Source organism: Cnephaeus nilssonii (assembly GCF_951640355.1).
Source record: "Cnephaeus nilssonii genome assembly, chromosome: 5".
Classification (NCBI taxonomy): Eukaryota; Metazoa; Chordata; class Mammalia; order Chiroptera; family Vespertilionidae; genus Cnephaeus; species Cnephaeus nilssonii.
The window spans coordinates 46,518,201-47,671,633 of record NC_137076.1 but is presented as its reverse complement, the minus strand read 5'-3'; the positions used below and the strand labels follow the sequence as shown (position 1 = coordinate 47,671,633).

Here is a 1,153,433-nt window from a genome sequence, read left to right as displayed (position 1 = left end):
ACTTTCAAACCACTTTCAACATGTTTCCATTTCCATAAAAAATCAGCTGTTTAAGCATTTAGTTAGTAAAAATGAGACAAAAGATTTTTGACAGGAAATATTGTGACTCATTGGACAGTCAGAGAAAATGAGTAAGACAGCCAGTTCATCACAGTGTCGTTTTAGATAATGTGAGGAGTTGTGCATTTTAAACAATGGTGACAATGCTGTCAGATCCTAAATTAAAAGTCTGTAAACTTAATAAATAAAATAACAGATGACGTTTATATGATATATATAGCTAGCTTTCAAAAGTAGTGTTAGAGGATGTTGTATTGTCTAGTCATACTACAGATGCATGAAAATTTGTCACTAAATCTACTGAATATATTTTTAAGTTGCCTCCAGTTTTATTTGTTTTCTGATGAGGCTATCACATTGTATCAAGGGATAGCCTATATAATAAGAGAGGAATATGCTAATTATCCGTTACACCATGAGGTGTAACAACCTACCGCATAACAACCAGATCACGCGTCTGCAGGCGGGTGGGGCAGTGAACTACAAGTGGGCGGCGGAGAGCTATAGGAGGGGACAGGGCAGCAAGCTATGAGGGGGGGGCAGGGCAGCGGGCAGAGAGCTACAGGAGGGCAGCAGCAACCTATTGGCACATGGATTCATGCACAGGGCTACTAGACAATAAAAAGTCATAGTGTCAAACTGTATTAACTAATTCTGTAAACAAATCTTTATTATTTATTAGGTCTCTGGCACTGTGCCATCTTGTAGAACTATAACTAACAATGTATAAGGCAGACATGGAGCCTAACCTCAAGTTGCTTTTGGGCACTACAGTACTGGATATATACAATTCTGTGGAAGAAGAACTGAGCGCTATCTAACACATTTCCTTGAGTAATTGGCATTTGTGGGAAGAGCTAAAGGATAAGTTGGAGTGACCAAGTAAAGAGGAGAGTGGTGGCTATACCTATGCTTTCCTCAGCATTATGGCTATGTGCTCTGAATAAACTTCCTTTTGCAAACTAACTGGACTCTGTATAACTTTTGTATCAGAGATTAGAGAAATGGAGGAACTAGTAACTATAAAGACAATTAAATTGGGTGGTTATTACTCTGCTCAATTGATGCTCTTATATCAAAGTAAATAAAAATAGTGAATGAGTTCTGGCTGATTTGGCTCAGTGGATAGAGCATTGGCCTGGGGACTGGGGGGTCCCAGGTTCGATTTTGGCTGGGAGCCGCTGCCTGGGTTGTGGGCTAGGTTTCCCCCCCCTCCCCCAATTGGGGGTGTGCAGGAGACAGCCAATCAATGATTCTCTCTCATCACTGATGTTTCTATCTCTCTATCTCTCTATCTCTTTCCCTTCCTATCTGAAATCAATAAAAAAATAGTGAATGATTGTCAATTGTAAGCTAACTGTAAAAGTTAAAGGCCTCCTTAGTATATAAAGGGGCACTCCTTTCCTGCATCAAACGAGTACAGAAAGCTCCAAAGAAGGTTTAACTCTCAATCAAGGTAGATCTTCCATGTGAAGGTCAGGGCCCTGTTTATGAAAGACTGAGGTGCTGATACATGTGTTGATGAGTCAAAATTCTTGAACCTGTAGTTTTTTTTTCTGAACTCTGTGAGCCTACAGAAATGGCTCACTTCTCTGCACTAAGGGCTGGAGCTCTGCCATTGCTTGAAGATGATGTAGGTGCCTCCCACTTGTAAGATAACATGCACTTTGGCAAAATGTGCCACCCATGGTCAATAGTTGGGTTAAGTCACAGTGTAACCTGGCTGGGATGTGCTAGATCTGCTGAAGGAAGAAAGGGACTATAGCCCTTAGAAACTGCAGAATGTAGGCAGCATGTACTAGCAGGAGCTGTATAAATAAGATATTTAGTTAATTTTTGGTAAAAGGTAGCTTATTGATGTGAAGACCCATTTGGATGTAGGATTTAATACCCCAGTAAGAGCTATGAAAAACTGCAAACATACGGCTAGGACATCCCACTAGAAGTACAGGGAAATCAAGATAAAAGTAGCAGATTTGGTGTGACAGACTAGAGAAGAAAGGAGGTGTACATAGGCCTGTATGTATTAGGAGTGCATATAATATGGAAAGTTGGAAAATCCCAAAAGACTATGTTTCACTCTGAATCATTTTCCAAAGCAATGATGAGTTAGTGCTGAGGACACCAGCATCACTAAGTTCAGTAGTGGCTCTGCTTTCTAGGGCAGGGCTGACAATAGAAGCAATTGAAAGCCTAGACGTAACAAGTAGGAGGTGGTTAGATACGCCCTAAACAGAGGCTGGTAACAGCATTTAACTGTGGAGGAAATCATTGCAATACATGACAAGGTCAAAGTGGCAGCCAAGGATGTTTGACCTACAAAGAATTATGGAGATATAGGGAGATGGTTAATAGTGCATGGCATCCCTCAAGCAACTAACAAGCATATTGCTTAATCTGTACAATCAAAATTAAGAAAGGATCATCAAGTTGTTGAGGACAGCCTCTCTAATTAAAACCAAAAGTCACAGTTCCTTTGCCCTGTTTATGAACCTGAGCCTGCCTGCCTTCCTTCCACTTCCTTCCAACTTTATTTATTACTGTGTTTTTGTTTGTTTGTTTGTCTTTTTACTTAGAATCCATCAATTGAAGTAGAGGCTGGTTCTCCAAGATGGCTGCTTTTAGATGTTTTCTGGTTAGCATAGTGATAGAGGGTTTAATATTTGAATATTCTTTCTTTATGCAAATACCAATATTTCCATTTTAATACCCTATTCCACATTTATCCTCTTCACTTCTGATGGCTGTAAGTTCTGAGAATCGGTATTACTCTTTCTTAGATTCTCTATCCCTAGACATACTCTTTCTTGCCTGTGGGATGGGGGAGGGGTGAGGGTGGAGAGGGGATGAGATTGGGCACCTGTCAACTGAGTAGAACAAAAGGCCAACTAATTCACTATGGACCTTCAGCCTCCACTTCCTTCCATTTTTCATACTGTCACTAACCGTTCTCTACATAGTGGCAGTCTCCACATCCTAAATCTCTGGTGTTCTTCAGAGCAAGTCATCTTTCTTCTACCTGTACACATAGGTTCCAACGGTCTGTGTCTCTAAAAGAATGATTTTCCTCTAATCTCCTCTACTACTATTGAGGAGATATATTAAACACAGGTCCAGAAAGATTTTCTTACCCTCTGGCCTTGTCCCACCAACTTTACGAAGATAAATAGATTTGGAGAGTAAGACCCTTTCTTAAATGTTTTTTTTAAGTTTATGCAAAATTCTCAGCAACTTTACACCAGGATATCTGGTTGACATTGGTACTTCCATCTGCCTTGCACCGTCTTAACTACAAGGTGTTCCAAAAAATGTATACACGCTTAAACAGCTGATAGTTCAATTTTGGAAATGAAATGTATTTTAATAAACACAGCCTTTATAGTTATTTCAAGTATGTGTATATATTTTTTGGGCCACTCTATATATTAGCCCTTATTGCTGAAGCAAGGACATAAAAAAGAGCTAATGATCCCTTCTAGAAGAGAACACGGTGAATGTCTTCCCTAAGCTGGGTAGTAAATAAGAGGCTGAGAGAATTATTTGAGGCAGAAACCTTGTGTTCTCAGACCTTAGGCTGTGTGACAAACCTGACTTCATACAGGCAAGCCCCCTTCCTCAGGTTTCAATGTTAGACACTTAAGCCCTAGGTGATATTCTGGAATTAGGACATGGAAATTTTTATGGATACAGTGTATTACTGAGGATGGAGGTAAATTTTGGATAATAAAATAAAGGAACAAGTATCAGTTCCAAACTGAGGCCACCAGGAGACCAATCCAATATCTCATTGATCTGTAATGAGCAGATATACCCTGTAAAGACAATCTAGATGCATCAGGGGTCATCTCCAGAGCCTCTCTAATATTTAAAGAGATTATTTAAGGAAATCAATGCATTTTGTAATCATCCAAAGGGTTGGTCCACTTGGGGAAAGTTATATTAGGGTGGGATTTTATTTTCCCTCTTTCTTTTCCAGGAGCTGGGAAATGATTTACTGATCCTATCTAATAAAGAGGGAATATGCTAATTGACCCTCACGCCGTTGCAAAGATGGTGATGCCCACAGCCAATAAGGAGGGAATATGCTAATTGACTGCCCTGCCCTCAAAGATGGTGGTGCCCAGTCCCCTCAGCCCCGTTGGGGTGGCAGGCGTGCAGCAAGGCTAGACCTGCCCTGAGGTGGGCCCGGCCTTGCCGTGCACCTGCCTCCAGAGTCCCCCAGTCCTCTCAGCCCCCCAATTGCCCAGGGCTGGCCCGAGGCGCAGGCAAGCCTCGGATGGCAGCTGCCCAGCCACCCAGGGCTGGCACGAAGTGCAGTCAAGCCTCAGATGGAGGCTGCCCAGCCACCCAAGGCTGCCCAAAGCTCAGTTAACCAGGGCCGGCTGAGGCTTGTGCTGCCAGGGGGTGTCGCCTTCCCCTGATTGCCGGGTTGCCTCCCGCCCCTGAGGGCTCCTGGATTTGAGAGGGGGCAGGCCAGGCTGAGGGACCTGCCCTCCAGTGCATGAATTTTCATGTACCGGGCCTCTAGTGCTGTAATAAAATGGTCATTGCTTGATAGACTGATAGAAAGAGTTTTGTTATAAGGCAAACAATGTTAGTAAGAAATTTATCTTTGTCTTTTAAATGTATTTCATTTAAATGGGAAAGCCACTTACCCAGAATTTAATTTGAGGTTTCAGTGTTTGACAGTTAATCACTAGGAGATATTCTGGAATTAAAACACGGAAAATGATATAAAGTATATTACTGAGCATGGTGGATGTCTTTCCTAAGCTGGATGAGGCAGGCTGTTTTCCTCATGTACTATCTATGTACAGGGCCTGGAAAGACCTGTCTTCACAATAATCTTCATCCAAAAAAAAAAAAAAAAATCTGCTGCAATCTTTGAGTTGAATCCCTAACCTGTGGCTGAAAGCAAGACAACAAAAGAGTCTTTGGGTTGTAGAACAATGGGGCATAAAATCCAGGGAAACAGTATGGGGAGAGATGGAGGAGAAAAAGACCGTGCCAGAAAAGGGCCTCCCTAACACCATTGAAGAGAGATATGTAAGTGTCAAAGGGCAATAAACAAGAAACAATTTTGAATTATTTTCTCTAGGGTTTAAATATACTTAATCATATAATTAAGAAGATTTTATTTCTGGTAATGGATAGTCTCTATTTTACTTTAAACAATAAAAGACATTACTAAAAGGATATAAATATAATTTAGTTTAGTAATGTTAGGGCATTATATAATAGGACTCTCTGAAAGCATCTAAGCACTCTTGGCTAGAACAGCAGGTGATGTTTGGTCTGATTTGGATTTTCTTCATTAGAAATACTGGTTTAGCTCCTATATGAGTGGCATACATATTGCAACATTGTCTGAGTTACATATTTATTGCAGATGGTTAGAGTAACACTTTAATCTTTTATAATTACTCCAAGTGTATCTCAATAACAATAGAATTTAAATTCTTCATGCATTTTATTATTCTGGTGATTTTTGTCCCTACTGTCTAACATACTGTAAAAATTCATTCATATGATAGAAAGGAAATAGTTATAATAATTTTCTAATATGAATGTTCTGACATGCTGTATGCTAAATGCTTGTGCCTATGTAAATACTTTCCAATTTATCCCCTGAGGCTTTGATAATATAGCTTTAAAATCTGTGTTCCCCTAAAAGCAGAGCCTGAGACAAAAGTTTATATGAGAAGGGATTAAAGGGAGCAGAAATGAGGGAGGGGAGAGTGAAGGGAAAAATAGGAAGGCCATTAAGAACATACATGATTGATTTTGACATCACTATTGGCAAGTGAAGTTCAAATCAAGTGTAAGCCAGCATAATTGTTTTCAGTCTCCATCTAACTTCCCACTTCTCATTCTTTACACGTGTTGTTTCCTCTGTCTGCAGTGCTTTCTCCCCTCCTATCCCCTGGTTGACTAACTCCTGTGCCTCTTCACAGTCTCAATTTATTAGTTTGAATGCCATTTACCATGGAGAAGTTCTTGAACTTCTTGTAGCTCTTTCTATCCTCTCTTGACACCTTCATAGCAACTATTCTTCTATTCTTTTCCTTTGTAGCACTTGTCACACTTATAATTGCTTGGTAATTATTGGTTTTACTTTTACCTCTCAAACTTGGTATTTAGTTATCAAAGGTAGGCACCCTGCTTGTTTTATGTGCTGCATTAGCACATTTCTTGTTACATATCAGTATTCGGTATAGTTTTCTTCTTTTTGACTGATAGAATGAACAAATAAGAGAAAGTAGTATTTTGTATCAACTGTTTTTGAGTTAGGCCAACATACCTAAGTACAAACAAATGTGATTATTAAAAAACTAGAGGCCCAGTGTATGAATTCGTGCACGGGTGGGGTCCAGCCAGCCCACCCCAGTCGGGGCTGATTGGGCCGGGTTGGCCAGGGGGAGGGGACCCTGGAGGTTGGCTGACTGGCCCCACCCCTGATTGGGGTGGGAGGGGCTGATTGGGGTTGAGGCCAGCCAGGGGGAGGGGCTGTGGGTGGTTGGCTGGCCGACCCCACCCCCTGGTCAAACTCCTGGTTGAGGAGACAATTTGCATATTAGCCGTTTATTATATAGGATGGGCCTGATGAATGTAGTTTTTGATAAGATGTGGTCTTATGACCTTATAGCCATATGAGGTTTACATCTGTATAAGTAGCATTTATAATGAGATAGCTTTATATCTTTCATCAGATTTCACATACATTTTCCATTGTCTACTTTATTTCTTACAGTATGTCTATCCACAAACGTTCATTTAATAAATTACAAAAATTGTTTCTATTATGCCAGTTTCATTAAACATACAATATTCTGTTAACTAGTTTTAGTGATGTCTGCTTCCATGGCCTGTCACATTTTTATTTTTAAGTTCCAATTTCTATGAATATATGTTCCTGCAAAAAATCAGATAAACTCCTCCCCCCTCCCCCCATGTATGTAAGAGCTAAAGGCTAGATACGGGCAAATAATGGGAAGATACCAAAGGCCTGCCAGTATATCTATTAGGTGTGATCTATGTGTACACCATTGAAAGTATGTATAGTATTAGTTAAAAATGGCATCCCCCTAATTCTGCCTGCCTATCAGTAAATTTTGATGTGTTTAAAATTAATAAAAACGAGTGCATTTCAAGGTCTCTTATATTTAGTATGGTGGCAAACTTTGAAAGTCTTTTCCTGCCAGTAGTTTTTAGTGAACAACAATGAATTGGTAAATGTATATTTCTTATCACTGAAATATTAAACATGAATTGAGTTAAACAACCTAATAAAATTCCTCTGAAGTGTATTAGCCTAGTTACAGAGTGCCTTCCAGTTCTGCTGATCATTAGTCATCTACGAGGGTTTCTTATACATTTTTCTGGCCTAGTGCTAGAGTTCTGATCCTGTATGAATAGAAGAGATCCTGAGGTTCTGCATTTTAAAACATTTTGAAAGTGATTCTGATTGTCAACCAGAGTTGTGTTACTTACACATACAATTTGACCATATAATATATTTATGCTAGTGACATTTTCCTAAGAATACAAAGAAAAAATATAGAAATGCTAAAATGGTTACGTTGAATAATCATCACATGTCCTCCAGTTATCTTAGTGAATGAGCTAATATTCTCCAGACCTACTTATTTCTGTGGAAAAGTATTAAAATTGGTTTCTAGTTAGATAATATTAGCTTTTTCTATATTTACATAATAATTACTTTTCTGATGCTTTCACTTCTAGTTGAGCAACAGTGAAAGATTATATAAGCTTCAAGTGTCAAAATTTTAAATATAGCTTACATACTTTATATACTCTTAAATTATTTTAATACTATTTTTCTTAAAAAATCCCCAATACTGATATATTTTAAAATATGCTCATTTGATAAGTACATATTTTATTTTAGAAATATGTATTGTGACATTTTTAGAAAATAAATGTGGTAGTAATGATATGGGTAATACAACAGCTGTGTGTTCTTTTTGGAACTTTTTATTTTCAGAACAATCTTGCATTCTATATCAAGTGCAGATAAATGAGAAAATTTTTTTTGAGAAAGTGGGAGAACAAACCAGGAGGGGATTACTGCCATTGAGTACTAAAATAATGACTTTCAATCTATAAATGCCTTTCATAATTCATGACTGTATCCAGTTATTCTCCAGTTAAAGCTAGTACACATTAATATTGTAGGAAAATTTTATTCCAGGACACATAGAGAAACCCTGGTGCTTGTCTGTTCTGTGGGTGATTGTCAATATAAGCAAGGGATGTGAAGAAGACTTACTGAATTTCCTAATATGAACACAGAAACACATACCCATACAAAGCTGGGGTAGCATTAGAAGTAGACAATACAATGCTTAAATGATATGATTTCTGGAGAAGCAAGAAAAAAATATTTTTTCTTCTTCTTGCCTTTCCAAAGTCAGTATATTGTAGTTATTGAGTAAACAGATGCTGAAGAAAATGGGTTAGAATTCTGGATCAGCCATTAGCTAGCTCTGGAAAGAATCTTCAGCCAATTACTTAACCTTGCTCTGCCTTTGTTTTTAAATATGTTAATCATATCTTCTTGAAAATGTGAATTCCAATAGTACCTACCCCACAAGAGTGTTGTGAGGATGACAGGAGTTAACACAGTAACATGGGAAGTATTTAGAATTGTACAAGTCCTATGAAGATCTCAGCAAGTCATAACAATTACTTCTCCAATAAACCTTTACTATGGGTTGACTAATCTTTGGTTTCAATTTCCAATTAATTGAAATGCAAATGCACCAAAGTAAGGCTTGGCATCTAAAACTTGTCAGTCATTTTACACTTTTATGCATATACTAATTTAAATGTTTCCTGCCAGCAATTTTTTTAAATTTAATAAATCTTTATTGTTCAGATTATTACAATTGTTCCTCTTTTTTCCCCTATAGCTCCCCTCCACCCAGTTCCCACCCCACCCTCTGCCCTTACCCCCCCCACTGTCCTCATCCATAGGTGTACGACTTTTGTCCAGTCTCTTCCCGCACCCCCCACACCCTTTTCCCCCCGAGAATTGTCAGTCCACTCCCTTTCTATGCCCCTGATTCTATTATATTCACCAGTTTATTCTGTTCATCAGATTTTTTATTCACTTGATTTTTAGATTCACTTATTGATAGATATGTATGCCAGTAATTTTTGAGGAGGGATAGGAATGGAGAATCCAATTACTGGGCAGCCATTTGAGAGATCAGTTCATGGATGTTGCAAAGAACAAGAAACACTGAGGTCACAGATGTAAAGGAAACATAAAGCCCATATAACATGTTTGCAGAAGGCCAGAGGCTACACTTTATTATAAGAAGTTATCATATAGCCCCATGGCCAGTTTGCCTGTATGCCAATGGCAAGGAGAGTGGTGCTGGCTTCTCTAATCTCCTGAGCACTGGATAGTTTTTTCCAAGATGTCAGGGTCTAGGCCTGGTTCTACTTTTCCATGTGCTGAGAAAACTTACTTATGGCTGCATTGAAAGGAGAGACTTACATACCAACTCTTACTTTCTGTCTTAATGAGCCAGTGGCTTAGAAGCAAAAATACTTGGTTTTAGGCACCTCAGATTTTCCCACTGACTCTCACTGAAAAAATTTGGTCTCTGAGTAAAAGGAAATTAGTAGATAATCATAAGATTTAACCAATAGCATTTTTTAAAAACAGAATTTGCCCTACCACAACTGTTTTTATTTTAAAATCCATAACACTTACCAGTAACTTGAAAATCAAACTTACACATTGCTTTCATCTGATTTGAACAGTAATATTATTTTACTTTCTCTAATTTTTGATACAATTGAGAAATAAACATAGGTATCATAGATGTTAAATATTAACATTGTAAGTAAAAAAGAACAAAAAACTGGTCTGCAGAACATGGCTTAATTTTTTAAATTGAAGTCAGATGAGCTTTTCTTCCAAAATAAATTGTGTTGGGAGGCAGTTCTGTGGCTTTGCCTTATGTCTTCACATTTTTTGACCCATATGTGTTTATTTTTAGGTCCTTGATTTTAGAAAGTAAAGCTATAAAGAATATCACTTGTACAATTAGAAGAATTTTAACTTGGACTGTGTGTTAGGTATTTGGTTATTCTTAGGAGATGCATGGTGAAATATTTAGTGGTGAAGTATCATGAGGGCTGCCGGTAAGAACATTCAAAATAGAGTGATACTCATTTATTTTTTGACTCTGAAGCAATAAGAACCATGAAGTAGAGGGAAAAAAAGCTCACAAACACAATAACACTTACTTAGATTCAAATTTTGCATCTAGCACTTTGGGCTCTGAAAGGTGTCACGAACTTGCTGAAATGATGTTGTTTTAATTAGGAAGTGAGAAGAATAACATCTACATCTCAATTTGTAAGGTTAAGGGGGCACATACGTGAAATTACTTTGTAAAAGGCAAAGTGTTGTGTGTGGTTCATCATCCTCCCTTTCTCCCTTTGAGTTCTTATCGTCGTCATCATCACCATCACTCACAGTTTTCTCTCATAAAGCTTAGTTAGGACAAGGTCAGTCAAAGATCTAGGGTAGAAGAAATAATGTAAGTAAATATGAGAACTGTTTGTGTGTCCTTCTGACTGGGTTAGACTGCATAATATTTAAATTAGTCACACTATTACATTATACCAGTCACTTGGTCCAGTCACTGGACCCCAAGGTCCAGTATTAATAAATGAATGACTCTATACGTGTATAGTGAATGATAATTAAGACCATATCTAGAGCATGATGATTGTTCCTGAAATTTAATGGAATTAGGAAACACTGGCAATTGTTTCCAACTACAAAACATTATTTTATGATAAATGAAACAATCTGTACTTTACACATAAAAGGCAAAATAATAAAAAGCAATACCTTTCCAAGATCACTTCCAAAATCTTTTTTCAAAAGTTTGTAAAAGGTCAACATACTCTTTAAGAAAAAACAAGCACTGGCTACATGAATTAAGAGTGTCATCTGATGAAGATCGACATGACATTTTCAAAGGAAACCAGAGGATTGCAGTTTGTTGTTGGCTAGGATGGCAGAATGACTGCAGACAAAGCAATGGTAATTTCACTTTACAATGTCAACTGCGAGTTAAGTATGGCTCTATCATATCTTTCCTAGATGAGTCATTGTTGTAACTTTCACAAGTGATCTGATTGACAAAGTGGGGAGTACTTTAGTCAAGCTCTTAGAGAATGAAAACCTGTGAGAGATTATGCATTCCAGAGAGAAAATTAATAAAATTATCTGTGAAGAAGGTGGAAGGCGAGGGAGCAAGGCCCTCTGCTTAGTGGTTTCCTCTCCCTTCCCTGAAGCCTTGTGGGGGTGGAAGGAGCCAGGGACACTCATGCAGAAGCACATCCTATAAGAGAGCTAGTATAGCACTCTCCCTCTCGCTCAGTAATTTAAGAAGGATGGTGTCCTATCCACCATTAATGAACTAAATATGTCTTTTTGACACTCTTCATTTTAGTTCAGCAACATTTATGTCAGACAATAAACAGGACAGTACAAATGGAATAAAAAACACAATTACTGTTCAATTAGGGTAAGAAAGACAAATATGTCACAAATAAATGCAAACAAAACACACATACAATATGGTTATGGAAAACAAGGGTTGGAAATTAACTATTTTATCAAGTAGAGCCAGAAGTAAGGGAAGGAATGATGGATTAGGCAGTATTTGAGTATTTTTAGAAGAATAAAATAAGTTTATCCAGCCGATTTGATGAACGTGATGGTACCTTCTAGGCAAAGAAACTACATGCACACAAATGGAGAGTTGCTTATGTTGTGTCCAGATGAAGAAGGGTGGCTCCGATTACTGAATTTATGGGAAAGAGGAAAACATGAGGCTGCAGAGGAATTCTGCGGCAGAATGCAGGAATTAACTCACCAGACAGGAAAGAAACATAATTAATGTACACATAAATAACATTCAATATTAAAAACTAAATCCATACAAAATTGTGAAAGTTGATTATTGTCTTATATAGTTATTTGAGATTCTCTCAACATCAGACAATCAAGGCTTTCCTAAGTTTTTTATTTTTTATTTATTTATTTTTTTTATAGACTAATGCGCGCTCTCTCTTTTTTGGGCACCTGTTTATCTGTCTATAGTATATTTGGTCCTTCCATTACTTCCAATAATCTCCAAAATATTTACTGCATTATGAATACTCCAGAAACAAAAGGGAGGAGAGAGTCTATAAATAATTTAAGGAGGATGGTTACCTATCCACCAATTGATGGTTTCCTATCCACCAAATTCCTATCAATTTGATATATTTGGCCAAATGAGAAATGAAGTGCTGAATTTATCAAATACTGATATTTATCGAACAGCTTTATAATCTCTTAAAGGCCATTTAGAAGTCTGTGTAATTAATGTAGTTTTCTGAAGAAACCATTTTTTATGTTCATGCAGTGGCAAATTCTAACTTAATAAGGACTCAGAGTAATTATGTGTATTTTTTTTCTTTCTAGAACTAGACTGATTCTGTAGGGAACTGGAAGTTATTTTCTGGGAGAAGTCATAGCATAGAATTAATGAGTCTGCTATCTTCCTCTCATTAAAAAAAAAAAGAGATTGCAAATTTCATAAGCTGCACTAGTCAAATGCTTGACAATAGCCCAAGATATATTTTCTTACGCAAAGAATTTTGATACTGAAACATTGTCAAGAAATACTTATTTCACAAATATGAGAATTCCTGTGAAGTTGCTCTTATAAAATTCCTATGCATGGCCTGATAAGAGCTCAGTGCATGCAAAGAAAAGTGATCATGAAGAATATGTTCTCAATGCAGATTTTTTTCAAGTGGCAATAGATGAAAGCTTCATACATTTGGGATATATTAACATATTTAAAAATATTTTTATTGATTTCAGAGAGGAAGGGAAAGGGAAAGTTAGAAACATCAATGATGAGAAAGTCATTGATCGGCTGCCTCCTGCACGCCCCCTACTGAGTATTGAGCTCACAACCTGAGCATGTGCCCTGACTCGGAATTGAACCTGTGACCTCTTGGTGCATTGCCCATTCACTGAGCCACACAAGCCAGGCTATCCATACCATTTGATACTTAGTTTCTCTTTTTAATTTAGTGGAACATGACTGCTTCTGACAAGAAATGCTTAGGTATTCATTCCTGTCTGTCTTGAAAATCTAGGTCTGTCAGGTTTTGAGAGTACTTTCTACCTGGGGTAACTGAATTCTCTATATGTCTCTGTCTCTTCATATTGCCTTCTTATAAAAACACCAGTCATCGGAGTTAGGGCCCACCTTAATCCACTATGATTTTATCTTAACTATTACAACACAAACACCCAATTTTTAAACAAGGCCACATTCTGAGGTTCTGAGTGGACATGAATTTTTGGAGGACACTATTTAACCTAGTAGGAGCCTCAGTGTGATTTTTGTCAGCTGTACTTAATTCCTGAAATCCGATTGCAGTACCCAGCCCTGGTGCAGGAGGCCCATCTTGCAGCCCTCAGCCACAGGCTGCTTTTCCTTGGAGAAGTAACCACTTCTGACATACTCCTCTGAGAGATTTCAGCTCTTTGCATCCCTCTTCATTAGAAATGCAGGATATTCTGCCTATTTCTTTTTTTAAAAAGTATATTTCTTTTATTGATTTCAGAGAGGAAGGAAGAAGGAGAGAGAGATAGAAACATCAACGATGAGAGAGAATCATTGATTGGTTGCCTCCTGCACATCCCCCACTGGGGATGGAACCTGCAACCCAGGCATGTGCTCTTGGGCAGAATCGAACCTGGGGCCCTTCAGTCCCCAGGCTAATTCTCTATACACTGAGCCAAGCCGGCTAGGGCTCTGCCTATTTCTTAAATGCTATGCATAATAAAATGCTGTGAGAGTAGGGACCATACTTTGAGATCCACTGTTCTAGGCTTAACTAGCATAATTTGCCATCTGGCACCTGGGTAAGAGAAGAAGATCAGCGCATACATCTGGGCACATTTCCCCACACTCCTTCTCAGCTGGAAGGTGAGAGTTTCAGGTTTTCTGCTTTCTCTCTGCAAATCCCTTCCCTCTTAGCATAATGAGTTTCACAGGCTAACAGTCATCAGAGGAAGTGATATCCTAACCATTCCATGGGAGAAACGCCATGGACTAGTGGCCTACACTAGCTGCCAATATGTAAAATGGAAGGTAAAGAAATTTAAAAACTTACTCTTCTAGAGAAATACTGGCATTTATTTCATTTATTGTTTATTATTATTTTTAGTTTAGAAACTGAATTTTAAGTTTCTTTTTATTTCCAGTTTATCTTAAAAACTGAATTCATATACTGTTAAAAGATAAACTGGAGTACATTGAAATTTTGAATAAACATTGATTTAAACTGAGCAGCACCAAACCAAAAATGGTTAGGAATTCTCTGTCAGGAAGAGATAAATAAAAGGCGTTTGTAGGGCAGACAGAAGCATAGCAAGGAAATTAGTTGATTAGCTAACAACTTAAGCAGTTACCATATTTGAGAAGCCTAGTTTGTGATTGGTTGTTCTTAAGTTTTAATTTTTTAATGTTGAGGAATTTATGGAAATAAACTCTGGCTTAAATTTCAGTGTGCATCCACAGTCTGGTAAAGCATTAGAGCCACCTCAGTCTAATGGTCTCCTGTTTAATTAATTTAAGAGCACCTACCCACAACCCTGGGCCAAGTGGATACCAGAGATTTAACAGTTCATGCACATGAAAATGCAGGGAAAAGCACATTAATAAAAACAAAATACTGTTCCTATTACAAATATTCATACTTTTGATCTTTTAACAAATGTTTTCCAATTGCCAACAGCACTCTTGCCAGTATCTGCACAGTATTAAACATATATTGCTTATTTTAATAACTTACATCCTACCATTCTATTGCTTACTGTTTTTCAGAACTCCCTACTTGTCATAGCATTTTTTCTTGCATTTTCTCATCTTGTAATTCAACATTTCAAGACTTATAATACTTATTTTTAGATGCAAGTATTGAGGCTCAGAGAGGCATGAGGTCATTAAACTATTATAAGGAAAAATCTGAAGAAATTTCAGCTTTTATAAACCCTGATTTAGCTCTCTTTACATATATTTCTAGATAAAGATTATGTAATTCTACCTTTAAAAATGGTATCGTCTTAGGCATCTCATAGAAATTTTAAGCCTGAGGTTTATCCCAAATAAAACTAAGGGTAGAAGTTTATCTTTCTGCTCCACAATGTTGTTAAAAATTAAGTAACAATTAGTCAAAAGATTTTATCAAAATTAAAATGAAATAAAATTATTTTGTGTTATGTTTACAGGTGCATAGCAGGGTGTTTTTTGCAGGGACTGGTAACTGACTACTCCAATATTAATTTCTCCCTTTTTTGTTAATAATAAAATCTTATTTTTTAGCTGCTTAGAGAAAATACTACACTTCTCAGGTGTAATTGCAACTGGAAGTAGCTGTGTGACTAACATCTGACCACATGTTTAAAATAAAACTATGAAATTGAAAAAATCCATCTGGTTGTGTGGGAAGGGAAAAAACCCTTCTCCTACCAATTTTGCACTGATAAAAGAGAGCTGCCATAGCTAGAGGAGGAAAAAATTATGAGACACACCAAAACACATGAAAAAATTACCCATTGTCAAGAGAAAAAGCAATCAACAGAATTAGGCTCAGATTTGACCCAGAGATGGTACTATCAGAGATTTTAACATAACTATGATTAATATATTATGGTTTAATTTTATAGAAAGGAATTATTTCAAGTGCCTTTAAGACACAGCAGTTATTCAATATAAACATTAGAATATATCTTAATGTTAAAAATGCATATGTACATTGAGCTGTTTTCAATATTAGTAGTAATATTTTCAAATTTTACATATTTATATACAAAACTATATATAAAAATGTAGTTTTTTTTGCAAAGTTCTTTCTCTCGTTCTTTTTTTTTCTCAACCCCTCTATTACCACCCCTGCCCATCCTCCCTAAAAATGTAGTTTTTAAGAATAAGATGATATAATGTAAAATGCATGTGGATAAATCTAGTGAGTATTTATATTAAAGTTATTGGGACCAGAAATGTAGGGTCAAGAGGAACAAAATCAAATAACTTAGTAAAAGCACTACAATCTCTCTCTCTTTTTTTTAGTCCTCTCTAGAGGATATGTTTTTCATTATTTTCTTTAAGAGAGAGAAAAACATCAATGGGAGGGAGTAACATTGATTGGTTGCCTCCCATACATGCCCCTGCCAGGGATGGAACCCCACAACCTGGCTATATGCTCTGGTCAGGAATCGAACCCACCACCTTTGCATGCCTGGGACAGTGCTCCAACCAACTGAGCCACACTGGCCAGAACAAAGCACTGCAATCTTAAAATTGAATTGACATTACTAATAACCTCACATGTATCTTTTTCTAAATAGGCCTAGAAAAAGTGACCAATAATAATGAGCAACCCTAAGTGCTTAGATTATGTACTGTAAATGCTATTTTCCACTAAAGGGAGGCAGACAGCAGAAATATATAATGTTAGATCTGGGATAGGAAGTATGCAAGATGGGCTTGGAATATTTTATGAATATAAAGGCAAAAATCAAAGACTACGGGATTATATTAAAAGTACACATGAGCCATATTGAAAGGGCTCCCACTACTAAAATATAGGCTAATGTAAACATTAAAAAGGATAAAGACTATAATAGAATCAAAGGTAGAAAATATCTTTAAAAAATCTATGGATTCTTAATAGTCCTAATATATAAAAAGCTAGGGGCTGTCATGACTGAAACAACTGGACAGACAACCCAGGCTGCATGGGGCGACAAGGCCAGCAGGGGGGTTAGTGAAGGATAACCAAACAACTGAACAGCAGGCTGCGTGGGGCAACCAGGCTGGCAGGGGGGGCAATTGGGGGTGACCAGGCTGGTGGGGGGGAAGTTGGGGGCGACCAGGCTGGCAGGGGGGCAGTTGGGGGCAACCAGGCTGACAGAGGGGGGAAGTTGGGGGAGACCAGGCTGGCGGGGTGGGGGGGCAGTTGGGGGTGACTAGGCCAGCAGGGTGGATAGTTAGTGGCGATCAGCTGTCAAGCAGAGGCGGTTAGGGGTGATCAGACTGGTGGGGGGGGGTCAGTTAGGGGCAATCAGGCAGGCAGGCAAACGAGGTTAGGGGGTGAGGAGTTGGCAAGAGGGGCAATTAGGGGAGATCAGGAAGGCAGGCAGATGAGCAATTAGGATCCAGCGGTCCCGGATTGTGAGAGGGATGTCCAACTGCCGGTTTAGGACCGATCCCCGCCTAAACTGGCAGTGGGACATCCCCCGAGGGGTCCTGGATTGGAGAGGGTGCAGGCTGGGCTGAGGGGACCACCCCCCATGCATGAATTTCATGCACCAGGCCTCTAGTAGTAAATAAAATAATCATAATAAAATTCTATACATATTTGGGTTTGCTGCAAACCAATTAATTATTCTGAAAACTGCTAAACAAAGGGAAAGCATCAATCATTTAGAAATGAGTATCATTTCTCATTGACTATCATAATAACCTAATAGTCAATGAGAAATGATACTCTTTAGAGAAAAATGTTTGGGCATATAAAGAATATTTTCTGTATATAATTTGGGTTTTTTTGTTACATAAGCATGTTATCTGCCAATAATGAATATAGTTTTTTCCTTTCAAATACTTATTCTTTTTTTTTAAAGTATGTTTTTATTGATTTCAGAGAGGGGAATGGAGAGGGAGAAAGAGATAGAGAAACATCAGTGAGAGAGAAATATCAATTGGCTGCCTCCTACACACCCCCTACTATTTATTTGTCTTTGCTATAGGCATAGTGATAAATTTCCAGATCAATATTGTCTGGAAACAGTGATAATAAGTATGCTCACCTAGGTCCTGGTTTTAAAGGGACCACTTATGATGATCCTTATTAAGGTTAATGCATGCTGTAGGTTTTTGGCATATTCACTTTATCAAATTAAAGAAATGTCCTTCTATTCCCAATTTGCCAAGAAATTGTAATCATCTACTGAGATACTTATATTTTTATGCTGTTTATATCCATTGCATCATTGTTTTCCATTCCCATAATTGATGTTTTTGTATTTAGCCTCATTATTTCCACACTACTTGAGTTTATTTCTCTACTATGTAAGTAAGCTATCAAATTCCCTAAATGTAATAATAGTCCACATAATTTACATTAATAGTTTCCTTTTAACTTAGTTATAAATACTCAACTCATGAGTTATTTTTAAAATAGGATTTAAAAATTTTAAACAGATACACTTTCAGCTTTTTTCTCTTTTTTTGAGTTTTAATTTTCATTAAGGAATGTTTCAAATATATAGTAAGGAAAGAAATAGTGAATACCTATGTACCCATTAGTAAATTTAACCAATTAATAATTCATGCCCAATAATACAGGGTGGGACAAAAGTAGGTATACAGTTGTTTGTATGGAAAATAAGGCAAGAATTAATAAATAATACAAGAATAAACTCTGTGTTTTGTGTACCTACAACTATAAACTTACTTTTGCCCCACCCTATATTTTATTCTTTATATGCCCAAACATTTCCTTCTCATAACGTGATGTATTTAGGTTATTTTAAAGCAAAAGCTATGCATCATACCTTCTAATATATGAATGCTTTAGTACATATTTCTAAAAGATAAGGATTTTGTTCTTTAACAATAAAAATAACACATTACAACTATAAAAGTTATCAATAAGCACCTAACATTACCAAATGTTCAATCACTGTTCAAATTTCCCAGATTGTATTATATTTTTAGAGTATATTTATTCCATTCAAGATAAAAACAAGGTCTACATTTGCCATGTGGTTAATATGCTTATTATATCTATTTAATCTGTAGGTATACTTTCTCTGAAAACAAAAAACACTATTAAAAAAACAACTGTTTATTGAAAAAACTGGGTATTTTGTTTTGTAAAATTTCCTGTATTACAGATTTTACCAATTGCTTTTTTTAAGTACATATTTTCTATATCCTATATTTATTATACACTTTTAAATAGGTCAAATTCAGGTTCATTTCTTTAAAGGATACTACATATTTATATGTGGAACCATGTATTTGTTAGAGTATCCTATGGTATGTGATTCTTCGTATCTCAGTACTGTTTAGATTCATCAGTGATCTGGATGTTGTCAGTCTTTTTCTTACAATATAAATTTTCCCAGCAGTCATAAAGGTATTGGCAGCCATTGAAGATCATTACCTCTCTATACTATGTCATTAGGGGTTACAAATTAATTATATTCTAAGGTTATTAGTTTTTATGCATTTATTTTCTGAAATGAAATTCTTCTCAGTGACTATTTGTCCCCAAATGTACATTGGTTCACTTTGTGTAGAGTACTCCATTCATTCTCATTATGAACTTGCTGTCCCAATTAAAAAGAAAAATACATATTAATTCATTTGAATTAACATATGTCAGTGCTGCTTCTAGGGAAAATATATGGCAGTCCTGTTACAACAATCACAACATGATTCAAAGTCCCCTTTCTTATTAGCAAAGGTACCTTTAAATTAGGTGGTTTGAAGGTACATTTGTTTACCTTTTAGAATAAGAGGGGATGATTTATTATAATACTGGAGTATATGTAATACCTTACTGCCTGATATTTCACTTTTTATCTCACATTCCAATTTTACATGCACAGGAGACAATTTAATTTCTGGAATAAGTATGTGAGAGGAGAGAATGACTGCAACATACTCAGCTTCATGTAATACCTATTAGGTGTTTGTCATGAGAATGAAATAACAAAATAAGCAGCCAAATAAAGGCTAATTGCATTGGTCTAATTGACAATTGCAGACAGCCAACTCCTGGCTTCCAAATACATTTGTTTCAAGAGAAACCATGTGAAACTCTGCAGTTAGATCTATCAAACCGCTTGCTACAAGTAAAATCAAACAAACAGACAAAACCACAACCTACTATTGGTATCTTAATGTTCACTATTTATGGACCCAGAATGTTATTTGTTTGTGGAAAAAGGAGATGAATTGATAGGAAAAGCAACTGATATGAGGAATACTATTGTGTTCAAGACCAAAAAACCGTGTCAGAGTAACACCTGGATACTGTGTTCCAATGAAGAAAAAAAATGTGATGGAGAAATCGCAAAAACAATGAGAAGTAATGACAGTATACTTGATAAGATGATAGATGTCAAATAGAGAGTGGTTAAGACAAAATGTGCTCATTTATTTTAAAAGAAGATAAAGCACAATCCATAATTGATGTATTTTCTTCAAAGAATGAATACTTATTCTGACTTCAAAGGAAGAAATTCAGAAAGTCTCTGGATATATCATTTGAAGCTATTTTAGTGAAATCAATATAAATTACTAAATTAATTTTGACACCTCAGGCTTTTTAATTTGGTTAGATGACAAATATTATATTTGAGAATTAATTTATTCTGCTGTTAATATGATAGGCAATAATAATCCTTCTAAAACGCAACTATTTTGTTTCTATCCTCTAAATACAAGAGAATTTGCCTTTGATCCTGGAAATATAGTAAAAAGAATTCAAAGAGAGAACTGCTCTCTGAAAGGTGAAGAGTCATTTGGAAAGACCCCAATTTCTTTTAAAAATTAATTCACCTTCTAGGCTTGTTCAATTTATATTCATGATATTAGAATAATTTATAGATATTACCCATTAATGTTGAATATCCTTGAGAAATGAAAAGGAAAAGAGCTTCAAATACATGGAGCATTCATTTACCTTGATTTTTAAATAGTAAAATAGGTTGTATTTCTGAAAGCATAGTAGTTGTACACTTACTAAAGTGTGTGAGCATTTAAATAGCTCTTATCCTTGCCAATACTTCCATATATTCCATAGACAAATGAACCTGATGTAAACTCTTTCCTTTTTTTTTAATTGTAAGATTTTTCTAGTTTGGATTATGCAGCATTTCAGGTTTATGTATTCTCTTCAGAATATTTTTCCTTCATTCCAGGCATAGCACAATATTTTTATTTCTTTTATGTATATATTGATTTCAGAGAAGAAGGGAGAGGGAAAGATAGAAACATCAATGATGACAGAGACTCATTGATCAAGTGCCTTCTGCACCCACCACACTAGAGGTTGAGCTTGCAACCCAGACATATGCCCAATTGGGAATTGAACCTTGACCTCCTGGTTCATAGGTCGACACTCAACCACTGAGCCACACTGGCCGGGCTATTTTTATTTCTTAAAATCAAATGTATATTCATTTACATTTCCATGCTTTTTTATAACATATTTATGAAGGAATAACTTGCATAAAAATATACAAATAAACTGTATAGCTTGATCTATTTTTAAAGCTCTCCTTAGTCATGTAAACATGAACAGTAAACAATGTTCTCATCTCCTTGGAAGCACCTATGGCCAATTTCTTTTCTCTTTAAAGCGTCAGCACTGTGACAACTTATGAAACCAAAGAGTAGTTTCAGCTATTCTTGAATTTTATATAAATGCAATATGGTCTCTTTTGTGCCTGGCACTTATTATTCAGCATTTAAGTTATGAGGTTCATCCATATTGATGTAGGAAATTGTAGTTTTAAATTTTTTCTTGCCATATCACATTCCAATTTTGAATATATCACCATTTACATATTATTTGGCTGTTGGACATTTGGGAAGTTTAAAATTTGGCACTATTCTGTGTAGTTCTGCTATAAAAATTCTAATCTAGCACTGTGTATCTACTGAGTGTGTAGGCATTTCAGTTGACCATACACCTAGAAATAGAATTACTGCTGGGTAATAAGTATCCATTTTAAACTTTATTAGATATTGCCAAACAATATTCCATGATATTTTTTAAAACTTTAAGCATTGGTTGAGGGAGTGGGTTATATAGTGGCATTTCATTGGGGTTTTATGTTTTATTTCTCTGAATTGTAATAAAAGTGAGCAAATTTTGTTTATTGTCCATTTGAACATACATTATTATAGAGATCTTTTTCAAATCTATTGTTCATTTTCCTAATAGACTTTTTGGCTTTTTCCCATTGGTTCAGATGAGTTCTTTACATATTTTGAATTGAATCCACTAAATTTGGGAACAGTTATTCATAATATTAAGCCTAACAATTCAAGTGCATGATATAATCCCTCCACTTATTTAGATTATTTAAATTTTTTCAACAATGCTTTGCTGTTTTCAATGTAGAAGCCTTGATATTATCTTTATTCCTATGTATTTGATGTTTTTAATGCTACTGAAACGATAGTTTTATGAATTTCCTGTTGTATTTGTTTGTTGCTGAAATATAGAAATTCTTTTGTTTTTATATATTTACTTTGATATGATAACCTTATATCCAGAGATTTTCCTTAATTGAGTAATCCTAATAGTTTTCCCACAGATTCCTTTGGATTTTCTAAAGATACAATGATATCATATGCAAACTGTGACAATTTTATTACTTCTTTACCAATCTGTTGGCTGTTTATTTCCATTTCTGACCTCATTGAATATATTACAAACTCAAATATGTAAGGAGATATCTTTATATCATTTCCAAAATCAAGATGAGATTTTGTATTGCCTAATTAAGTGTGATGTTTACTGTAGGATTTTTATAGTTAATATTTCCGTTTTTAATTTGATGAGTTTTTTTTCTAATAAATGGTGGTTGAATTTTATCAAAGCTTTTTCTATATGAGCATTTGATATTTCTTCTTTTATTCCTATTAATGTGGTAGATTAGAATGATTGATGTACATTGAAATATATTTCACTACAAGTGCACAATTAATTGGTTTTCAGTATATTCAGAGAGTTGTAGAGTCATGAGCAAAATAAATTTTGCAACAATTCTATCACCCCCAAAAGAAATCCTCAACCTTTTAGCCATTGCTCTCCTTTCCCTGTCCCCCACAACCCTCCAAGTCTTAGGCAACCATTAAAATAACTTTTTTCTTCACAATTTTCCTATTGGATCTTTTGTATAAATGGAAATATACAGTATGTGTCCTTTATGACTAGCTTATTCTCCTGAACACAATGTTTTTAATGCTGATCCATGTTGTAGCATGCATCGATACTTCATTTTTAATGCCATTATGTGGATATATCACACTTTGTGTTTCCATCAGCTGGTGGGTATTTGGCTTGTTTCCACTTTTGGCTATTTTGAAATGCTGTTGGGAATATTTGTGTGCAATTGTGTACAAGTCTGTGTAGATGTGTGCTTTCAATTCTTTTGGGTATGTATCTATAGGTTGCTTGGTCTTACAGTAACTGTATGTTTGTTTGGGGAACTGCCAAAGTGTTATTCAGGGTGACTGTATCATTTTAAATTCCTATGGCAGATGGATAAGGGTTCTAAAGTCTCCATATCCTTGTCAACATTTGATACTATCTGTCATTTCTTTTCAGTGAGAAGTGGTATCTTGTCATTTGGATTTGTATTTTCCTAATGATTAATGACGCTGGGCTTCTTTTCTTTTTCTTTTTTTCTGAGATGCCTGATAAGAACACATATATTCTCAATTGTAGTTTATTTTTTGTTGTTGCTGTTGATTATCACTTTTATTTTTTAAAAAAAAGATGCTAGGCTTCTTTTCATGTGCTTATTGTGACTTTTATATCTTCTTTGAATTAGTGTCAATTGGTCACTTATCCAATTTCAAGTTTAGTTGTGTTCTTGTTATCGAGTTGTCAGGGTCCTTTATATACTCTAGATACAATCCTTTATCAGATATGTGATTTAAGAGTATTTTCAGCCATTCTATGGATTGTATTTTCACATTCATGACATTGTCCTTTAATGTACTGAGTTCTTCATTTTGCTTGACCAATTTGTCTTTTTTTCCCTTTGGTTTCTGTTTTTATGTTTGTATTGTGTAGAATTAAGGAAATCACAGTGTGAGGGAAAATTTTATAGGAATGAACTCTCCTGAAACTTGAGGACATTTGAAGTATATGTGCTTGGTTTAAAAAAATGTTTTATGAGGCTTCTGTGGCTTTCAAAGGATTAACAATTTCATTTTACTAATTTTACAATTGCATGAAAGATAAAGGCCATCTACTTGAAGTCATAGAAACTGTTCAAACCAATTGTTCAATTAACTGTAGTGAATAAAATAATACTAGTATCATAAGTTTCCTCATCTCAAGGAGTTTTAAAAATTGTAACACATGCTTTGTGTGTTTTCCAGGATACCAAACTGAAACCAACTCAAAGACCTATGCTTATTGCCATCTAATCACCAGCTCATCCTATCTAATAAAAGAGTAATATGTAAATTGACCGTCACTCCAACACACAAGATGGCTGCCCCCATGTGGTCAAAATGGCTGCCCCATGTGGACACAAGCTGGGGACGATCAAGCCTGCAGGGGAGGGCATTTAGGGGTGCCCAGGTGGGCAGAGGAGGGAAGTTGGGGGTGACCAGGCCTGCAGGGAAGGGCAGTTGGGGGGGACCTAGGCCTGCAGGGGAGAGCAGTTGGGGGGGACCAGGCCTGCAGGAGAGGGAAGTTGGGGGTGACCAGGCCTGCAGGGAAGGGCAGTTGGGGGGAACCCAGGCCTGCAGGGGAGAGTTGGGAGGGACCAGGCCTGCTAAGGGAGGGCAGTTGGGGGGGACCAGGCCGGCAGGGGAGGGCAGTTAGGGGTGACCAGGCTGGAAGGGAGGGCAGTTAGGGGTGACCAGGCCAGCAGGCGAGGGCAGTGAGGGGCAAACAGGCTAGCAGGAGAGCAGTTAGGCATCAATCAGGCTAGCAGGGGAGTGGTTAGGGGGTGATCACGCTGGCAGGCAGAAGCAGTTAGGGGCAATCAGAAAGGCAGGCAGGCGAGCAGTTGGGAGCCAGCAGTCCTGGATTGTGAGAGGGATGTCCGATAGGATCGGGCCTAAATGGGCAGTCAGACATCCCTCGAGGGTTCCCAGATTGTAGAGGGTGCAGGCTGGGCTGAGGGACACACACCCCCGTGCACAAATTTTGTGCACCAGGCCTCTAGTTAAATTATAAAATAGGAAAGTAAAACAAACTAACACCTATACTACCTAAATGGCATGTCAGATTTAAAAAGAGCCTTTTACACTTTATTTTCAAAATATATAAAATTTTTGCAATCTGTTTATTTTGTGATTTTAATGAAATTCTAAGCATCTTTTTGCAAGATCTATATGGTATTCATAAACTTATTTTTTCAAACTCTTGAGAAGTCCTGCAAATGACATTAAAAGTAAATAGATTGCCATTTAAAAATTAGTGAATTGAGAAAGCATAACAATTGTCCAAATTGATTGTTTTAAGTAAATCATTTGTTTGTCAATTTTTATATTTAAATTATTTGATATTTTATAGATAGAAATTACAGGTTTCTTCCCCCACTCCATGCTCAAATAAGCAAGTAGTCTCAATCTTTTTTGTTAAATTGGCCAAGTTCATTAAGTGTGTTAGTTTTCAGAGATTGCCATGTATAGGTGTGTTAAGACTAGATGCAATTTCAAACTTGTGCATGGTTTTTCGAAAGTTTATCTCTGCCTGCTACATGCAGCCACATGATTTATAGCCTACATTTATTTACCTCTTATCATGAGCACTAGGAATCAGACACTGGGCCCTGTGCTTCAGCTTCCATAGTGGAAAATGTGTCTATTTCCATACTTTTCGCCTGAAATGGAAATCTCCACTTCCAAGGCTTTAGTCTCTTATTCCCAAATCTCATGTGGGTATGGGTGTGTCTTCTAGTTAAAATTATGTAAACATATCAAACCATATATTTAGAGCATTTGAATATGTAGTATTTGGTTCTTCAGACTTTTAGGATGCAGTAAAGATCATCATGGGGATTGAAATGGCATTAAGTGGCTTGATTTTTAATATATGCCAAAAACCCCAAAGCAGTAAAGTAATAGTACACAAAATATTATTAATACTGTGTCTACTGACAGCATAATTTATAATGTAAATTGTGGGGGCAGAGGAAGGCTGAGAAATTCAAATGACAAGAAGAATATCTTGTTTTAGGTTGAAATTAGAAGAGGGAGAGAATAAAGAACTAGTTAATTTATCTAATTAGTACAAATTACCCACTGCTAAATAAAGCAAAAATCATTGACTTTGCTTTCATTTATTCTTCCCCTCCCCTCCCCTCCTCTCCCCTCGTCCTCCCCTCTCCTTTCCTTTTCTTTCTCTCTCCTGCCATCTGTCTCACTTTCTCTCCATCTCCCTCTTCAACTCTCTCAGTTTTCTTTCTTCATTTTGGAGAAATTCGTCTAAAAATTATAAAGGAGAAAGTTTTTCTAAAACACACCTGAGAAAGTCACTCAATTGCTTAAGCTCTTCAGTTAAGGAAATCATCATAATCTTTAGTAAGTACTCTCTGATGCTAAGTCAGTGTGGCTCATTCTGAACAATCAAATATATGTCAAGCATTTCTTAGCTCCTGGAACACTTTAAAAAATTAAACTTGATGAAATGAAGACTAATTACATACTTTAATTTTAATAAGCTTTCTTAAGGACACTGCCTAGAATTCATTACTTACTTTAATTTAAAACATATTTTTGATCCTTTGTCCTAAAGGTGTTGTTGTCTTCTTAGGCAAATGTCTTAGAGACATGTCACTTGGAAAATATAAAGTTAGTGCTAAATTTTTATTTTATTTTATGAATTTATTTTCCTTTCAAAATTTTTTCTTTTTGTTTCCTGACACAAAAGACTGAGCAATGACATTAAATAATATATTACTCCCTGAAGAATTACTTTTATCTGTTAGACATTCATCAAATGCTATTAAGCATTTCAAAATGCAAAAAGCATAGCTCGTGTGACAAAAGCCTTCATATAATTAGCAGAATGAATATAATGACTTGATAAACCTTGTTTTCACAGAAAGAAAGAGGAAAGTCTTTGGGAAAATATAAAAGACTGAAAGAAATATAACTACCTCATTTATTTTCCCAGTCACCCTGTTTTAAACAGAGTATTGGTTAAGAAAATTCCAATTGGATTGTGCTGGAATAGTGATAAATTAAAAGGGCATCTTCTAGACACTGATGATCCTACCAGTACAGAAAACCTGTGCTGGGAAAATATTGGTATTTGAAGTGAATATTTTTTTATCTACAACCTTAAATTATAATAAGAATAATACCATTAACTTTATATTCTAGACCATAATAAGAAAATAGGCAATAAAAGTAACATTGATAGAGAAATAAATAAATGGGAAAAAGACTGTTATTTTGAAGATGTTCTTTAAAAATGGGACTTTCTTTTCTTTTTTCTTTTTTTCTTTTCAGGGTAGTCTTTGAGATACCTCATACTTCTATTGGCATTGTGACCTTCCACAACACTGTGCATTGATTAGGCTTATTAATGGATATATTTTCCTTCAGGTGCTCAAAATTGCATGGAGATATTCTATTTTCTTTTGATTTCCTACTTATTAACAAATATTCCCAATAAAATAAACAGAGATTCTTCTTAAGCTTACAAGGGATAGTCACCAAGATAGACCATATTCTGGACCATAAAATGCTCACTAATAAGTTTAAAGTAATATAAATCACTAAAGTATGTTCTTGGAACACAACAGAATAAATTAGAGATCAATAAAATATAGAAGCAAGATCTCCAAATATTTGGAAATTTCTAAATAGTCTTCATAAATTAATGAAGTCTCAAAGATTTTTAAATTATTTTCAAAATTTGGATAAATATAACTTATTCAAATTTGTGGAATGCAGTGACAGCAGTGCTTTGAGAGACATTGTAGCAGCAAATTTATATATTAAATGCCTGGTTGGTGTGGCTCAGTGGTTGAGCATCATCCCTTGCACTAAGAGGTCGCTAGTTTGATTCCTGGTCAAGGCACATGCCCACGTTGCAGGCTCAATCCCCAGTATGGGGAGTGCTGGAGATAGTAAATCCTTATTGATGTTTCCCTCTCATCGATGTTTCTCTCTCTCTCTCTCCCTCTCCCTTTCTCTCTCTAAAATCAATAAAAACATTATAAATGAAACAAATTCATATATTAAAAACATATGTTAAATAAATAACCTAAGTTTTCACCTTAAACTAGAGAAAGGTCAAATTAATCAGAAAGCAAGCACAATAAAGAAATAATAATTAGAACAGAAATTTGTAAACTGAAAAAAGGAAAACAGCAGAGAAAATCAATGAAACCAAAAGCTGGTTCTTTGATCAGGTCAATAAAATCCTAGCCAGTCTAACAAAGAAAAAAAAGAGAGGAAAGAATTATGAATTATCAACATCATAAGTACCAGGAGTCATCATTATTGATTTAGTGGACATTAAAATGATAATAAAGGAATGTTATAAATATTTCCATGCTCATAACCTCAATAACTTAGATGAGATGGAACAATTCTTTAGAAGACACAAAGTACTGAATTCACATAAGGAGTAATAGATAACCTGAGTAGCCTAATATTCAATTAAAGAATTTGAATAAATAATTAATAAACTTTCAAAAAAGAAATCCTAAGGACAGAGGGTTTTAATGGTGAATTCTGTCAAACTTTTAAGGAAGAAATAATACCAAACCTCCAAAATCCGTTTCAGAAAATAGAAGCAGAGTGAGTACTTCCTAACTTATTCCATGAGACCAGCATTAACATAATACCAAAATTGGGATAATCTACCCAATAAAAGAGTAACATGCTAATTGACCATACCTTTGTGACACCCACCAGCCAATCAGGAGTGAGTATGCAAATTAACCCAACAAAGATGGCGGGTTAATTTGCATACGCAGGCGTCGAGTGGCCAGAGCGAAGGCGGTGCCGGCAGCCAGGGAAAGGAAGGCCCATTCTGGCATGAATCTTCTTGCAAAGGGCTTCTAGTATGTTATAAGAAAGGAAGAGTAGTGATCAGTCTCTCTTATGAACATATATGCAAATATCCTTAACCAAAATTAGCAAGTCAAATATACAAGTTATACAGCTCAACCACATAGGAATTAGTACAGATATTCAAGGCTGGTTAAACATTAAAAAATCAATTAAGGTAACCCTCATATAAAAAGTTTAAAGAAGAATAGCATATTACTTAAAACAGTCAAAATATTTAAGCATATCAGTTAAGACAGATAAAACACATCTCTTGGCCATCTGTATGACCTTCTTTGGAAAAGTGTCTATTTAGGTCCTTTGCCCATTTTTAAATTGGATTCTTTGTCTTCCTTTTGTTAAGATGGATGAGTTCTCTATATATTTTGGAAATTAACCCCTTATCAGATGTATCATTGGCAAGTATGTCTCTCATGTAGTAGGCTCCCTTTTCATTTTGTTGATGGTTTATTTTGTTGTGCAGAAGCTTTTTTTTTTTTTTTCAAAAAATAGTTTTTATTGATTTCAGAGAGGAAGGAAGAAGGAGAGAGAGATACAAACATCAGTTATGAGAGAGAATCATTGATAGGCTGCCTCCTGTGCCCTGATCTGGAATCGAACCGTGACCTCCTGGTTCGTAGGTCACCGCTCAACCACTGAGCCACACTGGCCGGAATATGCAGAAGCTCTTTATTTTGATTTCCCAAAGAGGACATATAGATGGCCTAGAGACATATAAAAAATGTTCAAAGTCATAAATCATCAGAGAGATGCAAATTAAAAAATGAGTTATCACCTCATACCTGTCAGAATAGCTACCATTAACAAATCAACAAATGACAAGTGCTGGCAAGGATGTGGAGTAAAGGGAACCCTAGTGTACTGCTGTTGGGAATGCAGACTGGTGCAGCCATTATGGAAAACAGTATGGAGTTTCCTCACAAAATTAAAAATGGAACTGCCATTTGACCCAGTGATCCCACTTCCAGGAATATATCCTAAGAATCCCCAAATACCAATCAGGAAAAATATATGCACCCCTATGTTCACAGCAGCACTATTTACAATAGTTAATATCTGGAAACAGCCCAAATGCACACCAATAGATGAGTGGATAAAAAGATGTGGTACATTTATACCATGCATTACTATGCAGCAGTAAAAAAAAAAGGAAGGATCTCTTATCCTTTGAGAGAGCATGGAGGGACCTGGAGAGTATTATGCCAAGTGAAATAAGCCAGTCAGAGAAAAACAAGTATTACATGATCTCACGCATATGTGGAATCTAATGAATACAATAAACTGGTGAACAAAATAGATCCATAGAAGCATGGAACAGACTGACGGATATTAGAGGGAAGTTGCGGGGTGTGGGTGGGAAGAGATTAACCATAGAATTTATGTGCATGTATGTATAGCCCATGGACATAGAGGATAGTGCAGTGAAGGCCTGGGGTGGGGCAGGTGAGAGGTGGAAGCGGTTAGTGTGGGAAAAAAGGGGACATTTGTAATACTTTCAACAATACAGATTAAAAAACAACAGATAAAATATTTGACATAATTGAATATTCATCCTATCTAATAAAAGAGTAACATGCAAATTAACCCAACACTCCACTACATCCACAAGCCACGCCCACCAGCCAATCAGAAGCGAGTATGCAAATTAACCCCAACCAAGATGGCTGTGGCCATGGAGAGAGAAGGAGGGAGGCTTGGGTTTCCCTGGCAATAGAGGAAGCCAAGCTTTCCACACACCCTGGCTGGCCCAGGCCTCCGCTTAAGGCTACAAAGTTTCAATTACAGAAGATAAATAAACCTCAACAGAAATGGTGGCAGCCATGGAGCTGGAGAGAGCAGGAGGCTAGGGTTGCCCCGGCGATGGAGGAAGCCAAGCTTTCCACACACCCTGGCCTGGCTTGGCCTCCGCTTAAGGCTACAAAGTTTCAATTATAGAAGATAAATAAATTCCAACAGAAATGGCTGCCATCACAGAGCGAGCAGAAGGCTTGGCTCTGCTCCAGGCTACAAAGTTTCAATTGTAGAAGATAAATTAAACCCAGATACCAGGGCCTCTGCTTGGGTCACCGGGGGGCATGCCAGCCTGCAAACCACCACAGGCCCCTGCCGAGGCCGCCCATGCCCCAAGGGAACCCCCATCCTGATTCGAGACACCCTTCAGGGTAAACCATCTGGCCCCCACCCAGGCACCAGGCCTCTATCCTATCTAATAAAAGAGTAATATGCAGATTGACCATCACTCCAACACACAAAATGTCTGTCCCCATGTGGTCAAAGATCCTGCCCCCAGGTGGACACAAGATAGTCACCACAAGATGGTCAGCAGGGGAGGACAGTTGGGAGGGACCAGGCCTGCAAGGGAGGGCAGTTGTGGGTGATCAGGCCAGCAGGGGAGGGCAGTTGGGGGCAATTAAGCCTGCAGGGGAGGGCAGTTAGGGGTGACCGGGCCGGCAGAGGAGGGAAGTTGGGGGCAAACAGGCTGGCAGGGGAGCAGTTAGGCATCAATCAGGCTGGCAGGGGAGTGGTTAGGGGGTGATCATGCTGGCAAGCAGAAGCCGTTAGGGGCGATCAGGAAGGCAGGCAGTCAAGCAGTTGGGAGCCAGCAGTCCTGGATTGTGAGAGGGATGTCCGACTGCCCGTTTAGGCCCGATTCTAGGGATCAGGCCTAAACGGGCAGTCGGACATCCCTCGAGGGGTTCTAGATTGGAGAGGGTGCAGGCTGGACTGAGGGACACCCCCTTCCCGTGCACGAATTTCATGCACTGGGCCTCTAGTTTACTTATAGAAGCTCTCAATAAAGTAAGAATAGAGTTATTTTCTCAGTTTGATAAAGAGTATGTGCAAATGCCTTCAGCTAACATCATATTTAATGTTGAGAAGCTGGATGCTTTTCCCCTTGGACTGGGAATGAGATAGGAGTTTGACAAAATTTTCCCAAACTTTTTCTGTAAAGGGCTTGATAGTAAACATTTTAGGCTTTGTGGGCCATATGGTTTCTGTCACAGCTACCAACTCTGCCATTGTATCTCAAAATTAGCTAATTCAATACTTAAATGAGTATGGCTGTGTTCCAGTAGAACTTTAGTTATTGAAACAGGCAGCGATCCATGAGTTTTAGTGTACACACACCTGTTTCAAATGCTTACTCTTTTTTTTTTTTGTACTTATTTCATTGTGGATTAGGACCTGTTTGCAAACGGTGATCTCACATAGAAGGATGCTGATCCAGTAGAACCTCAGGAGTACAGTTACCAAATAGGAAGATTTTTAAAAAATGTATTTTTTATTGATTTTTTACAGAGAGGGAGAGGGTTAGAGAGTTAGAAACATTGATGAGAGAGAAACATTGATTAGCAGCCTCCTGCACGACCCCTACTGGGGATCGAGCCTGCAATCGAACCCAGGACCTTTCAGTCCACTGCCCCATGCTCTATCCACTGAGCCAAACAAGTCAGGGAAATAGGAAGATTTTTGATGTCTCAAAGTGAAGTCCACAGGTTTCCAGTATTTCCCGATAACTGACCAAATAACCATGGTGCTGTCCTAAATTGTAGGAAGTTTTATAAATGGAACATGCCTGGATCTTCTGTAGTGAAATAGGCCTCTTCATATTTATTTTGTATTGAAGATCTGTTCCAGCAAAGCCCTGGCCAACTTCCTACTTTCCTCTCTTTCTGTCTCCCAAGTAGAAAGAAAGCATAAACAATATATAATGTCCAGTTATTGACAAAGTTTTCAATTATTTCAAATTTAACAATTATACTCTAGTAATAGTTAAAAATAATAGAACTGATCAGTCAGTTGCATTGTAATGATGGATAATTATTTCTGTATCTATGTGGTGAATTAATCACTAGCACAATATTCTTGAACATCAACAATGTGCCAATAACGACAGATCTTGGAGACACTTTTATCCAATTTACAATATAACTTGGATATTATCTGAAGTATTTTAAAGGTATGTGAAAAGAAAGAACAATGAACTTGTAGATAACTTTAAGAATACCCTATGAACCAATACTCTAAATTTTGAGACCCAAGATGTTCTAATATGGATTTTTCTTTCTTACCTCTAAGAAGAAATTCTAAAATAAGATCAGCAGGCTGCCAGTGAATCAAACTCTCCATTCATCATCTCATATTGTCTTTGGGCATGCAGGCATTTAAGAAAATAGATGTAAATATGTGACTACATCTGGTCTATACAAGTAAATATATAGTTATTTGGAGGCAGTACATTCTTAATTCAGTAAGCTGTGTAAATTGTAAACTTTCTTTTCAATATTGAAATTTTCTTTAGGTAACCCTAATCCAGCCTTTGGATAAACATAGCTTATGTTCTCCAATGGGGAAGAAAACATGGGGAAAGGGAATATTATAGGTAGAAGTCTAATAGATGCCTAAAATATAAGCTTTCATTTGGGGTCTCCGTATGAGAAGAATGCCTGGTGAAGAGATGAAAACAGATTACTGTCTCATTCCTGCAAAAGCAGTATTAGTGACTATTCAGAGTGTCCGGGTGTGAAAGAAAAATGAATGTGAGGGCTAGAATGAAAGTGTGTGACACGGAATTTAATTAATGTAAGAAAGTGCTATGAAAAACATATCAGTGTTTTACTTGTTAGTGATTAGGAAAATTAATTGTGATTTCTACTTTACTTTTATTACATAATTTCATGTTTCAGTTTGTTGAGAGTTTTTGTAAAATACTGCCTTTACCAGATACTCACACATATATACACATTCATACTCTCCAGCAAAAACTTCTGCATCCTGGTGTATGATAGATACGCTCCAGAAACACGACATTTTTAATAAATAAGCTTAAAACCTGTTTGATAACTACAAACTATTTCTTACAGAACTCTCATAATAGTACAGGGGAGAGTAGTCTCATTTTTAAGGAATATCTGTCAGGAGACAGAATCAAGCTTCTTCATCCTTAGAGCTTATTCCATTTTTCACTCCTGGAGAATTATAGAAAGTAAACCTCAAATGATGTAGAAAATAGTTTGCTGAGATTTGCTGCTAATACTGCTTTTAAAAGATTTCATTGAATAAATGCAGCTTACTGTTGCATTCTTTATTGAATAAATGCACCAGCAGCGCTATTATATAGATAACAACTGATGCCCTATAGATTTCACAGACAGAAGATAAAAGCATACAAATTGTATTAACAGGTATATTGTGCATACACATAGAAGAAACTCAGTGAATAATAATTCAAAGGGATGGTTAAAATTTGGTCTCTTTATGTCTAAAAGGAGAGGAAGGAAGGGGGGAAATGGGGCACTTATAGAAAAGCAAATGACTTTTTGGAAAGAAATTGTCCTTTAGAAGAGTAAATGGGGATATGATACTTTGTGACAATGCCTCTTTGGATGTGATGCTGATTTCTCTCTGAGAGAAGAAGATTAGAATTGCTTTAGGAAAGAGATTTATGAAAATTGAAGTTTTATGGGAGGCTCTGCTTCTAGGCAGATAGGAATTTCAGGACCTCAAATGCTTTCAACTTTAAGTAATTCTTATACCAAAGTATATTTGGTATATTTTTGTCTGGCATATCCTGATCCCTTTCAATATGCTATTATTTTTTTTACGGTAAATATCCAATAATAACTTTAAAAGTATTGAAATAATAACAGATTCCAGAAAGGTAGTAGAGTTAAATTTTATATGTAAAATTACTCGCCTCTATATTAACAATGAAACAAATAGCTCCATTGTAATCTGACCAAACAGACCCTATTTACATTAGTAATATAAAGTATAAAGTAAGCAAAATATGTGCAATAAAAATTGAAATTCTAACAGGTATTTAAAAATGACTTAAAGAACTGCAAAAATATATCAGGTTCCTGGATAGGAGAAACCAACATTATTAATAATTTGTTAGTCTTCCCATTTGTGATCTATACATTTAATATTTTTGCCAATTGTGGTTATATTTTCATTCTTGCTGTGTAAAATTTATTCGCCAAACAATAATTAAATGATTTTTTAAAAGACATATAACATCACTATGCTTTTAAAAAATAGTTCAAAGACTTTCTAGATTCTTTATTTCCAAAATTCTGATCACCATCAGCAATCACTAGATGATTTAGCCCATTTGCTCCCTGTGATACATCACTCCACCGAGACTTCCCATCTACAGATTCTACATTTGCACCTACTATCCTAGGTTTCCTCTGTCACACTTGCTGAGACTTCATTTTCTTCACGATACTGTCACTACTTAATTTTATCTTGTTTACATGTAGTCACTTGTTTATTTTTTGTCTAAGATAAAAATGTAAGATCCTAAAGATCAGGGACATAGTGCTATATACTTTTTTAAAAATTTGGAACTATTCTTAGGACCTAGTAGTGTTACTAGTGGAAATGGGTCCTTTCACAGAGTTTTGAGGAAAGCATTTGTTCCTCACATGGGAGGTTGAAGTGTTGTTAAGGTTTACTGAAGCAGGATCAAACACAAAGGACTGTCCGAGATTCAGCTCCATTCTGCTGTGGGGAAAGTCTTCAACAAAGCCAGAAGAAAGGCCAGGGTTAAAAAATTCTGTGCCATTTGGTTAGTCTCTGTCCCCATCTGGGCTAGCTTAGCTTTTGTCCCTGGCTGTGCTGTCACTATGTTACTGCACCTATGCTTGTGCTTGGAGCCTGAGCTTGGAGTCCACATGGCCACCACGCTGCAGGTGGCTGCTAGGGCCACCTGGCTGTAATGGAGAGAGAAGCACGAATAAGCCAGGCAAGGGCATGAAACCAAGCTAGTAAGGGAGGGGGGGTGGGATAAACCTTTGTTAAGCTTGAATTATATATTATCTCAGGCTTGGGAAGGACAAGGCAGTCTTCCAAAATAACCAGTCAGTTTTCCAATCCTTTGCAGGCTTCTGTTGGGTCTTTTCCCTAAACAATTCATTTCCTAGATCTTCCCAGTTTTGTGCCCCTTATCCAATCTGACTCTTTACCAGGCTAGTCTCCTCCTCTTTATGGTAGCCTCTTGGCTCCTGTGCATGCCTCACAGTAGAAGCACCTCCCCCCTGTGCCATCTTGGCTTCTACAGGGCATGTGCCCAGCAGAGGAATTTTCCTTTCTGGTAACAGTCCTTCCTGCCCACGTCAGGGACTGGGTCCTGAGGGTGGGGGATACAGCAGTCCCCAGGGGAGTGTGTGGAGCTGTTGCTTACTAATGAAGCAGGCTTATTGTCCTATTCAGCTCCCTCAAACTACAGCCAGCGGGCCACATGTGGGTGTTTTTGCCGTTTTGTTTTTTTACTTCAAAATAAGATATGTGCAGTGTGCATAGGAATTTGTTCATAGTTTTTTTTAAACTATAGTCCAGCCCTCCAACGGTCTGAGGGACAGTGAACTGGCCCCCTGTTTAAAAAGTTTGAGGACCCCTGCTAGACTATTATGCTTAATAGTGTCTGATTCCCATTGGTCCCTTTCTTTATTAGTATCTACCTACCTCTGCTAACGGTAGGAACTTAATAATACCTGAATAGATAAATACATTTTAGTTTAATAATACATAGAAAAAATGTTAAGCAAATTTTTAAGAGATCATGGTTTATAATTTTGAATTTAATGGAACTAGATATGCCAAAAATGAGTTAAAAGCTTCGCAAGACACTTTAGTATATTCTGAAAATCTTTACAGAAGCAGAGAGATGCATTATTAATAAATGTGGTTTTTATTAAGCATGCTTATTATAAATGCAAATGTAAAACCACTCATGTCATTAGTAAGCAGAGCAAACAAAATAATGATGTTATTGAAAGGTATCGAGCCATTATTTTGAGATTTACCTTTAGTTATTTATAGCTATAGTAATAATCAGGATAATCAGTTTCTACAAAGATGCTCTTCATTTGGTTTTAGAAAATGTAGCCTCAACATCTTCTATAAATTACTTAAAATTAATCAACTCCCATTATTTTAAAAACTACATACACACATAATCAGAAATGATCAGTGATTGATTAACTTATTTGATTATATATACATCCCTTTATTCTTCATTAGTGTTTTTACTATTGGAAGACAATTTAATTGCTTGGTGTATGTACTTTCATATTTTCTGTGCAAATGCAAATGCATATATTTTTACATTTTTCCTATTGCTATAAACTTTTTAACATATGTATCAGATTATATTTTCCATAATGTGTTGTAGCTTGTTTTATAAATCTAGTATGTTGTGGGAATTTTCTGTGTCAGTACATAGATTTTCTTCATTCTTTGTATACTGTTTATGGACTAGTTTCGCCTAAATTGAGATCTTAGTTAAAAGGGCAAGTTTGATGTGTTCTAAATTTATAGGCAGATTGAGGCAGAATAGAGCATTTCAAAATTACATAGTAACACATAGGCAAGAGGGTATAGGAAAGGGACACAGAAGTGGATGAGAAGAATAAGAAGAGGAAGCATACTTGTGAGAAATGATGAAGGCAGAATAAAACCCAGAATTTGTAGGTGGATGAGAGAGTACAAAAGTGAAATAATTGAAATGACATTAATTGGAGTTTTTAAGTGATCATAAGTGTCTAATATAGTTACAGAAACACGTTGAAACAAGAATATAAGAAAAATATGTGGGCTTTAAATATTTGTAGAGGTTATAAATGAACTATATTTGGAAAGCAGAAGAATATTAGGGAAAACAAATTCTGAGAGGTTCATAAGTTTATGTATTTTTTTAGTTTAATTCCGAGAGGTTCATAAGTTTATGTATTTATTTTACTTTAATAAAGATAAAATGAAACTTTATGGTTGATATTTTAAAATATGAAATTATATATTACTCAGGAAGAATATTGGTCAGGAAACATAATGTACCATTTGAATTAACTTATTATTACCATTTTATTTTATCCATTTTCAACATCATTATCTTATCAGTGTAATCAGTATCTTTTCTGTCTTTCTCGCAGCTCAAATAGGGACAAAGAAATCTTTTAGGATCTTTTCTTTTAGGGCTGCTCAAAAAGGATTTGTTTCATATAAAATAATCTTCTCCATATGATAGAGCAAAAATATTATTTTTCTTCTCCTTCCTATCTTTTGAACATAAGTTTATTTTAGGATATAGTCCTGTGAGCAAAAGAGTGTGAGTTACTATTATTCTTCCTGTAGAGACATGAAGACAAAGGCATGGGACATTAATAGTGAGTGATGTAGCTTTATTAAATAAAATAATTATTTGCCTGGGATATAGAGTAATAAAACCTAATTCAGGGAAGGTTGGTGTTGGCCCTGACAGCTGCAAAATCACCTGTGGATTAAGATTGTTTCTGAGGTTGTTATAAGTGACACAACTTCTGAGTCCCCATCTATTATGGGTGGAAGTGGAGTTCTTCCATGTTGCAAAGAAAGGAATTTCCTGAGACTTGCACGGGAGGATGAGTGATCTTTATTTTTGTGAAATTAAAACTCTGGGTTTCCAATGTTGCATTTCCCTCCATCTCGCCATGGAAAAAGCCCAATCTTATCTTCAGCAGGGCAAGAATTAAGGCCACTGCCTAGAGCCTCTGCTCTGTATTAAAGCACAGTCCAGCCCAGCATCCTGTATGTGGAGTCTGCATGGTCCATCTTCTAGGGCCCTATAGCTATGGAAAGAAAACAGGTGAGCATGTGGGTCACAGAGAAAGAGAGTAAGAGCAGAACAAGAGAGAGAGAGAACTCTTTGGGGATTACATATTTCCAAATTTTCATGGGCTTGTATTGGGGTCCACCCAATGATTTATTTCCCAGGTTAGACTGATAGGCAAGCATTTTCCCTGACTTCACTGTGCATGCATCCATCTCCCCCTTTAACCCCCAGGTCTGCAAGGAATGAACTGGTGTTCCCTGGGGAGTGTGAAGTTGTAGTTTCCAGATGACCATGCTGATAATATTTGGCTTGCCCTTTGCTCTATTTCTATTTTAAAATTAGCTAGCTAATTAGGATGATAGCAGGGTCCCAGTCGGTTTCGCTGATATTCAGAAAAAAACAAACACCACAAACGGTTGAGGTTAGGAAAGATTTGTTCTTTGTTGTTAGTATATTGAATTGAGTTTTTAAATATTCTATATTTTATGATTCTTTGACTTCTCGGGGCCCTGTTGGCCAGCCTGGGTGAGCCTGGCCAGCCCCTCCCAGTGTTAGCTAATTCCTAGAGATAGTAAACAACCTGTCTGCTAGCATTCTTTCATATCTAAACCAAGCAATTCAAAGCTATGCACCCAACATCTTCTTTACCTACTCTCACATATCAAAGCAATATTTCCTCTAACCTAAATTATGCCAGGGCTAGATACTTGATAACTAGAGACCACCCCAATAGCCCAGAGTATATCAAAAGTTTTAAGCTATTCAACTTTAAATTTGCTCAAACTTGCCTACTCTGCCTTGCAGTGTTCTTTGTGCAGAAAGCACAATAAATGCTCTGGGCTATGCTTTTCCCTGCATTCCTTCTGCCAACTCTAAAATTCTGGTAGCCATGCATTGTGTGGCATGCCCCTTTCTCTTGGGAATTTTAAGTAATACACTATTCTTGCAAAGGTAATTGTCTCCATATCGGTCGCTTTACCACACATGATTAAATCAAATCCTGAGTATATTTTAATATATGTATCAATTCATTGTTTTCCAGAAATGGCATCTGTTTTATACGTATAAGAAGAACAGAATGAGAGTTGCCATTTGAACTCTTTTGACTGCTACCCTTGACAATTGCCCTGGGACTAGACTGCCTTGGCTATATATTTACAATGAAAATAGAAGCAATTAATTAAAAAATGAGAGCTTCTTTAACTCTAGCATTGGAAATATGTCTTGAAAAATGCTGCATATGGTATTATAAGTTCCCCACATTTTGGGGTGAAACACCTCATATTACTTTCGATAGTTCAAATTTAAAGAAATATCTGGCACACATTAAAGCAATAAATTTCAGGGCTATTTGTTTTTGCCAAGAATATAGATTCTTTCAGTTAGAGGCTCTACTATTATTAAAATTTAACAAGTACAATTGATTGCTTGGAAATAATTTGGGCAAATTTATATAACATCCTTGAGATTTGCCTTTTTATATTTTTCCAATCTATAATGAATCAATAAAAGTTGATTTTACCAAGCAATAACATTTTAGAAGTTAAAATCATATAAATTGCATTTATTAATGAAAAAACCCCACTAATTTGCAGGGCTAGATACTGTATGATTCCAACTATATGACATTTTGAGAGAGCTAAAACTATGGAGTCAGTAAAAAGATCAGTGGTTTTCAGGAGTGGTGGGAGGGAAGGCTGAATGAAATATAGAGGAGTTTTAGAGAAGTTAAAATATTCTGTGTGGTACTATAATGGTGGACTCATCTCTATACTAATAAAAGAGTAAGATGCAAATTGTCCATACTTTTGCAATGCCCACCAGCCAATCAGGAGTGAGTATGCAAATCAACCCAACAAAGATGGTGGGTTAATTTGCATACACAGGCGCCGAGCAGCAGGGGCAGAGCGGGACACTTGCATCGTCGCCATGGGCCTCTGGGCAGCATGGGAAGGTGAAAAGGTGGCTCCGGGCCAGAGCAAAAAGGTGGCTCCAGCTGAAGTGAAGGCAGTGCTGGAGCCAGGGGAAGGAAGGCCCATTCTTGCACGAATCTTCGTGCATCGGGCCTCTTGTTATTATGTATTTGTCCAAACCCATGGGATGTACAGTAGCACCATGACTGAACCCTAATGTAATGTGTGGACTTTGGGTGATAATGATGTGTCAATGTAGGTTCACCAATTGTAGCAAATGTTCCACTATGGTGGGAGATGTTGATAATAGGTGCGCTGTGTTGGGAGAACAGGGAGTAGTATGTTGGAAATCTCTGTACCTTCCTCTCAATTTTGATGTGAACCTAAAGCTGACTTTTATAAAAAAAAAGTCTTTGAAAGATCATACAGATAATCTTCTATAACTATTTGGCTTAAGACGGAGTATTTTATTCAACAAAGAAAAAAAATGGATAATCCAAGTTCTGGCTAGGTAGCAAACCAGACTACTCTCAAGACCTCACCAATAGTTTTATGGACATCACTTCTAGATACCTGCTGCTTCATTGTGGTCTGAGGACTAGCAGCAGCCATAACACTTGAGAGCTAGGTAGAAATGCAGAATCTCTGGACAAACTGCATCTGAATCTGTATTTTAACAAGATCTTTTGGTGATCTGTATGCACATTAAAATTTGAGCTAAGATGGTGTGGCTCAGTGGTTGAGCATTGATCTATGCACTAGGAGGTCACGGTTCTATTCCTGATCATGATACATGCCTAGGTTGCAGGCTTGAACCCCTCTGTGGGGTGTGCAGGAGGCAGCCAATTGATGATTCTCTATCATCATGGATGTTTCCATCTCTTTTTCCCCTCTGCCTTCCTCTCTGAAATCAATAAAAATATATTCTTAAAAAAAATTGAGAAGTGTTTCCCTAAATAATAGCCTTTAACAGGATTCAGTTAACACATTTTTTAGATTCTGCTTTTTAGTTGAACTCCCTGGAGAATAAGTATAACACACCCAACCTGAGTTCTCTGTCCTCCCCTGATTTTTACTCCCCCACAAGACACATACTTAAATTTTCTTTAGAGAATGAGAAATATATGAAATGTCTAGAATAATTTTTTAGGCCTATTCCTGGCAAAATAGCAATTTATATCCACCAAAGATATTTGGATTAATAGTTCATTATATAATTTTTAAAAATGGTTTGCTTTTGCTTATAACTCTTTTGTTGATGTACAGACACAACTGGAATTGGGACTGGCTGGAGTCTTGAGGGAAGAGTTAGAAACAAAAGTTAATTTATTGCAATTTAGAGTATACATATTGCTATGCATAGTCTTGCCTATGTCTTAATGGTTTTTGGACAATCATATTAATTAATTAAATATAAACTATTTTTAATTAAGTTTTAAATACAACTATATTTTGATATTCAGTTGTGCTTTTGGCACTCAGCATTGTAGATATGAATGTGTTTTCAGGCTCAGACTATTTTGAAATCATTGTGAGTGAAGCTTAGGTTCTTAAAAATGAAAGAATATTATTTGGCAGTAGGTAGGGTAGAGGGACAGGATGAGGATTTGAATTATATTTCTTCAGAAGATTCAGAAGAATGTTGGACCATCACCAAACGAGAGGTTCAGAGCAGTGAAGAATTTCCTTAACTTCTGTAGTGGATAAAAATATATTAAATGCTGGAGAACATGTAGCATTTGTATACCCTGAGGTGTTTAGATTCCAGGGATGGCACTCTATACCATCTCATCTACCCTCTCTAATTGTAGGTGGTTTGCTGGAGAGGGGATCCTGAGAAACTTCGAGAAATAGTTATACTTTCTTGACTGTTTTAAGACAAGTAGTTTCCCATTTTCAAGAAATATATTTGCTAGGTATTATCCAAAAAGCTATAAGCCATAGTGTTAGATAGGACAAGTGTCTCAATGTCTGGGCCATTCTTAGCAAATGTTATTCTTGCTAAATATTAAAATGTAGCACAGTATTTTACAGACTACATTTAAATAGGATAAGCTTGACAGGAAGTCAACCTGATAAGTTTGGCCAACTGCAAAAGAAGAAATCAACATCTAATTGAGCAAACTGTGTGTACAAGCAATGGCTAAGCCTTCCTTCAGAGACAGAGCTTTTGATATGAATCCTTTACTTGATTCAAGTAAATAAAACTACATTGTGACAACCTCATCTTGTTTTTGAAAAGAGAACTCCAAATGGCAAAGCCCTTAAGTTTGGTAACCATTGTGATATTATTTTATAGAAATAATATAAATGAGTAACTTTTTCATTCTTTTTGTAGATTGTATCTTCATCTGATATCTTTTTTCTTCTGCACAAAATATTTTTCTTGAAATTTCTTGTGTGGGTCTGCTGTGGATGTATTCTTTCAGCTTTTGCATGTCTGAAAAAGTGTTTCACCTTCGTTTATGAAAAAATTTATTCTGGTAATGAATTCTAAGTTGGCAGTTTCATTTTTTCTTTTAGTACTTTAAAAATATTGCTCCACTGGATTTGCTCTCATCACTAGCTTTTTTTCCTTTTCATTTTATGTGTATTTATTTAATATATTCATTTTATCACTGTGTTAAGCAATTTGTTTAAATTGTACCTTTGTGTAACTTTCTTCCAATTTCTTGTGCTTGGGAGAGTTGAATATCTTGGTTATACGGGTTTCTATTTTTCAGAAATTTTGGCCATTATTTATTCAAATAGTTTCCCTTTGCTTGCCTCCCTTTGTGTTTCAAATTACCATATATTGGGCAACTTAAATTTGTCTCAGCAATCAAAGCCTCCGCTTGTGTATTTTTTCTCTGTTTCAGTTTGGATAGTGTTAATTGCTGTCTTGGAGCTTACTAACATTTTCTGGTGCAGGATCTACTCATTATTTCATGCCGTGTATTCTAATCTCAGACATTGTTATTTTTCATATCCTAAATATTTATTTAGACCTTTTAGTATCTTCCATGTCTATCTTTAATATGTCAGATCTAGCTTCTTGAAAATATAACAACTTTTAATCTTTTGATTACTAATTTTATCATTTATGTAATTTCTGGGTAAACCTTTGGTTGACTAATTTCTCTCATTCTGGGTAGTAATTTCCTGCTTCTTTACATACTTAGTTACTTTTTTTTGAGACTTTTAATTGTTTTTATTACTAAAAATAAGCATCATTTTTAAAATTTATTTAGCTTTCTGACTCTGTGCTTGTGCCTTCAACACTTTCACAATGATTTTCTGCTCCTCAATAAGGAAAGCACGCTTGATCCTGTCACAGACACATTTAGCACACAGGGATCCACCAGAGGCCCTGCTGACGTGTTTTTTCGTTTTAGACAACCTCATTAGAACTTAAGGTCTCACAGTATGAACTCTGCAAAGTTGGCCTGGGCACACACCACATGCAGATTTTGGTGTTTTCCCAACCTTCTTGGTATAAAGGTAAACAATTCTATTACCAGGGGTTTGGGAAGCCTAGTTTTGTTAGAGGCTGTATTGTAGGACAGCCTCCGATGGTTTGTCAAACACTGGACCATGGTGCATACCTGAAGTCACCATCCCCGGAAGAGCCATACTTAGTTAGTTACTTTTGATTGGATGCCTGACATTGTGCATTTGCCTTGTTGGGTGCTGAATATTTTTATAATTTTAACATTTTTGGACTTTGTTGCAGGAGATGGTTAAGTTACTTCAAAACAGTTGGATCCTTTTGTGTCTCATCTTTACTATCTGTTAAGTAGGACCTGAGCAGCAGTTAGTCTAAGATTAATCTTACGTACCAGTGAGGTAATGCCCTTTTAGTAGTCTAACTGATGCCTCTCAATCATGTGGTTTTCCAACCTGGCCTATGTGAACTTTGGCCACTATTTAATTCTGTGATGGGTTCTTTCCCGGGCTTTGGGTAGTTTTTTCACACATATGCTAATAAGTTCTCAACTAGATACTTCAGGGAGACCTTCCCTATATGCAGCAATCTCTTCTCCAGTGGAGTGCCCTGAAAACTCTAGCCTACTTACCTTCCCTGGACCTCCAGATCAATCTCTTTAACACGGGAAGAGCGTTTGGCTCTTTTTCTTATACTGCAGACTCGAAACTTTATCCAGGCAGAAGGCTGTGATCATCATAGGGATTACCTTGTTTGTTTCCCAATTCTCAGAGATTGCTGCCTTCTGTTGTTGTCTGACACCTAATATCTTGAGAGCTGTTATTTTATATATTTTGTCTGTTTGTTTCAGCTAGGAGGGTAAATCTGATCCTGTTAATGTATTTTGGACCAAAGAAGAAATTCTTGGGCTATTTTAAACCAGTATTCTTTTATCTTTGTCACTGCTACACAAGCAGAAACCCTGCATTTTATATTCCTGGTTCTGAGAAACCACTGACTTGATATTTCATTAAAGGGCTGTTTCTATTAAAGGTAAATAGCATCTTGGATATCCATAGACCCTTGGACAGATCATAGATTTTTTTTCACCATTTTCCTCGACCCCAAGTATATTAATACTTCTCCCCTTATATCCTTTAATCCTGAACAATGTTAAGATACTTTCTAAGAGATAACACATCTTTTTCATTGAAACTCTTTCTCTGTCATTCTCTAGTTGTCTTATGTATATATATATCTACTTCTAACGTGCCTTAAAGAGACTCCAGTATCCTAATTCACAATGAGAAAAATGATAAGGCAAGGGATTACATTAGAGCTAACCATTACTAATTTTCCTTCTTTTGAAAAATACCTTCTAATACCAAATAAAAACACAAATAAATAAGTAAGTAAATATCTAGCTAATTAGGTAGTAGATATAGCTCAGTCATTGTAGTTTTCCAGCATATTCAACACAAAGTTAAACTATAAAACCAAATGTGTCATGCAATTTGACATTTTCATACCTTTTCTTTCAGTTTTTATTTAAACCTTTGGTCACAGCCTACTGCATATTCATATTCTTTCTCTCTGGTATCAAAGCCACCTTTTAGGATATTAATTACTGATGTTGTTTTTGGGCAGAGTTTTACATACTTTATCAAACCCATTTACTTTAAACCCAAATTGCCAAAGTAACCATAAGTTAATGATTATGAAAGCTGTATTGGTAAACTTAATTATAAAAAAAAAGTGCCCTACAGGCCCTTTTGGAAAAAGAAAAAGATTAATATAAAATAAACAACACTGATGAAAGTTGTTCAACTGTCCCAGAGTATGGCCATCGGAGTTCAAACAGTCCTAAGGTTAAAGTCAAAGGGCTCAGTAGGTACTCTTATTTTATTAAACTGAAAAAATTAAGCAACTGGATTCTTATCTATTTTTTTTTTTCTAAGTACCTTCTTCCCAAATTACAGTTAAGATGCCTCAACCCTTTCTAACAATGAGAAATAGCCAGACATAGGATATTCCTCAAAACAACTTTCAGGGAAATATCCTATATAATAAAAGGCTAATATGCAAATTGCCTCCTTGGGAGTTTGACAAGGAGACCAGGAGTTCAATTGCTCGCTATGACTTGCACTGACCACCAGGGGTTGGCGCAGAACATGGCGGGTGATCAGTGTTGGTGGAGGAGGAGGCGGGGAGGTTGGGAGGCGGGGAACCTGATCGACCCTGATCACCGGCCAAGCCTAGGGACCCTACCCGTGCAATAATTTTGTGCACCAGGCCTCTAGTGTAATATAAAATTAAAATACCAATGTTGTGCATATTTTGTTAAACTTATTTCAACTGTTTAGAGAGATAACTTTAGAAAACATTTTTTCCTTTTTTTCTAGATAGAAGCAATGAAAGATATATGATATTTAGTCAGATAAGTATATTATATTGTGGCTAATAATACTACCTAAGGTATGCTTTTTTAAGTGATATTTTTATATGTATGCACTGTTAAAGAACTACTAAATATTTTTTATAAAATAAAGAATTTAGGTCATGGAACTATTTAGAATATGTAACAATATAAATGATTTTTAAAATATTGTTATTGAATATACTCTAGAAAACACAAATTCATTAGATAGATTTTATTCAGATAATTTTAAAACATTTTTATTGGTTTCCTAGGTTATGTAACCATACCTCAGAAGTGTATGGACTACTAGATAAGACATTGACAATCTTAAAGTTAAAATGCAAATACATTCCTTTTCCAAATTATATCTTTTCTGAAAATTGAACCTGTTTTGATAGCCAACTTACTCTCATTGAACACATTAAATTATTTATTAAATAAAAATAATTTAGAACTGTTCAAATATCAGGCAGTCTCAAGGGTAAAATGTGTGCATGCATGCATACACACACAAATGAATGAATATTGGAGAGCACAGCTGTGGACAAAATTGTACCAGGTTGTTAGATACTATATCAGTCCAAACGAATGTGCCAAGTTGTAAAGATTATACTTGTTTATTAATATAGTGAAAGACCTCACATGAAGCCTATAGGAAAATTTACTTTAAAATGATCACTTGGAAAAGAGTTATATTTTCTAGAGACTTCTTAATATTAACTTAAATTTCTGGCAAATAACAAGCGGGATGCATTTTGTAATCACATCTTCTGTTTTCCATTTGATTGCATACAAAACCCCATTTGATTATGCACCTGGACATGGTTACCATTGCATTTCCTGCCTCTCAATATACTTCCTACTCTGATGCAGCCATAGAGTGCCTTTACAAGCACTTTTGTAAAAGTGCCTCCGTGCCTTTACAAGCTCAGTTCCCTTTGCCTCCGTGCCTTTACAAGCCCAGTTCCCTCAACTTGGAGCACTCTTCCCCCAAATATTCAAATAACTGCTTCCTTTGGCTTTATTTGGCTCTCTGCTCAAATCTATGCCTTCTCTGACTACCCTATTTCATTAGTACCTTTCACCACTCCTAGTTATTCTTGAGCCCTAACTTTATTTTGTCTTCATAGCATTTGCCATATAAATGCTATGTTCATTTGTTTATTATTGCCTCTCACTGGAATGCGAACTTCAGTAGATCAGGGATTTGTTCTATTCACTGCCGAAACCTCAACTTCTAGTATAGTTCCTGGCTTCTTATAAGACAAGTATTCCATTTGTAAAATGCATACATGCATGCATGCATACACAGATGAATGAATAAATGACAAAACAAATAACTGCTACCCATAGGATCTTGTATATAAGTTCATAGGATATTCCCTTTGCCAAGATCTGAACTTTCATAATGACACAAATCAGTATGTGGGCAGTCTTATCCATTGTGTTGGGTAAGTAACAGGACATTTCAATCTGGAAACTCATAGCTTGGAGTCTTGGAATATTTACTTTTAATTATGTCATTGATGATTTTGCCAACTCTATTTTAATTTTCTTTTCTTTCTAGAGCTTAGTTTTTTAAGGTTGGATCTCTAGTAGGTACTCTGCATTTTTTTTCACTTGTCTCCTAATTTTAAGAACTGTATTACTACTCTGCTTTGTGGGAGCTACTTTATCTCCCAATTTTTTCTATTTATTTATTTTTATTAAATGTATTGGGGTGACATTGGTCAATAAAGTCGCATAGGTTTCAAGTGTACATTTACATGACACATGATCTGTATATTGCGCTGCAATTTTTAAAATTGATTTATTATATCAATTTCTGTTTACAGTTTTTATTAACTTTCAGGAGCTTTTTTGGTTCTTTGATTTTTTAAAAATATTTGTTTGATTTTTTTTCTTGAACAAAAGTATCTTTTCTTACTGCCTAAAGGATATTAATATTAACAATAAGGTTTTATTTTTTCCTGGAAAAAAAAAATCTGTTTTCTTCAAATTACATTTGACAGATTTTTGTTTGTCTTGGTTTCTATAGTCCATGCTATAGACTTTCCATCTATGCTTGGTTTTCCTTGATTGACTGCTCAAGTAGTAAATAAAATGCTGAATGGAAGCTCTTTTCATTTGGTGGGTGGGAGAGTTGCTGCTTTGAAGTGTATTGTAGGCTTTAAAATTCACTGGGATGTCAGTATTTTCTTTAGTTATTTTTTTCTTTGAGTTGCCCCCTACCCCCCCACCCAACCTCTGCCTAGAGAGTAAATGTTGATCTGCTAGTGTTCCTACAGTCTAGTTTCAGAAGGAACCCGGAGTCTTAGCAATTTACTATGCACATATACATATACTTTATAAAAGAGTTTAAAAGTTCTAGTGCGTTAACTAGAAATATTAGAGGGTACCTTGAAAAGAGATTGTTGGGAGAGGTGAGGGGTAAGGGATTGCATTAGAGAAAAAGTTAACATCTATAGAACTTGGCAGTCTATGGATACATTGCTGTCCTTACCCTGTCTTGGAGGAAGAAGAGTACCTATTTCTTCAATGATTATAAACAGATAAAGTTATTTAATTTTCCTTACAATAAACCTCAATAAGTCTGTTCAGTCTATATATATAAAAGGCTAATATGGAAATTGTCCCTGCGGGAGTTCAACCGGGAGACCGGAAGTTCAGTCACTCGCTATGACATGTGCTGACCTCCAGAGGGTGGCGCAGAACAAAGGAAGGCCCCAGCCGGCAGCCGGGGAAGGCAGGCCCTGGCCAGCAGCTGGAAGGCCCTGATTGGCCCTGATAGCTGGCCAGGCCTAGGGACCCTACCCGTGCATGCATTTCATGCACCAGGTCTCTAGTTAATGTATAAAGAAATACAACTCAACTCCTTTAAAGATATATTTATCATTATGGATAGATGTCCAGGAACATTTAAATGGTGTTTAAATATTTCACCATTATCATCAAATTGGTTCTATCTGTACTCATATCTTTTGCAGTTGATCTTGAGGGTGGACCTAGAAAGAATTATTTTATGCTTGAACTGTATTTCAAATCATAATAATCATACCCCATGAATTGTGCTACATGACTTAATCAATTATTTCATTTAAAACTCGTAATAACTACTTAATTTCAGTACTATAAAAAAAACCCATTTTAAAGCTTTAGGAGGTTAAATAACTTATTCAAGACCACACACCTAGTAAATGACAGAGCTGGAATTTGAATCTAGGCAATCTGTTCTTCCCTTAACACATATAGGCCACTGATGTGAAACTTGATTTTAAATTTGTTTCTTATGCTAAAACCAAAGAAGGAGATAAATGGATTATTGAACTTCAATCTCTGTGTTGGGAGAAAATCAATTTGGAGTCAGTTGTCTTGATCTCTAATAGTTATTGAGTAGATAGCAAACACTATTGGTCCAGCATGTAGGCTCCTCAATTAGACTACTTTGTTACTTAATAGATGTATGATGTTGGATTACTTTTTTCAACGTTTCTTGTGAGGATTACATTGTTTAATACATGTAAAGCACTTAGAGCAGTACTTGGTGAATAATAAATGGTGATGTGTCAGTTGTTATTTCTGCATATTGCTTAGAATATTAATTTTAAGAATGTGAGAATAGGCACATGACTTTATACCTCACAAGCAAAAACATACACTAGACTTTATAGTTCAAAGAGATTCTTTCTCTAAGGTTGTGAAAGTCTAACATTTTTCTCCTTTTATCATTATTATTTTTAAATCTTTATTGTGGAAAGTGTTATAGATGCCCCCGCTATACCCATACCCTCCCATACCCTCCACCACACAAGACTAATATTTCTCATTTAAGGTTGACACAATGTGAAATTTATGAAAATGAAATTCTTAAAAATGCAGCTCCTTTATGAGAAAGGAAGGAAAGGCACTGGCATTCTATTGTACATGCAATTGGAAGTATTCCAGGTGGTAAAACAGTGTCATCTAGTGAGAGCTTTAGGTGAGAAAATTCCCTAAGCTGAATTAACATATCTAAACAATTCTACTTATTGGATTCAAATTCCTAGAATTAAAGAAAGCAATTATCGCTTAAGTGATACGTGAGAGTTCCAGTGATGGCGAACCTATGACACGCGTGTCAGCACTGACACGCGTAGCCATTTCTGATGACACGCGGCCGCATGCCGAGGATGAAATATTTGCTGCTCCTGAGGATGAAACATTTGCAAAATAATGTTTTTTTCCTCAAAGTGACACACTACCCGAGTTACGCTCAGTTTTTTGGCGAAGTTTGACACACCAAGCTCAAAAGGTTGCCCCTGTTTAGACACATTCATCATAATGAAATAGACACAAAGGGTCAGAAAGTTGAGACCTTACTTGGTATTATATTAGTAAGTGGCATATTAGGTTGTTCTCATCACAATTTTGAAATTCTATATTTAAAGGTTTATTCCCTTGCATTTTGGAAGTTTGGAGGTGGTAGGTGTTTTTTTTGTTTTTGTTTTTTGTTTTTTTTTGGGGGGGGTGTATTTAGAAATCCACTGAACTAGTAATTACTGAGCAAGCAATGGGCTCATAGCTGGGGATGTGAAGACACAAGTAGCTTCTTCTCTTTGTTACAATGGCATTTCTACCATATGCTAAGAATTAGATGCCATTCCTTTCATGTTAATTCCAGAGAGATTGCCAAAGGGAACACATTCTTTGAGACATTAACATTTTTCACTGTTACTGCTAAGCCGTCTTTTGTATGAGATGATTCAGTTCACATTATGAGCCCTCTTTTTGGGATTATTGTAACTGGATAAAATAAGCCCATACATTTAAAAATCTTTTAAAATATGTTTTTAATTGATATTTGAGAAAGAGAGAGAGGAAGGGAGAGGGAGAGAGAGAGATAGAAACATTGATAAGAGAGAAACATCCATCAGCTGCCTCCTGCATGCCCCATTATGGGGGATCGAGCCTGTAATCTGAGTATGTGTCCTGACCAGGAATGGAACTGGTCTTGGTGCATGGGACAATACTCAATCAACTGAGCTACACTTGCTGGGCCATTTAAAAATCTTTGATTCTAAAAAGAAATAAAAATTATCACCAAAGCTTAAAATATATCAGTTAATAATTCAATTGAGCCTATTAATGAAGTCACTTAATAGCAGGATTACTTAGATTTAACATAATCAGGTTCTAAATGAGTTTAAGGCTTGCATATTAAAGTTTTATTAAGGTTATTGCTCTAATCTGAATCTTCGATAAATTGAATGTAGTAAATTTCAATTCTTAGTTGGAAACCTTTAGGTGGTTGCCACTTTTCAGTCGTAATTCATTAATAAATTAATTAGTGATTCACGAGCATGTGAATATAATTTGTAATATCAATGCAATTAAATTCTCTCCCAACACTGACATATTTTCTTATTCTCCATAATAACAATTTAATTTTTATGTGATTACAGCATCAATTTGAAAAATAAACCCCACAGGGGACCATTAACACCATCATTTGCTTAGGCGATTCCCACTATGCCTTTTACCCCATTGTATCAAGTCAGCACAATAAGCTCAAGACTCTCAGGCCTCATTTCATTGAACACTGATCACTTTGCAGTTCTGTGTATCCCCCAACCGAACACCATTTTGTACCTCTCACTAATGCTTTTACTGTACACTCTGAATCAAGCCCTTCCTCAGCACACTTCCTTCATCGCTCATATCTCCCCGGAAAGCTCTGCTCACTTTCTCCTTAGAACTGGTTCACTCACTCACATAGCTCTGCCCACTCACACATCCTTAGACCCCGAAGTGTGGTAGGTCTCCTCTGACTTCATTTTCATAACTCCAGGCTGTTTTCAATTCTCCTCTGGGAAGCATCCCAGGCTTTGAAGTTTGGGCCTCAGATCTTAGCTGTCATTATTATTGAGGATTTTAATATCCACAAAATGATCTAATATATTGGTTGTTCAGTCCTTCTCCTTAAATGGCATCCTTCCACTACCTTAGCCATGATCATACTAAATATTATTAAAACTAAATAACTGCATCTACCAATAGCCTCCTATTTTTCTAAATCATAACTTCTATTAACCAAACTCCAATAATTATTAACTCAACTAGAAGCTCTAATTGATTGATCCTACAACTGTTCTACGGTATCTCCACTTCCTCATGTCCTCAATTTCCCTCATTTTTGAGATCAGGTTCTGTTGGCTATATATATTATGAACCCATAGTACTGCTGGCTTTTTCTCTCTGTGTCATATTAACCTGGCAGGATCCCAGCCGTGTTTCCATCCAGATCTACCCAGGCCAGGCCTGCCACACAATCTTACCATGTTTTGTAATCATAATGTTCTCATATGTGACTGTTATGATCCTTCTCTTTTTCTCAGGCATTCAGTATTTGATTCCGATTCAAATGTTGATCTTGCTGCCTGTTTCACTCATACAATAAAATAAATCAAATCAAACTAAAATAACCTATAGAAACAGAGAACAGATTGGTGGTTGCCAGAAGTAAGGAGTGGGGAGTAGGGAAATTGGATGAAGGTGGTCAAAAAATACAAACTTTCAGTTATAAGGTAAGTGCTGAGGATGTAATGTACAACATGATGACGATAGTTAACAGTGTTGTATTGTGTATTGGGAAGTCCATAAGAGTAAATCTTAAAAGCTCTCATCGCAGGGAAAAATTGTAATTATGTGAGGTGATGAATGTTAACCAAACTTATTGTGGTAATTATGTTGCAATATATACATATATCAAATCATTATGCTATACATCTTAAACTAATAAAATGTTATATGTATGTCAATTATGTTTCAAGAAAACTGGAAAAAAATTTGTCAGTAGAGGAAATCCACAGGCTCTTAGCACCATATCTGAGCACGTATTTATTTCCTTCCTTTTAAATAAGCCAGACTTCTTGATATTCTAATGAAGTCCTACTGCTTCTACTATCCAAGCTTATCACTCCAACAATTTTCTATTAAATCATCAGCATGAAATTATGTAATAGGTCTCAAAAAAAGAAAAACTTCCTTTCTGTTCAGCTACCGTTTCATTGTTTCGTCTTTCAGAAAACTTAACAAAGACGTCTGTACTCTTAAATTTTCTAACTTCAGTCTATTTAGGTTTTTACTCCATTCACTTTGCTTAAATAGCTCTGGTCTAATTAATGTTTGCATCATTCTGGACTGATTAGCACAATTGGATACAGTGGATCACTCCCTTCATTTTCTTCACTTACTTTCAGGATCCAACACTGTTTTTCTCCTGCTTACAGGGATTACTTTTCTCTACAACAGTGATTACTTTTCATATTCCTCACCTTTGAACTATCCAGTGCCCAGTCCATGGTTCATTCTGTTACTTTTATTCACTCAGTAGATAATCTAATTCATTCTTAGAGTCTTTAGGTACTGGTGATCTCCAGTATATATCTTGATTACAGCCTTCTTTCCTGAATCCATCTACCAGTGCAACTTTTCCATTTCAATGTCTAATAGGAACTTCAACTTTAAAGTGACTAAATGCCATTTCCTCGTTCCTAGTCTTTCTTTCCAGATCAATTATATATCAGAAAACAGTACTTTTATATTTTTAGTGGCTTGGGTCCTAAACTTTAGAGTTGTCTTTGACTCTCATAATTCATAGGAATCAATCAACAAATGCTGGATTCTCATTCAAGTTTTATGATTAATTCACCCAACTCTTAAACCACTGCTGAATTCCTAACCCAGCCTCCCACTTTGAATTAGTTTCCTATTGTGCTCTGCAAATACCATAAATCTTTCAGCTTGAAACAGTAATCATTTACCATCTTACAGTTCCAAAGACCTAAAATCACAGTGCCAGGAGAGCTGCATCATTATAGACACTCTTAGGGAGAATCCCCCTCCTTGCCCTTTCCAGTTTCTAGGCTACTGTACTCTTTGGCTTATGGGTCCTTCTTCCATCTTCAAAGTCAGCATCTTATCATTTGCAAGTCTCTTTCTCTCTGACCTCTGCTTTGATTGACACATCTCCTCTCACCCTGATACTCTTGCCTTCCTCTTATAAAGACACTTCTAATTACATTGAGCCCACTTGGATAATCCAGTAGAATATACCCATGTCAAAATACTTAACCTCTTTTGCTAAGTCCTTTAGCCTTGTAAGGTAAAATATACATAGGTTTTAGGGATTAGGGCATTGATATCTTGGGGGAAGGGAATTATTCTATCACCACACACTTTGATCTGTAATCCTTCAAGTGTTCCAAGCTGGTCCCCCCCTGACTCCATCCTTTTCTCTATTCTCCACAGCAGAAGCCAGATTAATTTTTAAAAAACCTGTCAGAACTTCAATTTTTATGGTTAGCAAGACAATATGAAAATATAGGAGCTATCTTTAAATTAGTACATAGACTCACTGTAATTTCATTTAAATCCCACAGTTTTATTTCCATAAAATTTATATAGCTGATTATGCAATTAATATAGAAATATAAGGATTGATAAATAGATAATGTACTTTTATGAAAAAAGAGCAAGAGTGAGTAACACTACCTTAATGGACTTCTAGTTGCATTATAAAAACAGTAATTAAGATATTAACCTACTTATCTACCCCATAGACTGGAGAAGATAAGTAGATTAATTGAGCACATAGAAATTTTATAAAGAGACCCATACATATATAGAAATTTGATGTGGTATTGTAGATCAGAGGAAAAATGGTGTTTCGTGGATATTAATTATGTATCATAAATGAATTCCTTTAAGCCATATACAAAAAACTCATCAATTTAGAAGGAAATATAAAAGTAATGTCTAATGAACTTGAATAGAGAAATATTCTTAAACATGGCAAACACACACAAATCCGAAAACCATAATGTGAAAGATTGATAAATTAATCCACATTAAAATTAAATAATTGTTTTTATTAGAGGACTCCATAAAGAATGGAAACTTAAGACACATGGAGACAAAATTTGTAACAGGTTTAATCTATAAGAAAGTAGCATCTTGAATATATAATTTATGCATTAATAAGAAAAAGACAAATACTGCTGCATAAAAGTAGTCAAATGACATGAATATTCTTTCTCTAGGAGAGGGATTATAAATAGCAAATCAACCTATGAAAATATGCCTAATCAAATAAATAATCATAAACACACAAATAAAATCACAATGTATACCAATTAAAAACCACTTGATTTTAAAAATTGAATTTTATTAAACTATTAAATTATTTATTAGAAAATAAATTTACTGGTGACAGTGTAAAACAATGTGGTCTCTCTTATACTGCCATTGAGGGTATACATTGATGAAATAATTTGGAAAAGAGGTTTTCCTTAAGCAGTAAAGTGAAGGTGTGTGTGTGTGTGTGTGTGTGTGTGTGTGTGTGTGTGTGTATATATATATATATATATATATATATATATATATATATATATATATATATTCTGAATGAACAATTTCAACCCACCTCTTTAAAATGCCCCTCTCTGATGGCCCATAGCTCCCCTTTCCCATGACACACATTTTCTTATATATTTCCTTTCCCATTCATTTCTCTGCATACAACATTATGATCTTGAACTTCTCTTGATGATCTCAAAATTTCCTTTTAAATTCTTCCTTCAGCAGCCAACTAAATGTGACTACCAGTATTTCTGCTCCTGTCCTCTGTTTTTGTTTAGGTCTATGGAGGATAGCTTGGGTACACCTGGCAGATCATGTGTCCCTAAATCTTCTGGGATTAAGATTCCTCTGCATATTTTAATATTTATTCCAGTCACCAATGACTTTCTTCAAAAAATCAACCTGAGAGTTTCTTTTCTTCTGCAGAACAAGGAGAGAAAGGGATAGAGAAGGCAACTAACCATGAGTTTTCTCTGATAAAAGCAGGGAGAGACTGGAAGATTTCCATTTTCATCACAGTATGCCTTAGAGTCATTGCCTTCAACTGGCTCATTTTATGATATAGCTGTTTAGAGTTTCAGTTTTTTCTCTCTCTTATTTAGATGGAAATTTTGAATTTTTAGGTTCCATTTTTCAAAGTTACTCTGCCTAATTTTGCAGGTCAATAATTCATCCCTCTTTTGTGTTTATTCTAGAACTCAGCCCATCTGTTGAGTTTTTATTTCAACTGTTGCTCTTCATTAATAATACCATGTGCTTGTTTTTTTCTTTTTTTTATGAATTCATGTGTCTTCTTCCTGCTCCAATATCTTTCCTTATCTCTCTGTAGATAATGAATATGCTTATTTTAAATTATTTTTTATTGTTTATGTTAATTCAGCCTCATCTGCTCTAGCTTCTGTTTTTCTTTATCATCAGCACACCAAATACAGGGTGTCCCCCCAAAATGTATACACACTTTAACAGCTGATAGCCCAATTTTTAAAATGAAATATATTTTAATAAACACAGTCTTTATAATTATCAAAGTGTGTTGTGTACATTTTGGGGGACACCCTATATTTATTTTATTTTCCTATGAGTTTTTATTCTTTTGGAGCTATATTCATAGCAATTGATTGTGTGCAGCATGGAGGAGCATCTAAAGCCAGATGCTTGCTGTGCCTTGTGTGATGATTTTGAGGTAGGGATAACCCCCTAAACTAGATGACAGCCCATGGGATTTCATTCTCTACCTTTGTTATTATTCTTAATTAAAATCACTTAGTTACAGGATACAAATGGGGGAGGACAATAATCTGAGAGGTTGGGAGATTTATGTAGATTAGTTTGGACACTGCCTCTATACTAATCTGGGGGTCCTGGCTGGGTTGGCCACTACTTTTCTGTATTGTTGTGTTTATTGGGTTTCCAGGGCAATGTGAAGGCGAGATAATGACATATTTTAAAAAATACTCTTGTTTTCATGCCCAGACTATTTAATTTAGGAAACTATTTCCCTTTCCATCTGTTACCCAAAAATTGTCTTACAGAGTTTTCTCGTAGCTTTTATGTTAATGTGATAGATCCTTCAACTTATTTTTGGTCTGCAATACCTCTAAGGCTGAGTTGAGAAGAGGTATCCAGCACCCCAAGCCAGTTGTCATCATTAGAGGAGCATGAGGTACTCCAGAAGAGTAATCTCACACAGGTAACTATGAAGAAAAATGCTAGTTCTTAATGAATATCTTTTTGTAGCTCTCTTATTTTCTGTTTGGCAAATCTAACAGGCTATATTCTGTAAGTTTTAATTTCATCTTATATATAAGACCACATTTTTTTCATTCTTACTTCCTTTCTTCTGTTTGTATTTTTTAGAATATTTTTGGTTAGGGCTTCTGATGGTTAATTTTATGTAAAACTTAGCTAAGCTATGGTACCCATTTATTTATTCAAACTATGGTCTACATGTTGCACTGAATGTGTTTGGTGGATGTGACTGACATCTATAATTGTTGACTTTAAATAAAGGAGTTATTCTTGAGAGTATGGATGGACCTCATCCAATCAATTGAAGGCCTTAAGAGCCAAAACTGAGGTTCCCAGGCGAAGGAACTCTGCCTCAACACTGAGTCATTGAAGTCCTGCCATGATTTTAATTAAGACTTCCAGCCTTCACTATAGGTTTAGAATTTGCCAGCTCCCATATGTGTGAGCCAGTTCCTTAAAATAAATCTCTATACACACAAACATATCCATTATATACAATATATAGTTGATTTTGTTTCTCTGGGAAAACCCTGACTAATAGAGGGATCTATACTTTGGATAAAGGATTGGATTGTTTGATATGAATTAAAACTATAGTAATAAAATCTCTCCTTTTAATTTCTTAGTTTCCCATTCAATATTTATTGTGACCTCCTGAGAACAGAGAGCTACAGAAATAAGTATGAGACTCATTAGAGGACCACAGAATTTTTTTCTTTTAGTTATTTCCAGAACAGAAAACGAAATATTAGACTATTAGTTTATTTTACATAGGAATAGACTTAATTGGGAAGAGTAGGTAAAGATCAACTTTGAGATAATAGGTTAAATATTTGTTCAGACTCCCTACAATTTGACTTTCTTATTTACCCTTTTACAAAAAATTCTTTTTTTTCTTTCTAAATAGGATGAGACTGTTTTGTTCATCTTCAAGCCTTCTTTTCTACATTTCTCAATGCCCACAAGGCTTTATTGTCTGTCCACCCTCCCTGCCCCCACACTTTTTACCTCTTATCAATCAACACAGGGTTATCATTTTATTCTCTTGCAGCTAATACCTCATTTCAGGTTCCCTCTTTCTATTTCTCTTTTCCCACTTATGGATCCTTGGCCTTTTATCTTACTAACTCTTTCTTTCAGAGATTTAATGTTTCTAAGAATTCAAATAAATTTTCTGTTGTGTTTTCAGAATCATCTCTTTTTAGTTCTAGAAATATAAATAGCAACTGTATTTTATGAGAGGGAATATATTGGTACACTTTTTAAAAAGCAACAATGAGAGCACTGAAAAGGAAGGGGGCTAGCAGTTTGAACAAAAGGAAAGTTTACTGGGACACTCAAGGTAGGTCTACCACAAAATGGGATAACAGCAGAATTACAAATTTAAAGAAAAGTGGGAATTTTCACAAAAGACTATTCATTACTTGTACAAATGATAATAAAACACCATGCCTCTCTACCTAGAAAGGGAGGGCAATTGGTATTAAAAAAAAAAACAACAACATATGAAAGTATTGCATATGTTTTTTAATGTCAACACTACTGTAGATGTTTCCAATTTTCCTCTCTTCCCCCCCTCCACCTCTAGCCTTTACCATAGTTGTCTGTGTCCATTGGCTGTGCATATATGTTCTTTGGCTAATCTCTTCATATTCTTTTATCCAATCTTTCCCACCTCCATCCCCTCTGACATCTGTCAGTCTGTTCCATGTATCCATGGTTCTATTTTGTTCAACAGTTTATTTTACTTATTAGATTCCACATATAAGTGAGATCCTATGGTATTTGTCTTCTGCTGATTGGCTTATTTCATTTAGCATAATAATCTCCAGGTCCCTCCATGCTGTCACAAAGGGTAAGAGTTCCTTCTATTTTATAGCTGCATAGTATTCCACTGTGGAAATGTATCATTGGCAAATATAAAACTGCCTTTAGGGAATGAGAAATAATTCACATATTTATTCCTTATCTCTTGTTATGACTTTCACTTTGAGGTCTAATTTGTCAGATATAAGTATTACTACCCCAGCTTTTTTTTAAATTTCCATTCCCCTGAAAAACCTTTTTACCATCCCTTCACTGTCAGTCTGTGTCCTTTGTTCTGAGGTGGGTCTCCTGTAGACAGCATATATATGGGTCATGTTTTCTTACCCACTCAGCTACCCTATGTCTTTTGCTTGAGGCATTTAACCCATTTACATTTAAAGTGATTATTGATAGGTACTTGTTTGTCACCATTTTTATTCTTTATGCCTGTGTTCCTTCTTCGCTTCCTATTTCTTTTTTTTTTTTTTTATAGCAGACCCTTTAGCATTTCTTGCATTGCTGGTTTGGTGGTAATAAACTCCCTTAGTACTTTTTTGTCTGTAAAGCTCCTGATTTCACCCTCAACTTTGATTGATAGCCTTGGTGGGTACAGTTTTCTTGGATTCAGACCCTTGCTTTGCATGACTTTGTATATTTCATTCCATTCCCTTCTGGCCTGATGTGTTTCTGTTGAGAAATCAGTCGCTAGTCTGATGGGGGATCCTTTGTAGGTAACTTTCTGTCTCTCTCTGGCAGCCTTGAAGATTCTTATTTGTCATTGATGTTTGCCAATTTAATTATAATGTGTCTTGGTGTCAGTCTTTTTGGGTTCATCTTGTTTGGGACTCTGTGAGCTTCTTGAACTTGTGTGAGTTTTTTCTTCTTCCCAATATCAGGGAAGTTTTCTGTCATTATTTCTTCAAACAGGTTTTCTATTCCTTGCTCAGTTTCCTCTCCATCTGGCACCCCTATTATGTGGATTTTGTTTCATTTTGTGTTGTCCCAAAGTTCCCATAAGCTCTCCTCCTCTTTTTTAAGGTGTTTTTTTCCAGTTGCTGCTCTGCTTGGATATTTTTTTCTACCTTGTCTTCTAGCCCACTGATGTGGTCCTCTGCTTCTTCTAGTCTACTGTTGATGCTTTCTAATGTGTTCTTTATTGCAGTGATGTCATTTTTCATTTCTTCTTGGTTCTTCTTCATTTCCTCTTGGTTCTTACACATATTGTTGAATTTGTCTTCTGACCTTTTCAGCACCCTTATGACCTTTGCTCTGAATTCTTTCTCTGACATATTGCTTGCCTCCATTTCGTTTACTTCCTTTTCTGGTGATTCCTCCTTTTCTTTCATATCGGGGCTGTTTCTTTGACTTCCTATGTTCTCTCCTCTAAGGGTGTCTGGTTATGTAGCTCTGTCTCTCTGCATTGACTTAAAGGCACAAAATAAACATGACAAGACACAACGAACAGGGCACCAAACACAAATGTACTCACGATACCAATAACCCCAAACCAAGGTGACCACCAGAGAAAAGAGAATTAGGGGAGAGAAAGGAGTGCAAAAATCATATTGAGAAAAGGAAAAAATGTGAGAGAGAAAATAAAGAAAAGAAAAAAGAAGGGGAAAAATATATGTATATGGGGAGAAAACTCCAAAAAACCAACAACTAATCCAAAAAATGCAAATACACACCCAAACAACAAATACCCAACTGAATCTGAGGAGGCAGACCTCTCTCTAGGCCAGGCGTCCTCAAACTACGGCCTGCGGGCCACATGCGGGTGTTTTTGCCGTTTTGTTTTTTTACTTCAAAATAAGATATGTGCAGTGTGCATAGGAATTTGTTCATAGTTTTTTTAAAACTATAGTCCGGCCCTCCAATGGTCTGAGGGACAGTGAACTGGCCCCCTGTTTAAAAAGTTTGAGGGCCCCTGCTCTAGGCAATCTCTTGACTTTTCTGTCCATGATTGCTTTACCAGATGTGTTTAATTCGCCAGTTCGGGGTGGATGTTATTCGATTCAGCTGTTCCTTCTATCTGCTCTGTGAGAAGGCGCAGGTCCTGTCCATGTATTCAGTCACCATTTTGTCTCCCTCTGGACAAACATTTTAGGTGCCTGCGGCTGGGGAAGCTGGACTCTTGGTGTTCGTGGGTTTGTAGCTGAGGTAGCTGGTCCCTGGATGTTGTGGTTGTAGGGTCCCAGGAGGTATCTGAGGTCTCCTGAGTTTAAGGTGAGGCTGGGCTTCTGATCACAGCCGCTCTCCCCTTCAAGATGGCATGTTCTCTCGCACATATTTCTAAAATACAAATTTTAATATATTTCTCACATAGCATACTTTTATTTTAAAATGTGTATTATATTTAAAGCTCATAGGATGTGCAAAAATAAGTCCTATGAATCTTTTAACAAGTAGAAACTATTTATATGTTATTAGATTGAGCTAATAAATTATAATGATACTAGAGGCCCGATGCAAAAAATTCGTGTATTGGGGGAGGGGGGTCCCTCAGCCCAGCCTGCACCTCTCGCAATCCAGGACCCCTCACTCCTAACCACCTGCCTGCTTGCTCCTTACCACCTACCTGCTCACTCCTAACCACCTACCAGCTTGCTCCTTACCGCCCGCCTGTTCGCTCCTTACTGGTTGGCTCGCTGCTACTTAGCACTGCCACGGAGGCAGGAGTGGCTCCTGCCACCACCACTGCACTTGCTAGCCATGAGCCTGGCTTCTGGTTGAGCGGTGCTCCCACTGTGGGAGTTCACTGACCACTGCAGGGGCAGCTCCTGCATTGTCCGCTGGTGGTTAGTGTGCATCATAGCGACTGTCATTCATTCTGGTTGTTCTGCCATAAAGGTCACTGGGCTTTTACATATATAGATTAAGCAAAGAATGTATACAGAAAAGCAGGTGAGATTCAATCTAAAATAGTTTCAAGGAATCTAGGGATATTTATGATAAAATATATGATGATTTAAATATGGATTCAGATGAATTTGGAAAAAGGGGTGTCAGACCAAGTTGAAGTATGTATGTGTTCATGTGGGATGTGTGAGTGTGTGTTAATGATTTTTGAAAAGATTGCAGATTGTATTTGAATAATTTACATTTCATTATATATTTCTTTCTGGTAGTACTTCATGCACACCCAAATCAGCATATTATCCCTGGATTCTCTTCAGTACAAAATGTACCATTTTAATAACATGATACAATAAAATAGCTATTTAATTTCAGGGACTTATGCATCTGATTTGATAGTACATTCTAAATTAAATAGAGCAAGATTTTTCTTCCATGCTTCCAATATAAACAGAGGCCAAAACATTTGCATATGAAATATATTAACTGTCATGAAATGCTTATCTTCACAGCCAGTTTGAGCAGACAATATTTATTCAATCTTGCAGTCGGCATTCAAAAGGAAATTTAGTGACAATTTTATTTAAGGACATTGTTATCTTGGTTCTGGAAAAAAGTAATTTGGACACTATTTCTGTCAAGGAGATTTAGGAAGTTCAAATCTGCCAGTTATGCAAATTCACTCCAAACAACAGCTTGGACATCATTCAAGGACACTATGTTCGTAATAGTTTTCCTCTACCCTGACCATCTTTGTAATTGTGCAGTTAAAAAGAAAAGTTACATTTTTCATTCATTTAACATCAGGAAGAAAATAATGAAGCTCAGGGGTGATTGTTTTGATGACAACATGGAAATTGTTACAGATGTTGATGGAGAAATACCATTTTCCCTATGATGACTTTGTTTTATTTCTCTTTCAATTGTCTTGCTTAGCAGTAATGACATGTAGTATTGGTAATGGATTATTATTGTATGGGAAGCGATAGTATTACAGATTTTGGGGCTTGTAAACATCCATTAAAGGAAGTGTATTTCTTTTCTCCATATTAATTCACAACCATATGAGAGCTGTTCAGAATTTAGATTAAGATCCAAACTTTACCTTTATTGTTCATCAAGGGAAGGGCAAGATTTTATATATGTGTGAAGATAACTTACTACTACTTGTCTTTGGTTTCAGCTTAACCAACCTACTTAATGGGACAGTGGTCACATGCATCTTGTGGTCAGGCAGCTCCCAGAGAACAAATGATTGAGGAATGCCTTCTCACTAAGATCTCTTAAACTTGGTATTAGATTTGTAATGCTGCATAAAAATCACCACAGATCTAGCAGTTTGAAGCAATACTCATGCTTCACATGTAGGTCAGAAGTCTGGGAATGGCTAATATAGGTCCTGTGCTCAAGAGTTTCACATCTAAAATGCAGATGTAGGCTAGGTCCTTTATAGACTCATTTGACTGTCAGCAGAGTTCATTTTCTTGCAGCTGTGGAACACACAGCAGCTTGCATATTCAAGACCAGATGGATAACCTCTCTGTTATCAACAAAAGCCTAAACAGTCTTTTAAGAACTCTCCTGAAAAGGTCAGGCCCACCCACGATAATCTTCCCTTTGATTAACTCACAGTCAAAATGGGACTTTACATCTGCAAAATGCTTTCACCTTTGCTGTAAAAAGTAATGTCATCATGAATATTAATGCCATCATATTCATGGCTTCTTCCTGCAAACAAGAACAGGAGATTACAAAGTGTGTTAACACCAGGAGGTTGAAATTTTCGTGGCCATTATAGAATTCTTCCTATCACACTTAGCAAATATAAAATTCACTTAAAAACAAACAAACCATCAGTTAATATGGAATGAAGAGAGAGGTCAAAGGTTCACCCTAATTTATTTTTTTCATTACAAAACAAACAGGAGGCTTAGGATCTTTGTTATATTTTATTTAAATGATGTATTGAAATAAATTGTTTAGTAAAAACATATTACAATAGTATTCAATATATATTCAAAATTTATTCAATTAACACTTGAATTCAAGAAGGATACAACTCATTATATTTGAAAACTATCATGCAACTATATTGAAGCTTCAATATGGCTTGAGTTAATGATAAATAACTTTGGAAAAAACTATTCTAGGGCATGGTGCTTCATTTCTAGTTTTACAGATTTCAGTTCTTTGGTTTATTTTATTCTCTATCTCTTCATCTGTTTTTTCTTTTTTTCCCATTTCTCCCTCTATTTCATGAAAAATATTACTAGGTGTACCGGTTAATAATGGCAGATTTTGTAATCAAAGAAAACATGATAATTTCAAGAGAAACATCAAAAGTGCTTTATTCAAAGTAATGTCCATCGCTAGCTACACATTTCCCCCATCTTTCAGGTAATTTGTGGATATCGTCCTAATAGAACTTTTCTTGTTTTGAGGCAAACCATTAAGAGAACCAATTTTCCACTTCTTCATACGTTTTGAAGTGCTGCTCAGAAAGTGCATGCGCCATCTATCAGAACAAGGGATCATCTGCAGGAGCAAAGTCTGTTGAATACGGTGGGTGGGTTAATACTTCCCAGGCAAGATTTTTTAATATGTCTTTAACTGGTTTTGAAGTGTGTGATGGAGCGTTACCATGAAGCAAAATTATTTTGCCATGTTTTCTGGTACATTCTGGTTGTTTCACGATCAAAGCGTGGTTCAAATTGATTATTTGTTGTCAGTAGCGATCAGTATTATTGGTTTCACCTGGTTTTAGAAGCTCATAATACACCACACGTTCCTGATCCCACCAAACGCAGAGCATTGTCTTCTTTCCGAAGCAATTTAGCCTTCAGTCGATGTTGATGGTGGACCTGAATCAACCCATGATTTTGTGCATTTGGAATTCTCAAAATAAATCCACTTTTCATTGCCAGTCACAATTCGATGCAAAAACAACAACTTTCTTTCGTGCCGTTGAAGCAACATTTTACTGATGACTTTTCAGTTTTCCATTTGTCTTTCGTTCAGTTGATGTGGCACCCATTTTCCTTTCTTTAAAATCTTTCCCATTGCTTGTAAACAATCGGAAATTCTTTGCTGAGCAACATTTAAGCTTTCTGCAAGTTGTTTTTGAGTTTGACACACATCTTCATCCAATAATGCTTGTAATTGTTGGTCTTCAAACTTTTGCGGTTGACCTGGACATTCTTTGTCTTTTACATTGAAATCACCACTTTTAAAGCTATTAAACCAGCGTTCACAAGTATCTTGAGATGGAGCACGTTCACCATAAGCTTCCTGAAGTATACGATAACTTTTTCTTCAAAATAATGAATTAAAACTTCCCACAAATGCTCTTTTTTTTGGCACAAAATTCGGCATTTTAAGCGTAAAAATATCTATGATGTTAACACCTTCAGCAAATTTGACATACGAAGTTTTGAGGCTTGCTGTCAATACAACAAAATAGCATACATATCAAATCATATATATATCAACATATGTGTAATTCAATCTATTAAAAAAAAATTCACATTAACTGGTACACCTAGTAAACATTGCCCTGGCTGTTTTTGCTCAGTGGTAAGAAGGGATGCAGGTTTTATTCCTAGTCAAGGGCACATACCTTGGTTACAGGTTTAATCCCTGGACCTGGTCAGAGTGGGAGGCAACCAATCGATGTGTCTCTCTCACAGATGATTTTTTCTCCTTCTGTCTCTGTCTGTCTCTTTGTCTCTGTCGGTCAGTCTCTCCCTTCCTACCTCCTTCCCTCCCTCCCTTCTTCCTTCCCTCCCTCCCTGAAAAGCAATGGAAAAAAATCCTCATGTGATGCTTAACAAGAACAAAAATAAACATAAATATTGTAAAATTTTTGTTTGCTATTTCCAGTATTTAGATTACCTAAGAATTTGCTCCAATTGTCTATCTTTTCTCTTGTATATTGATCATTTGGTCCTATTTTTTTTGTTTTGTTTTGTTTTGCAAGCCTAGTAATTTTATTGAATATCAGATATTGTTTGTAAAGTAGAGGTTTCAGATTGTGTTCTTTTCCATCCAAGAGGCTTTACTTCTTCCTTGGTTAGAAAGACAGAACAGGTGATTGATGAACTTAATCTAATCATGAACTTGGAGTTTGGAATGGGCTAGAGTTGCAGTAATAATGTGTGTAGATCTGGTTTACAACCACTTCTCAGCATGTCCCTCCAGTGATTCCAACTGAGAGCCATAAATGTTCATTGAGGTTGGTTCCCCAGAGGGTCCTGGACATTATAATCATCCTCTACTAGTATTCAGCACAGTGAGATTACAGAAAACTCTGTTCTACTTTTTAGAAAGCTTTGTCTCACCTTCACCTCTTATCTACATAAATTATAATATTGAAAATATCTGGAGAGAGAAAAAAAATCTGCATTTATGGCTTGGTTCTGAGACCCTTACTTTTATCAGAACCTTGATCACCCCATCTCCAAATTTCATGTCTTTGGTCATGCAGTGCTTGAATATATGCTGATTTCTCTAACTCTCAACTGCAGTCCTCTTCTCAGGCCCTTTTACAATCTCAGCCTCTTTTTATACACTTAAATACAGAAATATCCCCAAAGAAAAAGTGGCTGCAGAATATCTACTAAGCTCTCAGCCATCTTCTCTATGGAATGTAGGTCTTTCATTGTAACCTCAGCAGCATTATGCTGCCTTTATATTAAAACAAAACAAGACATAAACTAATTAGTAAACAAATACATTTGAATTTTTTTGAGCTCTTCTAGTTTATTTCCATGGCAGAATTGTTTGGCCACACACAAACTACTCTGTCTTAGCCAGAAGCAGTTTCCTGCTCACCTGGTTTTACAAGGGTCTGAATCCTTACGTTTATAGCAAGATCACAAGAATACTGAGTTGAATGGTAGAAGTTTAACTTGAGAAGTAAAATAAAGCAAATGAAGTGGATAAACTTATTGCCATTGCCTGGATGTCTTTCTTGCCTTCTGTCACCAAAGTCAAAGATTAAGTAATAGATCATTTGTACAACCTACATCTCTCAGTCCTGTTTTGAAAATCACATCTAGTCTGATAGGCATGCTGCCAAGAAATTCTTGAGAAACATTCTTCAGTGGTAGGTGAAGAATTTAGGATTTAAAAAGCTGTGCAAATTTGTTGGATTATTTCCAGGGTAATTAAGCATTATTTCTATAGTTATAAAAGCATTTTTTACTAGTTGTACATTCTACAGTATAAGGAGAAATTACAACTAACAACAGCAGTTGTTTTTATGTTATCTGAGCATCATAAGCATAATTTAAATATGAATTTTGGGGAGAGCTCAACTATGAAGCTTTATTTTATATAAAAATAACACACGGAGAAAGTTTTATTTAGAAGTTCTTTCAGAGGCCATCAGGAATTCTATGCAATCGCTTTTGTTAGAAGGATAATTAGCATCTATCCAATTTAATGGTAAAATTGAGCTCTTTCTGGCCCTATAATTTTATGTTTGACTAGAGGCTCGGTGCACGAAATTCGTGCATGGGGGGGGGGCGCTGTCCCTCAGCCCAGCCTGCACCCTCTCCAATCTGGGACTGCTGGCTCCCAACTGCTCACCTGCCTGCCTTCCTGATTGCCCCCTAAGCACTCCCCTGCCAGCCTGATTGATGCCTAACTGCTCCCCTGCCAGCCTCTTTGACCCTAACTCCCTAACTGCCCTCCCCTGCAGGCCTGGTCCCCCCCAAATGTCCTCCCCTGAAGGCCTGGTCACCCCTAACTGCCCTCCCCTGCAGGCCTGGTCCTCCCCAACTGCTCTCCCATCCAGGCGTGGGTCCCCCCCCAACTGCCCTTCCCTGCAGGCTTGATCGCCCCCAACTTCCCTCCTCTGCTGGCCTGGTCACCCGTAACTGCCCTCCCCTGGAGGATTGATCACCCCCAACTGCCCTTCCTTGCAGGCCAGGTCCCTCCCAACTGCCCTCCCCTGCTGGCCATCTTGTGGCAGCCATCTTGTGTACACATGGGGCAGCCATCTTTGACCACATGGAGGCAGCCATCTTGTGTGTTGGAGTGATGGTCAATTTGCATATTATTCTTTTATTAGGATAAAAGTGACCACATTTTAAACAGAATGTCTATTGGTATACCTAGATAGAATTATTCCTTAGTGCATTATAAGTTGGTAAACATTACATCTCATTTTGCCATACCACATAAAATTTTATATGTATGAATTTGCTTTACTCTACATATATTACTTTTTTTATATGCCAACATTGTGATTTGATTTTCTTGAGGCGTACAATATTAGGTTTATGCCTGGAGATAAAAAGTATTTTAATGCCACTTTAGGATTAACCTTTTGCACTCGGATGTCGAGTGTGACTCGACACAGTTAGCATTAGAATAAAGGAATCGAGAAAAAAGAAAGCGAGTGCAAAGGGTTAAGGTACTGTAATAGCTCTTATCTTTCAATGATTATTCTTAAACAAGTATATTTTAATAACTAAATGATAATGATGCTAATTTCAGTTTCTTCAAGGAAAAAACAAAAAACAATGAGAAATTTTATCATGAATAATTTTAGGTCATGATTGCTAGTTCCCAGATAAATTAATTTGCAGAGATTATGGAAAAAAGAGAGTAAAAAAATTAAGTACGATGTGTAAAGCTTCTGTCAGCTGGGCTTTGTTCTGTCTTCCATACTACAGCCTTTATTAAGTCTGTTTGGGGATCATACATTTTAGAATGTTATTCATTTTAAAAATTGAGTACATATAAAGGTTCTGGAATATGGTATTGACATTTCTTTTGCTGATATGCAATTAATATAGTGATCATCCTAAATGAATATATTATTTTTAAAGTTTCCCATTTTTGACCAGTGCTTATTAAATATTGAATCTAATTTATATAACATAATCAGTTTATGCTCATCTTATATGTTTCATCAAATTACAAATGTGGTTAGCAAATTTTTCAGAGAGTGATGATTATGGAAAATATATTTGCTATTCATGATTGCACCATTTATTTCTTAGTGAGTTTCTGATAATACAGAAGATTAATGAATAATAGCTCATGGACCATTATTACTACATGGAGAAGCACCAATTCCACATGCTGTTGTGTGCATGTTTGTATATTTTATGATCTATGAAAAAGTTAGCCACTTAAAAATTTTTTACATTTCTTGTCTCTCTAACATGCCTTGTGTGCTCAGAAATGTACTTCCCATTATCAAGAAGTTGGTGATACCTTGTCACATCTTTTTAATGATATTGACCATGAGATTGTTCTTAAAAATGTACTAATATAGATTATAATAGAAAACATGGAATGAAATTTAAATGTATCACCATGAGAAATTATGTAAAGCTTAACTTCAAGCAGAGGGATTTGTATTATGCATTTAGGAAAAAAAAAAAGGTTTGGGAATAAAACACACCCTCTTAAAGGCAGAGGGTTTGATCTAATACATGGCACACTACATACTGGATTTAACACATATGAAGATAAAATATTTTGCTCTAAGAAGCCACAGTCTTAGGTTTGGATGGGCAATTTGTGGAAAACTGGACAGAAGGCTTCTACATTGTATGAAAACCAGCATCAGTGCAAAATGGAAAGTTGCCACTGGTTATGAGAGTATGTGTGTATAGAATGAAGCATATTTCTACTGTGCTAAAGAATGTTCTTAGGGAAGACTTTTCAGTACACCTAGTATTTTATGAAGGCCTGGAATAATGGGTAAGCTTTCATCTGGTAGGAAAGTAAGGGTACTTCAAACATAGAAAATGGACCAATGGAAGCAGAGATGTGAGAGTGAATCTTAAGTGCATGATAGAAAATATCTACACTAATAAAAGAGAAACAGGCAAATTAACCATCACTCTGCTATCCCCACCAGCCAATCAGGAGATAATATGTAAATTAGAAGGACAAAGATGGCGGCCGCCCAGCTGCTCCAGGTGCAGAGTGGCTGGGTGGGGCAGGACGCCTTCTATGAGGGGGGGGGGGAGGGCAGCAGAGGGATCTACAGGAGCGGCACTCCTGGGCAGCGAAGACGAAGACTGCAGACTCCAGTCGGGGTCTGCAGCGAAGACGAAGAAGACAGACTCCGGCCAGAGTGAAGGCGTGGGTCCTGGGTGCCGGAGGAAAACCGGTGCTGGAAGCCAAGGAAAGGAAGGCCTATTGCATGAATCTCTTCGTGCAACAGGCCTCTAGTCTGTAAATAAAGCTGGAGCAATGAGTTGTGGCCAATTTATGAAGGACCTTAACCTTTTGCACTCAGATGTCGAGTGTGACTCGACACAGCATTAGAATAAAGGAATCGAGAAAAAAGAAAGTGAGTGCAAAGGGTTAAATACTGACAAAAGGTTTTAACATCCTGTTAGCCAAGAGGAATCAATGAAAGTACATTATTTGGATTTATTAAGTTTCAAGAAAAAAATATTTCTTAATAGCGGTCATTGGACTTCAGTTATAGATGGGAAAAACATAATATTGGGGGACCATTGTGAACATTGGAATTTGAAGGTTTTTGTAAATGTCCAGGCCGAAAGAATGACTGTTGAGGACATTCGTAAAAAATGTTATAGAAAAAGTTTGAAGGGAGCTAGAACTATAAATACTGCCTAGTAGATCTATCCCTGGCCTTGGGAGAATGATTTACCATCTCTGATTCTTGGTTTCCTCATTTGCAAATTGTGTCTGATTAAATGAAGCATTTTCCAAGATTATCAACATAGTTTATGTAAACTGTTACATAGTAGATCCTTAGTATTTTTTTTCTTTTTTAGCATGAATAAATTTTTACGAATGTCCTCAACAGTTACCGTATTTTCTGGCGTATAAGACAACTTTTTAACCCAGGAAAATCTCAAAAGTCGGGGGTCTTATACACTGGAAAATACGGTATTTGGGTTTTAAGCAATCTGATATACATTGTCAGAGATTTTTCTAACCTACCATATTTTCCGGCGTATAAGACCCCCAACTTTTGAGAAGATTTTCCTGTGTTAAAAAGTCGTTTTATACGCCGGAAAGTACTGTACTTATATATTTTCCTTAAAGACACTAATGATAAAAAAAAAAAGTTAAAAATCTGATCTTAAAAGCTAGTAGCTTTTTTTTTTCACCATCTATTTAGCAACTATACTGGTAAGTTCAGTGCCCATTGCTAACTGGTAGCACTTCTCAGGGAGGTATGGCTGGGAATGTCATGACATCTAGTATAACACTTCTGAAATAATAACACCCTGATTCTAAATATTAAAAATGGGTAATTAAAAATGGGCAACTTTCCAATTCAAGGAATGAAATACAAACAATTCTTCATAGCATGATAGTTTCAGTAATACCATTTCTATAATTTTAAGGGGAATTGCTAAGATGGTCTGTCTCAGTAATATATAAAATATATATTTGTATTGCTGGAAAAAGGGTAACTAGACTTTTTAAATAGACAGGCACATGGTACTAGTACCTCAATGATTGAGAGATTGAATACCTAACACTTTATAGTTTTATTCAGTTGGAAAAAGAAGTCAGAAGTCATACCGGTCTTACTTAAAAATTGCATTGAAAATATAAATAAATAAAGTCAAAGGGTAGATTCAAAATTGCGAATTTTAGCTCTGAACTGATGGGTTTATGTACAGTAATGATATTTTATAAATTAGTCTATCATTTTTTGCATATCTGTATATGATTTATTCCTACACATTTTTGTCAGATGTGAATGTTATTCTTTATATATCACATATATATTAATAGTTATTACTGAAATAGATGGACTCAATAAATTTGTAACTGTATCAATGATATAATTGTTGATTTTTAGTGTATATAGTGTAATTTTACATTGTAGAGAAATATACTTTCTGAATGTTATAAAGGGCTGATAAAGTGTCCATGTAATGATATATCCTGTAACTCTTAGTCTATCATTTTTTTCTTATGGAACTTTCTATCTTTGTGATTTTTTTTATTATGTCATAGAAGAACTACATATGACTGTTTCTATAAAAACAAGCACACATGCATCCTGTACACAGTAATTACCAAGTAAAGCTATACGAATCATGGGACAAGAGCGATGGGAATTAATAATTTTGAGTCATTGTTTTCTATTTCACTTATCTCAATAAACCTATTATCTGCATATTTTAAAACAACCTTTGATCTCAGGGATTGCTTTATGAGACAAACATCTCAATTTTATAGACAAACCAGGGAACAGCTGTCACATAATCTTACTCTAGGATTTTCAGTACAGCCTAGCAGTTATAAACCAGGACAGTCTGTCTAATGTGGCCAACATGTAATCAACTTTCACTGTTGCTTCAGCCAAAATAATGTGCATTAAATTTAAAAAACAAACAAACCCAGATTCATTGATCAGGCAATTAATTCTAAATGGCTTTGCATTAGGTGAAACAATATTCTTTTATAATTATAACTAGTGGCCCAGTACATGAAATTTGTGCATGGGGGCATGGGTTGTCCCTCAGCCTGGCCTTCAACCTCTCCAATCTGGGACCCCTCAGGGGATATCTGACTGCTGGTTTAGGCCTAAAACAGCAGTCGGACATTCCTCTCACAATCCGGGACTGCTGGTTCTTAACCGCTCACCTGCCTGCCTGCCTGATTGCCCCTAACCACTCTGCTTGCTGGCCTGCTCGCCCCCAACTGCCACCCCTGCCATCCTTCTTGCCCCCAACTGCCTCCCCTGCTGTCCTGCTTGCCCCCAACTGCGCCCCCTGCCGGCCTGCTCGCCCTCAAATGCCCCCCCCTGCCAGCATGCTCACCCCCAACTGCTCCCCCCTGCTGGCCTGATCACCCCCAACTGCCCTCCCCTCCTGGCCTGATCACCCCTAACCGCCTCTGCCTTCGCCCTGCCACCATGGCTTTGTCCGGAAGGACATCAGGAAGGTCTCCTGGTCTAATTAGCATATTACCCTTTTATTAGTATAGGTTGTATTTTTGAAAGGATACTACAAATAATTTTCCTTGATAAAAAAATATCACAAATATTTCAGAAGTCAATATAAGGCAAAGGTCTCTATTTACAAAAAATAATATTATATTTTCAAAAATTTCAACTTCTAAAAAATTATTAGAATCCATTAATAGGACATCAAACACATCAAATGAAGATCTGTATAAAATCTGAAAAGCTACAGTATAAAGATCAGTGAATTGTCATTTCTTTAATGTATGTGTTTAACATCTATTAAAATAATGGCCTAATTGCTAGTGGAATCAGCCATTTGTTGCTATAAATGTAATGATTAGGCAGCTAATCAGGTTGGAAGTAGACTATATGGGTCATTATTAGCACTGTTCATATTGTGATTGAAATAAATTAGAAAATGTAGAACCCTGAAGATTGCTTTCACTTGTCTCCCTTAAGCCTAGAATAGATTCCTAAGCCTTTAATTCATGTTTCTTAGTACCATTCTCCACCATCATGTCTCTCTGTCCAGAATAAAAAGTACAGATTGACAATGTTTGACAATCTTAAGCAGATAGATAAGACAGAGAAATAGTCAGTCTTGTTGTTTGTCCAAAGTAGCAAATTAGAAGGTATAACAGGTTCAAATATGAAAGAAAAAATACACACACACATAAACACACACATGTGTATGTGCACACACACCAAACAGAAGAAACATTGTAAGCAGAGCAAAAACAATCACAATCACATAAATAATCACCAAATGCAGTCCAGTTACTAAAACAATCCCTCCAAAATCATTTGTTCTTTTTTTTTTTAAATATTTTTATTGATTTTAGAGAGGAAGCGAGGGAGAGATAGAAACATCAATGATGAGAGAGAATTATTGATTAGTTGCCTCCTGCACTCTCCCCCTGCCCCCCACTGGGGATCGAGCCCACAACCCGGGCATGTGCCCTTGACTGGAATCGAACCCAGGACCCTTCAATCCTCAGGCTGATGCTCTATCAACTGAGTCTAACCAGCTAGGGCAAAATCATTTGTTCTTTTATGAGAATTCTATGTAAATAGACATTTATGTCTTTGATTCAATATTTTATTTGTTACAATTATTTAAGAAGTTTATCCTGCTAACTAGAATTTTCCATTAATAATATTCATTGAAGTATTAGGTCCATGCCTACAGGAGCCAGGCCAAGAGACATTGTGAGAGTTTAAGAAATTTTATAACATTCTCCCACAGTGGGCTGAAACCAGTATATTGGTGTCAGCAAGCAAGTAGGGAAAGCAGGATATTTATATGTCTCTTGTGAAGGTCGGATGTAGGTGCAGGACACTGCTTTTCTCGGCCACTTAACTTTCTCTTGTGACACCTGAAATGAGAATAACAGGAAAACCACAGAGAGGGCAGGAGCCCCAAGTGGGACACAATGGAATAGTACTGAGCGCAGGGGAAAGGTTCAGAATATGCCTAACGTAAAGGAATGCTGGTTCTTGATTATAAAAGAAATATTTTTACTGTTTCTCCATTAGTAATGATAGTAACTAATTATAGTTTCTACTGATAAGTTTACAATGAAGACAGTGAACAGATCATTAGATTTATGTGATCCAGTACTGTCATAAGTAAGCATACTATTGCACAGTTTCTACATTCTTCCTGATATTCAAATTATTCTACAATAGCAGATAGAATTCCCCCCAGTTTTCTGAGAGATCCAGGTGCAACAGTTGATAGATTAATTAACTGCTTTGCAACTGAATATGCTGAGAAGTTACTGTCTCATCTTGGTCTTTGAACAGCAATCTCACTGCTGTTTCCCCATCTTAGTGTGGGCAAATATTTCACATTTCTCAGAGGTCTATAGCTTTCCCCCACTCCTGTGACCCATTTTGGAATCAATTGGTATTCTTTGATTGAAAGTTAAATATATCAACTTTGCCCAAACTGAGAAAAAATTTTTTAAGAAGAATCTAAGTATTTCATAAGCCAAATATAGAAACTAAACCAATAGCTCATAAAAAATATAGGACTATGAGTTCAGGAGTCTAAAAATTTATTTTTTTTAGAGTAAGGAAGTAAATACTTTAGGTTTGTGGGCCAATGATATCTGTTGCAGTTCCTCACTTCTGCCAAATAGTATAAAATCAGTCACCACACAATCCTATCTAATAAAAGAGTAATATGCAAATTGACTGTCACTCCAAGACACAAGATGGCCACCACCATGTGGTCAAAGATGGCTGCGCCCATGTGGACACAAAATGGCCGCCACAAGATGGCCTGCAGGATAGGGCAGTTGTGGGCAGTTAGGGGGGACCAGGCCAGCAGAGGAGGACAGTTGGGGGTGACCAGGCTGGAAGAGGAGGGCAGTTGGGTGAGACCAGGCCAGCAAGGGAGGGCAGTTGGGGGTGACCTAGGCCTTCAGGGGAAGGCATTTGGGGGGACGAGGTCAGTAGGGTAGGGCAGTTGGGGGGGCCAGGCCTTCAGGGGAGGGCAGTTGTGGGCAATCAGGCCAGCAGGGAGGGCAGTTAGGGGTGACTGGGCCAGCAGAGGAGGGCAGTTGGGGGAGACCAGGCCAGCAGGGGAGGGCAGTTGAAGGGGACCAGGTCTGCAGGGGAGGGAAGTTGGGGGGAGTCCAGGCTTGCAGTGGAGGACAGTTGGGGGGGACCCAGGCCTGCAGGGGAGGGCAGTTGGGGGGGATCAGGCCTGCAGGGGAGGACAGTTGGGGGGGGGACCCAGGCTTTCAGGGGAGGGCAGTTTGGGGGGAACCAGGCCTGCAGGGGAGGGCAGTTAGGGGCAAATCTCGGGCCGGCCTGGGAGCAGTTAGACGTTGATCAGGCTGGCAGGGGAGTGGTTAGGGGGTGATCAGGATGGCAGGCAGAAGCCATTAGGGGCAATCAGGCAGAGGCAGGCGAGCGGTTGGGAGCCAGCAGTCCTGGATTGTGAGAGGGATGTCCAACTCACTGGGATCAGGCCTAAACGGGTGGTCAGATATCGCTCAAGGGGTCCCAAATTTGAGAGGGTGCAGGCTGGGCTGAGGGACACCCTCCCTCCCATGCACGAATTTCATGCATCGGGCCTCTAGTATCTAAATAAATTAGCAAGGTTATGTTCCAATAAAACTATTTATAAAAAGGAGACTGATCCTATGTCTTAGTTTGCTGACATCAGATCCACACAGTAGCAAGTAGTAAATGAACTGTTTTCATTTTCTTTGTGCCATCTGTACAAGATTCTCAAGTATAGGACAGACTCATTGTACTTACAGGTAATCATGATACTGATGTCTGTCTGAGTTTTTTTTTTTTTTTAAGCTACTTTAATTGACTGTCTTATCAGCAGTGCATAAATTGGAGAAGGGGTAGTAGGAAGATTGAAATGACACTTCCAGTAGAAGAGGGAAGGGATACTGAGCATATTATATTTTATTAATATATTTTTATTATAGAGAATGCATATTGTTTGCAATTCTTAATGTTTTATATAATGTTAAACCTGAACACTATGTTGGTAGACATTAAAAATTTAGATTTTTAACCATTCATGACTGAATCTAAAGATCTGTGCTATGTTGTCACTTATTATGTTTTTGGGAATGAAATGGGCAAGATCCTGGATTTATTTAGATAATGAAGAAATCTTACCAATGGCCCAACATCTAAATCTCAATGAAATTTTATCATTTTCTATCCATAATCAACACAGCAGTTTTATGATCAGTCTAAAAACAGTTCACTTAAATATTTTAGCTATACTTAATTTCACTTCAAATAGGAAATTTCGTGTGCCAAAGATACTTATTCATTCACCAGAGATTTTTAAGTTTTATAAATCTGCTATGCTAGTGGATATGTATAAAATACCTTGCATTGCTTTTAGGCAAGCAAGGATAAAAGCTTTCAAAATGTAAAGCCATTTTTCAGACAAAGGTTCTGTGATATCACATCTCTCATTTAAAACCAATCAGGGTTTTATATTATCCAGAAAAGCTGTATCCTATTTAAAGAGTTTTTAATTACAACATTTGAACTAGATTGAAAATAGATGCTTGGAACATTAAGAGACATAATTATCTATAGCTGACAATTGGTCCAGATGTCAGATGCAACACACCAATTGTTTTATATACAAAACTGTTTTTAGTTTAAGAGATTGATTTAACTATTTCAAGCAACTGAAGCACAAAGAGTATTTTCATATGGCATATAGATGGGTACTGTCAAATTTCTTGAATTTTGAAGAATTTGAAATGCGTGTTTGTAGTGAAACAAGTGTTATGCTAGGTTTCTCTACATTAATTATCACTGGTAAAAAAATGAATACATAGATATTTTACTCTTCGTGCTTGAAGTCTATATGTAGAAATGAATCTGGAGTTCTCATTTTATGGATTAAAATAGTAAAAAGAAGTAATGTTATTTAACTTTAAGAATCTTACAAATATGAATTACTTACAATATTATTTTATTGTGATTTGCCATTCATTAAGACCAAAATTTTAAAAAGTTGAACTAGAAATGCCTTTATTCTTATATATCTTGATTAGTGTCTTTAATATCTTATTAATTTTGTGTTCCTGTGTATGTACCAGTATGTGTTTGAGGTGGGAGGAGGAGCAGTTAGCAGTTCCTATAATTACTTTCTGACTTTGAGGGTTTGAAGTACCCAATATTAATTCTAGTCATTCTAGAGGAAATGCCATTATATCATTCAATCATGGTTCCAATAACTAATTAATTAATTTATAACACTGAGAACCTATACCAAAGTTTAAATAATGATTTCAACTCTCAAGGAACTTTTAGTCTTATAGGAGACCAAAATTGAAGTCTTTCTTTCTTATAGCTTTAAGTCCTTAAAAATTACATCTTTAAAAAAATAATTTATTTTTTAATTACAGTTGACATACAATATTATATTAGTTTCAAATAGACAATACAGTGATTAGATATTTATGTAACTTATGAAGTGATTGCTCCAGTAAGTCTAGAAGCTGTCTGACACTGTGCATAGTTACTAGAATATTATTGACTACTAGAGGCCTAGTGCATGAATTCATGCACAGGTGGGTCCCTCAGCCTGGCCAGTAATCAGGGCCACGGGAGGTTGGTTGGGGGGAAGGCCAAGAGAGGTTGGCTGGCCGGGGGGAGGGGCTGAGGGAGGTTGAATGTGGGAGCATACTGACCATCGGGGGACAGCTCCTGTATTGAGCGTCTGTCCCCTGGTGGTCAATGCATGTCATAGGGACTGGCCGACCGGCCATTCGGTCATCCGGTCGCTTAGGCTTTTATATGTATATAGATGTTCCCTATGCTGTGCATTACATTACATCCTTGATTCTGTTTATAACTGGCATTTGCACATCTTGATTCCTTTCCCATTTTCACCCGTTTCTTTAATACCCCTCCCATTGGGCAATGGTTAGTTAGTTTATTTTTTTTTAGATATCACTTATAAGTGAAATCATATGGTATTTGTTTTTCTCTATCTGACTTATTTCAGTTATCATAATACCCTCTAGGTTCATCCATATTGTTTCCCTCTTTTTATGACTGAGTAGAATTCCATTATATACTGTATGTACTACCTCTTTTTTATCTAATCATCTATTGATGGACACTTCTGTATCTTGGCTATTGTAAATAATGCTACAATGAACATAGGGATGTATATGGCTTTTTGAATTAGTATTTTTGGTTGTTTTTTTAAATAAATACCCAGAAATCGAATGGCTGGTTTGTTCTTTATATCTTGTTATCGACTTTGTTTTAAAGTCTATTTTGTCTGATACAAGTATTGCTACCCTAGCTTTTTTGTTTACTTTCATTTGCATGAAACAGCTACTTTCCCTATCCCTTACTTTCAGTCGTGTATCTTTTGATCTGAAATAGATCTCTTGTAGGCAGCATACATATGGGTTTTATTTTCTTATCCATTCAACTACCCTATGTCTTTTAATTGGAGCGCTTAAGCCATTTACATTTAAAGTGATTATTGAAAGGTAAATATTTATTGCCATTTTATTCTTTATAACCACATTCCTCTGTTTTTGTTTTTTTCTTCTTCTTAAAGAAGAGTCTTCAACATTTCTTGTAATGATGGTTTGGTGGTGACAAACTCCTTTACCAATAGCTTTTTATTTTTGTTTTTTTTTTGGTCTGGGAAGCTCTTTATTTCTCTTATTATTCTAAATGGTAGCTTGATAGGTAGAGTAATCTTGGTTTTAATCCCTTTGACTCTTTTATGCCAGTCCCTTCTGAGATGCAAAGTTTCTGTTGAGAAACAAGCTGATAGTCCTATGGGAGCACCCTTGTGAGTAACAGTCTTTCTCTTGCTGCTTTAAGATCCTCTCTTTGTCTTTAACTGTTGGCATTTTAATTATGATGTGTCTTGGTGTGTGCCTCTTTTAGTTCATCTTGTTTGGGACTCTCTGCACTTTCTAAACTTGTGTTTCTATTTCCTTCACCAGGTTAGGAAAGTTTTTTTGTCAATATTTTTTTCAAATAGGTTTTCAATTCCTTTTCTTCCTTTTCTCCTTCTAGTACTCCTATGATATGAATGCTGGAACACTTGATTGTTGTCCCAAAACCCCATTAAAATGTACTCACTTTTGTGAATTATTTTTTCTGGTTTGCTGTTCTGCTACCTTGTCTTCCAAATCACTGATTTCATCCTCTGCTTAATCTAATCTCTTGTTGATTCCATCTAATGTATTATTCATTTCAGTTATTGTATTCTTCATTTCTGACTGTGGTTCTTTTTTATGTTTTCTTTATCCATTTTTATGTTTTTTATATTTTTCTTAAATTTCTCACTGAGGTAATCTACTCTTTCTGTAAGTTTATTGAGTAACCAGTGTTCAGAACTTTGCATTTGGTAGATTTCTGGTCTCTATTTTGTTCTTTTGCTTGAGTTTTGTTCTTTTTTTTTTTTTTTTCAGTTGGGACATATTTTTGGTCTTCCCATTTTAGCTGCCTCCCTGTGTTTGTTCCTGTGTATCAGGTAAGTCTGCTACTTCTCCCAGCCTTCCTAGTGTTCTTATGTAGTAGGTGTCCTGTGGAGCTCAGTGGCATAATCTCCATCGTCACTTGAGTCAGGTGCTCCAGGTATGTGCCTTGTGTGTGTTGTGTGTGCCCTCTGTTGTAGTTGAGCCTTTATTGCTGTTGGTACATCAGTCAGAAGGACTTACTCTCAGCCTGATTGATTGGCTATAAGGAATTGTTGTGACTGCAGCAGAGGAACTGTTGTTGTGCAGGGGCTGACCCCACAGAGCAGAATTCATTTTAGGGGCATCTGCTGCCTGCTGAAGTGAGTTGCTGTCTTTGTCCAGCCCAGTGTCACCTGGTGTGAGTGACAGAGTGATGTGCAGATGGTTGCCAATTATTTTGGGTTTGGAGGTACTTGATAGAGGCTAATTACCCCAAAGGTGAACCAAGGCTGGATATAACTAGTTCTGGGCTTGGGGCCACTTAGCAAGGGTTAGGGGTAAAGCTGAGGCCAGATGCTGCTTGTTTGGGGTTTGTAAACCTTTGAGATATTTTAGGCAAGTCTGCAGCTTGAGCCAAGACAGGGCACAGAGTCTCAGGGAATCACCAGGTTGGGGCAAAAGGTGTTAGCCAGGTTGATGGAGTCTCTGACTGGGTGCCTGCCTGTGCTTGCAGGCTGCATAGGGGGAGGGCTCAACAAAGTAACAATAGCATTTCTGTCTGGGAGAAAGCTTCCCCTCTAGTTCTTACTCTGAAGCCACACAATTCAGTTCCTCCCTATATTCTTGGTGGCTTTTTTAGTTGATGCCCCAGAGCTGGAGCTCAGAGCAAGTGAGTTCATCAGTTCATCAGCAAGTAATTCTGAGTTCAGGGCTCTTAAGATGAATGCCAGGGGAGTGGCATCAGAGGAATGGCAATGTGAGAGAGTCTCTTGGTCTTTACCTTTGAAGTTTCAAGAATCTGAACAGCCATATCTCAACAAAAGATTCCCTGCTCAACACACACATAGCCTGAGAGACCTGTGCATCTAAAGGTGGGCAAGACCTGTGAAACATCTAAAGGTGGGCAAGAGAAGCAAGAGGGGAAAGTAAAAAGGGAGTGGGGCTGCCATGAGCCAGGAACACCACTCAGCATCCAAGAACTCAACTCTGGAACTCAGTCTGAAGAATGGAGGAACCTGGTTATCACTGATACCCCCTGAGGCTTGGGAAACAAGGAGACTTGATGCAGGAGAGAGTAGTACTGACGTGGTGCAGGAGAAAGGAGAGAAAAGACATACAAAGGTCCATCAGATATATGAAAAGATGTTCAACTTCACTAGTTATTAGGGAAATGCAAATCAAAACTACAATGAGGTACCACCTGACACCTGCTAGAATGGCTATTATTAATAAGACAGGTAATCACAAGTGTTGGACAGACTGTAGAGGAAAAGGAACCCTCATTAACTTCTAGTGGGAGTGTAAATTGGTACAACAACTATGGAAAACAATATGGCAGTTTTCTCAAAAAAAAACCACAAAAACACACACACACACAAAAACTAGAGTTACCATATGACCCAGCAATCCCTTTTCTGGGTATGTACCTGAAAAACTCAAAAATGTTTATTCACAGAGATATAAGCACCCCTATGTTCATTGCAGCATGGTGGCCATGACATGGAGACAACTGAAGTGTCCTTCAGTAGATGATGGGATAAAGAAGATGTGGTATATACATACAATGGAATATTACTCAGCCATAAGAACAGATGAAATATGGCCACTTGCAACAATATGGTTAGACCTTGAGAATATTATGCTAAGTGAAACAAGTCAGTCAGAAAGATCTATGAACCATGTATTTCATTTATATGTGGGATCTAAAACTGAAACTCAGGGACACAGACAGACAACAGAATGGTGGTTATCAGAGGGAAGGTCGGGGGAAGCTAAAGGGTAAAGGGGGCCAAATATATGGTGGCAGAAGATGATTTTACTATGGATGGTGGGTACACAATGCGATATACAGATCATGTATCATAGAAATACACCTGTAACCTATATGACTATTAGCCAATGTTATCTCAATATATTTAATTAATAAAAAAGAGAAAACTGCCTGGGACTCTAACAGCTCTCTGTCCCACTCAGCCACAATCCCCACTGGTTTTCACAGCCAGAGTTGTAGTGACTTCTATTCCCAGCACTGGAACCCTGAGCTGGGAGGCCTGGAGTGGGGCTGGGACTTCTTGGTCCTCAGGGAGAAACTCACTAGCTGAGATATCCCTCCCATTTCTTAACTGCCCCATCATGGGTGTGGGACCTGACTTTTCTGCATCTCTGCCCTGCCTTATCTAGTCTTGATGTGGCTCCTTTTGTGTATGTATTCTTAGTTATAGCACTTTTGTTCAGGAAGTCTTCAGGCAGTTCTCAACTATGGTTATTCTGTAGTTTAGTTGTAATTTTGATGTGATTGTGGGAGGGGGCAAGCATGAAGTTTATCTACTCTGCCATCTTGAAAAGAGCTCTTTTTAAAAATATATATATTTTATTGATTATTTTACAGAGAGGAAGGGAGAGAGATAGAGAGTTAGAAACATCGATGAGAGAGAAACATCAATCAACTGCCTTCTGCACACCTCCCACTGGGGATGTGCCCGCAAACAAGGTACATGTCCTTGACTGGAATAGAACCTGGGACCCTTCAGTCTGCAGGATGACGCTCTATCCACTGAATTAAACAGGTTAGGGTGACAAGAGGTCTTTTTGTTGTTTTGTAATGAACCAGATTCTTCTCTGGGTCTTTGATGTCCATCATCTTTTCTTGACTGGGAGGGCCCACTGCCTGTCACTGTTCCCATGCCCAGCTGCATAACCCAGACACAGTAAGGCCAGGGACTAAAACAAATCATCTTTTAATTATGTATTATTTCTAATTGTTCATCTTTAAAATAATTGACTATGTGGTTGATCCAATGCTAGTTGATATCAATATTGCTATTAATTGCATATATTTCATCTGCTCTTGATAATTCTTAGTGTTCTGTTTATTTATTGCTGTGTAGAAATTACATTGTATGGGATTTGACTTCATTGCTTTTCTGTTCCTCATTTATATGTAAAGTTCCCTGAATATTTAGACAAGGAGATGTAAGATTTTTTTTTCTAATGTTATAACTCTAGAGTTTCCTCTTCTGTAAAGTTTTTAATATATGTGGCTTAGTTTTGAGACTTCCTGCCTCTCTTCCCTCACCCATTTTATCTGGCTCTTCTTTTTCCTTTGTCTTCTTTGTCCCTCTTTGTGTTACATTTTGGATCTGTTTTTAACAATTTTTTCTTCAAGTAGATCTTTGTCCTGAAAGTGAGCTGTGGTTAGTTAGTTTTGAGGATCTCTGAGGCACAAACTACTTTTTCTCCTTCAAACCTCACCGTAACCATATTCACTCATCTGCTATTGGAGTTTGTTAACCCCTTACAGTTTTGAAACCAGCTTGCCGATTTTGACTGAATGATTAGTGGTTGTCTTGAAGATTTTAGTCTGTCAGATATTCCATTTCTTCATGCACAAACACTGATTCCATGTAGGTTTTATAGTTGGTGGTAGTCTATCTCCTTCCACTCATAATTTGTGTTATATCACAATATTTTTCTAGTATTATTATATGCACTTTCCATGAGGTTTTTTTTTTTTTTTTTTTTTTTGTCCTGTCAGATTTCATTGAAGTATCTAGACAATTCCAGCACTGGTATTCTTACCAGAATCTTATTGTCAATAACTTTTTATTAAAAGTACCCCATCTTTGTCACTCCATCTTCCCATAATCCAAGTTAGCACTTGCATCAAGGAAATTCTTTTATCTTTTTCTTGTTTATACATTATTTAGTAATAACCCAAGTACTTTTCTAAGAACTAATGGAATAAACAAATAAGTTATGACAAATACCCTTGTTCTCACATTGAGGTTGTGTGGGATAGGTGCTTTAAGAAATATTTTTAATATAATATGATAAATGCACATAGGATCTTTCACTTTGCCTACCCAGTAACGACTTTTCTTTCTTCAAGGCTTATTTCACAAACTTCCTCTTCTCTGAAAACCCCCTTGTAACTCCTTCTTTCCACAGCTCAGTACCCGCCTCCCAAAAGGCACAGTATACAATTGGGCCTGTGTGTGTGTGTGTGTGTGTGTGTGTGTGTGTGTGTGTGTGTGTTTTGAGAGAGAGAGAGTGAGAAAATGACTTGGAGATATTATATATCGTTTTCCTTAGAATTTGGATTTCTTTTTTTAAAATATATTTTTATTGATTTCAGAGAGGAAGGGAAAGGAAGAGAGAGACAGAAACATCAATGATGAGAGAGAATCACCGATCAGCTGCCTCCTGCACGCCCCTCCCACCCCCCCCCCACCCCCCGCCACTGGGGATTGAGCCCATAACCCAGGCATTTGCCCTTGACTAGAATTGAACCCGTGACCCATCAGTCCGCAAACTGACGCTCTATCCACTGAGCCAAACCATCTTGGTCAGAATTTGGGTTTCTTAAAGGCAATTTTTTTCCTTTATATCCAACACAATAAAATGTGTACTACATAGCTGTGGCTAAATATCTACTGAATGACTTTAATAGATAAAATTGTGTTAAAAAATCAGAAGTATAAGTAATTCCATTCTGAAAATACTAAAAATTTCATAGAGAAAGTGCTTTGGGTCTGAGTCTTAAAATATTAAGTAATCAATAGGAATCTTCTGTGTTGACTAGCTCCCCATTAAATTAAATAAATATCCTAAAGTCATTTCTCTTACATAATGTACCCATGCTATTTTTAAAGTTCAAAATTCAGTGAAACTATGAGTATAGAATTAACATAAATTGTTTCTTGTTAGGAACCATTATGGGAATCTACAGTTGATTCAGTTACCGCAGTGGTCGGCAAACTCATTAGTCAACAGAGCCAAATATCAACAGTACGATTGAAATTTCTTTTGAGAGCCAAATTTTTTAAACTTAAACTTCTTCTAATGCCACTTCTTCAAAATAGACTCACCCAGGCCGTGGTATTTTGTGGAAGAGCCACACTCAAGGGGCCAAAGAGCCACATGTGGCTCGCGAGCCGCAGTTTGCCGACCACAGAGTTATCAGAATAATGTCACTGTGAACAACTATAGTCATTTCAAAAAAAAAATTACTTTTTAAGCTCTCAATTTCCTGAATCCTTTTTTTTTGTATTCAAAAGCTAAGTTAATTTTTCCCCCCCAAATGACTCAAAGGTATTATATTTTCCCTTCATTGTTCTTTAAATTGCTGTTCTTCCTTTTAGACTTTTCTCTCTATTGACCAGTGCCTCCTTATTCCTTTTTTCCAAATTAAACATGAAAAATTATTTTAAAATCTTTTGCTTTTATACTTTCATACATTGAATCATTTTCTGGCTATGATTGCCCTATATGGATCATATTTTTACTCAAACAGTTGCCTAAATAGCTCTTTTTCCTTATAAACTGTTAGTTACAGACTCAATGTAAATCTAATTATATTTTACAGAAACACAAGTCATAACTTTTTAAGAATTAAGAAGCTTATGATGATTAATTTAGAATGGATTTATAAACTTATGGCTTCATAATTCTATAACCTTTACATATACTTGGACAGCTTATCAGAATCAAATATGAAGTTTAAGTATCCTCACATCATGACCACTTAGTCCCCCTCTCCTAACCTGCACATATATTGACTCAAATATACATTCTTCTTTACACGATCAAAGACCAGAAATATTGGTGAGAATTTGTATACCTATTCTTTATGAAACTTGGGCATAAACACACTGAGAACCATGGTGTACGGTGGTTTACACTCTGATTTATTCACAATCATTGAAACTACATAAGCAGTGTGTATGTATGTGGGTATATGTATTTTCTGCACTTGCATACCAATCACTGAATTTCCCTTGTCCCCTGAGAGTTAAATTTACCACAAAGAATAAAAAGAAAGAAAAACCCATATTATTCCAGAAATACATTTTATATGTTTACTATATATGTTTAAATATTATTAATCTAAATAGTCATGAACATAAAAGATAATGGTTATGATCATTTTTTAATTTATAAGTTATCAGAAATTATTCTTACTCAATGCATTCTTAAAAGTTATATAAACTATATCAGGTAGATAGTATTATATTATTATTTTTATATTATTACTAGAGGCCCGATGCATGAAGATTCATGCAAGAATGGGCCTTCCTTCCCCTGGCTGCCAGCATCACCTTCGCTCTGGCCCGGAGCTGCTTTTCCACCTTCCCATGCTGCCCAGAGGCCCAGAGCGGCTGGGGCGGTGCAGAATGCCTGCGTCCAGCCCCGCCCCTGGCCTCTCAGTGCCTGTGTATGCAAATTAACCCACCATCTTTGTTGGGTTAATTTGCATACTCACTCCTGATCAACTGGTGGGTGTCGCGAAGGTACGGTCAGTTTTCATCTTTCTTTTTTATTAGTGTAGATTTGACTTATATTTAACCTATCAGATAAATAAAAATCATAAGGTTTAAGTAAATAGCTTAAGTAGTATACCTAGTGAAAGATGGTAAAATATTTCAACTCATGTCTAGTTTCTTACACAGCTCTCTTTCCGTGATACCGTGCTATTTGTTTGGGTAGTATTCTATACAATTCAGTCAGGGAAGACCTCCAAGCCCATAGATCTATGCCCCAAATTCCTAAAATGATGTAAGACTTGCTTCATTTGGATGAAACATTCAAAATTAGTCACATGAAATTCTGTGTAAAACTAAGGTTTATGTTATAGAAATATTTTATAGTCTGTCACCCAGCATTTCCCAAAGTGATGTGATCACAAAGCATTTATGTGGGAATGTGTAAAACATGCTAGTATCTCAATTGCTAGGGATCCTTGAAAAATATTGTGTGAGATAAAGTCATCTATCTCCTCCACTGAATTACTCTCATCGTGAGTTTCTGTCAATTGCTTTTATAATGTTCACTGACACATTCCTTAATTAGGAGCTATAGATGAAAATAACATTTCAACTATTTCCTTGAAAACTTGATATATTTTAAATTATATATTTTGCTCTCAAAAATATCTATACTTTTAGGTCCTCAAATACACAAGCCCTTAATATTATTTTGCCACTTAATATTTTTTAAACATTAGAACTTCTTTATAAATCAATTAAGTCACATTGTTACATTACTTTGAATTGCTAGTTGGTAGAGAGAGAAACCAATACTACTTGGAGAGATACAATGAAATGTTCCAGGAGGGCATTTAAAGATGAAAATTCTTTCCAAAAATAAAAGTAGAGATCACTTTTAAGCTACTTTTGACAGGAAAGTGAAATTTGAAATAGCTTCAGAAAGTGGAATAGATTGCCTAAAGAAAGTAAACACAGAACTTCAGAATTAATAAGAAAACGTCAGTGTATATTTTCATCCTAATGTTGCAGCAGAGTGCTTTTAAAAGCATGCACACTAGCTGTTTGTGAGGCGCTGTGCTATTTTCATTAGAATAAGAGACTTTCCAGGATTAATAAGGCAATTACTTGTTATGCTGCTTTCTTTGAATTCGCCAAATCATTTACATTATGAACATGGAACATTATAATGTCTTTGGGGAATTATCTGGCTCCCTAGAGGTTAAACTGAGCATCAGCCTGAGACAATATGAATTCCTCTGCAACACATATTCATTAAGCATTTAATATATGCAACACCTGCATCAAATCTCATGGTTGAAGATAAAAGGCATGCTAACTACTAAGGCGGCTGAAGTAGAATCTGGAATTAAAGATGCTTCTTTCAGAACCACAAAACCTACCAAGCCACTTACCAACCAGAACACAAAAGCATTTTATGGGTTACATAAAATAAGATTTAAAACAGAGCACTGATAATTTATTCCTTTAACCTTAATATTTATAGAACAATTTCTGTAAGAATCCAAATCAAAGGATCTGTGCATGGTTTATGTGGAACCTTTAATTTCAGGTGACTTATTTTCTTCACCATATTCCCAAGCTTGTGCCTACATGTCATCTAGTTTGAAAACCAACAATATGAAGTGATTAAAGTAGCCACTTCCACATATGGGCAACTCTAACTGCCTGAAAGTTCCTTCTCTTTCTTTCGTTCATAGAGCTTTCCAAAATTATATACATGGTTGGGCAAAAGTGGGTTTACTGTGCCATTGGACATTCTGAGTTAAAAAGCTATTGTAATAATCATAACCTGCATGTCTTTTTCCATATGAACAACTGTCAATCTACTTTTGAGCACCCCTATATTTACTTATTTTTTTTATTGTTTAAAGTATTACATATAGTAGTACATATATCTCCTTTTTTTCCCCATTGACCTTCCCCCAGCCTCCCCTAACCCCTGTCGCATGCCCTCATCCTACCCCCCCCAGTGTCTTGTGTCCATTGGTTGTGCTTATATGCATGCATACAAGTCCTTTGATTGATCTCTTTCCCCCCCTCCCCAACACTCCCCAGCCTTCTCACTGTAATTTGACAGTCTGTTCAGTGCTTTACTTCCTCTGTATCTATGTTTTTCTTCATCAGGTTATAATGTTCTTTATTTTCCATAAATGAATGAGATCATGTAGTATTTTTCTTTCATTGCCTGGCTTATTTCACTTAACATAATGCTCTCCAGGTCCATCCATGCTACTGCAAATGGTAAGAGTTCCTTCTTTTTTATAGCAGCGTAGTATTCCATTGTGTAGATGTACCATAGTTTTCTAATCCACTGATCTGCTGATGGGCATTTAGGCTGTTTCCAAATCTTAGCTATGGTGAATTGTGCTGCCATGAACATAGAGGTGCATATATCCTTTCTGATGGGTGTTTCTAGTTTCTTGGGATATATTCCTAGAAGTGGTATTACTGGGTCAAATGGGAGTTCCATTTTTAGTTTTTTGAGGAAACTCCATACTGTTCTCCATATTGGCTGCACCAGTCTGCATTCCCACCAGCAGTGCACGAGGGTTCCTTTTTTTCCGCATCCTCACCAGCACTTGTCCTTTGTTCATTTTTGATGATAGCCATTCTGACAGTTGTGAGATGATACCACATTGTCGTTTTGATTTGCATCTCTCGGATAATTTGTGAGCATGTTTTCATATGTCTCTTGGCCTTCCTTCTGTCTTCTTTTGAAATGATTCTATTTAGGTCCATTGCCCATTTTTTTATTGGATCATTTATCTTCCTTTTATTAAGTTGTATAGATGTTGGAGATTAAACCTATATCAGTGATAACATTTACAAATATGTTTTCCCATACAGTGGGCTTTCTTGTTTTGTTGATGATTTCTTTTGCTGTGCAAAAGCTTTTTATTTTGATGTAGTCCCATTTGTTTATTTTCTCTTTAGCTTCCATTGCCCTATGAGCGGTATCGGTGAAGAAATTGCTTAGGCATATGTCTGAGATTTCGCTGCCTGTGGATTTCTCTAGTATTTTTATGGTTTCTTGTCTTATTTTTAAATCCTTTATCAGTTTATTTTTGTGTATGGTGTAAGTTGGTGGTCTAGTTTCATTTTTTTGCATGTATCTGTCCAATTTTCCCAATACAATTTATTGAAGAGACTATCTTGACTCCATTGTATGTTCATGCCTCCTTTGTCAAATATTAATTGAGCATAGTGGTTTGGGTCGATATCTGGGTTCTCTATTCTATTCCATTAGTCTATATGTCTGTTCTTGTGCCAGTACCAGGCTGTTATGAGAACAGTGGTTTTGTAATACAGCTTGAAATCTGGTATTGAGATCCCAACTACTTTGTGCTTCTTTCTCAGGATTGCTGTGGCTATTCGGGGTCTTTTTTTATTCCAGATGAATTTTTGGAGAGTTATTTCTAAGTCTGTGAAATATGCCGTTGGTATTTTAATGGGGAGTGCATTGACTCTATAGATTGCTTTGGGTAGTATGGACATTTTAATGATGTTGATTCTACAAATTCATGAACATGGTATGTTCTTCCATCTGTTTACGTCTTCCTCTATCTCTTTTTTCAGTGTCCTGTAGTTTTCCGAGTATAGGTCTTTTACCTCCTCAATTAAGTTTATTCCTAGGTATCTTAATTTTTTTGGTGCAATGGTAAATGGGATTGCTTTTTTAGTCTCTCTTTCTGTAAGTTCACTATTGGTGTATAGAAATGCCATAGATTTCTTGGCATTAATTTTGTATCCTGCTACATTACTGAATTCATTTATTAAGTCTAATAGTTTTTTGATGGAGTCTTTCGGGTTTTTTATGTAAATATCATGTCATGTGCAAATAAGGACAGCTTTACTTCTTTTCCAATTTGGATGCCTTTTATTTCTTCTTCTTGTCTAATTGCAATGGCTAATACTTTCAGTACTATGTCAAACAGGAGTGGTGAGAGTGGGCATCCCTGTCTTGTTCCTGTTCTTAGGGGAAATGGTTTTAGTTTTTGCCCATTGAGTATGATGTTGGCTGTGGGTTTATCATATATGGCTTTTATGATGTTGAGGTATGATCCTTCTATTCCCACCTTGCTGAGAGTTTTTATCAAGAAAGGATGTTGGATTTTGTCAAATGCTTTTTCTGCATCAATTGATATGACTATGTGATTTTTATCTCTCAACTTTTTTATGTGATGTATCACGTTTATTGATTAGCGGATATTGTACCATCCTTACATCCCTGGGATAAATCCTACTTGGTCATGGTGGATAATCTTTCTGATATACTGCTGTATTCGATTTGCTAGAATATTGTTGAGGATTTTGGCATTTATGTTCATGAGGGATATTGGCCTGTAATTCTCTTTCATTATGTTGTCTTTATCTGGTTTTGGTATTAGGGTGATGCTGGCTTCATAGAATGAGCTTGGAAGCATTCCTTCCTCTTGAATTTTTTGGAATAGTCTGAGGAGGATAGGTTTTAATTCTTCTTTGAATGTTTGGTAAAACTCCCCTGTGAAGTCATCTGGCCCCAGGCTTTTGTTTGCTGGAAGCTTTTTGATGACTGCTTCAATTTCTTCCATAGTTATTGGCCCGTTGAGATGTTTAGATTCTTCCTGATTGAATTTTGGAAGGTTGTATTTTTCTAGGAATATGTCCATTTCCTCCAGTTTGTTGGAATAGAGTTGTTCATAGTATTTTTTAACAACCTTTGTATTTCAGTAGGGTCTGTTTTTATTTTTCCTCTTTCATTTCTGATTTTGTTTATTTGGGTCCTCTCTCATTGCTCTTGGTGAGCCTGGCTAGAGGTTGATCAATCTTGTTTATCCTTTCAAAGAACCAGCTTTTGGTTTTGTTCATCTTTTTTATTGTTGTTTTTGGTCTTTATGTCGTTTATCTCCACTCTGATCTTTATTATTTCCTTCCTTCTGCTTACACTGGGCTTTTCTTGTTCCTCTCTTTCTAACTCTTTGAGTTGTAGGGTTAGGTAATTTATTACCATTCTTTCTTGTTTTTTTTGTAGTAGGCTTGTAGAGCTATGAACTTCCCTCTCAAGACTGCTTTCGCTGTGTCCCATAGATTTTGGATTGTTGCGTTTTCATTGTCATTTGTTGCCATGATGCTTTTTATTTCTTCTTTGATCTCTCTGGTAACCCAGTCATTGTTTAATAGCATGCTATTTAGTCTCCATGTGTTTGATTTTTTTGGATTGTTTTTATTGTAGTTGATTTCCAGTTTTATGCGACTGTGATCTGAGAAGTTGCTTGATATGATTTCTATCTTCTTGAATTTGAAGAGATTTTGCCTGTGACCCAATATATGGTCTGTCTTTGAAAATGACCCATGTGCACTTGAGAAGAATGTATATTCTGTGGCTTTGGGGTGAAATGTTCTGAAGATGTCAATTAATTCCATCTGGTCTAGTGAGTCATTTAGGATTGATGTTTCTTTGCTGAATATTTGTTTAGAGAATTTGTCCAATGGTGAGAGCGGGGTATTAAAGTTTCCTACTATGATTGTATTGCTGTCAATCTCTCCCTTGATATCTTCCAGGAGTTTTTTTCTGTATTTGGGTGCTCCTGTATGGAGTGCATATATGTTTATCAGAGTTATTTCTTCTTGTTTGATTACTCCCTTTAGTATTATGATGTGGCCTTCCTTATCTCTTTTTATGTCCTTCACTTTGAGATCTAATTTGTCAGATATAAGTATTGCTACCCCTGCTTTTTTTAAATTTTCATTTGTCTGAAAAACCTTTTTCTATCCCTTCACCCTTAGTCTATGTGCATCTTTTTTTCTGAGGTGGGTTTCTTGTAGACAGCAGATATATAGGTCGTGTTTTCTTATCCAATCCGTTACCCTATGTCTTTTGATTGGGGCATTTAATCCATTTACATTTAAAGTTATTATTGATAGGTACTTGTTTGTCACCATTTTTATTCTTTACCCCTGTGTTCCTTCTTCGCTTCCTATTTTTTTTTTAATAGCAGAACGTTAGCATTTCTTGCATTGCTGGTTTGGTGGTAATAAACTCCCTTAGTCCTATTTTTGTTTGTGAAGCTCCTGATTTCACCCTCAATTTTGATTGATAGCCTTGCTGGGTACAGTATTCTTGGATTCAGACCCTTCCTTGCATGACTTTGTATATTTCTTTCTATTCCCTTCTGGCCTGATGTGTTTCTGTTGAGAAATCAGTCACTAGTCTGATGGGGGATCCTTTGTAGGTAACTTTCTGTCTCTCTCTGGCTGCTTTTAAGATTCTTACTTTGTCGTTGGTATTTGCCAATTTAATTATAATGTACCTTGGTGTCATTCTTTTGGGGTTCATTTTGCTTGGGACTCTGTAAGCTTCTTGGATTTGTGTGGGATTTTTCTTCCATATATTAGGGAAGTTTTCTGACATTATTTCTTCAAACAGGTTTTCTATTCCTTGCTCAGTTTCCTCTTCTTCTGGCACCCCTATTATGCGGATGTTGTTTTGTTTCACGTTGTCCCAAAGTTCCCTTAGGCTCTCCTCCTGTTTTTTAATTATTTTTTCTAGAAGTTGCTATACTTGGGTATTTTTTCCTACCTTGTCTTCTAGCTCACTGATTCGATCCTCTGCTTCTTCTAGTCTACTCTTGATGCTTTCTATTGTGTTCTTTACAGGAGCGATGTCATTTTTCATTTCTTCTTGATTCTTAATTTCCTCTTGGTTCTTACACATATTGTTGAATTTGTCTTCCATTCTTTTCATCCACCTTATGACCATTTCTCTGAATTCTTTCTCTGACAGGTTACTTGCCTCCATTTCATTTACTTCCTTTTCTGGTGATGCCTGCTTTTCTTTCATATGTGGGTTGTCTTTGTCTCCCCATGTTCTCTCTTCTCCACTTGTCTGGTTATATAGTTCTTTCTCTCCTGCATTGATGTAAAGGCACAAAATACAACACAACAAGGCATAATGCACAATGCACTGAACACAAATGTATCCATGATATTAATAACCCCAAATAAAGGTTTCCACCAGAGAAAGGTGAATTAGAGGATAAGAAAGAAAGAAGAGAAAAAAAAAGGAGTGCAAAAATGAAATTTAGAAAAGGAAAAAAAAAAAAGAGAGAAAATAGAGAGAATAAGAAAGAAGAGGGGAAAAGCCTATCTATATGGGGAGAAAACTCCAATAGAACAGCCACTAATCCCAACAAATGCCAGCAACAAGTACCTGGAGATGAATGCAAACTACAAACAACAACTAATATCAAGTGAGGCGAGGGAAAACAGAAGCGAAAAACAAACAAAAATAAAACAAAGAAACAAAAAGAAAAAATGAATCAATCTCATAAACAAGCATAAAAATCGATATAATCAACAATCAAGCAAACAACAACAAAAGGACAGAGAGAAAATAAATTTTGGATAGTGAAGAAAGAGAAGAGAGAGGTGTGTATGGACTTGGATCAGGGGATTGGAAATTAGATATATAAGTAGGGTGAAATTTTAACAGGGGGTAAAAAGAAGGAATAGGGAAAATCTAAAGCAGAAATAGGGTAAGAGAAACAGAACAACAAAAGGGGAAAAGTGAGGAAGAGAGTGATGGCATAAAGGTAAAGTTGAGATAGAGTAAAATAATGCTAAAGGAAAGATGAAAATAGAATATAGAACACTAATCCCAAAGTAAAATAAAGAGAAAATAAATTACTTTTTTAAAAAAATAGGTAAAATAGTAGTAGTAATAATACTGATTGAAAATGAATATGTAATAATTACAAAGGTAAAATCATGTGAGGAAAAAAGAAAAAAAATAGTTTCTTAAGTAAAAGATGAAAAAAAATAAAAATATACAGTAGTGAAGGTCATTCACTTCCTCTACTGTTCTGTTTAGCATGCCTGTTTCCTAGTCAGGACAGTATTGAAGTTTCCTGCGTTCCTCTGCTCCTCAGTGTTGTAAGCCAGTCTTGATTTTTAAGCAGGCAGTTTATTTGTGTTTACACAAGAGTCAGTTTGTGATTCAACCCCTGGGTGGCAGTATTTATGGATTGACCTCCGGGTCTATAGGTCCTCTCTAGCTAATATTTAGATATTGTTTTCCCTGTGGCACTTAATACCAGTTTGGGGGAGTGGGTTGCCCAAGAGCTGGTTCTCTGATGGTTATTCCCCGCTCTGATCCCCAGGTTCCAGGAAAACAACTTTCCCTTGCAGTCTCTTAGAGTGTCCCCAATTTGGTGATCCTATGTATTGGGCTTAGTAATCAGAAGCAAGGATTTAAAGAGGGAAAAAAAAAAAAAGCCAGAGTTAAGTGTTCAAACTCCGGGTCTGCATGCAAGTCTGTGCAGTCTTTTTTCCCCTTGGGTCTAAGCTGCCGGCACACTTTTAAAACTTTTAGGCTGTTCTTTTGTGCCCAGATCAAAATGGGTTGCTTTTTAGAGTTCCCTTCTGTTAGCAGCTCTGCGGACCCCCTTCCACATTCGCGGATCACACCAGCCCAATGGCCGCAGATTTTTCTAGGGGCAGACTTCACCAGGTTCTCCAGCTCCTGCGTGTGCATTTCTCTCTCCTGCTGGGACCACAGACCTCACCTTCTCCCAGGCGAAATCTGACCTTTCCGTGGTGGAGTGTAGAGCTCCTCTGAATCTGCATGCTCGCGCCACTTGGGAACTGGTGTTCTCAGGTTTGCAGCTGTTTGCTGTGTGCTGTAGTTGTAGATTCCCTGGGCTTTTCAGGCTCCTGATAACATCCACTTTTCCTTCAAATGGCGCAGTCTCTGTTTCTGAGCCCATCGCTCCGGGAGGGAACCCAGCAGCAGTGGGGGCTGCCCGGTCAGGGGAGCCCTGTCCCACAGTCCCCCACAGTCTCCTGGAGTATAACTGTCCCTCAACTCACCAACAAACACTCCCCATGCGACCACACACTCTCCCTTTGTTTTCTCACTCACACACTATCTTGCAGTCTACCTTCCCGTCGGCAGCCATCTTCCTTCTCTCCTATATTTACTTATTTTTGATAATACCACATGATCTCACTTACATATGGGATCTAATAAACTGATGAACAAAATAAAATCAGAGACATAGAACCATGAAACAGACTGATGATAATTTCAGCTTGAAGGTGGGGTGGGTGTGGCTGGGGTGGGGGAGTGGGGGAGAGATTAACCAGGAGATTTATATGTGGACATGCATATAGCTCATGCACACAGAAGATAGTGTGGTGAAGGCTTGGGAGGGGTAGGCATAGGGTGGAGGGGGTCAATGGTGAAAAAAACAAAGGGGACATCTGTAATATTTTCAACAATAAAGATCCTATATAATAAACAGGTAATATGCAAATTGACCATCACTCCACCACACAAGATGGCTGCCCCCATGTGGACATAAGATGGCTCACAGGGGAGGGAAGTTGTGGGTGATCAGGCCAGCAGGGGAAGGCAGTTGGGAGGGACCAGGCCTGCAAAGGAGGGCAGTTAGGGGTGACTGGGCCGGCAGGGGAGCACAATTGGGGTGGGCCAGGCCTGCAGAGGAGGGCAGTTGAGCGGGACCAGCCCTGCAGGGGAGGGCAGTTAGGGGTGACCAGGCTGGCAGGGGAGGGCAGTTAGGGGCAATCGGGCCAGCTGGAGAAGGCAGTTAGGGGCAACCAGGCTGGCAAGGGAGGGCAGTTAGGGGTGACTGGGCCAGCAGGGGAGGGTAGTTGGGGGTGATCAGGCTTGCAGGGGAGGGCAGTTAGGGGTAATTGGGCTGGCATGGGAGCAGTTAGGTTTCGATCAGACTTGGAGGGGAGTGGTTAGGAGGTGATCAGGCTGGCAGGCATAAGTGGTTAGGGGCAATCAGGCAGGCAGGCAGGCGAGCGGTTGGGAGCCAGCAGTCCTGGATTGTGAGAGAGATGTCTGACTGCCCATTTAGGCCCGATCCCGGTGGGCCTAAATGGGCAGTGGGACATCCCTCAAGGGGTCCCAGATTGGAGAGGGTGCAGGCTGGGCTAAGGAACACAAACCCCCTCCGTGCACGAATTTTGCGCACCGGGCCTCTAATAAATTAATAAAAACAAACAGTTACCTTATTAAAATTTACTCTTAATCAAACAAATCATTTTAGGAAGACACAGCCATTTTAGTTTAGCTTACACTGTATTCTTGATGCCTTAGCACAATATCTGACACATAGTTGAAATTCAGGAAGTAATCTATGAAATAATATCTGATTACTTATAAATTCACCAGTTTAGTTGTAATTTGATTCTTGTAGACTTTTAAAACAAGTCTATCCTAGTAACAATTTGATAGAAGTTATTATAAAAAAGACAGATGGTTTTTCTCTGTGTTATTTTAGGATTAGGTTTTTCTTTGACAGAAAACTTAAAATAACAGTACCATATGAGAGACAGAAGTGAATTTCTCATGAAGAAATCTAGACAAAGACAGCCATGTCAGATGATCTCACTACATCCCATATCCTTACCCTGTTATTCGGAATTATGGCTGTTTCAGATCAAACTTTTCTTTATGGCTTGTCATATTTCTGCATGAAAACTATACACTATTCAAATTTCCCCAAATATATCTCCTACCTTCTCTGTTTTGATCTCTCAACACAAACTCCATTTTAATTGCACTTTTCACAGTCCACTCATTTATTGTCCTGTCATCTCTTGCTCCCATTAAGGCTGAGGGTAAATGGTACGTGTTTCATGAAGATGTATCTATTCTGATATTTTCAGCAAGAACTGATCATCCCATTCCATAAACTTATAAGGCAATATATCTACCTATATTTATCTGATTTTACTTGTCAACATAGATGGACGTGTGTGTGTGTGTGTGTGTGTGTGTGTGTGTGTGTGTGTGTGTATGTGTTTAAGTTTTAGAATTATTCTGCACAATTCTAACAGAGTGCCTTACACAGAGTATATACAACTCAAATATTCAAATATTTTTGGACAAAATAAATATACTTAATCTTACATCACTCTGACTAGTAAGCTATTATGTGGTGCATTCCCTTCAAACTTATGGATTAATTGTGCACTCTATTGGTATGTTTAGTTATTGTTTAGCCTGGTAACTGATTTCAAGCTATGTCACTGTTTTTAGGTAAGCAAAGACTGTGCCTTTCCCTATGACCTCAGAGGGGTATTTGTAGAAAGTGTATATGTGGGCAGAACAAATATTATGCTTTTATGATGGTATTATTGTACTAGAAACACCAATCACAGTACTGCTTTACCCACAGATCTCCTAAGGGAAACTTCCTTGAGCTTGATGAAAAGTCCAGGTGAAGTAACAAATTGCTATTGTTGTTGTTTACCACAAAAAAAACCTTTTCAAATTTGTACACAAATGTATGTATTTGGGTTTATTATCCCTTAAGCATATCTTTCTAATTTTCTTTCTTACCCAAGTTCATCTTTTTGATATTTATTGAGCCAGATACCAGTGATTTAAGTGTGAGCCACTGTAATTGTGATGCTTGGCCTTATGGTGTTTGTTGTCTTTGTGGGTAAAACAAGTTTACTAAGTAAGCCATTACAATATTATAGGTGCTTAGCTGAGGAAGTCTTAAGTGTTGGTTCTGTGAGAGCATTTAGGGAAGGTATGCAATTCAATGATTAAGGTCAAGAAAGACATCCTGGGGAAGCTGTTTAGAATAAGATCCCAGAACATTCCCATATGGTGATGAAAGTGAGAATGATTTATTGCAGGGACAGAAAGAAGTTCAGTGCAAATAGAACATAATTTGTAATGAAGGTGATGGAAATGAATGTAGTGGAAAAGCAATCAGGGGTCAGTGAACAGGTTCAGGAAGATTAAACCTAAGTTCAAGAGGTTAATAAATTATTGTGTATTTTTGTTGTTTGTTTTTACAGAAGCAATATATTTGTAAATATATAAAATTTTGCTTAGATATATTGTTTTCATAAATGTTTTACTAAACACTAGAGAGGATAATGTTTTGCTATTTTGAAAAATTTAAAAGACTTCAAGAGAGTAATAATTATCCCAGTGTAATAACTACTTATACCATCTCTACTTTAATAAATATACTAGTAGATTGAGTCATAATAATAAAAATAATTTTTAACAACCCATAAACCATCTATAATAATAATTGATTCATGATCATTTGCTTAGTGATTCCCAGAACCCATTTTTTAATTTAATTATGTGTTTAGGGTCCCCATGTGCTCTAAACTCCTCAAAAGGCAGCTGTCAGCACGGAGAATGCTTGAATTCTTGAGTCAGAGAATATAAGAATTTTAATCTATTAGTAATACAAATAACCCAGTGACTTCCTTATCCCATTCTCCTCATGGCTTTAATCTGTGTATGTGAATTTGCCTTCCTCCTATCTTTTAAACATATCATTCTTGCTTTTAAACTTTCTCTTCATTTTAATCACTCTTAGTAATTTTGCTAGTTAAACTAGTATGCTATTACATACTAGGCAATGATCTTTGGGCAATAACTATATTTCAGACAATTTAATACATTATTTTATATAACTATTGCAATATTTTTATGAATGGCATGACTAGGATTTAGTGGAGGAAGAAAACCATTTCAGGGAAGTTAAATGGTTTGCTTAAAATCATGATAAGAATGTACTATTGTATGCGGGCTGTACATTAAAAAGAATAAACAAACGAATAATAAATAAATAAATAAATATTCTGTCAACATTTATTTGTTCTTCGGCCCAGCCCATGCCCCCGCCCCGGAATTAGAAGTCACATTCATATTTTCATTATTCAAAAATGTCTTTTCTTCATCCTTTGATACTCAGATCCCTAAAACACTTTAAGGTCAATATCAACTATTAATCTGATATCCTAGCTATCAAGGAAAAATAAAACCTCAGACAAGCTAGGATGAAATGCTCAGATAGATTGCCAAAACTTATTCAGAGCAGAATCATTAAACTTTCTTCCCTTTCCCCTGCTCCCAAACACATACCATTCCAGTGAAAGGCATTGTCAGATATTAGGCAACACAGCAAGAGATGTGACATTTGAGATGAAACCCTGAAATATAGACAGGGAGTTATCTAATAGCAGAGGCTGTTGACAAGATATCGTTCTGAAAATAGGTTGATATAAATTTAGAAAAGAACTAAATTTCATATTCTTTTTATTAAAGCCTAAAAGTCTATTTACTTAAGTAGGCTTCAGCACCTCTTATAGGACTGTACTTTGAAATTGAGTTTTTCATTAAACTGAGCTGAAATGCCAAGACTTAAAAAAGAGAATGGTTGAAGGTGACATTTAAATGGGAGGGAACTGTCTAAAACAGAAATATTTTCATTAGAAATCAGCTAGCATCCTGGCTGTTAGGGCTGAAGAAGTGGCTTTATCTCAGAAGTGCAACATATTTAGAGTAGGCTGATATTAAATTGTAAAACTTAGCTCAACAGCATTGCTTTATAAGATTTTCATTATAATCAATGCTTAATTTGAAGGAAATCTTCCCAGTTGGAACTCTTATTTCTTTGCCTTTATGAGTCATAGAAGTGTCTAGGTTGTATTGCATCTTAGTGAGGTATCCTCAATAAGTTTGCTTCTCTTTGGATTAATGATCAAGACACTGCCATTACTGCTGCCCTTGCTCTGAAAGACACTGGTATACTGGACCTAGCTCTTCCTCCTACTTTCTCATTCATGCCGCATATTTGGGCTGAGTCCTTGATCCTGGCATGTGTGTATACCTAGTGACTAAAGAAGGAACAATTAACACATTTAATATTTATGTATTTGAATTTTTGATATGATGTTGAGTTTCACTCCCAGCGACTCTAAGCAAAAGTCAGAAAAACATACTTTTTCTCAAAACATATGGAACATTAAAATATATGTTCATTTAATCTGCCCTAAATGAAGCATTTTTTCCCAAAGAGGCAATAATAAAAACTGAACCATTTTTATTATATTCAGTTCAACAACTATTTCTTTAATGTCTGCTCTGTGCCACACAATGTCCTAAACCCCTGGATTGAGCAGTGTATAAAAGAGACAGAAATACTTGCCCTTCAGAGTTCATCTTCCAACAGTGTCATTTTCATTTAAGAAGGCAATGACATGAGGCTTTTAGGATGGTATAGTGAAAAACAGCTTCCAAAAGTGACTCAGGGTATTTGCTTTATAAAAATTTTTAAAGTAGATTTTTTTCCAGTTCTTTAATCTGACAATACGATCCAATCAGCTCTCATAGCAAAGATATTGTACCAGGTCAATCTGACCATGTGCTTGAAATAGATGTAGCAGGTACAATAATATCTGACAGCAATAGCTTAGAAAATCACTAATAGAAGATAGCAGCAGTCATTAGCAAGTGTTAAAAAGTTCCCAACTTGGTGAATAAAATGTATTAAATATCTGACATAAAGCCTTCACACTGTGTTTTGTGGGAGTGAGGACTAGCCATAATCATCTCAAGTTGTGAAGTATGTATTATGTTAAAGTTGTGAAGTATATTTTATAAATAAATTCTTAGGGCAGAGGATCAATTAGAAGGTAGAACTTTGTGAGATTTTTTTTTTAGATTTGTATAGGCCAGGATTTGTGTTTAAATTCTTGTAACAGAGAACTCAAATAATAGTCGTTTAATCAGGTGAGGGACTGTTATTCTCACATAACAAGGGTGTCTGGAAAAAAGGAAGTCTGCCCCCAATGTCCTCATTGATTTAAGTCCAATCTTTCTGATCAACCATTCTTAGCCAATGGTTTTGCCCTCCCACTTATCACCTTATGGCTTTAAGTTGGTTGTTCCACTCCCAGCCTTAAAGAGTTATTCCAGGCAAGATGAAGTGAAAAATGGATCTTCCCCTGTCTTAAAGAGGTCTCATGAGAGTTCCATCTGTCTGTTATATGCCTTGATCACATGAGCATCCCCATCCCCAAGGGTAGCTGGCAATGATTTCTTCACAGGCTGTTTGACTCAGTGGCTTGGAAATATCTACAGTGATATTCTCCTGTTAAGGGGGATGATTTATATTTTTATAACCCTATGAAATATCTTTAGATGGCCTCAATTCTTACAGATTAATAAATAAAACATACATAACTGTCATAGAGAAAATGAAAATGGGGTGGGGGAAAGACGGAGAAGAGGAGATTTGAGAAATAAAGTTGAAATTTTCAATAGTGTAGTTAGGGAAGCCTCATTAAAAAGTGATGTTTGTGTAAAGGACTGAAGTACACTTGAGGAAGGGAATTATGGGTAGAGGGATAGCAAGTGCTATGGTGGGAGCATGCATGAGAGGTTTAGAGGACCAAGGGAAACATAAAATTAATTAAATTAAATATTTTCACTAAAACAGAACATAGTTTTGTTCTACTATAATAGAACAAAATTTAATAGTTTTGTTTATTAAAAAATCATCTGTTAGTATATATTATAATTACATGCATTATAACATACATGCTATAAAATACATTTTTCAATGGGTAAAGAGGAATAATGGACAAAATTATAAATGTGTAATATTTTATTTCACTTGATAATAATTTTAGTAATAAATTTGTGGCATAAACATTTTTCAGAGTACAATTGGGTTACAAAATCCTCCTAAGACCTATAATAGGTACAAAATAAAATAATCAGCATTTTCTTAGTGAAAAACTTTTTTGTCTTCTGATTTAAATGAAAAATGCTATTTATGTGGTCATTTGAGAGAAATTTTAATTTAAATAAATGTGCTCAAATTAATCTGACCAATCTGGCAGTCTGAAGACTATGGTAAAGTCAAATTTTGTGGTAATGGTGAGAACCCTGTTGACTTGAAGATCAAGCCCAGTGACCTGGGATAAGGTAATTGTGTTTAGTAAGCAGGTGATAGAAGAGAAGAAACGTTCTGGGTTATCCTAGAGCTGATAGTGAATATGAGTCAGAATTCACTATTGAGGGAAAGAAAAGCTCTTGGGTTAGGAAGATATACATACATGCACAGTTCACAAAGTTAAAAAATATTCGATAACAGAGATGCTAGCCAAGATAAGTTTACAATTTGATCTTTCAAAGGGCAGAAACTGGAAGGCTAGAATTAAAGAAAAAAGCAACTGGATGTTAGTCAGGAAACAGCCATCACAGGCAAAGAGAGATCAATTTTGGAGGCATCCTATCTAATAAAGAGGGAATATGCTAATTGACCCTCACACCATCACAAAGAGGGCAGTGCCCACAGCCAATAAGGAGGGAATATACTAATTGACTGCCCTGCCCTCAAAGATGGCAGCACCCACAGCCAATAAGGAGGGAATATGCTAATTGACTGCCCCGCCCTCAAAGATGATGGTACCCACAGCCAATAAGGAGGGAATATGCTAATTGACTGACACACCCTCAAAGATGGTGGCACCCACAGCCATAAGATGGAGGCGCCCAGTCCCCTCAGCCCCGCTGGGGAGGCAGGTGTGTGGCATAGCCGGGCCCGCCCCCAGGTGGGCCCGGCCACCCTGTGCACCTGCCTCCAGAGTCCCTCAGCCCCCCAGCTGCTCAGGGCCGGCCCGAGGTGCAGGCAAGCCTTGGATGGCGGCTGCCCAGCCACCCAGGGCTGGCATGAGGTGCAGGCAAGCCTTGGATGGCGGCTGCCCAGGGCCGCCCGAGGCTCAGGTAACCAGGGCTGGCCAAGGCTTGCACTTCCATCAGTGGCAGCAGCAGAGGTGTGATGGAGGCATTGTCTTCCTCTGATCGCTGGGTTGCCTTCTGACCCTGAGGGCTCCTGGACTGTGAGAGGGGGCAGGCCGGGCTGAGGAACGCCCCCCTCCAGTGCATGAATTTTTATGCACCGGGCCTCTAGTATTTATGTCAAGTATATTTAAAAGCAAGTCAGCCTTTCCCACCCATTAGTTGTAGCAGCAGCAGCAGTACCTGACACATGCTTATTGCAGGCTTGGAGCTGCCTAGTCTAGAATTACTGCCTATTTGTAGAAGCAGACAGGCCAAGGGTGGACCCACAGTCTGTTGCAGGAGCATGAAGAGCTGCTATTTGTTGGGCTAATTGACTACAACCTTGGTAGAGGCTTCTGGAAGAGGGACTAAATATGGAACAACCCCCCAACCATACTGGGCGTGTAAGCATGCTACAAATTAAGAAACAAGTTTGCCTTTGCTAACAAGAAAATTCATACTAGGGAAGACTTATGGAGGTGTTGCTGTGGTTTATCAAGAGATCCACACTCACTGAAGAAACCTCATTAAAGGGAGTACATTTCTGTGATGTCAGTGGATCCTGACACTTTATGGATAGTACTTCCTTCCTCTTACCCAGAGACAAAGGAGATTTAGTTAGGACTTCAGTGCAGGCATTTGGAGGTAGAATGCAAAAACAAACAAACAAACATTTCAGATAACTTGGATCAAGGAGCCGATCAAGTATAAAAGTTATTGACCCAATTAAAACTGACCCAAAGACAGAAGAATTCTGAGTTCTTAGGATCTACAAGATCTTTCCTTTTGGCACTGCCTATGGTTTATGCCTTTTCCAATTCTCTGTGGTATGAGGGTAGCCATCCTGCTGAGTATACCAGAGAGATATATGGGGAAAGGTTCTTGAGTGCCTTCCAGTATCAACCAGCTACTCATTAAACACTCCACAGGTCTGAAACCAGGTGATTTTGTGCATACCTTGGTATCCGAAGCATAACCAACTACTGAAATTTCAGCTTTAGTGGGAGAAATAAACCTTTTTCCAGTTTTAAAAATCCTTCAAAAAGTTGAGAGAATTGGAAGATAGCCAAGCTGACAATTTAGAGAATAAGGGCTACAATTTTAGCTGTCCATTAAGGAAATTATTATAGAAAGTTGATTTAAAGGAATTTTGTCTCAAATAAGTCATTTGTAGTTATGAGTAGTACTGGTACCAAGGTTAAAAAAATTATATCAAAAAGGAAAAAGTACGCTGGCCTAACCCATTTCCTCTTACAATTATTCATCCTTAGGGAATAGGTTTCATTCAGGGATTTACAACAGATGCATAGCAAATTACACTAATTATCTGGCAATTAAAAGCCTTGAAATGACTAACACACTCATTGATGTACAAAAAATGCTAAAATTATGAATACGGAAAGAGAAACACAGTTTATATAATTTTATAAAAAATGTATGCATATATTTCAAGCCTGTCTCTTTATAAAGCAAGTCCATGAATTCTAATAATAATGTACACCACTTTCCCACACTTGAGCAGAGGTGAGTAATAGCATTAGTCTCTAGATACATATATATATATATATATATATATATATATATATATACACATACATATACATATAAAAGTGTGGTCAGGGACAATTAGAGATGATCTGTGCATTTTATACTGCTACTAGAGTCCTGGTGCATGAAATTCGTGCACAGGGGGTGTCCCTCAACCCAGCCTGCACCCTCTCCAATCTGGGACCCCTCAAGGGATGTCCCACTGCCCATTTAGGCCCGATCCCACAGTCGGACATCCCTCTCACAATCCAGGACTGCTGGCTCCCAACCGCTCACCGGCCTGCCTGACTGATTGCCCCTAACTGCTTCTGCCTGCCAGCCTAATCACCCCTAACCACTCCCCTGCCAGCCTGATCGACGCCTAACTGCTCCCCTGCTGGCCCGATTGCCCCTAACTGCCCTCCCCTGCTGGCCTGGTTGCCCCCAACTGCCCTCCCCTGCAGGCCTGGTCCCCCCCAGTTGCCCTCCCTGCAGGCCTGATTGCCCCCAACTGTCCTCCCTTGCAGGCCTGGTCCCTCTCAGCTGCCCTCCCCTGATGGCCTGATTGCCCACAACTGCCCTCCCCTGCTTGCCATCTTGTGGTGGCCATCTTTTGTCCACATGGGGTGGCCATCTTGTGTGTTGGAGTGATGATAAATTTGCATATTGCCTCTTTATTATATGGGATAAATCTAATAAAGCTATATACTGTATTACAAATAAACACCAGCAGTAATTAGAGTATACATGCTACTTATCGACAATAAATTACTTTTCCAACATTATAGGATTATGAAAGTAATAAAAGTGAATGTATTTATTTTTTTATTCTTGTCCAAGAGCAATATCTGTGGAACTTGCACCAGTCTTCAGTTCAAAGATCTGAAGGCTTTCGTATGTGGTCTTTTCCATGCATTCTACATGGCCTCTGGGCCTCACATGAAGGGAGTGGTGGTATGCCTTCTCCTTACAGAGATGCCTGTCCTCCAAAATGATCAATGAGCAGCTATTGCTGTCAGTTCTGTTCACCACAGGGAAAGCTTCTGCCCTTTCCTCTCCAGTATGTCCCTGCTGAGATCTATAATGAAAACCCAGTTCTTCATCGACCTTGTCAACCATGCGTCACATAGAAATTCTAGCTTTTATTTCATTTTTGTTTTGTCTTGAATGGTATTTTTTCTCAGTAGGATTTCAGCACCTTCATGAAGTGAAAAAATTTTGAAGTTTATTTGAGTTTTTCTCAATAGTCCTCAATATTCCCACTTCCATTCTATATACCCTTACCTGGTAATATCTCTTTCTTCACACATCTGGGTACCCTGTCCTTTTCTTTAGGGTACGCATTTGTCTCATTCTCTGAGGAGATTAAAAAGTTCCCCTTTTGTCAAGAGGTACAAACTTCCATTTATAAGATAAGTCCTGGTGATGTAATGTGTAACATCTATAAAATGACTATAGGTAACATTGATTATAGTATATTTTAAAGTTACTAAGTTGCTAAGTTCTCATCACAAAGAAAAAAATTAAATATTTTTTTTCTTTTTTATATCTATGCGAGATGATGGATGGTAGCTAATAATTATCCAATATATGTAAATCAAGTTATTATACTGTACCTAAAACTAGTACAGTGCTCAATGTCAATTAAATCTCAGTAAAACTGAAAAAAAAAGCCCTCTCCTCAATCTTTGTCCCAACAGCTTAAGGGTTTATGAATCCCCAGCTGCCTAAAATGAGTCTGTTTTGCAAATTGTAATGACCAAAAGGATCCAAGTGAGGGCCGCTGAAATTCAGTTTTGGCCCCACTAGCCCTGCTCTGGGCCTGCATCTACTTTTAGAGGACACCTTTTTACTGTCTCTATATTTAACCAATCAGATGCTCTTAATTTTAGAGCAGATGGTAAAGGTTTGGAAAAATTAAGGTGTGATGGCCACCTAAACTGAAAGTTAACCTTTTTTATTTTGCTTCTTTTACTGTTCAGTTTGAATCTTGGGCAAGTGTTATTCACCTAGATTATATATGCTTGAGCTGAAGACCAACTGAGTAGCAGTTGGATCATCATCATCGAATGGCCTGTTTCTTGGAATAATGTGAATATCTAAGGGAAAACTCTATCGATGCTTGCACTTACAATAGCCTAACTGAAAAACACAACAAAAAAACATGTATTATGTATGTAGTACATGGCGAGATAACTACCAGAAATGTGATAGCACTGACAAAAATAGAAGGCTTATAATGATACCTCTTGTACAAATTTGAAAAATGTCTCAAATTTTGGATGCTTGATTTTCAGAAAATTGTAGGACTTTTGCATTTGAATAGATAATAGATGTACCACTAAAATACTTAGGTTCTAAGAATTTGTATTTGACCCAAAGGAATACATAGTATAAATAAGTTAGATTTTAAAAAATGAAATTAAACATGTGACAGACTTAACACAATTATAGAATAGGATGAATGATCTTTCTTTGGTGGTAAAGCACAACTCGGTTTTTATGGAAAATAGGTGTTCTATGAATTCTCTTGAGAGTGCTTTTGAAAATGTATAGTCATATAAAAATTCAGAGAATGAGAATACATTTAGATCTCACTGTAACATAAAATGTATGTAAGTCACATATCATCTAAAACAATAAAGATTATTCTACAAGCTCATAATTGCCTAATGTACCTTTGAACATAGTGCTTGATAGTAGCATAAACCAAGTTTTGTGAAATATGCATTTTTAAGTTTTCTGATATTTTATTTATAGAATATTGCTGTATAGTTTAAATCACACAACTTAAAAGAGATCAGTGTTTTTGATAGCTGCTTCCAAATCACTGTAAATAATGGGGTTGATTAAAGTAAGTGAAGTGAATTTCATTGAAATGAAGTGAAATGAATCAACTTTGCTCAAATAGGCTAGTTGTTCTATGCCAGTGATGGCGAACCTATGACACGTGTGTCAGCACTGACACGCATAGCCATTTTTGATGACACGCGGCCGCTGAGGCGGCCGCATGCCGAGGATGAAACATTTGCTGCTCCTGAGGATGAAACATTTGCGAAATAATGTTTTTTCCTCAAAGTGACACACTCCCCGAGTTATGCTCAGTTTTTTGGCGAAGTTTGACACACCAAGCTCAAAAGGTTGCCCATCACTGTTCTATGCAAAGCCATTTTTACTAAGCTCTGAAAGTAGTTGATTGACAATGCTGTTTAGGTTTGTTTCTATAATGGAACTTTTGGCCAATGAGTGTGAAATAAGAAAGAAGACATTTCAGAATTTGTTTTTACTTGGCCCTTGATTAGTCACCTATTTTAGGCCTGAGAAATTCTGAAGAACTTAATTGGATCTGGCAGAAGACAGTTTATCCATTTCTGCATTCATTTAACCAGCACTCATGCTATTCATTGGAAAGTTCTAGTGTCATATTTTTCATACACACTTTTTAAACTATTCTTAGATTATGATTTAAAATGTTATTAATTTTCATATAGAATAAAATAAAACATTACATCAAATATTAGTTCACAAGATGCATTCATCCATTTTAGTGTCATAACTATCAAGAGAAATTTAAGAATGGCTTTTTGCCACTTCCCTCTTCCAGTAAACTTAATGCTTATATAATACTAGAGGCCCAGTGCATGATTGAATCATGCACGTGTAGGGTCCCCTACATGCTTTCGCTTTCGGTCACGGGGGAGCTGGGTGCCTGTCCGCTGGTGCACCAGGCCTTTCAGAAGCCTCCGACCCGCCGGAGGCTTCTGAAAGGCCTGGTGCCTGAGTGGACAGGCACCTAGCTACCCTGCTTTTGATGGTCTGCGGTGGGACGTGAGCTCGCTGCCCCAGAGGCCCCTTCTGTGCCGCAGTACAGCCATGGCGCAGACGCTGAGCTCGAGCTGCCACTGGCGACGCGAGCTCAGCGTCCCGCCGGCCCAATTGGCCACCCCGGCCACCCCGAGTCCCGCCCCCCCGTGCCTCTTGGCCAATCGTAGGCATAGCGAAGGTATGGTCAATTTGCATAGTTGTCTATTATTAGGTAGGATACAAAGACATAATAGTAATAGACTCATCAATGATAGGATAGGGTCACCAGTTGTGGTTAGAGTTTAAACAAGATTAAAATTAAGTGTGCTTTAAAAAAATTCTCTCTCCTCTTTGATTGTGCTCTTTCTATTTTACTAATGTGATGAGATTCAGCCTAAGAATATGCCCTCTCTTTGAAAGGACACATAGGAACAAGAAACGAGATCAGATGTAAGAAAACTTGTACTTCTTGCTCATGTCAGACTGGACTAAAAATTTTAGAGTCAAATGAGCTTATGCATGAGTCCAGCTCAATAGGGTGAGAGAACCTATATAAATTTGAAGCCAAAGTATATAATAGATGCACAGATATATATGTATTTGTGAAAATGTATTTTTTTAATAAATGCATAGCTCCATAGTATATTTCTTAATAGACATAGGGAATTGGTCAACAGTGTCAGTGGTAACTAGCTATTTAGGTTATTTAAAATTCTTATCTCACTACTGTTGTAAATTTGAACACTGTTGTTATTTTTATTTTATTTTTTTTAAAGGAGATGTACCTTTTATTCTCTTTATTTTTTTAATCCTCACACAAGGATATTTTTCCATTGATTTTTAGAGAGAGTGGAAGGGAAGTAGAGAGACAGAGAGAGAGAAACATTGATGTGAGAGAGATACATCGATTGGTTGTCTCCTGCATGCTTCCCAACCAGGGCCAAGGATTGAACCTGCAACCAAGATGTATGCCTTTGACCGGAATGGAATCTGGAACCCTTCAGTCTGCAGGCTGATGCTCTATCCAGTGGGCCAAAATGGATAGGGCTGTTATTATTTTTAATATACTAATACTAAAGTATGTTTTATCATACAGGCATAGCATTGTTGCATACATTCTAGTGACTAGAAACACAATAGAAATTTTTTTATTGTTACCTAAGGGTTATCATGAATAAATACACGTGAAAGTAAATAAATCATTGCCAATGTTGAGCACAAAACTAAAATGTGTTATATTACAATTTGAGAAAAGACTTTCTATTACTTTATAAAACACTAGAGGCCTGGTGCATGGATTTGTGCACCAGTGGGGTCCCTGGGCCTGGCCTGTGCCCTCTCGCAATCTGGGACCCCTTGGGGGATGTTAGACTGCGGATTTTGGGCTGATCCCTGCAGGCCAGGCCGAGGGACCCCACTAGTGCACTAATCCACACACAGGGACTCTAATATGCATATAAGATCTTTGGTTAATGTCTTCCCACTCTCCACCCTCCTCCCTTCCCTCTGAGATTCACCAGTCTATCTCATGTTTCCTTGCCTGTGCGTTGAGCGTCTGCCCCCTGGAGGTCAGTGTGTGTCATAGCTACCAGTTGAATGGTCGCTTAGGCTTTTATATATATACTAGAGGCCTGTTGCACAAAGATTCATGCAATTGGCCTTCCTTCCCCTGGCTACTGGAACTGGTTTTCCTCTGGCACCCGGGACCAAGGCCTTCGCTCTGGCTGCCGCCTTCTGCCTTCGCTCCAGCCAGAGTCCGCCTTTGCTGCAGACTCCGGCCGGAGTCTGCCATCTTCATCTTTGCTACTAACTCCAGCTGGATTCTGCCATCTTCGTCATTGCTGTGGCCAGAGTGCCGCTCCTATAGATCCCTTCAGCCCCCACCCTCCCCCTCATAGCAGGTGTCCTGCCCTTCCTGGCTGCTCCGTGCCTGGAGTGGCTGGGTGGCCGCCATCTTTGTCCTTCTAATTTGCATATTCCCTCCTGTTTGGCTGGTGGGTGTCACAGAGGTACGGTCAATTTGCATCTTTCTCTTTTATTAGTGTGGATAGACTAGTGGCCCGGTGCACAAAATCATGAAATTCGTGTGTGGGTTGGGTGTCCCTCAGCCCAGCTTGCACCCTGTCCAATCTGGGACCCCTCGGGGGATGTCTGACTGCCGGTTTAGGGATCGGGCCTAAACCGCAGTCGGACCTCCCTCTCACAATCTGGGACTGCTGGCTCCTAACTGCTCACATGCCTGCCTGCTTGATCGCCCCTAACCACTCTGCCTGCTGGCCTGCTCGCCCCCAACTGCCACCCCCCAATGCTGGCCTGATCACCCCCAACTTCCCCCCACTGCCGGCCTGCTTGCCCCCAACTGGCCCCCCTGCTGGCCTTCTCACCCCCAACTGCCCGCCCACTGGCCTGATCAACCCAAACTGCCCTCCTCCGCTGGCCTGATCGCCCCTAACTGCCTCTGCCTTGGCCCGCCACCATGGCTTTGTCCAGGAGGACATATGGAAGGTCTCCTGGAAGGTCTCCCGGTCTAATTAGCATATTACCCTTTTATTAGTATAGAGAGAGGCCTGGTGCACAGATGGGGGATGGTTGGTCTGCCCTGAAGGGGGTCCCAGATCAAGGTGGGGGTCCCCACTGGGGCCGGTGCCTGCCTGGGTGAGGGGCTGGGGTGGTTTGCAGGCCAGCCACACCCCCATTGGGGTGAGGGGTCCCTGCTGGGGGGGCATGGCCGGCATGGGCGAGGGGCTGCGGGCCGTTTGGGGGCAGTTTGCAGGCTGGCCAAGCCTCCAGCTTTGTCCATAAGGACATCCGGGAGTTCTCCAGCAGGTCTCCCGGTCTAATCAGCATATTACTCTTTTATTAGTATAGATTTCTTTAAATTAGATTTATGTAGATATTGATTAATCTATTTCCTTTCTAAAGTCAATTTTGGTTTTTCTTTTTCAGAATCTTTAAATTGAGGCTGTCAGGAAATGTTGTCATACTTACCTGCATCATATTAGCATGAAATAAAATAATTTTTTTGAAATTTTTCTTTCCTATGCCATTATCACTGCATTATATACAAGGCAATTATATCCTTGGGGTTAATATGCATTTTACTACATATATAACTCACAGAGCTCCTAGAACTGTGCTCTCCCACTTGGAATGCTCTGTTCATGTCATCCCTGTGTGGTTACAGGGTAGAAAAAGATGCTACAGAAATCCAGAGGATGATTTGAATTCGGGCCTTTTCTTACAAGACAGGTAATGCACAGCTCATTTTCACTTTTCTGTTGTCTTTAACTACTTTTGTTCTGCTTATTATTTTCTGTTATTCTATTCCTAGTAAGTAAAGACAGACATCCCAGGCCATTAAATGTAAAAGCTTTCTGATCAATCCAAAGAATTTTATTCCTGGAGCTATTTCTAAGTCTTTCTTCAGTGTCCTGCTAAGTTTCAACCTCAAGGACAGCTAATCCTATCTAATAAAAGAGTAATATGCAAATTTACTGTCACTCCAACACACAAGATGGCTGCCCCCATGTGGTCAAAGATGGCTGCCCTAATGTGGACACAAGATGGCCACCACAAGATGGCCAGCAGGGGAGGGCAGTTGTGAGGGACCAGGCCTGCAAGGGAGGGCAGTTGGGGGGGACCCAGGCCTGCAGGGGAGAGCAGTTGGGGGGAACCAGGCCTGCAGGGGAGGGCAGTTAGAGGTGACCAGGCCTGCAGGGGAGGGCAGTTAGGGGCAAACAGGCTGGCAGGGGAGCAGTTAGGCATCAATCAGGCTGGCAGGGGCATGGTTAGAGGGTGATCAGGCTGGCAGGCAGAAGCCGTTAGGGGCAATCAGGAAGGCAGGCAGGCGAGCAGTTGGGAGCCAGCAGTCCTGGATTGTGAGAGGGATGTCCCAGATTGGAGAGGGTGCAGGCTGGGCTGAGGGACCACCCCCCCCCCCCCCATGCACCAGGCCTCTACTATCTATAATAAGAATTTCGTGCACCGGGCCTCTAGTATCTATAATAAGATTCCTTCACTGGATATGGCTATTCCATGGGTAAAAGTCACAGATAAAGATAATGACTAATAGATTCTGTTTTGATAAACTTCAGTATACATTCTTATTATTTGTGCATTTTGAATACTTCAACTTTCTCAGGAATCACTGAATTTGCACACTTTATTAAATTTCTCCATATTTTAATATGGAAAATTGTAATACACTGAACTTTATACAAACTAAAACTATGATATTTACTATAAGAGGTAAATATTAAAAAACTTGTATGTCTTCTCTTTTGCAAACTCACTTAAAAAATATATATATATATATCTATTGCTTTGAGAGAGAGAGAGAGAGAGATTTATTGTTCCACTTATTTATTCATTCATTGGTTGATTCTTGTGTGTGCCCTGACCTGGGATTGAAACTTCAGCCTTAGCATACCAAGATGATGGTCTAACCAACTGAACTACCCAGCCAGGGCTGCAAACTTACTTTTGAGCTCACTTTTTCTGTCTTGTCCTAACCAGATGGAATGCTTCTCAAAGGCTGGAACTACTAGTTCTGGCTTATTTTCTCTTATTCATAGCACAGTGAAGTGCTGCCCCTTACCATCAGAATAGTCTTCAGGGACAATTCTAATGAAATGTCAACCAGTAGAGTGTGCCCTGTGTTCTACCCACGTTCTCCTTCACAAAGCAATAATGTGGCTTAATAATATTGTTCATACATTTTTGTGGCATCAATATTTGTGGAGAATTGGAGGATCTCATCCAACCCCAGGATTAACACAATGATACCACGATGATCATTTGCATGGCAGTTTACAAAGGATTCTCAGATATATTAACACATTTTACCACATTCATAGTATACACTGTATTTTACCCTGAATTTCATATAGAGCAAGTATCTTAATTATCTCCATTTTACAGATATGGGAAACAAAGAATTAGACACAGAAAGTGATTTATCTGAGAATATACAGTTGATAAGTATCTGACCCCAAGATGATTAGTGATAAAGCCCAAGCTTTTTCTGTTATACATTATGGTTTCTCCTCTTTAATCTCTACACCCAAGTCTAGAAAAGTGAATACTTTTGAGTAGAATCCAAACTAGAACACAATGAGAAAAGTCAGGTCTGTGTTTTTTCCCCCTGACTATTATTTTAGCTTTTTCCCATTTTAAAAACATTATACTTTTTTATCATTTCTTTTTCTTGGTGAATGTTAAGACACAAAATGTACATTCATTCTAGTTTTCTAATTTTGTATGCTGTTTTATGTCAGTGTCTATAATTGAACTTAATTTGATGCATCTTTTCTTTATTTTAGAAAAAAATGATATTTTGTTTAAAATGTGTTTTCTTTTGGGCAAATATTTTGCAGAATTCAACTAATATTAAAAAAAAAAAAAAAAGCTAGATTGCCCCAGAGCAGTAGATGTTCAGACGTCTGACAGGCAATTTCCTGGAATAGTCCAGCTTTGAGAGGGTGAGCACATATGATACGCCAGATAAAAACAACTGAATGGTGGCAGAGAACAACTAAACATAACATTAGCGTAAGTGGCTGCATTAGTTATAGTCAACAGAAATTTCCAGAAAATAGATCTAGGCTTTTAGTGAGTGTCTGTGATCTAATTCTACTCAACAAAAATAATTCGTTTTCCAGAAACGAATTTGAAGTTTCTGTACCCCAAACTTACCAACAGAGATAGTTACTCTAAGCATTTGGGTGACTTTTGAAATCACTCTAACAATGATCTGAAATGCCTAATATAGCCTTATACTTAAAGTGCATATTTTCAGAGTGTGAATTATGCTAAAATACACCTTTACAAAATACATATGAGAAATATATAACAGAATTACACTTTTATTAATATTAATATTATTACCTCAGTTGCTTCATGATGCACATGTATTTTATAAGATTTTTCACTTAATGATGTATCAAACCCAAACTGAGACTCATATATGCTTTAATCAACAATGTGGAATAATCATATAGGGTGTCTCAAAAAATGTATACACACTTTGAATAATTATTAATTCCAATGGGTTAAATCTGAAAAGAAAGAAACATCAATTGAGCTACCAGCTGTTAAAATGTGTATACATTTTTGGGACACCCTATATTTCCCCATTTCCTCACTAAAGTGGGACATTATGACACTTTAAATTTTTTGAAATGTGGGACATGATCTTTACTATTTAATTTGCGTTTCTGAACTCCAAATTATTAAGTTGCACCAAAATCCTCTTACTTTTAAAAGTAAAACTCCAGAAGACATTCTTGATTCCCTTCTTTTCCTGACAACTCATATGCAGTATCTAATTCAACAACAAAATAATCTATAATTATTACATATTATATAATAATATACTATATGTGTTAGAAAATTGCTATTTCTCATCATATTCTCTTCTACATTCTTTGCTCATGCACACATTGCTACTTTACCTGTATTCTGCATAACTCTGTTAACTGATCTTACTGCATCCCCTCTGCAGCTCATTCCATATTCCACATAGTGGCAAGGTTGATTTATTTTTTTAAGGCCCAAGTCAATTTTTGTTTCTCCTGCTTAAAGTTCTCCAATGTCCCTATGTCACCCTTATACAATCAAAACTTTTTAGGTATCTTTTAAAACACTGTATGCATAGTCTCTGCAAACCATTCTCATTTCAGCTCCCTGCACACTAACTTTGCAATTGCTGCCATTTCTGTTTAGACCACTCTTCTCACAGACCTTCACTTGACCACAGGTTTTTTCATGATCCATGTTTCAACTCAAATGATAGCTTCTTAGACAGACCTTTCCAGCGACCTGTCCTACTTCTAATTCTTTAACATATTATCCAGTTTTATCTTCCTTAGAGTAGCTGTTATTTGTGTACTAGAAATAAACATTTCAGAGTCTTTTTTTATTGTTCTCTTACTATTTTTTAAAATTCTTTATTGATTTAAGTATTACATATGTCTCCTTTTTTCCCCATTGACCTCTCCCCGGCCACTCCCACCCCCCAGCACATGCCCTCACCCCCCTCTAGTGTCTGTATCCATTGGTTATGCTTATATGCATGCATACAAGTCCTTTGGTTGATCTCTTACCACCACCACTGTCCCCTCCTCCCCTGCCTTCCCTTTGAGGTTTGACTGTCTGTTCGATGCTTCTCTGTCTCTGGATCTATTTTTGTTTATCAGTTTATGTTGTTCATTATATTACACAAATGAGTGAGATCATTTGAAATTTATCTTTCCATTTCAGAGTCTTTTTAGAGAATTGCAGTCATGGGTTTAGGAACTCAATACTAAAGGAAGGGTATACAGAGGATTAAAAAGAAATCTTTGCCTTGAGTCATGAATAAAGTCAACATATATACATAAAACTTAGCTATGAAGTAGAAAGTTGAGTTAAAATATATAGTAGAAAAAATCAGAAGACTGTGGGACATGGAAAAAATTAAAGAACTTGAGTGTAGTTATATTGTTGAATGCCTCTGAGTAATCAAATAAGTGTAATAATTTAAAATGTCAATTTGATTTGAAGACATGCAAACCTTTTTTAAACTTACCAAGAAGTGTTTTAATGGAGTTATATTGATGATAATTGGGTTGGAATGTATTGAACTGAGAGCAAGAAGCAGGGAAAGTCAACAGTATATATGGAAAATGCTTTTGAGGAATTTGTATATCAAGGGGAAGGGCACTGGACTGAGAGCTGGGAAGACTATGGTACAGGAAGTGAAGGTTTTAAAAAATTAGAACAGGGATTTTTGCAAGAAGGTGGAGAAATACTAGTCTTGAAGTGAAAAGGATTGTATTTATAAACTTCCAATGTTTCTGGTGAGAGCGAAGAAACAACAACTGAGATGACCAAGTCTGGCTTAAAGTAAGGGGGAGGGATCTTTCAGAGAAGATGAAGATATAAGAGGTTTGCTGATTATAAAGATATAGTTCTAAAGAACCAAGAGAAGAGGAGATGAAGAGGGATGCAAATAGACTCAAGAAAATTCATGTTACTGGAATGAAGATTTGATAGAGTATCAGCAGGGAGGCTAGCTTATGGGAGAAGAGACCTATATTATATTGGAATTCTCTTTAAGAAATGTGGGCAATTGCCTGATTTCCAAAGAAAAATTTGGCTGAAGGGGTGGATGACTCAGAAGCTTCACAATTTACAGCCTACAGGAGCCTCCTACTCTGTCCATGTAGAAATATCAAGATCTATAATCTTGTACTATTTTTAGCTACACCAGTTTGAAAGTAAAATTAAGTAAACAATGTAAAGATCACATTTAATTTGGTACTATTATATACTTTAAAAATATGTATTTTAAGTAAAATAATATGTAAACATAATTCTCAAAATAATTTTATAGTAGTGGTTTTATCCATGATAGTTGGTTACTTGTTCCAATGCAATTACTTTTTAATGAAGTCATGTGATTTGAGGGTAAGAGAGGGAAAATAAGAGACTGATTCTCAGTTAACACACACACACACACACACACACACACACACACACACACCACAGAGTTCTTTGAAATCTGACAGATATACTAAATTATATATGAAATGAGCAAGTGAGCCAGTTATTATGATTTCTATTACATAGTTGAAGAAAGTGAGGCTTACAACAGTAGAGGATGAATCAAACACATAATTACTAAGTGATGGAGACTAATTTTGAGCTGTTTTTTTCATGAGTCTTTGCCCGGTATACTTTTCTTCTATCGTACACTGCTTCTTCATTGAGGCTTGTATTATGAACCTGATTATAACCTTTGCTGAGGACAAAATTACAGCCATCTGAACATCTGGAGCTTCTTTCAGTCACACTAAGATCTCTTTAAAGAGATTGTAGCTGGAATACTAATATCAACTCTGACTATAATTAACCATCAGCAGAGATTTTCATAGTGACATTATATAAGAAGTTACTACAGAACTAGAGATTTTTTAAAAATTTAATTTTTATCAAAGCAGCCATTTCACTGTGATTTTTTAAAAAAATAATTTTTGTTAGGGATAAGAATGTTATTTTAAATTTATATATATTTTGTACATACCTATACTAAAATCACATTGACATGTATTTGATTTTTTTGAGGTACTTTATATCAGGACAAGAAAAAGGTTATATATTGCATATCTCTTATAGAAATATTAAGTAATGAATAAATGTAAAAGAAAACATTCTTGAAAAAAAATTACCTATCATGCTCTATCTGGCTTTGGCTCAGTGGATAGAGCATCGTACTGCAGACTGAAGGGTCCCGGGTTTGATTTCTGGTCAGGGCGCATGCCTGGGTTGTGGGCTCAGCCCCCAGTGTGGGGCGTGCAGGAGGCAGCCAATCAGTGATTCTCATCATTGATGTTTCTATCTCTATCTCTCCCTCTCTGAATCAATAAAAGTATATTTTTTAAAAATCACCTATCACCTATAATTATACTACCCAAACTCAACTATAGTATGCATGGCATTTTAGGCTATTTCCTTGAGTCTTAATGTATTAATCTTTACATGCAAACATTATTTCCACAAACAGTATTGGGCATCTGCTTTGTGCCAGACATTGATAATGACCTAGGCACTGAGCCTACAGAATGCACAAGATACACAAGGCTCCTATTCTTTATTAACCTCTCCCTTTTTCTTCAGTACAAAAAGACATGAATGTAAACATAGTAACATATAGTAGAGTATCTTTGTTTTTCATATGACATTAGTTGTTTTTTAAATAAAAAAGGATATTCAGTAGAAAGTCCTCGATTCCTATCTTTCTGGTACCCAAAGGTTCCTTGGTGCAGAGGCAACCAATATACTCTATGTGATATTTAATCAACTTTTTATGATAAACTCTAAAACATTACTATATTACTAGATGTCAAATATGTAATCTGTTATCTTTTTAATTTATTGGGGTGACATTGGTTAATAGGATCATGAGGTTTCAAGTATATATTTCTATGATACATGATGTGTATATTGCATTGTGTTCCCACCAACCAAAGCTAATCATCTTCCATCACCATATATTTGGTCCCTTTTACCATTTACCAACCTCCTCCCCACACACACCACTTTCCCTCTGGTAATCACTATACTATTTTCCATATCTCTTTATTTCTTAGAATTATATTTTTCTATCTTTTAATAATTCTTATGATCTGTTATTGTCCATGGAATGTTCAAACCATAATGGACTATTCTTCTATCTTTAGAGATCCAGATTCCAATTTGTAGTATTTTTACCAATGTAATGACTAAAATGTTTATATCTTTTATTAATCACATTTCTGATCATTAAAATATGCTCATTTTAGAAAATCTGAAAAAATGATTAAATAAAACAAAATGGTAAGTCATCCTATCATCAACAAATAATAATTGTTCATAACTTGATGAGATTCCAGCCTCAGTTGTAAGCAAACTTGCCATAATGCCATTTACTATGTTTCCATCCTATAACTTTAATTAGAATTGTATCTAACACATGATATTTACTTATCCATTGAAATGTAAAAAAGAAAGCCAGTAGTTTTAAATGCCCATTTTAATAGCTCCTAAACTTGTTAGTTAAATTTTGCTATTGATTCTTTTTTTTTTTTACATTTTATTTATTTGCAGTTTGGTTGCTGTGGACACTTAGGGAGCACTGGGAAGTCTCCCTATTTGGCCAAGAGGACATAGAGGGGGAGGTTCCTCCACTGAGCGCACCAAAGACTAGAAAGATGAATAAGCAGGAGCCCATCATGCCAAAAGCTAGTAAGATAATTGGATAGAAAAAAAAATCCCTTCTCTCCCTATCTGTATAAGAACTTTGGCTTGAGCTGGAAGAGGGAATGGTCTTTGAGATAGGAATCCACCATTCTCCCAATTTGCAGCACCTGAATAGTCCTCTTTCATTTTGCATTAGCACCTGTCTCACAGTTTTTGTTTGTTTTGTTTTGTGACAGGCAGCTGAACCTGCATTTTCAATTACTTATTAGCCAAAGCCAGTTCCTTCTTCCTACATTGTCAACATAAAGTATAATTTAGATTTTCCTTTAGATATTTTGGATATATGAGATAACAATTTTGTGTACAAAATCATTTTAATTTGTTTAATTTATTTACATAGACCATAAACAACACCTACCTATTATCTGCATCTCTACCTATATGCTCTGCCCTCCCTGCTATTAAAGGAATTTGTGCTCCTCTTGTTGCCAGTCACCTATAATCATGCAATTGATCCAATTACTTCTCAGTTTTGCAGAGATGTTTCTTCATAAATACTCCTTATCTCCTTCATCACCAAATCACTAGATTATTTCTATCAATGTACAAAAGCTAAAATATAATCCTTCCTTTGAAATAATCCATATACCCCATGTGTCTCTATTTCCCTTTATAGCAAAACTTCCTGAGACTTGTTAATGCTAATTATATTAACTTCATATCCTTTTATATTTTCCTTGGGCCTTTTTCAAACAGGAAGTTATTTTTTCTTATTGCTTCAGTAAAATAGCTTTTTAAAAAAGGCCACTGATGACATCCATGTTGAAATTTAGTGATCATTTCTTAGAAACGAAATGATTTGAGTTATCTACTGCGCTAGATGTAGTTGGTCAACACTTTTTATTGAAACACTGCTTTCACTTATTTTTAAAGATTCTACCATCTTTTGGTTCTGTATTTACATATTTGGTAATTTATTCTCAGCCTCCCTGCTGATTTCTTCTAATCTTCCAAACCTTTAAATTTTTATATGTTCCAGGCCTCAGTCCATGGACATATTCTTTTTATAGCTATGTTTATTATCTAAGTTATTTTTATTCATTTCATATTCTAAGAATATATATGTGATAATTAACACTGAGTGTATGGCCCCAAACCAGATTTCTTCCAAGAACTTGAGATTTGTGTGTTCAACTGTCTATTGATATCTCCACTTGGATGAATAACTGGTTTCTCAGGATTGGGATTCCAAAAGCAAATTCCTTGAACCTACTGTTTGGGTTCATTTTCCCATTATGATCACCACCAAGCTCATTTACCCAGGCCAAAAGCTTTGGTTCCTCTTTCTCTTAGAATAACCATTCCATTGTTAAACCATGTAATCTCTATCTTCAACATATATACAGAGAACTAATAAGAAAGTATACCAAGGTTATGATATAAGATTAACATACAAAAGTTAATTACTTTCCTATTACTTTCCAGTAATAATTGAAATCTGAAATAAAAATATATAATTAAGAATAGCACAAAATATGAAATACTTAGTCATATACCTAACAAAATACATATAGAATCTGTCAGTGGAAAATATAATAAAATAAAGATCTAGGTAAGTAGAGAAATATTCCAGGGTCAAAAATGGGAAGATTCAATCTTGTTAGGATGACAGTTTGTTTGTAGCAATTGATCTATAGATTAAACACAATCCAAATCAAAATCCAAGAACCCTTTTTTTTTGTAGATATTGACACACTCTTTCTAAAGTTTACATAGAAAGATCAAAGACTTAGAATAACCAACACAATTGTGAAGAAGAACAAAGTTGGCAGATTTATGACACCAATATCAAGACTTACTATAGAGCAACCAGTAATCAAAACAAATCAGAATAGACAGATCAGTGGAGCATAATAGATAGATCATATGAAGAGACCCACACACTTATAGTCAAATGATCTTTGATGAAGGAGTGAATAAGCTACTTAGAGAAAGACAAATACGATATGATTTCACTCAGATGTGGAATCTAATGAACAAAATGAATTAACAAGCAAAATAGAAACAGACTCATAGATAGCAGGCTGACAGCTGTCAGGGGGTGCGGGTTGGGAGTCTGAGTGGGGGAGGTGGGAGGGTTGAGAAAAAAACAGAAAAAACTCATGGACATGGATAGCAGCGTGGTGATTTTTAGGAGGGTTGGTAAGAGGAAGGGGGTTGGAGGAAGGTATGGAGGGATAAATAGTAATGGGAGGAGACTTGACTTGGGGTGGTAAATATATAGTACAGTGTACAAATGATGTGTTGTGGAATTGTGTACCTGAAACTTGTATAATTTTGTTAACCAGTGACGCCCAAATAAATTCTATGAAAAGGAGAAAAAAAAAGAAATAGATAGGTTCAACAGCATTTGTTATCAGGGAGTTGAAAATTAAAACAGCAATGAGATACCACTAACATACCTATTAGAATGGCTAAAACCAAAAAGCTAACAATACCCTAATTTTTTAAAAAAGCTAACATTACCAAATGCTGGCAAAAATTCAGAATTCCAGAAACTGTCATTAATTGCTGTTTAGAATACAGAGTCAAACAGCCGCTGTGGAAACAATTTTTGGCGATTTTTATAATGCGAATGATAGCCTTCCCTTATAATGCAGCAATCATACTCCTATGTATTTAACCAACTGCTTTGAAAACTAATGTCCCCCAAATTGCACATGGCTGTATATAGCAGCTTTGCTCTTAATCATCAAACTAGATGTGACCAAGATGGTTTATTAGATTTATGTACTATGTGAAATTTAAATTCGTAGAGGACTTATGCCTGAAGGGTTAAGCTTACTAAGGATCTTTTAAAAATATATATATTTTTTATTGATTTCAGAGAGAAAGGAAGAGGGAGGAAGAGATAGGAACATTGATGCTGAGAGAGAATCATTGATTGGCTGCCTCCTGCATGCCCCACACTGGGGATCTAGCCTGCAACCCAGGCATATGCCCTGACCTGGAATCAAACCCTTCCTGGTTCATAGTTTGACACTCAACCAATGAGCCACGCCAGTAGGATAAGCTGAGTAAGGATCTTAACTTACAAGTCAGGGTTTTGTTTGGCACTTGCTGGTTTAGCATTGTCCTTTTGGAATTTTGTCTCTGACCTTTTATTCCTGTAGCTGAGACATCAATTCATAGCCATGCACTGCCCAAGTGCTGGGCTATTTGTTAGCTTCCTGTTTAGACTTCTGAATATTATATTACTTAACCTCCTACACCAACTGCTTTAGCCTTTGTTTGGATTCTACATTATCTGCCTGATGTCAGTATGTCTATTTACATTTAATCACAATATGCTTCTGGAAATGTTTATGATACTGCTCAAAAGCTTCAGTTTTCTCAGCAATGGCATATCAAAAAATCTTTATTGTTGAAAGTATTACATGTGTCCCCTTATTTTCTCCATTGACCCATTCTAGCCCACCCCTGATCCTCACCCATGCCTTCACCACACTGTGATTTGTGTCCATGGGTTATGCATATAAGTTCTTGGTTAATTTCTCCCAGTTATAGAAATGTGCAATATAAACTTTTCTTTGTTAGTTTAATATTAAATTCAGGAAGGTTCATGAGCTAGCCAGTGTAATTGATGAATACTTATGGTATTTGGTATTGTTCTGCTGAAAAAATATTCTAATATTCCAGCAATTGATATGCAGACACTTTTTGTAAAATAATAGCTATATAATTTGGAAAGTGCCTATAGTCCTCCATTCAATAATTGCATAAAAAAAGTTTCTTCTGGGCTATGTTCATAGGAGATTACATAATTACTAGAGGACCGGTTCCCGAGATTCATGCATTCGGGTGCAGCGGGGGGGAGGGGGGGGGCTCAGCCCAGTCTGCATCCTCTCGCAGTCCAGAACCCTCGGGGGATGTCGCACTGATGACTTAGGCCTGCTCCCCATGGACATCCTTAGGCTCCTGCCACCACCACTGCGCTCGCCATGGCTTCTGGCTGAGCGGCGCTCCCCCTGTGGGAGCGCACTGACCACCAGGGGGCAGCTCCGGTGTTGAGCGTCTGCCCCCTGGTGGTCAGTGCGCATCATGGCGACCAGTCGTTCCATCATTTGGTCAATTTGCATATTAGTCTTTTATTATATAGGAGGATTTCCAATATTTTATGTCTAATCATTATGATACCTTATTTTTATGAAATTTAATCTTCTAATTTTGGACATGTATTATTATATATAATGTATTTGTGCATTCCTCAAATGAAAAGCATAGTTTAATAACTTGCAATGCAGTTCTTATTTCTTTAGGAAGTAATTAAATCATTTATAAAATCTGATAAATTAGTGATTAATATTATTTTACAATTTAACAGAATTTTTGTGATTTAAACTATATGCATATTGGTAGAAGTGTCAGGAATGGCTCTTAAAGCAATGTGTGTTTTTTTTCCATTAAACAAATGAAGAGTACATCAAAACATAAAATCATATCCTTCCAAACATTTGTTGAGAAGCACAAAGTGGGGGGGAAATGTAACCAAATATTTTTTCCATTAATTTTTAATATTTGTCCCAATTCTTGGCCCCAAATAAATGTTTTATGAGTTAATGAGTAAATTAATAAATTTGGATAAGGCCCTAACTTTTCCTTTAATGGCTGTTGCATTAAATTGAAACTGGTGACTTTATTATCAATCATCATCATCACCTTCATCTTTATCTTAATATCCCTAACCCTCCTGAAACACTAGGTCTTAGACACTCACATTTTATAGTTGATTTTGCAAGTAAATCACAGAGTTTCTAAAGCACAACCATGTCAGTGTAGGTCACTGCATCAAAGTACGTTGTGAAGAACAGGAGTGCTGTGAAAGTGGTCTTGGAAATTCAATGAAAGCACTTTGGTGAGTGAATCAGCCCAATGAAAAATTCCCGGAGATTTCCACTGACTCAGTCCTTGCTAATTCTCTGTCCAATGGTACAGTGTGTACAAGTAAATTCTATGGTATGAGACTCAGAATGCAGCCTGATGTGTCTCTATGAGTCTGTCATAAAAGTTAAATGTAAGAATTTTAAATAGTATTTTTTCATAACATGTTGAAATTAGTTTTAAAATTTTAGTATTCAAAAATAGAAAACTTCCCATAATCTAGAAAATAATTTGGTGTTGGTTTAATTATCAGGACACTTCAAATTATATGCTATTGATCTTGCCTAATTACTTTATGTCTCTGAGCCTGAAATAGTTCATAATAAAGCTTTAGAATGTTAATTCCTTTAAGACTTTTTCAGATTTTGAAATAGTTTGGAAACACAGTGCAATGTTAGTTCTCATTTTCCCTTCTATTTTGTTTTCTTTTATATACTTTAAATGTTATCTTATACATTGCAGGAATCCAAATTTTATTGTGCCTTAACTTTTAAGAATGCATTGCAATAAAAATCAAGTAACTGATTGCACTCATTGCAGTATTAATTAGTTAATAATTCTCAATTCCTAAGAATATGTAGTATTTGTAATGATTGAATTTTAAGTGATTTTTGAAAATAAAAGAAATGTTACCTTTGGAAATATCTGAGGCAGCTTGGCTCTCTATATGGAGCAATTTGGAATCTTTAAACAAACATGTTTTGATAACAATTAAACAATTTCTGGCATTTGTTTATGACTATCCTACACCAGATCTTGGAAATTATGACCAACATTTATAACATATACGCCTAGAAGCGCAGGAAAATTTTCTACTCATTTCTTCTGTACAGTGCTGAATTTCAAACATGGCAAAATGACCAGCATGTATACTACATATTTTCAGACATATTAGATATTTTCAACCATAACAAAGCTGATCAGCATGTATACTAGAAAATATCTAATTAATTGGCACTCAACATTAATTTATAGCCCAGCTTAATTGGTGAGTCTGAAAATCAAGGATTGGGACTAGAAATGTCTTTTCTCTATATAACCTTTGATGATCCACACACTACTGCGGTCATTGCTGGTTTAGAGGTTTTGATTCCAAAGGAAAAATATATATATACAAGGGTATCCAACAGTGGTGTCTGAGAAATAGGCATTGAGACTGTTGCCAACAGGCAAAGAAGGGATTACATTATTGGCTATGATAACTGAGCCTGATTAGCAGGAGAAATCAGTACTTCGTTACACAGTAAACAAAGTATGTGTGAAGCCCAGGGGATCAGCTGGATTGCCTCCTAGTTCTTTTGTGTTAGTGGTCAAATTTAGTGGAAAATTACGATCTACAGGCAAGGATACTAATACCTTCAAAATGGAAAGTTTGGGTCATGCCTAAGTTAAAGAATCTCAGCAGGGGAGAATCTGGCTGAGGAACAAATAATGAGTTATGGAGAAGAAAGTTATAACTTCTCACTAGGGCTTCATTAGCATTGCATATATACATACTGTATATGTATATTAACTGTTGTGCTTTACTTTTCCTCTATCTTTTAAAAGTTATTTTTCATATTATTTTTATAAGATGTGTTGCTGGTAGATGTCAAGAAGGTTTTCACACGGAATAGATGATAATGGCTAATGGATTTGGCTTTCAAGGTTTTAGGAAGAAAGTGAAAACATAGTTGCATTATATGAGGTGAGAGCAGTTTTTTCTTGCTAATGTTTAAAATGAGAGAATCATAGATTGCAGTAGTTAGTAGAAAGTATGTAAGATTATTGAGAAGCCAGAAGGGAATAGTTGATGCTTGCAATTACAATGGCATCAATTTCTACTGTGTTGTTCAATTGTTTCTGTGTTTCATTGACCTCTTTTTGTAAGGACTTGGGTTGCTAAAATTACATATCCATGCCTCCCTTGCTCCCTTGCTCTTGTGTTCTGGGTGATTTTACTATGGAAATAAATGAAGGCCAACCAAATGGGAAAAATCAATCTGTTTATTCTGAACTTGCTTCAGCAAGGAAGTCAGTCACTGTCACCTGCTTCTCAAGTGTTTCAGGAGCATTTAGGGATATTAAGATAAAGAATAAGGTGATGATGATGATTGATAACATTAGTATCAACATCAAGCGGAGAAGTTGGAATGCTATATAGTGAAGCAAAGGGAAGACTTCAGGTTTGCTCTACTAGGAGGCTGTTGGCACAGGGAGGCAGAGTTGCGGTAACCAGAAGCAGGGCATCTTATGTGACTGGTTAGAGGTGCATACTTGGCTTTCTCTTGTTAGTTTTAAATTGGGAAAGGGGACAAAAATTAGGGGAGCTGTCAGTTATTAATCAAGTCATAGCCATATGAGCAGATTTTTATAGAAGTTATTGTTTAGTTTCCTTGATTGTTCTAAAGATACCAGTTTTACTTCCTACAAATCTGACTTGTAGCAGGCTGACTCTGGGATGTTTTTATAGACTAGAGGCCCAGTGCATGAAAATTCATGCATTGGAGGGGGGTTCCCTCAGCCCAGCCTGCCCCCTCTCACAGTCCGTGAGCCCTCAGGGGCAGGAGGCGACCGAGCAATCAGGGGAAGGCGATGCCCCCATCACACCTCTGCTGCTGCCACTGCCAGCAGCGCAACCCTCGGCCGGCCCTGGTTACCTGAGCCTCGGGCGGCCCTGGGCAGCTGGGCAACTGTCATCTGAGGCTTGTCTGCACCTTGGACCGGCCCTGGGGGGCTGAGGGGACTGGGAGACTCCAGAGGCAGGTGCGGAGCGGCTGGACCCACCTGGGGGCAGGCCTGGCCGTGCCATGTGCCTGCCACCCTGGTGGGGCTGACAGGACTGTGTGCCGCCATCTTGTGGCTGTGGGCACTGCCATCTTTAAGGATGTGGCAGTCAATTAGCATATTCCCTATGGCATGATGGTCAATTAGCATATTCCCCTCTTTATTAGATAGGATAAAGGGTTGGATTCCAGACAGGTTGCTGCAGGTTGTGGATTATAGTTCTGCTATTTATGGTCTGGATTTTGTTTGTATATTTTATTAATATGGTCTGGATTTTGTTTTTATATTTAGTTTCTCACTACAAATTAAGTATATTTGTACAAGTTTTTAAAGACAGAAAGTAGAGGCCATTTTTCCCAGTGGCTGAAGAGTGGACTTTCTCAGATATAAATTTTTGCCATGGTCAGGTACTCGCTCTACTGTGCTATCATCAGCTTCATGGTGTACGGCAGCTGTGATGTAAGCAGCTGGCAGGGGCCACACACTTGCGATCGTTTTATGACAGCCACAGATTCTGGCATTTAGATAAAAAAATTGAGCATGCACCATATGGGAAAAAATAAAATGTATTTTAAAAGTAATAACTGAAGGCAGTACAATAGGAAGAGAAAATTTATAATATATATAAAGATATACCTATATCTAGAGAGGCTCTTTATGTCCATTACTACAATAATAATAAGAGGGAAATAAACTTATATGTAGAGAAAAGTTGTAAATGATGGGATGGATGGCTAAAAATGTGGAATTGCTTTTAAAGTACAAATCTAAATGTATGGCTAAGGTGAGGTATAGTTAACATAGTAACTACTGAGGACTACATTATTGAACCATTACATGGCTACACTGTTGAACCATTAGAATAAAAAACAAGAAATTTGAATTGAAATGCAGTTAATGTTTTGAAAAACCCATAGACTATGAATCAGTTTTATACTCTGTGACTGTTCTGTAATTGTGTACTTGTTCTGTCACAGTTTTTAGAAGTTTCTGTTTTTTTCCTTTGTAGAGCAGTGGCTCTGTGCAGGTGCTCTTATCCTTTGCTGCCACCATGTGGTTATAGAAAGAAATAGTCTAAAGAGTTTCACTTACCTTATATTTTAGGTTAATCAAGAGGAATTTAGAAAAATTAAATATTAGGCCAAAATCCTACAAAATAACTTTTTGTAAAATAATGACTCATGGATAAATTTTCTTGTATTAAAATACACACATACACACAAGTATATATTATATAGTGTACATATATACAAATAATATAGCTCTCTATGTAATGTATTATATAAAACATATTACTTATATCAATATCTATATATCTATTACATGTAATATACATATGTAGGTTTTTATATATGTATGGTATACATCAATACCATATATACAGAGAAAGCTATGCTATTGTTATTCATCATTTGTCAACAGTTTCACTTTCTTTTGGTTTATGAGAAAACATTGAGGGCAGGAACATGACGAGATCTGAATGCTCTTTACAGTGGAATCATTTGTACTCCTTTTCTCATCCACCTCAGTGAGCCATGGCTCTAACCAAGGAGGTGTCCTTCTCTACCTCACCTCTGTCCCCTCCTTTCCAGTTGTCTCTCCTGCATATCTGATTCATTAAGAGAACAGATGTGTTATTTCCTGTATAAAGAACATCATATCTATGAGCTACCAATATTAGTATCAGTCATAAAAAACATAAATCATTTATTTTCAAGAGTATCTCAGATTTAGCATCCTTCTAATGAGAGTGACTATGGAATTCAGAATCTCAGTGATTCAATTTTAAGAGTGAAAGTTGTATTACAAATAATCATACTAAGACAAACTGCTTATGACATTCTGCACAGGCAATCAACAGCATCCCAATACGCTCCCTAGCAATGTGTTAACATGCTGTTACATGCAAGGTGCACTTCTCGGCTGTGTAACCTGTGCGGTCTCACAGGTCACCACTCTCAGAGGAGGATTCTTTAATTCTCTGCTCTTGCTGTCATGACATTCTTAATCATTTTTGGACATGGGAACCCCCATTTTTGTTTTGTACTGGATCTTGACCATTCTGTAGACAATCCTAGATAGAGGATTTTAAAATTATATTATTATTGTGTATTTCATAAGGAAACTCAGCTATCCACTTCCCATTTTCTCTATCAGCAAACAAGTTGCACCCTTCCAAAGCAAAACATTCATAGGCATTGTGTGTTATCCATGTAGTCATCACAAAAATAAGTTGTGGTTTTCTAAACAAGTACATTAGTTACATGGAATATTCCTTTTTGCTTCTATGTACTAGTCACTTATTTTCTTATTATCCTATTATTCACTAATTTATTTTTTTATTACTCAGAAATTATTTTAGAAATATATTTTTAAATCATATACTAGCAATCCTCACATCACACCTTTCCAATATGCAAAAAATTTAGATACCATAGTTTACTTAAATAATACCAGTTCCCCAACAATCCTGTTCAAATTTTAGTTATCATGATCTGTTCACTGTGAAAAGCTGAATAATGCACAAGCCTCACAGTTAGCATTTCAGTCCACAAATCCCTACAAAAATAGCTGACACATTAATTGCATTACTCCTTTGAAAGTCTGTCAGTGATTGGTTGCTGCACATCTGTTATTCAGTTCACACACAGACCAAAGCATGTAGTTGTGTTGCCTCCTTGTCTCACAGTATGAAACCCATGCAATATTTTACTAAAATGGATAATTGAAAGATAGACTTGGCTGACAATGATAAAAGTGCAGCCAAAAAAACCAGAAAAGCGACTAATGAAGAGTAATTCAAAGGAACATGATAGAGTTATACAAGAAGTAGCTGGCTTTGGGAATGTTAGGATTGCCAACATTGGAGAAATTTTAGATACGCAGCCCAAGAAACTTAGTGGAGATGAACTTATTGACCTAAGTTTTCCCACTGATTATTAAGATCTCCTTGAATGGTTTTAACTTCCATTATTTTTATGGTTCTTGACTACCTGAAAGGAGCACATATCATTCAGGGATTTAAGTTGTAACTTTCATCAAGAATGGGACATTGTCGCCGAAACCGGTTTGGCTCAGTGGATAGAGCGTCGGCCTGCGGACTCAAGGGTCCCAGGTTCGATTCCGGTCAAGGGCATGTACCTTGGTTGCGTGCACATCCCCAGTGGGGGGTGTGCAGGAGGCAGCTGATCGATGTTTCTCTCTCATCGATGTTTCTAACTCTCTATCCCGCTCTCTTCCTCTCTGTAAAAAATCAATAAAATATATTTAAAAAAAAAAAAAAGAAAAAAAAAAAAGAATGGGACATTGTCAAATTTATTAACATAGCTTGTGGTCCTTAGAACAGTGCCTGGAAAATTATGGTCACTAAATAAAATTTGCTTAATGAATAAATGAAGACAGTAGAGTAGGAAACTAAATTACATGTTTTATCAGAGATATTTAAATAACCCAAAAAGATCACAAAAGGAGCAGTTGAAGAACAAGGAAGAAATTGTGACAATTTTTAAAAACCAAAGATGCTCAGAACATCAATAGAAAGGATGGCAGTAAAAAACATGGCAGGAAATCTATAAAACACTAAAAACAAACAAACAAAAAACATATACTAAAATGGAAGATTAACCTGGAAAGTTTAATGATTTCCTACTTAAAATCCCCAAAAATAGCAATAGAGGAAATGGACTGGGAAAAAATAATCAAAGAAACAATTGCATAAAATTTCTCAGAGCTAAGGAAAAATATACATTGTCATTTAAGGGCTCAACCAGTGATAAAGTAGATTAGCAGTCTCCTCTTCCCAATAAATCAATTGCAGCTACACATATGCTCGTGAGGTTTTGAGTCACCAATATAAGCCTCGAAAGCTTCTATAGGGGAAAGGAAAAACAAACATGCTAACCGAAGAATGCAACTGTCACTGAAGAGTTATCAGTTTCATCACCAGCATGATATGGCGGGTGGTAATAAATCTGTTTTCATACTTCTAAGGAAGTTGTTTTAAATAGAATTCTTTATCTAGTTCATTTGTCAATCGGTTGAAGTAACAAAATATTGTTCTTTTTTGCTCAGAAAAGAAAAACAGTCAGAAAAATTGATTTGTGTATCTTTTGAATAAGATATACGGAGAGGAGAATATAGATTTTTTAAAAACATCAGAAGTTACTCAAGAGTACAAAGAAAAATCAGTAAGTATAGTAACTACACTGTGGATCAGAGAACATAGTGAGGATGGAAGCTGAAAATAGAGTGCATGGGAGGGATACAAAGTTAAAAAGGTGATTTATGCAATAAAGAATAAGGTTAAATGTGTGTTTGCGCAGTAAAATATAGTGTACTGACAAGGAGAAACGGAAGACATTTTAAACTTTAAAATTGTAATGAGGTTTCCCTCTAATTATGTTAAACACTGGTTGATATTTATGGGTAGTTTTATTAATGAAGACTTGTAGATTTCAGTTGAATTTAACTGTTAGCATGTTTTAAAATAATTTAACTGTAATATAACTTTTAACTTTTTAAACTTTTGGTGTAAGCTATCGACATTCAATAGATTTCATCTCTTTTCTGTATGCTCTCATGTTGGTGGAGCACATACTCCAATTTATTCTGAGAAGGACATTGATGTAATCTTTTTGAGATACAACATGTCTGAGCATGTTTTAAATGATATTTGCATTTGACTGTAATGTGATAAAATTTTAGTTTAGAAATAATTTTTTTTCTCACATTTTAGAACGCTCCATTTTCCGCTAGATTCTAGTGTGACTTTTAAGAAATTAAGTTCAATTTTGATTGGGTAATTGTTAATATGAGGTCTTTCCCTCCTCTTTCCCAATGATCTTGTTGTCTCTTATTTTCTCAAAATTCACGAATACAATACCTTAAAATCTTTTTTCATATCGTTGTATCTTTATTGTTTTTAAGCATCATGCAAGTGTACTCATGCTTTTATGTACTGAACTTGCTGTTTTCACTCCATTGTGCTTATGAATGTAGCTCAAAGAATTCCATTAATTTAATATGCTCAATATTCTCAATCCATTCTCCTATAGAAATATATTTAGGTTGAAATATATTTATCTTTTTTTTTCAGAATGTTTCTTTATCTTTTATGCATTTGCAATTCTTAACCTTTTTTGATTAACCAACTTTATTGCATCTATTTCATAATAAAAATGGTTTCTAATATAACTTATTTTATATTAACTTAAACATCTTTAATTTATATTAATAAATTTTATCTGTTCCTCTTTGTGCTAGTTATCAATTTATTGTCTCTGAGCTCCAAATTGTCCCTGTATTATTTGCTCTGTGATAATGGACTTGACTAAGCATTTCCTCTCTCCAGTGAGCCCCTTATACTTTGACAGTAGAGGGCACTGATGGGACATTGCTCGTGAAACAGGGCTTTTGGTTCAATTCCTCTTTGGTTTCTCTTGCTCCTACTACATCAGTTCATGTGTGGGACATCAGGTAGCGTTCTGTGAACAGTCTCTAGTTACAATGGCCATCTTGCCAATTACACTGCCACTTATAATTACTTGCCAATTTTAATGTCCACTTTCAACACAGACATCTTGCACTCCAGGCTTCTTACCACAGTGCTCTTATACTCTCTGTGTGCCTGCCAAACTGTCTTGACTCACCCACAGTCCAGAAGGTTGTTTTCTTTTAGTTTGGTGACTGGGCCAGCTTTGACCTCAGAAACCCAGGAAACTTATCAGCCATCTCGTGGGCTGTAGCTCTCAGCCTGGTGCAGATCTACTGTCGCACTATGCTCTTTCTTGGGTGCTCTGCTTCAGCTCTGGGCCCTTAATAGGTATCTGCCTATCTTTATACCGACTCTCCTACTCTACAAATGAATTATTACTTATATTAAATTTTCCATGTTTAAATTATTGTGTGGCTCTCTATCCTAATTCTACAATTATAAAATAGTCAAACAAATTGGATGTTAACCCACTCAGCTGGTTGATGATAATTTTATTACAAGAAAACCAATCAGTAACAGCTTTTTACTTTGGAAAGCCAAACAATTAGAAATGGACTCACTCTCATAAGTACACCTCTAATGCCAACCAGTTGACAACAATTTTATCAGAGTAACCATATTTTGACAGCTAATGTTAGTTTACTTAAGCCTTTTGATATTCTACCAATCGCTGACCTCCGTGCTTCTAAAAAATGCCCACATAAATTTAGCATCTTGCTCTTAGAGAGACTGCCTGACCAGGTGGTTTTATCATCAGTTGTTGACAATATAATTTCCCCCCTGGCAGAATGTGCATTTATATACCTTATTAGGGGATTCTTTTTCTTTTGTTAATCCTCATTTGAGGATATTTTTACATTGATTTTTAGGGAGAGTGGAAGAGAGAGGGAAAGAGAGAGAGAAACATCGATGTGAGAGTAACACATCGATTGGTTGCCTCCTGCACAAGCCCCTACCAGGGCCCTGGCCGGGATGAAGCCTGCAACCAAGGTACATGCCCTTGACCAGAATCAAACCTGGGGCCCTTTGGTCTGCAAACCAACACTGTATCCACTGAACCAAACTGGCTAGGGCAGGAGATTCTTTTTCAATGTTAGAGCAATCTTCCCCTTAAACCAAAATGTTTTTTTAAAATCCCAATCCAAAATTAGGTGGAAATCAAACTCAGGAACATTTTAGTAGAATTTATTTTGCTGTTGTTTGTTCCCTAAATTTATCATTGTTGCTTGGATACAATTAAGATATTTTATTCCTCTGAAAATATCATTTAACAGCTTTTCATAAAACTACCTAGCTCAGGGCTCTTTTTTCACTCAGAAAAAGTATTTGGAGATGAGAATTAAAGAGTGACTTGACAGTGACCATTGTTTTTCTTCTCAACATGTCTTGGAACTTGGATTTTCTTATTTTTTTAAAACTTAAAAAGCAAATTATTATTTTTCTTTTTTTTCTTCATCTGTATATCAATATATTGTCTGTATAATGTGCAAAAAGGACAACATGCTCATGGAAAAAACAGCCTTCAGGGAAAATGGGCAAGGTCTTGTTTTTCAAGAAATAGTTGAACATTGAAAATGTTCTCCTGTGGTCAAAATTTTTTTTCAATTAAAATGAAAACAAACTTCAATGTCAGTGATGAGTTTATTGTAGAATAGAGACACATCGCTAGTTCAGATTATGTGTGGTCCTGCTCTCACAGCGCCAGCTTTTAGAGGGTGCATTTTAAAGTTTGTGACCATTTTCTGCTTATAAATGAGAATGTATACTTGTAAAACACAGCATGTAGGATATCAGGAATACATCTATTAAAGTCTGTCCAGTGTTGAAAAATAATAGATTTCTTACTGAGGAAAATTGCCTTTAGGTTTGACTGTGTTCAGCTCTGGGATAAAAATGCGATGCTTTAAATTTAACAAAAGAATAATATGGTTACTTTTAAAACTGTTAAAATTAGATTAAAGTCCATGTTTATCAAACAGTATATGCAACCTCATAGCGTTGTCTTTTATTAAGTTTGTGGCTATGTATTAAAAGACTTGGGTTTTAAAAACATTACTATATAAGCATACTCAGATTCATTTAGTATTTACCCCTGGGTGTGTGTGTGTGTGTGTGTGTGTGTGTGTGTGTGTGTGTATTCAGAATTTAAGTTTTTTATAAGAGAGACCTGTAATTCAATCTAGAGATTCAGAGAAGGGTTTTCCTGTTAAAGTGGGCAACTTCTGCATTTTTAAAGCCATTTCAGTGGTAGGGAAAAGAGAAATGCTGTCAGATATAGCAAACACCAATCAATGCAGGATGCTCAGTTAAATTTGAATTTCAGACAAGTATATTTTAGAATATATTCAAAATGTTGCATGAGACATCCTTATACTAAAATATATTTATTTGTTTAAAATTAAAATTTAACTGAGTGTCCTGTACTTTCTGGAAACTTTAGAAAAGAGGAAATTAGGACAAGGTGCTTCAGACAGATGAAGGCCTGAAGATAAGAGCAATAGGGGCACATTTGGGGAACAAAAAGTAATTTACTGGTTCTCAAACATAGAGTGCATGGACGGGGATGGGAAGTGGGAGTAGAGGTACAGGATACGTGCATTCCTTGCTAATATAAGCAAGGTACAGATGCCTCAGGCCCTCAGTCTTGTTTAAGAGTATACGCACTTATTGTGTGCGTGCAGTTCCAGGATTACACCAGTGGTAAATATTGACTTTTAATTTAGGATAATTAAATTCTGAACATTGGCTATATATCTTCCTCAATGTATTTCTAATATTAATTTAATATTTATTGTTTTTAATATACACATTTTAATAATATGTATTTTTTCTTTTTTAAAATTTATCTTTACTATTGAAGGTATTATATATGTCTCTCCTTTTTTTCCCCATTGACCTCCTGTATCCTCCCAGGCTTCCACCACATTATTGTCTGTGTCCATGGGTTATGCATATATGCATATAGGTTCTTTGGTTAATTTTAATAATATGTATTTTAATGCATACATATAACCTATATTTAATAATAGTTTCATGGATTAAAAAGGAAATTAAGAGAAATTCAGGGGGAAATGCTGTTTTTTAAATTTCCCCAAACTCCTCATTAAAGCTGACAGAGTTACTAGAGCAATGAAACTAAAACTCCATGGACATCTAAAATACATATAAGTAATGAGGTTTTTCCAGAACCCCCCAAAGTGAAGACAAATGATTGAGAGCTACAAGATCAGTATAATATGAGAATCCATTTGGAAGAAAGCTGAGGTAGGAAACAGGGAATCTAAAAATAATAAAACTAGCCCTGGTTGGGTGCTCAGTTGGTTGGAGCATCGTCTCTTACACCAAAAGCTTGTGGGTTCAATCCCTGGTCAGGGCGCATATGGAAGACAACAAATCAACATTTCTCTCTCACATAGATGTTTCTCTCTGCCTCTGTTTCTCTTTCTCTCTCTCTAAAAATAAATTTTAAAAAAACCTCAGGTGAGGATTAAAAAATAAATTAATTTAAAAATAGCAGCTGAAACTGGGATGTTTTCAAATAAAATCACAGAAAAGTATGATATTCTGATTATGTTCTGAAAAATCTTGAGAAGACTGTCATATGGCCTCACAACAAACCAGCACTCTCTTCTTGGATAGAGCTGCTGAGTGGAGAATTCACGTTAAGCAGAACAAGGAAAATAGGATTTCAGAGGAGAAATATTCATGCAGAAGTTGTGGGCTGCGAGACAGAGCCTGGAGATTGCAGACAACAGTGGCCATATTTCTAACAATTCATTACAAATAACTAAAGAGGAATCTATATAGCTATAAAGCTCAAAAACGTATTCCAGCAAGCCAACCTTTTAAAATAAGATAAACTTATTTCATGTAAAAGTATGTAATAAAAAGAATTGCTCCTGAATCCTAAACAAAGTTATAAGAAAAAAACTGACAGAGGAGAAAAATCATCCCCCAAAGGAATTAGTGCCCCAGACAGATAGCCTAGAATCTCATACTTTTAAATGAATTAAATGAAATTAATGAAATATTCAAAGACATGAGAATAATGTAAATTAGAACCCTATATAATAAAGAGGTAATATGCAAATTAACCCTCACACCCTCACAAGATGGCTGCCTATGACCAGGCCAGTAGGGGGGTTAGTGAGGGATGACCAAATTACTGAACAGCAGGCTGCGTGGGGCAACCAAGCTGGCAGAGGGTTAGTGAGGGACGACCAAATGACTGAACAGCAGGCTATGTGGGGTGATCAGTCCAGCGGGGGAGCCGTGAGGGGCGACCAGGCTGGCGGCCGGGGGGGGGGGGGCAGTTAGGAGTGACCAGGCCTGCAGGGGGAGCAGTTAGGGGCGATCAGACCAGCATGCATAGGCAGTGAGGGGCAATCAGGCCAGCAGGGGGGTGGGACAGTTAGGGGTGACCAAGGAGGCAGGCCGGTGAGCAATTAGGAGCCAGTGGTCCAGGATTGTGAGAGGGATGTTCGGCTGCCTGTTTAGGCCCGATCCCTGGGATCGGGCCTAAACAGGCAGCCGGACATCCCCCAAGGGGTCTCGGATTGGAGAGGGTGCTGGTTGGGCTGAGGGCCCGCCCCAGTGCACAAATTTTGTGCACCTGGCCTCTAGTTACTATATAACAAGTAAAAGTAAAGCTGACAGAACTTAGAAATTAGAAAAGAAACAGTCATCTCAAAATGAAGAGCAAACTAGAGTGAATAAACACAACTGAAAATGGCTGTAGTATTTGCCCCAGGCATCTCACCCAGCTCCGCTTAGCTGCTGGTAGATCTACCCATTGTCAGGAGCTCAGCTGAGCTGGAAAGAGAGCTGACCTGTCAAATGTCCAAATGGCCAATGAAGCCAACAAATCAAGATGGAAATAACCTGGGGCATTACTTACTGAGATGGTATCAGCCAGAATCCAAACCGGAGAAAGTGTCAATTCTCATTCTATTTTGCCCCATGGAACTGCACCCAGACTAAGGGCCAGCAGATATGCAGCTCTCATCTCACCTTTGAGGGAGTGCAGAATAAAAGATTCCTGCATTTTTATGGACCCTGGGGCTGGGGGGAGTGTGAGAGGGAAAATCTAGGAGTGGAATGTATTCATTCTGATTAAAATTTTTTGTTTCTTAAACTTCTCATTAACACATTTACAAGAATTCTTTGGGAACTTACCAAAATAGCTAATTTTGTCTACCATGTGTTGCTTATTTGTTTCTTTTTCAAGGGTTACCTTCATTTCCAAAATTTGTAGACACATTGGTTAATGCTGAGAAATCTGAATAGCAACATCAGTAATGCCACAATTAAACATAGACAGAAAAGATACATGTGAAGAATATGACTATTATTTACTGACTAGAGGCCTGGTGCATGAATTTGTGCACCAGTGGAGTCCCTCAGCCTGGCCTGCTGGATAGGGCCGAAACTGGCTCTTCGACATTCCCCTAGGGGTCCCGGATTGCTAGAAGGTGCAGGCCAGCTGAGGGACCCAACTGGTGCACGATTGGGGTTGGGGAGGGATGCAGGGGGTTGATTATCCGGGGAGGTATTGTGGGAGGGCTCCAGGGTATGTCTGGCCCATCTGCTCAGTCCCGATCTGCTGGACCCCAGCATCAAGCTAACTTACCGGTTGGAGCATCTGCCCCCTGGTGGTCAGTGAATGTCATAGTGAGCGGTTGAATTTCCTTAGCATATCATTAGCATATTACACCTTGATTGGTTGAACAGACAACTGGACACTTAGCATTTCAGGCTTTTATTATATAGGATTAATATTGTTATGAAGTCTTGTCATTAATCATACCTTAAAAGTATGCTCAAATATGTCCATTAATTTAATCTGTAGAGCTCTCTAAAAACCTGTCATTCAAATTCTACCATTGTGAACTGACATACTAGGAGGAATTCACTAGGCTTATGGTTTGTGATAATATTGAAGCTTTCAATTTTTTAAATCCTTTTTTTTTTGTAGACTTGACAAGATATTACAAAGAGTGAGGGATTTGCAATTTACTAGGAAAGATCTTAACCAAGTGATACAAGGCAAAATATTTTCTTGTGATTAGAAGAAACAAAGCATATTTTATTCACCAGTCCCTTTTCCCTCTGTATTGACATTATAGCATTTTATAGTTTAACTTAAAGTGATAGTATTGTATTCTGATAAGTCCTTTCTCTTCAGTTTACTGCTTGAGAAAGAATATATTTTTAGCCATGTTTTCCAAGCATCTTCTTTAAATTACAAGGCAAATATGTCTGATTTCAAAATTCATTCTAAGTAAAATATTATCAGTAATTGTCCTGCCAAATATGTTGCTAGAACTCTCATTGCTAAAATTTGTGCTTTAATGGGGATTAGAAGAAATTAGCCTATTTAGTATTATATTATTTATCCTATTATTATTCTTCAAGACTTGCTTTATTGTAGCATTTATTTTCCTTTCCAGTTCTTAACCAGCTCTTTAATGATCTCAGTTTCTCATTTTTGCTAACGAAGGACAAAAGGCAAGGAAAATAAATTCCCCCATAATCCTTCACTTTGGCCTCTGGCGAATTGACTTTCCCTATACTCATTGAAATGTGCTATCTCATTTATCTAGAAATGTCAATGACTTGTAGAAAGGACTGCATCTGAATGTGGTTTGGATAAACATGTGCTAGTAACTCAAAGTAAATGTCTTTCCCCTTGCCCTATGGATATAACTTATTAAGTGACCTTTTATGTTTTGAGAACATTAAAGTGGAGGAAAACAGACAGATGCTGCATGGAGCATTTGAAAGAAACAATAAAGTAAATGTAATGACAGCAGTGACATTATTTTGTTTTCCAAAGTAAAGTCAGAGATGAGAAACAGAGTGAGAGAGAGAGAGAGGAGAGAATTTATATAACTAATATTCTCTGTGAAGGTGCTACGTGTTAGGCACTATTCCTGTATAGAATGTACTTATATTTTATCACGTAACCCTCACAACCACCCTTTTAGGGAGCGTGGTTATAAGAAGCAGATCCTTAAAGAAAATGTAGACTTGGTTGTGATGGAAGAGTGTGCAGGATAGGAAACAGTAGGAAACAGTTATTTCCTTGTAGGTATGAAGTACCTAAAGCCTTCTCTGTTGTCTTCCAGAACCCAGAACAGATTAACATAGAGGAGGAGAGGGTGCTTTGTAGAAACTTGATGACAACTGAATGTCCTTGACATAATACAACAGAAAGCAGAAAAATTCTGGTTCCAGGCCATTCAGCTCAATACTACTAGGAAAAGTCATGCAGTTTTGTATCTCTGAGGCTAGAATTGTGTTTTTGCATTTAGTCTTGGTTGCTGTATGCCTGATAAATAATTTATGCAATTTGGCAGAAATGAAGAGACGGTTCTCTATTGTCAGTTTTCTCACTAGATACTGTCCTCAAATGGAATTCAACTTGCACATCGTCAAATGCCAGTGGTAGCTATAGGTTAGAGTAAAATTCAGGCATAAACAAAGAAAGTTTATTTGAAGACTGTAGAAGGAAATCAGCATAATTAGAATGCCCAATAAAGATATTAGCAACATCTAATAGGGAGTTTATGTGTGGGTGAAAATGTGAAAGTAAAGAAATATATTGTCCAGTCATAAGGTCTAGCCATAAACATCTAGTATTGCCTACATGCAGGCTATATACAAATCACCTCACTGGATAAAGTATACCTTAACATTCTTGGAGTTGTACAAGGAAAAATATGAGTATTGGCATACAATGCATTTAGCACTAACAATCCTATATAATAAAGAGGTAATATGCAAATTGACCCTCATGCCCTTGCACAACATGGCCACTCTCATGTGGTCAAAGATGGCCACCACAAGATGGCTGACAGGGGAGGGTATTAGTGGGCAATCAGGCCAGCAGGGGAGGGCAGTTAGGGGCGACCGGGCCAGCAGGGGAGGGCAGTTGGGGGTGACTGGGCCGGCAGGGGAGGGCAGTTGGGGGTGACCGGGCCTGCAGGTGAGGGCAGTTGGGGGCAATTGGGCCAGTAGGGGAGCGGTTAGGCATTGATCAGGTTGGCAGGGGAGTGGTTAGGGGGTGATCAGGCAGGCAGGCAGGCAGGCAAGCGGTTGGGAGCCAGCAGTCCCAGATTGTGAGAGGGATGTCCCACATGGATCAGGCCTAAACTGGCAGTTGGACATCCCCTGAGGGGTTCCAGATTGGAGAGGATGCAGGCTGGGCTGAGGGATACCTCCCCCGCAATGTACGAATTTCGTGCACTGGGCCTCTAGTTATCTATATAACATCCACACATAATGTAGACTGATAGACCTCGGTTGAAGAATATCCTCAAAAATATAAGAAGTTAGAAATTGATTTCCCTTAGGCTATTACATTAGGGAGATCATCCCAGATATGATGATCACAGTGTCTCAGCAGTGTGGTTCTACCTTAGGTTTTATAGGGAGGAGTGCAGAAGACAGAGGTAGTGTGGTTTAGAACTCAAGTTGCTTTGCCCTCAGATGAAGTCTCAGTTAGCTGTACAGGGAATGTCTATCTCTGTGTCCAGTTAGTTTCATTAGACAAACAATTCTAATCTCAGTTAATTATTCATCAACCAGAGAATCAGAGTCTGGCAATTTGTGTCTGACCTTGTCAGTGTATCCAGGCAGAAGGGAAAATGTCTGTGGTTGGCTTTGTCACAGGCAAAGGAGTCATTATGGATCTTATGGGAGTTATGAGTCTTATCTAAGTCATATGGTGAAAGAAGACTGGTTCTTTGCAGTGAGCCATTTCCATGAACACAAAATGGTAGTAGAGGGGGTTGGAAAACAAAAGTTTGGGTACATTTTTTTAACTAGCACTGTTTTGGGAGTACAGAGATCTGATAAACTTGAATAGTAAATATTCCTAAACTTAAGACTATGAAATAGGGGCAAGAGCCATTTACCCAGTTGAACATGAGAGAGTGTTTGTATAACTGTATAACTGGGGAATCTATAGCCCTGGATCTTCTAAAACATGTTTATACTAGATCTTTCTCCCCATTTTCTCAATGTGAAGATTCTTTCACTTTGAGGATGGAGTTTATGGAAGAAAGTCATTCTTCTGTGCTTCTACTGAGTATCATGATTCATCTGTTCTGAGATCAAGGACATTCCCAGGAGAAAAATGAGGGTGAACTACAGTAATACAGAGGTGTTCATTAGGGAGAATGTCAGACATTGGTTTTGGGAGCAACCTGTTTGCAAATGACTTATGACAAAAAGAGTCCCCTTACTAAATCGACAAGCAGTCCACTAAGGTGCTGTGTTGTCAGAAATCCCAAAGTGAAAATAAAATATTGAAACTAATTTAACTAACAAGGTTTGAAGGCTAATCTTCAGGTACGGGTCAGATGTGGGTTGTTGTAATGATTCTGTACTGAAGCACACCCCCTTGGGGGAATCCTCCCTCATTACCTTTTTGAGGGTGAACATTTACTCACACATGACAAGTGAAGTTCTTGCAGCATGAAGCAATACCAGACCAAAATTCAAACTCAGGGAGGGCAGATGTTGCTTATTTTGTTCACTGTGAAATAATGCCTGGAACAGTGTCTAGAATATGGAAAGTGCTAAACACATAATTATTGAATAATTGAATGAAAAATTAAAGAACAAGTGAGTACCAAGAAGTCCGTTCATCTTGAAAAATCTCAGTCAATAATCTGATTCTCAATGATATTATTCTTCAGTCCTTTCACTCACCTAACAAATTTCTATACAATAGAATTTATAAAGTTAGGTAGAATATATATACATACAGTTAGGGAACATTTTTCTTTCATTTCCACTTTCTAAATGTGAGCATTTTGTTGTTGTACTCTTATACCTCCATCTCATAGAACTGTTTGTACTTTCTTTTGCTCACATTTTATGATCAAAGAAAGTCTGCCATAATCTCATGTATTAATATAGCCTCAAAGACTATCTTAATTCAATTTTTCTAATTTAGTCTATTTCTCTAGAATATCAATTTTCATTTTCTGGAGGAATGTATTCAATTCAGTAGGGTCACCATGGACTAAGCAAGTATTGGTATATGTGCTCAGAATACTAATGTATTCACTGTGTAGATATTAGTTTCTGGCACAGTGTCTAACCTATTAGTAATTAATACAAATGAAATTATAGTGTGTGTTCATAATCAACAGAAATTTCTACTATTACTCTATTTTAAATACACATTAGATAACAGAACACAATAGAATGAACAATTAGAATAAACTGAGAGACTAGATGTAAAGGTATATAAAGGTGAATTTAGGCCACTAAATAAGATGATTGATGCAATCTCTGGAAATAATTACTATTATTTTCTCTTTAAATAAATTTGTACTCATTTGTATAATTTGTAGTAAAATGTATATTATAGCAAATAATCTTCACATCTCATTTTGGCATAAGAAATTTTATAAAACCATTATGATATAAAAATTATTATATTTTTGTCATTTGACTCCAGATGAGTACAAAATAAACCCTTGTTAAAATATTTTCTTCATGGTTTTAAACACAAATATGTAAGGTCTGTATAATTGCAAGAAAATATTTGCTAACAGCCCAAATTAATTATAAACAGGAGAATGGAATGTCCTTAATGGATAATTTCCTATATTATATGACACTTATTAAAGAGCCATCAAAGAAAACTGCTCATTAATTGTGCATTAAGAAATTATCCCTAAATCTTTGCTAATTTCTTTTTGACAGATTCATCCATGACTCCCATAAGATAGCAGAAAGTGTAACTCCAAAAGGAAATAATGCCAATTGGGTTCTCATAAATTTCTTCCCAATAAACACTTTCTTACATACTTCACTAGCTCTGTCTCATCTTTAGCATTAAAGAGGAGCAGTAGGAAAACAAATGTGCAGTGTTGCACTCCATGCTTGGCTTATAAAAATAAATTATCACTTAAGAGAGAGCTTTATTCTGTCAGCTACACAGAAGGGGGGTAAGTGATCAAATTATTGAACAGGAAATACATGGATAAAAAGTACTAATGAAAACCAGGTGTTTTATGAGATTCATTTAAAAAAATTATGCATGTCAATATACCGCCTATAAAAATGCTTTAGTAACGAAACTATTGTACACAGCAAGGAAATAATACACTAACCAATTATCTATAATGGCTAGCCCATTGGGACACAAAGATTTATAAGTAGGAGAAGCCAGACTAACAAAAGAAGAAATTTGATCTGCCTGAGTTGGACTTAGTACTGCTTTTATTTATTTTTAATTTTTAAAATCTTCATTGTTGAAAGTATTACATATACTCCCCCACCATTCCCCCATTGACTTCTTCTAGCCTGCCATATCAGTGGAATCTATTCCACATTTGATATTTGTCTTTCTCTGACTGACTTGTTACACTTAGCATAATACTCTCCAGGCTCCTCCATGCTGTCACAAAGGGTAAGAGATCCCTTTTACTGCTGCGTAGTATTCCATCATGTAAATGCACCACAGCTTTTTTATCCACTCATCTACTGATGGGCACTTGGGCTGTTTCTAGATCTTAGAAACAGCAGTTACACTGCTATGAACATAAGGTGCATACATTCTTTCTGACTGGTGTTTCTGGTTCCTTAGGATAAATTTCTGGACGTGGGATCACTGGGACAACAAAGGAAACTAAGGAGAAAAGTACCGCTTTTAGAGTTTTTATTCTAATCTTGCAAATGGGCTGTCTATCTATCTGCCTGTCTGCCTGTCTATGTATCTATCATTTTTCTGTTGTGCAATTATGTCTTGCTTTGTTCTTTCTGAGATACTCATTGTCCTCATTATTTAACACTTAGCAACTACTTGAAATGTGATAAGCAATATATAAAATTAAAGAAATAGAGGAGGTAAACATGAGGAAAAAAACCAACAATTAACAGTTGTTGTTTATACTAGGGAATATAAAATTTTGGTGTCACCAGAGTAGTTCTAACAGAAAAGAGTTTCCCATGAAATGTAGAGTGAGAATTGTAACTTCCTCCTATTACTTTTGGTTACTTAAGGAAGTTGAGGCAAGGAATATAATGGGGATCCATGAGATGATTTCCATTTCATCAACTTCAGAAAGTTTTGTGGAAGTGATGTCTAATATTGTTCCAGGTATTAGTGTCAACTTTACATATGTATCGTTAAGGATTCTCTATTAGCAACTTGCAAGTACCGCAGACCATAAATTATATGTTTAATTATTTTCAATTGAAAGAAGTCCATTCATTAACAGTTGTTTTAAATAATGCAATTTGGATAATAAAGAATCTCTTCATTACTCATAGCATTGCCAACTTATCAAACTTTTTAGTATTTCAGGGAAAAATGCAGTGCACTTTACACTAAAATGATGTTGAAAGTAAATTTGCTTTTGTTAGTGATTTAGAAAGTTGTCATAAAATTAAATAAAAATTAAATACTTTAACTAAGGAGACTGAATTTAAAATCGAAATTGTAAAGCAAAAAAAGAGACTTGAAAACCTCTTACATTATAATAATATACACATGGGTGGGAAATAGTAGGTCTACAGTTGTGAATACGTGAAACACAGTTAATAAAGCTACTGTAATAATCATAACTTGAATCTTTTCATAAGAACAGCAGTAAATCTACTTTTGCCCACATTATATTTTCCTTGGGATAAGTTATCTAGCTAGCTAATATGAGCAACAAAATATTTTGCTGATATTAAACTGTTAATGCAAGTGTTTGGAATATATTTGTGTATATTCCAAATACAGCTTACTCCCCCCAAAAAAATATTACTAAGAAAGCATGGATGTTAACTCACCAATAGATGGCACTAGGAGTTTATATTTTAAATTACTGGAAGGAATTTGGCCATCTATTCCAATACTGCAATACTCCACTGAAATCAATGCTGATTAGAAATTGTTATATTGAACTTCAACCAATACTATTCATCAAGGTTTAATATATATATATATATATATATATATATATATATATATATATATATATATATATATTTGTGTGTATGTATTATATACATGGACACACACATATATATATAACAATATCTCTACCTATCTATTTATATATTGTATTAGGTATCTGTTACTGTATAACAAATTACCTCAAAATTTAGTTTCTGAGGGTCAGGAATCCAGCCATGACTCAGCTGGGTGGTTCTGCCTCAGTGTCTCCTGTGTGACACTTAAGTGGTCAGCCAGCGAGACAGTCACTGAAGGGCCTGGGCAGTCTAGTCCAAACTCTTCCTGACAGCTGGCTAATTGCAAGAGTTTTCAGTTCCCTTGCTATGTGGGCTCCTCGATAGGATTGCTCATATGGCATGGATGCTGGCCTTCCCAGACTAGGTGAAGAAAGAAAGAGGGAAAACGAGAGCACAAGCAAGCAAGCAAGTCCAAAAGAAAACTCCCTCCAGCCTTTATAACCCGACCTCAGGAGTGGCATACTGCCACTTCTGTTCTATTGGTCAGTAGACCTATACCGCTATAGTTTGGAAGATGATTATGCCAGGGTAGCATAAATGCCATGTGGGAATGGAGAGATCCGGTGGTTGGTTATATACTTATATTATAGCCTCTTCATACTTAATTTTGTTATTCTTATGTCGTTTAATATTCCTATTTTCTAATCATAAATACTTTTCCTTTTTCTCTACTTGATATATTTTCATTAACTTCCTTCCTTATTTGCATCCATCAATATCTGTAATGAACAAAAAGAGTGAAGTGCATAGCTATGTTTTAAAAATCTGACTTCTTGATTGGGATCGTATTAAAACTTTGGAAATAGACTGTCAGAGAAAACAGTGTTTATTATTCACTGATACAATAGTATCTTCCACCACAGAGGACAATATCTAGAATAAAAACCCTCCTAGATTTCTAATTTTTCTTAGTCTATCCATGAAGACTTTCATTTACTAGGGAATGTGTGCCAATGTCTCTTTAGAGTTAAATTAACAGTTTATTAAAAACAGTAGTTATTAGCCGAAACCGGTTTGGCTCAGTGGATAGAGCGTCGGCCTGCGGACTGAAAGGTCCCAGGTTCGATTCCGGTCAAGGGCACATACCTTGGTTGTGGGCACATCCCCAGTAGGGGGTGTGCAAGAGGCAGCTGATCGATGTTTCTCTCTTATAGATATTTCTAGCTCTCTATCCCTCTCCTTTCCTCTCTGTAAAAGATCAATAAAATATATTTAAAAACAAAAAACCAAAAACAGTAGTTATTACAGATAAAGTGAAAGCATTAGGATTAGGAGGGTAGGAGCAGAGGTATAAAACTTTTAAAGTATCAGTTCAATATAATACAGCTGAAAATGTTTTTTAACAAAACTGTGATGTTAATGGGATAGTGTTGAGAAAATGATAATAAACAAAATAAAGTGTAGAAAGGAGAGGAAGAAAGTCCTTAATTGTCAAGAAAAAAAAAATTGAATTTGAAAGTGTTTTCTGGTTAATAGGTTATCTCCATCAGGGTTCAGTGGAGGAAACCAACCAATTTGGTGCTTACAAATTCATTGTAATTGGTCAGGGAGAGTTCTGGTCTTGGTTGTTCTGGAAAGATTCCCAGAACCCTTTAAAATGACCAACAGAGAAGCTTCGAAGTGGGACACAATATAAGAGGTATGAGAAAGCTGCAAAAACAAACACCACTTCTGAGATTAAAAATTTACCACTGAATTTGTGATTTATCAATATGAAAGATGGAATACAATTGTTTCTAAATACCTATGAAGCTACAGATTGGACACTTCAGTGATAGTATGAATATCTCCACATCTGCACAATCTTGCAAAAAGAAAATATAAAAAAAAAGAATGCCAAAAAACTTCTGTTTTATTTTCACATTTTACATCTCCTGTGAATGCATACAAATGCCAGTTCTTGATATACATAAAAAATCCTACCTATAACAGCACCTGAGAAATATCGTGTTCATTTTCCAGATCCTGTAGACATTAGGAGGTGTCAAGCATGGATGCTAAATTGCAGTCGACCATATGTGGCATACAAAGTATTTCTGTTTTGAGTATGAAGTAATGTTTTCCCTATCTACAGACTCTATTTTTCTCTTTGGCAATTTCCCTTCCCTGCATTGCTCTAGAATTAGGTGAAATATACTCCATGTTTTTGTTACAACCAGATTGTAGTAGCACACTCAATAAAAATAGATTTTAATATCCTCTGTTTGAACAAATAACACTCTTCCTCCTTGAAGAATAATCAGCCTGCTAAGAGGGATACATGTTGAAAAATCAAATGAATCCTTGATGCCCAGGGCAAAGCTGGGCTTTCTAGAAAATATTTTCTCTTTAACAATATCTATACCTGAAAATATATGAGAAAAAATTAACATATGCAGATTCCTGAGCATTTATTATGAAATTCTGGTCACTAGTTATTATAATAACATGATATAATTAATATTGTTATTACCATTATGCAAATTAGACACAGAAGCTTACAAACTGTAAACAACTTCCCTAAGAATATACAGTAACCAAACTAAGGATCCATTATAACAATCCAGGTTTCATTCTATTCTATAATGGTTACCAGTATAGGTTCTTTCTAAAGACTTTTTGTCATATTGAAAATTTTAAAATATTTAATATGTATTAAATATAGTTTGTATTCCTTATGGGATCTCAAACTTTTTCTAAGTGGAAACTACCTCTTGTGATTAAACTTTCCTATACTACTAGGGGTGAGAAATGAAAAGAGGAGTAGGAAATGCAGGGGTGAAAAACACATATGTAAATTTTTAATCTAAACAGTTTGCTATTTACATAATACTATTTTAATAGATTTTTCTCCCACACTATGCAGAGAATAGTAAGTCAGGTAGTCACTGCTTTTGGCTGCATGCAACTGATATGAACAACTTAATATAATTAATACACGGTTTATTTTCCTTGTGTAACAGTAAGAACAAGGAAAACTGGTTCAGGGCTGGTGTGTTCATCCCTTTCTGCCATTTTTAGCATATGATTGCTTCCCCTCACAGTTGTAATTTGGCTGCTCCCCTTCTGGCCATCCCATCTGTCCCCCAGGCAGGCAGCCAGGAAAAGGGCAAATGATGAAGAGCAGAGTGTAGGAGGTAAAGAGAGAAGTCAGCTGAACCTGTTCTCTTTTTAATAGCCTGTCCAACAGTCCTATCCAGCAACATTTGCTCATATTTTATTCATCAGGACTACATGTCATGGCTACATGTCACATGTGAAAAATATGATCAGTGAGACTCATAAATGAGAGTTTAGTTTGGAATAGAAGGAGATTTTTTAGTAAATAAGTAACAAATGAGTATTATCCTAAAATGTTAAATAGCTAGCTAGCTTTCTAAGACCTTGAAAAACCAAATATTTTAATTGGGAGTGTTTCTGTTCTGTAAATATCAAAATTCTTATAATAAAGGAAAGGGAGAATGGATTTTTGAAAGGCCAATAGCACTGACTGTAAAACTTGGGTAGTGCTATGATGAGCCTAAAACATAGAATCTAGGATTATCCTATATAATAAAGAGCTAATATGCAAATGGTCATCACACTCTCATGCCGTTACACCTTAACGGCTCAGACACTCAACACTGGTGAGAGAGGAATGGGGACCAGCCAGGCACAAATGAGCTCGTGAGAGAGGAATGGGGACCAGCCAGGCTGCGGCCCGGGAGAGGGACAAGCTGCCTGCCCCGCGGTCCCGGGCGCCTGCGGCTGTGGCCTGGGCAAAGCTGCCTGCCCACGGTCCCCTGCAGCTGCAGCTGGCTCAGGCGAAGCCAGCCCAGGTCCTGGGTGCCTGCCACTGGCCAAAGGGAGGGAAGCCTGGGTCCCGGATGCTGCAACTGGCTGGAGGAGGGAATCCTGAGTCCTGGGTGCGGGGCAAGGCAGAGGCGGTTAGGGACGATCAGGCCAGCAGGGGAACAGTTAGGGGCAATCAGGCCAGTAGGGGAGCAGTTAGGGATGATAAGGCAGGCAGGCAGAGGGGTTAGGAGCCAGTGGTCCCGGATTGCGAGAGGCAGTTGGACATTTTTTGAGGGGTCCAGGATTGGAGAGGGTGCAGGCTGGGCTGAGGGAACCCCCCCCTCCATGTATGAATTTTGTGCACCAGGTCTCTAGTGGATTAATAGTCCAGTTATTATAGCCTAAAATAACCACTATTTAAAATTCTCATCCTGATGTGTTTTTTTTAAGTGTATAGTCCATATCCTACTATGCTAAATTTTTTTCTATACTTTTTCTTTTCCTTTTAAGAGGGAGATATTTTAAAATAAAGGAAATATCTATATCCAAAGAAAAAGAATGCCATCTTAGAACAAGTTTGGGGATCCATCTCAGTACAAGTTTCTGTATTTACTGTCACTGGAGAAAGGGACCGCATTGATGAGAGTAGTGGCTATTAAAACTTTTATCCAGAAGTGAGATCTTTCGCTGCTAAACACATCTTATTGTCCAAAGTAAGTCACATAGTCATGTTAAACAAGGAGGATACAAAAGTAGATGTGGAACCATCATAATAACTAGCATATTTTGCCTGCCTTTTTAAAGCCACTATGCTAGAAACTCCATGAGAATGAATAAACTACCTTTATTACAAAGTTGGAAAGTGAAGTGTGCTATGAAAGGGCACAGAAGAGAGGCTCATTGAACAGTTGGCAACTGCTTCATAAATCAGGTAATAAAATGATGTATAAAATAATCTTTGTGAATTTAGCAATATAGTCTAAGTAACCTGGTACAAATAGAAGTAAAGTTCTTAGTACAGGATGGAATAAGAAGCCCCATGAAAAATACTTTCTTTATTAGTTTACCAACATTATTGAAAACATTTTTTTTTAAAGAATTGTGTATTTGGCATTGGATTGTCATTGGGTTGATAGGCAAACATGGAGAGAAGCAAGCCCCCTGGATTCATGGAAATTGTTGTCAAGTGGGGGTAGAGTGCGGTAGTATAATGCCATAGGAGATGAAAAAAAGATCAACCAGAATTTTACAGTGAAAACAAAAGAAAAATCTTGACCAGATCTGAATAGGGAGAAGAATCTGAAAGTTTATATCATGACTTTCTATGTGTCATTTAGATGTAGTACATGTATACTAAGATGTGTACTATTATCTATATAGTTTTCATTTCTTCAGGCTTCAAAAAAGTCACAATTTGTTTTTTTTTCTATAAAATTTAGAATTAAAGGACCCTGATGGGTGTTTGTATAAAGTCCTAGTACAGTCAAACCTTGGTTCTCAAATCTTTCCCATCTTGAACAATTTGGTTCTGGACCAAGTTGTTTACAGGAGTCGGGGTGGAGGGAAAATGGGATGTCTCAGTTGTTGAACAAAACATTGGTTCTTGACCTGACAATCCTTTCATGCTGATATCTGTATGCTTAATCACACATCTGTCAGGTAACAAATAAAGGAGATAATGTGTGAGTACTGAGTCAGTTTACTGTTAAACCTTGTGTTGTTAACATCTCTGGAAATAGTGCTGTGAATAGTTTCATGCATTTTTTGCTTATGTTGCTGCTTATTATTATTATTAAATATATACAGTTAAGTCACCATTTTTTTTACCATGCATTTCATTTCCTTTTTGTTAAATTTTCATTTACATGTTATGTCTTTTTTGTTTTTAAAGAGTTAATTTATAGAGTAAACATTACTATAGATTAGACATGTACTACATATAAGAAAGGTTAAAAAAAGGAATCATTTGGGGGCCTAGAATGGATTCATTCAAGTTACATGATTTATTTTTATTTTTTATTTTATTTTACCATCACTATTTATCCCCTCTCTGCCCTCTTCGACTCCACCCACCTCCTCCCCACCCCACAATCACCACACTATTGTTCATGTCCATGAGTTCTCTCTCTCTCTCTCTTTTTTTTCTGTTTTATTCAATCCTTCCACCTCCCCACCAACATTCCCCCAATACAACAGAACTGGGGAAAAATGATTTGGATTTCTAACAAATCAATTCTCAAACAGCCTTTTGGAACAAATTAAATTCAAGAACTAAAGTTCCTCTGTAGATTATTTATGGTTATTATAACCAAAGTAGGCAAAATTATGGAAGAGAAAATTCACTAAATACTGATTTAAAAATTTTATATATGTAAATGTGTTACATATTACATGTACAGACATCCACATGATTGTAAGGAAATTAGAGCTAGTAAGGAAACATTTAAACAGTTCATAAAGGGATTTTAATTATTTTAAAAATGTTGATTTTTGAATTAGTAGCAGAAATGAATAATCTTAAAGTTTTAAGCAACTACCTTTCATATTTAAGAAAGCAGAATGAAATGGCCTTACCATGCAACAATAGAGATTTAAGTATATCCTAAGAAAGAAGTACTGACAGAGCCTGGCTAAAGCATGGAATATGTAGCACTGAAGAGCTCATTGCTTTTAGCAATGATATGGCTATGTAAATAAACATATCTAATGAACAGCTATTGATATTTTATATGTCCAGAGTATATATACATACATGAAAATAATAAACTTACCCCCCCAAAACAACAACAACAACAACAAGTAGTGGGAAATAACGTTTTTAAAATTAAAGACAATGTTTTCAAATTCCCTACAGTTCTTTCAAAAAATACATCCTAAGTCTGCTAATTTCTTCTCTATTGTTTTTGCCTGGTCCACATACTAATCTTTCACTTAATAATTGCACTTGACATAATCCAATCATCTTCTGTACTTGAGCCAGAATCAATGATTCTATACTATAGTCAAAATTATGTCACTACCTTGATTAAAAATTGTCAGTAGCTTCTCCTAGTGTTTGGTATACAAGCATATTTCTACAAGGGATGTGTCCCTGCCTAACTCCAGCCATTTCTCTTTTGCTCACTATAGGCAAGTCACACTGGCCTGCTTTCAGTTTCCTGTGTGAAATAAGCTCTTTTCAGGTGCATATGTCCTCTCTTCTACCTTTGAAAAACACACTCTATCCCTTATTATCTGACAAGTCTTTATCCTACAAATGTCCCAAATAGGTACTTTATGAAATCTAATATAAATTATTTGCTTCGTGTATTTTCTCTCATAAATCTGTCCTTTTTGGAAACATATTATGCTTATATATTATTATTTTTAATAATATATAAACATAATAGCATAAGGACTTTGGTAGTAAATGCCAGCAAGGTACGTCTATTCAAGAAAAATTTCAAATTATGACAAGAGTTTGGCTCTGGTGAGCAGAATAGTTTTTATAGATATAAATACTTTTAAACTATGGACACAATTTTTAAAAGAACTATGTGAAGACACTGGAAGGTGGAGAAAAGCCTTGAGAAACTGGAGTGGATTTATCCTCTAACAAAAGTTTCCCTATGCTATACACAAATAGCTCTCCAATATTTCCATATCCCAATTTAGCCATTCTTTCTTTTAATATAACTATCTTCTAATTTAGAGCAATATCACCATCTTCTCCCTTTGATTTGAATGTAAATGGCATAAAGGTGTGACAATAAATACATTATGGATCAGTAATTCAGTGATTCTCACTCATGCTATGTTCTGGATCACTGAACTAAGCATCCATTTCACAATGAACTGCCTTCTGTTCGCTGCTGCATTTTTCACTCTTCAGGTCCCACCTAATATACAGAGATAATGGAAATTAAATCTCTTCCAGCCTGGCACATACATGGACTACACATAGTACATACAGTATTTCATTTTCATAGTGAAACTCTGTAGAGTTAAAATTCTCCAGTTTAAAAAGCAGAGGGAAAAAAGTACACAATTCTCTCCTCACCAAAGCAGCACAGCATTGTTGTTCAGATCCAAGCAAAGAATCTTCAAAATAAACCATGTACTGTTGATTTACATATTTTGATTTGATCGAGGGTCTTTAAAGCTTGTCTTTTATAAACAGAAATACTGAATTTTATGTCTAAAGAGAAATTCAAGAAGTATGTCACATAATGGAATTTATCTTTTTAATAGAACCTTTGTGTTTCATATCGAATATCTAATCTATATGTAGACTATCCTATCTAATAAAAGAGTAATATGCAAATTGACAGTCACCCCAACACACAATATGGCCGCCCCCAGGTTGTCAAAGATGGCTGCCCCCATGTGGACACAAGATGGCCACCACAAGATGGCCGGCAGGGGAGGGCAGTTGGGAGGACCAGGCCTGCAGGGGAGGGGAGTTTGAAGCGGGGGGGGGGGGGGGAATCAGGCCTACAGGAGAGGGCAGTTGGGGGTGACTGGCTGGCAGGGGAGGGCAGTTAGGGGTGACTAAGCCAGCAGAGGAGGGCAGTTGGGGGGAACCAGGCCTGCAGGAGAGGGCAGTTGGGGGGACCAGGCCTACAGGTTAGGGCAGTTGGTGGGGACCAGGCCTACAGGGGAGGGCAGTTAGGGGTGACCAGACCAGCAGGGGAAGGCAGTTAGGGGCAATTGGGCTGGCATGGGAGCAGTTAGGTGTCAATCAGGCTGGCAGGGGAGTTGTTAGGGGTTGATCAGGCTGGCAGGCAGAAGCGGTTAGGGGCAATCAGGCAGGCAGGCAGACGAGTGGTTGGGAGCCAGCAGTCCTGGATTGTGAGAGGGATGTCTGACTGCCTGTTTAGGCTGGATCCCACCAGGGTTGGGCCAAAACTGGCAGTCGGACATCCCTCGAGGGGTCCCAGATTGGAGAGGGTGCAGGCTGGGCTGAAGGACACATCCCCCCTCCGTGCACAAATTTCATGCACTGGGCCTCTAGTGTTTTGATAACTTTCATTTTAATACAGAAAGGTATAAAGACTAACAAATTGTTTCATCATCTTGTCTATGTCTCACAAATGAAATAACATTCTAGTACTTTTGGTAAAAAGTACATTGACGTGCATATATTTATAAATCTTTTATTTTGACACAAATTGGAAGATAAAACTCCAGTGTAAGCATGAATGATTTTAATTTCTTAACACCTCCCCTAGAATCAAAATGCATTTGGAAGTCTTGGGTTTCAAAATTTTTGTCTTCTTAGTTTTACAGAATAAAGAACTTTATAGATTAAAGATGATTTATGCCAAAGCCTTAATTTTATGAGAAGGTGAAACCTGTATCCCAGAGTAATGAAGTAAACTGCCAGCTCACAGCATGTCAAACAGAGTAAAATAGAACTCAAATAGCACTTTCCAGTAACATACATCTTAGACTCTGTACATTTAAGCAATTTCTTGTGTAATTCTCTATGCTTCAGGTTTAGCCTTTCATATGATATGCTCTGAGCAAATCCAAGCCTTAGCATAAATCTAGAACTAATTCACTTATGTGCATTCACATTCTGACCTGGAACACAGCTCAGATGAAAGAGGGGGATGATTGGATATGGTTTATGCTGCATGAAATTTAAATAGAGATGCATCAATAAATATTTCCTTAGAGTTGGTGAAGCTATTATTACATTATCTGCTCAAAGATTATTTTCTAATAAGAAAACCTTTTTATTTCAATCTCTATCTGTAGACTTAATTCTTGCCAGCAACACAGAACTTACAAATTATAGGCTTTAGTATTTTTAGATATATTTAACATGGTCTTAGTAAAATGTTATTCGAATCACCTTCACCTCAATCCCATAATACTATTCTCTGAATTTTTATTTTTTATTGTGGTCAGATACTTCTCCTATATAAAGAATATGTTTAGATAACATAACATACATATATAAAATGAATTTGTATTTGAAGCAAAATTTAACTCATCTTTTTTAGTATCTTTACTGAAGTGCAGATGTTGGGGACAATATTTCTCTATTCCTTTTAAGATTTACATTTCTTAAGACACTCTGCATATATTTATCTTTTAAGAGTTAAATATCAAGTCTTAGTCTATAAGCCAGTGGGTCTTAATAATTCAGTAATAATTATTGGTGTTTTCTCTCCCTAGGCTTTCTAACATGACAAGTATTTCTTGCCATTAGATATGACACTATTTTAGGCAATGGTCTTCAACTGGAGACTGAATTTACTGTGTATTCTATGTTTTTCAACTATTGTATTATTGGATATTCTCTATTGTTATTTTTTTTTGTGAGACTGTGTCCTATATGATACATCATTTGTTCTTTTTCTGCTGTATTTAGATGTTTGTTTTATTGTGTGTGGTATTTTTTTAAAATTTCTACATTTTCTTACCTTTGCTAAAATGAACCTCATTATTCCAAAATAAAGGAAATCTCTCTTCAAGTACAAGGAAGAAGGAGTTAAACAATGAGATATTCTTTCAGAGAAAATATAAGAAAAGGAATTGAAAACTGTGTGGCTTTTTTTTAATGTGAAGATTTTTTGAATTAAAAATGTACTATTTTTTTCTCCATATAGTTCTCTAAGATGGTAGGTTATACAGAAATCGAGCTATTGCTACATAGATATTTTATTCATATATGTGACTTTTATTTTAAAAAAACTTGTGGTAGTAGCCATGAACTCTTGAAAGAAGCATGATGGTTAATTTTATGTATCAACTTGTCTAGGCAATGGTGCCTAGATAGTAGGCCAAATGTTATTCTGTTTGTTGAAAGCTGGGGAGTGTTGGGGAGGGAGGGAAATAGATCAACCAAAGGACTTGTATGCATGCATATAAGCACACCAATGGACACAAGACACTGGGGGTGGGGGGTGGGATGAGGGCATGTGACAGCGGGTAGGGGAGGCGGGGGGACGGTCAATGGGGAAAAATAGGAGATATATGTACTAATATATGTAATACTTTAAACAATAAAAAATATTTAAAAAATAAAAAAATAAAATAAAAAGATGCAAAAAAAGATTTTTAAAATGAAATTAACATTTTAATTGATGACTTAGAGTCAAACAGCCCTCCATATGTGGAGGTTCTCATCCTACCAATGTGAAAGCCTTAACAGGACAAAGACTGACCTTTCCAGAGTAAGAAGGTATTCTGCCAGCAGACTGTTTGGACTCTGCAACTCTTCCCTAGGTTTCTAGCTTGCTGGCCTACCCTGCCGATCTTGGATTTATAAAGCCTCCATAATCATACAACCCAATTTCTTTCCTTTTTAAAAATATATTGTTATTGATTTCAGAGAGGAAGGGAGAGGGAGAAAGAGTTAGAAATGTCAATGATGAGAGAGAATCACTGGCAGCCCCACACTGGGGATCAAGCTAGCAACCTGGGCATATGCCCTGACTGGGAATCAAACTGTGACCTCCTGGTTCATAGGTCGATGCTCAACCTCTGAGCCACACCAGCTGGGCAGACCCAATTTCTTAAACTCTCTCTCTCTTTACACACACACACACACACACACACACACACACACACACAATCTTTGAATAATAATGTTGAATAAGACCTTATGGAGATTTGGGAATTAGTAACAAGAAAAATTTTTAAAAAACCATTAAAACATGATAAAATTTTAAAAATAGTGTTATATACTATATATATATATATATATATATATATATATATATATATATATCACTAAATATATATGCCAGATATATTATATATAATGTATATACAAAATCTGTTAGGTCTGTTTTACTGGATAACTAATGCAGAAAATATTGTCAAATTCAGTCATTAAAAATTTTATTAATACTTTCCTTGAAACCAACTTTTCAATCTTCATATTTTTAATGAGATGGGTAATATTTCACACACAAATAGGCATGAAATTATTTTTATTTAAGTTGTAAATGTGATCTGAAACTTTATTTAAACTAAAAGTTTACATTTTAAACTGAAAATTGAGTTGTTTTTGTAGAATCTTCCTTTTTCTTAAATGACCTTGCTCCCTTCTTTTGATTCATTTTTCTCAACCTCTGATGATAAAGGAGCTTTGCATCTCACCTAGGGACTCAAGAGAAAGTGTTATTAGCAGGAGTTTTCTATGAGAAAATTGCATTGAGCCATATGGGCTTTCCAGATTTCACTGGATTACAAATGGGAATTTCATAAGGGTCAAGGGAAATAAACCACTCACACCCACAGTGGAGAATATTTGAGGCATCAGAGGAGGAGGATCAAGACAATATTAATGTCAGTGTTTTCTCTTTCAAAGATGTCTTTAGATTTTGCTCTGAAGATATGTGAGGAAATGTATAAATTGTAACTTTTTATTGTGTTTTGAAGAAACCTTATAATGAATAAAATTGTTGAAGGATTTAATGTAGCAGTAGAATAAAAAATAACCCAATTTTGATAAGAGAAAAAATGTAATATCTACTACAATTAACAGTTTTAAGTGGGCCATGTATAGAGTTAAAAGCTTATTTAGCCTCTGGCATTTGCACAAGTAATTGCTTGCTTTGCCCATGCCATCATGCCCTGCATTGCCATTAGAATCATTAATTGCCTATTTGCCTGTTTCAATTTGTACAGATGTCATAGCAGTAATTAGATATCCTGCCCATTTCCCTCCATAATTGTCTAATTTTATTTCATTCATTCTAAGAATTTAAGACTATTCAATTTTCTCCAAGTCATATTCCTCTGTTTAGCTAATATTGATCACATAAGCATAGATTGATTTTATCATATTTCTTGTGATTAATCCTCACATATCCAAAAAGTCCAATTCAACATTATCATTCAAAGACTATTTCTCATTTTGAATTCATAGAGTGAACATACAGAATCAACTAATTCCGTATTAGAAGCGTCTTCAAGTGTCTACTATTCATTTGACTGGTCTGATACTCAGCACTGGCGACATAATATGTAAAGTTCAGCAGTAAATGAAAATGTGGGGCCTCTTATTCAAGAAATTAAGAATTTCAAGACAGTGACGCCAGAGTATTAAGCTAATTATAGCACCCTCTGAAACTGGCCAGTTCCCACTGGAGGCTTTCTTGAATTCCTCCCTGTCATCCTTACCAAGGGGTTTTTGGGCCTCTGTTTGCACATCTTCAGAGACAGAAACTTTACTAATTCTCAAAGCCATCCAGTTTCTTAATTCACCAGTTATGTCTATTAGAGAGTGCTTTCTTATTTTTTCAAAATAAGGGCAAGTGATGATAGCACATGACTAATTGCTGATGCTTATTATTATTACTTATTACTTGTTTTCTCACATTTTACTTGTACTAGTGTTTTTAAGGCAAACATAGTAGAAGAGCTGAAATGATTTGACAATCTGTCCCACTTGGTTACCTTTACTCTTTTCATCTTCTTTACCAAGTTAGTTCTCTTCTTTCCTAAAATTGAGAATAAACATCAATAACAATACCTCCAAAATTGGTTTTTAAAGGAAATGAACATACTAAGAGATAAGGGATAAAATGTTATGTCATCCAACCTAATTATTTCTGGCCATAAATAGTGTCTGAAATACAGGCATTGAAAGAAATTCCAAATGTCAGGACTTCTTGGCAAAAATAAACCTGTAAAAATGGACTTCTCATTCACTGTGGTACCAGCAACACAAGACTCGGAAGGTCTTTTTGATGTACCCTTGATTAAATAACTAAATGAGTTATTTTTATGTATTCAGTCTTATGCATATTTTCACATTGATTTCTTAGGCCACTATATAGATGAGATGTATTATTTTAGGCACGTAAAATGGCATTTTTATTCAATATTTTTGTTAATCTTCTTATGTACACTTAGCATGATCCTTTTCTCCTTGTCTAGTATAACAAATCTTGTTCATCGCATCGGACTATCCTTCTTATCTAATTCTGAATCTCTTCTCTTCTCTCCAATTAGATATAATCTCTTATTGGAATTCTTATTAAAATTTGGATTGATTTTTCCTCATTGCATTTCATATCATATCCACCTTCCATATTAAGACCAACTTGAATGTCACCTGTATAATATGTAACATAACCTTTAACAAATAATCTATTTCATTTATTGATCAAATATGATTAACCATAATTTTGCTTATTGATTTTGAATGATACTTACTGAATTTGGTTAAAATACATGCAAAAAAGAATTTTTAAAAAGCACCACACACCCAAAATCATAAAGAAAACATTGCTGCTAATTTTTTTTTAATTGGAGAAAATAAACATCAGGGACATTCAATACTGAAATATTAAAGATATAAGATATCATTGAGGAGCACAGTGTTTCAAAAAGACAGTTGTTCCAAGATTCTCTAAAACCTTAAATAGAAAATAATTATTTTAAGCATGGTAGCTTACCAAGAAAAAAATAAATAAATGTGGATGGAGTCAAGGACCAGATCTAAGATACTGTCTAATCACTCTAATGGGTTATAAATGATTAAACGTCTTAATATAATTTATTCTATGGAATGCAGAGAATGGTGTTTTATTTTTTTAAAGTATGTACCATGAGATCTTTATCTCCTGTTCAAGAGGGGAGGAGAAAAGAAATTTCTGACCCTTCTGAGGCAAGAGAGGCAGGTTCAAAGCAACCCATCCCAAGTTAGAGCTCTGGAGGTAATTGCTCATTAAAAGGCACTGGTGTTGCCCTAGCTGGCTTGGCTCAGTGGATAGGGCATCGGCCTGCAGACTGAAGAGTCAAAGGTTCAATTCTGGTCAAGGGCACATGCCTGGGTTGCGGGTTCGATCCCAGTAGGGGTCATCCCAGTAGGGGCCATGCAGGAGTCAGCCGATCAATGATTCTCATCATTGATGTTTCTATCTCTCTCTCCCTCTCCCTTTCTCTTTGAACTCAATTAAAAAAAAAGACACTGGTATTTGATCTACATCACTCGTAAACATTAGATAGCTGTCTCGGCTCCCTTATGAGTCAAGTGGGCTTTATTTTATTTTATTTATTTAAATTTAAATTCTTTATTGTTTAAAGTATTACATTAGTCTCCTTTTCCCCCCAGTTGACCTCTCCCTGGCCGCCCCACCTCCCAGCACATGCTCTCATCCCCCCATCTGTGTCCATTGGTTATACAAGTCCTTTGGTTGGTCTCTTACCCCCTCACCCCCTGCCTTCCCTCATAGGTTGGAAAGTCTGCTTCAGTTACTCTGGTTCTATTTTTGCTCATCAGTTTATGTTGTTCATTATATTCCACAAATAAGTGAGATTGTGTGATATTTATCTTTCTCTGACTGGCTTATTTCGCTTAGCATAATGCTCTCCAGCTCCATCCATGCTATTGTAAATGGTAAGAATTCCTTCTTTTTTACAGCAGCATAGTATTCCATTGTGTAGATATACCACAGTTTTCTAATCCACTCATCTGCTGATGGGCACTTAGGCTGTTTCCAAATCTTAGCTATTGTAAATTGTGCTGCTATGAACGGGGTGCATATATCCTTTCTGATTGGTGATCCTGTTTTCTTGGGATACATTCCTAGAAGTGGTATCACTGGGCCAAATGGAAGTCTAATTTTTTGAGGAAAATCCATACTGTTTCCCACAGTGGCTGCACCAGTCTGCATTCCCACTAGCAGTGCAAGTGGGTTTCTTTTTATCTGCATCCTCTCCAGCCTTGTCGTTTGTCGATTTGTTGATGATAGCCATTCTGACAGGTGTGAGATGTTGTTTTGATTTGCATCTCTCAGATGATTAGTGACTTTGACCATGCTTTAATATGTCTCTTTTCCTTCTGTATGTCCTCTTTCAAAAAGTGTTATTTAGGTCCTTTGCCCATTTTTTGATTGGATTGTTTATCTTCCTTTTGTTAAGTTGTATGCGTTCCCTATAAATTTTGGAGATTAAACCCTTATGGGAGATAACATTGGCAAATATGTTCTTCCATGCAGTGGGCTTTCTTGTTGTTTTGTTGATGGTTTCTTTTGCTGTGCAGAAACTTTTTATTTTGATGTAGTCCCATTTGTTTATTTTCTCCATAGTTTCCATTGCTCTAAGAGCTGTATCGGTAAAGATATTGCTACGACAAATGTCTGCTATTTTGCTGCCTATGGCTTCTTCTAGGATTTTTGTGGTTTCCCATCTTATGTTTAAGTCCTTTATCCATTTTGAGTTTATTTTTGTGTATGGTGTAAGTTGGTGGTCTAGTTTCATTTTTTTTTTTTTTGCATGTATCTGTCCAATTTTCCCAGCACCATTTATTGAAGAGACTGTCTTGACTCCATTGTATGCTCTTGCATCCTTTGTCAAATATTAATTGAGCATAATGGCTTGGGTCCATCTCTGGGTTCTCTGTTCTGTTCCACTGGTCTACATGTCTGTTCTTGTGCCAGTACCAGGCAATTTTGCGAACAGTGGCTTTGTGGTATAGCTTGATATCTGGTATTGTGATCCCTCCAATGTTTTTCTTCTTTCTCAGATGCTAGTATTATTCATTCAGTTTTCTATATATAATTATTGTGACTTTAAATTCAAATAAGTATTTATCTTTGGCATGAAGTAACTCATAAATCACATCAGAATATTTTCAGAAGGTTAATATTAGTTTATTTTAAATAAAATAATCAACATCCTTATTATTTTTTAATACCTGTGTAAAAATTGCTTTGACAAGGTGATTCTGACACCTGCATGACTTCATGATCACAAGTACCATAAATTAAGCAACTATTGATGCAAGCATATAACAGAGTCTGGTGAAAATTCTTTCATATTTTCATTTTGGCAAAACCCATGACTTAAAAATGATATATATTTTTATTATTAAATGATAATTTAAGCACATGTTTTAAAGGAACTTATGACTTATAGAGGCTCCCATAAAATTTCAAAAAATGTTCATAAATAGTAAGATTGGGATTTTTTTACCAAACCCTTTATCAAGACACAAGATAATCATCAAACACATGAAATCAAATACTTTTATATATTTTCACTTTGACATATTTTCATGCTAAGTGTTGCTATAACTTTAGTTTTAAACTTGATCTACAAAAATAGATGTATATTTTAATTTATAATATTATATTATTAATTGAAATAATACCTCAATGTCATGATTTTATAGAATTTCAACTTATTAATTAAGTTAATAAGTTGAAATTCTATAAGTACAATCCATAGATACAGACAACAGTGTGGTGATAGCCAGAAGGAAGAAGGCTGAGGGCTGGGTGGAGGTGGCAAAGGAGGGGAGGGGAAGGGAGCAGCATCTGTAATAGTGTCAACAATAAAAATTAAGTAAAAAAATGGAAATAGTTATGGAGTGCCTACTGTAATGCAGGGACTCATGAGGTAACGTATTGCAAGAGGGGCTAGACAGGGGTTCTCAAACTTTTTAAACAGGGGCCCAGTTCACTGTCCCTCAGACCATTGGAGGGCCGGACTATAGTTTTAAAAAAACTATGAACAAATTCCTATGCACACTACACATATCTTATTTTGAAGTAAAAGAAAAACAAAACGGCAAAAACACCCGCATGTGGCCCGCGGGCCGTAGTTTGAGGACACCTGGGCTAGAATGTGCTAAAAATTGAAACTGGCAGGAGCCATGAAGTTTGGGGTTGGGTCTCAAAGGTGTTGGTAAATGAGCAACTAGGTTGAGAACAGATTGTGCCAAGGTATAGAAATTGGATTTCATATTATATACAGGAAAATTCTTCAGCAGCTGAGTGACCTGAACCAGTTTACTTTTAGAAAGATAACTTTGACAGCGATATGGAAAATGAGCTAGAGTGAGGGAGAAATGGGTTGTCAGGTAAGAGAGTTATGAGGTCCTTATTATAGTTGTCTAAGGGAGAAATAGTGATGACCCAGACCTAAGGAGTGACAGGTGAATGGAGAGGATAGGCTGAATTTGAGAGACATGTTTGGGGGAGAATTGACAGTGTTTGGTGACAGAGTATTTTACTGTCAATCATAGTAAAAGTTATTTGTTAAAAGAATACATATTATAAAAACATGTGCACTATATATACTGTTATTCTTGATTTAATAATTTGGATTAGTTTTATCACTTTTATATATCTCAAGATTAAAGAGAATGTGGATTGACATTGTTGGTAATGGGAATAGAAAGCTTTAATTTTGTGCAAAACATAAGAATTTCAGAATCTATGCTGGAGTCAATTCTTTTATTTTAGGAGGAGACTGAAGTCCAGACACAAAATACAACTAATGGCAGAACCCATTAACTGACTCGCTTGATTTGAGGCCTTGAAATTGGCTTAATGGTATGTTCATATGTGTTTGGAATAATATTTATTACTAATTTGTTAATACCTAGAATCCACCAGATTTTTAAACTTTATTTTTATTATTGAGACTATTACAGATGTCCTCCCTTTTCCCCCTTTTGACTTCCTCCACCCGGCCCCCAGCCCTCTTCCCTCTGGCCATCATCACACTGTTGTCTGTGGGACTGTAGAAATGTGATCAGCACCTACCTTAGTTCATCATAAAATAAATAGAATTATGTCATTCTTAGAGTTTTTGAACAAAAATAATTTTAAAATGAAATGTATATATAATGGAATATTACCCATAAAAAGAATAAAATCTTGCCCTTTGAGATAGCATGGATGGACCTAGAGAACATTATACTAAGTGAAATAAGTCAGAGAGAGAGAAGACAGATACCATATGATTTCACTTATATGTGGAATCTTAAAAAAAATATAACAAAATAAATGAACAAACAAAACAGAAACAAACTCATAGATACAGAGAACAAATTGATGTTTTCCAAAGAGTAGAAGGTTGGGAGGGTGGGTGAAAAAGGTGAAAAGGATTAAGAAGTACAAATTATCAGTTAAAAAATAGTCACAAGGATGTAAAGTACAGCATAAGGAATAAAGTCAGTAATATTGTAATGACTATGTCAATGGCATCAGATGGGTACTAGACTTATTAGGGTAACCACTTCATAAGATATATAAATAGCTAATGTTGTAAACTGTTAACTAATACAATAATGAATGTCAACTAAAAGTTAAAATAATTTAAAAGTGACAACTGTACTTCTTTATTTCCAATTCAGATGGATTTTATTTCTTTTTCTTTCCTGATTGCTCTTCCTAGGATTTCCAATATTACGTTAAACTAGAGGCCCGGTGCACAAAATTCGTGCACTGGGGGGGGGGGGGAGGAGGTGTGTCCCTCTGCCCAACCTGCACCTTCTCCAATATGGGACCCCTCCGAGATGTCCGACTGCCTGTTTAGGCCCGATCCCTCGGGCCTAAATAGGCAGTAGGACATCCCTTTCATAATTCAGGACTGCTGGCTCCCAACTGCTTGCCTGACTGCCTGATTGCCCCTAACCACTCCCCTGCCAGCCTGATTGACACCTAACTGTTCCCCTGCCGGCCCGATCATCCCCAACTGCCCTCCTCTGACAGCCCGGTCACCCCCAAATGCCCTCTCCTGCATATTCCCTCTTTATTAGATAGGGTTTTTTCTTTAACATATTGGACAGTGTACCTGCTGTGGTCTTGACAAACCAGTAAAAATGTAAACCCAAACTAAAGGTGTCATAAAATAAACTTCTTAAACAGGAATTTCATGAGACCTTAGAAAGGTGATATCATGTGGTTGTTGGGTTTATATTTGAATAAGTAGAAGGTTTATAGGTGATTTCACACTTTTTCATATTTTCTAAAAGTTTCCTTTTCTTTTATAAACAATAGACATGTAATCAACTGTCCATCTTTCCCTCCAAAAATTATTTTGAAAGGGCAAAGTCAATTGGAGCCAAGTCAGTTAAGTAATGTAGGTGTAAAGATGGAAGGCTTTTTCACATAGAGGTCTACTAACACTGTACTTATCCATTTACCCGCAAACTTTTGGCCCATTTTTGCCCTTCTGCTAGAAATGCTCCTTCCAAGATGCCTTTCTCTTAATAATCTCAATCCTCTCTACCTATGAAAGTTCTACTGGGCCCTTTGAGGGTTGGCCAAGTCTCTGTGGCCCTCTCCCCATCCTTGCAGCCAGATCTGCTTGCTCCTTCCTCAGTGTTCCCACAGTGCCATGGACAGCTCCAGCACAGTCCACACATGCAACCTGTTGTCACTGTTTCCTGGGAACGTCTTGTCCTATTCTCTTCCCTTTATAGGGGAATCAAGCTGGAGTTTTGCAGGTTGTGAAGAAGCTGGCGGCAGCTGAAAGCGGAATGTGCCTAGAGGGGCACAGACTCCTCCCAGCCTACGGCCCGGGTCATGGCTGGGAGTGGATCACACGGGAGAGGTGCGCCCACAGCCCTGGCCATAGCTGGAAGCAGAACACGCTGAGAGGGGCGCAGGCATCTCCCAGCCAACAGGCCTACGGCCAGGGCCACAGCTGGGAGAGGATCGAGTGAGTGGATCGTGTGGAGAGGGGCGCAGGCGCCTCCCAGCCAACAGGTCTAAGGCCCGAGCCACGGCTGGGAGCAGATCGCACCGGAGAGGCGCTGCTGCCTCTCAGGCCCACAGCCCTGGACTTGGCTGGAAGCAAAATGTGCTGAGAGGGGTGCAGGCGCCTCCCAGCGGACAGGCCAACGACCTGGGTCACTGCTGGGAGCGGATAGCGCTGGAGGGTGTGGTCCACGGCCCGGCCAGGGCTGGAAGCGGATCACGGGAGGGGAGTTGGGGGTCACCGCAGCCTCCCAGGTGGATGGCCAGGGCTGCAGCTGGGAGCAGATCACGCCAGGAATGCACAGGCTGAGGCTAGTAGCAGATTGTGCGGTGGGGCGTGGCCATCTCCCAGGCCTACATCCTGGGCCACGCTGCTGGCTCTCATCGGCAGCCCTCCCTGGTACTGGGGGTCTCCAGCAGGCCTGAGAGGACTGGGTGCCGCCATCTTGTGTCTATGGGCGCCGCCATTTGTCGCGGAGTGATGGTTAATTTGCATATTACTCTATTATTAGATAGGATAGAGTGGTTAGAGAGGGCGTCCCTGTCTTCTTCCTGATCTTAGAGGAAAAGTTTTCAGTTGTTCACCACTGAGTATGGTATTAGATGAGAGTTTGTTATATATGACCTTTATTATGTTAAGGTACTTTCCTTCTATACCTATTTTATTGAGTGTTTTAATTATATATGGATGTTGTATCTTTTGCTTTTTTTGCATCGATTGATATCATCATATGATTTTTATTATTTATTTTGTTGATGTGGTATATTACATAGGTTGACTTGCATATGTTGAGCCATCTTTGTGCCTCTGGAACAAACCTCCCAGGATTGTGATGTATTTATTTTTTTAGTATATTGTTGTATTTGATATGCTAGTATTTAGGATTTTTGCATCTACATTCACCAGAGATATTTATCTGTCATGTTTTTTGTATGTACTATCCTTGCCAGGTTTTGATATCAGGTTTATGTTGGCTTCATAAAAGGTGTTTAGAAGTATTACATCTTCTTCAAATTTTTGAAGAGTTTGAGAAGGATAGGCATTAAATTTTCTTTGAATTTAAATAATTCACCAATGAAGCCATCTGAAACCATTTGGTCCTGGACTTTTACTTTTTGGGAGATTTTTTTTTTAAATCCTCACCTGAGTACATTTTCATTTATTTTTTTGAATGGTAGGGGATATATATATATATATATCAACCATTAATGTGAGAGAGAAACTTTAATCAGTTGCACCTCTCACATGGCCCAGCTGGGACCAGGGATCATATCTGCAACCTAGTCCAACCTAGGCATGTGCCCTGACTGGAAATGGAACCTAAGACCTTTCGGCATATGGGACCCTCCTAATTGAGTCACACTGGCCAGGGCAGGAGGCATTTTGTAAAATAAATTTTTATTTTTTCAATTGTAGTTTAAGTTCAATATTAGGTTGTATTAGTTTTAGGTGTATAGTATAGTGGTTAGATAATCATCCTATCTAATAATAGACAAATATGCAAATTGACCATACCTCCGACACATCTACAAACCACGCCCACAAGCCACGCCCACCATCCAATCAGAGCGAGCATGCAAATTAACCCAAACCAAGATGGCTACAGCCACAGAGAGCAAGGTTTCCTAGGTAACAGAGGAAGCCAAGCTTTCTGCCAGCCGTTGCAGGCCTAAGCCTCCACTCAAGCTACAAAGTTTCAATTATAGAAGGTAAACAAATTCAAACAAATGGCGGCAGAATGCAGCTTGAGAGAGCAGGACAGGGTTGCCGCCGGCAACAGGGGAAGCAAAGCTTTCAGCACACCCTGGCCGGGCCCACCCGCTTAAGGCAACAAAGTTTCAATTATAACCCCAACAGAAATGGCTGCCGGCCTCGGAGGGAGCCCCAGGCTTGGCTCTGCTCCAGGCTACAAAGTTTCAATTGTAGAAGGAAAATAAATTCCAGATACCAGGGCCTCCACTTGCGTTGCCAGGGGGCGTGGCCCGCCTGCAAACCACCACAGGCCCCTCGCTCAGGCCGCCCCACGCCCCAAGGGAACCCCACCCTGATCAGGGACACCCTTCAGGGCAAACCAGCTGGCCCCCACCCCTGTACCAGGCCTCTATCCTATCTAATAAAAGAGTACTATGCAGATTGATCATCACTGCAACACACAATGTAGCTGCCCCCATGTGGTCAAAGATCCTGCCCCCATGTGGACACAAGATGGCCACTACAAGATGGCCAGCAGGAGAGGGCAGTTGGGAGGCACCCAGCCTGCAAGGGAGGGCAGTTGGAGGTGATCAACCCTGCAGGAGAGGGCAGTTAAGGGTGACCAGGCCGGCAGAGGAGGGAAGTTGGGGGCAAACAGGCTGGCAGCAGAGTGGTTAGGGGGTGATCAGGCTGGCAGGCAGAAGCGGTTAGGGGCAATCAGGAAGGCAGGCAGGCAAGCAGTTGGGAGCCAGCAGTCCTGGATTGTAAGAGGGATGTCCGACTGCCTGTTTAGGCCCGATCCCAGGGATCGGGCCTAAACGGGCAGTCAGACATCCCTTGAGGGGTCCCAGATTGGAGAGGGTACAGGCTGGGCTGAGGGACAACCCCCCTCTGTGCACGAATTTTGTGCACCGGGCCTCTAGTATACTTTATAAAATGCTCCTCCTGATATTTCCAGTACCCAAATAGCACCATACATAGTTATTGCAATACTAGAGGCCCAGTGCACGATTTTGTGCATTGGGGGTGTGTGTGTCCCTCAGTCTGACCTGCACCCTCTCCAATCTGGGACCCCAATCCAGGACTGCTGGCTCCCAACTGCTTGCCTTCCTGCCTGATTGCCCCCTAACCACTCCCCTGCCAGCCTGATCGATGCCTAACTGCTCCCCTGCAGGCCAGGTCCACCCCCCCCAACTGCCCTCCCCTGCTGGCCTGGTTGCCCCCAACTGCCCTCCCCTGCAGCCACGGTTGCCCTTAACTGCCCTCCCCTGCAGCCTTGGTTCCCCCCAACTGCCCTCCCCTGCCGGCCTGGTCACCCACAACTATCCTCCCCTGCTGGCCATCTTGTGGTGGCCATCTTTGACCACATGGGGCGCCCATCTTGTGCAAGGGTGTGAGGGTCAATTTGCATATTACCTCTTTATTATATAGGATTATTGACTGTATTTCCTATACTATATTTGATGGTTGTGCCAATTTTCTCACTGTTGATTGGTCTAATTAGATTTTTCGGGTCTTAGTGATTTAGTTTAGGAAGGTTACATATTTCTAGGAACTTAATCCATTTCTTCAAGGTTATTGAATTTGGAGGTATATAGTCTTTCATAATATTCTTGTATGATTCTTTGTATTTCTTTGGTGTCTTCAGAAACTTCTCTTTCATTTCTGACTTTGATTATTTGAGTCTTTTCTATTTTTCCTTAGTGAGTCTGGCCATAGGCTTTTAAACTTTATTAAATAAACAAACAAGAAAAATAAACATAAACTCATAGACACAGACAATAGAGGGAAGGGAGATGAGGGTACTAAAATGTAAAGTGAGTCAAATATATGGTGAGGGAAGAAGATTTGACTTTTGGGCACACAATGCAATGTGTGTACATAGAATTGTACATTTAAATTGTACATTTAAATGTACATAGAATTGTACATTTAAAACCTATAAACTTTTATTAACCAATTTCACTCCAATAAGTTTAATGAAAAATAAATTTAAAAAAAACTAGAAGACAATGTGACAAATTAAGTCAGCATCTATACTAATAAAAGGAGACCTATGGACATCCTTCCGGACAAAGCCATGGTGGCGGGGCCGAAGCAGATGTGGTTAGGGGCGATCAGGCCAGGAGGGGAGGGCAGTTGGGGGCAAGCAGGCCAGCAAGGGGAGGAGGGCAGTTGGGGGCAAAGAGGCCAGCAGGCAGAGTGGTTAGGGGTGATCAGGCAGGCAGGCAGGTGAGCAGTTAGGAGCCAGCGGTCCCAAATTGTGAGAGGGATCCCATATTGCAGAGTGTGCAGGCTGGGCTGAGGGATACCCCCTTCCCTGTGCACAAATTTCATGCACTAGGCCACTACTTTAATATAAAAGTGTGTAGTAAACAAAAGAGATTTTGAAATTTTTCTTGAAGAAAAGAAGAGTAATAAAACATGTAGAACATATTCACATACACAAAATATATAAAAATAGTTTGATGTTTGCAATGGCACTTACTGGACTAGGATTTGAATATATACAACCCAATTTTGTTTTTAGCCCTTTAAAATAAACTAAAAATGATTGCAATTCCATAAAGATCACTAGTTTTGATTTTAAAAGGAGGATGAAGAAAATATTAAGAAATAGATGAATTTAAGTAATGGAACACTTTAAATTGAGATAACTTCTAATGAAGAAAATAATTTTTCTAGTTTCCAGATAAACATTTTCAGATTTTTTTTAGTTTATCTTCGTTGTTGTTGTTGTTGTTTTTTTCTTTATTGATTAAGGTATTACATATGTGTCCTTATCCCCCCATTGTCCTTCCCCCTCCCCCCCACTCATGCCCTCACCCTCCTGGTGTCTGTGTTTGACATAGGAAAAACAGAATGAAATACATAGGAAAGTGGAGGAAAATACAATCAAACCATGTATCAACACTAACTAAAGGAGAAGCATAAAAATTCTGTGCTAGCTACAATGTATGCCACACTGCAGTCAATGTGAGTTCATTGCGAAGCAGACCTCTCTGGCTCAGGGCACGCCAGTGGATAATGCAGGTCTGGTCTGCACTGCTTTGTGTTCAGGACAGAATGAGGACTGATGCAGCGTGACCAGACTTCAGAGATGGCCCTCCCACAGTCGTGAAGTTTCAGGACATAGATATTTGTGCTCAGTGGCTGGGATGCTTTGATAACAATTAATTTGGCCTCTAGAAAAGGTATGTTCTCTCTGGAAAAGTATTCACAGAAGTGTTTGTCCCTCTAGTCCTTCATTTATCAACAAAATACCAATAGAGAGGGAAAATAGAAGTCATGAGATTACTAATAATTTCCAGAGTGAGGTATTTGAGACACTTGGGAGATTCTTAAAATTTTGTTTTACTTAATGGCATTCACGGAAGGACTCTGTGCATTAACAAAGAATTATAAAATTATCCCAGATTTGGAATTTTTTTTAATAATAGGAGAGCAAGTATAATTAAGAGGGACAAGATAAAGTCATGTTTGTTTAATGTGTATTTTAAGTTTCTAATCTGTTATTTTGTTTAATTTTTGAAAGTGCAGTTATATTTATTTATTTGAGTACTCTGCATTTACAAAAGAAGAAAAATAATTGTAAATGCGTGTCCCTGGGAGGAAATAAAAGCTCTAATGTTGCAGATTATATTTTCATTATACAAATTCATGGAAGATGTAGAGAGAATTTTATAAAGTTAAATAATATACAGTGTATGTGTTAAAAAACAAAGTTCACTCAAGGAAAGTGAGTCATGTATGACTTCCCATTCTGTGCTCATTTATCTCCTTGGTCATACAGACAGACTCTGGAAATCTACTTTTGACAACATAGTTGGTGGCAGTTTTAAGCTTTATAGACTTTTGACAGATGGAATCATGAAATTATTGATTCAGTATTCTCAAACCTAAAATACTCCAGATGCAGATGTAATATAAGGGTTTATGGCATAGTTAGGATTAGTTATGATATATTTGAGTATTTTAATCCTTAGTGCATTTTGGATCTCGAAATATTGTCATGGTCTATAATAAAAGGATCTAAATTAATTTGATGAAAGCATCATTTGCCTATATGCAAATATGGGGAGGGTGTTTCTAATTGACATGCCAGATTCCACATAGTGTAACTAAATTGTCACAGGAGACTTAATGCAATTATCTGGGCAATCTGGTTAGAACAAACTTATAATCAACAGATATTTATGGAGTGTCCACTGAGTGCCTAGCTTTATATTAGTTGCTGCATATCTGTTTAACTCTCTGGAAGTAGATCTGATGATGAGAATGGAGATGGGAGAAAGGTGCAGAGGGCAAAATTGCCATCAAAAAAGAAGTGAGTTTCTAAATCTACAAAAACTAATGAACTAGGAATTTAAAATATATATATATTTATTTTATCTAATGATAATTCTAAAATAAAGCATTTGCTTAAATTAGATGTTTAATAAAGTCAGTTAACAAGATATCTATAATAATAAAAGTGTAATATGCTAATTAGACCAGACGTCCTTCCCGATGACCTTCTGGATGAAGCCAGGGCTGCAAGGGAAGCCCGTGTCCTGGGTGCCAGAGGGAAGCCGGTGCCAGCAGCTGGGGGAAGGAAGGCCTACTCTTGCACAAATTTCGTTTATTGGGCCTCTAGTTTAAAAATAGTTATTTAAGGAAGATTACAGCATTATATAGGCTCTTTAGTCATATTTAGAATTAACATCAATTTTGGCATGAGATACTCTAAAGAAATAAAAGAAAAATTAAAAAAATGAAATGATATATTTCCTGATTTAGAAGGCCTAATGTTATTTTCATTTTTAATGGGGGTGGGGGAGGGGACGAAGAAAACCTCTGACAGTAAAAATTATTTGCGTTGTATACAAAGATTTTTTTAAAAATCAAATCTTATATTTTCACTGTTTTTTTTCTTTGTAAACTTTTTAAATGTATAGTAAGAAATACATTTTATATCATGACTCATTTATTGCAGTGGGTCTTGAGTTGAAGTTCTTGCTAAGGAATCACATCATGTGTTGTGATTATTTCTGTACCATTTCATCTTATTTATTTTTATTTATTTCATTTAAAAATATTATAACTTACCACATTTATTTTACTATATATCAATCACCAATGGGTAGTGACATATAGTTTGTAAAATTCTTTTTCCTAGAATTTTCTAAAAACAATCACAAAGGATTAAAAAAATCAGACAATAGAAAATAAACAGTAAATATATAGATCTCCATTGTTAGATACACAGTAGCTATTTTGTTCTTTTACTTTTAGGTATTGAATTTAATTCCAGATTTTTTAATGGTCTTGATGCTATCTAACCAGTTGTCACACTTACTTTAATATAACTGATTTGTGAGTAAGCACAGCATCTTCATTGTGTTAACCTGCTCCTTTAAGTATCTCCCTGAAACTAGATAGCTGAGGCTAACAAGTTGGTAGGGTAACATGCTTTTTTATATGTTAATTAGAGGCCTGGTGCACGAAAATTTGTGCACTCGGGCGGGGGGGGGGGTCTCTCAGCCAGGCCTGCGCCCTCTCGCAGTCCGGGAGTCCTCGGGGGATGTCCACCTGCCAGCTTAGGCCCACTCCCTGGGGGAACGGGCCTAAGCTCTCAGTCAGATATCTCTCTGGCAGCCTGGGAGCCCTTGGGGGATGTTGGACATCCTTAGCGCTACTGAGGAGGTGGGAGAGGCTCCCACCACCCACTGCTGCTGCACTCGCGCTGTCAGTCCAGCTTGTGGTTGAGCGGCGCTCCCCCTGTGGGAGTGCACTGACCACCAGGGGGCAGACACTCATCACAGGAGCTGCCCTTGGTGGTCAGTGCGCATCATAGGGACTGGTCATTCCACCTTTAGGGTCAATTTGCATATTACCCTTTTATTATATAGGATATTGTCTATCTATTCTATATGCTTCTACATTTGTTAATATTGGCCATACTGTGCAAGAGAGTCTGAATGTGAACTCATCACATTGTTCAGCAAAAGAACAGCAAATAGTGTTTTCAGCTTTGTGGATCAGGTTGAGGGGTCTTTAGTATCCATTGTTTAATGGCAGCTCAATCATAGTTCATAAAGATAGATAAAATTATATTATTGAAATATTGCCAATAAAAACATTTGGATGTATTCAGTACTACCAAATCCATATTTTTTCTTTTCTTTTATCATATACTAGAGGCCAGGTGAATGAAATTCATGCACTGGGGGGGGGGGGGTCCCTCAGCCCGGTGTGGACCCTCTTGTAGTCCGGGAGCCCTCACTCTTTACTGCCCACCTGCTTGCTGCTCCTTACTGCTTGGCTCACTGCTCCTTAGCACTGCCGCAGAGGCAGGAGAGGCTCCCGCCACCACCGCTGCACTCGCCAGCTGTGAGCCCGGCTTCCAGAGTCCCCCAGTCCCCTCAGCCCCCCAGCCGCCCAGGGCCAGCCCAAGGTGCAGGCAAGCCTTGGATGGCAGCTGCCCAGCCACCCAGGGCTGCCCAAAGCTCAGGTAACCAGGGCCAGTTGAGGCTTGCGCTGCCAGTAGTGGCAGCAGCAGAGGTGTGATGGGGGCGTCGCCTTCCCCTGATTGCCGGGTTGCCTCCAGCCCCTGAGGGCTCCTGGATTTGAGAGGGGACAGGCCGGGCTGAGGGACCCGCCCTCCAGTGCATGAATTTTCATACACCGGGCCTCTAGTGCTGTAATAAAATGGTCATTGCTTATAGACTGATAGAGTTTTGTTATAAGGCAAACAATGTTAGTAAGAAATTTATCTTTGTCTTTTAAATGTCTTTCATTCAAATGGGAGAGCCACTTACCCAGAATTTAATTTGAGGTTTCAGTGTTTGACAGTTAATCACTAGGAGATATTCTGGAATTAAAACACGGAAAATGATATAAAGTATATTACTGAGCATGGTGGATGTCTTTCCTAAGCTGGATGAGGCAGGCTGTTTTCCTCATGTACTATCTATGTACAGGGCCTGGAAAGACCTGTCTTCACAACAACAATCTTCATCCAAAAAAAAAAAAAATCTGCTGCAATCTTTGAGTTGAAACCCTAACCAGTGGCTGAAAGCAAGACAACAAAAGAGTCTTTGGGTTGTAGAGCAATGGGGCATAAAATCCAGGGAAACAGTATGGGGAGAGATGGAGGAGAAAAAGACCGTGCCAGAAAAGGGCCTCCCTAACACAATTGAAGAGAGATATGTAAGTGTCAAAGGGCAATGAACAAGAAACAATTTTGCATTATTTTCTCTAGGGTTTAAATATACTTAATCATATAATTAAGAAGATTTTATTTCTGGTAATGGATGGTCTCTATTTTACTTTAAACAATAAAAGACATTACTAAAAGGATATAAATATAATTTAGTTTAGTAATGTTAGGGCATTTTATAATAGGACTCTCTGAAAGCATCTAAGCACTGTTGGCTAGAACAGCAGGTGATTTCTGCCGTTGGTCTGATTTGGATTTTCTTCATTCAAAATACTGGTTTAGCTCCTATATGAGTGGCATACATATTGCAACATTGTCTGAGTTACATATTTATTGCAGATGGTCGCCTTCCCCTGATCGCTGGGTTGCCTCCCACCCCTGAGGGCTACCAGACTGTGAGAGGGGGCAGGCCAGGTTGAGGGTCCCCCCGCTCCAGTGCATGAGTTTTCAGGCACTGGGCCTCTAGTCCTATATAATAGAAGCCTAATATGCTAAGTGTTCAGTCATCCAGTCGGTCGTTCAACCAATCAAAGTGTAATATGCTAATGATATGCTAAGGCTGCTCAACCACTCGCTGTGACGTGCACTGACCACAAGGGGGCAGACTGTCGACCATCTCTATGACATGTACTGACCACCAGGGGGCAAATGCTCAGACTGGTAGGTTAGCTTGCTGCTGGAGTCTGGCCCATCAGGACTGAGCGAGACTGGCTGGACACGCTCTGGCCAACCTCCCAAGTCCCTCCCCGGCCCCGATAGTGTACCGGTGGGGTCCCTTGGTCTGGTCTGCACCCTCTCACAATCCAGGACCCCTCAGGGGATGTCAGAGAGCTGGTTTCATCCTGATCCCGCAGGCCAGGCCAAGGGACCCCACTGGGCCTCTAGAATAGAATAAAAACAAATGAACTACTACTTAATCTAAGAGCATAGTGGAATCTCTCAAAAATACTATGGAATGAAATAGGTCAATTATAAAGGGATCCGTATTAGACAATTCCTTTTTTAATTTTTAAAATAGGCAAAATAGTGATCTTTGGTTTTAGAAGTTAAGATAATGTCACCTGGCCTTGGAGGATCCAGAGCATAGTAAAGTTGAAGAGACCGGATGCTGCTGATGTTGATAACATTTTATTGGCTAGTGGTTAAAATAATGGGTTAATTTTGTGACAATCAATTGTTATCTCCATTTAGGATCTGTAAACCTTTATGTGTGTTCGGCATCAGTATAAATAGTTCTTTTAAAAAAGAAAAAAGTAAGTATTGAAAAGAATGTGTACACTGGGGACACCTGTTCAATGATGCTGGGAAAGAGCCTTGTGAGCTGCCCGTCAGAGCTGCTCTGCTCCAGCACACCTTCCCAACCCCAGGTTCTTGCTCATGCAGAGCCTCGCTTTTCTTCAGACTTTAAAAGATTTGAAACTCAGAAAAGTGTTTTGAGCAGGTTTTTGATATTTGAATTTCTTTCCTTCCTGGAGATATGACTGGATGTTTTGTATATGAATACTTCTTAGAGGATGACATAGGTTGCATAGATTATTCACAGGAAAGGTTCTTTTGAGTTTTTAAATCTTTGCTGTTTTCTATCTCTTTTTTATGGTTCTTTTGAAAAACTCATGTTTATTTCACACTGTGTTAACTTTTCTCTCTCTATGCATAAAATGTTCTCACTTGCAAACTTATTTCTCTCTATGCCTCTCATTTTCCCCTCCTTCAGGACTATCTTTCTTTGAAAGTATTATACTATTCTTTTTCTCTTTCATAAACAAAGATCCCAGTCTTCCTGAATCTATTATTATTATTTTAGTATGGACATTAACATTTCTAATTTAGTTCCTCTAGGTCTCTAACCCTCCTTTTTCATTCTCAAAATTCACTTTCTCTTTACTGGGTCCTGATTTATCTGCTAATTAATCTTCCATTATGCATAATTTTATTTCTAACAGCTTTCACTTCCTTATGGAGGGGAAGGTCTGGATATGTAGGAAAGAAGCTATTTTCCTAGGTCTTCCAATTATGCATGAAAATCTCCTGTCACACACACACTTGTGGCAAGCTGTGCTGGTAATATGGCCATTTTCACTTCATTTCTAGAAATTATCCCAATATTTCATTTTGAATAAGTAAAATCTACAAGCTTACCAGTTATTTTATTTATACTGAGTTCTAAATTAAATTTTTTCACTCTAAAATATTATATCATCCTAGTCACCTTAAGTTATTTTTTATAGGTTTAATAATATGTAAATTTGCTTTTTGATATACTTGTTACTGATATACTTCTTTTTTAATTTTTTTAAAAAATTAATATACTTTTTATTGTTGATAGTATTATAGATATCTTCCTTCCCCCCATTTTCTTGATTAAGTTTACACCGTTTCATGCCTTAACAGAAATTCTTCATTATTTACTCAGTATCTCACACACACACACACACACACACACACACACACACACACAGAAAACAATAGGATTTGTATTCTTGCTTGTTTTAATATTGCCTACCATGTTCAGCTGTTTGTATTTTTATACACACAGCTTAGTCAGTATTTTTGTGCTATAAACTATCATCTATGTTTTTGAATTTCTATGATTATTCAGGTAATAATTCACCTCTGACATATTTGCTATATGGGCCACTCAATTCTGATTTTGACTTTGATATACTTTATTGTTCTCTGTAGGTTTATGACTTTTAATAAAGGCATCTCCAGTTACTATCTTTTTCATTTCTGTCTGATGTATTTTCATGTCTCATTTTGCATCCTTACCCCCTGGAAGTCTCACTGTTGCATTCCTTCTCTTTACTACCACTTTCTTCTTTGTGGAATTATAGAACAGAACTAAAACAGCTTCCAGACAATATCCTGCCTCTCTTTGCTTTTAAAATCTCAGTAGTTCCAGCAGTCAACTTGTTGTTTTTATTCTTTGTTATTTTCTTCATCCCTCTGATTTCCCTTCTGTTGAATAGGCTTCATTTATCTTTTATACACAATTATTCTGAAATATGTTCTTCTTCACACATCTTCCTTAATATGTTATTTGCATATTTTCAATGTTATTAAATATATATCTGCATTGTTATTTTGTAGCCCATGAGAGCAGGATTGGAATCCTGCTTCTACAAATTAAAATTACTCAGTTTTTTTAAATTTAATTTACTGGAGTCATATTGTTTAATAAAATTATACAGATTTCAGGTGTACAGCTCAATAATACATCATCTGTATGTAGTATTTTGAGTTCAGCACCCCAAGTCAAGTTATGCTAAGTGAAATAAGCCAGTAAAAGAAAGACAAATACGATATGATTTCACTCATGTGTAGAATAGAATAAACAAAGTAAACTAACAACAAAGAGACAGATTCATAAATACTCAGTCTTTAATAAGTAAATTATTTGCCTTCTTAATTATGCTGTCTTCAAAAGTGAGATAATAATGAGGAGACAGAATAAAGACAGGTAGATAGGGGTGGGACCACCACGGGAAGGAAAGTAAAACCCATGAACCCAACTAGGTAAAGTTAGTAAGACACCCCAACGGGATGGGGAAGGAAGGATGAGTGCAAGAGGCATGAACTTTAAAATGTATGGATATAGCTAAGACCGGCAACTTGCAGATAACCAATCACGAGTTAGCAGGGCAAGAGCTCCCGTTTTGCCCTCTCTCTCGCCAACACAGTGCACAATGGATTTCTGCCATTCCTGTTGCAGGGGAGACAAGAACTGGGACTCAAAACACCCACATTTTTTGGTTTTAATAACACCACTTTCATAAGTTGATGACAGTATATGATAATTAAATATTTTAACATGTATGAGTACATAGCACAGTGTCTAGCATTAATTAGAACTTTAACAAGGTGAGTTCTCTTTCATTGGTAATACTTTAACTCACTCATTTTATCTATATATTAGAGGCCTGGTGCATGAAATTTGTGCACAGGTGGGGTCCCTAGGCCTGGCTGTTCAGGGCCAGGGCCGATCAGGTTCCCCACCTCTTTACCTCCCCACCTCCTCCTTCCCTCGTCGCCCATGTCCACCGCCACCCACCTCTGGTTCCCCACTTCAGCCCAGGTCCCAGCCCCGATTGGGCAGTCAGGACCTGCCGTTCCATCGTAACAGTCACTTAGGCTTTTATATATCTGATATAATAAAAGTCTAATATGCAAATAGACCAAATGGCGGAACGACCAGCAAACAACCGGTCGCTATGATGTACATTGACTACCAGGGGGAAGACGCTTAACCCTACTAGACCGCTGTACCAATTTTTCGGTAATTTCTGAATCTGCTGTTATACCGCTGTACCTAATTTTTGGTACTTTGCCTAGACCTATTTTCTACAATGTCTCCAAGTTCCTTGTTTGTATGTAACTAACATTTTTATATATCATGTTGATTTTTTCTCTTTAATGCTCAGGTATAGGGGACAGTAAGGATCAGGGACTCAGGTCTGGTAGGTTTAATGCAGGAGCTGCCTCCAGCCCACAGGCCCCAGACCAAGGCAGGTGCTGGCAGTAGCCACCCCCCCCCCCAATCGCCCCGCATGTCACCCCACAGAGGGATGCGATCAGTGGCAGCAGCAGGAGGGGGGACCAGCAAGTGGGTGGCACAGGGGCCCCCCAATTACCCTGCCGGTTGCCCCAGAGGTCGGCCCTGATCACCAGCCAGGCCTAGGGACCCTACCTGTTCACGAATTTCATGCACCGGGCCTCTAGTATAGGTATAAAAGCCTAAGATACCATTACGACTGAACAACCGGAATGACTGGAATGGTTGACCAGTCACTATGATGTTCACTGACCACCAGGGGGCAAACGCTCAATGTAGGAGCTGCTCCCTGGTGGTCAGTGCACTCCCACAGGGGGAGTGCCAATCAGCCAGCAACTGGGCTCATGGCTGACCAGCACAGCTGTGGCAGCAGGAGCCTCTCCCGACTCCATGGCAGTGCTATCAAGCGTCAGCGTTAGGTGCAGTGGGCGGAATGAATGTGAGCAGCCTGGCCCCGTCTCGGGCTCATCTCTGGCCACCGGCCACTTGGCACACTGCGGGGATTGGGCCTAAACTGGCTGTCGGACATCCCCTGAGGGGTCCCGGATTGCGAGAGGGTGCAGGCCAAGCTGAGGGACACCCTGCCTTCCCCCTCCGTGCATGAATTTGTGCACCAGGCCTCTAGTGTTTAAATAAAAATTTACCCATAAGATATTAAGGAAGTTAACATTCTTGAAAGGCAGAATGGGTATAAAATTATCCACATACTTTTACTTTGAAAATACTTTTATAATTATTTAATAATTATTGAATAATACAAACATGTAATACTTAAAAATTCAAATGTTTAAAAGAGAGGCTGTTAAAATTTAAAGTAAGCCTGTATTTCTATCCCAGTTCCCTTAATGAGAGCAATAACCCTTAGCAGTTTCTTTTGTATCACATCAGAGATAGTTTATGTGTACACACATATTTATATTCACTTCTATTTCTTACAAAACTATGTGTGTATGTATGTAATATACACTGAGTGGACAGACTATTATGATCTCTGAATGCATAATAATCTGGCCACTCAGTGTATATCTTATATAATAAAAGGCTAATATGCAAATTGTCCCCTTGACCAGGAGTTTGATGAGCAGGCAGGCCGGACAACCGCCCATATCCCCTCATATATGTGTGTGTGTGTGTGTGTATATATATATATATATATATATATATATACACACACACACACACACACACACACACACACTGAGTGGCCAGATTATTATGCGTTCATGCGTTCAGAGATCATAATAATCTGGCCACTCAGTATATGTATGAATGTATGTTATGTATGTCATGTGTGGTATATATTTTAATACTTAATAGCACGTATGCTATGTATGTTAATGTATTTGCAAGCTCTGCTTCTTTAAATGTACGAACAAATATTTCCAAACATTCTTATAGACATACCTTGCTAACCTAATATCAGAAAGTGGCTTAGAGGTCAGAATTTAGGCTTAAGTTCTATTAAAATGTTCATATGCATGTTTCAAAGATGATTTTAATAAGAAGTTTAATTTTAACCAGTATTAATAAACGTAAAACCAACATAATCAGACAAAGTACCCATTATTTACACAGAATATCCTAGAAAAGTGTAATAAACTAATATACAAAGCACACTAATAAACACCATATAAAAAACTTAAATCTCAGAAAATAGCATTGTTCAATCCTTCTTTCCCCAGTTCTTATAAATATACAAGCACACTGCTCATAACATAATTTTTTTGTAAGTAGTAAATCTGGTAATCATTTAAATTTTCAGAAACAGGAAAGTACATAAATAAAGCATAAAGTATTTGTATTACAGGTACCATAAAACCATTATAAGAATGAAATAGATCTTACATAATGAAAAAGAAAAGGATACTGGGGAAAGCAGATACAACTATTGTAAAAGAAAATAAATTAGATAGACATGTAGATGGAAAGAAAAGCAATATATATATACAGATCTCAATTAATTTATTAAAAAATATCCCAAAGACTGTACCTTCCAACTGCTAATGTTTTCCATCTGGATACAGTGGGAAATCATCTGAATTCAATGGGAATTGGGCTTGGGGATGTGGAATATCATCAATTTTAATTTATGTACTACTTATGATCGTTATGACTATTATAACATCTATAAGAACCACTATATTTTGAGCTTTTTCTCATACCCTTTCATACCTTTTTCTCATGCTATTGGCTATCATTTTTTAAAAAATGATGCATCATTAAGTTCACACGTCTTTTCTGTACAATATTTCACTTTTTCCTCACTCTGCAATGATCCTTCATCCCTTATCATGATCAAGTACACAATTGGAACTGATAATTACCTAATATTTCACTGTGAAAATAGAAACTGTCAGACAGAAACATTTCAATCTTCTCAGGACTGAGTCTATGAAAATACCAACGTCTGCTTCTGATTTTTTCCTTTCTTTTTTACCATTTCGGTGCAAGAAGCAGCTCTTATCTTTTCTTTTTTTTTTTTTTTTTTAAATATATTCCATTGATTTTTTACAGAGAGGAAGAGAGAGGGATGGAGAGTCAGAAACATCGATGAGAGAGAAACATCGATCAGCTGCCTCTTGCACACCCCCCACTGGGGACGTGCCCGCAACCAAGGTACATGCCCCCGACCGGAATCGAACCTGGGACCCTTGAGTCCGCAGGCCGATGCTCTATCCACTGAGCCAAACCGGTTTCGGCAGCTCTTATCTTTTCAATGATCAGTCCCTTCCTCCGTGTGTGAACTGAATTCTCTCTCACCCTATCAAGAATTTTCACCTCTATTATCTTTTCTTGATCCTTTATCAAACATCTCATCCTCTTAAAGACTTTCCCAGAAAAATACTGAACTCTTTCAAGATGACATGAATTTTCTTCATGGGAAAATTTTAGCTACCTCCAAAACATAGCTGGGAAAGAATGTAGCTATCTCTCTGGCTTTCTCATTCTCTCTCACCCCAGCACTTTCCTTTGGCACTCTCTCAGTGTCTTCTTATGTCATGCCAATTCTTGTTGCTACACGTATCTCACAGAATTGAATTTTTCTAAAACAGCCATTCATAAGAGTTTCCTGTTGAGATGATAGGGTTGGGCCAGATAAGCCTTCATGCCAATCTGTCTTTCCCAAGTCAATGGCTGTCCCTTCTGTTGTCACACTGTTGTCCCATTGGTTATTTGGCATATCTGAGAGGACACACATCTCATGCTTCTCAGAATTTGTCAGGTTTAGACGTGGTATATTGCCAGCTATGACCTGCTTCAGTTCCCTCAAAAGTATTGTCCCCAAGTGGCAAATCCTGTGACTTTCAAAGTGATAAAATTTATTTAAGATGGTATATTTCTTTACTGGTGATTTTTCTATTCTTGTTGGAGCTTCCCTACGCATTTTTGTACTTGCTCTCTTCAGATTCCATAGTTTTAAAGCACTATTTAATCTTAGCAATTCCATTCAGAGTGATTTCTTCTTATAGAAAACTGTTTCAAAGATCTGGCATCAATAGAACCCTCTGTATCGGTCATGCTTCTTTGCTATATTATTGTAACTTCTAGTGGGACTTGCTGAATTTCTTCATATATATATATATATATATATATATATATATATATATATATATATATATATATATATATATATATATAATTTGAGCCCTGGCTGGTGTGGCTTACTTGGTTGGGTGTCATCCTGTGTTCCTGAAAGACTGCCCGGTTCAAATCCTGGTCAGAGCATATGACTGGGTTTCCAGCTTCATCCTCAGTAGAGGGTGTACAGGAGGCAGCTGATCACGTGGATGTTTCTCTCTCTCCTTCTGCCTTCCGCTCTTGGTAAAAATCAATTAAAAATCTTTAGAAAAAAAACACCTGCCTTTTAAAAAAAGAAAGAAATTGAACTTGAGGTTTCTTCAAACTCCTATTTTTTCTAAAAGTTAATATATATTTGCTTTTTTATACTGGATTGTTTCCAGGAACAAAAAGGTGATTCAGAACTAATTGGTCACTATCTTTCCACTACTAGCAATGCATTAGCATAAATTTAAACAATTCTGAGGACATACTAGGTTATATAAATCTTTGGAAAAACCGTTTATTCACATAGAGATTAAGCCAAAACTAACAATTTTCTATGTGAGTTTTTTATTTTTAAAGAAATAAATTATTTCCATTCTTTACTTACATTCAGTGTGCTAGTTTTGCAGAAATTTTAGTTCCAACCACTTTCTTTCAATATAGTAAGGTAATGGGCCCTATCTGTACCGTTTGTTAAAATCAAAATTGAATGGATGTCTGGATATAAAGTCTAGCCTCTAGATTTTCACAGTAGGAAATCACTCTGGGTTTCAATTTTGCTTCAATTTTTTACTTCTAATGGTGCCTCTACTTTTCTGCACATTTGAATATTCATTTTTAAAATGTTAATTGTTGGAGCTTTTCTAAGCATTTGTAGCCATAAGTGTTTTAATATGTAATTCTCTAAATAACTCAAATTAAAGTCCCCATAACCTTTCTATCCTATTTTAATCTAGATTCAACCTCAACCACTAGAAAAGTGAAAATCCTATAAAATAAAGAGGTAATATGCAAATTGACCACCACACCCTCACAAGATGGCTGCCTATGACCAGGCTGGCGGTGGGGGGGGGGGGGTTAGTGAAGGATGACCAAACGATTGAACAAGCAGGCTGTGTGGGGTGACCAGGCTGGCAGGAGGGTTAGTGAGGGACGACCCAACGACTGAACAAGCAGGCTGTGTGGGGCGACCTGGCTGGCAGCAGGGGGCAGTTAGGGGTGACCAGGCCAGCAAGGAGGGCAGTTAGGGGTGATTAGGCTGGCACACAGAGACAGCGAGGAGTGATCAGGCTGGCCTAAACCGGCAGTCAGACATTCCCCGAGGGGTCCCTGGTTGGAGAGGGTGCAGGCAGGGCTGAGGGGGAATTTCATGCACTGTGTATGAATTTCGTGCACTGGACCTCTAGTGTACTTTATAAAAAAACTAGAGGCCCGGTGCACAAAATTCTTGCACGGAGGGGGGTTGTCCCTCAGCCCAGCCTGTACCCTCTCCAATATGGGACATCCCTCTCACAATCCAGGACTGCTGGCTCCCAACTGCTTGCCTGCCTGCCTTCCTGATTGCCCCTAACCGCTTCTGCCTGCCAGCCTGATCACCCCCTAACCACTCTGCTGCCAGCCTGTTTGCCCCCAACTTCCCTCCTCTGCCGGCCTGGTCACCCTTAACTGCCCTCTCCTGCAGGGTTGATCACCTCCAACTGCCCTCCCTTGCAGGCTGGGTGCCTCCCAACTGCCCTCTCCTGCTGGCCATCTTGTGGTGGCCATCTTGTGTCCACATGGGGGCAGGATCTTTGACCACATGGGGGCAGCTACATTGTGTGTTGCAGTGATGATCAATCTGCATATTACTCTTTTATTAGATAGGATAGAGGCCTGGTACAGGGGTGGGGGCCAGCTGGTTTGCCCTGAAGGGTGTCCCGGATCAGGTGGGGGTTCCCTTGGGGTGTGGGGCGGCCTGAGCGAGGGTCCTGTGGTGGATTGCAGGCTGGCCACGCCCCCTGGCAACCCAAGTGGAGGCCCTGGTATCTGGAATTTATTTTCCTTCTACAATTGAAACTTTGTAGCCTGGAGCGGAGCCAAGCCTGGGGCTCCCTCCGAGGCCGGCAGCCATTTCTGTTGGGGTTATAATTGAAACTTTGTTGCCTTAAGTGGGTGGGCCCGGCCAGGGTGTGTGGAAATCTTTGCTTCCCCTGTTGCCGGTGGCAACCCTGGCCTGCTCTCTCAAGCTCCATTCTGCCGCCATTTGTTTGAATTTGTTTACCTTCTATAATTGAAACTTTGTAGCTTGAGTGGAGGCTTAGGCCTGGCAAGGGCAGGCGGAAAGCTTGGCTTCCTCTGTTACTTAGGAAACCTTGCTCTCTGTGGCTGTAGCCATCTTGGTTTGGGTTAATTTGCATGCTCGCTCTGATTGGATGGTGGGCGTGACTTGTGGGCATGACTTGTGGGTGTGTCGGAGGTATGATCAATTTGCATATTTGTCTATTATTAGGTAGGATGTATCTTTATTATTGAAAGTATTAGAGATGTCCCCTTTATTCCTCTATTGACCCCTTCCACTCTACTTCTGCCCCCTCCTTAGGCCTTCACTGTATTACTGTCTGTGTGCATGGGTTATGCACATATGCATATCATTAATGACCATCTTTTTGTCAAAACATGTATTTGAACTTAAAAATCTCTCTCATCTTCTTAAAGGTAAATCCCCTTTATTATGAATTTTGTTGGAAAACAACCACCAAAAAACCAATCAAACAAAAAACACTCATGACTTACCTAATATTCCTGATAGTCAAATCTCAATTTCATTTAGAAAAATATTTTATATAGAATTATTTTTATTTTATTTTTTAATATTCATCTGGGAAACTGTTTTTATATTTGTTTGTTTGTTTTTGAATATATATATATATATATATATATATATATATATATATATAGAGAGAGAGAGAGAGAGAGAGAGAGAGAGAGAGAAAGTAACGTCAATGTGAGAGAGAAATATCCAACAGTTTCCTTCCATACTCACCCAACCGGGAATCAAACCTGTAACTGTTTCTGGTGCACAGGACAACGCTCCAACCACTGAGCCTCTGGGCCAGAACTATCTAGAATGTTTAGGCCTAAGATATTTTCTTTCCCTGTATTGTGTCTGGAGGTAACTGCTCCATTCTCTTGGACTGAAATAAATATAAATACAAATTTAATATATTTGCTATTTTTTCAGAACTTTCTAGAAATAATATATACATGTATACTCAGCAAATGACATTTTAATAGAATTTGTATTTATTAAACACCATTTTTATATTCTAAATGTACCTTTGTGTCTTTAGCATGAAAACAACAGATAAGTAATCCAATATGGCAGTCTACTAACCTTAGGTTTCAGAAAATGTATGACCAATTCTATTGCCTCAGTGTTTTTTTCTGTTCAACTTGGCTCTCTAATATAAGTGTCTATTCTTCTCCCTTTAGTCATTCTGTGTTTCATTTATGCATAAGAGTAAACTTCTTCCTTTCTAACATAAACTTAGAGACTTTTAAAATAGGAAAGGGAACTTTTAACAAAATTGGTAAAAACAATACTACCTAAAGTCTATGTCCATGCTGTACTACTTATTAAATATCTCAAAATATCTGAGATATAAATATATTTGAATATGTGGAAATATAAATATATTTAAAATATAAGTTACATTTATGAAGATAACATTGTTTTGTAAATTGTTTAAGGGTATTGAGTGGCTACGAAAAAATAAAACTGAATAATTTACTTAAGTATAGGGGGATTGTTGTTAATATAATACACTTAGCTTTGTTAGCTTTGCTAAGTTCTATAAGATATCTCTCTGACATGTCTCAAAATTCAGCAATCATGTAAATATTTAAATAGAAGGAACTCAAAAGTGTCATATTTTCAAGCTTGAGAATTTACCCATACACTACATCATTGCCAGGGCCCATGATACCAGTTTATCATATGAGAAAAAAAAAAACACACACGCATAAAAGAACTTTCAGGGGTTACCTAAACAAGCTCCAAAAAATTTAGAAATGAGTTGTAAAAGAATACATTTCTTTCAGTAACAACAAAAGCCCAGAAGACCATCAGAATTAGACTAATTCCTACAATAACATTCTGCTGTCTTCTTTTGCCCTTTCTGCATCTATCATGCTGTTCTATTATATTCAGGCAGATGTGATTGCACATGAATCACAGTCTGCAAACTTAGGTAGACAAGATATATACCATTATTGTTTTATAACTCAACTTGATTGCTGACTATGAGTCTACATTCTTCATGGCTGAAGAGAAGAATTAAAAGTCAACTTTTACTAGATTTAAACTTGCTTGCTCCTGGATTTTGCTGTAATTATGTTATCTTTTGCAATATCAACTATTTTTTTCTTCATTTTTTAAAATTGAATTTAGAGAGGAAGGGAGAGAGAGAGAGAGAGAGAGAGAGAGAGAGAGAGAGAGAGAGAGAGAGAGAGAGAGAAACACCAATTATAAGAGAGAATCATTGATCAACTGCCTCCTGCACACCCGACACTGGGGATCAAGCCCATAATCCGGACATGTGCCCTAACCAGGAATTGAACCATGACCTCCTGGTTCATAAGTCGATGCTCAACCACTGAACAACACCAACCGGACTGCAATTTCAACTCTTGAGCAGTAGTGATGGTAATAGGGTTGCTGACTTTCATTTTTATTTGTATGCCTTTTTTTTTTCCTGGTCTGATTGTTTTCTAATACTTCTGTCCCATAATTTAAGCACAGAATCTTCACCTTTATAATTTTGCATATGGTCCTATATGAGTGGGTACAACCCAGTTATCTGTCACTCTCAAAAGTGGTACTGTGAAGAAAACAGTGGTTGCTTATCTGCGGACCAGTACCTTGTTTTCATATTTTCCATCCACCCACAGTTCTCTTTCTCTCACCCAGAGAGAAACTATTCATAGTTTGGAGAAGCTGCTTTTTCAAAAACTACTATACTCATTCCTATGTATGCCCAATCTGCTATGGGATCCAAAACCAGAAAAGATATGTGCACCTCTCCTGTTCCTTCTATCCAGTGAGTCACAAATTTGCCAGAAGCTAACATACAGTCATCATTTCTCTGTCTTACTGCATAGTGATTTGAAAAAAAATAACAACAGAAAAAGAAAATAATAACAATGTCTAGCCACACATATCTCACAATGATTAAATGCTTGAAAATATTTAGCTTAAATGCTTGAAAATATTTAGAAACAAGTGGATACAAAAATGAAATCTCTGGCCTATTTTGCGAACTGCACAGCATTTTTTTCTGGACAAGCTTATTCAGTTTCATTTTTTAACCAAATGGACTCTAATCAGTGCTTTCTACAATTTTCTTTACTTTCACATACCAAACTGTTATTTTAAATATTTCAAACAAAAGTATGCATGCATATATTTTAAAAGTCACAAAAAGTACAAATGCTGGGTATATAGTGAAAAGCAACAGAATCCCCTTTTAACCCCAATTCCTACTTTCCTGTTGCACTCTTTCTTAAACTCCTTGTGTATTCTGATATCTCTAACATATTTATGTGGCTGTTTTCTGGATTTACTAGTAGCACTTCATACTACCCTTTGTATCCTCTTCTCTCTTTCTCTCAAATAATTATATCATTTTTAATAATTACCTCAATGGATACAGCTTGTGCTCTTGGGTGAGAGTCTGTCTGCCACATGTTCTATTCAGGAGGAATAGGACAGAGACCTGGAGGTGTCAAATGACACCTCAATAAAGTAACCTAATTCCTGTTCCATTTTGCATTTCTTTATTCCAGTTCCTTCAACATTGAAGTGCTGAGCTTCTCTATGGCTCACTAGAGATTAGTTCCCTTCTCACACGTGGCCTTTTCCACAGATGCTGTAGGCTATCACTTCCTCTTACCTGCTCCATCCAGTTTACATTTCTAGTCTTTCCCAACACATATACCTCCTTATCTTCTTTTTCTAGAAATCGTTATTTTCCAGATATATTCTTTCTGTTTTTAAGCAGTGAGTTTTTACATCCAGATTTATGAGTTCTCTTAGAAAATAAGGAGTACTGAAACTCCTGGACCTGCTTTTCCCTTTCAATATTAATTGTGCAGTGGTGGTAGCAGGAGCCTTTCTGGCCTCCATGGCAGTGCTAAGGACCCCTTGAGGGATGTCTGACTGTTGGCTTAGCAGTCGGACATCTCCCCAAGGAGTCCCGAACTGTGAGAGGGCACAGGCTAGGCTAGGGAAACCCCTCCCCAGGGCATGAATGTTATGCACTGGGCCTCTAGTCTATATTATAAGAGGCCAGTGACCGTAACGCCTTAACAACCAAATGACCGGTCACCAGGAGTTGCATGGAGCACCGCTTGGGCCCTCCTCCCATTTCCCCACCCCCAGGGCGCTGGCAGTGTCAGCGACGTGTCACGGGTTTCCAGCAGCATCTGTGGAGGGTGCGAGGCATCGCGGGGAGGCGGACATGGCCCTGATGGGAGGCTAGGCCTATGGGACCCTACACGCACACGATTTAATTGTGCACTGGGCCTCTAGTCCTATTGAATAAAGAGAGAATATGGTAATTGATCCTCATGCTGTTGCAAATATGGCGGCGCCCACAGCCAATAAGGAGGGAATATGCTAATTGACTGTACCACCCTCAAAGATGGCGGCACCCAGAGCCACAAGATGGTGGCGCCCAGTCCCCTCAGCCCTGCAGGGGCAGCAGGCATGCGGCAAGGCCGAGCCCATTCCCAGGCAGGCCTGGACACTCTGCGCACCTGCCTTAGGAGTCCCCCAGTCCCCTCAGCCCCCCAGCCGCCCAGGGCTGGCCCGAGGCTCAGGTAACCAGGGCCGGCCGAGGCTAGCGCTGCCAGTAGTGGCAGCAGCAGAGGTATGATGGGGGCGTCAACTTCCCCTGATTGCTGGGTCGTCTCCCACCCCTGAGGGCACCCGGACTGTGAGAGAGGTAAGGCTGGGCTGAGGGACCCCCCTTCCAGTGCATGAATTTTCATGCACCGGGCCTCTAGTTGTTATATAATACTAGAGGCCCAGTGCACAAAATTCGTGCACGGGGGGTGTGTCCCTCAGCCCAGCCTGCACCCTCTCCAATCTAGGACCCCTCGAGGGATGTCCGACTGCCTGTTTAGGCCCGATCCCAGTAGGATCGGGCCTAAACGGGCAGTCGGACATCCCTTTCACAATCCAGGACTGCTGGCTCCCAACTGCTCGCCTGCCTGCCTTTCTGATTGCCCCTAACTGCTTCTGCCTGCCAGCCTGATCACCCCCTAACCATTCCCCTGCCAGCCTGATTGCCCCTAACTGCCCTTTCCTGCAGGCCTGGTCACCCCTAACTGCCCTCCCCTGCAGGCCTTGTTACCCCTAACTGCCATCCCCTGCAGGCCTGGTCCCCCCCAACTGACCTCCCCTGCAGGCTTAATCACCCCCAACTGCCCTCCCCTGATGGGCTGATTGCCCACAACTGCCCTCTTTTGAAGGCCTGGTCCCTTCCAACTGCCCTCCCCTGCTGGCCATCTTGTGGTGGCCATCTTGTGTGCACATGGGGGCAGCCATCTTTGAACACTGGGGTCAGCCATCTTGTGTGTTGGTGTGATGGTCAATTTGCATTTACTCTTTTATTAGATAGGATAGAGGCCTGGTGCACGGGTGGGGGCCGGCTGGTTTGCCCTGAAGGGTGTCCCGGATCAGGGTGGGGGTTCACTTGGGGCATGGGGCATCCTGGGCAAGGGGTCTGTGATGGTTTGCATGCAGGCCATGCCCCCTGGCGACCCAAGCGGAGGCCCTGGTATCTGAGATTTATTTATCTTCTATAATTGAAACTTTGTAGCCTTGAGCGGAGGCCAGGGCTGGCCAGGAAGCTTGGCTTCCTCCATTGCCAGGGGAAACCCAAGCATCCTGTTTTCTTAATTCATGGTTGCCGCCATTTTTGTTGTGATTTATTTATCTTCTATAATTGAAACTTTGTAGCCTTGAGTGGAGGCCAGGGCTGGCCAGGAAGCTTGGCTTCCTCCATCACCAGGGAATCCCAAACCTCCTGCTCGTTCCGTGGCAGCAGCCATCTTGGTTGGGTTAATTTGCATACTCGCTCCTGATTGGCTTGTGGGTATGGCTTGTGGTCGTAGGGGAGGTACGGTCAATTTGCATGTTTCTCTTTTATTAGTGTAGATTCTCTCTTAAGAATCTACCATAAGTTAAATGCACATTTTATTCATATAAATTAAGGTGTTCACCATTGTAGCTATTATGGATAATGTGAAAATATTTCTAAGACAATACTTTTGAGAAGAATATTGCACATTTGTTTTAGGTATTTTTTTAGGGCATGTATATATTTAACTTATTTTTCCCCCCTCAGTGACTTTAACATTTTCCTGACCACCATCCATGTAAGAGAGGAGATAAAGGTATAAGGCATTTTTATTCATATAATAGAAAACTCAAAACTAATTTAGATTAGTGCTCCTAAAATTGTTTTATAGATTTAATGTAATCCTAGTTAAAATTTCTGCATGCTTTTGTTTCAGTAGAATTTGAAAAGCTGAATCTAAAATTTAGGCGGGGAGAGGGGGCTGAACGGCTCAGTGGATGAGCATTGACTTATGGACTAGGGGTTCAATGTTCAACTCCTGGTAAGGGCACATGTTCAAGTTGTGGGCTCGACCCCCAGTTGGGGGGTTCAGTGATTCTCTCCCATCATTGATGTTTCTGTCTCGTTCTCCCTCTCCCTTCCTCTCTTAACCTTTTGCACTTGGATATTGAGTGTGACTCGACACGGTTAGCATTAGAATAAAGGAATCGAGAAAAAAGCAAGCGAGTGCAAAGGGTTAAATCAATGAAAACATATTTAAAATTCATGCAGTATAAAATATTTTTTGAAATAACCTTGAAATCCTATATAATAAAAGGGTAATATGCAAGTTGACCCTAATGGTAGAATGACCAGTCGCTGTGATGCTTACTGACCAACAGGAGGCAGATGCTCAATGTAGGAGCTTCCCCCTGGTGGGCTGATGGCTGCTAGTGCAGCGGAGGGCTCCTGGGCTGCCAGAGTGAGGTCTGACTGCTATCTTAGGCCTAATCCCCCAGGGAGCAGGCCTAACCCAGCAGGTGGACATCCCCCGAGGGGTCCTGGACTGTGAGAGGGCACAGGCCAGGTTAAGGGACCCCCCCCACTCCGAGTGCACGGATTTTTGTGCACTGGGCCTCTAGTAGTAAAATAAAGTTCCAAAATATTCATTATTATATTTCAAGAATTATTATAAAGTTATAGTAATCAAGATATGGTTATATTGGCCTGTGGTTAAAATTATTTTTATTTCACCAGAATGAAACAGTGTTCAGAAAGAGACCCACATATATAAGTTTAATTTATTTCAATTAATTACCAATATAATCAAATTTAAACAATAGAGACCTTTTCAACATATGGCTTACAACAACGATATTCTTATAGGAGGAAAAATAAAACTCAATCCCTACTTCAAACCAAGAATATAAATAAAATATAAAAGAATATTAATATGGAATGGATCATACATCTAAATGTAAAAGTAAAAACTTTAAAAGTTTTAGAAGAAAGCATAAGCACAGAATATCACCTACAGTAACTTGGGTTAGGTAAAATTTATTAGATCACATAGATCAAAATATAAAAAATATTAAATTACACTTAAAAATGATCCTGAATTTCTAATAATATTTAAAGAAAAGTAAGGCACACACTGGGAAAAATATTTGCAAAATTCCTTTGGATAAAATACACATTTAAAATGTATAAAAACTCTTTAAACTCAATAGTAAAAAGAAAACTCAAATTCTAAAGTATCAAAAGATTTCAACAGCCATATTATCAAAGGTGAAATGTAATATTACTATATACACACAATGGTGGCTAAAATTTAAAATAAAAAATATCAAGTATTGCCAAGAACATGGAGCAGTTGGAACTATTATATAATGTTCATGAGAATGTGAAATGGGAAAACTACTTTGGAAAACATTTTAGCATGCTTTTTGTTTTAAAGTTAAAAATAGCCTATCATTTGATCTGGCAGTAGAATAAGAAATGAAAGCATATGACCCTTAGGGAAACTTTCATCAGAATGGATGCAGAAGTCTTAAATCCTCAAGTGAATAAATAACCATAATGTAGTATAGTCATACATGTATGTACTACCCCAAATAGATATTATGTTGAGCAAAAAATTCAAATACAAAATAGTACATGTGGTATGATTCTATTTATATAAATTCTAGAACAGGAAAAATCATTGACCTGTCTTGTTGAAAATTGATTTATTTTATTGTATGTAAATGATTCATCAACTAACATAAAAAGAAGTGTTTCTATCTCTTCCTCTCCCTTCCTCTCTGAAATAAATAAAAATATTTTTAAAAAGATGGGATGATGTAGCTCAAACTATGGTTTTGTATTTAGGAATATATTTTAGAGATCAAAATTACTGGATATGGGATAGTTTAGGAACTCAAAAATGATACAGTGGCCTAAATAGAAATATACTGAAAATGTTAGTTTTTTAGTTTGGCAAATATATTACAATTTATGTTTTTAAAATTTATTATCCCCATCCTGTCCCAAGCCTATTATTTATTTTTTACACTGGACAATTGTGACTTACAGACATTTTTGTAAAATATAATTATTGGAAGTTAATTGTGTGTGGTGATCCTCTTCTAACTGGAAGGGATGATGGAAGAAGGGATGTCAAGACAAAAGTGATTACTGTACTTCCTTATATGTCAGATGTTATTCATGTACAAATAAATATGTAGAGGTCCTTAGAATATTTTCAGTATCTCTGAAGTTTCAGATTGATAGCCCTTTCCAAGTTCCTTTGAGGTCATAATTGTCTTTATGCCAAAAATACTGTCAACTACTTAAATGATTTTCTAACCTCTAAAGAATATTGCTTTAAGTTGCATTTGGTGGTTACTGTTAGGTACTATTTTTTTTTTTTACTTCTATCATCTTTATATCTTATCCTATCTCCTATCCTTTTCTCTACCACTGATTTTTAAAATGCCTGTCTTAAATACACAGTTAATGTGTTTTAGAATGTCTTATTTCACATGGATAGTATGTGTTTAGGAGAAGGACACATTTATTTTTAAAGTATTGTAATGTTCAATCAAGGTGAGATGCTCAGCTGGCATGGCTCAGTGGTTGAGCATAGACCTATGAACCAGGAGGTTACAGTTCAGTTCCTGGTCAGGGCACATGCTCAGGTTGCGGGCTAGATCCTCAGCAGGGGGTGCGCAGGAGACAGCCAGTTAATGATTGTTTCTCATCATTGATGGTTTTTATCTCTCTTTCCCTCTCTCTTCCTCTCTGAAACAAATAAAAATATATTTTTTTAAAAAGATGGGATGATGTAGCTCAAATATATTTTAGGAATATATTTCAGAGATCAAAATTACTGGATATGCGATAGTTCGGGATCGCAAAAAATATTTTGGGTTTCTAGAATGCAGAACTGAACAGATAGTTGCTATAATAAAAAAAAGAGTGAGTTTTGTGAGATGAGAACTTTTGTAGAAGGTCAAGGTTTTTTGTGTGTTTTTTTTAAATATATATTTTATTGATTTTTTTTTACAGAGCGGAAAGGAGAGGGATAGAGAGTTAGAATCATCGATGAGAGAGAAACATCAATCAGCTGCCTCTTGCACACTCCTTACTGGGGATGTGCCTGCAACCAAGGTACATGCCCTTGACCGGAATCGAACCTGGGACCCTTCAGTCCACAGGCTAATGCTCTATCCACTGAGCCAAACCAGTTAGGACAAGGGTTTTGTTTTGAACATACTGAAAGTGAAATCAATATAATGATGGTAGTAATTTGATATTGAATGTGATGCTATCAAGTAAAGGACTAGAGAGATTAGAAGTCATCTATAAGAAAAATGAGGTAACTTGAGGAGAGTGTATACAATGAAAATGGAAGAGGTCCCCATGTAAAAATAAGGGTAAAGGAGGATGCCACGACATGAGATTGAGGCAAGTCAGAGGAGATAAAAAGGCTATAAAGAGAGTTTAATGTAATGTAGCAAAGAGGAAAATGTTTAAAGAACAGATTTGCAAGAAATTCCAAAAGATAGCCTTTAACTTGGATAGTGTGAAAAATCACTAGTGAATGTATCAAGAACGGTTCTCATAGAATCTTAGGGACTCTCCAAACTCAGATCTCAGTTGAATTCAAGAAAAGTTATGATTTGGTAGATTGTTCAATTTTTCTTATTTCTGAGGTAAATTGAAGCTTTTTAAAACATCTTTCTACATCATAAGCAGAAGCCAAAAGGCCATTAATATGTATTTTATTTGCAGGAGTGACTCACTGTTAGCAGTAGATGCTGCCATAAACATACTTATAAAGGCAGAAGCTACAAACTAGTCTGAATGATTTGACCATAGATTTAATAATTCCTCTACATACTTTTATGTTCCTAGAAAAGGTAAAGTTTGACCCCATGTATCACTGTGTCCTATTTTTGCTTTTGACTTTACATCAGTAAATATTTTCAAAGATAAATGTCTAGGTTGACCATTAAGTTTTAATTCTTTCAATGGAATTATAATGCATTTCCCCATTTTTTCCTAATTTATTGACTGAGGAATTTGGTTAAATATTGAATTTATGATAAATTCCAGGAAAAAATCTTGCATGAAAACACTAATCAAGTATAGTTTATGGAAGAATAAATCACTGGGGATCAATTAAATAATTGAGAAGCTAAATTATTGGGTGTATCAACCAAAGGGATATTGAAGTCACTCAAGAAGATAGGGTAAGGTAGAAGGTTGACTGAGGCTTATACAAAGGTTCAGTGAATAAATTAATGACTGCAACATCTGTGGCTGAAAGCAAAAAGCAAAGACAGTATAATGTATCTAAGCTTTATTAGCCTCAATAGTTAGACTTTATTTTATTTTATTCATGAATAATAACAAGGATGAGGTAGCAATGGTCTGGAATAATGGTATCATTCTACATTGTGTGAATGCTAATATTGTGTTTTAGGAACTGTGCTAAGAACTATATATAGATTATTTCACTTAGGTTCCCAAGGTGAATCAATTATTAAGTGTAAGTATTTGGATTTAAATCCCAGTAGACAGACTAACCTATGTGTGAAGTCACCATATCACATTCCTTGAATAAGCATTAGAGGGAAAGCCTGAAATATATTTTAGAAGCCTTGAAAAAAGGATTTTTAGAATAGAGCCAGTCTTAAGTTAATGACTGGAAATAGAGGGAAATTTCCTTACATAATGGAGTTCCCAAATGATGGATATAGCTTTGAAAAGTGGAGTTGGAGGAAATGAAAGGGTAATAGACTAGGCTCAAGAACATGCAAAGCCACTTGAGACCCACAGAATGGAATACAAGAGGGTCTAAATTTTGAGTGTTGACTACTGAAAACAAGGATCAATGCTATATTGGGTTTGATATGAGCAGTTTCTTAAGGAGAATGGGCATTGGATTTAATGGCTAGAGGACGTGTTTTACCCAGGTTAACTCATGATAAAGTACAAATCAAAAGTTGAATTCCTTGTTTGCTTTGCCTGTAATGGGGGTAATCCCAGTGTCTCTAGGCTCAGTACCCTGGCAGCCCAGGCTGGTAGATGTGTCTATTTATGAGAAGTACTGGAAATAATATTTCATTCATTTCTTAGACTATAATAACAATTGAGTAATAATATAAAGACCATTTTATCTGAATATAAGCCATGTTACTTAAATATAAGAGAACATTTTTTCTGACAATAAACCCAATCAATTTGATATGTTATAATACTTTCTTTAAAGGTTTCTATCATTTGTAAAATAAATACCTATTGAATGCCTATGATGTGTCCAGTATTATGATCCAAAGGTGTATCAGTAGATAAATGCTGAACAAAAATATTCACAGATCTTAAGATCAAAGGGGCTTCAAATTTACTATTGGGACAGGAGACAGACATTAATCAAATAATCATACAAATGAATGTATAATTACAAACAGATACATACACACCCAGGGGAGAGGAATATGAATTTGTTAAGAACCTGTATGGTAACAACAGCAACAAGAAGAAAAGGATTTGCCTTTTAATAATAAAAAACATCCTAGAGAAAATTGTTTTTAGTGAGATCTGAAAAATCAAGAATTGTTAATTATGTGTAAGTGTCTGGGGAGACATCATGGAACAGTGTGCTAGGCAAAGAGCAGAAAATATGCAGACTCTGAAATGGGAGGGAACATGACATTCTAGGCATTTGAAGAAGAGATTCTAGCTAGGTCATGGAGAAGGTAAGGTATGTTTGAGATAAGAATGGGGAGATAGAAAAAGGAAGGCTGCAGAGACTGATACAGGATGCTGAGAGTTTTGGTCTCTGTACCCAAAACCAATTGGAAATGGTACAGGATTTTAGAAAGATATGACTTGATTCCATCCTCATTTTGAAAAGATAACTCTGATTGCAGTATAGTTTGAAGGAAGGCAGAGCTGGACGCCAGGAAGACTAATTAGAGGGCTGCTAGCCCAGGCCAAAGATAGTAACTTGGACCTCTGAGTTGGCAGAAGTGATGGAGATAATTGGACAATCTGAGACATGTTAACAAGGACTGGTATTCTGAATTCCATTAAAACTCTTCAAATAGTTTTTTTTTTCAAATAGTTCTAACACATTGTTATTTTAAAATATTAATAATTTGAACTTTTCATTTAAGTACATTTTTTCTTCCTTATTTAGGTAGCACCTACCAATCACATTACTAAGATTTAATTGTAGTTGTCTTTTCATTGAATCAAATTAAAACTTTATTTTACTTATGATAATATCAATTATATTTGTTTCACAAATATTCCTTGATCATTAACTTCTCTTGTCCTAACTTAATATTCATTCAAATTTTCCCACTATTCATCCATATGACCCCCTCTGGAGTATGATTGACACAATAGCTGCCTCATATTAGAAACTAAATATTTCATTTAAATGAAATTTATTCAGCTTAGTTGATGAAATATTTCTATAACTCTAAAACTATTCTTCTGAAAATAACTAATGGGTTGCTAAAAATTCTGTCACCCCTTTTCTTGTCATCACTTTCTTTTTCATTTTACTGCAACATTTACCACTTCATAACCCATGCAATTTTGCTCTTCTGTGATGTAGATAGAGTGTGCATTGCTCTGTTTGCATCCGGATGGCTACTGCCCCATTTAGCTAGCTGCAGACATTGCCTCATTTAGAAAACATTTCACCACCCAGGCAGAAATGGGTAACAAAGGAACTAAAGGGCCTTTGGAGATATTTCTTTTTAAACTCCTCAGACATTTCTAGGAAATCTTGAAAAATTAGATCCAGATCATTTTATTACAATAAAAAGGGGTTATTAATAAAATAATTGTGTGCATGTTAGACAACCTGGTATTCATAAAAGAGCAAAGGATGTATAGTCATAGTGCTGTGTTCAATTCCTGGCTCAATCACTTTCTAGTATGTTAAGTTCAAAAAATTACTTAGCAGTATTTTGCCTCTATTTATTTGTCCATAGATGAATATAAGACCATGCTCCTTCCTCACAGGGTTGTGGAGAAGGATAAAGGAAATCATAGACTTGCAAAATAGCCCTTAGAAATGGGATGTCTCACTTAATATGCATTTGGAAGTTTCAAGTTGTTCATACTAGTTTATGCAAAATTGTCAGTTTTGTGCCTTTTCCTATACAGAGGATTCTTTAAATTTTCAAATTAATCCCTGGCCACCTGCTCCTGCCCCCAACAAATATTAACTATTAGAGGTAGTGCTAGATGTTATCTTTATTCATCATTACTTTCACCACTGAGAGGACTGTTTCAGCAAAAGGCACACAAGCTTTGGAGCTCTATACACCTGGAGATGAACCTGGGCAGGTCAGATGTACTCAACAGAAATGGTTTAGCCACTCTGAGGTCCTGCTTCTTCATTCTTAGAATGAAATGTTTAGATAAACATGAGGATTTATAGGATAGAACTCAATTATTAGAGTTACTTTCTTCCCTCATATTTATTTATTCAGATAAGCATATGAGTGGTTTGTAACATTGACACTTTAGAACTGAAATTTTTCTATATTAGGTGTTTTTCTTAAGGGCATTGTGTAACTTCGCAATTAACAAAAGAACTTTAAATTATGGGTTTTTTAACTATTAGTAGATTTCAAAATCTATCCCTTAAGTTGGCATAAGTTTACTAAATGACACTGATGGCAAAACTGATTAATGATTTAAGATTCTCAAATGAAAAGAAAAACACCTTTTTAATTTTCTTATATTTATAATGATATAAAGAAAAGTAAAAATAATTTCTTATTTGGAGTAATGGTTCAAATTATTAAAGTTTTCAAATAGTTTTTTATTAATTTTAAGGATTAGCTCAATAAAGGTTATGTAGCCATCTTTCGTGGATTTTTTTTTCTATCTTTTAAAAAAAATTTTTTTTTTATTTTTTATTTTTTTATTTTTATTTTTTCAATTTTTTTTTATTAAGGTATTATATGTGTACATATCTTACCATTGCCCCCCCAATCCCATATATGCCCTCACCCCCCCAGAGTTTTGCGTCCATTGGTTATGCTTATATGCATGCATACAAGTCCTTTGGTTGATCTCTTATCTTTCCCACCTCTCCCTAACCTTCCTGCTGTAATTTGACAGACTGTTTGATGCTTTACTGTCTCTGTATCTATCTTTTTGCTCATAAGTTTATAATGTTCTTTATTATCCATAAATGAGTGAGATCATGTGGTATTTTTCTTTCATTAACTGGCTTATTTAACTCAGCATAATGTTCTCCAATTCCATCCAGGTTGCTGCAAATGGTAAGAATTCCTTCTTTTTTATGGCAGCATAGTATTCCATTGTGTAGATGTACCATAGTTTTCTGATCCAGTCATCTGCTGATGGGCACCTAGGCTGTTTCCAGATCTTAGCTATTGTAAATTGTGCTGCTATGAACATAGGGGTGCATATATCCTTTCTTATTGGTGTTCCCAGTTTCTTAGGATATATTCCTAGAAGTGGGATTACTGGGTCAAATGGGAGTTCCATTTTCAGTTTTTTGAGGAAACTCCATACTGTTCTCCACAGTGGCTGCACCAGTCTGCATTCCCACCAGCAGTGCACAAGGGTTCCTTTTTCTCCGCATCCTCACCAACACTTGTCGTTTGTTGATTTGTTGATGATAGCCATTCTGACAGGTGTGAGATGGTACCGCATTGTCATTTTGATTTGCATCTCTTGGATAATTAGTGACGTTGAGCATGTTTTCATGTGTCCCTTGGCCTTCCTTCTGTCTTCTTTTGAAAATATTCTATTTAGGTCCGTTGCCCATTTTTTTATTGGATCATTTATCTTCCTTTTATTAAGTTGTATAAGCTGCCTGTAGATATTGGAGATTAAACCTTTATCAGTGATACCATTTGCAAATATGTTCTCCCATACAGTGGGCTTTCTTGTCATTTTGTTGATAGTTTCTTTTGCTGTAAAAAAGCTTTTTATTTTGATGTAGTCCCATTTGTTTATTTTCTCTTTAGCTTTCATTGCCCTAGGGACAGTATCGGTGAAGAAGTTCTTTTGGCATATGTCTGAGATTTTGCTGCCTGTGGATTCCTCTAGTATTTTTATGGTTTCCCGTCTTATGTTTAAGTCCTGTATCTATTTTGAGTTTATTTTTGTGTATGGTGTAAGTTGGTGGTCTAGTTTCATTTTTTTGCATATATCTGTCCAATTTTCCCAACACCATTTATTGAAGAGACTGTCTTGATTCCATTGTATGTTTATGCCTCCTTTGTCAAATATTAATTGAGCATAGTGGTTTGGGTCAGTATCTGGATTCTCTATTCTATTCCATTGATCTATATGTCTGTTCTTGTGCCAGTACCAGGCTGTTTTGAGAATAGTGGCTTTGTAATACAGCTTGAAATCTGGTATTGAGATCCCTCCTACTTTATTCTTCTTTCTCAGGATTGCTGTGGCTATATGGGGTCTTTTTTTATTCCAGATGAATTTTTGGAGAGTTCTTTTAAGGTCTGTGAAATATGCCGTTGGTATTTTAATGGGGAGTGCATTGAATCTATAGATTGCTTTGGGTAATATGGACATTTTAATGATGTTGATTCTACCAATCCATGAACATGGTATATTCTTCCATCTGTTTATGTCTTCCTCTATCTCTTTTTTTAGTGTCCTGTAGTTTTCCGCGTATAGGTCTTTTACCTCCTTAGTTAAGTTTATTCCTAGGTATCTTAATTTTTTTGGTGTGATGGTAAATGGGATTGCCTTTTTAGTCTCTCTTTCTGTAGGTTCACTATTGGTGTATAGAAAGGCCATAGATTTCTTGGCGTTAATTTTGTATCCTGCTACATTGCCGAATTGATTTATTAAGTCTATTAGTTTTTTGACGGAGTCTTTCGGATTTTTTATGTACAATATCATGTCATCTGCAAATAAAGACAGCTTTACTTGTTCTTTTCCAATTTGGATGCCTTTTATTTCTTCTTGTTGTTTAATTGCAGTGGCTAATACTTCCAGTACTACGTCATACAGGAGTGGTGAGAGTGGGCATCCCTGTCTTGTTCCTGTTCTTAGGGGAAATGTTTTTAGTTTTTGTCCATTGAGTATGATGTTTGCTGTGGGTTTATCATATATCACTTTTATTATGTTGAGGTATGACCCTTCTATTCCCACCTTGTTGAGAGTTTTTATTAAAAAAGGGTGTTGGATTTTGTCAAATGCTTTGTCTGCATCAATTGATATGACTATGTGATTTTTATCTCTCAATTTGTTTATGTGATGTATCACATTTATTGATTTGTGAATATTGTACCATCCTTGCATTACTGGGATAAATCCTACTTGGTCATGGTGTATGATCTTTCTGATGTACTGCTCTTCTTGTCCTTCTGGCAGCCCTATTATATGCATGTTACTTCATTTCATGTTGTCCCGAAGCTCCCTTAGGCTTTTCTCCTGCTTCTTAATTTTTTTTCTTCAATTGCTGTTCAGATTGAGCTTGTTTCTGTACCTGATCTTCTAACTCACTAATTCGGTCCTCTGCTTCTTCTAGTCTACTGTTGAAACTTTCCATGGTGTTTTTGATTGTAGCTATATCACTTTTCATTTCTTCCTGATTCTTGCATAAGTTGTTGATTTTCTCATCCATCCGATGTATAAATTCCACGACCATTACTCTGAACTCTTTTTCGGTCATGTTGCAAGCTTCAGTTTCACTAATTTCCTTTTTTGGCGACTCCTCATTTTCTTTCCTCTGTGAATTATTTCGTCTCCCCATTCTGACTATCACCAGAAAGCTCAAGCTTCAGTTTGCGTGGACCTGGGCCGTGTGCTGTGGGGACTTCGCTCCACCCGAGTTTCACTGAAGTGCTCTGACACTAGGACGTGTGGCAGCCGTTGGTTGGTGGGAACCAGGCTTGCCCAAGGTCAGTGTCCCCAGTGTGGTCTTGTGTGCATACTTAGAATCAGGTCCCCTGTCTGCACCACACTGTTGGTATGTGCCGAAAATGAGATCCTTAGCATGTGCCAGGAGTCAGAGTTTCCCTGTGTCTGCACCAAGAATTGAGTGTCAGAGTCTCTGTTGCCTCGTGCGGTTTCTCGTTGAGAATCAGGGTCCGGAAATCTGCTGCCAGAAAGTCTGGATTCTTGTTGTCTGTTGGTCTGAAGCTGTGATAGCAGTTCTCTGTGCCCAGTGGCTGCAGGGTCCTGGTTTGTGTCTGAAGCCAGGATCCTAGTCTCAGGCAGCTCTGTTTCTCAAGATGGCGTGGTCTCCGCGTCCGCACCAGCCGCCAAGAAGTGTCCGCTTGTGCGCAGGGCTCCGCCATCTAGGATTGCACAGTTAGGCAGCCCTTTGGAAGACCTGCAGAATCTAACTGACCCTAGCTCATACACACACACACACCACACACGTCTACACTCTCCTCTATGAGTTCCTCACTCACACTCTCTCTCTCCCTACCTTCCTGCCGGTCACCATCTTTTCTTCAAAAGTGACCTTTTTTCCTATCTTTTGAGAACTGTCTTTAAACTGATTATTTATTGTAAAATACTAATAAATCCTGCCTTGTCACCGTGGCTCAGTGGTTGAACATTGACCTATGAACCAGGAGGTCACAGTTCAATTCCTGGTCAGGGCATATGCCCAGGTTGCTGGCTAGGTCCCCAGTGGGGGGGTGCAGGACGCAGTTAATCAATGATTCTTTCTTATCATTAATGTTTCTATCTCTGTCTCCCTCTCCTTTTGTCTCTGAAATCATAAAATATATTAAAAAATAAAAATAGAACAGGATTTATTTTTTAAATATTTTTATTGATTTCAGAGAGAAAGGCCATATTCATACACAGAATCCTTCTCTAGAATGAAAGCTCTTTTGTATTTTTCTTTTTGTGAATTTATTGTAATTAATTTATAAATTCATCATTTTGACCCTTTTACTGCCATGTTATCAGTACTAGTAAATAATTTTTATCTTAAGTAATCAAAGAACACCTTTTAAAAAAAAAACTTGATAGTGACCATAACAATATACTGGCCTAATGGGATTTCATGTCTAGGAGGAGGCTGACATGAAATTTTAGCAGAAATGTTTATGTATCTCGTACTAGTTCACATTAGTAGAACCACACTTAAAACCTGTGCTCCAGCTTTTCTGTGTATGGAGGATAACAATGGATGCATTGCTAAGAACTAAATTAAAGCTCTCAGGAGTCTGAGATTATCTATCACATGGCTAGCATTTATGTATTGCTTAGTATATGCTAGGCCCATCATTTTAACTTATTTAATTTTTGCCACTACACTGTTAGATAGTTTTATCCCCATTTTATAGTTAAAAAACAACAACACTGGTTTCTAAAAGCTTGTTAAGGGACATGGTATAAAATCACAAAACTGCTAAGGGTGAAATCTGAATTCAAAGCTAGGTCTTTTCATATTAAACTTCCTATATGATAAAAGCATAATACTAGTATGCAAATTTTCCCCTTGACCGAAGTTCTTCTGGGAGTTCGACCAGGGGCTGGGGTGGCCAGGGAAACGGGGAGGCCCTGGCCAGCAGCGGTGGCAGACAACTAGGGGAAGGGAGGGAGGCCCCGGCCAGCAGCTGGCAGCCGGCAGCTGGCAGCCGCTAGGGACCCAACCAGTGCATGAATTTTGTTCCTTGGGTCTGTAGTGTATATTAAGTACTGTGCAGTATACTAAAACTGTGGTTATCTTATCTCTGTCCACTTCAATTTCTATCTATTGGGTTTGTATTATAAACCAAATACATTTAGTTACATATTTCCTTCTACTTTTGGTGCATGGAAAATAGGCCTCAAGCCTACTTATAGTAAAAAGTGACTTATGACACCAGCCATGCCTAATTGAAGGGCTTTGTAGAGTGTTTCATTTTGTTAAGCCCTGGTATTCAAAAATATGTGGCCAAGGTAATGGCTAATTTCCTTTCAAATAGATCAAAGAGCCAAAGAGGAACTAGCTTGAGATCAATAGTGTTTATACGTATCACTTTTAAAACCTAATATGCAAAATCTTTCCTTTATTCACAAGAGTTCTCTCACATGAATATAAAAATTTCATTTTCATGTTTTGGTTGAACATTTAACAATCTGTTTAGCTTTGTTCAAATCCTGCTGGATTTGCTTTTATTAATTGATCTTTTTATGCTTTATTTTTTTCAGCATCAAATGAGTTTCTGTCATTCATATATTTAAATTTAACCCCTCAAAATATTTACTTTTATATAATAAACTAGAGGCCCAGGGCACGAAATTCGTGCATGGGGGGGGGGGGGAGTGGCATGTGGTGTGTGTCCCTCAGCCCAGCCTGCACCCTCTCCAATCTGGGACATCCCTCTCACCATCCAGGACTGCTGGCTGCCAACCTCTCACCTGCCTGCCTGCCTGATTGCCCCTAACCGCTTCTGCCGCCAGCCTGATCACCCCTAACCACTCCTTGCCAGCCTGATCGATGCCTAACTGCTCCACTGCTGGCCCGATTGCCTCTAACTGCCCTCCCCTGCCGACCTAGTCACCCCTAACTGCCCTTCCTTGCTGGCCTCGTCACCCCTAACTGCTCTCCCCTGCTGGCCTGGTTGCCCCTAACTGCCCTCCCCTGCCGACCTTGTCACCCCTAACTGCTCTCCCATGCTGTACTGGTTGCCCCCAACTGCCCTCCCCTGCAGGCCTGGTCCCCCCCAACTGCCCTCCCCTGCCGGCCTGTTCCCCCCAAACTTCCCTCCCCTATAGGCCTGGGTCTCCCCCCATCTGTCCTCCCTGTAGGCCTGGTCTCTCCCAACTTCCCTCCTCTGCCAGCCTGATCGCCCCCAACTGCCCTCCCTTGCAGGCCTGGTCCCTCCCAACTGCCCTCCCCTGCTGGCCTGATCATCCACTACTGCCCTCCTCTGTCGGCCATCTTGTGGCAGCCATCTTTGACCACATGGGGGCGACCATCTTGTGTGTTGGAGTGATGGTCAATTTGCATGTTAATCTTTTATTAGATATGATTGAATTATGACATTTATTTATATTGATTAACACTTTTGTAAAGGAAGTCATCTTTACATTCTAGCATTTAACCTGAATAACTGCATATTCCTTAAATTAAAAGCTTACTAATGAATAAATCCAACCAGCTCCAAGGCAAGTGCATTTCCTTTCCTTGCTCTCTACAAAACAGTTCCTCTTCTTTCTTTCTCTCCATACATCCTCCCTTTTCTATTGTGTCAATGTACAAACACATTGTTGTGTCAGCACTTAAACAATGATTTCTATTGGCGCCAAATCTACCATTTATTTTTTAATACAAAAATCCACATATATAATTATCAGTACTTGCTATTTCCGACTCTCCTCATAATTCTCTCTTGCAACCTTTCTCAACCAGGTTTCTGCCACTACCTCCACACTGAAACACCTCTTAATCAAGGCCCAATGACCACTACTTGGCTATATCCATATATCCATTGAGCAAGTTCCAATACTCATCCTTGTTGACCCATCAGTGATTTTGAAATGGACGATCTCTTTCTTGATACTTTTTTTTTTTTTTGCCATGGCATTTAAATTCTGACCCTTTTCATTTCTCTCCTGCCTGTTGCTTTTTCTCTTTTTGAGTTGAACATCTGGGAGAGTTGCAGCACTCTTTTTTATTTTTTATAGTCATATGCCTGGTTATATTTAGACTACAGATCATGTATCATTCACATGTCTATGTCTTTAAACTCTCTGACTGCTTATCGGTGTGAACCATAACTGTTGTCTCTAGATGCCCATTTAATATCTCCATTGAGATGTCTAGTAGTCATCACAAACTTAACATATCCCAAAGTGAATTTGATCTTTTAGTTGTTCTGGCCACATTGGAAGTTATCTTTGATTATTCTTTTTCTCTTATATTACACATCTAAATCTAACAGAAAATTCTGTTTATTCTATCATCAAAATACATAATGGAACATTTTCTTTATAGCTCTCTTATTCAAACTATCTTTATCTTTCACCTGGATTACTTACATAGTTTCTTATTTAACATCCTTGCCTTATATTATTTTCAAGCCATCTGTAAAAGTGATTCTTTTAAGCATAAATCAGATTATGTTGCTTCTCTGTTCAAAGCCTTTCAAATGTTCCTCCTCTTATGCCAAAAAAAAAAAAAAAAAAAAAAAGCTCCTTTAAAATGGCTTAGAAGGCACTGTGGATTCTGGCTGTCTTACCTCTTTGGCATTGTTTCCTGCTAGTCTCTCCCTTACACAATCTCCTCCCAACCATCCTGTGACCTTGCTGATACTTGAACATGTTCAGCAAGCTCCCATTATAGTGTTTTTGTACCTGATGTCCTTTCTACCTTGAGTGCTTTCTTCAGATTTTTGTTCAAATATCTTTTTCTTTATAAGGCCATACTCAATCATCCCATGAAAAATATGACAAGACACACATCCCAACAGGCACTTCTTATGTCCCTGGCTTATTTTTTCCTTCATTTCCTCTTGAACGTATGTGCCAAAGGCAGGGAATTTGTTTTTTTCTTGGTACTATCACTAGAGACTGGTATATAGTGGGACTCAAAAAATACTTGCTGCAAAAATTAATGAAAAAAGAAGCCATTTGCTCCCATGTGTAAGGCTCTTCTGACCTGTTATGTCAAACAGTGGGTCCTCAGGGAAGTTTTGAATAATCTTAGATTTAGAACTTCTGGCTTTCCCCCATATTGTTCCCTATTAAATTGATTATGATGTAATATATCATAATTGGTCGCATCTCTTAACAGTGATCCTGTTTGCACTTCTGGACTCATTTTTTTGAAATTTTTTTGTCCTCAGACTTTATACTACTCCACAAATACACCCAACTACAGGAGTAGGTCTGAATTGATCTAAAATAAGCATGATACATTTATTTACACTTTCACAATGATTGCTCTAGTTAATGCAGGGCTAAGTTAATCAGCCCATGGCATTTACTTGGCAACTATAATTATTTTTGAATGAAGTTCAGAATACAGGCTGGAAATTCTGGCATACAGACAATCTCCTTCTGGGTAATGGGTTGGTGTTTATGAAGTCTGATAGTCCTGCTGCCTTTTAGTACAAGCCCAGGAATTACAACCAAATGATGTAATTAGCAAATGGGGAAAAAACAGAGAAATGAGCCATATCCTGATTAAACTGAACTTGAACTTTTAGTTCCTTGAGGAAATGAGTTTCCTTGAATGCATAAGCTGATATCAGATTGTTGTTGTTTTTATGTTATTTGCTACCAAAAAGTCCTACTAAATATATATTGTCCTGTTTTGCCCTGTTTCAAAGCCAACACCTAAGTATCATCTACATCTACCTTTACAAAAAGTTGGGTTTTTTTAAAAATAAGAAAAATTGGCAATTTAATTCTCAAAATATTTGGTTTGTTTTTCTAACAATACTCAGGCATTTTTTAGTAACATTCATACTTAATTATTTTACTTCTCTGAAAAAAATGTTTAAAATGTTTAGTAGATGGAGATGTTGAGAAATAGATAACTTAGATTCATTTGGAGCTCAGGCAGTCTCTCTTTAGTTAGAGTCATACAGTATAGTACTATGTGAGTGAGGCCAGGCTATTGTATACTTCTGAGTTGAAGTATCTAAACTCATTCTCTTTTTTGTTTGTTCTTGATTGTGGTAAAACATCAATAACATAAAATTCACTGTCCTAATCATTTTTAGGTATACAGTGCAGTGGCATCAAGCACATTCACATTGTTGTGCAGCTATTACCAGCCTCCATCTGCAGAACTCTTTTCATCTTGCAAAGCTGAGACTGTATCCATTGAATAGTAACTCTGCATTCCCCCTTCCTCCCAGTCCCTAGCTAGAGAGAAAAATTAATATCCTATATAATAAAAGGCTTATATGCAAATCGACCAAAGGGCGAATGATTGGACTCTATGATGTGCACTGACCACCAGGGGGCAGACGCTCAATGCAGGAGCTGCCCCTAGTGGTCAGTGTGCTCCCATAGGGGGGGAGCGCCACTCAGCCAGAAGCCCTGAGCCAGGCTCAAGGCTGGGGAGCAGGCCTAAGCCATCAGTCGGACATCCCCTGAGGGCTCCCAGACTGTGAGAGGGTGCAGTCTGGTCTGAGGGACTCCCCTGCAGTGCACGAATGTCATGCACTAGGCCTCTAGTAGATATATGTTTGCCAATATTTAAATAAATAAGATGTATATTTATAAGTAAATATGATCAATTCATTTGATAAACATTATTTGAAAATATTACTTTATGCTTTTTATGTAAATATATAAACAAAGATGTATAGACAGATAGGGAGAAAGAGAAGGAGAGGACAGAAGGACTATAATGTGTTTATTGAAATGGTAACATTGATTGGGAAGTGGGTTTAAGGTAATTTTTACTTTTTTTGTAATCTCTACCGAAATTCCCCCCCCCCCCCAAAAAAAAAAATAAAGCATGATTTTAAAAGCTGGAATAAACTTATTTCTAAATGAAAAATAATTTTGTTGTGCATTCTCCATTGTATTATATATTGGGAGAATATAAAAGAAAAGTATTTGAAATAGCAACCTGTTTTCCACACAATGGGGAGCTAAATATTGTTGGAGAGTGAAAGCTACATCCAGATAAAATAGAAAATGAATGTGTGCTCAGTGTATGATGAATTGTTAAAAGTTTAATTGGAGTTTAGATAAGAGAAAAATCAGTGTGGATCAGAGTGTCATAACAAAGTTTCATGCAGAAAGCTGAGTTTTATCTTGTGACCCTTGATCGTATCACCCAATGTGAACAAATACAAGTTAAAAGGCCAAGAATTTGAGTGATCTCAGAGGGAGTAAGATTTGCCAAGACATAATTTTGGTTCATAAATAATACATTTCAGTTGATATAATGAATGAAAGTATTTTTGAATCTATAAGTTCTACAGGTGAATATGTAGACAAAAACTTGAATAATTGTATGTCTGAAAAGGTTATCAAAATGAGTAAGTATCATTTCATTCCTGTGCTTGTCACATGTTGCTGTTTGGAAAAAATGCCAGACATTTGATTATTGTCATCTTATTTAATTAAACACTACTTATTTTTACAGATGTCAATCCTGCAACATGTATATTATCTCAATATTGAAGTATTATGTTTTCTTGAGACACCCAACATTTGTTTGCTCTCTGGGCTATTTGTTTGTCTTCTTGTCTTCTCTGTATTGCAAAGGAGATAAAGGCAAAAAGATTTATGTCTGACTAAATTTTAGCATCTACTCTATCCTCCCATTATGTTGCTGCTCTAAATGTAGTGCTGTTGCTGAAAAATTGCCCTTGTCAGCCAGAAAAATTGCTTAGCAATATGATCTAATATATTTCTCTTGTTCTTAAGGCAGAGATCTTTCTAGTAACCATATTACATGGATGTGTTTCTTGTAATTTAATGAACATCTTATGAAACTACCACTAATTAGCAGAATATTTAATTTGGGCCCCATAATAGAAAACCTGTTTTTCTTTCCTACTGGTTCTAAGGAATATTATCTCTTAGGTCACATCTAACTGACAATAAATGAGTGCTCAGAAAGGAAAGTTTGCATTAAACTCTGCAGTGTTATTAGTGTCTTAACTGGCAAAAACAGGTCCTAATGCAACATTTTCTGCACCTCAACCTTTACAAACACACTACAAACAAAGTAAGAGTCACCATTTTTTTTCCTTTGAGCAGAAGCAGTGAGTTTATTAAGAAGACCTAAAGGTCTTGGGTGTGGATGGAAAAGGAGCATGATAATGTTTTCTTCTTTGATGGCAAAACTACATCATTAAATCATTGAAAGGTAGGCACCTATATAAAATGTGGAGTTTACATAGCCCTGAGGGCTGTCACAATGTTCCACCAGAGAGCCAGCGTAGCTGTGGGATTGAAGTCCATTGTCTTTCTGAGTGTGGGCATTGCCTTTCTTACGTGGTGTGCACAGGTACCATAGTGTCATTCTGCAGTAAAGAGGTGGGCAAACACTTATTTTTTCCTTCCTAGGTAAGTGAAGTCTATCTAAGACAACACAATATGCGGCCAGAGTAGAATCTCAAGCACATGATATGTTATCTATCATTTGAACCCAAAATGTTGTTTTTCCCTTTGTTTCAAGTATAAAATAATGATGTTCATCCACGGGCCATTGTATTAAAAACACATAGAACAGTTTTGGTAAATTGCACATATCTGGAGTGAGTGAGGGTAGAAAGAATTAGAATCTGTGAAATCAGTTGTTTAAAATATTAAAATTTACTAATTTTTTTAAAAAAATTAAATTTATTGGGGTGATATTGGTTAATAAAATTATACAGGTTTCAAGTGTACAACTCTGCAATACATTATCTGCATATTGCATCGTATGTTTACTTCCCAAAGTCATCTCCTTCTGTCATCATTTATACCCTTTTACCCTTTTCTACCTCCCCCACTCCCTTTCCTTTCTGACACCCACCCATTGCTCATGCTGTCTCCCAGGTGAGAATGCTGATGTGAACTGGCTAACTTAGAACAAAATTATATCTCTAGGGATAGCTTAGAATTATAAAACAAACCACTAACAACAACTTTCCTGTTGACTGATGTTGGCGCACCTTATTGTCACTTAAAGCACCGGATTTATTATAGCACCTAAAACCTGATTTTAGATTTTTGGTTATAAATATGTCTCTGAGACTAGAGTGCCATTGTCCAGCCCACGTACAAAAAGTAGAATGCATTAATAAATGAAAAAGTCTAGATAAAAAACATTTTATGAATTTATTTGTTTAAAAGCATTAACTCCTGATGGGTGAAAAGTTGACAGACATGGTTTACAGCCTAATGTGAGAATGTTTACCACTTATGAGTTAAGAGGTGAGGAGGAAAGTTTATACGTAAGAAGAAAATACAATTTATTAGTGCATTTACCATTCTAGATATGCTTTCAGTTATAGTAAATGGTTTTAAAATTTAGTTTTAACAAAAAGTTATTTTGAGGAGCATGAATCTTTTATTTTTTTCAACTTAATTGAGGTATGACTGACAAAAATATTTATGTATTTAGGATGTACAATGTGATTCATAAAGTATATACAATGTGATGGTTAAATATATATATATGTGTATATATATATATATACACACACATACATGTATATATATACACACACACACATTGTGAAATAATTTCTATAATCATAGTAATTCACATATTCATCACCTCAAATAGTTACCTTTCCCGTATGTATGTGTGGGCACGCATGTGAATGTGTGCTCCTGTGCTTGTGTGGGTGGTAAAAACACTTGAGATTCTACTTCATAAAAAAATTTTAAGAGTACAGTATAGTATTATCTATCTATCTATCTATCTATCTATCTATCTATCTATGAAGAGGTAATATGCAAATTAGCCAGGACACCATAACAGTCATGACCGCTCAGGAGGAGGCTGCGCTCGCAGGTGGGCAGGAGAGGACTGCTGCACAGTGAGGCAAGCCACGGATGGTGCAGGCCCACAGAGAGCAGGGTGGAGCAGGACATGCAGAGAGCAGGGCGGAGCAGGCCCACAGGGAGCAGGGCCTGCCTGATGGCTGTGGCGGCGGCGAGCAGGCAGGCCCGCAGAGAGCAGAGAGCAGGGCCTGCCCGTAGAGTACAGGGCCTGCCAGCTGGGGTGCGCCAGCAGTCCTGCCTCTGCACATGAGCTGCAGAGTAAAAACCTTTTCTGACCAGTCATTGGCTAAGTTCACGGTACACCACTCACAGTGTTCTTGGTAACTTGCGTAATAAGAATCCAAGAAGGTAATCTATGATTTTTCCACCTCACACTAGAGGAAAAAATGAAGGTCCACTGCTGGAGGGGCTAAGGAATGTCATATCCTGCCCTAGCCAGTTTGGCTCAGTAGATAGAGCCTCGGCCTGCTGACCACAGTGTCCAGGTTTGATTCTAGTCAAGGGCATGTACCTAGGTTGCAGGCTTCTCCCTGGCCGGGTCCCAGGTCAGGGCTCATGCAGGAGGCAACTAATTGAAGTATGCCTCTCACATTGATGTTTCTCTCTATATTTCCCTCTCCCACGCTCTCTAAAAATCAATGGAAAAATATCCTCAGGTGAGGATGAAAGAAAGTAAGAAATAAATGTCATATCCTATGGAAGAGACATCATGAAAATGCCTAAAGAAAGTTGTCATTTTTTCGTGGTGAAGGGACTGAAGTCCATGTTGATGAAAACACCTTGGCGGATGCAGCAGCCGGCAGTGGCAGCAGCAGCAGGGTGGTGGGAGCAGCGCCTTCCCCTGATCAGCCTGGTTGCCTCCTGCTGAGCAAGGCCAGACTGTGGCTTAGGCTGTGGCTAAGCCATCAGTAGGACATCCCCTGAGGGCTCCCGGATTGGAGAGGGTGCAGGTTGGACTGAAGGAATTCCCCCCTCCCCCAGTGCACGAATTTCGTGCACCAGGCCTCTAGTTAACTATAATCACCAGGTTGTACATTAGATCCTCAGAACTTATATATAATCTAACTAAATGGCTGTGCTTTGACCAACCTATTCCCATTTCTCCCAAACTTCGCCACGGGCAACTACCATTCCATTTTCTGGTTCCATGAGTTCAACATTTTAGATTCAACATGTAAGTGAGATTATACAGTATTTATAAAACATTATTTTTGTACATTAATCAAGATGCTATATAAAATTTTATGTGCTAATATTTGATAATAGCTGAGTTTTAACTTCCCATATCTTTTTAAGTCAAGTCACATAGTGTACACATAGACTTGACTTTAAAATGCTTGCTCCCCTCTAAATGTTGGAATAGTTATATCAATGTAAGTGTTTACAATCAAAAATGTCTCACAGAGACATGGTCAATTATTTTTTTCAACCTCACCATAATCAAACTAGACATGAACTTAGGCAAATGACTACTGCAAAGGACTCAATGAAACAACTTATATTTTAGTCCAATGCTTACCCAGGACATTGAGGAAAATTGTTGTTTCATCTATTATTACTTTGTTTGGGGCAAAAGTAAGAATATTTAAGAGAAACAAAGTTGTTCACATTATTGAAATAAAATAGTTTTATGACATGCAGTTTTTAAGTTTGTCTTTATTGTTGAAAGTATTACAAATCTTTTTTTTTTTTTTTCTCCATTGACTCCCTCCACCTTGTACACACTCCCCTACTCAGGCCTTCACCACACTATTGACATACATTTATTAAATTTATTGATATAAAACTGAAATCTACCAAATCATAATCTAGACTGAGTTAACTTATAATGGTGCTCATTGCATTAGATTTTATTTGAGAAGAAAAATTGAATATAAGGAATTTGATAGAAAAATTAAATTTGCAGATTAAATGATATTGTATATATGTATATATGTAGCTTATAAATTATATATTATGTATCACATAATATATAAATATGTCACAATCTATTTGTTATTTTCACATACATAGAATTATAAGGTTACCATATTCTTAACAGTTATTTTCCTTATCATAAAAAATAGTCTTTAACATTTCAAAACTCACAAAATCATTTTATGAAGAACTCAGGGCTACCATATAGAACAGTTAATTAAATACCAGTATTTTATAGACACTGAAAGTGTGCAGTGATATTTAAAAAGTTGGCCAAATGAGCAAATGAACTATAATTCAGAACAGCATGTAATATAAGTTGGACCATATAAAAAATCAGGGAAGGAATTGTTATGATTATTAAAAATATATCTGTTTTCTCTGTCCATTAATTTTTCATTTTTGTTTGTAATAATAGATAGTATACTATATGTTTGTTACCGGCTTTACCTCCTCCCAGGCTTTCCTGTGCCTGTGTAATCATGTTTTCCTTTCTCTCACTTGTCCTTGAATACACAAGGATAACCTTTGCAGGAAGTGGCTGTGACCTTAGATTTGAATGACTTCAGGTTGAGGAAAACACATTCCAGTCCACTTCTCCGAGATACCAGGTCTCATTGTCCCTCAGGATATTTGCTGCTGATTCTGTGGCACCTGTCAGTCATCACCCTGCACCTACTGTCAGTGATTCTTCCAGTAATTGGTATATTTCACATGTAATGGATGTGTTTCCATCAGTATCTGTTTAGAAACTAAAAATAAGTAAACATTTTGGAATGAGGGAGGATTAGTTATGAATTGTGAACACATCTGTTTGTATGATATGCAATATTTGGCAAATGGTAATTTTTTCTGATCAACAATTGTGTGTGGGTTTTTTTTGTTTTTTGTTTTTTTGTTTTTTTTTTACCTACAAAATATGGGGTTGAGTATTTGTCAGGTAGTATCTTTGGAAAGAATAGAGAAAATGACTAGCATCCCGTAAGGATTCAATAAGTAACAGACTTCTATGTCTAACCCCTTTTCTTCCTCCTTCATCTACCTCTTCTTCTTCTCTTCTATCTTATGCTTTTGGAGTGCAGGGAATTGTGTACTAATTAGCAATAGAATATCATAGAAAAGCAGTATGGAAGGTAGCTTGATGGTGATAGCAAATGAATGCAGTGGCATTTATTGATTACATTACAGATGTGATACAATAAAGGCCTGGCTAAAGTAAGGCCAATGGAAATTGAAAGGAAACTGTGAGACAATATGCAGAGATAGCAATAACAACACGTGCAAGAATTGAAATTTTAAAATGAGACAGATTTTATTATGTTAGATTATAGTTTAAATTGTTGATAATATAAAATAGAGAAATTAGACAGAAAGTAAGATTTGATGTAGCTACCTTTTCTTTGAACAAATAATTTTGGAGCAGGTAACTACAATGCCTCTGTTCAGTGTACTGTTATTCTCTGTTGATTATACTTAAGGGACAATCATGAATAGTGCAGGGAAATCATTATGCACTTATAGTCTACATCAGGGGTTACTAAACATATTTGGAAAAGACCAGACAGCAAATATTTAGACTTTCCTGGACATGAGGTGTCTTTATAGTGCTAAATAAGTCAAAGGCAATATTTAAACACATCACCATGTATAATCTATATATATAAAAGGCTAATATGCTAAGTGTCCGACCATCCGACTGGTCGCTATGACGTACACTGACCACCAGGGGGAAGACGCTCAATGCAGGAGCTGCCATGACACATACTGGCCACTTAAAAACAAATGATACTGAGGACCTGGTGCCCACAAAGCAACACTTGGCTTCTCCCAAGTGGGACACAGGCCCTGCCACCACCCCGGAGTGATAGCTCACCAAATCCCAGCTGATGTAAAATGTGGCCCACAGCCCAGCCCAGCCTGGAAACAGTGGCTGTGGGCACCGGGTAATGACATCACATACCAACATCTGGCTTCTTCTCCCTAGCTACTAGCTTCCTTGCATTTTCTTCACTCCAGAAACACGACTTGCTTTATAGCCAGGTGCAAACTTTTATACTTTTAACCAAATGTCCATGAAGTGTTTTCCTGTGCCTCATCTCATTTGATCCTCACAGAAGTCCTGGAATAGGTAGATAGGAGACTCAGTGGATCCTATTTTCTTTTCATTAGCCACTAAACAGAGATTTAGAAAGCTCAGAAGCTTGACCCAACTAAGAAGAAGTAAGAAATGGTGGACCTTGAAAATGACTTCAGGTTTTCTCAACTGCACAGAATATAGTCAAACACTGCTGCAGTTAAATATTTTACCCTTTATTCTCCCTGCGTGATCTACAATAATAATTTGCTTCGTGTTGATATTTACTGCTATGTTGCTGACAATTACCTGAAAGAGAAGTTGGGGTGTTTCACTGGGCTTGAAAAAGTTTAGCTAAATCAGAAAGCAGGTCTAATTAAGCAAGTTTATTCTATATCTATAAAAGGCTACATTGACTTGCCTGTCCGTGATACATATATAGCTCTCTCTGATGCCAATCACATGCGTGTGTTTCGATCTGTCATTGTTGATCATGAATTTGGTTGACACTTCTATTATAGAGAAAGGGCGAATAGTGATATTAAAATATTTCTTCTAATTAATTTCCTTTCAATGTGCATGAATTCATGCACTGGGCCTCAGTATCTAATATGGTTGCTATTTACAGACCCTAACATTTGGATTTTATATAATTTTCTTGAAAGTGCCATGAAATATTCTTCTTCTTTACTTTTTTCCTCAACCATTTAAATATGAAAAGGAACATGTTTAGCTCACAGGCCATGCAAAATAGGCAGTAAATGGATTAGGTGGTCAGCCCTAGTTAGCAAACCAGCTCTTATATTCCATAGGATGAGTCCAATATAGCTGGTGGTGGGTTAGAGTGATTTGGAACATCCTTGTGCAGACATCTCAAAAATATTTGGAAGAGTAGAAGATGAAAAGTGCAGGGTCAGGGTCTGGTGCCAAACGTAGAGTTAGAAGTCAAGCAGAGAAGGATTCAAACTGAGGAGGAGGAGATAAGTGAATTTGCATTAGAACTTTGGAAACTAACTGATTTGCATTCAAATTAAGTTCAAAATAGATTCCAGGAAAGGGGAAAATCAGGCTAATGTTTCACACACAAAAGTATTTTTGAAAATAAGACATGTAATTTGATATAAAGCAGTTCACTCAGAGATCAATAATGTTTAAAATAATTTTAGATTCATATTGTTCGTTGCCTTCACTGTCTTAGAGTACCACATGAAAAGACGTCAAAAAAATCAAGAGAGGAAAAAATAGTATCAGCATGGGCTGCTAAACCCTGATCTATATTTTAGATAGAATAGAATTGAGAAAATCTAGCATATTATAAAATATTCTTGAAAAAGGATCGGTTAACTCTTTACTATATTTTTGAGAGTGCACTTATATCTTAACCTTTCTAATCATTTTATCATAAATTCCTGAATTATTTTTAATAATTCTGTTGCTTACTGCAAAAAGTTTCATATTTTTCATCCTTATGTAATTACTAGAGGCCCAATGCAAGAAATTCTTGCAAGGGGCTTGACCCTCGCAGCCGCAACGGCTTGCCTTGTCCCTCCCAGCCCTGGCTTCATAGGGAAGGTCGTCTCCCTGTCCAGTCTAATTAGCATATTATGCTTTTATTATTATAGATTTTAATTCATTTTCCCTCAAAGTAATATTATCCTTTCATTATATTTATCCAGTTTTGTAATGGTTGTAGATACTTCCTTCTCCCTCTTTCTCCAGATACAAATGGTTTACAGATCTATAAAATCTATTGACTAATAACCATTTAACACATGTAGAGGTCATAACTTTTGTTATGTATTAAGTACACTGACCCCTTTTGGATTATCGATGGCCTCAGTCATGGTGAGTTTCATTGAAGGCCAAAAATAAAAGTGATACAATAATCTTCCTTTCTACCAATCTTTTCTTGTTTGAGAGCTATCCATTTCAGAGGTAAAAGCAAAATATTGTATTTTCATCACATCATTTCTTTAAAAACTATTTTTATTAGTTCAGAAATCAAGGGAATGGAGAGGGAGAGAGAGATAGAAACATCAATGATGAGAGAGAGTGACTGATAGGCTGTCTCCTGCACACCCCACACTGGGGATTGAGCCCGAAAAGCCCTGATTGGGAATTGAACTGTGACCTTCTGTTTCACAGGTAAACACTCAAACCCTGAGCCAGGCTGCCTGGGCTCATCATTTCTAATTGCAGTTGCCCCATCTGAAGTGGTTTGGGGAAATAAGGGGGAGAAAGACTAGATAGGGGAATATAATAGAAATTTACATAAAACCAATGTAAATAATTAAACCCAAAAGAATTTCTGTAGATCTCATTAGTAACTAAAAACTACTTTTTAAGACTTAGATGAAAAAAGCAGAAAAGCATCTCCCATTTAAAAAGTTAGACACTAAGTTTTAAAATTCTACATTTTATTTAACTTCCTATAACAGACTCTGTAGTCATCATGATAATGAAAGCCATGAGTGTGACTCGAGCCTTAAAAACTTTGGGCCTATCCTGGATGCGCCTTCCTGTAAAGGGCACCCTGTCTGTAAAAACCTTTCTGCCATATTTCTAATCTTCCTGGACTCTCGCACTATTAGGACATTATATGTTCTGGAAAATTTAGTAGTTCTCTTGACGACCTCAACATAAATCTACACTGACACCAACATCTTTGGCAAAGACTCAGGACCAAGTAATGATTTTAGGTTTGCAGTTTGTGGAGTTGAGCCAATGGAGTCTGATTTATGTCTAATTAGACAAAGGTTCTTACTTCAGTTGCCAAAGAAAGCACAAATAAAAATGAATATATATATGAACACTACTTGGGGAAAATAAAATTCCAAAAATATATTTTTAAAAATTATTTAGTGGACAAATAAATCCTCTATGATTCAGTGCATGTTTCCTTCTATAAGTATAAATCAATATTTATGTTTCACCTCACTTTTTAAATAAGTCTTTAGATTACTGAATAAAGTGTCTTTTGTTTTGAGACATAATATAAATGGAGACTTAGGTAATACTATTAGATTTACCATGGTGAAGCCATTTTTAATAAATTTTGATTAATTAATTGGTAATATGGATAAAGGATTTATTTGTGAAATAAAATACCTATGTTTGCTTACAAAGGAATAATCTATAGATATTTACTAAAAATGATTTTTTATATTTCCTTATGAAGATAACTAATCTTTGTAACTGAAATTTGTCTTTCTATTGTAATTTAAATTCCCTGCGAAATTAGAAACAGCAATATAAAGCTTCATTATGATTATGAGTGCACATCATCAGTTGCTAAAATGTTGAAGCAAAAAATGTTGAAACAAAAGTACAGGACGATTTCATTTTGTCTATTAAAGTACTAATTTTTTGGGAAGCAGACAGAATTATAGTAGAACGTCCACACTAAAACTTTGCTTTTGTATCCAGGCCAGAACATTTTATACTAGCAATTTTTCAATGTTAAATTTAAGCCTATGTAATCTGTTAGGTCTAAAAAAATCCCAAAAATATTATAACTTTTTGGAAAGGGTGATGAACCTTTTTTAAGCTTAAATTGCTTGTTATAATGTGCCACATGTATTTTAGTTTGTATATTAGGCATGCAAACAGGAAATTTGAGTGATGGGAATTTTAGAAGAAATAACAACATACCTTCTGTGATGGTTAATTTTATGTACCAATTTGATTTGACCTTTATAGACACAGAAGGAAGGAAGGAAGGAAGGAAGGAAGGAAGGAAGGAAGGAAGGAAGGAAGGAAGGAAGGAAGGAAGGAAGGAAGGAAGGAAGGAAGGAAGGAAGGAAGGAAAGGAAGGAAGGAAGGAAGGAAGGAAGGAAGGAAACATTTAAAACTCAGGAGATTTCAAAACATTAGGACTTCTAGACTTTTCTTAATGAATCAAAATACTTGACAATTAGTGCATGGACACATTCTTCTACAGATAACAGATGGATGTTAATTTTGAGCAAGCATGTCAAACTCTTGGCCCACAGGCCGTATGCCTTGTTTCTTTGGCCTGTGTTAGCCTTTGAGTTTGACATGCTTGATTTAGAGGGAGTAAATAAATTAAAACAAAGGGAACCAGAATGGACATGAGATAATATGGTTCATGTAGTTCAATCAAATATGTGAGGGTCAGTGGACAAAGAGATGAAGGAAATGACACTGGAGATACGAGCACATTGACAAGGTTATGATTAGCCATATAATTGATACTCAGGAAGTTCAATTTCAATTTTATTCTTCAGAAAATGAGGATTCAATAACATAATTTTAAATGGTTATTTCTAATACTAGAGGCCTGGTGCACAAAATTCATTCACAGGTAGGGTCCCTAGGCCTGGCTGGCAATCAGGGCCTATCAGAGCCTTCCGGCTACTGGCTGAGGCCTTCCTTCATTCCGCACCATCCCCTGGTGGTCACCACCCATCATAGCGAGCAGTAGAACTCCCGGTCAGTGGAACTCCCAAGGGGACAATTTGCATATTAGCCTTTTATTTATCAGTCTATGACAAATAAACTAAGGTAACTGTGGCTGTTCTTCAAAATAAATGAAAATAAGTGAGAATCAATTAAAATTATTTACTTAAGCTTATTTAATATAAAAAATGTTTATTTTTGACACTTCTATGATGGGAAAAACTAGTTAAATTTAAGATTCAAATTTATTAGCTTTAAAAATATATCCTATAGTGTACTTAACATAAAAGTGTTTCTGTTATCATTATTAAATTTGAGTAATTTAAAACAGACTTGTAAGTTTTAAAAATCTCATTGAAGATACCTTTTGTATATTATTTTCTTACTTAGGAGCACATAGGAAAGGTAAACATATCCCTGTACAACAATAAGACAGTTATCCTCCATCAAGGATCACTTCTATTCCATGGTCTTTTGGCCAATCTCTAAATTATGTACTTACTGTTTTTTTATCATATAGAAATACTAAAAATATTTGAGATGCCCTCTCTAGAGAGTACTATATTCCTTATTAAATAATGATGGATCTTCAAGAAAATAAAAAGTATATATAAAGAGTTTTATTATAAAGAATTGGCTCACATGGTTATGGAGGCTGAAAAGCCTTAAGGTCTGCAGTTGACAAGGTAGACACCCAGGAGAGCCAATGGTATAGTTTCAATCTGAATCTGAAAGCCTGAGAACCAGAATAGCTGATGTATAATTTCAGACACAATTCAGGGTGTAAAGGCAGGAGAAACTCAATATTCCAGCATGAAAACAATTAGAGAAAGTGAACGTTTCCCTACTCTGCTTTTCCTCTACTCAGACCTTCAATGAATTGGATGAGGTCCATCCCCGTTGGGGAGTACAATCTTCTAAGTCTATGAAATCAAACATTAATCTCATAAAAAATATTTTCAAAACTATAGTAACCTTTTACTTTGTACTGTAGCTTTGGATAATGAACTTTACAAAAGCACCATGTTTGCCCAATGTTAGTTAAGTCAAGCAATATATAACAAATTATATTTTATATCATAATTTTCCCTCCCCACTGAATAACTTACAGTTTTATATAGATCCTATTTCAGCAAAATATTAGGACATGTGCAAATGACATACAACACTTGAAATTAACCATCATAGAAGGTATGTTATTATTTTCTCTAAAATTCCTGTCACTGAACTTTTTTTGCATACATAATATGCAACCTAAAATATACTATAAAATTTAATAGTACTGCTTTTATATTTAATAAAATTAAAAGTTATATACTTTAAAATAATAAAATATATGTGGCACATTGTAGAAGCAAGTTAAGCTAAACAAAGGTCAGTACCTTATTTAGATGTATTAAAAGGAGTTAAAAATGCATGTGCAACTGATACCACATACAACTTTATTTATAAGCTAATCAGAGGATTGCATACTTCTTAGAGTAGAAAAGCATTTGGTAATGGATATAATATATAAGTTTGGCATGTGAGCTTTGAAAGCAAAGCTAACCAATGTTTTAAAGTTATGGAATTTCTGTTATTACATCTGTCACCAGGGCTCAGTGGATTCAAACAGTATTGGAGGCAAGAATCGCTAGTTCTGAATCTTAGGCAAATTCTCTGGTCAATATGCAACCTAAGCTAACAGAGAAAGTAATTTCATACTGCGTGTTTACATTGATCTGAAGTTCAAAACCATAAACAAACAATCTACGATGACAGAAGTCAAGATAATGGTTTCCTTTGTGGGATATTGACTTGGAAGGGTATAAAGCATCTTCTGCAGTGCTGATAATACTAATTTTTTTGTCCTGTGTGCTGGTTATTTGGTCTTATAAATTTTGTGAGAAGTCATTGAACTATGCATTTAGGCTTTGTATAGTTGTCTTTATGTATACTATACATCAATAAAAGTGGAAGAAAATTACTTTGATAACCATAAACATATCATGGCTGGCTGCCTTTAGGGATTCACTCAAAATTATTCTTATTATAACATACTTGTTTTTTGTTATGTAAATAATTTAGAATAGAAAAATCAATTTTCAATATCAAAATGATAAATCAATAGTAGCAATAATTACTGTAACAAATACTGTGTTCTTTTTTAGAGTATCTGTAATATTTAAGTTAATTTACTTAAAAATAGATTGATTGACTTTCTAATTTAAAATGCTTAGTTGAGAAATTGATTTAGAATGTAATTTTAAATATTAATCTTAAAAATTATGTAAGCTGAGCCTGGCCAGGGTGGCTCAGTGGTTGAGCATCAACCTATGAACTAGGAAGTCATGGTTCGATTCCTGGTTAAGGCACATGCCCCAGTTGTGGGCTTGATCCCAGTATGGGGTGTGCAGGAGGCAGCCGATCAATGATTCTCACTCATCATTGATGTTTCTCTCTCTCATTCCCTCTCCTTTTCTCTTTGAAATCAATAAAAAATATTAAAAAGAAGATCTGCTATATGCCAGTGCTAGAGATTTGAATGGGTAAACTCCATTGTAAAAATAAGGTGGGCTGTTTCCAATAAGTTGGAATTTTAATCAAACTAGTCCCTTCAAAGGTGGTGCCCTTTTCTGTATTGAAAGCTTCCCTACTTGGAATACAAGTAACAGTTTCTATTTTTTTGAGTTAATTTGACTGAGGCACCTTCTTTTGTTACTTCCTTGATGGAGTTTTCCTTTTGATTCTCTCCATCTATAATTTCTAGAACTTCTGCAATTTCATTAATAGAATTCTTACATTCATGTGTTTTAAAAAATATTTTATTGATTTTTAGAGAGAGAAGAAGGAAAAGGGGGAGAGAGGGAGAAACATGGAAGTGAGATGGAAGCATAGATTGGCTGCCTCTTGCATGACCCCGACTCAATATTGAGACCACAACCTGGGCAATCGAACTAGCAACCTTTTGGTGTACAGGACAATGCCCAACCAACTGAGCCACACCAGCCAGGGACATGCTACTTGCTTTTATTTAATTTTCTATATTATTTTTTATATTTCCATCATTTGGCTGTACACTTAGGAAGACTTCTTAATAGTGATGTTTTATCATTTTAGTGCTCTGCTTTATTTTACCCATCACATTTTCACTTCCCGTAGTTACCACCTGATGTCAGATTGGTCTCCATCGCTTCCTACTCTTTTATAAGTGCCAGATCGTTTACAAAAAACTTAATCATTTCAATTTTTTTTTCTGTATAATCTTTTGTTTCCTGCATTGTGTCATTTTATATTTACATATTTTAAAAATATATACATAGTATGAAAGGCATTCCACAAATGTTTTGTGAGCCTTAGATTCCCATTTAAGAATATAAAAGTTCAGTGGATGCTATGTTGCTAGGCTGGCGAATTGATAGATTTTGACAAAAGCTGCTTATTTATAGAGTTACTAGAGGCCCGGTGCATGAAATTCATGCATGGAGGGGTGGTTCCTCAGCCCAGCCTGCACCCTCTCAAATCTGGGACACCTTGGGGGATGTCCGACTGCTGGCAGTCGGACATCCCTCTTGCTATCCAGGACGACTGGCTCCTAACCACTTGCTTGCCTGCCTGATCGCCCCTAACCCCTCTGCCTGCAGCCTGATCGCCCCTTCCTTGCCCCCCTGCTGGCCTGATCGCCCCTACCTTGCCCACCTGCCTGCCTGATCACCCCTAACTACCTTCCCATGCCGGCCTGATCTTGCCCCCAACTGCCCTCCCCTGCAGGCCTGATCTTGCCCCCAACTGCCTTCCCCTGCCAGCTTGGTTGCCCCCAACTGCCCTCTCCTGCTGGCCTGATTGCCCCTAACTGCCTCGGCCTCGGCCCCTACCGCCATGGATTTGTCCAGAAGGAAGTCCGACCTCTGTAAGATGGCTGGTCAACCCGGTCTAATTAGCATATTACCCTGTTATTAGTACAGATAGACTATATAGGTTAGGAATGCTTAAATTGGGCGGGGGGAGGGGAGCTTTTTCAGCAGGAGGAGATGCTTTTGGCAGACAAAAACACATAATCCCTATATCTGGACTGATAGCCAGCCATATGCACTATACTGCCAAACCAGTCATTAAAAAATTAAATCACTTTCTTACACTTTACACCAAACAGCTATTGCCCTTAAAACCCCTCCTCAGCCCCCACCTTAGGTTCTGCCTTCACAGTTCACCCAGATTTGGTTCTGATTGGTCAGTTTCTATGCCAGTCAGCATCTCTGGGCCTATCTCCGGGCCTTATCATAGAGGTGGGGCTGATCAGTAGCCACCCAAGGCTGCTGGTGAGCGGGCTGAACTTTTGACCTCTAGGAGAGAGAGAGAGGCTTGGCTGCTGGCAAGGCCCGGAGAGAGAAGCAGGGTGATCAGACCACTGCTGATCAGGCCCACCTCTCTCTCTCTTTGAGAGGTCAGCAGTTCAGCTCGCTCACCTGTTGCTGTGCACACAGCCTGGCATTAGGTTGAGCCTTCGGTCGTTTTGGATGTTACAACCCTGGCTCTTTATATGTATAGATATTTTACAGGATCCTTAATTGCCTATATCTAGAAAACTTTTTGGGGTTATTTCAGTTTTGCTGGAGAATAACTTTCTATTCTCCCTTAGGTGTTGGTGCCTGTCTAGAAACATCCTGAGTATTGGAAGGGAAAAGCCTGTTTTGTTTTTTTGTTAAGTGTGTAAAACTTTATTAATCTCCTGTTTTCAATTCCATAATAACTCATTCCTTCCATCTGCCTTATCTGATATGGCTGAAAGAAAAAACATAGATTGTTCAATTTCTGTAGATAATAAACTACTAGTCTTATGCCTGTGGGTGGGGCAGTTCAGCCCAAACTCCCAAATGCCTGGTATTTGCAATTCATGAATCTTATTGAGTATTTAAAAAAAAACACAAAAACTATAGTTTATCTCCCTTATGCTCTGCCTATTGTTTAACCACCCTCTGTCTCTTTCTATCTTCCATAAATGTAGTTATCATCAGCTGTCCAAAGAAGTCACCTATCCCCTTTTATTTATAATAAACTTGTAGTTTTATATCTTTTAAATTATTTAGTGTTGTTTCAGGAACATCTTGGGAGAGAAAAGATAAATATACATGGTTAATCTTTCATGTTTAGTTGGAATCCCAGGGCCCACTATTTATTCACTATGATGCACTGCTTTTCCAGGTTACTTATTCTGGGGAGCAGTGAGGGAGGATTAGGTCAAAGACTGAATAGAACAGAGGTTAAACTTAACAAGTATATTCCTCCTCCCCTTTTCCATTTCAGACTAACTTAGTGTAAATGCCCAGTCTTACAGAATTACTCTTTTTATTTTTATTCCATATGATAACTGGATTTAAGGCAGCTGGGGGACAGGCTTATGTGATTAGAGTCTATTCTGTTGTGCTATATTCTCTGGGCCTAGTTAACTGGACAGTGCTATCCCTTGTTCCCATTGGACATCCAAATGCTGCTGAGGTCAGAGCAGGTAAAATCACACCTATTCTCTGTTCCCCTTCTGCCTCAGCACCACCAGGACCAGCACCACTTAACGCATCACCCTGCCATGTCTAGTTGGCTGCTGATACCCATGTTGGGATGTATGGATCTTGAGCAGCAGTTTTCTATATAGATTCACATATAGGGAGTTTTCAGCTTTCCCGATGCCTATTAGGATATGGAACCTGCCTGTGGAATCTACATCTCACCGCCTTAAAATACTGTTCTTCAATATGTTCATTAATAGTGGAGAATATTGCCCCAGCCCATTTATTTCAATGGTTAGAGTGTCAGCCCACAGGCTGAAGGGTTGTGGGTTCAATTCTGGTCAAGGGCATGTACCTAGATTACCTAGATTCTATCCCCACATCGATCTTTCTCTCTCTGTGTCTCTTCCTCTTCCTTCCACTCTCTCTAAAAATCAATGGAAAAAATACCCTCGGGTGAGGATTAGCAACAACAACAATAACAACAACAAATAGTGAAGAATATTTTCTTCTGCTTTCTTTTTTTTTTTTTTTTTTTTTGAATAGGCTTATATCTTATATTTTATATAACTGTGGTGGACAATAATGCTCTTTCTTCTGAGCTGCCCAAGACTGGATTGAATATGTAAGAGACACTGATAAATGTGAAAGAATTCAATAAAAAAATATAAAATAACAATATAATTTACTCTGTACCCTTCTCCTCCTGGTATCAGATGTTCTCTTGCATGCTCCTGAGTCCCACATGAGAGTCACGGCAGTCTGTGAGCATGTAAAACCTCCTCTAACAATCCAGTAATACATGGGTACTTGCTTCCAGAATTATCTTCATATTAGAATGTTCCATCAGGTCTTCCAGCTGATGAAAATGTGACAGTGTTTGCTTGTTTGCTGTTGTTCTGATAGAAGGGAGAGTTAGAGATTTGGGAAGATTTAACAAAATTATTCTGCAGTTTGCATTACATTTTAATTATATGTAAAATGTTGTTTTATATTTTGTAACTTAGGAGGCATTTATTTACTATTAGAGTTGTGTTATTAATTTTGACAAGTCCCAGTAGAATACACCTCTAATAATCTCAACAGAAGAGACTTGAGGGAGAAGAGCAGAATTTATCAGGATTCTCAAATCATTGCTCTAGCACATGTCTACTAACTTTATATAATTTATAATGTAGAATTACTCCATTAAATTCTACTTTATTGTATTTAATTTTGAAACCCATTTTTATTCCATGTTTCTAATGTGCTACAGCTGAGTCATATGGGAAGTCAATATAAAGTGGTCAGACATTATTGTACCTTAACTTCTTCAGTTTTATTGATGTAAAGAAATAAATGAAAATAGTTTCCCAGCTTGAAAATTCTTTATAAGCCAGTGTATTATGCATCCAAAATATAAAAGAATATACAATGGTTTCAGTGTATGATTTTGTGCTATTCAATTTTAAAAGTACAAATACCATGACACATTTTAATTTTTTGTCATCTTCTACCTCTGTGCAATTTTGATCAAATGAGTTACATTTCTTTTTGTATTTTCTCTTGACTTTTTAGTGGGCAGAATGCCAATGTTATAATTTACATAAATTTTAAAAAAAACTTACCTCAAAGTGGGAAAATCCGAAATACATGCTGTGTCTGGTAGCAGAAGTAGAGTCTTTTTAGTGTAGAAATTGAATTGCTTCTTTTCTAATTACAGTATTAAAGTGTGTGCCATTATTAAATCACAATTGAATAGGTATGAATATTTTACATACATCAAACACTGCCTGCAGTTTGCTTGAATAGTTATTCCTGAAATTTTATGCAAAAAAGGACCTAAATTATTTATTGAACTTTTGAAGTGTTTAGTGTCTTTGACTATTACAAGGTACTATCATTTATTCACAGCTGTCAACTTTGGATTATTTCAAGGGTTAATTATCCATTTTATGATTTGTCCATATCATCCCTCCTTCTCCCTCTTTCTGGCAGCCTGTTGGCCATCTTCCTATTTGATGGCACCTGGGCCATGTCACAAAAAAGGCACTAGTGTTAATGAAGTGCAACATGCCTCCATTAAATGCCTCCATGAAAAGGTTGAATAAGTACTATAATTATTTTTTAACTTGGCTCTGAATTAGCCTGTAATCATTTGTTCTATATAATATCCAAGTATATATCAGTAAAAAATGTTCCATGAGAAGAGTTTTCATCCTAAAAGGGATAATGAATAAATTGAGTTTGTTTTTAAGAAGAGAAATGCATCCCGGCTAGTGTGGCTCAATGACTGAGGGTCCACCCAGTATCCAAGAGGTCACTGGTTCAGTTCCCTGTCAGGGCACATGCCAATTGATAACTTCCTCTCTCATCGATGTTTCTTTTTTTTCTTTTTCTTTTTTTTTTGGGGGGGGGAGGGGGGGTTAATCCTCACCAGAAGATATTTTTCCATTGCTTTTTAGAGAATGGAAAGGAAGGGTAGAGACAGAGAGATAGAGAAACATTGATGTGAGAGAGACACATCAATTGGTTGCCTCTCACATGCAACTGAAGTAAATGCTCTTGACCGGAATCGAACCGGGCCTCTGGACAGCGTGGGAAGGCAGAAAGGTGGCTCCAGGCTGGGGCGAAGGCGGTGCCGGCAGCCAGGGGAAGGAAGGCCCATTCTTGCACGAATCTTCACGCATCGGGCCTCTAGTTTAGTTATAGTTGTCCAATATAAACTGATTAAAGAAAAAACGGTAGAAGTATTAGGAAGTTCAATATTATTTAAAATGATCAACATAATTTGATGAACAAGAATAGATCCAGAGACAAATGGCAGGGGAGGGGGGCAGTTATAGAGCAACCAAAGGACTTGTATTCATGCTCATTAGCATAACCAATGGACACAGACACTGGGGCGGTGGGGGCTTGCCCAGGGTGGGAATGGCTGGGGAGTGTGGTGTCAATTGGGGAAAAAGGAGACATATGTAAAACTTTAGACAATAAAAAAAATGCAGGACACAGGGCATTGGTAGTGGTTTGTCATTCTTCGGGTGGCATAGCTTCTAACCCTCTGACATTTTGAGTATTGTCCACTATGTGAGTTGTGCTGGAATGCAGAGTATGCCAGCTACTAGAGAATGTAAATGATACAAAATCACCTTCCCGTTATCCTTTGTAGCAAAGACAGCACATGGCTCAAACTGTGCCAATGGGATGCATTCATCCGGAATAAAATGGGAATCTAGTGTACAAGTATGTGTGACCTAGGAACTCTCTCCAGGAAGTGGTGTCCTAGGTATCAGTGGCAGCACCAGTGTCCAGAAATGTAGAATTGGCCATGCCAGTGACAGCATTTAGCATCTTATCAGTTGTGGCAACTATAACCACAGTGCAAATTTGGTGTATTTTCCTGTCTGTCTATTTTTAAACTTAATTTTTTAGTTACCCTGGGAGTTATGTGAACTAACCAAATCCATTCCTAGAAACATTTATTTTATAATCATAGAGATATGGTTTTATGTAGCTTGTAATTCAGGTTCTTAACTGATTCAAAATAGAGTTAATAGTTGTATGGTACTATTAACCACATTAAAATCCATTTAACAAAAATACAAAACATTGTCATTTTAATATTCAGAATGAAGAAAGATAAGCAAGTTATATTAATAAAACATCAGGAAATAAGTTGGATTATCTTAGTTTTTAATTAAAAAGCTATATTCAAATGAAAAAATATTTTGGCATATTATAGTGAAAAATATTTTACTTTTATAGTGTGAAGAAAAGAAGAACCTCAAAGACTGTCAAATGAATTGATATCTAGTTTTCTGTTTTCCACCATGTGGCTTTGGGTAAGTCATTTAAACTCTTTGATTATTGATTTCTTTCCTCATATGGAGAGGAGAAAGATACTATTGACATGATTGTCAGACTAGAGACAGTATATTTCAAATGCTTATCACAGTGTCTGTAGCATGAAAGGTGTTCACAAAATTATGTGCTATATTACTGGATATTAATGGGTTATTTCCTCAAATTCTTCTGTCTTGATGTGGGTTTTAGCTCAGTGTGGTTCTTAAACTGTAAGGTGGAACCTGAGCCAGTCTGCCATGTGTGGCACCTCACATAGTTTCAGCTGATGTCCTTGCTGATGGTTTGGTGTTTCTACTATATTAATTATTATATATATTTTATATCATTCTTGGTCATAAGAGAAAAGGGGAATATTGCTTAGAAATCTTTTAGGCTGTTTAAATTGCATTATAAAGTAAGAAAAATTCTTTTGTACAGTGTGACTCTTCATTCGTGTTTGTATTTTGTATCTTTTCTAACCAACTGTGACAGGCACTATAGGCTGGCTACCCTACCTTAATTTTATGTTACTTGATTGCTTAAGCTCAACCTGAAGATCTGTGAAATAAGACATGTTATCTATTCCTAAACCTTCAACAGTGCCTCGTCACATTGATTTTGTATACCTTTTGATACAACACTAATCTTTGATAATTTCCTTGATATCTGGTCTGACAGGATTTTCTAGACCTATCTTGTGTGGTGTGTTGTTTTTTTTTGGTCCCAGATACATCTCTGTCTCTTTATTCACACTGAAATTTGCAGCTTCCAAAGACAGAAAGGATAACAGAATTAGAATTTCACATAATTAGTCACTATTCTTATTTAATAATACCAATACTACTACAATTATGATTCAAAAAAGAAATTGCACATTTGTTCATATGCATGCTTTATTTCACCCTACTTTTTAATAGTCATATATCTATATTATCAGATCATATAGACTGTACATAATAGTTTCTCTGTCTTAAAACCCTCATTTAGTTTTGGTACTAATGCACTTAAAAAATATTTTTATTGATTTCAGAGAGGAAGGAAAATGGAGAGATAGAAATATCATTGATGAGAGAGAATCATTGATTGGCTGCCTCCTGCACACCCCACACTGGGGATCGAGCCCACAATCCAGGCATGTGCTCTTGACTGGAATCGAACCTGGGACTCTTCAGTCCGCAGGCCAATGCTCTGTCCACTGAGCCAAACGAGCTAGGGCACTGATGCACATTTTTATTTACTGCTCACAGTGAGGCTTTATGTCAATGTCTGCCTAGTCATTTTGTTTCTCTGAAATCTGAGCTGTGCTAGGTTCCTCTTCCAAATGGTCTGTAGGTTATATACTTGAAAACCAGTTTAGCTTAATAAAATCCGTGGTTTACATTTTCATTTTTTGTAACCCTAAAGCATTACTATTGAAAACTTGGACAACAATTTCAATGTGATGTTTGCAGTTATTTTATTTTTCATCTCTAAAGAGTGATTTGATCTTTTTCCTTGGATATTTAAAAGATATCCCTTTTTTTCTCCCTCTGCCTCTCTCATTCTTCCCTGCTTCCTTTTCTCCCTTTCCCACTCCTGTCCTATTCTTCCTCCTACTGACTTCCTTCTCAAGGTTTGTGTGAGTTGTGGAAGTTGGCATGGGAAGGAGTTGCCATTTTGAAAATCATTTTGTTTGATGACTTCGGTGTACCTGTGGGCCACTTATACAACAATCCTCTGAGGCCAGCAGTGATGACAACAGTTGCTGCTCTAGAAGAGGCCTGATAGTGTCAGTGGGGAGGATACTGTTCAGGGAGAGTGGAGAATAAGTGTTGTCACTGAACCCTCAGAAGCAAGATGGGTTTACTAATTTGCAGGGATCTGAGATGATAGTTTATAAGCCACGGTGTTCCTAGGACATTACAAATTAGCCATTCATGGCAATATTACTTAATTTATAAACCAAAAAATTCAAGAATCAGTGAGAAAAAGACCATTACCAACTGCTGTGACAGAAACACAAGCTGTTTCCAGGTCTAACTGGTTCTCAGACCTAGAACTCCTTGGTTGAAAGGGAGACCAGGTTCCCCTGGGGAAGAGCCCTTCAGTGCCATCACAAGTGTTTCAAACAAATATCAGCCAACTTTACCCCAAAAGGACCTAAATTTTTTATCAAAGTTGTTACATTAGAGGAGAAAGGAAACCAAGCTCTTTTGCAACCTGCTGGGTTCAGCTTACACAGAACACCATCCTGGCTGCTCTCCATTTAGTTTAGAGATGTAAAAAGGCCAGATGATAAATGGCATGCTGTGACGATTCCATCTCCTAGATGTCTTATGGTTCTGCAGACCAAATTGCAGTTATTTCTCCAGTTCACAGATATACAATTGGTGTGCATGTAATTAGTAGCTGGCAGAACTCTCACAACGGTTTTCTGGTCCAGGAAATGAGAGTGATTATGGTAAGAAAAGCCAGATGGAAGTTTCTGAAACATCCCCCTCTACCTACAGAAGACAGTAAATCAGAATCAGTGCCATCTCCCATGTGGAATGTTAGAGATTAGTTCCTTAAAGGATGCAGTGTTACTAGTTCCTCATCACATTTTATTTAATTCACGAAAAACAAAACAGAACACTGAAATAAACAAACGGATATTGGCAGAAGACGGTGGAGTGCCTAAACATAATGAAGTTATAGTTTCAAAGGTGGTGGGTATGATATCTTTATTAGGAAATATTTAATCAGCTCTGGAAATTGGTATATAGATAAAGATCTGGAGGTGTGCTATTTTCTATCAGCAAAGAAGATCTGAACCAGTGCACGTTTAGTGTCTTGCCCCAGAGCTATGATAACTTCCCTTCACATTTACAAATAGATCTAAAGGAAATTTGGCCCCCTTGTTAGTCCTTAGATCAGATTAGTTAACTGTATTAATGAATCACATTAAGGGGACCTGACAAATCTGTATTAGAAAGTACTTTCACTTCCCTGGTAAGATTCATGTGCACCAAAGAGTAGAAAATAAATCTTGGGATGATTTAGAGACCTGTCACGCCCTTGAATCTTTAAGGGCTGGAGACTCCAGGATATTCCTTCAATGGAAGGACAAATTATTACATTTTATGTCTTCTATCGCGAATAAAAAGAACAGCAGTCTGTAGGTGTTTTTGGATTTTTCAGAGAATATTAATCTTTTTGGGATATGACTTCCACCTATTTGTTAGATAATTCAAGGTTACAAATTTTCAGTGGACCCAGAGTGCTCTGCAGCAGGTCCAGACTCTGTGGTAGCAGTTCTTTAGCTCAGTCATTTTATGTGATAGACTCCAAAGTGCTGGAGGCAGATTAGGATGTTGTATTGAGTTTCTGGAAACAATAATAGGGGAACAGCAGTGAGGAGTCCTACATTTCTGGAGAGAGGTTGTGATTTCAGTAACAGAAAACCAGCAGATTTTGACATGCTCCTAAGTTCCAGGTGAGACTGAGCACCTGACCATAGGACAGTGACTGACTGTGGGATCAGAGCTGACCTGCCTGGATTTGCTGTGTCAGACGTGACAAATTGTAAGTTTGGGCAATGCAATAGCATCTGTTGTCATGGAAATGGTACCTTTGTGATGGTCTAACCAAATGTAGAGTGTTCAAGTAAGTTACTATATAAATGATTTTGTGTGTGTGTCATCTCACTCTTTTTGAATAAATAAGTTGGTTGCTAAGGGTCACCTTGGGATGGCAGATATTCATAATCTCCCCTCCACACTCCATTCTAGCTCTGAAAGCAAGTCTGAGGAATTCCTTCCCTTCTATTCTTCCACACCTTGAAGGTAGGTTTCTGGAGTACCTTTCCATGGGACCTGAAACAGGACTCATGTAGGCAGGGTTTGGGAGGGTATGAGGCTGGAATAACAATGTTAAAACTGGGATATAAAGAAATAGAATGGAGTATAAGGAGTAACCATTGTGGTGGTCCATGGAGTTCATGAAGGAAAGTAATATGGTGATCTTTCTTACAGGTTTTTTTTTTCTCCTTTACCTTGGCACTATTCTATTACTACCAGTTAGTTGTTGCTCCTCTCAGGCATTGTGAATATTGGATAGAAGTGTTGTTTTGCACTGAGGGCTTTTTAATAGCACTGATTATGTGGAAGCATGCATTTCTACACTCAAATAGAGTAAATTGAATAAACAAGAATGCTAGGTACACAACTCATTTTCAACTTGCAGACTTCATGTATTACAGGCAAGTTCTTTGACAATATTTTTTTCAGTATTGTGTCTCAAAAAGCACCCGTGTTTTATGAAAAGACAAAGAAAATATATTCCCATTGAAGGAGAAGATATTTTCATAAAACAGTGCTTCATATACATTATAGATGACTATTAAATTTACTTCAGATAAATTATTCATTATTTTTCTTGGGAAATGCTAAGATTTTTAAGTAATGGGTAAATTTTTGTTTCATCTCCATAATGTAACTGTTAAAATATTTGATGTTATATACCTTTTTAAAATTTATTTCAACATTTATACGTCAGCAATAACAGCAACTCAGGAAATTATTAAACTACTCAAATATATTTTGTTTAATAAACCATCCGTTCTTTGTAATTACAAGTTTACTATCTAGTAGCAAAAATGTAATTTAAAAAGTGTTACCTACACATAATCTGAATTTCCCCAGATTTTAAGTGTCTGTGGATTACATGAGTAATATTAATATGAAACCCCTGGATTTCCTATTACCTACACCTTAACATGGAGGTCCTTTGTATGTTTTATATTTCCTTCCAAATGTTTCTTTATTCTTCTTGCTCAAGGTTGTTTTGGAGGCCCAAGCAGGTGTGCATTTGTCTTTTAAATGCAGATTTATTCTGCTAGGTGCTATTCTTCCAACTCCATACCAGTTCCACCATTTTTAGCAGGCAGGGCAGTGTTCTACCTGGCAGAAATGGCACTATTCTGAGTATTTTTGTCCCTACCAATTCCTCCACTCAGACACTATTCCTGGTATATTAGGTAGGTCAGCTTTGAACATCTGCTGCCACTGCCTTGAGTACTGCTGCTTCTGTAGCCCATGCACCCCTTGTACATCCCAGAAATGCATCGAGGTAGTGGTGGTTCCAAAGCTGTTTCACTCTAGCCCTGGCGTAGTGCAAAATTGTTCTCTCTTTCTGATGATAGAGTCTCTTAAACTTAGAGACTTTCACAAGAAATACTTCCTGTACCTTGCCTTAGGTAGTTTTAGGCAGATAATCTTTCCTGTATTTATCTTATTTTATATGACTATATAAGCTACCTATTTTCTATAGTTCTCAAGCATGAATCCATTAGGAATTAGGCTATGATACAAATGTCAGCTTTTCTGACAAGTAATGCTTCCTCTGATCATGCTCTTAAAGCAAAAAGCTTTTGGTATAAGCATATCATAGCGTGTCTTCAAATTCTACTTGAATCATTCAGTACATACTCAAAACCCGCACCACGATTGTAATCAATTTGCAGAAAGAATAACATTTAGAAAGTTCTCTTATTTCCAAGTTTTTTAAAAAATAACAGTATTGGATTGAAATGCCCTGTTCCATAAAAGACAATATTGGTTAAGAAAAAAGAGGGCACAAGGTAATACACTATGGAACACAAAAATAAATCAAAAGCTATGTATCTTATAATGCAATTTATTTCACATAAACAGATCTTGAAAATCAAATGAAGACTGCTTTGTCACTTGTCCTTTAGCACAATTGAAAACCTTGATTGAAAAGAGAAAATAGCAACTTATATAAATTGTGAAATATAATGATTGTTACTATTCATTTATTGATTGTTATACTCACAATGAGCATTTTAAAAGTACATAAATTCCCTTAAGACAGGAAATAAAAAGTACCATGCTATACTGCAAAATAAACAAAAAATATTAATTACTAAGAATTTTTCTTGACCTACAGATGGGAATATGTAATAATCTAACCTCAGGATTTATCTTAATAGCATTGACAAAAACAGCATCAACCAAAGCTCAATGACTTAGGTCACTACCTAGAGTTAGGTCACATTCTTTCACAAGACTTGCCTCAATTCGGACATCAGATGAAAGTTTGGGGATTCCTAAGTACCCACACTTCTGACCAGCTGGCCATACATTTGAGAGTGTCTGTTACACCCTCATGTTCAATAAATTGCTAGAATGACTCAAGTAATTTGTTGAAAGCACTATACTTATAAATGCAGTTTATTAGAGCAAAAAGGACAGAAATCAGAATCAGAGATACATGGAGCAAGGGTCCCAAACATGAATCATTCATGTCCTCAGGAATGTGGCATCCTTTTCCCATTTGTATAGCAATATGGACAGAGTATATTGTTCACCAGTGAAGCTCATCTGAACTTAGGTGCCTAGATATTTTAATTATGTATATATGATTGATTAAAACATTGGCATATAATTAAACACAATCCATATCCCCTTTACTCCCTTGAAGTGGGGCCCATACCAAGTGGCTCAAAGCCCCATCCTTCTAATCCATCACATTATTGATCTCTGTGGCAGGGCCAGCCCACATCTTGAGTCATCTCATTATCATAATCTATTAAGGGTCTACCATGAATCACCTTAATTACATAAATAATTAGAGGACACCATGAATAACAAAGACACTTCTAACATTCAGGAAATCTCAAAGATTTAGAGGCCCCCTACCCTGAACCAGAAACAAAGGCCATGACAATTATTTCTTTTGTTTAGCCTTTCTTTTTAAAATTTCTTTATGCCTGCAATTTTGAATTGCTTCTTGCTCTATAGTAAATTATTTTATTCATGTTAAATTTATTACATTTTTATATTAAACTGCCTCAAACATCTTTTTTGATTTCTACATTATCATTTTTTATTATCTTATTTCTCTCAAGCCAATTGTGCTATCATGTTATAAATTGTTAGTTTCCTAGCAGATAACATCTTTACCATTTATACAACAAACAAAATAAAACCAAAGAAAACCACATTATAACACCTCATAATTACACTATTGCAAATTAATACCAAAAGGGTAATAGATTGATCAGGGTGATCATCCTATATAATAAAGAGGTAATATGCAAATTGACCATCACTCCAGCACACAAGATGGCCGCCCCCATGTGGACACAAGATGGCCGCCACAAGATGGCCAGCAGGGGAGGGCAGTTGGGAGAGACCAGGACTGCAAGGGAGGGCAGTTGCAGGGAACCAGGCCTGCAGGGGAGGGCAGTTGGGGGGGACCAGGCTGGCAGGGGAGGGAAGTTAGAGGTGTCTGGGCCAGCAGGGGAGGGCAGATGGGGGTGACCAGGCATGCAGGGGAGGACAATTGGGGGTGACCAGGCTGGCAGGGGAGAGCAGTTAGGGGCAATTGGGCCAGCAGGGGAGCAGTTAGGCATCGATCAGGCTGGTAGGGGAGTGGTTAGGGGGTGATCAGGCTGGCAGGCAGAAGCAGTTAGGGGCAATCAGGCAGGCAGACAGGCAAGCTGTTGGGAGCCAGCAGTCCTGGATTGTGAGAGGGATGTCCGACTGCTGGTTTATTCCTTATGACTGTGTTATGCTATGCCTTGTCTATTGCTATAACACTGAGGCACAATAGTGAAGATGTTCTGCTGACCATACCAACTGAAAGGAAATTGTTTCTGATGGTGTTTATTCACAAGTATAGAGGGAAAAATGTTTTTGAGTTCTGGAGCTGCATACATATTCAAGCAGTGAAACTACATCTGGATTAGCAACTATACTAGAAATCATTGCCTGTTTAAGTTTATAATAATTAGTTACCATTATCCAAAATTCATCTCTCTCCTGCATGATTCAAATAGGCATATTAAATGTGAAGGGGATAGGAATTACTACCCCCTGCCTCTTTCAAGACTGACTGAGAGACAAACCTCAGACAAAACTTAGATTGATCATCTGAAGGTCATCTGCCCCAACTCTGACTAGCAGACCACAGTGATGTTTTGGTGTCCAAAAATCTGTGTAAGTTAGAGACAGTGTATAGCAATCCCCCAAATACCTAATTATTTCCCATTACTCAGTACCCAATGCAATGGCCTAAACTGTGACCCTCCCATATTCATACGTTGAAACCCTAACCCCAGTGTGAAGGTATTCTGAGAAAGGGACTTTGGGCTATAACTTGATTTATATAGGATTACGAGGGTGGGGCCCTCATGCTGGAGTTAGTGCCATAATAACGAGAGACACCAGAGGTCTTGTGTGTTCTCTCTGCCATGAGAGGACAAAACAGAAGGTAGCCATCTATAACAGAGAGAGAGAGAGCTCTCACTAGAAATAGACCATGCTAGTACCTTGATCATAAACTTCCAGTCTTCAGAATTATGGGAAAATAAATTTCTGTTGTTTAGCCACCCACTCTATAGTATTTTTATGGCAGCTCAAGCTAAGACAGATTTTGGTACTAAGAGTGGGGTGCTCTTGTAACAAATACCTAAAAATGTAAAAGCAGCTTTAAACTGGGTATGGGTAGAGACTGGAAAAAAAATTAGGTGCATGCTAGAAATATGTCTATTAAGGGGAATTTTAGTGAGGTCTAAAACAGAAATGATATTGGATACTGAAAGAAATGTGATATTTATATAAAGTGGCAAATAACTTGTCTGAACTGTGTTCTTTTTATTTATTTTTTATTTTTTGGCCAAAGCAAACATTCCCATTTATTGATAGGATTGGGATCATAAGCATCTATTTTGCAATATCAACAGAAAATTTGAATATAAAATAAGTCCTAAGCAGAATAATAAGTATGAGAGATAATTTTTAAAAAGCTGTTGGTATACTATTCTATAGAGTTGCATATTAAGTAAGATATGCTCATTATTATTTTTATTTTCTGTATTGATTAAGGTATTACATATGTGTCCTTATCCCCCTATTACCCCCCACCCCTTGTCATGCGCTTACCCCCCTGGTGTCTGTGTTCATTGGTTATGTTTATATGCATGCATACAACTCCTTTGGTTGATCTCTAAAACCCCCACCCTCCCCTACCTTCCCTTTGAAGTTTGATGGTCTGACCGAGGGATCTGTTTTTGTTCACCAGTTTATATTATTCATTATATTCAATAAGTGAGTGAGATCATGTGATATTTATCTTTCTCTGACTGGCTTATTTCACTTAGCATAATGCTCTCCAGTTCCATCCATGCTGTTGCAAATGGTAAGAGTTCTTTCTTTTTTACAGCAGCGTAGTATTCCATTGTGTAAATGAACCACAGTTTTTTAATCTACTCATCTGCTGATGGGCACTTAGGCTGTTTCCAAATCTTAGCTATTGTAAATTATGCTGCTATGAACATAGGGGTGCACATATCCTTTCTGATTGGTATTTCTAGTTTCTTGGGATATATTCCTAGAAGTGGGATCACTGGGTCAAATGGGAGTTCCATTTTTTGAGGAAACTCCATACTGTTTCCCACAGTGGCTGCACCAGTCTGCATTCCCACCAGCAGTGCCCGAGGGTTCCTTTTTCTCTATACACCCTTTCCAGCACTTGTAGTTTGTTGATTTGTTGATGATAATCATTCTGTCAGGTGTGAAATGGTATCTAATTGTCGTTTTGATTTGCATCTCTCAGATGATTAGTGGCTTTGAGTATGCTTTCATATGTCTCTTGGCCTTACATATGTCCTCTGAACTGTGTTCTAATATTTTCTAGAAGGTGGGACTTTTGAGTAATAAAAAGTGGGTTTTTGATATCTAAACCCAGCCTAGCACCAGGAATGCTCAGGGCCTACTCAAGAAGGCAAATAACCCTTTCCACTAATATTTACAGGGTAAAATAAGATTGTTGTTAGAGTATTAAATTTGTCAGTAAAATAGTAGTCAAGTTTTCAGACTAATTTAAATTGGCTAATTGAAATAAGCGAATATTCTAGAAAAAGTAATTGTACTGGACAAATAGCTGAGGAGATTTCTAAGAAAGATGTTGAAGTTCCTTTGTTCCTCCTGACTGCTTATAGTGAAATGCTCTAAAGAAGAAATTGTTAAATAAAAAGAAACCAGAATTGTCTGGCTGGCATGGCTCAGTGGTTGAACGTCGACCTGTGAAGCAGGAGGTCACAGTTCAATTCCCGGTGAGGGCACATGGCTAGGTTGTACGCTTGATCCCTAGTGCAGGGTGTGCAGGAGGCAGCTGATTCATGATTCTCTCTCATCATTGATGCTTCTATCTCTCTCTCCCTCTCTCTTCTGCTCTGAAATCAATAAAAATATTTAAAACAAAAGGAACCAGAACTAAAAAGATTGAGAATAATTTTAGTCTGATTGCAAAAAAATGAGAAAGCTTATTCTGAAAAGAACACCAAGGGTGTGGCTGCACTGTCTTACAATAACAAGTTTATGGGACTATAAAAGCAGAAACACTGCCAGTTTGAAATAAAGGGAATTAAGATGGGAAACGATGAAGCGTAATTGTTGAAATTTTTGGATTTGACAGGATATAATAGTAGAGCTCTTCAACAGTGAACATGTGCTGTTCCTCAACAGGAGGGAAGAATTACCCCAAAGGAGATTTAAAAGTCATCAATAGAAATAAAAACAATGATTGCTGTTAGCAGATTATTGACTAGAACGAGACACCTCACAACTACTTCTGAATCTATAGTTCAGAGTGAGATTAATGGAATTACTCCACATATAGAAGAAAAATGCTTGGGGAATTTCTTATTCTTATATAAAAAAGATACAGAATTGGATCATTTCTTCACCCGTACAATAAAATCTATTTCAGGTATATTCAACACTTAGGTATAAAACACTTAGAGACAAAACAAAATTTTACACTTTAGAATAAAAGCAAGAAGCCGATCTCTACCCTATCCCCTGTTAAGTGGATAAACCAGTAAGAAATACCGTAAAGAATCTGACTAGATTAAAAGGAAGAACTTCTGTGCAAGGTAATGCATTATCCCCAAGGAAAAGCTATAACCACGGACTCTGGAAATATACTTCTAACATATAATAACTAACAATGGATGAATGTGCACAATGTGTTTTTAAAAAATCAAACAAATAAAAAATAACAATTAAATAGAAAATGGATAAAGGTTGTTAAAAATCAACTCACAAAGTGACTAAATAACATAAGATGTTCAGCCTATGAATAATCACTAAAATTAATATTAAACAAGAGTAAGATATAATTTATCATATAACAGATTGGAGAATATGTAAAATATGCCAATATCAAGTGTTGGTGAGGAAGTTACTAAAGAAATATTAACTCTTGGTGGCAAAAGAAATTGGTGCAACTACCTTTGAGAGTATTTTAAAATATGTAGTACAAATAAAATAGGAATATGTTTGACTACACTTACACAACAAGCATACATTTACTTAGAAGATACTTCTAATGTTTACTGCAGATTTGTTTGTAACTGAAATTTGGAAGCAACTACAATATGAGAATAAGTATATCTAGGCATATGTATTTACATGATGAAATATATAGAAAAGTAGAAAAGAATGAACTTGTGCTACCTACATCCACCAAATGGATAAATCTGAAAGAATGCTTTTTTTAAAAAAGAGAAAATTGCAGCATAGTATCACAGATATGATATATGTAAACTTTAACCCTTTGCACTCGCTTGCTTTTTTCTCGATTCCTTTATTCTACTCGGGATTTAATTTTTTAAATACCCCATATTTTACAAAGCGTGGCAGTAGAATAAAAAACTGGAGTTTCTTTTCATACAAACTTATTTATTTGGATTTTTTTATATTTCAAATTATTGATACATTCAATAACCGTCACACTCGACATCCGAGTGCAAAAGGTTAAAAACATCTATTAACAAAGATATATGCATCACTATATTCATTGCAGCATTTTTCACCATGGCCAAGACATGGAAGCAACCAGAGTCCTTCAATGGAGGATTGAATAAAGAAGATGGGTACATATATATAACTAGAAGCCCGATGCACAAAGATTTGTGCTAGAATGGGCTTTCCTTTCCCTGGCTGCCGGCACCACCTTTCCACTCCGGCCCAGCCCCTTTCCGCTCAGGCCCCAGAGCCGCCTCTTTCTGCTCCGGGAGCCGCCTCTTTCCACTCCAGCCCCGTCTTCCCATGCTACCCAGAGAGACTGGGGGTGGGGCAGAACACCTGCCCTGTCACTCGGCGCCTGTGTATGCAAATTAACCTCCATCTTTGTTGGGTTAATTTGCATATCACTCCTGATTGGCTGGTGGCATAGCAGAGGTACGGTCAATTTACATGATTGTCTATTATTAGGCAAGATTATTAGGTAAGATGGAATACTACTCAACTATAAGAAAAGATGAAACACTGCCATTTGTGATAACATGAATGGATTTTGAGAATATTATACTAAGTGAAATAATTCAGTCAGAAAAAGCTAAGAACCATATAATCTCACTTATATGTGGGATATAAACCTGAAACTCATAGACACAGATAACAGCATGGTGGTTACCAGAGAGACGGGTTTAGGGGGTATTAAAGGGCATAGGGGGACCAATATATGGTGATGGAAGATGATTTGACTCTTGGTGGTTACACAATGCAGTATACAGATCATGTATCATGGAAATGTACAGTTGAAACTGTTATGATCTTAATAATCAATGTCACCCCAATAACTTGGTTAAAATAAAATAAAATAAACTCTACAATGGGCACATTCTGTTGGTGAACTCATGCATATATAATATAATTCTAAAATACATGGATATGGAAAAACACAACATCTTTGGTTAGAGTGTGTTATTGCATGTAGTCTGGTGAGAATAAATGCATTGTGGAGCATCACATAGAACTTCAACTGTGCTATAATGTTTTTGTTTTCAAAAAGCAATTTGATCAAATATGACAAATGTTAACATTCAGTTAACCTGAATGTAGGTACATGGGCTTTGTTTAACTAACTTCTACATATAGATCAAATATTTAAAATATATATATATATATATGATACAAACTAGAACAAAACCAAATAAAAAATGGTTCAACCCAATAAGCACCCAGTGACATTTTAATTCTCAATTTTGAATCACAAATAGTAAGAAATTCAAGAATCAAATACGTACTCAGACGAGGGAGGCCATAACATGGCATAGAAAAACAGGTGTGACAAAGAATAAAGAATATGCAGTCAATGTACATGGGCTCACACACATTCTTGGATAGTTAATTTCAGAGGCTGGGTCAAAAGGAAACCGTGAAATAGATAAGGCTTTTTTTAATTGTCAGAAAAATATTTTGGTTCTTTAAATTTACCACCCAAGATTTTAGGAAATTAAGGTGCTGTAAATTTTAGAATAAAGGTTTTAAAGCCATTGCAAAAACTTTTATAGATTTATATAATAAAACTTTTCCTAAATAATATCACATCATACCTCATTAGGTTCTTGAACTTAACTTTGTGCTTTAGATTAACTGCCTCCTTTACTTTTGACATTTTAAATGAATGGAAGTTAATAAAACAGTAGCCAATTGACACATACAATATTTCTTTTCTGTTCCATACAAATGTGGTTTAATATGACTTTCAATATAAAAGTCAAATGGCATTACACTAAGTTTAAATCATATGCTCTTCATTTGAAGATAAGACTTTCAATCTATTTAAATAAAAGGCTAAAAATGTCAATAATTTCAAAAGTAAGACTGATAGATTAAATGATAGTGATGCAAAAAGTCTAGCAGACCTCAAGTAAGAAAAGATAGTTAGATACCATTATTCTTAGCAATTTCACTTTTCATAGCACCATGAAATGAACAAAATAGTGGTTCCATTTTTAACATTATAGGTGGAAAAGGATATACATTAATGAAAAACTACGTAATCAGTATTCACAATTGTGGTATTACTTCATAGAAGAAATTTTTCTCATGGAAATTTTAATGTTCTACAATACTTTTATTTTATAATGAGTATAAAATAATTAACCACAAAAGTAGATAATTTAATACTTTATTGTTTCTCACAAATTTAATGTGTTCCCTATGAAAGAAAAAATTATAAAGAGGGCCATGTTAAACATCTATTCCGGCTCCATCATCTCTTTTTGAGCAGCTTCAGTGTAATTTTTGGAATCTGGAATCTCCTGAGAAGAATGTAGTGAGATGAAAAAGCCTGGGGAATCACACATACAAGGTCTGATTCCAGTTGCTGCTCTGACACTTTTTTAGCCATATAATTTTGCATATTGTTCATCTCCTCTACACTTACTTAATCGATAAATGCAGTAAAATATTTTTGTCTTACCTCATGTTTTTCCCCCTGATGATTTTTATTAGGATTCAATGAATATTTATATGAAAATGGCAGCATATTGTGAAAACTATACAGTGTTTTGTACAAGTAGAAATTAATATTATAATTTCAATCATATGCATTTCTGTTGATATGATGAATGCACAAAGGTAAATTATATGCTCAGGAATAAAGTTGTGGGGGTTAGTGGGTTAATTTTGCAAAATAAATAGATAAGGGAGAAATTTGTTTTAAATCATGTCCAGGAGATTTTATTAAGGGGCAGATGCACCACTAGAGTGACACCTATATTGCTATCAGGATGCTGATGATCAGAGAAACAAGAATGTTTTAGGATGATATTCTTTTGCATATATACTTGAATGCTGGCAGATTTGGTTTGGTAGATTCTAATAAATAGAGCAAGAAACAAATTTGTTTTCAAATTTTTACTCAGCCATTCATTGTAAGTATGACTTTGAGGAAAACTACTCTGTTCCTGAGTTCAGTTTTTAAAATATCTAAAATAGAGATGGTAACAAGAATAACATCTCACACCTGTCAGAATGATTATCATCAACAAACGACAAGTGCTGGAGAGGATGTGGAGAAAAAGGAACCCTTTTGCACTGCTGGTGGCAATGCACACTAGTGCAGCCACTGGGGGAAACAGTATGGAGTTTCCTCAAAAAATTAAAAATCGAACTTCCATTTGATCCAGTAATCCCACTTCTAGGAATATATCCCAAGAAAACAGAAACACCAATCAGAAAGATATATGCACCCTGCGTTCATAGCAGTGCAATTTACAATAGTTAAGATTTGCAAACAGCCTGAGTGCCCATCAGCAGATGAGTGGATTAGAAAACTGTGGTTACATCTACACGATGGAATACTATGCTACAAAAAAAGAAGGAATTCTTACCATTTGCAACAGCATGGATGGAACTGGAGAGCATTATGCTAAGTGAAATAAGCCAGTCAGAGAAAGATAAATATCACATGATCTCACTCATTTGTGGAATATAATGAACAATATAAACTGATGAACAACAATAGAACCAGAGTTATAGAAACATCGAACAGACTGTCCAACCTATGAGGGAGGGTGGGGGCTGAGGGGGTAAGGGGGTAAGTGATCAACCAAATATGCATATGAGCATAACCAATGGACACAGACGAGGGTGGTGGTGGTGGGCGTGTGCTGGGGGTGGGGGCATCTGGGGAGAGGTCAATGGGGGGGGGGGGGAAGGAGACTTATGTAATACTTTAAACAATAAAAATTTAAATAAAAAATAATAATAATACATGTAGTGTGAGAAGCTAATTGTGATGCTAATTACAGCAGGCACTGTATTCAGGGCTTTTTGTAGGGATTACTCCTGTACAGGGCTGTTGTGCAGAATGAAGAATATTTTATATATGAAACATTTACTATACTCTGATATTTGTATGAGCTAAATAAAAGACAGTCACATTATTTTTATCAATTTGAGAAAAGAGAAGTACAATAGAAGCTATGTTATTTAGCTTTGGAGTAAATTGATAGGATTTGAATCCTACTCTGAAATACACTAGGTTTTTAAACTAACCTCTGTAAGCCTTATTTTTCCTACTTCCAAAAGATGAGTAATAGTGCTAATGTTGCATAATCTTTATAAAATTGCTCTTTTATAATATTGTCAGAAGGATTCAAAATAAATATTTGTTTTATGTAAATAAGTTATTTTTTCCAGGTTCTAGATTTTGAAACACTGGGAAAGTCAAAGATTGATCAGTGTTGTACTGATTTTTGAGTATGTATCTTGTCTTATTTTTAAATGTTCTAAAATGTAATTTTTTCATGTGATAAATTGCTTAAGAAGGGCAGTTTTATTTGAAATCAATAGTACTTTGTTTTCAATTCATTTCTGCACATTTGACAATAAAATAGATTTTTTTATTTGTTAATTTATTCTTTAGTGATTTATCAAATTCATGTAAACAGCCATTTAAAACATTTTTATGAATGATCAGGGGAAAATGGAGGTAGAAATTAAAATACTTTTGAGGTTAATATTGATTCTATTTTATTTCAACTAAGGTGTTACTTTCAACAAATTTTATGACTTTCTTAAAACCAGAGCACATGATATGTACATCAAGGTATGCACGTGCAATACTCAGTCATTTGAGAATGTTGGCAGCCCAGAATGAATGTAATCAAGAGATGAGCTTGACCAGACTTCTGGTTGCAGGTTGCACAAATGGAAAGCCATCTGGGGGGCTCTGAGTATTGAACAATGACTGCCAGTCCCTGTACTTAGGTGCACAGCACAGAGAGAGGCAGATTGACTCACTTGGCTAATGAGGAAAAATCTAGGGAGAAGTGAAATCATGTTTATTTCATTTTCTAAATTAAAAAAAATGCTTTAAATCATTTGAATGTATACAATGTGCAGAATACTCTTCTACATGCTATAGAAAAAGAAGTAGGTTTTGAGAGGTAAATCAAATATAGACCTGGTGTTTACCCTTGAGAATTTTCCTTCAGATTAGATAACATTTGTGCAGATACCAAAAATAAAATATTTAAAAGATGAGGACATGTAGGCAGTCAGGCAATCCTGGAAACAATTTCAAAGATGTTTCCTCTGGCCCAAAATATGTAGCAGAGTTTAGTGATATGTCACTATTGATGCAGGAGGCTATTAGTCAAAGTGAATTGACTGAAGCAGGGATCAACAGAAAGACCATTTCTAGGGTGGAAATGCACATCCAAGCATTATCCTTTTTTTCTTTGTTTTTTTCTTTAGTGTTGGGTAGTTACAAAATGTTTTCCAAAGCCTCATTTCTATGTCTCTCTCTATGTATCCTGAAATTTATTTCCTATTTTATATGCTGATTGACTGCCTAGATTTATGAGGTCAGGGATTTCCTGCCAATGTGCCATTCATTCATAGACAAGCATTTGTTACTTCTTCCTATTTGTGAGATTCTGAGCCAGAATTTTACTTAAATAAAATACAGCTTTTGTCCTATCACACTCAAGAGATGTATTATTTTTTCCAAAGAGCAAAGAGGAGAGGCAGTAGAATTGCAAACAAGAGAGTTAGAGAAGTCTTTACAGAGAAGACTTCTTTTTGTTCTGCTTGTTAATTAATTAGGACTCCTTGTTTGTGTTAACCAATGTCACCCCAGTAAGTTCAATAAATAAGAATTTTACATAAAAAAAGAGAATTCTAAAGAAAAAAAAATGTTTAATTTTCCAAGCTTAAAATTCATTATCTATGAGGTATCTGTGATACTGCAAGTAAATTAATATAATTGGCTCACAAAATTTTTGAGGAGAGGCAGGAAATAAAGGCTGAAATGAGTTCAGATCATATATTAGTGTGTTACGGCAGCTGTAAAATATCAGAAATTTAACGAAACAACACAGAATTATCTTAGAATTCTGTAGTTAGGAAGTCTGACAGTGAGGCTAACTTCAAGGTTTTAGCAAGACTGCTTTCTTTTGTGGAGGCTCTGGGCTTGAATCCATTCCCTTATTCATTTCAGTTGTAGTCAGGAATCGGTTACTTTCCCTTTAGGACTGTGGGACCCTGTTTCCTGGATGGCTGTCAGATCTAGAGGCTGCCCACACTCCTTGACTCAGACTTCCTTTCTCCAGCTCAAAGCCAGCAATGATGGGCTGAGACCCTGCCATGCTTAGACTCTCTCTGTCTTTTCTTCCATTGCCACATGCCTCTCATTGACTCATCTGCCTCCTCTTCCACTTTTACAACCCATTAAATTCCATTGGTTTCATGTGCCACATATTCACAGGTTCTAGTGATTAGGGTTTACACATCTTTAGGGTGGCTCTTATTCTGTCTGCCATGAATGTGTCACATGTGTCAAATGTGTTTGAAAAAATAAAGAGGGTTATCTTTTACTTCCTTTCAGATTCTTTAGTGTATATATGTCTATTCAAGTTTCTTAATTCATACCCAATTCTAGCATATTCTTTAATTATTAATTAAACCTCTCTTGTGTTAGTTCATGTTTAACACTTTTATTCATATGTTTTCACTTTCTTTCTCCTTGACCAAACATCGCTAGAAGTTTGCACTGCTCATGCATCTTTTCTAAAAATTTGCTGTTGGTTCTGTAAGCCTTATTTATATATTATTTTTTCCTATATTACTAATTTTATGCTTATTTTTACTATTGTATTTCTTATTTTCAGTTTTCTCAATTTTTATTTTTCCCAACTTCTTGAAATGGATAGTAGCTCCTTAGTTTTATTTTTCTAATTTATTTGCTCACAAATGTGTCTAAACTACAAATTCTCCCTATGTAGCTTTTCTGTATCGCACAAATTTTGGCATCTAATGTTCTTATTGGCATTCAGTTCTGAGTGTTTTTAATTTTCCTTATTTTTTCCTCTTTTGATCAAAGAGTTAGTAAGTTGTGTTTTATTTATAATGCAAACATTTAGTAATTTTTGCCATATTTAAACAAAAAAATTTAATTTCTATTTTATTGCATTATTAGTGGAGAACACATTTTATTTGGTCTTGATTCTTTGGGAAAAATAATATTCTTTTCTGTACATTATTTCATGGTAAATATTTACATTTTTTAATTGGTGATTAATATAAACATGCATTTTTTTGTTTAGATGTTAGTAGTACTCTATAAGGCTATTAATTAAAGTTTAAAATTAGATTATTCAAGTTTTATGTACTTGGGTTTATTTATTATCTTCTTTCTATAGCAACTAGAGTCCTGGTGCACAAAATTCGTGCACGGTGTGTGTCCCTCAGCCCAGCCTGCACCCTCTCCAATCTGGGACCCCTCGAGGGATGTTTGACTGCCCATTTAGGCCCGATCCCGGTAGGATCGGGCCTAAATGGGCAGTCGGACATCCCTCTCACAATCCAGAACTGCTGGCTCCCAACTGCTCGCCTGCTTGCCTTCCTGATTACCCCTAATCGCTTCTGCCAGCCAGCTTGATCACCCCCTAACCTCTCCCCTGCCAGCCTGATTAATGCCTAACTGCTCCCCTGCCAGCCTGATTGCCCCTAACTGCCCTCCCCTGCAGGCCTGGTCACCCCTAACTGCCCTCCCCAGCAGGTCTGGTCCCCACCAATTTCCCTCCCCTGCAAGCCTGAGTCCCCCCCACAACTGCCCTTCCCTGCAGGCCCGGTCACCCCCAACTTCCCTACTCTGCCAGCCTGGTTACCCATAACTGCCCTGCAAGCTTGATCGCCCCGAACTGCCCTCTCTTGCAGGCCTGGTCCCTCCCAACTGCCCTCCCCTGCTGGCCTGATCACCCACAACTGCCCTCCCTTGCAGGCCTGTCCCTCCCAACTGCCCTCCCCTGCTGGCCATCTCATGTGGCCATCTTGTGTCCACATGGGGGCAGCCATCTTGTGTGTTGGAGTGATGGTCAATTTGCATATTACTCTTTTATTAGATAGGATAGAGGCTTGGTGCATGGGTGGGGGTCTGCTGGTTTGCTCTGAAGGTTGTCCTGGATCAGGGTGGGGGTTCCCTTGGGACTTGGGGTGGCCTGGGCGAGGGGCCTGTGGTGGTTTTCAGGCCAGCCATGCTCCCCGGTGACCCAAGCAGAGGCTCTGGTATCTGGAATTCATTTATCTTCTATAATTGAGATTTGTGGCCTTGAGCAGAGGCCAGGGCCAGCCAGGGCGGGCAGGAAGCTTGGATTCCTCCATTGCCAGGAAAACCCAAGCCTTCTGTCTCTCCAGCTCTGTGGCTGCCGCCATTTTGTTGGGATTTATTTATCTTCTATAATTGAAACTTTGTGGCCTTGAGTGGAGGCCAACACCGGCCAGGGTGGGCAGGAAACTTGGCTTCCTCCATTTCCAGGGGCAATACAAGCCTCCGGCTGGCTTGAGCTCTGCAGCCACCACCATTTATTTTGGAATTTATTTATCTTCTATAATTGAAAGTTTGTAGCCTTGAGTGGAGGCCAGGGCCGGCTAGGGTGGGCGGGAAGCTTGGCTTCCTCCAATCGCTGGGGGAAACGCAAGCCTCCTGCATGCTCCATATCCGAGGCCGCTGCCATATTTGTTGGGTTAATTTGCATACTCGCTCCTGATTGGCTGGTGGGTGTGACTTGTGGGTGTAGCGGAGGTACGGTTAATTTGCATTTTTCTCTTTTATTAGATAGGATTTTTAAGATAGATAACAAGCATAATAATATATTATTACTTTAATATTTGTAGTCTATATGATTTATTATTCATGATATTATAGTTGAAATCTATCAAATTTGTAATAAACAAATAACCATTATGTTCTAAAAGGAATTTAACCCTCTCTAATAAAAGAATAATATGCAAATTAACCATCACCCTGCTACATAAGCCACACCCACCAGCCAAGCCATGCCCACCAGCCAATCAGGGCAAGTATGCAAATTAACCCCAACCAAGATGGCTGAGGCCACAGAGAGCAGGAGGGAGGCTTGGCTTTCCCTGGCAACAGAGGAAGCCAAGCTTTCCACACACTCTGGCGGGCCCAGTCCTCCACTCAAGGATACAAAGTTTCAATTATAGAAGGTAAACAAATCCAAACAGAAATGGCGGCAGCCACAGATCTAGCAGGAGGCTTGGCTTTACTCCAGGCTACAAAGTTTCAATTGTAGAAGATAAACAAATTCCAGATACCAGGGCCTCTGCTTGGGTCGCCAGGGGCGTGGCTGGCCTGCAAACCACCACAGGCCCCTCACCCAGGCCTCTCCACGCCCCAAGGGAACCCTACCCTGATCCAGGACACCCTACAGGGCAAACCAGCTGGTCCCCACCCGTGCACCAGGCCTCTATCCTATCTAATAAAGAGTAATATGCAGATTGACCATCACTCCAACACACAAGATCAAGATAGCTGCCCCTATGTGGTCAAAGATCCTGCCTCCATGTGGACACAAGATGCCACCACAAGATGGACAACAGGGAACGGCAGTTGGGAGGGACCAGGCCTGCAAGGGAAGGCAGTTGAGAGGGACCAGGCCTGCAAGGGAGGGCAGTTGGAGGCAAACAGGCTGGCAGGGGAGCACTTAGATATCAATCAGGCTGGCATGGGAGTGGTTAGGGGGTGATCAGGCTGGCAGGCAGAAGCGGTTAGGGGAAATCAGGAAAGCAGGCAGGCGAGCAGTTGGGAGCCAGCAGTCCTGGATTGTCAGAGGGATGTCTGGTGGTATCAGGCCTAAACGGGCAGTCAGACATCCCTCGAGAGATCCCAGATTAGAGAGGGTGTAAGCTGGGCTGAGGGACACCCCCCGCCCCTGTGCACAAATTTCGTGCACCAGGCCTCTAGTTATAGGAATAAATACACTGATTTTATAAACGAATTAAGTATGCTAAGAGAAAAACAACCATTTAATTTATGAATATTAGAAATATATGGTATCTAATTTTGTAAAAATTTATCACTGACAGAAACAGCAAATATACTTAATAGAGAGATTGTTGGCACATTTCTATTAAGATATTTAGTACATTGCCATTGACACTATCTCTTATAATCCTATCTAATAAAGAGGTAATATGCAAATTGACTGTCACTCTGCCACAACGATGGAGGTGCCCATAGCCACAAGATGGCAGCACCCAGTCCTCTCAGTCCTGCCGGAGTCTCCCAGTTCCAGGGGGGCGGCCGCTGAGAGCGGGCAGCCTGGCGGAATGCTTGCTTCGTCACTGCGGCAACAAGGCAAGTGTTCCATCCTGGCCACAAAGGGCCTCTGGCCAGGCCGGGCATGGAATGCTTGCATCGTTGCAGGCCAGGCTGAGGGAGCCCCTGTCCCCATGCACAATTTTCATGCACCGGGCCTCTAGTATTTAATATTACTGGAAAGTCAAGCTATAAGAAATATATAAGAAGCATGAAGATTAATGTGATATGATCATCTAAACAGAAAACTCAAAAGAATCAGCAGATTAAAAAGTTTATTAAGGTAGCTGGATTAAGAACCAGCTAGCTAGTGGACATCAATAGCACTTCTCTATAGCAGCAGCAATCAACTAATAAACATTATAATAATAAATAGTGCTCTTAATAACAATCAAAATATAAAATACCTAAGAACCAAAATAAAGTGCTAACATTTTTATAGTTTAAATTACAGCTCTAATAAAACAGTAAAGTGAAAAATTAAGTAATAAAAGTAGATTTAATAAACAGAAAAGTGTATATACAAGGATAAATAGCGACATGTATACATCTACACTGAGTGGCCAGATATACTTAGTTGGGCCACCTTTTGCCTTCAATACTGCGGTGATTCTTCTTGGCATTGACTCCACGAGATGTTGAAAGGTGATGCGAGGAATCTGACACCATGCCTGATGAATAGCACTGTCCAGTTCTGTGAGATTTGATGGTTGTGGAACCAGCTGCTTGATGGCTCTTTTAACTTCGTCCCACAAATGCTCAATTGGATTGAGATCTGGCGATTGTGGGGGCCACCTAAGCAAGGTAAAGTCTCCCTCATGTTCTTGAAACCACTCCTGCACAATACGAGCACTGTGGCATGGCTCATTGTTTTGTTGGAAGAAGCCATCTCCATTGGGATATGCTATCAACATGATAGGATGAACTTGATCAGTAACGATACTTAGGTATGTTGTGCTATTCAGACGTTGTTCCACATGAATTAAAGGGCCCAAATCATGCCAGGAAAACATGCCCCAAACAATAACATTGCCCCCACCAGCTTGAAGGGTTGTACTCATGCATGTGGGGTGCATGCTTTAATGCTGTTTCCACCAAATTCTCACTCGGCCATCTGCATGATGTAACTGGAAACATGATTCATTGGACCACATGACTTTTATCCAATGCTCCACTGTCCAATCCTTGTGTTCCTGTGCAAATTGGAGACGTTTTATCTGGTAACTGCAGACAGCAAAGGTGTTCAAACAGGCCTTTGGCTTCCATATCCCATACGATGCAGTGTACGGCTAATTGGCCTACAAACGTCAGGTGGTCATAATAATCTGGTCACTCAGTGTAATATGTCAATTTCCTCTGAATTAAGACATATTATCACTATAATCAAAGCAATATTTCTATCTGTACACTCTGAAATAATTGATCATCTTTTTCTAAAGTGGACATGAATGCATTCAGTTGCAGAAATGGCTAAGTCAACTTTGATAAAGAAGATAAGTGTATTCTCATTGACAAATATTGATATGTTCTAATAAACTGTAGTTCTAAACTACAAGAACAAGGAATTTGACTAAGAGAACAAAAAAGAACCCCTAAATATACAGGGGTTGGAAAAGTATGTTTACAGTTGTATGTGAAAAACAATTTATTCTTATTTATTTACTGTATAAGTATATATTTCTATGTGCATTTATATGAAAAGAAAAAAATGATTTATTACAAATAGGGAAAGAATGGTTTATTTTAGTAGGTAGTGTTGAGAAAACTAATGGCACAATCTATGGAAAAGAACATAGCTATATGACTACTTTACTCCAAACAGCATTACACTGAAAATGTATTAATGTCCTAAATATACAAATAAATAAAAAAGTATAAAGATAATACTTTCTCCAGGGAGTGGGGAAAACATCTTAAATGAGATATAAAATGCATGAATAAGATAATGAAAAGGCAGATTTGAAAACACAAAAATAATTAAAGAATTATCTTTACTAACAATTTCGATAATAACAGCTAGATAGCCAGTGAAAAAAATTCTAAATATCTTTTTACTCTATAAAAGTTTAAAAAATAGATTAATAATATAAATGAGAAAGAGCTCTAAATATAGGAGAGTAAAAAGGTAAATATTTCAGTAATAAAACTGACAAATAAATGAATAGGAAGTTGTAGCCCGTGACTGAGCAAACTTCTTTAGCAATCAGGATAAAATGCAAATTAAAACATCAGAGTGAAAAAGTTTAGAAATGTGGATGCAATCTACTGATAACCATATTGTGAAGAAAAGGAATGCTTGACAGTATTTAGGGAAACTCAGTATGTGTATACTTATGACTCAGTGATTCTACTCCTGAGTAATATGTTCCCATAGGAAAAAAAAATATTCTTAAAGGACCTGAGAAGACATGATGTAACAAGGTATATATTAAACTTTGTTTGTCATGGCAGGTATATAGATAAGGAACATGGAAATACTAACGAAAGCTAGAAGGAGTAAGAGGGAAGGGACTAAAATACCTACAGTGCCATGGATAATTCTTAAAAATATGAAGATGAATGAGAAAACTAATAAATAGGTCTTACAGCTTAGTACCATTTGTGTAAATTAAAATGACATATTCAAGAAACAACAGTACATATTTTATAATATCATTTGCATATTAAGGACAGATATTGAACATACTCGATTGATACCTATGGAAGACAGGGATAGAAATGTGTATTAAGCCCTGGCCAGTGTGGCTCATTTGGTTGGACATCATCCCATGCATCGAAATATTGAAGGTTCAATTACTGGTCAAGGCACTTGTCCTGGGTTGTGGATCAATGTTTGGCTCTCTCCCTCTCTCTAAAAAATAATCAGTAAAAAATATTTTTTAAAGTAATAGGTATTAAAAAGAAAGGAGAAAATAAGACAAGGAATGTTTATATTAGAAATCTCTATGATAGTAAATTCATTATTTTAATGTAAAGTGAGTATAGAATTAGGTAGAGGTGAGTTAGTGTAGCAGCTCATATATTAGCAATCTAGCAAATCCTTTCTACTTGGAGCATGTAACTGTTCATTATGGCTGCAATATGTCTGTTTCACCCCTGGGTTTGGTACTTGCATTCCAATTGGGAAGAAGTGTAAGACCTGGAGACCAAACACAAGAAAGAGATGCCAGTTGAGTCTGTCTTTTTAAAACTTTTCCATGAAGACCCGCTCAAACACTTTCGATTATATATTATCTGCCAAAATTAAGTCATATGGGTACCTTTAGCTGTGAGGACACCTGGAACATCAAATATTTGAAGTTGTGACCCTATACAATAGAGGAAAATGATAGGGAATGTCATTGTAAATGTGTGTCCAATAAAGAGCTTATTTATGCATGCTATTTGGATCTAATGGGCTGAGCATTTCTAATAGGGACTAAAAAGAAATAGATTTTAGTGCCTGAGACACACAATAGCAAGTAGATTTGTTGATATAATAATAAAATATTTTATTATAAAAGGTAATAGGATTCACTGGTGATTTCTGAAAATAAGTAATGAAATTATGAAAGTGCTATATTTGAAAGCTCTCTACAATTATGAGTTGTGGGATATGTTGTAAAAGAGAGAAACTAAAAACAGAAAAATTTAGTAGGGAAGTGTTTGATTTCTGGCCCCACTAACTAGTTTCATGAACTTGATGCACATTAAGTCTGAGTCTCATTTTTTTCATCTGAAATTAGGGATAATGATACTAATTGCTGCAACAAGTAAGTGAAATAATGTTTGTAAAATTATGTAGCAGTGCAGCACTTTTAGTTTAGAAAGAAAAATTCTCACCTTGGCAAACAATATCTACCAGATACCTTTCAGAAATATCACACTTAGTGGTAAAATACTGGAATTTTTCTCATTAAAGATAAAAATAATATAATTATGTCCTCTGTACAGCATAGTTCAGTAGTTCACATATCAAAATGTTGGTTTTAGCCAATTAAATAGGCAAAGTAGAAAATAACAAGTAATTAGATTGTGATTCTAATTTTTTATAACAAAGACCTGATAAAAAGCTAGTCTTCTCACAAGCCCCAGTGGGATTTTATAGAAGATTGATGGAATTTTAGCCTAGTTACAATTCACAGCGAGCCCAGTTTGTCCTTAAACCCATCTCCAATTATTTCCCCACTTGCTGAATAAGGCAGTGTATGTCTCAAGAACACTCTGTCACCCTACATGCATTTATTCCATATAATCCCTACAACACTGCCTACAATGATCATTTCTTAAAAGTTAGACATTACAGAATACCAACACTTCTGAAATTGCCTCCAAGTCTTGCAAAGAGTTAATTTTGTTGGGCCTGCTAGACTATTACAAGGTTAGTGATTGGAAAGATAAGAAAATCCTTGAGATTATCTACTAACTATAGTGTATTATTTATCAACTAGTAGCCCATTTGCAGGAAGAATCCTGCAAGCGGCCACTGCGGCCGCGTGCGCTGCCGCTGCCGCCGCCGTTGTGGCCAATGCACCTGCACCCGCGCGCCATTGCCGCCCGCCCCGCTCCGCCCCGCCTGGGCTTTCCCTCTGGCAGCCACCTTGCTTTCCACTTTTTTTTTTTTTATATATATATTTTATTGAGTTTTTACAGAGAGGAAGAGAGAGGGATAGAGAGCTAGAAACATCGATGAGAGAGCAACATCGATCAGCTGCCTCCTGCACACCCCCCACCGGGGATGTGCCTGCAACCAAGGCACATGCCCTTGACCGGAATCAAACCTGGGACCCCTGAGTCTGCAGGCCGACGCTCTATCCACTGAGCCAAACCGGTCCCGGCCTTGCTTTCCACTTTTCCTCCCTCTTCCTTCTAAGTTGTCTTCACTCTTCACTCCTCCCTCCCTCAGCATATGCAAATTAACTGCCATCTTTGTTGGGTAATTTGCATACTTGCCCTGATTGGCTGGTGGGCGTGGCTTTGACTGGTGGGCATGGCTTGGGCATAGCGAAGGTGTGGTCAATTTGCATATTACTATTTTATTAGGTAGGATATTACTGGTGAGCATGAATTCTTTCCCTCCCCCATTTTCCCTCTTACTGAAACTACACTTTCACCTCTCTATCCATAAAAACAACTTAGCCAAGAAATATCTGTAAGACAAGTATCACTTTTGTATATATGTAATGAGTGTGATCAGAGATCTACAAAATAATAGAGATTTCAGTGAAGAGTATATTCAGAGGATGAAGGTAGGACTTTATGAAATCATTCTCAGTCACATACGGATAGTTTGGTAATTGTGGTACAATCTTCAGGGTCATGAAATGTGTACTAAGTCTATTATGTAGTTTTCCTTATTTTGATTCATTTGCTCAATCAGACCAAACTTTGCCATTTTACAAAGTTTGAGTAGTAAATAACAAAACTCTACTGATTACTATAAAATTATGATGTATTTAAATTTTAACAAAGCCTCAATGACTTTAATTATTTAGAACAATTCAGTGTGTTTTTTAAACTAAGCATGCTCATAAACATTAAACGGACTTTAAATGTTAACTTTTGTAGCAAATCTTTTAATGAAAGGATGTCAGTAGATTATACCTGTATCAGGATCCTTAGGTAACATGCTGATATATTACTAAGTTTTTAAAAGAGACTGTGATTTCTTTTTTATATGTCCCATTCTACAAAATGTTAAAGAAAAACCAAACCAATTTCTAATGATTGTTGACCTTTGTCTGAAGTTGTTAGTATACATGATCTCATTTAATCCTCATAACCACCCCTTGAGGTAAGAGTTATTACTTTTCTTACTTTAAGAAGAGGAGATCAAAACTGAGAGGAACAGTCACTGGCCTGAACTAGTGAAGCTAGTCAGTAGTGAGGACAGATGGGCATCAGGAATTCTATCTGTAATGCTTGCTCACTTAACAACTGTGCCCTACTGACTTCGCCCCGATATTTCCTCATGCTTCCTTTAAATTGAGGTTATGCCTTGGCCAAATACAGCACTCGAATATGAGGCTACTGGTATTCCTGTCAGTGACTGAAAACTGTGTATGGTTTGTAGCTTATTGCATATCATGAGGGTAAAAGTAGAGTTATGTGAAAGAAAGAAAACAATTGTTCACTTAGAGCACAAATACATTGCCTTCCTTCTGGGCCTTATGTAAACCTATGAAAGAATTTTCCTCCATACATTTAAAAGTATCTGGCCCTGGCCTCTTACATGTGATTTATGAAAACAGGCTGAATGAATTCTGAAAAACAAGTGATTTGAAAGCTTTTTATTTGCTTCTATGGGAGCATAACAGAGAAGCCAGAAACAAGCAAAGTAAGTTTATCCTGTTGCTTATGTGTCACATATGCCCCTGAGGTGCCTTATAATAATATACTATGAATAATTCTGTCTTAACAACCAAAGCTTAATAAGAACAAATAATTCTCTTTTTCACATTGAGAATTCAAAGAATGTTCTTTGGTATAAAATTCTAAAAATTGTTTTCAATATTGAACAAGAGTGAATGATGTTAAAGCTTAGTAATAAATGAATGTATTTCTTTTTCTATGTTGGATCACCTCTTTAAAAAAAGAATTGTTCTCTGCTGATCTTTTAAACCTACAGTATTTTAATCAGGTAAAATTATGCCTTTATAAACTCTCATTACTGGCCTTATTTATTTTATACTTGTACTTTACACTGTAAGTAACATTGAATATTAAAAAATAGTTGAGATCTAAATGATATTCAATATGATTCTGTGTTCCTTTAATAATGTACATAAAGGCAACAATTTTAAATGGCATTCTAAAGAAAATTGCTAAAATTGAATATAATTTAATCTTTTCAGTAAATAACCAAGATTAAAATATTCACCAGAATAATTTAAAACTTTATAAAGTCAAATCTTCATTATCCATGTTGTACTGCGTCTAATCTACTTTTTAGTATCAACTCAATATAAATATTAAACATATTTAGTATTATTTTTATCTATACTCTTTGAAGATGAGATGGCCACATCAATATATTCAGGAAAATCCCCAGTAGGGGTGGAACTTAGTGTCCAAAATGATTTAGGTGCTCAGCTTTCTAAACAAGGTAGGCCATGGAATGTATCTGAATTCCCTGCAATAATTTGTCTTCACCATTGCCTTTCAAGCCACACTGAGCAGGGCTAAGATGCTCCAGAAATTCTTTCTGGTTGTGGCCACTTGTAACTATCATTTTACTCATCCTCGGTCAGCAGATCATAAGCATCTCCTTAATAAGACCCTAGAAGTGAAATGAGCGAAGTATAGTGGTGAAGTAGGAAGAGGCACATTGGGAATGTGTTCCTTTAGGGCCTATGTGAAGATAGTCCTTATCTCTACTACTTCTATCTTATGATCAAGTATATTACTGTGTATCTGCATTTATGTTTTGGTACTTACTCTACATAGTGAAATGCTGTGAAATCTCGTGGATTGATGAGAATAAGTATCTACTTAGATTAAATTATGGTACACATATAGAGAATTGATATATCCCTGAGACAGGATAGAGAATGTGCATCACTATTTTTCTTAGGAGAAAGCAAAATATTTCTTTTGTTTGTTGCTTAGTTATTTTTTATAGATAGTGTTATTTCAGGTGTTAATGTATATGCTCTCTGCTCTAATAAAGAGACAATATCTGAAAAAAATTACAATTCTAAAGCCACCTTATTAAGTTTATAACAATCCACTATTAATTTTAAGATTCATCCATATTTTTCAGAGTAGAAATAGGTAGGTTAAATGGTGATATGATAGGCATAACCACCTCTGAAATTTTTAAATCTTTGATGTGGTTCTAACACTATGCTTCTCCAGAATATGCAGCTGCTTTTTCTTACTCTTTTGATATGGAAGATAATTTCTGGGTACATCATCTTGGCTCTTTAAATAATAAAAAAAGTCTTTATGCCAATGACCATGGAAACAATGAGTGGATTCTACACTTTCCCCAAATATCTATTCCAACTACATTCTCAGAGATAGAAGGTTAGCCATTCTATGGGTTTGGGGTCCTGCGGTACCGATAAAGAGGCAGACTCAGACCTAAAATTCATTTATTAACATAGCATGATATAAACTTGATAGAGGGTCCTTTCTCAAGAGTATGCACACTCCATTTCCTTCACAGCTCACACTGTGGTTTTAGTTTACATTTGGACAAAGGGTAGGGTTCTAACTATTTATTAATAGTGGCTTTCATTGGCCATGTAACCCCAACTTAGAGTTTTCTCAGTTTATGAATCTAGCAGAAACTATCCTAAGGATGCCATTGACTTTCTCTTAAAATGTGTCCTGTGATTACCTTTTTATTGCTATTTTTCTTTTCTTAATTGCCTCTGGTAAATAACTGCCTTAGGCACCAGGAAACCTTATTTTCATTGAAATCAGGAAGCCCTGTTCAGTGGCATAATTTCCCACTTACATCTTCAGACTACACATAACAACTACTAAAGGCATGTCTTCTCATATTGCCACTCACCTATACCAATTTTTCAAAAAAGGTATCTAAGATTACTCTCAGGGAACATTGGAGACTATGATTGAATAGGATTCCCATGATAATTTCCTGTAAAATTTCTAGCTCATTTGATCATTTCCATTACATAATATAGATTAAATTTTAGCATCCAAATTCAATGTTACCATAAGTCAACATGAAGTCCAAGTTCTACTCAACTGAAAAAAAAGACTACCAGACCATACAAGAATTCAAGGTTTCTTTTATTGGCCACTCTATCCACAAATATGGTCTAATATAATAATCTTAGAAAAGGCCCCCAATATATTCCTCAGATATATTAGAAAATACTTGTGATTCTTCTGCTGGACATTTTGAGAGGTGCCAAATAAATGAACTCTTGGTTTCTGTCATTAGTCAAACATCCAACCATTTAGGAGCCTTGCTTTGAGAAGCAAATGAGCTCACATGTACTACCACTCAAGAAAGGAAATTTATGAGAAACTGATCAGAACATGCAGTATTTATGGTTTCCTAATTTACTAATCAGGAAATGTACTCCATTGCCCCTGGGACAGAGTTTTTAAATTCACCAAACTTGTAGGACTGCACTATTTGAAATTTGGCTACTTCAGCTATATTGGCTTAGCTTGTTCAGGATACTATAACAAAATACTATAGACTGGGTGGATTAATTAACAAACATTTATTTTTCACAGTTCTGGAGGTTAAGAGGTCCATAGCCAAGGGGCTAGCCTGTTTGGTGTCTGGTTAGGTATAGTTTTAGTGGAAGAAATGGTCCTGGGTTTGCCTTCCTGCTGATTAAAACCTTTCTCTGTTGATTAGAGCAAGAAGCTCAAGCTGAAAGTATTACTCAGCTCTCCATGTTTCCAATCAACCACTCAAGCCTTCACCATCCACACTATTTTATAGAAATTTGATTTTTTTCTTTATGATAGGGGAATGTGGTCATTTTTCCAATATTGTAGAACCCAATTTTACACTAAGTTTACACAGGCTGCACTAGTGCTAACTGCCTCATTAACCAGAATATGCTTCATTCAGATATGATGGTGCCCTTAGTGCTGATCTAACAGTTTCATAACTATCTGGTATATAATTCCTGTATCATTTTCCTCTGGCATGTAAGTCCCTGGAATATCTGCTGGAGAAGCCTACAATAAACTGTTGATTGTAGCAGCAACAACAAGCATTTGCTTTGAGCCAGTAAACTAGATGGTGATATTTAACTTTTGCTATGGTAAGTGCATTATTGACTGCCTATTATTTCATCATAATGTGGAAAACGAAGATATCAATGCTACCATCAAGACGAAGACTATTATCCAGGTTTGAATTGTTTTCTCACTGCTGTCAAAGCTGGCATTAATGACAAGTCTCCAACTGTGGTTCTTTTTTTTTTTTTTCTTTTTATATATTTTTATTGATTGCAGAGAGGAAGGGAGAGAGAGAGAGAAACATCAATGATGAGAGACAATCATTGACAGACAGGCTGTCTCCTGCATGGCCCCCATTGGGGATCAAGCCTACAACCTGGGCATGTGCCTTGACTGGGAATCGCACCATGACCTTCTGGTTCATAGGTCAATGCTCAAAGTTGAGCCATGCCTGCCAGGCTCCATCTGTCGTTCTTAGTGGAGAACTGGTCACATAACGGTACACTGTGTGCATGCTGAGCAGCATGAAGATTATAGTTGTGCCTGATGTTGCCAGCAGCAGGCAGTTGGCCTGAGTGCCAAGCCTACCTGTACTTTCTGGTATACAGAAATGGGAGAGTTTTCAAGGGCACATCAGGATATCTTTGTTCTGAATAAGGATTATAAGAAAATTGGATGAGCTATTGCTGAGGGAAAGAATCAAAGGAAAGAATATTATTACTTGGTGTACTGCAACATTTACACTTTATTGTCATACCATATTTCTGTTCCATGGAATCTTACATTGTGGCCCTTAATTTTCAATAAATATAATTCCATTTTAGATGTTAAATGTAATAAAAATTCTAGACCTGATTCCAGAGATTTTGATTAAGAAAAAGTTTGCCGTGGTGGGTGTGGCTTAGTTGGGGCATCTTCCTGTGCACTGAGAGATCACTGGTTGGATTCCTGGTCAGGGCATATGCCCAGGTTCTCAGCTTAATCCCCAGTAGGGGGTGATCCGGAGCTGATGGATGTTTCTCTCTCTCTTCCTCTTCCTTTCTCTCTTTCTAAAACCAATAAAACATATTTTTTAAAAAGAAAAAGGTAGATGCCATGAATGTGCAGCTCAGCACTTCAGATTTTGATGTCTTTTCTACACAGATTTCATATTGAGAAAAGTAGCATTAAACATTTTGCTTATTAATTAGTGAATGTACACTAAATTTTTTGGACAAAATATAGGTGCAGTCCACTTATCTGAGGGCTCCCTTATTAAAATATCTTATTGAAATCAGAGCTTTTTGAAAGGAAAATAGAATGAATAAAAATGGCAAACTCTACATAATACACTTATATTGTTCTAGTGGTGAAAAATTTTTACAAAAATATACCATTGTTTAAACTTTATTTTATGATTTCTATTTCTATTGCTATAACTAGATATCTCAAGCCACCCTTCAGCTGAGGACAAAAAAAAAATCTACTTAAGTATTTTTAAATCTGCTACTTATGTTATGGAATTTAATAGCTATCTAGAAAATAATGGAAAAAAACACATCATGTTACAGCTTGTAGAAAAAATGTGCCTATGAAAAATGTTGCAATACAAATATCTCTATATATATAAGCCTAAGGGACCATTCAACCATTTGACTGTTCGACTGGTAGCTATGATATGCACTGACTACCAGAGGGCAGACACTCAACACATTGGCATGGAAACATAGACCAGACTGATGAATCTCAGAGGGAAGGGGATGGCGGGAAGAGATTAATCAAAGATCTTATATGCATACTAGAGGCCCGGTGCACGGATTCATGCACTGGTGGGGGTCCCTCGGCCTGGCTCATGGGTACCGGGCTGAAATCAGCACTCTGACATACCCCCAGAGGTCCCAGATTGGGAGAGGGTGCAGGACAAGGGATCTATGCACCAGGCCTCTAGATATCCTATATACTAAAAGGGTAATATGCAAATAACCGAACAACCAATCAAAGTGTAATATGCTAATGATATGCTAAGGCTGCTCAACCACTTGCTATAACATGTACTGACCACCAGGGGTCAGACAGTCAACTGGTCGACCAGTTGCTATGATGTGCACAGACCACCAGGGGGCAGATGCTCCGACTGGTAGGTTAGCTTGCTGCTGGGGTCCAGCTGATTGAGACTGAGCAAGATGGGCTGGACATGCCTTGGAGCCCTCCCGCGGTCCCTCCCTGGCCCAATCATGCATCAGGGAGGTCCCTCAGCCTGGCCTGCGCGCTCTCGTAATCCGAGACCCCTCAGGGAATGTCAAAGAGCTGGTTTCAGCCCTATCCCACAGGCCACTCCCCTTGGGAGGGTCCCAGATGCAGGCCTCATGGCTAGTTAGTGCTGCTATGGCAGCGTGAGCCTCTCCCGATCAGAACTGATTGGGCACAAGCCTGCGGCAGGCACAGTAGGGCCAGATGAGTGGGAGTGGCAGGTAGGAGCTGCAGGGGGCTTTGGACTGTGGGTTTTGATCCGATCCCTGCAGGCCACCCAGAGGGACCCCACCCATGCATGAATTCATGCACTGGGCCTCTAGTTATTATATAAGAAAGTGAAAATAAAGTAAATGAATATTAAACTAAGTAGTTAGAAAATATAAGGAAAAAACAAAATAAATAGAAAATGAGGCCTACAAAACCAAATACATCTACACATTTTCCAAAATCATATAGATAAATAAAGGGGAAGAGAATTTAAAACAATAGTTTATGTCTGAAAGATGACCAGGACATAAAGAATGATACAAATGTGAACTTAATGTAAGCAGGGAAATATACCTTCAAATAATCTGAACTTGTCTGCAGTTCACACTCATGTGGAGAGTCAGGCAATGACTATTAAAGAATCAAGGGATCAGTGACCTAGCAGGGACAGAGGAAAAGTAATTCGCCAGGTCCCCTGTGAGTAGGGTAAAACTCAAAAAGAAATGAGAAAAGGCAGATCAGCAGGCTGGCTTCTGGGTTCTACAGTGAAGCAGGTCTGAAATTGCCCGTGACCAGAGGTAACAATCTCAGAAAGGCATTACTTCAGGAAAGCATTTGGCTTGGGAGAAAGTAAGCAGAGGAAATTATAGGTCCTGCAGAGATGAAAAAAAATTACAGAATCAGAAATCACTCTTGTTTTCTAAAAATAAAAAATACAAAAGACACCTCTTAATAAGCCACTTTTCACTTTACCTACAAAAGAGTCATCTTACAAGAAGAATCCCAGAAAGCCACATAGTCAGACACTTCAAGCCTCCTCCAGTGAAGACATATCTGTTATTGTCAGTTCAGAAAATTTAAAAACATCATCAAATGAACAGATATAGTATATGAGTAAAAAGCTTACAATAATAAATCAAGCTTGAAGTAGGGAAAAAGTGTAACTTAGTATACTAAATATGAATTAAATAACATTGAACTTCATTTATCATTTATAGAAATAAAAGAACTTAAGTCAAAAGGTTAGCATAAAAATGGACAGAAAATGAAAATATTAAAATATAAACTTAGTAAAGAATGAGGAGGAAAAGACAATATTATCTTATGAGTAGTCATTAAATTATGATGCACAATGGAGAGTAAAATTTACTGAATGTATCATGAGACATTGAGAAATTAAAACATCCAAAAAAACACACAAACAAACCAAAAATTAAAATAAAAGAAGTATAAGGTTCAGAAGATACAGATATCGAAGATAGGAAAATTCTGATATATATAATTGGAACCTCAAAAAAAGAAAAAAAACAAGACATTAAAGAGAATTAATATTTTAAACTATGATCCAAGAAAATCCTGAAAATTCCTGAAACTACTAGTTGAACTTAATATATACCTGAAGAAATTGATATAGAATAATCAACTCTGCAAGATATTCTAATATATTGTTAGACTTTAAAGAAATGAAGAATAGCCCTAACCGGTTTGGCTCAGTGGATAGAGTGTTGGCCTGCAGACTGAAGGGTCCCAGGTTTGATTCTGGTCAAGGGCATGTACCTTGGTTGCGAGCACATCCCCAGTAGGGGGCATGCTGGAGGCAGCTGATCGATGTTTCTCTCTCCCTCTCCCTTCCTCTCTGTAAAAAAATAAATCAAATATATTTTAAAAATTAAAATAAAATAAATTTAAAAATGTCAAATTTCTAATTGTTTGATGCTAGTATAACAATTGATTTAAAAAAAAAAAGAAATGAAGATAATATCTAGGAAACCTCCATTAAAAAACACATCAAAAACAAATTACGTATTGAGGAAAAATAGAACACTTGAAATCAGGTATCTACAAAGCAATGGAAAAATTAAGTCAGCAGTGAAATATTGTTTATGTAACTCAAGGAAAGGAAATGCGAATAGATAATTTTATAGTCAGCCTATAAATGCTATAGAAAATGGTTTATATCTGCAAAAACTCCTGCAATATTGTAAGCCTGAAACTTCCTTGAGCGATATACTAAGGGATGGATTTCATCTAACCAAGAGGTGATGAAGTAAACATTAGCAAAAGGACTGTCAGCAAGAAGTGAACATATCCTATATAATAAAAGCCTAATATGCTAAGTGGCTGGTCAACCAGTCGGGTGTTCAACCAACCAGAGCATAAATGCTAATGATATGCTAAGGCCACTCAACCACTCGCTATGATGTGCACTGACCACCAGGGGGCAGACAGTTGACCAGTCCACCATTCGCTATGATGTGCACTGACCACCAGGAGGCAGTCGACCAGTCAGCCAGTAGCTATGACATGCACTGACCACTAGGGGGCAGATGCTCCAACCAATAGCTTAGCTTGCTGTTGAGGTTTGGCCAATTGGGACTGAGCAAGATGGGCCGGACATGCCCTGGATCCCTCCCGCAGTTCCTCCCCTACTGGCCAACCTCCTGTGTCCCTCCCCACCCCCAATCCTGCCCTGGTGGGGTCCCTCGGCTTGGCCTGTGCCCTTTCACAACCTGGGACCCCTCAGAGGATGTCGGAGAGCCAGTTTCGGCCAGATCCCGCAGGCCAGGCCGAGGGACCCCACTGGTGCCTGAATTCTTGCACTGAGCCTCTTGCTTAATTATAATCTAGAATAAAAACAAGGTTGTGACAAAACCTAACTGCCATATATTATGCCAAAAAGTGGGAATGGAAAAAAATGAGAAACTAGGAAAGTAGAAAACCATATTGGTTGTTGAATAGATGAAAGTCAAGTCAACTGACAGGAGCTTATCTAAGGAGAACACAGAGTTAACCTTTTGCACTGAGATGTCGAGTGTGACTCAACTCGGTTAGCATTAGAATAAAGGAATTGAGAAAAAAGCAAGCAAGTGCAAAGGGATAATACATGAGAGTTACATAATTTATTTTAAAGCCTAAAGCAACTAGTAGAAACTTTACCAAAAGGGAAAAAAAGGAGAATTAAGGACATTTTAAAATGTATGAAAATAAAATAACTGATAAAAATAATAAGACTTCATTAGTTGGAACATAAATACCCAAAAATAATAATACAAAAGTGATATATCACCTAGAAGAAAATGTCCCTCTCTCTCCCTCCATTTCTCTCTCTCTCTCTCTCTCTCTCTCTCTCTCTCTCTCTCTCTTTCTCTCTCTCTCTCTCTCTCTCTCTCTCTCACACACACACACACACACACAAACACACACACATGCTCAGACACACATACCTCACACATATCTCTCTTTCACACACATATTACATATAAAATGATAGACATTGTAAGTGTAAACTTAAAAAAAAATATGACAGTGTTGAATGTTAGACATATCGGTAAGTACAAATGAATTTGAGAGAATAGTAAAAGGAAAGCTAACAAAAGATTAGTAAAATATTTGCTTCCAGAGTAAAATATGAGAAACACCTATTTTAAAAATGTGATTCAGAAATGTCATAGAGGGAGAGTGGGTGGAAGGGGAGGAGAGAGAGGAAGAAGGGTGGGGGAGCAGAGATATAAGGCAAATGAAAATACTAAGCAAGAAGAATTGCATTCTTATATCAGACATGGTAATATTCAGGCCTGAATACATTAAATTAGACAAAGAAACTTCTTTATGATGCAGAATGATTCTATTGACAGTAAGTATTTCACAGGTATAAATATCTATGTACTAAGTAGCACAGTAACTTTTTATTGTTAAATTAAAGTTTATGCAAGGGGAAATAGAAGAAAAACACTAGGAAGTTTAATACTTCTTTCAAGTTTGTGTTAATATAGCTTAAGCCCAGCCAGTGTGGCTTAGTTGGTTTATCATTGTCCCATGCACCAAAAGGTTGCCAGTTTAATTCCCAGTCAAGGCATATGCCCAGCTTGCCAAACCAGGTGGCACCTTAATACCCTGCCTAGAAATCTCCTAAGCTAGCTAACTTAGTTCGATAAGTATGTTTCTAGTTTTCATATTACTGTGGATGCTATTTTTGCTAATTGTTCTGTTACTGCAAAGCAAAGATCCTCCTTCCTTCCATTCCCAGTAAGATTTTTTATGTTTTCCTATAAACCCTCAATTGCAGCTTTCTCAAAGTTTATAAAATTTTACAATTTTTTAGGCTCTTGATGCTTTCAAAAACATTTGCCTCACATATCTTTACGCTTCTAAATCCACCACAACAACTTAAGTTTTTGGTATGCTGCCATAATTTCCAATCCCAGCATCAAAACAGGTATTAGTTATCTGTAACTGTGAAAACAATTGCTTCAAAATATAGCAACTTAAAACAGAAAATACTAATTATCTAAGATTTCTGTAGGTCAGAAATTCAGGAAAAAAACTTAACTGGTGATTTTGACTCAAGGTCTCACATGTGGTGGCAGATAGGGTGAGTTGACCAGGGCTGTAGTCATTTGAAGGATTGACTGGGACTGAGGGATTCTTTTCCAAGCTCACTCACGTGGCACCTGGCAGGAAGCATCAGTTCTTTGCTAGCCATCTCTAACCAAATGTCTTGGTAGAGCTGATTGGTTGACCTCATGACATGATAGTTGGCTTTCCAAAAAGTGAGTGATCTGAGAGAGAGAAAGGATATTGCTATATTGCTTTTCATGACTTAATCTCCAGTGACACACAATTACTAACACCATATTTTATTCATTCGAAGCCAATCATTGAATCAGTGTCCACAAAGGGAGGATAATTCAGTACCACCTATTGATGGGAAGATTCAAATAATTTGTGGACATATTTTAAAACCACAAGGCAAAAGGTAAACTTTTTTTATATATTCTCGACAAATTGAGTGCTGTGGCAGAAATGTCAGGGCTACCTCTTGATATAGCAATATGACCATACAGACAAGAGTTTACTTAGGTTGGGAGGTGCCATGTTATTATATGAAAACTTCCAAACTAGGTAGGAGAGTTTTGTGGTAGACAATAAACTGGGCATTGAAAAATAAACATTATTTTAGTTCAAGTTCTTAAAATATATTGCAAGTCCCTGAAATTATTTCAACTTGCCTGTTTTAGGAAATGTGCAGCTCATGCTGGAGAAAAACATAAGTTTTCTCTTTTTCATCTTAAATTTCTCGTATGTTAAAATACATCCTATATAATAAAACCCTAATATGCAAATCGACTGAACGGTGGAACGATGGGTCGCTATGATGCGCACTGACCATCAGGGGGCAGATGCTCAACACAGGAACTGCTCCTGGGTAGGTCAATGCGCTCCCACAGGGGGAGTGCCACTCAGCCAGAAGCCAGGCTCAGAGCTAGTGAGCACAGTGGTGGTGGCGGGAGCCTCTCCTGTTTTGAGGCAGCACTAAGGACCCCTTGGTGGATGTCTGACTGCTAGCTTAGGCCCGCTTCCCAGCAGTCGGACATCCTCCCAGGGGTCATGGACTGTAAGAGGATGCAGGCCAGTCTGAGGGATCCCCCCCTCCAGTGTACAAATGTTGTGCACCAGGCCTCTAGTCATTAAATAAAAGATAACACACAGAAAAAAGAATATAAGTAAAACATACAGAAAATTATATTAAGACACAAAATCTGTTGGGATAAATACTGTGCATTTTGTAAAGACTATCTTACATGATTCACTTTTCCAAAAGTTTCATATGAACAGTGAAAGAGCCAACATTTTTATGGTTTGAGTAAAAATAGTATTATCCACATGATTATTATCCATATGATTACCCATACAGAGATAACTTAATATGTTGAGATGAATACTTATGTGCCAGGTACACTGATAAGCAATTTATATGCACTACTTGATTTAATTATCCCTAAATCATGCAATTGATGCAACAAGGAAGCAATTATTATCCTTAGGAGAATTACATTCTGGGCTAAGTTGATACACATTGATATGAATCCAACTCCCTTGAAGTTTGTGTGAGCACTGGGTTTTCTGACTTATTTTCTATTTCTCTATTCATGCTTTAATTGATTTTAGGTCTGGTGATTATTAAGAATTACCTAGCTTTTACATTTACCAATTATACTTTAAGAAAATGAATTTCCATAATTTTAGGCAGTTAAAAATAAAACAATTATGCAAAGTGTTTATACAAAAAGAGGAGGAATTTTACTTTTCTAGTGTTTAAACTGCATACAAATAAACTATCTTTCTTAATTCACATCTAGTTTTCCCTATAAAGGTTACATTTATTTTTTTTACTATTTTCAGTTTATTAACTAAAGCTTAGCTGATTTAATTTAAGCAGTGCTTTTCAACATTTTTCATCTCATGGCACACATAAACTAATTACTAAAATTCTAATTACCAAAATATGTATTTTTGCCTGTCTGACAAAAAATGGGTGTAATTTTGATTCATTCATACTGGACAGCTATTGTTGTGTTGGCTGTTGTCATTTTTTATTTGCCAATCTAAGGGAAAAGAGGTCAGTGCCCATGACTAAATAGTCAGGTATTACATGTTTTAAAATTCCTGTGGCACACCAGTTGAAATTCACTGACCTGAAGCAATGAGAGTGCCATTTGTTATAAGACTAATATTTCTTCAATTCTATAATATATGGGACATATAAAAACCTTTATAATATTATTAAAATGTAAAGCACTGTTAATGTGTTAGTGTAGCTCTGCTGTGACACAACTGAGGAAATATTTTTTCAATATTTTTCTTATAAATGGTAAATGTATGCTAACTATGGACATCAGAAAACATAAAAAGGGACTCCACAACAACAAAAAAATAGAAGTTACCAAGGTTAACAAATCTTCTGTATGTTTCTGGCTATATCCCAAACTATGTCAAATATATATAGATACATTCTATATAATAAAAGCCTAACATGCTAAGTGTCCGACTGTACGTGCACTGACCACCGGGGGCAAATGTTCTGACCAATAGGTTAGCTTGCTGCTGGGGTCCGGCAGATTGGGACTGGGTGAGACGGAATGGACAAGCCCTGGAATCCTCCCGCAGTCCCTCCTTGGCTCCGATTGATCGTGCATCAGTGGAGTCCCTTTGCCTGGCCTGTGCCCTCTCACAATCTGGCAATCCGGAACCCCTTGGGGGTTGTTGGAGAGCCAGTTTCAGCCTGATCCCCACAGACTAGACCAAGGGACTCCACTGGTGCCTGAATCTGTGCACTGGGCCTCTAGCAGATATATAAATATAGATATATTTTTTGAGAAATAAAATATTTTGTAACATTATTTCATTTAAGGTTTTTATAAAAAACTGGAGTCTCGGTGCATGAAATTCGTGCACAGGGGTGTGTGTCCCTCAGCCCAGCCTGCACCCTCTCCAATCTGGGACCCCTCGAGGGATGTCCGACTGCCCGTTTAGGCCCGATCCTAGCACATCCCTCTCACAATCCAGGACTGCTGGCTCCCAACTGCTTGCCTGCCTGCCTGCCTGATTGCCCCAAACCGCTTCTGCCTGCCAGCCTTATCACCCCATAACCACTCCCCTGCCAGCCTGATTGATGCCTAATTGCTCCCTTGCCAGCCCGATTGCCCTTAACTGCCCTCCCCTGCCGGCCTGGTCACCCCTAACTGCCCTCCACTGCAGGCCTGGTCCCTCCCAACTGCTCTCTCCTGCAGGCCTGGGTCCCCCACAACTGCCCTTCCCTGCAGGCCCTGTTGCCCCCAACTTCCCACCTCTGCCGTCCTGGTCACCCCTAACTGCCCTCCTCTGCAGACTTGATTGCCCCCAACTGCCCTCCCTTGCAGGCCTGGTCCCTCCCAACTGCACTCCCCTGCTGGCCATCTTGTGTTGACCATCTTGTGTTCACATGTGGGCAGCCATCTTTGACCACATGGGGGCAGCCATCTTGTGTGTTGGAGTGATGGTCAATTTGCCTATTACTCTTTTATTAGATAGGATAGAGGCCTGGTGCACGGGTGGGGGCCAGCTGGTTTTCCCTGAAGGGTGTCCCAGATCAGGGTGGGGGTTCCCTTGGGGCTTGGGATGGCCTGGGCGAGGGGCCTGTGGTGGTTTGCAGGCCAGCCATGCCCCCCGGCAACCCAAGCGGAGGCCCTGGTATCTGGGATTTATTTATCTTCTTTAATTGAAACTTTGTAGCCTTGAGCGGAGCCAAGCCTCCTGCTTGCTCCATGGCCACAGCCATTTTTGTTGGGATTTATTTATCTTCTATAATTGATACTTTATAGGCTTGAGTGGAGGCCTGGGCCAGCCAGGATGTGCGGAAAGCTTGGCTTCCTCCATTGTTGGGGAAACCCAAGCCTCCTGCTCACTCCATGGCTGTAGCCATCTTGGTTGGGGTTAATTTGCATACTCACTCCTGATTGGCTGGTGGGCATGGCTTATGGGTGTAGCGGAGTGATGATTAATTTGCATATTACTCTTTTATTAGATAGGATTACATGTGTTTTCAAAACATAATTTTAAAAACTATACAGTATTCCTAAAAATGTATATATTAGATTTCATTTAATTATTTTCCTGCCATTGAAATTATAATGGATGACAACTAATACTTTTAAACAACTGAGAATATATTTTAGAACAATTCAAGGTGTTGATATATGAGTGCAGTGGGAATTCTTCTTAATATATTCCTCAAGAGACTTCATCAGCCTTCTTTAAGATTGGTCTTCAGTTTCCCCAAGGTTCTGTTTTTCACTGGGCAGTTTTTTAATATCTAGCAAGCAATTATAATAGCACTATCATAGCACCTGAGGCATTTAATCACACATTTCTACCCTCTTTGCCCAGCTATATCTGAATTATCTTGGTTCAAAAAAAAAATACTGTTCTGAGCATGGCAGAAGTAAAACTAGGGGGAGGGAAGGAGTAATATAAAAGATCAAATAGAAACGGCCTGGGGAGTGCAACAGAAATTGCACCTGGATTTAGGGAATTGGTTGCTACTCCCTGTTGAGCACCTGAATAGTATTGTGCCCTGGGGAAAGTCACTTAAATTCTCTAGACCTCTAGTTCCTCATCTTATCATTTATCTCAAAGAGTAATTTCCACTCTGAAATTTTTAATTTGTCTTTAGAGGGAATAAATTTCTCAGTTGATGTTATCTTGTTTCCAAGTGATCTGAAGCTAGGTAAAAGTTATACAGATTAATTCCATATACTTGACTAACTTTACCAGTGAGGCTTTTTAAAATAGAGTCTGAGTTTCTTTGAGATTATTTATTGGCATATATGGTTAGAGATTAGAGTATTTCCTAAATGTTGTTTCTCTGTAATTAACATTTTTTTACCCCTGTACTAAACTCAACACATTTTTGTAAAATATAAAAGAAATGCTTATTTTTCATATGAACATTAGAATTACATTTTTATCTGTAAAATAGTCCATTTATATTAATTAGAATCATGTTGGAACTAAAATTAATTTGGGAAGAATTTATGTTATTATAATGTTGAGTCCCATATGAGTGGAATTTTTAAATGACTCTGGCAAAAAAGAGTCTCGGAAATCTTCTATTCTCACCTCTTAAAAGGTGTGCTAAGCAAGATGAGCTCTTTCTGCCAATAGGTTGTAAATGTAAATGGAAAGGACTAGGCAAGCTTATTGTTTATGAGTAGAGAAATAAGAGAGAGATTATCCTAACAGATATTGAAATATACCCCTACAATATGAAACCAGTGTGGTATTGGCCCTTGAATAAAAACTGAGATCAAAGAAACAAATGAGAATCTGCAAACCACAAGTCTGATATTCATAGAAAAAGAACTAGATATTTAAAAATGAACTAGGACAATTGTTAGATACTGGTATCTAAAACAAAGCTATATGATTTTTTTCTCAACTTCACCAAAATGAATTCAGTATGAATAAAAGTTAAAACAAGGATATTTATAAAATGTAAAGGAATACATAATCATCAGAAAAAGTTTTTTTTTAAATTATTTTATTGATTTTTTATAGAGAGGAAGGGAGAGAGAGAGTTAGAAACATCGATGAGAGAGAAACATCGATCAGCTGCCTCCTGCACACCTCCTACTGGGGATGTGCCTGCAACCAAGGTACATGCCCTTGACTGGAATCGAACCTGGGACCCTTCCGTCTGCAGGCCGACGCTCCATCCACTGAGCCAAACCATTCACAGCAAAAGTTTTTGATGCATTTTTGTTATTACTATGCTATGAAACTTTTTCTTATCAAAACAACAACAAAATTACATAATGAATAAAAGTGGTACATTTGACAACAGAAAGCTACTATAATCAAAATACATGAAGGCAAATCAAAGGTAAAATAGGAAAAACTAAAGAAAAGAAAGTATCACAGCCAGTATCACAGGTGAAAGGTCAGATTAATATCTTTAACAAATAAGATTTTATGATTTAAATGCTTAAGTGATGAGAAAAATGACAGAAAAAAATAGGTTAATGAGAAAAGAAAACATATAAAAGGCAAATAAACACATGTAAGATTTGAGCTCACTTGTAGAGAAACAAAAGCAAATAAAATCCTATCTAATAAAAGAGTAATATGCAAATTGACCATCACTCCAACATACAAGATGGCCACCCCCATGTGGACACAAGATGGCCGCTACAAGATGACCGGCAGGGGAGGGCAGTTGGAAGGGACCCAGGCCTGCAGGGGAGGGCAGTTGCGGGGACCAGGCCTGCAAGGAAGGGCAGTTAGGCACTACCAGGATGGCAGGGGAGGGCAGTTAGGGGTGACCAGGCCGGCAGGGGAGGGCAGTTAGGGGCAATCGGGCTGGCAGGGGAGCAGTTAGGCGTCGATCAGGCTGGCAGGGGAGTGGTTAGGGGGTGATCAGGCTAGCATGCAAAAGCGGTTAGGGGCAATCAGGCAGGCAGGTAGGTGAGCAGTTGGGAGCCAGCAGTCCTGGATTGTGAGAGGGATTTCCAGTGGGGTCGGGCTTAAACGGGCAGTTGGACATCTCTTGAGGGGTCCCAGATTGGAGAGGGTGCAGGCTAGGCTGAGGGACAACCCCCCCCCCCAGGTGCACAAATTTCATGCACCAGGCCTCTAGTAAAAATATAATTTTACTTACTAAATTTCTATATAAATGAGGAGTAACACTATAATAGATTACAGTGCAGAAACATAAACTGTCTTTTTTATCATGGACAACCTTCAAAGTTCATGGCATTTGTTTTAGCAATCCACTTCCAGCAGTTTACCTTCAGCTAATGAAGGGCAAGTTTGTAAAGATCTGGCTATAAAGTTGTACTGAAGCAGTTTATACCCGTCAAAAAGAAATTTAAATATTTTCCAGTAGGAGACTGGTTAAAGTAATCAGGGTATTAAAAGGGAAACTGTATTGGTCAAAATGGTGACAATGAATTTATATATTATTAACAAGCAAAAATGTATGTGGTATATACTAGTACTTGTGGTATTTCTATTTTTTATTTAATTTATTGACTGTACTTATAAAGAGCCCAGATTCAGATCTACTTGTTTTCCCTTAAATGACATTGCTATAAATATTTGTCACTTCTGGAAATGCCGAATTAGTGACTTTATATACACATACAAATACTTTTACAAAAATATACACATATTTTCTGCCATACACTTTATAATGTGAGGTAGCTGACAATATTTTTCTATAAACATGTTTATATTCATGTGATTAGATAAGTGATTATTACAAACCATTTTGAAAAGAACTACTCAATGTTATAAAAGAGCAGGTCATTTACATTATTTAATTTTAGGTATTATAATTTAGAGCCTTGGCCAACATGGCTCATTTGGTTGGAGTGTTGTCCTGTACACCAAAAGGTGGTGAGTTTGATTCCCAGTCAGGGCATATACCCAGGTTGCGGACCCAGGTTGCGGGTTCAAGGCACAGTCAGGGCATGCGTGGAAGGCAAGCGGATCAGTGTTTCTCATACATGTTTCTCTCTCTCTCTCTCTCTCTCTCTCTCTCTCTCCTCCACCACCCTTCTACTTTCTCTAAAAATCAATGGGAAAAATAACCTCAGGTGAGCATTAACAAACAACAACAAAAAAGAATATAACTGATCATTATATAAAATTTTAAAACTTTACATCTCTAATAACATTCACTTTCTCACTGATGTCTACTTTTGCCTAATACAGCTATTTATGCTCTTCCTTGTTTGTTTTTTCTCCTAATGTAAGTTTTTTCTTGTCTTGGGTGAGTGCCCAGTAAAATACACATATTGCTATTCTTTCTCTCCCTTTTTATTTATCCAAAAATTGAGTTGATCTAAAATGACTTTAGACCATTTCTATATAGTGTGACTCCCACTATCCTTGGATTTCTTTTGTGTTTTCTATTTACCTGCTTTATCTTTTTGAGAAATATTCTCTCTTGCTTTCTCAGATTTTATTATTAATATGTATATAAGATTTTCTCTACAATATAGTTGAAAGTTAATCACTATTTCTTCCACCTGAGTAACATAGATTTTAGCATCAATTAAAAGAGATCACTCTGTTGCCATTTATTACTATTATTTTCCAATATCTTAATTCAACACTTAATTTTTTTCTGACTTAATCATTATTATTATATGTACTTTCCTCTGTGTTCATTTTCCTTCTTCTAGAAGAGTATCATTTAGATGTTTCAGTGAAAAATTTGTTCCTGACAAATTCTTTAAGTTCGGATTAAAAGCCAAAAATGTCCTCCTCATATAATAGTAATATCTCTCTTAGCACTTCTGCTGTGTCTTAATCATTTCTTCATTCACTAACCAATTCTGTTTTTTTATAAGACTTACTATGCCTTGTAATTATCTAATTTGTATAATTTACTTATTGTCTGACATTGTTGGCAGAAAATCATCAACTTTACTGCATAAAAAGCAGTTGTTTGCTGGCCAGCATGTCTCAGTGGGTGAGCATTGACACATGAACCAGGAAGTCATGGTTCAATTCCTGGTCAGGGCACATGCCAGGGTTGCAGGCTGGATCCCTAGTAGGAGGTGTGTAGGAGGCAGCCTATCGATGATTATCTTTCATCATTGATGTTTCTATCTCTCCCTTTCCCTTCCTCTCTGAAATAAATAAAAATATATTTAAAAAAAAAAAACAAAACAGGAGTTTGTTAATTTTATGCAGAATATCTAATAAATAGAAAATATTTATTTTTTAAAGTGTTTTTCATCCTGGTATGATAGATGTTATATATGGGTGTTTATTGTGCTTTACTTAAATTTCAGTAAATTCTTTGACAGTTTGGGCTTAACATCCTATGTAATAAAGAGCTAATATACTAATTAGACCGGACAGCAGAACAACCTTCCGGAATGGCCAGTGGGTAGGGGGAAGGGCCACAAGGTAGTCAGGGTGCTGCGAGGGCTGAGCCCCTTGCACGAATTTCGTGCATTGGGCCTCTAGTGTAATATAACCCACTGCCCACTCCCCCAATGAAATAATGACAAATAGCTGGGGTTGGTGTTTTGAATAGTGCTTCTGGTTTTTAGATTATTGACATTAATCTATTGTCTGCTTATATTCAGCAAGTTGCCAAAATAATAAATCAATTCTAGGTTAACAAAGGAAATAATTATATCTGTGTGTTGTTGTTGTTTTTGTATAATGTCATAGAGGACAGTCTCTTTTTTGTGTGTGTGTGTCTCATAATAAAAAACATTTGACAATTTGACAAGTGTGAAACATTTACCTGGCATAAAAATTGTTCTTTTCTTGTAATCAAGGCAAATATTTGTAGTAAATATATCTCAATATTTGAACATAGTTTTAAAATATTTAAATTTGTAAACTAGAAGTAACATAATTTCTGCAGTTAAGTAAATACAATAAAGAAAAATAATCAAATTACTTTTTTGACTTGACTTTCTATGCCATACCACGGACCTATTTAAAAACTTTGACACAGATAATCTGCCACTTTATATTAAATTTTAACATTACTGATTAGATTTGATACCTATTTATTTACTTACAGTGAAAATAATGGAAGCATTTTGGTAAATACAATAAATATCAAGATAATTTAGTGCTCAATCATTGATTGATTCATTTTTCAGAGATTTTCATTTTAGGAACGCTATTATCCATTTCTAAGCAGAAAAAGGAAACTAAATTAATGAGCTAATGAAAAGTGTGAACAAAATAGAAATATTTTATTTACCAATTACCAGTATAAGCATTGAATCTGTAAGCATTCATACTGTAGTTTAACAGCCTGTTGAATGGACCAAGTCATAACAGGAAGTCAGCCCTTTATTTTAAATATTCCTAAAGCTACCCTGGAGGTGCTAGTAACATTACCATTTTTTCTATCCATTTATTTATCTATCTGTGCCTATGGGCAGATTTGATCCCTTACTTTCTAGGTGGTTTTATTTTTCGGTGTGAGATAACAAAGACTAAGCTGTGTTTTTCACTCCTCCCTGGAGAAAACGCTGAACTGATAAAAATCATATCTACTATAATTCAAGAATGTCACTTTTTGTTTACTCTTAATAGTGTTGTGCACATACCTAGAAAGAAAAAAACTTGGCTATTGATTTTATGTTTATATAGTGTGGCTTTTTAAATGGTTACCTTCTAGTTTAATTTCCAGTTTGTTTTTATTGTAACTTAAAATTGGTCAGCTAATGCTATCCCATTACTGCTGATGTTGGTAACAACAATGAAGGTAGGATCTCAGTATTTTTTCCTTCACATTGTTAGTTAATGCATTAAATAAAAATTCCAGGGAAGTGTATATCCTGTTACAAAAAAGAAAACTGCAATCAAATGAGTTAATATTATTAAGATTGAGTCCACAGATGTCTTTACACTTTATCACTGTCCATCAAAGTTAGAACAATTTTAGGCTTAAATTGATTTTCTGATATGCTGATAAAGTGCTAACCAGTTTAATCAGGTCTGTGGTCAAGCAGAAACCCATATCTATAATTAGATGTCCCTGTTTGTGCCTTACCTTTTGAGACACATCTAGCTTGTTTGAAGTTGAATGCAATTGCTTCACTTAAAACATTAATTTTGGGTTGTTATATAAACCCACATAGTGGCCTAGCAGTATAGATATTTCTGACTGTAGATAAAACAACCTACAATTTCTGTCTGTATGGTGGTCACAGGTAAAATGCAATGTGTAATACAACGTGCTTATATCAGCCTAAACATCACTACTTGTGAAACATAGCCCCCATAGAAATCACACTGCTACCTACACTCTTAGCTGTTCCTTGGGTTTCTTTGGACAGTACTGTAGCTATACTTCCTTTGGAATTTTGTCATTGCTTGCAAAATTTGAATAAACAGCAGAGTTTATACCTATATCTCCTTTAAGAATATTTGTAAGCCACCCTTTAAACTGTTACAGAGAGCGCTAAGAAGATAGTTTTTGTTGTTGTATATACTTGTTCTTTGAAAAAGTCTCAAAATTAAATATTGAAAACTCAAAAAGTGTTTTAATATGGCCAACATTTTAAAAGCAAATATTTTCTAATACAACAGAAAAAAATACTTCATGAAAATTTGTTACACTATATATTACACTAGACTACATTATTTTAAGAGGAAGAATTGTTATTGAGTTTTATATCCTTAGTATCAGCTTCTTCAGGTTACTACACATAGTTTCAAGAAAATAAAATTATTTATTATACTAGAGGTCCCTCGGCCTGGCCTGCAGGATTGGGCCAAAACCAACTCTCTGACATCCCCCAAGGGGTCCCAGATTGCAAGAGGGTGCAGGCCAGCCGAGGGACCCCATTAGTGCACAATCGGGGCTGGAGAAAGACACAGGAGATTGGCCAGCTGGGGAGGGGCCACAAGAGGGCTCCAGGGCATGTCCAGCCCATCTCACTCAGTCCCGATTGATCAGCTGGACCCCAGCAGCAAGCTAACCTACCAGTCGGAGCATCTGCCCCCTGATTGTCAGTGCACGTCATAGCGAGCGGTTGAGTGGCCTTAGCATATCATTAGCATATTACGCTTTGATTGGTTGAATTGGTTGAATGGCTGACTGGTTGACTGGACACTTAGCATATTAGGTTTGTATTATATAGGATATTAACAGCATGTGTTCCTCTTTACTGTTTTTTTTTTTTTTTTTCTTTAAATTCCTTTCAAGGACTGGCTTGTTTTTAAATCTGAGACAGGATGTTGAAGTAGATTCCATTCATATTCATGGCTTGAATTGCCACCTATACTCTGATCAGTCTCACATTTATATCTCTACTCCAGATTTCTCTTTTGAGTCCCATACCTATATAGCCATACCTTATCTCTAGAATATTTCAACACTACCTCACATTCACTGTAGCCAAAACTCTATGCATGAATAAGGAAAATTGAGAATGTGTGTCCCATCTCAGTGAAAGTGTCCTTAACCAACTGTTGTTCACCTTAGAAACCTGATCATCTTGGCGATGGTCTGCTTAAAGAACATGTAGTCTGTCATCAAGTCCACTGTATTTAATTTACTAAATATCTCACAGATAAACAACTTCGTTCCACTTATAGTAACACTACACTAATCCAATATATCGGAAAGGCAGATCACATTCTAGAGCTAATAGTCTCCTGATTAATGTCCCTGTATCTATATGTCTCATTCAATGTGGTCACCACACTCACATCACAGAGATCACATCAAAACTGCACATGTGAACATGGCAATGCATTGCTCTTAACTCCTCAAAACTTTCTCGGGGCTCGTTGGATAGTTATAAACCTTAATATGATTTCAAAGTCCAATTTGAGTTTATTTTTCATGCGCTCCCTTTGTTTTTAGTTACAACAATCTTAGCAGTTTCTCAAAGGTGCTGTGACTAGTGTTGCTTCAAGTCCTTATAAAACTGCTATTTCCTCTGCATGGGTGGCTACTTTTGCCCTTTTCTCCTGGTTAATTCCTACCTGACCTTCAGTTCACAGCTTAATGTTACTTCCTCAAAGGAACCTTCATTAAGCCTAGTTCCCTGTGCATTTCCTTCTTAGGACTTAGCATAGTTTAAAATTTGGCATTATTTAATTACTCTCTACTTATTACACATGACTATAAGCCTTATATGTCCTGGGATCATATCCGTCTTTCCACCACTGAATTTCTGGTTACAATTAATTGGCTGGAAATCAATAAATATATGTTGACTGACAAGTATTTTATCTGAAAAATAATCTTGAGACTTTGCTGGTTTGGTACACGTTCACAGCCACCCATATACTGTAGTATCCATAGTATTTATGACAGTGGTTCTGAAACTGGTGTGTGGATCTCAAAATACACAGAATTATCATAAGATTATTCACCTGAGCTTGTACCAGGTCAGAATATAATCGAAAGGCTTTCTCTTCTTTCACATTGCCTCTTCCTAAAGTCACTATTTTCTCTTTTATGTCAGCATAGAACCATATGTCCCTGTAAAAGTTATCATTTTGTACCTGTCTATTTCTTTCCTGTAACTTTTAAATTGAAAAGAATTTTAAAAAATCCATAAAAAGAAGCTGAGAGTTGGTAAGGAATAAAAAGGGCAAGTTACAAATTGTGCATCCTATTACTTGATTAATATTCTTGTGAGATATCTTTCTAAATAATCAGATCCCAAACCAATTTTCTACATGGAGTACACAGTAAGGCCTTAGAAAATGTTCTTACAGCTCTACTTTCTCTCTCTCTCTCTCTCTCTCTCTCTCTCTCTCTCTCTCTCTCTCTCTCTCTCTCTCTGTAATAAAAAGTGGGCATTGCATTGTGATGCACATTTGCTGCAATGTTCGGCTTAGTTCTCTGGCCCCGAGTTTCCCATGAATATCATTATCCTGCCCATAAAAAAAAGCACACCTAGTAATGGGCAAAATGCTATCCAGGTAAGATGAAAAGCTCTTCCAGCTAACAAACCCAACCACCTGACATTTGAATGTTTGGAAATTACCAACAGGTGCAGAAAAGCAGGTCCAGAAAGATATCATGATACATTTTAAGGAATGAGGTTAGAGAAAGAGAGTTTAGTATTACCACTGAGAGATGTTGAACTGAGCTTGGTATTTGGCAAAGGTTATATATTTGAGAGCTACAGTAAAATATAAAAGGCTATGAAAATGTGCACACTATTTAGAATCAGTATCAAGAACTAATCTTATAGGCCTTTTTCTTAAAAATAATGTAACATACAGCAAATGAGTTTTATATTATTAGGTTCTTTCACAATAAAGTCTTTAAATGAAAATGTACATACTTTTTACCATTTGATATGTATTCTACTAAAACATTATTTTAACAAGTTAGGATTCTCAAAACAAAAGTAGATGCACATCTAACATAGATTAATTGCTTTCAATAAAATGTATAATTCAATGTGAACTATATATTTAACTTTAATGACTATTAATAAATAACTTTTGTTATCACAAGAAAATAAAATTTAGACTAAAATATGTAGGAATTCTGAATGAATAATAAACATAGAAAAGTCAGGCTTACAACAAGTTTACACATGATTTTAATAGAAATATGCCAAAATGAGCATTCTATACCTACTATTTTGTCATTGTGAACATTTCTTAGGTCACTAATATTAAGCCAGAATATTACTTTTAAAGTAAATGTTCTTTATTGGTTGTGAAGAAATCAATGACCATTTGTTGCTTCATATAAACTTTAACTGTATTGTTGTCTAAAATGATCATGTATAATCCTAGCAGTTAAAATGTCATGATCATTTTGGACAACAACAACAAAAAATTATAAACTCTGTTCAAAATATTAAATAACACTACCTGAGGGCTATAATGAGTGAATAAAAGTACAGGGAGAATTTGGGAAGGAGTTTAGCCTTAAAGGAAGTGACCTATAACTATGTTTCCTGTTTTAGGACACGGCTGGCTAAAATGCCAATAGAAATGCAGCTGTATTTCCAGTATTTTATAATTTGTATCTTCCATTTAAATTTAGTTATGATTTGTATATCTTTATTTATAAAATAAATACAGAACTAATCAGATGTATAAAACTCTCAGAGTTTCAAATAAATAATTATAATCTTTTGTTGTTTTACTCCCTCCACTGGCTTAAATAGTATTTCTTGAAATTACAATTATAAGTACAACTAGTTTAAATGAGGTCAAACAAAAACAGAATTGTTTTAAGCATGTATTTCATCAGAAAGAACAGGTTTTTCATGAGCATACTGAAGCTAGAGAATGTCAGCATTAATATCAGTCATTATAGTCAATAGTTGAATAGTGGTAAAAATGGCAAAATCGTTTTATTTGAAATTGTTTTTGAGAGTTTCTACTGACTTCCTCTTAGGGTTCCATTATGCCACTAACCAAATTGGCCACTATGAATTGGCCATTTATGAATCTCTACAAATGTATGTAATGCAAAGACTTGCAGCATCTTTTCATGGAAAAGTAACAACTTCAGAAATATTTACTCAACCATACATCTATTTAATTATTTACCAAGCTATGTATTTAAGTTCTTCTTGTACACTGGGCACTGTGCTAAGCATTGGGGATACATGAATAAATAAAAAATCTAAATACCGGTGGTTTCAAGTCTAGTTTCAGTTATTAAGTTAATGATCTGGAAAAATATCACTTCCTTTTTCTATTCTTTGATGTTTTGTGTTTGTTTTTTTCCTTCTAGATATAAGTTATACATAGATCTCATGAAAGCCAAATGAGTTAGTATGTGGATAGGCCACTCAAAAACTTTAGTATAAATCTTGACAATACCTGTTCTTTTTAACACTGAGGTTTTTTTTAAATGGTGATTGTTATAGGTTAAGAAAGAGAGAAATGGTAAATGAGAGATGAGTAAGGACAATTAGAAAATATTTGCCGGATTAGGAGACATTAAGCAAATAAGAGAAAGTAGACCACTGGATCTTAAGAATATATTCTTGAGGTTTCTGAAGGAGCTGGGGAGGGTGGATAGGTTTGAATTGCCCTGATAAACATTTTGTTAGTTTGCTTTGTTTTGTGTACTTTCTCAGATATGGAATAATTATGATAGAGGTAAAGTCATAGGCATTGAAGAGAGGAGTCATAAAAATTCCCTAGATACAAAAAGTGAGGGGCTTATTACCTTGAGCTAAGAAAATGTTACTTAAGCTAAGCTAGTGTTTATTAAAGCTTCCAAATCACTGTAAGCATTTATGGTATTTAATATATAGAGTTAATTACCATAGACCTCTTTTTAGATATTCTCTGAAAAATACTGCCCCCTTCTCTTTGAAAACACATGATCCTCAATATCACAAATGATACAGAGAAGGTAGATAGTTAAGATCCACAGATAAGCCATGATTTTGTTTTTAGATAAAACACTTCACATCTGTTTCAGTTTCTATTACATTATATTGAACTATTCTTATTTTTCAATTAATCTCCCAATGTACTCCATCTGATAAAATATGAATCAATAGGGAAATGCTTTTATACTACTTGCTACATGTACATATTTTGAGTCTTAGCCAAGTTTTGCTTTTGTGTGATTTATTTTCTTTAGTTATATGTTTTACGGTCAAAGTTTTAGAATTTTGGGGTCTTTCATTCTTTTTAAACTAATATTTAACCCTTAGAAAATAATTTTCTCCTATGTCCATAACAGGTAATGGGGCTAGTAGGTAGACCCAGACCAAGTGTAACTGAGGCAAAAATTGGATATTATTGAGTAATCTTGCACATGTCATGTTTTGCAGAAATGTATTTAAGTGTAGGCAGTAATTAAATCTAGAAAAAGGATTAATAAAGTTATTAAACAAATACTTATAGACAGATGTCCATGTGTCAGACACTTTTCCAAATGCTAAAGATAAAGCAGAGACTATAATACACAAAAATTCTTGCCCTTAAAGTGCTGTAAAAATATTTTATGTTTATTATTTTATAAATTCAGGTTTATAAGTAATAGGAAATCAGGCGATTGTGAATAGAACATCTGAGTGAGTTTTCAGTGACGTAAACCAATCTTAAGGAACAGGGCTCATGTAGAAGGGGCAGACAGGAGTCCAACCCAGACAAACAGCACAAGGTCAGCATCCAACAACTAAAAATGATGGAGCAGAATAAAAGGGAAATGAGTTCTGTATAAATAAGAGGTAGTAAACTACTCAACAATAAGGATGCTAGGTGGCCTGTGTCTTATTCCTATTGCCCCTTGGCGGATGGAAATTCAGAGCAGAGCAAGGCTAACTCCTAAGTAGGTGGTAAGCATAATAGGAGGAAATTATCTCTAAGGGTGAAATATTAGATTAAAAGACAGAAAAATTCCAAGACTATGACTTTAAAACTTGTAATTGAAGAAAAGAAAATAAATTCCCAGATGACTGAAGTGGCTGCATTGCAAGGGCACAGAATCAACTTGGCATGCTTAAAAATGGAGTAGAAATATTATACACATTTTCCTTTAAGCTAACTTTCAAAAATCAACTATTATGATGGTTTACTTCTTCATTTAAGAGAAGAAACTTTTGATTTAGTTTTAATTATTATTATAGAAAATAGTAAAATATGCCAAGTTTATTTTTTTCTATTGAGTTATGAATGACGGAGTACTAGCATTTATCTCTGCCTTATCTAAGAGTAAGTTAAAATTGCTATGAAAGCTGATTCATCCCTAAAGGACTTTAACATGAAGCTCAGCCTTGGAGGTTCTAGAAAAAGGCAAGATTGACCTTGTCCTTCAGATTGTTCCTTTTGTACAAATGTGACATTTTGGTTAGAATTTGTGTTCGACAGCTCTACAATGTAATTTTCCAGAATATGTTGAAGTGGAATCAAATGTCATTGACTTCATTCAGTAGAATTTTTTGCCTGATGATCTACCATACCATTGAAACGTGAAAATTAGAGTGAAACGTGTTGTTTTCTTCTGGGCAAGATACAAAGGTGATTTCCTGGGTCCATGTCCAGGTGGATTTGAAGAATGAAGCCACACACAAAAGGTGGTATAGGAAAAGGTGGAAATTTATTGGGAAACAAGCACAGACTCCCACATGGGGAGGGGGAGAGAGACCCTCTATGTCCCTCTTTCCTAAGGTTTACATAGGTTGCAGTTCTTTGTGTCCTGATAACCTTTCTGATTGGTCACTATAGCAGCTTCAGAGTTCAAACCCCACCTGGAGTCCCCCTCATTTTCTCCCTTTTGTTTTTCTATTCCCTGTGGCTTTCCACTTTATTCTGTAAATGAGTGTCTTCCTCTCCCTTTATTCTATAAATGTATACCTTTTGGCAGCTCCCAGCTCCCCAGCTTTGCAGCCCTGCAGTTCTCCCCCATGGACCCCTAATAACTAAAACTCCCTAAACCTGCCTATTTTAACCCTAAAAACTCTTTTCAGCATCACTATTCTATTTGGTTTTTATAACCAATGAAAACAATGATTATTTTTATTCATGGAGTTATTTTAAAATGTATCCTATGTAATAAAAGGCTAATATGCAAATTGTCCCCTCAACTGGGAGTTCGACTAGGGGGTGGGGCCAGCTGGCCAACCATCGGCGGCCCCTCCCATGGCTGCCCCGCCCCCTATTGCCCCCCCACCCTGATTGGGGGCGGGGCCAGCCAGCCAACCACCCCAGCCCCTCCTCTCTGGCTGGCCGATCAGCCCCGATTGGGGTGGGCTGGCTGGACCCCACCCATGCATGAATTCATGCACCAGACCCCTAGTATATATATATTTATTTATTTCAAAGAGGAAGGAAGAGGGCAAGAGAGATATAAACATCAATAATGAGAGAGAATCATTGATTGGTTGCCTCCTAGATCCCAGTAGGGATCTAGATTGCAACCGGGGCATGTGCCCTGACCAGGAACCGAACTGTGACTTCCTGGCTCATAGGTTGATGCTCAACTACTGAGCCATGCATGCAGGCCAGGCTCATGAAGTTCTTTTAGACATAATTTTTCCAGAATATAATGATCCCATTTTAGTCTCTATACTAGTATTTGTCCATGATTGAGTGTTAATTGACTTGGATATAAGAAACTGACTATGTTTAGTTCCATTTTGGTATTATTTTCACTAGCAGTTAGCAGGTAGTATTGGCTTAAGGAAAATATGAGAGTACTTGGAGAATTTTGTGGAATAATATAAAAGGTGTTCATGTAAAAATCATTCATATGTAGAGAGAATGAAAAAAGTGGTTTTATCAGATAAAACCAATTCATAAATTGGGAGGAGAAAGGAGGCTGAGTCAAATACAAGTGCCAAGTTAAAAAAAATATTCCTAGGGTCTTGGAATATTGTGTTATTGGAAGAAAGGGCAAGAAGTAAGGCTGAGGGTATTAGAGCTCAGAAACTAACACAGGTTAGGGTATATGGTAGAAAGGCACACAGGTTTTTCTGAAGCTAACCTGGAAAAGAAAAATTTATAGGTTTGTGGTATTGGAATAAAGAGGCAGTGCCAGGCATGATTTTTTTTTTTAATACTAGTTAACTTCAAATTGGGATTTTAAAGTAAAATGTTATTTAATTTTTTCTACCAGATTAATGAAAGTTAGCCTTGTGATATTAGGGAAGCTGTGACTACTTGGGAAAGAGGGTGTTATTAGAATTATTGTAATTTTTGAATATTTTTCTATGTACATTTTGTTGATGATCTCTGGTCCATTCATAAAAGGAAAAGAATCTATGGCAACATGCAAATTGTAATTTTAATCAACCTACTTGGCACCCTGAATTTGTGAATTAAATAAAATAAAATACTTTGTTAGTAAAATAGAAACCTGAATTACAGTGAGTTTGTGGTTTAAATGTATAAACTTAACGTCTTATTTGTTAATATCTCCTACTGATACTTTTTAGCATGAAGATAGTATCTATATATATAAAAGGCTATGCGACCATCCGACCGTCTGACTGTCTGACTGGCCTGTAGGTATGACGCGCACTGACCACCAGGGGGAAGATGCTCAAAGCAGGAGCTGCTGAGCTGTGGTGACTTGACAGTGGTGGTTCTCAGGTGACACACCTGGAACCAGAGAGGAGGAAGTCTGATTCTGCAGTGTGAGAGAACTGCCCTCTCGCAATCCGGGATCCCTTGGGGAATGTTGGAGACCCAGTTTCAGCCCAATCCCTGCAGGCCAGGCCGCTGGGACCCCACCTGCTGGAGGGCCCCACTCACTCCTCAGAGGACCTTCGAGCCGCGGCGCTGCCCCAGGTGCAACCGGCGGGAGAGGGACTTGTAGGAGGTTGGCTCCAGGCCGTGTCTGGCCCCTCTCACTCAGTCCCACCACGCTGGCCACCTTCTAATTAATTTCCTTTCAATGTGCATGAATCCGTGCACTGGGGCCCTAGTATGCAGATAAGAAATCAGGATGCTGAAATTGTAGGTGGGTTATGCAAAAAACTGGAAATCTTAGAACTTCAGAATAAAATGCCATGATATGATATGATTGATTATTTTACATAGTAAGAGCACAGACATAATATATTAAAACAAAGGGTATTGTGAGTAAGGTACCTGGACTCTATCCTATGGCACAGGTAGTACACAGTCAAGTTACCCTTAAAAATATTAAATTTTTTATTGGTTTTCCAGGAAGTTTAGACAAATATAATAAGAACCTCCTGGTGCTTCTTAATCAGCAGCAGCTAGCTATTCATGAGAAATCACTGGAAAATGAAGCAAGCATAAACTTCTGGACTCTGGGTCTTTTTAAAGAGAATAGAAAACATTAATTTTGCTTGTGTCAATGCTGACTTTTCTGCCTTCTTCTCATTAATGTGTTATATAAAAATCTCTATCCCAATTTGACCATACCTGTGAAAGTTGCCTGATCTTTTCTGCCTCAGATACCTCCCATTAGCCCAGTCTCACCCTTATATCCAGCATCTATACAACTTCTCCTCCCTAAAATGGAGTCTCTCTCATTCTCATCTGTAGACTATAGTTTTTCAATTTGTTTTTGACTTGTTATAGTACATTGGAGTCTGCTAAGTTTCTCTTTTCAGTCTGCCTGGTGTGATCTTAGGGGTAAAGAAGTTCTCAATTGGTTATCTCTCCTTCTTTTGCTGGAATACAACAAAAGAACTTGGCCGATACCTTTTATTAATCAACAGTCTACTGCATGGAGTTTCCATGGGAATTAAATGAGATAATGAACATGGAGAATTAGCATATAAAATATCTGTTCATTAGAGGCTCTTTGTATACCTTAAAGTTTTAAAATCAAATGTAAATTTCTCATACTACCCAACAATCTCACACCTAGATATCTACTTAAGAGAAATGAAAATATATGTCTAGCCCTAGCTGGTTTGGCTCAGTGGATAGAGCATCGGCCTGTGGACTGAAGGGTCCCAGGTTTGATTCCGGTCAAGGGCATGTACCTTGGTTGTGGGCACATCCCCAGTGGGGAGTGTGCAGAAGGCAGCTGATCAATGTTTCTCTCTCATCGATGTTTCTAACTCTCTATCCCTCTCCCTTCCTCTCTGTAAAAAATCAATAAAATATATTTAAAAAAAAAGAAAATATATGTCTACATAACCACATTTTTACAACTATTCATAGCAGCATTATTAATGATAGTCCAAAGCTAGAAATACCCACATGTCCATTAACTGGTGAATGGATAAACAAAATGTATATACTGGTTGTGAGGCAGAATAGAAAAAGTTTGGAAAATTCCCTGGCATTTGGAATGGGGACACTGAAGCAAATTGTTAAAAAAATGGCTGAGCCTTAGATGCCAGCTAATACATTACAAGATCTTATCTTCCCTAACTAAAGACACTTAGGAGTAGATGGTTTACATCTCTCCTCCCCAACGACAGAGTGGGTAGCTTAAATCACCCTATTCAGGGAGGTAGAAAACAGAGACCCAGTTAGGGACATTAGTGCCAGACAAACCCAAGAACTGATGTCATAGAATAAATAAGAAAAACAATTAGAGCCAGACAAATCCAAGGTAGAGATGAAGCTGACCATAAAATAATCCCAAACCCCATTATATGCTCATTTTTCTGCATCAGTGTATTGAAAGACACACCTGAAAATTTGATGAATATTCTGATTGAGACTTCCTCTAAAATTCTCACCTGCAAAAAAACAGATGAAAACCTCAGGACAAAGGACACCAGAGCATACCCTCCCTTGAGCACGCCTGCAACCCCCCACCAACCTTTCTTCAGATGTGTACTTTTCCTTCTTTTTCCTAAGCTCTAAGGGTTCTGAGGACACTTGCAACCAGGGGAGCAGTGGGCAGCAGCAGCTCATCCAGGGCTAACCCCTAATCCTGTTTCCAAGGGTCCTCCTTCTGACCTCTGTGATATTCTTGCTGAGTCTCACTCCTTTTGTCACTATAACCTTTTTCTTGAGTCTAAGCTGCCCTGCCTTGGCTCAGTCTTGTTGCTGTGATCTTGCTTCTTCTATCCCAAACTTCTCCTTTGTCTCAGTGTCCATGGTTTTAAAAAATGTACTCTCCAAATCACCTGGACTCATCTCTTGAAATCTTTCCTGCACGAAGTCAGGGACCCACAAATCCTAGACTGTGCCAGGAAAGACCCACCTCAGCCTAGTCCCTTTCCAGAGACATTTTGCATATGTCTCCCCCCAAAAATCCATGTCCATTTGGAAACTTAGAATGTGACCTTATTTGGAAACAGGGTTTTTGCAGATGTAATTCATTAAATGAGGTCATGCTAGGTTAAGGTGAGTTCTCATCCAATGACTGGTATCTTTATACTAAGAGAAAACAGAGGAGTCATAGAAGCAAACAGGAAGAATGCCATGGGACCACAGAGGCAGAGATTGGAGTGTGGCTCTACAAACCACTGAACATTAGGGTGCCCCGACCCGCGGGGCAACAACGCAGACACCAGAGACGAACCTAAGAGAACTAGACAAACAAGGGACGCGAAGAATGGAGGCAAGACAAATGGGTTCTGATCAAGCCTCAAATTTTTATTCTTACAACGGTGCCTTATATCCAAGTCAGGGAGTGGGAGGTGGGGCGCGGGGAGTGAACTGTGGACCTATCAGTGCTTGCCAGCAGGGGCTGCAGGCAGGGAAGGGGGTATGAGGAAGTAGCCGTGGGTGCAGGTGGTTTCTAGAAGGGGAGATGTCTAGGAGGGATGGGGGCTGAGCGGGTCATGTGGGTTTAGGTAATTGACTAGGGTCGTGAGGGGTGCTGACTTATAGATAAAGGATGTGATGGTTGGAGGGCAGGTGTGGTGGTTAGAGGGTAGTTATGCGAAGAATGCTTTGTCCTTAGGCATGAGGAAGTAGGCCTATGGTGAGGACCAGTTTTCCATGAGGTTCTGTTTCATTAGCTTACTGAAATAATGTTAGAATTAATTTGTCATTGACTCTTGGCTCCTGACATCTCCTCCCTCTCTGTTTAAGAGAAGGGAGTGGGCCTTAACCAACCGGGGAAACATCGACCTGATTCCTCCCGTGGGCTTTGTATGCCCACCATGTGTGGCTCTTGACATCTTTTGGGGAGGAGAGGCAGAGCCATTATTTTTATTGATGTCAACCTCTATGCAAACCAGGTGTACTCTCAGGGAAATCCAGAGGAGGTTGGAAAAAATGTCCCGATCTTCCCTTGCAATGCTTTGCTCTGCACTCGGTTTGATACCCATACCTCTGGCTCTGGCTCTGGCCAGAGCGTAGGTAAGCATCCCTCTGGTTAAGATGCTGTCCCCGTAGGGAAGGAGCGAGTCTGGGTCTGGAGGTTTTCTCGCTCTTGGTAAACCGAGCCCCACCTATCGGCCATTTCCAGGCATTGATAATGAATCTGAATGGGTTTTGCTAAAGCTGAATCTATTTGCTGTTTTACGAGGTCGGTTATTTTTCTAAATGCCCAAGGGCCAAATGTCTTCATGGCTGGAGCATTCCTGTTAATTCCTCTCTGTTGCAGGAATCCACATGGTCTAGGAGTTGTTTTCTGAAAATATACAAACACATTCTCGACCAAGGTTAATAGAGAACTCTTTTCTATAAATTTTACTTGGGATCCTTTATTTTTTGCCCAAACAATTTTCCTTTGGCTTATTTTGACACCATATATGTTTTTCATGGGTGTCCTGCTGTGTGAAAATTAATTTTCAAAGTAAAAATTTTTTTCTAGATGTAATTTACTTACAGGATATTTTTTCTTACATGGTATTTTTCCACTATCCCCCTTTTTTATTTAATTTTTAGGAGGTTTTGGAAGATTTTTATAATGCAGTCTTGATAACTTTAAATTTTAATTTCTGCACAAAATATGACTGCTTTAGGTTCATTGCATGTTAAGTAATTTTACCATGAAATGAACCATCAATAGAAATTTTGGTTAATACTTTAGGAACAGCTTTTGTACAATTACATTTTCTTGAATATTTATTTATTTTCAATTAGCCAATTTAAATTAATCTGAAAACTTGACTATTTTACTGTCAAATTTAATACTCATTAAATAACAACAATCTTAGTTTACTCAGTAAATATTAATGGAAAGGATTATTTTGCATCCTTGAGAAAGCCCTGAGCATTCCTGGATTTAGATATAGGGCAGCTGCCATCAGCCAACTCTCTGTTGCCTGGGTCTCAATCCAAGCTGGGCCAAGTCTCTTTCTGTATCTGGGTCCAGATCTGATCTGATCTGGGCCAAGTCTCTGTATGTTGCCTGGGTCCCGATTTGAGCTGGCATGGGAAGCGCGAAGCAGCCATGGGGCAGGAGACCTCCTTCAGAAGGGGCGAGTGTTCAAGCCCCTGTAATGTTGGGGGGGTGAGGTTCTGTGCCCCACCTCTGTTGACCCCCAAGTTCTCTCCTGATGGCCCCTCTGCGACTGTGCCTGTCTTAGGTTGTTCCTCCCTTGAGGAATCTTACCCGTCTTTGACTAACCAGCCATCCTCCGGGGCCAAGCAGGGTGATGTGAGGTTCAGTTCTGTCTCCTTGGTAGCCTACGCCCCTATGGCCTCCATGCCCAGTACCTGCCTTGGGATCCCCTCGCCTGCTGGCGGGGCCCCGGCATTGATCACATATCTTGGGGAACCCAGGTTTCTTCTCCAGGGAGGGCCCATCTCACGCCATTGGGCGAGAGACAGATCCATGGTACCAGTCATTATGAGGCTTTAACCTCAGCATGAACAGAAAACTCAGGCAACAGCTATGGGCAATTGGATTGTGAGAAGAGGGTCCCTCTTGGCAAAAAGAGCAAGAAGGGTCAATATAGAATGCTCAAATGCTTTCCCAAGGGGCCTTCCACACAGTGGAAGGGATTAAATTCTTTCATGTCCTTTTTAAATTGCTGCCAAACATTCAAAGAATTAATTTGTAAGTTTGGGATAATTGTACAATGTGCTGTTGTAAAATATCAAAAATTATAATGAAATTGTAAAAATATCATGTAAGAATATTTTTTGTTCTAGGCCATGGCAATTCAATCTCAAACTGGCTATCAATTTCCTTTTATATAGAAAAGGTCTTAACCAGTTAAAGTCTCCTAATAATTTCTAAAAGTCACCTTCTGAGGCCTAATGCATTGGTTATCAATTAAAGTCTCTATGATATTTGAAGGAAACCTCTATTTCCTTTCAAAATAACTTTCAGGTTACAGAGAGTTTCATTTAAATATCTGTCTTTCTTTTTATAACAAGCAACCTATATGGTTACAGCTTGAAAGGCAAGCCTCAGGCGACTAGCTAGCTATATTACAAGTGTTCTTACAGTAAGGCTGACTACTAATTTACTTTCAGATTTAACATTTTAATAACAATTTTCAGTTTATACTGTAAATGTTAGTGAAATAGAATTTAAAATCTTAAAATTTCTTTTTTATAAATTTATAATTATATTTTTGAAAGTATCCTCTTAGGCTTATTTGAATATACAGAGGAATCATGGGAAGCCTTCAGTAACCCTTTTAGAAAACTTATTTAAATTGCTTACAAAGACATTGGCTTATTTAAAGGAAGGGGACTGGCCTTTGTTATTTCAAGATGGTGGCCAAAAGCCACATGGCCAGAGGGGCAGGCAAGATGGCGGCTGTCTCACAAGGGGCAAATGTTGCCCCGCCTCTGGCTTAATTAAGAATGCAGGCGGCTACGAGTCAGGATTCAACTACTTATAAAAACATTGGCTTCTCATGTAACTTAATTTATATGAGACATTGATTATATTTTAAAAATCCAATTTATAAGGTAACTTAAGTAGGTATCTTTAATTTAAAAAGCAAAGAAACCTATTCAGTAAAACTTATTTGATACTTTATTGTTCTGATCCAAAAGTATAAACACTGTCCCACCTCCAGCCGATCCAAAAATGCAGGCTGCTTGAGGCTTTTGTCTTTTTAGAAATTTTACTGCTGTTGAAAATGTTGGCTATATTTAAATATATTGTTTTTGCCCTCCTTACAGGCAAAAACTTTCATTATTTTATAAAGCTTTCCATGAAGAGAGAATAGACTTTTGAAATACATTTAAGGGCCTGTGAAATGTCTTAAAAGCTATTCTCAAAACCTTGAAATACCTTGGAAAGGTCAAACATATAATATATATATGTATATATATGATTTAAAGATTATATACTTAAATTATCTTAAAGAATATCAATTAAATTTAAACTGTATCGCAGAATTAATTCTCTTTTTTAAATCAGACCAAGAAGTAACATGTTTTGAATTCCTAATTATTTAAGAGAAAACACATTTTATTTTCTCAAAAATTAAGTTGCTATACTCTAGGCATTTAGTTACCACAATTCTATAATTTCTCACAATTCAATCTGAACCTTAAACTTCCAGAGTTTGTAAGTCAAATATTTAGCAGTTCTTTATTAATAACCCTTTATTTATTTTTTTTTTTTAAGAATAAATTTTAAAATCTAATAGTTAACTTTAAATCATGTTTTTTCTAGCTGGGGTTGGCCTAGCCACTTGACCTTTTCTGGGAAGGTCGGCTAGCAAAAGGTGTAGCCATTGAAATGCAAATGAACATTCTTTAAAAATGGCCGCTGGCGGGAACCAGCCCACCTACACGCTAGGGGAAGGGCGCATCCATCCCTCCCTCCATAAAAAAGGGTGTAGCTTTAAAACCTTTTAATGGAGAGTAAAGAGACCTTAAACTTTCAGAGCTTTAAATCTTAGATAGCAAAATTAAATACTTAGCATTTCTCAAATCAATAATACTTTTACATTTTTAAGGATACATTTCAAAGAAAATATAAGGCATAGTCAATTAATAGATTAATTAATTATAACATCTAGACTTCATACTAGGCATACCCAGATCAACATTTCAGTATTATCTACTTCCTGGGGGTTACTTGCCTCGGGGTGGGTAATTTCAAAAGAGTCACCCCAAATCACCTTGGGAAACCAGCCTCTATCTCTCTCCCTGGTTCATCTCCACCATCTTTTAAGGCCAAAATAGTCTCGGGTTTTTATTCTGTACACAGAAAAAGGTCAAGTCCAGCTCAAAACTATGCGCACTCGTTTTTAAACTGGCCTTTTCCCTTGCATGTGCACAGAAATCCCGGATGCATTTATAAATTTGTAAAAGCTTTAAGTCATTAGCTGGAAAATAAATAAAGATGGTGAAGATGAGGCCTTTCAAATTGGCTGTCTTGGGGAGTGGCGTCCATATTGGATCACCTCGTGTCTCCCTTCCCCCACCTCCTTCTTTCTTAGGGGGAAGATTCAGTAATGGTCTGGCATCTACTGTTTTTATTTTATTTACTTTTTTCAATTTTTATTTATTTTTATTTTTAAGGAAAGAAAAGATTTTTAAGATAAAGAATTATTGGCCGTTGCTGAAAAGTTCCTTTTATTCTTTTTTACTTGGTTACAAGTAGTTTACACGTGGAGGCAGAAGAGGTGCAGATGGTATTCTTAGAGACTTGCACCCTTCCATTGCAGGCTGTAACCCACTTAGACATTCTTAAACTCTCCTGTGCTGAATCAAGGCCATCAACAATTAAAATAGGAATTTTCTCTGGACCAAAAGTCTCATAATAATCCTGAAGGGCGTGTGGAAGGGGGACGGGAGTTTTCTTTAAGAATTTCCTCCCCCGTTTTAATAACTTCCTGAACATCAGGGCCATGTGAGTGGATTTTCAGCATGTAAATTCCAGTAGGAAAAAGTAGTTACAGGAATCTTTTCAGGGCCAAAGGCTCGATAAAAATCTTGTAAAGCATCTCCTACTCTAGCCCATCGTCTATGATTGATGGTTCCTTCTAGGGGGAACCAGGGAAGGGTATCATGGATAAAGTCAAAAAACTTTTTGGGATCCTTCTTTTTAACCCTTACTCCTCGCGTCCTGAGGGATTTCTTGAGGCTATCAAGGAACATTTCATGACTACTCAGTGAATGCCCCATTCCTGGTCGGCTGGATGGCTTTCTAGGTACTTATCCTCTCCCACGTAAGCCTCCGGGCTGTATAAACCCCGCGCCAGGTCAGCCTGACTTTTTTCGCCTACTGTGAAATCAAAGCGGAACTCTCTCCTTTCAATATTGCTCTTTACTCCCTTGCTTGCGTGAAACAGTCGGTAGGTATAATCCGCCTACTCGGACCCTCATAGACAAGGAAGATCCCTGATGCCCCCGTCCCATAGGAACGGGGGAGGTGAACTCCTCGTGGTTGAGTCTATGAGGTGAACGACCTTTTGTTCATAGCAAGCTCAAGGTTTGGAGAGCAAATCTACTCAGTGAGGAATTCACGACAGAGAAATCAAGCAGGGATACTAGGCCAGGTGATTCAGAGTTGTCACTACCGAGACTGGGTACCCTTCACTCTTCCCCAGTACGGTGAGGTGACTGCTTATTAGTGGGCTAGAGGAATTGACCCGAAAAGCCAATAATAACAGCCGAGCAAAGAGGGGTGAAATGTCCGAAAATGCTTGTTTGTAAAATTATCCACTTACCTCACTCCGATCTGACTCGCGGTGGGTGCGCGGCGATCTAGGGGGGAATGCAATCCGAAGGTGCGAGATCAGGGGGAATGCAATCCGAAGGGTCGCCTGGCCAGGCCTTTTCAGTGGATGTTCCCGTCGGAGGGTCTCTAGACCACGTTGGGCGCCATCTTTGCCCCGACCCGCGGGGCAACAACGCAGACACCAGAGACGAACCTAAGAGAACTAGACAAACAAGGGACGCGAAGAATGGAGGCAAGACAAATGGGTTCTGATCAAGCCTCAAATTTTTATTCTTACAACGGTGCCTTATATCCAAGTCAGGGAGTGGGAGGTGGGGCGCGGGGAGTGAACTGTGGACCTATCAGTGCTTGCCAGCAGGGGCTGCAGGCAGGGAAGGGGGTATGAGGAAGTAGCCGTGGGTGCAGGTGGTTTCTAGAAGGGGAGATGTCTAGGAGGGATGGGGGCTGAGCGGGTCATGTGGGTTTAGGTAATTGACTAGGGTCGTGAGGGGTGCTGACTTATAGATAAAGGATGTGATGGTTGGAGGGCAGGTGTGGTGGTTAGAGGGTAGTTATGCGAAGAATGCTTTGTCCTTAGGCATGAGGAAGTAGGCCTATGGTGAGGACCAGTTTTCCATGAGGTTCTGTTTCATTAGCTTACTGAAATAATGTTAGAATTAATTTGTCATTGACTCTTGGCTCCTGACATTAGGGATTGCGGGCAACCATTAGAAGCTGGAAGAGACAAGGGAGGATCTTTCCCCAGAACTTTCAGAGAGAGTATGGCTCTTTCATCACCTGGATTTTAGGCTTCTACCCTCCAGGACTGTAAGAGACTAAATATTTGTTGTTTGAAGCCACCGAGGATGTGGTACTTGGTTGTTGGAGCTCTAGAAAATCCACATGATGTGGTACAATCCAGCTTCATTCAGACACAAAAAGGAATACACTTCTGAAATATAATAAAGTATAAACAAATATTTCATGGCTTAAAGCTTTTCTAAAAGAAAGGGTTTATTTAACCAAATGCCAGCCAAAAAAAGGGCCAGGTCCTGGGGAATGAAGTCTAACCTACCAGCAGCAGGCCTGAGTGGAGAAGGCAGCACATCTCCCACCCTGAAGTTGATGGGCTTTTTTTATACATGAACAAAAGAAAGAGGGATATAAGTTGTTGTGAAAATATTTATATTGGCTATTAATAAAAGTGGTTGGAGAAGGTGAAGCTGGGCTAGTTCTGGAATAGGTGCAGAGTCCGTTGGTTGTGGACACAGTCTAGAAAGTGCGTAGGTGAGCTAGTGGTTGGTGGCACCTGACTGTTCTCTTTAGATAAATGTGGAAATAGCCACCTGGAAGTTAATTCAACATTTCAACATACATTCTGCAATACCAACAGTCTTTTGTTGGTTTTACTCTGCACTGGTTAACAGATTAACCTCTCTTGTCTCTTTCTTCTACCCTCAGACCTGCTGTAATTTAATTTAGGACATCTCAGAATTCTGTCCTTGTCAAAAGCATAAATGAATTTCAAAATACTATGCTAATAGAATCCTCATGCAAAAGATCACATATTGTACAAGACTCCATTTATATGAAAGGCCTGATTATAGGAACAGAAAGTAGATTAGTGGTTGCCTGGGGAGGTGGTCAGTGAGAATTAGGATTGCCTGCAAATGAGCAGAAAGAATATCTTCCAGGTGATGGAAATGTTTTCAAACTGGATCATTTTGATGATTGCACAACTCTGCAAATTTACTAATATTCACTGAATCATATACTTACATGGGTAAATTTATGGTATGTACATTATGCCTCAATAAGGTTCTATTTAATAAAAAGAAAAAAGATGTGAAGAAAAGTGGTAGAAGAAATTAAAGTGAAAGTGGTGGCTGTTGAGAGTATAAACAAGAATGAAGAATTGGTAAAATCAAGAATCTATATATCTAGAATCTCAATTTAACCTGGACTTATTCTCTGTTGTTTTTGTGTATTTATTTAAATCCTTAAACACATGTTTTCTCTATATGTGCATGTTCTAATTGGTGTAATTGGTTCAGGAATTTATAAAAGCAACAGGGAATTAATAACAGAACTTAAAAGTTTGAGCTGCTGGTACAAGTAGATGTCCCTGATCTCTGATTTCCAGCTTGGAGCCTTCAGATTCCTATGGTTTATTCATGAGTAATATAATATCATGAGCATAATATAAAGCACAATCCTATATAATAAAGAGGTAATTTGCAAATTGACTGTCACACCCTCACAAAATGGCTGCCTATGACGAGATTGGCAGGGGGGGTTACGACCAAACGACTGAATAGCAGGCTACGTGGGGCAACCAGGCTGGTGGAGGGGCAGTTAGGGGTGACCAGGCCATTGGGGGTGCAGTTGGAGGCAACCAGGCTGGCAGGAGGAGAAGATGGGGGTGATTAGGCTCATAGGTGGGACAGTGAGGGGCGACTAGGCCTGTGGGGAGGGGGCAGATGGTGGCAACCGGGCCGGCAGGGGGGGCAGATAAGGGACGACCAGGCTGGCAGGGAGGGAGGAGTTGGGGCCAAACTGGGTGGCAGCGGGGAGACAGTTAGGGTGACCAGGCTGGCAGGGGGGCAGTTAGGGGCGATCAGGCTGACATGCAGAGACAGTTAGGGGCAACCAGGCAGGCAGGCAGGTAAGTGATTAGGAGCCAGTGGTCCAGGATTGTGAGAGGGATGTCCGACTGACAGTTTAGGCCCAATCCCTGGGATCGGGCCTAAACTGGCAGTTGGACATTGCCCAAGGCGTCCTGGATTGGAGAGGGTGCAGGCTGGGCTGAGGAAACCCCCATTCTGTGCACGAATTTTGTGCACCGGCCCTCTAGTATTGTTATAAAGGCTTTTACAGTTTTATTCATTTTTAGATGCAATTGTATTAACTTTATGTTGTGATAGAATTTAGTGACCAGAGTTTCTAAATACGTTTTGACTAATAGAAAAGTTAAGTTATTACTTCTCACTTGCTATTGTTTAATCAGAAATACCCTTCAGTATCTAATGTTTTATATGAGAAAAATGAACAGAGGTTATGGTGGCAAATAATTTGAGAACAATTGATTTCATTTGCATGCACATATATTTTCTTTCAAAAAATTTTTTAGCTAAAGGATTAATTTTATGGCTCTTAAGAAATCTCAGAAGTTATGTGTCTTACAATTTGAATATAATTTTATTATTTTTCTTTAATAAAGGGAAATAAGATTTTTGTTTATTTATTTTTTATTTTTTTTGCACTTGATTTATTCTTAATTTAACCAATCCTATATAATAAAAGGGTAATATGCAAATTGACTCTAATGGCAGAACAACCAGAACAACCACTAGACCAGTCACTATGAGGTGCACTGACCACCTCTTGGTTCCCTTTCCTGGCCAGCAGGCTCCAATCGCCTGATGGCCACCCATTGTGGGGGCGGGACTGGTGAGTGGGCGGGAACAGCCAATGTCTCAGTCACTTCTCCCAGCCGTCTTGCACCGATCACCCAATGGTGAATGGGGAACTGGGAGTGGGTGGTATCGAGGGCCGGGGCCAGCTGCGGGCAGCTGGGGAAGATGGCCCTGATCACAGGCCAGGCCTCGGGACCGTACCCACACACAAATTTCGTGCACTGGGCCTCTAGTATTCTATATTCTTCCAAGTATCATGAACAAAGTTACTAATCACAAGAGAAATAATGGATATCTGTACAGCACTTGTTTATTCATGATGGTACTCAAATTTAGAAACAATACCAGTCCATGGTACATATCTGTACATCATTGATTAACATGTCAAGTATGGCAAACATGTACAGCAGAGGAAGAGAATTGATGATCAGTAAATATGCTGTTGGCAGCATACTTGTACCAAAAAAAATTATGGAAACTGTTCATTAATATTTTATAACTATTAAATATGAGTGTAACTGACAGCATGTAATTTTAATATATATTTTCTAATATATGAATGCAAATATAGGCCTTGATTAATCTTCCTAAGGAAAATGATTTGTAAGCAATCACAGCAATGTTTACACAACAATTTTTTGCCTAAAAACTTGCAGAATGCAAACTAAAGATCATGCATTTGCCATGTTCACTGTTATTTTTTAATGAACAATGTTATTTTCAGGTGCCACAAAATTACTGTCACACACTGTTTTTTGGTAGTATTTACATAAACTATTTTTTTAAAAATATATTTTATTGATTTTTCACAGAGAGGAAGAGAGAGGGATAGAGAGTTGGAAACATCGATGATAGAGAAACATCGATCAGCTGCCTCCTGCACAACCCCCACTGGGGATGTGCCCGCAACCAAGGTACATGCCCTTGACCGGAATCGAACCTGGGACCCCTCAGTCCGCAGGCCGACGCTCTATCCACTGAGCCAAACCGGTCTCGGCACATAAACTATTAAAATAAAAGGCAGTTATTTAAATATTAAATACTTTATAAAGAAATTGTGAAATGAGTTTTATAGCACTCAATACAAAGATAAATCAAGTAAGTAATTTACCAATTAATCATATACCTTCAATTTATTATGTGCCAATTTGTGTGAATTCTGGAGCATAATAAAATCTCTTATATGTGAGGATACTGTTCTGAGTGGTACATAAAAACAATCACACAGTAAGTCAGCTAGATAAACAGCGGGGAGTTTTCCCTGTGTGGGAACCCCTTTCATGTCCCGCGTGGTTCAGGGTTCCGGTTCAGGGTTCTGGTTCTGGAGAAGGCCGCACACAAATGAAAGAGACTAGAAAAGTATTAATTTGGAAATATTGGGGGCCAGGCGGGAGCCCACCTCTAGGGGGAGGACTACACCCCGCTCTGGCTTTGCTATCCCCTTTTATTAAGGTTATGGGATACACTCATATCCTTTAGGCAGGAAATTCCAATCAATAATAGCCAATCAGCAAGAATTTACATAAGACTAACAGGTGGAGGCTGCTTTAGCTACCAATGTCTCAACTAAACAATGAGTGATTAGCTCCGACCTTTCAGAGCAATTAAGGTTGACCAGCCTTCCGGATTCCCTGTCCACATCTCTCTATTAGTGACAATGATTGGTTTCCAGCATCCCTGGGTTGTCAGTATGAAATGTAAAGCATGATTTACTTAAAATCTTCAATATTCTTTACTTTACATGCTTGTTTATATTATGCATTTTGTTCTTCAAAATAGCTACTCAATTCTTGCTTATTTTTTACCACCCTCTTACCCCATGCAATCTGTAAGTTGGACCCAAATACAAACTGTACTGTATCATGTCCTCTTTAACTCTGTTTTGCATGTATTAATACACACAAAAAAGTTTATGTTAGGCAAGTTCAACAAAAGCTCCATTCAGTTTTATAAAAATATTTATTGGCCACATAGTATTATGTATGTGTTGACACCTATGTAATTACTTTTAAGAAATTCAATTATAAGATTGTATATTTAAAAATTTCAATCAAAATTCATTGTTTAATACTAGACAAGATGATAGCATTAAAATGTGGTTTCTCAAACAATTGATCACAGAATTTTCATATCATTCAGCAATTCCACCTCCAGGCATTTACACACACACACACACACAAAATGAAAACAGGGACTGAAATATCTGTGCATTGATGTTCACAACAGCATTTTCATAGTAGCCAATAGCTGAAAACAAATCAAATGTATATTCGTGAATGAATGAAATTCTGAAACTTCCTGCAGCATGTTTGAAATATGGATGAAAGTTAGGTCATTATGTAAATGAAACAAGCCAAACACAAAACAGCAAATATTGCATGATTTGTAGAGACAGAAAGTAGAAAAGTGGCTACTAGGGGCTGGTGTGTATGGGAAAAGTGATGGAGCTCAGTGATGGTTGTACTGTGTGAATGTATTTAATATCACTTAATTGAACACTGAAAATGGTTAAAATGGTAAATGTTGTGTTATGTATTTACCGGAATAAAAAAGTAAAATTTATTCATCAACATGTTTTGTTTTGTTTTTTCCTTTTCACCTTCTGCTTCTTAATCTTCCCCAGGCTAAAATAAATATAAGTCTAGAAAGTAATGTGGAGTAAGATTAGTGAGTCCATTTGGATATAGGAAATCTTTAAGCTGAAGGACCAAAAGTTTTTAGATATTATTCATTGAAGCTAGGGCTTTCCCCTTCATTTCTTCCATATTTCTTACACCAGCAAGTCTAAGAACAAAGAATGACTGAGATACAATGTTAGAGATTGGGCATGAGAAAAATCACAGTCTTAAAATATAATCTATTCTTGCCAAGGAATTGTCAAAGACAAGCCAATCACTCTGAATAATATATGGGGGAGGGGAGGGCAAAAGTAGGTTGACAGTTGTTCGTATGGAAAATAATACAATAATACTATATAATAAAAGCCTAATATGCTAAGTGTCCAGTCATCCAGTCATCTGTTCAACCAATTAATGTGTACTATGCTAATGATATGTTAAGGCTGCTCAACCGCTTGCTATAACATGCACTGATCACCAGAGGCCAGATGCTCTGACCAGGAGGTTAGCTTGCTGCTGGGGTCCAGCTGATCAGGACTGAGTGAGACGAGCCAGACATACCCTGGAGCCCTCCCGCGTCCCTTCCTGGCCCCGATTGTGCACTGGTGGGGTCCTTCAGCTTGGCCTGTGCCCTCTTGCAATCCGGGACCCCTCAGGGGATGTCAGGAAGCCGGTTTCAGCCCTATCCCGCAGGCCAGGCTGAGAGACCCCACTGGTGCATGAATTTGTGCACCATGCCTCTAGTTTATAAATAATAAAGCAAGAATAAATTATTTGTTTTGTGTGTTCACAACCATTTCTTGTATACTAGATTACCACACAATTTTTATAATATTAACAAAGTGATCTTTTAAAAAATTCATAAGGTACATGCTATAATATCTAGTAATGAGTAAAGCCTAAAGCAGTGATGGGCAACCTTTTGAGCTTGGTGTGTCAAACTTCGCCAAAAAACTGAGCTTAACTCGGGTAGTTAAATACAGTAATCAAAATACAGTCACTTTGAGGAAAAAACATTATTTCTCAAATGTTTCATCCTCAGGAGCAGCAAATGTTTCATCCTCGGCTTGTGGCCGCCTCAGCGGCCGTGTGTCATCAGAAATGGCTACGTGTGTCAGTGCTGACACGCGTGTCATAGGTTCGCCATCACTGGACTAAAGAATATATGTAGTGGCGTGCCATTTTGCAAATTTTTTATTCATTTTTTTAATGTAGGAATAATCTATTGTAATATAATTTAACTCAGATTACTAGAGTGGTAAGGGCAGATCTGTGCATAATAGCAACACAAATAGAAAAAATAGGTAAACAGTTGCAGTAAATGTAGGAAGTCAATCCTGTAGAATCATGTGAATAAAGTAGAAATTTGAGGTCATATTTTACATAGCATTGAAAATTCTATGGACATTAATATCCATAGAGAAAAAAAACAATAAAACCACTTGGCAGTGTGATTATAGTTTATAAATTGCTAATCCGATGTGTAGGCAGCCACTGTGTCACTCTGCTGGGGAGGTCAAGAAGCTATACCTGTTTTTTTCTACCTGCAGGAGAAGGGGCAAATGGCTAATCAACTGGCACCAAGAATTTAGAAATGATTTGTCTGTGACTGTGTATGGATAAAAAAGAAAAAGAGAAAAACGTTATGTTTCTAAATGTGTAGTTTTGGCTTATCATTAAAATACGATATTTTACAATGCAGTATGATTTAGAGAGTTTTTCCAGAAAAGAATGTAGTAATATATGGAAAATCATTAAATGATCTCTGGTTTAAAAGTCTATAAGTTTCTGTCTTTTAACTTAACAAGCTTTAGTGTTCACTACTTATATACATACAAATATGCATTGTATATATATAGAGAGATGAGAATGAACATCCTGATTTGAGAAAGATTTTTTAATATGTTATTGTAATTCATTATCAACATTTATTCATAATTATATCCCCTTCTTCAAACATACTCATTATAATTGAGGAGTTTCTCTATAGTAAATCAAATATAAAAAACAAAAGCATAATAAAGTATAGTTTAAAATAGGACATTTCATTAGAAACGTCAAGGGGACAATGAACAGAGAAAACTGTTTAAGTAAATAAACATACAAATTATAATTCATAAAGAGTAATAATTCACATATATAATTGGATTATAAAAAGTAACTTTAATTTGCCTACAGTAAAGTAATTCAAGTTGATTATATTTCAATATAGAAATACTAATACTTTATTTTATAATGTTTATAGATATCATAATACTCTCTTTTCTCACTTTACTAAATATATACCTTTATATTTATTTAAAATTTTGGAAGTTGCAGTTTAAATAAATCTTTAAGAAGTAGTAATACAAGACATAAATAAATTAATTCTAAAGATTAACTTAGTTCTGTTTGTCTTTTACCATTATTCACTGTTTTCTATAGCCTATATTATCTACATTTAATTTTCTTTACTTTTCTTTCTTCCTTTTACTTTTGTCCTGCAATGAAATAAATAAGCAGAGATCTTTAAAAAATAAAAGCAACAATACATATATTATTCCTCCACCTTCATCATTACTCTCCTTATCGCAGTCCCTAGCAATTACCATAAAACATGTTCTTTATGCGTTGGAACAAACAAATAATAAGCATCATATATTTTAGTTTTATTGTTAAGAACATGAATATTAAATGGCAAAAGCAGGCACAGCATGTATTCTACAAGCGTGGTGCACAAGCCCTTTTTCATATGCTTTCCCTTTACACTTGTAAATTGGATAAACGCAGCCATAGGTGTTTTGACAGCTAATTAAATGTGAATATGGGCAATTATATGCCAGCATACTACTATGATTTGTGGAAAATAAGATGGGATTTGTATAATTTGTACTGAACTATTTTAAATTCTGCCACTTACATACACCTGATTTTATGATGCATACTGAATCATTCAAATTGAAATTTCCATTGTGTGTGTATTTGTTTATGGATTCATATATATATATGAATCTTAGGATTTACTACCTTTTTGAAAGCATGTTTTTATGTAGCTCATATAATGCCAAATCTGTGAGAAGCAAATAATGGTAGTTTGGAAATAAATATTAAGGTCCATGTTTTTTCATTATTTTAGCTTCTATCTTTGGTAAAATTCTTGTAGAAAGAACATAATGAAGGGCTTTTAGAGTACTTATATTCATGAGAAAACATATTGTTCTTACTAAATTGTTCCATTATCTTGGGTTAATCACAGAGATCATAATAATCTAGCTTTTTGAGTTATGATAGAAGAAGCATGTGACCTAGGATTAAACTGAGCCCAAGTTCAACAGAATATCTTAGATTTCAAAGAGCCTATACTTTCACTGCATTCTTACATCCTGCATTTCCCAAAGGGTGATCATAAAATATATGAAAAATGTAGGTAACATAAGGTAATCATCAAAAGAGGAGTAGAGGTTTAAATGGTACATCAATTAAGACAACGCAAATGGTGTAATATAAATCCAGTATAAACAAAGAATGGACCATAGATTTAGCAGTAAGTTTTGGAAATAATGAAATGAGAAATTGAGCAGATTAATAATTCAATAATGACAATAAAATATAAAACAATTACTCATCTTAAGGTGGGGACATTTTTTTCCAGAAGTTATCAGTCAAAAATATACTATTGTATTTACCCATGCTTTTAATAGCAGGATTACAGTAAACATTGATGTTTTTCTTCTAACTTTCCTCAATAAAATATGAATACGACTTGTTATATTTGACAAAAACATTTTCAAAGGGCAATTCTACATGCAAAATCTAAGCTCTCTATTGTCCTTATTAAATTATGATGTAGATGTGTACTGAATGTATTTTAAATATTTCTTCATAAATATCATTATTTCCCAGATAGTTTTTAACCTATATAAATTTATTAATAATAATTGTTATTTTTGTGACCTAATTGCCTTTGGGAAACAACCCATTTACTTTGGATGGTATTTTCCCACCCTGCCATTCCCCAGAAGGGTAGTGATTGATCCTAACCAATCAGCGTATCACCTTTCCTTAGCTATAAAAAGAGATTCATGGAAGGAAAACTTCCAAAGCAAAGCTGTGAGAAATTATGAGGTGTTTGCTGAGCCTTCTGAGAAAGAACTATGCTCATCCCTCTTAAAGACAAATTTATATGCATATCTTTTTGGCATATTGCCACCAAGTTTTATTACTACCACATGGCATCTAAAAATGACATTAGTGTATCTACATCATCACCATCATCATCATCATCACCATCATCTTATTTTTGTTTTCTGTATTAATCCTTGAAGATATTGACCAATCTGGGTATCATCCTGTTTACATTTATAATTTTAGATGTTTCTATAATAAGTGAGGATTATGTCAGTAAGAAAAAGGAAAAGTTGAGGAGTTGAGAGAAGATGGGACAATAAATTAACTTCACTTACTTACTTTATAATATTTTACCCCTTTAGAAATAATACATCAACTCTAGATAGATATGCCAGAGAAGGTCAAGCTATTTTTGTTGATATCACCTTGATACATTTTTTTTTAAATTGTCCTATAGGGAGAATTTTTTCTGCATTATTTTTCTATTCCAATAGATTGCAGGAGTTTTCACTTCTGGCAATAATGATTGAGATTCAATTTTCCTTCTTGTCTTGTGAGCATGTTTTACTCTATAGTTCTTCTAATAATTATGAAAACTTACCTTTTAGAAAATTAAAAAACTGCAAGACCCATTAAATAATAAATATTTAAAAGCCTGTAAGATATAAGTAACATTACATAACATATACCATTATTTAGAATATATTTCTATGAATTACATATTAGTTATACATAAAGTATATATGCATTGAATTGAATTCCCCAAGTGGCAGGAAAAAAAAGGGGTTTTATAAATGGTCCCTTTGTTTATCAAGAATCTAATTGTTACCTTTTGCTAAATTTTATAAAATTGTTTAAAGGAATCACAGTTTTATGTTAGTGTTGCTCAATAATTGGCTCCTTAGCAAAAAGAACAACAACAAACAAACAAACAAACACAAAACACAAAAATTTATGTAAGAATAAAACATTTAATCAAATCTATAGTTCATTTTTCATTGCTGTCGATAACCCCTCCACTTTGTTCATAGGCTATTAGAGTAATCTCCATTTCTGTAATAAGAAGGCTATGACTTCCATAAAAAGATACTGCTTTAATGGAATGTGTTGTTGATAGTTAGATAAATATTACTCCGTGTAATGAGCATTGGCTATGTTCTAATTAAAATGACTCTTAATTAACTGTCTCACTCTGAAACTGCTAGACTCTTTAAAAATCTGTTCAGGTGAGTGAAGTGACTGAGGGAAATGAAATTCTTACAGGAATGGCCCTAAAGTAAAAGAGGTGATCATTCCTTGGCTAGTTTTATAGATTGATTGTGGACATGGCAATTAGCTGCCTGATCTTCTTAAATTTTCTAAGCTTTAGTTGACTCATAGGTAAAAGAGAAATAAGTAAAACCCCACCTTGTGGAATTATTGTAATCATTAAATTAATCATGTATTTAAACCTATGAGGGCCAATACCTGATGAGGAATAAGCACACAAAATGTATGCATAGGTTTGTTATTATTATTATGCTATTTTGTTTTATATATAATATTTTATGTTATATTTACATGTAAATATATGTTTTATACAAACAATATAAGTATATTTTTAAACAAAAATTTCTCCCTAATTCCAATGACAGTATCTTTACCCCAAAGCAGTGTCATTTATTTTGAACTCTATTCTTTTTAAATTTGTAAAACGTCATGTGAAAGCTTAACATAGACCCTGGCATATACTAATTGTTCAATAAATGTTAGATTTATCAGCATCACCTCCAGTGGTTTTGTTTCTTGTGGCTCAGATTGTCATATCAACATAGCATGTGTTTTATACTCAGTCCTCCCTAAACATACATGCCCACATGCTTCTCCAGGGACTCAAGCAGGAAGGGTAACTCGAACTTATTTTCTTTGGGTCACTATCATCTTTATCCCTTCACTTTGTCCACCATAACACTTCTTTCTGCTAGCCAGTATTATTTCCATCATATTCTAAATGTATTTTTTCCCTTTATCCAATATGCTGACTCTTTTCCCAGGAAATCTCTCATAATTCATGGGTTGTTTATGCTTAACCATAGAATTACAAATTCAATAAATGAAACTATTTAAATGATAATAATTGGAGCAATTTTATGTGTGTGTTTTCCAAAATAGTGGCACGATATTTCAGTGATACTGTTTCATATAATTTTTAAAATTCATTCAAGTCATTTGCTTAGATTTTTTTTTCCGGAATGCTTCCTAATCATTCTTAATTAACTTATATATGAATGGAATGAGACATCTTTTCTGTTTTAAGAAATTTTATTTACCACAAATGTACAACATGCAACAGCTGGTTGAAAATGAAGAATTATAGCATCATAAAGAGAGAAATAATTTTCTTTCTTACCTGTTTTAGTTTTTGAAACTAGCTTGCATTCTTCTAGAAGTTGACTGGATGAGAGGAAGGACATAAGCTTAGGAAGAGTGTCTAGATACTGGAATCAGATTCATTTGGATGTCTGGCTCTGCCATTTTCTAGCTGGATGATCTTGGGCCTTAGTTTTCTTGTATGTAGAATGAGTATTATACAGTTGCACCTGCTTTATAAGGTTCTATGCTTTTTAAATTAAATAATGTTTGTAAAAGATAACACAATGCCCATATGTAAGTACTTGTAATTCTGGAGTGGGTGTGTCAGCCAGGAGAAAACTTTGCTTATTTGACACGCAATAATTTCCAAGGGCCTCCTTGGTCTAACATTCTCTGTAGCTTTGAATTCCTTAGAGGCACCCAAATATATGCTTTGTAAAATATATATTTTATTATATGATATATATTAGTTATATTTACATATGTCACACTATTAAATCAGATGTAACTGATTCCATTAAATTTTATTTGAGGAAATGAATGGGTTTAGTTTAATATTTCCCATTTATTAATGGGTCCATCTATACATGAACTTAAGATTTTCATATAATTTTTGCAGATACCCTAAAAATTCTTTACCTGACTTCAGATTGCTAGTTATAAAAAAGCCCGCAAAAAAACCCACAACCAAACACAGCACTTTTAAAAATGCTTTCCAAATTGAAAGCTAATATTGATTTAAAGTACAAATGACTGCCCTGACTAGTTTGGCTCAGTGGATAGAGCATTTGCCTGCAGACTAAGGGGTCTCAGTTTTGATTCTGTTAAGGGCACATGCTGGGGTTGTGGGCGAGATTCCCAGTAAGGGGTGTTCAGGAGGCAGCTGATCAATGATTCTCTCTCATTGATGTTTCTATCTCTCTCACCCTCTCCTTTCCTCTCTGAAATCAATAAAAATATGTTTTTTAAAAAGTAAAGAGTACTGTAAATGAAGGGGGAAAATACATACTTTTTTATACTTCACAAAGTGGACATCAGAAATCTTTAAATGTCCCTGAATGGTGAAAAATCTGTGTGGGGGTGGGGCAGGTGCATGTGTCTTTTTCAGTACAATGTTACTTAAAATGTAAGACAGTAAAACCAAACGGGGCAGTTGTAAAGCACTGGGTGATGAAATTTACATTGTTGGTTGAGTGGCAATTGACTCAATTCTCTCATTTTCCTGAGTTTTTGTCTATGAATCTTTTCTTAAATTAAACATTATGGAAAGGATAAACATAAAATTAGATGAACTTGGGACTGCAATGGTTTAAGATAGTGGTGAGGATGGACACAAAGCTCTCAACTTCTCACCCTTTCTCTCCACTCTTTCTCCAGCCAAATGCATCTGCAAACACAGAACATGGAGCTTAGCTCACAGTCAGCTGAGTTAAGATAACAGAATGATCCCAAATTCATGTAAAAGTCAGAGTGAAAAAGAAATAGAAAATGATACTTAGTTTTTTTTGTCCTCAAGTTCTCTTTGAAATATTTTTATTGTGGTCTTTAAGAGGGTTTTCCAGTTTATATTATTGTACTAGAGGCCCGGTGCATGAAATTTGTGCATGAGGGTGTGTGTCCCTCAGCCCAGCCTGCACCCTCTCCAATCAGGGACCCCTCGAGGGATGTCTGACTGCCTAAATGGGCAGTCGGACATCCCTTTCACAATCCAGGACTGCTCGCCTGCCTGCCTTCCTGATTGCCCCTAAGCGCTTCTGCCTGCCAGCCTGATCACCCCCTAACCACTCCACTGCCAGCCTGATTGATGCCTAACTGCTCCCCTGCCAGCCTGTTTGCCCCTAACTGCCCTCCTCTGCCAGCCTGGTCACCCCTAACTGCCCTCCCCTGCAGGCTTGATCACCCCCTACTGCCCTTCCTTGCATGCCTGGTCTCTCCCAACTGCCCTCCCCTGCTGGCCTGATTGCCCACAACTGCCCTCCCTTGAAGGCCTGGTCTCTCCCAATTGCCCTCCCCTTCTGGCCATCTTGTGTGGCCATCTTGTGTCCACATGGGGGCAGCCATCTTTGACCACATGGGGGCAGCCATATTGTGTGTTGGAGTGACAGTCAATTTACATATTACTCTTTTATTAGATAGGATGTTTTGGATGGCTACTTAAATCTTTTCATTTTTTTTTAAAAAAACAGACACATTAGCACAACCAGGAACACACATTTTAAGGTGTAATTGCTTTCTAATTTTTGTCTTGGGTTTCTGCGTTTATGCTTGGTTTTACCTGAGGTGAGAATGCTGGCTGATTGGGAAGTTTTCAAGACCATTATTCTGCCTTAAAAGATAAGGCAATCGATTTCATCTTGAATTCCTGAAAATCCTAATTACTCTCTTCCTTCATACACTGTAAATCTCTGAGCAAGGATGTATTTTGTTATTTCATTTGGATGTCTCTGTAGTTCCATTTGGTTTTTAATTACTTGGCCAAAATCCCTCTGAGTATGTGGAGTCAGATTTACTTTGTGCATTTATTTCTAAGCCCTAAACTTGTTTTAGAATGAAAGGTTCTCTAATGTCTATTCTAGTACTAACATTTTATGGTTCTAAGTTTTTAGGATGTTTATTGAGAAATAACATGTATGACTATAAATTATACTATATTTGCCTCATGGCTAAATCAATGTTTTCCTATAAAATGATGTTGCTCTTTAATTATTATTTTCAGGGGAGATGATCCATTTATTAAAGTTCTTAAAGAACAAACATATTACTGCTTTACCTGAATGTTGATACATATTCATAAACACCTTTCTATACAATTTGATATTCTTAATATGGGATTGCCATCTGACACAGGAACAAGGGAGAGAAATCCTCTGCTCTCCTGTATTTACATCTTCATGGCCTCAGCCACAGTTATATTCTAATGAAGAAAATACTTTGGAAACCCATAGCCAAATATTCTCTTCAGGGTTTAATGTACATCCCCATATGTAGGTAAGGGAGTTAATGTAAACCCAGTCAATGAAAACAAGACCCATTTCTTGTTCCTTACAAATTGGCACTCCTCTTTTGTTCACTGTCTTAGAGGAATAAATTAACAGAATAAACAAAAAGGTAGGCACTCAATTCCAGCTGTTAATATTCAAAATTAGTTGTCTGTTAACAAACTGCTTATTTTCTTTTTTTCACTATAGTTTTATCTATAAACAGTGATAATAACAGGATCTGTATCAAAGGTTTCTTTTCCCCCTTACAAGGAGCAAACAAGTTAATTTGTATATACTTAGACATAGTAAGCATTCAGCAAATATATAGTATCATTATCAACCCTTTGGCCCTAGTGGATTAAAGATGTATGTTCTACCTGATGTGCAAAGAAATTATAGCTTGTTTATTTTCTGCAATTAATGTTATCTTTCTCACATGTCAACCTTCCAATTTCCCATCCTGGTTATTGTAGGGAAAACTGCAATAAATAAATGTTTGTTGCTTTCTATTTAACTTTAAAAGTTAATGAATACTTCCTTGTTCATTTCTGATTATATATAAACTTAAATAAATAGCTCAGTATCTTTTAAGTATCAGAGTTTGCTTTCTTTCCTCCTTCCTATTCCCAGAATGGCCAGTGTATAACTGAGATATTTATTATGGTGGCAATGGAGAAAAGCAGGCAGGTATGCTGATTACACAGGATTTTGTGCTATCATCCTTTAAGAAGTATGTTATCTGTGATCATCTTTGCACTGCCAGCTGCTAAGATACAACTGGTTCCATCTGGCTTTTGGAATGCTATGCTGCACCCATGGTAGGAGATCATTATCTTTATTTTTGTCACAGTACCTCAACTCATTGAAGCTGCTTCCTACTGTCTCAGCCATTTGCAAGTCCACAGACTTTTGCACCATCTTTACCCCCTTACAGAAAGGCAATTTGAAAATTCCAGATCCCCTGCACATTGCACATCGACCATAGAAAACCTTAAGCAATATTATGCATACGTTTACTGGACACAGGATTTTTAGCACAGCCAACACCAGTTTCCTCCAGGGGCTTTGCAGTCCCTTCCAGCTGCGGATAGGGAAGCAGACTGGCAGTCCCCAAATATCTCATCATTTCCAAGTTTAGGACCTAGAGGAGAGACCAAGACATAGGTTGTTGGTGGTGAAGAAACAGGTATCTTCCATTTTTGTGATGCCTTTATTTCCTCTTCACTCCTTATTTATTTTCCCTTTGGAAGTTTCTTCTCTATCTTATCTATTCCTTTTTGCAGGGTTAAGACTGACAGGATATATTTAATCTTGAAATGTCTAATGCACATCTAAGGACATGTCTAAATGTAGCATTAACCTAACCATAGTTATCCTCAATACTGCAGATACCTGTGAAAGAGCCTTCACCAAGCAATTTCTCTTTACCCATGAGATATGATATTCTATATATTCTATATTCTATGTAACTCTGGAGGTTCACTTGCTCCATTTTATTCCCACTGCCATTACCTTATCACAAGCCTGAATTAGGTCTTAATGAAAAATATTGTCACCAATCTACTTCTAAATGCATCTGTTTACCAAATAATGGATCTACTACCTGTTATGCACAGTGAGGAACACTGACATAAATGCCAATAAATGCTTGGCTATAAGTGAGTAATAAGATCCATTTAATAGAGAGAGCATTATTCAGCTCTACAACCAAACTGTGCGAAAATAGTGTTGCTATTAGATCTTCTGATTTTTCAACACAAGATTGGCATTTTAATTTTTATGAGAAATTTCCCAATGTCTAAATGTTTACAACTAATTCAGAAATTGTTGAACGCGTTTCATAAGGCAATGAAATATCTGTAGTCAAAATTCAGCCGGAGGATAACCAATTGTCATTATCCAACACGAGGAAAGAAGGACTATTATTTCCCCAACTTGATCTCAGTTACACAATCTCTTGTATCATTCCTTAGCATATATACATATATTTAGCCCTACACTTAAACAGACTCACTTCCTGTTTTTACACTGGTTGATCTCTTTGTCTGTAATGTGTTCTCACCTGCAGAGTTCACTCTACTGTATTATGATTGAAGTAAATGGCCCTAGCTGATTTGGCTCAGTGGATAGAGAGTCTGCACGCAGACTGAAAGGGCCCCGGTTAGATTCTGGTCAATGGCATGTATCTCCGTTGCAGGTTCCCAGGCCCTGATCAGGGTACATGCAGGAGGCAACCAATCGGTGTGTCTCTCTCACATCGATGTTTCTCTCTGTCTCTCCCTCTCTGTTCTACTAGTACTCTTTCTAAAAATCAATGGAAAAATATGCTTGGATTAACAACAACAAAGATTGAAGTAAATGATAATCTCCTGGAAACTATGATAACTCATTCTTACCTATGCTCCAAAGATAATTTTCTATAAAGCTTTATTAATGCTTACTTCACTAGACTATTAATGCTTCAAGAGAGGGACAGACTTTATTCATCTTTGTTTCCTAACATTCAAATAAAATTCAATAGAAGATACTCAGAATGAAAAGGAACAAATTCCCTTGACACTCTAGCAGGCAGGAAAGCCTTAGAAGTCCTACAGTCCTTAACAACCTGAGAGTAGGTCTTAACTTGTTGCTGATGCTCATGCTGAACCAAGGTGTTTTTATTTTATTATTAACTAGAAGCCCAGTGCATAATTTAATCATGCACATGTAAGCTGTCAGTCCGCTGGTAGGCAGCTCCGAAGTCCCTGGGCCCCTAGGGCGAGGCGGGGCGGGGGCGTGGTCCTCCTGCGGCCAGAGCCCAGGCCAGGGTCTTGCCTTTGCCTCCTGCCCAGGAAGGCTGGGGCCGCCGCCACGTGCTCCTGCGGCCCAACTGCCGCCAGACTCCTCCCTGGGGAGCCGCACCGCACCCCCCCCCCCCCCCCCCCCCGCCGCCTCCAAACCTCCAAAACGCCGGCTCACTGCCCCAGAGGCCCGGCTGTGCCACAGCACAGCCATGCCGCAGCCGCTGGCAACGCGAGCTCAGCGTCCTGCCGGCCCAATCACCACCCCAGCCACCCCGAGTCCCGCCCCCTGTGTCACCTGCTGGCCCAATCGTGGGCGTAGCGGAGTGATGGTAATTTAAATATTACCTTTTTATTATGTAAAATTTTTGAAAAGAAAAGAAAAAAGAAATTGTTGGGATCTGATTGGTATTGTGTTCACTGTATAGAAGAATTTTAGGAGAACTAAATCTAAATTAGACTTCATAGTCCTACTCATGAACATAATTTATCTCTCAATTTGTTTTAGGTTTTCTCACAGTAGTGTCAATAATCTATAGTTTTCATTGTAGAGGCCTACAACATATTTTGGCACATTTATTCATAATTATATTATGGTTTAGAATGCGTTAGTAAATTAGTAAAATATTTTAAATTAAATGCTAATAATTATTTGTTTATAGTTTGTTTATAGAAATATTGTTTGCAGATATAAAGATATAAAGTTATTATTATTGTTATTTTGTCATCGTGTTGTTGACATTTGTATATTTATATGCTGCTACCTAGATAATTTCTCTTTTTAGTTTTGGTACATTTTTGTTGATTTATTGGAATTTTCTATATAACTTTATTAACTGTGATAAACACAGTTAAATTTGTTCCTTTTGTACATTTTATTTTTATTTTTTTAATCCTCACCCAAGGATATTTTTCCATTGATTTTTTAGAGAGAGTGGAAGAGAGAGGGAAAGCAGAGAGAAACATCAATGTGAGAGATTCATATCAATTGGTTCACATCAATTGGTTGCCTCCTGTATGCGCACTGACCAGGGCCTGGGCCAGGGAGGAGCCTGCAACCAAGGTACATGCCATTGACTGAATCAAACCCGGAACCTTTCGTTCTGCAGGCCAACCCTCTATCCATTGAACCAAACCAGCTAGGGCCTTTTTGTACATTTTAAATGTTTATTTTTGCCCTATTGTATTGGCTGGATTCTAGTACAATGTGGATCAGAAATGTTGATAACAGGTATCTTTGCTGTTTTATCATTGCAAGGGAGAAAACATTCTATATTTCACCATCAAGTAAAATGTTAACTTCAGTTGTTTGTTTTTTTAAATATGTATACTTTATCAGATTGAGCATGTACTCTTTGTTCCTACTTTGTTGACAGTTTTCTATTAATTGGGTGGTAAATTTTGCATTTTTTGCAGCTATTGGATCAAATGATTTTTGTTTTATTTGCTAATGTGATAAATTACATTGATTTTCACTGCTGAAACAGACATCATTACAGATATAAACCCACTTGTTCATGTTGTATAACTCTATATATTGCTGGACTTTGTTTGCTGCTATCTAATATAGGATTTTGACCTCTTTGTAAGGGATATTTACATGTAAAATTTTTTCTTCTGGTGTCATGGTCAAGTTCATGCTGGCATTATAGTGGAATAAGCTGGCAATTGTTCCCTTCTTCTCTATTACTCAAAGATTTTGTGCAAAAACTATTAGTTTTTTCATAAGTACTTAAAAGACAACTAGTAAAGCCATCTGGGCCTAAAATTTTCTTCAAGAGAAGTTTCTCTTTAGTTTGATTTTAGTGGTTTGTTTGTTGTTAATTTGACAATTTAATTTCTTTACTAGAAGTATGGCTATTTAAAATTTTTCAAGTTTTAGTTTTGATGTTTGTTTTCCAAAAATAATTACTGATTTCATCTAAATTGTTAGATATATTGACATTGAATTGTTCTTTTTTTTTTTTAAATATATTTTATTGATTTTTTACAGAGAGGAAGAGAGAGGGACAGAGAGTTAGAAATATCCATGAGAGAGAAACATCGATCAGCTGCCTCTTGCACACCCCCTACTGGGGATGTGCCCGCAACCAAGGTACATGCCCTTGACCGGAATCGAACCTGGGACCCTTCAGTCCGCAGGCCGATGCTCTATCCACTGAGCCAAACCGGTTTTGGCGACATTGAATTGTTCTTAAGTTCTCTTTTTATCCTTGGTTTTTGCTTTCGTGTCTTTAGTAAGAATTATTTATTTCATTATTGATAATAGAAAATAATTTTATCTTTTTCTAGTCTTAAAGTGGAGGATTATATCACTAATATTAGGTTTTTTTTCCTAATATAAGAATTGCATTTACAGTAAAATTTTTTCTTTAGAAACTGCTTTACTGCATCTTATACATTTTATATTTTTTCATTTAACTTTTTTTTTTTAGTTTAAAATAACTTCTATTTGTCCTTGCAATATTCTTTGAAATTTTATTTATCTAGAATATATAGCTAATTTCCAAATATACTTGGGTTTTCTAGATACCTTATTGTTATTGATCTCTAATTTAATTCTGTTGTGCTCAGAGAACATGCTCTGTAAAATTTCAATCTTGTAAAATTTATTCAGGCTTATTTAATGGCCTAGCATATGGTCTATCTTAGAGAATAATCAATATGCACTTGTTAAAATGTTGTTCTGTTATTATTGTGTGTTGTGTTTATTTAAATATAAATTAGATAAAGTTAGTTGCTAATTTGTTCAATATCCCTACTAAAATTTTTCCTCCTTATTCTTTCAGTTAATGGGAGAGTAGTGATCAAAATCTCCAATTGGAATTGTAGATTTGTCTGTTTCAACCTTGATTCTTTCAGCTTTTCCTCATTAATTGGATTTTCAGTCACTTTAGACATTCACATTGATGATTTTCTCTTCCTGATGACTTTATAATTGAACATTATGATGCTTTCCTCAATAGCATTTCTTGTCTTGATGTTTACTTTATATGATATTAATATAATCATACCAGCTTTCTTGTGCTTGTTATTAAAGAATATATTAATTTATAATTGGAAAGTGCTTATAAATGTACTTGGCATGAATACATAAGTGGGAAAATAAACCCACAATTTCCAATGATCACTTCATTCCATATAAACTAATCTACATAGTATTACCTGCTTCACATGCTGTTCTCCTTCACAAAATCCTTTCTCCTTGTATGAAGCACCATCTCCTACTTCTTCTTTTACCTGAGTCAAACTCATTTTTTGTAGTTTTTATTCTCTCCGTGACATTTCATAAAGAGTGAGCTTTCCCTTCTCTAAGCTCCTATAACCCCTGGCATCTTCTCACTCATACATGTCATTTGCTGCTTCTTAATGTAATTTAGGTTTTATGTTTCTTTTTTGACAGTTTTTAGGCTATGTACTATTTCCATGTTACGATCCACTCTTATTTTCATTGCAAAAGCTTTGGTAAAATGTGTTTTGGGTTTTTGGCTTACTTACACTCAGAGCTTAATTCAGAATTGCCTTTGGTATGTGGAAAGGCATAGAGCAGCAATCCTACATAATCCTTCATAATAAAGAGGTAATATGCAAATTGACCATCACTCCAACACACAAGATGGCAGCCCCCAGTGGACACAAGATGTCCGCCACAAGATGTCCAGCAGGGAAGGGCAGTTGTGGGTGATCAGGCCTGCAGGGGAGGGCAGTTGGGAGAGACCAGGCTGGCACAGGATGGCAGTTGGGGGCAACCAGGCCTGCAGGGGAGGGCAGTTGGGGGAAAATTGCTCTGACAAGGCTAGCTGAGTGGTGCAGAGGTTATCTTAATCTGCTTTCTAGTTGTACTTACGCCTACTTGGAACAGTGTTAATGGAATATGATATATGCAAAATTAGGACAATTAAAAGAATGGGGAGCCCTGGCCTCTGTGGCTTAGTTGGTTGAGAGTTGTCTCATGCACCACGGGGTTGCCTGTTCAATTCCTACTCAGGGTACATGCCCTGGTTGGCTTGATCCCCAGTAGGGGGCGCACAGCAGGCAGCCCATCAATGTTTCTCACATTAATGTTTCTCTCTCTCTTTCTCTCTCCCAATGTGGGGTGTGCAGGAAGCAGCTGATCACCGATTCTCTCTCATCATTGATGTTTCTATCTCTCTCTCCCTTTCCCTTCCTCTCTCTCTCAAATCATTTAAAAAAAACCCACTATATTTTTAAAAAGAGAAAAGTTTGGGGAAACTAGTGTGCTATTCATTATTCCAGCCAATCTTAATAATAATAGTAATAATAGCACTCTATATATCATGTACCACATGCTAAGCACTTTCTAAATACTTCATATACAAACTAATTATTTAGTTACTGTCATTAACATTTTACAGAGAAGAAATTGGAGAGACTGTAGAAGGAAGTAATATGCCCAAGAACTCTTAAGCTATTAAAAGTCAGAGTCAGGTTTTGAACCAAAGTTGTTTAAGCTTCCAAGCAAATGTGCATGTGTAGGACCCACCTTTCTTTGATTTGTTACAAATTCAACAGTATTTCTAACCCTCTAAATCTTCAGAAGTGAGATAGAGAGGCTGGTATAAGAGTTCTGATTTGTCCTGTTAACCTGCCAAAGCCTTCACTATGTCTGTATCAAGTGATACAGCATGAGCCCTTGGTAACTAATACAGATATACTTTCCAGAGATAAAAGAGTAGATAAATAACCAATGTAAATGCCATTTATTCATTAAAATTCTACACAGCAAAATATCTAGTCATTATCTGAATGACTAATATACTTTCCTGTCTTCTTATATATCATAAAACATAATAAAATGGATAATGGATATATTCTCCTGAATAATATTGCTGCAATTTAAATTCTCATTTCATGACATGAATAGAGCACATTTCTGTGCATAAAGTAGTAAAATGCCATACTATAGTTCGACAAAGAGCTGCAGTATTATTTAAAGGAAAATTCATGAATCATCCAAAATAGCACATAATATTTTTTTCACATTTGTTTTCTATTTAAATCATTTCTTTCTACTCCAAGAACAAAACCGGTATATCCTGCATCTCTCAGCATAGCTTTCCATTAGAATGGTTAAATGTTGTATTTTAACAAATTGCTGCTTCTAGATAATTTTTCATGATTCTGACATGATAAGATTCTTTTATTACTTTCTAAAATGAGCTATTAATAAGCTAAAAATGTAACATAAAAGCAGAAGTCTTCTATTCTTTAACAACAAAGATATGACAGGTGTATAATATCAATGTCTCCCACCAAATAAATGCCCTAAAATACAAGTTAGAGTTACTGCACTTCTAAAAATAACATCAAACAAAATGCTTATCAGTCCCAAGTATTCTATCGCAGGGCATACATTGTTCTGTTTGTCTCAAAAGGAACATTAAATGCATATCTGCAAAAGAAATCCATAGCACTTGATCTAAGTAAAGACATTTTCTGGGGAGCATTATAAAATCAAGTGAAATCTGTTGCTGTGAAGTCACCCAGAATGAAATAGGAACTTTGAAATTTTTTACTAAGTTTCCTATGTAAAACTTGACTAAAGCAACATGGGAATATTTCATTAGCAGCCTCCCTTCTTTCCTATATTTCTCTTTTCCCCAAGAAATGTTCAGAGGGTCACATGAATTCATGAATAAGAAAATTCACTAAATCAGTGATACATTTTATTTATAAATTTTAAAAATAACCAAATGTTTGTAAGTGCATTGGTATCCATGAAAATATAGGTTGTATAAATGTATATTTCTGTTTTAATTTTTAGTTCTGATCATGAATATTTCTAAGAAACATGTTAAACAAAATATGTGGATATCAGCAAAAGAATATATATATTTATTTTTAGCATAATTACTTGTGGTTTTGGGGGGAAAAGGATTAATAATTCCCAAGGTACAGTTGGAACCTGATGCATATGTTTACAAAAGATTTAGTTAACTGCCAGTTATGTTTTATTTATGTTATATGAATACATATCTGTCACATCCCAGCATTCAGAGGTAATTTTTTAAGACTTTGGGAAAGTAAATTTTAATTTTTATGGTAATAGAGTCATACTACATACATTTCAATGAATTTTTCTCGGTGCTGTTTTATTTTATGAATCTTGAGTGTATTTGCTCTTCCAAAGATCAAATGGATAAAGATAAAAATGGAGAGAGGGTTGCTTTCTTCCCCAAACTAAGAAAAATCACACTGTTAGCGTAGCAAATGCAATTCTTAAACTTCAAGCTTATTCAATATGTCTAACAGCTAAGGACGTTGATTTTATAATAATCCTGAAATTATAGTTGTTAGAGATACAGAGGTTCATGCACTAAAAATTATAACACTTTAATTCAAAAGATATTGCTCTTTTTTTCTCATTCCTCAACAATAGTGTATTAAATTTATTTTGCCTTCTTTACCAGTGTGGTAAACATATTTTGGAAGCTATTAGGAAAAAAAATATATTGTTTATACCATTTTATGTATCTTTATTTTCATTGTCTATATTGAAATAAGTATGGTTTAGTTTCATGACAAAATAATTCATTCTAGTTTTGTATTTATACAAAAAGCATAAACACCAAGACGTTATAAGGAAAATCTGTTTCCATAGTTTTGTGAAGTGATCCCTAGACAAAAGTCCACTTAAATAGTAAATCTTCCTAGTTCTATTTTGGGACCTCCATCTCTATTATCAGAGCAATAATTTAATGATTGTCATCTATTTTCAATGGACAATACATATCTAGAGTGGCTACTATGTCAAAAATACTGTTATTACCTTAGCTATATGTTTTTTCAAGACTCAATTAAAAATAAATTATAATATTAATACATTAAATACTTTAATATTAGAGTCACCTAAAATCAGCCCCCTTTCTTTTAACATCATTTCAGTTATTTAGGAGTCTACCAATTAGGAATCAAAGTTTCTCTATATTCAAATGCCAAGTCTGTTTACTGGATATTTTATGTACTTGATTCTTTTTACATCCCAGAAATGAGATAGTAGGTATATCATCTTTTCTCTCTTCTGTCCTTTATATCCCTCATTTTCTGTGTTTGAATCTCTTCTATACCATATTTGTTAATTCCCATATCCATATTCAACTTGGAGGGCACTGGTTCCATGTTAGTCCCAGGGTCCCAGGGCAAGATTAATTCAATGTTTGAGGCAATACCGTTGCCTGACTCAGTAACAAAACAAAACAAAAAGTTCCACAGTGAAAAATACTAACCGATCATAATGCTTTTGGTGAAAGAACTGGTGTCTTCCCTTGTGTCAGTGAGTGTGTAATTGTAGTGAAAACTACACTGCTCTCCCAAGTGTGGGGGGCCCAGGTCGAGGGTCTTTTATTTCAACTGACATAATCTCTGACCCATTCAAGAGGCTCACAGCCAGATGTTTTACTAGAATGTAACCTGAATGAGAGAAAAAAAATATCTAAACATATATTTTATATAACTAATTTCTAAATCCTCAAAGCTGGGATATCTTATATCACATAGAGAAAGCTCAATTTTATTTATTTAAAAAAATAATTTCATTAATCACAAATCTCAAAAAATAAACAGCAACCATAACTTTTAGAAAATCCTGTGCCAGTAAATAAATATTATTGTGCCAATTTTATAGATGTGTTCTTGGTACTTTTAACTAATTCTCTGGAAATGTAATAGAAAATTATAGCTATTATTAGTTTATAATGATAGTATTCTTGATTAATATGAATAATAAATTTTAAAAACTGATTTTGAGAGAGAGAAAGAGAGAGAAACCAATTTGTTACTCCACTCATTTATGCATTCATTGGTTGATTCTTGTATGTGCTCTGATCAGGGATTGAACCCACAACCTTCATGTATTGGGATGATGCTCCAACCACCTGAGCTACCTGGCCAGTACTGAATACTAATATTTATATTTAGATACTGTTATATTTGAATACTAGTTTTCATGTAATATTCAACTGTTTATGTATTATAATATTAGTCTTCAAATATTCTGTTTACTAATAACTTATAAGAATTTTACAAAAGTGTGAAGCATCTCATATATTTTTTTAAATTAACAAATTGACATCTATAATTTTTATCATAAGGGTAAATACTTGCAAAAGAATTTTCCTAGCATGCTGTGTATACATGCATTAAAATATTTTAATATATATGCATTAAAAATATTTTCCTTGAAATTCTAAAGCTGTGGATTTGTCTTATTGAATTTATAAAGTTACAGTGTTACTTTATTGGCAAAGTTAACTCTCATTCTCAAACAAACAAACCAAATCCAAACTAACCTTTATGTCATGAGAAAAATAAATCTAAATTTATTTTAAATCCAAATAAGCCTGCTAACAGGCATTCCCTAGACAACCGTATTACTTTGAGATTTTCATTCCAATAAAATAGAAGTAGCCTCAATAAAAGAAGTGGCACCCTAGGCCCAAATCCTTTCTTTAAACTCAAATATTCTTTCATAAGATGTATTGTCCTTGGTTTTGTAATCTGAAAGTTTTGACAGGAAAATGCATTTTAGCATGCATCTGTATGCAAGAGAGTGATACCTTTTCTTTTTTTTTTCCCCCTGAAACTTGAGAATCTGGATACTTAAATTATGTAGAGAACAAAATGTGAAATTATAAACCAAAGTTTCCATACCAGCTTTCAGACTAATAATTATTTTTAAGTATTAGTTTTTATATCATGTAGGAAACAAAAAGTACAGTGACATAGAATAACTTTTATAATTGCCTATGTATGTACCTTTACTTCGAACTTCTTCATAACGCACACGTTACTAATGTCCTTTTATATTAACCAGCAGAACTTCCTTTAAGTCTAATGGTAATAGGCTCTCACAGTTTTTGTTTATCTTGGAATATCTTAATTTCTCCCTCACTTCAGAAGAATAGTTTTTCTAGATATAAGGTTGGTTGACAGCTTTATTCCATTAGCACTCTACATCTATCAGCCAATTTCCTCTAGCTTCCAATATTTCTAATGTAAAATGTGCTCATAATCTTATTGAGGATCCCTTGTATGTGATTAGTCACTTCTGTCTTGCTGCCTTTAAGATTCTCTTTTCCTTTAACTTTTGAAAGCTTGATTATAATGTGTCTTGGTGTGGGTATCTTTGGTTATTCATTGAACTTGCTGAAGGCATATATTCATGCCTTTCATCAAAGTGGGGAAGTTTTCAGCCATTATTTCTTCAAATATTTCCTTGTGCCCCCCTTCTCCTCCTCCTCTGCCTCCTCATCCTCCTCTTCCTCCTTGTTATTATTATTCATTGACTCCTACAGTTCATATATTAATCACCTTGATGGTGGCCAACATGACCACTAGGCTATATTCACTACTTTATTCTTTTCCTTTTCCCAAACTCAGTAATTTCCATTGTACTATCTTAAAGTGTACTGATTCTTTTTCTGCCTTCTAAAATCTGCCTTTGAACTCCTCTAGTTAATTTTTCATTTCAGTTATTGTAATTTTAAGGTTGAGAATTTCTTTTTGGTTTCTCTTTAGGTTTTCTCTTTGTTGATATTTTCATTCTGCTCCTATATAATTTTCTTTAATTTCTCCAAAATTTGTTGTAGTTTTTGAGCATCTTTTAAGACTGGTAATTATGTTTTGAACAGTTTTGAAAGAGGTTTGCTTGTATGGTCAGCCTGCACTCCCATATTTTATCCATAGAAAGAATGCAGAACCCTAGCCAGTTTGGCTCAGTGGATAGAGCCTCGACCTGCAGTCCTAAGGGTCCCAGGTTCAATTCTGGTCAAGGTCACGTACCTTTGTTGCATGCTCTTCCCCTGCCTGGGCCCTGTAGGAGTCAATCAATCGATGTCTTTCTCTCACATCGATATTTCTCTCCGTCTTTTCCTCTCTCTTCCACTCTCTCTGAGAAAATATCCCCCCAAAATCAATGGAAAAATATCCTTGGGTGAGGCTTAAAGAAGAAAATAAAGAAAGAATGCAGAGAAAATGGATATTTTCTAGACACAAAATGATCTCCAGCTGGGGTTATTTTAAGTTATGTCCAAGAGGATCACCAGAAGTGGGCATGAGGCCTTAACATGGTTTATGGGTGAAATGGATTACCAAAAAAAGCAATAATTAAAATGGTGCAGGAAGCCAAACAAAAAGATGTTGCTGACTCAATTTAAGAACAAGCCTTTAGAAAGTGTCAGTCAGATCCAAAGAGTGAGCAGTAAATTTATGAAAGTGCTGATTAAGAACTTCTCTGCTCCCTTTATCTTTCCTCTCTCTCTTGCTTCATCCCAGAAGGGTCAGAGACTATGAGAACACAAATTAGAGTGGAAGGGTGAAGTGAGAAACTAGACAGATCAAAGATGTATTTTAGAATGTTCTTACCTGAAGTAAGCCCTTTTTGCATCAGCAAGAGTAGCTATAGTCTTACATAAAGTTATAATAATCTTGAATAGTAATTGTGATTAGTACTAAATCAGATCCATATATGTCTTAAAGTTATCATAAATCACTTTGTAATCATGAGTGACCAGGGAAGGTGCAGGAATCTTCTCCCAAGAGAAGATGAAGAACTTGCTCCACTTTTTGCATTTGAAAGTTGGGGGACAGGGGGAGAGTGAAAGAACAAAAATTTTTTTTTGAAAATTACATATTATGAATCATTTGTTCAACAAAAGATCAAAATATAAATGACAATATTAAAAAATCACATGTTGTCATATTATATAATTTACAAATGTACAAAATAACTCTGTTACCAGTAAAGAACAGGAAAGACATCCTATATGATAAAACCCTAATATGCAAATTGACCGAACAGTGGAATGACTGGTTGCTATGCTATGATGCACACTGACCACCAGGGGACAGATGCTCAATGCAGTAGCTGCCCCTGGTGGTCAGTGCACTCCCACAGGAGGAGCACCACTCAGCCAGAAGCCAGTCTCACGGCTGGCAAGCACAGCGGCGGTGGCAGGAGCCTCTCCCACCTCTGCTGCAGGACGTCAGTAAGGAGCCAGGGATCCTGCACTATGAGAGCCCCAGACTGTGAGAGGTACTAAGCCAGCAGGTGGACATCCTCTGAGGGATCCTGGACTGCAAGAGGACGCAAGCTGGGCTGAGGGACCCTACCCATGCACGAATTTGTGCACCGGGCCTCTAGTTGGAAAATAATGCTCTTAAATCATAAATTTAAAAAGGGGGGAAAGGATGTATTTATGAACCATCACCCCAATATATTGCTTATTTATGAAAGTTTATATAAAACATTTCAAATATTTAAATATTTTAAATATTTATTTTCTTGAATTAATTATATGCCAATTCTAAATGTTTACCTATTTCTATATTTATTTGCCCTCAAATCATAAAAAAATGTGTTTTTTTCATTTTTTATAAATTTAGTATTTTAAATGGGATAGCCATATACTCCTGAATCTTTAAACAAATGACACTAAATATTTTGCCTGTTAGGAAGTTCCAAAGGAAATTATACTGAAAATAACATGGTAAATTATATATATAATTTTACCAATATGCTTATTCTGATGTGATTATCCCAATGCAACAGAGTTATAATGTTCTATGAACAACATAGCAAAAAACCCAAAACAAACAAACAAACTACACACACACACACAAAGCAAGAAAGAAAATAAAAAATAATATAGATTTTTGGCATAAAATATTCCTGTAAAATAGATGTATATAGAGATCCTGTATTGTACATTGATTATTTGGAAGAACATTATTGCATACTAGGGGCCCAGTGCACAAATTAGTGTACCTTGAAAGGAACTGTGGGCTGCGAGGCTGCAGTGGGCACAGGAGCGGATCTCAGCCCATTCTCCACACCCCTGTCCAGCCTCTCCCACTGTGACCTCTGTTCCCCTGTCTGCTGGCACCCCTGCTCCTGCGACCACAGCTCCCACACACTTACAGTGTAGAGCAAATGTGGCTGGTGCTGTCATAGGGTGTGAGCTGTGGCTGCTGCCCCAGTTGCCCCTCAGGAGCAGGGGGAGGTTGAGAAGCCCTCAGGGGTGGTCAGGGCTGGCAGCTGCTGCTCACACCTGCTCATGGCACTGAGCGATCTGGACCAGCACCAGGCGCCAACAGCAGGTGTGAGTGGCAGTTCTGGCGCTGGCTGCAGTTGTGAGCTGCGCCAGCACCAGCAGCAGGTGCGAGTGCCGGGCGGAACCGCAGCATGTGGGAGCAAATAATTTTCAGTAACCACCAGAGGCTCGCCCCAATGACAGTGACTGGTACCCCGCCTTGGTCTGGCACCCCCGCTCACCTGCTCCACTATCCTGCCATGGCCCGCCATGTTCTACGCTCTGCCACCTGCTGTTGATGCCCACCATATTCCATGCGCAGCCCCTGGTGGTCAGCGCACGTCATAGTGACCAGTTCGGTTTTTTGGTTGTTCAGTTGTTCTGCCATTTGGTCTATTTGCATATTAGGGTTATATATATATATACATACATATATTATATATATATATATATAAAATATATATATATTTTATATATATATATAAAAACTTCAGTACCTCCTAATATTATTAGTTAACTTCTGTGTAATACTTCATACATTATTGGGCACAAAGGATATTTTATATATTTCTAAAGAAGAAACATCAACTATTTGGAAAATATGTACAAGTTTGAAAAGATTTTTGGGTTGGGAAATGGTCAGTTTTCCTGAACTTTGTCCTTAAAGTCATCTTCTAGAATCTCTTAGGCTTTATCAGAAAGTGATTATACTATCATGCTGTTAAGATAAATGACTCCTATCAGCTTCAGTGAACTCTTACCTACCATTTATCTTCTTGATTTCCAACTTTAATGTGCAATGTACTCAACAAACTTAAAATTGATCAAGGTTACTAAATAAATAGTCTTTGGAGATGAATGCTGGAGTGGACATCAGATTTTGACAAGGGGAAAATAAAATACCTGAGGTTTCTGACAAGTGAACACTCCAAATGAAATTCTCAGGTGTGAAACTGCTGGAGGAGTACATCAACTGAAGATATCATTTTGATCTTAAGGTTGTTATTATTACCTTCGGTTGACACAACTCTTGAAGTATTGCTTGCTATGCATCCACATCATAAGCAGCACAACAATATTAAACTGCAGTGGAAAACCCAGCACTCTTTCTACACCATTTCTACTACAGCACTGGCTGTAATGTGCATCCCGTTTATTTATTTTTTTTCTGTTAGATTTAGAAGACTTAATATATCTATTTTGCTTAGCTAACAAATATTGAGTGCTGAAAAATTGCACCCAGGGAAAAAGAGATTTTCTATTTCTCTTGCCATATCACTTCTACGTGCACAAAGAAGAAGGGTTGTTTTGAATTGATCAGTGTGAAGGACATTATGTTGGTCTAAATGTTTTGAGTATTAAAACTTTTAATAAGGCTAGGCTGTCAGTGCTCCTGAGATTGGCCTTTTTCTCTGCTTTTAATGGTCAAAATAGTAAAAAAGCAGTACTACTTTTTTAGTAGCCCAGGGTAATTTCTCTATGAGTATTTTATTCCACATTTAGCATCAAGTCAAAGGATTTCTGCTGTAATCTGAGGTCTAAGGTGAACAGTTTCAGTATGCTCTGTGGTAGATTGCAGGGACAAATGTTGCTATTTTTCTTGCTTAATTTATTCTATTTATTTACTTTTCAGCTGTAGTAGATGGTGTAGAAAGAGTGCTGCATTTTCCACTGCAGTTTAATATTGTTGTGCTGCTTATGATGTGGATGCATAGCAAGCAATACTTCAAGAGTTGTGTCAACTGAAGGCTATTGGTGATGTTCTTGCCTGGACTGTTAGTTTCTATTATTTGAATTTATATAATAGTGCTTATAGTGGGTATGGGTCAAGAGGAAGAAATTACTTGACTATATATGTGACTCAGCTATTTTTATATTATGGTATTAAGTTTGGTGCTGGATCCTCAACTAATAAGGTATTACTTTGTATGATTTTCCTTGTTTATGTCCCATTTATTTGACAACTACATTGGGGGAGGAGGTAGTTGGACTAACTTAGGTTTAGGCATTCCTGCCTCATTAATACTTCATAATATGTTATTAATATAAAACTTCAATAATATCCTAGTATTACATGTATAAAATCTTTTAAAATATATTATTACTTATTCATCCACTAGCGTTCCCGTTGCAGGAAATATCCTGCAATAGGGTTTCCTGCTGCACTCTCCCCCGGCCCCGCCTCTGCTCCTCCCTTGTCCCCTGGCCCGCCTTCTCCGCCAGCCCGCCCTGCTCTCCTCCCTTCTCCCCCGGCCCCGCCTCCGCTCCTCCCTTGTCCCCTGGCCAGCCAGCCCACCCCACTCTCCTTCCTTCACCCCCAGCCCCGCCTCCACTCCTCCCTTCTCCTCCCCCTGGCTTGCTTGCTTTGCTCCCTTCTGCAGCTCTTGGCTTCTTTCTAGGCTGTCTTGATATGCAAATTAGCCGCCATCTTTGTTGGGATAATTTGCATATTCATCCTGATTGGTTGGTGGGCATGGCTTGGCTGGTGGGTGTGGCTTGGGCGTAGCGAAGGTGCGGTCAATTTGCGTATTTGTCTATTATTAGGTAGGATAGGTAGTGGGGAGTTCTTTAATTTTTCTAGCCTCATTTTAAAGTATATCATTTTACAATTTTTATATAAATTCGAAAATAACCATATCCTATGTATTAGTTTACAAACCTCCACTAACAACCAGAAATATAATCAGGGAGAAGGTGAATCATCTGTAAAACTTTGCCTATACTTAGAGATGTTTGTTCTGGAAGGTCTTCTCTCTCATATATATTTTTCTCTATCTCTGTGAGAATCTTATAAATTCAGTTCAACAGCTTAACACTTGTTTTTCTCCCCTGGGTCCCAGATCAATAATTCAGACAAATTCTCACAAATATAAATGTTTTATCACCTAAGAAAAAGTAAAAATATTCATAGTTGATAAGGATTCAGATTGTCATTGAATGGGTGTGCTTATTAATTATTTAAAAATCCAGGTTGACTGACAAGTATAATATTACATAATCCAAGAAAACATGGAATAAGACATATTTACTGTAGGATTTAGTAACTCTAGTCCATGATAGCTTGATGCTACTTAAGAATTAGGCCAAGCCATTCCTATCTAAGCTACTTAATATCTATTGTAGGAAGATCATAGAACTAAATTTGAGGGGGGAAGAGTGAGCACAAGTGAATAAACCACAATTCATTGTGTTTTGAACAAGGCATAGATATTAACAGATCACTTTATTACATATTATAACATCTGCTAAGAAAAGACAGGCAGAGACTAAGATAATTGACCCAGCATGAAGAAAATGAGTTATCCAGGAACATTTTCTGAAAAAGCTGTCACCTTGACAGCATCTATAATCACACACAGGAGTTAGCCAGCTCAAGAGGAAGCGAAAGTTAGGTGTGGAGGTGAAGACTCATGCATTCTAATTTAAAAAAGGAAGAAAAGAAGCCATTGTGAAAAACAAAGCATGCATCAGGAATACAAACAGCTAAGTATTATTCAGTAGTGCCCATAAATTACAATAAGTTTTAAAATGCATTCTAGGCAATAGTGTTCTTTCAGGTCTTAGATATCAAGCTAAAATGCATTATCCTGCATGATATAAAAGTAACAAAAATCCATAATTATAAAAATATCTTAATAATTTCACCCCCATACATACATATTATAATTTATTGCATATCATTTTAAATTAATAAAAATAGAATAAAATATTTATTTTAGTAGACTTGAAAGTAGGTTGCAGAACATAAGGCTACATCATTATGCTTTACACACAATATTTTAAAAAAACTTGTTGAATTGTCTTGAAATAAGATATGGGGATAGTCTTGAAAAACGTTGATGGTGTTTTTAGTTTAGCTAAAACATTGTATATATAATTCTCCAAGAATGATTTGAATGATTTGTGTAAATCCTTTGGGATTTCAGTGTTTTAAAACTATAAAATGAGACAATATTATAAAAAAGTGTTATTCACTAAATTTATTAGATTAAGACATCTAAGATACAGTCTCTGAGGCAGAAATTTACTTGAAGTTTTTTTTTTTTTTTGGGGGGGGTGGGGGTGGGGACTGCTTTGGGAATAATACCCGTAAAGGAGTGAGGGAAGCAGAATTGGTCAGAGAGAGAAAGTAAACAGCCGTGCACCTGCAACAGATGCCTCGGGTGAGCTCGGGAATGGAATCGGCCCTTCAGAGTTGTCCCAAAGATAATGAAGGAGCCAGGCTTTGTACTTTCATATCATTCAGTGTTTGGTTATCAGCCCCCTGAAGACATCACTTTTGTCAAGGCAAACTCTGGTTAAAAATTCAGCGATAAGCCATTAGAAACCAACATTTTCAGCAGGAAAATAAACCCTACAAAAAAAATCAAACAACAACAAAAAACAAACAAACAAAAAAGAGTTCCTTACTCATAAATGGGATATTTGGGCAGCTTACTGCAACACTCAGTACAGGTTATCCCTGGCACTGCTTGCATCTCCATTTACTTCCAAAAGTGAATTCACATAATCTAAGAAAAGCTCTTTCAAGATTCTCATGTTTCTTTCCTTAAAGAAAATCACAAAAGTAGGTTAGTGTGATAAAACCATGATACATGACATTGGTGTTGGCTTCAAGGCCACCATTGATATTCAGTATCTTAACCCTGCCCTAACCAATCTAGACTCCTTAACCCTATGTGTATCTGACACAGTGATCCAGACTTTCATTTGGAGGCATGTGAACTACTGGTCATCATGACTTTTCAGATGTTGACTGCAGTACTAATCCATTTGTACTCACGATTGGGAGAAGAGGTGCCAAAAGACCACCTAAGAGATCACCTGGCTGCAAGGTGTATTGTTTCCTGTTGCCATTGAGTAATTTCAGCCTCCCAACTTATAATTATCAGGGTCAATTACCCTTCCAGTTTGGTGACTCATTTCCTTGTCTGCTCACCTGCTGGCACAACAGTCCTGAAGTGAATAGGTGTCAGTCATAGCTTAAAGTTTAATAGGATATTTTATATGTTTCCAGGTGTAAGCAAGTGATCCTCCCCTGGGGATCCATGCTCTTTAGACATAAAGCACATGAGTGTGTGGAGATAGAAAGCATGAATTACCCATATGGCTTACGAAGTGATGGTAACTGAGACTACGTTTGCTGCCAGGTTCTGTGTATCCCAATTATCAGACACAAAACACTTATGGTTATTATTGATTTAGGATACATATTACAACTTAAATAATGAAACTTCATAATTATAATATTATGTCATCTCCCAATTTTTTTCTTAGCTATACATTCATTCTCTATCAGGATGGCATCCTATATAATAAAGAGCTAATATGCTAATTAGATCAGACGGCGAAATGACCTTCCAGGAACGACCATGGGGTAGGGCTGTGGGGCCGTGAGGACGCCAGGGCCCTGAGGCAGCCAAGGCAGCCGGGGCTGCAAGGGCCAATGCAGCTGGGGTTGCGAGGGCCTACTCTTGCATGAATTTTGTGCATCGGGCCTCTAGTATTCTATAAATGCCACAATATTACTGTTAAGGACAGTATGGCAGGAAAAGCAAACATGACTAGAATATATATTGATTACAGCTAAGATGAAATGCTGGCTATTCCAGGGTTAAAACCTACTTGTTACAAATAAGATGGTGAGTCACCTTGAGAGATGATGTTCTAGTGATTATTCAGTGTTGAATTCTTGCTGGTAGATTGGGCATTTAACTAGGGCAGTAGGTAGAGTAGCCTTGGTGAGTGTGGATATATACTACTGGGATTATATATAGTTGTCATCCCTTTCATAATTTCTACTCCCTCTGTGAGCTTTTGTGTGGCAAGATTTTGGGGGTTGATATCAAAGGCTGGCTGATTCTACTTATCTGTCTAGTGTCTCGTATGTAGTGGATACTCTCAGAAAGACACAGAGATCTTCAGATTTCAACTGAAATGCCTTTTTCATAGATCTCATTGTCTATGATCTTCCAATATTTCGCCAACCATCCACATTATTTGCCATTTCCCAAGAGTAAATGTTTATTTTTATCTTGTCCTTTTCTGTGAAAAGTGGATGATTAGGTGAAAGACCCAAAGCTTTAGTCATTGGGAAGTTACTCCTTTCAGGACTGACCCATCTGTAAACCAGCTCAAGAATTTTACTCCTCTCTAAACTTTTTAAGGGACATACTCCAATGTGGCTAAGAGTTTGAGCTACAGAAGAGGCTCTGGCACAAGTATAGTGGGTGATACAGGATGGAGGCAACCAACTTATGCAGCATACCTGTAAGTTTTAGTGCAATTTGTGCATTATGGATGTTTCACTTTAATTTTGTGATTGATTTTTGTTAGATTCACTATATCTTCTGAGTTGAGAGACCTGTTAAATACAGCTCATGATGGACAGTCCTTGTTCTACTATCCCTTGGTGTCCAATGGGGCTACCAGGGAATGTTAGAGTGATAAAAGCTGGTGTGTTTTTGTGGTATGTGTGTGTGTGTGTGTGTGTGTGTGTGTGTGTGTGTGTGTGTGTTTTCAGATGGCATGGCCTTGGTCCAAAAACCTAGGCAAGTCTTCTATTGTGCCTTTCTATAAAGTCCACATAGCTTCTTTTCCCACAGAGATGGCTGAGTGATATAAGGTATGCCAGATCGTTTGGACCAAACGGCTAGGCTGCTGTCACTGTAGCCTGTCTGGGCCTGCTGCAGCCTTCCCCTACTCTGACCCCAATTCAAATGTAGACGCTGTCTATGTCAGTTGGGAAATGGGATACAGTATATTCACAGCTTCAGAAGACTTTGCCTTCAAAAGCTGAAAAGGACTGTCTGACATTGTGTTTCCTTTTTAATGTTGGGTTGGAAGCTGTGTAGCAATTGGTCTTTTGCATTGGAGGGGATCCTGGCATTACTCGTATCATTAGACTCTGAACCGCTCTACTGATCTGATGGGATCTGAGCTTCCAAACCTTCATAGAGCTCATCTCCTATAATTTGGGGTATTTGTGTCTTTCAAAGCCCTTGAAATTACTTGATGAGGCATTCTTCCCTTATAAAATATAAAATCCCAGGGAAGGACTGGAATGTGAGGCATCAAAAGCCCACAGTCTAAAACAGCTGGAAGAGGGAAGACTTTGGTACTAAAATGATAAGAGGGTATAAAATTACAACATCCTTACTCTAAGGGATATGGCAATAATAGGTTTGAGGAATGTGTGCAATATTAAAAAAATATATCACTATTCATAGTTCCTTATAATTGGTAAACCATTGTCATTTTCAGAGTTAGGATGAAAAATGTTAATATAAAAAACTGCAATTCATTTGTGTCTGGGTCTGAGACTATGTAAAAATGACTAGAAAGCAAACTGATTTTCTTATGACATAGAAAGTGAGAAAAATCATAACCTTATGAATTTATAAATTGTATATTTTAAGTTTCTGTTTATGACATATTTGGTTTAAATTTATAATAACTTGAAAATATACTAGAGGACTGCCTTCAAATATTAAAAATTAGAAAGCTATGGTAAGATATTTTATAGCAAGTTAGCTGTCTGTACAACTTGGTAAGGTATTTTATCAATTATACACATAAAGCTTATTTAAACTGTTCTATTCAGCTGTAAGTTCTTTCCTGAACTATAAATTCCTTCAGAGCCGGCTTTATGTCAAAATCATCTCTATAGCCATGCTAGCACATTCTTCAAAGCCATGTACTAAGAAATTCTTCACTATTATAACTTTAATGAGTAAATGAATAAAAAGTGTCATCTTTCCAAATATGAAAAATCTTAAGGCAGCCTTTGTCAAACATAAAAATGGCTATATATATATATATATATATATATATATATATATATATATATATATATATGTAAAAAGGCACATATATAGATATATATCACAAAAAATCACTATATATGCAACTTCCAAGAAATTATAGTTATCTAGAGGTATGTATATTTAAATAGATTTGGACAATTAGGTAAAAAACTATACTTCAGGCATTTTCAGTCAAGTTCAATTTTTTAAAAGCATGAAAAATTTTTAAAGAGAGTATTTAAGTTGAAATTGTATGCCCATGAAATGTATTCTAGATTATCTGAATGACAAAGACTTATTTGCACATCAACCAGGTATTTTATTTTAAACTTGAGAGTGGGACAGCATGCAGGAGAAGTATAATTCAAAATCAAGCTATGTTTCTAGGCACTATGATTCAGTGAATCATTTTTATGACAAAAATTATAATAAGCTGAGTATGGTACAAAATCTATCTCTTTTAACAAGTCTAGGAGGTAATATTAAATTACACCATCCTCATTACAGTCCTAAGTCAGTCAGTTCACATTACTTTTTGCTGAGGTTGATATGTGCATTCACAGTCATTGCCAGACTTTCATTACTACCCTCCCCTGTCATTTATTATTGGTGTAGGATAGAAAGCCCAAAAGAAAGCTAACGTGATAAAGAATATATAAAAGAAATATGGCAAGTAAAATGCAGTGTTGGAAGTCATATTCCTTGAATATTCTGCTACATTATAAATTAGAGGAAGAATATTATTTTTACATTTGTTCCCCCTCTGATATTATTGTAACACAACCTACATCAGAAATATGCTAATGAGATATTATTAAACAATGTATGATCATGCACCAATTTATAAATTTGTAAAGTAAATTCAAAGTAAGCTCCTTATCCCAGTACTTTTTGAAGAATTCATGGAGATGGCAAAAAGCATAGAACTGTGATTAAAGGCCTAGGTGAGGTTAGACTGTGGGGAATTTGAGCTGGAGCCTAAGCCACTTTTCCATTAGTGAGGTCCATTATCCCAGGACCTATCACCTTTAGTTCATAAAGTTTCCAGTTAGTAGAAAACTAATCCTTGAAAGGCTCGGATGGAGAAAGATTTTTTAAATATCTGGAAAAGTCACATAGCCCAGTTAACAGTGTAGGCTCTTGGGAGTGGTCTGTTTTATTCCAAGCACGATGGGTTTATCTGTCTTCCGAGTGACATACAGCAAGTCCTCAAACAATGTCATATCGTTCAACGATGTTTTGTTAAAGCATTGATGAGATGCCAGAGGAACTTACCAGTAACTGTTTATATCAGTAGACTATGGTAAAATTGGTTCTGTTATACATTGTTTCTCTGCACTTCCAAGGACTTATTGACAATGTTAAGTGAAAGACTTAACTATACTATTTCCATATCTTGAGCTATCAAATCAGTGGAGTCATCCTAATAGTTGCTGCAAAACCAGCAAAGTGGGTTTAAGGAAAAAAGTAAGACAATAACACAGACCCTCACTTTAGTGTTCACAAAAATAACCATTGCATTTTAATTTAAAAATCTATTTTACCATGAAAAACAAGGACATGTAGCCAGACTAGGAATAAGATTGAATTGTCTCAGTTATATTTGGACTCAGAGTCATTGGTGGTTTGCATGAAGACTGTAACAGTACTGTGTATTAATCAAACCATAAACTTAATCATGAGCCTCTGACTTGAGTAGAGCACAGACTTAATGATGTTGCAACCAGGATACAACAAGCATGTGCCTGGCAATTAGATCAAAGTCCAGTATGTTTCTAAGGCGAGATTTTCTGATTAACAAAAATAAAGAAATCATCACCCTCCAGTATGCTTTTCTCCTGCAAAATGAAAAAAAAAAAAGACTAACAAAAGTTGTTAGAATGAAACTTTTCCTCATTAAAGTTAAGACATTTTGACCATGTTAGGTGTGTTTGCTCAGTTCTCAACATCCATTTGCTCCACCTATGTGCCTTGCTGTATTGTAGAAACAGTAATGTGAAAACTACATTTCTCTTGCTAAATGTTCTAGGTGCAAATTAGGTTTTGACCATGTTATGAACTTAAAGATTTATGAGGCAGAAGTGAAGCTGATGCCATCTTACCAGTGTTTTCCTCTGTAATGTAGCAAGGAAAGCATATGAGGACACAGGTGTCTCCTATTTCAGTTGACACCTGCATGGGATGTGTAAGAAAATTGTAGGCTCAGTGGCAGCCTCCTGATCCTGGCATTCTTATCCCAAGATCAATAGCTTCAGCAATGGCCACCTGCTTCTCACTCATCTAACATTTCCGAAAGTTTTGTAAAATTCCTGGATTAAATATCTTTATGTTTGAAATGTCTAGATTAGTTTTGATTCTTGGAACAAAGCCTAACTAATATAAGCAATAGGAAATGTGGAATACAAGTTAGTTTGTTTCTTATGACCAAAACAATCATAATTATTCTGCAGAACAAGCTACCTTTTCCTGTGGAACAGACAAAGGTACCAGGCATGTAAACAAAACGGACACAGTCTTTTTTTTATTGTCTTGGTCTGATAATTTTCCAAAATTACAGCTCAAGATTGATGCATTTACTATGTAATCATTAAATCTGAAATTTATTTACAAAATTATTAAGTGAACTAAGAATCAGCAAAATGAGAGACCACTAAAAATTGCTGAGAAGAGAGTATTAAGGATGTACCCCTGAACCATTTTGCATTTTTTTAAAAAAGAAAAACAACCACAAAATCAGTGACTATAGATGTTAAAGTTAACCTGAAACCAGAAACCACTGATTGGATTCCTTATTTGAAACATTTGATTCACTTTTTAAAAATTCAGCAATTTTTAGAGAGAAAAACATGATTATCAAAGCTATTAAAACATAAACAACATCATGAAAAGCTCTACACACAAAAAATCACTTAGACACAAGCTGATTAAGAAGACACCATCTCAGTTTTTTCCAATAGCTTTTGTATAAAGCATTAAAAAAGCCATATGAGGTCTTATTACCCATCAAATATATGCTTTGTTCAGCAATTGATATACATACTTTCTGATCACATTCCTTGGCCAAAAGTAGAAAAGGAGGATATCCAAAAGGCAAGGAGGCCCTAAATCCCATTCTCCAATGCCAGAATAAGTACAACCAGGAATACTTAAAACTTGCAGCTTACAAATGCATCAGGCACTCTACAACGCACTGTTTTCTTCTATCTGAGGTAGTCTCTAGAACAGTGATGGCGAACCTATGACACGCGTGTCAGTACTGACACGCGTAGCCATTTCTGATGACACGCGGCCGCATGCCGAGGATGAAACATTTGCTGCTCTGAGGATGAAACATTTGCGAAATAATGTTTTTTCCTCAAAGTGACACACTACCCGAGTTATGCTCAGTTTTTTGGTGAAGTTTGACACACCAAGCTCAAAAGGTTGCCCATCACTGCTCTAGAATTTACTTTAGTGTGGGTCTATTGCTGATGAATTTTCTGTTTGTTTTTTGTCTGAAAGATATTTTCACTGGAACAAGAATTCTGGGATGATAGCTTATTTTCTTTTAGCATTTTGAAAGTCTTATACCCTTTTTTCTTCTCTTGAGAAATCAGATATAAGCTGATTGTTTCCATGGAATTTTATTTTCCCAAGTTTGTTTTCTCAACCAAATTTAAAGGATATAAAGCATACAGAGTGTGTCTTTGCAGTAGAAGTAAGTTAGAACCAGGAACAACAACAACAACAACAACAACAAACAAAACTAGAAAATATTCAATACTTAGAAATTAAGCAATGCATTCATATATATTCAATAATATATATATATATATATATATATATATATATATATATATATATATATTATTGATTTTTTTCAGAGAGGAAGGGAGAGGGTTAGAGAGTTAGAAACATCGATGAGAGAGAAACATCAATCAGTTGCCTCCTGCACACCCCCTACTGGGGATGTGACCGCAACCAAGGTACATGCCCTTGACCAGAATCAAACTTTGGACCCGACGCTCTATCCATGAGCCAAACCAGCTAGAGCTTCAGTAATATATTGAAGTGAATTTTAATAAAAATATATTATGCCAAAATGTTACTGATTTAGCTAAATAATGCTTAAGGCAAAGATAATCTCTTAAAGCATATAATAGAAAACAAGATTGAAAATTTATGGATTATGCATTATTCTTAAGAATTTAGAAAAAATAAATAGCACATTAAAATAAAAGTGTGGAAAGAATGAGATAATAAAGTAGAAGAAACTAACTACAGAGAGTAATTAAAACAAATTTGTTTTTTGAGACTAATAAAATATATGTATCCATAGAAACAAATGTATAGAGAAGGTATATTTAAAAAAGTAACACTACCATAGAAACTATCTGTACTAATAAAAGGGTAATATGCTAATTAGACTGTGTCGACTGGACATCTTCCGGACATCTGACTTCCTTCTGGACAAAGCCACAGTGCCAGGGGCCAAGGCAGAGGCAGTTAGGGCTATTAGGCTGGCAGGGGTGCAAGCATTTAAGGGTGAGATCAGGCCGGCACCAGGGTGCAAGCAGTTAGGGAGCAATTAGGCTGGCAGGGGAGGGCAGTTGGGGATGACCAGGCTGGCAGGGGAGGGCAGTTGGGGGCGAGATCCGGCCAGCAAGAGAGGGCAGTTGGGGGCGACCAGGCTGACAGGGAAGGGCAGTTGGGGGTGACCAGGCCGGCAGCGAAGGGCAGTTGGGGGCGTCCAGGCCTGCAAGGGAGGGCAGTTGGGGGCGACCAGGCCTGCAGGAGAGGGCAGTTGGTGGCGACCAGGCCTGCAGGGGGAGGGCAGTTGGGAGCGAGATCAGATCGGCAAGGGAGGGCAGTTGGGGGGCGAGATCAGGCTGGCAGGGGAGGGCAGTTGGGGGTGATCGGTCCAGCACGGGAGGGCAGTTGGGGGCAATCACTCTGGCAGGAGAGGGCAGTTGGGGCAATCGGGCTGGCAGGGGAGCAGTTAGGTGTCAATCAGGCCATCAGGGGAGCAGTTAGGGGGTAATTAGGCTGGTAGGCAGAAGCAGTTAGGGGCAATTAGGCAGGCAGGCAGGTGAGCAGTTGGGAGCCAGCAGTCCTGGATTGTGAGAGGGATGTTCGACTATGGGATCAGGCCTAAACCAGCAGTCGGACATCCCCCGAGGGGTCCCAGATTGGAGAGGGTGCAAGCTGGGCTGAGGGACATCCTCTAGTATCCTACCTAATAAAAGAGTAATATGCAAATTGACCCTAACTCCACTACACCCACAAGCCAATCAAGAGCAAATATGCAAATAAACCCAACCAACATGGCTACAGCCACAGAGAGCAAGGTTTCCCAGGAGATGAAGGAAGCCAAGCTTTCCGCCTGCCCTTATCGGCCTAGGCCTCCGCTCCAGGCTACAAAGTTTCAATTATAGAAGATACATCAATCCCAAGAGAAATGGCTGCCAGCCACAGAGCGAGCAGGAGGCTTGGCTCCGCTCCAGGATACAAAGTTTCAATTGTAGAAGATACATAAATCCCAGATACCAGGGCCTCTGCTTGGGTTGCCAGGGGGCGTGGCCGGCCTGCAAACCACCACAGGCCCTTTACCCAGGCCGCCCCACACCCGAAGGGAACCCCCACCCTGATCCGGGACACCCTTCAGAGCAAACCAGCTGGCCCCCACCCGTGCACCAGGCCTCTATCCTATCTAATAAAAGAGTAATATGCAGATTGACCATCACTCCAACACACAATATGGCTGCCCCCATGTGGTCAAAGATCCTCCCCCATGTAGACACAAGATGGCCACCACAAGATGGCCAGCAAGGGAGGGCAGTTGAGAGGGACCAGGCCTGCAAGGGAGGGCAGTTGGAGACGATCAACCCTGCAGGGGAGGGCAGTTAGGGGTGACCAGGCCGGCAGAGGAGGAAAGTTGGGGGCAAACAGGCTGGCATGGGAGCAGTTAGGCATCAGTCAGGCTGGCAGCGGAATGGTTAGGGGGTGATCAGGCTGGCAGGCAGAAGCAGTTAGGGGCAATCAGGAAGGCAGGCAGGTGAGCAGTTGGGAGCCAGCAGTCCTGGATTGTGAGAGGGATGTGGGATCGGGCCTAAACGGGCAGTCAGACATCCCTCGAGGGGTCCCAGATTGGAGAGGGTGCAAGCTGGGCTGAGGGACACCACCCCACCTCCGTGCACGAATTTCATGCACCAGGCCTCTAGTCTTACATAAAGGGAATGTGTGTATAGGAATCAAAACTATTGTTAATTAAATAAAAAAACTTTCCTCAATTTCTCTAATATTATTAATATAGTTGAGAAAAATAACCTTTCACAAGTGTGTGCAAGATGCCATCAATGACATTCACAAACTGGATCACCTGAAGTTTCCCCATAGACCAAATAGGTGTAGTCAGGGACCCTCCTGTCTTTCATGTACCAAGAAAATCACCTTCTGGCATACTTTCTAATACTTTTCTAATACTTTTTCTATAGTTTACATAAGAGAAAGGAACAGCCATGCAAGAGAGTACCAATACATTTTTTATTGGTCTTTTCCTCACACATCTAACTTTTAGGCTAGAGGGAAAACAACTGGATTGCTAAACATCAAACTCACATTAGAGTTCTGCATTTTCTTCCAATTACTGCTTACTTTCCTAAGATTCTGGTGATTCATATCCCTGCTATTCACTGTTTTCCAGTGTCTCGCTCATCATTCTAATTGATTCTCTAACTACCACCCACTGTTATTATTTTATTTACCTACTCCAGGTGCTGGGGTTGTTTCCTGTTTTGCTTTACTGATGGGTATAGAATGAAATAACAGATTTAAAGACATTTTAATATTTAGAGCTTCTTTCTTTTATGTGAGAGAGGGACTTGTAGATGTCTGAACTATGGAGGGATCTCATTTGTATTCCTCTTGTGCTGAGCTATTCCCTGCAGAGTCCTGAACAATCAATTGTTCATTGCAGCAGTGAGACTAGCCATGCTCCTCCTCTATCTGACATTTGGCTGATTATCTCAAGAATGTCCTTGTATCACTGCCTTTCTATTCTTGTTGATGAAACGTTTGACAAATTGTGTCCCGGTTCTATTCCATTCTCTTTTTCATTATTATTTAGATTAGGAACAGAAGATAATTTATAAATTTCCTATAATTTACTCCTCTCATTTCCCCCCTTAATTAATAGTAAACAGTATTTCTTTTTTGTGTGTGATTTTTCTAAAACTATTTAGATTCTGTCTAAACTTTGATGATTGTTTAATGAGATGTGGAATAAAACATATTCTAAATAATTTAAATTAGGCATTTGCACTATTAATACTTTGGGTAATGCCCTCAAGGGATTATTTATTTCCCCCTTTAATTAAGCAGGAAAGATTGTTAAATTGGTAAGACAGTGCAGTTATCTTTCTGTGGCTTCTTTTAACATATGTTTACAGTTATATGTTAATGTATCTTATTAGATTGGAAGCTTTTTACTTCTCTTGACAATTCCAATAAGAAGTTCAATATTATTCATGCAAACATATGCCATTTCATGTTTAAACTGAGATAAAGATTCAGACCTTTACTATACAAAATCCATGAATTTTAATCAGATGGATATAGCAAATGCCCTAATAAATTCAATATTAAATATTAAATAGTACTTAAAAATATTAAATTATAGATTCTACTATTTCAATTAGCATGTAATCTTTTCAACTGTGTTACACTGATGTTTTATAAATTATACATGAGTATTTCAAAATGTTAATGTCTGTATAGATGGTCAGTTCATATGAAGCATATGAAAACACAGAGAATATGGAAATGCCATTCATTTAAAATTTATTGGATAATTATTTTGTACATAATATATAGCTTAAGCATTAGAAATGAAATATTTCCTTGAGAAGCTGACAATTTAACAGTGGAATATATATATATATATATATATATATATATATATATATATATATACACATATATATATATTTTTTTTTACATTGTTTAGTAAATGATTGTAAATGTTTCCAAAAAAAACACAAATACATGCAATAATTCCACCTAAAAAAAGTCATGGAAAATTGTTCAAGGCAAATAACTAAGTTATGATGTGAATATGAAGTGTGGCATTTCTGTGAGGAACCAGAATCTAAGACATGTTAAGCACATAGTATGCCTTGGGAATGAGCAGAAGTCTGTATTAGCTTCCTAGGGCTGCATTAACAAAGTTCAACAGACTGAGTAGCTTAAAACAGTAGAAATTTACTCTCACATTTCTGGAGGCTCGAAGTCTGAAATCAAGGCAGGACCATGTCCCCTCTAAAACCTCTAGGTAAGAATCCTTTCTTGCCTCTTCTAGCTTCTGGAGGTAGCCAGCAATCCTTGGCCTATACTAGTAGCTGCATCATTCCAATTTCCGCTTCTGTAACCACATGTCTATCATATCTCTGTGTCCTCTCCTTTTCTATCTTCCAATATTTTAATCCTTTTAAGGACACCAGTCATTCGATTTAAGGCCCACCCTAATCCTCCATGACTTCATCTCAATTTGATTACATCTGCAAAGTCCCTGATAACATTACCTTCACAGGTACCAAGATTAGTATTTGAACATACCTTTTTGGGGGACACAATGCAACCCATAACCAAATCCCACCAAGGAGTCTCTGAAAATAAATTTAATGCAGCTAACAGGACATACCAAAGAGTCTGGATTTGAGGCATTAAGGAATTATACAGATATCTGCTAAGGTTCTAATTTTTATTTAAGAAAACTAAATGTTGGATCTGGGGAAGATAAATAGCAAGGTGCAAATGCATAGGTTTAAGCTAAGAAAGGGCTACCAAAACCTGGCAAGAGGAGAAAAAAATTAAAAAAAAATGGTTCTAAGTGACTGTTACGAATTTGTCAAATTAACACTTATCAAGTGGAGCACAGAGTACCAGGTGATAAAACCCAGTTTGTCAACAGACTGCAAGGGGCATTGAAATAGAGACATTTATTACTCCCAGGTCCTAGAGGAAGTACCTTACATCCAGGGGTCACATGAGGAGGGGAATGCAGAGTGCAGGCAGGGAGAGAGACATGCTTTTATTAGGGTTCTTGGTAGGATTGCTTCTGGGTTCCCAGGCTAAGACCAGATTGGTCAATTCAAACAAAAAAGTGGGATTTTGGTAAGCCTCACAGAGTCTTACCTACGGAGCGCATAATGGGAAGTCATAGGGTGTATTTACATTTACACAAGAGCCTTTGGGTAAGTCATAGCAGGAATTTACATTTTCTGTGACCCCAGCTATTTAGGGCTTTGTTTGCAGGAGGGACTGGGATCAGTTTAAAGTCCCTTCAGGCTGCTTGGCCAAACAACATGGAGGCACAATACCATGGAGTGAGTAGCTACAGAGAGGAAGCTTTCAGGGAGGAATGGAGTGGAAAAGAGAGCTAGAAACATCAAGGATAACAGAGAATCATTGATCAGCTGCCTCCTGCACACCCTCTACTGGGGATCTAGCCTGCAACCCAGGCATGTGCCCTGACCAGGAATTGAACCATGACCTCCCGGTTCATAGGTTAATGCTCAACCACTGAGCCATGCTGGCTGGGCAACTTACCTAAACTCTTAACAGTGATGAAATGGGTGTGAGCTATGTGGAGGAAAAGGAAGGAAGCGAACTTGATGCAAACTTTGTGACCTGGGTAATTTGGAAGGCAATGTTCATATACAGTGGGAGAATAAAGAAGAGGAGGTTTGGGGAAGGAATGGGGAAGAAGAAAATTAGTTTGGTTTTACTTTTCTATCAGGAAAACTTGAGATTTGGGGGTATATGCAAGTAAAAACTATTTCACAGGCAGTTGTAAATCTGAATTCAGGATAGGGTTAGTTGCTGAAATGATGTCATCAAATATAAATGATGATTGAAACCTTGGGAATTCAAGGTTATTGCTCAGTTTTGCTGGGATGGGAGAAGAAGAGTGAAGTAGAGACATAAGTCTTGGGAAAAACTCAACACTCTCAAGACATTATCATAATTGTCTGGATAAAACTCTATTTAAACTGTTTTACAGAATTCAAGTGAAACAAAACATTTAAATAATTTAGAATTATGGCGGACAAAAATGTTTTAGTAATTATTTGCTATCATTAATATAATCATCATTACTATGTAAATGAAATACACAGACTTGGGTTTTAGGTTGCTAGACTATCACATTTTTAAAACAAAGGTTTTATTTTAGTTATTTTAGATTGTACGCAGAGTTTCTATATATTTTATACTCACTATCCCCTATTAGTAAATTGTATGAAGAGTTTCTATATATTTTATACTCACTATCCCCTATTATTAAATCTTACATTAGTATGGTATATCTGTCATAATAAGTGAACCAATATTACTACACCATTCATTAAAATTCATAATTTAAAAAGTTTTCTTACATTTTCCCTAGTATCCTTTTTAATATAGTCATGTTTTCTTGGGCTCCTCTTACCTGTGAAATTTTCTCAGACTTCATTGTTTCTAATAACCTAGGCCATCTTGAGGTATGCTGATCAGATATCTTGTAGAACATCCATCAGTTGGGACTTTTTTTATACATTTTTCATGATTACATTGAAGTTATGATTACAGTGAGATAAGCTGCTGTGTTTCTCATATTAAGAATACATATTCTCAGCATGATTGTCATTGTTGGATGTTCACTTTGATCACCGGGCTGCGTAGTGTTCACAAAGTTTCTTCATTGTAACTTTCTATTTTCCTCCTATGAAAACTAGAGGAAAGTAATGCTGCAAAAGCCACTATGCAAAGCCCACACTTAGGAGTGGTAATTATGTGTCTCCTTCTTGAGAGCAGCGTATCTACATAAATCATGTGGAATTCTGCATGAGACACTTGTCGTTTCTCCCCATTTACTTATTCATCTAATCATTATCTATCTCAGTATAGACTCAGTTGTGGTTTTGTTTCATTTGTTTTTAGCTTGTCTCTTCTTTCTGGCACTAATAGGATGCTCCAGGCTTTTCTTGTGTATTTCCTCCCGCAGTCCTAAAAACAGCCATTTCCCAGGGACCCCTGCCTTCTTTTATTGGAGAATAGTATGGAAACCAATTCTGAGTGCTTCGTGTGCTTAATGTTATAGGGATGTCATTGCTTCTACACCCTCTCAAATAACAGAGCAACAAAATATGTGCTTATTATCTGTGTATATAAATATACATATAAGTACTCTTATGTGTAATTATTGTATCTCTATTAAGCTAAACATGAGTTCTATTGATATCTCCAACTCTAATTCATTACCACATAGATTATTGGAGCCTCCTTTTCTTTCTTTTTTTTTTTTTTTTTTTTTTGGCTTTTCTGTAATCTCTCAATCCAACAATGAGGAATCTGGCCCTCACTATCCACCAGCCACCTACATGATTATTCAAGTTCAATATACATGTACAGTAGTATCAGAATTATTAACCTGAAACTGTAGAAAACCACTATATCAAGGAGAGTAATGTGCCTTTGTACAATTCCTTTTGCCTTTAGTTTAACATATTTCAATTGCATTCCAAATTACGTAGGTTACGCCTGGTCGGTGTTGCTCACTGGTTGAGAATCAACCCATGAACCAGGAGGACATGGTTTGACTCCTGGTCAGAGCACATGCCCAGGTTGCAGGTTCAATCCCCAGTGAGGGGTGTGCAGGAGGCAGCAATCAATGATTCTCTCTCATCATTAATGTTCCTATCTCTCTCTCCTTCTCTCTGAATTCAATAAAATATATTTAAAAAACAACAACACAAAATTACTTAGGTTAACTCCTTTTCCCAATTTTTTTCGTTTTATATATTTGTATATACTTTAAAATTTTAACACAAATGATTTAAAAATAATTTTAGATACACATACAAAATATTAGTATTTTTAAATGAAAAAAATATTTATTAATAATCAATAAGTTTGAATAGGTGTAATTATAAGATGATGTTCTTTATAAAGGCAAAAAGGCACTTTTTAATTATTCCTATACTATGCTCATTTAGTATTACATTGAAATTGTATTTGATGGTACAAAAGTAATTTTTTAATTATTTTAGTTAAGTAAGAATTATCCAAAGTATTTTTCAAAATTTAAAGAAGACAATAGGGACTTAGTTTTTATGTCAACCTTTCTATACATTTCTGGGGTTGACTACAACTAAAAATAAAATATCAACTATCTTGAGAAAAGCAAAGCAATTTGTGATGTCTTCAGGCAACTTTTACGTATCCCATTTGTTTAGATTATCAGCCAACATTTTGGACAAACTAAACAAACTCCGAATCTTTTGAGATTGCACAACCAAAATTAATCAAATAACATCCCAGTGTGTATAAAGTTCTTTCTGAGTGAACTGCTAACATAGTCTTATAATACAATAAAGAAAAAATACACACTTTATCATTTCTTAATATCTTTCAAATTCTTTCCTAACAAGAATATTTTGAAACTAAATATAATATGATTTTAGGCATTTGAGCACACTGTGAGATTTGCTGCTCTCAGTAAGCATAAAAATCCTTCTCACAGTACCCATCTTTGATAGATGACTCTGTTGAAATCTTACTAATTTTCTCAAAAAAATATCTAGGGTAAGATACACAGAAATCAAGCTAAAGCATAGGGGGGAATAAAACCATGACCATAAATCTGAGAAGATCTGTACTCTAAACCAGAATTTTTCACTAAATTGTTTGTGGTCTTGAGCCCTTCCCTTAACTCTTTGTGTCAGCCATCCCTCATTGAAAAGTTGTTTAGTTTAAAGGTACTCCAATGAATGCTCTAATATTAGTGTGATATGATTTTATAATAAAAATCACATGTGACATTCTGTGTTCTTCTAATCACACCATAAATGCATATAACATGTAACATGGCTGCTCAGAACAAAATAATATTAGAAAGCAGCTGAATAAAAATGTAATAATTCCTTTTGTATTAAAATTATTTTCTCAGAATACCTACAAAGAGATGAGTTGATTGTGTGAAATAACAATTGTAATTCTGAATATAGATTTGATTATTGTTTAGAATCTCATGTACACTCAGGGCAACCCAGTATGCCAAATATATTTTACTCAGATAACTTTTCTTTTCCCAGTACAAATACTACTCCATAAAAGTATTTGGCAATAACAGGCAGACATTGAAAAACAGTTTAAAATCATTGACGAGTCTTCTCTTGACACATAGGATTTGTTTTAGAGTCAGTCTTTACAACCCTGTAGTTATAATAAGCATTACATATTCTCACTTTTCAAAGATAAATCTATATATATAGAAAGCAGGGGCCTTAACGCCATAACGACTGGTCGCGCATTGACCACTAGGGGGTAGACGCTTAATGCAGGAGCTGCCCCCTGGTGGTCAGTGCACTCTCACAGCGGGAGAGCCACTCAGCCAGAAGCCGGCTGCACGAGCCTCTCCCGCCTCTGGCAGGCGCAATCTCCAGCAAACAGACTGCAGTCCCAACGCCTGGGTGATGGAGGTGTAGCCAGAATGACCACGGATCAGCCGTTGCTGGCCCCTGGAACTCTCCCTTCAAACCCTGCGGCTGCACCACACCCCTTACCTATTGCCCTCTGGGTCTCTGGATGCAGGCTCGGAAAAAAAAAAACACAGAGGTGCGTCACAAACGTACTGCCTGGGCCGGCCCCCATCTTAAGAGCAAGTGCTGGTGAAGTCCAGCCCAATGACAAACACCCATACGTGTCCTCGGGAGAGCCCTTCGCAACTTCCACCTACAACCCGTCCCCGGCCTCATCTCCCGGAAAGGTCGGCGACCTGGCACCGAATCCCCACTCCTGGATCCCTGTTTGGTTCAGGCAGCCCCACACCTGGGCCGGGAGTTGCATGGTAAAATCACCCCCTATACTCTGCTGGTACAATCTACTGCGAACAAATGCAGCATGGAACGTTTGCCCCTGACTGGGATGACCTTGATACTGACACCAGCCCCCTGGAACTGTGCATCAGGCCTCAGGGTCATGTTCCACCCCTTAGCTATTGCCGTGTTTCTTCGGATGTGGAACTGAAATATTAAGAACGCGCCTTACCTGGGACCATGATCTGCCTCTCCCTCCTTCCTTCCTACCACCTTCAATTGCCATTTCCAAGCCAGACTGGTCCCCACCTCCAAAGAGAGTCCTGGAAAAAGTCAGAAAATCCAATCTGATGAGCGGGTCTCCCACCGGTGTCCACAGCAGAGTCCATCGCACCCTCCACGGGCCTGGCCTGCATCAGGGCTCCCTCTGGGCTCCCACATTCCCCACATATCCCCGGTGGCTCCTGTGGGTGGGCCCACGGGTGGCAGCTCCTGTGGATGGATACCTCTCCCCTGGCGGTGCTGTTACCAGGCCCAGAGACACCCACAACTCAGCCAGAACTTGCTCCAGGGAACATACCCTATAAGCCTACCGGTATAATCTTTGGGGAACAGATGTAGCTCGGACACTCAGAGTAACCAGGGCAAGCCTGATATCACTGCCAGGCTCCTGGAACTCTGCCTTGGGTATAGAGATAAAATCTCATCCCTGACCGATTGCTCCAGAGCTACAGAGGAAGGCAGCAATATAAAAATGGCCACAAGGTGGCAACTGACAATTAGGGTAAAATCAGAGAGATGGATCTGACGGGTGGGGGCGTGGGGGAGAGAGAGCACCCCTTCCCTCCAAGATCCCTAACTTTATATTGTTCACCTCTGACCATCTCTTATCCAGCTCTGAACAGTGGAAAGCGTTCAGCACAGCCCAAGGTGTTCACTGGGGACCTCCTGGCCGGCAAGGTGCAACCCTGGCTGCAGAAGGGACATTTGGAAATATTTTTTCAGGAAGGTGCAGGGAGGACAGACTCCCCACGTGACTTCCCAGCGGCTCAGGGAATGTGGAAACTTTTGGAGCACTCGGGCACAGGCTCCTGATTTCTTTTCAATGTGCACGAATTCGTGCACTGGGCCACTAGTTACTTATATAAGCACTATAGGCCTGGTGCATGAAAATTCATGCACTAGAGGGGGGTCCCTCAGCCCAGCCTGCCCCCTCTCACAGTCTGGGAGCCCTCAGGGGAAGGCGATGCCCCATCACACCTCTGCTGCTGCCACTGCTGGCAGCGCAAGCCTTGCCTGGCCCTGGTTACCTGAGCCTTGGGCAGCCCTGGGTGGCTGGGCAGCTGCCATCTGAGGCTTGCCTGCACCTCAGGCCGGCCCTGGGGGGCTGGGGGGCTGAGAGGACTAGGGAACTCTGGAGGCAGGCACGCGGAGTAGCGGGGCCTGCCTGGGGCCAGGCCTGGCCATACTGTGCTCCTGCCACCCTGGCGGGGCTGAGGGGACTGGACACCGCCATCTTGTGGCTGTGGGTGCTGCCATCTTTGAGGGTAAGGCAGTCAATTAGCATATTCCCTCCTTATTGGCTATGAGTGCCACCATCTTTGTCAATGGTGTGAGGGTCAATTAGCATATTCCCTCCTTATTGGCTATGAGTGCCACCATCTTTTTTATGGTGTGAGGGTCAATTAGCATGTTCCCTCTTTATTAGATAGGATATCTTTATAGCTCCTGGCTTAGGACTCTTTGTCATCTGGCCCATGTCCATATCTCAAGCCTTATGATCTGCTTTACTTCATAGTTATGCATTTATAGCCCTCTTATACTACTTACTAGAGGCCTTGTGCACAAAATTCATGCACAGGGGGAGGGAGGTACCTTGGCCTGGTCTGCACCCTCTCCAATCTGGGACTCCTTGGGGTTTAAACCAGCAGTCAGGCATCCCTCTTGCAATCCAGGACCGCTGGCTCCTAACCACTCACCTGCCTGCCTGCCTGATTACCCCTAACCATTATGCCTGCCTGCCTGATTGCCCCTAACTGCCTCTGCCTACCTACCTGATGCCCCTAGCCGCTCTCCCCTTATGGCCTGATCGCCCCTCACCGCTCTCCCCTGCCGGCCTGATTTCCCCTAACTACTCTGCCTGCCTGTCTGATCACCCCTAACTGCCTCTGCCTTGGCCTCTGCCAAGGTGGCTTTATCCAGAAGACATCCAGTCTATTTGGTCTAATTAGCATATTATCCCTTAATTAGTATAGATCAGGGGTCCTCAAACTTTTTAAACAGGGGCCAGTACACTGTCCCTCAGACTGTTGGAGGGCCGGACTATAGTTTAAAAAAACTATGAACAAATTCCTATGCACACTGCACATATCTTATTTTGAAGTAAAAAAACAACATAGCAAAAACACCCGCATGTGACCTGCGGGCCGTAGTTTGAGGACACCTGGTATAGATGGCTGCCCAACTCAGATTTTCCATTAAATGATTCCATATATGTCTTCACACATGTTATTCCTTTTGAATGCAATGACTTTATTTTCCATTTCTTTATTTGGATGATTTATAAATATTTAACAGATTAACTTACTCTTTGAATATTTCTACTGCTTTGGAGTTTAACTTTATTATCCTTTTTCTGATTCTAGAGTAGAATTTAATGGATACCTCTATGCATATTGTTGAGTTATGAGGTCTCTCTCCTTAACAGTGTGCTTTCCTAAGACCAGGGACAATGTTTGATTTTACTTGATATTTCCAGCATCTAACCAATTGGGTAGTCACTCAGTAAATGCCTTATGACTGAATCAGTGAATATTTAGCTTCATAAAGATGTGCTTTTAAAAAAACACATTTTTTAAAACTAGGTAAAACCATTTACAATATACCTTATCTTTACAAGTTGAAACAGGCTATTCATAAAAGGTATAGGGAATTAACTTCTGATCAGGCTGCTTCTAACTTACTATAAATATCTATTATGGATTTCATTAGTAGGTTAACCTTGAACAAATTGCTTATGTTTTATGGCATTCAGTTTTCTTATTTAAAATAACAATGAAGCCAAAACCGGTTTGGCTCAGTGGATAGAGTGTCGGTCTGTGGACTGAAAGGTCCCAGGTTCGATTCTGGTCAAGGGCATGTTCATTGGTTGCGGGCACATCCCCAGTGTTGGGGGGGGGGTGCAGGAGGCAGCTGGTCGATGTTTCTCTCTCATCGATGTTTCTAGCTCTCTATCCCTCTCCCTTCCTCTCTGTAAAAAATCAATAAAAAATCAATAAAAAATCAATAAAATAACAATGAAAATAACTATCTGCATTATTAAGAAGTTTGAGAAAAAAAAATAATCCCCACAATATGCAAGGTAGAGAGGGAATAGTAAGTCTATGCTCAATTTAAAGCTTAAATTATACTTTTAAACGTGATTGCTTTCTTACTAGTCCCAAATAACTCTTTTTAGTTTTTGAACAAAAATTACTAAAAAACTCAATTGTTGAACTTCCCTTTTTTTTTTTTTAACAATCCTATATAATAAAAGGCTAATATGCAAATTGTCCCCTTGACTGGGAGTTCGACCGGGAGTTTGACCAGGGGGTGAATTATTGGTCAACTGCCTCTTTAACGCCCCCTATTGGGTACTGAGCCTGAAACCCAGGCATGTGCCCTGACCACGAATCACACAGTGACCTCCTGGTTTTTAGGTTGATGCTTAACCATTGAGCAACACCAGCTGGGTACAATATATGATATTTTTAAAACAGCTAAAAGGAAACACTTTTAATCACAAAAACTTAACTGATTGTTCATACATATTTGTACTACCAATTTTTTTTCAGAATGATTAAATAAATATCTGTTATGTAACTGACTAACCTTTTTATCTTTAATAAATTCAAACTAATGCCAGAATTTGTAGCCTGTGTACAGAATACACATATACATGCCAATCACTGATAAGCATAATTAACATTATGTCAGACAAAGAGAAAAAGAAAAGATTCATAAAACACTCCTGGGCTTTTGAGCTTGCATTACAACAACCTTGGGAGCATGAAGACCTAAATAAGGCTTTGATATGTCGAATAAAATACCATCTCTGAAAAATCAATATGAGCAAAACACTCATTAGCAGTAACAAAATCCTAGTGTAAGCAGATTTAAATAAAACAGAAAAGGGCATCAAAAAAACAAGGAAAAAAAGTTTGATTACTGCCTTACATACATCACTTATATAGATCCATTCAAGTTTCCTCCTGATCAATATGAGGAAATTTGTCTTTTTCTGTTCTTTGAAAATATATTTACACTAGTGGCCTGGTGCATGAAATTTGGCTTGGCCTGCACCCTCTGGGGATGTCTTACTGACGGCTTAGGCCCTCCCCAGGGAGCGGGCCTAAGCTGTCAGTTGGACATCCTTAGCACTGATGCAGAGGCAGGAGAGGCTCCCACCACCGCTTCTGTGCTTGCCAGCCATGAGCTCAGCTTCTGGTTGAGCAGGAGGAGCTCACTGACCACCAGGGGGCAGCTCCTGCATTAAGCATCTGCCCCCTGGTGGTCAGTGCATGTCATAGCAACCGGTCTTTCCTGCCATCCGGTCGATTTGCATATTAATCTTTTAATATATGGGATAATCAGTTACAACTTCATTTTTTCAAATCCACTTTATTTCCTAGAATCATGTCTTTGGCTATAGTATTTTCCCTAAAAGCTTTGAGATACAAATTACATGATATATAATTTACCCTTTAATGTGTACAATTCAGTAACTTTGAATATATTCAGAGTTTTACTACATTATTACTAATTTTATAACATTTCATCACTCCAAATAGAAACCTTGTGTGTAAGGGTGCACTATCCCTGTTTCCCCCTCTCTGTGCCCCCAGTAACCACTAATTCTACTTTTTGTCTTTATGATTTTCCTTTTCTAGATATATATCATATAAATCTAACTGTACAATATTTGTGTGTTTTTTTTTAGACTGGTTTCTTTCACTTAGCATAATAGTTTCAAGATTCATCCTCATAGAATGTATCCATCTTTAAATTTTTATTGTCAAATAATATTTTGTCATATGGTTATACCATAGTTTTTAATCTACTCATCACGTATGAGCATTTGGTTTGACTCTACTTTTAGGTTATTATGAATAATGCTGATTTGACCTGTGTGTACAAGTTTTTTGCCTAGGTATATGTTTTTAATTCTCTTGATTATGTAGCTTAGAGTGGAACTGATAAGTCATATGGTAACACTATATTTAACTTTTTTGTGCAACTACTAAACTATCTTCCAAAGTGGTTGGGCATTTTACATTTCTCTCAGCAATGTATGAGTTTTCTAATTTGTCTACATCCTCAACACTTAGTGCCTTGCTTTTAAAAAAATATCATCCTAGTGTTAAGTGACAACTCATTGAGGTTCTTTCTGTTTTGTTTTTTCATGTTCATGGGCTTTTTTTTCCTTTCCCCTTTTGGTTAAAAAACAGCACAGGTTCTCAGGTATATAAAACTGTAAAGAACAGATACAAGCTCCACCTTTATAGAACAAAACCAAAAGCAACACACACATTTTTCTTGAGTACAAGTAAAGTGTAACATCTTAACAAAAATAAAGGATTTAGGTTTGTCCAAACACTGGTAGCAGCAGGAACAACCTCACAGCCATGCTCAGGAAGTCTGCCTCTTACAGCCCAGCCACACTGCAGCCAGCAGAGGGAGCTCTGGGGACAGGAGACTGGGGATGGCATTTGATTCATGCATAGTTCCCTTGAAATGGCTTAAATTAGAAATCAAATTAAAATGGTGCAAGGGAGAAACATTTAAAGCCAGAAACACTTAAAAATGCATAGGTGGATATACCATGGACAGTAGTTTTTCTGGCAGGAAGCAAACAAATGAGATGTTTTGTTTTTAATTGACATATAATCTATATATATAAAAGCCTAAGCAACTGGCTGACCGGCTGGTAGCTATGATGCACACTGACCACCAGGGGGCAGATGCTCAACGCAGGAGCTGCCAAGTGACAGCAAATTTGCAGAGTCCCCTCTCGCACTCCGGGCCCCTTGGGGGATGTCGGACTACCAGTTTCGGCCCAATACCCGCATGCCAGGCTGAGGGACCCCACTGGTGCACCGGGCCTCTAGTCTATATATATATAAAAGCCTAAGCGACCAGCTGACCATTTGACCCTCTGCCGGTAGTTATGATGCACACTGACCAAAGGGGGCAGGCGCTCAACGCAGGAGCGAAACCACAGGCATGGAAACATGGAACATACTTATGAATCTCAGAGGAAAGGGGAAAGGAGGGTGGGCAGGAAGAGGTTAACCAAAGATCTTATATGTATACTAGAGGCCTGGTTCACGGATTCATATTCTGGGACCCCTCAAAGGATGACGAGAGCCATTTTTGGCCTGATCCCCACAGGCCAGGCTGAGGGACCCCACTGGTGCACGAATCTGTGCAACGGGCCTCTAGTTGATATATAACATTATATTAGTTACAGGTGTACAACATAGTGATTTGATATTTGTATGTATTTCACCATAATATGTCTAGTTAACATCCACTGCCATACATAGTTACAAGTTTTTTTCTTGTGATGAGAACTTTTAAGATTTATTCTCTTAGCAACTTGCAAATACACTATACACTGTTATTAACTGTAGTCACCATGTTGTACATTGAATCCCCATGACTTACTTATTTTGTAATAGGATGTTTGTATCTTTTGAGCCCTTTCACTCATTTTGCCCTTACAGCCCCTCCCATCTCTGACAACCACCAATCTGTTCTCTGTATCTTTGAGCTTGGTTCTTTGTTTGTTTGTTTGTTTCAGAGTCCACATATAGGTGAGACAACATGGTATTTGTCTTTATGTTGTTTCATTTCATTTAGCATAATATCCTCAAGGTCCATCCATGTTATTGTATATGACAAGATTTGATATTTTTATGGCTGAATAATATTCCATTGTGTATATATACCACAATTTTTTGCCCATTAACCCACTGATGGACACTTACATTGTTTCCATATCTTGGCTATTGTAAATAATTCTACAATGAACACCCTCTTTTCAAAGCTGTGTCAGGTATTTCAAGAAAAGGAGATGAAAAACATATCTTTTATGAACCCTGATACATAATTTTTCACCACAAAATAACAAATAAAATTCAGCTATACACAAAAATGTGATAAAACATGGAAAAATGAGGTTTATCCAGGGATCAAGTGGTATTTTGACATTTCAAATGTAATTGAAATATTTCACTCCACTAATAGAATAAAGAATTAAAAACTGCATAATCCTTTTAATTGATACACAAAAATTATGTGACAAAAGTCCTCATCCATTTTTTTATTTCAAAAAATAAGTAAAGTAGAAATAGAAAAGAATATCCTATATTTTCCAAAGGGTATCTACAAAATCTTATAGCCAATATTAAGCCTAATGGTACAATAAACACTTTCCCTATAATATCAGGGGGGGAATGCTATCGTTTCCACCTCCCATCTTCACATTTTCTGTTCAATGATTTACTAGAAATAACACAAGAAAAATAATTAGAATGAATAAAGAGTGTAAAGAAATGTCATGATTATTTATATAGAATATCCTAAATATATATATCAATTTGCTACAATTAATGAGTAAATTTATCAAGGGTTTAGGATATTAAGTCAACATACAAAAAATCAACTGTATTCTTATATGTTATCAACAAACATTTGAAATAAAATAGTTCTGTTTATAACAGTATCAACTCCCACAGCTAAACTTTATGCCCACTTAGCTGAAATTTAGTATAATATGTTGTCAACCAAAGGGAAAAAAGAGGATTGGTCAGGTCCAGGTAATGAGTCTGTGAGGTAAGCAAGTTCCAGGGTATATTTCTACAGCAAGCACAAAAGTCCCAGAGTTCAAACCTCATTTAGGTCCTGTATGCGAGTGAAGGATGCTGGCTAGTAAAACAGATTGGCTGTGTTCAAGGTGAAGAGTGCAGATAGTCTGGTTGCTATGATGAGGAAGAACTGAAGTTCCTGATGTGGTTTCACTACTGGTTCAAAAGTCCAAAAGTTCCATGATTGGAATGAGCATAAGGCAAACTTCTTTATGGGATCCCACCTTCATTTTAGTTCCCTTGACATAAATGACATCACTATGGCAATTTTTATTCACATATTCATGATTTTTATACTAAAAACAATAAAACTTTGCTACAAGAAATTAAAGAATATACCAGTATATTGGAGAGATAACCAACATAAGATATCAATTTACCCTTTCTATAACAGCTGTGTGAAATTGGAACTCTCATTCATTTTTCATGGAAGTGGGAGTGTAAAGTGGTACAACAACTTGGCTGTCTATATAAAGTTACACAAACATACATATTCATACCATGTGAGCCGGCAATTCTACACTTAGGTGTTTGTTATGGGTTGGATTGTTTCTCTCCAGAAAAAATTATGTTGAGATTCTGACTCCCAGTATCTCAGAATTTAACTTTATTAGGAAATTTAGATATTGCAGATGAAGTTAATTAATCAAGATGAGGTCATAGTGAAGGACAGTGGCTCCCTAAGCCAATGAGACTAAAGATGTTATGAGAAGATGACTTATGAAGACAGAGAACACTGAGAAATACCACAAGATGATGGAAGGCAGAGATTAGAGTTAAGTAAATGTTATGCCAAATATTAGAGTTAAGTAAATGTTATGCCAAATATTCTTAGCACACCACCAGAAGCTTGGAAGAGACAAGGGTCCCCCTACAGTTTTCAGAGAAAGCACAGTGCTGCCAATGACACTTTGATTTTGAACTTTCAGCTTCCAGAACTGTGAGACAAATAACTTTCTGTTATTTTAAGCCACTTAGTATGTGGTTCTTTGTTATGACAGCCCTAGAAATTGAATGCAGTGTTTAACTAAAAGAAACAAACAAACGAAAAAAAAACTGTCAGCAAACAGATTAGAACAAGAATGTTTATGTCAGCTTTATTAGCGACAGAGCTTGGAAAGTAAACAATAAACAAAAGTCATGATCAGTAAAATAGAAAACAAGTATGATATCCAACAACATAATACTACCCATCAATAAGAAAGGGATTATATCCTAGCCAGCATGGCTCAGTGGTTGAGTGTTGACCTATGAACTAGGAAGTCACGGTTCAAGTCCTGGTCAGGGCTAATCTAAAAAACAAACAAATAAACAAACAAAAAAAACTATGATGAGGAAAAGAAACCAGACAAAAGATTTACTATTTCATAATCCTATTGGATATAAACTTGAAGATCAGGCCTGAGGAAACTTTTTGGGGTGGTAAAAAATGTCCTACACCTTGACTTATTCTGCTTATCCTCCACCTCCCATCTCCCAGTTTTCTTGTGGCTCAATTTTGTCTCCTTCACTGTCTCCTCTCCCACACTTCAGTCACAATGGCCTCTTCTATTTCTAAACTTGCTAAGTTAACTTGCTAAGTTACCTTGGAACCTCCACACTTACTGTTTTCTCTACCTGGAAGAGATTATGTGGCTTTCTCCCTCACAACTTTCAGATCTCCAATGGTATGTTTCATATTCAAGTGGTTTTCCCTCATTACCCTGTCTGAAATAATCATTCTCTTCAATCTTTCTCCCTGTTTCATTTTTAGTCATAGAATTCATCAGCACCAATCAGTGTGTGTGTGTGTGTGTGTGTGTGTGTGTGTGTGTGTGTGTGTGTGAGTTTCTTGAGAATAAAGGTGTTTCTCCTTTTCTCTCTGCCTGTCACATAATAAGTCCTCTATAATTACTTGAATCACTAAACAGAAGAATAAGCTCAAGCAGAGGAAGTATTTTTAGCTTTCATATTCACTCTTGTAAGGTAATCAGCATTTATACCTAAAGCTATGGTTTATGATGTTTATTTAGAACTCACAAGAACTCAAATAAAAATGAAACACATTATTTCATGTTTTGTCTTTTTTTCTTAACCAAAAGTAGCACCTTTTTGAAAGCAGTTACATAACTTAGCACATTTAAAAAAAAATAACAAAAAACTCTCCACAGCACATAAACCACATAACACAAACATTAAGTATAATTGAAATTCATTAAATGGAGGCCTGGACAATATAGTTTATTGTCCCATACCAAAAGAAAAAAACATTTTTTTCTTTCAAGTCACAAATAAGGACAAACAGGGGGAAACATTCTGGTTAAGACCAATTAATCCGCTGATTTCTATTAATGTAAGATGTTCATTGATAACTTTATAAAGAAAGGTATTTATGGATTAAATAGTAAAGGGCAAAGCAGCTAAAATATTATAATTCAAAATACATTTCATAACTTTAAAAATGGTTGAGTTTAACTTGCCTATATATTATATAATTTTAATGTTATTATTTTCAAGAAGATAGCAATATTAATAGTATTTTCTTCACAGCCATAGTGTTACAATATGGCTTGTAAAACAATTGAATAAAACCTGAGATAATACCTAACACTACAGAACAAAAGGCACAGAAAAAAGGATAATTTATTATTTAAAACATGTGTTGCTTGGTAAGTTGTTATTAGTGCATTGCAACCTAATTAGAAAAAGAAGATAAAAACAATATTGGCCATTAAGCACAGAGTGATGAGTGATTTAAAATATCCACACATCTCTTTTTGCCAAATACTTTATTCCAATTTCTGCAGGGATATAGGCTAGATGCTTCCAATTTCCAGTTATGTAGAGGAAATAGCAAAATAATTATGTATATAAATAATCATATATATATGAGGTTATACAAATTTAATATAATTATGTTTTATTATATATAATTTTCAGATACTAATTTGGAAAAGTTAAAAATTATGTTTTCTTACTGACTTTCTTGGTCAAAAGATATTGTAGAGTTAATATGTATTTGTTTTTAAATTAATTTAGTTTATATTGACCACTATATGCAAATGAGATATGTTATTCGTGGACTTATATTCTGTCATAATAATGTGATTTATTGATCTGTGATTCTATTTGCCACTTGCTAAAGTATAAGTAGACAGTGCATGGAGTATGAACACATATCTCAGCTACCCATTGTGTGAATTTTGAACTTAAACAGATTCTTTGACCTCAGCTTCCTCATCTGTATAAACGGGGTAGATCAGTACCCACAGGGGGAAAAACACTAAAATATTTTAGTTTTGTTAGGTTTAAATGCACACACGTATTATTTCATAAAAATATTGCATTATTGCCCTTTTTTCTTTTATCTGATGAAGGAAAATGTAATATTTTTTGCATAGCACATTGCTTAGAAAAGGAAATGCATTTGTTAAATGTTTGTTTTAATAAATGGTTTATCAGTTCTTCTGGGTGTATTTGCTCTAACCACACAGAATATGTTGAGTTGGTTTCCTAATATTAGATATTAAAATGATTACACCATTCCTCAGGAAATTTTGAATTAACATAAAATTAATGTTTGAATGCAATTCAAACAAAGTACAACTTCCTACAAAGTACAACTCCCAACCATCAAGTTCATGCATGTGGTTCCATGCACGCCCCAATGCCTATTTACACTGACACAGTTCCTTTCTAAGTAAACTTAAGTCAAAATAGGAATATTCCAACATCAGCCACAGGCACACAAAGGTCATATATATTCACAGCTGAAAAGTTTAAATAATCACCTTGATAGATATATCACAAGAATACATAAGTATTTTAGTTATTCACCAAGAAATCTCCAAATGACAAAATAATCATATAGCATGCAAACAAATGAGTTGAAATATCACTTTTTATATTTGTGCAAAAAGGGCAAACTATAATAATAAAATCAGTAATAGAATGCACATTGAGACAGCAAAAATATCACTACTTGTCCTCACCCTGTATTGACTCACTTAAAGACCTGAATTCCTTTCAGGTAATCAGTATGTTTCACAAATTTTCAATATTCTGAACTATAATCTATATCTGTAATCTATATATCTATATCTATATCTATATCTATATCTATATCTATATCTATATCTATATCTATGTCTATGTCTATGTCTATGTCTATGTCTATGTCTAGGTCTAGGTCTAGGTTTAGGTCTAGGTCTAGGTTATGTCTATGTCTATGTCTATATCTATATCTATATCTATATCTATATCTATATCTATATCTATATGGATGCTGTTTAATGAATAAACATTGAGAATGAAAAAAATAAAAGGTTAAATGTGACATTTTTGTTCTTCATAAAATCAGCTAATGTTAATTTTAAAGATAACATCAACAGTAATTTTTGTATTGCTCTTGTTGTTTTAAAAATTCAAGTTTTTGAGCTACTCATTATTGAGTGGTTGTGAATAATATACCAATATAAGAAAATTTATCACCAACATAATATCCTTAATGAATGCATTTCTGTTTACCTACTAACAGCAAAAATGTCTAATATTATCATTATATGTTTATATCAATTTAGTAAATATAGTAGTAATACATTTATTTACTAAAAATATTTTTTTAGTAAAAATACTGTTTCTATTAAATACGGTAGTAGTAATATAAAAGTAGTACTATCAAATAAAGTAGTTAGAACCACTAGCATCTGCAGAGTCTACCTACAAATTTGGTCCTCTTTTTTTAAAATATATATATATATATTTTAGAGGCCCGTTGCATGAAGAGATTTGTGCAATAGGCCTTCCTTCCCTTGGCTTCCAGCACTGGTTTTCCTCTGGCACCCGGGACCCAGGCCTTCGCTCTGGCCAGAGTCTGTCAACTTCGTCTTTGCTGCAGACTGGCTGGAGTCTGCCATCTTTGCTGCAGACCCCAGCTGGAGTCTGCCGTCTTCACTGCGGCCAGAGTGCCGCTCCTCTAGATCCCTTCGCCCCCTGCCCTCCCTCTCATAGCAGGCGTCCTGCCCCACCTGGCCACTCCACACCTGGAGCAGCTGGGTGGCCGCCATCTTTGTCCTTCTAATTTGCATATTCCCTCCTGATTGGCTGGTGGGTGTAGCGGAGGTACAATCAATTTACATGTTTGTCTATTATTATGTAAGATATTTAATTTTTATTATTGAGATTATTATAGATGTCCCTCTTTTTCCCTCCATCGCTCCCCTCCAGCTGGTTCCCGCCCTGCCCAAGGCCCTCGCCACCCATTACCTGTGTTCATAGGTAATGCGTATAAGATATTTGTCTAATCTCTTCCCACCTTCTCCCACACTCCCTTCCCTCTGAGAATCATCAGTCTGTTCCATTTCCATGCCCCTGATTCTATTCCATTCACCAGTTTATTCTATTCATTAGATTTTTTATTTGTTTGATTTTTAGATTTAATTATTGATAGATACTAGTATGTATTTGTTGCCATTTTGTTGTTCATTTGTTTTATCTTTATCTTTTTCTTCTTCTTCTTCGAGAATACTCTTCAGCATTTCATATAATACTGGTTTGGTGGTGATGAACTCCTTTAGCTTTTTCTTGTCTGTGAAGATCTTTATCTGGCCTTCAATTCTAAATGATAGCTCTGCTTAGTAGAGTAACCTTGGTTGTAGATCCTTGTTATTTATCACTTTGAATATTTCTTACCACTCCCTTCTGGCCTGCATAGTTTCTGTTGAGAAATCAGCTGACAGTTGTATAAGCACTCCCTTGTAGATAACTAACTGCTTTTCTTTTGTTGCTTTTAAGATTCTCTCTTTGTCTTTAGCCCTTGGCATTTTAATTATGATGTGTCTTGGTGTGGTCCTCTTCAGGTTCCTCTTGTTTGGGGTTCTCTGTGCTTCCTGGACTTGTAAGTCTATTTCTTTCACCTGGTAGGGGAAGTTTTCAGTTATTATTTCTTCAAATAGGTTTTCAATATCTTGCTCTTTCTCTTCTTCTGACACCCCCTTAATTCAGATGTTGGTACACTTGAAGTTGTCCCAGAGGCTCCTTATACTATCTTCATATTTTTGGATTCTTTTTTCTTTTTGCTCTACTGGCTGGGTTATTGTGCTGCCTCATATTTCGAATCATTGATTTGATTCTTGGGATCCTCTAGTGACTAGGGATCTCAAGAATAAAATCAAGGATTCGAAATATGAGGAAGCACAAGTCTAGTCTATGTTTGAATCCATGTATATTATTCTTTATTTCAGCCAGTGTATGCTTAATTTCTGAGTGGTCCTTTTCCATTTTTTTGGCATTCTCACTAAGATCCTTGAAGGTCTCACTAAATCCCTTGGAGGTTTCTAGACGATTCTTAAGTAACCTTATAACTGTGGTTTTGAACTCTACACCTAGTAGTTTGCTTTCTTCTATTTCTTTCATTTGTGACATGTTTCATTTTCTCAACATTTTGGCTGATTCCCTTTGTTTGTTTCTATATATTGGGTAGAGCTGCTAAATCTCCTTGAGTTGATAGAGTGGCCTTGCATAGTAGGTATCCTATAGGACCCAGTGCCTCAGCCTTCCCAATCACCTGAGGTGGACACTCTCAGTACACCCCTTTGTGAGCTGTGTGCACAGTCTTGTTGTAGTTGAGCCTTTATTGCTGTTGATGTCACTGGGAGGAATTGACCTCCAGACCAATTGGCTGTGGGGACCAGCTATGACTATAGTGAGAGAGCTGCTGTGCTTGAGACACCCTTATGGGGCAGGACTTACTTCAATGGGGCTTTGGTGCTCACTAAGTTTGCCCCTTGAGTGTATCACTTATGGATGTGAAGAGTTTTAATCTTGTATGGTCTCACACTGACCAGTGGGTACAATGGCTCTTGGGTCTCCATGGAAGTGCAAAGTCAGCCACTGCTTGGGGCCACCCAGCAGGTGCTATAGAGATATCTTCAGATTCCTCCTCTTTGTATTGGGTTTGGAAGTGTCCAGATGAAGCTCAGCTATGAAGCACGGCAGGCTGGTGCTGGTACAGAGTTTTGAGACTTCTATTGATAGGTTTGGGGCTCCCTGACCCAGCTGCAGCTTGTTTGACAGGTTTTAGCCTGAGCAAGGACAGGCCATTCATAGGCAAAAGCTGCTGCACACAGCTTGGGTGGGGTTGTAAATTGGATGGGGCGGGATCTCAGGGAATCACCAGGGTGAAGCAAACAGAAATGCTTCCACTCAGCTCTGCACCAAGGAGGTCCCAGCATGGGAACAATGACTGCTGGGAGCACCTCCATCTAGAAGAAAGCTGCCCACAAGTTCCTGCCCTAATGCCAGACAGTCCAGTTTATCCCCCTATATGTCTGGGTCCCCCAGAGCCTCTCCCAGCACTGGAGCTCAGAGGAAGCAGTAGCTTGTAAGTTCAGTTTGTGTACAGGCCTTTTAAGAGGAACAGCTGGGTCTCTAGCTGTCGCTGTGTCACTGAATCCCAATCTGCACTGCTTTTTACTGTCTGTAGTTCTTACTGCCCATAGGGAATTCTTTTCCCAGCTCTGGGACCCTGGGCTGGGTGTCTGGTATAGGGCTGGGACCCCTTGATCCTCCAGGCATCCTCTGCAGAGGTGATCTCCCTCCTGATTAGAAAAGGGTCAGTTGTTGGTGCTGGACCTGCCCATTCCTCACCTCTGCATCTACTGCCAGTCTCAGTGTGGTTTCTTCTTTACTTCTCTAGTTGTAGGACTTACATTCAGACAGCTTTCCGGTGGTTCTGCATGATGGTTATTTTGTATTTTAGTTGTAATTTTGATGTACTTGTGGGAGGCAGCAAGTACAGGCATTTGCCTATGCTGCTATCTTGGTTCAACTCTTAAATATGTTTTTATTGATTTTAGAAAAAGAGGAAGAGACAGGGAGAGAGAGAGATAAATATCATTGAGAGAGAAACATCAACATCGATTGGCTGCCTCCTGCACTGCCCCTTCTGGGGATCCAGTCCCCAACCAGGGCCTGTGCCCTGACCAAGAACCAATCAAACCAGTAACCTCTTGGTGCATGAGTGGACAGTCAACCAATGAGCCACCCTGTCTGGGCATGAATATTGGTTTTATTCTTTTTTTCACACCTTGTTTAAAGTACCACCACATTTATTTTTCTGAACTTAAGATAGTAAAAACTAGTAATAGTACCTTTCTTTTTATATAAAGGATTTCAAGAAAATAGGTTCCTAGAAAGTATTAACCTATCTAATAAAAAAGTAATATGCAAATTAACCACCATTCCGCTCACCCACAAAGCCACACCCACCAGCCAATCAGGAGCGAGTATGCAAATTAACCCCAACCAAGATGGCTGTGGCCACGGAGAGAGCAGGAGGTTTGGGTTTCCCCAGCAATGGAGGAAGCCAAGCTTTCCACACACCCTGGCGGGCCCAGGCCTCCACTCAAGACTACAAAGTTTCAATTATAGAAGATAAATAAATCCCAACAAAAATGGCTGCAGCCATGGAGCGAGCTGAAGGCTTGGCTCCGCTCCAGGCTACAAAGTTTCAATTATAGAAGATAAATAAATCCCAGATACCAGGGCATCCGCTTGGGTCGCTGGGGGGCGTGGCCGGCCTGCAAACCACCACAGGCCCCTCACCCAGGCCACCCCATGCCCCAAGGGAACCCCCACCCTGATCCGGGACACCCTTCAGGGCAAACCAGCCAGTCCCTACCTGTGAATCAGGCCTCTATCCTATCTAATTCTTTCTAGTAAAAGAGTAATATGCAAATTGACTGTCACTCCAACACACAAGATGGCTGCCCCATGTGGTCAAAGATGGCTGCCCCCATGTGGACATGAGATGGCCGCCACAAGATGGCCAGCAGGGGAGGGCAGTTAGGGGTGACCAGGCCACCAGAGGAGGGAAGTTGGGGGTGACTGGGCCTGCAAGGAAGGGCAGTTGTGGGGGAACCCAGGCCTGCAAGGGAGAGCAGTTGGGGGGGGCGGGACCAGGCCTGCAAGGGAGGGCAGTTAGGGGCAAACAGGCTGGCAGGGGAGTGGTTAGGGGGTGATCAGGCTGGCAGGCAGAAGCAGTTAGGGGCAATCAGGAAGGGAGGCAGGCGAGCAGTTGGAAGCCAGCAGTCCTGGATTGTGAGAAGGATGTCCAGCTGCCCATTTAGGCCCGATCCTACTGGGATCAGGCCAAAATGGGCATTTGGACATCCCTCGATGGGTCCCAGATTGAAAAGGGTACAGGCTGGGCTGAGGGACACCCCCCCCCCCCGCCCCCATGCACAAATTTCATGTATCGGGCCTCTAGTTTACTATAATTTAGAAAGTGACTATCTAATTAAATATTATTTATTTAATTCCAAGAGGAACCTTTTGATATCCTTCATCTGAGAAAGTCAGGTGATGTGAACCTGGCTAGATCAGTTTTCTTCACAGTGCTGTATTGATTCTTACCAGTTTGTAGGCTTTGTGTAGAAGGGCATTGAATGGTGTATCCTAAATGTCATTGGAACTGTAGTGGAGTCAGCAAAGACAGGTCACAGATCCAAAAATGGATTGAGGGTCTAAACAAAAAAAAAAAACAATCTTTTTTTTTTTTTTTAAAGAAATGCAATGTTAATGAGACTTGGTTTATATACAATACATCAAATGCACACTGCTAAGAGACTTGTGGTATTTTATAACATCACTCTCTGACAGAGTAATATGTAAAAATCTCTACATGTACAGTAGAGTAGATTTAATAAGAAATTATAGACTAAAAGCTTGGTGCATGAAATTTGTGCACAGGTGGGATCCTTAGGCCAGGCCAGCAATCAAAGCATGATCATCTGGCGTGGATGGGCAGGTCCCAGCTGACCTCTGGGCCCTTGGCAACAGCTGGGCCCCCAGGCTCCCACACGCCCCCTATGCCTGAATCATCATGCCCCTGCCCAGCTCCCTCAGCACCTGGGAGCCAGGCAGTGGCCCCGCCCCCCGCCACCGCCACTGGTTGCCATCTGCGGGGTGATCAGTGGGGCGATTGGGCCCTGTTCGCACCCACCTTGGCCTGGCACCACCTGCTCACCTGATCCACCATTCCTCCGTGGTCCCGCTCTCATCTGGGCAGTCTCCTGTGCTGTGTCACCGATGCCCGCCATGTTTTGCGCTTCCCCATGGTGGTAAGCACATGTCATAGTGAGCGGTCAAACTCCCGGTTGAACTTTCAATTGAGGGGACGATTTGCATATTAGGCTTTATCTTCTCTAATAAAATGGTAATATGCAAATTAACCATCACTCCGCTACATAAGCCACGCCCATCAGCCAAGCCACGCCCACCAGCCAATCAGGGCGAGTATGCAAATTAACCCAAACCAAGATGGCTACAGCCACAGAGAGCAAGGTTTCCCAGGTAACAGAGCAAGCCAAGCTTTCCATACCTGTTGCAGGCCTAAGCCTCCACTCAAGCTACAAAGTTTCAATTATAGAAGGTAAACAAATTCAAACAAATGGCAACAGAATGGAGCTTGAGAGAGCAGGCCAGGGTTGCCGGCAGCAACAGGGGAAGCAAAGCTTTAAAGCACACCCTGGCCGGGCCCACCCGCTTAAGGCAACAAAGTTTCAACTGTAGAAGGTGAATTAACTGCCACAGAAATGGCTGCCACCCCAGAGGGAACAGCAGGCTTGGCTCTGCTCCAGGCTACAAAGTTTCAATTGTAGAAGGAAAATAAATCCCAGATACCAGGGCCTCTGCTTAGGTTGCCAGGGGGCGTGGCCGACCTGCAAACCACCACAGGCCCCTCACTCAGGCCAACCCATGCCCCAAGAGAACCCCACCCTGATCGGGGACACCCTTCAGGGCAAACCAGCTGGCCCCCACCCCTGTACCAGGCCTCTATCTTATCTAATAAAAGAGTAATATACAGATTGATCATCACTGCAACACACAATATAGCTGCCCCCATGTGGTCAAAGATCCTGCCCCCATGTGGACACAAGATGGCCACTACAAGATGGCCAGCAGGGGAGGGCAGTTGGGAGGCACCCGGCCTGCAAGGGAGGGCAGTTGAGAGGGACCAGGCTTGCAAGGGAGGGCAATTGGAGGTGATCAACCCTGCAGGAGAGGGCAGTTAGGGGTGACCAGGCTGGCAGAGGAGGGAAGTTGGGGGCAAACAGGCTGGCAGGGGAGCAGTTAAGCATCAACCAGGCTGGCAGCGGAGTGGTTAGGGGGTGATCAGGCTGGCAGGCAGAAGCGGTTAGGGGCAATCAGGAAGGCAGGCAGGCAAGCAGTTGGGAGCCAGCAGTCCTGGATTGTGAGAGGGATGTCCGACTGCCCGTTTAGGCCCGATCCCACCAGGATCGGGCCTAAACGGGCAGTCGGACATCCCTCCAGGAGTCCCAGATTGGAGAAGGTACAGGCTGGGTTGAGGGACAACCCTCCGCCGTGCACCAATTTCGTGCACTGGGCTTCTAGTTATATAGAATTATACTTCTTTTTAGTGAAGAAAAGCACATGTTTGAGTGGGTTCTATAGGTTGATACAGTTAAAACAATACATATAAAAATATACCTATTTACAATTTTATATGAATACTTAAGGAAAATATCCATCATGAAATAAGTAGTGGTAAATTTTACTAAATTAAAATATTACTTGCAATTTAATAAATCTAAAATATAATTGAAATAATAAACAGAGGTAACAAAATACATAAAAATATATTTTCTACAGAAATGTAGAAATGCAATATCATTGTGAAATAAACCTCCATTAATATGAACATATTGAGATAAAAATTAAAAAGAGGAAAACAAGATACTAGAAGTAAATTTTATTCTTCTATATCAAATTTCTTTGGAAAGAGGACACGATAAAAAAAATGCCCTTACTACCAAATTTAACTTGATAAATTGAAATATAGGAAACAGACTCTCACTAATTTGATTTTAATCTGAGGAGAATGAAGTCTGAATATAGGCCAGATTCATAACACTCTGATAATGTACTTCAAATTAAATCAAAGTTATTTCTTTGGATACTTTTCAATAAATCTATTTATGAAATAATGAATTGATTATAGGATAAATAGCAAAATATCTTTCTGAGATATGCCAGAAATATTCCAGTAGACAAGAGTTTATTTTTTCCTTCCTAATCAAGATATAATGTAACATGTCTGTAATAGTTCAATGAGGGAGACATCAAATGTCAGACCTAATTATAAGATAAGTCTTCAGGAAAGCCAAATCTTAAATTATTAAGAAAAACATTATGTTATAACTAAATTTATATGAAAATTTACATTTTACCTTGTAGATACAACACTGTTCAAGATAGTGTTATGTGTACATGTTCCAACGTTGTAAGAACAACAACAAATATCTCAGTGAATTAGAATGGGATTATGTGCAACCATCTATATATACTAGAGACCTGGTGTACAAATTTGTGTACTGGTGGAGTCTGGCCAGCCCTCCCTGATTGGGGCTGATTGGGCCAGGCTGGCTGGGGGGAGGGGACATAGGAGGTTGGCTGGCCAGCCCCGCCCCCGATAAGGTTGAGTGGGGCCATCGTGGGTGGGGCCATCTAGGGGAGGGGCCGCAGGCAGTTGGCTGTCTGGCCCCGCCCCCTGGTTGAACTCCTGGTCAAAATCCTGGTAGAGGGCACAATTTGCATATTAGCCTTTTATCATATAGGATAAAAGGCTAATATGCTAAGTATCCAACCACCATCAACCTGTCGCTATGATGTGCATTGACCATCAGGGTACAGATGCTCAATGTAGGAGCTGCTGAGCTGCAGTGACTTGGCAGCGGTTGTTCTCAGGTGATGCACCCCAAAACCAGAGAGGAGGGAGCCTGATTCTTTGCAGGATTGTGTGATTCCACCTTTGGCTGAGGGTTATGTTGCTGCTGGGGCACTGTCGGCCCCAAATCTGGTTTACTGCACACTTGCATTTGCATTCCAAACCCTGTACGACAGCAACTTTGCAGAGTGCCCTCTCACACCGGTTTTGGCCTGATCCCCGCAGGCCAAGGCCAAGGGACCCCACCTGCCTGAGGGACCCAGACCTTGGGAGGTTGGCTCCAGGGTGTTTCCAGCCCATGTAGCCCAGTCCCACTCTGCAGGCCACCTGTTAATTAACCGTTTGCACTCGATGTCGAGATTAAAATTACTCTTTGAATGTATCAATAATTTGAAATATAAAATAATCCAAATCAATACGTTTGTATGAAAAGAAACTCCAGTTTTTTATTCTACTGCTGCGCTTTGTAAAATATGGGGTATTTAAAAAATTAAAACCCGAGTAGAATAAAGGAATCGAGAAAAAAGCAAGCGTGTGCAAAGGGTTAATTTCCTTTCAATGTGCACGAATCTGTGCACTGGGCCACTAGTCCAAAATAACCATTTAATTTATCTAATTTGAGATTTACCATAGTTAAAAGGTGCAATTAGATAATGGAAGTCTACAGAGGCTTCTTTAAACAACTTTACACCACATGCTAATTAATTATAGTCTACGAGAGTCAATAAAATAATATTACCTGCATGGCATTGATTGGCAGTATCTGTGTTGAAAGTATGTTGAGAGTAGATAATCTGTATTTTTTAATGACGAACAGTAGCATTAGATAAGACAGACAATAACATTATTTGAGTGCCTGATATGTTCCAGGCATTTGTATACTCTTTCATTGGATGCTCATAAAAACTGAGCTACAAAACCACAATTTACTGATGTGAAAAGTCAGGTGCGTAGGATATTAAGTAATTCAGTTTTTTTTTTAAATATATGGAAGTTCTGAATAGAAAAATAGGATGCAGAAAATCATGGTGGTTTGTGTCAATGGGTAGAATGTCCAGACTTCTCCATCAGCCAGAATAATCCTGGTTTCCACCTGTTAAGTGAGGGTGATTATTCATTATGCCTCTTTCACTCTCAAATGCCTTCCAGTTTGGGTGACAAATTGTATGATCACTGGAGCAATGTGGAACCGTGACAGGCTTTTTAGTGGGATAATGACATGATGTGGGCAAAGTTTTAGAAAGATTAGCCTGAAATAAATGTGTAGAGAGGAATGAAGATACCAAAGACCTGAAGCAGAGAAACCAATTAGGTGCCTATTTCAATCATCTCAGGAAATATACTGAAAATCTGAACTGGGGCAATGACAATGGAAAGGAAAGGAAAATATACAGTACAAGCCAAATGGAGCAATGTTACAGATATAAAATAAACAGGACTTGGAGGCTAAGTACTTATTATGAGGGAGAGTGAGGCATTAACAGTGATTGCAGGTTTGGATCCTGAATGCCTGGGAATATAATGCCACTAACATGTGGAAGTCATCTAGACTTTGTTCTTGGTCTGACAGCATTTTTATTTATTTACTTTTCGAGAAAGCTGCTTGAATTATTATGGATTCTCTCAGTTAACATTTTCCTATAAATTATGCCACTTTAAGATGCCAATTTATATTTATCTAAAGAATTTCTAGCTCTGTCAGTCACTGTGAGATATAAAGTTGATTTTAAAAACTATAATAACATGGAAAATCATATGCTACAATGTTTGCACAATTGGTTCGTTGTTTATATTATAGCAATCCTCTCCCCAATACAAATGGTATTATTTAAAAAGTTGTTCTGGTTTCTATCATATGTTCCCACATAATTAACGTCCTATATAATAAAGAGCTAATATGCTAATGGTTGTGATGCCCTCATGCCTTAACGACCAATCAGCAGGAGGCTGCATGTGCATGCGCTGTGGGGTGGAGCCACCGCATTGCTCTGGAGACAGTGTGGAAGCGGGGAGGCACCCGGAGGAGGCAGGACCATTCCGTGGTGAGGAGGGCAGGGGTGAGAGCCTGTAGCACCCCCCTCACTAGTCCTTTGCCACCCACCGCTCGCACTCAGCATGCCCACTGCCCACCTGCCAGGGGAAGGAGTGCAGTGCACGCACCACCAAGAAGTGGTGCTCGAAACTCTGCAGCAGGCATGCGGCTTCCATGCTCTCCTCTGGCACCATGTTGGGTGGAGCTGCCTCGTTGCTCTGGAGACGGGCTGAAGTGGGGGGCACCCAGAGAAGGCAGGACCAGCATGAGGCAACATGTGGGATCGAGGGCGGGGCTTGAAGTGGCCAGAGAAGGTTGGAGGGGTTGGGGGCAGGGCCAGGCCCACTTGAGCTCTGGGTGGAGAGGTTAGGGTGTCAAGGTGGAGTGGTGGGTGGGTGGGCGGGTGGGCGAGGCGCACGTTGCTGGGCGTGGCTGCACGATTTCACGCGCTGGACCTCTAGGTATATTTAATGGAGAATAGAAGTCCTAGGTTATAACAATCAAGTCCTCAAAAGAAATGTGCTAAAATGTTTTACATTTTGTTGAAAATTTAGGATAATCATACTAACACACTAACAGGTTAATATTACTAAAATGCTGGTTTATCAATAGGTAATTCTGAAAATAAACATTATATTCCTCTGAAAAAGAAAAAAAATAATTTTATATGAAAAGCTGACACCTGAAGAAAATCTTATGTATTTAGAGGGTAATTATGAGGTCAGTAAAAACTTGGAGTTGTGAAGTATAGTGAGGCCTTTTTAATGTCATAATTCATTGATCAATATTTAAGTTGCTTCTACCTCTTGGCTGTTATAATAATGCTGCAGTGAACATAGATATCAATATCACTTTGAGATTATTTGGGGTATATAGCTGAAGGAGGAATTTCTAGGTAATATGGTGATTCCATATTTAATTTGCTAAGGGACCTCAATTCTGTATTCCAGAGCAGATGTACCAGTTTACATTCCTACCAACAGTGTACAATGGTTCCAACAAGGATTAAATTTTTTTACAACTTTGGCAACACATTTTCTGTTCTTGTCTTGCTTTTAGTTTTGGTTTTTATTTTTATTTTTTGATAGTGATTATTTTAATGGGTGTGAGGTGAAATTATAGTTTTTATTTGCATTTCTTTAATGGATAGTGCTGTTGAGCTATTTCTATATCTTAGTCACCAAAGTATCTCTTCAAATCCTTTGCCCATTTTTCAATCAAGTTTTGTTGTTGTTGTTGAGTTGAAAGAACTATTTATACTTTCTGGATATTAAAAGCTTGTTAGATTTATGTTTTCAAAATTTCTCTCCCATTCCATAGATTGTCTCTACACTCAGTTGATTTTTTCTTTGATGTGCAGAAGCTTTTTACCCATTGACCCTTTCACCCTGCTCTCTATATCAACGTTTTATAACTATAGAAAAATATATCATATTACAACAATGCATATTTTTAACTAAGGTTTTCTCCTACTATAAAATAAGTTCCCTTAAATTAGGACTATTTTTTATTTTTTGTCACTGCTGTTTCCCCAGTGCCTATTATAGCACCTGGTCAGAAGATACTCCAAAATATTTCTGTAATGATTAAATTAAAATGATACATCAAATAATAATATCTCTCCTTAATATTTCATATCAAACCCTATTTCTAAAATCTACAACTTGCTTATCTTAGCTTTACTTATATGGGAATATTAGTCAGTTGAATTAATATGTATAGTTTAGGAATTTATTACTGTAAATGTAGTTTAGAAGCACATTCTAAGATTTGTAAGATATTCACTTTCATATTTGGAAATGGACTTGAAACATGGTTAAAGTTGAATTACTATCTAGTCATACATCTATGTCAAAATATTTTATGCAAATGTTAAGTTTGGAGCAAATGCAATGAACATTTGTAGGGAAAAATACGAACTTCTGTAATAGATGAGGTTGAAAATGTTGAGAATCCACAGCTGTGTCTTAATTACGATCGATTAGATGTTAAAATGATAATGAAACAAGGGAACTGGAACTATTAATTGAACACAAAGATAGATAATAAGGTAGGTTGTCTGTGAACTGAAACTGAAGAAGCAGCTCTGTGAAGTCACCTAAGATTATTCTGGGACATATATTACACTTGCCTAGAGTAAAGTGTATAAAATGGGCTGCCAGTAATAGGGCCTAATTTGAAGTAAAAGTAAATTAATAACCAAACAAAATATTGCATTGGATGAGCACTGAGGTGTTTCTTAAGTCTAAGGTACCTGATTGATGTATTATATATTTTCTTTACTTGTTTGTCTTGATATTTTATATTCAATAAGAAACAAAGTAAATACAACATATTAAGCTTCAAGACTCATTTTAAACTACTATTTCTCATTGTTTATAACTTTTAATTTCTTCCTTGTATTTCACTAGCTAACTAAACACTTATTTACTCAGTATAAAATGTCTTCATAGAACTCTTTTCAGTAATTTAGGCATATTACGTTAAACAAATAATATTATAAAACTTTTTTGGTTCAGGTTTATGTAACAATTTAGTAGCATTACATTGTTATTCATAATTGATGTGCACCATTGAGGATAATTTAAGGATACTTGTGTTTATGTATAATACCTATATTGTATTTGTTCTAAAGTTTTATTTCTATGATAATTACATTACTTTAATTTCCATTATTAGGTAAATAATCTGTACATAATATTTAAATCCTTTAGTACAGAAATACATATATTCTATCCACCACATGTTTTCTCCTATTAATAGATTATAGCTTCCTTAAATATCTCAAATAGTGGCTGTTGATTGTTGTCATAAAGCAAGATATAGTACTTATCTTCTCCTCTTCAATAGGTTATCTTTCTTGTTTTATTGATGGTTTCCTTTGCTGTACAAAACCTTTTTAGTGTGATGCAGGCCCACTTGTTTATTTTTATTTTCTTTCCCTTGCGAGGAGATAAATCAGAAAAAAAAAATATTGCTTACAGAAATGTCAGAGGTTTTGCTGCATATACTTTCTCCTAAGTGTTTTATGGTTTCAAGTCTTACATTTAAGTCTTTAATTCATTTTCAGTTTATTCTTGTAGATGGTGTAAAAAAGTTATCTAGTTTAATTTGTTTTGCATGTATTTGTCCAATTTTCCTAACGCCATTTATTAATAAGACTGTCTTTATTCCATTGGATGTTCTTGAATCCTTTGTCATATATTAATTGATATAGGTGTGGATTTATTTCTGGACTCTGTATTCTGTTCTGTGTCTGTTTTTATGCCAGTACCATGCTACTTTTATTACTATAGCCATATAGTATAGTTTGATATCAGGTAGTGTGATACTTCAAACTTTGTTCTTCTTTCTCAAGATTGCTTCACTGTTCTGGGTCTTTTGTGGTTTCATATAAATGTTTGAATTATTTATTCTAATTCCATAAAAAACACCATTATTATTTTGGTAGGAATTGTATTAAATCTATAGATTGCTTTGGGTAATATGGACATTTAAACAATATTAATTGTTTTCATCCATGAGCATGATGTATGCATTCACTTATTTGTGGCTTAAATTTTTTCTTCATAGTCTTATAACTTTCTGAGACCAGGTCTTTAACCTCCTTGATTAAATGTATTCCTAGGTGTTTTTTTTTTTTTTTTACCAAGTTGTAAATGGGATTGTTTTCTTAGTTTCATTATTGATGTATAAAAATGAAACCAATTTCTGCATACTTATTTTGTATCCTGCTACTTCACTGAATTTAGTTTGTTTTTTATTAATGTATTTATTTCCCATCACCGGATCTAGTAGTTTTTTAATGGAATCTTTAAGGTTCTCTATAATGGTATCATGCCATATCCAAATAAAGGCAGTTTTACTTCTTCCTTTCCAAATTGGATTCCTTTTATTTCTTCTTTTTATCTGATTGTTGTGGTAAGACTTCCAGGACTCTGTTGACTAAGAGTGGTAAAAGTGGATATCTCTGTCTTGTTACTGACCTTAAGGGAAACACTTTTAGTTTATGCCCATTGAGTTCGATGTTGGCAGTGGGTTTCTAAAATGTAGCCTTTATTATGTTGTGGTATATTCCCTCTAGTCTCACTTTTTCTCATAAATATATTTTAGCTTTTGTCAAATGTTTTTTTCTGCATCTATTAATATGATCATATGATTTTTATTCTGTATTTATGTGATATATCACATTATTTGACTTGCAGATATTGAATTAACCATGCATTCCAGAAATAAAGCTCACTTGATCATAATGCAGGATCCTTTTATTCGGGTTGCAAACATTTTGTTGAGGATATTTGCATCTATGTACATCAAGGATATTGGCCTAGAATTTTATTTATTTATCTGGCTTTGGAAGCAGAATAATGCTGGCCTTATAAAATGTCCTTGGGAGTCTTTCTTCCTCTTTAATTTTTTCTTATAGTTTGAGAAGGGTAAGTGTTAGTCCTTCTTTGAATGTTTGATAAAATTCACTTGTAAAACCACCTGGTTCAGGACTTTTGTTTGTTGGGAGTTTTTAAATTATTGCTTTGATTTTGATGGTTGTAAATGGCCTGCTGAGATTTTCTGATTCTTCTGGATTCAGAATTGGAAGATTGTTTCTAGGAATTTATCCATTTCTTCTAGATTGTCCAATTTGTTGGAACATTGTTGTTTGTAGTATTTTCTTACACTTTTTTGTATTTCTGTTACTTCTTCTTTTTAATTTCTGATTTTATTTATTTGTGTCCTCTGTCTTGTTTTCTTGATGAGTCTGGTTAAAGATTTATCAATCTTGTTTATCTTTTCAAAGAACCATCTCTTGGCTTCACTGATCTTTTGTATTATGGTTTGTTTTTTTTCAGACTTCATTTTGTTTATTTTGCTCTGGTATCTATTGTTTCCTTCCTTCTACTCACTTTGGGCTTTTTTGTTTGTTTGTTTGAAATTGTTTATTTGAGATTTTTCTTGTTTATAGAGGTGGCTGGTATTGCTATTAATTTCCCTCTTAGGACTGCTTTTGCTCTGTCTCACAGTGTTGTGTTGTTTTGTTCTCATTTTCTCTTGTCTCAAGGTATATTTTGATTTTTTTAAATCTCATTGCTAATCATTCACCTTTTAGTAACGTGTTATTTAGTCTCTCTGTGTTTGTGTATTTTTCAGGTTTTTCTTTCTTGTAATTGATTTTTTGATTTCTTGTTTCATACTATTGTGGTCAGAGAAGATGCTTGATATAATTTTGATTTTCTAAAATTTATTTAGACTTATTTTTTTCTAAAATGTGGTATACTTTAGAAAATATCTTATGTGCACTTGAAAAAATATATCTATTCTACTGTTTTGGGTTCAAATGCTCTGAAAGTATCAACTAAATCCATGTGGTATAATATGTCATTTAAGGGTGCTGTTTCCTTATTGATTTTCTGTTTGGAAACCTCTATCCATTGATGTCAATGGGATGTTAAAATCTTCTACTATGACTGTATTACTGTCATTCTCTCCATTTTTGTCTATCAAGATTTGCCTTATAAATTTAGGTGCTCCTATGTTGGGTGCATAAATGTGTTACAAAGGTTATATCCTTCATTTGGATTGATTTCTTTATCATTATGTAATGTTCTTTGTCTCTTATAGCCTTTGTTTTAAGCCTATTTGGTCTGATATAAGTATTGCTACCCCAACTTTTTTTCTGTACTTTTAAAATTTACTATATTCAATATAACTTTTATTAAGTATCGATTCTATACCGTGGGCCAGGTATGGGCTAAGATTAGAGATCCTATAATGAAATTTTTTCATGGAGCTTATAGTGTTGGAGACAGGATACATGCTTATATATGTAGTTATACATAATGTAATAAAAATAGTAAGTCTAAGAAATTAAAGATGCATTGACCATAATGCTGAAGTGCATAATTAATACTACAAAGAGTGGAATCAGGGAATCTTCCTGAAGCAAGTGACATTTAAGCTGTCCTACAAAGAACTAAAAAATTACAATGCAGTTTTGAGCTCTAACTCTGATAGATGGAGGTGTGTTTAATAAGAAAAGGAACATAAAAGGAGAAGTTTTCAGTGTAATAGATGAATTTAATTTGGGACATGTGCTGCTATAGATGCCTGTGAATTATTTTATTGCAATTGTATTATAATGGCTTAGGTTGGTCTTATTTGAGGTATTATATATTTACTTTTGTGTATCTAATTCCCAACATATCTGTTTTAGACCTATTTCTGTTGTTGAAGGAATAATTGAAGGAATAATTGAAGGGATTCTTGGAAAGAACCATCTAGAAAGAGGGTTGGTTCTTATTTTGGGTAAATATGAGTAGGTGAAAATGAAATCTTTAACTGAAGGATAGTTAACCATTACAAAAAGTCTAGAAAAGAAGCTAATTCATTAGCTCCAAAGTAATACATCTGGGTCAGAGTGATAGAAAAGCTAACTTGGTTCAAGTCAATACAGGGGAATCTTGTTTTGACAGTCTAAGCTTATTTTAGAGTGGGTTTTAAGAGGATGAGATTCATATTACTTAATTCCAGGTACAGATGAAACCTAGGGACTATGTAAGCCTCTCTATGAGGAGATCAGTTACGTATTTCATTTAGGAAGTTAGAGAAATTTGCTAATATGTAACTAAGGTGCATATATAACTATTTCAAAATCAACTCTGTTGCTGACATTTATCAATGAGGTTAAACTCTGTATGCTGTGGTATCATACTAACAAACCTCAAATCTCCAAGGTCTAAAACAAATGTCAAATCTTAGTGACTTAAAACAACCAAGGTTTATTTCTTGCTCATGCTCTATATCCATCATGTCAGTGTCACTTCTACTTATAATTCTTTGTACATAAATGGGCACATGTCTACACTCACCCACTATAGACCACAAAGTGTGATTCAAACACACTCACAGGAGGAAAATTGGAATTAAGCAAATAGTAGCATTAATGAATACAGAAGTATATTGTGAAATCCTAATACATTATATAGAATTGTTCTCAAGTTTCTTTATGGGCAGTGTTTGCTTTTATGAGTTTTTTTTAAAAAATATTTTTATTGATTTCAGAGAGCAAGGAAGAGGGAGAGAGATACAGAAACATCAGTGATGAATCATTGATCCGCTGTCTCCTCTACGCCCTCTACTGGAGAGAGATACAGAAACATCAGTGATGAGAGAATCATTGATCAGCTGCCTCCTCTACGCCCTCTACATGTGCCCTTGACCAGAATGAAACCCGGGACCCTTCAGTCCGCAGGCCAATTCTCTATTCACTGAGCAAAACCGGCTAGGACTTAAATTTTAAATCATTTCTGTATAATCTTAATAAACATAGAAATGGACACTAATGGAGTGAAACTGCAAGAAAAGTATCCTATATAATAAAAGCATAATATACAAATTGACCCTAATGGTGGAATGACCGGGAACAACCAGTCGCTATGATGTGCACTGACCAGTGCGCTACAACAGAGGGAGCCCAGCTGAGGGCTGCGAGTGCAGCAGCGGGCAGAAGCCTCTTCCGCCTCCTCAGCAGTGCTAAGGATGTCCGACTGTGGCGGGGAGTGGGCCTAAGCCACAGTCGGACATCCCCGGAGGGCTTCCGGACTGCAAGAGGGCACAGGCCGGGCTGAGGGACACCCCCCACCCGTGAGTGCACAAATTTTTGTGCACCCGGCCACTAGTGTGTGTGTGTATATATATATATATATATATATATACACACACACACACATATTATATATACACACACACACACATACACACACACACGCGCGCACGCACACACACACACACACACACACACACACACACACGTAGCCCTGTGCACGAATCCGTGTGCCAATAGCTCTCTGCGGGGCCTGGCTGCTCCACGCCCGCTGCCCAGAGCCTCTCCACAGCCCAGAGGCCCATCTGCAGCCGGGCATGGAACACTTGCCTCGTTGCCGTGGCGATGAGGCAAGCATTCTGCCAGGCTGTTCATGCTGCCCACTCTCAGTGGCTGCCCCCTTGGACTGCCATCTTGTGGCTACTGGCTGCCATCTTGTGGCTATGGGCGCTATCATCTTTGTGATGGAGTGGCGGTTAATTTGCATATTACCCATTTATTAGATTATATATATATATGTCTGTTTGGTCCCTACTATATTTTTCCCCAGACCCTGCTAGTACCATTCTTCAGAACAAACTGGGACAGATGCTGCTTTGGCTCATATGCTCTGGAAAGATGTTACATACAAGGAAGGCTAAAAAGAACAATGAAAAATAAGTAATAATTGCTCACTTCACCAAACTTGTCCTTACTTCTCTTTCAGGATTATCACTTTCTACTTGTGATATTTCCCTACTAATTTTTACTTGTGATCTTTCAGATACCAGTATTCATCTAATATTTTTTATTTTATGTTAATTATAACTATTATAATTTTAGTGATATAGTTATTAATTTATATACTATATTGTATATTACACACATATTTATATTATATTATATATTACACAAACATACACCGATGCTGGACTTAAGAATCCAGATTTTTTCTCCATCCTTTCTCATTGTTGTGCCTAATGTCTAGCAAGTAGCTATGATATTTTTGCAAAATTACCTCTATATATTACCAAATATACAAATTATTTCCAGTTCTAACAGTATATATTCTTACACAATATAATCTTTCTGAATTTGAGATTTATAGCCATATTCTCAATATCCTTATACATTCTACTCAAAGATTACAATGTAAAATATTAGTGTACTTCTTTTGAATGTAAAAAGACAATTATTTTGACATTCCTAAAAAAATCCAGAAGTTTAAATTAAAAACTGAAAGCAGCTAATCCAAAAAGTGACATACAGATTCTAAGAGACAATGTAAATTTTGAGAATGTTGAAATGTAAATATTATGTTACAAAAGTTTATAAAACTGAGTTCCATACCATATTTCTTTTCATGTATTTGATTAATACTTTAAATTCAATAACACACATGAAAATTTTCCATCAAAGATTTCTTTTTTAAAAATATATTTTATTGATTTTTTACAGAGAGGAAAGGAGAGGGATACAGAGTTAGAAACATGGATGAGAGAGAAGCATCAATCAGCTGCCTCCTGCGCACTCCCTACTGGGGATGTGCCCGAAACCAAGGTACATGCCCTTGACCGGAATTGAACCTGGGACCCTTGAATCCACAGGCCGATGCTCTATCCACTGAGCCAAACCGGTTAGGGCTATCACAGATTTATTTATTATCATGTATTCAAATCATTGTTTTCAAACACAGTATTCTAGAATTTACACTGCAGTGCTATAATTCTCATATGCAATACTAACATTGGCCAATAGATGTCCTAAGAGATCTCTTAAACACAAAAACTATAAGAAGTAAGCTCATCTACTGAAGCATCAGTAAATTCTTATGCTTTATTTTCATAGTTCAATTACACTTGTGAAAAGGCACGTTTTTAGATTCCAAAGACTCTTAAGATTACTAAATACCAAATTACCTTCCCCAAACAGTGATTATTAAAATAACAGAAGAAAGACAAGAAAAAAAATTCAGAATTGATTTAAAAAACTGCAGTGAAAGCAGTGATACATCTAAGCCACTTAAATTGATTATTTCTAATTTCAGTAAATTCAGCCAAAACTATAGTGTGTAAATATCATTCTAAGCTTAATTTAATCACAGTAAAAGAGAAGGTTGACTTATAAAGAGTTTGCTTGAATAAGCTGATGCATTTAGATTTTTCTGATTTTACTACAATTCCTATCATTTTCTATACCTAGCTATTAGCAGAGTGTGCATTGAGCTCTACTAATGGAAACTATTTTACTATAGTTCTCTACTTCTATATTTTTTTAACATTAAGGTTTATTCATAGAAAAAATTACTTAGATGTATTTGTTATATAAGACTGGGAAAATAGAACTACGTTGTTTTTTATTTACAAAAACATTTCCTCCAGATGTTATTTTTTTCTTTTCTAGTAAGGATCAAATGATTTTCTTGCAGGCTCATGTCTATATCTGTCATCTTCCTAATGAAGCGATCTCAAATTGTATAGACATGTGGCTACATAAAAACACTTTTTATTTATTCAATTATACTTTCTACAAAAATATCTTCTTAATCCTTCATTTCATTTGATCCTCCCTTTTATAGAAAAACACATTTTGACACCATCCAGGAGAGCTGAGAATTCTGTGCATGGACATACTGATGGATGACAGCTTTTATTAAAAGCTTATTCACATTGTTTCCTGACTAAGAAAGAAATAGAAAGTATTTTTTACCAAACAAACCAAAAAGGCAAAATATAGCTCTGGGGAAAATTCATAGTTTTATAACTTGTAAGAAGTATGTTTAAAAAGGAGCTATTAAAAAAGGAAGATAAAAGCATATGGACTATTTTTTAAAATATATTTTTATTGATTTTAGATAGGAAGGGAGAGGGAGAGAGAGATCAAAACATCAATGATGAGAGAGAATCATTGATTGGCCGTCTCCTATAGGCTGCACACTGGGGATCAAGCCCGCAACTCGGTCATGTGCCCTGACCAGGAATGGAACTGTGACTTCCTGATTCATAGGTCAATGCTCAACCACTGAGCCACGCCAGCTGGGCCAAGTGCATGGAATATTGTAAACTAGATTAGATAACACAAAACTGAGTCTGATAAATCTGTCTGTTAATGTTAATTTCCCTTAATAGGCTAGGTCAAGATCTAGTTTTATTTTTCACTTCAATTTAGAATACAACACTTAAAAAGTTAAGGATCCATGTTTATCATAAGAAAAAAAATATTAGATTTGTACTACCTTTTTTTTTGGTACTACTTTTCATTGTAGTCTATAGTAGTCCTGTGAATAGCCATCAGGTTTAATTCTTAATCCAAATTCGAATATCAAATTGACTCCAAATTATCGAGATAATTATTGACAACAATGAACCCCAAATTATTGATGACATGAGCAAACCTGTTCCTTAAAACCCAACCTAGATTGTTCTATTTAATGCTGTAGGTTTTAGCTTCCTAGTTAAGTAGCATTTCCTGAAACATGTTCTATCATTTCTGTATTTAATGTTATCTCCATACAGATATACGTCAACCAATTTGTTGAACCAATAACTTTTATCATGTTATACACTTGCCCAGGTTCTTGTGGAATTTGAAAAGCCTATTTGCACAGTGGGAACTAAATAGTTCATGTGTCCATTGATCTGAGAATTTGATGGAGAAGATAAAGAGTTATATCCAAGAAAAAGATTGCAGGTCCTTTATGAAATGTACTATTTTGATGGTGTATTCATGAGTAAAAATTATAAAAATAATCTCCCTTAGTGTATATCCCTGTGTATTAAAGTAAATACTAGTAAGAAAAATATACTTTCATGTTCTTGGTGAAAAATGTAACCATTTCTTATTCAAAACTAACACATTACCTACACTATGATAGACAGTGGAGATAAAAACATAATTTCACTGTTCAACATATATTAAGAGGTTTTAAAATAAAACTAACAAAGTCATAAAAACTATAATTTATTGCAAATAACACTTAGGCAAAAACCTTTTGTGTGTTTGTGTGTGTGTGTGTGTAAAAGAAAGAGAGAGAGAGAGAGAGAGAGAGAGAGAGAGAGAGAGAGAGAGAGAGAGAGAGACTTAATAGTATTCGTCAGTCTGTAGCTTTATTTATTAGTATTTAGGTTTTGACTCATATCCTAAATCTTATGTCCATATTTTAAAGAAAAAATATTTGAAAATCCTCTTTAGTGAGTGCTTCTCTCCTGATACCACTCCCACTCCCATACACACAAAGTGCATTGAAGATCACAATTCTGGGTTAGCTAAGAAATTTAGATTTAAATGCAGTGCATCAGAATTCCACTCAATAATATAATACCGTATATAAATATTCCATAACATGGAAGGCATATTATTAATAAATGTTTTATTAATAGACTATTAAAATAAAAGATAGGTAAAGGGAAAGGCCCCGAGGAAGCAAGAGTTAGAAAGGAAGAAGGAAAGAAATGATGGAAGTAAGAAAGTAAAACAAAAGAGGAAGTTAAAGAGAGGAAATGTATATTTAAGTATCAAAATTTTTATTCTAAAAATTTTGTAAAACTTTGCGTACTTACAATTTGGAATTGCCATTAAAAACCTAAAAAAGTAAGAACATAAATTAATTTCAGAAATTATTTTTTTTCAATTGTTAAATAAAGCATTCACTCTTTAAAAACACTATGTTCATGTATGTGTCATGAGAAAGCAAATCATATAGAAGAAGCTCATGTTGCAGGAGTTGAGATCTCTAACAGACATATTTTGTGCTTATATTGTAATTGTTTTTGCTCTTTTTAATTAAGGAAGGGTTGATCATTTATGGCTATGACTTTTTTCCCCTGTTCTGCTTTATTTTATCTTTCAAAATTAAGAGTGAAAGTTTCCTTTAAAAAGTAGTGAATATTTGCTTTTAAAAATAAGCATGTTCTGAATTTGCAACAAACCTTCTCATAATTGACTTAAAAATTAACGAAGTATACCCTGTTATTATCTTTGGAGTAATACTAATTACTCATGTACTACAAATACATTATAATAATTATCATTTGAAAGGAGCTTGTAAAATCTGATGCCATTACAGGAGTCCAAATATAGAGAACTGGAAGGAAATATGATTAAAAGCTAAATCTTTCATACAAGTATCAGTATACACATACAAGACAATAACACAATGATCTTCATAATTCTGTGTATTACATTTTAAGATGTTCATGTAAATTACTTAAATTAAAATCCTTAAGTAGATGTTGGTCATTCGCTTTAAACATATTTTCCTTGAGTATATTTACTTAATATTTTTGTCATCTTTCCAGTGGCAACTTACAACTAAAAATCCATCTAATCACTTTCTGTATGCCTTACATTTTATTGTTACTTTACAATTACTTTAAATATACTGAACAGTAATTAAATGTATGAGATGATTATAATATTGCTTATATAAAAACAAGTAAATACTGGAACAGACTCATTCAGTCATCTCTTAATTTCATCCTGGGTAGATAAAATTTATTTTTTGACCTCATTAACCTCTCCCTTGGTATTAGTCACTGGTCCCCTTTCCACACTTCCCAAACTACTTGCCCTCAGGTACCGTTTTCACAGTCTTAGTAACAGATGCCAATTTATTGCACCTTAGAGGAATGTTCTTAAAATATTGCATTCTAATATACAATTTTCTGAAGTTTTCTAATTCTAATATATGGTAACAGAATGATATAAAAATAAGGGACTTTAGAGATAATTTAGTACAGTCTCTAAGAGCCAGTTAGGACAAAACAAAGCCTGAATCCCCTAGGAAGGTGCAGTTGTCCCAATACCTTTCTGAATGTGTGCACTTTCATGAATGTATCACAAATAGTTCTATTGCTTTCCTTTTTTTAATTTAAAATTTTTATTGTTTAAAGTATTACATAAGTCTCCTCCCCCCCCCCAATTGATTTCTCCCCAATCCCTTACCCCCCCAGCACATGCCCTCCCTGCTCCTACCCTGTCTGTGTCCATTGGTTAGGCTCATAAGCATGCATACAAGTCCTTTGGTTGATTTCTTATGCCCTCACCTCCTGCCTTCCCTCATAGGTTGGACAGTCTGTTTGATGCTTCTATGACTCTGGTTCTATTTTTATTCATCAGTTTATGTTGTTCATTATATTCCACAAATGAGTGCGATCATGTGATATTTATCTTTCTCTGACTGGCTTATTTCACTTAGCATAATGCTCTCCAGTTCCATCCATGCTGTTGCAAATGGTAAGAGTTCTTCCCCCCCCCCCCCCCCCACAGCGTAGTATTCCATTGTCTAGATGTACATCTGCTGATGGGCACTTAGGCTGTCTCCAAATCTCAGCTATTGTAAATTGTGATGCTATGAACATAGGGGTGCATACACTATCTTTTCTGATTGGTGTTTCTGTTTTCTTGGGATATATTCCTAGAAGTGGTGTTACTGGGTTAAATGGAAGTTCCATTTTAATTTTTGAGGAAATTACATACTGTTTTCCACAGTGGCTGCACCAGTCTGCATTCCCACTAACAGTGCAAGAGGGTTTCTTTTTCTCTGCATCCTCTTCAGCACTTGTCCTTTGTTGATTTGTTGATGATAGTCATTCTGACAGGTGTGAGATATTGATTTGATTTGCATCTCTCAGATGATTATTGATTTTGAGCATGTTTTCATATGTCTCTTGGACTTCTGTATGTCCTCTTTCAAAAAGTGTCTAGGTCCTTTGCCCATTTTTTGATTGTATTGTTTATCTTCCTTTTGTTAAGTTGTATGAGTTCCCAGTTTTCTTTGTCTTTTATTTCTTTCATTCTCTCTTTTAGAGATGAGAAAATGTGTTTTTTTTTTAATTTCCATATTTGAAGCATAGTTTTGTTTTCCAGTTTCATCCCCTTAGGCTTTTGAATAATATTATGCCTGCTCTAATTGGATCCATAGCCCCAAACAATATGATCACTGAAGTGAACTGCATAATGGTGTCTATTAAACAACATATGACTTTGGTGGAATTTTATAAGAATTTTTGTAACACGCTCTATATATTTCCACCATGAATTTTTAAGTCTTTGCTGACATTTTGGCATGTTGTTATTAAGCAGAACAAAAGATGCCATGTGGCATTTCCAAAAGAAGCATAAGATAAGTGCTTTGATCAGCCTAAGTACAGGTTATACAGTTGGCTCTATTGTTATTGTAACTGCAGAAGGCCAGTCTGCCTCTAAAAGTCAGCTTTCATGCCCTACCCTGGTATCTGAAGTCAGTATTAGAATCACTTGGGGAACTGAGGAGCTTTTGGAATGTGTGTGTGTGTGTGTACATCTATGTAATAAGCAGAGCAGAAAGGCATGACACTTATCATTTACACATTTACATAAAATCAATAGTTGTCAAAGAAAATCAAACATTGCAAATTACCTGGATGTAATATGGCCTAGACGTGTTGGAGTGATGTACCCAGAAAATTTAATATTTGGGAAAGAAATGGACAAATTCTAGAAGAAAGCTGAAAAGAAAGGTTTATGTAGAAAATGGATATAATGCAGAGAAAAGAAAATTCCCTCAAAAGCAAAAATACTTCCCCCCCTCAATTTTGCTCATGTTTAAGTGAATCTTCAGAAAAAAATTGAATATACATGCCCACAAAGCATATCTGCTTCCTCAAACAATTTCTCAAACACCGCAGAACATCAAATTTATTAATTATTTTTCCTCACAGGAAAAATAAACAAGTGTATTCATTTCAACATAGTCCCGGAAAACCTCATGAGTAGATCCAGTGCAAAATTATATTACTCTCCAGGAATACAGCATCTATCAGTATGTATGCCTTTTGATGGAAAACAATGTATTGAATGCTATAAAATTCTTGAATAAACTTTTTATTGAAAGAAGTTTTAACCAACTTGGTAAAATGTAGTCTTAATTTTAATTGTCCCCCTCCCCCTCTTTTTTTTTATACAAGTAAATCCTGATGGCTGTAGGTACGACATGGGGATATGTGACTAATAAGCCTTTTGGATGGTTGATCAGTTCAGTTCGCTGTTTGTTTACAAGTTCAAGCAGTCAGGAATCGGCTGGCATGGCATCCCCTCTTCCTTTGCTGTCAAGGCCCTTCAAGCCTAACTGGGACAAGAAACATCACATATACTGAGAGGATTGCTAAAGGCTATGAAATGCTTCCGGCATACCCCATCTTTCATAGAACAATTTGATATATTAGACATAATGAATATTGCATAACCGTCAGGGTTTTGGCAGTGGAAGGGGAAGCTGAGAACTTTCACTTTTTTTCATTATTAAATGATTTTTATTTTAACCCTGTAATCTCCAACTCCATTTAGCTCGACGATACAGTTAAACCATGAGAATAAAGAGGGAGGGCGCTGACATTTTACAGGAAAATACATGAAGTCTCATCTATACTATGAAACCCTCATAGCAAACACTCAGAAAAGATTCTGTTTGCTAGTGATGATAAGCACTGCCAGCTTTCACATTTTCTCCCGGTGCTCAAAGCATGTTTTTCTCCAGAACAAGTTTCTGCTGCAGCGACTCCCTCTAGCAGTTCCGTGAACCGAGGAAAAGGGGACGGAACACCAAATACATCCTTCCCAGTAAACAAATGGAGGGAAAAGGAGGAAAGTTTGGCGACGGAGATCAAAAGGATCAGGGGGTTGTTTTGGAGCGGTTGAACAGATGCAGTCTGTTCCCCAGTCCCTCCCCCCCCCCCCCCCCCCCACCTCCCCCAGCCTCTCCTCTCGGGGCTGCACCACCTCCTCCCTCCTCGTGTCTTCCTGCGGGAGCTGCTGAGCCAGAGGTGGGCTTCGGAGGCTCAGACCCGGCAGTCCCAGCGAAAGCAGAGGCTGTGGCGACACCGAAAGCGTTCAGTTTCTTCAGGACTGGTTGTGAATGGAGCGTGAAGTCCAATGATGCCCACGCCGATCAGAAGTCTGCAATTTCTCGCCCGGAATGCCTCAGCTGACCCCAGCAGAAGCCAAGTCAAAAGGGGGTGGCCCCGCACCTCTCCGTGAGTTGATATGCAAAATAGTTACGTCAGCTGTGGGGGCGGGGCACGTCCGGTTGAGTGACAGCAGCTTTTGCTTAGGGAGGAGGTGCTAGAATCAGCCTGGTTCAGTGACTGAGACAAACCTGGAGTGAGAGGAACTGGTGCTGTCCGCTGTGCTGTGGGTGCTGAACCTGGGACGCGAGCAGACGAGTTGCTCAGGCATCTGGAGGCAACGCCCTCTTGCACCCTCTGTGCCCTGCGGGACCGCTTCGCCAGCAGGACTATATCAACTTGACAAAGGAGTGTGGTAGCGGACGTGGGAGAGAGTCCTCTCTTTGCCACCTGGGCGCTCATTCAGGCGTGACTTTGGAGATTTCTATAGTTTTAGACCAAACTATTTTCTTCTTTTCCCAGCTAAGAGGATCTTTTTAGTTTTTTAATTATTATTTTTATTGTGATTTCTATTTCCACACCTTTTAGGGATCTTTCTGGGAGACTTTTTTTGACTGATAAAATAAGGTAAGAAAAATGTTGTTATAAATTATTATAAATGGGGGGGGGGGGAGATCCAGACTACCATACAACATTTAAAAGCAAGTTATGTTTATTTTTATAATTTGAAATGGTACTTTTGTCAGTGATTGCAATAATTATTTAAATGATTATTATCATTATTATTACAAGAACATCTATTGGTGATTATGCACTGGATTCTAGAGGGGAAGTTGAGGGCTTTGCTTTTTGTGTGAAGTTAATGTCATCATGTTACATCCTGCTTTATAAATATAAACATTTGTAGAGCAACACATCCTGCATTTCTCAAGGAGCAGGAACAATTCAACGCAAGCCCCCAAATATGTTAATAAATTACAGTAAATAAGTCAACCAACAAGTTGTTTAAAACAAATGTATTCTTAAAGACATATGTGAGTGGACTAATTCCTGATTTACTAATATTGCCTCTGGTATCTAAAGCATAGACTACAAAGTGCAGAGCTCTCTTAACGTGTTTGGAGGGGAGGTGCTAGGAATAGGAGCATTTATACCATGCTGGGTTTATTTAGATGTATTGTTATGCAGCAGATCCAAATAAAACTTGTGAAACTCAGTCTCTGAAATTCTATACCCCAAGGTCATGTGCATTTCCAAGTTGGGGGCTGTTTGTTCTGCTGTTGACTAGTAAATGTCATCCCCTCCCACCCCCTCAGGTTAGAGTTGGATGTAAATGGGAAGCTCTGATTTAATAATACAGTTTTAGCTTGTATTATAGTCGCTATTGCTGTTGGTAATTGAATGGAACTCAGAAGCGTGGGTTGAGAAAATGTCTCGCTATTTCAGCAATGTTTAACCTCTTGCATGCTTAACAGAGAGCTTTTCTCTACTTAGGAGATTTTCTTTTGAAGCTATTTTCCTTTTGTCAATTGGCAGTGTGTTCTGAGTGTGTTTGGAGAAAGAATTCAGTGCAGAAAACCACCAAATAGTACTTCTCACAGTGAATGATTATAAAATGATAGAAGTTAGCTGGTGCTGTGTGTTTTTCATTACTGTTCAGACTTTGAAACACATGATGGCTTGTTTGATAGATAAAATTATGATCTTTCATTTATGACATTTAGTGACATCAGATTAAGTGTAAATGATGGCTGGGAAATGATTGGGGTAGGGGTTCCTTTGCATTTCATGGGAGAGAGTTCATGTTGCAACCAGTGTTCTATATTTATAGTAATGGGTAAAATAAAAGCTGTTACAGAGTTAGTAATTATTGCTTAACTGACTAAGGCTATGTTTTTCAGCAATTAAAGATTTACACTGAGTTCAAGTATTTTATATTTTTAATTATAAAAATTTCTACTATAGTTGTATTATACTTACAGGGATGAACTTTAGCTTTAGAGTTTATAATTTAAAATAATTCCTCTAGGTAGAGATTTTTTATTTTATTTATAGCACAGTCCTACACAAGAGTGATTTTTACAAGGAATGGATATTATTGCAAATACTAGAGGTCAAATGTAAATCCCTTTAAGGTTTTTTCATGTTTTGCCCTAAGCAGATGTTCTTTGTAGGATTTATGTCAGTCATGTGATCTTACATTAAATATTGCTACAAATTTTTAAAAACAAGGCAGGCAGAGGAGCAAAACAAGGTAAGTGAAACACTGAGCCATGAAGCTGATACCAAACAGACTTCTATAAATTTATCCGGCATCATTCTTCTATACATTTTTCATTTTGTCTTTTAAACTAATTATCTTGGTATAAATATTCAGACTGTGGAATTTCATACAGAATCGTGGCTTCTTTTAATTTTAGTTTTATTTTCTTATATTGAAACATCAACATATATTTTACTTTTATAACTTACTTGAAAGGCAGTATATACACACACACACACACACACACACACACACACACACACACACACACACTATATTCACCCAACTGTATGAGTATCTCATTGACTTCTTTTTGCATAAAGTTTTCCAAGATGTATGTCTTTGTTCGAGTATGAATGGTTATCTTGAACTACCAATATCTGGAATTCTTTCAAATGAAGTTTCATATTGTCCGAGTTTTATGCTTAAATGCTGAAAGCAAAATATTCGACTGACAATAATGAAATCAGCCAAAGGTAGATTCAATTAAATTGATTTTTTAAACATATTTGGCCGTTGTATCTTACTTCTGAAGAGATAAAATTAGTTGACCATAATTAGCCCTAATTTAGAATATAGAAAATACTATTTGGAAATAGAATATGATTCCTATTGTAAACAAATAAAATTACCATCTTTGAAGACACCTATGAAATATATTGAAATATGATGGCCCTTCATTAGTTCTTTGTGCCACAAAAATGACCATGTTTTGGAGTTATAACTTGTCCATGTAAAATTCAAAGGAATGTTCAATCCAGTAATGGATAGCCTGCTAAAGCACTAATTCATTTCCTTACATAGGCACTGCAAGTGTATATAGCACTTTTTACTTCAAGATGATGAACTTTTATAAAGTGCATAGAAAAATTACTGAAATAATTCAATTATGTTATATTACATGCTCAATTTGTTGTCTTTTTTAGTTGTTTCTCAGTTTCTTAAAGCACATTGAGATAGACAAAAGTAAAATTAAAAAAATATGGCTGGACAGATATCTTTCTTACAAATAAGATAACTGTGTGTTTGGTGAGATTTAATCTAAAGTTAAAACAGTTTGGGTTATAAGTTATCTAGGCTACATATTTATTTCTTTTTTATCTACTGACATGTACAATAGAGAAATACAGAAAATAATATTAAGCCTAAAATATGCTAAAAAGTTTGAGTGAATTGACTTTTTAAAAGTAACATTAAATTACATTCAGGAAATTATGTGAATAGTAGTTTATTGACAGTTTTCTTTCTTTAATGCTCATTTATCAATTCAACCAAAGACCCTGCATAGTAGGTTCCTATTAGTCCTTCATATTTGCTCAAAATCACATACTAACTTTAATATTTTTATTACTTAATATATTACCAAGTTCAAAAGACCCTTATGAATAAATAGGCTAGAAAAAAAGTACTTCCTGTTGTTAATATCATTGTTACAGCTCTTTGAACAATTATCCTTTGCCAAACAGACTTAATCACTTCTGCTTCAACACCTCTACTATCCTTTGGGTATAGTCTACTTGAGGTGAGCTGTAGGATCCCTAGTGGAATATCCTATTCCATCAAATAGGGTCACCACCACAACAAAACAATTAATCCCTTTGAGCTTTAATTACTTTGATATTGAGGAAGTTAATATTATTGTTATGGATGAGATAGTGTTTTTGGTAAATTCAGAATTCCAGGATTCCAATGGATTTTCTGAAAGAGGAATTAAACAATAGTATAAGCATGAATGTGTATGCATGTGTGAGTATAATTTTGGTAGATTCTCCTCTACCATAAACATGCAATGAGAATGATGTGGAATATTTAAGTTCAACAAATGCTGCTTAATATAACAATAATTTACATAATAAGCTATCATACTATATGTAAATTTTAGTAGCAAATGTGTCATCAAAATATTGTTATTTTTTATTTAGGCTAGTATGCTTGAGCATACACAAGTTTATTGGCATGAAAGTATAATTCAGGAGCTCTCATGCTGATTGACAAGGGAAGGGGCAATTAGAAGTGAAAATTTGCCAGGAATTAGAAAGAAAATGGATGTGTACATAACAAAGAGTTTACAGTTCTACATTGATTCTGAGAAAATATGAATTCTGAAAGTTATTCTCTAAAAAAGACATTTCAGGTTTACTTCCTGCACCTCTTTGGGTAATAAGCCATATACTTCTTAGGAACAAAGCCTGGATATTTCTACACCTAAAACATTTTTATTCCTAAGAAGAACAGCTTAACTCTGAACTTTCTTTCTTTAAAACCAAGTAATTAATATTAAGTTAATGTGAGTTTTGTTATCAAATTATGTAAATCTCTAAAGCAAAGTGGTTGCTCAGTGAGTTCATTTGCATGTCAATACAGAGAATATTTTTCCAACTCATAACTAGTTCTTAGCATTGCCAGCAATTCTCAAGCACAATGCAAAAGATTTGAAAATACTTTTTAATTAAGTTTTATTCATATATGTTCATTGTAATTGACAGTTAAGAGAAAGTTACTTTAGTGATATATTTTCTCTGTGTATCACCAAGGTAGTAATTAAAATATACCTACAGTAGCAATTAAAACAACAAACCTCAACTATGTTCCCTAAAGATGATGATGAAATGGAAGTAATTTACCTTTCATGGTTGGACCACTTCCACCAAACACATTAGTCAGTGTTTTCATGACCACCAGGGACTTATTTTTCCTAATTTCTAAAACCCCAAAAGTGAAGGTTCTTGCTCTCATGAAGAGACAAATGCCCCCTTGCACTCTATGGTAATGTGGCCCTTTTTCTCAAAGCCACCATAATTGCTGTGACCTTGGTGTCAACCAGACTCTGAACTATCTCATTTAGGTTTAAGAAGGTAGTCCCATTCAACTTTCTAAAGAAAGAGAGCCAGTGAGTTGTTACTATTAAACACATTTGAGGTTTCATGATAGATTACCTATTGATATTTAAGCATAAGGTCTTTGATTTGCTTATACATTTAAGAAGAGGAAGAAGACAGAAAAAATTCCCATACCAAGTATTACTATTTATTCATATTAGGCCATTTCATCCATATTAAGTCATTTAACATTTACTAGTACATAACCATGTAAAAATTAATATTATCTTCATTTTATTTTTTATTATTATTTTTGTTTTATCTTCATTTTAGATATAAGAAAACAGAAACTCGGATCAAAGCTCTCCACCTCTCTAGCCCATGGTCACACAACCAGGAATAGGTGAATTAATCAGTTAAACCAAGTTCAATCCTCTTTAACCTGCACTGCTCTAGAACCTCTGTTTAGGTCAATTGTGTGTGTCTTAAAACTTTAATTTTGGTGATACTATTTTTACTAAATGTGAATATTCCCAAATCTTTTCCTTAATTATTGTTGTATTAAAATTATTTAATAGTATATATTCTTTAGAGTGCACAATTCCAAAGTTTTAAGACGTTTTTCCACTCTAGCAGGTTTGGCTTAGTGGATAGAGCATAGGCCTGTGGACTGAAGGGTCCTGGGTTCGATTCAGGTCAAGGGCACATACCTTGGTTTGCCAGTTCTAGAGCCTCAGTCCTGGTTGGGACATGTGCAGGAGGCAACCAATCAATGCGTCTCTCTCACATCGATGTTCCTCTCTCTCCTCAGGTGAGGAGTAACAAAAAAAGAAGAAAAAGTTTTCCCTCCGTATTTAATGTTAGAGGTGTTATTTTATTTGATTTCATAGACTATTCAAAATATTAGCAGCAGACAATATTTATCTTTGCATTTCAAATATAATGAAAAACAATATAATAGAGTAGTTAATGTGTCTTAAGAGTTTTATGTTTTTGTTTTCATGTAGTATTTAGTCTGACTAAAGAGGTGAGCACTGGTGGCAGTAATTATAACACAGCTCCTGAGAGCCACAGAGTTGCATCACATCCCCTAGTGAATCCTCATTATCCAAGTTTTGGGTTCTCCTTATTAAATGGATCCCAAAGGACATAGGGAAGTTTGATTTGTGGAGAAAGTTTATAGGGCTTTTATTAACAAGGTGAGTCCCCAAAATGTGTATGCACTTCGAATGATTATAAAGTCACCTCTTATTGATATACCGTTTATTGTGATAATTAATTGGGTTATCCGCTATTAAAATGTATGCACATTTTTGGGAAACCCTGTATTTTACATATTGGTTAGCAATACTCTGTATTTTACTTTTGAAATGAACTCTGATATAAACATTTTTTATTGAATTTATTGGGGTCACACTGGTAAACAATTATATAGGTTTCAGGTGAACAGTTCTACAACACCTCATCTGTATTGTCTGTTGACCCCCCCCCCCAAGTTGTTTCCTTCTGTCACCATTTATCCCCTCTATACCCTCCTCCAACTCCTGTGACCCCTTCATCCCCAACAAGCACCTCACTGTTGTCTTTGAGTTTTTTCCTCTCTTGTTTACAATATATTTTTTTTCTGATAGATCTCCTATGGCAAGGGAAACAAAAGGAAAAATAAACAAATGTGACTACTTCAAACTAAAAAGCTTCTGCACAGCAAAAGAAACCATCAACAAAATGAAAAGGGGATTACCATATGGGAAAACATATTATTCACCAATGATACATCTAATAAGGGGTTAATATAAAAAATTTACAAAGAACTTATAAAAACAACACCAAAAAATCCCACCAAACAATCCACTTAAAAAATGGGCAAAGTACCTAAACAGACACTTCTCCAGAGTGGTATAAACATTTTTAATCTTGAATTTTCTGTACCACTTTGTATACATTGAATTTAACTCAGAGTTCCTCATTCTCCGTGGAGCCCTGCAGGAAGTCCATTCACTCCAGCAGCTACAGTTACTCTCTCTTCACAGATGTCTTCCAATTCTATAGTCTGGCCCAGATTGATTTGAACTCCATTAATGTATTTACAAAGGTCTACTAGACATTTTAACTCTGATTTGATGGTGATAGCACAAACTCCATGAACTCATCATCTTATTCCTGACATGGCCCCCAATTCTAATTTTTCTGCCCATCATTTTATGACACACTCTTTTTCCATACACCCAAGTCTAAAAATTCATAGGTGTTTTAAACCTACAACATGCTTACTATCCTATATAATTAAGATGTAATATGCAAATGGTCATTATGCCGTGAAGTGTAACAACCAACTGTGTACCGGATCACGGATCAGCAGGAGGGTGGGCCAGTGAGCTACAAGTGGGCGGCGGAGAGCTACAGGAGGGGGCAGGGCAGCAAGCTATGGGGGGGGGGGCATGGAGGGAGCTTTAGGAGGGCGGGGGTAGCGGGCGGAGAGCTACAGGAGGGGGCAGGGCAGTAAGCTGTGAGGGAGCAGGGAGGGGAGGGGAGATATAGGAGGGGCGAGGCAGCGGGTGGAGAGCTACTGGAGGGCAGCAGCGAGCTACTGGCAAGCTACTGGTGCACGGATTCATGCGCAGGGCTACTAGTGCTATATATAATGAGTCCCCAAGTTCTGACATTCATCCTTTATAATGTTGCTTTAGCTAATTTGTTATTTCTATACTCTTCTCCTGTAAGTTTACCTTGACTCAGACTGTTCTCACTCAGCCAGAATTATTTTCACATTCTTTACATTGATCTCCCTAGCTCTTGTTTTTTCTGCTGTAATAATAAATGATAATAGCCACTAAAGTTTTGATGATTCATAATATGCCATGAAAGGTGTTCAGTACATATAAACATTATTTTGTTTTATATGCACAGCACCTTATGAGGTTGAGAGACCAAATCTTAAAAGAGTTATGTTGCCCACAGAGCTGGGATTCAAACCAAGCTCTGTCTGAAACCAGCTGCATGATCATAATTATTATGCTCTGCTGATATAGACTTCAAACCTCTTGTAAATTCCTCTTGATTAAAGTAAGCTTCCAAATGTCACTGTGTTCAGAAATCATCATTGGCTCTTTAATTTTTACTGTAATTTGAAATTCTCTGCTTGTTTTTAAGATCATTCTAATTGATCCTACACCTTGCAAATAATCAAACTGATTTTTAAATTTCTCATTTGTGCAATGCACAAAATTAAAACACAGATGGATCAAAACATTAAGTATGATTCGTCCTTTCTATACAAACACAATGACCTATCTGGACTGTCATGTCTGCAAGAATCCCGGCCTATTCCCCACTCCTCTGTGTTCAGCCACATTTCCTCATAGTGTAAAATCACAATGTGCTCATATGTACTTTTCAGAGTCTGTACTTTTGTTGCAATAAATGGCATGTCATTGTCACTGTGGATGTCACTAAAATGTCCATTCCTTACATGTGTGTATTTCTTTTTTATTATTGCATAAGAATCAATGTAACTTCAGTGGCTTAAACATTTATTAGCTCACAATTTTCATGAATCACAAGTCTGGATACAGATTAGCTAGGTCCTCTGCTCAGGATCTCACATCAATTTTCAGCCAGTTCTGGGATCTTCTTTGAGATTCAAGGTCCTCCAAGATCACTGGCTCTTGGTAGAATGTCTTTCTTTGCAGCCCAGAATTCATGGAAGATTGTTTCTTCAAGGCCAGATAATAATCTCACTGACTCCTTCAGTTTCTGATCTGTAGATCGGCCTCTGAAGGACTCGCCTCATTGGGTCAAGTCCAGTTCGGATAAGCTCCTTTGGAATGTATATAAAGTCAACTGATTTGGAACCTTAATTACATCTTAAAATCTCTCCTCTTTATCATATAACATAACATAACCACAAGAGCAATATTACATAACCTAGTAATATTCTATTGGTCAAAAGAATGTTAAAGGGTCTGCCTACAGATAAAGTAAGTGTGGGTCACTGAGATTCATGTTAGAAATCTGCCTGCATACCTGCTTCTAGTTCTACTTGAACCTCAGAGTCTGTCTTCACTGATATAGTGCCAATGAGCTCATTTCTTTCCTCTGTAGCATTAATAACCTGAACTATGCAGTGGACAACTGGATTTTTTAAAATGTGTCTTAGGCTGTTTTTCCTAATTAATCTTAAACTCCTTTTAAACGAAAAGGCCTAGGAATTCCTTTCTTGCATACAAAACTTTGTGATTTAGAATTTATTCACATACATATTATTTAATTCTCATTGAAGACAAAGGGTAATGTTTGACATTGATAAGTGTTATGATGAAAAGTAGAACAGGTAAAGAATTACTAAGGGATAAGAGTGCTACCTAAGATCCAGGTTATCTTAGGTGCCAACTTTGTCATTCTGATGGACTCATTAAATAATTTCTGGTAAGTTAACATTACTTATGTCTATTGAGAACTAGTGGCCCGGTGCACGAAATTCGTGCACTTGAAGGGTGGGGGGGGGATCCCCCAGCCTGGCCTGTGCTCTGTCACAGTGCGGGAGCCCCGAGATACATTGCCCCAGGGCTCCTCGATGGATTGCCCCAAAGAGGTAGGCCGGAACCAGCGGAGACCTGTGGATCCCGGGAAAGGCTGTGGCAGAGGCCTGCAGACCCCCTGGGGCGGGCTTGTAGCAGAGGCCTTCCTCTGTGCGCGCCTGCCTAACCCCCGCCACTGTCCCTGACGCTGCAAGGCCCCGCCCATCCGTGCCTGCTGTGCATGCCGCCTACTGAGCGGTTGTGATGTTATGGCATCCTGGACAATTTGCATATTCCTCTATTATTATATAGGATAATGCTGCAATAAACATAGGAGTAAAAATATCTCTTTGAGATCCTGCTTCAATTCTTTTAGATATATAACCAGAAGTAGGATTGATCTGATACAGTAGTTTTCTTTGTAATTTCTTAAGGAACATTCATACTGTTTTCTACAGTGACTGTATCAATTTACATTTCTATCAACACAGCACTAGGGATCCAATTTTCCTACATTCTCAGCAACACATTATCTTTTTTTTAATGATAGCCATCCTCACAGGTTTGAGGTGACATCTCAATGTGGTTTTGCTTTGCATTTCTCTTATGATTAGTAATGTTGAGCAACTTTTCATATACCTCTTGGTCATCTGTATGTATTGTTTAGAGTAATTCTCTTATTTTTTCATTTAATTATTGGCAAAAATGGAAAGGCTTCCATCATGAAAAAAGATGATTAGTTGTGATTTTCTCATTAAAGATTATTAGCTTCCCTCATTTTAAAAAAATATATTTTATTGCCCTAGCCGGTTTGGCTCAGTGGATAGAGTGTCAGCCTGTGTACTGAAGGGTCATGGGTTCGATTCTGGTGAAGGGCACATGTTTGGGTTGTGGGCTCGATCCCTAGCGGGAAGCATGCAGGAGGCAGCCAATCAATGATTCTTTCTCATCGTTGATGTTTCTATCTCTTTCTGCTTCTCCCTTCCTCTCTGAAATCAATAATATATATATATATATTTGAATATATTTGTATTCATTTCAGAGAGGAAGGGAGACAGAGAGAGAAATAGAAACATCAATGATGAGAGGGAATCATTGCTTCACTATCTCCTGCATACCCCACACTGGAGATCAAGCCCATAACCTAGGCCCTGACCAGGAAGCGAACTGTGAACTACTGTTTCATAGGTCAATGCTCAACCATTGAGCTATACAGGCCAGGCTGGCTTCCCACTTTGTTTGCCACACCATGTATTTAAAATATATTATTTAGACTTGATTAATTTAATTTTCATTTTTAAACACAGTAGTATACCAAGCATGTTGCAACGAAATACTGGGACTTCAAGCTAATTTCTGAAAATTAGTTTGCACTCTTTGTGCATTGTATGGTTTATTTATTCAGACCTCCACAGTCTTTCATATAAAACTTAAGTGTTCTAAAATCTATGTTGCTTTGAGGCAGTGATCCAGTGAGCTGGCATTTATATCAAATGATCCATTATCCAAGACACTGTGGCATTGTTAGGGAAAGAGAGATGCTTAGAATGCTTTTTGGGATTGTGCACATGCTTGAGAAACCACAATGTTTATGAGTTTTTATGTAATTGCACCCTTTTTACAAAAACTGTGACATCATGGGACCATGTAAGGCAGAATCAAAAGAAAATGAAAGTAATAAAAATACATGCACAACGTTAGAAAATAAATGCTATTAGATGCACAATATCTCAATCCCTTGGCAGAGTGTCAAAAGTTAGTGCATTTACAAAAAAGTAAGGCCTGAAGTGCTTTGCCTGAATTATTTTCTTTGGTGACATTTCTCATTAAGCCATAATTAATTGAGCTAGAAAAATTAAAAGATGAAGGAGAAAATTTTCTAAAAAATGCTTTGTATGCTAAATCTACATATTTATAGCTCATGATCACAAAGATTTCAAAAAATAACCTCTACAACTATTTATATTTTTGTTTGGCAGGTGTCTCATTTCTCTCTGTGTCCTGAGGCCTGAGGAAGGTGAAAGGCTTTCATTGAGTTTGTTTCTCTGTCTTTGCACAAATTGTACAACTTAATTGATAATGTCTAGAGTAGAACTGTGTGCCCAGCTGTGAAAACTGCTCTCGATGCTAGCACTCGACTGGACATCTCATTAATTACATGTTTTGTTGAACATCTCGGTTAGGTTAACAAGTGTCTAAAAATCAGTAGAGGGAGCTCAAGAGGGCATTAAGGATATGGTGATACTAGCTGTCTAATGTCACCATGCTTTCCTTCAAAAGCAGTCTTATTCCTGTAGAGGAAATGAAGATATTTTTAAGTGCAAGATAACCTGTTTATAAGTTGTGAAATTCATGACTATTTAAATAGTTGAAGCCTCACCTTTTCTCTTTAAATTATTTTGTCCTATTTATTACAGAAGGTAAATGGGTTCCATTTATATAGATTTTTCAAACACTATGAAGATTCCACTCTGTGATACTGAGGCTTTTACTGCCTTAGTTTTTAAATCTTGGTACAGGGCTCTTGATACAGGAAAGAAAACATGAAATAACATGCATATAGGCATAACCAATGGACACAGACAATAGGGTGGTGAAGGCCTGGGGTGGGGGGGTGGGTTCTGTCTAGAAGAGGTCAATAAGGATAAAAGGGGAGATCTGTAATACTTTAAACAATAAAGATATTTTTTTAAAAAAAGTAGATATCTAGTATTCAACAGACTTACATAAAACAACATTAACCTTAAATTAAATATGTGATAGTTCTAAGAATATAACAGACCATACTGTAAAATTTTGCTGGTTAGCTTAAACATACTGGACTTAAACATATGTTTTTGTTCTATCCCAGCCGCTGTAGCAACATCCTTCCAAATGTTTAAAAATTAGCACCAAACCAAAACCACCAGTCCTCAAAAACTCTAAAGTTAGTAACTTTATCCTAAGGGCTATGTCTCATATTTTATATCCTATAAATCTAAAAGTAACAACTATCTCTGTTCATTTTTATTGGGATTCTGTTGCTTATTTTTCAGTCTTGCTGAAAATATAAAACATGTTAATTTAAACACTTAAAAAAATTCTCACCCCAGGATATGTCTTCATTGATTTTAGAGAGTGAGGAAGGAAGAAAGAGAGAGAGAGAGAGAGAGAGAGAGAGAGAGAGAGAGAGAGAGAGAGAGAGAGATTGATTGGTTGCCTCCCATATGCGCCTTGAATCTGAAACCTAGATAGGCATGTACCCTGATTGGGAATCAAACCCACAATCTTTTGGTGTACAGGAGGACACTCCAACCAACTGAACCACCTGGCCAGGGCAGTACTTTAATTTTTAAAAGTTTTTTATGTATTAGAGAGTATCAAACATACCCTAAAGTTTCAGGTGCAAACATACCCTAAAGTTTACTATGCTGTAAAATGAACTGTGAAATTGCAACATTCTTGAAAAGGAAGCACCTTTATTACTAATATAATGTCTTAACATTGATTTAAACTAAATTAATATATTCTTTTCTTGCTTAATCATTTTCTGATTTAATTGCCTTGTTATATAAGACACTTAAATCATATAGCAGCATATATGACTTATTATGATCATGTTAAAATTGCATTTTAGTAACATTTATACATTATTTAGTATTGTTTGACATGCACTTTTTATATTAATGCTGAGTGATCTACAAACTTTTGAAATGCATATTTGAAATCCATTTAAATTTATTATTATAAAATTTTCCCAGAAGTTAAATTACTTAGTATGATCCCTGGATTGTTTTTAAGTGGTATTATTTTCTATAATGATTACATCAATCCACTTACACTAGTAATGTTTGAGATATTTGACCATAGTGTTGTGTTTTGATTTTGTTAATTTAGCAAATTCAAAACTGCACATTCAGAATTTTATTTACATTTGCTTATTAGTGATTGTGATGTTTTGTATGTTTCTTAGAAATAATTCTGTTATACATTTTCTCTGTATGTCCTTTGACCATTAATCTAAGAGAACCTTACCTAGATTTTATATAGTCAATTAAAATTAGATTCTATGAAATAGTAATAATTGCTTATTGAGCAATTATGTCACTAAAACTTTAGAAGAGCTTTTAAGGTAGAACTCATGCTGAGCCCAAGGCTTCTGGGAAGGTTAAAGTCCACATTGTCACATATGGGCCTCCCAAGTTCAAACCTCAGCGCTGCGTGTCTATATGTTTAATACCCTGTAATTTTAATGTCATATTTTCCATGCAAGCTTTTTTCAATTCTAAAGCCCTCAGTAAAAGTACATACGGTTTGCTCTAACTGGTTTGACTCAGTGGATAGAACATCGGCCTGCATACTGAAGGGTCCTGGGTTTGATTCCCATCAAGGGCACATGCCTGAGTTGCGGGCTAGGTCCCCAGTAGTGGGTGTGCAGGAAGCAGCAGATCAATGATTCTCTCTCATCATTGTTGTTTCTATCTCTCTCTTCCTCTTCCTTCCTCTCTGAAATCAATAAAAATATATTTTAAAAAATATATATGTTTTTTTTTAGAAAGCACTTGGGTTTCTCAAGTACATTAGTATTTCTTCAATGTGACTCATTTTTGAGTATCAAAGATTCTAAACAAAGATATATTATTCCAAAGCAACCCTTGTTAGTCATTATTTTTAATTGAGAAATTCTAACTTGTTAGCTTAAGGCAAAAGCACCATACGTGCAAACATTCCCTAATTTAGATAGGAGATAAAACTAATTTTATTAATGCAATTTTATCTCCTTGTTTTCCATGCATGTCTTATCACTAAATGGTCCAATATCAGAACTTCTATTTCTGAAAATCTCCAAAATTTTTATTTTAGAAACAGATATTGAACTGAACTTCATATTGAAACTAACTTACAAATTAAGTAGAGTCATGAGATAGCATTTTTTACCAGGAACAAAAATATTTTTAAAAAATAATCTTATTTTCCTATTAATATTTAGATTTATAACAATGTTAATATAAATATGTATACAAATTGAATGAATCTGCATTGACTTTTTAGTGGCAGAAATCTTTATTATTACCATATTTGATAAAGAGAAACTAAGATTAAACAATTCATGTATGTCTCATTTCAATTACTTCACACTTCCAGATTTTTATGTATGATCCTGAGCAGATACATTTAGACACTTCATTTTGGGGGTTTGTAATTATAATAACTTTTGAACACAAAACTCCATTTATGAGCTTCCTAACTATGATTACATGGCTTATTATACAAACAAAAGGCTTTTATTTTTACTTTGCAATATTTTTTCTAGCCACCCGCCACAATCGGGGCAGCTTGGGGCCAGGCCCCAGTGGGGGGGGGGGGGGGAAGGGGCCGTGGGCCATTGGCCGGCCAGCCCCGCCCCCAGTTAGGGTGAGGGGCCATTGGGGGTAGGGCTGGCCAGGGGAGGGGCTGTGGGCAGTTGGCTGGCCAAACCCTTCCCAAATTGGGGTGGGGGGTGATCAGGGGTGAGGCCAGCCAGGAGGCGGGGCTGAGAGAGGTTGGGGCGCTGACTGGGGCCCAGATCAGGCTGGTTGGCCACTGCAGTGTGCGTCATAGCGACCAGTTGTTCTGGTCATTCAGGTCGTTCTGGTCACTTAGCTTTTATATATATAGATACCATTTATGATGGATGAAAATGCAATACAGCTCCAGATTTAAGACACAGAAGGAATTTAGGATAACATAATAATCATCTAACAAAAAAATACAAATAGTGCATTTTATTCACTTTGTTTTTAATTGGGTTTGAAGATTTTTTTTTAAATAAATCTTTATTGTTCAGATTCTTACAGGTGTTCCTCTCCCCCCCCCCCCCCCCCCCAATAACTCCCCTCCACCTGATTCCCCACCCCAACCCATGCCCTTACCCTCCGCCACTGTCTTCATCCATAGGTATAAGATTTTTGTCCAATCTCTTCCTGCACCCCTCAGGCCCCCTTCCCCCTAATAATTGTCCGTCCCCTCCCTTTCTATGTCCCTGATTCTATTATATTCACCAGTCCATTCTGTTCTTCAGATTTTTTATTCACTTTATTTTTAAATTCACTTGTTGGTAGGTATGTATTTGATGTCTTTTTGTTGTTCATAATTTTTACCTTTACCTTTCTTTTCTTCTTCCTCTTCTTAAAGAATACCCTTCAGCATTTCATGTAATCCTGGTTTGGTGGTGATGAACTCCTTTAGGTTTTTCTTGTCTGTGAAGCTCTTAGTCTGACCTTTAATTCTGAATGATAGCTTTGCTGGGTAGAGTAATCTTGGTTGTAGTTTCTTGCTGTTCATCACTTTGAATATTTCTTGCCACTCCCTTCTGGCCTGCATAGTTTCTGTTGAGAAATCAGCTGACAGTCGTATGGGTACTCCCTTGTAGGTAACTAACTGTTTTTCTCTTGCTGCTTTCAAGATTCTCTCTTTGTCTTTTGTCCTTGGGATTTTAATTATGATGTGTCTTGTTGTGGTCCTCTTTGGATTCCTCTTGTTTGGGGTTCTGTGCACTTCCTGAACTTGTAAGTCTACTTCTTTCACCAGGTGGGGAAAGTTTTCTGTCATTATTTCTTCAAATAGGTTTTCAGTATCTTGCTCTCTCTCTTCTGGCACCCCAAAAATTCGGATGTTGGTACGCTTAAAGCCATCCCAGAGGCTCCTTATGCTATCCTCACACTTTTGGATTCTTCTTTCTTTCTGCCTCTCTGGTTGGGTGTTTTTTGCTTCCTCATATTTCAGATCTTTGGTTTGACTCTTCAGGTACAGTGATCTACAGTTGAGTTTCTGTATATTCTTTATTTCAGACAGTGTATGCATAATTTCTGACTGGTCCTTTTCCATTTTTTTGGTATTCTCATTAAGGTCCTTGAAGGTCTCTTCAAGTTTCTCAGCAGTTTTTAGAAGATTCTTGAGTAACCTTATAAATGTGGTTCTAAACACTGTGTCGTCCATTAGTTTACATTCCTCTATCTCTTCTATTCGTGACATACTTCGGTGTCTCCGCATTTTGGCTACCTCCCTGTGTTGATGGAGTGGCTTTGTGTGGTCAGTGACCTATAGGGTCCGGTAGCTCAGCTTCCCCAATCACCCTAGGTGGTTGCTCTTGGTACACCCCTTTGTGGGCTGAGTGGAAGTCTTGGTGTAGTTAAAAGCCTTGATTGCTGTTGGTACACTGGGAGGAATTGACCTCCAGGCCAATTGGCTGTGAGGACCTGCTGTGTCTATAATGGAAGCACTGCTGCTCTGGAGACATGCTTGTGGTACAGGGCTTGTTTGAGTGGGGCTTTGGTGCTCACTGAGTCCGCCTTCCGAATGTGTCACTTATGGATGTGAGGAGTTGAAATCTGGTGCCTCACACTGACCATTAGGTGTATTGGCTTCTGAATCTCCAATGGGGTGCAGTTCACCTGCTGTCTGAGGCTACCCTGCAGGAGCTACAGCGAGAACTGCTGTCCTCTCCTCCCTGCTTGGAGCTTGGAGTCCTTGGAGCTGTCTGTACTGGGTTGCAAGTTTACTAGTTTAAACTGCAATAGAGAAGGCCATTCATATGCAAAAGCCGCTGCTAGGAGCTTGAGTGTGTTTGTAGATTGTGCGCGGCAGAGTCTCAGGGCATCACTAGGCTAGGGCGTGGCAAACAGCAATGACTGTCAGTGAGCCACCTCCAACTGCTTCCCCGTGCCTCCTGACCATGTCCTCGCTGTCTCGCGCCCCAGCGCAGCCAACAATTCTACCTCCACGCAGCTCTGCTAGTAAGCCACCCTCACTCCGACCCAATGGCAGACAGCCCAGTCTCTCCCCAGAAACTGGATTTCAGAGAGATTGGGGGCTTGTCTCTCTTTGGATTGAAGAAAGCAACGCCCGCCTCCAGCTGGGCTCCGCTGCCAGCTCCTATCACCCGTGCGCTCCCCTGTACCTCAGTTTTTTAGCATTTGCGCCCTGATTGCTCCTGTCTCTTTCGGTCTAGTTGTAGAGGTTCCACTCAGCCAGCTTTCCCGTGGTTCTGGGTGATAGACGTTCTGTCTTTTAGTTGTAGTTTTGGAAATTGTTGTGGACAGCAGCAGCCCAGATGTTTATCTACACTGCCATCTTGGATCCGGGTTTGAAGATTTTTTAATGATAGATTTTTAAATTATACTTGTGGATACTAGAGAAAAGAATTAGTCTTTGATCCATTTTATTTTGTATATAGGAACAACAGTAGTCTAGTTTCATTCTTTTGTCATGGGGCTTTCCAATTTTGCCAGCACATTTATTAAAGAGCCTTTCTTTTCTCCCCATTTTATGTTTTTGGATTTTTGTCAAAAATAAGTTGCCCATACACAAGTGTGTTAATTTCTGGGCTCTAAGTTCTTTTCTATTGCTCTTTGTCTGTTTTCCTGCCAGTACTATGTTGTTTTGATTTTTGTAATATAATTTGAAATTAGAGAGTGTGATATCAGGATTGCATTCTGGGGTCTTTTATGATTCCATACAACTCTGATGATGTTTTTGATCTATTGCTTTTAAAAATTCCATTTGGATTTTTATGGGGATTGCATCAAATCTGTATATTGCTTTGGATAATCTAGACATATTAACTATTGTGTCTTTTTAATAATACTCTGTAGTTTTCATTGTTTAGGTCCTTTACATCCTTTGTCAATGTTATTCCTATGTATTTTATTGTTTGTTGTATTTGTGAAAGGAACTGTTTTTTTTTTTTCATTTCTTTTTCTGAAATTTCATTTTGGTACATTTATACAATAGAATGCTACTCAGCCATAAAAAAAGATGAAATACTGCCCAGCTGGCATGGCTCAATGGTTGGCTTGACCCTGTGAGGTGGGAGGTCAAGTTTTGATTCCAAGTTGTGGGCTTGATCTCCAGTAGGGATGTGCAGGAGGCAGCCAATCAATGATTCTCTCATAATTGATGTTTCTATATCTTCCTCCTCTCCCCTCCTCTCTGAAATCAATAAAAATATAGGGATATAGGGGGATTAAAGAAAAGATGAAATACTAAAAACATGGGTGGATCTTGAGAATATCATGTTAAGTGAAATAAGTTAGAAATAGTCAAGAACCATATGATTTCACTCATATGTGGGATATAAAATTGAAAGTAGCAAATGAACAAATAAGACCAACAGAAACTCATAGACACAGACAACAGTGTGGTGGTTATCAGAGGGAAGGAGTGTGGGGAGATAGTAAAGGGTAAAGGGTGTCAACTATTAGTGATGAAAGAATATTTTTCTTTGGGTGTTGGGCACACAATGCAATATACAGATGATGTATCAGAAGTGTACACTTGAAAGCTATATAATTAACTTTAAAAATGTCTTCAACCACTGTGGAATAGTTTAATTTGTTCATAAATTCATCTAAAAGGATGGTTCTGAGAGACTCAACATTGAAGTATTTATTATTTTTAAATGTAAATTTGTATAAATTATTGGACAGTCATCTAACAGTTCTAGGTAACCCAGATTGTGGTTTATGTAATGAAGGTGAGTCTGTCAGATAGGTATAAATGACTATAAATTACCTATGTAGTCCATATAGTTAGAACATAAATTCTGTAGATACAACTTAATTAAAAAATGAGAAATTAAAGAAACAATACAAACAATAAAAAGTGCTGAAATACCACTTCATCCAGAGGAAGTATAGTGAATTGGTCTCAAGTAGAATTTTAAATTAAATGGTGTACAAAACTGAATCCAACTTGAATTTTTCACTCTATTTTGTATTTTCTCAGCAATGGAGTGAATGTGTAATTCTGTACTACAGAAAATCCTTACAACTTATATTATAGGACATGCTTAGGAAACCAAACATCAAAAAACTTTTATAAATTTAAAATCCATTATTTGCCTGTTGTGAAACAGCTTCTTGTGAAATGTTTCTTGATGTTGGACTTGATTGGCATTATTTGAAAAACAACATTTCTGAGTTAATTTAGCAACAGTGACTTAAAAAGAAATACATAAATTTGGAAACTAATTCCCAAAGAAGAATACTTACATAATTTTGAAAAGGTAAAAATTGGAAAATGGTGAGATGGCAGTTAAGAACCCACAGAAGCATGATGACTAAATCTTGTGTGATGTCCTCAATGAGATCTAGGGAAACAAAAAGCTCATTAGGTAAAACTAAGGAACTCACAAGAAAGTACGGACTTTAGTTAATAATAACAGTTTATTTGTGTTGATTTATTTATTGTGACAAATGTATCATAGTAATGTAAAATGTTTACAGACAGGATGCTAGGTGTGGGATATATGGTTACTAATTAGCATGAGGTATATGTACTATCTTTGCAACTTTTCTGTAAATCAAAAATTACAAAAGTATTTTAAAATGAGCTAGCTAAATTATATATGATAATAAAGATCCTTTAGCTGTAGCTATAGTAATTTATTTTGTGGATGATGAGTAATTATATACTAATCTGAAAATCATCTATTTGTACATACATTTGCAAACATATGACAGAATGTTAATATTAAGGAATTTACTCTAGAAAGGAAGTTCTCTATTTGATTCTTCCATTAGAACAGATTAATCCCAAAGCCTATTTCAATGAAAAGAAACTATTCTTTAGGTAGATAGATAGATGGATATATAGATAGATAGACAGATAGATGATAAAGACATAGTGATATAGGTAGACATGACATTGATCTGTAAATATCTGCATTCAAGTGTTAGAAAGAAATTTTTATACTGAAAGGGATAAGGTCTGGGTTCGAAAAATCATTATTTTCTTCATCACTATGATATATAAATAAGAAATTGCCATAATTAGATATATTTTGGTAATAAAAGAGCATCAAAATTTTAATTACTATACTAGTAGTGCAATTGTGAAATATTTCTAGTTTATCTGTTCCTAAGTTAACATGTATCATACAATATTTTAAGGCATGTTCATAGAAATTTAGTGCTAAAATAACCCACTTAAAAGTGTACAAAGAGTTAGAAAATTTAATATAGTCTCACACCAGCCTTGGAAAATCATAATGTACATAATAAGATCATTACAAGCTTCACAATATTAAAGGACATGTGCTGTGGTATAAATATTTTACACCATTTTTAAAAATTCTCTTCACCATGTGTGCATATAGGAAGATTGCACTGGCTTATCTTCCTGAAGTTAGATGTGATCATGTGACCTGCTTGGCCAGTGAAAAGAGGAGGCACAATAGCGCCACTTCCTTCTGGAAGTCTTTAAAGGCTGGTGTCTGATCATCTATGTTTTCTTCCCTTGCTATGGCACATTCTGATGCCTAGGTTGGGATGAGGACATCATAAAGTGAGGCCCGCTTTACCAGTTTTTAAAATAATTCCACAAAAACTGAAATAGATAGAGTTTAAATCATTTGACTAAAATCACCTTGTTAGTAGTTCCTTGATGAAATAATCATTCACTTTTTTCTTATTGATCATTATATTTGTCTAATCAAATTTTAAAAATAACCATGATATTTAAATCTTGATGTTTAAACCCTGATGATGAAGCAAAATTTTGGATTGTGCCTCCAGAGCTAACAAGGTTGTTTAAAAAATTAAGTTGAGTTTGATTCCGTACTAATCACATACTCTGAGTGATTATATGCAACATAGCATACTCTGACATCTTTTCTTGTAATAAATGGGTATAGCTTAAAGAGTACCCTAGAAATAAATTTCCATTTGGAATAGTCTTATTGGGAAAAAGTTCAAATTAAATCCTCTTAGTGCATTAAAATGCAAATATAAGAAGGCAATCCAATTGTGTTACAAGATATAACACAAATAGAAATTCCTCCCAAATAATTAAGTTATAGCAGTATAAATCACTGATGTGTGTATTTGAATTTTGTTCCTTTCCTGCATGCTTGAAAGTTCATTAACTTTGGATCACATTAGAATGTTTTGTTTATCTCCCGCAGACCAGTCACTAGGAAAGTCCTTTTTCCCACTGAGACCAATGAAGGCCCATCACCACTCTTCACTGCATTCACAATACTATAACTAAAGCTTTCAATTCTGCCAGCAGGTTTTGTCTCAGACATAATTATGGAAGCACTGAAATTGGGGCATCACCCTGGGAGTTTCAATGTCTTGAATTTTTCCAGTAAATAATTTTGACTCTAAAATATACAATATTGTGAGAACAATAATATTCATACTCCAATTCCATAAGTTTGAGAGAAAACAGAAGAACTTCAGCAAAAATTATGCTTAGAAACTCTGTGAAAGCATGCTTCCCCGTGTGTGTGTGTGTGTGTGTGTGTGTGTGTGTGTGTGTGTGTATATAGTGTAAGATATGATTAGAGGTAAGATAGAATATAACAATGTCACTAGCTGTTAGGATCTGAGATTCAGAGCCTATGTTTTTTAAACTGTGTATGATGACTTAAAGATCCCAGTACTCTTAAAAATGTGCAACTTATAACAATTATGGAAGCCATGGAACTATTTTAGTTAAAAGAAAAAAATAATTTGCTTTGGACATTTATGTTAGTAATGATGTCAATTATATATGCTTTTAACAAGGAGCATAACAATTATGTTGACCACTAAATATAGATAAGATTGTCTTTGGTAATAGTACTGATCTTGAAAAACAATCATTTTCTCTCATATTTAAAATATATAGAGAATATTGGTATGTGATAATATGAATTCATAATTGAAATTTTAAAATAAAATGCAATTGAAAGAAATCTAAATTAACTTAAATTTAGAAAGTATATGTAAATGTCTTAATACAACTTAGGCTACTGACAAGCTTTAAACTGATATTTTTTAATTATTGTAATTTAATATCTTATACTAAAAACAAAATGACAAAATTAAATATAAATAGCAGATTATTACCTATAAAAAGTAAGTGGTCTTTAATTTTTCTCATGTTATCTACCATTGGATATCAGAGGTATTTTTTTTTTTTTTTAGCAAAACACCTTTTATTTTAAGAAATTGTTAAACAGCTGTAGATATCTATATATATAAAAGCCTAAGTGACCATGATAACCGGTCAACTAAACAACCCGTAGACCAGTCGCTGTGACAATGCACTGACCACCAGGGGGCAGACACTCAATGCAGGAGCTGCCCCCTGGTGGTCAGTGCACTCCCACAGCCAACCTCCCGTGGTCCCGATTGGCCCTGATCTCCAGCCAGGCCGAGGGACACTCCCTTGGACAAATTTTTGCACTGGGCCTCTGGTTTATATATTATAAAGTTCATGCAGGTATGATTGAGAATGCTTTCTTGTTCTTTCATCATATACTTTTGAAAAAAATTTAGAACATATCATTTACTGTATCACATTTTCTCTTCGCTTCTCAAGGACATTGCTCCAAGGATTCTCTTCTCCCTTTCTGCCTCATCAGTTTGTTCAGCTCTGCTAGACTATTTTCATCAGCATAAAAGAATGTTGCATTTTTTCCCTTCTGTAAACTCAACAAATAAGGAAAATTCTTTTGATTATGATTATTTGTCAGCCATCATTCCATTTCTTTCAGTTTTATGGTAAACTCCTCGAAAAGCAATCTCTACTTTCTCAAATTTCTCTCTTCAAATATATCCTCTTTCATAAAATATGTTTTTATTTATTTTAGAGAGAGAGGAAGGGAGAGGATAGAGAGATAGAAAAACTGAAGAGAAACATCATTGATCATCTGCCTCCTGCACACCCACCACTGTAGATCTCGCCTGCACCCTGGGCATATGCCCTGACTGGGAATTGAACCAGTGACCTCTTAGTTCTCAAACATTTAGCCACATCAGATGGGCCAAATATATCCTCTTTTGAATCCACTTTATTAATCCTATTGAGCAATATCCTGCTCATTACTAAATACATTATTCAGTTTTAAGTTCTCAATGTGCTCAAATTGTTAGATGATTTGCTATAGCCTGTCAGGCAGGTGATCCCTGACTTCATAGAGCTTGAACCATACAATGATACCCACATACTTAGGGAAAACCAAGACAGATAAAGTATTTAGAGATTTTCAATAAATTTAACAATGAGTATAGTAAATGACTCAGTGAAATAATGTTTTGTGAAGCAGTGGTGGATGAAGCCATATTAAAATGGGTTGAACTATAAGGCATTTATTTTAGGCAATATGCATAAGGAAAAAACTGAGATCCACCAAAATACTACATATCATTGGCTGGACTGTGGAATTGCAAGTAATTTTTATTGCATTTTTTACTCACTTTTTTTAATAAATGACTACAATGATATATCCTTTTTATAATAATAAAATATTTGAAGAATAAAAATAAATGACTCTGTTCTAATAAATACTTATTAATTACATAACCAATATAAATGAAATGGAAGTGTTATTTTTCTCAGAATAGTAGTATGACAAACATAGAGAGCTTAACAAAATAATTTCAACAAATAATAACATTAACAAAATCTGAGTAAATTCATTTTAAAGACTTTATTATTCTATTGGCTCCATAATGATCTAATTAAATAGATAATTGCTAAAACTCAACTTGTACTATGCTGACAACACACATCCACCAAAACACTAGAGCTGCTATAAGTTTTTTAAAAAGTGGATTGCCAGGCATTAATTTATGTACCTTTTAAGTTGGCACATGCTAATGCTTGCTTTCAAAATGTATAATAGCTTCAATTCCCACCCGTTTAGCAGCTGACATGATTATGTACATGAATCCTCTAGGAAATGGAGGAAACGGTAATAACAAGGCCAGTTAACAAGAGAAGAAAAGGACTGCCTGGCTGACTGTCTAAGTTTCCCATGTTAACACTGATTATAAACATCAGTGGTGGTAAACAGCCATTCCATGAGTTTGAGCTGTGAACATTTATGGGAAAATGAGATCAGCAGTCCTGATTCCATTTTATTAAAATAACTCCTCTGAGGCCTTTGCAGGATAATACCTTTGCTGTTCGCCCTTCTTTCCAGCATGTGAAAGAGACACAGAATTATGATCTCCAGGAGCCAAATGAGAAGGGTTAAACTGTAAATTTCTTCTAATGTGATTGCATTGTTAAATAATACACCTTGGAAACCCATGAGCTACTAAGACCCTTTTTCCTTCTTTCAGATACATTTCATAAACAAATTAAAACATTTAAAAAAGATTCTCAGGTAGTCTCCTATGTCATGTAACAGAAAAGTATAATAGCTAGCCTGAAGCCCATTAACCAATTACAGATAAAAATACATGTCGCAAAATGAGACACTACAGGGACAGTGTAATCATATATTCTAAAATAGGATATTTTGCATTCCTGAGTATAGCTCTAAGTCATCTGCCTAAAATTATTCTCCGACCGCACACTTGGATCAAGCCTCCATAGCCTGAGATATCACCATGCTTAAAATGTCCAGGATAATTCTTATTCCTCAACACTTTACAATGTGGGGGCCCATAGGTCAATGTGAGAGAAAATAAACTATACAGAAAAGAGAGTTCTGAGCTTTAAGAAGCCACGAAGATCATTCAGTCTAGGTCCCATGATTGGCTGAAACACACCAAAAACAATTTCAGTGATTTACCCAACATGGCACCAAGTTGGGAGCAGAACTCAGTTCCCCAGCTTCCAGGATCAGGTGCGCTTCCAATGAAGAACTATTTCAGTTAACTTCTTTAAAATGCTGAGAAAGTGAGAGGAGAGAGGAGAGAGGGGAGAGGGGAGAGGGGAGAGGGGAGAGGGAGAGAGAGAGAGAGAGAGAGAGAGAGAGAGAGAGAGAGAGAGAGAGAGAGGAGAGAGATATTGTTGTCTACTTATTTATGCATTGATTGGTTCATTCTTTTATGTGCCCTGATGGGGGATTGAACCCACAACTGTGGTATATAGGGATGGTGCTCTAACCAAATGAGCTGAGGGCTCAGTCTAGTTTCTTTTGGGAGAGGCAAAACAGTCAGAGAACCTCAGAGAACTGGTGCAAGGCACCCTGGTAGTTAGGATCCTGACAGAAAAGAAGTGATAAATGTGCATTCCAATCTCTGTCCTTTATATTTTAGAGCTGCTTACTTAATGTTCCTTAAAAGCAGAAGCAGAAGAAATGAAGCATCTCTTTATGGTACCAATTATCACAAATTTAGAAAGGTTCATAATTTCAAGGGAACTACCTATGACAGAGCTTTATGCCTTCACTCTACATATATTTATCAGGTCTACCAAATGTCTCACACCAGCTGAAACAACTGACTAGTCTGAGAGAAGGGCTGCATTTTAAAGTGTCTGGATATTTCAATATTGATATTAAAATAAGATGTTACATAAAATGCCTTTAAAATAAGAGATGGAGGTGAGAAGAAGGAAAGGAAGCACAGGGAGTTGAAGAAAAAGCCATCAGTCAGAACGGTGCACACCTACCTCTTCTGCTTCGTGTCCTGTAGAGAACAGGAGTAGGAACCAAAGGAGCTGAAATTTAGGGCGTGACCTTCAACTGTCTGTGACCTTGGAGAAGGCACTTACCTGCTCTGTCAGTGGCTCAACTACAGACCAGACTTTCATTCCTCCCCTCCTTTTAGTGTTTTGAGAAACATGAATATTGTTAAAAGCTCAAATGCATATAAAAATACTTAGATTAACTAACACTCTAAGGTTCTGAAAACATCTTAGAATTACTTACTGCCCCTTTCCTGCTACACATTGAAATGGTTTTGATCAATTTCTAATATTTTTTAAAAATTCAGACTTTTCAAAAAATTGTTATACTCACTTAATAGCATATAAGAGTTCACAGGTTGATAATCTTTGGGGAGCCAAACAACCTTCTCTAGAAGAGAAGATGGAATTAGCTCCTCACAGAGAGCAGATGGCAAAATTGCAATAAGAAATATAAATACCCACAATTTTCTTGATTGCAACTTTTCCTTCATGCCTCTGAAGATTATCTCACATGTCACCTATAGCAGAGATGCCTTATTGCTAAACTCTGAAAAACATTTGCAGGGTAGGTATTGTTGATTGCCACTAACACTAACAATATTATCTCAGGTTGTAAAGAGTAGATTTTTAAAATTCTAAAGCATGCAATATTTTACCACTAATGGAGCACTGTAACCCTAATTTTTTCTCTCCCCTACTCCTGTAAATGAAGGTACTTTTACTAGATACAAGTCTGCCTGCCCCTGCTTAGATCAAGAACAAAACCAATATTCAGGCACTGAAACTTCAAACTCAATTTCATCAAAGAAGCAAAATAATCACCCACAAATATTTTGCTAGACCTTGGTATGCAAGCTTAATATATGTGCTTAGAGGTTAATGTATTTCTTATGTGAGTATAGCAAATAGTACAGAGTAGTTTTTCACAAGTATAGGGCTTTTCCCACTAATATTGAAATCATCTTACGATGCCTGTTTAAAATGCCAATCCTTGGATCTCATACAAGAACCCTGGAATCAGAATCTCTTTGGATAGGCCTGAGAATCTTTAACAAGCACTCCCTACCTTAAATTCTCTTGGCCACCCAAATCTGATCATTTTTGGCATAGGGTAATGTTTGCTGGTTTGAATGGGAAGTAAAGTAAGGCAAAGACTAGGGAAGTCAGTTATGTGGTAATGGTGTAGAACAGTGTCTGTACAGACACATCTAGGCCCTCTCATTGTGCAGAAGCTTTTGACTTTCATTCGGATTCTTCTTGTGTCTTTCCAACCAGGGAATCTTCTCTCAGTGAGAACACCCTGCTGTTGGAGGTAATCTCCAATTCCATGGAATAATTTTATATCATTGTGACAGTCCATTACTGTAATCTCAGTAGAGTTGAATGGCTTAGCTATGTCTTCTAGACAACCAGGGAATATCTTTTGGAATATACTTCAATTTAAAGTGATGTCACCAGGTGAACTAGTCCCTCAGTGGCCCAAGGATACCCACATTCTAAAACCTAGTTGATTTTGACATTGAACAATTGTGACCTTGTTATAACCACAATCAATATTTTTCACTGTGTAAGTTCAAACAAATACTGTTGTAGATTAATTTATTAAATATAAGATATAAATAAAGCTTTATTATCCCACGAATAACAGAACATCCTACTCTCTCTAATGAGAAAGCATGTTCTATGATCACTCAATTACCCACATATCATCTGAGATTCTAATTCTATTTAATTTAAGGGCTGACTGTGTGGTAATGTGTTCCTGCTTGTTTAAGTAAATTCTTACATCTTTTAATGGTGTTATGTTTTGGTAAACACAGCAGACAATGGTATGTAAACTTATTAAATCACCACATTTGCTGTAAGTATAAGACAAGTTATTCTAATTCAAATGGTATCTTTGCATTGGTTACATATTTTTGGGTTAGACAAGATCACTCTCTAAAATAACAGATGATTAAAAGTAATTTTCTTTTTCATTTATTATTATTTACATATCTAATGAATAATGTGGTTTTAAGATACCACCATTATTATTCACATTAATACATCAACAAGGAATAATTTGTATGTCTAAGGAAATAAATCATCAAAGTTAACATATAAATATTATGACATAATTATTGATCATATTTAATACTTCATAACCTATTTGGACTAGGAAAATGTTGATAAGGTAAACTGATAAGGTAAACATTTAAAATATATATAACCAGTGCCTTTTCTATAGTAAATTGATAACTAATTAGCATTATTGACTTTTGGTCATCATGACTAAAAATGATCCAAATCTTTTATCAGTGTGGTCATATGAGCCAAATCACAACACTTCAGTCTAATTGGTTGTTCCTGTTATTTTCATAGCATTAAATTGAGTTATTCATTCCTACCTAACATAGAGACTTCAATAAGGTAATAACTCACCAAACATTTTCTGTTCTTACTATTTTATTGTTTTAACTCTGTAGGGCTTGACATATCTGGAAGGGCTTTTTCTATAGTTCTCCTTGAGCTAACACTGCTTATATAAACACAAAAAGCTAGGAAGAAAAAATAATCACATTCACTTGGAGCTTTTTCTAATTGTATATAGACTATCAGTCATTTAAAAATATGATTGTAAATATAATAAGCTTCTGTTTACATAGGTCATATATATTTAGCTCACGAGTTCTCCTAATCAGTTGCATAGAAAGTGCTCATAGTGTTCAAGCTTGATTGAGCTTGTTTGGAAAGACTAATTTTCAAACCCCTGAATCTATTTATTATGCACTTGATGAGGGGTGAATTTATAGTTATGATGAAAAATTTTATACAGGTGATATTAAAGTTACAGATATAGGGAAATTCTTCCTAAGAATGAACTCATAACAGTGAAAACATAAAACAAAGTGAAAGTTTATGAAAGACAGATGCAGTGATTTTTCTTCTTATTTATTTTTATTTTTTTGCTAAACACTCGATCAAGTGTTCAGGGTTAGCAGAATACAGTCAGTTTACATACACGACCTTCAGTTTGTTGCTTAAAATGGCAGTGTGATTTCAGAAAATGAAAAAATGTACATTACCTGTGTGGACTTTATTCCTCTAGGTTCTTAGAATTCTATTGCTTCATATTTGTGATCTTACTGTATTTTCTCCTTAAAATATATTTATAGTGCTAGCATGTTGCCCCTTATAAAGGGCACATTCTAAATCTTGTGATGAGTAAATCTGAAAAGAATTGATGGTTGTTTGATCAAGCTCTTCCTCTCTTTCCTTCATATTTCTGAGTACTATTCCCGAAGCTATTAAATTTGGAAAATTGTGTTTTACTAGTTATTTAAATTTAGCATTTGTATAAGATCTTATATATTAAAAGCCTAGGTGGTGTCATGCCCTCGTGCAATGTCATCACAAGATGGCTGCCACAAGATGGCCACGCACACAGTGGAGGCAGGGCCAGGTGGCTGCTCCGTGTGGTGAGGCCTGGGGGTCCCATGGCTCTGCGTGGTCCGAAGGAGGCCAGTCCTGACAGAGGAGGCAGGTTGCGGCAGGAAAGGGAAATTGTGTGTGATAGGGCCGGCAGGGGAGGGCAGTTGTGGGTGATCAGGCCGGCTGGGGAGGGCAGTTTGTGGGCAATCAGGCTGGCAGGGGAGGGCAGTTGGTCAATAATCAGGCTGGCAGGGGAGGGCAGTTGGTCAATAATCAGGCTGGCAGGGGAGCAGTTAGGGGGTGATTAGGCTGGCAGGCAGAAGTGGTTAGGGGCAATCAGGCAGGCAGGTGGTTGGGAGCCAGCAGTCCTTAATTGTGAGTGGGATGTCCGACTGCCAGTTTAGGCCTGAACCAACAGTTGGACATCCCCGAGGGGTCTCAGATTGGAGAGGGTGCAGGTCGGGTTGAGGACCCCGCCCCCCCGTGAACGAATTTCATGCACCAGACCTCTAGTATTTATATAAAATGGGTTATTTAAGTTAAATTTTATTTAAATATAATTGTTTATTTTTTGTTTTAATTTAATTTTGTTTTTGACGTGGAGTTGAGAGATGCCTTCTCTTAATGCTGTCATACAGTTCATTGGCATTTTTTAAAAGTTTCACAGTTACACACCATTGTTTTAAGATTTTTCTCTGAGGCAGACTGCACATACTGTTCTCTTGATGTTTTTGAGTACTATAATTTAATTATGAATTGGCTATGTAACCTCAAGTACACCATAAAAGTTTTTTTTTAACTTATTTTTGTAAAGAATATGAACGCTTGCCGAGATTTATTTGGGAATATTAAATTTCAGCTGAGTTCTCTGGGAGACATTTTCTTAAACTTAAAATCCAAATGATAATAAGTTGCCACTACAATATTCAAAGCATTATACTTCATGTAAAATGTGGATTTGAATGAAACGAATGAGTTAATTAAACATAAAACAGATAAAATCTTAAGCAATGAGGTTTGAAAGCTAAATTTAACTTGAAGATGACATACTGCCAAAGTGTGACCAATCTCTTGTATATAAAGTCATTTTCACAATGAGAAAAAGATATAATTTGCAAATGTTCTTACAGAAGTATGCATACTAAGTAATAAAACACACTGTTAGTCAGGACAAAAAAAAAAATACCAGTAGCTTCATCCCATTTTCTAAAGCTAGGTATCTTTATTTTATTACATATTTTATAATAGGATAGTCATATGGAGTTATTTGATTAGAATCTTCAATAAATCTTGGAAAGAACTCTATAGGTATTAGGAAATTTTATGTCCAGCAATATTATTATACATGTTTCTAGAAATACTCTAGACATATTACTATAAGTAATTATATAAGTACCACCAGAGTTCAGCTCTGTGTCACACTGACTGTTGTCTCTCATCTGTGATAAATGACTTTGGATTATATAAATTCCAGATACAAATTATAATAAGCTCTGATGAAGAACTTTATGTACTCCTTCAAAATATACATGGAAGAGAAAAGCATCTAAGGTGTTTCTAACTGAATATCAAAGATTATCAAACTCTAGTAATTATAATCTGTGGTATCTGTATAGGTATAGATAGGTTAATGAAATAAAATAGAGAATTCTAAAAATTAAAACGTATACAAGAAAACATAAAACATTTAACCATGACAGAATTCTAAATCAGATAAACATTTTCAAAAACTGTAACCTACTAGAACAAAAGTAAAAATAAAATAAAAATTTACAACTAAAATCTTTTTAAATCAATTCAAAAACTAAACTGAAGAACTTTGGATTTTTGTGAAGGGGAGGTGTTTTCTTAAAAAATTACAGTTTTATTCCAAACCATTAAAAATTCAATAAATTGAATACATTATAATTAAAAGAAAGTAGAAAATATATTCAAATTTTATTTAAAAGAAAAAAGATTGGTGTTTCTAGTTTCTTGGGATATATTCCTAGAAGTGGGATCACTGGGTCAAATGGGAGTTCCATTTTTAGTTTGTTTTTTTTTGAGGAAACTCCATTCTGTTCTCCACAGTGGCTGCCCCAGTCTGCATCACCACCAGCAGTGCAAGAGGGTTCCTTTTTCTCCACATCCTCACCAGCACTTATCATTTGTTGATGATAGCCATTCTGGCAGGTGTGAGATGGTACCCCATTGTTGTTTTGATTTGCATCTCTCGGATGATTAGTGACTTTGAGCATGTTTTCATATGTCTCTTGGCCTTCTGAATGTCCTCTTTCAAAAAGGGTATATTTAGGTCCGATGCCCATTTTTTGATTGGATTGTTTATCTTCCTCTTGATAAGTTGTATGAGTTCCCTGTAAATATTGAAAATTAAACCCTTATTGGAGATAACATTGGAAAATGTGTTTTCCCATGCAATGGGCTTTCCTGTTGTTTTGTTGATGGTTTCTTAAACTAGAAACACCAATCAGAAAGGATATATGCACCCCTATGTTCATAGCAGCACAATTTACCATAGCTATGATTTGGAAACAGCCTAAGTGCCCAACAGCAGATGAGTGGATTAGAAAACTGTGGTACATCTACACAATGGAGTACTATGTTGCTATAAAAAGGAAGGAATTCCTACCATTTGCAACAGCATGGATGGACCTGGAGAACATTACGCTAAGCTAAATAAGTCAGTTGGAGAAAGATAAATATCACATGATCTCATTCATTTGTGGAATATAATGAACAACATAAACTGATGAACACAAACAGATCCAGAGACAGAGAAGCATTGATCAGACAGTCAAACCTCAGAGGGAAGGTAGGGGAGGGTGGGGGCAAGGGGGAGAGATCAACCAAAGGACTTGTATGCATGCATATAAGCATAACCAATGGACACAGACGCTAGGGGTGTGAGGACATGAGCTGCAGGTGAGGGGGGGCAATGGGGGGATAAGGATACATATGTAATACCTTAATCAATAAAGAAAAAATGAAAAGAAAAGAAAAAAGAAAAAAAAAAACAGAAAGAAAAAAGATGTTAGAAGCCAAAGTTGAGGAATGGAAGTGGTGTCCCCTGAGCTAGTTTTCTTCCATGCTTCAGATGCAATTCCACTCCCTAATGTTGGCCTCACCTATTTTTGTGTTTACTGTAGGATAGTAGTGAGCAGAGTCAAGCTTGTAGTTTGCTTTTTCAAGAAAAGTAAAGAAATAAATGAAGCAGACAATTCCTAGGATTAGTGGGGTGTTCACATTGTAAGGTATAAACATTTCAAATCATTATGTTGTACACGTGAATCTGCTATAACCAATATAAGATTACATAGCATTTAAAATTAAATTTAAATAAATAAATTGTAAAAAAATGAAAGAAGAATGCAAGTGTGCCTGAGGGAAAGTTTGATAGATTTTCAAGGTAGTATTCAGTATTTTCCTGGCTATTCTCTGGTGTTCTAGGACCCATTTTGCAATAGATTCCCTTATTAAAGAACCTTGAGAGGTGTTTCTTTTAGCCTCAGGATGCAAGGAATCATCACAGTCATTTCTGGTTCTAATTCCATAAGAACTAGGAAAGGGAAATACATTTTTCTAGCACTATTAAGCCCATCCAATTCTACTGGTGCTACTGGATATTCATTACCCAGAGAATAAGAGGAATTAGAGAACTGACGTTCTGGAAAAAAAGTACACACATCTATCTTATAAAAGTCCAGCTACCCTTATGGCAGAACGATCAGAATGACCGGTCACTATGATGCGCACTGACCACCAGGGGGCAGATGCTTAACGCAGGAGCTACCCCTTGTGGTAAGTGTGCTCCCACAGCTAGAGTGTTGCTCAGCCAGCAGCCAGGCTCACAGCTGGCGAGTGCAGTGGCAGTGGCAGGGAGCGGGCCTAAGCTGGCAGTCGGACATTCCCCAAGGGGTCCCGGACTGCTAGAGGGTGCAGTCAGGGCTGAGGACCCCTTTCCGAGTGCACAATTTCTTGCACCGAGCCTCTAGTATATATTTCTTGGGATTATTGTGGATTTTGCAGAATTACAAGGGTCCTGAAGCAGAGCATCTGTGGTTTGGATGATGCTACTAAATTTTTGTTACAAATACTAACTATATGGTTAATTTCCATGGGGTATTTCCTTCTAATTAATTAGAAGGAGTTATCCCCAAAGACCTCATATCTGAGATTCTCAGAGATCAAACTGCTACCTATTCTTGACTTTATTTTCTTCTAGAAACATTTGCTTCAGAAGGTGTAACATTTTAAAAAGGTTGTTATGGATATATTGCCTGGACTCACATATATAGTCTACCTAAAGGAATAGATTTTGTGTTGATATCTTGTTATCAAGAATGTGAAAGTATATGGCATACTTGTGTCTGAAGCAGGGTAAATATCCAATAGATATTTTTAGCATTATAAAACATCATGTTACTGCTTTTTGTTTTTCATCTCTCTTCAGTTTTTTTCTTCCTAAATATGATAAATTTGTTTTAAAAATATTCATTCAACCTTTAACCTGTAGTTTATATTTTAAATTTAAACTGCAGTATAAAATAAAATACAAGTTTTTTTGTGTGTCACTTGCTGGAAACTAACTTAACTAATTTAAACATTTGCTGTGTTTTAATCACTGGCCACTGTTGACCACAGAACTAGATGAAATGATTTCTTTTCATTCCCATTAGGAATTTATTGGAAAGTTTTACCTACTCATCTGTTTTGGTTCAAAAAGTAGGATTGTGCATGAAAACATTGAGGTTTTGATTGTGAAAAACTTTATGAAAAACCTCATATGGAACTAGATAACATTAATCTATTTTCCCTGCGCAGCACGGTGGCCTAGATCTCCCTTTGGGGGAGGCATGAGGTCATATTGGAAAATACCCTGGGTCCCAGTGACTTTTATTACTAACTGTGGCTCCATCCTTGGAGTCTCCTCACACTTTTCTAAATAAGAGCTAGAATACCTCTGAGACTCTTGACCTGAACGAATGGGCAGTTTTCCCCAAGGCATTTCAGTTTTAAATGCAGAGCCCATTAAGTTGTTCCCTGTGTAGTAGCACTACATTGTTAAACTGTGACAGAATACTTTTTCTCTTGTACAATAAATGTAGTCTCCCTTTAAAGAACTTAGGCTGCTAGAAACCTTGGTATGGAATAGGTTGAACTTAAAATCTGCCTGACATTGACAAAATTGCAATAATTTTTTTAATAGCAAATAAAGTCTGTAACATAGTACCTTTGGGATTTTAGGCAGAGTCCATTCTAAGAGCTGCATTCTTCTTTAATTTACATTTTAAGTGTTCAGCAAGGTAGATGGCAATGAATTCAGAAGACAGAACTTGTAATGATTTTCTCTTCTCTTGAACTAGGGCAATATCTTCAAGGTCATACAATATCTTATTAATTTTAGTCTTTTAAAGCCTCATTTTTTTTTTCATATTATATCAAGCCAACTTATTGCAGTTTAGATACAAAGTAGAGTAATAGATATTTCACACAAACCATATATTAAGTTGGTCATCTTTAGCTAAAATTTTTCATGGTGCTATAAGTTACACTCATCATGTTTAGGAGGAAATAATTTTTAAAATCCACAAAAACTAACATCAATGTGATTGATTACTTTTATTTTGCATAATTACTTACATTTATTACTTACTTTGAAAAGAATTAAGTAGTTTTTATAACTTTCCATTTATATTACCATTACTACAGATGTTCCTTAAGTTGTTCTTGACTATAATATTAAAAATAAAGAAAAAATGAACTTTATTATACTGATTAAAATTTTCTTTTTTTAATTTAAAATACTAAGCCTGTGGTATAGCTTTAAGAGATCAGGTGAGTGAGAGAAAGTGGAAAAGGAGACTGTAAGAAGATGTCCAGACAAGTGAAATTAATTTATGAAAATATTGTGATTGAAACTAAATGGAGAAAAGGTTAAGTAAATGGGTCACTTCTGTCCAAGCATTCTTAATAGATTAGTTGGTAGAAGCTGGATTACATGAGGTTGAGAACTATAATGCAAGTGTTAAGATCATTTTAGGGACACAGCCACTAGTAAAATCCATACCTTTTGACTTTTAATCTATTGTTCTTTCTACCAAAGCATGCTGCTGCTCAGCATTAAAAATACTTTTGGTACCATTTTTAAAAAGACATTTTTAGTATGCCAACCACAAGAAGAAAAAATGCCTGTTTTGTTGTCAGATTTCTGTGAAAATTAGTTCAAACTCAGAAATTCAACATATGAAATAAATTTCATCCAAAAATATGAGAAGAATATTGAAGTTGCTTCATTTTTTACCTTTCACACATAAACCTGGCAGACATACAGTAGAGAAAAGCTAAGTGCAGCGTGCTGAGATATATCACATTATCTTGTCCATATTAGAACATGATTTTAAGCAGTCATTTTGCACAGTGTCATTGACCATGGCTTTCAGCAAGGTGGAAGTTTGATGGTCCATTATGTATATGTACCAACATATATAATCCAGAATATTAAGATCAAATATATTTTTAAATAACTCAGATTATTCACTGTGAAGAAAAAACTGACAGCAGATGATTTAGTAAACTGTATAAAAAGAATTGAATAAAGTGTATTTTTAATATTATCTATTAAAAGTCATCATAAAAATGGACACATGTATTTAATTTAGTTTCAGGCTACACATAACATGTCTTTGACTACTATGAAGTTCTTAGGGAGATTGAATGAATATGAGTCACTTGGTATGTTGGGTTTTGTCTAAGTTTGAGGTATCAGCGCAGACCATTTGAAGTCCATCCTATTGTAAGGTTATAAAAATTAAAGAAATGTTTTGATTAAGTCAGCTAGACTCAAAGGTTCATTCTGTTTTATAGTTGTCAAAGTTGTATTAAAATATATATATATATACATATATATGTATTCGGTACTATATATAACTATCTGTTTATAACTATAACCATAAACATCTAGATGATTATAGAACCATATCTTTATCTTTCAAGTTTTAGATATAAATGTATATATATATATATTTATATACTAGGGCCCCGGTGCACGAAATCTGTGCATGGGGCGGGTGGGATGTGTGTCCCTCAGCCCAGCCTGCACACTCTCCAATCTGGGACCCCTTGAGGGCAGTCAGACATCCCTCTCACAATCCAGTGCTGCTGGCTCCCAACCACTCGCCTGCTTGCCTGCCTGATTGTCCCTAACCACTTCTGCCTGCCAGCCTGATCACCCCTAACCACTCCCCTACCAGCCTGATTGACACCTAACTGCTCCCCTGCCAGCCAAATTGCCCCTAACTGCCCTCCCCTGCCAGCCTGGTCACCCCAACTGCCCTCCCCTGCAGACCTGGTTGCCTCAAACTTCCCTCCCCTGCTGGCCCAGTCACCCCTAACTTCCCTCCCCTGCCAGCCTGGTCACCCCAACTGCCCTCCCCTACAGACCTGGTTGCCTCAAATTTCCCTCCCCTGCTGGCCCAGTCACCCCCTAACTTCCCTCCCTTGCCAGCCTGGTCAACCCCAACTGCCATTCCCTGCCAACCTGGTTGCCCCCAACTGCCATCCCCTGCCAGCCTGGTCACCCCCAACTGTCCTCCCCTGCAGGCCTGATCGTCACAACTGCCCTTCCCTGCTGGCCATCTGTGGTGGTCATCTTGTGTCCACATGGGGGCGGCCATCTTGTGTGTTGGAGTGATGTTCAATTTGCATATTACCTCTTTATTATATAGGATATAATATATATAAAAAGTATATAATACTTTTTTTATATAAATATATAAAACTTCTGTGTAACTGCAGTTATATAAGCACAACGGTCACCAGCTATATGTATAACTTTAATAATAAATATATACAACTATCTTCCCAGAGGTGATCATTGTGATGAAGAAACATATAGACAATTTTTTCCCCAAGATTGCTCTTAAACAATGTGATTCTTTAAAGATGTTGACACTGATGTCCTTTCAGTAGACTTTTGGAAACTCTAGTGAGTAGTAAATACAAAGTTGTTGGGGTTTAAAGAAATGTAGCTTCTAAGTGATCCCTTAGACACTAAAGCATTTGTACATGTGAAGAGATTAAAGTCACACATTTTTCAGTATTTAAAAAAAATACTGAACTTGGAATCAGGACAGCTGCATTCTAGGCCCTCTCCTATTTTCATTACAGGTGCACCTTTTATTCTCACTGGTTTTCATTTTACTCACCTAAAAGAAGAAGGAGTTACATTAGGTCTCTAATATGTTTTTCAGTTCTGTTGTTTGTGTTCTATATTGTACTTAAATATTTTATTTAAAAATGTTTTTAGTCTGAAGAATTAATATAGCTGCAGCATCAATAGTTGTGCAAAGCAGGGATGGTTTTAGAAAACAAATATTTCCCACCTAAAATGCTTTCCATAATGTGGAATTTTCTTTTGTTAAAAGCAGAGTATATAAATCTTTAAAAAAAATAAATAGAATTCAACATGAATACTTTCTCCCAATGAAAGATTACATTGTACATTTTACAGTGCAGTTCCTCTAAAATGGCATGAATATATTTCATCTACATTGAGCTTCTCTTTCAGCTTCAGATTAAGCTGGCTTTTGAAAGGTGTGATTGATTAAAATCTGGACAGTTTTGTTCAACCAAATTAAGGATTCAGATGTCATTGAATTAAAGTTCATTCTTCTTTGAAAGAGTGAAATCAATTTAATGATCACAATTCTCATTATTTAACACATTTAATTCTATTCTTATCCCAGATGCTGAGAAAAAAGTTGTACTGCATGTTATAATCTTTCAACATAGAGCATTACATTTACAAGTTTTAGACACCTTCACAACATGAACCAATCCTATATAATAAAAGGCTAATATGCAAATCGACCAAATGGTGGAACGACCTGTCGCTATGACGTGCACTGACCACCAGGGAGCAGACGCTCAATGCAGGAGCCAGGCTCATGGCTGGCGAGCGCAGTGGTGGTGGCGGGAGCCTCTCCCACCTCTGCAGCAGCACAGGACCCCTCGGGGGATGTTTGACAGCTGGCTTAGATAGTGGGCTGTCGGACATCCCCCAAGGGGTCCCAGACTGTGAGAGGGTGCAGGCCATGCTGAGGGCCCCCCTTCCCCCATCAGTGCAAAAATGTCATGCACCAGGCCTCTAGTAATCATATAATTAAGAACTGAAGAAACTTCCATGTTTGCTAGTGGCTCCATAGAGATTTGAAAGATCCTTCTCCAGGCAGCCTGGAAAATAGAAGTCACATAGCTATTGCTCCCTCATATCACTGCATTTGTTTATCCTCTATCTTCACTTACCTTGATCTAAAGTGAATATAAGTGAAAGATTCTCTTTTCCAGTAGGATTCAGTCTGAAAAATTAGCTATTTTTCTCTATGGCTACTTCTTTACAAGCTGTCTATTTCTGCATCGTTATATGTGTCTTCTTTTGTTTAAGTTTTTTATTACACTTTGTATTAAATATTGTTTTGTAGTTTAAGATGTACAGCATAGTGGTTAGACAATCATACTTTTCAAAATGGTCCCCTGATATTTCAAATACCCAGCCAGCACCATACATAATTATTACAATTCTAGAGGCCCAATGCACGAAATACGTGCAAGGACTCGGCCATCATAGCCTTGCCTCGGTCCTCACAGCCCTGGCTTCATCTGGAAGGTCATCCAAAAGTATGTCTGGAAGGTCGTTCAGCTGTCCAATCTAATTAACATATTACACTTTTATTATTATAGATTATTGACTATATTTCCTGTGCTGCACGTTATGTGTGTTTTAAAAGTAGAATTATATAACAGGACAATGGGCTAAATTTGATTGGAATCAGCCTTGGGTTCAGATACCAGTTGTGACACTAATCAGCTTTCTAAACTTGGACACTTTATCTTGATATGTTTCTCCTTATATATTGGTTCAGTGTAAGTAATAATACCTATAAGAAACTATTTTGGCATAATTAAATACCATAAGGTACCATCCCCATATGTCTAGTGGGATATATGTGACCTTTCATTTGCTCTTCTGCCTTGTGGTTATACAACATGCAGGCAATGACTCTTAGCTGTTGTTTTGTTTTGTTCTTTAATTAGAATGAGTATCTGAAGTTGGTACATTAATAGAGAGAATCCACTACCCATAGTAAAACTGGATTCTTTGGGGAATAGTTTTTCTAAGAGAAATATTACTTTAGAACTCATCCACAGAGTTCAAAGAGTGGGCATGAAGTTAGAGTGGGTCAAAAAATGGAAACAGCTGCTAAAATTGACTTGCCTGATCAATGTAAGAGATGTCTCTGTGGTCCTTTCAATTTCAGTTGCTCTAAGAAATGACAAGGTTGTCTTGTCCTTGACAAAGGAGGCTTTTTCCAGAGGAACTACCCGTTGAAAGCCCAATTTTGATCCAGGTGTAAACGAAAAAGTTTTTGTGATAATCACAACTTAATTTCTAACTTGATTTCACAATCAGTTTTAATGATTATTTTTCAATTACATGAAGAATATTAACAATCTTAATGTATGCCTACTATTTCAAATTTATTATCATCATTAATTTATTCAGTCATTTATTTATCAAAAAATATTTATTGAACTCATGCTGTGTGCTAGGTACTTCTCTCATTGACACAAGCAACTAACAAAGTTGTTTTATGCAGTTAACATTCTAGATGGATGCAGAGAATAGCAAACAAACTGGTAAAAAAGTAGCAGGTCAGATGATGACAAGAGCAGTGGCTTCCAGTCATCCCGCCTCAATGAAAATTTCTATCATTCTGTTTTTCAGATTGACCATTTCACTGTTTTTATTTTTTCTACTTCCTAGCAGCATGTACTCTTCTTCTATTTCAACTAAAGCTGCCCAACAGCTTAGTCTTTGGACCTCTTCTCTTCTCTTGAAAGCTTGTGGTAGTTTTTCGGGTAGCATGAGAGTCAGTGAGGATACTCCAGATGAAACCCTCAGGATACTTGGCTTCTCTGCAAAATGTAAGAATGTTGATGATGTAAGGGATTTGCTTCATCTTGACATTTCTTTCTAATCAATGGCACAAATCCTCAGCATCTTTCCCCATCTCAAATGCTACATTTTGTTCCTAAGGCAATACTTTTACTATCTTAGTTTGTTTTCTCATGTGATTAAAAGTAAGATTCTAGAGAATGTGTAAACAAATATAAATCTCTCGAATTGGAATCTACTAAATAACATAACTACTTTATTGTAAATCCTACTGCCATAAGCAGCACACTGTGATAAAGTTTGATTCAGGGAAATATATTAATTTTTAAGAGAAACCTCTGTCCATCTCCTTTATCATCTATAAGTCTAAATTTGTTAAATCTAATGTTAGTCAGATACTATTTTAGGTACATGTGCATTTTTTTCTTAAATTTAATAATGAGGTTTTTCTTGATGCTTCCATATAAATGTTGAGGTTACAAGGAAAAGTCATAGGATCATTATTGCACCATCTGTTCTAGCTGGTTTGTTTCAGTCAAGTGCGTTCTGTGTTCTTACTGAGCTGTCAACAATCTGCCAATTAATTATGAAAACCTAACAGGTTGTCAGAGGTTACTATACTGAGAAAGTGAGCTCACCAGCCAGTATATCATGGGACTGATTACTGCTGATTTACAAACAATTTCCAGAACACCTTCTGTGGATGAGTAAACTTTTAAAGACATAATAATGACATCTTTGGATCGTTTAGCTGAAGAAAATTCAGAAGATGACAATTAGTTTCTGAGCATCTATAAAGAAGAGCTATCTTTTTGTTTAGATTGTTATTTTATAACTATATAATTGGATTCAATTATTTTTCTTGGTAATATTTCTATTGAGACACTATTACAAGGTAGCTGTTTGCATAAGATAAACACAGAAACTAGTCTTGGTCCTTTGTCTTGTCTAACACTGCACTGCTGAGCTCAAATGCCTATCTGCAATAGAAATCAGAGTTCCCTTGAAAAAAAGTTATTTGACTTTTAATATTAGTTCTCTTTCACTTTAGCTGTGAGACCAAGTAAATTACTCCAGTTGTTTGAGAGCTTTGGCTGAAATAAATTATTTATATTATATCTTTATTTTTGTACTTTTTATTATTAAGAAATTTTAGACTTGAAATTCATAACACTATCAATGAAGAAATTAATCATTGTTAACAATGTAAGAGAAGTTACTTAAAATAGTACAAGTAGGTTGCATGTGCTGCATGAATACACTGAGTTATTTTTATAAACTCTTTGTAAAATTTCTAAAGTAGATATTCCTAGCCTATTGCCTTTGGCAGAGAAAATATTTCAGTAGTTAGTTGAAGTTTAATCACCCAAGGCTTATGATATTTTTGGCCATTTGTTAAAATTAATTGTTAATTTGCTGTATATTTTATAGTGGATGAAATAATTGTAGCCATATATGTATATACAAATTACAAATACAGGGTGTCCCCAAATTATATACATAAGTGTGTGTGTGTGTGTGTGTGTGTGTGTGTGTGTGTGTGAAGGAAAAGATAGAGAGGGAGAGGGAGAGAAGGAAGGACAAAGAGAAAAGAGGAAAAGAAACCCTTACATGAGCAATCTGAGCACTTTTAAGAAATGTAGGACATCATCTTTACCCAGAGTCATGAAGGAACAGAGTTGTTGTCATGCCTCTTTCCCACCTCCCCTGGTTCACCACAAAAGGAGCATAATATTCAGATACATGAGAAAATATACCTTTACCGAGCTGGTTCCATTTGCTTTATTCTTGGACTCTACCTTGGATTTAAAATATTCCATTCATTGGTTTTAAAAGCTCATATTTACATCTGAGCAAATGATTAGACTATACATAAAAATGACAGCAAAGTGATGGATTACAAATGAAACTATTTATTTTTCTCAGGTTATTTTTGTAGCAATAGTGAAAGTAGGGATTCCATTCAGCATTGTCAGAATGCAAGAAAACAGGATCCTTCCTTTACCCTTGAATGCAGGATGACATTCATTTATGCATTTATTTATTGAATGTCTAGTAAGGGTTAGGTGATTTGCTAGACCCACATGACATAATGCTGAAAAAAATAACTCATATCCCTGCATTTATGAAGTTTGAAGAAAACAGATATATGTATACTCTAGTGAAGCAGACAAACATTCAAACCATCATATTAATATTGTATAATTATAAACAGATGTTCTAAAGTAAAGGAAAACTGACGTATGATTGTGAGTGACTAGGAAGTCTAACTCAGGCTTGGTATTATGGATAGGATCTTTGAAGGATATGTTTGATATGTGAAGGCATTTGGATAATAATCGGGAAAGAAAAGATTGAATTTCATGTGGAGGAACTAGCATACAAAAGCCAATAGTAGGAATTGAAAAAATAAGTTCAAAGAACTGAATGAAGGTTAGCGTGTCTGAAAAGCAGTTATTTAGAGAAAAAGAAAGACATGCTGAGAATTTGCAGGCTATGTCAGTAATTTTGTTTTTACCTTAAAGGTAAATTAGTATATTCTAAAATTACTGACAAGGGCAATAATGTCATTGTTGGAATTTTTGTACTCACTGGGGCTGTTGTGTGGAGAATGGCTTGAAGATTCATGTACATAAATGTGGAAGGACAGTAGGGATGTGATTGGGACAGATTAGGAAGAAGGGGTGCTGATAGCATGAGCCTGGGTTGTGACTGTAGACTTGGTGAGAAACTGATGCTTGAGAAATATATTCTGAAGGTAGAAATAACAGAACTTACTGGTGTGTTTAGTATGAATGTAAGGGGACCAAAGATAGCCAAAATGTCCTCTTTGTTTCTGCTTGAGTAAATGGATGAATGAAAATCTGGGAAAGCATGACTTCACATGTGGGTATGTATGTTATGAGAAGAAGCTTTTGAAACATAAAGATGGAGCTGTTAAGGAGGCTAACTATACCAATCTGGAGATTGGGTGGGTGGAAAGCAGTATATGTATTTGAAACTATAGACTGTGTTGAAAAAGCCTAGGCTGATTGAATGGAGTAAGATAAATGGCTAGCAATGAGATTTAATAAACTATAATATTTAATAACAAAGTAAAGGAGTAGGATTAACTCACAAAAAGAACTGAAGAATTGTCATAAAATCTATAGAAACAGAAGTGAGGGGTGTCATAGACATCAAGTAAAATGACCGTTTCTTGAAAAATGAACTATTACTTTGGTAGTGACATAGGAACATGATTGAAGCAGACTATGGTCAGACAATGGTCAGAATGAAATACACAACTTTACTGACAGGGTTAGTCAATTGGTTAAGTTGCTCAAGAAGTCAAATGTACAGCTTGGCTGAGGAGGAGAAAGAGCTCCTCTATTGCCGCAATATGTACAAAGATGTGTTGGTGAAAGTGGTGAAGTGAAATATAATTGAACTCTTTATAAAAGGGCTTAGTGTTTATCTATACTAATAAAAGGGTAATATGCAAATTGGTCACAATGCCTTCACAGTAACAACTGAACAGCAGGCTGCATGGGGCGACTAGGCCGGCAGGGGGTTAGTGAGGGATGAGCAAACGACTGATCAGCAGGCTGTGTCGGGTGACCAGGCCCGCAGGGGCCTTAGCAAGGGATGACCAAATGACTGACCAGCAGGCTGCGTGGGGCAACCAGGCAGGCAGGGGCGTTAGTGAGGGACGACCAAATGACTGACCAGCAGGCTGCGTGGGGCAACCAGGCAGGCAGGGGCCTTAGCAAGGGATGACCAAATGACTGACCAGCAGGCTGCATGGGGCGACCAGGCTGGCAGGGGCTTTAGTGAGGGACGACCAAATGACTGACCAGCAGGCTGCGTGGGGCAACCAGGCCGGCAGTGGGGCAGTGAGGGGTAACCAGGAGAGCAGGGCGGGCAATTGGGTGTGACCAGGCAGGCAGAGGGGGGCAGTTGGAGGTGACCAGGCCAGTGGGGGAAGCAGTTAGGGGCAATCAGGCTGGCAGGCAGAGGCAGTTAGGGGTGATCAGGCTGGCAGGGGGTGCAGTTAGGAGCCAGCTGTCCCAGATTGTGAGAGGGATGTCCGACTGCCGGTTTCAGCCCGATCCCAAGGACATCGGACATCCCCCAAGGGGTCCTGGATTGGAGAGGGTGCTGGCTGGGCTGAGGGGACCCCCTTCCTCCTGTGCATGAATTTCATGCACCGGGCCTCTAGTATAATAATAAATGCCATTTTACAATTTTCTGGTATATCCGAAAACATAGAACATTGAAAAGAGTCATAGGAATTTTTGTTGATAGCACTTATAATACAATTTTCTAGATATCTTTGTAGTTTTTACTTTTTAATTTATTTTGTTTTACTTAAAGGGATGCCCTTTTTAAATCTATTGGAAAAATGTATTCATAACTTAATATAACCCATTTGCATAATTTCTGTAGTACCTCAGTTTATTAAGTACTACTCTAGTAGACTCTCTTCTTAATCTCTTACCAGTCTTTACCAGTGAATTATAATAACTATAGTTTTATTAAGCATTATTCACCAAACATACTCCAAGAAGAATTCAAGATTTATAAATATGTTGATAATTGTATTCTGTATGGATGCTTAGAAATTTGTGCATGGTTCACTGTTTTCTTTTTCTTTTTAAAAATTTTCAGCATGCTTTTATTAATTTTCTCCTCAATGCATTTTTATTGCCCCTATATTCTACTTAATGGATGTTATATAAGGGCTATATGAATGAAAAAAGCAAACAGTATTTGTTATGGTAAGATGATATTAATTTATATTTGGAGATGCTTATCTATTATGGATTTAGTTGGTAATTGCTGATAATTTTTTATTTGGTCTGTGGATATTTCTTTGCACTATTAATACCTTTTAATACATTTTTTCAATATACAATGGATTTTCTGATTACTTGCAATGTTAATTTTCACAGGTGAAAAGCAAAAAGGATGTTTAAGTACTGGTCAGCTGTTTTGTTTCTTGGATTCATTTTTTTGGAGTCAGAAGGAAGGCCAAGCAAAGAAGTAGGATATGGCCTTAAATCTTATCAACCTCTAATAAGACTGCGACACAAGGTACAGTCACCATTCTGAATTTTCTCATAAGTCCTAGTAATTAGGAGCTAAACTATTAGTTGTTTGGTTTCTTATTCATTCACGAGCACTTAGTTAAGAATATGGTTTCAGAATATAATTTTCATATTATGATGAAAAATACACATTTTAAAACATAAAATGGTAGTAATTTTATAAATTTAGAATTTTGAAAATGTTGACAAAGTAAAGAGATTGCTTATTTAAAAATATATTATTAAAGTTAACAAGTAGTAATAGTTTTATAAAAGTAATTAAATGTGTTAAGACTTAATCATATTATTTCCACATTAATTTTAAGTTTAAAACTTTTAAAACTAAAGCAAAAGTGTTATGTTCTTAAATTTGTTATAAAGGTAAACTAAGAAAGGATTTTTATACTATGGGGAAATGCATAGGTTGGTAAAGGATTCATTTTTGTAGAAATAATGAAACATTTTAATTTTATAAAAATAATTTTTGGCTATAAATACTTCTTTATGTTAAATATATTCAAGTATAAAATAAATAGACATTTAGGTGTAATATGAATTATATACATTATAATAATTTAAGCTAGTGATTTTATTTTAATAACAGAACATGGTAGTATAAATAACAAACTTAATTAAATATTAAATCAAATAAAAGTTTATAATACATTTTGGTTTTCATAGAAAGTAGAAGACAAAAAACATACTAATTAGGAGAGAGAAAAAATATTTAAATGTCTTATACTACTTGTCTTAATAAAAACTTTCAAAATAAACATATAAGCCAGAGAAAGATAAGTATCACATGATCTCACTCATATGTGGAATCTAATGAACCAAATAAGTTGATGGTCAAAAATAGACCCAGAGACATAGAAGGAAAGGCAGGGGAGGGTGGGTGGGAAGACATCAACCAATGAAGTTGTATGTATGTATGCATAACCCGTGGACACAGACAAAGGGTGGTGAGGTTGGGTGGGGTGAATGGGAGAATGCTGAAAGAGGTTAATGGGGGAAAAAGGAAGACCTATGTAATACTTTCAACAATAAAGATTAAAAAAATATAAATAAATATATATATATTAATTTTTTCTTACATTCAACACACATCTTTGGTACTTACATTATATATATTTTTGCTAAGTTCTTTCATAATATTATAATCTGTATATATATATATAAAAGCCTAAGTGACCATTACGACCAGTTGACTGAATGGACCTGTTGACGACTGACCTGTCAACTGGTCACTATGATGTGCACTGACCACAAGGGGGCAGACATTCAATGCAGGAGCTGCCCCCTGGTGGTCAGTGTGCTCTTACTGCCAACCTCCCATGACCAGCCAATCTCCTGCAGTCCCTTCCCCTAGCTGGCTGGTCCTGATGTCCCCAATAGGCTCCCATCAGGATTGGGCAAGACAGCCCCGATAGGCCCCAATTGGCCCCAATCAGCACCAAGCCTGATCGCCAGCCATGCCAAGGAACCCTAGCGATGCACAAATTCGTGCCACAGGCCTCTAGTATCTTAATAAAATGACTGAGCTTTACTGGGATTTTTATGTGGCAGAAACTAAGCTAAGATCTGAATTATATTATTTTATCTTCAAAACAATCTTATGAAGATGTACCTATTTTCATCTTATAAATGAGAAATCAAAGTTCATAGAAACATTAAGGAATTTTCTGAATACATAAATTTATTTTATCTATTAATTAGCTAGGCATAACATTCAGGATAGGTTTCATAGCCAGAAAAGTAAAAAATAAAATAAGAAAATTGTAAAAGTATACTTCAATGCCAAATATCATTGTAGAAATTTAGTCACATGTAAAAAATGAATATGTTCTTAAAGTTTATAGTCTGGGTAAATACAAGGGAAGATTGGCCTCATTCCACTATCTTTAAATTATCATTCATGTCATCTACTTCGGGACTAATACTCAGTTTTATCGTAGCCCAATAATAAGAAATAATAACACCTTTGTGAATATTGTCAAAAAACATTATTAATACAACATATTGGCTCATACTCCAACATACCCAGTGAATATTTATTCTGTACTGTGTGTCTGCCCTAAGTAATGCATGTTGAGGTCAAAACTATGACTTTCTAATCCTGTTATTCCTATGCCGTGAACACAGTAGATACTGTTAAATTGAATCTCTGAGAGTCTTTAATTAGTAATAATACTTGATTGCTGATATTTAAAACAGAGAGACAGAGAACATCATGGTGGTACTTAACTTTGAAACATCTTGGGAGAGAAGTGAAATTAAGCTACAAAAGGCATTTTGTGCGTGAGTGAGTGAGTTTGTGTGACCATGTGGAAGTGTGTATTTGACAGGAGCAGAGAGGCACCCTGAGTTGTGCAAGCCCCTGCAAGAACCACCAGATAGTTTCTACTCACACCCATCCCCCACCTGACCACTGGCAACTACCTTTCCTACCCCAAGACCTTGAACATTAATCTCATTATAGCCTTTATATTTTGTCTGTATCAGTCATTATTTAGATTCTAGAAATACCTGGTCATCCTTTTTTCCACTGACTCTTATTGCAATTAGGCATATGTGCCACTTGATTGCTGATGCTTTCCCAAACCATAATTGAAAATGGAATAGCCATAACCATTCCCTATCTCCAACTTTTTAAATTTATTTTCATTCATAGACCTCTTTACCCTTCCTTAAGATATATATTTCACTTATTTATTTATTTTTTAAAATGTTTCCTTCCATTTAGATGTAAGCTACTATTCATCTTGCTGTACACCTACACCTAGAACAGTGTTTGGCAGGTGGTAAAAACTCAACAAATAGATACAAAATGAATGACTCCATCTGCTGACTAGAATAAGACTGAAATTAAGATGATACATGCATTTGTATTATGTAGTGAATTATACATAATTATGTAGTTCATTATAATTATTTCATTAATTACAATTAGTCAGTTAATTAGGTATATTTTTATTTTTTATCATCTTATCAGAGTAAAATCAACAAAATGTTTAAAAACTTTATATATATTTCAATATTATTACATAATTTCCTATTTATTTTTTCACCTACATAGTTTTGTTTAAATTGCAAAAAGTATAAATTCTACGTGTCTGTAAGACTGAGGTAATGCATAAGAGATTTTCTATTTGGATTATGTCTCACTAATATTAAGTATTAGTTATTGACTAGAAAACTAAAACATGGATAATCAATAAAATCAATCTCCAGTTCTGATTAGCCATTTTCCATATTTTCCCCGGAGGACTTTTAGTACATTGAATCTAATAAAATAATATGTATAGACCTCCTATTTGCCAAATATTTGTGTGTCAATTGTGTAATGAATCCCTTCTTGGGACCAAAAAGTGAAATGTGAGACTTCTGAGATTACATAGACATATTGTAGATATAAATATAAATATATGTGCATATTTATAACTTTTACAAATATACATACACATAAATGTGATTGAAAATATATTTGTGCTTCAAGAAAACACAAGAAACATAATTTCATCATTCTGATTATGGTAATCTTAATTATAGTCCACAGTATGTGTCTGAGAGAGCTAATCATGTATTTCATACAATGTGTTTCTTCAACAAGCATTTATAGAATATAAAATACAGGGATTCAATTAGCACTCTAGAATTTTAAAATACAATTACTAAATTCAAACCCTCAAAATGGTTATGTTATTTATTACTAGAGGCCCGATGCATGAAAATTCGGCAAGAGTAGGCCTTCCTTCCCCCAGCTGCCAGCACTTGCTGCCCTCCAGCACCTGGGACCCGGGCTGCCAGCACTGGCTTCCCTCTGGCACCCGGGACCCAGGCTGGCTTCCCGTCCTTCAGAAAGGACGTCCGGAATGATGTCCAGAAGACATCTGGTCTAATTAGCACATTACCCTTTTATTATTATAGATTATTTTAAAGTAAACAGTGCATACTTACATTGTTTTAGATACTTTCATGTTGAAAGTAATTGTTGAAACTTAATCTTGTAATAGTCCTGAATGCAGGGAATGTTATTTCTATTTATCCAAATGATATCATTAAATCTTGGAGAAGTAAAGTAACTTTCCCAAGGACAAGAGAGGGAATAGACAAAATCATTGAGATGGGCAAAAGGAACCAGAAAAAAATAAAGATGATAATGAAGGTAAAGCAACATTACACTGACCCTGAGAAAAAAACCTAATTCTCTTTCAGATTGTTCCTCCTGCTTCTCCATAAGCACAACCACAGTATTCCCCTGTGCATTTCTTCGCCAGACTGACATGAATGTCTTCTCCTAAATGTTGCTGTAGCTCTTGTTTAGGGCCATCTTCTCAATAAAGACTCACTGGGATGCATAGTGACCACCCTAACTGCTGGTCTCATTGTCATGTGCATGAGTAATGAACTTCCTGAAGTCTCCCAAATTTTGAACCAACAGCAGTATTGGTGTTTCAAAGAGGTCTTGACAGAACTTAATATTCTCAGGCATTTACTATATATTAAGCTCTTTGTTAGGTTCATTCTATACAGTTGGTCATTTAATTTTGAGTATTCCTATGTGGTAAGTAGTTTTTATTACTGTTTTATAGATGAGGAAATTGGGGTTCACAAATGTTTAGTAATCATTTAATTTTACACACTGAGCAAGTTAGGAAGCAGGATTCAGGATTTAATACATATGTTGTCCTATGAGTACTTTTGGTAATAATTTGACCTGTAGGTCATATATTTCCTATTCTCCCCTCATTCTGATCACATAGTAATAAGAATTTTATTTATTGGTTGCTTTGTGGCTGGATGAGACTTTGTGTCTAGTTCTGGCCAATGAGTAGTGAGCACTGCCATGCAATGCATCTGGGCTGAACATTATCATTGTAAAATCTCCCTGAACTCTCTTTTGCCTTCAGCATGGCAAACAGATCTGATCAAGGTAGTGGTGGCTTAAATATCCAAAGTCTAAACAAGTAGGATGAATCAAACATGCAGTTAATTAGTGATTCTCTTGTAATGTGAAAGGAGGGGGCGGGGGAACTTTGGTTTTAAACCACTGAGATTTGGGTGTTGTTTGTTATCTGTCTCAATAAAGACAGAACTAGAATTTAAATCCATATCACCTAACCACAAATCCTGGGCTCCTTTGCTGTACCATCTTGACTTTCTGTTTCACTTCCACTCTTTGTGATGTTATTACTCTTTTATTCTCAACCAGAGAACTATGGGCCATGAGGCTGTGGTGGGCACTGGGGCAGGTCTCGGCCCGTCCTCCGTGCCCCTGCCCAGCCCCTCCCGCCACAGCCCCCGGCCCCCTGTCTGCCAGCAGCTCCACTCCCACCACAGCCGCTCACACACACTGATGGCTCTGGGCACCCACTGACAGCGTGGAGTGATTGGAGCCAGCAGCTGAGGCAAGCAGAAGCAAGCCGCTCGCACAGTGATTGGAGCCAGCAGGGATGGCACCATCAGTGGGTGTGAATGGTGGCTCCTGCCCCGATTGCCCCTCAGGAGCAGGGGGAGGCGGATAAGCCCTCAGGGCTGATCAGGGCCGGCAGCCACCGCTTGCACCCACTGATGGCACAGAGTGATCAGGACCCGTGCTGGGTGCCGGCAGTGGGTGTGAGCAGTGACTCCGGCACCAGCTGCGGTTGCGAACAAGGCTGGTGCTGGCAGCAGGTGCGAGTGCCCGGTGGGACCACAGCACGGGAGCAAAGAATTTTCAGTAACCACCAGAGGCTCGCCCTGATGACAGTGACCGACACCCCGCCTTGGTCTGGTGCTCACCTACTTCACCACCCTGCCGTGGCCAATACCTACCATGTTCCGTGCGTGCCCCCTAGTGGTCAGCACACATCATAGCGACCAAATGTTCGTTTGTTTGGTTCGTCTGCCATTCGGTCTATTTGCATATTAGGGTTTTATATATATATATATATATATATATATATATATATATATATATATATATATACACACACACACACACACACTAGAGGCCCAAAGCACACAGAATCAGGTGTGAGTGGCTTGCTTCTGCTTGCTTCAGCTGGCTGCCCTGCCCATCGCCACTCATAGCTTGCTGCCCTGCCCTCCACCACTTGTAGCTCTCCACCGCTAGTAGCTCACGCCCCACCCCGTCCACCACGAGAGCTGCTGCTCGTTTGGTTGTGACGGCATTACAGCGTCATGGCCACAGGCCTTCTATTAATGTAGACTAGAGGCCCGGTGCATGAAATTTGTGCACGGGTAGGGTCACTAGACCTGGCAGGCAATCAGAGCCGATCAGGGACTTCCTTTCCCGGCTGCTGGCTGCTGGTCAGGGCCTTCCTTCCCAGGCTGCTGGCCGGGACCTTCCTTCATTCCGCACCACCCCCGTGGTGGTCAGTGCATGTCATAGTGAGAGAGCAAACTCTCCCAGTTGAACTCCCAAGGGGATACTTTGCATGTTAGCTTTATATATGTTGTTTTTTATATATATTGTTTTTTTCTATTTTTTTCTGGGTCATAATTTTCCATTCCAATTTAACTTCCTATTATATTTATAACCCTGTAATATGTGTGTATTAATATTTTAGCTTATTACCATATACCTTCATTGACTGATTGTAAATCCTGTCAGGGTTGGTACCATATCTTACATCCCTTTTCTTACCCGTGGTACTGATCACACTGCCGCATTGCTTGCAGAAGACCATAATCAAAGTCAGGCTTGAGGGAAAAATCTTAGGACAGTAGGAGTGCTCTTTGAGAATACCTACTGGGACCACTTAAAGAACTTAAAATGCTGACATTTTTATGTGACTGGAGAACGCTATGTCTAGCTTTACAATGAAGACCTAATCCTGCTAACAAAAATTATCTTACGATTCCTTTACTACCTAGATCGAATTGCTTACCTGTGAGAGTAGTTACAAATGGGCCAAAGAGTTTGCATGGTTTAATAAGTCCAGAGAGTGTCACTATGCACAGTAATACAGTGCAATTCAAATAAACCACTTGTGGGAGGTGATTTTTACTCTTAGTATTTAAAAAAAAGATAGATGTGGATTCATGAAGAGTGTCAAGAGACAACTCTAGGGAAGGAGACAAACATTAAACAACTCATCAAAGCCATGACTGCTTAGAGGCTGGGAACCTTCAGGCAAACCCAGGAGCATTATTTCCTGACTGAGGAAAATTTGTGCCATTCCATCTGAAATATCTGACTGCTTGAAGGATGCTCAAGGGAAGGCCCTTTAAAATAGTCATATGTTTTTTCATAGGTCAGGAAGCAATTCAGACCATTATTTGAGAGCAAAATTGGTGGTGAAGACAGGAGTAAAGGGGATCATGGGAAAAATCAATTAATTAAATGTTAAGGAATGTACTAATTACTGTATATTGATATATTTATTCTGCATATATCAGTAGCTGAATATTATTAATAATTCTCAAATGTTTTTCTAATAGAGTAAATTATTTTTTAAAAAAATATTTTTGAAATTATATTTTTGAGAAATGAAATAACAGTATTAATGTATCCCATCCAGTCCTCATTTTGAGATTGTGCAAGAACTATTGAAGAAGAATTTAAAAAATTGGAATCTGAGGTTAATAACATCAAAGAGCATATAATAGTTCCAAATTCTTTATAACTAGGAAGAATGAATCTAAGAAATTTCCTGAGTTTTAACAAAAATACTATAATATTCCTTTAAGAGTCCCAGGCAAAAATCAAAACACAAAAATGGCTGTTAAACTCTTTAAATTAGTAATGCCCTGCATTTACATTACCCATGGTGTAGATGCTTTCTTAATGTTATAATTCTCAACCTAAATGCCTAAAAGGGATGCTCTATATTATAATGATGATTCTCTTAACAAGGGGTTATTTTCAGCTTATCTGCTTCTATTTCATCTTCCAAAAACTAGTAGGATAGAGAAATCTGTGAGTAACCTTTGTTTCAGTGTGAGTGGTTTGAAATAGTTTCCTATTTGTAAGCTAGTATGGTAGCCTGCCATACATAGTTTCATGAACAGTGACAGAAGACACAAGATTCCTGGGTCAGAGATAATGGATGGTTTATTGCTCATAGCAGTAGCCAGGGTTTAAGCTGTTCCCTTGAGCCCAAAGTAAAGAGCACCAGGTAGTAACAGCATGGAGTATGTTACATGAGAGTTCAATGAGTTGAAGGATTCCAGTTCTTTTGTATGGGTCATAAGCATGCCTATTCGTTGCACAAGAAGAAACCGTTTTCTTTATCATACTGGATAGCAAGTAGTCTTGCCTTTGCTCTGAATGAAGATACAGTCTCTGTTTTCTAAGGTTGTAAATGCACTTGCCCTAGCTCCAGAGGGAGACATTATTTTTATGTTCCAATGCTGTTTACTATACAAGCATTTTTGAACAGATATTCCAGAGCAATTTTCAGTCAGTGACTCTGCTCATGAGATGTGGAAACACGAGGGAGCCATGGCAGACTGTCTCACAAACACATTGAGAGTACCATGGTTTACAGTTAACTGGGGGCGGAATTGCCACTAAATTTGCCAAAAGCCAAGCGTAAATGCTGTGTGGGTTTCAAAGTTGATTTGAAAACTTAGAAAAGTTTTCATGGTGATAGCTCCCCCCCTACCTCTTTCCTGGTTAACTTTGTCCATTCAAGAACTTTAAGAGAAAAAAAAAAAGTTTTCTTGACCATTGAACACGTTGTTTGCATGTTTATTCCTTCAAAACAGGGTATATTTTCTAATGGGTAAAACTAGCATGCTGTGGACTGAATCGGGATATGTCTGACTTCTAAAATTGTTAAGATAAGGATCTACTACAGAAAATCACTTGATCCCTTTGAGAGTGGATCTCACTATGGTACTGTTACTGCATATGTGTAAGATGGTATGCAAAAATGATACCCCTGTACACCTTTTGACCCTACTTTAAAACACTTTCATTACAGCTTTAAAAGTAGCTGTAATTTGGAAAATATAGAGCTGCTTTTTGGTGAAGATTTGAAGTTTTGAAATGTTAAAAATATGATGCATTAGCATTCTCTTTACATCTATTTTTTATAAATATGACAAAGTAGCCAAATAAAGTAAAAATTTATTTAGTACATTAAAGTGAGGTTTGTCAGATTCTGGAAAACTCTAGGTATTTCTTACATGTGGGCAAATGTGATGTTCCCACCACCGGAGTATGGATTTTTAAGTGACCTGAGTCACAGAGCTTCCTCATACCCAACTCAATAATTAAAAACAATAATTATCTTGATAGTTGAAAAAATATATGGCTTTATTTATTTCCCTGAAGAGTCACTGATGCTTTTACTAATGCAGAAGCACCAGAATATCAAGACCTAGAAACAGGTTTTTTTTACTGTTCATTTTCTTTTGATTGACTTCCAAAGAAAGCCTTCTTGTGTTTAAGTATAGTTATATTTTCTCACCATGTCTCTGGGAAGTATAGTGCTGGATCATATCAGTTTGCTAAAGAAAAACGAACTATTAATTCACCCAAATCTACATTAATTAAGTGTGTTTAGCTAAGTCCTAATCAAAATATAAAAGTGTGGTTGTTTTGAACAGGTGAATTGAGTAAAAATACATTTATCTAATCATTAATATTAATGCATTGGCAAGCTATCATTTGCATTCACTACTCCAATGTGTAAATTAATTATAAGTTGCCCTGTATATCTTTTATTATTAAAATTCTATTGTGAATTCAATTAGCAAAGCTATATATTATAAATGAAAGAAATATCTTGATTTATGAGCTTGACATTTAGCATGGTTAAGAGATAAAAAACTTTATAGTATACTAGAGGCCCAATGCATGAAGATTCGTGCAAGAATGGGCCTTCCTTCCCCTGGCTGCTGGCACCACATTCGTTCCGGCTGGAGCTGCCTTTTCGCTCCGGCCCGGAGCTGCCTTCTGCCTTCCCATGCTGCCAAGAGGCCCGGAGAAGCTGGGGCAGTGCCCCCGGCCACTCGGCACCTGCATATGCAAATTAATCCACCATCTTTGTTGGGTTAATTTGCATACTCACTCCTAATTGGCTGGTGGGCATCACAAAGGTATGGTCAATTTGCATCTTACTCTTTTATTAGTGTAGATAAACTAAATTGAAAAGATTGGTATTGTTTTTAACTAATATAACTCACTGCTGATTGCTGGAATCAGTTCCCCTCTGTGTAAACTGAGAGTTTGTTTTTAGAGCCACACAACAATAGAAAATACTCAGTAAGTTATATATATATCAGATTAGAAAACTGAGAACCTAGGAAACAAAATAAAACAAAACAAAAACAAGGCAAAGTTCTTTGGTAACGGTTACACTACTAGGTGCTGCTCAGCTAAGATTTGATTTCCTGTCTTCCAGAACAGTTCTCTTTTCCTTTAACACACTGCCCCCTAAATTAAGGCTTTTCTTTAAGTTCAGTTTTTATCAACAAAAAGGTATGTTCAGTCATTATTTCAACAAATATTGATTAAGTACCTACTACACACAAGGTACTGAGCAAAATAATTCAAATTGAGTTCTTAAATGCATGTATTGATTTGTCTGTGATTATTAGTGAAGCAAACATCTCAAATGAATTGATTGAAAACACTATTCAAGACCTTATTTAAATGTGCAACCAAGGGGACAATGCTTCAGGGAGAGCCAGTGCAAAGCTTGCTTTATAGGCCCGAGGCGACAGGAAAATAAATGGGGGTGACTACATATATTTGCTGGACTAGACACTAGAAAAACATGTTTAGTTACAACGTTGAACTAGCTGCCAGGTTGTCTGAAGGTGATTGCAAGTGTATCAGCTGTGTGGGCTGTCAATCACTACACTATCAATGAGTAGAAACATCCAGCAGAAATGCTTTATTAAATACTAGTGGCCCATCCTGTGATATCACGTGCAGTAGGCCGCCCGCTGCTTCTGGGGGAGCTGGCGGGAACCGCAGCGCGCCGCAGGGAGCCGTGCTGCTTTCGTGGGAACCAGGAGGGACCTGCGCCGATTCCACGGGAGGCGGGCCCACCGTCTCCTCTCCAGGCCTGCGCTCGGCCACGGAGGCTGTAGGCTGGCCCCCTGTCTCTGTCTCCGTCTCCACTCCGGGCCTCACCTGCGTGTGCAACCCCCTCCTGTCTGGTCGTGACCTGTTACAGAGTCCCAGCCTAATTTGCGTATTTCCTCTTTGTATAGATAGATGCTGTTAGAAGTTTGCTTACATATGCTCTCAGAAATGCTGTTAATGTGGGTTTTTTTTCTCTCTTGAGGTAGGGGTCTCTTTTTCTGGATGTTTTAATAGACTATTTTTATAGAGTATATGGCTTTCCTCATATACATCTTACGCATATTTTGTCAGATTTATATTTATGGATTTTATTTTGGGGGGTGTTATGAAAATGGCATTGTTTACCATTTCAAATTCAACTTGCTCATTGCTGTTATAAAGGACTTTTTATTAATTTCTGTATATTAACCTGTGTGCACATTTCTATGTGGACATACATTACAGCTCTCTTGCAAACTTGCTGTAAATCACGTATTAGTTCTAGGAGTTATGTCAAATCAAATTTTTGACATAGTTAATTGTTATCTGCAAGCAAAGAGTGTTTTCTTTCTTTCTTTCCAATTTGCATATGTTTTATTTTATTTTCTTGCATTATCAGACTTAATTCTGATATGGTGTTGAACAGGAGTGGTCAGAGAAGGTACCTTTGCCTTGTTTCTGATATTTGCACTAAGGCTTCTAGTTCTTTATCCTTAAGTGTAATGTTAGCTGTAGGGTGTTTTTTTTTTTGTTTTTTTTGTTTTGTTTTTTTTTAGATGTTCTTTAATTAAGGTGAGAAAGTTCATTTTTATTCCCTGTATGGAGAGAGTTTTTATCATGAATAGGTATGAATTTTGTCAAGTGAGTTTTCTGCATCTGTTGATATGATCATGTGATTTTTCTTCTTTAGCCTGGAGATGTGATGGATTACATTCATTAAATTTTTTAATGTTGCATCAGTTTGCATAGGTGTTATAAATCCCACTTGTTCATGGTGCATAAGTCTTTTTATACATTTTTAAATTCCATTTGCTAATATTTTATTGAGGATTTTTGCATCTATATTCACAAGATATTGGTATTTAGTTTCCTTGTAATTTCTTTGGTTTTGATAGTAAGGTAATGATGGCCTCATAGGATGAGTTAGGAAGTATTTTTTCTGCTTCTGTCTTCCAGAATAGATTGTAGAGAACTGGTACAATTTCTTCCTCAAATGTTTGGTAGAATTTACCAGTGAACCCATATGGGTGGGCATGGCACTTTTTGTTTTAACTATTGATAACATTTCATTAACACATATAGATCTATTCAGATTGTCTATTTCATTTCATGTATTGGCAGATTGTGTATTTCAAGAAATTGGTATATATCATCTAAATTATTGAATGTGTAGGCAGAGAGTTGTTTATAGTATTTATCATTTTTGATGTCCATGAGATCTTTCAATCATTTAAAATTTTTCTTTATTTTGATAAATGTCTTAATGACCTCAGTTATTCAAATTTTTTTAAAGATTTACAGTAGTTAAATTAAGGTCAGTCATTGGAAAAGTCAAATAATATAAAATGTCAAAAGAATATAGTTCTATTTACTAGTCCAATTTACATAGTTTCTCAGCATATTTTATCAGTTAAGTTTCTATAAATCTTCTATGAAGACCTCAAAAAGGCTAGTGTTCTGACAATACTACAAATAAACAATGCTAAAATAAATAAAAAAAATGTAACAACATACATTTTAAAATACATATTTTGAAATATTATAAACATTTTTTCTTAATTATTAGAAGGTTTAGGAAATTTTTGAGGGGGATTATGTAGCTCATATTTTATTTTTCTGTATTGTGTGTTCAGCACCTCAAGTCACATCTCTTTCCATCACCATTTATCCTCTCTATACCCTTCTCCACCTCTCCTCACCCTGCTCTCTCCAGCAATCACCATACTGTTGTTCATGTCCATGATAATTTTTCTCTCTTTTTTCTTTTTTGCTCAATCCCTCCCCCCCCCCCCCCACCAACACCCAGCCTTCCAATGCCCACCCCTGAGAGCTGTCAGCCTGCTCTCTCTGAATCTGTGCCTATTTTGCTTGTTAGTTCATTTTGTTATTGTGTCTCTCAATAGTTTATTCTCTTTTATTGGTGACTAGTATGCCTCCATATGAATATACCACAGTATTTAGCTTTGCTTTTAATCCATATTTCTATTGATGGAAACCTGTTGAAACTTTTATAAATAAAGCTGCTATGAACATACTTGCATACTTGTTCAAGACTTTTTTTGGAGGGAGGGGTATATACTCTCATTTCCCGTGGGTCAATAACTAGCAGCAGTATTCTTAAATAAGAAACTACCAGAACTTTTTCTGAATTAGATATATAATTTTACCATCCCAGCAATAATGCATGCGATATACAGTTATTTCACATTTTTGTGATATTATCTGTTCTCTATATTTTAATTTTAGCCATTCTGAAGGGTGGTATCCATTATAGTGTTTATTTGAATTTCCTTGATGACTAGAGGCACTGAGCATCTTTTCATTGTATACTGGTCATTCACAAATTTGGTTTTGTGAATTGTCTGTTCAAATATTTTGCCCATTATTTGTAATATACTTTTTAAAATATGGAACGCTTCAGGAATTTGCATGTCATCCTTGTGCAGGGGTCATGCTAATCTTCTCTGTATCATTCTAATTTTAGTCTATGTGCTGCCGAAGCGAGCACTATTGTAATATTTTATTATTCAGTTGTTTAAGTGCTTTATTTTTCATATGTGCTTCAGAGAAATATAATTATTTATGAAACTATTTATGTCATTGTAAAATTTCAAACAAGATAGAGCAACTGTTAGCCTCTTTGATGAGCTTTAATAGAAAACATCATGAAGACAATAAAATAAGTCCACATTTGGACAAAAGTTTTAAATGTTTAAATAGTAATTGAAAGGTGTAACTTCTAATACAAATTAGATATGGCTAAAATATTTATTATAATATATCTGAAGATATATATGTATGCATATTGATATATTATATATTTCTATCATGTATATATTTAGAATTAATATATTTTATTCTAAAACATAATTGTTTTTTACTGATGTTTCATTGTTAAAAAAAAGGCATTCATCTCCAGTGATTAGTTTGAGCTGCTAAAGTTAATCAGTCACACTCAATTTAAGGTCTAAAATAGTATTTCCGTAGTATATCATCTCTATAACTCACTTCTCTGAGAGAATTAATGATATGCAAACGAGAAATGGCAGAAATACCATTGAAAAGAAGGAATTAAGACCTCAATTAGGAAAGGAAAGAGTGAAAGAACACACAACTATTGTAATGAAAGAAATTATCTTGTATTATTGCATTGTATTAGAGTTTTAACAAGTCTTTAAAATAAATTACTATTTCATTTTTTAAAAATAAGAAAGTAAAAGAGATTCATTCTTCTAAGTTCTACATTTCTGTCAGTACTGTAGGTATGTGGCAAGTATTAATATGGTTTCAACAATATACTACTTTCTGTACCAATTCCATTTTAATTAAATTGTGTTAGCTTTTTATATTTATACTGGAGGCCTGCTGCACAAAATTCATGCACGGGTAGTGTCCCTAGGTCTGGCCAGTGATCAGGGCTGATCGGGGCCTTCTGGCTGCCAGCCGGGGCCTCCTTTCCCCAGCTGCCAGCTACCAGCCAGGGCCTTCCTTCATTCCATGCCACCCCCTAGTGGTCAGTGCACATCATAGCGAGTGATAGAACTCCTGGTCTCCTGGTCAAACTCCTGTGGGGACACTTTGCATTTTATCCTTTTATATATATAGATTTTATTTTGGATTTATAGATACTTAAGAGATATATGTGAATAAATTTTATAACTCTACTAAGCTTGTTATATTTAAACAATATTATATTGAAAAGAATTTAAGGCCACCTTGTTTGTTCACAGAACTATTTCTTTCCTACAAATGGGGAACATACATTAATCAAGTATTGAAGATCCTAACAGAGTACTAGTATGCAGGCATCTATTACTATTATCAGATTACTAGTTTCTATTCTATTTTATTCTTAGCTTTAAGGTTACATGGGTATAACAATAACAACAACAAAATAATAATACAAGAAAAATGGAAGGCAAGCAGACAGTTAAGCAAAAAGCCTTTTGATTCTATTCCCACTTCACCTAGAGCATCTCTGATTTATTTTGATTCATAAAAAGTGTTGTTTGAGTAAAATATTTCTGTTGCTTAATAAAAATTAAATTATTAGACTGAGTGGTCTCAATTACCTAGTAATTTTGTAAATTAGAATTTCAAATGGTTTACCTAGTTCCAAAAATCAAATTTATCCCAAAGGATAAAGAGTAGCTAAAACTAAATATATATTTTAAACATCAAGGATAATACCTTTTTCTAGGAGATGAATTAAATATTTTAGAAGTATAATTGCATTTATTTAGACATTTGTTACAAAAGCATTAGTGAAAGTTAAAGTAAAAATGTATCTTATCTGTCTATAAGTCTAATACCTTCATTTTGCTAATAAAAATCTATGCCCTAATTGTTATATGCCCAAGTTTCAAAATCAAGTAATAATAGATTTTGGAATAAAATTCTGGTTTCCTAATAAAGAGTAGATAGGGACCTAACACATTAATATATTTTTTGACCTATTTGTTTAAAGCACTCTATCATAGGACTTACATACATGTAGGATAGATAGGTATTATAATTAGAAATATTTCCATCACAAGTATATTTCTACCAAGTCTACTGGATTTACAACTCCTATATAGAAACTTTTCTTCAACACTTCATATTCCAAATAACTATGTGTTTTCCCCGAAACACAATACCTTTGAAATTTTCACTGTGAAATCCCAGCCATTATTTAAGACCTTCACTGTATAATAAAATGCACCTCCTTTAAAATATAAATACAATTTTTTATGCTATACTTTAGAACCTATTGTTGTGTTCAATGTTCCTCTCTTTGGTAACTGTTCTTCAAAATCTTATAATTTTTGTCCTTTTGAATGTTATAATAAAGTCCCTTATTCACCACAGAGAAGTCTATATTCATTGCCCCTGAGAACATTATTTCTCTGAAATGTTCTGCTGAAAATGGATTCTAATGACCAAGTCATTCGGAGAAAACTGCCTATTATGCTTCTGTGGAAATCCACAATGCACAAAAGTATATTAAAGCCTGAGAAATATTCTAAACTTTGCTTAACCTAGAATTTCCCAAATAAATGGACTATTGAAATTTTTGAATACCTTCTGATGTTCTGGGGAACACAATTCTGAAAACTCTGCTCTAGTGACTTTTAGAATTATTCCTGCTGCACATACCAGAGGACTTGGGATTCTCTTGAAGCTAACAATGTTAAAGGTGAAGGTGGCAGAAATGTGTTGTTTTTATTGCTCTACAATATCCTATTACACAAATATCACAATTGGTTATGCATTCCACTATTGATAGATATTTGAATTGTTTCCATTTGGGGGTTATTGTGACTTTCTTGTGTATGCCTTTTGTTAGACATGTATATTCATTTCTCTTGGAGTATAATTGTGAGTTCATTGGGCTGCCATGTATTTAACTTTAATATGTAATTTCAAAGTGTTTGTGCCAGCATATCTGTTTTTATAAAATATTTCAGAGTTGCTCTTAGGAATTATTTTAATTCCAGATTTTTCTTTTGTCTACCTAGATGGAAAGAAATGAGATGTGAGCAGATAATATATTATTGCTGCTGCTGACAAATGTTGAGTAGAATAATTACAGTATGATTAAATGACTGAATATTTATCTTTCAAGTAAAAAAATACTACAATTGAGGCTCCAAAATTTCTTACTAAGGCCATTTTTGAAAGTATAGTACAATGGAAATTAGTATGCAATATCTGACACAGAAAAAGTCATTCTTCAATTATGAATTTACCCTAATGATAAACAAATCCCGTAACTTTATAGTTTAAGATTTTCTGGAAGACATATTCCTCTTTTGACATATAAGGAAAAAGTGACTATCAATATAAACTTCCCATAGCCTTTGTATCTATTATAAACAACAAAGGTCCTAATTAAATATCTATAATAATAAAAGCATAATATGCTAATTAGACCAGACAGCCCAACAACCTTCTGGACGTCCTTCCAGATGGCCTTCCGGATGAAACTGGGGCTGCAAGGGCTGAGACCTTTGCACGATTTTCATGCATCTGGCTTCTAGTTTAATATAAAATTCTCTCAGGTATGGTATTGCATAATTATAGTCTTTAAAATAAGACATTGAAGCAGCTTCTATCCTCAATCCATACTAGGATTAAATTCAACATTTTCTTTTTGTAATGTTTGCTGATAATTAGCAAAACAAGATTTTACTATAGAAAACATTTCTCTGAAAGATAGCCTGCCACTGGGAAGCATGATACTTTATCTAAGAGAAGTTTGGGATTTTTGAACTGACATTTTGAATCACCTAGTAGTCTTTAGGCTAGTCCAAATTTTCCAGAAGTGAAGAATTAGCTGAACATAATGAAGCAATGGCAAAATCAACAAAGCAAAATAAATAAATAAATAAAAATAAAGAGCACTGCCATACTTCAGTGGTTTTCTTTTTTTTAAATATTCTTTTATTGATTTCAGAGAGAGGAAGAGAGAGGGAGAGAAGTAGAAATATCAATGAGAGTCATCAGTTAGCTGCCTCCTGCATGCCCCCTATTGGGTATTGAGCCATAACTCAGCATGTGCCCTGACAGGAAATCAAACCATGACCTCCTGGTTCATGGCTGGATGCTCAACCACTGAGCCACACCAACAGGGTTGGTGGTTTTCATTTGTATTGACTGGAACACCAAAGTCTTATGTTACTGCCATGTTTTCCCACCTGCACTTGTAGTACCTTCCAATGTTGAGTGCGACTTAATATTCAACTTTGTGAATATCTTATTTTTCTTATAATGCTATTATTATTAATTGTAGACACTTGCTAAACCTAGATGTTTACTAAAATTACCTGAGCTACAAAGGTATAGACCCCTATGCTTCTGAAAGACATAGGCTTACCTATTTTTTGAATTATGTGCAAACTGCTAGTATCACCAATTTTCTAAATGAAGCTGATGTAGCTTCTTTTTTCCTGTTCAAACTGTAGGAAAATCATAGTCTTAATCAGTATGGGCTGCTATTATAAAAATGCCATAGATAGGTTGATTTACGTCATAACCATTTATTTATCACACTTCTGAAGGCTAGGAAGTCAAACATCAAAGTACCAGCAGATCTGATGTCTGATGAGAGCACTCTCACTGGTCCATAAATGGCAGTATTCCTGTTATTTCATCACATGTTCAAGGGACATAGAGGACATGCGCTCTCTCAGTTTTTTCTTATAAGGGCACTGATCCAATTTATGAGGATTCCATTCTCATGACCTCATTACCCACCAAACACTGCACCTCCAAATGACTCGAATATCTACATGTAATTAGCAAAAATTAGTCATCAACATGTGAATATTGAGGGACACTAGCATTCAGTCCATAGGAATAATTTGAAAATTACTTACTTCCATCATTGTTTTATTGTCATCAGTAATATAAACCAAGAAAAATGATTTCTGGCAAAGAAAATGATCATCTATTGTGAATTTTACCTATTACCTGCCGCAAAGGATAACTGACTTTCAACACAAAAGTCATATTTAGTGTCTTCATGGTGAAACATTGCATACACCTGCAGAAAAAAATATTTGTTTTTCTTGGGGGTCAGGATTGTTTCTTTTTAAAGATTTAAGAATTATAGCTGTACTGACTCTAAGGGATTCTAAAACAGTGGTTATAAATCTTGACAGATTGCCAGGCCTGAGCGACTCAATTGGTTGAGCATCATCCTGTGCACCGAAAGGTTGCTGGTTCAATTCCTGGTCTGGGCACATACTTGAGTTGCAGGTTTGAGCTCCCATTCTGGTCTGGGGCATGAATGGAAGGCAGCCAATCAGTGTTTCTCTCTCTTTCTCTCTCTCTCCCCCCCCCCACCCCCCCCAGATGTCCTTGGGTGAGGATTACAAAAATTAAATCTTGAAAGATTTTCGGAATCATCTGGGAGCATATAAGATTGCAGATGTCTTGCCCTACCCGGTTTGGCTCAGTGGATAGAGCATCAGCCTGCGGACTGAAGGGTCCCAGGTTCGATTCCGGTCAAGGGCACATGCCCGGGTTGTGGGCTCAATCCCCAGTGGGGTCGTGCAGGAGGCAGCCAGTCAATGATTCTCTCTCATCATTGATGTTTCTATCTCTCTCTCCTTCCTTCCTCTCTGAAATCAATAAAAATAAATTAAAAAATAAAATAAAATTGCAGATATCTTGTCCATTTCCTTAAAAAATTAAATTAGAGCTTCTGGTTCCTGTATGAACTAAAGTTCAGTTTAAAAATCACAAATATATGTTTAACTTAAAAATTATGTGTAATAAGATTATATGAAGAGATAATGTAGATTTATAAAATTTGTATAGAATTTTTAATATTTCAAAATTTTAAAATGTATGCATAAAATATACATATATTTGAATAAAATAGACATATATGTATAAAAGATACATATATATATATAAAGATATGTAAGTATAAGGTATGCATATATGTATAAAGTATATATATTTTGTATAAAATATATATAATTTGAATATAACTAATAAAGAAAATGGTCCCATATAAAGTGAAACTCACTTTGGTAACTATTTGATTGCAAATGTTGAAAGGTCAAAGAAAATAATAATGCAGCAACAGTAAGCAGATATAATGTAAGTGTGTGATGCATAGGATGGGTGGTTGACTATAATATGCCCATGATATTAGCAGAGGAAAATTAAACTTAAAATCTGTGAAGCCACAGACAGATTCTGGGAGAATGAACTCCAAACAAATAAGAACAGAATTTCTAGAGGGAATATTTGAATTATCCCTTTAATTGCAAGTTGGCTGGGGAAAGATGCATATAAACTTTTAATGACAACTTACGGTGAAAGAAATCCCAGAAGGAGGCAACACCTTTGTTCAGGACAGATTGGTCCTGTTCATAATTAAGAAAATATATTTGCTTTTAACCATAACTGATACTAGTTTAAGATTATTAAGCAGGATACCTATCTCCCAATTAAATCTCCAATATTAATTTACCTTTAAAATCTCCCAATATTAATATACCTTTATTTAAGTATGTATTAGTGCAGAAATTTCAACAGTAGATAGATACCCTATACATTCAAAGAGATAGGTAATTTTTCAAGCAAAAATTGAGGCAACTGCAGGGTGCAATGGAAATGCATAGAATGGTCATTGAAGCTGGTTTTGGCAGTAGAGTAAGTGAAGAAACCACTTAGTGGAAATTCAGAAGAAAAATGTTGGTATTACTTGGTAAAAAAAGGGGGAAATGTGTTCTATGCAGGAGAAAAGATAACTATATTTAAAAAAACCTCTGAGAACGAGTTTAATGTTTTCAAAGATTAAATGTTTTTAACATATAGGAAAATAGGCAGAGGCAGTTACTCAGTTTAAAGAGATGAGAAGCATAGAGGTAATGGGAAAGTACTGTAAATAATAGTAAAACCTTTGAATATTGTCCTAGGGTTGAGAAGTCAATGAAAGGGGCTTAAGAAGAAGACATAATAAAATGTTGGTAATTTCATACACCTTAAAGGTGAATAAAATATTTTGGTAATTTTTTATAAAACATCATTTTGTAAAGCATATTTTTATCAGACTTTATTTTAGTTCATCATACTTTGGAAAGGCTAGTAATTCTGAACAATAATCTGAGGCTCACATTGCACTGTTGTCTGGCTAGAAGCTTAATGGGCTTGAAAGTTAGCAGTAATACTACAAACCCATTTCCTTAAGGCTGTGGTTCGGAAAGTGTGATTGGAGAATTAACCCCATCAGCATCCCATGGGAATTTGTTAGAAATGTGAATTTTCAAGTCCCACACAAATCAACTAATTTGCCTTCTTGATACTTCTGACTCATGATAACATTTAAGAATTATTGCCTTAATGGAAAAGCATGCGTCAAAATATTTCAGTCTTCCTCACTTAAAGATTTTAACATAAAAAGTAATTCCCCTTGTCGGGCTGGTGTAACTCAGTTGGTTGAGCTTTCTCCCATACACCCTGAGATTGCCAGTTCGATTCCAGGTCAGGGCACATGCCAGGGTTGCGGGCTTGATTCCCAGTAGAGGGCATGCAGGAGGCAGCCAATAGATGTTTCTCTCTCATTGATGTTTCTATATTTCTCTATCTCACACTTACTCTCTCTGAAATAAATAAAAAGAAAAAACAATTCCCCTTTTACAACCAAATTAAATCAAAATTTCAAAATATAAGTATCCATGCATTTAAATAATAATTGTTCCTTATCTTTAGATGTTACAGTATGTTATGTGTTTTGATGTATTAAAAATCATCTGGTATATTGAGTAATCATTCCTTTTTTTTTGATTAAATACTTTCACATATGCCTGTTAAATAGCCTTACAATGTAGAGTGAGTTACTCTGAATAACTTGCAACCACCAATAAGTGGATAAAACTCTTCATTGCAGCTTTGAAAACATGCTATTTTGAACTAAAATCTATGTCCTTGAAGCTTTCAATAACTGATGCTCACTCTGCTCTGTGGATTATATATAACATAGTTAAGATTCTTTCCACAGAGAAACCCTGGGAATATTTGAACATGGCTATCAGATTCCCTAAAACGCTCTCTTCCTCAAGCTGAAAATCTCTAGTTTTATTAACCATTATTTATATGACTTGGCTTCAAGTCCTCTGCCTTCATACTTTATTGAATGTAGTCCACTTTACTCCTTCCCTGTGAATTGAGATGATGCCTGGGATACAACCCAGTTCTCTAGATGTGATCTTCCCTCAAGTAAACTCAAACTTCCTTCTGAATATGACATTTGTATCAAATTACTTAACTTATTAATAAATTAGTTGTTCCTTTTCTCTTGTTTTCAGTCTTATTAAAGATGACTCGTATTAGGCACTCTAGAATCAACAATCTAGAATCAGATTATGTGTTTTTGTTTTGTTCTGGGTTCTTTTGGGGGGAAGCAGGGTGGAGATGTTGTTCTTTCCTACCTTGTTAATCAGGCAATTTTCTTATGAATTTGTGTGTATTGAGAGCTAAACCAATATGTTACTGTTGTTTGTTTCGTTGTTGTTGTTATTTAGAAGTATTATATTGTGTGCATTCACTCATTTCTTTATGTACTTTTTGATTTTTTATTGAATTTATTGGAGTGACATTGCTTAATAAAAGTATATAGGTTTCAGGGGTACAATTCTGTAATATATCATCTGTACATTGTATTGTGTGTTCACCACCACAAGTCAAGTCTCCTTCCATCACCATTTATACTCCATTTATTCTCTCCTATATCCACTTACTCTCCTTTCCTTCTGGTAATCATCATACTGCTGTCTTATTAAATATTAAACATTCCTGTTTTATTCATTTTTGCCACTTATATTTATGTTATTTTTGAAATAACATATCATTTTGTATATAACTATGTAAGATGACCACAATTTAGAAAATGTTGACATAATTATAGATACATTGAGAATATGAATGAATATTCAAATAGATTCAAGGACACACTTGTTCTAGAATAAAACCAGGTAATTCCTCATTCCATAACAATATTATAAAATGTGAAGTGAAGATCTACTCATCTCCTCTTGTGATAACCTTCAAAAGGGAAAATAAAAAATAGTATATGGTGACTTTTACTAGTACTTAATCAACCCATTCTGCTTTCTACAGACGCTCAGCTTGTAGGTATACAAAACATATTGCTTTTGAAAATTGTTCAGGCATAAACTTGAACTCTTCTTTGTATGTTTTATGAATCCATGCTTCTCTTTTTTGGAGGCGGGGAAGTGTGGAAAGGGGAAGTGTGGAAAGGGGAGGATGGAGTTCACTGAAACCATGAATTTGAATGTGATTATAATGGGGATATTTAGTCATTATAATCCCTTTAGTCTTTACATTATAATCCCTTTAGTCTTTACATTTTACCAATATTTTTCTAAGGTTTTATTCTCTTAATGGAATTCCAGAAAAAGCGTAAAGAACATTGAAGATTTTTTTTTCTTTCTGCATGGCAATCATAATGAAATAGTAGGCCTGTTATCTGGTAGATTTTCCCCAATTGCAAGTAAAGTTATAAACCAGTATATAGCCAAAGAGATTTAGGCTCACCTCAACTTTCATTAATTAGAATAATCTTATACAAGCCAATATAAGAAAATATCATTGCAATGTTTTATTGGGGCAGAATTTGAATTACTTTTTTTCATTTAGAGGTAAGTCAGTCATGATGGTGAAGAACAGGAAATCTGCAAAGTTCCAAACTCTGAATTGCTGTATTTTATACACTCACACTGCTGCATTTCTTCATAGATTTCCTTAGATTTGGTGCACCAGAAAAATTAAGTCTTTGTGGATACAAAATAAATAAATTTTCTATCACAAACAAGTTACCACTTAAAAAAATGTATAGATATTTAAATAGTCCTGCCTTGGTAATTCACAAGATAATGAATAATGCTAAGATATTATTTATACTCTTGGATTTAACCAAATATTCAAATAGACATTATTTCATTTAACCATAGAATATACTTCATCTTTCAAAATCTAAAATTGTTATTTTCCAAAATGGAAGTGATTTTTGAGTGCCTAGGAATAAAGTTTTGAACTCTGAAAAAAGATAAAAATCTATAGCTCTTATTTTGATAAACATTTTGAAAGACAAAAGGAAAGAAAAGAGGGTAAAGAAAGTCCCCAGGCAAAATACATTTGAATTAAACCACAAAGATTGCCAGAAATTCAGCACTAAAAAAGTAACAAAAAGGTAATTTCATTTTAGGCAGTGTCAATTTTTAAAAGCGTCCCACAGAGCCATAATGCTTTAAAAAAATAATAGCATGCTACATATTCATTATCCAGAACTGAAAATTTTATAAATACCCTATATATTGTTAATGTTGCCAGTGGAATGTAAATAAGGTCAGGACATAAATGAGTAAACAAATACTGTTTTCAATATTTAAATTTGAGAAAGAATAGCAAAAATAAATGGGAGTCAAGAAGAGGGAGAGTGGGAAAGGAGAAAAGAAATATAAAAGTAATGCAGTAAAATGTGAGCTAGAAACAATGTGAAAAAAAGGAAAAGTTGTGAGAGTACATTCTCTTAATATATTATGAAGTTCTAGATTTAGCCTGGTGGCTTGAGAAATTAAATACCTAAAGTTTGTATTTTGATAATGATTGAGTAAGAATGTATTGAATTTATTCAATATTAAGGGAATTGGGGAAAAGATTATTAAATATTGTATCTAGCAACTACATTGACAATGCCCTGAGGCCAATAACACATTCAATTTCAGAGATCACCTGCTTAACATGCTGTAATGTTTTGAAAAACAGTGATTACATTTACTTTTTTTTAAACCTAGCTTCAGGGGCCTCTACCTAATATAACTATGACAATTTTTGATGTAAATTATGAAATTTTTTAGAACAAAATCACATAGCAGTAAGTGGGTATTTCAAAGGTAACAAATCCAAAGCCCTGTATTTTAGTTTCCAGGAGACTGACTACTTAGAGGTAGGATGAACCATCATTCAAGGATTTAACAGGCGAGCCACCATGACAAGGCAGGAATTCTTGTGCTCCACTCCATACAACACAAGTACTATGGCAGCCACACCAGCCAGGCATATTTAATTATTTTTCAAAAATTATCTTCCTCCAGTTTCCTTATACTGAAGCGGAAATAATATTTTAACTAATATTATTTTAAATACTTGATAGATGCTTGAATTTTCTTTGCTCCTTTTTCTCTGTGGGCATTTTAACTTATATTAATACTAGAGGCCCAGTGCATGATTTAATCATGCACGTGTAGTCTGTCTTTCCGCTGGTCGGGACCCGGTGTGGCCAGCAGCTCTGAAGTCCCTGGGCCCCTAGGGCGAGGCGGGGAGGGGGCATGGTCCTCCTGCGGCCGGAGCCCAGGCCGGGATCTTGCCTTCGCCTCCCACCCAGGAATGCTGGGGCCACCGCCTCCTCCTCTGCCTTCCTGGAAACCCGGGTCCTCTGCGGACACCGGGACGCCACCGCGCGCTCCTGCGGCCCAACTGCTACCAGACTCCTCCCCCGGGAGCCGCGCCGCCTGCCCACCCGCGCCGCCTCCAAATCTCCAAAACGCCGGCTCGCTGCCCCAGAGGCCCGTCTGTGCTGCAGTACAGCCATGGCGTAGACGCTGAGCTCGCATCGCCACTGGCAACGCAAGCTCAGCTTCCTGCCGGCCCAATCACCACCCCAGCCACATCGAGTCCCGTCCCCTGTGTCTCCCGCTGGCCCAATCATGGGCGTAGCGGAGTGATGGTAATTTACATACTACCTTTTTATTATGTAGGATACTAAAGGCCCGGTGTATGAAAATTTATGCACTGGAGGGGGTTCCCTCAGCCCATCCTGCCCCCCATCACAGTCTGGGAGCCCTCAGGGGCAGGAGGCAACCCAGCGATCAGGGGAAGGCGACACTCCAGCACACCTCTGCTGCTGCTACTGCCGTCAGCACAAGCCTCGGCTGGCCCTTGTTACCTGAGCCTCGGGCAGCTGTGGGTGGCTGGGAAGGCTGAGGGGACTGAGGGACTCCAGAGGCAGTGTGTGCCTTGCCATGTGCCTGCCGCCCTGGTAGGGCTGAGGGGATTGGGCCATTTTGTGGCTGTGGGCGCCGCCATCTTTGAGGGCGTGGCAGTCAGTTCGCATATTCCCTCCTTAGTTGCTGTGGGCGCCACTGCCATCTTTGAGGGTGGGGTAGTCAATTAGCATATTCTCTCCTTATTGGCTGTGGGCGCTGCCATCCTTGCGATGGTGTGAGGCTCAATTAGCATATTCCCTCTTTATTAGATAAGGTAGTATTGATTCATATATTAAAGTCATTAACACTTGGGCTCTACTTATTACAGGCATTTTTTCCCAATCTGTCAAAGAGCTTCAAAGGTTTTTTTGTTATTTTTAAAAAATACATTTTTATTTATTTCAGAGAGGAAGGGAGAGAGAGATAGAAACATCAATGATGAGAGAGTATCATTGATCGGCTCCCTCCCATATGTACCCCCCTCATCCCCGCACTGGGGATTGAGCTGCAACTGGGGCATATGCCCTGACAGGGAATCAAACCTGGTTCATAGGTTGATGCTCAACCACTGGCCGGGCAAGTAATGTTTCTTTATTGGTTTTTATGACCTCAACATTTTAAATACTTTCATTAAACTTGCTTAGCCATTAAATACAAGACAATCATCAAATAAATGTTAGTAGCCACATGTTCCCTGCATATTTCCAATAGAACTAACATTAATTCAATATTGCAAAAGATCATGTGTACCATTTTGTTCAAAGTGTAAAAAGGGATGAAATAGTCTATTATTTCTGACATGAATATTTTTATTATAAGTTCTTTTCCAAATAAATGTTTCACAAAACAGTGATAGTGCCCATTTAGCAACCCTATAAAAATCTCACTGTGAGGTGCCTCCAAAATTACCTTTTAACTTTGTATTGGATACTGATTTAGATTGTAGTATGTACTGACAGAAGCACTGTGTCAGTGGCTAGTTTCTGGGTCTGTTTTGGATGCCATATGAAGTTGAGTGGGTGAAATTACATTTCACTTTGTCTTAAAAAAAATAAAAAAAAATATGTACTACATGTCTTGGACTTGAGTTGGTATGGGTTAAATTTAATATGATTGTGGCATCAAAAGATATAGATTTAAATTTTTTTAATATGCTGCAATCTATGAGTTCCCCTAGTTAATGTGTTGATGTTCTGTGATTGCAAATTCAAACGATTCTGACAACTAAATAAGTGATTTAAATGAAGAAACTGGACCTGATGAGTATTGTGAGAAACTTGATTACTTAATTAAATTCCTTCTTTATTATATATTTGAAAAGAAAAAAACTTAATTGTTTGTCCAACATTTGGACAAGGAATACATCAAATAAAATCAGGAATCAGGAATTGACAATGTCAAAGCAGAAATTAATATGCTAGAGAAAAATTAACAGAATAGGTAAACATTTTCAAAAGCTGTTTCCTTAACTTGCTAATGAAATGTATCATCCTTTTTTAAGGCTGACCAATAAAATGTGTGAACAATCATAGGCAATACCAGGAGAAATGCAAAGAATAATAAGCAATTCTTAGTGCAGTTTCATTGCAGTAATTTTAAAAATTAGACAAAATTGATGATATCCTTGGAAAGGTGCAAATTTTCAATATCAACTCAAATGAAAGCAGGTAACATGTATTCTCTAACTATTCTAAAAGAAATTGGGAAGGCGATTAGGGATCAACATTGATAAAGACACCAGAACCAGATGGCTTCACAGCTGAGCCATCTTTTTAACTTCTTAACTATCTAACTTTTTGAAACCAGATAATACCAATGGTATTAAAATAATTCAGTTTTTTATTTTGGTGTGAAATACATCAGTTTTTAAATGTTGAAATTAATCCATACATTGAAAAATATTCTGTGCTCAAAATAATTCTGCAGAGTATATGTGTCACTCGTTTGAAATGTCATGTCATTAGGACTGAGGACTGCTTAGAAATCTTTGAATTGTATATTCTTGTAAATCTGTTTGTCTAAGAAAATGTGTATGTGTGGTATATATATAGAGAGAAGACAGAAGCTTAAGTTATTTTATTCCTAGTTATATTTTCATATTACACACTTTTTAAAAATAATATGTGTGGACAAGCTTCCATACTAAAAATAATTCATTGTTTACCAAATTATTATATTATCTCTATGGTGTAATACTATATAATAAAAGGGTAATATGCAAACCGACAAAACAGCGCAATAACCAGTCACTATGATGCGCATTGGCCACCAGGGGGAAGACGCTCAATGAAGGAGCTGCCCCTGGTGGTCAGTGTGCTCCCACAGGGGGAGCGCCACTCAGCTAGAAGCTGGGCCTGAAGGCTGGCAAGCACAGTGGTGGTGGCAGGAGCCAGGCAAAAGGGTGCATGCTGGGCTGAGGGGGACCCCCGAAGCCCCCCAATCCCCCACCCACCGAGTGCACGAATGTCGTGCAATGGGCCTCTAGTTAAATAATAAATAGAATACTTTTGGCAGTCGCCTCCTTGTATTTTTTTATTATCTGCCTCCCCTGAGAAAAGCATAAGGTTTGTTTCCTACTTATATGTATTTATTTTGCCTTTGGTAGGGCAAAGACAAAAGATTGGCTGCGTTTCATTTCCCAGATATTGTTTGATTTATTTGGGTTCTGTTCACTGACAGAGAATGACTTTACAAATTGGCCTTTGACTAACCAAATGGCAGGCCAGAAATAAATGAGAATTAAATTGTTCTGACTGGATATTGCCTCTGATCTGCTTCATTAGCACAGGGCCTTCCCCCAGTGGTCCTTTGAACTCCCAGTTTCACTGTGATCCATTATATGGTGTCAGTTGTGATCTGCTTTATTGGAAACTTTGCTTGTTAAAAGCATTTTGGTGCCACTGACCAGGGAACTCTTATTTTGTGTAAACTCCAACATTGCTAGTCCTTGAGATGTTGGCATTAGATGAGGGCTGATTAAATATTTGCCTTAAAAAAAGGAGAATGCTTCCTAAAGTGAAAATTATTTAAAGGGCAGGAATAAAAACATGAACTTTTCAGCTTAATCAACCTAATCTTATCTTTCAGTCTGGGAATTTTAATTCTCTTTTTTGAAAAACATCAATCCAATGGACATCATTTACTCACACAAGACACTGGGGCTTGGGGTGAGGGCATGTGCCAGTGAGCAGGGGAGGCTGGGGGAAGGTCAATGGGGAAAAAAAGGAGACATATGTACTACTATTTGTAATACTTTAAACAATAATTAAAAACAAAACAAACAAACAAACAAAAAACAAGGCTTATTTATTCTTAGGTCACGGTAATGTTTTCAAATATTGGCAAATTAAATACCCTAAGGCCCTTTTGGTCAATTTATTTAGAACTTTCAATGGAACAAAATGTACTTTAGAACTTCATATTTAATTTGCAAAAGTTTTTCAGGTTCACATACAACAATTTTAAAAACAAATAGAACATGTGCAAGTTTATAAGCATGGGGGAGTTGGTTCAAATTAAATTTTAAAATATTGATATTCTTTTTTCTTATGTGGAATCTAATGAACAAAATAAACTGATGAACAAATAGATTCAGAGACATAGAAGCATAGAAAAGACTGACAAATTTTAGAAGGAAGGGGGTTGGGGTGGGGAGAGATTAACTAAAGAACTCACATGCATATATGCATAACCCATGGACACAGACAATAGTGCAGTGAAGGCCCGAGGAGGTGTAGGAGTGGAGTGGAGGGGGTCAATGGGAGGATGAGGGGGGGCATCTGTAATACTTGCAACAGGATAAAAAATTTGAAAGTAATAATTTAGAGACAAAATAATGAAATGCAATATATCAGACAAGAAAATAAAAATAAAAACTTTGAGAAAATGATTCTTTTATAATTATTGTAGGAAAAATATCAATCCATGATTTTTAGAATGAACTACTTTGGTAGAATTTTCTAGATTGGTGCTATACTTCAGTACCTATAGAATAATAGACAGTAGACACTCAATCCAGCCCCCCTCTCTCTTTTACTTTGTCATTACACAGTTTTGTGCTCTGACGCAAAATACCTCCTGAAAACCATCTAGCAACAAACTTATGCCCTGCAGCATGAGATTTAATTATTTATATAATACTAGAGGCCCGGTGCACGAAATTCGTGCACGGGGGTCCCTCAGCCCAACCTGCACCCTCTACAATCCAGGAGCTCTCAGGGGGTGTCCTACTGATGGCTTAGGCCCACTCCCCATGGTTCTCTGCTCTCTGCGGGGCCTGGAGGTTTCCCTGAAGCGATGGAGATGAAGCCCCCATGCCCTGCTGTCGCTCTCTGCCTGCTGCCACCATGTGCCATGTGAAGGAAGCCCCAATGCCCTGCAGTGTGCTCTGTCTGCTGGGCCTGGGGGCTTCCCAGACACAGACACACTAAGGAAGCCCCATGCCCAGTTGTCCAGGCTCTGTCTGCAGGGCCGGGGGGTGTTCCCACCGCCACTGCCCACTAAGGAAGCCCCCAAGCCCTGCTGTCTGGGCTCTGTCTGCCAAAATGGCAAAAACACCCGCATGTGGCCCGCGGGCCGTAGTTTGAGGACACCTGCTCTAACCTGAAAGCTAAATTAATATGTTAACCATCACCTGCGATACCTTGTTTAAAACCATAGAAGAAAGGTAGACTCATATGTAAGCAAATTGGTTGATATTTATTATAGTAGGCACAGAATACAGAAAAGCAGAAAACATGGGTATTTTCTGTAGTCTGTGATTCTCAACCTTGTGATATAACATCTCTCCTCCATTATTTTGTGTTTTCTGGATCCTTAGAGAATGTCTCAGCCATCAGAGAGTTCTGTTGTTATTGCTTTCCCTGTATGGTGGGCTCACATTTCTTTTCTGAAATTCCTGAGTCTTTTGTAATTTATTTTTCTGCATTAGGTTGCTATAACCTTCTGTCTGTATTTACCAAAGCATGTGAATATACTATGAACTAGTCCACAGTGTCTTCTGAGTTCAAGAAAGATGCCTGTGCCCCCAAGCCTGTTCTGAGAATAATCAATCTTTCAATTTTCTTCCTTTCAATTGCATAAAGGTATACAGTTGTCAATTTGAACATCCAATTCGATGGAAGAAATTTTTGTAAGTGCCTTAGTAGGAGCAGTCCTCTCTTGAATACTAAAGTAACAGAATTCTAAGTTGGAGAATGAGTAATATTTTGTGAGCAGGTTATTAAGTGAAATAGTAAGAAATACTTCTGCTTTTATCCCTTTGTTCCTTGATATTATAGGAGAACAACATTATATATTACTTATCAATTTATCATATCTACCTCATCTTGTACTATCAATTCACAAGCCATTGTTTATACTAGCTGGCAACATAACTAACTACTCAATAAAATATACTATTACACTTATCTGTAAAGCCAGCTGCTTCTGGGTATTGGGGTTTGTGATAAGACTAGTGAGTTTCATGGCCATCTTGATTATTTATTTCATATGAAAATAAGTTATTCGCTCCAAAACAATATTGTGTGAGGTATATAGCAGGAAATAAGGTATTTGGTGAATAAAAAAAGTGACAATTTCAGAAATATTGCTGATGGGAAAGGTAAATCCATACTGGATTATTGCCTATTCTAGTGTGGAAAATACCTAAGAATTCCATGGTGCAATGTGACCAGTGTAATCAACCTGCCACAGGTAATTGGCTGGTTCCTGTAAGTACACACGCTGTATCAGAGATTTAGAGTTGATCTTTGCTGTTGGCATAGCCACAGTACTTTTCAAAGATTCTGGTGATCAACTCAGCAGTACATTTATAAAGACATTCTGGTCTTTCAGGGAACATCATTAAAGAACCTGAGTATGTAGTTTATGATAAGTCTATTCTAACTATTTTATTTCAGTTTAATTTTTTGCACAATATCAAATAAGTTTAGGACTCTCAACATTCTTTAATATAGGGTACTACTGAGCATTCTAGTTTCAGTAAAAAAAAATCAAGCAAAATTATCAACTATCATATTCTAAAACTAGTCTAATAAATCCTGAATGCTCATAATCACACCAGTATTGATAAATATGGCCTAACTTAAAGTCATTTTGTTCATTACTCTTAGAATTTATCCCCACACATGTTCTTCAGGTTTTTGCTGCTATAAATTATCAAGTTGTTGAAATTATTTTGGTGTGTTAGCTATTTCCTTCTTAGTCAAATTGTTCTCTCTAGAGCATATTGGATCTGACACCAATGGGTAGGAATGGGGAAGGGAAATATTGGCATATTGTTGTTAGGTAATTATTGCAAGTGCTATTATTATAGTATATTTAAGCATGGCAGGAGTACTTTGATAAGGCATATAGAGTTGATTGTACTGGCATCTCCAAGTATTCATTCTAATGTTCAGGAATCTATTTCATCTCATTGGTCTCAAATACAGGAGAAAGGGAGAAGTAAAAAAATTCAACTTATGTTGTAATTCAGCAATCTATAAGATTAGATTCTGCAGCTAATTTTTGGCTACATCAGCCTTGTGTCTACAAAGTATAAGATTTTGATAAGGGCAATTATATAACCTTATGGTCCTCTCACCTGAGTGCAGGAAGCGCTAACAGTATAATGTTCACTATTTATTCCAGGGCAGCCACTGCTTCAACCTGATTTTTATATTCATCTTTCCCTTCACAATGTTGTATCTGAGCAGCTATTTTATCCACCAAAGACTTGCCTTTGACTGCTACCTCATTCCACATGATCTCTGGTGGTAATTTAAATATTCTTTCTCCCCACCCCATCCACCTAGAACACTTGTGGGTTTGTCTCACAGGAGGAGCCCAGAAATTAGAGGTCCTGTATGTTTTATAATGGGCTTCAGCAAACCTATGGATGTTTTCCTAAAGGCAATAAACATTATCTTTATTATATTGAAAATAAAACAATCCTGCTCTCTGCTCTGGAGAGAATGAGTATCTCTAAATTCCCAAACTGTGCACTATACAAACATCTCTGACAAGATAGTTCAGAAAAAGAAGGCAGTATATGCCTTGCTCACAAAATGTGTAACAACATCAGAAACCCATAGAGAACTGTTTCCCAACAATAGACTTTGCTATTTGTGCTACAGTAGGGTGTTCCTTGACTTAATAGCCCAGTTGGAGCTTCAGTCTTTTACTCCTCCAGACCTAATTATTTTGTAAGCTTCTAATACCTATATTCAAGTATTGATGCTTGAAAATACCGAGAATAGTTTCCTGCCTGCAACAGTGTATGTCTTAATTTGGTGTCCTAGAAACAGGAGCTGGGGTAAAGATTGTGGTACAGGTGTCCAATTGGGGCGTTCTCTTAGGTAAACCAAGTTTAAGAAATCAGGGAAGCAGGATCAGGCAGAGGCAGGAACTAACGACAATGAAGTAGCAACAGAGATCCCAACCAATCCCACAGGGAGCTCTGGAGCTGGGGTGGTCTTGCAGGGATGGCGAATTTGAGACAAGTGGGGCAGCCTTTGTATCCCTATCAGCCTATCTCCACGTGTGGCCATACTTCACTAAGGAGGGTGTGCAGCATCTGCCTGGTGTCTCCCCATTGCTCTCGTGGGACATGAGCAAAAATGGGAACTGGAATGTACGTGAGGTTCATACTTTGAGCTGTGCCATCGTTTTACAGTAATTTGCCTATGATCCAGGAAACTGGGATCTTATGCCAGCATCTATTATACTGTGGGGGACAAACTTGTTAGCTTGCAAATTGTGTAAATTTTCAGATACTTCTTAATTCTTGACATCAGGAAGTTAGTGGTGCTGCCACTACAGCTGACTCTCATACCCATGAACCTGATGATCAGGCACTGAAACATGGCATCAGTCTGTTGCTTGTGCCTCAGCTCCCCATGGAGATGACAGCGGGATACTGGAATGCCAATTTTGGGTGCCTTATCTGTCTCAAACACTCAGTGTAACTGCTTTCTGGCAGCAATAGCATCAGGAAGGTAACCTCTGCCTCAAAAATTGTATTCCGAATTTCATGCAAGTGTATCACCTTTGAACCCTCCTAAATAGAAGTTTGAGAATTATAAATTTTACCTTTTAGTCTATCTAACCAACAGTATTGACAAGAGGCTGGAGGTCAGAAAGTTGAGGAATACAATCTATGGGGTACATCCTAGGGTGTGCCCCTCCAGAAAGAACTTGGTTTTGATTGTATCTGGGGCTTTAGAAATATATTCAGCCAGAATCAAATTTTATGTCAGTGACTTTCCCAGGTTTTCCTATAGCACAGATATTTCATATTTAAAACCCTGGTGGGCTTATGGTTAATTTTGTGTGTTTTTAGAGATTTCCCTAATCCTCCAGAAATTAATCAGAGACAGTTTTCTTCTTGTTCCAATGTTCCTAGTCAGACTTCCACTAACTGTACAGCCCACTGTAGGTGCAGATTTTCTGCAATTATCGCAGATACAAACCACTTTTTGGAGGCTCAAGGTTGTCTCTCCTGTTTCATGTGAGCAATATATCTCAAGCCCCAGAATTGCTGTAGCAGCAGCTAATGAAATGTGCACTATTAGTTTTGACTCTGGCACCTTAATTTTCACTTTTTTTCATTTTTTTCTAGTACCTTTTGTTTTTTCTTTCTTGAAAGCTCAGGTATGCATTTCAGTGAAAACTTTTACCAGAATTGTTATGTGATTCTGGAGGAAGGAAGGGAGGAAGAGAGGGAGGGAGAACTAGTTTCCAATAGATCTGAAGCGAGGAGCCACATTACCTTTGTTTTAATCATTTCACTCAACTTAGTATTGCATGGTATATTTCTTTCCCTTATTTATTTATAGATACTCAATTTTATCTGGTGGGAAATTGATCATTTCTCCCTTCTTTTCTACTTTAAAATCTTTTCTTATTTTATCACTAGATTACTTGATGTCAAATTGATAGTTTCTCCCTACTTTTCTTTTTTAAAATGTTTTCTTATTTTATCACTATATTATTTGATGTTGATCTTCAATAACAAACAACTCTCCTGATCAGCTTTGGACAGTTTTCACCTAGATAAGGAACAAATCAAAGGAAGGCAGTGAGGTTAGCTCTGAAAAATCTTACTTGGAACATGAATTCCTTGGAAATGTTATGCTGAGATAATGTCCCATATACCTAAAAATGAAAATAATATCTTCCTTTTATTAAATTAACATTTTTTGTTCATCTCTTATCCTAGTCATTATGCACTAAATAAAAGATAAAAGAAGAAAACATATGGGACGTGTTTATAGGAAGTTCATATTATGGTAATATAGACACTGATTTCAACAATTATGCAATGTGTACATAGTAGGAGAAACAATTAAGTCTGTAATATTTTACATAATTTAATATATTAATAATTAAGCAAATATATATTTACTTAATTACAGCAAGAATTTCAATATTGCATGCAAGAATTCCAAAATAAGTAGGTTTTCACAGCTTTGTACACATATATATTAATGTCAGTTCAGTAGATATTTATTAAGCCCTTGGTACATAGTGCCATTAGTTTTCCATATTAAAATTTACAGTCTATACTGAAAAAAATCCTTTGGTCGCACTTGCAAAATCAGTATGGATAAATTTAGAACTAAACTGAAGAATCAAATTAAAACTAAATAAAACTTAGTGAGCGTTATTAAGAATACCATCTCTTAAACAATAAGAAATATTCAAAGGAAACTGCATGATCATGATATAAAAGTTAATGTACCTGGTAGAAAAGGATTTTAAAATCTCCTTAGGAAAGGGGAAATGATAAATCTATAAATTACTAAGTGGTGAACAAAATACTTATGCCTGGAGAATGACTTGAAGTAACAAAAGGCATAATTTAGAATTACCTAAAATTGGAAAGTAGTGGTACATAATCCAGCTGACTTTGTGATAGACTAATTGGGCTGAACTAATTTAATTTCCTTTTATAATAGAATAACAGTTTTCAGAAGCAAGGAACAACTGCGATTAGAAATGCAAGTAAAAAGTTAGATGTTAGCATAGAGGGCTTTCTCATTGACAAGCTGAAGCAATAAAATGCATCATGTTTGTTTTTAAAATTCCTTGACTAGAAAAATCTCAACATTCTCTGGAGATCACATCTGCATTGCTTTGACAAAAAGTTGCAACTACTACAAATATTTCCTGATTAATACTACCTTATTTCTGTAAAAGGGGAGTACAGCAAGAATTTCAATATTGCATGCAAGAATTCCAAAAATAAGTAGATTTTCACAGATTTGCTCAAAAGAAAAAGACCTAAACCTCCTCTCCCTAATCAAGCAGTTTTTGTCTTTTCATTATATATCTTTTAAAGCATAAACCTTCCTTTGTAAATTCTAGCAGGATATGGCAACCTAACCTGAGTAATGATTATCTGGTGGGGGGCCAGGGGGTGACATTGACTAGACAATGACATGAGAAAACTTTTTGGGATGAGGAAAATGCTATTTTGTTTTATGTGGTGGTTACAAAGGTGTATACAATTGTCAGATTTTATTAAACTGAACATTCAAACTAAAAAAAAGGTAGGTTTTTATTTAGATCCACTAACTTTCCTATAATTTCCCCATTACCTACTATTTTGATAAAAAGTAATTAACCAAAATAAACTATAATTGCTGTACAATAATTATTTATTTTTTACACTTGCTATTATAGTCAAATATCTGTTTACTTTTTAATCAAAAGCATATTTTCAAACTACAGCTGCTTAGGTCCTACATTTTCTTCTTGAAATATTTTTTGATGTAGAATTTTTCTACTTTTGTAAAGATTAATGATAATAGCTTTACATCATAGTTGTCTTTGTATAAATAGCTTTACTGTGTTGTTTACAATTTCGTCAGTCAGATAATTTGCTAAAGCAAAACTCAAGAAACAAGTTTTCTAAGCTGGTCAATGTGAATTACATTGAGTTTATACCCATATACACAAATAGTAGCATAAGGATTAACACCGATTTATTATTAAGGTACATTTTTACATTCTGAGTTTGTCATAGTTCCCCACAAAAAGTGAATAATCCTATATAATAAAACCCTAATATGCAAATTGACTGAATGGTGGAACGACCAGTCGCTATGACACGCACAGACCACCGGGGGCCAACACTAAATGTGGGAGCTGCCCCCTGGTGGCCAGTGCACTCCCATAGGGGGAGCGCTGCTCAGTCCAAAGCCGGGCTCATGGCTGGTGAGCACAGCAGTGTTAGTAGGAGCCTATCCTGCCTCCGCTGCAGGTGGGCGGTAAGGAATGAGGGGGTCCCAGACTGCAAGAGCCCCGGAATGCAAGAGGGATGTCTGACTGCTGGCTTAGGCCTGATCCCCGGGGCAGGCAGACATTCCCCAAGGGGTCTCGAACTACAAGAAGGCTCAGGCCGGACTGAGGGATCCTCCCTCCCCACAGTTCACCAGGCCTCTAGAAGGATATATCATCATATACATGTATGATTTATTACAAAGCATTGGCTCACATGATTATGGAGGCTGATAAGTCCCAAAATCTGCAGCGTGAGTCAGCAGGCTGGAGACCCAGGAGAGTCGAAGGCCTGAACACCAAAACTAATGGTGTAGTTAAGAGTCCAAATGTTGGAAAGCTTGACAACAGTAGGAGCAAGTGTTTCAATTGAATTCCAAAAGGCAGGAAAAAGCCAAAGTGGATGTCCAGGGAGTCAGACAAAAGGAATAATGTCTTTTTCAGAGAGGGTTAGACATTTTGTTCTAATTAGGCCTCAAACTATTTGGATAAAGCTTGCCCTCATTGGAAAGTGCAATCTGCTTTACTCAGCCTACTGTTTCAAAGGTTAATCTCATCAGGAAACAGCCTTACAGACAAACACAGAATACTGTATGAACAAATGTCTGAGAACCCTGTGGCATAGTAATTTACCATCACATATAACATCTGTTGATAAAAGTTCACCCCTTCTAGCAACAAGCCCCAGATGCAATCAGCAAAACATCATGCAGGTATGCAAAGGCTAGTTTTGATCAAGAATTCTTCATCAGTACGTGACTTCCCTATTCTAAGAGGGAAACGACTGGCCTGAGTTGTTTTCTGCTTAAATATCTACTAGTATAAGAAGATAACCATATGCCTTTATTATTGTTATTATTGCATATTTTTTAGAAAACATAAAGAAATTAGAAAATGAGGCTTAGAGTGAGCAAAAAGAACTGAGTTTCCAACTCAGATTTGTGAGTAAAAATGCATATGGCAGATTCTTAAATAATGTTGTTTCCTTCAATACTGTTTTTGTGATAACATTGATGAGAAAAAAATGGATTCCTGTTTTGGGCCACTGTCTGTGTGGAGTTTGCCTTTGCTACTCTCTCCCCTCTGAAAGCTGTCTGTCTGTTCCACGTATCCATGCCTTTGTTTCTATTTTGTTCATCAGTTTATTTTGTTCATTAAGTGAGATCATATGGTATTTATCTTTCTCTGACTGGCTTATTTCACTTAGCATAATAATCTCCAGGTCCATAAATGCTGTCACAAAATGTGAGTTGTTTTATTTATTTATTTATTTTATGGCTGAGTAGTAGTTCATTGTGTAAATGTACCAGGTTTTGTTTTGTTTTGTGTTGTTTTTTTTTTATCCACTCACGTACTGATGGGCACTTTGGCTATTTCCAGGTCTTGACTATTTATAATAATAAAAGCATAATATGCAAATCGACTGAATGGCCAAACAGCAGAACGACCATGCGGAGGACCACGCTATGACACGCACTGGCACCAGGCCAGCTAAGGCGGGTGCCATGTGATTGGTTGGGGGGCCCTGCCATTGCCCCACGATCGTCCCATAGAGGAAGGCCCAGGCCACCCTCTGCGGGTCAATCAATTGGGGGACTCCGCAGAACCGGGAAACTGGGGGTGTGTGGCGGCAGACGCGGGCAGCGCCAGGCCAAGGTGGATGTGAGTAGGTGGTGGGGCTAGGGCTGCAAAGCCGGCAGCCTGGGGAAGGAAGGCCTACCCTTGCACAAATTTTGTACATCGGGCCTCTAGTTGCAAATAACATTGCTATGAACATAGTGGTGCAGATGCTTGTTATTTCTTATATATTCATTTTCTTATTCATTGTTTTAACCTTTTGTGTTTCTTTAATTTTTCTCTTCCTTTTTTAAAAATCATAGTATCTTCTTCCCTTTTATCTTGAATCAGAACCTTTCATTTTACTTGGAGCAAATAAACAAATAAGTAAGCAAAGTAACAACTTGCAAACCACAAAGCATATATAAAAACTAACCTCATGTGAAATAGGTGTTTAGAAGTGGAGGAACATTGTTCATCTTCAATCTTCCAATATACTCAAGACCCAATTTAATCATAGAAAAATTACTTTGTTACAGAGGCATAAATTGAATTTTAAGTGATTCCCTAGGTAAATATAAACCCATAGTTAACTTATGAGTATTTAAAAGGGGAGTATGACAGTTCTCAATGGTATTTATCCCAGAAACAATGCTAGGTTTTTAGGTACCAAACTACAAGTTCACTCAAGTAGACTCATGTACCACTTCTTTATCCAGAAGTCAGATATATGTGTTTAAGTTTCTGATCGCTTAAACTTGATGTTCTTTGCAGCCCAACTTTCCCCAAAGTCCACTTAAATTTTGAGCACGTTCCTTCCCTGTCTTCCTCATGTTAATACATATATCTCTTTCTCCTTGGTCTGAGTTATAAACTATTTATAGCCTACTATTAGTATTCCTATTCCATGTGACTCTTGACTTCTTCTGACCTCTGTGATTATTTGTTCACTAACTTGGCCGATTAATATGATATTATAATAATCTGACAGAATGTGGTGTCCATTTGCACTTGAAAATAGTAATAACATTTAATAGAACTGATAATAATTAAACTTATTTTTATTTTATTTTTCATCTCAATTTCCAATATAAGGCTATAAATTAGAGCTTTGAATCTAACAAGATTATCCTATTGCTATTTAATTTTTATTTAAGTCTGAAATCAGTTAAGATTTAAATGCTTTAAAACAACTATAGCACTAATATATAAGGATATATTACTTCTATTATACATGATGTTCTAGGGTTAATATTTCAGTAGTGATAACTGAAAATTTTGACTATCAGTAAGTACAAGAAATTATACATGACGCCTAAGGTTTTCTCTTTTCCTTCACCTCTGTTGTATCACAAATCTTAGTCACTCAACACCTGTTGAGATTTAAATATCAATTAATTTTAGATTGTTTCAGACTCTCCTGCTTTCTCAGACTTTTAGAAATTTTGACTATTATTGAAAAGATATGGATATAGCCCTCTATCTGTTTCATAAGTTTAAATATTATGCATTTTCTACCTTATTTAAAAAGATTTCCTCAATTATTTTGAAATGTTACTTCTTTTTAAAATATTTTTCTTTATTGATTAAGGTATTACATATGTTATCCTTATAACCCCATTGCCGCCCGCCCCCCCACTCATGCTCTCACTCCCCTGGTGTCTGTGTCCATTGGTTAGGCTTATATGCATGCATACAAGTCCTTTGGTTGATCTCTTCCCCTTACCCCACCCTCCCCTACCTTCCGTCTGAGGTTTGACGGTCTGATCAGTGCTTCTCTGCATCTGGATCTGTTTTTGTTCATCAGTTTATGTTGTTCATTATATTCCATAAATGAGTGAGATCATGTGATATTAATCTTTCTCTGCCTGGCTTATTTTGCTTAGCATAATGCTCTCCAGTCTTATCCATGCTGTTGCAAATGGTAAGAATTCCTCCTTTTTTACAGCAGCATAGTATTACATTGCATAGATGTACCACAGTTTTTAATCCACTCATCTGCTGTTGGGCACTTAGGCTGTTTCCAAATCTTAGCTATGGTAAATTGTGCTGCTATGAACATAGGGGTGCATATATCCTTTATGATTGGTGTTTCTAGTTTCTTGGGATATATTCCTAGAAGTGGGATCACTGCGTCAAATGGGAGATCCATTTTTAGTTTTTTTAGGAAACACCATACTGGGTTCCACAGTGGCTGCACCAGTCTGCATTCCCACTAGCAATGCACGAGGGTTCCTTTTCCTCTGCATCCTCACCAGCACTTGTCATTTGTTGATTTTTTGATGATAGCCATTCTCACAGGTGTGAGATGGTACCGCATTGTCTTTTTGATTTGCATCTCTCAGATGATTAGTGACTTTGAGCATGTTTTCATATTTCTTGGCCTTCCTTATGTCTTCTTTCAAAAAGTATCTATTTAGGTCTGTTGCCCATTTTTTTTTTGGGTTGTTTAATCTTCCTTTTCTTAAATTGTATGAGTTCCCTGTAAATGTTGGTGATTAAACCCTTTATTGGTGAATAACATTGGCAAATACGTTCTCCCATGCAGTGGGTTTTCTTGTTGTTTTGTTGATGGTTTCTTTTGCTGTGCAAAAGCATTTTATTTTGATGTAGTCCCATTTGTTTATTTTCTCTTTAGTTACCATTGCCCTATGAGTGGTATCAGTGAAGAAATTGCTTTGGCATGTGTCTGAGATTTTGCTGCTTCTGGATTCCTCTAGTATTTTTATGGTTTCTTGTCTTATGTTTAAGTCCTTTATCCATTTTGAGTTTATTTTTTGTGTATGGTGTAAGTTGGTGGTCTAGTTTCATTTCTTTGAATCTGTATCTGTCCAATTTTCCCAACACCATTTATCGAAGAGACTGTCTTGATTCCATTGTATGTTCATGCCTCCTTTGTCAAATATTAATTGAGAATAGTGGTTTGGGTTGATTTCTGGGTTCTCTATTCTATTCCATTTATCTATATGTCTGTTCTTGTGCCAGTACCAGTCAGTTTTGAGAACAGTGGCTTTGTAATACATCTTGATATATTTCTTTTCTTTAATTAGAAATGAATTGAATCACATCTGCTCAAAGAGCAAAGAATTAGTTAACTTGCTAATACAATTATGCTATTATTTTGGATGTAATCATGAATTAATATCATTAAATGTCTGCAAACTCATTGATTTTCCCCCTCTTATTGAGTTAATAGTGTGAATTTAACACATATTTTTACATTATTCTTTTGCTCTAAGCAAATAGTAAATCCTCCTTGTATTACTTTAGAAATCTAGCTCCATTTAAGTTGTATGTCAATATAAAAATATTCTAACTGAATAGAAAACACCTTGATAATCTAAAGCTGATCAGATTTATTCTCACTTTTGGAAAATTGACATATAGTCTGATATATTTCCCTGTCATTTGATATCCTTGCTTTTTTTAAGGCAATCAATTGAGACATAACTTCCATATTCCCAGTCTAGCCTTATTCCTAACTCTTGGAAATGAGCTGGCGTCCTCATCACTTATATCAAAGAACAGATCAAATGAGTTCTTCATCTATCACTGTTTTCTCATTATCTTGTATCTCACTCATTACCTACATGAATCCTCATAAGCATTGTATATATGTACCCTAACTAGCTGCTAACTATGAATGGAATAATTTGAGAATGCACACACATGGGTAATTTGTTAAACACTAAAATGTTCTCATAATATGTCACACTGTTTCAGAGTGCACTTGTTATACTAATATCTTGCCATTGCCAACACCACAGCATTTTATCTTTCAAATATAATACTACATTGACTATAAGTAGAAATAAAGCCAATGTTTAAAGAGCAATTGTAGAAAGCCTATCTAATAAAGAGGGAATATGCATATTGACCATCACACCATCACAAATATGGCAGCACCCATAGCCACAAGATGGCGGCGCCCAGTCCCCTCAGCCCCGCCGGAGTACCCCAGTCCTTTCAGCCCAGCTGGGGGGGGGGCGGCAAGTGCATGGTGCAGCCGGACCCGCCCTCAGCACCCCCAGCCACCCAGGGCCAGCTCAAGGCACAGACAAACTTTGTCAGCTGCCCAGCCGCCCAGGGCCATCTGAGGCTCAGGTAACCAGGGCTGGCCGAAGTTTGCACTTCCAGCAGTGGCAGCAGCAGAGATGGGATGGGGGCATCGCCTTCCCCTGATCGTTAGGTTGCCTCCTGCCCCTGAGGGCTCCCAAACTGTGAGAGGGGGCAGGTTGGGCTGAGGGACCCCCCACTTCAGTGCATGAATTTTCATGCACTGGACCTCTAGTGTTTAATAAACTCAAGGGTGCATTTTATTGCCTTTTTAAGCAAACTTGACCAAGTAGTTGTAAATAGATTTATGCATAAACAAAAATATTAAAAACAATAGAAAATTATTAAATCTTAAATCTTTTTTTTTTCAACTCATACTTGTAGCAAGAATTACTATCAAACTCCACTCAGTGGGCCAGAGACCCTTGTGGTGTTTTCAAAAATCTTTCCTCTCATGTAGCACACTACCTACACTTGAGAGTCAATGGGCCACCATTGGCCTCAACTCCAAGCTCTACCAATGTGCAGTTCTTAAATCTTTTTACAATTTAAAGTTTAATATAATGAAAAACCTGTAAATGATTCCTTCATTCTTTTGTGTTAAAGTTTAGCTTGGGAGTTGTTTGTTGTGTGTGTGGTTTTTGTTTTACTTTCCCAATGACGTAATGGCAGAGGATTTGGAGAGTTTATCAGGATAGTAGCCATCTATAAGTACAGACAGCACTTCAGGGAAATCTAGATTAAAAATGAATAAGCAGAGGGAAAGCTTTTACAATCTGGAAAGCTATGATTTAGTGAAATGAGGTTACTGAAATTTAAAGATTAGATAAAAATAGAAACTGCATATCAGCAGCTTCAGCCATAGTGCTAACTGGGCAGGTGGGCCACACACTCCAGCTGGGTTGTTTCATCCCTCAGGACCTATTTACAACCTGCTGCACGGGTCTTTTTATATTAAGCAGCAGTTGAAATTATATGCCTGTGCAGATACACAGTACCAAATGTCTTCACAAACCAACATAGTTTCTCTATGATAATGAAATTAATAGCAGATGTTTTAAGTACGTCCTTTTATTAGTTTGTTGGAATTTGGCATTTAGATAAATTTCTTTTTAATTTATTAGAAAATATTTCTGATAAACAATGACATATAGAAATAATTTAATACACCTCTACAAATCCAACACCAAAGTAAGAAAAAAAATATGTTAAAAATATTATTCAGGCCCTTAAGGACCTTTCCCCAATATTCTTTTCCTGACCACCTCTTCAAACATAAATGGACACAGACATTAGTGCAGTGAAGGTCTGGGAAGAAGGATAGCTGGGGGGAAGGGTGTCAATGGGGGGAAAATAGGACATCTATAATACTTTCAACAGTGAATATAAATAAAAGTAATATTTTCTTGAATTTTGTGTTAAGTATGTCATTACATTCTAAGTTTAATATATAAAACTATGTATGTTGATAAACAATAAATAGTGATTTTTCATGTTAGAAAATAGAATGTATCTGTTATATACTTTTTTATGTGTTAATGATCACTCAAGGATATTTTTCCATTGATTTTTTAGAGAGAGTAGAGGGGAGGAGGAGAGAGAGAGGGAGAAACACCCATGTGAGAGAAACACATTGATTGGTTGCCTCCCACAGGAGTCCCGACCAGGCTGGGGATCAAACCTGCAATCAAGGTACGTGCCCTTGATTGGAATAGAACCCGGGACCCTTCAGTCCACAGACCAATGCTCTATCCACTGAACCAAACCAGCTAAGGCACATATTTTATTTATTTATAGTGTTTTCAATAGCTTCATTTTATTTTCTCTATAATTAATGATCCACTTATAAATTGCCACATTCATCATATGTAAGACAGATTTTCCCCAATTTTTGTTAGTGTAAATAGTGCTGCTAGGAGCATTCTTACACATGTTTCAAAGTTCCCATAATGCAGCAATTATTCTAGGACACATTATCAAAAGTGGGTTTGCTATCTTATGGATTTCTGTATATCCAAGTGTAACTGATGTGCTAGTGATTTTCTCAAACAACATTTCTGATAATCTGGTGAAAAGCAATTGCATTGATTGATTCCAGTTTCTTTGGTGGACCCATTCAGATTTGTCTTCCAGTTCTCTAACTTTATCCAGCTTACTGCTGTTCAGTTGCTAACTGGTTACAATGTTTTGAACTATCCTAGACATTGTATTTGAAAAGTTCCCAAATCTTACTAATCCTATATAATAAAAGAGTAATATGCAAATTAACCATCACTCTGCTACACCCACAAGCCACGCCCACCAGTCAATCAGGAGCAAGTATGCAAATTAACCCAACGAAGAAGGCTGCAGCCACGGAGCAAGCAGGAGGCTTGGTTTTCTCTGGCAATGGAGGAAGCCAAGCTTTCCTCACACCCTGGCAGGCCCAGGCCTCCACTCAAGGCTACAAAGTTTCAATTATAGAAGATAAATAAATCCCAGATCCCAGATCCCCCCCTTGGGTTTCAGTGGGGTGTGGCCAGCCTGCAAATCACCACAGGCTCCTTGCCCAGGCTGTCCCATGCCCCAAGGGCACCCCCACCAAGATCCAGGACACCCTTCAGAGCAAACAAGCCGAACCCCACCCCTGCACCAGGGCTCTATCCTATCTAATAAAAGAATAACATGCAAATTGACCATTACTCCAACACACAAGATGGTTGCCCCTATGTGGTCAAAGATTCTGCCCCCATGTGGACACAAGATGGCCAGCAGGGGAGGGCAGTAGGGAGGGACCAGGCCTGCAAGGGAGGGCAGTTATGGGCGATCAGGCCAGCAGGGGAGGGCAGTTGGGAGGGACCAGGCCTGCAAAGGAGGGAAGTTGGGGGCGACCAGGCCTGCAGGGAAGGGCAGTTGAGGGTGACCCAGGCCTGCAGGGGTGGGCATTTGGGGTGGACCAGGCCTGCAGGGCAGGGAAGTTAGGGGTGACCAGGCCTGCAGGGGAGGGCAGTTAGGGGTGACCAGGCCTGCAGAAGAGGGCAGTTAGGGGCAATCAGGCTGGCAGGGGAGCAGTTAGGCATCAATAAGGCTGGCAGGGGAGTGGTTAGGGGTTGATAAGGCTGGCAGGCAGAAGTGGTTAGGGGCAATCAGGAAGGCAGTCAGGCGAGCCAGCAGTCCTGGATTGTGAGAGGGATATCTGACTGCCCTACCAGGATTAGGCCTAAACGGGCAGTCGGAAATCCCTCGAGGGGTCCCATATTGGAGAGGGTGCAGGCTGGGCTGAGGGTCACACCTCCCTTGCACGAATTTCATGCACCAGGCCTCTAGTGTACTCATAATTCTATCTCCTTACATATTTTTAATCTCCTGAATTTTTATTCTATATCCAGTAATGCCAATATTTGAAATTTGGGTCCACACAATTATTCACTTGTTGCTTCCTTTGACATTTGTGTGTACTGTATAAGTTTGGATTTAGATGTGTTTTGTTTATTGCTTTCTTTTGGAACCTTGTGAGGTATGATGTTGGGGGTATATATTTGTGAAGATGAAAATTTCTGAGCTATGAAGGATCTTAAAACACTACCAAAGTGGAAATATTTTAAGTTTATTTCTTGAGATTTTCTGGTCATATCAGTGGTATAAATTTGTACTCCAGATCCTCATGAGAACATGCTCATGGTGATGAATACTAAGGGAAATACAGGGTGTGGCAAAAACAGATTTACAGTTGTGAGTACACGAAACAGAGTTTATTCTTATATTATTACTTATTAATTATTGTATTGTTTTCCCTACTGACAAGTGCAAAAGTACTTTTATCCCTCCCTGTACCTTTCCCCTCAGGCTAGAAATTACATTTTCCCTTACTGTCTTCATTTGTCACAAATGTTATTTTTAAAAATTTATATATAGGTATGTAAGTGTATACATCTCCTGTTTGAATTTCATACAAGGCAGTTATTTAAGATACATTTTTTAAGAACCTGTTATCATTTGGTGAAATGAATTATCTATTTTATTTTTATTTATATATATGTTATAGCTTCTGTATTTATATTATAGCTTTTATTGTTGAATCCCAACATACAAATCTCTTCTCCTAAGAATGACCACATCAATTTTTACCAACATCTTTTACCACCAACAGTGCTGCAGTGGGCATCATCCTAGAGACCTCCATGAATCTGCAAATTGAGGATGTAGATAGAGGAAGCTAGACATGACTAGCGGTCACCTCAAATAAGATAATAGGTGTAAAGAACTTCAAATTTGCTTGCTACCTAGTAAGACTGTTCTGTGTTTTAATCTTTCTTACTTCATCTTCCTTCTCCCCCTTCTCCTCCTGATCTTTCCTTCCTCCTTCCTAATTTCTTCTTCCTTTCCTTCTTTTATTTTTATTCCCAAACCTCATTCTTCTTGTTATAAACCCTTGTAATGAATCTCTCTGCCTAATTGGAAAGGCACTGAGTGTGTCTATGCTTAGACTCCATGCTGTTGACCTCTATTGTGCTTATTTTCCCCCTTAAGCCCCTTATTGCCTGAGCCCAGAATATCTTACATTAGTTTAGGTTTATCTTGGATACGTGGCTATAAGTCTTTACATTTTATAATTGGAGAATATAGTGTTGTTTTTTTCCTACAAAATATATTCTCATTAATAAATGTTATTTATTGGTAGTCTCTATAAAATTTTTATACTAGAAAAAGCGTATATATCTGAAATACCATTAGATTCCTTTTACTTTTGGCCTACTTACAGACTTAATAAATTTCAAATCTAAATTTATTGAGGGATAAACATAAAATGAAATGAATTCTCATTTAAATATCTGCAATTTAAATCATATCACTTCACTAATTTCCATGTCAAAATCATTAATTTGTGACATATTTATATTTTTCCAAATTATTTAATTAGTGATTTATATTAGGAAAATCATTATTTTCCACACTCCAAAAACACACTATAAAAACTATTATAATAATTGGAATGCTTATTTAATGTATATGGCTCTTTCACAAATAACTTCAGCTATAATATGAAAGGGGGCATAACTTTTCTACTGGAGAAGGAAGAGAACATTCTTGAGTACATTTTTATATAATCCTCATGTCTAATGAAGTATATAGTTGAATACTTAACTATTCACAGTTTCTCCCAAAGGATTAAATTTTTATAATTCTGTGCCTTTGCACAGTCTAATACCCTTTCCCCAGCAAATTATTTTGCTGTCCTTTAATTATTTTATTTTATCTGTCACCATTTATCCCCTCCAGCTACCCCCTCACCCCTACAATTGCCTCACTGCTGTCCATGTCCATGAGTTCTCTCTCTCTCTCTCTCTCTCTCTCTCTCTCTCTCTCTCTCTCTCCCTCTGTCTCTCTCACTTTCTCTCTCAGCAAAAAAGAAGAGAGAGAGAGAGAGAGAGAGAGAGAGAGAGAGAGAGAGAGAGAGAATCCTTTAATTTTTAGTTCATGGAACACTGTGAATTCTTCCTTTGTCTCACACTTAGCATAGACAATCACTCTTCTCATTCTTCTTCCCACATCATCCTATAAATTCTTTATTATTTTGTAATTAATAGCTATCAGTTTCTTTAGTTAGAATTTGAAATTCTGAGATAGAAATTCTTATTATCCATAGTTAATTTCTGTCTCCTAGCACAGTGCTGGCCATGTATATTCCAAACAAACCTGTATTCTAGAAGTGAGTAATTTGTTCATCAACACCTTATTAAAGTAGTAACATAATAATAGAATATAAATACCTCCCAATCATATTTCAAATTTCTTTCTATTTTTTTAATTTTAGAAACAAAGGGAGAGAGAGAGAGAGAGAGAGAGAGAGAGAGAGAGAGAGAGAGAGAGAAGGCATTTATTTGTTGCCTCCTGTACTCGCCCTGACCAGGAATCAAACCTGTAACCTGGGTATGTGTTCTGACCAGGAATCAAACCCGCCATCTTTTGGTGCATGGGATGACCCTCTACCTAACTGAGCAACATCAGTAAGAGCCATATTTCAAGTTTATTTACATAAAAATAAGATAAAGAATTAGAAAGCTAGTTAGAATGTCTATTATCAATTTTAAAAATGCTATCTTCCCTTTTTAAGATAAAATCATAAATAGTATTTCAAAAATTAAGTATTTCTTTTAAATATTTCCAAATATATTCTTCAAAATATAGAAATGCATAAATAAAATTGTCAACAATTATTTTCATTTATTTTATTGAATTTTCTTTCCTTTTCAAATGTATAGCTTCAAAAAAGTAGCCTATCAACATTTATTTTAGGAATTTCTCATATTTCAACTCAAATAAAGTCTAATAATATAAAACAATAATGCTATAAGAAAGACCTATAGAATTTTCATTTTTTATCTTAAGATTATATATTAGGTAAAAATCACAAACATTTCCTTTTTCCTAGCATTATTTTAAATCCTCAAATCTGTATGCATTGTAAACAAATAAATAATTTGTACTTTGTTATGGAAAGGAGGACTCATATATGTGTGTGAAACCAAAATGTGGGTGTTTAAATCTGAGTTCTTGTCTCTTGAAATCAAAGAATGAAGTCGCTGACTAAAGCTATTAATGGAACCAAAGTTTACTGGAATTAGCCAGTCCTGGAAAAGGTGCAGCTGGGGTTCCAGGAGCAGGCCAGTGTCCAGAGTTTCCTTTCCATGTTACAGACAGGAGTAGTGTAGTATCCAAGCTAATTAAAGTCTAATAGTCTGCCAGGCCCACGTGGCTCAATGGCTGAGCATAGACCTATGTACCAGGAAGTCACGGTTCAATTCCCAGTCAGGGCACATACATGCCTGGGTTGCAGGCTCGATCCCTGGTGTGGGGAGTGCAGAAGGCAGCCTATCTGTCTCATCATTGATGTTTCTATCTCTCACTCCCCCTTCCCTCTCCTTTCCTCTCTGAAGTCAATAAAAATACATTTAAAAAAAAGAAAGTCTAATAGTCCATGTGCGAAGGCCCACATGGCCATGAGCCATGTGTGTGCAGGGAAGTGCTCCCCCGCCACAGGAACAAACATCAGGAACCCATTGAGTGCCAGGGAGAAGAGAAAGAGAGCTAAAGGAAGCACAGGCCTTTTAATTTAGGCATTGAAGACAGCCTACTAGCTCCTGATTGATCTTTTCAAATAATTTTGCCTTAGCAACATCCTTGGGATTGGTTTACACGCCTTACTGCCTTGTGATTGGTTATCTGCATGATGCCTGTCTTAGCAATATTCAGACATTTTAAAGTTTGTCTCCCACACACACCCTTCCTTCCCCACCCAGTTGTGTTGTCCTCGTAATTTCAGTTGGGTTCCCGGATTCTACTGTCTCCGGCCCCTGTCCACCCAGCTTCTTTCTGTCTCCTCAAGTGTGCCAGGTATGGGATTTTTAATTTCCCTTCGATTATTTTAATTATATGCTATGCTACTGACTCTGTATTATTTTCTATCTAACATATCTCATTACCTAACACCTTATTTCTACAAGTTATTTTTTCTGCCCTGGATGTTCATAATTTCTTTAGCTAATTAAATGCTGGTCACCTTTTAGGATCCAGTTTGTTTACGTCTTTCATGTGTCCATCAACCAAAGACATCCTTTGTGACACTTTGGACAAATGCTTCTTGATTGTTTTTGACACACTACATAGTGATTGTTTTTGCACATGTTTTATCAATTTAACTTGAACTCACACACTTCTGGTTAAAAAAAATCAGACAAAAAATCTATCTGATGCTTATGACTAGATTTAAATGATGAATGTAATTATAAATTCCCCATAATAATCACTGATTTTTATTTTAAATGTAAATACAAATAAATTTACATAATAAAACTTATAAAATTAATATTTAAAATTATTTTAAAATGCTCAGAGTCACTAGTCATCCAAGAGATGCAAATCAAAATGACAATGAAGTACTATCTCACACCTGTCAGAATGGCTATCATCGACAAATCAACAAACGACAAGTGCTGGGGAGGATGTGGAGAAAAAGAAACCCCTCGTACACTGATGGTGGGAATGCAGACTGGTGCAGCCACTGTGGAGAATAGTTTGGAGTTTCCTCAGGAAATTAAAAATGGAACTCCCATTTGACCCAGTAATCCCACTTCTAGGAATATATCCCAAGAAACTAGAAACAGCAATCAGAAAGGATATATGCACCCCTATGTTCATGGCAGCACAATTTACTAGTACAATAGCTAAGATTTGGAAACAGCCTCCCAAGTGTCCATCAGCAGATGAGTGGATTAGAAAACTGTGGTACATCTACACAATGGAATACTATGCTGCTGTAAAAAGGAAAGATATCCTACCATTTGCAACAGCATGGATGGACCTGGAGAGCATTATGCTAAGCGAAATAAGCCAGTCAGAGAAGGATAACACATGATCTCACTCATTTGTGGAATATAATGAACAATGTAACCTGATTAACAAAAATAGATCCAGAGACATAGAAGTATCAAACAGAACATCAAACCTCAGAGGGAAGACAGAAGAGGGTTAGGGGGGAGGAGGTAAGAGATCAACCAAAGGACTTTGTAAGCATGCATATAAGCATAATCATTGGAAACAGACAGTAGGGGGTGAGGGTATGTGCTAGGGGGTGGGAACGGCCAGGGAGAGGTCAATGGGGTGGGGGGGGGGAACATATGTAATACTTTAAATGATAAAGAATTTAAATTAAAAATAAAAATATATAATAATTATGTAAGAAAACATAGTATAGATATTATTGAATATAGAAGGTATTTGATGAATAAATTTAGTTCTAGTTCGAGATTCCTTTATAAAAGTCTAGTGTATGTCTCTTTATCATCCTAACTTTACTATCCCAACTATGCACTACCACTGCATACTGTTTGCTGTTTTGTTGTATGCACTCTCCTGAATTGGTAATTTTGCTCATACTGTATATTTTGCATAGAATCCCCTCCTTCCCTTTACTATAGAGATCAACTAAGTCATCTTTACATTCTCAACTCTCTGTGTATTTTTCAGTAATCCACATTCTCATAGCTTCCCTTCCCCTGCCTCAGTTAAAAAAAATGTATTTTTTCTTGACTATGCTGTCTAGATTGTATGTATAATTTAATTATTGAATGTCACATTTGATTTCAAATATTTCATGTGTGTGCCTGTCCCTCCACCAGGCTGTTAAATTCTAGAGTTCAGAGATTTAGTTAGGAATAGTGCCTACTCTCTTGAAAATGCTCTTCCAGATACTGTGGATATACCAGTTAGGACTGCAAAGTCTCTAGTTCCTGGAACATACATTCCAGTAAAGGGAGCATACCATGTACAAATAAATATATATTATTGTTGGAAGTAGCAATTATGCTAAGAATGACTAAAAAAAAGGAAATCAAATAGTAACAAGGGTGCTATTTTAGATAAAATGATCAGAGTTGAGGCTTATTGTGGAAGTGATAATGGATCAAGAACATGGTTTAAATTACAGGGGAAATTGTGTTAAATAAGTATTAAGAAGATTGTGATTAAATTGAGTAGACAAAATTTACCATTCCAGTTTTCTGAAAATATATCTATATACCCAAGATTTAGGAGGATAGATATTCTGCATTATGATTGCCAATATCTCTTATTTTTCAGGCATTTCATGATGAAATGAGTACAGAAAAGTATGTTTTGTAAAAAGTTTTTGCCTGTGTGTGTGTGTGTGTGTGTGTGTGTGTGTGTGTGCGTGTCTAGGGCCTGGGGAAAGGAGCTCTTATGTTCATGGGAATTCATGCATCGGAATGGCACAGAAGACAAGATTGCAGTGGAGTGGCTCTACTAAAATAGTCTCTTTTCCCATCTTTTATGAATTTATAATCCATATTGCTTAATATTTCTAATAAATATAAAAACTTTAATAGTTTCATCACCTAGCACATGGAAATTTTAAATATATACTGAACATAACTATTCTACTGCAAATTATTACTTTGTAATTTTTGTTGGGTGGTATTTGTCTAGCAAACAATAAAGAGAAGGAAAGAGTTATGAGAAGTAATTTAAACTAGGTAGACTACTAAAATTTGGAACCTTTACCTTTATGCATGTTTGCCACAAAATTTATGTTTATATATAGGTTCATTATTTGTGTACAAATTTTTAAAAAAGGTATTGATGGGGAGCATCTGTTTTGGGTTGATGTCTTTTCTTTAGAGTGATTTAAGCAGTATCATGTAGAATGGGAGGACAATTCACTGGTGGTCTAATGTTTATAACTCAATGCTGTGTTGGTGGAGATAATGCACTTAGCATTCAGATGGTTGCATCTCTTCCTAAAGAGCATGTGCTTCTTAGTGAGAAAGAATAAATGAGGTAAACTATGTTTGACAGTATTGTGGCCTGATATCTAATTAATCTTTGATCATAAGATACTTATTATTATGTTATACCCATCATCAGAATCTATTAAGTGTCATTCCATAAATTCAAATACTAGGTTTAAAAAATCCTTAATAATATCTTCCAGAGTGATAACATTCTGTCAATTTAAAGGACTAGCTTCCTGTGCATTTATTTTGTTTGGCTAGATTTTAGTTTGCCTATTCACCACATCAGTTTAAAAACTACTGTGTGCCTCAACTTGACTTAATTTTACACTGGTTTACCTAAGTTTTATTTATTATGTTGTTCTTTTCAAAATATTTAAGAGATCTTATCATACATTTATGTGTTTTCTTATATCCATAGTTCTGCCCAGATTGTCTTTTGTTAATCTTTATTATACTATCTGCAAGAATCTATTTGCTCATTTCTACCATTGATCTGAATTTCATGGAGTCTATTTATATAATTAATATAGCACTTTGGGATTCTTTCAAGAAATGGTGTGGTACAAAGTAAAACATGAATGGTTTGCTATTATTTAGCTTTGATACCTGGCCAAAATATATTTCTTATTTTAAGACAAGATCACTCTATCAATAAAGAAAAAAATTTAAAGGAATATTAAAACTGTGTTATACCAAGAGATAGATTGGCCTTCTGCTATTACAAACAAGAACTAAAGATTCTTATTATAAGAATACTAAAGGCCTGATGCACAAAATTATTGCAAGAGTAGGCCTTCCTTCCCCCAGCTGCTGGCACCAGCTTCCCTCTGGCACCTGGAACCCAGGCTTCCCTCACAGCCCTGGCTTTGTCTGGAAGGTCATCCAGAAGGATGTCCGGAAGGATGTCTGGCCTAATTAGCATATTGCACTTTTATTATTATAGACTAGAGGCCCAGTGCAGGGATTCATGCACAGGTGGGTTCCCATGGCCTGGCCTGTGGGGATCAGGCCGAAAGTGGCTCTCCAACATCCCCCAAGGGGTCCCGGATTGTGAGAGGGTGGTTCTTTGTGACACACACTGGAATCGGGCTCCCTCCTCTCTGGTTCCGGGTATGTCACCCAAGGACCAAAGCTGCCAAGTGACTGCAGCTCAGCAGCTCCTGCGTTGAATGTCTGCCCCCTGGTGGTCAGTACACTTCATAGCTACTGGCTGGTCAGCCAATGGGTCACTTAGGCTTTTATATATGTAGATTTTTCAAATGTATCATGTGGTCAAGGTAACAAATTTCTGATCACTTAAGAATTCTCACATAATTAAATAATCACAATTTCTCCTTAATATTTCTTTATTTTCAAATTAACAGTTAAAACAGTTTGTAAACTAAAATTGTGGAAAATATATATTGTCAAGTGAATAATGCAATATAGTCATAGAAGCAAGTCAAAAAAGATATTACTTTCAAAATCCTAAATTATGTATATAAGTCTCCACTAAAAGAGTTCTAATACAAGTTTGCCAGTAAATGGAGTAGTTTATTCTTCTTTTCTTCTTACTTTATAAGTCTGTTCCCAGTCCAATAAGTTAATATCTAATTTTTCTTTAAGTACAATATTCTTAAACATTTCTAGTTTGTAGGATATTTAAGGGTATTTTCATTGGTAATTTTAAGCATATACAAATGTGTCAGTAGAGAATTGGATTTTAAGAAACCAATGAAATGTAATAGTGTGTTAAGGCTATATGAAACCTATGTATTCTTATTAACCAATGCTACCACAATACATTTAATTTAAAAATAAAAGAAATAAGTAATACTTAATACCATTGTGCAGTATATTCAATAATGACATATTTTTTTTTGTTTTGTTCAACCTTTTTTCTTTCTTTCACTTCTATGTGTTTTTTGTTGTTGTTGAAAATCGTTTTGTTCATCCTTTATATCCTGTTATCTGGAGCAGTGTCTGGCACAGATGTAAAAGTCATTTATACATATTTGTTGAAATAATAAATGACTAAATAAATAAATGAATAGTAAAAGAGGAGAGACAGATTATTTTCATTAATAAATACCTCTGAAAAATTTAAGCCTGCTTGGCTTATAATTATGAAAGAATCTATATTTAAAACAATTAATTTATATTTAAATTTTAATTTAAATAAACAATGGATACTCTAAATTAAAAAATAAATATCACTGGAAACTCAGTTAATTAACAAAGACAGAATAGCATTCAAACACAAAGACTGGAAGAGTTAGGATAAAAGACTTCGAACACAAAAGTGTTAAAGTCTAATAGAATCAGACATTGGGTTAGCTGGCCCAATAAATGTACATTTGTCAAAATGCACTTTCTTAAAATTTGACTCTGGCATTAATGCTTTTAGCAAAATAAATTATTTATATTTTTATTAATTATGTACATTTTATCAAAATTTATTGGAACTAATACAATTCTGCAGTTCAGTGTGTGTGTGTGTGTGTGTGTGTGTGTGTGTGTGTGTGTACATATATGCAATTGTCACTTTTTATTAGAAATATATTTCAAAGTTATTTTTAGTTGGCAACCCTGAAACTTTTAGACAGAGTAAACTATGCATGAATATTAATTGAGAAGTCATAGAGTGCACACTTTCTACTTAAAAACTGAACACAAGCTAATTCTTTTGGAGTTGCCTGGTAACTAATAAGGAGTATGTCAAATTGAAAGACAGGTCTGACTGAAGCAGCCTTTGAATAAGTAATAGAATTTGTTGTCAACTTTAGCCTTAGAGCAGTGAGATAGGGACCAAGTCTAAGTTAAATTGAAGGAAAGACAGTTGAAATGTCTTTTGTGTTTTTTAGTGAATTCTCCACTGTTTGCTCTTAAACTTTTTCCCTCACCAACAACTTATGATTAATGTAGAGATGTTGAAGGCAAATTCTGAAGACATCATTCATAATGTTTGAATTAAATGGAATAGCCTAAGGCACTTGAGAGGCATGACAAGCTATTTTTTATTCATTAACCATTTGTTCATTTATTTATACATTTATATTCATATAATGTATTGGTTTCTTAAATAAATTTATGTCCACTAAGAATGATTATACTCTAATAAAATATTTGGCATAAGTATTTGTTAAGGTGAGAATTATATTACAATCACTCCTGGGTATATGTACAACAAAACATTTAGACAAGTCTTTAGTTATATTAATGCTTTATAGCAGGCTGTTGAACACATATTTACGGATTTTGATCTACTTCTGTTTTAATTCCAGCAGGAAAAAAGTCAAGAAAGTTCAAGAATCAAAGGTAAGGAATAATTGTTTTAAGATTATAGTCTCATAAGTTCATGTAAGCATAGGAGAACTATAAAAGGTTTGATGTTACTTTGGAAATTTAGTTAAAATTGGGAAACGGAATTAATCTTCAATGTGGTTTTAAAGCCATTGTGAACCCTTTGTGGAAACTTAAACACAATTTTCTATGTGTTCCTTCATCTGTTCTCATGTAATTCCTCCACTGAGCATTGTCCATAAGAGTTGGTGTTCTGTCACATCCATGATTTAGCAGATGAACTGTTTCTAATATACTTCACGGACAACCAATTATTTAGTCATTTTATTTTCTATGAAAAAGCAAGAAAATATTTATTTATATACTAAAATCAGTGATAGCTTTTAGTGTGGCATAGTCAACTCTAGTCAGACATAGGGAGACGTGTTTTCCCATAAAGACATTGTTAAGTTAGAAGTTTGCCCATTGAGCTAGTAAATGACTCTAGGAAGATGGTAATCTTACCTGACTGTTTGTGTTGTTTTTCAGCAAACTACAGCTAGGTTTGTTATTTTATATGTGAAATTATTACACTTATTTATCCTCAAAACACTCATATTAACTCAAAGTTTTATGCTTTTGTGTTGCAAAAGGGAATTTCTGTTCCAAGATGTGCTGGATGGTGTGCATTTAAATGCTGTAAGCATTGTAAGCATACTGAGCGCACATCTTCCTTCTCATGAAACAGCCTAGTGTTTCAGGTGAATCTTAAATCACATTTATAATTCTGTTATATTGAAACAAGTTTAGTGTAGCTTTCTCCTTGATGCTTTATTGCCTTGGGGTACATAAATCATACCATCCTAAGTAGTGGAAATTATTTTCCAACTGCTGTCTAGGAACATGTTTTCTTTTATAATGTAACACAATTTTTAAGATGATGCTTGTCACTGCTTTCACTGTCACTGGCTGACACATGGTTTTGAACTGTCACACTGGCTTCTAGACTACTGGATTCTAAGTCAGAGATGCATGGTCACATCAGGACTTGTTGCTTAGCTCTACTTAAAAGAACTCTACATTTTTGACAGTTTATAGGAATCATCTGGAATGTTATCTTATTGGAAATTATGGATGCCCCATTAAAATGTTTTTGAATATCAATATTAAGAGAAAACATTTAAGCCATAGAAGCTATAGTTTACCCATTGGTAGATGACAAAAATTCTGAAAATTAAATATTGTACCTTTCTTGGTAACTAATTTTTGAAATGTAAGCTATGTCTTCATGTGATGTTAGTAACCAATTCTCAGTTAGGGAATCTCTGGACTTTCTGACAAATTGAAAATCTCATTTGCCAGATCTTGTTTACTACATGACCAGGTATGTCAGCAGAGGAAGTCTTTAATCTTCTAATTTCATGAGTTCTATGCCTTTTTTTGATATGACAACAATCTCAACCTCATAATATTCATGTAACACCCAAAGCACTCTAATGAAAATAGATCCTTTCTTTCTCTGTGCATATAGAGATGTATATTGAAATATTTTGGAACTTTCAATTATATCTTTAATTATTTGACATTAACAGAAGCTCTTATTCTAAAATTATTTTGAAATACCATTAAAATCCATATTTTTATATATTCCAATATTACATTTACATGAAATTTACCTGATAAAATTAATTTTGATTCAATAGTTAATATACTATTGGTTTCTCATTTGATTTTTTTGCTTCAATTGCCTATTTTTAGATGAGTTAAAACCTAATATATTTAGTATACAATTTTGAGGTTTACAATATTTTGACATCCTCCCATGAAGTTCATTGAAGATAATAACAGGGAAGTGAAGACAGTCCTACAGTTTTGAAAAAGGGTCAACTATTTAGGAAGTCATATTTCACACTGTTCTTCAGTGACATTATGGATATGTTAAAATAGGATACACTATGCTTTTAAAATCAAGTGTGATTTTATAAGAATTATTAGGAATTAATTTCCTTTGAAGAATAGTTCTAATATAAGGATCACAAAAAATCAATTATTCTCTCCTAATATTATTCAGGGGAGTATTTTAATTTGTGATTGCTTTATTCATGTATATTTAAGATAATCATTCTACAGTTCTCAGTGATGAAATAACAACATATTTTAAGGAGATGTCTTAAAAATACTTAGTTGTACAACTCCCAGCTGCATTCATCACACAATTTTTCCCTTCTCTCTTTTTAAGTGGATATTCTTCACTCTTCCCATTCAAAAATGATAAAAATAAAGTACATTCCCATTTCATTCCTAGTTATATTTTGGGTAAGTCTCTAAAAATTAGGTCAGGTAACTAGATGGGAATAGTGAATGGATAGGAATGGACCGTCAAATTCTTATTTCTAAAAGCCATTGGCCATATTACATTAACAAATGAAAATATTATGTAAAACTAAAAGATGGTAAGTCATATATATGAGCCCTCTGTGAGACTCTTTATCTAAAGGTTTCCATGTCTCTATCTTTAAGAAATAAAATATAACCAGTACAATAAGTGATACTTGAAATGGAAATTCTTACTGTTATATGAAATTCAGAGTTACTATATTTTTAACAGATTACAGTGTTATACATTATAACTTGGTATTTCAACTTAGAAAGCTATTGCTGAGGCAAACAATTGTTTGCAGGATTTGTGAAAAATGCAGGTTTGTCTATCACATTCAATAGTTACAATCCTTAGGAAGTCCAAGTACCTAAAAGACAAGAAAATTCACCTCTAGAAAATGTCAACAAAAGGATTGATAGTTTTATTTATTTGTTTGCTTTTGGTGAACAATAATTCTAAATAAACCCAAGCAAGTGTACTTATGGCAGATTTGTGAAAATTATTCTTAAACAACAATTTTTGTGAGAGAGCAATAATTTAGAGTTTTTACTTTAACAATTGCATTATATAAGAACAATTCTATATTTTACTCTATTTGTTTTATTAAATACACACTTTGTAAATTAAATGAGGGCAAAATGTATTCTATGTATGATTATTGATTACCTTGAAGCAAAAAAAAAAGGGCCAATATGTATGTCCAACTTAATAACATATGACTAACTGGCAAGCCTTTAATTAGAATATGAGTATCTCAAATACTTTAATACATTTTACTATACACCTAACTTAACAACGGGAATATAAATTCATTGTTGAGTAACTAAATAATTAAAAATATAATTCTCAATTATTATGAACACATTGTCAGACTTTTCTGATTTTATTAGCTGACATCTGTTCCATTTATGTTCTTTTACTATTAAAATATGGTAACATTTCTTCATGCAAGTGATGTTTTGTGAATTTTTGTGGTAATATGACTTTTTAAAAAATGAATACAGAGATACAAATTTTGAAAGTCACTAAATATAATATTACTTGGATAGTAATTGTTACTTTGGCAGACTTTCAAAAATATAACAATCTATACCCTAGCCAGTTGGCTCAGTGGATGGATTGTTGGCCTGCGGACTGAAGGGTCCCAGGTTCAATTCCAGTCAAGAGCACATGCCTGGGTTGTGGGCTCCAGCCCCAGTAGGGGACATGCAGGAGGCAGCTGAACAATGATTCCCTCTCATCATTGATGTTTCTATCTCTCTCTCCCTCTCCCTTCCTCTCTGAAATCAAGAAAAATTTATATATATATATATATATATATATATATATATATATATATATATATATAAAACAATTTATGTTATAAAGTATAACTCCATAAAATAAAAGTAAATTAATAGAATTATATTCACTGGGCATAATCTAAATGATGTCTCCAAATGCCTTATTCAATAACTTTTAAGTAGTATAGATTTCATTGAAGGTAATAACTTTCCTCTGAGAATTAAGGTAATATTTATTTTCCATTCTTTAAAAAAATTATTTAAAAACTTGGTACAATTTTAGATGATCCTGATGCATATCTTCATGCCACAGCAAACAGCAAGACAAACATCCTTATCTATCTAATGATGCTATTATCATTCACCCGAAGAGGTTTCAAAAAGTATCTGAATGTGTTTTACATTTGTGCCAAGAAGGGCCTCAATTTATATTATGCCAAACACATCATTGTTCTACCCCCATTTTGTATATATTCTTTAGTTTTCCAAAGCATACCAATAAATCATCTCCAATGGGTCACTTACAGAGATGGGCAAAAAGGTAGGATTAAGGTAGTTCATATGGAAAAGACAGGCAGGTTCTGATTATTACAGTAACTTTAATTCTGTTTCTCATACTCAAAACTGTAAACTACTTTTGCCAACCCCCATATTTTGGTTTCTGGGTGGTTAATTGGGAAGCTCACTTTGCACCAGGAGGCAGTGCTATCTAAAATAATGAAGGCATAATAGCTTTGGTGATTTGGGGAGAACCCAGAATAACTGGATTTTTCCTCTGAATAAATAATAATTTAATGTTGTATTTAATATCAAATGAATATTGTTTGTTGGCTTTTCTTTAAATAATTCAATCATTTTTTTTTTACCTGCACTGCTCAACAGTGATCTTCCCTTCAATCACCAATACAGAATATCTTTATTCTAGACTTTTAGCAGAGCTAAATTATTTTCAAATTAAGTTTTCTAAAAATTTCAAAAGCTGTCTCCTGAAACAGTTGAATATCATGTTTCAAAAAATGTGAAGTAATATTAACAAAAAATGTGTTTGATGGCATTATTTATTTAGCTTTACAAAATAACTTCACTTGCAATGGTTAGTCTTTGTGAAATAGCAGTTCTTGAAATGGTCATGTGAAAATTACACTTTTTTGTCACAAGTTCCTATTTTATCTGCCAATAAAAAAATTAAATGGTTTATCAGTTTTCCCTTTTTGCTTTGTGTCCCCAAGCACTTTCAACATAAAATTTGACTATATTAAATAAAATATATTTAGTTGCTTTTTAAAGAAATATTTCTGCCTTTTTATCAAAGTTCTTAAATTAGCATTTAATGTAATAGTATTTAAGTATTTTGTAAGTTATTTGAATTTTTTGAAGTATGAAAGATATACATTTTATATAATAAGGATTTGTGACTGTAAGTAGTATTTAGTGATGTATATGAGACAAAGTAGATGTACATTTGTCCAACTCTGATGAATTAGTTAACTTGGAGTTTTACCTATTATGTAAAAGATAAAATAATTTCACTTTTAAATAATTGTAAGATGCATTTCATACTTTTAAAAAATTGGTTTCAGAAGGAAAGGGAGAAAGAGAGAGATAGAAACATTAATGATGAGAGAGAATCATTGATCCGGCTACCTCCTGCAAGCTCCCCACTGGGGGTCGTTTGAGCCCACAATTCTGGCAGCGTGCCTTTACTGGAATATAATCCTGACCTCCTAATTCATAGGTTGATGCTCAACCACTGAGCCACACCAGATGGGCCATTTCATACTTGTAACTCATTAGATGGGTAACAATCTTTTTAATTATTTAGATGATAAGATGTAAATGTTTTTACTGGAAAATTTTATATCATTCTAAAAATATCATTGTTTCTTAAATTACTGGTACATGGAATGCTTATCCATTGGATATTGGAAAGTAAGGGAAAAGTGGTCAAATATGGACTGTGATATTTCGAAATCTCCATCTAATCCTCTGGTGAGGGTTACCTTTGCTTTATTAAACATATTCTCTCTAATAAAATGGTAATATGCAAATTAACCATCACTCCGCTACATAAGCCACGCCCACCAGCGAAGCCACGCCCGCCAGCCAATCAGGGCGAGTATGCAAATTAACCCCAATCCAAGATGGCTACAGCCACAGTGAGCAAGGTTTCCCAGGTAACAGAGCAAGCCAAGCTTTCCATAGCCATTGCAGGCCTAAGCCTCCACTCAAGCTACAAAGTTTCAATTATAGAAGGTAAACAAATTCAAACAAATGGCGGCAGAATGGAGCTTGAGAGAGCAGGCCAGGGTTGCCGGCGGCAACAGGGGAAGCAAAGCTTTCCGCACACCCTGGCCAGGCTCACCCGCTTAAGGCTACAAAGTTTCAATTGTAGAAGGTGAATTAACTGCCACAGAGATGGCTGCCCCCCCCCGCCCCCCCCGCCGGGAGGGAGCAGCAGGCTTGGCTCCGCTCCAGGCTACAAAGTTTCAATTGTAGAAGGAAAATAAATTCCAGATACCAGGGCCTCCCCTTGGGTTGCCAAGGGGCATGGCCGGCCTGCAAACCACCACAGGCCCCTCGCTCAGGCTGCTCCATGCCCCAAGGGAACCCCACCCTGATCCGAGACCCCCTTCAGGGCAAACCAGCTGGCCCCCACCCGTGCACCAGGCCTCTATCCTATCTAATAAAAGAGTAATATACAGATTGGTCATCACTGCAACACACAATATAGCTGCCCCCATGTGGTCAAAGATCCTGCCCCCATGTGGACACAAGATGGCCACTACAAGATGGCCAGCAGGAGAGGGCAGTTGGGAGGCACCCGGCCTGCAAGGGAGGGCAGTTGAGAGGGACCAGGCTTGCAAGGGAGGGCAGTTGGAGGTGATCAACCCTGCAGGAGAGGGCAGTTAGGTGTGACCAGGCTGGCAGAGGAGGGAAGTTGGGGGCAAACAGGCTGGTTTGGGAGCAGTTAAGCATCAACCAGGCTGGCAGCGGAGTGGTTAGGGGGTGATCAGGCTGGCAGGCAGAAGTGGTTAGGGGCAATCAGGAAGGCAGGCAGGCAAGCAGTTGGGAGCCAGCAGTCCTGGATTGTGAGAGGGATGTCCGACTGCCCGTTTAGGCCCGATCCCAGGGAGTCCCAGATTGGAGAGGGTACAGGCTGGGCTGAGGGACAACCCCCCGCTGTGCAAGAATTTCGTGCACCGGGCTTCTAGTCTATTATATTTTTTAAATGTATCTTGATTGTTGAAAGTATTACAGATGTCCCCTTTGTTGACCCCCTCCATCCCATATGCACTTCCATCCCCAAGCCTTTACCACACTATTGTCTTTATTCATGGGTTATGCATATATGCATATAATTTCCCCAGTTAATCTCTCCCCAGCCACCCAACCCCCACCTTTCCTCTGAGATTTTTCAGTCTGTTCCATGTTTCTGGATCTATTTTGTTCACCAGTTTATTTATTGCATTAGATTCCATATATGAGTGAGATCATGTGATACTTGTCTTTCTCTGACTGCCTTATTTCACTTAGCATATTATTCTCCAGGTTACTCCATGCTGTCTCAAAGAGTAAGAGATCCTTCTTTATTACCCAGGATCTCTTTCCCTCCATTATCCCTCTTTTAGGAAACAGCTGTTCTAATTCAAAGCACTAGAGTTACACTGAGAAGTACTGATTTATAACACTTCTCAAGATATATCATGGGGTGTAGACTCAGCATGCTTAGGTTCAATTTTTTTATCCCTCACTTAAGGACTCAATCTCCTTTTCTCACTTATAATATGAATATAATATAGCACAAAATTATGTTTTAAGGATTAAATGATATAAAGTATATGACCCTTTGAGTAGAAAGACAACTCTTGGTTAATGTGAGTTTTATTTCAATATGTTTTGAAATATCTGCAACCATTTTTAATACATCTATGGTAAAAACATTTATGAAAAAATAAGCTTTAATTTCATGAAATGTTAATATTAGAGGCCAAGACATGTTGATTTTTTTCTTTATTGATTAAGGTATTACGTATGTGTCCTTATCCCCTTATTGCCCCCCATGTTAATTTTATTTATTTACTTATTTGTTTGTTTGTTTGTTTATTTGTGTTGATTTTACTTTGCCTCATCATTTTGCATATTTCTAGGTTATAATCCACAAAACAAAGAATATAATACGATGTAGTGGACATTGCTTTGAACATAAACATATGGAAGATTAGTACACATTAGTGTAGTGATATCCTCATCTGTATAAAATGTGGGTAATTATAGTTCCTTCTTGATAGGTTTATTTTGTGATTAAATGCAGAGAACATAGCAAGAATTATGCGGTATCTGATATTTTATTCTTCACAATCTAGGAAGTGAGCTTCATAGTTTCCTGGATGCTGGCAAAAGACATGAGGCTCCCATGTCAGAGACAAAGAAGTTTATTACTCATAGCTATAGCAGTAAGGAGTGTACCAGCATTTGTGGCAATTCCCACAGGATTATGGGAAGAGGGCCAGATGATACCTGCCTATGAAGCAGTTTGCATTATAAGAAAGGACCACTCTCCTCCCTCCGCCCAGCTCAGCTTAAGGAATGCAAATATTTTCTAATGAACAGGAAACACATTTGCCCTGTCCAGATACCTTTTTTTAAAAAATTTTATTGATTTCAGACAGGAAGAGAGAGGGAGCGAGAGATAGAAATATCAATGATGAGAGAGAATACATTGATTGGCTGCCTCCTACATGCTCCCTACTGGGGATTGAGCCAGCAACCTAGGCATGTGCCCTTGACTGGAATTGAACCAGGGACCCTTCAGGCCACAGGCTGATGCTCTAGCCACTGAGCAAACCTGCTAGGGCCAGATAACTTTTCTTTATTACATTTGCTTTATTACAAAGCTATTTGCCCCTTGCTCCAGAAGGAGACATTCTTTCTGTCTTCCAAAGATATTAACTATACAGAATCCTTGAAAAGAAAGCCTGGGATAAAAAAACAACAAGGAACAGGCAGTGTTTCTTGTCTTAAGACAAGCAGAAATGCAAGAGACCCATGGAAATTTGTCTCTCAGAGTACTTAGAATAGTAGGGGAACAACAACAAAATAACCACTTCTTAGTAAACATTTATAATTGCCACCACCCACCACCATCACCACAACCAAGACCATCATTCAGAGAGTGTTTTTTTCCTAGCTTATCCTTGGGGGTGCAAGTGAAATTAGAATAAAGCATCTGTAGGCATCTCCTGTTCATGGCCTCAAGTTGATGTTTCATGGAAGGAGAGATGTTTCTAAATTTGCTTCTATGGTAAAAGAGCTATAAACATACAACATATAGATAGATGCAGAGAGAAACACATAATTTCTTTTCTTTCTGTAATATTAATGTGTAGTCATTTTAAAAGTCAAATAAATTCAGAGAATTAAAAAGATTAACTGTAGTAATTCACAATTTCTGTCTAATTAATAAGTGCCAGGCCCTATGTAAGGCACTTCACTTGATTTATCTTGATTTTATATATATATATGAATATTTAACATTTATGAGCACTTCTTTATTGCCAGTTCTTCTACTAAGTGCTTCTCGTGCATTATCTTATATAATCCTTAGAATAATTTTATTTATACAAAAAAAGAGTAAATTTTACTGTTAATCTTTTTACAGAGCTGGGTAAAAGTAGGTTTACAGTGGTTTGTATGGAAAATAATACAACAATTAATAAATAAGAATACAAGAATAGACTTTGTGTTTCATGCTCACAACTATTAGCCTACTTTTGCCAATATCTTTATATTAACCATCATTATTATTTGGGCATATGTGGATTTTTAATAAATGTATATAAATATATTTCTACAAAAATAATGTTAGTATCCTTCTCTTGGAAGTGTTTATGGATATCATTGATTCTCAAATATTCACTCAACAACCATTTCAAACACCAATTAGCATGCTTTCTCTTTATAGACTTTTTCTGGAGTCCTCGTTTAAAAGTTACATTCCCAGGTTCCCTTGCAGTTAGACTTCTGGTTATGTTTTAGGTTTCTCCTATCAGATTCAAGCAAGCATGGTCTTTTATGACATTCTTTTTGGAAAACAAGTACAGTTTTGGGGAAAGAAAATTTCTTTCTTGGATAATAGCAGCAAGACAGTGCAAATCTGAATTCAACAGCTAGGGTGACAGCTTCCTTATGCAGTCTGTCCTGATAATGGCAGAAGCAGTAATCTCTTTGATATTCCAGTTTTGTGGTGTGGTTTTCGTTGTTTCTAAGAATAGTGTATACAGCCCTTTTATTCAATACCACGAGTTACTTTCTATTTCCTTTAATAGGTCTCCTTTACTTAAATAGTGCACATTCTATTGTTTGTAACAAAGAGCTTCCATCCATCCATTCTGGGACATGAAGGATCGGGTATGGAAAAAGTAAGCAGCCAAGGGATTATCAGAGACCTACGTAGCAGATCTTTGGGAAAGAATCCAGGAAGGACACATACCTGCAAGGCTGGTGCAGACAAGGACAGCCTGGAGGTACCAGGTGTTGAGCTCAAGCAGGCGTCCTCGAACTACGGCCCGCGGGCCACATGCGGGTGTTTTTGCCGTTTTGTTTTTTTACTTCAAAATAAGATATGTGCAGTGTGCATAGGAATTTGTTCAAAGTTTTTTTTAAACTATAGTCCGGCCCTCCAACGGTCTGAGGGACAGTGAACTGGCCCCCTGTTTAAAAAGTTTGAGGACCCCTGTCAAACACAGGTGGTATTCAGCCACATGTTGCAGCTTGCAAGCATAGCAGTAGGGCATTCTTAAGTCAGATGCAGTCATGGTTCATACAGTCACTTATTCAAATTTTTGTGTTGAGCATCAGTTACGTTCCAAATACAATTGTAGGCACTGGAGATATAGTAGTGGGCACAACAGGAAAAAATATTCTGCCTTCCGGGATCTTAGACTGTAGTTCCTAGAAAATCTGCCCACACTATAGGATACCAGCTGTTTACCAAAACCAGTGAAAATCCCAAAAGAGCACACGCAGATTTTCTTCTCTTCCTCATTTAACTATCCCCTTTCTCTACTTTACTTAGGCTCCTGTCTGGAATGTAGGGTGAAACACTAGTACTAAAGGGAGGTGGAGGCAAAGAGTTAACAGAAACTGATCAATTAGAATCATCCTGAGAAAAGGACAAACTCCCACTCTAAGAGGTTAAACTGCTATTTGCTCTAATTTTCAGGATGAAACTCTCAGAAAAACCTAATAGGAAAGGACTCCATGTCATGTATTGTCCCCCTATTTGGTCTTCATCAACATTTTATCCTCTCAGGGAAATGGAGCCCATTGCTTTAATAGGATGACTAAGAACACAGGGTTCCAGTTTTTGGTTTACCTCAAAAGTTATAGGTAGTTTTCTTGGTTTTCTATTTGATAATCCTATTTCTTTATTATTTAAATTGCCATCCTCTCACAGGCATCGTAGACATTATTATTCCACTGTAATTTTTAATAAATGGTGTTTTAAGTTTCTCCTTTAAAAAATCATGGTATGAAGGTTATTGTCTAAATTATATATGATGTTAAAATATTATAAATTGTATGATATATGTTATAGCATATAATATACTATATTTGTGTAAATAAAATAATATAATCACAATATTAAGTGATTATGTATGTGATTGATTTTCTATTTGTGTATTTGTTTTGTTTTGTTTGTTTGTTGTAAAGTCTTAAGAGAGCTAATATTTATCAACACATCTATTTACTTTCCTTCGTTAGCATAGTATATCTTTTTAAAAACTCTGAGAAGTAGACACAATTTTATATGTAAGGAAAATGAATCTTGAAGGTTAATGAGTAACTCACCCAAGATTGCACAGCTAATAAATGCCTAAAGCTAAATTTAAAATAAACTTACTGCTTTCACTTGGACTTGTAATTTTCAGAACTTTTCTATGAATCCTAGTCCAAGTGAAATGTTTCTCTTTTTTGAATAAGTCATTATATAAGAATATATTCATTCTTTGGAACTGCATAGTAACCAATGTAAATGATGTGTTGACTGCAAAATGGAAAAGTTCTGCCCTTTCAACAATTAAATAAATAGGCTAGTTATTTAAATGTCAGAATCAAAATTAAAAAATCATGCTTGCCCAGCAGGTGTGGCTCAGTGGTTAAGTGTTGACCCATAAACCAGGTCACAGTTCCATTTTGGTCAGGGCACTTGCCAGGGTTGTGGGCTCAATCCCCAGTGTGGGTAGTACAGGAGGCAGCCAATCAATGAGTCTCTCTCATCATTGATGTTTCTGTACTTTTTCCCCCTCTCCCTTCCTCTCTGTGAAATCAATAAAAAATATATATTTTTAAAATTAATGCTTCATAGCTAATAAAAATGGGAACAAGTTAAAAACTTTAGACCTTTGCCCTAAAATAAAGAACTTAATTGCTCTATGATTTAAACAATTGAAAGATTAATTTTATTAACTTCAACTCAAATTATAAAGTAAAATAAATGAAATTAAAACATTATATTGAGTCTTATAAAGGGCCCGATAAGGCAATAATCTTTTTGTTCAATAGGCAAAGGGCACAAGATAAATATGAGCGGAAAAAAGCATAATTTTTAAATACAACACATTTTAAATTTGTTATTTAATGGGAAATATTGTCATTTTTTCTGCCTGGTTAAACAGAATCAATTAGACATGTGATGAGTTAATCTGCCTATGTTAAATTCTGCCTTTGATATTCACAAGCCATGAAACTGTAGACAAGTTATACCATTATTTTGAGCCACAATTTTCTCTGCTCTGAGTGAGAAACAACCAATAGCATCCATGTAATTTAGCTGTTGTGAGGATTAACTATGATTACATATAGAAGAGTTTGGAACAGTTTCATTACTATTTGACATATGAATTAAAGTTTGGGGAATTATTTGATAACTATATCATGAGTTATCTTGGATAAGATCAGAAAGATATGTGTAGTAAGGAGAAGGATACCCTTCAATGTCAATATCATTCACAGCACTAATCTTAATTGCCTATTTTTATAAATATTGGATATAGTTTTGATTAAACAAATTTACCTTAAATTCATTTTGTTCCACAACCAAAGTGCTTAGCTTTATCCACAGTGTGAGTTTATGCACAGGGCATGGGTCTCATGACCCTGGTTATTCAAAAGATAAATGTACAGTGTTACTTACTGAAATTGGAAACAAAAATGTATAAATCATATATTTTTTCATTTATTTATAAATTTTCTAATTTACAATGTTGGTGTTTTTTTTATGAGAGTCAAATACAATAATATGTGGGAAATACTTAGCATATTACCTTGAATCACACAGGTATTCAGAGAATGTTAATTAATTATAATCAAACAAGAGGCCCGGTGCATGAAATTCGTGTCCTTCAGCCCAGCCTGCATCCTCTTCAATCTGGGACCACTTGAGGGATGTCTGACTGCCCATTTAAGATCGGGCCTAAATGGGCAGTCGGACATCCCTCTCACAATCCAGGACTGCTGTCTCCCAACTGCTCACCAGCCTTACTGATTGCCCCTAATCGCTTCTGCCTGCCAGCCTGATCACCCCCTAACCACTCCCCTGGCTGCCTGATTGATGCCTAACTGCTCCCCTGCCAGCCTATTTGCCCTAACTTCCCTCCTCTGTAGGCCTGGTCCCTCCTAACTACTCTCCCCTGCAGGCCTGGGTCCCCTCCAACTGCCCTTCCCTGCAGGCCCAGTTGCCCCAACTTTCCTCCTCTGCCGGCCTGGTCACCCCTAACTGCCCTCCCCTGCAGGCTTGGTTGCCCCAACTGCCCTCCCCTGCAGGCTTGTTTGCCCCCAACTGCCTTCCCTTGCAGGCCTGGTCCCTCCCAACTGGCCTCCCCTGCTGGCCTGATCTCCCACAACTGACCTCCCCTGCTGGCCTGATCCCTCCCAACTGCCCTCCCCTGCTGGCCATCTTGTGGTGGCCATCTTGTGTCCACATGGGGGCAGCCATCTTGTGTGTTGGAGTGACAGTCAGTCAATTTGCATATTATTCTTTTATTAGATAGGATAGAGGCCTGCTGCATGGGTGGGGGCCACCTGGTTTGCCCTGAAGGGTGTCTTGGATCAGGGTGGGGGTTTCCTTGGGGTGTGGGGTGGCCTGGGCAAGGGGCTTGTGGTGGTTTACAGTCCAGCCATACCCCCTGGTGACCCAAGCGGAGGCCCTGGTATCTGGGATTTATTTACCTTCTATAATTGAAACTTTGTAGCCTTGAGCAGAGCCAAGCCTCCTGCTTGCTCTATGGCCGCAGCCATTTTTGTTGGGATTTATTTATCTTCTATAATTGAAACTTTGTAGCCTTGAATGGAGGCCTGGGCCGGCCATGGTGTGAGGAAAGCTTGGCTTCCTCCATTGCCAGGAAAACCCCAGCCTCCTGCATCGTTCCATCGCCACAGCCATCTTAGTTGGGTTAATTTGCATACTTGCTCCTGATTGGCTGGTGGGTGTGGCTTGTGGGTGCAGCCGAGTAATGGTTAATTTGCATATTACTCTTTTATTAGATAGGATTTCTGTTTATAAATATATGCAAATATTTGTATAGGTACACATATAAATGCTAATATTATATAGAATATTAAATATTATATGCAATTCATAATACTTTCTATAAATGTATATATATATAAAATATATTTAAAATCAACTTACATATCTTCTTACATCCTTAAATATGTAAAATTAAGTTACTTTTCACCTTTTAAAAAGTTATTATGTTTATAAAACACATACACACTCAACCAGTTTCTTTATAGTTATCTTATCTTTTAAAAAACGCATTCATAACAGGTGCATTGGCAGGTGCATTGTTCATAAAAGGTATTTAAAAATGTTTGTGAATAAATGAAGAATAAGCTAGAAAACATATTTAGTTACAAAATGTCATTATACCTTCACATGAAAGTATTTAATGCAGCCCAGGAAGAATTATTTAGACTAATTCCAAGTAGAAATGTGAAACATTTTTTCACAAAATTAATTATTTTACCTGTGTTCTATATTTAAACAATAGCAAAGACTTGCCCTTTGAGTCATCTTTTTATATGTACAATCTAGAAATACAATATGAAGTCTATTATTACTTTTTACATTTATTGCCATACATAAAATTTTTATTTAATATTAAGACTTAAGGCTTGCAAATGTGAAAACATACATTTTCATTATGAATTAAAAATGAATTGGTATCTGGATCATATGTTTAGATAATCTTTTAATGAAAACATACATAAATTCCGATCAGTACAAACTTTTTATTTCATAAGAAACTTTAGGGATTATACATGTATTACCAAAATTCCATTTTCACAGTTGAGAAAAGATGTGTACCATTTTGTAAAAATACCAAATTTTAGATTCAGAGAGAAAAGTTTTTAAATGCTGACATAGTCAATTTTACAGGCCAAAATAACTTGAGGAACATAATTAAAGGGTAAAGAACCAACAATAGGAAGTTATTTAAATCTTTGATTAGGATAAAGCTATTTAGATATTTGTGGATTAATTATTGCAGCCACATCATTAATAATATGTAGACAATTTAGACTTTTAACAGATTGTTTACTTGTTTCCATGTTTCATTATCAAAAATATTATTAGTATGGAATTGATGGGAAGAATTAGTGAAGAAGACAGATCTATTTAGACTAAAATGAAAGAAATGGAAATATATAACACCATCAAAATCAAATATTAACTGTAGAGCCTTAAAATAACAGGAACTGGCTCTAGACTTATTTAGAATGTTTTCTCAAACTTGAGAAGGGACACTGAACTAGATGGCATTAATTTTTTTTAAATTAAAGAAAGGTAAACCTATTAGACACAAAACACGGAGAATGTATAGGTAGACAAAAATTATGATAAGCAGGATTTAATATCAACATGGTTAATGGAGAAATAATTAAACTGCATTTTTTGTTTCCAGCATGTACTAAAATATATAAGCAAGAAAACCTTATAATTATTGAAGAATTAGTTTTACTCAATATGTTACAAAATATGAAAGCAATTATTAAATTACTGTCACTAAGTATATTAGGCATCACTAGAATTTCAGAAATTAAATGAAAAGCAATATTATAACAATGTAAAATCTATGAAGTTTAACCCAAGCTACAGCAACTTTCATGGTCTTACTTAATACATGTTTTAAACAGGCCCAAATCTAAAAGTTGTGGGTCCTGGACCAAGAGAACAAGTAAAGTGCTCCTAGAAAAATTTGCATTAGGGGAAGCTTAGAAAAGGGAACCACATTTGAAAATACAATGGCTTACATAGGATAAATCCACATTTTGAGAAACTTGAGTTTCATAAACTTGTTATCAATCTTTATATATTAGGAGAAGTGCTACCCACTGTTGTCTCATTCTCTAACTTATTTTACAGTTCTTGTGGAATCGATCTTCTATTGATCCTATTGTGTTGACTTAGTAAGTGATCTGCTAAGCATCTATAATAATAAAAGGGTAATATGCTAATTAGACCAAACGTCCTTCTGGGCATCATTCTGGACATCCTTCCAGAAGAAGCCAGGGCCGGAGCGAAGCAGCCCGGGTCCCGGCGCTTGCCGGCGGTGGCGGCGGCCAGAGGGAAGCAACCTGGGTCCCGGGAGCCTACCACCAGAGGCCAGAGCAAAACCCCGGTCCCGGAAGGAAGCCAGAACCAGCAGCCAGGGGAAGGAAGGTCTACTCTTGCACGAATTTTCGTGCATCGGGCCTCTAGTATAAAAATAAATAGCTAGCTCAGCCAGAGTGGCTCAGTGGTGGAGCATAAACCTATGAACCAGGAGGTCACAGTTCAATTCCCAGTTAGGGTACATGACCAGGTTGCAGGCTCAATCCCCAGTTGGGTCTGCAGGAGGCAGCTGATCAAAGATTCTCTCTCATCATTAATGTTTCTATCTCTCTCTCTCCCTCTCCCTTCCTCTATGAAATCAATAAAACTATATATTTTTAAATAAATAAATAGCTAAAAGTGCAGATAAACATGTACCTTCCAGGATACCAATGTTGTTGGTGTTCTAAGATTAGCCTTCATTAAACTACTCTTCAAAATGGCAATGGAAACCATACATTGAGTCATAGTACCTCTGTTGCATATCTAACATAACTTCCCCTTTACATGGTCATCCCGTAGGAAAAAGGTATCTTTTATAATTCTTTAGTGTGATGTAATACAATTCAAAAATATCAGAAGATACTCTTTGAAATTATATCCTTTCACTTACATTTTTGAGTTCTGAGACTTCAGTGAAATCTGACAAAAACAAAAGCATGGTCAGGTAGACATGATGCAAAGAGTTTGGCTATTGTCTGGTCATTCTGGAAAGAATATGCTGGCAGGTAATCTACAGGATGACAGCATACAGCCCATCTGGCATTTGGTCTGCACACCATAGACGCTATGATCTCAGTCACAGCAGGAGGAACCTGCATGGGTAACCACACAGGCACTTTATAAGAGACTGACTTGAAAGGAAAATTACTAGAGAGTAAGAGGAAAGAGAATTTTATCTTCTTCATCCAGATTTCTTAAAACTTTACTTTTACACCATTTAACTAAATTATTAACCCTATGTCCAAACTGCAGTGTAAGCTTCTTCCTTGGAAATTACCAGGACAGTTATAGGAGTTCATGAAGTTACAAAGCCAGTGTCAACCAGGGCTAGTGATGTATGATGACTAGTGTAGATTTCCTCCCAGATGATGCTAAAATGGTTCAGAAAAAAAATAGCTTGAACTCTAAGGCTACTCCTTGCAAATTGGAAAATCCATTCCAATTTTCTTTCATTTCCCGAATTATGCCAGGCCATGTTGTAAACTATAGTTTATCTAAAATTGTATATCAAGATTATATAGAATTTTAAACATATTCCCCAAAAATGCCAACCTCAAATATAATTGTAAATCTCATTCTTATTTGAAGCCTGGGGAAGGCATCAATGAAATTTAAGCAGAAGACTAAATCCCCAAAGTAAGTTAAAATCTAAGGACATTAAAATCCAAATGAATTAAAACTCAAAAACATCAATTATCTAGCCCCTTTAAATCCAAAGAAAATAGAATTTTCTTATCCTGGTCAGCATGAGCCCCGGGGGATGTCAAAATCTGGTTGTAGCAGGGCTTCAGCAGTGTCCACCTGGGCATCTATGTTCCACTGGGTTGGTATGGTTCTCTCAAATCAGAATCTCAATTAGCCCAATACCAAGTCTGATGTGTCTCTCTTTCAGAGTGTCCACAGATTATACAAAGAAAACCTCAATGCTATCTGAAAAAAATGAGGCTAGTGAGTGAAAACATGACCTATTTCAGCCACTCTAAAATACCAGTTATTGTATTTCCCTTGCCCATATCTGTTAACTTTTGGAAGTAATTTTAACCAGAAAAAGATTTTCATCAAGAGATTATGGCACAGTTATTTAAAAATAAACAAAAAAGTAAATAATAGGTGATGGCAGAGTATTTATCATAACTGTAAGAAAAGTAATCTCTTGTGAACATGCTTCCCTTTCTCAGATAATGGCTGTTGAGACATGACCACCTTCTTTTGAGTTTAAAATATACAATACATAATAACATGCATATACAATAAATGTACAATAAAATGTCTTTAGCAAGTAGTCTCTTAATTTGTAGTTTCTTCCTTATCCAGCAATTTAAAATCTTTTAATTTCCTATCTTAACAGAATTTCCCTTAAAAGTAGGGCCTTTGGAAAGGTTTATGTGTTAATGTTTTATGGTAAGTACATCCCTAGGAGAAGTGAAAAATAAGACAGAAAGAAGGAGAATGTTGGAGAGCCATAGATGCAGTACTCTACAAGCTGGCCAGGACACACTGTGACACGCTAGTTATTTCATCTCACAGAATATCACTAATGAAACCACACAAAGACACTTCATCTGCAAATAGTCCATCAATGGGGAAAAAAGGAAGAACAATTTATCTGAATTTATCTCTTGTCCTCCATATCTATTACTCAACGCTTGCCAGATGGGCACTAGCTACCCCACACTTTCAGGTAGTATATGTGTACGTGCTGAGCTGGATCTGTGTCTCAGTGTGCAGTGTGTGGTGTAGCATATGTTTCTGGGGCATGTGCAGGATATCACAGAATAATAGCAAGGTCTATATTGAGGCCAAAGACAACTGTCTCCATAATTAAGGGAACACACAAGTTCTTGTTTGAGTCATTCAATCAGGAAGCCAATCCAAAAGACATTCCTGGAGTAATGAATCAAACTGAATCCAGTGTCTTTCCTCTTTCCTTGAAGACTATTTTTTCTGGCCCACCATTGCTGCAATGAATGTGGACTTTTTTTAGGGACCAAGCCTCCATCCTCTCTGTGGACCAACATTTACAGTGCCTGGCCACGAGAGGCCCATTATACTGCCTGGTCACTGTGTAATAGTTTAGTCCTGTGAATCTTAACTCCTGGGGAAAGTTTTACTCCCATTTTGATCCTAACATTACTCTCAGAAGATTCCTAACTTTAACCTGTTATTATTGGCTTAAGAGTTTGCATTAAGAACACAGTGAAGGTCTGCTGTGAGTTCTTCAAGTCACTATCACTCATACTTTGAATGTGTCAGATCTTGAATAGTATTTCTACATGATGTTTTTTAGGCAATAATGAAAATAACTTCTTTGTTTTATTTTCCCACTCTTTTGCTTCTCTATTTAGAAAGAGAAGTTGGTCTCTTTCCTTCTCTACTATGTAAAAAAACAACCTCTATTTCTTAGATCCAAAAGCCTTGCTCCTCTTACCATCCTTATGTTCCTGTCCATGCTTTTTAAAAATATTTTAGATTCAGTATATTGTTCTGTGTCTGCCAAATATATCTAGTGTTCAAACAAATCTTGTGCACCTTCACTTTCTTGGCTTGGATAATCCCATCCAGGAGATACTGCCATTTAGCCACAGCGTGGACTGAATCTGTCATCATCCCATCTGCTTTCTTAACATACGTCTCTTTTATGCTGTGCTTTTATTATGGTCTCAGTTCCACAAATTTACCAAACACATTCTCTCAGGGCACAACAAATTTCTGGATAGCTAACTAAATGGAACTTCATCACCTAAAATTATTTTGTTACTTTTTAAATCTCAGGCATGTGGATTGACTCCATGAATTCAAGCCTAGTTCTTCCACTGTTTCCTCTTTAGCTCTGAATGCAAATTGAAATTTGAAGAATCAATTCTAAGCCTGACAATAATAATTTAAAACCAGAACCTCTTTAGTATTATGTAGGGTGCTTGGAATCCAGCTGCCTCAAAGTATAAAAGCCATTCCCTGTAGCCAAGGTTGAAAATCAAAATGCAAATGGCACATAACTAGTCAGCTCTTTAAAGTCTCAATGGTAGGTATGCAGGGAGATTCCCTTTTCCATAACATTGGACTCTTGCTTTAGTTAAATCTGATGACTCAGGTCTGTGCAGCTCACTGGCAGCCTCCACACTTGCACTGAGATAGTGCAAGTCAAGCTACCACCGAATACACTGAGAGCCAGGATTCCCAAGGATTGCCCCTAGGAATCTTTTGAGTGTGCTATGAAATTTTCTGCCCACAACAGTGCAGTTTGGTTTCTGATATCCGCGTGGCTTCTATTTTGTTTAAATCCAAGATGCCGAGTGCCACTGCCAAGATCAGAACACTTCTGCTTAAGGCCTGCTGTTTGCAAACCTATCTTTATATCTCTTTTAAAAATTGCCCATGGACAATTCCTTCCTACGCTGCAATGACCAGCCAAGGCAGAAAAATAAATCACAAATGTTGGAGTTTAGACTTCTTGACAACCTAAAATTCATTTACATGTCCTAAACTAAGCCTCTACAGAAAACAAACAAAAAGATTGTTTAGTAATGCCTGAAGTAGAGCCATGTGCCATGACCCTGACCTGTAAAACCTAAATCATGGGAAGTGGAGAATAATCTTTAGTTATACAAAAAATATAAAGGGAATGCGCAGAACTAGTACACTGTTTGTTTTGTTCTTCCCCTAATTCAACTCTCACATTAGTCCTGCCTTCTCCCTAGGGAGGAATGCAAACCGGAGAGGTATGTGTTATACGGTTGGAGTTTCTCCAAGTGGAAGGGAACATCAGGAGAGGAACAAGTTTCCTCCACTTTATCTTTATTCCTTGATCTTCAAGACTCTTATTCCCCAAATCTCAGGAGAACTATTCTAGTGGTCACAGGAAATGTTTGAACTCTAATAGACACTGGTGAAGCTTTTCTGAGAGGTTCCGTTGTACTGAAAAAAAGTTCTAATACTATAGTTCTAATGAAATATATTGCACAGAGGAAGGGGTGGGAGCATGATTCTGGGAAAAAGCCTATAAACCCTCAGTTTAATATTATTAAACACTCATCTATGTGCTACTCATTTGAAATGCATTTGCTATATCTAAATGTCTTATCTAATTTAACTAAAAGATAAAATAAAGCTATCTGTGTAACTTTCAAGTTTTGTTAAATGAGATTTTTTCTACCAAAATTCCTTAGTAGAGTAGGATTAAAATGCATATGCTTTGGACTGTTTCTTTTTAATTAATATTTTGCCACAGATTTTATAATTGAAGAAATAAATGGAATGTTTTGAGCTATGACTGAAATGAAATTTGGGTCACCTTGTTTCATTTTTAACTGTGATATTTTTTGTTTTCACTAATAATGCATATTTACTTGAAGAAGTTAGACATTTAAAATTGTATCGAGGTACCCAAAATTACATCAATGCAAGACAATCAAATGTTGTTAATCTGAAGAGTTGGAATAAAGCTTATTAAAACTCAATGATTTCACCTTTGCAAAATCATCAAGATTTCTGTGTGTTGCATCTCCTCAGGATAAATATATTTTTATTGCCTTAACCTGGAAGGTGATATTGGAATTTACATCTAACTTCAGTTTGCTCCCTCCCAGAGATACCCCCACTGAGAGTTCATGCAAGTTGTTTATCCATATTTTATGTACACTAGGTCTATTGCCTTCAAACCAGGTGCATCACATAGGGACTTAGAGTCTATATCTTTTTTTTCCAATTTTTTTATTGATTAAGGTATTACATGTGTTCATATCTCCCCATTGGTCTCCCACCCCACTCCTATACATTTAACAGAACACCAGTATAAGTGCAAAGTACTTGCCTAGTCGACTATATAGCAAAGAGCAAACTCATGAAATACTTTACCTGTCCTATAGAAGCTTGTGATCTATTAAAAAAGTCAAAAATACACATGGAGAACCCTGCTGGCATTGCTCAGTGGTTGAACGTCAACCTATGAACCATGAGGGCATGGACCAATTCCCGATCAGGGCACAAACCCGGGTTGAGGGTTAGACCCCCAGTAAGGGTCATGCAGGAGGCAGCCAATCAATTATTTTCTCTCATCATTGATGTTGAAATACACATGGAAAGAAATATTGCAACAGAATAAACAAGACACTAGAAATAACAAATAGCAGAAGGCTATTTGATATAGTGCTGGAAAATTGGGCAAGGTTTTGAAAGTACTTATCAAAGGGACACCTGTTCCAAGCAATTGACACAACTTAAACTAAGTCTAGGAGTTAAGATAGTAAAATGACAACTACAGGTTCATTTAGTGGGATGAACAGAGACAAGACTGGAAACACAGAAAAAATTATATTCAAAATTTTAGAAAAAATATTTTTAAACATTCTGTCCCTGCTGTTAGTCCATATGCCAAAACATATGTTTTGGTTTTATTTGGGAAATATGGTCTCTGGTTTAGGGGCCAATTTTTGGGGAGCCCATACTAGAAATTCAAGTCAGATATTTTGGTATATATGTGCCTGGAGATAGAAATCTTAATGCTTTGGTGATAAAAAGAATGATAGTTCAGCACAAGCATTGCATTGAATATCTGACTTGAGAGTTCCTCTAACTCTGAACCCCCACTCTCCTAGGCATTATTGCACCCTAGTTTTCACTGTCATGCACTCTTCCCATAACAGTATAGCCAAGTAAGAAGGCAGTGAAACAAATGTGCTCTTCCTTCCTGGGGGCTTCTGTAAATTGTTCTAGTGTTCCCGGCTTCTATTATGCTATATAGCATTCAAAATCTAATTAGCTTAAATACCAAATTACCATATGCCCAGCAATACAACTCCTAGGTATATGCCCAAGAGAAATAAAAGACATATGTCCAGACAAAACTTTTACACAAATGTTCATAGTGATATTTCTCACAATAGTCTCCCCTCCCCCCAAAAAACAAAACAACAATCTAAATGTTTATCATCTGATGAATAGGTGGATAAATTTGGTATAACACAATGGAATATTATTCTGTAATAAAAAAAGAAATGAAGTACAGCAATGTGCCACAACATGGATGGATGAGCCTTGAAAACATTATACTATGTGAAAGAATCCAGACACAATAGGCCATGTATTGTATGGTTGCATTTATATGAAATATCCAAAATTAGCACATCCATAAATACGGAAAGTATATTAGTGGTTGCCTAGGGCAAGAGGGGTAAGAAGAAAGATGTATAGTGGGCATGGAGTTTCTTTTTGGAGTGATAAAAATGTTCTAAAATTAGATTGTAGCAATGGTTGTAAAACCTTGTGAATACACTAAAAGTCATTACATTCTTCATTAAATTCTACATGAGTAGTATGGTATGTGAATTGTTTCTCATATGTTTCTTCATAACTTTTTATCTTTAGTATAACTATCATATTATTTTACAGCCTATTTAACTTCTCTGTGATCTTTAGCAATAATGCATCGCCACCTCAGGGAGCTCTGAGAAAATGTATGACTTTATAGGTGTACAAATGCATTAGGGAATGGGAAAAGGGGTTTGATATATTATATTGTATGATGCAACCTTGTTATTTTGAAATAGTGTTATCTCCTAAACTCCTAAGTTCAGTGTGCTGATCTATATAAAAAGCAAATTAACCTGCAAGTAGAAACAAAGCATCAAGAAATGCTTCAGAATCACCACTTAGGTTTATATTCTGTACCAGGAAAGAGATAAGAACAGTATCAAAAAATGTAATTGGTTCTACTTCTTAAAACAAAACAAAAGCAAACAAAAAATAACAAGAAAATTTGCTTAAAATTACACATAAAAAACCCCACAAACGCTAACAATACCATGCCACTCTTTCTCTTTTTTGCCTGCCACTATGCCACCTAATTTGTAGAACAATGGTCAGAAGTACATTGAGTTGAACAATTATTTATATATGGCACATAAGATGTAATACAGAATACTGAATGATAGTGAAATTTTTATGCATGAACAGAATAATGTAGGATTAAAAAAGTAATCTTTATTTTTGTGTATGTCAGTTTATTATTTTTATTTTCATGCCAGCTATTAGCTTCAAGTCTATGAGATAATGCTTTTAAATATTAACTATATATTAAGATGTATTATTCTCTTTTATATTGTCTACTGGTAATTTAAAGGACAGTCAGAGCCCTGCAGCCTTGATCTATGTATCTAAAGAGTGCTTATAATTGTAGCCTTTTGCATTATACAGGTTTCTACCGAAACAATTACTGTATTTATTTTATGCTTTTGCCTTTTCATAGAATTGCTGCATTTCATTAACAATTAAGGTTATGTTCCCGTTCACTCCAAGTATACTCCTTTGCCCCTGCCCCAGATCCTAGCAAGCTATTAATAGTGCCAGCTCTGGTGAACATTTACATCAGCCTGGAGAGGAGATGTTTCAGTGAAGTGCAAATTAAAGCCTGCTAAAATGCTGCTGCCAACAATTATACTGGGGCACAAGTACATTTTTTCATTTATTTCAATGGGTCAGATTAACAAGGCTGCATGCCACATTATCATAAAAGGTGGCCCATGCTGTCAGTTTTCATTATTGTTAAAGGAATGACATTTCTAGAAGGCTTTACCACACATCTTTTGCTATAGTGGTTTAAATGTACGTAATTATTAGACACTTTTTGCAGAATGTTAGAAGCAACTGTCAATCAAAGGTCAATTTTTCATTTCATCTTTTTCATTTCTTTTTTGTCTTTTCAATTTAATTTCTCTACAAAATCAAATCCCTTTATGTCAGCTAAATAGAAGAGAAAAAGTCTTGCATTTCAATAGCTTCTTGAGTAACTAAACCTGTTTAATTTAAAATACTATAATGCAAATTACTATCTTAGAGAAAGACTATGTAAATCATGCCCACATTTAGGAAATTCATCCTCCATATTAAATATTAAGAAAAAGAATGATCTAAAGTCATTCATGCTAAAGGAGACAGAGCCAAGCATTTTTTTTTTCTATAGAGTTCATTGACTTTTGGGTAATGATGTCTATCTCGTGGAAATTGTATTTAATAACTCATTGTTTATTCCTATATAATATGAACAAACATCACAATGACATGTCATTGTTTCTATGGAATTCAAATACGTTTTCTGTCCCTGTCAGAATGATGCATGAGTTATAAACCATCTCTAGACTAAAACAGAAAAAAAATTAAAGGCTTTCCTATTAAATCATCTTTACATAAGAAAATAAATAAATTGCAAGTATAACAGATCACTAAATGGAATATTATCAATCCCTTTGCAGTTCCTCTCATAGTAGCTTCAGAAGTTAACCACTATGATAACTTCTGAAAATAAATTTAATTTTACCTGTTTCTAATTGCTTGAAGCTACAGCTTATTCATTTTTATTGCTATATAGTATTCTACTTATGAATACACTTCAATGAACTTACCCATGTGTGGTTAGCCAGTATATGGCTAATACAGAGCAGAGATTCATACCCAATTTTTACTATGGTTGAGCCTGAACTATTTCTACCACTTTTTTAAAAATGAGTTAAATATGGTGCAATACTGTGTCCCAAGTGCTTCAAAGTTTATAGAAGGAGATATACTTAATTACAATGCAAATTGTACCAAATCACATTTTTCTATGTTATAATTTTTATTTGAAAAATACATCTTGATCTTGGTAAATATAATACTTGTATATACTATGGTTCTTTATAGTTCTTCCACATTAATAAATTTAGATCGTTGAGTTATATAATTATCTTACTTTTTTCATCTTCTGTGTAATAACTAATAGGTTATCAACCACTGGTGAAATCCTGTTCCTTAATTGTGGGCCTGACAAGTTCCAGATAAAGGGGGCCACCTCCTTAAATCCCTTAGAGCCTAACCACCTGAAAAGAATATTTTGATAATCTATCAAAAGTCAAAATATCCCAAGGACTAACATAGTGTTATCTGTGGGGTTCTCTCTGTGTTCCCATGGAGAGGGCAGTTGGGAGTGATCAGGCCAGCAGGGGAGGGCAGTTGGGGGCAATCTGGCCAGCATGGGAGCAGTTAGGCATTGATCAGGCTGGTAGTGGAGTTGTTAGGGGGTGATCAGGCTGGCAGGCAGAAGCAGTTAGAGGCAATCAGGCAGTCAGGCAGGCGAGAGACTGGGAGCCAGCGTCCCAGATTGTGAGAGAGATATCCAACTGCCAGTTTAGGCCTGATCCCACAAGGATTTAATCTAAGGTGACCAGACGTCCCGCTTTTGGCGGGACAGTCCCAATTTTTACCAATTTGTCCCGCGTCCCGTGGGAGTTTTAAAAATGTCCCGATTTTTAGAAAGAATGCACAACAAGCTAGGGAATGGCGGGAGAACGGGAAGGGAATATACGGTTTTCAGCGGCCATGTGGCTATTTAGCCAGGATATGAGTTTTATATTATTTTTGTTAATTTTATAATGTTAAACTTTAATAATAACAAATAATTGTTGAGAACTGATTATCGAGAACTGCTTATCAAAGTTCGCATTGTTGATCAGTTGTTAGAATTCGACCACCATTGTTTGGACTTAATGAACAATGGCATTTTTTGGGATTGGCAACGACGAAAACATTTTGTAACTGTCAGACGATACACATCGTACTGCATGCTAGTAAGCTAGTTAAACAAGTGATGTCATTACAAATCAGCTATTCAGATAATTTAGGTAAGTAATTTATTTATTTATTTCATAAATACATAAATTTTCTTGAATTTAGCAGACAGTACTCGTATTATTTATATTTTATAGTGGCGGCAAAAAGTCTAGCGCTGGCCTTGAAAGTGACACTTACGACTTACGTTACGGCAAATTCATAACCTTTTAAACAACGACAGCAATCTACTAAAAAATAATTCACTCAAATGAGAAATATGCCAAAGAATAAAATAATACTATACATAATTTTTTATTTATTATATTTGTAAATTGTACTTATGTTGAAATTAAAAAAATACATTACAATACTATTTTTGCATTCTATGAAAATTTTTGTTGCTCCATATAGACCAAATTTTTAATCAAGAACTGCCCCCCAGTCAATGGTGTCCCGCTTTACCAATGTTAAAATCTGGTCACCTTAATCTAGTCTATACCGGCAGTTGGACATCCCCCGCGGGGTCCCAGATTGGAGAGGATGCAGGCTGGGCTGAGGGACACCACCACCCCCCCAGTGCAAGAATTTCATGTGCCGTGTCTCTATTGCAAATATAAATATAATGCAGTTTTTATATTGGGACACTACAGCATCTCACTCTCTTTTATAGTTCTTATTTATATTATTCAAAAAAAATCATGTTAAATTTGATTTATCCAATGAAAATTGGTAAGGCTTAGGATATATAAATAGCTATCTCCAGTTAATTGGGTATGTGTATGAAGGGGGTATTGTATAGTTAGTAGCAATGTTTCCTTAGAACAGTTACTGAACCTCTCTCTGAATGAGTGGAGTTATAAATAGACCCTATACCACAGTGTTATACTGAGGAATAAATGTGATGATTTATAGAAACAGAATTGTGCCTCACACTTATTACATATATCATTGTTCCTCAATTTACCAGAACAAATGAGTGAAGGAACTGAAAGAGGAAAACATATGTTTGTAACTATTCTCCTCCTCCAACTCCTTTGTTTTCTTTACTTCTCCCCTCTCTTTCACTGGCTTTACTTTCCTCTTAAAACATTCAAGTTGGACTGGAACTCATGGTTTTCCTCTGGGCAGGATGGTCCCCGGGTTCTTGTCCAGGTGGAGTCAAAGAATGAAACCAAGGACAGAAGTTGTTAAGTTAAAGATGGAAATTTATTGAGAAACAAGCATAGACTCCCACATGGGGAGAGGGAGAGAGTCCCACTAAGACCCTTTTTTCCATGGTTTATAAAGGCCACAGTTTTTGTGCCTTGACCTCCCCTCTGATTGGTCACTATTCCCACTGATTTGGTCACTATAGCAATTCCAGAGCTCAAACCTTGTGTGAGGTAGTGAGGTTCTCCTCTTCTTCTCCCTTATTGTTTTCCTATTCCCATTTGGGCTTTCCTCTTTTCTCTCTGAATGAGGGGAACCTTTCCCGTTATTCTGTAAACTAGAGGCCCGGTGCATGAAATTTGTACACCGGCGGGGGGGGGGTGTCCCTCAGCCCAGTATGCACCCTCTCCAATCTGGGACCTCTCAGAATCGGGGCTAAACTGGCAGTCAGACATCCCTCTCACAATATGGGACTGCTGGCTCCCAACCACTTGCCTGCCTGCCAGCCTGATCACCCCCTAACCACTCCCCTGCCAGCCTGATCGAAGCCTAACTGCTCCCCTGCCAGACTGATTGCCCCTAACTGCCCTCCCCTGCTGGCCCAGTTGCCCCCGACTGCCCTCCCCTGCAGGCCTGGTCACCCCTAACTGCCTTCCCCTGCCAGCCTGGTCGCCCACAACTGCCCTCCCCTTCCAGTCTGATTGCCCCCAACTGCCCTCCCCTGCCAGCCTGGTCACCCCTAACTGCCCTCCCCTGTTGACCTGGTCACCCCCAACTGACCTTTCCTGTTGGCCTGGTCCCCCCCAACTGCCCTCCCCTGCAGGCCTGGTCCCCCCAGACTGCCCTCCCCTGCTGGCCTGATCGCCCATAACTGCCCTCCTCTTCTGGCCATCTTGTGATGGCCATCTTGTGCCCACATGGGGGTGGCCATCTTTGACCACATGGGGGCGGCCATCTTGTGCGAGGGCATGATGGTCAATTTGCATATTACCTCTTTATTGTATATAGAATAAGCAGCTCCCAGCTCCCTTATTCTATGGAAATGTATCTTCTGCAGCTCTGTAGCCCTGTGCTTTTTCTTTTTTAATGTTTTTTTAAAATATATTTTTATTGATTTCAGAAAGGAAGGGAGAGGGGAGAGAGAGATAGAAACATCAATGATGAAAGAGAATCATTGATTGGCTGCCTTCTGCATGCCCCCTACTGGGGATCGAGCTGCCAACCCCGGGCATGCGCCCTTGGGTGAAATCGAACCTGGGACCCTTCAGTTCACAGGCTGATGCTCTATGCACTGAGCCAAACAGCTAGGGCAGCCCTGTGCTTTTTCCACGGACCCCTTAATTCCTCAAATTTTCTAAACCTGTCTATTTCATCCTTAAAAACTCCTTTCACTCTCAAACTCTGAAGTTTCTTGGGATTCCACTCCATCTCACTGGATTTCTCATTTCACTCATTCTCTCTGGACTGTATTCCATCCCTGTGTTTATTTATCACTCACTTGTTTAATAACGCATTAAATAATTAAATAATACAGAAAGGAGGAGACTACTGAGGATACAATAATAGAACATGACTCATTGAAGTTATGGTTTAAGGACAGAAAATGCACATATAAGCAGAGGGAATTATGGGAACATTAATCACAAACATAAGAGCCTTACCTAGTCAGTGAATGGAATGCTTCTGTGTGAAATTTATAATTAAAGTTATATAAATGATATAGAGGGAATGCACCTCAGTGTAATAAAGGCTATATATGAAAGCCCACAGCTGACATTATACTCTACTCACTGGTGGAAAGATGAAAGCTTTTTCTCTAAGATAAGCATACCTCTCTCACCACTTTTATTCACAACAGTACTGGGAGTTCTAATTAGAACAATGACATAAAAAAATTAAAACTATCCAAGTAGAAAGAAAGAAGCAAAACTGTATTTACAGATAACATGGTGTCTATGTATTCTGGACTCTCTTCATTGTAATATTTGAATCTCCCAGAGCCTTCCTCTGCATTAAAGGAAGAGGTGTCTGATGTTTCTGATTCACTCACAGTGCACCCCCTTTTGGTCCTTGTTTCAGCCAACCAACCAAACAATTAGCACCTTTTCTAATTCTAATGGTTAGAGTTGTGATTCAAATTCATGATTTCATGACTCTTAAATGCTATTTAAGAATGACTTCTTTTCATAGTCCATACTTGTCCTTAAATGTTCCTAAATGTCTCCTTAATTCCACTCCATGATGTTCTTCATACACAAACTTATAAAATACTTTTTCTTTCCCTAGAGGGAATATAACATTAATAATGGTTTGCTAGATTATTATCTTACACTGCATCCAATACACTAAAGAATTTTCTGAGGCGTTTTCCTCTTTAAAGTAAAATAATTTGATAACAATATTAAATGCAGTCTTTAGTTCCTGGCTCATAGGAGGTAGATAATAATTGGTAGCTGCTAATTCTTACTTATTTATTATTATGAAACTAAATCAAAATGACAAAATCTCAGGACTTCTTATCATTATTGCTATTGTGTGGATATGTTTTGGAAATCAAATGAAAAACCAACCATGTTTGTGGATTCACTTATTCTAACATACCTAGTTTCTAAAAGATCTGAATCAATGGAATATAAATTATCATTGATTTTACATAATTTTTGCTACATTTAGTAATCCATTTCCAATACTTAGAGTTTTAATCCTTGACAAACATTCCCAGGCACATTCTCTCTCTTTATCTCTCTCTCTTTCTCTCTCTCTCTTTACTGTTTTCTTATTTTATACTAAGGCCTGTGATTGCTGTGGTTCATATATTGCATCTAATTCCACACCTCTCTAAGGTAGTTTAAAATTATGACCATCTCTCTAGAAAATAATAGCATTTATTTTACTAATATCACTTCTCAATCTCCCATTAGAATAGAAAGCTCATTGTACAGAGGTGATTTTGTGCAATCATCCAAGAATACTATCCTTAGCTTTGCTATTTTATTTCACAGTGTGTATATATATATATATATATATATATATATATATATATATATATAGTATTGAATTTTTAGTTCTTTGAAGACTGTAAGTAGTATGATGGAAAAGGAAAATATTTAATCTTCAATTTTAAGGCATGAACTGTTACCCTTATGGATACTCGTGTCTTTGTGCCTGGTAGGCATGAGTGTAAGCACAGAGATTTTGGCTGATGCTGCCAGAAGTCAAACTTCTTGACATCTGTTCTTCTGATAGCCCCAAAGCAAAAGAACTTCAAATCCGATATATCAGATCAGCTCATCACAATCAATTTCAATCTTCAATCATTTAGAACCAGCTGACCTTATGATGCCTGGAAATCCAGCAACAAACGTTACTTGTATTTTAAAATCTACTTGTGTTTTACCTGGGAAATCAAAGCCAATTTGACCTCTGGAAACCTTTTCTGACTTTGGACTAGACTAGAGAGAAGTTTTTGATGGTTTTCACAGGACTTGTCTAAGAAGGAATGGCAACAGATATGCTTTTGTCATCATTTTATGTAGGCTATTAAATTTAAATAACTTAGAGATTAAACTTGAATTTTTACTTCTAAAATTAAGATATAATTCAGGCATAAATAAAATTTGTTGACTATCTTGGTCATAATTCAGCCACATTAAAGTGTTCTAATTAAATGATTATTTGTGTGAACATAATGCATAGTTATTTTTCCCAGAATAGAGTGATTCTCTTCTTATTAGACTATTTTAGGCAATCTATTTGCTGATGTGTCCAAATATTTTAGTGGCACTGTGATGTGTTTACTGTCCATAGTTAGAGTTTTACTGTACACAAAACAAGATAATTTTAAAATGATTTTGTTGTCTCATCAATATCAATTTCTATTACAAAATTAAAGTTAGTATTTTTTATACTATCTTAAGCTAAATATATTTATTTTTATTTTTATTTTTATTTAAATTTATTGGGGTGACAGTAGTTAATAAAATTATATTGGTTTCAAGTGCATAATCCTTTGATACATCATCTGTAAATTGCATTGTGTGCCCACCACCCACAGAAACCTGAAAATAAGGGCACTGTCTTGATGACTACATTTTCAAGAAATGGCTCCCAGAGTCCTTAAGAAAAAAATTCCAGTCTGACTGTCATGGCTCAGTGGTTGAGCATGGACCTGTGAGCCAGGAGGTCACTGTTCGATTCCGTCAGGGTATATGCCCAGGTTGTGAGCTCAGGCCCCGGTGGGGGGCATGTAGGAAGCAGCTGATCAATGATTCTCTCTCATCACTGATGTTTCTATCTCTCTCTCCCTCTCCTTTTCTCTCTGAAATCAATAAAAATACATTTAAAAAAAAAAGAAAGGAAAACATTCTTAGGTTGTAAAAGAATTATACCTCAAAAGAACCAAAAGGAAAGAATTTATAATCCAAGTTTTTCTAAAGTAAATGCATTAAGAAAAGGAAGGCCAGAGATCTATAGTCAGGAAAAAGCCTGTCTAAAATTTAGTCAAGCTGAGAGGAATTGTAAGGCCATCTTAGTCACTCACATTCACACACTTACATACATCTGCAAGCACATGCACGCGCGCACACACACGTATTAAAGAGACTTAAAACTTTGTCATTTGTATATGGTATATTTGACTTGCCTTCAATTGAAGGAAATATTTATTGTAAGGAGTATATAATCAATAACTCATATTTAGTACTGCTCTATATACAGAAGATATTTAAGGATTTTGCATAGGTTGTGTAAATTGTCTAGGGTTGATAATGGATATATGTTTACTTCACATTCCCTACTAAATACTTCAGATAAATTAATATTTCATCAATTATATCTATTTAGGCTACACATCTTAAAATGTATTCTAGAAATAATAAGAAAATATATATTAAAACATCAAACTTTTATATAAAAAGTAAATTGTGTTTAATTTGTCAAATAAGTAATATGATAAAAATGTGTTTTTAAATATATTTATTTTTGCCCTGGCTGGTTTTTCTCAGTGGTTAGATAATAGGCCTGCAGATTGCACAGTTGCAGATTCAATTTCCAGTCAAGGGCATGTATGTAAATTGCAGGCTTGATCCCTGGCCCTGGTCTGGTGTACAGATAGGAGGAAACCAATAGATGTGTCTCTCTCACATAGATGTTTCTCTCTTTTCCCTCCATCCCCCCACCCCTCCATTCTTTATAAAAAAAAATTAATGGAAAAATATCCTTGGGAGAGGATTAAAAAAAATAATAATAAATATATTTATTATTTTAATTTCTGAGGACCTTATTCATTCAAATAACTCTTAAATTTAATTTAACTATGTCATTTGCTTCTCTCATCAAGGTATTAATAAAAAGTTTAATAAAACATTATAAAACTATAAAATAAAACCACAATATACATCTGTCTGACTCATCCTAGGAAAGATCTAATTAACATGTGTTTTGACTGTACTCATAAATTTTATTGGAGTGATTTCACACTTTAAATATAAATGCCTACTGAAATGTGGAACATATTTTTAACTATAAAAATAAGATTCCCCTGTGATAACATCTATCCTAAGATTGATTTTTGTGATGTTAAAAGTATCTTCTAATTAGCAATAGATATTCTTCTTAAAGTACACATGAATTTCTTATTTATAATCAAATCTTCAAGATATGAAAAAAATATAGCCATATAATGCAATAATTGTAGGAAGCAAATAAACTTGGCAGACTTATCCAACAATAATCTGGGCCACTGGTTCCAAAGTGGGAAGAAGGTACACTGGGTAGTACATAAAGGATTCATTTGGATGTAAGGGAAAAAAAATGATGCTGTAGGCAAAGGCTATTGAATGATCCTAAATATGATTAGTGTTATATATTAGAATGAATATATCAGCAACTATGTGGAGCATAGATTAAGCAAAGGAAGCAGAAAAGGCAGGCGAGGGGGTGCTTGAGAAATATGAATGTCTAAATTATGGCAATAGCAATAAAGTTTGCGTGTGTGTGTGTGGGGGGGGGGCGCTGTTAAGATATATGAAGGAGCTCAGCTCATGTGGCTCAATGGTTGAGCATCCATCTATGAACCAGGTGGTCACAGTTCAGTTCCTGGTCAGGGCACATGCCCGGTTGCAGGCTCAATCCCTGGTACAGAGTATGCAGTGGACAGCTGATCAGTGATTCTCTGACATCATTGATATTTCTATCTCTCCCTCTCCCTTCCTCTCTGAAATCAATTTTTAAAAAAGATACATGAAAAAGTTTGAGTCATTGCTGAATATTTGGATATTAGGGGATAGGAATAGATGTTATAAATGACTTACAAGGGCCTGAATGTTTGCCATGCATTGTGAAGGTGAATCTGAAAGAAAAGAAAGTTCTAGAGATTAAAATCATTTTACTGGTGAGCATCCTTAGTTTAAGGCACCTAAAAGCCATCCACTAAAACCTCATTGTTCATGGTTAAAATGTGTTTTGGACATATGCAGGATATATTGCCTTAGGCAACTTATTTAATATCTTGAGCTTCACTTCCTTGATGTATTATGGAGCTTTTATAATAACTAATTCATAAAATCATTCTCAGTATTAAATTTATAAGCAAAAGTTACCTTTTCCTAGCACTAGCCTTTACTTCTCTGTTGTTTAGAGTCATGGTTAGCCAATGGTTGTGTTACTGCATTAACTCCAGTGTCTCACTAAGAAAGTAGTTTTTGTCCATGTGAGGTGACTGTCGTTTAGGAGAACCAGATTGTTTTTTTTGTTTTGTTTTGTTTTGTTTTTGACAGCAGCAGGCCTTAAGATTCTGAGAGGTGAACTGAAGAGTTGTGTGGGTCTCCAGAGAGTTCTTCCGGATGACTCAAAGAAGTCATGTGTTTTCATTAGATAAATATAAATACAAATACAAAAAAAAAAAGCTCATTATATGTTAATAAATACTTTGCGTAACCATTTCAACATATTTATGGAAATAGAGAATATAAATTAATAATTCATTAACAACCTAATGGTCTGTATCCTAATTTATAGTTTTGATGTGATACAGTATCTTTTGTACGAAAGTGCTAGTTGTTGTATTCGTAAGAGTTGAAAAATGAATAACTCTGGTCCATCTGCTTAAGGCTGATAAGAACAATCTTCTCTTTATATACTGGAGAGCATTCATCCAAAGGAGATTGCTCACTCATAGGGTACAAGTGGTGCATAAAGGTTTGACACTAATAGCAAGCCAAGCACAGGCTCTGGTGTTAGACTCTTTTGAAACCCTGATTCTATTGCTTCCTCACTATGTGAAGTTAAGCAATTCACTTCCCTCCTTACATTTCTTATTTGTAAAAAAAAATATTCTAGATTTACCTGGAAGAGTGATTATGAGTAACCAATGCTGTGCATGTAAAAGTATGCAAAATTTTAGGCAATTTGCCTGTCATATGGCAAATAAAACATCATTATTTTATCATCATCGTTTTGAACTTAAAAGTGAGCATTTGATTTCCCTCCCTAAATTTTCATGTTATGCTATCAGACTTGTCCTTTTTTAATGACCTTTAATTTTATTGCAAAAATTATTTTAAGTCAATTATATATTCTCTATAAAATAATTATCTTATACACACGCATGTACACACATACATGTATTTATATTTACAAAAAAAACATTTTGCTGTTGATTTTATTCACTACCACTCCCTCCTCATCCTAATCTACATGAAAAGGCATTCCAATAAAGGTATTCTTAATTCAAAAGCCTGTTCCTTGAAAGAGTCTTTCTTTGATGAGCCTATAATAAGGTATGAAAGTCCTATGATTATGTAGCTTTAAAGCCTTTAATCTCAATAGACAGCAAAAGCAAAGAGTATATTGTTTTTCCATGTACTTTTACATTATGATTAAAACTCACTTAGAGGGAAATTTTATTTTATCATTTTGAGGACATGCATTTCCAGTTATCAATTCTAATTTTAAAAAAATATTATGTACCATTTATCTTATGCCTCCTAAGTAACTTTCAGATGTTTCTTTTTATTTGATAAATAGTTTTTAATGAGGTAATAATATGGAGGTTTGACTTGTATTTATATCTTAAAGTGTTGTTTAAGAGAATATAAAAGGAAGTTTCTCCAAATAATTACATTCCAGTGTAAATATCAAACTGACCATGTGAGAGAAAGGACTTACAGAGTTGAGGATAGTTGGTCCTGAGGGCACCAACATGGTTTCATAGTTTCAGTGCTCTTAGTTCTCTTGGCACTCAGTTCTCTCTGCTTCCCAAGTTCAATTATCTGATAGAAAATTGGATGGAAATTATGAAGCAAACATAGTTCACAATGCATCTTGTGAACTAATTTACATGAAAACAAAATGCAAAAATATATTAAATTAAAACATGGTATTTCCAATTTGAATATTGTAATAGCCTTTTCATTGTTATGTCTTGATGGTATTTCCAAATTGATGACAGTAACTTTTGTTAGGAAATTTGTCTTGGGAATTTGGTCCACATCTAGAGAATTATTTTTTTATCACAAATTCTATTTTCATTCACTCACTTCTGGGACTCCATTATTAACATGCTCCTTCTAGCTGCTATGTGTTCATTGCCAGGTGATGAAGACAGCAAGTTTGGGCATGCAGACCTAGCACCTAACTTGAGAGAGTGATTATTAGATAGCTAAACTTTTTGTTGTATCTCATATATTGCATTCACTGGAGGAGTTGAGGAGTGTTGTTGATTCTGTCCATTTCTATCAAAAGTTATGATGCTTCATAGGGAATTCAGCTAAAAGTGTTTACACAGGAAAAGAGCAAGATTGCACTTTAAGATAAAAGCTAAATAGCCTTTCAGTGTAGTGTCTGTGTTCTTATCACCCTATGAATTTTCATATCTTAATTGTATTTCCCTTTGTACTTCTTAATGATTTGCAATAGAAATAAATTTATAACATGATAATATAATATAGATCTATAATATGAATTATATTCTTTCTATATATAATGGTAAATTTATAAAAGAATTGATATACTTATTATATTTCACTAATATTACCTTATTTTTCATTATATATGTTCTTTAAAAAGTAGTATTATTTAATGATTCATTCATATTTGAAAGTATTTAAAATTTAATTGACTTTATTGATCATGATTTTCTAACATCATATTCTTCTCAAATACAAAGAATAATCTAAATATAAACAAAATTGTGTGACTTTTATTTCAAAAGTGTTTAGGGGGGAAAGCTTTATATATGTATATCTACACTAATAAAAGAGAAACATGCAAATTTACCATCACTCTGCTACGCCCACCAGCCAATCAGAACAAGTATGCAAATTAACCAAACTAAGATGGTGGCCGCCACAGAACTGGAGCAAGCAGGAGGTTTGGGTTGCCCCCAGCGATGGAGGAAGCCAAACTTCCCGCCCATCCTGGTTGGCCCTGGCCTCCGCTCAATGCGACAAAGTCTCAATTATAGAAGATAAATAAATCTCAGCTATGATGGTGGCCACCACGGAGCTGAAGCGAGAAGGAGTCTTGGGTTGCCCCCAGCGATGGAGGAAGCTAAGCTTCCTGCTGCCCTGGCCTGCCCTGGCCTCTGCTCAAGGCTACAAAGTTTCAATCATAGAAGATAAATAAATCCCAGATACTTGCTTCCAGCTGGCCCTGGCCTATGCTCAGGTCGCTGGGGGGCATGGCCGGCCTACAAACCACCACAGGTCCTTTGACCAGGCCGTCCCACGGCCCAAGGGAACCCCCACCCTGATCCGAGACACCCTTCAGGGCAAACCAGCTGGCCCCCACCTGTGCACGAGGCCTCTATCCTATCTAATAAAAGAATAATATGCAAATTGACTGTTACTCCAACACACAAGATGGCTGCCCCCATGTGGTCAAAGATGGCTGCCCCCATGTGGACACAAGATGGCCATCAGGGGAGAGCAGTTGGGAGGGACCTGGTCTACAAGGGAGGGCAGTTGGGGGTGATCAAGCCTGTAGCAGAGGGCAGTTAGGGGTGACCAGGCTTGCAGGAGAGGGCAGTTAGGGGCAAACAAGCTGGCAGGGGAGCAGTTAGGCATCAATCAGGCTGGCAGGGGAGTGGTTAGGGGGTGATCAGGCTGGCAGGTGGAAGCAGTTAGGGGCAATCAGGAAGGTAAGCAGGCAAGCAATTGGGAGCCAGCAGTCCTGGATTGTGAGTGGGATGTCCGACTGCCTGTTTAGGCCCGATCCTACTGGGATCAGGACTAAATGGGAAGTCGAACATCCCTCGAGGGGTCCCAGATTGGAGAGGGTGCAGGCTGGTCTGAGGGACACCCCCCCCCCCACCACGTGCAGTTAGGGGTGACCAGGTTGGCAGGGGATGGCAATTAGGGGTGACCAGGCAGTCAATTAGCATATTTCCTCCTTATTGGCTGTGGGCACCACCATCTTTGTGAGGGTGTGATGGTCAATTAGCATATTCCCTCTTTATTAGGTAGGATAGACCTTTTAAATGGACTTCTTTTACTTAAGAGATATGCATTTAACTTTTCTCCATGTCCTTTCATGGTTTGATAGCTCTCTTCTTTTTAATTTGTTATTGGTGTTGTTAATCCTCACCTGAGGATATTTTTCCATTACTTTTTAGAAAGTGAAAGGGAGGAGGGGGAAGGGAGAGAGAGGGGGACAGGAAGAGAGAGAGACATCAATATGAGACATATTGATTGGTTGCCTCCCACAAGTATAATACCGGAGCCAGGGATTGAACCTGCAATCCACGTATTTGCCCTTGATCAGGAATTGAACCCGGGACCTTTCAGTGAGCAGACGGACACTCTAATCACTGAGTAATACCAGCCAGGGAGATAGCTCATTTCTTTTTAATGCTGAATGATATTCCACTGACTAGATATACCACATGTTTACATGCATCTAATGAAGATATGTTAGTTGATTCTAAGTTTTGGCTATTTTGAATGAAGCTCTCCTAAATACTTACGTGCAAGTTTTGTTCTATGAGTTTGATGACATATCCACACATACAACTGACACCAATATAATAAATAGATATATGTGAATATATACCTACTTTTATCTCTATACCTATATATATTTCTATCTACATATATGAAATGTATTATTTCCTATTTTCACACACAGATCTGTGAATTTTAAGAGCTGTTTAGCCTCTAGTAATCACCACCAAACCAAGGTACTGAACAGGTCCATCACCCAATAATACTTTTTAATGCCTATTCTCTACAGTCAAATCCTGCTCCTCTCAACCTCTGTCAACTACGGATCTGTTTTCCGTTCTTATAGTTTCACCCTTTCCAGAGTAACATATGAATGAAATCATGTAGTATGTAACCTTTGAGGCTGGCATTTTTATTCTATCTAGTGCATTTAGTATTTCAACAAAGTAGCATTTGTTTTTAAATTGTTAGAGTTCATATAAAAGTCTATTTATAGTCAGCCATATTTTTTAAGTTTTGATTCTATAGTTATGTTTTGGCTGGTATTTGAAGCATGATAAGCTACATTCATGAAATGCAAAACATGCTGTAATATTTTTTAACAATATATTGATTAAAAGGTACTGGGATATTTTCCTCCTTGAAACATTAAATACTAAGATCTACTTTATGTATTATATTTCCAGGGCATAGTTATTATTTGATGTACAGTTTGCTGGCCTTTTCTATTTTCTCCTCCGTTTATTCTGAAGGAGGAAACATTCCATGTACTAGTTTGTCTTTTTGAGAAGTCAATTGCAACCTTAGGCTTTCTTACCTAGGATCTCCTGAGAAACATGAGACATGAGGCTTGTTTATTTCTTCCAAGCCTTAATTGTACTGGCAGAGGCTGCCCTTTTCCAGATGTGTCTTTTATTTCTCAAGTTGTAGAAACTGTTGAAAGGTTAGCAGAATCAGAGATTCAAGTGGAATACACTGTTCGTATAGGGGAGTGAAGGTTATTGCCACATTCCACAATCTGATTATAGCTTCCCATCAAACACTTAAAAATCTGACCCACTTGTTATCAGAAAAGTCAATATTTGCATTCTTTTGAATATGATGACCAGAAAGGGCTACTTGATATATGCACTTATCTTGTTTGCATTTAGAAGAAATTATCTGAAAATCCTCTAATGATTCAAAGACTTGATGTAAGTGGTTATTTCATTATTAGAATTAGTTCTGCTGCAACTTTAAATATAACAGACTGCATTTTACATTGCTTGAATTTAAAATAATTCACCAGAAAAGGGGAAAAATATCTCAGAAATAACTTCTTTGTTCATAAATTGTTGGATGTGTATATGGATAGCTATTTTCAAAATATCATCATACACCTGAATTTTTTTTTTTAATCTGAAAAGTACATGCAATAAAGGAGTTTGTCTTTCCTGGGGGTTTCTCATATTTTAATAAACCCAACTAGCATCTATTGAAAATTACAATGTGGCAATTTTTAATTGCTAAGAATTTTCTAAGCTCTAATCTAAATCTAAATTTCTTCTTTGTGAGAAATATTACCTATCACTAAAATTCATTTACCCATATTCCTGAGTTGTTGCTTTTTTGCCTTACATCACCTTTTTGTTTGTAAATGATCCATCTTCTGTTTTCAGTAGTTCTGTTAGCAGAAATACAATACAGTGTGGATGCCTTTATCTGCTTAGCTGTCTGTGACTTCCCCATTTTAACCCTCTTGCTTTGTGATTTGTATCCTATGAAACAAAGGAATCTTGCTAATTACCTCATGAGACTGAACTTTTCTACTTCCTCTAGATCCTATTTCCCTTTCCAATTTTGTGAAATCAAAGAAAATGCTACAGCTTACTGGAAGCATCTTTGAACTCTCATGAGTTTCCTCTGTTGCTCTTTTAGCAGTTTTAAGTTCAATCATTTATTTTCTCAACCATAAAATTTGTAGTTGCTCTTTGTACTTTCAGTTTGAAGTTTCAAACTGGAATAATTTAAGGTAAGGTTCTTCTCTGAGACTCATTTTTTAGTCTGTAAAATGATGACAAAATTGGACTTGGTAAACCTTAAATTTGATTATGTTTAGTGGTCTGAGCCTTATTAAATCTCTCAAAATCAAGTTAAATGTGGCAGATCTTTTGCTCATGGGGCATTTTAATTGAAGGTATGCTCAGGTGTGAAATCTTCCACAGAAGACTTTCATCCTGCAAGCTTAGAATTTGTTGAAGTCATTGAGTAGGAATATTGTTGTGGATTCTGTATTCCTCTGTTAGCTTTGGTAACTTCACTGGATGCTGTTTGGTTTTTGGTTTATATCCTCACCTGAGGACATGTTTACTGTTGAGAGAGAGAGAGAGAGAGAGAGAGAGAGAGAGAGAGAGAGAGAGAGAGAGAGAGATTGTTTTTTTTCCTTTATTCTACTGCTAACCGTGTCGAGTCACACTCGACATCCGAGTGCAAAGGGTTAAGGCATGTTAATAAATATGGAAGGGAAAGAAAAATTAGAGAATCATTATGTTTTCAAGCCCCAAAGTAATTACTAAATCAAATAAAGATCATCGGTGTGTGCTATATTTCAGGTGTATGTAGTCATGTTGTAGCATATGCGAAGAACATTTATTTTTCCCTTATGTGTATTTGCTCCAGTCCACAGATTGGGTTCAGATATATCTCCTGAGTTTCTCATTCTCCTAGACCAGTGGCTATCTAAGTCACATTCTTCTTATGGTAAAAGTCAGGAATGCAAAAATATAAGCACAATTGGATAAAGACATTTTTATTAAATCTACTGGCATCTCATTGATCAAAGCAAGCTACATGGCTAAGCTCAGCTCCCAAAAGAAGAAATGAATCATTCTCCCATTATTTAATCTATCACATATTAAATAGATATAATCTAATAAATAGTCTGAAAGTTTGTTGGACCTCAACATATTCATATACAAATATTTCAATATGGATTGCCTTTTTGATTCAGAGAGAAAAATAATATCTATTCAATTATGATATTTTTCATTTACAATTTAACTTAAGAAATAAATGGAATCTTCAGTTATGAAACATCCTACTATTATATTTCTGCTAATATGTGGCAATAAGTTTACAATATTGCCTGCATAGAAATATCGTCCAAAAATAATTAACTTTAACTTAAATTTGATTAGAAGAAAATAAGAGGCAAATCTATAATGTAAAATATTCTAGAAGACAAGTGTCATATACTCTTCAAAACACAGACAAAGAGACAGGGTTATTATTCTAGGTGAAGGAAACTAAGGAGCCATGCAACCAAATGCAATGTATGAAGCTTGACTAGAATCTAGACCCCCCCAAATCATAGAAATTTGAAAATTTAAGTGTAGACTATACAGTATATAATATCAATGGTACGTAGTGTTACAAGAATGCTCTGTTATATAGAGCACCATCCTTATTCTTAGGATATACATGCTAGAATACTTAGAAGTAGCATTCATGACATCTGTGCTTTACTTTCAAGAGCATGGGTGGGGGGGAGGAGGAAGGATGGAATAGAGGTAAGGAGGTAAGGAGGGAGGGCGGAAGAAAGGAAGGAAAAGTGCAATGTGCAATTTTAAACTGTTCTTATATTGTAAACTAGAGGCCCAGTGCACGAATTTGTGCACGGGTGGGCTCCCTCAGGGTGGCATGTGGGTATAGGGCCCCAGCTTGCACCTGCAGCCCCGCCTGGCACCCCGCCATGGCCTGGCACCACCCCCTCACCTGCTCCACCATCCCCACCTGTGGGGTGATCCATCAGGCCCGACCCCCCCCCCCCCCCCGAATGCCCTGTTCCCTCAGTGCCTGGGAGCCGGGTGGCGGCCCTGCCCCCTGCCGCTTTTGCTGGTTGCCATCTGTGGAGCGATCCTCAGGGCGATCAGGCCCCCACTTGCACTCGCCTTGGCCTGGTACCACCTGCTTACCTGCTCCACCATCCCACTGTAGTCCTGCTCTCATTCGGGGCCAGCAGAGCCTCTACTGCCTCCTGCTGCCAGTGCTGCATCGCCAACGCCCGCCATGGTCCACACCACCACCTGGTGGTCAGCGCACATCATAGCAAGTGGTCTAATTCCTGGTCTCCTGGTCGAACTCCTGGTTGAATGACCGCCCAAGAGGACAATTTGCATATTAGGCTTTTATTATATAGCATAATAAACATCAAAAGTGATGCATTATTTTCTGCATGAAAATTAAGCATGTAAATCAGTTTAATGTGATTATTTAGACAAAAGAATATGTAACTTTAATAACCATAAGTGGCCACTAAAAGGATTTTTTTAGTTAAGGGTTATTTTTAACACTTTAGAAAACATTAACACTGTATAACATTTTATAATCAATAGCATCACAAGATAAAGTATATGCATATACATCTTAATCTTATATATTTTAATTTACTTAAATGAGGCATCAGAATATATGTCTAGAAAGTTACCATGATTTGTGTATTGTTAATAAAAATTCTTAATAGCCATTATTTTCAATGGTTGTTATATACAATCTGCCTTAAACAGGCACAGTAGGTTGTCTTTGCATGTTTACAATTTAAATAAAAGTGGAAAGACCAATAACATTTAGTTTCCTTTTGATCCTGTTAGGACAATTATGAGTAATACATTGATTCTGCATTGTGATGACAGCATCAAAATAACTTACAGATTTTATATGGTAATTCCTGTGGTAATGTAACAGACATTTATGCATTATGGGTTCTCAATCCCTAATCAGGATATAGATCAGTAAAGAATTTTGCAGCAGGGAAACTTTCTGATCAGCCTAATTCTGGTTTGGTGAGTTGTGGCTCATTATAAAGAGATGATTATTTCACTTATGATTGGGATTTTATAACTTTAGGAGCTTTTAAGTGCTCTTTCTGAATGAATAAAATAAATTAGCCATAATAGTCACCATGGAAAATAGAAAAGATGATGTTCATTCCTAGAGAAAATTGCTTATCTAGATAGTACTGAAGGTTGAATCATGGGAACTCAGTCTTGGGTGGATTTGTAATTCTTGTATATTATGGAAGAATATCTTCTGTTTCACAGGTCCCTTGGGGTTAACTAGATATGCAAATTTCTCAAACCTAACCTTAAAGTTACCTGATAAACATTAAAAAAATGTATTCATGCTTGCATTCCACAGTGAGAAATTTTGATATTTATTTATTGGGAGAAAGAAATTATCTCAATCTTCTTTATCAGCCTCTATGAATATTTTGAATTAATTATTCTTTTTTAAAAAAATATATTTTATTGATTTTTTACAGAGAGGAAAGGAGAGGGATAGAGAGTTAGAAACATCGATAAGAGAGAAACATCTACCAGCTGCCTCCTGCACACCTCCTACTGGGGATGTGCCCGCAACCAAGGTACATGCCCTTGACCAGAATCGAACCTGGGTCCTTTCAGTCTACAGGCCGACGCTCTATCCACTGAGCCAAACCGGTTAGGGCGAATTAATTATTCTTAATACAAAATCATCAAAGAGAGGCTTTCATGATTGTATGTGGTGAACAAAGCAAGAGATGGTAATACCTATTCCTCGTCCCAAGAATCACCCTTTTAAAAACAAAAAAAATTAATTTCAGAGAGGAAGGGAGAGTTAGAAAGTGATAGAATCATTGATCAGCTGCCTCCTGCCTGTCTCCTACTAGGGATGGAGCCTGCAACCTGGGCATATGCCCTGACAGGGAATCAAACCATGACCTCCTGATTCATAGGTTGACACTCAACCACTGAGCCACACAGGCTGGGCCAGAATGAGCCATCTTTATTTCATAGGAGAATATCTTCTTAATCTTGAAGTTTTCCATTTGAGATTAATGTGGGTGAAAATGAAATCAGAAATGAAATGCAAAGAAGTAATCCAGTGACTCCATCTAGCCCTTCCCTTTACTTGATTTTGCAGTGGTAGAAGTTGGGTCTGAATATAAACACACACAGTTAAGATTTCCCCCCAATTCTTGTCATCAGAATTGGAGGGGTCCCTCTCAGTAGTATAACTTCTTTAACACTACCACAAGTGGGAGTACTTTGCATATTGCTGAGCTATATTTGAATACTTTTAAAAAACATTTTGAATAATTACTCTGTAATAGGCATATAACTGTTTTCCCCATATAAACTCAGTTAATCTTCATCATAACCGTTTGGGTTGCATATAAATAGAATATAAAGTAGTAATTATGTTGCTAATGCAGAATTCCTCATTGCTAGTGAAGAAACTGAAGCACAGTTTTGTTTATTTCAATTTTGATATTTTAAATTTTCACCCAAGGATATGTTTATTGATTTTTGAGAGAGAGAGACATGGATGTGAGAAATAAACATTAATTGGTTGCCTCCCAAACACATCTCAACTGGAGGTCAAATCGGAAACCTAGGTATGTGTCCTGACCAGTAATTGAAATTGAAACCTTTACCTGTACGGATGACATTCCAACCAACTGAGTCACCCACCCAGGGATCAATTTTGAATATTTTGATATCCCTTTATTTTTCCATGTATTAACTACTGCCCTTAATTTATATTATTTGTAAATGTGCATTATATTTAGTATCTCTTACCCATGTTCTCAAAGTATTTAACAGGATAGGACCTATCGTAGGTCTCAGTCATATCTTTATAGACACCCAGGTTTATTTGACATTATTTAAATACGCCCAAATCACCTTTCATTATTATGGTTATACCTGCCAACTAAAGCTATCATGAAACAAACTTTCTTTAAGTAATACAAAAGGTGAGACAATTTAGCATATGATTTCCTGGCTTTGATTGCATGACTAATAAGAGGATCTAAAAAATACTGCCTAAAGAGAATGATCAGAGACTGAAGAAATAGGTAAAGGGCCACACATGCAAGTTTTATTAGGATAGTAAGGAAATATCAATTTCTTATGATCAATGAGAAACTATTAAAGGAAGAATTTTAAATACTATATGTGATTTGAAAAAGAGAGATGGTGGTGTGATTAGGTTTGCATTTTGTACAAACATCTGTTGCTGAATGGTGGAGAATGTTTTCAGTGGTGCCAGAAAGAGAGGATATTAAAATATTAGAAATGCACGTGAGAGTGATGTATTAACTATATTAACTATAGTAACTGTATTAACTGTATTTCTGGTAATGAAGCACCACAAACATAGAAGCTTAAAATGAAACATATATTTTTCTAAGTTTCTGTGAGTCAAAAGTCTGGTCAGAGTTTAACTGGATTCTTTTCTGGATCTCTCACATGCAAGGTGTGAACCAGACTGGAGTCTCATCTCAACTGGGGAGGATTCACTTACAAGCTCATTTGGTTGTTGACAGCACTTGGTTTTCTGATGGGTCAAAGGCCTGTTCAATGGAAGGCCTTGATTGTTTTTGGCTGTTGACCAGAGGCCATCATCTTCAGTTTCTTGCCACTTGGTTCTCTTCATAGGGCAGCTCGCAAGAAGCTTGCTTCACCAAAGCCAGCAAGAGAAAGATGTTAGAGTCTTAGGGCATATCAGTACATTTCCCATGTTCTATAGTTAAGAAGAGAGTGATGCCTGCTGGTGTGGCTCAGTGGTTGAGTGTCAACCAATGAAACAGGAGGTCACAGTTTGATTCCTTTCTGGGAACATGTCCTGATTGTGGACTTGATCCCCAGTGGGAGGCATGCAGGAGGCAGTCGATCAATGATTCTCTCTCACCATTGATGTTTCTATCTCTCTCTTCCTCTCCCTTCCTCTCTGAAATTAATGAAAATATATTTTAACAAAGAAAAAAAAAAAGAAAAAGAAGAGAGCCATAGTTTCCTCCCACAATCATGCAGAGAGTAGGTGGCAGACAGGAGGAATTATACACATAGTGAATAATGGCAGGCAGGGAACATTGAGGACCATATTAGAATCTATATTTTAGTAACTTTGACTTGTATAGCTACTGTAATGGAAAGTAGTATAGAAAGATTTTTGAGATAATTAGAAATTATCATCAATTTGCTAATGAATTAAATAATGTAAGAATAGGAGAATGATTTCAAGAATTTTCAATAATTGGAAGAAAGATTATAATATTTAAATCAGTGTTTATCTTATTGTTTGTTTGGATTTTTTTGAGACATGCACAGTTTATAACTAGGTTTTATTTTCATTGTTTTTATAAAAAAATGACACTGATATATTTTATGTTCTGATATTTAAAGAAAAGGGAATTTATAGTTTTCAAAGAGGAAATCCATATTATTGATTTAAATATTTCCCCCAGGAGTGCTGAGGCAATCAATTCTTTTTTAAAATACATTTTTATATTTATATAAAATATAAATATATAAATATATATATATACACACTTTCAGGGGTGATTGACAACCTGTTATCGAATCTATTATCTAATCTGAAAACTCTACTTTATCTCATGAAATCTCTGGTCTGAATCATTTTACATGAATAAAATATAAAATTTAAATTAGCTTTTAATATTTACCATTGCTGTTATGATATTATGATAGTTATTGACCTATTCTCTAATATAAAATTATTATCATTTCCTAGAAAAATAATTTATAGACCCAGATGGAAAAGTCATTTCTTAATGATGAGCTAGCTCTTATTTTATGCAATTACATCACTTACAGAAAGTACACAAATGAAATAAAATCCATACCGGTTATTAACTCTAATTTCTACATTATTCACTTGAATTTCATTGTTCAAATATAACTAATACAGAGTTGCTTAGAATATAAATTATTTTTCAATCATCTATTGAAGTCATATTATTCTTTCTGCATTTCAGAGGCTATAGTCAGAATATTTGCATGCTTTATCATGGGGATTTTACTTCTGATATTCTATTTCTAATAGCCTTTTTCTTAAACATGGATTTAAATTTTGTGCATTTTAGAAAATTTTCTGCTCAATATTCCAGTCTGACAGTATTTTGTGCAAGATAGAGAATATCTTTCTCACTGCACAGATGCTTTCTCCATAAAGCATTATTTTGCTCTTTTTCTCTTAGTTTAATCTAGACTCTTGAAAACTAAAACAATATAATTTTATGTGAATTAAGTCTTTTGAAAAAATTATGTCTTGAAGAAAATGTAATGTGCCCTAATGAAACTTAAGTTATCATCAAATATTGCAATTTAAACACTATAGTTCACAAATCTGTATTCTTCCCATTGCTCTTTACTTCCCAAATTCAAACTCATTAATATTCAGAAACAATTAAGTTTTCCAACCTGCAAAGAATCTCCAATTCTGGAAAATATTCTCACTTATATAGTTAAGATAGATTTGCCAAATATGGAATAAGTTCTATGATTGTAAATATTTCATGTTTTTAAAATCTGTTCTTACCTTTTTATTCCTAGTACCATGATCTTGCTTCAGGCCCTCATTATCTCCATTTGGAATTAAAAAAAAAATCCTCACCCAAGGACATGCTTTTATTGATTTATTTTGGAGAGAGAAGAGCGAGAGAGAAAAACATTGATGTGAGAGAGAAACAGATCAGTTGCCTCCAGCATACACTGACCAAGGACTGAACCCACAATGTGCGTATGTGTCCTGACCCAGAATACAGCCTGCCACCTTTCAGTGTATGGAAAGACGCTCCAACCAACTGAGCCACACTGGCCAGGGCTAGACTGTTTTAATAATTTAAAATAATCTTTTATTTCACTTTTTCTTCCTCAAAAATGTCTTCTACATTAATACAACTGTGCTTAATTTTAAAAAAATAATCAAATAATTTTCTTGAATTCCCATAAAATCAAGTTCACATTTCAGAAGCCAGAAGACAAGAGTCTTGTCCCCACCAGCCTTTTTGGCTCATAAACTCACTCTATTACACTATATGAATAATAAACTAATTACATTTTCCAAACACATATCATACCCTCATAAATCAATCCCACCTCCCTTACTCATCCTGAGACTAAGTTCTCTCTCTTCTGTTTCCCTATAGGATATTGTAATGCATCCATATGAATAGGCATTATTTTTCTTAGTTGAACCTGAAATAAAGGTGAATCATACAATTGGTTGTATTTTAGCTTCAATGAAATAGAGGGAAGAGTTGTTTTATGTTTTGAGCAATATATTGGATCACTGTACTTTTCTTCCCTTGAGCCTAACTTCCCAGTGAGAAGTATAATCACTTGATCTTTTTCCCAAAACAAAATACCTAAATTGATATTTTGATCTCTATGTGCTCCCTAACAATTCTGTGGTCTACCCTGCTACAGTCTAATTCTTTTTCATGTTTCTATAGACAGATTTCTGTCCTCATTTATATAGTCATCGCTTGCATTTTTATCTTCCCTCAAATGCTGAAAATTGCAACCAGGTATAATTAGTTATTCTTTTATTGTTTGACTAGAGGCCCAGCGCACACGAAATCATGCATGGTTAGGGTCCCTGGGCCATCTTCTGGCCACTCCCCAGTCCCTGCCACCACCCGCTGGTTCGCCGCGGTTCCCTGATCGCAGCAGCATGGCTCTGGTTCCCTGGAGCCTGTGGGCCAGGGGGTGGGACCAAGAGGTCAACTGTTCCCCCAGATCTCCAGTCTCACCCCACTGCCACTCACCTCAGTTCCCCGTGGTTCCCTGATCACAGCTTGGCTCAGGTTCCCTGGAGCCTGCGGGCTGGGGGGAGGGACCAAGAGGTCGCCATTCGGCCCATTTACCAGTCCCGCCCTGCTGCTCCTTTCACCATGGTTCCCTGTTCACCATGCTGCCATCAGAGACTGCGGGGCTGGGCGGGGCGGGTGGTGGGGGGAGGGACCAAGAAGTGGTCAATGCACATCATGGTGTCCGGTTGTTTGGTCGTCCTGGTTGGCATGGACACTGGCTTTATATATATATAGATTGTTTCTTTTGATCCTATCATTTGTCCCTTTAAATGAACTGCCCTGCAGACTATAAACATAACCTTAATTATTATCTTTCCACTCTACTTTCCAATTGGTTGACTCACCACCATATAAGGTAATATTTTGATATTAGATAGATGATTTTCATATGATTTGTTAATCATTTTCTCAGATTTGCACTGCTTGTTCCAATTTGGCAACATCTCTGTTAACAGTACCCTTATGTCAGGTTGTTCCTCTTTATGTCTTCAATCATTTGCTTGCCATTTTGCTATTGCAAAATACAATGTTAATTTTTAATCACCTATAGGCTGAATTTCTTGAAAGAACTGTGATATTTAATTATATATATACTACATCTCTAGTTTTAGCCCATCTCTTTCAGTAATAAAAATAGCCCAAATCCATTAGACTATTTTCTTACAAATGCATTCCTTTCAAAATAAAAGCAAAATAAAGCTTGGACTGTTTGTGACTCTGTTATTGCATCTTTTTAGGTTACTGAGAAAATGCTTGTGAAATTTCTATATATCATGAAATTCTGATAGAAACCATAAACATCAACAAATTGGCATAATAGTTTTAGTATAATCAGATGAAACACTTGAAAAATATAGGGAAAGGAAACAGTAAAGTAGTAGAAAAATATAAATTAAACTTACGTGCTCACACATAATGGATCATATTACAGAGTAGATGAACTAATAGCTACATTAAATTAAGACTCAACATGGATTACTTTTATCACATGATATTTGGACCTATACTTTCAAAACCCGAAGTCTTCCCTTAGAACTTACATAGAGGAAACCATCAATGTGGTAAAAAGTCTCACAGTCAACTTGTAGTTTCTTAGTTCTTACACATTTCTCTTGAAGAGAAGATCCTGTGTGTGCGTGCATTGAATTGTATATATTAGTGGGAGGCATACTAATATAAGTCTGTTATGACAAGAGTGTCTTTTCCTCTCTTAATATTCAAAAGGATTATTAAATAGAGGCCAAAGTGAATATATTTGGCTCTATGTGAACCAAACAGTATTAGGTAGAATAATGGACGTGCTAGAGATGAATTTGCAAGGCAGTTAGCAGTGTTGCTTGTTACAACAGGTGTTGTGAACATCTATGTAAAAATGGATGGGATGATTGCTTGGCTAAAATGCTTTTGAGAACATTAAGATATCAAATGAATGGTTGTTTTAGAATGCCTGTGAGGTCCCTTGTTTATTTTTAATATCCTCTTCCCTCATGATTTATGTAATTATTAAGTTGGGGATTTCTGTTTTAAATATCTATATGAGGAAAATCACATGTTTTCTCTTATATTACTCCATGTAAGTTACATGCAGTACTGCATATATTAAAACATGCATCCATTGAATTTATAACTATACAGATTTTTCAAATACATGTGTTTTTATCTCTTTTATAGATTGTATCAGTTATTTCAATGGTAAAAATGACACTTTTTCAAAAACATTGTATTTATATTTTACATTTTTAATTGATATTACTCAGTTACTTAACTAATGATTAAGTTATATTTTTCCTAAACCAGTTCCTCCTAACATTTTTGTAACACACTTAAGTTTGCTTATATCGTATCATTTAATTTTAAGAAAAAATTATGATGGCCTTCAGAGTAGATATGTGGGTTACATTCCTCCTAAATTTATTTCTACTGAGCCTAGCCAATCTATGTCTCAAGACAAATCCCATCTGGTCTTCCTAAAGACCTAGAGCTTATATACTAGTATAGTTTGTTCATACACACATTACATCAGAAATAAAAGATAATAGACACCAATTAATATTCACCTTCTCTCTAGTCCAGACAAAAATTTCACTTACTATTCTAAGGTGAAGTTATCAAAACTCATTGAGCTTCCCTTGGGTTCAAATAAGATTGCTAGAAGTTCTAAGTCCCTAAAATATATCAGGGTAGAACTAATCTTTAGTCCTTTGGATTTACAGCACTTAAAAAAGTGTCTAGAAAGTGGTCATATGCCCGATATTCTGAATGTAATTTTGAAAGGTATCAGGAATGTCCAATGGACTTTAAGGTTAAGTGAAAAGGGGATGGACTAGAGATGTAAAGGACTAAAGTATAGTAAAAATTTAAACATTCTTATAAATAAACATGTGTTTTTAAGAAAATATCCAAAACAATTAATGTATGTTTGTTGATAATTTCTCCTTTACCTGTTAAAGCTTTAGGAGACATCTGAATCATTTACATCAACTCCGATTGCTTTCTTATTAAGTTAGCATCATGGTACTATAGAAAAAAATGAAGCAATATAATGATGAACCAACAATTAAAGAGAGCCTTATTTGTTTCAAAGAAATGATTATACTTTTTTAGGAACTAAGAGAAAAACTTTCTGAGGAATTGTGACCATATGTTTATAACATTAGGAAGTGCTTTATCCCAAAATGTAACTTTTACAACTAGAAAACAGAAACCACGTTTCACAAATTTCTATTACTATCATGCTGCTTCCTAGAAGGCAAACACAGGAAGCTATTAATATTTATAGACTAAGAATGAAGCAAACACTATAAATTAAATATTACCGGTTTTCATTGAAGAGCCCAGTAAACTGACCAAAAATCCATCAGATGATTTCCTGTGGTAATAAGAAAAAGAAAAACCTTTGGGGGGGGGGGCTATCTTTAAAGTATTTAACCTTTGATATTATTAAATCTCCCACTTTACTATATGCCAGACCTGAGATTTGAGGTAAATAATAAATAATTACTTTCTAGAATAGCTAAAGCTTTGTATTTTTTATTTTAACATAATGGAGCTTCATTGTATTATGTGGTTTTGAGAGGAAGACCATAACAATCTACTTGTAATTTGAAAATCATGTTTAAGGAGCTGCTGCTAAGCTCTGAAGAATCTCAGAGAATTTGATAAATTGACTATTAATTAAATAATCAAAACCCAATATCAGTGAGCTGAAGTGTGAAGATGTCATTTTCTGCTAGAGGTGAAATACGACTTGAAATTTTCCACCTCAGTCAGATGATTACCAATCCAGAACAAACTCTTAGGGATGTTCTTCAAATTACCATAAAAACCACCCTTAGTACAGCGTCTTTATGTGATATCAATAGTATTTTAGGAACACGTTAGACTTCAGTATGGGCCTAAATCATTGCAAGTATGAGTAGTTACTATTAACATTCATACAGTTTAAATAAAACTGGAGAAAAAATGGCATTGCTTAATTTTTTCTTTATTATATTTTCTGATATCCTTTGTCCAAGAAATACAAATATGTGTATAATTCAGAATTCACGAAGATATATTACAAAATGCAAATATTCTCATAAACTCACCATTACAACCAATTTTCAAAGTCTTTTAGTAAGTTCAGAAATTGCTTAAATGACTGCTCAATATATGTTACAATTAGACATGTGTCAAGGATGAATAGAAAAAAATGCCTTTTGAATTGTTAAACATAGTACAGTATCATATTGATACTTAAGCAAGGTCATTCATTAATGATAATAATTATAAGTATACACATTATGTTGAAAACAATGGTTGGGCAAACTTCAATGGAAAAGTAAAATTTTAGGAAATCTTTCTACAAAATTGCATCAAGCTCTCACAAAAGGTCAGACATTCGAAACAAACAGTTCATAAATGCATACTGTTAAAAGAAATCTCATTTTTTATCTTATGGTATTTTTTATTGTTGACACTATTGCAGATGTGTTATGGTATTTTTATATGAGTATTCAAGCATATAATCTAATTTAAGTTTCTTTCCTAAACTAAGTCTTTAAAATTGAACATTTATTAAAAGGGAATTCAATAATCGAAGGAGTGACCGTGGCTGCTGTAGTATTTCCGTCACAACATGCATTATGCAGTGTGTAATAAACACCCTGCAAATGAGGAGACTAGCTTTGCATGCTTTGTTTTGATTTATTGTTTTAAAATTAAAAAAAAACATTCTTAAAAAGTCTTCTTCTAGGTATATACAATATATAGGGGATTTAAAAATGTATCATTTTATATAAAGAACATTTTTGTGTCTTTGGGGTGCCTATATGAACTTGCTAAAACAAAGGAAGACTTTGTATTTTATAGTTATTTGGTATCCATTTACAGAAAGTACAAGGAAAAGAGAAAATCACTATCATGTATTGAATTCAGGTATTCTGTATAACATTTTACTTTAATAATTTCATTTCATCTACAGCAAGTCTGTGAGGTAGTTATTGTATTCCTTCTCTACTAGTAGTAAATTGGAGCTGAACAAATTATAGCTAGCAAATGGCAGAGCTGTAATTCAAACTTAGGTCTAACTCCAAAGCCAACACACACACACACACACACACACACACACACACGCACGCACACACACTTTTTTCTTCCCTTGAAATATTCTCATAAATTAAAATAATTTTTACTGGGTTCTAAATATTTTTGTTAGTAAAAATTACATATATTCAAACAGTATTTCCAATAATTATATCTATATAGTAAGCGACCAATACTTATTAATTACATATATCCAGTTATAAAAATAATACTGCTGTTGGTAAAGTTCAGCTTTCAGAGGAATGGCTGCTTTATCCAGGGTTATAATAATAGGGAGCTAGCTGAAAGAAAATAAAAATGGATTCTGATCTCAAAATCACAAATCTAGCATATACAATTTTTATATCAATCTTCCTCAACGGGAGTATGAATGTGTTTAAGTGAGAGTCCTTCAAGTGCCTTAGGAAATGAAAGTTCTTTAGTTCTATGACCATGCCTGAAATTGCACATGTGATTATCTAAATAGATGTGGTTTAAAAAGTATTAAGGGCTCAGTTAATAAGCTGTCTCAGTGGCAAAATTAAATATAACTCATGGTGCCTACCTTAGAGGAACTAAAAGGACAGGGCATCAAATTGTGAAAATTAAATAACAGATAACCAACAGTAAAGGTAATAATAGAAGATGCTCTTATACAATGCCTGTAATTCAATTTTCAAATGAGCATAATGGGCAATTATTCTTGAGTTCACAGGAAGATACAAACTAGAGTATTCTGGAGAGTAACCATAGAAGAAAAGATATTTATTTAATTTTAGAAAAAGAACAGCCTTGGCTAGAGTAGCAAGCAGAAAATATTTTCTGATTTACATAAAATTACACATTAAAAATAATGCTATGTTCTGAGAAAAATATTTTAAGAAATAAGTGGGATTCTACTCTCATGGGGCTTTCAATCTATTTAGGAATCTTTATATGAGTCATCAAATTTTATTCTGTAACTTTCTTTCGAATAATACTGTGGACGTTTTTAAATTTGAGAGTAGGGTATACAAATATTTAGATTAGGTTTTGCTCATATTTGACTTTTTCTGTATCTGGGACTCACTTTTTATAAAATAAAAAGATTCTATTGCAATAAATATATAATATGATCTGATATTAACATTTATAATATAGTTAACACATATTACTCTATTTAGTATAATTAAAATACATGTTGAACTGGTAGTAGATAATTAATTTGTTCAAAATCACATAAGTTCACCCAATTTGGATAATCAAGCAAATATATAATTTATAATGTCTGATTTATGAATTTTAATAATTATGGTGGGATTAGGTCATGCAATAAAGATAAGAATAATGATACTATTGTTAATTGAAATTAGAAGGAAATACATCTTTTTAATTATTTTTGAGGTGTTAACTCGGTTTTACAATTTTAAAAAGCTAATCACCACCACATTTTTACTTGGGAGATGTTGATATTGTGCTGTTCCATAGAGTTATCTTTTGCTAACGGTCAGTTTGGGAAATGAAAAGACAGTTTTTAAGGTTAAGAGAACTTCAATTTAGTATAAAGTGAAGTTCTATTCAATTAAGAGAGAATGCTCTTCAGAATAATATGTATATGTGTGTGTATTCATATATTTCTATCTATATAAAAGCCTAAGCAACTGTTTGACCAGTAGCTATGATGTTTACTGACCACCAGGGGACAGATGCTCAATACACAGGCATGGAAACATGGAACAGACTGATAAATCTCAGGGGGAAGAGGGGAGAGGGGAGGGTGGGAAGAAATAACCAAAGATCTTATATGCATACTAGAGGCCTGGTGCATGGATTTATGCACCAGTGGGGTCCCTCGGCCTGGACTGCAGGGATTGGGCCAAAACCGGCAGTCTGACATCCCCCAAGGGGTCCCAGATTGCAAGAGGGTGCAGGCCAGGCCAAGGAATCACACTGGTGCACGAATCTGTGCACCAGGCCTCTAATATATATATTTCCATCCAGGATAAAGTGTGAAGTATTTAATACATTATTTATTTCCTTATTACCTCATTATGGCCAAGATACCAGTAAAGTTAATAACTATGCAATAGTATTGTTGCTGGAGGATTGGATGGATGAAATTCCTCCAGTGTTCATGGGAGCGGGGTTCTTGCAATGTTTTGAGATAAAGAATTTTCTAAGACTCACACAGGAGATGAGTGGTCTTTATTTGCATGGAATTATATTTCTTGTTTTCCAAAGTCCCATTTCCCTTAATCCAGTCCTGGAAAAATGTATAGCTTTAGTAGTGCTAGAAGCAGAGCCAGTGTCCAGAATTTCTGTTCCATGGTAGAGCTCAATCTGATGTAGCATCAGGCTAGTTAATGTTCATCAGTCCATTGTGTGGGGTCCACATGGCTTTGAACCAGGTCAGTGAGTGCAGAACATGGCAACTCCACAAGCTAGAGCACCAGAGAGTCAAGAGAGCCAATAGAGGGAACAAAACTCCATTTGTTCAGGATCCTATGTATCTCAGATTCCATGCCCTTTCAGTGGCCATGCCTATTCTGCCCAGTTACCTGTTTCTAGGTGTGATTGACAGGTAAGCATCTTCCCATGTCACCCAGAACTTACTGGGCATGCATCTAAACTGCCTTTGTCCAGTCCCTTCTCCATTGATCTGTGGGTGATAGACCTGGAGAGTGTTAAATTGCAGCAAAGCTGTATAAATGCCATGCCTTTATTATCTAGTTCTTTGCTCCTTTCCTGTTAAATAATTACCAGGTGTCACAACTGTCAGTATCATTTAAAACTTTAAGATCTATTATAACCAAAGTTATCTCTTCAAGTTAATTTTTTTTTTCAAAATAAAGAACAAAATAAAACAAATTAAAAGCACATGTAATCAAAAGAGTGTGCATGAGAAATCTTTACCAAGTGGTTATATTTAGTAAGATATATATGTAGAACAATAATTTAAAATTAAAATTTTCATATTCACTTACAGATGAATTCACTGCATTCCCTAATTTATTTGCATTGTGACTCATGAGTCTTTCCAGTCTTAGATTATAAGCTTAGATTTCCTATTCATAATTGAACGTTGAGGTTTGTATTTGATTGAAAGCAGATAGTTTAGCAAGAGGTTCACTTGTGTCTTGAAATAAATAGCAAACATTGATATACACAAGGAAAGTATTATCTATCTACTAGAGGCCCGGTGCAGGAAATTCGTGCATAGGGGAGGTGTCTCTCAGCCCAGCCTGCACCCTCTCCAATCTGGGACCCCTCAAGGGAAGTCTGACTGCCCATTTAGACCCGATCCAGGTAAGATTGGGCATAAATGGGCAGTCGGACATCCCTCTCACAATCCAGGACTGCTGGCTCTCAACTGCTTGCCTGCTTGCCTTTTTGATTGCCCCTAACCGCTTCTTCCTGCCAGCCTGATCACCCCCTAACCACTCCCCTTCCAGCCTGATTGATGCCTAACTGCTCCCCTGCCAGCCTGATTGCCCCTAACTGCCCTCCCCTGCAGGCCTGGTCACCCCTAACTACCCTTACTTGCAGGCTTGATTGTCCCCAACTGCCCTTCCTTACAGTTCTGGTCCCTCCCAACTGCCCTCCCCTGCTGGCCTGATCACCCACAACTGCCCTCCCTTGCAGACCTGGTCCCTCCCAACAGCCCTCCCTTGCTGGCCATCTTGTGTCAGCCATCTTGTGTCCACATAGGGGCAGTCACTCTGACCACATGGGGGCAGCCATCTTGTGTGTGGAGTGATGGTCAATTTGCATATTATCCTTTTATTAGATAGGATTAGATAAGATAGAGGCCTGGTGCACGGGTGGGGGCCGGCTGGTTTGCCCCGAATGGTGTCCTGGATCAGGGTGAGTGTTCTCTTGGGCCATGGGGCGGCCTGGGTGAGGGGCCTGTGGTGGTTTGCTGGTGGCCACACCCCCAGCGACCCAAACAGAGGCCCTGGTATCTGGGATTTATTTATCTTCTATAATTGAAACTTTGTAGCATTGATCAGAGCCAAGCCTCCTGCTCGCTCCATGGCCAGAGCCATTTTTGTTGGGATTTATTTATCTTCTATAATTGAAACATTGTAGCCTTGAGGGGCAGGGCAGGCAGAAAACTTGGCTTCCTCCATTGCCGGGGGAAACCCAAGCCTCCTGCTCTCTCCAGCTCAGTGGCTGCTGCTGTTTTTGTTGGGATTTATTTATCTTCTATAATTGAAACTTTGTAGCCTTGAGTGGAGGCCTGGGCTAGCCAGGGGAGGCGGAAAGCTTGGCTTCCTCCATTGCTGGGGGCAACCCAAGCCTCCTGCTCTCTCTTTGGCCACAGTCATCTTGGTTGGGTTAATTTGCTTACTCACTCCTGATTGGCTGGTGGGTGTGGTAGGGGTACGGTCAATTTGCATATTACTCTTTTATTAGATAGGATATCATAAAAATCATGTGGTCGTGATGCTGTCACAGTGTCACGACCAACAACCAGACTCACCAGGAGGTGCATTGATGGGTCCCGCGGCGGCCACTGCAGGTGGGACATCTGGAGCGTCGCAGAGCACTGGCAGCATCTGAGGAGGGTGTGAGGCTTTGCGGGGCGGTGGACATGGCACTGAAGGTAGGTTAGGCCTAGGGGACCCTACACATGCATGATTTAATCATGTGATGGGCCTCTAGTAGTTAGTAATTTGAAAGCTGTTAGTTCCCAGTTATTTTTAGCCAGTTATATAGCATATTACATAATGACAAAACAAATATATTAGCTAGACACATCCTGATAATCCTGATATTCATTTACTTTGTTATATATATATATATATATATATATATATATATATATATATATGTATGTATATATATATATATATATGTTTTATATATATACATATATATACATATATATATGTATATATATATATAAATTTCACTGGTTAGAATGTATTAAAATTTTGTATATGTCAACCCCTACTTATGTTTTAAGATAGGACTAAATACGGAAGAGGGAAATAAGGTAACTGAACATTCAAGTGTGAAACTTGTTTTTATTTAATTACATTGTAGATAATAAGTGCATATCTGCCTTACTTGGCTTGATTTGGTGTTTCCATGTGGTTTTATATTGGGTCTGGGAATACTTTGAAATGCTAGCTTTGTCTTGCTGAGCATTAGAGGAAGCCAGAATTAGTCTTCTGTGTAAACTGCTCCCTAGATGTAAATTTAAAGCATAGTTCATTCTTCTAGGCAACCAGGACAGCACTTAGTGAATTACTGTTTGTGTTAAAGGCTAATTCAATAGCACACCTCTGAATTAGCTTTCTCAGACAGCCAATTCTCACCCAATAAATTTTAGGGCACAAAACTCAGGAGGATAGAAACATTATTGAAAAACAAAATCTCCCACATCATTTGTATACCAAGAAACATCTCTAATCTAAATATATGGTATTTCTCCCAATATGTTACTTTTTGTTAATATAGTATGGTGTTACTCACATTACAAAAATATACTAACTTTACAGCTTGCCTGATTTGCTTGCTATTGTTAATATTATCTCAATTGTTATTATAATTTCTGTTGTGTAAGGGTCTACATATTTTTAACATAAAATGTAGTTATTATGCATTAAATAATGATTTTACACTGAATATATAATGTCATTCATTGTAAGACTTTATTTAGATACTACAAAAATGACAAATAAAATCCTGTAAATTAAATTATTCCATCCATGTTAAAATAGGGGGAATTCTTAGATGTAATGAAATGAGTATATTTTATTGCAAGTTATTAGTCTTTGCAGACCATACTGCAAAAATAGGTCTTGTCACTTGGCATAAAATAATAGTTTTATAAGATTACATATTCAAGCTCCATTACAATATTTGTGCTTATAATTAAGTTGAAGGAACAGAGATAGGATTGAGCCTTCTACCTGAAATATCTAAAAAATAAGGACAAAATATATAAAACAAATTTTTTTAAGACATTGGACATCAAGGAACAAAAGACAATGACTCCTGAGAGACAGGCAATCAACAACGTGGTAACTATGCTAGACCCCAGTGATAGGCTGGGAAGTTGCTAGACCATGGCACAGGGGAAAGGATCTTTCAAAGAACCCAGCAGTTTCCTGAATTGAAGAAACAGAGCTGGAATCTGGAGAGGCTAACACAGCTGGAGTTTAAAGGATAAAGTACTGGAAAGTAGAGAACTGCACAGACGAACAGAAATCTGGATGTCTGGATATGTGCTGAATTTTTCTATTGAGGTTTCAGTTGATTTCTGAACAGTGCAAGCATGTGAGAAAATGATCTGTAATGGATGAAAGAAGTTGAAGGAATTAGAAAGAACAATTTATAGAGCTCACATAGGACTAGGTTTAGTTCCTTTTCCTACCATTCAAAGTAGAATCTTTTGCAATTCAAGAAGGAAAAAGCATTTTGTATGAGAAATAAGCCAAATTTAGTACTAAGTTAAACAAAGCTTAAAAGATAGTTGCAAAAGGATCCAACTGTTTCCAAGCAACTTCATTACATCCCAGAAGAAAAATTCAGTAATATTGACAGGAATACAAAAATATCAAGCCCCACAGAAGGAAAAATGCACAATTCCTTCTATTCAATCAAAATTTACCAGACAGATTAAGAATCAGTAAAGTATAACTCAACAATGAGAACAAATATCAATTAAAACCAACCCATGACAGAGATGATAGGGTTACTAAATATGGGGATTAGTTGCCCAGGACAAAACCAGAGAGGGTTGGACCTGTATTACCACCATTTGTCCACCATCCAGAACTGAAATATCATTGCTGACATATACACATAAGGAATTGTTTAACATTGAAATTGGGACTCAAAAGAACTGTTGGCCCAGAAAGAAACTCAGTACAGACTGATTCATTTGCCTCTCAGCATAACCATTATTGCTTGTCTCATTTTCGGTTCTTATAAGTGTATTTCTAGTATCACATGATCTCACTCATCTAGGGGAAATAATGAACAACATAAACTGATGAACAAAAACAGACCTAGAGGCAGGGAAGCATAGATCAGACTGTCAAACCTCAGAGGGAAGGTAGGGGAGGGTGGGGGGAAGGGGAAGAGATCAACCAAAGGACTTGTATGCATGTGTATAAGCCTAACCAGTGGTCATGGACAACAGGGGGTGGGGGCATGCGTGGGGAGGGGTTTGGGATGGGAATGGGGGGATGAGGACAAATATGTGATACTATAATCAATAAAGAAATTAAAAGAAAAAACAATAAAGTTTTATTAGAACCCAGCCATGCCAATTCAAAAAAGAAAAAAAACAAAAGAAAATTATAACTATACTAGAGGCCCAGTGCATGAATTCATGCACAGGTGGGATCCCTCAGCCTGGCCAGTGATTGGGGCTGATCCGGGTCAGCTGGCTGCGGGGAGGGACCACAGGAGGTTGGCTGCTGTGGGGAGGGACTGCAGGAGGTTGGTCCACTGTGGGAGGTTGGCTGTGGGAGTGCACTGACCACCAGGGGGCAGCCCCTGCATTGAGTGTCTGCCACCTGGTGGTCAGTGCGTAATCATAGCTACTGGCTGGTCATAAGGTTGTAACAGTCGCTTAGGCTTATATATATAAACTCCATAAGTTCAAGGAACTATAGGAAACATGTGAGGTATAATTAGAAATATGGAAGATACAACTAAAACCAAAATTGAACTTTTAATTTTGAAAACTACAATGTTGCTATGAAATACAATGGCAGGATTAATAGTGAACCAGACACTGCAGAAGAAAAGATTGCTAACATTAAAGACATACTAATAAAAATTATCCAAATCATAACAAAGATAGACACAAGAGTTTAAAAAAATTGAAAGAACATCATTGAGCTGTAGGCCAACTTCAAGCAACCTAATATAGTGTAACTAGAGTGCTGGAATTGACATGTGTAATTGAAGCCTTGAATATTATATTTCAATTTTGATAAAAATTTATGTTAACATATCCATGAACCTCAACAATCCCTTAAATCTAGAAACATGAAGATGTTTATATATATATATATATATATATATATATATATATATATATATATATATAAATCTTAAAAATGTATGTTCTCATACTTTAAGGTCAATGATGAGAAGTCATATTATTTGAAAAGAGATGACTTAAAAATTATACTTTAATTTATAACTTTATAATGTATAAATTTTTATAGAACAATTTAAATTGTATACTTTAAATATACTTAGTTAAGTGTTCATCAATTCTATCTCACTAATAGTATTGTTTTTTTAAAAATGATGGACATTACATATTATGGTATCTTAAATTTGTTACTTTATGCCAGAGGACTTACTCTTTTTGATTGGTATAGGATGGCCATGGATTTTGCCACATGTCTCTCTCATCCCCCCCAATATCTAACCTAGGCATGGCTTCATTAGAGAGCATCAGCTTTTTAAAAAATATTAATTTGAGCTTTTGCTATGAAACATTTTGTCAGTATTATTTGTATTTTTTCACTAAGCTATGTGTTATATGTCTGTAGTAATGACATATATTATAGAAACTAATCCTTTTTGTGTTAAATGTGTTAATATTTTCTTCTCTTTTTGTATTTTTTGAAACACAGAAATATATAAATTTTATTTTATTATTATTTATTTTTTATTGATTTCAGAGAGGAAGGCAGAGAGAGAGAGAAACATCAATGATGAGAGAGAATTATCGACTGGCTGCCTCCTACATGCCCCACACTGGGAACCGGCAACACAGGCATGTCCCCTGATTAGGAATTGTACCTGTGACCCCTTGTTTCCTGGGTCAGTCCTCAACTACTGAACTATATTGGCTGGGCCAGAAATATATAAATTTTACTTGATAAAATCTGTCAGTATTCTTCTTTTTAATTGAGGAGATTGGATAGGCATGCATCCCTAAATATTTGTTACTCAATTTCAATTTGTTATGTTAAATACTTAGATTAATTTATTTAAAGATTTTTGCTTAATATTGAAGTATATAGGGATAAATATTTTTGTGTGTGAAATTTCTATATCCTCTAACTATTGCTCTATAATGTTAGTTTTCTCAAAATTCTAATTTTAGTTTTATGTACTACAGCATTTATTTATAACAGTGTTTTGGTTTTTATTTACATTATTTAATTGGAGGTTATTCTTTTATTATTTATTTAACTTTTATTGCCTCAAGGTCAAATAATGTGGTATCGAGAAGTTCTACCTTCTGAAATTAGAATTTCCTTAATTTCCATAACTGTTTCTTAGACTGAAAAAAGAATTTATCTTCTCTGTATTGGACATAATTTTCTTTGGCAAAACCAACCTCTAATGGAAATGTACTCTTTTAAACTGTTACCAGACTCTACAAAAGTTATATATCTAAGTTATATATCTTACAATTATATAGAAAGAGATTTGAAAGTCATTGCAAAAAAAAAAAAAAGAAAGAAAGAAGAAAAGAAAAGAAAAGCTCTCTGTGGGATAATTACAGGGTTTGAGATACACAAAGTGAAACAGTTTTACTGTGGTTCCCTCTGAATTTAGAATATTTCTACCCAGTTTTTGAAAAAATGTGTTTGGTAATTCTAAGGTGACCTAAAATTGTGCAATTTTATTAAAATAACACAAAATGATTGTTATTTGTCTCTATCAAAGTAAAACTAACCTACCTACCTAAAGAAGTATCTCAGTTCTATGAAATAGGTGATTAATTTTGTCAATGGAATTCACCTTGACACATACAATTTATAAGTTAGCAATGTCTCTTATAAATCATCTATATTATAAAATAAATGTATTGTTCATAAGGGAAGTATTTCTATAATGGTTTTCAAATTGTTTAAGCACAACTTGTCACAAATTATTGGAATGTAGAGTAGAATTTTTAAAAAATATTGTTTTTTATTTATTTTTATTGTTGACACTATTACACATGTCCCCCATGTCCCCTGTATTTGCCCAAAGTTTCAGGAAGTTTATATTTTATAGTTATCTAATCCTACAAAGATTTAAATGAGGTAATTGTAAAGTTAACAGAAAGACTTACGGTTCTATTCTTTTTTTAAATATATTTTTTTAATTAATTTCAGAGAGGAAGGGAGAGGGAGAGAGAGATAGAAACATCAATGATGAGAGAGAATCATTGATAGGTTGCCTCCTGCATGTCCCCCTACTGGAGATTGAGCACCACAACCCGGGCATGTGCACTTGGTGGGAATCGAACCTGGAACCCTTCAGTCCGCAGGCAGACACTCTAGCCAATGAGCTAACCAGCTAGGGCTACAGTTCTATTCTTGAAGTTTTGCACTCGAATGAATCCACAGACTCATGCAATATACTATAGATTCAAATATAAATCTTCTAAATGTAGAAAGCAAATAGCCATATTTTTACAGTAAGCTCTAAAGGACCTACTTAGAGTGCCTGTGATAATACATTCTTAAGGAGAGAAAGGGAACTAAAATAATCCTTTGATCAGCCATCTATCTTCAGGGCCTTCAGGCAGATAAATGTCTAAATCATTTCTGTCTTATATTATTGACGATAAGGAACCTTGCCTTGAGCCAAGAGTAAATGGTCATATAATTTAATGTATGCTTAGTTCTCTATAAACCCATCATATTTTTGTATAGGGTTATGTTTTTTAATAAAATGATAGGTCTTAAAGTTATGACTATAATGGCTACATTTTAGTTATATAACAGCAGTTTCAGAAGCAGTTAATAGTGAGGTTCCAGTTACCTGCCTTGATAGAAACTAAAACATATCAATTAACACTTTGATCATTTTGTTTCTGAGCTTAGTACCATGCCTAGACTTTTCTTAATTATGTGTTAGAAATAAACAACTTTAATGAATTTGTTGACTTTTACAGTGAACCTAAGAACTTAACCATGTTTATTTTCAAAGCCAGGTGGCATCCCTTCACTACATAAGGATGTTTAAATTTAAGATGAGATGATTTCTTATACTTTCTAAGTAGCTATTCAATATCCAAAGCAAACCTTAACTAACAGTTTCAGCTACTTCTCATGGCTTTGCTAAAAGCACTATGGCAGCATTTTATTATTATTAGATGATGAGTTAAGCTTTTGTTTAATGACTTCAAATCAGTCTTTAATGATCACTTGAAAACCACTGCATCATATTCTTCTTTACCTTGTCTGGATTTTTATCTTTCACTTTACATCTCTAGTTCCCCTGAGGCATATTTTTCAATAAGGTCAAAAAAGAACTATTGATTGTGTCTGACAAATGTCAAAAGTCTTTTCTATGGAAGAGAAAGAGAAGAGAACAATACCTAAAAGTCTGATCAAAGCTAGTAAGATGAATGGTGTCACATTAAAAAGGAAGATCCATTATTTAGCCACTTTCAATTCTTAAACACCTTTAGTTATTTGCCGTGTTATATTATATTCCTATTTCTGTAAAGCTTTGTTTTTCAGATATTATTTTTAATTTAATGTTCAATCAAAGGGTTTATACTTTCATTGCCTTCAATGAGTAAACATATAATAGCTTGTAGGCATGTTTTCATATGTCTCTTGGCCTTCTGTGTTTCCTCTTTCGAAAGGTGTCTATTTAGGTCCTTTGCCCATTTTTTTGATTGGACTGTTTATCTTCCTTTTGTTAAATTGTATGATTTCCCTATAAATTTTGGAGATTAAACCCTTATCAGAGATAACATTGGCAAATATGTTCTTCCATGCAGTGGGCTTTCTTGTTGTTTTGTTGATGGTTTCTTTTACTGTGCAGAAATTTTTTATTTTGTTGTAGTCCCATTTGTTTATTTTCTCCTTAGTTTCCATTGCCCTAGGAGCCATATCGATAAAAATATTGCTACGGCAAATGCCTGCTATTTTGCTGCCTATGTCTTCTAAGATTTTTATGGTTTCCCGTCTTTCATTCAAGTCATTTATCCATTTTGAGTTTATTTTTGTGTATGGTGTAAGTTGGTGGTGTAGTTTCATTTTTTTGCATGTATCCATCCAATTTCCCCAGCACCACTTATTGAAGAGACTGTCTTGACTCCATTCTATGTTCTTGCCCAGTAATCCCACTCCTAGGAATATATGCTAAGAAACTAGAAACACCAATCAGAAAGGATATATGCACCCCTATGTTCATAGCAGCACAATTTATAATAGCTACGATTTGGAAACAGCCTAGGTGCCCATCAGCAGATGACTGGATCAGAAAATTATGGTACATCTACACAATGGAATACTATGCTTCCATAAAAAAGAAGGAATTCTTACCATTTGCAGCAACCTGGATGGAACTGGAGAGCATTATACTAAGTGAAATAAGCCAGTCAATGGAAGAAAAATACCACATGATCTCACTCATTTGTGGATAATAAAGAACATTATAAACTAATGAACAAAAAGATAGATACAGAGGCAGTAAAGCATCAAACAGACTGTCAAATTACAGCGGGAAGGTTAGGGAGAGGTGGGGGAGATAAGAGATCAACCAAAGGATTTGTATGCATGCATATAAGCATAACCAATGGACGCAAAACACTGGGGGGTGAGGGCATGTATGGGAGTGGGGTAGGGGGGGGCAATGGTAAGATATGTATACATATAATACCTTAATAAAAAAATGGGAAAAAAAACAAACAAACAGAACCAGAGTCATAGAAGCATCGGATAGACTGTCCAACCTATGAGGGAAAGTGGGAGGTGAGGAGGTAAGAGATCAACCAAAGGACATGTATGCATGCATATGAGCATAACCAATGGACACAGACTGGGTGGCTTGGGGTGAGGGCATGTGCTGGGGTTTGAGGGTGACTGAGGAGGTCAATGAGGGGGGGAGAGACTTAGGTAATACATTAAACAATAAAAAACTTAATAAAAATAAATAAATAAAAATAGCTTGAATGATATACATTTCAGCTAAATAATGAGTCAGTGAATTTGGTTGTAGAGATATCTAAATCTTCTATCCACAAAACTGAGTTGAGAATTATGTTAAAACATTTCTATGAGAGTAATTATTTTTTCCACTGCTATTATTCTAAAAGATACATAATTCTATTTTAAAAATAAAAATTCATTTCCATGTGAGAACACAATAATATATAAAAATTACAGATACAAACTAGGTACATTTAAAATCTCAAAATATACTTCATTAATTTTGCAGGAAAATGTGCTATAAGATTATTTAGTCAAAACTTATGGATCTTAACACATTATTGTATTTGACTTTTAATCTTTGCTTACATTATTGTTACTAAAGTATATAGTAGATATAACCATTTAAATATTAATGACTAAGTTAATTTTGAAGATGCCTTCGGCTCAGGATTAGTTAGTACACATTTAACATTAAGCTTTGCAGACTTCTATTTCTCAGTGAGACAAAGGATGTTGCAAGAGATTATATTCACTCTAATAATAATAATAAGCAAAAGAACTGACAAAATCATAATTTTAACAACCATCAGAGATATGAGGATGCATTCAGATATCCTAATAAACTAAAACCGATGAAGCCATATGCCTCTTCTTAGAGAGAAGAGAGATAAGTCTACTTTTATCCCTGGTGGAGTGGATGAAGAAGGAGAAATTCACCAGAGAACAGGGTAAGGAGAAACAAACCAAAATTAAAATACAGTAATAGTAATAGTAATAATAATAGCCTGGCCAGCAAGTCTCAGTGGTTGATTGTCCACCTAGGAACCAGGAGGCCATGGTTCAATTCCCAGTTAGGGCTCTTGTCCCCTTTGTGGTTGCAGACTCTATCCCAAGTAAGGGGTGTGCAGGAAGCAGCCAACAATGAGTCTGTCTCATCATTGATGTTTCTGTCTCTTTTCCTCTCCTTCCTCTCTCTGAAATCAATAAAGAAAATATATATTTTTTAAAATGAAAGAACAGGTATTATAATAAAATGAATAATCTCAGAAATGTTGAATGGAAGATGCCAGACATAAACAAATACATACTTTATCATTGATATCACTGACATGAGTTTCAAAGCAAATAAAACTTTTCCATAGTGATGAAAATCAGGGTTCTAGTATGTCTCTGTGAGCCTTAAGCACATCTGCCATAATTAGCTACTTCCCCTATGGACTATGGACATGTACATGTGCATACACACACTCTTACAATTATACTTTATGACTATCCTATATAATAAAAGCATAGTATGCAAATTGTACACACAACCAAAGTTCTTCTGTGAGTTTGACCAGGGGGTGGGGGTGGGGCCAGCTGGGGGAAGGGAAGGAAGCCATTGCCATGGCTGCTGCAGGCGGCCGGGGGAAGGAAGGGAGTGCCCATCGGCGACCAGCAGCCGGAAGGTGCTAGGGACCCTACCAGTGCACGAATTTCGTGCATCAGGCCTCTGGTCCTATATAATAAAGAGATAATATGCAAATTGACCATCACACCCTCACAAGATGGCTGCCTATGACCAGGCCGGCAGGGGGTTAGTGAGGGACGACCAAATGGCTGAACAAGCAGGCTGCATGGGGCGACCAGGCCAGCAGGGGGGTTAGTGAGGGTCGACCAAACAACTGAACAGCAGGCTATGTGGGGCGACCAGGCCGGCGGGGGAGGGGAGCAGTTGGGGGCAACCAGGTCAGGAGGATGGGCAGTTAGGGGCGACCATGTCGGCAAGGGGGCAGTAAGGGGTGACCAGGTCAGCATGCAGAGGCAGTGAGGGTCAATCAGGCCAGCAGGGGTGGGGGCAGTTAGGGGTGACCAGGCAGGCAGGCAGGTGAGTGATTAGGAGCCAGTGGTCCAGGATTGTGAGAGGGATATCTGACTGCCGGTTTAGGCCCAATCCCTGGCAGTCAGACATCCCCTGAGGGGTCCCGGATTGGAGAGGGTACAGGCTGGCCTGAGGAGACCTCCCTTCCCTCGCTCCCCCCCCACCCCCCACGTGCACGGATTTTGTGCACTGGGCCTCTAATTTTAGTATAATGATGAAAAATATTATAAGACATTAAGTTATTATAAGACCTGAAGTTTATTTGTCGTTTCTGATTTAAACTAAATTAAAACATTCCCATGGAACCCCTAACAATGTTATGGGCACTAACTTTGTCAGGACAAAAATGAGAATGGTGCTTCTTTCTCTGGGGTGGAGAGTTGAGCTTGGAAATTGATAGGAAAAGTGCAGAGTGAACTTGATGTTGTGATGGGAATATTATATATCTTGGTGTGAGTAATATTTATATCAAGCATATAAGATTATCAAAACTGAGTAATTGAGATCTATGCATTAACTGATATATAAATTCTATCTTAAAACAAGCTAAATCTATAAATCAAAATATCCAGATTTAAATATATCATATCCCCTCATTTATTAAATAAATAATACTGAGTGAGCATAGAAATTTATTCTTGCTTTCCTAGAATAAACCTTTTATTTCGTCATTCTCATTGCTCTATAGTTCCTATCCCAGATCTCGCAAGAAGTGTTATTGTGTCGCAAATTCCATTCCTTTGATCCAGCTTAATATTGAATTATGTATGCAGGTAAACTTTCTTAGAGTGAGAAAACACATAGCTCTGTGTCTGTAAATTGCCAGAGTTAAACAGGAATAAGTAATTAAAGGAATTCCTTTCTTTACTTCTGTCTCTCAATACCATTAAAAAAATGTAATACTTTTTTTTCTGCCTGATAATATTGCCTTTTAGATAATGCTTTTGTCAATCTGGTAAAGCTACTTAGCAACCTGTCCATACTTTATTGTAAAGAATGAAGATACTTGCCACCTCTCCTGAAGTATTAGATTACTCCTTTTATTCTAGATGTATGGATCAGAGATGAGCATGTGATTGAATTAGGGCCAATTAGAAATCTTTTGAACAGGCTAAGATCCCAGAGGGTGGTATCTCCTCTTTAAGATAAAATTTAAGTCTAGAGTAACCTGAAAAAATTCTTGCTGCTGGTTGGAAAGACTACTGCAGAAAACAATAAGGCCAACAATAAGGAAAACAGTTTGAGAGTAAAAAAAATTATAATGACATGGATGAGTACCTGAAAACAGCCATGCCTAAAGCCAGAATCAACCCTGGTTTCTGAGTTACAAGGCCAGATATTCTGTGCGGTATAAAGCTAGTTTCATTGTGGCTAATGTTATATCTATCATAATCTACACTAACACTTCCCAAAACCATTCTATCTATTCTTACATTTTCTAGCAACTACACACATCCCTGGAATTTCCTTCCTACAAATGTTTCACACAAACCTTGGTCAGGAGTTTGTCTCTCTCCTCTTTCCCACTAGTATCTATCCTTTAATTGTTAGATAAAGTGAACATCCCCCCACATGTATGCCAACAAGCACAAACCCTGTTCTTAAGGAAGAGAAAAAGATATAGCAAGAGGAATTCAAGGAGCATTTTCATATTAATAATTTTGTCTTTTCTTGAAAGAATTGCTTAAAATATAATATTGTTTTCAGCCATAATTACCATTAGCTATTCATAATAAATTCAGTGTGGAAATAAGAAAGATACATTGCATATTAATAAATAATTTTGAGTAAAATAAATACAAAAATACTGGTATGAACAATCATTTATGTCTATGTATTTTCTATGTATTTATGCACATTCATATGGGTATATAGTAAATATATGTCACCTATGCTAAAATGTTTTAACACATTTGTCATCTGTAGTTTAACAGAGTTAGCTTTTTTCTGGATAAGAACGTGTTAATTTTAATTTTTCAGTAGAACCTAAATTACTATGATTTTTTTGTGTGAACTTTTGCAGGTAAATTTTTAAAACAATGTAAAATAGGACCAAGCAACCACATAGGTATAGCCATAGAAATTAACATGTGTGGCTTTGTGATATATATGGAACAAATTGCTTAGACAGAAAAGTAATCCATTAGTCCCTGAGCATTCTCATGTGTGCCCTGTAATTCCACATCCATTATGTATATTAAGCAGTAGGACATCAAACATTTATCTTACTTATATGCCATATTCCTGTTGGTATGCTGAAATCAAGGAATGTTACTTATATCTAAAGTATGACATCAATATTTGTTTTCTCCATAGTGTCATTATTATAATTTTAATGTATTTATAATTGTATTTGCAAGGACAGAAATCTAATTGTTTTAAATAATGATAAGAACAAGTGAATTTATCATTGAACTTGTCTCAGGAAACCAACCAAAGGCATAATGTAGACCTATACATAAAATGCAGGTAGGGATAGGAACCAGGATCCATGGACTCAAAAAATAACCTGATAGTATTTTCTTTTTCACTGTCCATTCCTTCAGCAGAAAGATGCCCATGCTCTGTACAGTATAGAAGCTCTGACAAACCCACATTCCTCAATTTTAAATGTTAGAATTCCTCAACCACATACAGAAACCATCTAGTAGAGTATCCATTTCAACTTCAAATTAGAGATAAGGAAAATTCTAAACAACAGAATGTGGCTTGGGTATCCTTCCCCTTAATTAAATTAACTATAGTCAAGGTGTGTGCATTCTTATTTGAAGGCCTTTGTGAAGCATCACATATCCACTGCTATTAAAGGATTAAAGGAGTCCATTTGCCTGCATGTATCAAAGCCCAATCAAACAAGATAAGGAGTTTGTAGTCTAGAAAGTAAGGGTTTATTAATTGAAGAAACAGCATACAGCCCAGAGTCATAGGTTAGCCAGTGCTCAAAACCTGGCTACCCAATGGCTTCCAGGAGATGGGTTTCATAAGGGGGAAATCATTAATCAATTTAGCTAAAGGAGTTAGAGTTGTGGGCTTACTGATTGGTTGGAGCCAGGATAGGGACTAGATTATCATTGTATCAGGTTCTGATATCCACCGTGGCATTGTTCTGTCTGGTTTCATGAGGGTGTGGGCCTTAGGGTCATTAAGCTTTCCTGGATGTGGGGCTGAAACACAGCTAGAGTCAAGATGATTTCTTTAGCTTGACCAAACTCTGTTTCTTTGGTCAACAGACCTCAGGCTATTCTTAAGATATTTTGATGCTGACCAGAATCTGATGTCCTAAGGGCTTAATGATTAAGGAATGGAGTGGGCAGACAGAAAAGAGAAAGGGTCATGTGAAAAAAATGGCGTTTCTGCACAGTTACACTGTTCTTAAATTAAATTGTACAGACCAGGTCATATGGTAGTAAAAACAAAACAATAAGATAAACGTATTTCCTATTTTTGGTAGGCTGAAATAGAGGTTCCCCTCTAAAGGTTCAAAATTAATTGCAGAGTTCAAAATTCAAACATTAGTTACAATTGTATGTAAAAAATCACAGTTCAAACACTTGCTCCTCTTTTCAGATGTGTACATATACTAAAACACTTTGAGGATTCCACAGAAGTTATGCTAGCATGATTAATAGTCAGCTGTGAGGATTTTCTTTTACTTACTGTAAATTTTTAATAAAAGGAATTTTAAGTTTAAAATGAAAACAATCAAACATCAAAGAATGGATCTTCTCAGGTGCTCTTCCAAATTATTGAGGAGAATGGATCTTCTCAGGTGCTCTTCCAAATTATCGAGGCACCATTCAGTTACAGTTCACAATATTTCAGCAAATATACCTCGATCCCCCTTTCTATCTCTAAGCCTCTCCTGCATATGGGGTCTATGGCTCTCATGTATGTGGGGTTCCCATACATATGTATGTATTAAACTGGATTATTTTCTCTTTTCTCTTATGAATCTGTTTCACGTCTATTTGATTATTAGAACCTTGAAGGTAAAGGAGAGTTTCCTTGTGCTCCAAAATGTTAATTTATTGTGATCAGAGGAGTACTTCTTTGAAGGTGAGTACAGGAAAGCAACTTTTCCTCTGCCTTCTTGTGTCCCATACCTGGGGGCCTGACAAAGACAGATTAATAGGAGAAAAAGGCTTGTATATATGCATACTGTGCACAGTGGAGCCAACTAAGAGTAGCGGGCTGGTTAAATGAGTCAAGTTAGAACTTTACATACCTAGTGAAATAGGAAAAAGGGAAGGTGAAGAAATAAATAAAAGGTTTGTTTAGGAAAGACCAACAATGGATTTTTAGGAGAACACGGGAAGAGAAAGTTTCTATAAACTTTGCCTCTGTAGGTTAATGATCTTTTAATCTTCTCCAGGTTTTTATGATAATGAAACTAAAACATGGGTGTTTGAGTCCAAGTTTGTTATCTCAAATCAAAAACGATGTCCTGGATAAAAACAGTTAGCAAAACCAAAGTTTATTGAGTGAAGCCAGTCCAGGAAAAGGTGCAGCTGGGGTTCCAAGAGCAGGCCAGTGTCCAGAGCTTCCTTTCCATGTTACAGTGGGGTGTTGAAGTCTATTAGTCCTTCTGTAGAGTCCCACACGGCCATAAGCCACGTGGGCACAGGAGAGCATGCCTCCTATCATCAACCCAGGAATCTAGCATTTCTGGGAGAGTGAGAGAGGAGGAAGTGTGCACTTTTTAATTTAGGCTGTGGATACAGGCTTGTTACCTCCTGATTGGTCTTTCCAAAGAATTCTATCTTAGCAACATCCTTGGGATTGGTTTATATGTTTTATTGCCTTGTGATTGGTTATCTGCAAGTTGCTTATCTTAGCAACAATCCATACATTTAAAGTTTGTCTTTCACACATTCCCTTCTTTCCACGCCCAGCTGAGTTGCCTTAGCAGTTCCGCTTAGCTGTTTCCCTGGTTTTACTTCCTACCCCTCCCCATGGTCCAGATTCCTGACTACCTAGCTTCCCTCGGTCTCTTCAGTAGGTTTATTCTTGTTTTTATTCCTGGAAGTGGACGTGCCTTGAAGAGGAAATTTCTGGCAGCCTGATTTTAGTCAGGTAAAGTAAACTCAGAGAAGGCTTCTTTCCACATCTGTTGACTCTCAAATGTATTTATTTTAAATCTTCATACCAACTCTGAGATTCCTAGGAGGTCTTCACAGAAATAAATGACAAACATAGTTAGAGGCATATTAAAAATTTTAAGAAATATTTTGAGCAAAAATTGAATCTGATTGTTAGGTACAGCTAGGGTGGGGCCTGCCCTGGGGTCCTGAACAGGGGTCAGACCAATATTGCCTTCAGACCTCCTCTCAGCCAGCAGACCGCCAGCAGGCAGGTTCAGAGCAGTTTCTTGGCTCAAGTTCAGAAGAATACAAAATGACCTCAAATGACAATGTGATCTTATTAGAGTACTGAACTAATTATAATAAAATTTGCATTTTGATCTTGACCCCACCCCCTCTGGGTTTTCTGTATGCATTATGGGTAAGGGCATGCCTAGAAGAAATTATATTTTCTGTCAATCATCCCTGAATGCAAATGAAAGTCTCCACCCAGAAAATCCCTCTTTAAAACCCAGGAATTTGGGGCCAGGCTCTCTCTCTACTGGCTGGCTCCTCCTCATTTTGATTATAAAAACCTTATAACCAAAGTTCTCAGAAAAAGTGGAAATCAAGGAAAATCATTTTGATATCTGATATACAACATATACATCATTAGGATATTCCTTTCCTTATATAACATGTTAGTAAACTCTATTTTATTTAATCAATTTTTTATTTCTCAACATTGGACATTTTTCTGCTCCAACCTACCAATGGTATCATATTTTAATCAACCGCTATACAGTAATGATGAAGTGCACCAATGTTTTATGTGACAGATTTTCTTATGTAATTTTTCTCAGAGGTAAAATTTATACCCTAATTATGGAAATTTTATACAATTATTTTTTCTGAATATCTATATATGTATATATCACTTTAAAAATATATATATATATACACACACATATATATACACATATATTTCATTTAACAATTGGTACAATTTGGTGATTTGTTTTTCTTTTTATATCTATAGTTATAAAAGGGTAATATGCTAATTAGACTGGAAGAACTTCTGGACATCCTTCCAGAAAAAGCCATGGTGGCGGGGCCAAGGCAGAGGAAGTTAGGGGCGATCAGGCCAGGAGGGGAGGGCAGTTCGGGGCGAGCAGGCTGGCAGGGGGGGTATTTGGGGGCGATCAGGCTGGTGGGGGGGCAGTTGGAGGTGATCAGGCCATCAGGGGGGGCATTTGGGGGCAATAAGACCAGCAGACAGAGTTGTTAGGGGTGATCAGGTATGCAGGCAGGTGAGCAGTTAGGAGCCAGTGATCCTGGATTGCAAGAGGGATATCCGACTGCCAGTTTAGGCCCAATCCCTGGACTCGGACATTCCCCGAGGGGTCCCAGATTGGAGAGGGTGCAGGCCGGGGCTGAGGGACACCCCCACCCCGTGCACGAATTTCATGCACCGGGCCACTAGTGTGTGTATATATTTATATTTTTTTTTTCTTTATTGATTAAGGTATTACATATGTGTCCCTATCCCCCCATCAGTCCCTCACCTCCCCACTCATGCCTTCACTCCCCTAGTGTCTGTGTCCATTGGATATGCTTATATGCATGCATACAAGTCCTTTGGTTGATCTATCTCCCTTTCCCCCACCCTCCCCTGCCTTCCCTCTGAGGTTTGATGGTCTGATCAATGCTTCTCTGTCTCTGGATCTGTTTTTGTTCATTAGTTTATGTTGTTCATTATATTCTACAAGTGAGTTAAATTTTTGGCATACAACATCAACTACTGTATCAAGCATTCACTTATTAAAATTTAGAGAGGGAGGGATAGGGAGAGAGAGATAGAAACATCAATGATGAGAGAGAATCATTGATTCACTTCCTCTTGCACACTCCCTACTGGGGATCAAGCTGGAAATCTGGGCATGTGCCCTGACGGAATTGAACTTTGACCTCCTGATTCATAGGTTGAGGTTCAACCACTGGGCCACACCATCTGAGCAAGGACTCTGCTTCTTAATCCATTTTTGAATAACTAAACATTTTGTTTTCCTTTTTGGAAACTTGTGGAAAATTCTCTTTGTTTTCAATATTTTAAAAGTATTTTAATTTTACAATGTGTCATGGTATGAGTCTATTCTATTTCATTTTTCTGGGCACTGGGTGGACTCTCTGAATTTGGTAATTCATGCCCTTTAGTTCTGGTAAATATTTTCATAATTTTATTAATTATTATTAATTATTTCCTACCATCTGTTTTTCTTTCCTCTTCATCTGGACCTTCTATTATTTGAACTTCAGAATTCTGGAAATGATATCTATGTTGTTTTATATTTTCCTTCTGATATGTTACCATTTTTTCTATTTAAGTGTTTTCTGTAATATTTTTTTAATCTTTATTGCCCAGACTTCCTGTTGAAGTTTTCACTTAGCTATCAGATTTTTAAATTCCAGTAGTTCTTTTTAGTTTTTATAAAGGATCTTCTTATTCTTATTTTAGGGATTAACTATTATCTTTATTTCTACGTGGATATAAATTGCTATTTTTCTTCCTGCATATCCTCATTTTACATTGGTTTTCATCTGTTTGATTATTTTAACCTTATTTTCCATTTTGGACAGTTTACCCAGGTGTTCAGTTAATATTGACTTTCTGCTTTTTATTAAGAGCAGGAGCATAAAATATCTGACTTTGAATTCCTGAGCACTGGGTAAGGTTTTCGGTTGTAAACTTCACTGTGGGTGACCTGGGTGGATCACTTTTAAGGAACTCTCAATATTAGGTTACACATTTCCCAGAGAAGAGTTTGAATCACCTGCTCAAAGTCTATGCCTATGACTGTCAACAAGTTTGCAGGATTCTGGGATGGAATGCACTGGGGAAGAGAACTGCTCCTCATGCATTCAGTATTCAGCATTCTTCAGAACTGAGCTCCAGCTTTTACCAGGGTTGTGCAGTGGAGGGGATCTAGTAATTTAACAACTTCTCATACAATTTTCAGCATGCCTCTATATGTTAAAATCACCATCATTCTCATGTCTTGAAGTACTTGGTATTGCTAAGTTATGTTTTTTGTTTGTTTGATTTTTGCAATCTGTGCATTAAATGAGGTTTTTGAGATTGCCTACTGAATTTTGAGATTAGGGCTACTAAGTCAGTTGCCACTTAGCCGTATGCTTTCAAACTTCCAATACTTTGTTTTCTTTCTCCAGTTCTCCTGATTCTTGTGTATATCTTTTAAAATATTATTTGGTGGTTTTGAAAGATTTAAGCAGGGAGCAAAATGATGTTCATGTATTCAGTATGCCAAAATAATTTTAAAATATTGAAAACAAAGCAGAAGTGCATTTCGGAAAATGTAAGTACATTAATGTCTATACACAGCAATAAACTTACACATACTTAGATTATGTATATTATATATACATAAACTGGCAGTCAGACATCTCCCGAGTGATGCATGCAGGTGTGTAAAATACATGTGAAAGAAACTTAAAAAAAAATATTTTTATTGATTTCAAAGAGGAAGGGAGAGGGAGAGAGAGAGAGAAACGTCAATGATCAGAGACAATCATTGATTGGCTGCCTCCCACATTCCCCACACTGGGGATAGAGCCCGCAACTTGGACATGTGCCCTGACCTGGGAATTCAATGGTGACCTCTTGGTTCATAGGTCGATGCTCAACCACTGAGCCAGGCTGGCCGGGCTGTAAAAGAACCTTTATTGCTTTCTTAATTCCTACAGTACCCCAAAGTAACAACTATCAGTAAACTTTAATCTATATTTCATTAAAGGACGCTGTCTGTTGGGGAAGGTAGTTTCTTTTTTTGTTTCTTTCTTTTTTCTTAAAGTTCAGGGAGGGTCTTTAAGTCTATGCATTTCTCATAAGACTATTTGTGAAGGATGTGCAGGTTTATCCTATTTGTTGCCATTAGAACTAGTGAAAAATGTATGAAGAAAAATTGTTAATTGGATAAAAGTTGAATATAAGGAAACTAATACAGGGCAAAAAAGACTGAAAGTTATAAGCAAATGAGACAGAATGCGATACCCAGAAGCTTGAAAAAAAAAGTCCTCCTCTTCTCTAGAAGAGTTCCATGAACAGTCCAACCTTTGCTTACCTCTTCCTGGTAATAGAGAGATGGTTCTGACTATGTAGCTCTAGATGTCTATCAGAATTTTGCTAACAGGGTCACATTCAGTGACCACCAACTTCCTTAGTTCTGTGAGGACAGTCATTGGTCATCAGATACATATGAAGCAGCATAGGATTTCCTTTCTCAGAAAGACATCATGAGGTGGTTGGCCTTGTTGTACACTCCTTGTTGAGGAAAGGCAGGGAGTTCTGCCCACTGAATCTGTGTTCCCAAGAACAGAGAATAAATTGGAAACAAAAATTCTCTGGGAATCGAAATTGAGAGGAATGACTAGTCTTCAAAGTTTTCTTTCCCTACTACCTTGATGTTCTCATTCTTCTCTTTAGTGACCTCTTACAAATCCCCTGCTGGAGCTCTTGTGCCAAATACAATCATTAAGTAAGAACTGGAAGAGTTGTCACTTTCACTACTTGTTAAGTTGACAACATGCACTGGAAATGCCCTACAATAGAAGGAATGTGGTAATGAGCTATAGAGTTAAATGGCTGGCCACATTTTGTTTAAGAAAATTTTAAACATAATGATTATTTTCTATAAAATATCACCAAAATGGTACCAAACTATTGAGGGTTCGGTACAGTTTGTGGGCTAACTTAGCATATTATATAATGTTTCAATGGGTTTTAAATAGCACATGAATTTTGGATTGTAATTCCTTTGGAAATCCCTACATTTTTGGGTTTATTAGAATGAAATTAAATAACAACAATATTGATCTTTGTAATAGCTAACATTAATGTTGCAGTTGTTACCTGACATGTACTATTTTAAGGGCTTTACATGTATTTAAATACATTTTTATAAATATATATCTTTATTGATTTCAGAGAGGAAGGGAGAAGGAGAGAGAGAAAAAAACATCAATGGTGAGAGAGAATATTGATGGGCTGCTTCCTGCATGCCCCACGCAGAGGATGGAGCCCACAACCTGGGCATGTGCCCTGACTGGGAATCGGACCTTGACCTCCCGGTTCATAGGTCGATGCTCAACCACTAAGCTATGCTGGCCGGGCTACAGGTGTTAATTTGTAATAACTATTTAAGAACAGTTTTATTACCATCTAGATTTTACAGATGAGAAAACTAAAGCAAAAAGAAACCAAGTAAACTTCCAAGATTACACAACCAGTTACTGATGGAGCCAGGTTTTAAACCCAGGCATTAGAATTCTAGCTCCAATGCTCCTAACCACTAGTGAGCAAATGAGAGTTTTCAAAGTTACCATTTATTTTATAACTAAGGATGAAGGTGCTCCCAGTCCCTTTGAAAAAACTTTCCCAAAGGCTAAGTTGCTGTATTTTCAACTATTCCTTCCTTGTTTTTCTTACCATTCACTTATATCTTCATTCATTATTTTACGTAGATGGTTGTCACATTCAGATTCCCAGACTTTCTACTAAGTTCAAGTTTTATATTTACAATTTTCTATAATACACATCTCCCGTGTATTCCACCAGAATTATAAAAATTAATAGGAACAAAATTCAGGCAGAATAGTATTGTGGTTAATTACTCAAACAAACATGAGTTTGAAGCCTAGAACTATCACTTGCCAATTATGTTACCTAGGACATGACAAGAAAACACATTTAGCTAGTTTCCTCATTATTTGTAAAACAGGAAACAAATAGCACTTATTTCAAATGATTGTTATAAAGATCAAAGTAGAAAAATGCTTAAGAAAATGCTTTAGTCAGCATACACAAATGCAAGTTATTATTAGAAGGGAAGCTTGGTTTAGAGATGTTTTCTTATTGTCCACATCAGAGCTGCCACTCAAAGAGGTAACTATATAGAAAAATATGTATATTGCTGCTGCTTTTTAGTAATTAAAAAGTATGTGGTAAGTAATTATTTTAAAATAGAATCTTTAAAAAGAGATACAACAGGTTTTGTTAGCTTTCCTTTATTGGAACAGTAATAAGGATTGCCTTACTAAATTAGGAAGTTATCACTCTGAAACACCTTGTAAGGGTACTATTAAAAATGACATCAGAATTGAGTTTTATGGGACATAGAATATTGCTCTCATGTCCTCCCATTCTCTTCCCTTTCCAATCAAGTTTCATCTGTCAAAATCTTAATCATTTTTTTAAAAAAAACTGATCAGATCTGACTTCCATTAGGAATATTATATTACTTTTCCTCAATATAAATGTCTTTTTTCCTCTAAAATTCACATACCTTTGTATCTTCCATGTTACTGTATTACCTTATAAAATATTTATTTTAATTATCTCAGATTTCTACTAAAATATAATGCCCTTCGGAGCCTAAGCAAATGACGTGTATCTTAGTATGTAGGTGATTACTTTTATATAGGGAGTTCTATAGCATAACCTGTACATCCAAGAAGGCAATGATGGATAGAGGACCAAAACAAGAATAGTCAAAAGTTAATCAACTCCACAAAATATCAGCTTGATGGGATCTGGTGGCCCTGCAACCTTAAAGGCATAATGAGAGAAACCACTGGAAAGGAGCTTCAATGCCAGATATGTTGGCAGGTAGGGAGAGTGAGGTGCCAAGATCATCAAATAACTTCTACATTAAGACCAAAACCTGTCACATCTGCTTGCCAACAATGTAAAGTAGAAGGTAATATTATTATTTAAGCAAATTATACATGATATAAAAGTTTAGAGAAGGTAATCATATGAAAATTAAAACATTTATAATAATGTGTCTATGTATTATAGTGTGTTGTTTTGCTCAAACATGAGTTTGAAACTTGTTGAGAGTTTATCAATGGTTCAAAAATAACCCAAAGCTAGTGATGGGAAGAACACCAGTATCAAAATACTCAGAATGCTGAGAAGGAAATTAAGCAACAACATTGATAAAATAATCTTTTAAAATAACAGAAAAAGCTTTATTTTGGTTAAGCAATGAATTAAAAATATTGATTCCAAATATGTAGACATCATAAACATGGAATAACTTGAAAAACCAAGTTGGCTTTTTAGAAAGTGACAAACAATGGAGTGACAAAATGTTTGTAGAGCTACAAAATAGAGATAAATCAATAAAACCAAAAACCTAGAAATCATAGCAGGACATAGGCTAAATGAGATTTTAAATACATATACAGATGTTCCCTGACTAACAATGGTTCAACCTATAGTTTTTTGACCTTACAAAAGTGAGAAGCATTTAGTAGAAAATGTATTCAAATTTTGATATTTTCCTGAACTTGCACATGTGGTACAATCCTAATATGTAAAAACCCAGGGTCCGTAACATCCAAAATGACCGAAGGCTCAACCAACCAGAAGTCAGTGCTATTGAGGGGGCTGCAGATCAGGCCAGAAGAGAGGCATGGAGAGAGAAGCAGGGTCTGATCCATAGCCTCTGTGGCAGCTGTTGATCAGCCTCTGCCTCTCTCTTTTGCTCCAGGCCTGGCCAGTAGCCACGTCTCTCTTTCTCTTGGGCCTCTGCTGGGGCTGCTGATCAGCCCCACCTCTCTTATCAGGCCCCTTGTTAGGCCCAGAGACTCTGACTGGCATAGAAACCGACCAATCAGAACCTAATCTGGGTGAACTGTGAGGAGCTAATGGCTGCCTAGGAGGCAGAGCTTTTGATGCTGACTGGCATAGAAACTGATCAATCAGAACCTAAATTGTGTGAAGTGCAAAGAGCCAATGGCTGCCTAGGAGGCGGAGTTTTTGACGCTGACTGGCATAGGAACTGACCAATCAGAACCTAATCTGGGTGAACTGCGAAGGCAGAGCCTAAGGTGGGGAATGAGGAGGGGCTATAAGGGCAACAGCTGTTTGGTGTAAGGTGTAAGAAAGCGGTTCAATTTTTTAATGACCAGTTTGGCAGTATAGTGCATATGGCTGGCTATCAGTCCAGATATAGGGATTATGTATTTTTGTCTGCCAAGAGCATCTCCTCCTGATGAAAACGGCTTTCCCCCCCATTTAAGCAATCCTATCCTATATAATCTATCTATACTACTAAAAGGGTAATATGCTAATTAGACCGAGTCGAATGGCCATCTTCCGGACATCTGACTTTGTTACCGACAAAGCCATGGTGGTGGGGCCAAGGCAGAGGCCATTAGGAGCAATCAGGCGGACAGGGGAGGTCAGTTGGGGGCAAGATCAGGCCTACAGGGGCGGGCATTTAGGGCAAGATCAGGCCGGTAGGGGAGGGCATTTGGGGGTGACATCAGGCTGGCAGGGTAGAGCCATTGGGAGTGAGATCAGGCTGGCAGGGAATGGCAGTTGGGAGCAACCAGGTCAGCAGGGGAGGGCAGTTAGGGGTGATCAGGCAGGCAGGCAGGTGAGCAGTTAGGATCCAGCGGTCCCAGATTGCGAGAGAGATGTCTGACCACCGGTTTAGGCCCAATCCCACAGGACATCCTAAACTGATGGTCGGACATCCCCCAAGGATTCCCAATTGGAGAGGGTGCAGGCTGGGCTGAGGGAACCCCCCGCGCCCCCATGTACGAATTTTGTGCACCTGGCCACTAGTGCTCCCAGGGGTAAACAATGGATACTCTAAAGCAGGCGTCCTCAAACGACGGCCCACGGGCCACATGCGGGTGTTTTTGCCGTTTTGTTTCTTTACTTCAAAATAAGATATGTGCAGTGTGCATAGGAATTTGTTCATAGTTTTTTTTTAAACTATAGTCTGGCCCTCCAATGGTCTGAGGGACAGTGAACTGGCCCCCTGTTTAAAAAGTTTGAGGACCCCTGCTCTAAACTGAGTGTACTATGTAACCCCATTTTTTTGTATGTTGTGGTTTGTGATTTTGCATCCTATTTTATCTGCAAAACACCTATCTGTGTCTGCTGCTTCAGGTCAGAAGAGGAAGGAATTATTCTTGGGATGGAACTCATTCTGATTTCTACTTTATGTCTGTATGATTTAACTACTCTAAGCTCACATAATGGAAATTATACTGTAGTTATCCTTTTGTGACTGGTGTATGGACCTCTCTATAGTTACCTCTCCATTTTGCTTTAACCTATTAATGCTAAAAAATTAATAATGTCTATTAATTTAAAAAAGGCATTAAATGATTCTCTTTCATAAAGAAAAATATTTTTTCAAGAGAAATAAAGCATATTAAAATAATTTATTTAAATAGATTTTAAAATTAAAGTGGTTAAATTCTAAAGCAGTATTCTTCTTTGAACAGTCATTTGATCCTATAATAATAACAGAAATTGCTATGTTTTCATCTCTCTCTTGATTCCCTATTAGCCATATGGCTGTTCTGACTCAAACAATCAGCATTATAATGAATCTGAAGATTGTCTAGCCAAATCTACCCTTCTATGACAATGTTTGATTTTTACTTATAATTTTTATTTTGCTATTTAACATTTTTATTATTGTTTGAAAATATCTCTATTATTTGAGAATATCTATTGCTTTAAATTTTAATAAGAAATAATATATTTTTAAAGTTTTGGATTTATTTCAAAGCCTAAAATATTTTAAGTCTCACAGATAATTTAGTATATGTCTTTCAACTGATTGCATAGAGTTATATAAAATGAAGTAATTTACTTTTACTTAGTTACTAAGTAAAATTATCAAATGACATTTCTTTGGTTTCCAACCCATTTCTCTGATCTTAATAAATCTCACAGGTAATGAAAGTATTTTTACTAGCTAAGTGTGTAACCACAAGTACCAGTTCCGTTGTCATAATTAAATTATAATCCTGCAGTTGAGAATAAATAATAAAGAAGTAACTGTTGCCATATAGGATAGTGATCTGATCTCAAATTATCTAACTTTTTGAAATGACACATTAAAAATCATCTTCATTGGCAAACATTTATTTGCAGTAAACAGAAAATATAATTTGGATGGGTGAAATTGAACTGAATCCCCGACCTTTATAAATGCCTTTTTAAAATTACTTTTTAAAAATATAAATCTGATGGCAGCATAACATGCAATTGCTTGCAGAAGTCTAATGGATTGTCTGAAATAAGATGGCGAAGAAGATTCCAAATTCACTGAGCTACAGATATTGTACCATGCAAATTGTCTTTCAGTAATGGCCCACTGGGGAACTTTTAGGAAGGCAGCCTTGTTTTGACAGATACAAAATAGCATCAGACAATGCATGTCCCAATCAGCAAAGGTCATGAAAGGATCATACTGTGCTCAGTCTTCTGCAGGCAGTGATGTATTTACTTGAACTCAGCCAGTTGTCATGAAGTCTGTGAGGACTGAATGTGTTTTGTTAGAGTTTGCAGTGTGTAACAGGTATTCGTGTGTTAGAGTTACTGTAGAATTTCACACTTTTGCATATGTGCATACCAAAATGTTACCAAAATATTATACTTATTTATAAATCAAAATATATAATAATATAAATGGAACCTCTTTTCTTATATTTTCTTTTCTTTTGCAAATGAGGGATAATCTTATGTAGTGGATACTTTTTGAACAATTCAGGTGTATTATTTGGAAACACACAATTTAATACTCCTGTAAATATATTCCAGTAGATGTGATAAAAACTAGAGTTGTCAAAAGCTGTTTTTTATTTATTCCAATGCTTTTAAGTCAATATATTTGACATTCCAAATTCATAGTAAATGATAATTCTTAATAATAGTAACTGTATTTGTTAAACACATACTCTATGCCAGGCATTTTCATTGCATCATCTCCCATTCTCCTCTCAACCACCATATGATACTATGATTATTGTTACTATCTCCATTTTATTTACTCTTCTAAATAATACATGTAGTGTTTCTTTCTTTTTTATTAGTGTTTTTAAAAAATGTATTTTTATTGATTTTAGAGAGGAAGAGAAAGAAACATCAATGATGAGACAGAATCATGGAGCTGATGCCTCCTGCACACTCCACATTAGGGACTGAGCATGCAATCTGGGCATGTGCCCTGACCAAGAACCAAACTGTGACCTCCTAGTTCATAGGTCAAAGCTCAATCCCTGAGCCATACAGCTAAGCCATGTAGAGTTTCTTTGTGTTCTAGTTAGATGGGGAAACAGAGGCTTGGTTATTTGAACTAATTATCTATAATCACACTTGTAGTGACAATTGGAATACAAATAAAAGACTGATTTGAAAGTTCACTTTTGTAGATATTAACCTGATACAAAAATAAAAGATGAAAAAAATCTTAGGAAAAAGAGCAATTAAAAAATCTAAGTTAAAAATAATGTTGCATGTAGTATAGCTGGGATTACTTATAGAATATGTAAATATTTAAAATAGAGAATTATGAGTATGTGGTTGTTTAATGTAGATGAACTTTAAATATTAGGCATTCTAGAGAAAGTTTACTAAATATATTTCTCAGACATTAGCTTCTATTAGAAAACTGTGCTTTGAAAAGCAATGATTTTATTATTTACTAGAGGCCTGGTTCACGGATTCGTGCACTGGTGAGGTCCCTTGGCCTAGCCTGTGCCCTCTCAGAATCTGGGACCCCTAGGGGGATGTCAGTGAATCGGTTTTGGCCTGATCCCCACAGGCCAGTTAGAGGGACCCCACTGGTGCATGAATCTGTGCACCAGGCCTCTAGTATGCATATAAGATCTTTGGTTAATTTCTTCCTGCCCTCCCCACTTCCCTCTGAGATTCATTAGTCTGTTTCATGTTTTCATGACTGTGGTTTCTGCTCCTGCATTGAGCGTCTGCCCCCTGGTGGTCAGTGTGCATCACAGCTACTGGCCGGTCAGCTGGTTGCTTAGGCATATATATATATATATATATATATATATATATATATATATATATATTTATTGAATTTATTTGGGTTATATTGATTAATAAAATTATATAGGTTTTAGGTGTACAATTTTGTAACACATTATCTGTATAATGTATTGTGTGTTTACTAACTCAAGTCAAGTGTCCTTCCATCACCATTTATCCCCCCTTTGCCCTCTTCTACCTCCCCCCACCTCCCTTTCCCTTTGATAATCACTATCCTGTTGTCTATGTCTGTGAGTTTTGTTTTTTGGGGGGGGTTTCGCTTTGCGTAATCCCTTTACTTAAAAAGGACAAGTATTCTTAAATGAAATGATTGTTTGGATGAACGTAAATATAAATATGGGTGATTTATTAGTTGCTTCTCATTTTACTGTTTGAATATCAGGCTCAGTTGAGATCAAACAAATATGAAGTGGAAAAGCAGACTGTAATCTGCTAACCTCAGACCAGAAATCTGTTGTTTTTTTAAACAGTACTTACATTTTTACTTTACTACTATATATTTTTATGAGATGACACCTAAAATAACTTGGCATTCTATATCAAGTATGTGTATTACCACTATAATCATTAGAGGTAGTTGACTCATCAAAATCTGGTTCTTCCCTTCCTCTGCTGTTACTGTTTTAAATTCAGCATCAGTTTGTTTCATACTGAACTCCATTCCTCAAACATCACCTCAACTGTGACATGGCATTGTCTATGAGGTCTTACCTGTACTATCTGTAGAATTACATAGAATTATTTTACTTTATGACATGATCTCTGTCATCTTTTAATGTTACAGATTTGTTTTTTTCATTTCATTTTTTCATTTAATTTTTAGATGAATTAAAGGTGATTTTTTAAAACTACAGTTTACTTTCAATATTATTTTGTATTGGTTTCAGATGTACAAATTAATGGTTAGATAGTCATATACTTTATAGTATTCCCCTTGATATTTCCAGGACCCACCTGGCACTCTGCATAGTTATCACACTATGATTTACTATATTCCCTATGCTTTATATCCCCGTGACTATTTTGTAACTACCAATTTGCACTTCTTAATTGTTTGTCTTAAATCTGTTTGAGGAATTTCTGTGAAGCTCTGAAGGTATAAAAATTATAAAATGAAGTACTTGTTAAATATATAGTACTTTTATGGGAACAAATATGATTTTATCAACGTATGAGATAGCAGGATATAAGTTCATGATTAAAATTCACTTAATGTAATATCTGAGTGAATGTATACAAAATAATTTTTTGTTGTGTTGATAAGATTAAATTTATTTGATCTCATCTGAAACTTTAGTTCAGCATTACTCATGGATAATTACTGTCAGAAAGGATATGTCTAGTTATTTCATTTACATAACACGAGTTTTCTTTTAGATTACATATGAATTAATTAAATTTTCTTTAATTGTACCAGCTACATGTAACTCACAACTTACAGCTAGTGTAAATAGTTCATTAACTTCTACAAAATAGCCAATATTCTAATACTACAAGTCTCTGAACTAGAGTATAGGCATTAAGAGCAAAAATTAAGATGAGAGAATCTGGGAAAGATACTCAATCTAGATATAACAAAAATGACTTCATTTTACAACAGAGCATTCCTCACCAAAAAGGAAATTAATTGTAATGTTCCAGTTAGCCACCTTAATTTGTGACTAAAATATATAATGACCAGATTCTCTTGATAAACATTAAACTCAATGATAATAAAAGAAATTGTTTCTTTATAAATCTTAAACTCTTTACTTGATAGCAAGAAAATTTTGATTAGTAAATAAAGAAAATATAAGATATAAAATTATACAAAATACAATTATGTGAGTCAAATTTCTGAGTTATGGAATTTGAACACTATAAACATTACATCAACCACAGGCATACATATTGGTATAAGGATGAGGAAAAGGATTTTCCAAATTGAAATTGGTCATTACATTATACTTATGATTGACATAAGTTTAGACTTTCTTTTTTACATTGAACATTAAAAAGTAATAATATTAACAAAAAGTACTAATATTACAGAAGCAAAATTTGCTCCATATAATTTTTTCATACATTTTTATCATTTCTATTAAATACTTGGATTATTTTACATGATTTATTCATATTGTTTATTTAACAAGCTGAAAATATACACTAAGTATCTATAATGATTAATGTAATTTAAGTTTATAACTTCTCAAATATTTTCTCTCCTTTTTGCAATACATAGGTGTCATTGATGTTAAATATCCTATCTAATAAAAGAGTAATATGCAAATTGACCATCACTCCAACACACAAAATAGCTGCCATGTGGTCAAAGATGGCTGCCCCCATGTGGACACAAGATGGCTATCACAAGATGGCCAGCAGGGGAGGGCAGTTGGAAGGGACCAGGCCTGCAAGGAAGGGCAGTTAGGGGTGACTAGGCTGGCAGAGGAGAGAAGTTGGGGGGGACCAGGCCTGCAGGACAGGGCAGTTAGGGGTGACCAGGCCTGCAGGGGAGGGCAGTTAGGGGCAAACAGGCTGGCAGGGGAGCAGTTAAACATCAATCAGGCTGGCAGGGGAGTGGTTAGGGGGTGATCAGGCTGAAAGGCAGAAGCGGTTAGGAGCAATCAGGAAGGCAGGCAGGTGAGCAGTTGGGAGCCAGCAGTCCTGGATGGTGAGAGGGATTCCAGATTGGAGAGGGTGCAGGCTGGGCTGAGGGACACACACCCCGTGCACGAATTTCGTGCACCGGGCCTCTAGTACATATATATTTGTGCATGTATGCATGTGTATATACATATTATATCTGTGTGCATATGTATATATGCGTGTGTGTGTGTGTGTGTGTGTGTGTGTGTGTGTGTGTGTGTATAATGACCTTTAGAATTTTCTAATAAGTTCTCAAAGGAGAAAATCCAGTTCCGGCTATAAAAGCATGGGGATTAAAGTTTGATTTTAGTATAAGATTGCTGGATCCATCTATCTATACTTTTCTTCTGCCAGTGGAGATTATTAGAGTGACTAAGTAAAAAACGTTTTGATTTATCCATGATTTATTAATTCAGTCATGAATTGTATAAGTGATTGTCTGGTGGCAAAGGTCAAAACAAGAAATGATCAGCTGTCAGAATCTACCAAGAAGTTTTTCAAGGCACTATTTTTCATTCCTATCTCCTATTTCCTGCCTTATATGCATATATTTTATTTCCCCTATCCAGAAATCTGCTAATGTAAAAGTTGACATTTATTAAATATTTACAGTGTGCTAAGGATGTGCTTTCTGTAGTATTTTGTACAACTCTAGGAGATGGTCTACACTATTTTCCCCTTTTTACAGATGGACAGTTAGGCCCAGAGAATTAGTTTTTTCCAAGGATGTAAAGCAAATAATTGGTAGAGCCAAGACTCGAACTCAGGCAGTTTAACTTTGGAAACCTGTTCTAAGGACCATACTACTCATAGAGGGGGGAGAAGAAAGCTCAAGGAGAGAAGGAGAGAGAGGGAAGAATGTTGAGAGTATTCGGAAAGGGCTCATCTGCCAGTTCTGTGCCCCTTCTCCACTGAGTGCAACAGCTGAACCCTGATTAGACTGTATTTCTCTTAGACAATTTCTTTTTCATTTGAAACTTTGACAGGGATATATTATTTGGACATATGAATCAAAATGATTTTCTATTTTTTATCCTCAGGATTCCATATTCAGGAAGGCCCTTTGGTATCTTGTGAAAATAAATACTGTGGTTTGGGAAGGCACTGTGTAATCAGCAGAGAGACAGGGCAAGCAGAATGTGCCTGCATGAACCTTTGCAAACGGCACTACAAACCTGTGTGTGGATCTGATGGAGAATTCTATGCAAACCACTGTGAAGTGCACAGAGCTGCTTGCCTGAAGAAACAAAAGATCACCATTGTTCACAATGAAGACTGCTTCTTCAAAGGTAAATGCAGGGTGAACCTAAATTGTCACCCCTCTCTGGTTTGTTTTTTTTTTCTCTTCTCTCAACTAGTGCCTTTAAGTTTAAACTAACTCAATTTTATATCAGCAAATGTCTGAAAAAGGAAAGAAAAAAAGACGTGAGCTTATTTACACCAGTAAGCAGCAAGTGAATAGAAATGTACAAGGATACAATTCTGAATCTCAGTTATGACAACAAAGCTGGCCAAAATATGACTCAAAATTTAATATAGCTTATAGCATTGCACCATATGGCTTCCCAATCATGCAGTTATCTTACAGACACAGGGTGGCTGGCCAATTCAGTCAACAGGCCAAATCCAGCCGGTGAGAAGCACCTGGAGTGGAACTGAGGGAATAGTGAATGCCAAGTCACGCTGTGATAACATCTCATTTCCCCCTGATTAAAAAGCATGCTTTCATTTGTACTACATAATTCAAATGGTATCAAACCCATAGATGACTACTGAAATAATTGTGAATAACTCATGCTAAACTTATTTAGTAAATCTGAGATGGCCATAATTTAAAATTTTAAAGTGTTGGTATTTATTTTCATGGTAGGTACTGCTGAATTAGTAATATGACAATTATTTTAACATGCTATATAAATAAATCATTGAACATTTTAAAATGAGTTGTTTACTTGTAAACTTATTTGATTTATTGTTTTTGTACTGGAGAAATTATTTGTTTGTTAATAGTCATAAGGCAGACTAAAATTCTAAAGTCTTAAATATATTATGTATTTAAAACATTAATGCATTATTTAAATACTAGAGGCCCAGTGCATGAAAATTTGTGCACTGCGGGGGCAGGGGTGGGGAGGGTTCCTCAGCCCGCCCTGCACCCTCTTGCAGTCTGGGACCCCTTAGAGGATATCCACCTGTCAGCTTAGGCCCAATCCTGGCAGTCAGACATCCCTCTGGCAGTCCGGGAGCCCTCAGGAGATGTCCACCTGCCAGCTCAGATATCCTTAGCGCTGCCAAGGAGGTGGGAGAGGCTCCCGCCACCGCCATTGCGCTTGCAGCCTTCAGCCCGGATTGTGGCTGAGCAGAGCTCCCCATGTGGGAGTGCACTGACCACCAGGGGGCAGCTCCTGCATTGAGTGCCTGCCCTGTGGTGGTCAGTGCATATCATGGTGACCAGTTAGTCCTGGTCATTCCGCATTTAGGGTCAATTTGCATATTACCCTTTTATTGTATAGGATATATAAACTTTATTATTTGAATAGGCCAGTGATCAATCTGATTATGAATCTTTGGTTCCATGTCCTAGTTTCCAGACTATCCCTGAACCATATTTATGCATACAAACTTGTTGGATGTTTTTTTTTTTTTAATATATTTTATTGATTTTTTACAGAGAGGAAGAGAGGGATAGAGAGTTAGAAACATCGATCAGCTGCCTCTTGCACACCTCCTACTGGGGATGTGCCCGCAACCAAGGTACATGCCCTTGACTGGAATCGAACCTGGGACCTTTCAGTCCGCAGGCCGACGCTCTATCCACTGAGCCAAACCGGTTTCGGCTGGATGTTTTAATTTTAGTTTACATTCATGTTTCAAATATGTTACTACACTTTCTTTGCTCACCAATTACGGTAAAATATTAAAATTTGTCCTTTTTTAATTTTGGTAGGACACATAGAGTATTATTTCCCAGGTGATGAGAAAAATTATACATAGCTTTTAAATGATACAAATGAAATGCTGTATAGTGATTGTGGCTACTAGCAGCCCTCTGATATAAATGAAGAAAAAATATTAGAATAGTCTCCTTACCAGTATGACCTGTGTGCACCTTTACTACATGTTCTGAGAATTTTATGATATTAAATTTTCTTCCTTAACAGAAATAAGAGCAGCTACTTTGGTTTTAAGTTCAATTTATTCCCCTCTTCTATCAAATCTGTTTTACAAATAACTAAAATTGATTCCATTAACATTCTGCTTTAAAGCTCATAAAAGAGTATTTTTTTCTGTAATTTGGACCTGAGATGATACAGTGAGAATTTTTCTATTCCACTGATGTATAATATCATAAAACTATGTAAATATATGCTATTAAGTTAATTTAGAGTCATATTCTCCAGCTGAGGTTTTGTCCAGCCGACACTAAAGAACAGATTATATGGAAATATATGGTATTAAGTATCATGTGGGAAAAAACCTGGTGTATTTAATGTTCTGCTTTATTTCTGGATGCTTAGGCATAATGCAACTCATATGTAAATCAGCATGGAGGCACATGAACTGGATACAGCTGAAAATGTTGCCTTCCTTATGAGTTTATAGACAATAGTTTTAAGAACTTTGGTCCTTCACATGTATACTAAACATAGTTATAAGATTTACGATTGCTTCCAAATACGTTCTCATTATATATAATATTAAAATTTCTTTTATTTTTGGGGGGTTAGTTAGCACATTTCCCAGGTCACAGAATTTGTCATCTGCTGTTTGTTGGTTTATTTATTTTGATGTTTTGCCTAACATGTCACTCATAAAAGGGCTTACTTTCAGCAGAACTTAAGTAATATAGAAGAAACAATAAATTGCCTGTCTTTGTGTGTATAATTGTCCAAGTTTTGGACATAAAAGAAGATTCTGTATAACTGAAGGCCTGGCATTGTTGTGATGGCTAAAATGAATTCTTGTGACTGTGAATAATATTTTATGTGGAATTTCAGCTATTTATAGTTTCTAATAATGGTATAAAGGAAGAAGCGAATCAAGTTTTATTGGAATAAGCCACAGCCATTTGTTTAGGAATTATTTCGTGGGGATTTTGCACTATAAAAGAAGAGTTGAGTAGTTGCAACAGCAAGAGTGTGGCCAGCAAAGCCTAAAAAGTGTTTCATCTGGATCTTTTCAGATAAAATTTATTAACTTCTGTTTTAAAAAAATTACAAGTGCCTTAAAATTAATTTTTAAAAATGTTTGCAGATCTTTACTATTCTGTATCTTGTTGGCTATGGAGGGCAAGCTCACATGGTCAAATTGAGTAGAACACATAAATGGATAAAGTAAAACAAGAAATCTGTGCAAGATTAGTAGATAGTATCATAGTTGATATCCCGTTTATGATGTATTATACAAGGATAAGCAAAAGTATGTTTACAGTTGTGAGTACACAAATCAGTTTATTTTTGTGTTATTATTTATTAATTATTGTATTATTTTTCATACAAACAACTGTTGACCCACTTTTGCTCAACCCTATAGTTTTGTAAAATGTTAACCATGGTAGAAACGGGGTGGAGGGTACATAAACTCTCTCTGTATTATTTCATACAACAGCATATAACTCAACAATTATCTCAAAATAACGGTATTTAATAAAAACAATTGAGCTGGAAATATATTAGCAGATACTTAAAACAATTTTAAAGAAAGTAGAATTTGCATTATTTATTATTTGAACTTTAATGTCTTATTTGTTTCATATATTGAATTTATTCTACTTCTGTTTGGTACTTATATTTTAAATATTTAAACAGATTATATTTATAAAATCATATATATTGATTCATTGTTTTAAATTTGAGATTAGAATATAGATCAAATATATATATGTGTGTGTGTTTATATCTACATTTATACTTGTATATAATTGTGTCTATATATCCTCTTACTATTATTTGTGTTACATATTTAAATGTTTCTGTACTATGCTCAGCATTTCCTATTACTGACTGTAAAATATAGACATGAATTCACTAAGAATTATCTTTATGATTAAATATTTGTGGAACTATAGAGAAAACATAATACCTCTGTGAACATAACATTTTTCTAATTTAGTTCTATTCACATTTATTTGATTACAAAGAAACCGACCATAATAGGATTAGAATATTATAATATTTGTTTATTGACATGAAATAGTTTATACTGATGATTAACATGGCATAAAACTTTCTATTTTTATACGATGCCTAGCTATTACTTATGGTGATAGTTTTACTTTAATGACATTTCCTATCCCCACCCCTACCCCCGAAGGGCTCTCTAATTGCTAAAATCCCACATCACTTATAACAGGTATAATTTCCTCTCTCTCTGACACAGGTCAGTCTGTCATCCACAGCAGAATTTAGTTACTTGGGATGCAGATATAAGCTGGAATAGGAAAGTCAAGATGTAACCCGTGCCAAATGGGGAATTAAACCTTTTATGAGAAAGTCAATTGAACAAAAACTCTTTTGCCATTTACTGTGTTGAGAATAAAACTGTCATAAAAGCAAATGTTCTGTGCACTTAAATGTGCATCACAAACAATAACAACTTGGGAAATATGGTTTTTATGGCTATATGTGTGCTCTTTGAATGAGATCTGACATTGTGTTCTTTTTCTTTGGTATAATTTGGATAGACATTCATATTTCATTATTTTAAAATTGGTTCTTTTTACCAGAACTTTTTTTTTTTTAACATGGGGCTTGTAGAATGTAGGCTTAAAAACTAGGCTGCCAATAATGTTTTAAAATATATCAGTCAATGTAATGTGCTCATCCACATTTGCTTTATTTTTTAAAGGGTACCTTTATAAAGCTTTTATTTTATGCACAAACAACCTTTTATTCCATTTCATAAAATATTATAATCTTCAAAAATATATAAACTTTATCTTTATTCTATTTATTTATTCAAATAATAAAACATAATTTCATTTAGTCTCTAAATATAATACCTATTAGATCTACAACAATGTTATTTTACACCCCTACCATCCTCTAGCAAACACAACTTTATTGACTGAGTTGGGGCTTTGTTGCATAATTTTGGTCAAATTTTCCCATTTATAATATATAGGAACTACATTTAACTTTCAAATACATAGTCTTATCTTGTTTTTGTACATTTTAATGTTATATCATTTTTCTTCAGGTTCAAATTATAAAACAAATATTTTTGTTTAATGTTTTATTTTGTATGTTCTATGACTATATGAATATTTCAGTAATAGTTATTAAGCACAATATTCAATAGTGACAGGAAAAAATGAGAAATAATTTGTCTTCCATTTGAAGCTGTTTAAATATTGTATCAGTCATTACCCCTCAGTGACACCTTCACTTATCATGTTTATTTGCTCAGTAACCTATTTTCAAATGCTGAATGTGATATTTCTGTAACTTACAAAGTGAGGAACTTTTTTTACAACTATTATTTTTCAATGCAGTTGACTTCTTCTCTTTGATATATATTAGGGAAAATAGGATGATGAAAAACTTTCCATTGATTACACACAGCATATATAATTAGGGATAAAATGTTCTAGAAAATGCAGTAAAAGTTGTTCTCTATTAGACTGATTTATATTTCACTTTTAAAATCTGTTCTGAGGGGTACATACAAATATTTCAGAGAACATTGGAAAACTTATTAATGACAAAAAATTTAAACCAAATGGGAAAAGTGAGAAGTTTTGCATGTGGTTATCATCCTGATAGTGATGAGAAAAAAAAAAGGTAGGGAATCACATTAAATAAAGGAGATTTGACATATTCCAGCACAATAAAATGCATAGATAATTATCAATGTTGCTCTTTTAATATTAGTTAAGCTAAGTATAAAGAACTTATTTAACTTTAAAATTTTAAATTAATTTAGTGCATTAATATGCAATAAGTCTATTTTTGGTTTATGAAAACACATCATCTTGGTAAAATTTATTGATTAAAATCATGGTTAAAATAGTGCTTCACTCTTTTGGCTGGTATATGCTCAGGCAATTGTAACACATTTCATGTGTTCCCTTACGTGATAATCACTTCAACAACATATTTCTATATGTTTCCCTCATTAATATGTGAAATTTCAGTAATTTGCATAATGTCTTTCTAAAGCTCCCTAACCCTGAACTCTAGACAATAGTGATAATTACATTACTTTTCCTCTTGACCACATCTAAAGCGCTTACATGTGATCATCAAAGTTCTTTAATAGATTTGCCTGCCAAGCCAGGTTGAACTAAAAGAACATGATATGTACAAACAATATTTAAACAAAATTGTATTATAGTTTTAACATACATCCCGGAGAACTCATTTATCTCCAATTTTTCTCAGAGTTATAAACTGAAAAATAAGTTATAAAGAAAAGATAGTAACAGATTGTCCTGTCATAAAACATTGTAGTAATAATAGTGTATATTTCCAGATGGAAATTATCACTCTGTTTATTTCTACCATAAATCAGTGCCTTTAAAAAATCCATAATAATTTTAAATGAAGATATAATTTTAAAAACATGGTTTATTGAAACAACTGACAATGTTTCAAAAAATTACTTCTCAAAGATTCAGAATAAGTTAGGTGCCAGATTTGTTTTTCTTGATGATTGTCATTCATTCAAATCATAATACTGTGTCTCAAAAGTGTATTGGTAAAAGTGTGGAAATCCTTCTGTGAGTAACCCAAAGGATAGAGAGAACTTGGTTACCAGTAGGTGAGAGAACCAAGAGGTAGATTAAAACATAGCAAGCAGCCAAATCAAAATTTACAAATGTGTTCAAAATAATAATTTAAAGATATTGGTAGATTCTTAGAAAAATAACTAAAATGGTTTTACTTATAGAACATTGTAAGTGGCATATTTTTGCCAAAGACATTTCTTTTTAGATTAGAATAGAATTTATTAGTACAGAAAAGCAAGGTGGAAGTTATAAGGTCAATTAGAACCTTATTACAGTTGCTCTAAAGAGTGATTGAGATGATGCTGATTTGAATCAAGATGACAGGAGTTCCAGTGGTGATGCAAAGTTGTCTGTCTTAAACAATTTCCTGTGAGTTAGATGCAGAGTTTAAGGAATTAAAGAAATAAACTAAGCAAAAAAAGAAATAAAAGAAAAGAAAAGGTTTGAGGAGTCATTTACTAAAATGTGAAACACTGGGGACTCATACATTTGGAAGTGTATATAAAAAGAATATTTATAAATATGCATTTAAGGTTAGTTAAATTTGAGTCCCTTTTAGGCAAGCAAGGGTAGATGTTCTTTATGCAGTTTGATATGAGTCAGAAAATCAAAGTTGAGTTTGGAGCAGGATACATAAACTTAGGAGTTAAAGTATATTAGAGGCCCAATGCAAGAATAGGCCTTCCTTCCCCTGGCTGCCAGCACCGCCTTCACTCCGGCCTGGAGCCGCCTTTGTGCCTTCGCTCTGGCCAGAGCTGCCATCCGCCTCTCACCTTGTCACGTCAATTTGCATATTCCCTTTTTATTGGCTGTGGGTGCCATCATCTTTGTCACGGAATTATGGTCAATTTGCATATTTCATCTTTACTAGCTAGGATTAATAAAGAGATGAGGCAAGGTACTCTATAGTTCCGATAAACCCTAGAATGAATGCACACTGGGAAGCAGAGAGCTGAGGATAGAACTCTGTTGTACTTCAGCTTTCAACAGTCAGGAGGTGGAGGAAGAACAAGCAAAGGAGGCAAATATATAGTCACCAGTGATAGAGCAGGGAACCAACACAATGTAGATACACAGAAGCTAAGCACAAATGTTTTCCACGGATGATAAAATGACAGGTCGAATAAAATGTTGCTGAGATCAAGTAAGATGAGGTTTGGAAAATAATCATTGGATTTTGAAAGATTAAGGCCATGGTTAACTTTGGTAAGAGTATGTAGAGAAGCTGAGAAAGTGAGATAGCAAGAATAGGAAGCTCATTGGAGGAGTGTTTCTCTAAAGAAGACCAGATATATGTAGGCATATATAGTGCAGATTATAGACACATGTGTAGTGGTCAGGAGGGAGACATGTGAATGGGAATAATGAAGCAGAGAGCGGGAAATATATAGGGCAAGAAAAAAAAGAAATTGCCAGAGCAGAGCCTTTGGATTGACTAGAGAGAACTTGATCCAATGAATGAGGGGCAGATTTTGAGTTAGGTGAGAGCGAGGATTCAGAAGGAAAGGAAAATAAGCACTTTCAGGTGCAGGTAGATGGTTATATTTTATGATATAAAAATGTGTTGTTCCCATATGGTTTGTTATCCTATATAATAAAGAGCTAATATGCAAATGGTCATCATGCCCTCCTGTCCTCCTGTCTTTGTGCTGGACACTCAACACTGGGGAGAGAGGAATGGGGACCAGCCAGGCACAAATGAGCTCCTGAGAGAGATATGGGGACCAGCCAGGCACAAATGAGCTCACAAGAGAGGAATGGGTATGAGCCAGGCTGGGCCTGGGAGAGGGACAAGCCACCCACCCATGGTCCCAGGCACCAGTGGCTATGCCTGCGCGTGCACCTGCACCTGCAGCCCAGGAGAGGGACAAGCTTCCTGCCCCACAGTCCTGGACACCAGCACCTGCTGCTGTGGCCTGGGAGAGGGACAAGGTGCCCACTCCTTGGTCCCGAGCACCTGCGGTTGTGGTCCAGGCGAAGCCGCCCACCCATGGTCCCCTGTGGCTGCAGCTGGCCCAGGAAAAGCCAGCCCGGGTCCTGGGTACCTGCAGCCAGCCAGAGGGAGGGAAGCCTGGGTCCCAGGAACCTGCAACTGGCCAGAGAAGGCAATCCTGGGTCCCGGGTGTGGGTGAGGCAGAGGCGGTTAGGAGCAATTAGGCCAGCAGGGGAGCAGTTAGGGGCAATCAGGCTGGTAGGAGAGCAGTTAGGGGCAATCAGACAGGCAGTGGTGGTTAGGGGCTATCAGGCAGGCATACAGAGGGGTTAGGGGTGATTAGGCAGGCAGGCAGGCAGGCAAGTGGTTAGGAGCCAGAAGTTCCGGATTGTGAGAGGCAGTCAGATATCCCCTGAGGGGTCCCATATTGGAGAGGGTGCAGGCCTGGCTGAGGGACAACCCCCGCCCCCCGCCCATGCACAAATTTCATGCACCGGGCCTCTAGTATTTTCATAATGATATAAGAAATAAAGCATCAGTTGAAGGTGGCAAAGAAGATGATTTTGGGGATTTGAGGAAAATAAAACAAAACGGTTATGAAATAATAAACAAGGAAAGAAGAAGAAAAATCCAAGAGAATATAATAGAATTTCCAACAGGTTTAAAAACTATATGGTATCTGTATCTCTGCTCATAAATTTAAAGTGAGAGCAGTGTTTTGTGGATGTGTACTTTTTTCTATTATATTTATAAATGTAGTCAGCTGCTTAGATTAATGATTTGAGAAGATGAAGAATTGGGTTTAACTAGGCTTTTCATTTTCCCAAAAAAGAATTATGCTTAAAGAAAGAGTTCAAAGCCACATTTTCCATCTCTCTCAGTGACAGTATGATTATGTTATCTATGCTTTACTGTGTATACCTACTCTACTATCCAGACATCTTCTGGTGGGTGTCTGTTGCCTCAGCTTGCATATAAACCAGAATGGATTCCCCCAAAATTTCTACATCCTGTATTGTGTTACATATTTTGACTTATCTTCCTAATGCTAACATTGAGTTTACATCTATGCCTCTTAATTAAAATTTATAGTAATGAAATATGTATTCCAAGATATAGGCCTACAATATCTGTTTTATTTTAATGGCTTTACATATTCCTGATCAATTAGCAGTCATATGATTGGCATAGGGACAAGCTATACATTTTCTTTTTTATTTTTTTTACTTAGGAAAAGAAGGACTACAGGAAGATAACTCTCCAAAAAAAAAAGTATGGATTAGAAATTATCTTGAAACATATCCTACAGTACAACTTTATTATTAATTCATAGGGAAGCTATAAGTAAATGTTATTGAGAATAACCATTGTAGCCAGATTGCACTTTGACACATGAAACTGCTTTACTTGGTTAAGCAAATTATTTGAAAGTTTGAGGCAGCTCAAACATTTGCTATCTAACATTTCTTTTTAAAAATTTTTTCTTTATTGATTAAGGTATTACATATGTGTTCTTATTGCCACATTGCCACCCCATCTCTCCACTCGTGCCCTCACTCCCCTGGTGTCTGTGTCCATTGGTTAGGCTTATATGCATGCATACCAGTCCTTTGGTTCATCTCTCCCCCTTACCCCCACCCTCCCCTAACTTCCCTCTGAGGTTTGATGGTCTGATCAATGCTTCTCTGTCTCTGGATCTGTTTTTTGTTTATCCGTTTAGGTTGTTCATTATATTCCATAAATGAGTGAGATCATGTGATATTTATCTTTCTCTGACTGGCTTATTTCGCTTAGCATAATGCTCTCCAGTTCCATCCATGCTGTTGCAAATGGTAAGAATCCCTTATTTTTTAACCACAGCATAGTATTCCATTGTGTAGATGTACCACAGTTTTTTAATCCACTCATCTGCTGATGGACACTTAGGCTGTTTCCAAATCTTAGCTATGGTGAATTATGCCGATATGACCATAGGAGTGATTGGTGTTTCTAGTTTCTTGGGATATATTCCTAGAAGTGGGATCACTGGGTCAAATGGGAGTTCCATTTTTAGTTTTTTGAGGAAACACCATACTGTTCTCCACAGTGGCTGCACCAGTCTGCATTCCCACCAGCAGTGCACGAGGGTTCCTTTTTCTCCACACCCTCTCCAGCACTTGTCCTTTGTTGATTTGCTGATGATATCCATTCTGACAGGTATGAGATGGTACCTCGTTGTTGTTTTGATTTGCATCTCTTGGTTGAGCATGTTTTCATATGTTTCTTGGCCTTCTTTATGTCTTCTTTCAAAAAGTATCTATTTAGGTCCATTGCCCATTTTTTTATTGGGTTGTTTGTCTTCCTTTTGTTAAGGTGCATGAGTTCCCTGTAAATGTTGGAGATTAAACCCTCATCAGTGATAACATTGGCAAATACTATGTTCTCCCATGAAGTGGGCTTTCTTGTTGTTTTGTTGATGATTTCTTTTGCGGTGCAAAAGATTTTTATTTTGATGTAGTCCCATTTGTTTATTTTCTCTTTAGTTTCCATTGCCCTGGGTCCTAGGAGCTGTATTGGTGAAGAAATTGCTTTGGCATATGTCTGAGATTTTGCTGCCTGTGGATGCCTCTAATATTTTTTAGATTTCCCAACTTACATTAAGTCCTTTATCCATTTTGAGTTTATTTTTGTGTATGGTGTAAATTGGTGGTCTAATTTCATTTTTTTTGCATGTATCTGTCCAATTTTCCCAACACCATTTATTGAAGAGACTGTCTTGACTCCATTATATATTCTTGCCTCCTTTGTCAAATATTAATTGAGCATAGTGGTTTGGGTTGATTTCTGGATTCTCTATTCTATTCCATTGATCTATATGTCTCTTCTTGTGCCAGTACCAGGCAGTTTTGAGAACTGTGGCTTTGTAATACAGCTTGATATCTTGTATTGAGATCCATTCTACTTTATTCTTCTTTCTCAGGATTGTTGTGCCTATGCGGGGTCTTTTTTTATTCCAGATGAATTTTTGGAGAGTTCTTTCTAGGTCAGTGAAATATGCTGTTGGTATTTTAATGGGGAGTGCATTGAATCTATAGATTGCTTTGGGTAGTATGGACATTTTAATAATGTTGATTCTACCAATCCATGAACACAGTATGTTCTTCCATTTGTTTATGTCTTTCTCTGTCTCTTTTTTTCAGTGTCCTATAGTTTTCCACAGACCAGTCTTTTACCTCCTTAGTTAAGTTTATTCCTAGGTATCTTTTAATTTTTTTGGTGCGACGGTAAATGGGATTGTTTTTTTGTGGTTTTTGTTGTTGTTTTTTAGTCTCTGTTTCTGTAAGTTCACTATTGGTGTATAGAAATGCCATAGATTTCTTGGCATTAATTTTGTACATTGCTGAATTCATTTATTAAGTCTAATTATTTTTTGATGGAGTCTTTAGAGTTTTCTATGTACAGTATCATGTGATCTGTGAATAATGACAGTTTTACATCTTCTTTTCCAATTCGGATACCTTTTATTTCTTCTTCTTGTCTAATTGCTATGGCTAGCACTTCCAGAACTATGTTGAACAGGTTTGGTGAAAGTGGGCATTCCTGTCTCCTTCCTGTTAGGTGAAATGGTTTTATTTTTTGCCCATTGAGTATGATGTTGGCTATGGGTTTGTCATATATAGCTTTCATTATGTTGAGGTATGATTCCTCTATTCCCATTTTGCTGAGGGTTTTTATCAAGAAAGGGTGTTGGATTTTGTCAAACGCTTTTTCTTCATCAATTGATATGACTATGAGATTTTTATCTCTGAATTTGTTTATGTGCTGTATCACATTTATTCATTTGCGGATATTGTACCATCCTTTCATACCTAGGTTAAATTCTACCTGGTCATGTTGTATGATCTTTCTGATGTAATGCTGGATCTGATTTGCTAGAATTTTGTTGAGGATTTTGGCATCTATGTTCATGAGGGATATTGGCCTGTAATTCTCTTTCATTGTGTTGTCTTTATCTGGTTTTGGGATTAGGGTAAACTGGCTTCATAAAATGAGCTTAGAAGTCTTCCTTCCTCTTGAATTTTTTGGAATAGTCTGAGGAGGATAGGTTTTAATTCTTCCTTAAATGGTTGATAAAACTCCCCTGTGAAGCCGTCTGGCCCCGGGCTTTTGTTTGCTGGAAGCTTTTTGATGACTGATTCAATTTCTCCCATAATTATCAGCTTATTGAGATGTTTAGATTCTTCCTGATTATGTCCATTTCCTCCAGGTTATCTAGTTTGTTGGAATAGAGTTTTTAAAAAATATATATTTTATTGATTTTTTACAGAGAGGAAGGGAAAGGGATAGAGAGCAAGAAACATTGATGAGAGAGAAACATCGATCAGCTTCCTCCTTCACACCCCCTTCTGGGAATGTGCCTGCAACCAGAGTACATGCCCTTGACTGGAATTGAACCCGGGACCCTTCAGTTCACAGGCCGATGTTCTATCCACTGAGCCAAACCAGTTAGGGCTGGAATAGAGTTTTTCATAGTATTTTTTAAACAACCCTTTGTATTTCTGTGGGGTCCGTTGTTATTTATCCTCTTTCATTTCTGATTTTGTTTATTTGGGTCTTCTCTCTTTGCTTCTTGGTGAGCCTGGCTAGAGGTTCATTAATCTTGTTTATCCTTTCAAAGAAACAGCTCTTGGTTTTGTTGATCATTTGTATTGTTTTTTTTGGTCTCTATGTCATTTATTTCTGCTCTGATCTTTATTATCTCTTTCCTTCTGCTCAGTCTGGGCTTTTCTTGTTGCTCTCTTTCTAATTAAGTTGTAGAGTTAGATGATGTACTACCATTTTTTTCTTGTTTTTTGAGGTAGGCCTATTGAGCTATAAACTTCCCTCTCAGGACTGCTTTTATTGTGTCCCATAGATTTTGGATTGTTGTGTTTTCATTCTCATTCGTTTCCAGGATGTTTTTAATTTCTTCTTTGATCTCATTGGTAACCCAATCATTGTTTAATAGCATGCTATTTAGCTTCCAAGTGTTTGAATTTTTTGATTGTTTTTATTGTAGTTTATTTCTAATATTATGCCATTGTGGTCTGAGAAGATGCTTGATATAATTTCAGTCTTCATGAATTTGGAGAGACTTTGCCTGTGTCCCAATATGTGGTCTATTTTTTAAAATGTCCCATGTACACTTGAGAAGAACGTATATTCCATGGCTTTGGGGTGAAATGTTCTGAAGATGTCAGTTAAGTCCATCTGATCTAGTGAGTCATTTGGGATTGCTGTGTCTTTGCTGATTTTTTGTCTAGAGGATTTACCCAGTGATGTTAGTGGGGTATTAAAGTCCCCTACTATGATTGTATTGTAGTCGATCTCTCCCTTGATATATTCCAGTTTTGTTTTTTTAATGTATTTGAGTGCTTTTGCATTGGGTGCATATATGTTTATCAGTGTTGGAAATTACACAATTCTTACTTTTGCCAAGTGGGTGAAGTTGAGTGCTAAACCAATCAATTAATGACCAATGGTATTTTTCCCCATTGCAGGAAAAATATCATTATTAGGATAGATTAGCAAATGTAGCTGATATTCAGATAAATTGAACTTATTCATACAAAACAAATCTATCTTCCTTTTGTTTAGTGAAACCAAGTTTTCCAATAATGTACAAGTGCCACATTGAATCCAATTGTTGTTTATGGATTTTTAGTTTTGACTCTTGGCAGTTTATTATTACTGAATATGAAGTCCAAATTTTAGAGAGCAGGGATACCTGAGAACCATATTCAGCAAGAAATGAGACAATCAAATTAAGGAAACAAAAACAGGGAAGTTAAAAGAAGTGTGAAGAACTAATTTCACCTGCTCATCATGCAAATAAATTCCTGCAGCTCTGAAAGGCAGTGCATATTGTTTTAATAAACAAGCAGGGATCCTTTATAAGAATTTATACCCTCAACCTTACTAAGTTTATTCTACCAACCTAGAATATGATGGCCATTCACTTTACTTTCAGATGAGTGATGGTATCAGGTAAGGTATAGTGATGCCGTGTATGCCAAAGCTAATGCATACATATAAAAACCCAGACAACCTACTGTCATTATCTGTGGAACATGTCATGTTTTGACTAAGTGACTATTATAAGGAGGAGAAAGACTTTTGGGACTACTCATTTGTATTGTATCTCTCTGGCCATTGGACATTCATCTACTCCCAAAGAAGTACAGAATAGTATATCCTCTAGCTTTGAGGTGGAGTTTTTATGCCTTATCAAAAGCCATAATTTATTTTGTGAATCCCCTCATTTACTTATTTTAAAAATTGCTACAAGACAAAACTGATCATTGTTTATTTTTTAAGTGAAAAATACTAATAGGACTACATTAGAAGACTTTTAGGGGATATAAAAGAACATGTAGAATTGGGATGGGTGTGTTTTCCAGTATTCAGAATAATAAGTAAGGCATTTAGCTGCGATGACAGTATACAAAACACAAGAGTGTGATTTGGGGTTTAATTAAATTTATGCCAAAATTACTTTCAAATCCTGAGGAAAAATATGCTTGAATGATATAGCACATGTTTCGGCCTTTAAAATTTTTAGCAAGTGGAAACATTTACATGACACATTGGCACAACCTCCATAGCTCAGAAACAGCTCAGTATATACAACATAGCAACAGCTTTGTTCATTAATTCCACAGGAAACATGCACACTGACTCCTGTATAAATTTGTCACTTCTGCATCTCCATCTACTAGGAGCAATGGGGTGGAGGTGCATTTCATTTAAACATACTTATGAAATACATGAATGAAAGATTATGCCGGACCCTTTCTGTGTATTGCTAATTATTTCAACATCAGAATTGTACACCAAATAAATACATAAGTAGAAATCTTATCTTGACAACTAGACATTATCTTACAAGCAATAGGGGGCAGAAAGTGGCTACTTCTAGATATTTTGAAAATCTACTTTTAGATACAGAAGATGGTTTGTTACTCAAAGACAAAGCCTATTTGCATCCCACCCCCTCCTGCAGTCATCCCCATCCCCCTGCCAGAAGAACATTGTTTTCTGAAACTTGAAAGCTGTGGCTTTGACACACATAAATCATTACACTGTTGCTTTTGGAAGAGGCCAAGGCACTGACCCCATTTACAACCCAATCTTCTGACGCTGTTTCTGAAAAGAAGCTCAAGAGGATCAAACTGTTAAGTGCTTAAAAAAAGCTTCTATTCCAACCTTATTTCCATTCATATTAGAGTGAATGGATCGATTTGAGCTAGAGCCTTTAGCTAGTACAGAAATCTATCTTCTTTTTCCAAAGTCCTAACTTGAATCCCTTTATTTTTATCATTCTACTGTTATTATTTTTTTCCTAACACCTGGATGTTGGTGCAATCTCTTTATTTCATGTCACCATCAGCAACTAGTAATGAAGAAGAAAACAGTGATTAATCTAAAGATGTCAGGGAGCATTCACAGGACATGTTTGACTCCGGCTGGTTTCTTTACATTTTCTTGGGACACTTACTAGTAGAGATATGTCTTTTCCTCAGGACACTCAAGTCTCTTTTCCATTCTTCTGTGGCATAATCTGTCTTACCTAGTGACTCAGGAGCTTGGAAATTTTGACTCTGAACTGGTCATAGGTTTGCATATGTTGGGCTCTACTTTCAGAGTTTATGTGCCAAAATCATAGGATAAAACATTGTCCAGCCCAACTGGTGTGGCTCAGTGGTTGAGTGTTGACCTCTGAACCAGGAGATCATGATTCAATTCCTGGTCAGGGCCCATGCCCAGGTTACAGACTTGGTCCCGAGTAGACCCATGCAGGAGGCAGCTGATCATTGGTTCTTTCTCATCATTGATGTTTCTATCTCTCTCTCCCTCTCCCTTCATCTCTTAAATCAATAAAAATATATATTAAAAACAAAACAAAACATTGTCCAAAGTTGGAACCCCAGAAGCTTCCAGGCTTAGCCACATTCTGGGTTAGAAGAAAGCCTCTTTCACAAATCTGTCTAGTCCTCCTTTTCTTCTGATTGGTTGTACTTTAAATGCTCAGTGTCCTCAACAGTCAACTAATTTCAGCCACTCTACTAAGCCATTCTATCATATGTCCTTGGTTTTGGATATCAGTGGCGAAGGTTATATTCTTCCTTTATACCTACCTGCGCATTCCCATTTTTCACATCAACAAAAGAAATAATGTTTGGGTTTGTTTTGTTTATTTGTTTGTTTGTTTTTTGCTTTATCTAAGCCACACACATGATCATAATCTTCTTACAAAATAAATGTGGATCATTTGCTTTATATTCTTATACAATAGTTTCCCCTTATCCTTGGCTTTGCTTTCCACAGTTTCAGTTACCCTGTGGTTCACCATGTTCCAAAAGTATCACATGGACAATTTCAGGATTCAACAAAGCCTATTTTAAATTGCCAGCCATTCTGAATAGTGGGATAAAATCTCTCAGCATGCACTCTATCTCACCCGATATGAATCTTTGCTGTGTCCAACATTTCCACACTTTAGATGTCCCACCCATTAGTCACTTAGTAGCTGTCTTGGTTATCAGATATCAGATCCATTGTTGTACCATCATAGTGCTTGTGTTGAAGTAACCCTTATTTTACCTAATAATTGCCCCAAAGCACAGGAGTAGTGATGCTGGCAATTCAGATATGCCAAAGAGAAGCTATAAAGTATTTCCCTTATATGAAAAGATGAAAATTTCAACTTGAGGAAAGGAAAAAAGACATATGCTGAGGTTGCTGTGATCTAAGGTCAGAACAATTTTTATTACTGAAATTGTAAAAAAGGAAAAAAAAATTAGTAATAGTTTGCTAAGAAGAGAGAGACCACATACACATAACTTTTATTACAATGTATTTTTATAATTGTTCTATGTTATTAGTTATTGTTGTTCATCTCTTACTTTGCCTAATCTATAAATTAAACTTGCCATAGGTATGTACGTATAGGAAAAACATTACATAGGTTTGGGTACTAGCTGCAGTTTCAGGCATCCAATGTGGGTCTTGGAACATATCCTCCATGGATAAGAGGGGACAACTATGATAAAAAGAGATATTTCTGGAGATGTTTTACTGGACACAGAATGTCTGTGATGTGCTCATAGCATCTCTGGGTAAGCATGCAAAGTTCTGTTGTTTCTGTCCTAACACCACCTATTACACGTGAAGTTGCATTACCGGTACATGTTATTGTCCACTAAAATTGTCTGCTACACTTGAAACTAAATTAAATATTTTTTTTAATTAAAGCAGCTGTATTGTTAGAGAATATCTTCTATAAAATGCTTATTACTTGATGAAACATGTTTCCTAGTTTACATTATTATAAAATGAATTTATATTTTAAAAATGTTTTTACACATCTCATTATGGGTGAGAGTAATCTTTCATCTAATTTTCTTATAAAGTGAATTTTTATATAGCAAGCTGGTTAAAGCACAATATCAGCCAACTTGCTCATTACTGGGATAGTCATATAATACATTTATAATAGTAGGCAAGAATTAAGTAATTCTTAAATTAAAAATAGTTATGTATATGTACATGTACACATTTATGTAAAACCTTCACTTTTATAGTAATAGTACTCTTTACTTTTCTAGATATTATGACAATAGAACAGTGGCTTTTTTAAAGACTGGCATTCGTGTTATGCTGATATGCCTCAGTACTTGACCCACTGAGGATCCAGTGATTTTAACACAAAGTAACAAAATATATGAACAGGAATAGTAATATTTATATCATAATCAAATCATTATCACTTTTAACATTTTTTTTCTTTATTGAATGAAAATGTGTGTGTATTTTCATTTTTTAATTGTTTTTTTTGTTTGTTTGTTTTACTAAGAATGATGCATACACATCCTTTATGGTGTGAGTTTCTGCTGAATACCATACATGCCCTTACTACTAAGGGGGGGAAAAAGAATTTTATATAAACTAAATACTATCAGTATTGCTTTGTGTAAGTTATTTAGAATAAAGTAAATCTTCAACAATTAATTTTATTTATTTTGAGAAAAAGATGAATGGGATATTTTAAATAATTCTCAACACTAATCAATAATGGATAAATTTTTGAGGAAATAAACTTCCTATTTCTAAATATCATATCATAAATTACTTAAATAAATTAAATTGTAAGCCATTCAAGAATTCAAGAAATGATCTTCTTGAATCCTTAACTGTTTTTGAAGACACAAAATCATCTTTTTTATGCTATGCTCTTGCAATTTCACACTGAGATTGATATTTAAGTGACAACTCCTATGAGTTTGACAGATTTCATCAGAATTTTGTTTACTTGTGAATCTCTAAGTTACCAAATTTGGAAATTCTAATGAAAGTTGATGAAAACCTTACTCTTAAAATTCTTAGAAGTTATTTTTTTAATGAGTTTTGTCCCATACAGGAATATTCTAATGCATTTTAGGATATTTAAGGACACTTCTTTTTCGCTGATTCCCACCACCTCATCTCCATCACCCCTGGTTTGGCTCCTGAGTTTGTCTAGTAGTACTGTTTTTGTCATTGCCATAACTTTGCCTTTTACCTTCTGTCTTCACATGATTGAAGCAAAAACTTGAAGAATTTAAAATTAAATGAAGGGCCCAAAGTAACACAGAAAAGTCCTGTGTCCAAGGACATGCAATGCCTGGTATTAGTTAGTTGGTGATTGATTGATGCAACTTTTGCTTTTTGAGAAAAAAACTGAATACACTTTGGGAAAACTCACATACTCTTTCCCAATAGGGACTTATTGCCTATAACTAAACACCAAAAAATATTCCATGAACCTTAGTAATACATTTAAGTCTAATTTGAGGAAAAGTTCAACATGATTTCTATAATTGAATTATCTTTTGATAATAATTTCTTTTAAGTCTTTAGGTACTATATCTAAGATTCATGTTGTATAATTTCATATACATTAAAATATGTATAAAACATATTTTACTAAAAATTTAACATAGTTATATAAGGGTGTTTTAATAATGCAAGGAAGGCATGAAAGAAAATGAAGGGTTGGTTTCAAATATAATTCTTGAAGAAATTAGTGAAAAAAGTGTTTCTAATTTCTTTTTTTAAAATAGGACAAAGGTGTAATGGTTTTTGATGGGTCTAGAAAAAGAAGGTTTTTTAAAATTAGGGTATGACCATTATATTAGAATAGAACACTTAGGACCAATCACATCAATAGTATCTTTTAAAATGTGTTAAAAGCAATGGCATGGAAAATCTACACTAATAAAAGAGAAAGATGCAAATTGACTATACCTTTGCGATGCTCACCAGCCACTTAGGAGTGAGTATGCAAATTAACCCAACAAAGATGGCGGGTTAATTTGAATATACAGGTGCTGAGCTGCCCCAGCAGCTCTGGGCCTCTGGGCAGCATTGGAAGGCGGAAAGGCAGCTCTGGCCAGAGCGAAGGCGGTGCCAGCAGCCAGTGTAAGGCTCATTTTTGCACGAATCTTCATGCATCGGGCCTCTAGTGAGTAGATAAATTTGTAGAAGACTTAAGAACCTAATCAAAAGAAAAGAAAATAATGAAATAATGAAATAAAAAAGTTAGAACTTGGGATTTGATATCCTATAGGAATAACACCTATTAAAAACATCACAAAAAATTCTAAAAAGTTGTTTAATATAGTCAACTGTTGACTTTCACTAGGAAGAATAGCCTGACTTTGCTGATTAATTAGACATCACCATTCAAACATCTGCAAGCTTAATAATGGTGGACAAGTTTATGGTCCCCTACGTGACCATTTGAAATATATATTTAAAAAATTGAATCATCTCTCTCTACCATTGTAGCAGACAGAGAAAGATAATTTGACTAAGCTTATTGGTCCATAAAACAATATTTGTGGCGATTTTTGTCTTTACTTAGTGAACTCAGGCATTTTATCAGATTAGATATCCTTTGATTTTATATATTAAACTGATTTTACAGTGTCTTTTAGGTAGGTACAATCTTTATTAAACTTATTAAAAACTAGGGAAAGCTTTGTTATGTATACTTTATAATTGGTAACAATATTAAGTTAACAAGTACTTTAAGGAACTGAGAACAATTACATTTATCAGAATACATGTAACAAAGAACACCTAGATTAAGAAACTAAAGAAGAAAAAAGGTGAGATTGAAAATGTCCCGCATGTATAGTCATCTTTATTTGGGGCTTAATTATGTAAACTCAGTATCACACTAATTTTTTCCTAACTACAATCTATTTCAAAGATCAGATAGACACTTATAAAAGACATATAAGATTGTTATTCTTCCTCTCATAATACCCAAGATGCATTTTAATATCCTATACAAAGTGCAGTCTCTTAATCACACTAGGTTTCATGTGACATTTGTAAGGTTTGAGGCGCAGGAAACGGGAGTAGGAGACCAAGGCATGTTAAAGAGGAAGTTTATTCCGCACTAATGAGCGAGATTCATTATGGAGGAGGGTAGAAAAATCAGGTTTAGAGGAGAAGGAGGAGAAGAAGGACCCAGCCGGGCTGACTGGCATACTGGGGAGACAGCAACACATGCAGCGGTGAACATGCCTTTTGAGGGGAGGAACAGGAAGGGGTGGGACCCAGGGCACTCGGCACGCGCTGATTGGTGGTTCAATGTCTTGGGGATGTCCCTGTTACATCATAGTCCCGCCCACCAGTTGCGGGAAGGGTGGGATCTATCAACATTGTCAATACCTATATCTTAGACGTCCTCTCATCACGCTCCTGAATTGCTTGCTCATTTTAGCCTCCATGTCCATTTTCATTGACAAACACAGCCAACTCATTTCTACCTAAGGCCACAAACATTCCCTGTTTGTGTACTGATGCTAATGTTGCTCCTGACATCCTCACATGGCTCATTCCCTCAATGCATTCAGCTCTCACATGTCACCTCCTCACAGGGCACATTTTATAAAATACTTTTTTTTTTTTTCAAAATACCATTACTGTAAATATTACTAGCAATTTTTGTTGTCTGTTTTTTTCTTGAAAAGTTTCCTATAAAAATGCAAACTCACCCAGCCAGGATGGCTCACTTAGTGATTGAGCACTGACCTATGAGCCAGGAGGTTCAGTTCCGGTCAGGGCACATGCCCTGGGTTGTGGGCTCAATCGCCGGTCAGGGGCATGCAGGAGGCAGCCAATCAATGATTCTCTCTGATCAAAGGTGTTTTTTTCTCTCTCCCTCTCCTTTCCTCTCTGAAATCAATAAAAATATGTATTTTTTTAAATGTAAACTCAGAGCAGGATATTGTCATTCTTATAGATCATCTATTCTCAGCCTAGAATTGAGGCAGCAGCCTCATGATGAATGAAGGAACGCATGATTATTCAACCATGTCCCTTAGAAGCTTTAAAAGATAACAATAAAAGTAATTTAGAAAAAGAGTAACTGATTTCTAAAAAAATTAAACAGTACAGATAATCTCAAATATGTGAAATAAATATAATGTAAATATACAAAATGAAATTCTCTATAATCCAAAAAGGTGTAAGGAAATAAAAATACAATATTTTCTATTCTTATAAGAATTGATTCTATGACCCACAGGTTGAGAACCGCTAGCAGGGTCACCTAAGACCATCGGAAAACACAGATATTTACATTATGATTCATAACAGTAGCAAAATTACAGTAATGAAGTAGCAACGAAAATAATTTTATGGTTGGGGGTCACCACAACATGAGGAACTGTATTAAAGGGTCGCGGCATTAGAAAGGTTGAGAACCACTGATATAGATGAAAGAGGAAACTTACTCTCTTTCAATGCAGATGGTGGCCCATTGTCATCTAGAAAGCCCAATATTGTCATATATCTAAGGGAAAATAACATAGGAAGGAAAACAGGAAATATGCTCCTCTATATATATTTTTTTGTGTGTGGTTTCCCAGAAAGTTCAAACCTCAGAGTCTAGAAAACTGGTTCTGAATCTCACCACTGCCCACTTAGAGGCCAATGATTAGGATGCACAAAAATGTTGTGAGTGTGTGACATGTAGAAAATAATTCTAAGAGTTTTTAGTGAGGATTAAACACCAAGATGTGTGAGTATTTATCACACTGTTTTTACAGAGTTAAATACATTTTAAAGTAATTTGAAATAATTCACTTTATTATTTTATTTTCTGTTTCTTGCTCTATTCCTGCTCTGACATCATGTATTGTATCACAGTTACAACTGCTGTGGATAAGGTCTCAGGCAGTCCAAAAACCTGTTTAAATTCTGCTTCAATTTCTCTAGTTGAAATTGCTCTGGAGTTAACATTGGGCTCAATTTCTGTCCCTGCTACTTACTAACAGTGTGGCAACTCTTGCAATTTAATTGAGCTCCTCAGTTAAATGTGAATCATAAATGTCACTTAAAAGCTGGTTCCAAATAAAAAGACATGAAACATTACAAAATAATAATACTTCTTTGAAAGATAGGAAGAACTGTAACAATAGATTTTCCCCCCCTTATTCATGGGAAAGGGCATGCCTGACGTAATTGTGAAATAGTGTAAGTGGCTAAGAGAATGGGCACTGTGGTCTAGTTATTGTGCTTCTGCTACTTGTGAGCTGTAAGGCCTTGGGCAAGTTAGCCAGAAGTTCAACTCTGAATTTTCTTATCTGAAAAATAGAGATAATAACAGTACCTACCCCACAGGGTTGTTGTGCTGATTGGATACTCTAAAGTAGGTAACAGGCAGCATTTGGCAGTGGGAGGGGCAGAATCCACGGGAGAGACCCCAGCAGTGCCCAGGCCCTGGATGTACTGCTCCCACCTCTGGGGTCCTGGATGAGACTGAGCAAGGAGCAGACACTGGCTTTAGTTCAAGCAGGCCAGGCTGCAAAACCAGAACTGCCCATCCAATCCACTTGGGGTGGAAGAGCAAGACACCTACAGCTCTGTCTTTCCCAGCAGCTCCCTGGTCCTCACTGCATGTTAGCGTGTGAGGGCCACCACCTCTTCTGGGAGTCACCCTGAACCCAGGCTGGTCTCTCAGAGAGCAAGCTCAACAGGCCTGAGGGCTGTCCTGTGGCACAGGGGCTAGAGCAGAGCCGGGAGTCAGTGACAGCGGCTATAGCTCCCCGGGAAGCCTGTTGGTGAGGGAGGACCTGGGGACAGAGGCCGGAGACATGGGGAAGCTACAGTGGCACTGAAGAGGATGAAAGGGACCAGGGAAATTGCCAGAACAGCCCACACTTACGCAAGGCAGGGCCTCTCATCCTGCTGCCGCTCTGCAAAGCACTGAGGCCCCAGGGCCCCAGAACCTCTGGAGCCTGGCCCTCAGAAAACTCCACCTTCCTCCTGGGAGGGAGACAACAAGGGAACAAGTGCCAGAACATTCCAACTGGGGTGACAAGTGGAAAGTCAGCAACAGGGTTCAGATTTGGGGACTCGCCTATTGAAAGACTTCCTTGGAATAGAAATGGAAGCATCTCAAGAAACTTATTGCACGTCAGCATCAAACTCCACCGTGGGCAGAAGGGGGCAGTGGGGAACTCACGCTGGGAGTTGGCCTGTAGCTCGAAACACGGAGCCAGCCCTCCGGTGAGAACCAGGCCTCCTGTCAGCCCTTCACTTACAGACTCCGCAGGCTCTGTCCAGGGGGAGAGGTGGCCAGTGTGGGGCCTCCTCCCTTGCAGAGAAGGGCCCAGAGGTTTACAAGTTTCTAAGCTTTGATAATGTGTAGCTCCAGGTTCAGAGGATGCCGTTGAGCACATCACAAGTATGTAATTTTTGGTGTTTGTATGTGTGTATGTACTATTTAAGGTCGAAAGAAAATAAATTTCAAAAGCAAAGATATTAACTCTTACTAGAAAATAACAAAACAAGCAAAAAAAGAAGACAAAGCATGATGTGTCTTGTCTGCCTTAATTTGGTTGTGCACCGGAGCTGTGCCATTTCCACCCAGTGGGCAGCAGCCATAGGCAAGGATGGAGCTGGACCATGGGCCGCAGCATCTGGAGCCCAGTTGGTATCTTCTGAGAAACATCCAGAGTGGCTGGTGGGCTGTGCTTCCAAGTGTGTTGTTCATGTGGAGATGTGAATGCCTGCTGCTTAAGGTATCGGTATGAAGTGCTGCCTGGCTAAACCTTTCTTTCACTTGCTTTTTTTGGAGGGCTCATAACAATGCACACAAAAAAGACAAGGTGGCACCATTAAACCTGTCTCTGCCATTAAAAAAAAGAGAGAGAGAGAGAGAGAAAGAAAAAGATAGTAAGTACCCTGCACATGAGTGCTACCATGATGATTGATTTCTCTAAGCATTGGTTTAATTTTGACAAGTACTGATGTAACCAAGAGAGTTTTACTAAATAAAGTGCACATTCATGAAGAAAATAATTCCCTGTCTTAAAGCTTCATGTATAACATAGGATATACTAGTAATATAAATATGTGCCACATGAATTAATTTGTGTGGGTTCATGTGTGTTTACTTAAATGCATTTTAAAGAAGCATGTGTATCTTTGTCCACAGTCAAACAAATAGAGATGACCAAAAAATGTTTGGGATTATTTTTTTTTTTTTGAGTGATTCAAATACTACATTAAAATGGACATTGGTGCCCTAACCGGTTTGGCTTAGTGGATAGAGCGTCGGCCTGCGGACTCAAGGGTCCCAGGTTCGATTCCGGTCAAGGGCATGTACCCTGGTTGCAGGCACATCCCCAGTAGGGGGTGTGCAAGAGGCAGCTGATCGATGTTTCTCTCTCATTGATGTTTCTAACTCTCTATCCCTCTCCCTTTCTCTCTGTAAAAAATCAATAAAATATATTTTTTAAAAATGGACATTGGTGGTGGTCCTGTAGTTATGTGAGTGTGTAGAAGAGACCTGATTTTTCTAAAGCCTGGATTAATAACTTTATAGTGTAATGGAGAGGAAATTGAATTCTGGAGTCAGAGAGGCCTGACATTAATCTGTGTTCCACCTCTTACTCTTGACTTTAACTAAACACTCATCGCAGAATGAACCTTCTTCATCCATGAACATAACATTGAGTTAGATGAGTGTAAAATTCTTCATGTAAAATTCTAAAACTTAGAACTGTACGCTAGCTCCCAACTTCAATGATTTTTTAATATAGTCTATATATTCAGGATTTAGAACATCACTGTGTTTTTGTTTTTCTGTGATTTTTTTGTTTGTTTTTTAAACAATGGATAGAATTTAAGCTCCACAGGCATTCCCTAGAAAAGTCTGACTAATAAAGTAAAAAATTGTTTTTATCTTACAGTTTAGAACATGAATCTTTAGCAAAAGAGGAACAAATACCGATTAATAAAAATTGCCAATGTCAACTTAGAGCACTGAAAATGTGTCCAAGTGATTTCTAAGGGATTACTGCTGATACTGCAAATCAGGCAGCAGTATGCTGCCCTCATTTGTTTTGTTTTAATGAACTTTATATAGCTACTAAGAATTACACTGTTAACAGAGAATGCAATAAATATCCAGTGTTTGGAAACAGTTTTGAATTACCTGATAAGAAAATAATAATGTATGTCTACTTAGATTTTACTAGGCAAAAGAGTTTTAATATTGTTTTTCTAATTGTGCTATTTAATTGGAAATAGTATGGAAGCATTCTGATAATTCCAGTGGTTTAGCTGTTAAGGGTTATTTTATGTCTTTAGCTTATATTGATGGCATTAGAAAAATGAAGCAGCATCCTAAACAAAGAATTATGGTAAGATGACAAGTTTAAAATATTAGAATGGGATATAGAACTTGAGAATAGTCTTTCCAGTGCTAAAAGCTAATTATGACTTAGAAGTTCCATTATCTGTCTTAAATTTAAAACAACTGCTATATGGATCATTTCTTTGTTATTTAGCCATTCAAGCTTATCTCTTTGATAAAGGTCTTTGCCATCCAAACGGAACATAAAGATTTTATTGGTCTCTAATGATGCCAACTACAGCTGTACAATCATCATTTTAGAGTCCAAGCTCTGTCTGCTCTTAGATCTTCCATTACTTGATCACAATTGCAGAAGTATCTTTAAGTGTATTTGCTTAACCAGATGGTAAATGGTTGTAGAGGGAATACATTTCTCTTTTTTACTGTATGACTAAGTGTTAAAACAGAAATTTTAGCTATGGTGGGAAAACACAGACTTATATTATACTAAAAATAGTTTCCCTTACTTTTTTGCAAGAAAACAATATGAAAATCTGCAGCATGAGAATACAACATTATGGCAAACATTTTTTATAATATCCACATAATATTTGAATCTTTCTTTTAATGAAAGTTAAGTAAAACAAAATATTGATACAAAATGTCATTTGATTTCTGACATATTTTGCAAACGAAAACCTGAAGAATTGCCATTTTTATTCTTTTTTTAACTATTAACTTAAGTGATCAGAGTAAAAGGTCTAAGAATCATGATATTCAGAAGTATTTTAATTTGATATATATATAAATAATGATATTTCACATGTGTAAAATTTTGTAAATAAACTTTTGATATGAGAATTCTTAAAAATTATATGAGATACTTTGTTAATTTTGGGTTAATTCTTCAAATTTGAAAAGCTGTGAGAATGTGTGAATAGATATGTTAAATATATGATTGAACTTATAGAATTCTACAAGGTTTATATATTAGGAGGACAACTAGGATTATAATTTCTGTTGAAAAGAAAAATTCTTTGGTGGTGTCCTAGAGTAATGAGTGTGAACTGAGAATTATAAAATATTAAACAAACTTATAAAATTTAGCCCTTGTTTTCCAAAACCAAGTAAATAGTAAGTGTATAGTATAATGATAAAAAGGAGTGCATCTTGAATTACTTTAATAACTACAATATCGTGACCAGTGATTTGTTTCTGAATAACAAACTGAGCATTCAGCTTATATGGGACCATCACTAGAAAAGTCAGCAAATGAAAGCAGGTTTATGTTGGAAAAATTATTGGTAGTCATATTACATTCTCAGCTGGTAGTTCAGATAATTACATGATTGAAATGAAAGCACAGCAATTTATAATTTCAGGAAAAAAAAGTGTCAGATATTCAAGCATAAGACATAGGAGAACAAGCATATAGGGAAAACAAAATCTTAGATGCATCCATGAACATGGATAGTTAATGTGGACCGGAAATTAGATTTCTCAGATATATGGAGGTCAAAAAAATTGAAGCTACACTGTCAGTTAAATTTGGTCATTCAAATGGGCTTCTTTGGTAGGATAAATTTATGTTGAAGGGAGAGATTAATATCAGTACTGACACAACTTCCTGGTGGACTTTGGTGAAATCAATGGGTTAATGGAGGGAAAAAGAGACAAAGAAAATACAAACTGTAGTGAATATTAGTAATCAGGGACTGGGTGAGTCTTGGTATCTTGACAAGGTATTATCCTTTCTAAATGTAGGTGTCCTCACCTGTTAAATAAATAAATTATTCTAGGTGAGGTCCCTACTGAACATTTTACTGCAGAAGAATAATTGTAGGTAATCAGTCTTATAAATATTAGTCTTAAGGAACAAGTGAATTAAATTGGAAGACTACCAGTTGAATATGAGTGAATATTTGACTAATAAATGAGATTGCTCATCAATTTTAATCATGTATGTATTCAAGTAGAAATATACTAGAAAATAAAGTAGACTAAATCTTAGAAAATATTAAGTGAGGTGGATCTTAAAAAATGTTTAAAAGATGCTATAGTTATCATTAAGGATATAATAGCTAAAGGTGAAAACATCTGAGAAGCATTTAAAATTGTGGAAGTAAAGAGACCCAATGGTATAAATAGGATGGATATATAGGTAGGTGATAGATGATAGATAGATAGATGATAGATAGATAGATAGATAGATGATATAGAATACAGAGGCCCTGAAGTAGTCAAAAACACTTTGGCAATAATGTGCAAAATAGCTTTAATTGTTTGGTGTTATTTCTCCTTTTTTTTGTTTGTTTGTTTATTTCTTTCTTGGTCAGTAGTCTGCATGCTTAATTTAATTTATATGTGCTTAAATAACTGTCTGATACCCCTGAAAACATGCAACATTAATTTAAGTTAAATGACTCTCAGCCTTACCTGATAATGCTGTTATCAGATTTGGGATTTAAGAATTTGCTACACAGGCTTTCTTCAGAACCATTAAATATTGCATTACCTGTAAATTACCAAGACAATAAAATGCTGGCCATCATAAATTTACTTATTTTAAAGCTTAAGTTGTCTAAGATTGAGTAATATATTTAAACAGTAGTTTTTAATCAATGCTATAATCTTTCTAGATAAAGCTTATATCAAGATGTTGTATTGATAACCAACCCAGAGATTCACGAATCGCTATACAAATACTTGTGATATGTTTCAATTTCAGGTATAGCATGTTTGTAACCTAAAACAGAATGTGCACTTTTTCTTTTGCATTAGAAACAGTTTCTTCATATCTCTTAAAGTACTGGCCCTTTTACATTCAAATATGACTGAAGAACATGGAAAATATTTATTTCAGTGTATCTTATTTATTGAAATAAAATTTCTGATATAAAGAAATTTTGATCAGCTACCCACCAATATGAATCAGACAACTTTAAAAAAAGTATCTCTATTGTTGAAAGTATTACAGATGTCCACCTTGTCCTCCCATTGACACTCTCTAGCCCTTCCCTGCCCTCCACCTCAGGTCTTCACCACTCACCACCCTATTGTCTGTTCCATGGGTTATGAATATATGCATGTAAGTTCTTGGGTTAATCTCTTCCCACTCACCCACCTACTCCCATCTTCCCTTTGAGATTCAATAGTCTGTTCAATGCTTCTATGCAGAGAATCTTTTTTTTTACTTCTATCTTTCTCCAAATTATATAGTAATTTCCTTTTTTTATTTAAATATTATTTTATTTTTCAGTTACAATTGATATGGTATATTATATTAGTTTCAGGTGTACAACCGCGTCCTCAAACTACGGCCCGTAAGCCACATGCGGGTGTTTTTGCCATTTTATTTTTTTTTTTACTTCAAAATAAGATATGTGCAGTGTGCATAGGAATTTGTTCATAGTTTTTTTTTTAAACTATAGTCTGACCCTCCAACAGTCTGAGGGACAGTGAACTGGCCCCCTGTTTAAAAAGTTTGAGGACCCCTGGATTAGACATTATATAACTTATTAACTGATTACCCAGATAAGTCTAGTACCTATCTGACACCAGGCATAGTTATTATAATATTATTGACTATATTCCCTATACTGTACTTTATATCCCCATGACTATACTGTAGCTACCAATTTATACTTCTTAATCCCTTCACATTTTCTACCCATTCCTCCAAACTTCCACTCATTTGGCAACTGTCAAAATGTCTTGTTACCTGTAAGTCTGTTTATGTTCTGCATGTTAGTTTATTTTGGTTTTTAGATTCCACATATAAATACCTAAAAAAAGATACCTTATGAAAAATATTTTTGTTTAGAAATATATCTTATTTTGGAAACATTAAATTTTATGTAAGAGACATCTCACATAAGTGAAAGCCCAATTTAATTAAATGACATGTTATAAGTTTAAGTAAAGCAAATATTTGAATTGCATTGTTTCAACTATTTTCTATGATTTTTTTACTTTCTATAATAGGAAAACTCCAATTTATAGTGCATTTCACACTATTGTGCATCACATTTTTTCCATAAGAAACAGAGTAAAAGAAGAGAAAAGAGAGGTTCAGTTCTCAAACTGAGCATGGGCACATGGTATAGATCTCTTTACCTCAGTCTTTTACAACTGTTATCCAATCCTCTTCTTGCTTGCATGGTTTCTGATAATATGTTGGATATAATTCCTATCTTTGTTTCTCTACAGGCAAGATGTTTTTAAACTCTTCATCCAGGATGGTCTTTATTTACTTTTGGCTTTTTGTAATTTGAAAATTATATGACTTAGTTTAGTTTTTGGCATTTATGCTGATTGGTGTTCTCTGAATTTCACAGATCTATAGTTTGATGTCTGATATTAATTAGGAAGAAATTCTCAGTCATTATTATCCTATCTAATAAAAGAGTAATATGCAAATTGACCATCAATATAAGACACAAGATGGCTGCCCCCATGTGGTCAAAGATGGCTGCCCCTATGTGGACACAAGATGGCCACCACAAAATGGCCAGCAGGGAAGGGCAGTTGTGGGCAATCAGGCCAGCAGGGGAGGACAGTTAGGGGGGACCAGGCCAGCAGTGGAGAGCAGTTGGGGGAGACCCAGGCTTGCAGGGGAGGGCAGTTGGAGGGACCAGGCCTGCAGGGGAGGGCAGTTGTGTGGGGACCAGGCCTGTAGAGGAGGACAGTTGGGGGGTGGCAGGCCTACAGGGGAGGGCAGTTAGGGGCAACCAGGCCTGCAGGAGAGGGCAGGCCTGCAGGGGAGGGCAGTTGGGGGGGACCAGGCATGCAGGGGAGGGCAGTTTGGGGGGACCAGGTCTACAGGGGAGGACAGTTGGGGGGGACCCAGGCCTGCAGTGGAGAGCAGTTGGGGGGGGGACCAGGCCTGCAGGGGAGGACAGTTGGGGGGGACCCAGGCCTGCAGGGGAGGGCAGTTGGGGGTGGACCAAGCCTGCAGGGGAGGACAGTTGGCGGGGACCCAGGCCTGCAGGGGAGGATAGTTTGGGGGGACCCAGGCCTGCAGGGGAGGGCAGTTGGGGGGACCCAGGCCTGCAGGGGAGGATAGTTTGGGGGGACCCAGGCCTTCAGGGGAGGGCAGTTGGGGGGGGGAGACCCAGGCTTGCAGGGGAGGGCAGTTGGAGGGACCAGGCCTGCAGGGGAGGGCAGTTGTGTGGGGACCAGGCCTGTAGAAGAGGACAGTTGGGGGGTGGCAGGCCTACAGGGGAGGGCAGTTAGGGGCAACCAGGCCTGCAGGAGAGGGCAGGCCTGCAGGGGAGGGCAGTTGGGGGGGACCCAGGCCTGCAGGGGAGGATAGTTTGGGGGGACCCAGGCCTTCAGGAGAGGGCAGTTGGGGGGGGGGGACCAGGCCTGCAGGGGAGGGCAGGTGAGGGGCACTAGTCCTGTAGGGGAGGGCAGTTGAGGGGGACCAGTCCTGCAGGAGAGGGCAGTTGGGGGGACCAGGCCTGCAGGGGAGGGCAGTTGTGGGCAATCAGGCCAGCAGGGAGGGCTGTTAGGGGTGACTGGGCCAGCAGAAGAGGGCTGTTGGGGGAGACCAGGCCAGCAGGGGAGGGCAGTTGTGGGGAGACCAGGCCTGCAGGAGAGGGCAGTTAGGGGTGACTAGTTCTGCAGGGGAGAGCAATTGGGGAGGCAGGCCTGCAGGGGAGGGCAGTTAGGGATGACCAGGCCAGCAGGAGAGGACAGTTAGGGGTGACCAGGCCAGCAGGGGAGGGCAGTTGGGGGCAACCAGGCCTGCAGAGGAGGACAGTTAGGGGCAACCAGACTGGCAGCGGAGGGCAGTTAGGGTTGACCAGGCTGGCAGGGGAGGGAAGTTAGGGGCAATCAGGCCGGCTGGGGAGCAGTTAGTTGTCGATCAGGCTGACAGTGGAGTGGTTAGGGGGTGATCAGGCTGGCAGGCAGAATCGGTTAGGGGCAATTAGGCAGAGGCAGGCAAGCGGTTAGGAGCTAGCAGTCCTGGATTGTGAGAGGGATGTCCAACTACTCATTTAGGCCCGATCCCGGTGTCCCTCAAGGGGTCCCAGATTGGAGAGGGTGCAGGCTTGGCTTAGGGACAACCCCCCCCCCCCCCCCCCCCCGTGTACGAATTTCATGCACTGGGCCTCTAGTTTCAAATATTTATCTGTTCTTTTCTCTCTGATATTCCCATTATCAGAATGCTACACCTTTTATAGTTTGACATCCCATTCTGTTTTTTATTCCCATTCTTTGCTTGCTTTTCTTTTTGGTTTTTGAGAATTCTACTGGTATATCCTCTACCTCAGAGATTATTTCCTCAGCCTTGTGCAGTCTACTAATAAGCTTGTCAAAGGCCTTCTTCATTTCTGTTACCATATTTTCATCTCTAGAATATCTTTGGTTCTTTTGTAGGATTTCTATCTCTGCTTACATTGCTCATCTGTTCTTGTATACTACTTTATTCATTAGAGCCTTTAGCATAATAATTATAGATGTTTTAAATCCCCAGTTTAATAATTCCATGTGTGGTTTTGATATTCACTCTATCTCTTCAAATTGTTTTTTTGCCTTTTAGTATGCTCTGTAAATCTTTTATGATAGCCAGAAGTGATATACTGGATTAAAGGAACTATTGTACTTATACTTTTAATAATGTGGTGGGTGGGGCAGAGAAGCATACTATAGTCCTACAATTAGGACAGCTTGGTGACTTAAAAGATCCTTACATGAGGAACTGAAGGCTAGAAGTTTGTATTTTACTTTCACCTCTTGTTTTTAAACTAATATTGTGGTATAGGCAGGGGGAAAAAATCACACATTCCTGAATACTATTTGCTTTACAAACATCCAAAACATATCTTTAACAGACTTTACCCACAAAGAGAGGAGCTATATATTCTTTAGCAATTATTTCCCTGAAAATCAATAATTAACTATTGACCCAAATTGAATAATATATGGACATTTTGGAAAGGTATCTTTTGGAGACAAAATGAAACCAAACTATTTATAAATTTTAGTGAACCATTTAGCACTAAGCTTCATACATGGATGACCAGAGAATCCTACTGATAATTCTGCCTGCTCTGTTATGCAGTCTGTGGCTCTACCCTCAACTAAAAAGATCACACAGGTTCTGTAAAATCATTATTCTACCAGAAAAGGAAATGGAAATGTGTAGAAGAAAAAAAATGAAGATGAAACGTGTTTACAAATTATTTTATGTTTAGTGTTTTTGAGCTAAGCAGAAAATACACTAGATATAGTATTCTTATTTATCATTATTTATAGTTTTCTTATTCCTTAATTAGAACTTGCAATAATTATCTTGGATTTGTAATTATCTTGCATAATATAATTGGGTTGAAATATTTATTATGTAATTTTTAATAGTACCATTTAAAAAATGGCACCATATAACGGTGTAAAATAGCAAACAGATAAGAAAAGAAAATCTCTTAACTGAGAGAGATGCCAAAGCTGTGTGAATGTTTTCAATTTTCCAGGTATTACAATTTTGCTTTGGTACAGCAGATTCAGTTTCTAAATAATCTGATGTCAGGGATTAGGTGAGGATTTGAGGTTTTCAAGTAGTAGGTCACTAGTGATTTTAGAAAATCCTGAATTAGAGAGGAACAATTTAAGATAAGACAGGTGATCAGCTTAAAGTCCATTACTGTTGGCTTAGGTCTTGTAAGAGAAAAAAAAAATAAGGTTTTTGCAGAGTCTGGAAAAAGGTGGACTAGAGGATAAAGGTAACAGGAAACTGAACAAAAAAGGGATGTTAATATAACTGAATACTAGTTGATCAAATATAACATACATTAAAACATTATTTTGATCATTTGTAAGGCTATTGTATATTTCTGTCTTAAAAATGACTGATCAAGTAGGAATTTTAAGTGATCAGACAGAAATTGGTTTGGGGCTACTTAAGGACGAGCATCATATATTAATCGGAGGTCATTTTATAAAATTCCATAGATGCCTGCTAACCTGGTTAATAAATCATCTTTGAGAGAAAATGCAAATTAACATTTAAGGAATTTCTATATACAGAATCAAGAAATCATGCTGGAGAAATCATTCAAATAGAGAAGAAAGTCTTTTCTAAACCTAACTATACAACTGACCACAAAGTATTAGGCTGTGTATGTAACCTTTGTTGTGACTGTAATGGAGCCAGATGGCCCAGATAAGCCTGTGTAAGTGAAAGCAATTTTCTTTCATAAAAGCAAAACAACCCCCAACAACAACAACAAAAAGACAATGACCTAAGCCCTTTCCTGCTATTAGTAGAATGCTAAGACTTGTGCACACACACTAGGGTATTTAGTACATCAGGACACTGCTGACTGTCAGGGGGAAAATGTAATTGGCAAAGAATGTGCTGGGGTTCAAATCAGAAAAGTCAGGATCAGAAAAATCAGCATTAAACCATGATTTCTGTAATTTAAATGTGAATGACAGAGGTAGTTGTTGGGAAAGCTGTTTGCTTTTCATGTAATTGTTTTATAGGGTGTCCCAGGTACTTAATAGTGTGTATTACCAAATACTGTTGAATTCCCAACTCCAGTATGTAATGTAACCCTACTACAAAAACACACACACATATGTATGTGTTGTGTGTGTATACCCACGCATGTGTGGTGAGTAGAGAACAAAATATTGAGTGCAAATTCAGTTATTAAACTACCAGTATTGGTCTTGAGTTATTAAATAGATAAATCATACTCTTTTGCCAGTTAGAGTTGTCAGAATGAAGTTTCATTTCTCAGCAATATCACAAGTTACTATATTATATTGTGGAAAAGTAATGTTGATATTTTTTAAAATTTACGCACAGTAAATATTTTTACCTTTATGGTATACAGTTTTATGAGTTTTAACACATGTATAGTTTTGAGTAACCAATTTCATAATCAGAATACAAAGTAGTTTTCTTACCATCCAAAGATCCCATTTGCTGGACATCCTATCCTGATCTCATCTTTTCCCCTATAGTTTTGTGTTTTTTCAAAATGTCTTATGAATGGAATCATACAATATGGGGTCATTTAAAACTGGCTTCTTTCACTCAGCATAATGTCTCTGAGATTCCTTTATGTTACTGTGTATATCAATAGTTTCTCTCTCTCTCTCTCTCTCTCTCTCTCTCTCTCTCTCTCTCTCTCTCAATTTAGTAATACTAAACAATTATAATTCATTCATAAAGTATTTGCTTTTATGAATTGGATAGTTGTGCATTACTTGTTTAAGAGTGACCAGATATTTCTATAATAGTCAACTATTCTTGACTTGGGAAAAGTAATGTAAACATGATTTTTGATAATGTTTGTTTACTAACCCTATGGCTTTAAAATAGGTGGCTATAATTTTAAAATATATAAATTACATTAAAAATTATTTTAAAATAAAATTACTAATTTAAAACATTTGCATATTACTTAGGCATGTTTATACATCAATGAGTTTTACTCTCATGTCTGTCATTCCTTTTGGGCTTGTTTTAATTATGTGAAGGATTTGACCCATTTAATATGCCTGATTTGTCCAGCTGTCTGAGATGTTTCTCAAGCAGAAAATTATTTGGAAAAATAAAGACAGAAAATAAATTAATATGTATTGAACACCTGTATTATGTCCAACACTTAGTTTACCTTCATTAATTGATTAATAGTAAAACCTGTAGGTAAGTATCATTAGCCATATTTTATAGAAACAATTGGGTCTCAGAAAGATTAAGTGATATTTATGCACCCATTAAGAATTTATTGAGGGCCAAGTATATACAAGACATTCCTATTCCCAGACATAATACATTGCTTAACAGAAAAAAGTTCTGCATATTTTAACACTATTATGCAATGTAAAATAGACAGGGCAAAGATTAGAAACTAGGTATTCTGTTTTATATCTATACATATATACACATATACATATGTGTGTTTTATATATATGTATATATATATATATATATATGTATATGTATATATATATATATATATATATGTATATGTATGTATATATATATACTAGAGGCCCAGTGCATGATTGAATCATGCATGTGTAGGGTCCCCTACACGCTTTCGCTTTTGATCACGGGGAGCTGGGTGCCTGTCCACTAGTGCACCAGGCCTTTCAGAAGCCTCCGGCTCGGCGGAAGCTTCTGAAAGGCCTGGTGCCAGAGCAGACAGGCACCCAGGTCCCCCACTTTTGATGGTCCGTGGCCGCTGAGGGGGGCTACCCTGCTGTTGAGAGGCGCAGGGGGCGGGACTCCCGCCCCCTGCGTCTCTCAACGGCCGCTTAGGGGGGCTGCCGCGGACACCTGGCTACCCTGCCGTTGAGAGTTGAGAGGCGCAGCTGGGTGTCCACGCAGGCCCCCTCAGCGGCCGCGGATCTGGCCTGGATCTGGCAGTTGAGAGGCGCGGGGGGGGGGGGGGGGGGAGTCCCGCCCCCTGCGCCTCTCAACAGCAGGGTAGCCCCCGTCAGTGGCAGCAGATCCGTGCCTCTTAATGGCCAGATAGGCCACCCCGAGTCCCGCCCCCCAGCCTCCCGCCGCCCAATCGTGGGCGTATTGGAGTGATGGTAATTTACATGTTACTCTATTATTAGATAGGATATATGCAGGGTGTGGCAAAAGTAGGTTTACAGTTGTGAGTATGCAAAACAGGTTTTATCTTTATATTATTTATTATTATTTTATTTTTCATATTAATGACTGTAATACTACTTTTGCCCCACCCTGTATATGTGATTGAACAAATTTTATTTTTGTGATGGAAAATGAAAAACTTTAAAAATTTACTCTTCTGTGAAAGGGCAGACATAAACACAAAACAATAAAAAATAATTACTATGTATCTATCACCTAATATATGTCAGATATAGTACTATGCACTGGATGGTGAATACATTATACATGATCTCTTTTATGCAATTTATAGTTTAGGAAGGCAGATAGCTCCTTAATAACTCACTGTGAAGCCATAAAAAATTCCATATTTTTTTTATTTATCTTTATTGTTGAAAGTATTACAGATGTCACCTTTGTTTTTTTCCCCATTAACACCCCCCCTCCTCCCAGGCCTTCACCACACTATTGTCTGTGCCCATGGGCTATGCATATATGCATATAAGTTCTCAGGTTAATCTCTCCCCACCCACACCCACCCTTACCTTCCCTCTGAAAGTTGACAGTCTGTTCTATGCGTCTATGTCTCTGGATCTATTTTGTTCATCGGTTTATTTTGTTCATTAGATACCACAGATGAGTGAGATCATATGACACTTGTCCTTCTCTGACTGGCTTGTTTGCATTCTCTGTTGTCTCAATTATAAGAGAACCCCTTTACAGTCTTAAAATGACAGTTGGTATTAATCAGAGCTAGAGAATTCTTGTCCACCTTCAGTGAGAGGGGAGAAAATGGAGACAGAAAGATGGGAAGGGGAAGAGGGAGAAAGAGGAAGATTGACGGTGGATGGAGAGGGGTAGAGAGGATGAGAGAGAGGCTCTGTTAAATATATTTTTCTAACTAGATGGCTTGGCTCAGTGGTTGAGCATTGACCTATGAACCAGGAGGTCAGGGTTCAATTCCCAGTTGCAGGCTTAATCCCCAGTGTAGCGTGTGCAGGAGGCAGCTAATCAGTGATTCATCATTGATGTTTCTCTCTCTCTCTCTCTCTCTCTCTCTCTCTCTCTCTCTCTCTCTCTCTCTCTCCCTTCCTCTCTGATATCAATAAAATATGTTAAAAAATGTAAACATATTTTCCTCATTTAAATGTAATTATGTCAGTGTAAGCCAAACTCTGGACAAAAATACCTATCTGTAGGAGAACACCACATACTAATGTTTTAAAATTGTCACAGTGCCTGGGATACCCATGACTGATTATTACACCAGGGTTTCTCAACCTTGACATTATTGATATTTGAAGTCAGATAATCTTTTGCGGGCTTTCCCTTTGCATCCTAGGATGTTTATCAATCTGCCTGACCTCTACCTATTAGATTCTGGTAACACTCCCAAGTTGTGGCATCCAAGAAAGGTCTTCAGACATCACCAAAATGTCCCTGTAAGTCAAAATTACCCTTGCTTGAGAACGATTGCTTCTAGAATAATCAGGACTTTGAGCTGGGGAGGTCAGCCATAATGTCAACAATAGTGGTTTTATTCTCATTTTACTTATACAGAAACTAAGACTCAGATAGATTAAGAAGTTAGTTGTGGTTAAACAATTAGTAATCTGATCTGCCTAAATATGAAACTAATATTCTAATAAATTTTATATACTGTCCCTTTTGAATAGTTATTATCACTCACTGAGTATCTTTTATGGTTTAAAACATTTACACATATTACCATATTCTCCCTGACAGTTTACCAGTGAAATAAATATCATTCCTTACCTTTTCACAGTGAGGTAATTCCTGCATAAGATGACATAATACAAGGGTAGCACTGTCAAAATTTGTTCAGGACACTTAAAAAATTGGTAAGATGATACCTTTTAACACTAGAGGGATAACTATGGCCTGGGACATATCCAAAGAGGGCACACTAGAAAGATGAACTAGTATTTAGAAATGAACACAATCATCAGAGAATGTTGGATTAAGCAATTATAATGATTTCACCTTTATTTTAAATAAGGTGTCTGGCAGAGGCACAATGTGCAATGACTTACATTATGCTAACGGGTTTAAACACTATCCAGTTGCTAATGAGTCTTTGAGAGAATATGATAAAAATTAATAATAGTACTAAGTTGTTAGAAAATCACTTTGACAATATTGTGGAAATTGAATTTTTGAAGTAGGTGAAAACAATATCAGTGGTTTTGAAGAAAAAGTCAAGTTCTAGAGAGATTTAGAAAGTAAAATCTATAAGACATGTTAATTGATTTGAAATGGTAAAAGATTAAAAAGGTAATACATAGGTCTCAGGCTTAACTACCTAATTGGAATAACCATGAGAGGAAAAAGGATGAGTGGAAGGAGGGGAGTTCAAGAAGGTACTAAAATTATAGATAATAGAATCAGAGAAATGGAAGACTAATGTCAAGATGTTTTTCTTGTTTAATTTCAAACACTAAGTTTATAACTCTCTGCCTAATTTGAAGCAATGATATTTTAGTGAAAAGTACGCAGTTCTACAAATACATATAATATATAGTGGATTACACATATAATTAAATGGTAATATATAATTGCCTTCCTATGCTTTTGCTCAAGTATCTATGTGATTGTCACATAGAAAGTTCTCATTAAATGAATTAGTAATTAATGATTTGAAACATTGGTAAGTTAAATGTATTAACAGCTTGTATTACTTAGGACATTAATTTTGCAGGAGTCTATGACCTATTTAGGGAAACAGATTATAATTAAAAGACAATTTCAATATATAGCAAGTAAGCATGCAAAAATACTAATACTGTATAATGCATAATGCAAATGTCTGTAAAATTATCTGTAAATATGTAGAACTGAGATGACTTGACAAAAACCCCAAAAAAGATAAAGCAAAGGATTGGGATTTGAACTGAAGCACAGAATACTTATATTTCTATCTCTCTTCTTGAATTAACAATAAACTTAAATACTTGCAGAGGCAAGTAAGGTAGGGAAAGGAGTTGTTTTATTAGCCAAGTATAAATCACATTTGATGCTTGCTTTCATGGTCCTGTCTTCCTGAAATAACTTAAAGATAGAGGGGAAAAGTTGTCATTTAATTGCATTATTATTAATTTCAAATTAATAAATGTGAAATACACCATTTTTCCAGTCGTCTTTTATTTATTTTTATTTCCCCAATTGCAATATACTGCAAAATGAGTCAATCTTATATTAGTCCTATATGGCAGAAAATAACTTAATTTTAGAAAGTTGCAAAAAAAAAACCCTGAATATATAGGAAGAAAATGCATATGTAATTAAATATATTTTCTATTTTAATTTGATTACTACATTTTATTATCACAAAATGTATCATTAAAGTGCAAGAGATGTTAGGGCTACTCTGAATAATGCACTCATTCTTTAGGTAATATGTGCTGAGTGCTAAAATATTGAACAAACCCAGCCTTTCTCTTAAGGAGTTGATACTATAGAAAGAACCCAAGGCAATACATGTAAAGAATTGAATGAAGAAAAGGAAACACACACACACACACACACACACACACACACACACACACACAGCAATGCAGCTCAGGTGAAATGAGCTAAGAAGTTTGTATTAATGTTGTAGAAATGGACAAGGGAAAAATCATAAAGAACCGGCTAAGAAAGGTAAGCCATTTAAGATATCCTAGTGCAATCAATGACTAAAATATTTTCATTGAGAGAATTTAAATAATATTTTTAACAGTGATCACTCTAATATTAGGTTGAGGAACAAGTTGGAAGGATATGAGAGAAAATAGGGCAACGAGTTAAAAACCCATTGAAAACTACTAGCAAATAATACATTATGGGGATTTGAACTAGGTTGATTGCACTGCAGGTGGAGTGAAGTACGTGGACTAAAGATACACATTCTCAGTAAAACTGATAGAATTCTGATTCAAAGTAAGAAGAAGAAGAGGAGAAAAATGGTGGAAACTACAGAATTTCTCTTATATGCAAATAAGTTAGAATACCTTACTATAATTGGGGAATATCGTTTATTTTGAACACGATAAAAAATCCTAATGGAAAATTAAAACACCTTTGAAAGATTCAAATGGGCATGCAAGTTATACGGATCTTGGTCTGGAGAGAGAAGGAGGAAAACCTGGAAGAGATGTGTCACAGAAGCTAGGACCGTTAATTTTGAGAACTCAAAATATTGTTGTGTTTAATTTTCTTTCTAAAGAATAATTCTGGTGAAGTTACAGAAAGGAATTCCACAAAAACTGTCTGACATCCTAGAAAAAAATAGTTTTGGAAATATTAGAATGATATTATATAAGGCCTTATATAAGGCCTTGTAAAGGTCTACAATATGATATTTTAAAGGGAACTATCATTCTGGGGTAAATTAATCCTGACACCCATAATCTCCTCCGGGTACTACATGAAGTAGAAGTCAACCCTTATTTCTAATTTCTTAGAAAATTTAGATTAAATTACAACAGTGGATAGCTCCACTGCCTCTTGTCTAACTTAACTTTTTTTAAATTATACATTGTGGGGGGAAAATCTCTTTTACATTGTGGGTCAAAAAATATATGTAATTGTTAGAAATAAGGGTTCACTAACTGTTCTTGTGGAATATTCCCCGTTTATATATTCAATGTGTTTCACAAAACAGCAGCAAAGGAACTTGAGACTTTTTACTGTTGTTTTAGATGGATTCAATTTAGTACAGCGACATAAAGAGAAAGTCCATTTCCATAGGTTAAACCAGCCTATTTTTTCCACTTGTGATTCAAATTAGAGCAGAGTATGATCATAATTTTTGAAGGACTCTGGAAATATCTTTTAAAGAAAACAAATTAAGATATTGTAACCTTACAATAACAAGGCAATGTTTTATTGGTTCTGTATCTTATCATGACTTCTGACATCCTGATGCATTATAATAAAAAGATGCTAGAAAATTATTAACCAAGGTTACGGTTTGAAAAGTGAATGAGAAAACATTGTTTGTGATTTCATACACATCATTGAGTGCATGCTTGTATTTATTTTTATATTTTTATTTATTTTAATGTTTTTATTAATTTGTTTTTAGAGATGGAGAGAGTGGGGAGAGAGAGAAAGAGAGAGAGAGAGAGAGAGAGAGAGAGAGAGAGAGAGAGAGAGAGAGATGTGAGAGAGAAACATTGGTTGTCTTCCATATGCACTCCAACCTGGGACCAAACCCAAAACCTGGACAAGTGTCCTGACTGGCGACCTTTGGGTCCACAGGGTGATGCTCAATCAACTGAGCCACACTGGCCAGGGCTTTTTAATTAATTTATTTATTTTAATATGTTTTATTCATTTTTTAGAAAGAGAAGAAGCTATTTATTTTGTATGTAATTTAAAGTGTTATTCTTTAACCTATGAGTTGCACCAAATGATTTTTTAATATATTTTTATTGATTTCAGAAAGGAAGGGAGAAGGGGAGAGAGAGAGAGAAACATCAATGATGAGAGAGAATCATTGATCAGCTTCCTCCTGCACGCCCCACATTAGAGATTGAGCCAGCAACCCAGGCATGTGCCTTGACTGGGAATCAAACCTTGACCTCCTGGTTCATAGGTCGACACTTAACCACTGAGCCACGCCGGCCGAGCTTGCACCAAGATTTTGTAGCTGGTTTATAAAGTGTTTAATAATCATTAGAAAAGGGATCAATTTTAAATTAGAAGAAGGTTATGTAAACTCCTCCCATAGTGCTTACCATGATTGCTCTTGCTGAAGTATTTAAAAACCCTTGCTCACCTTTTCATATCTTGACACACTTTTATCTTCTTTTCCATGAATATGTCATTCTGTGGTTCTTTGAGCTCTGATATTTGTTGGCTTCTCTTTCTCACTTTCCACCTGCTAGATGTACGTCTTCTCCAGGGTAAAAACCATATTCTCTTCTCATGCTATGGTCATTCCCTTGGTCCACTCATGTAAATGGATACGTTTTATTCTCACCACTGTGCTTCTCTACATATCTCCGTGTATCTGTGGTTCTGTAACATTCAACTTTTTTGGTCATCTATTTTGAATTATATCACCAATATTACAATCATAGTACAACCAAAATCGAACTCATTATTCACCCCCACTAATACTTTTAAAATAAGTTCACTCTGATTTATTGCACTACTTTCACCCTACAGTCACCTTGGCTCCTTCTATTTATTATTAATGACTGTCTTTAATTTAATCTATATGCCCTGCTCTGGACTAAGTGTTACACAACACTTAATCTTCACAACAACCTATGAGGTAATTCATAATAGCTCCATTATATAGATGGATAAACTGAGCTTCCCAGGCCTTAGCTGGCTTGACTATCGCCACCCAGCTAAAAAGAGTCATGACTCTAAAGCTAGTGAATTACTCCAAATCTCGGCCACCACCACATATTTTCGACACTGCTCTTGGAAACTTCAGGTGAGGGTGGCTAAATCGGACCCACTTGACCTACAATAAGTTTCAGCAACAGAGGCTTCTATTTTTTCCACTGAAAAAATCAAGTTTGGAAGACATGGCTTTAGATTTATGAGCCTCATAGTTTTTAAAACCCTGACCACAGATTTAGCCAGGCCCATCCCAGTGGCACTAAGGTCCTTCTCCAGCAGATTGCAGCTCCTGCAGGAACAGCCGAGTTGGCAGAGAGGTAAATCTCAAGGGGGGAAATGAGTAGAGCTGCGATGAGGTTGTGGAATTGTGCTTTGTAAATACAAACAGGATAAAGTATTCTACTCCTCAAGAGTGGAGCTGGTAAAAGTGAGAGAAGGTGGGGTAAATCACTTCCCATGGAAATCAAGAACCGGAAAGGCTAACTCTCTTATCCCTCTCCAGATAAGTTTGACACCCTCTCTTTTTGGCTTGCATCATTTCCAATCTGTCGATTCTGCCAACGCCAGCATGCCTCTCACGCCTCATTCAGCCTCTCAATGTTCTCTATTTCTTTTGTTGAAACTGTTGCAACAACCTCTAACTGATTCTTCTGTTTCTTTACTTTCTTTGTCTGTGTTGACTTCCTCCATGAGCTGAATACAAATATGCATCATCCTGAAACCCCTTGATAAAACATGCCTGTTCTGTTATCACATGTTGTAAAAATCAGTCTGCAATCCAAGATCTCCTATCCTCTGACATAAACCTACCTTTTCTATCATTATTATTCACCGTTTACATCTAACAAGATCATTTATTTATCCCTAAGCACAACCATCCATTTCCTAACACTGTGCCCTTTTATGTTTCTCCTTATATACCTGCAACACTATAAAAATATACAGAATTTATATTTCTATTGAAATATGTATGCTAAAGTATCATAAATGATAAAACAAGAGGAGCATGGATTTCTATAAAATGGGCTTTATGTGTATTTAGGGATTATTACATACTAGTGACCCAATGCATGGATCCGTGCACATTGAAAGGAAATTTAATTAGAAGGTGGCCAGCAGGGTGGGACTCTGCTAGACAGGCCAGACACGCCCTGGAACCAACCTCCTGCGGTCCCTCCCCAGCCGGCCTCACCTGGGGTGGCGCAGTGGCTCAAAGAGTGTCTGCGGAGTGAGCGGGGTCCCTCCGGCAGGTGGCGTCTCTCGTCCTGGCTTGCAGGGTTGGAGCTGAAACCAGCTCTCTGATCCCCCGAGGGGTCCTGGAGTGTGACAGGGCACTCTGCAAAGTTGCTGTCGTACAGGGTGTGGAACACAAATGCAAGTGTGCAGTAAACCAGATCCGGGGCCAACAGTGCCCCAGCAACAACATAATCCACGGCCAAAGGTGGAATTGCACGGCCCCGCTAGGAATTGGGCTCCCTCCACTCTGGTTTTAGGGTGTGTCACCCGAGAACCACCACTGCCAAGCCACTACAGCTCTGCAGCTCCTGCTTGAGCGTCTGCCCCCTGGTGGTAAGTGTGCATCATAGCTACCGGTCATAGCATATTAGCCTTTTATATATACAGATGAGAGTCAGTTTAATCAAGTGAAATTGTAATGTTATCACTGACATTTGATACAAAGAGTATTTTGTAATCAAGGGAGAATTGATGATACACACTTCCTTCACTTATTCATAGGCTTATCACTTATATTTTTCAGATTGTTTGGATTATAATTAAAGTGCATTTTTAAGTTCTCTACTTACTTTTAGAAAAGAAAAAAAGGGACAACCACTCAGAATTTGCAGGTTCTTTACAATTTTTTTTCTTACACTGATTTCTTATAGATCATTCCTGCATGCTTGAATATGGTATCTTCTCTGATATCAAAATAATACATGCTTGATTTTGGTAGTGATGATATTCTTTTTAAAAAATATATTGTTACTTATTTCAGAGAGGAAGGGAGAGAGAGATAGAAACATCAATGATGAGAATCATTGATCAGCTGCCTCCTGCATGCCCCACACTGGGGATCGAGCCCACATTCTGGGCATGTGCCCTGAATGGGAATCAAACCATGACCTCCTGGTTCATAGGTTGATACTCAACCACTGAGTCACACAGCCAGGCATGATCATATTCATTCTTTAAAATTGAAATTGAAATAGAAACTACTAAACTACTTTTACTACACTAAAACTGTTAATGGCTCAGTAATTATTATTTCAAGTCTATATTTCATGTTTATTCATAAATGAAATATTTATATATTTATTTTTGGTTATATTTCATTTTAACTACTGAAAGCATAGGTGAAATACCACTACTTTTTAGAAAAGAGTATATTTTACAAGATTATCAAAGACATGTACTTTATCTAGACATAAATGAATTGCTTTAAATGTGCTTCTATAACATTTATCAAATGGAAGTAAGTATTTGCATAAAAATTCATCCCCACTGAGAGTTAATTTGATCTATGCAGAGCAGTTCCTACTAAAGAAGGATGGAATTCCCTGCACATGCTCTGTCAGTTTTACCAGGTGAGGAAAGACTAATGAGGTTAGATTACTTTTCAGTGGGATAGAATGAACTGGATTTGCATCGAGGGAGAAATGATTTCTTAGCCACAGACACAAGCATTGATCAGATTGTCTGTGCGTGGTTTATTCTATATATTTATATATTTTCTTTCCATCTTGCTGTCAACTATTATTATATTACATTTATCACCAGAGAATTAAAGTGAGAAAGCAGTTTCCAAAGACTGTCTGAAGTGAGTTAAAGTTGACCTACTAAATTTTTCAGCTGCTTCTCTAACAAGAGTCCAGAAGGAAGAGTCAACCTCTACCTATAAAAAATACAGCATTCTCTGAATATTTTCTCAAAAATTGTCCAACTGAACTGTTGGTATCATATTTGAGTGAGGATTAATATCAGAATAATTCTTCAAATTCAACTGATACCACCACCCAGCTATCATTTAAAATGTTTGATAAGAAAAGAAAATATAACACACGCTCCAGCAGAATCAGAAAAGTGGTTGATATCAACACAAATATTGATAGATATAGCACATAATACATTGAACAAAGAAAGGATACTTAAGCACCTTCGGTGGTAATATTGACTTAGATATTGTAAATTTGAAAAATATAACATGCTGGTTTTTGTAGGTAGTAATAAATGTATACTATACATCCAAGGTCCATTGGGCTGTGCAGTACTTGCATTACTTTGGATGCATACCTTAGCATTCACCCATTGCTAAACAACACTATGTCAGCATCTCTTGAAGTGTGGGCCACATAAATATAATGTTATGGGATGTTTTGTGGGGGAAAAATACAGGGAAATACATGTAAGAAATGTTATATACTTTATTCCCTTCTTAGAGATTCACCAGACAGAATATAAATGTATAAAACTAGGGGGATGTTCAATTACTTCATATATATATATATATATATATATATATATATATATATATGAAATATTATTTATTTATTTATTTATTTATTTATTTATTTATATACGGGTAGAGTATTTTAGAGCCCAGTGCCTCTATCCTGATTGATGCTACCATTGCCTTTTACGTGGTTTCCTCTAAATCTAAGTCTTTGCCTCCATGTTTCAGTCCCTGGAAACTTGCTATATCCTGAATCTAGACCCAAAAATCAAATCTGACCCTAATATTTCTTAATTCCTTAAAGTATCCCCATGTTTTTGTTAAAACATCAATGTTCCTTAACCTGGCATACAGTATCATCATTACTTACTCAACTTTGTGTCTCACCCATCTTTACATTTAACTCCTCATTATGGCCAGATTTGGGTTTAAATCCAATACTCTCTATAACATCTCAGGAAAGCATTGCAGACATTGTTGTTTTTCTCACCACCATCTTTCTTTTATTTAATATAGTCTTATTCTGCTGCTCTTAATTGGTATTTAATATTCAAAGCCTTCTTTGACATCCCACCTTCACATGTCACTCTGAGGCTTATATCCTTCCAACATGTTGTATAGCCCACTGAACTTGAATATGATAACATTTAATTGATTGCTTCAGATTGGCTATAAGCCTAGTAATGGTAAATAACAGACCTGTCTAATTCATTGTTTTATTCACAACACTTAGTGCTATGCCTTTTATATAGCTGACTTCTTGATTTGAATTTATACTTGTTCATTGAACAAGTATAATTTTTAAAATAAAAAATACAGATTTTTTTTAGGGAAAAACAAAAGATCTAAGAATTGGGACTTTTTATGTTACCTTAATAGTTATAGAAAACAACTTTAGATAGTTACCATTAAGTTTAGGTCAATTAAACTTTAGATAGTTACCCTTAAGTTTAGGTCACAGAGAGTTTTAATTAATTGGCTGGGGGTAGGGGTGGGGGAGTGGGCCTGGGAAATATATTAAAGGCTTAATGTAACTTTTGGAATATTTTGTAAATGTATATAACCCAGTGAAATATGTTTTACAAGGTTAATCTGGTGGTGAAATGTATGATAAATCAAAGAGAAAAGGTTAAGAGCTGAGAGAGTCCTTATGAGGCTTGTAAATTAGCACGTCTGTAATCCATAAGTATCCTACATAATAAAATGGTAATATGTAAATTACCATCACTCCGCTACGCCCACGATTGGGCCAGCAGGAGGCGCAGGGGGCGGGACTCAGGGTGGCCGGGGTAGCTGATTGGGCCAGCAGGACGCTGAGCTCGCAGCGCCAGTGGCGCCGCGAGCTCAGCGTCTGTGTCATGGCTGCGCCGGAGGCTTTCGGAAGGCCTGGTGCACCAGAGGACAGACAGCCAGCTGGTGCACCAGGTGCATGATTAAATCATGCACTGGGCCTCTAGTAGCAATATAATGTGAAGAAAGGGGGAAGGTGCCCATCTATTCCGCTAGGACAGCAATGGAGGCAGTGGAGAAGTTTGTGATGATAGGTAGGTATGCAGGCACTGGAGTAATAAATTAAGGGTTTCATTTTGGGTAGACCATATGTTCCAAAAAGTGAGCAATTTCATCTGCTAAGAGACTAGAAAAGAATGTTAAGAAGGATTCCAGGAGAAGGTGGAAATAAGAGACATCTGACAAGGAACACATAAAAATTCTACTGAACAATATATATTTTTTAAATATATATTTTTATTGATTTTAGAGAGGAAGAGAGAGGGAGTGAGAGATAGAAATATCAATGATGAGAATCACTGATCTGATGACTCCTTCCTTACCCCCTACTGGAGTTCGAGCCCAAAACCTGGCTGGGCATGTGCCCTGACCAGGAATCAAACTGTGACCTCCTGGTTCATAGGTCGATGATCAACCACTGAGTCACGTGGGCCAGGCTAAACAATATTGGTCCCGTCAAACTTGCCAAGCCACTAATTAAAACTTCTATGAGATTTTCACCAGCAATCTTCAACTGCACCCATTGACATAGAGAATGAAAGCCATGTACATGTATTACAGATTTGGGTTTGCAAGATTTTGTGGCTGAAAGAGTTAAAAGAGATAAAGTTGTATGCATGCATATTTGTATAACCAATGGCCACAGACACTGGGGCATTGGGGGCTTGCCCAGTGTGGGAATGGCTGGGGTTGGGGGGTGTCAACTGGGAAAAAAGGAGACATATGTAAAACTTTAGACAATAAAAAAGAAAAAAAAGATAAAGTTCTAGGCAAGAGTGTAGTTCCATGGGATATCAAGAGAAGAGACAACAGGAAGTAAACTAGGAACACAGCACTCATCTAGGAGTAAATGGCGTGGCCATGTACCAGATAGCTCAGTGTATTTACAGAGCAGAAACAGTGAATGATAATGGTGGAGAGATAGTATTTGTGGTCTAGGAATGAGAATTAGAATTAGGATTCCAGAGTGAAGCAGCTCAAGGCAGTGTAGATGGAAGAGGTTAACTAACATGGACTGGAGGTCAGGGTATTCTATGGGATTATTTGATTAATCTGTCTACTCCATTGGAACTTGACTTGCAGGGTGGCAGGGCTCCTGTCTGCTTTAGCACAATACATCATATTCAGTGCCTATCATAGTACCTAGGAAAGTGAATTGTGCAAGTCAAGGACTTTTGGTGGAGGGGATGAATGATTATCCAGAAGAACTCTGAATTTGGCAGTTGGCTAAAAGTTAAACTAAAAGTCCCATCACTTAACTAATTGGTAGCTGATGGTCAAAGGAAGAGACAAAAGATGATAAAAACAGATATCAGGAGCTCTCATATAAAAGGACTGGGGAAAAAATAGGAGGAAAGACAAGAGAGAATTAATTATGGACTCAACAGACTTCCCACTGTCTGCAAGGCACAAGTATTGAGAATAATCTGTGAGCATAATAGAGTCCCTGCCCTTTTCAAACTTATATAGTGGGGATGCAAACCTTAAATTGTTAAATTGAAAAATAAGTAATTAAAGCTGAGATAAATGTGTTAATAGATACTTATGTAGGCTTGCAGAGAAATAATTTGTAGGGTGGTATATTTATATTAAGTATGAGGAACAAGTACCAGTTTAGCAGTCAAATTGATGAAAGGGATGGGGATTGAACTGGGAGGAGGTAGCATTCCAGGCAGATAACTATGTGGTAGCGGTTATGAATGTTACAAGTAATTTTTCCCCAAGAATTGTCTTTTGGAGATGTTAGAAAAAAATAATTCTAAATAGATTGAAATATATTTTTACTGAGGTGCTCAGATCAAAACTCAGAAACTGCTGTAGACCCCACTCTGTCTTCCCATCTCACATTCCACCTATCAGCTGGGCGTCTAGCCAACATCTTCAAAATAGGTATCTGATTTGGTCATTTCTCATCACATCCTCCCCTACTAAGGAGACCAAGACACTTTCATCTCTCACCTGCGCTGTAGCCGTGTTTTAAACAGCACCTCTCTGCTTCCAGCTTTGCAATCAGAATGGTTTTGTAAAAAGCCAAGTCAGATCATGCCACTGCCATTGCCACTGCCACTTTTGAATATCCCAGTCAGTGAATTCCCAAGTGATCTTCTTCGTGTAAATTCCAGACTTCACACACATACATGTATCTAGCTTCCGCAACAATCTTGGACTTCCCTTCTCATCATTTCCTCCCAAAAAGTTCTCTGCTTTAGTGGATCTGGTCTGTTTTTCCATTCTTTTAGCATCAAAGCTTATTCTGGCCTCAGGGTCTTGAGTACTTTGCCTAAACCTTCTTCCCTCAGGTGTTTGCAAAGCCTCTTTTTTTTAATCTTTCAGGTTTCTGGACTCATTCATATGTTACATAGCTCTTTATCTCCCATCCATACAGTCCATTCCCCTTTCATTTTATATGATGCTTATGAATATTTGAATTTACATTACTTATTTGCTTGCTTACCTGTGCGGATGCATACACATGCACACAATGCATATACAAATATGCAAATAAATAAGAAATAGAGACACGAGTATAAACAGAAATACTCTTTATTCCCCATTAAAATATAAATTCCATAGGGACACATATTTAGCTGAGTTGTTCAGTCTTGTTTCTTAAGAGCAGTATTTATTCCAATACAGTTATATTCTCAATAAGTGTTTGATAATTGCATACAATAAACCATAGAATGTTTCAATATAGCTTTTTAAAAATGTTTACACTTGTATGCTATTTAGTCAGTATTCATTAATTTTATAATTAAATACACATTAATATTTCTCTTGAAATATATCTTTGAAAACTACAAGCTAGTTGGTTGTGATATTCTTCATCCTCTTATGCACACACATTTACCCACCACCATACTTCTCCTTATGCTTTCCTTCTACTTCTTCGTATTGGAAAATATGGCTTGAATTATCTTTTAAGGATAATTTATGTTGCTTGTGATACAAGAGAATTTCCCCATCCTCCAAATGGAAGTATTTCACTGTTCTCTGAGCACCAAATTATGTTGCTTATACTTTTACAAATGATTAGTATTCTCTAATCTCTTTGGTATTCTCTATTATAGAGATACGTGCATTATGGTGTGTCTATAAAGTAATAAGGTCAGTGATGGCATGATGCATATAAGCATTTACAAAACAAGCAAACAAAGAAACAATCAGCAAGCTTACTAGTATAATATTTTACTTTTTAAAAATGTTTTTTATTCACTTAAGAGAGGGAGAAAGAGTTAGAAACATGATGAGAAACATTGATTGGCTGCCTCACACATGCCTCCTACTGGGGATTGAGCCCACAATCCAGGCATTTGCCCCGACCAGGAATTGAATCGGTGACCTCTTGGTGCATGGGACAAGGCTCAATCAACTGAGCCACATGGGCCAGGCATAAATAGTTCACTTTTTTTTCTGTTGAACCTTATTTCGTGTTGAATCCTAGGTGCTGTTTCATAGTGCCTTCTCCTCCTTCTGCGAACCATTCTTCTTAATCCAGCAGAAATTATGCACACTTCAATATGTACAAGTTGAAAAGATATCCATTGAAATGAGATTGCATTTAATTTTGAGTTGTCTCTTTTACCAATTTTAGTGAAAAAATTAAATGTTATTGAATTAACTAACATGTAGTATGATTGGTGCCTCTAATAGCATAATAATCAGGTTGCTATGTGATCAGAAAAAGAGCAAATATTAAACAATATTGAGTAGGTAGATGTTTTCATCTTTTCTATAAATTTCAAGTATAATTCTAGAACAATTGTTCCTTTTTATCTTTTTTTCTTGCACTTCCGATATATTTTTTTTGGAATTGATATAATGAATAATTAGGTCTCAGTTTCTGGGAGTTTTTGTGAATTTGTAATGTAGCTATGAATTTTGAAACAAATGTGATTCAGGACTCTGATTGCAAAGAAGCACACTGATATTATATTAAATAAATGAGCTTGTTTATGCTCAAAGGAGAGGTTTGTTTTGTTTCTATGTATTCCTTATGGACCTGGATATGTAATTTTCTTCTATTGTGAAATTTCAAGGGAATACAAATTAGCTCTGAATGTACCATTTAGAAAGCTCTTCAAATATAGCTGATGGCAATGTTGCCCTGTGTTTACATAGCCCAGGGCATAAAACTTTGCTAATTTTAATCTTTATATTTATTGCAATATAATTAATTTATCCCAAATAGCTCAATTAGGGCTTAATCAGCCTCTCTTCTCCTTAATATTATCGCCTTGAGTCAGATTCCTGAGAACATTCTCAATCTTTGTTTCCAAGCTATAGAACATAATAATAGGACTAGACTGGAAAAAAACACACACACACACAACACACACACACACACAAAACAACAACAACAACAACAAAAACTGGAAACTGTATCCCTTAGAAGAAATGTGAAGATTGGCTTAGCTATACTGTTATTTACATATTAATTATTATCAGATTTAGATTTAGAAAAATGATTTGGCTTGTTTTAAGCTAGAATATTTTAAAATTAAATTTTAGTAATATATTTGAATATATATGTATATGGAAAATATGTCTGTTTTTTAAAACTGCTTTTAAGATATACATATATATTATATAGCACTATTGAATTTTATCTATTATAGTTCACCAGCTACTATTTTACACAGTAGCTTAACAAGTTCATTTATTCCTAGTATTTATCATTTAAGTCACATTGTCTGACTCAAGAAGTGCATGCTTGTCTATAAAATTGGTGTTTTTGTTGGTATAAAAACAGTAATCCCCATGAAGAATTAAATCCCCCCATCACCACTATGAAATCAAATATCTTTTGTTCTCTTAGGCCTCTGAAGAGGCATGTAATCATTCTGAATGGATGTGAATGCTTATAATCAAAACTACTGCCAAAAGTAATTATCACGTAGGCACTCCCCAGCAGTCCACAGCACAGGTCCAGAGAACTATGCTGCTCTTTCCTGCTGAGATTGTCTACTGAAAAACTCATTCCGTACTGGGAGCTGCTTCTGAGGACTGAATGTACTCTTTCGAGCAAAGGTTCTTCTCAATAGGGTAGTGAACGTCAATCATCCTTTTCCTCTCCATAATGAGAAGTATAACTGCCCAACTCATCCAGGGTTGCATCCATTAATTCCAGTTCTTCCTAGGATTTGAGTAAGAGGCTTTCTACCTTTCCTCCTAGCCAGCCCCACCCTCTTTCCCAACTTAGTTCCAGAATAAGTTTGTGTACAACTTAAAAGTTATAACTACAAAGCAGTATATATAGATGAGGATTTACATTTATAAATATGACTTCTTTGGGTAGTTTTGTTTTTTGCTATCTTGTAAGAATAGAGATTATTAGTACTTTCATCATATTGGTGAGAAAAGTGAGTCTCAGAAGTTGTAGCTTATCTAATGTTATATAGCAACTGGGTGGTAGAACCTAAACAGTCTTGTCTGCTCTAGAATCTGCATCCCCCCTGTCTATTTTTTGCTCAAACCTTGTTAAACCATGTTAAAATGCATAGAAACATTTGAAATCAGTTTTTCTTTATTTTCCTAAACAAGATGAAAACTAGTAATATCTACCCAAGTCCTAACTTTGCCCTCTTGACTATGTCAACAATATTAACTATCAAATACATAAGAAAAAGCCACAAATAAGTTATTAAACTTTAGGAAAGATTAAAGCTTTCCATTAAAAAATAGTAAGACACTTAACACTTATTCATCTACATGATTAAGTTGTATATTTTTCATTACAACTTCCCTAAAGGTGAATTATATTATATTAATATAATAGATGGTCTGGGCAAAATGAGACCCAGTTAATTTGATAGAATTCTTCAGGGGACCTATTAGGAAACCAATTTTTCTCTCATTTTAATGGTAGAAATAATACATAAATGATGTAAACTATGAGAAGAGAAGAAAACAAGACATTCTTAATTTCACCTTTGTTTATTTTAAAAGGTAGAATGCTTGGTACGGTTAGTTTTTATTTATGTATGTGTTTGTTTTGTCTTGAATTATATTCCATTATCTTCAAATAAGTTATTTTAGGTCCTTTCATATTTGACAGTCCTTTTCCTTTAGAATTTATGTGCATAATTTCTTTTTTTATTGTTTAAGGTATTACATATGTGTCCTTATACCCCCTTCCCCTCCCGCTCCCCCCCCCACTCATGCCCTCACCCTCTGGTGTCTGTGTCCTTTGGTTATGCTTAATACATGTATACATTTTATATTTTATTCTGTTGAAAGAATATATTCAATTAGCACTTTAAAAGGCTGAGGGTCATGTTACTAGCTTTATTTAACAAAATGAATTAAACTATGGTAATTTTTAAATACATTTCTTAACAGAGTTAAACTTTGAGAGAAGCAAAAGTTATAAATGGTGTAACTTGCAAAGAGAAATATACTACTCATTACAGGAGTATATATGACTAACATTTAATGTTCTTGTTACTACACAATATTTTGCTGGCACTTAAATATTCTGATAATGTTTAGACTAGCATCTAGAATTAAATTATTTCGGGTGTGCAAAAATATTATGTTATAAATTATATATACATAAATATGCATGTGTGTGTGTGTGTGTGTGTGTGTGTGTGTGTGTGTGTGTGAACATATACATGCATACATTGTTTTGTTTTGGTTGTTTGTCATTAAGACAGAAATATTGAGCCCGCGTTTCTCCAATGGCTTGTCGTTATGTTCACCTGCATTTGTGTGGTCAGGTTCTACTGGAAATCCCCTACTCCAAACAGACAGGTTTCACAGTGACACTATAGTAACAACATAGGCTGTATTAAAAAATTCACATCTATATTTATGTTATAAACCTAAGAAGGTAGTGTCTACGTTACTATATATTCCATGTAAAAAATAACTATAGTCACAATGATCAACTTAAATTCTAACTCTATCAGTTGTTAGCTAAATTATTGTGACCAATGAATTTAAGTTTTCTAAGCTTTAACCTTGCCATATGTACTAATAGGAATAATAATTTCTACAGTAGACCAGAGTTGTACTTGAATCATTTTTATCCTTGGAGATATGGATAATTTAACTGCAACCACCAAAATATTATCCTTACTCTTCTCCAAATGTATACAAATATCTGATTTTATTTGCTTACAATAAAACATGACACATTTCTGAAAAATAGTAAGTCATTTTAGTATCCTAACATTACTGTAATATTGTAATACTACAAACTATTGTCTTTTCTTAAAACCAAATATTAAGAAAAATAAAATGGTGTGTGCTGTGTGATATTTCTTGGATTTTTAAAATATAAATTATTTTAATATTATGCTGAAATTAAAATGTTAAGGTTATAGCTACAAATACTAAAGTAAACCTGGAAGTTATTTACTGTAATACCACTTAAACAGAAAAAGAGAGAAAACAAAACCAACAAACAAAAACCACACAAACAAAACTGCTTTCTGAAAAGCAATTAGCAGTGATCCTGGAGGTGTGTTGGCTCCAGCCAGTAAAGGGTGGTGCTCAGGAGAGCCAGCCTGGAGCCATGTTAAGGAGTTAAATCTCAGCTCTACCACTTTAATATCTATGTGACTTTGAGCAACTGACTTAACCATCCTGTGTAAGCTTCCTCATTCGTAAAATGATCATAATAGCAGCTGGCACATAGAAGAGCTGTGTTAATTGAGCTAATCCATGAGTAATGCTTAGAGCCATAGCTTGTACATTAGAATCGCTGAACCAAAGTTCTTTTTATCATCATAACAGAATTACCAGTTCTTCATTTTCTTTATAATAATTCTCTAATAACACTTTGAATTAAACTTTGTATGGCCTTTTTAGTGTTTTGTTTGCTTTTTTTCACCTCAGATATTGATGTTTCCTAAATATTTTATTTAATGTAGATGTTATGTGAATTAAACACCAATAAAAATACTATGACTCTTCTGATATTAAATATGTGTTTTCCTCAGTTTTAAAGATTGCATGATTTTAAAAGGATTATCCCATAATACTGTCAAGTACCTCCAACCAGCTATTTAAAGTAATAGTAAAGTCTAACATAGATTGTTAGAACACTGAAGCATAACTTGAGATCTTTAAGGATTAAATATAGGTTTCAAATGATATTCAGATGCACACATTAACATATTTTTTTATAAAAATCATTTATTTTTTCTTAATCAGGCATAAAACAATCACATTAGACTCCTAACTCAGTAATACTTGACTTCATGATTGTATAGTGAAGCAGTATTATTAATGTAAGTAAGACTCCTTAGGTTCTAATCTTTCATTCAGTTTGACTGTCCTGTTGATTTGTATAAATACTCAAATTTTCAGTGCCTCAGTTTTCTTATCTGTACAATGTCCATAATATAAAACCTACTTGATATTGTGGTTTTAAGAATAAAATGTGCCCTGCAGGAGTGACTCGGTTGAGCATCCTGGTCATGGACATACCCGGGTTGTAGGTTTGATCCCACTTGGGGAGCTCACAGGAGGATATCGATTGATGTTTCCCTCTCTTGCTTTCTCTCTCTCTCTCTCTCTCTCTCTCTCTCTCTCTCTCTCTCTCTCCTCTCTTTAAACATGTCCTCTTGTGAAGAGTAAAGAAAAAAAAAAGAAAACCAAAAATGAAATAATAATAAATTGTTGTTGGTTAACCATTATGAATTCTCTTCACAGATATCTATGGAGTTATTATCCATATGGTGTTTTCTAGGGTAAAAATATGTGAAATCATTGTTGCTAGTGTTTGAGTACTAATGAACACTTGAAAATGCATGACATCTTAACTAGTAACCTAAGATAAATTTATATTCAAGAGTTGGGAATTTATTTATATATTGTTTGTGATATAATCACTGACAAGTATTTGTACCAAACTTAAATACTAGATTGATTTTAGAATTTTAACATATGGTAAATATTTGGTAAAATTTCACAACTTTGAACAAAGAAGTCACTTTGAAAATACAGACTGATTTAAAATACTAGTATATTTATTTTTTTTTAAATTTTTACTTGGTGACATAAGTCATTTTGAAGATTTCTCCAACAGTATTAACACCATAGACTAGGAATTACCTGTACTCTGTCTTAGTATACACACACACACACACACACACACACACACACACACACACACACACTACCACTAACTGTTCTTAACATCAGACAAAGATACCTGCAAAAAATAATATTACAAATTTGTGAAGTAATTAAATTATGGGCCATATTATAAACTTATATACTATGACCATCAAATGAAAATCTAAAGATACCAACGTTTCTGAAAACATGTCTAGAGTTTATCTTTTGCAATTGCACTTGAATCCTAAAACAAAAATTTCCAATATATTTAGTGGTGGTAAATATATTTTCTTTAAAGTAGAACTCACATGCCTGGTGAACAAAATGAGTGATCGACCTTGATATCATTTGCAGTAACAAATGCAATTGTCTATTAAAGAATGAGATTCATTTTCCAGTGTGACGTGTAAAGTGGTCTGGAAGGCACCTCCTAAATACTCTGAAGCCTGGAAGGACACTCACTGTGCATGCTTGTTTTAAGATCACATTACCTTTACCACAGCATGAAAGAGGCATGAATAAAAAGTAACAATGACCTTAGTTAAAACAAAATTCAAAAGGAAAAAAAATGTGTTTAGTTGACTTTAACAATAGATAGGAATCAATTATTTTAATTAAAATGAGTACATTAATTTCCTAGCTCGTAGTACTGAAGTACATTACATAGTTTCCCAGACATGTAATTTGAAGAACTTGGTATTAAACTCAGGAAATAAATAGTCTGGCATGGTTGAACTCATTAAGAACAGTGTTTGTTGTTTTCTGTTCTGTTTTTTTTCTTTCTTTTTTAGAACATTCTGTAAATACAAAATCAAGCAACTACTTTCCAGGTGCATTATTGTCATCTAATTCTTAATAACCCATAACAAGAATAAGGAGCACAAGGTAATTTACCTAAATAGTATGATAGTTATACAGCTCAGCCTTTTAAGAGGATATCCACAAAGTGTGTAAAGGATGTTTATGGAAAAATGGTACTACTCAGCAAACAACAAGTAATCAGATTTAGCAATCATAAGAAAGAATAACAAAGCTCTAGGCTTCACATTTCCTGTTTTCAAACTTTATTACAAAGCCATTCTAATCAAAACAATATGGTCCTGGAATAAAAACAAAGGCATGGGCAAATGGAACAGAATTGAGAGCCCAGAAATAAATCACATAAATGCAGTCAACAAATATTTGACAAGGGAGCCAAGAATACTCCACAGGAAAAGAGTAGTCTCTCCAGTAAATAGTTTTGGGAAAATTGGATATACACATGCAAAAAAAAAAAAAAAGTTCTTCACAACAAAGGAGGCAATCGGCAAAATAAAAAAGACAATCTGTAGAATGGATGAAAATATTTGCAAACCTTCTATTTGATAAGGTATTAAAATCCCAAATACATAAAAACTCATATAACTCAACTGCAAAAACAAAACTATCTGATTTTAAAACTGGAAACAGATTTAAATAGACATTTTTATAAAGAAGACACATAAATGGCCCACAGATACACAAAAAAATAACCATCAGGGAAATGAAAAGCAAAAGCACAATGAAATATTACCTCACACCTGTTTGAATGGCTATTTACTAAAAATATAAGAGATAACAAATGCTGACAAGGAAGTGGAGAAAAGGAACCCTTGTCTACTGTTGGTGTGAATATAAACTGGTAAAGTCATTATGGAAAAGAGTATAGTAATTTCTAAAAAAAACAAAAATAGAACTACCATATGATGCAGCTATATATATAGGTATACTAGTATATCTGAAGGAAATGAAATCACTGTTTGAATGAGATATCTACATCTCTATGTTCATTGTAGCATTATTTACAAAAGCCAAGACATGGGAACAGCCTAAGTGTCCTAACATGGAAGAATATGGAAGAATGGATACACACACACACACACACACACACACAATAGACATAAGCAAAGAAGTAAAATGTACCTTTTGCAACAACATGGATAGACCCTGGGGGCATTATGCTAAGTGAAATAAGTTGTACAGAGAATGGCAAATACTTTCTGTTCTCACTTATAAGTGTAATCTAAAAAAGCTGAACTCATAGAAATAGAGAGTAGAATGATGTTGGCAGGGGCTGGGAAATGGAGGCTTATGGAGAGATGGTGGTCAAAAGGTACAAGCTTCCAGTTATAAGATGATGAAGTCTGGATGTTATAGAAGACCGGAGTTACACAGCTTTATTACACCGGCAGACTCAGCAGAGTCACCTCCAAAATCTGAGCAAAGCAATCTGGTTGAAGCTTTTCTATTATATCTTTTCTAATGTCTTTGTCTCCTAAATATGGGGCTTCCATTTCCTTTTGCAAGTTTTCAAAAGAGCCCTATGTATGCTTAGCAGATATCTCGCAGGAAGCTGGCAGCCTTGAGTACAACACAGTTCAGTAGCCTTGAGTACAGATAACTAAAAGACACCTGGTATGGGAGTAGCCAGGGACGGCAGCAGAGCAGCTTGCAAGGTCAGACAGTTGAGCTTATTTTTCTTATCATTAGAGCCAATAATAGCAGAATTAATTCACAGAACAAAAAACCTTCTATGTCTAGTGGAAATTTCAAACAGCAGATTTTACAAAATAGAGGTTACTATGCTTCAGTGTTATAGAAAGAATTAGCCTTTAGCCTTCTCATGGGGACCTAATGTACATCATGGTGACTATAATTAACCATCTGTATTATATACGTTAGTATTGTTTAAAGAATATATCTTAAATGTTATCACCACCCACAAAAAATAAGTGAGTGGACAGGATATTCAGCTAACATTATTGTGGTACCTATTTTTCAATATATGTATGTATGAAATTACCACATTGTACACCTTCAATTTATATGTTATATTTCAGTAATATCTCTATAATGCTGGAAAAACTATTGTGCTTATTTTGCAATATCTTAAAAAATTAAGGAAGATATATTAAATCACATAAAATGATTAAAATGTTAAAAACATACAATCAAGTTTGAAAATATGTATTTAAGTCATTCTGATCCCCTTAGAAGTAGTAGAGAAAGAATTATTGAGAACACTAGTGATTCTGTTGTGAAACTCCTGACAGATCAAAGTAAATATAGTTTCAAAAGATTGTTCTGTTTTATGAAATTACATGTGAACTTCAGAACATAACAAGATATTAGAAGAATTAATAAAATGGCTACTTGTAATTGCTTAGTAGAGAAATAAATGACATCAAGAAACCACTTGGATTTGTCAAAAATCAGTAATAGCTGACTGTTGTTTCTCTATGATAGGATAGAATCTTTTAAGAAGAGAAGTAAAAGAAAAATGTAAATTTTTTGGATATAGTACATTGTTAAAGGAATATACAATTGTTTAACTTACATTTATTAGGAGTAACTTTGAAGTTAGACTTAAAACATGATAGATTAGAAATAAATAGATGGTAACTATTAAGTAGCATGTTTTTAAGTAGATAATTTATCAAATATAAAGGTTTTATTTTGTATTATTTTTAATTTGCAAAATAACTGGAAGAATGATTACACTGGTGTTTTTAGAATAGTACCTTTAGGTTCATAGTCAGTTCTCCATAACTGTATAAGTGAACTATTCAAATGGACAGATGTTTAAAATTATATAAGCAAATATGGAAGCTGACTTGGTGAAGTCAGAAATGCAGGTTCTAATGAGCCTATAGTTTTAGTAATGCAAACAGCCATTCTGATTACGCACAGGAAGGTTCACAGACTGCACCTTCAAAATACAATAATCACCATCACATTTCAGTTCACATTTAGCCACCTGTTTTTGATTACTTGGAACCAGCTGTCAATCTGCAGCTATTTATATTGATGTCACAAGGTCTCCCAGCTCTGCTTGAGTCCTTCAGTTGACACCATGCAAAGTCCCTTAGTGTTTTCCCTGAAGCTCCCTGTAAAGACATCCTCAAATCCTTCAGTGCCAACACACACTCAAATCTGAACAGACATGCAGCCCAGCATGTCTGTTCAGGCCCATTACGTGGATGCCAAAGCCTCCTCAGCATCAAACACAGTTATTAAAGAGCCAACTAAACACTCAAATATTAGACAAGGTCTTACTCACTTTGCTTCTACTGCACTTGTCACTTTCTATTCTTAAGTAACTCCCTTGAAGAATTGGGAACAGCAGTGAACATTACTTAAGATTTTATGTATGTAATTAGTTTATTTGTTGCTTATATCCTCTCGCCTAATTATAAGCACTCTGAGAGCAGTGATCATAATTCTGTTTAACAATATATCTCCAACTCCTAGAAAGCTGTTCAATAAATAGCTATTGAGCAAATAAAAATCATCCCACATATTCACCTATGCAATTTGAGTCTCAAATATTAAATATGAAAATGCTTTAGAACATATTTTCCTATATAATAAAAGCCTAATATTCTAAGTGTCCGGTCGACCTGTCGGCCTTTCAACCAATCAATGTGTAACATGCTAATGATATGCTAAGGCCACTCAACCACTCGCTATTAAGTGCACTGACCACCAGGGGGCAGACACTCTGACCAGTAGGTTGGCTTGCTGCTGGGGTTCGGCCAATTGGGACTGAGAGAGACAGGCCAGACACACCCTGGAGCCCTCCCACGGTCCCTCACTGGTTGGCCAACCTCCTTCATCTCTGCCCAGCCTCTATCATGCACCGGTGGGGTCCCTTGCCCTGGCCTGCACCCTCTCGCAATCCAGGACCCCTCTGAGGATGTTGGAAAGCCCATTTCAGCCCAATCCCGCAGGCCAGGCTGAGGGACCCCACTGGTGCACAAATTCATGCACCGGGCCCCTAGTATAGATATAAAATGGAACTGATTTTAAAAAATAATTTAAATAATTTTAATGTCATCAGATGGATATGTATACTTTCTACTATTTTGTTTTAGAGTCATTAGGTGAATACCTGCTAAATAAAACAGAAAAAAAAGTATTCATTAAAGACTGGGGTACATACTTACATAACATTTCCTACTTTCACAATTTGTTTATGACCAATGCTGGAATCTATTAATGCTCACTTTAAATACATGGCCCACTTAGGCCCTACAGATATATAAAGATGTGACTAAGAAACTGTAACAATCATGCTAGCATTTTCCTTTCCTCTTTCATTTATATTTTTATCAATAAAATAGGTGAAAACATCATCAAGTGGTTAACATTCTATGAATTCCATAATGATACATTAGTGTTTATTTTATTGACCTTGAAAGTCAAACATAACCTGCATTTGATAGATGAAGAGGCATTCATAATTTCAAGTGAGTCAGCATGGCTTCCGTGAGTATGTAAAAAGACATTAGAAGCATAATGGAGAAGATGCATCAATGGCATAGGCCATAAAATGTGTCTTTAACCTTCTTCAATGCAGCAGTAAAAGTTAACCTTAATAAAGTGTTTTTGTTTTCTTCATGGTGTGTCAAACTATAGGGCTTGCTGTGTAATTGGACTCTCTCTTCATGAATCATAGTTGTACAAAGATAGACAGGACTTCACAAATAAAATATTGTAATACTTTTACTTCACTAATACTTTCATTTCCCTCAATATTTCTTTAACAACATCTTAGTCTCTTTCATGGGCTCCCTTTTCTTCTTCTTTGTTCTTAGGAAAGGGTCTTTCTCTGATCCCTTACTTAGTGCTCATTTTTAAAAATAATATACTCTCTTTGGATAACCTCAACATCACCTCTGTTAAGTTCCAAAGAATTGTCTTTTCCTTTGACAGCCTACCTTTAAATAAATAATACTGTTCTCATGGATTAAAATACCACTATCATTTAAATCAACTCTTCAGTTGAAAATATAAGCATAACCAATGGATACAAGACACTGGCGGAGATGGAGGAGTGAGGGCATGTGCTGGGGTGTAGGGGCGGCCGGGAGAAGGTCAATGGGGACAAAAAGGAGACATATTTACTACTATTTGTAACACTTTAAACAATAAAATAAAATTAAAAGATATTGGCAATAGTTTCTGACCAGACTTTTCAACAAAAGAGATATATAAAGACAGTATAAATAAATGCATATAGTAGTGCTCACCATAAAAATTTCTTAGCTAAATAGATTTAAAACCAAATTAACACTATACTGATTTTCAGGCCTACAATTTAAAAATATTAACTATCGCATGTGCTCACAGGGATAAAGAAAAAAAGTAAATATGACCTGAGCTTCCACATTAATAGGTCCAAAAACAATTAGCATCTTCATTCAATTGGGGACCACACAATTGTCTCAAACTCAATAGATCCAGAACTAACTCGTTTCTGTTTCACAAAAACCGTCCCTTTTTTGTCTGTCTCAAGTATAGAATCAATACTCCATCAGTTATTCAAATTTTTTAAAAAAGGGAAATATTCTAGCTTTCTTTGTAAAAACATTCTTTATTCACACTTAAATATGTCTTTATTATTTCTCCTCATTAAAAATACACCACTCTATTCTATTGTACAACTCATTCTTTTTTATATATAAATATATTTTTATTGATTTCAGAGAGGAACGGAGAGGGAGAGAGATAGAAACATTAATGATGAGAGAAAATCATTGATTGGCTGCCTCCTACACGCCCTCCACTGGGGACCAAGCTGACAACCTGGGCATTTGCCCTGACATGGAATCAAACCATAACCTCCTGGTTCATAGGTTGATGCTCAACCACTGAGCCACACTGGCAATAAGAATCTGTTAAATGAATTAAAAGTCTTAACCTTTTGCACTCGGATGTCGAGTGTGACTCGACACAGTTAGCATTAGAATAAAGGAATCAAGAAAAAAGCAAGCGAGTGCAAAGGGTTAATTGAGCAATGCCCCTTATTGTTATCCAAATTACTTAATAGGCTAATAAAGTCACAAGTTGTTTTTCTAGTCTTTTAGAATATATTTTTGGCAAATTGTCAATAAAACCATAAGAATATTTTTAATTTTAATGATGGCATAATCTCTCTCTCTCTCTCTCTCTCTCTCTCTCTCTCTCTCTCTCTATATATATATATATATATATATATATATATATATATATATACTAGTAAAAGAGAGAGATGCTAATTGACTGTACCTCCACTATGCCCACCAGCCAATCAGGAGCAAATATTCAAATTAACCCAACAAAGCTACCAATTAATTTGCATACACAGGCGTGGAGCAAAGACTGAAGACAGCATAGAAGGAAACCAAGCGCTGCAGAAGGGAGTGAAGCAGTGGAGACGGGAGGGAGCGAGGCAGCAGAGATGGGAGGGAGCGAGGCAGCGGAGACAGGAAGCCCTATTCTTGCAGGAATCTTCCTGCAATGAGCCTCTAGTAAATATATAATAGCCTAAGCAACCAAACGACTGAAAGACTGAATGGCAGGTTAACAGGTCGACCAGTCTCTATGATCACTGACCACCAGGAGGCAGACGCTTGATGCAGGTGTTGCCCCCTGGTGGTTAGTGTGCTCCCACAGCGGGAGTGCTGCTCAGCTCACCAATGGGCATCAGATGCAGGGCTCATGGCTGGCAAGTACCACTGTGGCAGTGCGAGCCTCTCCCGATCAGGAATGACTGGGAGTGAGCCCACAGCAGGCGCAGCAGGGCTTGGATGAGTGGGAGCGGCAGGAGATGTTGGACTGCTGGTTTTGGCCAGATCCCCACAGGCCATGCCGAGGGACCCCACTGGTGCGTGAATCAGTGCACCAGGCCTCTAGTACATATATATTATCTGATGCATTAATATGATATTCATAAATATATGTCTTATGAGTCCAATAGAAATTATAATAAATGGCATCACTTTAAGTACTATTACAAAATAGTCCTTAGATTTTAAAACTAAAGTCTTGTGGAAATACACAATGTAATGAAATATTACATTGATGTTGAACATTAGAAAGAAATTTAACTTTATTTTATTATGTTTAATCTCAAATATATTACAATGCAACAATTTTGGAATTGGGGATTAAAATAAACATAAAATGATAGCATTTAAAAATGTTTTTATATGATTCATATGTACTTTCTAATAGAACAGAAAGTAACCTTGGAAATGTGAAACTTTTCATTTTATTTCCAAATTTTGTGTTGTCTCGTCCCCATAATGACACAAAATAATGCATTCAGGTGGTGAAAAATGTCAATTTAAAAAGCAGGCAGATGGTGCCTGCTTATATCATCAGTGACAAAATATGAGATATGTTTCAAAGGGGAAAAATTAAATTTAAATGTCCAATAGGAATTTACAGTGTGTCCATTGATTTGATATTTGGGAATGAAAATAAAAAAGCCAAATGTTCCTTAACCCTAAGTCATGAAAGCCTCATTTTAACTTTTGGAGAACATGTAAGAATTGTGATTTTTAAATATACTAAGTTTCATTGGAATTTATTGCTGATAGGTATCCATATGCCATGCCATGCCAACTTTTCACCTTAAAATAACAATGCAGCATCCTAGGGGTCAGAGAGTTGAAATGCTTATGGTTGATTGATTGATTTCAGGTTTTTCTTCATGATTTCTTATAGTCTCTAATATTTTGAGTTCCGAGGTTCATTGTGAATAAATTTAGAATGACTACTATTCCCCAAACACTTTATCAAGGGACACTTCTTTCTTTAATTTTATATTTTTGAAACAGACAAGAGCATCTTCAGTTTAATCCTACTAACAGTAGAGCCTTCTTTCTGTAGATAGATTATCTCAAGACTAGAGTTTTAAGTACCTTCATTAGGGCGAAAGATAAATGGATCGAGGAACTAGGATTATCTTCACTCATAATCAAGTGTTCTTTTCACTAAAAAAGTATACCAGCAAATACAATTTTATTTTTAATTAAAATCTTTACTTTAAGCAGAGCATGATGAGTTTTGTCAAGTTAAATGTTATGAACAAAAACAATAAACACTCAAATTTTAAAAATCCAATTATAGATATCATTACTACTAAATCTTCCACGTAATAACTTTAAAGTACATCATAACAGGTAACAAAATCTCTGGAATTAGCTGGCAACATGTTCATTTCTCTTCCAAGTACACATTTTAAAAATATACTAGGCGTTCCAGAAGCTCAAAAAAATGTCCGTAAACAATTGGCTGATTATTCTCTATATTACAATTGCAGACTAAGTAACCATAAAAAGAATTCAGAGGGGAGGTGGGTGGTACTGACTGGATGAAAGAAGGTGAAAAGAATAGACAAAGCACTTATATGCATAGCCCATTGACACAGACATCAATATGATGAGGGCTAGAGGGAAGGTAGGGAGGGGACTTGGCAAAGTGGGGGTAGGGGTAGGGAACATCTGTCATAATGTCAACAATAAAAATATATTTATAAAACTTTATTTAATGGCTATAAATATTTGCCTAAAGTTCTACTTATATGTAAATATTGGTTCATAAAGATCTGTAAGTAATATTGAAGAATTAAAACTAATTTTAAATAAATAATATAAAAGAATTCTACCTGTACAATATCAAATATATTTACTTAACTTAAATCCAGAATGTTAATATATCACCTAAAAATCCACAGATATTTGTTCTTTTTTAAAATCAGTTATATATATATATATATATATATATATATATATATATATATATATATACCATTAAAAAAAAAAGTAATTCTGGAATTCACAGGATATTTGCTTCCTAGTATTTATTCATCTCAAAATTGCTTCTGATTATAGCCTTTCACTATTATTAACTTAACTATTGCTCCTTTCTTGTGAACAAAATTGCAAAATGTGCTTGCTTCTTGTCGTTGAAGCATATAATTGTTTAAGGGAAATTGGCAGGATGTATCTGAAATTTTGGCTGTATGGTTTGAAGACATTCTGCATACACTTGTGTAAAGGCAGGTGGCAAAATGAGAATTCAAAACTATATCCATTATGTTCATTTACTTTACCATTTAGAAAGCACAGATGTTAACTATATAACAACAAGGTGGTTTTATTGTAATCACCTGCTGTTAGGGTCCCTCCTGGTGCAGTAGCCAAATGGATTCTTGTTTCCTTCTCATTTACAAGGTGTTTGTTATTTGATGGCTGAAAACAAAACTGGAAATTATTTTTTATTCATAAGAAATGGTTAAAACAAGATAATCTTGAAGAAAAATCATTATAAAATTGAATTGCATACTATCATAGTTAAGTGTATACATCCATCATAATGTGATTTGTGTTGATTTCCCAATTAAAATATCTGGTTCTCTTTGGGTTTATTTTTTTATTCGCTATTGTTTATACAGAATTCCTTCTATTCACTGACAATCCTGAAAAAAGATTGCTTGATTCTTTTTTTCTTTTAGTTCTGACTCACACAATGAAAAATGTTAATATTTTCTTATTTTGATGACAAATTAAAATTAACATTTTGAAGAGTTTTTGCTCTTAACTATCAGAACTATATAAATTTACACTCATAAGGAAGTATGTATATATAATATATGTTTATAACACATATATAACATATATAGAATGCATACACATACTGTAAGGATTTTTTCATTAATGTACTGCCCAGAAGTTTTTATCACCAGAGAAATACTGAATCTAAAATGCACAAAGACTTTGTTCCTGAACATAGTGACCATTTGCCTCCTCTTCACATCATTTCTATTGTGACTAAAGCTTTTTAAATTCTCTGTCTGGTTTTTCCTCTTTGGAATTTATTTCTCAATAATCTAAATGCATTAGCCTTGACACATACAAAGTGCAGAGTTCTAAAAGTTCATTATTCTCATAACTTTGATCTTTACCTGAAACCTGATAAAGAACAAGGCTTCATATTTTACTTCTACTAGCGTAGCCTTTAACATAAATTGAGATTACTAGCATTGGTCCTGTCCATAGCTAAGCCAAAGCAAAATATTTGTCTCTATCTCTCTGTTGATCTTTTTTAGTTTGCATGCATATCCTACCTAATAAAAGAGTAATATGCAAATTGACCATACCTTCATTACACCCACAAGCCATGCCCACCAGCCATGCCCACTAGCCAATCAGAGTGAGTATGCAAATAAACCCAACCAAGATGGCTACAGCCACAGAGAGCAAGGTTTCCCAGGCAACGGAGGAAGCCAAGCTTTCCGCCTGCCGTTGCAGGCGTAAGCCTCCACTCAAGGTACAAAGTTTCAATTATAGAAGGTAAACGAATTCCAACGGTAATGGCAGCAGCCACGGAGCTGGAGAGAGCAGGCCAGGGTTGCCCCCAGCAACAGAGTAAGCCCTGGTGGGCCTAGGCCTCCATTCCAGGCTACACAGTTTCAATTATAGAAGGTGAATTAACCCCAATAGAAATGGCTGCCGGCGACAGAGCGAGCAGGAGGCTTGGCTCCGCTCCAGGCTACAAAGTTTCAATTGTAGAAGGTAAATAAATTCCAGATACCAGGGCCTCCACTTGGGTAGCCAGAGCATGTGGCTGGCCTGCAAACCACCACAGGCCCCTCGCTCAGGCCGCCCCATGCCCCAAAGGAACCCCCACCCTGATCTGGGACACCCTTCAGGGCAAACCAGCTGGCCCCCACCTGTGCACCAGGCCTCTATCCTATCTAATAAAAGAGTAATATGCAGATTGACCATCACTCCAACACACAATATGGCTGCCCTCATGTGGTCAAAGATCCTGCCCCCATGTGGACACAAGATGGCCACCACAAGATGGCCAGCAGGGGATTGCAGTTGGAAGGCACCAGGCCTTCAAGGGAGGACAGTTGAGAGGGACCAGGCCTGCAAGGGAGGGCAGTTGGAGGCGATCAACCCTTCAGGGGAGGACAGTTATGGGTGACCAGGCTGGCAGAGGAGGGAAGTTGGGGGCAAACAGGCTGGCAGGGGAGCAGTTAGGCATCAATCATGCTGGCAGCGGAGTGATTAGGGGGTGATGAGGCTGGCAGGCAGAAGCAGTTAGGGTCAATCAGGAAGGCAGGAAGGCAAGCAGTTGGGAGCCAGCAGTCCTGGATTGTGAGAGCGATGTCTGACTTTCTGGTTAATATACATTTTTCATCAGTCGGACATCCCTTGAGGGGTCCCAGATTGGAGAGGGTGCAGGCTGGGCTGAGGGACATCCCCCCTCCGTGCACAAATGTCGTGCACCGGGCCTCTAGCCATAATTATAAAACATTATAAACACTAATAAGTATGTGCTGTACCAATTATATGCAATACATATTATAACTGCAAAGGTAAAATGAGATACAAAGTACAAACATTTATTCAATCATTCAATAAAATGTATGGATAAGCTGCCCTTTGCTAAATATAACTAAACTTATATCTTATTCAAATATTTCCCAAGTATAATTGTCAAGTATCACTTCAACACTTAACTCCCTACTGAAAAATACTCATAGGGTAGTAGTAGAAGTAGTTTTGGAATAGTGATGCTCAGAACATTTGACTTATATTTAGTGGTGCAGAAATGAGATTGGAAATATTTTTTATTTTAGATAAATTCTAAGTTTATATTTATTTCCTAATACAAATATTTGATACTAAGGCACATAATGTGTAACATTCGGTATTTAGTTGAATTATGTATGAAATTTGCTGACTTACAATAGAATAATGACATTTCAGTATTGTATTATGTTTTCAGTAGTTTCATAGATTAGCCATGATTAATGACATTTTTTTAAAGCCCTGTCTTGATTTGAACATCAAATAGAATTTAGGGTTAACATTTTATTTATGATTTTAACTCTATGCTTTCAGATGACTTGTACACTATGCAAAACTCACTCCCTTCTCAGCAGAGTTATTTTAAGATTAACTCTGTAGCTTGTTTCAGTGAAAGTCAAGTGAGTAGAGTTTAGATTCAATTGTAGAGTATATAGATAATCCATTAAAAGGCTGTCACAATATATAAGTCTCTCAATAATTCAAGTGGTTGTCATCTGCATGAAAGGAAAACATTTTAAAAATCTTATTATAAAAGTATTATAGTTTACTATCCTGCAAAAAATTTATATGGTTTATATATTTTAACCCTCTTCTGCTTTGACTTCAGTGAAATTGTACTTGTTCAGTCCTGCTGTGGGCACTCTGGTTGTTCTTTCTTTGAATCATCTTGCTCACTGTTCAACAAAAAGATGTTTTCTAAGACACTGCCCACATTGCTCATTTCTTCTCAATTTAGCCACTTTGTAATACCTATCTATAAAGATGGCGAAGGAGAGTAAAAATAAGTCCTAGAGATTTTCGAAGATTACAGGAGAAATTCATGTAAAATGTTTAGGACTGGGTTGATATAGTCACACAGTGAGTGCTTCCTGCCTTCAAATTATAGCTACTCTTGGTGATGGTAGCTTTTTGTTGTTACTGTTGCTGCTTCTGTTATATATTATTGGGTGCTTAGGTATAATTATATGTCACTTGATCTCAATTATTATATACTAGAGGCCCGGTTCATGAAATTCATGCACAGGGTGGGTGTGTCCCTCAGCCCAGCCTGCACCCTCTCCAATCTGGGACCCCTCGATGGATGTCCGACTGCCTGTTTAGGCCCGATCCTGTGAGGGCAGTCGGACATCCCTCTCACAATCCAGGACTGCTGGCTCCCAACTGCTTGCCTGCCTGCCTTCCTGATTGCCCCTAACAACTTCTGCCTGATCACCCCCTAACTGCTTCCCGCCTGATTACCCCCTAACCAGCCCCCTGCTAGCTGATTGATGCCTAACTGCTCCCCTACCAGCCTGATTGCCCCTAACTGCCCTCCCCTGCAGGCCTGGTCACCCCTAACTGCTCTCCCCTGCAGGCCTGGGTCCCCCCCCCAACTGCCCTTCCCTGCAGGCCCGGTCGCCCCCAACTTTCCTCCTCTGCTGGCCTGGTCACCCCTAACTGCCCTCCCCTGCAGGCTTGATCACCCCCAACTGCCCTCCCTTGCAGGCCTGATCGCCCTCAATTGCCCTCCCTTGCAGGCTTGGTCCCTCCCAACTGCTCTCCCCTGCTGGCCATCTTGTGGCGGCCATCTTGTGTCCACATGGGGGCAGCCATCTTTGCCCACATGGGGCAACCATCTTGTGTATTGGAGTGATGGTCAACTTGCATATTACTCTTTCATTAGATAGGATTTTTGTTAAAGCTGCAATATCTTAGTATCATTTAGATGTAAGGATTTTATATAAGTTGCTATTCCTGACCAAATACATTAATCTGGTAGTTGTTATGGTAAAATGCTTTCATTCCCTACAAATATAGACTGTACAGATAGGCAGAAATAGATTTTGACTTCTAATTCTACTACCAATATGACCTTGGGTATGTTACTTAAAGTCTCAGTGAGAAAGACAATACTTACTATAGTTTTGTAACTAGCACTCATTTCCAGTATAGTCTACCCAACATAGACCAACACTTCAAAGACTTTTTCCTATATTCTCAACTTCCATATCTTACTGCACATCTTGTCTGCTGATAGGCATTCTCTACTCAGGGGCAATACATTTTTCTGCTTCATTGACTAGAACCAATTGTATATGCATTTCTGCAGAGAAAAAGTGAGTAAACTATAGCTTATAGGCTAACCCAATCTAACCTATTTTTGCAAATAAAGTTTTATTGGAATACAACCATGACTGTTTATTTATGTACTAGTAGCCCTGTGCATAAATCCGTGCACCAGTAGCTCTCTGCGGGGTCTGGCCGCTCTTCCCCCGCTGCCCAGAGGCTCTCCGTGGCCCAGAGACCCATCCGCAGCTGGGCGTGGAACACTTGCCTCGTCGCTGTGGTGATGAAGCTAGCATTCCGCCAGGCTGCTCACACGACCTGCTCTCAGTGGCCGCCTCCTGGGACTGGGGGACTCCGGTGGGGCTGATATGACTGGGCACTGCCATCTTGTGGCTATGGATGCTGTCATCTTTGTGACGGAGTGATGGTTAATTTGCATATTACCCTTTTATTAGATAGGATTTGCTATGGCTTCCTTCAGGTTAAAACAATAATTGAGTAGTTGCTACAGAGATCTATGATCCACAATCCTAATTTATTATCTGACATTTGTTGAAATTGTTTTCTGACCCCAGCCTGTACAGTATTACAAGTTTTGCAAAATAACAGCATTGTAGATTCAACCACAACTTGAAGATGAATTCTGCTCAGCCATGCTTCTGTATTTTCTGAATCATCTCTATCTCCACACTATGCAGTAGCTATCTAAAACAGTCTTCTTTTTTCTTCAGACATTCTTGGGAAATGATCTTGATTCATCATTTAGTGTGAAAAATATCATCATCAATTTTGTGCTTTTAAGCCAAATAATTAGTCTGTATCCAGATCCATTGCTTTTGTTTACCTCCTATTATTATCCTATGTAATAAAGAGGTAGTATGCAAATTGACTGTTATGCCCCCAAAAGATGGCTGCCTATGACCAGGCCAGCAGGGAGTTAGTGAGGGATGACCAAACAACTGAACAAGTAGGCTGCTTTGGGTGACCAGGTTGGCAGGGGTGGGCAGTAAGGGTTGACCAGGTTGGCAGGGGGGACAGTTAGGAGTGACCAGGCCAGCAGAGGAGGGCAGTTGGGGGTGACCAGGCCAGCACGCAGAGGCAGTGAGGGGCAATCAGGCTGGCAGGGGGTCAGTTAGGGCGCAACCAGGCAGGCAGGCAGGTGAATGATTAGGAGCCAGAGGTCCAGGATTGTGAGAGGGATGTCTGACTGCCAGTTTAGGCCCAATCCCCAGGTTTGGGCCTAAACCGGTAGTCGGACATCCCCCGAGGGGTCCTGGATTGAGAGGGTGCAGGCTGGGTGAGGGGACCCTCTACTGTACACAAATTTTGTGTACTGGGCCTCTAGTAGAATATATTCCTCTAACTTCTTAACTTTAATTTCTTCTTCTCTTCTTAACAATTAAACATAAAAATGTGTGTATATGTGTGTATGTGCATAAAATCTATGGTATATAAAATACATATGAGATTTCCCTTGAACCCATCTCTCTTGACTCCCAACTTTCTTTATCCTTTTATAGCCATACTGAACTGTTTCTACTGCCTCTAATCAACTCTAATTCTAACCAACTGAAATCAGACCTTCCTCCCACCATTCCAGGGCATTTTTATGGTCATCAGTGATTTGCTTCTTGCTATGTCTGACAGCTTTATTGGTCTTTTTCTTACTTAGACTGATAATATCTGTCCTTCACTGTCGGACACTTTTCTTTTTCAAGCCTTCTTCATTTGAATTGACACATTCTACTTTTCCCTCCAATTACTCTTGATCCTTCTTTGATTCTTCATAGATTAAACGCCCAACAGTGGTATGCAAGTGGAAGAAATGGACACAGACACAAATGTATTTCACAGAAACATTTTACAGAATTTCATGTTGAGTGTTTATTCAAGTACTTCTAATACTTAATGTATAACTTGAATACTCCTCTTTGACTTAGTTTCTTATCTATAAAATATATATTTAATAATTACATGTACCTTGTAGGATTTTTTAGCATTAAATGAGTTAATGTACATGAAGTGCTACCACAGTGCTGTGCACATGATAACATCAATATACTATAAGGGATAGGAATGGCCTCTGAAACCTTCCTCTGACCTCAGGGTCTATGGATTTTAGGTTTTCCATATTTTTATGTCCAGAATTTTTTTTTTAATGTGTTATGAGTTTTTCTCAAAATTGACTACACTTTCTGTCTCAACTGATATTTAACCACATGAACAATTAACCTTTATCTCCATTAAGAAACTAAATTCAATCTTTGAAATTTATATTTAAGCTTACCTCCTCAAAACTCTCCAGCCATTTGCAGCCGTCAACAAATCCTTATTAAATATCCATTCATTTTTATTTATAAGATGATAAAATATACCCATATTTTAAAGAATTATGGTATAAATAGGGAAAGTATGATATTTGGTTTTTACTTTGAAGAAAAATTATTGTACAGAAAAAGTTTGGTTATGTGAAGGATTTCTCAAATATATTTTGGCATGTAATTTTTTCAATGAATAGCAATGAGTAGTTAGAGCTTGATAATAAAGTGCAATTGAAATAATTTAATAGTGAAAATAATTAAATGTGAAATAACTTTAAGAAATTTTGTGGTAGACAGAAGCTGCCCTCTACCCCCAAAGATACCCACATCCTGATCCCTGAAATCTGTTAATATAATATATCATGTTACACAGCAAAAGGAACATTGCAGATATAGTTGTGGTGAGAGTCCTAAAAGCAAAGCAATAACCCTGCATTTTCTGGGCAGGTTTAACTATAGGAATCCTAAAAAGTACAGACCTCATCCCTGCTGAAGTCAGAGAGATGCAACAGAAGGGAGCATCAGAGAGAGCTGAAGGATAAGGATTTAACGTGCCATTGCTTGTGCTGACATATAAGAAGCCCCATGTGCTAAGGGTAACAGCAAGGAAATTTCAGTCCTACAATTTTAATTACTTATTTGGCCAACAGAGTGCATGAGCTTGGAAGTAGATGTTATCTCTAGAGGCTCTAGTAAGGAAGGAAATCTAGCTGACACCTGATTTAAGCCTTGAGTAACTCAAAGCAGAAAACCCAGCTGAACTGCACTGTAACCAGTCATTTGACTTGGAAAAACCGTGGAATAATAAATTTGAGTTGTTTCAAACCACAAAATTAGTAATAATTTTTAGGGCAGCAATTGGAAATTAATAAAATCTTCTTAGCATTTTAATACAAATTAATGATCAGTATCTTCATATATAAAAAGGCATCTGTTTATGCAAACTTACTTGATATAATAAAAGTGATATTCACCACTGTTAGTGATTTTTAATAATTTGAAACTTAAAACTTTGAAATTTGACTATTGTAAAGAGTCAGTAACAGAATATTTGATAATCAATGTTTTACAGGCTCATAGATATTAAAAGACCATAAGATTGCATATTAGCTCTCATCAAGAAGTTATAACCTATTACATTCCAGTGTTTTATTTATATGGAGCCGTTCTAGATGGATTTCAGGCATGCTCTGAAGCTTATTATCCTAGAAGATTAATTTTACCAAGTTAATCAATCATGAAGTCAGTGATAAACACTGAGGACTACCATGCACAGAAATAGAATAAAGGTTTAAGCAATTTTTTTGAATGCCTTATGCAGAAGTCATGGAGCATTATTTTCAACAGAGCAGATTAATTCTTCACTGAATTTGTAAACCAGCAAGTGTAAGTAATATATACTGGGTACTAGGATATCAGAAAAGCTCAGAGCTCAATGTATGTATCTTACACTTTAATTCTCTCTGTAGAATCTTATCATGATAATAGGAGAAAAATAACTTCACAGATAGTGAATTATTTAGTTTCAAACATTATTTTCAAGCCATTGATTCTATATTCAAGTAAGCTTTCTTCAAGTGTTAATTTCAGGAGGCATCATTCTATTCAATAATTCCATGGTATCATTAGTTCTGGAACACAAAGTTGTTTTTTTTTAAATTAATTTTCCAGTCCACATATGAATGGAGTTCCTCTTTCAATAGCAGCATTTGTATTCATAGTCTCCTATGTTCCTCCAAGAGCAATACATGAATTGAAGACATTCTTTGAGATATAGTACCTGCCAGCCTTTAAATTTTACATAAAATACACCAGATCACTCTAGGTATTGATGTAATAATAAAGATAATTAATGTATGGGATTTAAAGGATGGAACATATGGGCTTAATAAAGTTGCTCATGCAATAAAGTTTATTATATCTTTTCACCTAACTAGATGAATGGATATTGCGGTAAAGCAAAGTGAGAGTTCATTTCATTTTCCCTGAGTACATTGTCTACTTCATCATTTGCCAGGATCCTCTGGTTAGAAAAATTATAAATGTGCTGACTGTGCTAGATTCAGAAAATATGATCAATATGTCCACACACACACACACAGTATCTTTACATTGACTGGTTATAGAAATGCTTAAATTGACTATAATTAATGTCCCAGAACTAAGTCTTGTGGAGGACAGTTAACCTTCTTCCTTCTCATGACCAAAGACTGTACCTATTTTAGCCACATAACAGAAGCAGTATGGGTATGAAGTGGCTACATCTACAAGAACATGTGAAAGGAGAATTGATAGAATCCATTATTTTCCTAATAAAAAATACTAGAGGATAACCAGAATAGTCTTATTTTTTTGCATGTAAAGAATAATATATTATCTATATTTATTAAGGGTACAGAGACATGAGACTTTTCAATGACTGCATGGCTTTATTCCCCGGTCATGGATTATTATAAACTAAGATTCTATCCTTGAATACTGTGCAAACAAGGAAAAAGCATAAGACTGAGAAACTGCCATATCCCATTCATTTCCCCCCAAAATAAATGTGCATTGAATGAATACATAAACCCAAATAGAACCCCTCCTGTTTTCCAATTATGCTGTATACTAGCCATGAAAAGATTAGGAAGAAGTAATAATATAGGTCATATAGAAAATATATAGTTTGCACAGTATTCCTCCCAGAACACTTCCCCCCTACAAAAAAAAAATGCTTAAACAACAAAAATCTAAACATTAAGATATTTACAACAGTTAAAAAAAACTGACTGCAAAAATGCTGCTTTATTTATTTTTCTTCACCATAACGTGACAAGTGTAGCACTTTTCATCACCTAATACCAATCCCTGCAGCTGCTTAATGAAACATGGCCACCGTCATTTATCATTATTTTCTAATGGTTCTCAGTATTGCCACACTCCCATCTAAAGAGCTAAAATTAATGTAGTCACACAGCCTATGATAAACTTGCCAACTACTTCAAAATATGACCAAAATATATTTTATAATAGTCACTAATTCTGTTATTTTATTAGAGATTGTGTGAGCTCTTATAAGAATTAGATAAAATATCTGTTTATATCAAAGATATTTATACTACCTGAGAACAACGTGTTATAGTCATTTTTGTTGCAGTTTATTGCTCAAATTTTTAAAACTAATAATTTTTCCTGACACTTTCTGAATTAAAACAGTGACTGAATCTTAATAGAAGTGAGCTTTTAAAATTTCCAATTACTATTTCAGTCACTAGGAAGTCCTAATTTATCAAAGTTGTACTTGACAAAATCTAAATGAAAGTTAGCCCTTCAGAGGTAAAGAAGTCAGAGCAGTTCTGTCTCAATTGAGAAAAAATGATGGTCTTTGTGTATTCATCTCCATCTGTCAGCTTGAGGAAGATTTTCCTCTTTTAAAGATTCTTTTAAAATTTAAATTTAGTCTCCATGAAGGCTCTGAAATGTCCTTTGACATAAATATTGAAAGGTGAAAATTGGCCAGGCCAGTGGGGAAAGCTGCTGACAGGAGCAGTTGTCCAGTTCTCACATATAAAGAAGGAAGTGTCACATGGAAATGTTCCTCTCAGAGTCTTCTGTAAGAGGCACTTCTCTCTGGCTTGGGTGGTTTTTTTGTGTTATTTACTCTATGTATCCCTTTAAATGTAATTAATCATTGGAGATAAAATTTATAGCATATGCTTCTTATCTTGAACTATTTATTAAAAATAACAAGATAATGTTTCTTTTCCAGATCCTTAGTGATTAGGAACAAACAGGTTGATGGAGGGAAAGGGATTTTATCTCAGTGGTAAAAATAAAATGCATAATTAGTGCTTTAAGATGAGACATCACTTTTTCAATAATTAGTTAGCCAAGTTTAAACTTCACCCATTTATGGCATTCCGTACAGCATCAATATGATATGGTAATCTAAATTTGAACAGATGTCCTGAATGTTATGTCAATATTTGAAGAGCTATTATGGCTATGGCTCAATATTACTTTGTAAACATCCTTATTTCAAGTGGCCTGAATCACAGCACAGTGGTTAAATATGTAGATTCTGGAATTTAACTGCCTGATTTTATATCTTAGCTCCAATATTCACTGATTATTCATATTTTGGAGACTTACTCAACACCCTATTGTCATAATTTATCCATCCATGAAAAACAGGTAATAGTTATCTCATAATATAGTTTGCAAATATTAGATGTGTTAATACTCAATTTTGTATCTGTAACATGGTGAACATTCAATTATAATTGATTGTTATTTATGTTTACATTACATTTACTTCCCCATTTTCTTCTTGGAGTCAGGCAAGTCATACATTGTTCTAAAATATAGACTATGGGAAAAAATCTTTAGTGGAGAATAGGGATAGATAAGTATTTTGAGAGTAGATCCTAACTCCAATATATATTAGCTGTGGAAGTGTGAATGAGTCATACTTCTACTCTCAAAATACTTCAGGCAAGAAAACTTATTTTTTCATGTATTTTACCTTTTAAAATCTCAGAACATCATAAAAGTATGTCTTTAAACTGAATTAATATTACTAGTTTCTAACCCAAACAATTATGAGTATCAGTATTTTTATTTGATCTCTCATACTGTGCTCATTACTATGTGAAGTATTCTGTTTATATTAGAAGAACAACCTAACATTTGGAGTGGAGGGGCTTAGCTATGTGCCATAAACTGCTTTGAGCTCTTCACATATACTATTTAATCATTTTGAAAATGTATGGTTTAGGGTTTGATATCACTATATTAAATAAGTACTCTAAAGCATAGAAATATCAAATGACTCATTCACACTTTCACAACTAATATATATTGGAGTTAGGTTCTTAACCTAGACACCTTAGCTTTTCTTAATCAAGAACAGTCATTTAATAATATACTAGAAGCCCAATCCACTAAATTTGTGCTAGAATGGGCCTTCCTTTCCCTGGCTGCTGGCACCACCTTTCCACCCCGGCCCAGCCTTGGAGCTGCCTCTTTCAGCCCTGGCCTCGCCTTCCCACGCTGCCCAGAGGCCCTGAGAGACCAGGGGTGGGCGGAACACCTGCATCGTCGCCATGGCCACTGCGCAAGCGTCCCGCCTGCCCCCTGTCACTCAGCGCCTATGTATGCAAATTAACTGCCATCTTTGTTGGGTTAATTTGCATATCACTCCTGATTGGCTGGTGGGCGTAGTGGAGGTAAGGTCAATTTACATGTTTTTCTATTATTAGGTAAGATGGTTTCAATATCCAACCTGATCGAGGGCTCACCTCTTGAGCTTTTATTAGAATTTACTGTAGCTTTTATTAGATATTACAGCCCATCATAATTTACCTCAGGAATCTAAATCTCACCTTCCTTCCTGCCCCACAATTTTCTCTTAACTCAGTTTAGAAGTTAAAATATTTTGATGTTTATTTACACTTTTGTATTTAGCATGCCAGGTCATGCTAATATTTTAGCTTGGCTCATCTCTAGTGTACTTAAAATTTGTGGGTTTTTTTATATTTTCAAATAAGCCCCATCACTGGATTATATTCTTGTGACTAAATACCAATGTTAGTAAAACTTGAGTTTGTTAAAACAGATTCTTGGGCCATACACCTGGAGTTTCTGATTCATTAAGTATTGACTGGAGCTCAGAATTTGCATTTAGACCACAATGTGATACCATTGGTATATAGACTAATATAGTATATTTTTTAATGCTTTCAATCACTATGTCCCCATGAATATTAAGTACCTTTTTATCAATTCATATGAACATTGTTATTTTTAACTCTTGATAAAATTTTAACTAGCAGAATATCCATATTAGACAGAAGTTGGTAAACTTTTGATAAAAAGAGGATATTTCTTCTCCATTTATTAGATATGTTGCTGTATTTTGTAGACTAGAAAGGAAGCTTTTGTGGAACAGGATGCTGTATAATCAAGTGTAATCATTCGTTAGTTACCATTGTCTCATGTTGATCACTACCACTTGGCAGGCTGTAAAGTAGCCCATACTTTTAGCCAAATTCAAATTCCAGCTCTACCATTTCTTAAAACCTATCGCTCTGATTAAATTACTTAATCTCCATGTGTTACAGTTTTCAAATCCAAAATATGAAACCATCACAGCATCTATCTCATTGGGTAGTTTTTGTATTAGACGGAATATTATATAGGGCATTTAAAAATGGAGGATATATATGTTTTAGCTTTTACTATGATGATATTGCAATTTGCATAACATAAAATATTATAGAATATAAAATATTTTTGGAGAGTTTAGGACCTGATAAGATATGATGGACATAACAATTAAGAGTCAAAATGAAATTGAAATCTCAGCTTAACATGTTTTTGTGCTGCTTTTATACTTTTAATTTGACTATAATATTTCTGGTGGTTTTATAATTGAAACATTTCTGATAGAAAGTCTTTCAAAAATACCTTATTACTGAAGCAACAAATAAACTTTGTTATTTATGAGATAAGTAATTTCTTATTCTTGAGAGCACTGCATCCATTAAAAATCTATGTGAAATCCTTTCATAAACACAGTACTTATAAAACAGAATCCACCTTTTGTTTTAGAATCCTTTTTTTTTTTCTGATAGCCTTCCGTGTATTTTATAATTGAAATTTAATCATCAGAATGGATCAGTTGTTTGGCTAAATATTTATTTCAATTCCTAATTTTAGAGAAGACATATCATTTTCATGCAAGAATAACTAATAGTGACTGTGTCCTAAAGAGTAGTGTTTCACCTGATTAAAACCAAATTAACATAAACAAACTATTCTAGGAAATTAAATGCTGTACTGAATATCATTTAGCAGTTCCCAGAATGTTACAGTGCCCAATTTATAATAATTGTTTTATGTGTATGGACATTTAAATACTTTGAGTGAAACATAATGCTCACTGTGCATCTTCAATATGCTTTCTGTACCACAACCCTACTAAATACACAGAATGAAATATTTGATGAAAGAAATAGAACAGCCAATAAATAAGCAGTCAGGTCTCAGAAAATTGAAAGTATCTGATGTAGCCCTAACTGGTTTGGCTCAGTGGATAAAGTGTCAGCATGCCAACTGAAGGGTCCCAAGTTCGATTCTGTTCAAGGCCATGTATCTTGGTTTGCGGGCACATAAACAGTAGGGGGTGTGCAGGAGGCAGCTCATAGATGTTTCTCTCTCATTGATGTTTCTAACTCTCTATCTCCCTTCCTCTCTGTAAAAAATCAATAAAATATATTCAAAAAAAGAAAGTATCTGATGTAACTACACTATACATGAAGAGTTCAGTGGGTTGATGAAAGCGGGACTGCATTACATGTTTCTTTTGGGACTTAATATAGAAAGGAATGGTGAGCTATTTAAAGATTTGGCGCAGAAAAGGCACCTGAAAATATTAATTTATAGATTACTTTAATAGTAATTAAATTGAAGTTGGCAAGATTAAAAGCAGAGAGAGTTACAAGTCAGGCAGTTAGGAAATTAATGCTAGAATCAGATGAATGATAAAAAGTCCTGAGTTAATTTACCTAATAGTATGGGTGAAGAATTGTATTAGGTATTAATAATTAAGGATAGAAGAAAGTCAACTAAGATTAAGGATTTATATCATTTCCTCCTGAAGACTTTAGTAAAGTGAGATTAAAATAACAATCTACAATCATAGTAGGAGACTTTAATACCCCATTGACACCACTGGAAAATCCTCTAAATGAAAAATCAGTGAAGAAACAGCAATCCTAAATGACTCACTAGATCAGATGGAATTAATTGATATCTTCAGAACATTCCACCCCAAAGCTACAGAATAGACATTCTTCTCAAGTGTACATGGGACATTTTCAAAGATAGACCACATATTGGGACACAGGCAAAGTATTTTCAATTTAAGAGGGTAGAAATCATTTCAAGCATCTTCTCAGATCACAATGGCATAAAATTAGAAATCAACTACGATAAAACAATGAGAAAAAAATCTAACACTTGGAGGCTAAATAGCATGCTATTAAACAATTATTGGTTTACCAAAGAGATCAAAGAAATAAAAGGCATCCTGGAAACAAATGACAAAGGAAACACAACAATCCAAAATCTATGGGACACAGTGAAAGCAGTCCTGAGAGGGAAGTTCATAGCTCTCTACAGGACTACTTGAAAAAACAAGAAAAAGTGGTAATAAATTATCCAACCCTACTACTTAAAGAATTAGAACAAGAGCAACAAGAAAAGCCCAGAATAAACAGAAGGAAGGAAATAATAAAGATCAGAGTGGAAATAAACAACATAGAGACCAAAAACAATACAGAAGAACAATAAAACTAAGAGCTGGTTCTTTGAAAGGATAAACAAGATTGATGACCCTCCAGCCAGGCTCACCAAGAAACAAAGAGGACCCAAATAAACAAAATCAGAAGTGAAAGAGGTGAAGTAATAAATGACCCCACAGACACACAAAGGATTGTAAAAAAAAAACTATTAGAAATAACTCCACTCCAACAAACTGGACAACCTAGATGAAATAGACTTTCAGAATGATTGACATTTTTCTACAAATTAAGTGCTAGAATTTTCTTTTCTTTTCTGAGACCAAGTCTGGGAAAGATCATGTAAGAATGATTTGAGGGGCCATTAAAATAAAACAGAATTTCAGATCATGCCTCACATAGCATTCAATTTAGTCTCTAAACCTGACAGAATTCCAAAAACATAGAGTTGTGCTAGGGACCTCGTCCTGAATCAAGTGTTGAATGCCTGCCAAAGTCTTATCTGCTCTTTAGGGGGCCATGACCAGGTAAGAACTGGAATCTATCAGTGGCATCAGGTGTACTGTCTCCAGAATGTTTCCACAGAATGTCTGCTATGAATAAGAAAAATGTAAAATATGTGAACAGCACCTTTTTCAGTTGGAATACTATTGACTAAATAGTGACACCATTTTCTTTTAACCACGTCTTTGGTGATTTTCTCGATCAGATATTTTTTCTCCAATGAAGTAACTTTCGAAAAGCAGTATTTTCATGGTACTTTAATCATGATTTCAGTCATTATGGTCAGATCTCTTTACATTAGATATGACAGAGTGTGATAGAGTAATTATGGTATAAAAATTAGATGCTCATGAAAAAGGTCCTTGTGAGAATTCATAATAGAAAGTCTATTTAAAATAAAATACAGAAATGATGCCTAGTACAAAACAATAAAGGCAGGGTTGCCATCAGTTGTGCAATGCAGAAAGGCACTTGGTAAAGGCAGGAAGTGGGGTTGAAAACCACTGCATGTCACTTTTCAAGCTAGGCACTCTAGAGTAGGTTTGTATTCACCAAGAAGTGCTTTTTTCTTTCCACAAAGAGTTGTATTCACTAGTGATTTCTTCTTTGCACAAAGACAATATTTGCTTGCAAAGCTTTGTACCAAGAGTTGTGTGCAGGCAGGTGAGTGCCTTTCTTCATTCATGAGAAAGTGTAGTCAAGTCTAAAAGACCCCTGTTAGAAGTGCATAGTAATTTGAAAATATTTTTGAATCCAACCAATCAAAAGGTTGGGTCTTCAGGAAGTTATAATAGATTCTGATATGACCCTGTAAAAAAATCTTTGTTTTTAATGTCATAGTACCATAATGAAATATTATTTTCTTCTAAAAAGGATGTTATAATGATTAAAAATAATAAAATAACTACATATTTATATACACTGGTAATATAAGTTTAGGATATTTGTTCTATAAAGGTAAAGAGTTAATTCACCTGGTGAATTCTAACTTTTAAAAGTTTATTTCATGTAGTAATAAAGAACAGAAAAAATAAAAGATGTTTTATAAGTTTGCTATTTACATTATATATTTTTGTTACGTTTTGTTCAACTTGCTGGAGATATATTCAAATTCAGCTCTGTATATTTACATATATATATATATAATGATATACAGGGTGGGACAAAAGTTCACAGTTGTTCATATGGAAAATAATACAATAATTAATAAATAATAACACAATATAAACTGTTCCATGTACTCAAAACTGTAAACCTACCTTTGCCCACTCTGTCTAATCAGTTGTATCTGAAATAATCCTAAGCACTTTGAACCATATTCTAAGAAAAAAAAATTATATATTTAGACCAGTGATGGGCAACCTTTTGAGCTTGGTGTGTCAAACTTTGCCAAAAAACTGAGCATAACTCGGGTAGTGTGTCACTTTGAGGAAAAAAACATTATTTCGCAAATGTTTCATCCTCAGGAGCAGCAAATGTTTCATCCTCAGCATGCGGCTGCCTCAGCGGCCGCGTGTCATCAGAAATGGCTACGCGTGTCAGTGCTGACACGTATGTCATAGGTTCGCCATCACTGATTTAGACTGTTAAAAGATTATTTTTAAAGGTAAAGTGATTCTCATGTAGATATAAAATAAACATGTTAAATTGTAATTAATTCATTATTTATGAAGGAACTAGGCCGATGTTATAACCAGTTCAAAAAGTCAAAAAGCCATGCATTTATATGGAGTAAACCATTGTAGAAATAAACCTACAAATAGTCATGAATACCTGGATTTTTTTTTTTTCTTTTCACAAAAGGGGGTAGAGAAATCAACAGAATCTCTACCAGGGAGAATTCTTTTGCAAGTTCATAGACAAGAGTTATTTTTCATTGGTATCAGTTATCTGTAATTTACAGGGTAGTAAAATGCTTCAAAGACAATGAAAGGCTAAAGTTAGATAACCCAGAAATTCATGTTATAAATAATGTAAACTTTTCATTGGACACATCTAATAATTTCTTTCTTTTCCAAACATTTTTACCAAACCACAGGAGAAAACACAATGTAGTCTAAACAACATTTAAATTGTACAAAGTGAAAGTCTTCATATATAAATTATATAAGCTACTGTCATTATTTTAATTATGGAACCAAGAAGAAATAAATTCAATATTGGAAAATAAAAGAGCATTAAACCATTGTATATTTTGTATTAGTATATACATGAATATATAATATATAGGTATATGGATCTTAATGTATGCTATCTTCAAGGAGAAGGTGTTTTTTGTTTTCACTGCTCAAAACAGGTAACTAAATCAAGAAATTGAATAAATGCAAAGTTTACAGTGTATGTAAAGAAAAGTCCTGGTTTTCTTCTTTCTTCAGAAAATTGAAAGCCAGGAATTGTTTTAAAATGTATTTATTAAATAATTCTACAACTCACTTATAAAAATGGATGGCTTTAAAAACAAGGAGTTTGTAATTCATTTTCATCTGAAAACATACATGAAAAGGACAAGAACTTAAGTGATTCTCTTTTATTCATACGGTGAAAATTAGGAATTTTACGTCTCTTGTCTTTAGAAATTTCACACATTTTAATGAATTTTTCCATGTAAATCTATTCAAAACTCATATGCTTTTAGTTTGTAGAAAAATTAACTTGAGAAAAGTCGAATTAATGAAATAGCAACTTCTCATTGTAGAAAGTTATCTTAAACTTATCTTTGACAAAGCAATTCGTAAACTTTCCTAATCATAAATCAGTACCATATGAAAGGAATATATCTTCATATGCACACTTATTACTTGAATTAATATAACCACAGATTTTATATACATACACACACATCCTACATAAAGTGAAATCAAAATGTCAGCTGGATTTCACAGAAAACTTTTTTCATTTCAGACAAAGGCAACATCTTATTTTCCTCAGATTCTTCCATCTAGTTTGCATCAGTGAGTAGGTGTTTTTTCTCCTTTTGAAAAATAGATTTTATGAAAAAACTAGAAGCCCAGCGCACAAAATCGCTCAGCTCTGCCCACCTGCGCACACCTCGCTGTGCTTGCAGCCCTGCCCACCCACTCCGGTCTTTGGTCGTTACGGCATTAGGGGCACAGCCTTTTATAATATAGATGCTCAAAGTCACTGACCATCAGAGAGATGCAAATTAGAATGTCAGGAGGTATCACCTCACACTTGTCAGAATGGCTACCATCAGCAAATCAACAAATGACAAATGTGGAGAAAAGGGAACCCTTGTGCACTGCTGGTAGGAATGCAGACTAGTGCAACCACTATGGAAAACAGTATGAGTTTCCTCAAAAAATTAAATAAAAAACTGCCATTTGACCCAGTGATCCCAGTTCTAGTAATATATCCTAAGAAACGCAAACTACCAATCAGAAAGATTGTATATTCATTTGCTCTCTGTCCCATAAGCTCAATTTATACTGATGGCATATACAGTCTACACTTAATTTACACGCCTTCTAGTATTAATTACTTTATCTCCTCCTAGTCACATCCCTTATATAGTGTGTCCTCTGTCTTTCCTAAGTACTCAATATATTTGGTAAAGGTCATTATAGGCTATTGTTAAAACACTATGCATACCCATAGGAAAGTGCATAACTAAATAGATTTTTGTTACTAACAGAGCCAGGACTTATTTGAGAACACCGAGTAATCCTCTCTTACAAAGAGACAAATTGGCAAAATCATTTGTGTTTTTTTGGTTGGTTTGGGGACAGTAGGGAGGTAATTGATGCTAGCTAGCATCCATGCAATGGCTAATCAAAATATTAAATATATGATACTCATATGACAATGTCTTTTGAAAGTCAGCAGTGCTAAAAAAGAAGAAATGACAACACATAATTGTTGTGACTACTACAGGGACATGGCTTTTTACTGGTGACATCTATTCAGATAAATCATTTATACATGATCATTGTATTGAGATAAGAAAATTTAATTAAATGAAATTGCCCACATATATAAAATAAAAAGTTATTCCCAAATTCAACAACCTATAAAATTGTTATTAATATTAACCTACTTCAAAATTAAGCCTATATGAAAGTATCTATGATAAAACAACAACAGCAGCAACACTATGAATGTTGCTATTCTGATGTTTAGTATTAGTATGTGATGGTATTTGACCATTTATAGTTGAACTAGTGGCCTTGTGCATGAAATTCATGCACGGCGGGGGGGGGGGTGGTTTCCCTCAGCCTGGCCTGCACCCTCGCCAACATGGGACCCCTCAAAGGATGTCCTACTGCCGGTTTACAGGGATCAGGCCTAAACCTGCAGTCTGACATCCCTCTCACAATCTGGGACTGCTGGCTCCTAACCGCTCACCTGCCTGCCTGCCTGATTGTCCCTAACCACTCTGCCTGCCGGCCTGCTCAGCCCCAACTGCCCCTCCTGCCGGCCTGCTCACCCTCAACTGCCCACCCGCCAGCCCAGCCTGATCACCCCCAACTGCCACCCTTGCCAGCCTGTTCACCCCCAACTGACCCCCACTGATGGCCTGCTCACCCCCAAATGCCCCCCTGCTGGCCTGCTCACTCCAAACTGGACCCCCCTGCTGTCCTGATCACCTCCAACTGACCCCCACTGCTGGCCTGCTCTCCCCCAAATGACCCCCCCCCGCCAGCCTTATCACCCCCAACTGCCTCCCCTGCCAGCCTGCTCACCCCCAACTCCCCCCCTGCTGGCCTGCTCACCCCACTTTCCCTCCCCACTGGCCTGCTCGCCCCCAACTGCCCTCCTGCTGGCCTGCTCACTCCAAACTGCCCCCCCACTGTCCTGATCACCTCCAACTTTCCCCCCACTGACAGCCTGCTCACCCCCAACTGGCCCCCCTGCTGGTCTGCTTACCCCCAATGGCCCCGCCCCCCACCAGCCTGATCACCCACAACTGCCGTCCCATCCTGGCCTGATTACCCACAACTGCCCTCCCCTCTTGGCCTCTAACCGCCTCTACCTTGGCCCCACCCTCATGGCTTTGTCCAGAAGAACGTCCGGAAGGTCTCCTGGAAGGTCTCCCAGTCTAATTAGCATATTACCCTTTTATTAGTATAGATAGAGGCCTGGTGCATGGGTGGGGGCCGGCTGGTTTGCCCTGACGGGTGTCTCGGATCAGTGTGGGGGTTCCCTTGGGGAGCGGGGTGGCCTGGACAAGGGGTCTGTGGTAGTTTGCAGGCCAGCCACTCCCCCATTGGGGTGGGGGACCCCACGGGGATGGTGCCAGCCTGGGCAAGGGGCTGGGGCAGTTTGCAGGCCAGCCACGCCCCCATGGGGGTGTGTGGCCAGCCTAGGTGAGGGGCTGATGGCTGTTTGCAGGCTGGCCATGCCCCCCAGCGGGATCTTCACCCCATGGGGGCGTGGCCAGACTGGGTAAGGGGTGAGGGCTGTTTTAAGGCTGGCCACACCCCCCAGTGGGGTCCCTCACCCCAATGGTGGTATGGTCAGCCTGGGTGAGGGGCTGAAGGCTGTTTGCAGGCCCCTCCCTTGGCGGCCGGCCCATGCGATCCAAGCCACGCATGCTCTCAGGCCGGCTCCATGGCTGTTGCCCACAGGCCCCTCCTTCAGCGGCCGGCCAGGGCGGGCAGGAAGCTTGGGTCACCCCTGGCGTCGGAGGAAACCAAGCTTCCTCCATTGCCGGGGGTGATCCAAGCCTCTTGCTCTCTCTGGCCTGCAACGTGGCCGCTGCCATCTTTGTCCTGCTAATTTGCATATTCCCTCCTGATTGGCTATGGGTGTGGAGTGATGGTCAATTACTATATTACTCTTTTATTAGATAGGGTAAGGATAAAAAAAAAAGTGACAAGAGGTTGATGCCCATTCATTCCTATTATCTCCTTTGTTTGCTTAGCAAAAAAATAAAAAAGGATAATATATATAATGTGCATATATGTGTGTATGTGTGTATTACAGACTATATATCAATAAAGAAATCCTTTTTTTCACTATCACTTCTGTATTTTTCTGTGGTAAGTAAAGAATACCTGAGATATTAGGAGGCAAGAAAGATATAGTCTTGACAGATTAAAATGTTCAGTGTCCAGAAAATACATTTAATAATCTTAACACCAAACTGGCCATACAACCTAAGGCTTATTGATAAACTTTAGGGAGAAATTAACTCACCCTAAAACTTCTATTATATATAAATTTATCATTAAATGTAATGCTTAAAGAAGAGTACTATATTCCTATTAGAGCATATTTCTGTGTTTTTTTAAACCAAGGCACTATTCTTAATTGCTGCTTTATCTATATTTCCCATGTAGAAGTATTACAGGTTTTCTCTCTAATTGTGGCTAGCAAGTTGTCTTGGTAATACTATTACTATTTGATTTAGATTTTCTAAAATCATATTGCTATGCACATACGTAATCATAATTTTTAGGCAGGGTTGGCGAAACATTCATGTCATTATTATGTGTAGTGTTTCCTAATGATGGTAGGAACAATTAAAAATCTTACCAACCAAAACACTTCTCTGTCTCAATGTAGATGAAATGGCAATAAAAGCTTTATTATTCTTTATGCATATCAGCTTTCATGCATGATGGCAGTCTTCAGAAGACTAATGTTCTCGACAAAATTTCACACATTTTTTTAGAATAACATTGAAGAAAGAACACTTAAAGCTTTCTATTTTCTCAAGAGAGCAGTAGATGCACCTTCTGAGTTGTGTATACAGCATGAGAAAATCTTGTGTTAACTTATGAGTGTTGGGCTTATAATTCTTGAGTCAAAAGTTTCTCAACTTTTCATGTAAAGTTAAATGCCACGTCTATTATTGGGCTTACTATGTTTTTAAGAATATGGTATGATAATTGTACTTACTTCATAGTGTCATTATTAAGGTTAAATGAATTATCTGTAAATCTTAGAACACTACAGCACACAATAATTGCTTTTTAAATATAAAGCCATTATATGCCTCTGGCTACATAGATATAAATAGCATAACATCTATAATATCAATACAAACAATAAAATTTTTATTGAAAACAACATCTTTGAGTGTTGTGATAAAATTATTGAACATGATTGCTTAGTGTTCAAGAGTTCTAAGAGACCTGTTCCTTTATTTAAAAAAAAAAAAAGTTTTTATTGATCTTTATAGAGAAAGAGGAAGGGAGAGGGATAGAGATAGAAACATCAGTGAGAGAGGAACATCATCGATTGACTGCCTCCTACACCTGCTCCTGCTGCCTCCTACATGGCCCCTACCGGGATCAGGCCCACAACTCAGACATGTGCCCTGACCAGGACTAGAACCAGTGACCTCTTGGTTCCTAGGTCAATGCTCAACCACTGAGCCATATTGAGCAGGCTAAGAAACCTATTCTTAATGCACTTACATGAATCTTAGTTTTGACTATATTTGATGCAGTGATAGTAACTTTTTTGTAACCTGGTTACTTTTTTCACAATGATGGTCAAATTATTTAAAAATTAAAGAATGTCTTTTATATAACACTAGAGGCCCAGTGTATGGATTAATGCACTAGAGGGGTCCCTTGGCCTGTCCTGCGGGGATAGGGCTGAAACTGGCTCTCCGACATCCTCTAAGGGGTCCCGGATTGTGAGAGGGTGGTTCTCAGGTGATGCACCCTGGAATTGGGCTTGTCACCCGAGAACTGCAGCTGCCAAGTCACTGCAACTGGGCAGCTCCTGCATTGAGCGTCTGCCCCCTGGTGGTCAGTGCACATCATAGCTACTGGTCGGCCAGTAGCCCGTTTGGCTGGTTGCTTAGACTTTTATATATATAGATAGATTATTCCTAGAATTAATATAAACTAGGTAGTAGAAATCAAAACTCAAAAGCTCTATAACACACAGTTTACCACACACACACAAAAAAAATGACAAGATCTTTGCTGTGTAATATTTTGGGCAATATGCACTTACATTTTAAGAGCAATTATAGGACTGTAAAAAGATGGAAGTTCTGAATATCATGTACAAAATATTTGTACATAGGTTGCAGGAAAAAATGATTAGAAAAAACTTAATCCACACACTCATTGATAGCATTAGCTGTCATATATTCTGTAAAAGGTGTGCTTTTTCATATAAAGCACATATTTTCTAGGTTTTTACTCTAAAGATAGTGACATAAAAGACTGGTAAATTCACTGAGCATCAAAATAACACACTTGACTAATTATGATAATGAATACTGTAAGTTGTATTTACTTCTGGTAAGATAAATTTACATTTTTAATTTATTTTTTTGAGCAATCTACATTATCGATTTCACCATCATACTGTGTTCTATTTTATTTTGTTGTGTTTTCTGTCAGCATGTTCTGCATGTTTACTTTATAGTATGTGACTGTGTTTGGGAGGATGATGAAATAAGTGATAACAGTGAGTAATAGCTAAGCTGCACACTCACTCCCAAGTGTGTCACCTTTGAAGAATATAGTTGAAAACAGAGGATGGAGCACCTAATCTTGCCCCTAAAAACAATTAAGCTCATGTCTTCCCAGGTTTAAGAGAGCAAAGTGACTTGGTAATTAGAGCACCTTTATTGAATCAAATACATAATCACATTTGCCAAATAAGAAAATAAAACTCTTTTTTACTACAGCCTAGTATATAAATTTACAGTTGTCAATGTGCCATAATTGACAAAGTACATCATAAGTAGTGAAGTGCTTGGACTATGAATGTTTAACTCAAAATACTTTTATTTCCAATAAGATTAATTTCAGAAGTTAATGAGTAAGCATTGCAATTTATTTAATTGTTTTTAATTATTTATTTTTCTTCAACAGTGCTTAAGGAGATAATAAATTAAACAAAATAAAATTTTGTGTGTGGAGAGAGTGGGGGAAGGGTAAAGGAATTAATATCTCTTATAAAATACAGTTCTTTATTGATTTTAAAAATGTCCTGTAACCCAACTGTCATGGCTCAGTGGTTGAGTATCAACCTATGAACCAGGAGGCCATGATTGGATTCTTGATCTGAGCACGTGTCTGGGTTGCAGGCTCGATCCCCAGTGGAGGGCATGCAGGAGGCAGCCAATCAATGATTCTACACATAGTTTAACAACCTACACCTTAATATGAAGATAATAGTTTTCTATGCTGAATTTACTTCATATTAGCTTATTAAATCTATATACTAAATTTTGACTATGGCTTTGCTATAAATGCAAAATATTTTTTCTAAAAATATGGAAAAATTCTATTAGCAATTATTGAATGGTTTGAGGAACAAAATAGTTTCATTATATATCCCAATAATGAATAGACTTGGCACTAAAAGGTATCCAATTTTATTCTTTGAATTTTTAAGATTTCAGTTTATATAAGAATCAAATTAATCAGATTCTAAACATAAATGTTAAAAGAGAAAAATGGAATTCTTATATAGTTAGGTTTGAATATTTTTGCATTGAAGGGAATGGGTATATTTTACTGATGGATGGGAGGGAAGGATACAAGTGTAATTTCAAAGAGATAGGAACAAATTACAGCCTTTGAAAAACATAATAGTAAGCATAATTGATATGTATATAATCTATAATTCTTAGCACTTATGTACTCAAAATTGATGGTTGTACTATCAGATATATAAAATGTAATTCTCTGTTCCATGGAGACTTGGAGATGTACTGCCTGCTACACAGGTTGGGCCTTTGAATGTCAGCGTTTCGCATCTTTCCAGGCCCTGCAAGGACAGGTGGATTTTAACACCCCTGGTAGAGTGACTCTGAGTTGAGTGGGTGCAGAGGTAGTGTCATAGGAAGAAAGACGATATGGGTCGTACCACGCAGGGACCTCCCCTGTCTTGTTCTCAGTGTCTGGGCAGGCTCAGCAGAGCAGGCTTCTTCCTATTCTCCCAAAGCAGGACGTGCGTCAGGATAACATTTCTTTCCCTGAGCTACTCCAAGCTAGCACAGCCTTGACTGTGTTGAGAAAGGAATCCTACCAAAGCAAGCTAATAAACAAACAAAAATGCCTTATCTCCCTGCCTGATGTTATTCTTGGATGAGGACACTCTTTCTACATATCTGTTGATGTTTATTTTTCTAAATATCTATTGTTCTTCGTTAATAATGCTGGTTCTTTTTCTTTCATGTTGAAACTTATTGAAAGGACAGGAACTACTTAATATTTCCCAATCCGCACTTTGTTGTTTTTACTCCATAGCCATTGTAATATGAATTCTGCTCTAGTTATTCATTTAAATTGTCCTTTAAAGCCATCAACCACCTCTGATTTAAGCAGTGTAGTGGGAATGTCTTATTGTTTATCTTCTATTCTGAAACATTTGACATTTCATCAGACCCTCTTTCTTGACAAGTTCTTTTCCCCTTAGCTCCCTCCTTTTCGGTACTTTCTTATAGTTTTCCTACATCTCAGATACTACTTTTTTTTTCCTTTGTGAGTTCTGCTCTCTATACCTGTAATTTAAGCAGTGATATTGCCTCGAGTTTATTATTATATTTATTTCTCACTTTACCAATAATCTTTGGAAAAACTTACTGAATCTGTGTATAAGTTGATTTTAAAACTCATTTCTGAAGATGAAAAGTAGAGAATAAAGGATAGAAAAGATATTGCCTCTGTGTAAAAATCATTCTGTTTCTTTCTAGCTCTGTAACTTTGAACAATTTATATAATCTCTCTGTGCTTTGGCTTGTCATCTGTAAAATGGTGATAATTATATTATGTAGCTTTTTGGATTAATGTGAGAGTTAAGTGGTTTAATAGGTACAGAGTTTCTAGTATATCGGAAGCCTGCATTAAAAGTAATCTATTATTAATAACAGATGCATCTATTTATTACTTTAAAAATCTATGACAGATTTTTATTAAAATTTAAATTATACTGTTTTACATAAGTTTATAACTGCTTATCATACATTATCATAGAATATGTATGCCTTAACTTCAAAGTTTTTTATTTTATTTTCTTTGGATTTCCAGCAATACCTCAATGCTTGGACTTAGGAAACTTTCAATATGGAAGCAAAAGTATAAATAGAGAGCATCATGATGATACATTATTTGATTAGATCAACATTTGAGTGCAACAACCCAAATTGTATTCCCTTCCCTAAATTTTAAATGAGGTTTAAAAGGTTTTTAGCATTTCAATTCTATTTTCCATCTGTCTCTCATCAACATTCTGACCTCCTCATTGCCTATGATCACAGGTCAGCCCCTCCAAACTCACCCTGCCTCCCACCTCCGCACCTTCAGTCAAATGAAAGGACATAAAGATGCAAGGTCAAATACAGAAATCCCAGGAGGGGCTATTGGAAAGGTCTATTATCATTTTCCACATTCTTTCATCACACATTTCTCTTTATTTCTGAAGCACACCCACACACACAGAGATACACGCACACACCTACATACACAGATTTGAAGGCTTCTTTTGTGCCACTTTCATGGACACCAAAATTGCTACCTATCCCTCTGTATTTAATTACTTCTCTCCTGTGTCAGTGATTCTTTTGCTATTTCAAAAACATATTCTTCTTATTGTTCTATATTGAAAACAGAGTAATGCAAAGTTAACTTAATCTGCAGCACAAAGTTTAGATTTTTTTGTAAAAAATGAAGTTCTTGACAGGATTGCTAAACAATAAAATTGATGAACAACAGTAGTCATTTCACTGTCTTTGAAAAATAAGATAGTCTCTCATTCTCTAGCAGAGGTTGTTTTCTGTCTTATCTTAAAAGAGAATGAGACTTCAAATATTGCTTTTCAACCCAGGCTTCTTAGGTCTTTATTTAAAACTAGAGACCTGATGCATGAAAATTCATGCACTGGAGTTGGGGGAGTCCCTCAGCCCGGCCTGCCCCCTCTCACATTCCGGGAGCCCTCAGGGGTAGAAGGCGACCCAGTGATCAGGGGAAGGCGACGCTCCCATCACACTTCTGCTGCTGCCACTGCCAGCAGCACAAGCCTCAGCCAGCCCTGGTTACCTGAGCCTCGGGTGGCCCTGGGCGGCTGGGCAGCCACCAGCTGAGACTTGCCTGCACCTCGGGCTAGCCCTAGGCTGCTGGGCAGCCAACATCTGAGGCTTGCCTGTGCCGCACACCTGCATCTCCGGTGGGTCTGAAGGGATTGATGCCACCATCTTGTGGCTGTAGGTGCCACCATCTTTGAGGGCATGCCAGTCAATTAGCATATTCCCTCTTTATTAGATAGGATTCTTTAGAAATCTTCTTTCTAAATTGTAGATTCTGCCAAATCCTAATTGTCAATATTGACCATAACTATAAAGTTATCTTTTCCCCCTAAAAATACAACATAAAAACGTTATGGGTATTATAATACCCATTTTAAATTTATAATTACATTATAAACTATATTTTCTGTAATGTAGTTTATATCACGTTTGGTCTCAATGATATGCAATTAATTTTAGTGCACTATTTATGAAGACATCAGCATGAATCCATTGTAAGTAAAATCCTTTGTAAAATAATCATGTGAAGATTTTAAAAGGATTGCAATTACTTTTGAAAAAATTATGCCAAGCAATTATTTTTATTAATGGTGATGTTCCCACTATTCTTATGGTTATAATATGGGAGATATGAAAAATATGTAATGCATTACTACTTTAATAAACTTATACTTTAGTTGGGAAGATGAAATTTGAAAAATTAAGACTTTAAGATACAAAATGCAAATACATATCATATTATATACACTAAGTACTCTAAAAGGAGAAATAAATGAATAGCTAAAAAATAACTACTTTTGGAAGAATACAAGTATGAGCTTAGTTGCATTATAATCAGAATTAAGAAAAAATGTAAACACACACACATATAAATTTCTTCAAAACAAACCCAAATATTATAAATATATTTCCAATTAAAAATGTGCTATAGTATTTTGGAGCCATACTAGTGGCCCGGTGCATGAAATTCATGCATGGGGGGGTTCCCTCAGCCCAGCCTGCACTCTCTCCAATCAGGGACCCCTTGGGGGATGTCCGACCACTGGTTTAAGCCCGACCCCTGTGGGATTGGGCCTAAACCGGTGGACGGACATCCGTCTCACAATCTGGGACTGCTGGCTCCTAACCACTCACCTGCCTGCCTGCCTGATCGCCCCTAACTGCCTCTGCCTGCCTGGCTGATTGCCCCTAACCTCTCTGCCTGCCTGCCTGATCACCCCTAACTGCCTTTGCCTATCTGCCAGATCACCCCTAACTACCCTCCCTTGCCGGCCTGATCTCGTCCCCAACTGCCTCCTCTGCCAGCCTGATCTCCCATAACAGCCTCTGCCTTAGCCCCCACCACCATGGCTTTGTCCAGAAGGAAGTCGGATGTCCGGAAGATGGCCAGTCGACCCAGTCTAATTAGCATATTACCCTTTTAGTAGTATAGATAGATAGAATTTCTTAAAGCGGGGTGGGGAGGGTAGCCTTTTTCATCAGGAGGAGATGCTCTTGGCAGACAAAAATACATAATCCCTATATCTGGACTGATAGCCAGCCATATGCACTATACTGCCAAACTTGTCATTAAAAAACTGAACCGCTTTCTTACAACTTACACCAAACAGCTGTTGCCCTTATAGCCCCTCCTCATTCCCCACCTTAGGTTCTGCCTTCACAGTTCACCCAGATTAGGTTCTGATTGGTTGGTATCTATGCCAGTCAGTGTCAAAAGCTCCGCCTCCTAGGCAGCCATTGGCTCCTCATACTTCACCCAGATTAGGTTCTTATTGGTTGGTTTCTATGCCAGTCAGCATCTCCGGGCCTATCAATGGGCCTGATCAGAGAGGGCTGACCAGCAGCCCCAGTGGAGGCCCAAGAGAAAGAGAGGCACAGCTGCTGGTCAGGCCCTGAGAGCAAGAGAGAGGCAAGGGCTGATCAACAGCTGCCACAGAGGCTACAGATCAGACCCTGCTTCTCTCTCCCTGGGCCTCTCTTTTTCGTGTGATCCGTCGCCCCCTTGGCAGTCAGTGCTGGATCGTGGCACCCACAGTGGTGGGCAGTCAGTGCTGTGTCGCCACTGCAACCCAGCACTGACTTCCAGTTGGTCGAGTCTTCAGTCATTTTGGATGTTATGACCCTGAGTTTTTATATATTAGGATATGTGTGTTTAAGTGCAAAATTCAGCACAGTCTAACCCTTTGTTTTTGGCAAGCCATTTCATCTTCCTGTGCCTCATGTTCAAAACCTGTGAAATTATCAATATAGGGATGTATTATGAGGATTAAAACTAAGATATATTTAAGCACTGGAGCCAATGAGAGCTACCATGTGTTTCTATGTACCTCATAGAACCAATGACTTAGGCATAGAGAGACATAGGCACTAAATATATTCTTATTAGGTTTGATACAGACAAAATTTTTCTAACCTACCATGAAAATAGCCTAATTTTTTCCTTGCATAAGTTGTAAACTATACAAAGTATAAACAAAAAATATGTACAAAGTATGGCATCTATAAGATATCAACTTCTAAACATTAATAAAATAAATGATTTGTTTTCCATAATATTGCTTTGAAAATAACTTAGTTCTTTTGTTACAGGAGATAACTGCAAGGCCACTGAATACAGCAAGATGAAAAGCATGCTTTTAGATTTACAAAAGCAAAAATATATTACACAAGAAAACGAAAACCCTAATGATGATGACATATCTCGGAAGAAGTTGTTGGTGGATCAAATGTTTAAATATTTTGATGCTGACAGTAATGGACTTATAGATATGAATGAACTAACTCAGGTATGATTAATGATTAACTTAAGAAGTTGACTTAAATATAGCATATACAATGTATTTACATTTATGTGGACTTATTTTATATTAATAAAACATATATTTAATCTATATTATTTGAGAGTATGGGTATGCAATATTTTGAAAGTAATATTTGACTACTCTATAAGCAATGTTAATATCAAGCAACTTTATGTTATCTTTTACAGTTAAAAAATGAGGTTTTTATACCTTAAATACATAAAGGAATTACCAGTTCTCTATTTTATAGAATTTATAAGGTATCTTCAGGTATATTCTGGAGTCTTTGTAATGCTTAATTTTCTATAGTCAACAAAACATTGTTTATTCAGTATTCAGTGGAACTATTGACCAGCAATTGAGCACCTCTATAACATAATGCAAGTAAATGATTGAAGATAATATTGAATTATGGACATACTGCAGTACTTTTTCAATAATCAAGGCTCGATTATAATATATTCAATTTTTATTTAATATTAAGTCTACATTATTAAATTTCATTTCTTAGAAATTTGTTGCATAAATGATACCTGTAAAATAAAATTTGTTATCAAAGAGAATATATTAATAAACTAAAGTTCTTTATGTGAGCCATTTGAAAAAATAGAAATATTTTTACATGTGTATCACTGAGACTGATAGGCTATTATTTGCTTTGAAAATAACTTATTCTTTAAAGAATATAAACTGGTCCTAGATAGTACTGGAAATGTAGAAGAAGGGTTATACAACTTCTCCAGAAATAAATACAGGTTTCCAGAAGTAATAGAGAGAAAAAGCTAATCTAGAGTGTCTAGGAAAATGATGATAACACTTAGGAATTTTGCTGACTTATCACTATAGTTTATCTTCAGGTATACTAGTATTTTGCTGCTGTGTATAGCAGTTAGTATAGTTTTCAAAAAGAAATCAATAGGCTATTTCCATAAAATTATATCATTCATCTCTTATGGTTAATTACTTGGCTTATTTTTTAAAAATCTGACATTATAGAATATTGGTCTTATCATGAAAGTATTTCTAAGCTTTGGAATATATAATTTAGTTTAGAGACTTAATATTAAAGTGACCTTGTGAGCAAGTTGACTATAGTTCTTGTCATTCCAGTTAATTAAAATATATATCGTTTTCATTATCTTTTTAAATTCAGCCTACATTTATTGAGTAGTCATTAAGGTCCAGGAACTAGGATTAAAACAACTGAACTCTGGAATTTTAGGCTAAAATTAGAAAACTTTTAATTAAGCTCTTTGTATTGTTATATACCCAGGATGAAACACTTTAGAATTTTATATTTATACTAATAAGATAAAACAAGATAATTATATTAAAATGAATGTATAATTAAGGCATGCCATCTTGACCTATATGTGTCTGACATATTGGAATATTGTGGTTTTTGTTTTGTACTTATTTCTTACTTTAATAATATTTTTAGTTTTAATAACATTTATACCACTGTAATCATTGGGTTGGGTACAAAATATGATCTGACCAAATCCTGTTATTATCATAATGCTCTCATCTAAATCCAAAAAGAAAATTCCTAATCATTACAGAATGGCAGTGGCAGCCCTTCATCTGTACATGTTTGAAATGCCTACTACATTCAAGTTTGTATTAGTTTCCTAGGGTGGCCATAACAAAATACAGCAAACTGGGTGACTGAAACAACCTCTCTCTCAGTCTCTCTGAGTCCAAAAAAAGGTTGGCAGGGCCATGCTCCCTCTGAAGCCTCTGAGGGGAGGATTTCCCTTCTTTCAGCTTCTGGGTGGATCAGGCATTCTGGTCTCCGCTTCCATCGTCACATTGCTTTCTCTGTGTGCCTGTCTTCACATCATCTTGCCTCTTTTTCAAAGGATACCAGTCATACTGGATAAGGGCCACCTCTACTTCAGCATGACCTCATTTTAAGTTATGTAATTACATCTTTAACAACCCTATTCAAACAAGGTGACTTTTTGAGGTACTGAGGGTTAGGACTTTCATATATATTTTGGAAGGACACCATTCAGTAGGTAATAAAGTTCATCTGATCTAAAGTTTACTTTAGTTTTTTGACCTTTGAATGGAACTTGCTTTATGTCTGAAAAGTGTCCTTATAATTCATCTGAAAGTTGTGATGTGAGAGCAGAGATTATCTGCAGAATTCCATTGGTCTCTTGGCCATCTATAAAGTACATACAAGCAAGAATCTAGAAAGGTAGTGTTACCGATTGAGGTTACCAGCTGGGACCTTGGTTAGTCTCATCAACTCAGAAAAGATTTTAAGGTCAATGAAAATGAAAGTAAAGCAAAGTGGGGTTTATTGAAGATACACTCCAAACGAGGAGCCGGCCAGTCAAGATGGACAATGGCCCAGAACTCCTGGTTTATATGGTTTAAATGAAGAATTTTCTGGGTGGAGACTTATTTATTTGCATTCAGGGATGATTGACAGAAAAGAGTTATGTAACTATATTTCTTCTGCGCTTGCCCTTACCCATAATGCATACAGAAAACCCCACAGGGGGAGGAGGTGTCAAAATTGCAATGCAAATTTTATTATAATTAGTCCAGGACCCTAGAAAGGTAGCATTGAGATCATGTCATTTCCCTCTGAGCTTGTAGCAAGAACAGGCTGGTTCTGCACCTACCTGCCTGCTGGAAGTCTTCTGGCTGCTGGACTACCCAGAGATAGGCAGTCTGAAGGCAGTGTTGGCCAGACCCCTGTTCAGGACCCCAGGGCAGGACCCACCCCAGCCGCTCATGTCTAACTTCCTAACTAACAGTAATGTTTATTGACTTCCTTCTGTACACATCCCATACCACATAAGTCACTGTTTCCTTCAGCACTCTATATTGGAAAGGTTAGTAGCTCATCTATCGATAATCAATTATGAAAAGAGTAATCAATTATAACAGACACTCTGGAGAAGATATAATACATTTCTAGCTATTTATACCACAATTTTTATTTTTTTTTTACTTTTGTATTTTTAAGTTACAAGTGCTTTTTAAGAACCTATATGTCATTTTGTAACAAACTTGAGGACTGATGCACAAAATTTATGCACTAGTGGGGCAGGGGTCCCTCAGCCCGGCCTGTGCCCTCTCGCAGTCCGGGAGCCCTTGGGGGATGTCTGACTGACTGACAGCTTAGGCCCGCTCGCCGGGGGGAGTGGGCCTTCAGTCTAACTTCCTTAGCGCTGCCACAGAGGAAGGAGAGGCTCCCACCACCACCACTGTGCTCGCCAGCCATGAGCCCAGCTCAGGGCTTCTGGCTGAGCAGCGCTCCCCCTGTGGGAGCACACTAACCACTAGGTGTCAGCTCCTGTGTTGAGCGCCTGCCCTCTGTTGGTCCGTGCGTGTCATAGCGACGGGTTGTTCCACCATTCAGCCAATTTGCATATTACCCTTTTATTAAATAGGATAATACATATAAACTTTACTCATAAACTTGGAAACATGTATCATAAATTAATATAAAATTTAAACGTGATTTAATTTTGAGGTAAGAGGGAAAGGATCTTAATGGTGTCTATTAATAATTTACAAGCTATTATTAGCAGAAAATGTAACATGTAATATATGATACTGCCAGTGACAAGTAAAAATTAAATATCATAATTGGGCTTTGAGGTTTTATAAATGCAGCATGAAAGCTGGCTGCACATATTCAATTCTTGCTTCACATAATGAATACATATTCTAGAGATGCTCTTGCAGATTTTCAAGTAAATTAGAACCTAGAGGCCTGTCTAGTAGAGAGAAAAAAGAAACAGTAGATATAGAGGTAAGATCTTTAGTATCACAGTTAACAAATTGTAATACCAAGAAAGTAATTGCTAAAATAAACCAGTTAGTTTTAGAAATAGGTCCAGTCCATCCACCTATTCACCATTCCAGCTTGATGGGACTGTTGATACTGAACATTGAGTCTTCCAGTGTGAGGCTGATTTTTGTATGTTGGAACTACCCAAAAATAAAATGAAAATTTATCACAAAATGAAATTTTGAACTCTCAAACGACCTGCATTTTTATGACAAAATTTATGTTAGCACACTGGTAGATGTTTCATTTACAATTGAGGATCTGGAAGAGTTTAAATAGGTAATAACTGAAGAGAAATAAACAAAGATTAAGATGCAATATGCATCTTAATGATATTTTTTATGAACATGGCATAGTGGTTAAGAACTTTGATTATAATTTCTCTTTCTGTAAGTTCAATAATGAACTTACAGAAAGAGAAATTTTTAAAAAATCCCATTTTTAATTGCAACAAAAAAATTAAGATACCTATGAGGAAACTTAACTAAGGAGGTAAAAGACCTATATTCAGAAAACTATAGGACATTGAAAAAAGAAATAGAGAAAGTCAAACAAATAGAAGAATATACTGTGTTCATGGATTGGGAAAATCAATGTCATTAAAATGTCCATATTACCCAAAGCAATCTATAGACTCAATGCAATCTCCATTAAAATGCCAATGGCATATATCACAGACTTAGAACAAACTTTCCAAAAATTCATATGGAATAAAAAAAAAAAAGACTCCAAATAGCCACAGCTATCCTGAGAAAGAAGAACAAAGTTGGACGGATCACAATAACAGATTTCAAGCTGTATTACAAAGCCACTTTCCTCAAAACTTCCTGATACTGGCACAAGAACAGCAATATAGACCAATGGAACAGAACAGAGAACCAGAAATTGACCCAAGCCAATATGCTCAATTAATATTTGACAAGAGCATATAGTGAAGTCAAGACTGTCTCTTCAATAAATGGTGTTGGGAAAATTGGATAGATACATGCAAAAGAATGAAACTTGACCACCAACTTACACCATACACAAAAATAAACTCAAAATTGATAAAGAACTTAAATGTAAGATGGGAAACCATAAAAATCTTAGAAGAAACCACAGGCAGCAAAATATCAGACATGTGTCGTAGCAATTATCTTTACCAATACAACTCCTAGGGCAATGGAAACTAAGGAGAAAATAAACAAACGGGACTACATCAAAATAAAAAGTCTCTGCACAGCAAAATAAACCATCAACAAAACAATAAGAAAGCTAACCGCATGGGAGAACATATTTGCCAATGTTATCTCTGATAAGGGTTTAATCTCCAACATTTACAGGGAACTCATACAACTTAATGAAAGGAAGATAAATAATCCAATAAAAAAAATGGACAGAGGCCCTAAATAGACACTTTTTGAAAGAGGACATACAGAAGGCCAAGAGACATATGAAAATGCTCAAAGTCACTAATCATCTGAGAGATGCAAATCAAAACAACAATGAAGTACCATCTCACACCTGTCAGAATGGCTATTATCAACAAATCAACAAAGAACAAGTGCTGGCGAGGATGCTGAGAAAAAGGAACCCCCGTGCACTGCTGGTGGGAATGCAGACTGGTGCAGCCACTGTGGAAAATAGTATGGCGTTTCCTCAAAAAATTAAAAATGAAACTCCCATTTGACCCAGTAATCTCACTTCTAAGAATATATCCTAAGGAATCAGAAACACCAATCAGAAAGGACATATGCACCCCTATGTTCATAGCAGCACAATTTACAAGAGCTAAGATTTGGAAACAGCCTAAGTGCCCATCAGCAGACAAATGGATTAAAAATAGTGTTACATCTATACAATGGAATACTATACTGATGTAAAAAATAAGGAACTTTTATCATTTACAACAGCATGAATGGACCTGGAGCGCATTATGCTAAGCGAAATAAGCCAGTCAGAGAAAGATTAATATCACATGATCTCACTCATTTGTGGAATATAGTGAACAACATAAACTGATGAACCAAAATAGATCCAGAGACAGAGAAGCATAGAACTGGCTGTCAAATCTCAGAGAGAAAGGGGTGGTGGGGTGGAGATGGGGTCGTGGGTGGGAGATGGGGTAAGAGATCAACTAAAGGACTCGTATGCATGCATATAAGCGTTACCAATGGACACAGATACTAGGGTGGTAGGGGCATGTGCTGGAGGTGAGAATGGCTTGGGGAGAGGTCAATGGAAGAAAAAATTAATACTGTAATAGCTATGTATGGGCCAGGGGTGGTACTTGAAATATCAGGGGACCACTCTGTAAAGGATATGATTGTCTAACCACTATGTTGTGTACCTGAAACTAATACAGAATAATATTGAATATGAACTATAATTGGGGGAAAAAGATGGAAAATTGTATGTTACATGTTTTTCATCACAATAAAAAATACATACCGCAATTGGTGTCTCCCTAAGGTCATATATATGACTAGTGGGGTCAGGCATGCAGCTCCATAATAGCACATTTGTGGTTTTAAGTAGATATAATATTTCTAAAATAAATGAATGTGTAATGCCTGGCAGGCTGGCATGTAGGAAAAGCTCATTGGAAAGGAAAAGGTTAATGATCATTTGTTATGTAAAGGATCATAGAACTTCTCTGCATCATTTATTCACACAGCTATTGAAGTCACTAGGAATATTGAAAGACTAAATAAAAGCGGGCAAAAATATTGTGAATCAGGAGCGTTATCCATTCTTGAATTATGGGGTGAGAATAGAGAGAATCATGTAGCTGAATGACCTTAGTTTCAAAGAGTAGGCTCTATCTATCAATCATTCCTTCTATCTATCTATCTATCTATCTATCTATCTATCTATCTATCTATCTACCTATCTATCAATCAATCATCTGGTGAAGACTGGTTTAGAATGAGGAAATAATCAAGAAGTGTCAATAGGGAGGAATGTAGTTATTTATCATATTCCTTACACTGGGATGGAATGGATCTGAGAGAAATGTTATCCTTTAGTTGTTAAAATTATTGGACAAATGGTTTTATTAAGGAACTGTCAGGATCTTTTAAAGTCAATACGGTGAAGAACTTGGCAAAAGATAATTTCCTGATCAGAGAGCCAGTTTCCCAGAGGGCACTCTGATGGGTTTGAGTTGGAAAGGAATAGAGATCGGGTCAGATTGGGAAATGTGCAGAGCCATATGAGGAGACTTGGATTTCATAGGGCTGCAGAGGTAGGCTAGGGTATGAAGCAAAAACGAATTTGTCTAAACTTAGAGGAGAATGGATAACTATTTCTTGCATTATGGTCCTATAAATGTGATCCTCGTGATAAGATGAACTGATACACAGGCTGACATCACTTACTGCAATGTCATCCTTGAGTTTGTTGGCACTATTAAAAGATAAACTAAGGCATATTAAAATTTTAAGAGTTTATTTGAATAAAGATTATTTCAAAATGGGCAGCCAAACTGGAAGTGGTTAGAAGCACTTCACAGAGGGGAATTGGGGGAAAACTTTTATAGAGAAAAGGCAAAAGCAAACTAAGGAAATAATTGATTGGCTGTAGTTTAAACCAAATGGCTGTTTGTGATTGGATTTCCTTGGTTTTCCATTTGATAACCTTGAGGCATTTCTAGGCTTAGATTTTTGTTTGCTTGTGTGGGCACCTCTGCATTAGAGCTGCCTCAATTTAATGGCCTTTAAAAATATATATATATATTGACTTCAGAGAGGCAGGGAGAGGGAGAGAGAGAATAACAACAATGGTGAGAGAGAATCATTGATTGGCTGTCTCCTGCACGCTCCATACTGGGCCTGCGATCCGGGCATGTGTCCTGACCAAGAATCGAACTGTGACCTCCTGACTCATAGGTAGATGCTCAAGCACTGAGCCACACTGGCCTGGCTAATGTCGTGGGCTGAAATGTTACTGACAGCTTGGAAAATCTGCTCCTTACGTCTCTCCTCATTTCATAAAATAACCACCCGTAGAATTTAAGTAAGCAAAGTCATTCTCTCATGATTCTGAGTTTAAATAAGCATCTGTATCAAGTATATTGATTTAGCTTTTTCTTCATTTAGATTCTGTCATCTTAATTAGCCGATTCACATTAGGATTGCATATTAGAATGAAATATTTCCCTAATGTGCACAAATGTCAACTCTTTATTAAAATAATAAAAAGAACTACTTGTTCACAGGATTCAGATTATTATGTTATACATATTTGACTTAAAAAGTCATTTGCTCAATGACTACCATATGTGAATAATTTACAAAATTAAATAAAAAGCAGGCATACATAAGACCAGATATGTTTAAGCTAACAGTATGGGCATGGAAATAGTGTTGCAATTTCCTCATGCATAACAATTTTATTTAAAATTGTTAGAAATGTTACATAGGAAATGGACCCTTAATCTTTGTTTTGAGTTTATAAAGCTTATCACATGTGTAGAGATTTTTTAAAAAAGGTTCTGATGTCTAGTCAGCATATTTATTTAATACTATGATTTGGTAGGAATTCTTTTGTTTCATAGATACAAAGCTATTTTAGTGGGAACACATTAAATACAAATAAATGAACACTTGTATGGATAAAAAAAAAAAGAATAAGTGATAACTTCTAGGAAATGCCTGGTAATTAATCCTAATTAAATTTTAAAAACACATAAGCCAATCAGGTATTCAAAATAAGGCCACAGAAACCAGGGGTTTGACTTAGAAAAGCACTGGCAATGCCAGTAGTTAGGTCCTAGTAGCAAGGGGTATATCCTTTCAAGTGCTAAAGATTTCAGAGTAATAACAGCAGCAACTAGGACTTGGAGAATGGTAAAACCTGTAATTGTTTCTTTTGGTGCAGCTCAGGGCTACAATTAAAAACCAGTAGTTTCCATTGTATCTGGAAGCATAAGTAACTGTTGCTGGAGGTAGACTGTGGTCTGGAAATAAGTTCTTGCTAAGTCTCAGGAAATGAATTTCAGGGACTCGTGGCTTAGGAGGATTTGAGCTGCAATGGCAAGATTTAGTGGAAAGACATGCAGGGCATAGGTGCCCCTGAAGAGGCTGCTGCGCTGCCTCATCCATGACCAGGTAGTTCAGCTCCATCTCCCAGGGAAAGAAATCCCTGGCTGCAGGCCCACCAAGCCCCGGAGGAGGGGGCCAGGGCCCGGAGATGCTGTGCCGTTATCTCAGCATAAGCCTCTGAAGCTTCAGTAGTCCAGCTTAGTCTCTGTTCCCCTCGCTCACTTTCAGCGCTGTGCTTTGGCCTGGGCTGCTGCCACAGCCAGGCCCACATGCTGCTATGGAGGGAATAGAAAGAGAGAGGGAGTGCGTGCCTCTAGCTTTTGTTAAGCTGTGATTACATTTCCTTGGCTTGGGAGAGAGTAGGCTTTCCTTCAAACTATGGGATCTCATTCTTGAATCTTCCAGGGGCTGTGCTGGTACCTCCCCATAGCCAATCCCTTTTCTGGATTTTCCATGGTCTCATGCCATTTTCCTATCCCCTTTTCCCAGATTTTCCCAGGCTTGACTCCTCCCCTTTATAGTCACCATTTTAGCTCCTACTGTGCATGCCTCATAGTTCTGTTTGGTCCTCTGGATTCTACAGCTCAAGTGGTTAGTAGAAGGCTTCTCCGTGCCATCCTGGCTTTAATTGTGCATGCCTCAGCAGAGGAATCTCCCGGGACTGATCCCCCTGCCCCACTGGGGTGGCTGCAAAGCTGCCACTTCCTACTTTGATTGGCTTCGTGTCTGATTCTATTTTCTCCCTTCCTTTGGTAATAACTAACTGCCTAGACTGAAGCTAACTAATTTCAGAGGTTTTTCAAATGCTGTTCATAATATGCACAAGACAACTGAAAAATTAACATTATGATTTTTTAATTAGAAACATATTATTTGTGGCATCTTTGCTTTAAAATGTCAAGGTGGATTTAAATTTTTGGCATGCATGTTTAGAGAACCCCTGTGAGCTGTATAGAAGGTCTTAAAAATAAAATACTTTTCTTCTCAGCAGAGTTTTAATAATGTTATCTCTTTAGCTAGTCTTTCAAAAGAATTAATATTGGCCCTATATTATTTTTTAATGTTTTCTAATACGATAGTCATGTTAAAAAACTTAACAGATAACTTAAAATTAATTATTGTCATTTAGTCCTTTTCTTTTAATATGTCTATTATAGGATGGCATCAGTTACATATGATTAAATAATTATAATTAAGATACTAATTATTTATTCATCCTTTCACCTTTTTTATTTTGGGAGCACTGTTGAAAATTAATTATCTTTTTTATTTAATTTTTTGATTACATGTTCCCACTCATCCTCTTTAGAATATTATCTTCATGGAGGCAGAGACTGTTATTCTTTTCCTTTTTTCTAAAAGATGAAACCAGGTAGCTATTTCTATTTTTTAAATTTATCTTTATTGTTGAAATTATTACAGATGTTCCTTTTCTTCCCCATTGGTCCCCTCCAGGCCTGCTGCACTATAGTCTGTGTCCATGGGTTATGCATATATGCATATAAGTTCTTTGATTAATCTCTTCCTGACCCTTCTCCCACTTCCCTCTGAGATTCAACAGTCTCTTCCATGCTTCCATGTCTCTGGTTGCATTTTGTTCATCAGTTTATTTTGTTATTACATTCCCCTTATAAGTGAGATCAAATGACAAGTGCTGGCAAGAATATGAGGATAAAGGAACCCTAGTACATTGCTGGTGGGAATGCTGACTAGTGTAGCCACTATGGAAACAATATGGAGTTTCCTCAAAAAATTAAAAATGGATCTGCCATTTGACTCAGTGATCCCACTTCTAGGAGTATATCCTAAGAATCCCAAAACACCAATCAGAAAGACTATATGCACCCCTGACCTGGTATCAAATCAGCAACCTTTAATGCATAAGGTGGCACCCAACCAACTGACTCACACTGGCCATAGCTATTATATCTCTTAAGAGTATCAGTATCATAATCTTGGATTTCCAAGTCATGCCATATCTCCAAAAATCTAATGCATACATTTCTCTATAGCAGGGAGACAATTTTCTATACCCACCTCTGACCCTTTCTATTTTCCTTTCCAGTTTTATTTTTAGATAACTTATCATCATCTGACATACTCTATGTTAAACATGTATGTTTCTTTGATTCCCCTTAACTGGAATATAAATTTCACATGGGAGGGGTTTTTGTATGTCTTTCTGTTGACTGTTTTCTGGACCTAGAACAGTGTCTAACACATGGTAGACAGTCAAACATAATCTGTTGAATGGATGATGGAATAAATGAATGGAAACAAATACTAAGAAGAATAGTTTATTTTGCAGAGGGATAGTTTTTATTTTTGTTTTTGCATTTTCTGTTTTGGAATGAAAAGTATATAGTACCAAAATATTGAGTCATCTCTGAGTTATTACAATTTCACATGCAAATTTTACAGTTCTATTATGTTGATACTAAATGCAACCCCTCTTAAATGTTGTGTGTCTGAGCTCCCTTGGTGACTACATTCGATCTTTAGTTGGTGGAGGGGGGAGTATAAAATATTTTCATTTTTGCAGTCTTAAAGATTTCATCAAAACACTGGCAAGTTTAGGAAACATCTTCACTATTCTACAATAGAAAACATAAAATCATGAGTGGCCTACTAGGCATCATCACAGATACCTAAATGACAAAATAGTCAATGACTCTAGTCCTATCATAAATTATTAGTTAAAAAATAATTAACATGTGCTTTTGAGGAGCCCAGAGTGGGAAATTATTGAAGCATGTGCCAAACAGAAAATGAAAGAAGTTCAGGGAATTATCAAAGTCCTACCAGTTTGGATCCCCTGTGTCAAAAAATGTTTAATGTATTGCTATGTTCCAGTGAAAGAAATCTGCTTAGATTTTTATCATGCTTTCTTCCCAATAGTCAAATACCCATCACTTCAAGGCTATTAAAATTCTGGATATATAAAGCAATTATTTCATGCTTTTGAAAGCTCATAGGAAAGTAGGTCCCTCATTTGAAACACCCCAGGCTATACCAAAGTCCCATCAGGAAACTTACAGGAGAAAAAACATTATGAAGAAGTATGTTTTAAGGAGGTTATTTCATTGAGCAAATATGGAATTAATGAGGAAAGCACATATTTAAAATATTGATGAGTGAGGGAATGAATCACTTCTCTCTGTGCATGGGCATGGCCCAATAGAGATGAACAGGGTTTTTAGAAAGCTCACTAGCTAGACCGTGAGCTTTTCTAGGGCCCTCTTGTTAGGGAAGAAATAGACTATTGGGGACTAGATTAACCATGTTCTGTTAACCATGATTGTTGTGTTCTGATTAGAGAAAATACATTCTAACTTGGTTGAGATTTGAATGCCCTGGGACATGGAGCTAACATCATAATGCAGTCCATCCTCCTTTCCAGAGAATTACCTATTATTATGGAAAGATTGACAACATCCTGGCTGAAACAATCTAGTCCTGTAGGTGCCTGCCCTTTGCAACTCCCCCACCTCCCAACCTACATTGCCAGTAGCTTGTGAAGATTATACTGTGCCTACTTCCTCATGCCTGTGATTTTTACTTTCCCACATAATCTTTGTCCTTTTACCCAATATAAGCAGTTGGCTTATGGGGAGGGGTAGAGTAGACTTTTGTGGATGACCTGCTGCTCTCCCATCCTGCTGGTAGTATTGAAATAAAAGCTCATTTATGATTCAACCCTGTCTCTGCTTAATTGGCTCAAGTAGTGACAGGCAGGCGGGACCCCTTGGTTGCATGCTCATTAAACTAGCATGCCCAGCATAAGTTCTATAATCATGATCAAATCAAGATCAAGCTAGAGCCAGCATTCAGGAAAAGGATAAAAGTTTGTTCTCTTTGTCTAATATGAGATTTAATTAGATTAAAATATTAAAACAGAAATGAGATAGGAAATGATGGAAGATTTCCCCTCACCTTTCTCTTCCATCTTCATCTCATTATATATAGTATGAGAATAAAAGCCATTGAAAATATTATTAAAATACCTGACCAAACCCTGGTGTAACTGCATCCTAAAATGTCCACGATAACATTACAGCACTTTAGGAAGAACATAGTGAGGTAAGATCAAAGACACTGATTCCCCTCCTACCCAAGAAAAGTCCTTTTCCATGATCTAACAAATAACAGATGGAGAATGACTGAGAGCTCTGTTGCTTTCTAAGTAGAAAAGCAGTATTTTCTTTCTCATTGGGCTCATAGGAGAGATGGCTAAAGCTATTAGGTAGTTTTGTTAATCCTCCAGCTGGACTGTACTCAAGTGTAGGGTTTAATACTTGCTATCAACAGGATCTATTTCTATGGACCTATTAAAGCAGACATATGTTTTGCCTTTCTCCCCCTCCCCCTCAAAGGCAGGAAATATGAGCTTAACCAATGAAATTTGAATACAATGTATAAGGATAGAGAATGCATTATGTTGTCAAAGTTATATTTGGCAGTGAATATGTTGTCATTGCATATTATACCTCAGGTGGCTAAAGATGGGGCTGGATGTTCTAGTCACTCACATCTAAGCTCCATCCTCAGAGCTGCCTCCATAGCTCATCCACACTCATGCCTAAGTGAACTTTTCAGATAGAAGTGTTCTAAAATGGGTGAAAAATAGCTCAAAGGCACCCGAGAATCTTTAGAAATTAGAATCACAAATCTACCATTGATATACAAAGAAATTTGAAAACATATTGCTCTCCCAAAGAAAAAGGTACACTGTGAATGCATAACCAAAAAATGCTCAAGCTGGTGTGAAAATCTGCAGTGAATTATTTGAATAAGAAGCACAATATATATCAAAGTCATATTTTAACTTTAAATGATTATTTTTCCAGTGAATACTATATGTTAAGTCTTGCCTCTGACTATATGCATGCATATATGTATGTGTGCATGTGTGCTTGTGTGTAACGTTTATTACAACCACAGGATACAGATGTTACTATCTTCAGTGTCTAACTGAGGGATGGTTAAGTAATTTGCCAGAAACGATAGAGCTGCTAAGTGGCATTGGCAGGACCTGAACCCAGAGCTAGCTGACTTCATAGCCTGTATTTTTTTCTGATTACACTATGTAACCTTTAAAAAACATGCACGGTGATGCACTGCTCCAAGCAATCTGAACTATTGCCTCTCTGTCTGTGGAATACGAAAGCCCATGGAGCAGCTATGCAGCTACCCGGAATGAATAGGATGTTTGAAAAATCTTGGGGCGCTCCTTTATATGACAGGCAATAGTCAAAATCAGTGGAGTATAAAAAGCCTCCAGCCTCAGTCCCTAGGACAGAGCACAGAATAGAAGAGCAGTTGTATGATTTTCCTCACCCACCCATGCTTGGATAGATTTTCATCATCAGTCAGTGCATTAATTCTATCTGACTCCTGGAAACAGTCATTTGCTTAATAGCTCCTTTGTGACCGAGGGAGTTAATGCACAATCCCAAATGGCTGCACTTCCAGCAGGGAGGAGTTTAGGCAGAGGAGGAAAAAAAGGCTGACTTCATTTTTCACAAATAATACAAGGACAAAAGTTGGAACAAAGGATTTCACTTGTTCTGTTGGAAAAGAGCCCTGTTTTATTTTGACACAGGTCACTGAGACATAGGAGGCAATTTTCATGTGGAGGTATTTTCTTGAATCAGTATAAATGGAACAAAGTAAAAGAGCCAAATACAAAATATCCTTTTAATGTTCAGATGTTCTGTGTCCTACTGTGAGAATTTTGTATTGGAAAGTTCAGACTAAATTCCAAGTATCTATCTTAACTTTATCACTTTATATCTTTGAGGTAGTTAAAGATAATTGTCCGGTAACTGAAAACCAGATTTTTTTTTTTTTTTAGATTCAGTTCTTTGCAAAACTGCACACTTAAAATGACCTATTAGTTGATTATTACATACAATTAATAATACTATAGAAATGTTAAGACACAGATATAATTGTGTGGTTATAATTGTCTTGTCAGGTGATAAAGCAGGAAGAACTTCGCAAGGATCATTCAGATTGTACTTTGTATGATCTACTGAAATACGATGATTTTAACTCTGACAAGCATCTGGCTCTTGAAGAATTTTATAGAATATTCCGTGAGTATAAAATTCATTCCCTAATCCCTCTTTGTTTTTTGTTTATTTTTCTCTTTATTTACATAAAAGTGTATGTTTGCTTGGTCTCAGAATACAAGCTGTGTCTTAAGAAAAGTCATATAATTGAATAATTTACGTGTTTGGCTATATTGAAGTATATGTAAATGCTAAGGGACTTAGTAGTTCTAAAATGAAGAGCTGGAAATATTCAATAACCCTGATTCTAGTTTAAGACATTAATTCCACAATGAAGCTTTCAAGGTTATTTCAGAGTAGGGGTACTTGACCAGTTGAAAAAAAACAGTTTGATTATTTACACACTGACTTTATTTTTACTTTATTGGGAAACCAACATAGATAAATAGAACTTTTCACATATTTTAAAAATTAAATGTATTGGGGTGACATCTATAATAATAAAAGTGTAATATGCAAATTGGATGGAAGGACTGAGCAGCAGAACTACCATCTGGATGACCTTCCAAATGACCACACTATGACGTGCACTGGTGCCAGGTAAGCCAAAGTGGGTGTGATGTGATTGGTTGGGGGGCCCTGCCATCACCCTAAGATTGCCCTGCAGAGGGAGGCTCAGGCCACTGGCCAGTGACACTGTGGCAGGTGTGCAGGGCTGGCCAGCGATAGCCCCTCAGAGGGAGGCCCAGGCCAGCCAAGCAATTGCACCCCATGCCTGTCGCCCACAGAGGGAGGCAACCGGTGGTGGGGGAGGGGGAGCCAGTGTTGCACAGATGTCAAGCTGTGGCAGTGGCAGGGGTGGGGCCAGCTGCCGGTAGCCAAGGAAAGGAAAGCCTCAATAGGCCCTGATCACCATCCAGGCCTAGGGAGCCTACCCGAGGGGTCCCGGATTGTGAGAGGGATACCCCCTCCATGCATGAATTTTGTGCACTGGGCCTCTAGTTGGTTCATAAGATTATATAGGTTTCAAGTGCACATTTCCATTATACATGATCTGAGTATTGCATTGTGTGCCCACCACCCAAAGTCAAATCATCTTCCATCCATCACCATATATTTGAGCTCCTTTACCCTTCACTACCCCCTTTCTTTGTTGTTTTTTTTAAAAAATATATTTTATTGATTTTTTACAGAGAGGAAGGGAGAGGGATAGAGAGTTAGAAACATCAATGAGAGAGAAACATCGATCAGCCGCCTCCTGCACACCCCCTACTGGGGATGTGCCGGCAACCAAGGTACATGCCCTTGACTGGAATTGAACCTGGGACCCTTCAGTCCGCAGCCTGACGCTCTATCCAATGAGTCAAACCAGTTAGGGCCTCCTTTCTTTGTTTTGATTTTTGTTGTTGTTTTTTTACTACAAAAAGCTTTATTATTTCCTTTTGGTCCAATGCATGGGAGAGGGCTCCAGAGTGCTTAAAAGAATGGCTAGTGAATTCAGAGAGAGGCTCAGGAAAGAGCCAGCCACCAGGGGGATCCTGAGGGGCCCCTTATAGGCCTCTGGGCTCCAAAGGCTCCTAGTCATGCATGTGGCGAACCTTTCGAAGAGATACTTGCTCAGCCCAGCCTGAGGGCCAGTCAGCCTGCAGATGTTAGTCAGGTGGTTGCCCATCTTCTTAATGAGTTTCACCTCCTCAACCAGCAAGTGGTTCTTCAGGAAGTCACAGAGATGGGGGTCTCCATGGGTAGAACCCAGGGCTTGCAGCTCCAAAAGGGCCTGGTGACTTCCATGGCATCCTGATTTTTTTTTTTGCCCCAATCATCTTGGGCAGGATTCAGCAGGAAGAGAATGTGGCCACCACACTGGTTTTGCATCTTTAAGAGTTGCTCAGTGCCCTGGAGCTGCTTCTCTTCCAACTTGAGGAATAAGTGGCCCACATCCTCTAGAGCTACATCCTCACATTTGAAATAGAAACCCAGAGAGAGGTAGTTGTAGGAGGCCCACAGATGTAGGTTGTCCAGGCAGTTGGTGGCAGTCTCTACCTCTGTGGAATAATACCGAGGAATCTGGGAGTTCATGGTTATTCGGTAATAAGAAGTTAAGGTAAAAAACAAAAAAACAGTTGGGCTGGTCTCCGAGGCTAGATGGCTGAGGTGGTTCCAAAAGTGGTGACTGGAGACGATGCTAGAGGGTGGTCGGAGGCTGGGAAAAGGGGTGTCCCTGGGTCTGTTCCATCCAAACACTGTTGAGGCAAGAGACAGATCTGGGACCATTGAGGACTCTGTCCCCTCTTCCCTTTGGCAATTACCATACTGTTGTCTGTGTCCATGAGATTCTATTTTTCTTGTTTGCTCATTGGTTGATTACAGTTTTATGTCCCACGTATGAGTGGAATCAAATGGTTCTTAACTTTTTCTCTCTGACAGGTTATTTTGTTTAGCATAATATTCTCAAGGTTCATCCATTTGTACCAAATGGCAGTATTTCATCTTTTATGACTGAGTAGCATTTCATTGTATATATGTACCACATCTTTATTATATATTTAAATAAAAATAATTTGCATAAGCAAGGAAACTTATATTTATGTTATTTGGAAATTTTTATATTTTTAAAATTGTTTAAAGACTTCATTAAATTGAACCTTTGTGCTTTATAAAGTGTTATGAGGATGATCTGCTAAAAAAAAAAAATTCTGCCCAGTTATCTTTCAAAAAATAATACAAAGAAAAAGAACTAAAAGACAAAAGAAACAAACAAGATAAAACAAAAAACAGAAAAGAGAGGTTTAGCAGTTGGGTGCAAGAACAATAGAAAAAAGATTAATTAATTGGTTGGTATTTGAAAATCACCAAAGAAGCAAAGTTAACCTTTTGCACTCAGATGTCGAGTTTGACTCAACACGGTTAGTATTAGAATAAAGGAATCGAGAAAAAAGCAAGTGAGTGCAAAGGGTTAAATTGGATATACAATATGCTATATGTATATGCATTACATATTGCTTTCCAAATATACATATGTATCATATATATATATATTTCCCAAAAGGCAGGAAGTAGAATTTGTACTTGATATAAAAATATTTTTTAATTATGCTTCTGCCATCTATCAACAGCCTGATATTGAGAAATTATATCTCTGAAAACCCATAGAAATAAGGATAGTAATTTACTTATCCTATATAATAAAAGCCTAATATTCTAAGTGTCTGGTTATCTGGTCATCCGTTCAACCAATCAAAGTGCAATATGCTAATGATATGCTAAGGCTGTTCAACCGCTCACTTGACATGCACTGACCACCAGGGGGCAGACAGTCGACCAGTCAACCAGTCGCTATGATATTCACTGACCACCAGGGGGCAGATGTTCTGACCAGTAGGTTAGCTTGCTGCTGGGTTCAGGCCAATCAGGACTGAGTGAGATGGGCTGGACATGCCCTGGAGCCCTCCCGCGGTCCCTCCTGGGCTGGCTAACCTCCCAGCCCCGATCATGCACCAGTGGGGTCCCTTGGCCTGGCCTGCGCCCTCTTGCAATCCGGGCTGAGGGACCTCTCCCACCCAAGTGCACAAATTTCGGGCCTCTAGTCATATAATAATTTTATATTAACACAGTGAAATATATTTTATGTAATACTAGATACAACAAAATTAATAGTTGTGAAACAGTTGCACATTACAAACTTTAAGGCAAGATATCACTAATGTTCTTCAGTTTTAATTAACTTGAATTTCCATTTTAAATGACAAGACAGAATACAAGAGGAGATGACCCAGTAAACAGTTTTCCTTTAAAATTGTTCTGAAGGCTAGACTACATTTTACATAAAACAAGAAAGCAGCATCTTTATTCCACGTTTATGTGAATAAACTTAAACATAGAGAACTTAACACCTAAGTGGCTGATTTCATAATCAAACCCAAGTCAAACTAATTATGAAGTCTATCTACTAGTATTTTCCATTATCTTCACTCTGTAGTAAACATTGTTTTGTGTACTCAGGGTGGCAGGGAGAAGATATGGCTCATCGGGGAGAAATTATATATAATATAATATAATATAATATAATATAATATAATATAATATAATATAATAATATAATATAATTATATGATATATATCATATTATATTTTGCAAGATAGAAGGGGATAGATGTCATAGAGAGGCCTGCAAAAGGTATTAACTGAATTGAGAATATAATCTCCAGCTTTGGGAATCAAGGAGATTTATGAAGATGGTAGCAATTGAATTAGTCTGCAGGATGAATGGATTTGGATTTTGGGAGATGAGAGATGGGATATAGACACAGAGAATAACATAAATAAAAGCTGAAGCACATGACATACCAGTGTATTTACAGTAACTAGTCCAACTGTAAGATCTGTTTAAGGTCTAAAATTCTACATTAATGTATAAATTATTATTACTATTTATATACTTATTAAGCATTCAGTCTAATCTATCAACTCCTATAAACCACCCTTCTATGAAAATACATGGATATGATTAAATAACAGTAGTTGAAATATGTAGCAATAGCAGAAAATATTTTTAATGTTATATAATTCATCAAGCCTCTATAAGATAATTAAATGTATATATTTGTGTAAGGTTTTTTATTCAAAATATACTTATTGTTGATGGTGGAATGGTGGAGCTGGAAACTAAAAAAACCCACACATACACAATTAAAATGAGTGTGAATAATATGTTATTTTTATGACAGCACAGCTAAGACTGAATAATGATCCCTGGCAATATCAGTAAATAAGAATCTTGCCTAGAATATTGCTGCTTGCACCTATCATGGAAAAAATAATACTGTTTAGGGGGATATGGTTTGAAGTTGCTAAGAAAGGAAAGGTAGTCAGTATATTGTTCTGGTAAATCAAATTCTGCAATTCAGAAACCTGAATCCTCAATAAAAGTGCTCAATAGAGAAATAGCAAAATGTTGTTAAAAAGGAGCCAGGTTGTCCTAGGGAACTATTGATTTGGATAGAAAACTGTAGGACTTTGTTAACTATTTAGAGGTAACATGGTTACCATTTTATGGAAATTATTTATAGTAAATGCAATGAATTTAATGAATATTGTAATGATTCTGCCATTAGGTCAAATTTCTGTATAACACAAAAGGTCTATATTTTTAATATTCTGAGTCACAAAGATATTAGGTAATGAAACTCTTGTAATCAGCAATCATATTATGAGCCTTTTCTTTGGATAATCACAAAACTGTCTCTTAACAATGATAAAATGATGTTCACATACTTATTTAGAAAAGACAAAGATTTTTAAGCAATGCTGGAATTATATGAGATATCTTAATATTCCTGTAGTCTCACCAAGCAGTTTTTTAGAAAGCTATTACATTTTCAGTGTTACATACTTGTTTAAACTGATTATGAAGCTATATAATGACCCTTCAGAGATAGCAAAACTAACTTGTCCTTATTAGCAAAAAAGTATTTTACTTAAATGTGAATAGAACATATATATATATATATATATATATATATTTCTTTCCATCTGTTATAGCACTGGACAACTAAAACCACATTGTGAAGGTCAGCGACAGGCTTTATATAAAGACATGATTTTTAAAAGTCACTCTATTATAAAATTCTAGGTAGTACCATGAATAAAAAAATGTGTAACAATAGTGAGAAAACAATCTATTCAGAAATTATATATTAAGTACCTATGTGTATAGAGTATTGTGATAGTTAAAGTAACTTGAAAAGATAAAATTCCTTTCCCTTAGGAATATATCATCTTAGGCAGATAGTGATAAAAACGACAGATACAGGAAGAGTAAAGAGTAGTCATCTTTTACATCCAGAATGCATTCTCCCAGATGGTTCCTAAAAAGAAAGCCCAGAAAACTAGTAAGTCCCTAAAAGAATATCTATTAGAATAGACTAAGGCCAGTACAGTTAAGAAATATATCTTGATTTACTGGTAGATAAAATGACAGATTTCTTGAGTTTCAGATTTTTATTCTTTCAGCCACAGTGTAAAATAGAAGAAAGTAAAATAACCGGTAACTTGCGAACAGGAAAACATTAATGGTAAAAAAAACAAACAGCACATTTCAACTGTTAATTATACTATCACAGAAGTTTTCTATAAAATACCTTCCTTTCCTTTCTGAATAAGATGAATTATTTTAATATTACCAATAAACACTAGATGATATTCTTATTTTTTTCTCCAGAATTTTGACATTATTTAAAAAATTATTTGATTTTTACTAATGTGTTGGCATATTCAAAGAGAAACATTTGATTGGAAAATATTGTGGCCTAGAGTTCAAGTGAGGGCTTTGGTGACATACAGAAATATGAAACATGGCCCTGGCCAGTGTGACTCAGTTGGTTGGAGCTTTGTCCTGTACACCTAAAGGTGACGGTTCTATTCTCCATTAAAGCACATACCCTGGTTGCGGTTTGATCTCTAGTCAGGATGCGTGCAGGAGGCAACCGGTGTTTATCTCTCACATCAATGTTTCTTTCTCTCTCTCAAATCAATAAACACATATCCTCAGATGAGGATTAAAAAATAATGAAGCATGTAGTTAAAATTTGATTATCTGATAAGAAGTGGGTTATACAAGGGGAGTATGTAAAGAGAAAGAGATGGGCAAAAGCACACTAAACTGAAATTAAACAACAAAACACTTATGGAGGTAGGGAGAAAGCCAAAGGAATACATCATTATAAAATTTCATTGAGAAACTATTGACCAGCCCTAGCTGGTTTGGCTCAGTGGATAGAGTGTCGGCCTGTGGACTGAAGAGTGAGTCCCAGGTTCGATCCTGGCCAAGGGCACATGCCTGGGTTGTGGGCTCGATCCCCAGTAGGAGCCATGCAAGAGGCAGCTGATCAGTGATTCTCTCTCATCACTCATGTTTCTATCTCTAAAGAGTTAAAAAATAAACTATTGACCAATAATCTAAGGCTGAGTTCAAAACAAGAAATTTTAGGACAAATGCATGACAACTGGATGTGGCAGAAGGAAGTCATTGGTGACTTTGCTCACAGCATTTTCAGGAGAGATGTAGAGTTAGAAGCAAATGTACTGGTGGTTGAGAGGTTAGATCTGAAAAGTTGGGGGGAAATTATGCTGAGCAAAGAAGCAGAGCACATAAGTAAGTATACAGCAAGTATATATTTAGATAAAATCCAAAATAAGTAAAACTCATCTGTGGTATTAGTAGTTAATATGATGGTTGCCTTTGGGAGAGGTGAAGGAAGATGGGGTGGAGACACAGGTGAGAGGAGGACTTCCACCATGCTGGTAATATTCTATTTTTTAGCTCCATTAAAAATTCCACACTGATTTTGGAAATACTGTATTAGACATTGATATAGCTACTTATTTAATTAAAAAATACACAAATCATTTCAGTATGAAGCCTTGCAGCAAGTTTAATTGGCCCATTGGAAAAATAGCTCCACTATATCATTTGATTACAAAATTAATTGGCATATTTGTTTGTGTAATTATAATTTTCTGCGTTAGACTTTATAGATGTGCCCTGACACTTCTGGTGTAAATACAGCTCAGTGCCATTGGCTTACAGGTAAATTCCAAGTTATGTTACTGTTACTAAATCTGGGTTTTGTATACCTTATTGGGAAGGGACGCTCCAAAAGATTGATTATTGAGGCCCAACCTGTAGACATGTGTTCCAAAGGACAGTGTTTGGGTCCTAAACAAGATTAATTACTTTTAAACACTCACAGCTAATGGAAAGGAAACATTATGGTAAGGCAGTACCAATTTGAACTACATAACTTAAGAAAGACAAAGCGTCTTAAATCTGTACCATTTTAAGATGATCCTGTCCTCCCCAGTGTTGAGATTACTATAATCTGTTGTAGCTGGTGTGCTGTTATGCTTCTTTTAGCCTGAAACCTGTGGCGTTCTTCACACAATGATCTCCCACTGGAAAATTTTGTTTGCTGACCTAACTACTTGTAACTCCTAATAGCAGACACAATAAGATCTTTCAATTTCTCTTTTATTTCAAGTGACACTTTATTTCTTAAGGTATTGACTCTTTTTGTTATATAGATACAGAGAGTAAGGATTCTTCTGACACAAAATGAAATCAAATTTAAAAAAAGTAAACAGCAATAAAATGGGAATTGGTCAATCATTCTTGTTTTATACACTGTATGATATCTTATCAATCACAACTTAGTGCATCTCACTCAAAACTACTTTCGCCTCATATCATTGTAATATTTGGGGATAAAGTTTGCCTGAGGCTATTTTTGGACTCTCAAAATCATTTTTGTAATTCATGGGTACTTTCACTTTTTTAACCCCAGGTTCTTTAAATCAATTTCTCAAAAACTCCTTTAATCGAGCCTTGCATTGTTCTTGAGTGGTTCTGAAACCCTATCTTGAGTACATCTATTTCATAATGACTTTACTGTGGAGATCCCCAGCTACACTGCTGCCCCACAGCCAAGTCATTTGGGCGTCACAAAGTCGCCGCACCTTAACAAAGCCTTAGGTTCATTTTAAAACATCTCAAATTTCCAAACTGAATTTCCACTACTGGAATTTAATTTTGAACTAGCCAAATAGTGTTCAACAATTCAAGGCAATTTGAATGTAATATATCATCTAATTAGTAGTTGTTTTACTGAATTCCCTTCTCTAGGTTAGTTTGAGAAAATGCATTTCGTTTACATTTTTCAGTTGAATGTTTGTAAGATTCTTCTCTGTCAAGTGATCCTTTAGAGAGGCATGTATTTACTAAGGGGTTCTTATTATTAAATATAAAATCAAGTGCTTTTAAAACATATAATATAAAATAATTATACACATGTAAGCTATTACCCTTTTAAAATTAAAATTTTTTAAAAATTCAAGAATTTGGAAGCTAGCACTTAGAAAATACATTTTTGCTAAATTTACTTTACTACATAGTTATTATCCTCTTCATTGTTTTTATTTTAACCATAATAAAGGTCTACTTTCTCATTTAAAAGAGTTCTACCATTTTTACAGAGAAGTTAGATAGGTATAATCAGATGAAACATGAAGCTTTAAATAGGCCTTATCACTAGCATTTACTAGTATAATAATAAAACCATAATATGCTAATTAGACTGGATGGCTGAAGGACCTTCTGGACTAAGCTGGGGCTGTGAGGGCCAAGCCTCTTGCATGAATTTCGTGCATTGGGCCTCTAATATACAAATATGATTTAAATTCAGTATCTCATACTAGAGACTGGTGCACAAAATTTGTACACGGGGGGTGGGGTGTGTGTTCCTCAGCCCAGCTTGCACCCTCTTCAATCTGGGACCCCTCAAGGGATGTCCTACTGCCCGTTTAGGCCCCACCAGTATCGGGCCTAAACAGGCAGTAGGACATTCCTCACACAATCCAGGACTACTGGCTCCCAACCACTCGCCTGCCTGCCTGCCTGATTGCCCCTAACTGCTTCTTCCTGCCAGCCTGATCATCCCCTAATCACTCCTCTGCCAGCCTGATTGACGCCTAACTGCTCCCCTGCTGGCCCGATTGCCCCTAGCTGACCTCCCCAGCAGCCTGGTCGCCCCTAATTGTCCTCCCCTGCAGGCCTGGTTGCCCCCAACTTCCCTCCCTTGTAGGCCTGGTCCCTCCCAACTGTCTTCCCCTGCAGGCCTGGACCACCCCACCCCCCCAACTGCCCTCCCTTGCAGGCCTGGTTCCTCCCAACTGCCCTTCCCTGCTGACCTGATCACCCACAACTACCCTCCCATGCCAGCCATCTTCTGGCGGTCATCTTGTGTCCACATGGGGGTGGCCATCTTTGACCACATGGGGGGCGGCCACCTTGTGTATTGGAATGATGTTCAATTTGCATATTACCTCTTTATTATATATGATTAGTTTGTGTCTATTCTGTCTTATTGAAAAAAGGAAATAAATCAAACAGGGAAAATGAATTTTGCTCAATTTAAGCCAACTCACATATTAATAAAAGTTCAGCCTAATTCCATATCACTTTTAACAATGTCTATATATATTTGTTGTAGTAGAAGTTTAAAAAAGAAGGCATAAAATAAAAATTAGGAATGGATATAATTCCATCATTCAGTTATATTACTTTGATATATATTGATATATATACACCTATTTTATGAAATTTTGACTATATTATTTTTATATCTTCAAGAATTTTATAATTCTACATAGTTTCAATTAATTAAATATTGGTAACATATATCATCATCAATAAATATAGTTTAACATATTTTTGAAGGCTTGCATTATGTGAAGATACCAAAATTGTAAAACTATTATTTTCTGATTGTAACACTCCATTTATTACTATTTCCAAGCTATCATTTCTCTCCCTAAATATTAACCCTGCCCATTTAAAATTGAATACAAACAAAAAGATTAGTCATCCTAATAATTTTTAATTTTTTAAAAATATATTTTATTGATTTTTTTACAGAGAGGAAGGGAGAGGGATAGAGAGTTAGAAACATCGATGAGAGAGAAACATCAATCAGCTGCCTCCTGCACACCCCCTACTGGGGATGTGCCTGCAACTAAGGTACATGCCCTTGACAGGAATCGAACCTGGGACCCTTGAGTCCACAGGCCGACACGCTATCCACTGAGCCAAACCGGTTAAGGCTAATTTTTAATTTTATAGTAGTAGTGAAAAAAGAAAAGAAGCAAGTGAAATTGATTTTAACAATATTTATTTATCCCATTGTATCCAAAAATATTATCACAACATCCAATCAATGTAAAAATTAAGAAAATAATTGACAGTTTTTCCTACCAAGTTTTGAAATCAGTATATATTTTATACTTACAGCACATTTCAATTTAGACTAGCCACATTTCAAATGTCTCATAGCCACGTACTGGCTTCCATCCTGGATGGTATAATATTAGAGAGGTAAGAAAAAAGTCTATCTACAATTTTATTTTAGTTATTTTAAATATGAGGTCAAACATATTCTAGTTGTAAATAAATAACATAGTGTGATTCTGTGTTCTTTTCTGTTTTTCAGTAAACCAGAAAAATACACACATATAAGGTATATCATCAACATAAATGTGTATTTTAAAAGCAGAGTTCAATAAAGTGTATTTAATGCCACTTTATTTCGGTGTCTCCAAAATGTTGTATTAGCTATGGATCATTTAAATAATATATACCCATATCTTCAGTTTACATCTGTAAAACATTTTCTGATGAAGCAAGAACAGAAGTAGAAACAACAGATTACTGCAATCAGTGAAGCATTGGAGTTGATTAAATTTCAGGAATTTTGCTATCAAATTGATGTCACATTGGAAACTGGAAATGGTCCCATTAACAGGAACCTTTGTACCACAGACATTGGCACATGTGTCTACAAGTCCTAGCCCTACCACTAGCACACCTTGTTCCAGCTCACAGAGCTCATCTTAGCCATTTACCAGAACACCACTGACTCCAGTCTACAATACTCTAGGTGATAAACTTTGCGAGACTGAAAAAGAATAATCCTATCTAATAAAAGGGTAATATGCAAATTGACCGTCACTCCAACACACAATATGGCCGCCCCCATGTGGTCGAAGATGGCTGCCCCCATGTGGACATAAGATGGCCTTCACAAGATGGCCAGCAGGGGAGGGCAGTGGTGGGTGATCAGGCCAGCAGGGGAGGGCAGTTGGGAGGGACCAGGCCTGCAAGGGAGGGCAGTTGGGGGCAATCAGGCCTGCAGGGGAAGGCAGTTAGGGGTGACTGGGCTAGCAGAGGAGGGAAGTTGGGGGTGACCAGGCCTTCAGGGGAGGGGAGTTGGGGGGGACCAGGCCTGCAGGGGAGGGGAAGTGGGGGTACCAGGCCTGCAAGAGAGGGCATTTGGGGGGGACCAGGCCTCCAGGGGAGGGCAGTTGGGAGCAACCATGCCTGCAGGGGAGGGCTGTTGGGAGGAACCAGGCTTGCAGGGGAGGGCATTTGGAAGGGAAAAGGCCTGGAGGGGAGGGCAGTTGAGGGGGACCAGGGCAGTTAGGGGTGACCAGGCCAGCAGGGGAGGTCAGTTAAGGTCAATTGGGCCAGCAGGGGAGCAGTTAGGCATCGATCAGGCTGACAGGGGAGTGGTTAGGGGTGATCAGGCTGGCAGGCAGAAGCAGTTAGGGGCAATCAGGCAGGCAGGCACGCAGGCGAGCTGTTGGGAGCCAGCAGTCCTGGATTGTGAGATGGATGTCCGACTGCCCATTTAGGCCCGATCCCACTGGGACTAAAGGGGCAGTCGGACATCCCTCGAGGGGTCCCAGATTGGAGATGATGCAGGCTGGGCTGAAGGACACCCCCCCTCCTTGTGCACGAATTTCGTGCACCTGGCCTCTAGTTAGGTAAATATGAGGGTGTGGATTTAAGTAATATTTAAGAGAACATACCCAAAATGCTTGGTGAAAGATAAGGCTGATAATTTCTAGAAAAAAATATTGGAACATATATATTTCACCATGCAAAGTTAGTATTAGTAATATCAACAAGTTTGTTGTGGTTTAACAAGAAGATATCTAAATAAGTTTGGTGTAAACAACTCTTGCTTTGTCAAAACTAAATGAAAAAAATATATTCTCATTATCTCTAGAAATCTTAATATAACATATTATTATATTAGAAAACTTTACATGTGTGATACAATCGGTTTTTGTAAATGAAAATTAGTTTTGAGCAATTTGTTGCAAAATTTTTGAGTGACTCAAGTAAGAAAAGTTTAATTTATGTTCTTACTGATTTAAAATGAAAACAGAAATGGTAAACTAAATTAGTTGAAAAAAGTGAAGATCAGAACTAGTGATTGTGTTTAATGCTATATGTTTTCATATTTCCATTGACACATTTTATTTTACTACAATCATCTTTTATAAACCTGTCTATATTAACATTCTAAAAAGTAATAGGTGACAACTCCACAATATACAAAGTAGTAACATATTCTTTTGAGATCAGTTTATCTTACTGTATATTGAGTGTGTTGTTTGTTTTTTCCACTATGGGTTGACACATTTCTTATATAAAGAATATTATTTCTGTGAAGTCTCATTAAAGGTGTAGATTATTATCCTGTTCTTTGCGGACATTTTAACATTCAACTGAAAATGTAAAATTAAACATTTTAACACCTTTTAACTATGTTTAAACAACAGATAAAAGTGCTATAAACACCATTGCCTATAAATATTCACTTGATTTTATCACCCCATATTGTAATTAAACAACTTTGCTATACTATCGTGTTACAAAAGGTTTTATATTAGCACTGCATTTCAGTTTTTATAACTTAAAAAGTAGCACATTTTCACATTTAGTTAAAGGTATATGAAATAACACCTGTAAAAGATTTTTATGTGAGACTACACTTCCCCTTCAGTCAGTATTTTTCAGTATTTTGGAATTTTGAACATTTTCTTATTTTTATTTCAAACTTGACTTGTCAAGTTGTCACTTGCTGAAATCTAAGGATTTTTGAGACATTATGATAGTTCAGGGAGTTAGTAGATTTTATTAACTCTAATTAAAATTATTTCTCAAAATCCAAGCTTACAGTCACCTTTTTTACCCTTTTAGCAAAGAATTGCATTTTTTTCATCCATAAACTACTCACTCTTGCTATTGCTGATTCCAGTAAAGCAAAAAACATTGCATCTGATATTCCCTGTCCCTAAAACTCATTTTGTAATTCTCATTTTATAATTGCGATACTTGGCCTTTTACCAGTTTTGTGTTTTTTTTCACACAGGGACAGCTATTCATAAAATACTAATACCCAAAAGTATAAATATTTGATTATAATCATGTATAACTGCTTCCACAGAAGCAATATCAGTTGAAATAGTATCCTTATTTTTAGAAGATATGTAGCTCTAAAAGTGTTAGTGGATTTGAACTGAAAGAGTTTATGAACACTTTATCATTTTAAAAATATTATTTTAGTTGAGACATAATTTTAGAATGCTAAGAACTGACCTATGTCAATTAGATCATTAACAGCTGTTAGGTTTCTTGTAGCATCTATGAGAGACCTCAAGTAGTTAGAGGAGAATTAATGCCTCATGTCACCTCCCTAATAGAAACTGCTGGCTTGGTTACCAGATGTTTTTTATGAATGTTCGTATGTAATGTGGAATTTAGTATACTTATTTTCACCTTTTATCACATTTTTATAAATAGAGAGACATAAATTAGGGATGGAGTTATTATAATATGATTGTTGCTAATCCATCTTATTATGTTATAAAAAATATAACTCAACTTGATAATAGTTGAAGAAGGTACAGATTGTGTTGACTTGGATCTATCAGTTCAATGGACCATTAGATTTATATGTAGTAGTCAGATGCATAATATATCATAGTCAGAAATTTTCAGATTTCTTAAATGAATTGTATAGGATTCTCATACAGTATTACTATCTAAACAAGTCTACACAGGATATGCTCATTCCATATGGATCCCTGACCATATGCTTTTACTACTCTTGTTGTAATGTAAAAAAAAAATCATCTATTCATGAAAGAACACAATATTTAATAATAAAAAACTTATATTTGTTATGTTCTTTTAATAGTGGTAGAATTAGCACCTTGTTGAGCAAAACAGGTTTAATGGTTCCGAACTTGTCCCAATCTAAGCAAGTTAAATTTACAAATTATATTCTACTACAGGGTTAAAAGAAGCAAGTTCTGTTAAAAAAAAGTCTGCTACTTAAAAAAGGTAAGTTTCAGCTAAAACACCATGCTATATGCAACTGCATATTTCTTCATTTTGAAAATCTTGTGAGTCTTATTAACTCATCTATCAGTGTAAGGAATGACCTGGGAAATTTACAATTCTAAAAACAAAGTACCTCCATACTGATTTCCACAGTGGCTGTATCAATCTGCATTCCCACAACAGTGTAGGAGTGTTCCCTTTTCTCCACATCCTTGCTAACATTTGTTGTTTGTTGATTCATTCATGATAGCCATTCTCACAGGTGTCAGGTGATATCTCATTGTAGTTTTATTTTGCATTCCTCTGATGGTTAGTGACATTGAGCATCTTTTTTCATGTGTCTATTTACCATCTGTATGCCCTCTTTGGAGAAGTATCTTCTCAGGTCCTTTGCCCATTTTTAATTGGATTGCTTACTTTTTTGGTGTTGAGTTTTAGGTATTTATGATGTATCTGTGAATATGTTCTCCCATTCAGTGGGTTGTCTTTTCATTTTGTTTATGGTTTCCTTTGCTGTACAAAAACTTTTTAGATTGACCCAGTCCTGTTTATTTTTTCTTTTGTTTCCCTTGTGTGAGATGGTATATCAGAAAAAAAAATTGTTATGAGAAATGTCTGAGATTTTATTACCAATGTTTTTTTCTAGGATTTTTATGGTTTCTAGTCTAACATTTGAGTCTTTAATCTGTTTTGAGTTTATTCTTGTATATGGTATAAGAAAGTGATCTAGTTTCATTTTTTGCCTGTATCTGTCAAATTCTTCCAACACCATTTATTGAATATCTTTACCCCATTGTATGTTTTTGCCTCCTTTGTCAAATATTGACTAAAAGATGCGGATTTATTTCTGGGCTCTCTGTTATTTTCCATTGATTTATAGGTCTGCTTTTATGCCAGTACCATGCTATGTTGATTACTAGGGCCTTATAGCAGAGTTTGATATCAGGCAATCTCAAAAATTAAATATGGACGTTCCTTATGACCCAGCGATTCCAATTCTCTGAATATATCCAAAGAAACCCGAAACACCAATTTGAAAGAATATATGCACCCCTATGTTCATTGCAGAGTTATTTACAATAGCCAAGATTTGAAAGCAGCCCAAGTGTCTATATCAGTAGATGAGTGGATTAAAAAAGCTGTGGTACATTTACACCATGGAACACTAGTTAGCCTGTAAAAAAGAAGGAAATCTTACCTTTTGCAACAGCATGGATGGACCTAAAGTGTAATATGCTAAGTTAAATAAGCCAGTTAGCAAAAGCCAAGTACCATATGATTTCAGTTATATGTAGAATCTAATGAACAAAATAAAATAACAAAGAGGAGACAGACTCACAGATGCAGAGAATGGACTGACAGCTGTTAGAGGAGAAGGAGTTGTGGACTGGGTTATAAAGGTGATGGATTAAGCAAAAAAAAAAAAAGAAAAGAAAAGAAAGACTCATGGACACAGATAACAGTATGGTGATTGCGAGAGGGAAGGGGTGGTGGTGGAAAGTACAAGAAGCTAAAGGGCAGTGGAAGGAGACTTGACTTGGGGTGGTAAACATACAATACAACCTACAGATGATGTATTGTAGAATTCTGCACCTGAAACCTGTATAATTTTATTAACCAACTAGAGGCTCCATGCATGAAATTCATGCAAGAGTAGGCCTTCCTTTCCCCAGCGGCCAGCACCGGCTTCCCTCTGGCACCTAGGATCCGGGCTTCCCTCACAGTCCCAGCTTCATCTGGAAGGTCAACCTGAAGGATGTCTGGAAGGACACCCAGTCTAATTTGCATATTATGCTTTTATTATTATATATGTCAGCCAATAAATTCAGTAAAAATAAATAAAAACAAATTTGACTTGTAAATTTTACCTGTTCGTATTTCTGATATTTTGAAGAAAGAAGTAACATATATAGTAGCTTTAAAATATATTGGCAAGACATTTCATATTCATGGGTTAGAAGACTTAATATAGTTAATATTTTGATACTATATAAAGTAACCTATACATGCAATGCAGCCTCTGTCAACATCTGAAAAGTATTTAGAAAAATCCATTTCAAAATCCATGGAGAATTTCAAGAGTCCCTGGGTAGTCAAAATTATCCTGCTAGTAAAGGACAAAGTTGGTGGTCTCACACTAACTGATTTTAAAACTTACTATAAAGCCACAGTCAAAGCAGTGTGGTACCAATGTAAAGACTGACATACGGAATAGAATGGAGAGCCCAGAAGTAAGTCCTCATATACATGGTCAAATGGTTTTCAAAAAGAAAGCCAAGATCATTCAAAGGGTAAAAGTCTTTTGAACAAATGATATTGGGAAAATGTAATATCCACATTTTTAAAAAAAGAAGATAGAGCTTTACCTTATACCATAAACAAATATTAACTCAAAATGGATCAATGACCTGAAAGTAAAAGTTAAACTAAAAAAATTATTTGAGGAAAACACAGAGGAAAGTGTTTGACATAGGATTTGGCTGTCAATGACATCTTGGATATGATGTCAAAAGTACAGACAACAACAATAAAAATAGTTAAATAGTATTTCATAAAAAAAACAAAACTTTTGTAAATCAAAAAATCACTATCAACAGAGTGAAAAGGCAATTCAGAGAAAGGTAGGAAATATTTGTAAAACATCTGATAAGGATTTAACATCCAGAATATATAAAGAACTTTTGTAACTCAGCAACAACTTAATTAAAAATGGACAGACTGTTCGATGCTTCTTTGTCTCTGTATCTATTTTTGTTCACCAGTCTATGGTGTTCTCTATATTCCACAAATGAGTGAGATCATGTGATTTTTATCTTTCTATGACTGGCTTATTTCGCTTAGAATAATGCTCTCCAGTTCCATCCATGCTGTTGCAAATGGTAAGAATTCATTCTTTTTTACAGTAGCATATATTCCATTGTGTAGATGCACCACAATTTTCTAATCCACTCATCTGCTGATGGGCACTTAGGCTGTTTCCAAATCTTAGCTATTGTAAATTGTGCTGCTATGAACATAGAGGTGCATATATCCTTTCTGATTGGTGTTTCTGTTTTCATGGGATATATACTTAGAAGTGGTATTACTGGGTCAAATGGCAGTTCCATTTTTAATTTTTGAGGAAACGCCATACTGTTCTCCACAGTGGCTGCACCAGTCTGCATTCCCACCAGCAGTGCAAGAGGGTTCCTTTTTCTCTGCATCCTCACCAGCACTTGTTGTTGATTTGTTGATGACAGCCATTCTGACAGGTGTGAAATGGAACTTCATTGTTGTTGTGATTTGTATCTCTCAGATAATGAGTGACTTTAAGCATGTTTTCATATGTCTCTTGGCCTTCTGTATGTCCTCTTTCAAAAAGCATCTATTTGGGTCCTTTGCCCATTTTTTTAATTGGATTATTTATCTTCCTTTCCTTAAATTGTATGAGCTCCCTGTAAATTTTGGAGATTAAACCCTTATCAGAGATAACATTGGCAAACAGAGAAGCGTCAAACAGACTGTCAAACTACAGCAGGAAGGCAGGGGATGTTGAGGGAGGGGTAAGAGATTAACCAAAGGACTTGTATGTGTGTATATAAGCATAACTAATGGACACAGACACTGAGGCGGGGGATGAGGGCCTGTGCCGGGGTGAAGAGGAGGCCTAGGGGCGGCGGGGGGGGGAGAGGTTAATAGGGGAAAAAGAGACATATGTACTACTATTTGTAATACTTTAAACAATAATGAAATACTAAATAAAATAAAAATGGACAGAGAACTTGAGTAGACATTTTTTTTCAAGAGAAGATAGACATATAACCAATAGGCACTTAAAAATATGATCAACATCATAAATCATTAAGGGAATGCAAATCAAACCCACAATATAATACTATTTCACATTTATTATTAATTATTATGGAAAACCAGGAAATAAGTATTGACAAGTTAGTGGAGAAATCAGAAGCCTGTACATTGCTGGTGGAATTATAAAATGGTACAGCTGCTGTCAAAAATGCTAGTGATACCTCAGAAAATGAAACATAAAATTATAATATGATCCAGCAATTTCACTTCCGAACACTAATAAATGTTGAAAGCAAGGACTGTAGAGATATTTGTATACCTATGTTCATAACAGTATTACTCATAATAGCAAAAGGTGGAAGCAACCCAAGTGTCTATTGATGGATAAATGGATGAATAAAATGTAATATATACATACAATGATAATTTATTCAACCTTAAAAAAGGAAGGAAATTATGATGCATCTTTCAAAATAGTTGCTTCTTGAAGACATTGTCCTTAGTGAAATATGCCATTGTCAAAGCACAAATATTATATGATTACACTTGTAGGAAGTACACAGTCAAAAACAAAAATAGAATGGTGGTTAGCAGGGGCTAAGAGGATGGGAAAATGATAGTTTGTGTTTAATGGATAGAGAGATTCAACCGGGGAAGATGAGAGGTTTTGGAGATGAATAATGATGATAGAGTCACAACAATTGTATATTTAATTATAATTTTAAAAAGTAAAAGTAAATATATCTGCAAATACTTTGTCATTTATATGTAAATAATCAAAGGATACATTGACTTTTATCACCAATATTTTTACTTACTGAGTAGAATGAAGATCTTTCTACTATTGCCCTAGGGGCCCAAGAAGCAATTAGCTCCTCATTCTGAGTCAGTTTTGTTCATTTTCATTTATTGACATCAATTAGTGCAGTGCTGGGACTCCCCAAGGTGTAAAGAGAAGACAGGTCATACTTTCCAGACACATTCATCCTTTTATCTGAATCCACACTCTTCTTCATTATCTCTACTTACAATATAAGGAAAACACTTCTACTTGCATGATGCTCTCTTTATTTATTTAAATTATGTCTTCTAAGACTTGATTCTAAAAGTGATTTCTTCTTTACAGTATACTTTTGATCTGTCATGTTATGATGGCTACCTTGCACTAATAATTTTAAGAATGTCAATTCTCTTCCAATTAAGCAGCATGCTTTCTTCTAACTGCCATCCTATTTGTATTCTCTTCTCATCCAAACTTTTACAGTTGCTTATATTCACTTTTCTGTATTTACCTCACAACCTAATTCCCAGGCTACCACTTCAAACAGGCTGCTCTTTCCAATGTCAACATTAACTTGCTTGTTACTAGACCCAATGGAATATGTATTTTACCTGATGTCTCCTCAGTATGTGAAATTGCTTACTATTCCCTCCTATTTAAATGCTTGCTTTCCTTGTCCTTTCCAATCACCATTTTTTTTCCCTGGAAATCTATCTATCTGGGGTTATTCCCGAGTTTAATGATGCATTTCCTTAGTCACTACTTTAAGGTTGAAGTTCCTCTAGTGCTGCCCTGTGACCTTCTTCTTCTAATCCACTCACTCTCCTTTGGAGACTATAATCTACTAGTGTATGCTGTACCTCCAGACTAGGCTTCTCACCAGAAATACAGCCCTTACTTGGCCCAATACCGTTTGTCAAACCTGTACTTACGTTATATATCAAGTAAAAATCTACTATTTCTATGTTTATACCTCAGAGTATACTAGTAACATCATCATATACCCAGTTACTAGAGTAATAACAAAATTTTTTTTTTCTTTACCTTATTCCTCAAGGAATCCAAAGTCCATGTTCAATCTTTTTTTTTTTTAATTTCTTTATTGATTAAGGTGTCACATATTTGTCCTCATCTCCCCATTCCCATCCCAAACCCCTCCCCACGCATGCCTTCACCCCCTTGTTGTCCGTGACCACTGGTTAGGCTCATATGCATGCACACAAGTCCTTTGGTTGATCTCTCCCCTTTATCCCCACCCTCCCCTACCTTCCCCCTGTGGTCCGACAGTCTGATCTATGCTTCTTTGACTCCGGGTCTGTTCTTGTTCATCAGTCTATGTTATTCATCATTTCCCCTAGATGAGTGAGATCATGTGCTACTAGAAATACACTTATAAGAACCGAAAATGAGACAAGCAATAATGGTTATGCTGAGAGGCAAATGAATCAATCTGTAGTGAGTTTCTTTCTGGGCCAACAGTTCTTTTGAGACCCAATTTCAATGTCAAACAGTTCCTTATGTGTACATGTCAGCAATGATATTTCAGTTCTGGATGGTGGACAGATGGTGGTATTGCAGGTCCGACCCTCTTTGGCTTGGTCCTGGGCAACCTACAGTGACACACAGCTTCTGACTGCTAGTATGGCAAGGCGTCGTCAGCGTCTGCCATCTCTGGACTGTTTCTCTTCTGTCTTCATGGCTGGAGTAGTTAGTCCTGTCAATTCCTCTCTGTTGCAGGAATCCACATGGTCTCGGAGTTGTTTTCTGAAAATATACAAACATATTCTCGACCGAAAGTTAATAAAGGAATCTTTTCTATAAATTTGACTTGTGATCCTTCTTCATTTTTTGCCCAGACGATTTTCCTTTGGCTTGTTTTGACATCATGTATGTTTTACATGGGTGTCTTGTTGTTAGCATTACAAATGAAAGTTAATTTTTAAAGTAAAAATTTTCTAGATGTAATTTACTTACTGGATATTTTTCCTTACATAATATTCTTCTACTATCCCCCCTTTTTTGATTTAAATATTAGGAGGCTTTTGGAAATTTTATGATGTATTCTTGATAGCTTTTAAATTTTATTTTTTTGCACTAAAATACGACTGCTTTAGGTTCATTACATGTTATGCAATTTTACCATGAAATGAACTACCAATAAAAATTTTAGTTAACACTTTAGGAACAGCTTTTTTTTTCCCCAGTACAATTAATTTTTCTAGAATATTCGCTTATTTCAATTAGCCAATTTAAATTAGCCTGAAAACTTGACTACTATTTTACTGTCAAATTTAATACTCTAACAACAATCTTATTTTACCCTGTAAATATTAATGGAAAGGATTATTTGCCTTCTTGAGGAGGCCCTGAGCATTCCTGGTGCTAGGCTGGGTTTAGATATCAAAAACCCACTTATCCACACCATTGGTACAAGACAACTCAAACAAATCTAGTTGCAGTGAGAGGGCATCTGCTGTCGGCCAAGTCTCTGTCTGTTACCTGGGTCCCGATTTGAGCTGGGCATGGGAAGCTAAGCAGCCATGGGAGCAGACCTCCCTCAGAAGGGGTGAGGGTTCAGGCCCCTGCAAAGTTGGGGGGGGGTGGGTCTGTGCCCCACCTCTGTTGACCCTCAAGTTCTCTCCTGATGGCCCCTGTGCGACTGTGCCTGTCTTAGGTTGTTCCTTCCCTGAGGAATGTTCAATCTTTTCCCTAAAAAATGCAAATCAATCTGATCCCTTTTCTCTATTTATACAAGTGTCCTAGTTTAGGTCACCACAATTTCTAAATAGATAATGAAATAAGTTTCTATGTGATTTTCCTGTGTCCACTGCTGCTCTCTCTTAATTTATCTCCATTTACCAGAATGTTTGTTCTGAAAATAAAAAAACTCATCCTGAAATAATTTTAAAGCCCTCCCATTGCACTGAAGATAACAAGTCCACCCTCCTTACTGCATTTTTCTGTCAAGTCCTTTAGCCTATTGTATTTGCAGTTTTTGTTTATTTTTGTTTTGTTAACTCATAATCTATAAACTTGCCACATCAAACTATCAAAAAATGCCACACTTCTTGCTTTTTAGTTTTTAACTTATGCTCACACATCATAAGCTAACTGATAGTTTTCATAATTATAACTCATCCTTCATGTCCCACTGCTTTCCCAATCCCTATGCTGTTTAGTAGACTTGCCTAAGTATTCCTATGCTAATTCATATGTATCCACTATACCACTCACCATAGTCTGCTATAATTCCCTGTTTGTTTTTTTAAGAATTCTCTGTTTGGTTCTAGGGTGCCTTAGGTCAGATATACCATCTATATTTGTTTTCTGTTGCCGCCATAACAAATTATCAAAAAGATATTGGCTTAAATCAACACAAATTTATTACCTTAGTTTATTGTGGATGGAAAATATGACAAATTCAATATTTTAATTTTGGTATAAAATTTATTGTTCTTGTAATACCTATGAAAAATTATTGCACACACATACCTCTACTGTGTGAGTCAGTGAAATATGGTATGGAATAAATAACATGCAAATAAAAAGCAAGAGACTGGGATTTTTGTCTCAGTGCTGATTTTCACTATTCTTAATTTGAGAAAAGTTAATTTATCTTTCCAATATTTTTTTATTGTTTTGCTTTGCTTTTATATTAAAGCATGGAATTTGAAATAGAGATTGACATGCTTGCCCCATGAAATTATAAAAATAAAATTAGATAGTACAGGTCCTTTGGTTGTATGCATGCATATAAGCCTAAACAGTGGTCAAGGACAACAGGGTGGTGGGGGCATACGTGGGGAGGGGTTTGGGATGGGAATGGGGGGATGAGGACAATTATGTGATACCCTCATAAATAAAGAAATTAAAAAAAATAAAAAATTAGATAGTACATTTAAAAACTCTTCTTAAACCTTCATTCACAATTAGAATATTATATATCAAACCAAAAGGTGTCCCTATACTATTTTCCACATGTGAATTGCTGTCTGTGATTAGTTGTCCTTGATTCATCTTTTGAACTTAAATTTAATGATGGTTTAAGGTTTAGTAGTCTATAAGAGACACAAGACACATTTTCTTGCTTCTATGACACTCAATTATACCTATTTTTCCAAAAAAGTACATTAGTCTGGCTACATTTTGAATATGTGCTTAAATTTTAAACAAAGAACAGAGATAGTTTCCCTTGTTTCATACTACTTTCATCCCTATCCTTCCTTCACTTTATATTGAATACCTTGGTTTTGCTCAGATCTGGGACATCAATCCCTGACCCTGGGTCCTCATCTCAGAGTACAATTGTCACTGAGTTCCTGGGGAGAGCCCTGTATTTGCCTAGCTCTGTATAATTGCTCCCCATTTAAGTCAGGTTTGTAAAAATGTTTGAGTCAGTGAGTAGAAAATGTGGTAGTTAAACAAATAGTGAATATTTTAAGGATAAAGTGAAAGAAACAAGTTGTATTAGCTTTCTAGGGTTACCAAAATAAAATATTACAAAATAGGTGACTTAAAAAATCAGAAATGTTCTATCTCACAGTTCTGGAGGCTTGAAGTCCAAAATTTCAGTTGGATTGTTTCCTTCTGAGGATCTGCTTCAGGCCTCTCTCCTTGACTTGTAAGAGGCCATCTTCATATTCACATAACATTCTTCCTATATGCATGTCTCTGTGACCACCATTCTCCTTTTTAGAAGGACGTTAGTCATAATGGATTAGGGCTCTTTCTAATGACCCAATCTTAACCACTAATTGCATTTGCTATAACCCTTTTTTCAAAGAGGATCTCTTTCTCAGGTTCTAGGGGTTAGAATTTCAACAGAAGAATTTTGGGAAGATGCAGTTCAACCCATAACATAAGTAGTCACATCATCCACATTTTTAATAACTGAAACATGGAAATAAATAAATAATTGAAACAGTTTAATTATGAATACATAAATAATGTTGTTGAAATCTTCCTATCCAAATACTGATTTAAGTGAATTTGGGACAAGAGTGTTTTTCTATGTAAATTTTAGAAATAATAGAGCACTTATAAAAGAGCTTGATTACAACTTATATCATCAAGGAAATCTTACTTCAGCCAAAATATGCAAATAAATGAGAACAGTCAGAAAAACAAAGTGAAGTGTTCTAAGTATTATCAAATGATATGCAAATAATCAAAAGCTTATTTTGTAATTTAATATTTTGTTAAGCCAAACAGTTTTGATTTAGCATATAATTTTCCAAGTAGATGAAGCATTATCATTTAAGTTTGATCAACACCAATTAATTTGTTTACCTTTCTGGTAGGCATTCTAGTTATATTTTTATTCATTTTGATAAGCTATAACATAATACCATCTACACTTTGATCACAGTGTATTATATTGATTATCTTTGTCTCTGGTTCAGTTTCAAATCTGGTTCAGATTTCCTACCTTTTATTTTAGCTTTACTCATATCCTGCTTTTTTTTACTGGCTGTTTAAAAATGTGCTATCTGGAAGAGTTAATGAGCGTCCTCTCCCCGTGTTCATTCCTGACCTTTCTTATTTTGTCATTGAGAAAAATCATTATTAAGTATATTCTGAATTGTTATTTCACAATTATTGAGCCAAATCACGTGTATTATAAAGGCTTTTTGTTCCAAAGTCATCAGCATAAGTTGACATATTGTTAGGATTATTTAAAGGTTAATAGCTACTTTTGAATACAAGAACTTCATTACTGGACCATTTTCCTCTTATTTTCTCAGTTAACATAAACTGATGAACAAAAACAGATCCAGAGACAAAGAAGCATAGATCAGACTGTCAAACCTCACAAGGAAGGCAGGGGAGGGTGGGGGTAAGGAGAAGAGATCAACCAAAGGACTTGTATGCATGCATATAAGCATAACCAATGGACACAGACACTAGGGGGGTGAGGACATTAGCGGGGGTGGGGGACCATGGGGGGATAAGGACACATATGTAATACCTTATGTAATCAATACAAAATCAATATCCCCATGGAGGGATAAGGACTCATATGTAATCAATAACAAAAAAAATAAATTAAAAAAAAGAAAACAAACAAAAAAGACACCAGGTAAAATTAAGTGTTGTCCAGAAAATATAGTTTGTAAGGCAAAAAAGGATATACTGGCCTATTCACTGTAACAAGAGAAAATGTATAACATAATTATTATCAGCTAGATAGAGGTTTTCCTTTTGAAAATAGTATATCCATAATCATTTTGAAAACCAGTAAAAATAGTGTCCTTATTTTTATTTGTAGCCTTAATCTGTATAATTACCTGCTAATCATATGGTCAAAAGAATAGTCCTGAAATTTTAAAAGTATTGGTCTTAAAATTTTAAACTTTAAAATTAATCATAATGATTATATTTAAATGTGTCATATTTGGCTTTTTAAATTTGAAGTTATAAAGCATATTACAAAATAGTTGATTAAGGGAAAGCTAAAAAGTGCTCCCCCTTTTTTATAATTTTTATTTTTATTCTTTTACTAGTGTCCCAGTGCACGAAATTTGTGCATGGGGTGGGGGGAGGTTGTCCCTCAGCCTGGCCTGCACCCTCTCCAATCTGGGACATCCCTCTCGCAATCTGGGCTGCTGGCTCCTAACTGCTCACCTACCTGCCTGCCTGATTGCCCCTAACCACTCTGCCTTCCAGCCTGATTGCCCCCAACTTCCCCCCCTTCCGGTCTGATCACCCCTAACTGCCCCCTGGCTGGTCTGAGTGCCCCCAACTGCCCCACCTTGCTGGCCTGATCACCCTCAACTGCTCCCCCTGCCGGCCTGCTTGCTCCCAACTGCCCCCCGAAAGCCTGATCACCCCCAACTGCCCCCTCCCCCCACCGGCCTGCTCTCCCTTAACCTCCTCTGCCTCGACCCGCCATGATGGCTTTGTCTGGAAGGACGTCCAGAAGGTCTCCTGGAAAGGCTTCTGGTCTAATTAGCATATTACCCTTTAATTAGTATAGATTTAAGCTGTTACTTTTTTTTTTAATTTCAGAAAGGAAGGGAGTGGGGGAGAGAGAGATAGAAATATCAATATCAATAATGACAGAGAATTGGGCCCACACCCCAGACATGTGACCTGACCAGGAATCAAATCGTGACATCTTGGTTCAGAGGTCTATGCTCAACCACTGAGCCACACTGGCTGGGCTATTATTTTTCTTTAAAATATCAATGAATAGGGGTCAGCATTTGATATTATCAAACATAAAAAAATTAAGTTAGTGATGTTTCTCAGTTTGGAAATATATTGCTTTTCCTTAGTTGGAAGTGCTGTTCTCTTTGATTCTTGATCTCCCTTTTATCCTTTTAATTTAATATACATATGCCAAAAATAATGTTTAATAGCTACTTCATATCTGTGTCCAACTGATAATAAGAAAACTCTGAAAGGTAATGAGAATATTAACATTTTCATATTGTTGTTGAAGAAAGAATTTAGAAGGTAGAACAGTTCTACAAAAAATTACCCCATATTCTGTGATCCATCCCGTGTTCCTATTCCATTGTAGAATCAAATTCCTTTTTGACTCATCATATGATTGTGTTTATCTCCCTTAGTGTGAATCCAGAAATATTGATTGAAGGTCATGCTTTATTTCCCTTTCTTCTCCCTTTTCTTTATTTTACATAGAACTAACACACAGTGCTCTATAAGCATGCCAGGCATTAATAAAGGATTAGGTTTACTGAGGGGAATTATAAATTGGAATAGAAAAAGAAAAACCTGAACTTTAAATATGACATTTCCCATAAACCAAAGCTGAAGCACCCACAGAGTTAAAAGTTATGACTTATCAGTGTCCCTGGTCACTAACCTTTCTTGCTCTTCTGCTCTGTAGTATTTCTCTAGGAAATTTCCTCCTTCATCTGAGGTCCATTTTGTAAATATTCAAATTTTGGCAATGTAAATTTTATAGTATTGTCCAGGGAGGATATCAGACAGTGTAAGTCCCAGTTGCTTAAAGAACTGTACATTAATTTGAGGTGCAGAAATGACATTTTATTTTTTAGAATTCACAAGACTCAGAGTTTAATACAACACACACACACACACACACACACACACACACACACACAATGCTACTACTAGCATATCAACAGCCTGATTATAAGTGTATATAGAAATAAGAAGTATCTAGAATAGCCAAATCTATTTTTCAAAAGTGAAAACAAACCTGGGGTATGCATATATATTCTTTAGCTATTTCCTTCATCTTCTTTATCCAGGCACCCTCACGCGCCTCCTCTTGGGTACCAGCCAGTCCGTTCCATGCATTCATGTTTCTGGTTCCACTTTTGTTCATCAGTTTATTTTGTTCATTATATTCCACATATTAGTGAGACCATATGGAATTTGTCGTTCTCTGACTGGCTTATTTCACCTAGCCTAATACTCTCCAGGTCCACAATACTTGTCACAAAGAATAAGAGTTCCTCCTTTTTGCAGTCAAGTAGTATTTTACTGTGTAAATGTACCACAGCTTTTTTTTTTTTAATCCACTCATCTGCTGATGGGCATGTGGGCTGTTTCTAGATCTTAGCTATTGTAAATAATGCTGCTATAAACATAGGGGCAGATATATTTTTTCTGAGGTGAGCAAGGGGGGGTAGAGGGGATTCCTGCAATAATACCAACTCTAAATTTGTTTAATTAAAAATAACAATAAATAAATAAAATAAAAACCTGAGGGATTTATATCAAATTTGAAAATATATTATAAAACTATAATAATAGTGTGACATGAGTATAAAAATAGACACATAGAATAATGGAATAGAAAAAAAAGGAGTCCAGAAACAGCACATGTATATGGTACATTTGTTTTTGACAAAGCTCTTAATGCCATACAATGAGGAAAGAACAATCTCTTGAACAAATAGTGCTAGAACAGGTGCACAGGCAAAATAAATAAACTTTGACCCCCTACCACAATCATAGACTAAAATTAACTTAAAATAGATAACAGACCTAAATTTTAGAGCTAAAACTATCAAATATTTTAAAATACATAAAGTATTAATAACTTGAGTTTAATATGTATATATTAAAAATAACAACTACAAAAAATCATTAAATTGCTCGTCAAAATCATGAAAAGTACCAGTACAAAATAATGAAAAAAACTATTAAAAATATAAAAAGACAACCACAGAATGGGAAGAAATTTTAAAATGATATATCCAACAAAGGGCATTAGTTAGAAACTGTAAAGAATTCTTTCAACCTAATAATAGGGGACAGAAACCTCAATTTAAAAAATGGGCAAAAAATTAACAGACATTTTACTAATGAAGATATACAAGTGACAAATATCTATATTAAACATGTTCAGTACCATTAATAATTAGGGAGATGGAAACATTAAACAATTATATACCTTACAAAGTGATCACCACAATTAAGTCTAGTAACTATTTGTTGGATCAACTATTGATACACATGACAAAATGAATACATCAAAATAATGATGCTGAGTAAAAGAGGCCAGAGAAAAAATAGTATATACTAGATTCCATTTATAATATTTAAAAAAAAATGTAAACCAATATATATTGACAGAAAGAGAGTCCATGTTTGCCTGAGGATAGTGTGAGGCTGTGATTGAGGGGAATCCAAGGAAGAGATTACAAAAGGATACATAAAACTTTGGGAGTGATGGATCTGTTCATTATCTGGTATGTATTAATGTCTTCATGGGTGTTCATACATATTAAAACTCATCAAATGACATACATTTAAATATATGCAATTAAGTCTATATCAATTTTATCTCAATACAGAAATAAAATTTGATATAGTGATTAAAAATAATGGTAATAAACAAGAAACCTTATTTGATAGTGACTAAAACTATACATAAAAAAGTATAATACAAATAAATGATCTCAAACTCATAGGATGTACAACACCAAAAATAGACACTAATGTCAACTATGGACTTTAGGTGATTGTGATGTATCAATGTAGATTCATGAACTATAACAAATGTTCCTGTCTGGTACAGAAGGTTGATTGTGGGGAACGCTGTGCTTAGGCAGGGCAGAGGTTTCTGGGAAATATCTGTTACTTTCTCTTAAAACTACTCTAAAAATAAAGCAAAAATAATAATGATCTTAAAAATTAATATACTTATATTTATATATGTATGTTTTTCTCCTTTACATGGCTCTAGCAACATGTTTGTTTTTTCTAGTTTATTTTGGGATATATACTTATAACCTCCCAAATTCCCATTTTCTTCTATTTTTAATATTAGTATTTTCATTAACAATTTTTATTATCTAACATAACATTACTAGTAATTCAAAATTCAGCTGCAAATCTGAAATCCTTCCAAATCTCTGTGACTTTTACATTGAAGTGCAAGGAAGAAAATGTACATTAGTGTTGAATCAAAATTTATGGACACTTAGACCCAATATTCTGGCTAATGAAGCAATGTATCATTTGAGAGACTGAATTAGATTTGGGAGAATATATATGAAAATGGAAGTGAAAGGTCAACAATTGAAGATAGATTCTGACAGCAGCAAACTTTCTACACTAGCTTTTTATATGAAGAGTAGAGGGCACTTTATTAAGGATATATCAATTCAGGAAAATCCTGATTTACTCAATACATTCTTTATGAAAGTGATTTTAAATATATTTTAAAAAATAAAATTACATTTCACTTAAATAAGTTATTTTATATTAAATAAAATACAAACAAATTGGAAAATATCACCTATAAGAAATTGTTTTAGGTTTAGATACATGATACTTTCTATTCTAAATTTGTTGTACATGGGTTCAGAAAGTACTATATACCCGAAAAATGTCTCATGACAACTTATGTATAATTCCTTTGGCACTGTATTCTACAACCGCAGTTTCCACCATAATATGGATCCTTAAAAATTTTCAAAGGAATATTAGTTTTATCCAAAGTTTTTCTGTCATATAATCCAATATATGCAAATAGAGGAGGAAGAAGAAGAGGAGAAGGAGCCATCAAAAAACACAGAAACAGGAAAGATTGGCATAAATTGTCTTCACAAGCATGAAAAATATTGACATAAAATAACAAAAACATTTGTCTTATAAAAGTTGAATAGAATACACACACACACACACAATTCCAACAATTTCTTATTTGAAATATCCTAGGCCAAAATCACTTATATTTTCTCATGAAAACTTAAAAAACAAACAAACAAACAAACAAAATACTACATAAAAAACATTACAGCTTTAAATGTACACATAGGTAATGATCAGCATTGTCTGGCATGCCATACACTCTAGGAGTCCATCACTAATTTCACTCTCTGAATCCTCTGCATTGTGTTACAGAACATATGAGTCTCCTCCATCATTAACATCTTCAAGTACCTGAAATTCTTTGGAAATATATATATATATATATATATATATATATATACACATATATATATGTATATATATATGTATATGTATATATATATATACACACACACACACACATATATATATATATATATATATATATATATATATATACACACACACATATTAGCTCTTTATTATATATCCTATATAATAAAGAGCTAATATGAAAATGGTCGCCATGCCCTCATGCCATCATGCCATAATGGCTCAGACACTCAACACTGGGGAAAGAGAAATGAGGACCAGCCAGGCACAAATGAGCTCACGATAGAGGAATGGGGACCAGCCTGGGTGCCTGTGGCTGCTTCCCGGGTGAAGCTGCCTGCCCACGGTCCCCTGTGGCTGTGGCTGGCCAGGACGAAACTGTCCCGGGTCCTGGGTGCCTGCAGCCAGCCAGAGGGAGGGAAGCCTGGGCCCCGGGTGCCTGCGACTGGCCAAGGAGGGAATTCTGGGTCCTGGGTGCGGGGGGAGGCAGAGGAGGTTAGGGGCAATCAGGCCAGAAGGGGAGCAGTTGGGGCGATCAGGCAGGCAGGCAGAGATTGTTAGGGGCGATCAGGCAGGCAGAGGTGGTTAGGGGTGATCAGGCAGGCAGGCAGGTGAGCAGTCCTGGATTGCAAGAGGCAGTTGGACTTCTCCTGAGGGGTCCCGGATTGGAGAGTGTGCAGGCCAGGCTGAGGGCCCCCCCCTCCCCATGCATGAATTATGTGCACGGGGCCTCTTGATTTCAGAGAAAAAGGGAGAGGGAGAGAGAGAGATAGAAACATCAGTGAAAGAGAATCATTGATAGGCTGCCTCCTGCACACTCCCTACTGGTGATCCAGCCTGCAATCTGGGCATGTGCCTTTGACTGGAATGGAATCCAGGACCCTTCAATCCGCAGGCCAATGCTCTATCCACTGAGCCAAATCAGGTAGGGCGAAATTCAGTTTTAATCACTGACCAACTGCTGCTGTCCAATTTCAACATAAATGCCTGTGCAAGTAAATGAATAATTGTACACAGAAGATAAGATTTCATTTGCTTTTATTTAAAATATAAAAGAAATACTTTCTTCCATTGCTCAATAGATTTTCATAATTCAGAATTGCCTTTACTTAAAAAATCTATTTTTAAAAATATATATATTTTTTTTTATTTCAGAGAGGGAGAGAGAGAGAGAGAGAGAGAGAGAGAGAGAGAGAGAGAGAGAAAGATCAACGATGAGAGAGAACCACTGATCAGCTGTCTACTGCATGCCCCCTACTGGGGATTGAGCCCACAACCCTGGCATGTGCCCTGCCCAGGAATCGAACAGTGGCCTCCTGGTTCATAGGTAGATACTTAACCACTGAGCCATGCCAGCTGGACAAAATATCTATTTTTGTTCTCTTTTCTAAATCTTTACATTACTGAAAAGGAGAAAAATCAGATACCATTGAACATGATGAAGTGGTAATTTCCATCTTTTTAAAGATTGCTGGGCTAGAAAGATTTGGTATGAGACAGAATCATTTAGAAGTGTGTGCTTAAAACCCATGAAGCTTAAAATGTGACATGCTCAGCATCATAAAACATTCTCAACTGCCTCCACCACTTGTTTCCACACACTTCTAAACTTTCACTTAGAGAAAAGTGATGAGTAGAGGACAGTAAAACTTTCATTTTATGGGAGTTATTTGGGGGTTATAAAAATGGAGGAGCTAGGCTAGAGAATATACAGCAAAACTTTTTTAGACCTAAATTTATAAATGCATTTTGTTATTTGGACCATGCTCCCTGACAGGATATCTGGACTTGAGGAGAGACAGCAGGGATTCAGTCTCATTTAGAAGAAACAACAGGAAAGCATATGTGAAATATACATGCTGCTCTCTGAATTGAGAACTGAGATGTAGAGGCAGGCTCTACTGACCTCCCAATATGTTGGCCTCTGTGGTAATGTTTCCAAAAAGTGATCAGAGGTTTACCATGCTTTTGTGGCAGATTTCTAGGATTTTTTATGCCATTCTCAGATTGAGGATTGGGTATGTGCATAGGGAAGGCATGAATGAGTTGAAGCAATTGTGATGTTAACTGAAGGTAGCAGCATATTTATCTCATAATATTAGGGAAGACTTTTGAAATCATGTCTATTAGTTTAAAAGCTTCTGCACAGCAAAAGAAACCATCAAAAAATTGAAAACACAGTCTACTGTATGGGAGAACATATTCACCAATGATACATCCAATAAGGGATTAATTTCCAACATATATAAAGAGTTTATACAACTCAACACCAGAAGACAGATCCATTGAAAAAAACGGGCAAAGGACCTTAATAGACACTTCTCCAAAGAGAACACACATATGGCCAACAGATATATGAAAAAAAATGATCAAGGTCACAAATCATTGGAGAGATAAATGCAAATAAAAACTACAAGGAAGTATCACCTCACACTTGTCGGAATTGCTACTATCAATAAATCAACAAACAGCAAGTGCCTTTGAGGATGTGGAGAAGAGGAAACCTTTGTACACTGCTGGTGGGAATGCAGACTGGTGTAGCCACTATGGAAAACACTATGGTGTTTCCTCAGAAAATTAGAAATGGAACTGCCTTTTGACCCAGCGATGCTACTTCTGGGTACATCCTAAGAATCCAGAAACAACTGTCAGAAAGAACATATGCACCCCTATGTTCATAGCAGTGTTATTTACTATAGCCAGAATCTGGAAGCTGCCCAAGTGCTGCCCCTCTGCAGACGAGTGGATAAAAAAGCTGTGGTGCATTTACACAATGTAATACTAAGTGGCTGTAAAAAAGAAGGAACTCTAACCCCTTGTGATAGCATGGATGGACCTGGAGAGTATTATGCTAAGTGAAATAAGTGAGTCAGAGAAAGAAAAATACCATATGACTTCACTTATATGTGGAATCTAACAAAGAAAATAAACTGACCAACAAAATGGAACCTGAAGCATGGAGACATGGAACAGATTAGCTGGTGCCTGAGGGGAGTTGTGTGTGGGCGACTGGATAAAGACGATGAAGGAGTTAGCTTGAGAACATATATGCATACCCCATGGATACAGACATGTAGTGTAGTGAAGGCCAAGGGAGGGGAAGGCGGGATTGGGTGGATGTGGGTAAAGGGGTTGGGGAGGAACATAATTGCAATAATGTCAACATTTTTCTTAATATAAAAAGAAAATACATTATTAGGATATCTGAAAGAACATAATCTACCATTATATACTTATCATATCCTACCACTTACAGTAATGTTCTCCAACCTTTATCATATTTCACATTTTAATCTGTGCCTTCAATTTTTATGTTACTACATAGTTGTCATCGGAAATAGCTTACCTGGTAGATATTACTGATTTCATGTGTAAAATGTGGTTTAATGTGGGTGAACTTCTTTGTCACCTGAAATTGTATTCATCCTTTTGTTCAATGCCCTTTTTGGTGTGTAATACACAAGATGAAGTAAAATATATCTCAGATTATTTGTTTTTGTGAGCACTTAATGATTTTCATTTTGCTATCTCTACATCATAATTTTATTAATGACATCTACATTCTTCCAACATCACACATCAATACATTTGTGTATTCTCTTGCTGCCATAATAGATTACTGTAATCTTAACAGCTTAAACAAACACATTTATTATCTCACAATTCTGTAGGTGGGAAGTCTCAGTGTCATGTTGATCAGTTGAGTCCTGTGCTTAGAGTCTCACAGGGCGAAGTCAAAGTGCATGGAAGGCTGTGGTTCTTGCTTGAGGCTCTAAGAAGGAATCTGCTATAAGCTCATTCTGCCTGTTGGCCAAGTTCATTTTTTTAATCCTTACCAGAGGATATGTTTATTGATTTTAGAGAGAGAGGAAGGGATGGAGAAAAGGGAGAGAGCAAGAGAGTGAGAAAGAGAGAGAGATTGGTTGCCTCCTGTACGGGGATAAAAGCCACAACCTAGATGTATGCCTTGATTGGGAAATCCACAGCCTTTTTTGGTATACAGAATGACACGTCAACTTACTAAACCATCTGACCAGGCCACCAAATTCTTTCTTTTCTTTTTTCTTCTTCTTCTTCTTTTTTTTTTTTTTTTTTTTTTTTTTTTTTTTTTTTTTTTGTAGTTGTAGGAATGAGATCCCTTTTTACTTCCAGGCTATCAGCCTGGGGTCACTCTTTGCTCCAGCAATGGCTGGGTGACTCCCTCTCATATTTCATATTTCTGTGATTTCCCTTTCTGGCACATCTGTCTGACTTCATTTGAAGAAAGTTTGCTGCTTTGAAGGAGTTGTGAATAGAATAAGGTCTGTATTATCTCTGACCCAGGATAATCTGCTTGTTTTAAGGATGGTGCCTTAATTACATCTGCAAAACCGCCTTTGCCACATAAGGTCTTCCCATATTCCGGGGATGAAGATACACATCTTTGAAGGGCCATTATTCTGCCGATAAGAGTATAGGATAACATTGTGACCAAAACCTGAGATCTATTTTGTGCATCTGTTGTGCAGCAGGTCCCATTTCACAAGCATGGGCTATCCAGACAGACAGGTATCACCTTTGCAGCTGGTCGTCATGTCCCAGCTGCTGCAGAGTTATTTTGTGTGTAAGGTTTCAGAGTGAGGGCTTGGCAATGCTCAGTAGTTCATCTGTTGTTTTCTTTCCAGAGCTACTGTGCCTATATTATCCAGAGGAGCTTCCAGATTTAGACAGTCATGGCAGCAGAAGCAGATATTTTTCTAAAATGTAGCCTTTGTTGGATGCATGTCATCGGCACAGAAAACCCACCTCCTCATGGTGGTTTCCTCTCTTGGGCCCTTTTGTGACAGAGTACCATAGTTAGTGACATTCACATCCTGTAGAGGTTGTCTTCATGTTCATCTAGGGAGAACATTGGTACTTCGACCACTAGCTTACCAGTTTTTGTTGTTCTTGTTGTTGGTTTTAAATACCTCCCTAGCAATTATTACAATATTTGCCCTGTCTCATTCCTGTGTTATACTATGGACATTAATATTGACTATTTAGTGGTGGAAATCAAAGCAATAATGCAGCTAAATTATAAAATTCCAGTAAAGCTGTCTACATTTAGAGAGCAGATGAAAAGCCTTCTTTTTAAAATTATTAATTTCAGAGAGAGGAAGGGTGAGGGGGAGAGAGATAGAAGCATCCATGATGAGAGAGAACCATTGATCAGCCGCCTCCTATATGCACCACACTGGGGATTGAGCCCAAAACTCAGGCATGTGCCCTGACTGGTAATTGAACTGTTACCTCCTGGTTCATAGGTCAATGCTCATCCACTGAGCCATACTAAACAGAAAGCCTTATTTTCCAGTGATGAAAAAGTTTTCAGTACCTGGAAGTTCTCTTCTGGCCAAATTGTCTCTCTCCACAATTAACTGGGGAAGATGAGGAAGAGAGAGAGAGAAAGAAAGAGAGAGAGAGAGAGAGAGAGAGAGAGAGAGAGAGAGAGAGAGAGAGAGAAATTATCATACATGTTCCCTTGAATGACATCTTAAAATTCAAAATAATCATCATCCCTTTCAAGCTATCATTACTCCCTTATTTCCCCTATGATGTAAGTACCTATTTCCAGGCACAAATCTTTGCACTTCCCTCAGTGTCTTTTTTCCCCTGCCCTAAAATCAGGTACCAACAGGGAAATTCCATTTAACTAAATACCTCTCAAAAATGCCCCATTTCCACCCACATCTTTACTAACTGACTGGTCCTTCAGCATTTATTGACTAGATTATTGCAACCTCTCCTAATTGATATTTGTTTCAAGGATTCTCAAGTTAATTTCTGGTCTCTAAGCTCCTAATAGTTGATATCTCTCAATTCCAAAACTGTTACTAGCTTACAATAAATCTATATGACTTTGGGAACCAAGCTGAGATATCTTATGATCTGGACTCGGCTTAACTTCGGAGCATGATTTTGCTTGTTTCCCTCTTTTCTATTTGTAGCATTTTCTACCCTCATAGATTTTGACTCAACACATTTGGAATTGGCGGTGCTTTGTTTTAATCCGTGGTTTTATAAAGCTACTCTTTCTCTTGAACACCCTTTCCTGTCCTTTGTCTAGTTCAGATTTTGCAAAATTAGGACCTCACCTTTTTCAGAAAGCCATTTCTTCTATGTAAGATTTTTATCTGTTGCCACTTCCCTGCTGCTACTTTCATGACAAAGAGAGGCTAATGCTGAGTTGGGCAATGGAAAGGGCATAAGCGGACAAAGGCATATACTTGCAAAACAGGGTAGACAACAGATTAGATTAGAAAGAATATTCCACCCAATTTCATGTAAAGAAACAGGGTCAGGGAACAAATAAAAACTGTGAGAAAACTCTTCAGCAATTTGGTAGGTTGGCCATTCAGTCAAAATGACTAAGGTAAATTGGTATTTGATAAATAGGCCAGCCTTGCTTTATTCAATAATTTACCTCCCTTCCAAAGCTACTGAATCAGAATGATATGTGTCTAACTGGGGCTACAACTGTAAATTATTCTGGCTGAATCTAATAGGAGTAGATATGCTAACACATAATCTCCCTTTATATGCAATTTTGGCGCCCTTCTTGTGAAGGACTAACAATGATTCAAATCGTGTAAAAATGTATTGAAACAAAGAATTACTAAAGACAACTATTATCTCAAAATACAGAATCTGTCGATGTAAATAAAGAAGTCAGTTGTCAAAACTCTTGATAAGGTCAGGGAATAGCAGGATCCCTCACCTGGGTAAATCCTCAGCCACTGTAATTTTCACATTTGTTTCAGTCCAGAAGTATTATACTTGCCTCCTAGAATAGGCAGCAATGCCATTCTCTACAATCGAAATATCTCCTTAAAATATATTTTTAAACTAAAATTTCTATATACAATGCAAAAATACTATACTTTCAGTGTACTTTATTGTTTTTCTTTATCCAGACAGACACAATAAAAATTACATGAAATGTTTCATCTGCATATTGATTTCTTGCCAGAGTGGTAATTGACTCTTGGTAGGTTGGAATTTCTTGATTGAAAATGTCCTCCTTTATCTGCAGCATTTTGAGAATATCAACTTCAAGATGAATTATTTACCTATGTAGCTAGTTAGTAAATTAGCTAACTATGTTCAAATAATGTACATTTAACATTTATGATAATGAAAAAAATGTACAATATAGTCTTCATAAAATATGGTGTTTTAAATAATAATCATAGGCGATGCTAGTAGAGTCAAAACCTCTATTAATATTTTCTTCCAGTTTTTATTTTATACTTTCAAAGTATACACATAGTGTGGCAAAATAGGTTTTCAATTGTGAGTGCATGAAACAGTTTATTCTTGTATTATTATTTATAAATTAATGTATTGTTTTCCATATTAACAACCATAAACCTACTTTTGCCCCACCCAGTCCGTTTAGCTCCCCGCCCCCACAGAATTAGATTCAGATTAGGTGCTAGAGTTACATTTAAATTTTCTTCAGTTATCATCACATCAGCATTTCCCGTGCCACAAAATTCAACATTTTCTGTTTGAATACACTGTGAAATCAGAATATCTTAGTGCACTGGGAGCCAGATAACCTGTGTTTGCATCCTGACTCTGCTGCTCAATGGCTTTTTTATGTTGGGTAAATTAGTTATTAGTGTGTGTTCCTTTCTCAGCTATGGAATGGGATTATAATACTACCTACCTCATAGGCTTGTATGGGAATTAAATGAGTCTAAATATTTAAAGTGCTCACAACATTGCACAGTGTGCTTACTCAGTAAATATTACCATCATTTCTATGATTTAAATAATATTTCTCCTTGAATATCCAGATGACTCCAAGGATTGAAGTATTAAAAATTTTAAAATTTTTATTCAAATGATAAAGGTTATCATTTATACACAGAATAATATTGCCCATATGCTTTCTGTATTTTTCACAAATATGTTTCTATATGAATTGTTTATTACATAATATTTTCACATATTTTATACATTTTATTCCCCCATCAAGTAACATTTTAGATGGTAATTATTTTTAATTCTAGACTTAAACTAGACTTCTTAACTTTTGTTGTGCTCAGAGACAGCAAGCTATTGTGATTATATACTATGAGTATGTTATATATTATAGTTATGTTATATATCATGATTATTCCTCCATAAATATAGTGTATTCATACACAGACATATATGTGTGGAGGTTTTAATCTATATATGAATATCTTTTCATTAACTTTTAAAATCATTTTGTCTGGAATATATTGAATTTTTGTGATCCATATGCATAGGTATTGTTTTAGGCCCCAAAAGAAATATCTTTTTTTCCTGTTAAAAATTCCATTACTTATTAAAAATGCTTCTTTGATTGTTCTGGTATCTTCTTAGGAACATGAATACCAGTTCAGTTTGACCTGCTCTCTGTCCTCTTTAACTACTCATTTGTATTTTATTTTATTTTATTTTCCTTAAATACTTAGGAAAATATTCTCAAGTTTGTTTCCAACAAATTCATTTGATAGTTGCATGATAAAGCCTGCTCTTATTGCATATATATATATATATATATATATATATATATATATACACATATATATTTAATTCTGCTGATGCTATTTTGCTTTCTTTGTGTAATTTCACCTTTATATCCTTTCAAAAGTACTAGTCTTTTTATAGCCTTATAATTCTCCTTTATATTATTTTAAATTTCACTCAGCACCCAAACACTAACTTTTTTTTCTGTATAATTATTTTGAAATATATGTTTCTTCTTCCTGTGAACCTTCCCCTCTGATTATGAACCATTTTCAAAATCTGGTGTTGGTTTGTTTGTTGTTGGTTTCTTTTTTCAATATATTCTTCATAATCCAGACATTTGTCCAAATATTGGTTCTGTGTAGTGCGCACTGGATAGTGGTTAATATTCACTTTTAGGGAAATAGATGCATGTGTATATTGATGTTCACACCTCTAAGCCCAAATCTCAGTTTTCCAGGTTATTCTAGCTTTTGAAGCCATTTTACCTCTGAGGATCCAGTGCACATTTGATATTTCTCTGCCCAAATTCCCAGTTGTTGTCTTTTAAATATTAATTTCATATATGTATATGGAATGATTATCAGACAGCAAAGGGAACAAAAGTCTCAAAATTTAGGATGCCCTGAAGACATTGTGCCTTGCCTAATATTCTGTTTGGTACACATCATTGATCTCTTAATCAGAGAACAGAGAGAAGGAGAAGAACCAATTACCTATTTTATAAAAGCATAAATTGTCCAATTATGTTTTTTTTCTCTTAAACATAGTCAATCCCTCTATATGCTGCTAAAATTTTCTTATCAGACTATGTTTTGGTTTATCTATTTTAATCTATATTTTTGTAGATGGGGGAACTGCTAATCAAATGTGTTTAGAATCCTGACTTTTAACTAAAAAAGTTTCAATGTATACATATCCTCATTTCTTTACGAATAGCACCTTTGCAGGAAAAATATGACTGAAATGTGCACATAGATGCATTCTTATCTCAGAAATTTACTTTCTGGATGGCCTCTGGATTTGGCTTTGCAGATTTCTGTTCTTGTAAAATTATATATTCTCTCGAAAGCAATGTAGCTGGTCAGGTCTTCTGTTAATGTAAGGATTTCACCGAGTATTTTTAACAAAGACATGTTTTAAGCTATTCAGAACCCAGAAGTCTCAGTGGTATTCTGGGAGCCCAAATGGATTAACATTCCTCCATGATTTCCTTCTTATGACAGTATATTTAGCTTTAAAAGCTAACCAATCATGCCTGATGAGATATACTTTTTAAAAAATTGGCTAAGAATATAATTCAATATACTTTAGTGAATAAAAGCTGTGAGAATGATTACACTGGAAATTGTCTAGTAGGAGGAAGTAGCTAGTTAAGTTTCATGGGATTAGTTCTGCATATTGATAGACCAGCAGTGCCATTATATAAAAACTAGAGGCACAGTGCATGGATTCATGCACTGGTGGGGGGCATGGCCTGCGGGTATCATCCTGCTGTGGGAGCAGCTGCTCATCCTGGTCAGCAGAGCGGTGCTCCTACTGTGAGAGCACACTGGCCACCAGGGGGAAGCTCCTGTGTTGAGATTCTGCCCCCTGGTGGCCAGTGAGTAGTATAGAGACTGGTCGACCAGTTCTGGTCATTCCACCGTTCAGTTGCTGGGCTTTTATATATATAGATACATCATTGCAATTTACATACATCAGTATATTTAAGGTATTGGAAACACTGGTAGGGAAAATCAGCTAAAATAAGTGAAATAAACGGAAATTTATGAAATGTGAGAAGAACATCAAATGAGATTAATCTGTAGAGGAGAGAAAAAATATTTAAAATCCAATCATTATAGCCTAGAAAGCAACATTTAAAAAAGACTTAGATGACCTATTGACTTTGAATTGGATCCATGTTGTGAATTAATTAAAATTTAATGACATATGTTGAATAGAATTCATCATTAAAACAAATAAATATAAGAGATTTTTAAAAGAGTAGGAAGAATTTTACTAAGGAAAATGTTTGCATTTGCATTTAATTTCCCAGCTATATTTTCTCATCAGTGAGAGGATAAAAATAATGCAATGGTAACATATCTGGGAACTAATCCCAGACACCCACATAATCCTTAAACAAAGGAAGTAGAAGCTAGACATGTTATTTCAGAGATAAACGAAAGAAAAAGATATCTAAAAGTCTGTTTTAAAATGTATATTTGCATCCATATTATGTATAAGAAGATGTTATCGCTCACTGATTATAATTTAATTCACCCAATATCCTTTGTGCCTCTTTAAAATTCAATTACTTTGACCCCTGGCTAACCAGTATAATGATACCTGATTATGCTGCTTTAGACTATTCCTTTGCAAACTATTTTAAAATTCGCTCATAAGTTTTTGTTTAATCTTTACTAAAGGAAGTGTCAGAAATATTTCTATGATGTAGCTTTATTCCAAAGAAAATCTTGTATCCATGGATGGTGCTTTTTTTTTTTTTTTTTTTTTTTTTCATTTTACTTTATTTTTCTGATACACTATATCTTCTGTCATAGTCCATGAGGTCACAGTCTTCATGAGATTCCTGTAGACTTTATATTACAAAAGGGATTCCTGTAGACTTTATATTACAAAAACTCAGAAGTTGTTCTTAGGGAGGAAGGAAGAACCTGGCATGTGGGGCTTGGACCCCACTACCTGACTCAACAAAAAAAGCTTATCTTTTAACCAAATAAAGTTTGAAGGTTCATTTTGATGTCAATAAATACAAGTTTGTACATGGATTGTTAGTATCAGTGTTTTTCAAATGCAATCAATGGATTTCTACTAGCTTCCAAAGTAATCATAAAGAGTTTTGACTTAATCTTCTATTATTTTGAACCAAAAATGTAGTGCCTAATTTGAATCTCAAGTAAACATATGTGTCAGAAATAAAATAAGCATATATGGATACAGATCTCCCTTAAAATTTTTACTTGGTAGAGTATAGCTGCTGTGGTATAAATGGTTTAGTGTGTGTTTTTTTTTTTTAATTTTTAGAAGCATCCTATCTAATAAAAGAGCAATTTGCAAATTGACCATAACTCTGCCACACCCACAAACCACGCCCACCAGCTACACCCAACATCCAATCAGGAGCGAGTATGCAAATTAACCCAACCAAGATGGCTGCAGCCACAGAGAGAGCAGGAGGGAGGTGTGGGTTGACCCAGCAATGGAGGAAGCCAAGCTTTCCGGACACCCTGGCAGGCTCAGGCCTCCACTCAAGGCTACAAAGTTTCAATTATAGAAGATAAATAAATCCCAACAAAAATGGCGGCAGCCACGGAGCTGAAGAGAGCAGGAGGCCAGGGTTGCCCCCAGTGATGGAGGAAGCCAAGCTTTCTGCACACCCTGGCCTGGCTTGGCCTCCGCTTAAGGCTACAAAGTTTCAATTATAGAAGATAAATAAATCCCAACAAAAATGGCGGCAGCCACGGAGCTGAAGAGAGCAGGAGGCTAGAGTTGCTCCCAGCGATGGAGGAAGTCAAGCTTTCCGCTCACCCTGGCCTGGCTTGGCCTCCAATTAAAGCTACACAGTTTCAATTATAGAAGATAAATAAATAAATCCCAACAGAAATGGCTGCAGCCACAGAGTGAGCAGAAGGCTTGGCTCAGCTCCAGGCTACAAAGTTTCAATTGTAGAAGATAAATAAATAAATCCCAGATACCAGGGCCTCCTCTTGGGTTGCCAGGGGGCGTGGCTGGCCTGCAAACCACCACAGGCCCCTCACCCAGGCCGACCCATGTCCCAAGGGAACCCCCACCCTGATTCAGGACAACCTACAGGGCAAACCAGCTGGCCCCCACCCATGCACCAGGCCTCTATCCTATCTAATAAAAGAGTAATATGCAGATTGACCATCACTCCAACACACAAGATGGCTGCCCTCATGTAGTCAAAGATCCTGCCTCCATGTGGACACAAGATGGCCACAACAAGATGGCCAGCAGGGGAGGGCAGTTGGGAGGGACCAGGCCTGCAAGGGAGGGCAGTTGGGGGCAATCAAGCCTGCAGGGGAGAGCAGTTAGGGGGGACTAGGCCGGCAGAGGAGGGAAGTTGGGAGTGACCGGACCTGCAGGGAAGGGCAATTGGGGGGGACCCAGGCCTGCAGGGGAGAGCACTTAGGGGTGACCAGGCCCACAGGGGAGGGCAGTTAGAGGCAAACAGGCTGGCAGGAGAGCAGTTAGGCATCAATCAGGCTGGCAGGGGAGTGGTTAGGGGGTGATCAGGCTGGCAGGCAGAATCATTTAGGGGCAATCAGGAAGGCAGGCAGGCAAGCAGTTGGGAGCCAACAGTCCTGGATTGTGAGAGGGATGTCCCAGTGGGATCGGGCCTAAACGGGCAGTCGGACATCTCTCGAGGGGTCCCAGGTTGGAGAGGGTGCAGGCTTGGCTGAAGGACACCTCCCCCTGCCATGCACGAATTTTGTGCACCAGGCCTCTAGTATTATATAATTTATACTTTAATGTACCATAATTTAGAGATGGGGAATATAAGAAATACTAATTTTTAAAAAAATATATTTTATTGATTTTTCACAGAGAGGAAGGGAGAGGGATAGTTAGAAACATCAATGAGAGAGAAACATCGATCAGCTGCCTCCTGTACACCCCCCTACTGGGGATGTGCACGCAACCAAGGTACATGCCCTTGACCGGAATCAAACCTGGGACCCTTCAGTCCGCAGGCCAAATTTCCATCCACTGAGCCAAACCAGTTTTGGCAAGAAATACTAATTTTAAGATCAAACTGTTTAATGAGAAACATAAAAATGATAATTATGTCAAATTGCCCCAAGATGCTGTTCATAGATTAGGAAAATACATTATTTGCAATGAATTCCATACATAATCCATATAGATATCTCTAAGACTTCCAATATCATTAATAATAAAATGAAACATGTTAAAGATTATTTCTATTTTCTCTTTTCAGTTACTGAATTATAGATCAGCCAAAACCACTATATTTAAAGAAATTTCTTTTAAAACAACAAATTTTCCAAATTTCATGATATTATTTATAAATACAGTATAACAATTATTTTTAAAGCATGTCAGTTGATTTTGAAAGGCACAAAATATAATAATTTTAAATATCAGGCAATAAATGTAGATTTTTTTCTGGAAGATGCTATAACATATAATAAAAGTCTATAACATTTTAGAATGACTATTTCCCAAATCAAATTGATATAATACATACTTTCTATTATATCGGTCAAATATGTTATATTGTAAAAAATTTACATAACTATATAACCTATTCAATGGGAAAAAATAGATATATCTTTACATATGTGAATATGTATTTGATAAAAAAATTTTACCTGTACATAGAAAGGTAATAAAATTATATCCTTATAAAAATAAAATGAAATTAATAATATGATAAATTTTAAAAATATATATTGTGATACATTAAAAACACATTTTTCACTTCATGTTAAATTAAAAAAACACACAAATGGTTACAATGTTATACCTAAAAATTATATTTAACAACCTATATAGGAGTGATCACAAGAAATGCATTTTTTTTCACTTAAATAGACCCCTTTGCGCAATTATATGATTCTAAGGTCTCAATTTTCTAAAGAGGTCATTCCTGTTTATTTGACACTATTGAGGTTTTGAAGTGGAAATTATTGTTAACCAGAGGCCCGTTGCACGAAGAGATTCGTGCAATAGGCTTTCCTTCCCTTGTCTTCCACCACCCGTTTTCCTCTGGCACCCGGGACCCAGGCCTTCGCTCAGGCCAGAGTCTGCCATCTTCCTCTTTGCTACAGACTCCAGAGTCTGCAGTCTTGTCTTCGCTGCAGCACTCTGGTCCTGTAGATCGCTTTGCCCCCTGCCCTCCCTCTCATAGCAGGCGTCCTGCTGTGCCTGGCCACTCCGCGCCTGGAGCAGCTGGGCGGCTGCCATCTTTGGCCTTCTAATTTGCATACTCACTCTGATTGGCTGTGGGCGTAGCAGAGGTAAGGTCAATTTACATGTTTGTTTATTATTAGTAAGATGTATTCATTTGACATTGACAGGAGAGGTATACATATGTTTGACATTATATCTGTCTACTTTGGGGAGCTCTTGACTGGGGCATAAGCCAGAGTGGATAAGGCTTGCTATCACTTTAAGCTCTACATTAACATAGGCATGTTACTGCCATTGAAACCACTAATAGTTTCTCATAATGAAAAGGAAGAGATCATCTTTCCTATCTATATTCTCAGAGGTAGGAGTTCCACAGTCTAAGTCCTCAACATAGTCTAAGTATTTGTTTAGGAAACAAAATATCTAAAGAAAATATAATCTGCAGACCTGTAGATCTGCCAGTTTCCATTAATAAACAAACAAAAATTTAACTTCTCAGTTTGAAGTATGGGCATTTAGGTCATGTCTCTAGATTGATGTCTTAACCAAGAATCAATGTGTCTAGGTCTAATAAAGCCTATTTTCCAAAACATAGGGATAGTCTATTCCAACAAAGTGAATTTTCACCTCAGATAAAAATGAAAAACAATATATATATAGTGTTAATCTAGTAGTTTTTTCTCTATTCTAGCCATAAACATTTTCAAATCACTCTGAAGTCTGCATTGAAACAACCACACAGAGTTAGTGAAGAGTGAGGAGCTCATATGAATATTTTAAGTTGTGACTGCTACTGTACTCTGTCTAAAAGTCAGAAAAATGAAAACCATCCAATAAAAAGAGAAGAGAACAAATAGGCAGTGAAATTATGAAATTGGAAACAAACAAAACTAGAGTGTGTAATTTGGAAAACCAGATGAAGAGAGTATTTCATTAAAGAGAGAAAGGTTAACTATTATCAAATACTTGGGTATTAGACAAGAATGCTTTGATTTCTAAACTATGTGAAATGGCCCTTTTTTGGTAAATGAAGTAATGGTCAATAATATCACCAGTTTTTTATGGTCATCCTAATGGCCTTTCTGCACTTCAGTTCCCATTTTTAATAGAGGGGAAAACCTACATATTGTTAGACTAGAGGCCCGATGCACAAAATTCATGCAAGGGTAGGCCTTCAAAGTCCCGGCTGCCTCTGCCTTCTCAGCCCAGGCTGCCTTGCAGCCCTGCGGCCCCACTCCCTGCCTACTGGTTGTTCTGGAAGGTCATTCCAGAAGGTTGTTCCGCCCTTCAGTCTAATTAACATATTTGCTCTTTATTATATAGGATGCCTCACAAGTAGTATGTTCTCAAGGCATTATTCCCCTTTTCCCTCACTAACCTCCTCCTCAAAATGTGTTTCTCATTTTAGCAGTCAGAGCTGTATTCACAATATAGCTATATTAATTCATTTAAATAATCAAAACAATTAGTTGTTCAAACATTTTATCTAGTCTACTTTACTACAAAATAGTGTTGCTTTAAAATTAGTAAAACTGTTAAATGTACTCTTTATTAAATTGGCTTCAAACTTGGAATGAAAAAGGTATTTAAATTGACATTTAAATTACTTATCTTTATAACTAGTACATTTTGTAAAGAGGAAAAAAAAATCTCAGGCTTTTTGTGAAAAAATAAAGTCCCAATTCATCTACACCTGTTTCACAATCAAACTGCACCTGTTTGCTTCTATCATCAAAAGATCATCAAAAATAAAGCAAACTTTACTTTTCCCTGTGCAGAACCCATGGCTTGTATCTAAAGCATTTTAAATTAGAGTCGATACCTTTCTGATTCCTTGTTTCTAGAAGAAGCAGAGGTGATATTGGAAAAACCACAAAACTAAGCAGATGACAGTGTCAGACTTAAGGGAAGAAGTGAGACTCCAGTGAGCAGCGCAGCAAATCCTGACCACAGAGTGAGCGTTCATCATTCCCCAACACAGGCGGGCGGATTAGATTTGTTAAAGGATTGAGGGATTTGAATCCCCCCTTTCTTTCTTTTCCTTTTTAATATCTCACAATGGCCCTCATTGTGTATATTGTTTGTGAAATGTTTTATGTCTAAACATTATGTAGGAAATGGATGTAGAATTAAGGAAGATGGAGTTCACTTTTAACAGAAAAGGAAAAAAAAAATTCCCACAGGATTCAGAATATAATGTTCTTTGTGTATTCTGGTTTGGAGGAAATTGAATAAGGATTTCAGGTTTGGATTTACATTGTCTTTGTGTGAGAAAGTGTGTCAGGAGGTGACCTCAGACCATTTCACACACTTTAATGAGTTCTGCCCACACTCTGCATCATAGTCCCTTCAGCTGGGAAGTTCCCGAAACAGCTTTTCCCAAAGATTGTTTTGGGAAAATAGGCAGTTTCAAAAGTAGGAATGCAAGTGACCAACACATAGGAAAAACTCGTCAGCCCACTAGTAAAGAGATAAAGAAAATTAAAAATTAGATTATTTAAATATTTACTTCTGATAGTTTAAAAAAAGTGGCAACACAATTTTCACAAGCTATGGTTAAGGCATATTACGTTGGAGTGTAAAATAATATATTTCTGGGGTGCAATCTGGCATGTAAAGTAAAAAAGATAAAATCCATACATAGCTTTTAATAATCAATTCCAAATCTAAGTATAGAAAATATAAAATAACCCAACCCCCATCCATAGTGGACTAGTAAAATAAAACATATTATAGAAAGAAAAAAAAAAACACCACAAAAGCTACCAAAAATGAAGAGATATTTAAGTGAAAATATGTCTGTTTTGTAATGTTCAGAGTAAAAGTAAATTATGAAATTCTATGTGGAGAGTAATATCATTATTAGAAAACTTTAAATATCTGCGAAGATATTTGTTTGTACAGAGGTGAGGGTGTGTGTGTTGTGATTTTACATGGACAATCAATACGTTTTTGTCACTGTTCTTGTAGGATTTCAGATTATGTTAACCTTTTTTTTTTTTCTAAGGCATCATTATTTTTTCACTCTGAAAATAATTCAAGGGTTTTCTGTGAAAGAAAATTTGAAAGTTATGATGAATATTAGCTTTGCAAAGTAATATCACAAAGAAAAAAAAAATCATTTGACCTTGTATTACCCAATTTTTCTCTAATGGCCTTAACCAGAAAATGCCTTTTGACAAAACTGCCTATAGAGCATGCTCTGAGCAACACTCTCTGAAACTTCCACACCTCAATTTTCTGTGCAGCGCCACCTCTCACACTCCTGGAGGAACTAGGAATAACATGAATATGAGTAAAACACTGGTATTTTGTTTTTGCCCTCACATCATTAACTATTATTATTCACTAGATGCCCAGTGCACAAAAATTCATGCACTGAGTAGGGGGGGGGGGGTGTCCCTCAGCCTGGCCTGCACCCTCTCACAATCCAGGAGTCCTTAGGGGATGTCTTACTGGTGGCTTAGGCCCATGGGGAGCAAGCCTAAGCCCTAGTCTGGCCTCCCTCTGAGGGAGGTGACCTGGTGGGCCGATCAGGATCAGGGGACAGCACAGCACCCATCACCCCACTGCAGCCTCCGCCTAGCCTTTCTCTGTGGGATCAGCCTGGCGCCAGCCACATCACCCCACCACAACTGCACTAGTGGCCTCCCTCTGCAGGAGGCGACTGGGCAGGCCCCCCAATCACCCCTCTGACACAGCTGGTTGCCGCCGCCCCCCCCCCCCCTCATCGCCAATCCCTCCCTCTGACTGCTGGCAAGTGCCTTGGCTGGCCTAGTGCATCCTGCTCGCTGGCCCTGCCCCCCATTGACTGGTTGTTCTGCTGTTCGGTCGATTTGCATATTATACTTTTATTATATAGGATAATTTACTGTATAATTATTTCTATTTACAATAAGTTGACCAGAAAATAGGTGCTCCTTTAAATCACAAAGTTGTTTAGGGGAAGTTCAGACATATTCTCTGGATTTATTGTCTATGCATTATGCTAGGAAACATTTCACTCGGTCCTGGCAACTCAGTGTTTTCATATCAGGCAACCACTGGCATTGAGTCTCTTATTTTCCCTTTTAAAGCCATTCAGTCTTGATTTAACTCTGTGATGAGACCTTCATTGTCTTTGTGAAGTCTATAGTGGTTCTTACACAGACACTTGTGGGAAGCTTAACTTGTGGTAAAATATTTTAACCTAATTGAAATTAAGAATAGTTAACCAGCATTTTTTATACATAACAACAGGTTATGCCCCTATAATTATTACTTTTTTAAAACACTTTTACTGAGGTGTAATACATATACCATAGAATTCACTTCACCTATTTCAAGAGTACGATTCATTTTTTTTTTTTTTTTTAGTAAATTCACATAGTTGTACAACCTATACCACAATCAATTTTAGAAGATTTTTATAATTCCCTAAAAGAAATCCTTTCCCATTGGTAGTCAGTCTACATCCACCTAAAACTTCTCTATAATATTGAAAGAACTTGTGAGAAATGTTGTTTCTTCTTCTGATCTTGGGAAGAAAGTGTAAAGTTTTTCAAATTAAGTATGATGTCAGCTGTGGGATTTTCATAGATATTCATCTGTTTTAGGAAGTTTTCCTGAAGTTCTAGTTAGTTAGTGTTTTTATCACAAGGGATGTAAATTATGTCAAGTGTATTTTCTGCATCTATTCAAATGACCATGCATTTTTTTTAATTCTATTGATATATTCAATACATTCTATTGATACACATTAATTTACTTTCAGATGTTGAACCAATCTTAGATTTATGGAATAAATCCCACTTGGTTATAATGTATAGTCCTTTTTATATATTGCTGACTAGAGGCCCGATGCACAAAATTTGTGCAAGAGTAGGCCTTCGCAGCCCCTGCTGCCTCAGCTGTGGCCCGCCCCCGCCCACTGGTCATTCTGGAAGGTCCTTCTGCTGTCCCATCTGATTAGCATATTAGCTCTTTATTATATAGGATTAAGTTGCTTGTATTGTGTTGAAAAATTTTGCATTTATATTAATAAAATATACTCTTATGTAATTTCTGTTCTTACGTAATTTTTGTATTAGGATAATACTGACTTTATAGAATTAGTTGAGAAGAAAAATGGTCATTTGGACAATATACTGTAGCAACTCTGAATATTGAGTCCCTGCTCTAGGGATCTTCATCCCTTGATTTTTTTACTTATTTTTTATTTAGAAATTTGGCCATAATATTTCTGTGAAGTATATTTTACCTACAGAAAAAATGTCCCGCCTCTGACATTGTAACTCAAGGAAGTATTCTTGAGTATGCGCACCCTGGAACCCTAAGCATGTCAATAGTTACAGTAGGGTTCTCTTTAAATGTTTCCCTGATCTCCTTGCTCAGCTTCTAACTGGTCTGCATATATTCTTCTAGAATAAGTGTATTGCCATGTGCTATTAAAATTTCCAGAATTTTTATTTTATTATTTTTCTTTTTTAAAATATATTTTTATTGATTTCAAAGAGGAAGGGAGAGGGAGAGAGAGATAGAAACATCAATTATAAGAGAGATCATTGATAGGCTGCCTCCTGCACACCCTCCACTGAGGATTGAGCCCACAACCCACACATGTGCCCTGACCAGGAATCTATCCAGGACCTGGTTCATAGGTCAATGCTCAACCACTGAGCAACAACAGCTAGGCCAGAATTGATTATTACCAGTTGTGGTGATTTTGTTAGGTAGGGGGTCCATGGACCTCTTACACTATATCCCTTAAGTACTTTCCTTGCAGCATTTAAAATTTTTAAGAAAACAAAGAAAGGAAGGAAGTGAATGTGTCTCATAATTTTTATTTAGTTGCAATATGTATGAATTTACTATATCATAATGAAAATAAAGTTAAATAATATAGAAATAAAGCTTTATAGTTCTATGCAGAAGACTGATATAACTGAAAACAGGATTCAGTTATCTATCAGATAACTCAGTAAACTTTCTTCAGTAATAAAAATATAATATATACATATCACATGTTTTTAATTGAAGAAATTATTATGGATACTTGTTATTTTTGCCATCTATCATCTATTTATTTTTCTCTGAGGCATTTACTGACTCAGATCTGGCTAATATGAACATCACATTCTTCCTCCACACTAATGGAAACATGATAAGAAGGACCAATGGCACAGTGATCTTGATAAATTTAAATTTTATTTTATTTATTTTTTGCACCATTGGGATAAAGGCAAGTGTTCTTTTTTTGTGATGAATCCTCTAACACTAAGAATAATATCAGCCAGGAGCTGCTGACACTGCCTGATAATGCAGAGAATACAACATATGGGAAAACAATAAAACAGAATTAACCTGGTTTGTTAACATAGTTTGGGATCTTTGAACAAGCAACGTCTAATATCAGACCAGATCTAGCCCTGAACTTGCCTTGTGGAAAAGACTGTTGCCATTATTGTCCAAGCTGTTTTGCTATTTAACCATAATTGATATGTTGATGTTCTTAAACTAATCAAATAATTATTCATTATATTCTAAGAAGTATATGGCCTAAAATATTAAAACTTTTAAAATAGGTAACATTGAAATGATCTTTACTGTTAGTGCCACTATTATTCCCATTAAAATGTTCATATTGTTTTCCATTTCCTGTTCCACTCTAAAGGTTCCAAAAAATTAGCAAAATATAATCAACATTTTTACATTTCTAATTCAATATTATCATCATTTATAGCATATGCATTTGAGAATTTATTTTATCTCTTGTTGATTCATTATCTTTTCTTAATACATATTCCATGAGAAGACTTTTAAATAAATGGAAGGCAGTATTGTTTAAATAATTCATGTGATGATACAATCAAATTATATTAAAAATAGGATGCACTTCTCAAAATCTATATTTATATCTTTGAAATTGTTTATCAAATTAGATTTTGAAAATTTTTATCTAAAATATGTTAAAAATTATCAGTAATAAAAGTGAAATACACTTTTATTTATAAAAGTTGTCTCAGGACCACGGAAATTGTTCAACCTATGATATGAAAAATAGCAACTGACATATTGAAGGTGGCAAATTTTTCTGTTACTTTAGATTATAAATAATCAATGCATACTGTATTTTCTCCATAAATGATATTAGATTCAGATATATAGCACACAAAACAAGCAAATCAGCAAATTATTAGCATTGGCTTCTATTTGACATTTCACAAATATTTTGTATAATATTGTACACAGCTTTATGTAAATTCAACACAGGAAAAAATTCTATTTAGAAAAAAAAGTGCTTCTATTATATATTTTCATGGATCTAGAATTGGCATCATATTTATGCCTGGTAGGCAAATAAAAAGATAAGCCATTTTTTATCTATATTATACAATTTATCTCCTTTTTCCCAATTACTAAAATAATACATATTCATTAGAACTATGGGGAATAGTTAGACAACATATTCATAACTTCAGAAAGGAAGCAAACATACAATGATAGTATTTATTTATTTTTTTGGAAACCTTTAAAAATATATAAATGACTTCATTTGGTATAAGTAAATTCTGAAAAACATAGGCTGTACATATGGCATGAAAGAGCCTTATGAAGGACATCCAAGAATGGAATTGTTTCCCTCTGATTCGGGGCTCACACTTGTTCAAATTTTTGTGGGTTTCTTATTTTGATTGTTTGGTTTTTTGGTTGTTAATTCTTTAATATGTTGAAGTACAGCTATGCATTAAGTATGGAAAATACCAGTATTCTGTTAAAGAGCAGTGTTATTTTAGAAAATATTGAGTGCAAAAATGAAGTATATGTCATGTACCTCCTATTTTAGGTAAATCCTAAATAAATAAATGATACGGTGCACAGGATTAATTAACATTATATAAGTTTAAGCTTTGAGAGTCTGTAGCTTTCTGAAATAGACAAAAGCAAAAAATGTACGAGATAATATCTAGACATGACGCAAGGGAGACAGATATACCATCTCTTCTTTGCCTCTGAATTTGTGACAGGACTCTAGGTACTTTCAGCACCTAATTTTCAATGAAGGAGACAGGAAATGCCTCAACTCTTTCCAGCTATTAAATTCCGCATTGCTATAAGATGTGTGAACTCTTAACAATCTGTAATTTTTGTGGGCAGACATTTAATTTATGTCTGATAAGCTATATTTTACACAAGTCGGAAGGTGTTTCTGCAGGGGAAATGAGTTTATACTAGTTTCTAATGTTTTGTTCCTCATTTTACCTTTTTTTTAATTTCAGTGTTATCATATTTAATCCCAAGTATCATTGAAACAAAGGCACTGTCTAGAGACCAAGTTCTGTCAAAGATTTTTATCTTCTCCATTTGTACAACGTAATATATTCTTTAATTTTATATCACCATTAAAGAATGATCAGTAATCTTTGCTTTCCATTATGTAATAAAATGTAATTTACAAAATTAGGAAAATATGTTCGCAAGTTAAATATTTTCTTATATCACTATATTTTTCAGAATGACATTAAAATAGAAAGTTTTTGTGAGAAAACTTTGAAGTAAGTTTTGGAATAGAAATATTGTATTTTAACTTTCATTAAATAGTTTGTTAAGTCATTTAAAATATTATATGTACTACACACATCACTTTTTCCTTTAAAATGCTTTATGCCATTGAGACATTTGTAGCATAATGAATAGCATACAATTTCAAAGTTTTACATATTTTCTCCTTTTCAACTCATGCATCTTCTAATAAGTGTATCATAATAATCTTTAAATCCTGTATAATAAAGATGTAATATGCAAATGGTCGTTATGCTGTGAAGCGTAATGACCAACTGCGTAACGACCTAATCACGGATTAGCAGGAGGGTGGGGCAGTGAGCTACAAGCAGGTAGCAGAGAGCTACAGGAGGGGGCAGGGCAGCAAGCTATGGTGGGTGGGGGGCGGTGGAGGAAGCTACAGGAGGGTGGGGCACTGGGCTGAGAGCTACTGGAGGGTGGCAGTGAGCTACTGGCGCATGGAATCGTGCACAGGGCTACTAGTTTGTCAATAAAAAAATAACCTAGTCATTATCAGCATAAACATAATTTTTCAATATTGCATGTCTTGCTTCTATAATAGGAATTTCATCAAGAAACTAGATTTAAACTTCATTTCAATACAATGTTCCTCTGACGTGAAAATTAAATTTCTGTTTGAGAAATGAAAAGTATCATGCAAGTATAAGTAATTTAACCAATTTGCATTTATGAAATGTAATTTCACTCTGAACACATTAATTTATAAATGGAAACATTCATTTGTACTGAGATATTTTGTGTTAAATGCATTAGAACTGGTGTATAGTAAAGTAAGTTGTACTATAGCACTCATTACAATCTGTATAATTTTAATTTGCAAATTGATAACTACTAACTGTGCAAATATTTTGTTATTTTATGCCCTACCAGCTGTTTGATGTTGCTGATAAAATTATTTCAATCTACAAAAAATAATTTTGAGAACCTAGATTAGAAGCTAAGATTTGGATTACCCTGGATGATGCTTATTAATTTTAAAAAGCTAGTTCATTCAGATTTATCTCTTTTAAGTAGTGACTAGAGTAAAGTGACAAGATTTTAACATTGGTAAAGCGGGACACCATTGACGGGGGGGCGGGGGGAAGTTCTTTTTTTTTTAAATAAATTTTATTGATTTTTTATAGAGAGGAAGAGAGAGGGATAGAGAGTTAGAAACATCGATGAGAGAGAAACATCGATCAGCTGCCTCTTGCACACCCCCTACTGGGGATGTGCCCGCAACCAAGGTACATGCCCTCGACCAGAATCAAACCTGGGACCCTTGAGTCTGAAGGTTGATGCTCTATCCACTGAGCCAAACCGGTTTCGGCCCGGCGGGCGGGGGGGGGGTGTTCTTGATTAAAAATTTGGTCTATATTGTAATTGCTTTTGGTTTTTTTAATAAAAGGAAATTCACTTCTTAGATCATCGTTGAATTTGCATCCTCTTTTCTTACTCATTATGTTAAAAATCTAAAAAAATAATTTAAAATTATATTATAAATTATTATATACATATTGCTTAAAAACACAGTAAGTAGGTACATAATTACATGAACATATTTTGTTAGTTTATAAATTAAATTAATTTGATTGTTATAAAGTAACTATATTTTAAAAATTATTTTAATCCTATATTTCTTTCTAAATAATAACAATACTAACTTGTATTATTTTTCCTCTGAATTTGCCATAACATAAGTTGTAAGTGTCACTTTCAAGGCTGGCGCTAGACTTTTTGCCGCCACTATAAAATATAAATAATGCGAGTACTGTCTGCTAAATTCAAGAAAATTTATGTATTTATGAAATAAATAAATAAATTACTTACCTAAATTATCTGAATAGCTGATTTGTAATGACATCACTTATTTAACTAGCTTACTAGCACACAGTACGATGTGTATCGTCTGAGAGACAGTTACAAAATGTTTTCGTCGTTGCCAATCCCAAAAAATGCCATTGTTCATTAAGTCCAAACAATGGTGGTCGAATTCTAACAACTGATCAACAATGCGAACTTTGATAAGCAGTTCTCGATAATCAGTTCTCAACAATTATTTGTTATTATTAAAGTTTAACATTATAAAAATAACAAAAATAATATAAAACTCATATCCTGGCTAAATAGCCACATGGCTGCCAAAAACCGTATATTCCCTTCCCGTTCTCCCGCCATTCCCTAGCTTGTTGTGCATTCTTTCCAAAAATTGGGACTTTTTTAAAACGCCGCGGGACGCGGGACAAATTGTTAAAAATCGGGACTGTCCTGCCAAAAGCGGGACGTCTGGTCACCTTAAACTAGAGGCCTGGTGCATTAGATCATGCACTCAGCAGGGGGGCGGTGCTCAGCCCGGCCTGTGCCCTCTCACAGTCTGGGAGTCCCCGGGGGATGTCCGACTGACAGCTTAGGCCCACTAAGCTATCTATTGGACATATTTAGAGGTGCAGCGAAGGTTGCTGAGGCTTTCACCACTGCCACTGCGCTCAACAACCATGAACCAGGCTTCTGGCTGAGCAGCGCTCCCCATGTGGGAGCGCACTGACCACCAGGGGGCAGCTCCTGCATTGAGCATCTGCCACCTGGTGGTCAGTACGTGTCATAGTGACCAGTCATTCTGCCATTTGGTCAATTTGCAATTAGCCTTTTATTATATAGGATAACTGTGATCTTTCCAAAATTCATTAAATGTACACTTTTATGCATAAACTTTGAAAACCACTTTTGTTTAAAAAGCAAAAATAATATAGATAATGTATTTAATCTATAAATATATTATTTTAAATGATGCACGCACTCAGTAGAAGAATAAAAAAAGCAGAAGAGACATCTCAATACTAGCAAATATTCTGTTAATATCTTGTAATTTTTCTCTCTTGTTTATGGTAAGAGTTATTCTAATGGAAAAAGCATTAGATTGACAATTGGGCTTTTACTTTCTAATTTTTTTCAAGCACTAATTACATCTTCAAGCTTGAATGTAACATAAAAGTCAGTAACATTTTTAGATATCAAATCTATTCTCAACAAAAACTTTAGAAAAATAATGATAAATTATTTCTGCTCCTAAAGTTACCCAATTTATTAAATAATTAATGGTAAAAATAATAAAAATCACATCATTTTTACCTATAAAATTAAAAAATATATCACCTACTTTCAGACTGCTGCTTATTGGAGTTCCTTATATTTACTATTAACTAATACTTGTTCAGTTTTTAAATCACTATATCTACCTAATATTTCTATAGATCTTGGCAGTTAAGTTCCAAAAGGTTCCAGTAGAGTAGGTCATTTTTTCCTTGTCTGTCCTTGTCTGATTCTAAAATAAACTCAACTCACAGTCATAAAGTCAGTGATTCATACTTGATTACCCTATAAACCTATTATCAAAAAAAGTGTAGTTCATTCACCTTTATTAAAATACTAGAGGCCCAGTGCACAAAATTTGTGCATGGGGTGTCCCTCAGCCCAGCCTGCACCCTCTGCAATCCAGGACTCCTCAGGGGCTGTCCGACTGCTGGTTTAAACCAGCAGTCAGATCCCTCTCGTAATCCAGTACCACTGGCTCCTAACCACTAGCCTGCCTGCCTGCCTTATTGCCCCTAACTGCCTCTGCCTGCCAACCTGATCGCCCCTAACTGCTCTCCCCTGCCAGCCTGATCACCTCCTAACTGTTCCCCCCTGCCGGCCTGATCACCCCCTAACTGCTCCGCCCTACTGGCCGGATCACCCCTAACCACCTCTGCCTCGGCTCCTACCACCGTGGCTTTGTCTGGAAGGATGTCCGGAAGATGCCTGGTCTAATTAGCATATTACCCTTTTATTAGTATAGATAATTGTGATCATAAACATAATTAAACCAATATTTTCATGATGTACTAATGAGGTGTATTATGTACCTTTTAACTTTTGATATTCACAGTAACTCTTTCTAGAGGGCTGGCAGGGCAGGTTTTATTATTAGAATTTTATTGGTGAACAAACTGAAATTCAAACGAGGTGATTTGAGTCCTGGTCAGGAAGCTCAGTTGGTTGTAGCTTTGTCTCATCCACCAAAAGGTTGTGGGTTCGATTCCCAGTCAGGATATATATCTGAGTTTCGAGTTTGATCCCCAATCAGGATGCTTACAGGAGGCAACCGATGATGTTTCTCTCTCTCTCAATCTCAAATTAATAAAAATATCTCTGGTGAGGATTTAAAAAAAAAGAAAAATTGGGGGCATAAAGGCCTGGAATTCAGATCAAGTTCTTTTCATTGTAAGTAAAAAATGAATTTTCTTTATGGTTTCCTAATAGTGTGCTTTCTTTTCTTTCAGAATCAATACTTCTGTCAACTTTAGATTTGTGTGCTTTTTGTCTGTGTGTGACAGTACATGTTGATAATACATATTAATTTATTTTAAGGGAAAAATTTTCCATACCTCATAAAAAGACTTTCATCTCTTCTAATTGGTTGTCATGAACATGTACAGCTTATTTCAACATTAATTTAATGGCTGCTCATGGTGCTTATGTAGAGCTGTTATCAGGGAAATTGGAATCTACTATGTTAATTATAATAGTATTACGGCTACAAATATAAATATATACATAAATTAATTTATACATAATTACAGAGTTCCAAATATAAATAAAATGTCATACCTGTATCTGAGGAGTGTAAAACTTATTGAGAAAGATTATTTTAAAATAATATAATCTAATTGAGAAATATAACATAGTATTTAAATATTATAGTGGAGATAATAATAGGACTATCAGAGTAAACAGATGTATAAACCCAATCTGGAATTTATTGAAGACTTTTTCAAAAGATGGATGACTGTGTTTGAATAAGTAATGTCTACATTATAAGAATAAAAATGAGTCAGTTAAGAAAGTGTCAGAGAAAACAACATGAGCAAAAGTACAGAGGAACAACCATTTAGTGGTTCATAATGAGAGAGCAGATGGCCTCATATCTCAGAAAGATAATGTGGGCTGAAATTTTGTTGTCTCATATGATTAACAACAGGTAGCATTTCTAAAAGTAGAGTTAAGCAATTGACTGATGAATTTGTGTTTAAACTGCTGAGGTAAATATCAGTCAGTAATGACTCTGATACTCTTAAAAGTCTATTTGTGTGTATGTGTGCCTAGTTTACTCGTACTTTTAAACCATTTTTTCTTATTATAAAAATTGTTGATTGGGGAACAAATCTTGAATTATCTTTTTTGGTCATTTGTCCCTTATTGCCTTTGTAATAAAACTTTGGCAGGCGCTAGCAATCAGTTCTAACATTCCCAAAGTGCATTTTCATAAAGTGCTAATAATATGTGAAGAACAGGTTTATGGTTGAATATGCTTAAAAAATTGAGGGTTACATATACATTAAGGGGTGCACTTGCTATAAAAAATTGTGTTTCTAACATATCACTTTAGCATTTTCAAGTTCAAAGAAGGAGAAGACCTGTGTCTGCAATGAAGGTAGACTTAGATCATTGTATACATTGTAAGTCTCAACACTATACCAGGTAATAAAGAAATTAACTTCTATTTTATGACTGTCTGTCCTGTGAATTCATCATGAAGTGTTAAAAGGTGTATATCACTTCTTCTATTAATTGTTTAGCAACACTGGGTCTGAGATTTTAGAAAATAGAGTAATTACCAAATGAAAGTCAGTATAACTAATACAAGGCAACCCATTAGACTAATATTAGAAAGGTCTACCCACATGGAATAAAACTATGTCAATTGAAAAGGAGAGCGGTCATAGGCTTTTTGTTTCTAGGCGTGTGACCTGAGCTCAAGGATGATTTTGAACCTCAGGAATTGGATGATAAAGCCCATCAGATAAAGACCACCAGGAACAAATCTGGAATCAAAGAAATTTAAGTTAACTAACTTGCTGTGACAAGGAAGAACATAGGCAGCCAGGGCTACCATGACAAAATGCCACAGATGGGGAGGGTGGCGGGGGGGGGGGAGAGGGAAGGGGGGAAGGGGGAGGGTGGTGGGGGGAGGGCTTAGACAACAGACATTTATTTTCTCACAATTCCAGGGACTAGAGAAACCAAAATGGCTGCAAGTTGGGTTTCTCCTGGGTCCTTTCCCTGTGTTTGCAGTTGGTTCCCTGTCACTGTGTCCTCACACAGTTGTCATTCTGTGTACAAGCATCCCAGGTGTATCTCTTTATTTTTATAAGCACACCAGTCTTACTGGGTTAGGGCCCCTACCTAATGGCCTCATTTCAAAGTGTTTACCCTTTTAAAAGTCCTATGTCCCAATAAATTTACATTCTATGGAACTAGGGGTTAGGGCTCCAACATATGAATTGAGAACACAATTCAGTCCATCGCAACTAAGTATTGGTTATATTTCGGAGGAAGGACTAGGGCAAGCAGAGTTCAGCTTTGTGTTGGTTTCTGTCACAAAGCAAGAGAGGCTTAGCAATCAGTTCCGTCAATAATCTTTTAATAACAGTTGGTTCTTTTAGAATTTTACAGCGGAGTGGCCTAAGGAAAATGTTTGTTGCCTTTGGAGCCAGTCATAGCTATGGCTGTTATAACCGTCTGATAATTAGCAGGTTTGATGTTATTCTCTCATTCTAGGATGTGAAATGAAGTGCAGGTACAAAATCCCAAGTTCACTCTAAAGTGATACTCTGGGGTGGCACTCCATTTTGGAGGATGACTGTCCATGGGTAAATGACCATTAGTAAATTTGCTGTGTCTATGGGACCCTCCTAAAAGACTGCATGACCAAGCAGGTCATGGGACAGAGGAATTGGAAATGTTAGGGACGACAACTTAAGATAGACTTCAAATGAACTAGATCGACCACGTAATAACAAAACAAACGATCATCACTGTGCAATGTTCCTTTTGCCCTTCTCATCAACTTCAGGCAGACTTAAACTTTCATTTGACTCAAAAGTATTTTCAAATTTTAATGAGGTTTTACTTACATGCTGAGTGTATCACAAAACAATTACAATGATTTAAAGCAGCTTATATTTTATTTTGGAAATCAAGAGAAACCGTTGATAGTTTTAAGTAGGAGAATGGCCTGGTCAATTTTTCAACACTACTAGAACCACCAATCACAGAACATATGTGTGCCTACTTTGAAACATACTTAAATATGTAATATGTCAGAAAGAGGGGAGGGAGGCTATTTTTACCTGATACACAGGACTCAGGGCTGGATTTAGCTGCTTCATTAATTGATTTCCATGGTTACTCTCTCCTGGAATGAATTTTTTGTTTTGACTCTAATTCAGATTGATTTCTGGATGTGTCTGCACATTATTACTATTTGCAGTGCTGCACTTCACTGAACTGAATGATTTAATGTGTTTTTCTTTAGTGTCAGAGAGGGACTTTCAACCATGGGAGAGTAGAAAATATGGTATTCCTTTGAATCCTGCTATTTTCAGGCTTTCATATCTCATTTTTTTCAGGCTTTCATAATGCCACTGTTAACGTGTCACATAAAAATGATAATTATTTGTAAATTTCTTGATGGACAAAATACTTGTTTTTAGAGACATTGTCTCATTTGGGTAAACTTACAGATTTAATAATATGTATATGTAAAAAATATACACTTTATTATAATTCTTCCACCAAAATTTTTCTTAGGTAATGGAAAGAAAAATAAAACATTAAAAAAAGTCTAATACCTAAGAAGGTAGCTTAATTCATACCATTTGGAATTGAATGTCTATACCACATCCTTGACCTCCCAAATGAAGATGGCAGAGAAAAACAAAAACAAAACAAAAAAACAAAAAGCAGAAAAATTAAAGCTGTTGCTGTTTCACTTCAACTGAATGTGGGTAGCCTTTAGTTAAGCAGATTAAAAAATGAGTCTTAGTATGAGCCCTAGTGGACCTAAAGCTAAATAAGGGATAGATGATGGGTGAAGGGGGAAATGTGTTGTGGAAGGGAGAAAGACTAGCTTAGAATTGGGACTATGTTCACACAAGATGACTAGATGGCCCAAACACTGATCTAATTAAGTAGTTTTAAAGCTCAGAATGTGTTATGTGACAAGCAAGAAAAATGACTTTGGCCAGCTGGTATGGCCTAGTGATTGAGTGTCGACCTATGAACTAGGAGGTCATGGTTTGATTCCCAGTCAGAGCACACTCAGGGTTGGGGCTAGAACCCTGATGTGGGGAGTACAGGAGGCAGCTGATCAGTGATTCTCTCTCATCATTGATGTTTCTATATCTCTTTCCCTCTCTCTTCTTCTCTGAAATCAATAAAAATATATTAAAAAAAGAGAGATGACTTTGCCTCTAGTATCATGATTGAGTCTAGTTCATTTAAATCTTAAAGCTCTAGATACCTAAACTGAAATATAGATTATATTTATTTTAACAGATTATTTTCTTCCATAAACAAATTTGTATGTAAAGAAAAGTTTTTAATTGCTTTTAACTTTATATAATATAATTATGTTTTTATTCAAAACTAACTGGAAGAATATAATTAGCAATAAAAGTGTAAATATTTGAGCCTTGGTATAATAGTAGTTTTTACATTTTGGAATATAAGCACTGTGAGGATAGGACTATCTCTGTCTATTCCAAAAATCTATTTCTCACACCAAAATATTGTCCAGAATAGAGTATGTGCGCAATAAGTAGTATCAATGACAGAAGTAAGAGAGCATATTGTTTTATTATTTTATTTTCTCAATAAGCTCATGTTTATTCCAAAATTTTTCTAATTTACTTAGGTTATTTTCTGTTTGCAATAAATATTTATTAATAATATTTAATATTATTGACCAGGAAAATACTTTTTCAGTAATCGCCATATTTTCACATTTAAGTATTCTTAACTTGTATTCTACTGTGTACTTGCCTCTCTTTATAAATGCTAGGACCAGTGTAGCATAATGATAACACTTTCCTGCAACTGGGGTGGGAGCGCTAGATTCATTCACCACTTAATGGCTCTTTGACCTTAGGCAGGTTACACCCTTGTTTCCTGCTTCAGTGTCCCTAACTTCAAAATGGAATAATAATTCTAACTCACATAATCTGTGATGATTACATAAATAAAAACTAGTGCCCTAGCCTGTTTGGCTCAGTGGTTAGAGCATCATTCTGAGGACTAAAGGGTCTCAAGTCCGATTCTGGTCAAGGGCAGGTACCTAAGTTGCAGGCTCTATCCCCGCCTAGTCAGGGCATGTGCAGGAGGCAACCTATCCATGTGTCTCTTACACCTCCATGATTCTGTCAGTCTCTGTCTCTCCCCTTATCTTCCATGCTTTCTAAAAAAAAAAAAAAAAAATCAATGGAAAAATATCCTTAGGTGAGGATTAACAAAAAAACAAAACAAAACAAAACAAAAAAACTAGTGAAGCATGGAAAACAGTATGTATGTGCACATAATAACTACTCGATGTATATTAGCTAGTATTGTCACTTGTGTAAGTCATGTTTTACTGAAACACTTTATTTTTATTTATTAATATACACTGCTGTTGCATGCTTCCTTTTATTGTCTCTTCTGTACATTTTATGCTGTTTTTTAAAACATCATCCTTGCTCTACTATTTATAACTCTACAACCTTGAAAATTACTTAATCTAAGATCTAAGACCCTATCAGTAAAATGAGGATAGTAATAGTACATGCTTCAACACTGAGTGTTCAATACTGAGATAAAAATGCAACACAATGTCTAGCATGTACTTAGTGTTCAATAAATTTTAGCTATTAAATGCATTATTGTTCTTAAAGTTATTATTGTTTGCTAAAAATGGATTTTAGGTGTATGAATAAAAAAGTAATAATATCATTAATATACAACTTATATTTTATTTAGATTTTATTTCTCTGTCATGTAGCAAAATCTATCCCATAATAATCTATAGTTAATCTCCAAACCATATCCAATACACTTCAATTTGTTTCTTTCTCTTGGCACTCCTGTGTATTACCTTACACTTATCTAAATTAAATCTTGTCTTGTATTGCTGTTTTCCCATTTCTCACTTTTCATCACTCTGAAACTTTTCTGTACCTTCTACTGGCTTTTGCAGGCTATTTTGAAAATGTATCTGTAGCCCTGATAAATGCATACTAGTCTTTCTGTAGATCAAACACAATGATACAACATGCTCTGAATTCCATTTGACTCATTTACTTAGAACATTCTTTTTCTATATTTTTAATGATTTATTTGGGTAATTTATGTTATCAGTAGTAGTAATAATGATAAATAACTAAACTTGAAAGACTGTACACCTTAGAAACTACAAAGATTGGTTTGCTGTTCTTTTGTTGCATTTCTTGAAGCCCAAATTTCTGAAAAAGTGGGGCCAAAAATTGTTGTGAATATTGTTTTTCTTTTTAAAAAAATATATTTTATTGATTTTTTACAGAGAGGAAGGGAGAGGAATAGAGAGTTAGAAACATCGATGAGAGAGAAACATTGATCAGCTGCCTTCTGCACACCTCCTACTGGGGATGTACCCACAACCAAGGTACATGCCCTCACCGGAATCAAACCTGGGACCTTTCAGTCTGCAGGCCGACGCTCTATCCACTGAGCCAAACCGGTTAGGACTATTCTGTTTTTCTTGATGAAGGAAAACCAAGAGAGCATATTTATAATAATTCCCTTCAATCCTCTCTAATATTCATACCTTTAATTAATTTAATGGATTTCCATGAGGGTAGTTTTTGTAAATTGGTGACTGGTAATATATCCAACTGTGTGATATGTATTATTATACACACACACATGTACATATGTGTGTGTGTGTGTGTGTGTGTGTGTGTGTGTATGTGTATGTGTAAATATTATTTCAGGCAGGTTTGGGTTTTACTTTTTTTCCTTAAAAGCACATTTAAGTAAGTATTTCTTAGCAATGTATTAAAATCTAATTATACAACATGCCTTTAGGGGAAAATTATAATAATTTTTTCTTGTCTCACTAGAATTTTAATATTGTGCTCTTTGGGAGATTACTACAGCCAGCTTTATGCTTTCATGATAATACATTAAATCCCTACTTCTTAAAACTACTAAATTAGAATTTTGATAAAAAATATGGATTATATAAAATGCTTTCTATTTAACTATGATAATTACAACACTTGGTCTTTATGAGTATAAGAGGAATTATTTAAGGAACCCAGTGTGTTTCTGGGTTGCCATTTTAACAAAATGGCAGGTTTTCTAATTATCTAAAAAGTTTGAATTATCTAAAAAGTTTGAATTATACAATATTAAATTGATAATTGGGCAGTACTAGGAAATATTGTGTTCTGTGTGTTCATTTGTATTACTGTTTCCAACATAAATGGAATACTAGTAAATATGCATTTAGAGAATATTATCCATACACTTTATTGACCATATTAAAAAATAAAATAAAACCTATATTGGCTTATCATTTTTTTATGGTGGGAATAATACTAATGATATATTTCCACATACTTTAAATAATGTATGTTATCACTTTATTGATAAAGAGCAATTAAGTAATTGTTTATCAGTTGTTATATTTTTAACTTTTTATTGAAGTGATTAGAAACATTTATTTAGAATTTTATCTAATGGAAAATTGAAATATTTATAAAATATCCTATATTACATATAGTCATTTGAGGGGCGGGGGGGCCTTAAACCTATGCTTGTGTTACTAATCTATTAACAGATAGCTCAGTCAAAGGAGATTATAAAGCTGAACTTACATGCCATACTGAGGGCTGAGACCTCTGGATGCTTAAGTCCAGAAGATTTTTCTGGGGACAAGATTTCTTTGCATCCCTCTGTTAAGCAGAATAGAACCTGTCTTGACTGAAATGTTACTCTGGCAATGTTAACATCCCCCCTTAGAGCCTTCTCCACATTGGGAGCCCATGTTACATTTTCCTGATAAACTGTAAAGCTGCAGACCTGACCTCCTAACTTAGTCAGTAGCTACCACTTTAATATATGACACACCAATCAAACAAGCCTGAGGGAGGGGGGAAGTAGAGGGTGTCCCTTGGGGAAGTGACATACTCAGATGACAGCTATGCCTTCAGAGCAGTTTGAAACAGTCCAAAATATGTCACTGGACCATGCATCTCTGGCTGTTGAGTCTTGGAGTAACTTTATTTTTTTGTAAGAAGGATGAAAACATAAAAAGGATATGGATCATTTCTTATTCCTTGTATTACTAACATCAAAGGCTATGGTAGCACTGGAGGGGGGAAAAGCAGTAGGTGATATGATTCTTCACAAAATATTTTCTCAGGTGCTTGTTTTTTATTCTGTATATTACTCCTGTTGGATTAGCTGCACAAACTCTTTTTATTTTATTCTTTCTTCATCTTATTCATTTCCATCTATGCTCTCTTCCCAAAGAGGTTCCGTTTGTTACAATGTTAATGCTGTAAAACTTTAAAGTTTGGTTTCCTGCCAAATATACAGATGTGTGTGTGTGTGTGTGTGTGTGTGCACATATTTTAAAAATTCTATCAATAGCGAATACCTATAGAGTGTTTTGCTTTTGCACTAATCCTTTAGTTTCCTTTCATTGTATACTAAATAGCATCCAACCAACACAAAACCACCTATTAATAATTATATACATAGTACAGTGTTTGGTCATAATCTGAAAATAGCCTTAATTATAAATGAAACAGATAATAAAGCTTAAAATACTATGTGTTTTTTTTCTATTGACATTTTATAAATGTACATTGAAATATACTGCTAATTTTATATAATTTTTAAAAATATACCATCAAAAATTAATATTTAAAATGAACAAATTTAATCTGATAAGCTATGTATTTTATATCACAAATTAATAATACAAGTCAGACTTAAATATAAAAATAGTGACATTTCACAATTGAACTGAACTCTGATAACATGTAGTTATTACAAGAAATGAATATAGTATCCAAGGCTAGAAATCATCAGAAGAGTTTGACCCAATCTTTTATCTACTTAACCAAAAGTAACTATTTTACCTTTTTTTTTTATATGAAGCAATTCCCAGTTTAAGCTTTTACTTTTTAAGGATAACTAAAAATCCTTTTTGGATTTGCCTCCAACTTTTGTTGTAACGGCAGCTTAGCCCACCCTCTGCTGTAACAGGATGCTTGCTTATCTGGAATCAGCCTAGCCCCCCCTGCTGCACTGTGCAGGCCCACATCCTGGAACAGTAAGTTGCGGAGGCTTTGAACCGAAACCAAGTGCCTAGGTGTTAGCAGCTGGTGTCAGCTAGGGGACTATTATAACCTACTTTTCAGCAAAATAACTTTTAGAAACACTCCCACAGAGACCCGAAAGCAAGAAACAGAATCTGGGGAGATGTATAACTGGGTTCAGCAGGACAGATTTTGCTCAGCTTTGGGAGCTGATTTCCCTGCGCCAGCAGCGCTGCTTCTGGATAAAGGTGAATGTCTGCATCTCCTGAAAGCTTGGTGGTCTGTTTTCCCGTCTCTGGTTATTTTGCCGTAACCCTATTAAAAAGAAATGCGTTTAGTTTTCCTAGTTAGTGCTGTTCAAAAATTTCCTCAAATAAGCAAGATAAAAAATAGGGTACCTAAGTAAAAATCTCCACAAATTCAAGAAACTTACTACAAATATTGAACTGGTATAAAAGACTGATATTTTTATATGTAAAAAAAAAAAGCCACAAAATGCAAAATGTAGAGTCTGATATTTGCTGTACTGGACTCCTTTTCTCAAATAAGCAGATGTGCTTTAGCAAACCCGAGACCTGTACATATAGATTTAAATTAGAGCCATCCAGGTCTAATTTATATAAATGTATTTTCAATATGTGCAGTTTAAGTCTAGTACATTAATTTTAGCGATCTATGTACAGAGCATCTATTCACACTCACTGTGTCAAGTGTATAATTGTTCATATATTTTTTTTGTTGTTGTTCTGATGATAAATGACCCTAAATCTGAATTTTTAGGCATTTAGATAGCATTTGATTTGCCATAGCTTCCAATTGTACAGTATTTATATAGGATTTCTAAAGACCTGTAGTTTCAAGGTAGTGATATTGTTTAAAATTATGCCTGGAAATCCTAAGAGAAGTACATTTTAAAGTAATTAAAACTATATCATATGCAGAGAAGATGGATTCCTAGCTTTCTAAGTGACATAAACCCCATCATTGTATAAGCAATCATAGGATTGTAAGAATCCTTAAATGTAGTTTTTTTTGTTTTGGGAGAAGTAATAATAAATCAGGACAATCTTTTCTTTTAATCTTCAACTCTATACCTTTTCAGAGCGATAAACTGTGTGTGTGTGTGTGTGTGTGTGTGTGTGTGTGTGTATCCTATATAATAAAAGGCTAATATGCAAATTGACCCCTCGGAGTTCGACTGACTCAGAGTTTGCTCGCTATGATGTGCGCTGACCACCAGGGGGCAGCACAAAATGAAGGAAGGCCCTGGCTGGCCCTGATTGCTGGCCATGCCTAGGGACCCTACCTGTGCATGAATTTCATACACTGGGCCTCTAGTGTGTATGTGTGTGTGTGTGTGTGTGTGTGTGTGTGTGTGTGTGTATAACTTGTCCTCTCATTAATACTTTATAAACTCCCTGTGTCTTAAAGTATGAATGAGAGGAAATTAAGATAAGCAAATATTGATGATTTTTCAGAAAAGAATACCTATTTTCTGATTGTCAATGAAATACTGCACCGGATAAGTTAAAAAGGTAAGGAAGAGTTTATCCAATGCTTTTAATATAGGAGTTAAGACTATGGAAATAGGGAGAGAGACTGAACTCAACTCCACTGAAACAAGGGGTAGCAGATACAAGCTCTGGAATGAATAAGTGGAAAATACTGAAGGACAAAAGGGTGGAGGTGAAGTTAATCAACTTGATTAGACCAAAGGTGTCTGTTAATTGGCACTTACTAGATTTGGGCTCCTGCACTCCCATAGAGACTGGTGTAGGGATAGTGTCTTACTTAATGACCATATTCCAAAGGTCCTTGAGAAAGACATTCCTAGGTTGTAAAACTGACAAGAAGATTTACACCTCAAAATGATAGATAATGTTTTTACAAAGTTTTTAAATTTCCTAAAATAAATGCTCTAAGACAGGGGTGGTCAGAGTTTTATAATCTGGATAGGTTTTGTCTAAAGTTTAGTCAAAGGGAAGGAAATAAGCCTGCCTTGCTCAGATCTTGGTCCCTCTAATTTCCTAGACAAGGAGGTAGCAGAGTTGACAAGTGCTTCTTGGAAGACTTTCCTTCTCCAAAGCATTTATTCTCCAAAGCATTTGGTGGTTAAAGTCACATTTGAATTAAAATGTTGCCTATTAAAATGTAAACACTTTCTTGGAAATCAAGCTTGTTCACAGATTAGCACTGTGAAAAATTCACACGGGATCATCTGATTGCTTCCCTACTGGCTGAGAAATGTGCCCTGGGAATCAGTATTTTTATTGGATGTTAAAAAAGAGAAGGAATGATAATTGTTCTACTATGATAAACTTGGATAAGATAGACCCCATGGGATGCTACTATCAGGGAGTAATAAATTGCTATTGGACAGGATGTATTTAACTCATTTTTACACTTTGCACTGGACTCTAGGAGTAGCAACTGTCATAGTTATTATAAAAACATATATTTGTTATTTACATACCTCTCAAAGAAGATAAAAAATGCATTGCTTGCTTACAAACTCATCTATAATAATAAATGTATAATATGCCAATTAGACTGGACATCCTTCCAGATGTCCTTCCGGACAACCTTCCAGACGAAGCTGAGGCTACGAGGGAAGCCCAGGTCCCAGGTGCTAGAGGGAAGCAGGTGCCGGCAGCAGGGGAAGGAAGGCCTACTCTTGTACGAATTTCATGCATTGGGCCTCTAGTCTGTATATAAACAGGAGCAGTCTCCAGGTATTCTGCACACAAATTATCTTATGCTTAGTGTTCTGAACCTAAACAATGAGCAGAATCCAATAGATCACATTTAAATTACTAACACATGTGCAAGGAATGTAGAAACCAGCAAAGTCTCAAGGACTAGGCAACGTTCTGTAAAGGGCCAGAGAGCAAATATTTTAGTTGCTGCATGACATAAATTTCCTGTATCAACTAGTCAATTCTGACTATACAGTAATACATGGCTTAACAATGAAGAGAGTTCTGAGAAATTTGTCCTTGGGTGATTTCATTGTGGTGTGAACTTCATAGAAGGCACTCACACAAACCTAGATCATATAGCATGCCCCACACCTAGATTATACAGTATAATCTTATGGCCCATAACATTTATTCAGCCTAAATATTGGTTTGTAGTGTTTGAGTGTGTAGCTGAAAGCAACTCTAGATGATAGCATAAATAATGAATGGGTATAGCTGAGTTCCAATACGACTTTATATGTAAAAACATGTGATGGTGGGCTAGATTTGGCCCATCGACATAGTTTGCCAAGCCCAGGACTATGGTAACATCTGCTAACATGAACAAAATGCTAATATACTCAACTTCTTTACAGCCGACCTAAGTTAATGCTCCTCTTGCAAACATATGAGTGATGTGCATGTTGTGAAAAAAAAAAGAAAAAAAGAAAAAAAGGAGGCAAGAACTAAGAAGAATTAAGAATTTGTCAATAAACTTGGAAGTGACAAGAAAAAGAAAGGCTCTGTAGACAGAAATGTCTTTAGAGTTGAAAAGGGCAATTCATTAGCTGATTAGAGCTTGACTGGCTTGAGAATAGCAGACTCTCTTTTTGTAATTTTCTGTTCATCAATCTTGAGAAGCTGTTGAACTGTGCATTCAAAGTGATTCCCAGGCTCACAGCTGACTAAACCTGATGTCATCCCAAATGTAAATGAATAAATTGTTATTCCAATCTGAACAAAGATATCCTGTGATTTTTATTAGTTCAGTAAATCCCCAATAGCCTAATTAATTCTGGATGAATTGTTAAATTTGTTTCTGGATTTGCATAGCTGAGACCCCCTTCATCAGACACTGTGAAGAGCTGCCAAAATGTCCAACTCCAGTGGCCAACTCCCCATCTTTCACATCTATTTGCTGTAACACATTAGAGAATCTTTAACTGGAAAACTTCACAGTGAAGGCAAATGCTCTGGAACCTACTTTCAGTTTTATCAGTAATAGCAGCATGTTAAGGCAAGTAGCAATCGCTTTTATCTGAATTGTTTTAATTAGGCAAACAATACTAAAGTGTTTTTGTTTTTTCAGTCTGAAAGTCTCCGGTTCTATTACACTGAATGCAGGGAAGAATTCATTTATTGAGCTCTGTGTGACTGACAGTAATCTTAAAAATAGTGAAAAAATTCAATTTATTAAAGAAAGAGCAAATAACATGTCATTTGATTGACTCCAACATTAACATCCTGGGGTTTCTAGAGATAAGTTGAAGGAATAAGTTGAAGGCTAACATTCTTTCCTTTTTTCTCTAATAGCTTTTTAACACACCACTGAGCACACTGTTAACATACAGGAATGGGTATTGATTAGCTGATTGCTTTACCCTGACTGACAAATGAGGGTACACAGCAAACTCTTCATGTTAGATTCTCTCCTTCATATGTCTATGCAATTTCTCTTCTTAGTTTACTAAAACCTTTTAAAAATTATTAAAGATGGAAAGTTAATTCAGTATTTTATGTATTTAGTAATCCAGGTATTTAGAGTGTAATATCACACTTTCTGAAATCATATATGGTGTTTATACCAATAAATAATACATGAAAAAGACACTTGATTATTTCAATATTTTTTGATATTTTCTGTAATTTTTAAGTGAGAGAGTGATTATTACTATGTTCCATAGTCTTTTATTTTTTAATATGCATATATTTAAGTACAACCTCAAGGACATGTACTCTACATGCAAGAGTAGAGCCAAAGTAGAGCATAAGCTGCCTTATGAGCCATGAACCTGGGTTTTTCCTCTCATGCTTAAGTAATATCTATGGAAATAAAACCAATATGATTTTACATAAACAGTGCCTTTCTCAAAGTGATCATAATGTTTCATTCCTAAACATGGTGAAATGGTGCCTATCTTAATCTACAGATACTTCAATAGTTCTTTACTTTTTTAAAAATATATTTTTTTATTGTTGCTAGTATTACAGATATCTCACTTTAACCCCTTTACCCCCCTCATCCCAGCCCCTACCAACCCCCCGGGTCTTCACCCCACTACTACCTGTGTCCATAGGCTATGTATAAAAGTATATGTATGTATATAAGTTCTTGGTTTATATCTTCTCATCCCTCCAATCCCCACACCAAGTCTTAACAGCTGCAGCATATTCTGAGTTTTCTAAAGGCCAGGTTCTGTAATAAGTATTTTAAAATGTCATCTCTTATTTTCACGATACGGCTAAAGGGGCCATTTTTATTTTAAAGATGTAAAAATTAAGAGTCATAAAGTTTAAATAATTGTCAAAAGCTTCCAAATAGTGTGCATTGGAAGTTAAACTGAGGCAGGCATCAAAGTCATGTCTTGGATCTGGGTTTTATCCTTCATGCTGTTCAGACTTCATTGTCAGTAGCATGTATCTTTTCAAGATGACTACTTTGCAAGATGTCCAAAGACGAGATATTTTTTTCTCTTTTGGCCAATTCTGATCAAGGACCTGAACTCCTTCAGTCTTTGCATTAGCCATTCTTAGTATGTTGGGGAAAGTTCCTATCTGATCACAATGGCTGCTGAAGCTTCAATATATCTTTTAACACAATAGCATCAGAAATAAAATAAAAAAATCAGGATCACAACAGCATTTACTGCATAGGATGGTTTTGAAGATTAAATGGAGTAAATATTTAGAACAATGTTTGAAAAATAGTAAGTGCTCAGTAAATCTGACATTTATTCTCTTTTACTCTAGCCTGACAAGAGCAACTCATTTGTAAAGAAATGTTAATTTTGGTAGAATATACCTTGAATTGTCAATGTCTTATTATTCCAGCCTATACATCTTTAATATTAAAATCATCCAGTTGTATGCACATTTGAAGTTTTCCAAATAATAAAATTAACTTGACTACTTTGGGCAGCTACTTAATTTTCTGTTGGAGACAATTTTGTTAGATCAGGTGTCAAATGGAAACTATTCTTCATAAAAAAAGAATTATTTTCCAGTTATTAATGTCATACATATCACTGAATGAATTGGCTTCTCCTTCACATGTTTCATTTTAAAACTCAAATGTATATAATTATTTGAAAGAAAGTTGAGCAGAAAAGTTGAATGATAATTGTGCTATATTCATGAGACCTCAGAAGGAATATCAAATCTATAAAAAAAAAAAGAAAATGAGACTCACTATTGTTAACATGTAAAACTGCTTCAAGTATTATCAAAATACAGTCATATCTATAATATTGTATTGTCATTACAGAGTTCTAAAGAGAATAAAAATGAAATTCTAATTTTGCACAAAACCTTTGCTTCACTGTTTTACAGAATATCTTTTATTGAAGCCTTTTTATATATTTTCCCATTATTTTTAAATCCCACCAATGACATAGGAAGAAATGACCTTTTTATTCTAATGCCTAAATACTTTTATTTCTGCTTGTGATTCTAAGTCCTTTTCAGTCTTTCAAATAATTCCATTCTTACTCTTATTCTTGAAGTTTTATAGTATAAATTATAATGCAAGCCTATAATAGTTTATAGATAAGCAATTAGTATCAAAAGTTCTAGACATTTTATCATAATCAGTTAGTGTATGTCTTGGCCTCTCTAAATTAGGTAAGTATTAGCATTTATCTTGAAATCAACTACTTATTCAAAAAATATAATACCAGAATAGCCCAATTAGTTAAGGAGCTTGTCCTTGAGTAATTGTCATTTCCTATTATAAGAATAACTAATTTATTCCACCTAGTATTTCTGTCTTTTTGTGTGTGTGAAGTGTTTCTGACTTAATAATTTTATTATTATCTGTTTTTAATTAGTAATTTCTTTTAGTGGGGTAGAGAAGGGAAAATACATGTTATTTTAAAGTATTGTGGAAAATTTTTTTCTAGGCTTCAATAAAAGATATTCTGTAAAACAGTGAAGGGTTTCTTATTATAGGAGTCATAAGCATGATCAGGGCAATAAGATTATATAAGACTAGTATTTAAGTCGATTAAATGAAATATTCAATATAAGTCTGAATTTAGGAAGTTGAAAAGGTATAAGTATTTAGAGGAACATAATTTTTATGATAAATTATGTTCTTATGATATTGAAATAATTTATTTTAAAGTAAAGCTACTAAAATTATCTTGTTTTTAACTGGTATATCACAAATATTCATAATATTTTGTTCCCAATCTGTTCTATTTTAAAGTCACATACAATTTTTACCCAAATTCCTATTACTATTCTTACTACCTCGTTGCTATTGGAACAAATTCTTTATTACTACTTACCTGCTGTGGTTGAAGTTGTGTTCAACTATACTTGTCTCTTTGGCTTCAGATTCTGCCAGAGGAGACTTACATTTTTTTTTATTCCTTTAAAGTAATCTCTTAATATTCCCCTAAGCCAACTTGTGAAAATGAGAAAGAGACCTGCAGGTAGAAACTATTTTACAGGCTCTTAGCTTTCGTAGTAATCAAACGAAAAAAGCTGGTCTGGAAATGACAAAAATAGTCTTCATTCATAACGAGATCAGAGGAAACACCATAGTTTGAGCTATTTTCTTGAGTACTTGAAATGGCCTCTGATCGAATGCACAATTTACATTCTGGAAGTAGTACTGAAGTACTTTTTTTAAATGCTCAGTATTATTTGTTATAGCTAGCCTATATGTTTTTACCTTTTGCCATGGCATCAGATTACTTTTAATATTGTACAATGCATAATTTTAATTATAAACCTTTCAAAAGTGCGTTATCTTTGGAACTGAAGGAATGAAGCAGGTGCTAAAATGATTGATGTTAGTTGTTGCAAAGCATTTGTCTGTATATAACCAACATAAGGAGTTTGTGGGTAGAATATGATAGAATAAAATATGCCACCGTTAATGTATATTTATAACATATAAATTATCCATAATTGGTAAAGGATTATTTTCACTATTGTTCTTTGAAACTCACATTTCTATACTAAACTAAAATCACCCAAATATACACATACTCAGAGACAACCAGTAGCTCTTAAAATCAGTTTTAAATTCATTTATAGATTGATTCATAGATATTGTTTCAGGTTATTCATGCATTTCTAGATATAACAACCATTTATAAAACATAAATATGGTATGTTTTATGTCTTTTATTCATCGTTAAAGCATTTTTGATAAAACTTAGAACTTAAGGATAAAATGTATAACATTTGCGATTTTGAGAGATGAAAACTTTGTTAATAACTATCACAAAGATTAGTAAAGGTGAGCACAATAGTTATGTAGAGAAAATAAATCTTACTACTAAATTATTTAAGGAAAAGACCACTCGATTTTGGTAAGTAACAAGTGAAGATAATTGAATTTGTACATGTAATTCTATGTAATATATTAGGGGAGAGTTGAAATATAGCATGAAATATGTAGAAGAGAAATTCTAAATAGTTTCAAAATGCCTATCATTATTTAATAATACATATTACCTAGATAATCTTAGAATCAATTTAAAATTTAATCTCCAAATTAAATAAAAAGCTTTGCATGCTAATATTCCTGGGTGGATAGTAATTCTTATTTCAAATTAAGCATCCTCTCAAAAAATTACATTTTAAGAAGATATCTCATATAATGTTATGCCAAACCTCAGCATTTATTCTAACGTGTTAATATTATCTAATGAACATTGTAATGTGTAACTCCCCAAATCTCACCCAACTCAAGTGACCTGGGACCTAATACCAGGTACAGGAGGTTAATGAAGAGATTCCAAGGTGACTTAATAGCAATTGTATTTCTAAATGTCAGAATAGCCAATGCCAGCATGCTTTTTTTAGAACCAGATGTCCCATTATATCTTACATGACTTTAATAGGAACCAGAAGCTGAAATTTAGGAATGTTATTGGAAAATTATTAATAATTCTTATATGATACTCTACATAATGCTAATACTTTTATAATATTCTCTCTTCCTATAGTTTATACTATTCATTTTTAAAAAAGAAACTCTGCAAATTTTAATTTATTCTATGCTTAATTGGTCAAATATAGTTTCTTTTAATGGTTTTATGTAAATATATATATACGTGTGTATATATATATATATATATATATATATATATATATATAGCATAATGAGTATTAAATAAAGCAGATTGAAAATATTTATGTTCTTATTCAGAAAACACTGAAATAAAATGTGAATACAGATAAATGCCATGAGGGAACATTAAACTGGCAGTACAACTGACTGAGCAAGATGCTTGTTATCCATTTCATTCTTTCAGTGATGTAATGACCAAAAAAATAAACTTGGGCTGAGTGTCTCTTTTAGGGTTTAAAAGTGTGCCTGCCACATTCTTTGACAAAACAAAACAATGATAACATAAATAACCTTGGCTTTTAGATTTAGATACTAGAATTTATATAAGCACATATAAAAGTCAATATATTTCTGTTTATATTCACCAGAAAATAGTGTGGCAGCTAGTGATCCTGTTACCGTACAGTTGGAGAGTGCCAGGGATGACGCAGGGGAAGATTCCTACACTGAGCATGCCAAAGGCTAGAAAGATGAATGGACAGGGCCTGAGCATGAAGAAAGCTAGAAGGGTAATTGGATAGAAAAAGAAAGCCCACCCCTCCCTATAGGGACCGTGGGATTGAGCAGGAAGGTGAGATGATCTTTGGAAGTGGAATCCACCATTCTCCCAGGTGCTGGCACCTGAAAAATCCTCTTTTCTTTTGAACCAGATATTGTCTCAGGAGTTTGGCTTTTGCTGCCACAGACATCTGAAACTATTTTGTTCTGTTCTAATCCATGACAACTGAGATCACACCATTAACCTAACATGTGCACCTAGGGAATTATTCTGGCTTTCTGATACAAAGATGTGTGCCATTTTTAACTTGTTATAGTGCCAACAAATTAAAGATCTATTCATTGAATATTTTATAAACACTAGATGCCCAGTACATGAATCCATGCACTGGTGGGGTCCGGCCAGCCAAACCCCCATGGGGGCAGATCGGGGGGCGGGGCCAGCTGGGGGGAGGGGATGCTGGAAGTTGGCTGCCAGTCCCACCACCAATGGGGGCCCAATTGGGGCCAGGCTGGCGGGGGGCAGGGGGGTTAAGGGCCTTGGGCGGTTGGCCAGCCAGCCACGCCCCCTATCAGGGTGGGGGACCTGATTGGGGGCTGGGCCAGCTGGGGAAGGGTCCGCAGGAGGTTGGGGGGTGATCGGGGCCCCAATCGGACCAGTTGGCCACCATAGTACGTGTCATAGTGACCAGTCATTCCAGTTGTCTGTCGTTCCTGTCACTTGGCTTTTATTTATATAGATTTTATAAAATTTATTTGGTTAGTGTTTCTCTTCCTCCTCAAGAGTAATACAGGATAGAAGATAGAATGATGAAAGGGAATGCGGGGTGGGGGGTTCAGAAGGAGACAACAATGATTGCAGCTGATCATAATTAGTACAAAGTATAAGCACCACTTACACCACTCAATCACCCATGAAAAATGTCATCAACCACAACAAAGGAACAAAGGACAATTATTGTGACCCTAACCACCATAGAAATTTCAGTTAGAATAGTGATTTGTGAAATTTCTAACCTGGATAAGATTGAACACATTCAAAATGCAAGACTCAGTCATGGCTTCGGAAGTGTCTGTGGAGGTCAGTAAAAGGTAGTTATCACCTGGATGAAAACTGGTAGGATTATTTGAGTCATCTCTCTGGATAATGGACTAAGACAGAGTTATTAATTTCCAAAGCTGGTAAGGATTGTCTGAAAACAGAAAAGGAAAGCCAGAACCAGATTATAAATTATATTTTTGCTTCAGCATAATTATTACAAGAAATGTATTTAATGATTATTTTAAAATATTATAATTAGCTTTAAATTTTAAAGATCAGTACGTGACTGTATGTACCAACACTATCTGATAAAGGCAACTATCAGAATTTCATTTAATTGCTGTTTGGTTGGTGAAGTTTAGTTTTTCCTTCTTCAACTTTGCAAATAAATCTTATTCCTTTTGAGTCAATTTATGTTTCCCAGCATAATGATGTATTTTATCTATTCAGCTATGCCTGTGTTCTCTGAAGCCAGCCAGCAATGATCTCACCTCACCTACAATATAAATCTATCAATGAATAAACAATATCATTTTTATTTCAATGCTAATGACACACTACATGTCGCTTTGGCAGTTAAATAATTTATTTCTCTTTTGGGTGCAACTGCCAGACTTATTATAACTCTACTTCTGATACTCATTTCATGTTTAATAGTTCTTTCCCTCATGAGGATGCTTGTCAATCAATTAAATTGAAATGTTATTCTGACCCTTTATTGGAAAAAAAATTACTCTTTTTTTCATTTTATCACAAGCCTTAATTGCTAGTATTTAAAAAGTGTATACAAACTATGTGCTCATCAACATTACTGACACTTTCTCTTTATAGAGGTTATCCAGTTGAGTCTGCCTGAAGATCAGAAAGTAAGCATTACAGCTGCAACTGTGGGACAAAGTGCTGTTCTGAGCTGTGCCATTCAGGGAGCCCTGCGACCTCCCATCATCTGGAAGAGAAACAATATTATTCTAAATAGCTTAGATTTGGAAGACATCAATGTGAGTACATAAATAGACATTGCTTTGTAATTTGTATATTTCATGTAACATACTCTAGATTTTGTGAAGTCTAAAGAGCTTAATGAATATTGGATGCAGAGGAGAAGAGAATTATTGACACATTGTCATATTCATTCTACTGACCAGGAGGTGCACTGTAGATGATTTGAAATTATCTAAATCACTTGTATAGGTGTGGTAAGCAGGTTATGGAGCACTGTAATAGGTATGAAACCACATCAACATGTTTCTCTACTCTGACTCGCTCCTATAAATTCATAATGTAGATTCAATTCAGTGTAGGGTATAGTTCCAAAGGTAAAAAAACAAAACAAAACAAAACAAAAAAACCACAATACTAAAAACAGAATAAACTTCCCAGTATTCTTTTGTTTCTTTCATGCTATCTGCTGAAAGTGAGCATCAAAAAGTGATCATCCTAGATGTTGAAAAGAAGTAAAAATTTTATGTTAGGGGATGTCTATGGAAATGAGGTGGTACAATCCTTTGCCTTGGTGATTTTGATGTTTTATGATCTCTTTGCATATAAATTTTAATTATTTTTTATCACTCAAGAAAGCCATTGTCTATCGCCTTATTCTTTGCTGCTTTATAAAGAACTGCTAACACAGGCCCAACAGTCACTCCTGTTTGTTACATCTTACTAATTAATATTCTTTTTTAATGTCCTCAATGATTCAAAAACAGGTAGCTTCTGAAATATAAATTTGTTTATTTTGATAATTTTTTCTCAATTTACTTATATTAAAGTTCTTTGGGAACTTTCCTCAGAGAATATAAGGAGAATAATATTTAGTTCTCTAAGCTATTAAACTGTTGTGGCATAGAAAGCTATAATCTCAGGAGCATGCAATATTCTTTGAGAGGTATGGCCCTAAACAAAATCTATTTGGGTTTGTCTTTATGCCTTTTATTTTTTTATTTTAGACTAGAGGCCCAGTGCATGAAATTCATACATGGTGGGGAGGTGGTGTACCTCAGCCCGGCCTGCACCCTCTCCAATCTGGGACCCCTCAGGGGATGTCTGACCCTTGTAGGATCGGGCCAAAACTGGCAGTTGGACATTCCTCTTACAATCTGGGACCACTGGCTCCTAACTGCTGGCCTGCCTGCCTACCTGATCACCTCTAACTGCCTCTGCCTGCTGGCCTGATCACCCCCTAACCACTCCCCTGCCAGCCTGATCGCACCCCTAACTGCTTGCTCCCCTGCAGGCCTGATCACACCCCTAACCTCCTCTGCTTCATCCCCTGCCACCGTGGCTTTGTCTGGAAGGAAGCCAGACATCCGGAAGATGTCAGGTTGACCCAGTCTAATTAGCATATTACCCTTTTTTTAGTATAGATCTCTGTCATTACTATCAACCTTTCCACTATTATTTTCCAGAAGACCATGTATTCTAGGATGCTGTGGTTTAAAAAATCTCAAAATAAGCACATTTATATTGTTTCAATATTAAGGAAGAGTGTGCTATGTGTGTTGTTCTGTGGACAACTTGCAATGGTGGACCTACTCTTGTGCATGTAACTTGTAAATTAATTTGCTTTCTTCCTAATTTTTGAGTATGTTCTAAAAGTTTCAGATTTCTAGAAAAATGACTATAGAAAAGTTAGGTATTTAAAATATATGTAAATATCAGATAAATTCTAGAATCAGTAAATTGATTTTTGTTGGATACAGTTATTTTGGATACATTTCATAGAGTAGATACATTTTGAGGATTTTAAAAGCACTTTTAATATTTTAAAAAGTTTCAATTTTATTTCAAGCCATATTTAATTAAGTTGAACAAGCATTCATAACCTATAGTGTAGACATAACTACCAGTTTCAAATAAAGCTTCAGTGAATAGCCAAAGATATTTTTGAAAGAAGAGGTATTTATTTCATTTCCCAATATAACCCTGGTGTTTTCTGTTCAGTACTATGACATCAACTGTCAAATTATCTAAATAAATTTAATCTATTTACCGATATAGATAAATTAAGAAGTTATAAAATATTAAGAATTGTGTTTTGTTTTATATTTACTTCTGCTTAAATAAGGCCTTCACCATGTAAATAACATCAGACATAAAAGCTCTGGGTGATCTGTGTTCAGCTTCAATGGTATCTTCAGTGGGCCAGTCCCACTATACTGCTTGTGTATTTCTGGCTTCTCACTCCCCAGGGCTCTCCTGGATAGTCTATGAGCTCCCTAATATCTTTATTAAGTTCCCTTTCTGCTTAAAACTAGCTAGAATGGGTTCCATTGTTTGACAGTAAGAATGGGTCTAATTAATTTTGGGGATCTACTATGTTAAGAAACATCTATAATTATATCTCCTTAAAATGTATCTTTGTTGTTAGATATGGATGTCTGATGTGTTGAAAGATCAAGATAATTTTACTGTAATAAATTACATCCTTACTTTGTTTATAATCAAAGAATACTTTCTAAAAGTTCAGATATGATTTTTATAACCTTTTATTATTTTATCTACTTCCACAAAAGTGGGTTTAATTCCCATTAAAGTTTAAAATTATAAGTGCCTTTCATGTCAAAGGGAATCAGTGACAATTTGCAATAATCTTTCTAATTCTTTAACACATAAGGTAGGATTTACTATATATTTACTTAGTCAATATATAAATACCTTTTTTTTAAAATAGCATAATTACTCCTCATTTTTTATATCCACCTAGATCCATGCTTATATGTGGAAGAAGAGCCCTTTCATGAATTACAAAGATAATTTTATTTGTTTAATAGAATGGATTCATATTAGTACTTATTATTTCACTACCTCATTATCTCATTAGCCCTAAAAATAACTTCATGAAGCAGAGATTCCTATCCTTCATTGACACTGTAGATACTTATGCTAAGAGAGTGAAGCCCAAGGTTGTTGACCTAATAAGTGGTGCCTCTGGGGTGTTTACAGGAGCTGATTGACTCTAGATCATAAACTTGATCTGTGAGATTTTTGTAAACGTATATTGCCATTTGGAAATTATATTCCTACTAATTTTGTCCCTATATATTATAAATAGATTTAATAGTCTCTGATATTATGTATGATACTGATTGATATTCAACTGATGTTTGGAGCTTTTTCATTTTGCCTGTCTTCTCTTTTGTACCAAATGAATAAAAGGACATCACTTAACTATTAGAGAGAATATGACACAGTGGTTTGCAGGAAGGGCTGGGGTTACAGACTGTCTGGATTTCAATTAATACCCAGTCTCTTGGGAGTTATGTGCCCTCAAGCAAGTTAAGTTCCCTAGGCCCCCACTTCCTAAGCAAAAATTGAAGAAAGAATAGAATAAACTCATTTTTGTGAGTGTGAGAGAACTATTGAGATAAGCCTCTTAAAGCTGGTTACACTCTGAGGTTCTTTGTAAATGTTCAATGAAACTAAGTTCTGTTTTCTCTCCTTCTCCTCCCTTCCCTCCTCTTTTTCTTCCCCCTCTCTCTTTATTCTTCTTCCTTCTCTTTCTTCAATTATATGTTTCAAGGAACAAAGATATACTCAATCTACCTAAAACAATAGACATTCAATGCTAGGACACATAGAGTAATAAGGAAGTTTGGAAACAATAAATGCCAGAACCAAATTTTATCCAATTATAGCGACTAAAACTGGAAGACATTTATCTATTCAATCTAGCTTTAGGAATCACGCTAATTTATCTCTCTGTTAGCAATCTGGTATTAATCACTGCTCCAAAGATTATTAAATTCAATTAGCTATTTTATCTTCATCTATTTTCCTTTGTATGTGTATCATCCTCTTTCTGCCCCAATTCCTGAAAAAGGTAATTGGCTTATTTTTATAATTTTGTTTTAGGTGGAAGGTGGCACACAAACTATAATTCTAACATTATTGTGACTAAGTCTGAATGCTAATCCTGGTCTCTTCAGCTGTAAGGTTTGCAGGCAAAGAGCTATGAGATATAGAAGATGGCTCTCCTATTAACCTGAACTTCATTGCAGCTGGTTCCTGGGCTCAAAGTCCCCTTTTAAGGGGAGCTGAGTTAAGGAAGGCAAGGCAAACGTAGATACATGTTACAGATTTGAGAGAAACATCATTCGAGGATAGAATTGGCTGACAGGATTGGCAGCGAAGAGTGAAGGAGTAAGAGGAAATAAAATGCAGCACTATTTCAGATGTGCTCACTTTACCAAGAAAATTTTCAGTAAAACTTTGGATAGCAGAGATTTTTATTTCGTTTGTCCCTGAGAGAAATTAGGTTTAAAAATCCTAGCCATTATTGCGTGTATCTTATTTATAATATCTCTAATTTTTCACCATTCATTAAATTACATTATAATCTGGTCTTTATTCAACATTGAAATCAAATGATGTCATATCAACCTAGATTTCAATTCTAGTTGTATAACTTACTAGCTATGTAACACGATGAATTGATTGAAACGATTTAAGCTTCAGTCTATTTGTCTATAAAAGGAGAGATTATTATTAAATACAATGACACAAACCAAGAATTCAATAAAATGTTATTTATTTTATCACTATCTATAGCTTGATTCAATATGGCATTGCTGACCGTATTTAATAACAAATGTGGAGCCCCATGAGTATATTATTTCTTTGAAAATAACCTGATATAATATATATTATTATGACTTTTAACAACTTTACAGGTAAACTTGCTAGATAAAATACAGAATTCTCAGGTAATTTTGAATTTCAGATATACAATACATAATTTTTCATTATAGGTATGTACCAAGTGTTTTAGGGGATATTCTTATACAAAAATTATCCTTGTCTATCTGACATTCAACTTTGTCATATTTATTTGCTAAGTCTGGCACTATATTTACCTGAAATTGGTTTGAATACTGCGTTAAGCCACTTTCCGATAAGTAATACTGTGGTTTATATTACTGTGATTAAAAATTTGACTTATTCATGTGAATTTAATCCATTCCTTTGCAGATTCCTATTGTTTTCTCACTATTAGTATTTGTTTTGTGACTTGTTTTCTACATCTATCTATCCTATGTTAGCAGTTGTGTCCAACACTGAGTAGAAGAGACTGAAAAAAAAATAGTGAACTAAATCCACAGGAGTTTATTTTTCCATAAAATATATTGTCCACAGCTGGCATGACTGCTCCACCAAGCAGCTAGAACTCAAACTCCTATCTTCTTTCTGGCATTCCAAGAGCATGGCTTTCATCATCAGGTCATGTCAGGGTTCAAGAGGGCTGCTGGAGCTCCAGCCACCAATCTATATTCCATCAATCTATAATCCAGGTCCACAGCCGTACAAAGCAGGTACAAGATAAATGGTTCTTATTTCTGGAAATCCCACAACTGGTTATGGGTCACTGATGAGCAATAACTGCAATAACTGTACTAGGGAGGCTGGTAAATACTATTGTTCACATAGGCACACTGCTCAGCCTTCTGTTACAAAGGAGGGACAGGAGAGCAATCTCTACTTCCCTATCAAAGGCCGTCCAAGAAGATACAAGTGTTCTACTTTATGATTTTTGTTTTGTTTTTCTTCATTGATTCAATATGATTATCCATCTGAATTCAAATTGAAGCAATTCTGCATAGCATCTTTATTTCTTTGGTATTTATGTCAGACTTCAATTTATTTCTTTGATTGTTTTGTTTTGCTTTTTATAGGCCTCTCCTTAACTATTCTACTATTTTTTTTCTTTTTGTGTCCACTTTGATGAGTTTTCCTCTGATGGTTCTTAAGATAGTTTTATACATACATGATTCTCACAGTGTTTAGTTGAACTCTACTTAAATCAAAGCATTCTGTTAATTTAAAAAAAAAAACACACTCAAAGACAATAAAACAATTGAAATGATTATTTTAATTCAAATCAGAATCCCATTGCAGGTGTGGCAGCTTACTAGGTATTTTAAAGTGCTAGAGTTTTTTTTTTTTAGTACAAATCAGGCAAAACTAATTCTGGTAGATAACATTCAAAGCATAATAAAATTTTCCTTATTTGTCTGGATTTTAAAGTCTTTCAGTAGTTAATAAATAATATTACAACTTGCTCAGGCTAGATGTATCGTCCAGCTTGTTAGAGTATCATCCTGTATACCAAAAGGTTCACATTCCCAATCAGGGACTATATCTAAGTTTCCTGTTGAGTTTCCAATTGATGTTTCACTTTCACATGGATGATTCTCTCTCTCTCTCTCTCTCTCTCTCTCTCTCTCTCTCTCTCTCTCTCTCTCTCTTTCTCTCTCTCTCTCTCTCTTTCTCCCTGCCTCGCTCTCTAAAGAAAAAAAATCAATAATACCATATCCTCAGGTGAGGATAAAAATATTACAATTTATTCTGATAAAAAAATGTTTCACCATATGTACCATACTTCCAATTTAGAAGTAAAGTCTCCAAGTCATATTTAGTTCCAAGAGACTGAAAGGAGTGATTTTAGGAGTTGAAAATTCTGACTCTGTTACTCAATTTTCACATTTAAAATAGTGTGAAAATACAACCACCTTCTCCTTGAATTTTAAAATTCTCACATATATGAAAGCGGCATTTTTACCCTTTTGGCTATTAATTGGTAGCAGAGACCAAATTATTCATCTCCAATAAAATAAGTAGCAAGCATTCATTTTAACTTTTAAGAAACTGCAGTGTTGTTTTAAAACATGAAACATATTAGAGTATACCATTAAAGTAGTTATTTAAAAGAAAGCTATTGACTTTTCTAGACAATAAAAAATCCATTTCTTTACCCCCTCAACTAAAAATGTGGACATTTAATGTTTGTAATATAATACATCCTTTCCAAGTCATCTTTACCACTTATTCATTTTAATATAAGCCTGAGGCCATTGAGACTCTTAAAATCCAAGTACAATCAGAGAATCTTTATGATGCAAAATCTTCTAAGCCAAATAAAACAGGGAGCATTGGCATGGCTGAGGAAGCTGAATTTCTTTCACAAATATAAAATATGCAGCAAACATTCTTTTCCCACTAAATATATGTTATACAGTTTCAATACTAATTGTTGAATTGGTGAAATTGAATGTACTCATAAATATTGCCAAACAGTGTGCTACTTGAAATGGAATGTTGTTCCTAAATTACTTTTTTCTGCATATAATAGAGCACTGCATATTACAATTCACTTCTCAAAGAAGTCTTAAAATCAGTAATTTAAAAATGTTTCAAAAGTCTTTGGCCATATTCTTTTGGGACTTGTTCTAGAAAATAGCAATATGTAAAATTAAATGTCCATGTGTGAGTGAGTAAAAGAAATATTCATATTTCAGTTTTTTGAGTACCTGGTAATTTAATTTTTAATTTTAGGTTTATTTTTTAAAATTATGAAAGATAACATTGTTTAAATAAGTTTATGAGGACTGTTAATAGGAAAACATGACTTTATTGTGACGTTCTTCTTTTTGTCTTTCAATAAAAGCCTTGGCTAAATAATTGTACAGATTATTAAGTTGATGAAACATGTTTCTTTCCTTTTTTTCATTATTATGTCTTTGCTGCCATGGCTTTAATTACTATGTTCAAGCTGACACATTACACGTTATATTTCTATTAAAACTTCACAATACCGTCTTTTTTATTAGGATGTGCACAATTGAAAATAATTTCTTTGTACTGAAACCCAAAACATTTTCATTGTTTCTTATTCCATGTAAACACAACCAGAAAATGAAGTCCTGCTACAGTTCTTTCTCATTTTTTCTCAAATCTACTCTGCCACAAAACCTTGTGAATTTAGCTTTTTACTTATCTTAAATTGATTCTGTCATCTTATTTCTTCTATGGCTGCCTTAGTTTAAGCTCTTATCATTTCTCATCTTCAAACATTATGTTTGCCTACTGAGACAGCACCTTCATTTTAAACATACAATTCTGTTCCATTGATCTATAGGGTGTTGCCCCCAAAATGTATGCACACACTTTGATTAATTATAAGTCAGTCTTTATTAAAATACATTTCACTTTCAAAATTGAGCTATCAGCAGTATACACTTATGGGGGCACAATGTTTATGTCTGTTTTTATGTCAGTACTATGCTGTTTTAATTACTATGCCCTTGTAATATAGTTTGAGATCATGTAATGTGATACCTATAACTTACTTCTTTTTCAAGATTACTGAGGCTATGCAAGGTCTTTTTTTGTTTCATACACAGTTTTGGAATATTTACTCTAGTTTTATACTGGTAAAATATGCCATTGGTATTTTGATAGGAATTGTGTTGAATGTATAGATTGCTTTGGGTAGTATGGACATTTGAATGATGTTGAGTCTTCTCATCCATGCTTATGGTATATGCTTCCACTTATTTATGTCTTCCTCACTTTCTCTCTTCAGAACCTTATCATTTTCTGAGTACTGGTCTTTTATATCCTTGGTTAAATTTATTCCTTAGTACCTTATTATTTTGTTGTTGCATTTGTAAATGGGATTGTTTTTTTAGTTTATCTTTCTCGTAGTTCATCATCAGTGTATAAAAATGTCACCAATTTCTTCCAGGCCAGTGAGGCTCAATGGTTGAGTGTCAACCTATGAACCAGGAGGTCAAGGTTCAATTCCTGGTCAGGGCATATGCCTGGATTGTGGGCTCTATCCCCAGTGTGGGCATGCAGGAAGCAGCCGATCAATGGTTTTCTCTCATCATTGATGTTTCTATCTTGCTTTCCTTCTTCCTTCTCTGAAATCAATAAAAATATATTTAAAAAATAATAAATAAATAAAAATGCCACCAATTTCTGATTACTAATTTTGTATCCTGCTACTGTACTGAACTCAGGTATTAGTTCTCATAGTTGTTTTTCTTTTAAGAATATATGTTTTTACTGATTTCAGAGACAAAGAGAGAGGGAGAGAAAGATACTAATAGAAACGTCAGTGTTGAGAGAGAATCATTAATTGGCTGCCTCCTGCATGCCCCCTACTGGGAATCTAGCATGCAACCCAGGTATGTGCCCTTAAACAGAATCGAACCTGGGACCCTTCAGTCTGCATGCCAATGCTCCATCCACTGTGGCAAACCCTCCATCCACTGTGGCAAACCAGCTAGGGCAGTTCTAGTAGGTTTTTTATGGAGTTATTAGGGTTTCCTATATAGAGTATCATGTCATCTGCAAATAATAATGAGTTTTACTTCTTTCTTTCTAATTTGAATGCTTTTTATTAATTATTCTTGTTTAATTGCTGTGACTAGAACTTTCAGTACTATTTTGAATAAGAGTACTGAAAATGGACATCCTGTCTTATTCCTAATTCTAAGGGAAACAATTTTAGGTTTTGTCTTTTTAGTATGATCTTGGCTGTGGGTTTGTCATATATGTCCTTTATTATATCGAAGTGTGTTACCTTTATTCCCACTTTGCTTAGAGATTTTATCATAAATGGGTGCTGAGTTTTTTCCAATGTTTTTCTGCGCCTGTTCCTGTTGATATGATGTGATTTTTATCCTTCCTTTTGTGTATGTGATGCATCACACCTTTATAGTTAATATTTGACAAAGGAGACAATAACACACAATGGGGCAAAAATAGTCTATTCAATAAATGGTATTGGGAAAACTGGACATATTCATGCAAAAAAGTGAAACTAGACAACCAACTTGAATCATACACAATAAATTAAAAATGGATTAAAGACTTAAATGTAAAATTCAAAAACATAAAAATTCTAAAGAAAACATAGGCAATAAAATCCCAGACATTTCTTATAGCAATATTTTTTTCCATATAACTTCTTGGGCAAGTGAAACAAAAGAAAACATAAACAAGTGGGACTACATCAAACTAATATATTTTGTACAGCAAAGGAAACCATCAACAAAATTAAAAAAACAAACCACTGAATGGGAGAATATATTTGCCAATGATATATCTGATAAGTGGTTAATATCCAAAATTCATAAAGAACTCAACTCAACATAAAAAAAAATGAACAATGCAATTAAAAAATGGGCAAAGGACCTGAATAAACACTTCTCTAAAGAGGACATACAGTGGTCAATAGACATATGAAAAAATGTTCAATGTTACTAATCATCACAGAAATGCAAATTAAAACCACAATGAGATATCACTTCACACCTGTCAAAAATTATTATCAATAAATCAACAAACACGAAGTATAGGTGAGAGTGTGGAGAAAAAGGAACCTTAGTGTACTATTGGTGGGAATGCAGCTTGGTGCAGCCACTGTGGAAAGCAGTATGGAATTTCTTCAAAAAAATTAAAAATGGAACTGCCTTATGACCCAGAGGTTCCATTTCTGGGGATATATCCGAAGAAACCCAAAACACTGCTTCAAAGAAATATAGCATCTCTGTGTTCATTGAGTCAAGATACATAAGTAGCCCAAGTACCCTTCAGTAGATTTGTGGATAAAAAGCTGTGGTACATTTATACAATGGAATACTACTCAGCTGTAATAAAGAAGGAAATCTTGTCTTTGGTGACATCATGGATGGGCTTAGAACATATTATGCTAAGTGAAATAAGCTAGTCAGAGAGAGAGGCAAATACCATATGATTTCACTTATATGTGGATACAGAGAACAGACTGACAGCTGTCATAAGTAGGGGGATAGGGACCTGTGTAAAATAGGTGAAAGGATTAAGAAAAAAAAAAACTTTCAAAAGACTCATAGACACAAATAGTATACCATAGTGATTACCAGAGAGAAGCAGGGTGTGGGCAGGTAGAAGAAAGCAAAGGGGAAATAAATGATGACGGAAGGAGACTAGACTATGAGTGGTGAACAGACAATACAATATGCAGATGATATATTATATAATTGTGCACTTGAAACCTATTTAATTAATCAATGTAACCTAATAAATTAAATAAAAATATACATTTAAAAATAAACCTGCATTTCCTATTACAGCCAGATAGATCTTCATAAATTTACATCTTCACTTTCCTCTTTAAAACCCTTTAATGGCTTCTTGTAGCTTTTAGGAGAATAAAAAAGATTTAAAAATTTTGGCTTGGTCTATGAAGCCTGTTTCTCTATTAAATCTTCCTTGTATTCACACATATTCACTCTTTACTACAGCCTCTCCAAAGTGCTTGCTACCCTCTATGTTAAATTAACACCAGTCTTGAATACATTCTTGTCTCTATGGAAAAACTTTCCCTTGTCCCTGTCATCTACCTAAATCCATTGCATCCTTTAAGAATAAACAAATCCTTCTTATGTCTAAATTTTACTTCTTAAAAGTTCTTTGTTCAGTAAATATAGTACTTGTTGCATAATAATAAACCATGAATATTATTGTCTTTCTTCTATGAACTAGAAACTCTTAGCACAAAGACCTTTGCTTATTCAACTTCATGTTATGGTATTAGCACTGTACTGACACATAGGAGTTCATTTTTAAAGTACAAATAACAAATGACATAGTGATATTTTTTATATTCGTAATTATGCATTACCATATTCCCTCCTTCTTTGCTTTGTTCTATGACCCCCAGTGGATGCCTAAAACCATCAATAGCAACAAACTCTCTCTATATAATCTTTTTTCTTATACCTACATACCTGGAATAAAGTTAAATTTGTAAATTAGGGATAGTAAGAGATTAATAATGATGCCTAATAATAAAATCAAACAAGTATAATAATATACTGAATAAAACTTTTGTGAATGTAGTCTCTCTCCCACAATATCTTATTGTATTGCACTTACCTTTTCACTTACAGGAAGCACTTTACAGCTTCTCTTTGTCATATCTAAATTGCCAGAATCACTACTCTTGCATTTTGGGGCTATCACGAAATAAAATAAGTGTTACTTGAGCACCAGCGCAACTATACCGTGACAGTCAATCTGATAACTGAGACAGCTACTAAATGATTAAAAGGCAAGTAACATATACCGCATGGGCACGCTGGACAAAGGGATGATTCACATCCTTGGCAGGAGGAAGTGGGAAGGCATGAGATTTCATCACACTACTCAGAGGGTGTGCAATTTAAAACTTAGGATTTTTTTCTTGAATTTTCCATTTAATATGTTTGGACAACTGTTGATCGTGGATAATCGAAACCGCAGATAAGGGGGACTGCTATATTGGGTTTATTTGGAGATTTTTACTATTTAAAACCTTATCAGGGATTTTATTTACTTACTGTAGTCACATGCAGGATTATAAATCGCCTGATGTTTATTGGCAATCAATTACTTAAGCCTAGTACAGCTCAACAATTTCCAGATTCAATTTCTTTAATAACATTTCTCATTAAGCATATTGATTTTCTACTACAGCTTCAATGTAATCTCCTATTATATGCAGTAAGGGGGAGTTAAGCAAAGCATGAAGGGAAGCAAAGTTTTGGTCATTGTATAATCTTCATGCATTCAACAAACATTGATTTCACTGCCATCAGCACTCAGCTAAATGCTGAGGGTATACTTACAAGAGACATCATTTCAGTCTTGAAAATCTCACAGGTTGAAGGAATAAAAAAAACAACAACTCCATTATCCTACATAATAAAATGGTAATATGTAAATTACCATCACTCCGCTACGTCCACGATTGGGCCAGCAGGAGGCGCAGGGGGCGGGACTCAGGGTGGCCAGGGTAGCTGATTGGGCCAGCAGGACGCTGAGCTCGCGGCGCCACTGGCGCCGCGAGCTCAGCGTCTGTGCCATGGCTGCGCCGGAGGCTTTCGGAAGGCCTGGTGCACCGGCGGACAGCCGGCCAGCTCCCCCGCGATCAAAAGCCAAAGCAGGGGAGCTGGCCGGCTGTCTACTCCGCACAAGGCCTTTCGAAAGCCTCCGCCGCGCAGGAGGCTTTCGGAAGGCCTGGTGCACCGGCGGACAGCCAGCCCGCTGGTGCACCAGGTGCATGATTAAATCATGCACTGGGCCTCTAGTATTTAATAATACAATATGGAACTGTTTCACAAATGTATACATTTGTACATTTTGTATACAGATAAATGAAAAATAGAAAAGGGAAGCCCATTTTCAGTTTTCAGAGTTATAGAAGAACTTTAAGGAGTAACTAGTCTTGGGGTTTAGATGATAGCTAGATGAAGGAGTAGCAAATAGGTATTTTGGGAAAGTCATCAAGATAGCATGGTGCATTCAGTGAAGTGACAGTCCATTCGTCTGTCTAAGAGTAAGCAAGTAGGTTTACAGTTGAGAGTACACTAAACAGTTTATTCTTGCATTATTACTTATTTATTTATTATTTTCTATATGAATAACTGTAAAACTACTTTTGCCCCACTCTGTATTATACAAAACTTGGTTTTTGCATTTGATTATAGAGCTATACACTTACATTTGTAGCATATAACAGTGATAACATTGAATGAATACTTAATAATTATCATACATTTTAATTTAAAAATATATTAACTCATTTATTTCACAAGATCTATATAAAGCAACACACACATACACAAGATGATGCTTATGTTGATTTTTTAACTGCATAATTTCAATAATGATTTTGGGTTTCTCTGTAGTTTATCTTTCTCCAGTCACTTTGGTCTGTGTATGCTGGTAGAATTATAATTTAAACAAATAATACACCCATACAACTTTAATCAAGTTATCAGTTTCATAGCAAAGGAGAATAGCAAGCACCATTTGAAGGATATATAGCTTATGCCAATTGGTCTTACAAACACTCAAAAGTATATACAATTCCTTTCATAGTAGACTCTAATTATAGTTCACTTTCTTCCTAACCTTTAAATGCCTAGCTTGTGAGAAAGATATCCACTTACAAATTTTATTTTTAAAACACAAAGGGAAAATTATATTGGAATTTCTTCCATATACCAACAATCATATCATATAAAATAAAAATCTTCTTACATAATGAAAGGCATAAAAGATGGAGAATTTTTAATATAAAAAGATAACTAATCATTGTAATAGTAGCTGTTAAGTATTATTTTCCTTATCTTTTTCCTTTTGTTTAAAGAACAGAAGTTAGAGTTTGATCTAAAAAAACAGATATTTTTGATCTGTAACAATCCTATATAATAAAAGCCTAATATGCAAATTGTCCCCTCCACCTGGAGTGGGGCCTTGCAGTCAATGTTGATGGTTGACCTGGATCAACCCATGATTTTGTGGGTTTGGGATTCTCAAAATAAATCCACTTTTCATCTCCAGTCACAATTCTATGCAAAAAAGACTTTCTTTCATGCCTTTGAAGCAACATTTTACTGATGACTTTTCGGTTTTCCATTTGTCTTTAGTTCAGTTGATGTGGCACCCATTTTCCTGCCTTTAAAATATTTTCCATTGCTTGTAAACAATCTGAAATTGTTTGCTGAGCAATGTTTAATCTTTATGCAAGTTGTTTTTGAGTTTGACACGCATCTTCATCCAATAATGCTTGTAATTGTTGGTCTTCAAACTTTTTCGGTTGACCTGGACGTTCTTTGTCTTTCACATCAAAATTATCACTTTTAAAGCATTTAAAGCAGCGTTCACAAGTATCTTGAGATGGAGCATGTTCACCATAAGCTTCCCGAAGTATTCAGCAGCACTTTTCTTCAAAATAAAGTAATGAATTATAACTTCCCGCAAATGCTCTTTTTTTTGGCACGAAATTCAACATTGTTAAGCGTAAAAATATTTATAATGTTAACACCTTCAGAAAATTTGACATTTGAAGTTTTGAAGCCTGTTGTCAATACACCAAAATAGCATACATATCAAATCGCATATATATCAGCATATGTGTAACTCCATCTATTGAAAAAAATCCGCGTTGTTAACCTGTACGTCTAGTATAATATTTTACTGAAAAGAAGTTGTAAAATATCCAATTTTGTTGTTCCTTCAATGATTTGTTTTTATTATTTCTGTTTAATTAGCAAGGTTTTGGCAGAAGTAGGAGACTTCTCATATATTTTTTTTCTGAACAGTATACACTATTAAAATTAGACAAGGGAATAAAAACTGTTAATAAATAACACCTTTTTTTCCCCTTCACTATAGGAACTTGATGCAGAGGTGTGTGAAGTCAAAGTTATATTAGTGAAGCTTATTAATTGGCAATTGCTTATAAATTACTGTTTTTCCTCTTGAAAATTAGTTATATTTATGATATTATAGATAACTCTAGTAAACATTCTCAAATTTATATGACCAACATTCAAGCATATTTATACTGACATTCTGAGGATTCATAAAACCTTTTTCCAATGACAAAAATGGATTGTGATTTTATTACTTTTGCCTAAAAATAATAAACCAGCAATTGTTCAGAAGGAGGATATTAATCCCTCTCTTATTTATTCATTTCTATTCCATGATGACCTATTTAAGTCTAATAATTTGACTTGAATGTGCTTCCTCAACAACTTATCAATTGGTGTTTACAAAGAGTCAGCAAATATATATGCTTTTATGGCAGGGAGGTATTTTATAATCTATGATTTAAAGTTTATAGGTGTAAGATTTATTTTAATTTGTGGAATGAAAAATTGGGGCATCAAAAATAAAGACAATTGTCATTGAATTGCCACTGTGTGTATAAGGCAAACAAGGACAACTTATTTTTTAGAGAATAAAAAACTGAGATAAACATGGTTGCAGTGATCCATTGGTTCATTTTCTGGGTTAGGTAATTAGAGGGCCATTTTCTGGCTAATGCTTTAGAGTTAATTGCTTGACATGATGTATCAATGACCTTACAGAGATATATAACAGGGACATATCTTTCAAAGTCATATTGGAGTATGGTCAAGCACTCCACTCATTAGGGCACAGACTCTGTGATCATGTATGTTAACTTGTGCATATGTTGTCCAAAAAAGATGCAAATGATTTATGTTCTATAGAAAATATAACTACAAAATAATTGTTTTATTGTCATGTAAGACAGTAGCCATTTTGTGTTTAACAACAGACTTATTTTAGCATTCTGTCCCTAAATTATGTAAATCTCTCCTCCTCAAATGCACTTTGAGGTAGCTTTGCCATCTTTCTGGTTTCTTTATTAAGGGGTTAAATAAGTCTTTATCTCATGCTCATTTTATATTTGTATGAGAATTGTTGACACTTTTAAAATTATACTTCAACAATATCTTAAGCTTCATACATCTCTGGTTCCTACACATTCTAGCATGATATTTTGGAAAGATGAACATTTTACTTCCTGTGATTTAGCTGAATACAAGAGTCAGCTAATATTTGATGATAAAATTTGACATTAGGAACAGGTGGATTTTTGGTTTGTTTTTTGTTGTTGCTTTTTTGTGGGGTAGGGATGAAAGGACCTTAAATGTTTCTGCTGTTTTAAGACATTTAGAGACCTTACCATAATTCCTGGTCTCACAGAGATATGCACGCATGAAATACCTCAGTCATTGCTCTGTCTCGTTCCAGGGAGCTGGATGCTGGCAGGACATGAAATCCCTCTAAATCATAACTTTCTTATTTGTAGAAAAATAAAATACACCCCAGAAACTTGCCACACAGATCTGTGAAAAAATTATATAAAACATTACACTTTTATACTAATACCACAGATACATTAAAATATTAATAAGATTTAGTTTTCCTTCCCTCACAGGAATATTTACTCCATTCCTTCTGGCCTCATTTAAATTCCCTTGTTAATTTGCTCATTGGGCTTTATCCTATTATATCTAAATATAGGACTAAAAAAACAACTTTTAAATAAAAATTTAAAAGTATATAAAACTTCAATGACTATTTTATAAGAATGTTTAATGTTTACCTTCTCACTGAAAAGTAAAAAAAATAATTGATAAGAATATGTTCTTTATATCTCAGACTCTTAATAGTACATAACATGTTTCCCTGATGCAAATTTGTAGAGAAGAATATATAAGCTATAATTTGTGGAATAGTGAAAAGAATACAATTATGTTAACAGAAAGGTATGTATGGTCATGTCATTTATTTGGAAAAAAAATGTGAGTGGGTGGATGGGAAGAGATCAACCAAAGAATGTGTATGCATAGATGCATAACCCAAGTCACAGATAATAGGGTGGTGAAGGGCTGGGGTGGGGTGGGCTAGAAAAGGTCAATGAGGGGAAAAAAGGGACATATATAATACTTTCAACAATAAAGATTTTTTAAACAATGTTATTAGCTTTTAAAGGATATACATTTTCAGGACTTGGAAAAAGTAAACACCAATGTCTAAATATACCATTGCCACCATGTTTACTTGAAAGTTTTTTCCCCCCCCCAAAACCTGTTGCCCCTCTGCAGTTCAATGTCAATCAATTAAAAAGTGTTGTTTTTGTTGAAGTTGGAGTTGACCTTGCCACACACTAAAATAAATCTTATATAAACTCAATGTATTTCTAAATTGGAGGTAAGTTTAGAGGAGAAGAAGATGAACAGAATAAATCAAAAGTAAACCAAGACTTAAAGGAAATGTTTTACCTGAATTCCCACTTAAGTGATATGCTGACATTTCATATAGAGCTTGCTTTCATTACTAAACTTATTTTGGTACAAATTTGAAATTGTACTTGTTAAATGAATAAATAAAATATTCTTTAAAATTTTTAATTTATTAGAGTTGTCAAATCAAAATACTTTGTTTATTATGTATGTCCAATAAAGCTATGTGTCACTTTAAATAATAGTTAAGTTGATAAATAAATATAAAAACATAGTATTAGGTGCCAAATTAGTGTTATAGGTCACATGAATTATTAATAGAAGAAAAGAATATGAATTAGTGGACTCATAAAAGTATTAGGGGAGTTCAATTTTTGGCCTTGATGAATAAAAAGTAAGATCATAATTCTAAAGAAATTTGTAGAAACTTGAATTATAGGGGCATTTTTAGGAAGCTTAAAATAGATAAATAATATTCAGGAGGCACAGAATTAAACAACCCATGACCAGAGTATCTCTTACTATAAGATTAGTGGGGAATGAAATTATCTTAAATCTTTTTTTTAATACATTTTATTGATTTATTACAGAGAGGAAGAGAGAGGGATAGAGAGTTAGAAACATCGATGAGAGAGAAACATCGATCAGCTGCCTCTTGCACACCTCCCACTGGGGATGTGCCCGCAACCAAGGTACGTGCCCTTGACCGGAATCGAACCTGGGACCCTTGAGTCCGCAGGCTGACGCTCTATCCACTGAGCCAAACCGGTTTCGGCAATTATCTTAAATCTAAGTCAATACTGAAAAATACCTGGGTGCATCAGATAAATTATTAACTTGGCCTGTAAGGAATTAAGGTTTGCTCATTTGTTTGTTATTGAACAAAAATGTATTATAGAAATGTTGGAAATATTTTGTGTCAGATTCCTATCACATGGTTTCACTTATTTGTGGAATCTAATGAACAAAATGATTTGATCAACAAAATAAGACCCGAAGAAAGGAGACATGGAACAGACTGATATGTACTGAGTGGCCAGATTATTATGACCACCTGACATTTGTAGGCAAATTAGCCGTACACTGCATCATATGGGATATGGAAGCCGAAGGCCTGTTTGAACACCTTTGCTGTCTGCAGTTACCAAGATAAAACGTCTCCAATTCGCACAGGAACACAAGGATTGGACAGTCGAGCACTGGAAAAAAGTCATGTGGTCCGATGAATCACGTTTCCAGTTGCATCATGCAGATGGCAGAGTGAGAATTTGGTGGAAACAGCATGAAAGCATGCACCCCACATGCATGAGTACAACCCTTCAAGCTGGTGGGGGCAGTGTTATGGTTTGGGGCATGTTTTCCTGGCATGATATGGGCCCTTTAATTCGTGTGGAACAACGTCTGAATAGCACAACATACCTAAGTATCGTTGCTGATCAAGTTCATCCTATCATGTTGATGGTGTATCCCAATAGAGATGGCTTCTTCCAACAAGATAATGCGCCATGCCACGGTGCTCGTATTGTGCAGGAGTGGTTTCAAGAACATGAGGGAGACTTTACTTTGCTTAAGTGGCCCCCACAATCACCAGATCTCAATCCAATTGAGCATTTGTGGGACGAAGTTAAAAGAGCCATCAGGCAGCTGGTTCCACAACCATCAAATCTCACAGAAGTGGACAGTGCTATTCATCAGGCATGGTGTCAGATTCCTCGCATCACCTTTCAACATCTCATGGAGTCAATGCCAAGAAGAATCACCACAATATTGAAGGCAAAAGGTGGCCCAACAAAGTACTGATGGGGTGGTCATAATAATCTGGCTAATCAGTGTATATTGATGTGGGGTTGAGGGAACAAGAAGAGATAAATCAAAGAACTTATATACTTATTAAAGGCCTGGCACACGAAATTCGTGCACAGGTAGGGTCCCTAGGCCTGGCCTGCAATCAGGCCCGATCTTCCCCAGCTGCCAGCAGCTGGCCCTGCCACCACAGCCACCACCACTGGTCACCCTCTGTATGTGGGGTAACTGGTGGGGTGATTAGGCCACCCACCCCAGTTCCTGGTTCCCCATCGGGTGATCAGAGCCTGCTGGCCTGGGGGAGGGACTGAGAGTTTGGCTGGCAGGCCCTGATCTGGTGATCTACCGGAATCGAACCTGGGACCCTCAGTCCACAGGCTGATGCTGTATCCACTGAGCCAAACAAGCCAGGTCGTGATTATGATTTTTGAGGTCACTGTTACTGAATGTCAATTTTATCCTAGGAAATCCACTTATATCATCTCTCATACTTATGATGAGAAAGGTATTGCTATCCCAGTTTTGCCAACAAGAAAGGCTCAAAGAAGGTAGATTACTTCAAGAGCTAAGCTGAGCTGGAGAGTGCTAAGCTGCCAGGTGTCATGGTAGCTTATTGATACCACAAGCCAAACTGAAAGTAACATACAACCTTCAGTCACTAAGTGCAAAAATATAAGCAAGAAGCCACATTAGAAAAAGTGCTGACTGTCCCACTTTTTCATTTTCCCCCATGAAATGACACTGATGTGGTGAATCGCAAGCCATCTTACTGCCAAGAGGGGCTGAACAAAAAGTCACATAGGCCCACAGGCCACTTTTATTTTATATATATATATATATGTTTTTCATTTTATTTTTAAAATTTAAATTCTTTATTGTTTAAAATATAACATAAGTCTCCTTTTTCCCCCCTTGACCTCTCTCCACCTGCCCCCACCCCCTGCACATGCCCTCACCCCATCTGTGTCCATTGGTTATGCTCATATGCATGAATACAATGATCAAGGGTTGCCCATCTGCCATGGCTCAGTGTTTGAGCATCTGCCTATGAACCAGGAGATCATGGTTTGATTGCCAGTCAGGTTAGGGCACATGCCTGGTTGCTGGCTCAAATCCCAGTTGAGGGAGTGCGGAAGGCAGCCAATCAATGATTCTCTCTTATCATTGATGTTTCTATCTCTCTCTCCCTCTCCCTTCCTCTCTGAAATAAATAAAAATACATTAAAAAAATGATTGAGGGGGAAACTATCTGTGCTGGGACTTAGGTTAGACAGCCTTAGGGTTTTGTTACCTAGATGTATCCTAAAAGTCACTGATCTCCAGAAAGAACACAAACAAACTTAGATTTAACTGAAGTTTTATCGATCTAATTTCTTTCACTTTGTCTAACATATCGATATACATATTGCCTTAGCTCCTTCACTAAATTCCAAACCCTCCGCTTACTATACTCTATTCGGTAACCATATAATAAGGACCAAAATCATACTTGCATAATAATATTTTTAACTTGAATAGGCTAAACAAACAATAAAATAAAGAGCTTTGCAATTTCTGGAGATCAGTGATGTTTTGGTACAACCAGGCAGCAACAAATGTGGCTGTCCATTAGTAGTCTGGATCTGGGCACTAGAAATGAGTAAGTGACAGACTGTGATTGAGGGCTTAATATTGGCAAGGCCAACCTTCAAGGAAGTCAAAAGGAATAAATTACTAATTAGAAGTGGAGGTTTCAGATTAAGATGCATTATAAAATTCAAACTTAAATTTCATTGGGATTTAATGTTACACTTAATGGACTAAAGGGATTTCAAATGTTCTTTTTTGGCATCTCTCTGCACATTAAAAGTAATGTGGCTGTCATTCATCTTTGGTTAATTTAAGGAAGTAAAATAGTTAGACTCTGATATTATGTTTTATATATTACTTTTTCTTTAGGCATAATTTTAAACATGGAGCTTCCATTTGTATCTTTCCTTTAAGTCATTTTTTATCATTGAGATGATATTTCTCCTTTTATACTTAAGAAGACCTGTAGACTTATCAGGATCCATTGGTATTTTAAATTCAGTTTCTTATTCTTGTTTTGTCCTCAAGTAATATGTTCCTATAACTCAAAACTTAGAAATTATTGATTTTTAGATCGAATTTGTAAAATAAAAAATAGGGAAATTAACATTTCTTGAGCACCTATAACATGAGAGACAGTACTAATGAATTATATTTAACTAGAGGCCCGGTGCACAAAATTCGTGCACAGGGGGTGGAGAGTCCCTCAGCCCGTCCTGCGCTCTCTCCAATCCGGGACCCCTTGGGGGATGTCCGACTGCTGGTTTAGGCCCAATCCTGGGGGTCGGGCCTAAAACGGCAGTTGGACATCCCTCTTGCAATCCGGGACCTCTGGCTCCTAACTGCTCCCCCGCTGGCCTGATTGCCCCTAACTGCTCTCCCCTCTCAGCCTGATTGCCCTTAACTGCCTTGGCCCCTGCCACCATGGCTTTGTCCAGAAAGATATCTGGAAGACGTCCGGTCTATCCGGTCTAATTAACATATTAGCCTTTTATTAGTATAGATTGGTTCCTTTAATCATGTTAAACATCGAAGGAAAGGTGCTTTTCTCTCATTTATGTAAGAGAAACTGAGGCTGAGAGCGATTTAATCAAGTTTGTTGACTCCAAAGTCATACCATTTTGTCTGTGTAGGAATGTTTCCACTCAGAGGATCAAGTGGGGATAAATGGTGATGGAGGGAGACTTGACTTGGGGTAGTGAACATACAATACATTATACAGAAGATGTATTATAGAATTGTACACCTGAAACCTATATAAATTTACTAACTAATGTCACCCCAATAAATTCAATAAGTAAATAATAAAAAAAACTTGCTTGTGTATTAGATTTGAATTAAAAATGAATGATTTTGGCCTAAGTTGGCATCATAAAACCATTTCTAAATCAATATGTATATGATAGTATCAATATAAATTCAAACTTTTCTTAATAATAATTTGTATTTCAGATGTGAATGTATGCTTTTTAATACATAGAATAGAAATTATGTGATTTTAGTTAATTACATTTTAAATATATTTTTATTGATTTTAGAGAGGAAGGAAGAGGGAGAAAGATAGAAATATCAATTATGAGAGAGAATCATTGGTTGGCTGCCTCCTGCATGCCCCCAAATGGGGATCCAGCCTGCAACCCGGCATGTGCCTTTGACCGGAACCAAACCTGGAACCCTTTAGTCTGCAGGCTGATCCTCCATCCACCAAGCCAAACCGGCTAATTACATTTTGATGCTTCCAAAAAGTACTTTATAATATCCACATGAGAAAATGTCTATCTGTACACTGCTCATGCCTTAAGCACTATAATAATAGATACAAAAATATGGTGAATTAGCAAAAATTAATTCCTTATGATTAACCATTAAGGTTTTTTGAGTTCCTGTGTTTCGTATAAAAGACACCTAATGAAAATATATTTCCTAAAATTATTGAAAATACTGGTATTAAAAACTGATAAACATAGAAAACAGTTAAATTATTAAGACTTTAAATTTGCATGTGACTAAAAAGGACTTTCTGAAGGCTATTATCTTCATATAATGAATATTTTATTCTTTTATTCCATTAGTGAAAAATACAACATGTCATTGATGGTCATAGAAGAGCTAGAATGGCAAAAAGGAATTGCTTAACACAGCCGCAACTGCTGCTGTGATACTGGCCAAGGAGGCCCCATACAGTTTACCTGTGATTCTCTACAACACCTGCTTCTCTGCTTTTTTCCAATCTAAACTGCATTGGATTTCTGCATAGGATCAAAAATAAAGTTACGTATACAACTAATATTCAAAATCAACAATATACTACAGACACTAATATAGTAAAAAATATACAGCAAGGTGAAAAAGCAGATTAAAAGAGAGAATACTTATTTTAATCTTCATTACTCTTTCATGTTCTAAATACTTATTGCAAAGTAGTAGTTGGCATTTTGTTTTCTCAAGCAGTACAAAATTTTTGGAATGGAGGTCTACAAGCACTTTAACATAATGAGCATACAAAAACTAATTAACTTATATTGAAAGTATTTTAAAGTGATATGGTTAAAAAAACAATAGACATCAATTGCTGAAATTCTGTAGTTCTATTTTCTAGTATATCACACAGCAACTTTTAATAAGCATATATATATATGAGAATGAAATAAATATAGTATACATCAAATTTAAAGTGCACATAATGGTATGTGTTTTCTAATTATTCTCTAAATTATTATATCAGAAGATATCCCAAATTTCAAAATCTAAAACAAATTACATTGGTATATTTATGGCCACATACATACATAGAAAAAAATATATAAAAATAAAAGTGCTTATCTCTGAATTTCAGAATTGGAAGTCATTTAGGTTTTCAAAAATTAACATACATACTGTCCTATGAATATAAGAAACATTTTTAAAAAGTAAGCACATTTAGTGCAGTAAATTGTGGAGTAGAGGTCCACCCTCCAATTTGCCAGGCAAAGGACAATTCAAAATACAAGTCAGATGATTGCTGTTATTCTTTAGTAGTTGCTTCATATGTATTTTCTTAATTGATAATAGCTATCTTAACTCTTATGGGAAAGCATTTATTTTCCCCATTGTCTTTATCTTATATTAAAATCCTACATAACCAGTATTGGAAAATTTTACTTTTGCCATTCCAGCCTTATAATCTTTTTCATCACTAACAAATTTATCTTCCAAAATTAATTGTCTAAGAGTTTATGTGAATTAATTAAAAAGAATTAATAAATTTGAAATGTATAAATGGTCCTTGAGAGTTTTACCATGTGAAATATCTCAAATAAATTAAATTAAAGCTTTCTGAGCAAAGGATGCAAAATATTCTGCATAACTCTGTTCTTATTAGAAGTTCCAGTTAATGAAGAAAAGTGGCATCTTTCTTTAATAGAAACAGATATCTATCGGTCATTGAACTGAAATATCATATCTTGCCAGAAATCAGTCATTTTAAGTACGGAATACAATACTATGTTTATATCATTTTCTTTTATAAAAATTATGTGACAAGGAAAAAGGAATAGACTGGTTAAATGTGGAACCTAAAGTGAATTTATAGTAACTGTTATCAAAAATTACATAGAGAATGTTTTAATGATAAAGTAACAATTCATAGTAAAATTCTGACAGACTCATTTAACCAATATAAAAAGTGTACATAATCTTCACTGACAACAATAATCATAATGCATTTTATAAAGAGTCCAAAAAATATAAAATTTTAAAATACATGATTGTTTGGTAGCCATTAATTTAATTTATTAACACATAAAGGTTAAAATAAAATTAGAATGATTGGAATAATTAGAATGGATGTATGTTTATAAAAATTACAATTAAAAACTAATAAAAAACAAAGCCACCCAGCCTGTGTTGCTCAGTGGTTGAGCATCCACCTATGAACCAGGAGGTCACGGTTCAGTTCCTGTGCAGGGCATATGCCTGGGTTGCAAGCTCAATCACCGGTGTGGAATGTGCAGGAGGTCGCTGATCAATGATTCTCTCTCATCATTGATGTTTCTATTTCTCTCTCCTTCTCCTTTCCTCTCTGAAATCAATTTAACAAAACAAAATAATTTAGCCTAAAAGTATTTTCAGACTACAGTAAAGAAAACTTGATTTTTTTCTATATCAAATGACCCACTTGAAGAAATATAAACAAATAAGATAATTTGTGCTTTTCAACATAAGCTTGTTTATGTATACCCTTGACAGATATTTTGCCCTGCAAACTATGTAAATTGTAAAAAGTAATGAATATGTAATGGTCTCAACATGGACTTCACAAATACAACCTTGGGGTTTTCTTATCCCCTGAGGTTTGTAAAAAGGAATGTGTAGAGGAAATACTGGGAACACAAATCCATCTGTATATATATAAAAAGAGGTAATATGCAAATTATCCGGGACACCGGAACAGTCACGACCGGCTCAGGAGGAGGCTGTGTGTGCAGATGGGCAGGAGGGGACTGCGTGCCACCCGTGACTGCTGGGGCTGGGGGCAGGCCCAGAGCAGAGACACAACACACATGGGGGCCCACCCTCACTGGGAGACAGCAAGCCAGCAGTTCCACCTCTGCACGTGAGCTGCAGAGGACTCACAGTGTTCTTGGTAACTTGGGTAATAAGAATCCAAGAAGGTGATCTAGGGCTTTTCCAGCACACTCCTGGAGGAAAAAATGAAGGTCCGCTGCTGGAGGGGCTAAGAAATGTCATATCCTGCCCTAGCCGGTTTGGCTCAGTGGATAAAGCCTCGGCCTGCAGACCACAGGGTCCGGGTTTGATTCTGATCAAGGACATGTACCTAAGTTGCAGGCTCCTCCCTGGCTGGGGCCCAGGTCAGGGCTCATGCAGGAGGCAACCAATCGAAGTGTCCCTCTCACATTGATGTTTCTCTCTGTCTTTCCCTCTCTCTTCCATGCTCTCTAAAAAACAATGGAAACATATCCTCAGGTGAGGTTAAAAAAAAAAAGAAAAAAAGAAAGAAAGAAATGTCATATCCTATGAAAGAGACATCTTGAAAATGCCTAAAGAAAGTTGTCATTTTTTCATGGTGAAGGGACCGGAGTCTATGTTGATGAAAACACCTTGGTGGCTGCAGCGGCTGGCAGTGGCAACAGCAGCAGGGTGATGGGGCTGGCACCTTCCCCTGATCAGCCGGTCCCCTCCTACAGAGGGATGCCAGACTGAGGCTTAGGCCCGCTCTCCGCAGGGAGCGGGTCTGAGCCATCAGTAGGACATCCCCTGAGGGCTCCTGGACTGTGAGAAGGGGCAGGCTGGGGTGAGGGGACCCCCCCCCACCCAGTGCATGAATTTCATGCACCGGACCTCTAGTATTTATAATATTTATCAAATGATGAATGTATAAGATAAAATAAATCTTTGGTAATGTAACCTTTCATTCTTCATCATGATTTAAGTATTAAGTTAAGGCAACTCAAGAAGGGCAATAAGGAACAAATGATGATGCTGTGTGAAGACCATGGCTGTGCCTTAGGAAACCCTTCTCTGTACTTAGCTAGATATAAGAGTTTGATTGAGTTTTGGAGCCTCTTCTTCCCTGTAAAATGAGAATGACAAACTTTTACACATGAGATTAGGTTTGTAAAGTGTCTAATATAGTTCTCTCCACACTTTCCAATAATAAAGTAATAAAGTCTGAAGATACACTTAGAAAAAGGGGAATTAATTGCTCTTTTGAAAATCAAATTACTGGGAGAAGTAAGAAAATGCAATTGCTGAGTGGCAGCCAGAATCCAAACAATTTTAAAAGGTGTGGCATAATAAAATAACATTGACAGAAGGAAAGCGTAGTGCATTGCTATGATAGCCAATTAAAAAGTTTATACACATGCAATTATGGAAAATGTTGATGGTAGCAGAAGTATAATGATAGTGTAAATATAGAAGCACTGGATTAAATGGAGAATACTGGTACTATTTGATTTTAATGTTTATTTGATCTAATGAAGATAGTTTAATTCCACTGTCAGTTACTTGAACATTTCTTAGTGAGCTATAGGGAGTTATATGCTCACAATGAAACAATAATGATTTTAATATAATAATAAAGGGATTGTATAACCCTTTAAATATTTTCTGTGTTTACAGATTTTAGGATTTCAAGAGGCAAAATATCAGAATTTTTTTCTTAGATATAGTTACAATTTTTGTTAAACAGTCTTTTCTTTTTTTTTTTTTGTATGTACCCTTTGTATATAGATCTGGAGGAAGGGAATACATTAATTACTAATTATTAAAGAGGAATTATTTTTTTTATTTATTTTACCTGATGACTTCATCTTTGATGACTGAGTACAGTTTCTGTCATCTGAATGACTATCCCTAATTGAGGCCTCATAAGTAATAATAATGGAAATCTGATTGTAGTCCTATATTTAGATTGAGCTTCTTCTTTCCTTAATTATTTTGGGATTGTCAACCATCAAACAATGAAAAGGTATTGATGAATTTTTAATGATTGTGAAACTTAGTCCCTGAGAACAAACTTTTAAAAAATATAGTGCATTGTTTAATGGATAGAATATAGGACTGAATTGCTCTCAGAGCATAGGTAGAAGATTAGTTAATGAGAATAGATAGTTGGAATATAATTATAAATGACAACAAGAGCGATTACTTGCAATTTACCAGGGACTTCATTTGCATGTATCATGCAACATAAGCATTTTTATTCTTAGTAATCAATGGAGCCAGTTAACTTGTGAAACATATACAGCAAATACAGAATGGAATTCAAATTCTTTCCAAGGCTCCGATTTCAAAATCCTTGCTTTAGCCATTCTGCTTACTTTGTATACCTCTGATATAATGAATGCCTATCTAGTAATGGGTAGTATCCTAGAAGATATACTGACTTAAACCTATTTATTCAAACAAAGTATTAAGTTTATTTTAAAGAAGGGGAAACTGAGATTCAAGAAGCTCAATTTCTTTCTTGAAATCACATAATTGTTAAGCATGAGATAATTTGGTTTTATACTAGAATAAAACTGAGAAGTTTATCAGAAGTCACAAAATAATTAAGCTTTCATAGTCATATTAATTGGATTAATATAATTTTTTTTATAATTCTGAGGTCAAGTAATTACTAAACCAGAGTGTCAGTATATAACAGAAGAGATTAGGCCTCCCTAATATAAAAACCCACTGTGAATCTTCCACGTTAGGATGCTCAAGTAAATTGCAAGCGAAAGTAATTTAAAGATCAATAATCCATCATAAGACCATATAATTTTTAATTTTAAACAGAGAAAGAGGGACAGAGACAGACAGAGACAGAGAGAGAGAGAGAGAAACATAGATTTTTCTATTCCACTTTTTTTTTATGTATTAATTGGTTGATTCTTATATATGCCCTGACTGGGGATTGAATCCACAACCTTGGCATATTGGTACAATGCTCTAACCAACTGAGCTACATGGCCAGGGCTGATACTTTTTATATATATACTAGAGGCCCAATGCACAAAATTTGTGCACTGGCGGGGGGGTGGGGGGTCCTTCAGCCAAGCCTGCCCCCTCTGACAGACTGGGAGCCCTCAGGAGATGTCCTACTGATGGGGAGCGGGCCTAAGCCGCAGTCTGGCCTTCCCCTGCGGGAGGTGACTGGGCTCATCAGGGGAAGGCACCAGCCCCATCACCCCACTGCTGCTGCCACTGTCACAGCCGCCAAGGTGTTTTCACCAACACGGACTCCAGTGCCTTCACCATGAAAAAATGACAGCTTTCTTTAGGCACTTTCAAGATGTGTCTTTCATAGGATATGACATTTCTTTTCTTTCTTTCTTTTTTATCCTCACCTGAGGATATGTTTCCATTGATTTTTACAGAGCTTGGAAGAGAGAGGGAAAGAGAGAAACATCAATGTGAGAGGGACACTTCGATTGGTTGCCTCCTGCATGACCCCTGATCTGGGCCCTGGCTAGGGAGGAGCCTGCAACCTAGGTACATGCCCTTGATCAAAATTGAACCTGGACACTGCGGTGGGCAGGCCGAGGCTCTATCCACTGAGTCACACTGGCTAGGGCAGGATATGACATTTCTTAGCCCTCCAGCAGCGGACCTTCGTTTTTCCTCCAGGAGTGTGGTGAAAAAACCTTAGAACACCTTCTTAGGTTCTTATTACTCAAGTTACCAAGAACACTGTGAGAGGCAGCTTACAGGGAGCTTAGCCAATGAGCCTTCAGAAAAGGTGTTTCTTCTGCAGTTCATGCACAGAGGACCCCCTTCATTGTGTCCGCAGGGCTGGGGGCATGCCCCAAGCCGCACTGTGGGGGGCATGCCCCCAGCCCAGCGGCCCCGCTTTCTGTCAGCTGAGCTTCTGTCTGCTGGGCGGGAGGCGTGTCCTAAGCTGCGCAGCGGCGGCTCAGAGCTCACCCCCAACCCACCGCCTGCTTTCTGTCAGCTGGACTTCTATCTGCTGGGCCAGGGGTGTGTCCCAAGCTGCGCAGCGGTGGCTCTAAGCAGCCCCGGCTCTGAGCAGCCCCCGGCCCAGCGTCTGTCTGCTTGGCGTGTCCCAAGTCACGCTGTAGCAGCTCAGAGCTCACCCCCGGCCCACCGTCAGCTTTCTGTCAGCTGGGCTTCTGTCTGCTGGGCCGGGGGCATGTCCCAAGCTGCGCAGTGGCGGCTCTGAGCAGCCCTGGCTCTGAGCAGCCCCCGGCCCAGCGTCTGTCTGCTTGGCGTGTCCCAAGTCGTGCTGCGGCGGCTCAGAGCTCACCCCCAGCCCACCGCCCGCTTTCTGTCAGCTGGGCTTCTGTCTGCTGGGCCAGGGGCATGTCCCAAGCTGTGCGGGTGGCGGCTCTGAGTATGCCCCCGGCCCAGCAGCCCAGCGTTCTGTCTGCATCTCTTTCTCCCTCTGTGGCCTGTGAGTGGGAAGCTAGCGTCGTCACCATGGTGACGACGCTAGCATCCCACCCTGGTGCTATGTGGGCCGCCATCTTTGTAGCGGAGGTACGGTCAATTTGCATATTACTCCTTTATTAGATAAGAAGACTAGAGGCCCATTGCACTAGAGGCCCGAGGCCCATTGCAAGAATAGGCCTTCCTTCCCCTGGCTTCACTCCTGGCCATCCGGGAGCCCGCAAGTCACCGCTCCCAGTCACCCAGGAGCCTGGGAGCCTGCAAGTCTTCGCTCCCGGCCGCCCGGGAACCCACAAGTCCTAGCTCCCTGCCGGAACACCGCCTTCCTCCTCCTCATAGCAGGTGTCCCACCCCTCCTGGCCACTCTACACCTGCATATGCAAATTAACCCTCCATCTGTGTCAGGTTAATTTGCATACTCACTCCTGATTGGCTGTGGGCATAGTGGAGATATGGTCAATTTACATGTTTGTCTATTATTAGGTAAGATGTATATGTGTATTTATGTATATATATATATATATATATGTATGTGTATATGCATACATATATATGTATATGTATATATATATTGCTATAATAAATCTGTCACTGTAAGAATTAAAAAGTACAAAAATACAAAAAAATTATTTGATTAGTCAATGATATGTGAAAAATAGTTGAGCTGCATCTGGAATTCATGCTCTGCATATTTTATTATGTTTCAATCAAAATCTTCACAGAAAATAAATATTTTACACATGACCTTCAGACTTTTCTGCACTCTGTATACTTATATCATCAGTCAGATCATAGACCAGATATGTTCCAGAAAAGTTACGTGTGAAACAAAACTTGTAATTTATCATTTAAAAGATGCTGAGGAAATGTGCTCTTTTAAGGAAAGCTCAATGTTTATATATGGGTTTACCTATATGTTTTCTTAAAGTGGATAACATTTGAAGAAGTTACCTGGGATTTTTGTCTTCTTGTTTCTGTTTTCTTCTCCCTTGTTCTTACGTTACTCTCTAGCCCCCTATTCCTGCCCCTTCTTTTTATCCCATCATCAAGGGGATCTCCTTCTCATTTGTTATCCCACACCCAATACCACATTTCATATTTGTACCCACTCTTTCAGCTGCATCATGAAACCATGCCCTCACATCCTCTATCCAAACAGGCCTATGGAAAAATCTTGTATCTTTTATTGTACCCACTGGGCTTCCAACATCAGGCACCTGGCTGTAGCTGAGCACCTTCTAAGAAATGACTGATCCAATCAGTCAAGATTGGCTCAGGCTCTGGGCTCTAGCAGTGGGAACTCATCTCTCTGAGCCTCAGTTTTCTCATCTGTAAAATGGGAATAATTTGCCCACCTCCTGGGATGTATGAGGATGTAGTAAGCTGAGTAAGGTGACGCACGCCAGTATCCAGAACTGCCGGGCACACAGTCCCTTCCAATTATGTCATATATGTCTTTCCTGCAGCAGGTTTTCATGCCTGCATCTTATCTCATGCACCATAGGGGCATCTAAGGGAAGACATGTACCTCCTACTGTTTACATTCCATATCCACTACCCTGGCTACACAGACATCTCAGGATGGGTAGAGTGTCTCCCAGAGACCCCTGGTCACCTCTCTTCTATTCTGTCAGTCCTCTCTCTAGACTGAGGTTTCACAGTTTGGTCTGGGATATTTCTGATGGTACTTCACTTTTGACTAAAAGCTCACCACACCTGCCATCACAACTTCTCTAGTCCAAAGCATTATTCTTTGTAATCACCTTGAATACCACCCACTCCCACCCCCACCACCTGCCCTCACTCAGGCAACATTATTTCCTTTGAATCCACAGTTGAGATAACTGCTCTATATATTTTTTTCTGCTACAAACACATGGTTCTCAGCTGGAAAATTAGTCATAACTGCTATCACATATTCTATGCCAGGAAGCATTTTAAAGAAAAAAATACAAATATCTCAATTTCCTTGATAGAATGCTGACATCTAAATTACAAACAAAGCCAGGCCTGCATGGCTCAGTGGCTGAGCAATGACCTACAAACCAGGAGGTCATGGTTTGATTTCTGGTCAGGGCACATGCCTGGGTTGTGGGCTCGATCCTCAGTAGGGGACATGCAGGAGAAGCCAATCAATGACTCTCTCTCATCATTGGTGTTTCTATCTCTCTCTCCCTCTCCCTTCCTCTCTGAAATCAATAAAAATATTTTTAAAAATAAATTAATTAATTAAAACAAAAAAAGGCATTAAGATGGTGAGTGAAATCATTGACTGCTTTAGGAAGTCATATGGTATCTTGTCATCTCTTGATTTCTCCTGCTCTTTCTTTGGGAAAATTATTCAGATCTGTGTTAGTTTATTACTAGAATAAGCATGCTGAATTATCAGATAAATAATTCTATGTCTTCATTTCATGACCTTAAATTTTAATTATGGTGCCTATTTTTTCTTATGAATGAGAAATGGGGTTATAGAGAATGCAATATAGTTATCGTGTATTTTCCATTACATTGGCACCTGGAATTACCAAATAGAAATTTTGACACATAAAATTATCACAGAAAAACTTCACCCACAACCAAATATAAATGAAGCAAATTATAAATAAAACTATTTGATCATTAATAATTTGATATTGATATGTAAACCATCTGTTTCATTATTTTAAGGAAGAATTTTGTGGCATGAATTTTAATTTCAGCTCCTTGTTATTTGATTTCTAATTTAGGTTTCTACCAGGCAAGCAAAGTGTTGACCCTACTGAAATGTCCTCCTCACTCTCTTGTTTAGGGCAGTCCTGCACTAGATTTTGGAAACCTGAATTGTATTTATTGACTTCTGTCATGCTATCAACGTTAAGTTTCTCAAATTTAAAGCAAAATTGGCCTTCAACAGGACTAGAATCAGTTTTCTTCTGAAGCTAGCAGCACATGTTGAGAATGTATAAGGGATATAACTGATTTTCCATGTTAGATGTGATGTATACCTATAAGTCAACTTTATTACTGCTGCAAGTTTAAGGATTCTATAATAAAACTATAGTTTTGTGATTAGGTCACATGCCATTCTTATACCATCCAACAGAGCACTTTACAAGTGGACTCTAGAAATATAATCTAAAAGAAGGGAAACTGACATTTTTAAAACCTCATATCATTACCCATTTTTATTAGCAAGAAGAGTGCAAATAAAGCAAAGTACTTTTTAATTGGTTTAATATTTAGTGGGCTCAAATTTACCTATTGAAATAAAAAAAAATTTCTGACATCTATATTACTCTGAAAAATGAATAAAATTATTATTTCAAAATATGAAATGCAAGATTTGTATTAATATGAGAAGAACACACACTAAGAAATAGTTTTCTATGAGTCTCATATTTTTGCATGGCTTGTGAGCAGAGGCAGTTTTTGTTCTGGACTATATTTGTGAGAATATTTGTGTAGTACAAAAAGAAAGAGTATCTCCCTGTAAAACAGAGGCCAGGTGTGTTCACTGTCTATGGCATTCTCCAGGCTCCTCTGCATTGCTCCCATGGGACTTGGGGCACAATGAGAACTGATGCAAGAATGAAGTTTATGCGGCTTGCTGTACCATGAGTAATACAGACCTTTGCCTCTGATCCAGAAATCTCAAGTCTTCTGATAGCATCTGCAAAACTAGAGCAGGTTTACTTATTAGCCTGTAAGTAAGAAAAGATACAGATCATTCACAGCTCTTGGTAGCTTGAACTCAATTTAGTTCTGCAAACTAACCACATGATATATCAAGGTTAAATTTACTTTTGATAATCATCTTTAAATAAATTTTCGCTATGTAATACAATGAAATAAATACTTTAAGTGTTTATGTGAATGTGTTGGTTTTGAAAGTGGAATGCTGCAACATAACATTATATAAAAATATAAACATCCAGAGAAGTATTATCTAATAATATCTGGTAAATCTAAATTGCCACACTTAATGATACATCACTTACTAACAAGTCAAGTCAAAGGAAAAAAATAAACTCTCCAGCATTATATATATTTAAAATGTTGTTTAGAGTAAATAATTTTCAACTAAATGCCTGAGAGCTTTAAAAAGAAAAATTATAATTCACTATTTTATTAACTCATTTAAATTCCCATTACACACTTACTGGTATATATAGATACTGTGCTACATGCTGATGATCACATAGTGAACCACACAGTATCTGCCCTCAAGAATAAGACCATGGAGTTAGATATAATTAACAATAGTCACACAAAATTTAAAAGCTAATAACAATTTCAGTTGACCCTTGAACAACACAAATTTGAACTGCCTGGGTCCACAAATACATGGATTTTCTTGTTTGTTTGTTTTCAACAAATACCTGTACTGTTTTCAATTCGCAGTTGTGAGTCATTGTATCACACGTTTTTCCACCTTCAAATGTAAACCTAAAGTGTGAAATATGTTTAAAGAATATATACTACTACTTATTATTAAGGCATTATACCATATTCACTTTAGAAACCTCTGATGTGATTTTAGAATTATAGTCATGACTTTTTATATTATCACTTTTCATGATTTTAGAAATGTGTAGAAAATTTCCAAATGATAAAATATAGCCTTATTTCAGCTACTCTTCTTTTCTATTTTTCTCTGAATGGGAAACTATTATCTGAACAATAAAGCTATCTGAGCCTGTGTAGCCCAAAGAAAAGAGATCATTAGTGAGGCAATCCTTCCACCAGGAGGCAAGAATATCCAGCTTCACTTAAAAAAGAATTTCAGAACATCTTAAGTTTACCAACTACATGAAAAATATAGTGATTGTTGATGTTGGATGAATGATTAGAAGCAATCATAACATTTCACCCTTTATTACCTTGACAAATTTACTCCCATTTAGAAATCTGCAATGCATGCAAAATTAGATGTACCAATAAAAAATATTAATTCCTTATCATTAAGGAAATTATGTCTCACATTTTATAACACTTTACAAAGTGCTTTACAAAGCATCATTTTATTTTTCCCATTACAACTACTGTGAGATAAAGTAAGCAAATATTTTTATTTCCATTTTGTATATATTTGGAAATTGAAAATTAGAAAGAGGAAACAATTTTCTCAAGTTCTTTGAAACCAGTCAGTGACAAAACTGGGTTTCAAATCTAAGACTTTATTTTTTAAAAACTTCATGACCTAAATAAATAATTGGATTTGAAATGTTGTAAATGTAACAAAAAGTAACAACAAAGTTTCTCTAAGAAGCACAGGTTGATGGAGAAAGTATTATGCACATGTGGCTATAATATCATTCAACACAGTGGAAGGGAGCAGAAAACGTAAGTACAAAGTAAAAGAAGCAATTTCAAGATGATAAATAACCAGCATCCTATGAATACTGGAAAGACCTATTGTTCTACATAAGCATACATTTAATTTGAGAGTTGAAATTTATTTAAGATTAGTAGCAGAGTAAGAATCAGCTGGCTATATTCAGGTCCTCAACACCAATTATATATTTTCCTTGTGGTTAGTTAAAAGAAAATCATCCCTTCCCATAGGACATTTGAAAAGACACCTCTGCAGTCTTTGTCTGAGATTCACAGTGGCTGGCAAAGAAGAGGTACTGCATAACCATTTCCAGAAAAAAAAAAATTAGTTGTCTTAGAGAAGGTTTTTAATGGTCTTCACTTTTACAATTCTTATTTATCCTTATCTCAGAAAAAGACAGACAGCATAAATATAAAAAAGAGCCATTGTTTTAGAATATAATATATATTTTAGCTGTGGTGAATGCAATTAGCAGAATAATACTCCCAATTCTCTCCTGACTTATAAAAGACAGCTGAGCCAACAACAGTGGTATCATCTAGCTGAATACAGAAGAAAAATTCATATTTTTTATATAAACTGTATTTCTTAACTAAATGTCAAGTCACAGGTTCTTTCCCCAAATGTTCAGAATGATTCAGAACATAGAACTGTTCAGTTTTGTGCATCTATTCATCTTTATTGCCTAATTGACATAACCATCAAACATAACAAACTGTGGGTCAGTGCACACTTGGTGAAGCAGTCAGAAAGTCTACATTTATTAAATTATCACCTTTTTATTATAAACTTTTTCAAATGATTTCAAAACATTTTATTTAACCCTTGCAATGTCCCTTAATGAGGAAATCAGATTACTGATTAAATAACTATGATATGTTTTAACTCTTATTTTGTAATCAATTATACCTTTTGGTGGACTCAACATTTATAGGTTTTATATTTAAGCTTTTAATTTAAAAAGTTTATGGTATATAATAGTCTGTATTTTTGTTGTAATGCAATTTAGATTTAGGATCTCTCATTGCTGGTATGGAGGAAAAATAGTCTCTAGCTATTGAAAAAGCCATGTGACCTCCTTATATAAGAATCCCAGTGTGTGTGTGTTTGTTTGTTTGTTTCTTGTGTGTGTGTGTTTGTTCTTTTGGTTCTCAATTCACTTTGCCTATGGAGTAGCTCCAGTGGCGTGCTATGAACATTATTTTTTAAAAAAAACAAAACACTTTTCTTTAAATTTAAAAATTGTGAAAGCCATTTAAAGTTAGGCTAAATATATGTTGCAATCTACATGACATGTTACTTCAAATTTTAATGACTAAAAATCACAACCATTCATTATTTCTTACATGATTTGGGGTCAGCTTGGGGGTCCATCTGATCTGGATTGACCTTGACTGATCTTGGCTGTTTTCCCACTCCTAAGTGATAAGCTGTTGGACAAGTTATTAACTGACTAGCCTTCAATGGCCTCAGCTGAGATCATTTAACTCTGCTCCATGTAGTCTTTCATCTTCCAGTAGGCTACTCCTACCTTATTCTTAAGTTGATGGCAAAGATCCAAGAGAAAGCAGGCCATGTCATATAATGAACTTATCTTTCTTCTCAAGTTTCTGCCTGCGTCAAAGTGGCTAACGTTACTTTGGCCTGAGAAAGTAACGTAGCCAAGTCATATTCAAAGAGGAGAAGACTAGAAAGTTACAGAGCAAATGGCATGGTGTAGTAAAGCATTAGTGATGATAGTTAAGGTCATCAATGAAATCAGTTAACAACATTTTTAAAAAGACCTATCTCCTACGACATGGATTAATTCTCTATTAAAGAGTGAAAACATTTCAATTTTCAGTGTGTGAGGAGAATCTGCCCTCCAACTAGTAAATTTTACTGAAGCGTAAGAACTTAGGGAATGAAATGGAAGTCATTTAGTTTTTACCATAAAATTATTAATACTATTGGGAGCAGCTTTCAGATAACATTTATAATGGCAATTACTTTCTGTTAGAGGCAAACTAAGAACCTCCAATAAATCATGGAAGAAACATATTTTGAATGATTGGCAAATGTTTACTTCCAGAATAAATTCATTTTATTTATTTTTCAACCTTTTTCAGAGCCTGTAAATAAAAGTGTTTTTGATTCAGAGTCATTGCAATTAAATAGGTACTTACAACATAGAGCAGGTGTCCTCAAACTACAGCTTGCGGGCCACATGCGAGTGTTTTTGCCATTTTGTTTTTTCACTTCAAAATAAGATATGTGCAGTGTGCATAGGAATTTGTTCCTAGTTTTTTTAAAACTATAGTCTGGCCCTCCAACAGTCTGAGGGACAGTGAACTGGCCCCCTGTTTAAAAAGTTTGAGGACCCCTGAATAGAGAAATAAGTGAGTCAATAGTGCTAAGTACATGGATTCTATGAAATGCTATAAATAGGCTAACTATAATCAGAAATTAAACTTTGCAACATGGGTGCTTCATTTTGAAAGTTTTTATTGAAATATAAAAATGATACAGACAAGTATATAAACCATAAGTTTATAGCTTGATAAAGTTTCACAAATTGCAAACACAAATGTAATGAACTCGGGATACTTTTGAATTTATTCTTTGTATGCTATCCACTTTCTTTCCCCTTATTGCCAGTGGATGATTAGGTTGGAAAGTGTGTGTAGTGCAAAACATGTGGCCTACAATTGACCAGATAGCTGATCACTTCTTTTCCTAATCTGGCTGTTTTCTTGAGAGATATTGAAAACTGATGTGCTCATTATCAATGCATTAACTCTCTACAAATGACTCTTAAATAGTCAATAATGCCTTGGGTGGTTTTTCCTGAGCAGGATGCAAGGGTGTTTTCTTTCATGGATCCTTGTCCAGATGGATTTGAAGAATGAAGCCATGGACAAAAAGTGACAGATGAAAAGGGTGGAAATTTATTGGAAGCAGATGCAGGCTCCCACATAGGGAGGGGGTCCCAAGGAGGTGACCCACTAAACTCCTTTTCTCTAAGGTTTATAAAGGCTGCAGTTCTTTGTTTCATTATACTGCCTTCCAGTCGGTCCCTATATCAGTTTCAAAGCTCAAACCCCACGTGGTTACCCTCTTTCTCTCCCCCTCCAGTGGTAGAATTCTCTATCTCCTGTGAAAATCTGTTTTCCTCGTTCTCCCATTTGTCAGCATTTCTCTATCCTCTGAAAGTTTGTTTCCTTTCTCCCCACACCCTGTGGCTTTCCCCTATCTTCTGTGAATGGATGTCTTCCTCTCCCCTTATCCTGGGGCACCTCTCTTCTCTCTCTCTCTCTCTCTCTCTCTCTCTCTCTCTCTCTCTCTCTCTCCCTCTCTCTCTCTGTATGCCTTTTGGCAGCTCCATAGCCTTCACCTTTGTAGTCCTCCCTCATGGATCCTCTTTATTCCTAAAATGCCCTAAACCTGCCTATTTTATCCCTAAAATTCCTTTCAATAATACACCTGGATCGTATAAGTATTTCTCCTGTGGCAGATAGCTTTTTTCATAGGGGGTACCAGAGAAACAGTATAGTAGGAAATGGGTTTCTCTTCCAAGTTCTGGTGTGTTTTTCTAGGCAGGCTCTTTCATGTACTATGTGCAAAATTCCTTAGTGCGTAGACTCCAGCAGAGCATTCAGCTCTGCAGTCTCTTAGCTCCAAGAGTGCCTAATTTATAGAAGCTCATGGTAGTTCCCATGGCAGACTTCTCCAACAACACCACAAGTGGCTCTTCGGTGGTGGTTTCCAGCAGGGAACCTTCTATAAAAATTTCCTCCCAAACCTTCTTGGGAAGCTCTGTAGCCTCAGTGAATTTCTCTGCCCTCCAATGAGTCATAGACATGCCCACCCTCTAAAAGAGGTCTGGGTGTCAACACTGCAGGAGACGGGTTTCTTCCTTGGATTCACTGTCTCTTCTCTAGAGTTGGTGGTGGCCCCTGTATCTGTTATTCCTGTATTCATCAGGTACCCTTTATAGTAGACAATCATCGATTACTCCAATTTCCTATTATACTTAAGTTTTTAATGAAATATTCCATATTAAAACTAATGTGTGGTTTCTGCCTCTTGATTGGTTCCTGCATAATGTGCTTGCTTTCTTCAGGGTTCCAGAGTACTTCTTATTCAAGACTGATGATTCATGGAAATAATGTAGAGTGGACATTTGCATAATATTATTTGCTGATTTAATCCATAAATTTTTAAGTATCTATCAATGAATATTAAACTCAACTAAATATTAAATTCAACCCAAGAGGATATTGAAAATGTAATTATCAAAGTTACATTGAGCCCTGGCCCTACAGACTGAAGGGTCTCGGGTTAGATTCTAGTCAAGAGCACGTACCGCGTTGCAAGTTCTATCCTGGTGTTGGTTTGGGCGAGTGTGTGAGGCCACCATTTGACATGTTTCTCTCTGTCTCTACCCCTTCCATTCTCTCTAAAAAATTACCACATAGCATTTATAATGGCAGTTACCTTCTGTTAGAGACAAACTAAGAACCTCCAATAAATCATGGAAGAAACATATCAGAAAAAATATCCTCACATGAGGATTACAAAAATAATAATAATAAAGAATTACATTGAAAATAAGAAACAAATGCTTTTGGAAAGAAAATGATCAGAAAAGAAAATTATTTAAATTCAAATACCAAGTGATGATTAATTTTAGCATTTCAATATATAACAGCATCCGATTGATTATTCCTTTTTAAAATTATATTTGTTATTTATACATGCTCATATAATTAATTGATTGGTTGATTGATTTTTAAGAATATAGATAAATGAGTGATTGAAATTTTCTTAGCCAGGCAAAGCATACTTTATGATGGAGAATAGACATTGTTCCCTCATTGTCTACTTTTTCCTAACATCCTTCATAGATCATTCACTCCTGTAAATTATGTATAATTTTTAGGTATGTTAATAGCTCTGGTTATACCTATTATCAAAAACCTGGAAGACTGCTGAAACCGGTTTGGCTCAGTGGATAGAGCGTCAGCCTGCGGACTGAAGGGTCCCAGGTTCAATTCCAGTCGAGGGCATGTACCTTGGTTGCGGGCACATCCCCAGTAGGGGGTGTGCAGGAGGCAGCTGATCGATGTTTCAAACTCTTTCTCCCTCCCTTCCTCTCTGTAAAAAATCAATAAAATATATTTAAAAAAAAACAAACAAACCTGGAAGACTTTCTATTTTTTGAAGATAATTATGTACTTTTCTGACATCCTATGACATTTCTCTTTATCTTTTGTCTTCAGCATTTACAGGTTGATTTTTAATGTATTACTTTTGGAAAATTCTTGAGCAGACATTTGCATATATTTTTCTCTTCATTCTCTCACTTTTTTTCTTCTAGGATTCTAATTATATATTTTAGACTGATTTCTTCCTACATTTCTTGGATAGTGTTTTGTTTGTTTGTTTGTTTGTTTACTAATTTCCTCTTTGTACTAGTATTTCCATTTGAGTAATTTATTTATGTCTGGAAATAGGCATGCCTCTTTTTCTGCTAGGCCTTTATTGAGGAGTTGTGCTGTGTTTCCATTTTGTTGGTTGCTATGATTACCTTCAGTGCACCACCAACTTCAAATTCCTCTATTGTCACCTTGGGGCTAAGGTTGGAGCTAGATTCATTATCTGAGCAAATTCTTGATTGTGTTTAGCCCACCCTCAGTTTTAGGCTCTCCCTGTGAGCCTGTCCTTCAGAGAGCTTGTTTCTCCCTGCTCTTGTCCCTCCACTACTACTCTTGCTTGTTTCCAGGTTCTTGTTAGCCAGGGTGATGAGGAGCAAGGAAGCCTCCTATCTTTTTTCTCATTCAGCCTCAGCCTTAAGCAGTTCATGTGTCTGAGTCTAGGGCTGAGTTTTCTCAGTGATCCTGCCTGTGGTAAAGGACCTGTAATGTAGTGGAAGTAGGAGGATTTCTTGCCTCTTTTCTTTCCCCAGATCCCCTCAAAGTGACAGGATTCGCTGCCTTTCTTAAGCATTTTAAGAGTTTATGCCACCTGGGAGAAGGATCCAGGTAAGATTTCTTCATTTTTCCCTCAGTAGCAGCTGTTACACCAGAGAACTACATTCTGAGGAATGTTTTCTCTGTTCTCTCCCACTCCCTCTTTCTCGTGAGCAAACAGTGAGGTTCCCGGAGAAAAGGCTGCAAGTGTCCCTCTTCCCAGGACTCCACACACTCACAACCGTACATGTGCAGCTTTTAAAAATTCATTAAAAGTTAGTTGGGTTTTTTGTACTTGTTTGTATGGCAGGCTAGTTGTTGTTTTTTATTGTTGTTGTTTTTTTCCAATTCACTAGTCTAGCTGAGTTATTGCCTATACTAGATAGTGATTGTCTTGTGATTGTCTTGTATCTTTGTGGAGGCTCACTCCACCTTTCCTCAGATTTTACTCTAATCGGTTGCCCTTGGAAGCCATCATTCGGATGGCACAAGGTCAGTATAATTTTGCAGGTTGCCTCACTTCTTCTTGTTTGCATAGGTATGACATTCTTTCTATCAGTCTATCCTGAAATGGAGCCGGAATTCTGTAATACACATTATTAATTCATTGGTTATATAAGTTACCAGGATTCCAGGAATCTTTGGGTATTATGTTATTAATATTTTTTGTTATTAATATTTTTGATGAAACCAAAATAAGGATTAATTCTCTTTCAAAATATGCCAAAATTTAGTTTAATATCTAAATAGTATTTTCTTCATGAAATTTTTAAGAAGTGCCATTCTAGTATTTAGAGTAATAAGAAAAAGACGGGATTTTCTACATAAACCAAGAAGCTTTGTACTTTGACATACATGATTTAAGGTCTAGTTTAATTTTTGTTGTTGCTGTTAATCCTCACCCGAGGATATTTTTCCATTGACTTTTTAGAGCAAGTGTAAGGGAAGGAGGGTTTGAGGGAGGGGAAAGGAGAGGGAGAGAGAGAGAAGAGAGGAGAGAAGAATAACATAGATGTGAGAGAGACACATCAATTGATTGCCTCCCACACACTCCCCAACATGGATGGGGATAGAATCTGCAACACAAATACATACCCTAGACCGGAAATTGAACCCGCGACCCTATGATGTGTGGGCTGACACTCTAACCACTGAGCCACATCAGCCAAGGCAAGGTGTACTATAATTTTTTAAAAAATATATCTTTATTGATTTCTGAGAGGAAGGGAAAGGAAAAGAGAGATAAGAACATCAACGATGAGAGAGAATCATTGAGCGGCTGCCTCCTGCACAACTCCTACTGGGGATCAAGCCCACAACCCAGCCATGTGCTCTTGACTAGAATCGAATCTGGGACCCTTCAGTCTGTAGGCTGACGCTTTATCCACTGAACCAAACCAGCTAGGCTACTATAATTTTTAATTAGCCTTTTATATTTCACTATTACACATCCCAAGGTTATATATAAGTACGAATTAAAGTAAAATAAACACTGAAAACTATAGACTTAATAACTATTTAAAAAATATAGCATTGACAACACATTTGAAGCCCCTGGTAGGCTCCTCTTTACTAGATCCTCCTTCTTCTTTAGATATAATCCTACCATGAGCTATATATTTACCAATTCTTTGCTATTATTTTTATTTTTATCATAATTGTATATAATGTGCATATACTTACAGCATATAGTTTATTTTTTCTTGTTTTTTAATGATATCAGTATCTATAAAGTATGGGCTTTCAGAACATGGACTCTGGAGCCAAGATGACCTAGTTCTAAATGTTGGATCATTAACCTAATAGCCTTCATAGATAAGCTAATTAACCTTCCTGACTTCTGTTTCTTTGCCTATAAAGCATGGTATTGTCAAAATATAAATAATTCATATGGTCAGAGGGGGTTCAAGGTGATATGGATCTTGAAGTTTTAAAGCACCTACAATTTGAAGGTGCTTTAAGACATAGAATACAAATTATAGATAACAATTAGATAAAAATTGGGTATTTATTACAATAAAAATCACAGAAATTTATAAATATATTTGTAAGTATCACACAAATATAAACCCATATGTACACATTGCAAAGCTGCTTTCAGGTACTTGGAAAGGGCTTATACAAATAAGAAGCTCTGAAACTTAAACTTTACCAGCTTCATGGCAAATCTGATTCTGTAGACATACTTTGAATACTAGTTCTGTAAGAAAGACTGATAGGTTTTTAATTTGTTATTCATTATTATATTAATGAACACTTTTCCAAGGTTGTTTTTTTTAAGTGAAATTAAATATTATTAATTGGATTATTTATCTATGCCATTAAATAATATTGTTACACATAGTTTTACAATTTTGATTTTGGTTTTCCTACCATAGAAAGCAGTTGCTTGAGTTTTGGTTTGCTTATCAATTTGAAATAATAATTTTAGTCCATATAAGTTTACTTTTTTTTTTAATATATGAAATGGTTTACTTTAGAAAAAAATGGTGTTTAAAATAATATGACTAAATTAAATTTATGCTACTTAATTATATAGTGAGAAGCTTCCATAATTTTTAGAAAATCATACAAATCATGAGATTATAGTACTTTCATCAATTTCAATATGTAGATGATTGCTTAAGTTACTTTTATTGCTATTTTATTTTATTTTTTTTTTTAAACTTTTTTTTTTAAAGTATATTTTATTGATTTTTCACAGAGAGGAAGGGAGAGGGATAGAGAGCTAGAAACATCGATGAGAGAGACATCGACCAGCTGCCTCCTGCACACCCCCCACCCGGGGGATGTGCCCGCAACCAAGGTACATGCCCTTGACCGGAATCGAACCTGGGACCTTCCAGTCCGCAGACCGATGCTCTATCCACTGAGCCAAACCGGTTTCGGCTTATTGCTATTTTATGAAGACATATTTTTTACATATAAAAAGCTAGGAAAATAGTTTTTTTACAAACTAAAATCAAACTAGCACATTTGAAATGAGACAGACATTTTAAGTGCATATGAAAACAATATACACTACACAGAAAACCTCATTTAAAGTATAGTAATACTGGTACCATGGAATTTAGAACAATTAGGAGGAACATGATATGAAGTAGGAAAGTAAACTTAAAAATTACCATTTCTAATAGACGGAACCTATCATTCTGATTTGGGATAAATTATTGTGGTTAAATATCGACATGAATTCAGCTGTTGTGTTCTAGTATAATCATAACTGATGTTTACTGCCTTGTGTAGTCTGATTGACCAATGCTCATCAAATATAGGTTGTTAAATGTTTTTATTATTACTCTTATACAATTGGTTATAGTCAATAGTAGCCATACATTTTCAAAATGTAGAAATGTGCTACAGATCCCCCCCGCACCACCACCACAGTTCCTCACTGAACTGCCTCAAAGAGAATATAAGCAATCGACTCAACAAAATAAATGATTTTAAGTTTTCTATGGACTTTCCAGACACCACTGCCTTGAGGCACCTTTTTAATGGTGTAGGAGCTCATAAAGATTTAATAGGGAAAGAAATATTTATGGAGTGTATTGGCAGCAAGATTATAAAGGTGTAATGAGAGTTCAGAATAAGTAAAAGATTTGATCCCTGAATTCAGGAGTGTCTGTTCTAAGGCCATAACTCTCAACCATGGTTGAGCATCAAAATTGCACATTTGATTTAGATGCTGAAATGAACTATTAAACAATTAGATATGCTGAATCAGAATGGAGATAAGGAGTAGTACTGAGGTATCTATATTAAAAAAAACAAAAACCACTGCTAATTTTGAGGTATAGTTAAAGTAATGGAGAACCTGGAAAGAGGAAAATGTATTAAGAATCTATACTAATAATAGAGGAATATGCAAATTGGATGGGACACCATCACGTAATGAACAATCAGGATGGGGTTGGGGCTGCAGCGCAGAGCTCTCAGCATGCCTGCACCTGGGGTCTGAAGGGTGTGGAGAGGAAGGAAGAGCAGATAGGCAGTTTGGTGGATCAGGCCAGGAGGGGAGCTCAGATAGGCAGTTAGAGGGATCAGGCCAGGATGGGAGAGCAGATAGGCAGTTAGGGCAATCAGGCCAGGAGAGGAGAGCAGTTAGGAAGTTAGGGCAATCAGGCCAGCAGGGGAGGGCAGTTAGGGGGATCAGGCCAGCAGGGGGAGCAGTTAGGCAATTAGGGCGATCTGGCCAGGAGGGGAGAGCAGTTAGGCAGTTAGGGGACCAGGCCAGTAGGGAAGAGCAGTTAGGGGGATCAGGCCAGCAAGAGAGAGTAGTTAGGGCCATCAGGCTGCCAGGGGAGCAGTTAGGGGCATCAGGCAGGCAGGCAGGTGAGTGGTTAGGAGCCAGTGGTTCCAGATTGTGAGAGGGATCCTGGATTGGAGAGGGTGCAGGCCAGGCTGAGGGACCCGCCCCGCCCCCATGCATGTATTTCATGCACTAGGTCTCTAGTCCCATATAATAAAAGCCTACTATGCTAAGTGTCTGGTCATTCGGTTGTCCATTCAACCAATCAAAGTGTAATATGCTAATGATATGCTAAGGCTGCTCAACCGTTCACTATGACATGCACTTACCACCAGTGGGTAGATGCTCCAACCTGTAGGTTAGCTTGCTGCTGGGGTCTGGCCAATCGGGACTGAGCTAGATGGGTCAGACATACCCTGGAGCCCTCCTGCAGTCCCTCCCTGTCTGGCCAACCTCCCGCATCCCTCCCTGGCCTCGATTGTGCACTGGTGAGGTCCCTCAGTCTGGCCTGTGCCCTCTTTCAATCTGGGAACCCTCAAGGGGGCACATTGACTGCCAGGTAGTTCCATCTTTATATATAAAAGCCTAAGCGACCAAATGACCAAACAACTGGTCAACCTATCGCTATGATGTGCACTGACCACCAGGGGCCAGGCACTCAATGCAGGAGCTGCCCCATGGTGGTCAAGGCACTCCCACAGCAGGAGCGCCACTCAGCTGACAGATGGGTGCCAGACATGGGGCTCCCGGCTGGCCACCGCAGCCCGGAAATCACAGTGGAGTGGCAGTGAGCCTACGGAGCAGCAGCAGCAGGCACAGCAGGGCTGGGATGAGCAGGAGCAGCAGGTAGGAATGGCAGGCGGTGTTTTACTGTTGGTTTTGGTCTGATCCCCATAGGCTATGCCAAGGGACCCCACTGGTGCATGAATACATGCACTGGGCCTCTAGTCTATATAATAAAAGCCTAAGTGACCGTTACAGCAGAACAACTGAAACAACTGGTCACTATTATGCATACTGACCACCAGGGGGCAGAAGCTCAATGCAGAAACTGCTCCCTGGTGGTCAGTGTGCTCCCACAGGGGGAGTGCTACTCAGCCAGAAACCGAGCTCATGGCTGGCGAGTGCAGTGGTGGTGATGGGAGCCTCTCCCACCTCCACTGCAGCGCTAAGAAGCAGAGATCCAAGTGGTAAGGACCGAGCAGACAGGCATTAAGGAGTGAGGGGTCCCAGACTGCAAGAGAGTGCAGGCCGGGCTGAGCCCCTCCCACCCCTCCAGTGCTGAATTTTGTGCACTGGGCCTCTAGTTACATAAAAACAAGTGTAGCCCCATTCTGCAGTCTGACCCTTCGGATGTTAATCTTAGACCCTTGCTTTGATTGGTGTCTTAGTCTGTTGGGCTGTTATAACAAAATATTGCAGACTGGGTAGCATGAACAACAGAAATGTATTTCTCACACCTCTAAGGCTTAGAAGTCCAAGATCAAGATGCCAGCATATTTATGTTCTGGTGACAGCCCTCTTCCTGGTTCGTAGCTGGTGCCTTCTTCCTTTGTCCTCAATGGTGAAAAGGGCCAGGGATCTCTGTGGGGTTTCAATGAAAGGAACATTAATCCCATTTATGAAGGCTCCATATTCATGACCTAATCACCCCCAAAGGCCTCACCTCCTAATACCATCACATTGGGCTCTGGGATTTCAACAGATGAGTTGGGAAGGAGCCACATTCAGACCATAGCAGTTGGTGACTGAAACTTAAAATCAGCATATTTCAGTTTTCTGATATCTAAAATGGGACTAATAGTAGTGAATTTTAAAAAGGCCATTTAAAGGATGAAATTTGATAATTTATTTAAATTATTTAGCACAGTATCTGGCATACTTAGTGTTCCATAAATATTTATTGGGTTTTATTTTAAGTGTAGCAAAAAGATCCATGCTTTATTCAAAGTGGTGAGGGAATATTAGTCTTGTTTATTCAAAAAAGCTGCCTGAAAAGGTGATTATGAAGTTGTATATTGAAATAAAATGAAACTGGAAGGTATTTCTTCCATTTAGATGAGGAAAAAACATGAATAAAGATACATCGATTAGAAGAGTTCACCTATATGCTGATTTAGAGAATATTCTAAGTTAAAGGGATTTCATGGTGCAGAATAATACAGATAGCAATAAGATACTTTTTAAGTTTTCTCAAGGTTATATCCTTGGATAATTTTCATCTCATTGGGTGTTTAAACATTCTCAAGGTTATATTCTTGGATAATTTTCACATCATTGAGTGAAGTTATCTTTATTATAGTAAATAGGGAAGAACCATGCTTTCCAGGTAGCTATATAGAACAACACATTTATTTCAGATTTTATGAAGATTTAAAAAGGGTGTTTTTTTGAAAATCTTCTTTAAAAGGCCTACTTACAGTTTAGAATATATAAATATGAACATAATTACAAATATTACATATCCTTCTCTTCCTTTTCTTCTTGTTCTTGTTCTGCTTCTCTTCCTCCTCTAATTCCATATTTTATTCTTATTTTTCTTTCCTCACCCCTCTCTCTCCCTATTTCTTTCTCTTCTATCTGCAAGAACATTTTCCTTATTTTTGTGCCCAGGTTTAATAGCCCCCAGTAATTTTTTTGATTGCAATCAACCTGTAGTGAGTATAAATCAGAGGAAAGCTATTTTTAACAGAAATACACATGGTATAAATATGTTAAAATTAGAAACATATAAGGTATGCTTTTGGAACACTGTTATGGGAATATCAGTAAGTTATGTTTTGAAGATACAAGTATAAAACATCACAAATGGGGCAAAAAAGTTTTCTTGAACAAATGACACTGATACAATTAATTACAGTTTAGAAAAAAAGTGCTTATTTAAATACATATATATTTATATAAAGAAAATATTAAAGGATTAGATATAATTTTTACAAATATAAGGTGATGAGAAGATAATGTTGGGAAATATTTACATTAAATCAGAACAAAAAAGGGCTTTCTAATTATAAAGTTGGTATAAGGAATAAAAAAAAAATCCATACCAAAAATATTCCACAAAAAAGTGAAAAGAAGAGCAATACATTACAAAAATATGGGAATCAACAACAAAGAAAAAATGGTAAGCTCAAAAGGTGAAAGAGAAAATAAACATAATTCTTAGAGGGTAAATCTTAGTAGTTACCAAATATATGGAAAAAGCATGCTTTTAGTAATACTTGTAATAAAATATATTGAAATTTTCTAATTACATCTTAAGAGTGAGTGCTACAGCAGCCTCATATTCATCTTCATTCTCTGCCACTGAGAAAGGGAAGAGATGCAGTTGTTGATTTATATTGTAAAATGCTATTGCTTTTATTTATTTATTTTTAAAATATATTTTATTGATTTTTTACAGAGAGGAAGAGAGGGATAGAGAGTTAGAAACATCGATCAGCTGCCTCCTGCACACCCACCACCGGGGATGTGCCCACGACCAAGGCACATGCCCTTGACCGGAATCGAACCTGGGACCCTTGAGTCCGCAGGCTGACGCTCTATCCACTGAGCCAAACCGGTTTTGGCCAAAAAATGCTATTGCTTTTAGACCTTAGGAAATTGATCCAGGTTTCCTTCCTTTTCCACATGTACTCTCACTATAGTTCTAGGCTCTTTTCTCCAGACCTACCCTTGTATTTGACCTTTGTCCTGAACATTTTGTCTTGACTTTCTTCTTTGTTCCCTTTCCTGCCTTTATTCCTATTCAGTCTAATGATTGAGAAGGAAGGCAGCATAGTGTAGGGATTTACAGCATAGGCTCTGGAGTAAGCCTACCTGGGGTCAAATTTTAGTTCTACTAACTGGAGGTCAAGTGATACAAAGGATAATATTTTACATCTTATTATCCCCCTCTATAATGTTGCAACATTTTAGGAGATTCTTTATTTGTTGTTGTTATTGTTAATCCTCACCCGAAGACATTTTTTCATTGCTTTTTGGAGAAAGTTGAAAGGTAGGAGGGAGACAGAGAGAGAAAAACACCCATGTGAGAGAGGCACATCAATTAGTTGCCTGCTGCATGCACCCCAACCTGGGCCGGGATTGCGCCTGCAACCAAGGTACATGCCCTTAACCAAAATCAAACCCAGGACAATTCAGTCCATGGGCTGATGCTCTATCCACTGAGTCAAACCAGCTAGGGCAGGAGATTCTCTTCATATGGGGTTGATATATGGCTCAAACATTTCTGATTTAGTTAGAGCAGTATCTGGCATATAATAACTGCTGTATAAATAAGGATCAAAATGCATTACTTTTAAAAATATTTTGCATAGATAATCTGTTCTTATCTTCCTTTTAATGCTTACAATGTTTTGTAATACAGAAGTGTTTTTATATAAACATATTGATAATTCTTTCTTGATTTTTAACTTTTCTATACTCAATAAAGATTTCATTAGCCAAAATGATAATTTTATTCTAGCATAGTTATTTTTTTATATTTAAATATTTTATGCATAAGTTATATTGATAACAACTTTATTGAAATATGATTATGATACTATAAAACTAATCCCTTTAAAGTGTACAATTTAGTGGTTTTAGTATAGTCACAAAATTTTGCAGCCATCATGGCTATCAAAGTTTAGAACATTTCCATCATTCCAAAAAGTATTTCATATTTTTAGCAGCCATTTACCATCTCCCATTCCCCTCTCTACTGATAAACTTTATTTTTTGTCTCTATAGGACTGGGTTATTCATGTTGTAAGATATATCAGTACCTTTATTCCCTTTTATTGACAAATAACATTTTATTGTATATAAATATGCCACTATGTGTATATCTATTCATCAATTGATAGGTATTGAGTTTTTACTTTTTGATTATTATAAGTTAATGCGACTATGAATATCTATGTATAATTGGTGTGTAGAAATATTTTTTGTGTTTTTTCCTGTTGTTAATCCTCATCTGAAGATATTTTTTTTCCATTGCTTTTTAGAGAGAGTGGAAGGGAGGGAGGAAGGGGTAAAGAGAGAGAGAGAGAGAGAGAGAGAGAGAGAGAGAGAGAGACATCAGTGTAGGAGATACATTGATTGGTTGCCTCCTGCATGTGCCTGCAACCCAGGTACATGCCCTTGACTGGGAATCAAACTTGTGACCCTTTGGTGCATTTTTTCGTGTATGCCTAGGAGTTAAACTGTTAGAGACATCATGACCCTTTCTTTAACTTTTTAAGGAACTGCCAAGCTATTATCCAAAGTAGGTGTACCATTTAATATTCCTACCAACAACAATTGAAGATTCCAGTGTTTCCAAATGCTCTCATACAATTGCATTTTGAGGGTTTTGTTTTGTTTTGTTTGCCAGTCTAGAAGATGTAAACTGGTATCTCATAGTGATTTTTATTTGCATTTCCCTAATGACTAATGGTGCTGAACAGCCTTTTATGTGCTTACTAGAGGCCCAGTGCATGAGAATTCATTCACTGGAGGTGGGGTCCTTTAGGCCGGCCCTGGGTAGCTGGGGGGCTGAGGGGACAGGGGGACTCCAGAGGCAGGTACCCTGGCAGGGCTGAGGGGACTGGGTGCTGCCATCTTGCGGCTGTGGGCACCGCCATCTTTGAGGGTGTGGTAGTCAACTAGCATATTCCCTCCTTATTGGCTGTGGACGCTGCCATCTTTGTGAGGTTGTGATGGTCAATTAGCATATTCCCTCTTTATTAAATAGTATATTACCCATTGTAAATTGCTCATTCAAATCCTTTACCTATTGTCTTAAAAGGATTATTTATGTGTTTCATTTCATGGTTCATTATATATTCTGGATACAAGAACCATATGAGACAGATAATTTGAGAATTTTCCCATTCTGTGCAGTTTTCATTTTTAGTTATTTATTTGTTTACTTTCATGATAGTGTTCTTTGGGGAGCAAAAGTTTCTAATTTTGATGAAGTATAATTGATCTATTTTTCTTTAGTTTGCTGTGCATGGTCATGGAAATCTTTGCTCAGTTGTCCTAGTGGTGAGCTAATGATCAGACAGAGATTTAATTAAATACCTTGGACAAGTAAATCCTCCAGACTTTGCTGAGGTGCTCTACTTCAGTTTATTGACATGTGCTGAATGCTCCTACAAGCATTTACAAGTCTGCGTTAGTCTTCACTAAGGTCAGTCAGAGATGAGGGATTAGGGATTCTCTAATATATATTTTCTGGTCAAGGGTACAACCCTGCACATTTGTATGTTCTTCTATATTCCCAGGATCTTTTAAATATCCCTGTGGACATCCCATTTGTTTTTTCTTTTACGTTTATGTTGTTGTGGTGGTGCCTGTTGTTATCCACAACTAGTAAGTAGTTCCATGTTAAACAACTGTTTTTTTGTGTGTTTTGTTTGTTTGTTTGTTTTTTAATAAAGGCCTTTATGGGCAGAAGCCTTCACACAGATGAGGTCTTGGAGAAGTTCTAAACTTGTTCTTAGCCCTCAGGTGTTTGCTTGGATGATGAGTTAAGAAGCTGGTGGGTCAAGACTTCCAAAGCAGCTGTGGAGAGAGGGATGACACAAATCCCAGCATTTATGGAGATTCATCCTCTTTTTTTCGCCAGTTTTTTTTTTTTTTGTTTTGTTTTATGTGTGTGTTTTTTTATAAATAATTGACACACATACATACATACATACATACATACATAATGGTTTGATTCACATATATTGTGAAATGATTACTACAATTTGTGGTCTGTAATTTGGTGTGAGCTTTTGCCTATTTCCAGAATTTTAAAAAGATTAGTTTTAACAAATTTGCCAATATAGCCATTGTTTTCATGGAAGAAAAGACTTTCCAGTCTTTACTGTTCCAAAGTTGTTATTGGATTTTATTTTGACAAATAAGTGAGATTTTTTTCCCTTTCTTCCAAAGTGTTTATGTAATTGTTCCCATAGCTTTGAAATATTATGGTAATTTTTTCTAATATATTGATTATTTCTGAGTTTTAAGAAATCCTGTTCTATCAATATGGCTATAAATTTTATCTATGACCACCCTTTTTAATTTTTTTCTGGATAAATATATAATTAAGGGACATAAAACAAAATGAACAATTATAAGTGCAAATAATGTAATTAAGATCTCTTGCTTTAACTACAACTAAGAAAAAACATAGTATATCTTTATTCATTAAAAATGTAAACTGGAATAGAAAAAAATATGTGGGGATTGAGTTAATTTACACATCACTTCATATACTTCATATAAATACTAAAAAGCTATGTTTATGAATGAAATTACACTTTTTAAACAAAACATGTGTTAACAAAAGTAGTTATTACTAGTCTCCCAACTTTATAGGACTTTTATGATTATTTTGATAATTTAAAACAATATTTTACTCTCTTTACTTTGCTTCTGAGTACACGTTTTAAAATTGTTTAAAAATATATTAAATACAAACAGGTCACTTTTTAAAATTTACTTTTTTTTCTATAGGACTTTGGAGATGATGGATCCTTGTATATTACTAAGGTTACCACAACTCACATGGGCAACTATACCTGCTATGCAGATGGCTATGAACAAGTCTATCAGACTCACATCTTCCAAGTGAATGGTAAGAACTGTGATATTGCTATAATTACTTTTTGCTTTGTTAGGTAGTCAAGGAGTATTGTTGTTGACTGGGAAGGTAAGGCTTAATTTTTTTTTAAGTCTTTGGACTTACTGTTAATGCAAAACTTTTTTTTCATTTAAAAAAGTGTTTGAGTTGAATAAATACTGTAAGCTGTACCACTTTTCTCATCAGGAATCATTGCAAAGTATCTCATTCTAACTAAAAAATTAAAGCAAAGAAAATTGAAATTAGCTTTTAAGTTTAAGAATACCAACAAATAAGCAACCATATAACTTTTAGAAACTAAAAAAAGAAACATTTAAAATGTAATCAGATCATCTATTTCACTTATCTTAGTGATGATATAGGAAACTTATTATCTATAGCACATTTTATACTCTTAATGGTTAATTTGATGGCTATGAACATTGGCCACGTAAGCTGATATCATTCTTATAATCAAAGCTTTGTTTTCTTTCTGATTTAATTCAAATTTTAGTTATTTAGTTGAATTGGTGATATACAATTGCATGTTTGATTAATACAAACTGATCATTTCCATACTAATAAAATATATATTTTAATTCAACCTGTGATTTATAAAATGAAGGCAGAAACTCCCTTGGCTTCCTAGACATAAAGGAATAATGATGTCTTAGAGCTCCCTCTCCCCCACTATCAGTCTTAATATTATAAATTAATTAAGAGAAATTCAATACATTAGTCTCCCTTTATCTGCAGAGAATAGACTCCCAGTGTGTGCCTGAAAGCACAGATAGTACTGAACCCTATATATACTATGTTCTTTCCTATACATACCTATGATAAAGTTTGATTTATAAATTAGGAACAGTAAAAGCTTAACAACAGTAACTAAAACTAAAATAGAACAATTATAACTATAAACTATAATAAAAGTTATGTGAGTACGGCCATTTGTTCCAGGGTTTCCCTTGTTGAAGTCTTTGTGTAGGCTCAGTGTTCCCATTAATAGGAACATGTTTTCTATTCGTGTTTTCTACGCACAGAGTTAGCACATAATTAATGCCTTTACCATCTTAATTAAACACTTATTGTGCACTATGGCTATAACTTTTGCACTTTGAGTTGTGAGCAAAACAAGAAGGAATTTCTTTAGTCTTCACAATTTTACAGCTAGAAGATACTGGATTACTCTAGATTTTAGCAACCTCAGCACACAATTATTTTTCTTATTAAATTGAGAACTTTTACCTTTTCACTTCATGGAGGCGTTTGCTTCTAGCTTCTCTTTGGCATATCTGAATTGCCAACATCACTACTCTTGTGCTTTGGGGCCATTATTAAGTAAAATAAGTGTTACTTGAACACAAGCACTTTGATAGCATGACAGTTGATCTGATAACCAAGACAGCTACTAAGTGAGCAATGGTCAGGGAGGGTATACAGTGTGGAGATCTGGATAAAGAGATGATTTATGTTCTGAGCAGGTGTATTGAGACTGTTGGATATTTCATCAAGATACTCAGAACTATGTGCAGTTTAAAATTTATGAGTGGTTTATTTGTGGAATTTTTATTTTCATATTTTTAGACCTCAGTTGACCGCAGGTAACTGAAACTGTGGGAACAAAACTGCAGAGAAGAGGGGAACTACTGCATTAGGAGTGATTGCCTAGGCTGAGCACGGATGCTTTCCCTTTTCCAGGAACAAAAAGATCCCTGAACTTGGGAGTAAAATCAGTCTCTTCTATTACCTACTACTACATGTAATCTACTTCAAAATCCTTGGTATATATGTTGAAGGATAGGATTTGGAAAAAGGAACAATCATATTATCATTACTGTACATTAGTTGAAGGTGAACAGAGAGAGGGCCCTGCAGTAGTTGGAAAATGATGTGAAGACAAAAGAGGGAGTTTTAGAAAATTACAGATGTGGTCCTTTTTTATGCTGAGGTAAAGCAAAGAGAATAAGGGCATATTTTTAGGAAGTGGTCCCTGCCCTGAGATACAGGTGAGCTAATGCTCAAAGACCTGGCTCCCTGATAGCTTTGAGGGTGTGGGTCATATAGGGGAGAAACTATTAATCATAGTGACTAAGGGAGTTAGAGTCATGGTCAGGCTGGGTCTCTATTGATTGGTCAGTACTAGGGTAGGGGATAATTGATCAGTGCGCCTGGTCCTAATTAACTTCAATCCATGATGTTGCTTCGTCTGGTTTCCTGCTTTTCTGTGGCCAGAGAGGTCAATGAGGGGAAAAGAAGACTTATGTAATACTTTAAACAATAAAGAAGTAAAAAATAAAATAAAATATTAAAAAAAACACAATAAAGCACAACGGAAGCCTAGATGTCATCTCTAGTTTGACTGAAACTCTTCCTCTGGAGTCAGCAGACCTGAGACTTTGTTCCCAAGATTATTTGATGCCAACCAGAACCTCTTTGTCCTTGCTTATTAATTAAGGGAGTGGCTGTACAAAGGAGAAGGAGGCAGGTGGTGAGTCAGGGTGCTGGATGTGGCCAGTTTGAATCAAAAGGAAAGAAAGGAGAAAAGGTCATATTTAAGAAATGAAGTTTACGCACATTACATAAAATGAAAAGCAACTTATTTAAGAGAAAAGGGGATAATTGCAGTAGTTGAGTCCTTAAAGAGTTGATGTAATGTAGTTATACCAATGGAAGGATTGGTGTTTGGAAAATGAATAGTTAATCTATTAAAACAGTGAGCAAGACAGACTGGGAACAAGGCCTCAGGGTGGGAGCACCTGGAAATCCTCTTTACATTGCTTGGGGTTTTTTCAGTGCACTTAGGAATACCAACTATTGAAAATGAGGAATTTGTGAGAACATTAGTTGTTTGAGAAAGGGTAATTATATAAAACTAGAAATTCATGCAAGGGGCTTCATCAGAAGATCATTCTGCTGTTCAGTCTAATTAGCATATTAGCTCTTTCTTATATCGGACTAGAGGCCGGGTACACAAAATTCATGCATGGGGGGGTGGGGGGAGGTGGTGTCCCCTCAGCCCAGTCTGGACCCTCTCCAATCCAGGACCGCTCGGGGTATGTCCAACTGGCAGTTGGACATCCCTCTCATAATCCAGGAGTGCTGGCTTCTAACTGCTCACCTGCCTGCCTGCTTGATCACCCCTAACTGCCCCCCCCCCCCCCCGCCAGCCTGATCACCCCTAACCACCTCTGCCTGCCGGCCTGGTCACCCCTCACTGCCCCCCCTGCCGGCCTGGTCGCCCCACACAGCCTGCTGGTCAGTTGTTTGGTCATCCCTCGCTAACCCCCCTGCCGGCCTGGTTGCCCCATGCAGTCTGCTGTTCGGTTGTTACTGTGAGGGCATGATGACCAATTTGCATGTTACCCTTTTATTAGTATAGATACTTACCTTGTAGGTCAGGATGGTGATGGAAATAAGCAGTATGTAGTTGTTATGTTGGGCAGATCTTTGGGAGTTCTCGAGAAGATATATCTTCAAATGTTTTTATTCAGCTGTGTTGGCTGTGAATTTCCAATCAGAGAAAAAAGTGATTTGAATTTAACCAGCATTTTATTTTGTCAGGTAAGTGAGAGAGAGACATAGAAAAAGAAGTTAATCAAGTTTATAAAAGAAGGATTAAAATAAGTGGCCACAGAATTAGTGGTAGGGTAAGGGAAGAAGTGAGACCATGAGAAATGTGAAATGAAGTGAAAAAAATTATTATAGTTTCCAAATTGGTCAGGTAATAATAGAATGGGTTACAAGGGAGGAAAAACACACACACAATAACTTCACTCAAGGCATTTTCTTAAGGCATCTGACAATTTCTGTTTATCAGAACTACTTTCAATTAGATTAAGTCTATATAAAAAATATATGGACCATAAAGTTTTGATAAATGTTTAGGCAGCTCAGCAGTTCTAAATCTAACTTGCCAGTTCTGGCTTTAGCTAAAAAGGAGAAATGAAGTATAAAATAACACTAATTCATCAAATTGAAATATAATTAATTAAAAACTTGTTCTGATGCATTTTTATCAATGAGGGAAGATAATAAGTGCATTTTAAGAATCATCTTTAATACTTAAACCTATTTGAAGGGCCAAAGAACTGTAAAAACATATTGTATATCAGTGAGAGATTGCCTTTAGCTTCTATAACAGTGACCCTAAATAACAGGAACGTTTTGCTATAGTGTGTTTTTCTTATGGGGGACCAGGACATCTTTACTTTGGGGGAAGAGAATGGGAAGGTTTTTTTTATCATTCATATTGCCTCTTCCTTCTATGGGGATGGTGAGGGTCTACCTGACAGATTACTTTACTGATGCGTAACCAAAAACTTTTAGACTGACTAAGAGAGGTTGAAAGTGCAATTCGATCAGGTATTAAATCTAGGTGTGGTATCATGGGCTTTTACGGTAGCACCGGTGACACCATTTTGGACCTGTGGTTTTTCTCCTTAACATAACACTTTCTAATAAAATATTTTGAAATAGTAGGATTAGCTACAAAATAGAAGCCTTATAAGTGATTTGCTAAACAAGCCATTTCTTCCTTCTTTTGTGTGTTTGTTTCTCTTTCCTTTGGGTTTAAGTTGTTTTATATTTGACGTAACTTTAAACATATGTTTTTGTGTATAAATAAGTATAGTAAACTTGAGATCACTCAGAATACTGTTGTAGTTCAATCAAAAAAGAATATTTAGGAATGAACTTTTACAATGGAAAAATACAAAGAAAATGCAAATTAGATAGGCAAATTGCACATTTATGGACCTAATAAATCTCTAAAACTAGTTTAATTCATTTTCCATTCTCCATCCACTTTTCAGAAAAGGTTAAAAAGACCTTTAGAAAATTAGATTTTCATAGGGAATTTAACATATTTATCTTAACAATTTGTCAATTAGTAATAAAAAAATAAAATATATCATTGATTACCATAAAAAGCTCTGAAAATACAAGTTAATGGAATTTGTGAAAAAGTGTTTTTGAAGTGCAAAGTCTATTTAAATATCCCAGGGTGCAAGTCAAATAAAAGTCTATCAAACGCCCTGATTTTTTTCAAACAATGCAAAATTAAATCATTGAAATATGAGAGTGCTTCTGTGTCCTTGTCAGAAGAAATATTATGTATAAATCAAAGGTGCTTGACTCTACCAGTGGAATTCATTTCATGCTTTTCTTTTTCTTTTTACATAAAGTAAATTGCCTTTAGATTTTCAGCTTATGATACAGAATGTTTGAAATGTTCAGTGTTTACACTACCCTCTGGGCAGAAAGCTTGTCCATATTCACCATGGACCTAGTTCTTGTTCATATTGTTTAAGACTTCACACATAATATCAAGTGTATTTTTTTTTTTCATGTCAGAAATTTCTATACAAGATTGCTGGTTTTCTAGGATGCCTATATAGCATATCCCCTTTTTCCCCCCCTCAAAGTTAGAAAGTGCCTTAAATGTAAGGTAATAATGGGCAGCTTCCTTTGCCTCATAGAGTGGAATTTTCTTATCCATTCATAGGCAGTCTGCCCTACTAACCCTGCCAAGCTTTCTGTTTGGCCAAAGTGGGGATGGGAATAAAACCTTCCTGCAAACAGTAAGATCCTGAAAGGAGGAAGTGAGAGCCTTCCTTTGTCCTTCTTGGTCCTCCTCCCACTGTGAGTTATTAAAGGATGGGAGAGAGAGAAGGATTACTCTGTCTCAGTAATTCTCCAACTGTGGGTCTTGGGCAGCCAGCATCAGCAAGTTGTTTTAAATGAAAATTATCAGGACAGGATGTACCACCCCTATGGAATCAGAGGCTCTGGGGAAGAGATAGAATAACAAACACTCCTGATGATTTTGACTATAATGTTTGAGAACTGCTGCTCAAACAGTTGTATTGGCTAGAAACATGAGGAGTGAGAGAATGTGTTCCTTCCTCATATTCTCCAGCTTTAGTCTCTTTTGACCTGAAACTAAGTTTATAGTGACCTCAGGGAGTCACTCCTACTTAGGGGTCAGAGATCAGACATGTTTTAAATCAGTCTTACCCCTCATGAGGTCCTGCAGCAAACAACCTTGACGTCTTTCTCCAAACCCTGCACTGACCACCTCAGCTGTGGTGGAGGTCTTTTGACAGCTTGTTACTGGAGGAACCAGTCTTTCTGCCACTTTTTTAGAATTTTATTTGAACCAGGAAACTTTACCAGATGCATTCAAGGTAGCTCAGATGTGCCAGGTGTTTAATGCCCTCAGGACAGTCCTTAACCAATAAGGGACACAAGTCAATGGGTAAGAAGCTCAGCTTCCCACCCATTCTGTGGGCAGATTCTGAGCTGCCTTGTACATGATTCTTCGGAGGGTCTAGTACATGATTCTTCGGAGGGTCTACATTGGAATTGAGCTATTTTTGTTCATAATAATAGCATGGTCATGAATATCATGAATGTCCTTCCTCCCTCCCTCCCTCCCTCCCTCCCTCCCTCCCTCCCTCCCTCCCTCCCTTCCTCTCTCTCTCTCTCTCTCTCTCTCTCTCTCTCTCTCTCTCTCTCTCCTTTCTCTCTCTCTCTATTTTTCTTAACCTTTATCTTACTTTTCTCTCTTTTTAGCCTGTGCATCCTGAGATCACTTCCGGAATCAACTATCTGAACCTAACTAATTTTCTCAGAGCTAATCTTGGGGACACTCCTACTTAGAAAAGGCCTTATCCTAGTTACTATTGCTGCCCTTTTGTAGTTCCCCTGAGAACTACTGGTGGGCACTATATGTTTGCTCCCAGAAGGCTTTTAAACATGATAGAAAGTACATTGATTTATGAACTCCAAGGCAAAAAATACGTTCTCTCTATTATTTCCCATGCTAAAGTATGTCCAGTTAACCGTTCAATAGATTAAATTAGATTAAATCATGACAGCCTGATACTTCAATTATGCAATAGCGAGAGCATAGAGATGCTCAAAATTTAATATGTAATTTATTATATTCCCAGAAAGAAATAAAACTTTAAAGATTAAAGTTCCAAATAAATTAGCCCAAAGTAATTAATATCCAAAATTAAATTCTTACAACATAAAATTTAAAGAAAGTCCAAATGGTTTAAAGTAAGTAAATCCTAAAGAATCAAGTTCTTCTCTGATATCCTTTACAATGAGAGAGGTCCTTGATAAGTTTATTGCTTTGGGACAACTTCACCATATATATGTATGATGGGCTAATTCTCACTGGACTTAAAGGTGTCATCATGTAATTTGTTTTCAAACGATTACATTAGTTCTATATTCATTTATTTCCTTGTATTCTATCTTCTGTTAGGTTGCATAACTTTTACAATTCTATCTTTTCTCTACTATTGACTTATTAGTTATACCTGTTTTTTAATTTTTATTTTTAAAGTGTAGCCGTAAGGTATATTTACAATATACAACTTAAACATATTACTATGTATCATCAAATATTTCACCAATCTATAAAAATACAAGTGTAATATGCTAATTAGACTGGACGTCCTTCTGGTCGAAGCCAGGGTTGCGAGGGAAGCCCAGGTCCCAGGAGCCAGAGGGAAGCCTGTGCCAGCAGCTGGGGGAAGGAAGGCCTACTTTTGCATGAATTTCATGCATTGGGCCTCTAGTATAAAATAAAAACATTAAAGTAGCATACTTTGATCTCTCCTTTCCATGTATTATTATAATACCAGAGGCCCAGTGCACGAAATTCGTGCACGGGGGTGGAGGTCCCCTCAGCCCAGTCTGCACCCTCTCCAATCTGGGACCGCTCAGGGGATGTCTGATTGCCGGTTTAGGCCGATCCTGGGGATCGGGCCTAAACTGGCAGTCAGACATTCCTCTCACAATCCGGGACCACTGGCTCCTAACTGCTCACCTGCCTGCCTGCCTGATCACCCCTAACTGCTCCCCCTGCCAGCCTTATCACCCCTAACCACCTCTGCCTGCCAGCCTGATAGCCCCGAACTGCCCCCTCTGCCAGCCTGGTCACCCCCAACTGCTCCCCCGTGCCAGCTTGGTTGCCCCCAGCTGCCTCCCCTGCCAACCTGGTCACCCCCAACTGCCCTCCCCACCAGCCTGGTCACCCCCAACTGCCCCCCTCTGCCAGCTTGGTTGCCCCCAGCTGCCTCTCCTGCCAACCTGGTCACCCCCAACTGCCCTCCCCACCAGCCTGGTCACCCCAACTGCCCTCCCTGCCAGCCTGGTTGCCTACAACTGCCCCCCCCCAGCTGGACTGGTCACCCTAAACTGCCCCCCCACCAGCCTGGTCACCCTCAACTGCCCCCCCCCCCCGCCAGACTGGTCATCCCTCACGTTCCCCCCTGCCAGCCTGGTCATGGCTTACTACCTCTGTATGCTGGCCTGGTTGCCCCTAATTGCCCCCCCTCTGCCGGCCTGCTCATTTAAACTCCCCCCCCCTGCCAGCCTGGTTGCCCCCATCTGCCCCCCCTGCTGGCCTGGTCACCCCCAACTGCTCCTCATGCTGGCCTGGTCATCCCTCACAGTCCCCCCGCCCCATGTAGCCTGCTGTTCAGTCATTTGGTCGTCCCTCACTAACCCCCCTGCCAGCCTGGTTACCCCATGCAGCCTGCTTGTTCAGTCGTTTGGTCATCCCTCACTAACCCCCCTGCCTTCCTGGTCACCCCACACAGCCTGCTTTTTCAGTCGTTTGGTCGTCCCTCACCCCTCTGCCAGCCTGGTTGTAGGCAGCCATCTTGTGAGGGCATGAGGGTCAATTTGTATATTACCTCTGTATTATATAGGATTGGTAAACATTTTACTTTTTTATGTTACAAACCCCACATTCATTGTTTTTCTTTTCCTTTAAAGCGTTAAAAATCTCTCACATATTTTTAATAAGTGAACAAGACTTTTAAATTTATCTTTTCTAAGCCCCCATCATTCTTTCATGTAACTACAAATTTCTTAAGTTTTTCTTTAGACTAATAAACATTCTTTAACTATGTGAAATTCAGCTCTGCTCCATGTTCTTGCTCCAACCTGTGAATTATTTGTTACTATTCATGAGGTAAAGCATAGAATTTATGAGTAGGCTTTTAAAAAATTTATAATAATTTTGTATTGCTATGTCATCTATGTAACTGGTCTTATTTTATGGTAACTGTAGAAATTAAGGGGGAAATTTTCCACAAAACACAACAAGATCCCAACCACAGATAGTTCTGGAATCACTTCCCTGAGGCCTGGATCCTCCACTGGATCCTTTGTATTTGTTAAGAGACAATATATGAAGTATTGTGTAGATATTTAGGACAGGCCTTGTGGTAGCAGATGGCATTTTTGACTGCTAACCTGGGCTTACAATTCGTGCATTCTATTGTAAGAGAGTCTGAGGGGGGAAAAGCTAGCTCTCAGCTCAGAAAGAGGGGGAATACATTTAGTGTACACCTCGCCTCATTTTGCCACAAGAAAACAATGCTCCTAAGTTTTCTGGGAGAAAAATCAAACCCTGCAATGTCACCTCTCTCAGAAAACGTTTAAGGCTATCATATTGTGCTTGGCAAAAGGCACTTTGAACCTAATGCCACAATGGAATTACTTACATTTGTAAAACCGGTTCCGTAGGGATTCCACCAGCATTGTTCCAGCTGGCATGTATACTTTTGCTGATTCCGAAACTAAAATTGAGATTAGTGTTTCTGAAAACTGTGCCTTCAGGGAAGTAGCAGAGACCCAATCCTCACTGTGAGCTTCACAGTTATCATTTTCTCAGTTTAGAAAGTTCCTAGACCTTGCGCTATATTTATTTCTGCTACACCCACCCCCTGCTTCTAAAGTATTCTTTCTTTTAGTTGTTCCATTATTTCTTTCAGGAGGGTTCAGGCATTTTAATCATCTCTTGGTTTGCACTCTTTCCTTTAGTTTTGGTAGAGCAGTCTACTGAAATCATTGTCTCCTTCTTTTTATTGCTCTCTGCTTTCAGGTCCAAACATTTTTATTTTTTAGTATTTCTCTACATGTTGTCTTGTGGGATATGCCCTGGTGAGAGATTTGAAAATATTGCATTTGGTCTGCCAAAAATACCCACAGTTCAAACAAATATTTTCCACCTTGTTCTTACTGATTCGAGTAATCCCACCCAAGGGCTGTCCTTACATTAGAACAATATCTAACCTACGGCCATACATGATCCATCATTATTTTGCCTGGATTACTTTTAGTATGTTTCATCTTGGCAGTGATGTCCCTGAGTCTTAATTCTATAGATTTCCTGGCCATGTGCCCTTAGGTATAGAGGATAGCTCCATGGCCATCAAAATTACTGTCACTTTGAAATACATCCAGGGATGCCATGAGAACTTCATATTGTTCTTTCTAACACATTGTTTCCCACAATCTGTGTAAACACTTGAAAGAGGTCTAGGAAATATAAGTCTTACTTTTGTGTATCCCAATATTTATGAGGTCAGATCACATCGCTCCTCTGCTTAATACCCTATAGTGGCTCCCAATGTCACTCAGATTAAAAGCCTGTCTTTGGAGTGCCCTTCAAAACAAACCATAAAATGTTCTGATTTTGCAGTAACTTATTATCCTCTTATCTTCCTTGCAAACTCTGCTCCAGCTCCACTTAATACTCACCCCCTTGTTGTCCTTAAATATGACAAGCATCCACAGTTGGTTATTCCCTCTGCCTGAAAATACTTCCCAGATTTCCATAATGCTCTGTTTCAACCTCTTTCAACTCTGTTGTTAAATGTCAACAACACATCCAGGCTACACAATTAAAATTAAACCCAGTTCCCACCTTCCCACACTTGAGGCCTCTCACAACTTTATCCAGAGCCCTGTTATCCCCTATCAAGCTGCATATACTATTTACATTGTTTTTCCCCCTCATATTTTAACATCTTTGATAAGGGATACTTTCTACAACATCTTACCTAATAATAGACAAACATGTAAATTGACAGTACCTCCGCTACGCCCACAGCCATGCGTGTAGCTCCCAGAAAGAAGCTTGGGGGGCCACTCTGCTGCTCTGGGGGTGCACTGCCTCCATGACAGTTAGGGGAAAGCAGGTGCAGATATAGGTCTTTTGTAAAAGCAAACTGAACTTTTGAAAAGTAGGGGACACTTGTATTTGTCACCACATAGCAGTGGGCTAGTGCTCAGACAGCCTTTGAACAAGCCCTACTTTATAGAAAGTTAGTTCTGCGAGACCCCCTTTGGGTAACTAATGGTAGTTAATGGGATTCTGATAGTCAATTTCCTACTTAGAACTATTACTAATACCTTAAAGCCATAATCTATCCTTAGTGCTTTGTAATACTAATGGAAATTAGCTGCCTGTGCATTAGGGGGAAAAAAAACACAGAAAAACACCAAAAAACACAAAAGTGATGCCCATAGACCTGGTTGAGAAACATAGGAAAAGCCACTTACTGATACCTCACAAAGAACATATCCCTGTTTTAGCCTTGTTTGAAATACCAAACTAAAGTGTACCTGTGTGATTCAAAGTTGAACTATGACAGTTCACACACAGGGTGACCTGCTTCCCAAGGTTTGCATTTGTTAATCACAGCTCTGTCTGCATAAACAGAACTATTCACTTATGAGGGAATATGTTACCCAATGAGATAAAATCTAATTAGTTCATTTTTATTAAATCTTAAAGCCCTAAAACTGTATGCTGAGGCTGTAGCATATAGAAGCCAACTGTGTTACTATTTTTTAAAAAAATAACTCTGAGACACATACCATCAGGTTTGAGTTACCCAACTGGATCCACATCAAAAGTTCTAATTTCTCCTCATGTTCATGTGTCACTTTTTGTGAATTTCCCAAGGTTTCCTAAAGCAACAGATACTGGGCATTTAGGAGATCAGTAAAAAACATCACTCTTTTGTGATCTTGTCTTCAGAACTAATTTAGAGAAAGAAGCAGTAGAGTCTTATAAAGAATAAAATATCATCTGCATACAGAAAAGCTGCTTAGAGAACATGGTTGAAATAAAAGGCAATTATTTAATTGTCATGAGTCAATTTGCCCGCCAAGTCATGAACATTACTGTAGACCTTAGTACATAGAAGCAGAGCCAATACCACTGATTTTCCCAAGAGAGCGGAAGAGAATGCATAGTCTTTCCAGGTGGACCCAAAATGTAAGAACTGATGAGTAAAATGTAAGCTCACTCTTTCTAAAATCATACAATATAGACACTTCATTCCTCCTCTTGTATATATATATATATATATATATATATATATATATATATATATATATATATATTAATTGATTAAGGTATTACATATGTGTCTTTACCCCTCCCCCCCCCCCCGCCTCCCCACTCATGCCCTCACCCCCCTGGTGTCTGTGTCCATTGGTTAGGCTTATATGCATGCATACAAGTCCTTTGGCTGATCTCTCCCCCTTACTCTACCCCCTCCCTCCCACCTTCCCTGTGAGGTTTGACTGTCGCATCAATGCTTCTCTGTCTCTGGATCTGTTTTTGTTCATCAGTTTATGCTCATTATATTCCACAAATGAGTGAGATCATGTGATATTTATCTTTCCCTGACTGGCTTATTTCACTTAGCATAATGATCTCCAGTTCCATTCATGTTGTTGCAAATGGTAAGAATTCCTTCTTTTTTACCGCAGTGTAGTAGTATTCCATTGTGTAGATATACCACAGTTTTCTATTCCACTCATCTGCTGATGGGCACTTAGGCTGTTTCCAAATCTTAGCTATGGTAAATTGTGCTGCTATGAACATACGGGTGTATATATATCCTTTCTGATTGGTATTTCTAGTTTCTTGGGATATATTCCTAGAGGTGGGATAACTGTGTCAAATGGGAGTTCTATTTTTAGTTTTTTGAGGAAACGCCATATTGTTTTCCACAGTGGCTGCACCAGTCTGCATTCCCACCAGCAGTACACGAGAGTTCCTTTTTCTCCACATCCTCTCCAGCACTTGTCATTTGTTGATTTGTTGATAGCCATTGTGACAGGTGTGAGATGGTACCGCATTGTCGTTTTGATTTGCATCTCTCCAATGATTAGTGACTTTGAGCATGTTTTCATATGTCTCTTGGCCTTGCTAATGCCCTCTTTCAAAAAGTATCTATTTAGGTCCATTGCCCATTTTTTGATTTTGTTGTTTATCTTCCTTTTGTTATGAGGTCTCTGTAAATGTTGGAGATTGAACACTTATCAGAGATAACATTGGCAAATATGTTCTCCCATGCAGTGGGCTTTCTTGTTGTTTTGTTGATGGTTTTTTGTTGTTGTTGTTGTTGTTGAGGGTTTTTGCTGTGCAGAAGCTTTTTATTTTGATGTAGTAGCATTTTTTTTTATTTTCTCTTTAGTCTCCATTGCCCTAGGAGCTGTATCGGTGAAGATATTGCTTCAGCATATGTCTGAGATTTTGTTGCCTGTGGATTCCTCTAATATTTTTTAGGTTTCCTGACTTACATTTTAAGTCCTTTATCCTTTGGGCTGGGGAGAGATAAAGTCTTCTAACATGATTCAAAGAGGTGTGAGGAGTCTTTTGTTAGTAGGTGCAAATCTCTTCAGTAGATGACTCATTCTCAGATACTACTGTTCTGTATTCACCTACAGTTGACTCATTCAGTCAGAATTCCTTTATAGTATAAGTGAACATACTTTTGTTGGTAAGTGAATATACTGAATCCTGTTTTTTTAATATTAAATAATTATTTTTCTTCATAAAATTATGATCCGATTATATGTACATTCATTTAATTAGCATGACTTATTTTACAGGACTAGTTTACACAGGTGGATGGGAGTGGTATTTCACAGATTACTTCTGTGTATACAAGTACTGGGTTATGTTACAAAACACTCATGAGGTGGTCAGCACTTAAAGAACAGTATAATGGCTAATTAATGTAATGACACTTGTATAACAAGAGAGTCGAAGGAAGGTTAATGTGATAATGAGGCTTATTTGATCTTAAAGATTTAGCATGAGGGCACTCTCAAGATAGCTTAATTAGATTTTAAGCACCTTTTGCAATTTGCATGTGTACTTGTTAATCCATATGTTCTTAAAATAAATTTTACTTCATTTAAATTAATGCATTTGCCTAATCTCTTTTCCTGTGCCATTTTACTGTTACTGGTGATGGTGTTTTCTTGAATTTTTCATTTGATGTGTCTTATTTATGATTACTTCTTCCACATTATGCTTAAATTGTAGTTTAATACAAAAGAGTAGTTTCCGTAGTGTAGTGGTTATCACGTTCGCCTCACAAAAGAGTAAAACATTTAAATTGTAAAACATTATGTAAGGCATTATGACACGTCATGACTGGACTCATTCGCTAATCTTTACATCATTTAGTACACTTTAGCAGCATACAATATACCAGTAAATTTGATTTCATTTTTGATACCTGTGTCATTTTTAAACTTGGCCAACTAGAAAGAAAATTTTAGAAATTAATTTAACAATGACACAAACATTATTTGTAGCTCTAATAGTGGTCTGTTTCCCAGAGCCCTGGGAAAATACTTTGCACAGTCTGTTTTTAGGCTTCTCCAAATGAATACTTTTTTATGCTTTTCTCATATTTATGATTGATTATTATAATTGATGTGTATGATTCTTACCACCCATGTCTTATTTATTTTTTAGTGCAGTTTATACTTAGAGCACGCATTAATTTTTAAAGGTCCCAAGGCATGAGTACTAACATGGTTGGATATCTTTTTCTCTGGCCTATTTAGGTCAGATCCATGTTCTAAGACTCAATTCATTTTCCATGTTTTACATGAAGTTATTAATAAACACTGCGCCTCACAGTAACCTCTTCTACCTCAGACATCCTGAATCACTACATTTTTTTAATTAAAAGTAATTACTTTGATTTTTATACCACTTTCATTTTAGGTTTTTAATGCATATAGAGCTTTGTAATTAGATATCCAAAGACCAAGGGTCATATTTCATTCTTGCATTCTCTACTGGCTTAGTTTTGTATTTTGCAAATAGAAAGTAGTAAACAAAACTTTATTAATCTATTATATTTATTGAGCTGGGATGTTTTTTAACATGCTAAAGTAAGTAATCAACTAAACATTATGTGGACTATTGAGAGCTGGTCACTCTACATGTATCCATGTTATCTATATCTCAAGATATAGTCCCCTCTAAAATTAACATTTGGGCTAATCTTTCAGCAGGTTAGGTCATTAATTAAATGTTCTGGCATCATACTAGTAGACAAAAACATGCTTTCAACCCATACAGCCTTTTGAAATTTGAGGTGTCAGACAATTCCAAAAAATTGTGTGGGAAGTGCAAAAGAAAAACTGTTCCAAAAAGGACTAGGGAAACATCCATAGCTTGCTTCAACTTTCTGGGAATATCAGGATTGTCACTCATGTAGATAAATAACTATAGATGAGAGCCAGAGAGAAAGATATGGTCAGGCAAGTAGTATTACCCCCCCCCCCCCCCCGCCTCAAAAACCTACATGCTGATTCATTTCAATATACTTACTGAGAATACATTAAGTACAAAGGAGTTTTAATTTAGTTGAGATTATTAGGCAAGAATACTTCTAAAAATTTAATGCCAGTACTCTATATTGATCCACTGCTAAAAGATGTTACAATTATTGATAACTATGATATGATTATGAAGACAGACAAGATATACAAAAAAAAAGAGAAATCAGTATGGATAAGACATTATTTTATTGTTAATAATGGTCTGAGAATCTTCTTTGTTTTGGCTCCACATTTCCATGTAACACAAATTAGTTTAAATGTATTTTTTATTGATTTCAGAGAGGAAGAGTGAGGGAGAGAGAGATAGAAACATCAATGATGAGAGAGAATCATTGATTGGCTTCCTCCCTCACACCCCCTACTGAGGATTGAGCCCAAAACCCGGCCATCTGTCCTTGACTGGAATCAAACCTGGGACATTTCAGTCGGCAGGCTGATGCTCTATCCACTGAACCAAACCAGCTAGGGCCACAAATTAGTTTAAATAAGCTTGCCAGAGTATGTGAGTAGGAGGTTGTTATACACTGGCTTCTATATTAGTGACTTGGGAGTATGCTTCATGACAAAATTCAGATAATTGTGTCTGTCATGTTGCATAATACATACAAAGTTAGGGATAAGATTAACAATAGAAAATATATCATTTTGACTATTAGTAGTGCTCTATCACTATTAATAGATAACTTATGTTATTAAATTTTGAGTTTCCTTCAACTCATTTTTTAAAATTTGAGACCACTAATTTAAAAACAAACAAGTAATATGCAAACAAAACACCCAGTGATAGTAGCACCCCCACAACTAAATAGTCATCTTCCCCATTAACTCTACTCTGAGTCATAATGTCTTTAAAATAATATAAAAAGGTTCCTTAGAAAGTATTTGGAAAATTTTGTGGATGATAATATACTATATAGTAATTATCATATATTACAATTTTAGTATCACTTTTGAAAGTGAATATTTTAAAGTAACATTACTATGTCAAGGAAATAATAAATTGTTTATAGAAAGTGTTTTAGAAGGAAGGAACATATGTTATTTAATGAATTGATAGTGTAGCAAAAAAATATGGTAAATAGTAGTGCCATCTATTGATGAGACTGAAAACTACAAGTTTCATATTAAGAATTTTAAGACTTTTACACTTATAGGAATACATTACCAAAACATTAATGATTCCTTATTTTGTGATTATTCTAAATTATTATTACGTCACATTAAATACTGGAACTGTGTTAAAAATATGTGTTGGTATATATGTGCATACATATGTGTGCATATGTATATATCAATAATTTGATATTTCTAATAATAACTATTGGGCATTATTTTAAGTTTACTTATTGACTGTCATTCATTTTAAATAATAATAAATTTAATTACTGAAGGATATTAAATTTAATATTAAATACTTTCTGCCAAAAAATAAACAATAAATATCTATATGGTAATAGATCATTGTACCATTTTTAAATTCTATTTTAATATAATAGAATTCTATTTTAATATAAAGATAATGCTTTAACATGAAAAGTTTGCATATTTACTGTTTAGCATCCTTCTATGACTATTTTAATATTTCTCATTTTCTTTTTTATTTTGGTTCAATTATCCCATATAATAAAGATGTAATATGCAAATGGTCATTATGCAGTGAAGCGTAATGAGCAACCCTGTAACCACCAGATCACGGATCAGCAGGAGGGTGGGGAAGCAAGCTACTGGCTACAAGCAGGCAGCGGAGAGCTACAGGAGTGGGCAGGGCAGCAAGCTCTAAGGGGGACGGGGTGGTAGAGTGAGCTACAGAAGGGCAGGGCAGCAGGCAGAGAGCTACTGGATGGTGGCAGCAAGCTACTGGCTCACGGATTCATGCGCAGGGCTACTAGTATATAATAATAGACTACTACTTGCAAAACTCTTAAATTGTATTGCCTATTTTGAATAAGTGTAAATTATATATTTGTTCCTTAGATTCCACATATAAATAACACTTGAAACCCATATAATTTTATTAACCAACTAGAGGCCCAGTGCATGAAATTCATGCACTGGGGGTTGAACATCCTTAGTGCTGCTGTGGAGACAGGAGAAGCTCCCGCCATCGCCAGCTGTGAGCCCGGTTTTTTGGGGCCCTGCCTCCCGCCATTTGCCCTCTGTGTGTGGGGCAAATGGCAGGGTTATCGGGGCCCCAGAAGCTGGGCTTATGGCTTATGGCTGAGCCTCACTCCCCTTGTAGGAGCGCACTGACCACCAGGGGGAAGCTCCTGCGTTGAGCATCTGCCCCCTGGTTGTCAGTGTGCATCATAGTGACCATTAGTTCTGCAGTTCAGTCAATTTGTATATTAAGCCTTTTATTATATAGGATATCACCCCAATAAATGTAATAAAATTTAAAGAATACATTATATCTTTAATTTTTCCAAATTTGTTTATAGTACCTAGCTAGAGCAACCTATGTGCTGTCTGGTGACATTGTCAAGGAGATATTGAATAGTTTAGGAGAGTTAGATTATTAACATACATACAAAGTTAGGGATAAGACAACCAAAATGAGCAGAAAGCGGTGGTGGAATCCACTGACCTCCAGGGCATGATCAAATTATATGTTGCAGGTGACAGGTACCAGAGCATTAACAGGTGCAACAGAGGAATCAATGTTATTGACAAGAGCAGGAACTATGAAAACATGCACAGCCTTAAGGGGAGGAACTAAATGGAGGCTGAGGTGAAATCAGGGCCAACTTTGGCATGTGATGGTGGTGCCTATTGGAACACAAAGCAGATATTATGCTCTCATTCATTCGTTTACTCACACATGTAGTTTATCTATTTCATAAATGTAAGTTAAGATCTATTATATACTCTGCTGGATGCTAAGGATCCAATAGTGAACAAATATTAGTTATAGTCTTAGAAGAGCTTATTGTTCTTGATGCTCCCATATATGAATACAAGATGCCATTTTGTAAAAAAAAAAAAAAAAAAGTTACTGCCACTGGTGTGATCATATAATAAATAGAGACATTTATGAAAAATTTGAATGGGACTATGAAGCTACCAAAATCAAGATGGTTAGGTACTGGCATAGGATGGGCATGTAGATCAATGGAATAGAACTGAGAGAATCAGAGAAGAGAAAATGAACGTTAAGTGGGGGAAGGCCATGGAAAAATACAAACCTGTGAACGTAAACTGGAACCACGAGATTGGACTAGGCCACATGTCAGTTCTCACTGCCTCCAAATTTGATAAGGTTACTGTCCTAAAATTCTAGATGTCTTTTGTACAGAATCAAATGTACACCATGCCCAGGAATGACAAAGCTGAATGGAAGTGGGAGCAATTGTGGGCCCAGCTGCTGGCTGCTACCCCACACCAACCACATGAGCCCCAGATAAGGAACCATGTATGTGTGCTATAAGATCACAGGATAACCCTGCCCCAACACTCAAAAATGACTTTCCTTCTACCCACAAAACCTTGAACAAAATTAAAATTAAAATAACTCATTATCCATCCTAACTGGAAACATACAAGAGAGGGAATTCTTGGAAATGTAGTTTAGCCTCACCAATTTGAAACATCATAAAACATTATTTATTTATTTTTACTGTGTCTTCATACAAATGTTAATGTACTGTAATCACTATTCTCTTTCCTTTCTTCTATCTTTTGCTTTGTGTTTTTTGAGTTATTCTAATAGCATAAAATTTACCCTTTTAAGATGAACAATTTAGTGTTTTCTTGTTGTATTCTCAGAACTAACTGTAAAACCATCGCCACTAATTCTGCAGCATTTTCACCACCTCAGAAAGTAAGCCCGTACCAATTAGAGTCACTTGGCCTTCACTCTCAACCCTCCAGCTCCTGGCAACCACAAATCTACTTTCTGTTTCTATGGATTTGCCTATTCTCACATTTTACATCAATCTTCTCTTTTTGACTGTCTGCCCTGTGGACTTCAAGCTCCAGAGTCAGACAGGCAGACAACAAACAGCCTCACAAGCAACTGTTCATCCAGCTCATACAATAGAGTTGTGGAAGGTCACATTCCTGTAAGGAATCTAGGTAGGTGGTAGGTAGATAGATGATAGATAGATAGATGATCGATAGATAGATAGATAGATGATAGATAGATAGATAGATAGATAGATAGATAGATAGATAGATAGAATCTACATATAATACATATAAATATAACTATATCTATTATGTAAATAGCTATATCTATGTAGATAGTGACATTGAATGAAAAATTTACAACTGAACCATGAATAGAAAAATTAGGAGATGAAAAAAGAGAAAAAGGCTTATAAAGAAAATAAAAGGGAAGAGGAAAAGAGAGAGTTATCAATGAAGGAGAAAGCAGCAGGGAAGAAAGAACAGAAAGAGAAGGAGGAAAGTTAGACTAGGGGGAGGAGAAGTTGAAGTAGGAGGAGAAAGAAAGGAGCAAGTAATGATTTGGAAACAGTGATACAGGCATTTAATAAAGGATTGGCAAGCTATAAATTTTGAGAGATAAGTGTAGACCAAATAAAGGACATTTTATTTTCAATTAGTTTGGATATTATTCTGAAAATAAAAAGGGGTGATGTAACAGAGGACCTTGAGTAGATGAGGTGCAACATCCTACTTTCAATTAAACATATTTTTGTAGTGACACGGACAATAGATTTGTGCAGGGCTGTGGGGCAGTGTCCAATTAATAGATTTCTGAAATATCAAAGGCTAGAAATAGTGAACGTTTTAAGTTTAGGGTATATTTAAGGTTAATAAAAACCTAAGTTTAAGGTAGAAAAAGGAGATAAAATTGAGGAAAAATTTAAAATATGGATAGTAAATAGTTATATTGTGGATCGTTTATGAGGGTTGTTAATGAGTTAGAGGGACAAGACACAGATGAATTCTAGTCTTTTAATTTGGCTAGATATTATGATTCATGTTGGAGGCAGCATTATTTGCATATAAACTTACAGGAAGCATGCAATTTTTTAGTAGAACATGGCATTAGCTTCAGAGGTAACCTACATTACTTGTTGGCAGCAGCTACCACTAGGGCATGAAAAAACAACACCAAATACTCCTGTCTAGCCAGGACACACATTAGCACTGAGACATCTGGAGATAAATCCTAGGGAACCAGAACAGTGAGCATGCAGCACATGGAGGGACCAGGAACAAGGGATTGCCTGAGAATGTGACAATGTCCTTTTGATGGTTCCAATCACATGACTTATTTCCTTTGAACTACTCAGACTGGACTTTTCTCCACTACTGCAATAAGTTATGTGTTTTTGAAAATGGATTAATAATGCTTTCAGTAAACTTTTATTTTGAGATAACTGTAGATTCTTACACAGTTTTAATAAGCAATACAAAAAAGATCCTTTGAACCCTCTCCCCATTTTCTCTTAGTGGTAACATCTTGCAAACCTCCAGTTCAACCTGAACAACCAGGATATTGACATTGACAGTCAACATACAGAACAGGATCCCTAATGTTCCACACTCACTCTCTTCTTTTCCCACACCTTTATGAACCAGCAACCACTAATATATTTTCCTTTTTTTTAAAAAAAAATATTTATTTCTAAATATATTTTTATTGATTTCAGAGAGAAAGGGAGAGGGAGAGAAACATCAATGATAAGAAAGATTCATTGATCAGCTGCCTCCTGCGGGTCCCCCACTGGGGATTAAGCCTGCAAATTGGGCATGTGCCCTGAATTGAATCAAACCATGACCTCCTGGTTCATAAGCTGACACTCAACCACTGAGCACACTGGCCAGGCTGTTCTTTATTTTTAAACTTGTTTTTTTCAGGACTTATATAAATGAAATAATTCTGTATATTCTTTGGGAATTGTTTTTTTCCCCCCATTCAGCACAGTTATCTGAATATTTCATCTAATTTTTTGTGTGAATCAAGTGTTTGTTTCTTTTCATTGTTAAAGTGTAGTTCATGGTATATATCAGAGTTTGTTTAACCATTTACCTGTTGAAAGACATCTGGGCTAATTCCAGTGGTTTCTTATCCTATCTAATAAAATAATAATATGCAAATTGACTGTACCTCCACTATGCCCACAAGCCACACCCGCCAGACAATCAGGAGTGAGTATGCAAATTAACCCAATCAAGATGGCTGCGGCCATGGAGAGAGCAGGAGGCTTGGGTTTCCCCGGCAATGGAGGAAGCCAAGCTTTCCACCTGCCCTGGCCTGCTTTGGCCTCCGCTTATGGCTACAAAATTTCAATTATAGAAGATAAATAAATCCCAACAAAAATGGCTGTGGTCACGGAGGGAGCAGGAGGCTTGGCTCCGCTGAAGGCTACAAAGTTTCAGTTGTAGAAGATAAATAAGTCCCAGATACCAAGGCCTCCACTTGGGTCACCGGGGGCATGGCCAGCCTGCAATCTACCACAGGCCCCTTGCCCAGGCCACCCCACCCCTGTAGAACCCCCATCCTGATCCAGGACACCCTTCAGGGCAAACCAGCCAGCCCCCACCCGTGCACCAGGCCTCTATCCTATCTAATCCTATCTAATAAAAGAATGATATGCAAATTGACCATCACTCCAACACACAAGATGGCTGCCCCCATGTGGTCAAAGATGACTGCCCCCATGTGGACACAAGATGGCCAGCAGGGGAGGGCAGTTGGGAGGGACCAGACTTGCAAGGGAGGGCAGTTGGGGGCAATCAAGCCTGCAGGGTAGGACAGTTAAGGGTGAACAGGCCAGCAGAGGAGGGAAATTGGGGGCGACCAGGCCTGTAGGGGAGGGCAGTTAGGGGAAAACAGCCTGGCAGGGGAGCAATTAGGCATCAATCAGGCTGGCAGGGGAGTGGTTAGGGGGTTATCAGACTGGCAGGCAGAATCAGGTAGGGGCAATCAGGAAGGAAGGCAGGCGAGCAGTTGGGAGCCAGCAGTCCTGGATTGTGAGAGGAATGTCCGATCCCTATTGGGATCGGGCCTAAACGGGCAGTCGGACATCCCTTGAGAGGTCCCAGATTGGAGAAGGTGCAGGCTGGGCTGAGGGACACACACCCTCATGCATAAATTTCGTGCACTGAGCCTCTAGTTACAAATAAAGCTCTAAAAATATTCATGTCCTGGGGTGTGGCAGGAACCAAGTGGAGTGGGGAAAATTGGGGGGAAATGGAGGACATCTGTAATACCCTCAGCAATTAAGATAAATAAATTAAAAACTATTCATTTAGAGATTATTATGTGAACTTAAATGTTTATTTCTTTGGGCTATGCTCAGAAATTTTATTTCTAAGTATTGTAATTGCATGTTTAGTTTTCTTTAAAAAAAAAAACTGATGGAGTACCTATACTATTAAACATTATTGCTAGCAATGAATAAGTGATGCAGTTTCTTTGTATCCTTGCAAGCATTTGGCATTATACTATTTTTATTTTAGCCATTCTGATAGTTGTGTAGGGATGTCTTATGATATTAATTTGCATTTACTTAATGGCTGATGACTCCAAACATATTTGCAGGTTAGTATTTGCCATCCATATATCATCTTCAGTAAAATGTCTTCTTATGTCTTTTGCCCCATTTCTAATTGTATTACTTGTTTTTCACTTCTGAGTTTTGATAGATATTCTAGCTTCTAGTCTATTCTTTAGATATTCTAGCTTCTAGTCTTTTCTTGCATATATAGTTTGTAAATATTTCTTCTACTCGTAGCTTGTCTTTTAATCTATTTCACTAGGTTTTCTCCAGAGCAAAACTATTTATATATTGGTGGAGTCCAATTATCACTATTTTCTTTTATGCATCGTGCTTTTGATGTCAAGTCTAATAATTATTTGCTGAGCCTTAGGTAATGAAAATTTTTTCTTAAGTATTTTCCTAAAAGTTTTATAGTTTTACATTCTCCATTTAAGTTTACATCCATTTTGAGTTTACTTTTTTATAAGGTGTGACATGTAAATCAATAATTTTATGACAGAGGATGTTATATTAACACTAACAAAAAGGAAATAGAAATCTCCATCCAGAAGTATCAGTTCATGGGAGAAATGACACAAGTCTATCCCCCTTTCTTCAAATAAAATAATAAGTATGAAAAATTACTAAAAAAAACTCTGATAAAATAAACAATAGAACTTATGGTAAAGGATAATAAATAAAACTTATTTTAAAGCTATTACATTAATGAAAGAATATGGCATAGATTTATAGGGTAGATAGTACTGATAACAGAAAGAGGTACAATTGGTATATGTGTAAAATAATTATATTTATGAAAGTATATGTGTGTATATATGATGTATAAAAATAAACATAAAATTTATTGAAGAATTACATAGTATATAATGAAGAAAGAATATCAAATTATAGAGACTATATTGCTTTATTCTTGGGTAATATAACAAAATATAACACTACGGAAAGAAAATTATGTTTTCTCAGACTTTACATAAAAATGTAAAAAAAAAATCAAAGTGGAAATTGGATTGTAATCTAATCTTAAATACAATTGTGTTAAAAATAAATTAAATATTGCCGAAACCGGTTTGGCTCAGTGGATAGAGCGTCGGCCTACAGACTGAAAGGTCCCAGGTTCGATTCCGGTCAAGGGCATGTACCTTGGTTGTGGGCACATCCCCAGTAGGGGTTGTGCAAGAGGCAGCTGATCGATGTTTCTCTATCATCGATGTTTCTAGCTCTCTATCCCTCTCTCTTCCTCTCTGTAAAAAATCAATAAAATATATTTTAAAAAATAAATAAATAAATAAATTAAATATTATTACTTTACTAGAGGCCCGGTGCACGAAATTCGTACACTGGAGGGGTATCCCTCAGCCCAGCCTTCACCCTCTCCAATCTGGGATCCGTGATTGGGCCTAAACCTGCAGACGGACATCCCTCTCACAATCCGGGACTGCTGGCTCCTAACCACTCGTCTTCCTGGCTGCCTAATTGCCCCTAACTACTCCCCTGCTGGCATAATTGACACCTAACTGCTCCCCTGCCAGCCCAATCTCCCCCAACTGTCCTCTCCTGCAGGCCTGATCCCTCCAACTGCCCTCCTCTGGTTGTCCCCAACTGCCCTCCCCTGCTGGCCATCTTGTGATGACATGTGGGCTGCCACCTTGTGACAATGTGGGTGCGGCCATCTTGTGACAATGTGGGGGCAGCCATCTTATGGCGACCATCTTGTGATGACATGGGGGTGGCCATCTTGTGACATGAGGGCATGAGGGTCAATTTGCATATTACCTCTTTATTATATAGGATAGGATTATTTCGGAAATATTTATACAACTGTGGGTGGCAGTGTATTTCTTTAGCAAGACAAGAAATCTAGTAGTAATGAAATAGATGTTTGAAAGGTTATATTAAATACAAATATTCTGTATTGTAATTATTCAAAATACATATAGTAGAAAAAATATATATTCTACAAATAAGGAATGAAGAATCATTACACATGTTTTAGTTGAATAAGTGTTCATAGTTATTTATAAGAAAAACATTGGTAAGGCTATAAACAGGCCATTCATGGAAGGAATCAAAATGACTAATGAGCCTGGCCACTGTCTCAGTGGTTGAGTATCAACCTATGGAGGTCAAAGTTTGATTATTGGTCAGGCCACATGCCTGGGCTTCAAGATCGATTCCCAGTAGGGGGCATGCAGGAGGCAGGGATCAATGATTCCCTCTCTCCCTCTCCCTTACTCTCTGAAATCAATAAAAATATATTTTAAAAAAATTTAGAAATGACTGAGTGTATAAAACCATATCCATATAGCAGTCAATGAAATTCAATTTAATATAAAATGGGAAATCATTTGCTAAAGTAAAATGTTTAGTAACATCTAATTCTGATGAATTGGTGGAAAATGGACTTTTTCATATATCAGTTAATTTTGGGAGATGGGATTCCTACAAAATGTTAGCAGAACAATAAAACATTATCTATCCAATTTTGAAAGCAGGTAATATTTAATGTATCAGTTCATTTAATTAATTCTCGTTTTCCCATCATAGATTTAGAAAAACAACATCTGTATTATTACCCTGAATGCCTTTGTTATGCTTTCTTCTGTGTTACAGAGAGCATTTCTGAAAATGATGGCATGTGAGACTTCATCATTGAGGTTTAAAAGAGCCACAGACTTTCAGGATCAGCAGAATAGATTTAAGTTAAAGTAGGATGAACTGTCCCTTTCAAAAGAGCTTAAAAAGTTGTGAGTTTTTATAATGCCACAAGATAAATAGGAGACCAAATTTTTTTAAAAAATCACAAAAGTTTAGGACCATAAGCATGTTTTTGGTGTTAATTTATATTTTGCCTCCAACATTTGTTGCATCCTCTATACTTTTATGAAGGCTGTATAATGTGATCAGAGAGCTTTGTAATATTGACAAGAGACAGTGGGAAAGTCATGAATATAAAATGACTGCTTTGGGACAAAGTTAAAAAGAAATTGATGGCTTTAATAATGTCAGAGACAAAAGGCATTGGACAAGCTCTGTAGCATTTAAAATATTTATTAAACCCAGTCTGTAATTTTTCAGAGGAAAGTTGCTTAAATGACAAAGGAATCATAATACAAACAGAACAATCCAGATGCCACTGTGAGTCAGCACTACTTCAGACACATTTATATTCTTACCCGCAAGCTTTCTTAGAACCTTTTCTCACAGCTGCAGCTGCGTGAATAATTTGTGGAAGAGCAATGATAGACTCCTTCAAAAGAAGGCAAGATAATGGCATCAAGAAAAGGAAAAAAAAAATAGTTGTTTGCATACCTGTGACCTGCTCATTCACCTGAAATGCATTTTTGTTTTCAGTTAGAAGGAAGTTGTGTTGGGTCAGTGATCTCTGCCTCCTGCCTCTAAAATCGGGCTTTCAAAGTGTCCAGATTGTGCTGTTTCCATACCTTCTGGCAATAGTGCGGAAATTTCTAAAAACAGATATCAGAATGAAAGTTGAAAGATGGGAAAAAACAACAGGGTTTGGTATTATAGAGATCTGTTTTTTTTCCATTCCATGCATTCTAATATTTGATTAGAAGGATTATTAGATTAAAATAATTCTATTAGATCCACCTTAATATTATATGAGAAAAGCACCAGTTTATTATATTACAATAAAATTATTATGGACCTTCAAGAAATATAACCATCAACCTATCTATTATAGGCTTTATACCTATCTATTATTATTATTAAATACTTCTTGGTTTTGAACTGAGACGTATTTACAACTGATTCCATATAAACCCCAAAGTTTGCAGAAAGAAAGACCTAAGAAAATATAATTATACTAATTATACTTTATTTTCTTTAGCTTATCTATTTTTTTGGTTTCTCAATTTAATATTTTAGTATTAGAACTCCATTTCTGTTTCTTATTTCTGCAACTAATTAAAGAGCATTAGCCTTATGTATGTACTCTGAGAGCAACCTGTCCTCCACATACAGCATCCTATTATTTACAGCTTATGCTCTACAATTTGTTAGATAAATTGAATACAATTGTAGTATATTAATTTTAGCCACATGTGCATTTCTAAAAAACAAACAAACAAACAAAAACACTGGATAATAGAAAACAGGTAGTTCAGCTTTCTTGAGAAGTTTCATCTATTTGATATGAATTATTAATACTTTTCCCAAATACTATAAATGCACTGATTATTTATTTGACCTTTACATTTTTAAATACAATTTTTCAAGGATATCAAATATACCTTATATGTTACTGCTAAAAACCTAACTCAGAATGTATATTAGATTCCAAGTATATACTTCTACGGGGACATTTATTTTGTAATCTGTACCACATAAGGCAATTTCAACCAAGAATACATTTTTTCCAGTTTTCCATTTGGCTAATTTCAAAACCCAAACTGAGCAATCACATAACAGGTTAATATGTAAAAGAGAGCATATGAGACAGAGAGAAAAAGCCACCAGAACAATGTGCTACATGCAGAAGTTGCTTAATAAATATTTATAATTTGTTATTTTAAAATTCAAATTAAATCAATTTTTTTAAATTTTTCTTAAATTTTATTCATGAATAAAATTCATATATTTACATATTCTTATATTTCTTCCATCTAAGTGACAGAAACTTAGTTATATTTTATAGAATTAAATGGAATAATATGTAATCTCAACTACTGAAGTGGTTGCATATAGACATAAATAATGTATTTATTTGATATTAATATTATTTGACATTGCTTGATAACATTTTATCCAATAAAGCCAACTAGTTTAAACTACTTCCTGAGTTGGTTTAGTGACATTGAATATTATTAGAAAATTTTCAGAGTATGTAGACATTTATTTTTAAATATCACCTTTTGCTTACAATATTAGGAGCCTTATTTAAAGATTTTCATGATACTGCACACAAATTGGATTCTAAATCCAATTTCAAAACCCTTTGGTGTGTTTTGCCAGTTCTTTTTTTCACACACTGCCAATAGGAGGGAGAGACAAGTTCATAGAGTGCACTTCCTAACTAAAAATGACTGTAACAAATGGCTTGAAATGTTCTCTGGGGGATTATTGACTTTTTAATTCAGGCTGCCATCAATCCTCATTTATATTTCATAATACGTATCTCGGGAAAAATAACCTCCTTTCAAATGTGTAGCTTGTCACTGAGGTTAAATAGTTGTTATGTCAATCACTTATTCTTCAATTCTATAAGCATTGAGAGATTTTTCAGGTAATCATTTGATACCAGTATACTAAATGAGAAGCATATTATGTGAGAGTGTTTTTATTTTTAAATATATATTATCTATTTGGGTATAAAAATTCAATACGACAAAAATTATTGATCATTGTTTTCCTTTCAGTACATGCACAAGTATATAAATAAAATAGAAACAGCTAGAGTGCTGGGAGAAATGAAATATCTTATTTGAAAAGTGTCCTTTGGGGAGTATCAGTGATAATATGTATGACTTACATAATATCTATATTTTCTAATATGAATGATGTAGAATCCATTATTATCATTGAGCTAATTGATGTGTTTCCTTTCTAAGTAATTTCATATAAATTTAGGCTGTCTTAATTTTTCGCTTTTCCAAAGAATGTTGCAAGAAGCATTGATCCTTCCTTTGGCTATAAATTCAATGGCAAGATACACTTACCTTCATTAAATATATATTTTTAAAAGCTCATTTACTAACCCCCATGTTGTTAAGAATTATAAATTAGGTCTGAGTGTTTGAAAGAATCTCTTTACTTTTCTTACGATTAATGTGTTTTTTCTGGAAAAAAATATCTTTAAAAAGGTATTAATTTGTACTTCTATATAATACTAGTAAAATGTTACAGTAACTATTCTGTGCTAGATATATTAAAAGAACCTAAACATATGTTACCAAGGGGTAACATAGTATTAAAGAACTATTTTTGAAAATGTTTTTGATATTTCAAAATAAACTATTCAAACAGTTATCAAAGTGAAAAACAATACAATCTTGGTTTTACTCCCCAACATTGTTACAGATGTTTGTTAGTGTGTGTTGTGTTTGTTTTGAATTATATTTAGGAGAGGGGGAAGGGTGTAGCAGAATTATAATGCTCAGAGCTTTGGGAGTCTATTATTTTTCTGTCCTGGGACTATAAAAGGCAATATACAAGGAGAAGTTCCAGCTCCAGACTCAAAGATTATTGGGCCTTTCTGAGGAACCCTCTCCACCCTTGGTCTCCGTGTCATAGTTGACATGGGTCTAATTTGGCTTCATCTAGTATCCTGGTTTGCATTGCTTTTATAATTTCAGTGAATCTGGAAGGCCAACATTTACTCATTAGTCAATCAAATTTGTATATATATTGGCTCTGCCAGTCACTTGAAAGGAAAGTGGTAAAGTTAACTCTTGGGCTAGATTTGTTACCCTAAAGAGAGTGTCAGATTGTTTACCGACCTTGCATCTTTGACTGCTGGTCTGATAAGTGAAAAGAAAATACATCAGGTAGTTCAAAGTATACACATTTTTTAAAAAGTGTATGATGGTCTATGTGAATAAAATTTCTATCCATTATCTTTTGCTAAGGTATCTCTTGCAGAAAAATTTTTAACTAAGGACCAGAATATTTTTCCTTGATTACTAACTCATATTCTTATTAAAGAAAATGTAGGGTATATAGGCTTTCATGGCTATAGTAAAGAGCAAATGCTAAAATATGAATGCAAAGAATAGATAGGTGTGATAAGCCTGTAACACACATTCTGCGGACTTCTCCATTCTCTGGGGTACTTTAGTCACTCAGCTATCTATGGGAATACAATGATTGAATGAGGCAAAACCCTTCTGTAAATGACCATTTAGTGACAGAAAAATAGAGATATGAGATAATGGAGAAATAGGATAAAAGCATTTAGAATAGCTCAACTATGTGATTCTGGTATGTAGTCCTCTCTGAGGTTGCATTTAACATCTTGGCTAGGGCTGCTGTCATCTGAAAGCTTAATTTGGCCTGGAGGACTTCCAAGATGGCTCACTCACATGCCTGTTTGTTCTTTGCTGGCTGTTGGCATGGAGCTTCTCTATGTCACTTGATACGTGAGCATTACCATAAGACTGATTGATTATCTTTATGTCATGGAATCTGACTTCTCCAAGAGCAAAAGAGAGCTAGGAGGATGCTGTAATACCTTTTATGGCCTAATATTGGTTATCTTACACCATCACTTGGCCATATTCTACTTGTTAACAATGAGTGAGTCATCAAATTCAGCCCACATGTAAAATGAGGAGAATTTCTCATCTTAACCATCTTATATCTGACAGTCTGTGCTCTCTTGAAGGTAAAAGTATTGAAAGACTTGTATAGATATTTTAACACTACCAAAGAAATGCAACCTCTCCCCTTTCTATTCTCTAGAATAGGTTATATAAGATTTGTGTTATTTCTTCTTTAGTATGGAGAAAAACCTAATTTTATTTGAATAAAAGATTTTAGTAATGTATTAATTTTTTTAAATGCTGTAAGATTTTTTTAGACTTTTGTACTATATTTTTCATGGGTTATGCTAGAATTTAGTGTTTAAAAATGTATTTATTTTATTTAAAGTTATGTATTGAGTTATTGCAAAGACTAATTATAGAAGTTAATTATAAAGTCTCTTGTTTCTGTAAGAATTTAGCTATCAGTCTAACTTTCATTCCTTTTTGTGTTTGTTTCTTTTTTTTTTTAATTGATTTCAGAGAGGAAGGAAGAGGGAGGGATAGATAGAAATGTCAATGATGAGAGAGAATCATTGATAGGCTGCCTTCTGCACATCCCCTACTGGGGATCGAGCCCGCAACCTGGGCATGTGCCCTTGACCAGAATAGAACCCTGGACCCTTCAGTCCACAGGCCAATGCTCTATCCACTGAACCAACTAGCTAGAGCTTGTGTTTGTTTCTTAACCTTTTATTTTGTGAGAACATTTAAGTTCTATTCTCTTAGCATATTTCACTTACACAATAGTGTTATCAACTTTAGTCACCATGTTATATATTATATCCTCAGACCTTTTCTATCTTCTAACTGACTGTTTGTACTCATTGCCCATTTTTTAATTTTTTTCTCTGCCCTGGTTATTTAATTTACCATAATGCCCTTGGTTTCATTCCTGTTGTTACAAATGACAGGATTTTCTTTTTTAAGGCTGAATAATATTCCATAATCTATGTATAGGGTGTTCCAAAAAATGAATATGTACTTTGAATGATTATAAAGTCAGTGTTTATTAACATACAGTTCATTTTCAAAATTTAAAAGAATCTACAGAAATGAATAATATTTTTGGCAATGCCTGTTTTCAAACTGATGACTGTTCTGGTACAGGTGCTGCTGATAGAGGAAGCAATGGAATCACAAACATCAAGAATAATTTCCTTTGGTATTGGTGTGCCCTCAATTTGTCAACTATTGCTGGTTTTGTACCATAAACTTTATCTTTTATGTATCCCCGTTAAAAAAAAGTCTGTGGCACTTTAGGATAAATTTTCTTTGTTCAAAGCTTATTCTGGCTTCACCCATTAATTAAATCAGTTAAACCTGAAAAGGAGTGAACATTAAATGAGCTATCAGCTGTTAAAATGTGCATACATTTTTTGCAGACACCCTATGTATACCATATTTTCTTTATTTTTTTTAAATTTGTTGATAGATAATTAGGTTGTCCCCATACCTTGGCTATTGGGAATGATACTGCTATAAACATGGAAGTAGAGATATTTCTTTCAGACAATGTTGTTGTTTCCTTTGGATATATACCAAGGAGTGGGATTGCTGGATTATAAGGCAGTTCTATTTGTTGTTGTTGTTGTTGATGATGATGCTGTAAGAATTCCAGAAAAAAATTGGAACATACTTACTTTTAATGCACATCTGATTTTCTTTCCAATTGGCTAAATTCAGTGGCTATTAGAGACCAACTCAGCCAAGGTGATTAGGGGAAGCGTGAAGTGTAAAGAGCATTGGCCCAGGAGTCAGGGCCCCCTGTATGTTAGTCTCAACTCTAGACTCCAACAAGCTCTGTGACCTAGAGGAGCCATTAAGTTAGCATGACTATGAGGGCTCCCTCACAAACATTCTGTGGTCCCTATGAATATATTATTATTTTCACTTTTAAAGTACTGTTATTATTTTTTATCACCAAAATGACTGACATATCACAGAATAAAAGGAGACATAAATCAAACCTCATTTTTACTGAAGAGACTATTGAGGATAAAGTTCAGAAAGAATCTAGATTATTTATTGAGGAACTTCCATACTGTTTTCCATAGTGGCCTTGCCAGCTTACATTCCCAACAAAAGTATACATATGTTCCCTTTTCTCCACAACCTTGCCAACATTTATCTACTATCTTTTTTATAATACCAACATAACAGATGACATCTCATTATGGTTTTGATTTACATTTCTCTGATGATCACGATGTTAAAGACCTTGTCATGTACCTGGTGGCCCTTGTACATTTTCTTTGAATCTTATCTATTTAGGTTCTAAGCCCATATTTTAATTGAGTTATTTTTTGCTATGAAGGTGTATGCATTCCTAAATATTTTGTACATTAAGTTTTTATCAAATATGTGGTTTATCAATGTCTTCTCTCATTCTGTAGGTTGCCTTTTCATTTTTTCCCCTTTGCTGTGTACAAGGGACTGTCTGCTTTTTAGTTGCTGAGTTGTAATAGTTTATTATATACTTTGGTACTAGTTTTATATCAAATATAATTTTTAAAAATTTCCCCCTATGTCAATTATATTTACAACTTCTTGGTAGTGTCCTTATGCACCAAATATTTTACTTTGATGAAGATCACTTTATTTTTCTTTGTTGCTTGTATTTTGGGGTCTTGTCTAAGAAACCATGGTGATATGCAAGTCCAAGAAGATTTACACCTATGCTTTCTCCTGAATCTTACTGTATTACTTCCTATAGTTAGGTCTATAATTCATTTTGAGTTAATTTTTATATATGGCATGAGGTAGGGGTCCAGGTTCATTGTCTTGCATATGGATATCCAATTGCTCCAGCACCAAGTCTTGAAATAACTATTTCTTGGCATCCTTGTTGAAAATCAGTTGACCATAGATGTATAGGTTTACTTCTGCATTGCCAACTCTATTCCATAGATTTATATTTTTATCCTTGCCAGTCCCACTTTGCTTTGATTACTGAAGGTTTGTAGTACGTTTGAAAATTGAGAGGTATGAGGCCTCCAGTTTTGTTCTTTTTCAAGATTGTTTTGGCTTTTTGAGGCCCCTTATAACTCCATATGAATCTGAGGATTAGCTCTTCCAATTCTGAAAAATGCAGTTGGATTTTGATAGGCATTACATTGCACCTTGATAGCAATTTTGCAGTACTGTAATCCCACCAATAATATTTCTTACTAATTCTTACTATCTTACCAATTAATTTTTTCAATCTATGTATACATCATATCTTTTTTTAGGTTTGTATCATTCTTTGAGTACTTTTTAAATGATTGAAGTAAGATATCCCAGGCTCAGCTTGTATTTTTCCCTAGCATAGTCTTAGATAATCTTTATCCAAAGATCTGTGGCACATTTTTAGTAGGTATTGATGTTTGGAAGCTAAGATTGGTAAAAATATGCAACAACATTGAAATATATAATTTATATTTTTCTTATATTACAATTTTTGTTTCTTTGTTTTAGAAAATCAAATATGGGTTGCTAATTTGCTTTCTTTTCCATTTTTTAGTTCCTCCAGTGATCCGGGTATACCCAGAGAGTCAGGCCAGAGAGCCAGGGGTAACTGCAAGTTTGAGATGCCATGCAGAGGGCATACCCAACCCTCAGCTGGGTTGGCTGAAGAATGGAATTGATATTACACCAAAGCTGTCCAAACAACTCACACTGCAAGGTGGTTTTTACCTGCTTTTTTTTTCTTTTAAATGACCATGTAGAAATTTTATACTAAAATTTATGTCACATTTTATATCATTTGGTAAAAAAGAAAATGAATCTTGGTTTCAACAAAATGTCATGAACATTAAGAAAATGGGTTGTACCTAAGATGTTATATTTGAAATAGAGTCTCTTAATATTTTTAATGTTTTAAATAATAGTCTTGTCATAATGATTAATTATGTCATTATTTTGGTGATAAGTAAAATATTAAATTATATATCTTTTAAATACTTGTCCTCTGAGTTATAACACATATACTGAACAGAATAATCAGGTCTCTTCATAGAAACCAATTCTGAAGTGACTATTTAAATGTTTAAATCATACATTAAATATATCTATGACAGAGAGTGTTGATATTATAGACGCTCTTTAGTGAGTATTTTGCAGTATACTTTGCAAATGAAGGGAGAAAAAATAAAAATGTTACTAAATGTTTCACATTTACATTGCTTTCAGTTATGAAATTATATTCTAATATATAAAATATTCTATGTGCTCTAATATTCTATGATTATTATTGTACACATATAATTAATCAATTACTATACAGGTTATAGTCACAAAGATATGGTAAGTGAAAAACAAAAGCAGACAATATTTGCAATGTCAAATAATCAAAATAATGATAAAGCAGTTGAATATATGTTGGTTATATTAGTAAGTAAGAAAATGTACAAATCTAATTTTCATTGTCAAGAATAGCAACACCAGTCATTTTACTTGATTATCTGTTGTATGGCATTCTATTCTTTATTTCATACCTTTAAATTCCTTCAATTCATCTTTTTCAAAATAAATACATTTTTTCTAAAAAATGTAAGCATAAACTTATTCCACTTTAACAGTAATTATGTTTTATCAGTATTTTAAAGTAAATCTTTTGAAACATGTACTTATCTATTTTTGCAAGTCAAAATGACATGTAAAAGTGGTTTTGACCTTTAAAACCTGAATTCTAAAAATATTTGTTGATATAAATAAGCCCAATAAATTTACATGTTTATATCTACTGATTACAATTTGCTATAATCTGATTAACAGAAATTAAAGTGAAGAAAGTTCTAATTAGCATCTGATTTTGTCATTTCTTATCCATTTAATAGCAGTAAACCATAAGAACATATATCTTTATTTCCAGGAATATATAGGAAGCAAATTTAGGAAGTTGGTTACTCTCCAAGACTCAACATTGAAAGAGTGTGGACCCTTGTAAAATAGTTATTGCCATTTTAAAAACAAGGCAAAATAGGTAAAGTTTTGAGAATATATGGTAAATAATAAAAATTGAATAAGTAGCATAACACAAGAGATATATCTAGATGTATAGGAATTCCATGTGGCTTTATATACAACTAGAGGCCCGGTGCATGGATTCGTGCACCAGTGGGGTCCCTAAGCCTGGCCTGTGCCCTCTCACAATCTGGGACCTCACCAGTGCATGATTGGCCTGGGGAGGGCTCCAGGGTGCCTCTGGCCCATCTCACCCTGTCCAGATCGAGGCGATCGGGCCATCTCACTTAGTCCCAATCAGGACGAGTGGGGCCGAGGAGGGACCACATGAGAGCTCCAGGGCGTGTACGGCCCATCTCACCCAGTTCCGATTGGCCAGACCCCAGAAGCAACCTAACCTATCAGCTGGAACATCTGCCCCCGGTGGTCATTGTACATCATAGCTACGTTTGAACGGTCACTTAGGCTTTTATATAGATAGATAGATAGATAGATAGATAGATAGATAGATAGATAGATTATATATTACTGAACACTATAATTATTTAATTATTCATTTATTCAGTAGATGCTTATTTAGCATTTCTCTGTGAGGTCCAAGTCTAGATACTAACTGAATAACTGGCAATGGATGGGATAATATGTTAGTGACAGGAAGTAAAATCCTGGGAATGCAGACATATTTTATTGGCAGGCAAATCAAGATAGATAACACAAGACTAAAAATCAGTGAAGATGCAGAAAAACAAGGTGATACTACATTTAAAAAAAAAAAGGAAAGGTAAAGATCACAAAGAGTTTAATATCAGAGTCATATTAAGGTCAAGGAAGGTCATTAAAATGTGTTCATGGGTCAAGTGATTCATATGTCTTTGTGACATTAAGAAAACAGTATTAGTAGTAATCAGTCTTCAGTAGATTTAAAAATGAAAAGGAGGTAAAAAGCATAAAAAATATCTTTCCAGGTTTTGAAAGGAGAAAAAAGAAAAGATAGCATATGCTATTGGAAAAGGTTAGGACTAATGAAGATATTTCTTTCTCTTTGGGACAATTTATCCATTTGAAGGACTATCAATAAAGAAAAGATGTGAAGATAATGGAAGAGGGAAAGGATGAACAGAGTAGAAATGAACAGGAAAAGAGGAGAGATTTGCCTTGGAAAGAAAGAGAATATTTGCTTATAAGTAAACTAGAGACCCAGTGCTCGAAATTCATGCAGGAATAGGCCTTCGCAGCTGCGGCAGCTGCCTGGATCCCTCCCTCGCAGCCACAGCGGCTGCCTAGATCCCACGGCTGCAACCCCGGCTTCATCCGGAAGGTTGTCCAGAAGGACAGCCAGTCTACTTAGCATATTTATTTTATTATTATAGGTAAAGGTGAATATGTAGATGGAAACAATGTTTTGGGTTTCCTTTCCTTTTTTTCAGATTTTTATTGAAATATACTTGACATATAACATTGTGTACATTTAAGGTAAATAACGTGATGATTTTATATATGTTGCAGAATGACTTGGGCTTACTTTCTTATCACTTCTATGTACTTTGTTATTTAAAAAGCAAGGTCACTCAGAGTGAGACGTTAGTATTATAATAGGAGACATCAAACTAAGCGTAAAGATTTGAAATAAAAAGTGGAATAGAATATGAAAGACATTGAACTGTAAAGGTCAAGTGAAATGAATATCAGCATTGAACATCCTGAAAATTGAAAGCTGTGAATATGCACATTTGTAAGTTTGCTAATATTTGTAATAGTCTCATAATTTACTAAAAAACCTAGGTGCAGGGACACCAGATACAGAGATATGTCAGCTTGCCCTAGTTCTGGAGGTTAGTAAGACATATGGATCAGGATGATAAATGGATAAGGGAATTGATAGTTTTGGCAATAGAATAGAAATCATCTAAAAATGCTAGAAAAGACAGTTGTTAGAAAAGACAGTTGTAAGAAAAGACAGTGAGGCATATGGGTTAGGAGAAGAGAGAATTTGAAGACAAAATACACTGACTTGATGTTTGAGAAACTCTAAAGAATTTAGCTTAAGTGTGTGGGTCTTGAAAGAAAAGTATGATCTGTGGAGACATAAAGCAAGAAGCTGATGAATGATTAAATACAGCTCTCGCTCCCTATCATTTGCACATTAATGCCTCCAAGCTAAGTCTGGAAAGCTGCTTATTTTTGGACATAAAACAACTTTTGTGTGTTTTTTGTTTTTGTTTTCAGAACACAGTCACACTTATTTTTTAAAAAAATATTATCTATGACTGCTTTCATGCTACTATAGCAGAAGTGAATAGATGCTGCAGAGACTGTATGGTTCACAAAGCCTAAAATATTTACTATCTGGCCCTTTACAGCAAAAACAAATACACAACCAAAATGTTGCCAATCTATGTTTTGGACAATGGATTCTCAACAAAGAATGGGGGGATGGAGGTGTGCAGTAATGTTTATAAACTGAGAAAGCGGTTCAGGTGATTACAATAATTACCTCTCCTCAAACACTTACTGCCTCTGCATGTCCCAGTGGCATCCCTAGGGATGGTATTCAAGATCTTTCCCCAGTGGTTTTCCACCTTCTTTCCTGAAATAGCCACACAGATTGTTTTGTCCTCTGTCACAAATAGTCATATCCCTCATGGTGCATGATGTTACTGAGATTGGATAACATGGAACACCCGCACACAACCACACATGCAGAGACACATACAGAAAGAAAAAAGAAAAAAAAACGAAAAGAAAAAAGAAAGGAAATCTAAACAAATGAACACAACAAACACTGAACTTCAGAGTCTGATAGAGCAGAAGTCCAGCCTTTCCCTTTGAGTTGAGTGACTTGCATAAGATCATTGTGAGTCTTCGATTTTCATCTAAAAATTAAATGTTATTTGAGATAATTGAGAAATAATATATGTAAAAGGACCTCATATATTGCCAACAAATATTAAATCTTAATTATATCCAGGTTTCCACACTGGGGAATGCAACTCATTATTCAAGGATTAGCTTAAAATATTATTTTGCAAGATTTAAAAGTTGGACCAATGATTTCCTTAGCCTTTTGGTTACACATTGACTTTGTCAATTTCCATATTATATTGTTAACTTTAGGTATATTTATGCCAAAAGACTGAAGATCTTGCAGAAAAACCATGTATTATTATTTTTCTGTTCTTCTTACCTAATACTTCCAGATACATAATATGGACTTAATAAGAAACTTGACAAGTGGCAGTCGTATAATATATGCATGATATAGCTCAGTTAATTTCTTTTTGAAATGTTTTTATAGGTAGCCTTCTATATTTTACAGCCTTCCATATTTATAGCCTTCTACAAATTAACCATACTGGTATTATTTAAAACTTTTGTGAAAGCTTAAGACAAAATAGAATCTGAATATTAAAAATAAATATATAAATAAAATTATACTTATCAATGTGAAATACTTCTTGTGCAATATAAGAAATAGGAAATGAATATAAAGTATAAAGTGTGTGCATTTGATATCAAATATCGGCTCTCTGTAATAGAATGACAGCACAGTTTATGAAACACTTGAATGCTTTTGGAGTAATTTGGCGTGCCTCCAAAGCATGGAAGTAAGGAAAATAGTTTAATTAGGGCAAGCTAAGAAATTGTTTGACTGTGTAATCAGAAAGCACTGTACCAAAACTGAAATTGTAGTTTACAAGTTGCATTTGCCTTCTGTTTTCAGCAAACGGCAGTGAGGTTCACATAAGCAATGTGCGCTATGAAGATACCGGAGCATACACTTGTATTGCAAAGAATGAAGCAGGAGTGGATGAGGACATCTCTTCTCTTTTTGTAGAAGATTCTGCTAGAAAGACCCGTATGTACTGACACACACACACACACACACACACACTGTACTCAATTTTACTATCAAGCTTTTTTTCAAAAAACAATAAGGCCTGGCCGGTGTGGCTCAGTGGTTGATCATCAAAGTATGAACCAGGAGGTCATGGTTCGATTTCCAGTCAAGGAACATGCTTAGGTTGCGGACTATTGATGTTTCTATCTCCCTCCCTCTCCCTTCCTCTCTGAAATGAGTAAAAATATTTTTTTAAAAAGAATCAAAAGACTGTGAAATGAATAATGCATTACAATTTTATATATAGGAAAGATATTAATCTTGAAATATTAAAAATAGATTTAAGAATTAAAAATAAGCTTGTGAAATTTTTAACACAACACTGGAATGATTCTGTTTCTTTTGCAAGTGGACATAAGATGTTTCAGGTCCTGTCTTCCCATTTGCTCATAAAGGAATTTAAATCCCTTGCAAAATCCCTCTCCCAAATGACTTGAGGAATTTAAGGTTTCAATATATAGCAAGGCCCATCCTATAGGTTTAATAAATTAATATTGTTACTCTTCTCTCAGTTGCATTGCATTCAGTGGTGCATTAACTATACAGCCATGCAGACACTGTGGTCACTGCCACCATGAGACATGCACTGCCCTGACACCATCACCACTCTAAGGGCTGTTCTATATATGTATTTTTCTTATTGATTTCAGAAAAGAAGAGAGAGGGAGAGAGAGAGAGAATCATCAATGAGAGAGAATCATTGATCGGCTGCCTCATGCACACCCCCCACTGGGATGAAGCCTGTAACTCGGGCATGTGCCCTGACTGGGAATCTAACTGTGACCTTCTGGTTCATAGGTCGATGCTCAACCACTGAACCATGTCAGCCAGGCCTGTTCTATGTTTAATGCTAAAAATCCTTTGTCATCACTCTACATGTCTTCTGGTGGGATCATGAAATATGCTTTATTTAAAATTATTACTTGGTGAGAGGAATATGGATGGTTTGGGGATGCTACAGATGGATATTTGATTACAATTGAATTGCTCAGAACTCAAAGTAGCATTTATCAAGTGAGCTCTAAATAGGCAAACTCACAATCACTTTCTTCTCCTGGTCCACACACATTACAGTATGGCTGTTTAGAAATTGGGTTTGGAAATATGGTGGACACTTGAGCAACAAAGGAATGCTCACCCCTGCATATTTGAAAATCTGCATATAACTTTTGAATTCTCCCAAACTTAATTACTAACATGAGTAGTCAATTTACACAATTTACGTATATGTAATATACTATGTTCTTACAATAAAGTGAGCTAGAGAAAATAAAATGTTATTAAGGAAGTCATAAAGAAGCAACAAATACATTTACAGTATGTGTTGAAAAAAAAAATCCACCTGTAAGTTGACCCCACAGTTCAACCTGTGTTATTCAAGAGTCAACTGTAACTTCTTGCTTCTCTGTTTGTTTTACCCATTAACACCTGTTAATCTAAGATTTGGCAGGGTCCTGATATTTTGAAAGTCCTCTAGATTGGTATGTCCATTTCTCTAAACCCAGTTTTTGAACAAGGCTAAAGCATTCTCCCAGGAATCTTCTTATTTGTTTTTAAATCAATGAGCACATTTAGGTAGGAATGGGACTAATGAGGAAGGAGGATCTTAACTTTTTGACTACCAAGTTACTTTTTTCTATATTTGGTCTGGTTAGGACAACCATCATTACAAACAAACATTTTAAAAAGAAAATTATTAGGGTGGAAAAAGAGAAAAGAAAGCTGGATATAATGACTTGAATAAATTTCATCATATTTTTTACTGTACTCCTATGTATTTCTACTAAATACCACTTTGGAATATATTTCCTGTTAAAAATTAATTTTAGGGTGACAAGTAAATTGAAGACTTTAGTTTTCTTTGTCCTTTATGATGACATTTGTGACACAGATATTTATTTCAGCTCTGTATTTTGATTTTCTTTTAATGTCTATCATGTAATTTTCAATATATTTCCCTATTTAGTTTACAACAGTATAAGACCTGTAATAGTATCTTCATTTAATCATCCATTATATACTAGCATGTAAATTTGAGGAAAATTTAATGTAATTTTATTCATATATTTAGTCATATGAATGTGTTTAATTACAAACAGTTTCTGAAATTATGTTTTCACTTTATTTTGCTTATCACTTTAAACTCTTAAAGGTCAAAATAACACATTTTAAATTATTTTTTGAAATTATATGTTTATAGCATGCTGTTAAAATCAGACTTAATGTTTTTATAAGATGTAGTGGTGCAGGCCTTACTTCATCTACACAGAACTTTCAAAGTCATAGAAACAATACAAGTAAAATATTTGGAGAGATTTTTTCTAAGTCATAAAATGTTTATAGGTGTTACTTCTATATTTAAATTATGTGACATTTTCAAGGATAAAGAGTGAAAACTATTGAATTTTGATTTTTAAATTAATTAAATTTATTTGCATTGGTAAAATAAATAACATAAGTTCTACCCTCTGAATAACTTTTAACCATATTATTAACAACTAGTAGCCCTGCCCATGAATCCCTGTGCCAGTAGCTCTCCGCCTGCTGCCCCGCCCTCTTGTAGCTTCCCCCGCCCCCCTCATAGCTTGCTGCCCTGCTCCCTCCTGTAGCTCTCCACTGCCTGCTTGTAGCTTGCTGCCCCACCCTCCTGCTAATCTGTGATCTGGTCGTTATGTGGTGGGTCATTACGCTTCACAGGATAACGATCATTTGCATATTACATCTTTATTATATAGGATAGGATAGGCACTAAGTTGTACAGCAGATCTCAAGAACTTATTCTTCATGTATAACTATAACTCTATATTCATTGAACACCTCTCCATTTCTTTCTTCTCCCCAGTTCCTGACAACCACCATTCTATTTATGTTTCTGTGATTTTGACTCTTTTAAATACCTCATATAAGTTCAATTATACAGTATTTGTCCTTCTGTGACTAGCTTGTTTCAATTAGCATGATGCCTGCCAGGCCCCTTCATGTTGTCACAAATGGTAGGATTTCCTACTTTCTAAAGCTGAAGAACATTCCATTGTATGTATGCACAACATTTTCTTTAGCCATTTGGTTTTTAATAGATATCTGAGTTGTGATATCTCTTAGCTATTGTGAATGTTACTGCAAGGAACACGTGAACTTAGGTATCTCTTTGATCCTTAATTCAATATTTTTGGATATATACCTAAAAATAGGATTGCTGGAGCACATGACAGTTTTAGTTTTAATTTTCTGAGGAAACTTCATAATGTCTATAGTGGCTGCACCATTTTACATTCTCACCAGAGTGCAAAGGTTCCAGTTTCTCTACAACCAAGCCATAACTTTTATCTTTTGTTATTTTCATAATAACTATCCTACAACATACACAAAAAATAACATATGCCCAAATCTATAAAACTCCTATTAAAATAATATATGGAAAAATCTTCATGACATAGGTAGGTCTTGATTATGAAATTAACAGATTTTATTTGTAACTCAGAACTCTCAAACATTACAAATTCTTTTTCATATTCTAACTTTTTATAGGCCTGCAAATACAGTTTCTTTCAAATAAATTTATTTCTCATTTTTAAAAGGCCTTTAGTTTTTAACTTTTTATTCACAAATTTGCTACACTGGTTAATAAGAACATATATATTTGGCTGTTGATATGAAAGTGCCCATTTTTAGAAATGTATGCACATAATTAGAACAAGGATAATAATAAGTACTCCAAGTGAGTAGAATATTAGTAGCTACACAGGAAAATTAACTGAAAATGTTAGAATATCTATGTAGTAGGAGACAGTTTCTCTTGAACAGTTTACTAGTACTTAGTAAGCTGTCAGAGTTCTATATAGCAAAAACAAAAACAAAATCAGGTTGAGATATTATTAGGGAAAATGGTGGCCTATTATAACTCACATTTTAAGGATTGCTCTGGGCTCTCTTCTAGTAATTTTGTGGACAAAGATCAATATTAATTATACAGGTCACATATGTATTTTGAGAGACATTATTTTTAAAAGCTAAAGAAAACAGTCACACTGCAGATTGCCCAGGACCAAACCAGAGAGGGTCGGACCTGCATTACCACCATTTGTCCACCATCCAGAACTGAAATATCATTGCTGTTATGTACACATAAAGAACTGTTGGACATAGAAATTGGGACTCAAAAGAACTGTTGGCCCAGAAAGAAACTCACTATAGACTGATTCATTTGCCCCTCAGCATAACCATTATTGCTTGTCTCATTTTCGGTTTCTATAAGTGTATTCCTGGTATCACATGAGCTCACTCATCTAGGGGAAATGATGAACAACATAGACTGAAGAACAAGAACAGCATCGATCAGACTGTCAGACCTCAGAGGGAAGGTAGGGGAGGGTGGGATAAGGGAGAAAGATCAACCAAAGGACTTGTGTGCTTGCATATGAGCCTAACCAGTGATCACGGACAACAGGGGGTGGGGGCATGTGTGTGGAGGGGTATGGGATGGGAATGGCGGGGGGGTGAGGACAAATATGTGATACCTTAATCAATAAAGTAATTTAAAAAAAGAAAAAAGAAAGAAAACAGTCACAGACCCATCAATGATGACTTTACTCTTCTTATTTGTACATATTAAAATTTTATTGACATGTCCATGTTCACAAAAAATAATCTCAGAGTTCTTTTTTCATTTTAATAGTGATGGGATAGTATTTCTAAAAAAGCAGAGTGGTTTATTAGAAGAGCATGAACTTCGGAGTAAGATCTGAGTTAGAATTATTGTTCTACCACATAATAGTCTGGTGGTTTGGGGCTATTATGTAACCTCTCTGAGCTTAAATTTCCTTATCTGTAATGTGGACTAAAACTCACTAATGCAGATATTATAAAGCACTCACCATAGTGCAAAACATAAAGTAGCTCTTCCTCTATTCATGCTTATTTTCTGAAAATAATTACTTATTTCTTGCTAGAAATATTGGCAAAAATATTTTTTAAAATGCCTGGAGAATCAAGTAATTTGTTAGAAATCAAAGATTTTTTAACATGAATTACATATATATACTGTATATATGTATATATATATATAGAAAGAGACATAAGTGTAGAGATAGACATAAATATGAAGATAAATGGGAATCTGTGATTATATAACAAGTATAAAATATTAATTTATCTTCACATTTAAGAAAATGGACTCAGCTGATTAGAATATAGTATACATTTTTAAAATGTAGCTATTAAGATATTTACCATATTTTCTGGCGTATAAGACGACTTTTTAACCCAGGAAAATCTTCTATACGCCCAGTCGTCTTATACGCTGGAAAATACGGTAATATTAAGGACAGTTTTGTTTTGTCAGAGACCACTTTTGTCATAGAGTCAAAGCAAAACTATATTTGCTCCCTACTGGGGATCTAGCCCACAACCTGGGCATGTGCCCCTGACAGGGTAATGAACCTTTGACCTTTCGGTACAATGCATGGGATGACTTTCAACCAACTGAGCAACACTGGCCAGGGCCTATAATATTTTTAATAATCTGTGTAACATGCTCCTCTTCTGTTTTCTTTTCAAAGATTCAAAGAAGAAAGCTATTGAATTCAATGTAGATAGCAATAAAAATGGAGAAAGATTTACAACTTTTTGGCTAAATGGCACAACACAGACTTATACTGCTTAGCTACAGCTTGGGAGTAATCATGCAGCTGTTTTCTACTTAATAGAGCATCATGGTAATATCAATCACATTTTTTCTTACTACATTTTTCAGCCATATGATACTACTGAGTGGACGATTCATGCAAGGCATCATATGGCTAAGGAGTTTATGTTTTGCTTGTATCCTAATCTTTGAATTGGAAAACCTTGAGTTACAGTACCCAGCTTTGTCAACAAATCTCACTGGAAGTTTTCTCATGTGATAAATTGGACTACAAAAAAGTGCTTCAAAATACTATACTACTACAGTTACATTAGAGATAGGGTATGATAACTAAGATTAAATGGAGTGATATACAGGGAGTATTTAAATGTTAAAAAAAAAAAGTAGAATTGGGCCATAAGGACTTGTGTGGTACTTGTAACAGGTAGTAGCGGAAGGTGATAAGAAAAATGTAAGGTGTTTTAAAAGAGTAAACATTATTTATTTGAAAACATCTTGCATGTAGCATAAGCGCTCAATAAATTTCCATTCCCAAGGGGAGTCAATTCCCAGATGACAATAACTTATCTTCAGGATTAAGGTAAATGAAAAAGTGGTATGTATATAGGCTGCTATTGAAAGCTTTTAAGCTACTGGCTGCATTAAACACTGAGCACAGATTATATCACATCTTGCTAGATTTTTAGTAAGGAATATGATTAATCTAGCTTCTTGCTAACATTGGAATTTAATGTCTGAATATATTATACTAATATATAAAACATTTTATAATTGTCACTGGCAGCATTGTATTTGGAAATACTGGGTTATTACAACAATTCTTACTTAAGGATTAACTTAAATACATTAATATCATTTGACTATTATGAAATAAAATTAATTATAAGATTCTTTAAAAGAGTATTTCAATTTGTTAAGCTCTACAAAAAGATTACTGAATGGCCTGGTCAGTGTGGCTCAATGATTGAGCATCAACCTATTAACCAGGAGGTCACGGTTCAATTCTGATCAAGGGCACATGCCAGATGGTGGGCTCAATGCCCAGTATGAGGCATGAGGCATACAGGAGGCTTCTAACCAGTGATTCTCATCATTTTTTAAAAAATGCATTTTATTGATTTTTTTTTTTTTTTTTTTTTACAGAGAAGAAGGGAGAGGGATAGAGAGTTAGAAACATCGATGAGAGAGAAACATCAATCAGCTGCCTCCTGCACACCCCCTACTGGGGATGTGCCCGCAACCAAGGTACATGCCCTTGACAGGAATTGAACCTGGGATCCTTCAATCCGCAGGCCGATGCTCTATCCACTGAGCCAAACCGGTTAGGGCTCTCTCTCATCATTGATGTTTCTATATCTCTCTGAAATCAATAAAAAAATATATATATTTTTAAAGATTACTGAATGAACAAATTATATTGTTCTCATATAAATTAATAATCATTATAAAAATGCAATGAGTGCAATTCACAATACAGGGATTTAGAAATATGCTAAAATGTAGCCATTCATACCTTAATATTTCAAATGATATATAAATGCTTCAGAAGTATTTGCTCGTTTTAGAAGTAGAGGAAAGGGTCTTAAAACAGATACAAACATGGCCCTTTTACATATAAAGGCAGTTTGAATATGTTATCACCAATTTTGTAAATAGAATAATATATTTTGGTAATAGAGACAAAGTAATTAATATCTCTAGTCTTTATTTACTTTTTTCTTAAAAAATGGAGAAAATACTTATTTCAAAGGAGCAATTATATAGATTTAATATTATATAAGTAGGACCTTAATGTTTACAGAGGCTAAAAAAACAATATAAATCAATAAATAACATCACCTATAAAAAGGCATAGGTGAAGTCAAATACAGCAGTCATTGATTAATAATTTTTACACTCACCCAATGTGAGAGAGAATAATTAATAACAAGGAAAATCCATAATTACAGATAAGGTGTGGACATCATAGCCAGGGTGAAATTTTCATCCTGATGATTATGAGCTAAGTGCTATAATAAAAAAGAACCAAGTAAAAACAAATATTTGAGGAAAACTGAAATAAATTAATAAATGAAAAATATGGTTAATTTTTATTTTAAATTTACTGAATATTATTCAACAGAGCATTTTAAATCTGAGTGAACAATTCACATTTCTTTTGTAAAGCAAGAAACAAAACAAACTAATACCTGTCACAAACATTTACACATTCATAAGCTTATTATGAAATAAAAAGTACTTAGGATAATCAGAGTCATGTCAAGATTAACCATGCTTGATAAGCATTTATTATTTTATGAGCTTTCATTATTTATATAAATTCTAATATCCATGCTCTCAATTTGGCCAATGACATTGTCATATGCTGCGAAGTAACTTATTCCATAAATCTTTTCATCTCTTGACCCAGAACACACTGAAATTATCTGCCTCATGATTTCTATATCTGAAGGCTATATATTTAAATAACACCCTTTCAATATCATTAAATAGATCTGTTCCTAAGACAATGCCATTTTTGCACAATAGTAAAGCCTTGTTATCTAACAAGTTGCCATGTCATCTGAATGTCATGGAATTTACTGGTTTGCAATTATCATAGTAAATTGGGTATCTCTATTGCCTACAAATCAAAACAAGACTCAGAGTTTTTATTTTGACTTATCGCCTACATTTTGTCTGCAAGACATTATTTACCAATGTTACTATCCTCCTCTCATATCACACACTGCCAATTTGCCTAATTTACTTTGATAAAATTAGGCAGGTGATGATGATATTTTTTAATATTACTTTAGGCATGAGGACTAAATAAGCTTAGAGACTGAAGGTGCTAAGTATAAAATCTCTATGAAACTTAGAAAATGCCATTTCACATCCACAAGAATACCAACAATTAAAAAGCTGTATAACACTGAGACTTGAAGATATGTGGGAAAAAAAGGAATCATTATACATTGCTAGTAGGAATGTCAGTTCACCACACTTTGGAAAAACACTTTGGTATTATCTATTAGAGTTGATTTTGTCTTTGCTGTGCAAACCAGCAATCACAGGTAGCAGAGAAACACTGAATTGCCATATAATCAGACATTATTTAGGAAGAACCTGCCTTGTACTTAATATTTTGCTATAATTTATAATTACTTTTTAATTACTTTCATATCTCCATGGCAACCAAACTAATTTAATTTAAATACTTTTTACAATGGCTGTAATTTGATTTATATAGTTAAATCTGTGTGAAGCTAGCTACCTTCCCAAGTGCCTGAATACCATATCAGTATTACTCCAAATTTATCTATTTGTTTCTTATCTATTAGAAAAAGGACTTTACAAAATTTATAAAGTGAATAAGAGTTTTCATTGTAAGGAGAGCAAAAAATCTACAGGGAACAATAGTTTGCTCATGTGTGCTTTCACTGATTAAATATTTATTGAGGAAAGAACAAACACAAACCATATTGCTAGAATATGAATAGCACTGAATCAGACAATTCTGTCCTTCCAGAAAGGCTGTAGTTCAGTTTAGTTCATAAAGGACAATCATAATACATGGTAGAAGAAAATAATTGTAATAGACATACAAGCCACGCATGATAAGATTGCAGACACAGAAACATCAAATTCCAATTGAGTTGCATAGTCTTTATTGAAGTGATGACTTTCAAGATGATATTTGGTGGATGTATTCATACTTCCATACCTAGAGACTTAGTAAAAGTATTACAAACCCAGGGAAGACTCATCAAGTCCATGGTGGAATTCACTGATTTTGTGTAATATATAATCAGAAAATATTTGCCGGGATCTTACAATACATGATAAGAATGAATTATTGGATAGAACTAGATTAAGGGAGGCCTTGACATGAATGAAGAGAAAAAGTCAAATTAGGAGTGATTTAGATGCCATATTCCTACAAAGATAAATTGTCTATATATTAATTATATAGTGTTTGTTTTACAGATATCACAATAAGCATTTTTTTCTAGATTTCATTGTTAACATATACCAGTAGAAGACATTTGAGGTGTGGTTTTTGTCAGTTGTTTGTTTTTATTAATTACTTGGAATTAACCAAGTTTGAATAACCATGTAATAGTCTTGTATGTTTACCATTTAATCTCAAAATGGAATACATATTGTGAAAAATCATTGCAGCATGTTGCTGGAACACAATTAGTGTGACCATTCAATGTGAGGTTGTATTATCTTCCCTTACCCAGCTTTTGAAAAGCTATTTGACATAATAGCACTTTTCCAAAGGTGGTATTACTTGGTTAATCAGTCTATTTGTACTGCTATGAAGAAAACAAATCCTCTATCTATAATAATAAATATAAATATATAATAATAAATATAATGATAGATGTAAAATAATCTAATGTCAACTTCATGCCTTTGAGGCCCTCTGAGCAACCTTTACCTCATGCCGTCTATACAGTTGGTACAGTGTTGGCCAGACAGACAATCCTGGCTATAGATCCTAATCTGAAAACGTTCTGTGTGATATTGAAACAAGTGGAAGCTCGGCTCATCAATTTATTTTTAGAACATTATTTTACTCCAGATTACTTAATTAGCCACTTATATTTTAACACATACTTGCTTTATTTTGCTCTTTTAGATTAAACTAAAATAAAAATTAACTCAATTAGAGACATTTGTAGAAATGTAATTTTAATATATCTAATGTTCTAAAATACTTGGGACAGTGTCAAGCACATAATGAAGGCCGACTAAGTGTTTGTTCTGATTAGCATTATTATTATTCTGGGTCAGCAGTTATTAACTTTAATGTTTTTTAAATATATTGAACAATGAGTAAAAATGATATAGCCCCGGCTGGTGTGGTTTAGTTGGTTCAGCATCGTCCTGTGCACCAAAAGGTTGCCAGTTCAATTCCCAGGCAGGGCACATGCCAGGGTTGCAGGGAGCGTTCAGGAGGCATCAGTTGAATGTTTCTCTCTCTCCCTCTCCCTTCCTTGATGGTACCCCATGCTAGATATGGGACTAGTCAAGAGTTACAAATCAGATGTTTTATATTTATATTTAATAGCAAACTATTTTGGGGTTGAAGGTATTTTATATTCAAGGGTGAGCAGTCATTAAGGTTTACATGTGTGTGGAGTCCTTGATATCAGAAGGCTCCAGCTGAAAATGCTCACACATTTCCAGGCCAACGTTCCTCTTACCCCAGCTACGGTTGGCTACACTCTGCTACTTGGCCTAGTTTCTTTGCTCTTCCTGTCACTTCTCTGCTGAGCATCTTTGACCCCATCCACTTTTTCTCTGTGCCAGTAACTGCAGCTGCTAGAGTATCATCGATGCCTGTTTTTAGTTCTGCCCTTTTTTCAGTGTTGACAATGGAGGGAAGAACAGCTGGCATTGTTCTCTCTTATTAACACAGAATCTGTATTGTGTGGGATAGGACAGGAAAGAAGAGGAGAGGGGACAGATAAAACTAGAGGAGACCAGAGCAGTTTATTCCTTTCATGGTGTTCCACATTTGTTTCTCCATTGCAATAATTCAAGGTAGTGATTCAGCTCCCAGTAGTGGCAATAATGTTTCAAATAAAGAAGAATATATGTGTTAAAATAATATGGGCAGAACTCCAAATTCCTAATTTTAATATGTAGTGGTGGGACATCTTAGTTCCTTCTTCACCTAGTCTTAGACATTCGATGTCACTTATTCCTGCTTTAATTTTCCTTTCTAACATGATGAGAAAGAACTGTGTTTTACAACCTCATTTACAGGCATTCAAAAGTAGTAATGACAATGTCTCCACATAGAAGGCTTTAGGTTCCTGAAATATTAGAGATTTAAAGGCGGGTAGTATTATGACCAGGAGTTTTAATGGAGCAAAGTAAGAAGCATGTTAGTTATTACAGAAAAAAATATCTGTGGATGACTTGAGACATTTTTCTGGTTTAATTGTATTTTCCTTCTTCTTGAAATATACTTTTAAACTGATTCCTAATGTATGCTTTTCAAAACACCATTACTTGCACTTACTTCAGCTGAATGATATTTTAAAAACAGGTCAGTAAATTCTAATAACTAGAAACACACCACTCAAGAATTTTAGGAAAACATAAATTAATAAGTGACAATATCTTGAAGAGTTGACAGCAAAACAGGGCTTATTATGTCATTTTAAGCAGAGTCTGCCATTCCTTCTGTGCCATTGTAAGCAAAAAAGGGGGACTTTTTTTTTTTTTTTTTTTTTTTTAGTAAGTACTGCTTTCATAATTAAGTAAGAAAGAAGTACATCTATCCCAGGAAAAATACAGTAAGAGAGGCCTCAGGCTGAATTGAGTTGGCCAGTGAAAAATAATCCTCCTCAACAGGATGAGTTCGTGAACAAATCAGAAGTGCAGGATCCGGTTAACTCGTCCTCCTGGGACCATCAGGGATATAGCCTGTATAATTGCTGCAAATTGCTTCTAACTTAAGTTTGCAAGTTCTTTCATGATTAAACTGAAATTCTTTTATGAAAGTTATTATTAGCTTGACATGAAAATTCTTACTTCATAACCCAGACGTCTGGGCTCTCTGTCCTGAAACTGTACAGGAGCTAAATATAAAGGACTTTGGGGGAGAACATGTCAGTCATCCCTTTAATCCAATTACACACGACCTTCCCGATGTGGGATGGGGATTTAACACATTGAGAATATCAGTTTTTACATTTTGTAACAGGGGGTCAAGGCTGGTGCTTCTTGTGCCTAACAGCAAATCAAAATCAACACGGAATTCACTTTAATCAGCACATTGTAAACACTTGAAGCCTTATAAAAGGCAGATTCGATTTGACTGCAGAACTGGCCATTGGCCTGTTGAGGCTTCTAGCATTTGACTGAAGGGACATGTTTAGTATCTATCTGTTCCTCAACACTGTGTACTCAAACATTTTCTTATTTGTCTTCATTAAAAGAAGGGATATAGCCTGTATTATTGCTGCAAATTGCTTCATATTTGATTTATAATATAAAGTTCTGAACTTGAAGATATGTTTTTGTTTAGCAAAATTTTTCCCCAAAAACATGTGTGTACATATATGTAAACATATGTGTACATACACAGATTTGTGTTTGCTCCGGGCACTGTTTTAAGAAATTAAAAAATGTTAACTCATTGAATGCTCATAAAATTCTCATACTATCTAATATGTATGTTTTAATTCAAGCATTTTCTTTAGAAATATGTTCTAAGAAGTTAATCCCTTTTAATTTAGAGTAAAATTCTTTCAGACACATTTTCTGTCATTTTCCACAGGTATACTTCCTGGACAGTGTAAAACCCAGTACTTCCCTTTTATTCTTGTGACTACTAGAAATTTCAGGTACTATGGTTATGGCTTACTGCAGTGATTTTCCTGTTTAGGTGTGAGATGCTTTTTCCCCAGTTAATAGTCTGTTTTGCAATTTCTTTAAAGATAAACAGACTAGCCCTACCTGGTTTGGCTCAGTGGATAGAGCGTAAGCCTGCGGACTGAAGAGTCCCAGGTTGGAGTCCAGTCAAGAGCACATGCCCAGGTTTCGGGTTAGATCCCCAGAAGGGGGCGGGCAGGAGGCAGCCAATCAATGATTCTCTTTCATCATTGATGTCTCTATCTTTCTCTCCCTCTACCATCCTCTCTGAAATCAATAAAAGTATATTTTAAAAAAGATAAACAGACTTAACTGAATTATAAGCCATATATTTGCCCAGAATGCCTTAAGTATCAGGATATTTAAGGCTTGTAATTATAATTTGCAATTTACCTCACAAAATATTTTTCTAACAATCTTTATCTTAATAATAAGCTCTAGTCAATTTCTTCAAATATTAGATATCTTTTATTTTATACTATATTTAAATATAATTATATTCATGTTAACATTTCATGTAATGTAAATATATTAAATATTTATTTAAATACATATTAAATAGTGAGAAGTTCAGAATACAAAAGGAATAATAAAATTGTTAAGAATGGTAGCCTTTTATAAAAATTACATAGCTAAGATTCATTAATTAATTTATTCTGTGCCAAATACTACTTAAAATATGTTATAATCATTTTATTTTTTAATTCTTAAATGAACCTTGTGGTATATTTTCTAGATGAGGAAGTTAAAACAAAAGAGTAAGTACCTTTGCTTGCTATCTACTTAAAATGGTAAGGCATCTGAATGAGTTAGAAGGCAAAGTTTTCCCCTATTATATAGCAATTGTTTAGTAATGTCTTGTTTAGACCAGCTGGCATGGCTCAACATCCACCTATGAATCAGGAGGTCATGGTTTGATTCCTGGTCAGGTCACCTGCCCATGTTGCATGCTCGATCCCCAGTGTGGGGTGTGCAGGAGGCAGCCAATCAATGATTCTCTCTCATCATTGATATCTTTCTCCCTCTCCCTTCCTCTCTGAAATTAATAAAAACTATTTAAAAGTAATAATAATGCCCTGTTTATTGTTTGTCCTGTTAAAGCCACAGTCAATCATTTGTGTGAAGAACTATCAAGTTACATTCTAACTATGGTGGGCTTAGGATTTTTGTATTAAGAGAAGCTTAGGTGTTGGCAGTCTGGTTAGGAGGATATTAGCTGGAAACATTTTCTTAACACTATGTTTGCTTCCTAAACAGTCTGTTAATGCCAATATGGTGTGGTGTCCAAGATGGTCCTAAAGATCCTCCTCTCCTGTTATCCACACCCTTGTAGTATCTTCCTGCATTGAAATAGCTCAGATATCTATCACTTAAAAGGTAGGGTGAAGGTGGAGTATATGACTTCTGAAGCCAGGTCATAAAGGGCCTTATGGCTTCTGCCTTGCTCTCTTGGATCACTCATTGTGGGAGAAGCCAATCGCCAGTATGTGTGGATGTTTAAGCAGGTTTGGGGGGAATCCCATGAGTCAAGAACTGAAGCTTCCTGCCAAAGGCCAGCACCAAATTGCCAGCAAACATGTGAGGCCCCTTGGAAGTGGATCTTCCAGCCACAATAAGCCTTCAGATGCCCAGAGCTCCATGAGATACCCCAAATCAGAACCCGCCCAGTCACCCCACCCCACAAGACCATAGATGTTTTTTGTTGTTTTTAGCCACTAAGTTGGAGATAACTTTTTACGCATCATGCAACAGCCACTGCAGATAATATGCTCACTTAGTTTGGCATTGGAGCAAAAGATAGATATAGTTTTTACTTGTTTAGCATGCTGGCTTTAATTGGTTGACATGGCAACAATCCTTATGTTGTGTTGGCTTTGATCAGACTTGTTTGGTGACCAGGAGTAGACTCTATATGGTTAAGGATAGGTTATTTTAGAATTGATGTGAATGTTACACTGGCAACGTGGAGTAGTCTGTGATGTGTCCACATTCAGAACGCAGAACCTGACATTACGTAGTCAGAAAACTGTTGACCCTCTCACCTCTTCTGTGGGTTGTATAGTCCCTTCCTGCCTTTCATGTCTTCTTGAGTCCTTCTGTATGTTATCACAAATTATCATAGCCCTGACTCTATGCCATGGTGCCTTTACCCATGCATTTCTACAATTCTTGTTCTCTGTGCTTTTTCTTTTCTAACATGATTTCTTGATTCAAGCCACACACCCCTCACCAAAGTACCTTATTATCCTATCTTATCACTTTACTAGAGGCCTGGTGCACAAAATTCATGCATGGGGGTGGGGGGTCCACTCAGCCCAGCCTGCACCCTCTCTAATCCGGGACCCGATCTTGCGGATCGGGCCTAAACTAGTCGGACATCCCTCTCACAATCCAGGACCACAGGCTCCTAACTGCTCACCGGCCTGCCTGCCTGATTGCCCCTAACTGCCCCCCCCATGCCGGCCTGGTTGCCTCCAACTGCCCCCCCACACACTGGCCTGGTCACCCCTCACTACCCCCTCTCCCTGCCTGGTCATCCCCAACTGCCCCCCCTGAGGGACTAGTCACCCCACGCAGCCTATTTGGTCGTCCATTCAGTTGCAATGGTCGCTTAGGCTTTTATTTATATAAATAGAAATTAAACCATCTATTTCTGGCCAGTGTCTAGGTTGTATGCCCTAGTGCAAGTTAGACACTATAGCCTAATCAGCTAATGTTAGACACTAGTTTGGAAACCTGTGTAGTCACAGAGGACAATTTCTTCAATTAGTGCCAAAAGAGTGACAGTTTGACTTAAAAGTGGTTTTGAATTTGGCATATAGCAGGCAATGTACTTGACATACATTACATAGCTTTCCATCCTAAAAATAGTGTGTTTTAAATATCTCACTTCATTCTCCATATGCACATTCAAACAAATTTCAACTGCCCTAACATTAACCATACATTTTTTTCAGTTACATTAAATTTTACCTACATTTTTTAAATGTCATCCTTTTTTGTTTGTCTTCTAAAGTTGTCAATTTCTCAAATCCAAAGGAGAAGCAGTCAATAAGACATATAGCTGAAATGTTATCCTCAGATAAATGTAGTATAAAAAAATGTTTTTCACTGCTGAAAACATTACACTTTCAGAGGAAGACGACAAGCAAAAATCTTATTTAGTTGAAAAGCCAAGCAGTTTACACATGGGTAGCCAAGGAAAACACTAGTAACTGTTCAGTACTATAGCATGCTGCTATGTAGTGAACTCTCTTATTGCTGTTGCTTATATGATATTCAATTCTCCACATGTATTTCTACATAGATAGCATATCTAATAGGAAATCTATCACTTTGAATACAATAGCAAGTCTACAATAGATAAAATAAGGCAATTTATTTAAAGCATTAATAAATATTCTGTTACTAGTATCCAGGCATCTCCATGGAACCAGATTTTCATTATAAGGCATAAGGCATATGTTATCTTCAGAAAGAATTTGACATTTCAGCTGTCATGAATAAGTACTAAATTACTGGGGGGGGGGGAGTCAGTAACTGTGATGTTTTTATTTTCTAATTACAAATAAAAACTTTAGGAACAGAAAATTTATTTAGGGTATATTAAGGAATGCATTCGTGTTTCACGGGATTCCATATGTAGAGAAAAAAGTCAGTAAGCCCAACACTTAGCTCTACACAGGCTAGCAATAGACAAAAATCTAAGCTGGTTTAAAGAAAAACTAGAAGGAAATTAGGTGAATAATTCTGCTAAGAATATTACTGTCAGTTTTAACATAAGAATAAATACTAAGAGATTCTAAATGACTTGATGTTTGAAATGTGAATTTAATATAGCACAGGCATATCATGGGAGACATCTATGCTATGCTAAGGACTTTGAGCTCATATACTAACACACACACACGCACACGCACCCACACACATTTATACATACATTATGTGTTTTTCAGCATAAGGGTGGCATTATGAAGCCTGAATTTATTATAGGTAGCTGTTTATATTGTATGAAGGATAAATTAATATGACAAACAAAACCATTCCCATATGTAAATAGCAGTCCAGATAAAATAACATTCCTTTTATTGATAATTACTTTTATTCATAAAAATGGTTATATTGATCTCTTTGGTATGGCAGAAAGTGTGTACTGTTGTAACCTGATTCAACATTTGGGATTTGACATTTGGGGTTTACCTTGTGTAGGAAAGAAAGGTTTCAAGTGGTGAGGCATGGCTGGAGCAGGGAGGGAAAGAGGAGAGAATCTGGGAAGAGCAAGCTCTTGGCTTATCTGGGCTTTTTGATTTGATACAAAAGAAATTAAACATCCAGTATGCTCATTCATGATACTAATATAATCTCTGCCTCTATGCTTAGGATATTCTGATCTTAGAATTATCATTTTAAGTACCATGGTTATTTTTATTCAATTTTATGCTTTATGTTCAATTTAGATATATTTCCTCAGATTTTGTTATGAAATCCAGATTATCAAATTTATTAGTAAAAATGTCTGTATTAATTTAAAATCATTACAGCTACAGGTATTCCTTCCTTCTGCCTTCCTTCTCTCACTCTGTTCATTCTTCTTCTCTTATCTATCTATCACCTATCTATCATCTATATATCTATCATCTATCTATCTATCCATCCATCTATCTTGCTTATCAGTTAAGTCTATATTTTATCTTCTGGCTAAAACTCTTTGGGCCCACATGTTGAATTACTATTTTTGTAGTTTATATAAATTGTGATACATTTTATTTTTAAAATATTTAATTTATTGAAGAAATTTTTGGATTTAAACATGTTTTCATATTTTCTCTATTGTTGTCTGAGTATGTCTAAGCTATTAATGCTTATTGGCATATACATACAGAATAGAGACTTCATTTTCTAATGTACTTTGTGGCCACTCTTGAAAATCTTTCAAGACATCTTGAAAAGAAAATACTTTCTGTTTGTATAGTCCAGTACTCGTTATAAAAATATTAATTCAATCTTAAAATTATATTATTGAAACTTTGTCCTTTTTTTCTTCATTTTCCAAACATTAAGAATGAAGGATAAAAAAAGCAGAATGTGGCTGTGGCTTTATCAATGTTGTATCCAGTCCTAATAATTTCTGCCTCATATTATATTGCTATGTATTTGATTTATATAATTTTAAGTTCAATATGTAGTGCCTTTAATTTTATCTTCTCTAATGTTAATATCACAAACCATGTACTTTTTGGTACTTTCTCATAAGTGATTGTTTATCTTAACAATAAACCATCCTTATTTTTAAGTTCTTAGTCCTTTAAAATAGCAGTGCTTTGATATACTACTAGGGTTTGTGCATGCTTTTGCCCATATCGATAAATTATATCACTAAAATTCTCACTCAGTTTGCTCTTATTCATCTTTTAGATGTCACCTTCAGCATTATCATTAAGGAAGTTTCCTCCAGTCTCAGATTAGACTACGTCTAATCCAGCTGTTCAAAACATTCCAATGACTGCTTCTCTCTTTTATAACACATAGAATTTGCAATTTTTTCTCTACCATGATTTGGGTACTGTTAGTTCACTTTCCCTCCCTTAACTAAAATAGATGTCTATTAGCACAGAGCTGGGTCTGTTCTAATCTGTGTATTGAATTCAATATCTGGCACATGCTAGGCCTTCACTCAATACTAAGTGAATGGATGGAGATAGGAGTGATCATATGTCTAGTTACCGTTCTTATAAACTAGAAAAATAATGATAAGTGTAATCATGGCTCAACCTTTCCTGAGCCTCCAGAAGAAAAGTTTATCTCCTTGACATTGTGTACAAGACTTTCATGATTTTATCATGGGCAAATACTGTGGCCTCAGCTCCTACCCGTTTTGCCTTCCAACTATATTCAATGACTTAAATTTCTCTAGATGTATTATGATGTGGTCTGTTAGTATACCTCAAATGTCTCTATCCATGGTCCCTGCCCTCCACATTCCTCTTCTGAGCTTGGATGACATTATATTTCTTGAATATCACCAACCCAATGAAGCTATCCCCCCCTTTGCTACCCAACCTCTACCCCTCAGAGATAATCATTCTGTCCTGTCCCTAGCCACTTATCCTGGTATTTGCTTGTTTGATTAGACTTATCACATGGTCATAATTATTTGTTAGCATGGTTCTCTCCCTTCACAGCCTATGTCCTCTCCTTGCAAATAGATCTATTCTTTTCATATACATGCCAAACACACTCTAAGCCACAAGAACAGCACCATAAAATGCCCTGAGGAGATATACATGTCATGTGCACATGTTTGAATAAATATTCTTAAGGAATTAAGAACACCCAAAATCACAAAAAATGCTTACTCTACAAAAATGTATTGAAAAACATATATAGCAGGTGCTGAAAACTGCATGCTTGGTCCTTCAGCCTCCAGCTAGGAGTGTTGGACGTCCACCATGGGTATTCAGTTTTTTAAAAAAAGTGATTATGCTTTATATGGTTAAAATATTCAGGGAGTACTTATATGTGTATGAGATTTTCTGTTAGTTACACTTTCTTGTTCCTTATATTATTTTGCTTTGAAAACAGAGAAATTGGATAACTTTGAATTAGTAAGGCAGGCAGACATTTCCTTGAGAATATTTCTATTTGTATTATCTCTTTATTTCTATCTTACTATTTTAACTCTTTACTGACTTAGCGCTGTACCATCCTAATATATATAAATAGCTAGGTGGCGTCACGACCGAATGGGCTAGCGGTCACCATGAAGTGCATGGAGCACCTCTCCATCCCCCTTCTCCCCCAGACCCCGAGCCGCTCACCATGAGAGGTGACTGGGGACTGTTGAGCGGCTGTGGCCCTGAGCTTAGTGGAGCAGTCACCCAGGGGAAGCAGTCACAAGGCGGGGGAGCCTCGCAGAGCAGTGGCGGGGCGAGGGGAGTTAGGGGAGCATCCAGCCTCAAGATTCGCGGGGCGGCAGCAAGCTTCACGGAGCAGTTGAGTGGCGGGGGGAGCCTTGCAGAGCAGTCCAGGGGCCGCGAGCATCACAGAGCATCCTGAGGCTGGAAGCTTCATGTAGCGTTGCAGGATGGCAGAGGCCATGCGACGGAGGCCAGGCTAGGCCTAGGGACCCTAACCGCGCACGATTTCGTGCACACTGGGCCTCTAGTGTTTAATAAACATATCGTCTAGAAACAAGTTAATATAAACTTTTACTTTGCATTGAAATACGCCAGATATATATACATACATACATACATACATATATATACACATATATGTATATATATATATCATTCTGTCTTGTTTAAAGAGTGAAAACATATATTTACTTAAAATAAGCAACTTTTGGGTTCAAAAGCCTATATTTATAAAAAAAATCGTAGGAATATTGAGAATTATAAAATTATAACTTTTTCAGTTAGTAACTTTTAATGATACTGTCAAATAAACAAATAGTTTAACTGTCCATGCTTATTCTAAAGCTGTACTTCAATACAATTAACTTAAAAATTCCATTCTTTTCGATGATGCATAAACTGTTCTTTGTTTATTAACAAAATCTTTATGCCAAAGAAGAATAGGCTATTTCAAGAAATGAATGGAACATTATTAATTATTCCCAGCATTTTTACTGTTTTGTTCATTTTAAAGCAGTTTGTTGAATTCACTTCACTATTTTTATGTACATGCTCCGCCTCAGAGATTGTGACCTCCTGAATAGTTATTTGCATTGCTGTGCAACTGAAGCTCTCTGTACTCATTCTTCCTTCTCTTTCTTTTTAACATGCTGCAGTAGCTAACATATTATGGAGAGAAGAAGGTACTAAATTCTATTATTTCTTATATTGTTGTGATTATTTTGCCTAATCTTTTAGTATATATGTTGACTATCAGTTTCAATAACCGGTTTTTATTTTGAGCCAATGTTTTTATTTGATTATATTTCAACATTTTTGTGTAAATCTCTACATTAAATATATTAATACCACTCATCAGCTTGAATCATAATTGATAATTGATATACAGCCAGGAAATTAAATTACAATATACTGAAATACCTTTAAGAGTATAAAATTAAGTTAAAAAATAAAAGAATCTTCAGTTAAACATAATTTACATAATAAGCCCTCATTAGGTTAGGAAAAGAACAAATATAAAAACTGTTGCCTTATCTAGGGAATATAATAAATTATTTAACAAAATGGGTTATAAACTTGAAGGACCTGGATTCAAATTCAGTCTCCATCACTAGGGCCTTTTTATGCAATAATATTCTTATTTCAAAAATAAGGATATTTATTAATACTCATAGGATTGTTATCAGTTTTTTAAATATAATCCACATTCAATAAATGGTATCTACTGTCTTTATTATTGTTGTTGTTATTATTATTTTTTACTTAATCACAAAGGCCGGAAAATGTTAGACCAGGTACTCAAATAGCCCATCAATGTGTTTTAATTATATTTGAAGGAGAAAAATATCTATACCATCATTACACTCCAGGTAAACAATGGTGCAAATTATTGTCTTCACAGTCCATCCAAAGCAAACTTTCTCTTCCCCAATTACAGCTTCCCACATGAGCTGGAGGCATTGCTACCTTTGAAGGCCATTAATCATAATATTCAAGTAATTTTTGGAATTTATTCATTTCAATTTTGTTCTCAAAGATGAAGGATGCCACCTCCCTCCTTTTTTCCCTTTGGTATTAGTTGTTCCTTAAGCATTTATATAATCTCCTTTTTAAGGAGGTCCTGGTGTAACTATATACTCTCAATTCATTCCACTTAAATATTTCACATTTGAATGTACAAATTCAATTATAATTGAAATTATGATATCTGTTGGATAACATGTCTTTGTATTATCTTTGCTCTTGAGATTAAACAAATATTTCTCTGAGCATTTTAAAAATTGATTTTATTTAATCATTATAATGGAAGGAATATTACTTAAGGAATCGGAAGTCAGGTGCCATAGATCTGGCCTTTCTTGTTAATTGTTGGGAAAAATTGGATGAGTTATTTTACCTCACTGAGCCAAATTTATCTAACAGTACTTGAAATAGAGTTGAAATTCTCCGTAGTGAATCTTTGATATGTAAAATTTAAAGTATGGGAAACAATTATGCCTTATAAATTGATTTTGTTTAATAGCCACCATGAACATTATTTGCTTATAATAATTATTAATTTGCAATATATAATAATAAAGGTGTAATATGCTAATTAGACTGGACAACCTTCCAGATAAAGCCAGGGCTGCGAGGGAAGTCCGGGTCCTGGGTGCCAGAGGGAAGCTGGTGCCGGCAGCTGGGGGAAGGAAGGCCTACTCTTGCACGAATTTCGTGCATTGGGCCTCTAGTGATAATATAATAGCATTCTTCAAGCTACCCCCAAAGTATTAGAGACCTCCATATCACTTAACATCACATTGGGATTTATTATTTGAAACCATTTTTAATCTATTAAAATTTTATTCTGATAGTTTTGGGACAAGAGGTATCTATCCTTCTGTATGTATACATACATGCATGCATATATATATAATTATATACATGATTCCAACTAATAGTAATTACTTAGCAAACAAATACTATATTATCTTATAACCTTGGTTAGGTTAATCATTACATGTGAAGTTAATCATGTAGATTTGAATTCAGCTTTTCAGCAAACCTTTGGAAGTTCAGGGAATTGTATAATGACTCAAAAGGAGTGGTTTGAGATAATATCACTCATATATATAATACACACACACACATATATATATATACACACACATATATATATATAATACACACACACATATATGTGTGTGTGTGTGTGTGTGTGTGTGTATATATATGTATATATGTATATAAAATAAAAGTATAATATGTTAATTGAACTAGACAGCCTAATGACCCTCCAGACAAAGCCGTGGCTACGAGGGCCAAGCCCCTTGCATTGGGCCTCCAGTATATATATATATATATATATATATATATATATATATATATATATGTGTGTGTGTGTGTGTGTGTGTCAGATGGCACCTACTTCCTAGATTAATGTTGCCCAATAAATAGCTTGACACAATCATTCCTCAAAACTTTATAGGAAGAATGAAAGAGTCAGTCTTATTTTAAATGAACATAATATAAGGATCTTATTGAGGTAGGATGCTGGGATACTACTGTGTGTGTAAAAAGATTTTTAGCTCTAAAACAGAAATGTAGAAGCATTCATGAATCATAAGTCTACCTCTGCCTACTTATCAATGTGAGAAATGCAATTGTGTACAATCTATTCTTGCCTATATTTTTCTTTATCTAAAAAAAAGAATTCTTCTATATGTCAAAATAAGATAAGTAAGTTTAGGATAATTTGAACATGAAAATATTAATATTGACTATAATTTATATTCTCAAGTAATGTAAAATTAAGTCAGAGGAAGACAATAATCACAAGTTCTCACTGCATTGTAGAATTATAATTTGCTCTTGACTATAACTTAAATGCTAAAGTAATGTAAAATTAAGTCAGAGAAAGGCAATTAACACCACACAGTCTCCTTTGTTGTTGACTTAAATATTCATCCAGTAATCAGAAATTAACCAAATTTTATTGTTGTTATAATTTTATTGTTGGTATAAAATATTTTCTATATATAATAAATAACATACTTGTATTATCACAATACAGTATCATTATTGAGCAGCTGTCCTCAAAGTATTGAGACAGGAATGCACATTACACCCATTTTTTCTCTATTCCATGTATTTAAAGGCACATTATTGATTAGAAAATCCCCTGGAAAATAATGCTTTCTTATGAGCCTGCAGGTAATTCTTGCTTATGTCCTCTTTCTGTATAGAAAGAATAACAAAGCAAAAAGAAAGCTCACAAGGAACCAACAAATATGGATTACATTCTAGAGCACAGTACTGTATTAGATTAACAATCGACCTGTAAAAGACAAAGCACATATGTCTGACTTCACCAGGGGATGGAAAAAGGAAAAGAAAAACAGCCTGCACATGTTCCCAATCTTTACTGTGACTAGAGCCATGAAGCTTTCACTGGAGTCAAAAACTTTTGTAATATACCTACAATAAAAAGCAGTGATGAGGAGAGAATTGTAATTAAAACCTACATGGTGATCAAACTCCTTGGGACTCAGGACCCTGTTACACTTCCCAGCAGACTGAGAACACATAAGCTTATGGCTATGTGGGTTATTTTCATCCACTTATGTTTACCATATTAGAACTTAAAACAGAAAAAAACTTAAGTGGGTATTTATTAATTTATTAAAAGTAATTATAATAAGCCCATTACCTGTAGCCACAAATAGCACATTATTTTTAAAGCTATATTTTCAGAAAACAATGAGGAGACTTGTATTTTTCAAATCCTTTAAGTGTCTGATTGAATAGGAAATGCTAGCTTCCTATATCTACTTCTGCAGTGAATTGTTGGGACATCACTTTTGACATCATGTGTCTTGTAGCCTTTTCAGAAGTGCACTCTACTTCTGAGAGAATCTGATTTGGGAGACTGAGAGAAAAACACACACCAAAACCCCCCCACAAATGACATCTTAGTATTATTATGAAAACAGCTTTAACTTTGTAGACCCACTGAAAGGATCAACTTTGAGACCTGCTCAAAGAAAATAAATTTGAACTTTTAGCAGCTCATGGATTCACATAATTTAACATCATGGAAAACTGAAATTTAGCAGTATTTCTCACAGTATAGATTTGAGGAAACCATGAGAACAGTAATCATATTCAGGTTATGTGCATTTCACCCTTTGTTTCCCCACCCCACTAATGTTTCAAATAAGAGATGATATCAGTTATAAAATAGTGATAGTTTTTGTTTCTTGAAATCTTACTATGTGTCAGTCACTCTGTTAAATGTTTTAATTTCTCCCTCTCATTACATTCTTACAACAGCTTTATGATATAAGTATAGTTATTATCTTCAAATTCTAAGATCAGGTAATTGTGACATGACTGATTAACTCCACCCCATGACTGAATAGCACAACCGACAGTTGGTTCTATAACTATGATTTTGCCTTAGAGATGTCTGAATCCAGAGAATGGAGTTGATCTATCTGTTACATTCTCCCATTCCTTCTCAAAAAAAAAAAAAAAAAGGTTAGAACATAGAAACTTATAATTATAGTGAATATATGCAAATATGTTATTGCTACTTTACAAATAAATCTAATGAATGCTCGAAATGAAAATCTGATTTTGTCTTCAGTTATCATCATCTCCATCATCAGGTAATTTATATTGTTCTGTTCCCACTATATTCATAATAAATGTACATATGTACAATATTATAGCAGCAAATTTAAAAAGAAACATGTCTGCATCATATATTCATATTACAAATTCTGCTGCTAAATACTAAATAAAACTTTTTATGAACAAAATATGTCTAGCAAAAATATAATGGCAAAATAGACCTCTTGTGGATAGGGAGGGAGGGACTCAAAGATGATTGAACCTAAAAGATATAGGTAAAGTTTTATTACAAGGCAGAGTAATTAATACATAGTTGTTCACTTTACAATTATTATTTTTAGTAATATATATGGTATTTTGTTGCATAACAATTTCATACACACTAAAGAATTACATTTCACTGAAAACAATAAAATGCAAAAACAAACTAAACCTTATATAATGATGTCTGTGTTTCTTCAATAACCTAAAAAGTAGTTTATGCTTGGTAAAAATGCTGATGTGTAATTCATATTTTAAAAGGAAAGAACATAGTCTCTCAGAATGGAAGGGTGATTTGGATGGATTAAGTGGGTTTTAGAGGAAAATACAGCTCAGAAATTTCATCAGTGCAAGAATAAAGTGGAATCCCACTGATTGCATTGTGTACAGAATATGGTAAAGTAATAAGAAAGGGCAGGAAGTGTTCCAAGAAAGTTTACAAACAAACTGGGCATAGAGTAGTGTCAGGTTCAATCATCTTCTCATTCCTGAATGTGGAGTACAATTTTGCAGCAGCTAAAGGAGGGCAGAGTCATGTTCATTCCAAAATGTTCTGGGCCCATAACCCACGGACATAGACACTAGTACAGTGAAGGCCTGGGAAAGGGATGGGAGTGGGATGGAGGGAATTATTGGGGGGAGAGGGAGAGGGGGTATCTGTAATACTTTCAACAATAAAGATCCATTTTAAAAACTAATAAAAAGTGATGGGCTTTGTAATAATCATTGAATATAGTATGTAACTGACATCTGGTCATCAGACAATATTACTACTTGGTTATGTTTATAGGTTTCAACAACAATTAATACTAAATTGGTAGTTATTGATATATAGCACACATCAATCTTAGGATAATGTTCACTGGAAGCTTATTAATACAAATAAACATTTTTTATATTAAAACTGACTTTTTAAAATTTTATTCATTGGGCTTGGAATTTATAGTCCTTTATGCACAATGATAATTACAAAGAATAGCTGACAACTACTAAGTTATATATATATTTTTTAAAATATGACTTGAATTTATTTCTTGCCCCTTCTGCTATTTAGGACTGTCCCATCATAATGTAGTACTCTCTGGACTTAAAATGTTTAATTACCTGATAAAGATTGCACATATTAAAATATAAGTAGTGTAAAATATTTATAAAACAATAAAGATGTGTCAAAACAATCTGGAGTAATTTAAAACGTATAGATATGATTAGATAGAAATAATTTCATGTGCCAAAAGACAATTATAAACACCATGACAAATAAAGTCATAATTATGTTTGAATACGTTTTCCTCTAAATTATAATAATAGGTGGACATGTGATAGGTGGACAGAATTGGTGACTCTTTAAACTAAGAACATTTAATAAGAATAAATATGTGTTAAGATCAACAAACAATTTTACAAATTAATACACATTTATTGTGATCCTCAGGCTTGACTTAATAGACCTTGCAGATATTCTCAATTGAAATAAAAATGCTTAGGAACTTTTTGTACTTAAATAAAGTACCTTTCTCTTTATAGGTGTTTTTAGATTTTAAGTATTTTAAGCAACAGTGGTTTGGCTTTTCAAAGAACATATGCTATCACTGAGTCATGTAAGGTGTAATTAGACTGAACAAAGATGATTATGGAACCCAACACAGCTGGGAAAGGAAGCTACTCAGCTGAGGATCTGAAAAGGAAGGAATACATGCTGTTAGGTCTGGACACGTGGGAAAAGGCAGAAGCAGAGGAAACGAAGAGAGCAGGTGTGCAGGAATATGCAGACGCTCCCAGTTGCAGGCCTCAGATAACCCCACCTGCATTCCGGTATTTCATTGTAGTGTCCTGCACCGGTTAGGTTTGGATTTATAAAGTGATACAAAATCTAACATGCCACACACTTAGATCTGTAGTGTGAAAAAAATAAAAGTATGCTTTAAACTAGTACACTGAAGTTTTTTCTAAAACCTCAAATTAATTCAAGTTTCAAAGTATAGAAATAGGTCCCAAACACTGCTAGTATAAAAAATGACATATAAGACCTCTATGTAGGATTATACTTATAAAAATTTGTTTACTTTCTGAAATCTCAAAGTTTTATTCTTTTCGTTTTTAAAAATTGGTATATAAACTAAATTCCTACGAAGAATGCAATTTTATTTTCACTAGGGAATTCCAACAAAAGTACTAGGATAAATAAAATTCCTCAAAAGTACTTTTTTTCCTTAACTAAATTAACTAGAGAAGGTATCAGACATTATGTATCAGAGTTTATTATTTCCATTTAGAGTTATTCTAAATATATTTTTAAAAATATTGAGTTGTATTACAGAAAGCAACTGAATTGCAGACTGGGGAGAATAAGGTAGAATGTCTGCCTAATGTCATAAAGTTGCTTGGGAATTCGGTGAAGGTCACACAGGGTTTGCTTTACTAACATTACACGACTTTGCAGATTGATCTGTCAGCAATATGAGGGGCACTGAGTATTGGTTGTAAAGTTTTCTAATAATTTCATTTGAGCTTTTGAATGTGTTTTTATTTATAAGGTCTGGGAATTGGAAACATGTTCTATGTTTTTTACGAAGATGGAATCAAAGTGATACAACCCATAGAGTGTGAATTTCAGAGGCACATTAAGCCTAGTGAAAAGCTCCTCGGATTTCAGGCAAGTATTTTAATAATTTCTTTGCATTTTTAGGTAGCATTTTTGTTAAGTAGAATTATATTTTGAAAATACAATGAAATATAGACATATATGAGATGTGTTGGGAGGAAAATATTAAAATTATGATATTTGCTGTTATTAATGCAGGTTTTATATTTGAGGAAAAAATATCCTATCTAATAAAAGAGTACTATGCAGATTGATCATAACTGCAACACACAATATAGTTGCCCCCATGTGGTCAAAGATCCTGCCCCCATGTGGACACAAGATGGCCACCACAAGATGGCCAGCAGGAGAGGGCAGTTGGGAGGCACCCGGCCTGCAAGGGAGGGCAGTTGAGAAGGACCAGGCCTGCAAGGGAGGGCAGTTGGAGGTGATCAACCCTGCAGGAGAAGGCAGTTAGGGGTAACCAGGCCAGCAGAGGAGGGAAGTTGGGGGCAAACAGGCTGGCAGCAGAGTGGTTAGGGGGTGATCAGGCTGGCAGGCAGAAGCGGTTAGGGGCAATCAGGAAGGCAGGCAGGCAAGCAGTTGGGAGCCAGCAGTCCTGGATTGTGAGAGGGCAGTCGGAAATCCCTTGAGGGGTCCCAGATTGGAGAGGGTACAGGCTGGGCTGAGGGACAACCCCCCTCCGTGCACAAATTTCGTGCACCGGGCCTCTAGTATTATATATTCCTAATTATTTATTTGTAATTAAAATTAAAGTGATAGGAGCGAAATACCAACATTGAATGTAACATAATAACTTCACCTGCTCTTTAATTTAGAACATCTCTCATTTGGGGAGACAATGCTAACTTTGACAAAATGGAAAAAAATAGATATAATCAGTGAGGAATTGGGGTATAGTCATTGCTTCATAAATCTAGGTTCCCTTTTACTCTTCATCTCATTTTTTCCTAAGGTCTCAATGAAATGAATAATTTAGAATTATGTTGGAAATATCAATTTACTTATTTATGTGTACTTTATATAATTATATATATTTTAAGGGCAATGTTTTTTTCAAGATAATAAGAAATTATATACCTCCACATAAATATGTGTGTACCAAAATATGTAACACTAAAGGTATCTGTTATCATATATTCCCACACAAGTTCAGATATACACCAAACACCCAAAATTAGATACATTATTGGCAGATCTCATCATGTAACCCTCTCTTGATACTCAGTTTTAAGGTTGGCATGGCCATGAGATATGAGTAAAAACAGGTATCAATGCCACAGCTTACAGCTTTTATTTTCAACTCTTATTTCTAGCCTACTAGTAGTCAGTGTTGTTGCATATTTATATATGGGGTTGGGCAAAAGCAGGTTTGCAGTTATAACACAAGTAAATAATACAATAACTAATGAATAATAATGCCATGAATAAACTCTGTGTTTCATGTACTCACAACTGAAACCTAATTTTGCCAACATCTGTATGGAGATAACAATTTATACTTTAAAGCCATGCCCTAGAATGAGAAAAAAATTATGAGAATGAGATAAGATAGGTCAGCTTGCCTCCAGATATTCTGTAGGACAAAGTAATCTCACTTTCAATAAAGGAAATAATTTAACTCAATATGTCTGTGATGGTTTAAAACAAATGAAACCGTGTTTAATTTAAAAAATATTTTAGTTATAGGGTAAATTCTGGATAGCATTGTTACCATATTTAAGCTATAGTTTACAAGTAAGAAAACATTTTAAATTATACTTTCAATTTTTTGTTTTATAATCATATAATATCACTACTAAATAAACCCACTTTGCATAAGGTATGTGTGTGCATATGTGTGCAAATAAATAGATAAAAATATTTTCTTCTGATAATGAAAATCGTTCAATTTTATACCACATTCATATTTTTATAAAAACATTATAGAAATCTGAGCTAACACACAGGTATGAAAAATTTGGCATCAAATTATTATTTAAATAAAAACAAAAGAATTTGACAAGAGAGTTTCTCTCTGATTCCTACAGGACCAACAGTTTTGTAGCTGACACTGATGTGTTGGTTACATCACAGAAATTGAAACTTTAGTTATTAATACTAATAAAATAATCTGAGAAATCCATATTTTTGTCACAAAACTGTCACCTCATGAATTTGATTTACAAATATAGAAGCAAAGAATTTTCTTCCTGCATTACCTGTGTGCTGTTCCACACAGGTTCAGCACACAGTAAATGGTTCAGCGACTCATGTCTTAAAGAATGTGCTTTTCCGGAACACTTTTTGATGGCTGTAGATGAATTAATTTTACTATTTAGAATCTATATATATATGTAAGACCAATATGCTAAGTGTCTGTCTGGGTAATGACATCCCGTAGCAATGTTTGGCTTCCTCTCCCTAACACCTAGCCTCCTTGCAATTTCTTCAGCCCAGGAACATGACTTGCTTTATACCCAGGTACAAACATTTTACACTTTAACCAAATGTCTGTGAAGTGTTTCCCATGCCTCATCTCATTTGATCCTCACAGAAGTCCTGGAGTAGGTAGATAGGAGATTCAGTAGTATCCTATTTTCTTTTCATTAGCCCAAAAATGGAGATTTAGAAAGCTTAGAAAGTTGACCTGATTGAACAGAAGTAAGAAATGGTGGACCTTGAAAATGACTTCAGGTTTCCTCACTGCACAGAATATAGTTAAACACTGCTGCAGTTAAATATTTTACCCTTTGTTCTCCCTGTGTGATCTACAATAATAATCTGCTTCAGCCGAAACCGGTTTGGCTCAGTGGATAGAGCGTCAGCCTGCGGACTCAAGGGTCCCAGGTTTGATTCTGGTCAAGGGCATGTACCTTGGTTGTGGGCACATCCCCAGTAGGGGGTGTGCAAGAGGCAGCTGATCGATGTTTCTAACTCTCTATCCCTCTCTCTTCCTCTCTGTAAAAAATCAATAAAAAATATATTTTAAAAAATAATAATAAATAATCTGCTTCGTGTTGGTATTTACTGCTGTGTTGCTGACAATTACCTGAAAGATAAGTTGGGGTACTTCACTGGGCTGGAAAAAGTTTAGCTAAATCATAAAGCAGGTCTAATTAAGCAAGTTTATTCTATATCTATAAAAGGCTAAGTTGACTTGTGCATGCGTGATACATATGAAGCTCTCACTGGCGCCAATCGCACACGTGTGTTTTGATCTCTCATTGTCAATCGTGAATTAGAATTTGACACTTCTATTATAGAGAAAGGGGAAATAGCGATATTAAAATATTTCTTCTAATTAATTTCCTTTCAATATGCACAAATTCGTGCACCGGGCCACTAAGTCTAAAAATAATAAAGCAAGCAAAAACTTGATGTGACATTGTGTCATATGTCTGGACAAAAGGGTTGTGAAATTTATATACCTGAATTTTTTTTCTCTTTAAAACCTTTGGATATACAGACTTCCTCCTAAAACATTTATAGTAGAAACTATACAGGATTATGTTTATCTATCTCTATATATCTGTATATATATAAAAATCATATATACATAAATAGATATGTTATATATACATTTCTATTTAAAAAATTGAAAGGAGGTAGAAACCAAGCACCAGTGTTTATAGTCTTAACTAATTTCTTTCAACCTGAGAACCTTTAATTCACAATTGTACATTTGCAGTGACAAAGAAGGGATAATTAGTTATTTAAGAACTAAGTTACTGCATCAGATTTTGCAAGTCATATATTCTGGAAATATTATGATCATTCTATATATGGGATTATGCAGAAATGCATATTATAAAATAAAAAGATATATTAGAATAGAAAAGTAGCATTCTTATATTGTATAAAACAAAAATTTACTAACATTTATATACTCTATGGAAGAGGTAAGAAAAATGAGGTATTTTTAAAAAGAGAGCAATAATTAAAAATTATATGTGTGTTTAAATTATGAAATTTCTACTTCTTTGGATATTGATATTAAAATATAAGAATATGTCACCTAACCAATATATAGTTTAAAGCAGGAAGAATAATATAAAGAATGGTGAATTGATCAAATCTATAATGTCCTACTTATAATTGCTAAATGTATAGAGGCATTTATTAATACCAAAAAAGAAAAAAATATATATATTTTTTATGTAATTATTATTTTCTACGGATATGACATAAAGGATCAGTTGGATGAGCTTTATTTCATATTGCTTTTTAGACAAGGATGATTTCAATTTCAGAGTATGTAGGCTATTTGGTCCAATATTCTGGTAGATTTAAGTATTTAATTATAAAATAAGTTCATGAGAAAATTGTTGAGTATTATGTGAGAACATTTTTCTCCAGAGTAACAGAACCAATAGAATATTTATATCTATATGTATATCTGCATTTGTCTCTTTATGTCTATGTTTTATTTTAAGAAAGTGGCTCAGGTAGTGGTGGGTGGGGTGGAAAATTTGAAGTTTGTAGGGCAGATCAGCCAGCAAGAAAATCAGATAAGCATTGATGTTGCAGTCTTGAGTCTCAAATCCACAGCTAAGGTCAGCAGACTGGAAACTCAGACATAAATCTATACTAATAAAAGGGCAATATACTAATTAGACCAGATGTCTTCCGGACAACCTTCCAGATGTCCTTCCTGACAAAGCCGGGCCCGGGTGAAGTTGCCCATGGTCCTGGGCACCTGTGGCTGTGGCCGACCCAGGCAAAGCTGCCCCTGGTCTCAGGCTCCTGCAGCCAGCCTGGGTGAAGCCAGCCTGGGTCCCAGGTTCCTGCAGCCAGTCAGAGGGAAGGAAGCCTGGGTCCCAGTGTAGGGGCTGAGGCAGAGGTGGTTAGGTGCAATCAGGGTGGCAGGGGAGCAGTTAGGGGTGATCAGGCAGGTAGGCAGAGGTGGTTAGGGGCAATCAGGCAGGCAGAGGTGGTTAGGGGTGATCAGGCAGGCAGGCAGGCGAGCGGATTGCGAGAGGGATGTCAGACATCCCTAAAAGGGTCCTGGATTGGAGAGGGTGCAGGCTGGGCTAAGGGACCCCCCCCCCCATGCATGAATTTCATGCACTGGCCTCTAGTCTATAATAATAAAAGCATAATATACTAATTAGACCAGATGTCCTTCCAGACTTCCTTCCAGATGACCTTCCAGGACAAAGCCGGGGCTGTGAGGGAAGTGCAGGTCCGGGTGCCAGAGGGAAGCCGGAGCTGGCAGCCAGAGGAAGGAAGGTCTGCTCTTGCATGATTTCATGCATTGGGCCTCTAGTTTTTATTATATTCTTGAGTCTGAGATCTGTAGACAGACTGGCAACTCAAGCAGTATTTATGTGTTAAATTCTGAAGCAGAATTACTTCTATTGGAAACCTCATTCTTTTTTTTTTTAATTTCTTTATTGATTAAGGTGTTACATATGTGTCCTTATTCCCCCATTACTCCCCCACCCCCCTACTCATGCCCTCACCCCCCTGTTGTCTGTGTCCATTGGTTAGGCTTATATGCATGCATACAAGTCCTTTGGTTGATCTCATTCTTTAAAAAATATATATGTTTATATTGATTTCAGAGAGAGGAAGGGAAAAGAGAGTGATAAAAAATTTCAATGATGTGAATCATAGATCAGCTGCCTCCTGCATGCCACCTACTGGGGATCCAGCCTATAATCCCGGCATGTGCCCTAACTGGGAATTTAACCTTGGCCTCCTTGTTCATGGGTTGATGCTCAACCACTGAGCCATACTAACTGGTAGAAACTTCATTCTTAAATCTTAAGACCTCAACTTATTGGATTAGAGCCACTCACATTAGGGAGGGTGATCTGTTTTACTTAAAGTCAACTAATTGTAAATGTTAATCACCTCCACAAACACCTTCACAACATCTAAAAAAGTGTTTGACAAAACAACTGTGTATCATATCCTAGGTAACATATAAAATTGACCATCATGTTTTACTATCTCTTTGTTTAAAAAATATTTTTATTGATATTAGAGAGGAAGGAAGGGGGAAAGAAAGAAACACCAATGATGAGAGAGAATTGCCAATTGGCTGGCTCCTGTACACCCCCACCAGGAATCAAACCATGACCTCCTGGTTCATAGGTCAATGCTCAACCACTGAGCCATACCAGCTGGGCTTACTATCTCTTTTAGTCAAGGACCTTGTTTAAATAGTGTTTGTTTTCCCAACAAGCTAGAACGTGGGACTCTATTCTTTTATGCATTCTCTAAATTTAAAGATATATACATCTAATTTCCTCATCATCATAATACTTCTTATTTTATAATTACCACAAAGTCATGTTCTTCTTTTAATGTGTTTGTGAAAAATGTTTCATAGAATAATTTATCATTGAATTGATTCAAGGGAAGTAAAATCTCACAAGTCTATTAATTCAGGATCACATAATCAAAATTTACTCTGCAGATGCTCTGTATAAGTTTGGAGTTCCAATGTAAAAAAAACAAAACAAAAAAAAAAACTAGTTAATCTAGATTTTAGAAAGTAAATATCTTGAGTGTGAGTAGTGGAAATGAATCTTTTACAATCATTTTCTTTCTCATGAAAAGGATTAAACATGGATATAACATTTTTCAAATTCACTGTTCATGTTGAGAGTAGCAGTGCAATCCCCCAAAAAACTCACTGTCCAGTGAAGTTTAGATAAAAAACTGAAATATTTAGCATATAGAATCTTCCATCAAACCTCTCACAAGATGCTGTTTGCTTGCCCTAAATAAAAATTCAATTTTGGTGCAATGTCAGATTGCATCAGGCTTCAGCTTCTGATAGTGAGTTAGTAAAAATCCATACAACCTGGTTTCAGTTATACTTTCATCTTTTTATTTTCTTTTTTGTTATGTAGCCTTACTAGATAGGATTCTTGCTATATTTATCCTAGCTGTACACATGATTTCATCTTGTCACCAATAGTGTGAACTTCAGGCAGATAGAATTCTACTCCAGACTTATGAATTCAGGACTAACACTGAAATAGGTTTGGCAAAATGTTTAAATTATACGCTCAAGGATGACAGGATTTTCCAAGCTTACTAACTTTTTGACTCTTCTGGTTTTCAACTATTGTGTCATCCTTCCTCACCACTCTCTTAATCTTGAATACGTTTTTAGTCCATTATTTATTATAACCTAGCTATTGTTCTTCACATATACCATGGTGTTTCCTATTTCCTATACTTTAGGAGATACTCACATACATGTTTTCATGCTTGGGTCTTATATTTTGGGACATAGATATTTTGTGCCTGGTATAAATGCTGAATAACAGTAACCTGTAGAGCAACATCGTTTCTACAGGATGTCTGGTGCAAATCACCTCTAAAATGTCTTGTTTTCCAGGTTTGGAATTTTCACGCATGGAAATTACTCTGCCTTTAGGAATAAATACTGTTAGTGCTCTATTAGAATGTAATGTAAGGATTTTGTCCAGAATACATAGGTTTCAAGAAATTGTAACTGAGGTTAGAAATGGGGAACACAATAGTCCACATTTCTTCCTCTGCTGGTGTCTCCTCTCGCATCTAGCGGTGCAGCCTTCAGGGATTTCATCAGTCCATAGTCATACTCTCAACTTTCTCTTTTCAGCATTTCATTCTGTTTCTAATCAAATTACTATTTCTCCAAACTCTGCCTGCAAAAATACTTGGTACAAACCAGCCCTTTTACATGATGCAATTTCTTTCCCCAGGAAGCCATAGAGCAACCTTTTAAATTCAATACCACTGTGTGTTTTAGAAAGGTAATCAGAATGTTGCCCCACTTACTCTTTTCTCAGTGGGCCTCTATTCAAACATGGCTTAACTTACAAAGAGTTACCGAAGGAGAAAAATTTAAGCTCTTGTCCCTTTGTGCTTCAATGATATCCTGCCAAGTGCTTCCTAAAGAGAGTAATGTAAACTACCTCTAACTAGTCCTCAGAAGGTTACTCTGTAGATTTTAAAAGAAATAAATTTATAAAATTGGTCTTTGAAGTCCTAAACTTAAAGAGGGCTTCTAATATTTTATTTAAAATCACACTTTTAAATTCTTATCGTGTGCATCTATAAGACTGTAAGTATATAAGCTTAATGATGAGGGAACAACAGTGGGAAGTATGTAAATTGTGCAGCAGCATTTTAATGGAGTTATATAGCATGTTAATTGGGTAAAGTAATTTTATCTAAGATAGCATATTAAGTCTTCTTTAAGAGATTATTAATAAGTGCCAGCCAAGTTATGAGTGAATGTGACCAGAATTATGTATGTGTCAGACAATTATTGCCATCATTTTAAAAACATTTTTATCTGAGTAATAAGGAGTCATTATCCTATCTAATAAAAGGGTAATATGCAAAATAACCATCACTCCGTCACAAAGAGGCGGCACCCATAGCCACAAGATGGTGGTGCTCAATCCTCTTAGCCCCGCCAGAGTCCTCCAGTCCTGGCGGATGGCCGCTGAGAGCAGGCAGCATGAGCAGCCTGGCAGAATGCTGGCTTCGTCTCCGCAGCGACGAGGCAAGCGTTCCCCGCCCAGCTGCTGATGGGCCTCTGGGCCACGGAGAGCCTCTGGGCAGCCAGTGTGGAGCGGCCAGGCCCTGCAGAGAGCTACAGGCACATGGATTTGTGTGCAGGGCTACTAGTATACATATAAGAGTACATCCCTAGACAGTTTGGCTCAGTGGATAGTGTCAGCCCACAGACTGAAGGGCCCCAGGTTCCATTCTGATCAAGGGCACATATCTCGGTTGCAGGCTCAATCCCTGGCCTGGTAGGGGTGCATGCGGGAGGCAACAAATGGATGTGTCCCTTTCACATTAATGTTTCTCTCTTGGTGTCTCCCTCTTCCTTCCACACTCTAAAAGTCAATTGAAAAATATCCTCAGGTGAAGATTAACAAAAATCAAAACAAACAAAGAAAACTACTTTTTGAAGAATAGTACATCAGATTTTTATTCTGGGGGCACAAGGATAGTTCAACATATGCAAATCAATCAATCAAGATACAAAGGCCACATTCCAGAAATTTTCATCTTTCATTTTAACATAAGAAGAATGTGTTTATGGCTTTCAATGTCACAATAAAAATAGAGCTGATAACATTGCATAGCCAGAAACTGAGGACTGGTTTCTCTTTAGAGACAGCATATTAGAGACACTAAGAAAACAGGCTTTGAGGTCAACCAGACCTGGATGTGATAATGTTCAGCTGTACACTCAGATGAACTGTGTTAATATTCCTTTTAAGCCTTGTTTACTTCACTGGTATAATAATATTACCCATCACATAGGCTTATTATGCAGGTTAAATGAGTCATGTTTTAAAGTGATCAATAAATGTTAAAAGATGAAAATTTCTGTAATGTGGCCTCTGCACCTTGATATAGTAGAATCAAAATTGTGTTATGACAGTTTTATAAAATAAGCTAGATTAAGGCAAATCAGCCCCTAACTTGCTGTGACTACTTATGCTTTGACTAATATGAAATAGACTGTTTATGACATTTTAATAAATGGAAATGGAAATAGAATGAGATAAATTGAATATATCTAATTAAAGGGAAGAGCAGTTGTATTGTTTGGGTTATAAGCAGTGATCCCAATTAAAAATTGATGAAAGTAGTTTAATCTCATTGTTTCTTTAAAAAAAAAAGTTCCAGTAAGAGAGATAGCCATTGATATTTTATTGTTTAATACATTATTGTAAAATCTAGGTTTTTTTTAATATCACAAAGCAAGATTAAAATAATATAATACATCTAGCATATTTACAAATATCTTAACCTTGATTGTAAATATTTCTACATGGCTGTAAAATATATTCTGAGAATCCCAAACTAAACATTTCAATCAAGTACAAAAGAGTCCTTGTTTAATTTGCAACAAACCCTCAATGAGAACAATTCTTGACATTCTATTGCATTTGATAAACACTAGTTTTTCAAGTGTTCCATTATTCACTTTTCTATTTATCTTAATATACTCAAACAAGACTCACACTGCTTTAGTTCTGTTTAAGGAGCCCTGGCCAGTGTGGCTTAGCAGTTAGAGTGTTGGCCTGTAGGTCAGGTGTTGGATTCTTGGTCATGGGTTGGAGTCCCAGTCAAGGTTGGGCTGCCTGTGAGAGGCAGCTTTCTCTCCCTTCCTCCTTTCCACTCTCTCTAAAAAATCAATGGGGAAAAACATATATACTTGAGGAAGGATGAACAACAACAAAAATTCTGTTCAAGAAGACAGGTCCACTGATTAATCACACATGGCAATGTCATGGATATTATTGCAATGTCAAATTTCTATAAAAGATTCTAAATGGTTATTTTTTAATTTCTTTAATATTATCAACTTGCTAATAAATGATAGGCCAACTGGTACCTGTCCAAAGGCCACATTTTGAATCATACTACATCAGAATTCAGTTTCTCGATGATTCAAGATGACATGGCCTAGTGTTTAACATCATTATTGAGAAATATGCATTTCTTGACTCATGTATTTATTTATTTATTTTGCTATGACAAGTGACAGTTAAAACTTAAACATGTATTTACTGAGGAAATGTTTCAAAATTAAATGCTTATCCTATATAATAAAAGCCTTATACCGCTAAGTGTCCGGTCATCGGTCGTCCATTCAACCAATCAAAGCGTAATATGCTAATGATATGCTAAGGCAGCTCAACCGCTCACTATGACAGGCACTGACCACCACGGGGAAGACAATTGACCAGTCGACCAGTCGCTATCATGTGCACTGACCACCAGGGGGCAGACTCTCCAACCAGTAGGTTAGCTTGCTGCTGGTATCTGGCCCATCAGGACTGAGCAAGATGGGCAGGACACACCCTGGAGTCCTCCTTCAGTCCCTCCTCAGCTGTCCAACCTCCCGTGTCCCTCCTCAGCCCTGATAGTGCAGCAGTGGGGTCCCTTGGCCTGGTCTGTGCCCTCTTGCAATCAGTGCATGAATTTGGTGCACCAGGCCTCTAGTCTAGTGTTTACATATTTGTCAAACCCTCTCTCTCCACCTTTGACTCAATATACGTTTCCAGTGGTTCAGTGCCTATCTCTAATTGTCTATATATCACTCTTGGGTGAATCCACAATGCTGCCTAGTTCAGTGCCCAAATGGGGTGTATACATCTTAGGTCATCTAGTTTGTTACATACTTATTTCTACCTTCATTATAATACTAATGCCAATTTGTTTTCATTCACACCTCATGTATATTACAAAATGCATTTGTATTCCAAGTTATGCAGAAGACCCGAAGTTTACTTTTCTTTATGCCTTAGAGAACCTTGACCTAATAACGTTAGCTTGCCTTTGCAGTGCTTTTGTTACCCATGCAACTAGGCCTGGTATTCCTTTGATTATTGTCTATTTTTAAATTTTAATGAGGATATTTTAAATATCAACTATAAATGTTCTATACATAGGTTTCCACATGATTATTGTTAATTTGACTCTTTGTTATTTTACTATCTAGTAGTCCTGTTATTTTATAGAACTGCTTAGGGTTTTAAACTTCCCTAATATAAATCAAGTCGTATTATCTACCTCTAGATAGATACCATCTATTTATCTATATCATCTGTGTATCTATCTCTTACCTATGTAATGTATCTCTCATCTATCTATCTGACTATGTGTGGTTAGGTGTGTGTGTGTGTAGGTATTTTACCTTTTCTTGATTTATTTTCTATTTAATTTCAAATCACCTTTACTACTTCCATTATTATAGTATACTTTATTCCTCTATTATATCTTCATTCCAAATTGTCCATTGAACAGTTTTGTCTGGATGTCATCTGACCATGATAATAATAAAGCAATAAGAATGAACAACTTCTCAGAGGAATTTAATGTAAAAGAAATAGAGCAAAAAACCAAAGTCTGGGGTTTGGCTTTCTTGAATTCACAATTAGAGAACAGAAGATAACGAAGCCCTTCTAAGACAGAATTTTTCCCAATAGGATTAAAGTGATGACCAGGGTAGGGATATATCCTAGACCCCTATTCAGCAACATTTTATTCTGCCAAGATTCAGACAGTAAATATTATAGGTTTGAAAATGAGCAAAGGACCTAAGTAGATATTTTTCAAAAGTGGACATACAGAAGGTTAAGAGACATATGAAAACATGCTCAAAGTTACTAATCATCCGAAAGATGCAAATCAAAATGACAATAAGGTACCATCTCACACCTTTCAGAATGGCTATCACCAAAAAATCAACAAATGACAAGTGCTGGCGAGGATGTGGAGAAAAAAGAACCCTCGTGCACTGCTATTGGGAATGTAGACTGGTGCAGCCACTGTGGAGAACAGTATGGGGTTTTCTCAAAAAATTAAAAATGGGACTCCCATTTGACCCAGTAATCCCACTTCTAGGAATATATCCCAAGAAATTAGAAACACCAATCAAAAAGGACATATGCACCCCTATGTTCATAGTAGCACAATTTAAAATAGCTAAGATTTGCAAACAGCCTAAGTGCCCATCAGTAGATGAGTGGATTAAAAAACAGTGGTACATCTACAAAATGGAATACTACGCTGCTATAAAAAAGAACTCTTACCATTTGCAGCATCATGGATGGACCTGGAGAGAATTATGCTAAGCTAAATAAGCCAGTTAGAGAAAGGTAAATATAACTTGATCTCAATCATTTGTGGAATATAATGACCAACATAAACTGATGAACAAAAATAGATCCAGAGACATAGAAGCATCGAACAGACCATCAAACCTCAGAAGGAAGGCAGGAGAGGGTGGAAGCGTGGATGGGTAAAAGATCAACCAAAGGATTTTTATGCATAAATATAAGCATAACCAATGGACACAGATACTAGGGGGTGAGAGCATGTGCTGGGGGGGGGGGCAGCCGGGAAGAGGTCAATGGGGGGAAAAGGAGACATATGTAATACTTCAAACAATAAAAAATATAAATTAAAAAAATATTGTAGGTTTTCAGTCCATATGGTCTTTGCCATTATAGCATGAAAGCAGCCACAGACAATATTTAAATAAATGGGTATAGCTATGTTTCAGTAAACCTTTATTTATGTACATTTAATCCTACATAATATTTATATGTCATGAAATAGTATTCTTCTTTTGTTAACTTTCAACCATTCAAAATGTTAAAACAAAACAAAACAAAACAAAAAAATTCTGAGATCCTGGACCACATACCAAAATAGGCAGAGGGCTGAATTTGGTCTGATACCCTTGTTTGCTGAGCCTTGCCTTACAAGAATAAAAGAACATTTTAGGAAGAATCAATTGTCTGAAACAGCCAAGTGCAGCAGGAATGATAAGCAAGTGTTCTCTCATATTCATGTGTTTACTTCCAAGCATAGCTTTGCACAATATCTTTCACAGAGTAAGTGGTCAATAAGTGCTTCCCCAATAAATGAAAATTAATGATTGGAAATTCTGAGTCCACTGGTGACTTTTCAGAACATCTCTTTTGGAAATGATAGGATCATGAACATCAGCTTGAAGTATGAACAAACCAGTTTGAAGTATGAACAAAGGTCAGGGATTGGAAGTAAAGTTCTAGACAGCTTGTGTGAAGTCTGAAGAGAATTGGATAAATGATTTGAAGGGAAAGAAGATTAAGCCAATTAATGCTGTTTTATTATTTGCTTCTTAAATTACAGGAGGATGTTCATGTTTGAAGACTTGAAAACATAAAGTTATAAATAAAATGTAGGGCCATTCTTTCCAAAGATAAGGGACAGTGGACAATTCTGTGATTAGAGAAAGGTGAGAGGAGAGGAGGGGATAGTGACAGAAAGTTGTTGAGTTGAATGCAAGGAAAACGGAGCTACTTGTGACAAATAACATTTGTTCCTGCCATGAATGATGCAAGATGTTCTAAAGGGGGAACTGTGAAGAAGGAGAGGGGAGGAGGAGGAGGAGGACAGGGAAGAGGAGGAGGGAAAGAAGAAGAAAGAGGAGGAGGGGGGAGAAGAATGGTAGAGATGGGAATTTGGAGATTTAAGGGCAAAGTATTTTTAATAGGTAATACAATAAATACAAATGGCAAAGCCCTGTAGAAGATGAGTGCATATATTCATCTGTTTGACCTACTTATGTTTAGCAAATCAAGTATCATCAACACTATTTTAATTGCTAAACCAAAAATTCCATCATCATTTATACTATATCTTATATTCCTTTACAATTTTTAAAGAGGTGGATACATACACAAGAAATGTGTAATTAAATGTGGAAGAAACCTAAAAGGAAATAGGTAAGTTCTAATTATCTATATATATAAAAGCCTAAGAGACCATTACAACTGAACGACCGGAACAACCAGTCACTATAATGTGCACTGACCACCAAGGGGCAGACACTAGGAGCTGCCCCCTAGTGTTCAGTGTGCTCCCACAGCCAACCTCCCGTGGCCCATTCTGCTTCCCCTTACCTCGTGCCTGTCCAGCCCCTCACCCCACAGAACCCTCCCCCCTCCCACCTGGCCATCCTCCCACTGTCTTTCCCCTCTGCCGGCTGGCCCCTAAATAGGCCTCGATCGCTGGCCAGGCCAAGGGACCCCACCCCTACACAAATTCGTGCACTGGGCCTCTAGTAAACTAGAATTGTCTTTTTCTTATTGATGCTCACCCTCATTATTTCTAATAGCTTATTAATCCCTTTCACTCTGAATGGCAGGTAGTATACATTTCTATAAAAAGTAATTTCATGATACTCTCTGATAGAATTTGTGACAATTTTCCTCATCAGTATGTATTAGCTTAATCTTATTTTTCATTTCTGTTTTTTGTTTTTGTTTTGTTTTAGCTTCTCTTTTATTCCATTAAATGCCTAATGCATGAGAAAACACATTCCTCTCCAATTTTTATCCACAGAAATAAATATTAATCTATGGAATCTAAAAAAATAAGAGTGCTATTGTAAAATGGGACCTAATAGACTATAATCAGAAATAATGTCATAAAGGGAAGCAAATAAAATTCAGGCTGACTGTCAGGAAACTTTTAATGGCTTTGTAAAAATGATTGTGACTCTGGTCAGGGACATCCTGTGGGGACAGCACACAAATAGAAATAATTCCCAGCAGAGTCATTTATTTTACTGTTGAATAGTTTTGTAGCAAACAAAGGGGTGGAAATTGCTCCTGGTTCTGCAGTTTGTCTGACAGTTACCTGTCAGGCCACTCACACTTTCTGTGGTTTTGGCAGGTTTCATTGGTGGCTTTTACACAAAAGCAAAGGATTTGTAAACAATTTCCCTATATGCTGAGCCTTTCATCAACTTTAGGTCCCACTTTTTTCTCACCTCTTCATGCCTCCAAGTACATATTTTGTATAGTGTTTGATTATCACAAAATAGGTTCTTATCAATGAATTTTTAAGATATTTCTGAGGGAAAATGTTAGCCATACAAAATAACATTTCAGTAAATTGATGAATACTTTCCTCTATGTCTGAGCATGTGCTGAGAGCAGATTTCTGCCTTCGGGTTTGTGCTGCCTGCTTAAGGGTGCCATGGACATGACTCAAGATGACCCTGCAGGTAGTCATCGTAGAATGATCATGGTACATTCCTTGAAGTAATGTGATACCTCCAAAACGACCAGAAGCATACATTAGGTGTTTCGTTTTAGGTTGTTGTTCTGTTAGTTTGTTTTGTTTTTGTGTGTGTGTGTGTGTTTAATTGATTTCATAGAGGAAGGGAGAGAGAGAGAGAGATAGAAACATCAATGATGAGAGAGAATCATTGGTCGCAGCCACCTGCACGCCCCACACTGGGGATGGAGCCTGCAACATGGGCATGGGCCCTGACCCTGAACAAAACTGTAATCTCCTGGTTCATAGGTCAACACTCAACCACTGAGCCACGGGGGCTGGGCTGTTTTTTTGGGTTTTTTTACTGTTTTATTTTTTTATTGATTAAGGTATTATATATGTGTCCTTATCTCCCCATTGCCCCCCAACCCCCCCACTCATCCCCCCTGGTGTCTGTGTCCATTGGTTAGGCTCAGATGTATGCATACAAGTACTTTGTTTAATCCCTCCCCCTTACTCCCACCCTCCCCCACCTTCCCTCTGAGGTTTGATGGTCTGAAAGATACTTCTCTGGATCTGTTTTTGTTCATCAGTTTATGTTGTTCATTATTTTCAGGCTGGTTTTTTGTTTTGTTTTGTTTTGTTTTGTTTCTTATTTCCTGGAAGCCTAAAACAGCCTGTGCTGTTTAGACATTACCAGTACATGTTCCTGGTGTTCTGGCTGAACCTGACAACCTCTGGACTGGATCTTAGAAATTAGTAGACACTCCAGTTCCTCCCTGAATGAGACCTGAAGACCACATACTGAGCTTCTCACTCTGGAGTGCTGTGGTTTTTACATTATTTTCCAAATGCTATGCAAACAGGTAGACCACGTATTATGGTTGTGCTTCCAGAGAAGGGTTACATTGTTGAAGTGTTCGTTTTAATCATTAAATGCCAAATGTGGTTTATCTGCTGTAAGTATTACATTTAACCCTTTGCACTCGCTTTTTTCTCAATTCCTTTATTCTAATGCTAACCATGTTGAGTCACACTCGATATCCGAGTGCAAAAGGTTAAATTAAAAGATACGTTTAGTGGTGTAGCTAATGAAAACTTTGTGGAATTTGTTTCATGGTTATTAAATACAAATGGTGAATGTAAATTCTGATGAAAAATTGTTTTATTTGAATTAGAGAAGAGAGTATTCTAATTTAGCTTAAGAGTTACTAGCTGGAGTACACAAATCAGTAAATTAGATATCAGTAATCAATGATCAGGCCTATGTCATAAAACAAGTAAAATACATAAATCAGTATTGATCATTATATCATCCTATCTAATAAAAGGGTAATATGCAAATTAACTGTCAGTCCATCACAAAGATGGAGGCACCCGTAGCCACAAGATGGTGGCGCCCAGTCCTCTCAGCTCCGCTGGAATCTCCCAGTCCCAGGGCGGGGCGGGGGGCAGCCGCTGAAAGCAGGCAGCATGAGCAGCCAGGCGGAATGCTTGCTTTGAGGCCCTGCCCAAGCCATGGTGGAGGCTTAAGCAGAGCTGGGGGGCCCTGCTCAAGCCACAGCAGAGGCTTGAGCAGGCCCAGAGACAGGGCGGGTGTGCCAGCCGGGGCTTGCTAGCAGTCCCGCCTCTGTGCATGAGCTGCAGAAGAAACACCTTTTCTGACTGCTCATTGGCTAAGCTCCCTGTATGCCACTGGCAGTGTTCTTGGTAACTTGGGTAATAAGAATCCAAGAAGGTGATCTAGGGTTTTTCCACCTCACTCCTGGAGAAAAAAAACAAGTTCTGCTGCTGGAGGGCTAAGAAATGTCATATCCTGCACTAGCCAGTTTGGCTCAGTGGATAGAGCCTCAGTCTGTGGACCGCAGAGTCCAGGTTCGATTCAGATTAAGGGCATGTACCTAGGTTGCAGGTTCCTCCCTTTCCAGGGCCCAGGTCAGGGCTCATGCAGGAGGCAACCAAAGTGTCCCTTTCACATTGATGTTTCTCTCTGTCTTTCCCCCTCTTCCATGCTCTCTAAAATCAATGGAAAAATATCCTCAGGTGAGGATAAAAAAAAACAGAAAGAAAGAAATGTCATAGCCTATGAAAGACACATCTTGAAAATGCCTAAAGAAAGTTGTCATTTTTTTGTGGTGAAGGAACTGGAGTCCATGTTGATGAAAACACCTTGACAGCTGTGGCAGCCAGCAGTGGCAGCAGCAGTGGGGTGATGGGGCTGGAGCCTTCCCCTGATCAGCCCGGTCGCCTTCCGCAGAGGGAGGTCAGACTGTGGCTTAGGCACGCTCAGTAGGACATCCCCTGAGAGCTCCTGGACTGTGAAAGAGGGCAGGCTGGGCTGAGGGATAACGCACCCCCCCCAGTGCACAAATTTCATGCACCGGGCCTCTGGTCATTATATAAATAAGTATTTATCATTACATACATACTATATGTGCTGATCAACAAATCTCTTTTTAGTGTTTTTTTTTCTAACTATAAGTAAATTGAGAGAATTATAGAACCAATAGACCACTGAATAAAAAAAAATCTGAAAAAAATAATAAGCTAAGTGACATTTCTTATACTTGTGATGTATCTGCCAGAGTGGGTAACAAAGGCTGACATATCCTTTCAACATTCATTTATTGACAAACTGCAGGAAAGGAAGAAATAGAAGGTATTTTTTTACTCATTTATGGCCATCCAACCCAAAATATGCAATATTCAACCAGAATGCACTTCTAGGGTCAAAAAAAAGTAGAATAAAAAGGCTTAGGTAGATTAAAGGACATTGTAAAATTTGACCTGGATGCCAAATTGAAAAATTAAGTAACCATTCTGAATAACTACCTCACATTCCCATTTATTTCTATAAATACTTAATGCATTTAAATATGTACTATGTACAGTTGTGATTAATTTATCTCTTTCTATATTTATATTTATTAATTTTTATATTTAGCTTTTCATGCTGAAAGTAGTAAAGCAGCAATTAACTTTATACCGAATATGGACATGCCCATGTTATATTTTTTAAGAAACTCATTTTATTTTTCTGTTTGACAAATTATAGGATGAAGTTTGTCCCAAAGCTGAAGGAGATGAAGTTCAGAAATGTGTGTGGGCCTCAGCGGTTAATGTCAAAGACAAGTTCATTTATGTTGCACAGCCAACCTTGGACAGAGTCCTAATTGTTGATGTGCAGTCCCAAAAGGTTGTTCAGGTAAGAATGACTCCTACTTTGAAAGTGACTAAAAATATTTACTTTAACTTAATAGCCTTTGCCAGGTAACTTGTGCTTTGACATTTGATTGTCAGTTATAACTAGTTTCATAACTTGGATAACTGGAAAATATATGCCTTTTCTGCTCGCACTTCTCTCTTTTTGCTCCTTGAGCTTAATGAATTAAAGAAATAATTTAAATATCTTTTGTTTTTAAAAATTTGATTCCGTGAACACATAATAATACTAAAATGACTAGTTTCACACAAATCATCCTCAGAGTTGCTTATTCTGACTAGAGCAAGGAGTGTCCTAGTCAGAGGTCAATTAAGGTATTGCTGCTTATCATCCTAGAAGCAGTATTATGTCTTTCTCATTTGATTCTTAACAAAGGCTGAGATAATGAAAGGTTTTACCAGATAATAGTAACTTAATAGATATTAACTACTAAGTAGTAAAAAAAAAGTACTAATATATACATAGGTCAATGACAAAGACAAATATCTCTAACATATCAGATACATCCCTATTGTAGGAAAAATATGGGATCTTAATTTTTGGAATAGTAAGGTATAGATAGTGGTATGTCATGGGGTTGCTCACAAGTTCTGGAGAAATTTATGATCATGTTGAATATTATATCAGTGAAAAGGAAAGGTTTTGAGTTACGGGACTACTGAATACCTCTGGAAAAGAGAGTGAAGTAGCCGCAGAATGATTTGGACAATTCTGCACCAATCTATTCTATAGAAATTGAGAGATTACCTTAGTTTATAAAATAAACATTTCTATACTGGGTATATTCAATCTAGTATTCTTTGTGATAGGGACATTATTTTTTAAAATATATTTTTATTGATTTCAGAGAGAAAGGGAGAGGGAGAGAGAGAAATAGAAACATAAATGATGAGAGAATCATTGATCAGCTGCCTCCTGCATGCCCCTACTGGGGATCAAGCTGCAACCTGTGCATTTGTCCTGACCTGGAATCAAACCTTGACCTCCTGGTTTTTAGGTTGATGCTCAATCACAGAGCCACACCAGGAGGGGGACCCTACCTCTTGAAGCCTATTGTTGACAATAATTATCAACCTAAAATATTAGACATATATCATTTATTAGATTCTCTTTTTTCAAAATTAAAAGTATCTTCTTTGCCGAAACCGGTTTGGCTCAGTGGATAGAGCGTCGGCCTGCGGACTCAAGGGTCCCAGGTTCGATTCCGGTCAAGGGCATGTACCTTGGTTGCGGGCACATCTCCAGTAGGGGGTGTGCAAGAGGCAGCTGATCGATATTTCTCTCTCATCAATGTTTCTAACTCTCTATCCCTCTCTCTTCCTCTCTGTAAAAAATCAATAAAATATATTTTTTTAAAAAGTATCTTCCTTGATTTGTCTAAATTCTATTTTTTTTAACCATGTATAATTTCAGTATGTGGACATCTTTAGATAATGAGTTCCAAAAGTCTACCACCTGCTGGGTAAAATATTGCATCATTATACTTGTCTTAACAGTATTGTAGAGTATGTAAATTTTAGTCCCCAAAAGTACATGCTTAAAGGTGAATAATGAACATCCTAAATATTATTATACTTGAAAATAATTCATCTCATAGTTTCAAATTTCTAATTTAAAAACATGTAAGTTAAAGATTTTACAGACTTAGATATTGAACCCTCTGTTTTATAAATTAACTAGAGGCCCTGTCCACAAAATTCATGCATGGGGGTGATGTCCCTCAACCCAGCCTGCACCCTCTCCAATTTGGAACCCCTTGAGGGACACCAGGATCACGCCTAAATGGGCAGTTGGACATCCCTCTCATAATCCAAGACTGCTCTCTCCCAACTGCTCTCCTGCCTCTGCCTTATTTCCCTTAAGTGCTTCTGCCTGCCAGCCAGATCACTCCCTAACCACACCCCTGCCAGACTGATCAACCCCTAACTGTTCCACAGCTGGCCCGATTGCCCCTAACTGCCCTCCCCGGCTGGTTTGGTCCCCACCCCCAACTGCCCTCCCCTGCAGGCCTGGTCCCCCCCAACTGCCTTACCCTCCAGGCCTGGTCCCCCTCAACTGCCCTCCCCTGCAGGCCTGGTTCCCCCCAACTGTCCTCCACTGCTGGCCTGGTCCCCCGCAACTGCCCTTCCCTGCAGGCCTGGTCTCCCCCAACTGCCCTCCTCTGCTATCCCAGTCACCCCTAACTGCCCTCCCTGCTTGCCTAATCACCCACAACTGCCCTCCCCTGCAGACCTGATCCCCCCTAACTGCCCTCCCCTGCTGGCCTGGTACCCCCAACTGCCCTCCCCTGCAAGCCTGGGTCCCCCCCAACTGCCCTCCCCTGCTGGCCTGGTCGCCCCAACTGCCCTCCCCTGCAAGCCTGGGTCCCCCCCAACTGCCCTCCCTTGCTGGCCTCGTCACCCCTAACTGCCAACAACTGCCCTCACCTTCAGGTCATCTTGTGGCAGCCATCTTGTGTCCACATGGGGGCAGTCATCTTTGACCACATGGGGCGGCCATCTTGTATCTTGGAGTGATGGTCAATTTGCATATTGCTCTTTTACTAGATAGGATAATTCAAGTAATTCACATTTTAAATTTACTTAAAGAAATATTTTAACTACTTAAAAAAACATTTGAAAAACTTTATTTGTAATTTAAAACTTTATCTATATCCATGGTTATAGTCAACTGCAAAGTACAAAGTTAATTTTATAAAAATAAAGCAACCTTTCCTAATCTGACCACTTTTTTGTATCCCAATTAAATTAGATTTTCTGATTATGTGCTGTACCTGGGTTATTTGTTTATTTTTAATCTGAGTATATTATACAGAGGCAACTAACAATATTCTTATAATCAAACTTTAATCATCTCCCAAATATGATAGAAAGTAATATAGAATATTGTATAGTTTGGATATAGAAATGTGACAGTGAAGTCCAAAATCAAAGTGCCTTATTATTGGGGAAAAAAATAGAAATATAACCTTATGTTTATTTAAATTTATTCTTTCAAGCTTTTTTTTCCAATCAGATTAAAGTAGGTCTCTAGTGTTTAACACTGACCTTATCTAGGAAACCATAATTCTGACTTTTTTTTTTGCATGTATTGATGGTGTGGCATGATATTAAATAAACATTTCAATACTAAACATTTAAAAAGTTAATCAACATGGTTACACTTTATTATTAAAATAAAAAAATAGTTTCTTAACAACATAAGATTTTACAACTTCATGATAAATTATTACCATTAGGGTATATTTGTTTCCAGTATTTTGTTTCAGTATTATTTCTACCTGCAGCTTTAAAATGAAAGGTCACAATTTTTAAATAGAATCTATAACCTTGGTATTGTTTTAAACATCAAATGGCTCTTGCTTTTCTTCTTAAAAAAAATTTTTGTAAGAATGTTATACAGGTGATGTTTTGCTCTACAGATGATTAACTAATAAACAACTGACCTCATTTTGTCTTCCATGGAGCAAAATCAGGTTCTGCTTGGATGCAGCAGTGGCTTATTGTAGCACCTCGGGAGTATTCTTAAGTGTCATCAGCAGTCTCCTCTAGCCATTAGCACATTATCTTGAGAATCTACATCATTAGTTTAAATTAGGTTCACTTAATTAGCCAGCTGGTACTCTCCTTGTCAGACTGATAAACAAGCTGTGCCACACTGTTCCTTCATGTCAAGATTAAACCCCAAGTCTGTGTATCTTTCTTTGGTGCTATTCCCAGAATTTCACCCTTACAGTATAAGCCATCTTTCTAGAAGCTGATACAACTGGTCCGTAACCAGTGTAGCATGCTTTTAAAATTATTTGTATTTGTCATATCCCCTCAGGAAATATTGATGTATTTGTATGTCTATAGGTATGTTGGAATTTTGAGGGAGTTAAGGTTTACAGGTCAAATCAACAAAGGAAAAAAAACCCTGATAGTGTAAGTAAATTGCACCCTTAAACAATGTTTTAAAATAGTAAAGAAAAATATTTATATCAATATATTTATAAAGCTGCAACATATAAGAATATTATATTATATAGCATATGTTAAACTTATTTTTACAAAGCAATAAGATAAGAAATTAATTCATCCTATATAATAAAGAGGTAATATGAAAATTGACTCTCACTCCCTCGCACAAGATGGCAGCCCCCATCTGGTCAAAGATGGCTGCTGCAGTTGGCTGGCAGGTGAGGGTAGTTGTGGCTATCAGGCTAGCAGGGGAGGGCAGTTAGGGGTGATTGGGCCTGCAGAGGAGGGCAGTTGGGAGTGACCGGGTCGGCAGGAGAGAGCAGTTGGGGGTTACCAGGCCAGCAGGGGATGGCAGTTGGGGGTGATTTGGCTAGCAGGGGAGCAGTTAGGCATCGATCAGGCTGGTAGGGGAGGGGGTTGGGTGTGATCAGGCTGACAATCAGGTGAGCGGTTGGGAGCCAGCAGTCCCGGATTGTGAGAGGGATGTCCAATCTGGAACATCCCCCGAGGGGTCCCAGATTGAAGAGGGTGCAGGCTGGGCTGAGAGATACCCACCCCCCAGTGCACGAATTTTATGCACTAGGCCTCTAGTTATAATATAACACTCTGAAAATGCTACTTACATGGAAGATTAAGAAATATAGACTCTGGAACCTGAAACATGTTATTATAATAAAATTAATTAAGTTATTTGAAAGAGCTTTGTGAAAATGTTGAATAAATCAATAAATCCTTGGATGAAGGATTCTGGCTTAATTATCTGAATATCACTAGGCCAAGCATAGTCTACTATGTATACAAAATTATAGTGTTTATGATATGGAAGAAAAATTTCCAACTTATGGTATCAGAACCTTATATTTAAACAAAGTCTTACAGAATTACTCAATAGGTCAAAACTGATCTTCTTTGTTCTATTTTGGTGAGGATTAAAATCACCTGCTACAAATAAGTCTTATTTCCATAGGCTTCTAAAGGCAAAGTTTGAAAACAATTTCTCTGGCAAAATAATATTAGTAAACAAATGCAAATTTATACTAAGTAATAAATGAGCATTCTATGAGGTTAATTTTGAGGTGAAAGATAAGCATATATAAAATGCTTATATTCATATTCTTGAACATTGTCTTTTAACTAATATCATTTTTGGTATAAATGGTTGGTGGATTGGAGACATCAAGGGATGAATAGTAGGTGAGGGTGTTTAAGAAAGAAGACTGGGGAGTGGCCGGTCAGGTACTGCCTGGTAGTTATTATAAGGAATTTTAGGGTTTATTCTGCGGGACATGAGAACACTCTGTAGTGTTGTGAACAGATTTGTGTCATGATCTGTCTAACACTTACACCCAAAAATAAAATCACTCTGATAAATCTGTTTATAAAGTTGATGAGTATAAAGTTAGAAGGTAGAAATCATGTGATGAGGTTAGAGATGATAGAGGCTCTGTGAATGGTGGTAGCAGGAGAAGAGCCGGAAAGAGGTCAGTATTTAGAAGGCAGGTGCAATCGTGTGTCCTGAGGTTGTGAGATATGGGAGGGAGAGGGCAGTCAAAGATAATAGAATATTTACAATCCTTTTCATAAAATGTGGAGAAATATTTTAACTATTCATTACCCATAGACTTACAGGTTTAATTGTGGAAAGAAAATTATTAAAAAGTGTCAAAAATAGCACATTTCTCTTTTACTAGTGAATGGTTTAAATTTACTGATCATTTAGAGTAATTTCCAGAATATACTAGCAAACATTTTGTAAAATCCAACATAGGTAATTTATTCCTTTCAAAAGTGGATGATGTAAGTAGGAAAATATCTGTTTGGTATTGTGTGTGTGTGTGTGTGTGTGTGTGTGTGTGTGTGTGTGTGCATTTTCCTGAAAATTACATTATGACAAGGTTAATCTGGAGAACATTGTTTGGGAATAATTTCATCATTGTTATATTATTTTGTTGCGGAAAACCATATAAATGTTTCTTCTGTAAAATGTGTAATATCTGCACACTTGAAAACTTGTAAACTGATTTTTCCCAAGACTTAAACATTTTCCAATAAAATACGTTAGATGTACTTTCCTTCATTTTGAGCTGTATATCTTTTTCAGTTCTGGTATGCTCTTATATCCAAACAGGAAAATAAACTAAATTAAGTACCAAATCTTAGAAATGATGAAACACAAAATGTTTAAAACTTTAAAAAAATAGTGTCTGCCGGGCCAATGTGCCAAGAGGTCACGGTTTGATTCCCAGTCAGGGCACGTGGCCGGGTTGCAGGCTTGATCCCCAGTGTGGGGCGTGCAGGAGGCAGCTGATCAATGATTCTCTCTCATCATTGATGTGTCTGTCTCTCTCTCCCTCTCCCTTTCTCTATGAAATCAATAAAAATATAAAAAAATAAAATAAATAAAAATAGTGTCTGTCTTCCCATTCGTGAAAATATTCATACTTTAAGGCTCAGGTAATAATCCTCTTCTCTCTGTATCCCTCATCCTGTATTGTTCTTCTTCTGAGATTTCAGGGCATTTAGTCCTTACCTTTATGTTATAACATTTTAAGTTCTTCTTTCACTTTCTAGCTCTAAATTTGTAGAGGACAATGACTGTTTATTTACCTTCTCTTCTATGTATCTTTTATCATTTGCTAAGTAAGGATATTACGCCTCTAACTTTGAAACACTATGATGCTAACTGTTATATAAATGACTCTAGTTCAATTAGTTTTTTCTAATGGTAGCAGTAGTATTTTCATGGTGCTTATTATTTACCAGGCACACCCTAGGCATTTTACATTTACTACCTCACCTATTCACAACAACCTTTTGAAGTTGCTGTTATTACTATCTTCACTGTTTTATAGAGAAAACTGAGCCGCACAAAATTTTAGTAACTTCCTATTGTTTTATTGTTATTATTATTTTAAATTTAAGTGAAGATGCTAAGATTTGAAGTCTACTTTGGAGTACATGCTCATAAGCAGGTGTATACTCTCAATGATTCTCCGCTTATGATACTGAATATATTTGAGCCCATGAGTTTCTTTCCACCTTCCAAAAGAGAGAGAAAAAAGAGTATTTCTTATACATGAGGCATAAATAGGAGGGCAACATATCCAAACATTGTCAGGAATTAAACTATCAACCAGGAGGGATGGTCTTTCATGTGCACAGAGGTTCCGACTTTGGGAAGGAACAGAGACTATCAAATCCCCAGCCTTGATGATCACTGGTTAGAAGACTCCTGGTAAGACAGAGACTGTTTCCATAACCTGTTTTATGTGGATGTTAATATAACATATGGATTGTGGTATGTCCATGTCAGACAATGCTTCTGTAAGAACTTGGTGAATAGAAAAGAACTTTATCAGAGCTGGAAATTTTTATTCAAATTGTTCCCTAATATTGAAAGATATTTAAAGATTTTGGATCTTTTAAAAATATATTTTTATTATTTTCGGAGAGGAAGGGAGAGGGGAAGAAAGAGAGAAACATCAATGATGAGAGAGAATCATTGATTGGCTGCCTCCTGCAGGCCTCACACTGGGGATCAAGCCCACAACCCTGCATGTATCCTGACCTGGAATCAAACCGTGACACTAAACCACTGAGCAACACCGGCCAGGCTCTTTGCACTTTTTATAACTGTTTCTGAAAAATTGAATAATAATGAGGTCTTTGTTATTGTTGCTTTGGTGTTTGTATTGACCTATTTTATCTTTAACATTTTAAATATCTAAAGGTTATCCCATTTTAAGCTGCATGCAATGATCCTGACCATTATAATCATACATGGATCAAGTTTAACATGTTGAGAGGAAAATATGAAAAATTAAAGGAAATCTTATTGCTTTATTAATGTAATGGTCAGTGATGGCTTTTTTTGCTATAAGTGCATTGAAATGATCAGTACATGAAGAATTTAGATGAAACATCTGGCACTTATTTGAGTATAATTAACAAAACACCATACTAACTATTTCTTAAGAAATAAAGCCATTTAATTATTTCAACTAACATTAAGTCTAGGGATAGTTATTCTAGGCTTATGCAGCTACTCTAGGTTATAATCAATAATTTAGTTTCCTTTCATTTTTCTCTGGCTGAATCCTCAAAGTGTTGACTTTCCCTTCTTAAGTTTATTGCTTTATGGCCTCAAAGTGGCTTTGGAAATTGAGGCTTAATATTCTCATATGGCAACATTCAAAATAGGAAGAAAGAGAAAGTGTGATGCAAGGAAGGCTCCTGTTGTTATTGTCTCTTTTGATGGAATGCAATATTATTCTCAGAAAACATTTATCACAATCCTATATAATAAAACCCTAATATGCAAATCAACCAAACAGTGGAACAACCACACACTGACCACCAGGGAGCAGACGCTCAATGCAGGAGCCGCCCCCTGGTGGTCAGTGTGCTTCCACAGGGGGAGCTCAGCTCAGTCAGAAGCCAGGCTCCTGGCTGGCGAGCGCCGCAGTGGTGGTGGGAGCCTCTCCCAACTCTGCAGCAGCGCTAAGTGGGCCTTAGCTGGCAGGGGACATCCCCCGAGGGGTCCTGGACTGCAAGAGGGCACAGGCCTGGCTGAAGGCCACCCTACCCCAGTGCATGAATGTAGTGCACTGGGCCTCTAGTAATTTTATAATATACTAGAGGCCTGGTGCACAAAATTTGTGCATGAGTAAGGTCCCTAGGCCTGGCCAGCAATCAGGGCCAATCTGTGGGGCAACCAGCAGGGCGATTGGGGGGCCCCTTTGGCACCTCCCTTGGCTGGCCTGGGGCCTGTAGGCTGGGGGCAGTTCCTGTGTTGAGCGTCTTTCCCCTTGTGGTCAGTGTGCATCATAGCGACCAGTCGTTCTACCGGTCCTTCCAAGGTTTGGTCGATTTGCATATTAGACTTTTATTATATAGGATAAACTAGAAAATGCCTGTGACCACCCCTAACCCCTGGAGAGGCTGGAAAACTTTATATTTGTCAAAAGGCAATGAAATTAGTCATTGTCCCTGAATCTCTGGTGCTCATCTTCCCTGAGAACATTGCTGCCCATCTAATACCAAAACAATGCCATCTTCTGTTAGCAAGGAGGAAAGGGATGAGGACACTGATACAGAAATATTAAAATAGGTCTTTTCAGAAATATAACAATTACTTCAGTAATCCAAAAACAGAGATAAAACACAGAGCAAGGTTTTAGAAAAAAATTCTTTGTAAGACTAAATTGCCAACATGCTAGTTAAAATGTGATCTCCATATGTTCAACCACAAAGGTAGTTTACCTTCAACTAAACCCACTGAGAAAAGGATTAAGTTATGAACTAGGACTTAGGAAATTCTCTAAGGATATTCCAACAGAGCTTTGGAAAGAAATACTTTCAATATTGAATAAAAGCTGTTTTATTTAATACAATTTGTTTTGTGTTATAAAATTTATCTATGCGAGTACTACAGCAAATTACTTTGAAAAGGGCTTAGCTTGTAATATAAATAGCTTAAAATTAAAGTGAGTGAAATAACTGCCTGGAAGCAATTTATTTTCTGGAAGTTTTATTTTAAGTTAATGCTAAATATTATAAATATTAGCAGAAAAACACATTTACCATATCATGTATGGTACAATAAATTGGTTATCCTTGTTTCTGTGATTTTAGATCTCTCATTAAGGGAAATAAAGTAGGGAATCTGTTACTAGAGTTACAGCCACATTTCATATTATCAGTGTCTTAGCATTATAGATGGTCAAATTCCATAACCAGCACTGGGATGGAAAAAACCTAATACTATATAAACTTAGTTCTCACCTGTATTCAACAACTGATTAAAATGCACATGTTAATCACTTATATCTTGAGTTTTTTAAATAGCTTCTCCATGACATACAATTTGCATAGGTAATGAGTGAACATAAGACTTTATAAAATGGCATAAAAACATGTTTGAGTAAAGTATCACATTTCCAAATTAATCAAGTAAGAGTTTAGAAAATTAGGTAATTAGCAACATACGTTATAAATCTGACATCTAAACTCTTGAATTCTTCCGTAATTTCTGGCCTAGTTTTTAACTAATGTTTCAGTGTGTAAACATTTTTTTTCAACTCTTATTTTTTGCAGGCAGTAAGCACAGACCCTGTCCCAGTTAAATTACACTATGACAGATCACATGATCAGGTCTGGGTGCTAAGCTGGGGTACCTTGGAAAAGACTTCTCCAACACTTCAGGTAAGTCCATTTCACTATATTTGAGCAATGATCGTTAAACCTTTAGCTATCTCATTGGGTATTATAACCATTTAACAATTATATTCTTCCACCTGAGGACTGTACTTTAATCACATCTAGATCTGCACAGAAAGAGTAAAAGAAAGTTGATTTCTCAGCATGTTTTTTAATTGAAAAGTATTGTAGGACATATTTATCAAAGGTGGGATGTATATGCTACAAGCATAGTCTATGATGACAAAATTGATACTGTTAGGAAAAAAAACAAGTTGAAATTTACCTTTCAACAGTTTCCTGCCTCCCTGCAAATTTCATAAGAATGTTTTCTTTTTTTTATTTCAGTTTCTCTTTTCAAAACAGGGCCTATTGGGTGGGGTACATGAAACAGAGACCATGAGAGGTAGACAGAGTCTCAAAGCAGATCTCCACTTTTCTCCAAACAGCTAGAATTTTGTCATGTGAGCACAGGCTCATTTCTAATTGGGAATTAATGGGGTGTCATTTGTGTGGAACTTGCTTCTGTCTTGAAGTTGCTTATATGAGACCTTGACATATGCAGAAAAAATATAGTATACATTTGACAATGACTCTTTGGCACTTTATTCAGATTTTTGGATTTGTAAGTTTAAATAGAAAAAGAGAGAGAAAAAGGGAAGGAATGTTTGGCCCTGAAACTGCCAATTTTCTATTTCTAAACCACCTTGTGGTTAGAGCACCACCTTGTACATGTCTCTTCCTACAAAGTCTTACATCATTCGTCTTTGGCCAGTTTTCAGTAAATCTGTTGAATGCATGTCATTTTTAATTAATTGTCAGTACCAATACTGTTAATGTGTCTGAAGTATTTTCTGTATTACAATATTTAACTTACAAAGAGCAGATTTATTGAAATGAAATAATTTAAATAAATTATTTAACTACCAGAGTTAATGGTTTATTTTACATTTCACTAGGAATATGTGTCATTTGAAGCATCTAAAATATGATACAGTATTTCAGTTATCTATTGCTGCAAATCAAAGCACTTCAAAACTTGAGGTTTTCAACAAAATTCAAGGATGACTTACCACTCACAAATTCTGTGGCTTGGCAGTCTGGGTATTTCTGTGGGCAAGATCAGGGAGCACTCGCTGAAATGCTGAAATCATTTGTTAGCAAGAGCTGGGAGGTGCAAAACGGCCTCAATCTGACCTCCGCCCGTGGTGGTAGTACTTAGCTGGGTGTCTTGTGTGTCTTACACGTGCTTGCTCATCCGTTGGATGGACACCTTCACAGCATAGTGATTCCAGGTTACAAGATACGGGAAGTCGCTAGGCCAGTTGAAATCTGGGCTCCAGGGTTTACATAAATAACTGCATTCAGCCTGTTGATGGAAGCAAGTTACACTGCCTGCCTAGATTCTAAAGGATGGAGTAATAGCCAATCTCTTGATGGAAAGAGCACAGTCTTCACTGTGGACCACTGTCTGAATGATCTGCCTCAATATGCTCACAGGCTCTCACCATTTGATAGTTTGTATTTAAATATAATCTTGACAAGATAAATAGAATAGGTATGATTTCAAAATAACTTTAGGCAAACATCTTTAATAACATGCAGAAAGGGGGGAAAGTCTTTTTACAAGTGTTAAGGAACTTTCCACACATTATCCAGCCTTCTCAAAATGGATTCTTTTTCTCTGAATAGAAAGAGAGAGAGAGAGAGAGAGAGAGAGAGAGAGAGAGAGTGAGAGAGAGAGAGAGGATTATGCTAATAAAATTTATTTCATATTTTATTTTGAAATGTTTTTGAAACATTTTGAAATGTTTTCTGGCACACTTGAAAATATGAAATAAAATTTAGGAAGTGAGAAATATTCTTAAAATATTATATAACAAGAAAATTTACTTACATAAAGTGTGTGTGTGTACATACATCTATATGTATGTAGATGGTGGGTGATGATAGATGATAGATAGATAGATAGATAGATAGATAGATAGATAGATAGATGATAGATAGATAAAGAAAATGCAGGGTCTATGGATCAGAGAATGAACCATTTCTTACCCATGGAGCATGTTAGCAGCTATTCTCCAGCTCCACCCCCCATCGGGTGATGTGGGGAAGACCAGTGTTACCCTGCAAGTGCCGCACAGTTGTACTACAGGAAAGGACCCTGAAAATATGTGTCCTATGTTTTTTTAGGCTGCTTCCCTCAGCCCATCCTCTCCTGTGAGAGACAGAGATTATTTCTCAGAAATATATGCAAATCTTGTCCTGGGAGGGAGGGACAAGTCAGTACCCTGGTATGTCAAGAATTGACTCAAAGGCCTTAAGTTTCTAAATATCTCAGGAGCAAAGCACCATCTCTAGCATCCCAGGCACTTTTACTGACATCATCCTTTAACAAAGTTTGCCAGTGCCCTTTGCTCAAAAAGATCTGACTCTGCAAAAATGCCAAATATTCTTAGATAATTGTCTCCCAACAGAACAGGTTTATCAGGAAACATCCCCAAAGAAAATGGGTTTTAAGATTTGCATGAAAATGGGAATACTTTTCCTTTGGAGAAATGGCATTCACCAGATCAAAAACATGAACAAGCTCTCACTTTTGCTAGAGTGTCTATGCCACATGTTGAAAGGTTAGACTGGAAAGAGAGATTGATGCTAGAATGTAAAGGCTAGTGAGCAACTTTTTTGCCTTAATTCTGTGTATCTTATAAGGGTACCCACTGACCCTTGAAGGAGCAAAAACATTTTATTAAGGACCAGAAAGCCCTACTTACATTCCTTCTTCTTTGTTTTCCTTTTGATTATTAGTAAATCTGTAAATCTTTGCCAATTATGAAAGCAAAATATGTTATTTCTGTGATATTTATAATTAATAAATAAAAACACATGTACTGTGATTTTAGGTATGTAAGACAATGATTTTCCCAATTAGTGTTCTTAAGTGAATTCGCAAAGATTTATCAGAGTTATTTTTTAAGACATCATGCCTGATAAGAATTTAAGAAATGCTGTCCTAAAAATCATGAGTCTGTCATCTGCACAGTTTTACAATTTCTCTGTAATATCTTTTCAAATGCAAAACAATTGGAGAAGAAAATATTTCTAAGAAACAACGTGGAATAAAGTCCTTAGATTTGCTATTGGTCAGAAAGTAGGCCACGGCCAGATGGGGTGACATTGGGAGGTGGAGGCTCTGGGTCTGTGGAAGGCACCACACCTAGAGAGGCCAATGGCAGGATGCCGTTAGGAATGAGCCAGGGGTTGCTGAAAGATGGGGCATATTGATTAATGTGCATCAGATCAATCTGTGCATCCTTGCATTTAGTCGTCTCAGTCCTGAATTTGGCCATCCATCACGTCCTGCTCAATCCCAGCAGTGAGAAGGGCCCAGAGGCATCAGGGAACAAAGTCCAGATAGCGGGAGCTGGGGAAGCAGCCTTGTGATTTTACAGCCAGGACTGTGCCAAGCACATCAGTGATGCTCAGTTAATATGCCTTTAGTGGCATGACATATTTTTGTGTCAGTAATTTTGGGAAGGTTAGGATGCAATGCACACATTTTAGTATTGTATGAATATTAAATCCTGTGATGCCTGGAAACTACTTAGAACACATATTGACACACAGCAAGCTCTCAGTAAATACTATAATTGCTTCAGTCAGTAAAGTATTATTAACTTCTAATACAAGTACATGCATTTTGAGTTATACACTATACAATCAAAAGGGAAAAAATTTTGGAGAGTTCTTCCCTATTACTCTGTTCACCTTTATTAAAGTCTTGCAGATATTATTATGAATGGCTACAATCCCAGTGCCAACTTTCTACTGATATTCATTAATAAAAATAAAACACACAGATATAGCCCTGCTGGTGTGGCTCAGTGGTTGAGCTTCGACCTATGAACCAGGAAGTTACAGTCCGATTCCCAGTCAGGGCACGTACCCGTGTGGGCTAGATCGCCTATTGGGGGCATGCAGGAGTCAGTTGATCAATAATTCTTTCTCATCATTGATGTTTCTGTCTCTTTCTCCCTCTCCTTTCCTCTCTGAAATCAATAATAAAAAATATATTTAAAAAAACAAAAACAAACAAACAAAAAACAGGTATAGTGTCTTTAAGGTTGTTATCAACACTTTGGTTCTCTCTCCTTCTGGCGCATGCTGAGCTCCTTTTGGTTAGGTGGAGCCATATGACTGGTTCTGGCAAATGAGAGCTGCTGTGGATGGGAACATTTGAGGTAGTCAGCTGCTCCTTCAGTGTGGAACACTGAGAGGTAACAGTGGATATCCTGCAGATTCCTCAGGGAACGTAACGGGTGTGAAACAAAATCTTTATTCTCTAAGCCACTAAGACATAAAGGTCTGTTTCCTGTTATGTGTTTTTTTTAACTGAAACATAACTGAGCTATCCTAACTTACAATAATTTATATATTTTTACTGAGCATGGCAATTTTCAGTGGAACACAATGAATATATACTCACTTGAAAGAAAATTAACCTTTCAGAATAAAAGACCCCTAAAAATAAAAATGCTATTTACTCCTGTCATAAAAACTAAAGGAAAAGACTCAGTTTGGAAGGAGTCAGTCAATACTTTAGGAAGCTTAATTTGGGGAATATATGAAAAAGTGGGGAGGCAGGAAGATACTTTAAAAAGCTAACAGAACAGTTGTGCAGCAGAGTAAAAAAAATAAATAAACAAACACATGGAGGTATGAGAAACTGTAAAAAAAAAAAACACCCTGATAGAATTTGATCCATAGTAGGATATCCTATATCTGTGGTCGGCAAACTGCAACTTGCGAGCCACATGCGGCTCTTTGGCCCCTTGAGTGTGGCTCTTCCACAAAATACCACGGCCTGGGCGAGTCTATTTTGAAGAAGTGGCATTAGAAGAAGTTTAAGTTTAAAAAATTTGGCTCTCAAAAGAAATTTCAATCATTGTACTGTTGATATTTGGCTCTGTTGACTAATGAGTTTGCCGACCACTGTCCTATATAATAAAAGCCTGATATGCTAAGTGTCCAGTTATCCAGTCGACCATTCAACCAATCAAAGCATAATATGCTAATGATTTGCTAAGGCCACTCAACCGCTCGCTATGATGTGCACTGACTACCAGGGGGCAGAAACTCTGACCAGTAGGTTAGCTTGTTGCTGGGGTCCGGCCGATCAGGACTGAGCAAGATGGGCTGGACATACCCTGGAGCCCTCCTGCAGTCCCTCCTGGCTGGCCAACCTCCCATGTCCCTCCCTGGCCCCGATTGTGCACTGGTGGGGTCCCTTGGCCTGCCCTGAACCTTCTCGCAATCTGGCACCCCTTGGGGGATGTCGGAGAGCCAGTTACTACCTGATCCCACTCAACTTAACACTGGAGCTGCCCCCTGGTGGTCAGTGTACTCCCATAGGGGAGCACCGCTCAGCCAGAAGCTGGGCTCACACTTGAGAGCTCAGCAGCCGTGACAGGAGCCTTTTCTGCCTCCTCGGCAGCACTAAGGATGTCCGACTGCTGGCTTAGGCCCACACCCCAGGGGAAGCGGGCCTAAGCCATCAGTCAGACATCCCCCAAGGGCTCCCAGACTGTGAGAAGACACAGGCACCGGGCCTCTAGTGAGTAATAAACTTTAAATGTAGTTATCTTTTCTTTAATGGACTATCAAAGTTTTAAAAATCAGCCCTGACCGGTGTGGCTCAGTGGATAGAGCGTCAGCCTGCGGACTCAAGGGTCCCAGGTTTGATTCCGGTCAAGGGCATGTACCTTGGTTGCAGGCACATCCCCAGTAGGGGGTGTGCAGGAGGCAGCTGATTGATGTTACTAACTCTCTATCCCTCTTCCTTCCTCTCTGTAAAAAAACAATAAAATATATTTTTTAAAAAAAGTTTTAAAAACCAATTAATGAATAGTTGGAAAGAAGAAAACTCTGATGAAAACTTACTTAAATCTGTTATTTTACATTTATAGGAGGAAAATGTTTTAGAATGAGATTTTATCTATTCTAGGATTTCTAAGATTTAAAATATTTGGTATGATTTATTTTGGAGTTTTCAGTGCCATGCTTCCCCCTCTGTTTCATGGGAGGGCCAGTTGTTTGTTCATCAATTATACCTCAACAAAGCTGTTTTTAAAAAAGGAAGGAAACTAACATCTTATTTACATATGTATGCTTGCTTTTATTATTCTCGTTATAGCAAAGTTAATTTTTTATAATACAGTCGTTGTTTAATAGCATATTCATCTTATATTTTAAGCAGGAACTGTTCAAGACGAATTGTTTTCTTTTCTATTTTTGTCTTTGTAAAAACTGAAGTTTTTACTTTGAAAATAAGCAATTACAAAATTCCAATTTGCTTAATAATATACTCATTTTGAGGGTGGCAATAAAGAGTCTGTGCCAGAGATTATTTTCTTGTCTAAATACACAGAAAGCTGATGCTATTAAGGGAATGCATTGCCAAGATCTAAGCAGGATGTGTTCTGTGTAGGTAATAACCCTGGCCAGTGGGAATGTGCCTCACCACACCATCCATACCCAGCCCGTGGGAAAGCAGTTTGACCGAGTGGACGACTTTTTCATTCCCACTACCACACTGCTCATCACCCACATGAGGTAAGTGCTAAAATGAATGATCCATTTTAGATTTCTCTCTAATCTTGACAGAAAGCCACAAGAAACCCTAACACACATTTCAGTTACACAAACAAGACACACAAAAGTGCACATGATTTAGTTTTGTCTCATGTGCTTGATGAATTTTTATCAATATTAGTGATGAATTTCCTGTCATATATTTCTTCATAAGCCCAATACAAAAATGAATTTATAAAGATAGAGTTGCATTTTTTAAATTGATTTCAGAGAGGAACAGAGAGTGAGAGAAAGACAGAAACATCAACATTAGAGAGAATCACTGATCGGCTGCCTCCTGCACACCCCACCCTGGGGATCCAGCCCGCAACCCGGGCATGTGCCCTGACCAGGAGTTAAACTGTGACCTCCTGGTTCATAGGTCTGTGCTCAACCACTGAGCCATGCCGGCTGGGCGAGTTGCATTTTTAAATCAAAATTTTAGTTAATATTTTTGCCAATACTAATAAGTAGGGTCTTATTAGGCTTTTGCAAAATACTGACATTTGAGTTGAAATGAAATGTTTGAGGTCTGTACTTTGAGAAAACATGGTGTTGGCATGTTCGATCTCTGTGTATTTACAAGAGGTGAGAAGGTAGAAATTTCTAGTGACATCACTCGGAAGTTTCATGGAAGTCAGTTAAATGCTTAAAAGGGGGATACTTTGGATATATCACAATTTCTAGAATTATGTATCTTCACAATTTACTGAAAAAATTTAAAAAGTATTGCTTAATAATGTTACTGAATCTGAACCAAAGTAATATGTTGACCTGCTATTAAAGTGAATTCCCATGAGGGGGAACTGCTCCAGCTATGTGCTGTGAGCCAATGTTTGACTGCAGTGTATATGTGCTTCCCTCATATTAAATTAAAAATTATCTCATCTAAAAGTTCAAGTTGTAAGAATTCTGAAAGAATGAAAAATTCAAGTTGCAAAATTAAAAGGGGGATTAATGAATCAGAATTTTGGCTCACAGTCAAGACATTATGTACACTGGTTTTTGTGCAGCGAAGTATGTAAGAGTTTAAGTATAGTTCTCAAGCAGTTGACCATTATTTTCAGAATGCCTGTTATATGCTTAACAATAAAGTGATTAAAAACATAAATACTATCACAATTATTACATGCTTATATGGAAAATAAGTAGAACTAAAAAAGTACATTATTTGCATCAAAGTAATAATAATTTGTAAGGTCTGGCTGCAAACACTATAATTCAGAAACTAAAAAAATCAGCATATGAACTGAAAATGGTACCACACTTGAGATGTTACCTAAAAATATATGTTTTTATACTTACTTTATGAAGATAAAATGTTATTTATTGGCATTGACTATTATGATAAATAAATATTACTTTGCTATTTTCTCATTGTTGATAAATTATTACTAATCAATAATTTAATATGTAACACTTGCTTTTATTTACTCCATTATCCCACTACCACAGTGTTAATACAATTATTTAGGGCAAAAGTCCTGTGGTTATGAAACCAATAGGGTTAAGAGTGTATAGTTTTAGGTATTTATTTTACCTTACAACAAGTAACTTGTGTCCTTATGGTATATATAAAAAAAAGCTTCCAAGGTAGGAGTTTAACTTTGTCTGGATGCAGTAAGTGTTATGTGTAATTCTGTGTTTGTATGTATAGTTGATATACTTTCAGAACACGGCATCTGTTTAGGCGTCAACACGATTATGATCTTCTGGGATTTGTAGCTAATAATAATTAAAAGAACATCCACATACTGTGAATACATATAAGGCAAAATTGTACTTTAGATATTTCTATATATTATAAGAAACACCCAAAAGTATGCCTGAGTGTATTTTTAAATGTCTTTTTTTCCTTTTAGGGATGTATAATGAAATGTGTGAGTGTTTTGCCAATATTTGTAAGAATACTAAATTAAATTATAGCAATCCTACCTGCATATAGATCCCATTTTAATGAATGTGAATGATCAAATTTCGTACTGCACTTCAAAGTAATTACTCCTGTTACTAAAGTGAAGAGTAAGTGTAAAAAGTAGCATTCCTTTACAGAAATAAACTATTAAATATGTAAAGTATCTTTAACATAATGAGCACTTGTTCCACCTCAGGAAAACGTAGGTATGATATGGTCCTTTCTCCTGCCAATTCACATACCACATTTTTCTAATGAAATTCCGCATGTGTTTATACATGTGTTACTGAAATTGATCTTGTTATGAATTGTGTTTTTCAGCATTTGAGACTATTTTCTCACTGTTATACCTATTTCCAGGTCAATCAGAAGGTCTGACACAGAATATGTTTTTAATTAATACTAGTTTTCTTCCTCTGACCTCTCAGCACATCAATCTGTGTTTTTTTTCTCAGATGGCTATACCCTCATTTCAAATAATTTATATCTCCTATGTCTGAAAAGCCCCTGGACAAGTGTCAGGATTTTATATCCTTAGTGCCTAAAAACCTGTAGGCACTTAATTCATGTTTCTCATAGGAATGGAGATAAAGAAGGAAGAAAGTGCTGTACTGTTTCCTAAACCAGAATATATAGTATCGAGGGAAGAGCTGTATATCTTACACTCCTGACTGCATTTCTCAGTGTGTAACACAATAGCACACATGCAGCGAGCTCCGCCTCAGGAGCGCATGAATTGTGTGGGGGCAGCGAAGAGCAGGAATAAGAACTTACATCTCCTGTCAGGCAGAGCTAAGCCTGCATGTCCAGCAACACCCTTTGCCATGGGCTCTCACAGGTTGAGAACCGCTGCTGTACAGCCTAAGACCATCGGAAAACACAGATATTTACATTATGATTCATTAACAGTAGCAAAATTACAGTTATGAAGTAGCAACGAAAATAATTTTATGGTTGGGGGTCACCACAGCATGAGGAACTGTATTAAGGGGTCGCGGCATTAAAAAGGTTGAGAACCGCTGTTGTAGAGTAAGAGCTTACTTGCCCTGACGGGTTTGGCTCAGTGGATAGAGCGTAGGCCTGCAGACTGAAAGGTCCCAGGTTTGATTCCGGTCAAGGGCATGTACCTTGGTTGTGGGCACATCCCTAGTGGGGGGCGTGCAGGAGGCAGCTGATCAATGTTTCTCTCTCATTGATGTTTCTAACTCTCTATCCCTTTCCCTTCTTCTCCGTAAAAAAATCAATAAAATGTATATTTTAGAGTAAGAGCTTATTAGTGAAAGTACCCCATTTTTGTTTTATTTGTACCTTCCTTCTCCATAGAAATTAGAAGATTACCTGAGCCCTAGGCTGGGGATTAATCAGATACATCAATGCTACACTGTGTTTGATCTAAATCAAAATGGTCTGTAACACTATAGTGTTCTGTTAGTGGACCAAAAGTCTGTCCCTGAGTTTTTAGTTCTTAAATATGAATGTTTGTCCAGGCAATAATGCAGAAAAACTTCAGAGCAGCATGTAACCATTTGTGAGCCCCACTTGTGAATATGAGAGGTTGCATTATTAGCCTGTCTCCCCAGTAGTTCCAGCTACTTGCTGAGCTTCTGAAAGGGACTGAATAAATGCTTATTGACCAAGTTTATTTTTAAAGGTTATTAAAACTCTATAGTAGATTTTTTTTGCTTTCCATTGAATGTATTGGGGTGACACTGGTTAACAAAGTTATACAGGTTTCAGCAGCACAATTCTATAGCACATGATCTGTACACTATGTTGTGTGTTTACCATTCAAAGTCAAGTCTCTATCCATCACCATTTGTCCCCACTACACCCGCCCACCAACCCCCGCCACTGTATGTGAGTTGGTTAATTCCTCCCTCCACAATTATTTAGGGAAAATTTAAATTACTTAAAATTTAGTTAATAACAACTTTCTGATTCTTATTGAAATATACTTATTTAAATTACTATATGTTTTTAAGGATAGTTTACCTCTTATGTTTTGTTAATTTTAACAGAAATGATTCCATTGAATATTTAATAAATGATGTATTTTTTACATTAGTAATTCATTGCACAATTCAGTTAACTGGCAATGTATATTAACTAGACATTCATTTTTCAGATTTGCAGTTAATAGGGAATTTTCTTTAAAAACCTTAAGCTTCAATAAGTAATTTATAAATCATGAATCATAAAGTTAAAGAGATTATCCAGTGCAAAAGAAGTGTTTTGCAATGATCCAATCTAATAAAAGAGTAATATGCAGATTGACCATCACTCCAACACACAATATGTCAGCCCCCATGTGGTCAAAGATCCTGCCCCCATGTGGACACAAAATGGCCACTACAAGATGGCCAACAGGAGAGGGCATTGGGAGGCACCTGGCCTGCAAGGAAGGGCAGTTGTGAGGGACCAGGCCTGCAAGGGAGGGCAGTTGGAGGTGATCAACCCTGCAGGAGAGGGTAGTTAGGGGTGACCAGGTCGGCAGAGGAGGGAAGTTGGGGGCCAACAGGCTGGCAGGAGAGCAGTTAAGCATCAACCAGGCTGGCAGTGGAGTGGTTAGGGGGTGATCAGGCTGGCAGGCAGAAGCAGTTAGGGGCAATCAGGAAGGCAGGCAAGCAGTTGGGAGCCAGCAGTCCTGGATTGTGAGAGGGATGTCCGACTGCCCGTTTAGGCCCAATCCCACCAGGATCGGGCCTAAATGGGCAGTCGGACATCCCTTGAGGGGTCCCAGATTGGAGAGGGTACAGGCTGGGCTGAGGGACAACCCCCCTCCGTGCACAAATTTCATGCACCAGGCTTCTAGTATGAAAAATATAAATTTCTTATATGAATAACTTCAATTTGAAATTTTTTCTATACATAGATAGGTAATATTAAAGATAAACTGTTAAAATAAATATACATGTATAATTTTTAGAAGAAACTATATGTCTATTGATTATTATAAAAATTAAAATAGTTCATTATTTTTCAATCAAAAGTATTTTACAAATGGAAAGCAAAATATTTCATTATTCTACTCATAATTTCTATCCAAAGAACTAAATTATTATAATTCTAGTAGCCCTGCGCACGAATATGTGTGCCAGTAGCTCTCTGCCACCCTCCTGTAGCTCTCTGCCTGCTGCCCTGCCCTCCTGTAGCTCCCCCCATCCCTCTCCCCCCCCTCTCATAGCTTGCTGCCCTGCTCCCCCCCACCCCCCGCCGTAGCTTTTTTCCGCCCACTTGTAGTTCTAGTTTGCTGCCCCACCCTCCTGCAGATTCGTGATCTGGTCATTACGTGGTTGGTCCTTACGCCTCATGGTGTAATGGATAAATAGCATATTCCTCTGTTATTATATAGGATAATTACAAATAAATAGATGTATTTGAATAATATTATAGTTCTAGTACTCTTAAATTTTTTATGATATGGCTAATGCATGGGGGATTTAGTGGTTTCTGTTATCATTTTTTTAATTAGCCAGAAATTAAAAAGTAATTTGAAAATGCATTTTTTGAGAAAAATGGTGTTACAATCATTGTGTTAAATTTCAAAGCAATTAAATTCGCAAAGAATGGACACTTGCATAATTGATTATTATATTTTTGGTACCATTCTGAAAAGAAAAATTTGAATGTCAATTTCTTGTCATGATATGTGTATAGATTACAACTTTTTCTGCAGGTGCTACTAAAGTTTATATATAAGGAATGAAAAAACAATTGGTTTGCAGGAATTTATCATGTTATCATGGGGGTTTTTTTTGTTTGTTTGATTTTAGTTGTGGGTAAAGATTAAGGGGTTGAGAATAACTGAGAAAGTAAGAGAAGCTAATGAGATGGCAGATAATCAAGATACCCTTGAAATGTTTTTTATAATTCTTCCAAAGAATGATTTCTTTTTGGTTAGTGGGAGACAAAAATGAAACTACATGAAGGCCAATGTGGTACAGAGATAGGAAATTTGATACAGCTTAATGCACGATTCCAAGAAGACCAGAAAAATATAAACTACAACAAATGCAAGAATTAGCAGAAGTCTTTCTTAAAGCTTTTGATTGTCATGAATAAAAATAGTTGGAAGGTAGAGAATAGAATAGCAGCAAGATATTTTCACCTAAGATACAGCTAACATTTGGGATACTTAGGGCTATAAGTAAGAAATTGTTTAATATTCTCATTGACTAAACCATATATTCAATGCAATTTAAATCAGGTACCACTTAGTGAGCAAAGATGTATTTATATCCTGACCCTTGAAACATCTGCAAATCATGCTTCCTCTAGCTCTTGTCCTCTCTCAAGTTCGAGTGCTGTGACTAGAGACCAAGGTAATTCCATCTAGTTCAAGCATGTGGATGTCAATTACCAAGGAGGACACTTATAGTAAATATAAGAAGGAAATTACTTCTTATTTACATACCACTCCAGGACTAGTCCTATACATAGAAAAGGAAGATGCCAGCTTAGGTGATGCTATTTGAGATGCTTTGAAAGGCTAGCCTCCCCTTTAAGTCACCCCCAACACCACCATTTGATTATGTTGCCTAGAATTTCAAACTCCTCCTCTTGTTTCTTTCCGGTATATTTCTCTAGAGATCTACCTTTAAAATGTTTCTATTTCTTGAGAGAGAAAAAAATGGAGCAGTTAGGAAACTGATATCTTTATTTTTGTCATTTTTCTGTATAGGTTGATTGGTTGATTATACAGTTTCTTAAAATTAATGTTTATAGGAGAGGGAGGGAGGGAAGGAGGGAGGGAGAGAGAGAGAGAGAGAGAGAGAGAGAGAGAGAGAGAGAGAGAGAGAGAGAATTTATTTCAATCAATAATTACTTGAGAAGCAATAAGCTGAATACAGTAGGTCTGTAAAGATCTGTAAATCACAGTGTCAGGGAGACCTTGAAAGCAATAGGCAGTTATTTAAAAACCTAAAAATGCCAGTTCCCACACTTTTCCCCCTTTCTGCACTTAACTTGCTGAACAAAATTAACAACTAGAGTGTCCAAAAAATTTCTGTGTAACACTCTGCCCTTTCCCACCACAAACCTACCCCTACATCATGTTAGTGTTGAATGAATATCTCAGATTGGTTACTTCAGGAACTCTGTGGAAAGTGAACATGTGTCACTCTTTAATTTGGATGAGCTAGAAAGGATAGCTGGATGCACTTTTTTAGGGCCCTCAAATATCAAATGAGGGCTAATGTAGGGAGCGGTTATAGGGTTGAGCCTCTGACTGACCTGTGGCAGGGTCACAAACAAGTTTGTTTGGAAGGCAGACCCCTCCCAGCATAATTAAGCCTAATCCTGTAACTGATCCCTAGATCCTTCCTGGGTAGCTAGTGGGCTGTGGGAGGGGCAGCAAGTGCTGCCAAAACAAGTGAAACTTACAAGAACATTGTTAATTGCCTTGTTTGTCCCTGATTATAAATAAAGCCTCAGCTTTGCAGTCTGGATCTGTTCTGTGGCCTCAGCCAGGCACAGAAAGATCCACCCAGCCCCAGCTTTCAAATCTATCTCTGTGTCTCCTCTCTTTATTTCTAATATTTCTCAATCCCTGCCCGCCTCCACTTAGAACCGGTTCGTTCATCTCTCTTTCTGCGAGGGACGCAGAAAAGGGAGATCCCCACCGCATCAGGCCCCCGCAGGCTAAGATTGTTAGTGGTGAAATGGCACCAGAATGTTACTGGATTGGACTTCTGTTCAGCAGAGTTTTGGCTAAGAAAGATTTCAGAGCCAAGATAGATCTCTGAAAACAAGTTACAGAGGCAAAAGAAGGGAAGGGAACCTTGGAATTTAGGGGAAGGGAAGGCAAAGAGACACACCTAAGGAAGAAGGCCCTGGGAGAGAGAGAGAGAGAGAGAGAGAGAGAGAAATCTTTCATCCTAAAGGGCTGGGATTTTAGGGGAGGGCCCAAGGGAGAATCTCAATAGAGATTATCAGCTTTCCAGGTGTTTCTTGTCAGTGTTCGAGTCTCCACTGATTGCTCGGTGTCAGGACAGGGGTTCAGTAGTCATTGCATCTGGTCCTGATGTCAGACATGGCATTGTTCTGGCTGGTTTTGCTGCCTTTCTGTGTGTGAAGCCGAAACACAACTGAAGCCTAGATGTTACCTCTAGTTTGACCAAAATTCTGTCTCTGTGGTCAACAGACCTGAGGCTCTGCTCCTAAGATTTTCTGATGCGGGTCAGAAGCTCATTGTCTTGAGGGCTTAGTGCTAAAGGGAGTGGTTGTGCAAGGGCTTTATGCCAGTGGCATGAGGCTATTTCTCTGGCCCCTTGTTCCTACCACATGAGGCGACATGCTAAGGGAGGAAATGTCACCCTGGGAGTGAGGTCCTTTTGCCCATTGCTAGGTACCCAGGCTTTCCACCCTGGTCACCTTCCATATCTGACCTACGGTCCTTACTCTGCTCATGCCTGTCTAACTACAATAGAATAATGTAAGAATGTGTGTGTTAGGTGTCATTAAATCTGCTCCAACTCCTGTCAACCCTGTGAATGTGTGATTCTCACTATGTCGTGTCCTTACCAGCCCTGCTCAGCTCCTGCAGACCTGTCCCTATGGCTTCTGTTTTGGAATCAATTCATCTCTCATTTAGTCTTCCTCTTTTCCTTCTGCCTTCTATTTTTCCCCCAGCATCATTGTTTTTCCAAAGAACCCTGCCCGCAGGAGAACAGGTTTAGGACATTAGAGTGCTTGCAGTCACATATGACAGTAAGGAGTTAAGGGTTTATCCTGTTTCAGATCTATTGTAATCCCGACAGCCAATGGCTATGGCTCCACTGCCAGAGATGAGGAAAACTGAACTAAGTGGTGGGTACCATTCTGGCAGCCTGAAGAGAAGTCTATAGCACTCCTTTTCTGTTATAAATTACAGCAAGGAAGTGATTAAGAAGGGATTGGGTTTGATATATGTTTCCTTAAAGCTTCTCCAAGGGAAAAATAAACATTCTATGAAAGTGAAAGTAAAGTGTATCATACTCCCTCATATTTTATCAAATCTGTAAAAGCAAAATTATATATATGTGGCTAGCCATATATCAAAACAACTCTACGCTAGTGACTTGATGCATGGGCAGGCCAGGTGTATGGAGATACAATTCCAGCACTAAAATTGTCTGGTGACATTGAAATCCTAGCATGTCAGAAATTGAAAATATCAATTATTAAATACATTTTTAGAAACAGTGTAGTCTTAGAATAATATGCAGCAATCCAAATTGTTTCAAAAAATGAATATGAAGATCTTAGATGAAGATCTCACAAAATCACAATTCAGTGAAGTTCAATATTTTTCTTACCTTCATACGTATGTGCTAATTACTCTCACAAAGAAATAAAATCACATAAACAAACAAACAAAATGATTCCAAATATCCCAGAAGTTAGAGCTCTTTCTATCTGTAGTCTCTCAAATAGTGAATATCTGAAACATTTATAAATTCTGAAACTATGACCTTCTCTTTCCCCAGTTTCTTTGCTTCTACATTCCCTCTCTCTCCTACACATAAACACTAACTAGATTGTCAGCACCTACTATCTCTTGGGGTCCTTACTTCCCCACAGCCTAGGGTCTGCTCTACCTGAAAATGAGAACATTCATAAATAGTTTATTAAGCAAACTGTATATGTATACTTTTATGAGTGACTATGAACATACATATACAAATCATTATTGGTAAACCTTCCAGCATTCTTATATTTGTGCAAAGCTTCTTCTACATAAATACTTGATAACTTTCTTCACCTTATTTCTAAAAGAAATAAACACACCATACTCTTCAGGCTTTGATCTATAATGCCATTCTTCTTTTTCATTATGCTTACTGGTTTTGTCTTTATTTTAAGCAGTACTTTCAACCTTCATTACCATATTGTGCAGCCCAACACTGAGTGTAAAATACTTAGACAGAAAATCACTGAGTGCTTAAAGCCAAGTATTGTATGTTTCTGCTCAGCTTGGTATCTTGATTACTGCTTGAGTTAGAGAATCCTGTCTGCTTTCCTGCTTGGCCCTGTGTTAACAGGGCTCTGAGCCTTACAAGAAAAGAGTCTTGTGTCCAACGTGGATGAACCAAATAAACCAGCACCTCTTTTGACAGAATATCACTTAATCATATTAGTAGCCTGCATTTGTTATGTAATATTTTTGTTGTATGGGGAAACGAGGTTGGATTTAAAGAGCAAGCTATATTCAAAATATGTAGCTTACTTTTTTAAAAAATAAAACATTTTGTTCAGGTATGATTACTAGACATCTACTCCTAGCATTTAATAAAGCCTCCAAATAGATTGATACTACAGCAATTTTTTTTTTACTGAGAAAATCAATGAAGCACTAATGACATAATTTAGAAACACTCTACAGTGCAGATCTGACTCTTGAGTTTTATTATGCAAAATAAAATAGCTCTTGCATCTTCTCTCAGAGGTCCTTATGCTAACTCATCAAAGTGTTCAGTAAAACATAGGACTGTCCATATATATAATACTAGAGGCCTGGTGCACGAAATTTGTTCCTGGGGGTGGGGTCCCCTCAGCCCAGCTTGCATCCTCTCCAATCCGGGACTCCTCGAGAAATGTCCGACTGCCGGTTTAGGCCCGATCCCTGGGCCTAAACCGGCAGTGGGACATCTCTCTCACAATCCTGGACCGCTGGCTCCTAATTGCTCACCTGCCTGTCGTCCTGATTGCCCCTAACTGCCTCTGCCTGCCAAACTGATCGCCCCCAACTTCCCTTCCCTGCTGTCCTGGTCACCCACAACTGCCCCCTGCTGGCCTGGTCACCCCTTACTGCCCCCCTTGCCAGCCTGGTCGCCCCTCACTGCCTCCCCTGCCAACCTAATTGCCCCCAACTGCCCCCCAGCTGGCCTGATCACCCCCAACTGCCCCCCCACTGGCCTGGTCACCTCTTACTGCCCCCCTGCCAGCCTGGTCACCCCAACTGTCCCCCCTGCCAGCCTGGTCGCCCCTAACTTCCCCCCACCCCGCCAGCCTGGTTGCCTGTAACTGCCCCCTCATGCTGGCCTGGTTGCACCCTGCTTCCCCCTCCTGCCAGCCTGGTCACCCCTCATGGCTCCCCCACTAGCCTGGTCACCCTACACAGCCTGCTTATTCAGTCGTTTGGTCATCCCTCACTAACCCCCCTGCCGACCTGGTTGTAGGCAGCCATCTTGTGAGGGATGGTCAATTTGCATATCACCTCTTTATTATATAGGCTGTTAATAGCAATTAAGAAACATTGAGCACTTACTAGTACTCTATGGCGGACACTGAACTAAGAACATTTTATGCACTGCCTCATTTAAAACTAGCACCTACATTAATTTTATCCCTATTCTACATATGGTGAATTACTTATCTAATAAATGTTGGAACCAGTTATAAACTCAGTTTTGTCTAAATTCAGTGTCTTAACACTTTATACATTACTAGAGGCCCAGTGCACGAAATTCGTGCATTGCAGGGGGGGAGTGTCCCTCAGCCCAGCCTGCACCCTCTCCAATCTGGGACTCCTTGGGGGGATGTCCGACTGCCAGGATGTCCGGGGATCGGGCCTAAACTGGCAGTCGGACATCCATCTCACAATCCTAGACAGCTGGCTCCTAACCGCTCCCCTGATGGCCTTATTGATGCCTAACTGCTCCCCTGCCGGCCCAATTGCCCCCAACTGCCCTCTCCTACAGGCCTGGTACCCCCAACTGCCCTCCCCTGCTGGCCATCATGTGCCGGCCATCTTGTGGTGGCCATCTTGTGGTGACCATCTTGTGACAACATGGGGGAGGCCATCTTGTGATAACGGGAGGGCAAGACGCCACCTAGGCTTTTATTAATATAGATAGTATTTTGAAGTCTTTTGTTGATTTTCAGGGTTCAAAACCTGATGACTGATGTGCTCTGCAAGTTAGCCTGAGCTTGCCTTTAAAATATCGCCATCTCTTGCTTTTGTGTACCTCTGCTACAATAAAACTCGACTCCTCACAACAGACCTACATTATATTTTCTTGCCTTTCTGCAATTACTTGCAGGATGCCTTGTTTCTTTATTGTCTGCTTAATACACCCTTCAAAGCTTATCTCAAAACCACCTTTTCTAAAATTTGCTGTAATTTCCATAATTGGAGTCCCTTTGGCATTTTCAATTTTCATTACTTCTCATTTGTAGTTGAGACTCACAGGGACCTAGATTGGAAACTAGCTCTTCAACTCCTTTGAGTCCTTTAACACCGTATTTAATATTGCTTAGATCAGTTTCATTTTTCTCTTCCAAAGGTAAATGATTTCAGAGGGGCAGAGAAAAAAATATGGTGTGGTATCTATAGTTTCTGCAGACCCTGCAGTAATATTTTGCTGTCTGCTCATGTCTAACTTCATAAGGTCTATTTATTAATCTGTTTCTGTCCTGTGTCTCAGACATGGCCCCAGGCTGAACTCCCTTAACTCTCACCACTAATGTAATGAACTCCTTACTGTTTCTCCATACGTCTCATTTTCTCCATACTTCAAAATTCACCAGAGAACCACTGATTCCTCTTCCCAAGTTTATAGCTACGTTGATACCGCTCTCCATTGGAAAGAAAAAAGGGGAAAAAACGTCATGTATTTCTTATTGCATATTCATTAAATCCATTTAACTATTTATTTTGTGTGAAGTGCTTTTTCTGATTCTGTGTTAGGTCTCTTAATTTATATCAATCTCCTGGCTGAACTCAAATGCACTCTAATTCATGCAAGTTTTTCTATTCCTGTGTCATGTATGAGCACATAGTAAATATTTGTTTTAAAAGAATGCATTTAGTCATATTTCTCTGAATGTCTGTCTGGCATGGTGATTGTGTGCTAAAGAAAAAAGTGCAGTGAGCTAAGTCCTAGTTTCAAATTACTGAAAACTTCTCCATGGCCTTAGGTTCTGTGGAGCAAGGGAGTTGCCACAGTTGTAACACCATATGGAGACAGCTCAGTTTGCAGATATTTGGATCTCTTGAGTCAGCTCAAGAGTAACACCAAGCCTGTAGGGTTGCCATCTGTAAGTTTTCTCAGAGTCCTGCGAATTGTAAGTTATAGATGGGGCCACTTATTTATTCAGCCTGAGCATCTATCTAGCTCTATGACTTGTGCAAATCCTCATTTTCTCTAAGTGCTGAGAAAATTTACTAGGTCTTTGCTCAAAGGGAAACTTTTTATTTTATTTAAGATTTGACTTGAACTTGTGATTGAACAAAACCTTGGACCTTGGGACTATTTTAATTCTTCTAAGGTTTAGAGAATCTACTTCTTTCTCTCTCAGGGAGATTTCATTATAAATCTCCTGGATTGTTTGTTTGAGGTTTATGTCTTTCATGTTATTCTGAAAATGCTCTAGAGATATTTATTCAGTGATTTTTTTCCTGGTTCTAAGCAATGCATATCAGAGTATATATTTTAATAGGTTTCTCAGTTTTAATGTGGTAGCAAACTAGTTTACAGCAATGTTGAATAATTGGTAAGCTTTATAAATGAGTTAGAACCCTACATAACCCATGGCTAATATTTCTAAAATTTATTTTTTGAGGACTTTACCAAATTGTAACACAACGAAGAACAGTATTATCTGCAGTTGACATTCAGTTTACTTACTAATAATTTATAAGGCTCAGGAAGCCTCATTTACTTATTCATTTTAATTTGGAATTTTAATATCGTTGTTGAAGAGAAAGCTAATCATACTCCTCAGCAAATATGATATAGGAAGAGTTTCAAAACCAAGGGTCATTTTTTTGTCAATCCTAACCATTGCTGATTCACACATTCCTATGGTGAGTTCTATGAATTCCCTTATCTGTGACTAGACATATTTGGAGAAAATTCTGTAAAAAGAAAGATGACCTGGAAAAATTCTAAATAAATACCTGTTATGTGGAATACTGGGGAATTTCTTTTTAATGTCAGTATCAAAGTAAACAAATGATAAACTTGTATGCTTATTACCTAATCAGCGTCAGGCAAGTAAATGTTTGAACTCCCTTAAAATTTATTATTTAGTGTGCTTAGAATATCAATATGTACTCAAAACAAATTAATAAAGAGCCTCTCACAGTTATTTTTATTATGCTCAATATGTGCTGCCCTCAACATCAGTCCTACAGTGTAATTCATTTCAGACACTTTGAAGTAAAATACCATTAGTGGTAGAAATCACAACCATGATAAAGACCTCCATTTCCACAAGGCTGAAAAGAAAATGCGGTAAAACAAAACTCTCTAAAATAAGAAGTCATTGAGATGTGATCTGGCAGGGCAGAGGCAGGTCAGTGTTTTGAGCAAAATGCACAAATCACCAGCCTGGTAGAAGTACATTGGGAAACTCAGAATAGCATGAGGAAAACAAGACAGAACTCCATTCTGTGGGAAAATGAGGTTGTCAGACACTTTCTGTAGGTGTAGGGGGAAAGAAAATAAACACCTCGTCAACAGGTCCAGATATGTGATTACTCTCACTGAGTTACCTGTGAAAACAAAACTAACGATGGGACCAAGATCTGTGTCTGTATGTTGGTGAATCTGTTACATGCGCAATGGTGTCGTGCTCATTTTCAGTGCTTCCTATGGAATACTATGGTTATTTTCTCTTCTGCTTAAAAGGAAAAGTAAAATCAAAAGTTGCCTTGTGAGACAGCCTGCAAAGTCATCCAATCCTTCCCGATGACTTTAGTCATATTAGCAGATATTTTATTGTTTGGCATTATCTGTTTTTGTCAAGACCTGCAGCTTTTGAAAATGGCAATAATTCATCGCCATTCACTTATAGAAAATGTGCCAGACCGTGGCATGAGTAAATGACTCCCTCAGAGCCAACTCACATTGGCCATTACTTGCAGAACTTACCTGACACTGTCCTGAGATGCACAAAAGAATATCCCTACAGGCTGATGCTTCTATAATAATTGTTGAGTAACACAAATTTGAAAGCGTCAATTAGTTTCAGATCACCTTGTCTGTGCATATACTTTAAATTTGCACTTATGTATATGTGTGTGAAATAATCAGGCTTGTATGAAGCAAGTGTACACCATGTTGTCATGCATTCTAATTGGCTAGTGCCTACAACCTATCAGTTGTCAGATACTTTGACATCAGTTCACAAATAACTGCATTTTTTTAGATGTTTAATCTGCACAAGGCAATGTTTTCACCTAGGATTAATCATAACTACCACTCCCATTTCATGAATTAGGAAACAAACTTACAGAAAAATTAAATGGCCTACTCAACGTCACGTGATTATTAAATTGTGGAGCTGGCATGCAAAGCAACATAATCTCTTTGGAGCACAGTATTTGTCCTTAAACACTTGGGCTCTGATGTGGCATTCTATGCCTTGAACTCCCCATTCCCCCAAAATGCATGCACACATTTACCTCCACTTAAAATTTGCCTTGGCTTGGTTTACTTAGTAACCTTGTGTTTGTTTGTTTGTTTGTTTGTTTTTGTGGAGAGATGTTGATACTATTATTTGTTCAGATATATTTCTGAAAATTGTGTTTTCAGCAGCCTTTTAAGATATTTCTATTGTTAACATGAAAAATAGCATATCACATTACAGGAGATTTTCAATGAAACTATATTGTTGAAAGTGTGCTTTATATTAATTGGGTAGTGCTATCTCCTGATACTTTCAATTCTTAAATTATCTTCTACTTAAATTATTTTCTACTTTCAGTAGAAAGTATACATGCTCATTCCTAATTTTCTTCAGCATTTAAGAGTTCCTTCATAGCTGCCCGTATGTTAAAACTTTAATCAATGATACTTGCACTCAGTACCAAATAATATTGGCATAGGCTTTAGAAAGCATATTTCTATTACAAATATCCAAGAAAGGAATAACTATAAAATAGATTTTTGTTTCTAATATATTATATCAGAGATTTCTTCTCTTTTATAAAACATAATTTCATACATGATAATTAAATATTCTCTAAAAATTTAAGCATCTAGATTATGGTATTAAATTTATTACATTAGATTCATCTATTTAATTTTACTTTTGAGTCCTTGTTCAGTAATGATATACTTTAATTCAATTCAATTATACTTTGTTCATTTAGGTTTATGAATTGGAGAACTGAAAAATAATCCCTGATGTTCTTTAAACTTTTACAAATGCAGTATTTTTTTCATGGGACATTATAAAACTACCATTCTGTGAGCCATATAACTAAGATGCTAATTAGGCAGTTTTTTTTTTTTATCATCAGCAAGCAACAAGAGGGGAAATTGAAAGACAAAATATGAAAGATTTTAGATAAAATGCTTTTGTTGAATGGAATATTCATTCTCACTATCAATGCCTCCAGTACAATGAGATGCTCACTTATTTCTGAGTAGCAGTTGTTATTCTCTTTCTGGTATATTATAAACATTAAACAACAACAACAATAAGAACAAAAAACACCATAGTACTGTATAGGCTGGGGACCACTTAGAGATAAATGTGAAAAACCTCGAATGGCTGATGGGCTGATAGGCAGAGAATCACTTCAGATGCCTCAACATTTTTGTAGACAGCTACTTGTTAAATTTCCTTACATCTACAGACTTTCTTCACCCTCCTTGCCCTTAAGGGAACTCCATCCTCCTTATTGAGGGTTTTTTTTGCACACATGCCTGATATTCTCATTCTAAGCAGCCTTGATGTGTGTGGGGTGAGGGAGTTGTCTACCTTCACCATTTTTGCCCATACTGTCATTTACAGATCATAGATACTCCACCAACATAAGAAGGGAAAAGAAAGAAAAAGAAAAGGAAAGGAGCCCTGACCAGTTTGGCTCAGTGGATAGACCATCGGCCTGTGGACTAAAGAGTCCCGGGTTTGATTCTGGTCAGGGGCATGTACCTTGGTTGCGGGCACATCGCCGGTGGGAGGTGTGCAGGAGGTGGTGGTGGCTGATTGGTGTTTCTCTCATCAATGTTTCTAACTCTCTATCCTTCTCCCTTCCTCTCTGTAAAAAAATCAATAAAATATATTTTTTTTAAAAGAAAAGGAAAGGAAAAAAAATCTCTTCGGGAATGTATAATACTCCATCTCAATTGTATCACTTTCAACTCTTCTTATTTCCTGTTATCTATAGCATCTAAGTCACCCTTCATCAACAGTTACTTATTGACAACCTCATGTACTACCTTCATTTTACCAAGACCTGCAAAGTGATATCTGCTTCCATTCAGACAACTCTACCATATCACCTCCCGCTTTCATAAGATAAACAAATTCTATTATTGAACTGTCTCCATTGCTCACATTGCATTTAGAATAAAACCATTGCTACAACTATGATAATAGTGTATATTATCTTTAAAGAAATAATAAAATACTTTTTGTAGGATTAAGACCATTTATGACCTAATCCCTTTTTTTTTAAATTACAGTTTCTATTCAATATTTTTTTTGTATTAGCTTCAGGTTGAATATAATGGTCAGATAATCATATACAGTACTTTACAACCATATTTCCAGTCTCTACCTGGCACCATTCATTTATTACAGTATTATTGACTGTATTTCTTATGCTTTTTTTTTCCCTCCTCACTGGCTCCTTCCTAATATTTGTCTTGTGCTTCAGTCAAACCTCTCCCAGTGCTTCTGTTATGCCAGGGTCTCTAGTGCAGTCTCTACTTCTATCCTTCTCTGTGGAACCTGTTCCAGCCCCTCAAAATTATATCTTTATAGAATTCTATGCAAGCTCCTCAGATAGCAGAACCTATTTTTCAGACATTATTTGTTCACATATTTGAGAATAAGGTCCTTAATAAGAGAAAGATAATCATAGTATTGTTATCCTGAACATGTAGTTTACTGCGTGGCACGTGGTTCAAATTCAGAATGCTAAGCAAAGGAATGATTGAATATAATTAGTAAAAGTTACTTGCAAATATTGCAAAAACTTTTCTCTGCAATCTTGCCACTTCTTAGGAAAAATATTTTACTGTTTTCTATCTCAAGTAAGGGATAATCATCTGCCAGCCAGATTGCCCCTAACTGCCCTTCCCTGCCGGCCTGGTCAACCCTAACTTCCCTCCCCTGCCAGCCTGGTCCCGCCCAACTGCCCTCCCCTACAGGCCTGGGTCCCCCCCAACTGCCCTCTCCTGCAGGCCTGATCGCCCACAACTGCCCTCCCCTGCCAGCCATCTTGTGTCCACCTGGGGGCGGCCATCTTCTGTGTGGGAGTGACGGTCAATTTGCATATTACCTTTTATTATATAGGATTATTTTCAAGTCACTCACAGCTAGAGATAGAGAAAATATGGTCATTTCAGTTTTCTTGATAATTAAAATAAAAATTCACTTTCTTTTATTAAAAGAGTTGTGCCCTCAGGCTTAGAGAGGGAAACGGGCATATGATAGAAGTGAACTCAGAGTAATTCCTGTGCTAAAATCATGCACTTCCCATATTCCTACAAGATTCTGCCTTTTGTTTAAAACCTACATCAAATTGTGTCAGTTAGTTTAAGGATTTGTCCTGCGCCATTCCCTATCAGCGTCTATATTACTCTGTCTTTTTCCTATATTGCCAAAGCTGATTATGATTATAATTATTGCAGCATTTATCATATTGTAACTTATATCAAAGGACTTTATCTTTGCACTCTCAAGGTAAGGTATTAAAACTTGTTAAAGAGTTCATTCAGTGCAGTACCTAACAGACATTAGATGTTAAGTAAATGTCATTTGAATAGAATTTTCATATGTAGTTAATTTTAGTAAATTTTATATCTGCATATAATGAAGATGTATATTAAAAATATTTATGTCACACAACATAAATAATATTAAGCAAATAGTATAGATTGAGATACTAGCTAGAAGATGGTACTTTTTTTTTTCTTTAAGTATGTTTTAGGGGATAATTTTTGTTGTTTTAGAATATTCAATAAATTCTTAAATAGTTAACTTCTCTTTTTCTTTTGTACCAACCTAAAAAAAAAAAAATCCTCTACAGTGCTTTTAAGCTCTACTCACTAATATTTTACTCCTGGGTGAGAAAAATAATAGAATTTAGGAACATAAGATCTAATCCAATCTCTTCAAGAAGAGAGCTGTGTGACTTCAGTATATCCTTTAATCTCACTGGGTTTAAAGATTTTCATCTGTAAAATTAAGGGATTGAGCCAGATCATCTCCAAAGTCACTCCAGCTCCAATGCAAACTGTAGGTTGTAAGATTGCCTCAGACCAGAACATCTGGCTCTGTGCTGTTCTCCCTAATGCCTTCTGATATTATAGAAGAACTACCAAGTATTAATCATTCTTTCAATGGAGCCAAATGTTTTTTGGAACAGGAGCTTTCTGGGCAATGAATAGCTATCTATATATATAAAAAGCCAGTGACTGGAACACAGTAATGACCAGAATGACCAATCACTATGACTCCCACTGCTCCCAGCAAACCCAAACCGGCCCAATTGGGAGGTGGGGGCAACTGGCAAACATTCTGTGGACCCTCTCCTCAGCTGGCCCTGCCCCTGATTGGCCTCCCCCACCCTGATGGGGGGCGGGGCAGCCGGCAACCCACCCCACAGCCCTTCCTCCCTGCTGGACCTGCCCCTGATTGGCCCACCCGACCCCAATCGGCCCACAGCCCGTCCTCCCAGCCGGTTCCACCCCTGACCACACTCCCCCATCCCAATAGGGGGCGGGGCTGGCTGGCAACCCCCCCCCACGGCCCTTCCCCTCAGCTGGCCTTGCCCCCTATCATCCCACCCCACCCAGATTGGCCTGTGGCCTCTCTTCCCAGCCAGCTTCACCCTAGGTTGCCCCCTCATTCTGATCAGGGGCAGGGCCAGCCAGCCAACCACCCATGCCCCTTCCCCAAGCCACTAGCCCTCTATCAGCCCCCCACCCCATTTGGGGGAAGGGTCAGCTGGCCCACTGCCCACAGCCCCTCCCCCCAGTGAGCTCCACCCCTGATCAGCCCCCCCACACACACACCAATTGGGGATGGGGCTAGCCAACCAACCTCCCATAGCCCCTTCCCTGGCCACTGACCCTCAATTGCCCCCCCTATTTGGGGGCAGGGCCTGCCAGCCAATCACCTGTGGCCCCTCCCCCAAGCCGGCCCTGCCCCAATCAGGGCGGGCCAACCAGCCAAGCTCCTGCCATCTCCTCCTCCCAACAGGCCCAGCCCAGATCCACCCTGATTGGGGCTGGGCCGCTGGACCCCACCCATGCACATATTTGTGCACTGGGCCTCTAGTTAAATATAATATATAATCACTCAAAGATCTCTGATACTTGCAATACAGCTCAATTTACCACAATTTACCACAGATATGTCCTTAATTACAAATGAATTCTAGCCTCAGCCTGTTTCATTGACAGTCAGCAGCAGACACAGTCCAGAGTCTTTCTATTTTGGTAGAAAGAGTTAATATCTAAATATGGAAAATGTAAACATTGTATCAACATAACATTTTATAATAGAAATATTTTATTTTCTAGTTACAGCTTCCCCCTAATCTTAGTGTCTGCCTCTTTTAAAAAATTCTAATATCATATGACCTTTTAGTATTTTTAAATTTCTTAAAATTGAAACTCATTTGAAGCATGTATATCTGCAAAGATCCAAAGTAGCATTCTGCCACTTTCTCTTTTTTTAAAATATATTTTTATTGATTTCAGAGAGGAAGGAAGAGAGAGAGATATATATAGAAACATCAATGATGAGAGAGAATCATTGATTGGCTGCCTCCTGCACGTCCCCTACTGGGGATCGAGCACACAACCCGGGCATGTGCCCTTGACCAGAATCGAACCTGGGACCCTTCAGTCTAATTTAACTTCTAAATATGATACTTATACACTGCACATTTATAAAATCATATTGGCATACTGAATTCTATGGAAAAGTAGTAAAGAAATAAGATTCTCTTTGAAAATTACTAAAAAGGTAGAATGGTAAAATACTATAAGAATTAATTTTTTAAAAATTACAGAAAGAGGAAAGAGGAGAGAAGGATAAGCCTTTCTTTAAATAAAAGAAAGTATGTGCTCTATAGACAATACTTAAGAAATTATCTCTCTTCTCCTTAAAAAATAAAACTTCAAGAAGGGAGGAATTTGCCTTTAGGACATTGTATTATTCAATGTCATGTCTATGTTCCAAGTAAACAATAAGTAAATGTTGTTTTTTTAATCCTTGCCTGAGGATATTTTTTTCCATTGATTTTTAGGGAGAGGGAAAGAGAAAGGTAAAGAGAGAGAAACATTGATGTGAGAGAAAACACATCGATTGTTTGCCTCCTGCATGAGCCCTGACCAGGCTTCGGGCCTGAGGAGGAGCCTGCAACCAAGGTAGGTGCCCTTCACCAGAACTGAACCAAGGACCCTTTGGTCCTCAGGCCGACGCTCTATCCACTGACCCACACCAGCTAGGGTGTAAGTAAATGTTTTGAATAAGTTAACATTCTGTTTCCAATATCAAAATAATTATATTAAAACTACTATAAGAATTGCTTTTATGGATAACGTGGGCAATCTTTCAACTTCAGCATGGGCTCTATTTCCTCTCCTCCCGGCCATCTGATGATGGACAAGATAAAATATTGGAAAAGGTCAAGGACCATCCACTGCCTCAGGTCTCCTTCAAGTTGACTTTGGTTCAGCTGCTATTTCCATGTTTAAGAGTTAAAATATCATATCCGGATACCTGGGGAAGAGGTATTAGGCATCATGGACTATCTGTCCAATTCTCAATGGAGGAATTTTCATTAATGTCTTGATAATTTCAAGCTAAAACAATGAAAAATATGGTAGAGAGATTTATCCCACTTCAAAAGCAAAGGAAGGGGAAATGGGTATATCTGTAATAGGTTCAACAATAAAAATAAAGTTAAAAAATAAAATAATAATAAAATCACAAAAACCTTCCAAATAAAAGTGTAGACATATAGAACCAATGATACAATTGTGAGGATATTCACATTGTAAAAAGACTAAATTAAGCCCGGCTGGCCTGGCTCAGTGGTTGAGCATTGACCTATGAACCAGGAGATCATGGTTCAATTCCCGGTCAGAGCAAATGCCTGGTTTGCTGGCTTGATCCCCAGTGTTGGGCGTGCAAGAGGCAGCTGGTCAATGATTCTCTCTCATTATTGATGTTTCTATCTCTGTCACCTCTCCCTCTTTGAAATAAAAATATATTTTTTAAAAGACTAAGTTATAATGTTTCTTTAGATAGCCAGCATTTCTGAGATATAGCATGATACATTTTATTAGAAATTACTGTTCACATAATTTTTAGAATAGTTTTAAGAAGTCCTTAAAGAAAGATTGTGATATTATATTTCATACTGAACTCAAAGCTCCACTGGTTTTATTTATTTGTTTTTTACCAGCCAAAAATGGTCTTGGAAAGAACTGTCCATATGAGGGTAGTGGCGATGGCCCCATATGCCTTTGAAATCTGGTTCATGTAAAGAAATGGAGTTTTGAGCCTCATCAATTTTTAAGCACAAAGGAAGTACTTGACATACTGTAGTGAAAAAAAGTTATAGCCTCTCATTATTAATTCACAGATCAGCTGTTCGAGTGAAATTGTTTCTGAATTTATAGCAAACTAAAAAGAGCATCAAAATTAGTTCCTCCTTGTGGTCTCTATAAACAGCCTTCACAGGTACTAGGTAATAAATACAATATGGACGCTTTTCCAGAGAGATGAGTGCAGCTGTGATCAGGTAGTAATGCACTGTAATGTGTTTTCCGTCGCTAAGTCCTTTTCTAGGGAACACTATGGCTTCTTTCATTTTCCTTCTGAGGAAGGAATGTGTTGCACTGTGGTATGTTCTATTTCCAAAAGATAAAATAAAGTCTCCAGGTCAATTTGGAAAGTAGCATTTAGGCATCCTGAAGGGAATGCTCATCTCACCTTTCTATTTTTGGGGTGCATGTGTGTGTGTTGGGTTATAGAAAGCTAGAGGAATTTTAGGGGTGGCGAGGTAGGCAGCCCTAAAGCCCAGTCTTGATGCTCATATTCCCTCAGCTATACTATTTCCTCCACACTTTAACTTAAGCCCCTTGGATTCCTAGTTTCACTTTCTCTTGGGTAATTCCAAACTCATCTAGGTTTTGGAATAATGTAGGCAATATAAGTCAGAAAATTGGTTCTGGACTCTTAATAAGAGTCTCATTAGCTGAAAAGGAAAAACTAGTGTCCCTGTTCAGAACTCTATGAATCTCATTAGAACAGCAGTAATAGTAGTAGCAGATACTCTTTGCTCTTTTGCGCTGGGAAGTCGACTATGCATTTTATGTATAGCATGTATAGTGATCTCAGTAATCCTTCAAAGAAGGAATTCATGGACATTGATAGGGAATGAAATATGAAAACAATATATCAAACAAAGAAAAGCCCACTGGTGGTGAGCAGAACCTTACCAAGTCGTCCTTGAATTAGATTGCAGAATTCAGGATTAAGTCTCTAATTTCAAGGTAAGCATTTTAGGTAGAGGCAACTGTGAGTGCAAATTTATTGACTAGAAATTATCTGGCATGTTTGAGGAGCAGCATGGAGGCCGCTGCTGCTGTAGAGGTAGGAGATGAGTTTGGAGAATTAAGGCTGGTTGCTGTTATTCTGTGTGATAGAAGTCATTAAAGGTTTTCATCAGAGATGGGACTGGATCTGATTTTCATTGGGAAAATGTCACTGTAGTGTTGAAGAAATCCTAATACATAAAAACCCAGGGGTCGTCACGTTCTAAACAACCAGAAGAGACAACCGAACAGGAGGCTGCATGGGATGATCTGGCCGACAGGGGGGGCAGTGAGGGACGACCCAAGGACTGGGCCCTGGAAGGGGACACGAAACTGCAATGGGGGCGTGGCTGGCCTTCAAACCCAGGGCCCAGAGCTCACTGTCACCGCTGCCCCCAGCCCCGGCTCAGAATTCCCTCCCACTGGGGTGCAGAGACCTAAAGGGAGCTCTGGGCCCCAGCGGGGATGCGGCAGAACTGCGATAGGGGCATGGCAGGCCTTCAAACCTGGGGCCCAGTGTTCCCTGCAGAAAGTGCTTCTGTTTGTTTAGTCCATTGGTTTTAAATCAGATTACACTCTCACAAAAGGGGCAAGAGAAAACTGTTCGACGCTCCTTCAGCAAATGGCAAACTCTTGCTGAACTTGAGCGACCCCTTCCTGGCATAGTTGTCTTCGCGCTTTTCAGGGCACTTTTGAAGGAAGGAAAGGGATCTGGTGCCCCTATAGCTCTTCCTCAGGGACAGAGCTGGAAAGGAAAAGTTTCCCAAGGAGGTGGAAGCGCAGTAGGGACCTTCCCAGCTGGGGGAGGGGCGCGCCCAGATGCCCCCTGTGCTCCAGGGCTGGGGCAGGGCACAAGGGATGGGACTTCAAGTGGTAAAGGTCCAGCAGATGCCTGGCCTACAGGCTGCCTGAGGAGGGGTGTCAGATGCGTGAAGGAAAGGCTTAGCATCTCCATCATCACTTTGGTTTTCAAAATTTCCTGTTCCCCATCTGTCAGCTCCCTCCCTCTGAGGGGTGCTGTCATCCTCACATGGGTGCAACTGGAATATTGTATCTTGAGAGGATTGCCCAAATGTACGTATCCTTTTATCCGACAGTGAAAAAAATCCCAAAGAATAAGAATGGAGACAGACTACTGTCTTTTAGTCTTAAAAATACCCAGAAGTGTCTTGCGAAGAGCTGAGACTTGGTTCTGTCCACGTGCCTCAGAGAGATTGGATGAGGAAATGGCCCGGCTTGGCCCTGACTTTACCCACTTATGCTACTCTTGAAGGTGTTTTTGCCACAATGTGAATAAACTTTCACCTTTTGGAATAGGGGCTCTTACAAAAGTCTGCATTCCCAACTTTTCTTGAAACAGATCCATGTTCTGCAGCTGTGGCCACCGTCCTGAGATCAGGTCCTGTTGACCAGGTCCTGTCACTGGGAATCAGGGGGCACTGGAGTGGAGGCCCTCACCCATGCCCTTTTACATTCAGGGATTGAGCTGAACTCACTTTGGGGGAGGCCTGGCAAGGGTGACAGGTGTCACAGATGGAAGATGGAGAATGGAGAGGTGGATACCCTGGGGAATGGGCCTAAGGTGGCAGGCGGACATCCCCTGAGGAGTCCTGGACTGCGAGAGGGTGCAGGCTAGGCAGAGGGACCTCCCCCACCCCAGTGCATGAATTTCGTACACATGGCCTCTAGTTATATTATAAGAGAACAGGGGACAGTTAGGAAGCTATTATAGAAGTCCAAGGACAGGACCTTTAGGACAGTGAGATGTTTTTTTCAGGGACAGGATATTAAGAATGAGTCAGTATTTGCCTGGCTGGCTTGGCTCAATGATTGAGCACTGACCCATGAACCAGGAAGTCATGGTTGGATTCCCAATCAGGGCATATGCCCAGGTTGTGGGCTAAATCCCCAATGGGGGTCATTCAGGGGACAGCTGATCAATGATTCTCTCTCATCATTGTTCTATCTCTCTTCCTCTCCCTTCCTTTCTTAAACCAATAAAAATATATTTTAAAAAAAGAATGAATTGGTATTTGGTAACTTATCTTCCTGTGAGGAGGATTTTAGTTTTGTTTTGTGATTTGGTGCTTTCCATACTGCACTTTTTAATTTCCAGATTTAAATAATGCTAAACAAAAATACAGATGTTACAGTTGTTGTATCGTAAATCAGTGAATGACATACAAAACACCTTAATGAGCCAATTAATTAAGAGTCGTTTATTGCACACAGCCCAAAGGGAGGTGTCTCTTCCAAATCTCTGAGCAACACATACAGGAAGTTTCCCATATTTATACTTTTCGAGCCTCTTTGTTTACAGATATTACAAAGAAATCTGCGTGAGTTATTGTTACAGACAGTTTGTAATCATGGATACATAAAGAACAAACATTTGGCATAAGAATATGGGAATTATTATCAGTATTAGTCCATTACGTTAGATGGCTAGCTTGCAAGGTCAGACAGTTAAGTTTTTATCTTTTTCTATTATTCAAACTAAAACGGTTATTTTATAGACTAAAAGACTGTCTAAAAATGACAGAGTTGCCCAAACTGGTTTGGCTCAGTGGATAGAGCGTCGGCCTGTGGACTGAAGGGTCCCAGGTTCGATTCTGGTCAGGGGCATGTACCTTGGTTGCGGGCACATCCCCAGTAGGGGGTGTGCAAGAGGCAGCTGATTGATGTTTCTCTCTCATCGATGTTTCTAACTCTCTATCTCTCTCCCTTCCTCTCTGTAAAAAATCAATAAAATATATTTTTTTAAAATAAATTAAAAATAAATAAATAAATAAATAAAATAAAAATTACAGAGTTTACAGAACAAGGGACTATCTACACTAATAAAAGAGAAACATGCAAATTGACCGTCACGTCACTACACCCACTACTCAGGAGTGAGTATGCAAATTAAGACTGTGGTGGCCCCGCCCCCCAGCTGCTCTGGGCAACATGAATGCAGGCATGGAATGGCTGGGCGGGGCGGGAAGCCTGCTATGATGGGGGTGGGGGCAGGGGGCGGAGGGAGCTACAGGAGCAGCGCTCTGCCAGAAGAGAAGACTGAAGGCGGTGCAGAGGGAAGGCCTGGGTCCCGGGTGCCAGAGGAAAACCGGTGCCAGCAGCCAGGGGAAGGAAGGCCTATTGAATGAATTTCTTCATCTAACAATAGCAGAGAATTCAAACAGCAGTTTTTTATACAAGATGGAGGTTACTATGCTTCACAGTTAGAAAAAATCCATTTGTTTCCTGTGTGTAAACAAACATACACATGATTTAGATAAAAGACAGAGGAGGCTAAATATAAGGAGGTCATTAGGTGTGAAAAATAGGACTAGCACTGCAACAGGAATGTGTCTTCAATGCCATTGGTAACAAACAACTAAGGCCTTCGGTCTCCTCCACTCTTGAGAGAGTATGTGTGCAGGTAGGTATCCTGGAAGCATGGTGTAGATTGAAATGTGACTGAGTGTCTGAGAGAAGTTTAGGATGCGATCGCAGAAGCAATGCATGAGATGATGAGTGTGTGTAAAGGTGTGTGATAGACACTAGTACTGCAGCTCTGCTAGCCCACACCAAGGAGCTGAGGGACCGAATGAAAGGCATTTCTCTGCTTTACACACTGCACTTGTGTAATCGAGGCAGCTTGTACTCGCTGTCACAGGCTGTGCTGCTTACTTGGTTCCCTACATTTGAAGTGTGTTTTCCTGCTTCTTCATCTGACCGCCATTTCCTGACATTTTCTTTATTTCCTCCAGGAAGACTTTCATAGTCTGTGTAAATTGTCCATTTTCTAATGGAATTTCATGCCTAGTTAGAAATAAACTCAGTAACCTGTATTAAAGTAACATGTATTCATTAGTGTCACTTTTAAAATATTTGTTTAACAAACATATATGGCAGTGAATATGTGCAATACACTGTCATGTTTGTTACATGAATTAATTCAGTCCTCACAAAACCTTTACGAGCAGTTGTATTGCTCTTCCCATTTTACAGATGAGAAAACTAAATCACTGAGGGCCACATCATCAGTATGTGGTAGGATATGAAGCTAGTGCCCGGGCGCACATTATTAATCCTAGACTCTGAACTCTTTAAGAACAGTGACTGTTTCATATTCAGAGGCATATTTCTAGTACCTAGGCCACTTTCTGAACAGGTGGACACCTTAAATAAAGGAATCAAAAAGTTGGAAGAGGATAAAACATATTAGAGAAATTAGTAACCATATAAATGTAGCTGGAGTATAGGGTAGCATTATTGAAAAATAGTATGAAATAAGGCACACGTTATTTTATGGGTGGCCTTGATTACAAGACAGAGAAGTTCACTCAATTTGCATGACCCTTAAGAGTTGTTGGTTTTTTGAGCAAAATTCACGAGTTATTACAAATAAATCAAATAAATATTTACTAGATATGCTGCTTCAGAATTAAGCTACAGTTGAAATTTAAAAGAGATACTGTATAATGTACTGAATATTAAATGTACTGAATTTGGTATAATGTACTGAATATTAAAAATAATTTTAATTTTTTTGAAACCAGATCTGGGAAATGGGCAATTTATACAGACTAGAAAGGGCACCACTATTGGGTATAGTCTCATGTATATTATTTTTGAAACTCACAGAGATTAATTCAGAATAAAAGCGCTGATGAACCCACACTTTGTAAGGAACTAAAACTATGGTATGGTAAAAGAACAGGTAACAATTTCAATCCTACTTAAAATAAAATGACCAAATAATAGGACAGTAAAATCTTCAGTAGAAACAAACAAAAAACAGAAAAAGCTTGTGAGAGATACATGATGACAGCTGAAGTTGTTAGTGGCACAGGGCAGTTTAGGGCAGTAAGTGAAAAGTCACTGACTGTCAGTTCTCTAAATTGTTGTTTATTTTAATTAGCCAGGGCAACCGGACAATACACTTAATCTTTCATAGTCATCAGAGGAAAAAAAGCAGCATTTAATGACCTTACTATCAGATGAACCTTTAAATTTTTTCTCTTGGAAGAATAATAATACAATTATGTATTGCACTAGATCACTGGACTTGAGAGAAAATAATTTGGTATTGCATATTTCAATGTCGACAGATTGGCATCAAAAAGCTCATCAATCATAAACAAGTAGAATTATGTTTAAAGTAAACATAGGCTCATATGCTTGAATGTGCTAAGCAGAAATATTTTACCATTCAGCATTTCTAAATATCTGGGTGCTGAATTCTCTGAATAAAGAAATGATCTATGTTAGCTGTCCATCACTCAACCACCCATTGTAGACATAAAAAATAATATCAAAACAAATTAGCACCAGAATGCTGAAATGCTGAGTATTTAGCCCCCATAATGGCACATGTACCTTTTTTTTAAGTAGGTAAAAGATGAGAAGTTATTTTAAAGCCAAAACAGCTATGTGAGCCTCAGAACGAAGTGAGTAGTCAAGAAAACCTGTTGAGGGGGGGAAATCGTAGCTCTTAAATGTGTTCATCTTTCTTTTTCAGGGAGAGGATCTAAATTCTTTAAAAAAAATAATCAGTGACTGATATTTGCATTATCTGTAATTTTAGTATGTTTTCTTGACATCTTGCAATTATCATTAATGATAATAGCTATAATTTACTAAGCACCTACAATATATCAGAGTTTCACACATGTTTTCCCTAATCTTCACTGGTAATGAATTATTAGAATATATAACAAAGAAAAGAACAAAGGCTCAGGTAAAGTAATTTATTCAAAATGTCACAAACTAGTACATAGGAGACCAGTACTCAAATCCCCTGATTCCAAAACACACCTTTTCATTTTACAATCATTAGGAACCTACATTGGAATATCCTTGCTTGACATTAGAATTCATATCAATGTTTAAAAGAAGAAAATAATAGGTCTGTTAATTTTTTCCAGATGCAGAAAAAAATTATTTTCAGTTAATATTTTCTGGAAATGCTAGTGTGTTGTTATTATCCTCTTTTATTTGTTTTCTAAATTCTTTCTTGCTTTTATTGCTTCCTCACCTGCAACACTTTTCTCTTCCCTTTTAAATGAGTTTAACTAATGAATTCTAGACATATTAGACAATTATCTAGGTTGTCTTCATATATAAATGTTGGGTAAAAGGATTAAAGACACCTGACTGATAGTACTGTGATACATAAATTAGGTCTGAATACTGAACTAAATACTGAAATTATACCAAGGAGTCCAGAAGCATAGCTCTTAGCTTATAGTAGACTCAGAGAATCTCAAAATGCAGACATTAAATATGTGTTTTGTGGGTTTTTTTTTACTTCTTTCAGGTGAATAACCTAAATTACATAGATAATTTTTGTTTTGCTTTGTTTCTACATTGAATGACTATTATGGTCTTCTATGAGATGTTTATTTTATCTTTAACCATTAACCAAAATTAAGGATGGACTGAGGATGTTCTAAAACTCGTATTCAAATATGCCACAAGGCAGGGACAAATTGATATCATCAGTGCTATCTTGAGTTAGACTTTGTCAGCAATTTTTACCCTTTTTTGCTGCTAATTAGTTTTAGCTTAGTCAATGTTTTGATATTTAGGCAGCTGATCAATGATTCTCTCTCATCATTGATGTTTCTATTGCTCTCTTCCTCTCCCTCCCTGAAAGCAATAAAAATATATTAAAAAATAAAAATAAATAAATTAAAATGAACAGTTTGGGAGATAGCTCTGTATCATTACTAACACATTGTCATTTTTATAACTGTACTATGAACTTTCATTTGGTGGATGTTTCATAGTCAGTGCTGAATGAATATCCTTGTGCATGCTACTTTGTAGTTATTTTATGAGCATTGATTAAGGGAAGATACTGCAAGATATCATTGCTTCATTAAATCAGAATCATATTTTGATTTCAGAGATAATAACAAATTATTCTAACAAAAAGCCTAAAACAATTATGCTTCCACCAGTAGTATGTAAGAGAACATATCTAATCACATCCTTACCAGTATTTAAACACACTTTATTATTGTTACCAATAGATTGTTAAAAACAAATAACTCATTTGTAAGCTTTAATTTATTTTCACCTACTCATTTGTGAAGTTTTGAATCTTTTGATGTTTATAGGCCATTAATGCTCCCCCCATGTAAGGAGTAGCCATTGGTTTGCTCGCTAATTTTTCTTTTCAGTTCCTTTGTTTTCCTTATTTTAGTAATTTATTTTACAGTAAGACTTGATCTTTTTGTATTCTGTTTCTGCTCATTCTGTAGATTGCATTAATCATTGTTTATTTTTAAAGTGTAGTCACCTTTAATCAAGCTTTACCTTTTAACTTACACAACACGGTGTCTTGCTTAAAAGGTCTCACCTTTCCCAATGTTTAAATACTAATGTTATAATACTGTTATAATACAGTTATTTCATGCTGACTTTTAATATTATTACAATTTGAATACTTTCATTTATCTAGATATTATTTTGTGCAACAAATGAGTTATACAAATATTTTTTCGTATTAGATAGCTGATTACCTCAATACAATATATTATGTAGTTTATACTTTCTCTACTGATGTACAATACTTTTTTGAATTTTACATTTTTTATTGTCACGTATGACATGAGTCTGCTAATGAAATCTTTATTCTGTTCTACCAATACTGTTGTATCTCCCAGTATCAATGCCTTTGTGTAGTCTCCTTCCATGTTGACTTTAGACTTGGCCTCGTGAGTCCTTTATGTCAATGAGATGTAAGCAAACGTGAGACAAGCAGAGACTAGCTTTGGCTCTTAGAATGCTGCAGTCACCTTGTAGGAAAGTTTTATATGTCAACCTTAGAAATTTTTTAAAAATATTTCTATTCTGTGTCTTTTTTGCTTAACAGTTTCTTCTTTGATTCATTTCTCTTTTCTTGCATTACATGATAAGCAGTCAGGAGGAACCAAGCCACTCCTTCAACTGTTTGCTTGCAAATCTCCTCAGCTGAATATCCAATGTCATCCTTCCCAAGTCCTATTTCCCATAAAACACTAGAACACTCATACAATTCAACCAAGTTCTTTGCCACTTTATAACAAGGAGTGGCCTGTCCTCTAGTTTACAGTAACAGATTCCTCATAACCATCTGAGATCTCATCACATTGGCCGTTACCATCTCTATTTCAACATTCTGGCCATGATTACTTGTGTGTTCTCTAAGAAGATGGAGGTTTTCTCTCCAGCTCTCCTCTCTTATATCGGAGCCCTCACCAGGATTGCCCTGAGTGGCTCCTGCATGGAAATACCAGCTTTTTCTAGCATGCACCTCCAAACCCTTTCAGCCTCTACCTCTAACCCAGCTCTAAACTGCTTCCACACTTTGAGATGGTTCTTACAGCAGCACCCCACTTCCAGTACCAGTTTCTGTCATAATCAGTTCAGCCTGCTTTAACAAAATTCCACAGACTGTGTGCCTAAAACAACAGAAATTTATTTTAAGTGGAGGCTAGAGGTCAGAGATCAGCCGGCCAGCATGGCAGGTCGCTCATCCTGGCTTGCACACTGCCATTTTCTTGCTGTCTACTGACATGGCAGAAGGATCGTGATCATCCCTCTCACTTCTCTTTTTATAAAGGCACTAATCTCGTTCATGAGGGCTCTACCCTCACAGCCTAATTTCCTCCTAAAGGGCCTACCTCAAATTCCATCACATTGGGCACTAGGGCTTCAATATATACATTTGGTATAAGGAGGAGGGAGAGTATAGATATTCAGTACATAGCTGTTATTAAAAATACTAGGGCCCCGATGCACGAAGATTTGTGCAAGAATGGGCCTTCCTTCCCCTGGCTGCCGGCACCACCTTCGCTCTGGCCCGGAGCTGCCTTTCCGCCTTCCCACCCTGCCCAGAGGCCCGGAGCAGCTGGGGCACTGCCCTGGCCGCTCAGGGCCTGTGTATGCAAATTAACCTGCCATCGTTGGGTTAATTTGCATACTCACTCCTGATTGGCTGGTGGGCGTCACGAAGGTACAGTGAATTTGCATCTTACACTTTTATTAGTGTAGATTTTACCAGTAACTGAAAGGAAAGAGACTTTTTCTAAAACTTTACCAGAAGTAAGAAAATGATATTTAAAGAAACATTTATCTCAGGTAAAAATAAATAAATAAAAAATCAAGAATTTTCCTTTTTCCAGCATGTAAATATACAATTTTTCTTTATGATGTGTCAAATGATCCCAATTAGTAACTATATGTGTATTTTACAACCCTCACTCCACCTATCTTTGTATATTCAGTAGACTTGAGATATTCAGACTTTTTGGCCAGGGAAATGTTCTTGATGTTTTGAGTTTTATTCCCAAGTACACACTGCACCCTTCTCCACCATGCTTGCTGTCCCAGAGAGCTGAGTAATATGGCTTCTGGTTGGTTTGGCAATGAGAAGCCTGACTAGAGATTTGCATGAAGAAGGAAAATGGGACTGGAATCTATAAACCCCATCCCCCAACTTGCCTGCTGATTTGTGGAAGACCAGCTGTTTCTTGAGATCAAAGTTCACAGCCCCTCCCAAGAGACACCTCCCCCTCCCCACATAACTCCTTCTTCCCAGGGCACAGCAGGGACAACAGCCTTATTATTACTTTCCTCATATCACTGCACTGTCCCTTGTGGACAATTCCTATTTCTCTGTAAACAGTCTTTTTATTGCACCCTCCTTGGTTTATTCTAATTGGAATTTGTTTTCTTTCGGGATCCAGACTAATATAAACTCTGTCTTCAAGAGAAAGCTTAGCATAACAAAATGTGAATTAGTAGCTGAAACAGGGATGTAGCTATACCCAACACTTCTCTAGTCTTTGAAGATGTTCTCTAAACATTCTTTAAAAGTCAGGGCATCCAATTATAGGTACCCACTACTTGATTATAATTACCTTAAGAGTAGGGATCATTTATTTCCTCTCCACTTCCTTTATAAGGTTTTACAAAGTACACTGAACATAGTAGGTTGTGAATAATTACTGAATTTGGTCCCATAGAATCCAATTCATGCCAAACCTGGTTCCTTATAGAAATTTTTCTTCACCCGTTTTTTCTGTTTTGCAGCTATACAATGGACACTTTGATAATATTTCTGATCAATTAATAGATTTAAATTTGTTCTTGCCTTCGTTTTACCTTCATTTCCTCTATCCACCTCAGTATCCAAATTATTTTCCATTCTTCTGCTACATAACCTCTGATTCATTTATCAACTCCTGGATAAAACACATCCTAATCAGAAAAATGGGTGAGATCAGGGAAGCTGATATTTTCAGATTTTCATGAATCTGAAAAGTAAGTTAAAAAGAGCAACCAATTTTTTAAAATGGCATCTTAAAGGCATAGTTGTCAATCTTTTCCCTAAGCTCTTAAACTTTGAAAAGAGATAAAGAACTTTGGTATTTGAAATATAGTTGGTTGTATACAGATGCTCCTCGACTTACAATGGGGTTAAGCTCTGATAAAACCGTCAAAAGTTCAAAATGTCATAAGTCAAAAATGCATTTAACACTGCATGGTAGAGTACTGGTTGTTTACCCTCATAACTGCGCAGCCGATTGGAATCTGCGGTTCACTGTAGCTGCCCAGCACACGAGGAGTATCATACCACATATTGCTAGCCCAGAAAAGATCCAAATTCAAAATCAAAGTATGGTTTCTACCAAATGCATGTGGCTTTGTACCATTGTAAAGTGGAAAAAATCTTACTTGGAACCATTGTCAGTCAGGGTATATGTATATGGTGTGTTCAGAATTCTTCATATGCTTTTCTGTATGTGCAGTTACTCACTAGAAGGGACAGACCTTTGGACCCTATATTAATTCTGTAAAGCAATTAGACATTCTGAATATACTATAATTAAACTATGCCTTTATGCCTCAATTTTCTCTAGAAGAAACAAAGTCCCCACATATCAGAAAGATAGGATACCAAAATGGGAGAAAGTAGGGAATTTAGTGTTCACACACACATTCTCCTTCTTTTTTATTTTTTCAGAAAAAAATAAATCTAAAAATGAAAGTAAGGAAAAAGTGATGTAGCTAAAATCTTTAATATAGAATTTCTATAATATAGAATCTCTATAATATAGAATTTCTATAATATATAATTTCTATAATATAGTCAGGTAAGAGGGTGTCCTGTGATTCATCATAGCTTTTTCAACCTATGTTTGAAAACAGAAAACATTCAAGTACTATCATTTCTCAAACAGATCTAAGCATTAAGGCTATTCAGAAACTGTCCTTGCTCTAAGTTTAAATCTTTACTAAATGTGTCAGTTCTGTTTCTCTGGGCTTCTGTGTATGGATGTGACCACTTTTTATGAAAAGGTATGTTTTACTGAGCTATTTATGTGAAGTTCAGATAAAACTAAATCCTCTGGTACTTGAGTAGGGACAGCATTCAATCTTACCAGGGTCAGTCCAGGATAATAGAAAACAACTAAATATAAAGGGATTCATAAACGAGTGAATGATGGCTCATGTCAGATTTATGGTTTATGTCTATGAAAACTCTGTCAGCTATAACACAGTGGAAGATGCCATTTCAAGAACCCACTGTATGTGTGGGTTTATATAGTAATAATGTGTGTGGGGGGTTATAATTTTAATTTCTTACTTGATTAGCATTTATCTTCCAATTGGAAAAACAAGATACTTATAATGCAATTAGTAAAACAAGATATTAATAATCATTCCCACTACTTGATTATAATTACCTTAATGTTATTTATGAAACATTAACTACTTGAACATAGATTTGAATATAGATTTTCACAAGTGAAATTTCAATACAATGAGTTCCTTAGGTTGTTCATATTATTTTTTTTTCTGGAATTTTATTTCAAGAATATGGTTTCTACAAGTGAGACATAAGAAATGCTTGGGGAAATGTTTTTTAGATGTAGATTGCAGCAATGTTGTTTTTATAACTAGATAGAGTGTTTGGCTAATCCTATGCTCAAATACACCCAATCTCCACTCACTACTTCCCATTTGCATCCATTGATATACGTGGAAAGACTTGTTTTAAAATCTGGGGAAGTGCGGATGATAGGATTTGAATTAAGAAATAATTTAGGAATGGAGAAGTAGCATATGGAACCTGCCCCAGCTTCTAGTATGGGGATTGACCCTCGGTGGTTAAATATTAAAAGTCAGTGGTAATGAAAACTCACTGGTAAGAATCTATGGGGACTCTGGGGGGAGGCAGTATTACATTAAGACTCAGGAGATAAAATAATTGTTATTCTGAAAATCTTACAGGGTTCTTTCACTCTAACCTTTGGGGTATCATAAAGGTCATTAATTACAACTATGAGATTCCTTCATTAGCATATCAGGTGATATATTTGAAAGCAGAACAGGAGTGGAACAGTATGGCAAATGCCTAGGAGTGACAGTGACTGGAAAACTGGAGACTCTGTGTGACCAGACCCATTTGGGGACTGTGTAAGTAAGAGTGTTATGGGCAAGACATGAAACCTTGGTTCTTGTCTTCTTGAAGGAAAGATTTCAATCAAAAGACCAAGTGTAGAAGAGCAAGCAAGAATTTATTGACCGCAGCAAAAATATACTTAGGACAGTGAAATAAGGAAGAGCATAGAATAAGCAACAGAACGTGCAGGAGGCAGCTGATCGGTGATTCTCTCTCATTGTTGATGTTTCTATCTCTCTCTCCCTCACCCTTCCTATCTGAAATCAATAAAAATGTATATTTTTTAAAAAGAATAAGCAACAGGAGAGCGAGCGTAGGTGTGCTGCTTTGGCTCACTGGGAAGTCAGAAAAAAAGGGGCCTTGGGGACAGGTGCAGGGTGTTAGCCTGGAAGGAGGTACTACTACTGCTCTTCTGGTTGCAAGTCTCATGAGGTCCTGTAGCAGTTAGGGGATATATGCCTGTAGGAGGAAGGAGCAGGGGAAGGGAATGACATGGGCATGCTCCCTGGTGGGGAGGGAGAATGCACAGAGACCTTAATTTTCGGTAGCTTTAAAGGCTGGGCATTTACTAGTAGGGGAGGTCTTAGGGGCAGATCAATAGAATATTCATCAGCTTTATGCTGATGTACCAAAATGAGATTTATTCTCTTAATTTGTCTGTCCTTGTGTGTGGCTGGCAAATGGCCCTCAATTAGATTCCTGTTTTCTATCCCTGGGTAGGGAGATTTAAGCTATTTATCCTCTGGTTGGGGAGAAGTGTAAACCATTTACTCTTATGTGTCCTTGGTTTAGGGAAGATAGGATTTACTAGGTGGCTGCAACCTGCTGTTTAACTATCTGTCTCAATTTCTCTGTTCAGCTTGTCTTAGAATTTTCTTAGTTCTAACTATTCTATAATACTAAGACTGTGGGAGATTTGATGATTGGCTAAGATGTGGACAGGGCATAGATCCTGTTGGCACAAGTGAGAGCAAAATTTTAAAATGAGTGAATTCCATTGTCAATGTGACCAGTGTTGCATTTAGGAATGGGAAAAGGTAGCCACATTTGAGTAATACTATATGTTAATTTTTAACGTTGTGGGAATACTAGCAAAAAAGAAAAATTGGTGAAGTTTTCCCCATCCATGGATTATAATAATAATATGCCCATGGTTGTAAGATAGGGAATATTTTATTTGAATCATAATGGGAAAATGATACTGTTGTGGGCAGTGGGGACAGCACCAGGTGTCTGACAGGCGGGGTTAGACCAGACCTGAGTTCAGCAACCTCGGTACTAAGTGAATATTTATTTGGAAAATCACCTAGAAGAAGTAATTCATAGAAGAAATGGGCTTAGGAAACAAGTTATAGAGGTAAAGAAAGGACCCTTGAAGCTTAGGAGTGGGGAAGGTAAAGGTGATGTATCTGAGGAAGAGAAAGGCTCAGGCATGCTTTCAGGAGAGGGAGAGTGTGATGGGTCCCCATCCTAAGGGTTTTAAGGGAGAAGATTTTAGGGGAGGTCCCTGGGGAAAATTTTAATAGACTATTCAGCAGCTTTTCAGGTGTGCCCTTTCAGAGTCTAGGTCTCCACTGATTGATTGGTCAGCACCAGGGCAGAGGATCATTATTCAATGCACCTGGTCCTGAGGTCAGCCGAGGGGGTCACTTGTCTGGTTTTGCTGCTTTTCTGGGCCTGGAGCTGAAATACAACTGAGGCCTCCATGTTATTTCTAGGGAGGAACAGTCAGGGGGTCTAAACCACATGACCAGAGATATGCTAAGGGAGGAAAGGTGAGCCTAGGGGGTGAGGTGCCACCCCTACAATTATCCCTTGCTAGGGATCTAGGGCTTTTCATCCTGGTGACCTTCAGTATCTGGCCCATCATCCTTGCTCTGCTCATTCTGTCTAACTGCTTACCACACTACTACTTAAGGTATAAAGCAGAGACAAGTTTTATTTATTGAGGATCTACTATTTGGCTGATAGTAAACATACATTTACTCTCATCCTAGAAGCAAGCTCTTACTGTCATCCTCCTCCTGCTGATGAGAAAATGGAAACTCATGGAAGTCAAGGACATTATGTAAGGTCACATATATTTAAAAAATGCCTGGCCAGAGTGGCTCAGTGGTTGAGCATTGACCTAAGAACCAGGAGGTCACAGTCCCATTCCCAGTCAGGGCACATGCCTGTGTTGGGGGCTGGATCTCCAGTATGGTGCATGAGGAGGCGGCCAATCAATTATCTCTCCCCCTTCCTCTCTTAAAAAAAAAAATCAATTAAAAACAAACTAAATAAACTGGATCATGAAACTAAATCAACCTAGATCAACCTAGACTGAAAGCCCCTACTTCATCAAAAACAAGTTCTCTGTGTATGAATCATTTCAGGTTCTCACCTCAAAGCATGAAAAGAGTACTGTACTTTCCTGCGTATAAGACGACTTTTTAACCCAGGAAAATCTTCTCAAAAGTCGGGGGTCTTATACGCCAGAAAATACGGTAGGTTAGAAAAATCTCTGACAATGTATATCAGATTGCTTAAAACCCAAATACCGTATTTTCTGGCATATAAGACCCCCGACTTTTGAGATTTTCCTGGGTTAAAAAGTCGTCTTATACACCGGAAAATATGGTAATTAAATTTGAGCCTTTTTATAAACTTTACTAGTAGCCCGGTGCACAAAATTCATGCACGGAGGTGGGGGGGGTGCTTCCCTCAGCCCTGCCTATACCCTCTCCAATAGGGGACCCCCTTGGGGGATGTCCAACTCGCAATCTGGGACCACTGGCTCCTAACTGCTCACCTGCCTGCCTGCCTGATCGCCCCTAGCTGCCTCAGTCTGCCTGCCTGATCGCCACTAGCTGCCCTCCCGTGCCAGCCTGATCTCGCCCCCAACTGCTCTCCCTTACCGGTCTGATCTTGCTTCCAACTGCCTCTGCCTGCCTGATCACCCCCAACTGCCTCCCCTGCTAGGCTGATCTCGCCCCCAACTGCCCTTTCCTGCCTGCCAGCCTGATCACCCCTAACTGCCTCTGCCTGCCTGATTACCCCTATCTGCTCTCCCCTGCCGGCCTGATCTTGCCCCCAACTGCCCTCCTCTGCCGGCCAATTTGGTTCTGATTGGTTGGCTTCTATGCCAGTCAGCTTCAAAAGTTCCACTTCCTAGGCAGCCATTGGCTCCTCACAGTTGACCCAAATTTGGTTCTGATTGGTCAGTTTCTATGCCAGTCAGCATCAAAAGCTCTGCCACCTAGGCAGCCATTGGCTCCTCACAGTTGACACAGATTTGGTTCTGATTGGTCAGTTTCTGTGCCAGTCATCATCTCTGGGCCTATCAACCAGGCCTGATTAGAAAGGCAGGGTTGATCAGCAGCCCAGGTGGAGGCCTGGAGAGAAATAGAGGCCTGGCTGCTGGCCCGGCCTGGAGAGAAAGAGAGAGGCAAGTGCTTATCAACAGCTGCAATAGAAGCTATGGATCAGACCCTGCTTCTCTCTTCAGGCCTCTCTCCTGGCCTGATTCGCAGCCCCCTCAGCAGTCAGTGCTCAGTCACTGTGCCTGAAGCCACAGCATTCAGTGCTGAGTCACCATGGCAACCCAGTGCTGACTGCAGGACTGACTTCTGGTTGGTCAAGCCTCCGGTCATGATGGACCCAGGGTTTTTATATATTGTGATAATAAACTATTTTTGTTGTAGGCGGTGGGAGTGACACTAGGTCTCTCTCTGGTGGATGGGGTCAGACCAAACCTGGGTTCAGCAACCTTGGCACTTGGGTTCTGGCTAGGAAAGAATTCAGATCCAAGACTCAAACTGAAAGAGAACATTTGTTTGGTAAATAAATTTGGGGTAGAAGTAGTAATTTCTAGAAGAAATGGGCTTAGGAAGCAAGTTATAGAGCTAAAGGAGGGCACTTAGAGCTTGGGAGTAAGGAAGCTAATGGAAGCATGCCTGGGGCAGGGAGGCGGAGGGGTCAGGGAAAAACACAGGTGTGACTCCTCCTGGAGGGAGAGCCACTGGATCTTCAATCCTAAGAGTTTTAAGGGTGGAGATTTTAGGGGAGGTTCCAAGGGAAGATCTTAATAGATTATTCAGCAGCTTTCCTCCTGTGTCGTTTTAGGGTCGTGGTCTTCAATGATTGATTGGTCAATCCCAGGGCAGGGGATCATTATTTATTGCAGCTGGTTCTTACTTCAGCCATGGCTGGTTTTGTTGCTTATCTGGGCCTGGAGCTGAAATACAACTGAGGCCTCAATGTTATCTCTAGGGAGGAAAGGTCAGGGGGTCCAAACCAAATGAGCAGTGATACTTAGGGGAGGAAAGGTCACCCTGAGGCAAGGTCTTACCCTACAATTGATTGGCCCTTGCTAAGTACCTCGGGCTTTCCACACTGAAGACCTTCTGTACCTGGCTCATCATCCTTGCTCTGCTTATGTCTGTCTAATTGCCTACAACATTTTTTTTTACTAAGCATTCAGGAAAAGAAAATAATTTGAGAAAAAAATGCTATCACCCTGCTCACCAAATCTAGCAACAAATCCAAACAATGCCACCTGAATGACAGTCACACTTTATTATTTGAGTTTTTTTCCTAGTAAAATAAGTGATTTCAAGAATAACTTTTAACTCACATCTCTTAATCTGCAACTTCTTATACACATTCTGATAAATATTAGACAAACTATGTTAAACTTTGTACTATGCAGAATTTTATTATACTAAGCAGGCATGAAAGTTGAGAGCCCTGTAAATATTAATCACAGGCTAATGAACAGTGGGAGATTTCTGAATATCAATCTGTACTAGAGGGAAATTTTGAATTAGAGACACTACTTCCTACCCAATAAATCAGTAGTGAAAAATGGAAGGCGTTCTCATGCATCAGCTTATTAGCTAGATCTCCAGTCCTAAAGTAGCATGCAGTGCATGTTCCAAAGTAGACATAATTTTATCACCCCACGTGGAGCTTTTGCATTTTTAACGGGACCATTTTTAAAATTTTAATTACCTCCAAAAGAAGCTGGATTGTATCACCACTTGAGTGCATTCTTTAGTATCAGAGTTAAAATAGTTCAAGAGTAGTTAGAGCTTGTCTCCTTCATTCTTCCTCATTAGCATTCAAAAACCATTGCCCAAAGGGACTAGAAAACTCAAGGTTAAGAGGAGAATTGAAATGCCAAAACTTGATTGGCTTATTGCTTTTATTAAATGTGCATATTACTGCTTGTGCCTCTGAGCACATTTACAATGTATAACAGAAAAAAAAGACAATATCTTTGATCATAATTTATAATTTCATAAATGATAGACACATTCATATATCTACACACTTACATATTCGTAATGACTGTCCATTGATGGAATAGCATTCATTTTCCATAGTCAGAGTTAATTATTTATTAATACAAGTATGAGAGTGGGTAATGATATTTAGGATTTTATAGTTTTGATGCTGACAAAAAGAATGGGATTCAGTTTTCAGTTTGAATTTTTTCTTAAATTCTTTAATATTTAGGTATCATTTATAACCTTCAGTGTGCATTGATACTATAATGTGAACATTCAGAAGTGATTGTTAATATGTGTCTTCATTCCATTGTCATTAGGACAAAATTTTATTTTCAATACTTATGGTATGAGCTATGCTTACTGAAAAGACACACGCAGTTATTAAGGACACAGGAAAAGAGTAAGTCCCCAGATATAAGCCAGAAATAGTAAATGGCATTTTAAAATACTGCAAGTAAAGATGGAAAAAGTAATAGTTACTTAATTAAGTAATAGTATAGCATAATGCTATAATTAAGCATTAGTCACTAACAGTTTTTAAAATTTTATCACTCAAAACTTCTACTCTTTGTAATCAGGGGAGTTCTGTTGTTCTCCAATATATTCCTAGTGCTTTGTGTTGAGTAGTTGCTCAGTACATATATGACAACTTAATAAAGGATCATTATTATTTTTTTTAATTTAAATATATTTTTATTGATTTCAGAGAGGAAGTGAGAGGGAGTGAGAGATAGACACATCAATGATGAGAGAGAATCATTGATTGGCTGCCTCCTGCATGGGGATTGAGCCTGCAACCCAAGCATGTGCCCTGACCAGGAATCAAACCACAACCTCTTGGCTCATAGGTTGATGCTCAACCACTGAGCAATGCCAGCCTGGGTAAAGGATCATTTTTTAGAACATTTTAAAAATGTATCTATTGATTTCAGAGAGAGAAAGGAAGAGAGAAAGAGAGAGAAATATCAATAATGAGAGAGAATCATTGTTAAGCTGCTTCCTGCATGCTCCCTCCTGGGAATCGAGCCAAAACCCAGCCTTGTACCCTGACCAGGAATAATGGAACCATGACCTCCTGGTTGATGGGATGACACTCAACCAAATGAGCCACACCAGTCAGGCTGTAATTTTTCTTTTTTTATAGAAGAATTTGTATTCTCCAATGACATCAAATAGTCTCTTCATTATGTTCACATAGCTAAAATTATAATATGGTTTCCCAACTAAATGCAATGTAATAACATAGAAGCAGTTATAATTTTGTTTATTTTAGTAAAATATTTGTGCTTATGCATTCCCTGGTTATGTAATTATAAGACTGATATTTGAGAAAATGTATCTTATTTTTCTATGATATTAAAGATATACATTTATTTATGTTTTGGGCTTGACATGTGCTTATATTTAAAATTTTTAGAAGCTATTTCCCTGAATGCACCATATTTCTATATTATATATGCAAATGCTAATTTTTTTGGAAATGCTAATGTTTTTACATAAATAAAACTTTGTGTAAGAATCCTAGCTAATAAAAGAGTAATATGCAAATTTACTGTCACTCCAAGATACAAGATGGCTGCCCCTATGTGGTCAAAGATGGCTGCCCCCATGTGGACACAAGATGGCCACCACAAGATGGCCTGCATGGGAGGGCAGTTATGGGCAGTTAGGGGTGACCAGGTCAGCAGAGGAGGGCAGTTGAGGAGGACCAGGCCTGCAGGGGAGAGCAGTTGGGGGGACCAGGCCTGCAGGGGAGGGCAGTTGGGGGGACCAGGCCAGTAGGGGAGGGCAGTTAGGGGCAATTGGGCCTGCCGGGGAGCACTTAGGCATCGATCAGGCTGACAGGGGAGTGGTTAGGGGTGATCAGGCTGGCAGGCAGAAGCAGTTAGGGGCAATCAGGCAGAGGCAGGTGAGCAGTTGGGAGCCAGCAGTCCTGGATTGTGAGAGGGATGTCCCAGATTGGAGAGGATGCAGGCTGGGCTGAGGGACAACCCCCGCCCCCCCACACAAATTTCATGCACCGGGCCTCTAGTTATCATAATAAAAATGAACTGCACGGATGACAACATAATGGGCTATTTGTGGAGGTTTTGTTTGTTTTATTTTGTTTTGTCTTAATACAATGCCATCATTTTTTCATTTATAAAAAATATGTAGAAATATTTTTCTGATCTTTATTTTTAGGGAGATTTTAAAAATGATTAAAAAGTGCTTTAATCAATATTACTAATAAAAATAAAAGCCCTTCACATTTCTATTGGCCAATATGTAATTTATATATAATGTTGCATAGTAGTCTCTATCTTATTTTATCTTATTTAACTTATTTTTGGTAGGAAGCCATCAATGGTATAGGTAAGGGCTTCAAAATATGTTTACCCTTGCCACAGGGATTTTGATCATTTTCAGGCAGCATTCAGAAGAAACACTTGTAAAAGCATTAATGTAATTAAAGATGTCCTCAAAAACATTTTTAATTATTTCTTTTTTAATTGAACTTAATAGAAAAATGCCCTAAATCTCCAAAATTCATCATTGTTCAATATAAGACAACCAATACAATGCAGGTATATCATTAAAAACAATAACAATATAAGCATGGCAAGGGTGAAAAAAGTAGCTAGTCTTTAAAATGTATAATAAAACAAGTGTTAAGATCATACAGGTAATCAAGGTGATTCTAAAATGTAATATACAGAAGTCTAATAGTTCTGTATCAAAAAATAATAAATCCACATCTATTAATATGGTCCTTTGAGGCTGATTAAAATGCAAAAGATACAGATAATTATTTAAATAGTTATGTGTCAGAGTTATTAGGAGATCATAAGACAATATAAGACGTAAATGAAATGAGTGAAATAGATGTATAGTCAAGCTTTTTATTGTTGTGGCTTTTATAGCAGTTAACCAAACTTGTTCAATATCAAAGGTCTAGAGACATACAAAATGTTTACTTTTTTAGCCGCTTTTGTTGCAATTAACTAGATATACTACTTTTAATCATTTTGTTTTCTACAGCATGGATTATAATTGTTTGGCTGTAATGGCCTAGAGTAAGGAGGATGGAAGCACAATTTAAAGGTGAACTCGGAGACAATTAAGAAACAAATTGCTGCACAGCCTGGCAGGGAGCACCTGGACTTGCGATGGCCCTTCCCGCTGTCCACGGTGCTTCTTTTTGTGGCAGCCACTCTTCATTTTCCCGGCTAACTTCAGTTTTTCTTTTTTTCAGGTTCGGATTTATTCTTCATAAAGATGAAGCTGCGCTACAAAAAATTGACCTTGAGACCATGTCATACATCAAGACAATTAACTTGAAGATTTATAAGTGTGTTCCTCAATCGCTGGCCTATACACACCTGGGAGGATACTACTTCGTTGGCTGCAAGCCAGACAGCACGGGAGCAATCCCCCGACAGCTCATGGTGGACAGTGTAACCGACTCAGTCATTGGATTCAATAGTGATGTGACGGGCACTCCATATGTGTCTCCAGATGGGCACTATCTTGTCAGCATTAATGACGTGCAAGGTCTGGTGAGGGTCCAGTACATTACCATCAGAGGAGAAATCCAGGAGGCTTTTGATATTCACACGAATCTGCACATATCTGACCTGGCCTTCCAGCCGTCCTTTACTGAAGCCCATCAGTACAACATCTACGGGAGCTCCGGCACACAGACCGACGTGCTCTTTGTGGAGCTCTCCTCGGGAAAAGTCAAGATGATAAAGAGCCTTAAGGAGCCACTCAAGGCAGAAGAATGGCCTTGGAACCGGAAGAACAGGCAAATCCAGGACAGTGGCTTGTTCGGGCAATACCTGATGACACCTTCCAAGGACTCTCTCTTTATACTAGATGGACGGCTCAATAAGCTAAACTGTGAGATCACTGAAGTTGGAAAAGGAAATACAGTTATTTGGGTTGGAAATGCCTAGGAGCCCTATTAGATAATTATTGAATGAAGAGTTTTCCAGTACATTGCACTTAACTCATTGTTTAAATTTACAGTTTAATTTTTTCAAGTTTATATCCTACTCGTACTCAAGTTTTCTCGATTGGCCCAAATAAAATGGATTTTTTGGGGGGAGGGGGGATACACAATTAGTCATATCAGTTGATTAGAAAATTTTAACACATTATTTAGTAAGAAAATATATTAATCACAAGACTCAAAACTATAATTATGTTTTAAGCCAACAAAATAGGGATTTAAATACTTAAAAAAGAACTCAACTGCAGGGAATTTCAGATGACTTTCAGCCCCATTTTATTTTAAGGGTTTTTATCTATTTTTCTTCTGTCCTTTTCTGGTATGCTTATACCAGAAATAAAAGGTATTGTGGAAACTTAAAATTCTTAATTCAAAATATTCTGTCCCATTCACTGTTTAAAATCTTTTGTGCCTTGAGGGAATGTCACAAGAGGAAAAGGAAGGGTAAAAGCTGCATACTGAACACTCATAACTATAAATCTCTTGTCATTAAGAGAGAAATATTTAACATCTCTTGCACGAAATCCTGCCTTCAGTTATTTGTTTTATGGAATATCATCTGAAGGCAAAAGTAAGCCTTAGGGTCTATACAGGTGACAAAACTCTATTTGACACTTACTGTATAATCTGCAGCTTGCTATGGAAAATGGGGAAGGAAGGAGGAAAAAAAATAATTATGGTAAAATGTTTGCAATGTATACTCTACTCATCTTGCTTTCAGTCACTAGAGCACATTATGTTCATAATGCAAGTTTGTCTGGGATGTCAACTGCTTACAAACATTTATTAATAGCAAAATAGATTTTTTTTTTCATGTAGTCCAGTGTTGCATCAGCAGGAACTCTCATTTCTTAAAGAAGAAGCATTATTTTTGTCTGCTTAGAGTAAAGCATATGTAGGAAAATTAACACCAGAGAGTAAAAAGCTGGCTAGAGAACTGATGAATATTAGTGTTTTAGGAGAATTAGTTTAAAAATTGGGAATTAGGGGATAGCTCCACAGTAGTGAGTAAAAATGTATGTCACCATTGCCTTTACTATTTACATATAACCCATCAAAAACTTCATTCCTTAATAACTTTCCTAAGTGACTTCTGTTAAACTCCTACGTCACCATTAAATGACCCACTCACTAATTCTGTGCTGTAGTTCAGAACCTAACAGATTTTATTTGAGACACTGCATAGAAGTAAAAAAAAAAAATTAAAAAATGCATTTTAAAGGTAAAAATAAGGCCAGTAGAAGTGGATTAAAACTAGAGTTGGTTTATTGAAATAAGCAGATCATTATCTAGAGTTAAAGTAATAGCTTACATGTTTTGAGAACCTTTTACTTACTTTTGCTTTGTTGCTGCTAAAAATGCTAATGGGCTGTTGAAATGACCTCCATATACTGAAGGTAATCCAATAAGGTCTTTTTTAAATACAAATTTTACTCAAGTTTAAATTGTGTAAAACTGCTTAGAAACCTGAAATTTTATAGTGTGTAATATCTTATGTGTATATAGCATCCAGAACTGTGTGATCCAGTAGATTTGTTCTTAGCTTAAGGAAACATTATGGGAGGTAGATTTAATAAACAACAAAATCAGCTTATGTTTCTACTTATCTGCTTTCCTTTCTAGCAATTTCCTCCCTTGTGAACCTGAACCATAGTAAGTGTGTCTGTTCCTAATGATTTCATGTAAGTCTGTCTCACACATCCTTCTTTGGTAGCTTACACCATGTGGATGCTCCATCTATAGACATTGCTTGATAAAAGGAGAATAAACTTCTTACCTTTTAAACATTGAGAGTTCAGTCAATGCTTTCATGTGCATACCAATGTTTTGTGTGTTCTCCCATTGCTTCAAACACATGCTGGTGCTCCCCATTATTTTGAAAGTGATGGGATGGAGTAGAAGGCATGTGAAGTGAGAATAAATAAGAAAATACAATTTAGTTTGCCTTTTTATAAACAATGCTAAGTTGCAATCTCTCTTCGTATTCAATGTTTAAAGCAAGGAATTTTTCATTTTTCAAGTCTCTATTTCTTTAGAATCCCTTCATGTGTATTAAAGTAATGAGTATCAGAATGGAATATCAAAAGGAAACTCAAAGGAAAATCCTTTCCTTTCCATATGCTTACACCATTAACCAAACAAATATTGAGTCACTTTTTAAAAACATTGTAATAAAACACTGACATTTGTGATTCTTTGAAAAAAGCAGATGCAATGTTATATTTCCTGAGGTAGACATTTCCTTTTTTGAGGATGGGGGAAAGAGAGTGAAAGTTACCATGCAGGGCAACAGCACTATTTTATGCACATCCTGGTAAACGTGTATTGCAAATAATGCTTTCAGCAATAATGTGTAAAAGCTTAGAAAAACTATAATAAAATAATGACGTAACTTCTCTATAAAGAAGGTCTAACATCAAAGAGTACATTTTTAATGGCCACTCTTTTTAAAAGAGTAAAGTGATAGCAAAAAGTAAGTGATTTTTTTTTCTATAAAATTATCTGGTGATAATTTTGTGATAGAAATGAAGGGTCATTAAATGAGAAAAAAAGTATGAAACCAAGAATGGGAATAAGATGTGGTATAGTCCTTGAACAAAAGTGACAGGAGGAAGTAAATATTTATGTAAAGAAGACAATATAGATAAAGCAAGAAAAGCAGGTTCTGATCAACTTTTGGAGGGAGGGAGGGAGATGAAGAGTGAAATCAGTTTAAACAGTTTGGACATAATCCAGACAATAGGGACTCAACAATAACTTTATAAAAGGGAAATGACAATGAAAACACTTTTAAAATTTATTATTTTAAAATATGTTTTTATTGATTTTTTTAAAAAGAGAGAGGAAGGGAGAGGGATAGAGAGATGGAAACATTGATGAGAGAGAAACATCATGGATCAGCTGGCTCTTGCACACCCCCTACTGGGGATTGAGCCAGCAACCTAAGCATGAGCCCCTACCAGGAAATGAACCAGCAACCTCTTGGTTCCTGGGTCTACAGCGCTAAGCCACACAGGCTGAACAAGTTTATTATCTTTTAATGGAATGAAAATTTGACAGGAGAAACGGGGGATTAGAGGACAAGGTATCAGTTGGGAAGCTATTGCAGCAATGTAATTGATGGTCTTTAAGGCAATTACATTGAAAGTATCCTACCTAATAAAAAGGTACTATGCAAATTACATCACTCGGCTACGCCCACAATTGGGCCGGCTGGAGGCGTGGGGGGCGGGACTCAGGGTTGCCGATTGGCTGGCAGGAGGAGTGGGGGGCGGGGACTCGTGAGTCCCCGCCCCCCACTCCTCCCGCTGGCCTAAACAGCTGGCGCTGAGGAGGGACCTATGGGGCCAGCGGAAGGAGCGGGTGGTAGTTGACCACCGAGGGCATCTGCAGCAGCCGGATGCAGAGCTCTGGGTCCGCGTCGCACCCATAGTGGCCATGTGGGGACGCTGGCATCGTAGCCCCAGCACGTGGCCAGCTTCCCAAGCCAGGCTGCGGAGGGAGGGAGGGCCTCTGGGCTGGGAGCACTCCCCCACCCCAGCGGACAGGGCTCGGCACAGGGCTTCGCAGCGAGCAGCAGAGAGCTACCAGCGGTGGTGGGTGTGGTGGCCTGGCTTCAGCTGCTGGGGCCTGCGCTGAGGTGGCTGGTGGTGGGGGCAACTGCGGGGGCGCATCCGAGGCTGGGGCACTGGGAGACGTGGGACTGCAGCCCAGAAGGCGAGGCTCTGGAGGACCTGGTCACCGACCCCCGGCATTGAAGCCGCCTCCTACGAGATGTCTCCTAGCCTAGGTGTGTGGGAAGCAGGTACAGGAACCTCTCCCTTTGCGGCGCCAGAGCCCAGGCCTGCCAGCGCCCCAGAGGAGACCCCACCAGGACCGGGGTCGTGACCAGCCTCCAAACCGCCAGTGACCCTAACCCAGGCCTGCCAGCACCCCAGAGAAGACCCCCGCCAGGACCGGGGTCGTGACCAGCCTCCAAACCGCCAGTGACCCTAACCCAGGCCAGCCAGCGCCCCAGAGGAGACCCCCACCAGGATCGGGGGCGTGACCAGTCTCCAAACCAGGGCGGCCATTAGCCCAGGCCTGCCAGCACCCCAGAGGAGACCCCCCGCCAGGATCGGGGGCGTGACCGGCCTCCAAACCGCCAGTGACCCTAACCCAGGCCGACCAGCACCCCAGAGGAGACCCCCGCCAGGATCGGGGGCGTGACCGGCCTCCAAACCGCCAGTGACCCTAACCCAGACCTGCCAGCACCCCAGAGGAGACACCCCGCCAGGATTGGGGGCATGACCGGCTCCCAAACCGCCCGCAGCCCTAGCCCAGGCCTGCCAGCACCCCAGAGGAGACCCCTGCCAGGATTGGGGTCATGGCCAGCCTTCAAACTGTGGCGGCCCTAGCCCAAGGAGGCCTCCTGGCCGAGGACGCTCGAATCTGCTCTTGACCTAGAGCCCGGCTCTCCCTGCAAGGGACTCAGAAGCCGCCAGAGCCCAACTGCCAGTCTCAGGGAGGTGGGAGTGCGTCCACTGTTCACCAAAAAGCAGGACCATCAAACCGTTCAGTCTCAGTGCAGGCACAGGTCTGTGGCTGACAGGGTGGAGGCCAGACCAAAACAAGACAGCAGAAACACCCTGCCCACCTGGGCGGGTGCAGCTGCAGTCCACGTGGCCTGGGTGGGGTAGAAAGTGCTACCTTTTCCCAGGTCCTGTGCTGGCACCGCCGCCTCGCTCACCCTCAAGCCCCCCTGAGTCCTGACAGCAAAGTGTGTAGGGCATCCTGCAGGAGTTGTGCCGTTCTGGGTGCTTTTGCCCAAAGATACCCTTTGGGATGAATTCAGAGCCACATCTCACTTCCCATGAGACTGGAAGAACCATGTAAAAGGATTTTGACCAAAGCTTTCCACATCTCTGTTTATTCTTTTGAATCCATAAAACGACCTTAAAAAAAGCATTCGGGCCACCTAAGAGAGTATGCACTTTCTGGCCAGAGCACGCAGGATTCTTTTGCCCAACAGGTTAAAGGAAGCATAGCTGGCACAGTGGAAATGGTCCTGGTGCCCTATGAGGAGACCTGGGAATGGGGTTGCAAAAATTCCTTAAGCCTCTTGCCACCTTCTCCTTTGCAAATCACAGCCGTGATTTGGGACGTGGTAAGCAAATCTTGAGGGGCCTCTGAAAACATCTGCAATTCATTATAAGACTGGTCTTCATTTAAAAAGAAATAAAAGAACAGCTTTGCTGAGATATAAATCATATACTGTACATGTCACCTAAAGTGTACAATGAACTGGTTTTTTAAAGTAAATTCAGAGTGGTACAACCATCACCATGCTCAATTTTTAAATATCTTCATGACCCATCCCCTCCAAAAAAAAACCTCTACCCACTGGAATCACTTTCCTGATCATCTTCCCCAAAATAGATTGCATTTTAAGGGTGGGTAAAGGAAAGCTGAGGGAAGTTAAAACACTGCACAAAGGATATTGTAAGATGACAAAGCCCAAAGTGAAGATCATGTGTTTTCTTAAAAAAATATATATTTTTTAAATTTCAGAAAGGGAGAGGGAGAGAGAGATAGAAACATCAATGATAAGAATCACTGATCAGCCGAAACCGGTTTGGCTCAGTGGATAGAGCGTCAGTCTGCAGACTGGAAGGTCCCAGGTTCGATTACGGTCAAGGGCATGTACATTGGTTGCGGGCACATCCGCCGGTGGGGGGTGTGCAGGAGGCAGCTGGTCGATGTCTCTCTCTCATCGATGTTTCTAGCTCTCTATCCCTCTCCCTTTCTCTCTGTGAAAAATCAATAAAATATAAAAAAAAAAAAGAATCACTGATCAGCTGCCGCCCACAGGCCCCCTACTGGGGATTGAGCCTGAAACCCAGGCATGTGCCCCTGACCAGAATCAAACCTGGACTCTTCAGTCCACAGGCCGATGCTCTCTCCATTAAGCCAAACTGAACAGGGCCATGTGTTTTCTTCAAGTTCTGCGTGGTTGTAATGGTCCCCAAATCTATACTAATAAAAGGGTAATATGCTAATTAGAGTGGTTGTCTTCCAGACATCCTTCCAGACAAAGCCGCAGTGCCTATAAGGGCCGAGGCTCAGGCAGCCATTATCAGCTGCGAAGCACTGAGGCTCAGGCCAGCAGTGGCAGCAGCATTGGGGTTATGGGGGTGGTGCCTCCAGAGGGAGGCCAGACTGGGGGCCAAGGCACAGGCAGTGTGGGGTGATCAGGCTGATAGGGGAGGGCAAGGTAGGGGCAATCAGGCTGGCAGGAGATCAAGGTAGGGGTGAGCAGGCAGGCAGGCAGTGGGGTTAGGGGCAATCAGGCAGGCAGGCAGGTGAGTGGTTAGGAGCCAGTGGTTCCGGATTGTGAGAGGTATGTCCAACTGCTGGAAGTTGGACATCCCCTGAGGGATCCCAGATTGAAGAGGGTGCAGATTGGGCTGAGGGGCACCCCCCCCCAGTGCACAAATTTTGTACACCGGGCCTCTAGTATATTATAAAACAGGGCATGTTAAAGAATCATACTTGAAATAAAAAATAAGTATGGATCATAAAAAAAGACAGACAGGAAAGATCTCAAACATAACATTATTAATAGAAATAAGAAACCTAGAAAGGAGAAACAGATTTAGGTGAGAGAAAGATTTAAGTAGCCCTGGCTAGTGTGGCTCAGTCGGTTGAGCATAGTTCCATGCACCCATACAGGTTGAATTTCCAAGGGGGGCGGGGGGGGGGGGCTGCGTGCAAGAAGCAGCCAAGCAATGTTTCTCTCGCTCTTGTTCTCTCTCTCTAAAAAAGGATTTAAGTAAAAGACAAATTGAATGAAAATATTGGACAATGGACTATATTTCCAGAGAAGTGTCATTATGTATAGCAAACCAAAGTAATTTTTACCTTGTGTTTAATTATATCCATGTAAAGTTGAAGCACTTTTTTAAAAAATGCAATGTATAATCTTATCACCTTTCAGATCCCACTCGAAAGTTCTTCACAACTGCTTGCCTGGTCGCCGTGGTTCAGTGATTGAGCATAGACCTATGAACCAGGAGGTCATGGTTCTATTCCAGGTCGGGGCACATGCTCAGGTTGTGGGCTGGATCCCCACTGGGGGACATGCAGAAGGCAGCCAATCAGTGATTCTCTCTCATCATTCATGTTTCTATCTCTCCTCTCCCTTCCTCTCTGAAATCAATAAAAATATATTTTTTTAAAAAAGTTCTTCACAGGGTTTCAGTTGGAGCGTCATCCCATAAACCAGTGGTCGGCAAACTGTGGCTCGCAAGCCACATGCGGCTCTTTGGCCCCTTGAGTGTGGCTCTTCCACAAAATACCACGGCCTGGGCGAATCTATTTTGAAGAAGTGGCGTTAGAAGAAGTTTAAGTTTAAAAAATTTGGCTCTCAAAAGAAATTTCAATTGTTGTACTGTTGATATTTGGCTCTGTTGACTAATGAGTTTGCCGACCACTGCCATAAACCAAAAGGTTGTGGCTTTGATTCCCTGTCAGGGCACATTCCTAGGTTGAAGGTTCAATCCTAGTCCAGCACATGTGGAAGGCAACCAATCCAAGTTTCTCTCCTCACACTGATGTTTCTCTTATTCTCTTTTGCCCTTTCTCTAAAACCAATAAAAAAATATTCACAGGAGAGGATTTAAAAAAAGATTTTATAGATGAAACTGTACATTCAATCATATCTGACAACATAGATGTAATTTTTTAATGTGAGAAAAATATTAGGAACAATATTGTCATCACAGAAATCAATACAACTCTAATGTAAGATGATAATGTACAATCCAACATTATAACATTAAGAACTCAAAAAGGTCTGCTTATAATTTCCCTTGTCATACATATATTTACCATTTAGCTGTTTTTATATGAATGGGTAATGGGAACAAAAACAGCACCTATTGAAAGTCTACTTTCACATTTCCTCCAAACATTTACCTCTCTGAGAACTTCATACACAGAAACATGTTCTGAAAGTCATGCTAGAGAAATCCTTGTGTGCAGTATTAAAGTATCGAAACTTTTCTCATCTTCCTAGAAGACTAAATCTTAACCTGATCATGTTAGCATATTTTTGTTTGTTTGCAATTAATACAACACGTAATCCTGTTAGTAAATGGAAAAGTGCTTTTTTTTCCAGTGATAGTCATCAGAAAATGTACCTCTCTCTGTGATATAGAGTGGGCACTGCACAGCTATTTTACAGTAATTAACAGCTACAGTTGGTGAATTAGAAAAGTTTTAACCTTTGTTATTTTATACTAGAGGACCTGTGCACAAATTTGTGCACAGGTGGGGTCTGGCCGGCCTCCCCCTATTGGGGGGGGTGATTGAGGTGAGGCCAGCCAGGGGGAGGAGCCCTGGGCGGTTGGTGGGCTGGCCCTGCCTCCTGGTTGAACTCCGGTCAAACTCCTGGTCAAGGGGACAATTTGCATATTACTCTTTTATTATATAGGACTAGTGGTCTGGTGCACAAAATTTGTGCACGTGTGGGGGGGTTGTCCTCACCCCGACCTGCACCCTCTCCAATCTGGGACCACTGGGGGGATGTCCGACTGCCAGTTTAGGCCCGATCTCTCTCATAATTCGAGATTGCTGGCTCCCAACCGCTCATCTGCCTCTCCCTGATTGCCCCTAACTGCTTCTGCCTGCCAGCCTGATCATCCCCTAACCACTCCACTGCCAGCCTGATCAACGCCTAACTGCTCCCTGGCCAGCCCGATTGCCCCTAACTGCCCTCCCCTGCCAGCCTGGTCACCCCTTACTCCCTTCCCCTGCCAGTCTGGTCACCCCTAACTGTCCTCCCCTGCTGGCCTGGTCTCCCCCAACAGCCCTCCTCAGCTGGCCCAGTCAACCCTAACTGCCCTCCTCTGTGGTCACCCATAACTGCCCTCCCCTGCAGGCCTGGCCCCACAACTGCCCTCCCCTACAGGCCTGGTCCCCCCTAACTGCCTTCCCCTGCTGGCCTGGTCTCCCCCAACTGCCCTCCCTGCTGGCCTGATCTCCCACAACTGCCCTCCCCTGCAGACCTGGTCTCCCCCAACTGCCCTCCTTTGCCAGCCCGGTCACTCCTAACTGCCCTCCATTCCGGCCTGATCACCCACAACTGCCCTCCCCTGCAGGCCTGCCCCCACAACTGCCCTCCCCTGCAGGCCTGGTACCTCCCACTGCCCTCCCCTGCTGGCCTGGTCACCCCTAACTGCCCTCCCCTGCAGGCCTGCCCCCACAACTGCCCTCCCCTGCAGGCCTGGTCCCCCACAACTGCTCTCCTCTGCTGGCCTGGTCTCCCCCAACTGCCCTCCCCTGCTGGCCTAGTCACGCCTAACCGCCCTCCCCTGCTGGCCTGGTCCCCCCCCCCCCAATTGCTCTCCCCTGCAAGCCTGGGTCCCTCCCAACTCTCCTCCCCTGCAGTCCTGGTCCCCCCAATTACTCTCCTCTGCTGGCCTGGTCACCCCTAACTGCCCTCCCTGCTGGCCTGATCACCTGCAACTGCCCTCCCCTGCAAGCCTGGGTCCCCCCCAACTCTCCTCCCCTTCAGGCCTGGTCCCCCCAACTGCCCTCCCCTGCTGGCCTGGTCACCCCCAACGGCCCTCCCCTTGGCCTGGTCCCCCCAACTGCCCTCCCCTGCTGGCCTGGTCCTCCCCATTTGCCCTCTCCTGCAAGCCTGGGTCCCCCCCAACTCTCCTCCCCTGCAGTCCTGGTCCCCCCAATTTCTCTCCTCTGCTGGCCTGGTCACCCCTAACTGCCCTCCCTGCTGGCCTGATCACCTACAACTTCCCTCCCCTTCAGGCCTGGTCCCCCCAACTGCCCTCCCCTGCTGGGCTGGTCACCCCCAACTGCCCTCCCTTGCAAGCCTGCATCCCCCCCAACTGCCCTCCCCTGCAGGCCAGGTTCCCCCCCAACTTCCCTCCCCTGAATGCCTGGGTCCCCACCCAACTGTCCTCCCCTGCAGGCCTAATCCCCCAAAACTGCCCTCCCCTGATGGCCCAGTCATGCCTAACTGCCCTCTCTTGCTGGCCTGGTCTCCCCAAACTGCCCTCCTCTGCTGGCCTGGACACCCCTAACTGCCCTCCCTGCTGGCCTGATCGCCCATAACTGCCCTCTACTGCAGGCCTGGTCCTCCCCAACTGCCCTCCCCTGAAGGCCTGGCCCCCCAACTGCCCTCCCCTGCAGGCCTGGGTCCCCCAAACTACCATCTCTTGCTGGCCTGGTCTTTCCCAACTGTCCTCCTCTACCAACCTGGTCACCTCCAACTGCCCACAACTGCCCTCCTCTGCTAGCCATCTTGTGGCAGTCATCTTGTGTCCACATGGGGGCAGCCATCTTTGACCACATTGGGGAAGCCATCTTGTGTCTTGGAGTGAAGGTCAATATGCATATTAGTCTTTTATTAGATAGGATTAGAGTTCAGGAATGATAAAATGTCAATACATTTATCTACTTTTATTAATATTGATTTTCACAATTTTATTGCTATCTAATATGCTATGTAATTTATTTTGTATTTGTTTATTATCTGCATAACCCCATCTAACACATGAACATTATGAAGCCCAATGAGAACAGGGTTTTTTTTGTTTTGTTTATACATCTAGAAAGGGCTTGGTATGTAGTAGGCACATACTAAGCAGTCAGTAAATGTGTGAGATGATTGAAATGCTATTTTAATTGAACTCACACTATTATTTAGTCTCTACAGAATATATGTTTAACTTTTTGAGAATATCAAATAACTGGCAAAAATGTGTGCTTTGAATGTTATTAAACTGTGATAATTAAACGTAGCATCATTCGGGCAGGTGTTTTATATTTAATATTCTCCAATTCTCTAAGGTATTAAAGCTAATAGACATATAATGAACAGTTGGATAGATGATGTCTTTTTAAACATTTGCCATCTCAAATTAAATGTAATGGCTTATGTAAACATGGTGTTTCTTTTGTGGGAGATTAATGCCTTTCATATATTATTTAACTCTAAATTAATATACATCACCTTTCAGTTATATATAGAGGCAGATAATCCTTTATATATTAGCCTTGCCACAAGAAGCATGCACATCCTACCTAATAAAATAGTAATATGCAAATTGACCGCCCCTTTGCTACGCCCAAGCCACGCCCACCAGCCCAAGCCACGCCCACCAGCCAATCAGGGTGAGTATGCAAATTACCCAACAAAGATGGCGGTTAATTTGCATACACTGAGTGAGGGAGGAGTGAAGACTGAAGACAACTTAGAAGGAAGAGGGAGGAAAAGAGGAAAGCAAGGTGGCTGCCAGAGGGAAAGCCTGGGCGGGGCGGGGCGGGGCAGAGTGGGGCGGAGTGGGGCGGGTGGCAGCGGCCCGCGGGTGCAGGCGCAGCAGCTGCGGCAGCCGCAAAGGCAGTGGCAGCGGCAGCGGCAGCGCACACGGCCGTAGCGACCACTTGCAGGATTCTTCCTGCAAATGGGCTACTACTATGAAATAAAAATATAGTATCCTACAAAAATATCAGTATATTTTGAAATTTAAATTTGTATTTCTGATTTGAGATTAATTCAAGTAAAAAGTTTACCATTAAATGTTGAAATTAACAAAATATATATTTAAACTTCTATTAATTGTTTGATGAATTTATGTTTTCCCCAACATGCAACATCATAAACTTGCCTTTGATTTCTCTTACTCTTATGTATTATGCATAAAACTTTTCATTGTTATTCAACTATAGTCAATCTCTTATTCCATTATTAGTGCAGTTTCTATTTTTTTGCTATATATCATTAGTTATGAATATTTGGACTTAGTACCACCATCCAAAAAAATTATACTGTTTGCAAAAAAATCAAATTAAAATAAGCAAATGTACTTATTATACTTGAAGTGCTGAGGTATGTTATTTAGGAATTATATTTTTGAATCGTCCCTGAACATTTCTAGGCTCAATTTTTTCTTGTTAAAAGATTTCCCATTTTTAAAACTTCTTAAAATTTTTTTTCTATGAAACCTATTATTATTATTATTATTATCCTTTATAATAAAGAGGTAATATGCAAATTGACCATCACTCTAAGACACAATATGGCCGCCCCCATGTGGTCAAAGATGGCCACCCCCATGAGGACACAAGATGGCTGCCACAAGATGGCCAGTAGGGGAGGGCAGTTGTGGGTGATCAGGTCAGCAGGGGAGGGCAGTTGGGAGGAACCAGGCCTGCAAGGGAGGGCAGTTAGGGGTGACCAGGCTGGCAGAAGAGGGCAGTTGAGGGCAACCAGGCCTGCAGAGGAAGGCAGTTGCGAGTGACCAGGCCTGCAGGGGAGGGCAGTTGGGGGAGACCAGGCCTGCAGGGGAGGGCAGTTAGAGGCTACCGGGCCAGCAGGGGAGAGCAGTTGGGGGTAACCAGGCCAGCAGGGGAGGGAAGTTAGGGTTGACCAGGCTGGCAAGGGAGGGCAGTTAGGGTTGACTGGGCCAGCATGGAGGGCAGTTGGAGACGACCAGGCCTGCAGGGGAGGGCTGTTAGGGGCGACCAGGCTGGCAAAGGAGGGCAGTTAGGTGTCAATCAGGCTGGCAGGGGAGTGGTTAGGGAATGATCAGGCTGGTAGGCAGAAGTGGTTAGGGACAATCAGGCAGGCAGGCAGGTGAGCAGTTGAGAGCCAGCAGTCCTGGATTGTGAGAGGGATGTCCGACTGCCCATTTAGCCTGATCCTGGTGTGATCAGGCCTAAACAGGCAGTCGGACATCCCTCGAGGGGTCCCAGGTTGGAAAGGGTGCAGGCTGGGCTGAGGGACACACATCCTCCCACCCCCCGTACAGATTATGAAATGGATGTTACCCAATATGTTGAATCAAAATTTGATGTCCATAGCAGCCCACTCACATGGCAGAAAATCTACCTGAGTCTATACAAGACAACAATATTGAGGCCCTGTTCAACTTTGCCCCAACTTACTTGCACTTGGAGTTTCAGTTGAGGAAAAGAAATTCAAGAAGTCCAAGGACTATACCAGCCTAGTGTCAACCAAAAAGTGGGTCACTGTCCTTATCTTTGTAAAATCCGAAGTCTGTTAAATCAACGTTAGCAAAATCCAGGGCTTACTGTACTTCTTATGTGTGTAATCTCAATTAGGCGATAATCTGTTTAAAGTTGTTTATTTTCCTTTGAAGTGAAAGAATTACAATACATTAAGGTCCCTTGCTTTTATACATTATCTTACCTCTCACGGTTACCATTTTATTTAAAATATTTATGTCTGCCTATACTCTCTGGTGCACATTTACCCTCATCTCAGTTGGTTCTTATAGTAATACTTTTCAACACAAATCAAATCAGGTTGTAGCCAGAGGGACTAGAAAACAAGCCTCTCTCCTCAGGTGGCAGCTGTGCTCTGCTAGAAGTGGTGCTTTTGCAAGCCGATTGATTGAATCATGGAGGTGTGAATGCACTTTCTCTCACTGAGCCACCATCTTCTGAGAGGCTGACTGGTACTGGGTGTCAACAAACTGACAAGACAGATTTTGGGTGCAGACTCTAAGTGATGCAATTATAGAAAGGACAACGCTGAAAAAAATCAAATTAGTGTCAATGCTATGGTTCTTTCACACTAGAGGAGCAATTGCTTAACCTTACCCGGTTTACAGGAGATTTAACAAAGTAACAACACTGGCATTCTCTGCTTGCAGAGATTAAGACGAGCTTTATTTGATATGGCAGGATGTCTGCTTTACCTGAGAAACTTTCTTGGGATTTAGTTCAATAAATTAATAAAGGTGTGTGGGCTCTGAGTCAGATTCTGTTACCAGGAACCAAAGGTGAATGAGATTCTATCACTGTCCATAAGAAGTTTCCAGCTCAGTGAGGATCAAAGAACCCAATAAAACAAATATTTTGAAGTTGTTCGGCAACTTTTAAACTTTGTCAATTGACCATTTGCATTTGTGTTTTGCCTCACTGCTAGTTTGGGCACTTGCTAACAGGGTGTGATATGAGTGTGTTGTTATATACTAACACTAGAGGCCCGATGCACAAAAATTCGTGCAAGAATAGGCCTTCCTTCCCCTGGCTGCCAGCACCGGCTTTCCTCCAGCACCCGGGACCTAGGCCTTCGCTCCAGCCAGAGTTGCCTTCCACCATCGCTCAGGCCCTGCCGCCCTCCTGTAGCTCCTTCCACCCCCCGCCCTCCCCTCATAGCAGGCGTCCCGCCCTGCCCTCGCTGCTCCGTGCCTGCACGCGCACGCTGCCCAGCCGCCATCTTTGTTGTGTCAATTTGCATATTCCCTCTTTATTGGCTGTGGGCACAGCCATCTTTGTCATGGAGTGACAGTCAATCTGCATATTCTGTCTTTATTAGATAGGATAGCTTCTTCCCCCAAATAGGTATTTACTTTAGGAAAAATGGGCATTGCCTATATGAGCAACATATTTTAGCAGAAGAGTTCTCTATGTCCGTGGCTACATTCATCTACTAATCTTCAAATTCTGCTTGTTAATGCTACTTGTATTCTTTCATTCATTCACTTATGAAATATTTGTGAAGTGCCAACTATTGCTAGGCTCTGCTCCAGGTGTTGGTTATATGCGACCAAGACAGGTGAAGACTGGAGACTTCCAGACCGGGGTTGCTTTCCAGTGGGTTGGGGCGGGGAGTCAGGAGGACAGCATTTTCCTCTCTCTGAACTCTTTAACTCCTTTCCCTGTGCCCACTGCTGTTCTCGGTGGCTTCAAAGCTAGGCTTTGGCCCATTTTCCTTTCGATTCTCTGTGCTTTGTTATTTATTCCTTTCCAAGGGATTCTATCACCCTTCCATTTTAATCACTGCAATTCTCAATCTCAGAACTCTATGGGGAAAGGGATGTAAGTGGAGAGACACACATGTACACAAACATATCGATGTTAATTTAAAACATAGTTAGAGGAGGCATGAAATTCCATAAAGCTAACCTGGGAACTGTTATCCGTAGTTACTAATGGCTTTTTTTTTTTTTAAGATGTCTTTATTGATTTCAGAGAGGAAGGGAGGGAGAGAGAATCAGAAACATCAATGATGAGAAAGAATCCTTGATCAGCTGCATCCTGCACGCCCCCCACTAGGGATCAAGCCCGAAACCCAGGCAGGTGCCCTTGACTGGAATCAAACCTGGGACCCTTCAGTCCACAGGCCAACCCTTCTATCCACTGAGCCAAACCAGCTAGGGCTACTAATGCCCTTTTGATCAAGCATGGCACACTGCCCTCAATGCAACTTAAGTCACTGAACATCTTCTAAGTGCAAATGTCATATTTTATTCATTAGAATCATTAAACAGGAATATGACTTCCAGCCCTATGCTTATTTTATTTATTTATTTATTTTTTACAAATAATGGCACATATGAGCCACTGTAAATAATTTGATCATGTTATCACCAGGGAAGAGCTTCTTACCTTCCCTCTAGATACAAATCAAAAGAGAAGGGGAAAAAAGAGGAGGCAACACAGATTCAGTAGAAGAGTTTTTCTGAAAACCAGGTGGAGGAAAGGTGACAGGTGCTTGGTGCACCGAGGGAGCACACACTAATGAAGAGTCTGAGTCTCCAAACCGCTGCGGGTCAGGCTATGATGCAGGGCTGGTTCTCCACGCAGGCACAGAGTAGATAGATGCATTTGCTTCCCAGGCTCTTGCCCTGGGCTGATTTGCATTCGTGCAAGGAAACAACAACGAAGCTCTTTGCTTTCCAGGATCTAAGAGTAAAAGTCAAAGATGAAGAAAAAGTTAGAAACCTTTTTCATGAGCTCTGTTTCTGAATCTCACAGTGATTTAGAATACAATCCTACGGTGGTGAGAATTACAACCGAAGGCTGAAGTGGCGTGGGAATTTTAACCAGTGCTGAAACCTTACTGACGCCCTTTCGTTAGGTTTACATCTGCGGGGGCCTGATGCGGTGGGGATCTCCCTTTTCTGCGTCCCGCGCAGAAAGAGAGATGAATGAACCGGTTCTAAGTGGAGGCAGGCAGGGATTGAGAAATATTAGAAATAAAGAGAGGAGACACAGAGATAGATTTGAAAGCTGGGGCTGGGTGGATCTTTCTGTGCCTGGCTGAGGCCACAGAACAGATCCAGACTGCAAAGCTGAGGCTTTATTTATAATCAGGGACAAACAAGGCAATTAACAATGTTCTTGTAAGTTTCACTTGTTTTGGCAGCACTTGCTGCCCCTCCCACAGCCCACTAGCTACCCAGGAAGGATCTAGGGATCAGTTACAGGATTAGGCTTAATTATGCTGGGAGGGGTCTGCCTTCCAAACGAACTTGTTTGTGACCCTGTCACAGGTCAGTCAGAGGCTTAACCCTATAACCGCTCCCTACATACATCTTTAGTAGAAACTTCTGGTCTTATTAAAGCCGAAAGCAGCAGGACATTTGAAACAATATTGACACTCAAAGAAACCTCACAAAATATGACTTCTAATTAAATATATGCAAAGGATTGACATATAGCAATACCAAATGCTTATGGGGTCTTTATATTTCTAGGGACTTTATTACATGCTTTCAGTATTTTAAACTGTTTTCATTTCCAGGACAACTCTGTGAAGTAGGGACTATGAATACTCACTTCACTGGTTAAGAAAAATGAAACACAGAGAGATTACGTAACTTGACTGAAGTCCCACAGCTGATAGGTGATGGAAGTACAGTATGAATGCAGGAGGCCTGGCTTCAAAGTCTATGCTTCTAATCGCCAGAGAAGTGTAAGCTCAGCAAGCTGGAGGAGAACGGTATGCTGTTACTGATCTTGTTCATGCTAGCTTTTCCCACTCTATTATAAAAGTTTGCATTTACTTGGGAAAAGATCGGTACACCTTTAATGTATTGTCCTAGCAAAAGGTGAATTCTACTTGAATCATATTAATGTAGCATGAAAAAATATAATCTATCATTCTATTATGACAGACTACAACTCTCTCCACATGTATTCTGATATAATGTATGAGTAGAAATATGATTTCTCATTTGCTGAATTTTTTTGCCTCTTCTCCTTTGAGAACCATAAAAATCTCACAGAACTAAACAGGTAGAATATGACTGACTAATATTTGAGCCCTGCTATTCATCTTTTTTTAAAATATATTTTATTGATTTTTTACAGAGAGGAAGGGAGAGAGATAGAGAGTTAGAAACATCGATGAGAGAGAAACATCGATCAGCTGCCTCCTGCACACCCCCTACTGGGGATGTGCCCGCAACCAAGGTACATGCCCTTGACCGGAATCGAACCTGGGACCCTTCAGTCCACAGGCCGACGCTCTATCCAATGAGCCAAACCGGTTTCGGCTATTCATCATTCTTTAGAGTAAAAATACTGGACTCTGATACTACAAGTAGATATACACTGAGTGGCCAGATTATTGTGCTCTCTGAATTCATAATAATCTGGCCACTCAGTGTGTGTGTATGTGTGTGTGTGTGTGTGTGTGTGTGTGTGTGTGTGTGTGTACACAGGGGACATAATAAAGTAAGGCCTCCGCTTTCTAGTAGCTGACAACCTTGGTGTCGGGAAATAAAAAGAGAGACATGCAGTACTCTCCAACAAACATTCAGCAAAAAACTTCCTGAATGCTATAACAGTAGCTATGTAAACAAAATTCCACCAGGGACAAAGAAGGGGAAATGATTAACGACCTCATAATTGAATAGAACTCTGTAGATTGTGTGGCACTGCCAGATGCATTGGTTTATTTAATCTATACAACAATCCAATGAGGTAGTAAATGTGAGTATTTTAACATTTAGCAAGGGAGGAGCATGTCCAAAGTAGGAAGGCCCCAATGGCAAAACCAGATTAACTCTCTACTTGTTTCTACTTTGATGTTACCTATCTTCATTTATCTTTGATATAGAAACTTAAACCAGGAGAATATCAATCTTATTACAATTTAAAGAGTTAAAGAACTACATTAATTTTTGTGGCTACTGAGCAAAGAAAAATATACACTGAGTGGGCAGATTATTAAGCCATCAGTACTTCGTTGGGCCACCTTTTGCCTTCAATACTGCAGCAATTCTTCTTGGCATTGACTCCACCAGATGTTGAAAGGTGATTCGAGGAATCTGACACCATGCCTGATGAATAGCACTGTCCAGTTCTGTGAGATTTGATGGTTGTGGAACCAGCTGCCTGATGGCTCTTTTAACTTTGTCCCACAAATGCTCAATTGGATTGAGATCTGGTGATTGTGGGGGCCACCTAAGCAAGGTAAAGTCTCCCTCGTGTACTTGAAACCACTCCTGCACAATACGAGCACTGTGGCATGCCACATAGTCTTGTTGGGAGAAGCCATCTCCATTGGAATATGCCATCAACATGATAGGATGAACTTGATCAGCAATGATACTTAGGTATTTTGTGCTATTCAGACGTTGTTCCACACGAATTAAAGGGCCCATATCATGCCAGGAAAGCATGCCCCAAACCATAACACTGCCCCCACCAGCTTGAAGGGTTGTACTCATGCATGTGGGGTGCATGCTTTCATGATGTTTCTGCAAAATTCTCACTCTGCCATCTGCATGATGCAACTGGAAACGTGATTCATTGGACCATATGACTTTTTTCCAATGCTCCGATCCTTGTGTTCCTGTGTGAATTGGAGACATTTTATCTTGGTAACCGCAGACAGCAAAGGTGTTCGAACAGGCCTTTGGTTTCCATATCCCATACGATGCAGTGTACGGCTAATTTGCCTACAAATATCAGGTGGTCATAATAATCTGGCCACTCAGTGTATTATCCAAGGCCAACCATTCAATCCAGGAACTGTTAGTGTTAGACAGCGTCAGGTGCACGGCACTATAACAACTACTTCGTGTAATTTCAAAGAGAAGAAAAAATAAACATGGGATATGAAGAACACTAATTAGAAAATGATCTGTCCTGAGCAGCCTCAGCATGTGCCTGCCTGGAAGCAAGAAGCTACATCAGATAATCTCCCAGGTACCTGCTTTCTCTTCCTTCCTGGCCCCTAAGTCAAACTCTCTAAGTATATTGGGCATCAGACACATAGCTATTTTGAGCCACTTGGGTGCCACTTGAGCGTTATATATGCACTGAAGGTGTTAATGGTCCTCTCTAAGGGTCTAATTCACTTCCAGACAGAGACTTGAGTCCAATTTCATGGGAATAGTTTAAACAGAGACTTTGAGAAAGTTTTAGTACAAGTCTTGTGAAATGAAATTAACTTTTAAATTGAAAGAGGGTCAAAGAGAGTAGTAGCTTTTGAAACTCAAACAGCTGGGTTTGTACCCATAGAATATGCAAAATAAGATCGCTATAATATAAGATCAAACATAGGGTTTGGTTTTTCTTATCTTGATCATAGATATATGACCAAGTGCCTTGAATTGTGATATATTACAAAGGGGCTTACGATGAGAACTCTAGTTATTTACAAGGACTATTTTGTTGTAAGCAAAGCACATTAGGAAACATCAGTTTTGGCTCCAAATAAAAATAAACTAATGAGATTATGTTTTATTCATTAACCAAAAAAAAAGTTTAAAAAGAAGCTAATTACATACAAAAGTTTTAATGTTAGTAGTGAGGATTAAAAGTAGATAAAGTACTTATTATAATTATTTCAGAAGGAAAGTAGATTATGAAATCTGCACATAGTCTAGTTCTGAATTATGAGGAAAAAATACCTTAGATAATATAAAACACATTAAAGTTTAATCTTTAAGAAACAAAATGTATACCCTCATATATATTTGGGATACGTTTAGGGAAAAGAAGTAAAGAAAAAAAGCCCTTTCCTTATGAAGCTTACAGTTGAGTATGCAGATAATGGCATTTACTAATAAACATAATCAATAAATAATACCTTATGGTTAGAAGATTATATGTTCTATTTAAAAAACAACAACAACAAGAACATGTAGAGCAGAGTAAGAAGGTTAGAGAATCCTAAAGGCAGTTGTAGATGTGATGTGCTCGGTAACGATAGTATAAAATAGGGCAGGCAGGATTGATTTTGCTGAGAAAGTTATTTTAACAATGTCTTGAAAGAGATGACATTTTCTGACAAGTTAATGCCTTCCAAAAGATTATTTTAGGGCAGAGGGTATAGGTAGAGCTATATTCTAACACAGGGTCATACCTGGTAGTTTTAGAAGAAAAAAATGAGGCTCTGACTGGTGTAAAAGAGATAAAAGAAGAATAATTCAGAAAGTTAATAGAGATCTGTATTAGTCAGTTTGAGCTCCCATAATAAAATGCCATAGACTAGATGGCTAAAACAACAGAAAGTTATTTTCTCATAGTTTTGGAGGCTGAAAGTCCAATATTCGGATACCAGCAGTGTTGAGTTCTGGTGAGGGTCCTCTTCCTGGCTTATATATGTTTTTCTTCTCTCTGTATCCTCACATAGCAGAGAGGAAAAGAGTAAGCTCTCTGATGTCTCTTCTTATAAGGGCACTAATCCCATCATGAGGGCCTCACCCTTCTGACCTCATTTAAAGCTAATTATCTCCCAAATGCCATATTTCCAAATAGTATCACAATGAGGGTTAGGGATTCAATGTATGAATTTAGGGGGAAGTGGTGGAGGGATACAATCCAATTCATGACAGAGTCGATCTTGCAAGGAGCTCCAGGTCATGGTAAGGTGTCAGCTTTTACTCTGAGTGAACGGAAGAATCAATGCTTGGTTTTGGCAAGAGAAGTGGCAAGGATTATCTTACATTTTACAGGATCACTGCAGCATTCATCTTAGGAACAGAGTTTTGAGGCTGCCAGTCCTGAGAAATCACCAGGGTACATACTCCCACAAATCTCTATCATAATTACTTTAAAGGAGAGTTCCTAAACCCCTATTTCTGAAAATTAAAGCTTCTCAAACTTTTTAAGTTATTAGTCTTTCGTTAAAAAATTCAACATGACATACTCAACAATAGTAGCGACATTTTATTGAGCATCTATTATCCTATCTAATAAAGAAGGAATATGCTAATTGACCCTCACACCATGGTAAAGATGGCGGCGCCCATAGCCAATAAGGAGGGAATATGCTAATTGACTGCCCCGCCCTCAAAGATGGCGGTGCCCACAGCCAATAAGGAGGGAATATGCTAATTGATTGCCACACCCTCAAAGATGGCAGCACCCAGTCTCCTCATCCCCGCTGGGGCAGCAGGCACAGCAAGGCTGGGCCCGTCCTGAGGTGGGCCCGTCCGCTCCATGTACCTGCCTCTGGAGTCCCCCAGTCCCCTCAGCCCCCCAGCCACCCAGGGCTGGCCCGAGGAGCAGGCAAGCCTCGGATGGTGGCTGCCCAGCTTCCCAGGGCCGCCTGAGGCTCAGGTAACCAGGGCCAGCCGAGGCTTGCGCTGCTGGCAGTGGCAGTGGCAGCAGCAGAGGTGTGATGGGGCATTGCCTTCCCCTGATCACCAGGTCGCCTCCCACCCCTGAGTCTCCCAGACTGTGAGAGGGGGCAGGCTGGCCTGAGGGACCCCCCGTCCAGTGCATGAATTTTCATGCACCAGGCCTCTAGTTGCATTTATAATATCATTACTGTTTTTCTTCAGGGATCCAACTGCCTTTGCTCTCTACACATTTGTTTGTGATATGACCAATTCTATGTTCTTAGCTTCCACACCTGTTTCGCCAACCTCTTCCTTTTTACACTCCTCTTGTACAGCTGGAGTCTGTGTATTTTCTAGAATGTTTACTATAGCTTCACCTTGAACTTTAATTTCCTCAGCAGCTGCCAGTGTGCTTGCTGAGATCAATCCTCTATCTTGGCTTCCCCCAAAACTATGCAGGTACAGTAAACCCTCAATTTAATGGACTTCGGATTTAAGGGACAACATTTCTGGCTCGTAAGTTATATGTGGAAATTAACACCCTGTTAATTTTTAAATGCTTTTAACCAAGATTTGCTTATTATTAAATTAACAGGTTATTTTTTGTTATTAATTCACTGTTATTGTTAACACATTTTAGCAAGTAGGCCATATGTTGGTAAAAACACCATGGTAATTTCGCTGACAGAAATAAATATTGTATATCTAAAAGTATAGTCTACATATTTAAATCCAAGAGTCACCACCTGCAAACAATGTTCAGAATGATTAGCACGTGATCTCATGGCATCAAGTGTGGTAATTGGTTCTGTTGCCACGTGGTGTGACTTTCTGCAACAGTTTTGTGTTTTTTAAAAATATATTTTTATTGATTTCAAAGAGGAAGAGAGAGGGAGAGAGAGATAGAAACATCAATGATGAGAATCATTGATTGGCTACCTCCTGCATGCCCTCTACTGAGGATTGAGCCTGCAACACCGGGCATGTGCCCTTGATTGGAATCAGGACCCTTCAGTCCCCAAGCCGATGCTGTATCCACTGAGCCAAAACAGCTAGGGCTCTGCAACAGTTGTAATGCTTGCTGGCTGATGTTCCCAGATGTGCTAAGCCATGCCCCAGCTGTGTGCATTTGTTTACTGGTGGTAGTTGGTGAATGCTTGTATTTACTAGATCTATTCTGTATAAATTTAAAATTATAGTAATAAATATAGAAAACTTTTCTTTGAAATTAAACTTTTCATGCATACTTAATTGTAATTGCACAAACATGTCTACATAAGTAAAAACAGGTTAACTAATTTGTCAAATTTTTAACATATGCATTCAGAAAATCTATTATGTAACAGATTTCAGCTTTAATGGACACCCCCTTGCCCAAATTAGTCCCTTATATCGAGGTTTTACTATATCTGAAGCTGCGCACTTATAGACATCTGGTTTGGTGATGACAAAGGATATTCTTAGTTTCCTGGGTAGTGCCCCTAGTCAGCCCTGTAACCCATAGGAAGCCCAATTTGGACAAAGCCTTCTGTGACTTTTTTTCACTCCGGCTCTGTTTTGCTTTACTGACTGGTTCTTCATGAATTTCAGCTGCAGCTGCCAGCTGGGCCTGTGTGGTTGCCTGTGCGGAATCTTGGTCCTGGAGCTCGGGTACGGATTCATCACTGTCAGAGTCCGTCCCAGGCCCCGTCTCAGTCTGGGGCTGGGGCACCTCCCACTCTGTAGCCGGGATGATTTCTGTGGCTCACCCTGCACTTGGGGAGGGAAACACAGAACCGAGAGGCCCGCAGAAAGAAATCAAGTGAGACTGTGACCCACATCGGTTGCAGAGGACAAAACGACTCTTGAAAAGAGCTTTGAATTTAGCAATTAGGAGGAAAATGGAAAGCATCCAGGCAGAGAGAAGACAGATGATAAGACTGGTGTAAAAACCAGGTCACATTTTTAAAACAGCTGAAAATTTGAGTTAGGTGTAGTGCAGGGTGCCTATGAAGATGGCAATGGAAAAGTTGAATAAAAGATAGCTAACGGGTCTGAATTTTATTCTAAGTGAAATGTGGGCATTACTGTAGAAATATATTTTAGTTAGGAAAGATTTAATGTATCTCTTTCTCTCTATTTTTTTCTATGAACTGCAGACAAATAATGTTATTCATTAACATAAATTTACTATGAAAATCTAACCTAACAAATGCTTATGAGTAATTATATATGTAAGAACTTCATATTAATGAGATAGTCCTTATTATTGCCTCAAACACAGAAATAGAAAAGTCGATTGCAAAGTGGAAAAAAGATGGGAGCTAAAAGCAGAGAGATCTTAGCCCCATTTTATAGCATCTTCTGCTCTAGATATACCAAAAAAATTGTCATTATTCCCTTTGATATTGTAAAATAGTATTGATTTATGAAACAATATTAGCTAAAGTAGTATAAATACTTCAGGAAAATTTTCATTAGCTTATATTGTATTGTTTGCCAAGTAATATTATTGAGTTTAAGTTAAAAGCAAGTTAAATATCACCTGAAATAATTTAAGTTCATAACAAATACAGTTATTTGCCTGCATATGAGAATCACTTATGAAGAAAAAATTTTGGTGAGTTTGATAAAATTATAATATAAAGCCTGTTATCATTAAAATATTTTAGCCAAATTCAATATTTATGTATGTATATGTGCTTGTATTCAAGAGAATACACAGTATTTTGACTTGTATTATTTTCAACTAAAAATTATAAGAGAAGAACCCCATCACAATCTTCACATAAATTAGAGAAACTGATTGGAGGAAAATTAGGAAAAATGTTACAGCAGAAATCTATCTTAAACACAAATGTTACATTCCAGAGACATTTTTTTAAGGATACAGGTTTAAAGTAGATAAAATCACACTTACTTTTATTAATCCATCACTTATATTTACTATACTTACTATAATAAAGATAGTAATATATTTATTAATGGAAGAATTTGTCTAAGAAACTGTGTTCAATGGTCATTTAATCACATCGAATTGGTTTTGAGTTTATAGTGAAAACAGGGCATTTTAAGAGACGTGGGTATGTGATACCTCATAGATTTCCTCAGGCAGCTCATTTTCAAATTGGGGGTGCAATAGAAACAGGTGCTGCCAATCAATATACAAACCTTGCATAACTTAGTGACTGAGATCTGGAAGAGTGTGGTGTGTGGATGGTGGGAGAGGTGAGTGTGAAGCTGGACTTCAGTGACTTTGGGGTATGAAAAGGCAGAGCAAAGAAAGCTGAGCGCTTCAGGGCAAGAAAGTGGGTCACAGGGGATCGGGCCTGATTATGGACCAGGAAGGGCGGACCATATGGAGACACTTAAAAGATGGGCTGACAAGTTTGGATTAGATGTGACAGAAAAGAAGGGAGTCAGGTTACAGTGTGTGAAGAAGTGCCTTCAAAAATTCCGTGTGTTTTCTTGGCAATTCACTGCCGTCTGAGAGTCCAAATAAAACGCTGTCTCTATAAATCCAGGAGAAGGACATCTAAGCCCACCATCAGAGGGCTCATCTGGCAGGAGGCAGTTTGAGAGATTGGCAGTTCTTAAATAAACACAGTTTTGTGTTTTTTTTGTCTCTACTTCCAAGTTCACTGTATATTGTTTTCCCCTCTTATTGCCTTACCTCTAACAACGTTTACTTCACTTTGCTACAGCTTTTATTCTCAGATTGTAAACTTCAGGGCAAAGACCATCAACTTTTCATTTCTCACAATGTTCGGTGTCCTGCTTCCAGTGCCAAACAGAAAATAGCAACTGAAGAAGTAAATTACATGGGAACTGAGTTTCTGAATTTCACCTTCTGGGCATCTTGAATCATTACTTTCTACACATAAGAAAAAAATGTATTTTTTAATTCAATAATTGAAAAAATACTTATATTTTATTTGATGCTGTCAATAACATAAAAAGTTATTTTTATTGGAAAATCTGATGCTCACTCTCTAAAAAATGTAGAAGCAGCATGAGAATGCTATCAGGGGGTAGAGTTCCGAACTGAATTTGGAGAGTATGTATAACAAAAACAGATGGATGGAGAAGAAAATAAGCACTTTCTTGCAAAATGACTAGATCGTGTAGGTTGATAATTTATCATCCTTCGTGTTCTTAATACATCGTGCATAACCACGGGCAGCACGTTTCAGCAGGGCAGATTCAAGCGCAGTATGTTTTGCCACACAGAATGTGTTGCTGCTTTTATGGTTCCAAAATGTATGGTGCCCCTGGAACTGCAAATGTTGTCAGATTAAAGCACTTGTCATTTGGATTTGCTCAAACAATCGCTTTTGCCAGAATTCGTTCTTTCTGAAAATGATTGCCTTTTAGGAGTTTTCACAAATAGATTTATTAGCTTTCACACTGAATAAGAAAATGAGAGCCTGCTATGCAGATCGGCCCCAGAAGCTGTTGTCGGCGATATATTTCCAACTTATATGGCAACATCCTTTACTTTTATGTTCTATCCTCTCTAACATTGATAAATCGAGTTTTGTTTAAAAAATACCAGAAAGTGCAACAGAATGAAGCAGGACAATTTTTTCTCTGGGTGTGTGTTTTTGTTTTTTTTTATAAGCCCAACGCTTGGAGTCTCCTTGGTTTTAATGTATACACGCTTTTACTGGAGCAGAAGTTTTCATGGTAAAGTTGCTAGAAATTAGGACTCGACGGGATGCATCGAGGCAAATTTAGGGATCAGTAACAAGTGAGAACATAAGAAATGCAGTGTCCATGCAACTTCCTCCTCCCACTGGGGTTTTTGTTTGTTTTCCTTTGAGGGTGTTGGTTGCTGTTCTGAAAGGTTAAGTAAGCCGGTACATTTCTTATGTCTTGAGAGAGCATGCTGTTTTGTCAGTTAAAATATTATTAACTTTCATGAAACAAAAAGGCTTTACATTACAGAGAAAACTTTTGGCATACAGAGAGGGTGGGGCGAGGGAGTAAGTGAAACCGAGGAAATGAAGGAGAAAGAGGAAAAGAAAAAGAGAGGTTTCTAGCACCACACTGATTTTCAGTATCAAAAAAGAAAGGTATGTTCACTCCAGAGATAGTTCCACGTCGCACGAGCTAAAAAGTGCAGGTATTACAGTTACGGATGTATCACATGGGGAGACTATTCATGCAAGTAGATCCCACCCTCTTTGCTCTTACACTTGTTGTAGGGTAAACAGGGACTCGGAGATCTCAGTGTGGCATATTGCCTCCTTATATCTCTCCTGCCCCGTGGTGTCTCGGCTGCCAGTTCCAGGAGTTCTCTCCCAAAAGAGAAATAGAGTCCGAGACGCTCCGAGGCTACAGATGAAAGGCCCTGGGGCTGCATCTTATTTCTCTGTAGCATGTTTTACTTCAGGAAAAATGTAGCTCCTTCGGATAACTATTTGCTATTTCTTAGTAGAAAATATGATTTAATGTTTTGTCTTTTTTAAAAGTAGTGTCCTATGATGAGAACCCCATTGTCAAAGCTGAGCTTTTATGAAGCATTTTGTCAACTCTCTGTCTCTCTACCGCACTGAATGTGTATAAGAACATTCATTCTGAACTAAATATTTACTCCTTTGATCCTTGGAGAAGTCTCAGTGAGGCAGGATCAGCACAGGAGATGAGGAATAAAAAGCCATCTTTAGCCGGAATTACTTGGGTCCTTCCCACCTACAGGTAAATGGAGTTAGTGCAACAGTCCGGAAATGTGTCCACCACATCTACTGGTAATGGACCCCACGCTTTTCACTGTCCCAAACTCAGCTTCTGGTAATACTGAAGAATTCTGGTTATTGCCTCTTTTTTAAAAACCATATATCTACACGTGAATCTACTAAAAGCTATGGATTCTTGCTCCAAGAAAGGTCAAACATATACAGGGACCTCCTGCTTTCCAAAAGTTCACTTTACACAACTTCACTTTTACAGAAAACCTATATTAGCACCTGCTTTTGCTAACAGAAAGAAATCCAAAGAGGATTTGCACTGTTAAAAGAAAAAAGTGAAAATAGCTTCTTCATTTCATGCCATTTCAGCTTATGAATGATTTCATAGGAACACTTTCTTTTCAGGTAGCTAGGGAAAACTTTCCCTCTAACCCAGACTGTAGTGGCCAAGCATTTGGAGACCTAGTTCAGCCTTGGTTCAGCCACTACACTAAGGCATTTAGCTTCTGGAATTTAACTTTATCAGCAATAAGCGAGAAGGATAACCAAGATAAATTTGGAGTATATAAAATACTTTTAAAAAGTAAAAAGCAGTTTACACATATAAAACTCGAGGGCCAGAGCAAGTGGGCACTGCTCCATTTCCTACTGAAGAACTCGAAAAAATACTCTTTCTAAGATTGAGAATTTTGGTTCTAAATGAAAGAAACCATCTAGCAACCTTACTTGATCTGCAGTTGTTTCCTACCAGGAGTATAACAAATGGCCATGCCGTTGGCCTCTGCGTTCACATTTCTTCCAGGAACATGTGGTAAGGGAGAAATGAGGGAGCGGGGGGAGGGGAAGCAAGTGTTTCCTCACTTCCTTTCACCAGAGCGGCTCTCTTCTTCTGAGGCGTGAAGTAGTAAAGCACAGGCTATTTCCACCCAAATAACAGACCAAGGATCAGGGAGAAATTGTCTGATAAGTTTATACTTTCCACACTTTTGAGCAAACAATTTCTAGTTTGTGGAAATTTCTACGTATATGTTTTAGAGGAAGTTATTTTTTTCCAGCGCATATCTCTCCAGGCTATGTCAGTCTAGGATACAGTAGGAATAACAGCAATAAAACCAGCTGACTTTCATTTAACAATTGCCATGTGAAGATGACAATCTAATCATTTCATATGTATTTACTCGCTGAACTCATAATCCTTGAGTTGGATACTTTGAAAATGCACATTTTAGAGAAAAGTGCATACCGTTTAAGTAATTTACTGAAAATCCCAGAACTAGTAAACGGAGAAGCCAATTATGTGCAGTGCGGTTAAGTCAGGTAGTTCAGTGGAAGTGATTAATATTAAAAGGTTACTAGGCATTTGGGACCACCATTCCTTCCCCAACACACACACACACACACACACACACACACACACACACACACACGGAAACGTATTTTTATTGATAGAAAGTTGAAAAATATTGGCACATTCTGGGCACACATAGTTGAAAGGGTTAAAGAGAATAAAATGGGACAGAGAAAACTTATCATGCTCAGCAGATATCTTTCAGGAAGCTTGCAACCTTGAGCATGGCATAGCCCAGAGAGCCACTGGACATCTGGTGCCAGGAAGAGCCAAGGACAGGACACGTCAGTCAAGCTCTGTACGTCAGCAGAACTGTTTGCAGCCAGCAGAAGTGAATAAAACCCTGCCTCTCGCTTCAATCTCCGCTGATTCCTTTGTTGGAATCAGCCCACTTGCACACAGGGGCCTAAAATAAAAATCTCTTTTGATACATGATGGCCTCATGTCATGGGTGCGCGACCCAAACCTTCCAATAGTGTTGGTTCAGAATCTGGGAGACCAAAAAACACAAGATATGAGCCCAAGAGGATGCTACTTGCTCAGTTCTAGCTGGCGTGGTTTCAGCACTGTCAGCTCTCAGGGTAGACCTGAGCAAAGGGTAGCTTCACTGAGTATTACTCATCCAGGATGTGAGAAGCAGATGCATGTGTTTACTTATACCCATAATTATTCAAAACTATTACAAAATGTACAATTTCCTTTCTACCCCACAAGGGACTTAAATTAAGAGATCCAGCATTGCAAAGAAATGAGCCAGGAGAACTTATTAATAAGGGACTTGGCAGGAAAAACAGAAACCAAACTAGGTGTTTAAAATGAGGGAATTGAACAGGGAGTTCATTGCACAGGTGCTGAGTAAGCTGAACGAGTAAAAATTGTTTAAAAAGAAAATAAATAAACAAAAAACACTGAGATAAGCCAGAAAAATAACTGCAAGAAGAATCTACCACCTTCCATCTGGAGGAATAAAGGGAAAAGGTTGGGATTATCACAATAGAGACTGTCAGAGGGGTCCTGCTGCACTGAGCTCAGACCTCTAAGGAGGGTGGAAGCCTGCTGCTGCCGGAGGGGTTTCCATGATGTTGCTGCTGGTGGAGAAAAGGGAATCAGAGGCTAGAACCAACTGCTGCTACTGTGGGGAAGTGCTATTGCGAAAAGAAAAGCACTTCTTTGTGTTTACCTTGCAATTTCCTACTTGTGCTGCCCCCTACTGTCAGAGTGCCACAAGAAGGCAGCTGTAATGAGAAATGTAGTTTGTAGATTTTTAAACTCAGCATCATCAAGGAGCAATTAAACCTGATACAATGAGACAATAGTTCAATAACCAGGAAAATGGGCTGGTAGATATTTAACCTCTTTGTGATTCAGTTTTCTCATTTATGAATTTTGGGCTGTAGTAGTATCCACCTCAAAGTGATGTTGTAAATATTAAATAATCACATAATGGCATGTAATCTATGCTCAATAAATGTTAGCTATTAAAATTATTTTTATTCATAGGTTTCTCTAAAATATGTGAAAAGTATGGGAAGTAAACAAGAGAGAGGAAAACCTTTAGAAAAAAAAAAAACGAATACTCTAGAGAATGAATAGGTCAATATTAAAAGTCCAAGCAAACTTATAAAGTAACTTTGAACTGACAATGCCTATAGTGTGGTAATCAGCCATCTTCCTCTTGTGTGAGGAGTAAGCCAAGCCAGCAGACAAATCAATATATGAAATCTGTTGAGCAGACACTTCTAAGACATTACTCATTTCTGAAGATTCTGTTAAATTCAAGAGAGAACGCTTACATAACATTCCTATCCAAGCAGCAAGGCACTGATCTGTGCCTCCGATTGTTCCTGTGTACAGAAGTTTCGATGTGGGAGCTGACATTATGATAAGAAAAACAGCATGGATAAAAATCTTGTAGTGAATCTCAACATTGTTTCCATGTGTCTCCAAGGTTCTTATTAGAAAAATAATATTTCTTAACATTTATCATTGCCGGTTATACTCGATCATGTTGAAAAACAAACAAACAAACAAACAAAAAAACAGGACAGCCTGGTCGACTATCACATATATTTGGGATGAACATGCAGGCTGTAAGTCAACATTTATGAGATGGGTCAAATGGTTTTATTAAGCACATTTGGCCATATTTATTTTAAAGCATTTATTTAGTGTCCCTAGAATAAGCAGGGACAGAACTGATATTCATTAAGCCTTACACTTTATATCAATTACTGCATTTAATTAGCACAAGAACTTCATAAAGTGTTATATTTCATTTCATAGATGAGAAAAATATTTGAGAAACTGTCCCAAGGTAATTATTTTTAAGTGAGAAAACCATTTATAACAGCATTTAGTAATGTTTCTAGTTTACCATTTTTCTTAGATCATATTTTATATATTCCTAATTAATATATATTAATTGAATGTTTATTCATTTTCTATGATTTGGTATGCTAAGACACTAAAAATTTTTAAATTCCATTCTGTCTCTGAAAGACACATCTCTTTTTGGAAGATATAATGCATGACATAATTAGAGATAAGAAACCTACTGAATGGCCTGGCCAGTGTGGCTCAGCGGTTGAGCATCAATCTATGAACCAGGAGGTCTCTGTTCAATTCCAGTTGTGGGCTCCATCCCAGTGTGGGCATGCAGGAGGCAGCCAATCAATGATTATCTCTCATCATTGATGGTTCTCTCTCTCTCTCTCTCTCTCTCTCTCTCTCTCTCTCTCTCTCTTTCTCTCCTTTCCTCTCTGAAATTAATACAAATACATTAACAAAACAAAACAAAAAAACCTATTGAATGGAGAAACACGGAGGCTCCCATGTTAACTGGGAGGCTGTATTCCTGTCTATTCCAGAGCCTCCACCTTACGCTCACCATCGCCATGGGGGCCTTGTTCTTCCAGTTTGCTTTTGATCAAGGCAGGGACGTGATCTACAAACACATCAACCAGGGGAATCTGTGGAAACACATCAAGCACAAGTATGAGAACTAGATCCTCTGAAGCCCCCATCAGAGCCCGAAGGACCAGGTCCACCCGCCAGCTGTTTGCCTAGAGCCAGTGCCTCAGCTTGTGATGATGCTCAGGTCACTCTTCACAGACCACCTTTCGCTGTGGGCAAGAAATGGCTTCCACCTTCTGCTATGTTTAAAGTATGTTTAATCAGACTCATTAGCATAAATTGTCCTGGAAAAAGAAGAAACATATCAATGAAATGGCTTAATTGTTAATATAGATAAAGGTTTATATTTTCATATTGTTAGGCAATCTTAGATATTAGTTTGCACCCAAATCTCTTAGTAAGTAATCTGTGTATGAAGAAGAAATTGACTTAAAGTATGGATAGCATTTGGCATAACACTATGGAGAGGAGTTCTCACTGAGTTCTTACTCATTTGTTTGCAGCAAAATCTACTGAAGTGTGACCCGGGTCCTTGCCTTTAGTCTGACACCATTTCATAGTGTTGGTCATACATACAGCTGAGGCATGAGTGGGCTGGTAAATGACAGCATGTGCCTTGCTTAAGTTCTGGAGCAGTTAAGAGATAGATGCAGCCCTGACCGGTTTGGCTCAGTGGATAGAGCGTCGGCCTGCGGACTGAAGGGTCCCAGGTTCGATTCCGGTCAAAGGCATGTACCTTGGTTGCGGGCACACCCCCAGTAGGAGGTGTGCAAGAGGCAGCTGATCGATGTTTCTCTCCCATTGATGTTTCTGACTCTCTATCCCTCTCCCTTCCTCTCTGTAAAAAATCAATAAAATATGTTAAAAAAAAAAAAAGAGAGATAGATGCAGCCCTAGCTGGTTTGGCTCAGGGGATAGAGCACTGGACTGTGGGCTGGAAGGTCCCGGGTTCAATTCCAGTCAAGGGCACGTGCCTGGGTTGTGGGTTCGATCCCCAGTAGGGGCATGCAAGAGGTAGCCCATCAATGATTCTCTCTCATCATTGATGTTTCTATCTCTTTCTCCATCTCCTTTCCTCTCTGAAATCAATAAAATATAAAAAAGGGAGATAGGTGCAAAGACATGTGCATATGGGAATAATAGCAGTTTAATTACCAATAGAGATATTTTTTTAAAAAAAAATGACTTCATCATGTGACTTCCAGAGTAGACATATTCATTCCCTCATTTACATTATTGCTGGCTACCAGGAGGGGTAGAGTCTTCCCTTTTAAAATTTAAGGCAAGGAAGTGATATCAGCAAAATAGCAAAGTAAGGACACACAAAAATGTTTCTTTCTCCATAAAAGCAATGGGAATACTTAAGGAACAAATGTCAGACATTCCCACATCTTTCTCTCTCTCTCAATAATTAATAAAAATTAACAATACATAATAATGAGTTAGAAGACTTGAACAGAACTATCAATAAAGTTGATCTAATGGATATTTAAAGACGGCTCAACTCAACTCCACTAAACAACAGCATGTGAAACATTCAATTGCACATGAAACATTTAAAAGTATACCATAATGAACAAAATAAACTGATGAACACAATAGATCCAGAGACATAAGCATGGAACAGATTGTCCAATCTCAGAGGAAAGGGGTGGGGGTGGGAACAGATTAACCAAAGAAATTGTATGCATATGTGCATAACCCATGGACACAGACAATAGTGTGGTGAAGGCCTGGGGAGGGCAGTGGGGGCGGGCTAGACAGGGTCAAATGGGGAAAGAAAAAGGGGACATCTGTAGTACTTTCAACAATAAAGATAAAAATAAAACAAACAAATATAAAAACAAAAATACCAAAAACAACAACAAAAATAAAAGGTTCACCATATTCTAAGCCATAAAAAAATAACTAAAAAAAGCAAACAAAAACAAACAAACAACTACATGTATTTTTATTTTTGTTAATCTTCAGTGTAGGATATTTTTTCCATTGATTTTTAGAAAGAGTGGAAAGGAAGAAGGGGGAGGGAGAGAAACATCACATTGAATGCACCAGGGCCTGGGATCAAATCCGCAACCCAGGTACATTCCTTTGACCAGGAATCAAACCCAAGACCTTTTGGTGCATGGGCTGACTCTCTAACCATTTAGCTACACCGGCCAGGGCAATAGCTCCATGTATTTAAAAGAACTAACGTTATGCAGACTATGCTATCTGACCACAATATATTTAAACTAGCAATCAATAACAGAATAGTCTCTAGAATATCCTCAAATAGTTGTAAACTACATGTCACATTTCTAAATAATCTATAGGCCAATAAAGAAGTTTATAGCAGAATTAGAAAGATTTAATCAACCATGCCTATGGAATGAACCCTCCATAAAAACCTGAAATGATGGGGGTAGGAGAACTTCCAGGTTGGTGAGCACTGGAAGTGCTAAGTTGGTGGTTCAACCAGAGATAGGGAAGCTCCCCATCTCTTCCCACATACCTTGCTCTATGCAGCTCTTCCATCTGGCTGCTCCTGAATTAGATCTTTATATGATGAACTGGTTATCTAGTATGTAAACTGTGTCCCGGAATTCTGTGAGCCGCTTTAGTTCCCTACTCATGAACCAGAGTAGGGAGTCATGGGGACCTCGAATTTATAGCTGGTGAGTCGGAAGCACAGGTGAAACCTGAACCTGTGACTGACATCTGAATTGAGGTCAGAATTGTGGGCTAGAGCTTTTAACCCATGGAATCTGATGCTAACTCTAGATAGAAGGTGTCAGAATTGAGTCAAATTGTATGCCACCCAGTTGGCATCAGAGAATTGCTTAATGTGCGGGGAAATTCACACATTCTGTTTCAGAATGGAAGTATTGGAAGTAAGTAAGAAACAATAGTCTTCCCTCACACCATATTCATGGATCAGAAGACTAGGACAATGCTAGCAGCCTCTCCAGGTGTTACAATGTGACTGAATAAAGAGGTCCACTCAAAAGAATAAAGATTGTCCTTGTAAAACACAGGTTTTGATTAAGAAAGGGTGTAAGGATAATAGTTCCAAAGCTAGGAAATGTTTGAATATTAGTAAGAGACAGGAAAGTTAAGCAGAGAGAGCATCTTGGGTTAGGTTGGGGTTTGGGAGTGGAGTTGGATGATGACTGCTGAGCAAATGGAATGCATGCTGTGTACAGTGCTATCCTAATGGGACAGGGCAACATAATCCAAACCCATGGCAGTCCAGGGGAATAAATTAATTCAAAAGAGATTTAAATCTGTATACTATCATCAAACTAAAATAAATAAGAGCAGTATAAAGGACAACAGATAGATAAGGTAATAATTTTTCATATCAAAAGTATTTTAGTAAATTATAATTATAGCTATTTAAATCACATTAAATTGCATATGACTATGGTCTTACCCAAATTTAATAATTCATATCTGATTGTTATTTAAAATAAATTAAAACCCCTGGCATGTTAATGATAAGGTTTTTTGCTGGGGGTTAATTTCAGCAGGTCATAAATGCAAGAAGTTCATCAAAAGGTTGATTAACCTTCTCCAGATTCCTGAACCCTTCTAGATGCAGATAACACCCAGTTTTTGTTTGCTTGTTTGTTTGTTTGTTTGTTTTTTGGGGGGAGCAATGTATTATTTTTAGTTTTAATGTTAGTTAACTAATAAGAATGTAGAGAAAATTCTATTAAATAATACAATTGAGCCACAGAGTGAACTTGTAAGACTTTAACAAATAAGGTCTAGAGAAAAAAATCCTTTTGGATGAGAATAGTAATTAATGTTTATGTATTGAAAACATCCTTGACAATAGTCATCATTTAGATTTGAGGTAAATTCAGTGGCATAATCCTCCAAAAGAATATTTCTGACATAAAAAGGAACAGAATGTGGAAAAGGGATGTTCCAACTATCTCCTCCATTCATGGCCCACGTTTGCACAGACTGCTCTGCTATTCCTGCCTTTCCTGTTTTAATGTCTTTTCTGTGGAACCATTGAGAAATGGTGATACTGAACCAGATATAAACAATTTCCAGTGAAGACCTTAACAAATAGCTTCAAAACAAGCATTTTTAGGCTCTAGCCATTATCCATTGGTAAATATGCATTTGTTGGCTTCTTTTTTCTTGGACAGTCAAGTCTTGAAAGCTTTAGATGCTGTCCTCCAGAACTTCAGAGTATATTTTTTTATTGGAGAATGGATTTCACTTATATGCTTCATATTCTGTTGGCTACTCTACCAATATAAATTTAGTCTTCGTAGATTTTAAAAAACAAACTTAATGATAAGTTTTAATTGGATCTTTGAGAGTACCTTGTTTCTCTTTCTGGTAGTGAACATCTAAGGTTGGGTGAAATTGATCAGTGAAGCGAGTACCTGTGCTAGAAGATAGGGGCCCTCCCTCAACAGGGGCCCTCCCTCAACACAGCAGCAGTCTAAGAAACTGAGAAAAGAGACATAGTTTTATTAGGTCATGGGGCATAACCAACCAACTGAAGAGTTAACATTATCATTAACATTTCATTAGTAAATGTGACATTTTTCTTGAACTAGAAAAACAGAAGTATTTTTAAAATTTTATGAAGATTTTTTTGGTGACTTGTTCTTAAAGTAAAATACATTTATCATATCTAAATCAAATGACAACAATAATAAACACCAGATAAAATTTAGTCCTTGCTAGTTAAAGAGGTGACACACACATATCTGTATATATCACATTCACATACACACTCGAACGTACCATGACTCACAAACACATACTTAATCGTCAAATACACAACACAAATGCCCGTGCCTTTTGAGTATTGATTATTTCGTGTCAAACTGATATGAAAAAGCAAACTGAAATATTACTTATGGAAAAGTAAATCATTATTGAAAATATGTTTACAAAATATTGATTTTCATTTTTGCACAACAAAGCTACCACATTTTGGATGGAATTTCATGGATGAAAAAAGTTCAAAGATTTATTAGAGATTTCTTTTCAATATATGTATAGTGGTTTAAATGTTTTATGAAGCAGCCTATTTAAAGAGAAGGAGGTCAAAAATACATTTAATAATTTAAAAATGAAACAGAAGAAAAAGTATCTTGAGAGGGAATTACAATACTTTTAAGTACAGATATTTATTTTTTTCAGAGGCTTTCCAGCCAATTGTGAATCTTAACAAGGGGTATAATGATGTGCTTGATGATATAACCTTTTAAATAAAGCAAACTGTACTGGTCAAATGTTACTACTAAAACACTTAAAGTCAATAAATATTGTATTAATCCTTCCAGGCACCTCTTTCAATCCCTTTCATAGCTACATATTTGTTTGTAAGAGGATTTTTATTCACATCATACTTTAAAAAACTATGTAAACGATGCATAAAATACAAAAATTAGAAAAATATATAACCTGTTTAGATAATAAAAAATGAAAAAATAACTTCACATTATAGCTACATCAAAAAATATTGATTGGGATGAAAAACCATTAACTCTGATTTAAAACAAGAACAGATGCAGCAGACCTGATTCTTCTGAAGCAAATGTTACTAAATACGAAACTCCTTGCTCTTGCAATTTTTAATGTATTGGGCAAAAAGTATTGGATATAAATATGACTTTGGAATGCTTAAAACGCAAAGAAAAGTGATAATGAGGCAAAAACAAAGTAAGAGAAAATTTCAGACTTTTAATAAACATTTTGAAGTATAGTTCAATTTATATTAATAAAACATTTATCGAGTGTGTCCTAAGGGTTAGAAAATAAAGCATTTCTTACCATCACTATAATACTGCCTTCCTATAGCTTGCTATTGTATTTTTCATGTTATATGTATTATAAAATGTATTCTTATAATAAAGTAAGCTACAGATATACTATTTAAAACCCATTTCTCTGTCAAAGGTTTTACTTTAGTCTATAAAATATAGACTAACCTTCTTTGGAAGGTTAGCAGCAACTCAACTGTCTCTATCTTCCATAGAGAGATACCTCTTCCCATTCATTAAGGATCGGTGATAGAAATTCTTATAAATGATATAACTGAGACATGTCACTAGTTAGTCACGTATTACATATGGAGGATCTCCAAACCTAAAAATGAAGTCCTTGAAAAACATATTTTGATAATAATAAATGCATAATGCCAACCCAGGCAGTAAATAAGTGGTAAAACGCTTTAGAGTCACGTAAAATAAATAAATCTTAATAGCAAAACCTTTTCCTTCATCAGACAATGGAGGAGTCAGCACAGTTCTGCCTGAGAGTATGACTGTAGTCACAAACGTTACATTATCTAGGACTCACTGTATTTAAACTATTAAATTGCTTCACAATTACATTAAATATATTTGTGCATGATATAAAATTTACTAATACCTCAAGCTTTTTAAAATGAATAATGACTACCTGTGTTGTGCATGATCAGTTTCTTTTATGACACACAATTCAAATATAGTATATTGCACTGTTTCTACATTGTTTTATTACTGGATTTCAAATAAAGGAGACCTGTTAGCATTTGCTGCAATGGAAACGTTACAATTTTCCCTTTTCCCTTCATGTCATTTACTATGAGCATTTTATAAACTTACACATCGTGCCACTAACACATTTACTAAGTGTATCTAATCAGTGACCTCTTAATGTTAGTAATTTTTTCACAGGATAGAAACACTGTACTTCCATTGATTTGCCCTAGTGGCTGTCATACATAGAAATAGACACATCTGCATTACATTTTTTTGTAGGTTATCTAGAAATGCTATTCAAGAGACCTCAGAATGCCCGTCTGAGAGAAGACAGTGTAGACTGCAAAGTGAGCAAATTTCAGGACCTATAGTAGTAAATAGTGCTTTTTGAGAGTATTTAATGTCTCACAACTGCAAGCAGATAAAAATATATAATTTTATACTGTTGTTTTTTTAAAATTTTCTCCTGTTCAACTTTGACATATCCATGGAATTAAGCTCAGAGAGTGAGAAAGGATTAAATTATTAAATTTAAAAGCAAACCACTTAGTTGCAACATTTATAACGTTGATTTTGAAGATGTCACAAGTATTACATTACAGGATAACATACTGTGCACATTTTTATGCTATGTTTTCTATGACCTTAGTGTACTCATTTCTGGTGCATAGTTATTTTCCATCAAGATCAATTTCTAAATTCCAGAACAACTGTAAAATAATTCCAGTTAGCAGTTTCACAGTGCTAATACATACTTCCTTCCACATAACATATCTAAAATTTAACTTATCTTTACCCACAAATCGATTCCACCTCCTATTTTCTTAATTTAATCAGTAATATCATGCCAGAAACTGGAAGATCTTAATTAACTACTTTCCATCTTGAGCACATTTATTCATCAGTTGTGTTCTTAATAACCTGTCCCATAGATATTTCTTCCTTATCACTCTTAAATATTGCTACTTCTCTTTTTACCCATTGTCCTTACCCTTAGATTAGGTGTACATTCTCCCACATGGAATTTTTAATATTCTTTTGTATCCTGAATTCAGACAAAAAATGATCTTTCTAAAGCACTAATTCAATATTGATACTCTTCCAACTTTACCTATAAATCATGTCTTTCTGTCTTCAGAAACATCACAACTCTTTAACATGTCATAAAATATGTTATGATCTAATTTTCTGTAATATCTACAGGTTTTTACATCCGCTGTCTCCTTTCTACTCTAAACTAACCTTGTTTAGATTAACGCCAATCTATCGATCTATTCTTTTCTTTTGCATTTTAATTTCTTTATTGATTAAGGTATTACAAGTTCTTCTACCACCTAGCCCTTGCTCAGATGTCCTTCCTACTCCACAATAGCATTTTCCACATTCTATTATTATTTTTTATGTATCTGAATTCCATTGGGCTCTAATCTCTTTAAGACAATATTTCTGTTTTATTGACTGTTTTATCTCTAAAACTAGCCTGGTATTTTACAGACAAATAGCAACTCACAACTATTTTTTAATTGGCTAGATTCTTTTGAGATGATCTATGGAATAATAAACAATATTAAACCTATAAATATGTTATGAGGCAATTTTGACACAAATACAAATTATTTACTGCATTCTAATATCTTGCAGTGACCGATGTGAACTAGCTAAGGTAAAACTGTTAGATTGGAAATAAACTTAAACATATATAAGAATACAGAACACATAGGTAAGGACACAGAACTATATTTTATTGTTTATTATTTGCTTATTTTAATTATGTATTTTTATTTCTATGTTTTTCTATTATTTATTTTACTTGCATAAAGACTAATATGGGTGTTTCTCAAAGCGATAACTCAAGGAGCAAGGCAGTTCCAGTTTTTAGGCCCACATCTCAACAAGGTTTTCAAGGTTGCAATGCTTCTCTGAATGAACATGACAGAGAGAAAAATTGTAGAGAATACACATGGGAGGTTTTTAGAGGCCAGTCCCAGAAGTGGTTTCCATCAATTCTGCTTATATTATATTGGTTATAATTCAATTACACCCAAATGCAAAGAAGTCTAGCAAATATTGTGTAATTGATTTTTCAAGAAGAGGAAATGGGCCCAGCTGGTGTGGCTCAGTGGCTGAGCATTGACCCATGAACCAAGAGGTCACTGGTTCAATACTCAGTTAACCTGGGTTGCTGTTCCATCCCCAGTAGGGGACATGCAGGAGACAGCCAGTCTGTGTTTCTCTCTCATCGATGTTCCTATCTTTCTCTCTCCATCTCTCTCTAAATATAAATAAAAATTATTTTTAAAAAAAGACAAAGAAGAAATGGGTTTAGTAAATACATATCTTGTCTGCCAGTAGAAAACCAATCTGGTCACAAAATACCAGATTCACCCTTGTTCCCAAATAGAGAACAACATCAATCCTTTTTCAAAGAAGATAAACAAAAACATCCAAATATTTCACCCAAGTCAAAGTTCAAGATCTCAAGGCTATCTATTTGGCCTTGGTGAGTTCCAAACTGTCTGGCAACCTATCAACTAAAAACATCTTATCTGATTTTCACAATTCTCTGATTATATAACAAAGATTCAGGCCTGGAAAACTGTAGTAACAATTCTCACCTGGAAAAGTAGAGACTGAGAGACACACTGGAATCACTTTTCTGGAGCAATAATAAAATCCTACCATCCAGGTATTGAAAGAACTTGTGCTCTAACTATCGAAGAATCACTTTAATGAGACCCTTCTGATTTTCCTGTCTGGACATCCTTCTTCATGATTACTGGGTCTCTTCTATCTGACAGATTCTTCCTTGTTTGTTACACTCCAAAACTAACCCTGAAGTGGGTGTAATTTAGAAAAAATTACCTATTTGGTACTATATAGTTTTCACAGGGTTCTTTCTGTTAGAGTGGGCAGGAAACTAGTTAGATGTTAACAAATGAGGGAGGAGGGAGCAGCGAATGGAACCAGATATCTGATTCATCCTGATTAAGTGGGAAAAAGCAGCTTTACTGTCACCCTGAGAAGTAACCAGAAAAACAGACATTGTTCTGCCAAACAATCCAAGTAGGCAGGGAAGGCATCTTTTCAGTCACGCCAGGGAGTCTGTCAACTAATGGGGAGAGGAAGAAAATGCCTTTTATTAAACACATGCACAGTAGGAGCCACAAGTGGCACCATACAAGGGGCAGGGCACAAGCCTGGGAATAGGATCAGATAGAGGAAGGGCTTAAGTCCTGGAGAATCCAGGAAAGAGATTGGATAAAGGAGGGCACAAGTACAAACCAAGGAAAAGCCAGGAAAGAGGGTGGATAGCTTGAGAAAAAAACAAAACCTGCTCTTTTCCAAACCTAAGGAAATGTAAGGAAGTTTAACAAAGACCTCAGGGCAGCTGCTGCCCTATAGGCTGCCCGCTCTCTGTCTCTGAGAGTGTACTGTGGCTTTTCACTTTAAAATCCTTGCCACTATTGCTTAAAACTCCTCCTATGTGAGCTTTCATGAAATTCTTTACCCGTGACACCACAGAGGAACCTATTTCCTCTGGTAACATTCCTACTTGTGCAACACTGAACACCAAGGATCTATCCTAATATATAAAAACCCTGGGTCTGTCACATCCACAACAACCAGAGGCTCGACCAACTGGAAGTAAGTCCAGTAGTCAGCTCTGGGTTGCCGGTGCAATGACCCAACACTGACTGCTGAGGAGGCTGCAAATCAGGCCCGGAGAGAGGCCTGAAGAGAGAAGCAGGGTCTGATCCATAGCCTCTGTGGCAGCTGTTGATCAGCACTTGCCTCTTTCTTTCTGGGCTTGGCTAGCAGCCAGGCCTCCATTTCTATCCAGGCCTCCACCAGAGCTGCTGATTAGTCCCACCTTTCTGATCAGGCCCCGTTGATAGGCCCAGAGATGCTGACTGGCATAGAAATTACCAATCAGAACCAAATCTGGGTGAAGTGTGAGGAGCCAATGGCTGCCTAGGAGGCAGAGCTTTTGACGCTGACTGGCATAGAAACCAACCAATCAGAACCAAATTGGCTGGCAGGGGTGGGCAGTTGGGGGAGAGATTAGGCTGGCAGGGGAGGGCAGTTGGGGGCAACCAGGCTGGCAGGAGAGGGCAGTTGGTGGGGACCAGGCCTGCAGGGGAGGGCAGTTGGGGGCCAGCAGGCCAGCAGGGGCGACAGTTGGGGGCAATCAGGCTGGCAGGGGAGCAGTTAGGTGTTAATCAGGCTGGCAGGGGAGCAGCTAGGGGGTGATCAGGCTGGCAGGCAGAAGTGGTTAGGGGCAATCAGGCAGGCAGGCAGGCGAGCGGTTAGGAGCCAGCAGTCCCGGATTGTGAGAGGGATGTCCGACTGCCAGTTTAGGCCCGATCCCTGTGGGGTCCCAGATTGGAGAGGATGCAGGCTGGGCTGAGGGACACCCTCCCCCCCGCCCCCCAGTGCAGAAATTTCAGGCACCGGCCTCTAGTTTGAAATAAAAAAGTACAAGGGTTTTTTATTCTGGATTTATTGTTCCTTTGTCAAAACAATTCCCTCAAAATATAGTATGTTTCTGATCTGTATGCTTGCAGGCATTTCCAGTGTGCCAGTAAATTCACACAAAGTTCTCACAGTGCATAATTATCTGGTCTTCTTTACTGATTGCTTTATTAATTTGATGCTCCCCTTCGCATTTAATTTTGGCTAATCTGAGCTAAACTGCAGGAAAGGATTCAGAAAGGCAAATATTAGCTTGAATTATCTTTATTTCAGGACTAAGACACTTGTCCAACTAAGGGATATATTGAACCTTTATTGTTGAGCCGTTTTCAAATCCATTAACTTACTTTATTTCTACATTTTCTCTAGTCACATGTACATTTGAAAGCCAGTCAATTATTGCTTGAGCTCTTATTATAAAACATTTTGCTAAAAACTGTCAATTATAGCTAATACACAGCATATTTGTTTTAACTGCATTTACCTGATATCAGGGGCAGTATGCACATAATCTGATTTCAAAATTTCCAACAGTTCTGTGGGCAATAGTTTTACTGAATATTTTGTCATTCTATAACATAGAGCTTCAGCTTTGTAATTTGCAGTATCTATTTTTTTATCACTATCTTCCAACCACTAAGCCAATGTCACATACTGTAGGTGCCTATAAAGGCAACAAGACATTTCCAGTTAACAATTTTAGTTCAAACTCATGGAATGCTAGTTGCTCTAATAAATAAATGTACAGAGACTCAAACATGAGCAACGCTTATTTTTCATTCAGGTAAATTCCAAAGCTAGTGCTTCTGAATGGCCTGCATCATTCTTTTTAGTAATGATTTACAAATCAGGGTTACTTTATCTTGAGATTTTGCATTTTTGACTCTTAGGGCTTCATGCACATTGAATTATGTTCAAAGAAAAGAAAAAGACATGGAAAATTGTGTACAGGAAGTTTCAGGGGTCAAGCCTAGAAATAGTTCCCAACATTTTCACTCAAATTCTGTTACTCAGTCATAGTGCATGACCATGCCTAAATCAATTTAATCTAGGTGAATAAATAGTTTTGTATCTATTTTCACATCAGTGTATAATTTGATAGTATAGTTTCAATTTCCTTCAGAGAGGGATTTCTACTTTCCTAACATACCACTTGGTTGGGGGTAGTCAGAAAGTTTAAAAGAATGTTTTTTAGGTCATGGAAGAATTGATGCCATTGCATACAGCTGCATCTTGAAGATGAAACTAGTAATTGGGAAAAGCTGAGCAAGTGCTGATGAATATACAAATTACATCCGTAGGCAAGAGAGTGTGTCAGGAGAGCCAACATACTTCCTTGAAAAATGAAAGTGAATGTTGAGGGAAAGTATACACAAATGTCCTCCCAGATATGATTTTACATTAAAATGTGTCAGTCATGAGTTTTAATTGTTTAAAAATATTTAAAACATTAACTGGGAAAATATGAGGCATATTTTCAGATAACGTGAGTGCAGTTCTATTTAGATTCACCATTGCATTATGCATGCACATGTGTTTTTTATCATCAAAGATGCAATTAGTTGTCCTGGATTTGAACTAAAATATGTGAGTGGTGGAAAAAGTTTGTAGATATTATGGCATAAATCATACAAAACTTTAAACTTTTATTTATTATGTATTTCCCAAAAATGCAATGGAATGGGAATGGGAAGTATAATTTTGCAGAATATTTTCCAGGCAAATATATTTAATTAAATTTATTTGATCAAAATACATCCTTTCTCCAACAATATATCTGGGTAATGTCATGACCATGCACATTTAAAATTTACATGAATATTTTCATGCTTCAGGGCTTTTCATTTACTGTTATTATTGCTCATTATATTTTCAAATCATATCATCTAACAAAGCTTTTTAAATTAAAAAATGTAGTGGCAAGCAATTTTGTTCTCTGATTCTAAAAATAATAGATAAACAATAGTTATTTTGGCTATAATTAACTTCAGTTTGCCCAAGGGAAGAAGAGAAAATTAGTTTGTGTTGTAAATATTCTTTTTCATATAGACTGTGTTTTAATGTCTGCTTTATCTAGGCACTTCTCATTAGAATAGATATGATTAGTATGCAGCCATTGTTTTTAAAGTTTAAGTTTCCTTCAGATAAATTTGGAATTGAAATATATTTTGAATTTAATGAGGAATAGAATTAATACCTTGCCATTACAACTGTTTCTTTCTTATTTTCGTGGTAAAAAAATAAGCGATTACCAGTAACCTCTCTATTTTTATTTAGGATAGGCCAATTAAAATAACATTCAGCTGTGTCCTGCTTTTGTATTTTTAAAGGTAGTTTTTATTGGCATTTGAAAAGAACATGACACTGAAAACTAAAGCCATAAATGTAAGCCCTATAGAGAGTTAAGAAAGCTTGAAAATAGCATGATACATCAGAACAAGCTGAGATCAGAGGAAGGAAACTCTCCCTTAGAGGATCTTAAAATCAAAGGGAAAAACAAATGCATAAATAAGATAAAGATGCCATGTTCAAAGTCACCTATAGGATTATAGCATCTTGTTTTGTTAAAACAATTTGAGAAACTATGATGTTTTTAAAATGGATGTGCCATTTTGAAATCTGAAGACAAATGATTTTATAGTTGAATTTTGTCTGAGAGCTATTTTCTTTAAAATTTATTCCTTGTCTTTAAAAAGAATAAGTGCAATGACCTTAAGGTTAGAATAGGTTTCAGTAATGGTCCCATTGCCAGCCTATGCAGTAAAACCCTATTGACCTCAAAAGTGCTCTATTTATGCCCGTTAGTGGTTTTAGCATTCTTTTTAAACCATGTGTTTTTTGCTATTTACAGGCCTACAGGCTTTAAAAAGCTCAGAATAACTGTTGTTTCTTCTTATTCTTCAGAATCCACAGCAATATATCTTTGTCTCTCATATTGGAAGGTTACATGGCTGACATTGTTAATTTTCTTTAGCAAAGTCCCTCTGGCAGCAGGATTTATCCTTGAATTGTTTAGACTGGTCACGCCAATAAATAATTTTTAGTCAACTGTTTTCTTAGCATTTAAGAAATAAATGGAACTCTAGATGCCATATTAAATCTAATAGTTTGTATGAAATATTACAAACTATCTAAATGAGGGTAGAGAAGAAGGATTTTGAACTGTAAAATTTCAGTCAGTAACTTCTTCTTGCCCATGACACAGTCCCTAAAAGAGGATTAAGAAACTGAAAAAATAAATAAGATCTATGTCCTAAATTATGATTTTCCTTAATTCTTTATGTACTGCAGGTCACATTAATATAAAAATAACCCTATCTAATAAAAGAGTAATATGCAAATTGACCATACCTCCACTATACCCACAAAAACCATGCCCACAAAGCCACGCCCACAAGCCAATCAGGAGCGAATATGCAAATAAACACAACCAAGATGGCTGTGGCCACAGAGAGCAGGAGGGAGGCTTGGGTTTCCCCGACAATGGAGGAAGCCAAGCTATCCACCTGCCCTTGCCAGCCCAGACCTCCACTAAATGCTATAGTTTCAATGATAGAAGATAAATAAATCCCAACAAAAATGGCAGCAGCCACGGAGCTGGAGAGAGCAGGGGGCTAGGGTTGCCCCCGGCAATGGAAGAAGCCAAGCTTCTGTAGTCCTGGCTTGCCCTGGCCTCCGCTTAAGGCTACAAGTTTCAATTATAGAAGATAAATAAATCCCAACAGAAATGGCTGCGGCCACAGAGTGAGCTGGAGGCTTGGCTCCACTCAAGGCTACAAAGTTTCAATTATAGAAGATAAATAAATACCAGATATCCGGGCCTATGCTTGGGTTGTCAGGGGGCATGGCCAGCCTGCAAAGCACCACAGGCTCCTCACCCAGGCCATCCCATGCCTCAAGGGAATCCCCACCCTGATCCGGGACACCCTTCAGGGCAAACCAGACGGCCTCCACCCATGCACCAGGCCTCTATCCTATCTAATAAAAGAGTAATATGCAGATTGACCATCACTCCAACACACAAGATGGCTGCCCCCATGTGGTCAAATATGGCTGCCCCCATGTGGACACAAGATGGTTACCACAAGATGGCCTGCAAGGGAGGGCAGTTGGGGGTGATCAAGTCTGCAGGGTAGGGAAGTTAGGGGTGACCAGGCCTGCAGGGAAGTGCAGTTGGGGGCAACCCAGGCCTGTAGGAGAAGGCAGTTGGGGGGGGGGACCAGGCCTGCAGGGGAGGGCAGTTAGGGGTGACCAGGCTGGCAGGGGTGGGCAGTTAGGCATCAATCAGGCTGGCAGGGGAGTGGTTAGGGGGTGATCAGGCTGGCAGGCAGAAGCGGTTAGGAGCAATCAGGAAGGCAGGCAGGCGAGCAGTTGGGAGCCAGCAGTCCTGGATTGTGAGAGGGATGTCCAACTGCCCGTTTAGGCCTGATTTTACCGGGATTGGGCCTATACTGGCAGTCGGACATCCCTCGCGGGGTCCCAGATTGGAGAGGGTGCAGGCAGGGCTAAGGGACACCCCCAGCCCCCTGTGCACAAATTTCATGCACTGGGCCTCTAGTCCTATGTAATTAAAGGCTAATATGCAAATAGACCAATAGACCGAATGGTGGAACAACCAAACAGCTGGTCACTATGACGTGCGCTGACCACCAGGGGGCATGTGCAGAACATGGCAGGTGTCGGCCACAGTGGGATGGTGGAGCAGGTGAGTGGGGGTGCCAGATCAAGGAGGGGTGCCAGTTGCTGTCATCAGGATAAGCCTCTAGTGGTTACTGAAAATTCTTTGCTTTTGTGCACCACGGTCCCACCTGGCACTCACACCTGCTGCTGGTCCTGGCACCCGCAGACTGTGCTCAGCGCTGGTCCTGATTGCTTGTTGCCATCAGCGGGTGCAAGCTGCGGCTGCCGTCCCTGATCACCCCCAAGGGCTTCTCCACCTCTCCCTGCTCCTGAGGGGCGATCAGGGCAGCAGCCACCACTCGCACCCGCTGATGACGCCGGCCACAATCACTCTGCGCTATCAGTAGATGTGAGCGGGGCCGATACCATCAGCATGTGGGAATGGCAGCAGTGGGAGTGGGGCTACCAGCAGATAAGACTAGGTGCCATGGTGGGAGGTCCTGGGCGGGGGCACGGAGGATGGGCCAAGACCTGCCCCTATGCCTACTGCAGCCTCGTGGCCCACAGTTCTTTTCAACGTGCATGAATTTATGCACTGGGCTCCTAGTCATATAATACTTCCATTTTTAACTATGTCCTAAAAATAAATGATGAAGTATTTCACCTCTTGCTCTCTCTCTATATATATCCTATATAATAAAGAGGTAATATGCAGATGGTTGTTACACCGTGATGCATAACGACCAAACAGTAGGAGGGCGGGGCAGCGAGCTCTGTGCCTAGGAGAGCTACAGGAGGGCAGGGGAGTGAGCTACGTGTGACAGAGAGCTACAAGCTGTGGTGGGCCGGGCGGCACTGAGGCAAATGGCAGCGAGCTACTCGCGCACGGATTAGAGCCCAGGGCTACTAGCATATATATATATACTAGTGTTCCCATTGCAGGAAGAACCCTGCAATAGGGTTTCCTGCTGCACTCTACCCTGCCCCGCCTGCTCTCCTCCCTTCACCCCCACCCCGCCTTCTCCACCAGCCTGACTGCTTTTCTCCCTTCTCCCCTGGCCCCGCCTGCGCTCCTCCCTTCTCCCCCGCCCCACCTTCTCCGCCAGACCACCTGCTTTTCTCCCTTCTCCCCCACCCCACCTTCTCCACCAGCCCGCCCGCTCTCCTTCCCTCTCCCCCAGCCCCACCTCCGTTCCTCCCTTCTCCTCCCCCCTGGCTTGCTTGCTTCTCCGCAGCTTTGCTCCCTTCTGCAGCTCTTGGCTTCTTTCTAAGCTGTCTTGATATGCAAATTAACTGCCATCTTGGTAGGGGTAATTTGCATGCTCGTCCTGATTGTTTGGTGGGCGTGGCTTGGCTGGTGGGCATGGCTTGGGCGTAGCGAAGGTGCGGTCAATTTGCATATTTGTCTATTATTAGGTAGGATATGGTGTTATATGTAGAATTCAAGGGAGGAAAAAAAAGCATCATGAAAACACAAAGTTTGATAATATAAACAGTATATAAGGTTTTGATGGATTTCATGTTTTAACTGATGTTCATAAGGATTATTCTGAATGCTATAATTAGACACAAATTACTCAATGGGATTTTAGTTTGATTTAAAAAGTATGATTATAGTACTACAGTATGTACTATAGTACTACAGAGTAGAAGGGTAAGAAAATACATATTAAAAATAAAAACTTGTTTAATGCTACAAACATCATACTAGTAAAAACCAATAGGTATGAATCTACTTTTTTTTTTTTTTAATCTCAAGTCAGCTAATTTAAAACACATCTCTTGTGAGGAAGTTTTCTAACTAAGGAAAAAGATGTATATATAATGCTATTTCCTGAAAAATTTTCTTGGTAGAAATAAGACGTGCATATTTTTACACTGAAACAACCTATTTTAGACAAACATGCACTTGTACGCAAATAAAAACACATATGAGGATATTCAAAGTTACCCAATGAAGACTGAAAAACCGAGTTACACACAGGGAAATTATGTTGTCACAATATTAACATATTGTGGCAATGTATTGGTATTTTTCACTGTTATAAGTAGAATTGGAAATGCTATTTTATACTTAAAAAATAAATTGAATATTTGCATTAGATAGAAGATATCTACATCGAATCTCCAGAACTTGTATGTATCAGACTACAAAGCAACGAGGAAGTAAATTACAGGAAGTAAAGGAAAGGAAAGGAATTATGTTTGCTAATCAAATGACCTTAAAATAGAGAAGTTATTCTGTATTATCTGGGCTAGCTCAATATATCACAAGGCTCCTCAAAGCGGAAAGGGAATGGTAAGAAAGCAAAGAGAAATGGTTAACAGTGCTGGCTTTGAAGATGGAAGAATGGGCCAGAAGCCAAGGAATATGGCCACCTGTAAAAAATGAAATAGCAGGGAATCAGATGCTGCCCTAGAGTTTCCAAAAGTAATCTTACCCTGAGGACACCTTAACTTTAGTCCAGTGAAAACCATTTTGGGTTTCTGACCTTCTGATTGTAAGATAATACATTTGTACTCCTTCAATAACTAAGTATGAAGTAATTTATTATAGCAACAATAGGAAATACAGACTTGAATGCATTTTCATTCAGAATTTTCAAAATCCTATTGTATCCAAATAGTGTGGTCATCAACTTTAATTTTATCTGTGATATTATAATGTCAAAAAAATATTAAAATGCTGAGTCATTGCAGGTAATTGAATTACTTAGCAGTTAACATGTGAGGTTCAGAAATATACCCACTCATTTATAATTTATAGATTTTTAGTAATTCTATGTTTAGACACTAAAGTTTTTTTTCTTCACTTAAAGATTACCATTCTAGGTGAAGCTATATGAACTTTTAAACTTTACTAATAATTGTAACATATTTACATGTAATGACAGCTTACTATTTTCCAGATATTGTTCTAAACACATTATATGTCTGAATTCATGTAATTCTTACACAATACTCTTTATTTATACTTCCCTTTCTTAAAAAAGAATCCTACAGTAAAATGTCAGCAACTTAACCAATATCATTCGATTAAAAAACAGTGTAGTTAGTATTAACCCTTTGCATTCGCTTGCTTTTTTCTCGATTCCTTTATTCTACTCGGGATTTAATTTTTTAAATACCCCAGATTTTACAAAGTGCGGTAGTAGAATAAAAAACTGGAGTTTCTTTTCATACAAACTTATTTATTTGGATTTTTTTATATTTCAAATTATTGATACATTCAAAGAGTAATTTTAATCTCGACATCCGAGTGCAAAAGGTTAAAACATAGGCAGCTTGGCTCCAGAGCCTGACTGACTCACCCAGGGCTTTCCAACTCTGACAGAGCTATTCTTGTGATAATGTGCTTCAAAAGATCCCCAAATCTGAATGGCTTGCAGCAACAAATATTTATTTTCTGGCTTATGGATTTTGGCTGCAATTTGTCTAATCTCAACTACACTTGTTTGGTCTCAGCTGGACTTAGGTAGACTCTAGATTTCTTCATTTGTCTTAAACATTCTGGGGACTAATAATTACCCAGGGTGTGTTCTTATCAGGGCAGGTGTAGAAGCCCAAATGACAAAAGTAAATTTTAAAACTCTGTTTCACCCAGCTCGCGTGGCTCAGCGGTTGAGCGTCGACCTATGAACCAGGGAATCACAGTTCGATTCTGGTCAAGGTATATGCCCCAGTTGCAGGCTCAATTCGCAATGTAGGGCTTGCAGGAGGCAGCCGATCAATGATTCTCTCTCATCATTGATATTTCTATCTTTCTCTCCCTCTCTGAAACCAATAAAAATGTATTAAAAAATTAAACCTCTGTTTATACCACATCTGTTAACATTGTATTGTCCAAGCAAGTCACATGGTCAATGAGGTGGTTATAGATACACTGCCTACTCTACTGAAGGTCACTGCAAAGGCAAATGGCAAAATTATGTGCAGGTATAATTAATAATAGAGAGGTAGTGAAAGATTGGGAACAATGATCAAATCTACCGTAAATTCTCTCACATCAACTCTCTATTGCCATTCCTGGATGTTTCTGTCTATAGATCAGTGTTCTTTACAAGATTTCACCTAACTTAAAATAAAAGAGTTTTAAGCTAAATACTTAAAAAAAAAAATACCTATTTTGAGGTTGTCCTTAGTCAAGTATTAAAGGACTATAAAAACTCAAGTGTATTTTTTTTAGACTTTCACAGAAATCAGGAAGCTGTGATTAATCTTTTCATTATATAGGTTCAGTGGGACAGAAGAAGAGCACCCTTCAAGTTTATGTCTCTTTCAAGTCTCCTACATGAGAGTTGAGGTGTTAAACGTATATTTATTTACATTCAATTTCTTTATTTACCGATATTTGAATATTTCCATTACTTTGTATTTGGTTCTTTAAAATAATTTAATTTCAATGTAAATGCCATTTTGAAAAACAAACACACAACACAGCAAGTTATTTTTAGAGAAAAACTTACTGATCCTAATGACCAAGTTTTAGCCTGACCATTTGAAACTTATGTTTTTCTTATACGCCATCTCTATTCCTATAAAAAAAATAAAAGTATGTACATGGAAATGTTTATAATTTTTTTTCAAATATACTTTATTGATTTTTTTTTAGAGTTAGAAACATCGATGGAGAGAGAAACATCAGTCAGCTGCATCCTGCACACCTCCTACTGTGGATGTGCCCTCAACCAAGATACATGCCCCTGACCGGAATTGAACCTGGGACCTTTCAGCCCACAGGCCAACGCTCTATCCACTGAGTTAAGCGGTTAGGGCTATAAAGAATTTTTCTAGGTTGTCTGTAAACAGAATTTATTTTAAATTTTCTTATTTCTAATTTTATTTTAATATTTGAAACACTTCAACTAATTTATGTATATAATTTTATCATAAAAGATTTTTAAAACATAAATGTAATTAAATCAGGTGGGTTGCAATTCTCATATATTTTACTATATAAGATATGTTAAATTTGCTATTAAATTTCCCAGCTTTGCTTAATATGCATTTATTTATTTAATAGCACTTTGTCTTTTTTCTTAAATTGATAACCCTCAAAGGGAAGTATTTTCCCAACTTCGTTAGAATGTCTGTTTTTTCACACAGAGCTCAAGTATGACCCTAACTAGAAGTAAACACACACACACACACACATACACAGACAAATGCCAACAGAATTTCAAACCACAGATAACTAAGAAGCAGAAATGAAGGAGATAATTTTCAACAAAAAATAAAAATTCAAGTGGAAGCTCCAATATTTTGTAGCATATATATTTAAAACAATTTCCAATACATGTTTTCATGAGAATACATTACTTCTCTTCCCACATATTTTTTCAGAGACAACTACAAAAGCAATTAAATTAACTAAAATGTTCATAATATGATTAGATTTCAATATTCATTTATATTTATATGGGATGGTCTGCTAAGCATTCAGACTTAGAAGACCCAGGAAAGCATTCAGATATTCTTTTTGTTGTCTAATATTTCAAGTGAAGCCCAGATACTCTTTGTATTTTTATTTAACTCACTCTCTAGGTTTGTTTCTCACAGGAAGAGTGACATTAAATTTGCCTTATCATATGTGCAGAAAAGGAGTGTTTCAGACAGTTAGGCCCTGAGCAACAATAAAGGCCCCTTAGGAAAACACTCAGCATGACAGCTTGAGAGCTATACTTGTTTATTCTAAATGCTACCTGGGAGATTTCCTTTCCCTACTCACACCGAACTCTCATCGATGTTAGGATAGACAACCTTAAATACTCAATGGAACAAGCTGTTTGACTTTATTTCATCCCGGTAATCCTTTTTTAGACACTAGAATTTTGATAGGCATAGAGGGCTCTTTTTTATTTTATATGAAAGCTCTTAGAAATACCTTGTTTTGGCTGCTTCTATGTTTTATGAAAACAAAATGTTACCATTTATAAACGGAAGCAGAAAAGATATGTAGTGCTAGACGATGGTCACATTGATTTGATTTGCACATTACCTTTAGAAATGGAATTTTAATTTTCATTCCATCATAGCACTGATGTTTATAATAATCAAGATTTGTACATCTCACAGGAATAAATATGAAGGTGACAATAGTGGGAGTTTGAAAAATAATATTTCAAATGGAGAAAATCCTATAAAATCTGATAGATGTACTCATGACAGTAATGCAGGGTGGGGCCAAAGTAGGTTTACAGTTGTTCTTATGGAAAATAATACAATAATTAATAGATAATAATACAAGAATAAATACTGTTTCATGTACTCACAACTATAAAACTATTTTTGCCCCTCCCTGTAAATCACTTATTGTGTTATCTTTATTAGTCAAATAAAGTTTCTCTAAATGAGATCAAAATTATAAAAATTTAGTCTGGCCAGCATTGCTCAGTGGTTGAGCATCAACCCATGAAACAGGAGGTCATGGTTTGATTCCTGGTCAGGGCACATGCTTGGATTGCAGGCTCAATCCCCAGTGTGGGGTATGCAGGAGGCAACTGATCAATGATTCTCTCTCATCATTGATGTTTCTACCTCTCTATCCCTATCCCTTCTTCTCTGAAATCAATAAAAATATATTTAAAAATTATAAAAGTTCAAAATAATCTGAAAATACACTTAGTGTACACACACACATATATATACATACAATTATACATTACATATATACACTGAGTGGCCAGATTATTATGATCTCTGAATGCATAATAATCTGGCCACTTAGTGTGTGTGTGTGTGTGTGTGTGTGTGTGTGTGTGTGTGTGTATGTATATATAATACATATATATATATATATATATATATATATATATATATATATATAATATATACATATTAGAGGCCCAGTGCATGAATTCGTGTATGGGTGGAGTCCGGCCAGCCTGGCTAGGGGGAGGGGACATGGGCGGTTGGCCGACCTACCTGCTGGTCAAACTCCTAGTTGAGAGGACAATTTGCATATTAGCCTTTTATTATATAGGATATACACTGAGTGGCCAGATTATTATGCGTTCAGAGATCATAATAATCTGGCCACTCAGTGTATATTCTATAGTGTTGGCAGTCTCAGTTTTAAGTGCCTAAATAACACTTTGAGGCACACCCTATTATAAGTTCTTTCTTTCTTGTTTTTAAGGAGGGAAAACAAAGACCCAGTGAGGTTATAAAATTACTTGACCAAAAGGTCAATGTTTATCAGTATTGCAGCTGCTCTTATTCTAAGGTTGTCTGTGCTTTATAAATAGTATCCACTTCTGGCTGTTGCCTCTCATTAAACAAGAAGCCAAACTAGCATTTCCAACAATTTTTATTCATGTCCAATGTTTTGTCAACAATACTTGCAATGTTTAAAGAAAAGCAGAGACTAGCTTGAGGGTAGAGGTATAGTTCTCCGTTGTAAACCATGTGTTAAGGCAAGAGATGAAACCATTTCTTTTTCATTTCCAAAGTGGCTGACTCAGTAACTAAGGTTGATGTAGCAGAGTTGCTAAGTTCACAAGCTTTATTGTTTTATAAATAATACATTTTTTAGATCATCAATACATATTTTTAAAATTTCTCTTCAAATTCTCAAAATCAGTTAATTTTTTTATTAAAACATTTCAAGAGTTATTAATTCCCCCAACTTATTTGGCATCACAGTATAACACTTAAATGAATTTGCTGTAACTTTCCTCCTTCTTAATTAAAGTGGAAAACTCAGATGCTATTGCTTATAAACATGATATGAATCAAAACATAAGCACCCCACATTGCTGTCACCCACATCAAAGACTTTATGTTAGAAGTAATGATTTGTAAAAGAAAATCAGCGAAAATTAGAAATTCAATGACATCAAGTTATGTTTCAGATAATTCAGGATACTTCTAATTGATATGTAGTCATTAAACAGTATAGTGTGCCAAACTGGTTATAGCAAGTTTAAATCAGTTTAAACTCTATGACTCACTTTACTAGCTCTCATCACTAGATGAGCTAGAATGATTTGTCAGCAACCACTGTGGCTCCCTACTGAGTGCCCTGCTGCTAAAGCCTCCTGAAGAAGCCCATTTGAATTAGCTGACTAAATACAGACTCACTGTGTGGGGACGGTTTCTTACATCGATTGTTGAACTCTGAGGAATGATTCATCACGTCATTTTTGTTCTTTAAGCACAAGTTCGCTGTAGAGGATTTTTATTTCGAACCGATGAAGTGTGTCTTAAAAAATAATAAAACAAGCAACAGAATGAAAGGATCAATGAGTAGCTTTATATTTATTGGATTATTTAATTGGAAATTAGCTGTCTTATTTATTTACTTCTTAGTGTGACAATTTTAAGTTAGTTTTCATTTAAATAGCACAAGTATTTACATTTAACCTCCTTATTAAATGATGTTTCCATTTTGTGCAAGATATAAATAATTGCAGGTGCTTCATACTCTTGCAATCCAAATTGTTTAAGGACAGCACTGATGGATGAAAATACAATTATAGCTTCCCTGAGAATGTGGGAAAGGAAGATTGGAATATAGAAAGCAGAATCTGTAAGTAATAAATATTTGCATCAACTTAGATGTACTTCTCACTCCTCACCCTAATTTCACATCATCAAGGCAAATCTGACTTCTTTATGTGGCTTCAAACCTCCACACTTTAAAATAAGAATATCCACAACTTTCTTTTATGTGTATTAATGCTGTTTCAAAATCACTATGTTAAATTATCATATAAAGGTAGTTTAGAAGTGTACATTTTGTGATTAATAACTGTTTCTCAAAAGGTTTATTCTGCTAGTTTTCTCTTCGCAGATGTCTTTTATATGACTTTTGCAAAAAAATTTAGTATTGTTTGTATAGGAAAACCTCCCCATGTAAATAATTTTATAAATGTGGTAGGGCAGTATACCTCAAGCTATATTTTGACAAATATTTCTCTGAATAATACTTCATAAACTAAAGAGAAAAAATGATTACAACATTAGCTAAAATACAATACTTCAATGCTTTTTAAAGCAGACTAAAATGGACTTTTAGATCTATTCTACTGAAATTTTCTGCTAACACAATTGCTGTTGTATTTGGCAAAATATTTCTCAAATAAAAATTCTTTATCCTCATGGACACAGACAAAATCGTGGTGATTGTGGTAATGAAAGGTGGGTGGAGGTAGAAGAGGGTTTGGAGGGATAAATGGTGATGGAAAATTTTAAAATAAAATAAACAAAAAATTCTTTATAAAAAAATGTCATGACTTCTTAAGTTAGGTAACTGAAGAAAATATATGCAGGCCATTTATGTAATTAAATTCTAAAGCAGTTAAATACCTAACAATAGTAAGAATGGGATTATTAGTTTATTTACTTGCTCTGTCATATATTCATCCCTTTATTTAATGAATACATATTGAACATGTACTCTGTACTAGGCTGGTTGGGGATACAGATAATTGTGTGTTAGATGCAAGGACACAACAAACAAGTAACACTATGACTTGCTGTGAAACATACTATGAAGGAATATAACCAAATTCACACAGAATGAAATTTTGGTTCGGGATGTTGTGCAGGCCTACCTTAGGAAGGGACAATTGTAACTTATTCGGTCTAGAATTAACCTATTAGGGTGAGTCAAAGATATAAAGAGCTAAGTGAAGAGAATTCTGTCATGATAAAACAGCACATAAAAAGGTAGAGAAATTGTGTCTGAAGAACCAACAGGTGGTTATGTCCTATTTTGAAGAGCTTGAAATGGTAGGTAGCAGCCAGAGAATTCGTGTGTGTGTGTGTGTGTGTGTGTGTGTGGTGTGGTGTGTGTGTGTGTGTGTGTGTGTGTGTGTGGTGTGTGTGTGTGTGTAGAAATAGTTTTTTTCTTGCAATAATTTTATTCAAAACAAACAAATATTTATTAATTTTTGATGTTTATATTATGTTCAAGTTACTGTTTGTCTACTAACATTTATTGAGTACATACTAGCTGCTGGCCACTATTCTAAGTTGCTTTATGTATTTTAATCCATTTATTTCTCTTAGCAACTCTAAAAGAGCTATTGTTAGTTATCCATTTTACACATAAGAAAAAAAATACCCAGCATAGTTTAATAACTTGCCCAGAGTTGCCATTGCAAATGATGAAAAAAGAATTTGAATCTAGTCAATTTAGCTCTCATATTTCTGATTATTATTTTTTTTTCTTTATCCGTCACACACATTCTTTTTTGTGTGAATATACATAAAAATAATGAAAAACTATAATATTTCAAAACTTTATAATGAAATGGACCCATAGCCACCACCAAACTTAGATTGAATATTACCATTGTAACCAAATTCCTCATTGGTTCTGTTCTAAAGGGATACTCCATCTCCCTCCTGCCCAAGAAAATAATTATACAAAATTTTGTTATTTATTCTTTTATGTTTCACAGTGTTTCAGCATATGTATGTAGCTTTAATTATTTCAAAATTTTGCATGGATGATCTTTATTTCAATGTAATTTAGCATATGTACTCTTCTGCGACTTGATATTTTTAATTAAATATCTTTTCAAGGTTCATATATGTTGATTAATATGAAGGCAGTTCATTAATTTCCACAGTTGAATAGCAATGCTTTATCAGACTATGGAAATCATATTTATCCATACAAATACTACTAGGTATTTGAGTTCTTTCTAGTGATTTGTTTTTAGAAAGAATGCTGGTCTGTACATTCTAATACATATCTATCGGCACAGTTATGTGAAAATATCTCTAAGAATAAAACGGCATATCTGCAACTTAGTATTTTCAAATTGTTTCCAAGAGCCTTTATATCAATTTATACTCTGCCTACTCCATCTATTGTTCTATCCTTTACTGACCCCTGATATTTCTCTAGACTTTTTTAAGTGTTTATTACTATGTCTTTCAGTCTGATAAAAATGAAATGGTATTCAATTAAATGGTATATAGTTTGTATTTTCCATATTAATAATGAAGTTGAATTTTTAAAATCTGTATATTCTAGTTATATATTTTTATTGTGAAATATTTGAACATGACTTTAGCCTAATATTCTGTTGTGGCCCTTGTGTTTCTTTTACCAATAAACAGAAACACAATATCTCCCTAACTACAACTGTTTGATTATATATAAGGCAAATATTTTCTTCTAGTTTATATTGTATATTTTCATCCTTTATGTTGTTGTTTTATTTATAATAAAAAGATACTCTTGACTTCATGTAGTCAAATTTATCAGTTTTTATTTTTATGATATGTATATTAAGTCTAAGAAATTCTTTTCTAGACCCAAAGTCATCAAAAGATATTCTCATTTGCAGGAAATTTAAACATTTCGTTTTTCATATATAATTTTTTAATCCACCTGAAATGTGTGAGATTGGGTTAAATTAAGAGGAAGGATTTTAAATACAATAAAAAATCATGTGAAAGAAAATAAATTATATTCAGAAACATTTCATGGGTTATATGGACTAAGGTTAGGAGACCTCAAATATGCACCAGAAATGCCCGGCTGGTGAGGCTCAGTGGTTGAGTGCCAACCTATTGAGGAAACAGAAGGAAGCTAGGTAATCAGGAATTGGGACCCTGGAGGCAGGAAAATAGAACCAGGAACCCAACTAGGTGGAGTTACTAAGGCACCTCAACTGGTTGGGGAAGAAAGGGGATGCATGAAAGGCATGAACTTTAAAATGTATGAATATTGCTAAGACAGGCAGCTTACAAGTAACCAATCACAAGATAGTAAGGCATAAAAACCAATCCTGAGAATTTGCTAAGGCAAAATTATTTGAAAGGACCAATCAGGAACTAACAAGCATATACAAAAAAAGGGTGCATGCTTCCTCTCTCTACTCCGGTACACTAGATGATCCTATGGCAGGAGATGGACTCCATTGTGCCCACGTGCTTATGGCCATGTGAACTCTACATGGAATAATAGACTTTAATTTCATTGGATGTTAAACTACTCCCGACTGTAAGTAACATGGAATGGAAGCTCTGGACACTGGCCTGTTCCTGGAACCCCAGCTGCACCTTTTCCAGGACTGGTTTCTCTCAATAAACTTCGGTTCCACTAACTATTTTTGTCCACGACTTCATTCTTCAATTTTGCGAGACAATGAACTCAGACTCAAGCACCCCGCATTTTGGTTTCACTATGAATCAGGATGTCACGGTTGGATGTTTGTACTATTAATGTGCATTGAGTTTATCTCTGCATAAATGTGCTATTTTAATATAATGAATGTCTTGTAATGCACACTTTGTAATTTACACATCTGTGAGAGCTTCACACAGTCATACATTTAATTGATTCAAGAAATCTCAGTTCAAATGAATACAGACAGTCAAAATAGTAAGCAAATAAACTGTGAAGAGTCAAATTCTCTCAAAGGAAAAAAAGTCAAAGGTTATTTCACAAATAAAATGGTCATGTTTATTTCAGGAGAAATTACCTTTCTAACATGAATACTTTATCTAAAATGCATAGAATAGAATTTGGCAGAGTGTCACTTTTACTCATGTTTTAATGAATAGGAATTACAACCTACAACTCTAAACTAATAAGCCTTCTTCTAAAATGAGAGTAAGTGGTCAGATTGAAATGGAGTATTTCAGTTGGAGTAAACCAGCATAAAAGAAGAAATTTGAGTAACATAATACAAGACCACTCTGGAAATGATAAATATTCTTTTTAAATTTGGACCTATGATATGAGTTGTAGAATAAGAAGAATTTAGAAAAAGACTATATTGGGAAGTGCCATGATTATTTAATTCTCAATTCCAGGTATTAGTGTTTTTGTTAGATAATGAAAGATAGATATTAACTTTTTAAAAAAAAATATAGGATAGCTATGTAAACAGAGTTAAGTTTTGTGATTATCTGATCAAAAGATTATAAGTGTGGTTATACAGACATGAAGATATAAAGAATTTGAAATAGGTTATGTTGATGCAATGCCCTCAGGGAGGTAAAGCATAAATCCCCACGCCCTAAGTGTACAAATTGGGGAGAAATAGTAAATTTACAGTAAGAAACTCTGAAGCACATTACCCCAGCCAGGAGATCAAGGTCAATATCAATAGTGATAAAACATGTTGATAGTATGTACCCATGATATACTAATAAAATAACACATTAGCCCCGTGCCTTCCTTCTAGAAACCATAACCACAGACTGAACATGAGAAAAATTCAGACAAATTCCAATAGGGGTAAATTATAGTTTTAAACGCCAATATTTTAGAAAGAATAATGATCTCAAATCAATAACCTAACCTATCTTAAGACACTGGAAAAAGAACAAACTGAACCTCAAGCAAGCAGAAAAAGGAAATAAAAAAGAAAATAAAAAATGAGTGAAATCAAAGACAGAAAAATCATAGACAACAGTGTGGTGAGCTGGGAGGGAAGGGGGAAGAGGTAAAGAAGGTTATGATGGGATAAATGGTGATGGACAGAGACTTGATTTGGGGTGGTGAACACACAATACAGTATATAGATGATACGTTGTAGAATTGTGCACTTGAAACCTGTAGAATTTTGTTAACCAGTGTCACCCCAGTAATTTCAATAAAAAAGGAAAACAAAAGTTTAATCTTTGAAAATATCAACATATTTGAAAACATTTAGCCAGACTGATCAAGAATAAAAGAGAGAAGACTCAGAATTGATAGAATAAGGAAAAAAAGAAGGGCTGTTATTACTGTCCTAGCAGAAATAAAAATAATTATAAGTTAATGCTATGAACAATTGTATGTCAACTGATAACATAAGTTAGATTAAATGAACAAATTCCTAGAAATCTGGATACTACAAGAATTGACTTAAGAAGCGATAGAAAATCTAAATCCTATATAATAAAAGGCTAATATGCAAATTGTTCCCTCGGGAGTTCAACTGACCAGGAGTTCAACCACTCGCTATGACATGCGCTGACCACCAGGGGGTGGTGTGGAAAGAAGAAAAGCCCTGGCCGGCAGCCAGAAGGCCCCAATTGGCCCTGATCACCAGACAGGCCAAGGGACCCTACCCGTGCATGAATTTCGTGTACTGGGTTTTGAGTTATATATAAGAGGTGAAGCATTTTAATCATTAATCAAAACCTACTGACAAAGAAACCTCAAACACAGACAATAGTGAACATTTCCCAAATTATTTTGAGGCCACTATCATACTGATACTAAACTAGAAAAAGACATCACAAGAAAACAAAAGCACAGACTACAATTTCTTATATTTTCATTACAATTATCCTAAAAATATAGCAAACCAAATCCAGCAAAATATAAAAAGAATCATATACCAAGTGGGATATATCCCAGGAATACAAGTTTGTAATTTACCCTACCCCAAAATGAGATATATTACTTTAATTAATGTATCATATTAGTTTATAATCAATCAATCAGTATAATACACCATGATAATAAAATAAATAACAAAATTCACATAATCATGTCAATAGCATGTGGTGTGAGGGACATTTGACAAAACACGAATGTTTTCATGAGAAAATACTCAATAAACTAGGAATAGATAAATAGATAAATGGCATCTATGAAAAACTCACAGCTAACATCAAATTAATGATGAAAGACTGGACGGTTTCCTCCTAAGGTCAGAAATAAGGAGCATATCAGCTCTTTCATCCTATGTCATATTTAGTCCTCAGAGGCCTTGATCACTTTTCTTTTCCACAAGTTGTCACATTAATCAACATTGAGGATGTTATGCTGATGGACCTAGTGACTGAGAAGTAGCCACTACCCTAGACTTACTGGTAATACTTTTGCATGTTAAAGGTTGATAAATACATTATTATGTACTGTTAATACATGATAGTGTCATCATAATATTTAAGTTACAGAATATCAAGGAGAGGAGGAAGCATCACCCAAGGACTTTGTGTCCTCTTCTGGGGAAAGGGTTAATACATTTTTGGTTGTATTCAGGATAATTGCATCATGTTAGATGGATATATGACTTCACTATTGCCATTACTTGGAGATTAATTATGATTTAAGGAGATGTGTATGTCAGATTGACAAGGAATGAAGCGTGATAATTATTTTAATGTGTCAGCTCAGTTAGGCCATAGTAACCAGTTATTTGATCAAACACTAATTTATGCTATGCTATGAAGGCATTTTATAATGTGGTAAATCCAGCAACTTTCAACCTTTCTCATCTCATGGCACACTATAAACTAATTACTAAAATTCTGCAATCTGACCAAAAAACAAAACAAAACAGTTATAATTTTGACTCATTCACACCAAACAGCTATTGTGCTGGCTGTTGTCATTTTCCAAATTTGACAATCTAAGGAAAAAGAGGTCCGTGCAGCTGACTAAATAGTTAGGTATTGCATGTTTTAAAAATTCTTGTGGCACAACAGTGTGCTGAGGCACACCGGTTGAAAATCCCTGGGTTAATCCAGAATTAGAGAGCAAAGGGAGTGGAATTGATCCAATCAGTTGAAAGGGTTTGAAAGCAAAACTGGGAATTCCTCAAGGAAGAAGAAAATTTGCCTCAAGACTTCATCCACTCCTACCTCAGGGTTTCCAGCCTGCCAACCTGCCAGGCAGCTTTTAAACTTGCCAGCCTCTACAACCACATAAGCCAATTTCTTGAAATAGTATCTTTACACACACATACACTCACACACACACTTTGTTTTCTCACTTCTTCTGTGTCTCTGAATAAACAGATAACCCTGATAGTTTCTAGCCCGGGAAATTAGGCAGAAACAGGAAATAAAAGGCATCCATATTTCAAAAAAAGGTAAAACAATCTCTATTTGTAGTTAACTAATCTGCATGTAAAATTCTAAGGAATTCACCTAAAACACACACATACACATTAGAATTAAGAAACAAATTCAGCAAGATTGGAGAGGTAATATTAATATACAAAAATAATTTGTATATTTATACACTTAGAATATTCCAAAAAGGAAATTAACATAAAATACCCCCTTGTAATAGCACCAAAAAGAATAAATTACACAAGGATAAATTTAACAAAGGAAGTGAAAAATTTAGTCTATAAAAACTAAAAAGCAATGTGAAAAGAAATGAAAGATATTCAAAATGAATAGAACATTATTCTTCATGGATTGGAAGATTTAGTACTGTTAAGATAGCAATACTTCTAAATTAATCTGTGTATTCAATACAATCCCTAACAAAATATCCGCTGACATCTTTGTCTCCACACCACCATATCAAATTTTCTGTATATCTACAACTATTCTAAAATATAGTGTATTGAAAAAATATATTTTATATTACTTTTAATAAGGCTAATAGCATTTAAAATTATGTATATGGCTCTCAATATATTTCTATTGGACCCTGCTGACCCAAAGAAGAATAGAGCAAGACGGGAACTTGAGATATAAATTCATGGGTTCAGATTATTCCAGGGAATGAGTGAGTGACTGTCTATACTGAGGGTGACTGATTAACAGGAAAGAACCTGGCAAAACAACAACAACAAAAAACCACAGTAGTTTTTCTTTCTATTGCCTAACTCTCCCAAAGGCAGAAAAGAAAAACAGATAAGATAATTACAATAAATTTTAAAATATGCAAGGGTCCACAATTTGGAATTTACTTCAGAAATTTTTATCTGATCACTTATATTGATGACTGATTAATATATCTTGTACAATAAAAACATTTGTCCAAATGTTAGACATACTCAAAATTAGAATATTTATTTTATAACTCACCCTGGTTTATTCACAGAAATTTCTCAAGGTTAGGAATTTTGAGCATTATAATTTAGAATTTTTTTTCTGTCAGTAAATTATTAATTGGTCATGACTTTCTAAGTGCAGGAATATGACAAATGTATTTTCTGTCATAGAATTTTTGGTTTACCTGCTGAACAACTTTGAGTAACTTGTCATCTATACTATCTCCCCTTTTAAAAACATTTAATTTTCTTATATTTGTGGTCCAAGTGCTTTAGAGGCCAAAATATTAATCATAATACTTATTATATGTACATTGTATTCATCCTTCAACAAGTATTCTGTGAGTGAAAGTATATGGCATTTGTTAAGTGACTTATCTGATCAATTTTGACAATAAATGAGACTTGTTAATGCTATCTGGTTGTATGGCCCTTGAATTCTGAAACAAATTTATTCTTGACTACTGTAGAAGCTTGCTCAATCTCTGTTATGGTACATACCCTTAGTATCTCCTTCTCTACTCATTCTTTTAAAAATATTTTGTCGTACATATTATTGAAAACTTCCCTTTGATGTGTAGATAAATCTACAAAATGTCATATGTCTTGTCTCATTTCCTCAGGCAAGCTTCCTTAAATATTAGATTAACTTTGACTCTGAGGAAATATTTTTTTAAAAACTAAGTTTATCTAGAATATAAAATTTAAAATAATTGTTTGCTTCTATGCATACCTCTGACATGGACCTGAGTTTCAGACATATATAACAATTATCTGCTATACACTTCTACCTCAGACACCTTGAATACTAGGTATACCAGTTAATAATGTGGATTTTTTTTTCAATAGATGGAGTTACACATATGTTGATATAGGAAATTTATATGCGATTTGAAATGTATGCTTTTTTGTTGTATTGACAGCAAGGTTCAAAACTTCATATGTCAAATTTGCTGAAGGTGTTAACATTGTTGATACTTTTGCACTTAAAAATGTCCAATTTTGTGCCAAAATTAAAAAAAGAGCATTTGCTGGAAGTTTTAATTAATTACTTTATTTTGAAGAAAAGTGCTCCTGAATACTTCGTGAGGCTTATGGTGAACATGCTCCATCTCAAGATACTTGTGAACGCTGGTTTAAATGCTTTAAAAGTGATGATTTTGATGTGAAAGACAAAGAACGTCCAGGTCAACCAAAAAAGTTTGAAAACCAACAATTACAAGCATTATTGGATGAAGATGCGTGTCAAACTCAAAAACAACTTGCAAGAAAGATTAAGCATTGCTCAGCAAACAATTTCCGATCCTTTACAAGTGATGGAAAAGATTTTAAAGGCAGGGAAATGGGTGCCACATCAACTGAATGAAAGACAAATGGAAAACCGAAAAGTCATCAGTAAAATGTTGCTTCAGTGGCACGAAGGAAAGTCTTTTTTGCATTGAATTGGGACTGGCGATGAAAAGTGGATTTATTTTGAGAATTCCAATGCACAAAATCACGTGTTGATCCAGGCCAACCATCAACATGGACTGCAAGGCCAAATCGCTGCGGAAAGAAGACAATGCTCTGCATTTGGTGCGATCAGGAAGGTGTGGTGTATTATGAGCTTCTAAAACCAGGTGAAACCATTAATACTGATCACTACTGACAACAAATAATCAATGTGAACCACACTTTGATCATGAAAAGACCAGAATGTGCCAGAAGACACGGCAAAGTAATTTTGCTTCATGATGACGCACCATCACACACTTCAAAACCTGTTAAAGACACATTAAAAGATCTTACCTGGGAAGTATTAATCCACCCGCCGTATTCACCAGACCTTGCTCCTTCAGATTACCACTTGTTCTGATCGATGGCACATGCACTTTCTGAGCAGCACTTCAAAACATACGAAGAAGTGGAAAATTGGGTCTCTGAATGGTTTGCCTCAAAACAAGAAAAGTTCTATTGGGACGGTATCCACAAATTACCTGAAAGATGGGGGAAATGTGTAGCTAGTGATGGACATTACTTTGAATAAAGCACTTTTGATGTTTCTCTTGAAAGGATCGTGTTTTCTTTGATTACAAAATCCGCCATTATTAACCGGTATACCTAGTACTGCAGTCCCAAGTTCAACCAGTTAGAAAATGTTGAGAATTTTAAAAATGGTTACTTTATTCATTTTCAGTATTGGCTCATTAATGCATGAATCAAAAGAAGAAACTACAGTAAATCCTACAACTTTAAGTAAAAGATCACATGCTGGAACCAATTTTGCCATAGTCTAGTTCATATAAACAAGAGATCCTACAGCATCTCATTAACTTACTAATGAATAACTTAGAACTGAAATAACGTTATTAAAGGACATGCTGTATACTGCATCTGCTTTTATAATATATTTTTGAAAAGGTGATATATTAGGAAATTGGGTAGAGTTATATAAGACTGACAGGTCCTTTGGAATAATGAAATAATGTAACAGCATGTTACATTTTCAACCATTTGTACTATTACTTATCCTCACTAGAAGGTTGGTTAGATTATATTCTTATACTACAACAGCAATAATTACCAGAAGAGACAAGGTGGAAGACTTCAGCGTGTCATACACACTCACCAGAGAGGTTGAGAGGGGTACTTGTAGTTTGGAAAAACTCCCACAGATTATTATGACATGCACCTAAATAGAAAGTGCTTTTGTTGAGCATAGGAAATTTCATGCGTATATTTTGCTCAGGTAACTTATGGCTGTTAATAATTCTTTCCTGCAAGCCTGGTCAAATGAATATTAGGTAGGATGCCTGCCTTGAAGCAATCCTGTGCTGTCTTCAGTGTATGGCTGTACTTAAGCAGCAAATATATTTATAGGTTTTAAAAAAAATAAATAACAGGCTTAGACAACAAATAGACCAAGACACTTAGATGTCAGCCACAAAGATTGGAAAACATCTTCAGTTACAATGTAGGCATCAGTTTGTATGTATTTCTCTTACAACGCCTCCTCTCCTCCAGAATTGCCCTGCCATGTCCCCTCTCCATCAAAATTTACTGTTAGGAAATCATTCTGGCCATATGTCTACATATAGAGTGTAAAAATCAGGGAAGCTAATATTTGCTGAGTGCTTATTATGCCCCAGGCACTGTGCTACCATTTTTCTCACATACATCATTTTGGCATCATTTGACGTCTCCTAAACTGCCTCTCACAGCTGGAAAGAATACAAAATTTTATCATGAGATCACATGCACTGACTTTTGGTTTAGAAAGCAATGTCAATGCATTGATAAGACTTAGACTTATAGAAATACAGGATTTTAGAATTGAAGGGGCTACCAAGATTTCTCAGTCTAGTCCATCCATATTAATAGAAGACTTGAGGCCAGACTTCTTAAAATAATAATTGAATTCATGCCAACAATTAGAGATGGTACCAAAACAAGATTGTTGACTGTTTATTCCAAGTCTCAAATACCCCCAACCACACCTGGACCTTCTTCAGTGAAAATCATTTAAAAAAATTTATTGTGTATTATTGTCTGCATTTTTCTAAAACTGTGTTTATTACATTGTACTTGACACATCTATATATATATAAAAGCCTAGGTGACTTTTCAACCATTGGACTGTTCCACCGTTTGACCGGTAGCTATAAGGTGCACTGACCACCAGGGGGCAGACGCTCAACTCACAGGAATGGAAACATGGAACAGACTGATGAATTTCAGAGGGAAGCAGGGAGGGAGGAGGACGGGAAGAGATTAATCAAAGATCTTACATGCATACTAGAGGCCCAGTGCATGGATGCGTGCACTGGTAGGGTCCCTTGGCCTGAACTGTGGGGATCGGTTGAAACCAGTAGTCTGACATCCCCTGAGGGGTTCCAGATTGCTAGAGGGCCCAGGCCAGGCCGAGGGACCGCACCAGTACACAAATCTGTGCACTGGGCCTCTAGTTGTATCATAAATGAATGCATATTGTAAGGTATGCAAACAGTACAGCACACTGCGTTTATAAGTCTCCTTTATTCATGGAGAATACTGTACTGTCCAGGACCGCCAGTGGATTTCTGAAATGGCAGAATGGCACATGGCACTTAACAATATATATATATATGGCTTTTTCCTATACATGCGTACCTGCATATCTCAGATAAAATTTATTAATTATGCACAGTAGGAGATGAACAACATAACTAATAATAATTAATTAATTATAGCAATATATGTAATAAACTTATGTGAATATAGTCTCTCTCTCCAGCAATTTTTATAAATTTTAGTCCAAATCTATTCTGGAATCTGTGTAAAAATCCCTTATTTGCAGTAAATGCCTTGGTGTCACTTGTTTCAGGACACCCTTGCTAAAGTCTGCACATAGGCCTGATGCTTTCTGGTGCAACACATTGCTCTCTGTTGAAACACATTTTCTGTTCATGCCTCTCATCCCAAAAGTTAAACTCTTTTCCATCTTAACTAAGCACTTATCACACATTGTGGCCATTGCTACAGAAAAGTAGTATTTTTTTTTCCTTCTTCACAACTTCACAGATAGAAGACTCATTTTTAGTGATCTTAACAACCTCAACATATGATTTTTTTTCTTTATTATGTTGAGACCTTTCACCTTTTCACTTAAAGGAAGCACTTCACAGCTTCTGGTTGGCATAGCTGAATTCCAGCATACAACTCTTTCACTGTGGAGCTATTATTAAGTAAAATATGGTGAATTTAACACAAACACTGTAATGTGATCTAAGAATCTAGATGGCTACTACCAAGTGGGCGTGTATTTAAGGTAAATAAACTCAACAAAGGGATGATTCACATCCCAGGCTAGATGGAACCAGAACTCATGAGATTTCACCAAGCTATTCAAAATGATGTGCAATTTAAAATTAATGAATTGTTCATTTCTGGAGTTTTTCATTTAACTTTTTCATACCTTAGTTGACTGTGGGTAATTAGAACCTCAGCAACCAAATTGTTGTTCATTACAGATAAGGGCAGACAATTATAATGCTTCTTTTGTCCATCCTATCTAATAATAGACAAATATGCAAATTGACCACACCTTCGCTACACCCAAGCCACGCCCACCAGCCAAGCCATGCCCACCAACAAATCAGGACGAGTATGCAAATTACCCCCAACAAAGATGGCGGCTAATTTGCATATCAAGACAGCGTCGAAAGAAGCCAAGAGCTGCAGAAGGGAGTAAAGCTTCGAAGAAGCAAGCAAGCCACGGGGAGGAGAAGGGAGGAGCGAAGGCAGGGCCGGGGGCGAAGGGAAAAGCAGGCGGGCTGGCGGAGAAGGCGGGGCGGGCGACAAGGGAGGAGCGGAGGCGGGGCTGGGGGCGAAGGGAAAAGCAGGCGGGCTGGCGGAGAAGGCGGGGCGGGTGACAAGGGAGGAGCGGAGGCGAGGTAGAGTGCAGCAGGAAATCCTATTGCAGGATTTTTCCTGCAACAGGAATGCTAGTTGTAGTATAATTGACATAACATTATATAAGTTTCAGGTGTACAAAGTAGTGAATCAAAATTTATATATATTGCAAAATGAACACCAATATAAATCCAGTTAACATCTGTTAACATACATAGTCACAATTTTTTTTTCCTGTTATGAGAACTTTCAAAATCCATTTGCCTAGTTACTTTCAAATATGCAATAAGATATTATTAACTACTAGAGGCCCGGTGCATGAAAATTCATGCACTTGCGGGGGTTTCTCAGCCTAGCCTGCATGCTTTCACAATACAAGACCCCTCGGGTAGGGACCAGTCCCAATGCAGCATGGATCCAGTTCCCAGAGCCTGCGGGCCAGGGGTAGGGACCAAGAGGCCAGTCCAATGGCAGCATGGCTCTGGTTCCCTGGAGCCTGCGGGCGGGGAGAGGGACCCAGAGGCCAGTCTGATGGCAGCATGGCTCCGTTCCCACAACTCCCTCCTGCTGCCGTGCCGCGGGTGGCCGGGGCCCACAGCTCCCTCCTGCTGCCATGCCACAGGCATGATTCCTGCCATGGGAGGCCAGGACCCAGGACTGACTCCTGCCATGGGCCGCCAGGACCCAGGACTGACTTGCGTCGTGCCAGCCTGGTCCCTAGCCTGGTGTTCGGTCATCCATCCAGACATTTAGGTCGTGATGGACCCTGGCTCTTTGTATATTAGGATAGTCACAATGCTGTACATTACATCCCATGACTTTCATTTTATAACTAGAAATTTGTACCTTTTAAACCCATTCACCCATTTCATCTCCCATCCCTCACCTCAGACAACCCCCTAGCTGTTCTCTATATCAATGAATTTGGCTTTCTTTATTTTTTTGTTGTTTTAAGATTCCATATATAAGTAAGATCATACAGCAATTGTCTTTTTCTGTCTGAACTATTTATTGTAGCATAAGGCCCTGTGTTCCATTTATATTGTCACAAATAGCAAGATTTCATTCATTTTTATGGCTAAATAATATTCGATTGTTTATGTATATGTGTATATCACATTTTCTTTATCCAGTCATCCTAAGATGGACAGCTGGGTTGTTTCCATATCTTGGTTATTGTAAACAATGCTGCAATGAAGTTGGGGTTGCATGGGTCCTTTTGAATTAGTGTTTTTGTTTTCTTCAGATAAATACACAGAAATGGATTGTTGGATCACATAGTAGTTTCATTTTTAATATTTTGAGACATTTTTATAATGTTCTTCATAGTGGTTGAATCAATTTACATTTCCACCAATAGTGTACAAGGCTTCTATTTTCATCACATCTTCACCTTCATGGTAGCTGTCTTTTTGATAATAGACGTTCTGACAGGTGTGAGGTGATATCTCATTGTGGTTTTAATTTGCATTATCATGATGATTAGTAATATTAAGCATCTTTTTTTTTATGTTGGTTATCTTTATGCCTTGTTTGGAAAAATGTCTATTCAGATCCACTTTTAATTATTGTTTGTTTCAACCCATTGTTTGTTTTTTGTTATTGAGCTCGATGAGTTTTCATATTTTTTGTACATTAAACCCTTATTGGATATATGGCTTGTAAATATCTTTTCCCATTCATTAGGTTGGCTTTTTACATGGTTGATGATTTCCTTTGCTGTGCAGAAGCTTTTTATTTTTATGTAGTCCCACTTGTTTATTATTGATTTTGTTCCCTAAAACTAGTTTTAGATTTTGCAGAGTCCATGTTACAGAAAATTGCATTATATTAACAATGGATTTTCTTATTTGACATTTAGATATGAATTACAGAGGAATAAAATATGTAGGTGACCTAGTCATAATGGCAATAAATAATAGATTACAGAATAAATATGGTTTTTGCATATTAACTTCAAGTTTAAACAAGTAGGATTTAGATTTAAAGACTTATATTTCAAAGTATCTATTTTTCATTTCACACCACTATATAGCTCAATTATTATTGGAAATTTTCTATTAAAAAATACATTCAAAGTGTCCTCAGCCTTTTGGAACAATATTAACTATTGTACAGTTTTATTATCTTTGAAAATAGTTATATGTTTTATTTACTTTTAAAAAATTATGAGGCTCTTACACTATGCTGTTTTAAAAATAGATTTGTAATTGAATAAAATGATGAGAGCAATTTGTCATTTCAAAAGGCACTATCTTTTGAGACATACTAAATAAAGTGTATGAGATCTGGGCTTATCCTGGACTCATAAAACTTTATAGACTTTCAGGGCTTTATGCAGCCATACAATTATTTTCCTAATTTATTGAATTTTTAAAAATATGAAAGGAAGACCAAGAAAGTAAAATTTATATGATTATTTTTTAAATTATATAAATATTATTTGGTAATGGGCACTCATATAAAACTAATAAATACTAATTTATTGTATATGGTTTTTTTAAATGTTTTCCTGTTAATACATTGCTTATGTATATTTATGTGTCAGCAAAATTAATTCCCAGTACATGAAATATACCTTTGTTTTAATTTTATTTTTTAAAATATATTTTCAATGATTTGAGAAAGGAAGGGAGAGGGAGAGAGACAGAAACATCCATGATGAGAGAGAATCACTGATTGGCTGCCTCCTGCATGCCCCCTACTGGGAATCAAGCCCACAACCCAGGCATGTGCCCTGACTGGGAATCGAACTGTGACCTCCTGGTTCACAGACACGTTCAACCACTGAGCCACTTGGGCCAGGCGAATTTTCTTTTCAAAAGAAAAATATGTGGAGCCATTAGGTGTTAGAGGCTAACACTCCATTATCCCATGTTTTTGATCTACGTAAAACTTCAGGAAAGGCTGAAATAGGTGCAGATATGTTGAGAAATTGACAGGTGTAAAGAGTTTGTGTGTTGTAGAACAGCATGGGAGCCCTTTCAATCAATAATTCTTTTACTCCCAACATGAAATAGTCTGATATTATCTGCTAATAATTATTTATCTTTATATAAACTACACATGCAGAAAAACATGCCTAACTAGATTTTTATATGCTTGAAGACTGCTTATCTTACTCTCAAAGAGGGTGAGATTTATGAGATCTAAGAATTGTGATAGAAATGGAAAACTGAAATGTTTCCATCATAGCTAGCAGAGAAAACATTGGGTGAGATATGATACAGTGAGGAAATTGGTGACAAGCCATTTTTAGAATCAGTCAGGAAACAGTGGACTAGCCTACTTAGAAGAGTTGCCACTGATGATATAACAAAACTTTTGGGAAACTGGCAAAAGAAGATTGTCAAGGCTGCAGCCAGCTTGCTTTTGTTTGGTACAGTGCCAGAATTTCTGCATACAAGAGCAAGGTTATTAAGGCTGGATGAAATCTAGTTATATAGATATTAGAGGCCCGGTGCACAGAATTTGTGCATGGGGGGGTTGTGTCCCTCAGCCCAGCCTGCACCCTCTTCAATCTGGGACCCCTCGAGGGATGTCCAACTGCCTGTTTAGGCCTGATCCTACCAGAATCAGGCCTAAACCGGCAGTCGGCCATCCCTCTCACAATTCAGGACTGCTGGCTCCCAACCTCTTGCCTGCCTGCCTGCCTGATTGCACCTAACCGCATCTGCCTGCCAGCCTGATCATCCCCTAACCACTCCCCTGCCAGCCTGATTGATGCCTAACTGCCCTCCCCTGCTGGCCTGGTCACCCCTAACTGCCCTCCTTTGCCAGCCTGGTCACCCGTAACTGTCCTCCCCTGCAGCCTGGTAGCCCCCAACTGTCCTCCCATGATGGCCTGGTTGCCCCTAACTGCCCTCCCCTGCAGGCCTGGTCCCCCCTAACTGTCCTCCCCTGCAAGCCTGGTCCCCCCAACTGCACTCCCCTGCAGGCCTGGTTTCCCCCCAATTGTCCTCTCCTGCAGGCCTGGTTGTCCCCAACTGCCCTCCTCTGCCAGCCTGATCACCCCCAACTGTCCTCCCCTGGAGGCCTGGTCACTCCCAACTGCCCTCCCCCCCTGCAGGCCTGATTGCTCACAACTGCCCTCCCCTGCTGTCTTGTGTCCATATGGGGGTGGCCATCTTTGACCACATGGGGGCAGCCATCTTGTGTGTTGGGGTGATGGTCAATTTGCATATTACCTCTTTATTATATAGGACTAGAGGCCCGTTGTACAAAGATTCATACAAGAATAGGCCTTCCTTCCCCTGGCTTCACTCCCGGCCACCCGGGAGCCTGCAAGTCTTTGCTCCAGCCGCCCTGGAGCCTGCAGTCTTCGCTCCCGGCTGTAACGCCACTCCTGTAGCTCCCTCTGTCCCCCGCCCACCCCGCATAGCAGGCATCCTGCCCCGCCCAGCCATTCCACACCTGAATATGCAAATTAACCCATCAGCTTTGTTGGGTTAATTTGCATACTCACTCCTGATTGGCTGGTGGGCTTTGTGGAGGTACAGTCAATTTGCATATTTCTCTTTTATTAGTGTAGATAGCAACATGGCAGTGATGATGGAGACAAGGACAACACAGTGGACTAACATCACCGGGGCTGTCTTGCCCACTACATTCCAGCTTGTCCGCAAGACTGCCTGCAGAGCTTGTGTGCTGCCCTATGTGAGATTGCCAGTGTACTGATTGCATAGGTTCAGGATATGGGCAGACTGAGCCCTTGGCTGATAAAAATTATGAATTTAAACTGATTAGGCCAGCAAGTAGGACAAGGATGGGTACCATATTCTGAGTGAAATAAGCCTATCAACGATATCAAATGAGTACATCTTTAATATTAAGCAAAAATGAATATTATAGTGATAAAAATACAAATAACAGATCAGTTATTCACAGATAACTGATTTATTTTAAAAACACTTTCCCTATTTTTTTCCCTTTTTAAAAAATCACATAGTCAAAATAGCTGCACTTTGTGGGTAAGTAGTACTATCACATTTCCTTGATATAATTTCAAACATAATAATGGACAGTAAACTCATAACGGCTGCTTAGGGCTCCTTAGCTCTTCTGTCCAACATATCTGTGCATGCTTCATCATATTTTCAAGGGCAGATGACTCAGAACAATTGAGACAAGATTACATGAAAGTTTAAGGCAAGCCTACTGTCCATGTGCTCAGGTAACTTTGATATTTGAAGTGGACTACTGTACAGCCACTATCTCACAATCCAACGGGGAATATTTTCCCAATCAGGTGAGTATGATATTAAAACTGCGTAATTCAGTTTCTCCAGTGGTATTTAACTAAGATTCCAGTATATATGCAATCAAGTGATGAGTCTAAGAGGCACTTGTTTTCCTGTCAGGGCATAATGTAAGAAACAGTGCAAGAATCTACTTCAGAAATTTCAACCAAAAAGAATTTAATACAAGGCATTTTGTGTTATAATATTGCTTGAAGGGCTGGAGGCACAGGATATAAGGAATCTTCAAGTAGGGTCATCATTACTGCATTCTGTTTATCTCACATCTATGAAAGTTATAGCTAAACTTATAAATACAAAAATGTGGAATGAGTTACAAATATTTATGTCAGGTCTTGCTTGCCAGGCATCCAAAGTGCAAGGAAATGGTCTAAGCTAAACTTTCTTTCAATTCCCATGAAAATACTCTTCATTTATAAAATTTAAATAGATACAGAACTCACACTTCGAGGAAGAATGGCAAATGCAGCGTTTAGCCTTGCATCCAATGTGATAACAGGGAAGAGCATTGAAGAGTTAGAAATGCATGACACATGTCAATTGACAACATGCAGCATCACAAATAAGACTGTTTTCTTGGAGAAACACCCATTGGGGCCAGTTTGTGTTTAAAAGTCAGCTCAATAAACTGTGTCAAGGTGCCAGTTCAGCAGTCACCAAGATTATTTCCAAATGGCTGATTCCACTTGGATAAAAGAATTTCTAGTTAAACAAGAATAGACTACTTTAAATTGTGATTAGTAATTAAATGCAAATGTTAAGTAATCTGTAATATCACTATAAGGAAATGATGGTAAGTTAATTAAAAGGCAATATCTATTGATCTATCTGTCTACAATTTATGTTATCATCTTATAGCTCTCTTCTTTAGTTCATTTCTCTTTATCAAGAATGGTTACAGCACTCTTTTGAGCAAAAGGCAGTTAGAGACAATGTCCTGCTCCATTCCTGTTTTCTGCTTTGTCATTCTGCCCTTGGAGTCTGTATAGTCCTCTCAAGCTAGTCATTTTCTCCTGAGGCAATTATATTTAAAAGTATATCGGTCCCAAGTCTCTCAGATTCCCTGTGCACTAATTTCTTTAAACTGTACTGGCTGTTTACTTTTCTTTAGTAGTAATAGTTCCTGCTGCTATTACTACTGGTTATATTTTTCATCTGTCTCAGTCTCCTTGACTTTGTTTAAGCATTCTTTGTTTCATTGCTAAATGCAAGACTTTTGCCTAGTTAGGGAAACAGCTCTTAGATAATCATCGGTAGTTTGCTTTGTCATGTTACACTGTTCTATATTGGCCACCATTTCATAGTCACAATCAAAAGCTGCATCTATATAAACACCAAGATTTTGGTCAAAATTGATTGTACTTAGTCGAGTTAAAATGTTGCATCTCTCTTCTACTGAATGCATGCTATCCTACATGCATTTTTCAAGGTTGGACACTCTCTGATTTCCTCCCCTCAAGGCTGGGTTTAGACAATTTGATATTCAAAGAGGCCAAAATCTTGGCCATCTTCTGTGTACTGTTCATTTGATTACGCTGGAACTATGCTTTACAGAATCCCTTTCCTTGTATGGTTCAGGGTGAGAGTTGGCAAAAAGAGAAATATGCATGAGTAAATGAAGGTTAATTTATGGTCAGGATATCAAGTGATTTCTGAGTATATTTACACAGATCAGAATTTTAGATTTGGAAATATGTTTTACATTTTCCTGCCTCTGAACCACTTCAGAACAAGGAATTTCCCCACTTCCTTGGAAAATTGCTATGGGAACAATCTTATAAGATTATTTTCAAATTTTCTTAAAATTACTTAAATGTCACTTGACCTAATTTATTTTATTTAGTTTCTAAAGAAAGCAAGGCCTGTTAACCCTCCAATGTTAAGCTTTCCATAACAACCATCATATTTCAAAAAAGAACAAAAATGACAACTGTTCATTAGAATTAAAGTCTAGTATTGAAAAGTCCTTTCAAAACCTGTTATGAATAAAATATTTCCATTCTTAGGGAAAAAAAAAACATTTATTGGAATAGTTACAGAATTGAAATCAGCAGCTATAGTTTAAATATTTGGTTCCAGACTGTGCTCTCCTACTGTGAAAGAAAATAACTTCCTGATTTGGCTTGGGAGAAAAAATGGGCCTATTACCTGAATGCTCATTAATTTTTCAGCAAGGGGTTAGAAGAAATCTTGTCCTTATCTGCAGTCTGTGTTTGTGCAGTAAAAGGAATTCCTGTATGTTAATCTTTCACAGGGCTTCTGTGAGCATGAAGTTTGCTAGGACGTGATTTACTGTCTACTGACTGCAGATTCTGAATCTTGTATTTTGTTAATGGAATTGATAAAAAAAAAAAAAAATGGGCCTCTCCTGGCTTTAACTTCCTTTCCTATTTCCTTCCTCCTCCACCTTGGCAGAGATTTATCTCTAGGCAAGAAGAGAAGTCAGGTGTATGAACTGCGGTGGTGCTTATCTCTCTCGGAGGTCACCGGAGTGTATGCCTTTCCTTCTCTAACAAGAAGAGAATGGATTGATCACGGACGCCTGATAGTGAGTGGATGTTGTTCTGAAAGCTACTGGTTTTTCACAAGCTGTAGTCTTTGCAGGGAGGTCATAATTATTCCAGTTAGATACTACAATCCACGGCGGTTTAACTTTTAATTGCAAATATACATAAAAGGTGAAAAGTATAAACATGTGCTATTTACGGATATATCCCAAACTGTCTTTGAATTACTTAAAAAATATATGGTTTAAAAGAAAATGTGGTATTTATTATTATTTTTAAAATATATTTTTATTGATTTCAGAGAGCAAGGGAGAAGGAGAGAGAGATAGAAACATTAATGATGAGAGAGAATCATTGATTAGCTGCCTCCTGCACACCCCCTACTAGGGAGCAAGCTTGCAACCCAGGCATGTGCCCTGACGGAGAATCGAACCTCCTGGTTCATAGATTGATGTTCAACCACTGAGCGACACCTGCTGGGCAAAATGTAATCTTTAAATGAAACTAAATATACTGATAAATCACATTTTTCCTTAAAAATATTATTTTAATTTGGACTCAGAACGCTTCCTTAGTGAGTATATATATATATATATATATATATATATATATATATATATATATATTAGAGGCCTGGAGCATGAATTTGTGCATGGGTGGGGTCCGGCCAGCCAGGCCAGGTGGAGGGGACATGGGCAGTTGGCCGGCCTGCCTGCTGGTTGAACTCCTGGTCGAGGGGAGAATTTGCATATTAGCCTTTTATTATATAGGATATACACTGAGTGGTGAGATTATTATGCATTCAGAGATCATAATAATCTGGCCACTCAGTGTATATGATATATCTTCAAGCAGAATATAATGGAAGTATAAACTGAGAAGTGATATGCCTCAGAGTATCCCTTATCAGTTTATACTTCCACTAGAGGCCCAGTGCACAAAATTTGTGCACTGATAGGATCCCTAGCAGCTGGCAGTGGCTGGCCAGGTACTCCCTCCCTTCCCCTGGCTGCCTCCCACTGGCCAGGGTCTCCCTCCCTTCCCCTGTCCAGCCCCGCCCCCTGGTTGAACTCCCAGAAGAACTCCCAGTGGAGGGGACAATTTGTATACTCTGCTTTTATTATATAAGATTTATCACTTTCTCAATACATTTATTCCCTCACCGGATCTAAAATTTGTGGTCTTCCAAATTTCCAAAGTCCAGTATATGGTTTCCTTTTTTCACTGCTAGAAAATAAGGGACACTTTTCTCTACATATAAATGGATTAGGCCTCATTTGCACTTATACCTTTAATAACACATTTTCTCTCCTTAGAATTACAGAATGAGAACAGCTCTCAGGTAACAATAGCAGTGTGTAAATGACTGCCATTGTATTGAACATCTCTACTGTTACCTCAACCAGTGTTTTATATTTAGATAGATTTTTGATATATATATATATATATATATATATATATATATATATATTTAAATTGGAGACACTTAAATAACCTTTATGTTTGGAATGCTTGAATATATTATGGTACAACCATAGACTGAAATTCATGATTATTATAATTAGTTTTAAACAACTTTGAACATATGTACTTTTTAATATTATGTAAAAATGTAAACATACAAGATAAACCATATAATATGTAATTGGTTCTAAAAGATACATGTGTAGAATAAAATCTAGGTAGAAAGAATCAAAAATAATAATAGAATTTGTATATATGATGTAAGATTACATTACTCATAGTTTTCCTTTTTATGAATTTATTTTGTAATTTTATAAAATAAGGATTCTTGGTTTTTATAATTAAACTAGAGGCCTGGTGCACAAAATTCATACACTCGGGGGGAGGGGTGGGGGATTCCCTCAGCCCAGATTGCGAGAGGGCTCAGGTTAGGCTGAGGGACTCCACCAGTGCATGATTGGGGCTGGGGAGGGACCCAGGAGGTCGGCCAGCCGGGGAAGAACTGCGGGAGGGCTCCAGGGCATGTCCTGCCCATCTCAATCAGTCCTGATCAGACTCCAACAGCAAGCTAACCTACAGGTCGGAATATCTGCCTCCTTTTGGTCAGTGTACGTCATAGCGACTGGTTGACGGGTCGACTGTCTGCCCCATGGTGGTCAGTGCATATCATAGTGAGTGGTTGAGCAGCCTTAGCATATCATTAGCATATTATGCTTTGATTGGTTGAACAGACAACTGGACGACCAGATGACCAGACACTTAGCATATTAGGCTTTTATTATATACTAGTGGCCCAGTGCACGAAATTCATGAATGGGGAGGGTATCCCTCAGCCTGGCCTGCACCCTCTCCAATCTGGGATTCCTCCAGGGATAACCAGCAGCCAGACATCACTCTCACAATCCAGAACTACTGGCTCCTAACCACTCGCCTGCCTGCCTGATTGCCCCTAACTACTTCAGCCTGTCAGCCTGATCGTCCCTAACTGCTCCCCTGCTGGCTTGATTGCCCCTAACCACCTCTGCCTTGGCCCCGCACCAGGACCCAGGATTCCCTCCAGCCGGCCTCAGGCACCCAGGATCCAGGCTTTCTTCCCTCTGGTCAGCCACAGGCACCCGGGACTCGGGCCGGCTTGCCTGGGCCAGCTGCAGCTGGAGGGGATGGTCGGCAGGTAGCTTTGCCTGGGCTGTAGCTACAAGCGCTGGTGCCTGGAACCACAGGGTGGGCAGCTTCTCCATCTACCAGACCATAGCCAGCTGCAGGTGCTGGTGCCTGGACCACAGGCAGGTGGCTTCTCCGTCTTCCCTGGGATGCAGTGTGGACAGTTTCTCTGGCTGGCTGCAGCCTGGGATCACGTCAGGTGACTTCTTCATCTCCTGGGCTGCAGCCAGCCTCAGGCGCTGGCACACAGTTTCTCCATCTCCCCCAGGACATTGGGTGGGCGGACATGTGGCGGGTGGCTTCTCCAGCTGGCTGCGGCCTGAGATCATGGGGTAGGCAGATTCTTCGTCTCCCAGGCTGCAGACAGCCTCAGGCACTGGCGCCCACCTTATCTGTCTCCCCTGGGATGCAGTGTGGGCAGCATCTGTGGCTGGCTGCAGCCTGGGATCACGGGGCAGGCAGCTTCTTGGTCTACCTGGCTGCAGCCAGCCTCAGGCACTGGTGCCCGACTTCTCTGTCTCCCCCAACTTCTCCGACTCCCACAGGCCCGGAGCGGCTGGGGGGCGGGGCCACCGCCATCTTTGTCAGGTTAATTTGCATACTCACCCTTGATTGGCTGGTGGGTGTCATGGAGGTGTGGTCAATTTGCATCTTTCTTTTTTATTAGTGTAGAGGATACAGGGGTGGGCAGAAGTAGGTTTATAGCTGTGAGTATGTAAAACACAAGTTTATTCTTGTATTATTATTTATTAAATATTGTCTTATTTATTTGAATTATGTAAACCTATTTTTGCCAACCCCTGTATACTTTTTAAAGGTTCTTGCTAAAACAATTAAATCTTGTGTTAAAACAATAAAAGCAATTAATTTTGGAATTATTTTATTATTTTTTCTGTTTATATTCTTTTTTTAAAGATATATTTTTATTGATTTCAGAGAGGAAGGGAGAGAGAGAAACATCAATGATGAGAGAGACTCATTGATCAGCTGCCTCCTACAAGCCCCACACTAGGGATTGAGCATACAACTCGGGCATGTGCCCTGATCTGGAATCGAACTGTGACCTCCTGGTTTATAGGTTGACACTCAACCACTGAGCCACACCAGCTTTATATTCTTTCTTCATTATATTCCTTTCATCAGTCATTAAAATGTAGTGTGTTGATTTTAAAAGAGAAAAGAAAAAAGAGTTCATATAAGCAGAAATATTTACTCATTTGTTTCAGAAAATATTCTTCACATCAAATTTGATAAAAATATTTACTTTAATTTGACATTAATAATAACTCTTCCTAAGATTTTTAAAGTTTGATGCTCCTTTTACTTTATTTTTTTAAAGATAATTTTTGGTCTCTTCATAGCCTTTTTTTTTTTTTTTGATTGCTCTTTTTTGTAATACTAATAAATACATCACAGAAATTGTATTTATTTATTTGTCACTTCATACTCAATAAAGAAATGGAGTTTGACATTGAACTTAAGAAATACTGATGGGCCCTAGCCAGTTTGGCTCAGTGGATAGAGCGTTGGCCTGCAGACTGAAGGGTCCCAGGTTCGATTCCAGCCAAGGGCACATGCCAGGGTTGTGGGCATGATCCCAAGTAGGAGGCGTGCAGGAGGCAGCCAATCAATGGTTCTCTCTCATCATTGATGTTTCTATCTCTCTCTCCCTCTCCCTTCCTCTCTGAAATCAATAAAGAAATATATTTTTTAAAAAAGAAAGAAATATTGATGGTAATTATATTACAATGTTTTCTCCTTCAATAATATTTATAGATAACTATATCATCTTCTTTAGAATTAAAGGTAGAGCATCACTAAAATATTTATTGAAATTCCAATTTTTTAACAGATTAATTCAATTTCACTGAAAACATTTAAGAAATTATCAAACACACTTTATACAACTTTAGTCACAATGTTTTTATCTTGGACACTGTTCATAGATAAAATAAGATTTAATTATAATTAATAAAGTCAATTTTTCACTTCAATAAAGGAGCATGTCTGTCAAGATTGAGTATATAGACAAGATGGAATCCTGTTTAACATAGTATAGTATGTTGCCTCACATAATACATCACGCAAAAAAATCTCATGAATGATTTTATTCAAAGAAAAATGATTCTACTCAAAGAAAAACATATAAAATGTATATGTCTACATCAAGTTTTACTTGTATATATATAGTATTTCCTGTACATATATCATTTCATATATGTGTGTATATATTTGTGTGTGTATTTAGAGTTGTTCTTGGAATTAATGTGGATTACTACCAGCTACTAATCTCTGCCTACCAATTCATTTCAATTTGTATATTAATACTTCATAAGCATTATGGTACATATATAAAATACATAATTTTTAATAACTTTAGAATGTGACTAGAACAAAATTTATCCAGTGATTCTACGAACAGATGCCAAGTAAAACAAGGTGATGTCCACTCATGGAAGAGGTGGGATTCCATCTGGAAAAGCATTCTTAGTGGTGTACATACCATGTAAAACACACTGGAAATGGAAAAGAAAATACATAACACTCAGATATACAAAAATTATGGAACAGTTGTTTAATTTACAACATACTCTAATTTATAATTGAATATACAAGATGAAAATGTTGAATTTATTGGTCTCAATGAATTACAGTATTATATTTTAACTCAAATTTTGGTTGATAAAAGTGTTAACTTTAATGAACTTTATTAACTTTTATCTCTAATTGCTGTCATAAGTAAGGCTTGAAACTTGTTTTTAGGAATACTCTATGTACTATAGTAAATTTAATTTGAACTAAAGACTTGGTGCATGAAAATTCGTGCACTCAGGGGGGTCCCTCAGCCTGGCTTGTACCCTCTTGCAGTCCAGGACCCCTTGGGGATGTCCACGTGCTGGCTTAGGCACACTTTCTGGGGTATTGGGCCTAAGCTGGCAGTCAGACATCCCTCTAGCAGCCCAGGAGCCCTCAGGGGATGTCCAAATGACAGCGTAGGCCCATTCCCTGTGGGGTGTGGGTCTAAGCCTCAGTCAGACATCCTTAGCGCTGCCGAGGAGGCAGGCGAAGCTCCAGCCACTGCCGTTGCCCTTGCAGCTGTCAGCCAGGCTTGTGGCTGAGCAGAGCTTCCCCTGTGGGAGTGCACTGACCACCAGGGGGCAGCTCCTGTGTTGAGCGTCTGCCCCCTGGTGGTCAGCGTGTGTCGTAGCGATGGGTTGTTCCAGGTCCTTCTGCAGTTAGGGTCAATTTGCATATTACCCTTTTAATATATAGGATAAGAAGAGGCTAATTGCAGCCTACAGAATAATCCTACATATTAGTGAGTTACTCAAGTTGTATTAACCCTCACATTAAGCCAGAGCAAATTGAAAGGGGTGGAGTGGTCCTGGTTTAGGAGTGACTGTGACTTCTAGGAGAAGTAAATGAAAATCTGCTTTAAAAGAAAGCATCTAAAAACTAGGACCCAAATTTTCAGTTATAAGACCAACTTCTTAAGAGTTCAGAATCAAAGAATATCAAAGAGTCAAGAACAAATCACCATGTGTACATCAAGCAATGGCTCCAAGCTGAATTGATAGTCTTGCATCTGTAATTCAATTCATACACTATTATTTTTATGCATTTACTCTGTTTTATATGTTAATAAAAGAAAGTACCAGTGTACCAGTTAATAATGCAGATTTTTTTAATAGATGGAGTTACACATATGTTGATGTATATGCGATTTGATATGTATGCTATTTTGTTGTATTGACAGCAAGCTTCAAAACTTCATATGTCAAATTTGCTGAAGGTGTTAACATCATAGATATTATTACACTTAAAAATGTCAAATTTCATGCCAAAAAAAGAGCATTAAAGGGAAGTTTTAATTCATTACTTTATTTTGAAGAAAAAGTTATCATATACTTTGGGAAGCTTATGGTGAACATGTTCCATCTCAGGATACTTGTGAACGCTGGTTTAAATGCTTTAAAAGTGATGATTTTGATGTGAAAGACAAAGAACGTCCAGGTCAACCAAAAAATTTGAAGACCAACAATTAAAAGCATTATTGGATGAAGATGCGTGTCAAACTCAAAAACAACTTGCAGAAAGATTAAACGTTGTGCAACAAACAATTTCCAATCATTTACAAACACTGGGAAAGATTTTAAAGGAAGGAAAATGGGTGCCACATCAACTGAACGAAAGACAAATGGGAAACAGAAAAGTCATCAGTAAAATGTTGCTTCAACGGCACGAAGGAAAGTCTTTTTTGCATGGAACGATGAAAAGTGGATTTATTTTGAAAATCCCAAACACACAAAATCATGGGTTGCTCCAGGTCAACTATCAACATCAACTGCAAGGCCAAATCGCTTTGGAACGAAGACAATGCTCTGCATTTGGTGGGATCAGGAAGGTGTGGTGTATTATGAACTTCTAAAACCAGGTGAAACCATTAATACTGATTGCTACCAACAACAAATAATCAATTTGAACCACGCTTTGATCATGAAATGACCAGAATGTGCCAGAAGACACAGCAAAGTAATTTTGCTTCATGATGACACACCATCACACACTTCAAAACCAGTTAAAGACACGTTAAAAGGTCTTGCCTGGGAAGTATTAACCCACCCTCTGTATTCACCAGACCTTGCTCCTTCAGATTACCACTTGTTCTGATGGATGGCACACGCACTTTCTGAGCAGCACTTCAAAACGTACGAAGAAGTGGAAAATTGGGTCTCTGAATGGTTTGCCTCAAAACAAGAAAAGTTCTATTGGGACGGTATCCACAAATTACCTGAAAGATGGGGGAAATGTGTAGCTAGCAATAGACATTACTTTGAATAAAGCACTTTTGATGTTTCTCTTGAAATTATCGTGTTTTCTTTGATTACAAAATTCACATTATTAACTAGTACACCTGGTATTGTATTGGGTACTGTGATTAAAATAAAATTCACTTAAACATATTTTTTAAAGTAACCACTCTCAGGTGTAAGACTTGCAAGTTCTTTGATGTTAAAAGTGGTCTTTATAATCTAAATCTAATTTTTACAAAAGTTTAATAATATTAACTCTAACTTGAGTTATGAGGATGCAAAGCCATTAGGCATAGTTTGTGTTTAATGCTGATGTAAATTGCTTCTAGGCTCCCCTCCTAGCAACTTTGTTTACAGACCTTACTTGTATAAGAGGTTATTAGGGCTAATTGAAGAAACAGCCTTAACTTTTCTTTCAACCTTTGAATCAGTAGGAACTCCAGGTGATATTACTATTGAATCTTTTGTCTTCTTACAAAATAAGATAGAAAATTTGTCTCATAAGTAACATCTTTTGATTTTAGTATATGATGTATTTGTGACTAACTTTTACCAATTGGAAAAAGTTTACATGAACCTCTGTGTTAAAAAGAAATAAAATACTCTATCATTTTTCTTTCTTTTTTGTTAAGATGTTAAAAATGATAGATGTGGTTTATAAATTTGCCACAGCTATGGAAATCTGTTTTTAGCACCAACTGATTTGAAAGTATTTGTAGCTCTTATCACAGATCATTACTTCTTGAGCAATATTTTAAAACAGAAAAATAAAGGGACTTTTCAAGCAGTGATTTTAAATTGTTTTCATCACAGAGGCAAACTAAATTTGCTGCATGTAGATGAATGGTTTTATGGTATTACTGAATAACTCATCTCTTCTGCTATAGAATCAAGGTTACACTAGTAAAATCAGGGTGAGGAAATAGAACATTGAACTTCCATTCTATTCCCAGAGTCCAAATATGAGCACTTTATTTTTGATTGGTACAAGATCTTGAGTAAAGATATGATAATATTTTGGAATTGACAAATAGGGGATCCTAAAATACAACTATTAGACAGGGTAAGGAACAGGCATCAAAATCTTTCAGCAGGATGATTTTCTTCTAAATATTATCCTCTCTAATAAAATGGTAATATGCAAATTAACCATAACTCCGCTACACAAGCCACGCCCACCAGCCAAGCCACGCCCACCAGCCAATCAGGGCGAGTATGCAAATTAACCCCCATCCAAGATGGCTACAGCCACAGAGAGCAAGGTTTCCCAGGTAACAGAGGAAGCCAAGCTTTCCCATAGCCGTTGCAGGCCTAAGCCTCCACTCAAGCTACAAAGTTTCAATTATACAAGGTAAACAAATTCAAACAAATGGCGGCAGAATGGAGTTTGAGAGAGCAGGCCAGGGTTGCCGCCGGCAACAGGGGAAGCAAAGCTTTCCGCACACCCTGGCCGGGCCCACCCGCTTAAGGCAACAAAGTTTCAATTATAACCCCAACACAAATGGCTGCGGGCCTCGGAGGGAGCCCCAGGCTTGGCTCTGCTCCAGGCTACAAAGTTTCAATTGTAGAAGGAAAATAAATACCAGATACCAGGGCCTCTGCTTACGTTGCCAGGGGGTGTGGCCCACCTGCAAACCAGCACAGGCCCCTCGCTCAGGCCGCCCCACGCCCCAAGGAAACCACACCCTGATCAGGGAAACCCTTCAGGGCAAACCAGCTGGCCCCCACCCCTGTACCAGGCCTCTATCCTATCTAATAAAAGAGTACTATGCAGATTGATCATCACTGCAACACACAATATAGCTGCCCCCATGTGGTCTAAGATCCTGCCCCCATGTGGACACAAGATGGCCACCACAAGATGGCCAGCAGGAGAGGGCAGTTGGGAGGCACCCCACCTGCAAGGGAGGGCAGTTGAGAAGGACCAGGCCTGTAAGGGAGGGCAGTTGGAGGTGATCAACCCTGCAGGAGAGGACAGTTAGGGGTAACCAGGCTGGCAGAGGAGGGAAGTTGGGGGCAAACAGGCTGGCAACAGAGTGGTTAGGGGGTGATCAGGCTGGCAGGCAGAAGCGGTTAGGTGCAATCAGGAAGGCAGGCAGGCAAGCAGTTGGGAGCCAGTAGTTTTGGATTGTGAGAGGGATGTCCGACTGCCCGTTTAGGCCCGATCCCTGGAGGGGTCCCAGATTGGAGAGGGTGCAGGCTGGGCTGAGGGACACCCCCCCCCCGCCCCCATGCATAAATTTCGTGCACCGGGCCTCTAGTGTTTAATAATTGCCAATAAGTTTTCCAACTTCTTGAGGGGGATAACTTTTTTTCATTGAACAAGCTCAAAATTAGACAATCAGGCTTGGGAACAACTTTGACAGGGTGCTAGCATACGTGTCAATAGTGGCAGTTCTCTGGGGACAGGGCTTTTGAATTAGCTGCATATTAGGCCTGTTCCCATCAATGTCTACTAGGTTGCTAGCTTTCACAGCTTTCACGGTTGAGAGGCTGTGGTTTCAAAGGCTAGCATGGACTGGAAGAGAAGAGGATAAGAATAGAATAAGATAAAAGGTCAAAAACTGATTGTTTTAACAAAGATTTAGCTTTTATTATTGAATAACCACTGTTTAGATATTTGTAAGCCCTTGGTTAAGTCCAGATTTCTGGGAAGTCGAAGTTGACACTTTTTGCCAGTTTAGTCATATATTTTATGAAAATGTAGATTTCTGAAAAGACTTCCTCTGCTGTTCTAGAAGTCTTGCTATAGCCTGATTAATTTATGTTTTTTGAAAAATATGCAATAAAATGCATTAAGGCATTCTCTTCATCTTGAAGTTTACACAGATTTTTTTCTCAAGAAATTTAATGCCTTAATTCTAAAACTCATTCCTGAAGTCCCTACTCAAGTTGCTCTCTATCAAAAATATTTTCTGTGTAGGTAAAACAACATATTTATATGCAAAATAAAATAATATGTTACTTATATATGTACTCATATATACATATATTTATTTATTTTAAGCAGATTCTTTTGAGCAACTAAAATATTCTAGACACTAGCAAAACCATAGAGAATAAATTATGCTTTCATTGCTCTAATGGATTTTATATTCTATTTTTTTCAAGTGTATTGGAAACTTCTTTTTCTGTTTAATTCATTTTTTCATTTCATAGAATAATACAAACATGTTTTCATTTTCACCTTTAAAAAATTTAATCTTTATTCTTGAAAGTATTACAGGTGTCCTCCTCCTTTCCCCCCTACCCTCCCCCACCTCCTCACTCCTGCTCCCATTATTTTCCTTATTTATCAATAAGAGTAAGAAAAGTTTTGAGAATATGCACATGGACATGACTTTAAATGAAATTCCTTGAAGTCAGACAAGGGATAATCATGTAGCTGAGATTAAAATAACTTACATTAGACAAGGTGCTGAGTAGTAACTCAGTTCTCCAAGGATTTTGTAAAGTAATCTCAAATCAAATTTGCAGCTTTCTTTCAATGTTACATACATAAAAATCTTGCTGAGCGATGAATATCACGGCTCTTTCAGGTTTTTGCACCTGCTTTGAAAGGATAGTAAAGGCTCAGATAAAATTATTGTAAGCACTTGAAGTTCTTCACCTGTGAAAGACAAAATGCTGCAGTATGTAAGAGTCCTTGGAGACCACTAGAAAAGATCCATTTGCAAATATGCTCAAGTGCCTCAGAGAGAACTTTGAGAGCACAGAACAAAATTTTGATATTTGATGTTTTTAAATTCCCACAGCAGTTATGAGAACAAATGATTTGCCAACTGAGGGTATGTCTTTGGAAAGTCACAGTTCTGTGAAGATAATTATCTTAAAAATTCTTATATCTCAGTAAAAACTCTAGGCCAGTTAAAATAAAGATGAAAGCAGAAATTAGAAACCATTAGGATAGAAAAATGTTTATTCTTTGAGGTCATTATTTTGAATGCTTCCTGGAAAATTGTGCTCTGTCTCTCCTAATGTCAAACATTTCATTTTTATTGTATGCAATGTTTTTCATTGTTACCTCCGATCACATATTTGTTATTTTTTCATCTTTTCAGTCTCAGCTTTATGCTCTCTTATGGACTAGTTTTCTGGGATTTCCACACTTAGGTGCCATGGGTAGTGGACCTAAGTTGTCAGCCGAACATTCCCCGAGGGCTCCTGGACTGTGAGGGCATGCAGGCCAGGCTGAGGGGACACCCCCCTCCAGTGCACAAATTTTGTGCACCAGGCCTCTAGTCTTATATATAAAAGCTAATATGCTAAGTGTCTGACCGATAATGATGTCACGGAGCAACGCCTGGCTTCCTCTCCATAGGGACTAGACTCCTTGCAGTTTCTTCAGCCCAGGAACATGACTTGCTTTATAGCCAGGTGGAAGCATTTACACTTTAACCAAATGTCTGTGAAGCATTTTTCCCGTGCCTCATCTCATTTGATCCTTACAGAAGTCCTGGAGTAGGTATATAATAGACTCGGTGGAATCCTGTTTTCTTTTCATTAGCTGGAAAATGGAGATTTAGAAAGCTTAGAAACTTGACCTGACTGAAAAGAAGTAAGAAATAGTGGACCTTGAAAATGAATTCACTCACTGCACAGAATATAGTCAAACACTGCTGCAGTTAAATATTTTACCCTTTGTTCTCCCTGCATGATCTAAAAAATAATCTGCTTCGTGTTGATATTTACTGCTGTGTTGCTGACAATTACCTGAAAGAGAAGTTGGGGTGCTTCACTGGGCTGGAAAAGTTTAGCTAAATCAGAAAGCAGGTCTAATTAAGCAAATTTATTCTATATCTATAAAAGGCTAAGTTGACTTGTGCATGCATGATATATATAAAGCTCTTGCTGGTGCCAACCGCACGCGTGTGTTTCAATCTGTCATTGTCGATCGTGAATTTGGTTGACACTTCTATTATAGAGAAAGGGCAAATAGCGATATTAAAATATTTCTTCTAATTAATTTCATTTCAATGTGCATGAATCCATATTTACAGAAAAAAAAGATGGAAATAATGAAAGCTTAAAAAATAATGTTAGTTCAAGAGTGATAAGTGTTCAAAAGGAATGGCACCAGGGGAATTGTCTGTTTAGTTGGTCTTTTGCACAGTGACATAATGAGTTATATTTTATGGTTTGATTATCACATTTTTAAGTCTAGTCATTCTCGTTGGACTGTGGATTGAGAATTTATTAGACACAAGAGTATCAAGTCTCATGAAGCAAACTCTTAGGGATTAATATATAGAATGTGATTGTAAGGAACCTGAATATTTTTGTTATTTCATGAACAATAGCTCTATAATAAAAAACCTACATAAAAATGTATATTATCATGAAGTATAGTTGATAAACATACACACAAGCAAAATATTAAAAGACATTAAAATGCCAACAATGATAGCTTAAAAAGGCTAACCCTCCCAAAAGAACGTCTCAAGCAATTGACTATAGCTCTCTGTTACCCGAAGAGGCCTAGACACATATGGACAGGTTATCTTCTCTCAAAAAACAAGCAAGGAAGTGTTCCTTTGATGCCTTCTATAAAAAAAAAAATCAGTCTCTTTTACCACAGAGCATGGGAGAGAGGTATGTGAGTGTGTTAAGTGAGGTAGAGGAATATGCAGCTCATACAGACAAAATATATTTGACTTAATTATCACTACTAAAGTGATCATGTCAAACACACTTTAATTAGAATAAGGCTATTAAAATTTATTTTAGTCAACATTTACAGATTATTGTTCAGTTTAAGTTACTTTACTAGAAAGCTGACCTCACTTACTTTATGTCAATTTTTCTAAATTGCATTATTAGAAGGCAATCTTTTTTTTAAGTTATGGGATCCTTTATGTCATCATCCTCTATGCCCTGATGAAAATTTCCACAGCCTTAGGTTAGGAAGCAATAACACACACACACATCACACACACACACACACACACACACACACACACACACACACATAAACACACACAAACATTTCACAGAATCTACATATATTTTATGCTAATGTTTTGACTGAACAAATGCTCCTCTATTATGCTTTATTTTCCTTCTTGTGTGAGACTCTATTAATTTAATTTGTTAGTTATCAACTGCACACCTGTTAATGTATGCTCTCATTGCAGTGACTGCATTTCAAACATTTCATGCATAACTGAATCTTGCTTTTCTTCATAATGCTTTTCACTTTGCATGTATAACTGGCATTGTAGTGATACTAACTTTGGGGCAACGGAGAGTCTATTGTGAATGTAAAGGCACTAATTTCACTTCCGCTGTTACAAACAATGGATCAAAATAAGTTTGCTTTGAGCAGAATGAAAAGGAATTGTTGCCTTGTGTTTCATGTCCTGAAAGTGCTACTTACCAGCTCACAAATGCTTCATTACTGACATTATTTCATGGATTACGTATATCTGATATTATCGCATATTCAGAGATATTTTTACAAATAAGAACACATTGCTAAGGTTTCTGAACATGATTAGAATTAAATGGTTGAGACAACAAAACCTAAATATTCCCTACTGAGCATTAAAATACTCACTTTTTCTTTTCGCCTTAGCCGATTTGGCTCAGTGGATAGAGCATCGGCCTGCAGACTAAAGGGTTCCAGGTTCTATTCCGGCCAAGGGCACATGCCCGGGTTGCGGGCTCGATCCCCAGTAGGGGCCGTGCAGGAGGCAGCCGATCAATGATTCTCTCTCATAATTGATGTTTCCATCTCTCTCTCCCTCTCCCTTCTTCTCTTAAATCAATAAGGAAATATATTTAAAATACTTTTTTTTGCCTATATTATAAAACAATGCATTTTTTTCATGGTGGTTAGACAATCATATACTAATACTTTACAAAGTGTCCCTTCTCCCCTCCCCGATATTCCCAGGACCCACTTGGCACCATACACAGTTATTACAGTATTATGGTCTATATTCTCTAGGCTGTACTTTACGTCCCCATGACTACTAATTTGGGCCGCAGCATCTCAAGGCCAAAAAGTCCTGGTATGACTTGTTCCCAGATGCCATCTTGCTGGTTGAACAGAACAAATGGCCCTGCAGGAAGTCTCTGCTGACAGGCCAGTGTGACTTTGGCCCCGGTTGCAGATTTTCCCAATGTCAGAGTGATACCTGCAGGAGCTGAGTATCCAGGTGGGGGAGGAGAGGCGGGCCAGGGAGTGGCCTCTAGACATCACTGAATTCCCTGAGGGCCATCGGGAGGACTGGCTGGAGAAGAGAGCCAAGTGGCTGGGCGCAGCCCCAAGCAGCAGGGCTGAACCCAACAGAGCCACCGTCTTCCAGTACCCAGTAGACTGGCCACCGGTCCAGGAGCTGCCTCCATCTCTGTGAGCACCCCCACCCGGGGGATGGCCCCTGCAGCCCAGCATCCAATGGGGCTACTCCCTCATCCCCACCTGACGACCTCCTTATTTTTACTTCAGTCACAGTGAAAATAAGGGCTTATACTGGGGATGCTGGGGTCCTCTCCTGCTGGGCCCCACGGAGCCTCTGAAGCTATTAGCTTGGCCTGGCCTGGCCTTGCTGAGGCCCGGGAGTTCCCCCACCAGGCCCTGGCTCTGTACCAGTCAGCTCCACCCTCCCTCCCTCATGGGACATCTGAGAAGATGGGTGAGAAAACTTCCTGCTGGATGTTTATAAAGAAAGTGTCACTGTCGTTAAAAAAAAAAAAATCCCTTCACCTTTTTCATCCAGTCCCCAAACCCCTGTCCCCTCTAGCAACCATCAGTCCATTCTCTGTATCTATGAGTTTGTTTTGATTTTAAAACACTCACTTCTGAAATCTAGTGTGCTCTAAGGTACCTCTACTAATGGAAATACACAGAAACAAAATAGTGACTAATCTATAAATTATTAAATTTTGCTTTGAAATGGGGCAAGTGGTGAATAAAAAATATTTAGCAATATAAAATACATTGAAATCAAGTATAATGAGTTAAACATTTTAATTTGGTCATGGGAATAAATTAAGTGGCTTATATAATTTTTCAATTTACCTGATGATTATTTTCTTATAATTCAGTCATATTCTAGGACATGTATTTTTCCCTAAGTCTTGCCATATACAAATCTTTGGTTTACTTTAAATGCAAGTGACTTTCTAATTTAGGGAATCATAGTTGTTGACTAAACTTAGTGCCTATAATATAAACTAGACATATTAATATAATAATAATAATAAACAGCAGTAGTAGTAAACATCTATTAGACAGAGTGCTAAGCATTTCCAATCATTACTTTCAACAAACTGTTCAATAGGAGTAGAGCAATGGTGTTAAAAGGTCAGAAGGGCACCTTAATGATACAATGACATAGACTGGCCATGCCACTAACAGCTGAAAAACAAATACACAAAGAAGATTTTAAAAAACTGCCTGATACAGAGCATTTATAACAGGGAGAGGGAGAGAGAGATAGAAACCCCAAATGATGAGAGAGAATCATTGATCAGCTGCCTTCTGCATGCCCCACACTGGAGATTGAGCCCACAACCTGGGCATGTGCCCTGACCAGGAATCATACTATGACCTCCTGGTTCATAGGTTGACCCTCAACCACTAAGCCATGCAGTGAGGCTACTTTTTTAACTATATAATTTTATGGTGAAAAAGGTGATTAAGTGGAGTTTGCAACAATAAGATAAATTTTCTTTAGTTATCAGTGCAGTTATTTGACACAGATATATTTGTGAATTTGTGTTAGCTGTATTACTCCCTGTCTTTAGGGACCTTTAGATTTAGTACTATTCAGAATTCATTATTTCACCATACTCACTGGCCAACTATAGCTTTCTACAAATATGGCATATCTAAGGGATTTCTCATCCATCCTAACTTTTCTTCCTCCTCCTTCACGGTAAATCTATCTACGAAAGCCCTAGTCAGCCCTTGAACCATGGTTCTATTTCTCTAAACAAGGAGTGGATATTTTTCTTCCCACATGTGCTGTCTCCTTTACATAACTGTCTGCCAGATATCTAGACAATGTCAAGCTGTAGGAGTCCTCTCTAGCCTGCTTGCAAGTATCCTTAACCTTGTTCTATTAAAGATGGATTTTGTATATCTCTCACATTCCTTGTGGTATTTAATGATCGATGAGACAAGGGGGCATTCCTTTTATACTCTATATGTAATTACTATAAATAAGTTATTTTGACTGATTTAAAACATCAAACAAACTAGGTCAGTGCATTGAAGCTAAATCTAAAAATAAAGAAAAATAAATGTCAGCGCATGGTGCACAAAATATTGTTCATTATGTACATTTTACTTACAGCAAAATCATGTTTTTAAGTACGTAAACTAGAAATATCTAATGAAAAGACTCCAGGAGTTGCAGAACAGAGGTGGCCCAGAAATAATGCACAGTGGGTCCAAGGTAAAATAAGGGATATAAAAGTGAAAATACATGCTCTTTCATCTTTATGAGCTTGCAGTTGGTAGGAGAGATGAACTAATTTTTGTGAAAGGCATAAATTCCTTATTAAAAATTGAAAAAGATGCATTTTGTTCTATAAATTTCAAGCATGGAAAGAATGGCTTATTAAATAGTTCATTTTTGAGAATAGGAATGATTCAAAAAAGGAAGACTGTACTCAGAAAGATGAAAGAGCATAGGTGTAGGGAAACTACATGGTGCACATATAAAAAAATTAGTAAAATAATTTAGCTGAAGCATAGAAAATATAAAACACATCAGCTGAATAGAAGTTAGAATAATTTAGTAGAAACACTCAAATACTACGCAAAGTCATTCTGTCCCTTTTCTTTAGCCAATGTAATAAAATGTTATAAATGCAAAGATTATCCAAATATAGTTTTAATTAATGAAGTGAATGACTATGTTTTTCTTAAAATAATGTTGAGTTTCCAAAATATTTGTGCTTTTTAAAAAAAAACATTAGAAATAACGGATACCTAAAAATACCTGAACTGTAAGTTTTACTATGCATATAATAATAGTATGATAAACATATATTCCATACAGATACAATTTTAGGATTTCTAATTAGATCTGTTTTCCATTGTCAATGTGAACAATTTATGTTTTGACCCTTTTTGCTAAGTTTGTTGTCTATTACTCAAGAATACATATGAACATTCTTAAGTGTGTTTTTTTTTTCTGTTGGTGTCTTCATTAGGGATTTCAAACAGTAAGTAGCAAAATTCTGACCTTGCTGAACAACAGGTATGTAATGGTGAATTTTCACTGAAGCTAATAAAATTCAAACTTTTGGCCTTTCACTTGCATGGTTTTTTTCAAAGACCCAAGAATGGTCCTGAATATTTGTTCATACAGTCATGTGTTTTTGCAAAGTTTGCCAAAGTAATACTTTAAATGCAATTGCTAAAGACTAGTGCCTCTTAATGGTTTATCTGACCATTTGTCACCTATTCTCTCATTCTGGCTAATTTTGGACTTGGCATGGTCACTTTTGGGGTCTCAGTGAAGACATGTTGAGTTGGGGAGTCTTACATTTGGTTTAATAGGGATATATTTCTGGGATTTGCAATGTGTGGCTGGCCATGTCCCTTTTAGGACTTGCTCTCCACTGCACTGGCTTATCCAGCATTGTGACACAGAGCCAAGAAAATACACCATGCAAGCAGAGACACCATACCAGGCTCTGAAGGCATGTGGGTCGTGTAGGAGAAAAATATGGATCTAGAAATGATTTTGTAAAAAATTATTCTAATATGAGATGTACACATTTGTAAGTGTGCTATTTCACTTCATTAATCCTTAGAATGGATGTTATTTCCTGTCTGAATATATTTGTAATTCAATATTTACTTCTGTATGAGATACATAGATAGGTAGATGATAGATAGATAGATAGATAGATAGATAGATAGATAGATAGATAGCCAACAGATAATTTTGGGGTGGTCAATAATTGTGTGGAATATTAATCAACAAAATTCATTGGTTTGTATGGCACAAATGCATTCCATACTTCAAAGAGAAATGTGCCTGTATGTAAAGTTGCGAAATACATGCATCCAAATGTATCAGATTGTATTTTAGTGTGCTCCATGTATTTTGCAGAAAAATTTGGCAGTCCTAAAAGAAATGTCATGCAAAATTGCCTCTGGTGTGTCTAAATGGCCAAAATAAGTAAATACTGCACTGATAAAACTCCTATACATATAAATAAATACATCAATATTAGTTATAGAGAAATCTGAATGTGCATTTCGTAGCTTAAAACATAGTGGCACATTTTAAAATACTCTGAACTATTCTTTTGTGTACTTTGATTTAAGAATAATTTTAAATATTTTTTCATGATAATTTACCTTACAAAACTTAAAATATAACCTAAAGGAAGCATCCTAGTTGAAGCCAAAAATGTTAAAAGAAAGGCTGCCAGAAGCATCAAACCATCAAACATTTATCGATTTCGTTTGTATGTTTTAGCAGGCAGTTATTTTGATTCCACTCAAACAGAAAACTGTCTTGTGAAGAAGCTCAAACCTAAAGTTGTTATTTAATTCCTCCCTGCTTATTGTCTGACCACATCCGTGTGGCTCAAGGGTAATCCAGATACTTAGATAGTGTTGGCACACAGGTGTGGGGGCTCTCCTTTAACTCTCACTTCCTGAGATTTTTTTTCTCTCTGTTCAGACCAAACTCTGTACTCTTCACGCTATAAAGCCTTCCCATTTTCTTTTGAAGATTGAGCCATTCATGTAGCACTGCCAGCAGCCTGCCTCCGGCTAAAAGTCATAAAAGCTGGAAACTCACCCAGAGACATTCCCTTTGTCCAAGTGCCAACCAGAGCCCGCCTGCTTTTGTTCCCTCTCCAGGATCTTCAGATAGTTGTGTTTAGTATTTAATTTAGAGTTTATTTGTTGGCTGCAAAAGGTTGTTCCTGTAGGAGCTTACAAGGCCAAAATCTAAGTGGAGGTTCTTCTCAGGCTTTTGATTCGGAGCACAACAGTTTCTGATTCCTCAGAGCTTTCAGATCATTCTTTCCTTCACACGTTTGAGTTTAGCTTTTTAGCCTCTTCCTACGCATTTCCACAATCTGATTTATGTCTGAGGGAGGGACTCATTGTGCCCGTGTAGCCAGCACTTCCTCGGTCCCCTGCTTCCGGGATCAGTGACATTTTTCATGCTAAGTGCTTTGAGAGGGTGGGTGATTTCACTTTGCCTTTCTGGCCCAGACATCCAGCCTCATGTGGCACCCTAGAATTCATATCATGTGAATTCATAAAACTCATACATGTGGCCTGTTGTATAGATTGATTCATTTCCAAACTGTTCAGTTAGTCCCAGGTAACTTTGAAGATTTCACTCTTTTCCCCCATAAAAGAGACTGTGCTGGGCAAATCTGATCATCATATCACACAGAGAGTTGGCAAATTTCCACAGAGGGAAAAATGTCTGCTGACAATTAGTTATGAAGAGTTCTCCCTTCTCTGGTATTTTAGGCCATTTTAGTACTCATTATCTCCACAATCTTCTGATTTTTTTAAAAATCTTAACGATAAAGATATGCTGGTTAACCTTGTATGAATTATTCACTGCAAATGGTTATTTACAATTCCTAATGATAAGTAATGTTACAAAGAAATAGAAGAGACATTTTCTAAAGCTGTTTTCAGTTAAATTTCCTATAAATGAGAAAGTGACTGCTGTATCACTACTTCTAAATCTGAAACCCACAAAAATTGATTAATAAGAATAAAAACCCACACTTGGAGAAAAAGTGAATTGAAAATAAACTGGAGGTAACTAAAAGTATATACTTTAAAATTAGTACTTGCTTAAAACCTAAGAGAAGAATGAATATTTCTCATAAAATTGATACCTTGTGAAAGATGACACAGATATAATAAGTATCTTTGAATTAATAGACCAAGCATAATATTCATAATGGTAAAAAATTGTCATTAACCAAAATTGGTTACTGAAAATCCATTTAAAAGTTAACATGACAAATAAGAGATACAAATAATTTTTGAGTAAAATTATGCAAAAAAATGTGCTTAATTGTATTTTTAAGGAAAAAAACATAATTATTTTGATTTAATGAATTTAGTTGCAAAAATAACTAAGTTTTCCCAATATTACAAAATGTTGGCATTATTTGATAAAATATTAGTTTACATGTGTCTCCAAATATTTTGGGAAACAAAACAGTAAAGCCAGTATGTCCACTGAACATGAAAATAGCAGATTTTGAAACATTCTGTGTTTCTAGGTACCTACAAGTCAACAAAAAAATCTATTAGATCTCAGATCATCTGAATTTTTGTTTCTAAAACATCAACAACTATTTTAAAGGTGTTGAAAAAGGAGGAAAAAGCAATTACATTTATTTTAAGGAATTTACTGTCTTCTAGTAGCCAATTTTAGAATATAAGTAAATAAGAATTGTAGTGAATGTATCTATTTTACATGTTACAAAGAGTAAAATGAAACCATGGAAAGGTATTGAAACAAATAATTAAGTAAAGGTGGAATAGTTTCAGATATGGGTGAAGGAAAATCAACTGTACTAGTTCAACTTATAGAAAGAGCTTAGTTTCATCCAACAATATTACATGGTGTTTTATATTTTTCTAGAAATTGTAAAGTTGTCAGGTATTTTTATTATGCAGGTGTTTAGAAACAAGCATGGAACTTCCTTTGTATTGAAAAAATATATATACTTGCATACATTGTTGTGATTTGTTCATTCTTAAACAGTGGAAAGTTAGAAAAAAATGTTTCTGAAAAATTTACCCTATAACAAATTTTCCTATGGGACATCCAAACCATTATTTGCAAATGCCACTGATTCGTGTTTTTATTCATGTCTTCTATTTTCTGTGTGTATTGTGTACCTAATTTAGTTACTTATTTCACAGAATATTTTATTTTTGTGCAAAAATATATGTACATAATATTATATGATCATTTCTTTCCACTTCCCCCCCACTAAAAGATAGGCTTTTAAGTAAATATTTATTCATTCTTGTTGTTGCCAGTTCAGTTAAACACATTCCTCCTGTTCAAATGCTAGAACACGTAATACATAAGGCTATGTGTGTGGACTTAATATTGAATCATATAACATGTATTTTCTTTAACCATTTCCAGATAAAGGAGAATTATCTTCAGAGTACTCAGAGTAATAATCAACTCCTACTCTAAAAATAATTTTATTTTAGGGAAATTTATTTTTTGGCAGTGGTCTCATGGAGCCATATGGAGCTTTATTTTCTCCTTGGCTTCAGCTATAGTTATTTCCCTTTTACCTTTAAGGATGCCTTAGATGTCTTTTTTTCTAATATTTCAAGCAGTTCTGGGTTCAGTGAGCTATTGCAACACTATGGAATTGACAATAACTAAAAGTTTTCTCACCTAGGAGTGACAGGTAGCTATGACTATATATGAATGCTCTAATGAATCTACAATCATGTTTATGTACCAGCTGTTTGTTTTTTCTCAGCTGCTGTGATGTAGCTGGATCTGAGTTTTCTCTTGCCTTTTATTAACTTTCTTGGGGAAAAAAATGAATAATCTCCTGGATATGAAAAGAGCCTTTTGATAAATGCAAAGTTCTGACATTACAACTTTTCAAAAATACCCAGCATGATGAAACTCAATATCCCATATATATAAAACACATCAAATACATTTATTTTAATATTCTAACTTATTTTAGATGTAGATTTTAGTAAATATGCAATATGTGACTACAAATAAATAAAACCAATTTACACTTAACGTTAAACTTATTTTTTTTCATCACATCTCACAATCAAAGCCTTCTTTGTTTAAAAGGATTCGATTTTCTATTTTCCACTGCGTCAACTTTAAATTTCTAATTTCCATGTACTAGAGAGTTTCATAAAGTTGCTAATGTCTTAGATGAATGTGCCAAAAAAATCTCCAATAAACATCTTTGGTGTGCATAGAATTTAAATGACAAAGAAAATAAAATGAAGGTATTAACTTATGAGACCATTTTCTAAAGATTAGGAAAATATGTGTCACCTTTAAACTAAAACAAACCTGAGACCTACTTGTCAGTTATTTGCAATTTATAGATGTAAATAATTTGCTCAGATTCCCACGGAGCCCATGGAATGTGGAAGTGTCAACTACATACCCCAGATTTCAATAAATTCCCAGAGTCTAACATTTTCATGGCTGCCTTGGTCCCTGAAACAGTGATGACTAAAGAAATCTAGCCACAGAAAGAATATTGTAGGTGCCATCAATGTGCCTAATGACTTAGCAGCTTGATGCAGTGTACATTGAGTGACTGTCTCCTTGTTTTTCTTCTCAAATTAAAAGGAAAAAGAGAAATGTTTCAAGTTATTCATTAATTAATTCATTGCTATTACACATGTTTTATTAACCCCTGTTAAGGAAGGTATTTTACTAGATTCCCAGAATTGAGCAGAGAAAATAGAACAACTAATTATCTTTCCTTGTGAGATTATACTCTGCTAACTACTTAAAAAAAGTAGTTTAATACAGCCCAAATGCCCATCAGTAGATGAGTGGGTAAAAAGCTGTGATACATTTACACCATGGAATACTATGCAGCAGTCAAAAAGAAGGATCTCTTACCCTTGGAGGAAGCATGGAGGGACCTGGACTATTTGATATGTTGACTACATCCTGGAAACATATTATCCTACCCAAATAACTTGTTTTACACCAAAAAAAAAAAAAAAACACACACACACACAAAAACAATGATTTAAGAATTACACAATTTTCTGTTATAAATATTATGAAGACAAAGGAGTTGATGATATTGATATTTTATTTATTTAATTTTATTTTTTCCAACACCATGTATCCCTCTATGACCTACTACACAGGTAGACACAGTAGCAATTGATGAGTTTACAAGGGCAGATGAGGGGTCAAGAACAGTTTGTGAGTTACATAAAGTTTTAGTTTGCTTAAATAAATAAATGGTTGGATTTATTTGTACAATATTTCACATGGAATGAGAAGCAAGTTTGAAAAATAAAAGAAGTATGTTTGTTTTAGATTGTCAAATAAAACATGATGAATCTAAATTATGTCCTTGGAGAAGCTATTAAACCTCACCCACCTACATTCTTCATCACCCCATTCCCTTCTTTGATAAAGTTTCAGAGGATTTGTTTTGGTGAGATGTACCAACTTATTGTCCATCATCACAGCTATTCACACTTATGCTTTCTGATACCAAATATGTTTTTAAGTTTTATTTTTAAATATGATTTAATACTCCCTTCCAATTTTTGTATATCACAACAGTGAAATTTTGCTCCTTACGATATCTCTGTAGAGGTGTAGAGAATGCAAAGGCTATAGTTTTTACCATCTCAAATTTATGTGTTTTTATGTGTAAGTATACACTGAGTGGCCAGATTATTATGATCTCTGAACGCATAATAATCTGGCCACTCAGTGTATGTGTGTGTGTGTGTGTGTGTGTGTGTGTGTGTGTGTGTATTAGAGGCCCGGTGCATGAATTCGTGCATGGGTGGGAGGTCCAGCCAGCCTGGCCAGGGGGAGAGGACATGGGCGGTTGGCCAGCCTGCCGGCTGGTCGAAATCCTGGTCGTGGGGACAATTTGTATATTAGCCTTTTATTATATAGGATGTACACTGAGTGGCCAGATTATTATGTGTTCAGAGATCATAATAATCTGGCCACTCAGTGTATATAGTGATACAAACATCAATATACAATATATTACTGAAGAGAACACATTAATTGAAGAAATAAAGAAAACTGACATAATTTCATCTCTGCAAGTTTCTTTTTGTTAATACATCCAATCCCAAACTGTTCTTTCTCAAGTTTTAGAGTCTATATTAAAGAAGGGAGAGGAAAGGTAAGATATTCATTGCGGCTGCTGAGATGCTGCTGTTAATAATTTCTAGGAGATTTTCTTCTATTTTTTTTTTATTGCAATGTCATCTCTCATTTCCTTGTTGATGTTTTTAAGTCTTTGGCATCCTACATATTTTTGCAATATGTGTGGATATAATTTAGTTTTTATCTTGTTTGGGATATGTTCTGCTTCTTTTGGATTCATATATCTTTTATCAAGATTAAGTAGCCCAATTTTTTTTAAAATATATTTTATTGATTTTTTACAGAGAGGAAGAGAGAGGGATAGAGAGGTAGAAACATTGATGAGAGAGAAACATCAGTCAGCTGCCTCTTGCACACCCCCTACTGGGGATGGACCCGCAACCAAGGTACATGCCCTTGACCGGAATCGAACCTGGGACCCTTGAGTCCACAGGCCGACGCTCTATCCACTGAGCCAAACCGGTTTCGGCCCAAATTTTTTTTTAATTTCTTTTCGTGGAAGTCTTTCAACATTCCTCTTATCATAATCTTGGGCAGTGGACTTCAAGAAGTTTGATAAAGTTTGAAAAATAAGTGACAGTTAAGTAATAGACATTACCCAAACTAAAACTAAAGAAAAAATAAAGTAGAAAAGAAATTACTAGTACATATTGTTGCCATTCAATATCAAATGGTCTAACATACATGAAATTGAAATTTCAGAAGAGATAGAAAAATAATGAGGCAGAAAATTATCTGAAGAAATAATGAGTGTGTTTCTTCTAAAAAATGTGAAAAATAGCTAAACATATTTCCACAAATCTCAGAGAACCTCAAGCAGACTATCTTTTTAAAAAGGAAAACAATTAAATCTCCTAGACACATTACATTCAACACCAAAAAACAAAATAACAAAACAAGATTGAAACTATCTTGAAGGCAGCCAGAGGAAAAGATATTACATATAGAGGAACAGAAATAAGATTTATGGGAGTCTTCTTGTTAAAAATTACGTAAGTGAGAAGAGGGTAGACTGAAAAATTTAGTGTTGAAAGAAAAAATAAATCAAGCTAGATATTTTATAAGCACTGTTATTATATCTTTATTGTTGAGAGTATTACAAATGTCCCTGTTTTTCCCCTCATTGCTCTCCTCCACCTAGAGCCTGACCCACCCCAGGCCTTCACTACCCTATTGTCTGTGTCCATGGGTAATGCATACCCTATATAATAAAAGCCACACATAGTTTTGGGTTAGGAATCCCAGTACACAGATCAATGCTGTCTTTAATCTCTCTGGTCATTTTTTTTTCAGTGTCTTTTCTTGGCATTGACTGATGATAAATCACTATCTTTGCTCCTTTTGTTATTTATAAATGGAATTAGATTGAGCTATTTCTCCCAGTGGAAACTCTAATTGCAATGCAGTTTTCTATTCTTCCAGAAATGACCTGAAGGATCTGGTTTTTCTCCTTAATTGAAGACTTCAGGCTGCCTGGCTTTATCATGCAATTATTGAAGCTGTGCATTCAGATTTCTATGGCTATTAGATCATAACATAAACAAACAAAAAAAACAACATCTGTTGTTTATCATGCAGTAAATCTTCATTCAGGACACATTAAAGGTGCTTATATCTATTATTCTATTCACTCTGCAAACGTAATGAAAATCACTGCATGCTATAATATTTGAGAAACACTGATTATTTTTATTTTATTTAAGAATAAGCCAAATACAAACTATGAATATAATATTCAGTTATATTTATAGCAGATCTTTCTTTTAACGTCTATAAAATTAGGTCAGGTATGGCTTGGTGTTTGTTCTGATTAATTGGATTTTTATGCCAATATATTTCAAACATGTTTCAAGTGGGTGAACTGGAATGGAGAAAGGGAAGATTCCATTCAAGGGATGAAAGGATACATCAAAGTAACTTGGAGGGGCTAGAGTATTAAAATTATAGCAAACTATATCTTACCAAAGAAATGAAATGGCAAGTCTAAATAATGCATCCAAACACATTTTACATTTGCTTCTAAATGAGTACTTCCTGTATTATATTATGAAGTGAAACATTTTTTAAAGACTACTATGTTTTTAACAAATTTTATGACCATTCGAAGTATTTTCTTTTAGAGTTACCTTACACTCTAGAACTATAGTAATATAGTATATATACACATGCGAGTATATGTACACATATCATATAATTTATATATTATAAATATATATTACATAATTATATATTATATCATACATAATTATATATACAAATTATACATATGTCCAATTATGGACATTTTTAACATTTGCTATGATATAAACCAAATTTTAAAAAATATTAATCACAAAAAACAGTGTAGTATTTCTCATATCCATTATTGCTCCCCAAAACTCTGCTTTCTCTATATGTTCATTCTGGATAATTATATTTGGGCAATTTTTGGTTAGTACATATAAACCAAAAATTCCCAGTAACTCCAAATCTTTCTCTGCGAAATCCTTACCTATATAGCACTATAAACAAAGTATTAAAGTAAAATGTTCAATTAAAATGAACTTTCTTTCTATACTTACTAAAATTTGACCACTTAAGAAGCCATACATTTAGCTATTATTTCTTTTATATTAAGGAATTTTACACTCCTCTTTAATAAAGGTGCATGTGTCATGCCTAATGTTTCTTTCACTACTGCACTCATTTAATACACAGATACCCTTTAAACCACTTCTTTGCTGTAGATTTGTTTCTCTTACTGTGTTTATTTTTACTGTATTTAATATTGAAAGAGAAATTTTACATTAATATTTATGCATGTTTTACTCTGACACATGAAGATATAGTTAACACTGATATTCCAAGTATGTGCTGCTTGTAAGAATTATTCTCTTGGAAGAAATAAATTATTTTTGTAAAATGTTATACTGAGTGCTAAAGCTTTCTTTGAAGTTATTATATCAATGATGACTACAAACTTCTTTATTCTAATGATTTATCTCCATCATAAAAAACAATGTTTTGAGAGATAAATTTTTTATTTATTAAACTCTGCAGTTAAAATGTAAAACACTAAGTTCTGTTTTCCTGTAGAATGTTTAGTCAATTTTTCTTTCAACTTAAGAAGGAGCCTTACAAACCCCCTTTTTATAAGTTCTTCGAAGAGTTTTCTGAGACTGCATAGGCTATTTTTCAGAGTATTCGCATTCCTTATTTAGCATATAAATTTATATCTTTTCCCATTTAGAAATATTCTAAACTATACTCTGGCTGATTTATTATGTGGTGCTACTGGCTTAAATATATTCATTTATGTACAATTTTTCTTTCAGTAAAGATTTAGCGTTGCTATGTGTTTATACAGATATTCTCTAATTTCATTAATTTTTAAAATACACCATAACCACTGTTTTGATCAACATATAAAAAAGCAGGTACATCATTTTCTGAGATATTTGAGAAGATTTTATAGGAGTCAGTGGATGTATTTTTATTATTTGACTGCATACAGAAAAAGGATATAATTTTACATAAGAATATTTATAAGATAGTAACTAAAAAACAGTTTAAAGGAATATAGCAAATAAAATATGTTTGTATACCGACTTCAAACCTAATTTTAAACCTGTTCAAAGACAGTTAAGAAATACATAAAATGCTTTTTTTTGTTCTGCAAAATTTGACTGATTACAATTTCTAATGAATGGTGAGAATACAAAACAACCTTGGTAGAAATATTAAATCTTAGAAGGAAAATGGGAGATGTGTTACAACAATGAAGAGGAAACTTAACTTCCACTTTATATGTATTGATAGAGTGAGTGGTTGATGGGTGTTGGGGAGACATAATCTCTAACGTATGCAAACAGTATCAGAAGCCTACATATCCCAATATGTGTTTTCTTCCCCAATTTCATTGAAGTATAATAGACATAAAAGATTATACATTTAAGGCATACATGTAATAGTTTTATATATGTATATATAGCAAAATGATTAGAACAATAAAGTTAACTCATCCATCACTTCATCTATATATATAAAAGCCAAGTGACCAGAATGCCAGAATGACCAGTCGCTATGAGGGGCACTGTGGTTGGCCAACTGGCCCGATTGGGGGAAGGCCCTTCCCCGCAGCTGGCCCCAGTGGGATTGTGTGCGAGGCTGGCCAGCCAACCTCCCTCGGCCCCTCTCCCTGGCTGGCCCAATCCTTGATCAGTCCCCTCCACCCCAATCGGGGGCGGGGCCAGCCAGCCAACCACCAGCCACCCCTCACCCTCGCTGGCCCAGCCCTGATCGGCTGGACCCCACCCATGCACAAATTTGTGCACCAGTACTCTAGTATAGTTATAATTTTTGTGTGTTTGTATAGCGAGAACTTTTAGACTCTTCTCTCTTAACAGCTTTCACTGTGGCCACTATATTGTACACTACATCCCAGGACTTACTCATTTTATAACTGGAAGTTTGACCTCCTTCACCCATAATCTCCACCCTCACACCCCACTCAACCCGTCCCTGGCAACCACCAATCTGTTCTTAAGTCTTTTCTGCAGTTAGATGTGTCCACATTAATTAATTTCCAGCAATGTTATTTGAATATAATTTCTTGTGTACTTTTCAGTTTAATTAATAATAATAGAAATTATATTCTCTCTTCCCATCTTTCCAAATGTTGATGAGCCACAATATTTAGGTTGAGTTTTACTCTAAGAACCAAGTGGATGAGTTTGCTCTGCAATCCTAAATATGTTGTTTGGCTTCTAGCTTTGGATCTCAGGCTATGAAAGTGGGCAAGAGGAGGTTCGGGGTATGCATATATCCACCACTTGAATTCCACTGGTCTCACAGTAGGCATGATGTCACCTCTAATGGCCAGGAAATGTAGTCTCTGTTTTGGTGTCCACTGTACCAACTACAATTCACAGAACTTCATAAGTAGAAAGAAAATAAGATAAGATACTAGGGTATAGATAGAAATCAGCAAGCAGCATAGTATTCCCACACACAAGAAGAGCTATTTCACTTGTTCCAAGGATGAAATCCTCATGTCCCCTCTGCAATGCATTCAGCTAATTTTCTAGGATCTCTTAGTGATGTACAGTAAGTACTCTTTATCATGTCAGGTGGTGGCTACTTCCTCACTAATAGACAATAATATGGACTATAAAATATAAATATTTTTATTAAATTTTAATTTTAGTTTTGACAATTGTTATCATATATATTTTGTTAATTATTCTTTAGGTTACATTTCTAATTTTAAAATATATATTCAATCTATGTTTCTGTTAAGGTTAGTGTTTAGCATTTGCATTTATGTTAAGGTCAGTATTTCCACATTATAAGACAAGGTTATTATTGATATAAATGTTCCTTCATCTTAGCACAACTTTCACTGTAAACATGGAGAAAATATGATGCCTACTTTTACATTTCACTTTTCATCAGCTACACTTTCTTCTATGCCTCCTGGTAGTTCCTCGGCATTTTCTCCATATATTGACTCTATATTTTAAATAAAATGACAGAAAAATTATACTATTCAGGTCATATTTAGTTCATATTCTACTCACAGATTGTTTTGCAGATAATACTGGTACTAATGGTAGTAGTAATGGGGTAACAATGTTGTTATTGATTTTGCTGACATAAAATTGTAGGGATTTTTTTTGGCCTATTTACTTTTCTCATGTCTTCATTTTATTTTCTGCTTCCTGAGTCAAACATTCTCATTTCTAAGTTAATTTATTGTCCATTTGAGAGACTTTCATTCTCCATTCTCATCACAACACTTTGCTTCCCAACCTGCAGTTAGACTGTGACCTTGTGACTTCCTGATAGTTAAGAGCACTGTTACCTGCTTTCTCAGACTTTTTCTTCTTTGATTACCATCCAGTTTCAGTGTGCCAGAATATATCCTCAACTCACTCAACCTTGCATCTGAGCTGCCAGGGGAGTCTCTAGCCACCTGAGACCCTGAACTGGGATAAGCAGGTTGGAAGACCATTGTCTTACTCATTTTGATTAATCTTTCTTAATTGTATGTATAGCTCACATTTATTTCAATGTTTAATATTAAACGGGTTTTGGGTCTTTATTTAGAAGTTGGTTGATGTTTTTGTGATCAGAAATATGTTGTAGGAACTCTTGTTTTTATCAATTAGCCTTTGGCAAAATCATTTTTGTTATATGTCCTGTTATCATTTCCAAAAACCTATAGATGCCTAAAGTGAAGACTTTACTATATGTAGTAGTACAAGACTGAAAGCCAAATGGGGAGGATAAAAATGAGGAGCGCATGTAGGTTCTAATTAAACTTTATCTCAAATAGTTTGAATGAGAGATTAAAATAATAGTCCTCAAAATAATTTAAATTAATCCTTGAAAAGACATTAGGGTCAACAGAATTTTTAAAGATATAAAGAAAAGGACACTTAATAAGAACCTGAAAACATTAGAAGGGAAGTGCATGTTTACATGACTAATGCCTCAGTTGTATTAAGGGATGATAAACAGAGATCCAATATGACTTTAATTAATTTTCTAAATAGTGCATGTCTATTTCCTGCTATACTGAGATGAGATCAGGATATGCTAAAAACTCAAGTTTTTCTATTAGGTACAAAGCAACCTATTATTGGGTAGGGAGTAAGGTAGGGATGAGTTGAAGTTGAGAACTTATAATGAAACCTTGTGAGGTAATATCTGTGGGTTATATGCTATCAAGTCAATTAGAGATAAACCTCAATAATGATATACTTAAGTAATTATTTGACTTCAGGAAAGGTGATTATTGAAAAAAATGTGCACAGAGGTTCAATCAATGTTTCATTCAAACTAGTTCCAATAACTAAAAGTTTTATAACTGTATCTTTTTCTATAAGCTCCTGTATGTATGTTATATATTTAATTTATTAAAACTGTAAATTTTTCTCTGTCTCTTCTTTGATTAATATCACTTCCACTCCAGGGAAGTTGAAGTAATGAATAAAAAAGAATTGAGCCACAAAATTCTTAAGCCAATTAACCTTTGGGGAAAAGTATCATGGTTTCTGTAATTAAAATAATGAGAAATCTAAGAATAATAGTATTCAGACCTTTTCTCTATAAACAGAAGCTTATATGTTCTGAAACAGCTCATTAAAAGGCAACCTGTAATTGTATATTCAGAAATTCCATCCTTGTATGTCTATTCTAAAATACTTTCCTTCATAAATGACTAGCTTCAGACAAGAGGAAATTTGAAATTTAACAAAAATCACTGCTTCTGTAGAATGTCAATGTAAAACATTATCGACTTTGACTCATATATAAGTGCAGGAAGGTTTTTTAAATCATTGGCAATCTTAAAAGCTTATTTTTATACTAGAGGCCTGGTGCACAAAATTTGTGCACTCAGGGCGGGGGGGTCCCTCTCCTCGACCTGCAACCTCTCACACTCCATGAGCCCTCAGGGGATGTGTGACCCACGAGAGTGGGCCTAAACTGTGGGTCAGACATCCTAAGCACTGCAGCAGAGTGAGGAGAGGCTCACACCACTGCTGCTGTGCTTGCCAGCCATGAGCCTGGCTTCTGGCTGAGTGGCGCTTCCCCTGTGGGAGTGCACTGACCACCAGGGGGCAGCTCCTGCATTGAGCATCTGCTCCCTGGTGGTCAGTGCACGTCATAGTGACTGGTTGTTCTGCTGTTTGGTCGATTTGCATATTAGCCTTTTATTACATAGGATTGTATCAACAATGTTTAATCTTATGTCCAAAATTTAAATGAATTTGGAATGTTTAAACTTTACTGTTATTTTTGGACATAAAATATCACAAAACTCTTTAGTGATTGGTACAATGGTGGTGGCCACCTTACATTCAGATGATATGACCAAAGAACTGAGACAATAAAACTGGATATAACACTAAAGAGTGTGACATGGATGACAAGATGACAGTGTGCCATGATGAAAAAAGACATTTCTATACTGGTTTATAGGGAAGAAGTTCAGAAAGACACATAATAAGACTTCTACTTTTACAAGTCACAAATTATTTTTATAAGATAACATAAAGGCAACATATCCTATATAAAAAGAGGGGATATGCTAATTGACCATCACACCCTCACAAGATGGTGGCACCCACAGCCAATAAGGAGGGAATATGCTAATTGACTGCCGCACCCTCAAAGATGGTGGTACCCACAGCCACAAGATAGCGGCACCCAGTCCCCTCAGCCCCACCAGGGCAGCAGGCGTGCGGCACAGCTAGGCCCCCAGGCAGGTCTGACCGCTCCATGCACCTGCCTCTGGAGTCCCCCAGTCCCCTCAGCCCCCCAGCCGCCCAGAGCCAGCCCGAGGCGCAGGCAAGCCACCGATAGCGGCTGCCCAGCTGCCCAGGGCTGGCCTCAGGCACAGGCAAGCCTCGAATGGCGGCTGCCCAGCTGCCAAGGGCTGCCCAAGGCTCAGGTAACCAGGACCAGCTGAGGCTTGTCTGCCTGCAGTGGCAGCAGCAGAGGTGTGATGTGGGGCATCGCCTTCTCCTGATCACCGGGTCACTTCCTGCCCGTGAGGGCTCCTGGACTGTGAGAGGGGGCAGGCTGGGCTGAGGGACCCCCACTCCAGTGCATGAATTTTCATGTACCGGGCCTCTAGTAAATGATATAATGGTAAATAAGTAAACATGAATCAAATTGATAATTATAATAAATGGACTACTATGTATAGTAATAAAAGAAAAGAGAATTCTTTCAGATTACATAAATACTAAAATTTTTGTGTTGGTAACCACATTAGAACTGTTTAAAAATTCCTTTATTCAGATATAAATACATCCATATAATCAAGTCTTATATCTGAGGAATGGAGTGAGTGGTAACACACACGATGAATTCTAAATTTCCTGGAGAGATTCCAAAAAAGATGATTGTAAGGTCACCTACAAGGTAAATTGAAGCAGATCCAAGATGCTGTTAAGAATGTATCCCTGATTTTCCCATGTATTGTAATGGTTCCAAGCAATTCACTTAGCATTACAGTTATCTAAATACATATTTTAAAAGGCTATATCCTTTATGGATACCATGTTTGTGCTTTTCTTGATCAAAAATAGGACATTAAACCCAAGATAAGAGCAGGTAATGGGCAGAATCCCTTTTTCAGGAAGCTATGCCCATAGCCTCAATAAATAGTGTGGAAATGCTTTCTCACCAAATACCTTAAACCCACTTTATTTTATTTTAATAAACAACAAAAAATGGTCTTAAAAATGTGAACACTTATCTATAACATCTTGCACTTTGCACTTTATGGAATGTATATAAAGAGAAAAGATGTTTCTTACTTTTCAAGACAAAACTTTAAGAGGAGTTGCAGTGTGGGTAATAAAAACCATAAAACAGAACTCCATTAATGGAAGGAGAATAAATATCTCTTTAAGAAAAGTCATGGATGTGCATGTAACACATAGTGAAAATAGGAAAATACTGATGTAAAGAGGTTATTTCTGTGCTGGCTTTCCACATAATTCCTAACTCCTTAGTCTTTCATTCTCCCAACTTCCATAATTAACATCAGGAAGTTATCAGGTGATAAATATATCTAGAAAATTGAAAAAAATTATTGTGAAAATTGAGAGTTGTATCTTATTTCTGACCCTTAGAATCACTGTCTATTTGTTTTTCATCACTGTTTTGTAATCTGAAAAAAATAGTATTAATTACTGGAAAAAGAGGCTAGCTTACTCAGTTTAACTAAAGTTTTAAGAAAAGGAGAAGGAAGCAGAAAAGAAAAAGAACAACTCTTGTGAGATGAGAGATTGCTGAATTGGAATTTAGATATAAAAGAAACTTCAAAAGACGTGTCAAATAAGTTGGACAGAAAAAAGAAAATTTTGAAAAATGTTGACATGGATTTTGAATTAGATACCTTTTAGTAATTTTTCATATATACAGGTAAATAATACATTTGTTTTATAATTGTATATTTTCTGTATGTTGCTTTAGAAATAATTCAGTGTAGATTTTAATACATTTGTCCCAAACATTTATCAGTTTTTTTAATTTGGGCATTAATCTTAGATTTTGGAAGTTGAGTATAATATCCACCTCTTGATTAAACCTATGCATTCCAATAAATTCATACATCTAAAGTATTTCCCTCAGAAAATATCAAACTGGTTATTTCCACCCACAGTTTCAAGAACACAATTTTGCCTAAGAATTTGAATTTTCTGGATGATGAAAAGTTTAATACTTAAGATCATTTTAGTGTCTCTGCCAGCCAAGACCAGAACTTCTATGATTTGAGTAGATGCTATGAAAATCATAAAGGAGTTCCTAGTAATATAGGAAAATTTCTATTACAAACTTAAGTAATTTTTATTAAGTAATGTTCCATGACTTGCATGCATTAGTATATACATACATTACTATGGTCAGAAAATAATCTTGAAATTATTTAAATATGAGTTGGTTTAGACCTTAAATTTAAGTATGTGAGAATTTAAAAGGTCCACATTAGTGAGTATTTTTAGATTCAAGTCTCAAAATGTGTTTTGCATGTAAAATATTTTATTTGCTGCTCTAGGAAAGGTCAAAGTACATGGCAAAATTGTGAGGGGTTAGATTACACTTGAGGGACTCAGACAAGCACTACCAAGGATCAAACTTGGCAACTACAATTATAAGAACATTACTTACAGAATGAAAAAAATAATCTGCTCTCTTGTCATCCTTTGGCAAGGAATGTTTGGGTCAGACATGGCTGGAAATAACACAGTGCTCTAACACAGAAATTTTCCCATTATATGTTATATATTTTTATGCAGAGAGTTTTTAAGTATCCCTTAAAATAATGAAATAGCAGTCTGCTATTTCACTGGAATATTGGAAAACCTTGAAAGATTCTGAAACCCTTCGCATAGCTTCCTACTGCCTGGTAATAGGGCAAGCTGATTTATTACAAAGCAATGAAAGGAGAATCATTATGTTCATTAATCTTATAGAAATCTCTGTTTGTCTTTTCCCAGTGAATCCCTGATCTTAAGGAATAATCCAATATGAGCCCTTTTATCAGGTCATATAGAGTCAATAGAAAAAGAGAGATATTTTATCCTTCTATCCAGTATTCATGACTAATCAATTGGAGTTTAATTCCTCATTGACTATTAACCTTCTGTCATCCCACCAAACAACATTCTGTTACCATATGTAATATCTAGTAACACAAAAGAGTATCTGTAGAGCCATCTGAAATGAAATTAGTGTCCAAACTGTTCATTCTTCTGCCATCCATCTGCCTTCTATGATCAAAGCACTTATGAAAACAGAAAGATACACTATTTCTCAACTCTCCATCCTCACAAACTCCTATGTTTCTTGTTCTGTCAGGGTAGAGAATCTGAACGCTGATTGACTTTCTTTGGTGGACTTTACTACTAGCATTTTTGTTTGCAATGATTACTCTTTGAAGCTAAGATCACAATAATCAATTCCAGCTGTCATTTTGGCACATTTACACTGAGCCAGTAGAACAGCAGACACCACCCAGCCAAAGAAACTTTGAAAAGCAGATATTTGAAATAAGAATTAACAGTATGAGTTTTTAAGAGCCAATCCTCTTCATTTTTGTACTCTTTCCAATCTCCTACATGGTTATTTCTAAAAACTATTCTGCTACTATATCCAACATGCTCCATCCTTAGAAAACATCTACCTCTATTTTTGTTTTAGCATCAGTTCTCTGGTTTCCCTGCATCTCTGTCCCAAGAATTAGCTGTTTAAAGCTCCCAGGAAAATCACCTCACATAAGGATCATTCTAGACACTATCCTTAGTCCCATCCAGCTACCTTGCATATCCTTCCAGGCCCATTGGTTGCCATGTGTTTCCTCATAGAGAAAGCCACTGATAACTCCCTGGGGAGCATAGCTGTGAGGATTAGAATAAGCAAATGGGAACATAGTACCATAGATACAGTTTAAAGAAGCCTAGCTTTCATATAATTGCAAACCTTAAATATTTAGTTGGGCTTGGATAACTAAAATAAAAAATCAGATATCTTCCACTATCATCCATTGGATTCCCAAAAAACAAGTACTAGTAGGTAGAAGAAAACATTTTTCATATTCTTGATCTCAAATTTTTCACACCCAATGAAGAGTTAAGGGTTGGCAATATGACCTCTAATTTTCTCTCTATAAACAGGATATGATGGCACAGTGGTACTGCTTTAGCTAATTGGTCTATGATCTCCAGCTTACTTTGAAAACAGTATATTTTCCTCATTTCATAAATTCTTTGGAGGCTGGAGATGGATTTGTCCTTATTTTGGTTGATAATAAAGAAGCTTATCCAATGGCCATAGCAACATGAACCAACTATCATTTTATGCTTAAGATACATACTTCTAGAAGAAAAGTGTATGCAATTGATCCTTGAACAACATTGTTTTGAAATGCACAGATCCACTATATGTGGAGTTTTTTCATTAAGTACCTATGTTGTTTTTGATCTACAGTTGGGAGTCCGCAAATGAGGAGGGCCAAGTAGATGCATTAATCTACACCATCCTATATAATAAAAGGCTAATATGTAAATCGACTGAACAGTGAAACGACCAGTCGATATGATGTGCACTGACCACCAGGGGGCAGACACTCAATGAAGGAGCTGCCCCCTGGTGGTCAGTGCACCAGAAGCCGGGCTCATGGCTGCCTCGTGACAACGCTAAGGATGTCCGACTGCTGGCTTGTCCGACTTGCCAGCAGTCGGACATCCTCCAAGGGCTCCCAGACTGCAAGAGGGCGCAGGCTGGGCTGTGGGACACCCTCCCACCCCAGTGCACAAATTTTGTGCACTAGGCCTCTTGTTTTATATAAAGTAGCTGAACATTCATGGATTTTGGTATCCACAGGGGTTCTTAGAACCAATCCCAAATGGGTACCAAGGGACACCTTAAGTTTTGGGAAGTCACAACTCATACTCAGATATTTGACTGTGCCGGGAATTGGCACCACCAATACTTAAGTGTTCAAGGGTCAACTATATATATATATAAATTTTATAGGTTTTTTTTGTTGTTCATTTCTCAGAAATTCTATTCCCATTCACCAACTCTAAATCTTACCTAAGCTATTCTACTAGACAAGTCAAATTCCTCTTGGCTTATTAAATGTACCCCAGCGAAATCATACAAATCCTCAATAGAAAAAGAAAAGAGAGAAGGAGCTGGAGTGTAAATAGAATAGCCCTTTGGTGATGCATTTAAATATGAAACATCTCTGTGTTTGCATACTGGTTAGTAAAAAAAGTGTGCGAAATAGTGAAATCAACATGAAATCCAAATATTTAACAACTGATAGAAAGTGAACATCAAAGTGCTGATGCTGGTTCCAGAGGTCTCATTCTGTGCTATCCATGAACTCTTTTTATATAATAATATTAAGCTTATCAAAACCCTTATTTAAAGTCATACTAAACAGCATGGTATGGGCAGAAAAACAGGCACGCAGATCAGTGGAACAGAAACGGGAGCCCAGAAATAAATCCACACGCACGTGAGCCAATCATGTTTGACAAAGGGCCCAAAAACACACTGTGGCTGAAAGAAAGCCTTTCAATGAATGGTGCCGGGAAAACAGGAGAGCCACATGCAAAAGAATGAAAGTAGACTACAATTTACTTCAAACCTATCAGAAAACCGCAGCAGTTTTAGTACTCTGGTTCTAAGGACACCAAAAAGAAGACAATTTGCTTTTAAATTTCCCAGCAATTATTTCCACTGCAGCCATAAAAGCTGGAAGTCATAACTATATATGTTGTAAGACCCAGTAAAATTTCTTTTAAGAGTAGAGGTGAATGTAACAGCTCATGTTGGCAAGACCAATTTTTGAAAACATAAATTTAACCTTATTTGCTGGACCCACATGGGGAGCAGTGTTGCTTTTTTCTTACATCATAAACTTTAGAATATGGTAGACATGGTTTCAAGTAATGGATCTTCTGCACATTTGGTTGTCTGGTCATGACAAATCCCTTGCTCGGTGATCACTTTTCTCATTGTAAAACAAAAAGAAATATGTCTATGTTTCAGGATGTTCTGAAAATTAACTGGGATAATTCTTTTTAGTGCTATACTGTGCCAGCAGGTAAGGAAGCAGTTAAGTGATAATTATTGTGATGCACATTAAAATTGTAAATGTAACCTTCTCTTTGTGAATAGTCTCCTCATTTTCTACAGTGTGACCTGTAGAATGGCCTGGGCAGAACAACTGCTGGCTAACACACATCAGAAAGTGGGAAGGAGGCAAGTGCAGTTAGCTTTAAAGATTCAAGTTTAAATTACTTTAACTAGCTGCATATCTTTGGCAAAGTCATTTTAATTTTTGATACTTTACTTTTCTTAATTTGTATAAGATAACAACATATATGTCTCAGGATTGCTGTGATGACTGAACCAAAAAATAATAAAGTAATGATAGAAAGCACTTTATTGAGTACATATTAGATACTTAAGGCTTTTATATGCTATTTAATTCTTACAGAAATCACTACATGTAGGTAACAGTATTATTTCTATTTTACACTTGATAAAATGGTTCTTTTCACTATACAAGGTGGTTCAAATTGAATTATGGCCCTAGCCTGTTTGGATCTGTTGATAGAGTGTCGGCCCAAGGACTGAAGGGTCCCAGGTTCAATTCCAGTCAAGGGCAAGTACCTGGATTGCAAGCTCTATTCCCAACCCTAGTTGGGGCATGTGCAGGAGGCAACCAATAGATTTGTCTCTCTCACATCAATGTTTCTCTATTTCTCTGTCTCCACCTCTCCCTTCCACTCTCTCTAAAAAATCAATGCAAAAGTATTCTCAGGTGAGGATTAACAACAAAAAATTTAAATTATGTATGACTCCAAAGCCTGTTGATTTAAGCCCTCCACTAACATTTCTGGTACTAAACTTGATATTTGATAAGCAGCTGGCATTTGGCTAGCACTTAATTGTTTTTATTAGCTTTCCTTTTTCCCTAATTAACTTCTTGCCCAGAAAAAAAGGAACCATGTCTCGTGTGATTCTTGGAACACAATTGATTCCTCATTATTTTGAGAACAGAACAACCTAACAGACTATTTTTCTGAGGCTGAAAAATATTCTTTTAATCATTAGCTTTGTATACAGACACAAGATGCATGACTTCAATGAATGAACTCAAGCATCTATTTTGTCTGCGTGGAGACAAGCACTTGGTTTAGGTTTACTTTTCATTTTTAACTGGTCCTAAGATAGTCACTGTCTAAACTTTAAGAATTTCCTCCCACTCGTAGCCAGAAATGAAAAACTCTAAGAGCCTCCAAGGGACAAAAAAGCATAATTGTTCAGCAGTGGTGGCAATTACTATTTTTCTCTCCTAAGTAATGTCATATATTTTCCAGCGCATCAAAATAAACCTCTGTATTTTCAATACTTACATATTACCAAACCAGAATAAAGCAGAATATGAAGAGGAATGGGATGCATTTAAAATTCTCTCACTGATAAACGATTTTATTTTGTTAATATATTTCTGGAAGCCAACATAAACAAATTTCCCTGATCTTTACTAAAGATGGCATCTTTCTCGAGTAATATAGTGTAACTAACTTGTTTTTACATAGTTAGTGGCACATTACCAAATGCAGCAAATGAACAGACGGTATTAAAACAGGCAATTAGGAAATATTTGACTCTAGCGCTTCATTTCCATTTTACAGCTGTGCTGTTTGACCAGAGCAAGTCTTTGAATAGATGCAACTTTTATTTTTTTGTCCATGTTTTATTTTTGTTTTGTTTTAACATCAGAAATGGCTCTCTCAAGTGAAAAGTGTAAAATTGCTGGACTCTCTTAGGATCCAAAGGAAATTACCTGTGGCATAAAGTGCGATGGTAATGTATTCTTACTTTTATCAAGATGTAACCCAAGAAGTCAGTTGGGATACATACGATTTCACCGTTGCTACTAAAACATAAAGCAAATATCACAGTGACCAACTATTTATATGCAACTCTATAAAGAGACCAAAAAAGAATGGTCTTTCTTGAAGTCTCTAGGTTTCCAAAGTGCTCTAGAAATATAATCATATTCCATAGTGGAATGAAAAAGACTCCTTTGATACCTCAGTATTTTAAGACCGTGATAATAACTTGCATTTAGCAAATTTTAGCTAAAATATAACTTGACACTTGTGAGATGCCAAACTGGCATATTTAAGAGGATATTGCATCAGACTCTTTAAAACAGTGAAAGTGAAGCACTGAGATTTTAAGCAAATTTATAAAATCACACAGCAAATAAATTGCCAAACTTATCCTTGTACCCAGCTTCCGGTCTTCATAGTTTCTGCTTCTCATACTATGCTGCCTCAGTGTGGAACAGTGGGTGTGGCAGCTGTTTTGGTCCTCATCATTTATTTCTTGGTGTTGCAAATCTATTCCATAGGATTTATGTGAAGATAATTCGACTCACTCACTGTCCATACCACATTGCCAGGCAGAAAGGATCTGTCTAGTTTTGACGTAAGCATCAAGGGGAAAAGAAAGATGAATACTTGTGAGTGTCAGTAAGTGGATTGCCACACATACTTCTGGCCTTATGAAGGACTCAGAAAGAAGCAATGTATAAAGAAAAGCAGAGTTGATAGATGAACAGAGGAAAATATGAGCCAAAATACCACATTTTTAGTGACAGAGAAATAATACAATAAAACTATTTTGTGTCTGATTTCTTTCTATCTAGATTCTATTAATATCCCTCTTTTACAGAGATTGAAAGCAAGATAGAAGATAATTAATGAATAATTATTATAGCCAAAGGTTATCCAGACAGTAGATGTTACAGCTCAGATTCAAATTTAGCAACTTGATTCCAGAGTTCATGCTCCTAGCTGTGTGTTCAATGACCATGTATTTAAATTAAATAAGTAAATATATTATCAAAGGCTTAAGGTTTGATTTATTAGAGAATGCATTCATTATTTTAAAAAGTACCTAACTAATATTAAATCATGGTTATTCTCTTATGTTACTTTAGCATATTTTATACACCCAAAGAAATACAGAACCAGGGCAATCATCTAGATATTTAAACAATAAAAAATTGCTTTTGATAGAATTATCTTACTGAATTCAGAATTTTTTTTTTACCAAAGTGTTTAAATTAGAATGTACATATACTATTTCTCCTTGTATACATAGACTAGACTTGTGGCAAAGTATTAAAATTAAAAAGGAATTAAATTATATGTTAAAAAGATAACACATTATAAATTACAGCACAATATAATTTACAATGGCATTAATAGGCTCATTGATTTAATTTGTTCTGACTGAAGAACTGATATGATGAAATTATTAAAAGTAACATTGTGAATTCAACAACATATTATTGTAGCTGGGTGTTTGTTTTTTTAAAAAAAGACAGGTATCAATTAATTGATATTATAAGGACCAAGAAAACTATAAAGGTATTGAATTATTTGAGGGAAATGACTTAGTGAAAATTTTGGTATAATGATGCCATTCAATATTGTCTGGGAATAAATTGCTGCAAACTCTTCATGAGTTCCCTAATGGAGGAACATTCTTTATTGAAATTTAAAGCCTTTCATTAAGAGCTCAGAAGAAAATTATTGACATCCTGTGGTACTTTCCAGGGTGAATAGAAAATTACCTGTTTTTTTCTTCTTCTTCATATAAAAGACATATATAATGAAACAGATGTGAATGAGGATAATAATGAATGCACAAAGCTGCTTTTTAAAAGATTAATTGTTTCTCCCAATGTTTCTTCAGGCAATTTAGCTGCTTTTATTATGGTCATTGTCAATTACATATAGACTCATTTTGATAATATTTTATAGGGATAAACATATCAAATTGTGTCCTACCCAAGGGTGATCTGGAATTCTGTCACCTCCCCTACAACCTGTCCTACTTCCTCCTACCTGAACCCAGTAAACTAAGAGGGCATTTTAAATTGGTGAAGGTAATGAGGTTGACATAATACCCATAAAAATTAATTGGCAGAGAAATATTTGTTTATATATTGGCAGTAGTATAGAAAATAATGCGTACCTTATCAAAGAAATTATTTAAACTATGCATCCTCAAAGGGAATCCATATCACCTTTAAGGGGACAAAAATTAATTCTTTGGGGTGAACATATCTTAGATATTACAATGGTTTGTGGTCTCCCAAAGGACCACACTGTATAAACGGATATACGTACAGTATAACATTTCATGGTGGAAGCTAGGCAATTAACAACAACAAAAATCTAAGAAGCTCTGTAGGAGAGTAATACTGAATGGAAGGGTTAAAAATACTAAACCTTGATATGTCAGATACAGCAGTGTTGATTCAACAAATATGATCATACTTAATTTTTTTAAATGAATATAGTCACATAAATAATGGAGTGCAGTTGCTTGGTGCTACTGACAGAATGGTTATGCCCCCTCCTCCCAAAAGAACATGTGTTGAAACCTAACTCCCCTTGTTGATGGAATTTGGAGGTAGAGCCTTTGGGAGATAATTAGGTAATGGAAGAGGAACCCTTGTGAATGCAATTAGTGCCCTGATAAAGGAGATCCCAGAGACCCACTTTGCCACTTTTTATGTGAAGTCACAGCAAAAACAAGGCCACCTATGAATCAGAAAGTTCCGTTTCACCAGGCACTGAATTTTCAGTGCCTTCACTTTGGACTTCCGAGTCTCCAGAACTGTAAGAAATAAGTGTTTGTTGCTTATAAGTCACCAGTCTATGCTATTTCTGACATAGCAGCCTGAATGGACTAAGACACTTGGTATAGAATGGGAAGATGAAGGAAAAATAAACTCTAGTTATTTAAGTTACTGGCCCATAGACAAAGTTGAATACATAGTTGCAAATATCTCTTTGATTGTCAATAGCACACCTATTTTTATATTTGAACAAATGTACATAAAATTACTTTTGTTAAAAATATTCTTATAAGCCAATCAAATGGCAGTAAAAGGAACATCTGTCGCTTAACCTATGCCATTGCTTTGATTGGTGATTTCTATGGGCAGCTGTTGCATCTTTGGATGCCAAGAATCACATACCCTTATCTCACTTTCCTATTTTATGCATTCACATCACATTCTACAACAAATTTTGCCACGTCTTGACCTTAGATATACTGAAGTTGTGAGATTCACTGAACTGTTACTTAAGGTGTTTCCATTAAACTTTTCCCACTTGTTCCATTGAGAGAGTGAGAGGGATGAGGTTGGGAGGAGAGCCAGACTCTCTGTAGTCCAATTTGGAGCACAGCTGGGGAATTTGAGCATGGTTATTGGGGTCAGAGCTTGGGGGTAGATAAAGCGGATCCACACTGCCACCCTCCACTTTCTTACTCTGTTAGACAGAGTCCCCCCCCATGTTAAGTCTATGAAGTCTCTCTAGTTAGGGTTCACCTTAAGAATACAAATGAGCCCTAGCCAGTTTGGCTCAGGGGTAGACCATTGATCTGCATTTCGGTCAAGGGCACATACCTTAGTTGCAAACTCCAGGTCCTCCTGGTCAGGTATATGCAGGAAGCAACCAATCGATGTGACACATTGATGTTTCTCTCTCTCTCTCTCTCTCTCTCTCTCTCTCTCTCTCTCTCTCCCTTTCCCTTCCACTCTCTCTAAAAATCAATGGAAAAATATCCTCAGGTGAGGATTAACAACAAAAAGAATATAAATGATTCTTGCTAACTATAACATTTAAAAATATATATATATATAGATGCTCACATTTTTTATAAGAATAGGCTCAAGCCAGAAACCTGTAAAGAAAGAATAAATTTTCTCCCCACCTTAACCACATCAAAGTGGCCTTGTCCTATCCCAGACCAATGCTATACAGGTTCTGATGTATCTTTAAAGAAAAGAAAAAAGAGTGCTGATGCATCCTAATTCTAGTAGCTTTTTTCATTTGAAAACATTTTATATAGGCTATCTCAGTGTGAAATATTTTCCCCTGAATAGACCAAGTTGAAGTTTTGTCTGAACACCTGCAGCCACAAAGGATCAGAGGAACCACATTCTCATTATCTCTCCTTTCTGTTCTTTCCAAAAGTGCCCCAAATCACCTGCATAATCACTAAAATTACAACATCATTTCCCTGAAATAGCACCCATACCTTTCTCAGCCAATATATCCAGAAAAGTAGAAATCTATAAAATATTTCATTAATCAGTAATACTTCCTTTGGTTCCTTCAGCATATCTCTTGTGTTCTTGTAAATTTGAGAAATGTTTGTACGTTTCTAATTGCACATTTCCAACTTCCTGCCAGGTGCTGTCCAACCCATGCATGCTTCCAGTACTCTCTTCAGGTCTATTTTTTTTCCTTTTGACCACTATCCCAAGCCTTAATCCCAGTTAGGGAATCCCCCATGCCCATCTACCATGCTTCAGGGATATATAATTTACATATTTTGGGGGCAGAGCCTCTAAGTAAAGTTACACATTGTAAGACTGGGTTCTTTGACTATGTGGGTTGGTTTCTCTCTTGTTGAGCCCACATCCCACTCACGGAGTAAAAAGAACACTTTCCCTTATGGTATCCTATTCACTTATTTGAAAGATAGAGATGAGCAAGTTGGAAGTATTTAAAATTTTATCTTTTTTTTTTTTGAACTGTGCATAAACAGAAGACAAGGAATATTACTGGATATGACTCCCTTACTGTTGATAAACTAGAAGATCATCAAATTATGATTTAGTGATAGATTAGCTTAAAACAGGAAATAATTTGGCTGTGCTGTAATTTAATGGAAATGAATCAGGGTTAGTAGGGGATTTAATCTTAATGCTGTGCAGGGCTCATTAGCTCCAGCTGACATACCATGGCATTTACCAGTCAATCCCACATCTTTTCCAACAGGAAGGAGGGAACAGTTCATTAAAGTGGGTTTGGCCCAGTGGTTTGCTAAGATTGAGGTGGTGGGTATAGGAAACAGGGTATCACACATTCTACAGAGAATTTATGAGCAAAAATAAAACCAACTGAACATTATATTATCAACATAAACTGGGAATTATAAATAAAGCCTGTGAAGACATAAATGTGTTATTTAAACACACACACACATGCCTTCACAAACATTGTATTTTACATATATTCGTTAAGAAAGTTAATTTGGAAAATTCTCAGCTATACAGTGAGCCCTTGAATCACACAGATTCTACTTTTTAGAATATTCACATTTTTTTAAAGAGCAAATTCATCACAATTTCAATTTGTTTTGTAGCTCAATTAAAGCTCAAATTTGATTCCAAACCTTGTGGTACCATGTTTTCCTCCATTTAACCAGTGGATTTGAAGTAAACAATGATAACACAGTACTAACAAAGACAAATAAACAGAACTTGAGTTATTTCCATTCTATGTGATCATGTAAAAATGTGTTTACAATTTAAAATCATGAATCAGATTGTGAATTATGAGGTAGAATGTTTTTGTTTGGTGAGAGCATATTCCAGATACTGTGTTTCACCTATTTGTTTGCTATTATCTGTGAGAATGGGAGCATGGCTGTCTTGTTCACTGCTGTACTAGTACTCCCAGAACTTCACACAGTTCCTGCCGTACAACAGATTCTCCATAAATAGCGATTGAATAAATGAATAAATAATCAAATGAATGAGTGCCTTTAGTTCCCCAAGTCTGTAGCCTGCTCAAGTCCGATAAAAATAACTATGATGTATAGCTGGAGCTATGTGACAATGTAAGCTCATACTTTTTAGTATCTATGTCATAGTTTTTCAGTAAATGAGCATATTTTACTTTGGAATCTATGTGATTATACACAGGTAATTTTCTATGTCAGTAAATATATGGGGAAGAGAACTAATACATATTTAGAGCTTGTTATTTTAAAGGGGTCATTGAGGATACTTAAAAATCTTTTTTTTTTAATTTTCACTATAACCTTAGGAAATAGCCATTATTATCCCCTTACTACAAATTATGGAACTGATACTAAGCATTTATATAATAAGTGTAACCATGCTTTTTCTTTAGTGATTTTGAAACAATTTTTTCTGGGCCCTACAAGGTTCAGTGTAGGCTCAGAGAACTCTACTAAAGTCTAAGAGGCACAGTAAGGATGTAGGGAGTCCATCCAAATTTCAGCCAAAACAGCTGGTATACACTTTGAACTTAACCATGCACACTTCTTTTAGGAAAAGAATAGACAGCTTAAAGTGTTTACATGATTGTACTATGCATTTGATCTCCCCACAGAAATGTTCAACACTCTGGGCAAAGCACCTCAATTATTCCTGGATGAATTATTTGTTCTATCAATGTATAGATATTTTGGCAAAGAAGAAGAAGAAGGAGTGAAAAGTTTTGAGTATGTTACAAACTTCAGATGCTCCAAGTAATTATCTATGGACTTCAAAAAACACTGGGAAGTAATAATACCCCATGAATAGTGGTTTGGTTATTTACTTATTTTCTATTTTCATAACAAATAAGGAATCAGGAAAAAATAAAGGTTCTGATTGAGGATGATTTCTGAACTTACAAGCATTTGAATAAAGAACTTGCTAAGTGATAAATTTTACTGCAGTGCATTTCTCAACAAAGCCCCAGCACATTTGTGCCATTCATTTCCATACAATTTGTAAAGTTATTACCTACTGGAATATTACCCACTTTTCTTCATGTACAGCATAAAAATTTATGATGGGTACCCTCTTAATGTGTATCTAAAAGTATGCATGTAATAAAGTATGATTTGTGATGAGAATAAGCATTGCATCTTCATTTTTAATTACGTTTCTCTTTTAGATGAACTCAGGAAAATCTCAAAGTAAAATGTATCCTATCACAGAAGAATACATCAGGACGACTTTCACACTATATTAAACATTACCCCCATATTAATAATCAGAGTTATTCCTCTACTAAATAACCACACAGGACTGAGTTCGGTATTTTTTTATGGAGAGGATTATTGAATTACACAATCTATTTTCTTTTGCTCATTATTCCACAGAACAGTAATATTTGTAGGGTTTTAAATATGCCCATTGAGTTCAGAGAGATTCTTTTATGCATTTTCTATTGTCTTAGATGACAATTATGCTCATATATTCTAGGACACTAAATGATTCATAACTGTGCTATCCTAAGATATTTTATTTTGTGTCATAAAATATGGAGAAGTGTAAAATAAAACTAAGCAGCTTAGTCATTTTATGAAAATGAACCTTTCCTCTTAACTTTGGGAACTATAACTTTATAAATAGTGTGTAATGTCAGCAATTTTGCAAAGAAATAAAGTTCAGAAATACATAGAAAATACAATATACAGAAAAAAACAGGTTAGATATACATGTTCATTTTATTTTATACTATGTTTATGACCTATGGTAGAAGTCAGTGATGGATTGTCTAAAGATAACAGTACTCTCTAGTAGTGTAGAGCAAGCATAATCAAGTCATAGCCAAACTATGATTCTCAAAAGCATGACTCACCCTACCATCTTCCAACTAGTCTCAGATCACATCCCCTGAGAGTGCTTTTTTCACTTCCTTTTTCAAATGCTGAAAATCTTCCTAAATAAATGCTGGCTTAGTATCCTCGAGATAATAACATATGTGTCAAATTCAATAGATAGCAGTGAAGAAGATGGAAATCAAAACCACACCAATCCCTTAATGTTTTAGATGCAGTTGCCAGTCACTGGGGTACCCTGTACAAGATGACCTCAGAGTCAAGGGAGGAAAGATAAAGGAGGTTTAGGGGCTCAAGCTAGCTAGCCCTGGACACAAGTTAGTCTCCATCCTGAGAAAGATGTTTTTATTTCAATTGCAGCACATATAATTTTAATCTTTGGTAAAAACAGAAAAACTTCATCAGAAAATATTTATTGACACACTGGGGCATTAGTTTGATGCCCTAGAGTATGTTAAGGACAGTGAATTACTAGGGTCCTTGGGTCACTGAGGAACACTGGGGCTGATCAACATGCTGAATATAGAGTGAGATAAAAATCCAAACCAAAATACTGTACTTAATATTTGTGTGACTTTGTGTGTATTTTAATTATAAAAATGAGACATTCAATTAAAGAATTGTAAATTATTAAAAAAACATCATATAAGGAATAAAAATAGGATATTTCCATCATATAACCCATAATTAACCAATTATTAGGTGATAAATATATGTCAAAATGAATATGGTTATTCAATATATAGTAGTTTATAAATTGTTAGCACACATAAAATTTCAATTCATTACAAAGAGCAAGAATTTCCTCTTCAGTTTTTCCCCATCTTCCTTCAATAATATTCTATTCTAACAATTAATAAGTGATATTTCTCATGGTTACCTCCATAATTTTACTTCTTCATTTATAAATATTAGATGAGAACTGTAGACTTATTACAACAAAAGATAACAATTGATCTTATTAATATCTCACTATTCACTCCAATTTTTATTCCACCCAATATGAACAGTTAGTTATTTTCAAAATCTCAGTTGAATTTTAATTAAAATATCAATTTTAGACAACTTTAAACATCATCCATTGACTCATCTTGTAAGGTAAGGATATACTTTCTGTGTTCTTTCTGTCCTGCACTATGTGAGCTATAACTTTATTTTGACAAGGTGAAAATTTTATCTTTCTTGGAACTGCAATTAAGTCTTGAGTACTCTGTTAATGCCAAATATTGCATATCATCATGGAATTTCACTTCAAAATATGGCAGACTCAATGATATTAGGTTAGAAACTCCAATGCAAACAACTAAATAATCAGACAAAATATGTCAACAGTTATTATAAGTTAGAAGCAGGAAACACACAACTGCTAGAAGCATGGGAATCTATGATTCGGCCTCCACCATTCCCTCTACCAGCAGACAATTCCCTAATGATGGCCCAGCAAGCTGCTCTCTAGGGGGAACCACGATGGTTCAACTGAGATAAAGAGGGAGAGGTGGGGATGCCAAATATTCTATATGGCTCAACAAGCAGCTGAATTCTGTAGGTACAGCCACTGAAGCAGATGGAGCCATACCATGTTGATTCCCACAAATATGCATGAGGTTTTCTAATAAGTCTTATGCCAAAGACCAGGTCTCACATAAGTAATAGAGACTCTGCACAACTTACCACATTGACTATGGTGCTGAGCATGAAACCTGTACTGGAGGTCAAACAGCAATTTGAGACACTGGCCCAGACCAGTTAAAGTGGATAAATCTTATTGCAACCTCTTGTACATGTTGTGTATCTAACAGAGACATCAGAAAGACTATGGCTTCTGAGTAAATATGACAACATAAGTAAAGACTACACTCTTCCTTCCAGGACCATGAAAATCAAGCCCGGACAAGTTTCATGGGCGAGGCAAAGACTGAGTGAGAAGAGCTTCTAGGGATCCTTCCTCAGAAAGTGTTAACAAAGGCTACTAAGGGCAAGGTGATAGACAGGACTCTACCAGAAGAAAATAAACATACTCCAGAGAAAGCTAACAGAATAGTGTCTTTAATGAATTGTCAAAGATACATTATTTTCAGTGGAAATAATAATTTAAAAATTAGATATGAGAAGAAACCAGAGTATGTGGCTAGTAATCAATAAGATAAGCAGTTGGTAGGAATAAAACCAGTGATGTCTTGGATGTTAGATTTAGCAGACCACAAGCTTAAAGCAGGTATCATTTGGTTCAAAGAAGTATAGCCTGTTTTATAATGTTCAAAGAATTTAGAAAATGTAAATAAAGTAAGGTGACAATAAATGCACATATATGCAATTTCATCAGAAAAATTGAATCTATAAAGTAAATGAAAATTCTAAAACTGATTATCATAGTAACTAAGGTGTAAAGCTTTCCTGTACTTCACATCATATTGGAGATAAGCAAAGAATCAATGAACTTGATTACTGATCAGCATAAAATATTCTATATGGCTCAACTTGGGTGGCTCAGTGGTTGAGCTTCAACCTATGGATCAGGAGATCATGATTTAATTCCAGGTCAGGGCACATGTCCAGGTTGTGGGTTTGGTCCCCAGTGTGGGGTTTGCAAGAGGCAGCCAATCAATGATTCATATCATTGATATTTCTAACTCTCTCTCCTCTCCTTTCCTCTCTGAAATCAATAAAAGTATATAAAAAAAACAAAAAATTAAGCTATATGAATAACAGAGTGCTATATGATTGAAAGAAACATACACAGAATAGCCAGCAATTGTCAGACAAAGGCAGTCTAACATATATGCAATAATAGTTCCAGGAAGAGGAGCGTGTGAGGATGGAATAGTTTTGAAAAAACAATGTAGAAAAATCACCCAAAAGTGGTAGAAATGAATCAACTTTCAGATATAAACAAGTTCAGCAGAAAAATTAAAGACAATCTGAAAACATTCAGAATAAAAAGAAATAGTACATAGAGGAAAGAATATAAATGTCCATCTACTCCGCATCAGAAATAATCAAGAGCCAAGAAAAAAAATAGAATGATATTTTTAAAGGCCAAAAGAAAGGAATACAAATAAAAGTTATGTCCGCCCAGGATTGTATAGTATAAATACTCTTGAAACTAAGGATAAAATAAAAACTTTTTAGGAAAACAGAGATTTGGTTTCCCAAAGACCTGCAGGACAAGAAAGGCTAAAAGATATTTTTCAAGTTGAAGGATAACACAAAACAAAAATGTTAATCAGTTGGAAGGAAAGAAGAATGCCAGAAAAGTAAATATGTGGATAAGTAGAAAGGACTGTATGTAATTATTTCTTTTCATAATAATCTTAGTGAGAACTAGTAAAAATGAATAAAATGTAAAATGTCATTTATAATGCACATAGACATACAAGATATGATGACAAAACCTGGACTTACACTTCTATGTAGATACTAGAGGCCTGGTGCACGAAATTAGTGCACGGGGGTGTGTGTGTTCCTCAGCCCAGCCTGCACCCTCTCCAATCTGGGACCCCTCGAGGGATGTCCGACTGCCCATTTAGGCCCGATCCTGGTAGGGAATCATTGGCTAATAAAAGAGGTATACCACAAATTTATAAAGAAAGGATATAGCACACTAAAAATATATATTAGAATGTGCTCTGCCATGCATGTTGAAGTAACTGGTATTCAGCATTCTTCCCTGGCCTAAACATCTAAGAAACTGGACAAAATAAAAAATAGATTTTATCCTGTGGTCTCTTTTGGGGTGGGTTGGAGGATATCATTTTCTTGTATGTGAAATGAAAGGCATTCTTGATTATCAATTACACAGACTTGCTATGTCAGAATTTCCTAGAGAATTTGTTTTATCATGTTTGAAATGCAGATTTCTGAACTTCAAAAGAGTCTTATTGAATAAGAACTTCTAGGGACAAACACATGCTAATATGAAAACTACAAAACCATATGACATTCAAGTATCTCTTGCAGCTCTTATGTTCCTATTCACTAAATAAATTAATTAAAATTTTAATTTTAAACTAATATATTTGCTGTTTTACTTCCAGTAATAATGCATCTTTCAGGATTTTTCTAGTACTCATGAAAATGCCATTATAGCTCATCATTTAAATAGGCTTGCTTATGAATTTAGATCTTTAATGACCTTTTCAATGAAATGTTTCATGTTAATAGTCCAGCACTATAAATGTCTCATTAAAGGGAGAGTACTCCCAGGAGCATATAGAAATCCCAAATTTACAGGGTCAAATTCCAAATGATAGAATATCAAACTGAATAAACACTACAAAATAAATATTCAGAAACCTAATAATTAGCACAGTTTTAAAAATCAAATAATATGTTTGCTAACCTAAACTCAAGTAACTACCCGCCTAGGAATAATTGTGAAATTATGGAATGCTACATAATGAATGCTGACCAAGAAATGTTGTGCATTTATCATTTCTTTGCTTTTATTTTCCAAAGGATTTAAGCTTACCTGCCAATGTGGAATACTACCTAAGAGCTCTTTATCTATTCCAGAAATTGATTTTCAATTAATCTGCATCTTCACTTCCCACATTAGCCAATATAGCTCTAGGAAACACTGTTCACTGGGAACATTAATTCAAGAAATTTGATTAGATGACATGCAATGTGCTCAAACTGACACTTACTTCACTTCCTTGGGACATGTTAATTACACATTTGGTTTCTATAAATAAATATAACTCTTAAGACTGTCTCACACATACTTGGAAACTTAGACAAGACTATTGATGACACTGTAAAAAGAGATGAAATACCTCACTGTGTATTTCTAGGTACATGATCTGAATAAGACTAGTTATATTTTTCCTTCACCTAGATATCTTTGAAAATGTTTCCTAGTGTCATGTTTTCTGATATAAACTTCATAACCTGTAAATAAATATAAACAATAATGTCTGTTGCAGTGAAACAAACATAGAGGGAGAAGGAAAATTGCATATGCCAAATTACTCTGTATTCACCTTCTATCCCTATTACTATGCCACTCCTCGTATATATTAACACAAGTGAGCCAACATCATGAGCACACAGACATAGGTCCTCACAACCGGGACACAAAATCAATTCAGTACCATGTAAAGGAAAGTGATGTAGGCTTCATATTTTCATTGCCATACCACGTATTGACAGAGTATGCTCCATGACCAATCCATGGCAGTCTCCACATAAACTGCCTCCCTCCACACCTATTTCTTATAACGGGAGCTGGATTCCACAGCTCTGGAAATTCCTTTTAGCCCTGATCTTTTCTCTATAGTCTTTCAATCTAGCTTTGGAGAACCGGGATTCCAATCAGGGCATATACAATGATCTTTCTGTTATATATTCTCCTGCATATGCCAAACTACTACATAATTTAATACATTTTCTCCTTTTAACTTATTTTTGTTTCAAATAGGCACAACTTAAGTTTAAATGATCTATTTGAGGAAATGTAAACTGAGAATCAAATAATTTAATTTTTAAGAGCTAATATTAATAAATGAAATTCTGATAATTTGGGGCCATGGATTTGGAGTCCATAGCTTCTAAAACTACTGAGTAGGTGGGACTGTTTGGAAACCTTGTGTAATTTTTACCATATATTTTTCCTTGACATTGGTTTTAAACATCAGAAAAAATTAATTTTTCTTTAAGTAGTCAAATATTATTTTAATACATTTTTATTGATCTCAGAGAGAAGGGCAAAGGGAAGAGAGAGAAAGAAACATCAATGATGAGAGAGAATCATTGGCTTCTTCCTGCATGCCCCACACTGGTGATTGAGCCTGCAACCCAGGCATGTGCCCTGACCAAATATCGAACTGCGATAGGTCAACACTCAACCACTAAGCCACGCCAGCCAGGCAATTATTATTTTTTAAAAGCATTTATATTTGGCCCATATTTTCTATTTCCATAGTTCTTCTTTGTGTAAATCTAAGTACCTATCTGCTATCATTTGTTTTTTCACCTGAAGATTTTTCTTTCATGTTTGTTTTGTACATGCCTCTTAGCCATTACTTCTTCAGATTTTATTTCTCTAAAGTCTTTATGTCTACTTTCCTTTGGAATAATATTTTCAATGAGTAGAGATTTCTAAGATGGCAGAAATTTATTTCAACACTTTAAAGATGTCATTCCATCACATCTGCCTTACATTTTTGCCTTTCTTATTAATAATTGACCATTAGTTTTCTTTTGTATATTCCTTTTTGTAATTTATTTCAATATTTTTCTGAGTTATTGTTTTATAATTTCATTATGATATGCTTTGACGTAATTTCCTTTTTATACATACTGTCTGAGGTTTGCTGAGAATCTTTAAATGTGTGATTTTATAATTTTCATTAAATTCAGAAAAAAAATAAATCGACCGTACTTGCATTAACTCTTAAATTAAGATTATTAAATTCTCAACTACATCACATACTCTTGAGGTAATAAGCTCATTTTTTTTCTATCCATTTCTTCTTCTAGCCTCAGTGCCAACTCCTCTGTCTCTGGAATCACTTTATTCCAGAGTGTTGATCTTGGGACTTTCACAGATTTTGGGACCAGTGACTAGAAAAGGGGATACATCATATATGTAGAAATCTACATGCATTTCCCCGACCACTGCTGGTACCATTGGTATAACCTTTGATGATACCACTCAAGATATAAGGATACCAGGTTTAAGAACGTCACAAAAATTTCTACTAGCTATGACTAATTTTTGTTCTTATAGATACAATTTCAACTCCAAAATTTTCCTTAAAGTATTCTTATAAATAGGGACCATAAAATTTTGCTAATATTTCCATAGATCCAGAGATATTGAAATATGCAACAGACTGATATATTTCTGAGGGAAGGGAGTTGGGGCGGAAAGAGATTAACCAAAAACATACTATATGCATGTATGCATGGCCCATGGACAGACAATAGTACAGTGAAGGCCTTGGAAGGGGTAGGAGCGGGGTGGTGAGGGTCAATGGGGGAAAGAAGGGAATATCTGTAATACTTTCAACAATAAAGATAAATTTAAAAAATAAAATACACATCCTGAGAAAAAATATTGCTCATTTAAAATTAATGTTTTTCCACATATTTCCAGCCCAATTTGAAGTTAGAAGGGAAGTCATACCTTGCTCTGTAGAATGGACTATAAGTAGAAATGATATGTGTTCTGTGTATATATACTTATTCTTCCCTACAATGATCAAAGAAGCCTATTTGATCCAAATTCTGTCTGAGTGACTGTGTGAGTCAGACCCCTTCCAATGTCCCTCATGGATATATAGCATGAAGTAAATTTTATTGTGCTAAGCAATTGGGAGTTAAGTAACTGAGATTATTACTGCAGCATAGCCTATCTCATTTTGATAAATAAACCTTCACATATTCATAAGTTTAGAAGTTAGTTTCTACTAATAGAAGATAGAGTATATCAAATGATTAAACATTTTTAAAAGGTATGGGTGGACAGTATTTAGAATAAATATTTTATAATGAGATATAGTAAACTGATTTTGAATAGCATTTTAGCATTTAATAACACAAACTGAATCTAAAAGATAGCAATTTTTATTATTATTTTTAGCCTGAAAAAGAAATTTGTCTCCAGAAAACAATCCAGTTGCACTGAAAAGAACCAGTGTTGTTCTTTGGGTCAGAGATTGGCTAGCTAGTTTCCAAAGCTGGCATTTCCATTTGAGCACACCGGTGACTACATTTTACAGCATTCTTGTCATTAGTTATGGTCTTTTGACTGACTTTTCAATTAACGGGATATGGAAAAAGGTGATAAAATCTACTTCCAGGCCAAGTCCCTTGCAAAAATAAAAGAAAATAAAAATCTTGTTTAGTTGTTTAGTCATTCCTTTCTGTTTCCCTCCATTTGACAACATTTTTTTAAATCTAAGGTGATCTGAGAAATCAAATGTTGAAGAAGATAAAGACACCATCAATCTGGGTTCCTGAATAACTAACTCTATTGAGCAGAAATTCACCCACAATAAACTTTATGTGTGAAAAGTGTTAAGGCACACTTCTCAGTGTTAATGAACTAACTCACTTAAGACACTGAGATGTCAGAATTTATCTGTGACAACAATTTACTTTAACTAAATTTTTGACTCACACAGTGTCAGCTCTTCTCAGTTAAATTTAGAAAAAGAGAAGCCAAGTTTTTCTCCTAACAGAAATCTGCTTTGCACAAAAACAGAAAGCCCGAAGTGAAGTGAAGTGATCTATTAATCATTTAAAGGGGTATCACCAAACTAACATTTTAAAACCTCTATTTACTTGTCATTATATTTGTTTTTACATCTCAGGGCAAGGTGTCTTCCTAAGATTTCTGCTTCTCACCAAGGTATTCATGACTTCTTTCACAATACTACGTTTGCCCTGTGGGCTTATCTCCTGTTAAATACTTAGTCCTGCATATTCTTTAGGACTTTGCTTCAACGCTACTTGATCAGAGACTATCTCTAATCACCCCATCATAAGTTACACTCCATCATTTTATTATTCAATTCGGTAATTTGGTTGTTTCCTATTAGTATTTGTAGTTATTATATTTGTTCTTTTAAGTTTACTTCTGAATCCTAAGTAGAAAATAAACTACCCCAAGAAAAGTATCCCTTCTTGGTTTATTAGCAAGCACCTCCCTTTGTTACTGAACTGAAGGGGTTCCCCACCTGAGGTGCTCTATTCAAATGATACTTGGTTCTCTCAATGTGGTTTTATTTACTTGCAGCTAGTAAAGGAGACAGGGGATTCATATCCAAACTGTGATTAAGGAAGAGAGACTTAGCAGTTGCTTATATACACTATTTGATCAATTACATGTTGATGTCAACTGACTACACTTATTGGGTTGGATTCCTGTCAAGCTCATCCTGTTCACAGCCGGTCTGCAAAGTACAGTGCTACATGTAAATGTTTTTCAGTTTATTGATTTTTTAGAGAGAGAGGGGAAGGGAGAGATAGAAACATTGATTTGTTGTTCCACCTATTCATGAACTCATTGGTTGCCTCTTGTATCATTAACTAAGAATAGCATTTGGTAAGAATGTCCCAGACCTTGAAACCCTGGTCCTATTTAACAGCTTTGGAAGATAAACTTGGAAAATCATTTTGAAGCAGTATAAAGACTGGCTTGAGCCGAAACCGGTTTGGCTCAGTGGATAGAGCGTCGGCCTGCGGACTGAAAGGTCCCAGGTTCGATTCCGGTCAAGGGCATGTACCTTGGTTGCGGGCACATCCCCAGTAGGGGGTGTGCAGGAGGCAGCTGGTCGATGTTTCTCTCTCATCGACGTTTCTAGCTCTCTATCCCTCTCCTTTCTTCCCTGTAAAAATCAATAAAAAAAGACTGGCTTGTTCTGGAGTTCTATGTAAGCAAAACGCAAGAGGTATGGGTAGGAAAGAGTAGGGTTGACAAATGAGAAATAAATGAATGTTTATCACTGCCACAAATAAATATGACTGAACAAGATACATTTAAACAATCCCTATATTGGCTGACCTTGAATAGCAATCAAAGCCAATCCGTAAAGACCATCCATGGGCTAATCTCTAAGTAATCTTCTATTATATTGGCCTTCCTGTGGCAGAAATGATTTCTTTTATCAATGCTGTTTGCTAAGAATAGAATCATGAAGCTACCCAGTAAGCCAGGATATAGTCTTTGCTGTTGCTCCCAGAAGTAGCAGTAAAGTGGTTAGAGAAGGAAAATGGTATTCCTCGATTAAGAAAGTGTTTTATAGCATCAGCTTTAAAAGCAACAAAATTAGCAGGGAGTGTTTTACTGCAAGAGATATTTGTCTGCTTAGAGCAGATCACTTCATAGCAGTAAAAACAGCAGGATGGCCAGAGCATGAAATCACAAAACAGACGGAGATATGTTCAGGAAAATATAGTGAAGGTACATAAAACTAATGAACTCAGTAAAGAAGGGCATCCACCAGCGATTAAATGAAACAACAATAAATTTATAAGTTTGCAAAGCTCACATGACATAATATTTAGATTCTCATTGAGTACAAAATGTGTTTCTATACCTCTTACAATGCTAAGAAAGATGAATAACACTATGGTCCACTGCCATAATTCCAGGCTTGCATCAAGTCATATCTATTTTATTTTATCAGTTTATTTTCTTTTTTAAAATGAATGGTTTAACTCATTAATTGATTAAAGTGAAAATTAACATTTTTCAAGAAGGATAATGGCATATTGGATATGATCACATCTAGATTTAAATATATAAATCTATTCCCCCTCCAATATAGAACTTACATGTTATTATTTTATCAATATTAGTATTTATATTAGTGATAAACAAGATCATCATTATTATTTGAATGATTGTCATACAATATTGTCATATTTCATTGACTGAAACTTCCTGTTTCACTATTTATTTCAAAGTTCACCTGTATAAACATACCTTCTCTATGTCTACTGAAAGATGCTTATTCTACACAAGAAAATTTGATAAATCACTGTTACTAAGTTTATCTACACATGCTTGTCTACTTCTACTTTCATTTCCATCCCAACATTTTTTTCATACAATACCACAGAATCTGTGAGTCCATGTAGTTAAGGGATCAGAAAATCTTCAATATTTTCTTTAGATTTTTAATTCTTTTTTTGCAATTCTTCTTCTGGGGTAATTTGGTCTTCTAATTTCCATTTTAGCCATGGCATAATAGACATGCAAGAGGCATCTTTTACCTATCAGCAGTAGCAGAAGTCTGAACACTCTGCCCACTGTAACTTGGTATTGGAGTCATCAATGAAAACACAACACAGTCACTGGGTGGAGCGACGCTTTACTCTCATAGAGAAGAGACAGAGCGAGACCAGCTTTACAGTCCACCATGGCCATGGGGTCCTTCCCAGTGGCAGTCTACAGAGGGATACAACCCTCTTGTGTTGTAGAATGGAGAACCCCAACCCCTTCTCACAGGGGACAGATACAGTATTTGAGTTGGCCAAGTGTCATACGACACACACACTTGAGTCTGAAACAGGGAAAGATAGTTCCATGCAAGGTGTTAATCCCAGCACAGGGTGTGAATCCTCTTTATCTCTTGGTAAAGTGAGAGCCCCAAACCCCATTCTTAACTGGATCAGTGGGAGTCAAAAGACTACATGCACAGAAGGTGTCAGCTAAAGCTACAGTGGTATCAACATATATCAAAATATATTAATATGTAAAATCAATATGTTGTACACCTTAAACTTACAAAATGTTATATGTCAATTATTTCTCAAAGTAAATTTGAAAAAAAAAGATTGTACACATGAGAGACTACCTTTCCCAATATTGTCACAATATGCTCAATTCCGTAGGAATTCAGATACTACAGAATATTTGTTAAATCAAACAAAACAAAATGTAAAAAGTTATTTTAAGTTAAAAATGATATATCCTATTAAAATACCAATGGTATATTTCACACATCTAGAACAAATATTCCAAAAATATATATGAAACCAAAAGGACCCTGAATAGCCTCAGTAATCTTAATGAAGGAGAATAAAGTTGGAGGTATCAGAATACCTGATAGTACATTTACACAATGGAATACAATGTGGACATTAAAAAGAAGGAACTCTTACCCCTCATGAAAGCATGGATGGACCTGGAGATTATTATTCTAAGTGAAGAATAGAGAAAGAAACAGTTAGAGAAAGAAACATACCATATGATTTCACTCATATGTATAATCTAATGAACAAAATAAACCAAATAAATCTAATGAACAAATAGAAACATAGGCATGGAAACATGAAACATACTGACAGCTATCATAGGTGAAGGGCACAGGGGGACACAGGATGGAATGAAAGTGAAGGGGTTAGCCAAAGAACATATATGCATAACCCATAGATACAGATAATAGTGTGCCTATGGACAGAGGGAAGGGGAAGTGAGGACTGGATGGAAGCAGGCAAAAATGGGGAAAATGGTGACATCTATAATAGTATCAACAATAAAAATGAAGTTAAAAATGAGATTTATATTTAAAATGTATTTCTACTTTTTTATGATATGATTTGAAATCAGTTTTCTCCCAGTATATGTCTTGCCTTTTTAATTTTTATAATAGGTTTTTTTTTACTATTGATCTTTAGTTATTTGATAATACAGCACAATTTCCCTTGTTTTTCTCATAGTTCAACTTAGCTTTAGTTCCCAAATTACCTTTCCATCTAAAAGTATCTTATCTTTTTTCTTCCAAATCATCACAACAAATGTCTTTAATAAAAAAAGGCATTCAGACCTATAAAGACCAAGTACAGTTAACTTTTTTGGACAGAATTTGACTCAACTTTTATTTAACTGTTCTACTTTCTGTTCAAATATTTCCACATTAGTGATTTCAAAAGTAAAAGCAACCACTTTGTTTTCACTTCCTCCTTGGTATTCAGTCCTGTACAATAACCATCTATGTTAAACATTTAATAATATATTCAACTAATGGGTCAATTTTCTATATCTTAGGTTCATTGACTTATTCAGAGTCCAAATTTTCAAAATTTCAGTACCATGATTTTGACATCATGGTGTCATTCTGTTAAGATTGATGTATAATCCAGATCCTACAGTCCAACCTGAAGATAAAAATAGAATTATACTACCAATTATAAATATAAATAAAAATAATTATTACTCTTAGAATAATCTTTGTCCTTGAAATTGATAAAAGTATTACTCATACTGGAAAGTGTGTTCCCAACTCTTTAGGAGTTTAGGGTTGGGGGTACACGTTTTGGGTAAGTTTTGATTTATTATTTGAAATCTACTTGTATTCTGCTTTAAACTCCCTTTCTCTAATATGCTCTCCATTACAGAGTTATCCATTTAGATTAAATTTTGTGATTTTCCCTTCACATTATTGACTGTTTTTTCTTGTTTTCAAGATCACAGACTTAAGACCATGAACACTACTTCTTATTGCTTCCCAAGTCCTTAATGCCACTTCCTCATTGCTGTCACCTTCTATTGCTGAAGGTGCTGATACTAGGAGCCAGAACAACCAAATATTCTCTCTTGTTTTATAATACCGTTTCATTTCTATACAGTGTCATTCTTTTGTCTCATTCTTTGTTTTTGGATCATTTGTTTATGTTCATATTTTAAAACTTCATATACAGATTTTTGTCTATGATAGTCCTATTACCAATAATGAGCAAAGCTTACACCCCAACCAGTTATCCTGCTTAATTTATCTTAAGTAATAGAGCAGGATTGTTTTGACAATATTTTCAATCTATTCATGGGACATGTCTTAAAGGTTATATCCAAACCTTAGTAGTGAAATAATTTCCTTTCCTCTTACTATATAGGTTTACTTTTTCTCCCCCAGATTTAATTGCAAAGGTAACAATCTCAATCAAATGTCTCTTAAACAAGAGGAAATGTCTTCCTTAGCCAACTGGAAATGTGTTTCAGAAGGAACAATTTATATGTCAACAGAGACAGGAACAGTGTAGTGTCCTAATGCCAATATGCCTATTTGCCAAGCCCACATCACTGTGAGTTAATGTGTATCCGATAAATGAGTCTGGAGAAAGATGCCCAGAGTCTTTGTTTGAATGATGTGGTAATTCTGATCCCAATAACTCTAATAATTGCTACTTTGAGTCAGACTTAAGAGTCTATAGAACTGAAAGATTGTCACTTAGAAAGAAAACTTAACATACAATAATAGACATACCTACTAGTAAGCATTTAGCACTGTTTCCCTTTTACATGAAATTAAACAATTGGGTGGTGTTAGTTCTAAAGTCAGCTAAATTCTGACTTAACACTGAGCCGAATGTCTGAAACAGGCTCGGGAGACAAGTAGCTAAGATTTTAAGTCTTAAGGGAACATCTTAAGGAAACCACAAGTTCCTTCTTGTTCTTTCGTTTTTGCTGACATATTTCTCCAATCTTTCTTTGAACTGCGGGCTGTGTTACTCTCCTCAAGGACAGCGATGTGATACCCAATGGGATTATAAACTTAGATGCTAAACTTGTAAGTGTTAATGTATGTGTGTGTCAAACAATTTTTAAAAATAAATCAAGCTCCTTATAGCATCATAAAAGGTTTGGTAGCAAACTGGTTCACAGTCCCCTCTGGGAAGTACTGTTCCATTCAAAAGGCTGAATCTATCTGAATACTGAGAAACAAAAGGGGAAATAGTTTATTTGATTAATTTGAAGTGTTCAGGGTAGCTGAAGTTAAGACTACAGTGCTTAGGTGAGGCTGGGTCCCGGGTCCGGGTGAGGCCGCGTGCCCCTGGGTCCGGGTGAAGCTGGATCCCGGGTCCGGGTGAGGCCGTGTGCCCCTGGATCCAGGTAAGGCTGGGTCCCGGGTCTGGGTGAAGCCACCCCCCTGGGTCCAGGAGAGGTCACACGCCCCTGGGTCCGGGTGAGGCCTTGCGCCCCAGGGTCCGGGTGAGGCCACGCGCCCCTGGGTCCAGGTGAAGCTGGATCCCAGGTCGGGGTGAGGCCGTGCGCCCCTGGATCCGGGTGAGGCTGAGTCCCGGGTCCGGGTGAGACCGCGCCCCTGGGTCCAGGAGAGGCCACGCGCCCCTGGGTCCAGATGAGGCTGGGTCCCGGGCCCGGGTGAGGCTGCGCGCCCTTGGGTCCGGGAGACGCCACATGCCCCTGGGTCCGGGTGAGGCCATGCGCCCCTGGGTCCGGGTGAAGGTGGATCCCGGGTCCAGGTGAGGCCATGCGCCCCTGGATCCAGGTGAGGCTGGGTCCCGGGTCCGGGTGAGGCTGTGCGCACCTGGGTCCGGGTGAGACCACGTGCCCCTGGGTCCAGGTGAGGCCACGCGCTCCTGAGTCCGGGTGAAGCCGTGCCCCTGGATCCGGCTGAGACCAAACCAGAGGGAGTCGGACCTGCATTACCACCATTTGTTCACCATCCAGAGCTGAAAAGTCAGTGCCGACATGTACTCATAAGGAACTGGTGGACAGTGAAATTGGGTCTCAAAAGAACTGTTGGTCCAGAAAGAAACTCACTACAGACTGATGCATTTGCCTGTCAGCATAACTATTATTGCTCGTCTCACATTCGGTTCTTATAAGTATATTTCTAGTAACACATGATCTCACTCATCTAGGGGAAATGATGAACAACATAGACTGATGAACAAAAACAGACCCAGAAAAAAGGAGGCATCGATCGGACTGTCGGGCCTCAGAGGGAGGGTAGGGGAAGGTGGGGGTAGGGGGGAGAGATCAACCAAAGGATTTATGTGCATGCATACGAGCCTAACCAATGGTAAAGGACAACAGGGGGGTGGGGGCATCCGTGGGGAGGGGTGTGGGGTGGGAATGGGGGGATGAGGACAAATATGTGACACCTTAATCAATAAAGAAATAAAAAAAAAAGACTATAGTGCTTATATACATATTTACACACACATATATGTGTATATATATAATACATTTTATATGTTTGGAGATATATATATATATATATATATATATATATATATATATATATACATACATACACACACACACACACACACACACACACTCTCTAAAGGCCGGTGCACAAAATTTGTGCACTTGGGGTGTGGGGTGGGGGGGTCCCCGAGCCTGGCCTGTGCCCTCTCACAGTGCGGGAGCCCAAGATCAATTGCCCCAACGAGGTAGGCCCTGCCCACCCATCCGGGGATCCTCGAAGGATTGCTCCAAAGAGGTAGGCCCCGCCCACCCATCTAGGGATCCTCAAAGGATTGCTCCAAAGAGGTAGGTCCCGCCCACCCATCCGGGGATCCTGGAAGGATTGCCCCAAAGAGGTAGGCTGGTGCCGGGGGTCCCACCTCCGTGGTGCGCACATGTGGTCACAGGAAGCATGCCTCTGCTGTGCACGCAGCCATCCTGTGAGGGCATGAGGGCATCACACCTGAGGGTGTGACGACTACTTAGCCTTTTATTAGTAAGGATATATATACACACACATACACATTCACCTCTTCATTGAGACTTTCTCAATGAATGGAGTATTACCTCATTGCAATGATTTATATTATAATGAAGTGCCCCTATTGTTTATCTCCTGTTGACCTGGAATGCTATTTCCACCATTTTCACCTAAATTAACTCCTACTTAAATTGAGGGCATCAAAGTTGACAGGTTTCAAATCTGCTGGTATGTCCTGCTTATTGGTACAGTATGTATAATTCTTCTTTTTTCATTTTTAACTTCAATTTTATTACTATATAATAAACATTAATGACTTACACCCAAATTTTGTGGGTCTGGACAAAATTACATGACCTGCTACAAACAAGACTATATTAAACAATGTAATTTAAAGGTTCTTACAAGACATTATGTATCAGGAGGACAGACACTGTATCATATATATATATATGGCATATGATGTTTGATGTATTTTTTTAAAATATATTTTATTGATTTTTTACAGAGAGGAAGAGAGAGGGATAGAGAGTTAAAAACATCGATGAGAAAGAAACATTGATCAGCTGCCTCCTGCACACCCCACACTGGGGATGTACCTGCAACCAAGGTACATGCCCTTGACCGGAATTGAACCCGGGACCCTTCAGTCTGCAGGCTGATGCTCTATCCACTGAGCCAAACCAGTTAGGGCGATGTATAATAATATTTAATAAACATTAAATCAATATAGGTTGAGTGAATCTACATTTTGATTAATTTTTTTCAACTGAGAAATGTTCTTCCATAAGAAAATTAGGAACATTTAAGAATTATAACAAAATCATATATCAAAAGGAAATGCCAGTATTAATAAATATCACCCCAATTATATTTTTAAAAAGTAAATGCTAGTACACCAACTCTCTAGAGAGAAAAAAAATGCCCAATTTCCTAGTGTTTGCCTCTTTTTGTACTGTAAATACTTCCACCGTAATCAATTTCAAGTTACTACTGTGATGTCACATCACAGACTTGGGAAAAGATGCAAATATTTGATCATCACAATCTGGTATCAACTAGTTACAGCTCATTCTGTTTTATAGTTTTATATAATTGTTTCTTAAAAATTACACTTATAATCTCTATATATTGGTTCATTCTTAAAGATAAGTAAACTTTGTGAAGTTGATTAAATTTATTTTTATCATGGACAGTTTTTCTTGGATTTATTCTTAGGACTGATTCCTCTTCCTACTTGGAATAGACTTTGCTTTATAAACCTATTTCACTATTACATCAGAAAATATACTAAATCATTAAATGTTTTATCATTAATGAATTTAGGCTATCTGCTATTCCTAAAATTAATTTGCTTTCCACTAATTTATTTGTTTATTTTTGGTATTTGAATTAAAGCATTTGTAATAGGCTAAAGAATTTTAGATGTCTCCAATAGATTATAAATACTTTGTTCTTTGCTCAGATGAATTGGACACTGGTATTGTAAGAATAGTCACAAACAAATCTACACACACACACACACACACACACACACACACACACACACACACACACATCTATGTACACACAGACACACACACACATACACACTCACACACATCTGACTCTGGTTCTGTTTCCACACCTGAAGAAAAGGAATATACATTTAGTAATTACTAATCCTAGAAACTTTCTTATCTTAATAAATTATCACCCAGTGTCTTCTACCCTTGGCTGTTCACATGCAAACCAACTCACACTAGCTTAAAGAGAAAACTTGTTGGCTTAGGTTAGGCTTTATTCCATCTGTGATGGTTGGGAGCTTAATTCTGGAGGCCTTTAGGTAGAGAGAAGTATAATCACCATTCATCTGTTTTAACATTTGGATTTTTTTCTGGCATATTATAACCTATTTTTATTCTAACTCTTATCTTTACTCTTTTTCTCTCTTCCATTATTTTATATGCCTCGCTATTTATTCAATGATATCCATATCATTTATATAAATACACTTTCCAATGTATATAAATAAATTTACTTACATGCTATTTATATCTATATCTAACTACTTAAAAGTTATTTCCAAGAAAGTATAATCTAGAGTCTAGTTTTTAAAACTAAGTCCTTTCCAATAGTTCATGGCATATTTTGAATAAATATTTTAAGTGGACAGAAGAAAATGTTCTTAAATTTTATTATAGAAAGCAATTGAGTTTATCAATTTTAACTGATTGATCTACTGATCTGATGAAACACTGCTTTCTTTCAATTAATTCACTATCTCAATTTGGTATTTTTCTAAAGACTCCTATGATTCTAGGCACCAAGATGATTTATTGGTGAAATTAGGCTTTCTCAATGGGTATCAGTGTAATGTTTAATATCACATTGGCTATGAAAATTGACAAACCAGTTCTCTGTGTGCACTCAAGCAATCATTGAATATATCTAAACCTGTTTCCTCATTTGTGAAATGGGACAATATGGATCTAGCTTGAAAAGTTGCTATAAAAATGAGATAAAATTCTATTGTATAAATGACATAGATTAAGTGACACGTTATGTGTTTAATAAATGATAGTCATCATTACTCTCATTATATATGACTATTAAAAAGAGTATTATATATTTAGAAAAAGCCAACACACTATTTATTGTTGACACTCTCACAGATGTACCTCACCCGCCCTTCCTTTACCCACAACAGGTTCTAAGTGAAGTAAACAAGCACCATTTTTAACTGTAGAGCAGTAAATTGCAGGAGAGTACTTTACTTTGGGAGAGCAAATGGACTATTATTAGGGAGGGATACACAGGCGACTTTTATAGCACTGGTAATATTCTGCTTCTTTTGTTAGGTTTCTTTGGTGCTTAATTTGTGATAATGCACACATAAGTGGCATTATTCTTTCTACAGAAATATTTCACAGTAAAGTAATTATATATGTACACACATATGTATATGTTACAGTATATATACATTATTATGTTGTACCATATGTAATATATTATCTGCATAATATGTTATTGTGTCATATCCTATATAATAAAAGAGAAACATGTAAATTGACCATACCTCCATGACACCGACCAGCCTATCAGGAGTGAGTATGCAAATTAACCCAACAAAGATGGTGGGTTAATTTGCATACACAGGCGCTGGGTGGAGAGAAGAGCAGGAGAGCTGGCGGAGAGTAGAGCAACTTGGGGAACTTGGCTCCCCAAGCTGCCAGACGGAGAGCAGAGAGGGAGAGCTTGAGGTTGGAAGACTTGGAAGAGCGGGAGGTTGTGAGAAGGAGAGCCCAGCTGGAGTGGCTGGGAGTGAAGGGAAACCAAGACCGTGGGGAGCACCAGGAATTCTGGGAATAGTAGTTCTGGTGGCAGCCCCAGGACTGGAAGTGAAAGCCCAGAGTGCGGGGAGTACCAGGAATGCTGGGAATCATAGTTCTGGTGGCAGACGGATCTCCTAGAGCAAAGTGAGCCTGGAGCAAGTTACTGTTGCAGGTGGGGGATGAAGGAAAAGCAAAGGTGAGAGACATAAGTAAAATCAGAGTGTCTAGAAAAATTAAAAGGAAGATATCCTAAAACTTCCAGGAAATCTCCACCAATTGTGCAAAGGAAAAAAAAAAAAAAGCCTCTATTATTCTGTGAGCAACAAACCAAACTGGGTTGGGGTCTCAGACAATTCGCTCATGATTGCAAAGACTGACAGAAACTCCCAGATTGGAGAGGGCTCCCCTGAGGGATCCCGGATTGGAGAGGGTGCAGGTCAGGCTGAGGGACTCACTCCCCCCCATGCACGAATCTTCATGTGCCAGGCCCCTAGTTATATTATATCTTATCTAATAAAAGAGAAACATGCAAATTGACCATACCTCTGCTATGCCCACAAGCCATGCCCACCAGCCAATCAGGAGCAAGTATGCAAATTAACCCAACCAAGATGATGGTTAATTTGCATATCCAGGTGCAGAGCGAAGACAGAAGACAGTGTAGAAAGAAGCCAAGCACTGCAGAAGGGAGCGAAGCTGTGGAGAAGCAAGCGGGGCGGCGGAGAAGGGAGGGAAGCAGGCGGGACAGCGGAGACGGCTGCAGGAAGCCCTATTCTTGCCAGAATAGGCCCAAGGAAGCCCTATTCTTGCAGGAATCTTCCTGCAATGGGCGTCTAGTATACATATATGTTCCTCTCCCAGATTAACATTTATATAATAATATATAAATTATTTATAAAAACAATATTGATACCATTAGTTTAAAATACATTTTATTTAAAATATTCCATGTTTGAAAATCAAGGAATAAAAACATATATACAAGGAAAATTTATTAACTGAATTGTAGAAATTTCAGGCATTCACCATAAGTAGTCTCAAACATTCTCACATTTGGCACATGATAAATGCATCAGGTTAAGATTTTCAGTGCTGCCCAGTAAGCATGGTTCAGTGGTTGAGCATCAACCTATGAACTAGGAGGTCACAGTTTGATTCCCGGTTAGGGCACATGCCTGGTTATGGGCTCCATCACCAGTATGGGGCATGCAGGAGGCAGCCGATCAATGATACTTTCTCATCATTGATGTTTTTATCTCTCTCTCCCTCTCCCTTCCTCTCTGAAATCAATAATAGACTTTCAGTGCCATTATAAAATAATTTTTGCAAACACATATAAAAGAATAAGTAGTGTATTAAAAGAAAGTTAATGTGGAATTTTAAAATAAAAATGATCAGTACGCAGCAGTCATATAATGGAAGATGAAAAGGAGTTACATTTTTTATCTATATGGAACATATCCCAGTGATATTTAATAGTTGACAAAACTATTGCTCACCTTTTTAAGCTTCAGTGATCTAAAATTGTAATGTGGAGTTCAAGTGGCTATGTAAATGTCTAACATAGTTAGCAAAGTGTTTCTGCTGTAGGTCTGCATTTGCAAAAAAAAAAAAAATGTGTGCAATTTTTAGCTCATATGCTGTAATCCATCTTTTTTGTTCTTGTTAGGTAATTAAACTCAATTTTAGATGGTATTAGAGTTAAATTATGTTAGTAATTATAGTACAATGCTCAAACCCCAGGCTATTTATCCTAGAGTATTTGCACTTTCTTTTATTCGGCATGCCATTTAAAATGGTCCCCAGGCCAACACTCTATTCACTGAGGCAAACCAGCTAAGGCCAGGTATGAGTGTTCTTTAAATAAATAATTACAGGTGAACAAAAGAGGAAGAAAGGAAATAAGAGAAAAAAGAGAATGAAGAGAGGGAAGAGAAAGAAAAAAAAATCAATGAAGAAAAAGGAGAAAGAAACAAAAGGTAGCAGTTAGGAAGGAGAGCCCAGCTGGAGTGGCTCAGTGATTGAGTGTCGACCTATGAACCAGGAGGTCATGGTTCCATTCCCAGTCATGGCATACTGGGTTGTGGGCTAGATCCCCAGTGTGGGGCATGTAAGAGGTAGCCAATCAATGATTCTCTCTCATCATTTATGTTTCTATCTCTCTTTCTCTCTCCCTTCCTTTCTGAAATCAATAAAAATATATTTTAAAAAAAGAAAGAGGAAGAGGAAAATAAATAGGTGAAGCAGATGAAGCAGATGCAAAAGCAGCAGCAGGAACATGAGAGGGAAGGAGAGAATGGAGGGAGAAGGAGGGGAAAAGGAAGAGAAGGAGGAACAAGAAAAGAAAAACAAGAAGGAGAAACCTACACTATTATTTTTCTCTTATGAGGACAGAACTTGATTTAAAAGCATTTTGCAATTTCTTAAGTCGAGTCAGACAACTATTTTATAGGACAATGTGATTTTTCTAGCTAAATTAATGCATATAAATGGCCACTTAATTATAGTAGTTCAAAATACCTATTTTTAAGTGCATGTACATTTTCAAATAAAAATGGAATCTCAAAAACTCTTTGTCTGATAAATGACCTATTTATTCACATAATAGCCAAATTCATCTCCTTATTTTATGCTTGTTTTTATTCATTTATCTTTATTGCCCAATAGCAATACATTTTATAGCTCAAAATGTATCAAAAGTTGTACTTCTGTAAAAATATTCACAGATCTCTATACTATTATTTTAGTTCTGTAAACTTCCATTGGTTAGCAATCACTGGATACCAAAGACAATGAAGAGAGGGAAGAGAAAGAGAAAAAGTGCAAGTGTATCCTATAATGTGAGCTCATGAGGACCAGGATCCTTAATACCCATATGCTTGAACAATGACTGAGGAAATAATAGTCACCCAATTGATATATGTTTAATGAGTAAATAAATAAATGCATGCATTCATGCAAGGGAAGAAAAATGAAGAAGAAATATTAGCTCTGTGTACTTCTACCTAGATAGTACAGTATATTTAGTATGTATCATTTTGGTAGATATGTCATCAAATGTATGATGTCACTGTTATTTTTATGCATATTGTCTTTAGCAGCTTTAAAAGATAAGCTTCAATTATCTCTAAAATGAAGATAGAGAAAATTAGAATTATAGAAACTGAATGGCAGTAATCCAAACGTTTCCCTAATGTGAAATGACTTAGAATATAGGATTGCACAGTTCTCATCATTGTTAATTAATTTCAGGAAATGAATACTAAGAAAGAATGTAGATATTGAAATATAGATATTGATATATTCAATTGGTAAATCAAAATGCTAGACATTCTGTACAAACTCCCAAAATTAGTGGGCTATTAAAAGAATCTGAATCATACAAACTATTGCCACTGACACAACAGTTTTTGTAGCAGGCTCAGTGTTTGCCCTACCTGAAAGTATAAAATTGTGTCTTATGTCATTAGGATTTTAAAGAAAGAAGAGCATGTTTATATTAAAGAAGGCAATTTTATATTGCCTTTTCCCCACAATAGACTACTTCTCTGAAGATGCTAGTGGATAATATTTTATTCAGCCTCCTATCCATGCAAACCATTAAATTTAACCTTAGTAGCCTTTCTTCTCATTAGAAAGTTGAGTTCACTAAATTTCATATTTTACCAATGACCATCTTAATCAGTGATATTTGTAGATATATCATCCAGCACAGATTCCATAGACTATTATTATAACATTCAATTTTGAATCTTTCTCATCATCTTCACCATTCTCATGAAGTGAATATGGTGGCAGAGTTGCTGGTTCTGTATGAGTTCAAAAACAAGCTCTATTCACTTAATCTAACTTGGTTACAAATATTGCTAAGTATCCAATTTACCAGGAGTAACCTCTCACTCTTAGACACCAGCAGTATAAAATCATAAGTAAATAAAGCTATGCAAATAGACTGGGGTTTTTTCCTGCCAATTGTTAAAACAAAAATTCAGTAACTGATTTAATGAGGACTTGGCTTTTCTTTTTCTTTGGCTCATATAAGACATTTTCCTTTTGTAAAGAATGCCATTTGTTGGAGGTCTGAAAGAAGTGTGGGAGAGGGCATCACTCTATATTTCTTGTTACTATGTTCCTGGGATCCAAATCACTTCTGCTCAAGCTACAGAGTTTTATAGATTATTATTTACTTGTTTGTGCTACAGGAAAACAGCCATTGCTGCTGTAATTATAGCCTTTTCTCCTCCTCACAAGCAATTCTGTGTCCATGAGGGTGGATAAAGAAAGACTAGACTTATAGCTGACAAGCTACATTCATAATTACTGTCCCATTTTTAAAACTGTAGATCATTACTTGATTAATTATATTATTCGGACTATTTTGTCCTTTAGTAAAATGTCCTACTCTTGTCCTCCACAATTTCTTATGCTAAAAGAGTGGTTAAATACTATTAAGTCATTTCAATCTACCCTAAACTTCAAGAAATCCCCCAAATATGTAGATGTTTGGCTCTCTTATTCTAGTCAAAGTTAACAATGAAAGATGTTTCCACGGAGCAGTGTTTCTTAAATTTCAACATGGTTGATAGAATTCTAGAATGGCAGTGGTCAGGGTGTGACACTTTTTACCTTCATACATAAGATGGTTTAATTCCTAATGTGCAGTAAGCCTGAGGAGAAGGGATATGTAGTGTGCCTGGACTCTCAGGACAATACGTTGACCTTTAAGAGTTCATAAAGTTCCTGGAGACCTTATAAGCAATCAGCCAACTAGAGGATTGTTTGGTCAATAGAATCAAGATAAAATTGAGAGTTAGTGAGAAGGTCAGTGTGTCAGCTATCCCAATGGAAAATGATGATTCTTTACCAAGGTTCTACAAATAATATAGTACACAAAACCCAAATTCAATGATGGAAGTGAAGGACAAAGCATCTTGAGGAAGGACATTGTAACACCACCATAAATATGTATAGGAAATAGAGCCCTGATCTTCCCCTGAAAGAGCCTGTGGCAATTTCTCCAGATAACTGTGCACTTGAGAAATGGGAATACCAGAATTTCAAGGAGAGACAGGGCGTCTGTGCTATCACAGATTCCAGGTGAACCACAGAATTTATAAGTGCAAATAAATAAATAGCAGGGGAACATGAGTGATCAAGCAATAAATCCACATTTATGTTCAAAGTATTTGCCTAGTATGGAGCCTAGGGGTTTAGGAATCACAGGGGGCACAAAAGACAAGGCTTTAGGCTCCTACAAAGTGAGGGAATGAGAACTTCCCTCCATTCCCTTATAAGGACAAGGCCTTTAAAGAAACAGCCTCCGTGAAAGAATACTCAGAGAGAAAAACAAACCTGCATTTCCAGCAAAGGAGGCACACACAAGCATGTCTGCTTTACCTAGATGCTAGATGAAGATGTTTTTTTTAATATAAAAATTTGTAAATAGAGGCCTGTACTTAAAATGATGTGGGGTTTGAGGTTACCTCTTGGTAAAGCCCATCAAAACCAAAGCAGGAAGATAAATTTAAGATGATTCCAGTGGGAGCTATTCAGAGTGCTTAGCAGAGGCAAAACCAATCTCCATGAAGTGGAAAACCCTCAAAGCAGCCTCACAGGAACCCCCTCAATCACCAATTTGCATGTAAAACCAAACAAACCAAAACAAAAAACCACAAAAAAAAAAAAAACCAACTCAGACAGTAAGCCAAGTAAGGAACCAGAGAAACAAGAGGGGATTAAAGTTAACCTTACCTATGATCATAGATGCAAGAAAGCACTGAAGACAGATATAAATTAGGCTATTCTATCAGTGTAATACAACATGTAAACAGATTAAAGGATAAAAAACTAATTATCTCAATAAGTTAAAAGAACAACAAAACAGCCCTCATAATTTCCTCTCTGAGTCATAAAAATTTCTGTATGTGCTTTACCTACTAAAGAGCAGTTAGCAATGTTCTACAGCAAACATCATTCTCCAGGCTGAAAAATTAGAACCATTTCTTTACATCAGAAACTAACAAAGTCCTTGATACCTAAAAATAAAATGCTCCTTTAAAAATTGGTTGAAAGTTATTTGGTAATAAAGGAAAATAATTTATACTGACAAAAAAGTTAAAATAATATTATTTATACACCCTTGTAAACATATTTACTATTTAGTATACCTTTTAATGACAGCAATTATTTCAAATATTTCAAACACACATTGGATTTTATGCAATTGCCAACTCTAACTTTATTTTTTGTTTTGCCTTCAACTTAAATAATTACCAGTAATTACGATCCTCTTATATACATCTGTGATTTACATAATCACTTCTAGTACTATTCCCCAGACATGTCTGTGCTATTTATATTAGTGAATAACTGTCTGTTTTTCTAATGGTAGTTCAAAACAATGTGTATGCAGAAGAATAATACAAAATATTTATGTCTAAGTACAGGAATAATGGTCTACTATTACATTTCTTTTTAGTCTGGCTTAGTTTTTTTTTTTTTAGGCAATGCATATTGTTATTTTTATCTTTTATTTTTTAATAGGAATGCTATAAATTAGTTGCATGAGTCTTAACTAATTTATGTCCATTTAATTATTACTATTATTATTTTTAATTATTATTTTTAAAAATTAATTTAGAGAGAGAGAAGGGAGAGAGGGAGAGAGAGAGAGAGAGAGAGAGAGAGAGAGAGAGAGAGAGAGAGAAAGAGAGAGAAAGAGAGGGAGAGCAATGCAAGAGAGAAACATCAATTGGTTCTTTTCTCTACTCACCCTCAACAGGGATGGAACCTGAAACCTAGGTATGTGCCCTGACTAGGAATCAAACCAGAAACCTTTTTGAAGTATAGGTCAACACTCCAACCAACCAAGCAACCTGGCTAGGCTACATTTTATTTTTAATCCCTGGGATGTAATATCCTTAATATAGCAACACATACACATTTTAGACATAAACTTTCTTTTCTTTCTGTTATAATATTATATTTTTCTTTGCCATTACAAAGAAAATTTGAAGCTATTATGCCAGTATATAGTTTTTAGCTTCAATGAAACTGTTTAAAGAAGCAGGAACAGAAATATCTGTAAATCTGATTCAGATATGGATTTAAACCAAGCACTCATTTTAAACTTGGCTGGTTCATGATCAGAAAGATTTTTCTCTTGAGCCAGTGCTTGAAATAAAGCTAACTCATAAAATCAATATACCATATGATGGGGTCTGTATACTGTACCTCTTCAGTGGACTCAAAGAAAAATAGTTTAATAATTTAAAAGTACAGGTAGTTTAATAAAACAGCTGTGTCTGCATTGATTAGTAAAACATTTACATTTTATCCTGACTAATGTTTTTTTGAGAGAAAGCAATTTCAGAATAAATATTTAGATGGAAGTTAATTGAAAATTGTCATGAAAATGCTTAGATCATTAAAAAGTTTTAGAGACTGGTGATTCTTATTTGATGTATTTAATTAAAAATATTTCACTGTTTAGGTTGTAGATTATGATTTAGATATTTGCTGGGTTACTAGGGAAATAAAGTTTTAATTAAAACAATGTTTTCTCCTTAAGGAATCTAGGAAATAGAAAAAGTTTGGGTGATGGAGTAAAAAGAATAAATACAACATTTACATGCATATGGAAAAGAAATAATGTGAAATTAAATGAGCTAAAAGATAAAACTTTTTTTTTCTCAATTACTTATAACTCTCCACGCCACTTCATTTATGCTTGATAATAACTCTCCATTCACGCCACCTCATTTATGCTTGATAATAAAGAGAGCCTGGTGGGGGCAGGATAAGGGACACCTAGCAAAGAAGGCGGGGCAGCTGAAACCCCAGAACATTCTAAGACCAAAGGGAACTGGACTGGCCAGGCCAATGTTTCCTGGCAAGTCCACACGTCTCCATCCACTCTTTCAAAAGCTGAAGGAATTGTGCCTCCACTCCTGATAACCCCACACAAGGCAGCCAGAAAACCGGATGCATCTGCTTTGGGCTACAGTTACAGGCAAATGTATGTGGGAACACTAGCCACCTGTCACTCACAGAGCCTTAGTGCAGCTGCCAATCTTTCATCTTACCAAGAACAAGAAAAGCATTAACACGCTACTCACTACAGCATTCCCAAGTCTACAGTCGGACAGGAATAAGAGTGTTCCTGGTGAAAGGTGAACAGGGGGGTGGGGGATTGGGGTGGCAGTAAAACCTCAGACCCAGCAAGGCCAGCGGGGCGAGCTGTGCATGTGGCTGGGGACGGGCTGGCTGTCTCCTGGGCACTGGTAGGAGCTGTGGAAGGTCCTGTGCGGGGAGCCCAGCCCTCCAAGCCGAGGATTTGACAGCCAGTAGGACCCATGGTCCCTGACCCTGAAAAGGCATCAACCCCGCTCCACCTGCCTGAAGTTCAGTGCGCAGCCCTCCCTGGAAACCTTGTGTTCTCCCCGCAGGGGAGGGGAGGGCGTCCTGGCTGGTTGGCAGCCCACCCAGGGGGGACGGGGGGGGGGGACCCCCTGCTGATTCAAGGAGAGAGCGAAGGTCGTGGTGTCTATTCCAGCAGAATTAAAATCCACAACGCCACTTTGAGGAAAGGTGTTTTGCCGAGTAACCTTTGGCTGAAGGTCATCGCGGATGCTTTCCACAGCGCAGGTGGGAGGGCACGCCTGCCCGCTTCTGTGGATTGACGTCGGCTGTGCCAACCTGCCAGGCTCCCCCAGAGATCGGAGCCCGGAGACTCAGAGGAAGGGGCTCCGAGGGACCTGGTGCCCACTCGGCTTCCGGGGCATCCAGGGCGTGTCCCCATCTACAGAGGGATGCTTGTCCCCATTGCAGAGGCTGCCACGCTGGGCAACTGGACCCCTGTGCACCCAGACAGCACCGGACCAATGCCAGCTCCACAGCCTTGCCTAGAGGGGCCTCATGGGCCGCACCCCCTCCCCCTCCTTCCTGGGCTCCCACTTAGGTGCTAGTCCGCTGGGCTGCCAAACCAACACCACAGGCCCGGAGGTTAAAGCTACTGACACTTACTTCCCACAGTGCGGAACGGAGTCTGAGACCAAGATGCCAGCAGGGATGGCTTCTCCGGAGACCCCACCGCTTAGCTTACAGATGGCCATCCTCCTCCTGTGTCTTCACAAAGTCTTCCCTTTGTCCAAAATTACTTCATGTTTGTTTGCAAAGCTGTCGATTAAAATGATGTTAGTCTCATTCTCTTTACTTCATGGTTCCCTTCTTTTTGTCCCTGCATTAAAATTCACTTTCGGGTCTCTGACATTTTACCATGATCTGTCTACCTATATGTCTTTAATCATGGTTCCTGTTCGGCAGTCAGTGGGGCTTATTAATGTAAATATCTGTGCTCTTTCCAGCTCTTGGAAAACCTTATTAAAGTGCTTCATCAAATCTAAGATGCTGTTGACTGTAACTCACACCATATTTTGTGTACTGTTAAGAAAGGGAAAAACTGCCAGAGACGTTAAAATGTGAAAACAAATGTGAATTCTAGAATCTTTGGGAATTGGATTACTTCACCATTTTTTTCTCTGCTCTATCTTTTTGTACCTTTAGTTACATGGACAGCCAGCCTATAATCTATCCCCACATCTTTCCATTTTTCCCTACCCCACCCTCTTTCTTTATGCTGATTATTGTAAGAATAACTTTTGCATTATAATATTAAAAACACATTGTGTTGTGATTTTTCTTTCTATGTTGACACTTTTATTAAGTGCTTTATATTTTACACTCAACATTACCATTGTACCCTATGTGTAAAACAAATGTTAGATGTACTTAAAGCTCAATTATCAAAAGCAAAACTTATAAAGTATTAGAAAGAGCATATGAAAAACTCCATTAATTCATCTTAGGTCAATTCTTTAAAAGGTACTAAGAAGCACAAATAATAAAGAAAAAGCAATGAGACATACAATTGCCCAACAAGTATATGAAAAGATGCTCAACATCACTAATCATCACAGAAGTGCAAATGAAAACTACAGAGAGATATCACTTCACATAGGTTAGGATGGTTACTATAAAAAATAAGAGCTAACAGGTGTTGGTGACAAAATGGAGAAGTCGTACACTATTGGGAATGTAAAATGGTGCAACTGCTATATAAAATAATATGGAGGTTCTCAAAAATTGAACAGAGAACTATTTATGATTCCACAATCCCTCTTTTGGGTATACAGAAGAATTGAAATCAGGATCTCAAAGAGATTTCTGCACTAACATCTTCTTTGCAGCATTATGAACAATAGCCAAGAAACAATCCAAATGTCTACCAGTGGATGGCGGGATAAAGAAAATGCAATAAATACATGCTATGGAATATTATTCTATCTTTAAAAAAAATCACTATATGTGACAAGGTGGATGAAACTGGAAGACATTGTGCTAAATAAAATAAGCCAGACACAGAATGACAAATACAGTATAATTCCACTTTTAGGATATATCTAAAATAGACAAACTCACAGGCATAGGGAGTGGAATATTGCTCACCTAGGGCTGGTGAGAGGAAGAAATGTGGAGTTGCTATTCAATGGGCAAAAAGTTTCAGTTTTGCAAGGTAAGTTTTAGAGATTTGCTGTACACTATTGTGTCTATAATTAATGATACTGCATTGACCATTTAAAATTTTGTCAAGAGTATAAATCTCATGTTAAGTGTTCTTACTACAACAACAAAATTGGGGCAAGGGAAAGGAGCTGGCCTTACTTTTGTCTGTGAGAAGCAGGATAAAATACTTTAATGAGTAAGACATTTGGGGAAATGGGTGGGCTTGGGGTGTCTCAGGCAGTATTGTCACTCAGGGAAATGCTATTAAATGTGGCTATTAAAAAGGATATTTTGTTTGCAACCTCAACATATTTTTATATGGCAAAAAATAAAACAAAAAATCTCAGAAAACCATTTTTGTAGTTTGTAAATTTTCTTTGCATTGATCTTTTTATTATCCATTTGTAGGATTTCTTCTTACATTTTAGAAGCACTTACTAAACTATAAAAAAGTAAAAAAAAAATAGTAAAAAAATAAAAGAAAAAGGGACAGATTGACATTCTTTAAAATTGAATGAAAAACTAAATTAAAGTGCAAGGGCCAGTGTGAAGTGCTATATTAGTATCTGGAAAATTTCAACAAAGCATTGGTATTTAGAATATAGAAAAGCTATTTTTTTCCAATGGTAAAAAAAACACAAACAAGTAAAAAGTCAGTCAAATTGTATGACTAAAAATTCATATTTGTTAACATTAAATATGCATAAAGCTGCTCATCTAACTTGGTATTCTAGGACATGAAACTGAAAGCAACACCGATTTAATTTTCACACCATAAACATGGTACACACACACTAAAAAACAATACTAAGCATTGGATAGAATGTGGGAAAATGAAATCACTCTTTCATTGCTGGTGGTAGGATTACTTGGCAAAAGGGAATTGGAAATCTGTTTGTTCAAAATATTCATAAAATTGTAAAATGAACCAGTTTTAGCTGTCAATTCTACCTTTAGTGAAAGAAAACCTACATTTGTACCATGAGTATAAATATGACTATATCCATTCCTACATTCTACCTGTTATCTACCAATTATTATTTTTTTGGTTTCTTTTGACTTTTGAAACTGGACAATATTTGCTGCTGCTATCTCCAGTTGTTCTGTTTTCCTACACGATTGCCCATCAAACATTGCTATTTAATATTATTTCATTTTCACCACATTAATAAATCAATGCCAAGCAAACTGTAATGAGCCTTTACAAAATATTTGTATGTGTCACCAAATACAAAGCAACCTCTGCATTCATAACGCTATTATATTCATTCTCAAATTAAGATCAGAGATGACATGCACCATTTCCTCCTCATTGGGTTTAACAAAGACATACCACAGATTTCAAGATGCATTAGCACAACTATACTAAGCAAATCTGATATGGTTCATTTACACTCACTCAAAGTCTTTTGCAAGGCTCTACTTGTTATAAATAATACTAGCAAACCTCACAGTTATCATTGTCCCCTGCTAGAAAGTTAAACCAGTTAGAGAAAGTGCAGTCTTTAACATCTTGTAAATAAAAGAATAATAATAATAAATCACAGAAAACTCATCTGGAAACAAATACATTTTCCTTTTCAAACCTTTTTTTTTTTTTTTCAGCTCAAGAGAAAAAAGTTTGTATCTTATATTATCCTACAAAATAGCCTGAAACTTGTTTCTAAGTTCATTTGCAATTTTAGATTCAAACAAACTTCAATAAATGAATAAATGCCTGCAATCTCTTTATGCTATTTCTGAAAGTGAAAATTATAACTGTGTGTGACAATTCTCTAATTTCTTTAAGTATCATATTCTGATCATATTGATACCTCAAAAGTGGTTAAATTTATTGAATATCTTATGTTTGGAATAATAATTTTTTTTCATATTGGGGAATATACTATCTAATAAAGAGGGAATATGCTAATTGACTGGCATGCCCTCAAAGATGGTGGCACCCAGAGCCAATAAGGAGGGAATATGCTAATTGAATGTCACGCCCTAAAAGATGGTGGTGCCCACAGCCAATAAGGAGGGAATATGCTAATTGACTGTCACGCCCTCAAAGATGGTGGCACCACAGCCACAAAATGGCAGCGCCCAGTCCCCTCAGCCCACCTGAGGATCAGGTAACCAGGGCTGGCCGAGGCTTGCGCTGCCAGCAGTGGCAGAAGCAGAGGTGTGATGGGGGCATTGCCTTCCCCTGATCGCTGGGTCACCTCCCACCCCTGAGGGCTCCCGGACTGTGAGGGGGGCAGGCTGGGCTGAGGGAGTCCCCCCCAGTGCATGAATTTTCATGCACCGGGCCTCTAGTTTTATATAATATTGAACTATCCATTTATGAGAGTTGGCAAGTTGCTTTCATAAAATGATCTGGACCTCAGATGTAAGATCCTAAATTTTTGTTCCAACTGTTTTGCTTCACTAAGGTCTTTCTACTTATTCTTGGTTCAATTTTGATAATTTATAACTTCTTAAAAATTTCTCAATCCATATAAAATGCTCATAGATATATTGGCATAAACTAAATAGAATTATATGACATAAAAGTTATAACTTCTGGCTGGTAATAATTTTATCATCGATATAGTTGTTTGTAGCACCTTTTTTTATTATGACATTTCATTTTCTCTGAATTTCAAAAATATTTTTAATATTGAATAGCATACATATTTCAACATGCTTCTTAGAACTTCTTAGAATATTTAGAGTACATATTTAAAAATGTTTAGAAAGTAAGAAAATATTCCACTTTACCAATAAATAAAAAAGAGCCAATGGAAATCAGTTCAATTTCAATATGCATGATTTCTACCATTTGTGAAATTTCTTGTTTCAAGCATGGTAATGCCTGTTTGCATTCATTTAGTGCATCTTCTCACTTGATATTTCCCTTCAGAACTCTTGACATGTCCCTTTGGACACTGGCTAGAGAGGTAGTGTACGCCACTCTGATGTATATTTTGGCTTTTTTTTTAATGGAACATAAGATTGGGGGACCACATCTACTGTGTGGGGTACTTTGCTATCTAGTCACTTGGGTTGAGGTACTCTATATTTCTTCTATATATAGCAGGCTACATGAGACATCACTCTCTTCCTTTTACCTCAATTCACATAACCATCTATCCTTTGTGTGGTGCACATACATAACTGCTGTCAGGATTGAGGCAGGTGGGAATGGAGAATTCCTGATCTTGAGAACTTTTCTCTTTCTTGTGCCCAAACCTACTTATGAAAAGGACTATTGATGCCTCTGGCACACACTGCTAGTTATCAATCCAATATCCATTCGAGCCTTCTTCATTACTAATAGAAACTATAAAAACCTCAATTTAGTTTGGAGAGCCAATGTGTAAATCTAAGCAAAGAAAATGAAAGCTATATTTCACAGACTCTCTCTTGAGAGAGATTGCCATAGGATGAACTTTTGGTTAAATAACTGAACAAAATGGGAATACCTGTTTACAATCGGGTCAGCTGACAAAGGCTTCTTCCCTTTTTTACTTACTTTTCTTTTTTGATTTGCCTATGACATGCTCCTGATTCCTGGATGTAGAGGTATAATTCTGAGCCTGGAAGGTAAAAGCTCAACACTAATAACAGTTGAACAGAAAAATTTAAGAAGCCTACCACATTAATGAAAGCATGGAATCCTGAAATGCCTACACTGGGAAAAAACATAAAATCCTCATTTATTTAAGCTGTTATTGGCTCAGGTAGTAGACTAAATGAATTACAAATGTAGTTCCATACATAATTTTTCTTTTTAAAAATAGTTTTGCTAAGGTTTAATTGACACAAATTAACTGCACGTGCTTAAAATGTGCAATTTGACATTTAATACATGTTTAACCATCACTATAATTGAGATAATGAATGTATCCATCACCCTCAAAAGTCTAACATTGGCATTTCCACTGTCCCCTTCATGATTTCCATCCCAAGATGACCACTGCTCTTTATGTCACTATATTTTAGTGTAGACTATTACATAAATGCTTTCTAAGGGCATTGTACAATGTCACATTGTCATGTTCAATATATCAGAAGTTGAATTCCTCCACATCCTATCCAATACTTGGTATGATGAGCTTTTTAAACTTAGGTATTCTATTTGGAATGTAGTGCTTATAACTAATGTTTTAATATTTGTTTTTCTAATAAATAATTATATTGAGCATTTTTTTCATGTCCTTATTTGCCATTCCTTTTTTTTTTTTTTTTTTTTTTTTTTTTTTTTTGCTGGTCAGTTTTTGACACTTTCATTGCCAATTTTTAAATTGAATTGCTTGTTCTCTTATTACTAAATATTGAAAGTTCTTTAGATAGTTTGGATAAAAATCCTTTATCAGGTATGAGACTTGAAGATATTTTCTTCAATCTGGACTCCTGAAGGCAGGCCAGGGTAATCAGATATCACCTGGGGGATGGTGGAGAATGATGAGGGATTTCATCAGATTTTGAGGGTGGAGGATTCTGGCTAAACCAACTTAATTGGAATCTTGCAAAAAATGGAAAAAATGGGGATGGATAATGGAAGTCCAAAAGTCTAAGCCCAGTTGGGAAAAAGATTAAGAGGAGCCTGACTATAGTTTGGTTAAGGAAAGAATCTTTGTTATTAGATATATCATGCCCAGTTTTCAACAACAACAAAAAATTAAATGCAAGGAAACACAGGCCTGAGGAGGCAAAGAAAATATCAGAACCAGACTCAGACATGGCAGATATACTTGGAATTATGTGACTGGAAATTTAAAATAACTAAGATGAATTTGATAAATGCTCTAATGGAACACATAGAACACATAGACAACAAATGGGCATGTAAATGGGTTCTCTCTGAAATAATTAAAAGGAAATGCTAGAAATAAAAAATACTGTCAAATAAAAATGCTTTTGGTGGGCTAAGCAGTAGATTTTACATAGCGAAGAAAGAATAAGTGAGCTTAAAATAAGTTCAAAGAAACTTCTGAAACTAAAATTCAATGAGATAAAACAACAACAACAAATACACAGAACAGAACACCTAACTACTGAAGAACAATATCAAAAGGTATAACATATATTGAATTGGAATGCCAGAAGAAAAAGAAAGACAAAAGAAATATTTGAAGTAATGACACACATCAAACCACAGATGCAAGAAGCTTAGAAAATATTAAGCAGACTAAATATAAAATAAAAGACCATAAAGAAACACACTAGGTATACAGAAACAGTAGAAAAACTAACACAATGATTGAAGATGGATTTAGATTAGTTAAAATGGTTATTGTCAACACTAGGACAGCATCAAAACAGTTTCAAAGAAGTACAATTGATAGGCTAAGAGAGGACATAAATGAAATAATATAAAATATCAAGGCAAACCAGAGAAGGAAGTAGAGAAGGCAGCCCATAAAAAACACAACATGGCAGATATTAGTCTAAGTATATCAATAATTTTTTGAAATAAATGGTCTAAATACACCAAATAAAAGAAGTTAGATTTGATTTTTAGAAAGCAAGATAGCCCTAACCGGTTTGGCTCAGTGGATAGAGCATCGGCCTGCAAACTAAAAGGTCTCAGGTTCAATTCCAGTCAAGGGCATGTACCTTGGTTGCGGGCACATCCCCAGTGGGAGGTGTGCAGGAGGCAGCTGATCAATGTTCCTCTCTCATCAATGTTTCTAACTCTCTATCCCTCTCCCTTCCTCTCTGTAAAAAATCAATAAAATATATATATTTTAAAAAGCAAGATAGTTATATATTTTCTACAAGAATCCCACTTTAAATATAAGGACTTAGGTTCAATGTAAAGTGATGGAGAAGTATACACTATGCTAACAATGAAATAAAGCTGGAGTATATTAATTTCAGACAAAGCATACTTAAGATGAAAGGTTATAAAACAGGCTTTACATAGTGATTAAGAGGTCAGTTCTCCAAAAAGACATCACAATCCTAAACATTTATGCCCCTGATAACACAACTTCAAAACATAGGAAGCAAAATTGATAGAAATAGATAAAACCATTGTCATAATTGGGTACGCCCACATTTCCCTATCATTAACAGTTAAGATCAAGTAGGCAGAAAATCACTAAATTTATACATGGCCTTAACAGCACCATTAACCAACATTATTTAATTTTCATTTATAGAAAAAGTCAATACAATTAATTGATCTTTAGTCTAACCAATAAGGAAAATGAGGGAAAAGATACACATTAGCAATATCAGAAATAACAGAGAGGTCGTTAATACTGAGCGCATGAAGATTAAAAGGATAAATAAGAGTACTATAAAAGTCTTTGGTAAAAGGCTGAAGACTTTTTCACAAAAATTGGGAAAAAGATAAGGATGCCCTTTCTCGTCATTCTCATTCAACATAGTACTGAAAGTTCTACCTATTTTTGTGTATGGTGTAAGCTGGTGGTCTAGTTTCATAAACTCAAACTGGATAAAGGACTTAAACATAAGACAGGGAACCATAAAAATACTAGAGGAATCCACAGGCAGCGAAATCTCAGACATATGCCGAAGCAATTTCTTCACTGATACAGCTCCTAGGGCAATGGAAACTAAAGAGAAAATAAAAAAATGGGACTACATCAAAATAAAAAGCTTTTGTACAGCAAAAGAAACCATCAACAAAACAACAAGAAAGCCCACTGTATGGGAGAACATATTTGCAAATGGTATCACTGATAAAGGTTTAATCTCCAACATCTACAGGGAACTTATACAACTTAATAAAAGGAAGATAAATGATCCAATAAAAAAATGGGCAACGGACCTAAATAGAATCTTTTCGAAAGTAGACAGAAGGAAGGCCAAGAGACATATGAAAACATGCTCAAAGTCACTAATTATCTGAAAGATGCAAATCAAAACGACAATGCGGTACCATCTCACACCTGCCAGAATGACAATCATCAACAAATCAACAAACGACAAGTGCTGGTGAGGATGTGGAGAAAAAGGAACCCTCTTGCACTGCTGGTGGGAATGCAGACTGGTGCAGCCACTGTGGAGAACAGTATGGAGTTTCCTCAAAAAACTAAAAATGGAACTCCCATTTGACCCAGTAATCCCACTTCTAGGAATATATCCCAAGAAACTAGAAACACCAATCAGAAAGGATATATGCACCCCTATGATCATAGCAGCACAATTCACCATAGCTAAGATTTGGAAACAGCCTAAATGCCCATCAGCAGATGAGTGGATTAGAAAACTATGGTACATCTACACAATGGAATACTACATTGCTATAAAAAAGAAGGAATTCTTACCATTTGCAGCAGCATGGATGGACCTGGAGAGCATTATGTTAAGTGAAATAAGCCAGGCAATGAAAGAAAAATAACAGATGATCTCACTCATTTATGGAAAATAAAGAACATTATAACCTGATGAACAAAAAGATAGATACAGAGGCAGGAGAGCACCGAACAAACTGTCAAATTACAGTGAGAAGGCTGGGGAGTGTTGGGGAGGCGGGGGGAGGGGGGTGGGGGAAGAGATCAACCAAAGGACTTGTATGCATGCATATAAGCACAACCAATGGACACAAGACACGGGCGGGAGTGGGATGAGGGCATGCGACAGGGAGTAGTGGAGGATGGGGGAAGGTCAATGGGAGAAAAAAGAGATATATGTACTATTATATGTAATACTTTAAACAATATAAAAAGAAAACAAAAAGAAAGTTCTACCTAAAATAAGAAAAAAATAAATAAATGAAAGGTATACAATTTGTACAAAGAAAAGGTAGAAATGCTTTTTTTTTTTTTCAGGTGCAATAATGCCTATGTGGAAAACTCCAAGAATATCTTTTTTTTTTTTTTAAAAAAAGGCCTGTAACTAATAAGTGAGTATAGCAAGATTTCAGTATATTAGATCAATATGCAAAGTGATCAATATGATTGCCTTTCTATATACCACAGAGGAACAACTGATATTTGAAATTATAAAATGGTATCATTTTAATGAAAAAATAAAATTTTAGGTATATACCTAACAAAATCTAAGATTGATATGTGAAAAGCCACAAAAATTCACTAAGAATAATTAAATAAATGAAGAAATAGCCCATAGTAATAAATTGAAATACTTGATATTGCTAAAATGCCAATTGTACTCAGCTTGATCTATCCTAGCAAGCTATTTGCAGATATTAACAAAATAATTAAAAATTGTCTATGAAAAGGTAAAGATCTAGGGTAGTCAACACATACTGAAGAAGAACAAAGTTGGAGGACTCACACTACCAGCTTTTGAGACTAAACCTATGGCACTTATGCACAGTGGCCTTCACCTTTGCAGTCTGAGGTGGAACAGCAAAACCAGCACAAATTTCTTTTTCATCTTTCTCAGTTTCATAAATATAAAATTCATTCTACCTACAATTTTAGTAACGTTAGCATATGGTCTTTTTCTTTTTCTTATTAAGGGGAGAACTTTCACCTTCCCCTAAACGAACCACTTTAGTACTTATCTTGGGCATATCCAAATTGCCACCATCACTACGCTTGCACTTTGAGGCCATTATTGAGTAAGATAAGGGGTACTTGAACATAAGCACTGCCATACCACAACAGTCAATCTGATAACTGAAAGGGGACTAAGTAACTAAGGGATGGGTAGCATATGCTGTAAGGTTCTTGTCCCAAGTGGTATGGAGCAGAACAGCACAAGATTTCACCATAATACTAAGAACAGCACTCAAAACATGAATTGTTTTGTGTGGTTTTTTTTTCCTGGAAATTTCCATTCAGTATTTCAAACTACAGTTGACTGTGGTAACTAAAACTGGAGAAAGCAAAACCATGGGTAAGGTTATATGAGAGGAAAGGAAACTTATGTTTTTAGTTCATAGATTTCTAGATCAAGAGGGAACACTCTAGGACTGATTAAGAGATAATTACGTGTCCCTCAGAGTTGCTAAACTTTAAATCTGATGTGATGACGTTGTTATTGGACTAAGCTTTTGGGTTATTTCCTACAGGATGGGGTGGCTATATTTTGACAATGGGGAGAACTGAATATTTAGTGATAAAATGTAGATTATTGTTGGAACTTATGAATTTGTCAGATATTTTCAACTGTACTTTCTGGGTACATGGATGCACTTCCTAGCTTCCTTGAGTGTGCCCAAGATGTAATATGTGTATTAACATATGTTCTGGGGTAGACATTGAATTGCTGGTTTGAGAGCCTTCAAGAGATCTCTATTGCTCTGGCATAGCAACAACCCACATTCAAGATAGAGGGTTCTCGGCCCTGGCTCAGTTGGTTAGAGCATCTTTCCAATATGCCAAGGTTGCAGGCTCAAATGAATGCATGAATGAGTTGAACAACAAAAATTGATATATTTATCTCTCTCTATAAACTAAAACTTAAAAAAAATGGAGGCTGCTTCATAGCAGCCCTAAAGGAATTCAATGAACATAGAATACTTTCAACTTGTGGCAGACATGCATTGTGTGCAAAAAATAGTATTTGTTGATTTGAGCCACTATTTGAGATTTTGGCAATCCTTTATATCATATCTTAACCTAGTTTATGCCAACTGATACAGGAAAGATAGATAGGTAGATATATAGATAGACAGATAGGCTGTATAGACAGAGAAAGTCTAGTATATTTATAGCTAGTCAGATTCTTTAGTAGAGGGAAAAGTAGAATTCTGTAGGAGAATGACCATAAAACTAGTATAATTTTACATTTCAGAGAAGAGATGGAAAGTGATCTCAACTATAAATGGAGACACTGGCTTTTCTAGAAGGATGAGTAGTTATTCATAATAATAAGGATGGAACTGGAAGGAAAGAGACAAGTGGTAAATTATCAAGTAGGCAGCAATTACGGAGAATACATGATGGCCTTGATAAGAACAGTAAATGTAGAGATTAAAAAATAGTTCAAGAAAAACTCTGTTGGGTGCAAATTTCAGAAGTCTGTAGAAACTGATTCTATATGTAGGTATGGAAGTACTTGCAGGTGTCTCTGAATTTCTCGTGTAGGAGATGGGAATTTGTAACATCACTGATTTAAGATAAACACACAGGGAAGGCAGGATTGTGATGGCGAAGAGAAAGGAGAAAGTGTTCATGTAAAACCAGCAGTAGTAAGAAGGACTGTGTAAAACGAATCAAGTATATCTGAAGGTGAGCTAAAATCATTAACACTATTCATTATGAGGTAAATACAAATACATTTCCATAATACTCTCAATGGAATAAATACATTTTTCTATATGTTTTAGTTTTTCAACTTACATTATGATCATTGAACAAATAAACAAATGAATACATAAATGTAAATAAGTTAATTCTTACACAGGTTAGTTTTAATTAATTCAACTTTTTTCTTATCCTCAGAATAACCACGTATGGGAGGAATTATGTTTCTAATTTCAATGAAAAATAAAATAAGATAGAGATTAGGTAGTTTGTCCAGTTGACATAGTTAATAAAAAACAGAGGTACATTTCAAGCCCAAATGTGAATAATTCTGGATTCCATGGCTGTTATCAAGAGGTTATGCTACTGCCCTACCTGGTTTGGCTCAGTGGATAGAGCATCGGCCTACAGACTGAAGGGTTCCAGGTTTGATTCCAGTCAAGGGCACATGCCTGGGTTGCGGGCTTGATCCCCAGTGGGGGTCGTGCAGGAGGCAGCCAATAAATGATTCTCTCTCATCATTGATGTTTCTATCTCTCTCCCTCTTCCTTCCTCTCTGAAATCAATAAAAAATATATTACAAAAAAAGAAGAGGTTATGTTACCAAAAGTCTTAAAATATATATATTTAAATAATTAAGCAAAAACTCCATCATCACTTAGTCCTCTATATCACCTTGATCTGTGGACACAGTATCTTCAAAATTATGTAATGCTCTGAAAAGTAGCACATGCCTTACTAGTTAGGATGCTCCTCATCCTACTAATCCAAGAGGAACAAATGCTTCAAATCATGTGACAGGCAGCTCTGTTCTTCATAATATCTACAGTTAAGTCCAACTATCCTGTTGGGAGCAGCTGCCTATAGTGATATTAAATCCAAGCATATGTAGCAAATAGATTTGAGTCCGTTCATGAAGTTATCTTGTTCAACTGTCGTAAGGAATAACAACTGTATTAACATTTGGATAATGTTTTTTTTCAGTCATAACAGTACTGATTATTTGTGATCTAGATGTTTATGCCTTCTTTATATATTCATAATTTGCTGTTAAAATATAATTCTTATCTCATCATAACCACTAACACAAATGGCATTTTACATTGTAAAGTATGAAGAGACTTTTAACAATAAATCTCATTTGAGAATTTGGACCCACAACAGACCTCTGAAAAGATTTATGTTGGTAACTATTTACATGTGAGGAACAACGTGTCAATCCATCATGCCATACAGAATGTACGCCTTTAAACCACCACCATATGTGAACTATTAGATAGAGCAATACTCTTAAGAGTTTGTTTTTCAAGATAAATCTACAATAAATAAATTTCTTGAGTTAAATTACATAAAAGATAAATTTAAAATGAAACAGGAAAACAAAGCAGCTATTTGAATGGACAGGTCAGTAATGGAAACTTTCAAATATTTTTTCTGTAACTATAACTATATTCTGTCAGTTTAAAATTAATGTTAATATAATTATATTTTTCACTTCCATATGAAGCATAGAAATTTAAACAGGCAAACATCCAATCCTCAATTTATATGAACTTAATATGACAGAAAATTCTCAGAAGGAAATGAGTAAACTATGGACAATGATCCCAATCTCTATATATAAAAGCCTAAGCAACCATTATGACTGAATGAGTGGAATGACCGGAACAGTCGACCAGTCACTATGATGCACACTGACCACCAGGGGGCAGATGCTCAACGTAGGAGCAGTGGTGGCAGTAGGCACAGCAGGACCTGGGTAAGTAGGAGTGGCGCAGTGTCTGGCCCTGGCTCAGGCTCCTCCCCAGCCGCCTGCCGCTTGGCGCACTGCTACATCCCTGGTACCCCATAAGCTTGCAGTTATAATCTCCAGAGAACAGTTGAAGTGCAGACACTCAGAGTAACCAGGACGAGCCTAATATAACTTCCGGGCTCCTGGAACTCTGCCTTGAGCATTGAGATCAAATCTCATCTCTTACCAATTGCCCTGGAGCTTCAGAGGAAGGCAGCAATATAACAGTGGCCACAAGGTGGTGACTGACAATTGGAATAAAAGTCAAAGAGAGATGGACCTGAAAGGTGGGGGCGTGGGCAACAGAGCACCCCTGCCCCACAAGATCCCCAACTCTATATTGTTCACCTTGGGTCATATCTTATCTGGCTCCAAGCGGTGGAAAGCATCCAGCACGGCCCAAGGCATCCACTGGGGACCTCCTGGACAGCAAGGTGCGACCCTGGCTGCAGAGGGGACATTTGGAAATATTTTTTCAGGAAGCTTCGGGGAGGAGGACAGACTCCCCACATGATTTTCTGGTGGCTCATGGGGATGTGGAAACTCCCTGGGCACGCAGGTGTGGGCTCCCGATTTCCTTTCAATGTGCACGAATCCGTGCACCGGGCCACTAGTATAAAATTAAAAAATATATACAGGGGCCTCAAATGTAGGTTTACTGTGTCTTAGTGATATTCTTTTGAGTTAATAATGCTTTTATGATAATCATAACCCACATCTTTTTCCATACAAACAGCTGAGCTGTAACCTACTTTTGTCCATCACTGTGTATATATTTAAATATGAACAACAGATTGCCTAAAGACATATATGACCCTAAACTAACAATCTTGAGAACAAATATTAAATTTTAAAAATATAAAAGTATGTATGTTGATAAATAACTGGCAGAATTGTGTTTCATTTGACATTTGTAAATTTAGAGACTAAGAAATGGATTGTCATATTCTAGAATTTTTCTTTTATACACAAAAAGGATTGGAACATTATTCTCACAAAATGAAGTTAGGTTATGCTTCACAGTAGAAAACACTAGAACTTACAAGCTTATATTTATTTTATATTATAATATTAAATAATATAATAATAATTATTATTGTTAGCATACTATCAATTCTAATTTATTGATAGGTATTCCAAATTTTATTTATATATATAAAAGCCAAAGCAACCATTACGATGGGTCGACTGGTCGCTATGACATGCACTGACCATCAGAGGGCAAAAGCTCAACGCAGGAGCTTCCCCCTAGTGGTGAGGGCGCTCCCACAACCAACCTTCTGTAGCAGGCCAACCTCCCCCGACCCATCCCCCCGGCCAGCCAGCTAACATCCCGTGGTCCCTCCCACCGGCCATCCGGCCCCGATCAGCCCCAATCAGGACTGGGTGTGGCAGCCCAATCATCCCTGAAAGCTGGCCAGGCCAAGGGAACCTACCCATGCACGAATTCGTGCACTGGGTCTCTAGTATTTACCAGTATGTAATTATGATATCTGATAATGTATTCCTTTTCTTCTTTTCTATCTTTATATAATTTTTTTCTTTCTTTAAGAGAATATCTAATAGACTCAATAAGATGTCTGATAGTTGAACATCTTTGTCTTATTCATGATCTCTGAGCAAAAGCTCTCAAAAATTCACCATCAAGAATGATGTTTGCTGAAGGATTTTTTAAAAATAGAAACCCTTTATTAAGATTAAGGAAGATTAAGGCAGTTCCCATCTTTTTATTAGATGGCTTTATGTATATATTGAAAAGTTTATGACTTGTTTGTTTTGTTAATGTGATAGATTATATAAATACTAGAGGCCCAGTGCAATCAGGGTCAATCGCAGTCTGCAATCAGGGACTTCTTGGGGGATGTCCAACTGCTGCTTAAGGCCCAATCCCTGTAGGTGCCACTGCCGCCAGGGGCCACTCCCAGGACGGGCAGCGTGGCGTGCTTGCTTGCAACCCCTGGCTGGGCAGCGCCGCAGGCCTGTGCGTGCTTCCACTGGTGGCCACTTTCAGCGGGTGCTGCTCTCAGGCCAGGCAGTGCGGCATGCTAGCTCATAACCCCCGGACAGGTGGCACGGCGTGCTTGCTCAAGACCCCTGGCAGGGCGGCGCCGCGGGCCCGCATGCCAGTGGCCACTCCAGCCAGGGGCCGCTCCTGGGCCGCGCCTGACTGGTCATGACTATTAAGTGCCTGACTGGTGGTGACTAATTAGCATATCTGGGCTAATTAGCATATTCTCTGTTTATATATATAGATATGAACATGTCACTAGTCTATTTCCCTGTTGACACACATCTGTTATTGTGAATAAAGTTGTGAATGTTCCTGTCTATGTCCTTTTGGTGCACATAGGCACTTGTTTCTCTTGTTATGTGTTATGTAGGAGTAGAATATGCTTTGTCATAGTTGAATATATATTTATTATATTTAGTAGATGTAACCAAACAGTTTTTTACAACTGTTGCATCAATTTGCATTTCAATTTGCAATGATGATCGTTATGAGTTACCAATATTTTTAATTTTAGTCATTCTGGGGAATATATAATTGTGTGTATAATTTAATATATAGTTGCCTGTGATTTCAATGATTCTGTAGAACTTTTTTGAATGTTGATTGGCTATGCTGATATCCTCCTATGTGAAAGGCAAGTTCTTTACCTATTATTTTTTCTCCTTTTAAAAATTTATCTTTATAGTTTAAAGTATTACAGATCTCGCCTTTTTTCCCCATTGAAACCCTCTCTCCTCTCCCGTCCCCTCCCAGGCCTTCACCCCACTATAATCTGTATCCATGGGTTATGCCTATCTATACTAATAAGAACCTAGGTGACCCTTGCACCCTCATATCATCACAAGATGGCTGCCCCCATGTCACCACAAGATGGCCACCACTAGATGACTGGCAGGGTAGGGCAGTTATGGGCAATCAGGCCAGCAGGGGAGGGCAGTTGGGGATGAACAGGCCAGCAGGGAAGGGCAGATGGGGCCATTGGGGCAGCAGGGGAGGGCAGTTGGGGGTGATGAGGCTGGCAGGGGAGCAGTTAGGCATTGATCAGGCTGGCAGGCAGAAGACGTTAGGGGCAATCAGGCAGGCAGGCAGATGAGTGGTTAGGAGCCAGCAGTCCCAGACTGTGAGAGGGATGTCCGACTGCCGGTTTAAATCAGCAGTCAGAAATCCCCCAAGGGGTCCCAGATTGGAGAGGGTGCAGGCTGGGCTGAGGGACATTCCCACCCCCCCCAGTGCACGAATTTCATGCACCGGGCCATTAGTATGCATATAAGCTCTTTGGTTGACTCCTTCCTCCCACCCCTCCTCTTCCCTCTGAGGATCTTCAGTCTGTTGCATGCTTCCATGTCTCTGGATCTATTTTGTTTGTCAGTTTATTTTGTTCTTTAGATTCCACATGAAGTAAGATCATGTGATACTTGCCTTTCTCTGACTGACTTACTTCATTCACTTAGCATAATATTCTCTAGGTCACTCTATGTTGTCTCAAAGGGTAAGAGATCCCTCTTTTATACAGGATTCCATTGTGTAAATGTATCACAGCTTTTTTATTCACTCATCCAATATTGGGCACTTGGGCTGTTTCCAGATCTTAGTTATTATAAATAGCACTGCTATGAACATAAGGGTGCATATGTTCTTTCTGATTGGTGTTTCAAGCTTCTTAGGATATATCCCTAGAATTGGGATCACTGGATCAAATGGCAGTTCCATTTTTAATTTTTTGAGGAAATTCCACACTGATTTCCATAATAGCTGTACCAGTCTGAATTCCCACCAGCAGTGTACTAGGGTTCCTTTTTCTCCAAATCCTCAGCAGCACTTGTTTGTTGATTTAATGATGGCAGCCATTCTGACAGGTGTGAGGTGGTAACTTTACCTAATTTTTAAATCAATCGCATATCTTCGTCTTCTTGACATGTAGGAGGTGTTTTTCTTTAAAACTCTGGGTATGATTGATTTTTTTGATATATGTAGTATGAAGATATCCTTCCATCTATTTTTCCCTTTTTTATTCTCTATTGTCGTAAATATATTTTTAGTAATAATTAAGGTGAATTTATCACCTTTACCCTTGAATGGTTAGTGTTTTATTGGGCCTTTAAAAAATATGACTATCGTAATGCCATGATTTTAAAAAAAATTTTTTCCTGTAAAGCCTTATGTATTTTATTTCACATTTATTTCATAGTTCATCACAAATTAACTTTGGTATTACTATGAGGTGGAGGTAAAATTTTATTCATTTTCTCTATAGAGTGACTCAACACAATTACTAAACAAACTATCTTTCCCCTTCTAAAATCTAGGTCTGGATCTATTACTGCACTTTGTGTCCTATTTGTTTATTCTTGCACTAACAACATACTATCGTGCCTATTGCAGCTTCATAGTACATCTTAAAATATAGTTGTAGAACACTCCAACTCTGTTGTTCTTCAAGATTGCCTTGAGTAACCCAGATATTTTTGTGCTTTAATATTATTTTTAGATAAGCTTATCACTTTTGGCTAAAAGATATTGAATATTTATTGGTACATATTTTTCTAAATCCATATACCAATTTTGGAAGTTGGTATCTTTAAAAGTATGATGATCCAAATCACTAAACAAGGTATAGTTTCCATTTATTTAGGTTTTCTTTATGTTATCACTGTTTTGTTATTTTCAGTTAGAGTTAGTGTATATACTTGAATAATTTTATACCTAGGTTTGTTATATATTTTTTTATACTCTGGTATTTTAACATTTTTATTTTTCATTTATTTGTTTAGATATTTAGAAAAATTAGCTATATGTTCATTAAATGATAAACATTTAATCTACACATATTTTTGTACTCTGAGACAAACCTTTTCCCTACCAGATAATAGATTACATATTAAATAAAATAGACTATTTGGTATTTATTTAATGGAATTTGAAATCATTATATATGCTATAAATGTTCAATTTGGATATAAAATGTGCATGGATATATTGTGGCCATGTATCAAAGTGATGTCCTTTTACCACACTAACTCTTCTCAGATTCCAGACCTATGTAAATACTGCCCAAAATGTATTTAGAATCTCCCAAGAATATATTCCAATTCAAAGTATATTTTAAACATTGATGAGAATAAAATTATATATGAAATTCTTTTAAGATTTTTACATCACTTTTAAGGTTTCTCTCTCTTTTTCTCTCCTTCTCTGCCTCCTTTTTTTCCTTCCTTCCTTCCTTCCTTCCTTCCTTCCTTCCTTCCTTCCTTCCTTCCTTCCTTCCTTCCTTCCTTCCTTCCTTCCTTCTCTCTTTATTTCAAAATGTATTTATTTAGAAAGGAGGTTTGAGACTGGTCAGTCATAGAAGCACTTCTCAGAACACCACACAGATCATAACTTTGTGTCAAATTTGTGAAAACACTAAGAGGTTCCTATTTAAATATAAGTCAATTTTATTTTTCTTAACCTAAAATTAGGCAGCCTCCCATTCTTACGTATTATTTATATTCACTAGGTTAAGAGTGAGCTAAAGTCTTAGGTGGGAGTAACCTTCTAGATCCAACAGTAGACCTTTTAGTAGTTGCAACATGATCCCTGTGATAAGCTGTTAAATGTTCAAAGGCAGAAGTTAGTAGCTTCCCTTTCAGAACAGAGCCATTATTTGGTGATGCTACTGTCAGCCTCAAAATAAGTCTGTCAAAACGGAGTAAATCATACTTGCCACAAACCAAATTGAGGGCCTTATTTGAAATAAGTTGTAAAATAGTCAGTGGGGAGGGGTTTGATTTCCCTGTCAAGAAGGTGATGCACTTTAAATCACATTTCATTCTTAAGACAAAACTCAGAATGCCATTCTGAGCAAGACTGAAATCATTTCTGTTACTTTGATGGAGAGCCCTATGCAGCTTGTAAATCAGATATAAACGTAGTGCACTAAGGCAGGCCATATACTCTCTTCATGTATCCGATTTGCTGTACAAGAAGAAGAAAAGACCATCAATCTTCAAATTCTACAGCACAGTAAGGTGGATTGCTAGTGCCTCATTCCCTCGCTCAGATTTGTCATCTCAGATGCCAGGGCAGTAAAGGCCATTAAAAAAGCCTTATTCAGGCCCTTGTTCCTATTCTTTGTCAATTCTTCATAACTTTTATTCAGAACTCACTACTATGCTCCTTCCTATCGCTATAACCGTATTCATTACCTCTTCTTTCCAACCACCAGGCGTGGGACCAGAAGTCTGTGGCTAAAGCAGAGCAAACAGCTCTCGATAGTATACCTGAGACAGGACAGCATAGGACATAACGAGAGTGACCCTAAGTCGGTTTGCTGGAGATAATTCTGGTTCCTGCCTGTTGTCCCATCTGGTTACTCTTGGTCCCACACCTTTCAGTCTGAAGAGTGTTGTGGATTGGATACGGGACTTTTCCCCCTCGCCATCACCTGAAATCTCTGCTCTTACCTAGGGGGTAGGGAGCATACAGTCTATGACAGTTTCTGAGCGTACTACAAAAAAAGGGACAACCAGTTTCATATAAAATGTAAATAATGGCTATCAACTGAATCTCTTTTCCTTTCAAGAATTTTCTGTTTCAGTTGAAAGGAAAATGAGACAGAAAGACAGTTTTTTTTCTTCTACTGTATGTGCTTCATTATATAGAAAAGCCTTATTCATTTCAGAGGAATGTTTTCTATTCATTGTTTTGTTATTTAAATTTTTATATCATTAGGAATGCTGAAAAAGAGATTAAGTCATAGAAAAATTTAGATAAGTTAATTTGAATTTTAGTTTTGAAATATTGATATTCATAGTCACAGAAAAAGATCATCCTTTTAGTAAATTAATATTCTTATTTCATATTTAAAAGTTGATTATTATTAGATTTCAAATGCATATAATATATTCACTTTATTAATTATATATGGTATATTGCCAAATAAATATTAAATGATAACCAGTTTAAAATATGCATTTTTAAATATGACAAAATTAAACACTATAATTTGAAACAATAAATAATTTTGATGTGTTTAATGAAATGTGCTATTGTGACCCTTAAGAAATCTAACATTATACAAGATCAGAATATTTTTATTAAAACACTGTACCATCAATATTCAATATTTAATTTAATATATTTTTATGCATTTCTAAAATACCTTTGAAATCTTTTTAGGCTTTTTGTTGAATAATATATTTTCTTGTCCACTGAAAATTTTTTGTTTCAGTTACTTATATCCATTGCCTAAATCTGAGAGGCAGGGAAGCCTGAAGGCATGAGAGTATGAAAGGACTGTTTACTACATGATAGTGAATTGTTTGAGTTGTCAAGTGGGTAGATGAACTTGACTAAATCTTAAACTTAAATAAAATCATGCTGCAGTCAATAGGAATTGCTCATAACTTAGGTCAACAGTAATTGCTGTGTATATTGATGCTTTCTATTCATTGCAGTAGCTCAAACTTTAGTGCTCAAAAGTACGAGGGAGCATCTTCACATGCTTCAATCACACACGAAGCTAAAGTAACCAAAGCTGTTTTGATAGAAGAGTAAGGGTCAGGAAGTAACTTACTCTGAATACATAAGAAAATCTAAGTCTAATTCCCAACAATATTTTCCCCAAGGGAAAAAAAAGTTCTCCTAATTTTTCTACCTGTATTTGTAAGTACAGATTGTGTGTGTGTGTGTGTGTGTGTGTGTGAGAGAGAGAGAGAGAGAGAGAGGAGAGAGAGAGAGAGAGAGAGAGAGAGAGAGAGAGTCAGCTTTTACTTATTACACAAGCTATGCTTTTTCATGAGTCTCTTTGAAGTTATTTTCCTTTATACCCATCGCTTACTTCCTGCCACATTTCTCCTTACATTTTGGAGGTGGGATCCTCTGCTTTCGGTTTTCAGTTTATTCTTGTCCTCCTCCTGTTCCACTCCCATCAATAGTCTACTCATATTTGCTACTCAGTGTTTTTGGAAGAGGGCAAAAGAGGAGGCATTTTCCTTTTTTCTGAGTAAGGCTGTTCTAGGCCGCCATTGTGCCCCTACTCTCAGGAAGGGTAGTCCCTTAAGTCTCTCTGCCCCTCCCAGGGGCATTTCTGGGGCATTGCAGCTTCTCTCCTAGAAGTAGAAAGCTTTATCTTTTAGTTCCCTTGCCCAGCTGCAATAGTTTTCTCCAGTGCCCTAAAGGAGCCCAGTGTTTGTTGAAATATCCCTCAGCATCAATAAAGCTTTTGTTCCATAGGATAGATAAAGAAGAAAGTTTCAGGCTAACTTTCCTGAAGCCTTTTAACTAGCTGCTGTTTCCCTCCCCCAGATCTAAAACACAAAGAACACTTTCTTTAAAAACAAATGAGCAATTGGGTTGAAAAGTTGTAGGAATTAACTTTAGCCTTGTATTTCAAAGCAGAAACATTGTTCAAATTTTAAATTTAGGCATCCCTTAGCTCTCCATCAAAAATAGTGAACAAATGAAAAATAGGGGTGGTATGAGTGCTGCATAAAGGATCCAAGGGTGAAATACAATGGATGGATATGCACAAACTACTCTACTAAGTAATATTGTTCGAGGGTTCCAGGGCAGGAGGAATAGGGAAACGGAGACAGGAAAGTTAAAACAAGGCTAAACAGTGTGGCCATTGGCAGCCAGCTTGTAACTAACAAACCATTATCTTCCCCAGCCAAAGACACAGAGCAAATGGGAAACAAACAACAACAACAACAACAACAACAAAACATAAAAACAAACAAACAAACAAAAAAACACACCAAAAACCTCCCTAATGAGAGAATGCAGAAAGGGAAAGGAAAGTGGAAAGAAAAAAAAAAAAAGGCCCTTTTACTCCCTAAGCAGAGAAGTGAATGGTCTCAAGGCTTGGCAAGATAAAGTTGCCAGGTGCGTTTCATGAATTATGAGATAGCCACAACAAAGTAAAAAAATAAAAATAAAATAAAAGAACTTGAAAATTAATCTGCACCAAAATAGTTAGCAGAGGAACTTTAAAGCCTATAGACAGGGGGGTGTATAACACCTCAGACCCCCCACCTAACTGGCACTTTAGATTAGCTGAGAGCCTGTCTGTGTTTCATAAGCCAGATATATAGGTTTGCTTGCTTTGCTTTTTCAATAAAGGCGCATGCTTTAATTGCTTTAATAAATTGGGTTTTCACAATGCATTCAAGGGCTCTGGTATAAATTCATTTACACGAAGAGACAAGGATCGAGGCTGGGGACAGCCCTTTCCACTGGCTCAGGGGGCTGTCCAGGAACACCTCTTTGGTGCCGGTGAGAGGTCCCTGTAACAATATTGTTTTCAGGAATTAGGGAGTAGGAATTATAGGTTACATTAGTCTGTGTGTTTGGATTATTTTATTACATAAAAAATTTAAAACTGTGCTAACCATGCTATGGCTTAGGTCCTTTACCTATTGAAAACATAATAGTATATACAATTGTGGTCATGTTTTCCAACACAAATATACTCAGTAATACATCAGTTATCTGTTGCTATGTAACACACCACTGCAAAAGGCAGCACTGATTTAAAACCATAAACATTCATTTAGCTCAGGGGTCCTCAAACTTTTTAAACAGGGGGCCAGTTCACTGTCCCTCAGACCGGTGGAGGGCCAGACTATAGTTTAAAAACAAAAACAAACTATGAACAAATTCCTATGCACACTGCTAAGTCGGCTGCTACTAAGCAGGACTGGCAGCGGCAGCAAAAACACCCGGCGGGCCGGATAAATGTCCTCGGCGGGCCGGATAAATGTCCTCGGCGGGCCGCATGTGGCCCGCGGGCTGTAGTTTGAGGACCCCTGATTTAGCTCATGAGTCCCTGGTCAGGATGGACCCGGTGGGCCTGGGGTGGCCATGGCTATGTCCTACCATTAGCTGGGGGTTTAGCTGGAAGGTCTGGTGAGGTGTGACTCTAATGAGTTTATATGCGCTCTTTCACGTCTTGGGCCTTGGCTTAGAACCCCTGACTGACTCTGCTCCAAGTGGCCTGCCGTCTTCCAGGAGGTTAGTCTGGTTCTATTCATATGGAGGCTGTAGGAGTCCCAGAGAGTGAACAGAGATATGCAAGGTCTCTTGAGTTTGAAGCAAGGAAGTACTATAATATCGCTTTTCCTCTCTCTTGGCCAAAGCAAGTCACCATATCAGCTCAAATTCAAGGAGCAAAGAGTCTCTGCCTCTTTTTTTTTTTTTTTTTTAACTGCAAAGTTACTCTGCAAAGAACATGAACATAAATAAAACAGAAATAATATGACCACTTTCCAATCTATCATAGCTGGCCTTACATATTTGTAAAGAAACTATTAGCAACTTTCCTTAGCCACTTGATGCTCTGAGGTTTTCCTTAAAGAATCAAGGGATTCTGTCTATGTTGTTCTAAATATAGAAACAATCTATTACATAAAGTTTCCAGTTGCTTGCATATAATTTTACTCTGCTCCTGCTATCTCTGTGGCATACTTATCAACTTGTACCCATGGGCTTTGTCTCCTCTGGCTGATACTAACTTGTAATAAACTATGTTTATTACCGCCTTACTGCAGCAATTAATTGGATTTCAGTACTAGTCAACTTCAAACAAGGTCAGCTAAGTGAGCTTCTATTTTGACAGAAATCTAGTAGCATCAGGAAACATCAGTTAATAGCTACAGTGTAAGTTTGCTTATTTTCATGCTGTCTCTCCTTACCTCTTAATAAATGGAAACACATATCAAACCTTACAGTTATGAGTTAGAATGCCTTTCCTAGTAAATGACTTATTGCTGCTGAAGTGATTAACCTTTCATTAAAACTTGATATAAAATTCTTCCCTGCATATATCTATGTTTATTACTCAAGCCCCAAAGGAAAATACATCAAACACAGGACATCTTGGGTTTTTAAAACACTTTTGCAACTCAGAGGCTCATAAAATCTGGAATTTTCTAATTTTCCCTCCACTCAGGCTATTCCATGATAAAAGGAAATAGGTTCCATAAATGTATACACACTTTTTTTGAAACATACCCTATTATCTACCTTCAGGATTCATATATGAAATGAACTAGTGTGGTGTTCTATAGCTCCCATGTAACATCTAAAGTGAGAGGTGTAAATAAATCTATTTTGGTAGAGTATTTTATGTGTGAATCAGTGTAGTGAATAACTGTGACATAGTTGTCACATTGCATAAGGGACCCAGTTTTTTTTAGGAAATGGATGTAAATGTAGGGTCACACTTTCTGGAACTAAGAGCAGTTTCATGTCTCTACCCAGAGGAGACTTTCAAAGCCTCTGGCCTATTTATTCCTTCAGATCCACAGGGGTTGTGGTTCTGTCATCACAACACAGCCGTCAACTAACAGGACCACCACCTTTTACCTTGCCTTCTGCTTTGACTCTGCTTCTCTTTGATAAAATTCACCTTCCCAGGCCTCTAAAGGCCAGCCAACTCCCCAGCTACTATTTCTGTGGCCTAAAGATGTTCAGAGCTGCCCGGGGGGCCCGCTATGCTGCTGAGGGAGCTGGGGCAGTGCCGAGCGGCTGAGATCTGACAAACTCCACTGAAGTGTTGTTAGGTCCACGCCAAGCTTCTCGGAGTTTGTCTCACTGATATGGAGAGAACCCCTTCTCTCTGCTATAATCTGTAATATTCATAAAACAGAGATGTCTTCTTTGCCAGACTTCAGAGAGTTTTCATGTGATATCAACTCTTACACACACACATAGATAAAAAGGAAAAAGACCAACAGCCCTCAACTCTGGTCATCTTGTCCTTCCCTTCCCTCTGCACCCCAAGTTCTTTAGAGGAATGAGGCTGGGCCTGGGAACAGTCTCAGTTCAGAAAACTATGCTTATTCAGAGGCCGATGACTGACAACCACTGCTCAATGAAGAAACGTGCAGGTGTACATTCCCCCCCTGAGCGATTTTCTAGACTTCGCCATTTATAAAACCAAGACATCTCTAGGCAACCCAAGAAAGATTTGGGAATACATTAGCTTTTTTAAAAATACATTTTTATTGATTTCAGAGAAGAAGGGAGATGGGGAGAGAGGTAGAAACATCAGCGATGAGAGAGAATCACTGATTGGTTGCCTCACAATAGGGATCGAGCCCGCAACCCAGGACTGGGAATTGAACCATGACCTCCTGGTTCATAGGTTGATGCTCAACTACTGAGTCACGCCAGTCGGGTGGGAATATATTAACTTTTTACTTAAGTTCTTAGTAGTGAATATTAGTTTAAACATCACAGCAACTATTGAGACATCATTCCATTAGTAATTTTTCTAGCTTTACTGAGATATAGTTGACATAAAACATTGCAAGGTGTACAATGTGATGATTTGATATATGTACATACTGAGAAATGATCACCACAATAAGGTTAGTTAACATAATTATTGCTGCATAGTGTTACATTTATTTTTTTCTTGTGAGAACATTGAATGTCTACTCTGTCAGGAACTTTCAACTACACAATACAATATTATTAACTACTAGAGGCCCAGTGAATAAAATTTGTGCCCTGGGGGGGGGGGGTGTCCCTCAGCCCAGCCTGCACCCTCTCCAATCTGGGATCCCTCAAGGAATGTCCAGCTGCCCATTTAGGCCTGATCCTGATGACTGCTTTCCTGATTGCCCCTTACTGCTTCTGCCTGCCAGCCTGATCACCCCCTAACCATTACCCTGCCAGCCTGATTGATGCCTAACTGCTCCTCTGCCAGCCTGTTTGCCCCTAACTTCCCTCCCCTGCAGGCCTGGTCACCCCTAACTGCCCTCCCCTGCAGGCCTGGTCCCCCCCAACTGCCCTTCCCTGCAGGCCCAGTCACCCCCAACTTCCCTCCTCTGCCGGCCTGGTCACCCCTAACTGCCCTCTCCTGCAGACTTGATTGCCCCCAACTGCCCTCCCTTGCAGGCCTGGTCCCTCCCAACTGCCCTCCCCTGCTGGCCATTTTGTGGCAGCCATCTTGTGTCCACATGGGGGCAGCCATCTTGTGTGTTGGAGTGATGGTCAATTTGCATATTATTACTCTTTTATTAGATAGGATTAGAGGGCTGGTGCACGGATTTGTGCACTGGTGGGGTCCCTCAGCCTGGCCTGCAGAAATCAGGCTGAAACTGGCTCTCCCATGAGGGTTTCAGATTGTGAGAGGGCCAAGGGACCCCACCAGTGCATGATCAGGGGACAGGGAGTGACTGCGGGAGGGCTCTAGGGCATGTCCAGCCCATCTCACCCAGTCCCAATCGGCTGGACCCCAGCAGCAAGCTAACCTACCTAAAACAGTGTCTGCCCCCTGGTGGTCAGTTTGCATCATAGCAACTTGTTGAACAGTTGAATAGTCGGGCACTTAGCATATTTGGCTTTTTTTATATAGGATAGTCACTGTGCTGTAGATTAAAGCCCTGAAAGTATTCATCTTATAACTGTAAGTTTGTAACCTTTGATCACCATCACCGATTTTCCCTCATAACCACTGGCAACTAACAATCTACTCTCTGCTTCTATTAATTTTCCATTAATAATATTTTAAGTTGCTGTCACATGTAGTAGTAGATTCCATCTGACCTACAAAGTGAAGGATGAGGCTAACATTAATCATTTATTATTCTTGTGAAAGAGCAGAAGAAGTTGACAAGTAATTGAGCAAAGCATCATTAGGTCAAGTTGCAATTCCCAATTATGGAATTTATTATTGAATGAATACATAATAACACTTGGGATCTGAATTTTTTTGTATAAAAAGAAAAATATAATTCATTCCTAATAAATGAAGATCAATTACTAGCCCACCAATGCACCAAGCAATGGGGACACAGTAAGGGAGAAAATAGGTATTGCCTGCTCTTTGTGTACATACATATTAATAATAAAGATGGATATTAATGAAAATATCATAAATGTACTGACTAAAAGTGGGAAGAGAGGCACAATAGAAATGTGTAATTTTATAGTGGGTATTAAATATAGTGCTTAGAGTAGGGGAAGGTATAGTGAAAATCTATATGTTTATCCAGCTTTGCTTTATTCTATCTGGGAACATCTCTGACCTTAAACAGAGCAAAGAGTCAAAATTTTGGCCATGTGACTTGAAGTGGATGATTCAGAAATTCTCTGAGATGTTTCAATTAGAATTAAAGTGAGATTAGCATTTTTTTCCTCTGGTAGTAAACCTGTGAGTATATAAACCGAGAAAATCAGTGTTGTGGTCTATTCGAATATGAAGAAGGATTATATGTCCTAGAAGAAGATAATAAAATTTATATTGCAACCTGAGGCTGATTATGCAAATGTTGGGAAAATCATAGACTGAATTCAGCTACTGTTAATAGAATAAATGCTAGTGCTGTGGTGAAGAGAGGAGGCTAGAATGCTGCTGATGGAACAGAGAGCCCTAAGAAAGCCCTGGGATACAAACAAGCAATCCAGTCCCTCCTTCTTCCTGCAGTCTTCCTCTAGTGCCCCCTCTTGGCTAAGCCTATTAGTACACTCTTGTAGCAAAAATGAGGCTTGTGGGCTTGTGAAATGTTAGAAAACGGTCTGTGAGTCAGAGAGATAAAAACTTAACTAATGTAGTCCTATAATGATTTCAGTGATTGGGTAAATTGTGTAAGGTCTTTTTCCAATCAGGCCCAGACAGTTTTGCAGGATGTTATGACAATGACGAATTTCAGAAGGTGGGGGGGGGGGGGAGAGTGATAAACCGGGAACAAATATACGTATATGCATAACCCATGGACACAGACAATAGTGTGGTGAAGGCCTGGGAGGGGCAGACACAGGATGGAGGGGATCAATGGGGGGGAAAAATTACCACAAACACAGGGGATATCTGTAATATTTTCAACAATAAAGATAAATTAAAAAACAAAAAAAGATAGCTTGAATCATTGAGTCAGCATATTGAGTCACAAAGCCCACAAAACTTAAAGCAGTTATTGCCTGGGTCTTGACCTCTGTTCTAAGTGATATATAGCATTTGTCCTCGGCATGTGGCTAATGGGTATGGAACTTGGAGGAGGGGCACGAGCACCAGAATGTTGAACTGAGTATCCCAAGTTCCGAAAGCTCAAAGGAGGAGATGGCTGCGGGGAGACTTGAGTATCCATAGGCCATTGTGAATGTAGCAGTGACAAGAGGATAATGCCACTTTTACTAAAAGTCCACAGATCAGAGAATGCTAAAATTGGGGGGGAAACATGATTTTTGCAAGGGAAGGGCAAGACATTTTCCCCCTCTCTAGAATACAAGTTTTGTCCTAAATGCCTATTGTAGAACTAGGTTTGTGCTAATAGTAGTCTTAGTTAGCCACATAATTTACAGGTGAGTCTCACTATAATGATGTTTCCTAGATTCTGTTTAAAAAATATGTTTTCATTGATTTTTTAGGGAGAGGGTAAGGGAGAGGGATAGAGAGAGAGAAACATCATGGATCAGCTCCCTCCTGCACCCCCACAGGGGATAAGTCTGCAACCTGGGCATGTGTCCTTACCAGGAATCGAACCAGCAGCCTTTATTCCTGGGTCCGTGCTCAAGCGCTGAGCTACACTGGCCAGGCTTTCCTAGATTCACACACACACACACACCTATAATTAAGTTGCCCTTAATTGTTTTTTTCTTTCATCACAGGGTTGTTTTAAAGATGACACGAAGTAATGTGAGTGATACAGCTTGGCCACTCCCTACACACAGGGCACACAGCAGGGTAGTAACCGCGGGGTGTCCACGGGGTTTAGTCGGAGCACCGCCCCTTCTGCGCCCTCCACGCAGCCCAGTCCAGCTCGGCCGCGGTCTTCATCCACCTCCACGAGGCTCAGGGATGGCCCGCGGTGTGTGCGGCGGGTTTCCGAAACGCGGCCTGGCGAAGGCCCAGGACAGAGCCGGTCTTCAGCTGCACCGCCGGCCGGGGCCCCGCCAGGGACCCGCGCCACGTGGTGGCTCCCGGAGGGGCCAGCCTCCGCCTGCCTCCCTGGCTGCGCTCCGGACTTCTGCCTGGAGAGGCCGTGCCCGCTTCAGAGCATCCTGTCCTTGCACAGTCCCCGGTCCGGTCCGCAAACACTGCCAGGGCCCTCCTAGGGCGCTCTCTGCCAGCCCCGGCCGTGGGTACTGTAAATGGGGCCTTAAAATTATATAACTGACTTCCTATGGGGTCTTAAAATGCAATAGAAGACAAATAGTTGAAAATCATATCCATGTATGGGTCAAATGTGATTAGCCATTGAGGACATGCATATCGAAACCACAATAAGATACCCCTTCATACCCAGAAGCATGGCAATAATAACTTTTATAAACAGAAATTAACAGCCCTGGCTGGTGGGTATTATCCCATGCACTAGGAGGCTGCCGGTTCCATTCCGGGTCAAGGGCACATGTCCGGATTGCTGCTTTGATGCCCGATAGGGGACATGCAGGAGGCAGCCTACGGATGTTCCACTCTCACATCAATGTGTCTCTCTCTGTCTCGCCCTCTCCCTTCATCTCTCTCAAATAAATAAATAAATAAATAAATAAATAAATAAATAAATATTATATTTTAAAAATATGAATATTTTTTTTTTATAAAAGAAAAGAACAAAGTTAGGCAAGGGAGTGATGAAAGTGAAAAATTGAAAGCCTCATACATCTCTGGTGAGAATCTTGAATGCTGCACAGCTGCTGTTAAAAATAGTCTGGCGCTTCCTCAAATGTTAAAGATGGAGTTAGCATATGATAGCAATCTCACTCCTAAGTATCTATCTATATATCTGAAAGATTTGAACACAGGTGTTCAAATAAAAACTTGCATATGAATGTTTACAGCAGCAGTTATTTACAAAAGCCAAAAGGTAAAAACAACCAAATACCTGTCAACAGAGAAATGGATATTAAAATGTGGTCTCTTTGTAAAATGGAATACTATTTAGTCACATAGTGAATGAAGCACTGATACATGCTACAACATGGACAAACCTTAAAAGTGTTGTTTTAATGACAAAAGTCAGAAAGCAAAGACCTCATACTGTATGGTTACATTTAAACGAGATGTCCAGAATAAAGGTAGATTGCTAATTGTCAGGGCTTAGGGACCGGGAGAATGGAGAATGACTGCTTAAAGGCTACAGTTTCCTGAGGGAGCAGGGAGTGAAAATGCTCTGGAACTAGATAGTGGTAATAGTTGTACAACATTGTAAATGTGCTAAACGCCACTGTATTGTGTATATTAAAATGGTCTAAATGATACATTTTATGTTAATATGTATTTTACTATAATAAAATATTATAGCAATTTAGATGTACCACTAAAAAGTTTCATAATTGTCTTCAATGAAATGGGTTCTTTTTAAGGATTAGTGAAGTCAGTTAGTTATCGATGGCATCAAATATTTACTAGCATTTGAATTTGATGACTTATAAAGATCCCATAAAAATTACATTTTTAAAAATAAAAAATCTGATATATTCCTTTAAATAACACTTAAAATTTTCATGCATTTAAATTGCTCAACCAGATGGCTACCTAATTATGAAAATTATAAATGATAAATGCAGACATGTATTTTTATTAAAATTGTCATTTTTACATAGCACAAACTGTATTTTAGTGTTATGGGTTGGCTCCTGCAAAATTCTATTCTTAGCATTGACACAGTTTATTTCAGGGAATCTACTGGATTTGGACCAAGTCAATATAAGTTTACTTTCTCTGGGGGAATCTCTTGGTGTCTCTTATTGTGTAATTTGTATTGTCTACGGAATTGATATTTTTATTGTATAGTTTGTGTTACACAGGGAGGGGCAAAAGTAGGTTCACAGTTAGTTGTACAGAAAATAATACAATAATCCCT

The 1,153,433-nt window shown here is 36.9% G+C and overlaps 1 protein-coding gene and 2 pseudogenes across 5 annotated transcripts; 1 reads left to right on the top strand and 2 right to left on the bottom strand.

The window, feature by feature from the left end:
• Positions 1–43,718: 43,718 nt before the first annotated feature.
• Positions 43,719–44,071, bottom strand: LOC307100125 (large ribosomal subunit protein eL34-like; annotated as a pseudogene). The gene has a single exon. The product of its transcript is annotated as a large ribosomal subunit protein eL34-like (transcript).
• A 388,320-nt stretch (positions 44,072–432,391) lies between these two features.
• FSTL5 (follistatin like 5) lies at positions 432,392–969,372 on the top strand (the record flags this gene model as incomplete). 3 transcript variants are annotated; one of them, XM_079773038.1, is made up of 15 exons in its annotated part: positions 432,392–432,517; positions 488,699–488,729; positions 577,944–578,192; positions 675,322–675,518; positions 690,352–690,472; positions 768,667–768,833; positions 821,473–821,593; positions 855,295–855,456; positions 860,458–860,592; positions 881,451–881,477; positions 888,708–888,826; positions 907,347–907,496; positions 917,570–917,677; positions 924,159–924,283; positions 968,670–969,372. In XM_079773038.1, 15 exons carry the CDS (start codon positions 432,392–432,394, stop codon positions 969,370–969,372), a joined length of 2,541 nt encoding a protein of 846 aa, XP_079629164.1. The 3 variants fall into 3 exon arrangements, with proteins under 3 accessions (XP_079629164.1, XP_079629163.1, XP_079629165.1); XM_079773037.1 differs by having other exon boundaries at positions 488,696–488,729; XM_079773039.1 differs by lacking the exon at positions 881,451–881,477.
• Positions 969,373–990,981: 21,609 nt separating this feature from the next.
• On the bottom strand, positions 990,982–1,000,803 carry LOC307099035 (nascent polypeptide-associated complex subunit alpha-like; annotated as a pseudogene). Its single transcript has 3 exons — positions 1,000,662–1,000,803; positions 992,168–992,506; positions 990,982–991,221 (listed from the first exon to the last, which is right to left on the bottom strand). The product of its transcript is annotated as a nascent polypeptide-associated complex subunit alpha-like (transcript).
• Positions 1,000,804–1,153,433: the final 152,630 nt, after the last annotated feature.